General features: G+C 45.4%; 2 protein-coding genes across 2 annotated transcripts; both read left to right on the top strand.

The window, feature by feature from the left end:
- The first annotated feature begins 191,498 nt into the window (after positions 1-191,498).
- On the top strand, positions 191,499-769,169 carry TMEFF1 (transmembrane protein with EGF like and two follistatin like domains 1). Its single transcript, XM_069620632.1, has 10 exons — positions 191,499-191,927; positions 431,755-431,864; positions 451,859-451,988; positions 552,719-552,745; positions 638,000-638,096; positions 690,987-691,135; positions 737,927-737,992; positions 756,311-756,434; positions 762,745-762,903; positions 767,961-769,169. The coding sequence occupies exons 1-10, from the start codon at positions 191,792-191,794 to the stop codon at positions 768,043-768,045; spliced, it is 1,083 nt and encodes a 360-aa protein (XP_069476733.1). The 5' UTR covers positions 191,499-191,791; the 3' UTR covers positions 768,046-769,169.
- Positions 769,170-770,701: 1,532 nt separating this feature from the next.
- On the top strand, positions 770,702-826,203 carry CAVIN4 (caveolae associated protein 4). The gene is made up of 2 exons (XM_069620633.1): positions 770,702-771,265; positions 825,276-826,203. Exons 1-2 carry the CDS (start codon positions 770,855-770,857, stop codon positions 825,930-825,932), a joined length of 1,068 nt encoding a protein of 355 aa, XP_069476734.1. The 5' UTR covers positions 770,702-770,854; the 3' UTR covers positions 825,933-826,203.
- Positions 826,204-865,699: the final 39,496 nt, after the last annotated feature.

An 865,699-nucleotide genomic window follows, 5' to 3' on the forward strand; every position in this document is an offset into this window, starting at 1 on the left:
CGTGAGGGGAGCAGGTCACCAAGGGGGCAACAGGTGACTCTAGTTCCTTGAGGATCTTAAAGAGTTCCTTCGTGTTTGATTGAGCCTGCGTAATGCGTTTTTTTGTAGACATCTTTTTTGGCTGCAAGAATAGCAGCTTTGTAGGTAGCGGTAGCCATGGTTAGGTTGTTTTTGTTGACAGAGAAAGGTATATTTTTCCAGAGGGACTCAGCTTTTCTTTTTTCTTTGCGTAAATCTCTGAGATGTGGGGTGAACCAGGAGTTCAAATGAGAACGAGGTTTCTGTTTACGCAATTTGAGTGGTGCAATAGGATCGAGGGCTTTAAGCATGGCCTGGTTATAAATATCCACTAGGACTGTAGGGTCTGAGCTGTTGGTCAGAGAGGTGTGTAGTAGAGGGAGGATAATAGGAAGGAGTTTCTTGGTCGAGATATCCTTCTTATTGTGGGTTTGAATGGCAGGGGCTAGATTGGGTTTGCAAATTTGAGGGCTGGAATTGATAGCAAAGGTTATTTTGTAGTGGTCTGACCACAGGCAAGGGCTCACAGAGATCAAATTAAGCTTGCAGTTTAGGTCAGCAACCCAATCGAGCGTGCAACCTTTGATATGCGTGGGCTCTTTGATGTGTTGGGTGAGACCAAAGTCAGTTAGAGTGTTTAGGAGGTCAGTCGCTTTGTGATCATTCGCATCTTGGTAGCCTAAATTAAAGTCACCAAGTAGGAGGATTTGTGAGTTAGGCTTGGTGCTACAGGCAAGAATGGAAGATAAATCATCAATAAATCAGGTGATGGGGTCAGGGGGCCTATATATGAGATGCGCTGTGATAGTTTGGTTGGGAGAGATGGGTAGCTTAAAGGATAGGAGTTCAGCAGATGGAATCTGCAAGATAGGTATCATCCTAAGTTCAAGTGAACTTTTGAAGATGACAGCTATTCCTCCACCGATGGATTGATTGGAGTCCTTGTCTTGTCTAATGATAGAATAATTGTCTGGAACTACAAGGGAAAGAGCAGGACCGGATGCAGTATGCAACCAGGTTTCGGTGATAGCCAGGAAGTCTAGATTACCAGAAGTAATCATATCAGCAATTTCAAGGGCATGAGCCGCGAGGGATCGGGCATTGATCAGAGAACCAATGAGTTTCCTATTATTTGCCTTGATATGGCCTGAAGTCAGAGGTGGTGATGGGTTTAAGTTTGTGTCCGGTGCTGGTTTAGGGGTGTGTGTTAGAGTATGGTCGGTGGCTGGTCGTGGGAGTTTGGAGTTTGGGTGAGGGCCCTGGTGGCACGTCCCCAGGTGGAGTCTGGATGCTAGTCTCAGGTTTCTGGTGTGTGAAGTGCATGGTTGACTGAAGTGAGTGCAAGCGGGTGCAGTCTGGATCAGAGATGATTGGATGGAAGCAAGACATGGTCTGGTGAAGCTACTATCGTGAGGATAGGTGTGTGTAGGTGACCTATGTAGTCTTGTGCCTAGTCTCAAATTGCGGGCATGTGTGGTGATAGGCTGAGTTGATTGTGTGGTTAAACTGGCTGTGTACCTGGACTGAATAGCAAGTGCACGACAACGTCTAGAGCCAAGTCTCAAGTTTCTGGTGATGGTGGTGCATGGGCGATTCGGTGTGGGTTTAGTGGCGAAGTGACGGAACCATAGGCTGGGTCGTTCAAATACAGGTTGGGTACAGCCATGATGAGTAAAGCAGGTGGATAATATAGGAGAGAGTGGTTAGTGCCAGGTGTGGGCCAGGAGTGCTGCTGAGCACTGGTGGTGCTTAAGGGCAGAATCAGGAGTAAAAAAGACAATAAGGCAGAAGATCTAATATACAGTGATAGCCAGTCGGTGAGCTGCAGCCGGAGAGACTAATGCGGTATGCAAGATGAATCTAAGGTTAGCAACATTTTACACCCTACCACCGTGGGCTGAAATCAATAACAGGCAAATACAGTGTCAAATGCTAAATGCGATATCAAGGCACATAAAGGCTAATACAATGACAAATGCTAAATGCAGAATCAAGGGATATGAGGTTAAATACAGTGTCAAATGCTAAATGCAGTATCAAGGGATATGAGGCTAAATACAGTGTCAAATGCTAAATGCAGTGTCAGAGCTCATAAAGGCAAGTAAAGTGTCAAATGCTAGATGCGCTATCAAGGCACATAAAGGAAATACAGTGTCAAATGCTAAATGCGATATCAAGGCACATAAAGGCTAATACAGTGTCAAGACTAAATGCAGTGGCTACGGTGCACAAGGCTAAGGTAAGGGGCAGCGGCTAAAGCATTGTCAAAGGCGCGGTGGGCTAGAGGCAATCGCAGAGTGTGATAAACTAGGCATAACAGCGAGGCTCATTGCAGGCTAGGCGGGGGCACAATGAAGCAGATGCAGACATTTACAGACTGATAGGTGAAGCTGCAAAATCGTATGCGTGGTGGGCACATAGCAGTGAATATGAGTTGAGTGGTAATGTGGTTTTGACTATGATCGTTTATATACAAATGTCTTTAGCAGCATCTTCTAATCACAGAGCAATATAGGTCTCTGTTTCTGTGGCCCAATAAATAGTGTTCAGTGGAGTTCTCCAACGTGCAGTGCTTTGAACTAGTAAGCCCATTGCTCTACTCCCTTTCGGGATGAGCGAGGTGCAGGTTTCTACTAAAATGCATGTTTTCCCTGTTTGTTTCTGACTCAGCACACCACTGACGTGTATATTGTTTTTTTGTGGTTGAGTTATGGTGTAGTATCACTGAGAATCATCGGGCCCATTGACAAACACAACCGCTCTGGCTTTGTGTTTCTTTCGAGAAGCTTCCGTACTTTAGTTCACATCATTTTTGTGTAGGATACTTAAGTGAGGGAGGCATGTGGCGAAATGCTATCATAAACACTTTGCGTACCTCTGTCGGAATGCGAAAACATCTCCAGAATTTTCTAAATGGTATAAGGACGCAGAGTAGCAAACTGTGTAGGGGTGAATGCAGTACATTGATAGGCTCCGTTTACCCAGTCATAATTGTACAAATTCCCAAAATAGCTGCAAGTTCATGTTAACAGAGACATAACATTGCTATTGTACGAAGACTGGAGTGCAATACTTTTACAATGTCTAGTATTAGCAGTGCCCTAAAAGTGGGGTTGAGCCGGGGTCCTGCCAGGGCCCCCAGGCCCACCACAACATTGGCGGGAGGTGCGCCCGCCATTAGGTCAGGCAAGCTGACAGAAGTGCCAGCCAGCCATAACAACGCTGTAACTGGCTGGGACTTCTGTCAATTACTGTCAATACTTTACTGTCCCTTTGTCTCCCCAGGTCACCGAGGTGTCTTTCACCCTCGGCGAACCAGGGAAATACTCGACATTGTGATGTCCTCACCTACTCGCTTGTCACGTGGAGAGGAACACGGGGCCACAGGAAGGTGAGGGGCATGATGTGCAGAGGCTCAGGCAGTTCCTGAGTAATGTTACGTGAATAAAGATATGTTTGATGAATTCTCCTGCGTCCGTCCCTCATTGAAGTGAAGTATCTATAATCTGGGGCCGGAGCATGTGATAGATTTCTCCACATCTTCACACTGGCGACGAGGCGGACGAATCAACACCACAACAGCTATATTTTCCGGCGCTTCCTGCTTGTGACACATCAAGTGTCAATCGAGGGGCAGGCCGCGGCCCTGCCAAGGCATGGCGGTAAGATAAGGCGGGTGGGAGTGAATAGACTCCCCACCAGCTGTAATCCTCCTCAGGATTCCGGGCGAGGTACTGCAAGTACCCACCAACGGCAACGAGAAAATCTGCAGGTGGAGCGCGTCGGCTCCCTGCATCCCGTCAACGGCGTTGGCCTTGTGGGTGGAGCGAGGCATCTCCCCACATCCTGGTGAAGCAGACACCTGTGGGTGGAGCGCATCGGCTCCCCATGTGTGAGGTAGGCCGGCATTCCCGATGGAAGCGTGAGTGGAGCACATCGGCTCCTCACACGGAAGCGTGTGGGTGGAGCACATCGGCTCCTCACAGTTTCCTGCCAAGAAGCAGCGGCACCAGTGGGTGGAGCGCATCGGCTCTCCATGGTTAAAGAAATTTTCCCACCACAAGCGGTGAACACATGTGGGTGGAGCGCATCGGCTCCTCGCGGTTTAAAAAAAAATATATATATATATATATATATTCTTCCGAATCAAGGCGGAAACCCGCATGGGTGGAGCGCATCGGCTCCCCACGGCTCTCTCTCTCAACCAACCATAACACTCTGCAAGTTCCTGCACAGGCAGCAACAAGTGGGGCTAAGGCAAGGCAGCTCCCCGCTCTCCTGCTCACTGCAGCAAAAGGAGTGAGCAGAGGACGCCCACCACCTACAAGTCAAGGACAACACCCAAAGAAGCACCATCAAATGAGAGAACACCAAAACATCACGCCCAGGAACAGCAAGAGTCAGATATCAAGAAGAGACATAGCTGCTGTCACCTACCAAACAGTAAGTGCACGGCTGTGAAGCATTTGTCATGCCTGATGATTCAACTGAAGAATCACTAACTGTACAACTAACACCTTCCAGAGTAACACGCACAGGCATGACGCACAGTCTCATAACACAGCTGCCCCCCAACTTTGACCTCAGTGACTCCAGCACATTGGGGCCAAGGTGGAAGAAATGGTTGAGGGACTCTGAAGTGTGTCTCAGGGCAGTAGGTCCCTTGGAGGATGAAAGGAAACACAGCTTACTCACTCATGTCATAGGGTCCAACGTAAGAGACATTCTAGATGAACTTCCTGAAGATAACAGACACCTACACTAACCTAAAAGCGACCCTCACTGATTACTTCACACCGTACACCAATGTGGACTATGAACGACACATTTTCCACACCACGAAACAATTAAAAGGGGAGACTATGGATGCATTTGTAATGAGACTAAGAGTCAAGATGAAACACTGTGACTTTAACAAGTACTCAAACGAAGAGGCCCTTCGCTCACAAATTATAGTGGGATGTGAAAGCGGGGAATTCAGGAAACGACTACTGCAGAAGCCAAGAAACCTCGAGGAGATCCTACGCCTGGCCCGATCAGATGCGGCACTGACAGCACAAGTGGAAGGTCTCGATGGCATCACCATCACGCACGGAAAACACGAGAGTCTACACAAGCTTGAGAACACCCAAAAAGGGAACACAGATCCATTCTGCTATCGTTGCGGGCATGAATACCCACATGAAGGCACGTGCCCCGCCTTGGGTCAAATTTGCCCTGCATGTGGGGGAGAAAACCATTATAAGGCTGTGTGCTTCATATATCATAGCAAGATGCGAGGAAGTGGAAGGAACAGATGTTCCACACCAGAAAGAGAGCCGGAACGTCCAAGCCCTAGTCACGACTCACACCACCAGAACGACTCGACACGCCACAGAAATCATGTAGAACCATCAGACCGAAGACATCCAAGGTGGTCACAGGAATGGAGAAACAACAAGCCTACATCCTCCGGGCGAAGGAGGCGCCCTCGGAGATACGTCAGGTGCTTAGTGGAACAATCTCATTCAGACAGCATTTCTAGCGCCTCTTCAGAGGACAATCCCAGAAATGAAATGAAACCACGGAAGGAACAAGTTACTTACCTGTAACTGTTGTTCTCCAGCATGGGTCTGGCATGGATTCACATGCTCATGAATATTCCCCGTCGTCAGGCTGGGAATCCTCGGTAAAGAAAAAACCAGTATCAGTTTCGTTTCTGATCTGTCTTTCGTAGTAATAACCAATCACTGGTCTCTGCGTCATACTGACCACAGCCAATGACTGCCCTCTACCTAAGCACCGCCTCTGGCAGCCATCTTCAGATTTGGAAGCACGTGAAGTGGCAGTATGACCAAGTGAAGAGCCGCAGAGGGGTAGGCGGGAGGGTTCGCATGTGAATCCATGCCAGACCCATGCTGGAGAACAACAGTTACAGGTAAGTAACTTGTTCCTTCTCCAGCATGGGGTCTGGCATGGATTCACATGCTCATGAATAAAGAATACATAGCAGTACACACATGCACAACCACGGGAGGTGGCAAAGGCTCAACATTAAGCATCACATCAACTCAACATTAAGCATCTTACCTCCTCACCAGGCTCACCTCAGGCGAACAGGTTGCGCAGCACTGCTTGGCCGACCCTGGACTCCTCCCTGGAATCCCGGTCGACGCAGTAGAATTTCGTGAAGGTGTGCGTCGACCTCCACGTAGCAGCCCTGCATATGTCCAGCAGGGGCACACCAGATAGGAACGCCGTGGTAGCTGCGATCGCTCTGGTGGAATGGGCTCTCGGACGGCCAGGCAGCGGTCGGTTTGCCAACCGGTGACAGCACATGATACAGCCGGAGAGCCATCTGGAGATGGAAGCCTTCGAGAGAGCCTTCCCCTGATTGACAGGTCCAAAGTTCACAAAGAGTTGTGACGTCTTCCGAAAACCCTTCGTGCGGTCTACGTAGAACTTCAGCGCTCTAGCTACATCCAGCGAGTGCAAAGTCCTCTCAGCCGGCGACGAAGGCGACGGGAAGAACACAGGTAACACCAAGGGTTCGTTGAGATGGAAGTCCGACGGTACCTTGGGCATGAAGGAGGGGTGCGTCCTGAGCACTACCCTTGTGTCGTGGAAAGTCAAGTACGGGGCCTTGCAGGAAAGGGCCTGGATCTCTCCCACTCGTCGTGCGGAGGTGATGGCCACAAGAAACGCTGTTTTCCACGATAGAAACTTCAACGGGCCGAGTGCAGAGGCTCGAACGGAGGTCCCATGAGCTTGGTCAGCACCACGTTGAGCTCCCACGCCGGGGCCGGAGCCTTCACCGGCGGGAACGATCTGAACAGTCCCTTCATGAACTCTTTCACCAGACGATGAGACCACAAGGACGTCCGGCCCGTGGTTCTGGTGTATCGGGAGATCGCAGCAAGATGAATCTTGATGGACGCATGTGCCAGACCAGCTTTGGCCAGCGTCAGCAGGTACGGCAGTACTTGGGGAGCCGTAATCCGTAGAGGGTTAATCTTCTGTGCGTGGCACCAGACAGAGAACCTCTTCCATTTGTGTCCGTAGCATTTAAGAGTCGAGGACGCCCTGGCCTTTGCAAGAACCTCTCTGCAATCGGCCGGTATGTCGTATCCTCCAAACTCTAGTGCTGCAGGAGCCAGGCCTGCAAGTTCAGCGACTTCGGGTCGTGGTGGAGGATGGCGCCTCCTTCCCTGGAGAGTAGATCCGCGTCCGCCGGCAGCTTGATCGGCGGGGACGCTGACAAGTCCAGAAGGTCCGGGAACCATATCTGCCTCGGCCACGCAGGTGCGACGAGGATCATCCTGCACCGTGACCTCTTGAGCTGGTTGACGAGCCGGATTAGCAGAGGCAAGGGAGGGAACGCGTAGAGGAACAGGCCCTCCCAGGGGAACGAGAAAGCATCGCCCATGCTCCTCGCCTGGGGAAACCTGCTGGCGAACCTCCGGCACTTGGTGTTCGTCGCCGTCGCGAACAGGTCGATCTGGGGTGTGCTCCACCGTCGGAAGAGGCGATCCACCAGATCCTGCCGTAGTTCCCACTCGTGGCACGAGCGCAGCTCCCTGCTGAGTGAGTCGGCGATGGTGTTTTTTATCCCTGCCAGATGAAACGGCACCAGAAAAATCCCTTGGGCGACGGCCCAATGCCACAGGTCCTGCGCCTCCTTGGACAGCGCTGGGGACCTGGTTCCGCCCTGTTTCCTGATGTAAAACATGGTGGTGGTGTTGTCGGTGAAGATCCTCACCACCTTGCCCTTGAGGGACGGAAGGAAGGACCTGAGGGCCCAAAACACTGCACGGAGCTCCAGGACGTTGATATGTAGGGACTTCTCCGTCGGGAGCCAGAGTCCCCTTGCGTGCAGATTTTCGGTGTGCGCTCCCCACCCTTCCAGGGAGGCATCCGTGGTCACAGTCTCCTGGTGGGCTGGGGTCTGGAAGTCCATGCCCGCCGTCAGATGCGCGCGGGTGCCCCACCACCGTATCGCTCGTCGGAAACTCTCGTCGAGCTTGATCCTTTCCTCGAAGCTGCCCGTCGTCTGGATCCAGCGCGCATCCAGGAATTCTTGCAACGGGCGCATCCGGAGCCTGCACATGGGAATGAGGTAGATGCAGGAAGACATCATCCCGAGGAGGGACTTGATGGACCTCACTTTGGCCGCGTCGGCCACCAACATCCGTTGCACCTTGCCCAAGATGGACCTGGTCCTCTCCTCCGACGGGGAGGCCAGAAGGGACACTGTGTCGAGCCTCGCTCCCAGAAACAGTGCGACTTGCGCGGGCACCAGGTGGGATTTGGCGTAGTTCACGGAGAATCCCAGGTCCGTGAGGAGTTGGACGGTCCTTGCCGTGTGGACCACGGCGAGCTCCCTCGTCTTGGCGCGGATGAGCCAGTCGTCCAGGTAGGGGTAGACGTGGATCCCCTCGCGGCGCAGCTGCGCCGCCACCGGTGCAAGGCACTTGGTGAATACCCTGGGTGCCGACCGTAGTCCGAAGGGAAGGGCTTTGAACTGGTAATGACGCCCTTGGACCACGAATCTGAGGAATTTGCGGTGCCCCTTTAGGATGGGAATGTGGAAGTAGGCATCCTCCAAATCCAACGACGATAGGAAGTCTCCTTCCTCCAGCTGACCCAGGACGTGCTGGAGGGTGACCATCCGGAACTTCTGCGCCTTGATGAACTTGTTCAGACGTCGCAGGTCCAGGATGGGGCGCCATCCTCCCGTCTTCTTCTTCACGAGGAAGTATCTCGAGTAGACTCCGGAGCCCCGAAGCCTCTTTGGGACGAGTTCGATGGCGCCCTTTCTGAGCATCGCCTTTACCTCCAGGAGAAGTTGAGGGACGTGAAGTTCTTTCCTGGCCACGGGGGGGACGCGCGGGCACCTTCTTTGAAATTCGAGCGCGTGGCCCCGGGCCAGGGCGTCCAGCACCCAACGGTCGGTGGAGATGGACTCCCACACGCTGACGAAGCCCGCCAGCCGGCCTCCCACCGGGGTGCTTCGGTGGGGGCCCGACCCCACGGCCGGTTCAATCCTGCTTGGACGCGGCCTTGCCGCCTTGACCTCCTTGGCGACGACGGCGGGGTCCGCTAGACTTGCCTCGTCCTCTGTAGGCCTCTTGCGACGACGAGCGGGCCGCTTGACGGTAGGAAGCGAAACCGCCGCCGGAACCTTTGGAGGCGCCCTTGCCTCCACCGCTCCGAAAGGGCGTCCGTCGTTGCAGGACTCCAAGGGCCCGGGCCGTCTCAGTATCCGCCTTGATGGCCTGAAGGGAATCGTCCACTGTCTTGCCAAACAGGTTGTTCCCGTCGAAGGGCATGTCCAGGACTCTGGTCTGGACGTCCTGCCGGAAGTCCGTAGCTTTGAGCCATCCACGACGTCGAAGGCAAACACCGTTGCCCAGCTGGCGGAATCCAGTGTCGGCGATGTCCGTCGCCACGGTGATGGCGTGGTCCGAGGCCACCTCACCTTCCTGCAGGATCTCAAGGGCCTCCGCCCTCTTGTCGTCCGGCAGAAAATCCAGCAGGGGAGCCATCTTGTACCAGAGCTCCCTGTCGTAGCGGGCCACGATAGCCAAGGCGTTGGCCGCTTTAATCGTCGTCGCTGCCGACGAGATGACTCTACGCCCCATAGTATCCAATTTCTTTCCCTCGCCGTCCGGCGGGGAAGTCGATGTGGAGGCCGCACCCCACCCCGCTTTCTTCCTGGCTGCCGCGGAGACGACGGAGTCCGGGGTAGGCTGCGCCCGGAGGCATAGGGGGGCCGTGTCCGGGACCCGGTACTTTTTCTCGTACCGGTCTCTTCTAGCTGGCGTCGTGGAAGGGTTCTTGAGGAGGGAAAGGCCCTCATCCCAAATGTCGTCCAACAGAGGCACTGCGAGGACCGTCTTCCTCTTGGCCTCGCGCCGCTGATAAAGGAAGCCTTCCTTTTTCTTCTCCTCAGGGCAGAGTTGGAAAAGCTCGGAAGCCCTGGAGATCATGGAGTGGAAAGATCCGATCTCGTCGGGCGGAGAGGCCCTGGTGGGAGGCGACGACGGAAAGTCCTCGTCGTATGCCTCGTCGTCCGTACCCGTCGCTGCCGTGTCAGTCCCCGTATCATCCCCTCGGGTGGACGGGGAGGAGGGCTGGAAGGGGCGCGACGGTTGAAAAGGAGGTGGTGGATGGATCCTTCTTTTCTTGGTAGGGGGAACACCAGAAGGTCCCGGTTCTGGATCCCCCGACGGGAGAGGTTCCTCCGTCGGTAACGGTATCCTCGTCCTTATCTCGGAGCATAAGGACTGTATGGCCAACAAAATGGCCGCCGAGTTGTCTTGCGGCGCTGGCAGAGGGGAACCCGACGGGAGAGCAGGGGCCCCGTCGGTATCCTCGACGATGTCGTCGTCGTCACCTGCGTCGGGGTCCATTCCGACGGGCTGGCCTTCTTCCACGCCTAGGCCGTGGCTTAAGACCTCGATCAGCTCCTCTTCTGAGGTTGAGGCCGACTCTACGACGACGCCCTGCCCCCCCTTCTTCTTCCCCACGGAGGGTTTCACGGGGGTCCTATCGATGGGCACAAAGGAAGACTCCCTCCGAGGAGGCAGGGAGATTCTGGGCCCTGAGGTCGCCACCACTGGTGCAGCCACCACAGGCTGAGCCAGGGCCGGCGACCGTTTCGATAGAGGGCTTGGTCGGATGGATCAAGGCCTTCACCACCTTAGGTGCGCTCACCGCCTTATCCTTGAGGGAGGGGGCACTGCCACGCTCCTCCTCTGCCTTAGAGCTCGACCGGGGCCTCTCCAGGAGCTTCGCCGGGTGCTCGGCCTTCCTCTTACCCGACCCAGAGCGTTGGCTCGTGGTTGATGGTGCCGGGGAGGGTGCGCCCTGCCTGGCGCCCGTAGAGCCCGACCGTTCGGCGCTCCCGGTGCCAGCGGACTCGCGGTGCTTGGCCTTATGTTGGGCCCCCGTCGCCGGGGCGCCCTCAAAGGTCTTAGAAGACCGCTCGGATTTCTTCTTCTTCTCGCCAGACGGGCTCTTACCCTCCAGCCAGTTGGCGAGACGTTGAGGGCGGTCCTTCATGGTCCGTTCCGACATGTTGCCGCAAAACGCACAGTCCTTCTCCACGTGCGTCTTGTCCTCATGAAGGCAGTAAAGGCAGAAAGAGTGTTCGTCCTCCTTGAAGACGTTCTGCAGCTGGCATCCAGGGCAGACCCTGAACAGCTTTCCGGGCGTCGAGCTTCCCTTCTCCTGGGCCATCTCCGAGACAGGGCCTGAGAAGCTTCTGGAGTCCTCCGAAGTGTAGCTCGACGAAATCTTCACCCTTGAGGGGCACAGATGAATCCGACACGGGTCCCCGTTGATCGGATGTAGGATCGGTGGAGCTTGAGGCTCTTTTGACCGAAAGAATCGAAGTTTTTGTAAAAAGTGCGAAAAAAATAGCACTAACGCTCGAGAGCAATAGCACGAGGATCCCAACACATGAACGTGCGGTAAAAATCTGAAGATGGCTGCCAGAGGCGGTGCTTAGGTAGAGGGCAGTCATTGGCTGTGGTCAGTATGACGCAGAGACCAGTGATTGGTTATTACTACGAAAGACAGATCAGAAACGAAACTGATACTGGTTTTTTCTTTACCGAGGATTCCCAGCCTGACGACGGGGAATATTCATGAGCATGTGAATCCATGCCAGACCCCATGCTGGAGAAAGGAGAACCACGGGTGAAGGGCTACCTATCCGCACTAGGTAACCCCACAGCGAAAGAGAACAGCCCCACGCTCATAATACAAGTCAACAAGGTGGCTGCTGAATTTCTGGTGGACACGGGGGCCACGGTCAACGTGATCAGTGAGGAGGTCTATAACAACATGCCAAATGCACCACGCCTGCAACCGGCCAGAGCGCTCATTTTTCCATATGGTTCCAAGACACCCCTAGTGTGTAAAGGTTTCTTCACAGCATCATGTTGATACAAGGAACACATAAAGGAAATACCCATGCATGTCCTAGAAGCTCGCACAGACAGTGGATGCATTCTCAGCTACAAAGCTGCCGGTGACATGGGGCTAATCCATGTTCTGTACAGACTCATGATGCACAAACATCTAGATCCCACTGCAAGCATTGACCAAGTTTTCCCTGCATTATTCAAAGGACTAGGAAAATTGAAAGACAGACAGATTGAACTACACATAGACACGAATGTCACACATGTAGCTCAGCATTACCGAGGGATTCCTATTGACATCCAAAAGCAGGTAGAAAACGAACTGATCAAACTCCTAGAAGCGTACATAATTGAACCTGCAGAAGGCCCCACCCCTTGGGTATCCCCCATAGTACCCGTGCCAAAAAAGGACTCCTCAGACATCCGCATTTGTGTGGACATGTGAAGACCAAATGAAGCGATTTTGAGAGAACGTCATCAATCTCCCAGGATTACGGACATGGTACATCTGCTCAACGGAGCCACTGTTTTTTCAAAACTGGACCTAAACAAAGGGTACCATCAGTTAGAACTCCACAAAAGATCCAGATACATCACCACATTTGCTACTCATCTAGGTCTCTATAGGTACAAACGACTCAGTTTTGGAGTCTCTTCAGCAGCAGAAATGTTCCAATCAGAAATTCATAATATAATCAAACATGTACCAAATTGTCTGAACTATAGCGATGACATCTTAGTGTTTGGACAAACGCAGGAACAACACGATGACGCACTCATGCAGGTGTGCATGGCACTGGAGGAATCGCACCTCACTCTGAACAAGGATAAATGCGAGTTTCGGAAAACAACACTATGATTTTTTGGACACATCTTCTCTAAAAGTGGAATGACACTGGATCCTGAAAAGGTCAGTGCCCTCACAAACACCACACCACTGAACTCCATCACCGATCTGCGATCATTTTTAGGCTTAGCAAGCTATTGCACCAGATACATAAAGGACTATGCATCGGTCAGTGCACCCCTGAAAGCCCTCACCAAACTCAATGCGGAATTCAGATGGTCAGATGAGTGCCAACAAGCATTCCAAGTCATCAAAAATCGCATTGCGGATGCTAAGAACATGGCGTATTTTGACCCCCAAAGACACACAGAACTAATTGTGGATGCAAGCCCGGTTGGCTTAGGGGCCATTCTGACTCAACTTGATCGCAAAGATGGTCAAGCCATACATGTAGTATCCTATGCAAGTCGCAGCCTTTCTAAAACTGAGCAAGCCTATTCACAAGCTGAAAATGAAGATTTAGCTGTAGTTTGGGCGTGCAAGCACTTCCCCTTATTTCTCTATGGAAAACCTTTCACAATAGTCACGGACCACCAGGCATTACTATTCATTTATGGCAACGCCCAGGCCAAAATGCCCCCTAGGATAGCCCGATGGGCCCTAAGGCTACAAGATTACCATTTTGACATAATCCATAGACCTGCGAAGGAACAAAATCCAGCGGACTTCTTATCACGTCATCCCAGCCAAGATTGCAGCCCAGACCCATCCATAGCAGACCAATACATCATGTATGTGGTTCAAGAAAAGGCCCTGCAAGGGTTAGACATGGAAAAAATAGCCAAAGAATCCAACACAGATCAAGCATTACAGATAGTCATGAGATGTCTTGAAACAGGTCATTGTAAACATGCAAAGCAACTCAAGGAGAATGTAGGAGATGATATTAGACAGGACATCACATGTCTACTGGCCGTAAAAGAGGAACTCGCTAAAACAGAGAAAGGACTGTTACTCAAGGGAACCAAATTAGTGATTCCTCAGACCCTAAGAAAAAAGGTCCTTGAACTTGCACACGAAGGACACCGAGGAATAATGTCTACCAAAGGGATGCTGCGGCAAAGGGTATGGTTCCCTCAATTGGATACTCAAGTGGAAGAACTGCTCAAGAACTTCCCCACCTGTGTGGTCCTTAACCCTCAAACCAGACCAGAACCACTTAGAATGACTGAACTACCTGAAGGGACCTGGGAAGAAATTGCAGTGGATCACTATGGCCCAGTGGAGGGAGGTGAATACATTCTTGTAGCTATTGATGAATACTCAAGATTTCCTTACTTGCAAATTGTACCATCCACAGCGGCGTATCACACTATCACTGCGCTGGATCGGATGTTTGCCACGTAGGGCATTCCTAAAATACTGAAATCAGACAATGGCCCCCACTTTACAGGACAGGACTTCAAAAACTTTGCAGAGTACATGGGTTTCCATCACCGAAAAGTAACACGGTTGTGGCCTCAGGCAAACGGCACAGTCGAAAGATTCATGGGAAACATCACGCGCACCACGCAAATAGCTCGCCTGACAGGAAGACGAGTGGAAAAATGATTGTGCCAACTAATGAGAGACTATCGTAACACCCCACACAGTACCACAGGCAAATCGCCATCAGAAGTCATGTTTGGGAGAAATGTGGGAACCAGATTACCCCACATAAGTCTGGAAGAGGAAAGGTACCAAGGTGACGCTGAAATGAGACAGCAGGATGCATCACGGAAGATGGACATGAAAGAAGCGGCTGATCAGAAAAGAAGGGCCGAAAAAAATGATCTGGAACCAGGAGACATTGTCATTGCAAGACAGCCACAAAATCGTAAAAACATGGCAGCGTTCAACGAAGAACCTCTCACCATAACACAAAAGAAAGGGTCCCTTATCACAGCCGAAGGCAGTACTCGTGTTATGACAAGAAAAAGTTCTCACTTCAAAAGAATGCCAGGAATCATACCTCTAATTGAACCTAGCATGCCAGGATGTACATGGGAACGGGAAGCACCCTATGAAGGAGACAGGGAAGATTCCAGTACAGATGAGCCACGTTGGCTGTCACAGGAGTCGAGTGAGAGAAATAACTGGAGGCCACAAAGAACTCGAAGAAAACCGCATCATCTCATAGAAGAAATGCCGTAACTCTGAACTTTGTGTTTAGTACCGGGGGGGGGGGCGTGATGGTGTCACCTACTCCCTTGTCACGTGGAGAGGAACACGGGGCCACGGGAAGGGGAGGGGCATGATGTGCGTAGGCTCAGGCAGTTCCTGAGTAATGTTATGTGAATAAAGATATGTTTGATGAAGTCTCCTGCGTCCGTCCCTCATTGAAGTGAAGTATCTATAATCTGGGGCCGGAGCATGTGATAGATTTCTCCACATCTGCACAGACATATTTCGAGGTGTAGAAAAGATGGCTTGAAAAGTACACAATTCAAGCCATCGTTAAGTTTTGCCGACGTACAGAGACACCGCTTTGTCCATCAGCAAAGTTTTATAAAAGATGGATTGAATTGTGTGCTTTTCAAGCCATCTTTTATAAACATAGAAATGTTTAAAAAAGATGGCTTGAAAAATACACAAACCATAAGGTATGCACGCAAATATATAAATGCTATATATGTATGTGTGTACCTTACTATGGCTTATGTACTTTTCAAACCATCTTGAAGTACATAAACCATATTAAGACACGCGAACAAACATATAAAAGTAAGCATTTACATATTTATGTGCGCACTTTACTATGGTTTGTATACTTTTCAAGCCATCTTTTATAAACTATGTTTATAAAAGATGTCTTGCATACTACACAAACCATAGTAAGGTAAGCATACAAATATATAAAATGTTTGCGTACCTTACTATGGTTTGTGTACTTTTTAAGGCCATGACCATCTCACAAGCCACACCCCTACTACACTATTTGTTGGAATATATTTAAAATCGCTAGTGAGCGTGTAGATCCCACGTATTAACTGCGCGTTCATGGCTATAAAGGCACAACGCAATTATACTATGTTGTGTCTTTCGTTCTGCCCCATCGCCTCTTCCGTGACGCAGATAAAATCACCTGGTCCTTGCAAGCACAGGGGAGCTCTGACCCCGATCCTCATCAAAGGTTCCTTCACAGGTGACAGGAGACAGAATACAATGAGGCTGGTGGTTTGTGCATTTCTGTCTGCAGTTCATGCTTGTCCGCCCTCGCCCGTCTGCGTGCTCACGCATGCGTGTTTACTGTACTTTCACGCTTATGCGCACCCCTTTACCAGCAGAACATGCTCAACCCAGCGCGACGCAGCGTTCCTGTGAAAACGCTCCGAAACACGTTAGAGAAGTGCTCTTGCCAGTCACGTATTATTAGGGGGAGAGAGGAACGCACAAACGTGTATATATTTCGCTACAATTCCCTCACTGTTACCGCTCCTCTCGGTTGCTGTTCACAATTTCTCCTCTCCAGTTCCCTGGAGACATAAATTAACGGCAATCAAGGTGGCTGCGGCACGTTTTGGGCTTTTACAGCCGCATAGTGATGCTGGACCAAACCTGTCATATGTTTATGGGCCGATCGTCGTGGGGGGAGATAATACGGATAACTTTAAGCCAATTGCTGTTGCACATTATTGGACTGTGAGCCTCCAGGCATATTTGAAATGACTAATTAAAGGGAGAACATGTCATTTCTGTAATTGCATGGTTTCTGTGGAGACTTAAAGTTGGTTCAGTTCAACACTCCCTTTATTTCCTCGTTCTGCCTGCGTGGTAATGCCAAGGAACAGCACCTTGTTTGCTTTTTGCTACAGAGCAACGGCCCCAAAACTGTTAACGGGGCTGACCCCGCAATATGCAAATTAACCTAATGTTACGCGAGATTTTATGGCCCTTTTTTAAAATAATGAACTCTATACCCCCACAGCATTCCCTCATACAAAAAGGAGCGCATGTGTACAGTTAGGGCGTAGGTCTGTCCATGGCACTGGTTGCACACCACTCCTTTCCAAGCAGTTCCCTGTCAAAAATCACTGATAAATGAAGGGCCGAATTTGACCATATGTTAGTGTCTATGTTCTAAATATAAATGCTAACGCGACCGCGTGTCTTTACAGAGGATTAGTTTTCGTATTCGGTTTTTGCGGTCCAAGCCCAAAAGGACGGGAGTCATGGATCCTCTGTGTAATAAGGGGAACCGGATGCAGGGAGCGGCGGTAGTCGAAATCTGGACTGCCTAAAATGACCCGTGAACTACTGACTCCAGTTCATGCCAGAAAGGTCCGTTCCATTCAGGTGATGCTAGTCCAAATGTGTTCTGGGTGTTTCAGTCCGGGATCTTCTAGGACTACACAGAACGCCAGAAGGAATGGGGCATGTTGTCGTGCGTTTGATTCCGATAGCAGCCGTTTATTACTGCATCTTCCAAATGGGGTACGCGCATCTGTCTTGCTTAAGGAATCAATGGCAGTGCTTCAATACTCTCCATCCATAATGTTGAGTGAGAGAGGGCGAGAAGGGGAGGACGGGGGCGTGAGATGTCAGCGATTCTGAACGACGTTAGGCAATATCCTGCTGTGGTGTTGGTCAGTTTTTACGGATTCCTTGTGGTAATTGTGTATGAAGTTCGGCGTTTTTTTTAAACCGCCACCTCTCTCCCTCAATAGACAATCGCGTAGGACCCACATGCCCTGCCTACTTCCCTTTCATGTCGCTGGCCGCAGACGGCCTGCCTTTGATCTTTAGATTACAGGCCGTCTGAGTACCAGTTGGGTAATAATATGGTTTGCACTGTAAACGTCATTGGAATGCTGGCAGGGACTGGAAGCATGCTGTTGCATGAGTAGAAACGTTTCATTTGGTATTTGATGTTGCACCACCCATCAGTTACTTATCAGCTCCAAGACGCCATTTTAGCAGCATGGTTGCTATAGTTACTGTAAAGCTTCGCTGACACCCTCACCATCTACCTGCACGTTTGGTCAGTAGAGAGGACGCATGCAGTCTCTTACTCAAAGAGTGCATTTGGTTATGGAGGTTTAAACACATGCGGCTGCTTTGAATATAAACACATTTATTTGTCCGAATTATACTTTGAAACCAGTGGCAGGCATCTTCCGAACCTATATTCAGTGGTGGAAATTGAAAAAATGTAAAGGTGGATACCACAAGGGTCAGGGTGGGGTGGAGTTTGGAGGAGGGGGCGGAGTTCTGAGGGGGCGGAGTTGGTGTTTGAACTCTGCCCATGGAAATGTTCAAAATAATAGTTTAAAAATGTCTCGTTTCCAAACTCCACAAAGTAGATTAATTCCACTTTAAATAACTTCCATGGGAGTAGTGCACCCAAAATACTGTTGGTAATGCAGTGATGTTTAGTACATTAAGGGATCCGTAGACACACTCTACAGCAGAAGGCTACCAGGGTAGCTCAGCAAGTTGAGAGACCGTTGCTGAGATGGTATATATTAAAAACTGGTTGTTAATAATATGACTTTATGCAATTCCTCATAAAAAAAACAAGTGCTATAAAATGTGTTTGGACAGGGCATGCGTTGGGCTGGTCACTTTCTTATATTCAGGGCAGAGGGTGGGGTATTTCTACCCTGTTGTGAAAACCACAATTTGGCATCCATGAACCTACAGTTTAATTTCCTAATAACTAATAAATGATGTCGGCACAACGGAAGCATTTATTTATGATTAGGCCTTTTGACAAACATATAACGTTTATAAATATAACCTGTGATAAAACGCAAAGGATTTTTTTTTTATCAGGGAAGGGATTTTATTTATTCTGTGTTTTGTATTTTGTATGTGTTTGATGGACTTTGCATCCTAATAAAAAATATTGACTGACTGACAAAGGAAAGGGCACACAAAATACAAGGTGATTGTGTGGTAGTCCAACAAAAAGAGACACATTTCAACGAAAACTAGTGAATGCAAGTTTAAGCAACATTTTTGAGTTTGGAAATGACTATTTTTTTTTTTCTATGAAAGTGTAAGATGCACATTTGGAAAACAATAGTTTGTTTGTTTGTTTGTTTGTTTGTTTATTTGATATAGCGCAAAACCAAACCCGCAGGTAGCTGGGCGCAAGCATTTACAAGGTGACTTGAGAACTTAGTTACAATGACAAGCAAAAGATATGCAATGACACACAAAAATAGGCAGTGGGGTAGTTCAGCAGTGTTACAGTCTGAGTAAACTTATACAGAAGATGCCATGTATCGGAGGCATGCAATGCTAGGTAACAATCAGCCACAGTTTTGTAGTTTCGGACAGAACCAGTGAAATTCCTAGATGCTGGCAGTGGTGGACGGGTCCCTAAAGGAGGTCAAGTTAACAAAGGGCATAGTCAGGGGGTGACACTCAAGACGAGTGGTTCTAGTAGAGGGGGGTGATCCCGTTAGATGTCATTTGATCGTATCCATGAAAGAACCTTACGCCTGAAACTTGGATAAGGTTGGTCCTTTCTAAGTTCTAAGGGGAGTTTGTTCCAGGTTTGGGCAGCTATGACTGGAAAGCTGGCGCCGCCAGCTGTACTCTTTTTGTATCTGGGCACCATCAGGGTATAAGCGTTGGTCATTCTTGTGGGGCGGTTTGAAATTCTCTTGTTAAGCCTATTTGCTAGGTAGGGGGGAGCTATATTGTTAAGCCCTTTCGACGTGAGCGAGAGAGTTTTGAGGGTGATTCTGTCTTTAATTTTTAGCCAGTGGATATTCCTTCTGGAGGTAGAGACATGGGCTCTGTTAGGAATGTTTAAGGCTACTCTAAGAGCATTGTTTTGGAGTGTTTGGAGTTTGTTGAGGATATACTTGTTGGATCCCGCATATAGAGCATTGCAGTAGTCCAGTCTGGATATGATAAGTGCATTAGCTAAGGTAATGCAGCTAGTCTCTGTTAGGAATGGTCTGCAAGCTCGGATCAGTTTACAAGTATAGGCGGTGGAGGAGGCTAGGGAGTTGATTTGTTTCTTAAAGGTGAGTGCTGAGTCCAGATAAACTCCCAGGGTTTTAACTGCAGGCATCACTTTAATGAGGTTATTATCGATGTTAAATGAGGCATAGTTTGGGTCAAGTTTTTTAATCGCTGTCTCTGTGCCGAGGATCAGGATCTCCGTTTTGTCGTCATTCAGGCAGAGGCCATGGGATGCCATCCAAGCCTGAATGAGGAGATATATCTTGTTTACCAGAGCTGAGTCTTCCAAGAAGTTACCCGAAAGGGGGATCAGGATCTGAGTGTCATCTGCGTAATTAGTGTAGATGACACCCAGTCTATCCAACTTGTCAAACAAAGGTTTGGTAAAGATGTTATACATAGTGGGGGATACACATGATCCCTGGGGGACACCGCAGGAGACTTGTATGGGATCGGCAGCTGCTAGGGGGGAGAAGACTCTCATTGTCCGGTTAGCAAGGAAGGATTGTACCCAGCTTATGGCATCACTTGAGAAATGGGCAGCGGAGCCAAGGTGATTGCATAAAACTGCATGATCTACCAAGTCAAAGGCTGCCGATAGGTCAAGGAGGAGTAGCATAGCTGATTTTCCATTGTCCTTCAGCTCGTCGATTTGAGTCTTGAGGTCAATCAGGGCTGTTTCGGTGCCGTGAAGGGGACGGAAGCCGGATTGTCGTGAGCCCAGAAGGTTGTTAGTTTCAAGATAGTCCTGAATTTGCAGGTAAGCTACCCTGTCGATGATTTTGAGTAGGAATGGGACAGTGGTGATGGGTCTGTAATTTGTCGGGATGGAAGGGTCGAGGGTTTTTTTTTTTAGCAAAGGTAGGACCCAGGACTGTTTAAGGTTATTGGGGACTAGGTTGGTCTTGAAGGAGGCGTTAATCAGTTTGGAGATGAAGGGAGATAGGTCTCTCGCAGCATCTTTTATAATTTGGGCAGGGCAGTTATCTCCTTTACAATTAGAGGGCTTAAGGGAGAGTATAATTTTTTCTGTTTCTAGTATGGTTATCTGTTTGAAACTAAAGGGGTGAGGGGTGTTGTTGGGCTGGTTTAGGGAGGGCTGTGCCTTAGAGATAGGCTCCACTGGTGATAGCAATGCAGCTTTTTTGATGGCAATTTTGGTTTGAAGAGAACTGATTTTTCCTGCAAGGGCATTTTGTATATTGGTGCACCAAATCTTATTTTTAGGAGTATTATCAGTTTGTGGTATGGGTGATTCCATTTCCCGGAGGATGGAGAATAATTCCTTAGTATCAGATTTGGCTTTAGCTATTCTGTCGTTGTAGGTATTCTTTTTAGTGTTAGTAATTTCCTTTTTGTACCGTTTGGCATGGGTAGCTAACTTGATTTTATTCTCCTCAGTAGGCGAATGTCGCCAGATTGATTGCAATTTTCTTTTTTGGGTTCGGAGGTCTTTCAGTTGAGGAGTGAACCAGTTATTCAGGTGTGAGAGTTGTTTACTTTTACGGACTTTGGTAGGGGCGATCAGATCTAATGCCTTAGTCATAGTGCTATTGTAGGTTTCCACAAGTAGGGTCGGGTCTGTGATGTTGTCTACGTTGCTAAGGGTGGGGAGAAGGTGTGGAAGGAGGTGTTCTGCTGTGATGTCTTTTTTACTTCTAGTGGGAAGTGGCGGGGCCATAATTATAGGTTTAGGGTGGGTAAGGTCGAGTGAGGCAGAGAATGAGATTAAATGGTGGTCTGTCCATATTTGAGTAGTTATGCTAGTGATACTGGTGTTACAGTTCAAGTCAGCAACCCAATCTAGGGTCCTACCTTTAGAGTGTGTGGGGGTAGTGACTTTTTGCGTTAATCCATAATCATGCAGTAGTGTGGCGACAGATGTGGCATGTTTATCATTATGGTCATTGAAGCCCAGGTTAAAGTCTCCTAATAGTAGGATTTGCGCATGGTCTTTTGTATTGTTAGTCAGGATACTAGTTAGGTCGTCCTCGAAAGTTCCTAGTGGGCCAGGTGGTCTGTAGATCACATAGATGGTGAGAGTACGGTTGCATGAGAGTTGGAGTTTGGCAGCAAGGAGTTCACAGGACAGTGATGTCGTTGTGGTGACTAGTCTAATAGGCAAGTTAGCTTTGTGGATGATAGCTAAGCCACCTCCTTTGGTATTAGGTCTGTCAACTCTTAGCAATTGGTAGCCATCTGGTATTGCTAGCATAATAGCAGGGCCCGCAGCCTCATGGAGCCAAGTTTCAGTTATGAACAGCAGGTCTAAATTATCATTAGTTAGGATGTCTGAAATCTCAGTGGCGTGGGCTACCATAGATCTAGCATTAATGAGGGATCCAGTTAACAAAAGGGTGCTAGTTGGTATGGTAGTGGGGGGTTGCATCTTTTTGGTTGAGGTAGCTACTTGAGATATAATCTGCTTGGGCGGTGAGACAGCATTTATTTATTGTGCATTTGTACGGCACAATTTGTAGAAACCTTGCTTTTAACGGCGGTGGCCCCCACCCAAGTGATAGTAATGGCCCATTCATTCCTGCTGTGTCCCTTTCAGGCCCGAAGAAAGAAACAGACTGAGCAAATAAAACATGCAAACGTACGAGTGACGTCTGGGGAAAAAGAGGACAGAACAGATTAGATAACCAAGCCCCCATCTTCCCTCAGACTCGTTGAAGCCTTGTCAGGGCCGAGACAGGCCGTACATCTGATGCTGGATCTCGGACCCGGCAAGAGCCACACCTATTGACCAGCGCTGACTATATTAAAGCCATGATGAGCTATATCGCACTTGATTTTACCTGAACCAGCGACAGTAAATGATATGCAAATATCGAGTATTGGCTTCCCTTTTCTTGGTTAGTGCCATGTGAATAGCAATGCTTCATAGAGTTAGTCGGAATGTATCTGTTGTATAGGCACTATCTATAAAAATAACATACCAGATCCAAGTGTTGTGAATGAGACGTGGAGCAGGCGAGAGAAGTGATTCAGTTCTTTAAAGGGGAAGTGCGCTCCAAAATGTTATTGTCCCGATTGTTTGGGCATGTATTTTAAAGCATACTGTAATCGATCTTAAACATTTTTCCTATGCATCTTACCTTAGATTTCCTCACTTTTGCACATGTAAAAACAACGGGTTAGGCGCAGTCATCGTTTGCTAATCTTATCCTTCGAGGCATCGCACTAACTTCAAGTGCGCCAGCAGCAACAATTCAGATCGCCCGCCCCTGAAGCCGACATCACTATTCCAAATGATACGCTCCACCTATTTTCATGGCGTTAGTGGCCTGCATAGCCAAACGCGCCCAGTACTGACCCAAGCCCTAACGTCAATGCAGAAGCAGGAAGATAACACACACATCCTCTCACAGCGCATCCCAAACTGGATAGGAAAGCAATATTTTTAAAGAAAACATTAATCTGCAATTTAGCAAGTGCTTCTATTTATTAAAGAACGCTCCCAAAACTATGGAAGCCCGGCTGCGGAGACAAGGGCGTTACAACTTTATTGCTGTTTATGCTGTTTGGTGCTGGAGGTGCTACACACAGAGGGACAGAGACGCAGTCGTACAACGCCCCTGGAGCTAAGAGTACAACTGACTGTCTGCTGAGCATTGGAATACGGTGGGACATTTCCTTGAGGTATTTCGTTTATATATGCTAACTGGAAAAGCCAGTTGGAGCGTTTGCCAACATTGGGGCCTGTTTGGCTTATACTTGCCTTTGTTCCGTGCCCCGCCCTACTGAAGTACTTGCTCTTTTTGCCGGCATTGTCTCAGCCGAGGGGGCGGTTGTTTAACTTGAGGGAGTGTGGCAGTAGTTTTACTGTTATAGTCCTCTGTTGCTCACTTTCTGCCATCCCGGCCCATTTCTGCTGACACCCATTGCGCAAGTTGTTTGGGAAGTGGCACAGCAGGGCATTTCTTGAGTGCTTCCAACCTTTATTGTTGAAATGCCTGGAAAAGCCGCTAGCTGTGTTAAAACGGCAGGTGCACGTGGCAAGAAACCATAAGGCCTCCATTCTGGGAAACAAACCACAGCTTGCTTGGATCAGACGGCATATCCTCGCAATAAGGGGGATAATGAGCTGAGTGCTAAGGATGCACAAGTACCACAGAAAGGCCCCCTAGATGCGTTGTTTCCCGCAAAAGCCTGTGTTACTGAGCAAGTTCCAGATACCTTGGAGCCAAGTATCCACCTCCCTGAGGTGGAGCTATCGGCCATTAGATCTGGATAATGACTCCCTACTTCAGCTGTGCTATGCGCTGCAAGATCTCCCCACCCCGAACCCTCTGGGGAGCAGGCTAGGGGAGTGGCTCCCAATAAAGATAAACTGGGTAGCCCAGCAGTTGAAAAAACGACCAAGGAGTGGGGTTAAGCCAATCACATTTGGCACTCGCGGTGGAACTAGCAGTAGGGCCAGAGGTGATCTCGGTCACGACCACAAAATAGCCATTCCAGGACTTACAACCTATGGCCTCCCTACTTTCAGCTTGTCCCAATTTGGTGTTTGACTTGGCAAATCCATCTCCAGAAGTCTCAATAGAAGAGTTCAGCACACACAACACCTCAAATACGACCTAGAGTAATGCAGTGCTTAGTTTTGCTGTAAAAATCTTCCTGAAACTGTGCGGTACTATTCATGAAGAGCTGAAATTACAGGGGACCGTAATCACATTGCTACACAAACTATTACTTGTGTGAAGAAATCCAATGGCGAACACTATTATAGACCTACGGGGAGAAGTGACACAAACCCCAATGACCATCATCACTGAGGTGCCCTGTACTGCCCCCCCCCCCCATGGTTAAGGCAACTATCGCAGCGCCTGACCCTCCTGTTCCTCCAGCTAGCAGTAAATAGGCCCCCCCCAGAGACAGGCCATCTCTCAAGGAGGCAGGCCAGAATTGCTAAAAAACAGCAGGTGAAGGTCCTTGGACAGCCTAAATTGACAATCCTTGTGTGGCTCCACCACCTTTAAACTCTACTCTTTGGCCTAGTAGTAACAATGGGGATCATTACGACTTTGGAGGCAGCCATGGTGCTATTTAGCACCATGGCTGCCTCCAAAGTCGTGCCCGGGTTCTCTGAATGGGGACTTACCGGGTCATTCCAACCTTGGAGGACCCGGTAAGTCCCCATTCAGAGAACCCGGACACGACTTTGGAGGCAGCCATGGTGCTAAATAGCAGTGAGGGAAGTTTGTGGAGACATTGTGCAGCAAAGATAGTCGTGAAATATTGCATTTTCTTGCCCATGCAGGGGGAGAGCAGAATTTGAGAATTTCGAACCCCATCTCCGGGGAGCAATGGGTTGAATTCATCTCAGACAAATTCTATAAGGAAACAGTAATCATTCCTAGCTCAATTGCGTGGGTTCAGACCTGGCCTCTCCCACTAAGCCATAAAACAGTGAAACAGACTATCCTCAAATTAAAGACATCTAACGCACCAGGACCAAACGGTCCCGCCAATTCTTTACTTAAAAGGACCCTAACAATTGGGCCCAAGTCTTGCTTACTCTCTTCTCCTGTGTCTGCAGAACTTGCTCAATGCCATCATTATGGAGACAGCCCGTACTGATCCCAGTAAACAAAAAGGGAGATCGGGGGAGTGCAGTAAATTACCCAGTGTTATCAATGTTAGATGTCATGAGCAACATCTTTACGACATTAGATCTTAAGGAGTTGGAGATTTGGGTCACCACCAACCAGATCCTAAATTATGCACAGACTGGCTCCAGACCTCGCTCAAGCACAACTCATAACAGGGTGATCGACCAACTAATTGATAACACTCTTAGCAGCAAAGAGGCTACTCTGCACATAGCATTAATCGACTTTCGCAGTGCCTTTGACCAAGTGGTGCGGTACACACTATGGACTAAACTTGGAGCTATGAACTGCCCTAGTTGGCTCTTAAACATTCTAATTGCCCTCCATAGCGACAACTCCACCAAGGTTTGACTAAACAACAAGGGGGGAATGTCTGCCTCTATCAACTTCAATATGGGTGTATGGAAGGGATGTGTGGCAGCGCCTATGCTTTACAACCTGTATATTGCCGACCTCCTCCCTCATAGGGCTTTAAAGTCCAACTGTCCCCCGAAGCTAGGTGACTCTCCGATTGTAGGCATGCTTTATGCCAATGACCTAATCCTATTCGATGTACTTTATCGGGCATAAAGAACATGCTAAATGAGTTGTTAGCCTATGCATTCCAGCTAGGCTTAACCATCAACCTAGATAACACCAAGATAGTGGCCATTGCCAGACAGGGGCCAAGCCGTACTGGTATTGATACTGCTCTGAGAACGATTGCCATCACAGATTCCTACTCTTATTTGGGATTTGTTTTCGATGCTTTGCCCAACTATGATGCGATAATCAACCATAAAAAATGCAGAGCGAAACTACTTACTCTCCAGGCTAGTAAGTTCGCCAGAGGCACGGCAGGCTTTAGTATTGCTGGTATTTTAAAACTATATCAGCAGGGCTTTGTCCCCTCGATCCTGTATGGCCTAGAAGCACTGGCCATGCAGAATTTAACATGGCTAAACATCCTGGAGGGCCACTATTGGTGAACAGTCCTGGAGTTGGGTCTGTCATGCTCTATGCAGTATCTGCGCTTAAAGCTGGGCCTTAATTCTTTAAGAGGCATGGCCCTGCGTGCGAGAGGCTCATTCTATTTGAAAGCGTGCTCAGCCCCTACGTGTAAATTGCTTGCACCGGCTGGTGGCAGCTACGACATTGAGAGGTACCTACGTGGGCATAACTTTAAACAGCTGAATGAATATCTTTTTTTAGAGATCGAATGGTCCTATGCTAAAAAGAAAGACATGCCTCTTATCCACCTGAAAAAATCTTTTGAGCACAAATTAAACAGATGGGATTGGTGTGCAAACTATACCCATCTGTTTAAGTTAAAGGGGTACGAGGCTATATCTCATGTCATTCACAGATATCGGAAGCAGCAGCCTTATTTGTTGCTCTGCCCGGACCCCGAAGTGAGGCAGTTCATCTTAAGGCTGCGGGTAAATCAGCTCCCGATACTAGCTGTTATAGGCACTAGATTGGGGGTGGCACTGGAACACAGGATTTGTCGAATCTGTGAGTGTGCAGGAGTGTTGGAATCAACTAGACATGTTCTTACACTATGCCCTAAATTAGGCTTGATGTATATGTGTCTGTTTGGGAAGTGGGTCCATAGGTATGAGCCAATAATTGTGGAGCCGTTTTGGGATTTATGTTTAAACTCTGAATCCATGACATTTCAGCTGGCCCTGTTTAGGATGTGGATCCATGTCAAGACTCTTCTGCCTCCCGACCTAAGCACTTAAGGCCTGTGTGGGCTGTTGGAAAATGAGATAAATCACTCACTGGCAGCATCTGTCTCTGTATTGCCTTAGCAGTTGTGCTTCTGTAATCTGTACCTGGCAGGGATTTTGTGTACTATAATATGTGGTTTTGTATTTTGCCTATGATTACTACATGTTATGTTTTTATGTTTGTTTTATGCTTATGTTTGTGTAAAGTCCAAATTTCGGATTATATCACAATAAGGTAAATAAATAAAATTAAGTCCACTAAATGAACTGTTTTTACCATACACGTTATAGCTAGCAAACATTGCATGCTTCGAATGTTCTTTATAACTTCCTCTTGATATGCTGATAGCGATCAACAATCGATTAATCCCAGTGCTCCAATTGTTGTGTGTCCTTATCTTACACCAGCAAAACTCACTAATGATGCACATGGTGTTCCTTTCGTGAGAAGATATGGATTCGAAGCACTTTCAATGGCAATGCTTTCGCATGAGCGTCTTGCTATATCAGGAACGATGACAGGTTGTTTCTTGTCGCTGGTACCACCAAAAGGCAGATCAGTCCCTGTCTGTCGTTCCACATCCCGGTAATGCAATAAGCTCTGTTTAGGCTTATCTGCCATTGTTGATTGAAGAATCCATCCAACGGTAGCTGGAAACTATGGCATTCGCAGAACGGTACAATATATCTCTGTAGATAACAGAATAAACATAGTTGCCGTTCTTTAATTCGAATATAGCCATTTACCATATAATTCTGCACCGGATGAAACCTAATCATAAACACAAACCACACATAATGAACACACACATGGCAACATGGGGGAGTATTTGAGACCACGACTTGCATGAAACGTTAGCGCTGTGAAGTAGGTATAGCTCCCAATGGGATTGAGAACCAGATGGATATGGAGAACCACAGACAGATGGCAACACAACGGAACTGGGAAGATTATTGATCGAAAAGCGAATCAAGTTTCTTCTGAAAATGTTCAGCGCCTGGCACTTCCTCCCCACACATACTTTATGGTGCACAATAATGCAACGTTGACAGCATACCTGGATATTCCACAGGACAAAGCTTTTTAAATATCGCTAGCCTGCATACAGGTTGTGGTTGCAGGTCGTCGATGAATAATCGTCACAATGTGCTCCAGCTAACAACCCATAACAAGGCCAGTAAGCAATACTGCCCAAAAAAATCAAACTTCTAATCACTCTTCTTTAAACTATGCACAAATAACAATTATTACTAGACTTATAAACAAACCGCGAGTTACGCACTGAGTTTTTTATACTGCGCTGTATAAATATAATTAAACATAACAACGTATTGTGTCCATTATTTACGTCAAATCGCACATTCGCACGTCGCTGAATTATTCAATATGGATACAGCACACATGCCGTTTTTAATCGCAAAAATATTATGTATAGTTGAACTTAGACAATGTTAGGAAGTTCCATTCTCTCGGTCTCATGCAGAATATCTGCTCCGAACAACAGATTCCAGAAATTGAAACTAAATTTTTCAATGACCACTTTCAATATAGTAAATGTTATCATTTTTGAGGGTATTCGACACCTTGTGTCCTTCTAGCCCAGCGGTTGCTGACTTTTGCTCAAGGCCAAATAACAATAGCAGCTTGTTTTCAGTGATTGAAGCCAGAGACGGGTAGGTTTCGATTTTGTAAAAGAATGCCACAATAATAAAACAGACCAGACAAGACACGTCAGTGTGACTTGATTAATTTCTTCATTCCCAAAAGCATCAGCCTACAACCTGACCTTCAATCCATGGGGAGATGAGCCAAGCGGACCCATGTGGATTTCCAAATACACCTGATAAATAAACGAATTGTAAGCTGGCATCCACCAATGGAGCACAATCATGTATACTGTCTTACCGATCAGTAGTGCAAGTTATGACCCTATATGTGATGTCATTACTGAGGCTGTGGCCTCTCAAAAGGCAACAACATTCATTCTGGAGTCTCAACGTTCTCGAACAACAGACACCTTTGCTGATATTTTTGGAATTCAGTACAATTTATTTATTTATTTCATTTATTATACGCCCAAACCCAGGGGAATCATAGCGTAGGTTACAATATACTTTGTCTGGTTACAGGTGAATAAGGTTCCAGTTACATTGAAATACAGATCACATCAGAATTAGTAACATTACTTGCTAAATCACATGCTACACTAGAGTCCAGGATAGTATCCAGTTTAGAGTTATGCAATGCAGGCATTGTATGGTTCTGGGGTAGTATTTGTTGAAGAGCCAAGTTTTCAATGCTTTTTTTGAACTTCTGGTGGGACGGCTCATTCCTGGTGGTGTGGGAGAGGGAGTTCCAGATTTTGGGCACCACTACTGGAAAACTTGTCACTCCTGCTCTTGTGAATTTGAAAAGTGGGAGTTATTATTGGATCTCGGGGTTCTCATAATTTTATTGTGGCTAATGGCCTTGTTGAGGTAGGTGGATGCTGTCTTGCTAATGCATTTATGGGTGACGCTGAGTGCTTTAAAGATGGTTCTGGCTTTGATGGGGAGCCAGTGGGCTTCCCTCCTACTCTTGGAGATGTGGTAAGATTTTTTTTATGCCTAAGGCCGCTCTCAGTGCCTTGTTTTGCAGGAGTTTGGAGTTTGGCCAAGTTGGTGTTGGAGGATCCAAACAACAGTATGTTACAGTAATCCAACTTGGACAGGACAAGTGCTTGTGCCAGTGTGGTGCAGTTTTGTTGTGTCAGAAATTGACAGCTGAGCGCAATAAGTTTGGATGTGTATGACATGGCAGATGCTAGAGCATTAACATGTTTATTCATTGTGAGGTTGTTGTCTAGATAGACGCCCAGCGTTTTGACCCGATTGAGGATCAGGATGGGTGTGCCATCAATGGTGATAGAGGCATAATCAGAAGGTAAATATTTTATTTTGGCTGTAGAGCCCACAATAAGAATCTGTCTTTTCGTCATTAACACAAAGACTGTTGTTGGCCATCAAATTTTGGATTATGGCATACATTTTATTTACATTAATCATGTCTTGTTCATGGTTTCCTGTGATGGGGATAAGAATCTGTGTGTCATCCGCGAAGTTCGTGTAGATGACACCCATCGCGTCCAGAGCTGCAAAAAGCAGCTTTGTGTAGGCATTGTATAAGGTGGGCGAAAGACAAGACCCTTGTGGTACACCAGTGGGACCAGGATGGGGTCTGCAACTTCCTTGCCTATGGCCACTCTTGAGGTCCGTTCAGAGAGGAAAGATTTGACCCAGCGGGTGGCTTCCTGGGAGAATTTAATGTTGTCGGATAGTGTGCTACATAATTTGTCGTGGTCAACCAAATCAAAAGCAGCTGAGAAGTCTAATATGAGTAGGATGCACATGTTCCCAGAGTCTCTTATTGAATCCATTGGATTTTTAGGTCCAGTAGTGCCGTTTCCATACTATGACTAGGCCGGAAACCTGATTGCCTGGCACCTAGGAGTTGGTTTTGTTCGAAATGGTTTTGTATTTGGGCATAAGCAATTTTATAAATTATTTTTTAGTAAGAAAGGAACTGTCATTATGGGCCAGTAATTAGTGGGTACCATGGGGTCAAGTGATGTTTTTTTGAGAAGCGGGGTAACCCATGCTTCTTTGCTGGTGGCTGGGACAGTATTGGTGCAGAATGATGCGTTGACAACGTCTGTGATGATAGGCGTTAGAGTTGGTGCACAGAGTTTGATTAGGTGGGCATGGAAGCAGTCTCCTTTGCAGTTGGAGGGTTTTAGTTTAGCTATGGTGTCTAGTACCTGGTCCTGGCTAACCTGCGAGAATTTGAATTGTGAAACCTCGTTATCCTGATCAGTATTTATGAGTGGGGGAGGAGAATTCTTAATCTCTAGTAGTGATCTCTTAGCTGCGATTTTGTCTTTAAGCATGGTTATTTTATCGGCTAGAGCATTTTGTATGGTGGTGCACCAGTCTTTGCTCTCAATGGTGGAAGTGTTCACGGGAATGGGGTTTTCCAGTTCTTTGAGAATGGTAAAGAATTATTTGGAATTGGAAGCTGCGTTAAGTATTTCATTGTTAAAAGCGTTGGCTTTATGTGCTATATGGGTAGATTTGTAGAGTTTGTTTGCCGCTAGCACTGTGCTGGCTGAGGCGGTGGAATGGGATTTTCTATGAAAATGTTCTAGTGATCTTTTCTTTCTCTGCAATGCTACAAGTTCCTCATTGAACCATAAATTGGACCGTTTGGCTGATTTAGGTGTTTTGTTTTTGAGCGGAGCTAGCAGGTCTATGGTAGTTTTGAGACAGTTATGGTAGAAGTTGGCCATGCAGGTGTGGGTAGGGTTAGTGTAGGTTTGGGTTGCAAGGGCCTCAACCAGCACTGGGGTAAGGCTTTCTGCTGTTAGGTTTCTGATGTTTCTTATTTCTATAGAATTGAACTTAGTGGGTTAGGGGGAGAATTTGTTTTGGGTGCTGAGTTTAAAGCTGATAAGATGATGGTCTGACCAATTGATGGGAGTATTGGAGTCAACAGAGATATGGACATTAAGTGACAGTATCTGATCTAGTATTTAGCCTTTTTCATGGGTGTGTAATGTCATGTCTGTCATGGCTGTGTGGAGGGCTCTGGCTTTGTGGTCTTTTGAATCATTGAAGCCTAGATTGAGGTCTCCTAAAATGATGAATTTCGTGTTGGGCTTAATAAGCAGTGTGATTAAGACAGGGGTGTCATGTTCTGGTTGGTGATTGTGGTTAGGAGCTCTATATGTCATGAGCAGGTTGGTGGTGGTTTTGGGGTCCATTGTCATTTTAATAAGGAGCATTTCATATCCTTCCAGGGAGCCTATTGGGCAGGGCCTGAGTTGAAGGTTATAATAGCTACCCCTCCTCTTGTTGAATTCTGGTGATCAGTCCTGAATATATTGTAGTCCTTGGGGATGGCTAGCATGAGTAATGGACCGGAAGCTGATGCAGCCAATTCTCAGTGACCATCAGGAAGTCAAGATCTAGGTCTATGATGAGGTTGTGAACTTCAATGGCACGTGCTCCTAGGGAGTGTACGTTGAGGAGTGCACCCTTTAAGTTCAGGTTTTTTTTTCTGGCTCGGGGTCAGGTAGGTCAACCTGGGGTTGAGTAGGTTTGTGTGTGCTCTGCTCTGGCAAGTTGTGAGTTTCTGTGCAGGTAGTGAATCTGGTACGTTTATGCTTAAAGCGTGAAGCTAGTCTTGCAATTCTATCATTGCCTGGTATGGGGCTCATATTCATTACAGTAGGTAGTGGTAATCAAGAGCAAAGTCGAGTGGTGCGATGTGATCCAGTGCAAGGAGTACTCTTGGAGTTGTTATCCTTGGTGATGTTGCTGGGGGTATTCTTTTTGATTCATATGGTTATTGGGTCCCTACTATGGTTCTTGAGTGGGTTTTGATGGGTAGCGAGGAATGGGTGCTGTGGAAAGGGTGTATTTTTAGGCAAGAAGGGGTTAGGGCAGGTGAGTGGGTTGTAGCACGGACAGCCAAGCTTCACTAGGCCATTGCCCAGAGGGATGTAGGCACCTCCTGTGCAATATGTGCACTTGTCTACAATTTGGGTGGGGTCCATAATCATGATAGTGACTGCTGAGTGATCTAAGGTCTAGGAGACTATCTGGTAATCAGTGGGCGTAACAACCTTGTTATATGCCTGAGGCGGCAGATCTTGGATGAGGTGGTTGGGCTAACACACTAGATATGGTTGTAGGGGGGGAAGATGGGCGTGCTAGTATAAGGGGCTCTGGTTATTCGTTATTTGAGACACTGTGAGACTTTGCTGTAGTGCTAACAGGACCTGTGTATACAGAAGCGTTCATAAACATTCAGGCTGAATGGGGCAAGCTTGGGCAAGCTGATTGTTGGAGGGTCCTACATGGGACTAGGACAACAATGCAAACGTTGTTGTATGGAGATGGTGGTGAAATAACAAGTATATTATTGGCGCCGACCAGCGACTATCGAGTTGTCGAATGACCTTAAGTAACTAATTGGTCTAACAATGTTAGTACCAAATCAATACAGTTATGCAGAATACTGTTGAATACAGTTATACAGAATACTGTTCGCTAGTCACTGTGTTTACTAAGTCTGAGAGTACTGTACAGATATAGTGACAGCATATAGTTGGGTTGTGACTTTGGTATATCGAGATGCGAATACGCTAAACCTAGTAATATGGGAAATACAATTGTAGCAGCATTTAAAGCAACAAAGTACAGAGCATACTAGACATTTGTAGCAGGAATACAATTGCACCTTTAATTCCACAATTAAACCTGGTTATCCCTGCAAGCTCTCTCTTGGCTTCTTTCCCTAGAGGGTTTAATTCATTCTGTTGTGAGCGTAACAGGGGACAGCCTTCAATTGCACGCCACCTACTATAATTCATGCATGTCCGTTCAGACTATCTATCGAACCTGAGGCAACCCTCTCTACCATCATGCGAGACCGGTGACATTGCGCACCCATACCAAGTAAGTTGCATTCATGCTCCTATGCCTTGTGCCAATCGGCTGTGCAAGTGCATAGTGTAAGCAAGGAGGAGCATGAGACACTTTTTAATTCTCTAACTTTCTAGTACAGCCCTGAGAAGTGGGTAGTCTTGAGCTCAACATTGCAGTAGTGCGTGAAAGCGCGCAATCGTGCTGGTGAAGCAAAAAGCGGTTCTTCTTGGGAAGGTCGTAGCAAGTCAGGAAGGGGCCTGAGGCGATGAAGAATTGGTTCCCAATATTCGAGTAGGATGTGCCCTTGGCGGCAGATCTGTTTTCAAAAGGTGAGAATAGCTGGGGACCGCAGGCTAACCCAGCCAACATCGAATACCTTTATGGGATATCCGTGCGTCAAAGGTATCGGCTGTGCCAGTCCGAAACCGGTAGTGCCGGTCCGAAACTGATGCAAGGTCTTGATCCATATAGCCAAATCGAGCCATGGTATAGATTTTATGTCTGCGAGGGCCTGCTTTTTACCCCTTTCAATTACCCTTTCATCACACTTGTTATCGAAGGGACGCACCACCACATCGTACATATATAAAATAGATACCTTATTGTAACAACTTATTGCATCTGTTACTGGGAGGCTGTTAGAACAATTTCTTTTATCTTCTTACTCAAGCTCTTCGTTCCTCCACCCATAACTCCCTCAGGGTCAGTCGATTCTTCAAGCAACAAGTTGGTGGTTGATCTTTCTTTTGCTGGGGCCCTCCCTCTGGAACAGCCTCCCTGCCTCTATCATATCATTTCAGTAATACCATGGATAGTAGACCCTATCCATTGTATCATGACGCTCAGCAAGAAATCACAAACTGTAATGAACTGGACAATACATTTTTCTGTTCTAGTGATACTCATAAACTAGGCACAGTATAAACCTATAACTTTTAATCTGGATAACAGTTATTCTAGGGGAGTTGGACCTTGGCATGTAATATTCAATTACAGTTGCTTTTCGGTTCACAGACTAGGGGAAGCAATTACTCCAACTTAGTATAGGATTACACAGTCACGCTCAAGGTAAGTAAAACCGATACTATAAGCAATTGAAAGGCAGGTGTAAACTAAGACTCTTTTTGTGTCTTATCTAAAACAGACCATGCAAAGCTAAACCCTGTGTTACTCTGTATGAATGACCCAAAGTTATGTCGGCAAAACCTAAGGCAGACTTTATCTGCATAGGCTAACAGCATGACAGGGGAAGCAAATCCCAGTTCTACAATTATCCTTATAGGAATAATAAACTCAAACGAATAACATCACTTTTGTGGAAGAGGCACAACCAATTCACAGGCATGCAAAATAACCTTATATGTACTTTCGAGATCAGCATAACATTTCAAAGGTAACTAAACTAAACTTGTATATACTTAGCAGAAAGGTGAGAGCATGATTACTTGTGATGTGAGGACAGTGTGAATCCTCTAGTGAAGTCTTGGTGGGCCTTTCACATAATTTGAATTCTTCAACAAATTACTCCCACCTGCCATTAATGGTAGGTTTGTCAGGGTTACTTAAATTTTACATTTATTTAAAATGAGAAGGGGGATACTATCACCAAAAGGGATCAAAGGATACTTTCTACCCTTCGTGAACTGTAGGTTAGCCATCGAAAGTTATAAGTGGTGCACCTAGGGCAACCTAGCAACAACAGGCACTTATTGCCAAAAAGTTGCCAAAGAGGATACATTTGAAAAGACAATTTGGACGCTATGGAGAGCTATGTAGAACTATGGAGAGCCCAAAAGATCACACCCATCAAAAGACTAAAATACTCTGTGAGTGTGTAAAGGTGCCCACTCACAGAGGTGTAAGAAAAAATAATACACCAGTAAAGCAAAATGTTCTGGAAGTTATGCGGTTGACACAGATCAGGCGATTTATTGTTACTATGAAAATCTTACCTACCATAGGCCATCAACGCCTGTGCCTTGCACTGCATGTGTGGATGTGGTTTGGGTCTAGCACAGGGTTTGACAGACACCAAGCCTCAGTGTACCTTTGACTGATGGCAAATATCCTTTTGCATATCAGTATTTCTGCCACCCAAATGAGGCAGTACAGCACTGATGTTCTAGGGCAATTCTCTTCTGAAATATGTACCAATAGCAACCACAGACATGTGTCTTCTTGATGGAGGACCAGTAATATAAATGAAGGGAAGGTAAAAGATATGCATTAATGAATCATACACAGATTAAATCTGCATAATTAAATACTTTAAAATACTTTTTATAGTATTGAAATTGCGAGTGTCATAGCATTCAATTGTTTCTGTACAATGTCCAAACATTGGGCAACATCGAAAATGTTATTGTGAGCAGATTATGAAGACAGCTAAAAATCATTTAAATCTGGAAGTCAACCTTTCAACAAGTTCTGCTTTAGGTGGGCAGTGCTCGTTTGCAATGTTTTGGGGCATTTCATGTGTCTTAGGAACAAAATCCGGATCGATTTCATGAGTATGCATGGCCAACACATTCAATGTCAGATCTTACACAAATTCAAATTCCATTTCCTGGTATATTGGCTTGGCCACCCATCGTTTGCCTCGTTTTGTAAAGGCCATGAGGTAACAAAGCATCCCAAAGGTTCCTGCAGTTTCCGCTTGTTCCCTCCCAATGTACACATTGTGCGCAAGTACAGCTAGTCTTGTTCTGGCCTCCATACCGTATATGCCGAAATGCAACCTTTTGGGCCTGTACTTTAGGCAAATATTATGGAAAACCTCCCAATTTTCCGGTATGACAAAATTCTGTGAGTCCCCTCAGGTGTCTTGAAAGCGTTTTATGGTACACAATCTTCTCAAGTGTTTTGTGTGGAGGGAAGCATGGCACCAACCACTTCTTCTTGCATTCCAGCTCCTTTGATAAAGATCCATGTGCACATTCATGGAAACGTTTTATGTCCATGCATGTACGTTGGAACAATGGTGCATCAATGAACGCCATTTTTGAAGTAAAATTTCCACAGATCCATTACAAGTTTTGGAGCTTCACCATAGATGGTTGCTGATAGACTGACAACACTTAAAAATATTTTCAGAACCCTTTTTCTACCAGCAGCTGTATTTTTTTTTTTTTTATTGACTGATTTGGCAACGTGCCGTACATCAAATTGATGTTGAATGTGTGGAAACTGCTCTCGGATGGCCTTGGCTATTGAAACGTGTCTGTCAGTGGTTATTAGGTCTATTTGCATTCCCCTGGATTCAAGAGGTTCGACAGATTTGATGAAACCATGTTTCTCCATGGACACAGAAGATGTACATTCAGACACCTGTACGATTACCAAACTCACCATGTCTTGAAAGTGCTATGTGCAGTACTTTGCAGAAAATATGAGTCTGCCACACTGTCCATCGCCAGCTAGTCTGAAACGTTTGCCAGAGAATGTACTTTCCATTCACATCTCTTCGTTTTTCTAGGCTTGACTCATAGCGGGGACTAATAATTCCGTTTGATATTTGTTGTACTGAGTTTTAGCAAGGAACTCAACTCCCACAAATTGACAGAAACTGGAAATCGTACAGAAAGTCGACCCACTGAAAAGTAAATCTGCGTAAATCTGGTGGCACCTGTCCATGCGGTTGGTGACCCGGGACAGGGCCGATTGCGGAGGACGAATAATCCTATGTCCTGGCCACCTGGAAGCTAGCTCTGGGCCCCATGAGTCACTGGTCCTGCAGTGTGCCCCGGAGGGTGCTCTGCATTATATTGGAGGTGGCGCTCTCGCCTTGCTCGCCTCCCTCATCGAAGGAGCTTGATGGCCGGCGGCCTAGTAGGCACCAGAGCCCCCGATCGACTGTCTTGTAGTCCGGATGTGACCGTGTTACAGGCGAGCAGCTCTGGAGAGACACCCACTGAGAAGACCTATCAACGGTGGAACGGAGCGCCCACCCCCACGGTGGCTCTCCCGAAGAACTGCATACATGGGTTGATATGGAGGCAGCTGCGGCTTCCACCCGGTGCCTCTCCTCCTCGGCGGACGCCCCCCCTCAATGTACACAGTGGGGGCAGCGGGCGGGAGGACAGGGATACCGCGCACAGCTGCTAATGGACTGCTGAGGGTGCTTGGAGCGCACCGGGAGAGGGCCCGACGTGAGGTGGACGCGGGACGCCTGAGCTGGGAGCTTTTCGGAGGAGCCAGCTCTGCGTCCTGGAGCATGCACACGGCGGCACGCTGCTTCCCCACTGCCTCCCACGAATCTAGCTGTGCTAATCAACTAAAGACACCTCCACACCTGCACCCCCCATACTGATACTGTATACCCGGCCCTTAGTGGGCCCCACATCATAGACCTGGCCCAGAAGGCCCACAGATAATCACACCAGACTTACAAAACGAGCGCTTAGTACGGACACAGTGCTGCGCTATTAATGCATATCACGCGCTGCAACTGTGATGTTCCTTATGCCACCGTGGGACAAAGCCTGCTGATACCTCCACCATCTTAAGCAGTCTCAGATGCATCCAGAAATCCAGCGACCCACCTCTTCTAAGATCTGCTCCACGTTATTGCCCATAGATTTCAGACATATGTATCTAGTATGCACCTGCCACCCTATTTATGGGATTGGCCCCATGCTAATACATGCTGACTCTAACCTTGCACTAATGTTGACCCTCTGTGCTAGCACCACACATTTACCCTTAACTATGACCACGTGAATAAGTGTTGCTGCCGCTCGTAACTCAGGGCCGGCACCATTTACATATATACTAACCTGGACAACGCAAATGTTTGTAGTTGCCGCCACGCAACATGTGGCTGGCACCATGCTCTTGCTTAACTATACTGACCTGCAATTTATATAGCTGCCATATAAGACGTGGTTGGCACTATATACTTGCACACCATTCTATTAGTCTCTTTCAAGTACTTATTGTAACTGTTATAAGCAACATGTATGTATGTATGTATGTTTGCCTATAATGCACCTTTGTAACTAAGCAAGCCTTCATAACAGCGCCACGATGCCCCAGGGCCATTTGGCGCTTTACAAATTCAAATAAATAAATAGTACATTTCCAGCAGACACATTCACCAAAGGCTCCCTGCATATGTTCCCTCTTGATGTATGGACACATTTCAGAATTTGTACAATCTCTAGCAGGCAGCTGTCGAATACAATGTATTTTGGCTTCTTTAATAGCCAATCGTCCAGTATGAATGTGTTTTGTGACTCGACATTGGTGGACAATTCCCCCAAAATAGGCAAACTGAAGTCGAGATCTTGAGCAAATTCCTCAGTCAGTTGCGTTAAAGCTTCAGCCTCTGTTGGTTCAGGTTGTGTTATTTGCTCATGAATTGGAGAAACAGATAACCTTGAATGTTTCTTGGGTGGAACATTTTTAGAGGGTGTAGATTGTGTCGAGGGTTCTGCGAGCAATTGCAATGCATCTTCATTGTCTTCACTTTCATCTTGTCGAATTGGCACATAAGAGCAATGGTCCATGGACACTTTGCCCAGTTCGCAGGTGAGATTCCATTCATTTTCCGACCACTGGACATATGCATCACAAGTCTGCTTACTGACTGGCCCACGCTGCGCCTCAAATAGTAGTTGCTCCATTATGAAATTTGTATGGCAAGCAACATCTTTGGTTTCATTTGTTGTCTGAGCCTTAATACTTCTCTTCCTAACATGCTCAATGTATAGCACACATACAGCAGATAACATTTTAAAATTTAAAAACCTAATATGATTAAAACATATGCTTTAAAACTTCTCCAAAACAAACTTGCTTGTTCCCTACCCTGGTTTTCTTGATTTTCTTCAAAACCGTGGGCTTCTCTTTGCCCACCGCACCATCAAGCTGAAAGAAATAGTGTTTTTAAATAAGTTTTAAATAAAGCAAATTTAATTTGCACGCAAACAAACATATGTACAAATCTACAAATAGAACGAATTTGAGTGACTTGAAAACATTACAACATAAAAATGTATTCCAAATGCAATGTGATGTCCAATTGTATTCAAAATTAGATATGTTCACCTCAGGTTCATGTGCCTCCTCTTCTAATTCCACGCCATAGGTACATTCCTTGAATAGAATATTCATTTAAAAAATATGTTAATCGTACTAGAAATTAAAAATTCTTTCATCGCACAGAGCACTTGCACACAAAGTAGTATGAAATGATTAAGAACCATATAATACAAGGTTTGTAGTAGCAACACAAATAGAACATTCAAATGAGCATGCCATCAAAAATAGTGTACGTGATTTGGTCATAATCTACATTTCAGATTTCACTTAATAACCTTCCGAGATGACACATGTATTTGATCTGAGATCACTGTGCAAAACATAATTATTGTAATGTCACTTTCAAAAGTAGTTTGCTTTGCAATGTTTGTTTTTTAATCTATTCTGCATTATGGAGGAAGTGTAACATTAGAACCGAAATCAGAAAAGTTTGAAACAGTGCAAGGTTTCATACATTGCAGTATCAAATGATATCCTTTGTAGGATTTACTTTCATTCTTGCAAGGGAACTGTGAGTATGCATACCTCATACTCTGGACCTGTTGCAAAGGAGGAAATGATTGTAGTCGAATTACCAGCATCCCCCTATAAAACAGTACTTGTTTTAGTACAGATGAAAACAAACAGCGAAAGGGAACTGAAACCATGAGATGCAGACAATGGTACATACAGAGAGACACCCATACATGCCACTTACCAATACTATACATAAACATTTTCAATTTCTTTGAAATTCCAAGCATAAACATTCTCGTAAAGGACAAGTACAATATAATTACTTTATAGGTAAGTGAGCTTGATGTTGACTCCAGAAAGGTCATTTATGCAGAATCTTGCTCCTTCATTTTCAGTACATTTGTCAGAAAGTCGTACAAAGGAAAAGTTATAGTATTACATATGTGGACAGATCCAACGCTTATTCCTTTGTGCATGTCAGTAAGACTCACCAATATGATACTAGACATGTCGGTGGTTTTGGCACTTGTGAGGTTCTGTGCTTCCATCAGTGTGCTCTATGAAAAAAAGGGATATGTCAAGCAACAGATTTCAAAAACATTATGCAACTTTTAAAGGGCACTATGGCATTGTTTACCTAATGGTCGCAATTCACTGATTTATTAGAGGCTCCAGAAAGTGGAGACAGATGTAGTATAATAAAGTAAAACATTTTAAAATTCAATAGAATCTGGTACCTATGGAAACTTTAGTAAGACACATTTTAAGTAAATATATGCCGAAAGCTCTAATCCGCTCATGAAGTTACCTTTTCAATACACTACCTTAATTGAATCGAGAGATCATAGAGAATCCTTATTTATGCAGACCTTCGTCCTACATACCAACAAACATAACTAATTCATCGTCCAGGACTCACCCGAGCCAGCGTGTGTCGAAATTGAGTTGGAATTGCAATTGGAAGCAATTTACAAAGAATTCTGGGTCGACGCTTTTTTGTGTACTTGATTGTTCATACATATCATTGGTAAAGTGCATGCTGCAGAGGCGGAATCGATTGGCCCTCACGTCGTCCAAGACAGCCTGTGCTCTACTTTACATCCCCTCCATTGGAAAACCACAATTTATAATCCATCTTCTTATTAAATCAATATCTTTCGGGAATGTATGCAGGACTGTACCAGACTTTTGGCATGGCTCAAAGAAGGGAAACCGAAAACGATATATGAAGGCATTCTTGAAAAGTCTGAGATCTGTATAAAAAAAAAAAAAAAAAATGTTAAAAACAATACTGTATGAATGTGATTGAAGGAATTGGAACACAGCTTTGTATGCAATATTTGTTTTACTTAAAGAAAGAAAACCTGTGTAGCCTAGTCGAATGAACAGGGCGATAACTTTCGTACAGAATTGAAATACTGCAAATCATAACGTGTTGTATGAACTTTCAAGCATCAAAAGGAAACATGCTTGCAAACACGGACCACGAAAGATGCCATTCTATTACGATGCAAAGTGATGCAATGTGTTATTTACCGAGATCCAAATACTTGAAACATTAGATGATGGTGACGTCTTTGAGATAAATGAACATTACAATACTGGGTACATTAGGTGGAAATTGATAGAAACTTTGAGATCAGCGATCGATGAATATAGTGAAGTAAATAGGTGACCTACCCTTACCTGGATGAACAAATGTGCCGATTCAGCAAGCAGGTGAGCAAGCAGCTGTGAAACAGGCACCCAGGGAACAGATAGCATGATGACGATATACCTTGTAGATCTGAGATATGTTCTACTGTTAAATGTCAAGGTGTTTATGAAGGCATAGAAAAGTGGGTGTGTATGTTAATGTGTGACGTGTTTGTTGACATCCACTCAGCCTCGATGGCAACGTTTCACATATGCCATACCCACCCTCCCAAGCACACAGGAATCGGCTTGCTCATACAACCTATAGGGCAATAAGGCCACGGTTGAAACACTAACGCAAAATGCTTGTACCGGTCTTTTTTTGGTAATGAATGTGGCCTACTTTTTTTGCCCATGTGTGCCAGTTTAATGAGTTAATTCATTTACCGGCTAGTAGTAGTGAACACTGTTGATGAATATATATTATTTTAAATGCACAATTTGCATCACCTTTTCATCAATATACTGACCTTTTGGTTAATATTAAAATGATGCCCGAAAAAGAATGAATAGCAAATATGAATTGTGTGCCAAGTTTTCATTGATGCCTGACACAATCTTATGGACCAGTACGACCCTGTTCATAGGTGCAAACTGCCATTGATACTGGAGGGGGGATGGATGGGTATGAGGTGAGCCCAAAAGGTCCTGAAAACTGCTGAAGGGAGACAAACTTATGTGGATTGGAGGGGCGGGGTCTTGAGGATCCCTTTGCGTTGTACATGGTGTTTAGCACCTTGGCCATTCCCACCCACCCATTACCGGAGTGTGGTATAATGGAGTGGTTATGGATTGTTGCAGATGAGGTGAGCGCAAAAGGGAACCAACCATTCTTTCATGTCCCTCATAGATGAGTTAGCATGTTCTTGATTCACTGAAAAATGGAAACAACTATTCATATTCACTCATTTGTATTTTATTTAGTTTGGTGATGTTGATGGCACAAACAAACTACAAATTGTATACTTGAGGTTGCAGCAAAGTGTGTGAAAATCCCCTGTACTGTCAACTGTCCACTGTCACTGGGGAATTTGGCATCAATGGCTCCAACGACACAGGTGGGTATTACTCGTCGAACGCAGAATCTAAGCCTCCCAAAAAGCCACCATGTAAACGAACAGTAGGCCACCAGCCTGTACCACTAGTGGAAGAGAAACATACATACTGTAATTGAATGAACCGGATAAGTGTACCAAAAGGTATTGGAAGCGCCGCTCCAAAAATTGATTTTGCACCACACTTAGGAAAGTATACTTGATATAAGTGCTTCTTTAATAATCGAAAACAAAATCATAGACATTGATCATGTTTTTGCCCATAGGTGACACGTGTTTCGGCAAGTACATCATTGCCTTGTTCAAACCAGGGCTTACTCTATCACATATTATCAACAAAGTTATACTGTTATGCATACATTTTGTGGTGGAATAACATTTTAAACAGTTCAATCATTGTCACATTTTTGAATGTTGAAATGTTGGACAGAGAGAAAGGGTGGGGAATGGGGACGGATTCAACGGGGTAGAGAGAAAAGAAAAAAGAAAAAAGAAGAAATTACAAACAAAAAGTTTATAAGTTTATCTCAATTATTGTGGCAAAATTAAAGCTATGATATATACATTTATAGTAAATGCACTTAGCAAATAAGAATGAAGTTAATGATAGTGGGAACTGTGTCACGTTATAGAAACGCTTGTCATTGTGCAATAGATGATACAAGGCGTACTAATAGCCGTGTTAAAAGTTTAATGATGTGTTACGAATTGTAATATTGTAATGTGCTGAAAAATGATGTAAGAAGATAATGGTGAGGTACGGTAATGATACTATGCTGATGCAAATCTCAGAGTCTATTCTGTTTGAATATGAATTGTTAAAACATTACCTGTATCAAGTTGGCCAAAGTATTCTGGCATGATGAAAGTTGAACGTTATATCCGGGCTCAATCCCGCTGTGAGAGAAATAATAATGCGAGGCTTGTTTTAATGGGAGATTCCCTTGAATTTTTTTTTGCAAACTGTAAAACACATGTGTGCGCAGATGTTAAGATTTCTCTTCATTGTCCCAATAAATCACTACGTGTGTTGTACTGTGCAGATATGTATGCATACGGATATGTGATTACAGAAGGCATAGGCATCATAAAAGGTGATCCATACGTACTGAAGAACAAAAAGATTGTAGTTACTGATCTGGCGTATTCCGCCTGAAAAATGGTGACTGTGCGTTATCGCTGCCATATACAGAAACATATATGGACTTTAATTATATTGCCGGCAATATAATTAAAGTCCGTATATATTTCTGTACAACGCACGTAGTGATTTATTGGGACAATTAAGAGAATGCTTAACGTCTGCGCACACGTGTGTTTTACAGTTTGCAAACATTTTTTCAAGGGAATCTCCCATGAAAACAAACCTTGCATTATTATTTCTCTCACAGCAGGATTGAGCCCGGGTATAACGTTCAACTCTTATCATGCTAGAATACTTTGGTCAACTTGATACAGGTAATGTTTTGACACAATTCATATTCAAACAGAATGGACTCTGAGATTTGACTCAGCATAGTATCATTACCGTGCCTCACCATTATCTTTTTACAACATTTTTCGGCACATTACAATTCATAACACATCATTAAACATTTAACACGGCTATTAGTACGCTTTATATCATCTATTGCACAGTGACAAGCGTTTCCATTATGTGGCACAGTTCCCACTATTATTAACTTCATTCTTATTTGCTAAGTAGTGCATTTACTATACATGTATATATCATATCTTTAATTTTTCTGCAATAATTGAGATAAACTTATAAACTTTTTTTTGTAATTTCTTCTTTTCTTCTTTTTTCTTTTCTCTCTACCCCGTTGAATCCGTCCCCATTCCCCACCCTTTCTCTCTGTCCAACATTTCAACATTAAAAAATGTGACAATGATTGAACTTTTTAATATGGTATTCCACCACAAAATGTATGCATAACAGTATAACTTTGTTGATATGTGATAGAGTAAACCCTGGTTTGAAAAAGGCAATGATGTACTTTCCAAAACACGTGTCACCTATGGGCAAAAACATAATCAATGTCTATGATTTTGTTTTCGATTATTAAAGAAGCACTTATCTCAAGTATACTTTCCTAAGTGTGGCGCAGAATCAATCTTTGGAGGGGCGCTTCCAATGACTTTTGAGAGAGGTGGGGTTCTGACCTCTGTCCCTCCTGACTCTGCGACGGTCTGATTTTTTCTCTGCCAATAATTATTCCTGGGCGCAGAGTGATATTAAGTTGGTGCCATTTCCCCACTTTTGTCTTTACTATTCGGATAAGTGTACCATGCTTACTTGAAAATGCATCCTAAATTCCATGGCATAGTTACCGTTACAAAGGTTACTTCATGGAAAAATGAATTTGGGCTTTGAAGTCTCGACACATTACAAAAGAGAACACCCATTCAATCCATAATGGTTTTGGCCATAGAGAAATATTGTTTTTTAGTTGAAAGTAAAAGACACGTAAGCAATGAACACTCTGATTTCCAAAAAGCGAGAGAAATATATTCAATATGCAGACTAAATTCATTTGTCAGTGATCGAACAAAGTTACGACAATGTAGGAGACAAACATGAAATGTTAGTCGTCTCCGTGGTCAAAATTACATCACATCTGGAGTACACTTACATGTTACTTGGATTGCGATGGCGCACAGTTGCACGAAGTTCGTGCATAAGCACCATCGTAATCCTCAACACGGACCTTGTGAGACAGGCTGCCCTGAATTCATGCAGCTCGGTAACGCATAGCGGTTGTGTGTCTTCTTTTTATATGTTGGTCAAGCATCCAGAGTTTTCTTGTCAGCATCAATTCTCCTCCTCGGTTGGCATGACCTTGCAACGATTGCAGGTACACCAGATGGAAACATCTTCCATGCGACTAGGCTCAGGCTCATGATCAGTGTATTCATCTTCCCCAACTATCGGCGATTCCCCATCTTTCTCTTTCAATTATTTCCTCCTCGGAATACTCAGGCACTGACTGGTAGGGCTATATTGTTGCCATTAAACGACACATTTTTAAATAAAATGCAAGTAACGATTGAAATCAGTTCTGCTAGGGTAAGTATCTGTTTGCAGGGGATTCGTACTACGAAGATAGCTGAACAGAGCAGAAACGAGTCACAGGTGATCAAAAAAAATACAGTGAAACGATTGATAAAGCAACTCTGATGTTGTCTGATGAGAATGGGTCCGTTTATAATTGTAGAGGAAAGAGGCGTCTTGCCATTTCCATGTAGACACGTCAATAGCATGCGCACAGAGAACGTTGTCACGAGACTTGCATTGGTGTTGTGAAAAGGGCCGTACGCATATAGTGATGTCAGATTCAGGTGTGGGCGATCTGTATTCTTGCTGCAAGTGCCCTTGAAGTTCGTGCAATGCCTCAATGGATAAAATTAGCACAAGATGGCCACACCCAACCTGTTGTTTTCGCATGTGTAAAAGTGAGGAAAACTAAGGTAAGATGCATAGTAACATTTTTTAAGATCGATTACAGTATGCTTAAAAATACATGCCCGAACGATTGGCACAATGACATTTTTGAGCACACTTCCCCTTTAAATGCAGCTACAAACGGGCAGAGCATAGGCCCTTGCATCTGCCTTCCCAACCGTCTCTTCCCCTAAAGCCCCACCTCACGCAAAGGGTCTTGAAGGGAAACCGTTGGACTTTGTGCACGAGGCACGAGATTACAACTCATCCTTCTCCTTTCACATTTCACAGTGTGCAAGGCCTCTACCCTATGTATCTTAGTGCCCAATGAATTGACACTGAGTTTAAGAATACCAGTCATTTATCAATTGTATGTTAAATTTGGTAAAGGAGGCTTCTCCCAAATACACGTGGTCATAAAAGTTAATGCAGGTGGGGTGTTTAACAAATGACTCATACCACTTAAGAACATAATGTTTTTTTACAGCTATGTGAAATGGGTGCTAACAGATTATTCCCCAGGTATTAACCCCTTTCCAATGTTGAAACTCTGGATCCTTTTTCAGTTTAACTTATTCAGTCCCAAGCGTGGCCCAATTGACTTCAAAAGAAAGACTCCTTAGTGATAGAGGCCCAGTTACCCATTGCGTCGGTGCCCCATATCTCTTAGAGGGAGCTGGCCGAGACCCATGCCACTCTTCAAACCAGGCTGTTGTTTTCAGGTTTGTTAACATCTGACAAAGTATCAATGGGGTCGGGCGTTGTCAAAAATCTAAAATGTATTGCGTGCATCACGGCTGATTCCCTAATGTTGGCAGTAGAACCCGCAGGTATGCAGGAATGGAGGTAACCCCTCATTTATCTGTTATGTACCAACTTGCTAATATGTAAACTAATGCTGCAAATGAATACATTTTGTGTGAATAGGGAAGATATTATGAGATCTGCTGATGAATACTCTAGCAATGTTTACCCGTCACTTTTCCATTTCTGTATTTACTAACAGGAATTGTCCTCTCCAAGCAACGAGTTGGTGGCAGATCTCTTACTTGGGCTGGGGCCTCCCTCTGGAACAGCCTCCCTGCCTCTCTGAAAATTGAGGAGAACCATCTCCGGTTCCAGAAGCACCTCAAGACCTTCCTCTTTGCATCTGCTTTCTCTCCTCCTCTCCCCTGCTGAACTCCTGGCTGAAACAGCACTGGTCACCAGGCTACCCTCTGTTCTTGGGTCCAGGTCCCCTCCCCGCCAGTTGCACACCTGCACTGACCGCCTGCACTCTGGGGCTGTTTCTGTATCCCTACAGCCCCCTACCTGCACTTGACACCTGAAGTCTGCACTTAACCTTGCACTTGCCACCAGCTGGCCACACTTCTTATTAATTGTTCTTATTTACTGTTTTTATTTATTTACTGTTTATCCTATGTACTGCACTTCCCTTCCCCTTTACTAGTCGCACTTCTCCCCTCCACCCCCCGCACTTGCACAATCTCAATGTCATCTGGCCTAGTAAGATCGTTGTCTCGTTTTCCCTCTGTTCCCCTCCCTTTGCCTCGTTGCGCCTTGAAACACTTGTGTATAGGCACATTATAAATGCATATCATATCTATATGATTTCCGTAAGTCTCAGAGTGACTTTTGATTCTGTGAGTAGGCGTACGTTATGATCTTTGATAGATGCAATGGGGTTGGACAAAGGAACGTTTATGTTATTAAAATTGTTACGTCAAGGCAACACTGCAAAAGTACATTTAGGGCACAAGGTCATTAATAAAAATAGAGGAGTAAAGAGGTGGCACAAATTGGCCCCTCTCTAGTTCAGTCCTTTCCTGAATGGCATGGAAGAAGCACTGACAGAGGTGCAAACTGATGCCCTCAATTCCCTTCCTCAAATTCCTCAGTACTATTTCCGGTTGATGCATTACTTATAGGAAGGTGTGAGAAAACTTCAAAGCTTATTTTACATTGGGTTTTAATCCCGTAAAGGACAGCATTCATGGATCGATCGGGGTGGGCAAAATTGCTTAATTTAATTTGGTGGTAAAATTCTCAGATTCCAGCCTTAATGTGTGTGATTGGCCATATCCATTCTGCAAGCGAAAATGGCAAATGTCCACAATTTCGTTCTTTCAAAATTTCATTTGTGGGGGAAAAGGAAATTTCATATGCTTCACCGCTGTAAATTTCGTTTTTTTCAACAACTACCCCCCTACCGCCCCCTCTGAAATTTCGGGGAAAAAACGAAATTTCTGCACAAAAAGAAAAAACACAAAACACGTGGTTCAACAGGCGGGTCAAAAACACCCGCCCTGCAAAATGGAATTGGTTGCGAATTTTGCCCATTTCATTTCACCAGTGGAAATTTCACCCACCCATAGTCGCTACCCATTGTGGGATATTTAGATATTTTTCCAGTAGTGCTGTTTATAAAGCATGGTAATCTGGTCGGTCATAGTTCGTCTGCCTTTTTTTTACCTGATCAGAAATTAAGGTATAATACCAGCCAGCAGGTATGCGCATGGCCGCTGGAAATGCATTGAATCCCCATGGATTCGTACCTACTTGTCACGGGTGAACAGGTGTAAAAATCAAGTGTCAATCCGTGGGGCTGTAAGCCTCACAAACCACATTTGCTATTTGAAAAGGGTAGCAATGCTGAGGCTAGACAATCTGATTTGTAATTGGTTCTGTCTGGTTCGCGTGCACGCCCACTACTCACACTCTCAATTCGGGATCGAGCCGGCTATATACAGGTTCACAATAGGTACCAGAACCTGTGACTGATATACCTGCACATAGGGAAAGACACCTTTATAAAGACCAAGCCATTAATTGGACTATAGACTTACCTCTAACATCAGAATAACCAGTACAGCTATGGAGACCATATTTAGCCATTGAGGCCTACACATTGGTCAGCATCTATTACCATTTGGCCTTGATGACGACCAGTTGGTCGAAACACGTGTTGGCTGTTGAGCCATTGGATTTGACCATTAAAATATAATTTTGAATACTTCTAAAAGATCATTGGACTTGATATGAGACTTTACTAATTCTGGATTTTTTTGTGCTACTTCTTGGACCCTAGCGCAGAGCCACAACAATAACTCAAAATGTTCTGTTATATATAGGGGGTTTAGGTGAGCCCATTTTATTGTCGTTTCTGCTGCATTGGATCACCCAAGAAGTTAGTGAACCCAGCGCACCATTACCTGTGACACCTTACCTTGTTTGTAGTTACATCTGTAATTTCTCTGCCTTCGGGCTGAGAGTCGGTCGGGTGGGGGTCCCGAGGGCCACACTTGGACCCCCGTCTTCAGAACAATTATGATTGTAATGATATATACAATAGTGTACTACCAACTGCACATTATAAGAATATTAAAAGACTGAGATGGCTTCTGAGCCATAAAAGGCGCAGAACCGCAACTTTTGATAACCTTATAATGTGAGTTTTTGAGGTTTGTTATTTTTTATAATACCAAACTAGAAAAAAGTTTCACATTTTTGTTGTGATTATCCAGATTATGAATGTTGTGGGAATACATTTTATTGGAAAGTTTTCTATGAGCCAGCATTTTACATAGTTTGTAGCTCTTATCCCAGCAAGTGCACAAAGCGTTTGTACTTGATATTAATTACCAGCTAAATTTGAAAGGGATGACACTGCATACCATTTTAGAGTGGATTTAGGTGGCAGTCTTTTGGTTTTTCATCCCTGACGTAATCCAGAATTCAGCTTTGTCTATCTCTTGCACTCCCGCTTTGGAAGGAGAACAGGGGGGGGGGGGGGCACATCACTTTTCCAAGCCTGGTGCAGCCACTGAACCATACGTTCGTTTACTTGACAAATAAGCATCAAGGCGAATCGACGTTACGATATCAAATCATGAAACCAATATATTATCAGAAATGTCAAGCATTTCCTTAAACAATAGGAACGTTCTTAGACTTCAGCTTTTTTGACATCTACATTGGTTGTGGTCTCCCAGATCAAACGAATGCTAAGACTGGCTGTAGGCAATCAAACTGCCCTGTGCTTTTTAAAAAACATGTTTTTTTAAAAATGTTTGTGAAATCCTTTCTAGTTTTAGCTTTTCAGCAGCACTTAAGCACAACCGATTAGCTAAAACGATTTCATTGGTGTACAGCCAGTGAGGGGATGATATGCGAGGAGGGGCAGCTGGCTTGTGTGTGTTTGGTTATTTACTCACCTTACTGTCAAATGTTGCGAGTAAAAAGAATGCACATACCATTTTGTTTAAAAAACAGTAGGTAAGTTGTGGTCGGTAAGAGCTGTTGCCTTGAGCACTCCGAAATGCTGCTTGTTTTGAGCTTTTTTTTCCCACTAGAGGTAAGTAGGAAACGTAAAAGGAAACACATATTAGCATTAGTGATTTGGGAAACCAGGTGATAAAGGTTTTTGTTTATGTTTTACAGGAACACAGCTACTTGTTCAGTGGCTTCATGCCAGAGCATCTGAAGCACAGGTGACACTGATTAGTCGAGAGTTGTTGGTTATCTACATGGGGGAAACTTACGTTTTGTTTGTTTTTTCTTTGCAGTCGATTTTTGGGAAGTGTTGCATACAGATATCGGAGAAATATCACTATGTAATATTGTTGCTCGGATTATGAGGTTCACATGATGAGCTAACAATTATGTTTTTTGTTTTCTGTTCTTTCACTTTTAACTTTTCGTTTACTATACTTGGGGCTCGATTCATGGAAAAGTGCGCATTGGTGCCAGGAAGGCTGCGCGCCGAGAAAGACACTGCACGCTCTGCGTTTTCATGGAATTGCTTGCGCAAAGTAACTGTATACGCAAGTTGCAGCCAGAACGCCCCCGATATGGCCCTGCGCAAAGCAAAAACAGTCAGAACAGTTACCTTTGCATGCTCCCCGGGTGCAAATACATACAGCCTAGAAACAGGGCGTGGGGTACCCCGCAAGCAGGACTGCATCTCAGGGACTCCCATAACTGCCACTGCGACAACATGCTTACGATTTACCATAACTCAGGTCAAACTTGGAGAATCTGCGTGAGAGCCCCTGTAACCCATTCTTGCACCCCGCTACACTGCATACACACACCCCTAGGTCAGATCGGAATGACGGCTGCATACATGCACCACTAAATCTGACACACGACCCTACCTCTGCACTGTGAATCCTAAGCACAAGTGTCTGTACACCTGCCTTCGGGTGGCGGATGGAATGAGGGCTTTTGGTGGCCTTTCCCCACCGAGAGGTTGCGTGCTTGGATCCATTAATACATAGCATCATGCGCAATAATGGGCATGCAACATACCTGCCTACATTCCAAAATTAAAAACCCAGAGATCTACGTCACCATAATGCCCCGCCCATACATTTGCAAGGTCACGCCCACAAGTTGCAATATATTTAAGTTTGTTGTATGTGTTTAATAAACTAACAGGATTGTAATAAGCACCAAACGTGCAAAACATATTAAAGGATCCATCGCAAATAAAATGTCCATATTCAAACGTGAACGTGTATGTAAACTGAGTGCCTTATCAACGAGATAATGAAATCTCTCGAACACCCCACAATAGCTTTTTTTTCTTTTTTTATCCACTTGTGGCATAGTACACTTTCGCCATAGGGTAGGCTGTAATGTCTGCCGATCATTACAATTAACTCACTTCAAGGCAAACATGAGCGCATTGGGGGAGAGACGGGGGTTGTGAGGGGGGATGGGTGGGCAGCAAAGAAACATTCACTCCCATCAGATGTGCTTTTAGGAAGCGCCGAAGGACACAGCGTTACTTGCTGGTATTGCATACATGGCAGGAAAGGGATCAAGGCACACAAATCTAGTGGAGAAGCAGGGATGCCGGAAAAGCCTAAGACTCCATGCTCTTCCTCAGAGACCCAGAGAAGAGTGTAAAAGCCCGGAGTCTCCGGGTAAAACCCAAACGTTAGGCAGGTATGGCGTGCGATGGACTGTCTGCAGGCCGTCCCTCGTAACATCCACTTGTTCACATGTTCTTCCCCATGTTTGGTGTTCCTCACCCTTTACCGCCCTTTTTTTTAACTCTATGAAGCCATTCAACTATTTACATTCATGTAATATGAAAACAAGGTTGACGCCATTGGCTAAATTGAATGATCCAACTATCGAGAACATTCTTCTCTCTCATCTGATGGGAGGCCTTCTACTTTTGGCTTTCCAGTAATTTCAGCCAGGTGAGTTGGCCCTTATTAGTTGTTTAGTTGTCTGTCCTTCCTTTTTTGGACTGGGTACGGTTTTATATCATACTGTCTGGTTTCCGGAGTCTGTCAGCCCCTCTTTTTCTCTCGCTTCACAATACGAAAATTAGAGATATTGTAGTCCCCGTTTTCTCATCAAATGTTCTTGTCCTTGCTTTCACAGACTCATTCATTGTGATCTGTTTTCGGCACAGCCTATACATATTCCTGGACTAATCCACAGGAGGTTGGGACCAGCCAGTGGGTTGAGCTAATGGTAATTATCATGTCTCCCTCTTTCTGCTTCAATGCTCTTCTGAACTGGGATAATGATAAAAGTTCCCATTACAATTGCTCACAGATCTTCCCTTTTAATCCGTTGGGCTTTTTGTTTGTTTCATGTATGCGTTTAAGGTGTGATTACCGACTTTGGCCTTCAAGCATTTTTTGCTGTTTTTACTATCGCTTCAGAAATTAGATTGGCAACCACTTCCAAGGGAGTGTGCCATCCTGAAGAAGATGGGCATCAACTGCGGCACAGCTAGATGCTCTATACCATCGAAACTACCATTTACAATTAGTGTCAGCCTGACTTTTGTGTGTTTCGTTGTGCTCACACTTGAGTATTCGAGGAATGGCACCCCATTGTCAGTTTTTTGTGTGTATTATCACTGTTTGATTGTATAGTGCCGAGGTTTCAGTTAGCATTCCGCAGACGCATCTGTGATTGCCGGCCCCCTTTTGAGTGATTCCCTTCACTCACTTGGTGTTCCATGTGATCCAGCTGCGTTTGAGCAGCACGGACCGGTTTGACTGTCTTTTTCTAAAATAAGCACTTTAATTGTGATGCACTTTATTCTTAAAAAAATAAGCTTATATTCAATATGAGCTCATAAAGATTTAATATGTACTTTTTACCTAATGTTGAAATGATAATGAAATTATTATAGTTTTTTAAGAAAACAATGTCTTCTCTGGGTTGATCTGATATGCATGTTTGGGTTCCTTCATTCTTGTCGGTTTTGCCTTGTCCAGTTAGTTTTGTTCCGCTTGACATGACCACTGTTTGAATATTGTCTGTAGCTTCCCCTCTGTCAGCGACGAAGGGGTTCCCCATCCTTTATGTTACCGCCCTCTGTGCAAGCCATGCCCACACTCTGCGTGGTGTCTCACGCAAGGCACACGGCTGCTCGCAAGGGCATGCCGGGCCACCGCAAAATCCACACAAGCCCAAGGAAAATCCTGCACATTCAATTCCATGGATCGACGAACGGGATTACGCACGCAGTTTGGCGCGCAAGTTTCCCATTTTCTGTGCAAGTAATTCCAAGAATCGGGGCCCTTGGGGTTTAGCCCTGAAGACGGGCCATGTCCAAAATGCATTTCCCAAATCAAGCTTGTGTATGAACACTGCCTCAATCAATGACCTATGTAAAACTGTGTTTTTTAAAGAGATTGGTTTATATTGAGAAAGCGTACATTTTATGCACTGAGGACTGAGCACTTTATTGTGAAAATATGAAGTAAGATGTGAAGCTCGGATAGAGTAGAGCGAGAGCACATGGTTTTCCAAGGGCACATTTTGGAATTTGGTTTTGAAGCTCTAATAACAAACAATATCGATGTGCAGAATAAATTAAAAAAGAAGGGAAACAAAATATGTAATGTAACACAAATATGAAAAAAACATTGTTGTAATAAGCATCATGGAAACAAAAGACGCTCGTAGAAACAAAATGAGACGACTCTCTCGCATGCTTACAAAGTTGCACAAGCTTCTACAAAATGGTCAATACCATAGTAGAGCTTTAACCATGATGCCCTTGTTCTGCATCATGGAGAAACTGATTGGCTCCAGGACCCCTTTACATAAATACATGCAATCGTGCTCTGACATAGAGCTATAGCTTTCTCTAGCTAGACCTCAAAATGGAGCCTGAGAGGCTTGTCGACAATTGGACGCAATGAGACTCTTTATAAGGAACATCTCTCACATATGCTGAAATTGCCAAGCAAGAACTCTTAGCAGACATGGAATGTGCTGCAAATTATCCATGGCATGTATTTTGTGCCAGCTAATAAAAAGGAGTGTGAATGGCAATGAAAACGACTAAATGCACAGCAGTTGCTGTACTTCGGCAACCATAGCTTGTCTGTGAATGCTAAGGCACACACGTGGTTTCTCAAATAAGTAGGTAGATCACCCCCAGAATGGTTCACTCTATTATTATTATTATTATTATATTATTATGGTATTTATTGAGCGCAGACGCAGCCTCGAGAAGCAATGGAGCACTTTACAGAGGTATACGACAATACAAATATACAACAGAGCGCTTTTATAGAGGTACACAACAGTTCAGATGCATAACGGAGTGCTTTTCAGAGGTAACAACAGAGCAGATATACAGCGGAGGGTAGGATACAAAGGGGCACAAAGGAGGGGTACAGCTGTACAGGGTGGTGGGGATGAGAGGGGCGTCAGGTGGCACAGGGTGACGTGAAGGCCTATTTGTTGAGGGGAGACTCCCTGAGGAGGTTGGTCTTGAGCTATTTTCAGGATTGTAGGAGCGTGGGGGTGAGTTTGATGCATATGGGAGAAAAGGTTCCATAGTGTAGGGGCGTAGACAAAGTAGGCTTGTTTTCTGGTCCTTTCCGTTTTGCAAAGGCAGATTTCAAGACTGCACATGTCCTGGCTCCTGGTAGTGTGCTGTCGGACAGAGATGAGTTTCTGCACGAGGTATCTGGGTGACTTGAGAGTGACTGCCTTATAGATGATGCTGTAAGACTTGATCTGTGGTGATCTGTGCATGCAGTGGGAGCCAGTGAAGGTCAAGGAGGGTCGGGTGATGTGGTTGCTTCTGTGTAGATCCTTGATGAGGCATGCAGCTGCGCGTAGTACACTTTTCAGGGTCACAAGGGAGATTGATGGGAGGCTTTGAGGAGGGCATTGCCCCCATCCAAGTGGGATAGGATGAGTGCTTGAACGGTGGATCTAAAGCGGACCAGAGGGAGGAAGGGCTTGACTTTCCACAGGAGTGATAGCGGATACCAAGCTGTCTGAGTTTTCTTAGCTATGTTGTCTTGAAGGAGAGGTGTTTGTCGATGTGGAACCCGAGGGACTTGGCACAGGTGGGGAGTTGGGGTGTGAAGCCCTCAGGGTTCATGGGTGTTCAGTGTTGTTGGTGAGAAGTAGGAAATTCGTTCTTGGAGGGGTTGAGCTTCAAGTGTGCAACGGACATCCAAGACTGGATCAGCGAGAGGTAGATTCTGGGCCTATGGATGTCCTTGATGGAGTCGATCTTAAGGTATAGATGTGTGTTGTCTGTGTATTGGTGGATGTTGTGTGTGACTAGGAGGGCTGCCAGCGGCTGTATGTATAGATTGAAGATCACTGGGGAGAGGATATAACCCAGCAGGACTCCACAGATGACTGGTAGCATTGGCAATTTAGAGGAGTCCATCTGAACAAATTGCTTGCGGTAGGTGAGGTAAGACTTGAACCTGCGTAGGACAAGGTCACTGATCCCCATGCGCCGATGTAGGATGGCCATGAGCGCCTGGTGGTCTACTGTGTCAAAAGCGGCCTAGAGGCCATGTAGAACCAGGAGACAGGGGTGGCTGTCGTCAAGGATGTTGAGGCCGTCGTTGTACACCTGTATGGCTGGCTGCCATCTACTTGCTGCATCTGGGTCTGAACCTGGATTGGTAGGCTTGGAGGAGATTGTTGGTGTCAATGTGTTGCGGCACTTGCATGGCTACTGCTTTTTCAATGATCTCACCTAGGAAGGAAAGATGGATTATGGGGCAATAGCTACCTAGGTTATCAGGATCCAAACTGAGTTTCTTTAGTAGAGGGAGAATTTGTCGAAGGGAAGGTGCATTGAGTTATGGAGCTGTTAATGATCTCCAGGTAGGGAAGGTCTTGAGGATGGATGCTGGGAGGATGTCGCCTGTATATGATGTGGCTTTGAGGGTGGCCAGGTTTTCTACCAGATCCTCTGTAGAGAGAGTCTTGAATGTTGTCCAGCTAGTGGACATTTTGCGAGGAGGGACATGAGCTGGGTCTGTGGATACAGAACTGGTGTGTATCGGCTCATGAATCTTGCTGATTTTCTCAATGAAGGTGGTGCTGATGGCGGTGGATTTTTTGATGGAGTGTGGTATGGCAGGGTGGGTAGTGGGTTGACGCAGTGCTTGACTGCTTTGAAGAGGGCTCTGCTTTTGTTGCCGGCTTCTGCTATGTTGTTCTGAAAATAGGAGGCCTTAGCTGTGTTGATTGGTTGTCGGTGGGTTGCTCGGAGTTCCTTGAGGAGTACCAGGTCAGATGCGTTACTGGAGCGGCACCAGGTTTCCTCTTGTTTCCTAATTACTGTTTTGCTGAGGTTGAGTTCTTGCGTGTACCAGGGTGCTTACCATTTTGGTTTGCAGGGGGATTGTTTCAGAGGCACGCTTCGGTCGATGGAGGCTGAGAGGGTGGCATTCAGTGCTTCCAGTAGAGGGTCGCAGTTCAGTTAGGGTGTTCGGTCCATGTGTGGTGGAGATTGGCAAGGTCTCCCATGAGGGCTTCTAGCGGGAAGTTCTTGAAGGACCTAAAGGTTTGTATGATGGGTTTCTGCTGGGAGTGCTTGACTGGGGTGGTGTGCACGATGTTGTAAGGCACGGCCAGGTGGTCCAACCAGTCAAGTGGGGAGGAGGGCTGTAGTGGAGGGAAGGCTTTTCTGTGATGATTAGGTCAAGGATGTTTCCTTTCTCATGCGTTGGGTCTTTTGTGTGCTGTGTGAGGCTCAGTGTGTTGAGAAGGCATAGGAGAGCTTCCTTCATCGCTTTGGTGGCCTTGTTGCCTGGGAGGTTGAAGTCTCCCTGGAAGATTTTGTTGGCGTGCGTGAGGGACATGATGGTGACCAGGTCGGTGAAGTCTCTGATGAAGGTGGTGTTGAGTTTGGGTGGTATGTAGATGAGACGGAAGGTGACTGTGTCCATCGGGGAGGGTTGGAAGTGTCAGGAGAGGGCTTCGAAGGTGCCAATGTTGTTGACGTCAAGTCTGGTGCAGGACCACAAGGTCTTGGGATGACTGCGGGGCCTCTGCCTGTCTTGTTCGGCCAGTCTCTATGTTGGGTGCTGTAGCCGTCAGGGAAAGGACGTCTAGGATGTGGTTCTCAGTGATAAAGATGGCCTCAAGGTTGTGTGTAGTGATGAGGTTGGTGTTGTCTGCTGCTCTATAAAGTTAGACCCTTAGTAGACCACCATTCACATTATTTCCTTGAGATTTACAACCCCAATCTTGCTCCGTCTGTCTCTCGACTTGTTCGAAGATAGGCTATTTTTATCAAGATATAAATGCTATTTTATCAATTATTTTTCAAGGCTACCTTAACCTGCAGGTAGCACAGCACTTTGCAAATACATTACTTATAAAACAGAAAACATGAAAGAAATCTGAAGCAGAATGAAAAAGCTTTACCGACCCCAGAAGCCTTCCTGGTATGCTATTCCTATCTGTAAAATAAGTGTGAGTGCTATTGAGATCCGATGTACGTTTGGGTGTATATGGAGAGAGACCTAACTTAGTCTGTCTGGACTGCCCTCCATTGCCAAAAACAACAGAGCTCTTTGATTGTGACATTATGCATCTCAGTAACTGACATTTGTGTCAGGATAATTTCTACAATGTGTCAGGATAACTTCTACAACAACCCCCTTGCATATATGAGCATTTGAAGAAATGGAAGACATTATTTACAAGGTTTGGTAGACTGCAGACAGCATCACAGTCAGAATCGCTAGCTTCATGTTCACCACTTCATATTATGACTGCATCACAAAATGAATGCACCACTAAATACACACATTGGCGGTCATTATGAGTTTGCCGGTATCCCGACGGTAATTCCACTGGGATAGCGGCAAACTGACCCTAACCTTACCGGTGCCTGATATCCCTGTATAAAACACTAGTAAAAACGTGCCCATGTACAAAAACAATGAAAATGCAGACTGTCCGAGAGGAATCCATGGAGAGGATTGACGCAATTACCGGCACCAGTAATACCGATGCCGGTAATTGCAGAATTGTTTTTCAGTGGAGGCCTGATTTACTGGCAGCTCAGTGCTGGAGGTAAATCAGTGCCTCCACCGGCAAAGATGTGTTTTGCCTGTCTGGTAAAATTGCAGGTGCCAGAATTACCGACAATTTTACCTGCATTTTTTCCAGACCGGCAAAACTGTAATGACCCGTGTCATACACTACAAGTATTACCTGGTTGGAATTTACAGGGCAGAGCAGATGCTGCATTCTTATTATGATACATGCAAATCTAAGTCACGGTATAAGATGTGGACATGTCTAGAGTAAACACGTCTCTATTACTAATTTGTAATTTTCAAGGGTGCATTGCCTCGTACCAGTGGCATTTGCCAGCATCCACATTTTGGTAGTATTCTTTTTCGCTAATAGGATTATCCAAGCCTGCAAAAGTCACAATAGGCCACCTGCAACCTGACTTTCACCAGGGCGCCTATAATATGCCATGAGAAGCCTGCTACATTCAGATGCTGATATTTTATGCCTTCTTTGGCATCAAACGCCAGGTATAGCCAAAATATGTAAAGTACAGCCTAATATGTATTTAGTATTTATTTATTTATTTATAGTGCGCACCTAACCCTGGGGTAGCAGGGCGCAGAGGCATCAAGAGGTTTGCGAAGCTTGTTACATACAGAGGATGAAGTCCAGCTGAGGTTACATTGCTGGATCATCAAAAACAATGAACACCGGTAAGGCATGAGTTTACAAGAAGATACAGATACAAGATGAAGGTTATAACATGAATTATAACTACACAGGTCAATTGACCACCTGAGTGTTCAGATTTACAGCCATAGTAGTGTGGCGCAGCAGGCATTATATATAATGTTCCTCGAGCCACTGAATGGTCTTAGATCTGAATTGGCAGTAAGGGAGGTCTTCCCTACAAGGAGGTGGTAGGGAGTTCCAAAATTGCCCTGCTTTTATGGGAAAGCTATTCCCTTCAGCCATAGTGCGTTTAAATCTGGGCACAAGGAGGAGGTTGGAGTTAACCATTCTGGTGGGTCGGGAGAAAGGTGGTCTACTGAATTTAGTTATAAGGTATTGATGGGCTGCTAGGTGGAGGCATTTGTGGGTCAGAGAGACAAATTTAAGGAAAATGTTGTCTTTGGTGGATAGCCAGTTGACAGATCTTCTGGTCTCGGAGATATGGGCTTTCTTTGGGATGCTAAGGGCCGCTCTTAGTGCGTTATTCTGTAAGATTTGAATTTTGTTTGTGATGTATTTGTTGCAACCTACATATAGCGCATTGCAATAGTCCAGTTTGGAAAGGATCAGAGCCCTGGCTAGGGTGATGCAATTAGAAGGTGAGAGGAATGGTTTGGCTGCTCTGATAAGTTTGCACGTGTAAGATGTGGCGGATGCCATAGCGTTAACTTGCTTTTTGAAGGTGAGAGAGGAATCAAGGTAGAAGCCAAGGGTTTTGACCTCCTTGGCTACAGTGATATTATAATTGTCGATTACAAAAGAGGAGTAGATTGGGTCTAGTTTGGTGATATTTTGGGAGGACCCTAGAATGAGGAGTTCTGTTTTGTCATCATTCAGGCATAGACCATGTAGGGCCATCCATGCCTGGATGATGAGGTAGACTTTGTTAACGAAGGCCAAATCCTTGTCATAATCCCCCGTCAACGGGATGAGGATCTGGGTATCATCGGCATAGTTGGTGTAGGTGATACCCAGACCATCTAGATCATCAAAAAGGGGCTTCATAGAAATGTTGTATAAGGTCTGGAGACGCACGATCCCTGGGGCACACCACAGGTAATAGGCGATGGGTCGGCTGCTGCTAGAGTGGAGAAGACTCTCATCATGCGGTTGTTTAGGAAGGATTGGATCCAATCAGTTGCCTCTTGAGAGAAATGGGCTGCTTTTTGTAGGTGGTTACATAGGATCTCATGGTCGACCAGGTCGAAAGCGGCTGAGAGGTCAAGGAGTAGTAATAGTGCATTCTTACCCTTGTCTCTCAGCTCATCTATCTGTGCCTTGAGATCTATGAGTGCGGTTTCAGTACCGTGTTGAGGCCTGAAACCTGATTGTCGGACTCCAAGGAGTTGGAAATGTTCAAGGTAATGTTGGATTTGTTGATATGCTATTTTATCGAGGATTTTAAATAGGAAAGGTACTGTAGTGATGGGGTGATAGTTCGTAGGGGTGGCGGGGTCTAAGTTAGGTTTTTTGAGAAGGCAGAGGACCCAGGATTGTTTCAAGTTGTTAGGTACGGTGCCTGAAGTGAATGCCGCATTTATTCGTTTGGTAATAAATGGTGCGAGATCACAAGCCGCATCCTTTATCAGTTGTGCAGGGCATAGGTCCCCGTGGCAATCTGAGGGCTTGAGGGTGAGAATGACATTTTCAACCTCTTTAGTAGTTACTTTGTGGAAGTTGAAATGGGGATTAGGCGCAGGAGTGGGCGACCGAGTGGGGTGTGTCGTTTTAGGGATCAGGCTACTAGGCTTAGTGGACGCGAGAAGTGAATCTTTTTTAATACTTATCTTAGTCTTGAGGCAGGTGATTTTGTTGGCTAAGGCGTTTTGTATACCCGTGCACCAATTCTTATCCTTGAGGCACGAGTCAGGTACTTGGGTGGGCGATTCTACCTCTTTTAGTATTGTAAAGAGCTTTCTAGTGTTAGATTTAGCTTGTGAAATTTGGGTGCTGTACGACATTTGTTTGGCTAAGATGATTTATTTTTTGTATTGAGAGGCTAGTTTACTCAAATTTTTCTTGTTCTCTGAGGGATGTGATATCCAGGTTTTTTCACAGCGTCGCTTTTCCTGTCTGAGGGCTTTAAGGCAAGGGGAGAACCAAGTGTTAATGTGTTTTTGGGGTTTGCTCTTTCTCAACTTCAGGGCAGCTATGTCATCACGAGAAGAGAGCATGACTTTATTATATAAGTCTAGCATCATGAAGGGATCTGTGTGATCTGGGATGGCATTCAGAGTTGGTAAGATCAGTGGGAGCAGATTTTCAGGTGTGATGTTCTTTTTGTTTCTGGTCTGGACAGCTGGAGCTATGCTATCTGATTGCACTGATGTCGCCTCTAAAGTGAACGAGATCAGGTAGTGGTCAGTATCAAGGCTGTGGTAGTATAGCTGAGACTAGGTATGGGCAGTTATGCACAGCTAACCAGTCCAGAGTTCTGCCTTTAGTATGGGTAGATTCTGAGATCTTCTGGGTAAATCCTAATTCCTCTAAGGTATTATTGATTATTGCGGCATTAACATCTGAGGGGTCATTGAGACCAAGGTTGAAGTCTCCTAATAAGATGCTTTGTGTGGAATTCTTAAGGTTGTTTGATAGGATGTTTGTAAGGTCTTCTTCAAAAGCTCCTAGCGGGCCGGGTGGTCGGTAAATGAGGTGGATGGAGATGGACTGTGTATTAGTTAAGGTAAGCTTAGCGGTTAGGGATTCGCATGAACCTACGTTAGCATGTGGCAAGATTGTCAATGAAAGATTAGTTTTGGCTATAATGGCAAGACCTCTGCCTCGAGAGGTGGTACGATCGAGTCTTAGTAGAGTGTAGTCATCTGGTATGGCTAACATGATTCCGGGACCTGCTGTAGGATGGAGCCACGATTCCTGATAGCTAAGAAGTCCAGATCTTCATTGTATAGTAGGTCAGCAATGTCTGTTGCATGGGCTACCATAGAGCGTGCATTTATAAGTGCTCCCTTGGTCCCAGGTTGTGCTGGTGGAAGTGGCGAGCTTTTAGGAATGGTGCTGATAGGTTCAGGGAAGAGTCTACTGTTCAGTTGAAGAGGGTGCGGAGAGAGGTTGCTAGTGCTAGCCTTACCGTGGGATGTTCTAGATAGTGGGTCATATATCCTAGGGAGTCTGGCCCGTAATTTGAGGTTCCTTTGAAGAACAGTGCAAGGTGAGGTGATCATATCAGTTAGTTTGGGTGTTGACTCATGTAGAAGTGAATTTGGTGGCATGGTAGGGTATTGGGTGCTCACAATATAAAGTAGTGATCTAAGCAGAGTAGATTAGAGCATCGGGAGATACATTATCTGGGTGGGATAGGACTAGTGCAGTGGCACTGTTGGTAATTAACATAGGGTGTAGCGCCTAGATTTGAGTTTAGCACTAATGTCTGAGACACAGCAGTTAAAAAGCATAAGTAGTATCACACCTAGAATTAGTTATAGCACCAGTAATATCACATCTAGATAAAAAGCATAAGTAGTATCACACCTAGAATCAGTTATAGCACCAGTAATCTCACATCTATGTTCGAATTTAGCATTAATGTCTGAGACACAGCAGTTAAAAAGCATAGCGTTAATGTCTGAGACACAGCAGTTAAAGAGCATAAGTAGTATCACACCTAGAATCAGTTATAGCATCAGTAATATCACATCTAGATTCAAATTTAGCATTAATGTCTGAGACACAGCAGTTAAAAAGCATAAGTAGTATCACACCTAAATTCAATTATGGCGCTAAGGCTTGCAGTATAGTAGTTCAAATGGAGTACCCCGATTATAGTTGTAGTACAGTTGCTTATGTAGATGCCAAGCAGAGCAGCGCAGTGCATCATACAATGCTGGCATGTGACAAAGTCAGGTGGTAGCCTTGGACCGTGGACGGAGCAAGACCTTAGAATGCCCAGTGGGTTACCTCGTAGATAAGCACAGGTGTGTCGTTGGCGGCTCGGAGCGGTGGTGGTACAGAGATGAGGAGATAGGGGCATCCAAACAGAGTGTACGCAGTATGGTGTCTATGTTGCCGGTGGAAGCTAACAGGGTAGCGTTAGGGGGGATGTCTGGCGGATCACACGTGCAGCCTAAATGCGTATGAGCCTTGCAGAGTTACATACAGATGGGCTAGGCACACTTACCCGGTGAGGTCCAGAACAGTCTGTAAAGAATCAGGCAGCGTTTGTGGCTCCTGGCTCCTTCGGCTCCAGACAGGAAGCCTTGTGGTCGGCCTTAGGGGGGTGCCGGCGTTCGCCTGCCGGCGAATGGGATAGGTTAAGGCAAAATGATGGGCCAATCAGACCAGGCGCCATTGCTGGCATCAAATGCCAGGCCTGGTCTCAAACAGACCAGCAGCTCAATTATGCTGCAGTTAATGCCTCATATGCATGGTAAAAACACCACTTCAAAGCTGAACACTTCCACAGCTTGAATTGCCTCAGCAATACCATCCAAATGCCACGTAATGCGTTACATGCATGATATGGTCACCCTATGTAACATGCAGCATAACATGTCCAGTTGTGCCTTCATATGCAAAGTGCATCCTCATAAGCTCCACAAATGCCAGGTAATTCTGCATATGAATGATATGTAACCATATGGTATGTACAGCCATATGTCTACTTGCTGCCAGACATCACAAGCCCAGCATCACATGACCTAGTAATACAATTCAAAGGTCGTATGCCTCACATTAAGGGTAGAGTCGCCAGATGAATTGCATGGCCTAGACACATTTCCCATCGGCCGCTTTCAATTACCTTCCAGCTCTTACTTTATCGCTGGCACCATTCTGGTTTATCTTCATGCTCGTTCTCTGTTCCACTGTAGCTTCCCTGCAAAGGCCCTGCACATTCACCCTGTCCCTTTGGCTTCCTCCTGCAGCAATGCTGCTTCCCTAGTGACCTATTTCATCAGGTTGTCCCCAGTAGTCCTTGAACCTGAAGCTGGGGTTGATCTATGCTACAAAGCATTTCCCAAAGTGTACACTTTTTTGTAATGTATTACCCAACACTTAGAAAAACCTAATGGGTGGACAAGCAACAGAAATAACAAATAATAGCACTTGTCTGACCGTTTTCTCATGTGATGCCGATGTGTGACAAAATGACTGCTACTCTGCAGGAGTAGTGGGATAAGTAGTGGCTGAACCGCATACACAGTGCCACACTACTACTAAACTATCAGTGATCCCAATCATAAAGGTGAAACAGGAACAGCCCAAAGGTATACCTCCTTCGCCTTATGTGGTTCCTCTTGCCCAGGGCAAGTTATATCTTGAGGAGAGTTGTTTTCTGATAACAGTAGCAACCCAAACAACTTAAGTGCAAAGACTCCAACATAAAAGAATGTCCAATCAAGGGTCTAACAGAAAATAAACTTTTAATTCAAAATAAAAATGTAATCCACTAACTATAACGCTAGCAAAAATGTACCCGTGTACAAAAACATTGAAATTGCAGACAGTTCAAGAATGCCACTCTGGGTAGATGAGCAGTGGTGTTCAGGCACTTAATTGGCACCCGATTAATATTCAAGTCTTTTTAGTAGAACATAGCAGAGAGGGAGGGCTTAAAATTCACTAGTCCCTCAAAGTTGACCCATGGGCCAAGGCCTCTTCACAGTACCTTATTCTTGTCTTTGGGGGCTCAACAGCATCAAACTGGGCTTCTTGGTGCTTTAGTTGTGGTGAATCTAATGTCAAGACGGTTTGAGTCAATGCAATCCCACTGGTGGTCGGCGTCAAGTCAGTTCGATGGTGCAGGCTCCTGAAGGTTCTATTCGGTGCCCGAAACCGCAAGACAATGTCTTCCAAAGGTTTGAGCAGTGGTTAGTTGGTGGTGAGGTGACGGCTTCTGCTGGGTCAAGTGGACATGAACTATTGCAAGTTTAATGGCCTCTAGCAGGTCGAGTCGGCGCTCAAATCAATTGTTCCCTGAAAGGTCAAACCTGTCGTTGGGTTGTTCGAGATGGTCCATGGCAATGGGTCATGCTGGCATCTGGATGGTTTGGGATTCAGCGAGCGGTTCCAAGTTTTCGTTGAGTGCACAGAGCAGCACCATGGGCCCTGTGTCGTTCTGGAGGGTGTCAGGCCCTGGCGAAGCGGCTTGAAAATAGCTCAAGATGGTGAAACAAGATTCCAGCTGCTCTTGGACCTCTGGTTGCTGTGAGATCCAATTCAGATGCTGCTGGACAAGGTAAGTCCTTCCATTGCACTCCTACTCCAGGGAACGTGGCTTGTACCTACAGAAGTTTCTCAACCTCTAGTGAACAGGAGACCGGTTCCAGTGCAGCAAGCAGAGCAGGACTGGACTTGGCTAGAGGGAACTCTGGAGATTTCCCAGTATGCCTCTGCACCCTGGGCCTGTTTTGTGTGCTAACCCTTTTTATGTCCACATTTGTTCATGGGAAAAGGGTTGAGTTTGCCTAAAATGTGTAACATGGGCCCACTTTGAAAATTATTTCCAGGGCCTCTTTTGGTTCCCAGTCCACCCCTGAAGCCGAGAGAGGCCTTCGTCTAGCACTAGTCACTCTCACTGCTCCCTGGGGGTTGGTTAGGGGGCAGAGCTCTCCTCTGCCTTGGATGCCTTCTGTCTTCACCTGTATGGCAGAGGACTTTGGAATGGGCTGCACTCCCAGCAGAGGTCCAAAGGTGTGTCCTTCTTCTTCTTTTGATGCCCCAAAGATTAATCAAAGAATGAGGGGGTGCCACTCTCTTTCAAATGTGAAATGCAGCAGTGGATTGGTCAAAAGCAAGCCTGCTATTAGTGGTCCAATTCCTGTTGCCCTTGTCCTTATGATATCAAACCCAAAGTGCCTCGCCCATAGGAAATCGAAAGGATAAGAAAAAGGAGTGAGCCCTAACGCAAACCAAGATGATGGGACCATTCTCCAGGCCCTTTCTTTATCTGGCTAGTCCAAACCCTCACACGTGCCATGCCTGCTAATTTCATAAGAAGCTCCAGAAGTCATCACCATCTCCTGGGAGTGACTTTATGTCATTGCTTCCTCTTCTAGATGAAGTGCATATGCCCTGGGAGAAGGTTTTAAACCTCCTGCAGGAGAATCAAAGGGGCTACATCCTGGCTGTTGTTCCAAATGGATGTAGTTCAGACAGTAAGACTATATACTAATAAACATTACTTCTGTCATAGCTGGCCCTGCTTACAGAGCAAGCACTGTGTCAAATCAAGTTGCCTTGGTTGTAGATATGTTTGCTCTTATCATTTATCATGCCACAACTAGACATGGCTTTTATTTAAGGATTCACATGTCACCAGACTGACTAAGCCATGCAATCATTACAATTTAGATCAGAGGGGCAGAAGATTAAAAAGACAACTCTGCCTGCAGGAACTTTATGTCCCAGAAGCTGTCAGGGATGCACATGTAACCTTTGGACCTGCCCTGTGCCACTGCAGAGTTGGGGCTCAGGCCACCTGTAGGCTGTCTAAGCAAATGGCAAATGTGTGCACTATAAAGTTGGCATTGAACATTTCTGTAAGGGGTCCTAATTAGCAGTCTTCCCTTTTAGCAACAGAATTACTTGCATCATTTTATGTGAATACACATAAACATCCACCACACACCCCCAGCCAAAATGAATGACTCTCACACTTTGAGGGGTCTGACTCATCCTCAAGGTGGGAAAATATGCTGAGACCATTTGTCATGAAGTGCTGAGATCCAGGCTTTGCCGATACATCAGACTGAGACCTCTGTAGAGACATGGTCAAATGCAAAAGCCCTGGATTGTTCTCAAATATGGCCTAGTTTCTCCCTCTCCTCGTCCACCTGCTAATGAACCAGAGGCTGATCAACCAACCCCTTCTGAGCTCAGCTGCGTGGAGTCTCCACCAACTCCAGATTTACAGGTGTCTGTCTGGCATATGAGTCGCTGCCCATAGTATGGAGACTCTAGGAACGGGGCACTGTACAAACCATCTTTCCAGTGCCGAAAAAGCTTCTTGGCATGCAAAGGTTCACTAACGTTTTTGTGGTATCTGCATAGCCACAGACACAAGGTGTGGGGTCCCCTATCAGGTATGAATTCTTGGGCGATCCCAACTAAGAACATTTCACTTTTTCTTTAACAAGCCCACCGAACCACAGGTACTGGAATGCTGGGGTTCTTGGGCACCACACCTGACTTACCAGAACCTTGGCAACACTGGAAAGACCAGCCTGTTTTCTTCATTTGTATACCTCCCTGAGGCCTGTGAAAAGATCTGACAAGCTGTCAAATGTCCCAGTCACCTTTAGGTGGTCCACCAGATTTTCAGGAAAGAGGTCTGGTAGGAAACGCTGGGGGCCTGGTCGAACAACCAAACCCTGGCTGCACTCATCTATGGAATTCTTGGACTCACTGTTTTTAAAAGTCCATGGCTCTCACCTTGTACCTTCTCCATCTCTTGGGACAGAGAAGGGCTCTCATCCTGCACCTGCTCCCCTGTCTCCTTCCGCAAACCCACCCTAGTGGGACAGCCCATCTGTACCTGGCAAAAGTCCACCTGATCTGGGCCTCCAGCTAAGGACAACTCGCTCAATTCTGGCATGCACTTTAGGTCTAAAACTGCCTGGGCCTCCATGTAAGGTTCTAGTTCTATGCCAGTAGGAAACCCGAGGTCACAGAACCCAGTGCTACATCCATAGAAACCTCAGTGACCCCTGGGCCCTCTCCCACAGGAGAGATTGGTAATACCAGTATCTCACACTGCCTAGATGGATGAACCTCCGAATCTTGGGCCACAAAGACTTCTTCCATTGCTGCTTGTAGAGTTCCAGCTCTAGTGACTGGTGTGATTATGTCTGGATCAGCAAGGTCATTACATTCCAGCCAACCTATAGGAATGGAGTCTTTGACTGCAACACAGTGCCTGGAGCTTTTGTGTCCCCATAATAGCCCTAATGTTGCCAAGGGACAATAGCTAAAACCATCAAACCCCTTACCGGTTGGTTCGGGCCTGGGATATACTGCCCTTCCTTCACCCGTTGTTGCCTAACCACTGTGACACTGGTAGCAGTGTCATGCAAAGCGGGAGATATTTCCCCATTTAGGAAGACATGCTCCAAAAATATCAGAATGTTGGCAGCAACTTGGTCCTCCGTTACTGACCCCTAACATAGTTTCTAGTGAGCATTCGGCCACTCCTTGGCCTATTAAAATGTTAAGATGCTCACACTGGCTACGGCCTCTTCCACGACGTCAGATGCCACAATGACCTGTTTGGGTTTATCCTTATAGGCTGGATACTCTGTCCTATGTGCCATAGCCCCACAGAGAAAACAGCCTTTGGGTGTTGAGGGTGTGGGTACCTCAATACTAGAGGTACACTCACGCTTCTACTCTGGTGGCTGACAAGCCGTGTGCCTGGGATTTCCCTTAATGTTTTTGGGGGCCTTCCTGGGGAAAAAGGGCCTCAGAACCTCTGTCCTTACCCACCTTCCGTTTCATTTTATCAGATGCTTTGGTTGTGCTTGCCTGAGCCTTTTTCAATATGTGAGTACTCGCACATGGTAGCCATGCTGAGCTCCGTAGGGCCTCTGATAGTCTTGTCTACTAGATGCTGGTGTGAATCGCACACTTTTTAAGGACATGCTCACATGCAACCACATTAAACAGTCCTTCAAATGTGTCAGCTTTGTCACAAGTGCCCCATCAGTTCAAATACTTCCGGCACAGATGCGTAATTTCCTTAAACCTTTGATCTCTCCCTTTCTGTGAGCTCTGTAAAGCTGTAAATGGTATTATTCCATGGTTTTTCAGAACTTCCTGAGGGCGGCCTTCATTTTGCTTTAAATAGGGCTCCCCTCAGGAGCCAACTGAATGCTTACATCAGTTCCCAGCCAGTGGTAGACGACTCATGAGGGTTATTCCCCTTAATGCCTCTCCCACCTTGTGGAGCTGGAAGGCTAACTCCAGTGCTTCGAACCAGTCAAAGACGTCTTTCTCCACCTCATACAGTTGAACCCTTAGGCTTTTCTTGGGCGTCACCGCTGGCAACACTCCCCTCCCCACCAGTGGTCAGTATGCAGACCGCTCTCTGGTCATTCCAGCTCTGGCTTACATAACATTACGAAACTCTTCTGTTTTCAGCTGAGAAGTCCCTCTGCCTTCGTACCACATCCCACATGTGTGCCCTATCATTTCGGCATGGAGCATTTAGGAAAGGGAGCCTCCCTTTCAGCAACAGAATTGTCAGCAGCATTTGTATAAAAATAAAAAAGCTTAGGTTTGTCCATCAGTCACACAACGCTCCTTTAAGATAACCACAGGAGGCTATTTGGGGGCTACTGCTGTGCCTCAAACTCGTTCATGTTTAGGTCAGCTGATAAATGTGCTTTATTATGAACATGCAGTATCAGTGCTGTAAAAAGGCATTTATTATTTATTATTATAAACCACTCCCAGAATGAGGGCCTCACTGGGTGCTAAAATCTTAAAATATGGCCCCATAGTAAGACAACAATTAGCTCCAAAATGGCACTTTGCGCCCACTGGCTTTCAATATTAAGAAGAGGAAATATTCTTTGCACACATGTCTCGAAGCCATTTGGTTACAACGCACAGAAATCTTTCATCTCGAACGATTTTCTGGCATTACGAAAAAGTGTCTGAAATGCAAAATAGAATTAACATTCCATTTCCCCAAATGACTGTCATCTAAATAAAGGCGAGAGTAGAAAACACTCGCGTTGCCATTCTGCTCATGTCATCTCACCCAGAAGTGAAACTGACAGGACAGGGAGGAGGAGGGCGCAGGACTGCTTCTTAATTTCCTAAAGGGGTTGCGAGGAGGAGCACAAAGACTCGGCATTACAAAATGACATTTGGACATGGGAGGTTCCATATTCAATATCCAGCCCCGACGTCGGCACAGGATTCCACTCTCAGTCATGTGTTCATGTTGCCACTACTGCTGGAAAGCTAGGAGGAAACCCACTGGGGTCTCGCCCACGGACGGTCTCATCATCATGCCAAATTGCCTGGGTGATGAGCTCTGCACGGGCACATGATGCGCTGTCAGGATTAGGGTATTTAAAGTTGGAGACTTCACATGATGGAAAGTGCTGCTGCTGGATTATCACTAGTTAGAAGAGTTCAGCTGGTAAAGTAATGCAAGAAAGTGAAATCCAATTGCACAAGTGTTCCCAAAAGCACATCAAACCAACCCCTGTCTTCTGGTGTTGCAATGCCTTGTCTATGGTGTTTCTCAGGACATCCATGGGGTTTGTCTGTATCCGTTTTTAAACAACTGGAGGCTAGCATATTTCATAGGTTTGTTTTGCTCAGGCGATGTCCAAAAACGTCTGTTGTCTTAGACTGGGGAGTGTTGCGTAGCAATTTCAATTGTATACGCATGCGCAGAGATTATTAAATGCGGTGCGCCGGCAGTTCGCGCCGGCGACTGGAGCAGACACACGTCTCCGGCGTCCACTCTCTGCATGCCTGCATGTATGCGTGTGTGTGTGTGCGAGCGAGGCCCCGGCACGCCCTAAGGCCCATAACACTGGCGACGAGGGCGGACACGGAGCCATCCTCCGCTCCGACGGCATCGGAGTGAAGGAACGCTGCTGCGTGTGTATCGATCGGATGCACACGGACCCACGCGCACGGCTGGCGGCCATTTTCTTTTTCTCTTCTCTACACGCGGAGTGCGGTGGTTGCGGCCCGAGAGGGTGCTCGTGCGCCATCTGCCTCCTGTACTGCTCCAGAGAAATGTTTGGAACCACCACAGCCCAGACACCACAGGGTTGTGGTAAAGACAAGAAAGAGAGTGTGAGTGCACTCTGAAGACCACCAGTTACCTCGGCTCTTACCAGACAAGGACCACTGTGAGTACACTATGGATGAAGAAGGAGAGGAAGAAGAAAATGCTGTCGCCCCAATACCTCGCAGAATGCACAGTACTCTGGCTCCTATGCCTGAATTTGACACCACGGGCCCCCCGTCCAAGTTAGGGCCGAAGTGGATCACATGGGTTAAGAAGCTGGAAATGTTTTTTAGAGCCTCGGGGGAAACGGAAGATGAGGCGAAGATTGCCATCATGGTCTATTCTGCAGGGACCGAGGTTCAACGCATTTATGACACTCTCAACATTCCAGCAGCGAATTATGATGCGGTCAAGCAAGCCTTCCATGACCACTTCCTTCCTATGGCGAATGTTGACTTTGACAGGTTTGTCATGGGTGCGGAGAAACAATTGGAAGAGGAATCACTGGACCAGTTTTGCGCTCGTCTGAGACAACTAGCGAGCTCCTGCAGATGGGTCAATGAGGAAGAAATGGTTCGTAACCAACTGCTGCAAGGTTGCTGCTCAGGTAAACTGAGGAGACAAGTGCTAAGAGAGCCCGGACTGACTCTGCAGCAAATTCTGGACATGGGGAGAGCGTACGAACTGGCGGAGGCAAGGGGGGCGAAAATGGACGCTGCTACACGCTCCAGGAAGGAGGAAGAGGCATACGCTATAGGACGCTCAGCCATGGGGAAGGCAAGATGGACACCAAAGAGAAGTGAAGGGCCCACGACGCAAGGGAATGTCTCATCGTGTTCATACTGTGGATACGATCTGCCGCATGCGGGAGAATGCCCAGCAAAGTCAAGGACCTGTGGTCGATGCGGCACACCGGGACACTATGCGAGAGTGTGCAGGGCGACAACGCCAGTTACGGTCTTGAGAGGACCAGAGAGAGTCGGCAGGGGTGTCGCTGGAAGAGTAAGGGGCGTGTCCTCTGTCGAACAAGGCATGCAAGATCTCAATATCGCGGAAGAGGAGGAGGAAGATGAAGAAATATTTTTCATTTCAAGCATTGCGCAATGCCCTGGGGACCGTCGACAACCCAAATGCACCGTCAACATTAGCGAGATGCCAACTCCGGTCCTCAAAGATACTGGGGCGTCCATCTGCGTACTTGCAACAAAACATTACAATGCTCTTCCTGGCCCACCAAGGCTGATGAATTCCACAGCGCGAATCTACGCATTCGGAGGGGACACACCTCTTCCCATCCAAGGAGTGTTTGTGGCCCCGGTCTCTCATGGTCAAAACAGAATAAAGGCGAGGTTTTTTGTCACCAGCGTAAGCCCCCACTCCCTCCTAAGCTGTGCCGCGTCAGAAGCGCTCAACATCGTACACTTCACCCTTGCTGTGTACTTCACAGATCTGGACCGCCTACTACAGCGTTTTGAGAAGATATTCACTGGCATCGGAAAGCTCAAGGCAGAGCCCATACAGTTGCACATAGATGAGTCCGTGAGGCTGACTGCGCTTAAACATCGGCGTATCCCTTTTCATCTCAGGGAACAAGTGGTGAAAGAACTACAGTCAATGGTGGACAAGGACATTATCGAGAGGGTAGATGGACCCACTCCCTGGGTCTCCCCAATTGTGGTGGCCCCGAAGCCGAAACAACCAGGGGCAGTACGCATCTGCGTAGATATGAGGCTGCCCAATGTAGCAATCAAACGAGAACGCCATCTCACACCAACCCTAGATGACATCGTAGGAGGGCTCCAGGGAGCCAGGGTCTTCTCGAAGCTAGACCTGAGGTCAGGCTACCACCAGTTGGAACTCCACCCCGAGTCCAGGTATATTACGACCTTTACGACCCATGAGGGGTTGTATCAGTACAAAAGACTTAGCTTCGGGATCTCGTCCGCAGCAGAGGTCTTTCAGAATGCCATTAGGGGGGCACTATCAGGACTAAAAGGGTTCATCAACATGTCAGATGACATCCTAGTGTTTGCAAAATCAGAAGCGGAACACCTGAAGCGCCTCGAGCATACCCTGGAGAGACTGTGCAGTGTCGGTTTAACCCTACATAAGGAGAAATGCGAATTTCTGAAGGGCAGGCTTGAATTTTTCGGATTTATATTTCACGCTGGAGGGATTTCCCCGGATCCGGAGAAAGTGAAAGACATCAGAGATGCATCCCCACCAGCGTCCCCAGCCAAAGTAAGAAGTTTCTTAGGGATGGTCAATTATTGCGGCCGCTTTATCCGAGATCTAGCCTCCCTATCGGAACCACTGAGGGCGCTCACCAGAAATGATGTGGCGTGGACATGGACAGGGAAGGAACAAAGAGCGTTCACCGCCATTAAAAATGCCCTGTCGGAGCAAGAAACAATGGCATACTTCCACCCTGGTCGCGAGTCGGAGATCGTAGTTGATGCTAGCCCGGTAGGGCTGGGAGCAGTCCTCATGCAAGCAGACCAGCAAGGGACCATGAGGCCCATCGCCTATGCCAGCAAGGCCCTGACCGACACAGAGAGGCGTTACTCCCAAATAGAGCGAGAAGCCTTGGCCATACTGCGGGGGTGTAAACATTTCAGAATCTACATTCTAGGGAAGCCAGTTGTGGTGGTAACTGACCACAAACCCCTCATCCCCATACTGTCTGGAACATCGTCCAAACCACCTCCGCGCATAGAAAGGTGGATGTTGGCCCTCATGGAATATGGGGTCAAATTGCTATATCGACCAGGGACACACAACCCGGCGGATTATCTGTCGCGCCATCCGGGCACCGGGAGGCCCAGGGAATTACTGGAGGTGGCGGACTGCGTGGAAGCTGTACATCTAGTTGTGGAGGCAGCACTGCCTGTAGCCCTGACGCGTCAGGAAATTGCAGAGGAGCCCAATAACGACGAAGCGTTCCGGAAAATAAAAGATGCGGTGGACACGGGAATGGCGTGAGGTCCTCCTTGACAACTCCCGAAGGACCGCGGAAGCTCAAAGAGATCTACAAGCACTCTGGAAGGCACGCCACGAATTGTCGGTGGCGGATGATGGAATACTGCTAAGAGGGCACCAGATCGTAATACCAGGAGTGCTGGTTGAGAAAGTCCTACAGCTAGCCCACAAGGGACATCAAGGAATGGCCAAGATGAAAGCTCGGCTCATATTGAAAGTTTGGTTTCCAGATCTGGAAGGAAGGGTGGAGAAATTTGTGAAGGCCTGTATCCCACGTCAAGCCGCCAGCCCTGTGGAGAAGGCACCACCCATTCAGGCCATGGAGAGGAGTGACCGCCCATGGGGGACAGTGCACGCGGACTTCGGGTCCACGGGCCGAGGCTTATACTTTCTGGTGGTGACAGACCAGTGGTCACGATACCCAGAGGTGGAATTGGTCGAATCCACATCCAGCGATCACACCATTCTGGCCACGGACAAAATATTCGCCACACATGGGTTCCCTCTCGAAATTTGCTCGGACAACGGGTCACCGTTTCAGGGCCAGCGTTTTGCTCAATACTGCGAGGACAGGGGGATAAAGCATTGCAAAATAACACCGTTATGGCCGAGAGCAAATGGCGAGGTGGAGCGCTTTATGCGAACGCTCAACAAAGTGTTCCGCATATCGGTGAATGTGGGAGAAGATCTCAGGCGAAATCTGGTCGAGTTCCTCAGAATATCGCACAACCCCTCATCAGTCCACCGGAGTGGCCCCCGCAGAGGCCCTTTTCAAAAGAATACCAAGAGGCCTACTACCTGAAGTGGAAGGGAGGACACCAGGAGAGATCGACAACAGCAAAGTGCGCACAGCGAGGGCCACTCTGAATGAGAAAGAGACCGCACGGCGGAGACTACCCGAGAGGGCGATCGCAATAGGAGACACTGTGCTGGTGCGCAACAGGAAGCCGGAAGGGAAGCTATCACTGCCATATGAACCACAACCATTGGGCGTGACCCACGTCAAAGGGTCGATGGTCACGGCCGCCAATGCAAGAGGGACTGCGACCAGAAATGTTTCGTTCTTCAAGCGCATAGAACCTGAAACCCCTGGATCAGCCATCAGAGATGATCCCGACCCGAGTACGGGAGTGCCGGTGGAAGACGATGGGCCGCCAGAGGCTCCGGCGGCACCCGAGGACCCCGACGCCGGAGCACGCAGGTACCCGAGCCGGGCGGGGCGCAAGCCACCGCTGAGGTTCAAAGACTTCATCATGGACCCTACCTCTTAATTAAGGCAGAGGTATCGTGAACGTTATGATGGGCCCGTTGGCCCCCATGTTTGAAAAGGTTGTTTTGTTTTGGGGGGAAAAGGAGGGATGTTGCGTAGCAAATTCAATTGTATACGCATGCGCGAGCCGCATCGAGGCTCACGCATGCGCAGAGATTATTAAATGCGGTGCGCCGGCAGTTCGCACCGGCGACCGGAGCAGACACACGTCTCCGGCGTCCACTCTCTGCATGCCTGCATGTGTGTGTGTGTGCGAGGCCCCGGCACGCCCTAAGGCCCATAACAGGGAGGAAGTGGCTTGCGCGAGTAGTAAGAGTGTTCAGGAAGGCGTGAACTTTTTCTAAAATCACAGCGCCATGAAACGCATTCCAGCTCTGAAGAGAAACCCTGCACCTTCACAGAAGGAGGACGGGGCGTTCTTGAGACAATGGAGTTGAAAACGTAGGCCCGTGCCGGTGAAAGCGTGCCTGTGCACGTGACGCCTGGGGCCTTTGCGGGCGAAAGCGTGCTTGTGCCTGTGCACGTGACGCTTGGGGGCTTAGCAGGTGCAAGCCTTCCTTTGGCGGCAATGCTCTGGGCTGCTTTTAGTCTTTACTGTGTGGTGATACAGGTGTAATCAGCTGTGCTTTCCTTTTTTTATACACACCTCTTAGCTGGCAAACAATACACGTCCACAACATAAAAACTTCAACAGACAGCAACCGCACCCCCAACTGATACAGCCTAATATGAAAATCGGAATGAACCAAAGAGACTGCTCTAGTTTAAGGTCTAAGTGCTATACATAGCAAATAATCACTTTATAGACCAAAGTACACACAAGAAAAGCACCTATGTGTAAATCGTCCTCTTCTGTATTGCACGAGCTGCGCCTTTCATGCTATTTATACTTCTGTCTAGGGGGCACTGTTCCCATCAGGTATTCACTGGGCACTACCCTCAATGCTCACAAAACTCGCTTTGTGGGGTTTTCTGAATTCTGATGTAGTGCAGTACCAGCCTTGCTGGTGCAGTCCCCATCCTGCGTACACTGACCTGACTCCACCATATGTGCATACACTACTATTTCGTGCATCTTACATCAGGTATAAATTATATCTCTGTTTCAGTAAAAACAAGCATTGTCAATGCCTACAGTTTGGCCTTTTGTGTAGGCAGGAGAAAGTCGCTTGCCAGGCATTGCGGTAGTCAGGGCTTAATTTGTATGAAAATAAGTGCCAGGGCCTACATAGTTTCTAGCACACCTGTGGCGCTATTTGGCGGACAACTCCCCACCCACTGTGTACAACCACGGCTGCTCCATACAGTGTCAACCTATTTGGGGGGTTAAAGCTGCAACTCCCAATGGTTCATTGGGGGTGATGGATGCACTGACTCTGGCAGTTGTGTGATTTACAGATACCAATCAACATACACATTAGTTGTATCTCAAAATAAGATGTTTGAGTTTTTGTTTTTAAAACATAATTGCTAACATTTTGCTCAGATTCTATCGGAGGCAAGTGAAACATGCTGCCCATCTGTGAAAAATTCGACCATCCGCATGGGGAGAGTGCGCTCGCCTAGGCTTTTTTGATTTTTTTTATAATGAATATGAATGATGGGAGACCAACCTCCAAGAAATGTGTGTGACCATTCCGCACCCATTTCATCTGCTTCCCGCACAAAACGCGTAATCACATGTACTCCGGGAAGACACAGTCTACAGGCGCCATCTTCTCCTGTCATATTCAGCTGGAAGGTGACAGCCCCGGGTACATCAAAGCATTTCAAGAATGGGGAAGGCACACCTTCCACCAGCATGGACAGCCTAATTTAAATATCAAAGACCCCATGGATCTGCTTTCCCTTTGTCTTATCTGGCTGCTGGCAGTGCATACTAACAAGATAATTGAGGCAAGCCTGAGAGGCTTGGTTGCCGGAAGAGACAAAATGAAGGCGGGACATCCAACCCTTTGGTATGCAATGTGTCAACTTGAAGATAGTTCCCACCTCTCTGTATGAATGGATGCAAATGGCCTGTCTGGGTCCAGCAGCTACCGCAGGTGTCCCTGCAGAATAGACCCCTTTCAGAGGGACGAAGGATGTGATTTAGGTGAGACTTGAAGTCTGCTCCCAGCACAAACTTCAAGGGAGACCTGCGCTTTAATCAAGAGTCACAGTCAGCTGGTCAGTTAACCAGAGAGATACTATGACCTACAACAGACAGGAAGATGGGTGGGACTTAGAAATATGTTGTCACCCCTTGTCTGTCCTGTTGCAGAGCACTCTGGTTCTGACCTCATGCATAACAGAATATTGTTGGTAAGGACCCAGGATTGGTTCATTAAGGTAGGCCTAGCCTGCACCAATCACGGGGGCCCATTTGGCTTTAAAAAAGGGCAGAACCCCTCACTTAGCAGATCATCTGAAGACTTTGAAAGCAGTAAGAACTCATTTGACCCCAAGCTGAAGATATAGTCTACATTACATCTTCCGCCAGTGAAGGAAAGCCAGGAGTTCCAAGACGGAAGCAAGATCCCTCCCAAAGACATCTCCCAGGGAACAGTGGGAGATACCGGACTCAGAGGACCCGTCCAGCAGCTCTAGAACCGATACCCAGCCAGCACACAGCGTGCCCTTCTAGGTTCTGCCCGCAAGCTTCCTAGGTGTGAAGTGCCGGAAAGTCTCTGGACAAAGTACAAGGCTGTTACCTGCAAACACTCTCCTGAGCTTTTGGGCCATCCGCGTTGAAAGGACGATACATGCCCTGCAAAGAAGCTAGGAGGAGTGCCACACAAGCATCATTCAATTCTTTTAAGGACATTTTCGAGACAGTCGAGTCCCCGAACCACATCCGGCTGCACTGCTGACTGTTGTCACACCGCAGTCACCAGAGCCATCCGAGACACCTCGACCAGCATTCCAGATCTGCCAACCAGCACAGAGACATCGATTACTGGCCCCAAGTCGCCACGCTGGACAGCCTGCAGACGTCCGCCCAGCCTCACTTGCAGAACTGCCTGCCGCCTGATACCCGCAGCTGTCTCCTGCCACGAACTCTGTCTCAAGGGCTGCGAAGCGCCCTGGAACTGCCTCGACGCAGTCGAGCACCAAGAACTTTTTCAGCACCAGGTACATTGTCGTTCTGCCCCCCCCCCCCTGGTCCTTCACTGAAGGCACCTAGAGGCAGTTACGACCCTTTGCCCCATTGGTGCTGAAACTAAATAACCTTGAACAGCAAGACTGATTATTTTACCAACTACCTTCTTGTCAGTATCCAGAGTGCATCCCTTTCTTTGATGAAACTGTATGTGCTCTGTGTTCCTTTATATGGTGGTTATATCTGTAGTGTCCTAGAACTGTCTGTTGTAGTAATAATAAAGTAGATATTATTATACAACCTTGACTGGACAGTCTCTTTATTCATTCGGTAATAATTGTATTTTTGCTGTGTTGCAACTAACCAATGATCCATGACCTTGCAGATATAAACCTGCCGTTTCGTCCACGTTACCAAAATTGGACAAGGATGTCTTATAATTCACTTGTATTTCCAATCTGTTTTGGATCCCTTCTTGGGTACTGGAGGTGTGGGGTTGATTGATGGTTTAGAAACCGATATTCATCCCTGGACCACTGGTTCCCCCGGAAGTTGATTCGCCACACCATCTATCCACATAAAAGGAGCAAACATTCTTTCCTGTTATGACAAATTGATGACGCATGCAGGCAATATCATGACAGAACTGAAGGCCTTGTCTGTCAAACACTACAGCAAGATGATCATGTATGGGTTGGCCCTCCTCTTCAACATTGGCCTTTTCACTGACCTTGCCCCATGTTGGGCTGGTGACTGTCCTGTTATTGTGACCCGCACCCTTCTGTGGCAGTGCTGCTGGTTATTACAGGAGAGAATTGTACTAATGTCATGCAGGCTAAGTTGAGTTGTGTGTGGGAATGGCCAGCATGAGTGCCAAGCATCGTCACTTTCCCAATCATTATTATTCATGAAAATGGATAAATAGCCCTCCCAACCAGGGTCATCAGGTCTATGAATATCAGTTAGCCAGCCCAGGATGCAGAGATCCTGGCCAGTACACACTCGTGTTGCTTGTTGTCTAACTATGACCGACTCACCGTTAAAATAATAAAGCTGCCAAAACACCACCACATCATCAAACTGGGCTCAGAAATCAGTTCCGGGCACAGAAATAAGTGCAGCGACAGCACCCTGGCAAACACCCCCACAAATTAAGCACTGTAACTGATGAGTTGCCTGTTAAACACTGCAGCAAGATCGTCTTGCTTACATTGGCACTCATGACTGGTTCTCTTGTTCGATATGGGTCTTTTCACTGACTTTACCCCTGTGTTGGGGCTGTTGGCTGGTGACTGTCCTGTTGTTGTCAACCAACCCTGCTGGTTATTACACTAGAGCATTTTCAGCAATGCCACGCAGGCTGAGTTGAGCAGTGTTTGGACAAGGCCAGCATCACCTTGCATCTAATTGTTTTTTATTAAAGCGGATAAATAGTACTGCCCTGCCAACCTGGGTCATCAGATTTGTAAATAACAATGAGCCAGCTCAGGATGCAGAGACCCTGGCCAGTGCACACCGTTGTTGATTGTTATGTTGCAATGACTGACTGACAGTTAAAATAATAAAACTGACAAAACACCACAACATAATCAAGTTGGGCTTAACAATAAGTGCCGGGCTGTGCCCTGTCAAGCCCCCCGCCCAGGCACAATTAAGCATTGTTGGAAGACAAGGTAGTACTGGTAGTACTGGCATCATACCAGCCATGCTCAAATTCGTGGTCTCTGAACACCTGTCGCAGCCGAAGTAGACAATGGACAACGGGCAGCAGTGGCAAAAAGAGCCAGCCTCAGGCTACCAGACATAAACCACAACAAATATGCCCCAATATGAGACAAGTGTTGCACTGAGCAGGCGAGCACTCTCATAGACTAATGTGGTACACACAAGTTACAATGCAGACACATAGTCATCCTTATTACCTTGAAAATATACACAGAGAGCTGAGAATCTTTGCAGATCCCAGGCTGGGGGACGTCAGCTCTAGCCAACCAGTTTAGTATCCTAGGGGTGGGTAACAACAGGCAAGAACCAATGGTAAATAAACCATACTGCAACATTTTTATAGATAGTGACTTGAGGATGGACCAGGCCAGCCATCTGACATGCGAGAGCCAGTAGAATAACATGTATAGTGCCCACAATAGGTAGTAAAATACTCAATACCCAATCATGGAGCCCGATCGGTTTTCTGGAGAAGGGCCCAGGTTGTGATGCCACTCTGATGTAACTGTACTGTAAAACCGTCCTGCACGCCGAGGAAGAGGGTGATGTGCATGGAATTTCCTTGTTCCTTTGCTGATCCCTGATGGTTTTGTCTGTAATAAACCACAGTTTGAATTTGCCATTGACTGAGTCCTCTGTGTATCTTGGGAAGGAAGGAGTTCGGCTCTCCAAGTCCGAGGACTTCCAGTGTCCCCCTGGCATACATGGGAGTTCTTCCAAACAATTTGGTAGCAGAGGTGATGGTTGGCTGCGCCAGCCTGGCACCAGGTCATCTCCTTCGCCGCCAAACCTGGGAGGCTGTGGGACCCTTGCATATTTCTAGAAGACTGGGAAAATGCGTGCCCATGTAAAGGCCGTCAGGAGCCCCTTGTGAATCATCCTGCCCGAAGTCAGCGAGTTGTCCAGGCAGACCAGGACAGGATTGTGAGCGCCTTAAGGAGAAGTTGGCAGCTGAGCAGCGCCAGCAGACCACGCAGTGTAATTATTGACCCAGTCTAACAGCAACTGTGGGAGGGTATTAAGTATTGTGAAGTATTGTTTAATAGTGTTGAGTATTGTCAAAGTATTCACTAGCATAGTCAAAGTTAATTGGGACAGGAGCGGAGGTAGAAGTCCCTTTTTAATGTTTAGGGCACATTCGGTTCTAGAGGTAAAAGGTTCTGGTGAATAACCTAGATTACTGAATAGAGGGCTTGGATGACAGAAGATATGTAAATAAAGGTATTCCTGTGGGATGGGTGTTTTAGCTCGGGTCATAGATGACGGTATACCAAAGGGTTAGCAAGGTAGCTGGCCTAGATTGCGGAAGGTGAGTCGACTAAGTCTCCTGGAGTGAGACGTTTCGCACGCTAGGTGACGCAGCGGGTGCAGTACGATCACAAGAGAATACTGGTATACTCAGCCTCGAGCTGAAGACAGCTGTGGGGTTTTTATGTGGTTTGGGAGTAACGGGCTACTACAGTGTGTGCACAGTATTTGACCTTCCTATATTATTCTGTTAGCTTGGTGACGTCACTCATAGGGTTTCACATAGGACACAAAGAACTTGAGACGGTGAGGAGCTAGGATCGGCAGATGAGGTGAACCAGCGGCGGTGTGCGGAAGGCGCATGCGCAAGATTGTGGGTGTGCCTGAGGAGGCAGTGGTTGTGAAGGAGGGGATGGTGCGCAGAGCCAGGGGGGCCAGAGAAGATTGTAGAAACTGAAAAAGTATTATTATTATATTGTGCCTTCGTCCCTTAACAGCGGCCTATCGAAACCCTTGAATTGAGGTCAGGTAAAAGGTACTAAACCTGTATCAGGGAAAGTGTGGGGGTACACGCCCCTTCAGCACTTGTATAAGACATTAACGCCTTATCGAGAGAAAATTTGCAGCTATAGCATAGAATGGTCCAAAGGTACAGAGGGGAAGTTAACCAAACCATGGCCACCTTGTGTAAGTTTCTCCAAAGACATGCAGCAATCACTGTTGACACACATACAGGGTTCCTATAAGGGGAAATAATTGACAAAATGCATGGCCATATTCGAGTTGTGGCACATGTTCCAGGAGGCCAAGGGGGACACAGTGAGGTGTCAGTGGATTCTGAGCCAGCAGAAGGTGAAGGAGCCAGAGACTCATCCTTCTGCACCTCGCCATGTCCCTCCGAGTATAGCATCCGATGACACAAATGATGAGCAAGGGATGTACCCAATGTGTGAGTTAAAGGAATGGTTCGGTCAAAAATGTTTATTGTCCCTACGTGTCGGCCATGTGTTTTCAAGCCTAAGTCGCTCGATTTTAGAAAAATTTCCTATGGACCTTACCCGAGTTTTCGTCCATTAAACGCACGTGAAAACAGGCACCAGGGCGCTGCCATTTTTTGATAATCCTATCACTTGCCCCATCGCCCTGGCTGACCTGCTTTTGCGGCACTCTCAGCCTGTCATCATCAGACACGTACCGCCCATTTCACAACGCCAAAGCACGTCTCGTGTCAACAATCGCTGTGCTTCAGCTAATGACGTGTCGCCATGGAAATGGCAAGACGCCTCTTTCCTCAATAAGTATAAACAGACTGTTTCACAACACACAGCAACAGATTTTCGATTACATTCCTCTCTCTGTGTTACTTTGAGTATTCTGTGACTCGTTTCTGTGCTCTGGTCAGCTACCTTTGCCGCTTGTAGCCCGTGTGAACACCTGTAGCATCGCTATAAATTATTTTAGTTTGTTTACCACACAATGGCTACAATAATGCCCTACATGTACGAGCCCGAGTATACCGAGGAGGAACTACTGGAAAGGGAAACGCACGAAAACGATGGGGCTTCGGACGGCAGTTGGCAGGACGAATCAACGGATGAAGACACTGGACCTAGTCGCATGGACGGTGTTTCCACCTGGTGCACATGCAATCGTGTGAGCTAATGCCAACCGAGGAGGAGAACTGCTGCTGCTGTGAAAACTCGGGATGCATGGCCTACATTTCGGAAGGCGAGCCACGGCCGCAATGCATCACCAAGCTGCCAGACTTCAGGGCAGCCTGCCTCACACAGTCCGTATTGAGGATAATGATGGTGCTTATGCACGAACTTCGCGCAACTGTTCGTCCTCGTAATCCGAGTAACGAGTAAGTATAATCTGCTTGTGATGCCACTACTATTTCATGGTCGTCTCCTATATCCAAAATTACATCTACATATCATTGTAACGCATGAAAGTCGTTAAATAGTGTGCAGTGTCTAGATAGCATTTGTCCGAGCAGAATGCCATTAGTTACAAGAATTGTCATTAACAACAAACGTTTAATCAACTTATCTTGGTCATTTAAAAACAGTTTGTATCATTATTTTTCACAGGTGGTACCGGCTGGTGGCCTATCGTTCCTTTACATGGTGGCTTCACTGGAGGCTTGGACACCGCGTTCGAAGAGTAATACCCGCCTGTGCCGTTCGTGCCATAAGAGAAACTTCCCGAGTGACAACGGTCAGTAAAGGGGATTTTCCCTCACTGTGCTGCAACCTGACCTGTACAATGTGCAAAGTTTTGTATTTTTGTGCCATCAAAAAAGAAACAAAATAAAACACCATATATATTAACAACGGTTGTTTCGATTTTTTAAATGAATCAAGTGTGTCTCCATTCAGCAGTCTTCCTGTGCCTTATCTGCACGCCCCAAGCCCATCCATCCCACCCCCCTCTATCAAAGGCGGTTCGCGCCAGTGGATGCACGCTGCCATGGGGGGCTGTCGGGGGCGCGAACGGCTAAGGTGCCAAACAGCCAGTACACTTCAAAAGGTATCCCATGCCAAGGGCCCATCGCTCACATGGCCTCCTCAGACTCCGTGTCTCCAGGCAGGGCTCCCCCTTGAAGCAGGCCGACCCCCTGCAATCCACATAAGTGTGTCTCCATTCAGCAGTCTTCCTGTGCCTTATCTGCACGCCCCAGGCCCATCCATCCCACCCCCCTCTATCAAAGGCGGTTCGCACTAGTGGATGCGCGCTGCCATGGGGGGCTGTCAGGGGCGCGAACGGCCAAGGTGCCAAACAGCATGTAAACTTCAAAAGGTATCCTATGCCAAGGGCCCATTGCTCACATGGCCTCCTCGGACTCCGTGTCTCTGGCCAGGACCCCCCCCACGCTGGCCGGACCCCGGCAAACCACATAATACCACGACATACACACGTCATTCATTCAAAAACACATCCCTGTTTGTAATACTTTATAAACCACTTGATATGTCTCATGAGAACATCTTTGTGCTTTGCAAGTCAACTCCTGAACGTGCTTCCTGAGAGCCACTGAGATCTATGCTAATCTGCTCGTTGTCGTGCTATCCGTGAACTTCTGTGACCGCATCGAGCAAACTCGTCAGTGTGCTACCTGTGGCCATCTACCTGTTCTCCTGCAACATACTGCTCGGCTTGCTGAATCCAACTGTTTGTTTGTCAAGGTAAGGCCATGTATCCTAGTCATATTTCGCTGATTTTTAAATTTCTATCTATTTGCGAGTAGAGTACTCAATAGTGCTATGTTCATTGATCTCATTGATATTGACTTGAGTTTCCATTGTTATGCTATCAATAGATCTATTTATTTTCATCTGTGTCAATTGTCATCGAATTGCATCCTTCGGGGGTCCAGTCTATAATGTAAGCATGTTTCCTTCTTGTGCAAGACAGAACATTCAAGGGACGAGTCACATGTTCAGAGTTTAGTCACATCATTTATACATTTCTGCAATTTATGCAAATGATGAACTGGTATAGTTCCTGCGACCAAAACAAACCTTGCATTGAACATTGTATGGTTCATTTACTTTTGTATCACATTTTTATTCATCAAGATTGTATAATAATGTCGATATTTACTTTTCAGAATTTTCAACAATGCCTGCCTGTTCGATTAGCGGTTGCCCTTCGAAGACCCATACTAAATCTGAAGGCACTACAATGCATGTATTCCCGAAAACTGTTGTTCGAATAAGAGAATGGGTCAGACATTGCGGATATCCACTGGATGAGCTGGAAAGTAGAGTCCAACAAGTCTTAGAGGACAAGAGGGGTGATCGATACTGCATCTGCAGCCGGCACTTTTCCTCGAACATGTACACAACATCTTGGGTAACAAAGAAGAATAAACGGCGAACGACACGAAAATTGCTCACGAACGCTATTCCCACTCTATTCATCCACATTCTGCCACTGGTGAGTCAAGTGTCCGGATTTAACTTTAGGCCTTGTGGTAGTGTGTAGGTAGCCAAATGGATTCATTGATATTTTAGGTGTTGTGTCCCTTGTAATACATTCGACATTGATATGAGTGTATAGCTTTTTGAATAATGACATTTATCAATATATTCTTTTTCGATTCATAACCCACAAATGAAATCTATATATATGGGCACAGGGAACTGTGCTATATTGCGCATTTTCAATAGCATTACTCTCAAGTATTCTGTCTCCTTACATGGCAATTTTTAATATTGGCATTTCATTATCAATCAATAATTTACCTTTACAACTGCTTGACTATCCCTTGAATCTGAAGCAAGAACATTCTACATCCGTGACGTGCTCGCAGTTATCAACCACTTCTAGTGCGTATCAGGTAATCTTACTTGGCTATTCCACTACAGACTTGTTTTATGCATGTTAAGTAATACTTTTATTGTATTGTGTAATTATTTTACCAAATGTTTGGTTAGTGCTTTCCAATTGATATACACCTTAGTTATTGTCCACTGGTGTTTGTTTTCAGTTATGATTAGTGTTATCCATAGTAATGCAAGTACTGTCTTTCAGGGAGATGCTGAAGCGTCCACCAAATTGACAACATCCCTAGATGTTCTTCAGCAGCACGAGGTATGGATAATGACCGCTCCATCGAACTAGATCATCAGAGCTGTAATACTTGTCGTTTGATTGTTCTACACAATGTTTCATTCGTGGTTAGCCATTGATATGTACCTGTGCGGTCGACCCCAAGTGTGTCTTTTGTTTTCAATATTGTAATCCTTACTAATGCAAGTACTATCTTTCAGGCAGTTGATGGAGCGTCAACCCCTGCACTTGATGCTGAGCCTGGCATTCAAGTAATTCCAGGGGAAGCGGGACATTGTGTATACGAATCGGCGCAACAGCTTTCGGAAGTGCGCACTACATTTACAACATCCCTACATATTCTTCGGCAGCACGAGGTATGGACACTGACAGCTCCATCGAGCGCCATCATATAACGTGATTCCATTTGCTATACTTTCTTCCCTATTAACGCAAGTACTGTGTTTCAGGGAGACGACGGAGCTTCCACTACAATAACAACATCCCAATTAGATGATGCAGATGTAAATAAATCAGAGAAATAAGTCGATGAAATCTGATCATATTTAGATGTTCCTTGATTCTTTTAGACAATGCATCATTTGTGGTTATCACTTTATATGAACCTGTGCCGTCGACCGCAAGTGTGTCTTATGTTTACAATATTGAAAACCATACTAATGCAAGTACTGTGTTTCAGGGAGACGACGGAGCTTCCACTACAATAACAACATCCCATTTAGATGATGCAGATGTAAATAAATTGGAGAAATAAGTCGATGAAATCTGATCATATTTAGATATTCCTTGATTCTTTTAGACAATGCATCATTTGTGGTTATCACTTTATATGAACCTGTGCCGTCGACCCCAAGTGTGTGTTATGTTTACAATATTGAAAACCATACTAATGCAAGTACAATACTTGTGGTTTGATTGTTCTACAGAATGTTTAATTCGTGTTTAGCTATTGAGATGTACCTGTGTCTTCGTCCACACGTGTGTTTTATGTTTTCAATATTGTGATACATAGTAATGAAAGTACTATGTTTCAGGGAGTCGATGGAGCGTCATTCCGTGCTGTCTATGCGGATCCAGAAAATATAGTCGTTGCAGCGCAAGAGGAAGGGAAGACATGCGGAAACGAATCGGAGCAACAGCGTGCAGATGTTGAAGTTCGGGTCAAGAAAGTTGCAAAGAAAAGAAACAAAAATAAGGTTAGTTACAAACAGTTCATAATTTAAGGAATTGTTTTGTGTTGGGACTATATTATGTTTTTTTCCTGTCAATTGTACTATACTTTATATTGTGTTTAAAATGAACATCCCTTTTCCAATCTGTCCTCTAGTTACCCGTGGGTGTACGAACTATACATACACAGACAGTGAAGCAAATGAGGGATGTTGCTTGCCAGACCATTTACACTATGGAGGAACTATTAATTCAGACGCGGCGTGTTGCGACTCGGGATGCTCATGTCCAATGGCCAGAACATGAATTGAAGGTGTCCGGAGAATCCAGTAAAGTTGTATTGGACCATTGCTACAGTTCGACTGCACCACCAAAAGAAGATGATACTGAATGTACTGAAGATAGCTCTGAAGTAGTCGCAGATCAATTCACACAATCTACACCCACCAAAAAAATGCCACCCAAAAAGCTGTCGACAATGTTGAGTTCTCCCATCAATGCTGAAGCAACAGATGTTGAAATGACAGAATGAACCAGCAGCAGCACCCAACGACGCATCAGAATTTGATATCAGCGATATTTCTTTCGAATTTCTTGATATGTCCTCAACGGCAAAGTCCGAAACAACTTTCACGCCGGATGACAGTCTAATGAAAGAGGGTAAATACATAGTATTTGAAAGTTGTTTGATGGATATTATAAGTATGCTGAAATGTGGGCATTCAGTTGGAGGGAAGTATGTGGGGAGCCATTGATTCATGTGACTCGTCAAAAACAAGGCAGTAACGTCAAAATAATAAATGCCGCCTGCAGATTTAATCATGCGTTCTCATGGTCTGCACAACCGATGCTGGGGAAGCTGCCAGCAGGCAATCTACTGTGTGCAGCTGCCTCACTTTTTAGTGGGTCCAGTTTTAGAAAGTTAGAGTCTTTCTTTCAGTTTGTGGGACTCCATTTCATTTCTAAAACGTAGTACTACAAATACCAACATGAAAACGAAGTACTACAAATACCAACATGATTATCTGTTTCCGCCCATTAGTGATGCTTGGAAAATTGAACAATTGTCTCTAGCAAGTACATTCGAAGGGAAACGATTCAGGCTATCCGGCGATGGACAGTGCGACAGCCCTGGATTTTCTGCCAAGTACTGCACCTACCACTTTCAGGACATGGATAGTAAGAAAATTGCTAGTTCGGTGGTCGTGCAGGTGTCCCAATGTAAATCCTCAGTGGCCATCGAGAAACTAGGATTTATAAAATCATTGCAATATCTACAATCAAGGGGAATGCACATCGACCTCATAACCATGGACAGACACGTTTCAATTTGCCAAGACAATGAGAGAGCAGTTCCCACATATTAAACATCAATTTGACGTATGGCATCTTGCTAAATCAATCAATAAGAAAATCTCGGCTGCAGGGGAAAAAAAAAGGTTTTGAAAGTATTTCACAGTGGTCCCAGTCTATCAGCAACCATCTTTGGTGGAGCTCCAAAACTTGTGAAGGGTCAGTGGAAATCCTACTTGAAAAATGGTGGTCACTGATGCACCACTGTACCAGCATTCACTGCTGGACAGAAAACCAACATTTCCACCAATGTGAACATGGCCCTTTGTCCACAGAGGAGGCACGGAAGAAGAAGTGGTTGATTGCATCTTCACCTACACACAAAGCCATTGAGAAGATTGTTTTCGATAAAACTCTATCAAGAGATTTGCGGGGACTGACAGAATTCTGTCACACAGGAGAATTGGAGGTGTTCCACAATATGTGCCTAAAGTACAGGCCAAAGCAATTGCATTTCAGCTTACAGGGAATGAAACATAGGATTCTACTAGCGGTCTTGGCCCATAATGAGAATGTGGACCGTGAACAGTCTAGGACTACGGGAAATGTAGGGATGCCTCCCTACACTATGACCTTTGGAAAAAGAACTAAGAAATGGGGGGTAAAACCAGTATATGAGGAAATGGAGTTCGACTTTGTTAAAGGCCTTATTGTTAGTGTACTAGAGAAGCACAGATATGGAATTTTGAGCGTTTCTGTGCAGAGCACTGATGCATTGCCACCAAACATTGCCACTGTGCCATGTCTACCCAAAGCAGAGCTTGTTGAGAAGTTCAAATCCCGGTTTAAATAAATCATTGTAATTTGATTGTCTTTTTGAAAATAATGTTATTGTACAGGGTTTATACAAAGTATGCTAACCCTAAACCCTCCATTCACCATCCTGGGTGTCGAACAACCTGGGTGTCATCTTTGACTTCTCGCTCTATTCACCTCATATCGCTGACCTTGTGAATATGTGTATGTATATATTTTTGTTGCTGTAACTAAGTTTTGCAATCTCATGTAAATGCTGCGCTCTGTTAACCGATGGGAGGCTTGCGTATTCCAAATAATAAAACAAATAAACAATAAATCTCACTTTCAACTCAACTCCTCGTGTACTTTATACTTTCCCTGACCTTCCCCCAAAAAGTCAATGTCTCCATAGTTATGGTTCTCTAGGGCTGCAAAGCTCGCGGACAACGAGGACAAAATTGGGGGCCTTAGAACATGCCAAGCGAGGCGTTGCAGATGGGAGAGAAGCCAGTTCGCATTTGCACATTGAGGCCTAGTACAAACATGGAGTCGAAAATTCAAGTTCTCACAGATGGCTTTACACGGGATGTTGCAAAGTAACAATGTACGCTCATGCAGAGTGAAGGTCAGCGGCTTTGATTTTATGCTCGCGGGCTGAGGCCCGCGAATCGCACTGGCAGTATAAGGTTCTATTGTTTTTTGACCTTGAGAGACAGGGACCATGCCGAAAGGACTTCATTTGAAGGAGGTGGGCAATAACGTAAGAGACGATAAGGCTGCAAATTCTGAAACTAGTTTCATGTTAGTTCTGTTACACCTTTCCGTCATCGCTGCTTTTTACATTTGCATAAGTGGAGACTGTGCAGTTCCGCGCTTTGTTGTACGGCAGCGCTGTCTATTCCTGTCAATGCTATCAGTTTCAGCGGTACTGTTGTTCCGCGTTGCCAGCGCACGTCAAGAATAGGTCACATGATTCATCCACGCAACCAGCTGACTCTTACGACAAGTCATGTGGCACTATTTCAGAACCGAAGGCTTTCGCCTTCTCGCGTCGCTACTGACTTGCATGACGCTCCTGTTCCCCTACAGCGCTCCCTTCCAGCTATTACTACCTTTCAGCCTGCATTTCCGGGAACCCGTTCGCTATCTTATCCCAAGCCTTCATTACAAAGTGAAAACAGCGGAATCCCAAGTCTTCCTGACTCGGTGAGTTCCTTCCCCGGTCCTCCGTTTCCTCTCCGTTCCTGGTTAGTTATTTACCCGTTCTTTCCCGCTCCTGTTTAGTATTCTTTCCTCTCTTTACTACAGAAGTTTCTGAAGGAACTAGCATGCCAGTCCTTACCTCCCTTTCTCTCTGAGAAACCTCCACCTCTCATCAACAGCTAGAATCTACCAACACCATCCGTAAGAACATACTCACCTGTATTTATTCTGTTCTTCTATTCCGGTTTCCTCCTATATTTACCTGTTATTTTCTCCCGATAGAACCTGTGATACTGCCATCGAGCCAGGAGTTCTGTGCCTTGGATAGCCATCTTTCTGCAAGGATCTCCGACAACGCGTCCAGGGTTTTTTCCCCCTTTGGGGGTTTCCCTGGGGGTCCTGCCTCTCCCTGTTGAGGTTTTCTTTCCTTCCGAAGGGGTAGGGGGCTCAGGACTCTCAGGGAGGCTCTTCATTTCTGCCGTTGCTGTCCCGGTTCCGGCGTTCTGACCAGGTTGGTGGATACTTGTTTATACATTCACCCACTTTTGGGTTTCGTATTTGATATTCCGGATCAGATTGTAATAGTTAGCGACGAGTCTTAAACAGGACAATGCACAGTTGAAGCAACAGTTTGCTCGGGCCTTTTCTGAAACCCCTCCCGTTACCCTCTCCACGGGCAAATATGATGGTGACCCTCATAGGTTAAAAGAATTTCTTGACAGTTGCACCATCCAGTTTACGTTTAAATCTCGATTCTTCCCCACTGATAAGGACAAAGTGGGCTTTCTTATTTCACACCTAACGGGCCCCGCCCTTGCTTGGGCTACTCCGTTAGTCACTTCCGGAAACGCTATATTGGATTCCTACCCAGCGATCTCCAACAGTCTCAGGTCCATGTTTGGTCGGCAAGAGATTTCGGTAGCCACGCAGGAAAGGCTTTTAGATCTAAGGCAAGGTCATAAGGACCTTATGTCCTACATTACCCAATTCAAACAGTTATCTTCCGAAACCGGTTGGCCTGATGACGGACTACTCACCCTCTTTCGACGAGGACTTGCTGAGGATTTGAAGGATGAGGTGTCCAAGATTCCACGGCCTGCAAACCTGGCTGAGATGATATCCTTGACTATGCAAATAGACTACCGTCTCCAAGAGCGTTCAATAGAAAGGAAGAAGGGGAAAGGCCCTCGTCTTAACCCAGATCTCTTGACCCTTCCACATAAGACCATTCCTTCTGAGGAACCCATGCAGATAGGATCAGTTAGGGGTCCTATTTCAGCAATAGAGAGAGAACGAAGGAAAGCCTTAAATTTGTGTATGTATTGTGGGTCTTCTTCCCATTTGTTGCGAGATTGTCCAGTTGTTCCTCCTCGCAGATCCAGACCTTTGCCGTCGGGAAACGCCAAGCCCCTACCGTAAAGGGAACCACGGTAGGAGTCCAGCTTCAGGGTTCCCCGACCGAAGATGAGTCCACTCTTGAACCGTTGGCTCATAACCCATCCATGATTGTACTTTCATTAACCATCTTGTTGCCTGACCGGAACTTGATGGGTATACCGGCTCTGCTCGACTGTGGAGCCGCTGGAAACTTCATTGACGATAAATGGGCAGCCAAGAATGGGATAGACAGAACTCCTACATCCGTTACTACACCCATCCTAGGAGTTGATGGAAGTCCATTAAGCTCGGGACCTATACGAGAACAAACCAAGCAGCTAACTTGTTTGATCGCCTCTCATAAAGAGACATTGGTGTTTGATTTAATCAGAGCGGCACACTTCCCCATAATTCTTGGTCTGCCTTGGCTGCGGTTACACAACCCTTACATAAACTGGAAGGCAGGAACACTTTTTCTGGGTTCGGAGTACTGTGTCGCTCATTGTCTTTCACACAATTCTGTAGGCATCTATATTCCATCTGAGCCTCCTCCTACCACCGAGTTGCCTTCCATCGGTCACTTGGGTCTGATTCCCGAATGTCACCAGCACTTTCTCAGGGTTTTCTCTACTCCCCAGTTTCCAACACTTCCTCCTCATCGAAGAGATGATTGTCATATAGACCTGCTTCCAGATCAACCGGTTCCGTTTGGACGCATGTATGTGTTGTCCCAACGTGAGAAGAGTGCCCTTCGAGAATACCTACATGCTAATCTCCAGAACGGTCTCATTACCGAATCTAAGTCTCCTGCTGGAGCTTCCTTATTTTTTATTCCGAAGAAAGATACAGAAGAATTGAGACCGTGCATCGATTACAGAGGACTTAATAAGATCACTATTCCTGACAAGTATCCGATGCCATTGATTAAAGACATTCTCGAAGCCGTCCGTGGAGCGGCACTTTACTCTAAATTGGATCTTAGGGGGGCCTATCACCTCATCCGAATCGCTCCTAATGACGAATGGAAGACGGCCTTTCGAACACCTTTCGGACACTTCCAATACCAAGTCATGCCCTTTGGTCTAGTTAATGCGCCTGCTGTGTTTCAGCGGTTTATGGATCACCTCTTCGCCGATTTGCTTCTCCACTGTGTCGTCATTTACCTCGATGACATTTTGATATACTCAGCTACTCTTGAAGACCACATCCAGCACGTCAACCTAGTCCTGAGTCGCTTACAGACGAATCAATTGTATTATAAGGCGGAGAAGTGTGAGTTCCATCAAACTCAGATAACCTACCTAGGATTTGTCCTTTCAGCAAACGGGATCTCCATGGATCCAAGAAAAGTTTCTGCTGTGCTGGATTGGCCAGCACCTTCCACCGTAAAGGAGGTTCAGCGATTCCTCGGATTCGCAAATTTCTATCGGAAATTCATTCCCTGTTACTCTGAGACTATCCTACCTATTACTCGACTACTCAAGAAGGGGATCGCCTTCTCTTGGAACCCTTCAGCCCAACAAGCCTTTGAGACTTTAAAGGGTTTATTCATCTCTGCCAGGGTTTTACTCAATCCGGATCAATCTCGTCAGTTCATCATTGAGACGGACGCTTCTCACCATGCTCTAGGAGCCGTCCTTCTACAAACAACAGATTCAGGGGAGGAGAGACTGGTGGCCTATCTGTCAAAAACGTTTAACTCCTCGGAACTCCACTACTCGGTACTTGAAAAAGAGTTATTGGCCATTAAGAAGGCCTTCGAAGAATGGAGACATCTTCTACTAGGCTCTCCCTATGCCATAGTGGTCCGAACAGATCATCAGAACTTAAAAGTACTACAACAGGCTCAAACCACCAATAGTAGACAAGCACGGTGGGCGTATTTTTTTTTGCCTTATCGGATCGAATTCACCTTTCTCCCAGGAAGCCAGAACCTGAGAGCCGATGCCTTATCCCGAAAGAAACCACATGTTTCTCAATTCTGTTCAGAGAAGATGTTTCCTCAAGCGAGATTTGTGGCAGTCATTTCCGACTTTCTACAGTTACTAAAGCAGGATACCATTAAGAATCAATCCAGATGTGAAAATCTTCTTTCTACTCACCATCTTACAAGAGACCGAGGATTATATTTCAATGCAGAACAAGTTCTAATTCCTTCCAGCGTTCTTCAATCTGAGGTCCTTCGGATGTGTCATGACTCTAGAGCGTCAGGGCACCGGGGAATACAGACTACTCTGGATTTGATAAAACGGTATTTCTGGTGGCCAACTCTTCAGGTCGATGTTCATGATTATGTAAACTCTTGTGCAACATGTATCCAGTCTAAATCCTCACGAGCTCCTCCTTTTGGTTTACTTACCCGCATGCCGTTACCAGAGAAACCTTGGCAAATCATCTCCACCGACTTTATAGTGGATCTTCCTCCTTCCTCAGGTTATACGACCATAATGGTCACCATAGACTACTTGACCAAGATGGCACACTTCATTCCCTTGGTCAAATTGCCAGGGGCAGCCCAAATGGCTAGGATCTTCATTTCTGAAGTGTTTTCCAGACACGGACTACCTGAAGTCATAGTCTCTGACAGAGGGCCCCAATACACTTCACAATATTGGAAGGGAGTCTGTCACTTTTTGGGCATTAAGAGGGCACTCAGTTCGGGATATCATCCCCAGACCAATGGGCAGACGGAACGTCTTAATCAAACACTGGAGGGATACCTACGTTGTTACGTCTCAGCAGCTCAAGATAATTGGGCTGAACTGTTATCAATGGCAGAGTTTGCTTACAATAATGCCAAACACACAGCTCTTCAGACTAGCCCCTTCTTCTGTTCATACGGATTTCACCCCTCTTTTGTCCCTCCTGCTACTCCTTCCTCCTCTAAACTACCAGGGGTAGACTGTCTGATAGACAACATCCAGTCTGGCCAAAGGAAGGCTCGTTTGGCTCTTCAAGAAGCCCAGGATCGAGCCAAGCGATATGCAGACCAACATCGACGCAAGTTTCCAGAACTACAAGTAGGAGACAAGGTTTGGTTGGCCTCTCGGTTTCTTCCAAGACACTTAGTCCCTTCTAAGTTATCTCCTAAGTTTTATGGTCCGTTCAAGTTGTTATCCAAAGTGGGCTCGGCAGCTGTTCGACTGGCTCTCCCAGCTGCCTGGTCCCGCATTCATCCTGTTTTTCATCTATCTCAAGTGAAACCAACTGTAGCCGATCGTTTCCAACGCTCTGCTAAGACCATTCCACCTCCGGTAATCACTGATACCGGGACAGAATATGAGGTGGCCGGTATCTGTGATTCCCGCTACCACAGGGGCCAGCTGCAATTTCTCATTGATTGGAAGGGGTATTCTCCGGCTGAAAGAACGTGGGAACCTGCTTCTGGGGTTCACTCTCCTCTTTTGGTTCGACGTTTTTTTCGTCTACACCCCGGGAAGCCTGGATCACCCCCCAGGAGGAGAGGGCATACTGTTACACCTTTCCGTCATCGCTGCTTTTTACATTTGCATAAGTGGAGACTGTGCAGTTCCGCGCTTTGTTGTACGGCAGCGCTGTCTATTCCTGTCAATGCTATCAGTTTCAGCGGTACTGTTGTTCCGCGTTGCCAGCGCACGTCAAGAATAGGTCACATGATTCATCCACGCAACCAGCTGACTCTTACGACAAGTCATGTGGCACTATTTCAGAACCGAAGGCTTTCGCCTTCTCGCGTCGCTACTGACTTGCATGACGCTCCTGTTCCCCTACAGCGCTCCCTTCCAGCTATTACTACCTTTCAGCCTGCATTTCCGGGAACCCGTTCGCTATCTTATCCCAAGCCTTCATTACAAAGTGAAAACAGCGGAATCCCAAGTCTTCCTGACTCGGTGAGTTCCTTCCCCGGTCCTCTGTTTCCTCTCCGTTCCTGGCTAGTTGTTTACCCGTTCTTTCCCGCTCCTGTTTAGTATTCTTTCCTCTCTTTACTACAGAAGTTTCTGAAGGAACTAGCATTCCAGTCCTTACCTCCCTTTCTCTCCGAGAAACCTCCACCTCTCATCAACAGCTAGAATCTACCAACACCATCCGTAAGAACATACTCACCTGTATTTATTCTGTTCTTCTATTCCGGTTTCCTCCTATATTTACCTGTTATTTTCTCCCGATAGAACCTGTGATACTGCCATCGAGCCAGGAGTTCTGTGCCTTGGATAGCCATCTTTCTGCAAGGATCTCCGACAACGCGTCCAGGGTTTTTTCCCCCTTTGGGGGTTTCCCTGGGGGTCCTGCCTCTCCCTGTTGAGGTTTTCTTTCCTTCCGAAGGGGTAGGGGGCTCAGGACTCTCAGGGAGGCTCTTCATTTCCGCCGTTGCTGTCCCGGTTCCGGCGTTCTGACCAGGTTGGTGGATACTTGTTTATACATTCACCCACTTTTGGGTTTCGTATTTGATATTCCGGATCAGATTGTAATAAGTTCAGTATATGAAAAATCGTTGGCACGAACGAACACAGTGGGATTTACAGACTGCATTACGCAAGGATACAATGGAAATGGCAAATATAATGTAAGTAACTCTTTAAACGCTTTTATACCGGAATGAATGAATGAACGAATGAATGGCAAGTACAACATTTGTGGGATCGTCTTTCTACCGGGCACATGGGCATGCATGTGCCCATTTGACACGCATGTAGACAAACAGTCGTTTATCAGAGGTTCAACGGTAAAAAAGAAACATTAGTTTGTGTTTTTCCCTCGATTTATTTAGTTAGTTTTCGCATTGCTTTTAGAGCCGAACATACTCCATTGCACTATCCTCACAAGCAAATAGTTTCAGCTCGTCCGTAATAAATAAAATGAATAATAGTAATAAAGATCGGCTGGTGAGACTAATTTCAACTTTTATGTTTTCTAAACAGGTACATCCTACCATATTACCACTGCCACCTATTCCAGACCCCGGCAGACGGCTTCTTCAACCGCCAACTGCAGCTTCTTGTAAACAACTGCACTACATTGACCATTTTATGTGACCATTTTATGGGACGATCGCCAAGGAGCCATATGCCCTTACGCTGTACTAGCGGCTAGAAGCAACATATCGACGGTAGCCTAGTGCCTAGTTGATGGAACAGCCTTGCGGTTCACCGTGCGTCCAAAGTGCTTCTTTTAACGAAAACCAACACCCTGTGTACCATAAAGGAACAGCGCGTGACTCACGATAAACTTTTACGGATTTGCGGATCGAGAGAAAAGAAAAAAAATTCCATTCCGATTTAATATGCCAATTGCTGAATATTCTCTAAACATTTAATGTCAAATAAATGTACTTTGCCAAATTTACCGTATTGCTGTTTAATTTTAAAGTAAAGTTTCATATTCAGAATTGTGGCGCGCTGTGTTCTGAGTTGATCTGTGTTGTTTTGCGGGTTCTGTGTGAAGTCGCGTAGAAAACGACTGGGCGCGTTTGCCTACGCAGCACAGTAACGTCACGGAGAGAGGCGGGGAATAAGAATGTTTTGATAATGTCAGGCTCAGGGGCGGGGGATATGATTTAGTGCTGCAAAAGCAGGTCAGCCAGGGAGATGCGGCAAGTGATAGGATTATCACAAAATGGCAGCGCCCTGGTGCCAGTTTTCGCGTGGGTTTAATGGACAAAAACTCGGGTAAGGTCCATAGGAAATTTTTCTAAAATCGAGCGACTTAGGCTTGAAAACACATGGCCGACACGTAGGGACAATAACATTTTTTGCCCGAACCATTCCTTTAAGGGCAGCAGAGGGGTATTCAAACCCGACATATAAGCCACCACCATATACTAAGGAGGAGAGGCCAAAAGGCGCAGGGGAACTAGCCAGTGACCAGGGGGCAAGCAACAAGGTGCAGCAGGGCGCAAGGAAAGGGTTTGAGCGCATAGCTACTAATAATTGGTTAGCAGCACAGGTGCTCTTGAAACTGCAGGGGAAGACAGATGGAGAAGCAGAAGGGGCGACTAAGGCAATGGAGGGCTTGAGGAGGAGCAGCGAAGCAACAGACTGGGCAGAGAATGGATGTGGAGGACAGGAGGGATAAGGATTAGGAGGAGAGACTAGAAGGAGAGGACAGAGAGAAGAGGAGAGAAGAGAAACTGGAAAGGGAAGATAGGGAACAAAGGAGTGAGTAGGAGAAGGAACGCATGGAAAGGGAATGGGAAGAAAGGAGCGAGAGAGATCTCAAAGAAAGGAAGAGGGAGATGAGGGAGAAAAGGAAGAGAGCTGGAAAAGATAGAAAGACAAAGAGAGATAGCAGAGCAAGAAAATCGCTAGTTAGCTGAGAGGGAGCAGAGGAAGTTCCAGTTGGATAGACTGGCAAGTGTACGAGCGCGCAGGGATGAGGACGAGCGAGCAATAAGGATGGTACAGACACAAGTAGCACTAGATAGGGGAAAAGATTTACTTGAGGAGGACAGGCGTACAGAGCCAGATAGCACAAACTCTCGGGACAGGAGCTCAACAGAAGGAGGAGCAGGCCTAGGGGGCTGGGTGGGAGGAAGTAGGTACGACTTGAGAGACATCGATCTCAGCATGAAGCCCAACACCGACTTAACGTCGAGGAGACTCAATTTTGCAGATGATTTCTGTTGCAACATGGACACCGTATCTGAAAATGAGGACAAGTACAGTGGGGATGGGAGGGGGGGGCAGTTTCAATCCCAGTCTGTGGGGACAGGGACAGACAAACAGGTGTCATGGGAGTTTAGGACGCACACACAGCGAGAAGGAGGGGCTGCTTAGAGGTGCAGGTACAGCAGGCGAACGACTTTTGCACCTCACACAGCACCTATATCGATAAACTAAGAGACCTTCCAAGACAAATGAAAGGGGAGACAGCCCTGGTTTGTTCAAGGGGACGATTGACTACAGTGTTTGACGACAACAGGAGAGTGCCCATACTAGAGCTAATAGATGTATGCGCAGGCATTGAGAGCGAGAGAAGGGACCGACAAGTGAGAATGACCAGGAGGACACACGAGGAGGAGGCAGCATTCACACAGATGCCCTTACTAGAGAGAGGAGGGGGTGCGACCTCAGTATGTGCCATGGAAGCACATAGAGAAGGAGAATGTGAAGTGTAGGTTACCATCCTTGATTGCGGGTGCTGGGAAGTGGATCTATGAGATGGAGAAAATGACAGCTGGCCATAGGCTAGCAGTGGGAGACGTAGAGGGACCACTAGTATCAATCCTAGGAGATGCAGCTGATGACATATGGAAAAGGGCGAGGTTCCAGGGAGTGACAACACAAAACACTGCTCATGACGGGTCAGCATTTGCAAACTGCAGGGCAGCAGTATGGCAAGCACTAAGGACACAATACCCAGACACGTCAGACATTGGGGCGATTACGTAACGTAAAATGAGGGAAGATGAAGATCCTGCGCAGTACATTCAGGAGATTTAAGAGCTTTGGTGTCTCGAAACGCAAGAGCCTTGGGACAAAACGGAAGAAATATTCTACCGCATATTAGTGCAGGGGCTACCGAAGCAAGTTCTGAAGAGTTTAATGAAATTAGTAGGGATGGAGGCGAAAGGATGGCCAGAGATACAGCTTACGATAGTTCATCATTGTGGGCTGTGGCAGGAGAAGGTTAAGCAAAAAGCAGAGGGCAGGATGGCAGATGAAGCAAAACTATCAAAATATGCAATGGAGGGGGTAGTCTTAACCAGCCCCAACCCACAGGTACAGCAGCAGCTGCAGCAGCAGCAGCCACAAAAGTTCGCACAGCCCAGGGGAGGAGGGTTTATGTGGCAAGGTGGACAACAACAAGGGTTCCAAGGAAGGGGGGGGGGCAACAGAGAGGGCTTGGCTTTGGGCCACATATGCATCACAACCAAGCGGGCTTCGCAGGAGGGTTTCGAGGATATGGGCAACAGATGCAGCAGAAACCAGGGGCTTTTTCGGGGGGGTTGCAAGGGAGGGAGCCACCACAGTGTTGGACCTGTGGGCAGATAGGACATATTTCAAGTGTTTGTCGGTCTAGGGGGATGCAGCCGAATTGGGGAGTTCAGGGCCAGCAGCCCTATCAAGGGGACCAAGACAACTATTATGCACAAGATCAATAACAGCAATGACAGATGCAGGGCTCCTATCAACAGACGCCACAAGCCCAAGCACCACAAACACAAATGCAGGTACCACAGATGCCAGCACCCCTACCACAGTACCTACAAGCACCACAGGTTCGAGGGAACATACAGCAACTAGCACAGATACAGCACAATGACGCACCAGCACACGTGGACAAAGTGGCAACAGTTCCGATAAGGCAACTGGGGGGGAGTGACCATAGTGGGGAACAACACCTTTGCAGGAAATGGGATGTCCCTGTACCCTCAATAGGACAGCCCACAGGTGAACTTGATGTGTCCCATCCTGTCGATCACACCCAACCCTGCGGAGGAACCTCACATAGGGGTTGCAATAGGTGACAAAACCTTTTCCTTTCTTGTTGACACGGGGACGACTAGGCCCTGCATTAGGGAAGGAGCATTTACATTGTCAGTCGATGCCTTGAACACTCAAAGATTCTCTGGGGCTCAGGAAGTGGTTCCTTTGACAGACAATATCTCACTATCTATAGGATATCACATTCTATCACTACCTTTGCTTTACTCTCGACAGACACCTGTAAACATTCTGGGACAACACATTATGAGCAGACTGAACATGAACATCTCATTCACAGACAAGGGTGTAGTGTGCTCCACACCAGGCGTTCACATGCTAAATTAAAGATAGATTGTACAAGCATATTGTGGACGCACAATACTGAGAGGGGTGCCAGTGGACGCAGAAATGTTCCAGTACGGAACAAACATTGCCATTGCATGGCTTCCAGAGATTGCAGGGAAGATGTGGCGAGTGACAAAAGTGTACCTGTTGAGGTGTGAGTTACCATTGGACGAGCCAGAAGGAACCATAGTGCCCACATAAATAGAGGCCGTGGTTGTGAGAGAGGATTGGATCGTAGTGCATGGGATGGACGACACAGGGTGGGCATGGAGAGCAGTGATCGCAGTAGCAGAGGGTTGCAGGCTGACCACATTGACAGAGAACAAACTATTCAGGGAAGAGAGAGAGGTACTAGAGATGGTATTCGAAATGAGTGTAACCTACTGGTTACAGATACACTACAGAGAAGTGCCACAGCGAAATGGCAATGGCACTGGAGGCGCTGCCCTTATTCTGGGAAGAGGACATGGCTAAGGTACTCAGCACCCTATGGACCACAAGTCCCCATGACGTGGGCCACATCAAGAGCCTAGGGGGAGTGAAGATCAAGCTAAAACCAGGAGCAAAACGGTATCCCCTAACCAAGGAAGCAGTCGAGGGAATTTATGAAACAATCACAGCACTGATTGAGAGAGGCATTCTTGTGCCATCAGAATCCCCATGTAAAACTGCAGTGTATGCTGAGCGGAGGGCAAAGGGAGGGTCCTGGCGTTTTAGAAAGGATTTAAGGCCTCTTAACCATATTGTAAAAGCAGAGTATCCTTTAGTAGCAAATCCAGCAACAATTTTGTGCAGCATCCCGGCGGATCATGGTCATTGACTTGAAGAATGTGTTCTTCTCATTACCACTACATCCAGACTCACAAGACTTGACCAGCTTTATATATAGAAACCAGAAGTGGAAACATACTCTTCTCCCACAAGGGTACTGCGAGTCACCATCTATCTTTAACAGAGTGATACAGATGGACTTAAGTAACATACAGACAGAGAGCTGTCATGGTCATGAAGTCAGAGGCACAAGCATGCAGGGGTTGCATGCACAGGAGACCTGGGTGGACACTGTCCTGGCACCTTTGGCGCCAGGCTCATGAACAAAAGTAAACAAGAACATCCATTTAACACCAAAAGCTTCTATTATGGACATAGCACTTCAGATACATTAACATTGAACATTCCACCCATTAAGCAGGATGCATTAACCTTGAACATTCCATCCATTAAGCAGGATACATTAACCTTGAACATTCCATCCATTAAGCAGCCCCAAGTGTATTCTTGGGTGTGGCTGCTAATGATTTGCATTTGCACATGCTCATTCTCTAGGAGTGGCAGGGTGTGGCTGGTAAGCCGGCCCTAATGGGCGTGCCCACGATCTCAGCTATATAAGCTGCCCAGATCCTCAAGAGAGACCCTTCGCATTATTCTGTACTTGCAAGCAGTGTAACGCTCACCGTCGCCTGAGGTCAGACATACCTTTGAGGATCCTGCTTCCTGGACATCCTGCTTCCTGCCAGCATACTTACCAACTGGGGGAAGCTGTTCTTACCTGTACATCTCTTTGGCAAACCAAGTATTCATCTTTACACTTTCCGGAATGCCGAAATCTTCATCTTGGCACCGCACCACGACACGCTCCATCGTCGACAGCAGCGCCTGGAAGGAAAAACAGAAGACAAGGTTGGACATCGAAAAAACAGTCAGTTTAAGGTTGCGCTTCGCCATACTTTGCGCTTTTCCTTAAACCATCACTTACCTGCTGTCGAACGTTGCGGTAGCATCCATCTTTCATCCAGCTGCGTCTCGCATCTCACAGCTGCATTGAGGCCGCATTTCCATCTAAGGGAGGAAAACAGAAGAGAGACATTATTGCGGGCATAAATAGGAGCAACATATAAAGACATTAAACAGAACGAACAGCATCACAAGAGCTCAAGAAAGACTTACCAATCATAAGGAGAAGCATAGTCGCAGCTGTACTGGACTAATCCTTATCATGGATCAGTGAAGGAACTAAATCCCATTCGACGCGCCCCTGCCAGAAGTAGCAGGACGGAGAGCTTATCTTCCATAATTCACAGGTGAGCGTTATGGGCCGGCGTATGCTCACAGAAACCGTACTTGGGGTGAAGGGTTCGAGAGGTACAACAATGACAGATTGGCGCACTCACACACTCTTATCTCCACGCAGGAGCAGTATCACCACGTACCAGCGCTCACAGCTTTTCAACTAAGGGAGAGGCCTGAAGGGGCTGATTCAAGTTCAGGGAGGGCTGCAACTGTGCCCCAACGCCTCCGCAGAGACCAGGTGAGCATAACAAGAGCACAATTTTTCAGTATGTAGACGTTATTTTGATTTGCAGCAAAACAGAAGACCAGTGAGAACAGGACTCAGTACACATGCTGACTGTGTTAGCATACAAAGGTTTCAAGGTGGACAAGGCAAAGCTGCAGTACTGTCAAAAGGAAGTGCTATACATTGAACAGACAATATCCCAAAATGGCCCACTGATCCCCCCCACACAGAGCAGAGACAATACGAAAAAAACACCTAAACCCACAACAATGAGGGAAATGCAACAGTTCTTAGGGTTATGCAACTACTGCAGAGCATGGGTCTTTGACTACAGCACACACACAAGGCCACTATTGTGCGCCCTGAAGGAAGCACAGAAGGGAAACAAGACACTGACGTGGACCACTGAGATTACTGAAGCATTCGATGAACTGAAAGAAGCAATATGCACAGTTCTACTGTTAGCGATCCTAGACTACAAAAATGAATTCTTCTTGTTCTCACACACTGACGGTACAGTGATGATGAAGGTAGTACTGACACAGAGGACAAGCCTGGGCCACAAGCCAATAGCTTACTAAGTGGGCAACTTGACCCAGTAATGACAGGACATTTGTCATGACCCACAGAACGCGCCCCTTCTGGACTTCCTGGTCCTTATCGCGACGGGGCTTGTATTCATTGTTTCTTCCAACATGGTCATATCACATCACATGACATGCCTCGCACCAGCCTTCACGGCGGACGTTGTACGTCCCATAAAATGTGGCATGCCCCCGCGGCCCCACGCGTCTCAATGCCATTGCGAAGTAGCGACCAGACGTGTGCTCCGTAGTTCGCGGTATTGTATCCTTTGCTTCTTCCAGTTTACCCCATCCTAGTCCCTTTCCTTCCTTTCTTGGTTCCTGGACTTGTGTGCTTGTTGCGCACCCTGTTACTTTCCCGGACTCCTGGATCCCTGCATCCCGGAACCTTGAACGCATGCTGGAGTCAGAAGAGACTCGTGCAGCTTTATTCAAAGCTTGATCAGTTCGCAAGAAGGCATCGACCAAGAAATCCAGCAAAGATCAAACTCAGGTGAGAAGGGGGGGAACTCCTTGACAGTTTGAGACGCAACCCGACCGAACTCGATATGGACATGGAAGCGGCTGTCCAGGATTTGATGCGTGGCATGCAAGAGCTATCAACCGAGGTGCAGAATCTAAAGGCGGAAAACGCCGCCCTCAAACAATTAGTCCTATCCCGTGATTCTGCCACAAAAGAAAGTGCATTGCTGGGCGGCATAGTGGACAAATACGATGGCTCAGCAAAAACCCTTTGTGGATTCATGTTTGGTCCACTTTACTTTTAAGCCCTATTACTTTTCAACTCCCAGGGCTAAGGTGGGGATCATAATTTCCCACCTTTCAGGAAATGCCTTGACCTGGGCTACGCCCCTCGTTAATTCCAGTGATACTCTTCTGGATGACTATGATGGCTTCATACAAGCCCTTAAGACCATGTTTGACCGTCCAGAGCAGGTCTATAGTGCCCAGGAACGCCTGTTGGACTTCCAGCAAGGATCTCGGGATATGCTCACCTATGTTACCCGATTCAAGCAATTAGTCAAGGAAGCTGATTGGTCCCCAGAGGCTAGTTTTACCCTTTTCAGGAGAGGACTGAATGAGGAGATTAAGGATGAGTTGGCCAGAGTGGCTCGCCCAAACTCATTTCAGGCACTAATGGACCTTGCCTTGCAAATAGATTTCCGTATCCAGGAAAGGAAGGCAGATAAGAAGAAATACAGAGCTAATCCTCGGAAGCTGTCTTTCGAGAATACCACCAAGACGGACACAAACCCAGGCTCAGTCTCTGAACCTGAACCCATGCAGATAGGAGCCTTCCGTGGACCTATATCCCCGCAAGAAAGAATGAGAAGGAGTCATACAGGGTTGTGCATGTATTGTGCCTCAGACAAACACTTGGTTAGGGAGTGTCCTCTAGCCCCTCCTCGGCGTTCGGGAAACGCCAGCTCCCGATCCTAGATGGAGCAGAGCTTCAGGAGATAGAGGTTTGCTCCACATCAATTCCATCCTTGAATTCTCCTGGACAAAACAATGTGGTGATACTACAGGCCTTCCTGTCGCCCTCCAAGAATAAGACCTATCCCATTCTGGCCTTGGTGGACTGCGGAGCTATGGGAATCTTCATTGATCAAGACTGGGTTGTTAGTCATCATATTTCGTACGAGACATGAAGGACCATGCAGCCGGTGGAAGCAATCGACGGAAGACCCCTCTCTTCAGGACCCATAAGCCTGCAGACAAAAGAGATCCAACTTTCCATAAACCATCACCAAGAGCGGATTACATTCGACATCATTAAGTCAGCCCATTACCCCATGGTATTGGGTATGCCCTGGTTACAAAAGCACAATCTGTATATCAATTGGACAGCAGGATCACTATTCCTGGGCTCAGTTTTGTATGTCCCACTGTCTATCCAAGGACCCCTCCTCGACACCTCCTAAAGAACCACTAAGAGACCAGAAAACACCACTCATGGTTTCCAATATCAAACAAGTCCCAGAGGCCTATCAAGGATATGCTGATGTAATTTCAACTGCCATAGTCCAGGCCTTACCATTGTAATGCTATCCTGTGTTTTCTACACCTATTGACATGAGACATTCCTCGTACAAGGAAATTGCCTATTAAATGTACAAGTGGATGATCCACACCCTATGTCATTTGTAATCATGCTATAGTGAATTTCTAACTATATGTTTGTTTATCAAAATGTACATCATGTATTGTCATGTGTATACTAAAACTTAAATCCTTTGCAAATGAAAAAAAGCACCAGCTAATGAATAATTAAAAGCTGTAACTTTTTTACATGATCGTGAGATATGTGTTTGTTAACAGCAAGCATGTTGTTCCCAACAACGGTTGCCAAAATTGTATGGGCACCCACCAGGGTCTAAAAACCAGTGTGCACTTGACTTTTTGTGTGCATTTCTTAGATTCATAGAGGGTAGGACAACCCCCTTGTTATTACCCCCTCACAGAACTGAAGACTGTGCCATAGATACAGATCCCTCAGCAGCGATTCCCTTCGCCAGAATGTTCATTCTTTCTGAACCTGAGAAAAAGGCCCTCCGAGAATACCTGGACACCAATCTTGAAAATGGCACCATTAGACCCTCAAAATCTCCAGCGGGTGCTTCGTTGTTCTTCGTTCCCAAGGAAGACACCAAGGAACTCAGACCTTGCCTCGACTATCGTGGCTTAAATCAATGCACCCTCAAAGATCGGTACCCACTGCCCCTGATCTCGGTTATCCTGGAAGCTGTGAGAGGTGCCGTAATATTCACGAAGTTGGATCTCCGGGGTGCTTACCATTTAATCTGTGTCCGGGAAGGAGATGAATGGAAAACAGCCTTTAGAACACCCTTTGGTCACTATGAATATCTAGTCATGCCCTTTGGACTAGCTAATGCCCCTGCAGTTTTTCAACGTTTTATGGATCGGGTGTTTTCTGACATGTTATTCCTCTTCGTCATTGTCTATCTGGATGACATATTGATCTTTTCCAAGGATACTCTAAAGCATGAAGAACATGTAAAGGCAGTATTACAACGACTCCATGAACACAAACTTTTAGCCAAACCCAAATAATGCTTGTTTCACGTTACTTCTGTTCACTACCTAGGATTCATCCTTAGCCCAGAAGGAATTGGTATGGACCCTTCAAAGGTAAAAGCCATACTGGCTTGGCCCGCTCCCACATCTGTGAAACAAGTTCAATCCTTCCTGGGGCTTGCTTACTTCTACCAGAAGTTCATTTCTACCTTTTCCGAGATCGTTCAGCCGATCGTTGCTCTCTTGAAGAAAGATACCCCCTTTATCTGGTCTACACCGCAAGATAAAGCATTCCAACGATTGAAGACAGAGTTCACGCAAGCCCCCATCCTGGCCCAACCCGACATAAATCGCCCATTCCTAGTGGAAACGGATGCCTCTAACTATGCCATAGGAGAGGTCTTGAAACAGGTACTTGAGGATAAACTGGAACACCCCATTGCTTACCTCTCACTAACCCTGACTCCCAGTGAGACACACTATTCCGTCCTGGAAAAGGAACCGTTAGCCATCCGCCAAGCCTTCACTGAATGGCGACATCTACTTCTGGATGCTAGATATCCAGTTCAGGTCCGCACGGACCATCGGAATCTTCAAATTCTACAGTCGTTGGAGTGCAGGAACAGTCGTCAGGCGCGTTGGGCCTACTTCTTTGCCCAGTACCAAATTCCAAATCACTCATGTTCCCGGATCACAAAACATAATTGCTGACGCCTTATCTCGACGTCCTAACTATGCAACCACTGAAGACAAGGCCTATCCTAAGATGTTTCCCCACACGATCTTTGTAGCTCAAGCAGTCAACCTCCTGGAAGAAATCCGAGTGCAAACCCAGTCCTGTGACCTCTGGAAGGATATTTCAAGGAAGAATCCATGGAACCTAAGAGTTAAGGAAGGATATTTATTCAAGGACAATGCACTGGTCATTCCTACACAGAAATTACAACAAAGAATGATAAACCTCTGCCATGATACCCTTCACTCCGGACATCGTGGCATAACTAACACCCTCCGTCTTATACAAAGACAGTTTTGGTGACCTGGAATGAAGACCGACGTACAACAGTACATCAAAGCTTGTGCTGTCTGCAGTCAAAACAAACATGATAACAAGGGACCGGCGGGTCTTCTACTGCAACCATCGCTGCCAACAAGACCATGGGAATTCATTGCTACAGACTTCATTGTGGAATTACCACCTTCCCGAGGATACACGACCATCATGATAACCATAGACTTGTTCACTCATATGGCTCATTTTACACACCTGTGTAAGCTGCCATCCTCGTACGAGCTTGCTGGAATCTTCCTGGAACACATATTTCGTTTACATGGACTTCCTTCCAAGATCATATCTGATCGAGGACCTCAATACGTCTCTCAATTCTGGAAACATCTCTGTCGCATTTTGGGAATCCAACGCGCCCTTTCGTCTGGTTATCATCCCCAAACCAATGGGGCCACAGTACGTGCTAATCAGACCCTGGAACAGTATCTTCGATGTTTCGCCACCAAGGTTCAAGATGAATAGTCGCTCCTGATACCCGTGGCTGAATTCGCCTACAACAATTCTGACCATTCAGCACTTAAGACCAGTCCTTTTTTTTGTAGCCAAGGTTTCCATCCATCGGTTCTACCCTCTGTTCTCCCTCATCCTACACCAGTACCTACTGTCGACTCCTGGATAGAAACCCTCATCAATGTTCACCAGGAGGCCAAAGAAAACTTAGACAGGGCTAGAACACAGACTAAGAGGTATGCAGATTTAAAAAAGAGACCAGGTCCTTCTTATGCTATCGGTGATCAAGTCTGGTTGTCTTCGAAATGACTACCCCGGCATCTACGGCCAAATAAGTTGGCCCCTCAGTACTATGGTCCATTTCCCATCAAGGAAATTATCAATCCAGTTTCATACCGGATTAGACTACCAGACTCTTGGAAGAGAATTCACCCAGTATTCCACACATCCTTATTAAAACTGTCAGACCTAGGGAGCACTTGATATGGAGCGACTTGCCTCGTCGTGTAGATGACGAAGTCTTCCAAATAATGTACCTGTCTGGCTATTAGAAATAACAACCAGAATGGTCTATGGAAAGACAGGAGACCGATGACCCAGGCGCCGTAGAAGTGTAAACTCAGTATACAGGAGGACACACCACCAGCTGAAAACAAGGCAAGTATCAGACTTTGCATAAACAATAAGGCCAATACAAACAGCATACACGGAATACCACTAACCTGCTAACTCAGGTAAGAAGTTAACCGGCTGTTAATGCTGACACCTGCAGTCTAAGCAAAGAATACGGCAATGAGTAATTTATCAATAAGCATCAACAGAATAACTAGGAGTCCCTAATTACTTTTATGGTCTTACCGTGTTGGACTCCTGTCCAGTCGTAACAAGGGTCCGGATGGGCAGAGGAAGTTTGTAGCAACCTCAGTCGCGAGGCTTTAGAAGTAAACAACCCACAACGTACTCCTACGGAGGTCTCTAGTCCATGTACTTGTGAGGGACAAAAGCAAGGAAGTTCAAAAACCAAAACGAAGCCTAAATCATTCAAGGTGAAGTAGCAGCATGGAAGAAATCCAAGGCAAAGTCCAATAACAATCCGATGTCATTCAGGGAGCGAGCAAAGCAGACCAAATCAGTATCCAAGGCAATATCCAATGTCAGGCCAATGTCGAGCAGGGAGCGGGCAGTGCAGACCAATTCAGAATCCAAGGCAAAATCAGGGACAGTCCGAGTTCAAGAGGAGGAAGGCAAAAGATCAAAAGGCAAATCCCAGAGAGCAACCAAAGCAGTCCAAGGTCAAAAACCGGGAGGACCAGGAAAAACTATGATCAGGAAACAGGAATCAAATCCAAAACGCCACCGAAGAAAGTTCAGAAGCGCCGGTGATTGTACAGGGAGGAGCTTATGAAGACTGTATCACGTGACTTGGTTTACGTGATACCGTCACAGCAGGGCGAGTGCTCCTGTAGTGTAGAGGACGCCAGCGTTGCCAGGCCACCTTCCAGGCACCGCGCTGCATCCGGGGTAAGTGAAGCACTCGACTGCTAGGATACATTTTAGTTTTGTGCTGAAGTCTTTGATCGTGGGTGCGCCGGTGAGCAAATGGCGACGCCGTGCTTTCTTTCCCAGCTAACAGACTGGAAGGGCAGAGAGATCTAACAAAAACCCTACAACCAATCCTCCCGGAAATCCTGCCGACCTCCTCCTCTACTGGTCGACAACCAATTGGAGTATGAAGTATCTCGAATATGTGATTCCAGGTATAAACGGGGTCAGCTTCAATGCCTGGTTGAATGGAAAGGATATCCTCCTAGTGAAAGAACCTGGGAGCCACTTTCTAATCTCAAGGCCCCTCGACTACTCAGAAGATTTCACCTTACACACCCGGGCAAACCTGGTGGAACAGGTTTTCGGAGGAGGCATGCTGTCATGACCCACAGAATGCGCCCCTTCTGGACTTCCTGGTCCTAATCGCGACGGGGCTTGTATTAATTGTTACTTCCAACATGGCCGTATCACATGGCACGCCTCGCACCAGCCTTCACGGCGGACTTTGTACGTTCCATAAATGAGCCACGCCCCCGCGGCCCCACGCGTCTCAATGCTATTGCGAAGTAGCGACCAGACGTGTGCTCCGTAGCTCACGGTATTGTATCCTTTGCTTCTTCCAGCTTACCCCATCCTAGTCCCTTTCCTTCCTTTCTTGGTTCCTGGACTCGTGTGCTTGTTGCGCACCCTGTTACTTTCCCGTACTCCTGGATCCCTGCATCCCGGAACCTTGAACGCACGCTGGAGTCGGAAGAGACTCGTGCAGCTTTATTCAAGACTCGATCAGTTCGCAAGAAGGCATCGACCAAGAAATCCAGCAAAGATCGAACTCAGGTGAGAAGGGGGGAACTCCTTGACAACATTATCCGTGCAAACAAGCTTTGGCAGTTGGCGCCCTCGCACTGGAGGAGTCAGCAGCAATAACAATGGGGTGCACTACCACTCTTTACATGGAGCCTGCACTCTTTGCGATACTGCAGAAGCCAAAGAGCACACTGACCACGCAGAGAGCATCAGGGTACGAGGTTATACTATCAAATGTAGGCTTGTAAATAGTGAGATGCAAGACCTTAAGCCCAGCCACATTTTTGGCAGATAACCTCCAGGTAGGAGACTATGCACACAACTGAACAAAGAACATGGAGATGTTCAGTGAGACAAACAAGCTAGAGGAGGATGCACTTGAGTGGGGAGACGTGCTCCATGTTGATGGTTCTTCAATAATTTATCAAACTGATGGGGTCAGACATACAGGGACTGCAGTGGTAACACTGAAGGAAGACGGGTCAAGTGAGGTGGTTGCAAGTGCGCGACTACCATCCCATTACTCAGCACAAGCAGCAGAACTAGTGGGCCTAATACTAGCACTGGAACATAGTGGTGAGAAGAAAGTGACAGTGTACTCGGACTCCGCCTACGTGACGTCCTCAGTTGGCTCAGGAGAGGATTCAGGCGGGCAGGCGGGACTCCAGTACAGCATGCACTTCTACTGGGCGACAGGACAGCACTGCAAAGCCGGTGATGCCTGTAGCCTTGTTAAGGGTAGCGCTTGAACAGCTGCACTACCCCACGTATGTAACTAGGGAATGCCTCACAGCAGTTATTGCGGAGGACTGGTCTGTACCAAACCTGTTAGAACACGTTGCATTTTATGTAGAAAATTGCATCATATGTCAAAGGTTTACTGCTGGGCATACACTGCAAACAATCAGAGGAGCAATTCCTCGACTGAATGGTCCTTTTCGGCATTTACATATGGACAATGTTGATATGCTGCAAGTATGTAGTGGATACAGGTATATGATAGTGATGGTGTGTCCCTTTTCTAGGTGGATTGAGGCAGGTCCTTGTACACACGTACACACCCTGATGCCACTTGCGCAGCAACGTTTTTTTAGTCCAAGAAGGGTTTCCCAGATGGGGAGTATGTGAGGTGCTGAGATCCAACAATGGGCCCCATTTTGTTAATGAAATATTTGAACAGATTAGCCTATTGCTTAGTGTAAAACACAAGTTTTCTTCTGCTCATCACCCACAAGCGAACAGAATATGTGAGAGACTCAACGGTCTCCTTAAAGAGAGAATTGCAAAATTGAAATACATTGAAGAAGGGATGGGTGTATGGGATGGATGTATTGCCTGCCCCTTGCATTATATGCATTAAGGAATCAGCCTGCGTCAGAGTACCACCTCATAACCCACGAGTTAGTGACAGGGAGGCGAATAAGAATGCCTTTGTCTCCTCCATTGAGGAGCAGAAGTGATGCCCAGAAAACAGCAGAAATGTTAGGAATTTAGTTACATGCTTATTTGACATATATGACCGCGAGTATCTATGTCATTTCAGATCAACTCAAGCATAAGGGGGGTCGGTCTCAGGACACAGATGAAGACCATTCAGCAACCAGACTTCAAGAACTACTTCCTGTACCTAAATTATTTGTCAGAGGTTCAGTCCTAGTGCGGAACTTCACAAGGAAGTGGCACGAGCCCCGTTTTAGTGGTCCCTATCTTGCTGAGAACATTACTCCGTTAGCAGTAAAAGTCCAAGAAAGATGCGCTTAGATCCACTTAAGTGACGTTAACCCTTATGCTGGTGAGACCTACGCACCCCCAATCGTTGATTACGAAGCAAGACAAGGAGAAGAAGTTCAGCACGTGCAGGCTTGATTGATGACGAGGAAGTAGGACGCCAAGTTTGGCAATTAAATAAAGGCAACTGTGCATTTGGACTGTGGTTTAACCAGGACACTCTTTAAAGATATTATAGCAGGAGTGCAAAACTACATTCTTGGGTCACAGGAATCTTTGAATTGAACTTTAGAAAGTGTTGACGTTCTAAATATGCCAAATCTGGAGTTGGAATTTGATGATGGAAACATGAGCAGTTTCCAGATTCATTCCTCACTGAGTTTCTCTTTGGTTAATGCAGATGGTTCTAACAGATGCAGATGCCCATAGACTACTCTCGCTGTTTTTGTTTACATACTTCAAGTTTATCCTGCTCTTCTTCGGCGTAGTACTAATATACGTGTTTTTCTGTAAGATCTGAAAAATGGCCCTGCAATTAGGAGGCTGCTTGTGGCAATAGTTGAACAGGTCCTGTAGTTACCTGATCATTTAACATGGTTGCCTGATTAAAAAGGTTTTTTCCTTCCTTAATGCAGTATACAGGCACAATGAGGACTGTTGAGAATGGTACAGTTTCGGAAAGTGAGCAAACTCCACAACTTGTGGAGAATCATAAATGGTGGGGATTAATGTATTGGTGCATAATATATGCGTTTTCAGCATAAATTGTTTTTCTGATTTTGCTAATCCACATTGTCTACTTCATTGGTCCAAGTAAGGTAGAAGTCCCTTTGATGCTTCCCACTCCAGTGACTTATGCAGAATTATCTGTTACAGAAAGACCAAGGCCATTTGTGATTATCCCTACACCAGTGACACGTGTAAGGTCACTCATTTCAAGTGTTCCTATGGTTCCCCCTGTAGGAAGGACCCTTATTGGTGTGTTTCATGAGCATTATGCATGCACTTTCCTTGCAAGAGGGAGACACATGAGACGCACAAGTGAAGACGTTTATGAGTTAAATAATTATTTAGATAGTACAGCACATTTGGGGAATAACATGTGGTATCAGCAAATGAAAAAAGTGTGAGAAAGGACATCCAAGGAGAGTTGCTGTGTCTGTGCTCTCATACCATATGCCACGGGGAATTCCAAGATATTCATAGCTATAGAAGTAGCAGCCCAGAAAACTCACGGTCTGACGCATCTTGCACTCTGCCATACGAGAGGTCAGTTCAGGGTCGAACGGCCTCCTTGGTATTGGTGACTGAGAAGACAGATGAAAGATGAAGATGATTATGTGCAAGATTTAAAGACAAGAGATAGATCACACACCAGAGATCATCTGATAAGATATGAACAGTCTGAAATGAGTGGGGCAGGAATCAGATGGGAAATAAAGAAAAAGCTTGATTGTCAAGAAAAGAATTATGTAGAAATATGAAGATTTAAGGAAAGAGGTCAGCTGCAAATAAAGGGAATGGTGCTGTCTCCAGATGGATGGGAGGAAGGCCTGATTGTGTGCAAGGCGCCAGCACTTACAGGATATTATGAGTAAGTTATAGATACTGCAGAGAATGAATGCGAGCATCAGTGGCCGAAAATTGCAAAGTTGCTGTCATGGGTGGATGACAAAGCAGGCCTATTGCAGATAGTGCCTCTGGCTAGTTCAGAACTATGTTTCAGAAACAATGGCACAAGAAAGATTGGAATGAATCAGCCGTATGGCCCCATTTTCGATGTACCAGGAATGAAGGATGGAACAGTAGTGATAATGGATGACTACTGGGCCTGCAGATCCAGAGCATATATGAAGCTGCCCAAGGACTGGGGAAGGCTGTGTTCTATAGTGATTGTCCATGTACCAGCATTTTTGATTCAGAAGTGTGACTTGAACATTGGAGAGTTCCCAAAAGCAGATGCTCACCTGAGAAAGAGGAGATCAGTTGAATTTCTCAATCGAACAAAAAGGGAGAACTACTTTTCAGCTAAATCGATAGAAGCCTTTGATTCTATTCCATATGAAAACAGGTTGTTCAGTCAGACTTCGACAGTATTCACAACAGTATTCGCAACAATCTTCATGACAGGGATCCAGACGATGGCGAATCAAAATGGTTACAGATTACCAGATGGGAGCTCCTGCAGACAATCAACTCTACCATAAGGAGATTAAACGCTAACAAAGAAGAATTGAGAGCCATAAAACTGATGACCCTGCAGAATAGATATGTTCTGTACATGATTACAGCTATGGATGGAGGTGTTTGTGCCAAAATTTGAGAATTATGTTGCACATTCATACCGTCCACGATGACGAGAATGGGACCTTGACAGAGGCCATAACGATGCTGACGAACTTGCACATCAAGATGGAAGACGAAGTAGAAGATACTGCAGATGACAGCTGGTTTGCATCGATCTTCTCATGGGTTTCTCAATGGATGGTTAATATCTTCAAGTTCCTCGGATCATTATTGGTGATGATCATGTTTGGATTCTGTGTGATCAGAATAATAATCACGCCATGCAAGAAGACAGCAAAGAAGCAGTAGGAATGAAGATCATGATCAATGTTGAGTCAGGGTTTGGACCCAAAGAGGTGACAGATGAAGAAATCAGAAAGTATATAAAAGCAAGTATTCTAGCACTTGAGGGAACAAAGTTCCTGTATCCAAGAAACCACAAGAAGTATGTGGAAAGATGGATCTACTGCAGCCCGAATGGACAATGTAGCCACATGACCTGGAGGTTTGATGAACATGTAAAATCAGCAGGATCTCTGAAAGGAGTAATGAAGATATGGACTCCGAAGAAGCACTTTTTCAGACGGGGATGTCTAGATGTCAAGACTGATGGCAGAGTGGTTGATGAATCATCCAGAGAGGGGAGTGTAGAGGAGGAGCCAAGTGCCTCTACCGGATGTCCCGCCCCATTCTTCCTATATGTTGGAAGCCGGAAATTGCGACATGCACAATGCCAACAATGGTCCCTGTAACGCGAGGAATCCTCGAAACAAGGTATCCATTAAGAAAGCCCTATATGATGTACCTGTGGAGAAATGACAGTCTTTTAAAGGATGTTCCAGAAGAAGTGTGAAGATGAATGAAAAAAAAGACTGGTGACGTCACATGAAGCAGAAATGATGCACCCAGAAGAGATGCCAATGAAGAGAGTAATAGACCTTATAGAATCTGATGGCAGAGTTAAGAATTGAGCAACATTTCATGTGCGGAATGAAGATTGCAAGTGCATAGAACACAGAAGAAAATGCAAGCTGTTTTATAATTGTACAGATGCTGAAACACAAGTAGACTAAGTAATCCTGAAGCCTGGCTACACGTAGTGAATAGACTGCATGCAGTGCGCCATTATATATATGTGTATAGAATCTGGATGTTCCACGTCATGTTTTAGCAAACTAGGACCCCATGAAGAGTAGGGCTGAAAGTGTGGCGCAGTAGAAGGAAACAGCTGACGATGAGGGAAGATTCGAGAAAGGTTGTTTGGCGCAGTGTCAAGGACTGGGGCAGCCAAGAAACTGGTTATCTATTCGAGAAGATAGAATGAACATGAGAAGCGAGGCGAGCTCTGGTTGGGGTGTAATGGAAAAACACTAGAAGTGCCAGGTTTTACTCATTTAATAGTGTTAAATACGAAAGAAAGAGCTCAAACACGGTCTCCTTTCATATGGTCTAGATGAAAATAGACTTTGGGCAAGCTACATCGAGACTTGAAGATAAGACCATGCTCACACTCTCTTCTATTCTCAGGTGCAGTGATACTTTGCAAAGCCGAGTTCAAAGACAATTTGGATGGCAGACAGCAGGAGTGATGATGGATGATGGGCTAATTGGGTAGGGAGGTATGACCAAGTCAAAACCTCCAGCACCTGGGGTACCAGCTTGCGTGCTGATAGCGAGTGGAATATTTCAGAAGGGTGCAAGCGTGCCAACCAATGGTAGAGGGACACCTAGCAAAGAGCCCTATAGTTTGAAAGCCAATGAAACGTTGTGTATTTTATGACAGTAAAGATGACTTGCACTACGTGTGGGCATAGCTGTCCAAATGACCTTAGAGACCCAATCACAATCCTGTCCCCCATAGAAAGTATACCTAGATGTTCCCCTTAAGCCTATCACAACCACAAGTAGGTTTTCTTATTTTTGCCACGTGGTATGATGTCAATGATGATGATTTTTTACTATATAAATGTAATTGTTTATGAAATGCTTTGCGAGAAATCTTGAGAGAGATTTGAGCGAACGCCCGTTGTACTCCCTGTTTTAGACAATTTCAATTAAAACAGTTATGTTTTGCCAACTTCCTGAGTCAGTCTTATTATTGGTGTAAGAGTAAAATCTGCATCCCCATCCATCCCATATAGCACTACCTCGCACAAAAGGGCCTACAGGTTCATAACTAAGATGAACCATCTTTCTATCTGCACTACTACAAAAACGTTAACATGTGTGCATCTATTTACAGAATCAGCTTCAAATGTACCTTACACCAGTAAGCCGGAAGACATCCTGCTGATGCAGACAAGGCACCCTCAGCGACAACCTCAGAAGCCCACCTTCCAAGAAAAATGAGCCTACTGGGATTCACCATGCACCTAGGTCGAGCAATCTCGTCCTTGGCACTTAATGGGATTAAAATGGCAAACACAAAATAGAAAACAGATACAAATATAAACACGAACATTGAACATCATCCAGTGTATTTGCGTTTCACAGGTCTACAGAAAATGCGTTCAGGGAAATTGAAATATCGCTGATATTCTCCTCAACCCTTTTACCTCCACAACTGCAACTTGCTCCACTTAGCCCTGGATAACCATCTTCAGTGACTATAAGTGTTTGGTGCAGCCGAGTGAGCGTGGAGGGACGTAGGTGAACAGAGGGAGCCAAAAAGAGGAGGAGGAGCTGGTGAGGGAGCAAAAGGTGCAGAGCGAGGCTGAGAAAAGATAGCTGAAGGTACAGGGGGGAGTAAGTACAGCGAGATTTGAAGGTGTAGAAGATCAAAAAGGGAGAGAGAGAATGGAAGGTGAAAAGGTTGGAGGAGGAAAACATCAAGCAGGAGTGGAGTGGAGAGAGAGAGTGGAGGAGAACATCATGGTAGAAGGGAGGGGACAGATATTAGATGACAATAGGATTAAGCGGGACAGGAAAGTACAGTGTAGACTAGAGGCAGTCAAAAATAGGACCAAGAAGAAGCAGGAGGAGGGAAGGAAAAGTTGAAAGTAGGAGGAGTTGATAGTGCAATGGTCCCTGGGGGCATACTTACAGCCACTGACAGACAGGAAAGCAACAGCCATAAAACCTTTGTTTGGAAATAGTGGCAGGAGGTGGATCGACAAGGAGACTATGCAAGAGTTAGCCTGAGTATCAGTGTCCAAGCCAAGAGACAGGTCCCCAGGAACGGTGAGCATCCATTTATACTACTGACCCCGCACCTATGGTAGACCTGTACAACCTCACTCTCACACAGGCTATCGCTACAGTGGCTCCCCTCACCCCTTACGAAAAGCTAAATCTGCCTCACATCTTAACACCTGGTTCTCTGCTGACCTCAAAGCCCTCTGCCTCCTCAAACGCGAGGCAGAAACCAAATGGAAGAATAATCCCACTGAACCTAATAAAGACTGCTTCACATTAGCAGCAAGAGCGTACAAAAAGCAATCCCAAAAGAAAAATGTTCTACCTACAACATTAGGATTGCGGATGCAAATTCCAGTGCAAGAGAGCTCTATGGCATATTGCCCGAGCTGGAATCCTATGTGCCACTGCCTACTAAAGACTCTCAGGATAGCATCTGGTGCACTAACATCCAAAATACCCATATACACAAAACGTATATGCTCCAAAAAGGAATCCTAAAAAAGAAAAAATCCTTGTGCAGTGCCACTCCGGAGCCTTCTGCTACTGAACCACTAGCCACCCCTTGCAATCTTCCTTTGTTTAACTTGAAATCGGTCTCTGAAACTGAAGTCATTCAGATCATCAAAGGCCTTAAACCATCCCGCTGTCGGGAAAACCTTTCCCACCCTCTGTCATTAAAGATTGTGCGGAACCACTTGCACCATTCATTTCCATTCTTATCAACACCTCTTTCAGTTCTGGCTCCATCCCCACTAGCCTCAAAGATGCCTGGATTCTGCCACTTCTGAAAAAGCCCACGCTTGACCCAGTCATCCCTACAAACTACTGTTCCATTATCCCCTTCCTTCTTAAAATTCTGGATTGAGCGTCCCACCTACAGACCCAGCTTTATCTGGAATCTTACAACCTTCTCAGTCTGCGCCAATCTGGTTTTCGACCGGGCCATGGCACAGAATCAGCACTACTGGATCTAAAAAATCAACTGGATGAGATTAAGGATGCCTGTAACTCTGCCCTCCTTCTTTTACTAGGCAGCCTTTGACCTTGTAAACCACCAAATACCATGCCAACACCTCACCTCAGCAGTGCGCTTCTCTCCTGAAGCAATTTCCTGGATTTCCTCCTTCCTATCGGACAGATCCATGAGAGTGTTTTAATCTAATGCCACAGCCCCGCCACCCCTCTACCCTATGGTGTCCCGCAAGGGTCTTGTGTCTCCCCGCCCTCTACAACATTTTTACTAAACCCTTATTCGACCTTCTAGATGACCAGGAAATTTCCTACACCAATTACGCTGATGACACTCAGATTTTTTTTTCTTTTTCTCTTAATGTTTATAAAGCACATGTCACTGGCTCGGAGGCATAATAGCGCTAACAGGACTTACAACATATGTTATGTTATTTGGCATTTATATAGCGCCCTATATATCATTGGTATGACCTCAAAGTACTGGTAGGTTGAACGCTCTCAGGGACCGTAGTCTAAGTCAGTTGAGTGAGGAAGGTGTAGTAGGGTGCATGGGTGCACCAGTTATGTGTGCAGCTGATGTAATAGCCTGATGGTAGCTGCATCCTAGCGTTAGGTGTGGTGGTTTTGGCATCAGTTGGATGTGTGCAGTCTGGTGGGTGGACATCCAGACTGTTTCTGGCTATGTTAGGCCCGAAGGACGTTTATGTGAGCAGCTAGGCCAGTTTGTCGTGGGTTATAGCTGCGTGTTATTAGAGTGATGAGGTGTCCATGGGGTAGTGTTCGTATGTGAGCAGCTAGGCAGAATTGATCGAGGGGTATAGCTGCATTCAAATTGTGTGATGGTGTAAGACAGAGAGTAAGTATAGTGGTATGTGGAGGGAGAGCTTGGGTGGAGATGTGATCTAAGGAGATCGATTTTCCTGATTTCAGTCTTTGGGTCGCTTGTAGTCAGTGAATAGGCATATTTAGTAGCCACATTTCTCTGGATCACATTGAGCAATTTAGTCATCGGATGCTCGGTTTAGTCACTGCAGAATGATTGCGGTTGATATTATGGAAAGAGCCACGTCTTTCAAGCTTTGCAGAACGTCATATAACCTCATATTCGACAAGATTGTGTGTCGAATATGCGGGGGAAGCGAGTTCCACAGAGTTGGGGCCAAGATTGAGAAAGCGGATCTTCCAATCCTGGCAGAGTTAGCGGCTGGAATTACTAGAAGGAGGGCAGCGCTTGATCTTAGCGTGCAAGATGGGTGGAATGGTTTTAACTTCTCTTGTAGGTATAATGGGACAGTTTTGTGCACTGCTCGGTGCGTGATGCATAAGGTCTTGAAGTTGGTTCTTCGTCTGACAGGGAGCCAGTGGAGGGTGCGTAGAGCTGGTGAGATGTGGTCTCTAAGTCCTAGGGCAAGGAGCAGTTTGCGGCAGCGTTTTGGGCTCTTTGGAATTTGTTCAGTTGGTATGCCAGGGCTCGTAGGTATAGGGAGTTTGCATAGTTCAGTATCAACATCTGTTAGGCAAGAATGTGTGCAGCATCCCCTGGAAGACCACAGCAACCCTGGCCTCCCGGCAATAGGGAACCCAACCTTCAGCACCACACAGGCCGGCAGCGTGGCCGAGCAGCCAGGCCTATCTCAAGAGGGGTCAATGTGAGCAGCAGAGCTACAACACAGAGTCTCACAGTGACAGCCACAGAAACAAACACCCACTCTCAAGGCCTCCCGATCAAACAACCATCGATCCATTCAACAGCCAGTTCCACAAGCCCTCTCCACAAGGAAGCAACACATGCAACAATTACAATACACCCCTAAACACACTCCGCCTCTCCAAATCAGACAACACCCATTGGGGACGGCACACAGACACTTCCCACACCCTCAGTTGACCAAAATCGCCAGGATACTGTGGACATCAATCCACCACCAGTACACCAAGAGCACCACCAAGCCGGGGTGCAAAGGTTTAGACAGGGGAACAAAACAAAGGACATCAAACAATTCACAAACTGGTAAGCACCTCTAAAACCCTCCAATGCAAAGTAAATTAACACTTTCCTGGGGGAAAGGCAAAAGCATAATGTCAGAGATAGAAGAGTCTCTCAGGGAGCCAGGACAGCCAACACCAGTTGAACAAAGTCTAGGGGAGCCGAAGAGCCCCCTTGCAGGCAAGCAAAAGTCCCACACAATGTTCCCAGAAAAGTCAGTAGAAACAAGATTCACCCAAAGGGCCACAAGCCGGGAGGCCCGCGAGGGGCAAAGGTGTCTGCAACTCTGCAATGGTAACCAAGACAAGTCCCAACTAAGAAAAAGCAAGGCTACACAGCAAGAGACAAATCCTCTCAGGTCTACAGTACCCTTGGCCAGAAGAAATGGCTCCAGCTGGCCTCCAGCGCGGCTCTGCAGATCTTGCTGTTCCTGTGTCCCAGTCGTGGGGACAAGAGGGAGGACCTCGGGGGACCCCCGCAACATGGGATGGTCGGCGGCAGTAAAGGTCAAACCTCAACTCAGCGGCACCCCACGGCCCCAGCCCCTCGTGTCCGAGCAAACTGCACCACTGCAGACTCCCGGACACCACTCCAGACCTTCCCCACATCTGGGGTCCAGCACTCTGCCGAGGCGGCTCAGGCCCGGCCAGCCCCGCTCCAAGAGAGTCCAGAGGATCCTCCTGAGGCTCGGGCCCGACGCACCCAATCCGGCACCTCTGCCATGCAGGTCCCTCCCATTCACTCCAGCCCAGCTTCCAACCACACAGCAGGGTGGATGCCCTCCAAGGACAGACAGCTGGCCAGTCACCCCTGGGTGCACTCCTGCAACCAATGGGTTCAAGCACAGGGAGCCTCGGTCACCTCCCCCACCTCCTGCCCCCGCCAGACACACTGGAGCCAGAGGCGGGCCCCACCCACGAATCCCACCAAACACAAAACGAACAAAGGTACCAAACACATCTAAACAGGGACTGTGTCTAGGAAAGGGCGAAAAGCCCACATGCCAAGCCTGGCTCGGGTGCTGTAGTTAGAGTGAGGTTCATCCAAACAGCCCAGTTTTCAGATCATTCTTAAAAGTAGAAAAAGATTGGCACAACCTCAAATCGAAAAGCAGTGCATGCCAGCTCTAGGGGCCGCATAGCCAAATGACCCCTGGTTGACCCCTACCAATTTGGATTATGGCGTCCTGAGTAGCCCCATATTGTTCGATCTTAGTGTCCTCCTTGTTGGCAACCAAGAAAGGCGATTGGAGAGATAGGCTGGAATTAATCCATATAGACATTTGTGTGTAACACACAAGAGGTGGAAGGGCACTCTGCTTGTTATAGTTAGCCAGGGAGATCTCTCCTAGCATCAGAAACATGTTCATGCTTCTTCAGCCCTTTTACTGTTCTAACAGCGTTATTTTGGATCACATGAAGACGCATAATTTCTCCTTTCCCTATGCCCTGCAGCAAACTGGACCCATAATCCAACTTGGCACTGATAATGGCCCTCGCAATTGTAGCACAGTTATCTTGTGACTGAAATGGTCTCAGCTGCATGTGTAGTTTAAGATAGTAGGAGGTGGAAGATACCAGAAAGCTCACATGGGCCTTCATGTTCAGCTCCTGATCAATCAACATCCCTAATGTCTTTACTTTCAGAAGTGGAGATATAGTACATCCTGCGATGACCATCTCCTTGCAAGCTGGGGGTAGTTTCCGCAGGTGAGAGGCTGTCCCTATCATCATTACTTCCATCTTTGCATCATTTAGCTCAAGATTGTTCTTCAGCATCCAGGATTGAATCAAGGAGTAAACCCAATTGATGGACTCAGTGTCCCTGCTGTAATCCCCTGACAGGGGGATGAGACACTGAGTATCATCTGCATAGTTGATATACAGAACCCCATTAGCGTTCAGATGTTGAAACAGCGGCAGTGTGAATAGATTGAACAGGACAGGGGAGAGACAGGATCCCTGCCACACCCCACAGCGTACCTAAAAATCAGCTGCCTTCCCATTGTCATAGAAAACCCTTACCGTCCGTTCAGTCAAAAAGGATTCTATCAATTTGTGTGCTGCTGGTGAGAAGCTGGCAGAATGCACCAGTCTGTTGACCAGCAGGGCAGGATCCACCAGATCAAATGCCGCTGAGAGATCAATCAACATAAGAAGGGCGGTTGATCCCTTGTCTAAAATATCCAGCATGTTAGCCTTGAGATCAGTTAGCGCACGTTCGGTGCTATAGGCCCTGCGAATGCCTGACTGTCTCTGCCCTAGGATCTGTCATTTTTCAACATGTTCCTACACCTGCATATATGCCACCCAATCCAAGAGTTTTATCAGGAAGGATGAGTTCGGAATGGGTCTATAGTTGATCGGGATCTCTGGTTCCAGGGTTGTTTTTTTAAATATTGGTGACATCCATGTTTGCTTAAGGCATGATGGCACAGAGCATTCCTTAAATAAGGTGTTCACGAGCAATTCAACAATTCTTCTCCCTCACACTAGAAACTACCCCACAGACTAACAACCTGCAATCGGTCTTCCACACTATCCAGGTGTAGATGGCATCCCACCTTCTCTTCCTCAATGATGAAAAGAAGGAGATCCTCCTGGTGGGCTCACAAACCACACTCCGCAAACTTGACCAAGCATACAGATCATTCACTATTGATGGCATCACTATCCCTGTCTCCAGCAATGTCAAGACCCTGGGTGTATACGTAAATGCCACACTATCCTTATCAAGCCAGGTCAATGTGATCGCTTTTTCTGTGGCCTACACTACCAAACTAATTAACACGTGTCGACACTTCCAAACTACTGAGACCTGCCTCATTATTGCCATAGCACTTATTGGCTCGAGATTGGACCACTTTAATGCTCTATTTGCAGGAACCTCTGCGAGCAATATCAAAAAACTCCAAATCAAAATAATTCCTTCAGGGCTGCACTCCACATGCCAAAGCGGGAGCACATTTCAGCAGCAAGAAAAAGTGCTCACTGGCTACCTATTTGTGAGCACATTATCTTCATGACCTTAGTTTTCATGCCCAAATACCTTTCCAACTATGCCCGAGATATCTCTTGCGAAAATGTGGAACTCATTACCTTTGACACTGAGATCTGAAAAATCTTACTGGACCTTTGAAGACTTTACATTTCCCCCCAAGGGTGCCAAATGACTGAACTTCTCATATCCGTATACCTGTCACTTGATACCACTGTCTGTAAACAGCACCCTGACTATGAGTTTAGCGCGCTTCAACAATTCATAAATAAATAAATAAATAAAATTTAGTGAGGCGGAGAGTAAGCTGGAGCGTGGTGGCAGGATCCGGAGTCAGGCAGAGAGTAGCACTGTAACACTTTCACAGGCACATAAAGATCATATGAGGCCTACCTCACCTGTTGGCAAGGCTGTGCACACAATTTCAAGAAAGCCTGGTCCTGCAACTGGAGTGCTCGTATACAACAAAGAAGCTGCTCATCCTATGGCTACAGGGAGAAAACTACTAGAATCCAGGTCACAGTTCGCATTAGCCAAATTGTACCAAGATGCTCTGGGTTACACTGGGGAAAGGCCTGTGAAGTCTCTTAGTGAGAAATAATGTTTTTCTCCTTTAAAGATGGTAAGGATGGCACAGCGACCGCTTGAACCAAAGACTTTGTTTCATGAAGAAAGAAATTGTTTTGTTTATGTTGTTTATTCCTTGACTAGAAAGACAAGGGATACAGAGGTTCCATTGATGGATTTTCCATCAAAGGGGAATTTTAGTTTTGCCATACATGTATGTGGGGGCGGGTTAGGGGAATAGAAAAGTTAGAGGAGGTTTGGGGTGGCTTTTGGTGGTCTCCCTCACATAAATTTGCAGAAAAATGTCATAAAAGAAAAACTAAATGCGATTAATTCTTCTCTGTCGGTGGAAATTTGACTTGCGAGCCCTATGATCAAAGGGCAAGTTCTCCAAGGGTTCAATTGAGCCAAGAATGCCACAACAAGACGCATATTTGCCTTGTTTGGGGAATTTTGAGAAGAAATCTTCTAGTATCCCTGGGTTGGTAACATCCAGCCTAAAGAGAGATTTGATAACCGTTCTTCCTGCCATAGGTGGACATGGAGATCCATCTATTTATGTATTAGTTTGCCAGCCTGTTACTACCCCTTGACAGGAAGACTGAACCATGTTTTACCCTGTATCCTGTAACACCCTGAATAAATAATAATAAAGGTATCAAAACCTAGTTCTTGCTTGTTTGTTCATGGTTTTCGCATATCCTTGAGAACGCTAAATAAACTAGCAACAACCCTAGGATAATGCAGCTTTGCCTCCAGAAGGCTTGGTTAAGCCTCTGGCCTGGATGGCCTCAACAAAAAGAAAGTTTCTTGCAGGTTGAGGCCCTTTCTGAAGGTGATGTTGGGTCCAAGCATTTAAATGTTTGCAGGTTTTCCCAGGAACAACTGCAGGCTTCCCTTCTAGCAATAGAGTTCACAGTGCCCCATTCATATTTCTCCTTCTGCCACGGGATGCCAGAGACTGAGAATTTCCAGGTCTATTTTTTTCTGGCTCCACAAAGAACACAAATCTCTAATACAAGAAGTCTCTCTCTCTCTGTTTTCTCTCTCTCTCTCTCTGTCTCTCTCTCTGTCTCTCTCTCTCTCTCTCTCTATCTCTCTGTCTGTCTCTTGGTCTTTCCTTCATGTCATCCACAGTCTTTAGGCACATTTCGGTTCTGTTGGATGATCTCCTGGACACAGCTGGGCTTCTCTCTATCGGCCACACATTGGGAAGTGGAACTCAGGTAAAGCAAATGCTTATGTTGAAGTTCTCAACTTTGGTGTCGTAAAGTCAACAATGCCTCCCAAGGTTGACGTTGGATAGAAGGTTATCTAGATGGATGGTTGGCTTCTACTTTGCCTCTTTGTACAAAGGGTCTGATCCTGTTATCCAATCTGTCTCACTTGCCCCCTCATCAAATACATGCTCATTCGTACATGTCTCTAAAAATAAGTGTCATTTCTGATCCTCGATCTAACTCGATTGACATGCTCACTGTTTCCACCACAAGCGTGTTCCTCTTCTCTTCTCACTCTTCACTCTTCTCACTTCTCCAAAACAACAGGTAGACTGTTGTTTTACTCTCTGCTTGTCGCTTACCATGTACCGACAGGAAGCTTCCCATATTCTGCTTGTCTTATGTCCTCCTTCTTTTCTAATCCTTCAACTATAGGCCTTTTCTCTTGCCTGATCTCCCCCTTCCTTTCTCCAAATGCTTCTTCTATCTCTCACTCTTTCTACTGCTCCCTCTCCTTCAACCCCTTTTGATCTCTCTTCTCTTCCTTGAGGCGCAACCCCTCTGACCTCTTCCACACTCTCTCCTCATCCTTGCTGTTCTCCACCTGCAACCTCTTCTGTACTTTCCCATTCTTCTGGCGGTTCCGCTTACTCATCCCAATCTTTACTCAACCCACCTTCTGGCTGTTCCTCTTCTCCAACCTCCTCTGTATTCTCCCCTTCTCCTGCACCAACAACTCTTAAAACTCTTTCTGCAGATCCACCGCTTCCTGCAACTCTCTCTGCACCTCCCCCCTCCAGTTCACCATCAATTCTCTCTGCACATTTACCTCCCCTGAACTTTCAGCACTCTCTATACCTCCACCTCACCTTGTACCTACAGCTCTCGCTGTACCTCCAACTCCTGCTTCAGTTCTCTCTGCACTTCCATCTCTCCATGCCTCACCTCTTTACTACTCATCATCATAACTTTGTTTCGGCCTAGAGCCATAAAATTATGCAAACACAACATGCAGAAAACATAAATATGCAAAACATCATATTTCCCAGAAATATACCGGCAAGTTATGACAACTGCAAATTAGAAGTGATATATATGTCCCATAATTAGAAGGCACTGGTTGGGTACACACATACAAACCATGTCAAAGCATAGAAGTATCAAATGAGTGTCAGTGAGCCGTGAGACATGGTGGCCTAAACAGGGGGGCCTTACTTGGGGCCTATTCCCCAGTAATACAGCATTTGCTCCTGTGAGCCCAGTCCTATGGGAAATTCTTTCGCAGGGCAGGAGGCTAGGTACTATTGAAGAGTTGGGTGGGAGGGCCACATTGATTTTTGAGATTCAATATGCCCTCAGCCAGGACATGGTCTCTGAGTTCAATTCTGATGGAGTTGTATGTATGAGCTCCATGTCGACAGAACCTGGTGCAACAAATGATTTGCTCCCACCCAACAAATGGACAACCCCTCACCACCCAAATCCAATAGAGGCACTTATTTAGAAGGCCGTCTCTGGGTTCATAACGATTTGGGGCAAGCTCAGGAGCTCTCTGAAGATAGAAAGACCCCCCTACCTGTGAGGTGTCTTCCCACTTCTATTAGCAGTTATACTGCTCAGTCGATTGGCTATCCATGCTGTTGTCCTGGTGAGATGGTAATGATCCCAGGTGCCTTAACTATATGGGGGCCCTAACCGGCAGAGTGAACTGGGAGGAGCAATGGCCAGCCGTATTGCAGACATAAATGTTTGAATATGTTTTAGGCAGTGCCTCTTTACCCACTGAATCTGTTGGAAGATGAGTGGTTATCTTAGGCCTGTTCGCAAACCCATTGGGATCCCCCTTGGTTTGCCCCCTTTGATTCTGAGCGATGTCAGGGTTATCGGGGCAAAGTTCGAGCACAGGTGGACCCTCATCCCCTTGTTCCATGTACCCCCCTTCCTTGGTCCCTTCCTTTGCCCCGGAACCAGTTGGGTGCCCCTCCTTACACACACCACAGCCAGCCAGTTTGATAAGATGAATGACCAGTTCCTTGAGTTGAAAGATTTCGACCAAGACAGTGCTACATTGGCATGCACTGGCCGGTAAACCACACCCAGGTCGGTTTGTTGGTGTGCCTTTAGCTATTTGCTTGCTGGAAAAGGAATAGTCACGATACCATTTGCCTGGCGGGATATCACCATAAAAGGCGCTAGTGCCGCCAATGTGCCTGTTTCTGCAAACCCTCGGTTTGCATACGCGGACAGCCCCTCACCCTGCAATAGTCTTTTTGGAGTGTTGCAGTTTATTAGGCGGTCACACTCTGCTCAGGGAGTTCCTTTCCACCGAAGCAAGGTAGCACACAATAAAGCACTTTACAGATTCAAATTTGGTGATGCCTTCTACCCATCTCGCACCCACCCCACCAAATGCCCTGTGTCACCAATGAACTAGGAACCAGGCCGGTGTATCGTAAGAATATATATTTATTTATTTAAGGTTTGACAAAGAAGACTAGCAACCAATATCAGCCACCAATGATGTGGCAACACCCAATATTACAACTCCCCAGTACTTTCTATTGTCAAAAAACACAGGTAAAATTTTGAAACATTCAGTCACAACTTAAAACACATTTTATTTCAATTTAACCAATAGTAAACATTCACAATACAATGGAAAAATAGTTTTGCAACACACATTCAAAGGCAAAGGACAGGCAGTGCTTTGGGATTCTGGTTTGGGATACAATTGTAATTCTGACTTTGGAATCACTGGGAATAAATGGGAAGTTTTGTTTGGTCCCCTCTACATTCACTTAAAAGTAGTGTTTAGGATTACTTATTTGGGGATTATGGACACCCCCCTTTGGTTTTCAGAAGGACTGTCACCCAAGCCTTTATGGTCTTTACCGGCTCTAACATACTGGCCATGAACTTTGTTAGTTTCAAATTCTAACAACACTCATCCCATGATTTTCTATATGGGAATTAATTGATTTAACTTTAATCAAATGCGCTAAGGGTCAACACAGTGCCTCCCCCTTCCCCCACAATGTATTGGAAAGGATTAATGCAGGCAGTTCCCAACACAATTCAATTTCAACAGAGAGGGTGGTTTTCTATGGGGAAAGAATTTGAATGAGATTTAATAATTTGTGCAAAGGGACGAACCAGTTTCACCCCACCCCCTGTACCCACTAATGGAAAGGGATAAAGGTAGATGGGTCCCCACGCAATTGATGGCTTTGGGATATCTACTTACATGGGAGCTCTCTGCTCTTTGCTCAGGAGGCCAGACAGATTTTTGGGAGCTCTTTTGGTAGGCAGATCACACCAGGCCTCTCCCCAAGCAAGGTCCCTCCAGTTAGGCCTCTCTCAGATAGGGCTCCTGGGTTTCCAGGCAAGGTTTACCCTGATGGTCTTGATGGCTCTCCTTGCCTCTCTGCTAGTTGTTCCTCGCTAGAGTCCAGCAGCAGGCTATCTCCCGGAATAAAGTGAAAAAGCCCTGTTCTGATGCAAACATGCCCTCTTATAGTGCTGATGACACCCCAACATGGTCATAATTCCCACGGTAAGGATTGGCTAGCACTCTCCCTTCACCTGCCACCAAGATGCCCACTGGCTGCTGATAGGACCAGAAGTTGGGAGAAAGGAATGAGGTAGGCTGAGGGAGGAGAAAGATTTATCATCCCAAAGTAACATGTGGGTTTTACATTTTGTGTTCTGAAAAATCTCACAATGTAGTAACTCCCTCAATCGTTCAGATAACCACATGAATATATATGTTTGAGTTCTATATTTTATGACGAGTCGGACAATACACATTTTATTTTTCAGCACACCCATCCTGGGTTTGCTGCTGCACCGAAATAGTTACAACTCTGACACCAGAAACTTCCAACATTAATTTCACTGTCTGTTAGTCTATCAATATCTCCAATTCCTCAGATTTATGAAAATGCCAGAATCATACTTTTAATCATAACTTAAGTTTTGTACATCACATACATTTAGTTTTTTACATGGTCCCAACTGGCTTTATATCCCCTTTAAAATGAACCAGAGGTGGGTTCGATAGGATAAACAATTCTCTTTTTATTTAGGAAAATGTGTCCAATGTTTAACCAATGGCACTGCATGCTGTGAGTTGTAGTTTCATTTCTACTTCAAGTTTCTATTTCTCCTGAAGCATGTGATCAGCCATTTGCTCGGGCCAGTGTTTATCTTACCTTTCTTCTGCTGCGCTTCAAAGGGTCTTTGTTCAGAGCCAATTCACATTTTATGTAAAACCTGACCTTAATGGTCATTTCTGTTGGTCATGTTATCTGTACATACCGTATTTTCAATCTACTTCTTTATATATATTAGCATTTAAATTGACAACTAGACCTTCTTCTCCTGTGGTCCTTAGCCAAAGGTCTTGAGTTCAGATTTTCAAAGGGTCTTTGTTCATAGCTAATGCATCATTCATGTGAAACCTGACCTTAATGTTCATTTCTGTTGGTCATGGTATCTGTATATCCCAGAATTTCCATCTACTTCTTTGTATATCTTAGCATTTGAAATTGACAACCAGGCCTGTTTCCTTGGTGGGCCCAGCCCCAAAGGTCTTGGGGTCAAAGTTTCAGCTCAGAGAGAAAAACAATTTGCAGTTCACAATTCTGAAAGGCAAGCATATTGCATTTACCCACTGTGCACATGTACTTTCAATACTGTACCAGGGCCTGTTGTTCACGCTATAGTCAATCTTCATTTACTGTATAGACAGAAATATGTTCACTCTTGGTATTCTTCACAAAGAGCCCACAGTTACATAAGAAACCAGTGTTCATTTATGCAAAAAATGAAACAGGCCGTTCCTTATAAATGTTGTCATTTTTATGTGCTGGAATTAAGTCTCTTTATTTCTCATGAAGGCAATCTGTCATTCGACTTTACTCTTCAAAGGTAAGGCATGATTTCTCCTTTTTAGCTTCCAAATGCACAGTATTTCCAAGGTATGTTTCCTTCCATGTGCACTGTTGCAGTTTCAAATCTGTCAACGTGGGCATTTACACGAAGTCCGCATCTGAAGTGCCCAATGTGGAGCAAAGGGGCTAGTGCATCGAGGCTGCAGGAGTTGGAAAGGTTGCAGGTGTTATACAGTCAGTATAAAAAGGCGCTCCAGAGTCAGTTCCAAGGTCAGTGGCATTATTCCCTTCAAAAGACCCAGGGGGTTCAACTGTAGAGGCAGGAGGTGTGGGGGCTGTTCCTTCGCCTTCAATTGTGGAGCATACACAAACAGCAGTTTCCATGGTTTCACAATTCTCAGAATCAAGAGGGTCAGCAGGTCTTGTACATCAAGCCCTGTACCCCGCGACCTCCAGATGGTTAAGGGGCCAAAGGAGCCAAGGAAGCAGTTGAGTTCCATGATGAGGAGATGGGCATCCCCAAAGGAACGTATATCATTCACTGGGCTGGGCTGAGTATTGCAACTGCTGGCCGGCGGAACAGACACTGGGGGTCTCTTTTCATTTTCATTATTAAAATGTTCAGCTGCGAAATGGGCACAGGCACAGCTTCAGGGTTGATCTGCTCATCCATGGCGCTGTCAGGAGTTAATCCTTCCATTTGAGATCAATTCACCAACCCTTCTATTTCCCCACAGAGTCCCGCTGGGCCCAGAGTCAAAGGGTCCAAGGGCAGTATAGCTGAAATGTGGAAAGGCGGCTCACCTTGTGCCTGGCTCTGGCTGTAGGTCCCCACTCCAGCTTCCAGCTCTTTCACGTCGTTCCAGCAAGTAGCTGCATGGGAGAACCAGTCCACCACTCTGAGGGTGTGGGTGCGAGCACCGTTTCCCCCTGCAGGTTTTGCTCTCTCAGGCTAACACAGCACATTTTAGTTCAAAAGGGCTTCAGCAGTGATCCAACATCAGCAGCAGTATCCGCAGCAAGGACAAACTGCCCTACGGGTGCAAACACCTGCACACTTTCCCCCCACAGGCTTCTTTACTACTCTAAACAACTACACCCTCTGTATCTCTGCTGGGCTTCTGTATGGCACTGATCCCTCCCCCGTTGTGGCCTTCTATCTATGGCTTGTTGTGGGCAATCGGGGAATCCTCCATCTATTACCCTTTGGTCCCACATCATGAAACTGGTAATGGGTTCCAGCCCAACCCTGAGTTGCACTTAGACACACCCTAGAGGCCAGGCAGAGGGTATTAACACAGTGCACAAAGTCACACGCAGATCACAGCCATGTTTACAGAAGGAAGCAAATTCAGAATTATACCGAGCTGTAGACCTGGAAATCGAACTTCCACTGACACATACAGTGTGCAATGTGTTCGTAAACAAGAATATGGCAACTACTGGACTGCATCCAGAGATGAATGGACCAACATAGATAAGCACAATCACTTGTTCAACCTCACGCATCAATTTAAGTTGCTCCACCCACTGCAAGGAAGATTGCCTGTTGCACCCAACAGTATTTAGTGTCAACGTCTTTCAAAAAGATAATACAGGCTATTATGGCTTCTTTAAAAAAATAGCTATGTGTGTATTTTTTAAATGTAGTGTATGACATTGTGGCTTTTTCCCCGATATGCGTAAATGAACACGGATATGCATCTGGAATACTGCGGCCAGCCAACACCATTGTTTGTGCAAGTGCAACAATATGAAAACATTTGAATATCTTCCTGATTTTTTCAAAGGGCTCAGACTGATGTTTGCACACTCACACAGTAACTTGATTACATGGAGGTCTTCTACCCTAATATAAGTCATCTTTGATGTCATGCTGTGTGGCAAAATACATTAGTGCTTCATTGGCTACACCTTCTCTGTAGGGCACGCCTGGAACTACCTCTAAATCCACACTGTACTGATTATGATGGAAAAAAAAGCAGAGGATTGGCTCTTGCAATGTTGTATGTTAGTTAGGTTGTCCCCGATCCCCACTGATTGGTTGGCATACTATCCCAACCTTGGACTTTGGGCTACTTTGGAAGGATAGCTCAGGGGCAACGTGCTCGTCTTGGAAGCAAGATGATGCAGAGCAACACAAGTTTGATTCACGGGTCTGCGCTTAGGAACCTCTGGGTATTAAGTGTGTTATAAATAACCCATTACAATTACAATTAGCAGCACAATTAGCAGCACAATTAGCAGCACGTACGTGAAATGAAAACTAGGTGTTTGAATCCAATCAGATGACTTCCTATTTTCTCAATTAGACCACCATCTGCCATCAGTAGACCATCAGCCAAAGAGTCCTGTTTGTAGTTGACCTTGTTGCTGCTCACTGTTCTGGAACAGTCAAGGGAGTATGAGCACACCACTATCTTAGCTTAAAGCTCTAATGAATAGTCTTTGTCTTTGACTTCTGTGTCACGCGTGAGTGGACCACGAGTTTGTCAGTTTTAGCCTTCAATTTACTGCTATTTGATTTAATTATGCAAGGTGCTGTTGCTCCTCTTGTCCTTTAGAGACTTGCTCACTCTATCTCATATGAACTTTGTACAATTTTAATTGACCAGCAGTTTGGCTCTCACAGATGTTTTTGTCTTCCTTCATCTAAGAAGAATGTCTCATGTTCAAAGCTTATCCATGTACTCTCTTTGTGCTCTCTACTTATCCTTTAAAAATAAAATCTTCGCTCTGGGCCAATCTTGACTCATCGTCGGGTCTGCTTACAGGACTGTCTTTTTCATGCCTTCTGATACTTACAGCTTTGACTTGTTTCTGTGGTAGCTTGGTTACATTCAACGTGAACCTTCTTCCATTTTCCTAATATGGCCGTCCTTGCCATGTTATACATTCTTCTATAGCAAGCTTCTATACATTGGCTTTCTACCTTGCGTTACTGCGTATTTACAGTTGTTGGTCAATAACTAACTTAATTTCTTTTTAGTCTCATGATCACTTTACCTTCAGGTTCATGTTACTCTTAATACTTCAGTTACTTCATTACTTTATATTTTCATATAATTTCAACATATGTTCATATATCTTCTTCATGACATTACTTTGTCCTTGTCAGATTTCATTTAACGTCCATCTATAATATTCATTGATGCAGTCTGGCATCTTGGCAGGTGACATCCTTCAATGTAACAGTCTTCCATGCAACATCCTTCCACACTTTCATTGCAAGGGTACATTCTATATGGCTGTCTGAGTGCATAACACGTCCCATACACTCAATACACTCCCATACTGTGTGTGTGTGTGTGTGTGTGTGTGTGTGTGTGTTTGTATTTGGTACTATAAGACTGAGGTTTACCTAATCTGTTTTGGAATCTGAATATTGAAATATTCGATTGCCTAAGTGTTGTTTTAGGGGTATTGTTAAATTGTCCGCAATATGTGTCACCTGGTTGAATAATGACGGCAGCGAGAAATGTATGTTCAGTAGCCTTTGGTTTTTCCTCTAGAGCTATGAAAATGATCCCAGAGAAAGTGGGCCTTTCTCCTTCCCAGATGTGTGCATCTGTATGGGTTTTATAATCTTCGTTCCCCTTTAGCATTCTGTTTTTTGCTTTCTGGAATATTTGTGAATGGCTTGTCCCTCAAAATCACCCCATATTCTTCCAATAAGGTTATTTTGTTTCTGCAATCATGTTTTAACAGCTTTGTGTGCTAGTCCTTGATCACTTCTGTAGAGGTAACTTTTTTTGTTACATCCAACAGTGCAGGTTTCATGTTTTTGTAATCCTCCTCAAAATAAGTGATCCCCAAGATCAGTTTGCCGTAAGACCCTCATATCACAATTATTAGAGATATGAAGGTCTTCATGCAAACTGTTCCAAGACGGCTATATATATTTTACTGTTTTTCGATTCCTGCAGAACTCAGTTGCTTTGTATGCCTGCAGTTTTGGTTTAGTTTTGGCTCATATGCATCACTTTAGAGCTATGTGACAAAGCTAATGGAAGAGAATACTGCATAATAGGGTGGCACTCTTTGATGTCCTTTGATGAGGAATACAACGTTTTGGTTATGTGTATGCAGCCTATGTTATACCAATCACGTGCCATGTCAAATTAATTTGTTGTAAACTGGCTCTTTAAAACGAGATCTGTTATCTTTAGGCATTCTTATAATGGCTTGCAGAAGTGTTAGTTATTTCTGTCTTCAAAACAGTTGTCTGAAATCACAGTGGGTTCATTGTAGCAATTCAGCTGATCCTTTTCTAGATTAATGTCATTTAGTGATTTAAAACAACAATTTCAGCTGCCCAAATGATCAGTCTGAAAGTTAATAGGCTAATTGCAGCTATCTGCTTCTGGTGTAATACACATTCTTAACTGATTGTACCTTCAGCCACTGACATTCTAACCAATACAGCATCTGAGCAGACACTGCTAAATTAAAGTACTCATATTATTGTCTGTGTGTTCTTTTGTATGGCAAGTGTAAAGAATAGTATTAAGATGTTATTATTATTGCTTTGTTTTGGAAAGAAATGATAATGGCCAATAGTAGCACGTTGTACATTTTATTGACATCATTTGTAGAAATGGTAAGATGTAAATGTTGTAACATTAAAACTGCATAGGGGGAACATGTCTGCTTCACCCAAGTTCTCTGGCTTGCTTCAAGGACCAACTTCAGTCATGTTCCGCTGACATCTCCAGGTGTTCACAAATGTCTACGTGCTGCACTTTTCACCATGGCTGCTGCCTGGACTGACAGAGTAGTACCAATCGGTGTTCAAAATTAGAGCAGAGGTGCCAGTCGCTCAAACACATCAATATATTCATGCATCACTTCACTGGCAATATTGAGGCTCTAAATTGGACTATACTAGCGGGTTTATTAAATGAATGATGCACCACGCTGTTATGTGGGTTCCATATGTTAATATCCACACAAAAATATTGCAATACAAAAATATTGCCATATTTTTGTGGCGATATTGACCCATGGACCCTGCGGGGGACACCACCGCAACCCCTGCATTATTTTAAAATGTGGGGGGGACACCGGACACCCACCCGCAACCCCTGCTCCCACAAACTATTCTCCCCAAAAATATTGCCTATGGCGAGACAAACGGCCATATGTACGGCAATATTTTTGGTGGGGATAATATGTAGGGATACCATTATGTGTTCTGTTAGTAATTGCTCTGAGAGTTTTCCTTTGCAGGCCCTGGCTGTGAAGATGTATCGGATTGATGCTCTGACCAGATTCCTCTACGTTTGCATTCAAGTCCCTGCACATGTTGTTCTGTTTCAACGTTCTTACCTTCACCAGGAACTCACGCAGGGTACGTTGTTCTTCTTTAATAGATCATGTGTCCCGAGGAGATGAGGGAGGGCAGTATGTATAAGTTACCTACAGTAGGCATGATTTTGTATGACTGTAAGGTCTAGAAACTCATCATTTGCATGTAAAAGTACTTTAAAAAAAAGGTTTATACCATTTTATTTAATTAAAAACACAAATTACATATGAAGAATCTCAATGACAATCAAAGATTCATAAATATTATAGCACGAAAGTCCATATCAAAATATGATAATTAGTAGATAATTAATAATTAGAGAATGAATCATTTGACAATGATAATCTAAGAAGAAGGGAAAAAGAGAAGAAAAAGAATGAAAAAATACCCTGGTTAATCAAGGAATGAGTATATATTCTACAAAAAGAAGATGTAAAAAAGAGTGTCTATAACAAGGGGTAACTAAAACAACACTTGACATATCTGGTGTCTTGTTAGCACATACGTATAATAATACAGTTTTTATTAAACACAATAAAATGTTTCCACAATCATAAAATGATCACATTACATAAAACTCAGTAAAAAACAACATATAAAACACATTTAAAAAAACACAAGTGATACAAATATGCGGGTCAAATTTCTCAAGTACATGCGCCAAACACCTTTTCTATACTTGGTATGCAGTCACTCTTGGCTTAGTTCCCTTGGGTGATTCCTTTTTTCGGTGTTTTGGTTTATTACTGTGATCAGTTCTGTTGGTATTTATATTGTGACTGCAGCAATACTTAGATTTGATTTTTTGTCGGTTTAGTACCAATTGTGCGCTCACAGTTCTTTAGAAAAGAAAGAAATGTTCACTTGCAAACTTGATTAAGGTGTATAAATTAGGTTTATTCCTTGTGTTGTACAGATTTGTTGTATTATATTTCATACAGTTTTCGATTATTCACACAGATCAAAGTCGGTTTTACACATAGATTGTGTTTCATTCATTTTATAATTTCTTCCCTCTCAACACGTGTTTCCCCATGGTTTATACCATGGTTCATCAGGAGAGAAAATGCTTATGATTTGATGTGGGTATTCACCCTTTGTTATTGGTAAATCAGCTTATTTGAAAAGTTTTTGTCTTCCTTCAGGCTCAGTCATAGGATCCTATCAGTGGATCCTCTGCACAATGTTAGCCTTTTTGTGGCTTTATTCTTGTTAATGTGGTGAAGCAGGGAGATACGGTTGTCTCCCACACAGTGCCAGGATCACTGTATGATTCTTCACACTGGGGCCCTTTCTCTTATTTTCTGAGATTATTAGTATTTCCTCCTATACTCTCTGAAACCCAACTTGTGCAAGTGTCTGTCCATTAACCACAGATAAATGTAGGACATTCATCAGGGTGAATATTTTCTTGTGTTTGTTATGGTGAAAGATCTTCTCTACTTTCACTTCTTTATTCAACACGTTTTCTATGACACAATATCCTGTTGATTAAAGACACTCTTTTTGGAGTTCACTACTGGAAAACTAGATCTTTCCAATAAGACCTATTACAGTGCCCTGATCCTCCTAGGGGAATAGATATGCTACAAATGACATACCTTACGGGGTGGGGTTGTATTTCTCCACAGCCTGTTAGAACCGCAAATGGTTGTAGAAGGAAATTTCCTTTTCTTTGGGAATATCTGCCTGGTTTCTTCTATTCTATAAAATAACAAAGTGTACACTATATTCAAAAACACCTGAGGCCAGGCTATATAATTACTTATTCCCGTTAGGAATCTCTCTTACCTGAGTGAGTCAGAAAAGTCCTTTTCCGTCTACTTGCACAAAAAGTATGTGGCAGAAAATTGTTCCAATTGACCTATTCGATAGTAACTAGGAGAGGGAACATAGAAAACAAAATGACAGCTATGTAGATTCTTCCATGTGCTTCAATACGGATAGGTAGTTTCCCTATTTAGAAGGCATTCACACATCTATCCTCAATAACTTACTTCAAAAAAGTTGTTATATTCTGAGAGGCAGGGTCAAGCGACAAATTAAATAACTTCCATTCCTTGACTTTCCTGTTTAATCCCAGGGGTTAGAGTCTCCTTGTAGGTAGTACTGGGGAGGGAAACATAATTATCTTCTCAGGGATGCTATCAGGTAGAGATTTAATGTGCAATTTCTCAAAATGCCATAAAGAAACTTACCCGAAAATTGTGTTTTCCTACTCCTATAAGTCCTTCTATTGAATCGTTGTCTTTTTTTCCCCAAGAAATATGGGCGCTATATATATGCTTGTAAAGATCGATGTTGTGACATCATCACGTACCGTGTCGTAACATCATCACGTGCCGCGTCGTGATGTCATCACATGCCACAGAATGCCGTATTTTGCCATTTTCACCAATGAATTTTGGAAGATGTCCTTTCAAACATTCAATGGTCATATAGACCTCACAACAGGGAGCTTCAAATGGCCAGTTTAGAAAAATGCAGATTCCTGCTAGAGGGAAAAATTGCTAATGAAACCCAGCTGTCATAAAGGTGAAGACATCCGGGTAAAAAAAAACATGCTAAAGTATCTATGCAAAATCCCCTTAGTATTACTTACAGGACGATCATGCTATATCTTCAATGTATTGCACCAATAAATTGACTAATATTGCTAACATTATTCCATTTGTTTTATGTTCATATACCTTTCACAGGAGACCTATGTTGACTATAAATATTCCTAAAGTTACATAGTTTGTCTTTTTTTTTCTCCACAACTGAAATCGTATTATTCCAGGAGACTAATATTGAAAAATTATTTAGAGTATAATTGACTTTCCTTTTAATGAATTAATATATTCATTATTAATAAGGAATGCGGTAATAACAGATGTCTCACTGCTATTAAAATAAAGAAAGTTATCAATCAAAGGCATAACAGGGTTAAACATTTACATCATTTAAATAATTTACAAAGCATTGCCATTTCTTGTCATGTTTATTAGAGAGAGAGGGTGAGTTGGCAATGCATTTCTCTGCTCTATGTACATTTCTTGTCATGTTTATTAGAGAGAGAGGGTGAGTTGGCAATGCATTTCTCTGCTCTATGTACATTTCTTGTCATGTTTATTAGAGAGAGAGAGTGAGTTGGCAATGCATTTCTCTGTTCTATGTACATTTCTTGTCATGTTTATTAGAGAGAGAGGGTGAGTTGGCAATGCATTTCTCTGTTCTATGTACATTTCTTGTCATGTTTATTAGAGATAGAGGGTGAGTTGGCAATGCATTTCTCTGTTCTATGTACATTTCTTGTCATGTTTATTAGAGGGAGAGGGTGAGTTGGCAATGCATTTCTCTGCTCTATGTACATTTCTTGTCATGTTTATTAGAGGGAGAGGGTGAGTTGGCAATGCATTTCTCTGCTCTATGTACATTTCTTGTCATGTTTATTAGAGGGAGAGGGTGAGTTGGCAATGCATTTCTCTGCTCTATGTACATTTCTTGTCATGTTTATTAGAGAGAGAGGGTGAGTTGGCAATGCATTTCTCTGCTCTATGTACATTTCTTGTCATGTTTATTAGAGAGAGAGGGTGAGTTGGCAATGCATTTCTCTGCTCTATGTACATTTCTTGTCATGTTTATTAGAGAGAGAGGGTGAGTTGGCAATGCATTTCTCTGCTCTATGTCCATTTCTTGTCATGTTTATTAGAGAGAGAGGGTGAGTTGGCAATGCATTTCTCTGCTCTATGTCCATTTCTTGTCATGTTTATTAGAGAGAGGGTGAGTTGGCAATGCATTTCTCTGCTCTATGTACATTTCTTGTCATGTTTATTAGAGAGAGAGGGTGAGTTGGCAATGCATTTCTCTGCTCTATGTCCATTTCTTGTCATGTTTATTAGAGAGAGAGGGTGAGTTGGCAATGCATTTCTCTGCTCTATGTCCATTTCTTGTCATGTTTATTAGAGAGAGAGGGTGAGTTGGCAATGCATTTCTCTGCTCTATGTCCATTTCTTGTCATGTTTATTAGAGAGAGGGTGAGTTGGCAATGCATTTCTCTGCTCTATGTCCATTTCTTGTCATGTTTATTAGAGAGGGTGAGTTGGCAATGCATTTCTCTGCTCTATGTACATTTCTTGTCATGTTTATTAGAGAGAGAGGGTGAGTTGGCACTGCATTTCTCTGCTCTATGTACATTTCTTGTCATGTTTATTAGAGAGAGAGGGTGAGTTGGCAATGCATTTCTCTGCTCTATGTACATTTCTTGTCATGTTTATTAGAGAGAGAGGGTGAGTTGGCAATGCATTTCTCTGCTCTATGTACATTTCTTGTCATGTTTATTAGAGAGAGAGGGTGAGTTGGCAATGCATTTCTCTGCTCTATGTACATTTCTTGTCATGTTTATTAGAGAGAGAGGGTGAGTTGGCAATGCATTTCTCTGCTCTATGTACATTTCTTGTCATGTTTATTAGAGAGAGAGGGTGAGTTGGCAATGCATTTCTCTGCTCTATCTCCATTTCTTGTCATGTTTATTAGAGAGAGAGGGTGAGTTGGCAATGCATTTCTCTGCTCTATGTCCATTTCTTGTCATGTTTATTAGAGAGAGAGGGTGAGTTGGCAATGCATTTCTCTGCTCTATCTCCATTTCTTGTCATGTTTATTAGAGAGAGAGGGTGAGTTGGCAATGCATTTCTCTGCTCTATGTCCATTTCTTGTCATGTTTATTAGAGAGAGAGGGTGAGTTGGCAATGCATTTCTCTGCTCTATGTACATTTCTTGTCATGTTTATTAGAGAGAGGGTGAGTTGGCAATGCATTTCTCTGCTCTATGTACATTTCTTGTCATGTTTATTAGAGAGGGTGAGTTGGCAATGCATTTCTCTGCTCTATGTACATTTCTTGTCATGTTTATTAGAGAGAGAGGGTGAGTTGGCAATGCATTTCTCTGCTCTATGTACATTTCTTGTCATGTTTATTAGAGAGAGAGGGTGAGTTGGCAATGCATTTCTCTGCTCTATGTACATTTCTTGTCATGTTTATTAGAGAGAGAGGGTGAGTTGGCAATGCATTTCTCTGCTCTATGTACATTTCTTGTCATGTTTATTAGAGAGAGAGGGTGAGTTGGCAATGCATTTCTCTGCTCTATGTACATTTCTTGTCATGTTTATTAGAGAGAGAGGGTGAGTTGGCAATGCATTTCTCTGCTCTATGTACATTTCTTGTCATGTTTATTAGAGAGAGAGGGTGAGTTGGCAATGCATTTCTCTGCTCTATGTACATTTCTTGTCATGTTTATTAGAGAGAGAGGGTGAGTTGGCAATGCATTTCTCTGCTCTATGTACATTTCTTGTCATGTTTATTAGAGAGAGAGGGTGAGTTGGCAATGCATTTCTCTGCTCTATGTACATTTCTTGTCATGTTTATTAGAGAGAGAGGGTGAGCTGGCAATGCATTTCTCTGCTCTATGTACATTTCTTGTCATGTTTATTAGAGAGAGAGGGTGAGTTGGCAATGCATTTCTCTGCTCTATGTACATTGCATATATCATTCCACCAACCTTTGATAGAAATGTTTGTAAAACATTTCCCGTTGGATTTAATTAAGCGGATAGCAAGGAGAATGTATAGACCAAAGATAATAAAGGATGTCACAGTTTTCCTAGAATTAAATACTAAGATTCCCAGCAAGATATTAGTTAAACTTAGAGGAATGGAAATTTAAAAAAATCAGTTGAAGAATATTCCAATCTTGATTCCAAATGGAATTAATTAAAGTACATTCGAAAAACAAATGACTGAAGGAACCAGTAGCTGTTTGGCAGGACTAGCATAAATCTTCATTCGACATTTTAGACATAAAAAGTTTCTTAGGAGTAATAAATGTTCTATGAGTGAAGATGCACAGGCTTGAGTTAGGTTTGCAGAAACAGATACACTGTTTGTCGTATTCCAAATTATAGACCAGAGTTCATCATCAAAGTGTATTCCACAGTCTTCTCCCGATTGCAGTTGAGTTGACCACTTAGTATTAGGGGTTCTATCTCCTTTTAGTATCCTAAACTAGAGGCTTTGACGTGAAGAGGGATTTGCAAACCCCCCCCCCCACCTCCTCCACCGATGAAGTATATGATGCGAAAGAGGAACTGAAGATATTGTGACCATCCATACTATTTTGCACCAATCTCCAGTGCTCCAATCATTGACAAGTACGTCGAGAGGTACACACTCTGCCAACCTTAGAGACCAGGGGTAGTACAGACCCTACCCAGAGTGGATGAAGACCCTCCGGTGGGAAATAAGGAGACTTCAATTGACAGTATCGACTAAAGCGCCACAAAGCTGTGTTACTGACGTCGTCAGAGACACCACGATTTAGCAGCATTCGACAAGCAGCACACATGCCATCTGCACAATAAAACATGCACAACTAAAGCACACAAAGAACACAGATGCGCAGCTCTATAGTTAGAGGACAGGCACATATACATACTGTCATTGCTTTTTTATTTTGGCACACGCTCAAATGCTGCAATGCAGAAACCACAAGAAGCAAGAGATTGTGACTGAATGCTTGCAGATGCTTATATGCAAATGAACCTTATGGAACTACCGGAGCACCCATGGGACCCGACAGTCCAGTGTGACTAACATATGGAGAATATAGAGTAGCATGAATGTTCAGAAGCCATGATATGGCTTAGGAAATCCAGTAGGCCATAGACCCTCGCAGAGAGCTGACCTGAGCTGAATTCAGGCAGCACAGCAGAGCAAACATGTGAAACGAAGATGACTGCCAAGGCCAGAAATACAAGTGACATTCCATTCCCTGAACGACAGTAACACTGGCTGCATTAAAATGAATAGTTCTCCAATATTCAGAATAATGTAGAACTCAGGAGGGGCTCAAACATGGTCTCTAGACACATGACTCGCCAAGCTTGGATGATGAATTAAAATCGGCTCTGGGAAGAGACGCAATCTCGGACCACCAGACAGAAGCTTGCAACAAAGTTGTTACAGCAAGAAGACATGAGGCGCATGATATGAACGGCACTCTTGTAGACTATGGTGGTGCACACAAGTTACAATGCAGACACATAGTTATACTTATTACCTTGAAAAAACGGGTGTAAAAGGGGCCCGAGCAGCCCCCATGGTGCGGGAGGCCCCGCCAGCACATGTCCTGGGAGGGGGCCCCCACTTGTAGAAAAAAAAAGAATATTTTTTTACACAAAAAAACATTTTTTTCTTTTTGAATTCCTTCTGCCTTCATAAAGAAATTATTTCTGTAACAGAAAAAATTTCTTTATGAAATCAGAGTGACTACAAAAAGAAACTTTCTTTTTTAAATCCGAGGGCTGCGCCGGGGAAGACCCTAGGCTGGAGGCCTCCATGTTATGGGGTGGGTGGAGCCCTATGACTTCAAAAAGAAATAGATTATTTTTAAAGTCACTCTGCCTTCACAAAGCATTTATTTCTGTTATGGTTCGGTCCTTAATGGAAATAATTTCTTTATGAAGTCAGTGACTTCAAAAAGAAACGATGAGCCTCATTACGGGTTTGGTGGTAACCGTGCCGGTGCAACCAGCAGGTTGCCGCCAGACCCATAATGATTTACCGGCGCCCGACTTCCCGGTAATACTGGGGGATTACAACCCTGGCGGTCTGCAAAGTCAGGCGCCGGCAAATGCAAAGCCCCCATTTCCATAAAGTCCTATCAGACTCTATGGGAATGGGGACCACAGAAGCATCAGCACCGTTAATAACGGTGCCAGTGATTCCGTGAAAACTGTGCGGGTGGGTGGCGTTTTGCCCGGCAGGTCTGTCCTGCCAGGCAGGACGGCAACCGCCCGCAGAGCTGTAATATGCCGGCACAGAAACAACGGTGCCAGTAAGCTTACCGACACCGTTGTTTCCAGTCCGGCATAGTTGTAATCAGGCCCAATTTCTTTTTGAAGTGTTAGGGCTCCCCACAACCCCATGACGTGTGTGTGTGTGTGTGAGTGTATGTTGAAATGGTGCACCCTCAAATGTATAGGTGGCTGCCTGGGTGTGCCTGTATGGTGAAAGGGTGCACACTTAAATGTATGGATGGCTGCCTGGGTGGGCCAGTATGATGGAAGAAAGCACACTTAAATGTATGGATGGCTGGTTGTGCGTGTGTGTATATGGTGAATGGTGTGTGTGCTTGCATTCAGGGGCGCAACAAAACCTACATTTCGGGAGCTAACCCTTCAAATGTTGGGAAAGGCGCTAACTTCATGGCCGGTGGGGGAGGGGCAAACTTATTTGTTTGGGGCATCTCATTTCTTTACACATTTTAATGAAACTATTCTAGTGCAGCTTCAATGTTACAAGCAATTAACGCTCTCCTTTAAGGTTGAAAGCACCCAATTATGGACTGCTGTGAGAATGTGTAGTCTCCTGTTCCCTCTCTACCCTTTCAATCACTCCCCTGGCATGCATGTATTAAACCCACATCATGATTTCAATTGCCTAAAAAATGTGGCATTTGAATGCAGGTACTAACAGTGAAATGCTTTATGTTAGTAATTGCAGGGTTCTTGTTAACACCAAAACCTAGGTGCCATTTAACATCTGTGTCCTGTTCTGTCTGGCAACTGCTCTGAAGGTCAGCCAGGTCGAGTCAACATAGCCCAACATTTCAGTAGGGGGGGTCGGTGGTGAGTGCTGAACCCCAGTCAACTCAATGGTGTTGCACCAATACTTGTGTTTAATGCCTGGATTACTTATTCGTAATCTTCATTACTCTAGCTGTATTCTTCCTTGTCCCAGTGTGTATGAGCCAGTACTTGTGTATAAGGCACTGTGCCTCATACACACGTACTGGGATGAGGTAGAGGTGCATGGAGGTAATGCCTGACTTAGCTACGGGTAATCTTCATTAATCCTAGTCCCACTCTTCCTCGTCCCAGTGCTTACCTATGCAGGGGCAAGGAAGAGGGACGTGGAGGTAATTCTGGGCCAGAGAGCTGATTTTGGAGGTTGGTGTGGGAGGGAGAGGGGATGTGTAGGGGGGGCAGGATTGTACGACAAATCATAATGGCTGCCTAAATCCAGGCTAAACAGGCATGATATGTGGCATTAGTGGCTAGAGGGGCATTTTGGTGCAGCCAGTCTAGTCATTCCTCAGTTTGGTATGACTTTTTTTAACTGGGCATTTCTGATAAAGCAGTCCTGCTAAGTGAATTACCTGGCTAGACTGCCATTTTGGTGCTGCTAGTCTAGCCGTTTCTTTCTGCGGCATTGTATATTTTTCTGGGCATCTGTGATCAAATGATATGAAATGATATAAGTCATTTATAATGCGCCTGCACCCAGGTGTTTCTAGACCCGACAAGACAAGGGAGGGAAGATAGAGGGAGATAGAGGGAGGACAAGAAAAAGGATCTTACTAGGCCTTGTGTCATTCAGATTGTGCAAGTGCAAGAACGAGAAGTGCAAGGGGAAAGGGAGGGGGGAAGTGCAAGGGAGAGGGGAGGGAAAAACAGGGCAGCAATGCTCTGAGTAAGGGCAGCCAGGGCAGCGGGGCTCTGGGTAGTACAAGGAGATCAAGGGACTGTAGGGTTACAGCCCCTAAGTGCATGGTAGGCCCAGAGGCAGTGCAAGGGTGACTAATCAAGAAAGAGTCTGGGCTCAGTGAGACTCTGAGGGTAGCCAAGCAACCAGTCAGTACAGCAGACAGGTAGGTCAGCAGGGGAGGGAGAGAGAGAAAGCAGAGGAGAAGAGGAAAGTTTTGAGCTGCTTCCAGAACTTCAGGTGGTCAGGCTCAAGTTTGAGAGGGGCTATTCCAGAAGGAAGCACCTGCAGAGGAGAGAGATCTACCCCCCACTCTCTGCCTGGAGAAGCGTCTAACCCTTAGAGTGTTGTCGGTAGTTGAGCGAAGGGCGCGAGAAGGAAGATATTTTGGAAGAGAGCGTTGGATGTAGTGCGGGGCATGGGCACAGAAAGCCTTGTGGGCAATGCAAAGGGTCTTGAACTTGATACTTGCAGCAACTGGGAGCCAGTGGAGAGATTTCAGGGCTGGAGAGATACGATCCCTGGGCTTGAGGCCAAGGATACGTCTTGCAGTCCTGTTCTGGATTAGTTGCAGAGGCTGGAGAGTAGAGGAAGGCAGAAAGAGAAGGAGGCTGTTGCAGTATGCCAGCCTAGAGAGAACCAGGGCTCTGGAGACATTGAACTTCTGGGGGGGAAGTGAGAAAGAGAAGAGTCCCTTTGAGGAGGAGCAGCTGGTAGTGGGACTGCTTGGCGACGTCCGAGATGTGAGGAGAGAAAGAGAGAGTGGAGTCAAAGATGACACCATGGTTGTTTGCCTCACAGGAAGGCGAAGGAAGAGGGCCCAAGGCGGGTGGCCAGAGTGAGAGTGGGAAAGCAGGAGCAGGAGTCCAAATGAGAAGGATCTCCATCTTACTGACATTAAGGCAGAGATCGTTGGAGCCACACCAATCCTGAATCGCGGATAGACAGTCGGGAATGAGCGAGAGAGGAGAGGAGTCTGAGGGGAGCCTGAAGGTAAGCGGAGTGTCATCCGTGTAACACTGAAAGTTAGAGGAAAAGGTAGAGATCAGGTGGGCCAAAGGGGCCACGTAGAGGTTGAAAAACCAGAGTGAGAGGATGGAGCGGAAAGAAAGGGACCAAGTTGTACCTGGGAGGGGCAGTCCAAGAGGAAGGAGGTCAGCCACTCAAGGGCCTGATCGTGATGCGCAGGTTCTCATGGAGCCGATTGATCAGGATGGCATGGTTGACCGTGTTGAAAGCAGAGGAAAGATCAAGGAGGATAAGGACAGAAGGAATACTGGAATCAAGGTTAGAGAGCAGATCTTCACAGGTGTTCAGGACAGCAGTTTCCTTGCCTCTGGCAGCTCTGAAGCCAGACTGATGGTCATGGAGAAAACCAACAGATTCTGTGTGGAGATTAAGCTGGGAGATGTCCAGCTTTTCCAACAGTTTGCCTGGGAAAAGGGTGATGGCGATTGGGCGATAGTTTATCGTGCAGGCAGGATCGGCAGATGGCTTCTTGAGAAGTGGGTGCTTAACTGGAGAGGGAAACATTCCAGTGGTGAAAGAGTGATTACAGCAATCGGTCAAGGCCAGAGTGTGGGTGTCAATATGGTTTTTGATGGTTCTGGTGGAGCAGGAGAGCACCTGTTTGGATGACACTTTCATAGATGGGACTTGTCTAGAAAACTCATCAGGTGTTGTCAGATAGAAAGAGGAGAAAGCAGGAAGAGAGGTAGAGATGGCCAAGGAGGGCCGAGAGAGGAAGAGGAGATGGAGGACAGGATGTCCTGAGTTTTAGCGGAGAAGTAAGATTACAGAGCCATGCAGAAGGCCTGGGAGGGAACAGGAGAGGTGCAGACCGCAACAGGATTTACCAGTTCTTTTCAGATTTTAAATAGTTTGGCCGTGTTGTTAGAGGCCACATAGACACGGGCGTGAATGTGTGTTCTCTTCTTGGTGAGTGTTATTGTTTCGACTGGCATTTGGGTGCAACCAGTCTAGATATGTCTAAATGTGGCCTGGCAAGCTTTACTATATTGTTATTACGTGTCTACACTGGTCTACATTGTGCAGCCAGTTGGACATGTTTTCATTGTGGCAAAGCATTAATGTTCGTGTGCAGTGTTGGTGACTTGCATCTATTGGATTGGGGTTACCCTACAAAACAATTGCAAACACTCAGGCTTTTTAGCCAATTTTTCTCAGAAAGTGTGCTGTATATTATATTAAAACAAATATTTATATCTTTCTCCAAGTGCAGTGTGTGGCATATCCCTACAGCAGCAAGGTCGTGCATATTGCGCAAGTGTGATAATCTAGGCTGGCCCAGAGTGTGGCGCGACCCTTCATTTGTTGTTGAGTTGGGTGGGGGGCTCTCAGCATGGCTTGCAGGGGGGCCCCCACTTTTTGTGTTACGCCACTGCTTGAAAAGGCACACCACGAGCTGAGAACCATTTCAGATCCCAGGCCTGGGGACAGCAGCTCTAGCCAACTACAGTACATAACCCTAGCAGTGGGTAGCAACGGGCAGGAACCAATGGTAAGACCCTCACACTGGAACATTGTGTAGAATTAGATAATTGGGGACGGGTCAGGCCAGCCACCCGACATGCGAGAGCCAGTGAACTAACATGTATAGGGTCCACTATAGGTGGGCTACCACTCAACGCCCAATCCCAGGCAACAATAGGTTTGCTGGTGAAGGGCCCAGGTTGTGACGCCAGTGTGATGCAACAGGCCTACAAAACTGACCTGCGAGCCAGGGAACACAGAGACATCCACTGATTGTTCTTCTTTCCTTGTACTGATCCCTGTTGGTTTTGGCTCTAATAAACCGCAGTTCAACTTGCTGTCTGTCTGGGCCTGCGTTCCTTTTGGGGAGGGAAGGTGTTGGGCCTTCCATGAGTTCTGAGTCTGCAAACTCCTAATGGCGCTCAAAACTACCTGGGAGTTTGTCCCAACAGACGATATCAAGAGATTCCATGAAACATAGTCTTATATGAACCGCCACAAATTTAGTACATCCATTTCTAATTCTGGCATCGAGACAAGCATTAATTAAATTAAATAGTGACTAAAGTCATAGTTTAACAAGAGATAAGAACAACAATATAAACAGTGAGTATATACTTTAAACTTGTTCCTAATATAAAAACTGCTGTATAAGCAGAAGATAATATACAATGATGTTTAAATTGCGAAAAAATATAAAAAAGAGAAAAAAGCAGTAAAAAAAATGAAAAAGAACAGGAGCAAGCACTGCAACATCTAACCATAGGTTGTTATGAAATAAAAAATTGAAACATCACACTGTTCAAGAGGAATCCACACAACATGTACGAAAAAGTAAGCTAGGACAAAGAACAAAAGTTCAAAAGCCAGACTTGCAATGTCCAGTGCCAGCACAGAATGTAGGCGCATCCCAAAAAGGACAAAATGGCAAGCCGAGCAAGCGCTTGGAGCCGTGATGTCTATCTTGGAGTTGCCCACTCCAAGGTAGACATCAAATGTGATAGTTCCAGAAAAAAAATATTTCATAGAAGTTTCTCATTGAAACAAAATGGGAGATGGGTATTAAGAAAAGGAAGATGTCAACTCATGTCTCGGGAGGCTAGCTCATGGACAATGTGCTCGCCTTGGTAGCAAGACAACACGGAGTACCACAGGTTTGATCCTCTGGTATGTGCTTAGAAACCTCTGGGTATTAAGCGCGTTATAAATAACCTTTCATATCATATCATGTGCGAGTATTGACACCAGTATCCATTGCTTCCATCTTTTGAAGTTTTATGATGTTCTTTAAGTTCTCTGGTTCATCAAATGATGACGTTTTTCACTTCCAGGTGACTTTAAAGCTACAAGGATGATTCAGGCCATATCTCGCATTTAGTTTTTTGAGTGAAGGACGATAGGATAGTAACTCTTATCTCCTTTAGCCGTGGTTTTAGATACACTCTGTGAAATGAAAATCCTGTGACCATTCCAAACCAGTTGGTCAATTCCTTTAGCTTTCTGTAAAATATGTTGAAGCTGCGTACACTCGAGAAGTAAAAAGATTATTGTTTTGGGGGTGTTTTTCTTATGTAGTTCTGGTTTCCTGGGCCCTACTCTGTGTGCCCTTGTATATAAAGATTAATGGGTGAATGCAAGCCCAGGATATTAGGTATGGTTTTCTTGAGAAAAGGGGTGACATCATCTCCTTCCACTCCCTCTGGAAAACCGAAGACGCAGAGGATATTTCTACGATTTCTATTTTCCAAATCTTCATTTTGTTTCTGAAGCGTATGGATTGATTTTTCCATATCAGCAACTCGAGTGGCAATGTCTTCGGCTACACAAATTCTTCTCTCAACCTCTTCTAACCTATTCTCAAAGTTTTCCCATTGTTCATCCATTTGTTGGGGTTTGATATTAGTGGTTTCCATAGAGGGTTTGAGTGCCCTTATTTCCAGCAAGATTGTTTCCATATTTGACTAATATTGTTTGTGCAGGGGGAGGAGAGTCACTTCTTGGCCACCAGTGCCAATGACTCTTTATTAGCAGAGGACTTAGCAGATTGAATCAGTAATGTGATATTTATATTAATCTGAAAGCCCCTCGGAAATTCCTGCTAATGTAGTAGTTGAAGAGATACACAACTGTCACCATTAAAGTGTTTGAAGAAGGCAAAACAATTACAAAGGGAATACTGGAACTAGGACCTCATGAGAGAAAAGGTAAAAAAACACAGGATGATGCCAGAGTGTCAAAAATTAATTATATGCCCATGAGCAATTTCACTATTATTGATAGCTTTCAGGTGTGTACAAAATATTCACCATTATTAAGGATTAGAAAGCCAAAATCATTGAATATATAGATCTAAAGAAAGTTTAAAAAAATATGTTTAAGGTACCTTGGATGCTTGAATTAAATGAAAGGAGTCACTTTGAAGGAGGAGACCGGTGTTAGGAAAGAAAGCTCTGCCTCCAGAAAAATGGGCTGCGCCAAACGTCGGACGCAACCCGACGTCGCTGACAGGAAATGTGGCACTTCTTTTGGTCGCAGCAGTGGATACAACGTTGAATGCATACATGGTGAGCTTTAGATACATTTGGGGAAATGTGTGGACCTGGTGTGCCCCTCATCAACTGAATGAATGCTCACCAGCCGTGTGACCCCTCCATCAACTGGGCCCCAGGTTTTGGTCCACTCCACCATTGTTACTTTGCGTACAATAAATAGTACACGTTAAAACGTTGTTATTGATTTATCTCTGTGTTTAAATATATCCCCGTATTTTACTTGTTTGTTATTTATTGTTTATAATTACCCTCTGCAGTTTTGGTACATATAGCTATAAACGTGTTTATTTCATGCACAAAATAGCACACAAACTGTACATACTTACATATGTTCTGTATGCACACGAAATCCAGGGACACAGGCATTTAAATTGCCAGCTGTGGGTACTGGGCAGATTCAGACTTCTAATCACGTCAGTCCCTTCGCCACTGATTGTGCAGTGCAGAGGTGATGGGAGTGGTAGCCAAAATATTTTGCAAGTGATGAGATAAAAGTGACATTTGGGGATAGACTTTGAGCGAGTTGTGATTTGTTCCCCTGCAGGCGGTTGAGGGGCACTGTTTTTTTTCAATCTCCCACATTTCTTGTTTGCCTTTTCCATGTTTTGGTATAGCCCCACATCCCGCCACCGCCAACAACATGAGAGTTAATCCCGTTTGTTATTATTTAATTACAGAGTGGAAGCACACACTGTTTGTCTCCTGTTATCCTGGTCCACTCCCCACTCCTCTCCGCAGCCGAGGCACCCAACCAGGTTCATTCTCTCATCTGTGCCTTCTTCTCAAGCAGTAAAGCTGCACACTCACCTCATTTCTGCCCTGGTCATGTTATGGTACACGCCTCAAACCCCATCACCCACAACAGATTCTGAATCGTTCCTGTGCATCATTGCTTAAATACAATGTGGCTGAGTGAGTGGCGTACACTTTTTGTCACTTGTTATCTTGGCCCAAACCCCACAGAGTATGCACCCCACACTTTAATTCTGTTTCCTCTAACTGCTCTTAAAGCAAAGCAGCACATTCACTCTAGACTTTATTTATTGCATTTGTTGGCAGTGCCCAAACCGTAAGTATCACAACGCTGGTAAATTTAGGAAGGAAAGCCAGAGGATACAATAAGGTACATAAGCAGGATAGTAACAGGTAGTAGGGAGACCCCGACCACTGGCATCGACATTAATAAGGAACCTTTGGGAGAGGTTTAGCAGACGATTGTCAGAGAAATGCCATGTGCAACTTGTGGACCCAGGTTTAGAGTTACCCATCCCCCTTATGTAAGCTCCAGTTGCCCTTATGTAACTACATTTGAACAGCGCCTTTATTTTAGTATCGAATGAAAGCAGTTGTTAGCAATCCCTGTGATATTTCTCGAAAAAATCTTAAATCCTGGATTGACAATTCTCATTCTTTTATCTAGTCATGGTTTCCCTGCAGTTGCCCCCTTTCAATATATGAAACATTATGGGCCTCATTACAAGTTGGCTGGTATTTTGGTGGTAAATCTGCCAAAATACTGACCCCAACGGGATTACTGTTACTGCCACTTGATCCGTCAGAATTACTGCCGGATTACAAGTGGTGGTGACGGAGTTAATCCCCATTTTTGTAGAGTCCATTGGACTCTATGGGGCACTTTTGGTGGAATTAACGTCAGTGGAATTACTGCTGCGATAATTCTGCCGATTTCCGCGAGAAAACGGGAGGATTTACCTCCAGCATGATGTTGGAGGTAAATCCCCCACTCCAGGGGCATACTTATAGTATGGTGGTGCAGGAAAAGTGGCAGTGATTAAGTTACCGGCAATTTGATCTTGCACCGCCATACTTGTAATGCGGTCCAATGTGTCAAAGCCCATGCCAGTCCACTGTATTCGAGGTGACCACCTTCAGCTTGCCGAAAAATTTCTGGGAATCAAGTCTGGGGATGGTTGTGGTTCTTGCAGAAGGGATGTGACCTAGCAGTTTGGGCTGCTCTGCCCCTTTTGAGGGGGGGCCAAGACTGATTTGCATATGGTCTTTCCCCTTCTGTAATGGCTTGGCAGGCTCAACAGTGGTCTGGAGGGTTGCCCAGAGCAATGCCAGAGATTAGGATGTATTTCAAACCTTCCAGTCATCACATCTTGTTTTTGCATAAGTCACTCTGAGTGGGACAGGTATGCCCAGACATGGGTCCCGAGCCTGCTGGGCCTAGAGACCCAAGCTACTCCTCAGTGGTGATGCCCAATGGGACCGAAACATGTCTAGGGATGCTTGTGGTCTCATTCAGAAGAGATGTTACCTAGCAGTTTGGGCTTGACTACCTTTTGGTGTGGACCCAAGCCTGATTTGCATATGGTCTTTCTCCTTTTCTAATGGCTTGGCAGGCTGAAGAACGGTGGTCTGGGGGGTCGCCCAGAGCAATGTCAGAGATTAGAATTTATTCCAAACCTTCCAGCCATCACCTCTTTTGTTTTGCACCTTCAGCTTGCCCATTTTGTCTCTAAATGAGTAGACTTAGAAACTGTTATGCTTCTCTCTGATATATGCTCTCTCGGGGTGCAGAAGCATGAATAGTGTCAGTAGCAGTATGGTGGGTGGGTAAGGCTCAAGACGGTCGGAGAAGGTTGAGTGAATATATAGAAGGTGGGATACAGTAGGTCCGCAGAAGTAGAAACACTGCCATGACCACATTAATATGTTGACAGTGATTATAGAGACTTGCAAGGGAAAACCACATGGTGGCAAATCCAAGAGGCTGACAAGGAAAAGCCAAGTAAGTGTGAACCATCACACAGGTACAGACGCAGAGGTAACTGTGTGGGCTAAAGTGCCTAGGGTTCCGCAATCTATAATGGGTGGACCATGTGGTCTGACAACTGCACCTAGACCCAGGGAACCCCAACTGTGAAAGCCCAAGAGGTTGCTGAAGTGAAACCTGAGAAAGCAATCTGATGGAACTGTTAAGAAACCAGAAGGAGTATAAAGTTGGTTTGTAGCTTTTTTTGAACATTGAGAGATTGAAAATAAGTACAAGTTGACAAGCTGAACTTGGGAAGGAGAATCCGGAGGTTATGTGGCACTGTCTTGAACTTGGGGAAGGGAACCCCACAACTTTTGTGGAACTATTTTGAACTTGTGGAACTGAAGCTCAGAAGTAAACCAAGAGCTGGAAGAAGCTCAGACCTTTATTTGGAACACAATTTCTTTTGATATTGACATCCCTGCACATTGTTTATCTTTAGTTGTTAGGGCAAGCATAGGTTTTGGAAACAGACAGACTTTTTAAATTGAATTTACGGACTCAGATTTTCCTTAGTTTCTTTAGATAGGGAAATCCCACATTAGTTAGGGAAAGTTAGGCCTTCAACCATCCTGACATTTGAGTTAATAAAACATTTCTATTTAAAATTTTAATCTGTTGTCTGCGTCTTGCTTCATGATGCCTTCACAATGTGTACACAGTTCAGCAACTTGATGTTTCATTTCAGTTGAATTAGTATATAGTTGTTTCAATAGATTTTCTATATTCTCCAATCTAGCTTCAAAATGTAATTTCTTTCCTCATGGTTTTGCTTGGGTTGTTCTTCCTGTTGTTCTAGACTGTGAAGTAGAAGTATATATCTAATACATTGAGTGTAATATAAAAGTAACAGAATTGTATTATTTTCTAGAAAATACAAAATAATGTTGCCATTGGTAGGTTCTTCTTGGGGGGGGGAGTATAATTCTAACCATTCCAGAGTGTTTTCCATTTGTATTACAATGGAAATACAATACAATGCTTATATTTATTTATATAACATTTTCACAGATGTATTACTATTGCACACTGCATTTATAAATTAAATGAAAAGGTACTGTTTACTTACTAAAGTTTTTAAATTATCTTACTATCGGTCTCGAGTGCTGCAGGACGGGGCGATGGCCGAGCGTATGCCACCACAAAACTCAGTACCCTATGTGGAAAGAGTTCCGGCAACAGTTACCCATTGTTCAGCCTAAGCACGTTTGCCTCGTCCGTGTGAATGAAGACGGCAGCAGCAAGTATCCTGTTACTTAATGGATTTGGATAAACTTGCCCTTAGTGATAATCTAACACTAGTAGCCTAGAAGACTGTCCTGATGAAGATGGCCATTATGTGGATAGGCCATTGAAACCGGTCGACATATGCAGTCTGTGGAGCCAACTGTTAAATAACTTATACCAGACTGTTTTTTGGAGAGAAAGTGTTCTCTCCCTTTGCTTTTTTCTTCATGTGAAAACTGTGCACTCAGTGTAATATCCCTTGGGTGGCACATGATTTTTTAAGAGGGTGGAATGATCAAGGCGGAATGATATTGTCAGAATTAGTCCTGAGATATTCACATACGTGGTTACGCCCCCTTTTTTATTTTTAAAACCAGTGGTTTGTCTGCTCTATGGCCTTGACTTTGAGGCTTAGGCAGCTACAGTGTATAACATCTTGAATTTTTAGGTATGTGTGAAATTTTTTGTGGTACGGACCAGGAAATGTCAATTTCGTGTTGTGATCGCCATGAATATCATGACCACTTTACTTCTTATTCTATCCTTACGTAGATAAACGGCACACCAGTGCCTCCTAGGATTAGGGGGTGGAGGATGCAGGGACAGATAGAGGTGTGTGTTTCCCTTTCTTTTGCCCAATCTCTCCTTATTGGGATTGGTAGTCCTGGTCTGATATATGAGTGAAGATGGTACTAAGTCTGTGTAATAGTTGAAGGTTGTGTAGAGCGGTCTGTCCTGTTTGGGTGTTGCATGAAGTACAGGTGACAGATCACACAGTACAGAGAACAAGGTCCCCACAGTCTTGTTTGAAATTATCGTAGTCACTGCACTAATGTTGTGCTTCAATGCCTCTCAGGTTTTGAAGTTGATTGTTTATACTGGGTATACAGTTTTCTTCAATATTTGGTACAATCCATAATATTGTGTTAGCATTTTGAAAACAGTATTTCATTTTCCAAAGTTATAATGGGTGTAAAACATGGTTGTATTGAGTGTTGGCATTATTGGTGTATATAACACTTTCTTACTAAACCAAAAAATAATATTACCTTCCCCTGCGATTTTGAGTAATATTGTTGCCACCTGTCCCCATGTACGTCTGCAATCTAAAGCTACTGTGCACGAACTTCATAGCTATTATATGGCAGGGGAAAATTCAAGATTGTAAAGAGAAATTATGAAGTTGTGCTTAAATTATGTTGCACTTGTAAAAACCTATAAAATTATGCCATTTGTGATGTCATCTTTGATGTCCTGGGTGTTTGTCTTACCAGTGCATGACAGTGGCGCGAGTTATGGTTGCATAGCTTACTATAACTGCCACACAGTCCAGGGTGCAGCAGCACTCAGGCAGAGATGAAAAATGATTTACAAATTGGATCCCATGCGTCCTTTATTGAAGCATAATTAGTGGACGAGAGGGCAGTAGCAAAAGAAGACAAAACAACGCGTTACATCCTAAACAGGCTTCATCAGGTTTCAGTGCAAAGGAAAGAGGACTGGTGCTTTATAGCAGATGATTAGTCCTGCATTGGTGTTGTTGGCAGTAATTGCTGGCATGCTTAAGCTGAGTAAAAAGATGTATCCATGCGTACCGCCATCTTGGAATATCCTAAATTACTTGAATGTATCTCCAACGCACATAGCTTCCTCCTATGGATTCCTATTTGCCCCAATCGGCTCAATTGCTTGCATTACAATCCGAGAGTACACCAGAGTATACAATGTATAATACATTTATATATGGTATACAACTCGAATAAGAATAGCTAATAAATGAATACAACAGTAAATTCAATTAAGCCACATAAAACTGTAGACCCTAATGGGTATATATCTGCTGTATTATATAAGTGTTATTTCACCAGTGAGGTATCGATGGTAAGTAATGCCTTGGCGATATAACACTCGACTGACATTCCTGTCTCTAAAGTGCAGTGTGCTATTGCTAGCCCGTAAAGACCCCTCATATGGAAACCAAGGCACAAACACCATATGCTAGTCACACGACAGACACAAGGTTCGTTTTTCCAAACAAGTCTGGTTTATTTCAAAGTATTCTGAGTCGGCCGACTGGGGTCTAACGTCTCGCAACGTGTATACCCAGACCTCGTGAGACGGAATAGAGCGAGCAACGCTCAAAGCAACAATATTTATACATGACATGCAATCCTTATAAGGCAATACAAACCGCCCATAATGTATCTTTTAGGCTAGGGATCGATGATTGACAATCGTGACAATTATGACATGTTCTTATTCAGTCTAAATATACTTATTCTAGCAACAGTAGCAGAGACAGCTCTTTGTTATGGAGAACATAGAGCTCTTAGTACATCAAGGATATCGTGTTCGTAGGAGAGTAACATTCTTTAGCACATTATCTGTGCGTTTCTATTCATGTACCAAGGGTCAGACAGTTCTGAGGCAGAAAATACCATTCTCTGTGAAGGAGTAGCACTAAAAAGAATATAATTCATGCTTTCACTGCCTATTTCTACAGAGTTTGCGAGACAGGCCGGCACCTGGGCCGCTGATTAAATGCAGTTTTCTGCTTGCCTCCACGGATGTTGTGAGGGAGGAAAACAATGTATTTCTGTGTCGTCTGACATTCCTGTCTGTGTTAATCTTTCAGCATTCAGGCTGTGGCCTTGCACCGTGCATGTGCTCGAGGTATAGAATACATTTTGCAAAGTGGTTTTACAGAAAAGAAAAAGCAAATGGTGGATATTTCACAAAATGGACGCCCTCTGGTTATTTTCAATACATTGACGATTCCGTGCTGGCAATGTATCGTGCATGATGCGATTGGTTTCAGGCCAACATAATATACGTACTTTACATACTATAGGGTCGTTTCTAAACTAACAGACCCTCCTTTTGGCCGTAAGCCAAGAGCATCATCCATACATTGCATCTTCATCTGACCATGTGTCTAATTCTGAACTACCCATACTACTATAATCATCATCAGAAATATTAATCGTCATTAATTCTTTGATTGTTTCATTTTCGTGTTGTGCACCTTTATTTACTATGTGCGGATGTTTCAATTCTATAGCGTGAGCACATTCATTTGCAACCTGGGAGCAGAGGATTAGCAGGCATTTGTATGCAACAACAGCAGAACATAATGATTACAAGTATTGTGATCAAAATTGCAATTAGTTTCCATTCCCATGATCGCAACAATTCCCAAAACCATAAACCTATGTTCAGATTCCAGCTGCCTGTGGGGACATGAATGTCAGAACATAGGACATGCAATTTCTTGATTGCTTCAAATATTGTGGGGGAGGAGTCACTTACAAATGCGCAGCACACTGATTCCACGACTTTGCACACACCTCCACGGTCAGCCAAAATGATATCAAGGACCATTCTATTCTGAAGTGTCATTAATCTAATCGCTTTCTCTTCTAGTGTCATATTGTAGAGTATATCTGTAGTTTCATTTATTGTTTTTTCTAACACTCTGGGCAGTTTTCTTATATTCCATGAATGTATTGCTTGCCCCCAAAATGGTATAAATGATTTTGCTATATCGCTTGCAATCAGTCCTACAGTATCATCTCGCCGAGGCCTTGATCTGGATAGCTTTGATATTTCTGAAGTTTTGGAGAGAAATACACCAGGAAAAAGTGTACCCAAATAACACGTCCATTCCCAATTCCTAGGCAACCATGGATAGGCCTGATCTCAACACATAAAATAAACAGAACCTCCTCTATATATTGTTTCCTCTTCCCTTTTTAATGCTGCAGTATTCATGCATCTAATAAATGTTCCCGCGGGATAGGAGCCCTTCTTCCGCAAGCAAAATGGGACAGAACGTGGACTGTAATTAATGGTATAGGAGGGGGGCACAACATCCTTATTCCCTACTGGAGCCATGCTTAAAGTAATTGCCGACTTGTGAGGCCCAAAAAGCCTATCTACTTGTTTCGTTGTTGCCGCGTTTTGTTTACCTGCGCCTCTAAATATGGAACAACCAATCGTTTCCAATACCACTCTCTCAAACTCATATATGTTTGTTCCATCCAACTGTTCAGTATCACTGTCGTTCCATTTTTCATAAAATAGCGCTCTTAATGATGCATAAAATGCAGTATTAAGCGGTAAAGGTTGTACATACCAACCCATTCCTTTTCCACCGTGCTGGGGTAAATGAGAGCAGACCCAACAGTTGGACCTGTTCAAGATAGCATGGGTCATATTCATAATCAATAGCAGCGTATTATTATCAAAACCTTTTCTATGTTTCACCTCTTGTGAGGGGAGAGTGTAAGAGAGCACACGTACTGGGCTGCTGGTAGTAGAAGTATTGGTAATAGGCATAAGAGACTTCAAAGGATGTATAGTTTCCAGATACCAGAATATGAGGACCAGTGTAATCAGAATGCAAAGAGGTATCATAATTATTAGCATATTTTTCCCAAACCAGGATTTTCTAGGAACAGGTTTAGTCTCTATTTCTATAACATCATCAGCGTTGGTGCAGGCGGGTGCAGGAGTAAATGTATACATTGTCTGTAGTGCTTATCTCAGGGAATGTTTTCAATGTTTGTCGAGGAAAAGTTCTCCACAGCAAGGCACGTTAACAGCAAAGCGCCAAGTAACAGCGAGGCATTCAGGCCAGTTCAGGCTAGCCTGCTTAATAAGTGACAGCAAGCTGGTGTGATTTCACACAGAGCTCCAAAAGTCAGGAGCAAGCATCAATTTTGAGTCGGTACCATATGCCCCAGCCCCCGCTTGTCCGCACGGGCTCGCACTGGTCCTTCATGTTTCAAAGGTAGCACCGGGAAACCGCGTTTCAGAGATTTCAATTTGATGCAGATTGATTCAGCTCATACACTCAATTTCTCTAGGCCTCCGTTTCCCACTTCATCCATGTTGGGAACAGAGGCTAAAACAAACACGTAGATCACTTTCGATTTTGAGAACGTAGATTGTACCTTATGGCTCCAGGTACTGTGTGATCGATGAATAATGCACTCTCATTTTCAGGTGCAGGATCAGTGCCAGGTTGCGATGCAGTGAGTGATGATGCAGCAGCAGTTGGACAAGGCTGAAGCACCTTTGACCTTTCTGTTTTTGTTGCAATCTTCCCAGGCCCTTTCTCGGGCTTGGGAAGTACTTCTGGAAGAGTGCTGGCGATCATATCTTTGTGATCAAGTGCAGCTGTATTTCTTTCGACGTTAGGATCAGGTAGTTCTTTCAAAGGAAATGGAATTCTTTTTGTGTGCGTTGCGTGGATCCATGATTTGCGGCCATCCACTCGGACTGCTGTCTGTGTAGCCAAGAACACCTGGTAGGGCCCCTTCCAGCGTGGGGCGAGCAAAGATTTTTGTTCAACGTTTTTAGTTAACACCCATTCGCCAGGCTGCAGACAATGTTCTGGGCCAGTATATCTGACAGGAAGAGCCTCCTGCACCTGCTGATGAATCAAATGCAGGTTTTGAGTTAACTGTTTATAGTAATTAATAAGCAGAGGGTATTCAATATCCCTAAGGCGTTTTGGCTGTGGAGCATTCCAAACATTTGCTGGTCTCCCCGTGATAATTTCATAGGGGGAGAGTCCAGTCTTTGCCTGTACATAGGTTTGCATACACAACGGAGCCAGCGGCAAGATGTCTGGCCATTTCAAATTACTCCCCTCACAGATTTTGCTAATTTTATTGTTCAGAATACCATTCTGGCGTTCCACCAAGCCGGCACTCATCGGGTGTCTGGCCGAATTGAATCTCTTGTCAATTTGGAGACCTGCACCAATTTGTAATATCACGACTGCAACAAAATGCAGGCCGTTATCTGACCATATGACACGGGGTAGGCCAAAACGGGAAAAGTACTCTTTTGGCATGACTTTAGCTGTGGACATGGCTGTACAATCTTTCAGGGATAGGCCTCTAACCATTTGCTAAATGCGCAAACCACCACGAGGACGTACTTGTAGTTTTGGCATCTTTGCACTTCTATGAAATCAAAATGGATGACTTCAAATGGCATAGAGGGAGGGACAACACTTCCTGTTGGTGTCGCTGTCCCTTTTCCAATGTTATGTTGTAAACAAGTCATACTGTTTTGGACCAATCTGTCTGCAGTTGTTTTGCTATTTGGATTGTGCCATACCCCATCTAAATGCTGAATCATTTTTCTAACACATGTGTGCAGGACTGTGGGCCATAGTGACCATCGCCAGTACATAAGCATTTGGCAACATCCATCTTTTGTTCTTTTTGTCCACCCAACAACCTTCAAAGTCTAATTCTGCTGGACCCTCAGACCATGCTTTTATTTCCTCTGCAGTAGCTTTTGCTTGCATTTCCTTGAGAGTGGCAATCCCACTTTCTATCATACAGGGTACCTCTTTCGTTGTTTCAATGAACATTTTTGTGTGTAAATCAGTGGCAGTTTGTTTCACAATTTTGTCTGCAAATGCGTTTCCCTTCCCAACGTTACATGTTACTTTTTTATGCGCTTCGCATTTCATTATTGCTAATCGTTTGGGAAGCGCAAGTGCAGACAACAGTCTCACTATCAAAGTGCCATGTTGGATTTTAGTTCCATGTGATGTCAGGAAACCCCTTTCAGCCCATAATCGACCAAAATTGTGTACCACCCCAAATGCATACTGACTGTCAGTATATATGTTTACGTTAAGGTTTTCAGAAATTTCACATGCTCTGGTTAACGCTATTAGCTCCGCAGCTTGTGCTGAGTTGTATGGGATTCTTTTGCTTTCTACAATGCTTTTCAGTGTAGTGATGGCATATGCAGCAGTTGATGTACCATCAGGCAATTTAAAATAAGAACCGTCACAGAACAGTTCTCCATCTGGCTCTTTCTGTGGGGTATCCGTTAAATCAACTCTTCCTTTTGTCTCTTGTTCAGTAACCATTATACAATCATGGAGGAATTCCTTCTCTCCCCCTTTGTCATTGGGAGGGGGCATTAACTCAGCCGCATTTAAAGCACAACACCTCGAAATTTGAATGTGCGGAGCAAAAAGGACAATTTCATATCTAGTTAATCTGGCTGATGTAAGGTGTTCCGTCTGCGTTCTATTCAACAGAAAGTCCACTGCATGGGGCACCATAATGGTTAAAGCGTGACCTAAAACCATGCCCTCCGTTTGTTTTACTGACGCGGCAGCTGCAGCAACAGCTCGCAAGCAGCGCGGCAAAGCACATGCAACAGGATCCAACGTGGAAGAGAAGTAGCCGCATGGTCTATTTCTCCCTCCTTGTTCATGAGTCAAAACAGCCGAAGCACATCCATCATTCTAATGCACAAATAACTTAAAACTCTTGTCATAATTTGGTGTGCCCAAAACTGGAGCTGAACATAATGCAGCTTTGAGCAGGTCAAATGCTTCTTGACATTCCATATTCCATGGCAAAGGTAAGGTAACTTCTTTCCTTGTCAATGCCACTAATGGTTTTACAATCAACAAAAAGTTGGCGATCCACTGCCTACAATACAAAGCCATGCCAGTTAAAGCCCTGACTTCTTTCAGCATATTTGGAATAGGCATGCCAGAGATGCTTTCTATTCTTTCAGGTGTCGATCTTCTTCACTCCTTCAAAAGGAGGTATCCTCAGTAGGATACGTCCTTTTGACAATACTGGAATTTTTTTTGTGAAGTTTTGTGTCCATGTATTGCCAAATGCGTCAATAATGCAACTGTACTTTCTTTACAAATTTCTTCCATGTCTGCAGCTATTAACAAATCGTCTATTTACTGTACCCAAACACAACCTGCTGGTAGTTCTAGCATGTCTAGTTGTTCTTTTAAAGCTCTACTGTAAGTGCGTGGGCTTTCAGTGTAACCCTGCGGAATTTGTGTAAATGTGAATGAACGACCTCCTAGGGTAAAAGCAAATAAATATCTGCTATCTGGATGTAATGGAATGCTGAAAAATGCATTTTTCAAATCTACAACACTAAAATATGATGCAGATGCTGGGATCATAGTCAAAATTGTAGTCCCATCTGGTACTAATGGGAATTGCGGATCAACAACTTTATTCACTCCCCGCAAATCAATTATGAAACGGTACGGTATATCATTACCTCCTTTCTTGTAAACTGGAAGAATTGGACTATTGCAAGTGCTACCAGGAATTTCTTCAATTACGTTTCTTTTAATCAAATCCGACACAATGCATTTCAATGCTTTCTCCCCTTCAGCCGAAATTTTATATTGCGGTATACGCGGCAACGTAATTCCTTCTTTTAAAATAATTTTCACTGGTTATACTTTTAAACAACCAACATCATTATCATTGACTGCCCACATACATGCCAGTACTTTACTCAATTCAGTTGGTAATGGTTTGGATAAACATTGGGACACAGGAGTCTTTTGTGGCGATATTGTTAAATAAACTCCATCAGGAGAACAATAAATAACCGCATTCAATTTCTTCAGCAAATTTAATCCCAATACATTTTCGCCCCAATTTTTTCATCAAAAGAAATGGCCAAGACTCGGTAAAGGGACCTAGTGTTATAGGGACTGATTGTGACACTGGACTAATTACTGGTGTACCCGAGAACCCTACTGAGACATTGTCATGCCCTGACAGTGCTATATCTGGAACCTGCTGATGATCAATCGAACATTTCTGTGCACCTGTGTCCACTAGAAAAATGTGCTCCCTATTCCCAACCTTCATTTCTACGTAGGGCCCTTTCTGGTCTACAGCAATAGATAGTGGTTCCAACCCCTGCCCTGGGCTGTCCTAGTAAAACAACACATCATCAGAGGTATAATGGCCAGTGTAACAAGCATTGGCCTGATTGTCAAAAATGTTCCCATCATTCGTGCTTGTTCCCTGATTTTGATTCTGATTCTGATTCTGATTAGCCTGGTTATTCTGAAATGGTGGTGCTCTTTGGTTCCTATTCTGTCCTTGTGTTCCTGGGCGGCCTCTATTCTATCTTCTTGGGAAATTTACATTTCTATTCTGTATCTGCGGGCACTGTGCTCGCCTATGGCCTTTTTGTCTACAATAGGCACATTGATTAATCTCTATTGGACCACCTTGCATGTTGGGAAATTGGGTTCTAAATTGTGCGTTCCCACCACCTCTATTATTGTTTGCTACTTGCTGCATCAATACTCTTGTTTTCAAATTCCTTTTGTTCCTTATTTCTTTGTCCTTCTCTGTATTTACTCTATTCTCATAGTACTGGGCCATGTGTAATACTTCACTTTATGTTTTTGCTTGCCATGCGCTTTCCGATGTCATATTTAATTTTGAATTTTCGGTAACAACCCTCACACAAACTTATCAACAAACAATCTTTTCCCGGGTTCAGTGCTCAAATCTTGACCACTAAAATCAGCAAAAACTTCTTCAAATCGGTTAAAATAATCAGTCGCTCCTTCATCTTTGCCCTGTAAACAAGCAGTTAATTTATCCCAAAAGATTCTCTTTTCGGGTACCAAAGTTTTCAATTTCTGTACTATTTGCGCGGGTAAGGCTAACATGACCGGCGGCGGTTTTTCTCCAGCCTTTCTCTCGCGAACAATTCTAGTCAAATTCTCCGTGTGTCACCTAGCATCGTTGCATCATTTATATTTCTAACCTGTTTCCATATATCTAAAGAATCACGGGAAACAATAAATCAATGTTACTCAATGTAAAAACAGAGGAATTCAAAACAGATTCAATTTCTTTATAGAACCCTGACAGATTCTTCCTAATATCAGGGATCTGATATGCAAATGGTTATTTCCCATCTGTGAAAGGTGCAGTGAGCAAAAAGCGTGTGCTGCAAACTCTCATCTCAGAACAGGTTATCATGCCATGTTCTTTCTAGAGAGAAGCGCCTGCTACCTTTTTTGTAATATTTGCAAGGAACTTGGGGTTGGTCACCCTGAGTTACCTTGTGGCAACCAGACGTGGACTCCCTGCTCACTGTGCTCAGAGAGGCACAGCTTCACCTCACTGATGAGGCCCAACAAGGCTGAAAGACGTGTATGGGGTTGCTGTTGGTACTCTTGTTCAGAGAGGAATTGCCATAGCATTTTGGTGCTGGACTGATATGCAAATGGATATTTCCCATCTGTGAAAGGTACAGTGAGCAAAAAGTGTGTGCTGCAAACTCTCATCTCAGAACAGGTTATCATGCCATGTTCTTTCTAGAGAGGAGCGCCTGCTACCTTTTTTGTAATATCAGGGATCGTCTGCCTTATATTATTTACCTCTTGTCTAGAAAAAGGGACATGCACAAACTGTGCAGTATAATGTGCTTCTATAGTGTGCCCTGCGATCGCTCCAGCTGCAGGCACTTCGACTTTCGGGACAAACTTTGGAGGCACTTTCCTCATGGGTAATTAAAAACTAGGTGTCTCCACATTTGCTCGTTTACTAAGCAACAAAGCTAAATCTAGAGAAAAAGCTGTCACCCCTGTTTCAGCTGAAAATGCTCTTTTGTAAATTGTCATTAAATCAGCGGGACAACAGGTCATTTACTTCATACATTCATCTTGCAAATACTCAACCATGACTTGTAATACCTTTCTCTGCATTTCTAGTGTATACTGACTGAACGTATCATGCACTTCAATTGGGGAAATGGCGGCAACTGAAATTCATTTAAGCGCATCTCGCGTACAATTCCTCATCTCTTCACTAACAGGTTTCACCAGCGGACAAAATCGCTGGACATATGACATTTGCGGTTTATCTTTCTTCCCTATTTCTCTAAGCGATTGATCGAGCTCATACTTAAACTCAAACATTTGGCCTACGTGTTCTCGTACTTTTGATGCATTATCCCGTAAACGAGAAAGAAAAACGAAATCATGCAAAAATGTGTCCATTAAATCACTCCTTTTTTTCACAAGATAATCCCCCATGCATTCCAACAATACCTGCTGTTCACCAAGGCCTCTATAATCAGATATGGAACTTTGCAGGGCTGCTTCATTGCCACTTTCAATATATGTTTCTGCCCAATTTCTCAGCTCTTCTTTCATGTCATTGCTAACCGTACTGCGAGTCACTCTACCGCTTCCTTTCGCAGGCCCCATCTCTGTAGAACTGCCCACAATAGCGGCTAACTCATGTTCAGAAGGCGGTGAAGGGAATGGTGTCACAGGGGGAGGACATGGGGCAGATGGAACTACGGGAATGGGAGGTACATATGGAGGAGGTGCAACTGGGTCTGTACTACTTTGGGATTCATTTCTTCGCTCATTCAAGATTTTGTTTATTAAGTCATCAGATGTATGCAAATCTGAATGGAGGGATGTATACAACTCTTTTTGTGGATATATTTTCTGTACACCTAATTGGAAAGCTCTGTCCAGTCTCCTAAGGTCCTAAGGTGGTGCTGATCAAGCTCTAATGCTTTTTCTGCATTCGATTTATGTCTGCGTGCATGTTTCTCTCTACTTCTCAGATGGAGATTAGCTTCCTTCCTCCAGTCTCTTATGACGTCAAACGCCGATAGTCGGGCCTTCCTACATAGCAATACTGATTCTAGGTGTTCTATACGTTCTAATTCAAAGCTCCCATTATTGGGCCACTGCAAGTCTTCTACATGTCTGGTTTGCCTATGGCAAATTGCATTAAACATTATTGCCCCTATACCATACTTCACATACATTTCAAATGCCGGCGACCCATCGGGTGGCGCGACCTGGCCAGTTTCCAAAGATTGTCTACCGCAGTGGAAAAATCCCAATAGACAGGAAGACAATTTCCCAGGCATAATTAATCCTTACCCTTCTCTTACCCTGTGCGTTTAATCTTGCAGGAGCAACACTCGGTCAGTATCAGGATGTTTTAAGAATCGGGGCACGACTCACCTGAACAGTCAATTCATCAATTCGTCACTCAGGATGCAATTCGTCCGTATACAGACACAACCAAGAATCGTTGTGACTGCGTGTCTGGCTCAATCTGCCTCATTTCAGGACCCTCGCCTCGATGTTCTCTGGGCGCTGCTCGTCGATCAGGATCGGCTGTGTACAGATCTGCAAAGAAGTCTCTCATCACTCCTACAGGGGCGCCCCGAACACCTTTCGATCCCGGCTCCACGGTTTCGTCCTCGAATTGTTTTTGCCTTCTTTGAACTGAACGTATACGATGGAGCAAAAGGGAGAGGGTCCCTATTCGGGTGCCATATTTGCTAGGCTGTAAAGACCCCTCATATGGAAACCAAGGCACAATCACCATATGCTAGTGACACGACAGACACAAGGTTCGCTTTTCAAAACAAGTCTGGTTTATTTCAAAGTATTCTCAGTCGGCCGACTGGGGTCTAACGTCTCGCAACATGTGTACCTAGACCTCGTGAGACGCAAGAGAGCGAGCAATGCTCAAGCAGCAATATTTATACATGACATGCAATCTTTAGAAGGCAATACAAACCACCCATAATGTATCTTTTAGGCTAGGGTTCAATGATTGACAATCATGACAATTATGACACGTTCTTATTCAGTCTAAATATACTTATTCTAGCAACAGTCGCAGAGACAGTTCTTTGTTATGGAGAACATAGAGCTCTTAGTACAGCAAGGATATCGTGTTAGTAGGAGAGTGACATTCTTTAGCACGTTATCTGTGCGTTTCTATTCATGTATCAAGGGTCAGACAGTTCTGAGGCAGAAAATACCATTCTCTGTGAAGGAGTACCACTAAAAAGAATATAATTCATGCTTTCACTGCCTATTGCTACAGAGTTTGCGAGACAGGCCAGCACCTGGGCCGCTGATTAAATGCAGTTTTCTGCTCGCCTCCAAGGACGTCGTGAGGGAGGAAAACAATGTATTTCTGTATCGTCTGACATTCCTGTCTGTATTAATCTTTCAGCATTCAGGCTGTGGCCTCGCACCATGCATGAGTTCGAAGTATAGAATACATTTTGCAAAGCGGTTTTACAGAAAAGAAAAAGCAAATGGCGGATATTTCGCAAAATGGACGCCCTCTGGTTATTCTCAATACGTTGACGATTCCGTGCTGGCAATGTATCGTGCATGATACGATTGGTTTCAGGCCAACATAATATACGTACTATACATACTATAGGGTCGTTTCTGAACTAACATTATGTGCAGAATAGACAGGCGGCATACGCTGCATGATGGATGCATTTCGTTCTTAATATATCCACTTGTTGATGCCTGGAGTTGTAAAGTGCAATGTGCTGGGTGCAGATGAATAACACAGTGAATATTTGTGCGGATATTGACTAGCAGCATAACATCACAAGTCCCCGTACGATGAAATATTGGGACATTGTGCAAAAAACGAATGTAAAATCCTGCCTAGTGGGATCTCCTGCCATCTAGGTATATAAGGTGCAGTGTGCTGGAATGAGGGCAAAATGTGCATCAAACATTGTGCGACGGGCCACTGGCAGTTAACCCTTGCGGGTGCCAGTGCCCTGCTGATACTAGACAGATGCTCCCTAGTTGGTTCACAAACCATCTAAGTGTATAAAGTGCACTATGCTGATATAAAAACATCACATCCCTTGGAGGTTGTATGGTGGAACACTTGCAGCAATACCTTGCGGGCGCCAGTGTCCCATATATACTTCAGAATGCAATGTGCTTTATGTACTAGTACTATTGTGCTGACACTTGACTATTATTCCCTAATGGGTTCTCTTATCTTCTAGATGTATAGGGTACAATGTGTTGATATACAGTCCTGACATATCTCATCAGTAAACTATATAGAAAGTATTGTGGAGACTGTGTAGTTGGTCACTAGCCAGTTATCCCTTATGGGTGCTGGTGCCTTCTATACTCTTAAAGTGCAAGTTACTATATAACCTGATGATAATGTTACGATAAATGCAGTGCTCTTAAAGTGCAATGTGCTATATAAATTGATGATAATGTTGCCATAAATGCGGTTTACCAATTGTGGAGTCATCACATGCATCGCAAACAGAACTATATACAATATGTGCAATATATTCACTAGATATTGTACAAATAACCAATAAACAAGGTGGCATATGTTGTTTAAGGTAAGATAGAAGGTTAGGTGATGTTGGGAATACTAAGTTGGGCTTCAGAGATCTTAGATGATCTAGTCATGCTGCGTATTGTAGAGCCCAATTATATAAGCACCTGCTATTATATTCACACTTAGCATACATTACATGTTAGCTGTTATCTATATACCATATGTAGAAAAGTCCATTTGAGCCAAGTCCCACTGCCCCCAGCACCACCTAATAGCCATTGCTGGAAATTCACCTCCAGGTGCAAGCCACATCAGCAGGGCATTGTGGGTATACAAATTAGTCCAAATGCATACCTTTTATCAAGGAAATTGTCTTTGTCTTAGAGGGCAGTGCTACTTTATACATAGCTTAATCAACCTTGGCTTAAATGGACTATTCTACTATCACATTTCAGGTGAAGGTTTTTATAAGCCTTTTAAACCCAACCATATATATTTCAAGAAAAGACTTGGCACCATCAATGCATCATGGGAGATGTGACTAACTTTTTAGGTGCAGGGGCGTCCCGTCCATGCCACATTTAAAAAAGCACTATAGGATGGATTTATGCCAAACCAACTAAAAATGTCCTTCAAGCTATTTGTGCCAACTTGTTTCTTATTTGGGGCAAATCGGTCCAGCGGTTTGGGCTGTGCGGTGGAGCAAGCATTTAGAAATTGTCCTTATCGGGAAATGAATGGAAAAGTGAAAAAGACACCCTTTTTTTCCCTTCATACCTTTTGAAGCTTCACATGGATTTGCATAACATTTGACAGTTCTGGGTGACCTGGGCCCCAAATTAAGAATGTCTAATATAGCACTGATCCTTCCTACGGCTCAAGGGTTATTAGCCATAGAATGGTCACATTTCCTATGGATGATAGGTTTCACCTTAACTACAGAGGCAATTGTACACAAAGTATTTCTTTATGGCCCATGATTTTCCAACCGCATGGAAGAAGACTAGTCTGTATCGCAGAGCTTTTACTTCAAGTATCCAACTGGGCCCAAATTGTTTTGCCACAGGTAATCTGTGATTGGTTTTCTCTCCAGTACAGAATATTTTATCTGGTTTCTTCTTTACCCTTTTCTTATTTTTCTTCCCCCTTGGAAGGGGTTTCTCTGGGCTTTCTATTAGCATTTCACTGGGTTGGACACAGAGGATACTTCAGATGGTTCAACCTTTATTTCCTTCCCTTGTTCACCCTGAAAGGAATCATTTAACAATGGTGTGGTAGGGAATTCAATCCTATTCAAGGGGCAACACCTCACCTGATGACCCACCTCCCCACAAGAGAAGCCTAATTTTTGATCCAATGGCAGGGATGGGGGAAGAATAGATGGTACATCTTCCTCAGATATTTCTTGTTTAGAAGGTCGACAACAAATGGGAAACCCAAAGTCCTGCCATGAGAGAACAAGTTCCTCTTCATTCTCGTCTGCCAAGGAATTTCTTGAGCTTGATAAGATATATTCCTCAGACGGGGTGGATATCACCCAATTGGGAGGTTTGAAAAATTTGGACTGGGAGACTTCACTATTCTCTGTCTCTAAAGTTTCTAGGTTTTTCAAAGGTAACGGTAAGGCAGAGATGTCGTGATTTTCTTTATCTGGGGCCTTCACTTAAGAGACCTCTATTAGCTGTTCATATGCTCCATCCATTAACTGGAACAACTGTAGTTTCAGGTATATTTTAATTTCCCGCTTTCTCAAGTGAGATACATCTCTGATATTATGGAGATTTCTGGGGTTTTACTTTCTTCCTGTATTAAGCGTGACTCATTCTGCGTGTAACTGGATTCAGAGATTTTCTCTGTTACCCACTGTGAGTCAGGCGTAAATAATTCTGGGACCCTCTTCATCTCAAATGTTTTTGCTGGATTCTCTCTGTCTCCTTGGCCAATATCAGACTGGGAGAGAGATTCCCATGGGGTTTTGTGCACCAAATGTCCCATCAGCTTGACTCAAAAGGGTGTTTTTTCTTTCTTTCTCACCAAACAGATGTAGCACCCTTAGCATTCCCATTTATCTCTCCACTTTTGGGCATAAACTAAACAGTTCAGCCCGATGGAACTTTCACTATGAGCTCTAGGGAAATGATGATTTTGTCCCCACTGGGAACTTGATAAGACCGGGGAAAATAGAGATTATAAGTGTTACCATACATACGTTTTCTAGTCGGAAAATTGGCTTGGTTGTTTAGGGGTTGGAAACCAAACCCCACCCGAGAAGGGAGATTGTGAAGGGGTTCACACTTTCTTTTTCGAGGGTTCCAACCCACTGGTAGAGAATTTAACTGTTTCAAATAAGTCTTCAGTTAGAAAAGGTATCCGTCTGGACTCCTCACTGGGAGAGGTGATGTTATTCTCCTTACCCCCAGATATACCAACATTCATCTTAAGGGGCCACTGATTACAAGGGACTTCTCTTGTTCCCCTGGTTCCCCTGAAGGAGAAGAAATCAAAGCTCCTTTCCTACCCAGTAAGGGGGGTATGAGAACGAGGTTTTAAATGGGAAATAGGAGTGGCACAGGCAGTGTGACTAGGCTCAGACAATCCCCCCTCTGACTCAGCCTCAGTCTAATCAGAGTCTGCCAGATACATTGTAGATAAACATTTGCAAAATAAGCCTTGCTTGCCCTACTCTATCAAGGAATTCCCTACCTATTCTAAATGCTAAACCAGCAATCTCTAGCATGGGTAAAGAGGCCATCATTCTAAACAACAAACATTTAAAGTAAATGATACAATAGTTAAACAATACTTGGATGACCTTCTCCTGTCTTGGGAAATATCCTTTTCCCAGGGTTTTAAAGCCAGCTTAAAAAAAATGTGCAAAGGAAAAGAAAAGTATTGAACCAGTTCTTATTAGTTCCAAGTAAAAACAAATGTTCATCAAACCACAATCCACTGGTACCAATTCTCTGGTTTGTTCGAAAGGATCCCCTTCCAATCTCCATCAAAGAAAATAGCACCAATGGTATTCCTGGTTATCTTCTCCTAAAAGGGTATTTGCCACAGTTCAAAAGAATAGGTATATGAATTCTTCAACTACAACTTTACAAAGGATTAAGACGCCTGCAGTATATTTGGTACATTTGTCAGGATGCTTCTTCTTTGGGTCGCTACTTCCTTTCAATAACCACTTTTCTACGGCTGCGACTATGAAAACAGTTACTTTCATTTCACAGTATACTGCTTCAAAACCACTCCAATATGACATTCACTGACAACTTATATACCACCCCAATTTAAGTATTTCTGCCACTGCTTTAGACTTCAGAATTATAAGCAGAGTCTGACAAGACACTTCGACCTTTTCAGGTAGGCAAGGTACTCTTCCCTTTTAATGGTTTCCTAAAAGTGGGCATCCTCTTTGCCTCTTCAGTCTGTATCACTGCCACCAGGATAACCTGCCTCTGCCTGCAAGAGTTATTTCCTTGCAACTCCAGCAGTCTATTAGCATTACAGGTTATCTTCTGCAAGTTCTTTACAAGCGTGCAGCTCCCCTTGCACAGTTTTCTCACACCTCTTTGGCCCTAATAATTACTCACAAGCTTAAGTGCCAGCTCAAGTTCAATGCCATGCTGATATATGAGGCCATTAACTGGTTGACAACTTCACAGATTAGGTGGAGGGGTTTAGAAAGGTTTTGCTTCACTTTGCAAAGGGATCTCCTCTTGGCTTGGGTACTGCTTGTTTTCTTCTCCAGTATAACTACTTCATGAAATAAAGAATGTCAGTTGTATATTAGACAAGGATCAGTCTTCAAAGAGAAAGACAAATTAGGTGCACCCACCAGTCTTTAAGCAAGAACTTCCAACTTAAAGTATTACCTGAATTGTATTCCTGCTTAGCATCAAGGAGACAACTTCTAACTTTCCTCAGGAAACACAATTGGTTGCACGCAACCATTCATTGATGTGGTTTCACTTGTAATGCTTATACAATGTTAATTTCAAGTCTTCGACAGGAGTCGATAAATGTTCCTCCTATATAATTAAGAACACGCGACCACTCTAGTAGTGTGAAAAGTGTTCAACAATGGATGTAACTGATTTTACTTTCACAGTAACACTGCAGCCTTCAGAATACCTCCCTAAGAGAGTTCTTCGGTCCCCTAGCTCCAACTCTCTGCAGATCAGATGTTTCTCCAAACAGAGAGTGGGGGGGTAGATCTCTTTCTTCTGCAGGAGCCTCCCTCTTGAACGACCTTCCTGCTCCTCTCAGACTTGAGCTGGATCTCCTTAAGTTACAGAAACCTCTCAAAACATTCCTTTTCTCCTCCTCCTTCCCCCTCCCCCTAACCTTGCTAACTGCCGCTGCGATGGGCAGTTGGTCCCTTATGTGCCTTACATGGGCCACGCCCTCCTTGTCCAGTGTACCCCAGCACCCCTTAACCAGCACTTGCCCTCAGGCACCCCTCCCTGACGGTTCCATGTAATAAAGTCGCCACAAAAATCTCGCCATGCAAAAATATCGCCGAAAAATGGCCGTTTTTTGTGGCGACATTGCATGGAACATGTGGGGGACACCCCCGCATCCCCCAAACTTTTTATTTTTTATTTTTTTTCCAACAAATTTTTTTTTTGCCCCTGTCCCCATATATATGGTCACCCAAATAATATCGCCACATTTTCCCGGCGATATTATTTATGACGACCATATATATGGCGATATTATTACCTGATACCTCCCTGACTAGCCTGAATCTGGTCCACCCCGTCCTCGCACTAGCTGACCCTCACCCCTGGTTCCCCTGGCACTTGCCCTCCTGGGCTCCCCTCAGCACTTGTCCAGCCCCTGGGACCCAAGCCTTCCTGCATGTCTCCCTTCCCCCTTACCCATCCCAGCCTTCCCTGCTTGAACTGCCTCATCCCCCTGCACTTATTGTCACTGCACTTGCAAGGTCTGAATGTTACATGGCCTAGTAGAACTGTTTATGGTTGTTGTTTCCCCTCTCCCTTTTGTCTTGTGGTGCCTGGAAGCACTGTGTACAGGCGCCATGCAAGTGTCCAATAAATAAATAAATAAATAAACACGTGTGTTACGTTTTCATTGTTAACAGTTTAAAATGAATGAGAAACTTCTACTCGCTTTCAACTCTATGCAAGCCACTTTGGAGTTACCAGCAAGGCTTGTTGAGTGAATCTGAATGCTGTGTTTCACTCACCGGCTTCAGGGACACCGTGGTTGCTCTGCTTCCCCGACTTCTGCCTCACTTGGGACCCCACACCCTTCCCCATTGAGGGTGTCTCCGGTCCGGCTACCTAAATTGAGAGTTTCCTTTGCTCCCTAAACCCTCAGCTAGCCTTCTGCCTCTGGCCTTGGTGTCATGACCGCAGCCTCCAAGGAGTCAGGTTTAGCCCAACTGCCTCGGAAGCTGGGTCACAACTTCATTTCCAGGCACCCATCGGCTCCCATGGGGGCCTTATGGACCTTGTCCTGGCGCCAGTGGTGCCAGGCTCATAAGGGGACTCAGTCCCGGCACAGGACGTGCCGGGCTCATGATGTAAGGAATGGTGCTTGGGTGGACCTACCTGCTGCAGACCATGCTGCTCACTCACCTGCAGGATGAAATCCTCATCCATCCATGGCTGGAACTACTTTACCTTCTGGGTGTGGCCAGCACCACTCCCTGGGACTGGATACTGGAACTATTCTGGAAGCTGGGACTTCTTACCTGGGCGAGGCTGCCGTGGAAGGAGACACCTAAGCACTCCAGTAGGCTATTTAAACCACGCCCGATCAGAGCAACGTGCTTCGCGTTATTCTGCAATAGCAGCAGGACGCTCACCGTGTCAGCTCCAGAGAATCTTCAACTTCTGCATCTAGGGAAGAGAAATCCGTAATCTTACCTTCTGAAATACCATCTTCGTCTTCTGCAGCATCTGAGAAGGGAAAAGAACACCAGGTTAGCACGAGATAAAAACCAGCGCAGCACTTACCCAGTCCATCGGTGCATCTCAAGCCACGGGCTGCAGCTTTCCATTTTTTGGCACCCTGTGGAAGCAAGGACATTGGTTAGTAAACCTCCGTGAAACTTTCCTTACCTGCGCTGCATTCTTCTCGCCTCCGCCGACGCTGCTACTCGCATCTGCAAAAACAAAAGGACATCATTAAGAAATACAAAACTCCATCTATACGCACGTGTTTTGGGCTGCTCTCATCATTCTCACTCCTCGGCTCATTCCTCGACATCTATTTTTCTACCCAGCTGCTTCTGCAACCTGAAAAAGGAAAAGAGACATTAAGAAGTGCTTTTAACTTCGAATTGACATTTTCTACTTACTTGCCTGCAATATCTTCGCCATTCCATCGCTCTCCGGACCTCCATATTCAAGCAACCGCCGTTCGTGCTGCTAACGACGGCCTAGCTCCAAATCTTCATCCTCTGCAACCAAGAGGCTGGACAATTAACCAGTGAAGTAACTGGCTTCGGCGCCCCTGCACAGACGCAGGATGGAGAGCTCCGCTTTCACCTACATAAGGTGAGCACATTTAGCCTACGAACTACTTGGGGAGTACCAGGAAGGGGAGTCAGCTTGCCCAGTCAGGCTTATATATCCTTATTAACCCCTTGCTCTCATAATTGCAGACACCTCACCCTTCAGATCAAGATCTCAGTGAGGAAAGGGCGTTTCCAGGGTGGCATTCGAGGCCTGCGCGTGACCCTAGAAGACTCCGAGAACCCCCAGCCCAGACCTGCGCCTCCGAGGGATTCAGGTGAGCGTTACAGAACGCGAAGCCTACCGCAATATTCCCACCCAGGCGCAATGGAAACCTCGGACACAGATCAACTGGCTCAATTGCTTGGGGAACTAAGGGCAGAAGTACACGCATCTCGCCAAGAAACAAACGCTTTACGAAGGGAGTTGATCATTGCCAAGGAACGGACGGATGATCTGGCCAGACAGTTGCTACAAGCTCAAGTGGGACAGACGCCACTGCCTCCCTATGGAGGAGGCGGCACTCCTTCAACCTCAAGTAATCCGGTGCAAATTAATCTGCCAGGGAATGTGCCTTTGGCCCCGCCTGAACGTTTTTCCGGTGATCCAAAGCGATATGCAGTATTCATCAATCAATGCCGCTTGCACTTTCTGTGTAGACCCCGCCGCATTCCCAACGGACCAAGCCAAGGTAGCGTTTGTACTTTCCTATCTTAGCGGTAGTGCTGCAGATTGGTCCATTCCTCTCGTGACACAGGATGACCCGCTCCTCTATAACTTTCAAGACTTTCAGACCAGTATGGAAAAGTTGTTCGCAAGACATTCACAGGGGCAGGCCTTGGACAATGAACTCCTGTCACTCAGACAAGGTAATCAGGATCTCCTGGCTTACATAGCGTCCTTTAATAGACTGGTGGTTGAGACCAGGTGGCCTGAAGATAAGAGAATCACGCTCTTCTACAGAGGTCTACGTGGGGAACTTAAAGACGTTTTAGCACAGCTGGTTAATCCGCCGCAAGACTGTTCAGATTATATCGACCTAGTGGTCCAATTAGATCATCGGCTACAGAACAGGAAGACCGATCGATCCAGATTTGAAACCCGGGTACTTTCAAGACCTCAGAGCTCCGCTAAAGGGAATGACTCCGTGGAACCAATGCAAATAGGAGTAGTAAAAGGACCATTAACTCAGAAAGAACGGGAAAGAAGAAGGCAATTACAGCTGTGCCTATACTGTGGGAATTCTGGACATTTCCTTCGTGATTGCTCAGTGAAACCGGTCAAGAAGACCGTAGGAGCTTCTGATAAAAATGCTGAGAAACTGGAATCGGGAAACGACCTCGCCCGACAAGCGTAGAGGTCCGCTTGCCGAGCGTTAAAACCAGTTCCTTGACCTCGCATTTGGTAATGCCTATGGTCCTCATAAGTCCCAATAGACCAGATCGCATGCATGCTATCAAAGTATACATTGATAGCGGAGCAATCGGTAATTATGTGGACCACGACTTGGCTACCAGGATGGATCTTCCCCTACGTCCCAAGATGGTAAAGGACGTAATCACTACAGTGGATGGTACTGAAATAGCTTCCGGACCAGTTTCTCATACCACCATGGAGGTAACGTTGTTATGTCAAGGCGGACATCGGGAGAAGATCGTGTTTGATGTAATCAAGACCCCGCAGTTTCAGGTGATTCTGGGAATGCCTTGGTTGGAAAAGCACAATCCTCAGATAAACTGGCGAGCCAAGGTAATTCGGTTTCCAGAATGCGCTTCAACCTGTTATCCTCAGCCCGAAATCAAGCTAGCAGCCTTCACTTCCGAGGACCCCCGATTACCTCTGGAATACCAAGAGTTCAGCGACGTCTTTCAGAAAGATCAAGCCAACACCCTGCCTCCGCATCGGTCATACGACTGCCAGATAGACCTGATACCTGGGTCCACCCCTCCGTGCAGTAGAATATATGCCCTCACTGAACCAGAAAACCTCCATCTCAGGCAATACTTGGACCAGTACTTGGCTAACGGATTCATCCGCCCCTCGAAATCCCCGGCTTCCTCAGCTTTGTTCTTCGTCCCGAAAAAGGAAGGTGACCTAAGAACGTGTATCGATTATCGCGCCCTGAACCAGATTACAGTCAAAAACCGATACCCGTTGCCCTTGATTCCTGAATTATTGGACCAGGTAAAAGGCCCCTGCATATACACAAAGTTAGACCTCAGAGGAGCTTACCATTTGGTACGCATTAAGGAGGGCGACGAATGGAAGACGGCCTTTCGCACTAAATATGGATTATTTGAGTATCAAGTAATGCCCTTCGGACTATGTAACGCACCGGCCACTTTCCAGTTTTTCATGAATGATGTCCTCAGAGAACTTATTGATGTGTGCGTAGTCGTTTATATTGACGACATCCTGGTATACTCAGCCTCAGAAACTGATCATCGTAGACACGTCACAGCGGTTTTACAGAGACTTTGCCAACACCGCTTGTTTGCTAAACTGGAGAAGTGCACCTTTCACGCAAAGGAAGTGGAATTTTTAGGGTTCATCTTATCACCCAACGGAGTTCACATGGACTCAAGAAAAGTGGATGCTATCACCAAATGGCCTTCCCCAACTTCCGTGAAAGGTGTGCAGAGCATGCTGGGCTTCACTAATTTTTACCGAAGGTTCATTCCTGAATTCTCTCGGGTAGTCCAACCTATCACGGCTCTTCTGAAAAAGAATAAAAAATTCGAGTGGACTCCAGAAGCCGAACAAGCCTTCCAAGAATTAAAAGCCAAATTTATCTCTGCTCCAGTCTTAAGGCATCCCCGTCCAGAACTTCCCTACATCGTCGAGACAGACGCTTCCAGTCTTGCAATGGGGGCGGTGCTGTCACAAAGAGACCCCGAAACGCACCAGTTACACCCTGTAGCCTTTTGGTCTCGCAAATTTTCGGCTCCTGAGATCAACTACACAATTACGGACAAAGAACTCTTGGCAATTAAGTCCGCCTTTAAGGCCTGGCGGCATTATCTTTTGGGAGCCCGGCACACAGTAACTGTAATCACGGATCACCGTAACCTCCAGTACCTGAAGTCAGCTAAAGCTCAATCTTCGAGGCAACTACGCTGGGCTTTATTCTTCGCAGAATTCGATTTTGTAGTCACATTTCGACCAGGCGTTAGGAACGGAAAAGCAGACGCCCTTTCCCGGATAGGGGTAGACGAACTTACAGCTAATCCGGAGCCGGTGCCAATAATTCCTGAACAAAAGATACTAGGAGTAATCAACACATTATCCCTCGAAGAGATTAAAGCAAGGGTCAATCAACTCATAACTCCCGAAGATTCATCGAATTGGCAATTGAAAGGAAAGGATTTTACAATAGATCAGAACCTATTGTATTTCCAAGGAAGACTATTCTTACCCTGCGCTGACTTACAAAAACAGGTCATCACCTGCTACCATGATTCTCTAATGGAAGGACATCCTGGAGTTGCCAAAACCTCAGAGAAAATTAAAAGGCATTTTTGGTGGCCATCTTGGAGGAAAGATGTTAAGGAGTTTGTGGCTTCTTGTGGTATCTGCGCACAAAACAAGAGTCAGAAGGAAAAACCAGCAGGATTATTACGTCCAATAGACATTCCACCAGGCCCTTGGCACACGCTCTCGATGGATTTTATCACGGATTTACCCCCTTGCTCCGGATACAACACAACTCTAGTGATCGTGGACCTTTTTTCAAAAATGGCTCATTTTATCCCACTGAAGGGTTACCTACAGCTTCCATTCTAGCTCGAGAATTTCTTGAAAACATTGTCCGGTTGCACGGTTTCCCTTCAGTACTAATCTCTGACCGAGGGAGCCAATTTATTTCCCATTTTTGGCGGAGTTGTTGTCGTTTAGCACAAATTGATGTACGACTTTCCACCAGCCATCATCCTCAAACCGATGGGCAGACTGAGAGAACTAACCAAACTCTAGAACAATATCTGCGCTGCATGTTGCATCAATCCGAGGGTACTTGGAAGGATGTCCTTTGGATTGCTGAATACGCTTACAATAATTCAATCCATTCTGGGACGGGAAAAACCCCTTTTTTCCTGCTGTATGGAAGTCATCCTCGAACCTCAAATCTGGACCCACCGTGAGCTCTCGGAACACCTGCTGTTGACCATCTGCATTCGACGATAACTCAAGCATTTAAAGAAGCCACAGCTCATCTTCAACGAGCTAAAGAATCATACAAAGGAGGAGCAGACCAACATCGAAAAGAGGCTCCTCAATATCAAAAAGGAGATCAAGTCTGGCTGTCCACTAAACATTTATCTTCAAAAGGGCCACGCACCTTCAACCCAAGATATTTAGGACCCTACTCGATCACGGCCGTGATTAACCCAGTGGCTGTCAAACTAGAATTACCTACTCGAATGAAGATACATCCTGTCTTCCATGTTTCTCTCCTGAAACCTGTGCAACCCGGAACCCGATTGACTAAACCTCCTGAGCCAATCCAAGTTGACGGAGAATCCGAATTTGAAATTCGAGACATCTTGGACTCCAAAATTTCCAAATCAAAACTATACTACCTGATTGATTGGAAGGGATATGGACCCCAGGAGAGATCTTGGGAACCCTCAGAATATGTACATGCACCTCGTCTAGTCCGAAAATTTCATCGGGCTTTTCCCAACAAGCCAAAACCTCCGGAAAAGTCAAGCTTGGGAGGGGCCTTGAGGGGGGGTGCTGTCATGACCGCAGCCTCCAAGGAGTCAGGTTTAGCCCAACTGCCTCGAAAGCTGGGTCACAACTTCATTTCCAGGCACCCATCGGCTCCCATGGGGGCCTTATGGACCTTGTCCTGGCGCCAGTGGCGCCAGGCTCATAAGGGGACTCAGTCCCGGCACAGGACGTGCCGGGCTCATGATGTAAGGAATGGTGCTTGGGTGGACCTACCTGCTGCAGACCATGCTGCTCACTCACCTGCAGGATGAAATCCTCATCCATCCATGGCTGGAACTACTTTACCTTCTGGGTGTGGCCAGCACCACTCCCTGGGACTGGATACTGGAACTATTCTGGAAGCTGGGACTTCTTACCTGGGCGAGGCTGCCGTGGAAGGAGACACCTAAGCACTCCAGTAGGCTATTTAAACCACGCCCGATCAGAGCAACTTGCTTAGCGTTATTCTGCAATAGCAGCAGGACGCTCACCGTGTCAGCTCCAGTGAATCTTCAACTTCTGCATCTAGGGAAGAGAAATCCGTAATCTTACCTTCTGAAATACCATCTTCGTCTTCTGCAGCATCTGAGAAGGGAAAAGAACACCAGGTTAGCACGAGATAAAAACCAGCGCAGCACTTACCCAGTCCATCGGTGCATCTCAAGCCACGGGCTGCAGCTTTCCATTTTTTGGCACCCTGTGGAAGCAAGGACATTGGTTAGTAAACCTCCGTGAAACTTTCCTTACCTGCGCTGCATTCTTCTCGCCTCCGCCGACGCTGCTACTCGCATCTGCAAAAACAAAAGGACATCATTAAGAAATACAAAACTCCATCTATACGCACGTGTTTTGGGCTGCTCTCATCATTCTCACTCCTCGGCTCATTCCTCGACATCTATTTTTCTACCCAGCTGCTTCTGCAACCTGAAAAAGGAAAAGAGACATTAAGAAGTGCTTTTAACTTCGAATTGACATTTTCTACTTACTTGCCTGCAATATCTTCGCCATTCCATCGCTCTCCGGACCTCCATATTCAAGCAACCGCCGTTCGTGCCGCTAACGACGGCCTAGCTCCAAATCTTCATCCTCTGCAACCAAGAGGCTGGACAATTAACCAGTGAAGTAACTGGCTTCGGCGCCCCTGCACAGACGCAGGATGAGAGCTCCGCTTTCACCTACATAAGGTGAGCACATTTAGCCTACGAACTACTTGGGGAGTACCAGGAAGGGGAGTCAGCTTGCCCAGTCAGGCTTATATATCCTTATTAACCCCTTGCTCTCATAATTGCAGACACCTCACCCTTCAGATCAAGATCTCAGTGAGGAAAGGGCCTTTCCAGGGTGGCATTCGAGGCCTGGGCGTGACCCTAGAAGACTCCGAGAACCCCCAGCCCAGACCTGCGCCTCCGAGGGATTCAGGTGAGCGTTACACTTGGGTTGCTGCAAGGTCATGGCTCTGCAATCACATGTTTTTTCATGAACTATGCGGATGATACGCGATGTGTCATCCCGCTCTCAGGGCATCATGAACAGGATGAGTTTGAATTGAATAGAATCTTTGCCATAATTGAGTGTTGGATGATGCAGAACAACCTGGCACTCAGTCATGGCAAAACAGAGCTGATGGTGGTCGGCTCAGTTGGCATTCTTGCGAAACTAGACCCAGCATATAAACACTTTCAGTTGGGGGATGTGGAAATTTCCACACTCCCCAAAGTGAAAATACTAGGGTCTCTGCTGGATCAGACTCTTAATATGAAAGCCTATGTAGGTTGCACTGTCGCCTCGGCTACATATTATATTAAGCTATTGTCTCATCTGAGACCATACATATATCAAGAGAATGCGGAAACAATTGCACGTGCAGTAATTGGCTCAAAAATAGACTATTGTTGTAGCCTCTTAGCGGGGCCAGTATAGCAACTATTAACAGATTCCAAGTGACTCAAAATGGCGCAGTGAGAGTGGTAACAGGACTCTCGTCACGCTCTCATGTAACAGAATCTTGTTGTTCCCTACACTGGCTTCCAGTTGAGGCGCGCATTACCTTCAGGTTGCTCGTGATCATCTTTAAATGCCGTATGGGGACAATGCCGACATACTTACAAAAACACATAGTGGAAAAACCCAGACAGAAAGTTAAGATCCAGCAACCAAAATCTGCTCTGGTTGCCCAGATGTAAAACTAAGAAAGTTCAGGTTGGGGCGTTCTTTTGTATAGGACCGTCATTGTAGAATGTCCTGCCTATAGCACTGAGAAACTCCCTGTCCTTGAGCATGTTTAAAAAAAGAGCTCAAGACCTTGCTGTTCCATTAGGCAACCTTTCTACTCCCTGGGTCCGGGTTGGGTCATTGACCTTGGCATCCCACCTGCTATTCGGTCCGTGTATATTTCATGTCCATTATGTTTTGTGTGCGCCCTCACACCTACGGGTTTATGGCTGCGCATTATAAATAAAATAAAGGAAAGTAAAACAGAGCCTGAGCTCACATGGGGAAAACTTTATCTCCAGCACATCTTCCTCTGTGCAGTCTCTGCAATAAGATTTGAGAACACAGGACCCTCCCAGAACTTGCAGGTGTAATCTGCTGTCTCCACGCTCTGGCATCCCTTCAGTGTTCCTGTTTCCTTGTGAATTGCCAGCCTTGTGCTTCTCCACTTCTACTACTACTGCCAGCCTTCCAACTCCTTCCTCCTCTCCATTCCTGGTTGGGCCTTTTATGCTCCACAGATTTGACAGTTGACTTAAGGTTTGAGCCATCAGTCTCAATTGTCAGACTCCTGCAATGGCTGTTAGGCTTAATTGCCTGACTACTACACCTACATGCCTCTTCAGCCCTTTTCGTCGTCTCAGTCCTTCTAGGATTCTGGGACGAGTAGTTTGTTTCATCAAAGTTAGGTTTTCCTGTTTCTGATTATGTATTACGGTAGATTTCATTCCCTTTATAATTTTAACAGGGGGTGTGTGAGATTTAATTTTTGTAGAGGAAGATGGTTTAGAGCAGATGTATCCACCAACGTTTGCATTGTCCCTTTAGAATTGAGGGGGGCCCATAGCTTCAACTCCCAAAAAGTTTCTTTCTTTTGGTATAATGTGTATTGATGTTGCAACCTTAGGGTTCACAACCTTGGATTTAATAAAAGGTTGAAAAACATTTAAATGACAATAAGCCATAACCTCTTTTGGCACAGTGGTAAGACTTTCCCTGTCAGAGGAAAAATACCATGGGCATCATCACGAGTTGGGCGGTAACCCCGGCGGTATTACCGCTGGGGCTATTAGCCCTTCCGCCAAACCCCCGGCGCTATTAGCGCCGGATCACAGGTTTGGCGGAACGGTTTGTCCCCATTCCCCATTGGGCCCATTCGGGAATTCCCATGGGGACTTTTTGCACTATTACCACCGGCGGTATTAGCGCCGGTGGTAATAGCGCTGAAAATCAGCAAAATCACGGCAGATTTGCCCCCATCTCAGAGCTACTCCTTCTTGACCGGCAGCCTTCGATCTGGTGTTCATGCAGTCGTATGCAATCACCTCAGGTCAGCAGCCCATTTCTCAAGTGATGCCATACTATGGGTCCAGTCCTTCCTAGCAACCCGTACGATGAAAGTCTTCTCCCCCTCAGCATCCGATGACCCTATACAAACATCATGCGGCGTACCACAGGGATCATGCGTCTCACCCACTATGTATAACATTTTTACTAAGCCCTTATTTGACAAGTTGGACAGACTGGGCGTCTCCTACACAAATTATGCAGATGACACCCAGATCCTCATTCCCCTTTCGGGCAACTTTCTCAAGGATTCGGCTCTACTAAACAAGATATACCTCCTCATTCCCTCTGCCTGAATGATGATAAAACTGAGATACTGATCCTAGGCTCAGAGATTAACCTAAAAAATCTCTGTCCTAGCTATGCCTCATTCAATATTGACTGTAATTCGATCAAGGTGATGCCCGTAGTGAAAATGCTAGGCTTCTACCTTGACTCCACACTAACCTTTAAGAAACATGTCAACTCACTGGTATCTTCAACTGCCTACACTTGTAAGCTTATCCGGGCCTGCAGACCCTTTCTATCCGAAACCAATTGTATCACCGTGGCTAACGCACTCATATTGTTGCGTCTGGATTATTGTAATGCCTTGTACTTAGGTGCTAACAAATACATTACCGATAAAATTCTCAGGCTGCAAAACAATGCCCTAAGAGCCGCCCTAAATATCCTTAATAGAGAGCACATTATTAAATTCAGAAGAAATGCCCACTCGTTAAATATAAAGGACAGAATCCTGCTCAAAACAGCTTCACTCACATCTAAGTGTCTGAACAATATAGCACCACCATATCTTTCAGAAAGAAAAATCAGGAGAACATCTACATGACTAACCAGATCTGCCAATGCCCATCTCCTAGAGATCCCAAGATTCAAGCTAGCCACAGCCGGCGGATCTAGCTTCCCGGTCAAAGCAGCAATATCATGGAATGCACTACCTTTAGACATTAGAACGGAACAATCCTATCCTAAATTCAGACGTAACATACTGAACTGGTTACGTACCAACGACTGCTAACAATCGGCTCACCTCCCTAGCACTGCTCCAGCTATCTGCCTCCCTATCTCTGCCTACATGACTCTATTATGCATATGTAACCATTGCCCACATGACTGTATTAAGTATATGTAACCATTGCACCACGCATTAAGTATATGTAACCATTGCACCACGGCCCAATGTAACCTGCAAGTGGTAGTGAGTTACCATTGTATGCTTGTACACACTGTATGGGTTGTAACTAAGCTTTAAGTATACTTGTCCTGTTTGTGCCCAGCTACCTAAGGGTTTGGTGCGCATTACCAAATAAATAAACAAACAAACATGATCTGGCGGACCCTTAAATGCGGCGGTAATAGCGCTACTGACGCATTTAAGGGTTACCGCCAGACTCGTGATGAGGTATGTCTCATCCCATTGAATCTCCTCACTATCTTGGGCCCTGTCTCCTCCCAGGTGATTCTCCCACAGTACACTACCCCGTGGGTTGGGATCAGGAAGCGTCTGCCTTCCCCTAGCCACCTGGGAGGAGAGTTTAGGCAGGTTTCAGTCAGGGATCCGTAGGATTCTTCCCATATGGTAGTGGTTTGCAGAATGGCACAGGGATTTGAAAGTCACATATCACTATCACTGTGTGATTCCCCAGGCCCTCCTATTTGATCTCCTTCACCCATCAGCCCACACGACCCATTAGCTTTGTGTGACTATGCCTTTGTGGCCAAAGTGGTATGGTCTCTTCAGTGTGGCCTCCATGTACTAGCCTCCGCGGCTGGATCCTCCTCTCTGTAGTCCGGCCACAAAATAGGTGCTATTGTATCGGGACAGTATAAACTGCTGCTGGAGCCACAGCAGCATAGGACAGGGGGGCTGCTGAGAGGAGACACACACACACACACACATACACACACATTTTATGTCTACCCTCTACCTGATACTGGCAGTGGCTATTGCACTGCAGGTCCTCTGGCGCCACCAACGCATGGCATCCTTGGGTTCCCTGCGGCACCTTTCATGCTACAGCAGCTTGTTGGATCTTTGTGTGGGAGTTTCAGGGTTGCAGGCTGTGCTGCTCATGCACCCACTGCAAATGGAATGCAGGTGTGTGGCTGCTTCTGCTGCCCCCAGGGACATCTTCCCAAAGAATATAAGAGGTAGTTGAAATACGGCTAGTAGTATCTCTTGCACTACCAGTACTACTTCAACTGTTACTGTTAGTACCTCTACACACACATCTACTAATCATAATAGTAGGATCACCAGTAGAACTAGAACTACTACTATAGTGGAAGCAGTAGTAGCAGCAGCAGAGGTACTACCAGTACTATTATTAATACTACAGCTACCAACATACCTCGACTACTGTTAATTTTTATTTTATTAAAATGTATATGGTTTAAATCTTAAACCTTACATTTATAACAATGTGTTAATCAATTTCTAAAATAAATGAGCCAAGTATATTTGTGCCATTTCTTCCTCATCAGTGTGTGTGGCAATGACCGTCGTCAGAAATGTCCTTCCAAAAGCAGACGATGGTGGTTACCATTCTTCTGTTATTGCCTGTCAATATTTGTGACCATTGTTCTGAGACTTCTAGTTCAGTAGCGGCACTGGAATATTTTCCGCTAAAAGCAAACCTTTTTTCATTCAGAGATTGGCATTCCATAAGAACATGGTAGATGGTTTCAATTGTCTCTGCATTTTTACAGAATCTGAATGATTGATTGGAGTCCTTGTTCTGACTTCTTTTTCCTGTGATCTCTCGAGTAGGGAGAAGATTCAGTCTAAGTCTCAAAAAGGTATCACGGATTTGCCGGTCCGGAAACAGATTCAGATAGTGCGGGAGTTGGTTTAGGGATCTTGATTCGCCCTTGCATGTTAAATTTAGTTTGTACTGGTTTTTCAGATGTTGTGTCTCAATCCAGTCAAGCCTGGCTAGATGATTTTTGCTTTCTGTGGTCTGTTGCTTAACATGTCCATGGGGATGTATTTTTCCTTTCGGATCTTGTTGACAGATTCTTTCCATTTTGTTAGGATGGCATTGTTAATCTTGAGGTCTTTTGTTCTCAGTATGTCCAGGGCAAGGATAATGTCTGCACTGTTCAATTTTCTATAGAGATCGATTTTTTTCCACGTTATAATTGAGGGTAGAGATTGTAGACCAAGCTCATATCGTATCCGTGATATTGGGGTGGATTGCGGAAGGGCTAAGACTTTCCTCCAGAAACGGGCCTCTGTTTTGTCCCAAATTGTCTGGTCGATGTTTAGCGTGGTTTCTCCACCGTAAGCTAATATGGCAGTCACTTTTTGCCTGTAGAAGGCTATGGCAGGCTTGATTGAAAATGTACAATACTTCATGTGTATACTAAGGCCTTGTCAAGCAAGCGAGGTGGCTTTTGATTTTAGCTGTAGAGACCAGTTTTCAATTTGGGATGGATTGAACTTTTAGTAGTGTTGATATTAGCACTTGTAGCACTACTACAGTAATAATAATACTCATTGTCGTAGTTGCAGTACTTGTAGTAGAAATAGTCTTATGAGTAATACTGCCAGTAGTCGTAGTACTACTACTACTTCATATACAACTGTTATACTGTTACGAGCACAATTAGTGGCAGTATCACTAGTACCACGTGTACTGCTAGTACTAGTATTAGAAGGGTACCCAGTCAATTTATCGAAAACATTACAGAGTGGTACATTTCACTGCAGACTATAACACTGAAAAACACTGAAAACATTAAATAAATATATAAAGGGTAGTGAGGTAGGGGTTAAAATGGCTCGGGATGGGGTGAAAACATAGGGGTCTTGCGGGGGACCCCCCCAAATTAAAAACAAACAAAATCAGTGTTTTTCTGTGTTTTGACCATGATTAAATGTACCACTCTATAATGCCTGTCGGTAAAATCACATATAGCCTGTTAGACGTATCGCTACAGATGTTGCATGATGAATAGATATGTAAAATTATTGGTGGGGAGTAAAATAAATGCATCTCTTTATTCTACATTGTGACTGCTGTTATGGATCTGCAGACTGAACTTCCTCTCCTCGTGTGATGTCATTTCCTGTTTCAGGAGGGAAGTCACTTCACAAAGTGGGGGGAGCCTAAGTAAGAAAGAATGCTTAAAGACATAAAAAGGAGACACATAGAAAGAGTTTCACACATTAAGCATTAATAGTAGGAAAAATTAAACTTTATTTTTATGAAAAGGTTATGTTTTGCACCTGGACTGGAAGCATTTCATAATTTAGACAAAGCAAAGATTGCAGGCACTGGTTCATCATCAGATACTCAGTGATAATGTCTACGCCCCCCCAGTGCTTGAAGTGGGCCAGGGCCAGCCGGGGCTGAGTACCGACAGTCTCCAAAAAGTAGGGTTGGGCCGGGGCCCCCAGTCCCACCCTGCCAAGGCGGGACACATTATCCTGCCCCGGCCACAGCAGCGACAGGAGATGCGCCCGCCCTTTCTAAATCAGGCAAACTGACTGCCAGAAGGGCCAGCCAGCCACAGCGTCTCTCAAATTCAGAAAAGCTGTGGCTGCCTGTTACTTCTCAGTCACTGCAACTTCCCCTTGTGACCCCTCAGGGTTACGAGAGGAAGCAACAGTCCCTTTGTTACCCCACACCCTTCCCAGGTCAACGAGACGTCTTTGACCCTCGGCAAACCTGGGGCCTCACGGAGCCCCCAGGTTCACTGATTATGTAATTTTCAAGCCATCTTTACATATTTCTATGTTTATAAAGATGACTTGGAAAGTACAAGCCATCTTTTAATAAAGCTTTGTCGGAAAAGATGCCTCAGGCTTTGTCCGCCGGCAAAGCTTTATAAAAGACGGCTTGAATTGTGTATTTTTCAAGCCATCGTTTATAAACATAGAAATATGTGATGTATTTCTATGTTTATAAAAGATGGCTTGAAAAGTACACAAGCCATAGTAAGGTACGCACACAAATATATAAATGCTTACATACGTTTATATATTTGCGTACCTTGCTATGGTAATGTTCAGGCCACGCAGAGCCACGCCCCCAAATGAGGGCCCTCCTGAATTACTTACCCCACTTAAAGCACTGGCGCCCCCAGACATGCAGATATCTAGCCAGCCCCTATCTACCAGAACAGGCTCACAAGACACTAAAAAATACCCCGTCAGGAACCATGCTATGTGTGAATATGTGTTCTAGTCCAGTGTGCTCGTCCTAGTGTTTGATGGAAAGTCAGTAGCTGCAGTAGATGCATATCTTTTCTAGGTCACTGCACTCCGTCTAGCGTTTGGCAGAAAGCGAGTACATACAGTATACTCCTTCATCATTTCACCGTTCTGACAACATGTTTTATTAGGCTGTGTGCACAGGGCAAAATGTGCGCATGCGTGATCACATGCATCAATAGGATCTCCGCACAGGGCTAAAAGTATGTGGCCCTCGTTAGGACTCCGGCAGAAAACCATGGTGCTTTTAGCACCATGGTCGATGCCTGAATCCGCCATGGCGGAATGGGGAATTACCACCCCTTTCCGAGGTTGGCGGGGCGGTAATTCCCCATGCCACCATGGCCCTTCCCCATTCCCATTTTTGCCCCATAGGGCATAATGGGAATGGGGAAGGCGGTAAGTACGGTACCGCAAATTGCGGTACCGTACTTACCTCGGAAGTCTCTTTTCAGGCCCCTACTTTAACGGCTGGTCTAGACCAACCGTTAAGGTCGGGTCCCGCAAAAGGACCTCGTAGTAAGGCGTTAAGGGTTTAACGGCGCCGACACCTTTTACGGCGCCGTTAACCCCTTAACGCCAGGGTCGTAATGAGGGCCCGTGTGTCTTTGTGGTGACATGCATCAATAGGATCTTTGCACGGGGTTAAAAGTGTGTACATGACCACATGCATCAATAGGATCTGTTCACGGGGCTAAAATTGTGTGTGTGACCACATGCATCAATAGGATCTCTGCATGGGCTAAAAGTGTGTGGGCCTCATTACGACCCCGGCGCTAAACCATGGTGCTATTAGCACCATGGTCCATGCCGGGGTCCGCCATGGTGAAGGGCGGAATTACCACCCCATTCCAAGGTTGGCGGGGCGGTAATTCCCCATTCACCATGGGCCCTTCCCCATTCCCATTTTTGCCCCATAGGGCTCAATGGGAATGGGGAAGGCGCTAAGTACGGTGCCGCAAATTGCGGCACCGTACTTAGCACCAAGGCCCCTTTGCGGCACCCTACTTTAACGACTGGTAAAACCAGCCGTTAAGGTCGGTCCCGCAAAGGGACCTCGTAATCAGGCGTTAAGGGTTTAACGGCGCCAACACCTTTTACGGCGCCGTTAAACCCTTAACGCCAGGGTCGTAATGAGGCCCTGTGTGTCTTTTTGGTTACATGCATCAATAGGATCTCTGCACGGGGATAAAAGTGTGTGCGTGACTACATGCATCAATAGGATCTGTTCACGGGGCTAAAATTGTGTGTGTGACCACATGCATCAATAGGATCTCTGCATGGGCTAAAAGTGTGTGTGTGACCACATGCATCAATAGAATCTGTGCACGGGGTAAAAAGTGTGACCACATGCATACATAGAATCTGTGCACAGAACTGAGCGTGTGTGTGTGAGTGCGCGCACGCTTGCGCCTCTGTGTGACCACATGCATCAATAGTATCTGTGCACAAGGCTAAAAGTGTGTGTGACCACGTGCATCAATTGAATTAGTGCCTAAGGCAAAACGTGTGAGTGTGTGCGCGTGTGTGTGACCACACGCATCAATAGGATCTGTGTTGGAGGCTTAAGGAGCATGTGTGAGGGGTGCATGATGAAAAATACAGCTTGTTAAAGAGTAGCCTAGCTAGGCCTGTGACTTGTAATAGTGTATGTAGGGTGAAAGCCAGGTGCCTACGTGTGGTAGATTCCACAAAAGTGATGGGTGGAAGGTTTAGAATGAATCTTAACCACTGGCATCGCTCTGGGCAACCTTCCACGCAGCCGTTTTTTTAGCCCATCTGCGCCATACAAGGCTGATACATGTCTGGGGTTGCTTGTGTTTCTGTGCAGAGGGGACCTGCCTAGCAGTTCAGGTAGGGCTGCTCCCATTGGTGGCAGTGCCTGACTGATTTACAAATGGCTGGACCCCTTTTGCAATGACGCAGACTGGCTAAAAAACCGTGGTGTGGGTTTAAGGTTGTCCAGACCAATGCCAGTGTTTCAGATTAATTCAAAACCTTCCACCCATCCCTTTTTTTGGATTTAGTGTGATAGCAGACTGCATTAAGTACTGCACGTGGGTCCTAGCTATACCACTGTCCACCGCCCTCCTCGGAGAACAATTGCTAGCTACGAAGTTTCTCATATTGGTGGAAGACAATGTGAGCTCTGGGGGGTGGGTGAGGAGTACAGACTCGAGGGGGGTGTTCTCGCCAGCTGTTTCTGGTCCCTGGCCCACACTGCATGTCAGCCTTTCTTTTCCAGACAATGGTAAACAATGCGCGGGGAGCAGATGGCTGCAAATATGCACGCAACTTTCCGTCTTTATCCACTGCGGCTCAACAGAAAAGGCTGAATTTCATGCTCATTGGCCATGGTGCACAGGTGGCACTGATATTACGCGGAAATGAAGAAATGGGGCACATGTATCGAACAGCGTTATTGATAAGCCGCTCATTGACAGCGTGGAGTGTCCAGCGGCCGCCGCTGACTTCAAAGTGGGTGTTCGCTCCTGTCACGTGCTTGGGCCCTGCGCTGATTTATGCGCCGGCAAATGTGTGCGCGAGCGCTACCAACGGGCGGCAACAGACAACCTGGGAACCCGACGGAAAGCGAAACGAATGTAGTTTGTAGTCAGATTAAAAATAACGTGACTTTAAATAATTTCCTGTCAGGTTCTACTTTGATTTGCACCGTGGGTGTAGAAAACAGATGTTCTGAGAAAGGAGGCGGTGTTATTTAGGTGATGCGTCACTGAATGCAATTCATGTTGTGTGTGTGGGATGGTCATTTAATTTGACATTCGAAAAAGGGGGCATGGGGTTTTCATCATTTCAGTTTTCGCAACGAGGCATGCGATCTGCGCGAATTAGAAATGGTCAATGGGCAGAGTGAGTAAGAAGGAGAAAAGAAAGAGGGCGGGGGAAGGGGAGAAGATGGGGGAGCAAAGACGGGATGCAGAGGTGGGAAAAAGAGATGGAGACAGTGGGAGAGGAAGAGCAAGAGCTGCGGAGAGGGGGGGGTGCTTGAAAGAGGGGACAGGGAAGGGAGAATAGCATGAAGTGCCCAGTTGCCCTTTATATATATATATTTTTTTTAAACGGAGCAGAGTGCGTCGTAGCTATCAGTGCCCTCTTTCCCATTTCTCTTTCTTTTTCAACCCCCATTCCATTCGTTTTCTAAAGATGAACAGGCACCAGACTAGGAGCACACAAAGACTAACTTCCCATGCGCGCAGTTGCGCTTGCGCCCGGGTGGGTTTAGCCGTGTGTGCGCTGCGCATCTCTAGGATGCTGACCACTGAGGCCGGCCATGTGGCCTGCGCGAGCGTGGTCCTCTGCTCTGCCATGGGACGCGTGTCACACACGCAGCGGCGGTAGAGGCACCCACACAACCACGAGCGACGCAGCCATACAAACGAACGGACGGGGAGACCCCCCCCTACTGACCCGGGGAGACACACCCGCACGTGTCCTTCTGCTCATATCAGGTCCAACGGGGAGGGGCGAGGCCGAGGGAGCCTCCCCGAGGCTCCTATGGGCGCAGGGGAAAGGGGGAAGAAAGGGGCTAGGGAGGGGGCGTTCACCGTATGATGGTTCTCTCTCCGAGCAGGACCCCCGCCCCCTCAGCACCCCTTACTCTTACTCGAGTGTCTCCACCACACACACACGCCTCCTTCGCCGCCGCCTCCTCCTCCTCCTCTCCCCCTCCTTACCCACCCCTCCTCGCCCTCCTCCTCCCGCTCCACTCCTCCCCCGGCTCCCTTTGTTGTTGCTGGAGCTGCTCATTTCCCCTCTCGCTGTGACAGTCTCTAGTGGAGCCAGGCCACAGCATCCTTACCCACCCCGGTGAGGGGGAAAAAAAGAGGACTCCGCGCCGGAGAGCTCGGCATGCCCTGGAAAGGTGCCGGGCGCTGAGGGGAGAGCAGGGCACGGGGCCGGCGACTAGCAGCGGGCAGCGGGCGAGGCCGGGGATGCTGGCGGGTCACCCGGTGCAGGACGAGGAAGGCGGCGGCGCCCCGTGCTCCATCTGACGCCCCTGGACCCCCCACACCCCTCCCCTACAGCTCTCCGTCCACCATGGCGGAAGCACCGCTGCGCCCCACCTGGGTGCTCCTGGTGCTGGCAGTGTCCTGCGTGCCCGCCAGCCAGGCGTCCAACCCGCCACCCAACAGCGAGTGCCAGGGCGGCAAAGGGAAGGGCACCAACTGTTCAGGTACGGCCATCCCATGGGGGCACACACACATCTGTGTGGCCGAGCCTGACCGTTTGTTCATGCATTCGCCCTACTGTCTATTCGCCATGCCACCCCGTCATTATCCATCCCTCTGTCATACATGCGAGTCTATGTGCTAATTTTCGACCCACCTGTTCCTATCTATTCAGCTGTCAATCTCCCCGGTGTGTGCAGCCACCTGCGCCTATTGCCATGCCCGCCAAAGAAGATCTAATTCCCAAAACTCGGCGTGTTCCAGGAGCACTGTGTATATGGCTTTCATTGTTCGCGCCCGGGCTCGTTCTTGGTGTGTCTATGGCGCTGAGTGCACGCGTGTTTGGGCTGTTTTAAGTAGGTATAGAGTTTTCCCAAAGGACGTGGCCCGGCAGCCGGGGTGCCTCCAGCATGCGCGCACCCATCACAGTGCCACGAGATCCGCGAATCTCACAAGGGCACTGACTCTCAAGAAACGCCTCAGCATTCGTGAGAACACGTGAAGCATGATTTTTTTTTAATGGGTGTATGGACTGCACCTCCAAGATAATTATGTAGTCCTGCTTCTCTTTCTTTAAGGGTTAGTTTTTTGTTGTTAATTGAGAACCACTGAGGTGATATCGTGTGGGCAAGTATAAATAACGTGGGAGTCAATGTGAGCGTGGGCTGCACAGATGTGCCGGGCCGAAACTGAATGATGTGTTTCTGTTTAGACTTCTGTGTCAATTTCATCAGGTTCCCCTCCCAGGGATGAGTTCAGCTTTTGGGCCAGGGCTCAAGAGGTGCAGAATAACACCGCCCGCCACACCTTCATTTCGCAAACTTTGACTGAATGAGTGGAGGTGTGAAGAAGAATCTTTAATATTGGGGGACATAGATGAGGCGGTATGGGAATCATTGCCAGTAGCCAGGCTGCGGCCAAACAAGACAAGCAAGCATATGCCTGTGCATGCTTGGACCATGCACCCCGTCATAGGCTTGCATTTTATGTTATGTTACAATGCTTTTGTTCTGCACCAAATCATTGTAAGCACAGTTTCATCTGGAACTTGTAGGCCAGATGGCTCAATTTGAGACCTTAGCTATAACTAGCAGGCTGCATTATAGATACAACACACAAAAACCACCAGTACTAATAACTATGCCTCGTGGTCAACCAGGTATGATGCCACATTGTGACACACCCCTCTCATGGACACAATCCTAGGGTGCCTTTCTTTCTTTTGGTGTGCACTACCTACCTATGACGCTGCTGCGTCACGCTGCATGCACAGCTGCGCATCCAATGGGTGGATGTTGCTGTTTTGCTCCTTCACTTGGGAGCTGCCACCTGGAAGCAATGAAATCAGATGCCTCCTCTAGAAAAAAGAGCTGGGAAGGTGGTGCCCAGAATCACTGGCTGTACGTTCAGGCTGATGGGGAGGCCGCAATTCCAATGCACTGGGTGCGGTTTGTGCAAGAACACACACCAGCCCCCATCAAGCCCATCAATCGTCTGAGGTCTGAGTTACTCAATTCTGCTGGAAGAATTTGAGTACCTTCTTGAGTGAGTGGGAGACACAATGGGCCTCATTACGACCCTGGCGGAGAGGGTATTACGCCAGCGTAATGCATGGCGTACCTCTCCGCCAGATTACGAGATTCCTTACCGCCATGGAGATTTTTCCGCCTGCTTTTTGCAGGCGGAGAAATCCATGGCGGTAAGGGACCTTGTCGTTAATTACGCCACCGTATTCTACGGTGGCGTAATTAACTCCTTCCCCACTCCCATTATACCCTATGGGGCAAGAATGGGAATGGGGAAGGGCAGAATGGGGATTGGGGATTTACCGCTCCGCCAAGGTCGGAATGGGGCGGTAAATCCGCCAACCCCCATGGCGCTATCGACGGCTTTCCGCCGTGCTTCGCGGTGCATTTAGCACCGCGAAATCCGCCTGGGTCGTAATGAGGCCCAATGAGTATTCCTCCTGTGATAAGGGTTGCATGAATGGTATCTTACAGGGGGGGATGTTCACCAGTTACAGAGCCTCTGGCATCGTTCAGAAGAAGCAGGCTACTAGGAGGGTTTCTTTTACCAGCAGCATGGGCAGAAATCTAAGAAAACTGACACCTACCACAAAAGCAGCACGGTTTGGAAACATGTAAGCAGCAAACAACATGTTCAGACTGCTTCAGTGATGGACCAAAAAGCCAGAAATCTCAAGTTGCCCAAATTCAGGTGTGAGCAGCTCACACAGTCCAGCCCAGTTTTTCTTGGAATTCCGGTCCTGTATTTATAACTGGAAAAGTAAAACTCCACCCTGCCCCCCACCCCTGCAATAGTTCCTCCCTCCTCTGCTTCGCCAACCATCCCAACTCCTCTCTTAACCGCCCGCCCTACTTGTAAACCCCTGGGTGTGTCTACTTTGCACAGCGCTCTGTTGCTTCCCAGCTTGTTGGTCATTACACAAAAGTGTAGAGAAGGTAAGATGCCTTTATATCTCCAAGTTCTACTATCGAGTAAAAGTAATGCAAGAATTCTGAGGTCCAGTAATTAGGATCTGTTGATGATCCCGAGTTGCAGGACTGAGAAGGCCTCAAAGGGAGCCTTTTTACGCTGGTGCCCCCCAAGGCCTGGAATGACCTACCGCTGGAACCAAGAGGTACCATTTCCACAGATGTCTTCAAAAAGAAATTGAAGACCTTACTGTTTGAATAGGCTAACCTCTTAGCCCCACGTGCCTTACCTCTGTGTAGTTGACGAGGTGTCTTCTTTTATGTTACTTGTTGTCTGTCCTGCGCCCTTAAATCCATGGGTCCATGCGAGCGCATTATAAATTGTGTAAAGTAAAGCCAGGCTGGCACTTTAACATTCCCACACATACATGCATGCAGCCCCAAGTGCTAGAGTGTAAAGAAAATAAAAAACATTGAGAAAGTCTATATGTACGGATCTGTTATAGTGAAACCAATAAGTCTGTGGACCATGAAGCTCAAATGGGCCAATCAGAATCACTCTACACTTCCCCAAGCTGCTGAGTGACAGCAGATTGTCCTTAAGATGGAGATGCTATGGCTCGCTAAGAGTGATACCTCTTTCTCTTAGCCAGACCCAAACAGACATGGCCAACTACTTCATCTCCACAGCAGGTGTGTATGAGCTCTCTGCACTTGGCTTGACGGAAATTCTGGTGTCCCGGCCATCAAGCAGACCCTCACTGTTGGTGGATGATGCCGCAGGTCAAGGAGTTTTTGCTTTCACTGGGGTCAAATAATAAGAGAACTGCACAGCCTTGACCCTTCTCCTCCAGGGCAGCAACTTCTAGGCATGGGTTGTGTCCCGAAGTCTAGACACAGAGCCACTGCGCATTGTCTCATGAACATCTAGGCCAGCCGTAATTGCTCAAGCCCCCGATTGCCTGACACCAAACGGCCACGTCTGGTGCTTCAAATCCTTGTTGGATCATTTCTTTTAGCCGGGATCATACCAAAATACCTCGGCCCATCCAAGAGAAGCCAAAAATACCGAATTTCGAGAGCCCTATTTCACCATTTATATATGTGGGGCAGTCATTGGTGGAAGTGAGCAGGAACGGCCAGGAGTGGCGTTCCACTACTTTTATTTTTTACTGTTAACAGTTCCACTACTTTTTGTAACCATTTTAACCATTCCAGAACAATTCTTTGTGAAGTTAAATCACACTGCTCTACTTCACCATCCAATAGCAGTTACGGATAAAATGAAATCTGTTTCAACTTGATTGGCTGCCAACCAGCATGGATGCAACCAATGAAAAAAGTGTTGAATGTTGCTCCCGTCCTGCCTACTCTGTCCCCCGCCAGAGTCACAGCTCCACTGCTTTTTTTTTTTTTCCGTAAACTTCTACCACTGGGTTGGGTTAAGTTAATAAAAAAAGGTGGAGGGGTATGTGGATATGTGGAGGGTCTGCGGGGGTTCTCCCCAGCATATATATGTGATAAAAGGGGGTAAAAAAATCGATATTTTCGGCCTTGAATTTTTTGGGGCATTTTCACATAGACCCCTTTCAGCCGATACCAGCATGCATTTGTCAAGTATTTCTGTCCTGTTTCTATCTCCTCTCCATCACTTCAATGGCCCCTGTGCACAGTTCATTGGCAGTGAGCTGACAGGAAGGCGGAGCAACCTGTGAACCCACCCCGAGGCTCGCGGACTGTACGCCGTTGGGTTACACCAAGAGGCATCTCTGTGGGATCCGATTCCCACCTGGGCAGCACTGGGCAGCAGTTGAGCAAGAAGCAAAGGCATTCGTCAAGTGGACGCAGACAGCACGGAGCACTCCCCTCGCGCCCCGCAGCAGCTCGCACCCACTTTCCCTCCCTTGCTTCCTTGCTGACTCTGGACAGTGTTGCACAGGGCCACCGTGAGGAACTTTGGGGCCCAGGAACCAAAGAAATGTGGGGATCCAGAATCTATGGTCACACAGTAAGCAGGAGTACTCCCTAAAGGCCCGCCCCCTTGCCCTCTCCATCCTCACTGCAATCAGAATGATAAGCCAGTTTCATGTTCCCTTTCAACAACAGGGGCAAGAGCGTCATTTTGCCGCCATAGAGGTTCTGTAACCAAAAACAAAACCCAAAATATCTGTATTGAGTGCGATGCTCTTCACAGTCGCTGGGCGAGGCAGGGGTTCTGGATCCTCTGTTGTTGGGCTGAGGCTGAGGCTCAGTGAACTGTTCGCATGCCTCTTGCAAAATTAGCAAGGGCTGCTCACTTCAGAGCGGGAAGGCTGCCTTACCAATGTATCACATCAGCCTTAATTTAGGGGGTTTGAAGGGGTCCGGCCAACACTGTGTGCTGCCCTGGGAGAAGAAGAGTGTCTAAAGCAGAACGCTGCAGAGGCAGCTGAGCAGTTTTGTTTTATGTATTTATTTTGTACATTTGTATAGCACTCCAAGCAGCCCTTGGGCATCGCCGCGCTGCAGTTCAGGCAACTGCTGCTGGGATTGTATTGGTTTAGAGCTGCTGGTACATTCTTTGACCTGTTTCCAATTTCTGCAACTGACTGTGCTGTAAAGTGTGTTCTTTGATCTCGGGCTGGGTGCGCTCCCTCGCTCAGCCCAGCGTGGTCATTTCTGCCCGGTAGTGAACACCAAAAGTCGGTTCTGCCTTCCGAGCAAAAATCAAAAGTTGGTACCCATGAAGGCCAACATCCCGAGCCTCTTGTGCCCCCCTTCTATGTTCCATCAAATAATGTTGAGCTCCATGTTGAATTTTGAAGTGGGATTATTTTACTCCCTGTTTTTTGAAGATGGGAGGAAAATGAATTTTTAGGGAGTAAAACAGGTATTCCCAATAAGTTTTTTATTTTGATTTTTTTGGAAAATAAAAATGTACTTTAATTTTAAATCAGACTTCTTTGCATGTAGTGGTTTATGCTAATAAAAAGATGCCTTTTTAACTAGAAGTTGCTCAAGATCAGGCTTGAGGTCCTTCCTGCGTCGCTGCTGCGCTGGCGCCACTTCCCCCCCTCTCTTTGGAGTTGTGGGAGCGGAAGCAGGTGGCAACATGCGCGTCGTTGCTTCCCTTGTTCATTGTTTATTGGCAGTATTTTCACTCCATATTTTAAATGTTGGGGGTATTTTGCTTGTGTGTAGGGAGTAAAAGTGGCCGGTACTCCTCGTGCCTTTAGGTCTGCGTGTATGGCATTGCTTGTTAGCATGCTGCTGGGCCTGGTCCTCTCTCTGCTGCTATGGCCCAGGTGCAGGTATCAGACTAATTGAGAGTCCATACCACTCTTGTTATGACTCTAAAAATAAGCAGCAAGTGGGTATTGGTGGGTTCTTGTTATTTTTGGGAGAAATTATTGACACACGAGGATGCCTAGGCGTCAAATAGACTGACGCAATGTGTGACACCTTGAGCGCGTCATTTCCTTTCAGCTACAGACCTGTGCATGTGGAGGCTTGTAGATCTATCCTTCTTATGGAAAACACAAAACTATAAGTCCCAGAATGCAATGTGTTGTTGTCTGGTATGCCAGGACTAGCTGACAGTATTACATACGGCATGGATCCTCTTTTAACCTCTTTCCGTGTGTGAAACCTGTAACTAAAAAGGGAACGTGGAGTAGATTTGCATCACTACATCGTGTGGTTAGGAAGTAGGGTGATCTTGTTTTAGAATAGGATTCAGCTGAGTTAGAAAAGAAGAGAGGCGTATTTAATTTCTAATTAAGTGACCCCAAACCCCCAAAGTTATACAGCAGCTTCTGCTTGTATCAGTAGAGAACATGACGGCACTTCTTTCTTTCCTGTGGCTTATTGCATCCGATTGGAGAACAGGTCGCCCTGGATCCTGGATTCTACCGGATAAGGCTGTGGATCACTAAAGATCTTGGGAGCTACAATGATGCTAGGAAACAGGTCTTGGACACAGCGGGGGGGGGGGGTGGTGGGGGGCAAACGTATACCTTGGGTAGCTCACGTTAAACAAGTATTGTATTGCTTGAATAAAAAAAGTACTCTGGGAAGACCCCCACAGTATCGGTGTGGGTACTAAGCGTAGAATAAAGGGAACATCAATCTGTCTGGTTAGGATATGTCGGGTGTAAGCTGCTGATGTGTTCAAACCAGGTCCTGATGATGTGGCCTGCAAGGTGGATTTCGGACACGCGGGTTTCTTTTATTTATTTATTTACTGTGCATTTGTAAGGCGCTCATACACCAAGTTAGTTGTGTTTCAAAGTGAGGTCCGTATGCGGGAGTCCTATTTGTCGGTTTCAGGCCAGGAAACCTACCGATCGCCACTTTTACTAGATCCTGGAAACCTGGCGGGGATGGCCTACGCCCTTTATGTCATTTAGAAGAGGAACGTACTATTCATTTTTTATTTGGGTGCCAATCATTGAAATCTGAGAGAATACGGTATCTGAAACCTTTGCTGAAGAGGGAAGGGATCCGTTCTACGGTGACTGCTTTGGGATTGTGGAAAGGCACTGTTAGTCCTGATTCTGTGTCCTGTGTTCTTTGTCCTCCGGGCATGGCTGCATAGAAGAAAGCTGTGTGCAGGCGTCCAAGGTCACAGCTAAATTGCCTACAAAGCATTAACACGTCAATGTGAACTTTGTTTTAGTTGATAGGGCGCCAGAATACTCTCCCTAGATTTAGTTTCCATTTTCTTTTTTATCTCTTTATTAAATTGCGTTGCGTTTATAACTAATTAATGAGATTCAACTGTTGGTTTGGGTTGACTGATATATAAATGTATAGATAGCAATGTAAGTTGCACTGAGAATGGATCAATTCAAACTGCTAAGTATCTTATTGAATCTATTTTAAAATTCTCTTGTTATAAGACGTTTTTACAGTGTATGCGAAGCCATGTGTTAAGATTGTGTATGTTCTCAAGGCCAGTGCTGATGTAAAGCTAAGCAGTGACGACATTTACGGGTTGCCAGAGGTCGCAACTGCTACCCCTGTGGTCTCTCCCGTTACCCCTGTGGTCTCCCTTGCTACCCCTCAAAAAAAAAAGCAAATAAATGAAACTTTTTTTGTTGTTCTTTTTAATGCAAGCTCCTGGGCTGTGGCCAGCGCCTTGTGGCTCTTTGCTTCTGGAGTGGCTGGCTTTCTTGTTCAGGCCTCTTAAAAAAATAACAGGGGTTCCACAAGTCTAACACTTTCAGCAGGAACCCTAAATAAGAGTGAATAGGAATAACAAATAATTTGTCTTTCTGGAATTCTATACAATAATTGCTTTTTATTAAAAGTACATTTCAGGCACACTTCAGGGGGCGAGTCACTGATTTAGTTAGTCCCTTAACACCTCAACTTAGCCTTTCATCCTTCTGACATTGATAAATGAGTACCAACACTCGGTTGCAGCACTAGTGGCAAACGTCTGGCAACAGCCTGGAAAACCCATGAGATCAACATTTGAACCTCCGGCCACAAGGCCTCCATGATCAAAACTTCACTCCATACTCCACTTTCTACATAACTAACTGCCTTGAGAAGGAACCTTCGGGTTCGAAACACGTGTCTCCTGACAATTTTTTAGACCATGTGTCTACTTTATGAATATTAAAGAAACACACCTCCACACACTGCATTCAGCGTGTAAATCTTTGTAGTCAAAAGATTGAATGAAACTAACTTGCTGCGAGGTAACCAGGAATTTCGAAAACTACGTTACAAAAGGTGTTGGTTTCACCTTTCCCCACCTATGACCTTGCACAGACCAACAGGAGACCATCAGACCTAATACTGAGCTCAGCACAGGAGTGTTCTAGCCTAGAGCCCATTTTTCTCCTACGAGTAACAACACAGGTTGGGTGATATTGTATGTATATTTGTTCTATATAAAGCGCTTCAGCGTCAGTGCTATATAATAACACATCATTATCATTTGGCCATGAATCTGCTTGCATCCACAGTAATTTGGTAATATGGGGGTGTACACACTGATCTTAATGATACATATGGCAATCCATTCTTGTATGAAATGTATATCAAATTATAGTGATATCATAACCATATTGTTGGTAGTGTACTTAAGAACAATTCTATGTGATGCCACTTCCTGTTGTGTCAAGGGGTGAAAGGTCATGTCCCATCACTTCCTGTGATATCACTTCGGTGTGGGGTCAAATTACATCACTTCCTGTGATGTCATCCGAGGTCAAGGGTCATGTGATGTCACTATCGCTACCCCTGGCATTTCTGTGAAATTACGTCCCTGAAGCTAAGTTTGATTGATTGAAATGTACAAAGTGAGGTGAGTGAGAAAACATAGCTGCTGAGAAGCCACATGCCTCGTGTCAGGCCTTCAGCCAGGCTCGGTTGTTCAGAAAACAACATTGCATTCTGGGAGATTCTGTTTGCTAAAAGCTAGAGTAGCAGAAAGCATGACTTGGGACCGCTTGGCAGCTGTGAAAAGTGTGGGTCGGGAGAGTCGGTTGCGTCACCCTGCATGCATTATAGCTCACGGTGACAATCATGCTTTTTTAAGACTGTCTTGGTGTGGCGAGGATCCGGAAGTTAGAGCAGCGGAAGTCCTGAAAGCAGCGGCTGAAATGACCGCTCTCCTGGCAGAGAGTGGAAGGAGGGAACACACAGCCTGCGACATACCACGGCATAAGCAGGGAAACAGTGGATCGCCAGACGTAAACATCAGGCCGGGGAAGTGTGGCATAGAAACACACATGCCTCACCGCTTCTTCTCACCACACACACTCTAGCCAATTCCAGGGGTGCCATTCATTTTGGGATTCGGGTACCCACTGCAGACATTCGTGTGGATTCGGCAAGCCACAGGCTGGCATTCTGGCAAGTGGGTTTAACCTGGCATCCTTCTGAGAGTGGGCGGGTCGCTGCATCCCCTGCACATTCAGCTCTTAAGGACTAACTGGGTTTAGGCCAAACTAAAAATGCCATTGCTTGTTCTTCTTCATGTGATGATGATGAAGATAATAATAATGCAAATAATGACAATGTGTATTATCATATTATAATGAGCTATTAGCAATACTGCTACTACTACTAATAATAATTATTTTTTATGATATCATAATAATAATAATTATATAATTATTATAATTATTATTGTATCATTACAGTGATGATAGTGGTGATGATAATAATACAAATAATATGTTTTATCATCATATTATAATATGTGTATTAGTAGTAATGATAATAAAAAATAACAAGAATCATTATTGTTATTGTATGATTATAGTGAAGCTAGTGATGATGATAATAATATAGTTATTATTGCTAGTATTATTTCAATGTACACCATAATGATCTGTCAGATGCAAAGGAATCAGCCCCATTCACTGAGTCAGGCTCTCCACCACTTCCAAGGATGGATATTGCACAATTCCAATTCAATTAGTCTAATAGTTTGTTCCTAGGTTTGCATACAACCAAAAACATCTTTGATGCAAGGTTGAAAGAGAGGAGATATTTAGCACAGGAAAAGGTTGCAATTCCATGGTTGAAATTCTGTAAATTAATGCTAAAAATATGGAGTAATTGCAATACAAGCTTGGGTTCAATCGCCTAAACAGAAGAAGCTCCCCGCGCACTTCAAGCTGATTTGTTAGTGAAGTACGGAAAATCTACCTTTCCCCTCCCTGAGAGCCGCTTGATGCGAACAAACTGAATATGTTCTTGGCTCGCTAGGTTACCTTTACAAAGCCTGTGCAACCTACCCCCCCCATTCCCCAGATAAAAACATCTATAAGCCCTGATCTAAATTCCTAAAAAACAATATCCCATATCTTGGAGCCAGAAGCTCAGTAAGGTACATTTGCTGAGGGAGACAGAAGCTCAGTAAGGTACATTTGCTGAGGGAGCCAGAAGCTCAGTAAGGTACATTTGCTGAGATTAGATGGAGGAAAAAGCCATGACGGGATGTTGTGAGGAGAATATGGCCAAGTGATTCCCATTGCATCGAAGACTTCACTGTAGCAGAGCCTTTTTGACTAAACACTTAAAATGGTGCGTTGACACATTTCCACAGGGGAGATCCCTGTGGATCGCCAAGGTTAGCATCATCTAAAGCACTTACTAAACATTGGATGCTTTTTTGATTGGTATGTTAACCAAAAGAGAGGAATTTTTAGCTGGTAAACTTCTGTGAGCAATTTTGACTCCAGCTGCCATCTGCCTGGACTCCGCTCTGTCCATGGATAGACAGGTCAATGCCATCGCCTCCTCCTCAGCCTACTACTCTAAAGTTCTCAACGCTGCCAGACCCTTCCTGTCACGCCAGTATTGCCTCACCATTGCCAGGGAAATAATTGGATTGAGGCTGGACTACTGCAATGCCCTACTCGTTGGGACCTCCAACAAAAACCTGGGCAAACTCCAGTTAGTCCAAAATAACGCACTAAGGGCGGCCACAGGTACCTCTAAAAAAGACCACATCTCTGAAGTTAGAAGACAGGCCCACTGGCTCCCGGTCAAAGAGAATTGTTTTCAAAACACTCGCCCTCACCCGCAAATGTCTCCATGAACTTCCTCCCACTTACCTGACTTAAAGAATCACCAAGCACACTGCCACAAGACCCTTAAGGAAGTGCTACTCCAACATGATTGTCACGCCTAAAACATGCAAAGTGCGTGCCGGTGGCTCCAGTTTCCCCACTCAGGCCGCCACCCACTGAACGTACTGCCCCCTCACGTAAGAATGATCGAGTGCCATCAAGCATTCCACAAAGCTATTAAAACCAAGCTTTTTGTTTGAAATGAAAATGTTATCCGTCTGTAACTGTAAAACGCATATCCTGCATCTGTATGTTACTATATTTGTATCTGTGTAATCAAGAGACCTCTGGTCACCTGTCTAACCTCTGAATCAAAATTCCTACAAATTCTTGTAACAGCGCCTCGATGCCCCCGGGCTGCAAGTGTGCTATACAAATGCAAATAAATAAAATAAATAAATAAATAACAGCATTCAGACCTAGCATAAGCTTAGAGCTTCAGTGGGCAAAGTCTGGGGAGGGGCCAAAACGTATTTCCAAGCCCTTCCTAAAAGCGATTTTTAAAAAAAGGTCTCCACTTATCTGCCACATCTCTGCACCATAAATACCCACCAGCACCACCGTCTTTTGCCCGGTAGGCAGCAGGGAGACCAAATGGGTCTGAACTAACCAAAAGACTAAAAACAAAGCATGATACATTACTGTGTGCTCTGTTGGAAGCCAGTGCTTTGCCTGAGTTCTCAATCAAACCAGTGTCCCAAAAAACAGTGGGACCAATGGACCCCCCCCCCGCATTTGAACCAGGGTCTCGTTAATTAAGGTTGGATCATCCACAAAAGTAATGATACCAAGAGGGGAACTGGCAAGTGTGGGAGGAAAATGATGTACTTGGGACTGATCACACCTTCTTGAGATACAAGGAAGCACACATTGCACTGGACACTTGCTCAGTAAGCAAATCCTAATTTTTAGAAGCTCACAATAGTGATTGGCACTTAGGGGGCAGAAATGTTTTCTTTCTCAATTTCCCCCAGTTTGTATATATTTTTTATCTTCTTACAAATAGCTGCCAATCTCTCAGGAGGATGGTTGATTTTAAATACTCCTCATTGGCTAGTGCTACAATTTCTATTAGGGAAATGTCATATGCATCAAACCAACAATCTACCATAAAAAGTAACCATAGCCCAGGGTTTCACCATCCAAAGCATCAGTTCGCTATCCAACTCTGTAGTACATTATTCAAAGCTGGCAAAGGGGTTGCAAGGTTGTATAACATTCCATAGTAAGATCCTCTGGGTCGTCGTACCGGTGGGCCAACCTACAAATAGACAGTAGGAGGCACATAGTGACACCCAAATGCGAAATCACATCAGAGCAATTATAGGTCATTCCCAAAAGTAGGGGAATTTAACAATCAATGTGTGAAGTTCATGTCTGATAGTAGCCTTCAACCTGAGGACTTAACTCTGCTTCGGCACACTTTCCAAACATAGGCCTACGGATGTAGGAATAATCTATAGCCTGAAGGGATGATCTCCTGAACTCGTCCACTGGTGTACAGCTATAAGAAGTTGATTATGCTTCCAATCAATATGTTCCTTATTGCCTACGCTCCCCAAAAAGTTAGATCCCCACAAGGAGAGTCCACTTCCAATAAATAGCCTTCAATGATGTGTTGGTTATGTTAAAGTAAACACTCAACATCAAATGCACCATTGAGTGCACCAGGTCAAAACCTTTACAACAGGTCTACCCATTTAGCTGGTATCATCTGTATCGTGACAAGGGGAAATGCACAGAATAAGGAATATGGTGTCTTCTCACTTGTCACAGGCTTAACAGGTAATGCCGCTGCCAATATAAAATGAAGTGGACTGTATATCAAGCAGAATCTGCCTTTTATATTTGTATCTAAACAAACAGCAAGACCATCCACCACTTGTTATGCACCAAAGGTTTTGTGTATCAAGGACATTGAACAACATAGGTCGACTTCCTCAATAGCCTATATCTCCTGTAAGAGGATACATCTAAAATGAGGAAGGCCTCATTTAATGTCGTCTTGTACAATTTTCCCTTTGGTCCCAGAAATGTTCCATGACGGGGCTTTCAAGGGACGCGGTGACATCTAGATCTATCAGGATGGAGACTTAGGAAGCTCCTGTAGTGTTGCGGATACCCAACCCCAGTTAGCAACGTCTTCACCCCATTTCCATATGTGGTATTATGACCTCCTGTTTTTTTAGACAATTGATGGTTCTCCGTGACACAAAACATAACACAAATGGCCACGCATGGACTGCCAACCTAATGATCAAAAATTGGGAGCTACATCCCATGGTGCCTGTAGCGATCATGGATCCATTGCATTTTCCAATGGGAAGGCACTGGCATTGGCTCGCCAAGCAGTGGCTCTATACCCAATCTCTGAATATTTAAGGTGTCAGGGAAGTTAATAATAGAAATCTACCATTAAAGGAGTATACAGACAACCCTGGTGCTCCTTACACTAGGCACCAGGTCATGCTTGGGCAATGCAGATACACACATAGAAAAGGGGGGTGGATCACCTTGCGGGGGGACCCACTTCAGGGGAGCATAGTGATTTTTATTTATATCTTTTATGGTAGTATTATACAGCTAGGGAAGACACAAGAGCAGGCCAGTAGAATGTGAAGTGTTTTCATAGTAAACGCACATACAGCAGATATGACCGGCAGAAATCAAAGGCACATTCTCACAATACTAGCAGCAGTTTTGTTCAAAGGAAGGGCACACAGAGAAGGAGAAATTGACAAATAGTTATGAGCAAGCATCGGAGATGCGATGGTGAGAGGGGGGAAAGTGACGGCACTCACATGAGAAAGGATGAGGGGGCGAAGCGGAAAAGAGAGACAGCTTTTGATGACAGGGCAAGAGAACTCAGAAGACATCTGGGGTGAGTTTATACCAGGGGAATGCGTGTTCAATACAAGAATAAACCCAGAGAAGGGGATGATTTGACATTAAAATGAATTATGCTGCGTGCTGCAAGCAGACACAATAGTTACACATTGAAGGAAAACAGGTTGGAGGCATGGGAAGAGAGGACATTCTATATTGCCACCTTGTGAATGACCCTGGTAAAAATGCAGGTGGCGGCCTTCCCTTCCAACTCCCTTTACGAGGGGCTAAGGGGAAGTGATTTTGATGGTGGGGGAGGGATGGAAAAAGGGTGTATAGTGGGGGGTACTCCCTGTACAAAATAAAACCAGAAGGAATTGATGCACATTTTTACTGTTCTAACACCACCCTTAATCAGACAGAGCCGCCAGTGTCACTTACTGCTGTACTGCTGAATGTCTGTGATCAGGTGCACTGCTGGGAATAATATATAGTTTTATATAGCGCTACAAACCTGCAGGTATCTAAGCACTGAATTAATAATTGATATTATTATGCCACTGCGTGGTACTCAATATATCTACCCCGGAAGCCACTTGATGCAAACACACTGAATATGTTCTTTGGTCATATGTCTGTGGGTCATCTCACAGCACTCCAGGCATTGCGTCGGAAGAGTCGGCTCCGTGCTGATCGAATGCAGTGACCATCCTCTGCTACCACTTTGTAAAGCAGCCCAGAGGACCAGGGGTTTGTATCATAAATCACCACTTAGAAGAGTACCCGGGATCCTTCGAAACCTCCCTTGGCAATGACGGAGGACTCAGCCATAGGGCAAAATAGAACTGTCTTTAATTTACCCAACAGACAGGGATCACACAGGAAACACAAACATCTCCGGCAATCACAGCTCCTGAGCCTGTGTCACAAGCTTTTATCCAGTAATGATGTCGCAATCTCGAACCCTTCCCCAAAAACCCAAGAGCCAGCTCTATTGGGTAGCTTGGGTAGTAGCACCTACAGGTATGGCCCTACATGAGCTGTCTAACTGCTCCTTCCATGTCAGGTGGGTTTGCCTGAGACTTCCCCACAGACTATCTATTACATTGTTGCATTGTCGCAGTATGGCCATTGGCCCTTGCCCCATCACACACCACCCCAGGATTCGTGCTCTCTGATTGGCTGGAGCGGTTCTCCCCAGGCCTGGGACCCTATTCTGTTCACAGCACTCAGTGCACCTGTTCAAGGTAATGAGAAAGATTGTGCGTTTGCATTATAGCCACCTAGCCTGTGAGAGGGCATGCAGGGTGCAATGTCTGTTGGATAACACATGTAAAGATGTTGCCTGTCTTTGGTAGGAACCGCTTCTCTTCCCACCGCGGGTAAATGGCCATTTTTCAGCTTGGCTGAATCATGTGGGCGAGGATGCAAAACTGAGCTTTTCAGTCTGTAATTAGTGTGGATTTATTCTGTTATTTTGCAGGTGGCTCCCTGCCACAGGAGCCAGAACATGTCCTCCCGCCATTGTCCTTAGCTGTGAGCACTGGCACTGTGCTTCGCGCTGCAGAGTCTGCATCTCTTCTTCCCTTATTCTGAGGCCTGTGGCTTAATGTGAATTCACTACAGTCATGCTATGGTTTTTCTATATATATATTGTATCATTCTTCTTAGAGGTTAGTGGTATTTGACTCTTCCAGGTTCCTTATACATCCTTGTAGCTCCATATGGTTAGTTGCAGCAAAGCGATTGCAAGCTTGCTCTGTGTGACTTTTGCTTTCTTGCATTTCTGCGTTTGGCTAGTGAAAAGGAAATGCTTCTGACAGTATGTACATGTATCTGTCCTCTATCTACAGGACTGTGTATGCATGTTCTTCATGTGTGCACGTGTGTGTCTGTGTAACTTCGTGCAGGGATGCAAGTTTACTTCGTGACTAATGTTACTATGTCGTGGTGTCAATAATGACATCAGCACGGCTGGATATTAATCATTTGTCAACCTGGTCCAGTGATTGGGCACCCTGTATCCGTAAAGACATCAGCTGGATAGGGTTTGAGCGATTACCTAAGGAATATCTGCTCACATAAGTGGAATGCATCGGTCCACCTTGGGATTGGGCAAACAGCGACTGGCATCTCTTGTTTCTCATCCTTTGTGCTGGCATACGCATGAGGGCCATTCCAGGGACCCTGTCTTCAGTCCCCCCTCTGGTCTACCTGTCAACCCCTTCTCCAAACCTTTTCAACATTGCTCTTGGCAGCCACATCTTCACTCCTCCCAGGTGCCCATAGAACCTTGCATGGTCATCTAAACTCCATGTCAGATAACAGCCGTCCCCTTCCGGGTTTCACATACCCATTTTCCCCAATATTCCTTGCAGTTGTTGGGATCTTCAAACACTACTCCAGTCGGGAACAGTTGGCACCCTGTTATTTGCGTCCTCAGGGTATCCCAGGCTTCTATTATTTTATCTTCTCCTGAAGTTGTTTCTACTAATACTTTCATGCCTACATTTTTCTCTGTCATGCTGGTATATGAAGTGTTGATGAGTGCAGATGAGAAGAACCCACTTTGTGTGTTCTGGTATCTGGAGTGTTGATGAGTGCAGATGTGAATAACCCCCTTTCTGTGTGCTGGTAAATGAAGTGTTGATGAGTGCAGATGAGAAAAACCCACTTTTTGTGTGCTGATTTCTGAAGTGTTGATGAGTGCAGAGCAGAAGAACACAATTTCTTTGTTCTGGTATATGAAGTGTTGATGAGTGCAGATGAGAAGAACCCACTTGTGCGCTGATTTCTGAAGTGTTGAGTGCAGAACCGAAGAACCCACTTTCTATGGGCTGGTACCTTTTCACCTGGTTCCTGGGAAAGACAGATGGGGTGTATGTAGGGAGCCTGCGGTGTTAGCATCTTGCTTGATTCTATACCAGCATTGACGGCCAGGAGAGGGGTGGGTCTAGAGGTTGCGGGGCATATGTGTGATGGAATTGTAGAAGTGTTGCTGAGTTATGCAGAGGAGCTAGAGCTAGTGGGAACAGCTGAGAGTTCAAGCATGCCTTCAGTCGCAGTGTGTGTGGTGGGATGTGTGCGTAGTGGAAGGTAGGAGGAACGCATGGTGAGCCAGTTAGCGGGAAAGGGCTACAACCGGGATCCAAACTAAGGATAGTTTTCAGCCCAGGGAGTCCTAGCTGTCCTCGGTTTAGTCTTGCCCTACTCACACCATTTCCAGTAAATTGTGCTGCCTCCAAAACCAGCACTCGGTACCTTTAGGAATGCAGAGGGTGCTCTTCTTTACAACAGTGGAGACACTTACTTAGTACTGATTCTGAAATCGCTGTTCCAATGACCATGCATTCAAAATGGGAATGAACCTGACTGGCGTGGGCATGCAGGGAACAACAGCTTGGCCCAGAGCATAAGCCCATTAAGAACATGCGCTGCAATGGCCCCGTCTGAGGGAGGTGTAAATCCTAGACCACCAAGGAGGCTAGTATCCCAGGTGGGCGATATGGCAAGAGGCAAGGATGATCTCCCAAGGATGGCGGAGGAGAGAAATTAAGGTGGTTTCTTATGGTTACTGCCTGTATTCCCACGCGGAGAGGGGATATTGGCCTCTATCAAATTCCGGTCATGGTTCTGAGCTGCATGTCCTGCATCTTGGTTAGGGAACTCTACATCAGCTATTTCATGGGGATCTTGGAGATGTCACGCATGGTTGTCCAACTCCTGGCCTCGAGGGGCGGATCCATGTCGGATTATCAGGATACCCCTCATTAATATTCATGATATACATTTGCCTGCAATGTTTTCTAAATAAATGCAAATTTTAGTCCATGAATATTAATGAGAGATATTCTGAAAACCCACTCGGTTTCTGGCCTTTGATGCCTGGATTTGGACAACCGGTGTGTGCACTCCTGGACTGCATTTTATGCCATTTGGGGTATTAGGTAATATAATCGCGGCAAAAATGTGGTAAAAAAATATCGTGGCAAAAATGCCGCCGTTTGACCTGGTAAAGGTGTGCCCCATTATACCATTTAAGGGGAGCGGGGGTTTTGCTGGGGTGTCCCCCGCATGTTTTACATGGACTGCGGTGCAAAAACAGCAGCATTTTTGCCGCAATATTTTGTTACCACGGCAATTTGTGCCGCGATTATATTACATGGAACCATTTGTACCTGCAGAAAACTACAATCATGGTGTCTCAGGGGATAAACACTTACAAATATGTCTTTAGCTGAAAGGTTGAAAGATCAGGACCCTAAGGTGCCGGTAAATGTTTCTGAATTCATACAATACTTTACCATAAAAATGTATAAAAGAATTCATCATTTTGTCTACAATCACGTGTCGAAAAGTACATACAACACAGTCAAATGACTGTGTTGTATGTACTTTGCGAGAACTGATTGTAGACTTTTACCGACGCCTTAGGGTGCAAGCTTTGTAGATAGGGATTTGTGCATTATAAATGGATATCAATTCTATTAACTCAATAGTGAAACTTGAATTGCACTTCGCACTTTATACCTTCAGTGGACCCTCTACACATTCCTTTGTATCATGACTTGCCTTATATGCCGAATAAGTGTGAACAAAAGCTTTTCTAATTGTTAGTAATTTTCTATTTGTATTTTAAATGATGGTGTTTATATAATAATAAAATATGCTATTTTCGCAGAACTCTCTGTCCTGATCTTTCAACCTCTGTCTGAGCCCTTTTAGCTCAAGAAATATGTTTAAGTTGTTTATCCCGTGAGACATTGCTTGTCGTTTTTTGCATGATTATTCCCCAGGAGTCTACGATGCAGGGGAACACCCACACATAGGGCCTCAATACATGGACGGCGGTAACCATGGCGCTGTTACTGGTATTTTACCGAGTCCGCCATGGTGAATGGCGGAATTACTGCCCTATTCCAAGGTGTGTGGGGGCGGTAATTCCCCATTCACCATGGCACTTCCCCATTCCCATTTTTGCCCCCATAGGGCTCAATGGGAATGGGGAAGGTGGTAATTACAATACCGCAAATTGTGGTACCGTAATGACCTCGTAGGTCCCTTTGCGGGTCCCGTCCTTAACGGCTGGTAAAACCAGCCGTTAAGGTAGGGTCCCACAAAGGGACCTCGTAAGGCGGTAAGGGTTCACTGGCACTGGTACCCTTACCGGTACCGGTAAACCCTTACCGCCATCCGTGTAATGAGGCCCATAGTTGCGATCTGTACCTGCAAGCCAGTTGCTATGCCACCCTGTGAATGACCCTGGTAAAAACGCAGGTTCCAACCCCCTTTACAAGGTGCTATGGGTAAGTGATTTTGATGGTGGGGGAGGGATGGATAAAGAGCATATAGTCGGGGTACTCCCTGGACAAAATGAAACAAAAAGTAAATGATGCACATTGTTACTGTTCTCACACCAGCCTTAATCAGACACAGCCGCCGGTGTCACTTATGCGGTGCTGCTGCGTGTCTGTGATCATGTGAACTGCTCGGAAATAATAATATCTAGTTTTTATATAGCGCTGCAAACCCGCAGGTATCTAAGCGCTGAAATAAAAGTTGATATTATCCTGCCACTGCATGGGGCTCAGTATATCTACCCCAGAAGGACGAAAGGCTGAGTTGGACCTGGGATTCAAACCTGCATCAGCAGGCTGCGCATAGAAGTCACAGCAAGCGATCAGCTCGCTGTGCTATAGCAAATGCAGGGACTTCAGCACGCCCAGCATTTTACCAAAGGACGCAGGACTTTGTGAACAGAGGATAGCACAGGGCCAAGGTGCTGGTCTTGGAAGCAAGACCACGCCGAGCAACAGAGGTGCGAATCCCGGATCCGCGCTTAGAAACGCAACACGGGTATTAAGCGCGTTATTAAAAAAAAAAAACAATTAAATAAACATGTAATATGTCCCTTATCAATTACACTGCTGATTTAATCCGTGCTTCCGCTTACACGTAAGTGAACATACGGGTCACGTGTTTTGTCAGATGCAGAAATATACATCCCTGGGATTAGCACGCCACTTACGTGATGCTTGCATGGTCGAGAATGAGTTCATGCAAATCTCACACCGGGTTCTATTTCCCCCACTGATGGCGGTCCAAAGTTACTCCTCTTCCGAGCATCATTGAGCTGGCACATCCTGGAGCACTGCAGGCAGCGAGACATGCTCTTCATTCAAGCAGGACGTTTTCTGTCTCTGCTTGTCTGCGTTGGACCACGTAAACCATCTTCTGATGTCATAATTGCATAATTGCTTGGCGCTTACAGTATTAATATCATATAATTTCTCTGCATCAGCTAATGACCCAGTTGCCTTGGTTGACTTGGCAGCTAATGCCACTGACAAATTAACCTCTTTGTCATACTGTTACAAACGGTGCACACAATTTGTCAACCCATACTTCCACCTCCCACACACGGCTTTAGATATTCTGGAGCTTTCACGAAAAGAGCCCCCACAGTGACCACACGGATCAGCTGGTTGACTGCAGCACTTGCTGCATTTCTAGGTGCAAGCAGGGGACACAAAGATCCATCGCAGAACCTCCCTCATGTCCAGATGTAGACAAATGACACAAAGATCCATCGAAGCACCTCCTTCATGTCCAGGTGTAGGCAGATGACACACAGATCCATCGCAGCACCTCCCTCATGTCCAGATGTAGGCAGATGACACACAGATCCATTTCAGTATGTCTACTATGCCCAGATGTAGGCAGATGACACAAAGATCCATCGAAGCTCCTCCTTCAAGTCTAGATGTAGACAAATGACACACAGATCCATTTCAGTATGTCTACTATGTCCATATGTAGGCAGATGACACACAGATCCATCGAAGCACCTCCTTCAAGTCCAGATGTAGGCAGATGACACACAGATCCATCGCAGTACCTTCTTCATGTCCAGATGTAGGCAGATGACACACAGATCCATCGAAGCACCTCGTTCATGTCCAGATGTAGGGAGATGACACACAGATCCATCGAAGCTCCTCCTTCAAGTCTAGATGTAGGCAGATGACACACAGATCCATCGAAGCACCTCCCTCATGTTTAGATGTAGGCAAATGACACAAAGATCCATCGAAGCACCTCCTTCATGTCCAGGTGTAGGCAGATGACACACAGATCCATCACAACACCTCCCTCATGTCCAGATGTAGGCAGATGACACACAGATCCATTTCAGTATGTCTACTACGCCCAGATGTAGGCAGATGACACACAGATCCATCGAAGCTCCTCCTTCAAGTCTAGATGTAGGCAAATGACACACAGATCCATTTCAGTATGTCTACTATGTCCATATGTAGGCAGATGACACACAGATCCATCGAAGCACCTCCTTCAAGTCCAGATGTAGGCAGATCCATCGCAGCACCTTCTTCATGTCCAGATGTAGGCAGATGACACACAGATCCATCGAAGCACCTCATTGATGCCCAGATGTAGGCAGATGACACACAGATCCATTTCAGTATGTCTACTATGCCCAGATGTAGGCAGATGACACACAGATCCATCGAAGCACCTCCTTCATGTCCTGATGTAGGCAAATGACACAAAGATCAATCGAAGCACCTCCTTCATGTCCGGGTGTAGGCAGGTGACACAAAGATCCATCGCAGAACCTCCCTCATGTCCAGATGTAGGCAAATGACACAAAGATCCATCGAAGCACCTCCTTCATGTCCAGGTGTAGGCAGATGACACACAGATCCATCGCAGCTCCTCCTTCAAGTCTAGATGTAGGCAAATGAGACACAGATCGATTTCAGTATCTCTACTATGTCCATATGTAGGCAGATGACCCACAGATCCATTGAAGCACCTCCTTCAAGTCCAGATGTAGGCAGATGACACACAGATCCATCGAAGCACCTCCTTCATGTCCAGATGTAGGCAAATGACACACAGATCCATTTCAGTATCTCTACTATGTCCATATGTAGGCAGATGACACACAGATCCATTGAAGCACCTCCTTCAAGCCCAGATGTAGGCAGATGACACAGATCCATCGAAGCACCTCCTTCAAGTCCAGATGTAGGCAGATGACACACAGATCCATCGCAGTACCTTCTTCATGTCCAGATGTAGGCAGATGACACACAGATCCATCGAAGCACCTCGTTCATGTCCAGATGTAGGGAGATGACACACAGATCCATCGAAGCTCCTCCTTCAAGTCTAGATGTAGGCAGATGACACACAGATCCATCGAAGCACCTCCCTCATGTTCAGATGTAGGCAAATGACACAAAGATCCATCGAAGCACCTCCTTCATGTCCAGGTGTAGGCAGATGACACACAGATCCATCACAACACCTCCCTCATGTCCAGATGTAGGCAGATGACACACAGATCCATTTCAGTATGTCTACTACGCCCAGATGTAGGCAGATGACACACAGATCCATCGAAGCTCCTCCTTCAAGTCTAGATGTAGGCAAATGACACACAGATCCATTTCAGTATGTCTACTATGTCCATATGTAGGCAGATGACACACAGATCCATCGAAGCACCTCCTTCAAGTCCAGATGTAGGCAGATGACACACAGATCCATCGCAGCACCTTCTTCATGTCCAGATGTAGGCAGATGACACACAGATCCATCGAAGCACCTCATTGATGCCCAGATGTAGGCAGATGACACACAGATCCATTTCAGTATGTCTACTATGCCCAGATGTAGGCAGATGACACACAGATCCATCGAAGCACCTCCTTCATGTCCTGATGTAGGCAAATGACACAAAGATCAATCGAAGCACCTCCTTCATGTCCGGGTGTAGGCAGGTGACACAAAGATCCATCGCAGAACCTCCCTCATGTCCAGATGTAGGCAAATGACACAAAGATCCATCGAAGCACCTCCTTCATGTCCAGGTGTAGGCAGATGACACACAGATCCATCGCAGCTCCTCCTTCAAGTCTAGATGTAGGCAAATGAGACACAGATCGATTTCAGTATCTCTACTATGTCCATATGTAGGCAGATGACCCACAGATCCATTGAAGCACCTCCTTCAAGTCCAGATGTAGGCAGATGACACACAGATCCATCGAAGCACCTCCTTCATGTCCAGATGTAGGCAAATGACACACAGATCCATTTCAGTATCTCTACTATGTCCATATGTAGGCAGATGACACACAGATCCATTGAAGCACCTCCTTCAAGCCCAGATGTAGGCAGATGACACAGATCCATCGAAGCTCCTCCTTCAAGTCTAGATGAAGGCAGATGACACACAGATCCATCGAAGCACCTCCTTCATGTCCAGATGTAGGCAGATGACACACAGATCCATCGCAGCACCTTCTTCATGTCCAGATGTAGGCAGATGACACACAGATCCATCAAAGCACCTCCTTCATGTCCAGATGTAGGCAGATGACACACAGATCCATTTCAGTATGTCTACTATGCCCAGATGTAGGCAGATGACACACAGATCCATTGAAGCTCCTCCTTCAAGTCTAGATGTAGGCAAATGACACACCGATCTATCACTGCACCTCCTTCAAGCCTGACACACAGATCCATCGCTGCACCTCCTTCATGTCTAGATGTAGGCAGATGACACACATATCCATCGCAGCACCTCCCTCATGCCTCGATGTAGAGAGATGAGACACAGATCCATCGCAGCACCTCCTTCATGTCTAGATGTAGGCAAATGACACACATGCATTGCAGCACCTCCTTCATGTCTACATGTAGGCAAATGACACACAGATCCATCGCAGCACCTCCCTCATGTCTAGATGTAGACAGATGACACACAGATCAATCGCAGCACCTCCTTCATGTCTACATGTAGGCAAATGACACACAGATCCATCACAGCACCTCCCTCATGTCTAGATGTAGGCAGATGACACACAGATCCAATCCAGCACTTTATTCTTGTACAGATGTAGGCAAATGTCACAAAGATCCATTCCAGTATGTCTACCTTGTCCAGATGTGGGCAAATGTCACAAAGATCCATTGCAGTATGTCTGCTGTGTTCAGATGTAGGCAGATGACACACGGATCCATTGAAGCACCTCCTTCATGTCTGGATGCAGGCAGACGATACACACATCCATTGCAACACTTCCTTTAAGTCCAGATGTGACCAGGTGACGCACAGATTTGCTTCCCGCAAGGGATTATACCTGGAGGCTCAGATGATATCAGGAAAGTCTTGGCTCACAACTAAAAACATACGATTGCATGCTGACTTTACTTCAGTTGATCCAAAACAGCACATCTCGTGTAGGGCATTGCAGAGAAAAAAGTGCTGCACTTTTCGAGGGCTGCATCTTTGCAAACTGCCTCAACCGCAGCACAGGAATTTAAACACCCGGATGTGCTTTTCCACCCAGACCCGTGGTTCTCCCCCAAAGGAATTCATTGATCAATGATGACAATTTCCTGAATGGTCTAGTGGTCTCCCCTTCCCAAATGCGAATCACTTGGCGGAGCTCCCCACTGCCCTAAACTTCGTCTGCTCTGGAATATTGCAACACATTGTACCCCGTCCACAAAAATAGATCAACACGTGACAGAGGGTACACAATGAGGTAAGGAAATCGTGCCCAAACACGAAAAAGCATCTTCACAGAAACCCACTTTAAAAGCACTAGATTGATTCCTGGTGGATTGGAAGGCTCTCTCTAAAATGCACATGGCCTTCTGCAGGTAACCAAGGTTGATGCGTGAGAACCTGGCTCATCATTAGAAACATGCATGAAAACGTACATCGCTGCATGATGTGACTGTCCTGCCGATTGATACAAGTGCCAAGGGGCACAGAGCCATTTTGTTAAGGAATGTATTCGGTTCATGTTATGTTATGGTGCATTTGTATAGAACCTTATATACCATTGGTATGATCTCAAAGCGCTGTGGGTTGAACGCCCTTGAGAACCGTGCTCCGGGTCAGTGGAGAGAGTAGTGTAGCATAGAGTGCTTGGGTGCACTTGGTATGTGTGCAGCCAGAGTGGTTTGCGCAGGGTTGGCAGCATTCTAATGCTAGGTGTGGTGCGGTGGATGTGAGAGATCAGTGTAATGTGTGCAGCAAGGAAAATGGTCTCTGAGTCTGCATTCTGACTTTTGTGGAGCCTGTGTAAGAGATTATGTGTGCAGCTAGGATGATTTTCTTTGGGGTATAGCTGCGTTCTACCAGGCTGTTGAGGTGTTATAGGAGCATTGTAGGTATGTGTGCAGCTAGGCCGAATTGATCGAGGGGTGTGGCTGCATTTGATTGTTTGTTGATGTAAAGTGGAGAGTGAGCATATTGGTAGGAATGAGTGTCTGTGGGTACCGGTAGGAGGCCCCCGTTCCTAGTTATTTCAGAGCTCAATGAACCTGCCGTGTCTGTCCTGGTGGTTCGTGGTAGTGGATTTCCGAGAGAGATACTCTGGCCGGTGTGGGGTATGTTGTGTTAGCTTGGTCGGATGGTCCTTTCCCAGACGCTCGGTAGTAAGACTCTGAAGGCCCATTTTCATCATGAAGAGTACATTGGTCACCTACTCCTTAGGTAACACCTGAAAACAGATTTATTGAAAGAAGCCTTCGAGAGACAAAAGGTGATATGGATCTCATGTTGACAAGCACCAGATGGTGGTGCTCCTTATAGCCTTGTCATACTAAAATATTGGCTAAAATATCCAGATGAACACAGCACGGTTCTATGTTCTTAGATCAACATGTTTTTTTTTTTCACTGAGTTTTTTTGCCGAATATTTCCAGCTGAAGAAACTCATCAAATGCTTTTGTTTTTTTATTTGGCGGGTTCCCCCAAGCACCCCTTCCCTGTTATCTCATCCTTATTCCCCAGAGCCCTCTATCCCTTGTATCCCCTTACACTTCCCCATACATTTTGATGGGTTTTTCAGCCTGAAAATATTTGGCAAAATAAATCCTGCCTTTGTAACAACGTCGTACCCACAGCACACCTGGCTATGCCCCCTTTATCTCTCTGAGTCTCTGGAATTTCATGCACTCGGTTGGCTCTTCAGGGTAGTCCACGAAAACTCTGGGAGTCAACAGAGTTCCTCTCCTTCACAGGCCTGGGTCCCTTACCAATGACACACGGGCGGTGGGATTGGCAATTGGTTGACTGGAGGATGGTCACAGAGAGCACCATAGTGTTGGTCTTTAGTGCCCTTGGACTCTCTCTTCCTTAGTACTGTGGGCACAGACTTCTCTTTTAATGGCAGGTGGAAAGACATTCATCCAGACTTTGCCAGAGGTTGTATATGTGCCTCCTGATGGCCGGCACAGCTCATCCTCTCATTGCTGAAGTGCAGATGTGCAAGGATTGGTTTGCTGTGCAGATCGTGATATTGAGAAAACAGTGTATGGGTGATATTGAGAAAACACAGTGTATATAGACGGAACGTGTATGTTCTTCTTGAATGCATTGCTTGGCATAGTAAACACATAATTATTATTTAGGAAGATAAAAATTGCATAGCTCACGGTATCCTACAAAAAGCACTCAGCAACACACTGTGCCAAATGTTAACATACATTCGTTAGAAAAACAACAAATAACCAGACCCACATCATGTGGTACACACAAAAACTCAACTTCAGTAAAATAGTTATTTGGTAGCAGGAGAAAACCTTGCGCAAGTCCAATCTCCCCTAACCCTACTTAATGAACTGCGGACTGCCACCCCTCTAACAATTATCGCCAAATCAAATGCCTGTTCCTACGAGAACACTATAGCCAAAGACCACAATATAAAAGGCCAGCTCTCTTCTAGGTAGTCACACAGTGCTTTAATACCCCTCCTCCAGGCCCCCATACTGCACTCAATCCAGAAATCCACTGCCATCAACAATTTATTTTTTAACACGACCAGCAAGATTCGCCAAAACAATTTAATTAACGCCAAAACAAAAACATCTTCTCATTACTGCACCCAAAACAACAACATGGACAACCTTCAAACTACTCTCTATGGAAGATCTAACAAGGACCCTAACATCATTCCCAGAAGAATCCTACTCTGAGATCCTAGCTGACCTTGATGACCTCGGCAACTACTTCCCGATCACACACTTTCCTATCCTGGGCAAGAGCCTTGAAAGAGCCTTAGCCACCCAAACTCAAGCATACAAAGATTCCAGAAGCCACCTTCAGACCTTTCAATCAACCTTCAAACCCATATGCAGCAGCAAGCCAGCCACCATCCAATTGATACACGGTGCTCTCTATATCCTGGATGATGGAAACCACTGCCCTCTTGGGGTCCTCAATATGTCTTCAGCCTTTGACACAGTAGTTCTAAATGCCCACATCAACATACTGAACAAGTGCCCTGGCATCAGAGAGAATGTCCACCTCTAGCTTACATGCCTTCTAGAATATTGTCATCGGTTTGCCCTGATGAATACCTACAGAGCACCACTTCTACCTTTTTGACTGTCGACTCTCACGGTGATGCATCTGCTAACTGATGCTCTTCATCCTCTACAATTAGCCCCTGCGAGTCCTCTTCCCCAACCACATCCACCAACAGACAGATGACAAACAACTGGACCTGAAAATATCATACAATGAATGCAGACTCTTACAGATCTATTATTATATAACAGCTGAATAATATATAATAGTCCGGAAGGAATGCCCCAGGCTTTTAATTTGGCAGATAACCTACTACGCACTACGTGTCGAAGGAAGCTGTAAAGTCTGTACTCGATTGCAGCTACTAAAATTGCAATATTGTTTGATGTTGACGATCCTACTCTAAAACCTGACTGATACGATGGTAAGATGTGGTGACGTGAGATCCACTGATTTAATTCTATTAATAAAATGTTGGTGAATATTTTGGCCGGGATCTCAACCATCGGCAACATCCTATAATTGGCCGAATCTTTCCACTCACCTTTTTTATGATTTGGTAAAATTATACTACTTCGCCATGAATCAGGGATCTGCCCTTTGGTTCCAATCCATTGGAATAAGATGCTTAATACACGTGCCCATTTATCTGGTGATAATTGCAACAGAGCATTGCAAGTGCCATCTGGGCCTACTCCTCTTGAATTGGGAAGATTCCCAACAAGTTTTCTATTGTGTATGTACCGCTCCATGTAGTGGCTATGATAGGGCTATTTATATCGTCCTTCACCCTGGTGCCTAATGCCTTCTTAACCTGAGCTACCCACTCACACTCAGCAACACCATTAATAGGTAACGTTTTCTTTTTAGTGTTATTTATAATGGCCCACATACCTTGGCTGTTTTTGTTTTTTGCCTAAAGGGCCAAGTTACGCCAAATCTCTTCTCTTCTAATTTTACAATGGCTTCTAAGCCATGATTTATATTGCAAGCCATGATTTATATTGCTGTTTCGCTATATGTATCATCACAGCTGCATCTATGCTTTTATAATTTTGAAGCTTACTGATGATAACGCTAAGCGTTTTTTTTTTTTGCAGCGTCATACATATTGTTTTTCCCATGCACTAAGTTCCATCATTCACTGTTTGACCTATAGATCTGCTTTACTATTGTTGCTGATTTTATGGCTTCAGTCAATTGTTCAAATTTAGTTATCATCGTGTTAGACGGATCAGCAGAGGTCATTTCAATAGATTCTATGAATTTCATAAATTCGAGCTCTACTATAATTTTACCCTTCGCAAGTTTAGTTGGATTCCAGACTATTCTATTTCCAGCCGTGTTCACTCCAATGTTGCCATTCATTTGGCATTCACATTTAATATTCTCTTTCTTGGTGGTCAATAAGAGATGCACGGGAAGGTGGTTGTTTTCTTCCCTACAGCCAATTGCCAAGTCTAGTAACAATGTATAAACCTCCTTTCGGGCGCCCTCTTAGTCCTTGTATAGCTTTACTTTGTAAAGTGCATCATCCATCGATCTCACATGCATCAATTAGCCATGTTTCTTGCAAAGCTACTAAGCAGAATTTATTAATATTCCCTAGCAGACCATTATCGCTGGTATAATGTGAATTCCCTCGTGTGTTCCAGGATAAAATTATATCACGTTCATCAGGCTCGCTTTTCAAAATGAGACTTAAAAACTGGGGGAAACCATTGCCAATACCCATCAGGATTTGTTATATCTATAGAATTTTCTATTTTAGCAGTATTCTGTTTCGTTAGTGTAGTGCTAAGGTCTTTAGCCGTTCTTTGGTATTTACTGCTAGGCTCCATATTAGAATCTGTTTTTTTTGGAGTTTCTGCAAATGGGGTCAAACTGATCTCATTTTTTACTTTCGAAATTGTGGTTTCTTTACATGAATATCCGAGTTTCTCAAATGGCTTTCCATGACTAAGAATATACTCATGGATAGATATATCGGTACCCCATATATTAGTTGTTATTGTACTAGAAGACACCCCCTGGTCGACAATTTTAAAATCGCTGCTTGTGATCATATGCAGTGGTTCAATAGATGCACATAACTGAAGTACTTGTTGCCTATTGAAGAATAGTCAATTGAGAAGCATCAAGTTGTTCTATTTGTAGAGCCCACACATGGTTTCTTGTCTCATCTAAATTATTAGTAGACCTCTCTACAGCACTCCCAATAGGATTTTCAGGAATCTCACTTTTTTTGTGAGTATTATCTCTGGAATTAGCAGGTATTCTGTTACTGTCTATTACCTTTGTTTCTGGTTCAATTTGGGATTGTTGCGGAGTATCAAATAACGTGCGCATATCTGTTAAAATTTGCTTCAACTATCCCACTATCTTTCTTGCTTTTCTTTTTTTCTTTTTGTTGCTATCTTTCGCGAGCCTTGCCATTGTTCTGTTTAGAGGTGATTTTTTTGTGCAAAATTGTCTTGAAATGATCTTATATCTTATGTCTTAGATCTTTTATGTATTTTTGACGTATCCACCAAACTGTCTTGCTCACAGGGTTTATGGATCACAGCAGTATGGCCACCTGCGTAATTTGGTTCCTTAAAAATAGACAGGGGTTTAAATTCTATATGGTTTAATCTTTTTGCTTCCTCTGGCAGAGCTGGCTCAGTATTATTGATACTTGGTGTTCGCTTGTTATCTGTTATACAACCATTAGGCGTGACATGAATTTGCTTAGTGCCATACATCACTGCTTGATAGTATCTTTTTTTTCTTTAGTAGAAGATTTTGTCTAACTTGCTTTTTTCTCATGCCTTTACTGGATGTATTTGTAACTATGTTTACATATTTCTTAATTGGTGAACATTCAGAGATTGTATATTCATTATTGTTTTCACTAAGCACACACTCCCCAGCAAAGTGATCAACCTTGGGGCTTACAGGTGACATATTGTTATGGTAAGTGTTGGTACTAGAATCTTTGTATCGTTTCTTTTCTTTTTTACTCGTCTCGTATGGTAGTAGAGAGTGAATATCTAATTTCCATTCAATAGAGTCACATTTTTCTACCAATGTCACCAACACATTTTCTAGTGCTTGAAACAATTCTTCGGTATTCATGCTCACGAAACGTGCATTACTGGAAACATCCAATACATTAGTAGAAGTACTCTTGTCTGGAATAGACTTCGCCATTCTTTCTGAGGAGTCTTGTCAACAGCTAATCTCGTTTGTCTAACAACAATCAACCGAGTAGTTGGTTCGATTTCGAATTTTTCTCCTGGCTTCAGAGGGCAGTCTTTCTCCCCATTCTTTGACTTTTTGCTGCTCGCACAAACATCATCTACTAAGTATGGGGAAAGGCATACACCTGTGGTATGATTATTCTGTTGTGTGGCGGATATTACTTTAATCATTGCCTGTTTTATAGCACATTGTTTCTCTATTCTCAACCAAATGACAAACAAGTGTCTGCCTTGCGGCCTTCTTTAATTTAGGATACTTTTCGAATCTGACCATATCATCTGGGCGGTCCACAGCCTCAGACAGGATGTCTCTGAAGCCGCACAGTGTTAAGGGTGGCCTGCAAAGGCATTTATTCTGAGCTCTTGGATTCATTGCTCGCTGTTACATGTCACTCAATCAATGTTCAGAATATAGCAGGGGGAATTCTCTTGTTGCAAAAATTCACCAACTTCAAATCAATTAACTGCCCCAACCCTTCAAGGCATCCTTTTCCAGTTTAGCTTTATGTGTGTTTTTTTCTCCTGCTGCTCTCCCATTAGCCACCCACAGACCGCGGCTATCAACAACCTCATCAGTAAGGGTTTTGTGCCATTTGATTGAGGAGAATTAATTGAATGCCATTTCCCCGATTCATTTTTTGTTGTATAATCCATATCATTGCAAATATATGCGGAGGAGAGACCCCCCCACAAAGCCCTCAAGCCGTCCTTTCCCAAACCCTGTGTATATTTGTGACGAAATTCGATTTTAAAAAATGTTTGAATTCGAATTTGACGAATTCTCCTGCACACTAAACTACCTACCCCATCAATAAGCGTGGCTATGGTGATTGTTACAAACAAATACATATGAAATAAGAAAACAGCTTTACCAACAACTGTGCGTTAAGGTACACACGTTACCATTAACATTCTTGCATTCCTTGGGGCTTTTGTCCCTGCCCACCCCCCCACTTGTCCTATTAGTCGTTTTTTTTATGTATTTGTACTATCACTTTTTCATCCCTAAATGTTTCATTTTTGAATTTTCACTGATTTAAATTTCTGAGCAGCAGCAAAATTGGGGGGGAGAGGGGCTGGGGTAGGGGTCACTTCTGCAACTCTTTATTAACCCGCAACCCGACATCCCAACCCTATATTTAAACCTTTTAAATTATGTGTGGTAGGTGAATTTCTTGGTGATTAATAAACTGTGATGTAAAATGTGTGTGGTCAATATCCTGCAATGAAATTGCTGGGTACCCTATGAGTTGTCTTTAAATCGAAATGTTTGTGATGCATTAAATAATGAATAAATAAATTCAGCATGTGTGCATGAGTTACTTTCAGTATCAATTTGTTGAACTGGTTGTTCCTTATGTAGGTTTGGTTGACTTTCCTACCACAGATCTGATACCATTGCGAGAGATGAGGCTATGGCCCAGCTCATATGTAATAAAGAATATCCTAACTAGTCAATAATTCCTGATGGGAGCATCCCCCTCTGTATTTAGCCATATTCTTACTCCAGTTCCCATTGGAGAGGGAGTTAGTCCTTAAGTGTGAAGTTTAAATGCTATCAAGCAGTCAGCATCTTTACAAGCCTCATATGTTTTAAAATGCACTATTTAACACTACAGTTCTCAGAAGATATCTGGGGGAGAACCCTAGTTCCCCCATATTAAATGGTCTCCAAAGTCTACTAAGTCCTGATTTATTTCACTCGGGTCTTATTTTCTATTTCCTCTTTAAAGAGCAGATATCACCACTCAAGTATATTCTTCCCAGGGATTCTCAATATTATGCAATTGCACCAGTGGTACATAGTTAAGATGTAGACAATTGATTTTTTTCTTGAAAATTTGGTAAAGGTACGAGCCAGCTACACCAATAACAAGCCCCCGTTACCATCTCAACACCTACTGACACTTTCTGCATCATCAACTTCTAGAACTCCCATCTCAGACACCCCATACATTACATAATTCAAGATCCTCTTCATGCACACCCCCTTCCTTCTATCCACACACACAGGCACAGCGCCCCCGATTCACACTGTCACCATCCTCTGTGTATGCACTGATTGTCAGGGCCAGATCACAATGTTTGCCAATTGGTCTCGTGCACAGGAATCTATTCAACTTATAATAGCAATCTTACCCAAATATTCTTTGTCTATCTAATAGCTATTGGAATAATCCTCTCTGATGTGAAGGCAAGGCGAAATGTTTGTTGTTTTGTAAAGTACATACGCCAGTAACGCAAATTTCCATCCAACAGAATACATGATTGGTCAGGCTGAAAAACATCAGTTTCATTTTGAGTAGCACTCCAAAAAATCAGAATCCCGCAGATAAAGTCCATCTGTTATCGCTGATCTTGGTGCGCAAAGGTTGCATGCGCGACACAATATTCTTGTTATTCATCTTTTCCTTTCTAGTCACTAATTTAACTTCTTTTGGGGTGATAAGGAGTTTCCAACAGGGAAGATCTGCAAGCATGCAACCATCAGATACAAGTCTTGTATCTGTAATATTGTCGGTGTCTTCTCAACCAAATCTTGTACAAGTAAACCTAAGTCACTAACGCTGTGATGCTACTGGGTTTGGGCGTTTAACAAAGGCAATAAATAAATAAATAAATAAGATAAATATGCAGAATTAAGATCTGCATGCAGAAAACAGCAATCAAACTATTTCTCCAAACGACGACAGACAACATGGTGCAGATGTACAATATCGACCTTGCATTGTGAACTAGACAATATATATAACCAAAGTGGCTGACAAAACATGACCCAGATCAATGAAAGAGAACCTTTCAAGGACGCCCAGAAACGCCCCCAAACAGTTTCCGAATTCAAAATGACGGCCTCTGAAAAGGCAGGAAGAGAAAAGGAAGAATTCGTTGTAGGAGCGAGTCATCTTGTTTAAGCTACAAATAGAATAGCGAAAATAGGCAAGTTGTGTCCTGTGTGTGCTGTATGTAGGGACTGTTAGCAAGAGCGAGAACTGTGAAACTGGGGTAGACCGAACAAGTGCGGACAGCACTGTCACAGTGTGGGGAGTGCTGTTTAGAGACGGGCGAAATTGGCGCCATTTTTCACACACAACCAGATGGCAGGAAAACTGTCATCTGCAATCTTCCCTTTTTTGGTGCTTGCGCAAAATACTGCTGTGCGAAAATTCCGCCTGTTACACTGAACATTTCTTGGGGGAGCGGAATTCCCTGCGCACTCTGGCTGAAATCTAGGCAATGGGGGTGGAGAGGGGCAAAGCCTCTGTGAGTAGTGGGTTGGAATTTTCACCTGGTGAATGGAATATAGAATTGGGAGAGATCCTGTTCACTTCCTCTGCCGGAAATTTCACCCATCCCGAGCTCTATTACCACAGACAGCACTGCCTCTAGGCGGGAAGCATCCTCATCAGTTACAAAGCACAGCACTGCCAGCATGGGGACTAGGCGTCAGTACGAAAGGAGCACTGCCAGCATGGGGACTAGCGTCAGTACGAAAGGAGCACTGTCAGCATGGGGACTAGCGTCAGTACGAAAGGAGCACTATCAGCATGGGGACTAGCGTCAGTACGAAAGGAGCACTGTCAGCATGGGGACTAGCGTCAGTACAAAAGGAGCACTGTCAGCATGGGGACTAGCGTCAGTACGAAAGGAGCACTGTCAGCATGGGGACTAGCGTCAGTACGAAAGGAGCACTGTCAGCATGGGGACTAGCGTCAGTACGAGAGGAGCGCTGTCAGCATGGGGACTAGCGTCAGTACGAAAGGATCACTGTCAGCATGGGGGTACTATCAATATTCTGGGAGCACTGTCAGCATGGGGGCTACCATCACTATGAAAGGAGCATTGTCAGCATGGGGGTACTGCCAATATTCTGGGAGCACCGTCGGCATGGGGACTACCATCAGTATGAAAGGAGCACTGCCAGCATGGGGGTACTGCCAATATTCTTGGAGCACTGTCAGCATGGGGGTACTGTCAATATTCTGGGAGCACTGTCAGCATGGGCGCTACCATCACTATGAAAGGAGCACTGTCAGCATGGGGTACTGTCAATATTCTGGGAGATTTGTCAGCATGGGGGCTACCATCACCATGAAAGGAGCACTGTCAGCATGTGGGGGCGGGGGTAATGTCAATATTCTGGGAGCACTGTCAGCATTTGAACTACCATCAGTATGAAAGGAGCACTGTCAGCATGGGTGTACTGTCAGTATTCTGGGAGCACTGTCAGCAGGAGGGCTATCATCAGTATGAAAGGAGCGCTGTCAGCATGGGGGTTACCATCAGTATGAAAGGAGCATTGTCAGCATGGGGGTACTGCCAATATTCTGGGAGCACTGTCAGCATGGGGACTACCATCAGTATGAAAGGAGCACTGTCAGCATGGGTGTACTGTCAGTATTCTGGGAGCACTGTCAGCAGAAGGGCTATCATCAGTATGAAAGGAGCGCTGTCAGCATGGGGGTTACCATCAGTATGAAAGGAGCATTGTCAGCATGGGGGTAATGCCAATATTCTGGGAGCACTGTTAGCATGGGGACTACCATCAGTATGAAATGAGCACTGTCAGCATGGGGGTAATGCCAATATTCTGGGAGCACTGTCAGCATGGTGTACTGTCAATATTCTGGGAGCACTGTCAGCATGGGCGCTACCATCACTATGAAAGGAGCACTGTCAGCATGGTGTACTGTCAATATTCTGGGAGATCTGTCAGCATGGGGGCTACCATCACCATGAAAGGACACTGTCAGCATGTGGGGGTTACTGTCAATATTCTGGGAACACTTCCCGCATGGAGGCTACCATCAGCATGTAGGGAGCACTGTAACCATGTGGTTTTTGTCAGTATTTTGGGAGCACTGTTAACGTGCAGGGGTAGTGTAGTGTCAGTGTGTAAGGAGCACTGTCAGCATGGGGTTATCATGAGTGTGTAAGAACCACTGTCAACATGGGGGTACTGTCAATATTGTTGGAATGCTGTCAGCATGGGGATACGATCAGTATGTAAGGACCTGTGGCAGCATGTGGTGCGTACTGCCAGTATTCTGGAACCACTGTCAGCATGGGGGGGGTAGTGTCAGTATGCCAGGAGCACTGTCACCATAGGCAGCACTGCAGTGTATTGGGAGCACTCTTTGTACGGGTGAGCATTGTCAGTATGCCAGGAGAAATGTTTGTGTGGGGGGGAAAAGTACTGTCAGTATTTGGGGAGCACTGCCAGCACTTTCTACGCCATATCAGAAACATTCACCTTCCACAGTTCGGAAATCACTAGGCAGCCTTCAGCTATTTTTAGTTTTGGTTATAAGGTGACACTTTAGGGCCTCCTATACGCGCAAACCAATGCATTGAAGTAAAGCTATGGAGAGATGGCATATGAGGAGGGTCACAATGCTTGTGGGTGTGGTTTGGTTATTCGCCCACCCAGTGACTGCCCATGGCAATGCTAATCCCTATGTCCGTTTCTATCCACTTCCTGCCCCTCGCCGCCCAAAACACACCCTCCTGGGATCTCTTTGAGCTACCTATATCAAGCCATGCAATCCAACGTTGCACTTAAAGTGCCTGCAAGGGTTTTTCCAAAGCAGTCCAATTGTTTATTTGGGGCTGTAAAGGAGCTATTAGTGCTATACAAATATCTTAGTTGTGCCTGCCTTCAGCCACTTGATTTATAAGCATGCGTGTCTATCACTTGAAGATCTGTTAAAAACAAGCATTGGCAAAGCCAACAGTTTCGGCTTGTGGCTAGGTATTAGCTAGTGATTTGCTCGGCGCTGCTATCATATACGTGCATCATTTTTCATCTGCTACCATTAGTGACAAGTGAGTACTGTTATGGCAGTGTCTGGCAAATACCTTTCTCATATCTACACAAACGCCAAAACTGTTGGCAATGCCAACACTTCTTTAAGCTTGCAATTACTGTGCTATTATGAGCGAATGCAATGGATGCTATGTTTCAGGTTGTGGCCTACAGGAAACCCAGTAATGTGCAGCAATGCAATGGCGAATGGTCAGAGCTGCGAGGCCCCACCAGTTCAGTTTGGCGCATTACAAATACCAAATAACACAAACAGTGCGTTTCTCTAGCTGTAGCATCGAATAGTGGGGGGCTGCTGACTATAAGCAAGAGATCGAGCCAGAGGAGTACATACCGTCTACAGGCAACCATTTTGTCAGCATAATGGAGTCAAAAGGGGCTCCAGCGTGATACTGATGTGTGTTTCCACGTGCGGAGATCCACCCAATCCCTCACCCACTCCTCCCCTACGCATCATCCCCAGCTACTCTGCAGGTGAATCAAATCACACTGTGACAACGTTTTACATGGACAGTAATGAAAACACTTCTCTTCGGTTCTCTGTTTCTTGGGGGAGGGGTGTGGGATCAATAAGGATCTACGCTTACAGCGGGACACCAAGGAAATGGAGCGCTAAGTGGTCGATAGCGTACAGGCAAATGCAAAGGTAAAGATGCACGAGGGAGAGAAAGGACGAGGCGGGGAGAAGGAGGCAGAGGTGTAGGCAGAGGGTGAGAGGGTGAGAGGGAGAGAGAGGGGCCGGGGAAGGGGTGGGTATGTTGAGGGCCTCACAGGGAGATGGATGGATTGACGGGTGGATGAATGGATGGATGTAGGGATGAACAGTTGGAAGGTCAGAAGGATAAAGGGAAGTCAAGTAAATTGCCCTAGCAAAACAAAAGGGTGATGGCTGGAAAGTTTAGAATTAATCTTAACCTCTGGCATTGCTCTGAGCAACCCTCCAGGCCATCGTTCTTCGCCTGCCAAGCATTACTAAAGGGGAAAGACCATATGCAAATCAGGCTTGGCCCAACCCCAAAAGGGGCGGTCTGTCCCAAACTGCCAGGTCACATCCCTTCCGCAACAGACCACAAGCATCCCCAGACATGTTTCGGCCTCTTTGGACGTCATCAATGAGGAGTAGCTTGGGTCTCTAGGCCCAGCAAGCACAGGACCCACGTCTGGTTATAGCGTCCCACATGGGGTGACTACAGCAGAACAAAAGAGGTGATGGAAGGTTTAGAATGAATCTTAACCTCTGGCATTGCTCAGGGCAACCCTCCAAATCACACTACTCAGGGAACCAGTTGCCAAGTCTGTAGTATCTTTTATCATGAGCTCTGGGAGGTTTATGAGGAGGAGTAAAATTACAAGGGGTGAGTTTTCATAAAGGGGCACAAATTCCATTTGTAAAATATATGCAGTTACATTTTACACATGGATTTTCCATGACTGCCCATGTTCCTGCATGTGTATGGCAGAGAGGAGGCACAGAACAGAATATCAATTTTTTCTTGCGACGTCCGTTCCGTCCTACATACATGACCGCATTTACGGCAGCACGATATGTTCATGTTGGCATAAATGCTGTGTATTATTGTGGAATCCGCTAGAATTATTACACCAACAAAAAGCAGGTGGATTCCATTTAAATCCATTGTAAACGGCGCCTGCATGCGTAAATGGCAATCAGTATTTACTCTCTTTGTATTGCGATTGTGCCTGCAAATGACGCCTATGTTTTGCACTACACACTGCAAACGTCAAAAATTGTATTGCAGGGACCTGTTTCCAAGTAAGTGCAAACGTAGGCGCTCATCTTTGCACAATTTACGGGAATTTCAAAAATGAGCCCCAAGCTGTTATTGGAAAAAATAGTGTTGTAAATAGTGCATTTTAAAGAATATATCCACGTTGACCAAAAAGCTTGGCCTACACTGTTATGTTGGTCCTGCTCTATGGGCATCACAGTGTTGCCTCACAGGCCGATCCGTGCCTGCCTAAAGGGAGGCGAACTCCGGGCAGACGGGAACCCGGGTGGGGACTTGAACCGTGTGAACGTTTATCTGCAGTGAAATGACCTCCCTGTGTCACGTGCTACCCCCGGAATCTGATTGGCCACCCCATTAACATAAACTATGATCATAATGTGTGTGTGTGTGCTCATACTTCATGCCACCCCTGCATAAGTCAATGCCCCAATTGGGTCACCCCGTCAAAAGAGTATGGACACACCACTGGGGCCTAGGTAAGTAGTCCTTCAATGAGTATGCCGTGTGGTATGCCCTGTGGTATGCCCTTTGGTATGCCGTGTGGTATGCCCTGTGGTATACCCTTTGGCATGCCCTGGGGTATGCCGTGTGGTGTGCCCTTTGGTATGCCCTTTGGTTTACCCTTTGGCAGGCCCTGTGGTATGCCATGTGGTGTGCCCTTTGGTATGCCCTGTGGTATGCCCTGTGGTATACCCTTTGGCATGCCGTGTGGTATGCCCTGTGGTATACCCTTTGGCATGCCCGGGGGTATGCCGTGTGGTGTGCCCTTTGGTATGCCCTTTGGTATACCCTTTGGCATGCCCGGGGGTATGCCGTGTGGTGTGCCCTTTGGTATGCCCTGTGGTATGCCCTGTGGTATACCCTTTGGCATGCCGTGTGGTATGCCCTGTGGTATACCCTTTGGTATGCCGTGTGGTATGCCCTGTGGTATACCCTTTGGTATGCCGTGTGGTATGCCCTGTGGTATACCCTTTGGCATGCCCTGGGGCATGCCGTGTGGTGTGCCCTTTGGTATGCCCTTTGGTATGCCCTTTGGCATGCCCGGGGGTATGCCGTGTGGTGTGCCCTTTGGTATGCCCTTTGGTATACCCTTTGGCATGCCCGGGGGTATGCCGTGTGGTGTGCCCTTTGGTATGCCCTGTGGTATGCCCTGTGGTATACCCTTTGGTATGCCCTGTGGTATGCCCTGTGGTATACCCTTTGGCATGCCGTGTGGTATGCCCTGTGGTATACCCTTTGGCATGCCCTGGGGCATGCCGTGTGGTGTGCCCTTTGGTATGCCCTGTGGTAGGATAGCACTGTTGGAATACGCTAGGGAAGGTACCTTGAGTTTTGGGTAAGCACATGAAACCTTTTGGGAGCTACACCATTCGCACAGTGGCTGTAGAGTGCACGTAAGTGACATGCATCGCAAACTGCTCATGATTAAATAAATGTCCTTTGTCTTTTTGCGCAGGCGAGGCTTGTCTTGAAAACTTTCATAATTGTCAGAAATGTCCCATACTCATTTCAGATGCAGAAGTCGGCAACCTTTGGTTCTCCAGATGTTTGGGACTACAACTGCCAACAAACCTACCCAGCATAATAAGTGGAAGTCGTAGCCCAAAACATCTGAGGAGCCACAGGTTGCAGACCCCTGGTGTAGAGGCACATGGGTGTTGTGTAGTGCCATAAGTAAGTGGATAGCCACATAGTGTCACACAAATCCCACGCAGTTGCAGTGACTGCGTGCCATATTCCTGGAAGGGCAATAGTGCTGCACTAGACATCACTGCTAATCTAATCCCTTATCTCGCACCATCACACTGGCATGCCCTACCTCCCACAATCCGAGGTGAGCCCTCCCTCATTGCCTTCCGGAAAGCTACGAAAACCACCCTCTTCACATAAGGTCTCTCGCAGCACCATGCTTGCCAACAAACTGATTATAATGTAATAACCAAAGAGGCATGAGCTGTAATGACTAAACTGTTTGTAGCAATCATAATGTGCCAACGACTGTTACCAATCTTGTACCACCTGTAACTAAGTTCCTGCAAGTAACAGCGCCTGGGCTGTCTGCGCGCTATATAAATATAAATAAATAATTATAAAAAAGACAAACCATAAACACACAATTGAAAATGTGTGGTTTGGGCATTGCAACCTGCAAGTGAACATCGTAGGAGCATGTGTGTGTATATATATATATATATATATATATATGGAAGAGTAAGCAGAGGGAGAGGTTAGGAGAAGAGGGGAGATGGTGACAGGAGCCAAGGGGTGTGACAGAGCATTGAGTGAGCGTGAAACACGGAACCAAGGACTAGCAGGGTGAAGCAAAGGGAGAAGCATGCAAAACTAAAGGGGACCTTCATCAATAACCATGCACAAGATTTAGAGCACAGAGTGTGCCAGGGCCAGCCGGAGATCGGGCAGCTTTAAGTAAGCGGGGGTAAGGAGGGTGGCGGGGAGGTGGAAATTGAGGAGGGAATTGAGGCAAAGGGAGCACTTACCTGCTTAGCGGCAGGTACAATGGCAGCTTCACGCTGCTCAGGGGTCTGGGAAAGCAGGATTTACCATGAGGCAACGTCTGCGTTCTGTGCTCCCTGACTCGCTGTGAGGCCGCCCGGCACCTCCTTGATTGGCTTTAATGGCTGTCTGCGCCCACACCTGGGTTGTAATACTACTGCTAATACTACCACTGCTGCTACTTACTACTGCTACTAATACTAACACTAATAACATTAATGCCAATAGCAACAATGCTAACCACAATAATAATCGTATATTTATATCAATATTCTATATTAGCGAGCGCTCCACGCTGCAGCAGGCCTCAACACACTGATCCATTTCCATGGCATTTGAATGCCCCTTGCATTTTAAAAACAACACATCTTTGCAGGTCCATGATCTGCTATCTGTCTATCTATCTATCTAGCTATCTATCCGTGTATCTATCTCATCTATACGTATGATCTGTCTATTGATCTGTCTGTCTCTACCCATCATCTATCCATACCCATTGTCTATCAATCGATCTATCTATATATCTATCTATCGCCCTCTGACTGCGTAGGCTACCCCTGTCTCTCTCTGCCCACAATTCCCTTCTTTTTCTCTCCTCATTAGGTACTCCCAGCTCTGCATTTGCCTGTGTGGACTAGGCCATCTAGCGCTCCAGTTTCCTTGTGCCTCGCTGTAAACCTAAGGGTAGATCCCCTTTAATCCGGCTTCCCCTCCCCCATGAAACGAAGGCCGGAAGAGAGCCGAAGATGTTTCGGTATTGTCCCTGCCTCCCCGAAAGGCTGCCAGGGTTTGTGATGTGGTTTATTCACACCATTCCCTGGGATAATGGCGGGGGGATAAGAGTGGATGCTCATATTAGCATAGCATTGGCGCCTTTTCATTCTTCACTGCGGAGAAGGCCCCCAATATAAAGGGACTTCCCGTCCCCGTTTCTCGGATTAAGCTCAGGCTTTCAGCCTGGAACCACCAGTGTTCAAAGCGCCATGTTAATAGTCCTCGTCCTCTCCCCTGCTAGAATTTCCTGGATGCTCGCCCCCTCCATTCTTAACCACCACAGGTAATGGCCAGAACTCTCCCCCTGCAGAAATGGAGGGCAAACTGTCTTTAATTCATATGTTGAATCTACAATATGTTAATTAATTCTCTCTCTCTCTCTCTCATCTGTCTTCTCATCTGTCTCTGTCTCTCTCCTCTGTCTCGTCTCTGTCTCTCCTCTGTCTCTGTCTCTCCTCTGTCTCTCCTCTCTCTCTCTCCTCTGTCTCTCCCCTCTCCTCTGTCTCTCCTCTGTCTCTCCTCTCTCTCTTTCTCTCCTCTCTCCCCCCTCTCCATACAGCGCCGTGGTTACTGGGATCTCCATAGAAGCAGTGCTTCCCTTTGTTGCTGAAGCACTTCACCCAGCTGACAGCCCCCCCGCCCCCCCAGGCAGACAGTGCTTGCCCCATGGGTGAAGGTCTCGCTTTGTCTCACGGTCACCCCTTTTCCCGTCAGACCTCCAATGTGATTCTAAGAGTTCTCTCCTATCCTAGCACAGCGGTCTCCATGCTGCTAATGTTCCCTTGGGTTGACAGTGCTGTCCATTTTACAGATCTCCCGCGCTGAGCGTGCACCCCACTTGTGCTTTGCGTGGGCTAAAGAAAGCGTGGCGAGCGCTGGAGCTTCTCAAAGACTATGCATTGGTGGGAGTGGCCCAGTAAAGCGCAAAGTGCAGCCCATATCACTAGAAGATGGCCAATGGTGGGCAAGAATCCTGTGTGGGCTGAACACATGTTATAGAGATGTGTGTGTGTGTGTGTTTGTGTGGGTGGGTGTTTGCTTGTGGGTGTGTAATCAATGTAATGCATGGTTCAATGAATATCATGCCAGTGCTGTATATACAACCGTTGACCACATTCATAATCTGTGGGTTCCAATCCCAGTTAGATGATTGAGGGGTTAAATCCTTAACCGCAGAATTGAGTGTGTGGAGTGAAGTTCGCAAGTCCCGGCTGGAATCGAACCTGTGGCCTCCCTGCTGCACATCTGTAGTCTTCAACCAGCATTGTGGATGCTGTCTCAAAGTATAAGTGTGGATGGAAAGTATACACAAATCGACTGCTGTTTCATGTCGCCCCAATTATGGAACCTCGAGTTTACCAGAGCCACAGTAGCAACAAATAAGATTTTTTGTGGGTGGCGAACCAGAGCTCTCAATAGCAGCACCATTTGTCAAGGTCCTTTCTTCAAATAATTGCTGCTACCTAAACCTACTGACTCTGCCTTGATTCGGTGGTGAATGTACCATTTGAATAATAATAGTAATAATAATAAAAATAACAATAATTCCAGGTTTTCAAATATCACTTCACGATGGATATCGCATACTTTTAAATGCAGTAAAAATAGTTATTATTATACAATTTAATTGTGCTTGGAAGCATGATGGGATGAACCGGCTCTGGCAGGATTTGAACCGGTGACTTGCAGTTTTTCCACATGTGAAAGAGCTGAACAAGTTTGCTAAGCTGCTGGACGCCAGAGCAGGAGTTGTGTGTGTGTCATACGGGTGGATTCTTCTTTGATGCACTTCTTAGTGGAATTTCTCCTCACTTATTTTTTAATCACACGTACATATACAAATGTGGGTAACAACAGGAAGTGTTTTCTAAATTCAATTGTTCACTGAACAAGGAGGTGCTTGATTAGCACTGGACACACGTGAAACTGGGATGTGGTTCCATAGCCCAGTAAAGCACACATGAAAATATAATCCAACCTTTATCAGATGAGTGGTTGCATTGTGTCTCTTAGCTTTTGTATCTTTTGCAACTGAGGGGGACATGATCAAAGTCGGGTTTGGATAGTGAGACAAGCAGGGTGTCTTAAAACGCAGCTGATACTTAAAACAGTAAAATAGACATCCGTAAGCGGCCCATCTTGAAGGTCCTTTTTTTAGGTATGCCGGGGCCAGGACCGACCTGGCACACTTAAATCTGCCCTGTCCACGTCAACCCCATGCTGAATTTGTTTCCCCATGCTGATTGGGCCCCCCCCATGCTGACAGTGTCCCCCCATTGCTACCTGTGCCGCCTCATACTGACAGTATCCCTGTCGCCGTCCGTCCTTCTCAAGCTTTCAGCATATCGTCAGCCTGTATCTGCGCCTTGCTTGTAGCGAGTTGACTTGCTCCTCAATGCGTTCTTTCTTTTCTCTCCCTTGCTCTGTGAAGGCTGCTACTTTGTATTCCTGGTTTGTACGGGGGAGTTTCTGCCGCTCAGTGCAATTTGTTTGCTTAATTAGCAGACACTTGTTTTTTCCGGTCACCCCGGTTATGCATGCTTACTGGTTCACAGTGCATGGTCGATACCGTGCTAACCATTCCTGCATCTTGTTGTTCGTTAATGTTATGTGGCATAGTTTATGGACTGATAATAACTCTGGGCATCCTCATTTCAATAACACTCCCCTTTTGCAAACCCCTCATCATCCCAAACCAAGCAGGAACTGGTGGTTTGGACCACAGCAGATCTTGAAACAGCGATCATGTATTGCACAGAGCATTAAGATGCTGCACTTGAAAACTAACAGATCAGTGTTTACTTTAAACACATTTAATTGGGGATCTTGAGACTTCATAGCTCAGGACCCCAGAATATGGAAGATTTTGACTGTGGCCAACAATCTGTGTAAGTATATGCCAATACGGTCTCTGTATAAGTGGAATTTGTTTTATATAGATGCAAACGTGTCAACTTGCCTGAACACCAGAGTGTCTGGTTACTAAATCAGCTGGCTTAAGACAGGGGTCTGAAACTTTTGGCACGCCAGGTGTTTAAGCCAGCAATCTCAATTAGTCCTAGACAGCATAGTCAATTGTGAGAGTTCATAGGAGTCGTAGTCCAAATCACTGGAGGGCCTCAGGTTGCAGACCTTTGGATGAAGAAGATTAAGTTGGGTGATTTAGATGATAGATGCGGGAAATATTTCTGTTCATATGTCGAGCTTGCAGTGGCTAGGTGGTCTGGACAGGACCACTAATGCACCCTCAGCGGATCAGTGCGGCTAGAGTCCAGCCAAGAAATGAAGTGACCCCAAATCGCTGTTGCTCGTTAACTTAGGTTCATATTACTTATTTGTTGTTAAAGGCATGTATGATGAACACAGTTTTAGGTATAGCCAAAACAGTAGGTGGGTTGGATGTTCTGAAGCACCTTTTGGTTACATTCTCCAGGGAGGTGTACTCTGTCCCAAAGGATCTGCACCCCATGTATACATTCCTAAAATGTGATTGGCAGAGATGACTTGCAGGTGTGTAGCAGGGAACAGCGTCTGCTGGTGCCCACATACATTATGCTGCTGGAGTCTAGTCAGGCAATCGCTCAGGTTCTCGGCATCTTCACAGAATGGTATTTTTGTAGGAGGCGAGAATCTTTTGGGCATTGACTGTTGGACATTTTGAAACTTGATCACAGCTTTTTTTAGGAGCTTTGCTAATTGGCAAAGCATTTAGGCCACTTCAAAGTGCTTTTATTTGATATCCTATATAGTAGTTAGACAAAGCCACTCCTACGCGGTCAGAGTCGAATCGGAGGCAAGGCTTGGTCCGCTACGCGTATAATTTAGTCACTGCCCTGAGGATGTTGGCCCTCAGTGCAAAGACAGCTTGAAGGATTTGATTTTCATGAATTTCGTTAGGGTCGAATTTGATCTAATTCTTGGGATCCATAGGTTCCAAAGATGAAAGCCTGGCTCTCTGATTGATCTGTCACCATGAGTTAAGCACTTAAAGGATAATTGGTGGATCAGGTGACCGGTGTTGACACTGACGTTCCTAGCCGGTGTATTGTGAGGCATATGGCTTTCGATGCTATGCTTGTCTCGACTGTAAGCCAAGGTAGTGTCTGCATGAGTGCACTTTGACTGGTTCAGGCACCTTTTATTGGCCTTATTTTGTAGTCTCTGATCCCTGCTGGTCAGCTTTTTGGGGATTTTTTAATAGACGTTGTGGTAGTAATCGAGCTTCTCCTCTTCCAGATCTACAGTCAGCTCTACATGATGATGAGTTTGAAGGAGAGGGAGCAAACCAGAGCATGTTTCGCAGTTACTTTGCACTCGTCTGCTTTGTTTATTTATTTATTTACATTGTTGTTCAATCGTTTGATATCATTTAGCAGCATCAATTGCACGACATATGTTTGTTTGCTTCAGTGTTTCGGCGCTGGCCTTTAACAAGAAGACATTCTGCGCAGAAGAGCTACATAAATGAGAAGGGCACTTGGTCAGTTCAAGGTGTGGTGAAACATTCAATTCTCGAAGAAAGAGGTAATAGTTTGTACCATCTCAGGTGACAGAATTTTCACCAAAGAGGCCCACCTCTTAAACCAAAAACCTCAAAGACGCCAAACACCATCTTCAGCATCATTTGAAGGCTAGCTTGACACTTTTTCTTCCATTTATAGAGTGATACATGCCCGTCCCATAATCAGCAGCAAATGATCTGTGGTATTCACATTCTTCGCACTTTGCATACATGCCAACATTCCGAAGTGGCTGAGAGGGAGATTTCAACAGCGAAATCGAGAGACAACAATTTCACCATTGGATGCATTGGGAAATAATTATTTTAGGCGGGAGAACGTGAAAAATAGCAGTATTTTTCACTCGAAAATCGGGAGCCTGCCGCCTAAATCTGGAGGGTTGGCATGTATGCACTTTGGTTGTATGTGTTTGTTGTGGGATGACCTTTTTCAGGACCCACATTGCGCTCCAACCTTCGTGCAACAGGAGTTCCGGAAAGCATCTCCCTCAGACCACTCCAGAACCCCGTTACTCCCACCCCATTTCTATCCTCAACCCTTCCCCCGCTGACCTTATCTGTAAACACGCAGAACCCCTGCCACTCCCACTTGCTCACTTCCCCTCCTACCTATCCCTACCCCCCTGTAATCCTCTGTGCATTCCCCTCCACCCCCCTGGCCTTCCCCTCACCACTCCTCTCTTATCACTCCTGCTGGGATGCCGTCCATTTCCTGGTACTGGGCAAGAGACGTCGCTACGTGCGTAAAGACGTTGGTTGCTCCGTGAAGGGGAACACTGCCACATTCAGGAAGTTTAAAACAGAGGTTATGTCTGGAAAAAACTGTTGCCTGAAAGGTAATGAGTTTATTGCACCTTTTCAGCAAATCCTCACCAATATTCTCATCTCATTCAGGTGATTTAAAACACCTACTTCTGCCTGCAAAAACATTTGTCTGAAAGGTGATGGGTTCATTGTAACTATCAAGCCTCTTCTGGCGCAATATAGATTCTTGAGAAAACGTGGCTTCCGCCACTTGATTTCTAAGCAATACAGAATCTCAGTGAACATCACTGAATTAAAGTCCTTAGCTTGTTTTAATTGTTTATTTTATATCAAAAAGGTAGAACTACCAGTAACATTACATTATTGTTTTGTAAAGAAAATGTATAGACCAGTAGTAACATGCCATCAGCTTTTTTGGGCTCATTTGCAGAATATTGCAATACAAACAAGTATTAGTGTTAAAAATATACAAATGGCGGAACATGCCTGCCTATCAAAAAGCCCATACTGTTGGCTTTAGCCATGCATGTTTCATGTATTAGTGGCACACGAACGCTGCTATCTGTTTTCCCTTTTATTGCTGGCCATTCTAATGTTTGCCAGCCCTCCCTATTCGTTGTCATGGTTTCTTGCCTGTGTGTGTGGGGGGGGGGAGGCTGAGGTATGGAAACTGTGTGCACTGTATGTAACAGTTACACAAACAGGTCACAAGGTTAATGGGACAATGCCATTAGTTGCTAAGTCAACCAAGTGATTTGGGTCATTAGCAGATGCTAGTAAATTATATGTGATATTAATAATGCAAGGGCCCGTCAATTATGAGATCAGAAGAAGTGGTAATTGTGGGCCGGCAGAAACATGCAGAGATAGGCATTGTCCTGCTAAAATGCTTAATTTTAGCAAATGACAAGTGTGCTAAATAATTCCTTCGCACATGAGTAACATTGGTCCGCCACCAAGTGCCGCAATCAGAGGCATTGTGAGATTTACCTTAAGGGCCCCATTCATGCAGTTTTCTGCACGGTTCAAAGTGACTTTTTCACTGCCGACACAATCCCTTTTTTGCACAAAATGACTTTGCACGGCAAAAATACACTTTGCACAGTTCCATGAATCAGGCCCTAAGTCACTTTCTCTCTCCTTATACTATGCAATTCCTGTATTTCCCTCTGGGGTGCATTTGCCTAATACTCTTTCCCAAAAAAGGCCTTCAATCCTATTTGAGAATAAGTCTCCCTTAAAGGGCCTAGTTTCAGACCCATACGTTAATGTAGGGATCACTTTGTGTTTGTAATATATGAGTGGTTTACATGAGAACTTGCCATAATTCCTATGGATAATTCTCGCTTGCAAGGTAGCAATGATCCTTTTCTTTCTTAAACCTAGATAGTAAGGCCAGTCTGTGGTGTAATTATTCACATTCCTCCCTACATAACAATATTAATTGACTATTTCCACTGGTGTTTCATGAAGTAGCCATCTATATGTACATTTTCTCCTATTGTTTTGCGATGCATTAACAGTTATTTTTGTTTTATCTAAGTTGATAACTCAGTGATTTGCTATTGCATAACTCTCTAGTGCTCTTAACAGATTCTGGAGTTCTTGGGGGGGGTTTTGCCATAAGACCTACATCGTCGGCATTTAGTAACCATGGAAGGGATGATGTGCCTATTTTTAGGGAATCTGATACTATAGCTCTGAAGTTTTTTCCGATGTCGGCTATAAAGAAGTTAAATAAAGCCAAAGCCAGGATGCACCCTTGCTAAAGTCCGCTTTCAGTTTGAATGGGTGATGTGAACTTACCATCTTGGGGCAGTCGAATTTGGACTGAAGTGTCTGAATAAAATTGCATGATTAGTGCTTGTATATAGGATGGGCACACATCTCGGCAAAAAGAAGTTCTCTCAGTACTGAATCAAAGGCCATCCTAAAATCAACCAAGGCCATGTAGATGGGTTGATTCAAAGTCTGACCTTGAGCTTTGACTGTTGCGATAGTTAATACATTTACTACAGTTCCCATCCCAGATACGAATCCTGGTTGATATCTATCTGCCAGGGCCTTGGATTTTATCTATTAGTTAAAGTCTCTAAGTAGGAGACGTGCAAAAGCTTTCCTGGAATATCTGATAATGTTATTGGGCAACAGTTGATGGGTACGTTTCGGTCACCCTTTTTGTATATCGGGATGATGATTGATTTCTTCCAAGAGGGTGGTAGTCATCTTTGTTTTACTATTTGGGTAAATATGATAGTAATCATTGTGGCCAAGGCTTCTGGATGTTGTTTTATTATCACCTTGGAAAACCCATCTGGTGCTGGTGGTCTAGATTTACGCAGGTTAGAAATTTGGTGTGGAATGTCATCTCTATCAAATGTTATAGTTTATCCTCAGTCCACTTAAGGCTTATGTTCTTTTTAGGCTGTTGTATGGGAGCATATAATTCACAGTAATATGGAGCCCAATTTGTTTCATCTATTGGGTTCAGTTGGTAGGGAAGTTGAGTGTTCTGATTTGCTGCGTTAAATAGACTTATATTTGAGCACTCTTCTTTGTAGTTAAGGTTGCTAACATGAGTTCGCCATCTTTTTGAAATTTTCTGGCTTGATGATTTTTTTGACCAATTTTTATACCACATTTTTTATTTTCTATCAATAGAATTTTTGTTGAGTGCCTTTCCTTAGCTCTTTCATTTTAGTTAAGACTATGGGATCAAATGTATGTTTGTGTCTATAATGTATTTTATTGTTTAATGCTGGTTTCTGCTCAAACATATTAATTAGCGCAACATAATGACCTTCTAGGTCAAGAATTTGTGTCCAAATCTAGATGGTTGGTTTGAAGGTGAGTACTAAATTTGGCCATGGATGCATCTGTCCACCTAGACATATTTTGGCAACCCATTAGGGTTAAGTGGCCCTAGGTTTTAGATGTATTTGTGGCCATTCCCAAATAAGGCTCAAATATCATGATCACTTTGTTGCTGTGTGATAACTTGAAATTGTTTAGTTACTTGAAACATATTATCTTGTACAAACATATAGTCAATAATTGAAGATGAGGTGCCTTTTCTCCAGGTGGACTGCGGAGGGACATTGCCTAAAATGGCTCCGTTAATCATTTTAAATTGTCTGTCATGCATAAGCACTAACCATTTAGCAGCTATGACAGACAATTTGACTTGTGGGCTGGTATAAAGTGTATATTTTAGGTCACCTCCTAAGACTACAAAAACAATGCTTGGATCATTCAATATAAGATCATATAAGACATTTGTTCTATTCCTTCTATGAATTTATCATCCGTCATAGTTGCATGCTTCCAATAGAGATTTAACAGGGCCAGGTTCCCATTGGATCCCGTTACAAGTCTATCCAATTGTGAGAAAGGATTAGGGGAAGCCCATGACTCACGGGAAATTCCTCAATTTAGTTTTATTCCAACCATGAAACCTGCTGCTGGACGCCCAAGAGTGTTTTATTTATGGCTGGTAGCGTTAGCGAAACATGGTCATCCCATAATGGTGATTCTGTCAGCCATGTCGCTGGGAGGATAATAATATCTGCTTCTCTAAGCATTGCATTTTGATCTATCAGCAGGTGTCTAAACCCTCTGGTGATCCACTAATTAGTTTGTAAAATATAGCTGACAGGGTATCGAATTGTTATTATTCTGTATGGTGTTTTAGAGTTTTGTGTCATAGTCATTGCAGAGAAGTCAGCAGTAGTTCTCGAGCAAACATGACTGACTCGCCTATCTGTATTTGATGTATCTGGATGGCATGTGATCTTAAGGATATACAGTCAGGTACCAAGCCCCCTATCGCCTCACCCTCCTCGTCCAAGCCCACTATACCCAACTTCTCCTTCAGGGACGTCACTGAAACAGAAGTTATTAATCTACTAACAAATCTCAAACCCTCCCCCTCCAAAGGCGACATCTGCCCACCAAAACTCATCAAAGACTGTGCAGATTGCTTTGCACCACTCTTTGCGGCTTTCATCAATGCGTCTTTTAAAACGGGCATTATCCCTGCCAGCCTCAAAGAGGCTTGGGTCCGCCCCCTCCTAAAAAAAACCACTCTCGACCCCCTACAACTCAACAACTACAGACCAATAACCACAGTGCCATTCCTCCTGAAATTACTGGACAAAGCCGCACACTGCCAAATCCAGCACTTTCTGGAAACCCACTCCATCCTTGGAACGAGGCAATCAGGCTTCCGGAAAGGACACGGCACAGAAACAGCCCTGGTGGACCTAAAGAACCAGGTCACCCAAATCACGGACAAGGGCAAGCCAGCTCTCCTACTCCTTCTAGATCTCTCAGCCGCCTTTGACCTAGTTGACCACAAGACCCTCACCTCACATCTCACACACTCTGCCAACTTTTCTAAAGAATCAGCTCTATGGGTCACCTCTTTCCTAGAGGGAAGAGCCATGAAAGTCTTCTCGGACATCGCTAACACCACTCCAACGACAATCCTCTGCGGAGTCCCTCAAGGCTTGTAAACTGCACCCACACTTTACAACCTGTTCACTAAACCTCTTTTTGGCAAACTTGACTCCTACGGCATCACTTACACGAACTACGCGGACGACACTCAAGTACTTCTACCCCTCACAGGTACATACCACGACGACGCTAAGGCACTCCACTCCATCTACGCCATCATCCAGGCCTGGATGGCAGTAAATGGCCTCTGCCTAAATGGAGACAAGACGGAAATCATGATATTAGGTCAACAGAGCATCCTAGACAAACTGGACATACTGTACGCCAACTTCTCCTTGACAACTCCATCATCCCCGTCTCCACAGCGGTAACAACACTGGGAGTGTACATAGACCCCTCTCTATCTATGAATAGACAAGTTGGCGCAATTACCTCCTCATCTGCGCATACCACTAAACTCATAAACGCCATCAAGCCATACCTCTCCAAACCCAAGTGCCTCTCCATAGCCAGAGCAACCATTGGACCCAAACTGGACTATTGCAATGCCCTCCTAGCGGGCACATCAGCAAAAAACCTAAACAAACTCCAAGTCACACAGAACAATGCTCTCCGGGCCGCTCTCAGCATCCCCACAAGAGAGCATATCTCCCATGCCAGGCATGCAGCCCAATGGCTCCCGGGTTAAAGAACGAATCACTCTCAAAATCCTCACCCTCACCCACAAATGCCTCTCTCTCTCCGCCCCGTCCTATCTATCAGAGACCATCTCCAAACCCTGCTCCGCCCGTCCCACCAGGATGCAATACACCAACCTACTCTGCATCCCACGCATTAAAAAAGCCAAAGCCGGTGGCCTAAGCTTCCCCTACATTGCTGCCAAGACCTGGAATGCTCTTCCTGCAGACATTAGAGCGTAAAACTCGCTCCCGATTTTTCGTAGGAAACTGAAGACCTCTTTCCTTACACAATAATGTGACCCCTGTGAATCCATGTAAATATACTGCATTGCTTCTTGTACTAATACCACATTTCCACTGTAAATAATGTATTCTTTGTTAATATTGTCTTTACCTGTATTGTATTATGTTGTAACCAAGATATGACTGTAACAAGTGCCACGATGCCCCCGGGCTGACGTGCGCTCTACAAATCTGAATAAATAAATAAATAAATATTCTCATACCTGTTAGAATTGAACTACGATTGTTCTTATAGAAATACTAAGTTCTTGATTATGAATTTAGGACTATCTTGGAAGTTGTTGCTCTGACAATTCATGCGCTCTTCTCCAGGAGAAAGGCCAGATTGTATAGATGCGGTCTGGCCTGCCAGAGTGTATTTAGCACTATGCCTGATTGAGTCCACAATCTGACTTAACCTAGGCCAGTGTCATTAATTAATTCAACCCGTGTAATATGCAAAGACTGTATGTCTTCCAAGATCAAAATTTAACTGAACACATTACGTATACTTGTTCTGTTTCAAGTTGTTTCTAGTTGCTGATCAGACACTTGGTCTTGTTTTAATTTGGAGATTAGCTGCTGATTTGAAACCTTCTTTTGTTTTAGGTAGTTTGGATTCATTATGATTTTTTTTCTCAATTTGACTAGTCGATTGATTTGCTATAAAGGATCTTACTGATATCTCAATCTCCTGTCTTCTCTGTCCCAAAGTGAGAAATACAGGTTATTGTGACTGATCTTTAAATGTGTACAAATCACAGGCATTGTTACCGTCATTATCTGTATTAGCAGTTGGAAATGCTTCTATGCACAGAGTGGGGGTGGGTTTTGGAGCTGAGTTTAGTACTACTGCTTCATAAATTATTTCATCTAGGGGTTTATAGTCAAGATCAGATTGGTCCAGTTGAACAGAAAAGGCTTGGGGTTTCAGGGAATCACTCTTTTACCTTTTTGTTTTTGAATGATCTTTTTATTTTTCCTAGACGCTACTATAGTAGATCGTAGGGAGTGTTTAAGGGGAGCAGTTAGTGACTGAATAAACTTCCTCAAGCCAATTTGTAGCGCCTTTGACTGTAACTTCTGATTTTTACTTTTTTTTAGTACATTTAATGGTGTCGGTTTTAGCTGTTGGAATTGGGAATTCTATCGCTTTCTCAATTAGATTTAGAACCTCACTATCGGTTGGTTCATTTATATTCACGGTGATTGAAGCTTGTACATTTTCAATTGTAGCGGATGTCTGCAAGACCACATTTGGTTTACACTGGCAGGTTATTGCCCTCTGCATGTTGGCGTTGATTGCCTCATCTCTGACTCCAAGACCTACAGCTAAGTCAGGCAACAGGGTATTCTGGGTAACAACTTTGGCATCTAGGGCTTTGTATAGTCTACCCAAGGATGTCAAGGCCGCATTTATCGCTGCAAGCGTGATTTCGATCATTGTCGAAGAATCTTGTTCATTGTTCACTGGTCTTCTTGGAGTGGGATTAACATACGAGATGTCAGAGGATGCAGATGAATCAAGAGTCTGCATATAAGATGAAAGAGCGAGAAAGAATAAGCGATTGAGGACCTTGCAAACTAACTTGTGTGTCTGGGACTATTACGACTTCTGGGATTCTTTGATTGCTTATGACACTAGGAAGATTATAACTGTTCTCATTTATCTTGCATTTGGAACATTTGCAAGGTTCTGGTCACTACCAGGTTCTCTCATCTCACATGTTACATCCACATTGATAATCAACAAATGAGCATTTGATTCTGCATGTATCTGCACCTGAGCAGTTATGTTGTTAATGCATATGGCTGCGATCTCAGTTTCTGTTCCAATGTTCAATACGTCTTCAGTTGAAATTGGAACTGATGGCTTTGGATTTGGTGTAGGAGCAATGGCTGCCATGGCAGTGTCTGAAATGTTAGTGAATTCCATCAGCGTGTTCTGCGCCATAATATGATTAACTGAATGTGGTGTGGCATTACAAACATCAATGGTAGGTGTGTCAAGATCAGCCATTGGAGTGGGGTGGCGGAGTTTGCAGAAATCTCTGATGTCAATCGTAAATGATTGAGTATGTTTAGAGTTGGTGCTTGCAGTGCGCCAGCTCAACGTCTCTGTGTTTTTTTGTGCAAGTTAGAAGTCGAGTTGCAAGACTCAAACTTTTGCACAGCAAGTTGGTTCGGCATTGCCTTCTTCAGGGAATAGAGTCTAGATATTTAGAATATGATTATGATTTTTCGAGTAGAGTCGTCATAATATAAAGTATCGATTAACTGCAAGAATGCTAAACATACATTATATGCCACAATTTAAGGGTGTTTAGAAATTTGGACTTACCTTCCATCCCTCTGCCCAACTGCGTAACTGCACTCCTCAGCACTCGACAAATGTGCACGCCCTGTTGTTTTTATGGCAAGTTGGTGTAGAGGGTCCACTCTTTAGGGAAGCAAGATTGTTGAAGGCAGTAATTCACTTTATATCACTCAATGTGGATTTCTACAAGATAAGAGTGATAGATGTTAGTTCAGATAGTGTGCCAATGTTACTTGTTCATCGCAGAGTCCAAATCAGGTGGAAAAGTTCAGCGTGCGTACAGTACAACTACAGGGCTTCGCCTGCGTAACTGCACTCCTGAGCCCTTGACACATGCGTGTGCGGAAAAGCGCGCGCTCTGTTGTTATGGCCAGTTGGTGTAGAGGGGGCGGAGTCTGTCCACTATTTTTTTTATTATTTTTTTTAATACGAGTATATAATCACCGAAGTGATTTTTACAGGAAGATGAACGTAAAATTTCACAGCGTATTTATCCAAACAAGAGAATAAGTCTACAGAAACACGAAAGTAAGGGAGAAAACACTCGCCACTTTCATCATCTATCTGTGTCCAGTCCACTAGCTCGGAGGTACATGTGCAAAGATCTGGTCCAAAATTTTAGTAGCTGCAATAGACCAAGATGTTCTCAAGCCTCCTATTAAGCGCTCCCACCAGAGTTCTTCTTCCCTTAGATAGGCATTTTTTAGGTGATGAAGTATGTATGGTGATCTGAATTTATCTGTACCTGAACACAGTAATAAAAGGTGCCGTAATGTTTCGCTTTGTTCGGTGTTATTACAAAAGCGGCAAGTATTAGTTGTTGAGAGGCCCCTTGTGTGCAGAATCTCGTTTGTGGGTAACAAGTTTAACCTCGCACGGAGTAGAGTGCTCCGAGTTTTTCTGTCTGGATGCTTTATCAAAAAAGGTTGAATTACATTCAATTTTCTGTTTGTTGGAGGTAGATGACTAGTTAGCTTATACTCAGATGCCTTATCCAGTGTATTTATCCAATCCATTTCTTCAATTCGTGTTTTAGTTTTTGTCGGGTTACCCAAAAGTTCTTCCATGGAGCTGCCGCAGCTTTCAAGTTGCTGTAGGCACATTAGCTCCCATTTTGATAGTAACATGGATTTGCTTGAGTTCATCTCCGCCTGTACCATCAGAAACATTGCCGAGGAAGAAGGATCTTTTATCTTCCGATGTAACACAACTGACGCTCTTTTCACTATTGACTCTAAAGAGGAGAGGGAGAGTTCACGTCTTATCAAGGCGATCGGAGTAGAAGGTGGTAGATTCAGGACTGAGCGCCAAAACAGACTCTCCAATCTAGTCCACTCTATAGGAAAGCAAGATTGTTTAAGGCAGTAATTTGCCGTATATCACTCAATGTGGATTTTGTACAGCTACAGGGCTTCTCCTATGTAACTGCACTCCTCAGAACTTGACAAATGTGCCACAAAAGTGATGTGTTGCATGGGGCAAGGAAGCCTTATTGAGAACCATTTTTAAAAGTTACATCAGAAGCCGCCTGTCTAATTTGTAGGATGTTAATGATTAAAACGACTGAATGGGGTGTCTTGATCAAATTGTGGAAGGTTTGATGAGGTTGTACAATTTATTATGATAAATACATATTACAACTGTCATACAATAATCCTGATTGACGAGACTGATGCTCTGATAAACGTCTTAAATATGAAATTAAATGTTGTTTTTTGTCAAATTGATGAGCAACTTATTTTGTGAGCTGGCTTGTTAGGCTCCTGGTGTATTTTCTCTCTGGTAGAGATGCTCTTACCAGATGAAAAATAAAATATATATATATATATTTATGCTGTTTGCATTTTTCTAAGGATACGGACCATGAAATGTTCCCCACAGAGACATACTTTGGGCAATTGCCTAATGGTGGTCCATGTAAAATCTCACGTGCAAACCAGAGGATTGTGCCATGCCCGCCTTAACGCAACCGGCAATATCTTTTTTTGAACTACACACATTTTCTAATCGAATGTACCCATACCCTCTACGGCACACAGAGCCCTTTGCCTGTGTCCATATCTACAGTATCGCCATGGAATGGCCTTCCTAATCGGACTGATACGCAGGGGTAGTTGTTGAAGCCGCAAGTTTAGGTTTGCACATTTACCTGTATGACCACTCGTCCTTCCTTTACGGCACTCTAATGAACACTTAGGCCTGGTGAGTGCTATATGGAACTCCAACCATCAATAATTCATTGTTTCACCAGTCTTCCAAAAAATGAAGACAAGTGCATTCAAACATCGCAATTAGAGCCCTACCGACATGAGGTTTGTGCGGTTCCTATTCTCGGCACACACTTGTGGGAATCCTACTTCCTCAAAGCTGCTTCGGGATAGAGGTTCGATCTTTGAATTAATTGGTTTCTTGAGGATTTCGATCAGAAATGATGCACATAGATCACCAGGACAAGGTTCCACACTATTCTATGTGATATTGGTTGCTTGTATAGCTCTTTACGCTGCAATTGCACACATTGCCAAGTGCCTGGGGGGACAAGAGCAGAAGGAAAAGTAGGGAGAGAGATAAAGAGGGACATGCTTGTGCAAGCGCATTATGCCACAGTAGAGTCAACTCACAGTTCGGAGGAGGAAGAGGAAAGAGAAACGGGAGGGAGAATACATGGGGGTGAAACACAATTAAAAGCGTGTCCGAGTTCCATAAAATGTCTGCTCTGGACTCTCTGGAGGGCCACTGGAGGGCGCAGGGGTTGCAATTCCAAAGGCCCATGAACACCCAGGTCTATCGGAGAGTTAACTGATCACCTCAGTGGGGAAGAGCAGAGGTGGATTGGGCACCGGAGGGCCCTGAGCTCCTCGAGCTCCTCAGTCCCATGAACACCCTCTTCTATAGTAGGAACGATTCTCTTTGGAGGGTGACCTGCCAGATGTAGGCTCACTGCCCAAACTACAGCCTTGTAAAGAAGCAAAGCAGCGGATTACGAAACCAGGGCACCTGTGTTGTAATCATAGCTTCTCCATTTAAGCACAATTGCTTGAGCCCGGGCAAATAACTTTAAGTCCCATGTGCGTTGAGGCCTTTATCTGTTAGAAATGGGGGCAGCCCGAACACCAGAGTTAGGCACTATATCAAAATGTCAACATTGCAGTCAAAGTACTAATTTCATAAATTCATTTTTACTGCCTTAACGATCTTAAAACAAGCAAACGCCATTTAAGTTAAAAGAGTAGAACGAAAGTGAATCATATTTTGAAACATCCCCTAATTGACTTTAAAAAGACTTAATTGCTTGTCCACTGTTTCAGGCAACAGTGAAGTGTTCCTTGTCAGACACGCCAGCTTGCAAGTACTATTTCTGTTCTGGCAGCCGCCGAAGGTCATTTGAATATTTGATTGAAAAATCCCTGAGATGAATTGCCAGCTACCGCTACTGCTTTCATTGCCAGTAAGCTTCTGCCTCAGGTTCTCACACGCACGTCCATTTAGCATGATGCTATTTTTTCCATAGCTCATTGCTGGATCCACGGTGCAGCTGCATTCAGCAATCTTGGAAAAACAGACGCATAACAATTGTATAAAAAATAGAAAATAGGAGATCTGGCTGCAAATATTAAAAAAAATCGTGTTTTTGCTAAAATCATAGTATCCGCCTGGTTCCATGTCATGTGTGACGCATTGAGCCAGTCCTGTTTTTTCTTGTTGCATGCTGGGAATTGTTGTTTTGTTTTTTCCGACTATAACTATTGGCCTACAAGTCCCAGGATGCAAAGGAGAATTCCAGGACTGCCTGGATGATGTCACACACATGGCATGGGTCCACTTGCCAGCTAAGGTATAGCAGATATCTTATATCTTTTAGGAAATGTGTTTAAAGAAGGATTTGTAAAAAATCCAAATTTATAGTGGACACAGATCGACATTTCTAACATGTTGGAGTTGCACTTTCCCGCTAAAAGAATAATCTAATACTGCACTAGTCTTGACTCAAGAAGGTAACTAATCTGAATGGGGGAGTTGCATCATATTCCTTAAGGAGAAACACATTAGCATAATATCAACAAAAAAACTTGGCCTAGAGCACAGTCCTTTGAGGGTAGGAAGGAAAAAACAGTATCACCCACCCAAAGAGGACTCAAGATGATCTGGTGAAGAGATAACATTTGGGTAAACTTTTCCATGGCCTCAAATCCATGTGCTACTCTTATCGGCAGTACAACTCAAAATATGCTCCATTTTCTTTAGAAAGTGTAGTTCACGCTAAACCCCACTATTTCGTTTTTCATCTCCCTGATTAATTTCTAGAATGGCGGACCACTTTCTACATAGAACTGCTTTGCTAAAAGGCTTTGCTGTTTTCATATGAATCTGGATTTAAGCATTGTCCTGTTAAGGTGGTGCAAAAGTCCCAGGTAAACCCAGAGGAAACAGACTCCCAGATTCAATGACTGAGTAGACAAAGTGCACAGCAAAACCCAACGTTATTCACATCGAAAACAAAGCTGGGACAGCATACAAGAATTGAAATCTTGTCACTCCTAATATACTTATCAAAAATAGTTGCTTTAATACTACAAATGTGTCATCAATGATGTCATAACATAATATCACTTTAAAAAACCTACACAAATCAGGGATAGGTTACTGGGTTTGAACACATATAGATTTTATAAGAGTTAAATATTTTCATTGGGTTATACTTATTTGATGGTTCCACCTTGAACACTCCTATTTGATAAAGGTTAAGCTACATCATCTTCACGACAAGACGTTGTTTGGCATACCACTTGATGGGCGATATATCTATAAGGATTTTGATAGGTTGGCATATTGCTTGCCATTCGTGGACACTTGGCAGGTCATCAGGATATGAGCCAGAAATAGAGTAGGGGGACAGAAGGCCATGGAACATTCTTCCTCCAATTAAAAGTTACATTATAATTATAATTGTTCTTTTATAACACACTTAATACAAACAAGTGGTTTTTAAGCAGAGGATTGGGATTCGAACCTCTGTTGTGCTCCGTTTTCTTGCTTCCAAGACAACTGCATCGCCCCGGAGCTATCCTTCATTGGGTGGTTGATACATCCCTCATTCTCAGGCCATGAGACCGGGCAATCCCTTTGTACTTGGCCTTGTGTGGTGCCTACGTGCATGAGTAGGGAGTAATGCAAGTGTCCTATCTGTGTTCGCTTTTAATGAATGGCCAGTGTTCTCCCATTATGGGTCACATGCGATGGGACTGTGTTTGGAATAGATTTACCTCTTATTTATTGAGATTTCAGCTAATGTTAATGTGTGTGCCGTGTTTAATATTGCAAATGGGGACACTCTTGAGTTATTCTTCATACAGTCTTTTGGCTTATTGTTGTACTGCACCTGGCTCATAAAGGCTGATTGTGCTCTTAAAAAACTTTAATTACTCTGGGAGCATACTTCTTATGGCTTGGGAATTGCTATCTCATGCCTTCGCTTCGTCGTTCCGATCCTCCCTCATTTCACTCTAATCTTGGCACTAGTTGGCAGCTGCTTTCTGAGCTCTGCACGGATAAGAATTTCTGTGGATACAGCCTTTTGAGTTTTCTCAAGGTGTTGAGGCCTGTGCTCATTCACAGACGTGCTGCAACCTACATTGTTAATAAGATGGCTGCCCTACTATTCTCTTGTTTTTATGTTGGCGAGCTATATACATGTGTCGTTCATGTTGCATTCACTTTATACATTGGTCATGTTAGTGTTCTTTGTCTGTGGATGCTATGTTCATTTTCTTCATGTCTAAATGCATATATTACCTATTGTTCAGGTTCTTCATGTGGAGTGCATATTTGCTTCACGTCTAGTGCATGCTTCTCTACTGTTACAACGTTAGTTTGAATGCTTTTACCATCTTCAGCTCACATTGTTCTCAAATCCTGCTGTACTGGGGATAAGGACAGAATGGTTGTCTCAGTAAGTAATGTCTCTCACCTCGCGGTATTGATGCAGGGGAGGGGCAGAAGATATATATGACATATTCAACTGCCTACCAACAATCCCCAAAAAGTTTTTTTTACTGAGCTCGAAGAGACTCCCCCACCAGTTGTCACCAGTCCTTCAAGTAGTTATGTTCAAATATACTAGTTGTCAGGGGGATTCAGCTGAACAAAGACACATAAAAAAGGGAAATTCTTCATATATTTTTGTATTTGTATGCAACAGTTTCATCATATGTGACCCTAGCTGAAGAAAAAATCAGAGTGTCACCCAGAAGATGTAAGTACAATATAATCAAGGCAGCTGGACATAGGCAAAGGGTGAACACCATACATGCCCAATACATCAATAAAGTGAATACAGTAAAACACTGTTTAAGTAAAAATAAAACATCGTTACTTATTCCAGTAGCATTATAAAGACTATGCCAGACAAAAGAGATCTACAACCCGTGTCCATCCAGATGTTTTGTCTACTTCTCCTGGGATCCTTAACCGTGGACTGTCCTACCTTGGACTGATGGGAGCAGTAGTCAAGGGCATCCAGAGAGCCAAAGGTTGCAGAGTATTGCACTACACTAAAATCAATAAAACGCCACTCCAGTATCAGCGCCCACTTATTGCTAACAGGTCAGTTTAAAGCTGTTGATGTCTTTCTCACAACATAGTAGAGTTGGACTCACTCGGGCAGAGTGAAACTGGAACCAAGTTCCAAAGAACTGGAGCAAAACAGGAGATGCTCTGTTTTTGGGTTTCCTTTTTTTTTGCCTTTGGCACCTCCAACATCAATGAATCAGTACTCAGTGTGGTACTCAATCACCGGAAATCTTAAGCGTACTTGCAAGATAAATAGGGTACCTTGTCAGCCAACCTTATAAATAATACAACCAATTTTAAAAGTATTGCGAGCATGTAGGGGCAACCAATGCAACGTCTTAAAAGAATTGGTGAAATAGGATCATACTTTCTTTTCCTCATGACTAATCTAGCTGCTGCATTAAAAAAAGGTTTTTATTGGAAGAAGAGTTCTTTTACGCACTCCCATCAGGATGGCAGTCCCCCCTGAATATGGACAAGCACTCACGCATACACATCTGATCTAAAGTTTGCCACAAGGAGAAATGCCTTTGTTTTCTTTAACTTATGTAAACAACAGAAAGCTGTCTGTGCCCTCTCCTGAATGTAAGTCTTAAAGTTAAGGTTAGGATCCAAATGAAAATCTAAATGTTTTACCCCTTTGACCGGGAAGAATTCAACTGGGTTGCAGATAACCAGCTCGGACTGGAGGACACACCCTTCTCTAGTGATATTAAAATAAACTCTGTCTTTAGTGGATATAGGTTTGAAAACGCTGAACACATCCATGGATCAGTGGACAGCAGACATGATCTTAGGTTCTGGACATCCACATCACCTGAGGGTGCTTTCAAATAGAGCTCAGTATCTCCAGCCCTCAGTTCGCCATCAGATGTTCCAGAGGCTCCATATACAAAAATCAATTGTGAAATAATTGGCACCTGTGTTACCACACTGGCTTTCGGGAGAGTTGGGGTGGCAATGTCTTGGAAGACTCCCAAATTAATTGGGCACATCCTTACAGATAAAAGGAGAACCAATCAAGGATCCCCCCCCCCGCCCATAGAACCTGCTAAAATGTTAAGGAGTGTATCATGGACGGCTTTATCAAAAGCCACTGAGATATCCAGCAGCCCAAGAATGAAGCGCCCACCTTGATCCCCAATTTGAAGAGCATGTTCCTCCATCTGGTGGATGGAGGTTTTCAACCCATAATTAGGTCTGAAATTGGACTGGTATAATTCCGGCAAGACTGTATCGTCAAGATGCACCCAAAGCAGAATGGCTCCAGATGTCTCAATGGTCTACACTAAGAACGGCAAATGAGTAATGGGCCCAAGGTTCGTCCAATCTGATTAATGCAAATGTGATTCCTTTGATAAGAGCAAAATACCGCCAGCCTTCAGTGAAGAAGGAAAATGCCTTGAGACAAAGAAGCATTAACCCCAGGTAGAGATGCTTCAAATGCATCATCTGTAAGTTATTTCAGGATGTTTAAAAGAATATCATCCACACAAGATGTTGCCTTAAAAGTCTGAACGATTGGAATTAACCGTTCTTTACTTAGAATCTAAAGGTAATGCCATGTCACAACAAGCCTTGCCTTTACTACCAAGGAAGGAGGAGCCTTCTGGACAATCTTATGTCAAATCTTCATGATTTTATCTAAGAAGAAGAAATTGTGGTCTGTACATTTTGAAAGAGAAAGTTGAATAATTTGATCCAGTAGTGGACTAATGCAGTGCCATACAGATTTAAAAGAGGCGTTCAAATGGTTGCCTGACATTTGAATAGTTTGCCCATATTATGACCTCAACTAGCTTGATTTTTTAATTTCTTGATTGTAATAACTTGAGTTAAAGCCCATTTGTAGATACAAAATAAAAAAGCATGCAAACTTTGAAAAAAGAAACAATAAAAAAGAATCAGTAATTTTCTGGAAATGACTAAAATGATGATCTAACCCTCAATATCCTCCAGTATATGACGACAAAATTAAACAAGCATATGATCAGATGACTTGGAAGTAAGATGCTATAGTCCTTTCCTTGGTACTGAACTCTGTGTCTGGGAAACGAAGCACAGCCATGTATAGGATCCTTTATATCTGGAGGGCAAGGAGGCTAATTCTCAGAGACAGATCTAACATCATTCAAGTGACCTTCATCAGGCGACATTTAAAAGTGACTGATTCATAATCAATCGATCAATGGAAGATTTATTTTGGTAAACAAGCCATAAAAGCAATCCAAAAGTTAAACTAGAAGGAGCAATAACAAGATAAAAACACAAACACAGTAGATGTAAATGTTACAAAGGGGCACTTTACAACATATTCCCATTTGCTTGCAGCATACAATTGATCTGTCATTCAATAGATATATAAGTGCATAGTTTGACATTCATTAGTATAAGAACAACGTTGATTCGTTCATGGGTAGTTCTGTCTAATGCAAACACTCATTAGCACTAAATCAACTCATAGGAGGCTAATTAGAATGTAAACTGATTGCATTATTATAATTATTCAGGCAGTTAAACATAATTATTTGTCGTACATAATATGCTGGTATTGTTACTTTGTATGGTTTTAAAATGCACTATAAAAATGGAAATTGAATATACGTGTCAAGGATGCACGAGGCCAACTGCTCCCGAATGACTTTTAACATTAGATCATTCCTCGGGATTTACTTGAATTATTTAACTTCATGAAAGAGTTAGGAGTCACTCCCTACCCAAATAATCCTGCTGGAGAATTATGATTTTAGACATGGGTTATATTGTAGGACTTTAAAAAGAAAGTGCTTAAAACAGGAATTGCTATGAATCAAAGAGAACTACAATAGATTAATTGAGATAAAATACCATTTCTTAAAAAAGAAGGCTCGTCCCACTGCCAGCCATGGCTTTGTCAGTGTTGTATTTCTCAGTTTTCATGGAGTGTACTGTGTTTCACCAGTTTGATTAATTCACCCTGAAGCAGAGAATGAAAATAATTGCTTGCCATAGTTACGCTCAGCAAGTTGTTATTTGAAACCATTAGTATGCATCTTCCAAATGGACTGAGCACACACTTAGTGCATGGATTGTCATTTTAACCAGGACTCTTCTCAGATGTTAGTTTGTTTGGCTTGAACTATGTTCCTACAGAAATTAGATGCATTGGACAGAGTACCCCCATTTTGTGCTTACAAATTCATTTTCTGCTGTCAATGGGCATATGTGAATGCTTAGAAAAGCAATCCTTAAGTCAATATAGTGATGCCTCAGCCATGTTTTAAGTCCTGGTGAAGGTCACAAGACTTATTTATGGTCCTGAATAGTTATTTTTTGTATTCATGTTTTTATTACAGTTAGAATGTAAACTGATTGCATTATTATAATTATTCATACAGTTAAACATAATTATTTGTCGTACATAATATGCTGGTATTGTTACTTTGTATGGTTTTAAAATGCACTATAAAAATGGAAATTGAATATAGGTGTCAAGGATGCACGAGGCCAACTGCTCAATATTACAATATTACAAAAAAAGACAGGCCGGGAAAACGAAACACAGTACAAATGTATTTGCATCAGCTCCAAGAACCTACCCCAAATGTCTTTATGCAGATTCATTTTTGTCTGCTTACATAGAATGACTCGTTCAAGCAGTGACATCTTGCGAACATCCTCAAGCCAAATCGACCATGAGGGAAAGTTGACATTCTTCTAATCTCTCAAAATGATTTCAGAATAGTTGTTGACGAGAGAGTTGAGGCATCTCATGTAGTTTATATGGGCTATAAGCGAGGTAATTTTGGGACCTTGATTCAACTAATCACTTGCCGCTGATCGTTATAACAAACTCTACGTAGATGGATACAATATAGGTGAAGCTTTCAATATGGTTCCGGTACATATTCTGGGGTCACGGTTCCTGTATGTGAAAGGTGAGCAAAAAAATGTTTGACAAACTCACATCTTGTGGTGGGTAGGTCCTTCCTTTATTTTAGATTTTTGTTTCATCGCAAGTAATCTCTTACACGAGCTCTCTAATTAACAGAAAGGGTTGCCATGCACACTACCAGACCCCCTAATTATTATTTTATGGTAAACGTGGTTGTGCTGAACTCGTGTCCAAATTTCCAAGTCAATAGTATGCAATTCTTGCTCACTGTTTGCTGATAAATTGACTATTTGGCTGAAATCCAAATCGCATACTTTTATTAAAAGCTTCACAAATTTCATGAGGCTTATTATCTTCTACAATTGGCAATTGTGTCTGATGGCCTACATGAATCCTGTCTCATGCCAGTTCATACATTGATATAATAGTAAAGCTCAAACCAGACAGCTCCAGAGTATGTTTTCCTACAATAAGTCAGGCTTTTCATTGAGATATTTTACTAATCTATTACCACGAGTAGATGAAATTTGCGCGATTGAAAATGTATTTTCTCCTTTAACTTTTGAATTGTCAGAGATTGTTGGGATTAGAGCACAATTCTATCAGTCAGACATTTTTTTTAAAGCTATCAGAAGATCGGACAATCATGGCATCTAACCAACAGAAATGGGCCGAACATTCATCTAGACCTCATCCACCAGGCAGGCATATGCTGCGGATTGGTCACAAGTACAAAGTTCCACAAAACACCTAAGTAAGCAAACAAATGAATGGACTTTAACCGAGTCAAACTTCTAGTCCAAATATAATCTGTAATACCTTCTCATCTGATAGGTAACTCTCCTCCCATGCTCAAGAGTTCTTCTTAGAACAACCCACTGTACGGGTAGTTGAAGTATCCGAGATAGATCGCAGGCCGAGAAAGCACAATACCGTGAAGCGAAGATGTAGCTTTCAATATACGAATTCAAATAATGCCTTGCTTCCCTCCATTTCATAACTTTTGTGGATGTTCTACAATTTGAACCCAATTTACACTCTTTGTTTCCAGGATTTCCATAGTCAGCAGGTTATCGGCAGCACTAAAAAGTTCATATATTTACTGTCTCGTCATACCCATTGAACGAATAGGAACAAATAGGAACCCTACTGCAGAATTCCAATCCATTCTGACAGCAAAAATGTTTCACAAGCATATTTTGCTTATATTGAGAACATGGATAGGTGTGTTGGGTTTGGGATGTTCTCGGATATTCTGCCTCCCGTTATTATACTTTAAAGGAGAGAGGCCTCCTACAGCTATAGCCAAAATCTGTTACAACCCTCGTTGCCTAATCACGCTCTATGGTCTAGGGCATCATAGCAACCATGTCTCTGGTCTTTTTTTTAATTGTAATCTTTTTAGTGTCATATCAGCATCCAGGGTCTCAGCTGCTTTGAACAAATCTGCCCTTTTATTTTATTTGTATTTATTTATTTATTGGGTATTTATAATACGCCTATACAGCAAAAGGTGTTTCAAGGCTCAACAAGACAAGAAGGGATAAAATAACAAACGGTCCTACTAGGTCTTGTGCCATTCGGATCGTGCAAGTGCAGTAACAGGAAGTGCTGCGGAGTGGGGAGGAGGGGCAGGTGCCGGTCAGAGCGGAATGCACTAATGCTAAGGAGGGAAACGGAAGTGCAAGTCAGAGGGGAGAGCGCACAAGGGCTGTGGCAGGGAGGCAGAAGGGGGGAATGCAGGGAGTGCAGGGAAGGTACACATGCAGAGTGCGATGACGGGTCTGGATGGGCTCAATAGGTGTGCAGGCCCAGCCATGCTAGTGTAGGGGAAGGGAGCGGTGAGGGAAGGAAGAAGAGAAAAGGAGGGTCTTGAGAAACGTCTGGAACATAAGGAGATCTGGCTCAAGTCTGAGATGGGTAGGGAGGTCATTCCAGGGGAAGGCTCCTGCGGAAAAGAGAGAATTGCCCCCCACTCTCTGCTTGGAATAGGTTCTGATCTTCAGAGAGTTGGAGCTAGAAGAACAAAGGGCTCTAGCAGGGGGGTATTTGGGGAGAGAGGGATGGATGTAGCGAGACCCCATACCCCCAAAAGCCTTGTGGAGGATCCTCGCACCACCAGGGAGCCAGTGGGGAGATTTTAGGGCTGGAGAGATGCGGTCCCTGGGCTTGAGGCAAAGGATAAGCTTGTAGTCCTATTCTGGATTAATTGAACGGGGCGAAGGAAGAATTTAGGCAGATTGAGGAAGATGCTGTTGCAGTAGTCCAGCCTAGAGAGGACCAGAGCTCTGGAGACATTGAGCCTCATTACACGGTATGCGGTAACTATGGGGCTATTAGCGCCATGGTTGCCGCCGGTATTTTACCGTGTCCGCCTTGGTGGATGGCGGAATTACCACCCTACTCCAAGGTGAGCGGGGGCGGTAATTCCCCATTCACCAAGGCACTTCCCCATTCCCATTTTTGCCCCCATAGGGCTCAATGGGAATGGGGAAGGAGCTAATTACGGTACCGCAAATTGCAGTACCGTAATTAGCACCAAGGTCCCTTTGCGGGTCCGTTCCTTGACGGCTGCTAAAACCAGCCATTGAGGTTGGGTCCGGCAAAGGGACCTCGTAGTAAGGCAGTAAGGGTTTACCGGTACCGGTGCCCTTACCGGTACCGGTAAACCCTTACCGCATTCCATGTAATGAGGCCCATTGAGTTTCTGGGGAAAGGTAAGGAAAGGGAGAATGCCTCTGAGCAGGTGCAGCTGAAAGTGGGCCTTCTTGGCTAGGTCCATTATGTGAGGAGAGAAGGAGAGAGCAGAGTCGAAGATGACACCAAGGTTTTTTGCCTCACAAGAGGGTGAGGGGAGGGGGCCCATGGATGCCGGCCAGAGAGTAGGAGAGAAGGAGGAGCTGGGGTCCCAATGGGAAGGATCTCAGTCTTACTGGCATTAAGGCATTCCTTTTTCTTCAGCTTTTGGAGTGTCTACATCCATACAGTACGAGTACAGATTTCAAGCAAGACATATTGGGTCTAACCTACTCTCTGATATTAATGCCTAATTGTTTTATCACATTTTCTTGATCTGTACATTATTGGAAGTGGAGTTTTTTATGGTGAAACACTGCAGCCGACCTAATACATACTACTTTTACAGGGCAGAAGTACCTCTGTTTCTGTTTATTTCAAGTGTCTTCTAAAATGATGTCCCCATTGAAACACCAGGCCTTGATTTGTGTTCCTTTACAAATTTCTCCAGGGCGTTTTGAATGTCGCAGAGGAGAGCCGTATAGCGGCATCACTTGTGACGGCTGACTTACCTCTCTAATAGAGATGCCATGCCTTCCATCTATTCCAGCTTCGTGGAATGGCAAGAAGGCACGGTTGGTTGTTACATCCTTGAGGGCTCCCAGTAACTGGTTGATAAAGCTATATATAAAATAGCACAGACCTATAAGACAGTGACAATTTCCTGAAATGGGTCAAAAAGACAAGCGTTTCAGCTAGTTTGCTGCCCATATAATACTGATGTGTTGCTATGCGCTGGCTGGCGGTCAGCTTCCATTCCCATTTCCAGTTACTAGGTAGGTACTGAGGAGACTATTGTACTATCACATTGTAGGTACATCATTTTGATGGTGAATAGTAATCACGACCTAGTGCTATAATCTCTGTGATGTCATCCTACACACCAATATTAATCCCCCAATTGAAGTAGAATGTGTATCTGGTGTCTTGTTGTCTTTTGGAGAGCTGTCATTCTTGGGTTGACAACATGATGTACAAAATAGCAATGTCCAGCCAATTTCATCCTCTGAGTCAACAAGGAAAACCTTTCAGCTAATTTGCATACCAACAGTGCATGTTATGTTGCTAAAATTCGGAGGCAAACTTTCAGTGATGGCTACTTGATGGTGCTGTTCATGGGAGGCTTTCTAGCTGCAATGGCGTATAATGCAGTCATAACACTGCTAAATGGGGATTTTTTCCTCACTTCTTTTTCAAACTCACCATAATCTTGTGGGTGAAAGGTAAACATGCCCTAATGTCCCAAATTAACGGGTTTCAACCTACACTGCACTGGTGTTTCCCAATTGGTGTGAAATGCATATGGGATTGGTTGTTGCATCTTGAGAGATGTCAGTCTTGGTTTGAGAAAGTTTTGTACAAAATAGCACTGCCATATGTACAATGCCGTGATATGGGGCAAATGGTAAGCTTTTCGGCTAATTTGCATATCCACTGTGCATTGCTGTGTGGCTATGCTCTGGAGGTGAAGTTCCAGTGATGGCTGCTGCATATGTGGGGCATTCTAGCTGAAAAGGCTTATTTGAATATCACACTGCAGATCGTTTTTTTATTCTTATCCACCATTATATCGATGGTGAATGGTAAACATGCCTGGATGCTTCAATCTCAACTGTGCTGACCATCTCCATTGAGGGGGGAAACGCAGATGTGGTTGGATGTTACATCCCTGTATGCTTTCAATCTTGGGCCGTTGAAGCTATGTGTACAGTAGTGCTGACCTATAAGACCAGGATATTTTTATCAAATGGGGAAAACACTATCTTTTCAGATAATAAGAATGATTTGGAGTGAACTTTAAATGATGGCTGTGCGTTAGCCGTGCATGTGGGGCTGTTTAGCTGAAATGGGCTATTCTGCTCTCACCTTTCAATTAGAAGGTTTTTTTTTTCTTGCTTTTTGTTTCAGACCTGCCATAACCTTGATGGTGAATGGCCAACATGCCCTAATGCTGTCATCTCAAGGATGTCAATGTACTCCTCTCCGATGATCCCTATTGGATGTGAAATGTGCATGTGGTTGGGTGTTGCATCACTGAGAGTTCTCAGTCTTGGGCTGATAAAGCTATGCATAAAGCAACACTGCCTTATAAGGCGATGGCTACTTTCTCTTGCTAATTTGCATATCCATAGTGCTTTGCTGTGGGGCTAGGGTGTGGAGTGATTGGCTACATGGTGGTGCTGTGCATATTTTAGCCACACTGGACTGGCCTATTCTGTTGTCACATTGCAGATAGACTCATTTTTCTCAAGCTCGCCTTGTTAGTGATGGTAAAGGGTGAATGTGCGATGCCAGAACTGTCTTTGTTTCTGTGCTTATGTACCAAGAAAATAATCTCAGCTATCCCATGTGTTCTTTGTTCATCATCAAGTTCTAAACCTTTCTGTCAAGGCAGATGTCCAGATAATGGCAACTTTAAAAACTAGGCAGACATTATTTATAGACACTGCGTATGGTCGAATAAAGCACTCGCAGCAATAGCAGGACGACATATACCTAAATGACTGGGATTTTGGTAAGAACCCCCTTCACCCAGCACCTGTATACTGGTAATATTGGTTGTGACTTGACTTAAATTTAAATGAGGGGTCTTGTCAATTTGTTTCGAGGGTATGACAGTGATTTATTACACACTTGAAGCCGACACATGTTTCGACCCAACATGGGTCTTTTTCAAGGCGTGTGTGTTATACGCAGTAATGTTGTTGTGGCTGTGAGGTCTTGAGTAAGGGCACTTGTTGAGTAACCTGGCAGGCCTGGGAGGGCCTCAGCAGAAAGATGAGCGTTCACAGCGATCTTCAGAACCAACAATACGAGTATCCCAGCACCCAGGTGAACAGGGTTCTTACCAAAAACCCACATAGAACTCACTGAGACGGAAGAGCACTGTCTCCCAAGACCCTCTCACTGGCAGCAGGAGCCACTCCCAACCCTCATGACCCGCGCAGTGATCTGCATATTCTAGTGCTGAACCCCCATTTCCTATACCTAAATGACCAATGGCAAGTTAGGGTTAGAGTGTAACATAAAGGTTTCCTCTAGGCATCCATTAAAGTCTGGCTGATGAGAAACTAAAAAATGTCCACGGGTGGAATTTTCCATAGCAAATTCAAGACAGTCGACTGTTATTACTAACAAATTAATATGAATCATTTGATCAACCTTAGACGGGCTGAGCTGGCCCTTCTGGCATATGTAGCTGGGACCTCAAAGCCTCTGGGTAGTTAAATTTGATTGGCCCAATGAAATGACAAGCCGTGACTTCTTGTTTACTAATGGGTGCACTTGGGCACACACAGGGCATGGGAGTGAGCTGGACATTGACGAGTCATGGTGGCCTGGAGTTGAGCTGGACTCGCCCTGCGATCTTCTAGCCCTGACAAAGACTGCTTACAAGCTGTTGCTGGGAAAGGGAGGACACGTCCTTTAATGTTCAGTCAGTTTATGGCAGCATCGATTCCACAAGTACACACCGGAAAGCCGAAACCCACCCACGCACAAGTGTCTCTTGCTGTCAGAGAGAGGCCCCTTAGAAGAGTTCCTCCGCTTCTCAGTGCATTGCTCAGAATGGGCCCGCGCCATCACAAGATTGTCCAATCAAAGAAATGCAAACTGCGGTGGTACTTACGTGCATTTCTGTTCTGGCATTGTGCATGTGCGCCCGGGATGGACGTTTGCATTTCGTTTCCGTCCATTTTGCAAATGCTTAATTGTGATCACTAACCGTTTTTTTTTTTAAATCAATAAATGTCATAGAAAAGCCCCTCGCGCAACCTCTTTGCAGCCCCTTCCGGTATTCCTGCTTGTTTAATCGTCCACTGTGAGTAGCGTCCAAGCGTTAATGTACCCCGGCACGCAAGAGAGCCTCCACGGCCTCTCGGCTATGAGGGGAAGGCGCCACGCCGCGACAAGATGCTGCCAGCAGAGACTATGCCCGGCTGCTTTGGATGTCTGTTTCCATGCTTCAGTCGGCCAGTGAATGCATTTCTCAGTAGACGGTGGAAATTCCATTATCTTTTGCAAAGTGAGAGTCAACAAAGCCCGGCTCCTCGGCAAATCTGGCCTCTCCCACCTAAGGGCTGTGCTACACCGAGCCGCGCGCGTGCTGCCTGCCCGGTACTAAAACAGACCACGACAGCATTTTTAGTAAAAAAAAAAAAAAAACACATATAACACTATTATTTTTTTTTATATAGCGCCTCGTGCAAGGTTCCTGCTTCCAAGCACTCTAATGATATGTGGTATTATTATTACCACATTCAGTGGTATTCTGTTTATCGACCTTGAAAGGATGTCATGGAATGTGACGTGATGTGACGTGGCCTTCTGTAACCCCAAATCCACCATTTTCGTGTCCTCTCAGCGAGTAGCAGTGAAAGACTCCAGTCGAATTCACAAAGATTTGCAGTGGAGTAAATCTGGTGATGCCTAAACACAGTGGGTTAAGTGGGATTAGAAATCGGGGTTGCAGGGGCGGGGCTGAAATGCATTGTGATGCAATATTTGGGGCGGGGCCTTAAAGCACAAAAATCAAACAATGTATTCTCTTATAATTTCCCTTTCCTGTTTGAAAAGTACCCAATTTCAAATGTCTTTAATGTGATTCTAAACATTACTGAAGGTGACATCTATGATATATGATAATTTATTTATATCATGCTCGTACACAAGTGTTTCAGAGCGCGACAAGGCAAGGGAGGGGAACAGGGCAGAACAAAACAGCGATCTTACTAGGCCCAGTGACATTGAAAACGGGCAAGTGCATGGGAAAGGGAAAGGGGAAAAAGTGCATGGAAGTGGGAGAGAGGAAAGAGTGGAGCAGAGGAGAAACATATAAATAATATTAAATAAAAATAAATAGATAATAGAAGCAATACAAGTGGTAGCGCAGACAGCAAGTGGCAAGTGCTGCGTTTAAGGCAGCAGACTGGGTAGGTCTGATAAGTGCAAAAAAAGAAGAAAAAAAGTGGTTGTTGGGGACTGTATGGGTACAGATACAGTCCCCAGTGCAGGGGGTGGCCAGGAGGCAGTGCCGGAGGGTGGCAGGGTGAGCAGGTACCTGGGCCCAGCGGACAGAGGGTGGCCAGGTGCACAGTGCCAAGAGAGAGTAGATCAGCAGGGGAGGGGGAGCGAAGGCAGAAGCAAAGAGGAAGGTTATGAGGTGCTTCTGGAAACGGATATGGTTCTCCTCAAGTTTTAGAGTGGCAGGGAGGTTGTTCCAGAGGGACACCACAGCCGAAGACAGAGATCTACCCCCCAGCTCGTTTCTTTGAAGAACGAGTGGCCCTGAGGGAGTTAGACAGAGGCGTTGCTGGGGGGGTAAGGGGGCTATAGCCCCGAGTCTTTTGGTTGTAGCCCTGCATAGAAGCTCATGTGCTACAACCAAAAGGCTAGCTAGCCCCGAGTCCCGTCATTCCCGACCTTAGCATAGCCCCTGATCTTTTCCAGACCTAGCAACGCCCCTGGAGTTAGAGGTAGAGGAGCAAAGAGCTCGAGAGGGGAGGTATTTGCAGAGGGATAGCTGAAAGTGTATTGGACCCAGGCCCCAGAAAGCCTTGTGGACAATGCAGAGGGTTTTGAATGTAATCCTTGCGTCCACTGGGAGCCAGTGGAGAGATTTCAGAGCTTGAGAGATACGATCCCAGGGCTTGAGGCCAAGGACAAGTCTTGCAGTCCTGTTCTGGATTAGTTGCAGAGTGCGGAGAGTAGAGGCAGGTAGATTTAGAAAGAGGCTGTTACAGTAGTCCAGCCTAGAGAGAACCTGACTTGGGAGACAGTGAGCTTCTGGGGGAAGGAGAGGGAAGGCAGAGTACCTCTGAGGAGGTGCAGTAGGAAGTTTGACTTTTTAGAGAACTCCGAGATGTGGGCGGAGAAGGAAAGTGTGGAGTCATAAATGACCATGAGGTTCTTAGCCTCGCAGGTGGGGGTAGGAGGAGGGCCAAGGGAAGCCGGCCAGAGAGTGAGGGGAAAGGATGGTGAAGGGGTGCGGATGAGGGGGATCTCCGTCTTGCTGGCATTCAAAGATCACTGGCTGCACACCAATCTTGAATGGCAGTAGGCAATCAGAGATGAGTGAGGGAGTGGAGGTGGCCGAGGGCAGCCTGAAAATTAGTTGAGTGTCGTCAGCGTAGCACTGGAAAGTTGAGCAGAAAATGGCAATGCAGTGGGCGAGAGTTGCCGAGTATTGGTGGAAAAGCAAGGGCGAGAGGTTAGACCCCTGGGGAACACCACAGGTAGAGAGGAAGACCCAAGCTGGACCTGGAAGGGCCGATCTGAGAGGAAACAGGTCAGCCAGGCCAGAGCCTGATCAGTGATACCCAGGATGTCACGCAGACGGTTGTGCAGGATGGTATGCTTGACTATGTCGAAGGCAGAAGAGAGATCGAGAAGAATGAGGACAGATGGAATGTTAGAGTCAAGGTTGGAGAGCAGGTCTTCACAGATGTTCAGGATAGCAGTTTCCATGCTACTGGCAGCTCTGAAGCCAGACTGATGGTCATGGAGACAGCCAACAGAATCGGAATGAAGGTTAAACTGAGAGATGGCCAGCTTTTCCAGGAGTTTTCCCAGAAAGGGAGTAATGGAAATTGGGCGATAGTTAGCCCGACAAGAGGGATCAGCTGTGGGTTTCTTGAGAAGAGGATGCACAAGGGATTGCTTCAGAGGGGAGAGGAAGGATCCCGAGGCAAAGGAGTGGTTGCAAAAATCTGCAAGGGCCGGTAAGGGTGTCAATGTGGTCCTTGATGGTTTTAGAGGAACAGGGATGAACCTGTTTTGACAAGGCTTTCATAGATCGGACTTGTCTAGCGACCTCATCAGGGGAGAAAAGAGGAAAGGACAAGAAGGAGGGTAGGGGGGTGGTTGAAATAGAGTCAGCAAGCTCAAACTGAGAGGGAATAGGAGGGCGAGGGGAGGAGAGGGTGGACAGGATGCCCTGGGTTTTTGAGATAAAGTGAGAGGCAAGGGCATTACATAGAGCCTAGGAGGCAAGAGTAGGGGTAGAGACTGCAGTAGGGTTAGCAAGCTCTTGCAGATTTTAAAGAGTTCAGCCGAGTTGTTAGATGCCACAGAGAAACAGGCTTGAATGTGGACTCTCTTCTTGGTGTGGACAGAGAGTCGGTATTGCCTTTGGAGCAGACAACAGGCCAGTTTGTCAGAGGGTGAACAGGAAGCCCTCCATTTCCGATCAGCAGCCATGCACTTACGTTTAAGTGTAGCTAGGTCAGAGTCATACCAGGAATTGCACTTGGTTTTGGGCTTCAAGCGGATCCTCATTACAGGGGTAAGAGCATCAAGAGTATCAGAAATAGAAGAGTAGAGAAAGGACAGGGCTGAGCCCGGGTGTGAGTCAGCCAGAGGAGGATGGGGGTGGGGGAGACTGCGAAAGTCTCAACTAACACACGCTTCTAGAGGTATAGAGCAGTATTGCCACTCATATTTTTAAAGAAATTTGTAAGGGAGGTCAGTTCTGAGACCCCTGGCAGAGCCCTGGCTCAACGGCAATATTTGGAGACTGCCAAAGCTGAGCCCTGGCTGGCACTGGCCCACTTAAAGCCCTGCCTAAGTATCTCAGATTTGCTCCATCTACCTCATACATGATCCCTAAAGCCTAGAACCGAGATGCCCCTGAGCAAATCTTTGGGAATCACATTTTCAGAGCAGCATCTCAAAAATGCTTCAGATTGGCACCAGTTCTGCCTTTGCTAATGAGGTCTAAGGCAGCAGGAACAAATCTGAGATGCTCTGGGCTTGCGCAGGTTATTCCTGCAAATGGATGTATTTTCTTTCCTTCCGCTGCCGCGGGTGCTCATGCGCACGCCCAGGTTTACCTTTCCTAACTTTCGTGATAACAGCTTATGAGTGGATGGGAGATAGGCTGCCAGGCCATAAATCAGCAGGCGAGCTACCATGAACGGAACCGAAGCCTTTATTAATAGCATCAGAAGCCTTCCATTGATTTTTAACATAGCAATTCATCTTTCCCGTCCCATGACTGCTTGTTGACTATATTCAAATACTGTCTCTTTTTCGGAAAGACGTATTTTTTTTTCAGAGATCATGAAGTGCCCTTGAATGGCCATTATGAAATACCACATTTTTAGTAAAACAAATACAGTCTGTAGTGTATGCCACTTTTAGTGAGGAGAACACAGGTTTTCTTTTAGGCAGTGATTTATGAAACTACATTGCCACCTCCTGCATACTGTCACACTGTATTATGTGCACATCATGTGCACACATTTGTCACTACCCACCTTTCCCATTTACCTCATAAGTGTCAGGATATGGGCACAGGCTGCCATGTGTGCGGCAGGAAATGCGACCATGCCAATTGGTATTTTGCATTTTGGTTGGTTTCTAAGAAAAACTAATCTTTCCCACTTCGCTTGGGCTCACTTCTGCCCCTAAAATGGTTAACATTTCAAAAAATAAAGCCATGCCAGTTCATTAGACTAGGGCAGACCTCATTCTCTTTGTACAAAGTGGCAACATAGAAAATACAAAACAAAACTCCCTTACAAAACTTTGCTGAGTGAAATCAAAAAGGACCCACAGGGAATGCACGCAGGACTCGTGATTAGATTTTGCGGTGGGAGTATTGTACTTGTTTGGAGAAATTGGAAGATGGCAGCCGTGGGGCGGTTTGTGCAAAACTCGAACCACTAGAATTTTCAAGGGCTCGATCATGTCGAACATTGCACGTTTGCCCCAAACCTCGAGATAAGAGGATCCACTGGGTTTGACCTTGCAACTCTACAAAGGCAGGCAAATAGAATTTCGCCACAGTTGGCATTTTAAGAGATAGAGAAAGGAAGAGTAGTTGGAGAAGGGAATTGTAGCTAGTGGTAGTTTAGGTTGAGTAGTTGTATAGGTTACAGTAGAAATACATTGATAACAGTGCCTAAGCAGAGTTAGGGAAATAGGTTCGATTTCTGTGGGTTATGTGCTGCAACCGGTATCGGGTAATATTTTCACCAGCAAAAATATCGCCGTACATATGGTCGTCGGGAACGGCCATAGGCAATATTTTTGGTGGCGAAAATATTAGGTGCGGGGGTTGCGAGGGTGTCTCCCGCACATAAAAAAAATGTGTTATATTTAGCGGCGAAAATATCACATGGAACCCCGCAACCCAGTGGTAGTACCGCTGCGCGTTAGATGCACATGCTTTTTTTTTGTGGGTGTGGGAGAATACCAAAGCAAGCAGAACACCATGTGCATTTTGTAGGCAGAGGGGATCACCAAGGTAGTGCTAGGGACACTTGCATTTTATAAGCAGGGGAGAACCCCCAGGAAATAAGAACCCCAAATGCATTTTGTAAGAAAAGAAGAATGTGAAGGCCGTGAACATCTCATGCATATTCTTTAGGTGGAGGAGAAGTCCAAAACAGAAAGAACCCGACATGCATTTAGAAGGCAAAGGAAAAGGCACAAGCACAAACAACCCCTTGTGGGTTTTCTCCGGCAGACGAAAAGGTGAAAGCAGTCTTAGGCCCTCGTCTTATTGTAGGGCCGAGTTGAAGAACATGCCTGGATCTGCTGCAGTACCCCAACGTGGTAGGGTGTGGGCAGGAGCTGGTGGATGGATGTAGGGTGTGGGCAGAAGCTGGTGGATGGATGTAGGGTGTGTGCAGGAGCTGGTGGTTGGATGCAGGGTGTGGGCAGGAGCTGGTGGATGGATGTAGGGCGTGGACAGGAGCTGGTGGTTGGATGTAGGGTGTGGGCAATGGCTGGTGGTTGGATGTAGGGTGTGGGCAGGATCTAGTGGTAGGATGTCGGGTGTGGGCAGGAGCTGGTGGATGGATGTCGGGTGTGGGCAGGAGCTGGTGGATGATGTAGGGTGTGTGCAGGAGCTGGTGGTTGGATGTAGGGTGTGGGCAGGATCTGGTGGATGGATGTAGGGTGTGGGCTGGAGCTGGTGGATGAGTGTAGGGTGTGTGCAGGAGCTCGTGGTTGGATGTAGGGTGTGGGCAGGAGCTGGTGGATGGAATGCATCTGCCAGGCGTTCTTCCTCTGTAGGCATTGGAGAAGCGCAGATACTATGTGGGTCTGTGTACCAGACAAGCCAATCAGTGAGTGGCCGCAGATCCCTTCCTCTGCAAAGAACAGGGGCATCTATCACAAGTGAATCTGGTGCAATCAGAAGAAATGTAATTGTGCATGCAACAGCCGGTAAGATAGCTCAGCGGGTTGAACGCTCGCTGCTGCGATCTGAGCGTGATCTGCAGGTCGCAGGTTCGAATCCCGGCAAGGCCAACTCAGCCTTTCATCCTTCTGTGGTTGGTAAATGAGTACCAATTTCGGTTGGGTGATATTGTATGTAAATATGTGCTCTGTAAAGCGCTTTGGATTAAGGCGCTATATAAATAACACATCATTATCATTAAGACCATCGCACTTTCATCGAGTGTCACTGGCTGGAGTTCAGGAGGAGGGGGGGAGATGATCTCACACAATCTAAAAGCACAAGAGGAAGAAGAGGTGACATCGGGGGAGAAATGCAGAGATATGAACACCAGGTGATGCCTGAAGATTGCCTATCTCCGATTTCCGTGGAAACAGGTGGCAAGAACACAACCAAGATGATGTTCCATCTTATGAATCCTGATCGAGACTCGGGCACCTCTTTTCTGCGCAGCTAGCAAGGGGGACAGGATGACGGAACACAATGGTGCAGGCATTGACGTAGCCACGCAATTGCGAAGGTCAAGCCTCATGCAGAGGAAGCAAGCTTCACATAATTCCCGTTTAAATTACACTGGGCAGACCCCAAGGAGGAGAGGACAGGGACCATCTCAACCATAAAAAAAGTATATTTGCCACCTGGCATATAGGTATCCAAAAGTGTCTTGCAAGGGTAATCATGAACTCATTTAGGTGCCTCTTCCTTATGGGCCCACATGAGATGGCATCATCCACATGCTCGGCAAAAGGAAAAGGAGACCGGGCCAGCTCCCACCCATCAACTGCAGGCAACAGAGACCTTCATATCACCATCCCACACCATTACGGCAGAGAGTCTTGCTGATACAAAGATTTCAACCCGAGGCCTGACGGAACACCATCTTCATCTGCAGATCCCACGGCACGGACCAATCTATTGTCCCGGGAATACGCAAGTCCTCCTTTGCTGAGGTTTTTGAGCTTCTCACTAAATATCACAAAAGACAGAAAAACTCCTATTTAAGGACAACCTTGGTGTAATGTTGGCAATAAATGGCACTGTCCTACTCCTTTGCTGGAAAACGTGGATTCCGTCGGCACTTCAGCCAGGTTGATTCCCGCTGGGAAATTCCAAGTTATCGATGCTTTATGAAAACCTCAATACCATACCTTTATATCCATATTATGGAAGGAGTCGACACGGCACTGGACCACTATGAGTACTAGCTGTCATAGAATGCCATTCTTTAGCAGGTCACCTTGTACCAGGAAGGGTTTGAATGCAAGTCTGACAGGGCAGTTAGTTTTTGGGATAAAAAAAGGAGGTTGCAGGACTTTGGCTGAATGCCTCCGGTTTACAAGTGGGCTTTGTGCCAGCTAAGGAACGGTATAATGTTGCAGGTGCCCTGATGATATGCAAAACCATGCACATTCCGTGCTTTGCCCATGTGTCCCATCTTGTGGTGAACCGATTCATAAGCCAGTGCCTACCACAAGGTGAGACAAGTGTGGCCAAGATGATATGCGCCCACTTTGGCCACCTCTAGAGTGTTCACACTATTTAAGGAAAGCTGAAGTCATGCCACCACCTTCCTCATAACCAGATGCAAAGCACAACGCATGCTCCGTGGAACCCAACCCTCCTTATGCTGGAGCATATGTGAAAACTGTGCAACGCAGTGACACACTACTGTAACTGCCAGAGCAAGCATTTGGAGGGTGGTTACCAAAAATTTTTTTTTTTTGCTGCTGCATTTTGAAGAGGCCGCCCAGCTGGCTAGCTTGTACTCTACAATACCGAGCGAGGACTGCCACGGGTGTATCTGTTGGAATTAGAACTATCCAATATCATACATGACCATGAAATGTCTCGATCTTCTGGAGCATATATATATATCTGCGGTTAGGGGCAAGATCAATGCTGCTCCTGTTCCTCCTTCGGGTCTATCACGCATTCCTACAGCTGCGCCTGCGTCTCTTATAGCTGCTTTTCCCCACGTTCGATGCCTAGACTCCTTTTCCTTCTACCAGCTTTTAGTGAGTCTAGGTAATTCTTCATCCCCATTAAATCCTGGCTCCACTAAGGTTTTCAAGGTAATCAGGCCATCCAGGGGTATTGCTAGGTCTGGAAAAGATCCAGGGCTACGCTTATGTCGGGACTTTCCAGACTCGGGACTTGCTAGCCTTTTGGTTGTAGCCCCTGAGCTTCTATCCGGGGCTACAAACAAAAGACCCAGCCCCTCCAAGCAACGCCTCTGATGATATATGATATGATATATGCCTTTTATACCGCGCCTACACACAAGTGTTTCAAGGCACTACGAGGCAAGGGAGGGGGAACAGAGGGAAGGCAGAGACTATAATCTTACAAGGCCAGGTGACATTGAGATTGCACAAGTGCAGGGGAGGGGGAGGGCCATCCGTTCTACCAGAGATACTCACTATTGTCAATAAATCATTAGATACCGGTATCTATCCCAGCTCTTGTGACAAGGGTGTGATTTATCTCTAAAGCCTCGCCGACTGTTCACAGTCAGATAACTACAGCTCTGTTTCCCAACTACCCGTGGTGGGTCGTATTTTGGGGTAAAACACACAATTTGTCTGCTGCAAGATTACATTAAGGCTCCCCATCTCTTTCACAGTCGTGGGTTTGGGCCAAGACCCGGGACTTAGAGCTACCCTCAACATTCAAGGACATCTTCTTAAAGAGGGGGACGAAGGCAAACAGGCAGCACCAATCTTGCGAGACCTTTCCGCTGAATTTTCGATCGTAGACCATAAGATCCTCTTGATTTCCATGCTGATCAGTACGATCTCTCCGGCCTTGCACTGTGCTGCGTTAGATCTGTCCTAATCGGTAGGGTGCTGCAGGTAAGGCTTGGAGAGCATTGGCCCCCAAGGTTCGGGGGGCCCTCTCCACACTGCTCCCTGCAAGCGTTTTGGATTAAAACGCTATATAAATTCAATAAAATACAAAAATAAAAATACAAATACTTGCAAACCCTGGCAGGGTTGAGGGTTCAGGTCTGGGTTTTCAGATGTATGCAAATGAAATACAGCAAGTTATCAACCCACAGTTCCGACCGAAATGGCTATCATTGAAGCTTAGTTGGTTAAACTTCAGGCCTGATGGCAAACTGGCTTTGCTTAAATGCAGGAACGACAGAGTTCTTCCTCACTGCCTTTCAGGCCCTGCCATCTACCCTCTCCTTCCCCTGGCCCAGTGATCCTGCCACTCCACCTGTCCCACTGGGTATGCAGTGATGTTATCGAATAGAAAACAAAGAATGCATTTTTAAACAAACCCAAAACATCTAAAAACACATTTTAGAAAACAATATATATGTGGTTGGGAATGGGAATAGTAGTTTTGGGGGTGGAGGAAAAGTATTAAAAACAAAAAAAGGGGGGCGTGGGGTAGAACCCCCAAAAACATCTAAAAGATGTTTTTTCTTCGTTCAAAACGTATTCTTTGTTTTATCATTCGATACAACCACATGTAACCGTCCCAGTCATGTGGGTTCATAATCTGGTGTCATCACACAGTTTCATTCAAGCCTCCAATCGATGCTGTCATGAAGAGGGCCCACTACAAGCCCAGTGTCATTGTACACTTGTGCCACCTGCTCTGCTCCATTCATGTGCCACATTTGTCCAGGCTCTGGCTCCTTTTTGGCCTCCCTGTTTTAACAGTGCTTACAGTAGCATCAAAATAAACTGTTGTACAAATTGTAAGAATTGCAGCTGGTTTAGAATCATGCCACCAGAACGAACTGGGGTAGTCGGAGATCTGATCCTGCGTACCTTGGGAGATCGAAACTAGATTGGTTGATGATTCTTCAGCAGGACAAATTCAAAGCGGCCCCGCCTTTGGAAGGCTCTTATCCCCTTAGAAGCCACACACCTGGCTAGTGATTATGATCCACTGCAATTCTAGCTTAGCAAGCGATCAGGGTAGCCACCTCTACCTCCTCAGGTACCACCCCAACCCTCCCCCGGGTACTGTGTAGTGCGAACTGGCATTCAGTGTTGATTTCGCTATCGAGATACAATGACATATACATGAGAGAGATTACTTTCATCAAGATGAGCAAGTATCTTATCACTAAAGAATACAGAGGAATGAAACACCAGACCTATAAATTGAAAGCTCCCCCCAACAGATTCTTCCTATCATGAAGATGCGTCTGCAAGGCAGCTACAGTCCCCTGGAAGTGGGGAGAGGGCGGGGGGAGGCAGTGATTACTTTGACTCTGACAGAAGTGGCTGATCTGAAAACGTCCATGATCACGCAACACTCAGTCCTTTCAGCTACTCTGAGGCACTTGAGTGCATTGCACTAGTAAAAGTTTAGATGTCCTTTTAGCCTCAATCTATATTGCTCTACCAATTATCAACCAGCAGAGCCACTCTCTAAATCCCAGTACTGTGCTCACATCATCATCCATATAGTATTACTTTTTGGTCATTCTCACTCCGCTCAATAGCAACAATGGATTCCGTAAAGGTTTTGCCTCCACCCTTTAGCTCTACCAACCAGTAGAGACACTCTCTAAATCTCAGTACCACACTCACAGACTTGAGGTGCAGACTCAATTAATTTGGCTCTACCAACCAGTAGTACCATTCTTTAAGTCCTAGTGCCACGCTCACAAACTGGAGGTTCTGCCACACTTTATTTGGCTGGAACAGCCAGCAGAGCTAACCTCTGAGTCATAGTATCTCACACAACGTATTGGCTCTACCAACCTCTGTGCCCTCTATGTCCTACTACTGCACCCACAAAATCCTCTACGTGAGATTATATTTTTGACTTCTTCACAGCATTGGCTTCAGTGGCGGTTCTGCCCCAATCTCTTTGGCTGTTTGACCCAGCTGAGCTCCTCTCTTAATCCCAGTGCTGCTCACATAAAATGTAGGTTCTGCCTTAATTTCATTCTTTCTACCAATCAGCCAAAATACTTCCTAGTTTTGCTCTGCCAACCCCAAAGTACCGTTCTTCTAGTCCTAGTACTGTGCTCACAAACTGGAGGTTTGGCCTCGGTTAAATTGGGCTTGGCCAACCAGCTGCGCCACTTTTTAGGTGCAGGAACTGCTGTCACAAAGTGGAGGTATTAATAGTCAGAGAAGCACTCTGACCCCTAGTACTGTGTTCACATATGGGAGACTCTGCCCCCAATTTATTTGGCTTTGGCTACCAGCAGATTCACTCCTGATTTTTTTCCAGGCTCCCTCAGTTTTCCATGTCTGCCCTTCAACATCTCATGACCAGCCACATAAAAGAGAGGAGGGTAGTGCTGGAGCAATTTTTCCTCCATAGCCACCGCAACTGCCCCAGTGCTCCTTCATCGTCGAGACGACAGGCGAGGCAAGCAGCATGCGCCTGCATTCCTCATCACTGTGACTCTCCCATCCTGCCCAAAGGGCACCACAAACTGATCTCTACTACCACCAACGGGAGGTTGTGGTGCTGGTTGTGGCAAAGCGGCTCTAGTTGTCGATAGTGACAGTGGGACAGGCTTTGCTCTGAGGAACATGTCCCATCTGGCCAGAGTCCGCGGGATGAGTGTTGTTTGCAACAGCATGACTGGGGACACACTTCGTTGTCAACACCATCATCTCTGGGGAGAGTGCTAAAGTAATGAGGTCTTTGGTGCATGATGCGTGCTTCCTGTAAGCACCATGTGCCATGGCCTACATAGCTTGTGCATTGATGAGGTACCTAAAGTACTCTTTTGTGGGTTACCCCAGGCAAAGTTCTTCTGGCCGAAGTTCTGTGTTACTTTGTTTTCCTCCCCCCCTGACAATCTTACCCTATGGAATGCTGAAGTTCCACACACAGTACCAGATGGCGGTTGTGTCACGGGTGAGGATGGAACGTGACCCACCTTCACAAAGAAAGCCTGAGCCTGCCTTGCACCCTCTGCATGGGAAGACCATGGTGTGTTGGCCCCTGGCTCCTCCTACTGAGCCATCCGCTAGGCGGCCACGTCTGTCTCCACTTCCTGGTGCTCTCCAGTCTCTTGAGGCATCACTACCTCCTTCGCCCCTCTACCTTCGTCCCTCTGCACCTCTGTGGCTACTTCCACCTGCTGCTGCAGGAGCACCACCACCTCCGCGCCAACTGCCAGATCATTATACTTGTTCACATTGTGCAGTAACTCACAGAGTGACTCTTTACCTACTACAATCTAATCATGGTTGGTCGCCACATCCTCTCACTGCATCTTACCAGCTTCTTCAACCGCCAAGCCTGACCGAAGGCCTCCCTGTCCTGAAATAGCCCACCCCAATGGAGTAGCCTTTTCCACCTCTTCTTTCTCATTATGTTCTTTCTGACCCTCCTCAAGCTCGGCGTGTCCTTCCTCAATCTCCACCACCCCCTCCCCATCCTCTGTCTGCCCCTCGTCCACCTCTGTCTCCCCCGTAACATGTTTGGGGATGCTTGTGGTCTCGTGCAGAAGGGATGTGGCCTAGCAGTTCGGGCTGGACTGCCCCTTTTGGGGTGGGGCCAAGCCTGATTTGCATATGGTCTTTCCCTTCTGTAATGGCTTGGCAGGCGAAGAACGGTGGTCTGGAGGGTTGCCCAGAGCATTGCCAGTGGTTAAGATTAATTCTAAACCTTCCAGCCATCACCTCTTTGTTTTTGCTATGTCACCCCGAGTGGGACGGGTATGCCCAGACGTGGGTCCCGTGCCTGCTGGGCCTAGAGACCCAAGCTACTCCTCACTGATGAGCCCCAACAAGGGCGAAACATGTTTGGGGATGCTTGTGGTCTCGTGCAGAAGGGATGTGGCCTAGCAGTTCGGGCTGGACTGCCCCTTTTGGGGTGGGGCCAAGCCTGATTTGCATATGGTCTTTCCCTTCTGTAATGGCTTGGCAGGCGAAGAACGGTGGTCTGGAGGGTTGCCCAGAGCATTGCCAGTGGTTAAGATTAATTCTAAACCTTCCAGCCATCACCTCTTTGTTTTTGCTCCCCCACCCGGCTGACATCTTCAAACTCTGACATAGAAATTAAGAAGTAAGCCAGCTCATCCCCCACCCTACCCACAACATTGCCTCACAATAAAAGGACACATTGCTCAAGGTGCCAATGTGCAAACACAAAAGAAGTGACGAATACATGTAAATGGATTCACATGAACCTCAAAAAATGGGACCGGGTTCTTGGAACACACAAACAGTAGGGAAGGTGACTGACAAATGCACAAGAAGACTTCTTGGTTTCATGCAGAGGTTTCTCCAAACCCTGGAAAGAAAAGGTGTTTGGAAATATTTTTCTGTTAATTTTTAGGATAAGAGAAAGGAAAAAGGGAGCCGAGAAAGTGCAAGAGGATGTTTTGTCAAACATATATATATTTTTAAGGGAATAAGGGTAAAAAGGGAAGATCAGAGAGGGGATGCATTAGTCACACAAACAGTCGCAAGGAGATAAACAGTGATTAGACAACACAACTGAAAAAAGAAAAAGGGGCTTCAAGCAAGGGTCATCAAACGCCACAAGCAGCAAGCACACTCCTCCAAAACTCATAAAAGCATGCCCAAACTCCTCCAAAACTACCAATGTGCAACCCTGTCCTCTCCACTCCTAGCTTAAAAGATCATCAAAACACTGAAAGGAAGCCTAGTGGGCTTTTGAAAGACCCTCATCCCTTTTTAGTTTGGCTTGAAACCACTGATTGGCTAGTCAAACTTCCTTCTCAGATCGCAGGCCTGCCGTTTGGTCACTGGGACTCAAACTCAGCCTTGAGATCCGAGGTGGGGTTTGACCCTGGAAAAACCCCACGAGCAGGCTCAAACTGCCCTATAGGGCAATAGGTGCCTGAGCCAAAAACGTAAAATGCTAGTGTGTGGGCCAGTTTGATGAGTTACTTCACTATGCGGCTAGTAGTTTTGACCAGAGTTGCTGAATAAATATTCTTTAAAATGCAGAAAAATGACCCCATCGGTACTATTCATACAGTTTGTCACAAAAGGAATGAATTGCCGTTTGCAACTGTGGGCAACTTTTTAATTAGTGCCTGAGACAATGTTATGCCCCAGCCTGACCCTGCCCAAAATAATCCTACGGGATTAGTCAAACCCACCTGGGGCCATATTACAGAAACGTTGCACTGTTGCAAGTGCAAAGTTTGCATGGTATGAACTAGGGCAAAAGTTGCCCTATTTCTAAAAACACTTGAAAATATTTAAAAACCATTGCACCATGACAAGTGCAGTTTGGCATGGTATAAGCACCAAAGCAAACACTGCCCTAGTGTGAAAAAGAAACATTTTTGCCGCATATTTGCAGCGGGGCAAAGTTTGCCCTAGTGCTAATACCATTCATTATTAGCACTAGGGCAAACTTTGCCCATGTGCAAACATACTATGACAATGTATCTTTTTTGCACTAGAGCAATGTTTGCCCTAATGCTTACAACATAGAAAAAAATACACTTGTCATGGTCCAATGGTTTTCTAATATTATTGCCAAGCGTTGATTTCATATTTCTTATAGGGCCCCTCCAGGTCAGACAGCACAAGGGGCTTTACATGCTGCAGATGCCTCTGCAGTGAACACATGAACACCTCGCTGTAGGTGGCAACGAGAAGACCCCTGCCCATCAGTTATTCCCACATTGATTTTGTTGGGACTATTTGCTTATTGTAGCAGTGGTGGCTGGTGAATTTTTTAATTGGAGGGGCGTAACTGTATACCATGAATATGCAGGAGTCACCCAGCATAGTGAGGGAGGCCGAACCAAGCCAAGGTGACGCAATGGGGTTTCCCCCCCAAGAATTTCCTTTTTTAAAAATAATTAAAGTGCTGCATTTTACAGCAAACTTTTTTGAAAAATTGGGAAAAAGCCACACAGTTTGCAATTTGATTTGTAGGTTATCTTAGGAAAAAATGCAATAGATTGCATCAGTGCACAGTAGCATTTTCCAATGCATTTCCAATATAAGAACATATACATGCTTCATTTGCTCATAGTGCCCGCAATGATACCATAGGAAAACATGTCCATTCTGGTAGTGCCAATATATGCCAGTATCCCCATGTAGGAACACATTTCTGCTGCCTTTGCCAATACAAAGGTCATGTCACAATAGGAAAACATGCTAAGACTGGCTGCATCAATACAGGCCAGTATCGCCACTTAAGAACACCCATGATAGTTTATCCTTATGGCAGTAAAAAAGGCAATGCCACGTCAGAAAATATATTCAGGTTGGCTGCATCAAAGTAGACCAGGCTAGCCCTGCAATAACACTTATCATGTTTGCTTATCTTCTGATGCCCAGTAAATCATGGCATGCCACAGTGAAAAATATATCCTGACTGGTCCACCAGCATAGTCCAGTCTTCCACGTGATAACACTTAAGCTTGCTATAATCTTGATGGTGATACAAACATGCCGTGGCATATCCCAGCTCCTCCCAGGAATTTAAACTGTCAAAGGGGAACCTTTTTTCCCATTTTACAGTTAAAGTCAGCCCAGGAGTACTTGGGAGAGCTTTCCTTGGGCTGGCTTTGGCTTGGCCATTATAAATGAGCCATCCCTGTATTTTAGGGAGTGAAACAGACATGCCTGCTGTTTTCCTGGAGGTTTGAATGGAGAGCTGACTGAAATTAAAGTTTACTGTAGTGGGGCAGGCTGCCCATGTCACAAGATGGATGTCACAGCCTGGCACACTGCACAAATAAGCTTGAAGGATGTCGTGGAAGCAGTGCCAAAGGAAACGGCTCCCAACTGGCATGCTTTAAATCGTTTTCAAGAGTTCCAAAGAACAATGGTAAACTATGAGGCATACTTAATTAACTTCTTTTCTATGACTCTTTTAGATATGAAGGGCCTACAGGTACATTGGGCATCATTACGATTATGGCGGTAGGGGGTTAACGGCACCAGTAAGGATGCTGGTACCATTGACCCCATACCGCCGCATTCTGAGGTCCCTTAGCGGGTCCCACTACTCTTCTAATTTTTCTTTTGTCCTTTTATAGTACGTGCTCAATCTCTTGGCGCCAGTTGCTGTTTTGTGTCAGTTGCGCTGTACCTTAGTACTAAAGGGATACCAACAATGGATAACAAAGTGTCTCAAAGAGCCGCGTGTTTAGCTTATAGTGGTGCAGCAGGTAAGCAGTCCGGGAGTCACCTGAAGGTGGCCCCGGTGAGGCAATTTAGGGATTTGAATGGGATGGTCATGTCTAGACCTCATATTTTGGAAACAATTTCCTTCAGAACAAGGAATAATTGTGCACCATGCAATTTTGCATATGAGAGCTGAATTCTCACTGACACTATTTTAGAAAACCTAGAATAAACAGCTATTAATTACAAAATGGATGCCCTCATTTTAATAAATGAATTGGAACTTCAAATGCATCTATTCCTTTGCATGATTGGGTAGTGGAATTGCATAACCTCTCTCTGTGGGACTCCTTCCCAGCTTGGCTTCTTAGTATGTGACATCTTGCCTTTGCAGATCTCTGGCGACGGGGTGTGTGACCGCGTGCCAGCTGCTTTGAATGTCATGGTAATCTTGGCATGAACAAATATGAGCAGTGACAGTGAATCGGGCATTTAATTAAAGAACACTCTGAACACAATTTGTTTAGGATCAGGGAGCCCAGATCTCAGAAGAGCCGGCACATGTCGCAGGGCTTTTGAGGACTGGTGACATTCTCGCTACCAATGTTTTGCTCCATGACCTGTACAGCGCTCTGTTGCTTCTGAGCTAGGTCCGTACTATACACCATATAATCATCATCATCATCACTCACTTACCTTGACAATAATTGCATACACGCATAAAGAAACATTAAAAGTTAATAGACATTAATGTAAAAAATAGAATAGCTTTGGTCAATAAAATGTACAACAGGCACATTATTGACATTATTCACAAATGAAACACGTTGTTGTTGTTGAGCATAATACTACTATTATTATTATCATTAATAATACTAATTGCGTTTAGGTAAATGAATGAATTAGTGAATTTCAGCACGCACATGGAGATTAATTTTCATCGCCTGACTACCGAAGCATGTATCTCACTTGCAGGTGCCAAATGCATATATGCAAGTGGGAGAAATTGCCCCACATGCAACTTGCAGCAATTGCTGCATTCTGTGGGTGGATTGATTCCTGCAGGTGAAACCGCATGCATAGAGGCCCTTGCATCTGCAATTTCTGCACTGCTGCTCATCTTGCAGACGAGGGCATACCGCTGATGTGGTACACGCATCCCAGAGTGCCTCCCCGATTCTGGAAGGGATGTGCTCCAGCTTGCAATTTGCCCTGCAGCAAATGCCCCTGTGCCTGGCAAGCTTGCCCTACACCAACACAGTGGGGCATGCAGTGCATTCGGGGCCTGTCTGCATTGCTCTGCCCTCCATAGAGATGCACCTGCTTTGGAAGAGTGTGAGGCCTGCCATTGGCAATGCTCACACAGAACACACGTGGGTCCAGGGATACACCCAACTCTCCCCAGCTAGGGTGCTGATGGCCAATGCACATGTGAGTACTTGTTGCTTGCCCAACACTTGCATGTGCATGGATAAAGGGGCAGGCTTAGAGCTCCTGCACAGCCCGACCCTCATTTTGCAAATTAATTTCCATTCTGAAACAAGAGACTGGCGTGCCCTAGTAAACCCACGGCGAGCACTCCTATGCCCGCCGACCCTGCCCATGTGGGCGCTTGTCGCCAATACATGTGTGAGTATCCAGTAGGTGCCCGATTGGTACTCATTAATGGAGAGTAAGACAGTGACCCACTTGTGCTCGCTTCCTCCCCTCTACCTGCACCCAAGTTCCATTCATGAATAAAAGAAACGTGTGTGTGTGATGGTTGATGCAGGACGTGTGCAATGCATACGGATCCCGTGCCCACAACCCGCGTCCACCATTATGTATGAGCCTGAGCCAGTATATCGACTTGTGGCAAACAGGCCAGACACCAAGCACACTTCCTTTTTGTTGCCTTAAAAGTCTGCCCAGGCTCCGTGGACTGGCCTATAGGGCAATAGGGAAATGCCCAACCCAACAACGCAAAACGCTAGTGTAGCCCCGTTTTTTTGGTCAAGTGGGCCACATTTCTGGCCAATGTGGAGCAGTTTTATGAGTCACCTCACTATGCGGCTAGTCGTTGGCCAGTGTTGGTGAATAGAAATTCTTTAAATTACACAATGTGCATTACATTTGATCAAAAACTCCCCCTTGGGTACTATTGAAACAATTTGTCACAAAATGTAATGAATTGCCTTTTGCAATTGTGGGCCACTTTTTCATTGGTGCCCGAGTCAATTTTATGTCCTAGTCCGACCCGGAGTTGCCTTTTTGCAGTCCTAGTCAGTGCATTAACTTGATAGTACATCCCAAACAATATGGCCGGCTGACAATCGTGGGTGGACTGGACTAGAAAGGAGCTCTGAAGATTTCCAAGGTAGGGCTCTCACCCTGGTCCTCTTTTGTGTGTTGTTTCCAAATGTTTCCTTAGGAAAAGGGTTGGGCTTGCTGAAAATGTGTAATATGGGCCCACTTCGAACATTATTTCCAGGGCCTCTTTTGGTTGGTTCCCAGTCCCCCACTGCTGACATTGATCATGTGAAAGAAGACTCCTGTACACCAAACCTGCATAGTCTCCAGATTTAGCCCAGAGACTCTGGGCTTTCTTACGCTCTTCTCCGGGTCTCAAGAGACTCCTGTTTCGTCCCCGGGTTTAGCCCAGAGACTCTGTCTTTTTTAACACTCTTCTCTGGGTCTCAGGCGACTCTTGTACACCAGACCTGCCTAGTCTCTGGGTTTAGCCCAGAGACTCTGTTTTTATTTTTATGCTCTTCTCCGGGACTGAGGAGACTCCTGTACACCAGACCTGCCTAGTCTCCGGGTTTAGCCCAGAGACGCTGGGCTTTTTTACGCTCTTCTCCGGGTCTCAGGAGAAGACAGTGGAGTCATAAAAGGTAAATGCAGATTAGAGAGTGTTCAGATGAGCGCTACTGTTGTACAATAAATGCTTCTTAAGTCCTACGTGGATCTATGCAAGATTTGCCTCCTGGTGGTCTGCATGGGAGGCCGGAGCACCGGATTCAACAGACTCATTCATATCCATCATGGTCCAAGTTGCAGAAAACTTTGAACAATTGTGCATGGCTTTTTGTATATTGTGTTTAAGTGGATGTTTGGACTGAGGCTGTTTTCCCTGGGCTGCAAATGTCATGCACAGTTGCACTGCATCAGTAGTAGGTTTTTGGAATATGGGACTGGTGTATAATAGTACAGCTTTGCTCAGGCCTGAAATAATGCTAGGCATCAGGCAGAATACACAGGATAAGTAAGTCCTTCACAGAAAGCTTAGGGTTTGTGCTTAGCTGCCTAGTAATATGGCTGGCGGAGGCAATATCAGTAACGGAATTTAAAAGGGCTTGAATAACACTCAGGTGAGTACTCATGTATGCATGCATAATTGTACTTGTAAAGCGCGACATTCGTCCAGAGGCATCTTGGCGCTGGGCGGAGCATGAGAGAAACTACCAAATCAACTCAAAGTCAAAAGAAATATTTTTTCCAAGAGTGTCTAAAGGCAAGATAGTCTTCCATGGCGCAGAGAGACATAGGAAGGTAATTTCTCAGTTTGGCAGCGACGATGGAAAACGCGCGGCCGGCAATGCAAGCATACTTGGCGCAAGGAATAACCACCAAGCAAGCCTGGGCCGAGAGCAGGGTCTGAGAAGGAGTAAAGTGACAGAACGTACATAATTTAAGATCAAAGATGGAGCTTGAAACTAAGCACAGCATAGGATGTTGAGCAGCCAAGGACATTAACAAACCCGGTGGGCCTGGTGGTGGCTACATTCCGTGCACATTCCCTGGTGAATCCCAGTGGTTATCCCATGTTGCAAAGCTTTTATAGTTTGCCAAATCGCCACCGCAGTAGTCGCAGAGCGTGGAGGCTTGTTCCCCACACTTAGGCATCCAGACCGTAGTCTGCTTAGAAAAAGGAATAAGCTTAAAATAAGAGAACAAGACGAAGTTTCACCTATGACTGCTAAGCACTCTTGGGGCCATCTTGCAGCGGTGCCAACATCTACCTCCGGGAGGAGGTCCTGAGACTTGGGAGGCATGCAGAATAACTCACTGCATCCAATGAAGCCTCTATACATACATCTTCAGGGCAAGCAAGGGACCCAAAGTATTTCTCAGAGCACCAAACCTTTTTAATGTTAAAGCCAAAATGCTAGAGGGACGAGCGGCATGAAGATCATTTTAGCAGTAATGCACCCTGCAGTTGGCTGAACCGGGTAGAAATGTCCCGTAGCCCAAATTAACAGGCCTTAATTAGCATTGTGATTAGCAACAAAGAGCGGCCATGGGTGCATTTTCTTTCTTGAAAACACACTTGCAATAATACCTGAGACCAAAGCAACATGGCTGCCATTGGAAAAGGTACTAGCCCATTTATTCACACGCCCATTTGTTTGGCGCCCAATTACTTGAGTTTTTTTTTTAACACATTTTGCCGCAAATGTAGACGGGGGTTAGTTTTAGGTATTTTTTAAGATGAAGGGATGTGTGTGGGCTGCGGGGGTCACCCCCCATTTTTTTTGCAATTAAATGTGTAAAAATAATAGAAAACAATTTGAGCAAGTGGGCTTCGAATACATTTTTCGGAGGAAAGATCATAGAACCAGCTCAAAAGGAACAATAGCTCGACGTGTGAGTCTTGTTTGGTGTTCTTGTTGCAGTGCTGGTGAGGAAGGAGGCAAGGGAACACATGAGGATAGGGGCAGACAAAAGTTGAGGCAGGACTTGAGTTTTTATTTAACAACATAGCAGAATGCAGTGCTGAGTGCACGCAAGCAGCCAGCAGCTTGCTCCGAATGCTAGCTAATACCGTAGGATTAAGCCTGTGATCCAAGCGACCTGATTAGCTGCTCTGGGGGTTCAATGCCAGAGGCGTTGCTGGGGGGGCTGAGGGGGCTATAGTCCCGGGTCTTTTGGTTGTGGCCAGATAGAAGCTCAGGGGCTACAACCAAAAGGCTAGCTAGCCCCTAGTCCTGACAGTCCTGACATTAGCATAGCCCCAGATCTTTTCCAGACCTAGCAACACCCCTGTTCAACGCACCAAGCATTGCTGCCCATTCATGCAGACACTCCAGAGGCAAACCAGACAGACCTAGACTAAATAGGACAGAAAACTCGAATAAGTTAAGGTTTAGGAAATGTTCCCTGTTTTACTGCTTTAACCTGATGATTCTCGTCAATATTAAATGGAGGAAAAGGTTCAGCTCCACAAATCAAACTGTGGCATAGACCCAAGGCTTGGAAGCAGGCCTTTCTTTGTCTCTGCAGAAGGCCCATTGTCCATCCGTTTCCCTGGTGATTGCTAGGTGAATAGAAAATTAGGCATCATGTGGTACAGGTCTTGCTACAATAATATGCCTTCAGATTTGACATTTGGGAGGTAGGGGAGTATCTCTTTATCTTCGTTTGAATCCTCTCTCTGATGAGCCTCTCCTGCAAGTCCTCTTTCCACAATTGCTTCCCACTCAGCTTTTATCAGGGAGGCGATAATGGCCAACCTCCGGCTTTCATTTCTTTCCGATTTCTATTCCAATCTACTCTTTGTATAGTTGGCTAAGCAGTGCTGAGCAAGCCGACAGCCAATAGAAAAGGTGCCGTCTCCCTCTTCCACAAAAGCTTACCGCATGCTAACTGGGTGCCCCTGAACTGCACGCGCCAGCGGCAAAGCTGCCGCGCATTCCCGCTAACCACAGTTGTTTCAGATCCACCAGAGCAAATGGAGCCTGTGACAGCAGTGCATAGTTTAAATCCTAGTAACCGAACCTAAAACATCAGCTAAAGAAGAGGTATTATTCATGTTAACCCTTCAAATTGTACGCAGAAACATGTACCCAGCAGGGCAGCTACCAGATTGACTGCTCCCAGTGGAGTAACTTTGATGAAAATGTTGGGGGGGACATGCTATCTAAAGGAAAGGGCCCCTGCTAAATGAAGGGGACAAATTGGTGTGCCATGAAAGTTGGGGTGACAAGCACCCTTGTGCCCCCCCCCGCCCCCTTAATATATGCCCATGACTGGCCCCAATATCTTATCCTCTGCTCAGTAATCGTGAATATAGAATATGCATCATGGTGGAATAGGAATGTTCCTCCCTCTGAACTACTCATTATATCTACTGCTTGAGGTTGTTGAGATGACTCAGATGCTTTGCGCCATGGGGCATAATATTTTAACTGTAGCATGTCACGGTTTGCAAATGTTTCGTTTCCAAATTTTAGGGCTGCGGTCAAAATAGGACTTTGCCCTGTATTACAAGAAAGCAAGATCACTGTGCCGTGGAAACTCTTAACTGCTGTAGTAGGCAGTAGTGCACCATCATGGAGGCCTGCCTTCAGCCGACATAGCTTACTTTTTTAACAGTCTATGGTAAATAAAAACAAAAATGTAAGGGGGATTTTTATGTTTTATTTATTGTTCATTTATAATGCGCTTAATACCAGCGAGTGTTTTCAAAGTGCGGGATCGGGATTCGAACCTGTGTTGTGCTGCGTTGTCTTGCTTCCAAGACAAACTTGTTATCCCTGAGCTATCCTTCCTCGAAAGTATGCCTCTTCTGTGGTTTCAGCAGGCAGGGTGATGCCACCCTGGGCGAGGGGATTGGGTGTTTCAAGCAATGTACACCAGCAATGACCCAGACCAGCCTTGTGGCGGAACTGCAAGAACCAGCAGCATCTCTGCCAAAGTGTCAGAAAAGTCTCATTGGTGTCCGGGTCCCACAGGAATTGGTTACACCACGCGGCATCCCTGCTAGAGTTGCAGGAAGAGCCCAATGACATGGATGGGCCTTTAGGTTTAAGGTCGGAATTTTCCAGTTACTTTTTTTATATTATTGTTGGACTATTTAATTTCTTTTGGATGTTCTTTCAGCACGAGTTGTATAGCTCAGCTGCAACCTGGTTGGCTAGACGGCAAGAGGACGCAGAGCAAAATAGGTTCAAATCCTGTGTCCGCGCTTAGAAACCTCTTTTGTATTAAGGGCGTTATAAATAACCAATTATACAATATCATTTTGATTTGTTTGCTTTGTGGATATTGCACATAATTACATTTAATTCATTTTTTTTAAACACTAGTTTAATGCTCAACAATTATTTTGTTGGAAGTTAAATGTATCAATCAGCCAAGGACGGAAAGGCCATACTTAGTGTAACTGGGGATCTTGGGAACTTGCCGGAAGCTCATCTGCAAGGGTGGCATCAGGTCATATCCCCGATGGGTCCTGGCAACTCCACAGCGACATTGCAGATTTTCTTTTGTTCGCTGAGCTTTGCCAATGGCGAAGCAAAGTACAGCCATCTGTCATGGGAGTTTACCCCATTTTACCACGCTGGGGTAGAGAGGAGTTGGAAAGCCACAGATGTATTCATCCTGTTCGTTCATTTTTAGTTTCGGCTCTATAGGCCGCTGTAGAGTTCTAAGACCTGAAATGGATTAAGCAAACCATGTTATTGAATTGTAGTGGATATCTTTTGAAGATATATACTATCATGTTTATAGGGTAGGTAGTGGAAGGGTCAATATGATATAAGACTGATGTCAGTTTAGACTTTAGTGCTTAGAAGTGCATTTAAGTGCTTAATGAGCGAGAGGCGCTTCTATAGGTTTATTAGATTTGTAGCGGGCAGAATCTAGACAGGTGAAGGATGATTCCTAATGTTAGGTTTCACACTCGGAGGGATGTGTTTCTGAGGTAGCATTAATCTAACCATTCATCTCATTGAAGGTAGTGAGGCGCTGAACAATTCAACATGCAACACATACATACATTTTAGTTGTGATAAGGGTGTGTATTTCAGACATCCCCATTATAATGTCCATTATTCAGTGTGCCAGCTTAGCGGGCATCATTTTAGCAGCTAACATGATTGTGTTCAATGCAGAGTACATGGCTTGCTGAGGAATCGTGTCCTTCATAAGAAGACCTTGGAAAAGAGACAACAAACCAGGGAGACGCCATATTCCAGAGGATTGTGGTCCATGCGCTCATGGAATATACTGGGTCAACAAGTTCTGATAAGAGTCAAAGAGGTGCACGCACCTGAGCTATGGGAAACTGCCAGGGGGCCTGCCACTATCAGACTAGATGGCCCCCGGGCTGTGAGACACAGAACTGGTATCCCCAAGCCACGGACCCAACCCCTAAATTGATCACACGCGGGGTGATCAACAGCTGCCCACAAAAGGCCCATCTTTAGACGCGTCGCCAACCCCTTTTTTTCCTTTTCCCTGCAGAGTAGTTATATCCTATTCTGAGAGTAAAGCTAATTGATCTACAGGCTTCCGGCCCTCGAGGCTCGGAACGTACATTCTGTTTGACCTTTCCGACTGAGGGTCAGATTGTTGGAATTTATTACACAGTTCAAAGTGACTTTGCACTGCTGAAAAGTGGCTTTGCACTGCCGACACAACCTCTGATTCATGGAACTGTGCAAAGTGTAGTTTTGCAGTGCAAAGTCCGTGCAAAGTCATTTTGTACTGCAAAAATGACTATGCACTGACTTTGCACGGACTTTGCACTGCAAAAATACACTTTGCACAGTTCCATGAATCAGGTTTTGTGTCAGCGGGGCAAAGTCACTTTTCAGAAGTGCAAAGTCACTTTAAAGCATGCAAAGAATTCCACGAGTGAAGGAAATACTGGGGGTTTTTGCAATGAAATACTTTTTGCCTTCTATTGATCAAAATGAATGAACCTTTTAGAGTTGTTTTAACTGCAGGGTTCATGTATGTCAACAGAATCGTGTGCTAAGTTAATGATTAATTCTGTTCCCAACAGTGCTTTGAATTACAATTACAAACTCAGGTCACGTGAGAGTAGAAGCACCCTTGACATATTGCATGATAAAGGAGAATGCATCATTTTGAATGTCAGTTTATGCTTTACAAATGCAAATTAGGAAATCGTGAAACCTTCCGTAAGGAATTTCTAAATTGTAGTTTGCTGCATCTCATTTTTCCCACATGCATTTAATGGAGACTAGTACATTTCCAGAGGATAAGTAGTTTAAAGGCTTGTCATTTTGTCTACACTATTGTGAGTTACTTTGTCATTTGTGTGCATGTTTTAAAGTTGCAGTTTATGCATCAGTTGTGCGTTATGGAACAAAGAGGGACACACGCTGCTGTTTATTGGGGCAATGTTTACGGCAGCAACGAGCCAGCATTGCAGGTTAAGGCACGCCACTCAAGTAAGGGTGTGAGCGAAGTGAGGGTCCATTAATGCGGGAGATCGGACGGGGGGCAGTTCCGGCCAGGCTCAGGGTTCTTTCCTCTAGCCTTGCGCTAGTGTTCCTGTGAGCATTGCAGTGGGACCGCGAAGCGGCTGGTGCTTCCGGCATTGGTCATCGACGTTTTGCTGGAGCATTGCTGGCGTGTCTCCTTTGAGGGTGCAACTGTGAGCCACTGTGTGTCTCAAGCTTGCTTGTGTGGTCTTGTACTGCAGTTGCAAGCAATGTAGATTCCGGCAAAAAGGACTGCATTTTTCAGGTGAGGTGTGTTTTTTCTTTTTCTTTTTCCTCGTTGTCCGTTATGCCCACTCCTAAAGGGAGCGCCTCAAGAGCGGCACCTGGAATCTCCATCTGAAGGTAAGGCTTTTGATATGGAGCCTTGTTTATGGCCTTCCCCCATTAAAACCCAGTCATGGGAACAGGGTCTTGGCTTGTACAAACTCCTGTACGCCTGGTGGGGGGTGACCCCTAGTCGCCTGTCTGTTGTACTGGTGAGGAGTTCCTTGAGAAGGCAGTGCCTTCAGAAAGATAAAGTAGACCTAGCTGATAAGGATACGGGGATGACACTGGCTAACTCTGAGGTGAGTTGTAAAATAACTAAGGAGTTTGGAAAATTATCTCAAGTCTGCACAAGGAAAAAGTGGCTGACTGTTCCCTAGAAAACTGTACTTCGCCCTCACCCACTAGCAGCTCGTAAAGGGTTACCTCTCAAGCATGTCTACAGATACCCGTGTCGGTTACCAAGTTGACTAATGATGGGAGTTTGAATGCAAAATGGCTTTCCATCAAGGAGAAAATCCTTGCTAACTTTAGTCATTGTCTCAATAGTTCTGATTTTGGTTAGAATCCCTTTCAACTATGCTACAAACTTCTCCCATTAGGATAAACAACCATAGTCAAACTGATGGGAATCCTAGCCGGATTTACCCCCTTTTGACGAGTGTAGCCTGTCAAATTAACCGGGCTGACTTTGCAGCCTTTTTTGGGGGGACGTAGCGATGGCTGTGATGAGTGCTGTGTCTACAGTCACAGTAAATCCATCATGTGCTGGGAAAACACCATGTATGGGAGTGTTAGGAATCCCACAGGTAAGCCTATGGCTTTGCCAGTGAAGAATGACTTTTTTCTCAAGAAGCAGAGTATGCCTGAGATTCTGGACATGAACTTGAGGAACTGTGTTATGGATCGGAGACATTTTATTTGAACTAATGTGAATAAAGTTATGAAGTGGGAAGCTAGACAATGCTTGAAAAATAAGATTTTCCACTGGCTGCAATCAAGAATGGGGCCCGGACGCAGTCAAATGCAAGACCTTAGATTTCTTTGTAGGATTCAGGTTAAGGGCTGGTCCACAGAGGACAGTGACTGTATTATTATAGGTTATGGATCCAGTAACCTTCCTGTTTTCCTGGGTTGTTGTAAAATGCATGGGTTTTCGGACTCTAAGATCAAGATGGTTCTATGATATGGTTCTTCGATTGAATAATGGAACTTGCTATTCACATTTGGTATTTCCTATAGTTTAAATTGACCTACTATGTATTTGCCCTGTGTTTCTTTTATGTTTGTATCATGTGTAAATGTGCTCCTAGATGCCTGCAGGCTTTTGGCGCGATATAAATAATAAATAAAACATACCTAGCTATCTCCATTCCCACAGCTTCAACACAGCACCTCCTGTCCTGGCTGCAACCACGGATTAGGTGACATGGTCTCCTTCGGCAATCAGTTAATCTCAACCCCAGTCATCAGAATTTGCCCTAGGCTCCAAAGAAAAGGTATTCTGGGCCATCAGACCTGATACCTTAGGAGCCCACTTTGAATTGCAACAACACCCTCAAACCCTCAACACCCAATCCAGGGTCCTGGTGGGTCCCTGCATCATTTTGCCACCAATGGTGTTGCCCCTCTGACCCATGTGCACATTAGGGGCCCTGGTCCTGGCTCTCTGATTGGACTTTGCATAATTGCAGGACTGCAATGCAGAGCGCGAATCTCTCCTAGTGAAACCAGATTAGGCGGATCCTCCTTTTCCGTCCATGCTCCCACATGGAACGCGATTTCCCTTAGCATTAGCCGCTTAGAGGATCAGTTTACCTACTGGAAGGCCCTCCTCCCCCCTGTGTCCTGACAAACCCATTTTGCCCCTCACGTTAATTTAACCCCATGTCAGATAGGCTGGAGCATCAAAGACACTCAGAAAGGTCTCCAGCAGAAGGCAGGAAAGGATCCGTGACACATCTATGAAACAAGAAACCAGCCAGGACTCACAGGTACATATCACACTCCATGTCTATCGAAATAAGCTGCCAGCACGGCCACCCCCTCCCCCCCACACGCATCTGCAGTCATAAGCTCCTTGAAGACACATCGCATAACACCTCTGCCATTAGAATGCATCTGAATCCCATGACAGAAAATCAGTGCAGCTGGACACATAACCAGTTAATCAGTCTCCTGGACTTGCATACTCTACCGACAACCTCACAGCACCCATCCACATGCCAGCTCAACATGGGTCGCTGGCAGGGACTTGGCTACCCATACCTACCTTTGTATTGGCTAAAATGCACACACCCATTCTAAACTCCTCTGACAAGTCTCCCATACCAAGGACTTCGGTCCCCCAAGGTAGTTCCCCTTACAGCGCTTTGAGGCCATATCAATGGGAATAGGCACCATACAAATGCCAAATTACATTACATTTCATTACTTCTGTGTTGTTCACACACTCCGCCACATCAGGAACCAAAGGGTCCGGTGGCCTCCTGAACTACTGCCGGCACTGCCTCGATTGTTGCTTCCTCTCCATGCACATCAGTGGCCACTGGGCTTGGTACCTGGTAGCCCACTGCCTGTTATACAGCTCATCGAATTTAGCACTCCCCTTGGATATCTGTGCGGGTCCGGTCACAGTTTAAAATCTTGGCAGGACTGACTCAGCCCTTCATTCGTCTAGGCCATAAGCGCCATATAGAACTCTGATATGATTATTTGTTCGTAATCCTCCCCTGCATTTGCTGCTCCATGCTTAATTAACAGTTCTACTTCCATTGTTGTTTTTCTCCAGCAAATCAGGGCCACTGGCCTTGGTCCTATGGGGGCACCCTCATACATGCCAACATTCCCCAGGTCATTCTGGAGATGCTCATCCAGTACAATCATTCTGTGCACATGAGTTGCTTGCAGTTCTTCTCAGCTTTCCGACCTATTCAGTGGTCAAAGGGTACAAAAAGTAGTAGTAGAACTAATAATATAGCATAACATGATGATCTCATGTTGTGTTATGGACTGGGATATATATTTAACCAACTCTTCAGTTCAAGACTAGATATGAAGCCCTAGTGTGAATTACTTCTCCTCTTTGTGCACTGTTAAGGCTAGCAGGCGCTGGTCTATGAGCTTGGACTTCACTGTTCCCTGTGTCTCTACCAGATGGGCCACTCTTGCCCTAGAGCTCCCGAAACTACCTACTCAGGGTCAGTAAAAAAAGATTAAAGGAGCCTCAGACGAAGTGGCATCTCAGCAGCTACTCTTGTTTGCAGTAGAGAACGATTTGCTTCTCTTAGGGGGGTCCCTTGCTTACGACACCCTAGATGGGGACCTAAAGTAGCCTCGCTTTCAAAACGGTGCTCATATACTGCGCTAGTCCCAACATTGTTACTGGTATGTGAATCCTCCGGGAAGGGGTCATTATTGCTATTCGAACTCCACATTTAAAAACGAGAGTGCTATTAGCTAATAATAGGCTGCGGCATGCACACGACCCGTTCTTTGAAACAAATTACTCACTCAAAATGGCCGCCATGGAAATAGGAGACAGGGCTCCATGAAGAACCCCTCTTCCATTTCCATGGTGTCCCGGCAGCATCTGATGAGCAGGTAAGTGGGAGGGGACAGAAGGGGGTGCGGGGCAGTTAGGAGCAGGTTGGAGGATGGTGAAGCCAGTGTGAGCAACTCTCAACTCTCTCCGAACCTGGCTAAAGTCGTTCGATTCACCCTCGGTTTGGAGCAACCTGATTGTCTATCACACCTGCACAAGGTGCTAATAAACAATAATTTACCCATTCCAGACAGTCAAATGTTTTGAAGCTTATTAACACTAGTACAACCATCTTTTATTCATATGTTCCCATTTTGTGAAGGAAACGTAATCTGTCCTCCTTCCATGGATACTGGTACATAAACCAGTGTATCAGTGGGAAAGGCATTTTTGTGTGGATCAAAACCTCTAAAAAGTGCTTTAAATCTGGCGAAAGAGAGCCTGACCCCTCTGGTGACACCCGATGGTGACCACAGTAAGTGCATGTGTAAACAACATACTCATACTAGTACCTATGCAAACCCAAAGACCATTTGACCAAATTTAAATGTAGTTAAAGTTTACTGGTATCTTGTGTGTCAGAGAAATTGAATCTCCATGGTGAGCTATAGTCTGGTAGGGGTGAGCCGTATAATACGCTCTGGTCTGGGTTTTTACAGGTGCATGCAGGCAAAGGTAAAAACAGCCTTGCTGCGCGGAGAACCGTACATAACTCCATTTTAAGATTAAAGACCTAAAACACATGTATGCTGCGACGTAGACAATACTTAAGCACTGCCTGTAGGGCTGGCTCAGTGACAGTCCCATGTCAGGATTTGGAGAGGGAGGGGTGGAGCAAGGTTTCCTGTGTGCACCAAACCAGTGGGAATCATATATGCTCAGGAGGGCATAGGGAGAGAATGGGATCTTTGTCAATAACATAACTGAACTATACCGCAGAATCTTTTCCAAATAACCACTAGCAAAGTAAATAGCAGAAAGGTACAGCCTCTTCATCGGATAGATAGCACAGTGAGCTAAGCGCACACCCCTGATATCTGTTTGAATTTAGGCAGCGTCAACTCAGCCTTTCATCCTTCTGAGGTCGATAAAATGAGTACCACCCTGTGGGATAACAGCATCTTCTGTTCTTTCAGCGCTCTGAGACCTATGGGTGTATAGCTCTATATGAGAAATACATTATTATTATTATCCAAATGCATGTGGAAATCGAGTAACCTGGTGTGACCTGGTGTGGCTTTGGTTTTGAGAAACAGACTTGAAGACTCCTAATTTTCACTTTGTCAAATCCTTCTTTGTTCATGTTTGGTGGCCATCTGTAAATAAGCAGGTAAGCAGCATTTATTACAACAAAATGGCATGTATTCCCAGCAAGGAGCAACTCTATGGTGTGGTTGGACCTCATGCAAAAAACAAGTGGGGGTCCTGGGAAGTGCCTCGTCGGACATTAGACCCGGTTAGGAGAGCCTTACCCAGATTCTTTAGCTCACTATCTTTCGTAGAGGAGAAATATCCAACACGTATCAGTCTTTGTCCTGCCCTGGGGAAGTACAGCACCTAAATGCTAGGCAATTCTCCTCTGAACAAGAGAACCAACAGCAACCCCAGACACGTGTATCGGTCTGGTTGGACCTCATCAGTAGGGTGTAGATGTACCTCTCTAAGAATAGCGAACCTCATACCAGTCATTAAGTTAGTAGCAAGGAATTGTTTCGGCTAGCCATTATTTCTCCGATATCACCAAAATGTGTCTGCAGTGCAACTAATGTTGCTAACAGATACACAGTTTTCGAACTGGTGCTTAAATGCATTTATTTCTGCAGAGAAACAATGCGCTTTGTCCCAGGCCTCACAGAATTCGATTTTCTTATTAACTCACTTGTACAACATGTCTTGTAGTCATCAAACGCCCCCCAAAAGTGGCCTGCATAAATTTGCAGGCCACTGATCCAAACGTGTGATGGCCTGCAAAGCCAGCCCCCCCCCCCACCCAACTTCCTCTCTACCACCCATGTCTCCTCCTACCCCGCCCCAGAACACAAATAATGTTTAACACTGTTTTCTATTTCCGGTGCATGAGTGCTGGAAATAGAGAAAAAGAAGTAACATGGCCCAATGCATGTGGGGTATGTAAAGGGACCCTGTAGGCGCTTTGGGACCATACCCATGGTGAAAGGCGCTATGCAAATGGCGAAATGAAATGAAATGCCATTAGCCTGCCCTCCCTCACATGGGCCTCTTTGCTTCCCCTGGGGTGACTTTGTACTCACCCCAGGTTAACCTCTGGGGAGCGGCCAATGATTATAGGACGTGAACCACCCAATATTTAGGTGGTTTAAGTTAACACGAACCATTTTGCTCACACCACTGCATCCTATTATTCATTATATTTGGAAAGCTTTGTGTTAAAAATGCATTTTTATAACAATTTTTTCAGGTATTTTTGGGGTGGGTCGCCCTTAACTCCAATCTCTCAAAGGCTTCCGTGATAACGCTAGATTTTCTAACAGCTAACCCCATGCAGTGGTCAAAGTGAGCGGGAGCAGTCGGGAGCGGTGCTCCTATACTTTTTTAAATTACCTTGTACAGCTCCTATACTTTTATTTTAAAAAGAAACCGTTCTGGAATGGTTTTGTTTTAAAATAAAAGTGTAGCTAATAGTTGAAACCTTCCCTTTCAGTGCGCTGCACTGAACGTTCCCTTAAACAGCAGGTGCAAGTGTTTGGGGGGTGTATTGTATGTGGGAAGGGGTTGTGGCAAATGGGGTTTATGGAGAGCAGGGGCAGGCCAGCAGGGAACATAGGTCCACTACTTCTTTTCGTACGCTTCGACCACTGACCCCATGACTCAGCTCAGGCCTCTTAGAAGCCCTGCGATGCAAATGAAATGACGGCAGCGCGCGCAAGGCAAGGGATTTGTACAAACATGCATGATAAACATCCCTGCTCACAGTCTAGGCTCCCTTCGGCTTCTCGCTGGGCTCAGGAAGCGAGCCCTGAAAGGCGGAGTCGCGTGGGGCGGGAAAACAGCACCTGGAAGTGATTAGGCTGCACGCGGCAACACTGCCGTTATGAAAACACGAGGTCTCCACAGGTCAACGCGCCCATACAAATTGGAATAAGAAGATCTGCTCCCAGAGGAGGAAGGGGAGGAAAGAACAATTTCGCAACTAAAGAAAAGATGAAAACATCTTGCTCTTTCACGGCTGGTACTGAGCTGCCGTTTGGATCCACCCACATGACATCCATTTATTTCAACTGGAAGTTCTTATTCCTCGTTAAATGTCCGCCCTCCTCAGTGCTGTGGCTCTGGAAACTCCGGAAAGGTTATATACAGAACATCTGTGCGGCTTCAGTGGCTGAACGGAGGCCAGGGTAGCCCCTGTGGTGCACGAGGCCCCCTACCATTTTATAGCCCTCCGATAGTGCAAAAGGCCTGTGTACATTTCTGGGTAGTGGGAATAACAGGGGCCTCTAACCATATTTTGTCCCTGGGGGTGGAGGGGCTTATTTTGTGTTAGACGACTGTGCAGATTCATCGTTAGTACCAAAGTAAAAAATGGATGTAATTTCATTAGGTAACAAAACAAAATGGAAACACCGTTGCTCAGGAGCCTGGGACTTACCCTGAGCATCGAAGTGTATTGCTATTCCTGCAACAAAAACAATATCCAAAACTTGGCACCAGGCAGCAACAGGCAACATAGTCAGTTTATTTTGTTGCAGCTGCCGAGAAACAGAAAGGGAAACTGGCACAGTGACTTCTAATAGGGACGGGTCTTTGACAACTGAAGTTAGTTACATTTGAATTTAGTGAAACACCCATTACCCATGAGCACCATATTCGTACATCCACATCTCTAGTGTGTACATCGCCGCCTGCCCTAGCCAGTGGTCGAAGTGGGCGGAAGCGATGGAAGCGTTGCTCCTCTACTTTTTAAAATGAAATTTTACTGTTCCTATACTTTTATTTTAAAATGAAAGTGTAGGAAGAAGTTGAAACTTGCACTTTCAATGCAATGCACCGACCGCTGCCTTTACCAGCAGGCACATGTGTTTGGGGGTTTGCATTGCACGTGGGAGGGTGCTTGGCGATGGGGCCTGCCAGAAGGCAACATAGATACACTACTTCTTTTCGTACACTTTCTTTGACCACTGGCCCTAACCGTATGACGTATTCCCTTTGCTTCAGGTAGATCGCACCATTTGCACCTGTGCATTGGCTGCCCGTTAACCATTAACCCACGCAACATCCCTGCCATGTTTAGAATAAGACTGAGCCTCGTTTTGATGCCGATGTTGTTATCCCTGTACGGGGCATAGCCTCATTCTGTACAGACTCTCACTTTGCAGCCGAACAATCTTATTGTCTGCGTCATTTGTGCCAAAAAACCATAGCGTTTAGCGGATCTGCTGCTTTACACGGCAGTAATTATGTCTGTGATGTGAGTTTGCAAGTGCAGGAGACTTATTATGTGTCCGGCGATGTGCCTTAAAATAGTGTATGACAGTAAATGCGTACGGGTGGGTGGCCGTGATATGATAGATATTTAAGTGACTTGCCACCTCACTATCTCCATTAAAGGTTTTTTTAGTCTTGTGATTGATTGGATTGTCATTGTATTGGTTCTATGCCCATATCCAGTCCATTTAAGGCCGCTTCTAAAAAACCTGGACTATTTTGACTGCTTGGAACTGGCCTCAAACAGGACGGCGAGTAAGCATTCATCTGGTGAAGGGAATTCCCCCTGCGAATCCCCCCATGCCAAGCGACCCTGACCCTGTCTCACATTCCCTGCTGCGTCTTGTCTTACACACCCATCGGCCCCACCTTCCCCACAAACCCTCCATCTAACATTACACTCCCTTCCCCCACCAGGCTCCTTCCCATCCAACCCAGATCCCCCAACACGATTACCTTCTCCAGCGCCCTTGTCTTCCGTGTCTGGGCCTGCATTCCTCTGTTATGCCGTTGGCTTCCATTGGCAGGCTGCTATCCGTGGCCTTTTCTGGGGGGCCTTTTCATGGGTGGCCCAGGAAACGCGCTGCATAGACCCGCAATGGTTTGGTCATTTATTAGGATTTCATGGTTACCTTTCATGTCCATAATCTATGGGCTCATCATATTCTTGTTTGATTTGATTTTACATATTTATAATGTACATGCGATGTTGGAATGTGATGTTGGAATGCGGAGAAGGAAATGGTGGGTTTTCAACTTCTTCCAAAAGGCCATTAAAGATATACATCCAAATTTGAAGATGGAGATAATTCTAAAGCCGAGGGCTAAGTATAGAGGTCAACTGCATCCTCTAGTTTTGCAGCGAATCACAGGATCGAAGCCTGCTCTGTATTGGATAACCTGCCCTGCTTTCTGCTTTCCCCTGATGAAGTCAGCCAGGCAATGCTGGAGGTATCACTCACTATAAGAGCCAGGTCTCACCCAATTCTCTATATAGGTTCTAGCCATCTCTGCCTACTTCAAGGCAAAACCTATTATTATAGGTTATTTGAACCATCTATCAAGGCTGCTGTTAGGGCATGTTTCAGTTGGGGATATGTTGATCAAGCTCTGTGATACTGCATTTCTAAACTAACCAGCTGCTAGAAATGGGATTTGGACAAAGACGGATATTACAGCGTTTTTAGCAAATTCACGGTTCACAGTGATTCCTGTTTTTTGCAGGCTTGTGTGGACATTGTTGGTTCTGCGACTATGTTTCAACACAACAAACGTTCACAATAGGTGAACAGAGGATAGCACATGGGCAACGTGCTGGTCGTGGAAGCAAGACCGTGCAGAGCAACTGAGGTTTGAATCCCGGATCTGGGCATAGAAACCGAACTCGGGTACTAAACGTGTTATAAAAAAAACTATAAATGAAAATAAAAAAATAGGTGAACCCCCTGAAGTCATGTTTACAGCAATCACGGCCATTTTGAATAGGGTATTAATGCCCTGCAAAGTGCTCGTCCACAACACTCTCCAGGGGTTCTGATGCATTTTTGGTCAGGGTTAGAGTGAGCCATGGGAAGAAACCAGTTGATTCTGTTTTTCCCTGCATTTATTTGCACCTGAGCAGAGAAGAAGCAGTAATACCGGCCACCATGTTCATGCATGCTGGCCGAACATTAAAATGAATCCATGGGGGTTCAAGGCTTTCCACATGCCATAAGATTAGAGATGGGTCGAGCCGCTGGTAGTTTCTCCCCTCACAACACGTGGAGCGCATTTCCTACTCTGTCACCCCTCCTCCGCCGGCTTTATCACGTGATTCCCCATGAAAATAGCACAGATGGTAATAAAAAACAAGCGAGGGTTTGTCCATCCTGTCATTTTCCATCTTATCTAAAATTACAGCCAATGTGTCAATTTCAAGAGTTCGAAAGAGGGCAGGTGTTTTAATCATACGCCGATCGGCATTGCTTCTAGAGGAAAAGGTAACCCTTCATGGTAACCCTTCATTTTCAGACCCTGTGACAGCCATGGTGGATGTAATTGGGGTAGACATCGTTGAGAAAGATGTTTTCAGAAGACATTTTCACGTTACCGTAGTGAGAGGCCATTTGGGCCTCCCTCTACATTGGAAATACATAAGTCTTGTAACTATTATACCTTTGGTAGCAAGCAGCGTTGGAGGCGGAAGTCAGAGTTTCACTATTGAAGATATGTCCATTTTGAGGAGGACCAATGAGAACTCTGAGAATTTTTAATCTCTAAGTATTTGCCTGGATGGTTTCTTTCGGAGTGATGCAGTGCTGCCTGTAACTATTCAAAGATGGGACTAAGCATCACAAAAAGTCCTAGCTTTTTTACTATAAGTCGATCACTTGAAAACAACTGAGATTAAACGAATTAAATTAAACGTCATTAGAGAAACATTTGTTTGGCCCTTTTTATGTCTTGCAGACTTGTTTTTGAGTGGTTTTTAAATATTATGGCAATACAGAAAAAGAGTACCAACCGGGAGTTTACTTTGAGCAATACATTTATTTATACATTACCAAAGAAAACAAATTCAATTCTCTAAAGTAAGGGAAATGTCATAAATCCAGAAGTAGCTGATAATTTAAAAACGGTACAAATTCAGACAACCAACAGACAAACGCTACCATACATACCTCATACTGCATATGAACATTGTTTAGGATTTTTCATTATTATTCAAATTGTTCCTTTGGTATGTGGCAATAGAATAGGTGCTAAAGTTGAGCCCCTTTTCTATTTCCATTGGTGGCTGATGCGCGGCTGCAGTGGTGGCGCCGGACTGGGACAGAGAAAAGGATAAATACAAGGGGGTGGGAAGACCGATGGAGAGTGGTGCCAGGTACGCAATCAGGGGATGCCACCGTTGGGCAGTTTAGGGGGAGGGGTCTGATGCTGTGCTCAATAGGAAGCTGCTAACGCTCGTTTCCTAGAACATTTTGCCACAGAAGACTCCATCAAATGTTTCAGATAATGTGCCAGCTTTATCAAATGCGTTTGCCCATCATTGGGAGAAGCCTGGGATACATTTGGCTCATTATTTCCCACACCGTGCATTATTTAACAATGCCTCCCAGATGGTGAGTTCAAAGGAATGTGAAAGTCAATTATTTCGGGGAAATATTAATAGACAGACAGATGGTGGCATCCCATTCGGGAAGAGCAACCAGCAGGGCCTGGGTTATGATGTCTGAAAGCTGGAATGCCAGCTGAAGAGGGGAGCAAATAATAGAGCGGTATTTCTCCACACAGCCATCAGTTAAAGGCACAGCAAATGGATGATTACTCACCCATAAAATAGAGGAAAATGTACAATAGTAAGTTGAGGTACTTTAGGTGAATTCCTTTTTTTTTTTTTTTGTATTCCAATTTCCAGCCACTTCAGAGTCCCGGCGAGTCTCACTTTCACATACTTACTTTCCTGAGCCTTTTAGATGTCTTCTCTTCACAGTGCATGTGCGTCTAACTTTCTCATGCTCACTTTCCTAAGCCTTTTAGATTTATTTTATTGTTTGCTTGTTAGGTGCTTATACAATAAGAATATTCTGTTTCAAAGCGGCCACAGGGCAAGGGAGGGAGCAGGAGTGGGAAATACATTAAAACACATTAAAAACACAATAAATAAGAGCAGCGGAAGGAAGAGGAGACAGGACAAACCTACTATGCCTTGTGAATATTCAGAACATTCAAGTGCAGCAATGTAGAAGGCGGGGGGGGTCAGTGCTGTGGAGTCTGAGCTCATGGGTGAGCCAGAGATGAAGTGCTAGGAATGTTGAGTGCTACACGGCCTGGAGCCACGAGGGGTGTCCGTGCGAGCCACCAGAGCAGTGGATGTAAGTGCACGTGCAGATAGACAGGAGCTGGGCCATATGGGTGTCGGAGGTCAGGGCCCGAGGATGCATAAGGCCCCAGGACACCAATCGCAACAACTCTGTGATTACTAGAGGAGAGAGGAAGAGAAGGAGGAGGTACAGAGGAGAGTCTTAAGGAGCTTCCAGAATTTAAGAAGATCCCGCTCAAGCCGCAGAGGGAGGGGGAGGGTGTTCGATTGGAGGGAGTCAGCTGAGGAAAGTGAACCACCACCTGCCCTCTGTTTAGCAAAACGCTTCACACACAGAGAGTTGCTGCCAGAGGAGCGTAGTGGTCAAGGGGGTGAGTTTTTAGTAAGATAAAGTTGAAGATAGTGTGGTCCCCGGACCTAGACCGCCTTGTGGATGATGCAGAGGGATTTGAATTTAATTCGTTCAGCAACCGGGAGCCAGTGAAGACTTTTTAGTGCAGGAGAGATGCGGTCCCTGGGCTAAAGGCTAAGGATAAATCTCGCTGCCCTATTCTGGATTAGCTGGATGGGTCGCAGAGTTCAACATGGTAAAGTTTGCCCGTACGGAAACGTGCCGGTAAATGTAATTACCAGCGCATTCATTCCAGACCGGCAAACTTGTAAGGAGGCCCAGTAAGCAAGCATGTCCACTCATGTTCAATAGACCGAACAAGAGAACCAAAATGTGGTGCAATTGCTTAAGCTGAGGCCACTAATCCACAGTTGTTCAGGATTTCTATAATATCTTTGAAGAGGGCTCTGTAACATTTGGGTCTCCATTTTGCACTACAACTCCCACCCGCCTTATCCAGCATAGTCAATGTTGTGGGATTATGGGAGTCATAGTCCCCAACACCTGGAGAGCCGCAGGATGCAGATCCTTATCTTAGATCATCTGTGCCATTACAAAAGAGGCACAACCTTTTGCAGGTTGGTCTGTAGCCCTTTTCCCTAAACAAGGATTTAGATTTGCATATCAGGTGGCATGACACATTTCAAGATTCTTTGGATGATATATGATTAGTCGATTCCCACCATTTTGCTGATTTGTGTTAATGGGTGTGTTTTTATAGCACAGACCTGACCCTAGGGAGCTGAAGAGAGCTTTACACAGAAAAGGGCAAAGAGAGCTACCCTCACAGCTGTGCGGTTCACAGAATGGCGCTTGAGTGGTTACAGAGCGCATGATTTTTCAATGGCTTCGGGGGCGGCGGTGGGAGGCGGGAGGCGTTCGTGTGAATGGGTCATCTGTGATCCGGTATGCAGTCTTTATAACAAATGAAAAAATAACGACAGTGTTTTCGATATTTTCATTATTTTCATTAAATGCACTATCCAACACTTTCCCCAAATATTCTAGGACTGGAGTTAGTATATACAATTACACCAGTCCTAAAATATGTTGGTGAGGGTGTTTGGTGCTTTTAAATAAAATAATGACCTGTGACTCGTATTCTGCGGCCTTTATTTTGCGGCCACAGTCTTCATGGCCAGCGCTGCATCCCTCTGGGTACATGCAGGTGGGTTTTGGCAGTGGTAGCATATTGTTCACCAGTGCATGATATGATCGTTTTTTTTATAAGCGCTTAATACCCAGAGGTTTCTAAGCGCGGACCTGCGATCGACCCTGTGGTGCTCTGCGTTGTCTTGCTTCCAAGGCGAGCACGTTGCCACTGAGCTATCCTCTCGAGCAAGTAGTAAGCCATCCAAAACACTGAACACATTTGAAAAAAAAAGGAAAAAACCTGAGGCCCCCCGTGGAACATACAAGTACAGGATTCCCCCAAAACAAAGTCAGCTCCATAGTGCCCCTCATTCACAAAGACAAGTCAACGCGCCCAGGGGTGAGGGCATCCATTAGGATGAAGGACCCCAGGAGCGGTGAACACCAGGACGTGCAAGTATTGGGTTCGTGGGGGAAGCGAAGACAGTGATGCCGGGAAAAGTGGCAGAAGGGTCTCCTGGCATATTCCAGTGGAGCCATAATGAGAGCGCGTGAGGCAGCTGTGCAGACCCAAGAGAAGATATAACTTGCTAGGTAACTCACGGTAAGATGAGCATTACTTACATAGGGGGTACAAATACACCCAATAAGTGCAAAGGGGTGAAGGCAGCAAAGGCAGAGCGGTGGTGATGGTCAGGGAAGGCGTTCTTTCTTAATGTTTGAAAGCAGGGCCTGAGCCTCAGTTAGAGTGCCAGAAAGTTAGAGATTCTAGTAGTGTAAATGGAGTAGTCTGGTTTCTTTGAATTCACTTTGCGTGCCTTCTGGAGTTCAAGAAATTTTGCAATTGTACTCCAAGTGACACAGTGCTGTCCGGTGAGGTGCAGCTTTTCCCTTGTGTAGTCAGGTTTGCCAGTGCACAGGGTTTTGAAGGTGATGCATGAGGTTGTCAATTTCTATGTGTGACTGTTAGGCAGAAACCTCTGCAGTTCCCTTAGGGAACAATGCAAAAGATTTAAGACTACAGGTGTTGGCAGTAAACCCACTTGGTAGCAGTTTGCACCACCCATATTTACCTGGTAGCTGTGGCTGAGCAGTCAGACTTCCCTCAAGAAGAGTTAGGCAGTATGCAAAGTATACACAATAGGTACTCCGATACAATAATACAAGCAAACACTGACCAGAGCTTTGGTATCAAAGTATATAATTATTTATTTAAAAACACAGTTTGAAACACTCCAGCACTCTTATTGTAAAATATTCTAAACACAGTTACTATTGTAATATATACACCCCTTTTTCCTTATCAGATAAGTCACTGTAAAACACCACTTATTTTCATACAGAGGTGAGCGCTTAACTAGATGGCACTCCAATAAGTTTGTGAGAAAGGGAGGGAAAAAGACAGAATATGGAAAGGTACACCACTCTAAGATTCAGGAACACTGTTAGCAAGGCAGACGAGCAAAAGTCACTGGTGAGCCAAAGTCCAAAGGCTGGGCCCACACGGAGAGAGCAGAGCACAAATGCGCCCAAGATCACACAGTTACACTAGGCTTAGAAAGTCTTGCAGAGGGTTCAGAAGGAGTTTAGAGAGGCTTAGGAAAGTTTAGTCAGGGTGTCCCAGGCTAACCCAGGTTCGAAAGCCGGGGGCTAAATCTACCCCGTACAGTCGGTAGCAAGGGAAGCCAGGCGGGACACGGTACCTTAAGTGGGAAGGATCCTCCAGCAGTGGCAGTTGTTCCTGGTAGTGGGTGCAAGTTGCGTCGTCCAGGGGAAGAGAAGATCTCGACTTGGAGGAAAGATGAAGGTCGTTGCACTACCAGGGCAGAAACCAGCCGCAGAGTTTTCCGGTTAAAGGTGGTACCTTTGTTTCACGGTCGTGGTAAAACGTGGTATCCCGGTTGCCGGGGTGTTTGGCACAGGCAAGGCGGCCACGAGGTACGTCGGGAAAGCGAAAAGATGGTGAAACTGGTTATCCCCACCAGTCAAAGGAAGAAGACTCTCCGGCGGGAGATCTCCTCTGGCGTTGGGAAAAGTGGTGAGGCAGTCCAGCAGGGCTCCACCGGTGGTGGTGTCGTGGCAGGTCGGCTCAGCTTCTCCCTCGTCGGATTCTTAGGTCCTGTGGTGACTTCTGAAGTTCCAGTCCCCAAAGCCCTGCTTTTATGCAGCAAACCCCCATTCACTCAGCCTAGCTGTCATTCAAACATGCTAAGTGGTGAGCCGGCCGGCTCACCACTTGGGCCAATCAGGATGGAGTGCGACTTGAGTTGCCTAGGCAACTCAGTCCAGGGTGCCTAAATTTCTCTCCATCCCTCCTAAGTACCCCAGACAGAGTGGCACCACTTTGGAGGGCTTCTCTGGAGAAGCCCGCCAAAAAGTGGAACAAAGGGCTCGACTTGGGTTGGAGTCACAGAAGAGAACACAAACGCCATTTTAGAATCAAGTTTTGGCAAAAAATACCAACCGGAGAATTAATATTAATTAAATAAACCGGCGGTATGTTCAAGGCTACCGTAAATAATTAAATAAAGATAGTAGCCTAAAACAATGGGAAATCCCATAGGAAAATATTTGCGGTTGAATATAAAAGTAGTATCCACTGCCACCAGCCAAAACTCGAGCAGGGGGGACAGAGACGTGCCCCCTCGACTAACAGACCCTGGGGCAATAGAATTGCCCCAGCCAGTACGTCCACAATATGATGGTTTGTACTGGTTCTGTTCAGAATTTAAGACTAGTAAAGTCAATGGTGACTTTACATGCCCTGGGAGACAGTAGTCAGTCCCAGGGTATGGAGTCTATACTGGGGGGTCACTATGACACCCCTGTGTTACTGCACGGAGGGTGCTGTGTAACACACATCACAAAAACACATGAAGCCCTATGGAGTAAAAGACCCCATAGCCCATTAAACACATCTAGATTCAAAGAAACACACTCAAATCATGCCCAAGAGTGAGGGTAAAAGAGTCTCACTCTTGGCAGGAGAAAAAAATAAACCCCAAAAAATCCAGCAAACCTGCTGGGGGACTCACTAGGTTAGGAAATTCAGCCTAAACAGAGAATTCTCCCTAACAGTGACTCACTGGGGAGCCAGCAGATGTTGAATTACAGTGACTTGGCAGATGTGGAGACAGGGGAGGAGCAGCTGTCAAGATGCAATTTTTCAGCTTTGGATTTGCCTCCCTTAATCAAGATGAGCCATTTGTTGGGTTTCATTTGGCAAATGGTGAGGGCATCGATGTATGGAGGATGCCTGGGCAGGACCTGTGATGGTTGATGCCGTTGACTGTTGGCACTTTGGAACAGAGTTGGGTTTCATTCACATATTGATGTAGTGTGATGCCTGCACAGGAGGAGAGTGGGGAGAGCGAGGTCCTGTGGCCAGTAGGGATGAATGCTGCTGAGCGATTTAGGCTGGCCAGAAGGCTGGGTTGGCCCTTGTGGCTGATTCACAGAGCATCATAGGAAACCTTTATTGTTATCTTCCCTGGTACTGCAGGGAGGTTTTGATTTTTAAATGTTTTTATTGGCATTTGCAATCATACACATGGCAGTAGAGCACGGAGTGTGCTTTATATTATTGATCATGTGTCGTGTCTGCCAAGAGAACAACAAATAACAACAAACTAACAAAATTAACAGTAATAACAACTTTGACTGTCCACTCCCATGGAATCGTGACGTGGTCTTTATTCTGTGTGTTTGGCTCAGGACCGGGGCCACCCCTCTTCGTGGCCGTTTCGGGGCACAGCACTTGGAACGCACTCGGGCTCATCGATCTGATCATGACGTTTTACCTGGAATTTGTGTCCTGTTGGGCTGTTCAGGGGGGTTTGAAGTCTGTCGATAAGATCATGTCCCTCATGAGGGCTCTCCAGGACTCCAGTGTTGTGCTCGCGTCGTCCCCGCCTCTGTTGTTTCCCTCCTCCCAGGCCCTGGTTTCGGCCATGGTCCATCTTTCCATTTCCCTGATCCAGGGTCCGTATCTGGGGCCTGCGGGCGATTTCCAGGCCATCGCTATTGTTCTTTTCACAAGAATGGATGCCATGTCCATGAGCTTCACTAGATGTTTGATTTTGCCAAGTCTCGGGTGGGTGCCCAGGAGACATTCCTTAGGTGTCCATTCATACCTTTCCAGTCCAGCTCTCCTGCAAGTTTGCTCGGCAGCAAGCCAGAGCTTCTGGGACCTGGGGCAAGCCCAGAACATGTGGATCAGGTCAGCTTGTTCAGAGGAGCACCATGGGCATGTCGAGTGGATTTTGTTGTTGAAGGTGGCTATCCTGTGCGGGGTCATGTAGGTCCTGTAAAGGACGTTCAGCTGGATCATCCTGAACCTGGCGTTCCGTGACACCTCCTTCGGGTACAGCAGGGCTCTTGCCCATTCCTCCTCTGTGATTTCTATCCCCATGTCGGTCTCCCACCTCTCTTTCAGGCGCGCTCTTCTGGGGTTAATTTGGTCGTTTATCTGGGCGTAGAGCCTCGATGTCGGCTTCCAGCCGTCGCTCAAGTTATACATCTCCTGAACAAGGGGGTGGGTCTCTGGTTCCTCAGGCCATGTGTTCCATTTGGTCTTGGCTACGTGCCTCACCCTCTGGTAAAATAAGAATTGTCCCGAGGAGAGTCCGTCCTTTAGTTGCAGCGAATCAAAGTCCCTAAAGGCTCCTTCGTCAAACATGTCTCCCCATGTGTAGAGGCCACAAGTCTCCCAGTTCCTCATTACTGGGAGGTCGATGGGGGTCCTGCATACGTCTGTCAGCATGGGAATTTCGGGCATGTACGGGTAATGGAGGCCCAGTAGTGTTCTGACCCTGTTCCAGACCCGCCTCCCCAAGGTTACTATCATGGGCGGGTCAGGAGTGCCCACCTGCGAGCCCCTTATTATCTCCTTAGGGTGCGTAGGCCCGGTCAGTTGGCGAAGGAGGCCAGTCTCAGCAGAGGCTTCATCTGAGAGCCACTTTGTTACGTGTGTTAGTTGTGATGCGAGATAGTATCTCTGGAAGTCGGGTAGTTGGATGCCGCCCTCGGTGTGGGGGAGCGTGAGGATGTTCAGGGCGAGCCTATGTCTGGACTGACCCCAAAGAAAGTCCCTGACCAGGGATTCCAGTTTCCTGAAGAAGGGCGGGGGGATGTAGTGAGTGATGTTGGTGAAATAGTAGAGGAATCTTGGGAGTATAATCATTTTGGAGATTTCAGCTCTACCCATCATTGAGAGGGGGAGCTTTGACCAGAATTTAATGGACCTTCGAACCCCGCACATTGCTGCTTCGGTGTTGCGCTCGTGGGTGGAGGCTGGCGTGTGCATGATGGTTAAACCTAGGTAGCAAAAGGCCTCCGGCTGCCACTGGATCCCCATTTCAGGTAGTTCCTCTGCGTCCCGTCCTCTGAGTCCCGCAAGGGGGAAGAAGCATGATTTCTGTCTACTGAATTTTATCCCCGAGTATTTGGCAAAATTATCGAGGACGTCCAGTGCTGTGGGAGCAGTTTCTCGGGGGTTCCTGAGGTATAGGAGGACATCGTCGGCATATAGGGAAATTATGTTGTATGTTCCGCCAATGCTGATGCCAGAGTCGAACAATTGCTTCCTGAAATAGATTGCCACTGGTTCCAGGCCCAGGATGAACAAAATCGGCGATAGAGGGCACCCTTGCCTGGTTCCTCTTTGGATGGGCCATGCGCTTGATACCATGCCACCAGTCTTCACCCGGGCCACCGGGTTGTTATAAAGTATCTCGACCCATCGGATGAAGTGTTCCCCTAGGCCAAACTCTCTCAGGGTCAAGATCAGCCATTCCCAATATATCGAATCGAAAGCTTTTACAGCGTCGAGTGAGAGTACCGCTAGGTCCTCCTTGCTCTCTACTGTTTGTGCCACAACATGTTGGAGCCTCCTCAGATTGGCGGTGGTGTTGCGTCCTGGGACGAAGCCGTTCTGGTCTTCATGTATTAGAGACCCTATCACCCTCGAGAGCCTCTTGGCTAGTATAGTCGTAAGGATTTTGCCATCATAGTTCAGCATAGCCAAGGGGCGGTACGAGTCACACTCATCAGATGGTTTGCCCGGCTTGAGCATTGGTATTATGAGAGTCTCTCTCATGCTGCTCGGCAAGGTTCCAGTCTCATAAGCCTCCAAATAGACTTTGTGTATTATCGGGGTTAGGGTCTCCTCGTAAGCCATATAGAATTCTGGAGTGAGGCCGTCCGTCCCGGGTGTCTTGCTGGTGGAGAGGGACCTGATCGCTTCCGATATGTCTTCTAGTGTGATAGCCTCCTTCAGCCCAGCTCGGTGTTCTTGACTCAGCTTGGGTAGTCCGATTTCGTCCAGGGTGTCTCTTATGTCTTCTTCGGGGATTCGCTCGTTGTGGGCGTAAAGTTCGGCGTAAAAGCTTGAGAAGACTTCATTTATTACTTGTTGCGTCCTCTGTGTTATACCTCCCTCGTCTTTGATCTCTTTAAGGGCCTGCCTTGGGTTCTCCCTCTTACATAACCAGGCAAGTATCCTGCCGGGCTTGTCCGCTTCTTTGTGTGCCCTCAGGGTCCGTGTGGAGAAGTCGAACTTGGACAGCCTCTCCCAGGCTGTCCTACATTCTTCCCTGATATCCTTCAGTTTGGCTTCCCTGGCAGCGGTCGGAGGCGAAGCATCTTCCAGTTGCCTGATCTCATCCTCCTTGTCCTCCAGCTCCTTCCTCAGTTGCCTCCTGATCCCACCGGCCTCAGCTATTATCTCACCCCTCGTTACCACCTTAATGGCTTCCCAGAATGTGCTCCACTTCTGGACCGATCCTTTGTTGATCTGTACGTACTCGTCTAGTTTCTCTCTTAGGGTTTCCTTGAATGCAGGGTCCGTTAAGGTTTCAGTTGGCATGCGCCACATTGGGATAGGGGGCCGCGGGCCTCTTAGGTGGAGCTGTATCAGGAGAGGAGAATGGTCCGAAATCGATCTTCCCAGGTAGTTCGCCGACTCAACCAGCGGTATCAGTGCGTTGTCGACGAAAAGGTGGTCTATCCTGGTGTGTAAATCGTAGGGGGCTGAGTAGAATGAGTAGGCCCTGTCGATAGGATGCAAGTCTCGCCAGGCGTCAACCAGGTGCAAGTCCGCAACCGCAGTGCGGAGAGCGCGGGAGGCAGGGCCGTTGGGGGTGCGCGGCGTTAAAGATCTGTCTGTGTCTTCGTTCATCACGCAGTTAAAGTCTCCCCCCCCACAAGAGGGCGTCCTCCCTGTGGTGTGCAATTTTGGCGCATATCTGCCTGAGGTGGGAGGGTATGCCATGTTGTGGGAAGTATGAGTTGACTATGCATAGCCGGGAATTTTCCAGCATGCCCCAGATCATCACATACCTGCCTTCTTCGTCCGTCTCCATCCCCATCTGGTGAAAGGGTGTGTCAGGGCTCACCCACGTGTATACGCCGCGTGCGTATTTCGAGTAAGAGGAGCCGCTGCCCTGGCCGCCCCAGTAGTCCGCCAATTTGTTCGCGGTGTCGGGTGTGAGGTGCGTTTCTTGCAAGAGGGCAAACGATATCTTCTTCCTTTTCAAGTAGGAGTGTATTCGATTTCTCCGCAGGTAGGATCCCATCCCTCTGACGTTCCATGTGATTATTCTGAAGCGTGTTGCCATTGCTTGGCTTTAATCATGGATGGGAGAGGCTCCCCGCCCATTTTCTGGGTTGGGCATCCACTACTAGGTGTCATGCTTCGATTTGCTTGCATGGGGTGGTGGGCTCCATTTTCCGGCCTTTGATCCTCCGTAAATTGGGGGACAGTCTTCATGAGGAGTGCAGTCATAACAAAAACTGAACAAAAATAACCTTAACTGGTGCACCCAGCTACTGCCAAGGGGGGGCAGTGCTCGGGGGCTCTCGTGCTGTCTGTCCCCATCCGGGTTTCTAGCACGAGTAGGTTCGTGCCGGCAGCTAGCCAGTACTGATCTTGCGTGGGTGTGTGCTGCGCGCCCATGAGCGGGAGGCCGGGTGGGCCCCGTAGTCACTTGATGTCCTCAATGTAGTTTCCTTGGTAGTGATGTGCACTCTTGTGGTGGTGTACAGTGCTGGTTCAAGGGCAGTGGTGTCTAGGTGTCAGTCCGTCGCCCCTTGTGCTTTCGGTTCAGTTCTCGTGGGTGGGTTCAGGGGGGACGTCCGCCAGGTTATTATGTTCCAGCCACATGGTGGCAGCGGCTGGGGTTTCCAAAAATATCGCTCTCCCCTTGTGAATCACCTTCAGTCTGGAGGGATACAGCAGCATATATTTTAGATTTAGTTTTCTCAATCTAGCTTTGATTGGGACAAAAGAGTTCCTTGCTCGCTGCACTGACTGCGTGTAATCAGGGTAGATGGTGACTTTTGAATTATCCCGCTCTATCTCTCCGCCCTCTCTCGAGAACTTTAGGATCACTTCGCGGTCCCGGAAATTGAGGACTTTCGCTATGATGGGGCGAGGAAAGGAGCCCGGGGGGGGTTTCTTCTGGAGCGATCTGTGGGCCCTTTCTATAGCGAAGCCCTGGGAGAGTTTTTCCGCCCCAATTTCCTGCTGTATTAGGGATTCTATGTAGGCCGTCGGGTCCGTGGTCTCGGCTCCCTCGGGAATACCCAGTATCCTAATATTGTTACGCCTAGCGCGGCCCTCTGCCTCCTCTGATCTTGCCTCCAGGTAGCTCACCTTTCTCCGAAGGTCCGCCACCTCTGCCTTGAGGTCTTGTGTGTCCTCGGCGATGTCCTTCTGGGTGGTTTCCATGTTGGTGACAGATTGCGGGCATCTTGTCTTATGAGTTGGATGTCAGCCTTCACCTCACCAATTTTCGTGTCAATAAATGTCCTTAGGGCAGCAATCGCCTCGAGTACGTGGTTGTCCTTGTCGCGTTCCTCTGGGCTGGTCTGCGCAGCTGTACTTTTAGGCGTGGACTGGGCGCCCGGGTGAGGTTTTGGGGTGATGAAAGGATCCATAGTGGCATTCTTGGCCTTGCCCCTTGAGGTAGACATTGCAGAGTCTCTGGTCCCCTTTGCCTGTTGTAAGTGTCTGGTCGTGTGGCTCTCCCCAGCCTGCTCTCCGTCCAGCCCACGGGGAGGGCGCCTCAGCAGGTTAATCCGCCTGTCGGGTCGACCCGCTTTGTAGTTCGGAGGCGAGGGCCGACTCGTGGGGGACGGACAAGTCCTAATTATGTTCGTCGGGATGGGGCGTGGGGCTAAGCCGGGGGGCGTCTTCGGTGTCTCCGGTGCTGGTTCCGGAGCGCGGTCCCCCGCGTGTTATTGCAGTGGGCCTCGAGGGCCAGAAGACCCGATATGCCAGTCCAGGGGGTCCCCACAGCTTCCCCGCTACGATCCGGAAGGGTCCCAGCGGGCGGGCCCCGGATTCGGCGGGAGCAGCTCCGTGCGCCGTCCGCCGTGGATAGAGAGTCTTGCCGGGAGGGTCCTGGGCCCCCCAGTGATGTTCTGTTGGGCAGCGCCACACGGTTCGGCTGGTCCCACCGCTTCGTTGGTTTCGCTCGAGCGGCAGGGAGTGTGAATGCCTGACTGGTCCCGGGGAGTGGAGGTTCAGGCTCTCCCGGGCATCGAGGCCGCCATTTTGAATGCGCCGCTCGGAGAGGGGGGGGGGAGCTGGGCAAAAGCGCCGTATCGGGGCTCCCGAGCTCCGATTTTCGTCGAGAGCAGCTGCGGAGCACGGGTCCTCGCCTCGGCTTCGGTTAGGTTGTCGGATGGGCAGCCCCGCAAACTTGAAACACCTAGTTCAGGATCAGACTACGGGGCTTGGCCGGAGCTTGAAAGTTCCGCGTCCTCACTCCATGAGCACCAAGCCACCCTGCAGGGAGGTCAGAAGCTGGTTTGGCAGGAATGGACAAGGCTTTTGTGGCTGAGGTGATCTTACTCTGATTGGCTATGTTCATTTGCAAGGAAGTGGATGGGAGGCATAGGGCAAGTGATGGGCCTAGACATGTTTATTGGGTGAGGGGAAGGAGGCGCTGTTGATATTGGTGGAAGGCAAAAAAAAACACTGTCGCTTATTTCGGTCTCATGAATTCAAGGCTATGGCGCATGTTTTCGATTGCGTTGATGGAGAACGGATTCATGATAGTGGATTTTGCACTGCGGTGCAGTGGGATGGTATGTGGTGGAACGCGTTTTGTGCAGCATCTGCCTGCCTTTATGAAGGTTCTGCTTTCTCTATTGGCTTCACCTATTGCTTCGAGGTGGTAGTCACCTCTAACTTCAAATGATGCACCATTCCTCTGAATTATAAGGCTGCATAGTCCTTCAGCATTCCCTTTCTCTTACTCAAACTGCATTGTTCTTTGTTACAGTGTCTGAAACTGGCCAGGGGGGGCGCATTTCAGCGCGGGTCCCCTTCTGCTTTAGAGAGGGCGATTGCATTGAAGCAGCAGGCCTTGCTCCGTGCTAGTGACGTGTGCCCACACCTGGTTCCCAAAGATCTTCATTGTATGGAATGAAGGAGTTACATTGTTTTGCCTATTCAATATAAAATAAATACGTAGCATTTTGCAAGTTGCTTGCATAAGAGCGCCAAGAAACCACACAGGTGGTGACAGTGCGCGGCATAAGAACCTTTAACATAACAACATAAGCTTAGTCACCGAAAGGGTATCACTACATATTATTCCCACCAAAAACATTGCCATATATATGGTCGTCTGGAACGGCCATAGGTGATATTTTTGGGGGGATAATTTTTGGTTTTTTTTTAGCAGGGGTTGCAGGGGTGTGCCCGTTCCTTTAAAAATAATGCGGGGGTTGCGCGGGTGTCCCACGCAGGTTCCATGCCTTAATATCGGCACAAAAATATGGCGATATTTATGTATGCCGATATTTTTGTGGGGATATTAACACATGGAACCACCGAAAGTGAGCTATCTGGGTCAGGGATGTGGTCAAATGGTCGTCCACTTAGTCTATCTGTAATCAGGAAACCTACATGTAGTGGCAGATCTAAGGCAGCTTGATGTGAACAGGTAGCATTATAAAGGCACTTCTGAATGATCCAGGCACAGCCCCACTCAGTATCATAGTCTACCGAAATAATGATGCAGTCAAAGATATCACGCCCGTAGAACATATCATCTGTTGTGAGAACGAAAACCACTATGTTCTCTGCACAGATGTCCACAATCCTGCAACTTTGCTTCAAACGAACCCATCAAAAGCTAGAAAAAGTCTGAAGGGTCATCTTTTCCACCTGCCAGACGTGTTCTTCTGTACCGCCCACTGGCAATGCTTCATAAATCTGCAGAATTTGCATACGGCCTGATTCACAGTGAGGCGAACAGGAGTGACTATGCCTTACCCCCGACGTGCTCTGATTTTTCTAGGTGTAACTTGGAGTTAATACTACTAGTGACTTCTCTATGAATCAAAAAGCCACTTTCCAGGAGTAAACAAGAATGAGTCCTCGTTACTCCCGGTAACTCCGTTCGTTGAATACAGATTGTGTGCTATAGGTATCATCAATCTATCAAACATATGGAAACGTTGTGCATGTAGCACAAAGCCAGGCAACATGCAGCAATGCACAGTATCACAATAGCAATGAGAGTTGGAAACACTAAGGGCACACCATTGCTCGTCACGCACCAAACACCTTGTGATCGTATCCTATGCATGCGATGACTCAAATGACCCACAAATACCTATCGAACAATGCCCCGATTTACCTGTCTAGACAAATCTCCAAGGCCCAATCTAACAGGCCAACGCATAAAGCCTACTCGCAGCTCAACCCCATCCCTAGATTCAGGCTTCAGAAAGCGGGATGTAGCAGCTTCCCAGTGATCGCGACCAAACATTGGAATGCCCCGCCCCTTATCGGTCTGAACCATCCTTCTGTTCCTGCCGCAAAGGCCTCAAAACCTGGCTCTTATCCCAAGAAATCACAAGACACTGAAATCAAAAAACTGTAAGTACATGGCTACTATTTAGAGTAGAAACTGTTAACTATACACCTTATAAATACCACCCCTGTTTCAAACCAACTGTAATAACTATGCTTATGTAAACTATTTATGCTCAATACCAACTATGTTGGAAACAAATTGTAATGTATTGCTTATAACCACCACTTTTAAACTAACTAGTGCCCAGATGCCTCCGGGTTCGGTGCGCTCTGTAAATGTCAAAATAAATAAGATTATTAAATAAATGCCTATTTTACTTTAGACTATAGTTTGTCCTAATCAAACAATGGCATGGGATACCTACCTGTGCACGCAACTCCAGACACCCGCCCTCACAGACACACAAACTGTGGACAACTGTATACTTTCATCTCTGGATCCAAATTGTCAGCATTGACTTCAATGCAGAGGCCACCATTTTGTGGTCTGTTGAAAATTGAATAAAGAAAGGGGTCTGTGATCTCCTTTAATTGCTTGGGCTCATTCTCCATTACTTCCATTGCCCCGGCGGCCTCTGTCTCTACCTGGGCCTGAGCATGCAAGTCAGTCGCAACTAACCACAAAATGCCTCTTTCCCTATATTTACTTCTTTGTAATGGTGTAGTTGGCCGGCTTCTTCTTAATGTATGCATCGCATCCTGTCAAGCAAAGTGATCAGGATAGCTTATGTGTATTCTTACTGAATTATTCTCCAAAGTGGCATATTAAATCAGAATGATACTTGTGATTAATCCTATTTTTATGAGACACAAAGTAACTTTGGTCCCTCTGCCCCTTCACATTTCATTTCTGGCTCATCATTCAGAAGGTAGGCGGTGACCGTATGAAGCCTACCACAGTTCAGGGTCAAGAGAGAGTTGCGGAAAATATGTGCCAGAGGAGAAGCCCATGCATGCACTGTGCCCCTCATCACTCACTGAAGTTGTGAGAGTGTTTGTGGGCTTCATGAGGGCAGGTGCGGGTCTGAAGTCGAGTGGGATCTACAGATTGTTTGGCGGTCAGGCAAGGAGGTGGTGGCATGAATTCACTTGCCACGTGTAAGGGTGGGGTGTTGACAGCAGGCGGGGTGCAAGTGGCTAGATATAGATGGGGTGCAATGGGAGAGTCCCATTTCCACCTGGACACCTAGGCCTGCAACCATACTTGAATAGCGCCTCCTGCCATTGGTATTGCCTCAAAGCGCTGTGGTGTATGGATCCCCTTCGGCACACCGCAGTCTGTGCACACATGTACATAAAAGGACATTTTACCCCACTTGCATCATTGCAGGCACTGCCTGGCCGTTGGCAGGATGTGGGAGAGAAATCCTGGCTTAACCGAGGCATTGCTCGCACGCCATCAGTATCACCACCGCCTTTTAACCCAAATGAACTGGCCCTGCCTCGCAGAGTACAGCAAGGTGCCATATTTCTCCTGCTTCTCCTTAATATTTATCTCAAGCCATTGACCTCCTCACTTATTTTAACCACACTTTTTAAAAAATATGCTGATGACACCCAGATACTCATCAGATACTCCTAACATTAGAAGTGACTTCAACAAGTCCTCCAACAACTTCCATCTACTTTATGATGAAAGCTACGGAATGGATGAATGCAAAAAGACAAACATTCATTATTCTGGATCCCAAACAAATTGCCTCACTCCCGCGACACTTCCCTCAGCCGATCACAAAAAGCCTGGGAATCCTACTTGACTCAAAACTCACATATGAGGCTCAAAGCAAATCGTGTGGAGATTGTTACTGAAAAAAGCGCTGCTTCTCTCTCGGGCCACTATGTCTTGCGATGGACTTATTTGCAACTAACTGCAAATAGCCAAAGCCCATGCGTTCATCTAATCCAGGGCTGTCCAACTCCAGGCCACGAGGACTGGATTTTCAGGATACGCCTCATTGATATTCATGAGATAAATCCATGCAAATTTCTTCTGGTGAATATTAATGAGGGATATCCTGAAAACCAGTCAGGATTCCGGCCCTTGTAGCCCAGAGCTGGACAACCCTGATCTAATCCCACCTCAACTCGACTGCCTCGCTCTTCTTGAAACTAAACCCATAGGCTCTAGCTTGTCCACAATACAGCAGCCACCTCTCGCCAAGCTACGAGCCAGGGCAAAATCTCACAAGGAATCTGAGCCCTCTCCTTACTTCCCATTCTACAGAGAACTCAATGAAAAACATCACACACCGTTCACCATGCCTGGGTTCTAATTTAATCCTTGTCAAATTCCAAAAACACGCAGCCAACTGAGCCCTGAGATCAGCTCAGAAAAGATTAATGGTACTCCCCTCAAAGTAAACCTCAGATGGACGGTAGTTGTGCCTTCACAGTCTGTGCCAGCAATTCCTGGAATTCCCTTGTATCACACATCCGTGACTTGGACGATGGCCTGGCCTTCAGGAAGTCATTGAAACCCTCACAGTTCTCATCCAATGGCTAACTCTTGGCCTATCGCCTTACGACCACTCTTCAGTATTCAGAAACCTTAGGATGAACAATGCATTGTATGCCTGTTGACTGAACAAAAGAATTGCTATGTCTATGCGTCCTCCTCACGCCTTTTGACTAAACTCCAAACCCGCACCCTATAAGGAGATGCATGAACAAATCTGTCCCACCCAGTGCAAAAAATCTGGCTAGACTCTGAAACAGCCCGTCGCCATTTTACAAATTACAAAAAGAGATTTACAAATCTGATGAATGGAATTGCCTTGCTGACCAGACCTTGACTCTGGACTGTGGTTGTAGGCACAGCAAGTGCAGCTCACTCAACTGGTTTGAGTGTCTGTCCACCATGTTTTCAAATAATGTATTTAAGGGCTGTAATCCTTCATTATATCTGTTCCAATCTGGCCGATATCAATGGGGAGCTACAGTTCTCCAGAAATATGCAAACGACTAGCCAGGCTAGCCAAGAGTTGAGAAAAAATGCCATTCTATCTATCTGCCCTCTTCCTTTAAAGAAAGTACATTTTATTATGTTGAAATGAATTTACATTATACCACAATGGGTTCACAAAACCTTGTAGGCAAGAGAAAACTATTACTTATTACAAAAGGATCTGTGAATTTATTTATAGCCTATTTCTGTATGTCTATGGCAAAAAAAAATGGATAACTTATTTTGATGGATTTTTTCAATAGGAACAAAGTATTTAATATTGATACCATAACTTTCTGCAAGAAGAAAAGACAATAGAGTTGTCTGCGGAGATCATATGTTATTGTGAATCAATGAGAATAGCAGTAGCAAAGCATTGCTTTCCAAAGAGAAGCGATATCTCGATTCCAGAGTCTGACATTGCAAGGGTTTGCCATCAGTTGTTTCCTAGATGTTTTGCACCGCGACTCTCAAGATCCTTCCCCATTAACCATGCAGGTTGGGCCTAATGCAAATAGTAATCCAACAAATCTGGAGAGTCAAAGGTTGGAGACCCTGCTGCATTATAATGTGCTCCATTGGAAAACTTGATTTTGTTTTGCTAAAAAAAAAAATGTTGACTCAATTTTAATGCAAATTAAAAATGAAAATATAAAATAAATAATTTAGTGCTAAATGGCTACAAATAATTCCTATGCTGTTGCCCTTTGTTCTGCTGTTTCACACATTCTATTTGGGAAAAGCAGAGTAGCCAAAAGCAAGGAACCTATTTCCGCGGATTTGACTGTGTTTAGATTTTCAAGCCATCCTATGGAGAAAACAACCCTACTGTATGTCCCTGCAGAGCTATAAAGTATGTTTATGTTGTATGTGTGGTTTTAGTGCCTCCATTAAAAAGATATTGCAATGTTTTATATACATATAAAATATATAGCAAGAAGAGCGGAAATGTTTGACATTTTCAAAGCTATCAATTTGGGAGGACATTAGTTTGCCTTCCAGGTTTGGCCTTGGGCCATTCTTAAACATTATCCTCACAAAGCCGCGGCATTGGAACCCGGTGGAGGTTGAAAGCCCCAGTGAGCACGAGTCAGCAAAAGGCGGTTGCCCATCACCGGCATGTATCTGCGGTGCGGCCTCTGCTTCAGTTTAGCTCCCACAGCTTCCGCTTCTTTGGGGCGTCGCCACTGATGCACAACCTCAATTCATGGGCATCCGTCCGACCACACTGTTGGGTGCATCTCCTGGGGCTAAATCTGGGTCTGGCACAGATGGCAACTTTGTGAGGTTCGGCCTTTTTTTTGATGACTGTCATTTCAGGAATCCTAGCTATGTCTTTTGGCAGGCGGTGTTTAATGGGCAGATGAACTTCAAACATGCACCGCAAGACCAAGGCTGCACGTTATGTGGATTTTACGGCCTTCGGTGGTGTTGGGAGCACGTATTTGGAACTGACTTTGCAGCCATCCGGTGAAACAGGCTGTCCTCAAGGCATTAAGTGGCTCTGGATTTCGTTAAGTTTGCTTCCTTTCTGTTGGTGGGCTACATCGCACCCTGCCATCAACCATGCTGTGCGCTGTCCAGGGGCGTTGCTAGGGGGGGGATAAGGGGGCTATAGCCCCTGATCTTTTGGTTGTAGCCCCAGATAGAATCTCAGGAGCTACAGCCAAAAGACTAGCTAGCCCCCAGTCCCAACAGTTCCAACATCAGAGTAGCCCCGGGTCTTTTCCAGACCTGGCAACTCCCCTGGCGCTGTCATCTACTCTGTTTTTAACACAGTGTACCCTCTGATCATTGGTGGTCTGTAACACATTTAGGGTAGCATTGTGATATCTCTGATCTCCGAGTAGTACCCACATCAAAGTCCTTTCTTACTTTGTACCTTTTAATGTGAACCAAGCAACACAACATCCCTTTGCTACAAAACTTTAGTATGTGTCTAGAAACAATATATATATATATATATATATATATATATATATATATATATATATATATATATATATATATATATACACACACACACACGCATATATGGGAGAGGCCATTTGAGCCAAGTCACACATTCCACAACGCCACCTAGTAGCCATCGCTGGAAGTTCACCCCAGTTGTGAGTCACAAAAGCAAGGAATTCCTGGTATGCAAATTAGCTCAAATGCAAACGTTTTTCTCCAGGAAATTCTTTGTCTGAGTGCGGTGCTACCTTATACAACCCAAGGCAGACATTTGCAAGTCACTGCCCTCTTAGACAAAGACAGTTTCCTGGAGAAAAAGATTTGCATTTGAGCTAATTTGCATACCCACAATACCTTGCTGTTGTGGCTCACAACTGGGGATGAACTTCCACCAATGTCGTTGTGGAATGTGTGATTTGGCTCAAATGGGCTTTCCTACTTTCACATTTCAGGTGAAAGGTTTCTTTCAAACCTTTTAAACCCACCATAACTTTCTTGGTGTACATATATATAACTTTCTTTGTGTACATATATATAGGATAATCCATTTGTGGCCACTCAAACATCCCACCTAGTAGCCTCAAGTTCAGAGCCACATCAGCAAGGCACGGTGGGTATGCAAATTAGCTTAAATACAGGCTTTTTGCTCCAGCAAAAGCATTGGCTGCTAGATGGTGTTGTTGCAAATGTAACTTGGCTCAAATGGCTTATCCTACTTTCACATTTCAGGTGAAAGGGATTTTTTCAAGCCTTTTTAAACTCGCCATAATTTTACATACATAAATCTTTAATGGGTGTGCTAGGAATTTAGACAAGATATTTGTTTAAAGGCTGAATTGGCACAAACTGCAGACCTGTGACCTGCAGTGCATTGGCAAGGAGCCAGCACAGAAGTAAATGCTGGTAGGTAGGCATTACTGCCTGTGTTCTATTGTAACTACTAGCTCTTTTTTTGTAAATATTAGCTCATTTTTGTAACTATTAGCTCCTTTAAAAAAAAAATCATAATTTGCACTTTTTTCTGCAATATGGCTAAAGCCTTGCAGTGGCGCTTCAAACCACAGATCTAAAGTCTTTGCCAATTCAACCATATAATGTATATTTACACTTTTATGTATTCTAAAAGTCCTTGTTCGTGACAAAGCATACATGCACATCCTAGTTTGGACTGGAAAAATAAGCCTTCTAGCGCCTAGAGTCCCAGGGATCACCAGCCATAACTTACTATTTACCTGCGCTCTGGGCCCATCTGGCACTGTAATATTGCATGAATGTGTGGTGTTTGGAAATGCAGAACCGGTTTGGATATTTTGTTTGCCATGCCCATAATGTATTTTTTTCGTCATTACTGCATATTCCTTGGTTGCATTCATGAAATGAATCACTGTTGCACCACCTTCAGGGAAGGAGCCTTCCTAATGACATGCAAACGCGATGCACAGAGATTTGCTCAAGGGCATCTCAAAGATGGTGGAGGTATCCCAAGATTTGTCCCAGTTCTAGGCTTCAAGAATCAGGTATATGGTGACGGGTGCCTATCTGAGAGTCTCTCTGCCATCCCCTGGTGTGCTCCAGGGCAAACCTTTGAGCCTTTGATCTATGATGCCTCATTTTAGCATGCCAAGTGGAAGGTCACCATGAAGGGTCTCGAGAGGCAGCTCGACAGATTGTGAACTGAGGCTACTGGGAAAGCGAAAAGAAAGATACACCACCGCAACATTATTGAAATGAGGTACCTGGCTGAGGACAGTGCCAGGTGTATGCAGTTAAGCACTATAAGGATTCGGTGATGCCTTCTGTTGTGTTGCTACTCAGTACTTGTGATGGTCTGGATTCCTTAATGTCTTGCGTACCCCTTAATGATCAGTGTGAGTCATAATCCAGTAGTCATCCTTGTATATATGCATTTTCTTGACCACCTGAGACCCTAACAGACGGTAAGCAGTGATTTCACAAACTTCATTTTATAAATCTTAAATTTGGTTGAATCAATTATACACCTATATAAATATACTAGTGTACAGGCCCGTGTACACGGGCCAAAGTGCAGGTTTTATTGACACAGTAGGACCACCATATATCCTAAGCCAACAGCTCCCTCTAGCAGTGACAACGGGCGAAGCTATGCAAATTGGAATTGTCTCTATATAACCCAAGGCAACAGCTCCATCTAGCGGTGACAACCGGTGAAGTTATGACTGCATCAGACAAACATGCAGGGACAAACAAACAAATGGCCTTTTATTATATTGTTAGATGAGATATGTGTGTGTTTGGGTGGGGGTTAGGGGTTGGGTGGTGGTTGGTGGTGTGGCAGTGAGGTAGGTAAGGGGGAAAGGGGATCTCATTTGGGAATAGGTCGATGTAAATAAGTCAGCCAAATTGAAGATCTCGTAGAGCCCTCACAGAAAGATGGAGGTAGATGCAAAATATCAGCACCTTTTCAGAAATCTCATTTTCTTTGGCACAGTTTTGGACTTGCTTGTTATGAGAAGGCTTTGTAGCAGGGATCTGCAACCTTTGGCTCTCCAGATTTGGACTACACCTCCCATCAGGCCTAGCCAACATTGCCAGTGGGGGGAGGAGGAGGGATCTTTAGAGTCCCAGCCCAAAGAGCCACAGGTTGCAGATGACTGCTTTTTAGAGTTTGACTGAATATGCAGATTTGGAGTTTTCAAATTGTTTTTAGAATAAAGCAGATCCTTCTAGCACAAGCTCACTGTATGGCGCTTTCTTTAAATATGCCAGAAATTTAGATGTGCTTATTTACAAGAAATATCCCATCGCTGTGCTTTTGATACTGAGAGAGCTATAACTCAGGTTCCGAAGCAGCAGGTGAAAGGCACTGCTGTTTTCTTCTTTTCATAAGACTTCATTCCCAAGGACAAAACTTGTTCCAATGTTTTCCCTCCTAAGGAATTTAATTTTGAAGGTCTACTGATCCGATATTTTAAGGGTGTTGTGTGTGTATTAGTATTTCCGTACTATAACACAAAAGATCAAGACCAACAAGTGATAAACAGAAATTATTACACTACACCTAATTGCTTTTTAACAGTGTGTCTATTTCTTAACAACAAGAAGTCGTTGACACGAGTTTCAGCCGGAATATATGAGCCCTTCACTGTAGCCCTTTGATGCTCTAGCCTTCTTCAGGACATAAGTGGGTGCAGTACTATGCCCCACTGCTTACAATCGTTTGTACTCATGGCCAGGGGTGTTGCTAGGTCTGGAAAAGACCCGGGGCTACGCTGATGTCGGAACTGTCGGGACTGGGGGCTAGCTAGCCTTTTGGCTGTAGCTCCTGAGATTCTATCAGGGGCTACAACCAAAAGACCAGGGGCTATAGCCCCTTAGCCCCCCCCTAGCAACACCTCTGCTCATGGCTATCTCAACCATTGAACTCTGCACCTCAGATTCTGTGATTTGTCATGGTGAGGTGACTGCTTCACTTGAAAATGAACCCACACATTGCTGGTGCTCAAATTAGTCTATCACTTGTTGGTATTGATCTTTTGAGTTATATTACGGTTATTATGCAGGTGATCAAGACCGAACCAGGTACCCTTATATAGTAGAGATGGTCTGTATTATTATTTCTACAGTGTAAACCTAGCTGTCAAGCAATAGAATGATGTTTAGCAGTGGTAAAAGTGTACAAAAAGAAGTAGTGGAACTATGTTCCCTGATTGGCCTGTCACGTGCAATCCAAACCGCCAAACAAACACACCTGCTGTTTAAGTGACTGTTCAGTGCAGTGTATTGAAGTGCAAGGTTCTTACATCTTCCTAGACTCACTTTGACCACTTCTGTTTAGAAGGCAGGGTGCCGAGCAGCCACCAGAGGAGGGAGAGGGTAGACAGGATAGTTAGGATGGAGGTGGAGAGGAGCGACTTCACTGATCAACTTTTCATGAGATGCTCCTTGAAGATCGGAGTCTTCAGCTCCTTCCGGCAGGCGGGAGCGGGCCAGACCGGTTACTCTTTGTAATTTATTCTGGAGTCCAGGTGTGCAGTATGAGAAGGCTTTTTTTCGGATGTCCTCCTTCTAGCATTTGTTCATCTCTACCCTGGTGATGCTGGGGCTTCTGGGGCTGCAGAATGGTGAGTTGTGCCCCTAGGTAGGATGCTGCACTGGTCTTCATTGCCTTGCATGTAGTGCCAGCAGATGTGAATATCATGCAGGTCAGGAAAGGCAGCAAGTGCAGTTTCCTGAGGATGCGGGGGCTCTGCTTGCATTTCTTTAGGCCTGTGGGAGGCAGTCTGCGGCGGCATGGAGGATCACATTCAATGGCGCCGTAGGGGAGGAAAAGATGTCTGCAAGGAACATGGTCCCATTATCCAGGTGAGAGATGCCCAGCGCTTGGATAGCATTTCTCATGTTTAGAATGGGCTTGTAGGGCTGGCCTTTGCAGAGGAAAGGGAACTGGTACCACACTGTCTATGCTTTTTCTTGGCGATGTGTGCCTCAAGCGAGAGGTGGGGGTTTAAAGATGCAAATGGGGGTGGGGTGCCAGAATGTAACCACTATAGCAACAAATAAAAAATTGCAAGAGAGCGTAGCTAATAGGACTATTTCCTGCAACATACCCACGTATGGGCTCATTCACAGTACAAGGTGTGTAGCATGAGGATACAGCTATAAACATTATATTATATTATATTATATGTGTATCCAAACAATAACAGATGTGCAGATATATACAATCATGAGCAGTCAATTGCAGTAGGACTAGGTGGGGCGGTCATGGGGAAGGGCTTATTACTGTCGACGAAGAATCCAAACATGTGACATGGGGCGCAAATCTGTCGATTTTCATTTCTGGTCACCCTCTTTGGTTTTGCATGTTCTGTGGCACTCCCAGGTAGGATGGACCCAGTAGCAATTTGCCATTCCAGCCTGAATCAGAGTCAAGCAGTGCTTCGTTCACTGGATGTCAACGAAACAGTTGATCTCATTGACTGCTAATCCAGCGGAGAAGGACGGTCTCATCTACCACACTCTAAAGTAGTGGTGAAGTCTCCAGGGCTGTGGAAGTGTGCCCTGTACCCTCCCTTCAGAGGTCGAGCACATGGAGTACCACAGGCAATCTCTGTAGCGTGGCCCCACCCACACACAGTGCCCATGTCCTACTCTACCCTTTGATGGTGCAATTCTTGACTGGCAATAGAGGATCTGTTAAACGCTCCTTGATCGCTACCAAAGTCCTTCCTGTGGAGCGTAAGGCACATAATGTGCTACAACATGACAGGCATATTGTAGACCTAGGGTTGAGTTTAACAAGGCAATATTCTGTGTTTGGGAAAATGAGCACGGGTAATGGGGATTCCCTCCTTTGCATGTCAACACCATCCATTCAGAGATTTCTGCCGGCTTGTGATCTCTGCCAGTGCATAATCTCTGCCAGCGCAGCGCATGATCTCTGCCAGTGCATAATCTCTGCCAGCGCATTATCTCTGCCGGCGCATGATCTCTGCCGGCGCATGATCTCTGCCGGCGCATGATCTCTGCCGGCGCATGATCTCTACAGGCGCATGATCTCTACAGGCGCATGATCTCTGCCGGCGCATGATCTCTGCCGGCGCATGATCTCTGCCGGCGCATGATCTCTGCCGGCGCATGATCTCTGCCGGCGCATGATCTCTGCCGGCGCATGATCTCTGCCAGCCAGCACATGATCTGCAATGCCTCTAAGTTGCACGGAGCACACAAACACTGCCAGAATTAAGCAATTTATGAAATCTGATAGAATGACTCTTTAGCCAAGAGATCCCAGCCCTCTCTTCCCAGAAAGTAAGTGAATACAGTTAATAGCACCTTGACGAAGAAAGGCTTAAATGCATCCACCTCTGGATATTTTAACGCTAAAGTAAAAAATGAATCTCTGGATTTAATTCCTTTATTGCAATACTACATATTGGTCAGGGCTTCGAAGGACGGATTTTTAGATTAGCATCCATCTAGGCTCCTTTCGCTGTAGAAACCTTATATTTGAATTTTAAGACAATCTGTCATCTTTAATTCCACACGCCATCTTTCATCTTTAAGTTTAGGCCAGTCCCTAAAGTATTATTTCTTAAGATGCTTGTGGTCTGAGGCCACCTATTATAGAAGGTAATATAGCACTCAGTGTTATAATCCACTGCTCCAGGCTACTGACGGTGCTAAAATGGCCGCCGATATTTAATGCATTGCCACCTTGGGTACTTGCATAGCTCTCGGAAATTCCTATTCCAGAAAGAACTATCAACAGACGATAGTGCTAATTGCTGAAGGGGATACACCTAGGTTCTCACCTAAGTTTTGAAAGGTCCCGCACCAGAAGTAGTCACCATTAGCCTGCGTGTGAGCTATGAATGGCCACTGAACACACAGGAGATGACAGAGTATGCTTATGTTCTGCCGTGACCCTCCCTCCACATCCACAATGCACATCTTTTACTAGGTTTTTACCAACAATTGCACATTTTTCACCGCAAGGTATCAATACCATTCTCTAAACTTCCAACTAAGAACCTCAGCAGCCCCAACAAATACCAGTGTATAAAATGGGGTGGATTAAATCAAATAAAACCTACTGGTTAGGAGTAAAAATTGAGCACAAATGCAAGCTCCATCTCCACCACTAGGACAGCACAGACACAAGCTTGGCTTCCGGCCATTGTAATGTATTGATAGAGAGCATCTATAACATAATACAAAATGTGTATCTGTATAGCGCACATTTACAAGCAGGGGATATCTAAGCACTAGAGACAGATAAAGTATCACATTATGGACAGGCAGCTATCAACTACGGGGATATATTCCACCGAGGGGTTGCTAGTGACATCTGACTGACAGTAAGAGCAAAGCTAAAGTTGTCTATGGGATGCCCAAAGAGAAACCTGCCCCATAGTTCAAAGGTACCCAACTATATTTGGTGTCCAATGACAAAATCAACTGGGAAATGGCTGCCAGGGGGCGACATTTCCCCCAAAAATGCACCCTCATTAAAATCAAACACTCTCCCCAAATATTCTACGATGGGAGATTATGATATACAATGATACCCCTCCTAGAATATTTGCGGATAGTATTTTAGGGGTCAGGAAAAGAAAGTCACCTACCTGGTGACCTTTTCCAGGCGTCATTATCACATGGAACATTATATTTGTATGTTGTCTATGCCTTTTGTCTCAATTTTTCACTCCCTGCTCTGTTCCTTATGGCCCAAAATAGCAGGAGGTTTAGAGTGGTGGCAAGAGGGAACTACACACAACCTCAAAATGATGATGTGCCCCATTCCTTTACCCCCACAACAGACCAAAGAAGAAAAGAAATGCTGTACCCCCTTGCGGTGATGTCACAGAAGTCGAATAGGGATTCATTAATCCTCTGCCATGATGTCACAATAGTAGAATACAGCGTTTCCCAAGGGAAATAGTTGCTGTTGTTCTATGCACAACAGATGTATATTTCAGACAAAAAAACGAGTCGGGGCTTAGGGCCTAGTTCATGGGACGCTTAACGCGTCCCCCAAAGTGAGTTTGCACTGCCAATAAACACGTTTCGCCGTGTCTAATTCACAGAGCAGCGCGAAGTGTATTGTTGCAATGAAAAGCCACGTTGCACTGCAAAAGTACTCTTCTCACCATGAATTAGGCCCATTTCTCGTGGTGCGAAGAGTACTTTTGCAGTGCAAAGTGACTTAGCACTGTAAAAACGCACGTTGCACTGCTCTGTGAATTAGGCCTGGTTCAGCCCATTTGCCGTGCTAAATGTTCCATGAATTAGACCCTTGGTGTACCTGCTAGGACTCAAACTTCTGAGCATGAGATCAAACTCAAATGCAAATTGTGGATGCATAAGTCCACCGAGCCAAAGAACTGGCTTATTCAGATGGCACACACCGGTCAACAAATGTGTTGTGTACTGTCATATGAGCCCTGAATTATCTTGCAACAGTTTTATGAGTGGCAGGGGTGGCTGGCTCATTGGGGTGCTAGGGGGCTGCCTTCAACAAGCAATGAGTTGGTGGCAGATCTCTCTCTTCGGCAGGGGCCTCCCTCTGGAACAACCTTCCTGCCTCCCTGAAACTCAAGGAGAACCATCTCTGGTTCCGGTAGCACCTCAAAACCTTCCTCTTTGCTTTTGCTTTCTCTCCCCCTCTCCCCTGCTGAATTCCTGGTAGAAACTGTACTAGTCACCTGGCCACCCTTTCTGATCTCGGGCCCAGGCCCCGCCAGTTTCCCACCTGCACTGCCTTCCTGGCAACCCCTGCACATGGGGACTGTTTTCTGTGTCCCTACAGTCCCCCTACCAGCACTTATGTCTGCACTTACCTTGAACTTGGCACCAGCTGGCCGTTTTTATTTATCTTATTTATTCTACTATCCCATGTACTGCACTTTCCACTCTCCCTTCCCCCACGCACTTTTCCCTTTCCCCCACACACTTTTCCTTTTCCCCCTCCCCATGCACTTGTGCAATCTGAATGACACCCGGCCTAGTAGGATAGCTGTCTGTCTTCCCTTTGTTCCCCCTCCCTTGCCTCGTCGCGCCTTGAATCACTTGTGTATAGGCGCGTTATAAATGCCATATCATATCATGTCTGGACCTGCTGGGTATTGTGGCCAAAAAGCACTTTCTTTTCATTTGCCTAAGAGAGTGAGTGCTTTTCGCTCCATAATGCAAATGTAGTCTTTTCATTAGCAAAGAACCTTAAAATATTTCGATCCTTTGCAAATGCAGACTGCTGCATCGTGAAGTGCATGGTCCAGGCTGGGGATAACAATGCTCAGCCCTTCCTCATGCACAGCAGCTGCAAAAGGCAGTAGTGAGACCTCGCTGATATTACAGACTTTATCCCCGCCCTGTAGGAGCTGGCAGGAGGAATGGTCAGAATCCCGACTCCAGTCTCGGGAGGATAGCTCAGGGGCAACGTGCTCACCTTGGAAGCAAGACGACACGGAGCAACACAGATTCGATGGGTCCAGTTTTCGAAGCCTCTGGGTATTAAGCACATTATAAATAACCAATTACAATTACCCTACCTGATTCCAGAGTGGCGAGAGTCAGGGATGAATAGAGACGCCATGTGACAGAGGAGAGGTTGTCCCCAGAGAGGAGAAGATTATCACTGCTGTGACCAGTGCTTCATTTATGGGGAAGGGGTTCACAGGGATCAGCCCTGGCACTTATTTTTGAGCCCCAGCACTTATTCTCTCAGACTCACTTTAATTATGAAGTGGTGATAGTCAGTGCATCCATCAACCACAATGAGCAGGTGTAGGCTGTAGTGCAACCCCAAATATGTCGTCACTGTGGGGAGCAGGTATGGGTGGTGGCATCACTGGTCGGGAACTGCCCACCGTCAAGTGTCACAGGAGTACTAGAACATATTTGGTCCCTGGCACTTATTTTATTTACAAATCAAGCACTGGATGTGGCCCAAAGTCAATCTATATAAAAAGAAGATGTACATGGATGAATGGGTGTGCGTGTGTGTCTTAATGTGTGTGCATGTGTGTGTGTACGTGTTGGAGAGGGCACGTTTGTTTGAAAGATGCTGTGAGCTTGCATGAGTGACGGAGATAGTGCATCTGTGTGAGTGTGTCTGATTGGGTGTGTAGTTTCTAGGATGCAAAGCAGGTCCTCTGCACCTGCCATGTGTTTTGTGGGGGAAGAGCATATGGTGCGAGGCCATGGAAAGGTGCTTTAGAGGGCAATAAGGCATTACTGGGCAGCGAGCATAGCCAGCACATGCTCTTACAGTGGCAAAAACTGGAATTACTGGGGACAGCCAACACTATTGTGTTTTTACAGAGACAGGAGTACTGGCATTATTGGGCAAGCCAACACAAGGATGTTCTTAAAGTGGTGGGTCCTGCAAGCCTTAATGGATAAAGCCATCAAAAGTGTGTTTTTCCAGTTCCAGTACTTTCGCTATTTGGCAAAGCGAAGACAGATATGTTCTTACAGTGACTGGCAATAGGGGCCATATTGGGCAAAGCTGGGTGTGTTCTTAGTTACAGTTCTGGCCTTATTGGGCAAAGTGAAGACAAATGTGTTCTTACAGTGACTGGCAGTACTGACCTTTTTGGTCAAAGTCATCATGGGTGTGTTTTGACATTTGCAGTACCGGTATTATTGGACAAAGAAAAGAAAAGAAAAAGCTGTTCTTCCATTCACAGGAAGCACTGGCCTTATTGGGCAAAACCATTATGGGGTGTTTTTACCGTTACAGTAATAGCCTTGTTGGACAGAGCCAGTGGACAGTGACGCAGCCAATTCTCAGTGATCGGAGGAGCTGTTGCCGTCGTTCACCCACGCCCTGCATGTACTAGCCTCGGGGCTGGCTGATTGATTAAGTGCCAGAAGAAGACTTGGTTCTGACTATGCGGGTCCGAGAGCTTGGGTGAATCGCCTTTTTCAGAGGATCTCCAATCTGCACCATCTGTGCTTGTACAGCATATATACTGTTGCAAGTGGAGGATTTATTTCCACTGTCCCATTCAACTTCCCTGAAGTTGGAATCAGGGGATGTAATACGGGCCCATATATGCTGAGAATAGGGCGGAGGACACCCTCCAAGCCCTACGTCCTGAAGAAGGTCTCTGACCGAAACACGTGTCGAAGTTTTTGTTGTGAGAAGATATCTGGCCAAACTGTGGCAGTAGATATAGAACGACACCTGATATCAGGGACTGGGCCACTGTCTTTTGTAATAATTGAAGGAGACTTTGCGGAATAATATTCTGAATGTTTTGTGATGTACCAAATATTTGGTTGTTTCTTATATTTGAATGCTGAATGAGTCCAGTATGTGGTTGTGAATGATGATATGTATTAAGTGTTTTTTACTGACTTTTATGATATTAAGATGAACTTTTCTGGTGATAAGGTTACCGAATAAAATTTGATATGTACTAAAATCTAATTCAGTGTCATCCCATTCTACTGATCCACTTTTGGATATCTTTATACTTTACCTGAAGGATCAGGGACTTGAGCGCAGGTCTACCCCTTTATTTTCCCTTTGATGTATTGTGATAGTTACAGTACTGGCATTATTAAGCAAAGCCAAGACAAAGTGTGTTGTTACTGTGGCTGGCTGTACTTGTCTTACTGGACAAATCCATTATGGGTGTGTTCTTATAGTTGCATTACTGACTTGATTGGGCAAAACCAAGACAGGTGTATTATTGCAGTGGCGGGCAGTACTGGCCTTGCTGAGCAAATCCAAGAAGAGTATGTTCTTACAGTTACAGTACTGTCAATTAGGCAATGGTAAAACAAGTATGCTCTTACAGTGGCACTACTGGTCCTATTTGGTAAAGCCATCATGGGCGGGTTCTTCTTTCAGTAGAAATGCTGGCATATATTATGGCCACAGGCAAATGCGTTGGAAAATGCTTCTGTGTACTCCTGATGACCTGGCATCTATTGTTTTTTTTTCTTTTCGTGTTATCCTAAAGAATCAATTGTAAATTGTGTGGCTTTTTAACCAATTTTCACAAAAATTTACTAAAAATGCACCATTTTAACTCATTAATTAAATAAACGTTTGGGGAGGGGGACCAGCCAAATGCCATCTTTGCTGTGTTGTGCCCCCTCGTTATGCTGGGCTGCTTGTTCTCTTTACTGTGTAATATTCACACCCTCACTCCCCGCATTCACCAGCCACAAGTTGAGAGCATATGACTGACTCAGTTTATGGGACATATTTTTCATTTCTGCACAGTACATTCCTAATGAGACTTTTTCAGTGGAATCGCTTGATTTATAGGAGAGTCCCCCCAGTATCCTAGCCAGACATCAGATGAGGCTGAACATAATGACTGTACAATCAGCACCACACAAGCAAGCGGCGAAGAGCTGGCCAAAAGAAGAGACAGAGTATCTGACATTGTGATATAGACACTGAAGGCTAATTATTCAAGCTGGGAAGTCATTGACAAAGCTACCGAAGCGGTAAATATTGATGTGAAATGAAAAAACGTATGAACAGTGCCTTGGTCCACGAATCGCTTACGCATTATGACTAGCCGGTGCGAGGTGAGGTCGGACAGGGAACGGATCATGCTTAAACTGGTGCATGCGTGTCAGGGCGTGTGGTTTTGAGATCAACCCCTAGAGGGCCTGAATGCAGAACCAGCCCGAGGCATGGACAGGGTGTGTAGTGGCACAGGGGCCCCCGCAAGGCATCAGAGTCTGCCTCAACTGCTGTGCAGCTTCCATGTACGAAGCTTGCGCGAGGCCGCGGTGTTGCCTCCCAACCTCCCGTGGCTCTCTAGCGAGAGACCCATTCCCAGCGGCCCATCATGATGCTGCAGGCCCTTTAATGACTACTTATCGCGTTCTTTCTTCAAGCAGCGCATTAAAGTGGGGGTGATTTACAAATGATGGCTCATTTAATAGACCATTGTGTGGCCGAGATGTTTGTAACGTTTCTGTGTTAAGAAATGCAAATGGGCATTTTCATTCTGAAATCACAAACGAAGCAGCAGTTAGCTGCCTAAATCTACTCTCTCCTCCAGGTCAATTACAATATATCCATCAAAACAGTTTCAAATTAGCGATCCTCTTTTGTCTGGTGCACTTTCTTCTAAGGGGTGAGGTCAAGTGAACTACATTTGTATATTTCACTTTAAGATATGTTCACTTACTGTGCGTATATTCCTGGGTGCCAGATTTTGATTTTTCATTATGGGGAAAAGGTTCCCACACTGAGTGAAACACGGGAGCCATAATCATCCACATGTGGAAACACCACATTTTACAGCACAATCATTTATTTGCTTATTTTGACACTTGTAAAAAGCACACAAACCCCTTCGGCATTTAGGGACTGTTGCCACATGAATAGGAAAGAATAGGAAAGAAGACATATGATTTCCAGGAATGTCTAAACATATAACATCTCAGCAACAGTCTCCCAACCTGCTCAGTTGCCTTTGCAACTTTCTGCTATAGGATCCCCTGCTATTTCACACCCGGCAAACAGTTTTGGCCTGATCACCCACTCCAATCAAGGCTCAGTGGGTACATTCATGAGGCTACCTTCTCATTTTGTAGTATTCAGCACTTGATAAACGCAGTCATTGCTATTATTTTTTGGGACAGTCAAAATAATCCTTATCTGTAGCTTCTGAAATAAAAGCATATGGCTAATTTGAACAATTTGCCCAAATAATCACACAATAAAAATAAAAACAATTGCAAAAATAGCAGTTGGCTTCAGTTAGCAAAACGCAATCACCATATTTTTGCAATGTCTTCCGCAGATAGGGTTTTTAAACCAAAGTTTCTAAGATGCTTTTGCTAACAGTAAGTCTATCTATTACATCTGGGAAGAGATGTGTTCAAGTTCCTGAATTGCAGAAAGCTCTCATATCCGGCCTTCGTCACTTAATCAAAGTGAGTGCTACCGCAACGTTTATCAGACTATGCCTTATCTGGAAAAATTAGAAGTTTATACAAGGTATTCAGCTGTCTGCTACTTTAAAAAGAAACGTCTCACTACTGATATTGCCACATAGGTCAATGTTAATATTGACAATTCATACACTGTGACGTCTAGTGTATTTGTCTACCACCTTACACATGGCAACATAATTTAACTTCCCGTGATACCTTTGCGTACTAAAGACTCATTCGGTGGTATCACTAATGTCACTATTTATGTAAATTAGGGGGGCCCACACCTTTTGCCGCGCAGGGACGCGCAAATCCTAGGGCCGGCCTTGGCTGAATGTGTCATAGGAATGTAATTGCACATACGCTGTGAGTCATGGAAATGTTACTGCATGAATTATGTCTGTGTGTGTGTTTTAATGTGTTTGTGCATGTGTATCTGTTATGCTACATGTAAACATTGACCTATGCTACCCATGGGCATCTTCATGGCATAGGTAAAAGGGAAACACAGAGCGGGACCCTTCAGCTGGAGTTGCTATACACTCTGTTTTCCATGATACATATTTCAAGACTGTGGTATCGATGGGGTTTCTAACCATAACTTCTTGCAAGGACTGCTGCAATGCTAACACTATCAGGTTTATATATAACTCTCCATGCTGGATTCTTCTAACATCTAAGCACTATAATAATATGTGTTATTGTTGCTCAATATCATGGTACTCCTAATGCATTTTGTAAGATCGGTGGTTCTAAAGTCGTCTTGGTTCTGTTGTCAACCAGCTCCTCTGTGGTGTCTAAAGAGTGCATCCTGGTGAAATCTCTGTTGTAGTGGCAGCCATTTTGTAACGAGTAAAACAACTGTGAAAGGTGAGCTGTTCAGCATAGCTTTTAAGAGTTTCCATGATGCTTGATGTTTCCCCAAGTTGGTTCTGCGTTACAATGTGGTTAAAGAATATGATTGTTAGGGCCCGAATCCTAAACCGTTACTTGCTCTTAGATGCAGAGAGTGCTTTTCACTGCACCATTGCATGTTACCTAAAGCCATACCTTAATGAAACAGAAAATGGTAGAAGGCATTGAATGGCGAAATACCAAAATCACCAAAAAATATCTTGGCACTGGGGGGGGGGGACCCATGGGAGTTAAAATTAACCAGCGGAATGTGTGTCAACTCTGTGAAGGTTTTCTTCGAGGTGTGTTTTCCCCGTGTGTGACAACTTTGACTTGCAGCAGGTGATGATATATTTTACTATGCCAATAGATTATCATTGAGCCTTTTGAGCTATGGCTTATAATAATACTATGTAGTGAAGGAAGTTCTGGATTATATTTACAAAGAACATTTTCCCTTTCAGATTAGCCTCTAGGACATTTTAGAAAGCTGCTGGGACTAAGGAGGGCTGTGATGTACACAATTGTTGTTGAAGCAGTTTGTGATATCTGTCCTTAATGCAGAGAGTGCCTGTCATTGGCCAAATGCATCTTGACTTTAGCATTATTTTATAGCCGCTATCTCGGAATATTAACATTATAATAAGGTAGCATTTTGACATAGCGCTTCACACAAGATTCCTCGTGTTTCTACGTGCTGGAATATTAGGTGTTACTATTACTCACTCGGCTGGTACTCAGCCCTTCATCCTTCCAAGGGGAATTACCTAAGTCGGCTATGCTGGGATTCGAACTTGTGAACTGCAAGATAGCTCTATTTCAGTGTGAAAATATATCATGGGTTCCAGGAAGACCCCTACAGTATCTAACTCAAACAACAGGGATTCATGGGCAAGAAAATGAGGCCTGGCTGTTTTCTGGAGCATTGCGTGACACACGCTGCACAGAGAAAGGATAACACTAACTCAGCCGCAGTGAAGCATGTGAGCCTGGCAACCCGGCGGCCATTATGAAGTGGAAGCATTGTGAATTATTTGCAATCCACATTCTACAATAATGAGCATTGACAAAGCCAACGTATCTAGCATCTCAACAGTAGAGGGCACACCTTTTTGTCCTGTGTAAACTTAGTCAAACAATCCTTAGCCTTCATATATACAGTGACAGATCGGCTGGCATGACTTGTTAATGGTTGCCTCTAGCAAGCTAATGTGATTGGTCAGTTCTGTTTCAGTGCGTGTAGTTGCGTACACCACGGTTCCTAGCGATCGCCAGAGGAATGCACAGACATTATGCATGCAGCAACATCATATGTTGAGGTTCCTTATGCATAGAAAGAAGAGCAATATATTAATTTAAGCACGTTGACAGTATGCAATGTGACAGGTAGGCAACTAATACATTTGTTACATAGAGGCAAGAGTAATATTTAGTGGATCTGGTCTTTTTTGTTGTTTTCTATAGTGCCATACATTTCACTCTCCAGGTGCATGAAAGCTCTTTGTAGCGCACACCAAGTGGGTCTCCATGAATAGATAGGTGAGGTAGCAAAAATACGTGAAGCATTAAATGTTTATATGGGTAGTGATGGTGGCTTGTGTCCTATATTCGGGCAGTCTTCACCTCATTGCCTTTCAAGGGCTGGGTTCATAGAGCGTTCCTGGTCATCATCAACACCCCCAAATGGTGAATGTAGATGCTTACAGACCACACATTTAGTCCAGGCAGTATCCAACAGAGACCCAGTGCACAGGAGTGGACTGGGAACCAAAAGAGGCCCTTGAAATAATGTTCATGGAGTCCCAGTATTACCCGTTTTCAGCAAGCCGAACCCTTTTCCTATGAGAAAATGTGGAAATAAGATAGGATGACACACAAAAGAGGTGGGTGCAGAGGCCTGCTGGGAAATCTTCAAAGTTCCCTATAGACCCGTCCAACCCTGCTGTTGCAACGTTCCCACATATGGAATTTGCTTATGGTTTGCCCTCCTCAACATCCTGGCTATGACGGAGAACCCCGAGCATAGTTGTTTCTAGTAACAGCGGAAAGAATGGCCTATTAGTTGAACTATGATGGTGTGGTCAAGGGCATTCCAGAGGCCAGGGCCATCCAACCCTAGACGGCCTGACTCCATGGTTAAGTTGCTTGAACATCTCTTGGGATATTGCAATGGTATAGCTCAATCGCGAACTCCCTAGTGAGGAGACAGTTTCTGCGTGCATCCTAGATGCGTGATTTCGAAGTAGGTGGGGTTCGCTCTTGTTATTTCATGTTAGCGCACAACCTGATTTTGTATCCTGTGGGGGGCTGATAAGGTTCTTTTGGCATGCCCCTGTATATTATACTGTTGTAATCTAGCTGCGGCCATACCCATTTCTTGGTGAACTTCATGGTGTTGTCCGTGTGCAGCTGGGGGAGAAGGAGTCCTCCAGGTAGACACAGTTAAAAGTTATTCCCATTTCCTATTGCACTCTCCGAGAGTGAGAAATCCAGTGGGGAGAAAAATACCAAACTGGTTTGCTCAATTTTTTCACTGGTACTATGGCATTCACCAGTTATTCAGGCCAGGTCAAGAGTAAATTCTTTAAACACTATGTTGCCTATTGGCAGATGCCGGCTTTTGGATCCGTTGAGATAGAAGTGAGTTTCCTTTTCTCCAGTAGCAGAAGTGATCGAAAGATTCTGTGACGTTGCTACTGCATTCGGAGCCGCTCTCTACTTGGAAGTTTGTCTAGGTATTATCTGTATACATCTGAAGCAGCCATCCATACTGGCCAATCATCTGCTTGGCTCAAGTCGAGGGTAAATGTGGGTGGTACCCCCACTTTTTTCAGAAGTCCACTGACTTTTTTCAGAGGTCACCTTGATATGCTAATTTCTGGCGACACCACATTAAATTGATATGTTAATGAGTCCCCCCACCTTTTTTGTAGGACTTGACCTCTGCTTAAGAGTGAACTAACATAAATGTTGCGAAGTAAAAGGGAAAGGAAGAAGTCGAATGGAGAACCAAAGGGGACCTCCATGCTGGGCGACGGATGGCCAAGCCTGATATTTCCATAGTGATGCCTTGATGTGCTCCACGGATGCGCTCCAGGGATGTCCCTGAGATTCCCATCCAGGCTTATAGATCTTTCATCAGCATCTAGCGATCCAACATGTCAATAGCAGTAGAGAAGTTTAGCGGCAGAGAGAGGTTAGCACATCTTGGTTACCATACTGGACAGCTCTCGCTAATCACATATGTAGCATTAATCCTAGTTTGCCAAGTGATATTTTGTCTGTGCCACAGAATTTAGGTTATTGCAACGAAAGTAATATCTTGGCAAGGTGAATAATTTTGTAATGCTCTCCGATGTGAAAATGATGTTCTGGATGGTTAAAAGGTGATGTTTACAGTAGCTAGTCTACCGGATCCTCTAAAATACGCCTTATCATGGTTTCGTAAGATCCCTCCTTCTAAAATGGTATACTGATTATTCATCGACGGTCATTTTATTAATTTTTTTTCTGAAATACATTTCCTCGAAATAACGAATAAAAAATATACGGCGTCAGGCAAGGGTATGTAAGTGGTGAGGGGTAGGGAATAGTGTAAAATGAATAGGGGAGGGAGGGTGTTGGGGGGAACCTCCAAAAATAAAATAGAATTTCAAAGAGTTTTTTTTAAAAATCCGAAAAAAACCATTGAAAAAAAGACTGTTAATGAATGAAAATAGAACCTTCTTAAGGTGATCCCCTCTTCACAGGTAGTAACAATCAAACTGTCCTCGCCTCTTGTATGTTTCACTTTCGTCTAATAAAGTTGAGAACAGTGTTTGTTTGTTTGCAAATTCAGTTCCACTTTTTTTGTGCCCAGAGAACCATATTTGGAGATAAGTGGGCCTGGTGTGGCTAGGAATTCATAACGTGCATACCTAGCTCGTGGGCACCGGGTGCTGTGCAATGAACATGCAATCTTAAATTAATCTCATTAAGGAAAAGGGGGGGGCTTGATCCGATAATTGTTCCATATATTAGAGATTGTCTGAACCCGCTGTTAATGTTCCAAATGTTGTGACATTTTAGTTTTTTTGTTGATGGTCTAAGAACCTCGACCTTGATAATTTAGGTTGACAATTTCATTAATGTATTTCTCTTCCCGAATGGACCATTATTAATATGAGTATTTCACCAAATCGTAGTACTGAGCCGCAGAGCATTTCCAGAAGATATATGTTCAACACAATCAGCTGTTGGATCGCGTACATTAATGTTGAAGAATAATAATAATTATATAATTTTGTGTTCTTATATAGTGCTTTATGCTAGACTGCTCCAGATTCTAAGTTCTGCAATAACATCTGCTATTATTACTCCATTTTTAAATGGTATTTGATTTATCAACCATGGGAGGATGAAAGGCTAAGTTGTTCCTGCCACGCGGTTCAAACTTGCAAAATGCAGGCCGCGCTCATGTCAGAAACCGATACTTTACCCGTGTAGCTATCCAGCCTTGGCTAACAACATCTTGTGGATCAACAAACACAAATGATCAGATTCAAGATTTTCAGCCACATTTTTCATGATCTGAATTGGAACAAAGTCCTCTGGGTATTTTGCAGAATCATAGTTTTGAGCATTAGAAATATTTCGCTCAGACATATGTTTGACACAATCAATTATTTAATATTTTGTGGATTAGTATTGATCAGTAATTTATCAGGTGGACTTACAAGCCAGGTGTTAGGACACCTACCTGGGCTGGGAGGCAAGGGGGTCCTTTTAGTTGAGTCCGGGCCTGGCGGGTGTATCCCCGGTTCTGGGTGTGGGGGAGATGCGCTTTCTTGCCCTCCACGTCTCATGGGGTGTCATTCCGTTCCGTGAGGGCTTGTGCGCCTGCGCCGGCTGCGCGGGTCATTGGGGAACGAGCTTGCATTCCAAGCCTCGTTCCCATGACGGCTCTGCCTACGCGCATGCATCCGCTCGGGTTGCTTGTCAGGCCTCGTTTTCATGCAGAGTCCTTTATTAAGCGATCAGGTCTGGAGCCAACCGTGTCTCAACGCGGTTCGGTTCCTGACCCTTCGCTTCGCTTCTGGACTTCGGCTTGCCTGTTTACAGTTGTTTCTTGCTCCTTTGTATCCTGAGCCTTGCCCCCTTCCTTGGGGTCTGGTTGTTCCGGTCTCTGTTCCTCCTCCCTCTCCTTGCCTCAGTCTCTCCCTGCTTATTGGGTTCCTGCTTTCCTGGTTCATTGGTTCTTAGGCCTTAGCCCCTGGGGTTCTGGGCTCCTTGCCCTGACTTGTTCCCTGGATAGGCTGTTCTCTGTTTCTCCCCACCTTGCCAGTTCCTCCCTGCTTCCCTTGGTCTGGCTACTTGCTTTCCTTACCGGAGTTCCTCTCCTCTCCGTTTTGCCTCGCTTGCCTCCTGCCTTGCTTGGGTGCCAGTGCTCTGAGGACTCCTCCACTTCCAACGCAGCAGTTTTGGACCACACTACGAATCCTGTCCAGCATATCTACAGCTTCCGACCTTCCCTGCCAGTGCTTGCACTGTTCTGGCATCACGTTAAAAACAGGGAATAGTCCATCCGTGGCATCGGGAGCTGGTCCCCTTTCAACCCTGCGTTATCAGGGCAGAATTGGGGCCGGTTCTTTGCGCTGCCTTCCATCATCAAGCCTGCGGATCGAACAATCTGGCTATTCCATGGGCACGTCCACTGGAAGCTCCGGTACGCTGCGTCCATGGGACGCACATCTTAACACCAGGACATTCAGCCAAATTTTCTTAAAGTATATTTCGTGATCGACAGAGTACATAAGTCCATGGGGTATTCCGAAAAATCTGTGTCAAACGGCACACACCTTTCCCTGAGACATTTGCTTTGGTCAATCGGACATTGCATTCTGTCCATTAGTTTTGACGAACAACAGATTTAAAACCTGGTCTAGCTGATTTATCATTGACCAAAATCTAAATGTTTTCTGTGGATATCCTAGGTTTCTTACTTCCCCCGAAAAATATCTCCTAAAGATGGACTCTAATTTGCTAAAATATAAACTTGATGTGCAAAGTGGGATGTGCTGAGACACAGGAGTTTATTTGGAAAGAGTGTCTGTATTGATGTCATTTGCCCACCATAATCAACGAAGTAGGTGCTTCTGTTTTAGCTTTTGGTTTCTTTCATATACACAGACAAAGCTATCCCCAACTAATTTTAGAAGGTCGGATGGAAAAATCATAGAGCTTCTCTTTTTAGGTGGTTTAATGTATGCTGGGCTATCTAACAATATTCTTCAGATCTGGTGATTGTAATTAAGCAATGAAACCTGGTCTGGCGGGCCAGGTTGGGTGGTAACAGACCAGGGCCCAAGTTAAGGCCTTAACGATGGGCCCCAGTGCTGTTACTACCCAATCCGGCCCACAGGATCAGGTATCATTGCTATTAGCACCCTGGGTTTGCAATACGCAATGTATTTTGTATGAATGATCGAGGCCGTCTTGCGTGCATTTATACAAAATATTTAAGCAAGATGGCCACCACAGAGATCTGGAAGACAGGCTTCAAGCGGAGCACCTCTTCCATTTCCATGGTGTCCGGGAAGCTGAAGCAGTTGCGGCATCTGAGCTGTCAGCAAAAACAATAAAGTGAGTGTGATGGGGTGCGGAGGGGGTCAGAAACGGTGACAGAGGGAAGTGGCTGTCAGGGGAGCAGCCATCAGGTTGCTTGAAACGCAGGCTTGTATCTGTAGATTCATCAAACAATCCAAGTAAGCTGATTGGCTGGCTCTCCCATCGCAGGTGCTAAACATGATTACTGTGCCTATGTTTGGTGGTCGAATATGTACATCATATGTCCACACAAGTATATTTGTGTCTAGGCCAGTGAGGTCAAAGTGGACTAGGGCTCCATGAACTGTACTTTTGCAGAAAAACATTCGGTATGGAAGAAAAAGGACCCGCTGAATTGCTACGCTAGTGATCTTTGGCATTTCATCACAAAAGCAAGCCTGGGCAGAAGAAATAGGGCATGATCGGAAACCGAATGTTGTCCCTTTCTCTTGGTCAACACTTGACACGTGTGATTTAATGGGCCAGGAAGTCTTTCTTATTTTCTGATGCTGATTACGAAAGGCAATATCAACCGTAAAGTGCTGGTATTTTTTATCAAGTAACAGATCCAAGCAGCTAAATCCATAAACCACTTAAATTTCAAAATGGAAAATGCTTCGCTAGTTACATTCTGCTTTAATCCGGGATACATTACTGCTCAATCGATTAATAAACCTATCGAACAGCGATTATTGGAGATGATCCATCTGGTCACAACGGATAACGAAGATGGTTCGCGCATTGCAACACTTGTGTATAGGAGCGTTATAAATGCCATATCATATCATATCAACATTGCATTGTTTTTGCCGCTTATCTGCACGGGACCTAGAGATGCTTGTCCTCGGTCAGTTGTAGGTGCCACATTCTCATGACTGCCCTTATAATAGTGGGTGCCACACATCCATTTTTTTGTAACTGCGGCTATGCGGTTAAAGATACAGGGGGCCTGATTCGTGGAATTTGTTGCACGTTGCAAAGTGACTTTTCAATGGTGCAAAGTCACTTTGTACTGCAAAAATACACTTTGCACTACTCTGCCCTGATTCATGGAGCAGTGCAAAGTGACTTTGCAGGTCAAACAGACGCTTTGCACTGTTCCATGAATCAGGGACCCTCATTACAACACCGGCGCTAAACCATGGCACTATTAGTACTATGGTTGGTGCTGGTGTTGTAACGAGTCCGCCATGGTGAAATGGGGAAATACCACCCCATTCCAAGGTTGGCGGGGCGATATGTCCCCATTTCACCATGGCCCTTCCCCATTCCCATTTTTGCCCCATAGGGTTCAATGGGAATGGGGAAGGCGGCAATTACGGTACCGCAAATTGCGGTACCGTAATTGCCTGCAAGGTCCCTTTGCGGGTCCCACTTTAACGGCTGGTCCAGTCCAGCCGTTCAGGTCGGGTCCCGCAAAGGGACCTCGTAGTAAGGCGCTAAGTGGTTAACGGCGCCGCAGCCTTTTACGGCGCTGTTAACCACTTAGCGCCTGGGTCGTAATGAGGCCCAGGGTGTTTGTTGGCAGTGCAAAGTCACTTTGCACCCGTGAAAGGTCACTTTGCACCGTGCAGAAAATCCCATGAATCAGGCTCCCAGTGTTTTTAAGGCTCACTCTTCCCCTGAATAGAAACAAAAACAATGTCGTCCATTGATAGCATTTTTTCAACCCACCAAAAAAGACCCTGTAGGAATTACGAGAGGTTTTCTCGCACCTACGACCATCTTCACTAAGTATCTGTTGGGTTTACACTTTGCATTGATTATCCAATCTGAAAAGAGGGCTTATTTTTGTTCCCACCATCCTTGCATGGCACGAAAGCCTACAATACAAAGACCCAATGAACGGTGCGATCTCCATTGTAGCACAATGGGGCACTGTGCTGGGGTGAGGTCTTACTTTGGACCAGAGCCAGGCCAGTCAGGTCAATGTTTGTGCAAAAAGCTTCAAGGCAATTTTGAAAACAGCCTTTTCAATTGAGCAATTTCGGATCTAATGATGGTTTCCCTTCTCGCAGGCCTCCTTGCAGGCTCTCATCTTAAGGGATGGCTATTATTAGGTCTCCTGACCCTTAAAGTGGTTTTAGCAAATGTCTTTTTGTTTTTGTGGTTAGTTTTTACAAATGGTTTATTAAATCTTTGTAAAACATATAGGAAAAGAATTAGGGCCCCATTCCAAAATATTAGGTGGCTGCGTTCCCTATGGCCGGGGTCAAGCCTGTTCCGATCCACCCGTTAATGCAAACAAATTGATGTGTTGTGAGTATGTATTTTTGTGACAAGAGCAGAGCTTTCTTTTAGTGCAAATGTGCATGTCAATGGGCTGCTCACACTACCAACATGCCATTGGAAACATCACATTTGGCAAATTGATTCTCGGGTAACTCAACCAGATCTGCATCTTGTAGGATGGGCGGCATTCTCCCTGGCCAGAGAGGATGGGGTGACCTACTCTCTTGGGTGCCATCAAACAATCTGGCGGCTTCTTCTCACTCGGCAACTTCTTTTGGAAATGACGTGTCTGCCTTCATTTCCTGCTCCTGCTTACAATGCGGTCGCCTCAATGCCAGCACGGATTTACGTGTTGTCGTTAATACAAAGGATTCCTATTGATTGTGCCTGAAATTACAACCTGTTAAACGCAGACGGATTCCATAGGAATCCATTGTAAATTCTGTCTGCAACGTGGTTGAAAGGTGAAGAGTAAAGATGATTTTGCCTATGTTTTACTCCTCACTTTTCCATCAGGTTGTGAAAAAGAGGAGCATACTGCACAGAGGGGACGTTTTGCACAAAAATGCAGATGTAGCCGGTGCCCTCCAGTGCAATTAACGTTGGGCAGGAAAGGACTCACACGGAATCTAATACTCTACTATTTGGAGGAGCGCTGATTCTGATATCTTTCTAGCTTCACTCTCTCTGATTCTGATACTCTAGTATCATAGAAGCTCTGAGTAGGAGACCCTGTGGGACCGAAGGAGCCTGATTCTAGAAAGTTCCGTATCAGAGAGTCTCTAAATCTGCAACTGTCCTAGTCTGAGGATGTTGTCCCGGTCACTGCCCTTTTCTGCAGAAGATTCTTTCTGATGCCCTCTTAGTAGGAAATGCTCTGAATCAGAGACTCTTGGCTTGAGGATTGCTGACTCAGAGACCTAACATGTCTGAGGGATTTTGACAATCTCCCAGGGTGTACTTTCACTGAAGCTCTGACTCTCGCTGAGATTCCCCTAGTTCAGCGAGCTGTTGCTCTGAAACACTCCCCTCGTCTGAAGGGCACTGACTCTGTGATCTAATTAGTTTGGGGTCTCCAACTTAGAGTTTTATCCTATTTTGAAACGCTCTGATTCAAAACATGTTTGTTCTCTGGCGGGAGGCATATTCTTACACCCTCCTTACCAGAGGCTTAACCAAAAGACTAACACCAAACCTAGTGTCTTTTTATATAGAACTTTGCAGTGTTGTTTTGAATAAGCACATAATTAAGAGTGGATATTGTTTGTTACTCTTAAAGGATGTTTCTTACCTTGCTCTTAATGTCCCGAAACAGTGTGAAGTGTGCCTGTGATTGTTAAACACCTTTTTGAAATGTTTGTCTGGTTGAAACAATTAATATAATTTCTAAATGGATGCTCTGATTGTAGGTTTCTTGTACGGCGCTTAATGCTGCGTTCAGACTGTTTCAAAGTGATATGAGAGGGCGGAAGAAGGTCGGGGAGAGGTTATCAGGAAGGGGATACAAGTAGGGGGATAGGATAGCAGGAAGCATATAAAGGTAGGGTAATAGGATAGCGTGAGGTGGCTGAAGGTAGGGAGATAGGATAGCAGGAAGTGAGTAAAGGTAGAGGACTAAGATAGCAGGGAGCATATTAAGGTAGGGGGGTAGGATAGCAAGAAGTTGATAAGGTAGGGAATAAGAAAGCAGGAAGCAGATAAAGGTAGGGGGATAGGATAGCAGGAAGTGGATAAAGGTAGGTGGAGTGGATAAAGGTAGAGGGATAAGATAGCAGGAACCTGATGAAGGTATGGGGAAAGGATAGCAGAGAGCAGATAGGGGTTGAGGATGGGACAGCGGGAAGCGGATAAAGGTAAAGGGAAAGGATAGCAGGAACTATATAAAGGTAGGGGATAGGACAGCAGGGAGCAGATAAGGGTTGGGGAAAGGACAGCAGGGAGCAGATAAGGGTTGGGGATAGGATAGCAGGGAGCAGATAGGGGTTGAGGATGGGACAGCGGGAAGCGGATAAAGGTAAAGGGAAAGGATAGCAGGAACTATATAAAGGTAGGAGATAGGATAGCAGGGAGCAGATAAAGGTAGGGAATAAGATAGCAGGCACCTGATGAAGGTATGGGGAAAGGATAGCAGAGAGCAGATAGGGGTTGAGGATGGGACAGCGGGAAGCGGATAAAGGTAAAGGGAAAGGATAGCAGGAACTATATAAAGGTAGGAGATAGGATAGCAGGGAGCAGATAAAGGTTGGGGATAAAATAGCAGGAATTAGGGGGAGAGAAGAGGGTGAGGCTGGAAGAATTTAATGACATATTGCTTTCAGATTAGGATGTTTTATGGAGCTGTTGCATTAGTTGGGAACTGTAGAATCCTCGTTTAACATGAGAGTACACAGAGCTTTAGCTTGTACCTATTTGCTGAGGGTCAAATCCTAAAATAAAGAAAAACAGTAGTTCTCGTTGAGTTGTCATCAGCAATACTGAACAAAAAAGAAATGCAGGAAACAGTGGAGCTGAAGACCCAAAAGCTTTTCAAGTTTCCTGTACCAGAGGGGTCTCAAAAATTGGGGTGACTTTCAAAAAGGTTGAAGTGCCCTTCCCAGAGGCATTGGATACACTGTGTATGTTTGCCCACATTTCACATTTGAAGATTCCTGGCTATCTGAAGGGATTTGCTCATTTGAATGTATTCATTGAATTGTATTTATGGAAGGAAGGGGTGTCATTTATACCAGAAATGACTCACAAACTAACACAATAGGAGATGGTGGCAGTCCCAGGCTGAGGTACCTTTACTGTAGATCTGGGTTATCTGGCAGTGTGTAGCAAATGATCGTGTCCGTAATGACGGGCACTCCAGTCCCATGCACACTTTTTTTTCTGAAAAAACCTCCGAAATAATTCAAATACATGTAAAGTACATTTAGTTATAAGTTACGTGTTGACATTCTCGGAAATGCTGCAGACAATGATGCTAATGAGAAAATTGGATTTGCCATATCTTCCTTTATATTCAAATTTACGCTGCACAATGCGTTTCTGGATTCACTCCCTTCATCAGGTGCAAATCAAGCCTCTACAATACAATAAGATGTGATGATAATACTGTACATGCTTTAACACATTCAATTGTACGCAAACATATATAGTCCATGATATAATTAATAGTGTGAGACTTTCAACCAGTGATCATGAGGTAGTCAATGTTCGAAGCACATTCTCCTTAGATAATGTGCATTTCTCTGTACAAGGTTCAATTTTGATTAATTATATATGGTAAAATCTCAAAAATATGTCTGTCAAAATTTCTATCCATTAAATCTGGAAAAGTTGCCATGCAAAGAAGTAAAGTGCATTAAACCGAATACACCACGTGCGGGCATATCTATTGAGTATAGAACCGTAGTGTTTATTGCCCATTCCATCTGGCAGTGTGTAGCCAGTTGTTGATGGGTGGGGGATAGTGGTATACTGGTATTGGACATTGGCATGGCTAACAGACTTAATGTAGGCCTGATGCCACTATGGACAGTATTAAACATATTTACATGTATACAGGAGAATAGGGTGCGATAGGCTGGAGCCATTTGGGGAGGGTGGAGGGGGAGGGGATTCCTCCTTATGAGGGCTAGTCTGTACAACCAGTCCATTACTGAAGAACACGGATCCTGACCCAAACAGAATGCTTGCATTGTCATTGGTCCATCCTTAGCATCTCTTATTGGGACCATGAGGTGATATGGATGAGGGGTCTCCGCTGGATTTCGGTGGACAGTTGGGTCTTTAAGTACTTATCTGAACTCCTTCACACCTGTGGTGTATTAATGTCTCCTTTAGTCATAAAGATCTGCAAACACACTGCATTTCTCCAACTGGCTTCCAGGTAAGCAAAGGTCTGACTTCCAGTGAATCGGGGTAGGTGCATTTTGTGGTTAGATCTTGCCACCGCCAATGCACCTCCCTTTGGAACTTGCTCCCAATGCCCATTACTCGAACCTGACCATGTGAAGTTCAGGAGATCCCTGCAGACCAACCTGTTTCCAAGGCTATACCAACTTTAGCTCTTTGAAACTGCCTTGTTGGCAATGTAAGCACTATAAATCAATACCAAATAAAATAAATCAAATGGACCAAACATGTGGGGGTGGCGGGCAGTCTTCCAGCCCAAGTCCCAAGAAGATTTTTCCTTCTTACAGAAACAGCCAATTGCATTAAATGGATTGGGAATAAACATATCTGAAGGGCACTTAAAGTGTGGAGCGGGTACTTGTTAGCATGCCCTGCTCAGTCTTGACTGGAAGCGGCATGTCAATTGGATAGAGATGCGCGTGTAAGGCATATTCCTTCTCTGCGTACAGAAAAGCAATGACAATGGAATGGAATCGGGAGGCACAACTCAGTTTATCAGTATGAGGGAAGGTGGAATATGCCACCTTCACCTACTTTGGTATCCCTCCTAGAGAGAAGAGCAGAGTCTGCAATTACATGCCCTGTACGCCACATTAAGCTCTCAGGCTATCCAATAAGATGTTGAATTGCTTGTGATGCGCTCTCTCGTTTGTGTGGGTTTTGTGTGAATACCCAGGTCCTAATGGTCCGATTCACAAAGAAGCTACCACAAGTAACTCGGAGTTACTCCCGGAGAAATAGAAAATTAATTTCACAATGATGTTACTGTCATTTCAAGAGTAAATCAGGAATAAGTTACAGGAACTCCTGGTAGCTTCTTTGTGAATTGAATGGTCTCTGGTGAGGAGCAGAGGTGTTTCTGGGGGGGGGGGCTAAAGGGGCTATAGCCCCTGGTCTTTTGGTTGTTGCCCAGGATAGAAGCTCAGGAGCTACAACCAAAAAGGCTATCTAGCCCCCAGTCCCGACAGTTCCGACATTAGCCCAGCCCCAGATCTTTTCCAGACCTAGCAACACCCCTGGTGAGGAGTAAGTAAGCTACTACCAGCTACTTCTTTGTAAATCAACCACTAGGCGCTATAACATACATTAATATTTGTAAAATACATGAACATGATTTGCCCCTCCACCATCCTTCTGAAAAGGGAACTGTCTATTCTGACCGGTGCTGTAATCTAATGCATGCATTTATAGTTCACATTGGGCTGTCCAAATCCAGGCCAGGGGGGCCCGATCCATGCTGGGTTTTCAGGATAACCCTCATTTATATTCATGATATAACTTTGCATAGAATGATTCTAAATGTATGCCCATTTTTCCTCATGATTATTAAGGAGGGATAGCCTGAAAACCGTCAGGAATCCGGCCTTCGAGGCCCGGAGTTGGACAATCCTGCAAGAGCAGTGTAAGTGGATCAGCAGGTGCCTTTTGCAGAGTTTGTAGCAGAAATGTGTGGTAGAGAGTTACTAGAGTTACTCTGTATATTTGATAAAAAGGTAGGCAATACCTCCAGAGTGGAGCCTTTTTTCATTATTGCGCGCATACTCAAGTCTGCAGCTTACACAGAAGTGGGCAATTTGCATCCTCTGTGAGATGCTCCATTTAGTGCAAAGCACTTGAGAAATGACAATTATAGCCCTTTATATTGGGGGGACCATCTATTATTTGTTTATATTTTACACGTGCTGAAAAGGCATCAAGTCATTGTCAAACTGTAAAATGAAAAGTATTCATCGTAAACCAAACGTATTAAAAATAAATATTTTTGCAATACAAAAAGCCCTGTAAATCAAATCTTCTTTTGTGACCACACATGCCGACTGCTGTATTAGGATATCCACTCAGATCAGCTATTTATTTTTTGTGTCTTTGAGTGCTCCCGATACTGCATTTGTCATTTTTCTTTTCTTTATGCATGAATTATTTTTGACAGGAAAACACTGGAGAGCATGCATTGAGCTGTTGTGTGGTATTGTGAAAATGCCTGCCTTACTAACGAATGGCTGTCACTCTGGGCCTGATTCACAGAGCGTTTCCCTATGGGATTGCGCCATTATTAAACGCTTCTGTGAATCAGGCCCTCTGTGTCCACACATGTAATTAGCCAGTAGCTTGGTATGCATAATGTTTAGGCCTGGTAGTATGGACTATTCCTGTTGGCGCTAGTTGTATTGATTCGTCATTGTTATGGATTGTGTATATTGCTATGATAGTCTGTTTCATGTTATGATACATGTACAGTCTGGCATGCTCAGGTCACCCCTGGCCCGTCTGCCAGCCTGGTGTTGGTCCCTGGTTGTCTGTGGTTGGCCCCTGTGTGCTTAACCAGCCTCCCCTCCCCATTTAAGGCCAAGCTTCTGTGCAGCCATCTTGTCATGTGTCAGCCATGTTTGTCCCCTTCCTTACTTTCAATAGGGATCCCAGAGCTCCTCCCTGAGAAATGGTGGGTTTGGAATGTCCACCACATCTGCTTCCTGCCCATAGAGCTGCACAACCCTGGCCGGAGATCCCTGCTCTTTGATACTGTGGCCGCGGCACCCTTCGTATTGCTAATCAAGGGGTAATTTGACTGTAGCGATACAAATCACTCACACGGAGACACCCCTTCTGCAATGTACTGCCCGCAGTGGACGCAGGAACGAAAGGGGGATAAATAGTGCCCCTCAACCAGTAGTCGGAGAGAGGCTGCTGGGTACTGCTGCCGAGGCGAAGCTCTGCTGGATCTTTGCCCCATTTCATCTCTCTTACTCTCTCACTCTCTCTTTTCCCTCTTGATATCTCTCTCTCCCCCATTCTCTCTCTTCCCGCTCTCTCTTCCCGCTCTCTCTCTCTCTCTCTCTCCAACGCACACCTCAGCCTCACCACTCCACTGACACCCTGAGAACTGGTGCCTCACCCTGAAATCCCCAGCTCCCGAACTAGCCTGAGACCTTCAGTAACCCCTCAGACTCGGTACACCCTGGGAACACAACGGCCCCAGAGGAACTCCGCGTCCCGGACCAAACCAGCATACCCTGAAACTACATGCACCCTGAAGCCTCCTGCACCCAGAGACCCCATCAGTTCTGAGACCAAGTATACCCTGAAAATCTGGTCACCCTGAACTCTCCTGATTGTAACCTGCGAGCACCTGTAACCTTGAGGTCACCTGAATAAACCAGAAATTGTAACTGACCCATATACAAGGAGTCAGTGCTTCTTTCTTGCGTTCTTGCTGGCGCATTCCATGCTAGAGGGTGGGAGACTCTGGTACACAATGCAAGAGGGTACTATCTGTGGCGAGGCTAGTGTGGCACGGTCCATGTCTCCCATCACGGCCACCCTCTCCTGGCATATTTCAAAGTCCAGGAAGCAAAATTGAGTGGGCACCACGGGGATTTCACGTCTTTCTGGTGTTAACAGGGGTCTCTATTGAGATTAATCTTTATTAGAAGGTTGAATCCTGTATACAGGAGCTGGCTGAATAAGACCTGGAGACACCCAGGCCCAAAATTACAACAAGGAGCAAAGATTAGGTGAAGACCCAACCATACAGCCGCTCTCTCAGGTTGGGTCTTCACCTAATCTTTGCTCCTTGTTATATTTCAAAGTCCACACTGCTGTGCCTATCAGATTAAATAGAAGTTTCAATGCATTCATGCATTTGTTGTTGCTTCCTTGAGTAAAGTTCACTTGACGTTGCCTATGCATTTAAGAAAGATCTTCCTCTATCCGGCCGATTTGGATGTTTCACCACATTTGACCACAATATTTCTCTCACGGGCCTGGCTCCCTTCCCCCATTCCCCGTTCAACCAGCTACAAAGCCCAACCCGCTTGTCCTTGAGCCCCTTACCGGAACACCTCCTGACCCCCCATTGTAACCCCTATCCCTCTACCCACCCCATATCTACCAGTGTAAGATGTGGTAAAATGTGGTAAAATGTCCCGCCTGAAAATGGGGTCTGTCGGCTGCAGCCTGAAAGGTGCACACCTTTCAGAATAGAGGTCTTCTGTGAAAGTAAAGGAATCTAGTGGTGCCGGCGAAGCCCGTTGGGCTTTCTGGGCCTTTGTGCACCTTGCTCTGGGAGCTCATCCGGAGACAGGAAGTGCAGCTGGGCTCCTTTACTGGTCTTAGTTAAGGCTCCACCCATCAAGTCGTCTCCCATGGGATGCACCATCTCTTGCAGGGGTTGCATTGGATGAATATAAGTGAACAGTGGCAGGCAGATCGTTTGGGGGTGCGCCTTTTCTTGCAGCCACTATTGCGACAACAGTGTGTGACAAATTCCAGGAGAGCAATTTCGGCAGATAACTTCAGCGGTTTGGGTGAGGCCAGGTATTTTGATTTTGATTTTTTGATGTTTTTTATATTTATGACGCGCACCAAACGAACTTAATCGTATATTGGCGCAGATGACATCAATAAAGGCAGAAGATATAGTTCAAAACAATGTCCCCAGGATACAAAGGGCCATCCATATTGGAACATGTTTCCCGTCCATAGTGGTGATGCCTTAATATTTGGCCGATAAAAGGCATCTATTCACTATATTTGCTCCAAGAGATGCATAACATCACATGAGACAGGGTTTCAATATGGGGAAGCCACCACAAATGCAATCATGACTATCCCCAAGATGGTACAAAAGCCATCCCTTTTGTGGTCATTTGGATTTGATTGACATTTATATAGTTCTTCCGCCAAATGTGATTACAAGCGCGGTACAAATAAAAGTAAAGAAAGGTCCTACCTGTTCTGGGCATGAGCTATGATATGATTGGTTATTTATAATGCGCTTAATACCCAGAGGATTCTAAGAGTGGACCCGGGGATCGAACCAGTGTTGCTCTGTCGGCTTGCTTGCAAGGCGAGCGCATTGCCCCTCAGCTATCCTCCTGAGATAATCACTGTGCGGGCCTTGTGGAAGAGAAGGGGCCACCTGTGCAGTCTCAGCGTGCGCTCCTGTAACCTGGAACACACTTAGGAACACTTAGCAGCCACACCTTTGCAATGGACTTCCCTCATTTGCATAATGTTCCCTCAAAAGAAGAAATTCTCTTTGTATGGCCTCCCGTTATGGAAGTATTTGCAGCAGCATGTATGGGCAATCCGATATGTAGTGCAGGGAGCAGGCATGGAGGGTGACTTTGTCTCTGCACGGCCCCCAACTGGTGTGCAGTCATGCACTATATTCAATAAATACCTTAATAATAATAATAATATAATAATAATATTCCCTTGGAGGGATGGCCGGTATTCTAGCCTACGTCCGACGTAACTGTACGCGACCAAACCTCTTAAGTGCCAAGGACGAGTATGCTTGTTCTTTTTGCATAGACTTGCATAATAACCTGGCAGTTCCTGTCAGTCCTTCTGCGTCAACTGCAACAGCATTTGGACATGCCAGTGTGGCCCTTAGCTTTCAGGGGGTCCTAAGTGAACCCACAAGGGTCTATTGCCGTCTAGGGCTTTAAACACGCTTCTTGGACGCCCCATCTGTAGACCTCAAACTCCCCATGATGGCACTGCATGCAAGCTGCTAAATAGAACAGGCTGGGACTGCGCGTCCCAAGACACTCAGGGCCCTATCACAGTCTCACAGGGTGCCAGATCTCCACATGATCAAAAACGTTGGCCATACACAAACTGACAACTTTTTACGGTTCTATGTTCATTGGTCTCGTGAGGATAGCTCACGGGCAACGTGCTCGCCTTGGAAGCAAGACGACACAGAGCACCTTTTGTTCGGTCCTTGCTTAGAAACCTCTGGGTATTAAGTGCTTTATAAATAACCTATCATATCTTTTATTGACAGTCATTTTTTCCATGCTTTTTTGCCGAATTGTTTGTTTTATTAAAAAAATCCATCAAATTATTTCTTTTTTGGGAGGATTCCCCCAATCCATCGCTCTGCCATTAATTTAACACTATTCTCGACCGCCTCCACACCCCTGTATACCCTTCCCCCACACACCCGTCTGTTTTTCGATGATTTTTTCATGAAAAGAAAATTCGGCAAAAATGACATTGAATAAAGGACTGTCGATGAATGAACGTTGCACCCTTTTTACCCATTACTGAAGAATGGGCGTGTTCTGCAGGGCCAGCCTATGCCAGTGAGCAGCTCTATGTACCTATAGAAATCAATGAGGATGTGGGAAGCCTGTAGACAGTCGCGACTAGTTGCATCTGTTGAAGATGCGCAAACGCGGGAACGGAGACTGGAACTCGCCGCTGGGATCCGATCTTTGGCCACATTTCTTAACCGGTGCTTTTCCTGATTGCTCTGTCTTTCTTTCAAGTACATTAGGAGCTTTTGCTTTTGAACTTCGCTCTGGATGTTTAGGGCATATACAATGCCCTCAGACAAAAATGATGAATTCTGTCCAATCCCACTTGGCAACGCATGGCTCGGAGTTAGCATGGGATTTGCGGGCGAGTCTGTGCAGCCCCACATCTTTGCGGTTGTCTACTTACCATGATATTAAGCTTTATGTACAACCAATGGCATCTAAAGTTTTCTGAAGCTTGTACAAGAGGTTCCTCCAGGAGGCATTCAAGTTTCAACTGAATTCTTAGCGACTCCCCGGTAGAATTCAGAGGCATCCCTAATGTTTTGAGCCAATGCTGGGAACTCGTTGCATCTAGTTTTGAGATATAACATAGCTCTTCGAACAAAAGCTCACTATGGTTGGTGGGCCGACCAAACTCACTGGTGGAGGCTTTACAAACCATTGGATGCCATGTGTCAGTGAAGGAGATGGTCATGGGAGAAATGATGGCTTTCTTGGCTTGGCATAAGAGCGCGCCCACGCGCGTGTTCTAGTATTATAGGTTTATGATCCGAAACCGATATGGGAACTGCGGTTTAATGGTTATGTTTATGCCTTGTATGTCATAGGCAAGGCTTTGCATTGCAGCTTTGTCACTTTATGTATGCTGTATATCAATACATCGCATTGCAAATGCGTTCTAAAGTAAGCTTTTAAGGGAAAGAACATTGGCTCCATTACATTAAAGGAAGATTAGTATAGAAAACAGTTTGACAATAAGAGCAGTGCTTACAACTATGCGAAGGCTTCCACCCACACAGAACCATCTCAGGCAACTGACATGTTGTGGAGCAATGACAGTTCTTCTGCCTCCACATTGTTTTCCGATGACAGAGCATGCTGTGTCATAAGCAACACCATCCGGAGCAACAGTGATGACATCACCCGGGTCATCCAACGCCCACTCTGGAAGAGCAGCTACATTGATGTAACACCGTATGGTGTCCCTAAAGATACAGAGATACCAGGGTAACATGTACGACTTCTGTTGTCTTCTGGACATCAGTGCGAACGGCGCTAGAAGCCCTCCCGAACCTCCACGGGAGACCCACAGGTTTTTTTCAAGTTCTGTTCTGCAGATGCGCCCTCACATAACCTTAAGCCTCACTGACGTGTTGAGCAAATGCCCTGAGCTTTTTTTTAGTGTGTACCACAGCTGGAACGTGAGAGAATTAAACAAACTCTCATGTCCAAACCTCGGACTGGATGGACCGGGATTTGGCTCACACACACTTCAGATGACTCCTGAAATTGACAATAGACTCGGAAGGCTTCATTATTGGCTAATGAATCTGCAGTATAAGAAATGATCCTCAGTTCTTTGTTATTTAAGCAATAGTACATGGATAGGGTGGCATTAATGCCCGGTCATGCCCCTCTGCTCGTGTAATATTACTGTTAGTATCCCTGCACGATGCACCAGGATACTAATAGTTTGTACGTTAGTGCAGGAGTGCCTCTATCTGGTTGAATCCTAGGATTAGGGACAATTTGAGGACAATTTTTTGGCCTGAATGGTTTTTGATGGATATTAAACAGGTCTCCGATTTGGGGAATGATGATCGGTGGTTGACTGTAGCTGAGCTGAGAGAGAGATGGAATTTTGATGGTTTATCAGACTCTGCGTATAGACGACTAAAGAGGGTGGTTGGTGAGGTGGACTGGTCTGACTCCTTGGATGTGTGCGCTTTTCTGACAGACTCTAGTGGGAAGAGTGGTGGTTTGGCCAGTAGGCTTTACAAGCTAATTGTCTCACATTATCGGAGTAATGACAATTTGCAGAGAGTTTGGAGTGAGAGAATTGGATCAGAGATTGATATGGATGATTGGCAGAATATGTGTAGTAATGTATCTTTGTGTTCGCTGAATCTTAGAGAGCGGTCTCGACAAATCAAGATCCTGAATCGTGTATATTGGTGTCCTGAAACATTACATAAAAGAGGCATGTCTGACAGTACTGGCTGTTGGGGGTGTGGGGTGGGTTCAGGCAGTTGGGTCATTGGAACACATGTTGTGGAGTTGTGTGAGGGTCAGAGATTGTTGGAGTGAAGTTTGTGATGTGTGTGTCAGGATTGCAGGAGGAGGGCCGGTCCTTGATTTTAGGACGATAATCCTGGGTGATGATTCTGGATTGGATGATGTCAGCTCCGCCCACAAGTGGATTATTTGTGCATTCATTGTGGCTAAGAGGCTGATTCTCTGTGGGTGGAAAGGGCGGGTCCCTCCTTCCTTTGAGGAGTGGATCCAGGAAATGCATTGCCTGTCACGGACAGAAAAATTGATTTACAAATTGAAAGGTAAAATGTCTTCATATGAGAAGATCTGGAATGTGTTTAATGACTTCTTTTAATTTGTGTTTTTAACTGTTGTTTTTTTGTACATTCTGTTATTATAATATTGTTGGTTGCGGATATGTTGTATATATTGTATATATTATAAATAAATAAAAAAATAATAATAGTTTGTACGTTGCGAAACTGCAACTTTTAAAAACAAATAGATAAATAAATGGCCGACACTATACGTAGTTTCTTCACCCTTTGCATCACGGTCTTGCTGACGTAGGTGCTGTGCCAGGAACGCTACTCTCCCCAGTGCAGCCAACTCACAAGAAGCAAGAAGGGCAAGAAGGTAAGTGGGGAGGAGTTGTGGGTGCCTTATTGGGTTGAAAAGGGGGGTGAAGGTGTGGGACAGGACATGGGGGCACGGGAAAGCAGGTCAGCGGACTTACCTGGAAAACCTTTACTGCGTGGTAAAGCCCCCACTCCGAACCTCCTCATTGGATAGGAGGCTGACACCCCCCCCCCCCTCGCCAGGTACTCATAATTTAAAACTTTTTCCAAGTGAGGGTTTTAAAAGAAGGTAGAAACTGGAGGGTATTGTTCTTGATGGAGTATACATGCTCAAACGTGATTGTAGTACCTTTCAAGTAATATTTTACATTTTCTAGACATATTTTAGGATCTCATGGTCTGAAGCTCATAACAGGGTTCAGCCGCTCCAACAAATGATGACTTAATTACTTGGGAGTCATTTTCTACTTTCTCATTATCTTCTTTATCTTGTTCGACGATATTAAAGCAGACTTTGGCGCAGTGTCCAGGGGGCAACTTCAAGTATTCAGTTAATTACAGCAGTTACAGGAGCAATATTGCACAGACCCTGAAGGGGAGACTGCCATCTTTGTTGTAGCTTTGCATTCGGGCATTGGCAGGCTATATGTGCAGGAGGGACCAGAGAAGGCACAAAAAAGAGACAGTCAGTAAGAGCAAGTGAATGACAGAGTGCGGCTCCTCAGAGAATAGCATTAAATAGGAGTTCTTGCCACAGGGATACACAATGGGGAACTCAGTCTTTTACGCCATAAAATCAATTTGACCTAAAATTCTGAATGCCCTAATATTAATACAATACTATCAATGCCGCCAAAACATGAGGCATTTTAGAACTTACTGTTTAAAAGTTACCTATTGCTTCAAAAAGTGTAATTGTACGTTGAACTTTTGGAATTCTGGTGGACCTTCAGAATAGGCAGTTCATATATTCGTCGGTACCTGCAATTCAGGGTTATGTTCAGCATCTGAACGTTTCTTTTTCAAGTAATTGTGAACCCAGAGCTCTCATTTTTGTAGCCAAACTGCAGAGTCCTGGGGCAGAGTACTAGGGTTACAACCTGAAAAGTGCGAGCCTGGAGCCGGTATGTGTGTATGTGTGTGTGGTTGTGCGCATGTGTGTGTGTGTGCATGCATGCACTTGTGTGTACATGTGTGTATTTGCGTGTAGGGTGTAGGAGGTTAGTGTTGTCTTTCGGTCTGGGGATGAAAGTGTGTTGGTCACCAAATGGTCTTTGCTCCTAGCTGTTCATGTCGGGTTTATCACTGTTCCCCTAAATCCCACCTCCCAGCATTTACACTATTATCTTACTTAGGACATGCTACCTTTGGGATGCTCTTTTGATGAGTTGCAATATTATTTGTCTAGTAAGCTATAATATGTCATGTTTTTGCTATGTGGTTGTACTAGGCTACCCTATGTTATCTTTTTTTTTTAAAAAAACTCTTTGTCATTTCAATATATTAAACACATCACAAACATCAAAATAAGGTCATCGTATTATATCTAAACAAATCTCTGCCCGGTTTTAAAATTATATTATCTCTTAGGTTTGGTGTGCTAAGCAGAATGATGTTATGTAATCCCATTTCATGTGCAATGGCATATTTTATGCAATTGCAGTCTGTTAGGATCTATGTGTTTGGTTTCTTAATTCATTTGTGCCATAAATGTTACCAGTAAATTGTGCTTTTCAGTGTACACCTTGCTTTTTTCCTCCATGGGGGTGTTCCCCTAATAACCTGCACCCCACCCTTGGACTTCCACTTCCTCCCTTTGTACGTCTATACTAGGGCTGTACCGAATAGCATATTTAGTATTCGGCCGAATACCAAACAGTTTGTCAACTATTCGGCCGAAGCCGAATATGAAGCCGGATTGTTGCTTTATTTATTAAATCATGTTGCAAACTTCAAAAAACACACTTATTAAAAAAACAAATAAAGCACCATTTTAAATGAATTTTATACTTTTATTTCTCTTCATTGTAATTAATGTAGTAACTTTATTTAAAGTATAAAAATGAAGGGACCAAATGTACAGAAGATTGTTGCATATTCAGTGCCAGTTAAAGTAGGAAGCTTCAAAAATGCAAAAGGACTGCCTTTGTGAATCAGATGCATTGCATTCTCTATACAGTTGCAAAGTAGATGCGGTTGAGTTTCGAAACTTCTTTTTAGGTCACATGGAAATGTATAAAATGGTTCATGCCGGCTCACGCAGGACACAAGTCAAGAGGAAATCTGAAATGCATAAACTCCATCTCAAAACTATTCACTCACCCAAACAAATGCTGCTCACTTTTCACTTATCCTAGCCACTCTTTCTCGCCAATACACAAACATATGCAACTATAATTCCTGATAAAATATCAGATAATGTTAAACTCAGGACTCAAGTCCTTAAAAAAAAGAAAAGGGAGGACTATGGTGTACGCAATGGGAAGTGACATGACAGGAACTAAAAGTATCTATGCACATTTCTTTCAGTTTATTTTTTCCAACTGAAAAAAGTGCACATTGTATATAAACATTTGCCAAAAGAAAAGATGTTCCTGTATTGTTGTAGGCTAAATATAAAAGATGAGCACCTTCTTTGTCTAAGAATCTGTAACAAAACATGCCCTAAAGAGCAGATTACAATATAAGATATTTTTCACCTGTGTGATAGCAATTTGCTTGGTCTAATTCTATTCAGTTTTGCAAACTGAAGTCTATATTTGCCTTTCTGAGTTCATGTTGCATTGTATTCAAATGAAAATGTCAAAGTATTCGGCAAGAGCCGAATAGCAAGAAACTATTCGGCCGGAACTGAATAGCTTTTTTTCAGCCAGAATTCGGCCGAATACTTACTCAAAGCCAAAGTTCGGTACACCCCCGGTCTATACCTGCCTCTGTTCCTTTTTAATAGTCCATTCCCAATTTAGTAACAGCATTTTTGTGTTTTAAGGTACCTTTCTGTTTATATATATTTTGTGTATTTATTCCTTCATTTTTGGGTATAAAAGGCATGTTTTGTTCTTCTACTTGGTTATGTCATTTTATGTTATTAATCACGTGTCATGTATTGCCATGCCATGTTTTTTGTTTTCTTTTCCCATTCATTTCATGTTACTTTGTACATAGCTGCCAAGTGCTTTGAAGCAACCGGATAGTAAACTGCGGAACTCCACCAAAAACAAATAAATAAATAATACAGAAAAGGGTTTATAGTAATAATTTCGAAACCAATAATGTCGAAAGTCATTTTTTCAAAAAATAAATATCGAAAAAAAATGTAGAATTTTTTTTTAATGCATTTTTTTTTCAAAATGGGGGGGGTTCCCTCCCAACCCCCCTTTTTAAAAATTTTTTTTGTTTTACCCATTTTTGTTTTTATCCCGAACCCCAAAATAAATATATAATTAAAAAAAACGGAATTCGACCTTTTTTTTTCGACATTTGTTTTCCGAAAAAATTACCGACCACCACAGAAAAGCAGGCCTTAGGTCATGAAAGGGCCATGCTGCCTAACGAAGACTGCAAATGTAAGCTGGTAAGCAGACTGCACATCCATGTTGAAGTTAAGATACCCCTGGTTCCCTCTTTTTTAACAGGACAGGGTAAAAAGCAGCCCATATCAAGAAGGGAAGACCAGGCTAGATTATGCAGATTAAGCCCACCCTTGCCCAAGAGGAGTCCCACCTCTCACATCACTATACCCATCTCCATAAAGATGCTAGCCTAACCCCAAGACCTTCCAAGTAGCCCAATCCGGGGTGTTGCTCCCAGAGCCGCCACAGTTCAAAGTCCCCTAATTTAAGAGTGCCTGTAGTTTTGCCCAGTTTTCCTCTCTATAGACCCGTATCTTCATGGCTGCTCAGGGGCAAGGGAGTGAGTACAAAGGCATGACACTTAACACTATCCAATGGCTCACTCCAGTTCTCAGGGGAACACTTGGAAATGAGTTTCTGTGTACTTAAATCGGTTCCATCTAATAATGTCCCTGCAAAAATGTCCCCTGACAAAAAGTTGCCGTTTTTTGGGGAGACATTATTACATTGAACATGCGGGGGACACCCCGCAACCTTGATTTAATTTTTTTAAGGGGAGCAGTGGACATCCCCGCAACCCGTCCCCGTACATAATGTCACCATAGATAAGGTCGCCAATGGCTTTTCCCGTCGACATTATGTTTGGGGACATTATTACCTGATACCCTTAAATTGCCCGCAATGCAAAATGTTATATCAAGAGATTTAGAGTATTTGAACTGGATTTTTATTAAGAAATGGGTCTTGAAAAAACTCAGTGTTGGCTGGGTGAGATAATTGAAAATTAAACCAACGATATAAATACAAATAATGAAATGACAAAGCTTTTAACAGCAAAGAAGTTCCCTTTACAATACTAGCAAAGCATTTAGTAATTAAAGTACAAGTGTACAAGTACATGTGGGGGAATTTACTGGTTGCCTACTCAGCTTTGGAAAAGAAAAATAGTTCAACCAATGCCGAGCTGGGATTACCAGTGCCACCAACCACCTTATTCATAATTAAAATGGTGTTTGCTCTCCTGTTCCCATAGACCTTGTTGCAACCCCATCACCCTAATAATGGTACTCAGATGCTTCATAAGGTGTCAGGGCCTAGCCACACGTGAGCCAAAAGCATGTATCACTTCAGGATTCCACACAAAGGGTGCCAGCACTTTACTGCACCCACATCTCTGTAAAAAGTGCATTTAGAAGTATGCCCAATTTCCTCTCTATGTGGAGGGGGCGAGTGCATGGAGGGGGCGAGTGCGTGGAGGGGGTGAGTGCATAGAGGGGGTGAGTGCATAGAGGGGGTGAGTGACCAGAGGGGGTGAGGGACCAGAGGGGGTGAGTGACCAGAGGGGGTGAGGGACCAGAGGGGGTGAGGGACCAGAGGGGGTGAGGGACCAGAGGGGGTGAGGGACCAGAGGGGGTGAGGGACCAGAGGGGGTGAATGCATAGTGCGTGTGAGGACATAAAACGGACGAGTGCGTAGAGCGGGTGAGTGAGCAAAAGAGATGAATGCATGGTGCGTGACGTACATAATATGGTTTGGAATGCAGAGAACGTTTGAAAGGGCATATAACCCATCATATCTCACCACCACACTTACTCACTTCTTTACACCACCACTCAACTAGAACACAGAGATACTATGACACCATTCGGTATAACTGTTCTCATACCAACATCCGCCGCTCACTCCACATCATTCTAAGTAAACACTGCTGGTTACACCCCCCCCAGCCAGGCGTTCTCCTCAGGCATAACGCAGCCACATTCGGTCTGGATAAATCCTGCCAGAACGAACACATACTACTGATCTCTCAACCACCACACCTACCGCTAAAAAGCAGCTACTACACGAATACCGCACCAGCTGCACACATACCCGGTGCTCACATGCACCTTGACTCTCTCTACTGACCTGAACTTCAGTTCCCAAGGGCGTTCAACCTACCAGCGCCTTCAGACCATATCAATGGTATATAAGGCGCTACATAAATGCAAAATAACAATAACAAAGGCAGGCACCTGTCCTATCCCTCTCTACTTACCCTGCTTGTCTCTATCCACATTTGCCTTCCACGCAGTCTGTCCTTGACACTCATAGCCACTGGGAATCTCGAGTTTGCTTTGTGGGAAAAATCAAATGTACCCTCTGGCCATAAAGAAAGAGATGCTTCAAGGGCCACTGGAACACATCTCAAGTCCATCACATAGCCACAAACTAGTAATACCTATTTCTCTTTCTATGACCATCTACGTGTAAATATTCCTGTCTCCTTCAGGCACCTTAGAATTCACCCTCCTGATTCTGCAATTCTGATCTGTGATCTACTTTGGCTGTATCGAGATGCGTCTACCAGGGTTGTCCAACTCCAAGCCCGGATCCGTGCTGGGTTTTCAGGATGCCCCTCATTAATATTCATGAGATAAATTTGCATACACTGATTCTAAATGTATGCACATTTTCCCTCATGAATATTAATAAGGGATATTCTGAAAAACATCCAGATTCCGGGCCTCGAGGCCCGGAGTTGGACTAACTCAGTGTCCTTCTCCCTTACCCCTAACACTCCTCCATTTGCTCCCCCCATCTGTTTTGTGTTGTCTGACTTTCCCCCAACTCTTCACCCTTGCCCCTTTTCTTTCCTCTGAGATTGCGATCTAATTATCCCACATGGTGGTGCAAACTGCCAACTTCCAAACAAGCCTGAGTGCGTTGAGTCCACTATGGCTGCGATTTGGCACAGTATATAAAAGATTTCTACAATAAATAAAACTAGCTGGCAAAGTGATTAGACAGTTGCCTTTCAGTGTAGTGTCTTACTTTGCTAACTCTCCTTGGCAGAGCCGCATGGGAGCTTTCTAGGAAAGGCTCTCCGTCCAGCCAGTCCCACAGAAAGCAATCCCTACTCTGAGCCAAGCCAGCATAGTAAAAACACAGTGTGCCTCCCACTGTGTCCCTCTTTTTCTCTCTCTCTCTCTCTCTCTCTCTCTCTCTTTCATTCGCACTTCCACGTCGCAGCAGAGACCCCCGTTACCACTGGCCGCAGTGTATGAAAAGAAGTAGTGGAGCTCTGTTCCCTATTGGCCTGCACCAGCTCCCCACAAACCCCATCACCACGCCCCCCCCCACACACACACACAATACAAACCCCCAAGCACACGTGCCTGCTGTTTAAGGAAACGTTCATTGCACTGCACTGAAAGTGCAAGTTAAAACTTCTTCCTACACTTTTACCCGCCATTCCGGAATGGTTTCTTTTTAAACTAAAAGTATAGGTATTGTCAAACTTAACTTAAAGTAAAGGAGCACCGCTCCCAACCACTCCCGCCCACTTGCATCACTTCCCGCTACTTGTGCATGGGGGGAGATTCACAGAGTATCCCGTCTGCATTATGAGTAATTTGCACCAGCCAGAATTAAATACACCTGATGCACACAAAAAGGAGCCACTCCCCAGGGACATGTTTCTGGAATTCAACGTAATATGTAAAAAGTGTTTAGAATATGTAAATCTCTTGATGTGAAATTGGTGTCATATTGCAGGAGAAGTGAGCTACGTTCAGGGAAAAATGTGTATAAAAGTGACATTTTTGCAGTGGCGGGTCTTTTTTTAAATTGTTACTCCCGTTATATTCACTAAAACACCTCTTGTGAGCATTAACTTGGTCTTACTGGAAAGTGGACATGCATTAACAGTATCTTCGACAAATGCAACAACTGTGGATGTTATTTGCATGGCTGCATGCTACTCAATGTTTATAGGTTCCTCATGTCAAGTATGGCAGAGCCCCAACTGCAGTCAGTTGCCCCTGGGTTTATTGTGTAATTGCAAATAGCCTGTTCCATCTACAGCCCTGCAACCCATAGAATGAAGCTGACTCTCATGAAAAAGTCGGTCCAGCTGTCACACCGTCACTGACATAGCATTCCACTCTGTGCTTCATTACTCTGCAGTGCACAGCAAATGTAATATGTTATGATATGTGGCATTTATATAGCGCTCTATATATCATTGGTATGACCTCAAAGCGCTGGTAGGCTGAACGCCCTCGGGGACCTAGTCATCTCTGCTATCAAGTGAGATGTCACATGTACCATATATGTCATGTTAGTTCCGGCCGTTCCGGGCAAAGTGTCACTCCCTGTACAGCGCTTCGATGCCGTGACAATGGCATTTGGCACTATACAGAAAACAATTGACATTTGTTCCTATGGATTTCCCCAGGTCCCACATTTGACTTGCATCAGGTTAGAACAGGAGCGAATTCCTGAAGGAGCAAATTGCCTTGCTTTCTTTGTGAATTGCTTTACTCTGTTTCCATATTTAGGTGTGTCCCTCTTTTTAATTGCCCATCCATTCGCACTCCTCTAGTCACACCCCTTTTGCAATAAAAGTCGTGTTGTTGCTGGAGGTACAGCCTTCTCCTTGGCACTATGTTGCAGGCACGCCTTTGTCATTGTAACTAACCCTTCTGACTTTTTTCTGAATCAGGCACAATTTACATATTTGTCCAGCCACTAATAATGCAGCAGCAAAACAAATTTGGAAATTGGGGCCAGTAGCTACCGCTGGCATATAGAGTGTGCTTGCGTTAAATGCCGAAGCCAGCAAAATAATGATTATGTTTTAATATCTTTATCGCAGAGTCGCATATTCTGCCTCAACATCGTATTTTACTGGCAGAATCGCAGCACAGGAATACTGATAGCCAATTTCCGTGGCCAACCAATCATTTTTTTAACACATAGGGGTCATTATAAATTGGTCGGTGGGGTAATAATGTGCCCCTATTAACGTATACTGGCACATTACCGCACCGGCCAACTACAAGTTTGCCATTGGGACACCTGATTTACCTGCAAGAGGTAAAGTAGGTGTTTTACCAGCAAAAATCGCAGGCATTACTGGCACTACCTGTGGCGGTAATACCAGCACGGAGTCCATGGAATGGGGATTTACAACCATTGCCCACTCATAATCCAGCACTAATACCGCCAGACTCAAGTGCCAGTAACAGTAATACAGTTTGCCATTATCCTGGCGGATTTATCGGCAGGATACTGGCAAACTTGTATTGAGGCCCTACATAGTCTATAGTACACTGGCTCATTCACATATTCTGTGATGAATTACTTCTTTGGTCCACATTCTCTGCATAGGTAACCAGGTGGGCGTATTCAGTGCTACCATTTTCTAATGGACATCCTTTAAGCATATTGTGTGGCATGATAGTTCTGATGGCATGTTTGTCGCACTGGGTTATTTGTACATAGATTATGTTGGGTGTCTATGCTACCGACAAGGGGATTACGGTTTACATTTGTTGTATATTGTTTGCCAATGCAGGTGTTGGCCGTGACTTGAGGACCTGCTATGACAATGGAATCAGCACTGGCAGAGGAGTTATTAGTATTGAGGCTGGCTGGCAGCATTGGCAGTGGGGTGGCAATGTGTCCTGTGACTGGAGATGTTAGCATAGTAGGTGACTAGGATACTAGTAGTGAGGGTGGTGGGGAATACTTCCCTGCCCCTGCAGACACCTTTGAATGTACCCTCTAAATACCTCTGCTCTCTGGATCCAGGATCCATTTTGAATGGATCACAGGCACCCACACTATCATAAACATCAGCCGTCTGTCTCCCTCTAACCTGCCAATGATCCAGTACCACTTACTTATATCCGTCCCCTCATTCCTCCGCTCTGGCAGCCCTGTCCCCTTTTCCTCTTCCTCTGCAGGCTAAAGTCTGGCTACCCCCTTGCCGGGAGCACTGGACACCAACTTCTAGCCAAGCCTCGGCCATCAGAGGTCATAATGGTGGTGGTTTGGCATGGCATAAAAGATTCACATAATGTATGGTTACAAGTACACGCGTTGACTGGATATAAAAGTGAGAATACCGATGACAGATTTAACCGGGGTATCATGGCTCATACAATCACGCAGTCTTTTGCCAATCTTTGCCATGAAATGGGGATTGCAGTCCCTGATTCTTGCTCCAATGCTCACTACAATGAGAACTGTTTTGCCAAATCCTCCTGGACCGACTACCGCCAAGCAAAGTGTTATGGCCTTCAGAGTGAACTGAGCTGTTGCATAGGAAGGGTTGCGCTGCCCCACCGTACTCACCTGTGATCTGGGTGCTAGGATGCAAGGTGTTGGCCCAGAGCCCCCGCCCCTTGAATGTTGCGCTGTCATGTGAATCACTGTGCTTTGCCACCCTGCCTATTGTACAGCTGTGCAAGGTGTTCTACCAGTGCTCTAGTGAAATGCTGCAAGCCGAGCATGCGACATCCACCACACATCCCTCTGTGTTGCTATGCAAACTGTTCCTCTCGCCCGCTTCAATCTGTGCTTTCATGTCGGGGGTCCTGATTAGTCCCCTGACTATGCAGAGCTTTTTTATTCCCCATTCTCAATTAATTATTTACTGCTGCGCTAAGTATTCAACACATGTTCTGCTATGTGTAATTCTGTATTTGCAACTCTTGGTCAATGTATGTTTACAGCAAAGTGAAACGAGCATAGCGGCACCGGTGATATTGAAGCAGATGATGAGGCGGGGGGGGGGGGGGGCAGTGAAGCTGACTAGGGGCGTTGACCTTTGCCTTCTGTATCTTGGCAGTCATAGGGCCTCATTACGAGTATGGAGGTAGCCATGCTGCTTTTGGTGGCATGGCTACCCCCATAGGGCTCAATGGAAATGGGGAGGATGCTAAAAACGGGCCCGTTACTGACGGGCCCGTTGTTGGCATCCTGGTCTGCTAGAGGGTCCCGCTAAGGGCGGCTGCTTTTACCAGACGTCCTTAGCGGCACCCGCCAGCAGACCTCGTAATGGGGCGGTAGTGGGATAACAGGGCCCGGCAGTTCTACCGGCGCCGTTGTCCCGCTACCGCATTCCTCGTAATGAGGCCCACTGTGTCCACGGGGCACAACTCTCAGGTGCATTAACCCAATTACACAATATTTGAAAACATTATTGTATTAAACAAATTGCATAGGGCAGCACATATTGGCTTTGGTAATCCTTGTTAATTGCACTGTTTTCTTAGCCTAGAAAAAGGGGCACGTGGCGCGGACATTCTCTATGCAGAGGAGAAACCTGCATTAGAGCGAGTTGCGATCTGCGCAAGTCCTTGAGCGCGAGGACGGGCAGGCACTTAACATCTTAAGGTTGAGACGCTCCTCACAGAATAGGCCGCGCGCATGCATTATGCATAATCAACCCCGAGAGAGCCTGTGAAAAGTCTTGGAAGCACCATCCTGGAGCTTTGATGAGTTTCAAAAGTGCAGCTGAGAGTTGGACACAAAGCAATGCAGAAAAGGGGAGCCGACAAGGGCCCGGCCAGTTGACAGCACACTTCAGAAAGCCCTTGAAGCGGGAAGGGCAAGCTTCCCAGCCCCACTCACAAAAGAGGCTCCTGAACTCACCAAAAAGGGCATTACCGCAACGGTTTTAGATAAACGTGCTCTCTGAGTAACAGGTCAGGGAGACGCCAGCAAGCAAGCAAGCACGCACGCACGCACGCAGACCCGGCCTAACGGCAACGCTTGCGCAGTGGGAGCGTCGCTCCTTTCCTGTGGAGTTACTTTCAATGAGAAGAGACAATCGCGCGGGAGTGGGGCTGCCATACTTTCCTCATCTTTGGCAGTGATTTAGGAAGGCATACTGCCTTACACTGAGCACTTGCAAATATTCCTGGGCAGGAGTACACACGGCATAAGCACAACAAACAGCAAGCATATGAAGTCTATAACTTTAGTTACTTGGTATTTGTAGAGCACTGAATGGCCAGGGGTGTGGCATCACAGCGCTAAGTGGCCATGCGGTGGTGCTTTGCTGCAGCTAAATGGGTTATCTGGGAGAACGCAGTGTGAAGCATAGCAAACATTGCAGCACACAGTGACGGAGGGCCTCATTACGAGGTCCCCGGTCTGGTACAAATGCTGGAAGAATTGCAGCAGCATTTTTACCGGACCGGTGAAACCAGAGTTTGCCTGGGACTCCATGGAATGGGAATTTACTGCTGTCTCCACCACAGGTAATATCCCGGTAATACCAGAATATCAGGCGGCGGAGACGGTAGTGGCATTTTCCCGGTATCCCGCCGAAATTAGCGGCGGAATACTGGGAAACTTGTAATGGCCCCCGTAGTATTGACAACATTAAGAAACAGTCTGGCCAGTATAGGAGGCGAAAGGCTACCGGCACAACGTGTTTGTGACGTAGCAGTGCACCGAGCGGGGCTATATCCGGAGTTTGAGCTGTCTGCGTGAGGATTCCAAACGGAGTCTGAGAAGGGTGAGACGTTAACAAACGCTGCGCAAGAGGAGCAAGAGGCACTGACGTGACTGTGCACATGGCACCAACACAATTGTTTTCAAATTGTAAGCGCAACCTTCCTTCACATGTGTTCCCCTCCCTCGGTCCCCTTACACCGCGCCCTCTCCCATTTCATCCTGCCTCCTTCCTACACGTAAACAACTTTCACCTTTATGACTCTTGGACTAGGCCTCTGAATTAAGATTGGCATGGCAATCTCAGGAGTACCATCCGGGACATATCTGCAGTAATTCAATTGGAGGTAGCAGATATTTTAACCTAGCATTTCTATCAGGTTTGGCCAAGCACATTCTCGAGACCCTAACATGCCCAACACTACACAATATTTAATTCATAGCTCTCCAAAACTGCCTTGGAACCAAATTACTTATGCTAGCTCAACACAGAGGTTCCATGTAATAATGACGCCACAAAAATATCGCCATACAAAAATATCGCCGAAAAATTGTCGTTTTTTGTGGCGACATTATTGCATGGAACATCGCCACATATATGGTCACCCAAATAATATCGCCACAACATTTCCCCGGCGATATTATTTACGGCGACCATATATGTGGCGATATTAATACCTGATACCAACACATATATGTTTTCTTGAGCTTTCTCCAGAACACAATCCACATAAGAGCATTGTGCTTTTTTACTGACGCACATTTTTACGAAGTAATTTTATATGAAGAAATGACTTCGAAAAAACTCATCGAAATATATAAGAGGTAAGGGGTTAAAATGAGCGGGGGAGGATGTTCGAGTAGGGGCAATACCATAGGGAAGGAGGGATTTGGGGAACCCCCCAAAAAAATGGTTGATGAGTTTTTTTCAATGTAATTTCTTCGAAGAAAATGACTTCGCTAAAATGTGTGTCGGCAAAGCGACATGGAACCCATATAAGAAGGACTGACGTGTATCTATCCTTACATAGAGCACTTCCCTTTGCCCAAATGCCCAAATTGCCTTCTTCTCTCCCCACTCTCCATCTAGCATTCCTCATTTTGTTCACTATTCCTCAATTAGCTTAAGTTCTGGAGCACCCAGGCGGGGTCACAATACATTACGGACAAGGATCAAGCGCTCAGAAACTACTGCAGTGGTGATTTGGCGTAGTATACAAGCAGAGTAGCATAACATAACATTACAACTGTATATTGGATACAATAGCCTTACCTTGTCCTGGTCCATTATGAATGGTCCCAGTGAGGTGCAGGATGAAGGCGAAGCTTGGTTCGCCGGACGGGCTTGGAGGATTTTTTGTACTGACAGGAAACTGGCTAGAAAGAGACAATGTGGACAGGGCGAGCAGAGGGGGGGGATTAGCTCGAGAATATCCCAAAAGTCACGCTCATTCATCAAGTACTGCTGCTTGCTGGTGCACTGGGGGAGCGCGCAAACAGGCTGGATCCTGGAGGGACTCACCCAAGCAGATATCTAAATAGAAAATTCCTCTTGCCACATGTGCCTTATGCAGCCGAGGCTCATTTGGGCAGAGTTTGCATGCTTGTGACAAAGGTGATAATGTTGCTTCTATAAGGGGCTACAACCAAAATATCGGGGGCTATAGCCGCCTCAGCCACCCCCTAGCAACGCCGCTGCCTCCAAAACCTCTAAACTGACACCTATGTGTTGACTGCCTCTATTTATTGTGTGGTAATGTATCTATACAACGGCTGATATTGAACAGCCCTCGGCATCACAACACTCAAGTGCATTGATCATATGAAATCTATTGAATTAACATGGAATACATGGCACATGCTCATGGGAAATCTACATTAGAGAAATTCATTGTCAACCCAGTGGAAAGCAAGTGGTAGCCCAGTTCCTAATTTGAGGGCCCTTTCATTGACATGTTTCAGCCCTGTGTGTTATTGCTGGAATTTCCACAGGGCAGGTTCTCTTTCAGGAATCATGGTAGGAGAGCTTTATCACCGAACAGATGATGTGTGGCAAGAATAGCACATCTCGCCTTCTTTGTGGCGCCCAGTTCCACCTGTGTACCTAACCAATGAGAAGGGTTGAGCTGCGATCAAGGACGGCGAGAGAGGTGAGAACTAGTGAGGGTGGTTTTACAGGTTTGACAGAGGAATTGTTTATTGTTCTTGTGCCTGTCTATGCATCTAAAGAGTCCAAGGTGGCTCAGTACGTTTTAAAGGGGCCTTGATACCCTATTTCTGCTCTGGTGACACCTGTAGGCAATGAGGTGCAAGGGGAAACCCTCCCAAGCCAAGTTGCTGGTTTGATCTTCGGAAAGAATCAAAGCGGCCATGGCACATGAGACTCAGCTTTGCTGCGAATGCTTTCGTTTTTCTCTGGTGTACACTTTTTCTGACAGTTTGGTAAACAGTCTCGGGTCCTTTTTGGCATTTGTCTTTCAGCCCCTCCCTGCACATTTATACCAGCTTTCATGCATCAGAGGTGCTATCTGCAACCTTTAACCAATAATGAAATGACTGCAGTCTGCCAAGAACATAGCTTCCTCCCGAGCCACAATGAATAAAGCATCCACAAATGCCTGATTTTTATAAATGGACAGATTGCTGTCTTGACAAACGTGACTTGCGCATTCATCAGGGGTTGTGAAACATAGCGAATGTTGCACTTGCTGTCCCATTGAATACATTCCACTAATGTGTTATGGGATGCAAGAGGATGATGTGGCCATGAAAAGGCCTGTAATTGTGAAAAGTGGAAAACAGAAATTCTATCCCTCTTTGTATGATAGAAATGCAATCGGAATAGTAGCGGTTCAGAAATGATCCTTTAATGAATTGCGCAAACTCCTGCATCTGTTCCAAACAGGTGCAGGGGGATAGTAACTCTTTTCACACATTCCACAGCGCATTTCTTTTCTCAATCAGAGTGTTTGTTTGAAATGTGTAAAAACAGGCCTGCCATCCCTTGGTTTGTGCAATTGGGTTCAGGAGTTAAAGGGCCTCTGAATTTGCAGATCTGTCACAGGAAGATACGGAGTGCCTGTGAGGAATTCGACCATCTGCACGGTGGGTGTGCGCTTGCTTGGGCTTTTTTAAATGTTTAATTAAATGTAATGATGATAGACCGACCTCAGGAAAATGTGTGGGGCTAATCCACACACATTTTCCTATGTTCACTCCATGACAAAAGCAAAGACCTGTGTAATCGGGGCTGGACACTGCCTACAGGCACAGTCCGTCCCTGTCATATTTTGTTGGAATATGACAGCCAAGAAGGGCACAATGTCATACCAACGAAGGGGGAGGACTAACCTTCCCCTGCCATGGTCAGCCTGTTTAACTGACAAAAGCTCCATGGTTCCACCCTGCTCTTTTGTTAGGTCCTGCAACTGGTGGCAGCGATTATCATACCAACAGGGGGTACTTCAAACAAGCCCACACAGGGCCTAGCTGCAGAGGATACCAAGGGAGGCAGGAAATCCAACAACCTTTCATGTGCAACTGTGTCAACCTGAAACCAGCTCCCTTCTCTCAGTATCGATGGCAGTGAACTGTCATGTCTGTGCCTGCTATTTACAGTAAGCCACCCTGCAAGGGGGACCCCATTCATAAGGTATGAGAATGTGGTGTGCAGGAGCCAGAGAGTCTGGTCTTGCCGCAGCTTCAAGGAAGACCGGCCGCTTTAACAGAGACCACACAGGGAGGAAAGTTAACCAGAGAAAATCTTTTAACAAAACAGACAAGAAGATGGATGGGACTTAGTAGCACATAGGAGTGAACCTAGAGCTCTTTCTGTTGAGAGAAGGTTTCCGCCATTTTAGTTCTGGGGCACGCCTTGTTCCTGTTTCACCCGTTTACCTTTCCTGTTATAAAGTACTCTGGATATGACCTCACGCATACAGAAGATTGTTGATAGGGACCCCAGAATTGGTTCACTAAGGTAGGCTTAACCTACACCAATCACTGTGGCCCACTGGGCTTTAAAAGAGGGGCGAGCCCCTCTTTTGGTAGATCATCTGAAGACTTCACAAGAAGTAAGAAGCAGTACTCAACCTTGGACCCTGGCTGAAGGTACAGTCTGTCTTACATCTTCTGCCAGTGAATCGAAGGCCAGGATATACAAAGAGGGAAGTAAAATCCCTCCCCTAAACTTCTCGCAGGCAACAGAGGGAATAACAGAACTCAGAGGGCCCTCCAGGCGCTGCAGAGCCGGTATGCAGTCAGCACACAGCGTGCCCTGCTAGGCTCTGCAGCCGGTTTCCTGGATAGGGAGTGCCAGAAGGTATCTGAACCTACAAACAAGGACAAGGCAGCTGCCTGCAACACACACCAAAGCAGTGGGCCATCCGCCTTAAAGGGCAACACAAGCCCATTGAAGAAGCTGGGAGAAGTGCCTCGACGAGCATCTACCACCGTCTGCCTTAAAGGACATTTTCGAGCCAGTTGAGTTCCTCGATCTGCAACCGACGGCAACACTGACCATTGTCAAGCCGCCGTCGCTTAAAGACATCCGAGATTTCTTGACCAGTGCTTCAGCCCTGAAAAAATGATTCCTAAACCCCAGCTGCTGTGTAGGCCAGCCTACAGCCGTTCATCTAGCGTTGCTCGCCAAACTGTCTTTCCGCCTGATACCCACAGCTAACTCCCGTCTCAAACTCTGTCACAGACGCCTGCAAAGCACCCTGATGCCGACTCGACTCTGTCGAGCACCAAGAACACCAACAGAAAAAGGTACATTGTGGTTCTGTCCTCCTGGTCCATCCCAGAAGGCCCCTAGAGAAACCTTAAGACCCTTTGTGCTAAAGCCAAGAAGCCTTAACAAACTGTTGTGGTTATTAACCATTCCGACTACCCTTCTGTTAGTATCCAGAGTGCATCCCTATTCCTTCTTTGAAACTGTCTATCCTCTACATTCCTTTACAGTGTGGGTTGTATTTCGTAGTGTTGTTAGACTGTCTGTTGTGATAATAAAGAAGTAGATATTTTTATACAACCTTGACTGGACACCCCTTTTATCATTGGGTAATAATTGTATTTTCGCAGTTTTGCAACTACCCAACGATCCACAACCTTTCAGAGATAAGCCTGCCGTTCTGTCCACATTAAGAAAATTGGAAAAGCAGGTTTATAATTTGCTTGTTATTCCAATCTGCTCAGATCCCTTCTGGTGTATTAGAGGTGTGGGGCCTGATTGATGGTTTAGAAACCGATTTTCACCCTTGGACCACTGGTACCACTGAAGTTGATTTGTCACAGTGCCTTTCGGAATTTGGTACATCTTTTTGGTGTGCAAAAAGGGTTTTGTGAATCAATGCCCTTGTTTGAAAGGGGCCTTATAGAGCCACTATGTGAATAAGACAGTCCTGCATAGCCTCTCTATAGAGCACAAGTGTTCTAGCGGTTGCAGTGATGAGCTTTGACACTGGAAGCATGAGTTCTTATAACAGGTTTGGTCCCCAAGAAAAGAAATCATCCGCTCGCTCCTAAGCGGATGATTCCTTATCCGTCTCGAATGTGCGTAATGCAAATATATTTATTTTCGGATAAACACCTCGTCAATTAGTGCCTCGAGTACATGTTTCATTAGCATTATTACTCTTTCATGTCTGGGCCACAAACAGCATAGAATGTTATGTACACAGCCTCTTATTCAACATACTCCTGCTGCTATTATTGTTATTTGGGTATTTATTGAGCACATACCTAGCTCTGGGAAGATACAGGTGCATCACGAGTCCTAGGAGGATGTACACAGTGAGGGAAGCAAAGATTCAAGGACGAGGGAGCTAACAACGGGGGAGAGGAGACAGGCAGGACATTTCACAGCAAGGGATTAACAAGCAACTAGGAGAGAAAACAGGGGAAGCAGATGGCCCAGTCTTGGGTTAGGTGGGAAGTATGTGCTGACCTAGTTGTTCGGGAAGGAGCCATTCCATGAATAGGAGGGTCTTGAGCCCCTTCCTGAATTGTAGAAGGAAAGGGAAAAAGGGACGAGTCTCCTGTTCACGGGAGGAGGTTACCGATTCTAGGGGCCTAGATATAGAAGGCCTGTCTTCTGGTTCTTTCCTTCCTGCACCGGTGGGATTCAATTCTGCATATGTCCTTACTTCTGGTGGATTGTAGGCAGGGCTTTAAGTGTGCCGGGTCCCACTCCCGACTAGCCCCAGCCACGCCAAAACCTTGGGCACCCTGTGTAACCAAAGTGCTGCATGGTTACATGGCTGCCTGCAGGTGTCAGCAATTTGGATTTTAAAAAAAAGAAACGGCATCGCCTTTTGTTTTTTTCTAAACCAAAGTACTGACACCTGCAGACAGCCCATGTAACCCTGGCTTCGGCTACACGGGCTGCCTGATGACCCTGTACTAGAAACAGGAGTAGAGCTGGAGCCCCAGCTCTCCTATTGTTTCTGAGTAAAGAGTCATCAGGCAGCATGAAAGTCTCTTAACCACGCGGTTGAGGGGCATTCATGCTGATGATGGCTCTTTACCGAGAAACAATAGGAAAGCCGGGCCCTCCATCCCTCGTCCTGTTTCTGAGTACAGAGTCGATATGTAAACAAAAGTGGCCACTAACCAGTGGCAATGGTCTGCCCCACTGGTGACGCAACAGTATGAGGCGAGAATATCCAATGTTATCACAAAGGGAGGGTACTGGTGCGTTAGGGATTGGCCCCGTTAGGTTTGAATTATTTAGAGCAATTACCTGGTCCAATCCTTTTTAACCACATAGGTTATGATTTCTACATATAGTTATATATAACAAAAAGACACCTTGTGAGTCCCAAGTTTCAAAAACAGCAGAATGATATTATTAAAAATACCATCATAGAGGACACAAAAGAATCAATGAATAACATTCAGCATGTTGTAATTACAGAAAGGTGTATACATAAATTGTGAAAAAGAACAAAGAATTTGCACACAGTGAAGCCCAACTCAGGGGGGCATATTAACATGACAAATAATTACACATTCCTAAAAGTGAGTATAAATTACCTGAAAACAAAATCAAAAGATTTGTTAAAAAGGAAGGACATTTTTTTTTAATAGAAAATGGAACTAAACATGAACAAAAGTAAATGTCATATACATGCTTAGTTTCTCCATTTAGGTCAAGAACAACATTTCTTTCTAAGATCAATTTAGTATTTCTAACTTTTCTAACTAGGTTGTTACCTCACAACGAAGTAAGAGGCAAAAAAAAGAAGAAAACCATTTTATATAAATGGAAAATACGTCCTTGTGTTAAGGTAGAGCCCCAAAATAGGGATTGTTCTAATTTGGGGTTGGGTCTGAGTACAGAGTCATCACACAGCAGACAGACCTTTCACTCAAGGAGCATGTGGTTTTTAACTGCATGGCTCCTTGACTGAAAAGGCTGCCTGCTGCGTCTGAGAGATGGAGCACACTGGTGTCACACCCTCAGAGCGCCCGCCCCTCTTTTAAAGAAAAGGAGGGGGTGGGCGCACCAAATGTAATACTGCCAGTGCGCCAATGCTCTCATGTTTTCACCAGCCCCCCAAGTTAGGAGTGGGGGGCTCTTGTTAGGGGGGTGGCCTAAGTACACACATACTTAGGCCACGCTGCCAAACAAGAGCTCCCCTCGATTTAGAACCCCACTTAAACCACTGATTGTAGGCCTCCGAAGATGCAGAGCTTGTTAGAAAGGTAGCTGGGGGACTTGAGAGTGACGGCTTTTCTCCCAGGTTGCTTGTAGTCTTTTTCTTTAAAAAAAAAAAAGAAAAGGTCAGCGTCCCCTCTTCTTTTTCACAGAGGCCTTCAACATGGAAGTCTGCTTTAATTGGTTGCTCCCACCAGAGGCGCCACCAAGGCATGGCCACCCCTTATAAAAATGCTGGTCACCCGATCGGCCCGCCTGCTGGTTATGTCTTTGTTTTGGTGTGCCACCTCAAGATTTCCAGTGACCTCATCAGGCCAATCCTATGAAAAATGTCTGGGGGCACCAATGGTTCTCGCCCAGCTCTCACTTGGGCGACACTTATTGAAAGCGCGGTGGCGGGAAGGGTCTTCTTTCTAGAGCGTGAACAGAGGGAGACAGCTATTTGACTTGATGTGTGTTCAGTGCATTTTGCCAATTAATTCTCTGTTGATTTGCAAGTGGAATTTCCTAAAGCCTTCCCTCAATCATTAAGCACCCTGCAATTGCCGAAGAATGATCATTGCCGATATGTATTTGGACATCCTTTTTAGTCTGATCTCGTTAACGATGATGTATTTCCCTTGCAGCGCTGCTACCGCGCCAATAATTGCACTCCGCTGATGCAACATTGTATGCATTGCTTCTGTTGTGATTCTGTTCTCTTCATGATCACATTTGCTGTTTGTTTACCAAAGAACTTTATATTTTGTATCGGCCAAATAAGCTTAATTAAAAAAAAATATATATTAAAGCTATTTTATTGATCCATCAGAGCGACAGGGGACCACTCCAGTGGTGACAGTGCACGGTATAAATACCTTTAACATTAACATTAGCATTTCTAATTGGAATGTGAACACTTGATAGGATATCGCATTTATAACGCGCCAATACACACGTGTTTCAAGGCGTGATGAGGCAAGGGAGGGGGAACAAGGGGAGGACAGACAACGATCATACTAGGCCAGGTGTCATTCAGATTGTGCAAGTGCATGGAATGGGGGAAAGGGGAAAGTGTGGGGCGAGGGGAAAGGGACAGTGCAGTACATGGGAATAGAATAATAACAATAAGTAAAAGTAACAGCCAGCAGTGGGCAAGTGCAGAGGTAAGTGCAGACATCAGGTGTCAAGTGCTGGTAGTGGGACTAAAGGTATCAGAAACAGTCCCCAAGTGCGGGGGGGGATGCCAAGCAGGCAGTGCAGATGTGTGTGACTGATGGGGGAGGGACCTGGGCCCGGGATCAGAGGGTAGCCAGGTAACCAGTGCAGATTCTGTTTCAGCCAGGAGGTCAGCAGGGGAGAGGAAGAGAAAAGGAAGAAGCAAAGAGAAAGGTTTTGAGGTGCTTCCGGAACTGGAGATGGTTCTCCTCAAGTTTCAGGGAGGCTGTTCCAGAGGGAGGCCCCAGCCGAAGAAAGAGATCTACCACCAACTCGTTGCTTGGAGAAGCGACTGACCCTGAGGGAGTGCATAGGAGTAAGCAGGAGTGTTGCTAGGTCTGGACAAGATCCGGGGCAACGCTAATATCGGGAATGTTGGTGCTTGGGGCTAGCTAGTCTTTTGGTTATAGCCCCAGAGCTTCTACCAAAAGACCCGGGGCTATAGCCCCGCCCCCAGACTCCTCCTAGCAATGCCTCTGGGGCTAAGTCCCTCCCTCACAGAACTGCCAGGCTGCGCAGATAGGAAGGCCTAAACAGGTACAGACGCTGCACTGGGCACATTCTAGCCTCACTACAGCATCCATCTCACCAAGGTAAATGGTTGGTGCTTTTGACTGTGGTGACCCCGGGAGGTCTCGCTGGGCACACCTGCACACTGGAAAGTTTTGTTTGCTCACTTAAGGCCAACCGTATTGGCCTCCTCGTTACCACAGTCCCTGTACTTCCTGCAACTGTTTTGCAGTGCTGCTTTTTTGTTTTTGCTGTAAGGTGATGCTTAGGCATCACCTATAATTACCCTTGCATATTAGATGGAGCTTAAGCACTACCTATAAGCCAAAAGTATTGCATTGGAGTACAGCTTCTACTGAATTGACTCTTGAAGTGGGGAAGACAGCTTGTGGATGTTGCTTGGCTATTTACCTTGCCCTGGATTGTCCATGGCTTTGGTAATCCATATTGTCATTCCTGCCCACTACCTGCCACCCCAAAAGCATATCCTCCTGGGATCTCTTTGAGCTAGCCTTATCAAGCAGTAACATCATAGTTTAGCCTTCTAGTGTGCTTTCTTAGCAGTCTGCTAAACAAATGTTGCTTAATTCAAAGGTCTTAACCCAGTGTGCCTTGAGCCACTCAATGTTTATCTGTTCCTTACTTTGAGGTCCTGTTAAAAGCAAGTATTGACAAAGTCAACAGTTTTAGCTTGTGTACTGGTATTAGTCAGACATGTGTCAGGCAGTATGATTAAAATACTCAGGTAATCACACCATTGTGTAGCTGTTGCCTCCCTGTGGCCAGGCAGTACCAGTATGGCATTATGGCAGTGCCTGGGAAGTGCCTACACACAAGCCAAAACTGCTGGCTTTGCCAGTGCTTGAGTTGTCGTGTTCTTGGGCTTTGCAGAAGTTCTATTCAGTGATCCTATTCCCATCAGCCCTTTTCAGTCCCTTTCAGCAATGCATTGCTTTGATTCTGCCTCTGAAAGGGTGGGCAGGATTGCTTTGAGTTGGACATTGGAATTGGCCTGAGCTTGGCACTGTCCAGCCGGCATGGCACCTGGCTTCACTGCCACTCATTTACATGTGTAAGGCATTCAGGTGATGATAACAATCTGTAATAAACAGCACATTATGTTATCTATTTAACAATGATGGAGGGGGTGTTGGCATGCTGGGAGGTCAACTTTGTTTGCATCAGTGGTTTTTTGTGATAATAAAGGCTGCCAGCACCTGCCTTGATAACCGAACTACATCTACCTCTGTGTCCTTACTGTGCCCGCTGGTGCCTACTCTGCCAGCTATTTCTTTCCAGATAATGACATGGTGTAGTAGACACAATGGCGCAAGCCTAATTAGCACAGACGAGCTTACACCTCTTAGGTGCCCAAAATGAGTAGGTTCTCAAGTATTTTTTGCACCCACCTTTGTCTTCCTGAATCTGCCCTTTATTTCCCCTTTTGCCCATACTTTTTCAATTACCCATTCTCTGGACTTTGGGTTCCTGATTGGATGATCCAGTGGGTTGCTAAGATTAGACAATTCACACTAAGTAAATCATTCCGGTTCCACGAAGGAAGGGGATAATGGTATCAATGGCCGCAGACCACACTAGGCGACCAAAGGACGTTTGTGGAAGAGTCCAGCTGGATCCACCTCATCACCAGCATGACCATGGAGGCCCCACATTTATGTCCCTGCACCACCCTCACTATTCCCAGGCTGTGCAGACTGCTTCAGTAACACTTTGCCTATGATCCTCCAGAGCAATGAGTCAGTAGACAGCCAATCGTGGCATTGGTTTCGTAGCAGGTAGGTTGCAAATTCCTGATCCGCATGCAGCGCCACCTCTTCACCGACAGAATGTAGCGCGCTGCACTCAACCCAACAGAGGAGCCTCTTACCTCTACATCTGCAACCCCACTGGCACCAAAGCCTGATCAAGTGCAGGTTCAAACAAGAAACATAGATAAGGGCCAACCTGAACCTCTGCGGAACAGTGGCTCATATGTTGCAGAGCTGGATACTATGAGTCTTGCCTTGCAAAACCTCACACAATGAAGAATTGATGGCAATGGGCTACTATCAGGGAATGTGAACCGATCTCCCATCTGCTGTATGACCGGTTGACCAGGACAAGGATTGAAGCTAAGATTGGCTGCAGTAGATCAAATGTATGGTGCAAAAAAGTCCAGTGTAACCAAAGCCTGATGATTATCCCTTTCATTAACACACCACGAGATCTGCAGGAGGCTAAATAACACCCACTCCCTCTGCTCCTCTTTAATGGATTATGAGACATTACTTGGAATTAACATTTGAGTTGTAATGAAAGGAAAACTCAAATCATAATATGAATTATTAATACTCCCAACGCAATTTAGATAACTGTCTATACAATGATTGACTGCGTGCACACAAGTCATTACAAATGCAGGTACTGCGGTACAGCCCCAAAGATGGTGCCAAACGTCTGCATGTGAGGTCTTCCAGGAAACTGAATGATGATAATAGTTGCATACGTATGCCTAAAATGGATGGATATGCTTGAAATCTGCATGGACGGTGGTATTGGGGGCAGGGGAGTAGTGGGGGGGGGGGCTGGCACATAGTGCACAAGAAACATAGCACAGCAACGGTCAAATCAGACCAATTAGAAAACTTAATACAAATTGATTTGATGTGTATTGTAATGCCTGGACTAACTCTCGACACATATTTACTTATATGGTTTTACGGTAATGTGAACCTCTAGTTCTGGGACCAAAGAGATCCATAGGTTGGTTGGTCCACTATTCAATGGCTAGAGGTTTTGCCTGGGTGCGTCCCACTCACTCTCCCACAGAGCCGTGACTTCTCCTGCCTTGATACGCCTTGACTTCCGCAGTTTCCTCCCAGTCATCTCGGCCCCCGCTGGCTGTTGCTCCGCGCTGGGTTAGGCATAGATTTTCTTTTCAGAGAGATCAGCGTGTTCTGCGACGGCCATCTTGCATTAGTGTCATGTGCTGTCTCTGGGTAGATGCATAACCTTGAATTTGCAGAGCAAAAGGGGAACTGTCCATTTTAATTACCAGGCCGGCGAAAGCCTGGCATACAGATAAGCAACCCGCAGTTCATCCGAGGGATGTGAGGAGCATGCAAGCAAGAGCATGACAGGTGGCGGCCCCCTCTAATCGCGCAGAGAGTTTCATAACATTGTCATAAAGGTCAAGCCCGCGAAGCAATTCACCCGTGTTTGAAAGACCAACCCGCTTCTCCTTGGAGATCCCGCTAGTATGAAAGCAGTCATCAGCCGTCCAAGCGAAAGTCACAGTCGCAGCTCACAAAGTAACAGTGCATCCACTTGCGACACATCCTTGCCAGCAAGGAAGTCTGTCAAAGTACAGAGTTGTGGGATCACGGGAGCTGCAGTCCAAAACATCTGGAGAGCCGCAGGTTGTTGACCCCTTGATGTAGATGGTGTTTGAGGAACTGGTAAGTGATTAGCCCCTGTTATAGAAGGTGTTTCAGAAACTTGTAACTGATCAACCCCTGGTATAGAAGGCGTTTGAGGGACTGGTAACTGATTGGCCCGGTATAGAAGGTGTCAAAGGAACTGGTAACGGATTGACCTCTGCTATAGAAGTTTTTGTAGGAACTGGTAACTGATTAACCCCTGGTATAGAAGGTGTTTTAGTACCTGGTAACTGATTAAACCATGGTATAGAAGGTGTTGTAGGAACTGGTAACTGATTAACCCCTGGTATAGAAGGTGTTGTAGGAACTGGTAACTGATTAACCCCTGATATAGAAGGTGTTGTAGGAACTGGTAACTGATTAAACCATGGTATAGAAGGTGTTGTAGGAACTGGTAACTGATTAACCCCTGGCATAGAAGGTGTTTTAGTTCCTGGTAACTGATTGACCTCTGGTATAGAAGATGTTGTAGGAACTGGTAACTGATTAACCCCTGGTATAGAAGGTGTAGTAGGAACTTGTAACTGATCAACCCCTGGTATAGAAGGTGTTGTAGGAACTGGTAACTGATTAAACCATGGTATAGAAGGTGTTGTAGGAACTGGTAACTGATTAACCCCTGATATAGAAGGTGTTGTAGGAACTGGTAACTGATTAAACCATGGTATAGAAGGTGTTGTAGGAACTGGTAACTGATTAACCCCTGGTATAGAAGGTGTTTTAGTACCTGGTAACTGATTAAACCATGGTATAGAAGGTGTTGTAGGAACTGGTAACTGATTAACCCCTGGTATAGAAGGTGTTGTAGGAACTGGTAACTGATTAACCCCTGGTATAGAAGGTGTAGTAGGAACTTGTAACTGATCAACCCCTGGTATAGAAGGTGCCAAAGGAACTGGTAACTGATTGACCTCTGCTATAGGTGTTGTAGGAACTGGTAACTGATTAACCACTGGTATAGAAGGTGTTGTAGGAACTGGTAACTGATTAACCCCTGGTATAGAAGGTGTTGTAGGAACTGGTAACTGATTAAACCATGGTATAGAAGGTGTTGTAGGAACTGGTAACTGATTAACCCCTGGTATAGAAGGTGTAGTAGGAACTTGTAACTGATCAACCCCTGGTATAGAAGGTGCCAAAGGAACTGGTAACTGATTGACCTCTGCTATAGGTGTTGTAGGAACTGGTAACTGATTAACCACTGGTATAGAAGGTGTTGTAGGAACTGGTAACTGATTAACCCCTGGTATAGAAGGTGTTGTAGGAACTGGTAACTGATTAACTCGTGGTATAGAAGGTGTTGTAGGAACTGGTAACTGATTAACCCCTGATATAGAAGGTTTTTAGTTCCTGGTAACTGATTGACCTCTGGTATAGAAGATGTTGTAGGAACTGGTAACTGATTAACCCCTGGTATAGAAGGTGTAGTAGGAACTGGTAACTGAGTAATCCCTGGTATAGAAGGTGTTGTAGGAACTGGTAACTGATTAAACCATGGTATAGAAGGTGTTGTAGGAACTGGTAACTGATTAACCCCTGGTATAGAAGGTGTAGTAGGAACTTGTAACTGATCAACCCCTGGTATAGAAGGTGCCAAAGGAACTGGTAACTGATTGACCTCTGCTATAGGTGTTGTAGGAACTGGTAACTGATTAACCACTGGTATAGAAGGTGTTGTAGGAACTGGTAACTGATTAACCCCTGGTATAGAAGGTGTTGTAGGAACTGGTAACTGATTAAACCATGGTATAGAAGGTGTTGTAGGAACTGGTAACTGATTAACCCCTGGTATAGAAGGTGTAGTAGGAACTTGTAACTGATCAACCCCTGGTATAGAAGGTGCCAAAGGAACTGGTAACTGATTGACCTCTGCTATAGGTGTTGTAGGAACTGGTAACTGATTAACCACTGGTATAGAAGGTGTTGTAGGAACTGGTAACTGATTAACCCCTGGTATAGAAGGTGTTGTAGGAACTGGTAACTGATTAACTCGTGGTATAGAAGGTGTTGTAGGAACTGGTAACTGATTAATCCCTGATATAGAAGGTTTTTAGTTCCTGGTAACTGATTGACCTCTGGTATAGAAGATGTTGTAGGAACTGGTAACTGAGTAATCCCTGATATAGAAGGTTTTTAGTTCCTGGTAACTGATTAACCCCTGGTATAGAAGGTGTAGTAGGAACTGGTAACTGAGTAATCCCTGGTATAGAAGGTGTTGTAGGAACTGGTAACTGATTAACCCCTGGTATAGAAGATGTAGTAGGAACTGGTAACTGATTAAACCATGGTATAGAAGGTGTTGTAGGAACTGGTAACTTATTAACCCCTGGTATAGAAGGTGTATGAGGAACTGGTAACTGATTGACCCTGGTATAGAAGGGATTTGAGAAACTGGTTGGAACGGGTATGTGGCGTGTAACATGTCTATCAATTATGCTTTGCCCTTTGGTTGGGTGTTATTTGACCATACATATGTCAAATGAATTGCCATTGGCTGATCCAGGCTGAGCATAGCCGAGACAAAGCATCTTTCACAAAGAATGTTCAGGCAAAAAGTCAGACCTAATCTTCTGATCGCAGAAAGACAAGCAAGCAAATGAAGGGAGGTAAATAACATTACAACTGGTCCTTTTTGCTCACTGGTGCTTGATGGGGATCGTGGGTCATAGCAAGTCCATTGTATGCAAGTTTATCTCATGAATATTCACTGTGGAAATAATAAGTGCCTCAAACCCATCTATAATTTCTGACATACACTTAGTATCCCCATATCACAATATTGGCTTAGCAAAAGCTGTCTAAACCCACCTTCGATTGCATCTGAACATACTAGGACGGCCGTTAAAAAAGTAAATGAACGTAGAGCTACAATAGAAGGGGAGTGTTGGATGGCGGCCATTATCTTTCATGTCAAAACAGTAAACGTTTTGTTTTCTGGCACCAATGAGAAACCAATGGTACTAGATAATGAAATATGCCTGAAAAACACCTGTCTGTTCTCTAAGTGGTAGAGAGCCAGAAACACAAAGTTAAAAGGTTTGATAACAAAGCTTCCAGGAGATACTGGTTAACACAGAATTCCAGTTAATAAGGGTTTGGCTACAGGAGTCAAGTCCTAAAAATTAAAGTGGGGGGACTTGTGAACGAACGCAATGGGAGGTGACATCACCGGAAATTAGCATATCAAGGTGAAATATGCACATTTAATTAAATTGGCTTTGCATAACCACCCAAATTTCACAGGACGAATGTCATTTGCCTCTCATAAAATCAACACACACACAAAACCAAGAGAGGATATTTTCTTCTAATAGTGTTTTTCAAAACGTTAAAAGGTGTGCATGTTTTAAACTCCAAGAACCAATACAAATGTTTTCCCTGGATCTTGAAGAAACGAAATGAGACATTTCACCTTTAGTTGTTTGTCATTTTTCATCAGGTTAAATAGTGCAGTGGTGAAGTGTCTGGTCTGCAAACCTGAGGACTGCAGTTCGATCCTCGAGTTTGGCTTTAACTCATAAATTCAAAGCAAACATTCAATGATTCTCATTTTAGTTGGGGGGGGCGGGGACTGTGTCCAGCCTCTGAAAAAAAAGTGGGTGGACTCCATCCACCCGAGTGTACCCTCGACTTTAGCCCTAGTTGGCTAACAAAGACTCTACTGTATTATGGTATGGCGGCCTGGCGGCATCAAGTACACGTTGAGGTGCTCAGGATATTTCTGTGTCAAGATGAGGTTGCGAGATTAACATAACTCAGGGTAATGGAGGTCAGACCTGCAACAAAGTCAACTGCAGCTTTCGGATCGAACTAGGCACTTAAATTGCACAAGTGACATGTTTCATATTTCTTTCCTGGGAAGCACCACTCCCCTACTTCTCTTTAACTTTACTCCTCCGAAGTATTGTAAAGTGGGGTGACGTGCATTGCTCCTGCAAGGGATCCTCACTCACACTGCTCCTAACCACATCATTATGTGTAAACAACCCCTTTTTTCATGTTTATGTTATGATCATCGGGCAACTGACATTGCACCAAATATGTACACATCTAATTGAGCACCACACACACACACAAAGACCCATGAGCATACTAATCCCCAAACACCCAGGACGCCCACATATTTTTCAACAGCTGATTAGTGGGTTTTTAACTGAGGAAGGAGAAATTCATTAGTTAGGCACCACAATGCATGTAACAGCATCTGCGCAAGGCCCACGAATTGAAAAGTTCGACGAAGGGTACAATGCGAGGCAAACTTAAGCATAGCATTCTACACGTATCAGTCCAACACATATGCTTCCAGTCTGCATGCAGCAACACAACAGCACTAAGCTCATCTAACCCTCCCGCCCACCGTTTCAGATTCTAAAAAGGACGTGCAGACCATGCAAATCGCAGAGGTGCATAGTATAAATGGCAATAACATAACATCATAGTAGGCCTACAGAAGCAACATCTGTGCTAACACCTGTGGGGAAATTGACACAAAAACACACACACACAACCAGAAAATAGCACAGTATTAAGGATATACGTCAGGAGGTGGGTGGCAAGGTGGGTATGCAGATCACACCATAAATTGTAGCAGAGATGGTGGGTGGAACAATAAAAACAAAGACCCCAATTTATTGAGAGAGTTCGGAAAAATGCAGATTGTTGACTCATCATAGAACCCAATACAAAAGCATGCGAGTATGATATGACACCCACACCAGAGTGTCTCCAACATCACGCCTACAAAAATACAAATATCGCTGTGTTGGGGAATTATCAGGCAAACCACAAGTATAGATTATAAAGCATAGAGCAATGCAGACATGGCAGACACTGTGATCTGAGGCCTGATTGGAAACAGCACATGGGTATGCGGGTATGTCGGCCTGCCAAAATGAAGACATTATGCATGACGCTTATTGTCTATTTTTCTAGTTCACTCTGTTAGTAATCCTCCAAAATCCTACCAAGGAGACTTTCTCCGCCTGATCTAACTTTCTCCAGGTTGAGAAGAGTGCCGAACAATTTCCTGGTGCATGCGCGGCCGTATGAATATCAATGTAATTTCTCTACACTCATGCGGCTGTTAAATCGTCCATTTTATTGGATGGACAATTTGCTGGCTCTCGAATTTGAGCTGCCATCCTCACACATTTTTTTACACTTACGATGATGTTTCTTAAAATGATTCTGTTCATCTGGATGAAGAAATTCATTCTTAATAGCAGAGAAAGCTAATGGAAAACTTGACCTGTCCATTGGGAGGGAAATAGCCTGATCATAGAATGCAAGCCCGGAGGGATGCGTCCTGAACTGCGGCTTAGCGCAGAGTCTGCAATTGTCGCTCGATTGGAGAACTCGTAGGCTTTCTGTTATGTTCTGTCAGCATTCTTTTATAATAGGCCGACGCTCCACCGCATTGCCATCAGGGTTGTTGGTAGGTCTGGAAAAGATCCAGGGCTAAACTAATGTCGGGACTGTCGGGACTGTCGGGACTCATAGCTAACTAGCCTTTTGGTTGCAGCCCCTGAGCTTCTAACACCAAAAGACCCAGGGCTATAGCCCCTCCAGACCCTTCCTAGCAATGCCTGTCCTTGTCAGTAAAGTTGCATATAGCGAACTTCCCCAGGGAGATGATACCTGGAAGAGAGAGCATGGAAAAGGGAAAAGTGAGTGGGTGGGAAGACAGGAAAAGAGGTTGCAGATGGGGGTGGAAAGCAGCAGGGGACGAATGTTTGGTATTAGTATTGATGCGCGTTAGTCCAAAATGGTTCTACGTGATTGCACAGACTACATTTTGAAAGTGTTAGGTTTGGTCGACTTACTTTGGTGACCCATAGTTGGGGGTTCTATTCTGCAACGAGTGGGTTCAACATGTACCCCTGAACCTCTGCTCCTTGCCACCACTCCCTGCCTCTCCAGCTCTATATATCTCTGAAAAAACATAAGTTAAGTCATAGTTAAGATGATGCGATTTATTGCAACAAACCCAGGAAATTCAGTGTCTGTGGGAAGTGAAGAGGAAATTGCACCCTCCAGGGGAGCACATGGGGAGTGGCTCCAGGGCACGGCCACGGCATATGTCCTGGGATCATGTGTGCCTAGAAATGATGATTTTCCCAGTCGAGGCATTATGTAAATCATTTATTTTGCTACAGCTCCATCCAGGAGAAAGGTGTCAACCCCCAACAAAAATTGGTTTTAACTTGGCTTTCCTTTCCCAGAATGAGTGAAACTCTCACTCGCACACAATTCCTTCCGTCTTAACTTCCCCAAATGACTTGTTTCTGACAAATTAGGAAAGGAAATCAGCTGCCTGATACATAAAGTAACATTTTGATGGAAAAAAGAAACGTTTGTGCAGAAAAGTGCAAAAGATGCCTGTTGAAAGAGGTGCAAGATAATATGATGAAATCATGAAATAATAAAGGAAAACACTGTTCTATAAATGGCTTACAAAAATGCTTATTTTTTTCTGAGAGTAACAAAATACATTAAAAAGATAAAAGAAACAATCAGAGAAAAGGAAAACGAATTTGTAGAAAACAGCTGAACAACACAAAGCTAGAAGGGGAAGAGTAAACAAAGTACAAGATACTTTGAAACAAGACGAAAAATAAATGAACTGAAAGCAAAAAACTGACTAAGAATATTGTTCTCAGAAGTAAGTCTACTATGTGACAAAAGCCAAAATAGTCCGTTTTTCATAAAGTATGTTGATTCAACTGCACACGTTAAATAAATGGGGATTTGGACAAAGGACGCCTTTGGATGGAGATGATAAGGCCTTGAAGTTCTGTCTCTCTGCTCTCCCTGGTAGGCAAAATGACTCTAGAGCAAACTTTCCCAGGCCACGAGTATTCCAGAACTCTATGTTACATGGAGTGTTTTTCGAGCTGAGTTGGGCCATCAAAGACTCGTATCTGTACAAGCACCACCAATTATCTACACAAAAATGTTGAGCCACACCGAGCTTCAGATCCAAATGACTCAAACCCTTTGAGTTGAGCTCTGCATTGTTTTGACCTGCTCGAATCTGATTGCAGCCAACCTGCCCTTCTCTAATATCAAAATGTACATATATAACACATGACTGATTATGCATCATCCCCAATAGCCCTCTAGAGGCTCAAGCCTGGCATGTGGGTGATTCTGCCACCACTGATCTTGCAGAGGGACCGGCCTGACACACAGAGTTTCAACTGGACTGCACCTTCAATAACTCACTCTATCCCATCCCGGTACAACGTCCTTTCATCGCGGGATGTTTTTTCGCTTGATTTTTTAATGAAAAAAAAAAACTCATTGCCATTTTTGGGGGGTTAGGAAAATATATGTTTGGGGGGTGGGTGTTTGGGAACATATAAAAGAATAAAAGGGGATGGACCCCAAAAATAAAAAATAAAAGTTCTATGAGTTTTTTCATTGAAAAATCCGCTGTAAAAAACCTAGCGAAAAAGCATCCCGCGATGACATGACATAGAACCCCCATCCCCTCCCGCCTTCCTATGAACACTCTTAACAGGTTGGGCTGTGGGTTTTTTTCTATTTCTTTTCTCTTAAGATCCACTGAGCCCCGCTTTGCTTGACACAGTGTACCATTCAAACTTCGAAGACTGCAATGCATCAGGGGGCTCAACATTTAACGCATGCCTCTCTGATCAGGGTGCAAATCAGGTACACGGACGGGCACAGATAAAGAAAAAAAGGCTTCCAAGGAGTGGTTATTTATGCTGCAATGTTCTAATGTTTGTCAGAAAGTTTATTTCATCCCTGCCTGAGGAAATGGTGAAAGCTTGCAAATACATTACTTTGTTAGCCGAATTAAGGTATCGACCTGTTGTTTCCTTTTGGATCAACACTATATATACATGAATTTGGTTTACTTGGCCAAACTGAGTCAGCCAAATATACCACCTTTCAAAATATATAGACTACATGCTAGAGTTAAGTGATGCAATGATGTATGTGAGATGACAATGGGAGCATGCCCTTCCAAGGAAGCTTTGAAATAGTATATACAATGGTGGAGTGTTGCAAACAGCTGCCCATGAGATTTGATGGTTTCTACGGATTAAGGGACACCATAGGATGAGAGAGAGAGAAAACCAATAAATCAGAATTGTACATGGTACTAAAGAAAGTGCAGACACCTTGGGGGTAGCAGTGAATGGACCCATGGAGCGCTTATGATTACACAGTATCAGCAGTCTGATGCGTGCTATTTTTATTAAGTTTGTCAGTGGTGCAAATATTTCATGAAAATCCAGGCAGGCCCAGATTTAATAAAGATGAATTGTAAATGCCATCTGGGATGTCTGTGAAATGCAGTTGGCGTTTGCATAGATTCCTATGGAAGCTGCAAGCTTTTTGCACCTGCACATCATGATATGATATGATATATGATACGGCATTTATAACGCGCCTATGCACAAGTGTTTCAAGGTATTTCTGCATCAGAAGGCAGCATCAGTTATTCCGATCCATCTTCCTCTTCTTTGTTACAACATCCTACAAAATTGCACAGTGCACACAAACAATACTTAAAAGGTTTCACACCTGGCTTTTTACACACTCTGCGCACACTCCACCGGTATATAAATGACCCCCCCCCCGGACTGTGCGGAGACCCACCACATCCCCCCAAAAAAGGGGTGTAGGTCTGTTTGACCGAAAAAAATGGACCTTTTCCTATTTGACCTAATTTTCTTGGGTCATATTTTTGTTTGAAATTTCGGGGGAGACCCCCGCACCTCCCCCAACTTCCCCCCACCTTAACCTATTCTCTTACCCCACCCCACATATATATTTATTTTATTTTGGCCGAATTTCAACAACAAAAAGATCACAAAAATGTGGTCAACTAGGAAAGGTCAATTTGACTTTCGATCAAGTACGCTAATACCAAAAAAGGAAGGATCATCGGGGTCAATGAGGTTTGTGTGATCTGGTTGCATACATGGAGAGCCGTGTTGATGGCCCCTCATCAGCAGCCATAGAACCCAGCATACAATCACACACTCCTTCGACCCTAGAAAGCATTGGCTAGATGGGCACTAGGGGTCATACTAGATGAACAGAGTAGCCCGGGCAAAGGGCACATCGAGGCAGCAGCATTTTCAGACACTTGGCTTGATATTGCAGAAGACAGTGGGATGCCCCTTTTGTAAAGGTGAACATGTGGTTGCTGTCGATGCCCCATGAGTTCCGTGAGGGCGTTTCCAGAAGTGAATGGTCATGAGTTATGCATGATGCCAGCTCCCATTCATGAATATGTGTGGCTCAAAAGTAGCCCAAGAGTTGCACTGAATATATGGCAACCATTTTGTGCTCCTTCCACTCATACTCAGGCGGACTAATAAAAGCCCTACAAGGAAGTCACCAACTGTACCAAAGGTAGGGTGGGACCTCAAACATGCATTAGCACGGTCCGGATTTGCATAGGCTCCATATTTGCGGTCCTTCAGGTGGGCATAATATCCTCTAAAACCAAAAAAATGATGGGTGGAAACAAAAGGGGTCCAGCCATAGGCAAAAGGGGTCCAGCCATATGCACATCAGCAGTCAGGTGCTGCCACCCAGGCCAAAACATGTCTGGGATTGCTTGTGTTTCCGTGCAGAAGGGCCTTGGCTAGCAGTTCGGGCAGTGCTGCTCCCATTGGTGGCAGTACCTGGCTGATTTGCATATGGATGGATCCCTTTTCCAATGGTGCAGACAGGCTATAAAATGGTGGTGTGGAAGGTTACCCAGAGCAATACCAGTGGTTTAGATTAATTTGAAACCTTCCACTCATCACTTTTTTGGTTTTAAGGCATAATATCCCCAACACACTGGCATAACAGGGCCCCCTGTGCTCCGCCACCACATCTCCTGGGAGGGGGCCCCGCTTGGATTTAAAAACAAAATAAATTACATTTTTATTTTCTTTTGGTCATTCTGCCTTTTTAAATGAAGGCAGAGTGACTACAAAAATAAACTATTTATTTTTGAAGTCCTAGGGCTCTCCACACCCGATGACATGGAAGCCTCGGCCTCCATGCCATGGGGTGAGGGAAGTTCTATGACTTACCTTTTGGTAATCTTCATTACTCATATACCTATTCTTCCTATACGTAAGCACTGGGAAAAGGAAAAGGGACGTGGAGGTAATTATGGGCCGAGAAGGTGATTTTGGAGGTTGGGGGAAAGGGGTGGGAGGGATAGGGGATGTATGGGGAGGACAGGCATTGTGAGATAAATCGTAATGGTCATCCGTGTCCAGGCTAAGCAGGCATGAAATGTGGTATTATATCATTTTGGTGCAGCCAGTCTAATCATTTCTTAGTTTGGCTTCACTTTGGTTTTTAACTGAGCATCTCTGATAAAGCAGTCCTACTAATTATAATTACCTGGCTAGACTAGCATTTGCGTACTGCCAGTCTAGCCGTTTCTTACTGCAGAATTGTATATTTGTCTGGGCATCTCTGATAAACATAACCATGATAAGTATCATTGCTTCGACTGGCCTTTTGGTGCAACCGGTCTAGGTATGTCTAAATGTGGCCTGGCATGCTTTACTGTAATATGTTACGTGTCTAGACTGGTCTACATTGTGCAGCCAGTTGGACACGTTTTCATTGTGGAATGGCATTTTTAATAGCAAAGCATAATATTAATTAAAGCATTAATTTTCCTGTGCACTGCTGGTGACTTGCATGTATTGGATTTTTGGATTGGTGTTACCCTACAAACCAATTGCAAAAGCTCTGGCCTTTTAAATGTTAAATGTTAAAGGTATTTGTGCCCTGCACCGTCACCAAAGGAGGTCGTCCCCAGGCGCTCTGGCGGATCTGCAAACGAGAAGGTGGGATGGGTTAGTAAGGTGAAGCGGGAGTAGGATAATGAGAGGGGTCGTGTTCTGTTGGCAGCTTCAACTCAGTAAACACCGGGTGCTGAGCTTTGGTGCGAGTATCGGATCAGTGTCAGTCCTCATGTGCTGTTGGTCCGGTTTATGTGTTGTTTTGCTTTGTGGTGAAGTGCATGTGGCTTGTTGTCCGAGAGTTTGAGTGAGGTAAGTATGCAGAAAGTTTGAGCTGTTTGGTTTGTGGGTTATATGACATTTGGCATGCTAAAATTCACAATTCAGCCTAAGTGTGGCACTTGCTAACCTTCACAATCCTATTTAGATGCAGCTTTTAGCCAATTCTTCTCAGAATGAGTGCTGTATAATGCATTAAAACACATATTTATATCTTTCTCCCAGTGCAATGTGTGGCGTACCCCTGCAGCAGCATGTTCGTGCATATTGTGCAAGTGTGGTAATCTAGGCCGGCCCAGAGTGTGTCACGCGTTGGGGGGGCCAGCATGGCTCACAGGGGGGGACCCAAATTTTGTGTTACGCCACTGCCCCAACAGTGTTGGGGCACACAGGGCCTAAATCCACCCTGTTGAAATTCCTTAGGCCCTTCTTGAACGACAGGAAGAAAGGGGATAACCACACCCTTAATGAAGCAGAGTGTCAGTCCTCTGTTGTGAATGTCTAATCCACAGAGCCAATTCAACATGTAGTGGGCACAACGATTCGTATGTCCCACCAAATGGAGGGAGTACTGGACCTAATTATTCCTTTATTAAGAGACAGGTGGAAGACCTGCCCAAATCAAAACACACACCCGGGTCATTAGCACACGAGGATTCCACCTGCATCAGTCACATCCTAGAGCGGCGTACATTTTGCAGAACCTCGTGCCTGTTGGTTTTGCGTTCTTCTCCTCACAGAAGAGGCGGGGGTCATTATGAGTTGGGCGGTAAGGGATTACCAGCACCGGTAAGGAGACCGGTGCCGGTAATCCCTTACTGCCCAATTCCGAGGTCCCTTAGCGGGAACCGTAAGGAACGTGTGGTCTGACCACATCCCTTACGGGTCCCGCTAAGGGACCAGGACGCTAATAACAGGCTTGCAAGTCGCGAGCCCGTTATTAGTGCCCTGCCCATTCCCATTGAGCCCTATAGGGGCTCAATGGGAATGGGGATCAATGGGGACTTACCGGTCCCTCCAGGGTCGGAATGCACCGGTAAATCCCCATTGAACAAGACCGGTGCCGGACCCGGTATTGGAGGCAGCCATGGCGCAAATAGCGCCATGGCTACCTCCAATCTCGGAATGAGGCCGATTCTGTTCTTATATTCTTGAGACAGGAATGGAGATATTACTTTCAATGACTTGTACACTAAAACGTATCCCTATTTGTCTACAATTACCCCATGAGAAATACAATCGCCTCATTCGTAAGCGCAGCTGCGGGCCCCAGGATCGTGCATTAGCTCTGTTCTGCGCTGCTGTGCAACTGAAACCTGTTGATGTGACCTCGGGGCCTGCTCGTGCCTTATCGCAGCTGCTGCCTGTGCGATTTCATCCTGGAAGAGGCCAGCAAGATTCAAAATCGCTTCATTAGGAGAGTAAACACAGTGCGCACAGGTGTTCCAGGGCGATGATGCAAGAAGGCCACGAGCTCTGGGCACAGATAACCTTATGCATATCTTATCGCCTCTGCCTAGGAGCCAAACATTTGCTCTGGCGGCAATGAACCAAAATGGCGGCTAACAATTGACCATTGTGGGCAATAGCACATTTCATGTGGCCTCACAAAAGAGACAAGGGAGTTAATTAAATAAAAAATCTGGTACTGGCCCATTTGCTCACAGGCCCATTTGTTCGAGGTGTATTTGCTCTTTCTTTTTTTTACACATTTCGGTGCAAAAATAATTGGTGGGGTTAGGTTTCGGTATAAATTACGGTGGAGGGGTTGAGGGGAAGCGTGGGGGGGGGGGGGTTAAGAGGCCCCCGCGCTTTTTATGCAGTGAATTGTGTAAAAAAAAAAAAGAAATGTGAGCAATTGGGCCATGAACAAATATTCTTGAGCGAACATCGTAGAACCGAAGTCTTAGATCTTCGATTCAGAAACAAAATGATTGGAAGCCGTAGCAGTTTCTCACTGCATGGTGCTTCCTCAGCATGTGCCTTATTTTCACAATCAAAATTAGTAGCGCCTACAAGCTGAAAAATACATGTCTAAAGCACTACATAAACAAACGGGCATTTAGATCCAATAGCGTAGATAAGTATTTTTTTTTATTGTTTTTCAACGTACACTATTCCAAGGGTGTTTCATGAATCCTAGTGCCCAGAAACAGTAGTAAGATGGATGTAAAACATACCTCTTCAAACATGATTTTATCGCCTTACTGTATTGCAGATGTAGTATGCCCTTAAAGTCATTGGACCCAGTATTTAAAGGTTTGCTGCACGCATGACTTAGCAGGGCTACTGACCCAGATACATTCTATCTCTAGTCAAGGACGCAAAGGTTAGCGCTGGATTCTGTTTGCAGGGGTGGTGTCCAGTATCACTATGCATGTAGACAATACCTTCTAATTGAATGGTGAGCCTAGTGGTAGTATGTATGGTTAATCAATGAAATGCTGATTGATCAGTGATTATGCTGTACAGATTGGCAGCATCAGAAAAGATAAGCAACTCAAAAACACAAGGTTACATTCTAAGCACATATATGTGCACAGTGCAGTGCAGGATTCAAGTTTTCAAACATTCGAAAGGCTGCAATTGGCTAAAAGCATATGCAGACTTTTTGAGCCGAAACCCCTCACCCGGGAGTGCAGCTCGTGTCTTTGCATTCACCCATGCACACAGCAAAATATATATCAGCCAAGGGCAGTGCAAACGTGCCTCTCACCCCCAGTGAAGTCAAAGATGAGGGCCCTCTGTCAGCAGCACAGATACACAACACTGTTGACGGAAGAGGGACTGCCCAGTCCCTCTTCCCCAATGCAGGTGGAAGGTAACCCTTCATTAGGGATGTATTGGGGAGGGAGAAATAATGTGCCTACGGCTTCCTGTGTAAATGGTGGGATGTTTCGATGGTATCGTCATAAATCTCCCATAAACCTCTCATGCTTTTCTAATGCCATAGGACCTCATTACAAGTCTCCCGGTATCCTACCAATAATTCTGGCAGGATATTGGGGGACTACCGTACCTTCTCCGCCGCCCGATATCCCAGTGTTACCAGTATTACCAGCATATTACAGATGGCAGAGATACCGGTAAATCCTCATTCCCATTGAGTCTCATAGGACTAATACCAGTGCCGGTGATTGCAAGAATTGTCGGCCGGTGGGGGCCAGAACTAGCTCACAGCCCCTACCAGTCGACTTGTAGTTTGCCGGTCCAGAAAGCTGCTGTTACACGTTGTTACCGGAACCTTGTTTACGGACTGGCAAATTCATAATGAGAACAATAGTTTTAGAAGTCAGTGCCAAGTGTCCAACGAAATGGGTGCGTAATTAATTGGGGAGAACGATAAATAAACATACTCTCGGGCCAATGCAAATTGCAGACATTGTTCAAAGCTATGGCGAATGATACCTGATTCCTGGATTTTTTTAATAATAAATGGCTGTTGCTGGTTTGCTCCTTATATTGTGTCTGCCCAATATCCGTAAACACAATCAAAAAGTAGCGGACTCAAATCTCTGCGCCAGCTGGTTCTATAGTAGCAAACACTGTCCAGGTGGGTTTTGTGGCTTGTATACGTAAACAAAGAGACAAGCCACACAACTGATGCTAGATTAACTGAACCACCAAGCATTCTAAGGTAAGTTCAGAGCACCGTGGTGCTTAGTATATCAGATATCATGCCCAACCAATACGTCTTAACCAGATATATTGGGACCTTTTGCAGCTAGAAAAGACTAATGTGAGAAGTCTAATTGCACTCTCAGATAAAGTGGCCATTGATATGAATTGAAGAATCAAATTCAGCACCTGGGTAAGTGTATTCTGAGCACCCTTGTGCATCAAGATTGATACACACCAGAGATTATTTTGGTAGAACTGTTATTTGTTTATTTACCCAACGTGATTAACAGGCAAGATCAATTTGACACCAATGGTGAGCTCAGGTCTTTACCTCACCGTACACACTATGGTGAATTTCTTTCTGGTATAATTGGGATAAGCATCATTGCACACAGTGAATTATCTATATCCAATGTGATAGTTCACGTTACTCATTTCACCTATCCAAAGGTGTTAAGGCCGGCACGATGGAAGGGTGACCTACCTTTTGGACTAGTAAATCACTAAATGTCACATCAAAGTATTACATTTTTTAAGTGCTTCATCTTAGCCACACAAGACACACCAATTCTCTGTCACCTGACATGCATAGTGCCATAATAGGCGGATATAAAGTAAGATGGATGTCAGGCATGCCAACTAGTCGGAACTTGCTGAATGTTTAACATTGTTCTTTATATATGCTTATCGTTTGGTTTCTCCTCTCTCTTCCTTCCTGCCCCAAACCATGAATTTGGGCTTTATGTATAATATCCTTTTATGTAATTGCCAATACGAATTAGTGTCAATGATATCACAATGTGTGTATGACAGCCTTGAGAAAGACCTTGTGTCGAAACACACGTTGGCTGTAATCAGAGGAGAATTGGACTATAATAAATCCAAAACATTGAACAACTTAGATTTGCTTAGAACTATTTGCTGATTTGTCAAATTTAGGGGCAAGCGCGGGTAACTAGTATAATCAGCTAAATTGTCTTCTGAGAGTTAATGGCTTAATTGGAGCTGTTAATGCACTCATGGTGTAATAGAAATGTCTTAAGCCAGTCTGCCTTCAGCCACATGAATTGTAAGCAGAGTCGGTGCCCTTCAATGACGTCCAATAAAAAAGAAGCATTGACAAAGCCCACAGTTTTGGTATGATATTCCCAGGTACTCACGCCATTTTGCAACTGCTATCATTAATGGACAGTTGGTAAAATCACAGCAATGCCTGGAAATTGCCTTTTCCGGGCCTCCACAAAAGCCAAAACTGTTGGCATTGCCAATGCTTGCTAACATTGCATCTGGAGATGTGCAACAGTGCATTTGCACATGCATAATTGTACAAATGTTGTACAAAGTTACTTGCAGTAGCACTGATACAACTGGGAATACCAAAAAAAGCTGTTTGCGCCTCCGCGGTTTCGGTATGCGCCTGCGCAATACACATTTGTGCTTGGGAATTGACAAGCAATCCTGCTCTAGCAGGCTTGCATGTATTAGCACTTTCCTCTTGTAGCCTGTGGTCCGCGAACCATTTCTTAACTTTATGTTTAAATCCAGAGGATTGCACATGCACCCTGTGACCAGTGCTGGTGGTTCAAGATTGCCAATGGGAGATGCGGCTTAACAGTGAGCGCATTGACCTCCTGTGGTACAGCAAAAACCAAGAGGCTTGTGAGGTATGCAGAACAATGGATGGTAGGTGGATCATTTACTCAGATGGCGAAGAGTCTTCCTGCTGGTCTTACATGAAGACGTTGTCTGAAGTGAGCCAATGAGCAACCGTTCTGAAAATACTCTGGCCTCTAAAGCAAGTACAGCTATCCCCTGAGTAGCAATGTCTGTGCACCAGTCGGCCAACTCATGCTTTGTAATAATGCTCGCTCAGTATCTGATGGTCACATTATGCTACCCCTGATTGCTGGGCTATATCTAGAGGTGTCCAGTATAATGTCATCACACCAAGACCTTCTGCAGGAGTATGTTCACAGCAACAGGAGATTGATGAAGAACACCGGGACATCTACAATGTAGACACATTTATGGTAATATTCCGTGACACAGTATGGTGTTTCAGATTATCCTAAAGGTCCAACATAAGGCAGCTGCTCTGTATTCTATGACTGGTCATGTACATGCCCACTGTGCTTAGAGAGGCACAGCTTCACCTGGCTGATGAGGCTGACTAGGCCGAAACACGTGTCTGCGGTTGCTGTCACTACTCTTGTTCACCAGAGAATTGCCTAGCATTTCGGTGCTGGACTGCCCAAGTGGGTGGGACCAGACTTCTATCCAAATGCATATTTCTCGACTGTGAAACGTGGTTGCAGACCCTCCTGAGTAGGCACCTTCCCACAGGACAGGTTATTTGGCCGTGTTCGTTCTCGGTAGAGGGTCTCTCAGACTTTTTTGTATCGGGCCAAATCCATCTCTTTATATTGAGTGCACAAAAGTTCCAATTACCCACAGTTGAAAATGCCTAACATATTGGCAAAAAAAGTACCACACTTTGCTTTTCCTCCATGCATACAACTTGTTATGCCTGATGAATGTTAGTCAATGGGGGAAAAAAACTGAAACCTACTGTTTTATTTCGTTTACAGTGAATGTTGGTCAGCGTAGCTTCATCAGTTATGAATGAGCAGTGCGGTCAATTTCCACTGGGTTAAGAAGGGAGCTCTAAAAAAACAGAACACACTCTGCCATGTGGCAGTGTCCTAATCCCACACACGTAAATGTATCAATATAAAACATATATTTTAATTTGTTTAGCCAATGAAGGTGGACTAGTCCTTCACTGGGTGTTTATTAAAGACACGCCATAGCTTAACAGGAAACAAGGTGCCAACAATGTTCCATGCTAAAGCAACTCATTATCGGGTATTAGCACCCTTGGGTGGTGCGTCAGGTAATCAAGTTGCTCCAAACCAGAGCGGAATCTAACGATCCGAGATCTAACGATCCATGCGCTGCTCACCCGCCCTCCACCCGGCGCCACCAGTTCCCCCTTCACCCCTGCTTCCCACTCCCATCTCGAGCCCCGCAACAGAGTCCACCCCCTCTCCTTACTTTATAACCCGGCTCCTCCTTCAGCCATGGAAATGGAAGATGGGCTCCGAGAAGTGCCCCGCCTTCCATTGTCATGACAGCCGCGACTCTCCCTGGCTGCTGCAAACGAAGCGGCGTACCTGTTTTTTTAAATGTGCTATTGGCAGCCAAAGGGTGTGGCTCTGGGTGCTAACAGCAATAATCACCCATTATGCCCGGTAACGGCACCAGTGCCGGGCGTTAAGGCCCTCGCTCTGCTCTGGGCTATATCTTAGGGCCCAAGCTGTTACCGGCCAATCAAGCCTACTGAACGGGTGAATATTGCTATATTAAGTTATCTTTATTTTTCTTATGGAATAGATTTCTGAATCGTGTGTCCCTTCGATTAGCTTCTTTGGTTATTTTTGCCTATAGTTCACCTTGGACCGGCCACCCCCTTTCATAATTAAACACATGCTTTTGCCTTATTAAATTTAAAGCCAGACCTTTACGCACAAATGTTGAGTTTTTTCTAACAGGAGCGGTATCTGCTGTGCCACCTTACCTCTTCTCTGGATTTTTAAACTTCTATGCCTGTTGACTAATTTGCGTTTTAGCGTTCTTGCCAACACTAATCTCCCTTCCATGTTTTTTCTCACCTTTTGCGCGCCAAATACTCCCCCTCTATTTGTATACCTTGCACCGTGCCATCTTAATTCAGTTCAGTGCTGTCAAGAGTACACAAATTAATACCAATTGTGAACATCCTTGTCCATCTTTTATTTTATTAGTTTTCAAAGGGCTGTCCAAACTTTGAGAACTTTTTTAAGGACTCCAAGGCATTTTGGGGTTATCATTTTCTAAAAACAAAAGGTCTAAACACATTCCATTGTGTCGGTTAATTGATTGCATTTCATATGTTATATCTGAAAGTACAGTTTATAATTGTATACAAAAATGTGGGTTTCGTGGATTGTATGAAAGGGAAGGAGAGGAACAGGATGGCCAGAAAATCAGGGTGTTCACTTATCCTAAATGAAGACCTTCCTTAAAGGCTCTTATGCAAGTCTATGCAAAAAGGACGAGGATACTTGTCCTTGGCACTTAAGGGGTTAAGGGTACAGCTTAAAAGGCGTTCAGTGTTGGTAAACAAATGCAGGTGTCCTTCCGGCCTGCCTTCCAAATGCATGACCTTGCATCTTCTTACTTTGGAAACTTACACCCTGTGCCTGATTGACCTTGGGGACATTAAACCACCATGGTGTGGGGGCCCCACTCTAATAAAACCAATGTGCTAATATGTTTGCAAGCTTTGTCTCCAGGTATTAGACTATCGTGTGATAGGAGGCACATTCATTTGGTAGTTCACCTCTTGTTAACACTTTTTCAGTATTACCATTGCGATTGCCTGGTTCATGTCCAGGAGAGCATTTTCTTTCTTCTTCAGTTAGCAGTGATCAGTTGATCTGTTGACAACATTAAGTAGGATTATAGACCCAGGGAGGGGTCATTATTGTGGGATAATGAAGCTTCTGGGCATAACTCGGTGAAGTGTGATTATCCAAAGTGAGCATTGCCCCTCCCAAGATCTAAAGGCACATGGTGATAATAGCAACATTAATTTTGGAGTTAGAGTTTTGATGGCAAAGCAAAACACTTAGTTTACTAGTCCGTAAGGTAAATACACAAGACGTGTTAGGAAACTAAACGTGCTCTATTTTTTGTAATATTAAAATAAATATAAGTTTGACCTTCACAGGGTGAGAATTGTAACTGTAATCTTTGTTAGAATGAAGCCGTTTTAGCAGGAGCATGCATTAGGTGTAATATACAAGTAAGCAGTTTCTTTCTCTTTAAGAAACTGAAAGAACTTTTCCCTTGTTTTAGCTCCCAGTTTGGTATGATGAAATTGTATGTTGACTGAATGTGTTCAAATTAGAGGGAGTTTCTTGTTGAAAGGCATCTTGCTTGTAAATTGTATTGCTGTTTGTTGAGTGAAGAGAATGCATCTTTGCCTTCTTGTCTGCTTCTGAAGCCCACATGTTTGGTATAAGATGTTGAATTCATCAGTTTTAAAATAAATTAAAACTTTATTGGTATAAAAATGGAGAACTCTTCTCATGACCTTAAACTGGATAAACTAATTTACACAGGTTTCACCATTCGGGGGCAACTGAAAAGGACTTGAATGTGGTGGGGACTAATTGGATTTATAAGAAGGAATGGCTTTGAAGGTTCCCGTCTATGACACATGTTTTGTTAACATGGACACAATAACGGAGCATCTTTATGAGTTTACCTTAATTCCAGACTACTATTTTCCATTAAACATTGAATACGTTTTTGTTTCCACCTTGAACAGGGCCTCTTTAGAGGGGTTTGGTGGGGGGTGGAGGGGGGCTTCTGTATGAATTTCTTGGTCTGGGTCGCCTTGTGCCCACTGTTTTCAGTGACATGTTACCTCTTAGGAGGTGAATGTCTGCGCTTAACAAGTGTTGTACCACACCATACCAAACTGCAATGGAAACGATAAAGGAAGATGATGGCAACCACAAAGCACATTAGAGTCCCACAGGGATAATGCAGAATGGCCATAGTATGCTTGACATCACAAGCTATACCTGTAGGCGTTTTTTTTAAATCAGACTTCTGATTGGTCAAAGTGGTGTGATTATCAATGGAAGGTCTTCGATGAAGCTGAGCCCAGTCACTGCAACATGTCTCCAGCTGTGGGCAAACAATGCTCAAGATCATGGCATATAAGCAAATGCCATGTTAAGACAGCAAACATAATCAAAGATGGAAGGCTGAAGAGCAAGCTAGCAAAGCCTACTAGAAGGCAGGATAATCACAGAAAGCCAATCAGAAAGTAAGGATTCCAGAAAACAGGAAGATCCTGGGGCAGGCGATAGAAACTTGGTAGTGGCGTTGTTGAGGCTCACCCTGAGACTGAACTCCGTGCCTTTAGAGGTCAGGCTGGCCTTTGCTTTCCAGAAGCAGTGATTGGCTATGGAATGGGGGCATGTGGTTAAAGAGACCCAGGTCATGAGGGGCCTTGTGTCTGGAATTGGAAAGGAGAGATCTGGGGGATCCACAGGAAGGAAGGACATGGAGGTGAACTTTGATGGCAGCTGTAGCATTCTCATATCTAGTATGTGTTACATGATGCAGGTATGGTGGGCATAATTATATTTTTAACTTGCTTCTCTGTTTAGTGCTACCACTATGAGGTATCCAAAAGCATGTGCCAGAGTCTACCATGTGAAGATCTGCATGGGCTTCAACACAACATGTGTGGTTTGCACTAGCACCTAAACTGCAGATCGTTTTCTGCTTTTAGGGCCTATATTGGAAAATGCCAGCCTTGAGGACTCTGTAGTGAGAATATTAATGCTTCAGTCTGTGAATTTCTAAGAGCAGGACACTATTATTTCAAATTGCAGATGTATGGGCTTCATCAGGAGTCTGGCAGTATCCCAGTGGTAAATTGGACCCAATGGGGTTGAGGGGCACTATTACCGCTGGCGGTAATTGCACTTGTGGTAATAGCACTGAAAACAGTCAGTAAGGGGACATTTTTACCTCCAGCAAATACCTGGAGGTAAAACTCTCACAACCCGCCCAACTCATGATTGGGTCAACCCTTAAATGCAACAGTAATAGCGTTACTTTTCTTTTGAAGTCTTTCCCTTTACTAATCCATGGTGATTCGAGCATAGTGACCATCATCTTAAACCTTGTACCCAATGACACTTGTATCCAGTGTAATCTAATGTTGGTCGAGATATGCGCCAAAGGTGGTACCCATGTTACACACTAGACCTATTCGGCCGGGCAACATATCAGCTTCATATTTACATGCAGTGCTGTTTATGCAACCTTCATCCCCAATCTCAGATCAGTGAAGCCCAGAATGTCTTTCCTTTACAAAATCTACTTTTCACAATACAGCCATCACTTGCAAAAAAGGGAATCAAGCAGTGTGTGAAAATGTCCCGGGGACCGCCTTTCCCGTTGCACCAGCAGGGCGAGAAAATGATGTTCAATTGTTGATGCCAATAATAACTTACCAAGTGGCACTGCTGATATGTTAATGCAGGCTGTGCAATTCATGTTCCATATTTAAATACCTAGTAATCACTGCTCATAATGCAAATGGTGCAGCTGCGAGGGATAATAAAGTGTAAACAAAAGGGGCACTTTGCAAATTTATTGTGGATTACTGGTTTATTTTAAAATGTGCACAGTAAGAAATGAGACCTGGAAAATATTGGAAAGTGTATTTTATTGTGTACCTGCCAAGATTTGCAAAATAGATCATTTTAGGCTCAGAGCAATGGAAGGCAGCCCTACGTGTTTTTGAGCAATTTCAAGACTTGAAGTTGCAAACCGCAAACGTGGAAGGGAATTGGTACCGTCAATTGGTCATTTTAGATGAATGTGACTAGATGAGGGATTTTACTATGAGTAAGATTTAGTGCTAAAAACCATGGGAGAAGGCATGATTGCATGATAATTGCCCACCATGAGTTATGGCCTTGATCCCAAACAAGGGCATTAATTTGGGAATGATAATTATCACTCGTGTGCCTCTGAGCTGGTGCCCTGTAGCCCGCTCAATGTGAAGCTGATTGGCCACTGATGCTAACTTTGGGCCAACCAGGGAGCCAGCAGGCAGAGCCGGCCCCCAGCACCACGGCCCACAACTAGGGCCCCTGTCTGGCCTGTTATTCATTATTTCGTTCTTTCAAGCTGGGCCGGCCTGGCTGCTCACATTCAGCAGCATCTGCTTGTCCATGATGAGAAATCGAGGGATGCATTCCCCTTCCTGCTACCAGTAAGCTAATTGGGTTGTGTGCTTCACTTTGGACCTCATAACTATTAGCAGATGGCCGTCGTCATTACTGGCACTCATGTGCCTCTGAACTGGTGACCTGGAGCCCACCCAATGTGAAGCTGATTGGCCATTGATACTAACTTGGTGCCAACCAGGGAGCCGGCAGGGAGAGCCGGCTCCCAGCACCAAAGCCCACACCTAAGGCCCCTGTCTGGCCTTGCTGCGCTGGACTCTGCATCACTGGCATGACCTTTATCTGGCTGCATCTGATGTGAATTGTAAGGCCCCTGGCCCTTAAGGTAAGTGCTGCCCCAGAGCACTTCCCCCTGCCTCTGTGTCAGATCTACCGTTTTTCGCTCGCATAGGCACTGTACGCCGACAGCCTCACCAGACCACCCTCTGCTCGTAACGCTGCATGCATACTGGATCTGCCTCCCCACTTTAGAATCCACCAACTCCCCTCCAGTCTTTACACCCTATGCCTCCTCTATTGTGGCGGAGTCAATCTTACTCCATTTGAGCACTGTCAACTGCCCACGCTAGGCAACTGTGTGAAGCACATCACTTCTACTCTAAATAGGCAGACTGTCTTGCTCTTAGTCTGCCTGCTTTAATTCGTATCTGAGTATCTGAGTATTTCTGAATCTGCTTCTCACTCATAAGTGGGCTTTTGTCTGTATTTGTTTAAATTCGAATCTGTGTATTTGACTGTATTCTTGTAAACCTATCCTATTGCTCTAAATCCTCAAGCTGTGCTAATTGCTTTGCTTTTCTCTGACTTGGGAAATGCTAATCTGAGTACTATTTGTAACACAGCTGTGCCAATTGCTATGCCTCTATCTATTACTCGATTGGCATCTCTGGATGTTCACTTTACTGGCTGTCCCCCTCATTTGAATGCTGAATTGCTCTTGCCTCATGCTGCATTTTAGTATCATAGGCCCTATCCCTGATTACCCTTTTCTTACTTTTTCATCTGTTGCTTTCGACTCTTGACACGTGTCTTGCTGCTTATTGGATGTGCCGCCAAATTGTGAACTGTTCTTGCTCACTGTTCCCTTTTGTAACCTAGACCCTATTCCTCATTACTCTTTATTTACTATTTCACTTGTTGCCTGGGACTCCTAGTCACCTGTCTTGCTGCTAGGCCACCTGGTGAGTTCCTCGTGCATTGTGCAGTCCCTTCTTCTGTCCCCCCCCCCCCAGGCAACTATGGCGCTCTCTATCTCTGCTATCTATTCTGAATGAGAACCTATCACCTTTTCTACCCCTTGTCAAGTACCTGGTTATGTCGCTGAAGAGGTTGTGATGATAACTCCCCAGCCTTGTCTTTTGGTGACTTGTCCACATTGTTTCCAGAACAATGAGTGATGTGAGAAGCTGTCTCTCAGCTCACTGCTCGTTAGAACTCGAGGAGAGAGCAAGGAGAAAAACTCCCCACACCACGGTACAGCTTCCGCGGATTTACATGGTGCAGGAATAGCAGCGAGATGCTGGCCAGGGAAGCCAGGGTAGTTGGAAACCGATGGAACAGCACTAGGTCCAATTCAAGTCCTGAAGCTGGTACATGAAGAGGACACTAGCAAGGAAGAGCAGAGAGATTCTGGCAATGACAGCAGGCAACCCCAGGAAGACCAGGAAAAGCTAACCAGCAGGGAAGAGAGAGGCTGAGTCAGAAGCAATGCAGAGGAAAAGAAGTGTAAGTCAGACTCAGAGGCCGAGGTAAGGCACAGACAGAAATGATCACGAGCTAACAGACCGGACTGCAGAACCAAAAAGCAAGAGAAGTTAAGGAAAGGCAAGGACAATGGCACATGTGGAGCGCATTCAGACGCATCCAACCTGTGCAAAGGCTGTGTTTAAATACTCAATGCCACGGGTGGCGTTGTCATGCTGCTAAATGATGCCTCTACAACTGTGCATGTGTGAGAGACCCATGGCTAGGCTTTACGCATGCCCACTGGAATCAACATGGCGGCTTCCTGTATGAGGATGCCGGTGCAATGCCGGGTGCCGGGCCAGACTCCAGGCCCGGCGCCCAATGCCCAAGACACCTCTCTGCCCTCATGTATCCAAGGCCCCATCGCAGGTAGCACCGCCAGGTAGGTCTCCATGGGCCGCAGCGGTAACAGGTCCCAGACCTGACACCCCTCTCTCTAAGCCTGGGAGGAAAACAATTGAGAAAGCACTCCTAGTCTCCAATCCAGGATTGCCCATTGCTAACACCTATGTCAATGCTTCCTCCAGGCAGACTTTTATTGATATCCTCTTTACTGTCCCCTCTCCTGACCTGTGGACACCCCATATGGTCTCTATCCTCTCCCCTTTTTCCTTCTTGCCCATTAAGGGTGGAACAAGGTGGGAAGTTCTCTTGGCACACTTCCTATCTTCTAGGTGCATCATTAATGTCTACCAGAATGGCACTATGATGACCCACGGCTCTCAGTTCAAACTCCTCCTTCTTCAAAGGCATACTCTGTCTCTCATCAACTTCCTCCCTTCCCCTGCCATTCCTCCAGCTGTCACCCCTCTGCCTCTTCGCTCCCACCAACGGGTGTACCTCGCCCCTGTACCACGCCTCGGAAGACCTTTAAAGGTGGAATCCAGCTTCATCTACCTACCCTCAATTATCGCTCTGCTGTCAAACACCTCTGACATCTGTCACCTCCTTGAAGATCTTGATCTTGATGTCCTCACTCTCATTGAGATGTGGTTCAATGCCAGCTCTGTCACTGGTTTTGACACTCTCCTTCCTGAGGGCTACAATATCCTCTCCAAGCCCAGGTCTAACCAATCTGGAGGCAGAGTGGCCCTTATCTACCCTGAAGGGGTACCTGCGTCCATCATACCCACTCAATCCTACTCCTCCTTTCAATGTCTTGTCTGCAAGCCTTGCATCTCTCCTACTCTCTCGCTCACTCTCGCTACCATCTACGGGCCTCCTGGGCCGATCTCCCCCTTCCTTTCAGAGTGGCCAACCTTGCTTCCTCTCTTCTGACCTCTTCCTCTAAGCTTCTCCTCCTTGGAGACTTCAATATTCATCTGGATTCTCCTGATGCAGTCATACTACTCTTTCACAACCTCTGCAACTCTCTCTCACTCACCATTCTTCCCTCTGGCCCAACCCACTCAGCCGGACACCTTGGATGCGCTCATCTCAGCTGACATTCTCTTCTCTAACCCTCTCACTATTCCTCTCTCCTGGTCTGGTCATGCTCTCCTCTCCTCCCATCTGGAGCCCCTGGGCTCCCTGGCTAAGCCCCTGCCCACATTGCCAGTCTCCTTCTCTGTCATTCGACGGATGAAGAGAGTGTCAGTAGCTGCTTTTTCTGCCTCCTTCACTCCCTCAACTTCTATTATTCACTCTCACACTGACACAACTCTTGCTAACCTTCACATCTCAACCCCAACACCCTAGCACATCCTTTGACAAACTGGCCTGTCGCCTTCTCCAAAGGCAATACAGACTCTCTATCCGCTCCAAGAAACAGCCCATATCCAATCTCGCATCTCTGGGGCCACAAACAACATGGCTGAACTTTTCAAAATCTGCAAGGAACTTGCCAATTCTACTGCAGTCACCGCTCCTCCTCTTCCTTCGCAGGCCCTTTGCATGGCATTGGCCACCCATTTCACAACCAAAACTCAGGAAATCCTGTTTTCTCTCTCCTCTATGCCCATCCTTCCCCCACCTGCATGCAGGCCTCTCCGCCCCCCCTCTATTTACCCCCTACTCTCCTCCTTCTCACCATAGCACCAGATGAGGTCAGCAAGACAGTCTGCTCTATGAAAGTCTCCTCCAACCAGGTGCTTCCCTGCTGCTCTAGAACTATCAAGGACAACATTGCCTCTCTTGCTCCCGCCTTGGCTGAGTTCTGTAACCACTCTTTTTCCACTGGCTCCCTCCCTTCACCCCTCATGAACTCCCTTGCTCACCCCCTCCTCTGCTGGCCCTACCTGTCCGGCTAACTACTGCCCTATCTCTACTACCCCCTTCTTGGGCAAACTCCTGTAGAGGTTGGTCATCTCCTAACTAATCCATCGCACTGAATATGTTGGCTGCCTTCACGACCATCAGTCTGGCATTAGGGCAGCCGGAGGCATGGAACCTGCTCTCCTGGACACTCTTGATCACCTTCTCTCAAACCTTGACTCCAACTCTCCTTCCGTCCTTATTCTCCTCGATCTGTCCTCTGCCTTCTTTGACATGGTCAATCATTACACCCTCTTAAATCGGCTCTGTGATGGATCTACGTGATCCGACCACGGCTGATTTTGCCGCGGCCGGAACATTTGCATGAGAAAGGTGCGAACTACCAAATGTTTGCACCTTTCTCATGCGAACACACATACATACTCACACCCACACACACACCCACAACACACCCATGACACAACCCCCACCCACACCCTCAACACACCCCCACCCACACCCCCAACATAAACAAACCCCATTTACCTTCTTCTTCATGCTGGGTCCCTGCAGTGCCAGTTCCCTTTCACCTCTGTGATCGGGAACCGGCGCCGCAGAGTCCTCTTTTCATTTTTTTTCCTTTTGATTTTTTATGGAAGGCTGCAGGGGTTCCCCCCTGTAACCCCTGCTCACTATACTGTAAAGTATAGTGAGCGGGTGGTTGCGGGGGACACTCCCGCAGCCCCCGTTTTCTTTTTTCATTATTTTTACGGACGGCTGCAGGGGTGTCCCTCGCAACCCCCGGGGCGATGCGGGGGACACCCCCGCAGCACCCGTTTGTTTTTTTTACAGTGCTACCACCAAAGGATCAAACCTTTGGTGTTCGAACCTTTGGTGGTAGCATTTTTAGATCTAATGGTTCATGCGAACCATTAGATTCGGTAAAAAAGTACAAACCCTCTGTGATATCCTGGGCACTGGATTGGTTGACCTCTTTACTCTCAAATCGGCCCTCCAAAGTTCAAATGAGCCCTTTTCTCTCCTCTACCTCACGATCGACTTGAAGCATCCCTTAGGGCTCTATCCTCTCACGTGACCTTTCAACATTTACCTTACCCACTTGATCTCCACTTTGTCTCCTCATTTCCAGTGTTATGCTGATGACACACAGCTCTACTTTAAGCTTCCCGCCTCTTCCTCCTATCCTTTCTCTCTCATTCCTGACTGAATACTATTCAGGCAGACTAATGATCTCTGCCTTAACGCCAGTAAGACTGAAATCCTTCTCATTGGGACTCCTACTCCTCCTTCCCTCCTAGACTCTGGCTGCCCTCCTTGGGCCCCCTCCCCTGACCCTTGTGTGAGGCTAAAAACGTGGGTGTCATCTTCGACTCCTCGATCTCCTTCCACCACATATCAGTGACCTTGCCAAGAAGGCCCACTAGCAGCTTCAGCTCCTCAGAGGCATTTTCCCTTTCCTCACCTTCCCCCAGAAACTCAATTTCTCCAGAGCTCTGGTCCTCTGAAGGCTTGATTACTGCAACAGTCTTTTCCTTAATCTGTCTCCTTCCTCACTCTGCCCCCTTCAACTAATCCAGAATAGGACTGCAAACCTAATCCATGGCCTCAAACTCAGCGACGAATCTCTCAAGCCCTAAAATCTCTTCACTGGCTCCCGGTGTTTGCAAGGATCAAATTCAAGGCTCTCTGCATCATCCACAAGGCTTTCTGGGGCCTGGGTCCTCGCTACATTTAACTATTTCTCCCTAAATACCTCTCTGCTACAGTCCTTCAGTCCTCAAGCTCCAACTATATATAGATCAGATGTTTCTCCAAGCAGAGAGTGGGGGGCAGATCTCTCTCTTTGGCAGGAGCCTCCCTCTGGAATGGCCTCCCTGCCACTATCCGACTTGAGCCGGATCTCCTTAAGTTCCAGAAGCTTCTCAAGACATTTCTTTTCTCCTCCTCCTTCCCTCTCCCCTCCCACGCTAGTCTCCTCCTGCCGCTATGATTGGATGCCTGTGTCTCTTATGAGTCTCTCTGGGGTCAGCCCATCCTTCGTCCAGTCTTTCCTTCTCACCAGCACTTGCCCTCTGCCACCATTCCATGACTAGACTTACAAGGCTGGTCCACCCTCGCACCTTTGACCCCTAACCCTGGCTCCCCCTGGCACTTGCCCTCCTGGGCACCACTTATCACTTGCCCAGCCACCTGGGAGCCCTCCCTCCAGTACTTCTCCCACCTTCACCCTCTCCCTACCCCATCCCTCGTCCTGATATGCCTCCCCCCTTGCACTTCTTGATACTGCACTTGCACAACTCGAAAGTCACAGGGCTTAGTTGGACCATTATTGTTGTTTTCGCCTTTGTCCCTACCCCCTGCTCTTTTGTCTTGTGGCGCCTGGAAACACTTTCTGCTGTATAGGCACCATACACATGTTCAATAAATAAATAAATGCCAATGCGCATTTCCTGGTCTGGAGTGCTTTCCACAGATTGAACGGAAAAGGATAACAAAAGCATTGATAGGCACTTGAAAATCCGTCGGTTTTGAGTTGTTGTACTAAACTGTCATGATGGAAGTCTGATAATGACAGGATGTAGTTTTGTGAATTATTCCGGGTTTGTGCATTAGTGGAATTACCCTACCTGTATGCAGCCCGACAGATGACATGCATACCAGTCACGGTTATGCCTTAAACAAGCAACTATTCCCAACAAATCAATTAGGGAAAAATAATAAATCCTATACAAACAGGAAGCAACAGGCAAATATCAGCCTGGTCCCTGCTTCCAGCTGCACAGCTCAACGGGTATGTTTGGCTCAAAGCTTCCAGCAGAGCTTTGCCACAGGAAGGATATCAGTATTGCTTGGTGTGAGGAGGTAAAAACAAAAGCTATCTTTTTATTTGGAGAAATTACTAAATGCAACAAAGAGTATGGGTTACAAGACGATAGAGTTAAGCTATATTTTGAGTCACCGAAAAAAAGGGAATGGCTTTTTTGCCCCACAAAAAAATCATGTTTTGCCCAATTAAAAAAAATAGGGATAAAAATGCCTCCCACTTCAAAATCCTTCCTGTATCTGTATTATTTCATGTTCCTTCCATAGAAAAAGGCCTGCAAAATACAAGAAAATATCAGAATATATTTTAGGTTTATGCGTTTTAATTTGGACATTTTTTAAAAGCAAAAGGCTTTTGAAATAGTAAAGCCTCATGTCACCAGGAAAGATAGATGGAGCGGAGGCGGTGAAGTGAATAGCAGAGAAAATAGTTGGATTTGTTAATTTGAAGAAAGTTGCTGGTGCCTCGAAGAAATTTGGGGTAGTGAGAGTGGCACCTCTTATGAAAAAAAACCTTCCCCATAGAAATGGCTCCTGATTTTATGTTTGTTTGGTGGTTTCATGGGTTTTCAATGTGAAGATGATCTTTGGAAGTTCATTTCTTGAGATTATTTAAGCAATAGAGCACGAGTAGGGGGGCATTACTGGTAGGGTATTGCCCACGGGGTGATAGAAGCATGAGCAAAATGAGGGCTTTAACATACCACCGGGGGCATTACCATGTCGGTAATGCCCCTCTGAGGGTTGTATTGCTATTAGTACGCCGGCATGTCATACCGGGGTACCAATAGCAATTTTTCCCGAGTTGAAAAACCGTGGTGCAACCTTTTCTCGACTCAAGAAAAAAAAGCCCAAACAACCAGCCAAAAAAAATCTGCATTGGATCGGGGAGAAGGGACTACATGCAGTGCCTTCTCCATTTCCCTGGTGGCCATTAACATTAATGAATAAAAGTAAACAAACAAAATGACCACCATAGAAAGGGAGAAGGGACTAAATGTAGTCCCTTCTCCCTTTCCTTGGCGGCTAATCGCACGGCAGAGATGCACAGGGAACTGTCCTGTTCCCGGCACCGGCGAACAACAGAGGCGCGCAGGTAAGTGGGGTTTGGGTAGGGAGGAGACCGGATATGTGGAAAAGGGGGGTGGGGTGGGTGGAAGGAGCTTGGGGTGCGGGCAGGGCACTTACCTTTGTTTCTGGCAAGGGAAGATGGCAGCCTCCTGTTCTGAGGAGGCTTGGAGCAGGACCTTTCCCTGTGCAGTAAGGCCCCCGTTCCAAGCCTCCTCATTGGTTGGGAGGCCGGCATACCCTCCTTGCCGGGTACTAATATGCAAATGTATGTAAAAAAAAAGATATGTTCTGCAATCGAGTATTGAGCTATTTACATAAAAAGTGTCTCCTGTTCTTCCAGAATCTATGCTTTGACCTTCAGAGCATTCAGTACTGTGGGACTGCATTTCATGAATGGCACCTGCTATATAATGCCGGGGCACCATCCAAACCCATTTCCAATTCAGCATTAAGTTCATTTTGTAGCAGGCAGCTCACACCATTATGTTTTGATTGAGATATATATAATTGAGATATATATATATATGTTATATATTCCACCGTAAGCTTGCACGGTAGTTAACAAAAACCCTTTAATCGAGCTATGAATCATTTTCTCACATGAAATTTATTTTTATTTTTCTCTTGGATGATGCCAAGACTAACACAAGCATCTACTAAAAGCGTGACACTTCAGTGGTAGTTTGTAGGCTTACAAAAGCATTTATAATGTATTGTGCACAACTTTAGTACACCTTTTTCCCCCAAAATCTCCAAAACGTGATGTGCCATGTTTTTGTCAAATCTGCCACGTTCACAGACGGCCCTTAATAAAATGAGTGCAATAAATAATTTAAAAACATTTAAGTTGTGTCTATGCACAGTTCTGTCAGGTATCAGAGAAAAACTGCATGCTCACATAGTGTTATGTTATGTTATGTTAAAGGTACTTATATAGCGCACCGTCAAAAACGGAATTGGTCCGCAGGCGCTCTGGTGGATCTGTACACAAGATGGTGGGATGGGTTAGTAAGGTGAAGAGGGAGTAGGATAGTGAGAGGAGTGGTGTACTGTTGGCAGCTTCAACTCGGTAGACACCGGGTTCTGAGCTTTGGTGCGGGTATTGGATCAGTGTCAGTCCGCATGTGCTGTTGGTGCGGCTTATGTCTTGTTGCAGTGTGGTGAAGTGCGTGAAGCTTGTTGTGCGAGAGATGGTTGTGTGAGTTTTTGAGTGAGATAAGTATGTAGAGAGTTTGAGCTTATATTGGTTAGTGGGTTATATGGCATTTAACATGCTAGCATTCACAGTTCTAAGTGTAGTACTTGCTGATCTACATAGTTCCGTCTAAGTGTGACACTCGCTAACCTACAGAATAATTACCAGATATGGCGCAGGCTGATGTTCTCAATTCTAAGTGTGGCACATGCTAACATTCAAGTTCCATCTAGGTGTGGCATGTGCTAACATTCAGAATCCTATCTAGATGTGGCACAGGCTGATGTTCTCAATTCTAAGTGTGGCACATGCTAACATTCAGAATCCTATCTAGATGTGGCACAGGCTGATGCTCCCAATTCTAAGTGTGGCACATGCTAACATTCAAGTTCCATCTAGGTGTGGCATGTGCTAACATTCAGAATCCTATCTAGATGTGGCACAGGCTGATGTTCTCAATTCTAAGTGTGGCACATGCTAACATTCAGAATCCTATCTAGATGTGGCACAGGCTGATGCTCTCAATTCTAAGTGTGGCACATGCTAACATTCAAGTTCCATCTAGGTGTGGCATGTGCTAACATTCAGAATCCTATCTAGATGTGGCACAGGCTGATGTTCTCAATTCTAAGTGTGGCACATGCTAACATTCAAGTTCCATCTAGGTGTGGCATGTGCTAACATTCACAATCCTATCTAGATGTGGCACAGGCTGATGTTCTCAATTCTAAGTGTGGCACATGCTAACATTCAGAATCCTATCTAGATGTGGCACAGGCTGATGTTCTCAATTCTAAGTGTGGCACATGCTAACATTCAGAATCCTATCTAGATGTGGCACAGGCTGATGTTCTCAATTCTAAGTGTGGCACATGCTAACATTCAAGTTCCATCTAGGTGTGGCATGTGCTAACATTCACAATCCTATCTAGATGTGGCACAGGCTGATGTTCTCAATTCTAAGTGTGGCACATGCTAACATTCAGAATCCTATCTAGATGTGGCACAGGCTGATGTTCTCAATTCTAAGTGTGGCACATGCTAACATTCAAGTTCCATCTAGGTGTGGCATGTGCTAACATTCAGAATCCTATCTAGATGTGGCACAGGCCAAAGTTAGGAATTCATAGTGAGCAAACTCTGCCATATTGCAAGCATACGATTTGTCTCTTTAAGGGGAAAGCGTGATAACTGTGACACACCGGTAAGATGCAGAGAAATAATGCAGTGCAACTGGGTCGCCACTTCTGGGCAGCCTCTTGGCACTGTGGATGACTGAATTTGATGAGACACGAATATAGACAAGATGGGATCCGTCCACACTCGTTAGGTTCCTTCAGCATCAAATCACACTCAAATCGCATGTTAATTTTGTACCCCGAATGCACCAACAGACCTTTCTGGTGAAACCGGGAGAAAATATAAAGTGCCCAAGAAATATGAAAACAATTGTGAGAATTAAGGGTTGTGGATATTTCGTCCTAGGGGTTAGTTATCCTTTCGGTGTCACTACACTAAGGAGGCACAGCACCAGCGTGGTGCCCCAAAAGCAACACAGGACATTGTAATGTGCATTGTGACATCTCTTCATGCTCAAGACTGGTTTCAGAGGAGTGTCAGATGGAGGGGCCTGTTTGGGCTCTTCCTCATTTTGGACTAGATTGTAAAGGTAGATATCATAAAGAGTGGCTCCATGTCCCCCTTAGGAAGTGTGGTTTCTGCTTAAAATGGGGGACTTGCAGGATGTGTTTAACACCCAAGTCTATTCACCCAGAGTCAAAACGCTCTTCAGGGCTCTGCCAGTCTTTAGGCAGTGGTCGAAGTACATGAAAAGAAGTAGTGGAACTATGTTCCCTGCTGGCCTGCCCCTGCTCCCCATAAACCCCATTGCCACACCCCTTCCCACGCACAATACAAACCCCCAAACAAATGCGCCTGCTGTTTAAGGGAATGTTCAGTGCAGTGCCCTGAAGTGCAAGTTTCAACTGCTTCCTACACGTTCATTTTAAAACGAAACCGTTCCGGAACGGTTTCTTTTTAAAATAAAAATGTAGGAGCTGTAAAACTTAATATAAAAAAGTAGAGGAGTCACCGCTCCCGCCCACTTCGACCAGTGCCTTTAGGACTATGTTGCTGCACTGGCAAAGGCTAAGTTACATCTGTATCAGCATCTCTTTTACATTTCTTATTTTTAATTTTTTCATGTTTGCAGAGATTACAGCAAAGTAACTGTCCAAAACAAGTATTAACAAATCACTAAGACAAGAGGCGCAGACACGGTAGGTCCTGAGGGGCAAGGCCCACCCAAAATCTGTAAATGTCCGCTCAGCAGAGATGTGTGGGCATTTACAGATATTTTTGGCAGTGCAGTGGGCCCAACTACATTAGCTTCAGGCCCCATTTGCTAGACAATCCGGGCTGCGCCTCTGATGAAGACACACCCGATATTTCACAAATGCACGTGATTTCCTCTGCTCTAAATGTTCTCATATGTTTCAATGAAGACAAACAAAAGGCATACAGTGCAAATATGAGGGAGGGACGAACAAAGACAGAAAAAGCATGTTGTGTGCTGGTCGTTTACACTCCTCGAATCCCTTAGAGCAGGATCGGGCTGGGCCATAAAATTGTCTTGGGCACCAATGAAAAAGTGGCCCACAGTTGCAAATGGCTATTCATTCCTTTTGTGACACTGTTTGAATAGTTTTTATTATAAATTGTGATGCAAATTGTGCATTTTAGAGAAAATGTATTCAGCAACACTGGTCAAAACTACTAGCCGCAGAGTGAAGTAACTCATCAAACTGGTCCACATTGGCCAAAAAAGTGGCCCACTCTGACCCCAAAAAATGGCCCACACCAGCATTTGGTGTTTTTGATTCGACCATGGGCCTATTACCCTATAGGCCAGTCCGAGCCTGCCTTCGAGCCATCAGTCTTTCACACCTCCCGTTCATTTTATAACGCTACCGCAGCTACTAGCGTTCACCAAAGGTTCTTATACTTCCATCGGTTATTTCCCGGGGCTGCGGTACTGTTTCTATGCAAAATATGTATCAACATCTCTTTTACATTTCCCATATTTTTAAGAAAGAATTGATGAAATCACGTGTTCTGTATGTTTAGTTTATTTATATTTATTTTAGAATGTATAGCAGCGCGCCAAACCGTCAGGCTTCAGGGCGCTAGTTACATGGTTGTAGCAATGATCAATCCGAGCATATAGGATACACAATGACAACATGAATGAATCTAGAGGTGACACGTTATTGTCCATGGTGATGTCTAGGGCCAGAGGTGGGCAGCTCCTGTGCAAACGGTATTAGCATAATTGACCTAAAATATTTGACCTAAAACATTTCATCACATTTTCTAACCTTTTTTCCGTTCAAATTTAATTAAATATGTATATTAGTGTGGGTAAGGGTATAGATTATTTTGAGGGGAAGTGTGAGGTGGCGGGGTTGCGGGGGTCTCCCCCCGCATTTTAGACCGAAAAGAATGTCAAATAAATTCGATCAAATGTGATTAGGTCAAATGTTTTAGGTCAAATAGACCCAAAGCGAGCAAACAACAATGTTTTAAGGTTCTTGCGGAAAGAATGTAAAGTATGTATGTTCAACGCACACTCTACACAAATTCACTTGATGGGTCTGTAATATAACATTCTCTAACCACTGGATCGTACACTACCAGGCAATGCCTTCACCTAAATGTCATTTGCTTTGCTGTTGGTGAGATTGTTGGGTTTCTTTGTGGTGGGTCCCCACCTATTTTGATATTGCTTTCTTCTCAGATTCTGTTCACCTCATTGCTGGCGCATGTATGTCATTAGCTAACATGTATCATTGGTTTGTACTATGGACACGTGTAGAGTGGACCTCAGCGCGGTGGGGTGGGGAGATTCAAAGCACTGCACATAGACTCCAGTAAAATAATGATTACAGTTTTTGGACCACATTTCCTGGGCTGCCCCTAAAGGCGACCACCCAGGAAACACCACCCACCAGAGGCGTTGCTAGGGGGGGGTAAGGGGGCTATAGCCCCTGGTCTTTTGGTTGTAGCCCTGGATAGAATCTCAGGAGCTACAACCAAAAGGCTAGCTAGTCCCGAGTCCCGACAGTCCAGACATTAGCGTAGCCCCAGGTCTCTTCCAGACCTAGCAACACCCCTGCCACCCACAGAACAATGCACAATGAGAGAAGAGAGACAGTGCGTCAAACAGCGAGTTCGGAGCCAGGAAGTTGGGGAGCAGGTGCGTTTGTTTCTAGAGGTTGGGCGGGGGCTGGATTAGGTTGGGAAGCAGGGGGGTTGGCCCGGGGGGGCAAAGAGTGTATGGGAGTTTGGGTCAGGACCGGGCAAGCAGACATGGAGGTCGGGATGGGGTGGGGGAGCAAGCCAGGTTAAGGGGTGAGTGGTGGCAATATCCCACCCATTGGAGCACACTCCAAGGTGATCTAAAAAAGGCTGTCTTTTTTTTTTAATTAGCTTCCAGTTGGTGGGCTAAAGGCATAGAGACAAATTATTTTGTGCCCAGACATTGGTGGTCACAGCTGCATGTATTTGTGTTGGTATTTATTTATTGAAGAGGCAGCATGTTTTGACAGGAAACGCACAAAAAGAAGGCAACAGTCACTCAGTCAACCCTGATCCCGGTTCCATTCATGAGTGGGAGAGGTAGGGACCAAATGGCAGGTGAACGGCGGGCAATACGTGGAACAGACACCGAGTTTAGGACAGACATACTGCATTAGCCTGAAGCAAATGAATACATCCTGGACAGTATGCACAGTTGAGGTTAGCTACAGCCTAGACCGAGGAGAGAGAAATGTGGGGGTAAGTGGAGGGTGCTCAGATATTAAGCCGTGGATACTGGTACTGTTTTTAACATGAGGAGGAAGGGAATGCCGGGTGAGAAGAGAGGCGGAGCACAAGCAAGATTAAGCGCAAGGTGGTGGGGGTACAAACAGACCGAGGAGTTTACTACATCGTGTGCCGGAAGAAGAGTAGTGGGAAACACTGTGAGCTAACTTGGTGAGAGTACTCCCACAAGGGAAGGAATCAGATCACCCAAATCATGGACAAAGGCAAGCCTGCCTTGCTGCTGCTCCTCGATCTCTCAGCTGCTTTCGATCTGGTTGACCACACGACTCTCACATCTCACCTCACACATTCAGCTAACTTCTCAATACAAGCAGCACTCTGGGTCACCTCCTTCCTCGAAGGAAGAGCCATGAAGGTCTTTTAGGATATAGCAAACGCTAAACCTACCACAATCCACTGCTCCCTCAGGGATCCTGCACAGCACCCACATTATACAACTTGTTCACAAAGCTCCTCTTTGACAAGCTGGACTCACTTGGTATCGCGTACACAAATTACGCTGACGATACTCAAGTACTTCTACCCCTCTCTGGATCATACTACAAAGATGCCAAGGCACTCCACACGATCTACTCCACCATCCAGTCTTGGATGGCGGTAAATGGCCTCTGCCTCAATAGGGAAAAGACGTAGATCATGATACTAGGCCAAAAGAACACCCTAACCAAGCTTGACAAACTATATGCCAACTTTACCATTGGCAACTCCACAATCCCTGTATCTACAGCAGTGAAGATGCTGGGTGTATACTTAAACTCCTCACTAACCATGACCAGACAGGTTAGCGCCATCACCTCCTCCTCTGCACACACCACCAAACTAATAAACGCCATAAAACCTTACCTATCCAAAGCCAATTGCCTATCAATAGCCAGAGCAACCATTGGTGCAAAACTAGACTATTGTAATGCCCTTCTGGCAGGCACATCCGATAGAAACATAAACAGGTTTCAAGCCACGCAAAACAATGCTCTCTGTGCTGCCCTAAGCATCCCAAGAAGGGAGCACATCTCCCAGGCGAGACAATCCGCTCACTGGCTCCCGGTCACAAAACGCATCACTTTCAAAATCCTCACCCTCACACACAAATGCCTCACACTATCCGCACCCTCTTACCTATCTAAGACTATCTCCAAGTGCTCTTCCCCACACCCCACCAGGACACAATACTCCAACCAACTCCACATCCCACGGATTAACAGAGCCAAAGCCGGGGGTTAGGCTTCCCATATATTGCTGCCAAACTCTGGAATGCACTACCCACAGACATTAGAGCAGACAACTCACTCCTGGCATTTCTTAGGAAACTCAAGACCCAACTACTTGCGCAGTAATCTGTAACCGTATCTGTAAATATGTAAAACATCACCTGTAAATATGTAAAATAGCAGATTTACTGTAACCATATGTATCAGCATGTATATGTAACTAAGCCATGTATGTAACAAGCGCCACGATGCCCTATGGCTGATGTGCGCTTTACAAATTTGAATAAATAATAATGAAGGGGATTTGAAAACAAGCTGTAGAGGTTTAAAAAAGGGAAACAGCTTTTCATGGAAAGGCATCAAGCACAGAGGTGATGTTTCGGAGGAGGGAGAAGAGCGTGGAAGATTGTAGAGGGTCTGTGTGGCAAAGGTGAATGCTGGCACAGTATTCCAGGTGGCTGAGTTGCAGGGTCTCTGTGAGGGCTCTGGTAGATTTATAAGCGAGGAGGGAGCACGTTTTGCTGATACTGTGCAGGCTAATAATGGCTGCATTTGCAGTAGAAGTAATGAAGTGGTGGAGGTTAAAGTGCTAGTTTGGTGGGAGGTTGACAGTAAATCAGGCAAAACTGAGGTTGAAGGAAGGAGAAGCAGGTTGTCGAGGCAGGAAGGCCGGTTACTTCAGTCTTGGAGGAGCTAAGCATAGGAGAACAAAGTCCCATCCAGTGACGGGTCACAGACTGGTGGGCAGATAAACTGCCAGAGAAGTCAGAGTAAAGATAAGGAAGGAGAATACAATTTGCACATGGTCTCCAAAATGGCGAGATGAAAACTCAAAGGAGGAGATCAGTTGTACGAAGGAGGCGTCGTGGGTCAAGATTATGGAGCTGAGGATGTAGTCTTGGGAGATGCCAAGAGGGAGGGAGGCAGGTTGGATCAGAATTAGCAGATTTCTAAGAGCTAGAGGAGGAATGATGAGAAAGGTATGGAGGTAAGCAGTGAAGTGCAGTGTCCTCGGTTGCAAGGTCAAAGAGGGTACGAAGGAGAGAATAACAACCCACCATAGCAAAGGCAGCCGCAAGGTCCAGCAGGATTAAGATAGAGGATAGTTTACAGAGGTCAGGCTGTTAGACACCCAGGTGAGAGCCAACTCATTAGGCAGCAGCCTGTGAAACCCAATTGTAGAGTGTGCAGGAGATCATTGGGACCTGCTTGGATGGGCCCTTCAGTAGGACAGCCAAAATGCTATTTCTGGGCTGAGGTCTGACATTACTGGAAATCTGAAACAAATAGTTCCAGCTAGAAGTGGCAACCTTGCCCCCACCCCACAGGTGTATGGCCTCCATGACAAAGGTTTAGTGATCCGAGGAACGTTGTGTTACCTTAGTTTGGGTGATTTGGAATTTGCGCAACAACATTCGTACACGACTGGCCGTGAGATGGGCATGGATTAGAAGGGGACAGAGGAATGTGATCTCAGAAACACTGACTCTCAACTCTCCACTGATCAAATACAGAAGGAAAAAATAATAAACCCACCCAGTCCCTTATCCCAATCCTTTGCCAAAAGCTGGGCACATTCCGCCACCGACCGACTGTGCAATCCTTTGCCAAAAGCTGAGCACATTCTGCCACCGACCTAGTGTGCAATCCTTTGCCAAAAGCTGTGCACATTCTGCCACTGACCTAGAGTCCAACACATTGGCAAAAGCTGTGCTCATTCCGTCTCCTACTTACAGTGCAATCCTTTGCCAAAAGCTGTGCACATTCTGCCACCGACCTAGTGTGCAATCCTTTGCCAAAAGCTGTGCACATTCTGCCACTGACCTAGAGTCCAACACATTGGCAAAAGCTGTGCGCATTCCGTCTCCTACCTACAGTGCAATCCTTTGCCAAAAGCTGTGCACATTCCGCCTCCGACCTAGATGTGCAATTCTTTGCCAAAAGCTGTGCACATTCCGCCTCCGACCTAGATGTGCAATCCTTTGCCAAAAGCTGTGCACATTCTGCCACTGACCTAGAGTGTAATCCTTTGTCAAAAGCTGTGCACATTCTGCCACTGACCTAGAGTGCAACACATTGCCAAAAGCTGTGCACTTTCTGCCTCCGACGTAGAGTGCAATCCTTTGCCAAAAGCTGTGCAGATTCCGCCTCTGACCTAGAGTGCAATCCTTTGTCAAAAGCTGTGCACATTCCGCCTCCGACCTAGAGTGCAATCCTTTGCCCAAAGCTGTGCACATTCCGCCTCTGACCTAGAGTGCAATCCTTTGCCAAAAGCTGTGCAGAGTCCACCTCCGACCTAGAGTGCAATCCTTTGTCAAAAGCTGTGCACATTCCGCCTCCGACCTAGAGTGCAATCCTTTGCCCAAAGCTGTGCACATTCTGCCACCAACCTAAAGTGCAACACATTGGCAAAAGCTGTGCGCATTCCGTCTCCTACCTACAGTGCAATCCTTTGTCAAAAGCTGTGCACATTCCGCCTCCGACCTAGAGTGCAATCCTTTGCCCAAAGCTGTGCACATTCTGCCACCAACCTAAAGTGCAACACATTGCCAAAAGCTGTGCACATTCTGCCACCGACCTACAGTGCAATCCTTTGCCAAAAGCTGTGCAGATAATGCAAATGGTAGTTATTGGTCAAGCGATGCCAATTCTTCTGGCATGCCCCTGTGTTACAGACCATTTATAGTCTGCAGTTTGTTCGACTACTTTTGGTCAATTCAACCAAATACACATACATATATGTGTGTTTAAGGGTGTAGGGGAGTAGGGAGGTGGAGGGGTTGGCTGGAAGGGGTCGTTGGGTAGGGAAATGGCCATGGGGTAACCCACATAACAGCACAAAAGATTGAATTTAGGTGAACCAAAAATAGTGGACCAAACTCTTCTATCCTATTGGCCGCGCGGGCGGTTGAATAGCTCAATCTAGAGTGAAATGACAATTGCCCTTTCTTAGGACCAGTGAGAGTAAAAAGCCTATCTCCACGTGTATTATAGACACCGATCTGCCTGGCTTATCCTCTCCTGGCTGCTGCCCGGCTGTCTGCAGGCTTACCTTCAACCCTAGAGCGGGCTCCGTAAAGATGATAATGCCCCCAAATTGCTTTCCCCAGCTCGCTGAGATCCTGTTGCGGAATGCAAAACTGAATTATAATTATGACACTTTTTATTGTCAGGCTTTTTCTCATTTGTGGCCGAACGTTTCCTTCATTATTTGCTCAATTTACCAGATACTGATAAATTATACATGAGTTCCTCCGCTCCAGTTCTGGCCTTCAGGCCATCAGCCCGACGCACATTTGGGACTATGCTAATTAGCGGCCTGATGGCGATTTTCCAGCCGCTTCAGCCACTTTGCTGCATTTCATTTTACACGAGCCAATTCCCCTAAAAGTGCATGCATCCAGAGAACGTTTTTGGGATCTCTTCTCGGTTGAGCAGAAATCTCTCTGCATTCGGGAAAGGATAAACCTAAGACCCACTGTAGTGTGCTCCCCACACACAATGCCTGCCCCCCACCAAATTAAAACACTTCTACTAATCAAGAGATGCCCAGCTCATTCTTGTACCTGCTGCCTCATAGCCAAGTCCAAAGACTGGAGCAGATGTAGACTGTGACTTGCCCTTGGGGAATAAATGTGTGAATTGCTTTTTCACCTATTTATTTATTTATTGTTCACTTGTTACGTGCTTATACAGGAAGCAAATACTGTTTCAAAGCGTCCACGGGGCAACAGGGAGGGAACAAGGGATGATAGACAATGTAATTACAACAATGTTAAATAATTAAGTACAACAAAGAAGAGACAATGGGGAGGGGAAGACAAACCTACTATGCCTTGTGAGTGTTCAGAACGTGCAAGTGCAGAGGAGGGCGCATCTCAGGGATGCTCCAGGAATAGCCAGATATGCCCCAGTGTTTAGCTTTGTGAATTAGATATAACATAGAGGAGTGACCCTCTCCTCATTTACTCCATTGCAAGTCTCTGATAATCAGGCTCGGAGATTGGCTTTGCTCTCACATCACACACGTTTCTATATTGTCCATGACCTTACTTAAAATATCGTGCTTAAAAACAGAAAACATAGTTTTGGTATTTCTAAATATTCCTTGATCATCGAATTGATAATATGGCAGCTGCTCTGGTTTTGGGGATGGGAGGATAGCTCAGGGGGAAATGTGTTTATTTTGGAAGCAAGACCACGCAGAGGAACATAGTTTCAAATCCTGGTCCCGTGCTTAGAGACTAGTCGTTGCTATTAAGTGTGTTATAAAAGATACATTTAAATTATACTTGAACATTCCAACCCAGAATAACGTTTAATGATAAGTAAGCATTTGGGTACTGTGAGGATGCAAGGAAACAGAGAAGTGGGCCAATGCAGGGAAATAAGTGAAATGGAGGAAGTACTATTTTTCACATGAGCAAAACAAATTGATACTAAGCTAAGAAAAGAGCTTACCATAACCAGAAGGACGTCGGCTTGCGGCTTCCCATGATACATGCATAGGAAAACACATTGCAGTTTGTCCCAACTAAGTAGTGTCAAGAATGCAAAATGAGTGTCCTTCTAGTGCACCATTTTATTAGGAAAAATGACAGAGCAAAACAATAGTAATTAGTTAATTACAATTTTATTAAACGAGTCTGGCACAGCCTGTCTCGATACTGGGACTTGTAGTGCGCTGAGTAGCTATTGTGGGTCTTCACATGTGAAAATGTTATTCATGAGGTGAGATTTAATGGTGGGGAGGGAGGATGATTTGCCCAGTTCAAGAAGAAGGAGATTCCAGTAGAGGGATGGTGGTAGGACAAAGAACTGGAATCCAGAAATAGCACACAGGGTTTTTGAGGGAATTAGATGAAGTCTCGGGAGGATAGCTCAGGGGCAACGTGCTCGCCTTGGAAGCAAGACGACCGGAGCAACACAGGTTCGATCCCCGGGTTCGCGCTTAGAAACCTCTGGGTATTAAGCGCGTTATAAATAACAAATCATATCATGTTAGGTGCGGTAAATGAAAGGAGGCGTTAAAGCCATTGAAGAAGATTTTTGGTCCACGGTGTCATGAACCATCGGACGCGTCCCTTCTGGACTTCCTGGTCCCTGACCCATAGGGGCTTACTCTCGGAAGTACTCCCAACATGGCCACCGAACGCAGAACGCCGTTTACCAGTTTCCGTGTCGTACGCACTACGTTCTATAAAGCTGACACGCCCCCGCGGCCCTCAACACTACCCATTGCAGTGGCTAGAGGTGTGCTGCCTTAGTTCGTTATTGCTAATTCCTTTTGATTCCTGGTTCCTGGTCCCCTAAATTCCTCCTCCTTCATTCCTTCCCTTCTTGTCCTCTGTGGCATCCCGGATCTCTGTGCACTCATTCCCCCGAGTGCACTCTTCGCCGTTTCCTGGACTTTTCCCGGACATCTGCACGCTCCCAGGAGACGGGACGCTGAACGCACGCTGGAACCCGAGGACATACGCACAGGGTTATACAAGACCCGAACTGAGCGAAAGAAGACTCCATCGAAGAACTCAACAAACAACACAGACAGGTGAGAAGGGGGGAAACCTGTGACACAAGGAAGTGAGGGCTAGCCCTGGATTAATGGACCACAAGCCAGCACGCTGGCATGGCTAGCTCTAGGGATGTTAAGCAAGGTGCCGTCAGTAGCACTGAAGACATTTACAGGGTCTGCGGTAGACTGCCTAGTGAGGGCATTATAATAGAGTAGCTGACCGAGGAGCAATGTGCTGATTAGGGTTCTACCGGAGTGAATGTGAGATCAGGACAGATCATGCAAAGTGGGTGTAGTTTGCAGCTGCCGCTGCAAGGGGTTAGGCATCTATGAGGGCCACTGCGGGCCGCCCAGGTTTCAATTAAGGAAAATGGTATCAATACATATACATTGATGCCACGTATCAACATTGCTCAAAAGGCATACTAACAGCAGAAAGTCACACATGATGTGTACATTTTTGTGTCCCCTAACATTTAGTGCCTTCTTTGGTCATCATTCTCTTTGAAGACATGCGTTTGGTGCAGAGAAATGGTCGTAAACTGGTGCCTCCCTATGGCCAATGCCAATGGCAGTAAAAGCAAACTGCATAGCTCCTTATTGCTTCTATGACAGGGAACACAGACACTTCTGATTGGCTGAAACGTCCTCTAGTGGTGGTCTCAATGTCTTCATGAAGCCGCATACTTTGTGGACTTCTGGCAAATACCATTTGCTTCAGAAAGGGCTACCCTTCGGCCGCCCAAAGAGTACGAAGAACAATTTATTTCTTATAAAAATATACAATATTTTTATTTTAAACCAAAGTATATGAAAAATTGTTATTTTTATTTCATACACAGTATAGTAAGCAAAACTAAGTCAAAAACCTCCTCGCATAAATCTGTTATAAAAACAAAATTAAAAACACACACAAACTAACTAAATAATTAGAATCAAACAATCCATTAATACACCTCTCAGTGTTTGTTGCAAAACCTGCTAGAGCACACAGACAAGAAAACAATTTGTTCACATGCCCTAAATATTCCAAGTCTGACTAACATCATCATGTGCCCAACAATATAGTCGGAAGAGACTTGTAATGAAGAATGAAGCATATGCCACCATCTCTTTGGAGCAACATTAAGGCTGCATCCGCCATGTAAAGTGCAGCCAGCATAATACTGATTTTTCATGGGTATTGACAGAAGAGTTGTGCAAGCGTTCAGCATGACATGCCATCTCCTTTGAAGCCCTTTATGGTGAACATGACCCTACAATTATTAAAAGAACCCTACCCTTTTTAGGCACAGTACAACATACATCATGTGTTGCCCTTAAGAGAAATGCCATTGGCTCCAGAAAATAGGGAAAAGTCCTAGAAATCCAAAATCATAGGCATATCATGTAGGTATTGCACCACGAGAAACAACAGTGATAGGTCAACTACCCCTTCCTTAAGTCCCTAAGGGACACAGGGCTAAGTCAAGCTAATCTAATTTAATTTGAGATTAGTCATGCCACAACTACTTAACTTTGAAATAACAAATTCATTTATTTTGATGCATCTTATGCAAGACTTACAAAAGAGCTCAAAAGAGGTCCTATACACAAAAAACTAAAAAATCCAAATCTGTGCTATCCACTTACAATCTAAGTGGTGTGATAACACCATACCTTTCATGATGAATAGGAGAAAATACAAATAAACCAAAAATAATTTGTAAAAACAGCAAAAGCAGTATAAAGTTCGTTTTTTTTTCACCAATTTGGGGATTGATTACCTCGATCCCAAATGCAATTATGCATGAAACAGAGGTCTATAGAAGCAGTTGTTCATTTGTTAATTTAGTCTAACTTATTTGCAACCACTCTGTATTATTATACCATGCCGATATAGGGTATGAGGTTGTACATTCAACAAGAATACCCTGTATTTGGTTCTTGATGTAAATTGAGAGATAAGAAAAAAATTATACAAAATTCCTAGTATAAAGTCAACATATGTTTCGGCCCTCCTAACTCATACAGTTCACTCTCTGTGCTGTTGGTTTTGTTGTTGATGGGCGTCTTCAGGACAGAATAGCAAGTATTTTCACAAAGGTAGTTCATACTTTCCCAGGGGTTTCTATTGCAATCTAGAAATAATTAAAAATAACGCTTTTTTTAAAAAAAGACTCTTAAACAGAGCTCCACTTGAACGTTGTGGTAATGGCCTGTGTCAACTCTGCCACTTCATGGACTAACCTGTATGTGACTCAGATTTCTTCGAGACGTATTAGGTAGGTCTTAGTAGGATGGTTCTACACAACATCTGGCTTCGTAATGGATGCTTGAAACACAGTTTGTGTTCATTCACCATACCTGTAGATATTCATGCCTTTATCAATGTCATTCTCATATAAAATACACGAGTTGCTTAGTCAAGTGTACAAAACAACAGTTGGTTCATTATACAAAGGTACCTTGAGTGTCTGTTGAATGGCAGTCATTTTAATATTGTCTCTGCGACGTAACACTGATAGAATGGCTCAATTTAATCAGTGTGTTGTTAATTCCCTCTTCCAGTATGGAAATGCACCAGCTAGAATGAAAGATAAAACAACAGGGTGTTCGTTGTTATCTTCATCTAATGTGCTTTTGTGCATAACGTAAGCCCCACAAGCCTATTATATGGCAGGGAAGTTTAAAGGTAATGTAAGAATCATTCTTAAAAATGGCCTTGTCTCACTAAAGACTGTATTTCTTCGTTTTGTATTACTAAATGCCGAAGGTGGGTAGGGAGCACAGAAAGATATATTTAAATTGCAGAAAGATATATTTAAAGATATATTTAAATATATAGCTGGCTGTTAAGATTTAAAAACAGCCACAACAAATTTCGCCCAGTTTGTGCTTTAGAGCTGGGGCAAGAAGAAAGACCCACTGCACTGAAGCCTTCCAGACTCCGTAACGCAAAGGCACACCACTACGTGACAAAATCCATCGTAGGATGCACATTGTTTAACTATTTTCATAGAAGGAAACAAAGCTCTGTGTCGGCGCTTACCTTAGAAATGCTGTACTGCCCGACATGCTGATGAGCTGCACTACCAGTTGAACAGGACCAGTAATCTTCTCGCTAATTATCCGGGAGTACATCGAAGAGGCGGTCACATGATACAAAGTCACGTGAGCGTGTGGATATATCAGAACTAAAAAACCAATGGAATATGTAGTTTGAACAGTTTAATAAGGCCCTTGCAAATGCTACCTTTTTACCGGTAGATAGAGCGGTCTTGTGATACAATGTCACGTGGTCTTGTTGATGTTAAAAAACTACATTGCTCATGGGATATGTAGTTTAATACTGATATGCAACGGGGGGGGCCTCATAGCGCTATCAAACCTCTGTGGTGTAACAGCATGGCGACACCTTTGCTTAAGCGTTATCGGCGCACGGGCATATAAGACACAGAGCTACATGTTTGATGGGACATGGAGTTCTATAGTGCGTCAGTGGGGTACAAAATAAAATAAATAAGAGTCACTTACGAACGGCAGTAGCATGCCACAGGGAAAGACTGTGATGTAATGCAGACATAGCTGGACAAAACCTAAAGGCTAGGTTTACTTTGTTATGGAATATTTTACATTAATCCAGAAGCTATTTGTAGTATAGGCTTTGTTAATGCCTATACTTGTGTGGCGATTAAACAGTGTGTGACACGGGTGCTCTCATCGCATTTTTTTAAATGAGAAAACCTACGGGAGCATATTTGAAAACACACATAGTAAAAAGTATCGCCGCATCCTGCAATGATGTGTCCTTCCTCAGTTTGTTTGAAAGCTACTTCATTTGCAAAGGCTAATGCGAACAGACTTAGTAAGATGTTGTAATAACAGAAGTGAGTTAAAAGGAGAAAGGCCAAATAGGTGGGTCGTGGTACATAGACATTAGTGAAACAAGTCCAGCTGCTAACGGAAGATATACTTCATAAAAATATGTTCCATTCGACCGCCACATTGAGACCTTGCTTGACCGAGTTTGTATGGTAAATCCAATGTTCTTCACATCGTGTCAGGGCCAGGTCACGGTTGCCTCCTCTTGGGGCCTGTTTGACAACTTGTAGGACACACCAGAGCAGATCTGTAAATTTATGCTGTTTTTTTCACACAACGGGCTACCAAGGGTTTATTATCTGTTTGGTTTTTAATGCACGATTTGAGCTCACAGATTCGTTGTCTCACCTGTCGTTTCGTTTTACCAATGTAGACTAAGTTGCATGGACAAATGATGACATATACAGCCCAGGTGGTGGTACAATTGGTGAACTCCCGCAATGGGACCACTCGTGTGCCTAAAGTGATGTTTTTCATGTCCCTAGTTTGTGGATAAACTGAACATTTGCCACATTTGCGGTGACCTGTCACAGGATGTAAGCCCCATAATGTGTTTTGTGTGTGCTTGGGTGTAGATGGTAGAGGATAGGTGTGTACCAAGTTGTCTTTTAAATTATTTTGCCTTTTAAAGGCAAGCTGTGGTTTAGAAGAGTTGAAATCTTCTGTTTTTATCATGTCCCAATGCTTAAGAATCGTTTTTCGAAGGGCAGCACTGATTGGACTAAAAGTACTTACACATGTAATCTTATCCAAGGTAGTTTTCTGTGTGGTGTGTAAACATGTCTCCCTGGTCATATGCTGGGCTCTCTTGTAAGCTCTTTGTACTGTGGTCTTTGGATAGCCTCTGTCTTTCAATCTGGTCTTCAAAGCTAGACCATGAGTTTTATAGTCAGTTATCTGAGAGCAATTTCTCCGAATACGTAAAAATTGGCCAAAAGGGAGACCTTCTTTCAAACTTTTGGGATGAAAGCCAGAATAGTTTAACAGTGTGTTCCTATCGGTGGGCTTCTTATAGAGCACTGTTTCTAGTGTGTCATGGTCTGTCTTAATGATTTCTAGGTCTAAAAAAGAAACCCTGATGTTGTTATGTTCCATAGTAAATTGAATGCACAGGTTTTGAGAGTTTAGCCATGTATAGAAATACATGAGTTGCATGATGGAGCCTCGCCAGATCATAAAAACATCATCGATGTATCTGTACTAGGCTTGGATGTTAGATTTAAATTGATTATTACAGTGGTAAATTGAATTGGTCTCAAAATCGTCCATGTAGAGATTGGCCAGGTCGGGGGCAAATGTAGCCCCCATACTGGTCCCTTGTAGTTGGTTGAAAAATGTAGTTCCATATAGAAAGAAGTGTTCCCTTAGAGCTAAGCAGATGCATTCTAAAATGAATGCCCTGGGCACTTTCATTAAAGTGGAGGTGCGTAAATCAAAATATTTGGCCATCACAGTGAGACAATCCTGTTGGGGTATGCTCGTATAAAGAGCTACTACATCGAGCGTAACAAGTATGTCTTCTGATGTCATATGGATATCTGCGATAGTATTGATCACACTTGTGGTGTCTTTTATGTATGATTGCATCTTCCCAACAAAGGGCCTGAGGAACCAGTCGGCGTAGACCGTTAGGGGTTCTAGAATCGAATTTATGGCTGTTAAAATTGGTCGGCCCGGAGGTTTGGAGGCACCTTTGGCAAAACATAAAAGGCTGGTGTGGTAGGATTTTGATTGACTAAGAATGACTGTTCATCTTAGTCAATCCAACCTTCTTCAAAAGCGTGTTTCATCAGGCTAATGATTTCTTCTTTAAGTCTGTTGGTAGGATCATTAGGAAGCTTCTTTTAGGCCAAATGATCGTTTAGATGTTTCATGACTTCTGTCTCATAATCATATTTGTCCCAAAGGACTATGCCCCCTCCGTTATCGGCAGGCTTGATTATGAAGGTTTCATTCAATTTTAATTTGACAAGAGCTTCTCTTTATTTTTTGACAGGTTGTCTTTACTATTGTTTTTGGAACGTAAAAGGGTTTGTGTTTCTGCAATAATGCGATTTTCAAACACTATATTGCACCACTCCATTATTCTATGGTATGGATGTTTAGTAAGCATCGTAAGAGGGATGAGTATTGAAGTAGGAGGCGTTCATACTCCTGGAAAATGGCCGTGGTCATGCCAACCTGGTCACTTCAGCTGGATCCTAATGGAGGGGACATAATACCCACAGTGAGATGAAAGGTACAAAGGAGATGTTGTTGGCCATTGCTTTACATTGTATATAGCTTAAAGTCACTTACTCCACAGGAAGGGATCGACAGTTCACATGAATATGCTTCTTGGGGCCCAGCCGAAGAGGTCATGAAACTAGAGATGGATCTTGCTGTTTTCGTATGCCCTAATATTACTTTCCGCACAGTGGAACATGGCAGGGAGGCAAGCCGGTGCAATTCTGGTGTGCGTTAGGGGAGATTTAACCAGCTGACATGTGGCAATGGAGTTGCTCTTTTAAACATTAGCAGCATGACCTGGCATGCAGGGAGGCTTCCAGTTATGATGGACCCACCATCAGCGACAGTGGCATAGAATCAGTTCCCGATAACATTTAGTCGGCCAGGGTATATTCGCCATGACACATAGACATTTAATACCACTGGCATTCTCACAGCTGCACTCTAAACACAAAATGACACCCAGTGGAATCGTTTGGCATAGGTGATGTCCAAGAGTGAAGGTGTACTCTTTGCCCTTACTTAGAAGACTTTCCATTCATAATGTCCTCTATTAGGATTTATCATTGGTCTTTTCCTTGATTCAAGTATTGATTACTTTGAAGCAAACTGGATTAGAGAAATCCATCAGGGGAATCCCAAAACCTTTAATTGCAGTGTGCACCACCTTCCCTTGAGTGCTTTCTGATCCTATGCCTCATCATTCCCCATCCTTCAGTTTTCCTGTATTGCCAGTACTTCAAACCTCCTCCCATTGCTTATCAGGGTGTGCTTGCCACCCATAAGACCAAATATATTTTCTCTAGACAGCCTTCTTTTCAACTGAGTCATGCAGCAAGCTGGGTAGTCTCCATCGCACTGCTGCATAGCCTGCAGCCAATAAAGGAAGACCCCCAAATGAGTTCCAGCAGCGAGAGTCGGCCATTTCCCACTAACAGAAGTGCAGAATTCCAAGGGCAGAAAATGACACATTCGGTCCGTTCTTAACTCTCTGCGGGATTTTGGTTCATATACAAAGACCTGTATAAACATTTGTGAGTGTACCCTGTTATTCTCCACTGGTACCTTACACACATCTGTTAAATGCTGTGCCTGGTTGAGGAGAGATGTTTTTTTGGAGGACCAACAAATAATTCTTTTTGGCTGCAAAACCAGTTTCCATTGTAGGAAACAATATTATTTTCAATGGCACTTAAATATAATAGCAGATTACCATTCTAGAACTCTTTAAACCATCTTCTTTTGTTGTGTCCTATTTTGCTATTATATCACTGTACCCTTGTAAGGAGTTTTTTTAAAGGGTTTTTTATTTATGTATTCTGCATAGCCTTAAAACTAATGGAATAGCCTGTGTGCACAGGCCAAAGTGTGTGCGGAAAGAAATGTTCAGAGTTTTAATACAGACATTGTGGAGGCGTGATATGCTGAAAATAATTGTATTTACAGAAATCCCTCTGTATGGGTGAAAAAGTACTTTATTTTGTTGGAGGAATAGTGCTTAATCAAAGGAATTTCAGTTTATATGTTTTACATTTTTTTATATATTTTCTTAGTATCTGCAACCTGAAGTATGCTTTTAAAGTGGTATCCATGTCTTGGGCCTTTTCTGCAGCTAATTGTATGTTATCATTGTTGTAATACACAATTTGTTCACCTGGAAGTTGAACTTGAAGTCTTATTATTGTATGCGTAAGGTAACAGCTCCCTCTAGCAGTGATGACAGGCCTTTTGTTATATAGGATATGATGTCTAGGCTGCTATGTGTGTGTTATTTATTATATGTAAATGGAGCAATCTGATCCAATAAAGTTTATTTCTCTCTCACTGTACTGCTTATTCCATAGCTGGTATCAATTTGTAGAATCCTGGAAGCTATTAAACTTGTATGCAAATGTACTATTTAGGGGTGCAATTATCCCTCAGGCGCAGCACCAGGTTTTCTGCATCATTAGTGATTGGAAAAGAAAATGGTTTACCGCAGTTACTTTCACATTCTAAAATTGTTTACTGAATGAATGAAAGCATTTGGGCATTCCCCTGTTAACCCACTATGTGGAACGGCTAATGTACAAGGCTCTAACAGCTGTAAGGCCCTGGTCGGCTATCCATTCATACAAGTAACATTTTCTTGTGAGTACACATTGGTGTTACAAAACCTTGTTACAAAATACATTCCATCTCTCTTACCTTCTAATTCCCCCCATTACTCCTACTCTTCCTACCGGTACTCATTTTCCCTTTAACGCTCATCTTCATTTCCATTTTCTGTATTTTGTGTTTTGTGGCTTTGTGTATTTTCCCTATTCAATTTCACATCCCATGTTAGGACTCTCTGGACATAACTGGCTAATGGGATTTGGACACCCCACCCCTTTCCCAGTATTTCAGCAAAAGTGTCTGGGTTTGTGGCTTCACGTATGTTCCCTATACAATTCCACACTGTTTCACCAATCTGCACCATATTTTGCACAGTCTCCTGTTAGGACTCCCCAGACATTAATGGCTACTTGACATTTAGACAGCCCATTTGGATTTTAGCAAAAGTCAAAAGAAATGTGTGGGTTTGTGGTTTGGCGAAGCATTGTTCCTTATACAATTCTGCATCGTTTCACCAATCGGCACCAGATTTTGCACAGTTACATGTAACTATGAGGGAATGAAAGCCCAGGCAATGCCGGTTATATCAGCTAGTGCATAATAAAAAAGATCTTTTTTAAATTATTGATTTAAAAAAGGAGGAATATCCTTCTAAAATGATTTCCATTCCTTTTAATGCAGAGCTAAATGTAAAAGAATCCGAGGTGCGAGGATGTGATGAAACATCGTGTAGATACGGGGGAGTGTGCAAGGAAGAAGCCGATGGCATCAAGTGCGTGTGCCAATTTCAGGTAAAGACTTTAAGATACTATTTTCTTTTTCAGCTTTGGCCTCCAGTGGAGGATTTTCCTCTAGTATACATGGATCAATGAAAATGACCTGCATTGCACTTTTCTGCCACAGTCGTTTCCCGTCTTTGGTGTTGGAACATTGGGCAATTTTCCTGGGATCCCTGCTCAATCCCCCGACCCTCGTCATGTGCAGAGGACACCCCCACAGCCCCTGCCCATCGACATTTCCCCACTTCTGCACCCCTCCCTTCTCCTCTCCAAAGGAAACCCCTGAACTCCTGATCTCCCATAGGCCCAGCTCCTTCCACACCTCACCGAATCCAACCCACTCCTCTCTGTCCTCAGGCCCTCCCCCTTACGAAACCCGCCCTCGCTCCCCTGTCCCACTCCTGACCTCCAGTCCATTCTTCGCTCCCCCTGGCCTTGCACGAAAAGCGCAAGCAGCAATTCCCGAGAGCCAGTGGTGCGAACAAAGTGACCTGTCGGGAAATGTCCCTATGGATGAAAAGGGCTGTAACCATAAATGGATCTATGTGGTTTTGTTGCACCGGAAATAGATGCGGGGGGAGGTCCCCACATCTCCACCCCACATCCCCACCTTAATAAATACCCAACCCAACCCCCATCTAAATTTTCTGCGAAATTTGGTCAAAAAATGGATGAAATTGTATTTGCAGTATATGATATGATCGTTTATTTAAATAGTGCCTATACACAATGTGTTGCAAAGCGCTTCAAGGCAAGGGAGGGAACAAGGGAAAATAGAATGGCATTCGTACAGGCCATGAACAACAAGAATGTGAAATTACCTATCGTACTCGTCCTGGCGACATTTCAGACAGTGCAAGAGCTAAGACATAGATAAGGAAGGGAGGGGGGGAGTGGGAAGGAAATGGAAACAGACAGGCGACTACCGTACTAGGCCTGACAACATTTCTGGTAGAGCCGGAGAAAACAAAAGGTGAGGGAGAGCGGTGCAGATATGATAAGTCATTTATAACGCGCCTGTACACAAGTGTTTCTAGTAATGGTCTGCAATCTCATCTACCAATGCCCATATATATGTGGGCTTTGGATAATGTGTAAACTCAGCTTCAATCAAGCGAACTCTTTGTTTTTGGTTTGTTTTTTGCATTGTGTGTGTTCCTCCTTTGGTATTCACGTGCCGGGTAAATGTTTCGTTTGCAGTGTTTATCCAGGAATGCAACGCCTTTTCCTAAGGCGGAGGAGCTCCTTCGACCTCATGCAGATGCTGGACATGCGATTAGCGGAGCATCCTAGATGGAACACTGATCAATTAATAAAGCAAAAAAGATCACTATTAACGCAACTAATCCAAAGCCCCAGCCCCGTCCCATCTCTGGAACCAGAAAATATGCAACACTGTTTCACAGCCACGCAAAGCATTGTCTACTCGACTTTCTTCCCAGCATTTTAAAAAACATATGGGGCCAGATTACAGAAACCTTCCACCGGCGCAAGTGCAAAGTTTGCACGGTATTAGCACTAGGGCAACGTTTGCCCTATTTTCATTTTCACTACATTTTTGCACCAGGAAAAAGTTGGCCCTAGTGCAAACTTTGCACTTATGCAAAATGCATCAAAAATGTATATTTTTAGCGCTACAGCAATATTTGCCCTGTTGCTTTTAATATGCTCAAGTGCACTTGTCGAGGTGCAATGGTTTTTTAATGTGTCCCAGTGTTTTTAAAAAATAGGGCAAACTTTGCCGTAGTGCTAATACCGTGCAAACTTTGCACTTGCACCGGTGCTACATTTCTGTTATCTGGCCTATGATCTCTGATTTTCAAGGCGTTATTCAATAGGATTGATTGCCTTCAAAAGTGCATCACAACAACAATGTATAAAGAGAAGTAATCCTTTTTTTTTACACATGAAAGGTAAACATACAAATATTAAACATTTGGAAAAAAGGAATTACAAATGGACAAGTTTGCCTGCACAGCTTTACTAACCTGACATGGAAATTGTAAAGGCCACTTTCAATGCAGTGCAACATTTGTTACTCTAAATCCTTGATAAATAAATACGTGTACATATATATATCCTTTATTGCGATATGGTTTAACATAAAACCTTTCACAAGTTCATACAATCTGGCAATTCATACAAATTGCATACACAATTTCACTTAAAATGCACACATACATCCAATATTTCAAATAATTATAAAAACCGCATTCATATTCAAAGAAAAGCCCACCAAATCAGGTAATAAACACAATTAAGGATATACATTGCATCATTTCTAACCCAGCATTTTAATACTAGTTTATAGGCAATATTTTTGAAAGGGAGGGGATATTTCCTAGTGATTTGCATATCTCAGCTTGAACTGCTATGAGAGGAATTGATAAAGACAGGTGTTTAGCGCTCATCAAACATCTCCATCAACTATCTACGTAGGACTGCCCCTTGCTACCTTTCTTGGTAAGGTTCTTATGAGGCGATGTCCTGAGGTACCATTTTGTGGTGTGCTTCCTCTGGAAGTGGAGAGTGTGCAGCAACAGGGGAAGCGTAAAAAGTAGGGAGCGTGCAGCAGTGTGTACCAAGTAAAGAGTGGGAGAGAATACTTCCCAGCGTAGGTATTCCCGTGAAAGTCGAGTACTGGTGGGGTCCCTACGAACAGCTCAACATGCAACAAGGTAAATTGCGATATCTAGGAGCTGGTCATATGAATTACATTGCGAATCAGGTAGCAAGACAAGCGTGGCACCATAACAGTGACTAGGGCGACCAGACGTCCCGGTTGGAAATCACCATGCGTCCCGGGGTCCTGGGAGTTTTTTCATTTTCCAAACCCCGTCCGGGGATTGGAAGGCTGGCTGGCTACGGTCCCGGATTTTGCCAGTACCCGATTTCGAAATCCCAAAATCGGGTCCTGGCGCGACTCTTCCTGCACGGAAATGGGGGCGTGAATGCTTTTCACGCCCCCATTTCCTCCCCCTTTCCCTCCCCTGCGCTCTCCTCCAATGAGAGGAGTGCGCCTGTGAGAACACCAGCTCCCCGCTAAAGGCCAGCGACATAGAAGTAGGACTACCGTTTTATTGTAGTCCTACTTCTAGATCTATGGCCTGTCCTGGTTTAAAAAAAAAATCTGGTCACCATAACAGTGACAGATCTGACACTACAAAGCAGCAATCTTAAAAGCTTAGAAACTGCACTACACAGAACATATCAGAACGGTAAGCAGCCCGCAGACTGAAATGTTCAAAATCCTGAAGGAGAGGAGTAACCTGGCGTCCTGCACTTACACCCTCTTGGAAGTAAATTCAAAAACGTTCAGATGATCTGCTGATCGGTATGGTTCAAACTTCACCAACAACTGCAAGACTGAACAAATACAAGCCCATCTCTGTAGCAGGGTCCTCTAAAATGGTAAAGGGCAGCAACAACGAAGGCTACTCAATGGATCCTTGTGCCCTGGACATCGAGAAAGACATCTTAGAAAGCAAACCCTAACCTATTTATACCAAAAACTCAACTTCTCATTAGAAACCATGATAGCATGGAGACTTTCTAAAATTGCCTACATTAATCTACATAGTAAGTAAGCATAGGGAACCCCGTTCAGTTAAAATGAAACTCTGGTAGTGCCAACAGCGAAAGAATATGTTTTCATTAAGTTTCTCTAGATGTTGTTTCTCTAACCAGAATACAATGGCAAATCCATGTGAAGTTCATAGAAATTCTTGTGCAAATGAATTAATAGTACAAAGACACATAGTCAATGTGCAATTAAAAACCCTGTCCCTCTCTATACAACCAAAGTGCCCATACACTTATTCTCAAAAGACCACAATATACATCTGATTTGAAAACACCTGTGTTTTGAATACTGAGAAAAAGGGTTAACAAGAATGTTTTGTGTTATGTCCAAATTGGCAGACCCACAAAACCGCCCAACTTGTTTCAATCCCACAGAAATGTGAAGGGGTCTTCCTCAGGGGCAACACAAGATGAGTGGTGTGTGGTAATAAGATACCTACAAGGCAAATAATTTTGAAGGCGTACAATTCATAATGTATCGGGAATACCACCAACTAATTTGTATTCAGAGTAAAGGCCAATACATTGTGTCTTACCAATCTCTATAATTGAGGGGTACCATTCATGCAAAACAATCTTAAATGTAGCCAGTCCGTCTGGGTAAAGAAAAGAACAAGAAACAAAACCAACGAGCCTCGAATTAAAAATTGGCCAAAAAATCAAAGGGAAGAGAGTAAAGCTAAAAACCTGCGAATCACTCGCCTTACACGGGCAACAATTGGACCTGTGCATGGTATACAATTCACCATAACACTATGGCTGAAAAACTGCAGCAGAAAGAAACATGGAAAATGTGTTTCAGTACAAATTGGTATGTGATACCAATGCGTTGCAAATGCAACACAGACAACTACATAGCACGTACTGGTTGTAGTCATTACAGATGTGCTACGTGAACCTCCATCAAGTCAATTGCAGCAGGGAGGGCCCAACGCTCTTGAAAAAGTCTATTTATGTGGCACCCAGCATTTATTCAAGACCACACCGTGGTGTAGAACGTAACTGCTACATTGTAACAAAGCAGCCGCCATGTTGGAAGAACTAACTGTGAGGCTTACTAATTGTAGTAAAGAAAAATGCTTCATGGGTCTACAGTCATACTATGGAGTAAAGTCTGATGTAAAACATGCCACACTGCTGAAGATGTGGTCACTCAGCGTGTACGCAGGGCCGAACCACAGCGTAAACCATTAATTTAGCAGTGTTTAACCAAATTCATCCAAGCAAAGATCACTCAGCACCAACCCAGGAGAACACTGAGATCCAGAAATTACATACTGCAAGATAGTACATCTGGTCGTATGCCAGAAAGAGATACCGAGGTGCTGCTATCTCTAACATTATGGGGAAACCCTATAACTCACTTCCCGTGAGAATCAGCGCGATCCTGGATCACCTGATTCACTGAAGGCCTGGCTTTTTCAACACACCTAACTAGCCATGGATCCGTCATGGGGATCCGCCACAGATGCACCGGATGGATGTTCTAAAATGGCCACCAGGCAATCCGCTAATCTCCCACACTAAAATCCTCAGCATTTAAACAAATGCACTATATGTAGACCAGCTACGCCACCACACACAGCACGCATCCTTTAGATGGGTTGCAGGCTCTAATACTGCTAAGGTGTTACTCATCATGTTATATAGGAAATGGTGCACGGCCAATGCCGCCCACCCCAAATGCTGCACTGCAAGTGCTGCTTCTCTTGTTTGCATGCATGAGAACTCCAGCAGGCTGAGGGTGGGCTCTCGAATGGGTGCATGCGTTCCTTGCCAAACACTGCAGCCGCACAGAAAGACAGTGGGCAATGGGCAACGTGGGTTGGGGCAACAGGGGGCAGGCGAGATGAGGGGCTTCAAGTGAGGCGAATGGGGTGCAGTGAGGCGGACTTAGGCCAGGCCCCCACTAAAAACATCAAAACAAAGAAGTGGATACAGCAAAGCAGCATTACTAGAAATCCCTGCATGAAACGATGAGGTTTGTGTTTAGGGAGTGGCCTGTGGTTGTTGGGCAAAATTAGATATGGTCACACATGGGCAGCAAAAAGACAAAGAATGGTTCCACCCTATGTAAAGCCTGTGATGGGAACATGGAAAGGGGATGCCAATATCACTTACCAGTATCGTCTTGCTCCTATTCCTCCTAAATCACAGTGCACGCAAACGAGATAACGTTTTAACATGAGATATTCCCAGTGGTGGAAGTGAGCAGGAACGATCAGGATCAGCGTCCTACTGCTTTTATTTTTTACTGTTAACAATTGAACTACTTTTTGCAATTATTTTCAGCATTCTGGAACTGTTCTTTGTGAAGTTAACGCGCTTCTCCACTTTACCACCCGATAGCAGTTGCAGCTAAACTGAAATCTGTTTCAACCCAATTGGCTGTCAGCCTGCATGACTGCAACCCACGTTGCACGTTGCTCCCTTCTTGTCTATTCTGTCCCCCGCCCGGGTCACAGTTCCGCTATTTTTTTTGGTACACTTCTACAACTGGAGATACCAACCCCTTGCCTTACTTCCAACTTTAAACCCAAAGTATCCAATACTTATCAAGGGTCCCCTCTTCCCAGGGGCTGAATAAGTGAACTGCAAAACTGAAACTGTCCTGAGAGGTTTCCCAAGATCACTCATGCCCTGGGCTGCCACCTCTCTCCGAACAGGAGGGGAGGATACAGGCAGGGGTGTTGCTATGTATGGAAAAGATCCGGGGCTATGCTAATGTTGGGACTGTGAGGACTCGCGGCTAGCTAGCCTTTTGGTTGTATCCCCTGAGCTTCTATCCGGGGCTACTACCAAAAGGCCTGGGGCTTTAGCCCCTCAGCGACCCCCGGCAACGCCTCAGGATAGAAACACTATGATGATCAGTATGTCTGGAAGTGGGGAAGATTGCTGGTGTGCAAGCTTATCATTACATTTTGAGAGAGAACTCACAAACCTTTGTGGATCTCTTCTGTATGGTTATTGGGACACATTTAGAGATATGAACGAAAGAGCAAGCAATTTGGATACATAATATTATAAAAATAAGACATAAAATGCAATAAAAGCTTTTTTTATCAGGCATTATTTGCAATGAAATGATGCCAAATAAGCAAATATGGCGAACCAAATGTCAGTTATCTAGGTGGTAGGAAACCGGGAAAAAGAACATAAACCTGTACAACAAAGCTTCCTGGCTTTTTGCTCTATTTGCCAGCTCTCTAGCATCTCGGTTACCTGGCATGGAAACGTTATTATCATTAGTGATTTATAAATCATTAGTGATTTATAAAGTGCTGAATTTGAAGAGTCCGATTCCTGGAATTATTTGCGTGTAAAATCGGGGATTTGCACGCCATTCTGCGCACAAAACCCTGTTTGTCGATTGATCAAATTGACTGTGTGGTACTTTTTCGTACTATTCGGGGATTTTGCGCAGGCTCCGCACATCTCTGGGAGCTGTCGAGTGCCTTGCGTGAGACACCACGCAGAGCATGGGTGAGGCCTGCGCAAAGGCCGGGGTAGGGTGCGGAACTTGGAAAATGAGGAAGAACAAGGGAAGAAGTGGGCGTTATGAGGGAGGGGCCTCAAGCAGTCCATAGCACGCCCATAAATGTGCACGACAAAGCATAATCATGGATTTGAACGCGCAACCTCTCGCCTGTGAAATGCCAACGCAAATTGCTCGATTTCTCTGCCACCCAAAGGCAGGCGTAAAGACACTTGCACATAGGAATCGCAGCACAGAGGTGGAGTTGCATGTTGGATTTAGGGGCGCGTGTACGCAGCTGGGGATCTGGTCAGATTTAGGGGTGCGCGTACACAGTGTAGTGTGGTGTACAAACGGTTTATGGATGTTCACAAACAGATTTTCAGAGTTTTATCCGTGTTATTATAAATCGTATGCATGTTGTCGGGGTGCCGGTAAAAGTTACATGGGACCCTGCGCAGTGTCCCCGAGATGCAGTCCCGCTTGTGGGGGACTCTACACACTGTGTGAAGGGTGCATGCAGACGCACCCGAGGGAACACGCAAAGGTAGCTGTTCTGTCTGTTTTTGCTTTGCATGTGGGCGTGTCGGGTGCGTTCCGGCCGCGACTTGCATATACGGTGTGCATTTTCTATTCTGTGTCGTTCTCGGTGGGCAGCCTTTGCAGGATAAAAGCGCATTGTCCATGAGTTGGGCCCTAAAGCTTTCATTGTACCAAAACTACCTGTGAAGTTCCGCAAAAGTCCTGCCCAACAGGAAAAAAGATGCCTCTCTTATTGTACAAGATGGTGAAATGTGTGTCAGGGCATGTTATTCATAAATGCTGTTCTTCTAAATTCTCAAAAAACTTAGCACCTTACAGAGACAATTGTTTCTCCATCTATTCATCCTTCATTCACTCATCCCACTTCTTGCACCTCCACAACATATTTATTTATCAAAAAACATATATAAAACAATGAATATATATCTTGTGCCCTTTTACCATTGTGCACTTCACAATGGTAAAAGAAATATACCAACAACAGAAGACAATGTGTAAAATTGGTATAATTCACCCTACAGCCAATTTCATTTGAAACAAATACTTCAATCGTGGGGTTACTAATACAGTGCCAAATTTTCAACAGAACATTGTAACAGTGTTTTAAAGGCACAGTATGTGAACTCTGGTACACACACTATACTGGTCTGGAATGTTTTTGTCCTTTAGTCTGTAGAGTAGCAGCCAAATACCTCTGCAGGAAGTCCTGCCCCCTCCCACCTATATGCTGGAATCCTGAAATTGTGCCATGCTTGACACCGGCAGTTGTGACCATTCGGCAGCGAATATTCGAAAAAAAGGATCCACTTAGAAAGCCCTATCAGATGTAATCCCGAAGAGATGACAATCTCATGGAGGAAGTCCCCGAAGAAATATGAAAATATCAAGAAAAGGAGCTGGTGAGATAACAAGAAATGAGCATGACGCACGGAGAAGACTGGATGAAGAAGAGAGTGTATGGACCTTACAGAAACTGATGACAAACTAAACTTTCATATGCGAAAAGAAGATTGCATGTGTGAAGAACACTGCAGAAAATGCAAGTCATTCAATATCTGAACAGATGCAGTAACGCAAGTAGACTAAGTGATCATAGAAGGCTATATGACTTGAATAGACTGCAGGGGGAGCCGCCATTATATAGAAGCTGGACATTGGTGTCACAACTTTAGTAAGTTCAAACCCATGGAGAGAAAGATCAAAAGCTGTGTCGCAGCAAATAATTAGCTGGGATCATGGAAGAAACAAGAAGAGCTGTCTAGCTTGGTGTCAAGGCTGGAGCAGCGAAGACTGGTTATCTATTCTTGAAGATTGTGAACATGAGATGCTGAATCATCGCTTGTTAAGGTGTAAAGAAAGGACACAATGAGTGCCCAGTTTGATTAGTTTAAGACAATTAAATACTGCAAGATGGGCCAAATTGTGGTCTCCTGTCACCTGAGCCAAGGATCGAAATAGAGTTGGGCATACAGTTCTAGAACTATTATAGCGCATGCTCACACTCCCTTAATTTCTCAGAGGCAAGGATACTTGCCAGGCCAAGTTCAAAGGCAATCTTCATGGCAGAAGGCATTGGTAATGAGAGATGATAGCCTAATTGGGTGGGGAGGTAGAGTCAAATCCACCTCCTGACACCTGGGGTATGATCTTACGTGCTGCTAGTGAGCAGAATGTTCCAGACTGGCATGAGCATGCCAACCAGTTCTAGAGGGCCATATAACAAAGGGCCTTATAGTTTGGGAGCCAATAATATACTGTGTACCTAATAATTGTTGAAGAGGACTTGCACTAGGGGTGGGCATGAGTGGCCACCTGACAGTAGATATCCAATCACAACCCAAGCCCTTATAGAAAGTATACTTAGATGTTCCCCTTGAAAGTATCGCAACCCTCCATAGGTTTCTCTTATTTGCCACGTAGTATGACGTCACGTATGACAAATAGTTACCATATAAGTGTGATTTTTTTATGATGAAATGCTTCGGGAATGCTTGTGCGATGTCCGTTGATGTCCGTTGTAACTCCCTGTTTTAGACAATTGATAATAAATCAGATGAACTTTGCCATCTTCCTGAGTTGGTTCCATTATTTGGTGTAAGAGTTACTCTGCTTCCCATCCACTGCATGATACACTACCCAAAGGACCTTGCGATCAAGTCGACATTTTCTAACTGGTCATTTTTTCTCAGTTGTATTTTATTTCCACATAATATGCTTGACCAGACTCTTCATGACAAAAACTCTTTGGACTGGTTCCTTCAAAAAACTTGTCTAGGTGACAAAATTCTCAGACCCTATTTTTCATCTACAGCATACTGTGCTTCCACCCTAAAACATGTCGACACCTGTGTGTTTTGGCCTTTACATGCAGAATCCACTCAAGCTCCACTGAGTGCTCCTCATTTTTTTCTTTTAGGCCTTCATCAGGACAGATAAAAATGTATTGCCCCAAACTAACACAACGTTTTCTTTCAAAACCCAATACTTCTGAACACCAGTGTCCAGGCTTTATTGATCTTTTTCAATTGTCAGCTCTTGGGACTTTTTCAATTTGATCCCTTTTCCACAGCATCCTATGATATTTGCCAGCTGGAGAGCATTTTCTTAGCTCTTCTCCCGTCCTCTTTAGATAGCAGGCATTCAGTCTTGGCCTTCCTATTTGCCCTTCTCGCCTCTCCTCCTCCTTCTATTGGAGCTCTTCACTCGCAATGCTCTTGTATGGGTCCTTCTGGTACCCAGCTTGCTTTTTCCCTTTATGCATTTCCTTTCCTTCTTTTTCCAGACCGCTGCTCCTCACAAAACCATGTCCTGCGTTGTTGCTTGAGGATTCTAAAATCTCAGACAGCACATGCAGGAGCTTGTTTGTAAGGAGTCATTTTTAAAAGTCATGCTTACGTTTGAACCTGCTATAAATACTTGTGTGGAATAAAACAAGTTAAATTAGCAGTTGCAGGAAGCAGTGGATACAGTTCTATGCATTTTAGTGATTCCTTGACGGATTCACAACCAGAGCATCTGGTCAGAAAAACAAAGTTTGATTTCCTGAAAATAAATTGCCCCCTGGCTTGCAAGTCAAGCATTTTTTGCAAGCATGGTTAAAGGACTCAAGTTGGGGAAATATTCCCCTTTTTAAAGGTCCTCTGTGGTCTGTTGGAGATATGCAACAATGCTCTTGTAGTCAATGAGACCAGGTGTATTCCTAGTAGGGGCAGCTCATCCATAATGGGCGAGGGGGCATCAAACTATCGGATCTTGACCCCCTCTCACCCATTATGGAGGAGCCAGTCCACTAATATACGAGCACTACCTCAGCTGTTTTTTCAGCTGAGGCAGTGCTCTTAACTGTCAAAGGGAAACACTGTTTTCCTTTAACAGTTAAAGTACCCTAGCCATGCAAACTCAATGAGATATGCAAGGCTGAGGGCGTTTGCTTCCCCAGCCTCGCATGGCTCATTGGAAATGCTGGCTGGGGAACTGCATGTCTGTATGCGCCACCTCGCACAAAAGACAGAGCAGGCTTAAGTGGGGTGTCTCATCACCCACACTAAGGCCCCTCTACGCATGAGCAGAAACCAGGAGGCTTCCTGATTCCTGTTCATGGTAGCAAGAGCCACAGCGCTGGAAGGGAAGACCTGCGGCAGAAGGTACATTTGTTTATGTTCTGTTTTTTTTTATTTAAATTATGTGTATGGGTGCGTGCATGCTTGTGTTGTTAGGTGAATGAATATATGGTGATGGACGCTGGTGTGCATGAGAGCGTGATTGATATGTGCATGTTGTGTAAATGTGTGTCTCTATGTGCATTTATTTATTATTTAAATATGTGTATGGATGCATGTAAGCTTGTGTTATGAGTGAGTGCATGATGGGTGCTCGTGTGAATGAGGCAGAGTGCTTGCAGTGTGTATGTTGTCTAAATGTGTGCATTTGTATGTTCATTTATTTATTTAAATATGTGTATGGATGCATGTATGCTTGTGTCATGAGTGAGTGCATGATGGGTGCCCGTGACTGTGAATGAGCCAGCAAGTGCTTCTTGTGTGTATGTCGTGTAAGTGTGTGTGTTTGTGCTGGTCCGAGATGATTTTGGCGAGTGGGGTTAAGAGGTTTTCTAGAAAAAAGGCATTTTAAAAAACACCTTTGTTGCACAAGGCCCCTTCCCCACCGGCCAAAATCAGCTCTGCATCTGAGGTGATGTGGGACCCAGGGTACAGGGATGGTATTTGTTTACTGGACATCTATTTTAGATGTCCAGTAAAAAAAACATGACTTACCCCAGTCCCCCCCCCCTGTGCTTCGTACACACACAATCCCATTCATTGTGTGTGCGTGGCACTGGGGCCCAGGGGGCAGGCATGGCATTTTTTACTGGGTATGCCCAGTAAAGAATGCCAGCACAGTCCGCTGCGATTCTTAGCGCCTCACATGCAATGTCAAGTATGACTCCTAGGCCCCCCAGCGCCTTGCATATACACACAATTGATTATCTGTGCATGTGAGGCGCTGGAGGGCAATGAGGGGAAGGAATGCCATTTATTTATGGGCATCTGCATTTCAGTGCAGCCAGTCTAGCCATTTCTTATTGTGTTATGACAAGCATGATAAGTGTTATTGCGAAGCAAGATTGGCAATTTTTATGCGACCAGTCTAGCCATTTCTTACTGAGGCATAACATTTTCTATTTGGCATCTTTGATAAAGCTAGCAGGATCTGCGAAATTATTCTTACTGTGGCATGACATTTTGTATTAGGCATCTTTGGTAAAACAAGCATAAGTGTTATTATGTAGCTAGACTGGCATTTGAATGCAGCCAGTGTAGTCATTTCTTATTGTGTTATGACATTTTTGTATTGGGATGCTTTGATAAAGCAATCAAGACAAGTTATTTAACTCGACTGGCATTTTAGGACAGCCAGTCTGGACATGTTTTCATACTTTGGCATGCATTTTTAATGTTAAAGCCAACTGGAGTATGTTCTTACGTGGGGTACTGCCATATATTGGCTGAACAAACATGGACATGTTTTCTTATAGTATCATTACTGGCATTATGCACAAAGCAAACCTGAGTATGTTCTGATATGGGAATAATAGGGTATAATGGTGGAGTCAGCATGGAAATGTATGGGCGCAGCCAGTGTGAAAATGTTTTATACTGGTACATATTGAGGGAAAAGGCATCATGAAAATGTGTTGGGGAAATGCTACTGTGCACTGTTGGTGACCTGCAAATATTGGATTTTTTTCAAGAGTTACCCTACAAAATCCAATTTCAAACTGTTTGGCTTTTTATCCAATTTTTCTGAAAAAAGTGTGCTCCAAAATGCACCATTTTCGCCCATTATTTAAAGAAATTTCTCGGGCGGAGAACCCCACCCAATCCCCATTGAGTGGTGTGGGCTCCCTCGCTAGGCTTGGCTGCCCTGCCATATATAGGTGAAATATTGCCCCCCTCCAGTTAAAAAATTCACCAGCCATCACTTATTCCTAGAGAGGTGGCATATCTTCAAGCTCTACTAAATGTGGCGGCTGTGGTTCTTCTGCGTTGTATCTCAGTGATTTTCCCGGTTATTTCTCAAAGTCTAATGGTCATTTATACCTGCCTTATTTTTCAATTTCCTGAAAACGTTCCTGTCTTCTTTTGATGGGGTGGTGGGAGCGGCAGCGAGGGGAGAGGCCACTTTTTGGTCACCCCTCTGCCATGTTTTACTGCTCGACTGCCACACTTCCCTGTTCATCCATATGCTCACTCATAGGATACAGTTCCGCTTTCTTTGAAACTCTGCTACTTTTTGCCCTAGGACTGGGTTTCATAGAGTAGGTGTGTTGGAAGTGCACATTAACCCTTCTGGGTTAAATGTGTTTAGGTAGCATCTCATCAGCCTTTGGCTCCCTGCTCTCGCTGCATGTAACCTAACAAGGAAGCTCAAAATCAAGTAGTCCTCAGTATTCGTTGGGTGATTAAACCATAAGGTCCATGCTGTCTGCAATGCCCCATGAACTGAACTGTTAGGTCAGGAAGGTCCAGGTAAAAGATAGATGTGACTCCACTTACATCTTCCATTGACGTCACGGCTCATTTTCATTAATTTGTGTGGCAGAGAGGAGGGGCAGCGCGCAGCTTGCGTTTCCGTGGCAACCCTTCCTCTCCACCATACAAATGCCCCAGCATTTGCTCCAGCGTGCATTGTCATGTCGGCGCAAATGCTAGGGATCCCAATGGAGCCCAACAGCTTTATTGCACCAGCATAAAGCAGGTGGGCGCCAAAGGGATCCATTGTAAAAGCTACGTGCCATGTTTGGGCTATAATCCAGGCATCTGTTGCTGGGAAGCTACACAGTGCTGTACATGGGGACACACCCATCAGGTTACAAATAGGGTGCAGGTGAAGCAGAGAAGCTGGGATGGGTTGAGGGAGCTGGGCAGTAGGCCGGTCTTCGAGGGGAGTAGACTTTAGTGGAAGGATTAACAATCGACAAGATGTTCTTTAAAGAGTATGGTTGTCGGGTCCTTCCCGTAGTGCAGGAGGGAGGGGTGAAAGTCCTATCTGGGTTGGTAGCTTGTTCCAGAGACAAGGTACATAGCCAGAAAAGTGGGTTGTGAAAGACTTTTTTTCTGTTGTTTCTCTATTACACATTTTTGGTTCTGGTCTTGCAATGTCTTGAATTCCGGCGGTGCTCTGTCCTCCTGAGGTAGCAAGGGTCTCGGCCAGGTGGAGTTGTGCTTTGGTTTTGACTTATGTGTAGGCTATGCAAGCTTTCTTAAACATGATGTGTGCTTCAAAAGGCAGCCAGTGCAATGCTTCTCTGTTGGGGCTAATGTGCTAAAAAAAAAAGTCCTGTGATGAGGCAAGCAGCATTTTACTGGATGGCTTTCAGAGAGGCCAAGGTAGCATCTGGGACTCCTGGGAGCAAGGTGTTACATTGTTCAGACGGGAGATGAACAGGGCTTGAACTACTGTTATGAAACTTGGGGCAGGGATGAGAAGCTTACCTTTACAGAGGAGTGCAAGCTGGTGCCATACTGTTTGCGTCTTTTAGGTGATGTGTGTTTTGAATGAGAGTTTAGGTCAATGGTTAAGCCGAGAGATTTTGTACTGTCTGACACCATTGAGCTTCATGTCAGCTAGCTAATTCGTAACGTAGGGATGCTTGATGCAGTTTCCTAGACGAAGAGGAACCTGAAGCGCTGTTGGGTCATGCATCATGTAGGTCTTGATATCAAGGATCGGATGAGGGACAAGCGGTGCTTTAGTAGTTAGATGAATGTTTTTCATAGCAATGATCTTTATGTTAAACAGTGTGTCGTCTGTATATTGGTGTATATTGATGTCAGTGTTGGTGAGGAATTCCCCCAGAGGTCCCATGTACAAGATAACAGGGGACAGGAACCTAGTGGAATTTTGCACGTTACTGGGTGGCACCTGCATCTGTTTTGACACATCTTGATATGCTTATCTCTGTTGTGAGGATTGAAGGTGAACCACTGCAGGACTATTGTGTCGAAGCCTTGCACGTGGGAAGGAGGGGTTCACCTCCAACAGTACCGAAGGCAGCAGAGAGGTTGTGTAGGATGGACAAGCAGGTGTCCCGTTTGTCAGGACCTTTATCCAGGTTATGCAAGGCATCATTGATAACTTGGGTGGTGGTCTTCTCTGTGGTGCATCGATTCCATGTAATAATGTCCCCGCAAAAATATCGCCATGCAAAAAAATAGCCGAAAAATTGTAGTTTTTTGTGGGGACATTATTACATGGAACATGCGGGGGACACCCCCGCAGCCCCCAAACCTTTTTTTTTTCTTCATGGGGAGCGGGGGACACCCCCGCAACCCCCGCTGCCCCTGTCCATGGGGACAGTCAGGGCAATATTATTTGGGTGACCATATATATGGATATATGGTCACCCAAATAATATCGCCACGACTTTTTCCCGGCGATATTATTTACGGCGACCATATATATGGAGATAATATTACCTGATACCGGTGCATCATGGTGGAAACTGGACTGGACCTCCTGTAGGAGTGATCCCTTCATACAACTGGATGCCGATGGTCTTCTCAATCGCAGGTGGGTTAGATGTGTGATAGGGCAATAGTTGGTCAGTGAGGTCGAGTGTGGATTTGTTCAGCTGGAAGAAGATCTGGCCAATATTCAGTCCATTTAAGAAGGTGCCTTGTGTGATGAATGCATTGATGAGGTTGAGAGTGATATGAGTGCTTCACTGGTGCTCTCCTTCACAGTAGAGGATGTGAAAATGTTAGTTTTGTAGGCAGAGGGGGTGAGGGCTGCAAGAGCACTGGTCAGGTCTTCTATAGCAATTGTCTTAAATTCAGTCCATTTTGATATGCTGCTGTCTGGTTTGGGCAGGACCTCTCCAGTGTGTGTCTGTAGCTGGCAGTTTGTTGTTTTATTTTTTCTGTCTTATCTGTGAATAATATGTTGATGACACTGCATTTGTCAGTGGATTGCAATATTGCTGGGTCTGGAAGAGGGGATGATGCAGTGTTCCATGTGGTTATAAGATTACTCTGCTTGTGTCAGAATAATCCCTTTCCGCCCCCTGCTCCTCCTCACCTGAGGCGTCCTCTTGTCTCCTTTGGGTAAGTGAAGACTGTTTCCGGGGATTCTTGTGAAGATCCTTAGCGGATTTCTCTCTGGACCTTCTGTCATGCAAATAAGTTCTGGCTCCCTCAGAGGCCACCTCGACAGGAGGTGGAACATGTCTCGGGGGGACCCCGAGGAGCCAAGCCCCAGTTGACAGGGAAAAAGCCGCAGACGGCAAATAACCCTGAAGTGTAGCTTCGAAGAGGTGTAGAACAAAGTCCCTTGGTTCCGGAATATGCAGATGGATCTGGATCGAGTGCGTTGAAAGTGAGGAACCAATCCAGGTAATTAACTTTGCCTTCGTAGACCTTGAGATGAGAATAACAGCCGAAGATCCAGAATCCCAGGCAAAGGTGGGCTGGACGGCTGATTTCCAGGTAAGAGCCGGTCGATCACAGTGGGAAAAAATAAATAAGAAGGAAGAAGAAAAGTAGAGGAGATAACCTCAGATCCTACTACCCAAAAAGGAAGGAGGACCCACGAACTGTTGCGAGAGAGGCGGAAGAGATTCCGCAAGTATGAGCGGCCAGGTGCTGAAAGCAGGAGAAAAAGTAGGGAAACAGAGGCGGTCGAGTACCGAGAGTAAGTACGGTTAGAGATGGGAAAATAAGAGAGGTGGATTCACTGGAGAAAGGGGGGCCAAGGAGGTACTGCAGGAGGCAAAGGGAAAGCTATACGGAGGTACAGCCGGAGCGCAAGTATCGGTGAAAATAAACAGATACAATGCGCTAGGAAGTGGGCGGGGCTGGCTTAAGTAAAGGTGTCCGCCCTGTTGGATGAGGGCTAGACCGCTATGTGGAGGCTCTATGCAGCGTTACCTTCCAGTAATGCCAAACCTTCCAGGGACGGGTCCTGGTCCTGACAGCTTGTGTTGGCTACTTCCTTGATGTGTGTTATTTAGCATTTTGTTTGGCTGTTGTGATAAGTGACCTGTATGCTGAAGGGAGGGTTGCCAGGGATGGCTGTGGATTGCACACTTGCTGTTGATGAGCTCCTGTGTCTACCAAGGTTTGGAAGTTTTATGTTTGCTGGGGCAAAGGCAAATCACTGCATGGGTGTTTACGGTTTCAGTTAGGGTGTGCTTGAGCGTGCTGAGCTGGGTGTTGTCATTCTCCAAGGGGTTGGATGGGGAGGCTAAGGTTCTATGTGATTTGCCCAAAAAGATTTTATTGCAGTACATTTTGTCTATTTATGTTTTAAAGTTTGATTGTGCCGCAAATATATGCGGGGGAGGCTGCTCTCAGCCCCCCCCCCTTAATGCCCCTACATTAATTATATATATATTTGCAGCAAATTCTGTCAAAACTCCCGTTACTGAGGCTAACACGATCAGTGCGTCAATGGAGAAGTTCCCAAAAGAGTGGTCTTGCTTAACTTGGCTTTGCCCCAGTAGCATAGAGGTGTTTGGTGGAGCAGGATAGTGTGGCTGCGTGACCTGTCATTTCCAAATATAGAGGGGAGAGACAGACAACGGCTGGGGATGCAATGAATACCATGTCAAGGGGTTTGACTTTGTTGTTAGGTAGTTCTGTGATGAGGTCCCATATGTCCATGGTGTTGAACAGTTTGAGTAGAGTCTCCAATTTTCTTGGTTGCTTTGCTCCTTACTGGGTTGACATCTCTGAAGAAAAAGTGTGTTGTATTGTTGAAGGATGCTGCTGTGATGAGGTCTATGATTTTATCGAGAAAGGGCGTCTTGGTTTTGGCTGGTCTGTGAATCAGGTGAAAGTTAGCAGTCTGAGCATGGGTAAGTCGGTAGAGTCAGGCATAGAGTGCCAAGGATGCTGGTGTGGTGTGCGGCTAAAGGTTACATGTCCATGAGTTCTTGTGGATAATAGCAAGCCCTCCATCAGTCTTCCCTTTGCGGTCCTCATGTTTGATGTGGCACTGGCCACTGCCCTCTGCTGTTCCGCGCTGTCCTCAGTGCTCCGGATGGCCGCCATGGAAAGGGAAGAGGGCTCCGTATGGCGGATATCCCGAGAAATGATTTTCCTTCGTTCAACGGGACGAAGGAACATACTTTTTTTTTTTGGTAACCCGGAGTGCTTATGGCCTTAACACCCGATCCGGCCATGCAGATCGGGTGTTATCGGCCGGGGCCCGAGTTAAAGGCGCGAGCGGAAAGGCCTGAGCGGCTTTAGCTTGTGCCCCGGGCCGATAACACCCAATCTTGCTTGCCGGAAACATGAGTTAGAGCCACATTACAAATAAAAATCCCACATATGTAGAATTGTAACACAGTAATCTACACAGGAATGTACATATGAAGACAAGTGGATTAAAACATGCTTGGTATTTCCATTACGCCATCCTCTTTTTCGGGAGGTACAGTTATTCTAAACCCGGATTAAGGACCTATTGAACAATGTAGTAGCTTGACTCTCGTACTGTATCTTAACACGGTCATCTGCCTACATCCTTGGACAGGGCTGCTGCTAGAAAGAGCAGCTGCCTATCACCCGCCATTCTCCACACAAATTCAAACTATCCCCTAGGGAGGGTGGGAGGCTGCTGACAAATGTCATGCAGAAAGCATTGCCGGTTTTCAATAAGTTAGCATCCTGACTCCTGTATCCCGCTGTGTTGCACATGCTCCAACTTCCTGGCCGCCGCACAGTAAGCCGCGGGGCCAGGTGACACGGCCTTGCTGTGGGCCCCAGACTGCTGTTCGCGCACTCACTCATTCACTCACCCTCACATTCTGATTGATTCGGTTGCCCATTCTCACACTCATTTATCCATCCCTAATTGCTTATTCAATAACCCAGTCATCCGCATCACACTTACGCATGTATCTAGTCATATATCCCCACACTACCATTTGCCTTCACATGTTCATGCATGTATCCATCTTCAAAATATTTCCTTCGTCCCTCCAGGGCAACACCCTTAACATATTCATCACTCCTCATGATCATCAATTTACACATCTCGCTGTCATTTCTTTATCAAACCTCAGATTCGGAACCCCACCTGTACCCTCTCTCCACACTCTGTCTGCTTTCTCCTCAACATTGCCCAACGATTTTCTGTCTGCGTGAACTCCGAAAATGTGTTCACTATTCAGCAGCCAAAACTATGGGCTTTGACAATGCATGTTACCATTTGCAACCACCGAATCCTCTATGGAACACATATACGCCTGGCCGCCTGCATCACAGGCATGTATTTCTTCTTTGTTCTCTATGTCCCAGACCGAGCCTCCTCCCCTCCCCCCAACCCCAGCACTGAACCCCCACAGGGTTTCTTGATAAACGAGCCCCGAGTACTGCTATTTTTATGAATAGTTTATCAGAGGAATTGCTGATTCATGCTTAGCATTATCGCTGACACATCATTTTCGATAGCATTGTTTTCAAAATCCCGGAAATATGAAAAGGTGTGTTCGCGAATCCCCTTCTGCAGGCTGGGATATGAATAGTACGAGCCCCTCGGGGCCAGCAGCTGATCAATAACTGCGTCAACAAATTGCTTCTTCACTGTGACTAAAAATAGGATTATAAATATCTGTTCCAATATAATATGTGCTGCGTAGTGAACATGCGCCCTCAACCGCCGTCGAAATGTATGGGAGGCAGGCTGAGGGGATTGTGTTTATGAGTGAATATTAAATAAAGCACAGGCGAAATAAATTGCTATGGCACCCGTTACGGCGGTTAAAGATGGAGTCTGTCACGCGGTAAACTGCCTCAGCGCAGACGGTCTTGCTTTGATAGGCCGCGTTTGACAACAGCTTGCCCGACAGTCTCATTGTTTCCTGGAAACCCTAACCAATGGCTGCATTGTCTTCTTTCAGTGTCACACCAATTACATTCCTGTTTGTGGATCCAATGGAGACACCTACCAAAATGAATGCTTCCTCCGGCGAGCGGCGTGCAAGCAGCAGCGCGACATAGCGATGGTGTCGCGAGGACCCTGCTATTCTGGTACGTAATAGACCTTTTCTGTGTTGCTTTGCAGGCACATTTGTGCAACTGTTGCATGTTTAATGATAATTATTTTATTTTCAATTCTGATAGAACTTGCCTTTTTGGGTCTCTGCATATTTTCTTGAGTCCTGCAAATTCTTTTTAAAAAGTGGCTTTCAGCATCCGCTATGTCAGCAGGTGCATGCCGCCATGTGAAGATGCTGTGACTCGCTGGACGACGTGGCCATGGCAGCCACCCTGACATGGTGGGCTTGGTGGTGAGACCTGTCATGGCAGCTTGCAGTGAGTGTCCTGGCCACAGACGGTAAAGGCACTCGTCATACTACAAAGGTTCTTTCACCGGCACAATTTGTGTAGTGTGGACTGTTTGGTCATGGTAATTTCTCTGCTGCAATATTATGATATATTTTATTTGTATAGCGCTCGTACACAAGTGTTTCAGAGCGCGACTAGGCAAGGGAGGGGACCCAGGGGAGTACACAAAACAACGGCGATCTTACTAGGCCCCGTGACATTGAGAACGTGCAAGTGCTTGGGAAAGGGAAAAAGTGCATGGAAGGCGGAGAGTGGAAAGTGCAGAGCAGAGGAGAAACAGATGAATAAATAATGCATGAAAATAAATAGAAAATGGAGCCAATAAGCAGTGGCATTGCAGCCAGCAAGTGGCAAGTGCTTTGTTTATGGCAGCAGACTGGGTAAGTCTGATAAGTGCAGAAAAGAAGAAAAGGGGGGGGCTGTATGGGTACAGATACAGTCCACCAGTGCAAGGGGTGGCCAGGAGGCAGTAAAGGAGGGTGGCAGGGTGAGCAGGTACCTGGGCCCAGGGGAAAGAGGCTGGCCAGGTGCACAGTGCCAAGAGAGAGCCGGTCAGCAGGGAAAAGGGGGAGACGGGGAGAGAAGGCAGAAGCAAAGAGGAAGGTCTTGAGGTGCTTCTGGAACCCGAGATGGTTCTCCTCAAGTTTTAGAGTGGCAGGGAGGCTGTTCCAGAGGGAGGCCCCAGCCGAAGACAGAGATCTACCCCCAGGTCATTTCTTTGAAAAACGATTGACCTGGAGGGATTTAGAGGTAGAGGAGCGAAGAGCTTGAGAGGGGAGGTATTTGCGGAGGGATAGCTGAAAGTATTTTGGACCCAGGCCCCAGAAAGCCTTGTGAACAATGCAGAGGGTTTTCAATTTAATCCTTGCATCCATTGCGAGCCAATGGAGAGATTTCAGAGCTGGAGAGATACAATCCCAGGGCTTGAGGCAAAGGACAAGTCTTGCAGTCCTGTTCTGGATAAGTTGCAGAGGGCGGAGAGTAGAGGCTGGTAGATTTAGAAAGAGGCTGTTACAATAGTCCAATCTAGAGAAAACCAGAGCTTGAGAGACAGTGAGCTCCTGAGGGAAGGAGGGGAAAGGCAGAGTACCTCTGAGGAGGTGCAGTAGGAAGTTTGACTTTTTACAGACCTCAGAGATATGGGCGGAGAAGGAAAGTGTGGAGTCAAAGATGACCCTGAGGTTCTTAGCCTCGCAGGTAACAATTGTCTTCTTTCTTCTAAAGCGGGGGCTCACCCTCTACACCTATCGCCAAACCCCTTTGAACACCCTTCCACCTCTTTTCTCATACTTACAAACACCCTGCCCACATCAATACATGTATCTTATGTTGTGGCAATTAAATTGTCGCAACCAGTCTATTATAAAGGATTTGTGCAGGAGAAACCACTGCAGACTTCCTAGAACAGCTGTTTGGAGAGATGGCAATATGAGGTCTATAAGCCACCCACTCCAGCTGGGATTTTCACTTGAATTGTGCTTTGTGGTCCTCCTGATGGTATCATCATCAAATAAGGATTGGATTATCTCTTGAATTGTGCCTTGTGGTCCCCCTGATGGTATCATCATCAGATAAGGCTGGGATGTTCTCTTGAATTGTGCCTTGTGGTCCTCCTGATGGCATCCTCATCATCAAATAAGGCTGGGATGTTCTATTGAATTGTGCTTTGTGGTCCTCCTGATGGTATCATCATCATGAAATAAGGCTGGGATGTTCTATTGAATTGTGCTTTGTGGTCCTCCTGATGGTATCATCATCAAATAAAGATGGTATGTTCTCTTGAATTGTGCCTTGTGGTCCTCCTGATGGAATCATCATCAGATAAGGATGGGGTTATCTCTTGAATTGTGCCTTGTGGTCCTCCTGATGGCATCATCATCATCAAATAAGTCTGGGATGTTCTATTGAATTGTGCTTTGTGGTCCTCCTGATGGTATCATCATCAAATAAAGATGGAATGTTCTCTTGAATTGTGCCTTGTGGTCCTCTGATGGCATCATGATCAAAGAAGTGGTTTGCATATTGTCCACATTTATTCATGGAAGCAGCACTACAGTATAGGTCTCAACCCTTTTGTAGTTTATGCTGTCACTTCACCTAAGTGGATTCCATGATTAAGTAAAGAAGTTAGCATTATGTATAGCTCTGCTAACTAACAGTGATTGCCCTGGTGAAGGGCACAAGTCCAAAATGCATTGGCCATGGCTTCTGTTTCTGACAATGAAGCAGGTTATATTTAAAGAGCTTGTTTAATTAAGGATGGTCTATACAACACTGAAGAATCTTTTTGGAACTTAATGGATAATGTATACATAAGTGTTTTCAATTGTAATATTTACTACCCGGGTTGAACCACCATTGCCATCATTCTTTCCCCAATCTTTCTGCACATCATCATCAAAGAAAACCCAAAACAAATCTTCTCCAAAACCAAAAAGCTTCAAAATGATAGCAAAACCACAGGTTAGCAACTTCCTGCCACACCACTCGACAGTGAAGAGCGAGGGCCCTACCATAGATAAAAAACATTTTCAGAAGCAGATACTGACAGAAATAAATCCGCGTAGACCCTCCGTAAGAATTACTGAAGGCAGAATGACACTGGCAGTAACAAAGTAACCATTGGCAAAGCCAATAGGTCATATGCAACTTGCAGCCTCAAATGCCCAAATAACCGTTGTCAAATGACGAATGGGCAGCAATAAAGTTCACACCATTACAAGTGATAAAAAACTATTGACACAGAATAGGTACACACTTCAAACAAGTGGAGCAAAACCAACACCGTTCTGTCAAGACTGGGACATCGGTGACTCTTTCATTAAATTGCCAGCGGTGGCAACCAATTGCAACTAAGTCACGCATAAAATATTCACCTTTCAGCAAATCACAGTGGCAGAAACATGTGAAAGGAGGGAAGAGTGACACACCCCTAAGACCTATGTGCGTTGTCCTCCAAGGAATTCTGCTCTACTTTTTTTTGCCCCTTGACAAAGTTCTTAATGTTGCTACACACAAACCGATACAACCTATCCATATCATCTCCCACCTCAGAGCCACCATACTGGTCAACTCGCTAGCAAAATTACTCCTCCACTTTTAAATCAATGTACAGCTTTGCCCTTCACTGCCTTGCTGACTACCCCCCTCGAACTCTGCCAGCCTCAGCTCTTAACAACCTATCTGTCCCCTGCAAACCTGCAATTCCTCCTGCTCCTTCAGAATACTTGCCCCCAACACTTGAATGCTCTCTCTTTTTCCATTAAAACCATAATATCAATGGAACTCTTCAAAACCAGGTGCACGTTCCACTTGCTAACCACCAAGGGAGCACCCAGAATCCCTACTTACCCCCCCTCATCTGACCTCCGAGCCTGCCTTCCTGGAACCGTTATACATGTGTACAAGGATATTTTTGAAATAACGCCTGTGCAAATACTGGGCCAAATCTTAATTCTATATGATATGTGATTGATTTATTTATCTGGGTATATGGGTTACATACCAAAGCTAATACCTTAATACACAGGAGTTACAATAAAACAATAACTAAAATGTTTAACTTAACTACTACATGTTACCAAACACAATGAATACTTAAAATGTCAATATCTATTGATAGCGAACATCAGTGAGATTTGATTAAGCATCGTCAACCAAATCCAAAATTCATCTGCACTCCAAAAGGTGTTGCTATGAACAGTTGTCAAAAAGAGTCCTGTGCAAATTAATTAAATAAGAACTTGGAACAGAAATGTGTGCTCAATTTTCAAAAAGAAACCAACTTCTGACGCAGACAGAAAATTTGCTATTTTTTCCTATTACCCTCCCTACCTCCATTTATATCAAAATGGTAGCTGATTATACAAAAACTACAGCAGTGCTTACTAGAAGCTTTAGAATGCGTTTGTTCATGCTACAATAATTTGTGGGAAAACCTGAACATACTCCTGGACACTACGATCAGTTATAAATATTCATATGTATTCTGCCAGTCCCAATATCAGACCTTTTTCTGAACCTCCCTCATAAAGGGACCGATGTAAGGCTGAGGTAAAAAAAAAAGGAAAAATCAAAAACAAAAAATTTGAATGCATTTTCACATTCATTAAAATACATGCGTAAAAAACCCAAATTCTTGTGTGCCACTGCCTCCTTTCACTATTGAGTAAATATTCTATTAAACAGTCATTTTAAATGTACATATAGGGATATTCTCATCAGCATTACATAGCTAATGTAGGGAGAATGGATAGCTCAGGGACAACGCGTTTGTCTTGGAAGCAAGACAACAAAGCATAGGTTTGAATCCCGATCCTGTACATTTATTTATTCAAATGCGTATAAACCGTGCCACATGCCCGAGCGCCTCAGAGTGCACACACACAAAAGACAAACAGAACAGAGGCAGTTCAGGAAAACAGAAGATCTAGAAGCCGATGGACAGGAGAAAGGGAACAGGGCCAATTAATCAGGGGGTAGAAAGCACAGAAAGCACTTCTGGTATTGAGCGCATTATAAATGAACAATTATAATTATATAAAGAAATAGTTTCCAACTCATCTCTGATCGATTGTTTAGGAAGACACGGGGGACGATTCAATGAAGCACACCAAACTCGGCCACCCACTCTGTTTGTGCCTGTTCCCTAGTCAATATCCCTATCTTCCCTTACAGTACCCCCCCCTGCCCCTCCAATGGGTACTGTTGTCTACCATTCAGTCATTGTAGCTTGTAAAGTAACCCTCCTTAGGGACTGCCTTTGAGATCTCTATTGCATTGTGTGTGTCATTTCTGGTCAAAATGTTTACCTAACTACCAAATTCAGACGAATACAAATACAGAATTTTGTGTCTGTCACTTTCCTTAGCAATAGTTTCCAGCCAGGTCCTAATAAACAGCTGTCACTAGATTAAGAGCCTCCAGCTGTCAAAAGAGCTGAAATACATTTTCATCCATAGGCAAATTATGATCTTAAAATGCAAAATAGGGCTAAAAAAAAGTAACCCTGGAAAAGGTTGGAGAAACAAACAGAGGCCAACCAACGTCTAGGTCTAACCCCCTTGATAGAACAGATTTTTATAGCAATTTTGATCCGTTTTATTCAATGCTTGCCGAAGATATGTATTTATTGAGAAGTTTAAAATAACACTGACTTCCAGGACACAGTTTGATTCAGTTCTTGCACTTGCTGAGAAAGACATCACCAAAAAAGATGTCAATGACATTTAAAACCCGAAACAATTAATTTAGTAAGAGATGGGGCCAGATGTTCTGACTTGAGAGTCGTGTAGACCGAAGAGACCTCCGTCCCCAAGTGACGCACAGGGGAACTAATAGAAACCCGCTGTGCGACCTTTGAGGCCACAGGTGGGAGATGTCTTCCCAGATCCATGGAACCTCTGGAACACCGATGCTGCTGTCAAAAGGGAACGAGGTTGAGTACCAGGCAATTACAATACAATCAGGTAAACAATAGGATCTAAAGAGTCTTACCTATCCGGTGTTGGGGAAACCCAGGTAACCTAGTAGAGAGGTTCGAGACTCAGATGATGCGGCGGTCCCTGGAATAGTAGAACCGCAGGTGAGCGTGGATGTAGGGTTAGCCACCTGTAGGAGAGGGGGCTTGACTTGAATCCCAAGAAGGGAAATGGCGTAGAAGTTCAGCAAGGTATCAAGGGATGATCCAAAGAGAAGTCGAGGTGAAGTCCAAAATCCGGCAACAGGTAAACAGTTCCAAGCAAAGGTACAAAGGGGTGTCCGAAGGAGTCCGAGGTAGAGTTCCGTGATCAAAGTAACAAGGAGCAATTCGTACCGCCAAACAGGGTCTGAAGACAGCTGAGAAGCAATGAGCATTCTGTCTCTCAGACCTTTATACTGTGTGTCTCTGGGTCATGTGACGTCTCTGGGTCATGTGACGTCCACCAAGGTCACGTGAGGAACGCCACACTGGATCACGTGACCGACGTGAAGACGTAACGCTGCCCCTTCTGCTATATGTTCTCCAAGGCAATTGCCAATGCAGAAAGGGTTGCAATCGAGCCCGTACACCAAAGCTGGTACGGTGTTTTCGGTCCTTTGGGTTCACCGAATCACTTGAGCCTCGAACCGTGGGAGGAGATGTTGGGGGAATGTGCGCAGTGTTCTGATGTGGAGTGGACTGGTGTGCAGAGGATCGCCTAACACCAGATAAACTCCCAGTAAAAGCAAAAAAGTATTTTCGGATTACAAAAACAGCCTGAGTGTGCAACGTTTAGTTGCAAAACAAAAGAAACACCTTTCAGGCAGTTCTACATAAACTCCCCAAAGTATTTAAGAACAACAAGACATGACTTATTTGCAGTAACACACAGGCAGAAGTTAACAAATGTAATCCTTTTTAAAAACTGGGGAAAGGGATGTTTATGGGAACAGATTGCTTTTCATCAGACATTTACAAGATTTTCAAACCAGCCTTAAACCACTGCTGAGTAGAATCAAATATCATAGCCCATGAAAACCTCCCAGGTGGTGCAGATCCCGTGGCCCGGTGGTGGCACTTAAACTAATGTGTGGCATGCATCCTTGTTCCTGACAATGAGGAAAATGGTGCTTTTTGAAGTCTAAAACACAGAGATTTGCCTCTGTGAAATCCTGATAAAGGTTTTTTTATTTTGCATATTTCTTTTAAGTCTTATCTTTTATTACAGGGCTGGGGCAGAGACACACTGAAGAATGCCAATGGCCCCTTTCCCTGACAAGTCACTGGGAAGGGCCATTAGTATTCCACAGCCCCTCATCCTGTGCATACTCCACAGTAAATGCCTGCACCACATAAGCCCGATGTCTTTCTAGCGAGTCTGCGATGTGTCTAAGTTGACTAGAAGGTAATCATGCATACACACTTGCACATTTTATTCAGAAGATGCTGTGTGAAACAATTTTGTGATGTCAAGACATGTAGAACAATACACAGATTTCTGGTTGTCTTGTGCAGGTTACAAAGTTTCAAGCATCAGGGTGTTGTCATTTGTTTACAGACTCCTTGATTTTGGGAATAAGGGGTGTTTAAAATGAATGTTGAAAACAAGGAAAGGGGGTGTTTTAAAAAAAAGTGGTGACAAGCATGGGTACAACTTTAGACTGAGAGTGCCACCACCTGGTCCCGTGGCATAACTCGGATCATACCGACTGTGGATATCATAGGCCATTTTCATTAATAAACGTTGACGCAAATGTGTTAACAAACATATGGGCTTATAGGTATGAAACATCATGCAATATGAGGAGAAATCACCACTTTCTAGTGAGTGTAGATTAGTACAAAAGGGTTACATGTCCCATTGCCGACAAGCTTTTTCAAAGTAATTTATTTGAAGAAGTTACTTCATAAAAACACATCAACATATTCTGTTAAATATTCGTGCCCCCCCAACCCCTTCCCTATCCTATTATCCCTACTCCAATCCCCTCCCAACCCCTTTAACCCCTTACCATCCTATATATTTAGATAAGCTTCTTCAAAGTAATTTTCTGATGAAAATGACTATGGAAAAGTCCCTGCTGGTAAAACAACGTCATACTGTAGAAAAGCGTTTGGGCATGTAAATTGGGTGCATGTATTAAAAATGATCAGGATAAACTAAGAAGACACCTTCTGTAGTTCTTGACTTTGCATGTGGGAGCATCTTCAAGAATTTCCAACGCTGGGCGACTATCAGCGTGTTTTGACCACAATGAAAGTAAGTTACCAAGGCAACCTCCTTGCTCTGTGCCTATTCAATCGGACATTGAAGCCACTAATAATTGATACTTTTACGAATAAGCAAAACAGAAAGGTGATGGCTGGAAGGTTTTGAATAAATCATAACCACTGGCTTTTACGAATAAGAACATCTAATTAGTCATCATGTGGAGGAGCTACTTTCAAATGTTGATGTTTGCTGATGGCGTTCAATCATTCTCTCGCGAACACACAATCCATGTCCTTCACCAACAAGTAGGTCTCTCTGAAAGCATATGTGGATAGAAGGTGAGCTGGGAAGAATTGAGAAAAATTTGCAATCATTAAATGAGCCCATAACCAATGACATTTGTCATGCAGCCTAAAGTGACCACTTACCTTGTATTCCAAATTACTGATATCTCTGCTGATATTTTAACCACCAATATTGGGAAAGGAATCAAAGGCCCCAAACAATCATCAAACTAAACCCAAGTGTTTGGATGAGAAAGAATAAATGCTGCAAACCTAATGAAATTGACTGTAAAACACCCTTGAGTGTAATATTTACTAAAACTGGAGACACATGTCAATTAAGAAAGAAAGCTTTACATTCTCACAGAATTTGAGGCAATGTAATTAAGCATTCACTCTTTCCAACGTGGGCCAACGGTTTGGTCTGACAAATTTCAGAACCTCCACGTTGGTTGAGCACTGGATCTTCATCGTTGAGTGATCCACAACTAGCACATGCACTTTACACCAGCCGATTGAAATCCACCCCTCCTGTTCCGGGCACGGGGTAAACACAAGTTCAACTTGAAGGCACGTGTTCATTTCGCTAGATGTAGACTGTTACCAGCTTTTATGAAGAACTAGCTAAAGGTTTTCTCAGGTACAGTTTCCGTCTGAGTGTTTAATGGGGAAAACATCAATCCGATGCTGGTGTTTTTCAAAATCTCTCATTCAATGGAAGACAGGAAAGAACTCTGTAAATCATTGAATTGGCCTTGGAATCAAATTATGCATTGACATGATCTTAAAAGAGAGAAGGCACCATCCACTAAGAGATTCCCCTGCATCGATGCAGCCAAGCACACAATTAGGTGCCTCATTGAAGTCTGTCTATGCGGTGAATGAAAATGAAAGATTAAAGATTATGTGGGGCTAATTCATGAAATGCTACCACCTATGAATTGTACTAAATGTTTCACTTCAAATGTTTTTACTGTGAGTGAATGAGGCTGATTGATTTGTGTTGTAATTGATGGTGTGACTGTTGATGAATGATGGTGATGTTAGGATGTTATTATCTGGTGTCCTATGCTCTCCTGCAATGGTAATGTAATTTAATATGTGTGCATTAATTAATGATTAATTCATTTTTTGTAAATGATGTATCTCAATAAATACATTTTTGATACCTTTAAAAACGAAGAAACAACCTCTGGATAAATTCTTTCAGTATACTATGTTACATTAATACCCTAGTCCAGGGTGTGGGGTTTTCCTGCGGTTTTCAGAGTGCTGTCTATGCGGTGTCACCAGTGTGTAAGCATGTTATGGAAAATGCATATGACTGGTTCCAAAAGTCTGCTTCAGTCTTAATGGCTGAATGAGGGTCTCCCACACAAAGTCATGCTGGTTAGGTTATCTCTCCAACGTATGCAACATAAGTCCAAGTGTATAACCTGCATAGGTTGAAATGTGAATCTTCCCAAGAAGCAGCTGTTCACCAGAAATAATGTCGTAACCTCTGTTGATCCGGCCCAATGATGGCAACTCAGAGGGACTCCATTGTACTGGCTTTCAGATTGCTTGTTTTAAAGTGTCCCGTGGTCTGCGTGGAAAAACATCCTATCTGTGATAATGGGAATACAGGCCAGGTCAAAAGTTATCAAACATATGAACAGCTGTGCTCATCACATTTCCATCAATGTTCATTATTTAAGCTATACACATTATAGATTCGTTTTGGGTGCCAATACCCTAAAGACAACACTAGACCCAATGTTGATACAAAACATAGAAAATGAATCAGTGGAGAAACCCGCCACCGTGGGACCGCGCACCTCTGTGTGGTTATAACAACAAACCACAAGATTCGGAAAAGTTTATACATCATTTAAGCTGAATATTGCTCCTGGAAAGCTATTGTTTTTACTTGAACTTGCTTGTGTTGCTTAAAGAACCCTTGTTGTGAATATACCCAAACCAGGAACTTTTCTTATTAAGGCATTACTTTGATAAGTACAAAAAGCACAAGCAGATCCCACAAATCACAACAGCCACTTCAAAGCGGAATGTTATTCTGTGCATATTCTGTTGTGGTTTGTCTGTTGTTTTGACTTCCGAAGCCACTTGGCCTCATTACGGGGATTACAATCCCGGCGGGCCGGAAACTAGGACTCTATGGGAGTGAGGACCATGGAAGCACCGGCACCATTAAAAACGGTGCCGGTGCTTCCGTGAACACTCTGCAGGCGTGGCGGCAACCGCCCGCAGCTGGCACTATTGTTTCTGGACCAGCACACTTAGAATAAGGCCCACTGTCATGTGTAGTTTAGGCTCTTGTCCCTTAAGGGATTCTGCGTGTACAAAATAATGTATCTCTTGTAAGGCGATGGGGGAGATCTGCAGTTAGGACAGAGTTTCCGACTTGGTGGGAATCTGGTCTACTCCAATGCCATTTATTGTGTGTAAAAGAAAAGGCCATTTTGGAGGGTCTGTATTTGTGCTGGGTTGTGCTGGGACGATTATACATTCAATATGTATTTGCTAAGAGTTCACCTTGATTGCTGTTCATGAGCTGAGACTTATGTAACACCTGGGATTTCAACCCTCGGCAGCCATATTTGCACATGAAATGAAATGGTGAGCGATATTCACACCTCGATATATTAAATCAGCATTCAAGGCAGTAGCAAAATGATTGCAATACAAATTATAATTGTAATGAAGTTAATATTAATATTAGAGAGAAATCATGTTAATATACAGTAATTAACATTAATTACAAACCTAGTCCTGGATAATTTGTAATAGTATTTACCTTAATTTGGAAATCAGACATTGTGTCCAAGGTTTGGGGGCTCAAAGGAAAAGTTGCGGACGATGCATTTTGAAATACATTCAGTCCAAAAATTGGTTAAAACGTTGTAAGACTTAAAGTCCATTTTGCACAGGGATCTGACCTATACCCCAAAAGGAATATTTGGGGAAATGTAGCGGTAAAAGCTGTATTTCTTGCTTTTCATGCACAATTTGTACATAATATTGGACAAAGCTTAGTGTGTTTAAATATGCATTTAGAAGACATTTTGTGTGCTGGCTGTAGTAATATTTCTGTTAATTCGTTGAAGTGCATTTTTAAGCACATGAATCAGTAAAATAGCTCTGCAGGTCAATCGCTCCTTCCTGAGAAATGGGTGTGATCTGCATCAGCGCCCTGATGCCCGAGGGCATGCAAGCACTCTACGAATGCAAAAATAAATACATTAAATAAATAAATAAATAAATCAAATAGTCTTTGGGAATTCTGAGGTTGTTAAATGAGCCCCAACTGCAGTTGGGTAGTAATAATGGACTGACAAGTTTTGCATTTTTTAGCACATTTGGTCCATGACAATAGATAACATTTGGACCAATTGAAGAGTACTTTGCAAGGGTTTTGGGAATTACACCCTTGATAATATTTTAAAGAGGTTGGTTGAAAATTGTGTTTTTCAGGCAAAGGGCTGGTTACATATTTCAGCACCTGGGAGCAATTTACAAAGGGGTGGCAGGCTATTCCTCCAATTGTGTTCTAGACACTTCAGGCCTGATTCATGGAACGTTTTCCTATGGGATTGCGCCATTATAAAACACTTCCATGAATCAGACCCTTGGTGGTAGATGGTGCATTTATAATCCCAATGTTCCAGTCACATCGGTCAAAGAATGGAGCATTATAAACCCCTCTACAAGAGAGTTTGGGGACCCGCCCTACTTTGGGGGATGAAGTGGCATATTAATTCACACACGTTCACAGTAACTGCTCTTGAGTTTAATTAGAAGCAAACAAATTGGCAGTTGCAAAATACCTCCCTCGCCAGCCCAAGTTGAACACATCGGAAAGGAAATCTGCCTTGCCACTGGTGAAGTGAGAACTCTGGTTCTCCTTGTCACCTGCCACCCAGGCTACTTCCTTAAGGGGCCAGTGCAATACAAGTTCTCCCAATAGCCATTCGGCTGTGATTTGACAAAGCAGGATTTATGTTTTAATTTCCAATCGAAAGATATTTAAAATACCCATCATTGAGAAACATGTTATCTCTGTTACTGTATTTCTCTGGTTTTAAGCATGATTCAAAACTCTCTGTTTTGTTTGAGACATCAGTAGAATTTGTATTTGTATTTATTGTATTTATATAGCGCCTTAATCCAAAGCGCTTTACAGTTTAACAACAAGAATACATCAAACATGGAACAGTAGAAGCAAACAATATACATGAATCAAACCAAAAAACAGTATGTAGAACAATTTAAATATGAGTAGAAGGAGGGGAGGAGGAGGAGGATGGGGGAAGGAAGGATGAGGGAGAGAGAGTATGGAGTAAAGTGAGTAGTAGGAAGAGAGGTCATAGGAAAGAAGGGTGAAGATGAATGCATTTGAATTTGAAGGCATCCACAATGCATTCTCATGCATCCATTATTATACAGTGTACTAACTTAACATTCTCTGAATCTATCTTAGACACAAAAAGCAAGTGCCATGACGCTCATAGACGCAGGCTTATTCCTCTCTTTTGAGAACTACGGTCCAACAAACAGGACTTGCATGCACCCATGCTATTGCAATACAGCCCCCCTGTCGCAGCCTGTCCTCCCCATGTCTGTAGCATCTAGTCCCTGCTTTCCCCCCCTCTCCTCTTCCTCTTGCTAATTCTCTCTCCCGCCAGCGTACTCAGATCTGGATGCATCTGGCGGGGCGGAGAGGGGGGCGGTACGCCACTCCAAGGACAAGCCTAGGTGCTCTGATACTACTACAGTGGAGAAATGACATAACGCTGGTTACGACGTTGTTACATCGGCCAGCTTTTTTTCGCTGAGTTTTTTGGACAAAAAATGTGGCTAAAAAAACTCGAAAAAAAATATGGGGGGTGGGAAAGGGTATGTAATGGGTATGGGGGTGAGGAATAGGGTCAAGATAATAGGGATGGGAGGCTTGGGGGTTTGGGGGATCTTGCAGGGGGCTAAAATAAAAAATATCAATGAGTTTTTTCAGCCAAATATATTCTGCAAAAAACTCAGCGGAAAAAAAACCTGCCGATCTGAGACCATAGACATCAAGGATGAAATTGTTTTCATGAACACGTTTTAATTAAAAATGGACTGTAAGCCATGCATTTCCCTCGTTTGTGATGAATGCACTTAACTGCCAGTCAAGGAATTTGACAACAATTTGTCACTATGAACTAAAGTGTGCAAACTCAGTCTCTCAGGAAAGTGCACTTTATGAGCTGAAAATGTACAATACTTTCCCTTATTTCTGCCCAATTCTCCATTAGACTCGGATGTCATCTGCAGCTCGAAGGCCGCAGGTGGAGAGTTTGTTCCAGTGCCTGCTGCCCACATTGTATGCCATCTCCAGGCCCCTCTGACCAGCGGACTTGCTTCTGAATTCCTACGGCTCCAAGTTGGAAATGTGACGCTTTTGCCGTGGACTGTGAAGCTGTGCGAGCCGAGCTGGCAGTGCCAGTGCGCTAGTGGACCCTTGTAATGCAAAAATGACTATGCGCTGACTTTGCCCGGACTGTGCACGGCAGAAATACACTCTGCACGGTTCCATGAATCAGGGTTTGTTTCGGCAGTGCAAAGTCACTTTTCAGCAGTGCAAAGTCACTTTGAACCGGGCAAATGTTCCTTGAATCGGGCCCTTGGTGTCATGGTAACCTCATCTTCCGGGGGCCTAAAGAGAGGGCCCTGATAGTTGAATGTAGTCCCATCCAAGAAACTCATAATTTCCGCGTGCATGCACGTGTGCACTGCAGATCCAGGCATATTGAGGGGTGTGTCTTTCCCAGTGGGTGCTTTTTGCTTCTGGCTGCTGCAGCAGTAGCTTGCGTTGCAACTGCCCCTAATCTACAGCCTATACATTCGGTTCAGACCCCCCTCTCTCACGTTCACTTTCAAGTACAAGGCCAGGAGGCAGGCCACTGTGATAGAGCGTGTGCCGTGGGCTACTACTCTCAGACCCTCCAAGCCCTCTCCTGAGGCCACCTGGACAATGATGTCTCCTGCTGGGCCGCCATGTCAGGCTGTTTGGCTAGAAAGCCTGCGCTGCCCTAACTTATCTTGACCACCACTGCTCTCTTATCTCCACAGCGCTACAGCATTCTCAGCCTTCAGTTGATCAACAGAGGGCACGGTGCCAGATGGCAAGCAATGTTTTAGTGTGCCGTGATAACATGTTGCTCAGGAGCTATATACACTGGGGACTTCTGATGTAACCAGAGTTTTGGCTTCATTCCTTCCTGCAGTGGCACAGAGATCCCATTCAGGTGAGCTGTGAGAGGAGCTCACTGGGAAGGGGTTCATTCTGGGATCATCAAGGTATGTATGAATGGGTAATCTCTATTTTTTGTTTACGGGGGGTCAAAACTGTAGGAAGGGATGCTCTGTGAAGGAAATTTATGAGACTGGCAGTCTTGCAGATTTCCAGCTTTCACTTGGGCGCACAAACGGCATAGATCAAGGCAGCACCACAATTACAGGAATAATAGTCCATGTCCTGCCTCTGAATGGTACCAGGTGGAATTCAGAAAAATAAAGATCGACTTCGAAGACAAAGCTACAGAAGTTGCTAACTTGAACCAAGACGAGGGATGGTAATTCCTTGGCACATCCGAGAGTCTGACCAAGCTCAATAGTCCAAACTTCAGTCTATGGACCATAGATGTGCTTGTGTGCCCAATGGGGAACAAGAATAATCTACCAAAAGTAACCGTTGTCCTGAAGATGGCCCAATATTCATCTTTGTGATCACTGTTGACAGAGGTGGTACACTATAACGGGCCGAAACATATGTCGACTGCTTAAGGGAAAATCTAATGTTTTTTTACCATGTCATGAATGCATATTCTGATTTACTGTTATGCACAAAGTTTTTTAAGTTCTAGTATTCCCGTTAGAACAGATGAATGATGACTAAATGGTTTGATTGTAAATATATTTAGTTTGTAATGTTTTTTAAGGTATTTTTACGATTATTAAAGAGATAGAATTTTTGTATTCAGTTGCATTTCTGTGCAATTTTTCCCAACAAGGCGAAAACCTTACTAACAAAGTGTACAGGTTAACCTTTATCTTCACCCGTGATCTATACAGGACTAAAAGAGAGGGGTAGTCGATCTGGGATCATCAAGGACAGGGGGCTGCAGCCTGTGGCTCTACCGGTGTTTTGGACTATGAATCCCATGATCCCTCACCATTGCCTACATTGGCTAGGTCTGGTGGGTGTTGCGGTCCAAAACATATTTGGGGGCAGGCACTTACACACTTACTAACGCTTTTCGCAAAGAGTTTATTTATTTATTTATTCATTTATAAAGTGCACTAAACCCAGGGGCATCAAGGCGCTGTTACAACCAGTTACATATATGAAAAGCTTTCAGTGGATGCAAAAAGAAGATAGAGAAAGAAAGACAGCACAGGGAAAGACGGAGCATCTTAGCATGAATGGTTATGCGAATAGCCAAGTTTTAAGTGATCTTCTGAAAACCCAGTAGGATTGTTCCGCTCTCACGGATGAAGGGAGGGAGTTCCTCTGTTTAGCTGCAAAGTCTGGTAAGCTGGCACCGGCAGCTTTGGTGCGTTTGAATTTGGGTTGCAGTAGTTTGTTACAGTGGGCTTTTCTGCAGGGTCTGCTCGATTGGGCCGTGGTGATTTTTTGTGCAGGTATATCGGGCCGAGTTGGACAGCCATCTGTGGGTGATGGAGAGCGTTTTAAAGATAATGGGCCTCATTACAACTCTGGCGGTAGCCGTGCCTTTATGAAGGGCACGGCTGCCGCCGAAGTTGCATTTTTTCCGGCACTGGTGAATGGGCAAGAACCGGGTCATGCAGAGCTTGGCGGACCCAGTAATTGCCCATTTGCGGGTGCCGGAATCAAGGGCCTCCCGATCCCCATTCTGCCCCATAGGGCTGAATGGGCATGGGGAGGTCGGATGCGCCGGCACATACAGAGTTGTGCCGGTGCATCCGACGTACTGTGCTCACGGGTGCCATTACACCTGCCAGGAGAAACCTGGCGGGTGAAATGGCACCCGGGAGCAGAGAACATAGTATGGCAGTCCGGGAACTACGGTACCGGCATGCTTACCGGTACCGTAGTTCCCGTACCGCCATGCTTGTAATGAGGCCCAATGTGTTCTTTGATAGGTAGCCAGTGGATATTCTTCCTGGCCTCAAAGATATGTTCACGTCTACGGATATTCAGGGCGGCTTGAACTGTATTGTTTTGGATCACCTGTAATTTTGCAATGTTCTGACCCACGGTGCCAGCAAATAGGGCATTGCAATAGTTCAACCTGGATCATATGATTGCTTGGGCAATTGTGAGACCGCTGTCTTGGGAGAGGAAGGGTCTGGTGGCATCAATCAATTTTGTGGTGTGTGCTGAAGAAGAGTCAATGGCTTCCACGTTTCTTGAGATGAATAGTGTCGAGCCCAGGTGCACACCCAGGATTTTTACTGAAGCAGAGACTGGGATCTGTATGTCGCCAATGCAGACGGAGGTGTATTGGGCATCAAGATTCTTGATGGTGGCAGGTGAACCAACCAGGAGGAGCTCTGTCTTACCATTGTTAAGGAAGAGATGGTGGGTGGTCATCCAGGCCTGTATTGAGGCATACACCCTGTTTAGTGTGCAAGTGTCTTCAATGTAGTTGCCAGTTAGCGATAGGAGGATTTGTGTGTCGTCAGTGTAATTTGTATAGGATAAGCCAATAGAGTCCAGTAGATCAAAGAGGGGTCTGCTGAATATGTTGTAGAGTGTTGGGGGGACACAGGAACCTTGGGGGACTCCGCAGGGTATGAGAGCCTTAGGGGCACTGTGGTTCTGAGCAAAGACCTTCATGGATCTTCCCTCAAGGAAGGAGACCACCCAAAGCGGTGGCTTCAGGTGAGAAACAGGCTGCTGTGGTCGTGTCGGCAGAGGATCTGGTGATCAACAAGGTTGAATTCCGCTGAGAGGTCCAGGAGAAGGAGGAGGGCTGTGTTGACCTGATCTCGAATCTCATCCAGTTGGTTTTTGAGGTCGAGCAGGGCAGTTTCCGTGCCATGGCCGGGTCGGAAGCCAGATTGGCACACCCCTAGTATATGATGAGCTTCTAGAAATAGTTGGATCTGAATATATATGGCTCTAGCCAGAATTCTGAAGAATTAGAATGCTTAAAAGGTGTGTAGACCTGTATTGAGCAGTAGGGCAACTAGAATGGGTGTTTCGGTTGTTTAGATGGTGTTTTGTCATTTATAAGACAGGGATAAATATTCACTTGTTTTGCTGGATGCACGCTGATTTTAAGTCAAAATGAAGGTTGAAGTGAGAGAATCCGTTCATTTTAGAGAATGATACCAACATCAGCGTTCAATGCAACATTGGGTTTATTCCTTGTCATGGATTTCGAGCTAAAGATTGTAATTATTTTGGTATTGTGCCTGTTCAGAAGTTTATTCAGCCTGCCATTCTGTCAGTTTGTCTTTCTAAGTTATGTACATCTAAAATAAATTCTGGTAACTTAGCATAAAAGACCACGAATGATTGACAGTGGAGAATAATGCTGTACTCTGCAAAACAAGCAAGTAATTGAGAAGGATTTGAATCAACACTCAATCTATTTTTATTCATAGTGTTGGATGACTCCCACTTGAAGGGGTGGCAATGCGCTCTATAGGATAGAAGGAAAACAGAGAACAGAGAGACGCTTTAAGGAAAGGTGGTAACAGAGAAAAGGACACATGGGGGAAAAATGGATCCTACAACTGGACCGGCACAGCTGTGCATCGTGAACGGGGCAAGACAGGACACATCTTTTGAACTGGAGTGGAGAAAGTGATTCTCTAAACCCCTGGCGCCGGGTGAAGAACGCTTGCCACAGTGAGCTGTAGCTCCACTGGATTTCTTAGTTTGTGTTCAGATCACATTGAAGTAGGCCCTGTGACATCCCGAACAGCTCCACAGGATGGTTCTTTGGGCTGCCCTCCTCTCATGACAATGTAGGGCTTCTTAGCCATGAATACTAAGCTTACACAGCACTGTTAATACATCTTCAGGATTTCCCCAGAGGCTTCTGGTTGCTAACCCAGCAGGGCCCTTTCTTTCACAAATCCAGACACAAGAGTCAGAACATGTAGTTGTACCGTGGAGTGTGTAGGCTCTTCCATACATCCCTTTCTGGTGGAGAGGGTTGATCTCGTTCATGGGTGAAGGGGGATCAAGATTATAATTCTACAGGCTGGTGTCAAGGTCTTAGTCCTGGCAAAAGGAGATCCATGGGCCTTTAAGTCTATATGTTCTTGTTCTTTTAGCTCGCTGAATGTTTTGGACTTCAGCTCCCATCATCTCTCTACAGAATAGTCATTGGTGAGGATTATGGAAGTCGGAGTCCAAAACATCTGTAGAACTGCAAGTTGCAGATCCACTCCTTTATGTGGTGGATTGGGCTCGAGAAGCCCAAGGGGCCACAACGAAGTAGCCTTGGGGAAGTTGTTCCATTTAAAATTAAACAAAACCTATTCAATTCATTGTATATTCGTACCCAGCGAAGAATGATCACCCAGTCAGGTGGCTGGAAACGCAGACGGAAACTGCCTGTGTCCATCCGTGTTTTCACAGACACCTGCACCCCTTGCCTGGGAGCTGCTGTTTTCTTTTCCCTATTCACTGGGGCTTTCCCAGTCCCCGGCCCCCGTGACAACCCACACCCGCCCCTCCCTGTTGGCCTGGGGTTCTGACTGCCCCGCTCCCTCACCATCCGAGCCAGACCACCAAAGAAATTGAAAAGGGAGTGTTTTTTGTTTTTACGGGCGATGGGCTTGCACAAAACGTGTGGAGACCGTCTTCCATCACGAATAAAAACCTTTTACACTATTCTCACTCTGGAGGGAGTCTCGGGGTGCAAATAGCTATCGTCTCCTTGTTTATTTAATGAATATTTGTATGGCGCCCATACAGCAGAAAGAGTTTCCAGGCGCCAGAGTGTTTCAGGGATCTACAGGGCCAGCAATAGCCCTGAGCACTCGTTGCCAGGCCTGTATGGCCTTGATCGTGGAAGGGGTAACTATATTCAAACAAAAGTAAAAATGAGAGATTTGCTTCCAAAAATCGGGAAGAGTCAGATGCTCCCGACTATAAGCCAATCAAGGAAGGAAAACCTTTGTCAACAGTGCAATGAATAGAGCAACGGATGCTTGACGTGTGTGATACGTGAAATGCGTAGAGCTCCGTCTATATCATATTTGGTTCTGATTAAATAAAATGAATCTTCTATAAACTTTTGTATGTAGAATATACTCTAAGCGTTGACTGTAATCAGTATAAGAGGTGTGCCGGGGGCGCGAGGGTCCTTACCTTTAGGACTCTTCTTTTTCCATGCGTGGTAGCTGAACTTTAAACCATGAAAGATTGGAGACCTGGGCATGCTTCATGTGTGTCAAAGATTATAAGAAAGTCATCATATGGGTTCCATGTGTTAATATCCCCGCAAAAATATTGCGATACAAAAATAGCGCCATATTTTTGCGGCGATATTGAGGCATGGACCCTGCGGGGGACACCCCTGCAACCCCCGCATTATTTTTAAATGTGCGGGGGACACCCCTGCAACCCCCGCTCTCACAAATGATCCCCTCAAAAATATCGCCTATGACGTTCCGGACGACCATATATATACGGCGATATTTTTGGTGGGGATAATATGTAGGGATACCATGATAGGTTGCTTATCCTGGAGGCTTATGGTAAACAAAGACAATTTAGGTTAAGGCATCTTAAAATAAGTGGTCTCTAAATGTGATATTACTTCTGCTGCTGTGTATCCAATTGCAAAACACCAGTGGACATGGAAGGCATAGGTTTGGCAAATATCTGTGTTTGACTTGTTTGCAAGTTTTTGGCACTTCTTCATTGGATGTGATGCACATGTTACATTTTGAAGAAACCCGTTTTCCTGGCTAGCAAATGTGATTGTTTGTTTTGAAGTGTCTCACAATGGATGTCTGTGAGAGAATGCATCATTAAGATGCCATGTTGCAGGAATTCCTGTGAGGGCCTGATCTGCCCCAGGAGTGAAGGCTTGCCGGCGAGGACGTTCAGTTTGGTTTGACTTACCTGCAGGCTGTGATTGAGGGGGGAATGTTGGGGAATCGGGGGTCAGTAGGCAGTTGGCTGCCGAGGTGTTTTTGGATGCGAGCCACGGGATAAGCAGAAGATGCATCTATTTGCATTGACTTAGACCAACACTCCAGGTTGTGAATTCAAGGCATGGCCTAATGTCAATTAAGAGGGCATCAAATGTCCAAAGGTCTGGGGTCCTGAGGAACACCCAGCCTTGTAAGAAGCACTGAAACGTGCCTTTCCTTTACTTGCACAGTAGTTCATGATGAACACTGCCGGCACCCCTGCGCCAGTAAACCTGGTTTCTGCACTATAACTGTTCAGGCCAGAAATGGCGCATCTGGGGAGGCCATATTGGATAATAGGTTTTCCACTTTGCTTTTCCAGAGGGAAAGACATTAAGAACAGGAGACAATGTTCTATTACAAGGTGGATGTGTGAGAGGGATGCTAAGATGTGTTGAGCAAACAATATCTAAATTGGATTTGCCCTCAAGTTCCCTATTAAGCATTGGCAATGGCAACAATTTGGGCATTTGTGCAGGCATGGTAAAGGCACTTGCCAGGCACTGCTGTAGTGGTATTAACTGGCCATTGACGGTAGCAGATACAAAATGTTGTGAGTACCTGGGCTATTAATAGCAGAGCCTGGCAGATGCCTAATACGTATACACAAGTGAAAACTGCTGACTTTGCCAATGTTTGATTTTAACAGGCCTTCAGTGAAGGACACGCATAGGGCTTATAAACCGAGTGGAGACCTGGTTAATACATGTTTTTTATGGCAGTTGTAATACATGTTTATTATAGCAGTTGCGCTTTTACTGCTCCAGTTAAGTCATTAACTCTCAGAAGACTGCGCTCAAAGTGCCCGGCAGTGTTTTTTCAAAGCAAAGTTTGATGATACAGCTTGATAAAGCTATCTCAAAGAAATCTCAGGCGGATGTGTTTGGGGCAGTTAGACAGAGCCAGTAGGTGGGTGATAATGGACATAGAGATTAGCACGGCCATGGGCAGTCAATGGGTATGTAAATAACCAAACAACACCTACAAAAGATTGTAGCCTACAATCTTTGCGTCCCTCCTCATATTCCATTTCTCCATACCTGTACTGTAATGCAATAGTTTCAGCATATAGGTGGTGCTTTAACACCACCTAATAGCCCAAACTAAAACAGTCTAATCTGCCTGGCATCAGCTAACCCTTCTCCGGAAGATAACACTTTTCCTTCCACCCAAGGACTTCAAATCAAAAGTCCATGCCCTGGTAATCTGTCACATTGATGGGAGGAATGCCCTCCTCACTAGCATTCCGGTGACTCATCCGGCTCACCTTAGGGACAATGCACATGTCGTGGAATGACTCATAATGGGAAACAAGAAGTTCAACCACTTTTCTCTCATCCTAAATTAAGCTTCACTGACTTATCATCCTAGCTAGAATCCCCTTTAAGACTGCATGCATTGCCTATAAGTTAACCACCTCTCGCACACCTGTCTACCTAGCTGCACACCTCTGTATCTCAGATGGGTCCCTTTACTCCAGGAGCCAGGCAATCCCTAGGCTTGAGCCGCAACCGGCACACAAGGTAAAAGACAGAAAACGGCCTTCTCTTGCTACGCCCCTGCCTACTGGAACACCATCCTGGAGCAATGTACCGTCCCAGAGCTATCCGGACCGTGCCCATGCTTTTTGCGTTCAGGCAAAGATTCAACGCTTTGCTCTCCAGTCATTGCCTAGGTGCCACCTACAACCCCCATGTCCAGAACATCCTGTGGAACAAATTGCAACCCCCCACTCTTTACCTCCTAGGTTACCCTCATTGGCAGGTACAGCGCTCTGTGGCTTCCTATGCGCTCTATAAAAGCCGCGTGCACATGCAAATACACGTGGTCATTGTAGACATCAAGCAGGTTCTGTGGCTGTGCTGGGAAGAAGAGCCGAATGTCCATACACGGATTAGCTTTAAATTTTACAAAAAAGACACTTGATTCCTGGTGAAGCAGGAAATTCAGATGCATTTTACAACAACCAATGATTCTACCCAATGGCGGCTATTAACATGTGCCGAGATTCCAACTGTGATCACTGCTATGCCATTAACTGGACTCAACAGTGCAGGGGCTTCGGAGCATTGGCCAAAGGAGAAGCCTGCATGCTCTTCTAGGTAAGGTTACCAGATGACTCCATGTCACTGTGAACACCACGTCCAGTCCGGGTCTTCGTTTTTACTTTAGCTTTCATTTAGTCCATTAGTACCCAGCGCGCCGATGCCACGGGAAACAGTGAACGTGGATTGGCTCAATTGCTAGCCATACCACAGTGTAATCCTGTGTACGCATTTGCGTGCATCGCGCGCCGGGTCTGAAAGCCTCCTCACTCGCCTCCCCATTCATTACTACGATCAACTTGGGCCAAAATTGACATAGAACCACCTGGTAACCGTTTCTCATAGATGAGTCCGAAAGTTGGAAGGGTGAGTGGGGCCATTTTGAGTTAATTACCAAAGATCTAACTCGAGATGTCCTCTTAATCACTGATCAGTTTTACCTTTATATGTTCTTCTATGTTCTGTTGTATTATGTTAATTGACATTACGTAACATTTCCTTATGTTATAACCTGCATAAAGAGCCCTCCATGAACTGAATCCTTCGGGGTGGGGGGAGGAGGGGGCCCTTCTTCTGTGGCGGGACCACATTTTTGATCCAAGGAAAGTGGACGATTTCTAAACCCGACCTAGATTGAAATCGTTCAGAAAATCAATATAACGTCAATCCAAGAAATAGCATTGGTGCAAACATGGCGGATTTATTGACAACATAATTGGCAAATAAATTGAGATGTAACCCCTCATAGCAGTGCTGGATCTGCTGTAGGTGGCTTGGGTGTTTTTGCTCTCATAACAAATTGCCAAGTAGACATTAATCTCTGTAATTGCCATCAGTATATTTTTATATGTATACACGAGGCATGATGTGGTTTTATATTTAGCGTGTGCTCATTAAAATATTGATATAGTGTGATAGGTGGCAGTTTTGCACTGTATTGACTTGTGGATGTAAATTTAGCATGCAGCAACATTTTTAATTGGTGGGAACGGCAAACTGCAGCTGTGTTAAATGAGTTGTGAACCGAATTGCACCTTTTCAGTATCTAGAGCAATTCCTTTGGAAGGTAATGCAATCACCTACTCCACAGCACCTATTATCGCTGGTTTATAAGATACTTGAATCAGTACCATTTTTTGACCCAGTGTGTTTGTGTTTCTGTCAGCAATGTTTTGACTGCCTGGTGCCACCGACCCATATTACATTATACTACTGTCCACATAGAGTGGGGTGATATCATCCTCGTAGCACATGCGTCTGCAACTTGTGGCTGTCAAGTTGTTTTGGACTACGACTCCCATGACCACTCACATTTGGCTATGGTAGCTAGGGCTGATGGCAATTGTAGTCCACATCTGCTCAATCGACGAAATATTTGTTTCCACCCTGCGAAAAAAGACTGGCAGAACTAAATTACAAAATAAATCCTGCCCGGCCCATCTAAGTGAGAAAAGGACTGGTTGACCTGCTAGCTAAGATATAGGGAAGCAAAGAGAAGCCACCTGCCCATGCAGTGGGTCTGTTCTGTGCATGCCATGGGGAGGGCGAGGGGCACACTCTGGAAGATATGAGGGACTTCGTAGGGGCTAAAGGCAGGCCTTATACCTTGCTTGTTGATTCGACCTGTTCTGTCAATACGCAACACAGATTTGAGTATTTGTAATGGCGCGGCAAATTTGCAAACTCACTCTGCACTGCTGAGGAGAGCCAAGCGAGCCCTTCGCTAGCCGGACACTTTCTAAAGGGCAGGCAGTCTGCCCAGCAGTAGACATGGTTACCACTCAGTAGGCCTGATTCACAATGCATTTTTTCAATAGGTCCATCCAATTGAAAACGCGTTGCGAATCAGGCCCAGTGTCTCCACCGAGGAGGCCATATGCCGTTTCTATACCATGTCATGGGCCATCATGCGGTTTTGCTATCATGGTGTTTAATCCAAGAGAAAATCTACTTTTTGTGAGAACAGTTTTTCTGTGACTGCAAAACTGTAGATGGATTTAAAGCATGAGAGATTTGTTTTCTATAAAAACGTTGGTGGCTTTGTTTAAAATAGGTTTAAATTAAAGGAGTGGTAAAAATAGCTTCATGAGGATACTGTGCAAAAAAGAGGTAACATACTGACTGATTTCAAGGGCCTATGAAATCATAATGAATTCTCACACAAAAAAAGAACTGGTGTGGTAGCAGGTATTCAAATATGGGAATTGGCTCACGCCGAGGTCAAGAGGTCATTGAGATGTAGTTCACACCTGTAATAAATTGTGTTCTCAAATAGGGGTTCACATTTTAATATTGATGCTGTGCTTTGTTTTTCTCTGTCCTTTATTTATTAAATGTGTTAATTAAAAAAATGAATGAACAACCAACAGTGCCCCCTATAGGACATTAGGGAAAACTTCATTGATAAACAAAGCAATTAGTGATACCCGCACACAACCCTGTCCTTCAAACAGGTTTATTGCTTGTTAGAATGCATACACACTAAACAAACCTCTTAACCCATTAAGTGCTAAGGGTGTGTATTTTCCTCCTGAATTCCCATAGGAAATCATTGTAGGCTCTGCCCACTGCCACATTTTTAAAGAAAGAATGATTTCTAGTGTTTGTCCTGAAGGGATTGGATCATGAGTTTGGTCATTCTTTGGGACTTATTGAATCTCAACAATGATGTTGAATGGTTTTTGTGTTTTACCAAAAACGTTGCTCCAGCGCTCTGATGCCGAGTGGTTGCACAGAGTGTGTTGTATAAACCTACATAAATTGCCCTAGTGATAAAAACATATTCTTTCTTTTCAATTTTGCACCTCAGCAATCTTTGCTCGAGTCTTAGTCCTTTGAGCTCGTGCAACGATGCGTTAAAAGAGGCAATTTTTACCCTACAGCGAATGCACTTGCACCGATGTAAAGTTTCGGTAAAATGGTCCTATATAGCCCCCATTGTCGGTTCTAGCCACTTCTGGCGACAGGACTTCTGATTCAGGTTCAATTGCGAAAATTGAGACGTAGGATTCTACAATGTATCCGGGGCTGTCTTTCCCTCAGCCTTTACATTTTCCCGCTCTTCAAAAGCTCATTGAGGTGGCCCCCAGGTCAATGTCTGAAGGTGTGGGTAAAGAATGCGACTATCGGATAAACGTCTTTGCAGTGGCGCCGGCCCACACAGGGCCATTGATCTCAGAGTTTTGGCCTCTCTTTCTCCATCAGGGTTAGCGTCCGTTACATGGCCAGCACATCCTCTTGAGCTTGACTCCGGTGTATTTAAATATTTTTCAAAGTTGCCATCAAGACTTTGAGCCATAAGTCAAGAAAAGATGGCAGGAGGTCCTCAGTATTCCCCGTCAGCAGAGCAGATCCGTGGCCAGTTGCATTAATTCTGCAAAGCCAGAATATCCTTGTTAATGTATTATGTTCGACAGTTCTAATTCCAGCAGATACACCAGTGGCAATACCTCTCTGAGTGATGTGGGATACAGGCTGGATGGCCTCTTCAAAGCCAGCAGTAAAGAACAAACATTGTCACTGTGTTGGTATTAGGTAAGAACCCTCCTGTTGCTGGCACTGGATATTGCAGCAGTCACTGCACTGTTCTCACTGACGCTTCTGCATATGGTGGGTGGAATTCCACCAACACCGGCTTTGCGGTTTCCAGCTGGTTGCTAGGGAGGTGGTGGCAGGACTGCAGCTTTCCTAATATATTCTGAGGACTGTCGGAGCGGCTAAAGTGGGCACAGATCTTCGGGGACACACTCATCATAACATCTAGTTACAGAAGCTGGCTTATGAAGAGGGTCACCATAAGATGGAAGACACAGGCATATGAGGGCTTGTGCATTGTTTCGCCTATCGTCAGAGCACTACAACATAAACCCATTCTCAGGCCCCACAAAACCCACTTGTAAACCAGGATGAGTGAGCCAATCTAACCGCCTTTATGTTCTCCCCAAGATCAACTCCCCAGTGGGGCCTGCTGACAAGCCCTTCCATACAAAAGGCGGCCTTCTGGCAAAGGCCATTAGGCGGCTGCTGTCCCGGGCTTTGCTCAGGAGAGGTATGGTGAAGGTCTCCCAGTGTCCAGGAAATCTGCACCTTGACCTCTATTCCACATGTCCATTGTTAGGGGGACTTTCTTGCCCTCACAGTGATCCAGAGTTGTTCCCACTGGTTCCATACATTGCTCATAGACGCATGGTATTTAGGCTTGGCAAAGCAGTTCGCACTTGGACTTTCCCAGTGGGGATCAACAAGCCCCCCTGAAACCAGGGAATTCTACAAAGGAGTAGGGGAGCAAATCTATTGCCAACATTACTTCACGATTGTCCTTGAACTATGAGAGCATTTGAGGTCTTTTTTGATATTCTTTGAAACATTCAAGAACATCGATAGTGGGCTGTTGCAATGGAGAGGGAATATGTGGGTTACATGCCGCGGGATCTGCGGACAACGATGGTGTTCCGACAGAGTTTGTGAAAATCTGTGAATCTGCACAATTCTCTTGGGCGATGGTGAAGGAAGATGTGTAAATGTGTCCTTTGCCTGCACTTGCAATGCCGGAGGCTGCCTGCCCCGCCTTCCTTTTGATAAGTATGTAGATGATGCCATCTCCAGTAGGGCCAAAGGGAAGAGGTGCGGAATTGGCTACCCGGCTTCCCTTACAAGACACTTTGTTTCCCATATGGCAGGTGGAAAGATGGGCTTATGGCTTTTCCACCTTAAAATAATCCCACCCTTGATTTATTGGGAAGTCTTGGATGGGCCTTCGTTCTCTTTCTCCTTGGGGACTGCTTGGTCTACTGGATGCTGTGTGTGGGTGCTGTTGTCTGAAGAGCTGGTGCTGTTGATGTGAAGTTCTGCAAGGTTCACTAGCACTTACGTGTTTTCTGTACACTGGAGCCCAAGGAGTGTCTAAAATGGATTCCTGTTTAGTGTGCCAGCACTTGACAAATGCATGGTTCCATCAGTGCATGCATGCACCCTCTTGGCCTCCCTTGCTACCTGTTGTATCATCAGCCTAGAGGTGTCGGAGTCTCAATTTAGTATCTGAGGGTGAGGCAAGGGATCGTCATGTGGGGTTTAGTGCTTATGTTAATTTATATAATTTTGGTTTTGAACTGATACACACCATTTCTGTCTTCTGGTGCACTCCTACATCTGAACTGGTCCTTTATGAGATAACACCCCAGTTGGCACCAAGGAAAAGGCCACATTCCGGTTGCGTTGCCAGCTACCCTTGATATGCACTGCCTGCTACAAAACCTAACAGTGGATTAGAGGACCCTTATTGGCAGTGGGCAAGGTTCATTTGCATAGTGTATGTGGCGATCACCAGCCGGTTTCAGTGCTACAGCTGCCCGCTTAATCACTGGGTGATATGGCACTGCTGATAGTAAGATATTACAGTGGGCAAATGTGCCAGCACTGTCCCTAAAAGTAGCCCCATTTTATTAATATGGTCTTAGCACTATTAACCCTTTTACTGCCTTTTCGAAGGTATATTTCTGTCAAGAAAATGGTCCTGTTTTTGTCTATGAACAGTTATACATCCCAATTGCCATTGGAAATCATTATGCGCCTGACAGTCTAGCTTGTTGGGGTGGTAGGGCAGTGCAGCGGTGAAAGGGTTAATCGGACCCGCTGAGTACTGTGAATACTGTATATCACTCTGCTTCTTTTAATGGTGCATTGAGATTCAGGGGTTTGGGTGATGAATTCCAATACATTGCTTTGCCATTCGATCATGCACCTCATGGTGCCAGCTGGAAGATCCGCTGGGCAGAGATGAGGCATCCTCTGGCTGACCACTTCAGAAGGCTATGGGTGCCCCATCACGCAGGCAACTTGGTCATGGAGGAAAAGCAGCTTCCGAAATCGCCTGCCGGTTGCCACCACCTACCAAAGAAATGCCACGAGAGCAAAATACTTTGCAGGCCCTCCCCGTTGCACACTGACAAATTCCAGGCGTTCGGAATGCATCATGATAAAATAATATATATTTAAAATGAATGTCAACTTGTAGTAACGACTAATGTAGGCTCGGAACAATGCCCACACACTTGCAAGCATCTATTGTCGAGAAGGTAAGTAGCAGGTCGAGTAACCAAATCTTCTTGGTGCTTCCGCGATGTGAACTGAAGAGGGTGGAGAATGGCGCGTTCTTCTCGTCGCTCCTAAGTTGTGGAACTCGCTACCGCTGAATCTTAGACAACATTCTTCTCTGTTGGCCTTCAAGAAGGACCTCAAGAACTGGTTATTCTACTGATCATTTGTGACTAAACTCGACCCGTTGGGATATCCTTCCACTTGTTTATTCGTCTTCCTGTTCGTGGCCTTACGCCTCAGGGCCCATGGTGCGCAATTACAAATGCCTTAAAGTAAAAGTAAAGTTAAAGTAGTGTTTGAGAAAATCGAATTCATGGTTTCCTTTCCCTAGTCGTGTAGATTAATGAAGCCCCGTCTCTCGACATCTGATTCCCGCAGCGTGCATTATGCTTTTCCATCAGCCAGACAGTACGCTTTTTTATATTTTCAGGCAATCCATGTGAAGCTATCAAGTAAGTAAGTAAGTCTACACAATCAAAAGCAGATCTTCGTATGTTATATTAAAAAGCAATTATCCTGCACCCATCACCAGTCTAGTGTTCTTTCTTATGGTACAGAAACGTATCCAAAAAGGTGACAAATTGTGCCCCCTTCCCAGAATGCACCAGACTATAGTAGTCAAACTTTATTTCGGCATCTGCCATAAGCACAAGATAACACACCAAGTACAATATAACATATACAACCAGATAAAACCAATAAAACCAATAAAACCAATTCATATGTGGCAGTTCAATGACAGTGTACATTTCTTTCTTAAGCGCCAAGATGATTGTATCTGCAATACGGCACCATTTTCAGAGCTTAGGAAGAATTTTAAGGCGTCTTTTGTGCCATTTCAATTATACATTTTATACATGGGGACAACCCACTTAAGACGCAAGCTCCTGTACCATGGGCAAAGAAACAGGAAAGGAACACGATCTTCAACAGCACTCCCACAGCACTCCCACTGCGCTCCCACAAACTGTACACATAGTTGAGTCAGCTCTGCCCCAAGCGCTGACAACCTGTGCAAGAGGGAGAATTCCCCAACCCATCTTTCAAAAACAATGTACGAATCTCCTTATCTGGGATACAGGATCGGTATTTGTCGTCACCCAACGATTGTTTCAGCTCAAAATATTTTGTCAGTCAGTGGAAGAAAGGAGGAGCAGAATCCTTGGAAAAGGAGAGGAGGGAGTAGGATACTGACTGACAGACAAATGGAAATAGACAGTGGGGGTCATTACGAGGTAGGAGGTAACCATGCCGCTAATAGTGGCATGGTTACCCCCTTACCGGGTACCGGGTCCGGGTTCCTTGAATGAGGAATTACCAGGCCATTCAAACCTTGGAGGGCCCGGTAATTCCTCATTCAATGAACCTATACCCGGTACAGCCCCATTCCCATTCGAGCCCCCATAGGGGTCAATGGGAATGGGGAGCATGCTAACAACGGGCCCGTTAATAACGGGCCCGTTGTTAGCATGCTGGTCTCCTCGCGTGACCCGCTAAGGACGCCTGGTTTTACCAGGCATCCTTACTGGGTCCCGCGAGGAGACCTCGTAATAGGGCGGTAAGGGGTTGACTGCTCTGGCACATTAACCAGCGCCGTTAACCCCTTAGCGCCAGGGTCAGAATGACCCCCAATATGGTTGGGGGAGAGGAAATATGGCTGTGGTTGTGGGAATGTGAGCTGAGTCATTCCTGGTGAATCAGAGGGCTGATCGGCGAGAGCCGATAGAAGCTGATCATTTTCCAGCACATTGTTGAGTTGTGCTAGTTCGGAAAATGCAATTAAAAAGTAGACTAAAATGCCATAGGCAATATGAAAAAGGTCACAAAGTAAAGTGTACAAAAGACAGGGGTAAAACGTGTATGCAAGGTTGCCCTTATATAGTGCATTCAATAATATCTATTAAAATATAAGATCACCATAGAACCATATTAATACTATCCAGTTTCAATTACCTTCCATAATTCACTGAATGCACATGCATAAGCGCTGTAGCTAAGCAATTTTTGCTGATACGAGCTTGGCTTTCCTTTTCGTTGTGGGTTTCGCTGTCCCTGCGGGCAGAAAGGACTCTAATTAGTCACAGAAACCCATATCCTGTATGCCGAAGCCAGACTGGGTCTGCATTAATGAGGACTGGTGTCTGGTGTTTAGCTTTGCACTGGAAGGTGACCTCCACGCACACAAACAGAGCAGGGGATGGTCTGGGCAAACGAATGTTAATGTGAGCGCCGACTCCATCTGCGCGGCGTAAGGACGGCATTACGGGGCCTATCTCGGTATCGCGTCTAAAGCGTGTAGATAAACTCTGAACCAAACAACCAGATTTCCTCTCTAACAGGTTTATTTAGAGTGCAGGAGTCAACTTCTTTCCACTGATATGACATGCAAAATCAATCCGGGCGGATGAAAAAACTGATTATAGTCTGGGGACGGATACTCTCAGCGTACTCCCGGTCTGCCCGTAATCAGTCCTCGCAATGTGAACGTTGCCCTGTCGTTTATCTGCATTGGCGGACTCGAAGAGATTATCTTATTTGCAGCGCGGCTCTGCTGGAGAGAAGAAGAAATTTCTGCCTTGACATTAATAAAATGGATCTCCAGAGCAGGGAGAAAAATTACAAAAGGAGAACCAATGACAACCCAAAATTGAAAAGCAATTTGGTGAGCATATGTATTAGCTCTGCTAGCTCTAACGCTGGTTAGTTAAATAGAATTGCAATTTAGATTGCGCGGTAAGGGGGCCTTTTAAATACATTATTGTGCTCAGTGGACGTATGCATAGGTGTTTTTTTTATAAATCACTTTTTAATCCTAAATTCACTTCACACTAAAGACAATTCGTGCAGATAAAAAAAAGGATGCCATAAACGACGTGAATAAATAGGACAAAAATCGATTCCGTAAGATTCCCCTACTGCGAGTCATTAATTCAGTGCGGTGATTGTCACCTAAACCCGGATTTCAGAGATGATATTGTAATATGGTAACTCATTTAAGCAAAAAACAATTGATTTTCTCTCGTCTTTCAGAGAATACCCTTTGGAAAACGAGTATAAAAAAAATGGAACCTGTCTGAAAATGTTCATGAACCATAGTAGAGACTATACAGGACCCTCACCTTAATGACTCATTTAAATTTGGAAATTGAATGAATCTTTAAATCCAATGTATCATGAAAGGAAGAGCGGTTGAATGTCTAGGGATAATGATTAAATAAAATAATAGTCATGGTTGGATGACTATGGTTCTGTCATGGTTATATCTTGGTTGCATGGTTGCGTCTCATAATCCATCCCTGGTTATGAATCCGGTCTTTATATTTGTCAATTGAACTCATCATGGTTGTAACATCACCTGGACGCACAGGAGTATGAGGAATTACTGTATCAACTATGATATATATTTCTTTGGGAAAGGTGGGCAGTAGAAGAATTAAATATCCCCTGTTTTCACACGTATCATTCGCTGGAGCACAAACACCTACAAGAGAGCAAGCAAAGGGTGGCTTACTTGATTCACTAGATGCTGAATAGGAATGTTGGGTGAATCCGTTAGCATTACTGCACTAGAGAGGTACTAGAGAGTGCCATTTGGAAATAGTCTCTTTTATATCACCCAAAACATTAATTTCACTCATATATGCCACAACTAAATTTCTGTCAGGAGTATGGCTTACCAGAAGTTTGTGAGAAGACATGATAGAGTATCCAGTTCCATGTTTGTGCCGCAGACGGGAATCCAGGAGGTAAGCCACATCACCCAGCAGCAAGTGCAACAGCCGGCCTGACCCCCGGAGTGATCTGTAAGAAAAAGGGGAAAAACCCACTACGGTTAAAAAAAAAAAACCTTAAACAGATTGTAGATGCTGAGTTCTTAAATCCTAGTCTTGCAAATGTGGTAATCCGTAGGAGTAGTAGAGCAGCAATCTATAACAGAAGATAAAGGAGAAGAACGTAGCAGGAACAGCAGCAAAACAATGTCCAACGGAGAATGGAAGAAGGCAGGGTACGTTCCGGTGGTAAAGAGCAAGATCCAGAATTAGCAGGGAAGGATGCAGGTAAAAGTGAATGACAGCAAAACAAAAAGACAGAAAAACACTTGCAATCAAGTTGGAAACCAGATGGGGTCAGTAAGGAATTGCAAGGATAAAAGGGATGAACACTCGGAAAAGAGGAAGTGCTGAGGCAAGGTACCAACACCTTAGCGTTGAGACGCAAGGCTACTCAGTCCGCGCTTACCTTTAAAGAAACACTGCTCGAACTGCACAGTGCCTGCACCCTGTCGATGACACAGGATTCCTGTGTCTTGAGGCAAGCCAGGGAGCGAGAAACATACGGCACGTTCCGGGCACCATATTGGATGAGGTGACAAAAGCTTTGTATAAGGAACGGTAGATGGGTGATTTCTCCATTTGTGCTCGAAGGACGATCTTAAACCAGGGGAACAAGGGAGCAAATAAACAATGAAAATAACAATGAATAAATAAAAATGTTACAGCGGTCCTACTGGGCCATGTGACATTCAGAGCATGCAAGTGCAGTGAAAAGAAAAGAAAATAGGGGGGATGGGGAAGTAAGTGCTATTAGGGTCCCATAGTGGAGGAAGTGCCAGAGGTTCCCGTTGGGGAGGCAACAGGTAAGTGCGTGGGGCGGAGACCTCCCAGGCGAAGAGGGAGGTCGACCGCCAGGGGCGGTGCTAGGGGGGGGCTAAGGGGGCTATAGCCCCTGATCTTTTGGTTGTAGCCCTGGATAGAATCTCAGGAGCTACAGCCAAAAGACTAGCTAGCCCCCAGTCCCAACAGTACCGACATCAGCTTAGCCCCGGGTCTTTTCCAGACCTAGCAACTCCCCTGTCGACCGCCCAACAGGTAAGTGCAGTGTGGAGGCAAACCACCCAACAGGTGGGTTTGGGCCTAGTGGGCAGTGCAGAGGGGGGACGCCGAGGACGAATAGGCAGAAGGGCAGGACTCTATTGGACTGTTGAGGGACCAGGCCGCCAATCTCAGCAACAGAGGGGATGGTTAGCACAGGAGACGGAAGGAGGAGGAGAAGAGAAAGGTCTTGAGTTGTTGGTGGAACTTGAGGGTGTCCGGTTCAATTCTGAGAGGCAGAGGGAGACTGTTCCAAAGTAGGGAACAAGCTGAGGAGAGCGATCTGCCCCCAGCTCTCTGCTTGGAGCAACGTTTGATCAGCAGAGAGTTGGAGCCAGAAGATTGAAGGGATCTGGAAGGAGAGTATTTAGTAAGAGACCGTTGCAGGTAGCACAGTCCCAGGCCCCAGACAGCTTTGTGGGTGATGCAAAGGGTCTTAAATTTGATCCTTGCAGCAACCAGGAGCCAGTGGAGAGATTTTAGAGCTGGAGAGCTACGGTGCCAGGGCTTGAGGCCAAAGATAAGTCTTGCAGCCCTATTGTGGATTAGTTGAGGAGGATTAGTGACCAGATAGTCACTCTTGAATTAGTGAAGAATATCTATTGAGTGTTGATTTTAAATTTGTTCAATGCCCAGGTAGTGGGCATATGTTGGAATTCATGTAATTAAATAAATATTGTATTTTTTAATATGTTTTTTTTAATATGTTTTTTTGAATATGTTATGAAAATGTGTTTTTCCGAAGGTACAAACTGTTAAAAAATGTGTTGAATGGACTCGCTCCGTTAAGAGTGCAGGTGGGTTACCTATTGGTCACAACAGGTTTTTCTGTGCAAACATAGGTGACAACTTTTGATTTTCACTGTAGAGGTGGTGAGGGGGACAGAAATTACCACACCCTAGATGCAAGCAAGGAAACAAACGAATCAAAGGAGCCCTACCCTTACCCAATCAAAACAGTGCATTTTACAGCACATTTTTCTTAAGGAAATGGGGGAAAAACAATAATGTATAGGCAGCACTGACATATTACATCTCAGCAACAGTTATTCAACCTGCTACACTGCCTTTGTAGCTTTATGGTTTGCACTAAACATTCAACTAACTCAGGTGTGCATTACACACAGTTAGGGCTGCTTTATAATGGCGCAACCCCATAGGAAAACGATTAGTGACTTAGGTCTTAAATGTTGTATGACTTAAAAGCCAATACCCTTTTATCTCCAGCAACATTGACACTGCACACAGATCACTTACGGGCAGAAAGTGAAAATTGATAAACATCTCTACGGGGACTTAGAGAGGTTCCTGTCCCCAATGATAAAAAGCTAAGGGGTAATTTCCTCCTTTGCCCCAATCTATTGGGCACCTATGGATGGAAGGAGACATTGATTGTAGCCTCCCTCCTTAGTCAGACCTCTATCACTCTCCTGAGATCATAAACCACAAGTAATGGGGAAACACAGAGCTCTTCACAGTCGATGGAGAGACCTATTCACCTGGGCAGACACGTAAACACATGTTTACCTCGCCGAGACCCCATTTACTCAATTCCACTATCATTGGACACAGGTGGAAATTGAACCATCAATTCTAGACCTTGGTCAAGCTGGTTTGGTACCAGATGGACTGCATTCTCCTTCCTTACATAGTCAATCAGGACGTAGCTGTAATTAAACAGTAAACTCTGATGGGCGGGGGCTTCACCGGACCAGATATTGCCAGGCCAGTTAGAAGCCTGAGCGAAGCGGGGGCTTTAACGATAGACCGGGCATTACCTGTCCCAGTAAAGGCCCCACCCATGTGCGTTTATTGCTATTAGCATCCTGCCATGTTTACCGGGCTGCTAATAGCTATTTTATTTTCGGTTTGGAAATGATAAAGTTGCCATTTCTAAACTTTCAAAAAAGCTAACACTAATATGGGCAGCATGGGTTAGGGAGAAGGGAGCTTCCCCCTTTCCATGGTGGCCATTTCCACAAGGGAGATGTGCCGGGAACACTGAGTTCCATGCGGCCTACTTAGACCTAACCATTCCCTCTTTGCCTCTCACCACATCCCTGCCTAATCTTCTAACCACTGATCCAAGTCTGGAAACTCCAGATGTGCGTACAATGCAGTTTACTCTGAAAAAGCCTTGGCACTGGGAGGCTGCAGATGTGGTAATGGACACAGTGTAGATGCTGAAGGCATTGTATTAAGATTTGGATGAAATAGAACTGTGACTCTATGCCACATGTGTGTGTCCAGTTGATCATCTCTCGCTATGAAGGAGCATTTCGAGGATATAGAACAGCTACTGGCTTCATTCACCTCCACATTATATCCTTATACAAGCTCTGCTTAAATATTGTTAACACCAAACATGCTGGCACCAGGATATTGGCGCCTCTGGACTCGCCTGAGTAAAGCCTATAGTTTAGAAACCTTTGTTGATGAATCCATCATTCTGGGATCTCAGATGGAGAGCATCGTTGCTACAGACTTTCCTTTGACTCATGAATTTAGATAATCCACTATCTCCTGTGACACTATGCTCTATGGACCATCATTCTGGGATCTCCGATGGAGAGCATTGTTGCAACTAACTTTCCTTTGACTCGTGTTTTTAGATAATACAATATCTCCTGTGACACTATGCTCTATGTACCATCATTGTGGGATCTTAGATGGAGAGCATTGTTTCTACAGACTTTCCTTTGACTTCTGAATTTGAATACTCCAATATCTCCTATGACACTGTGCTCTATGGACCATCATTCTGGGATCTCAGATGGAGAGCATAGTTGCTACAGACTTTCCTTTGACTTGTACATTTGGATAATCACTATCTTGTGGTCTATAGACCATCATTCTCGGCTCTCAGATGGAGAGCTTTGTTGCTACAGACTTTCCTTTGACTCGTAAATTTGGATAATCTGCTATATCCTGTGATACTATGATCTATGGACCATCATTCTGGGATCTCAGATGGAGAGCATAGTTGCTACAGACCTTCCTTTGACTCGTGAATTTGGATAATCCACTATCTTGTGGTCTATAGACCATCATTCTGGGATCTCAGATGGAGAGCATCGTTGCCACAGACTTTCCTTTGACTCGTAAATTTGGATAATCTGCTATATCCTGTGATACTATGATCTATGGACCATCATTCTGGGATCTCAGATGGAGAGCATAGTTGCTACAGACTTTCCTTTGACTCGTGAATTTGGATAATCCACTATCTTGTGGTCTATAGACCATCATTCTGGGATCTCAGATGGAGAGCATCGTTGCTACAGACTTTCCTTTGACTCGTGAATTTGGATAATCCAAGATCTCCTGTGACACTATGCTCAATGGACCAGCCTTCTGGGATCTCAGATGGAGAGCATCGTTGCTACAGACTTTCCTTTGAGTCGTGAATTTGGATAATCCAAGATCTCCTGTGACACTATGCTCTATGGACCATCATTCGAATATGTATGCAGGCATAAATGAAAGTGGAAATTGGGCTTGCGCTGTGTGGATCTTGTACAGAACACCTCAATCCAAGGGGGAAGATGTGTAGTATTTCTACGAACTTGGGCTCCTGGCTCCGGAAAAATCCATATCTGCTGCTCACAGCTGGAGCAATGCACCTCGCCTCCAACTAAATAAAGGGTTTAGCAATCCGTCCACACGGAAACTCTACAGAAGAGCACAATAGTCAAGTGACCCGGGTACCCTCTGGAGTCTGTGTTCATGAAGTGGCAACTTCTAGTGATGCCTAACTTTGGAAGAAGCTCATAGTGCTTAAGAAACCTGTCATTGTGTGTGCCCATCGGGTCACAAAGAGGATCAAGGATGACTTGCTTGTCAGCAAACCTTTGAAAGCTGGATCTGACTTCAGCCACCTGCTGAACTCATGACAATTTCCTCTCCACTTCACTGTGTCTGAGTCCGACACTTTGATAATAAGATCAAATATCTCCTTAGAAAAGCTTAACTAATAAGTATATAAATTAGTCTACCTGGAAAAATACCTTCCTATTTGAGGTCAAATTGTTTCGGAAGGAAGCTCAAAGACCTACTTTCCTTACGCTTCCCAGGTGTTGACTTGTGGGATTTTATCAGCAATGATGCATTCCTCTTTCTATCATTTGGAAGTCGCTGAAGCTTTTTGCACTGCACTCGATCTCCAATAGTGTAATACCACCAGACACTCTACGTGGATTGGGGAGAGAATGCGCTGCACTCTGTAACACAAAATGTGCATGCGGTTTTTGAGTGTTCAAATGGAAATGCAGGAATCCTATTGCATGAGCGCCGGCTTGTATGACCACAGCATGCAAAGGGCAAAGAGGTGTTGGGGAATGTGCGCAATCCCACCTGCCCCCCCCCATGGAGGTGATGAACATGCGGTCGACACCCTAAGGATGTTCTTGGAAGGGAGAATTGAGGGTCCTAAAGCATTTCTAGGGACTTCTAGGGACCTCCCACGGCACGGAAGGTGCAGTCAGGAATTGCACTGCCAACCTTCCCTGGGTTTGCGGCCCCTTTCAGAAGTAAAGTCAGGGGAGCATACAAGCAATGTTATGACCTGCGCTGAAACATCTGGCCGCGGGCACTCTGTGCCCCTTACAGCGTGCTGGGGCCCTTCAGACTCCCCCTCTCATGTGTTACGGCTGCCACCACACACAGACTCAGGGTTCCCCCTCATTTTTGTTCTTAATACCTCCCGGGTGTAAGGCTCGAGTGGGAACTAACGTACTACGAAAAAAGACGGTGCAGCGTTGTACCCGAAATATTGGTCAGATGGCCACACAGAAAAGGAGCTGCGGGTTTACCACTGCCCTGGTAGTGTCTGCTGCATATTCCGCTGTCCTGAGCCCATGCACAGAAACCCGCACTTTTGTTGTTAATATGGCGGGAAGCCATTGGGTGTCCCCCCATTGGTTGCGAAGGATCCCTGCTGCGCGGTGCCGCACAAAGGGAGAGGAAGAACCTGGAGCCGTTTTGAACAGTAAGATTGATGTTTTTTCCCCCCCCTGTTCTATGGAGGAAGGCAAAGGAGCCAACAGGGCTTCAATTGTAGCGATTTCTTTGACTGCCGGGACAAAGGAGAATGCACTGCATGCTATGTGGATGTTGCCATGCCTACCAGGCTGCGCGCGCTAGGGGACAGGGCCGCCATTAGACGGAGCCCGATGTTTATCACGTACAGTATCTAACACTTTGTCACATATGGAGCCTGCTTGATTTCAGTCCTCCTCGACCTCTCGTCCTCTGGGCCACCGAATTTTAGGCGTGATAAAGGCGTGGTTTGTCCGCTCCTTAAAAACGATTCCCTCTGCCTGCCTTTCAGACGTTGCACCGCGCGCTCGTATTTTCCCTCTCTCTGACAGCGGGGCTGCTTGATGAATGGCAGGTGGTAGGCAGCGCATTAGCTCTCATTCCAGTTTTCATATCTGAAGACCCCCCGTGGTACATTTTAATGAGAGACACTCTTCTGAGCAATTCGCCGGAATATGGAAATCGTTCTCGAGTTTGTGTGACTTGGTGAAAGCAGAGAAAGTAGGCCAGCTGGGTCTGCAGCACAGTTTAATTCACATCAAAGTCAACTGCGCTATTCTCTATTACTCATATTAGAAAATGTCTCAGCAGCCGAGGTTCGTGTGTGCCATTCTGCGCTCAATTTTCTTCACACTGTTTTTAAATGTGGAGCGGGTTTGTGCCAGAGATGGCATGTCTGCATACATCAGAAGCAATCTTTATGAGGCCCCCCAAAAAATGATCTAATGTTAGGTCGACTTGGTGTTTGTGGCGGACTTACCCCCAGGGGTGCCCAGGTGTACATAGTAAAATGATTTGGCCAGGATCACACTGGTATATGATTAGGTGGAGACGCTGGGATTACATATCAGATGTCCTTATGCTACAATCAGTGATTTAAGCAGTCGTGCCACATTCCATGGTACTAGGTGATAATGGCCCTTGGCAGAAGTTAAAGGCCCGAACAAAATGAGGGCATTTCACAAGGTCCTTGGGATGCTACAACCTAGTAATGGCCTGAGAAGGGAGGTGCTATTGCTTAGATGGAATGTTCTGTTTAAAACTAGGAGCGAGACATCAGAAAGATTGGAATGTTGGGACAAAGGACTTATACGAGCCATTCGCACCCAGGGATGGGTGTTCAGGCTGGAACAGCGGGCAAGAATACCCAAGTGTACCACCTGCTTGCAGCCACCCGAGGCCCTTCCCAGGGTTGCTCCAGCTTTTTTTTTTATGTGGGGAGGCAACAAGGAGCCCACTCTCCCAACCCCCAAAACATACCCTTTCCCGACCCGCTCCTCGTCCACCCACTGTCCCTCCACTTACCTGCTGGACCGACGCTCCTCCAGCCCGTGGCCGCCACCATTAAAATGGATGCCATCTTTTTTTTTTCCCTCTGGAGATTGGGTATGCGCAGTCGCGCAGAGCCCATCTGCCAAAAATAAAAACGATTGGCACCCCCGGGGTAACCAGGGGAAACAAAGGGGTGCGACTAGCAATCACATCTCAGCTGGGGTTTTACAGACCGGTAACAGCCAGCAGCCCTCACTGAGTAATTCCCACCTAGTTATTACGTCAGAAGGGCGGCTCTATTGCTATTGTAACCCTCCACCCCAATAAAGGTGGAATGTTCTGTGTATAACTAGAAGCAAGACAGGAGAAGTAGTGGAATGTTTGGGCAAAGGACATATACGAGCCATTAGTACTCGGCGAGAGACAATCAGAATGCAACAAGCATTCTGATTGGCTCTCGCCGGGTCATTACCCGGCTGAGAATCCTTTGATTCTCGGCCGGGATTCCAGCCGCCTTGTCCTCGGCAGGGGCGTGGCAGCCCCTCAGCCAATGAGGAGGCTCGAAGCGGGACCATCCACGGTAATGCCCATGGGGCTTCGTTAAGCTACGGCCCGGGGGCATTACCTGGGGCGGTATTGGCCCACCGCCTCGGGTCTTATTGCCACGTTATTGTGCTCTACCAGTTCATTGTCTGCAATGGAATCGCCAACATTCCAATCTTCTAATTAGCCAATAAACAATGTCTTCCCAAACTAATCTGCCATCTCAAAGTGACATTCAACAGTCTTGAAAGGATCCACGATTGATTACCCTGAGCCATTGAAACCACATCCAGGTAACTCACAGATGAGCAAACTCACACCGAGGCCCAAAGCCCGACGCTGTGTGCCACTCCACAAAATCATACCTGATCAAACACCGACCAGAGCAGTTATTGAAGACACCGAGGGCCTGATTCATGGAAGCGTTTTATAATGGCGCAATCCCATAGGAACATTTTCTGTGAATCAGGGCCTGAGTCTGATCACCCTGGGCCACCGATACCACACCCAGGAAACACAAATGAGCAAACTCACACCAGCAATGGAGGGCTCAATGCCTCACCACTGAGTGCCATGGAAAGGGCTGATAAGTAATACACAGATGAATTCAATCACGCCCACACTGATAGCCAGGAGTCATGGAAGCCGCAGTACCCCTCCACTGAAGCCCCACTGAAACTAATCCCCAATAACACGCAAATAAACTACTTACACCGACGCTGACTCACTCCAACACAGACCCCCCTGTAACTCACCCAGCGTCCAAAGCCTGACCATCCTGTGCCAAGTATCCAAACTCAATCTCCACTCTAAGGGTTGTGAAAAAAGCAACACTACCTCCCCTAGGAACCTGCCAACGCAAACCAAAAGATCGGTGTCTCGCCCACAGAGACCGCCGGCAGTGCCCGGAGGCCGTGACAACGGCAAACGTTGCGTTCGATACACACATTCTGGATTTTGCTGGCTTGGAATTTCCCCTGGTTTATTCAGAGCACGCAAGTTATCAGATTGAAAATGTAATTACATTCAGTGCTGTTTCATTTCATTTGACTATCTCGGTTATTCAAAGGATTATACAATGCAACAATCACCTTTTTCCCCACAGCCTCCCAATTTGCCAGCTGCTCAACACCACCCACATTTTTGCCCGCCTCCCAAAGGTCACTCCTTAAGCACAGCTCGCCCATTGGCTGCGGGCATGCATCAACAATGCTACTCGCCACATTGGAGCCGCCATTTGGTCTATATTTGGGGGATCCTTCCAACGCTGTCTCTCCCTTACCTCTACTCTCCTGCACCCAACACCTAAGACTTCTGGCAGTGAAGCGTTGACTAGGCGGTTAGTACCCACAGCTCCCCGCAGTCCTCACCACCGACACCCTTTCCACTCGACGCTGCTGATCTTTGCAGGCTGCGCGCGTCATGTGCACCCCGCTCTGCCAACGCGCCACTGTTCTGTTGAGCGGCACTCCTGCAGGGCCGATAATCTGGGGGACATGGGACACGCATTGAGATAACCTAACATGGATACTAGAGTTTGTATCAATCACATGGTGACGGGTGAGATAATATCCCTGGTTTTAGCAGTAATTAGATTTTTCGAAAAATTATTTAAGGACTTTGATAAACTGTAATGTTATAATGTTGTTATATGATGATTTTAGGAAATGAATTAGATGTTATAAAAAGCCTGTGTTGAATTGATGCCGAATCAGCATGATGTTTATGCACTGTCATTATGATGGTGACAGGTTTTACATTTTAAACAAGTGCCAAATTAAACAAAATAAAAAAAAATCGTGCACATGTCAAACTTATTCCACTATAGCTCTTATGATTGGGCCTTTACGCCCGCTGTCTGCAATGTCAGATCACTGATTTGTGTGGAGTTTCTGATAACCTGTGTTGCACCGGCGGCACTCTCTGCCCACAACACTGCCTCACTTTTGACTGAGGGGGTCTTTTTAAATCTGATGAAGTGGCACAGCATGGCATAAAACAGGCCTGAAGCCCTTTACCTCTTCCTATTTCGCGCCAGGGGATTTTAACAACATTGTACCCGTCTGTCTTGGACTTTCCACTCCGTCTGCAAAACCTCTGCGTTTCACACCGGCAAGGGATTTTCATGCTAGCGTGAAACCAATGGATTCCCATGAAATGCCCCTGCAGTTCGCACCTGCTAAAAGCAGACGTATTCCACAGGAATGCATGGTACATTCTGTCCCCATAGTGTCATTTGCAGAAAGCATTCATTCTAATTACAAAACAGAGAGTAAAATACAAGAAAAATGCGTTCCGACCTGTTTGTACTGTTCCCTTTTCCACACTGTTTTGTGACGGTGGACAAGCGCATGCTGGGGGGCCAACGGCCCGCACGTGCTAACTGTGGTGCTCACCTGAATCCATTTACCACTTTTTAACAGATGTGCCTCAATACGCCGGGTTCTCTTTTCGTTTGCAAATATAGGAAGGGACCGTTATAAACCTTTTAGAAGTATCATTTTTTATTTCTAGTCATGAAATCAATATTGTTAGCGCACCTCCTGTGGGCTGAAATGCTGCCCGTGCAACAGGCAAAAAAGACCCCCAGGCTATTTATTTATTTATTTAAATCATGGCGTCCACAGAAATCAATTCACAGCAGAATGATGAGATCCGTTTTAATATCACCCTGCCATATCATGTCCTGCCACGGGGCGGCGCTCTAGATCTGCTGCGACTGCAAGTTCTCTTGAACATGGCGCTGGGCAGTTTCCTCCCGGATCTAACAGTTTCACTGAGGCGCTCAAGATGGATGAACGGCGGGCCCGGTTCCATGCTGAGCTCTACACTGGCACCAGGCTTATTTCTGTTCCATCCTTGCCCGCAATAGCACCATTTTGTCAGAGAAATAATGTGCTCTCTCGCCAGGAGTGCAAGAGGCGTGCGTGTCATTATAGTCACTGGTAGTACTCAGTAGGATCGATACGTGTGAAATGGATTGTAGAAGATAATTGACACAAAATGTTTTCCGAATGATTCCAAGGGTGCTGTTTGGTACTGGTCCTGGGGTTCCCGAGATGGCTCTCGGGGCATTGGGCTGTGAAACTTGCAGTGAACTACCATTTCTCAATGCTGCCTGTTTTACGTCACTGCCTGATGACGGGATTAGCTGCCCTTAAATTCGTGAAACGTGGAGGCAACCATTGTGGAGGACTTATTTCATGCAGTAACCCACCTCCCCTCGCCCAAAAGTAGTTCAGTGAGTCTCCATAATGCGGAGTAACGCAACCCCTAAAATAGGGGGAGAGTTACCGTTACACGGTATGGGGGTAACAAGTCAGTTTGCTAATGCTACAAATCTTGAAATCTTGCCCTTATTTACACATTGTGAGTTTCTCAGTCAAGCCCAATGTGAGTAGAATTGCACGGACTCAAATGTACTTCCTGAAATAATCAAACACGCGGGGGCGATGGGGCGCGCCTGCGTTTAAGATGTAGTTGGGGCAGACAACTGTGCGTTGGTTTTTCACAACTCTCAGTTATAAAAATTGAAAAACTGAAATAAATGTTCTGTGTTGTCTTTTTCCTCAAATCATAATGGTTTGAGCTGCCTCCAGCCCCTGTAGTACCCAGAAAGGGCCACAGGCAACCCAACTCACTTAAGGAAAGCCCGGAGGTGGGCAAGGTAGGGAAGGGTTTCTCTTCATTTTTTATAGCATGGTCGAAATGGTTAATTTGAAGCTCACCTTTTGAAATATATTGGCCATAGGTGAAAGGTTTCAGAGGTGTTGACAAGGAGTCCACTCATTCGCTTGCTACTTTGGGGGAAGGAGTCTCTGTCGAAAGCCTACGTCGGCGGTAGGAGGGACTTGCAATTTCAAATGATGTACCTTCCCTTACAGCCCGTGGGGCACAGACGCAGGAATGGGGAGTAACAGCGACTGCTTTCAGCCAGAGGCGTTGCTACAGCGGTGCTGGGGGTGGGGGGGGGGGGGGGGCAGAAAGGGGTGGAGCCCCTGGTCTTTCGGTAGTAGCACTGTATAGAAGATCAGGGGCGACAGCAAAAGGCTAGCTAGCCCCGAGACCCGACAGTCCTGACAATAGCGTAGCTCTGGATCTTTTCCAAACCTAGCAACACCCCTGCTTTCAGCGACAGGATCCGTTATGCCTGTCCCTGGAGCGATGCAACAGTAGAGGCAGTCCATCTGTGGAGGTGGAAACGAAGGCTCCTCTCACTATGACACTCGCAACAAAAAAAACACCTTTCGCAAGATGCATTTACTTTTTTATTTATTTGTTTTGTTAAGCAACTGTAGGTCAACTCATGGCCACTTCAGGGTGCTGGGCTTCGGGTGAGCATGACCTGCACAGGTTGCGAGCACATATACTAAAAACGTCTGAAACCTGTGGGCTCAGTTCAGAAGACAGGGTCTATTTCTGTCATTAGCCGTGGACAAGGGACCTGGTCCCTTTATATAGGAGAGGGGGTGTGCCATGTTCTTGTTTTCTTATGTTATGTAAAATGTTCTTTTACCACGTACTGTTGCCACCTGCGTGGTCTCTTGGCACTCTGGCTGATCTGTAATGCAAGGAGGGTGACAGGGATTTTTAGTAGGACTGAGTGGGAAAAGACAACAAGAGAGCTGTGATGTGCTGTTGGTAGCTTCAGTTCAGAGAAACCGGTCACTGGGCGTAGGAGTTTTTTTCCGTTGGTAGTCTCCATCTGGTGTTGGGTGAGATTATGGCTGGTTTCTTCCGCTGCCGTGGTGTTTTGTCATCTTGAAGGCCTCATTAAATAGTGTGGTCTTCTAGGCTTTCTTGAAAGATGCCTGGTTTGGACGAATCCTAAATTTTGGGTGTCGAGTGATCCAGAAATGAGAACCATGGACAATCATAGATTTGACTCTGTGTTTTTTACGATTAAAGTTAGCTAGAATAATGAGCTGGGCATTGCATGATCCAATCTTGCCGTTGGTAGCAAAATGAGGGTGGGCTGTCCTGACCCGCCTGACAACAGGGAATGAGCCCTCTGTTGTGGTGCGGGCCGGCCGCCCAGCAGCACCATAGAAATGCCATATCACATCATATCATATCATTCCCAGAAATGGGTTTTAGGCAAACTCCATGGCCAGCAGAAACTTCACTGGTTACGTCAAATGGTGCTCTGGGGAGTCAGGGGAAGCATCACATTGGTGCCAATGTTCCTATCCCATCAGATTCATGTGTCAAAAAATGGACAAAATCCTGGTTCGAGTGAGTGTGGCTATCTTCTATTTTGTAGCGTGTGCATTTTTACATCACAGAGTGTCATATTTTTACATAGGCTATGACTGTTATTTTTGCCAGAAACTATACCATCACTATTTCACAGGGTGTGCCCACCTTTTATGCCAAAAAGTGTGCCATGCTAATCATAAGGGGTATTAACAAGGGGCATGTATGCGCTTCATGGACTAGATAGGGCACGCCTCTTCCGTCTGTCCGCTATCCCTAGATAAGCAGCACATCACTACAACCTAGGGTGTAAACCCCTCAGGAGGGCTTAGCTAGTTTGGTTGGAGGGCAATATAGGTTGTATACATCGACAACATTAAAATGAAAGTAAACAAAGTCATAGACCTGGATGGTTTATAGTCGGCCAGTTGGTGAAGGGATGCATGGGGCCAGTTGGATGCATGGGGTCATGGCAAGGGGACGTTAGGTGTAAGCGTAGCATCTGAATTGTGACTGCATTCGGGTGATTCAAGTTTGGCCGAACCTTCGAGAGATGCGGGTAACAGACTTGGGTTATTCCTATGACAATTCATGCTTATGAAATGTTGCTTTAAACATTGTTTTGAAGGGGGTCAGACCTTGTCCTGCCAACACATGTTACAAGCAAACAAAATATAAAGCTCATGAAACAGGTCAAAAGTTGACTGAAGGCTTGAACCAGGCTGAAACAGCAACGATCCACAAAGACATTGGGCCTCATTCCGAGTAGGGCGGTAAGGGTTAACGGTCACCGGTAACAAGACAAACCCTTACCGCCCTACTACTAGTTCCCTTTGCAGGTCTTAAGGACGGGACCCGCAAAGGGACTTTAGTGCTAATAACGGTACCGTAATTTACGGTACCGTTATTAGCGCCTTCCCCATTCCCATTGAGCCCTATGGGGGCTCAAATGGGAATGTGGAAGGGTACTGGTGAATGGGGAATTACCGGTCCCTCCAACCTTGGAATGGACCAGTAATTACTCCATTCACCAGGGCGGAGTCGGAACGATTTTGGAGGCAGCCATGCCGCAAATAGCGGTGTGGTTACCTCCAAAGTCGGAATGAGGCCCATTGCCTTTTCACTAGGAATCATCCATGTGGTCAAGTCTGACATGTTTGTGATTGGAACATTGGGATATGCTTAGCAAATACCATCAGTTTTAAGCGCTTGCCGAAAAATGCTTCTACCTGGAATGTGAAAGTTGAATAGGCCATTTTAACTAACAAGCCACAAGGTCACACATTAGCCATACAGGGAGTTCGTGTTGTGTTCAGAACCACTGACCAATGCATTGTGGGAAGAACCACTGACCAATGCATTGTGGGAATGCAAATTGGCTCAAAAGCGCGCATTTTGTTACAGAAATGTGTCTATGGGTCAGAATCATGGAACTTTTAGCGCTGCGCAAAGTGACTTTGCACTGGTGCCCAAGTGACTTTGCACTGCCAACGAACATCCTGATAAACAGAGCGGTGCAAAGAGCACTTTTGCAGTGCAAAGTGACTGTGAATCAGGGTGTTTATTGGCAGCGCAAAGTCACTTTGCACTGCACTAAAGGTTTGTCTCACAGAGCATTCCCATGTTTTAAACAGCATTCTCAACCCAAGAAAAAGCAGCTCCCAAGAATGCAGACAAGCAACTAGAAGTGTCATTCTCCATGGGAATAATCAGTGTGGTTTGGTCTTGTGGTTGGAGCATTGAGGTATGTTTAGCAAACACCGTAAATGAAGTGGTAGGTTAAAAATGCATGAAAAAACCCCGTGTCCTGAAATGTCGGAGTAGAATGAGCCATTTGTGATAGCAATCCCCAGAGGTTACAGCACTGCTCCTTAGCCATTTCTGGAAGTTGACCCCGAGTTCAAAAGCACTGAGCATGCGTGGCTCTGTGTGTGTGTGTGTGTTGTTTATTTTACTGTTTAAAATGGCGTCAACATGCTGCCTTACGTCTGCATTGAGTGCTTTCTTACACTGCAGGATTCTACAAAATCAACAAAAATGCACAGTACAGACAACCGCCTTAAAATAGAATCGGCATGGGTGCACCACATGCTGTGAGATGGACTATGAGAAGGCCGCCACCCCCAAAACCCATCAACTGCTCTCTTCTTAAGGCTGTGCACCTGGGGGAACCTGAAGAAAATATCATGTGTTCGTGGGATTTGATTTGTAATTTCCCAACTCTGTCCACATGCCCGGTGCTAAAAAAGTCCACCAGGGTTCCCGGAGTCATCACAAAAAGCAGGGAAAGACAGCACACTATACAACACACAATCTCTTACAGAACAAAAGGTTAAAGTTAAGTTGTAAAACGATTTTTTTAAAAATGTAAGTACACTTGGTTGGATTAGCCAACTCATATCAACTGAACCATAGTGATATATAGCAGACTAATAGCTAGACTAATATCTAGTCAGCAATTAATTAAATCGGAAACAATACACTGAGGTATTTTAATTTTCAGCACTTTTCAGTGTGTAAACCTGAATACACTAACAATGACTGACCAGATTAATTAATTAATTATTTTTTGTCAGTTATATAGAACGCCTAACCCGGAGGCATCTGGGTGCTTATCTTGCATAGTTATGCACAAAGTGCACAGTTTATGGTGACTTTTTTCGAATGGCATTTTCTCAAACATTTTGCAGAAAAAAAAGTTTTTGTATGTTTTTTTTTAAATGGGCGGTTACCCCCCAAACCCCCATTTTTTTAACACTTTTTTTTACTAACAAAACCCAAAAAAAGATTAAATTAAATAAAATACATTTGAAAACATTTTTTTCTGCAAAATGTTTTTGACGAAATTGCGTTTCGAAAATAAGTATTCGAAAATATGACTGGATGCCAAAGTGCACATAGTTGAGCTCAGAAATATGGTAAATTACATTATTTGTTGCAGTTTACAAGTATACAAGTACAGTACAGATTAAGGAAGTATTAATTTGGTTACATCACATAGTGACTTAGGTTAGGTAGAGAGGCCCTGTGTAAAGAGGTGGGTTTTCAGTTGTTTGCAGAATTTCCAAATAGAATTTTCAGCTCTTAGATTGGTTGGTAGAGCGTTCCATTGTTTTGCGGTTAATGTAGGGAAGCTGCTGCCTCCTGCTTTTTGTAGTTTGATTCTAGGTGTGGCTATTAAGTGCTTGTTGGCTGAGCGGGTGTGCCTGTTGGTCTGGAATCTAACTACTTTTTTAGCGATGTAGGTGGGCACTACGTTGTTTAAGCATTTATGAGTAAGGGTGAGGTTTGTGAATTTGATACGTTCCTGGATCGGTAGCCAGTGTGCATCTTGTCTAACCTTGGAGATATGGGAAGCTTTTGGAATCTTTAGAGCCGCCCTAAGGGCAATGTTTTGGAGTAGTTGGAGGTTTTTTGATGTTTTGGGTCTTTGTGCCGGCATACAAGGCATTGCAGTAATCCAGTCTGGACAGTAGAAGGGCTCTGGCCAGCGTGATGCGGATGTCAGTGGCCAAGAAGTGTTTGCAGGCATTGATGATCTTGCAGGTGTATGCGGTTGCAGACGCTGTAGCATTTACTTGTTTAGTTAGAGTGAGTGACGGGTCCAGGTAGAAACCAAGGTTTTTTACTTCTTTGGCTACTTTGATGAGGTTGCCGTCAATACTGAGGGTTTTGAAGGCATCGTTTAGTTTGGCAATGCAAAGTTGTGATCCTATGAAGAGCAACTACATCTTTTTCGTCATTCAGGCACAAGCCATGGTGTGCCATCCAGGCTTGAATGGTTAGATAGATGACATTGAGGGTGTCTGAGTCGGTGCTGTGGTCACCGGTGATGGGGATGAGGATCTTGGTGTCATCTCCATAGTTAGTGTAGATGACACCCAGGTCGTCGAGGCGTTCGAAGAGAGGCTTAGTAAATATATTGTAGAGTGTTGGGGAAATACAGTAACCTGTCAAAAGTGACCAGGCAGGAATGAGCTTCCGCACTGGGGGAGAAGACTCTCAAAGGTCTGTCTGACGGGAATGATTGAATCCATATGAATGGCATTGAGGGAGAAATGGGCAGCCAAGGCTAAGTGATTGCTTAGGATATTGTGCTAAACTAGATAAAAGGTGCGGAGAGGTTGAGTAGGAGTAATCAGGCTAGTTTCCCTTTATCTTTTAGATCATCCATTTGGATTTTTAAGTCCAGTAGAGCAGTTTCCGTCCTGTGTCTAGGTCAGAATCCAGATTGTCGAAGATCAAGGAGATTGTTGGTCTCAAGATAATTTTGTATTTGTAATAGGTATATTAGTGTCTAGTGATGGTGTTTATAGAAGCAGCAGTACCCAAGCGTTTTTGAGATCCAATGGGATCATGTTGGTGAAAGAAGCATTAATTAGGTTTGTGATGAATGGGGTAAGTTCAGCGGCACAGTCCTTGATGATGGTGGCTGGGCACAGGTCGCCTTGGCACCTAGAAGGTTTCAGGCTGTTGATAATTTTGAGGACTTCTGCATTTGTGACAGTATTAAATTCAAATTGGGGTGTAGAACTAGCATTGAGTGTGGTGCTGGGTATAGGGTCTGGCTGAGCCAGTTGGATGGTTCTTCTTTTTGCTTCCATTTTCGATTGAAGTAGAGTTATTTTTTTTTATTAGATAGGGCGTTCTGGATGTTGGAACACCACATTGAATCGTTGTTACAGACTTCTACTTGAGGTACTGGGGACTCATGTTCTCTAAGGATGGCAAAACGTTATTTTGTTTTGGATTTAGCGTTTGTGATTCCGTCATTAAAGGAGGTACTTTTGGCGAGGTGGACCACTTGCTTGTACTCGAGCGTGGCTGTCACATTGGTATAATGTATACATGCAATAACAGCCTAATAAAAGTACATTGCTATACAAAAACATGCATACAAAATATAAACATACAAAACAATATGGTACATTTAATGAATAGCTATGCACACATGTACAATTGATGCAGCACATAGATGAATACTAAGTACATTGACTTTGTATTTCTTAAAGTGCACTTGTGCTAAACAAATACGCTGTGCTGTCCCACCAACAGGGTTCCAGTGTCTGTTCATGGTTGCACTGGTGTTGAGAAGACACAGCCCCTCGTATGTCAGCAGGAATCTCTTCTTGGGGTCATCTGTGCATACCACTCCTCCTTAAACTCCCTACTTCTGCTCCACCGCCTTTTGTTATCAGGTGGCAGAAGGGTGAGAACCCAAAATGTGTCCCTAAGGCCGTGGTCTTCAAACTGTTTTGGCCTGGCCCCCCCCCCGAGCAAAATCTGGGCCTGCCGGGCCCCCCAACTAATGCCAAACGGACAGTATGTACAAATGGCTATGACTATGTCACGCACCCTACTCCCTGTATAGTCCCTGGGCTCCCCCACCTTCTTCCATCACAGTCGCTGGGCTCTGTCATCTCACTCCTACCCTGTCCCTGGGCTCTCTCAACCCCACCACAGAACCTGGGCTCTCCCCAATCCCTGCTCCCACCACTATCCCATGGCTCCCGCCCATCCTGCTCCCACCACAGTCCCTGGGCTCCTCCCACCCCGTTCCCAATACAGTCCGAGGGCCAGTGGGAGCTGGTGATTTTTTTAAGTGGAGGGCCATAAATATTTCCCACAGAATTGCCATAGCAACCGTGCGCAGCGAGGGATCCCAGACCAATCAAGGGATGTTTGGGGGGGGGCTTCCCCCCACACAATTTATTTAAATAATGGGTTAAAATGTTGCAGCATACTTAAAAAAAATGGGTAAAAAGCCACAAACAGTTTGCAATTGGTTCTGGGGGGCCAAGGGTGAAAGCATGGTATTTTTGACTGGACATCTATGATAGATATCCAGTAAAAAAATAAAAAATAAATCCCTGTCCCCTGGGCTCTACAGCGCCTCAGAAGGAGAGCTGATTTTGCCAGGTGGGTAGGGGGATTGTGCAACAAAGACATTTTTAAAATGCCTTTGTTGTACAACCCTCCTTCCCCCTGTGCCCCCCACTGACTAAAATGAGCTCAACGGACCAAAACTAACACACACACGCACACAACAATCACTCTATCATTCATACGAGCACCCATCACCATACACACTCATAACACAAGCATACACGCATCCATACACATATTTAAATAAAATATAAATGAACATAAACGTACCGTCTGCTGGTGCCCGCACATGGGTGTTGAAATGCCCCGCTCCAGGATGCTCTGTCCATATGTGCGAGGAGGCGCAGGAGCTCCCCCTCGCACATAGAGACATGCAGTTCACCAGCCAGCATTTCCAATGAGCTATGCAAGGCTGGCGAAGCAAAACGCCCTCAGCCTTGCATGGCTCAGTGAGCATGTGCAGCTGGGCAACTGAACAAATGTTTCCCAGCGTTTCCCTTTGACAGTTCAGCCAGCCCAGGAGCACTCCCGCAGGCACTCCCTCAGTGCAAAGTCAGTGCATAGTCATTTTTGCAGTACAAAATGACTTTGCACGAACTTTGCACTGCAGAAACACACTATGCACAGTTCCATGAATCAGGGTTTGTATCGGCAGTGCAAAGTCACTTTTCAGCAATGCAAATCACTTTGAACCGTGCAAATATTCCATGAATCGGGCCCACAGTCTTCTGTTAAGAAGGACAACTACACGGAAATGGAAAGGTTCTAAATGTGAATATGTTTGCAAACTGGCCTGACCAGGTAATATATGGTGTTATTCAAATGAAGACACTCAAAACCCATGAAAATAACAGAAGCATCCATTTTGTTGCTGTTAAATACATACTCATGCACCCGCCAGTGTACCTATACTTATATGAGACAGCCCCAGTATGACATGCCACCTAATATGGAGGATTTTGCATGTATTATTTAAATAATTATTTATTTATGGCTCACTCTGATTGCTCCCCTTCCAAACCACTCGTGCCCTCAGAGCTTGCCTGCCAGTGGAGTGGAGCAGAAAGGAGCAGGAGTCAGGGAGGAGGTGGAAGTCAGAAAAGGGTGTTTTGAGATCTTTCCTGGATCTAAGGAGTTTGGGGTCCGGGCGCGGGAACAGTGGATCAAACGTCAGTCAGTCCTCTTGTGGATTTAAGGAGATGTAGAGATCCATAGACTGGTTTATGGGGTGGGCGTGATGTCATGTTTGTGGAATGTCTGCTGCTCTGCTTATGGTATTTATTTTCCAAAGGAGACCAACATTGGTGGAGTTGGTGGTGTTGAGATTCCCTGTTGATTATCCTTGGCAATATGCTCTTGTTGTATAATTGCTGCTTCAAGTTACATCAGTGTGTTGACCAGATAGGTCATCCGCCACTTATTGGAACATGAGTTTCCCCCCTCCACCCCGCTTAGACATGGAGAAGGTAGGTACAGTCACCAACAGCAACAGAAAGTGCACAACTGTTGTTGCAGATAGCGCCCTACTTGCCTCCAATTAGATCAGGTCAGATGTGAGACTAAAATTTGGACTTGATAGGGGCTAATGCTTCTGCAGTTCTATTTGTGTCACCCCACAAGATATGCAACCCTACAAGATGTTGTGTGTAAGGAGAGCTCCCAGCCGTTCTAATTTTCCCGTGAGGGCACATTTGGGGTTTAACATTTTGTCACCTTTTATTTCAAGGTGGTAATTTCGGATCTATGTGATCGCTGCACCTCCGAAAATGTTGACTCTGAAAATGCTGACTGCCATTACGGCAAGGTGCAGTAAACACATAGATCACTCCTTTCCTGCATCCTCCTACCTGCTTCCCCCCAACCCAATTACCTTTTTGGCGGAACAATTGTGTGTGCCACTGACTCCCCTTCATCCCTGCGACGTCAGTTCCCATCCATTTACTCGGGTCGGAGCTGGGGCCGCAGGGTCCTTTTCTTTCATTTGTTCATTTTTAAAATAAATCTCTTTTCCCCCGCCCTCCATCTAATGGAACCGGGGGACACCCCTGCAACCCCGACTCTCGTTACACTGAACAAGGAGTGCGGGGGACACCCCTACAATCCGTGTTCCCCTTAGTCGGTGTGATGGAAGTCAGGCTTTTTACAAGGGCGCAAAGGCTCAGTAAAAGACATGTCGCCATTATTTGGTTGACATTTTAATATAATTCCGAGTAGAACTTGCTTATAAGCCCCGTACAAGCCCAGTACTTTTTTAAGTTGGGTCCGTTCTTACAAACACCAATGGAGGCCCAAAAGAAGGACTAGCGGGTTAAGGAGGATTGCTAGGAGACCAGACCCAAAGCACTGCACACATTTCTTAACTTCAAAATTGAAACCTGTTGCCTGTCCACAGGGGTACCTAACTAGCCCACCTATAGGATAGAGTGTTTGAGGTCCTTAAGGGCAGTGGCCACTCTCGGTATCCCAGGACCCTGGGCCATGCCGCAATTTGTATTGCAAACTGATGTTTTCTCTGTTTTCACAACCTGTGCTTTTTCCGGCATGACTACAAGCAGTAGTGCTCCAGGGTGACCAAAAGCAGCATGTTAGCACTGTCAATATCTAGCAATGCTGATATGCCTGTCTGCAGCTAAAAGATTGCAAGATAGCCCATGGATACCTTGACAGATAGCCATCGCGATACAAGTATGGTCAGATGGAGCGAGGGCTTCAGCAGGGGAAGCCGCAAGATTCGGGGCGGGGAGGGGTCAATCTACCAATGCACTGCCTTTTTGTAAATGTGACCATCGAATATCCCAACTAATAATCAATCCTCTTTTATGAACACGAAACAGCTAGAAAAATAAGCGACTGGTCTGCTGGTCATCTAAGGATGGCATGTCTATAGCCCAGCAGAAGCTCCACCTGTTTTCTGGCCCCGTCTACAGTCTTCGATGTAATTCCAAAAGTTGTACGGTGGCAATGGCGGCATGGGAGAGTTAATTACAACAGTTAAGTATCAAGGCTGGTGTAATGCCTTTGTCTTCTTCTGAAGATCATTAACCCTAATGAGTCATCATTACCAGAACAGATTGCGCGTAATATGGGCTTTAATAAGGAAGTGCCTGCGAGCGAGATCAAATTAGGTTAAACTATCATTCTTAATGGGCCGTGTGAACTCTTCTAAGACAGCCAACAACAGCGTGCATATTTAGGTCGGAACCCAGAAACCTTTGAATCGATCCATAAGCATCTATTGAATTAAAGGTCAAGGAGCCCATTTGTAGTTTTTCGCCTTCCCCCAAGACCTTGACAGTGTCATCGGCAACTTCCATAATTTTGCGGATGCAGTTTGAGCCCTAACCTAAATCATCACTCATTAAAAAGATTATTGGAGTCAAGGAAAGGCCACAGTGGGATATTAATAAAGAAGTGTGATGCTCAGGGCAACAGAGAAACAGCCAGGGAAAAAAGAGGCCCAGTTGAGCATAGGCTACAGAAAGTATGATTTATGAAAACTAGGGATGCCAAAAAAGCCTCTGCCGCAGCCCCCGCCCCCTTCACACAAGGCAGATTCAGTGGATAAACCTGCGGCAAACATGTATGTTATTCAATTTGATTTTCATTGGGCTTTTAGCCATGGGACTTTACATTGAAATGGACCTGAATGGTGCAATAAGAGTAAGGTATTTTTACATCAAAACCACATAAATAACAAAAGGATAATCCATAAAAAAATCTCGTTCTAAAGTCTTAACCAACAAAGTAATTAAATCTGTAATTGAACAAATGATCTTCCAACAACTGTGTTAAAGAGGATATCAAGTGAATCCACAAAAATAGGGACTCCACAGCTTACGCGTCAACAAACAGCGATTACGAGACGCAGCACATGGAGGACGACGGTAAGACAAAAGATCCCGGGCGCGTGAGTGAAGAATCCTGAAAGGCTGATAAAAGGTCACAAGGTTAAAACGGTGAGGAGGAGCATAACCATGAAGACATTTAAAGATAATGAACAAAAAATTCAACAACAAAAATGTGTGTGTCATGTGCATAAAAATGTGCCCAAAAACGAAAAGACTAAATTACATAAGGAATAGTGTAGAAAAATAAAAAGGAGACCATGCACACATCTCTGAGAGCACTAATACAAAGAGCAAGAATTTAAAACAAAGCCTTTCAAAGAAACTGAAAAGTAGAATAAGCCATTTGGGCCAGATCACACGGTTTGGGGTTGTTTGTTCGTCTGATAATAGTTTGAGGCGAACTGTTCGAAATAAATTTGTTTGCATGCAAACAATTACCAGACAAAGAAACAACCGCAATCCCTGTTCACATTCAACCCAAATGCACCAACCACCCATCCCCTACTTACCTGCTTGCTCTCCTCCAGGTCCCCTGCAACTCTGTGGCGTCAGATCGGTCCCTCTAACGCGGGTTGGATCTGACGCGGCAGGGTCCCTTTTTCGTATTTTTCCCTTTTTTTTTCTCGGCCCTCCATCTCCCATGTTTTGGAAGCAGGGAACACCCCAGCAACCCCAAAGGCCAAACATACCGAACTTGGGGAGTGGGGACACCCCCCCTCCACATGTTCGGTATGTTTTATAATCGCTCAAATGGTACTGGCCGAATTCAGTCAAATGTACCATTCGATTGATTATCAACCTTTCACACATGCCACAGTACCACCTAGTAGCCATTACTGGAAGTTCACCTCCAGTTCAGAGCCACACGAGCAAAGCATTGTGGGTATGCAACTTAGAAACAGAAAAACAACTTTTGGATCACAAGAATACCAAGCGAATTGAGTGCCAGAAATTCATGGAGAAGACAAGGCAAGTAAAAGTATCAATTTTCAAGCACAGTCTGATTTGTTTTGGGAGAGATAACCTTTGGTTAGTTTATGGTACGAAATGTACTTATATTTAGGCCTAACATATCTGTATTTACTCATAATCTGTATCTATTTCGAGGACAATGGCTGCCTATTTAGTGGGTTGCGCTCATTGGCTTGACAGCTTCTGCTTACGTTGGTGTCCATGTGTGTTTATGATGGCCGGCGCGTTTCACTCTATGCTCTTTTTAAAGTTACAAACAGCCTTATATTAAAATGGTTGTCATGTTTAACAGAGGTGGATAAACATGGAGTAATGCTTTTTCCAACTCCATTACACGTGCTGCCCTATTTTGGAGCAGTGACCAGGTGGAGGAGGGGCTCTGAACAGAGATAAGGTCTCACTGCACTGTCCTCCTCCGACTCTTCAGTGTTTGTCATTGTACATCTGCGGAATCCACCTCTGTTTGCACCTGGTCAAAATCATACTGACTCCGTAGGAATCCATTAGTAAATGCTGCCTACAAAGCGTATTTACAGGCAGCGTTTACTTCTTCAGGAAGCGAAAAGGAAAGAGAAAAAGTGAGCTTTCTTCTCCCCTCTTCCTCGTAAATATGTAAAATTGCAGGCATGGAACTCCACAGCACCTGAGTGCTAATGTTGGCGGTCCCGTACATTTAATAACTATACCTTGGAAAAGGACCCTGTTAATGTTCCTTAGGGACAGCATACCATACCATATCATTTATAAGAAAGCTGATGGTATTTATGCAGTGTAAATGTTCTCACTTTAAAGTTTGAAGACAGGCCGTGCCCATTTTGGGATAAATGTGGTCTCGCTGTGAAGGGAAGTATTGGAGTTTGTGCTGCTTTTGGGCATAGTCGGTGCCCTATGTGGGAAAAAATCATGCTCTTTTTGGGAACTATTTTCTGCTCATTTAATTGGTTACTTCACAATGGGGCTCCCAGACCTTGTGTGCATTTTGAGGAACTTGGATTTCATCCTTAGTTACACAGGGTAATCCAGACGTGGACCCCTTGCTCACTGTGCTAAGAGAGTCACAGTTTCACCTCACTGATGAGGCTGACTAGGCCGAAACATGTGTCTGGGGTTGCTGTCAGTACTCTGGTTCAGGGAAGACTTGTCCAGCATTTCGGTGCTGGACTGCCCAGGTTGGTGGGACAAAGATTGATATGCAAATTAATATTTCCCTTCTGTGAAAGGTACAATGAGCTGAAATGTGGTTGTAGACCCTCCTGAGTTGGCACCTTCCCACAGAACAGGACTATTGGCCGTGTTAGTTCTCGGTAGAGGGGCTCCCAGACCTTTTTGTGAATACTTGACGAGGGCTATGAGGTGGTGTTGGGCCAATTGTTGACACATGTTTATGCTTCTTTAAGGTGGTTTCGCCTTAATTGGAACTGTTTCATTGCTGTATCATTCCCTTTAACCTTCCTACCTAAATGCAGCACTGTAGGCAGCCATTTTAGTCATCACAAAGCTGCTCAGTTTAGGTTGAGTGCAAATTCCACGCAAGGGGCTGCAGCCTCCCACACTTTCCTGATCTAAACCATCTCCATGCACCTTTGATTATCTCCTAATGGGGTGTAACAAAAACTGGAGAATCCGGTGCCTTAAACCCCCTGTGCCTTTACATTCCCACCAACTAACAAATTGCGGCCGCAAAGCACATGCATGTCTGGCGACATTACAATGACTCCCTGAGCAGTTCACCTTCCTTCTATCACTTCTAAAATGGACGCAGAATCCGTAGGGATTCAGGGCTCTCTGCCCGCAGTAAAATTAGGTGCAGGCAGAGACACTGGTGTATTTCCTGCCTGGAGCAGGCGTAAGAGGCGCAACTGCCTTTACACTACATGCCACAGTACTATGCAGGAACAATGACAAGAATGGCCCGAAACTACTTAACAGGCTAAGTATTTGTTCTCTGCCTGTTGATTACATTATGGGTCATCTATTGCCTAAAGTAAAATGCCAATCACTAGAAATCAAATGAGTACCTCGGCATATTAGGGCAATACCTGGTATATGATTTATACCTGACATATTGTTTTAGTATCTGAGCACATCTTCACAATACAGTACTTCGCAAACAGTGGTAATACCTGGGCATATTACGTGCATTCCTGCCATATGACGTCAATGAGGTGTGCCTGTGTGCCTATGAGTTGTTCAGATAGGTGCTTGCTACTATAAAAGAGGCAAACGGTTTCCTTTATCAGTGCTTGTTGGGAAGGCTGTTTATACAGACCAGCAATCTGCCCACATGACTCATTCGACGCATGCAATCTACTCCCCTATCTACTTGTTCTCTCCTCCATTTCCCATTAATTCTAAATTCATAGAAACTGTGAAATGATTGTCTAGGTCAATGATTGTTTTCGCAGACATTCTCTTCTCTGAAATTAAAGTACAGAGTGCTAGAGGTATTAAGTGGTGCAGCTCTGTATTTATTTATTTATTGTATTTGTTGGTAGCGCCCAGACCCGGAGGTATCACAGCGCTAAAGTACAAGGTTTGAAGAACATAAAGTTACAGGTGTGATAGCAATATGGTGGTTAGATTGTATCCGAGCTCAAAAGTCAGATGCACGGTAGGTGAGGCAGTGCATTACAGATATTTGTTGAATAAAAAGGTTTTTGCTTTCTTGCGGAAGATAACGTAGGCAGGTTCATCTTGGATGTGCCGAGGCAGGGTGTTCCAGAGTGTGGTGGGGGCGAGGGTGGTGAAGCAGGAGCCCCCGGCTCTTTGTCTAGTAAATCTGGGAATGCTCAGGGCAGAAGTGGTGGAGGAACGGAGATTGCGCAAGTTGTGTTTCTTAGTGATACGGTTTGTGAGATCGTGGGGGGCAGTGTTGTGTAGGCAGCGATGGGTGATGTGCAGCACTGCATTCTGATAAGGCCATTGCATTGCACGATGCCAGATTGACTTGTCGGGTGCAAGGCAAACAGGATGGGAAGAAGCAGGTGGAGTCTATAGGACTCCAAGGGATGTCCACCAGCATGAAGATGTCATGGACACGTAAATAGTTGTGCATTTTTATGGCGGAGATGATGAGGGTGGCAGAAATGATAATTCTACTCCGTGCTGCCTCTCCGACATACGAATCAATGAATATAGGATGTGGCATAAGAAGCATGCATGCAACGTTTATGCATGCATTTTACACATGCTTTCAACGCTACGCAATAGGAGACATGATCCCCAGGGGAAGCAGCTCTCCATTAACCCATTCCACTCTGCAAGTTCTTTCCACCTGTCCCGGGCAGAAGGTACCCCTTCTCTGTTTTGCAACCGCATGAGCAGGTGCAAACCTTTGAGGAATTCGCTTGTGGATCATAAAGAAAGATGCTCAGTGCCCAGCTTCTTCCTCGTGTGTTTCACAAGAGGATTCAGTGAAAGGCACTCATAGTAACGAATTGCAGTGTACCTTTCCTGCTATAAAATGGCGGCCCCGAGTTCGCAAATCCAGTGCATTTTCTGTTCACTGATTTGGCAACTGCAGAACCACTTCGAGGGTATGATGTGTTATTTACATGGCGCTTTCGCCAAAGCACTTTACATAGAACATTTGTACATACAATATCAGCCCAACCGCAGTTGGTACTCCTTTATCGACCTCCGAAGGATGAAAGGGTGTGTTGGCCTTACCGGGATTCGAACCTGCGACCTGCAGATCACACACAGATTCACACTCTGCGCTCAACCTTCCTGAGCTATCTTACCTCAACCTAGATGAGATATCTTACTGCAATGGTACGGCCAATAGTTTTCTCAAATCCAGCCTCTCCTGGCGCTATACAGGCGGGGGAACCATAGGCCTTCAGAAATGGTCTTTGTCGCAGTATATGTGGGTCTAAAATGCTCTAGTTCTGGTAGCAGGGGGTGGACTAGGAACCAATAGAGGCCCTGGACATAATTACTGGGAACCAGTAGAGGCCCTGGAAATAATTACTGGGAACCAATAGAGGCCCTGGACATAATTACTGGGAACCAATAGAGGCCCTGGACATAATTACTGGGAACCAAAAGAGGCCCTGGAAATAATTTTCCAAGTGGCCCCATATTGCACATTTTCAGCAAGCCGAAACCTTTTATTATGAGAACATATGGAAATATCCAACAAAAGAGGTCCAGGTTGCAGAGGCCTACCGGGAAATCACCAGACTCCCCTATAGGCCAGTCCACCCCTGTCTGGTAGTCCCCGTGACTATGCCGGAGAGTCACTTCTGCACGAGCCTGGGCTCCAGAGCACTGTTGCTGACTTGAGCTTTCTCCATCTGTAATGACACGGGGCCTGTCACATTCGTTACAGGGCGCAGTCAATACATTGATCTTAGCCAGCTTAATGGGAAGCACGGGAGCCGTGCAAGCCCTCTGCTAAATAATGCATACAATTCTCTTTATCATTTCAAGTATCTAGTCTTTCATTATAGTACTCGCACTGCTTTCCAAAGGAAAGATCTGGTTTATGTAAAGCTGTGAAAACAAAATCTTGGGGAGGTCTGAAAGGGAAGCATTGTAAACTGCTGTGTGCTGAAAATAATAACGCTGGCGCCTTTCCTAGCACACTTCCCAAACGGAATAGCCTTCACATTATTTGTTGAATGGAGCGAGGGAACGCGGAGACTGCCCTGGAGGGATTCAAACCCGTGCGGTGAAGGGCGCTCTCCAAGCCGCTGTCCCACTGATCTGTGGTATCTCTGTGTGATACCCCATCAGATTCTGCACACGGGGACGCTACAATGATACCGTTTGGCAGTGTGATTGCACACTTCTAGTCCAACACAAGGCTGCCCACAATTAAGTAAGGGAGCAGTGGGTGCCATGGGCATAAAAAGGAGGTGTCGAATAGGTTTATAGTGATAGCCTCGAATTCAAAAGTATCAAATGCATAAGCATCGAAAAATATTTATCGAAAAAAATGCTTTTTTACCTTTTTTTAATGGGGGTTCTCCCCCAACCCCCGTTTTTACCCCTTAAAACCCATTATAATAAAAATAAAACCTTTACCTTTAAAAAAAATAATTTTTTCGATTATTTTGCATTCAATGCTTTGTATTCGATGGAATCACTGGATACTGTCGTATAGGCCAACACAGATGGAGCTTCATAGGAGCACCCACTGGTTGACAACCTTCCAACACTTGAATGGGCAGATCTCCATGAGAACGCATGGAGTTCAGAAAAGCAAGGGTAAAGTAATACATCCTATTTCAGTCCAAATGCAAGGGCACATTTTGCAACATTTGAGAAAGTAATAGCATTTGATGGTGTCTAAATGCAAAGCAAAACAAGCATTGGCAATGCCAACAGTTTGGGCTTTTGTGGAGTCATGGGAAAGGTATTTTACAGGCATTGCTGCAATGGTACTAACTGGCAATTAATGTAGTAACTTGTAAAGGGTGTTCCTACCTAGGCAAATGACAACAGTGCCTGGCAAATGCCTAATACCTATACACAAGCCCAAACTGTTGGCAATGCAAAAGCATTTTTTTTAAAGGACTTCAGTGAAGGACACACATACTTCTTATACATCAAGTGGCTGAAGGCAGACCTGGTGAAGGCATTTGTATTACGCCAATAGTCATTTACAACACCAATTAAAGCATTAGCTCTCAGAATACTGCTTTGAAAACACCGTGGCAGCCATTTTGAGTACAACGTCTGATTTTGAGGCTTGATCAAGTTAGCTCAAAAGAGACCCCAGGGGGAGGGTTTGGGTGGGCAGGGGCAAGTGGAGGTTGGGAATGGCCATAGGGATTAGCATGACCATGGGCAGTCACTGGGTGGGTAAATAACCAAACAACATCTACAAGCATTGTGACCCTCCTCATATGACATCTATCCCAAGCTGTACTTCAATGCATTCGTTATGGCTTATAAAGCCAAAACTAAAAAGGATATCGCTTGTTGGTATTTTCAACTCTGTACTTACCCAACATCTATCTGTCATGCACATTTGGGGCAACTATTGCTTTGGCTTTATCTGACTTCAATTACTCTGTGTATTGTAGCTTTCTGCATGTTACATTTGTTCTGGTTTTAGTTTTGGCTAATATGTGCAGCTTTTTGGTAAAGTAAAGCTGGATTGGTTTTGACTCTACAGAGAGATTGATGGTATTGAGAGCGAACAAGTCTGCAGGTGTCCTTATGGTGCATAGTTTTGGCGTATGGTTATTTTGGCACCAGCAATATTAGGCTTTTAGATGACACTTAAGCACCACAATGTCGATCACAGGTGGTGATTTAGCACTATTCGTTTTGGCTCCGAAGAGGCACTGTAGCACCTCCTTCAGGTTTGCTTTATAGGTGAAGCTTAACTGCCATGACTAGTGTTACTCCTAGGCTCCAGGTTTGTGCCACTTAGCGAGGCCGCATAGGTTTAGCTGAAAGGGGGTGTTTTTCACCAAATGCAGATAACCGAAGATATTCTTTTAGATATTATAGATACTCCTGGAGATGTGTCACGCAAAAGACAATGTACACTAAGAGGAAACAGACAGGTGGGCAGGATGGGGGGAGTGGGGAGTGCACTCCTCTACTCTAGCAGTGATCCTTTGGCCAAATAAGCCACCCGCACGCATCTGCTATCATACGCTTCTCTAAGACACTTCGCACAACACCCCGGCCATGAGAATGAAGCTATCACCCATGACACAAATTCGGTCTAACTGCACACATAAGGAGTCTCCTGCTCTTGCATACTCTCTGAACTCCTATTGGCACCCATCCAGATGCCAACTTGACACGGTTAGCTAGCTGTGCCTGGCCACCCCTTCCTACCTTCGTAATGGCTCAAATGCACACACGCATTCTAATAACTCCTCTGACCAATTTCCCGTACGTGGACTTCGGTCCCCCGAGGGCTTTCAACCAACATTGCGTTGGTACCATACCAGTATGGTGAAAGATGCTATACAAATGACAATTCCAATACAATACAGTACAGTACAAACTGCCTGTCAGTCTCTCTGCCTGGAACCTGGAGTGGGGCCTGTGATGCTGAACGTGCTGCCCTTCATACAGTCAATTCTTTAGAGAAATTATGGAATACATATTGCCGATCGCTCAATTTGTCCTATGTCACTTGTGAAAAGCTCAACCAGTCCGGGATTTATTCTTTGCATCCTGGTACTAGTAGTTTTTTCTTTCTCCATTTTAAATGCATAACTACGAATCCAAGAACCAGTCCAGATCTGGATAAGTTCCGAGACAAATTGCGAGCCCTGATGCTATCTTTTAATAGAATTCCCTAGTAATTCGAACAAGTCTCGCACCTTTGCGCGCACCTCTCTGGTCTCTGAAGGGGATCTCCTGCTGAACCCAGTGTCGCGGTTAAGCTTTTGTTCAGTATGTGTATTTACATTTCTTAATTACATTTCATTGTACTCCCTTTCCAGATCCAGGGCCAATTTTTGTGCATACATTTGAAGGACAATTCTTGAAAGGCCATGTACATTATACAGAATTATTATAATTTTTTTGATGAAAGTGTAAAATACGGATTCATAATTCTGTTAAAAAAACACACACACATACACAATGGCATAACTGAACAGCTTGCCAGGATGCCGTAGAACTGTCTATAGTTAGGATGTGCCGGTCGGCAGTCTTGACAAGGTGATTCCCACCCTGCGTGTCATGGAAGTCCTAGGGCCCGATTCATGGAATTCTTTGCACGGTTCAAAGTTGTAACGTTCTATGCCTATGCCCATGTTTCTGTTGTAGGGACAAGTGATCACCTGTCCCCTTTCACTGTTTGTCGGGGTTTAGCCGACCAGGTATTTGTAGGCGGCGTTACCGTCAAATCGGCAGTCTGCGCCAGAAGAATAAAGAGGTGCCACGACATCAGCCAGGCTCCCGTGTTTGCGTTGTGTTGGGCCCGTCAGTTGGTTCATCATTACCACCATCAAGTGCGGACTTAACAAAAGTGACTTTGCAATGCTGAAAAGTTAATTCGCACTGCCGACACCAACCGTGATTCATGGAACTGTGCAAAGCGTATTTTTGCAGTGCAATGTGGGTGCAGATTTCATTTTGTAAATTTTTTATTTTTTTGATGCATTTTTTCCAATGGTATGGTCGGTCGATGCTTTGGATTCGATGGAATGAAAGGATACCCTTTACACAGTTCCATGAATCAGAGTTTGCGGCGTCAGTGCAAAGTCACTTTTCAGCAGTGCAAGAAATTCCATGAATCGGGCTCCTAGATTGTGATGTGTGCAGAGCAATAGAGGAAAGCATGTCACTCTCGCCTGGCAACGCTTCCTTACATGTACCGCTGCCTTTGATGCTGTGAAGTTAATAGCCCACTCTGCTCTCACGAGGCTGAGCACCCCATGAAGATTAAGCGGTTTCCCATCAATTGGACTGGCTGATCATGTGACGTGTGCTCGATAGTGGCCATCGATCACTGCCACCGAGCTCCCTACCCAGCCAAAGAGGCATGGCGTGTATGGGCTGAAGGCCCTGACTCCTACTTGCAACAAAAGTATCAAGTAGCAAAGCTCACCCGGGAATGGATGGGTTTAGTGAAAAAAAGGGCCTCATTACACAAAGTGCTATAGTCTGTCGCTTCCCTGCGGGGCGGCAAGTTAGTATCGCAGAAGCGGCCGTACAGCCCTTTCGCGAATCGTTAATCAGTGCCTGTGAAAATAGCCGGCGCGCCATGAGGGAGGAGCATTCTCTCATTTGAATATGGCCATGTCCCGGGCAAATGACAAAATCCACATTGCCTGCGTGAATGTTTTGGATTACCAAAGTATGCGCATGGGCAATCTGGCTTCATGCCGGTGTGCACTCTCAGGGTGACCTTTGCCGAAGGGAAGAGGGCGACCAAAGGGACACACCATTCTCAGTAGGGGTTGCAGTTTGAGAATGCCCCAAATCCGTATTCCCTTTGCACAGTACAGCCAGGTTCAGAAATGTCAATGGGGTCAGCATGCAGGAGCCGCAGTGACAGCATTAGTACATGCAAACCCCCTCCCACAGCAGGTGTGCTAAGGGTGGGGTTATTTTTTATTTATTTTTCTTTTATTTTATTTATTTGTGCGTATATCGGGTTATACAACCTTCCACCTATGACATTTTTACAATTGATCTAATATTCAATCAATATCACAGTAATTGAAAACAGTACTTTGTTTCATAACAGCACTTTGCATTATTAAAATAAATGTGTGTTAGCGCAATCAACATTGAATGGATACAAATGTAAAAACAGTAAACAGTAAAAGAAGCTAAGGTTTCCCCTTTAGTCCAAATCCCTTAGTGGGGCATTGGATCCCCTTCTTGGTGCAGTCTGATAGCAGATTAAATGAATCTGTCCCTAACCCGATTCCATATGTGGAATGCGGCTGCCATTATCACAAGTGATTTGGCGGCATATATGGCACTCCAGAACTGGTCTGAGGTGTGATTGCAAAATGGCCCATAGCCTTTTTTATAGAGCTCATCCAATGGGCCACAGCTGGTAAGAACATGTCTCACCGTTTCCACGTCCTTTCTGTAAATTCTGCAAATCCGATCCTCTCTTGGAATGCCTGCTCACGCTGCCGTATTACTAAATACGGGAAGAAGATCCAAATGTAAGTATACCATAAATGGTATGAGAGGGGGAGAGTGGTGTGTGGTTAGATACTTGCACGGCCTATCTTTGAAGCCACCCTGATGCCTATAATTTTTGTATTTGGTTTGGTTGCACGCTTTGCCGAGGAGTCAATGCGGTCTTATTCCCTAGTTTTTTTCATCAATCCGGAAAGGAGGAACTCAGTGAGGCTATGTGGCATGATTGATATTCCAATTGCATGTAGGTGATTGGCCACCATACGGTCAAGATCTACAAACCAAGTGCTTTGAGAATGCATTGTTTGATGTTTCATGGCAGCCCTCAGCAACTGATTGCTTGTACCATCAGAGAGCTTTATGTTGGCCCACAGTCTGCATGCTGCCATTTTCCAATGGGCTATTAAAGATGTTAACCCAAATTCCAATCTTATTGCCTTAACCAGCGTGGCACAAGGTAGACCGAATAGCGATCGTAAGATTTTGCCCTCAAGGGGCGTCAACCATTTGATGACATTTTCCGGATACGCCTCTAGTGCATAAAGTATGGCTGGAACTACTGTGATCTTGTAACCTCGAACCATTGCCTCAATTGAGCCTCCACTAATCCTATTGATGATTTTACAAAGAACCACATCCGCAGCAGGTTTGCCTGACAGTGGGGTTAATTTTGTGGTATTAGCCGACTTGATCGCAAGCCAAATTGACCTATTCAATTTTACTGCATTTTTTGATCGTTTATTGGGTGAATGTCGATCAAATTAAATTAAATATGTATGTAAGGTGGGGTACGGGAATTGGTTAAGTTGGCGGGAATTGAAAATGTGGTTCTCCTTCCACATTTTCAAACAAAAAATGACCAAAAAACATCCAGTCAAATTGGAAAAGGTCAATTTTATGGGGTCAAACAGACCCAAACCTATTTTGCGCATGGACTGCAAAGCCCTTAGATGTATTTGGCACAGTTTCTATTTACTTTACCAGGTGCAGAGCAGGGCTATATTAATCCGGCCTCAGTATGTTTACCTGGAAGAATGAAAGGGGGGGGGGGTCTGCTTACGAATAGCTTAGAGAGTGTTTATTCAACTACAGGCCTCAAGGTCCAGAATCCTTGCGGGTGTTCAGGATACCACTCATTCATTTTCCTGAGAATAAAATTGCATGCATTTAGAATCATTGTATGCAAATTTTATCTCATGAATATTCATATGGGATATCCTGACACCTGTCAGGATTCCAGCCCTCAAGGCCTGGAGTTGGACAGCCCTAGCTTAGAGGAAGCCCAACAGGGGCCTGCACATGAAGGACACTCGGCTCCTAATTCACAGAAGTGTTTTATAATGGTGCAATCCCATAGAAAAACACTCTGTGAATAAGGCCCATAGTTTTTAATCTCAGGGTACCTCAACTGAACACTACGCAGGAGGCTCTTCAATAGTACCCTTGTGATGGAGGTGGAAGGTCTACTGTGGGGAGAACTCCTCTTTGGAAGTGCAGTAGTGGAGATTGCCAAGAACATCCTTTCACTGCCCATTATGTTGTTTCTATGCTTGTGTACTGCGCAGAATCACCAAATCAGTTCCAAAGCAGCAATCCTTGTCCATGGCGTACCATGCACCCCACATGGGAAGGCCAGAACTTAGTCTTTTGGGACGGAGAGCGGGAGCAGGCAGGGTTGTTGCTAGGTTTGTAAAAGATCCAGACTACGCTCATGTCTGGACTGGCGGGACTCGGGGCTAGCTATAGCCTTTTGGTTGTAGTCCCTGGGCTTCTATCTAGGGCTACAACCAAAAGACCCGGGGCTATAGCCCCCCCGGCCCTCTCTAGCAACGCCTCTGGGAGCAGGAGCGATGTGAGAGTGCGAGAAAGTGGCGATGGAGATTGCAGGTGCAGGGAGGGAGCTAGGTGGGGGGGTTTGTTGTTTTAGTGTGTATAGGGTGTTAGTCCATTATACATATGGCCTATTTTCTAGGGTACGATGTTCATTCATCGGCTGTTTTTTTTTTCCGCTGAACCTATTTCTGATATTTTTGGGCCAAAAAAAACATCAAAACATTTGGCGGGGGCACATAGGGGGTAGGCTGGGGTGGCGTGTAGGTAATAAACAGAAGGTGAGGGGGTAATCGGGGGGGGGACCCCCCAAATAAAAACTAAATCATTTGATGATTTCTTTCAGCAAAAAGTGCAGTGAAAAAAACAGGCGAAGAATCTGCAAAACACGTAAACCATGTCACCAGTCAAGCCGCAACAACAACAAAAAAATCCTTTTTGAAAGTGCCGTTACTCTCGAATCGCAGGCAGTCCGTTGCTTGGTTGTTACCCCGCGTCACGTTGCAGAAGTGCCGCTCCAGTGAAGTGACTGAAAACGGCAAACCCTGGGTGTGAAAGCAGGCGGCCCAGCAAAAAAACCCACAGAGTTGCTTAACAATGAATTCAGGGGGTGTAGTAGGCCAAGCGGTCCAGGGGTTGCGGGGATGGTGTCCCCTGCTTTTGGTGTACAGCGTGGCAATATTGTACTCATTTATAAAACATCCAGTCTTATTTAATTATTTTCTGGGTTGGTTTTTTAAAACTTTTGTTTATTTGTGCTACGATGTTTTGGGCCTCGAAGTAATCACGTAGATCCTGGGACAGAAAAGTCTGGGCAGAGTTGATCTATGGATTGGGACTCCAGAGCAGTTTTGGAAGATGTGTAGGCTAGACCTCAAGTAGGGGGTGTCCGGAGCTTGAGAGCGTGCTCGGGTTAATCCTACTAGATAGGTAGGCTTGCATTATTTGTGGGAACGCAGGTACGTTCCAAATGAGCAATTCTGGGCCTGCCAAGCCAGATCCAGAAAGTGGCCCAGTCCAAGATCAGGATTCATGAGAGGGGGACTGTTGTTAATAACAAAAGGCAGGTGAGTGGGATAGACGGAATTAATAAAGATAATTTTGCTCTTTTTTCCTGTGGTGAGATGGTTAACATGCTCCTCTTGACACCGATAGGATTAGGGGGTTCTATGTGATTACTGCGCCCAAATTACTGCAACCCCCTAAAATGTCAATTTATTTTTTATTTCAACCCCCTTTTCACCCCATTTATATGCAGAGGTAGACCCCCCGCAGCCCCACCTACATGTATTCAATACTATACCCATCCCCACACATAAACGAGGGTCGGAATATTTAAAAAAAGGTCAGCGTTTTGGGGGTTGGAATAATTGTGGTCGCAGTAATTGAATAATCCCGATTAGAACAAAATGTTAACGATCATGTGTTTTAAAGAAACACTTAAACATTTATTTTATTTCAAGGGACACCTAATATGTTATGTTGATTTCACCCTCAATGAACCAGTGGGAGTTGGAGATTTAACCCCAAATATGTTGACAGCGTATGGAGCAGCCGGGGGGCACTGTATGGAGCAACAGTTTGTGGTGTCAACAGTAGACGGGGAGCTGCCCCTCCTCCATGCAAGACAATATTTGGACCCTAGCACTTATTTTCTTGCAAATTAAGCACGGTCACTGCCTATCCTCTGCTCCTAGCGATATCACTTACTAAAGGGAGATTGTTAAGTGCACCTGATGAAGGTGAGATCAATGCCTTGTCTTTACTCTGTTGCTCATGTCACTTCTCGCTGTGGGAGGTAACTGCTGTTAGGACCCAGTGAGAGTTGGTCGGAAATCCATGTCCCTATTCCACAATACCCATTTACTGTTGACACCACTCATTTGGCAGCAGGTGTGCCACGTGACAAGTGGCCGGGGGGAGGAGGGATGCAGTGTGTTTTCCCATCATGCCGTCCCCTAGGGGCTCCATTGTGGTTTGGAGGAAATTTTGCCAGCCAAGTGCAGAAGGTGTTCCCTATGATTTCCCCCCAAACCTGGAACATGGTGGAGTGGTACAAGTGGCAGTAAATCTGTTACCGCTAATGTTTATACCGTCATCGCCATACTTGTAATGAGGCCCCATGTTGATGTACTGAATATAGAGGGTGATTTGAAGCCATCTTCTGAAGGCAGTGCTCTGCAAGATCACCCCCCCTTCCGCTTGCCCCCCATCAAAGCAAATATCTCGGAAGTATGATCTACAACACATTGGACCATGATGACTTTTTTGTTATATAACACCAGCCCTTTTCAGGAAGACCATTCCCCCACTCAGAGGCGTTGCTAGTGGGAGCTGAGTGGGGCTACAGCCCCAGGTCTTTTGTTTGTAGCCCCGGATAGAATCTCAGGGGCTACAAGCAAAAAGATAGCGGGCCCTGCGTCCCGACTGTCCCAACATTAGCATAGCCCTGTATATTTTCCAGACCGCTCTTCTAGAGTCATACTGGGCACCTTCTCCTCCCCTACTTCCTCCTCCAACTGTGGTGTCCCCAGGCCTCCATTCTTTTACTGTGGCTTTTTAACATCTACCTTACTCTGCTGGCACACCTCATTTCCTCCTTCTCCCCCAACTTCCAGTGCTATGCTGACGACACACAAATCTTCTTCCAACTTCCTACAGACGCCCTTGCACCCTCCTTCATCCCTAACTGCCTCTCAGCCATCCAGGCCTGGTATGCTTCTAATGATCTTTGCCTCAATGCAGCAAAACAGAGATCCTCCCTATTGGGACCCTGGCACCCAACCTCTTCCCTTCACTCTGGCCTTCTTCCATGGGCTCTCCCCTGCTCCCTCTCTCGCTCTCCTTTCTCCCTCATACTCAGGACATTGCCAAGAAGTCCCACTTTCAGCTTTTCCTTCTGAAAGGAATTCTACCTTTCCTCAGCTTACCCCAGAGACTCAATGTTACCCGGGCTATGGTTCTCTCTAGGCTTGACTATTGCAATAGCCTCCCCCTGAATCTACCTTCTCCCACTCTGCGACCCCTCCAGCTAATCCAAAATAGGGCGGCAAGACTTATCCTTGGCCTCAAGCCCCAGGACTATATCTCTCCTGCCCTACAAAGTCTCAACTTGCTTCCGATAGCAGCACAGGTTAAATTCAAATCCCTCTGCTTCATCTACAAGGCTGTCTGTGGCCGGGGACTCCTCTATCTGCAGCTCTTTCTGACCAAATACTCCCCCTCTAGACACGTCTGCTCCTCTGTCACCAACTGCTTGTGTTTGAAGTGGTATGCTAAACAGAGAGCAAGTGGGAAATCACTTTCCTCAGCGGGCTCCCTTCTTTGGAACAGCTTCCCCTTCCCTCTTCGTCTTGAGCAGGACCTCCTTAAGTCCCAGAAAAGCCTCAAGACCTTCCTCTTTAACTCTTCCTTTGCCCCCCCTTTCCCCTGATAATCGCACAGTAGCTTGACTGGTGTCTATTCTCGGGGCCCTGACCTCCCACATCTTATCATCCCAGCTGCTGTCCATCCTCTGCGCTTGCCTTGGCTCACTCTCCACCACTGGAGGTTGCACTTACGTTTCTTCATGGCACTTCACCTGCTGCTCTCCATGAGCACCACAGCACCTATCCCATACCCTTCTTGTCATGATGCCTACCCCCGGAGCACCAGGCCAGGCCCAGCACCCCCGGAAGCAGGCATCATGCCCTCGGGTAAAAGCCCAGCGGCCCCTTATAGGGGCTGTTTGGACTCAGTCCTGGCGCCTTTGGCGCCAGGCTCATGTTGGACATCAGTCCTGGCGCCATAGGCGCCAGGCTCATAAAGGGAGGTGTTTTGTGCACTTACCTGATGCAGACCATGCTGCACGCTTCAGGCCTCCCTGAGACCTGAAAGGGACTATTTTTTCATAGGGACTATTTTTTCACTCGGGCGTAGCTAGGGAAGGATACATACCTAGTTGGGGAAGGATACATACCTGGGACTTCTTTGGAGGCTATTTAAGCCACGCCCAGACAGCAGCTCATGCTTCGCGTTGTTCTGCTTCCTGCAGCTTAATGCTCACCGTGTCTGCTCCTGCTCCTGGACTCCAGCCACGCCCGCCTCGAACCTGGAAGACCTGCAAGGAAGGAAGAGAAGAGAAAGGTGAAAACCAAGGACTATTTCAAACTTCTTACCTGCATCCGGAATCTTCTCGCCAGCATTCCTGAAGAAAGACTTCCATTTAAAAGCATTGCGTTGCTCGCTGCAGCGCCACGCTTCACTCACCTGTCCTCGAGACATCTCCCGGCTCCATCGCGGCTGTCAGCATCGGACGCCACATCTCTGCACCTAGGGGAGAGAGGAAGAAACAAAAGGTGAGCAGAAGGAACACAGAAGGAAAGCCTGATTAACAGCCATAATACTTACTGGCTTTTCTTCCACATTTCGGGTCGGCGCCGCCCCGTTGGCAGGTACCGTACCCCGGCCCCTATGGGGAAAGGACAAGAGACATTTCTGGGGAATGATAAGGACATTTAGAGGGATCGCCCTCATCACTACTCACCTCGGCAGTTTAACCCCTCGACGCATCGCCTTCATTCTGCACCTGAAATAAAGGACAGATCACAGGTTAGAAAGACAACATAAAGGGGGCCTCACTTGAACTTTGAACTTTCATACTTACGGCGCATCGCTCAGGAAAGTCAAGTGGATTTTGCCAGCGCCATTCTGAAAACCAGTGAAGTAACTGGACGAACGCGCGCCCCTGCACCAGAAGCATGATGGAGAGTTCATCCTTCCAAACCATAAGGTGAGCTTAAACCGGGGTTTGGAGGAAGTTAGAGAGGAACGAAGGGGGAAAGGGGGGACCTAGCACACTATTCTGCAGACTGTTAATCCCTTTTCTCATCTGCAGAAGGATATTCCTACGGGCCAGGCAAGCACGATTTGGAGGTCCTGTCCAATCGGTGTTCCGGGTCCTGCGCATCACGCTAGAAGAGGCCACAGCAATCCAGACTAGACCAGCGCCCCCGTGGGAACCAGGTGAGCGTTACACTTCTCCCCTCTGCACTTGCATGTTCTGAACACTCACAAGGCATAATAGGGTTGTCTTCCCTTTCCCATTGTCTCTTCTTTTTGTTGTATTTAATTATTCAACATTGTTGTAATTACATTTTCTGTTATCCCCTGTCCCCTCCCTGTTGCCCTGTGGGCACTAAAACCAGTATTTACTTCCTGTATAAGCGCCTAAGAAGTGAACAATAAATAAATAAATATAGCAAATTCAATGTAATGGCCTTCAACTATGTATAACTATTGGTTGTTCTAACCATGAGCACAAACAGCTCAGCTCACCAAACAAAAAAAGAAAATAGGGCATTAGAAAATAAAGAAAGTGATGCCACTATATGTAAGACTCTTCCCATGTTCCCTACCGGAAATAACAGTTCACTCCTCATTAGTAATTTGTGAGAGTCCATTATTTTCCGTTAGTGTCTGATTGGTTTCCGAATTTAGTGGAGTGTTATTGCCACTCTATGTCAAATGACCAATCGTATCCGTCTTCTAATATGTGCAATAACTGACATTTACTCTTGCATGACACTTTGCTATGTGGTTTAGTGTACTGCTGCCCAGAGGCTAGGGGAGAGCTGGTGGGGGCTATAGTCCCAGGTCTTTTGGTTGTAGCCCTGTTTAGAAGCCCAGGGGTTATAACCAAAAGGCTAGCTAGCCCCCAGTCCCGACAGTCCCTGCATTAGCGTAGCCCCGGATCTTTTCCAGACCTAGCAACACCCCTGTCAGTGCTGCCTGAAGTTCACACAAGAACCCACAACGCCGCATGTTTGTGCTAAACCTGTGCACATAAGAAATATCTGTCAGAGTCATTGTGCTGGTTGATTTATGCTGCCTGCATTGTCGTTTACCACCCAGACAGGCGGTAACAGCATAGTGTTTTTGGGAAGAAAGGAATAAGCAGGGCATGAATGTGTCCTTGCCTGTAAATTACAAAAACAGGAGTAAATAAAAAAAAACAGGGATGCCGCGCCTAGCCTTTTTGGCGTGTGCTATGAAAAATATAGGATTTTATAAAAAAAAAATTGAGTCTGTGGCATAAACCGATATAATAGCCCTTATCATAAAAGGTGTTTATCAATTCTCAGATTAAAATTCAGTCTAGGATATGAAATATCAAAATATGTGGTGATTATAAAGTGCTTTAGAATCTGCTATGATGGGCTCTGGGTCACACCCAGCCATGCAAAACTAGGCTGGCATTTACAATAATAGCAATTTTACAGTCTTTAAATGATTGTTCATTTCCTCACCAAATAAACATTATTCTCCGTCATTATTCCCACATGAAATATAAAATAATCGTCGATCACAAGTGTGTGCAAGGCTCTGCAGATCTTTTGGACTACAACTCCCACCAGACCCCCAACCGACATAGTCAACGATGATCGAGCAAGGTAGTCAGAGACCACAACACCGGAAGAGCCACAGGTTGCAGACATCTTGTCTATCAAGAGACTGCTCTCCAGCCTGCGGCTTCAGTATTCTGAGCATCCACACCCCATTGCGTTCCCCCATCCCTGCACCAATCGGCGTTGGAGAAAGGGAGGCATAGACGAAAACACCTGGTGAGACAGAATCTAAAGACCCCTGGGCTATCATGAGACAGCTCTGCTGCCTGTGCCTTCAGTTTTCTGTTCACCCACCCGCCCCCTCCCAAAACGTTCCTCCACCAATGCACCAATCATCACCGGAGCAGGGGAGTCATAGACCAAAAGATCTGGGGAGCCACAGGTTGCAGACCTCTGGGCTATCATGAGACAGCCCTGCAGCCTGTATCTTCAATATTCTGTTCATCCACCCTCTCTCCTCCCAATGCTTTCTGCCACCCATATACCAATCAGCACTGGAACAAGGGGGTCATTGACCAAAACACCATAGGCTGCAGGCCCCTGGTCTATCATGAGACAGTTCTGCAGCCGGTGTCTTCAGTATACTGTTCATCCGCCCCTAATTCTTTCTGCCACCCATTTACCAATCGGCGCTGGAACAAAAGGGGAAGGGGGTCATAGACCAAAACATCTGGAGAGCCACAGGTTGCAGACCCATGGGCTATCATGAGACAGCTGTGCAGCCTGTGTCTCCAATATTCTGTGCATCCACACGCCCAATTCTTTCCCCCACCCATGTACCACTCGGCACCGGAACAAGGGGGTCATAGACCAAAACATCTGGAGAGCCACAGGTTGCAGACCCATGGGCTATCATGAGACAGCTGTGCAGCCTGTGTCTCCAATATTCTGTGCATCCAACACCCTCTTCCCCAAAGCTTTCTGCCACCCATGCACCAATCGGCACTGGAGCAAGGGAGTCATAGACCAAAACATCTGGAGAGCCACAGGTTGCAGACCCCTGGGCTATCAAGAGACAGCTGTGCAGCCTGTGTCTCCAATATTCTGTGCATCCACACGCCCAATTCTTTCCCCCACCCATGTACCACTCGGCACCGGAACAAGGGGGTCATAGACCAAAACATCTGGAGAGCCACAGGTTGCAGACCCATGGGCTATCATGAGACAGCTGTGCAGCCTGTGTCTCCAATATTCTGTGCATCCAACACCCTCTTCCCCAAAGCTCTCTGCCACCCATGCACCAATCGGCACTGGAGCAAGGGAGTCATAGACCAAAACATCTGGAGAGCCACAGGTTGCAGACCCCTGGGCTATCATGAGACAGCTGTGCAGCCTGTGTCTCCAATATTCTGTGCATCCACACGCCCAATTCTTTCCCCCCACCCATGTACCACTCGGCACCGGAACAAGGGGGTCATAGACCAAAACATCTGGAGAGCCACAGGTTGCACACCTCTGGGCTATCATGAGACAGTTCTGCAGCCTGTATCTTCAATATTTTGTTCATCCAACACCCTCTTCCCCAAAGTTTTCTGCCACCCATGCACCAATCGGCACTGGAGCAAGGGAGTCATAGACCAAAACATCTGGAGAGCCACAGGTTGCAGACATCTTGTCTATCAAGAGACAGCTCTGCAGCCTGTGCCTTCAGTTTTCTGTTCATCCACCCCCTCCTCCTCCCCAATACTTTCCTCCACCAATGCACCAACCATCACTGGAGCAGGGGAGTCATAGACCAAAAGATCTGGGGAGCCACCGGTTGCAGAACCCTGGGCTATCATGAGACAGCTGTGCAGCCTGTGTCTCCAATATTCTGTGCATCCACACGCCCAATTCTTTCCCCCACCCATGTACCACTCGGCACCGGAACAAGGGGGTCATAGACCAAAACATCTGGAGAGCCACAGGTTGCACACCTCTGGGCTATCATGAGACAGTTCTGCAGCCTGTATCTTCAATATTTTGTTCATCCAACACCCTCTTCCCCAAAGCTTTCTGCCACCCATGCACCAATCGGCACTGGAGCAAGGGAGTCATAGACCAAAACATCTGGAGAGCCACAGGTTGCAGACATCTTGTCTATCAAGAGACAGCTCTGCAGCCTGTGCCTTCAGTTTTCTGTTCATCCACCCTCTCCTCCCCCCCAATACTTTCCTCCACCAATGCACCAACCATCACTGGAGCAGGGGAGTCATAGACCAAAAGATCTGGGGAGCCACCGGTTGCAGAACCCTGGGCTATCATGAGACAGCTCTGCAGCCGGTGTCTTCAATAGTCTCTGCATCCACACGCCCAATGCTTTCCTCCACCCACGTACCACTCCACATTGTCTATCAGCATCAAGGCAGCATTACAATGCACAAATAACAGCTTGTTTTGAAACTCGTGACAAGTTCCATTATGCTCTGCAAATGCAGCGAGTCGAATTGGACTGCCGAAAAAGGGCGCGATAATGAAATGGATGCAGAATGGCAGTGTCTCGCTCTCGCCGGAGAGAGTGTCAGCGCGCGGAAAGTGGCAGCTGAAAAATGTGTGAAACGAACGAGTTTCATCACAATCGCCGACTAGCCGCAGATTCGCAGCGCTGCCCATTCGCAGTAGCAAGAAACCCGCGTATTTCCTTGCAAGGCAGCAGGCTAAGGCAGTCACAAAATCACACTAGGACAATCGCGTGGGCCAGTTACCACCTTAACAAATGCTAAAGGAAAGCACCCAACCCCGCCACCAGCCAATGTCTCATTAGAAAGGTTGTTTGCGCTAATAAAAAAAAAAAAAAAGGTTGTTTGCCAGCGCTTCCCATCATTAATGGAAAAACATATTTAAAGGCCTTTATAGCATTTTACCACTACCTCTCGTGTGGTAAAAAGTCCTTGATTTTCTAGGTGGTATTCCACCAGGTGATATTGTGATGTTTGCTGCCAACGATATTCCCTTGGAATACTGTCGGAGGTAAAAACCCTCCTTAGCAGTAGTCAGGTGGATGCAAAAACAGGTGGCATTTTGCAAACACCACAGGTTTTATAATGACCTCCAAGGCTCTGCTGGGCACTTAACTATTTTTATCATGGAAGTATTCAGAGCCACTAGAAATAGAAATACGCCATCAATGTGTTAAGGAGCACAATGACCCTCTGTAGCGAGTATTACCACCGCATATGAGTTAATCCCAAGGCATAACCAAGGGCACATAACAAGGGCAAGGGATCCTTCATATGTGACACAGGCCTCTGACACCATTCACACTTTTACCGCTGGGCCTACAAATGCGCTCGGTGCACTGTGGAATCGTCTTTACCGCAGGAGATTACCACCGCAGTTGTGCTGAAACCAAAAGTAAGTGGCATTGCCGACGATTTCCAACCCATGCACTCCCCTTCAGCTCTTGACGCCCCACCCCCCGAAAATTGTAGGAATCTGTTCTTTCTGGCTGAGTGGGAGGACATTTCTCCCCAAGTTTCCAAGTTTCTAGCGCCCACTGTCCCATGCAGGACAACAAGTTCACGAGGCGCCATTCACTCTCCCCCAGGCAGGAATTCAGGATGGGAGACAATGTGCAAGGAGTGGCTGTTTCATCAGCCCTTAAAATCCTCTCCTTTCAAATAGGCAACAATGGAATAATGTTCCTTAGTGGGAGGGAATTAATAGGAGCTCAGAATTACAACACTAAGGTTTGTTGTGTCTCTCTCTAAACATGGATATGTGCAAAGTCAGAATTGAATGCATCAATTATTAAGAACTAAAAGAATGAGCAAATAACAACAGTCCATCCTGAAGCCCCCAACAGCTAGGTATTAATCCCAATATTTGCACATGCAATGAGGCAGCAGCAATCTAATGGACCGGACTGCTGTGTACTTTGAGGTCACATTTTAGGCCGGACTGTAGGCCACGATGGCTACCTTGCATGTCATGGATGGGTGTGTGCGTGTGATCGAGCGAACGCAGAAGCATAGCTTCTCTGGGTCAACTGGCTAGCTTGCCTGACTTCAGTATTGCTATTTGTGAGGATTCAGGGTGCTTAGTGATGCTCTGAGCTATAGTTCAGGCATTGCAGCCTTTTGTTTTTTTAATGAATGCCATTTGGTCAATCTCCTCCCAGCCAACCAGGCACTATGTTGTAGAGTACTCCCAGGGGTCTGTCCTATCCCCATTGGTATTCAATCTATATGTAGAGCTTCTGAGAAATCTAAATGAGAAGCTCCCCCTGTGATATGCCCAGTGTACTGAAAAACCTGAGAAACTTTAAGTGTGAAATAGAAGGACATGAGAACCCCTGCAAAGTCTGGATATGCATATTTTCCTCTGCGAAACCCCAAAAAAATAGTGCCGTACCTTTAAATGGGAATTTGTCAGGCATAGATGGCGTCTCTCAGAGGAGCCCAAAAATAAGAAAATGTTCACCTTTATTGGATGCTTGCCAATGTGATGTAAATTACATCCTCTGGGACAGGGTTGTCCAACTCCAGGCCTCGAGGGCCGGATCCATGCCGGATTTTCAGGATACCCCTCATTAATATCCATTAGATAAATTTGCGTACACTGATTCTAAATGTATGCAAATCTTTCCTCATGAATATTAATGAAGGATATCCTGAAAATGAGGATATCAATCAGAATTTCGGCCCTCGAGGCCCGGAATTGGACAACCCTGCTCCAGGAAAAGGAAATCTTAAGGCATACCAAAGAACAATCAGCTTCTGTGGAAATCTGCATGCCCACACCTTTTGCTTTTGAATGAATTTTGAGGGGAAAAAAATGCAATAAAAGGCTATAGGGTATGAGTTGTATAGGACCACAGAGAATGTTTAACCCCTCAAGAGTTAAGGGGGAGAACTTTCGTCCTGAATTCCCAGAAGGAATCATTGTAGGCTCCTCCCACTCCCACAGTCTCATGGTTTTAATAAAACATTGGTGAACAACTGATTGCCTCCAGGAAACGTGATTCCTCTACCAGGGGACAATGGTCAGTTCACCATGATAAAGCTCCAGGGAACTCATAATGCCAACCAGTGGCAAAATCTCCCAGTGGAACAGCGTGTGCTGGGAGCCTCAGGGGAGTCCCGCTGCACCGCAGTTTCCAATGGACCCCAGTCCCTTCACTCACTATTGTCTTTCAGGATACAGATCTTGAGCCAAAGGCGATGCCCCTTCCAGGGGCAATGGTCAGTTAACCATGATAAAGCTTCAGGGAACTCATAATGCCAACCAGTGGCAGAATCTCCTAGTGGAACAGCGTTTGCTGGGGGCCTGAGGGGAGTCACACTGCACTGCAATTTCCAATGGACCCCAGTCACTTCACTCACTATTGTCTTTCAGGACAAGTCTCGAGGCAAAGGGGAAGCCTCTTCCAGGGGCAATGTCATTTAACCATGATAAAGCTCCAGGGAACTCATAATGCCACCCAGTGGCAGAATCTCCCAGTGGAACAGCGTGTGCTGGGAGCCTCAGGGGAGTCACGCACCACTGCAGTTTCCAATGGACCCCAATCCCTTCACTCGCTATTGTCTTTCAGGATACATATCTCGAGCCAAAGACGATGCCCCTTCCAGGGGCAATGTTCAGTTAACCATGATAAAGGTCCAGAGAACTCATAGTGCCCACCAGTGGCAGAATAAACAGCCTATGCTGGGAGCCTCAGAGGAGTCACGCACCACCACAGTTTCCAATGGACCCCAATCCTTTCACTCACTATTGTCTTTCAGGATACAGGCCTCGAGCGAAGGGGAAGCCCCTTCCAAGGCCAATGGTCATTTCACCATTGTAAAGCTCCAGGGAACATACACCAAGGCTTTTAGATCATACTGTCACAAGTGGCAGAATCTTCTAGTGGAACACCTGTGCTGGGAGCCTCAGGGGAGTCACACACCACCACAGTTTCCAATGGACCCTGCTCCCTTCAATCAATGTGCAAGTTAAAGAAGGTGGGCAGTGCTTAATTTGTAGGGATGTTTGCCAAGGCTCAGCCCTGGTACATATTTCTGCGCCCTGGCACTGACTGTCTCTGACTCAGTAATGATAGAGCATCCATCAACCCCAATGAACAGGTGTAAGATGTAGTTTAACCCCAAATGTGTCCACACCATTTGGAAACAGCTCTGGGTTGTGGCAGCAATGGTGTGGGAACTGTCCGCCCACAGTGTCACAGGTGTTCTAGAAAATATTTGGGCCCTGGCACTTATTTTCTTGCAAATTAAGCACTGAAGATGGTGACCTCCCCCTTGCCAAACCCCAGCCTCTGCCCAACGCTGAGGCACTGGCAGAGGAAGAGGCAGGAGCTGAAGAGAACAGAAAGCAGAGCAGGCGCTCCCTTCTTTTCCCTTCTCTCACAGCGGCTGCTCGCCCACGGGACATGCTGGCGTGTATTGTTTTCACTTTACCCCCTACTTCTTCCTTTCGACGAGGTGAAGGCAATGGCAATGGTAAGCGGGCTACCCACTTCCTTCCGCCATGGCTCCTGCTGTAGATGAATGCCAGTTACAAACAGGAGCAACGGGGGAAGGGAGAAGCCCCCACATCCTGACCCCTACCTCTTCCAGCCACCCGACAAACTCTCTAACTTGCAGAGGTTAAGGAGTTTGCCATAAGAGCAGTGATAGATGTGTACCAAAAAAGCAGTGGAACTGTGATTCCGGCGGGGGGGAAGGGAGGGAGCAAAGTGCAACACATTTTTCAAGGGTTGCAGTCACGCTGGTTGACGTCCAATTGAGTTGAAACAGATTTCAGTTTAGCTGTAACTGATATCCAGTGGTAAAATGGAGACGTGTGCTATAAATACACAAAGAACAGTTCTGGAATGGTGACAATGGTTGCAAAAAGAAGTGCCGTTGTTAACAGTAAAAAAATACAAGTAGTGGAACACCGCACCTAACCGTTCCCACTCACTTCGACCACTGCATTTATTATTTAATATTTATATTGCGCCGGTAGCTCGCAAGCCTCGGGGTGCAGATACAAGAACACGCGACAGTGTACAATAACGATACGGGACAGGACTGACAGAGAGGTTTCATGCGGGAGCTAGGTAGGAACCTCCAGAAGAGATTTTATTTGAAGATATTGAGAGAAAGGAAGCCGAGCCAACGATCATGGCCAGAGTGGGGTTTCTTGGTGACTGGAGCCTACTGCCGTTCAATTGTAAACAACCCAGACATAAACATTCCAATATTCTAATGATAATGCTTCCTGTCACATGCACAAAGGCAGCTCTCGCCTCTGTATGATGTTTGCTGTATGTAAGGAGGGCCAGTAAGGCGTTAGATCCCTTACTTCTCAGGTGCCTTGGGGTTTGAGCACCTGGAGTTCTGCGTGTCCCTCTAGAGACACCGGCAGGATAGCTTGGGACAACCTGCTCGCCTTGGAAGCAAGACGACACGGAGCACCACAGGTTCGATCCCCGGTCCGCGCTTAGAAACCTTTGGTTATTAAGTGCGTCATAAATAACTTATCATCATCATAGCAAGGCTGCTCGTCTTTCTGGACAAAAATGCTTCCCGTCCAACATTAAGGGGCCAGCCTCCCTTGCACGTGGCCTCTGCCTAGTGAGGAATCCACCATCTTCCCAAGCCATCCATGGTGGGAACTGGCAAAGTACAAACCAATAACATCTTACTTTAAATTTCATATCCAAATATGGTACTTTATTCCTCTCTTAAAGCCTCTAGTGCTCTGTGCTGCGACACCGGGAAGGGGTCCTTTTTTTTAAAGCTTTCAACGAGATGGGGGGAGGGGAGTTCTTACCGCATTTTAGAGACAATTGGGAATATTAATGCCCCAGGAAGCATGCATGATTTATGCAGCTGCCACATACATATTAATGTGCTGTGATGCATGATAGCCCCCATGGAATCAGTTAGTAGAGGCGTGAGGTAAAATGACTTTAAAGCTACGTTTAAGATGCTAACTCAAACGCCCATGTAAATCTTTGGCAAAATAGGCAGTAGCACTGGTGTTCCAAACTCTGGACAAGGAGAGGGGACACTAGCCGCCTTATACACGCATGTCACAATTCACATGCCTGAGAGCCACGAGTGCACAAACGGCCCACACAAGCTGCCGCAAATCAACAATGCACCTCATTTTTTCTTATATACCATGTTTTCCTTTTCAGTAAAAATAGCATGGTTATGTATTTTTTTAAAAACAAAATAGCTTTTCTAAACATGATGGTAGGGTCACAAAAGATCCCGCAAACCGTACCGCTTCCCAACGCGCACTGCAATACGTGGATCACTGCGCTCAGAGCTGGCCTTAGGGCAGGGTGGACCGGTCGATCACACTGTCGACCGCCCTGGGTGCCACTATCCGAGGTGAGGCCTCCGTCACCACCTTCCGCAAAACTCTGAAAACTACCCTCTTCACATAAGGCCCGACACACCAGCACAAATACTTATCATATATGTTGTAATATATGTCCCAATGCAATATCTGTAACAACAGTATGATATCTTGTAGTATTCATAATGTGTTAACAATCGCTATCATGCCTGTACCATGTAACTAAGTTATTGCAAGTAACAGCGCCTCAATGCCCCTGGACTGCTTGCGCGCTATATAAATATAAATAAATAAAATAAATACCCCCACAGGGCGCCATTAGCCCCTGCCACGCCTGCTAAGGGGAGTCTTAAGGGCTGTAGCTGGTGTAGTGGGAGAAGGTGCGGCAGGCGCCCTTATGTTATTAAATGCGCCCGCTTTGGCGGGGCATATTTAATAACAACTATTCACATGATGATTACCCCCCAGCTCCGACACGGGACCGAGGAGGCATAGCTCTCAACCTTTCATGGTCGCTGGGCGGGTGAATACACCCGATTTTGCATTTGGCGGGTGAGAAGCCTATTGATTGCTATGGGCGTGTGGGGTGTTTGGCGGGTGAGGGAGCTGCTTAAGTGGCGGGTGACACCCACCAAAAGCGGGTGAGTTGAGAGGTATGCGAGGAGGTTTTCATTGGAATAGGACGCTCATGCGCTAGCTCCCATGTTGACCAGGGGCTTGCGGGGAGGGTAGGGGGCGCCAAATCGCCCAGGGCGCTGCTGCCTCTAAGGCTGGCCCTAACTGCGCTGATCAGGTAAGTCGACGTACCCTGCTGCGAGGGTTACGGTTCAGGTGGGGCGGTGCCCTGTCATCCCAGGTAAGGTTTCAACAAGTCTACAGGTGCCACATGCGCTGGGTAATTGTTTCATGTAAAAGCACGAGAATGTTCTGTGATAGTCAAAGACGCACGAGAATCTGTATTAAACAAAATACATTTATTCTTACAACCGACACGTGTTTCCACCCTCCTAGTGTGTGCAGGCACAGTACACCTGCCCCGTTTGCCAAATGCCTTTTACACACGCTCTGAACCATGGGTTGTATTACCACTATATGCCTCTGCAGAACGCCAGAGAGGCATTACGTCCGACGCTGGCGATCAGACGCCTTATTTTGCCGTCTTCGCCATAAATCTGAATGCAGTTGAGATTTCAAATGCTTCCGGTATTAATATGCGAGCTGAAACATCATTGGAGAGTTTGAGCGCATGCGCAGAGCGGGAACGAGCTGTTCTCTAATTTATCAACGTGACTCGCTCGACTCATTTTTTATTCTTTTTAAAAAGAAAATCCGAAAAGCTTTCCGCCAGCAAAGCGAGGAGAGCTTATTTTATTCTTCACGCGACTAGAGATTCAAGCGTGTCTTTTTTCGTGACTCCTGCCGGTGCGTCTGAAAATAGATATATCTGTTCAGGGAATTGTCCACTGTATTATATATACGATTGGGAACATTCTCGAGGAAGCGTCTTGGACAACGTGCTGTAAGAATTGGACTCTCTGGAAGATATTGGTGTCGGCTCATCTAACTCCGTCTTTCCACACAAGTCAGGGACTGCTGGTTTTCTAAAATAACTCGCAGCTGTTATAAGGAGCCGAATGGTGTCCCATCCTGCAAAGTGAATGTGATGGGTGCTCTGTGGGTGGTCAGGTTGGTGTCGCAACTCAACCCACACTTTGTGCGCCGTGTGGCATTAGGGCAGAACCCACAACCTGAGAGTTGCATTGTGGTGGATATTGAGTAAGGAGGCAGTTTCCGTCATTGCCCGTGTGTGAGCAAATAAGGCTGCCCCCCACATGCGCGCGGCAGACTCTTTCGGCCATTACGGCTTGTTAGCCATTGCCATTGGTGCCAACATTTGATTTTCGCTATCGGCATACATTTCTACACTGTACAAAGAGAGGCACTCGTACCCACCACCAGGTAGAAACCATAACCCATTTTAGAGCACATTTTGAGGCAAGAATTGGAAAACAAAGCATAGGACTAAAAGGCAGGTCGAAACATACAACATTTCAGCAACAGTCGCCTAACCTGCTGAGCTGCCGTTCCTACTTCCTCTCTGCCTGCCAAACAGCTTTGGGCTATCTATCCTCTTCCACCCTACAATTAAGGCTCAAGTCATCCATTGATGATGCAGTCTTCCTACTTTGAAGCAGTGGCGTGTCCAGGGAGTGGCCTGGGCTGGCACGTGCTACCCTTGAAATCCGATTGCCCACCATAGCTGTCACCCCATTATCCTAAACTATGCTCATTATGTGTGTGCGTGTGTGTGTGCTTGTACTTCATGCCACCCCTGCATAAGTCAGTGTCCCACTTGGGCCACACTGGTCAAAAGAGTCTGGACACGGCGCTGCTTTGAAGTGAGCAGCACGTGCTAATTTTGCAAGATACATGCGAACAGTTCACTGAGCCTCAGCCCAACCGGGGAGGAGCCAGAAGCCCCGTCACACTGGGCAAATTAAAAGCACACAGCACTCAAGCCTTTCTTTGTTTTTCGGTCACCCCAATAGAAATACATGCTGAACAACAGTGCAAAATGGCTCTCCTGCCCCCATGGTTAAAGGAGTACAGGGCCAACTCCTCCTCTGCCCCATTTACTCAGCACCTATGAGAACTGCGCCACACCAAGGAGAGAGTGCCAGTAGTACCAGGAACTCCCCAACAGCTGGCAGAGCGAGATACGACCCAATGTGGTGTTGAAAACCGGCAGCCCGGTCTTGTGTTGAACCGTATCCGGAAGTCTGCCTGACATTTTGGGGCAGTGGGGTGATCATATCCCAGGAAAGAGAAAACAATGGAAAATAACAGATCTGTGTGTCTCCCCCCCCCCCCCCAGAGGGAGCGGAGGCTAGGAGGTCCTGCAAGGGTGCTTGCGTGCCCGCTGTTCTTCCTCGCTCACATGATGATTCCCAGGGCATTGCTCCTCCCTCCAGCACGCACTGGACTGAGTTCAGTGGCACACCTGTGTGCATGAGTGCTCATGCTGCTATTGAAAGTTGATGTGGGTGCACGTGTGGCTGACGTCTGGAGCGATGAGGAGGATGCAAAACCTGATTCCGTGGCATCTTCTGGGGCCTGGGCGTGGCAGACACTGAGTGATGCAAAATGATGCAGCAAGCTTATCTCACAAACTGAGCGATTTAACATTCCTGCTGCACAGTGGTAGTCAGTGCCTTAAGTGGCACTACAAATCGAGCCGGGGCTCATCGAGGGGGCGTGGCCTAACAACTGGGGTCTTCATGGCCCGTTAGGTCACGCCCCCTTGACGAGCCCCGGCTCAATGGGCTACTGGCACCCCTGCCAGGCAGCCTTTTGTAGAGATTAGCACCCTCTCTCCAATGGAGGAGAGGGTGCTGATCTCAGCATTTATTTTGGATAGGCTTGCCTGGCAGGGGACAGCGCCTCGCCTATTCAGCCTTAATGGTGGCGCTGCCCCTCGCCAGCTGGGGAGGGGCAGCGTCACCATTATGGCTGAAAGGGTGAGGCCACTGGAAGCAGAGGCCTTTTTCCTAAAGACTGAAACTCCCGCGAATCCGCGGGAGCTTCAGTATTTAGAATGCAAGGCCTCTGCTTTCAGCGGCCTCATGTTTTCTCCATAATGGTGGCGCTGGCACACGTGCATCACTTGATTAAAGGGATGCCTCGCAGGTGCGGCGCCACCATTATGGCTAAAAGGCATTTTTTTCTGAAGCCTGAAGCTCTCGCTCACGAGCGAGAGCTTCAGGCTGTAGAAAAAAATGCCTTTTCGTGTAGTGGCCGGGGCTGCCAGGGGAGATTAGTGGGCCCCGACAGGGCCCCGCCTCAAAACGAAATTTCAGAGCCTGCGGGGCCCAGCCCCGGCAGGCCCCCGCCCACTTAAAGCCCTGGTGGTAGTAGTAGTGGAACTTTGACTCCGGCGGGCGCAGAGTGGAAAAAAGGGAGCACCGTGCAACACATTTTTTAAGGGTTGCAGGCATACTGGTGGACAGCTAATTGAGTTGAAACAGATTTCACTTTACATATAACTGATATGCGGTGGTAGAGTGGAGAAGAGTGTTATAACTTCACAAAGAACAGTTCTGGAATGGTGAAAATGGCTGCAAAAAGTAGTGGAGCTATTAACAGTAAAAAATAAAAGTAGCGGAACACCGCTCCCGACCGTTCCCACTCACTTCAGCCGCTGGTGCTGCATCGTCGACTTCACTGTGGTCTCTGGTTTGATAGGTTAAAGATATACTTTGTAGCAGTCAGGGAGGATAATGACGCAGCAAAGAAATCTACATTTTTCTACACTAATCAAAATGCTGCATCATACACGACTTTTATGCTGGCACTAACAATGTCTTATCAGCCTATTTCAATGCATTGGTGGATGTGGACCATAAGAGATTTGAACTCGTGCAAGCTCACTAAGTGGAAACAGAATCACTAGACACATATCAGGCACAATGACATCAACCGGCGGTCACGTGCACATTTGTAGAGAGGAAGAGGAGGTCAGAGCCTAGCTGACTCGTGGGTGCTACTCAGAAAAATAACGATAGTGTGTAAACTTGGAATTACCCTCAAAATGATCCTGGGACTTGGTAAGTGACATGAGCCGGTAGACATGAGAGGGCAACCTGTGGGCCTGGCATTAAAATCCCTACTGGTGGAAGAAGTGCAGGCGTTCATATATCACAAATCCGGTCTAAATACATGCTGCCGCAGACTTGCCAAGCTACCCGGAAATGGTCCTCGGACTACTCCGACTCCTGTGTTACTCGAAACCTCATCAAGGGTAGTGCCCAGCAAGAAGCTCTGCATGCAGCCCATGTGGAAAACTCCCATCATTTCGTATGAGTCTGAAGATCTAAAACACCAGCCCCAGCTCCAAACGTTTCTCTTCATCTCTGCTTTCTCGCTCTCCCTCCCCTGCTGACCTACCTGTCTGCTGCATCGACTGGTTGCTTGGCTACCCTCAGAGTCTTACTGGGTTCCAGGCTCTTTCTTGATCAGTCTCCCCTGCACTGCCTGCGGGCCTACCATGCACTTAAGGGCTGTAACCTCTACAGTCCCTTGTCTCCTGGCACTACCCAGTGCCATCCTACCCTGGTTGCACTTACTCAGTGCAATGCTACCCTTGCACGATCTGAATGACACAAGGCCTAGTAAAATCATTTGTTTTGTCCTCCCTCTGTCATCCCTCCCTTATCTTGTCACACCTAGAAACACTTGTGTACAGGCATGTTATAAATGACTTATATCATATCAGGTCCTTGTGCTTGGCAAAGATCTCCCTCATCGATGCCGATCTCGGCACAAGCAGCGGCCACTCTTGCAATAGCTGAGAGTGATGACCAGGAAGTGGAAGAGGGCATTTCCTTCAAATCAGCAGCACTAGGAACAAAGTCCAAGGTGATGTACAGGGTCAATAGTAGACAAAGAGACCCTTGTCCTTATTGACACCAAAATGCTGGTCAATGTTGTGGTCACAATAATTTTTCAGCTATCCACCTGTGTCTTACAATGAGCCCCACAAACATATGGATACTCACTTTTGTAGGATTGAGGCCAATTCCCTGTGGAGGCTCTTTCACATCCAAACATTGCCATGGACAGAAAAAGTTGAAGTCGATATTTTATGTCATCAAGATAAGCCAAGACACACTGGTCGGCTGCAAAACTGTCGAAGCATTGGGCACTGTAAGCTTTGCATTCTGTGTATATATAAGATGTTATAGGTATTTTTTTCAAGCACAAGGCACTTTCCCACAGTGTGGGATGTGTAAGAGGACAGCCCTTGTGTCTTCCTATTGATGAGCCTATCAAACCAGTGGCCTTAAAAACAGACAGGTGGGGGAGGAGGGGCTATGTTTCATCTACGAAAAAAATGTGAACTGGTATTCGACAAAGTAGAGCTAGAAATTGAAAATGTGCTTGCCCCACTTCATGGGCGTTGCCGATTGAAGGTGCAACTAAACCCAAGCAAACGTACTCCATCAGGATATCTTTGGCTATGCACCTCCATAAAAAAAGCTATTAAAAGGCAGTGCCACCTGCCGCTCACTATGGATGATATTATAGAGACCTAAGGATGCCAACCTATTCTCTAAACGAGACCTTATTTCTGGTTATTACTGGATCATGCTGCACCGAGAGACTCGTCACGTCACTGCATACTCTACGCATAAGGGTATCTACCAATATAAGAGGCTTAACTTTGGTGTATCATCAGCAGCAGAAGTTTTTCAACACATCATAAGAAGCATCATAGCCGACCTTCCAGGTTTGTGGAACAGTGTGTTGAACGGGTGTATGCCACATTCGAGGTGGAACACATTGCATGGCTGACAAATGTCCTGTTGAGATTACAGTTACAGTGACTGACTCTGAATGGGGCCAAATGCAATGGTAAAAATACGATTCTTTTGCTATATCTGACAGGCAGCACGCCGCTACCTAGACCCGAAAAAGTTCAACGATGCACAGTCAGCAGGGGATAACACTAATCCCTGAGACTTGCCTAGTTTCTTTGCAAAGGTGACATACTGTGGCCTTGCATCCACAACCTGGCTACCAGCGCAAAGCTCCTCCATCACCTTACGAAGAAAGATTTAACATTGCAGTGGATGGCCCTGGAAGAAAGTGTGTTACGAGTGACCAAGGATCAATCGCTGTAGATACCACCATGACATTTTTTGACCTGTCATGCTGAACAGAAATCATGGTTGATGAAAGACCTTTGTTGTCTGGGTGAGGTTCTAGTACAGATGGATCAGAATGGTACATCTTGCCTGGTTGCATAGGCAGCCATGGCCTGATGGTGACCAAATAAACTCCCAAATACAAAGGGTAGTTTTGGCAGTGCTCCGTGGTTATCGACACTAACATGCATATATATATATATATATACAAACAGACAGTGCATACTTGTTGAAATGGACCACTAGCCACTTCTCCCGCTCATGTCAGGAACTACACTTGTGACACAGCTACCGCAGAAGGCTGGCTCCTCCAACTGCTGGAGTAGAAAGTTATCACTCAGGAGCAAAACACCCAGCAGGCTGTTTATCACAACATCCAAGAAGGTCTCCGCATGTGAAGGGAGTGGAAGAAGACATATGCGAGGGACCGGCAAGGATGTTGAACAAGACAGCATCACCATAGTATGGGGACATCCATGGCAAAGATTGTGGAGGTCACAGCCAAAGATGATTGTTTCTAATTGGTGGCTGAGGCAGTTCATTCTGGACATTGGAAAGAGATACGCCGATCACACAAGAACACAGGACAGCAGAAGCAAAGGTGACTCTATGGGGCCTGTGGAGGATACGGCAGGAAATCACCCATTAAATCGAAGGGCTATTGCTATGAGATTCTATTGTAACACGTTATTTCACCTTGGCAGGAAAAATTATAGGTCTCACACGTGTGGGAAATCAGGGGTGAGCAAAAACTAAAGTAATACTTAGGAGAAAGGTTTGATTTCCCGATCTGGAAGCAAATGGAGATGACTCCTTTCATGGATATGTGTTGTGTGAAGCTACGACCACACCAAATGGTCCACTTCCTTTGTGGCACCGCAACGAAGCGCGGCACTACAGGCCTGTGTTAGCATGGACTTTGGAACAATCCTATCAGACAGATAGTTAATTGTACAGATGGATATGATATCATATGATAGGTTACTTATAACGCGCTTAATACTCAGAGGTTTCTAATCGCGGTCCCGGGGATCAAACCTGTGGTGCTCCGTAACGTCTCGCTTCCAAAACGAGCACGTTGCCCCTGAGCTATCCTCTCTATACAATGCGTGGATAAGTGGTGCGGATAATCCTAGGTGGAGTTTACACCATCCACTACAGCCATAATAGCAGTTATCTCTACCCTCAAGAAGATTTTCTCAACTCATGGACTTTCATAATCATTCCAAACTCGCAATAGCTCACCCCTCCAGGGGGAAGACATCAAGACATGCCTGATCTCACTGGGGATCAAGCATAAGCACACTACTCAGAGGGGTCCCAGAGTGAACAGTGATGTGGAACACTTTATGCATTGCTCAAATCCAGGACAAAAGCATGACCCCGGGGCATTGTACCTACGTCTGACAGGAATACCACACAATGCCTCATTGACTGACAGGGTTTGTCCCAACTGAGGCCTTGATGGGAAGAAATAGCCACGTTGTAATGTCACTCACCTGGGGTATTGCCATGGATTGATGATGAGCAGGTGAATGAAAGACGACAGCGTCAAACAACTAGACGAGCACAGTCCTTAGTTTGTAAAAAAAAATAAGTGCCCGGGCTGAAATATTTTCTAGCACACACGTGACACATCAGGACGTGCAGCCCCCCACCCACTGTTGCCACTCCCACAGCTGTTCCCTACAGTGTCAACATATAGCGGGTTAAAGCTGCAACTCCTACCAGGTCATTGGTTGATGGATGCACTGAACATGGCAGATGTGTGATGTACAACTACCAATCAACATAACAAAAAATATCACACTCATTGCGTCTTGCTATGAGACACATATTTAAGTATGTCTTTAAGCACAGTCATCTTTAACATTCTGCTCTGATTCTATAGGTGCTTCTGAAGTGACTGACAGTTAAAATACAAAAGTTACCAAAACACCACATCATAATCAAAATGAGTCCCGTGCCTCAGAAATAAGTGCCGGGGCTAACCTCTGGCACATACCCCCACAAATTAGGCACTACCAGCACTACAAGGAGCATGTGTCGTCCTTGCGAAGAACAGATACCCCACTCACAAACAGATAACACCATTTGGACCTACCCACTGGGCAGTAACAGTGGCAGAAGGCACCATGGTGGCAATCACGAAAGGAACACAGACGGCAACAAACAACTGCAGATACTTCGAAGAGCTACCTCCGAATGCGGAGGTGGGACGAGCTGCTCAACCAGAAGAAGAAACAGATTCCCCTGAACTTGCAAAGGAGGGCCCCAGGAATGGTAACAGTACCAGAGGATTCCTGATGTCCCCACTAAGGGGCCAAGAAGACAAAGGACTTGCATCAAGTGTACGCCAATCCACATCTCCTTCATCCTCTCGCTACCCAAAGAGAAAAGGGTGCGCCCCGCCTCCCAGATTTCCCGACTTTATAATATGGAAGTACACTGTGTCAAATATACTGCAAGCATTTCTGAATTTGAGGATTTTTGCTCTTATTTGTGTGGAAAGTGATGTTGCATTCTGATGTATGCTGTTTGTTGAGTTGCTATGTGCATCATAACATGTGTGTAACTACTAAAGGGTGCGCCACACGTGTGCTGGGCAGATGGTTATGCCGCATTCACTGTGTTTGCTTCTTTGTTTTTGTTGGGCACACTGCGCACCATACACATATAGTGGCACTTCTAGCATGGGGAGATCTACACCCTGTGTCCTTGGCATGCAGAGTAGAACGCTGTCTGCATTTGAGACATTTAGGATATGATATATGATATGATATTACATTTATAACGTGCCTGTACACATGTGTTTCTAGGTGCGACAAGACAGAGGGGGGACGAAACAACAATCTTACTAGGCCTTGTGTCATTCAGATACTGGCAGTGCAGGGGATTCCCACTGGTAGTTGTCTGCAGTAGCTCACATACCCACTCAACGTCTACTCTGGGCTCCTGCTCGCAACTGGTTGACTATCACTCTTTCCTTGTTAAGCATACATATTTCCTCTGATCCGACACCTCCCGATCGGGTTCTTTCTGGCACCCTCCATCTGTGGCATGTCTTCTCTGCAGAGGCGTTGCTAGGGGGGGGCTTAGGGCGCTATTGCCCCTGGTCTGTTGGTTATAGCCACGGATAGAAGCCTAGTCGCTACAACCAAAAGGCTAGATAGCCCCTAGTCCTGACAGTCCCTTCATTAGCTTAGCCCCAGATCTTTTCAAGACCTAACAACACCCCTGCTTCTCTGTCTTCATTCCAGTGTCCTTCCTTTTATGTGGGATCCCACTCACAGCGCCCTCATTCCGTGGCCCTCCCCTCTAATGGCTGCATTTTGTTCGAGAGCGAAAGAGAACGGGCCGCCCTGAAATCAAAGTGTAAGCAAAAGGGGGCTTTTAGTACGTTTACATGGTGAGCGTGCTGCGGACGCTGTCTTTTGGCTCTAGGTGATTCCACCAACCACATTTACATTGTGGTCTTCTCCGTCAACTCTTGTAATGGCGGGTCCACCCTGGCTACCATTATGCCCTACCGCACACCCCACGCCCTACCCCCATAATGCCCCCCCACACACACAATAGAGAACAAGTCGATATAGAAGAGTCGAAGTAGAAGACCACAATTAATTAATTAATGACTGCAGACCCTATCTTTCCTATCCACACGCAGAGCTTGATTCATGCAATATTAGCCTGGTTCAAAGTGAATTTGCACTGCTGAAAAGTGACTTTATTTTATTTATTTATTTTATTTATTTATTACATTTGTTACATGCCCAGACTCTTGGGTATCACGACGAGGTTAAAGACAGTTTGTTAAAATAAAATTCAGTGGGGATGATTTGCAGAAGAATTACAATCAGAAAAGTCATAGCAGGTTATTTACATACAACGAAAGATAGAAACGTCAAAGAGTATTTACAGGTGCTGAGGTAGTGGCATTATTCATATTGGTTGAATAGCCACGTTTTGAGTGACTTTTTGAAGCCCAGAAGGGATTTCTCTTTTTTAATGCTAAGTGGGAGGGAGTTCCAGTGTTTTGGAGCTAGGCATTGGAAGCTGCTGCTCCCCCCCCCCGCTCTAGATTTTCTGAATCGAGGTGTGGCGAGAAATAACAGATTGTTAGATCTTAGAGATCTGGTGACTTCTTTTTTGGCAAGAACTTTGTTTAGGTAGGATGGACCTTTGTTTTGGTTGCATTTAAATGTGATGCATAGTGGTTTGAAGATGATTCTGGCTGCTATGGGCAGCCAATGGTGATCTCTTCTGGTTTTGGAGATGTGATCTGATTTTCTGATTCCTAGGGCCGCCCGTAGGGCTTTATTTTGTATTGATTGGAGTTTTTTTTAGATTGGTGCTGGAGGTGCCCAGCAGAAGTACATTACAATAGTCTAATCTAGACAGTATCAGGGCTCTGGCCAATGTGATGCAGTTAGCAGGGGAGAGGAATTGCCTGCTAAGGGTGAATAGTTTAGCTGTGTAGGCGGTGGATGATGAGAGGTTACTGATGTGTTTGGTTATCGTGAGATTAACATCCAAGTAGACTCCTAGTGTTTTGACTTTCCAAAGAATTGGTATTGTGGAGGCGTCAATGTTGATGGAGGCGTAGTCATGGTGTAGGGCTCCTATTTTAGATTTAGACCCCATGATGAGAATCTCTGTCTTCTCATCGTTGAGGCAAAGGCTATTTAGTCCATCCAGTTTTGGATAATGGCGTAGATTTTGTTGATTGTTTCTGTGTCTTCGAGATAGTTCCCTGAGAATGGAATGAGGATCTGGGTGTCATCTGCAAAATTCGTGTAGATGACACCCATATCATCTAGGGTAGAGAATAGAAGTTTGGTGTAGGCGTTATAGAGGGTGGGGGATAGGCAAGATCCTTGCGGTACTCCAATAGGGACTGGAATGGGGTCAGCGGCTTCTTTACCTATAGCGACTCTAGAGGTTCGTTCATCTAGGAACGATTTGATCCACATGGTGGCATTGGCGGAGAAGTTGAAATCTTTAGCTATAGTGGAGCAGAGTTTGTCGTGGTCAACAAGGTTGAACGCTGCAGACAGGTCTAGTAGTAGGAGTATGCAGAGTTGACCTGAATCCCTGATAGAGTCCATCTGAATTTTAAGGTCCAGTAGAGCGGTTTCGGTGCTATGGTTAGGCCTGAAGCCAGATTGTCTGGACCCTAGGAGTTGATTTTGTTCCAGATGTGATTGGACTTGATTATACGCTATTTTATCCAGAATTTTCAGAAGGAAGGGGACTGTTGTTATTGGAAGGTAACTGGTGAGTATTGTGGGATCTAGAGTGGGTTTTTTTAGTAGGGGAGTGACCCAGGCCTCTTTGATGTTGGCTGGGACCTGATTGGTGTTGAAGGATGCATTAACAAAATTGGTAATAATGGGTGTGAGAGAGTGGACACATGATTTGACTATTTGGGCTGGCGCGGTATCTCCTTTGCAATTACAAGCTTTGAGTTTGGTGATGGTGTCCATGACTTGGTCTTGGGAGACTGACGTGAACGAGAAGATGGGGATGGTATTCAAGATGGGATTGAGGGTGAGGTTATCCTGGGGAGGATTGGTGGCTAGTAGTTGCTTTTTTTTGTTGATATTTTTGTTTGAAGGAGATTCATTTTGGTGGCTAGGGCGTCTTGAATAGTGGTGCACCATTCTTTATTGGTATTTATGGCAGAGGAGGTTGGTATGGGGTTTTCCAATCCTCTCAAGATTGAGAAGAGCTCTTTGGAGTCAGAAGCAGCTTTACTGATTCGGTCGTTATAAGCGCTGGCTTTGCAGCTGATGATAGCTGTTTTGTAGTTTGTTTGCTGCTTGAAAAGTGCTTTCAGTCTCTATAGTGGGGTGTTTTCTGTGTGCATGTTCGAGGGCGCGTTTCTTTCTCCTGAGTGTGACTAATTCTATGTTAAACCAGAAACAAGACCGTTTTCCGAGCATTTGGTTTTGGTAGTTAGGGGGGCTACCGCATTAATGGTAGCGGAGAGGCATTTTTGATAAGTGTCTGCTAGAAGACAAGGATTGTTGCTGGCACGGCAAAAATACACTTTGCACGGTTCCATGAATCAGTGATTGTGTCGGCAGTGCAAAGTCACTTTTCAGCAGAGCAAATTAACTTTGAACCGTGAAAATATTCCTTGAATCGGGCCCTTAATATGTTGCGCTCAGAGCATAAACTTGAGATTCAGTCTCCTAGCAAACCCACTGCAGCTACAGAGGGCTAATAGCAGTATACGGTAGCATGAGGGGGAAATATTCATTCCGATAGCAAATTCACCCACTTTAAAGCCAGCTTATAACTGGCTTCCACTGTGGCGCATGGACGGCTTCGGAAAGTATTGAGATGCACTAAAACATCTCCTGAGCCTGGAGGGTGCGGGGGTTCATCTCCCATGGGTAGCTCACACTAAGAAGCAGCTAATAGGGCTAAATGTAGTTGCATTATGGGAAGCCCCCGATAAAATAGATACATCCGCTCCATTTTGGATCACGAAAACAGCGACTGCAAGGAAAAAAGAATTTATGATAGAAACAGCTAGAAATCTTACGTTAGGCCCACACTATGTCCACGGAAACCCAGACTGTGGCTTTGAATGTTATCTAGATTATCGCTATATGAGAGATCCCTGTATACCCGATTTAAGATGGGAACGCTGCATTTAGCGCCCTTTACTAAAACGGGGGGCCAGGGTGGGTTAGGCTCTTTGTGGCTTGGCTATGGAAACTATTACTATTAGTCTTTTTAAACAAAAAAAATGGATGATTTTTGTCGAAAATCTTTTAACTGGAAAGAAAATGAATGTTTTACTCTTTTATTCGTTATGTATTGAAAAGTGTTTTTTATGTCTATTACTTTATAGTCTTTATACCGAATAAAGTATTAAAAAGATTAAGAGAAATATTCAACTAGGCATTTTCCGGTTGTTCTCCTTTTCTCACCGCTCCCCGTTGAGGTGTTTGGAAAGATAAGAGAATAAATGGAGGTCAAAATGAGAGAGCTGGGGACCCGCTCCCTATGGCTGTAGCGCTTGTTTTTATCTGTCATTCAGTTATGGCAGGAGCTGGCGAAGAAAGGGGCGGGATGTCTATACACCACTTCCTTCACTTCTGCCGCTGTCAAACTCTATTGTAAGGACATGGGAAAGGAATTGGCAGGTGCTGGTGTGAAGGCAACGGGCGTGGGTGCCACATTTCACCACCCTCATCTCCTGCTCTAACATCGCCATGTCTCAAATCGCTTCTTGTTTTCATGGGGTGCTCTATTCCACATCAGAGATTTGGGGGGCATTTTGTGCTGCAATATGGGTCTCATTTTAAGATATGTTTGAATCATGTAACGCGGAACTCAAGGAATTGCATAACAATTAGAGGGGGCCAAACAGTGTGAGCTTGTTGTAGGAATGTCATGCTTAGGGTCTGGTAATATTTGACTGTGCTTATTTCTGGTTATTCAACTAATTAAGGGATTCTATCTTGACTGTAGATAGTATTGGAAGAATGATATTATGGACATTTTATGTAGAAAACATTGTGGAATTTCACCTTTGCCGATTGTAAAGCTATGTAACAGCGATTAAATGAAGACATTTCATGTTGATTTTGAGGGCAATTTGGGGTCATTATGTGGGAATGTCCGAGTAATTCGTGAGTATCTCATGGATTCTGTGGGTCAGTTTCGCACTCAAATCCGGCACTTTGAAGAAGAGATGTAAGCACTTAATGAACTCTTGTGGGATTGTGTATATTTCTTTTCTGTAATTGATCGACTAAATATCCTTTGTAGTTACAACGTTTTGCTCCTTTTTTTGCAAGACCTTTTTGGCTTAAAGCATAGTCATTACTTTTCAGTTCAATTGGGAGTCTCCAGAGCTGACACACCAACAGAAACCGGTATGCACTGAAGTGCATCGAGAATAACCTCTGCGCAATATTGTAAATGGTTTGTAACCAGAAATGTATCAGGAACAAGATACTTTGTTGCATAACCAGTGGAACTGTATGAAACTTGTAAGAGATTATCCAAAGACTAATGTTATCGAATGTTTTGCATGACAAGCATCATGGATTACATTACATAGTTATTGTTGGAATTTTGTTTTCATGGCTTGAGAAAGCACATGTTTGGTCCTAAGCATGAAACAGATGTAGGACAGTCTTACGGAGCGTTTTGCGCCATCAACGTCCAGATGGCAGCTGTAGGCTGATGTTAGAGCCTGTTTTGTACTAACCTGTTTGCTCGATTTATGTACTATCCTAAATCCTGAACTCAGAGTGCACCACATACTATAAAGATTGTAACAGTGAGATTTGTTATGAAATCATACTACAATGAACCCCAACAGAAAACATATGAGTTTCCAATTAATTACCTCTGAATTGTCAACACTTAGGCATGCCAGCACAATTGTTGCAATCTGATTGTCCCTCGCCGGATACTAATTAAGCAATAAGTCCCGAGGTGGGGGGCCATTAACGCTTCAGTTAATGCCCAGGGCCGTAGTTACAGACCTGAGCAAAGTGAGGACCTTAACGCAGGCCCCATGACATTACATTACCTGAAGCAGGTATGCCCCCCAGCGAGGGGCTTGTTGCTATTAGTACTCAGGCCCGTAAGACTGGGGTACTCCTAGTGTATTTTTTTAAGTTGCGAGAAGCCATTGTCGTTTAGCAACGGAAAAAAACTAAAAAAGATGGCCACCATGGAAAGAGAGAAGGAACTATAAGTTGTCCCTTCTCCCTTTACATGGTGGCCATACAAAAATAAAGAAAAACGAAAACAAAGAAGATGACCGCCATGGAACGGGAATAAGGAACTACACATAGTCCCTTCTTCATTTCCATGCCGGCCATTGAAAATTCATTTTTAAAAAAAGTAAACAACGAAAACGACCGCAAGGGAAGGGGGAGAAGGGGCCACATGTTTTCCAAGCCCACCCTACTTCACTTCCCAGAACACTGTAGAAATAATCATCCTGTCATGCCTATCAATGTTAGAGTGGCATCGCCAGGTTGGCAGGATTCTTTCCAATAACCTCCCAGAAAATCTGTTCAGTGTTGCACTCTGTTGATTTATTTTCTTCGTCCTTGGACACATTGTTTCGAGAACTTGGCGTCATGGGGAACATTTGGCTTTGTGCAAACATAGAGATACTAACAAATCTAATTGGCTGAAGGGGAAGGAATTTGAATAATTTCCTTGGCACTACGGAGCAATGATGTGCATATTGGCATGACTGTGGATTAGCACTTAGGCCACTAACCATCAATAGTGGCACAAGTGCTCCTTGATGTTACAGCAGCAGTTCAGTGAGTCTTTTAAGAGTGGATCTTGCAGAAATCCAAGTCTGACAGTTGACCATAGCCTGTTATTTTTATGTCATTCATGTTTTAAAAATTGTACATACTTGCATACTTATATTTCAGAAACAACTCCCATGACAAAAATAATAGCAGCACACCTCGCCCTTCTTTTGGATGTTCGTGTCAGAAATAAAACAGCAGGCAAATGTGATATAAAGGATCTTTAGGAATACCATCCAGGATAGTCTGGCATTGATTCCCAAATTTTGTGCCAAGAAAATATTGCTGCACCCATATGTAACGTTTGTGGAGTGTACGCTTAAGTAAACTAGTTATAGGTAGCTACTGAACTTACAGAATTCCATTTCTAATGTCCTTTTTATGCCTTTGGAATTAAAACAAAAAGGGAGATCCTTGATCCAAATGTTGTGTGGCGCTTTGGGTCACTGGTGATGTGGGCACTGGATATCTGAAATTGACATGGAATTGTTGATCAAACTTATTATAATAAGTGGTTGATGGTTAAAATATGAAAATATGCGCCTTTTAGCAGAAATTCGCACATTTTGTGTTACATTAAAAAATGACAAATCTTTTACTATTTTGTTGCAAGCGTGAAATCGCGATAAGCTGGATGGTCGGTCTAGGCAGAGCGCGTGGATCGAGCGTGGATCGAGGGACCCAGAGGAGCTTTTAAAGGACAAGCTGGCTGTTGGCATGTCAGCAGGGGTGTTGCTAGGTTTGCAAAAGATCAGGGCCTACGCTAATGCCAGGACTGTCGCGACTCGGGGCTAGCTAGCCTTTTGGTTGCATCCCCTGAGCTTCTACCTGGGGCTGCAACCAAAAGACGCAGGGCTACAGCCCCCCCGCCAGCCATCCTCTTAGCGAGGCCTCTGAGCATGTGTGACAAGACCTTTGACGCTCCATGGCCGGAAGTCATTGTGTAAACACAGTACAGTGTGCTGTCGTCTTAGAGCTTTGGCTTCTTCATTTTGCTAGTTATTGTGGCTGCAGATAGCTCTGAACTGAAACATGAGATGCTAGCATTTCACAAACAAAATGATTAATTCCCAGCTACTGAACGACACCCAATAGAACAGTATAGAAGGCAGGCTTGATCTAGTAGTATGACATCTTCCAAAGTGCCATCACTTCAGAAGCAGGCGTGGTTATTCAGCGGTAAGTTCCTTTACTTTAGTATGTTCATGAAACCTGTTTATATGTTGGCAGGATATCCAATGAACACTGTCCCTCTCCGAGAATTGAGTCAATTTGCACAGTGTTAATGCTGTGCTGCTATCGCTTCTTCTGCCGTCCTGTTGCTCCATTTTGGCCCATCTCTGTGTCCATTTTTCCTTTCTTGTGCCCTCCTCACACCCCCTTCTCGCCATCATGCCATCTTATTTCTGGCCTCCGTCAATCTTCTTCTCCGCCCGGTCTCATTGCTGCCCTTGAGTGCATTTCTTCACATACCCAAAGACCCAAATGCTCAGCAGCTTGCCGCTTTTGCCCAAATGTTGTTGAAAGGACTGTGCATTTTATCTTCTTCTGTCCGGAATATCTTTTTATTAGAAAGGAATGTTTGATTCCTCTCTTTAAGCAATCACGCATAAGAAGATTAAACGAGGCATTCTATCTATGCAGGGCTGGGAGAGTGAGCTAGCAACCCATTGAATGGGGAATTGTGTATTTCAGGCCTGGAGGATGAGTTCAAAGCATATTAGCCATTTGATGAATGATGTTTTAGTTTTGGAAAATGAACTGCTTACATTGTACACATTTTTAAGCATTTATCAGCGTTTCTTAACTTGTGGTTTTATCCTATTACCCCTTATGCTATTTACTGCACATACTGTATAACTCTGTGTTGTAATTTCTACCTGTGTAACCATTGTAACCTATGCGGCTATATACCTTTGGGTCGGGTGCGCTTTATAAATGAATAAACTAGACTAAACTGCTGATTGTTTTATGCAATTCATTTTGTATGTGACTTTTATGATCTGTCGGATCGAAATAAAGTTATATGAAATGAAATACCCAAGTGCATGTTACCCTAACTGTTTACGTGTGGCTCACCTGAGCGTCTGGAATCCTACGAATAAACCGATTGGCAAGCTAATTTTTTGATGCAACAAGTGAGCCATTTTGATTGTTAGAAGCTAGAGTTCTTTTACCAGACGTGTTTGGGATATTTACCACAGTGCCCCCCATTTGAAAGTACTTGCATTATGCCGAATTGAAACACCAGCTTCCCTTGTTTTGATTAAATAGTGTGTTAACGCTTTCACAGTTTGACAATGGTAACTTTTTGTGAACTTGCTTGCGGCAACCAATATCTGCTTACTACGTTAAAAAAACGCGGTGTCATATTCACAGTATTTCTTAATGTGATTTATCTGTATTTTTTTTTTTTCAGATAACGGCTCAGGATCAGGAGAAGGAGGTAAGAGCAAGATTCATTTTCATATTGTATATTATATTCATTTTTTTTTCCCACAGAAGAAGAATATGTTCAACACAGTTATTAAAATGTTATTCCCGGAACAATAACTTAATGCTGCAAAACATCATCTACGCTCCTGTCAGTTTAGTTCTGGTAATAATATTGTATGTAATCAGGTAATGGCATGGACATCTTGCTTTTTGTCACAGAGTTATATGCTTGTTTTATTTCGGTTTGAAATGCAAAACCTTTGAAATCTGAAATTTGCAGATGCATAGCCAATTGGTATTTGTGAGTCGCAGCAGGTTCAGAGGGGAATCTCACAAAGATCTCCAGCAGCAGATAGTTTGCTCACTAAGCTATCTTACTCTCCATCCACTCTACATAGGCTTATGATATGGAGCCCGCAAACACGCCATCACGGCCTGGACCCATTCATCCGCAAACAGATGGAACGGATCTTCCTTCTGGCACTACATTGCATTGCCTCAATTTAGTGTTATTATTTTGTTCTCCTTGAAAAAACACGTTGTAACCTTACATGACACCAATCTGGTTTTATGTTTCAATGCTTCTGATCTCATTGCACATTTTGTAGAAAGTTGTTCCAATTCACAAATAAGTTACTTTGACCCTTAACTGAAACCAGGAGATGATTACTCAATTCACACAGAAGTTACTCTGACCTACCATTGACCTACACCTGAACACGGTTATTCAATTTACAAAGGCGTTACTCTAACTTACCATTGCTTGAAACATGGATATGGTAATTCAAATCACGAGGAAATTACTTTGATTTACCATTGATTGAAACCTGGATATGGTTATTCAATTCACAAAGAAGTTACTCTGACTTAATTTTGATTGGAACCTGAATATGGTGATTCAATTCACAAAGAACTTACTCTGACTTCATTTTGATTGGAACCTGAATATGGTGATTCAATTCACAAAGAACTTACTCTGACTTCATTTTGATTGGAACCTGAATATGGCTATTCATTTCACAAAGAAGTTACTCTGACATACCACTGACTTAAACATGTATATTGTTATTCAATTCACAGAGATGTTACTCTGTACAACTCTTACTTGCAAGTTATAGGTTTGGAGCTACCCCTAGTAAGTCAGGAGTAAGTCTGAGTTACTGATTGTAACTTCAGTCGGAATTACCCCCAGTAATGATAGGAAGTCTACCAGAACTACGTTTTCCCCCATCTCTTGAATTTGAGTCACACTTGTTTTCGCAAAGACCATATGTATCCGTCTTGCACAACCTAGTCTGCCATAAATTCCTGCCATTTCGCGAATTACCACAAGAGGTCTGTTTCTTGTCCCAGCCCTGATATATCGGTGTCCATATGTCGCAAATGTGTTTTCCTAGCACAACAAACGCTCTATGGAGGTCCATAATGCATGGGAATCAGACAGCACCCCTGCTCGGGACTCTGCGGCAAGGAGATTGAAGGTGTGCTTGACTCCCTTATACCTAGGTCCGCTCCTTCCATTCCCTACAGGATCATTACAGTGCATCAGTTCAGAAATTGAATCAGTGTACTAGGATTTTATCAAGAATTATAATTTGTGTCAATTCAAATATATTGAAGTGTTAAAGTAGGTATCTCCATAAACTCTATTGATTAAATCAATGAAGACAGTTTAATGTGCTAAGCGAACTTTCCCTGCCTCTCCAAATAATCGGGGATGGAAATAGCTCACCACTCTCTTGCCGCCATAGTATATGCTGGTGCAAAATAACCTAGGGATGTGCCTAGACACCCATAGTGCTCCTTAGCGCGGAGTCCTTAACATGAAATCATCCTGATCAAATGAATTAATCTTAACCACTGGCATTGCTCTGGGCAACCCTCCAGACCATCGTTCTTTGCCTGCCAAGCCATTACAAAAGGGGAAAGGTTATACGCAAAACATCAAGTATTGTCGAATACAGGAAGTTGTATCACTCTGTCAAATTCTGAGTTTCAACATGGAAACTCCTTACTTCCTTCCGCCTGTGGGAATAAAAAATCTCCATGGTGCCCTGTTGAAACCTGCAATAAATGTAGGGTCACTGTGACTGGAATCAAGTGGCCCCATAAACTTACCACTTAGAGTATTTCCAGAGGCCCTTTGTGTCTCATTGTGAGCCAGAGTAGGATAATGGTATAATAGGCGGTATTTCAAATGCTGCCTCCTATCACAGCCTGCCTGATTACAGGTGCATGATGTGTTTACCTCATGTGGTGCTCTTGGAATGCCCTCTGGGGTTGATTATGAGATTGTTTTCCACCACAATTGACCCGCTACTGAAATGCACACAAGGGTCATTGCAGGCATAACTGACCCCACTGTGCTTCATTGTGCATAGCACAGTAACAATATGACCCTGCACACAAGGGTCGTTGCAGGCATAACTGACCCCGCTGTGCGTCATAGTGCATGGCACAGTGGCAATATGACCTGCTACTGAAATGCACACAAGGGTCATTGCAGACTTAACTGACCCCACTGTGCCTCATTGTGCATGGTACAGAGGTAATTGCTTCAACGTACACCACTGTGCATCATTGTACATGGTATAGTGGCAATATGACCCGTTACTGAAATGCACACAGGGGTCATTGCAGGCATATCTGACCCTACTGTGCATCATTGTGCATGGTACAGAAGCAATATCTCCCGCTACAACTGACCACACCGTACATTATTGTGCATGGTACAGGGTCAATATGGGCAGCGACTGAAATGCACACACAGGTCACAGACACAATCCAGAAGCACACCGCATTGAGACGCGGTTTGTTCATTTGGACCAGCCCTTAATAAAGGGCAGCCAGCACCCGGGAGGCTTGGAACGCAAGCTGTGCTGTTCCCGGGTGCTTGTTTCCCCAGAACGAGGCTTTGGCAGCAAGTCCACGTCTCCTTGAGCGCCATATGGACTGCACATGCGCGGAGGGCGAGACACGGCCAACCGCACATGCGCAGTTCCCCGCGAACGGGAAACCCAGAAGCGACAGGGACTGTCGAGCGCTGGGACCCCCCTAGCCTGAAGCACGCGTAAATCCTCCAAGACGGGGCGTGCCGGAATCGGCTGGCGTGCCCCAAAACCCGGGTAAGTGGCGTGACACTATGCCCCCTCCCAGAAACACCCTGGGGCCCCAGGCTTCCAAAGGAAGCGAATATAGAAGTCGCGAACCAGACAGGGAGCATGCACATTACTGCGTGGTTCCCAAGTGCATGCACATTACTGCGTGTACTTCGAATTCGGGAACCCCCCGTACATTAATGGAGGTAGGATAGGAAATTAAACGCCCATAGGCGTCAGTCACGTATGATTTCAGGAGGGATACATGAAAGACCGGGTTTACTCGCCAGGACTGGGGCGACTTTAAGCGAAAGAGGAGCCAGTTTGGTGGGCAGGTTACGGACTGGCAGGTTTTTTGAGGATAACCAAACCAGATTCCCTTCTTGAAAATCAGGTTCAGGGGTCCGCACTTTGTCAGCCTGTTTCTTCATACGCTCCTGTGCCTCTGCAAGGGTACTGCATGCCAAGTCGTGTTGTTTCTGGACGGCGATGACCATCTGATGGGCAGAGGGAATGGCACTGGACTGCACAGGACAAAAGGGTATCAGTTTAGGATGTTGTCCGGATGAACAGTAGAATGGGCTGAGACCGGTGGTGGTATGGACCGTGTTGTAGGATGTTTCTGCCAGGACTAGGTTCGCCTTCCAGTTGGATTGAGTGGCATTGGAATAACACTGTAACTATTGTTCCAAGGTCTGGTTTGCGTAATGCGAGTATTGCCTGTGCGTTGGGTGCAACCGTCTCCACACATCTTCCAGTCTGAGGTCTGTCAACAGTGTCCCCAATGCTTTAGCTGCTGGCGCAGGTTTTGCTAGCTTGCTATCAGACGTGTCTATCCCGGGGTTCAGGGTGCAAATGAAATCACCTCCCCACAATATTGCGTCACCCAGCAGGGGGCTAATTTTACTATATAAAGCCCTGAAGTAGGCTGCGGTATCATGGTTAGGGGCATATACATTTATGATGTTTTCCAAGAGTCCCGCCACCACCACCATTCTACCTTCTGGGACTGTTGTCGATCGGAGCAGCTGAAACGGCACAAGCGGTGCCACCCATGTAACCACACCTCTTGCATATGATGAAATCATGGCTCCCGTGACGCTACCCTTCCATTTTCTCCTAATCACCTCCAATTTTTCCTTGGTGAGGTGGGTCTCCTGTAGCAAGGCTATATCAATCCTCATCCTCTTTAGGTACATCATTACTTTATTACGTTTTAGGTAACTATTGAGGCTCCGTACATTCCAGGTCACGACTCTGAGGTTATCTGATTCCATTGACTTGATGCCCTCCCTCTCTCCTCCACTTCCCATGTCGTTTCCGCTGGCTCGTTTTCTGGCTCATTTTCCTCCCCCTTTCAACAACTCCCCTCACCCCCCTTTCCCAGCCCCACCCCACTGCACACAACTCTGTCCCCCCCTCCCTACCCAACCCCAGCAAATGCCCAGCTCCATCCCTGGATCTCAGGCCCACCCGTGTCTGGTCCTTTCTCGTGACACCGAGGACTAGGACCCCACGGGGCGTCACCAAGCTTATAGTGACCTAACTAAGCGTAATGCTATGGGGGTTCAAGGTTTGTTTCCCAGGATTCCCACTTATATGATTAGGATTATTCAGTTCAATCGGATCTTGCAAGCATGTACCATCCCAGCAGCACATTCCCAGTGAGCCTTATTTAATACTATATTCTAGTCCCAGTGGCTTGCGCTATGTCACCTAGGGTGCCACAGCAGTCTGTTAATTATCTTCTTCGGCTCCCGTCTGGATACCCGATTCTTGGGGGCAGCTCTGCACATCCAGCCAATCCATCGCGTCCTCTGGTGTTTCAAAAAACAAAGTTTTATTCTTGTGGAACACCTTCAATTTGGCCGGGTAAAGCAACATATATCTATAACCTGATTCTCTCAGTCTTCTTTTCACCGCTCCGAAGTTCATTCTTCTGCGTTGTACCTGCAAGGTATAGTCTGGGTATGCTGTGATTTTCGCAGCCCCCCTTTCGGTTGTTCTGCCCTTCCGGAAGAATTTGAGTATTCTTTCCCGATCCCGGTAGTTCCGAATTTTTGCAATCATTGGTCTGGGAGGGGTTCCCGGGGGCGGCCTCCTCGTTAAAGCCCTTTCAACAGCAAACCCCTTGGTCAGTGTCCCTCTGTTTATTTCCTGCAGTAACATGGTTTCCACATATTCCGTTGGGTTAGGCCCTTCCGTTCCTTCTGGCAATCCAACGATGCGGATGTTATTGCGTCTGGCGCGTCCTTCTTCTTCCTCCGCTCTGTTCTCCAGGTTGCCCAATTGCTGTACAAGGGCATGGAATTCCGATCAGTGGGCGGCGCATTCCGCCTTGTTTGGGGCCATCTCTTTTTCCAGGTTTCCCGTGCGCTCCACAAGCGATCTCACATCTTGCTTTGTAAGTTAACATCTTCCTGGACCATGCCGACCTTAAGGTCCAGTGCCACTTTCAGTTCATTCATAGCCAGGCCCAGTTTAGTCTCCCAGGCAACTTTCAGGTCCACAATCGCAGCCAGCGCCTCCTGGATTGTGCCCGGAGCCTCCTCCATCACAGTGGTAGTTTTATCCTTATTCCTGGTCCTCTCTGCCCCTGGAGATGTCTTGGCATAGGTCTCCAGCGTGGACTGCTTGCTCGACGGTCTTACAATTTTGTTAGACATTGTGCCGTGCCAGCTGGGTGTGAGCCAGCAGAGCCACCTTTCGCTTGGGAGTCCATATGATGTCGGACAATTCCTGATGTTTAGGGCCCGCTTTGACTGCGTTAAGGGTGCACCCTTACTGCCCGTTGCGCTCCTAGAATGGGCTGTGTCCTTCCACGTGCTTGCGCCCACGCAATATCATTGCGCTAGCCCCCGCTTTGTTCCCTCCTGCTACCAGTGGTCGGGCGATTTCATTAATTCCGCACCCCTCTACTCCGGGACCCTGCCGGGCCCCACTGCCATCTGGCCCACAGTCTTGTTTTTGTCGCTTTTGTCGAACCCCTTGCCGGAACAAACTGTCTTTCGCGTGTTCTCGGGGTTCAGCAAATGTTCCGGGGTGGGCTGCCTGTATTACCCCTTTCAACTGGTGATAGGGTCCCCTAGAACGTGGGTCTCACCCGGGCGGCCTGTTATGTTGCTCACTCTGTCTGGGTGGTTGCGTGGGAGCCTCGGCACTTGTGGATGGCACCAGCTCCGATGCAACCCTGCTTCGTCCTCAGGCTAGGGTGCACAGTTTAAACTTTCTGCCAACCTTTATATGCTGCGCCACTAGCTCGTATGCTGTGGATGGTGCCCTGTGCCGGGGGCCCGTGCTCACCAGCACACTCCAGGACCGTGTGTGCTGCTTTTTGGTCTCGCTATGTGCCACCGGGGGGCCTGGCTGGGCACCACCCTCGGGGCGCATCCACTGCCCAGTGGAGCCTCAGTGCCCGGAGAGGCCCCTCTCCCCAGCCTCTTTGCACCTTTCTCTGGTGCGTCGGGCCACAGCCCGGCCAGTCAGGGCACCCGCCGGGGGTGTCCCTGCCTGATCCCGGCATGGACTCGCAGTGTTCCGGGTCATCGCTGGTGTCTGCTTCCCCTGGCTTAACTAGCCCCCCCAGGTCCAAGCACCACGCGGGCCCCCGCTCTGTCGGATGCCTCATGGTCTGAATTCAGTGCCCGGCGGGGCGCCGTGACAGCTGCTTCATCCCGCAGCGCCCAGCATCCGCTGCACCGCCTGGGGCGATCCGCGTGGGTCCTCCACTGTATCTAGGAGTTGGGATGTGTAGGGTGCTCCCGCTGCTCCTCTTCCTGTCTCGGCCTGACGTCTGTCGCTCGTTCCAACGGGCTCCCTCCGGCCAGGTCTTCACACTGCTCACGGGCTGGGCTCACAGGCTGGGCGCTTTATTCCATGCAGAGCCACAGCAGGCTCAGTCGGATTACACCAGCCTGCGCTCACGGCCGGGACAGTGCCTGCGGTCAGTTTTTGACCCTTTGTCCTCGGTCCACCATCTTGTCCATCCCCTGGTCTCGAGAGCACGGCTACTTTTCAGTGGTCACAATTCTTCCAGCTCTGCACCGATCAGCCTCGCGGGTCGCACGATACATGCACCGGACCTTCCCACATCTTGGTATGTGATGCCGGCATGCTTTTTCCCCGGGAGAATCAGCTTAATCTGAAGGATCTGTGATGGCTCTATGGGAGCTCCTCAAGAGCACGTCCCTTCACGTAGCCATCAAGCCACGCCCCGTCTCCCAATTGATAACGGGATTATGTCGCAGCAGCCAAGGTAATCCCAAAACCACCTGGTATGAGGGTGACTTGATTTTGTCCAGGGCGATCTGTTCTCTGTGTTCCTCAATCTGTAGTCGGAGACCCATGGTATGTTGTCTTAATGGGACCCGATGATAGAGGAGTACCGTCTATGACCTCCACAGGCAGGACATTGCTCCTGGAGTACAATGGTATACTATGTTTTGTGGCAAAGACTTCATCAATGTAATTCCCAGAGGCTCCGCAATCCAATAGACTATAGACCTCTGTTGTTCTGTCAAACCAGCCCAACTCGATCTTCAATAGCAATAAGACTGCCGGCTGCATGGGCTGGAGCACGGGGCTTGACCCGGAAAGGACTGGAAGAGATGGGGGACCTGTCGTTGCCCTTCCTGTACACGACAGGCCCGCTAGTTTTCCGACTTCCTGGGAGGGCGTAGAGGACAGGTACCTAATTAATGGCCGGCGCCCCCACATTACAAGCACAAACCCAAATTCCTCCTACGTTTCTTTTCATTTTCGGATAATGTGACCTTCACAGCGCCCAATTGAATGGGTTCTGGACAGGATTCCAAAGACCCAAGAGCTCCTGTTGATGCAGTAGGTGATCTGGGGAGCATCCACTCTGCCCGACGTGTCTCCCCTCTTCATTCTGCCAGTCTATGATCTATCCGCAAAACCTGTTCTATGAGTTGCTAGAGGGTTTCAGGCTCTGGAATGTGTAACAACTCATCTTTATACTCTTCTCTTAACCCCCCGACGGAACAGGGTCTTCTGGGTTATTTCAGGCCATTGGGAGTCGGTTGCCAATTGACAGAAACGCCCTATGTAGGCTATTATATTGTTGCTTCCTTGTTTGATGTCCATCAATTGGTTTTGTGCTGCTGATGCCAGATTGGGAGACTGAAAGACCTCCAAAAACACCTTTTCAAAGGCCACAAAGTCATTGAGGATTGGGCTATTGGCTGCAACCAAAGGTGCTGCCCAAGCAAGAGGGTTTCCGGTTAGATTGCCCAAAATGTACCCTATCTTGGCCTTATCCCGGTTGAAATAGGAAGATCTGAAGAGGAAGTGTATCCTGCAATGATTACAGAATTCAGCCACACGTGTGGGATCCCCATCGACTTGATCGGTGCAGTATGAGCCATTGCGCCTTCCGCCTGAGAAGCAGCTCCAGTACCTTGTGCCACCATCTGTCGTAATGTTAAGTTTTCCTGATGAAGTGTGGTCATCTCAGCACGAAGAGCCTGTATCTCATCCCACATTTCCTGGGCTTCATCCATCTCAGAATTGGAAGGCAGGAGTCTCAATCTGTTAAGAAAAGCGTCTCGAGGGCGCACAGTACCTGAACTTCCCGTCGATGGTCGTGGTGAGGTAGCCAGAGGACCTGCTGATGATTGTGTAACGCCAGGAACCGGCCCAACACCCACCCGTGAGAACACCGGGTGTGAGGTGAACCGACTCCCAACGCCACGTGTGCGCACTTCCCTGATTTATGCAGCGTCAGGACAGTGCAAGCACTGACAGGGAAGGTGAAACTTGACTGAAACGATGATCTGATTATGGAATCCGGTGAACCCAGCGACAGTAGGATTTTCAGGAAGGAATCAGACTGGAGAGAGTGACAAGTCCGCAAGGCAGAGTACCCAGGCAGAGGCAGGCGACCAGGCACAGAACCAAGGAGGTTGAAGACAAACCAAGAACCACGACCCAAAGGATTTGAGGGTAAACAGAATGGCAGGTAAACCCAAGTCAGGACCCGAACACAGGAGTTGTGTCCAGGCAAAAGAGCCCTAGGTGGCCAGTGGAAGAATCAGGGAGCAGGAGACCCAGAGGAAAAACCAAGAAGGGGAACCCTGCCCAAGGAACAGGAGAGCCAGGGAATAAGAACGGCCAAGGCTAGGGAACAACCAAGGGGAAGAACCAGGAGGCAGGAAGGAAGAAATCAGAAACTAGTCTGAATCAAGGGAAAGTTGAGGCAGCTAAAGGGAGCTGAAGCAGGCGAAGACACGATCCGGAAGCAAACTGCGTTGAGACGTGGTTTGTTCATGTGGACCGGCCGTTATTAAAGGGCAGGCAGCACCCGGGAGGCTTAGAACGCAGCAGTGGTGTTCCCAGAATGAGGCTTGGGCAGCAAGTCCACGTCTCCTTGCACGCCCTATGGACTGCAAATGCGCGGAGGGCGAGACACGGCCACCTGCGCATGCGCAGTTCCCCGCGATCGGGAAACCCGGAAGCGGCAGGGACAGTCAAGTGCCGGGAACCCCCAGCATGAAGCGCTGGTAAATCCTCCAAGACGGGGCACGCCGGAAACGGCCGTTGCGCCCCGAAACCCGGGTAAGTGGTGTGACAGTGGGCCCCCTTGAGGACAAAAAATGGAGAGAGAGGGAGAGGACTTCAATCTGAGGGAGGAGCTTCTCTGTGTATATTTCAAAGCTGTAGTGGAGGGCCTTGAATTCAAGCAGTCTTACGCTGCTGTGTTTTAAGCATGCTCTATGCCATCAGTTTTACCTCTTCGGTAGTTGTATAGTAGTTTTCATTTATATAGCGCCTTTTGCCATTATTATAGTTTCAATGTGCTGTCGGCGGGAACGCCCTCGGGGACCGCAGTCCAGAGTGTGGAGGTCATGGAGTAAGATTAGAATGCATGTGTGCATTTGGCCAAATAAGGCTTAGCAGGGCTGGCCAGGCTCCTGTAGAGAGCAACCCATAAGGTCATGGCATGTGGATGGGTGCTGAGAGGAGTCAGGAGATGGCGTGAGTGTTAGAGACTCGCAATGTGTTCAGCGTGCCCGAATTGGTCATAGGTCTTCGCTGCATATTAATTTCAGAGATGTTGAGGCATAGTCTGGTGTGAATAGGCAGAAAATGATGTGACCAGAGGGACCGAATTTGTCATAGTCGTTGCTGTCTTCTGATGTGTGCATGTAGCCATGCCCGTGGCCATCGTCCACCGGAGTGGAACGTTATAGGTGCCTAGAGGATTTGGTGGTGATTTATTGTACGTGCGCCTGATCAGGTAGTGGCTTCCTCTGTCGATTCATGCAGCTGTGATCAAACGGTTAGCGACACTTGGTAAATGGCTGCATATTGACTGGTCAATTTATCTGCCAATGCTACAGATCTACACAGTTTGTCAAATTTGATATAAGAAACATTCATTTAATCAGCTACAGTGCTGAGTCTGGCTGAAGTTTCACTGAAGCCTATCCTCATCACCTTCTCCAGAGCACGCAAGTCAAGGGCCTCTGTCACCTGACCGTCAGCCAATGAGGAGGACTGCTCAGATGCCACTGAAGCAACAAGAGGCCAGTTGTTTATTTCAGAAAAAAAGGCGTCCCTTTGCTGTTTTTGATCTTTGAATTTCATATTTATGGCAAGCCCCAGTATGCCAAACAGCTGGCGCATAAACCAATTAGAGGAGCTACTACTAACCAGAATGCAACCAACTCTAAATGTAACCACAGGACCAACACCAAAAATGCCACAGGAACGCGTCAGAGGGATCTCAAGTCCTTGGTCCATCACAGATAAAATGACACCCTTTGGCCATAACACAAAGATACCTAGAGGGTTGTTTACCATGAAGTATCACAAAAGTGAGCCCCGCTAAAAGGTCCAACCACTTGAGACGTACCAAGATGGTGCCCGTAGGATATGCAGTGGCTCAGACGGCTATTAACTTGAATGGCTGCTCACACGCCGGCAGGGCGGATGACTCTAGGAGGAGGGTACACTGAACTGTGAATTGCCCCGTGCGCTGACTCCACAGGGCAGGCCATCTACACCAGTGCAGGAAGAGTACCCAGTGACGTCATTGCAGAATATTCGGTTCCATGTAATGATGCCCCCGCAAAAATGTCCCCTGACAAAAAAGTCACGATTTTTTCCAGGGACATTATTACATTGAACATACTGGGGAACAGCCCCACAAACCCTGTTTTTTTGTTGTTTTTTTTTAATGTGAGCAGGAGATGTCCCTGCCACCCGTCCCCATACATAATGTCTCCATATATAATGTCGCCAATGGCTTTTTGAATATTCACTGCACATATTTCTCAGTGCAGAACACCAACCATGCATTAATTTAAAAAAACGAAAGTGAGTTTGGCTGAAGAGAGGTGGGGGAGGGTTAAGAGGGCTCCCTCCCACCCACCCCCCAACTTTTTAAAGCTGTAAGAAGTTAAACATTTGGTAGAAGAATTGTGGTAAAATATCTGTCAGTAAAAACACAAAGAAGCATTCCAGCACCAGAGCAAGACTGTCGAGAAGCACTTAGACCCCCTTCTGGGATGGTCTCCTTGACCAAGGTGGCAGCGGCAGCGCGGCAGAAGGGCACTGAGGGCACCATCACGAAGCAAGGACCAAAGGAAACCAGAAGCACGTGGCCAGGTGGACAAACCACCCAAGGTAAAGGTATCTACAGCAAGTGCTAGGGGCAACAGAGGAAGGTAGCTTGCAGCCTCAGGCGCACAAGTAAATAGGGTGACAAGATGGGATAGTGGGGGCAAGGGGGCACCGGTGTAAGTTTCCCTAATTCAGGCACCTTGCCGGTCGGCCAATGGCCTCAGGGAAAAAGGAAAAGGCATTTCTTTGTGAAATTTGAACCTTTATGGTTTTCTTACCAAGCAGAATCATTCATCCATCGCTAATAATGACCCCTAGCGACCCTCCAGGAGGAGGCCGAGAAGAGGCACCAATCTTAAGATTAACTGCTGAGTATGAAGGTAGATGTTAAATACGCATTTTCCAGATTCCATTATAAGGAATTCAGTCTGTAAAGACCTTGTAATTAGGTGCTCAGGATTTGTCTTGAGACTTGAATGTATGTGTATTTGTTTCAAGAATAGGGATGTCAATTCTGAACAGAAATAACCTACAATAACACATTTACAGATGGTGGAGGCATTCCCACAAAGGGTGCCTGTACAATAGCACAAAGATGAGAACAATCGGTGAGACAGTTTATGAGGCTGTAAAAACGTCAGACATATACTGAGAAAAAAATTACTGAAGAAAATATATATAAAAGAGAACATGGTACTTACTAGGGTAACTTTATCCGAAGGGGACAAGTGCTTTAAACTAAATTGCAGTACTATTTAAATATACAAAACTACATTATTGAGTGCCACTGGGCGCAGTGGTGGGGTCCGGTAAGGAGGATGGGGAGGAGGGCAGAGGGAGCTCCCTCTTTAGCAAGTAAGTGAAGTTTAAGCCAGGATTCGAAGAGATCCACCCTTGGGCCGGCTTAAATTTTTAAAACAGTGGGTTCTTGTGGAGCGAGGCGAGTAGGGAGAAAGAGCGGAAGTGAGAGGGGGCACAGGAAGGGTATTGGACGGTGAAGGTAAGTGCTGAGGAGGATCGAGGGAACGTGATAGGGAGTAAACTGAGGTACAATCAGACAGGTACTGAGGAGCAAGACCGTTGATAACTTTGTAGACTAGGAGAAGGAATTTGAAAAGAGAGTGGTTGTGCATGGAGAGCCAACCAGCATGTTTCCAGGAGAAAGAAGTGGCGTAGGATATCTGTAGGTTGTAGAGAGTGCGGGTAGCAAAGTTGAGGACTTTGGGCATCATTACAATTTGGTGGTATTTTGGCAGTACGTCTGCTGAAATACCACCAAACCGATTTAACATTACTGCCACTTGGTCAGGTGGAATTACAGTGTTTGTTCCCATTAATTTGATAGACTCCATAGGACTCCATGGGGATTTTGGTGGAATTACCAATGGTGTTGATGCCATCAAAATGGCAACATTTTGGCGATAAGGTAGGTGGAATTACCTCCAGCATTTTGCTGGAGGTTTCTCCTCCACCCCACTGCCAAAACCATAGTTGGGCGGTGTGGTAATGCATCAGTAACTCTGTTACCACTGCATTACCACCAATTTTAGCCGCTCCGCCCAACTTGTAATGAGGTCCTTTGTCTACAAAAAGGAAGGAGTAGATAGGAAGGCCAAGGAGTAGGCGTGAGCAGCAGTCAAGTTTTCTGATGAGCAGCAAAGGTACTGATGAATTGTTGCAGTTCAGCATCCAGTGATGAATTGCAGTGTGACAGTTTATAATCCATTCCGGGATGGCTGGGGTAAAGGAAGGAAATGAAAAAAATATTTGAGTGTCATCAGGAAAAAACTGATGCTGAAAGCCCAAAGTATGATAAATGTCTTCCTAGGGCAGAAGTATAGAATTGCAGAGGTCCAAGGGCTGCTCCTTGGGGACGCTGACAGGGATAGGGGTGGGGTCAGAGGTTTGCGAGTTTCAAGAGGTGTTCAACGATCAAACTTCCAGGTAGGAGTGGATTCAGGTAAGAGCATATTTGCGAAACCCAAGGTCCTGAAGATTCAGGAGGAAAGAGGTGTGGTCACCATTGCCAAAGTCAGCAGAAAGGTTGAAAAAGCATGAGTATAGAAGAGAGTTAGAATTAGAGAATTGGTTGGAGAAATGGATGTTTGCCGTATCGTGAAATGTTCAATATGGAAGGCACATTGGAGTGGATCTCTGAGGCCATTATTCTCAAGGTACTCAGTTGACCACCCACTGAAGGACTTTTAAATAATGGGGATTGAGAGAAACTGGGCGATAGCTTGCTGGGACGTTTCATTCAGCAGAGGGCAGGCATGTCATTTCACCAAAATGCCAGGTGTAGCAGAAGTGAGATCACACAACCCTTGACCTCTGATGACATCACAGTAAGTGATATAATTTGACCCTGCCCCAAGTGACATCACAGGAAGTGATGGCACACAACATTTCACCTCGTGACAAAACAGGAAGTGGCATCACATAGCATTGTTCCTCAGTACACTAAGAAAAATATGGTTACAATATAACTGTACTATGATATACATTTCATACAAGAATGGATCACGATATGTAGCGTTAATATCAGTGTGTATATGCCCATCTTTCCAAATTACTATGAATGTAAGCAGAAATCCAACACAACAACCTTGACTATTGTACACCACTTGGGCTAAACTGTAAACAGAGCATCTTGAAGAGGCCTAAACCCCAAAGCACACACATCCAGTGCCTGCCTGGATACAGACTGGAAGCAGCAACTGACCAACACAAGTCCGACCAGAAAAACTATGGTCTGGAGGGCTGCCCAGACTTATGCCAGTGGTTATGAATAAGTTAAAACCTTCCAGCCATCACCTTTCTGTTTTGCTTATTTGGAAAGTAGCCCACAGTTGTTTTTTGTTAGTTGGGAGATAGATGGGAAGGATGTGTTGCAGGTCACAGTAACTGCAGGTTTTTTTTTTAAAATGTTAAAATGTAAACAGAAGCAGCAACAGTACAAATGTATTAAAGCAAAAGTGTATTGAAAGTGGGCACCACTTCACTGTTCACATATTCCCAGTACTTCCCTCCTTAGCACATAAACATCAAATACACAGAAACAGGTTCAGGGTTGCCCCAGGACCAATCATGTGCTCTCATTGTTTCCCTAATAACTAGTTGAATCGCAGTTCATAATCGACGCCCATTTTCGACTTTCGAAAAACAAACTGTAATACTCCGCAGCTTCCACTAGATGTCGGCCTATGCACAGCATGTGAATCTAAGCAGATACAAGCATCAGAAATACGATTACGGTGAGTAATGTATCCCATATGTATGAATCATATTATTAAATCCTATTTTTTTATTTTCTTTATTGTTTATTAAGAAATACATTCATAAGAATGTTTTCACATTAAAGAAAAGGTTAAAAAAAAAGAAAAATCTCACGGTATTTAAAACATCAATTAATAAGAAAAAAGAACAGTATCATGATTTCTGCATAAAAGTTAAGAACAAACCAATTTCAATTTAATTAAAAACGTTTTTTTAAAATAAATGAAGTGCTGCTAAGCCCCATCAATTACTTCAGGAGGTCATAATTTGCTGCCATCTAAAACCAGAGGATGGGGATTTAAAATCACAAAGAAGGGATTCTAAGCGCAAAATACGACTCTCAGTCCAATAACACATGAGTGATAGTTTCAACAGTGGTCACAGAATTACAGAACCTACAGGTTCGGCGCAAACGTTCCAATCTCTCTCTCCGGCCCCTAACATTTCTCCTGTGGGCAGCAGGTTGAGACGCAAGCACAGAAGTTGGACTCTCCAAGGCGGGCACAGAAATGTAGACATATACACAGTTAAAACCCCATACGATCTAACATTAATAAGGACTCCCGAGTATGTCTTACAAGCACGCACCTCTTCAATAGTAAAAATCCAATCCTGTTCCCACGCCATTTTTCCGCAAGATGTGATGTGGCCAACCGTAATGAGAGGGTTATGTCGTATTTCAACATTATATTGGTACATTCGACAACCCATTTATTTAATGAGAAACAAGATATTCCCTCCAGCAGCTGCCTCAACTCCCACCACAAGGTGGGTTTAACTACCGTCGCTATTTTTATACTGCAAGATGGCTGCCGGCACTCCTGGGGCAATCTCAACACCCTTTACCAAAAACACCCTTTGAGTTTTGCCCAGTTCTTAAAAGGGTGGGAGAACAACATTTCGGCCCCATATTCCATTACCGGCAGTATCTTTTTGTTATAAAACTCCATGACAGGGGCCATCGAAAAATAACCAAATTGTTTGTTAAAGAGGCTTTGGCAGCCAGAGTAGTAATCTTGGTACTCTGAAAAATAAATAATTAATTACAACTATGTCCCTCAGTTAAATAAAAATCCAGATAAACAATCCTATTTTCCATCCCTATATTAAGTCAAGCAGTTCTTTTATTTCATCATAAAAGGAAGTGAAAATCCAAAGGTGTCCTTAAGCCAATGAATTCTGGAACTCATGTCCGTCTTCAGGGCTAAACACTGCATGTGTATAAAAAAGAAGTACATGACTGAGTGGTTCATGTGACCTATGTATGGTCAATGTGGATGATCTGTTCTGTGTTTGCACATCTAACTCTCAACAAGTGCCAGATCTGCAGAACTGCGCAGCTCCATGACATCACCCCTTAGAAAAGGCTCATTTTATCATTTTCTTTGGTTCTTTATATCTTGCTTAATGCCAGCCTCCTCCAGTTGTTTCTAAGCACTGGAGCAGGAACTGTACCCATGTTGCACTGCATCCTCTTGTTTCCAAAGCGAGCGTGTTGCTCGTGAGCTATCCTTCCAAATATATATTTGTTTTGCTTCAAGAAGCAACAGATTATTTACTTCAAAGACGGAAGGCAACTTCATGTAAATTAATGATCTCACCTTGCGTCTATCTACAGTGTGCCTGTGATGCAGGTCTGGCAGATCTGGGTCAGGTCACACAGTGCCCAGGCAGGATTGGTGGCAGAAGCCACTGGGGCACAATCTCTCATCACAGGCCCAGTGGCTCACTGGATGTGCAAAGCAGACAACGAGAAACACTGATGAGATTTGCGTTCATGCCGTGCTGTCACTGAGCACTGCAGGCAGCTCTGACCAATTCCGAGCTAGCTAGACCTAGCCCCATACCCTTCCTGTTGGTATAGTACTGGGACAGACCTGCCTCTGAACCCACCCATTCAGGCATTCTTCACTAATGGACTGCCTACCTGTTAGTGATGGTGGCTTCATGGTTTTCCCTGCATCCCTGTTATTTCTCTATTTAATGAGATCGTGATTCCAGGTGGAAAAAAGCTGTAGCACTTTTGGCTGCAGTTATAACCGCCTTTTTCAGGAGCAACACAGATATCTGCTCTTGGCACTGCCTCTGTGACCAGTGGCCCAGGTGTAGCATGGACAGGTCTAGTGGTAGCAGAGTGGGAGCCCGGGGAAGCAGGTGCTACCAAGGCAACCCCAAAATGATGATCCTGGCAGAGGGTTTCTTCAATAGGGTTAGGACAGTTGCAGATTTGAAGGAGGCAGGGAAGAATGCAGCAGAGAGTGAGAGGGGGGGTTAAATATCTTGGAGAGATAGGGTAGGTGGTTGACACTAAGTCTTTAGCAATTTGTGGAGTAAACGGATACACCCTCAACAGGAGAAGTAGGCAGACGTAGTTGATAGTAGAAGAGGTAGGGGGAGAAGTGGTTGACAGAAGGTGGGTTGGGGATGGCTAGGAAGGATGTCTGTGAGTGTGTCACACATTTTAGAGGAGAAGCAGTGAGGGAAGTCAGTAATAATAATAATCATAATTTTGCATTTATACAGTGCTGCGAACCCTCAGGCATCTGAGCGCTGCTTATTAGTACCAACGGTGTGTGGTGCTCATTTATTGACCTCGGAAGGATGCAAGGCTGGGTTTGGCCCTAGCAGGATTTGAACCTGCGTCAGCAGCCTCTGCACAGATGGTAAAGCGAACGCTCTACTCGCTGTGCTATCGGAGCAACAGTAGAAAGGGAGGCCAGCTGTAAAAAGGAGGAAGCTACAGATAGTGCCTTGGAAGGTGTGAGGAAAGTTTAGAGAGTAGATGAATATTTGCAGGAATAATTGTGAAAGGAGGATGTTGAGTTTGTGAAGTAAAAGGATATGGCAGAGTCCAGTTCATAGGATAGAGTAGAAAGGGGATTTTTGTAGGCTAGGAATAGGGGAGGTGTCTGTAATGTGTGCAAGCATTGTAGGTCATGGGGCATTTTCTGGAGGTCTGAATTTTAGAGGTGTTCCAAGGCTGAGGACTGGGACGGGAGCGAGTAATGTGCTAGCAGGATAGTGTTGGTCAAATGGAGTCAGTAGTGCACAGAGAAAGTCATTAATGGAAGAGGCATGGAAAGGGGAAAGAGGCAGGAGAAAGGTCCTCACATCATCGTGGTAAGGGGAAAGAAAGTTAGGCCAGAATGTCCTCTTACTCCTTGAAGAGGGGAAATGAGGAGTAGAAGGTGGAGGGAATGAGATGTTAAAGTGAAAAATGGAGTGATCAGAGGGAGATGGGTCAATTGGAAGGTCAGAGGAGGAGAGTTAATTATAGGGCAAGACAAGGTCAAAAGAGTTTACACCAGAGTGGGTAATCTGGTTGTAGAGGGCCTAGATGGAGTGGTCAGATAGTAGGTATATGGCTTTGGGAGGTTAAAGTCCCCCAGCATGACAACGGGGCTGTTGGTAGCAAGTGACACAAGGAGACGGGTCAGATCAGGCAAGAAGGAGTTGAGAGGACCAGCGGGTTGATACTGAGCCAGAACAGTGAAAGGAGTAGAAGGGAGGAGTTGAATAGCGACATATTCTAAAGAGGAGGAGCTGATGTCGAGTTGGAAGTGGTAGAGGGACAGTGTTTAGGGCCTTATAGAAAAGGAACTCCACACTGCTGCCCTTCCCAAAGGGTAAGGGAGAAGGTAGCAGAGTAGGGTGGAGAGCTGGTAGTATAGCATAGCCATGAGGGGAGATCCAGGTTTCTGTGATAGGAAGACGTTGAGGGTGAAAAGAGTCAAAGTGATCATTGCGAGATGAGTGAATTAGCAGTGAGATGATCCGAAAGAATTATTCTAAAACCTGCTGCCAATATTATTCCATGCACAACCTGTTTAGCTCGAAGAGGGTGTGGGGGGAGAGAACAACTCCTGCTTAGCTGTTGCAGTGTTTTCTAAAAATCTATTTTCTATTGGAACTAATTGGGTGAGAAAATTATACCCAAAAATTTGAAACCATAACGCACTGATTTGTTTTGTTATCCTTTACATTTATTTTTAAGTCTTGTAAGGCTAAATCATCCTGGAAAGAAGCAACTTGCTCTTGGGGAGCTCGTTAAAGTATAAAATTAAGCTACTACATGTTTTTTATGCTTGTGTAAATGTGTACTTAAGCAAGAGGTTTACTCCACATGGAGTGCAGTAAAATAACACCAACACTTCTGCTGCAGAGAGATCTTGACGGGATTTCGGCATTTAATTTGTGTCTCTTTAGCACAGGAAATCTATTGATTGGCTTGGAAACAAAGTGCAGCATAGTGTAGGGGAACTGATAAGTGGTTTTCACGTAACAGCTGCAGCGCTTGGAGTGATTAGCCTCATTAAACACGTTCAGCCTCTATCTGATGAGATTAAAGGGACGCCATGATGGCAGTCTTTAGTCTGAGCTCTATAACTGACAGAGAGGAGGAGATACTCTAAGGAAATGGCGTCTGTAATTCTCAGATTCCTCTGCGCGAGCTGTTGTAAGGGAGCACTTTCGAAATCTGATAGAAACACACTCCATAGGGGCGCTCAATGCCAAGAAGGCTCTTATTCAAAGCCTGTTCTATATCCCTTTTACAATACAGACAGAAACCTATGATTAAAACCAATTCTACTTTAGATTGACCCGACGATACCTCAGGTGTAATAACTGAGTAGCGAACAGACGTCGATGAGCAGGTCACCATCGCGTGATATCAAATAAATGGCGTCCTTTGTTTTGGATGTATATATGCACGAAATACCTCAGTGGCAGACTGGGTGGGCGATCAGTTTAATCTGGCCCTGTAAAGGCTCACCTGAAGAAAGGAATCATAATTCATTTTTATGCGGCCCCTTATAGCAGATTTGTTCCAGCTTCTAGGTGGAGTAACAGCAGCTGTTCATTTCACTCAAGTCAAGGGCACTCCATTGTTTTACCTCTGAAGGTGGAAGGACTGGGTCGGTTCTGATGGAGTTTGAACCTCTGCATCATGTTGCAGTCCTGGTTTGTCTGTTGTTCAGTCTTAAGGGGATTTGATGGATTGCCACATTGGCTCTATCCGTTTATGGCACAAATGAATTAGTGGAACACCATGACTGCACAAAATGTGAGAGGTACACCTGAGTGGGGGAGATATGCTCTCCTTTGTGTTATGTTTTGGGTTGATTAAGATTGCTGACAATGAAAACATGAGCGCCAACAATTACACAGCAAGTCCAGGGGAAATAAGAAAACAATTTAAGGTGCCTTGAAAGATAAAAGTGGGCCTAGAAATATATCACTGAGCCCTGATCCCTAATAACTTACAAATGTAAGGGTTCAAACAAATCTGGGCCATGGTGACAAGGCCTCGAAATGCTTTGCCCTTTTTATGGCCACTTCCTACCGACTCTATTTGAAGGTGTGCCAATTTGCATGGAGCTAAGGAGATGGTTGTTAGTCTGCCAATGATCTGTACATATTGTTCACTGCCAGAGCTCAGCATCTGTAAGAAAGTGTTCATTCTGGTTGGCCTTTATATAGTATTGCTCCAGTAGCCACTTGGTGTCCTGATGTAGTGAGTGCCTTCAAACCAATCCCCACACATTCCGCTGTGGATGCAGCGTGTGGGTGGATATTTACTTGGGAATTTACTAGAAGTACATGAGAAGAAGCTGGCTCTGCTGTTGCATTTTTAATGGTGTTGCTTATTTCAAGGAGGACATTGGTGGGGGTATGCCCTACAGTGCAATGTCCAGCCTCTCATTATTGTTTACCACTAATACAACAAAAACAAATGACTGTCGGTTTAACATGGAACCCTCTCTTCTTCGAGGGCCACTTCCTGTGCGGCTGACATAATGGCCCAATCAGAGTGATTGCTCTACAAGGTGAGTTCTCATAGACAAAGGAAGGCAGATAAGGAGGTAACAGCCCAACTACCTGCCAGTAACCTTCCTTAATCTGAGTCCCAAGTCTTCCTCCTCACAGTCATTGCTCTTAGAGTGGTGTCCTCAGAGAGTCAGGACTTTGATGAGGACGAGAACCAAGGAGGTATCTGTGTATTGTGAGTGCTGTCAAGATTTGAAAATGCATTTGATACCAGTGGCATTTTCTCAGGCTACCAGGAGGCTCATGCAATGCGTTGAGAACCTTGAGTGCTTTAGACGGGCGCAGTGGCGAAATGATGTTGCATGCCAAGCCACGCAGCATGCTATTTCAACACATGTTGGGTCTATTTTGAGATGTCTGGAATGCAGCATTGCTTAGCAACCATTTACAATAATGCACCAGGGTTTCAAGTTATCGCCTTTAATAAAATGACTGACCTGCACATATTTGTCCCTTCCAATTTTTAAAACGTATGTGACTGCGCTTACTCTTTTCAGATACCTTTTGGAACTACACTCCTTTGAACAGGCAGGCTTCATAGGTGCCGCATCAGCACAATGTACACATTGCTGAGTAAGCTGTGGCATGGAGCACATTGAAACACATTGGGATAGTGAAAAGAGTTACATGTATTATATTATTGCAGGTTGTGGCATTGGTACTACTTAGAAACACACTGGGCCTCATTATAAGTTTGCCGATCCGGAAACAAGGGTGCCGGTAAGATCACGGGCACCCTTGTTTCCAGATCAGCAAACTCTGAGTCTGCCTGCCGTGGCCGCTGTGCCCGTGCGCAGCGGCCATGTTAGGTGGACTGGTCACGGAAGCGGTGCCGGTGCTTCCGTGTCCCCACTCCCACGGACTCTATGGGAATGGGCACTTACATTTTACCGGCACCTGAATTCCCGGACCCCCGGACCTGGAATCTACCGGTGGCAACGCGAAGTCAGGCGCCGGTAACATTTTACAAGTCCGGCGGCAAACCACCGGTAGCAGCAGCAGGGTTACCACTGGACTTGTAATGAAGCCCATTAGCGACCCTACGCAAATGTAGATATGCTGTCAATTATAAGGCCAAGAGAGACATAACTCAGCATTTCCAAAGCGTATTTCTACAGTGCATACCTTACTCAAAAGGACATATGTATATCTTATGGCAAACCTATATAGTATCAGATGAAATGTGTATATCGTATACGGAAACAATAGCATTGCGTGGTGAAATAGTGACAGCGAAGACTGAAAATACATTCCTGTATGTCATAGTGAAAAACATACTAATAACCATTATTTCATATTCTGAGTTGTCTATGCTGAAAACAATTAGTTACGCTGACAATGGCAAACTATGTGGTGACATTTGTTTCAAAATAATGACATACTGTGTGTCATTATACAAGTTGTGAAAGTTTTGGATATTTATTAGCAAACATGGAAGTATTGTATGCATTGGTTTTAAATGTAAGTTTTATCTACTGTATTTCTCCTATTATGAAATATTCTTTTACTGTCGTTTTTAATGTGTAAAAGGTTATAATTAACCAATAAACAATATACAATTTGCACATATCCTGCTCTGAAATGCACTTTCTGACAATTAAATTGAAACAAGCAATTACTGACTGAATTCTATAGGGCATAGAATAAAAAACATGCTCATTCTGCTGAGAGAAACCAAATGCATGTTCCTACGGGCTGAATTGCATACAGCATACCATGAAACTGGTTCTGAGTAAAAAAAATCCATGTTCACATAGTAGGTTTAATCATCAGTCATATGACCCGGTCCCTTCCGTCACCCTGGCGCCCTCCCCCTGCTTCCTGCAACTCATTGTAATCAGTTGCATGTTACTGTGCAAGGTGACAGGCCAAGCAGGCCAAGCAGGCCACAATCCTCCAATGCGCTCCAATTGCTCTTAAAAGGATCCTTCTTAATGCAGCCTCTGCAGTGCTGATAGGGGCTTTCCGGTCTCTTCTTTAGGGGTGCATTTCAACTTTTGAGTTTTGGGGCAGCAGACTGCCTAGGTTTCCCCCTGATGAAGTGGCCTTTTTCGAAAGAGAAACAACCCAGCTTCAGTTAGGTAAAACAGCCGCATGGAGAGTGGCAATGACTCGTATAAACACTGGAAAGTTCACTAACGGCCCTGGGACAGAGTCCCTTCCAGTGGAGTAACTTTGCTGAAAATGTTGGGGGGGGACATGACATCTGAAGAAAAGGTGCCCCAGCCAAATGAATGGGGACAAAATGGTGTGTCATGAAAGTTGGGGGGGAGACAAACACCCCTGTACCCGCTTAAAAGTACGCCCATGGCCTCTTCTCATAGCAGGGGAGGGACTGACTATTCCCCAGCCCTATCGGCCTTTCAGAATGCGTCTCTGTGTGTCAGCCTGTACTTATCTGCTGGTTTAAACTCTTATACTTGCCAAAATGTAAAAGTCCAATCAGGGGTAAGAAGAGGGGCGGACATGATTCCGCTGGGCAGTGATATGTTGCTTTCCCTTGAGCTGTTCACGTACATGGGAACATTTGGATTTGGGAGGTACCCTTACATTTATCTTGTGAGTAAGCTAGTTATTTCATAAAAATGTATCTGCCCAGGGATCCTAGACGCGTGAGGGATCTTGGGTACAGTAGACGTCACACTAGGGATAGTATTACTGGCACGCCCTGTGTCGACGCCCATTTTCGAGTTTCGAAAAACAAACTGTAATACTCCGCAGCTTCCACTAGATGTCGGCCTATGCACAGCATGTGAATCTAAGCAGATACAAGCATCAGAAATACGATTACGGTGAGTAATGTATCCCATCTGCCCAGTGTGTTCTGCTCAAGGATAGACATTAACCAAAACCAGTGAATATGAAGCCTACTATGGGCTATATATATGATGGGCCCCGATTCCCACAGTGTTTTCCTATGGGATTGCGCCATTATAAAATGCTTCTGTGAATCAGGCCCTATGTGTATATAATTCTGAGGCTTGTGAATCTGCTTAGATTCACATGCTTTGCTTTGCATAGGTCATCGTCTAGTGGTTCGCTTGGAGTATTAAATCATGTTTTTTTAAATTTGAAAATAGGGTCTCTCAGGGGATTTCCTGTCGCGCTATCCTTTGCATTTTATTTATGTATTGTACATTTCAAAGGCGCCTTTACACAAGTGTTTCCAGGTGCCAAAAGACAATGGGGGGACAGGGGAAAAAAACCCAGTAAAAACAGTCCTACTAGGCCTTGCGACATTCAGACCGTGCAAGTGCAGTGATAGTAAGTGCAGTGGGTGAGGGGGCGCGCTGGGGTCACAGGATAATGGAGAAGTGCAGGAAAGCAGTGGCCCCAAGGGCTGGGCAAGTGCGGAGGGAAACCCAGAAAGGTAAGTGCTAGGGGGGCCAGGGTACGGGGCGCCTAGTGCAAGAAAGCAGTGAAACAGATTCAGGCTAGCCTGGGAAGGGTGTCCGAGTGTAAGTGCTAGTTAAGGGGTACTGAATTAGACTGGGCGAGGAGGGCCTGGCCCCATTATGGCACATAGGGGACCAGTCCCCAGTTGAAGAGGCAAGGGGACATTAGCAAGTGAGGGGGAAAGGGAAGGTGGAGGAGATAAGGAAAGTCTTGAAAGGTTTCCGGAACTTAAGGAGAACCAGCTCAAGTCTGAGAGGGGCAAGAGGCCATTCAAGATGGAGGCTCTTGCTGAAGAAAGAGATCCCACCCCCACTCTCTTCTTGGAGAAACGTCTGATCAGCAGAAAGTTTGAGCTATAGGACCAAAGGACTCTAGCAGGGAGGTATTTAGGGAGAGAACGTTTGATGTAGTACCCCAGAAAGCCTTGTGGATGATGCAGAGGGTCTTGAATTTGATCCTTGCAGCCTCTGGGAGCCAGTGGAGAGATTTTAGGGCTCGAGAGATGCAGTCCCTGGGCTTTAGGCCAAGGATAAGTCTTGCAGCCCTATTCTAGATAAGTTGAAGAGGGCAAAGGGAGGAAAGAGGCCAATTGAGGAAGAGGCTGTTGCAGTAGTCCAGCCCAGAATGAACCAGAGCTCTGGGGACACTGAGCTTCTGGGGGAAAGCCTCTAAGAAGGTGGAGCAGAAAGTTGGACTTCTTGGCAAGGTCCGAGATGTGAGTGGAGAAGGAGGAGAAAGGAGACGAAGATGACCCCAAGGTTTTTTGCCTCACAAGAGTGTGAGGGGAGGGGGCCCAAGGAGGGCGGCCAGAGAGTGGGAGGGAAATGGGGAGCTTGCTTCCCAATGAGAAGGATCCCAGTCTTGCTGGCATTAAGGCAGAGATTTTACAGAGCACCATGCCTGAATAGCAGTCAGGATACAGGGACCCATGATCCTTCATGCTTCAATGTCCTCAGATTGTTTTTGTTGCACCACATGTTGCCCACAATTTTGAGGAGTGGAGGAAAACATTTCCATCGTTCGAGGCCAGGCTGCTCCTTCAAGGCCAATTAACAGCCGATCGACACTGGGAAGAAGCAGAAGAGAATAGAGGCCCTTCCAAGAACACCGCCACTCGACACTGGGAAGAAGCAGAAGAGAATAGAGGCCCTTCAAAGAACACCGCCACAGAGGCATACAGTATGTAGAGTGGAGGGTCAGTGCAATGATATGGGCAGGTTTCTGAGCCTTACATCGCATCACGTAGTGAATAATGATTACCATTTGCAATGATCCCACTCCAGGGAAGCAGAAGCAGTGACAACCTTTCTAACAGCTAATCCTGTTCAAGAACATGAAAGTGTAAGTGGAGGCATCGGCTTAGCTCACTCCCTCTAAATATTGATTTTAGATTGCCACATGACAGTTCACCTGTTATTATAGGGCAAAGCAGCACCACTAACAACATGAGCCTTCAATGTGCCCTTCACAATCTGCCACTTTTTACAGCCGGAACTGCTTCTTCCTTTTTTAAATTCTGTGTGGTAGTTCAGACAAAGATAAATACAACTCTTAAATACAACTCTTCTCCTCCTTCCCTCCTTCGCTCCTTCTCTCCTTCACTCCTTCTCTCCTCTGCTAATCCCACAGTTGCAAATTCAGTGTCCTTGGCCCTTATGCAGCCTCTGGCCCTTGACCTTCCACAGCAATTCCTCCCAGCTCCTGTCTATCCATAGCACTTTGCATCTGCAGACCCTCCGCTCTGGAGACTCGCACTTACACCTCCTGCAGCCCAGGCCGTGTAGCACCCAACATTCCTAGCACTTCGTCCATGGCTCACCCACAAGCGCGGACTCCCCGGCAGTTACCCCCTCTTCCCTCTGCACTTGCACGTTCTGAACACTCACAAGGCATAGTAGGTTTGTCCCTTCTCCTCTTCCCCCTCTGCTCTTAATATTGTGTTGTAATGTATTTCCCTCCCTCCCTCCCTGCCCTGTGGGCCCTTTGAAACACTGGGACTCATTACAAGTTTGTTGGTAGCCTTCCGGTAAAACCGGCAGGCTGCCGCCAAACTTGCAAGGTATTCCGGCACCCGCAAATGGGCAATTACTGGGTCATTATGGCCCTGCCGGACCGGTAATTGCCCATTCACGGGCGCTGGAAAATATTCTTCCCCATATAGAGTTAAATGGGAATGGGGAAGCTGCATGCACCGGCACCATTCGTGAAAGATGCTGCTACATCGATCATGCTCTGCTCGCGGGTGCCGGCAAGCCCGCCAGGCCAGGCCAGTCCTGGCAGGCGGGAAGGCACCCGCGAGCAGAATTCGTAGTTTGCAAGTCCGGTAACTACAGTACCAGCAAGCTTACCGGTACCGTAGTTACCGGACCGGCAAACTTGTAATGAGGCCCAGTATATTCCTATTGTATAATTGCCTAATAAGCAAATAAATAAATAAACAAACGACGAATATTATAAAAATAAATATAGAAAACCGTATTGCCGTTATTTACTTTCCGCAAAAAAACGAACCGCAGTTATATAGAGTGCATTCCAAACCGAATCATCCACAGACCCAGAAAACTGATCTTACCATTGCCCAACGATGATATTGCTTTTAACCTCAGAAAGATGGAAGGCTGTGTAGATGCCCCAGGATTCAAAACTGTAACCAGAAGGTGACAGACACATCTCTTTAATGATGCATTAGCCCACTGAGTTATCTTACTGCCTCGCAGTAGTTTATCCCTTTAAGTGACACTTTTGGCAGCTCGGACCATAGCTTGAATTTGTATTTATTAATTTATTTAAAACATTTACAAAGAGCAAACCTTATCAAAAACATGATTAGCAGAACACTTCACAATAATAAAGGCTAATATAACAAGCAAACAATTAAAACCCGCTAATATAAAAAATTACCTTTGAATTCCTAACAAAATGTAAAATAATTAATATTAAAAAGACAAAGATGTCTTTGCAGAAACAGTTTTACTTTAAAACCTTATTAAGGGATAAGATGTGGTTTTAATTGTTTTGTAGAAAGAGTCAGCCATGAAATTAAGGGGAAGACTATTCAGGAAAATCCAAGCTTGCTTCTGGGTTTTGTGATTTGATGTTTTTCCACCTTTGGTGTATCCGAGTTAAATGTATCTTGATTACGGAGCGTCTATTATTTTTATAATTGAGGAACTTTCACAGCACATTACGAAGGATAACCAAGATGTAATGCTTTGAACATAAAGTAACCTGGCTTAAACAGAAAGCCTGCTTCCAAAGGAAGCCAGTGTAGGGAGTTCAACATTGGTGACACAGAATACAATTGCTTGCCTCTAAGTATAGGCTTGGCTGTTGAATCGAGCGCTACTTTTAAAAGGTCTGAGAGTGGAATTTGCTATCCTGATCAGAATGCCGTTTCCACAATCAATTTGAGTCAGAATCAGTGACTGCACATATCATCAAAATAAAGAAACAAGAATGGGAATTTTAATTCTGTACAAAAACATATAGTTGGTAATGAAATAATTGAACCTTTTCAGAGACATGACATTTCGCCGATAGGTTAGAGCCCAAAAGAAATCCAAGTCACTTTGCTCCCTGTATAAATGTAGGCATACACTTGCCAATTATAAGAGAAAACAGCCATGATTGGATTTGATTTGCAAATTTCTGAAGGTCAAACTAAATAAATTCTGTCTTAGCATTAGTACATTTTAAATGGGCTCTACCCATTCAATCTCTTATTGCAGTCAAGCAGTGTCCATGGCGGTCAACATCATCCTCAGTGGTTACCAGTAGATACAACCGAGCATCATCAACGTAATGACATATGTGGATGCCAAGGCCATAAACTAGATGTCCCAAAGGCTTCACATAAAGATTAACAAGACCTGGAGACCAAATTGATCCATGTGAAACAAAACAACGTGTAGGAAGAAGGGAAGCACGAGACGACCAGAATGCTAGTTTCCTATTTGAAATAACCCATTGCAAAACTATTGCAGAGTGTTTAAAAGAACTTCGGGTTCTGCAGTATCAAAATACACCGAAAGTTCCAGCAGCATTTTAATGCAGGCACTGCCACTGATTGGCAGGATGTCGTGGACAATCTGGTGCGCTGCCGTATTCGTTCCATGGGTCACCCTACAATCAGAATGAAAGGGAATGAGAAGATTAGCCTTGCCGATAAAATCACTCAGTTGAACAGAGACTACATTTTCAAGAATGTTCTCAAGGAATGCAGACTGGACACTGGATGAAAGTTGTTCACTTACATGGGGTTCCGAATTGTGCATCTTCAGTAATGGTGTAATGATTCCGGTTTTCGCATACTCTGGAAAAAACCTGCTGTAAGGTTGTGTTAATTCTAGAATTACTTAAATAGCCAGATTTTCCATTTAAATTCAGGTGAGATTTGAGAAGTGAAATAGGTAAGGGTGCAACAGATTTCCCCATCTTGCACAGCTCTTCACTTACCTATATTACCTGCACCAGCCAGCAGTAGCAGCTAAATAACAGGCAAGGGATCCTGACACCCTTATAAATCTGCCGCCCTTTACTGATTGTCAGAAGAGGGATGCCCAGACCACCTACATTGCAATGCGCCAAGTGACATGCAGATGTCATGTGACCACTGTTCACCATCTTGGCCAATGTGGGAGCAGTGATGGGCGGCGCAGATGCAGCCTGCTGTGTGTCTCCTCGATGCATTCCCGTTTAGTTAACTTTCTGGTCACCTGATCACAGAGATCACGTGACAGCTGTTCACTGTGTTGGTCTAGTTGTATCTCGTTGTATCTCATTGTGCTGGTGTATCTTGCTGTTCACCAGTTCCTTTGTCAACTCTGCCACACTTGTCTCACGTTGCTTGATTCCTATATTCCAGCATTTTCTTTGATTTACCTTGAGAATGGAGGAGCTTAGTAATGCACTGTGGAAAGGTAGCGTAATCTAAACATGGAGCTCACATGATAGGATGTTATCTTGCTTTATACCACACACACAGCTGCCATTTGCATGATCTCCAGGTGCTCAGGTGAATATGACACTCCTGAGCTGCCACTTACGAGTGAGGCGCTTCTATCTACCAATACATCCGTTCATTGAGTCCCTAGCTAGCATCATCAGGCATCCAGGGGTTAACTTGATAGATTACAGCTCATGTCCATTTCACTGAATTATGCACACCTTTCATAGCATTAACTATGTAGTACTTACCATGATTCGTGTGTACATCATGTTGAAATAAGGAGGGAACAGAGTGATGAAAGCAAGGGGGATATTACATTCCTGGGACCTTTAAATGTAGCAATTTGTAAAGGTTGAGGTAAGAGTCAAATGTAGCAATGTGTAAAAGGTTCAGGTTAGTGTCAAATCTAGCAATGTGTGAAGGGTTGAGGGTAGAGTCAAATGTAGCAATGTGTAAAGGTTTGAGGGTGGAGTCAAATGTAGCAATGTGTAAAGGTTTGAGGGTAGATGCAAATGTAGCAATGTGTAAAGGGTCAAATTTAGCAATGTGTAAAGGGTTTAGGGTGGAGTCAAATGTTGCAATATTTAAAGGGTTGAGGGTAGAGTCAAATGTAGTAATGTGTAAAGGGTTGAGGGTAGAGTCAAATGTAGCAATGTGTAAAGGGTTGAGGGTAGAGGCGAATGTAGCAATTTGTAAAGGGTCACATGTAGCAATGTGTAAAGGGTTGAGGGTGGAGTCAAATGTAGCAATGTGTAAAGGGTTGAGGGTGGAGTCAAATGTAGCAATCTCTAAAGGGTTGAAGGTAGAGTTATCGGGATATAATCAACAGAGATGGATTGACAATAGAACTCATTAGTTCTTCAAAGCTTTTGAGGAATTTGCCGGGGACCAGGGCTGGGTTATGAGTTAAGAAAAATTCAGAAGACTGTACAAAAATAAACTATCTACTGTTGTAGTTTTTGTAATTCTGAGATCAGCAAACCACAGCTGGTTTTTAATGATGTTGTAAACATCATTTCTCTAAAGTATGACTTGCAATACGAATCTGTCCCTAGGCTGATAAAGTAACCCACTGGCATTAATGGTTTCTCTCTTAAATGGGATTGAGAGCAGTGAGTGTGCACAGCTGTTGTATTTATATTCGTATACTTCTGATTTAGAAGAAAGTTCCATAACTGAGTGGGGTGCAATCCCAAAATAAGGAGTCTACGTGAAAGGACACTCGAAAATGGAACAAAAAGAGAACCTTGGCTGGTCAGCCAGCGGTGTGGGCTGCACACCCTAATACCCACTTGGTGGTTTCCAATGTTGATAATTGCAAGGAACGATAAGATAGTACTACTCGAAAAGATAAGCACCAATATTAATTTATTCATTAATAGATATTATCTTACAATAAATAGTTAGTATTTCCGAAGCAGATGTACATTTGGCCTATGCATTTCGGACTGTAAAGGTCCTTCGTCAGGGCTTGTATTGTCATCTTGGTAAATTTCAAATGATCACATCAATACACACAATGAAATTCAGCAAAACAGTAAAGCGCAACCGAAGAGCATAAACAATCATAGTAAATGTGCATGTTGATACCGTGTTTAACAGGTCAAAAACGTGTAACTAAACACACAACAAATTCACATAATGTAAAGGGGAGAAAAATAGCAAAAAGGGAAAAAGAACAATAGGAGAAAACTATTAGCTGAATGATTTCAGTTTGGGTTGAAATGCAAAGATGACTAAAATTAGAACGTGTACTAACCTGGCGGTGCTTTCAAAATGGGGAGTTCTGTGGTGGAAAAGAAAAGAAATAGAGCACGGATTCATTTTTCTTTCTGCAATTAAACGGACTGCCAATTAACAATAATAATGTGGCCAAGCCCTTTTCATATTCATCTTACCATATGAGCTGCGGCTCAGATCCAGGAATGCTAATAGTTGCAGCAGCGCCGGCGTGCGCGAGACAAGCCGCCGCGGTCAAAGAAAGGGAAACTGACAGGTTTCCATGAAGTTCACTAGTTCTGCTGCCGTGGATCTGCTATGATTTAGAGATCACAGTAGTTGCAGACACTGTTTTCTTTACCATTTCCATCTCAGAATGATCGGGAGGGGGGGTGTCACAGAAAAGTGCTTACCTTCATTCGAAGGGCCATTAGTATTCCACAGCCCCTCATCCTGTGCATACTCCACAGTAAATGCCTGCACCACATAAGCCCGATGTCTTTCTAGCGAGTCTGTGGTGTGTCTAAGTTGACATGAAAACAGTGAGGTGATCATGCATACACACTTGCACATTTTATTCAGAAGATGCTTGTGTGAAACAATTCTGTGACTGAAGGCAAGTTGGGCAATACACAGAGATGTCTGATTGTCTTGTGCAGTTTAGAAAAGTTCAAGCATCAGGGTGTTGGAATTGTTTTACAGACTCCTTGATTTCGGGAATAAGGGGTGTTTAAAACAAATGTTGAAAACAAGGAAAGGGGGTGTTTTAAAAAATTGTAGACGAGCATGGGTACAACTTTAGACCGAGAGTGCCACCAGTGGGGTCATACTGGAGAATGAACTGTTTGAAAGAGAACAAAAAGAGAACCTTGGCTGGTCGGCCAGCGGTGTGGGCTGCACACCCTAATACCCACTTGGTGGTTTCCAATGTTGATAATTGTAAGGAATTGTAGTACTACTCGAAAAGAAGCACCAATATTAATTTATTAATTAATTGAGATGATCTTAATCAATAAATAGTTAGTATTTCCGAAGCAGATGTACATTTGGCCTATGCATTTCGGACTGTAAAGGTCCTTCGTCAGGGCTTGTATTGTCATCTTGGTAAATTTCAAATGATCACATCAATACACACAATGAAATTCAGCAAAACAGTAAAGCGCAACCGAAGAGCATAAACAATCATAGTAAATGTGCATGTTGATACCGTGTTTAACAGGTCAAAAGCGTGGAACCAAACATACAACAAATTCACATAATGTAAAGGGGAGAAAGAAAGAAAAATAACAAAAATTGAAAAAGAACAATAGGAGAAAAGTATTAGCTGAATGAGGGTTGAAATGCAAAAATGACTAAAATTAGAACGTGTACTAACCTGGCGGTGCTTTCAAAATGGGGAGTTCTGTGGTGGAAAAGAAAAGAAATAGAGCACAGATTCATTGTTCTATCTGCAATTAAACTGACTGCCAGTTAACAATAATAATGTGGCAAAGCCCTTTTCATATTCATCTTACCTATTGAGCTGCGGCTCAGATCTGCAAAAGGTTAATCTTTTTTTAATTTTTATTAGCATTTCACGTAAATTAATACAAACTTTTTTCTTTTATCTTCAGAAAAGAAAAATGTTCCTTCTACATAGCCAAACGTTTTTAAACAATCATAAAGTCACTAAGTCCATCTTTATGTCATCATTCAATCTATTTCCATGGTTCTGCTTTCGCGACATTTGCTCTTAGATAACGTTTGGCTAATTGTTCCGAGAACTTAGGTGTTCATTTTAATCAATTTGGACAAAAACCTTTTTTTGTAGTACCTCTAAGAAAAGTCCCAGTCCTCTCACTGTTCTGTTGTTAATTTCAACATATAAGGCTTGCCACCAGGCATCCGAATCCAGTTCACATGGCACTGGCAGCACAGGATGGATGAGTTTCTTTCTTTCTGATTTTAAGTTTTCGCAAAACATGAGTAAATGTTGCAACGATTCTTCATGTTTGTTGCATAGGCGACATGTGTCGTCCGTTGTTAGGCCATATTTTCTTAGAATTTGTTTTGTTGTTAAGATGTTTAGCCGAAAACATAGTATGGAATCTCTATGATTGGGGTTGCTGAGGTAATTAGGTAAGGTTTTCGAGAAATTAAACAGATTAGTTGACAAGGTATGTACTTTGAGTTTCTGCAACTGTTCTCTCTTTGTTCCCAATCAGCTGCTAACAGTGCTATTTTTGCTTTTTTCGGGTTAATGCGTAGAGTTTCAACATTAACACAGAGATTTTTCCAAAATGTTTCGACATTTATTCTTCCATATGTTTAATGGCCAGAAGGCTGATGACTCAGTTTTTGATTTCAAGATTTGATATTGAAGTGGGCAGTCTGTTAGTTCTACTTTTTTAAATGTTGTTAAAGTTTTCCATATCACGTGAACGTGTATGGAATGAAGGCCCAGTTCATGTCGATTCACACCTATAGGGATGCAATTTGGTAGTCTTAAAAGTCGTTTCCAAAATCTGGCCTCCAGCCTTTCCCATGTTACCCAAGGTAACCGTAGGCAAGTTTTGCAATCCATGGCTTGTCGCCCCAGTCAGCGCTGATTATTACTCCCAGATATTTGTGCAGCTTGAAACGCTGACTGGGGAGTCCTGTAGTCACCATTTGAAAGGGTTGAACATTTTTGTGTGTGGTTTTTTAAAAATCAAGATTTCTGATTTATCCGTATTGATTTGCTGCATGTTGGTTTCTACGTAGGCCTGTAATGCATTAAGTTTTCTTTGAAGGCCTATTGCTGTCAAACCTAATAAAACAAGGTCATCTGGGTACAGCAGATGACCCACAGAGTTTCCATTTATTCGCAGCGAGCAGGTTCTTTCTGGCTCTAGCTCATCTTTGACATCCAAGATGAAAAAGTTATATAAAATCGCTGCCAAAGGGCACCCTTGTTTCAGCCCTCTTGTGGTGTTAATTTGTCAACTGAGGGTTCCTTTTTCGGTCGAGTCGTATTGCAGAGAGGTATTCGAGTGAAGGGATATGATGGCTGCTAAAAGATCTGGCGGGCAGTCCTTTTGCCTTAATTTATTCCAGAGGATTCTTCGGTCAATTCTGTCGAACCCGGCTGCCATGCCGATACAAGCCATAAATAGGTTTTGATTGTCATTTACTATTTTTAATTTTAGCATGTTCAGTAGTAAGAGATTCAGGCTGCAATCAACGCGTTTCACGAATCCGGCCTGTCTCTGATCAAGATTTCCAGTTCTTGTTAGCCATTCTTTTAATCTTTTCAACACGATTCCTGCATACAAGTTCCCTAAAACATTGAGTAAGGATATCGGCGGTAGTTTCCCAGGTTCGTACGGTTTCCCTTTTTAAAAATTGGTACAACGATGGCTCTTTTCCAAGAGTCAGGGATTTGTTTGTTGACATTTATTCTTGTGAAAAGTTTGTGGCATAAATCAGCCCATAATTCTAGGTTCTGTTTCAATATCGAATGTGTCAGACCATCGGGACCTGGTGCCTGAGAGGAAGTTAATAGTTGTAGCAGTGCCGGCTTGCGCGAGACAAGCCGATGTGATCAAAGAAAGTGAAACGGACAAGTTTTCCATGAAGTTCAGTAGTTCTGCTGCCGCAGATCTGAAATGATATACAGATCACAGTAGATGCAGATACTGTTTTCTTTACCATTTACATCTCGGAATGGTTGGGAGGGGAAGAGTGTCACAGAAAAGTGCTTACCTTCGTTCGAAGAACAGCGTGTAATTTCACGTTCATTTCGACTTGCGCGTGCACGGGTAAATCATAGCGAAGCAACAACTTGTTGTCAGGGCAACCGGAGAGTGGTGTAATTTCTCGGTTTCCAAAGCGGCCATCTTGGAATGGCTCTAGCTTACTACTGTAAATTTCATATCTCATATGCTGCGTCTTACTTGAGTAAGTTACAGATGCAAAACACTTCATAAGTTTATGTAAATTACATTAAATTATGTGCTGAGATAATTCTCGCGCTTATTATCGTGAACATACTATTGTGTACTGTAACACTACTAAGTAGCAAGCTATGAAGCACTATTTATAAATGTATACCGAAGGATGATTAACATGGATTGGGACTCTACTGAATAACAAACTATGGAGCACTATCTCTAAATGCACACCAGAGGCTAATTAACATGGTAGGAACTAAGGCTCGTTAAAATGAAAGGATGAAAAAACAGTGAATAGGGACAAAAATGTTGCGTCGAGCTAAAGGGAAAAACAGTAGATAAAAACAAAATAGTTATGTGTGAAAAAAATGATCCATCAAAATAATTTCTCTACATCAATCACATAATTTGTTGACCTATTTGTTCAAGACAAATAAAATGGTATGAGACATGGGAGTGAAACACTATGGAATAAATTAGTCCGTGGTTACAGTGTGTGAAGTACAAAGTCACTGAGATGTCATTGATGAACCTAAAGGCATTGGCTTGGTCATTGTTCTTATGTTCAGTTTGTTGACCTAACCAGGCTAAATGCTCCACAGAGAATACAATTTATTGTATCAAATGTGCTTGTGTAATCTACTATGTTGGGGAAACAGCAAAAAAAGTGAAAATAAGGATGAATGAACACAAGTCCCGCGTTAGGAATAACAATCCGACATCAGCAGTGGCAATGCACTTCACTGAAAAGGGACACTCAGTTTCACAACTTACATTCCAAGTGCTTGAAATCATACAAGAAAAGGGCCAACACATTGATGCAAGGAGAAAATGGGCTCAACAAGAAGCCTATGGGATTGAAAGAATCGACTCACTCACCGCAGGCCGGATGAATGAGGATTGGGACCTACATTGCTTCTTATGATTAGGTCAACAAACTGAACATAAGAACAATGATCAAGGCGATGCCTTTCGGTACATCAATGACATCTCAGCGTCTTTGTACGTCCCACGCTGTAACCACGGACTAATTTATTCCATAGTGTTTCACTCCCATGTCTCATACCATGTTATTTGTCTTGAACAAACAGGCCAACGAATGATGCGATTGATGTAGAGGAATTATTTTGATGGACAATTTTATTTACAACATAACAATTTTGTTTTTATCTTCTGTTTTTCCCTTTAGCTTGACAAAACATTTTTGTCCCTATTCACCAGTTTTTCATCCATTCAGTTTCACGAGCCTCAATCCCTACCATGTTAATTATCCTTCTGTGCACATTTAGAGATAGTGCTTCATAGTTTGCTCTTTAGTAGTGCTACAGTACACAATAGTATGTTCACGATAACAATCCAGAGAATTATCTCAGCATATAATTTAATGTCATTTATATAAACTTATGAAGTGATTTGCCTCTGTAACTTACTTGAGTAAGACGCATCATATGAGATATGATATATACAGTAGGCAGCTAAAGCCATTCCAAGATGGCCGCTTTGAAAACCGAGAGAGTACACCTCTCTCTGGTTGCCCTGACAACAAGTTGTTGCTTCACTATGACTTTCCCATGCACGCGCAAGTCGAAAGGAAGGCGAAATGACACGCTGTTCTTAGAACGAAGCTAAGCACTTTTCTGTGACACCCCCGACCCCCTCCTGATCATTCTGAGATGTAAATGGTAAAGAAAACAGTGTCTGCTTCTACCGTGATCTCTATATCATATCAGATCCACGGCAGCAGAACTAGTGGACTTCGTGAAAACCTGTCAGTTTCCCTTTCTTTGACCTCCGCGGCTTGTCTCGCGCACGCCGGCGCTGCTACAGCTATTAACTTTCCCAGATCTGAACCGCAGCTCATATGGTAAGATGAATATAAAAAGGGCTTTTACACATTATTATTTTTAATTGGCAGTCAATTTAATTGCAGCTAGAACAATGAATCTGTGCTCTATTTCTTTTCCACCACAGAACTCCCCATTTTGAAAGCACCGCCAGGTTAGCACACGTTCTAATTTTAGTCATCTTTGCATTTCAACCCTCATTCAGCTAATACCTTTCTCCTATTGTTCTTTATCCATTTTTGTTATTTTTCTTTCTTTCTCCCGTTTACATTATGTGAATTTGTTGTATGTTTGGTTCCATGTTTTTGACCTGTTAAACACGGTATCAACATGCACATTTACTATGATTGTTTATGCTCTGCGGTTGCGTTTTACTGTTGTGCTGAATTTCATTGTGTGTATTGATGTGATCATTTGAAATTTACCAAGATGACAATATAGGCCCTGACGAAGGACCTTTACAGTCCGAAATGCATAGGCCAAATGTACATCTGCTTTGAAAATACTAACAATGTATTGATTAAGATATCTATTAATTAATAAATTAATATTGGTGCTTATCTTTTCGAGTAGTACTATAGTTCCTTGCAATTATCAACATTGGAAACCACCAAGTGGGTATTAGGGTGTGCAGCCCACACCGCTGGCTGACCAGCCAAGGTTCTCTTTTTGTTCTCTTTCCAACAGTTCATTCTCCAGTATGACCCCAGCGGTGGCACTCTCAGTCTAAAGTTGTACCCATGCTTGTCTCCAATTTTTTTTAAACACTCCCTTTCCTTGTTTTCAAGATTCATTTTAAGCACCCCTTATTCCCGAAATCAAGGAGTCCATAAAACAATTACAACACTGTGGTGCTTGAAATGTTCTAAACTGCACAAGACAATCAGACCTCTCTGTGTATTGCCCGACTTACCTTCAATCACATAATTGTTTCACACAAGCATCTTCTGAATAAAATGTGCAAGTGTGTATGCATGATTACCTCTGGGCTTATGTGGTGCAGGCGTTTACTGTGGAGTATACACAGAATGAGGGGCTTTGGAATGCTAATGGCCCTTCCCTCTGACTTGTGTGGGAAAGGGGCCATTAGCATTCTCCAGTGTGTCTGCCCCAGCCCACTAATAAAAGATAAGAAATATGCAAAATAAAAACCCTTTTTCAGGATTTCAGGGAGGCAGATATCTGTGTTTTACACTTCAAAAAGCACCCTTTTACTCGGCTTTAGGAACAAAGATGCGCACCGCCCCAAAATGTAAGTGCGACCACCGGGAGTGTGGGGTCCGTGCAGTCAACATCTTTGGGGTCCAGTGTCTTGCTAAAGTTTTTAAGTGATCTGCTCTCCTGAAATGGACTAGAGAAAAAATCTAATTGAGGGCAGGTAAAGAGAGACGGACGCACACAGAGGGAGGTGACGTGTGTCCACAAACAGCCACACAATATGAGACAACAGAGGAGTGGGGTTGGTGGGAGGGGCTTGGGCACTCAAGAGTGCTGCGTGCAGTGTCATCCATTCGATGACAAGGCGGAGGGGTCGATGTAGGAATGGAGTCAAAGCGAGGAACAAGCATCCATGTTAGATTTTTAGAAATTGGATTCAGGCGAAGCAGCGCCATTTCATGAAAGCCTGCGTCACACATAGAGAAAGCACAGTACAAGACATTGATTTCTACCCCTTTCATTGGAGGGAAAAACAGTAAACCACGTTCTCGTCTTTTCAATCGATCAACCAAGTACTCTGGACAGAGGGGTTTATGGTCATAATACCGAATTTTAAAATCTCGAAAAAATAAATCTCGAAACAAAAAGGCCGAAAAAAAAAGGTCGAATTTTTTTTTATGACGTTTTTTATTCGAAATGGGGGGTTCCCCCCCAACCCCCCTTTTTTAAAAAAAAAAATTTGTAACCATTTTTTTAATCCCGGACCCCAAAATAAATATATAATTAAAAAAAAAATTCGACTTTTTTTTCGGTCTTTTTTTTCGACCTTATTGTTATTCGAGATTATTTTTTCGAGATTTTGACTGACCACCGGACAGAGGATAAGTTTTATTTGCACAGTAAAGACATCATTCCAGAATGCTCATGGATGTGTTAATCGCTTCAAGTACAATACATTGGTGAAATGGCTTTCGCAGAAGTAACCGGGCGACTGCTCAATCCAGGCGTGAAACTGCCATCAAGATGAAATAGAGATTCCAAGCAACATCCAACCATGTTTGTGATTATGGAAGAACAGGATGTCATCTCACTTCCCTTTCCTGTCGCTAACCTGCTAAGGTAAGTATTAATGACACGGGCAGCCCGCGCTTGAGCCTTGCTTCGGTTTATTATAGGCAGAATGGGTTTAGCAGCTTGACACAATACCATGCCATTAACCATTATAGGATTTTACACTGAAAGTGGAGGGACATCACGAGTGCAGACAAATTATAATGGGACGGCTGTGGAACAAGTTGACTTTTCCATTAAATGCTTTATTCATTGTAATATTTACAGAGTATGCAGATCTGTACATGTATGCACATTTGCCAAGTTCATGAGCGCACATGGGGTAGCAGCAAACATATCTGCCAGTGTGATTGTGCAGTATACAAATAAACTCTTTACAAATCACAACCTAACGCACGACCTGTGCAACCAGACCCATGACACGTATCAGTGATGTAGGACCCGTTGGGAGATACCTGGCCGCTCCCACATCACAGGTGACCAGGCCGACACAACCCTTGAGGCTCTCTGTGTATCCTAGGGTACCCTTTGTACGTTCGTGCTCCCTAGCTCACGGCATGTGTGAACTGCTCGCTGCATCCAGTCTGCAGTTTACAATCACCATTCCCCGGTTTAAACATTGCCATTTCCCCTATGCGTTCCCTTTTTGATCACTAATGCCTGGAGCTCTAGGTTCTGGGTGATCTTATCGAATTTTATTTGTCGAATTCGATTTGGTCGAATTTGGCCACAAATATAAGCGGTGGGAGACCCCCCCTGCGCCTCCCCCACCCAACCTACCTCTATCTTTATTATGATGTTTGCCCACCCCCTACATATATTTGCGGCCAAGTTTGTGCCCACAAATTCGACCAATTCGAATTCGACCAAATAAATGTGACATCATCTCCCATTACCAGCGGCGCTACCGCTCATTGGTCTGTATGCGGGCCTTGTCTTAGGTTTCACGGCCTTTCATTGCTTTCTTCTAATTGGGGCCGGTGGCAGGCTTTATACCACGCCACACTTAGTGTATTTTGGCACCCATTCCACCGTACTGGGGGCATCATGGGATGCTTTGCAGCCAAAATAGCCTGGTAGTAGTGCCCTAGGCAGCTGTCTAGAAGTGCTGGCCAGCTCTTTATTTTCCGACATACATCGCTGTGTCCACTATCAGGGCATGTTTTCTCCTTACAAGTCCCTAAATAAAGAAAATATACTAACTACATAAGCATAGCAAGCCTGTGCATCTTGTGTATGTTCCTATGCATGTCGACCCTGTCCCTGGATACTTAAAGCTTAAAGTGAAGACACACAGGTATCGAGCTCTGTCAGGAAGATCAGGCTTCTGTGTTGGTCCTGGTTCACTTGTATGGAAAGAGGGCAGATTTTAAAAGGCCCACGCTCTTGCCGTCAACCTTATGTTATGAAATAGCAGAATGCGCAACGCCCAGATCCGCGGGGCCATGTATGGGTATTGATATTGATATTTTATTTCTATTGCGCTCATACACAAGTGTTTCAGAGCGCGACAAGGCAAGGGAGGGGAACAGGGGAGAACAATACAGCGATCTTACTAAGTCTCAAAGAATTCCGATTAGCAGCCTTGACAGGCACCTCTCTCCAACTCTCAGGATGTGCTGATGACATGTGGACATTCGAAGGTAACCAGACAAGAAGCAGGTACAATGAACAATCATTGGAAAACAACACTTTGCCTCACCCTGGGCATGCCCAAGCAAGTCAATCAACTGGCATGATTTCCACAGATTGGGCTCCACCTTCTTCAATGGAAAGGTTTCTCTGAAGATCGCAATGTAGTTGTGCAGAAAATCATTAAATCTTCTATGATTCAAGATGTTGCTATTCACCTCACTCGTGGGTTGCAGACACCTAACATCCACATCTGCAAAGGCACTTCACACATCTGCCAATTATGTTAACTACTCTAAGGAGTGTCCGTTGAGTGATGTATTGTCACAGGAGCAGAAAAAGATTCTATATTTTTGGGTAAACAATTTTGGGGAGAGTAAGAGTGGGTCTTCTTTCCTCTAAGAATTGTATCTTTTGATACTCTGCAGAGTCACAAATGACTAGAGTTATTCCAAACCCATGGAGAAAAGGAGAAATCGGAAAAAATATATTTCATTCTTCTGTGGAGTCGGAAATTCCATAATTCCTGAGGAGCAACCTGCCGGCGCTGTTTCAAAATGTGGAGTCGATTTCTAAAATCGGAGAATTTTGAAAATCTGCACCCCTAAGAAATTTGCATCAACGTCTGCCCCGCAGATTTGGACCGTCTCCTCTAATGGCTTCCACCTGCGTCCTCTGTATCTTTGATAAGGGCTCATCCTTTCATGCCTCCGGTTCCAGTGTCACTTCTTTGGTGTTGACGGAACAAATATATGGATGTATTGGTTAATAGTTTGTTGTCTCTGGGTCTGATTCATGGAAGTGTTTTATAATGGCGCAATCCCGAGTCTGCCGGGCCTAGAGACCCAAAGACTGAAACTATTCCTCACTGATGATGCCCAACAAGGCTGAAACATGGTTCAGGATGCTTGTGGTCTCATGCAGGAGGGATGTGACCTAGCAGTTCAGGCTGGTCTGCCCCTTTTGGGATAGGACCAAGCCTGATTTGCATTTGGCTTTTCCCCTTCTGTAATGGCTTGGCAGGCTGAAAAACGATGGTCTGGAGGGTTGCCCAGAGCTGTGCTGGTGGTTATGATTAATTCAAAACCTTCCAGCTATCACCTTTTTCTTTTGCTAAAGTCACCCCGAGTGGGACGCTATGCCCAGACGTTGATCCTGAGTCTGCCGGGCCTAGAGACCCAAGCTACTCATCACTGATGATGCCCAACAAGGCTGAAACATGTCTGGGGATGCTTGTGGTCTTGTGCAGGAGGGATCTGACCTAGCAGTTTGGGCTGCACTGCTTCTTTTCGGGTATGACCAATCCTGCTTTGCATATGGTTTTTCCCTTCTGTAATGGCTTGGCAGGCTGAAAAACAATGGTCTGGGGGTTGCCCAGAGCTGTGCCTGTGGTTATGATTAATTCAAAACCTTCCAGCCATCACCTTTTTGTTTTGCAATCCTAAAGGAAAATGTTCCATGAATCAGGCCTTCTATGTCATGTCCTTAAAAGATCAAATCTAGCCCAGACTGTTAGGCTAGCTAAACAAAATATATCTAAGGTCATACACATGGGAGTTATTGTATAGTGTTATCTTGAAAACATGGTATGGTTGACTAAATTTGAAGACACCCAGGATCCCTGCAACAAGAGAGGTTGCATGAGGAAGATCTATTACCATCTTTTTTGTTGGGCACAATGCTTATTGGTTGCAATTGATGGTCTGCATATTTCTCCCATTGGTCGCTCAGAATCTTCCATTCATTGAATTTGTTGGTTACATCTCAGTTTATTTCATTTCAGCCATCTTTAGTAATGTTATGTTTAGTTATGTAATGTTGATTGTGTTATGTTTAGTAATGCTATGTTGTGTTTAGTTATGTTGGGTTAAGTTATGTAATGTTGATTATGTTATGTTTAGTAATGCTATGTTGTGTTTAGTTATGTTCTGTTTAGTTATGTTGGGTTAAGTTATGTAATGTTGATTATGTTATGTTGTCTTATGTTTCGTTTTTGTTATGTTTAGTTATGTTATGTTTAGTTATGTTACGCTATGTTGTGTTTAGTTAAGTAATCTGTCATAATGTGCACATCTCTACTGCTGTGGTCTTACAGTGCTGAGACTTGTCCATGTAGAGGCAACTTAATGAGGAATATCTTCCATCGCTTTCACTCCAAGAGAAAGTTCTTTGTACAGAAGTTCCTGAGAGACATGACAAAGAGGCTGGATGTTTTTGAAATGTAGATCTGTGCCACTGATGTTTATTTCTGCACATCTTGATAAAAAAGCGATTCAAGAGCACCCGCTCTGCTACGGGCGATGTTCCTGGTGACGCAGGCAGCAAGAAAAGCTGTCAAAAACATCCCTTGATGCAATGCTTCGTGTGCAACTAAATTTAACATATATTATTTACAGACATTAATATACAATTCACATTTTCATTTAAAATTCATATCCTTCTAGATATATAGCTACAGTTTAATTGAGGACTACATGTTTCTTACTTCAAAGAAGAATGGCAAAGTCTAAAAATCAGCTTTAACAGAGATTCATTCAATTGAAATCCTCTGAGAAAAATCGTTTTAGTCAATTGGAAATGCTTCACCGTCACCATAAAGATGTTTTTATTGGCATCCTGGGGAGAGGCCCTGAGAAATGCCATCACCCACACCCTCTCCTTTTGTCCTCCTCACCTTGGGGCTCCTGCCCCCCACAGCCCTCCTGACATCCCTTAAGTCCCCTGATCCCACCCCTCCCCCTCTTTCTCCTGACCTCTCACCCTGCTTCTCTGCAGACCACTGCTCTGGTATATTGCAGCCTCACTCTGTCCTTCCACAATGACCATCAGTAACATAAAAAAGGGGCTTACACTTTCTTCTGTTTTACAGGTTGGCCATCTTGTTTTGTAGTTTTTCCAAAGGAAATCATGCTAGTGCTGTAGGCGCAGACCAGCTTTCCTTGGAAAAAAATATATATTAGCACCCTGTTGGGAGCCCCAGGGTGCCAATAGCATTAAGGATTTTGACAGGGGGAGGGGCGGACTTGGCCAATATCACCTCTAGATTCCTCACCAAGGCACTCACTTCGCTCGGGCCTACCAGGGCACAGACTGGCAGGTCAGTGTCGACCAATTCCACCCATCTCTGTACGTGACGCTACAAAATACATCTTTTAATTGAACATTACATTTGATTCAATTTAAGAGGCTGAATCTTACCGGGTCAATGTACACAGCTTTGATTCAGTTGGACAGGAGGGCGGCAAAAAAATTAATAAATTTGAATTGACTTATTATAATTAATTTTCCCCTCAGGATCTTTGCTTTTATTCTGTGTCAGCGATGTGAGATTTTCTTCAACCAAGCAGCATGATGTGATCAGCTTGTGGGGTTGCTTTTCAGTTCTCCAATTTTGCAAATCTCTCAAAATGTGGCTTTTCCGAGAATACCTGACCAAGGACAAATCCCAATGGACACACATACCAATCCACAGACCTCAACTCACATTACTTTGCTACTGTTAAAAGAGAAAAGCCAAAGCGCTGGCTACCCGCACTCTGTACAGTGCTCTGCTGCTCTCCAGCAGCAACCAAAAGAGACCCAGGATATCATTTTCAAAGTGACCCCATTGACCACATTTTCAGCAAGCCCAACCCTTTTCCTTTGGGAACATTTGGAAATACCACAAAAAAGAGCCCCAGGGTGCAAAGGCCTACCGGGAAATCTCCAGAGTTCTGTATGGGCCAGTCCACCCCTGCACATTGAGGGCTGAAAAGATAATCAGTTGAAGTAAATGTGAATAAAGAGGAGAAATAGCGGGCCCAGAATGAAGATAAGGGTGGGACGGTAGGGCGTGGCTTTGAGGGACACCCTGGCTCGGAGAGAGGGGAGCTATGACATGATCGAGTAAAAGACCAAGGTGACTGAAAGTGCGTGTAGGTGCACAAGAACAGCTGGACGGAGAGGAAAAGTGGAAATGCAGCCAGGGCCAGTTGGGCAGAGAGCCAGGTAAGGGCCCTTATCTGGAATGGTGGGATAGTCTGGCAAAGAGCCATGACATGCTATATTCCGTACATTTTCTGTGGGCAATTAATAGCTGTTAATGACTCCATCAGACTGCTACATAGCTTAAATAAGATGATCTAATAAAAACAGTGCAAAAGAGCTTTTGGAGGAAACAATCTAAACTCACACAATACAGAAGAATTACATGTGTGCAGAATGTGTAGCTTCCAACAAGCTTGATTCCTCAAACATTGAAAAATAACAACATACTACCAGCTAAACAACACTCTTTATTGTATTCATTAAATCAGCTGTCTTGTCAATCCTACCAAGACACTTTACACATACAGATGCCTGTTGATGGAAGGCTATTGCCTTGAGTAGTAAACTGCAGAGCAACTCCATTGTGAATGAATGAACTGAAGCATGCATGATTTTCTGGCTGGCAAAATAAAACAACAGCAACATTAAGGCATTTGAAGGCAATAACTGGCCAAATAGGCAGAGCAACTATTATGGGTTAAGCGTCAATTTACCAGACTGTATAAAGAAAATCCTTTCCCACCGCTAGTGATAGTATGGTGGGTTAAAACATTATTTTTGAGAGGGTTACCAAGAGAAATTCCAATGGTTATGATTTATTCAAAACCTTTCAGCCATCACTCTTCAGTGTTGCATGAGTCACCCCATGGGCTGGGAGGATAGCTCAGGGCAACGCATTTGTCTTTGAAGACAGAAAATGCAGAGCAACACAGGTTTGAATCCTGGTCCCGCACTTAGAGACTGTTCTCCGGTATTAAGTGAGTTATAAAAGATTAATTCATTAATTATGTGGGACAGGCATTCCAAGACGTGGGTCATGAGCTTGCTGTGCCCAGAGACCGATGCTACACCTTGCTGATTATACCCATTGAAACAAAAACATGCCTGTGTGTTTTGTTGGGCTTCCCCTCTTAGGATGGGACCGTGCCTGATTTTTATATGGCCTTTACCTTCTGTAACAACATATCAGGATAAATAAATTATTGTTTCAAGGGATGCCAAGAGAAATGCCAGTGGTTATGATTTATTCAAAACCTTACAGTCATCATTTGTCAGCATTGTTAAACAAAAGCATGCTGGGCTTTAGCTGCAAATATCATTGAAGAAAGGATGCATAGTGTTTATGCATATTAAATCCAACGGATCAGTTCCCACTTAACTGCTAGACTCGTTTGAAAATGTTCACGCCTCAAGCGGTTTATTAATAGACCCAGAAAGTCTAAAAAATTTCTCTGATCAGGAATCTTTCCAAACTAACTTTTTGGCACTGTTATCAATAAGGATAAGGAAGTATCATTCGGAGTAATTTTGAGGCACGCCCAATAAAACACTCATGCCGTGGCCTCAACAGGGTTCATTGTCAAAAACAGTACTGCGACATATGACAACATATTTGCATGTAACATATTATGGAAACAAGTTACAGAAAAGGTTAGCCATTTTAGAGTTGTGGAACATGCATCAGAGTGAGAAAGAAGATCCAGCCGAGAAGGCGTGGATGCTTAATCAAGATAAAGGGGAGGTGTCATGATGCATGCTCCGAAAACCCCGGAACTGATGTACCCACCCCAGTCACAAGCACCCATAAGGGCTTATCAAGCCCCTAAGAGGTGTTTTAGGACTCCCTGGAATCAGTCCTGGCGCTGTTGGCACCAGGCTCATAATAAGTGTTGAATTGCATGGGACTACTTAATCAGCCTAGTGAGGCTGAGCCTTTCTGCATATCCAGGGTGTGGCTGAGGGACTACTTTGCCTGAAAAGCAGGGTGTGATTAAGGGACTACTTTACCTGGAACTACTTACAAGGCTATTTAAACCACACCCTGCAGGCAGAACACGCTTCGCGTTATTCTGCACTCCTGCAGCGTAAAGCTCACCGTGTCTGTCCTGTCCTCGAACTGCTACAGCCCCGTCCGTTCAGAAATTCCATCCATCGGTACCTGAGAGAAGAAAGAGAGAAGAGAACAGGAGTCAGTACAGCAACAAAGGCCTTACCTGCATCATTCCATCACATCGGTTTCAACTTCAGCTGTTCTCCGGACTGCCGCACTTGCTGAAAAGAAGGTATCCGCTCTGGCATCCAATATTCACCGGGGGCCAGCATTCTTCTGGAATACATTGGAGCGGTTATCCATTTGTCATTCCGGAGCCACGCCGCATCTGCAAAGAAGGAAAAGAAACAGCAGGTTAGTCGCGCATAGAGGAGAAAACAGTCATTCAGACATTCAACGCCACTCTCTCGCGCTAATACTCGCCTGAAGGAAACCTGCTCAGCATCTTAGGAAGAGTCAATCCTCCATTCAAAATCTGCTCGAGACTGCGCCTGACAGAAAAGACAAAACACAGATCAAAATTTCGGCAATAAAGACTTCAAGCACCTATACCAAACAACCATTGGCATAGAGACTTACCTGTTTGGCCCAGCTTCCCTAGACTCAGCAACAGCCCACTGGATCAGTGAAGTAACTAGATCCGGGCAGACTGTGCTTACTGCACCCCTGCCCGAGATTGCAGGACGGAGAGCCTACCTCATAAAACTCTAAGACAAACGCCTCTTTGGGGATAGCAAGGGAGAAGTTGCGGCAAGCAACATCATCCATGCAGTGCCACGCCAGAGCAGACATCATTCGTGCAGCCACATGCTACGCTCCCGTGGAGACCAGGTGAGCGTGACAGGAGGATAAAATGCCTTTGGCTCACCCTCCCCTTCTGAAAAGAAGAGCACAGACACTAAGAAGCAGGGATTTGATCCTTTAAAATAATTGAAAACTGCGGCAGATTATGTTAATCCGACATACAAGCCCCCCGCTTATATCAGTGAGGACAAAGCGGAAGAGAGCAAAGGTAGAAAAACGCAAATGTATATTAACACGCGTTGAAAGTAAACCGTGTGATGAGAGAAAGGACAAGCAGGATAGATAGATAGATGGAGATAGAGGAAGAGGCAAGGAGATTGAAGGAAATAAATTACAAGGCTAAGGGAATAACAATAGTACAGAAAGAATGGGTGGAAGGACAGATATTACTTAATCTAGATGATAAGGGCATTGATGGGGCCTGAGAAAAAGAAGAAAGAGAAGACCCCTGGCAACACCAGGAACAAAGTTCTACTACCCTAAGGATCATAAATAATATGTAGGACATTGGATATTCTATCCACCATCTGGAGATTGCTGTCATATGACATGGAGTGTGGATGAATATATAAAGAATGCAGGTTACCTGAGGGGGGTGACAAAGATATGGATCGCAAAGAAGCCACAGTATGAAGAGATGAGGAAGAAGATTGAAGAGGAGGAAGTGGTCGAGGACTCGACCAGAGGGGGGAATGTAGAAGAGCAGGTAGACACGTCATCCCTGGCTCCCGTGTCCCCCACCTCTGTCATGTTGGAACAGAAGGACAGCCGATATTATCCCAATAGTGCATCGAGTGAATGAGAGACGATATGCACTCAGGCAATCATGCTGAATGTACCCTCGCACTAAAAGGGTGGAAGAATGTCTGCACATACCATTGGTCATCGAAGAGCAATATGTGAAATCTGATGAGGGAAGTGTAATGTCATGAAGGAAAGTCACAAAGACGCACTGAAACGATATAAAAAAGCTTAAGAACAAAGATGTAACTGAAGTAACAAGACAAACGTGTAAATTAAAGATGAAGAAATCATATATACAAAGAAGATAAAGTAACCTGCTGACTAATAAGTGTATATAAGCAGAAACGCAAGGTAGATGAGACACATAGAAGCTTGCTTCAGAGGAAAACATAACGTGGCTAGGATGGTCATGATGGAAAGCTGGACGTCTGGCTCATATTAAAACCAATCAAGCTACCCCAGAGACAGACCAGGGCTGCAGAATCAGGAGACGGTGGAAAACAACTTTGTTTGAAAAATGAAGAAGAGTCTATTGGCCTGGGATCAAGGATGCTATTTCAAGGTATAATTGCAGGGCACGAAGGGAGTCAAATCGATAAGCCATGTACGTAAGACATAGTTCTCTTAGATTAAGGAAAGAAGGAAACATCTGCAAGAGCCATGTATTGGACAATTAAAGATACATAAAGCCTATACAAGGGGGAGTGAGCAAGTCTCCAGAGGCCAAGAGGAGCAATTACACCCACTATAATTGAATCAAATAGCAGTAAATAAAAGGTTGAAATGCACAAGTTTGCGTCACCTCACACTTGATTCAGAAGTCGAAAACAAGGGCAATTCATTAAGCTTTGGATGAAGATAATGGTGTGCCTGCTCTCCCTTAAAAGTCCCAGAACAGAGGACAGGCTGCAAGGTGAACTACAAACGAGAAGCCTTGGCTTGGGGCCGGACCGAGGAGAGACGATGGATTGATTGGGAAAGTGGGGAGTAATCAGACATTACTCTAAACACCTGGGGTCCATTCTGCTTAGGTGCTACTAACAAGCTGAAAGTCCAAGACTGGGAAAGCATGCCAACCAACGAGAGGGTGTATAAAGCAACATGCTATACGATGTTGCATAGGCCAACCCGCTGCCCTTTTTGCAGTATTATCAGTAGTATACTTATTTAGAGGTGGTTTGAGGCGTGCCTAACAGATAAGGGGCAGCCAATGGTGTCATTAACACTTATGTATACTATAGGTATATATGTTCCCTTTACCAATCCCTCCCTTCAATAGGTTTTACAGTTTGCCACATATGATGACATCATAAATGACGTACATTGAGGTATAAATACTCTGTATAAACAAGTTTGTGTGTGAGTGTGTTAACTACAGCCCGTTGTTCGCCAGATTGCCCTACTTTATTGTATGTGATAATAAAGTAGTACTTTGCCATATTCCTTGAGTCTGTCCGGTTATTTGGGTCTTTAGTGGTAATTACATCTAGCACATGAGACACTTCAAGGTGCTAGAGCACACTGTGCATGCACCGAAGGGACGGCTAATGGTGGCCACCATGAGAAAACATGAGCCCCACTATTACAGCAGGCCCCACGTGCTCGATCTCTGCTCTTACCACATGCTAGAAGGAGGCAGCGTCCATAGGGAGCCCCGCCTCTGTGACACATTTCATGAGGGGAGATATCCAATGGCTCATTTTGTTCTCTTTTGAAAGCATGTGTGCCCTAGTTATTTAAATACAAAATGTTGCTTATAATTCGAAAACATTGTGAACTATGCAATTGCAACAAGGCAAACTGTGCAATGGAATAAAAAGTATGTGTGCAAATAATTATTCAAATGTGCACTTTATTAAATATTATTTTTTTAAAGCGTTTAAAATGCATTGCAGCATTTCCCAGCACAGCAAAGTCATTTTCATGCAAGAAGGTGGGCAACCCCTACGGCCTGCCGGGATTAACAATAAAATCTCAAACCATTTTAATACCCTTTCAATCAATGCCGCGGCGCTAAAATCTGGGCACCGGCACCTACCGGGAAATTCATAAGGGGAACACACGTGCTAAAGGTGTACAGAAAGCAGCACTGGATCATTTCAAAGGGGATTTATCCAAAATAAAGATGAGCATTTTTGTCCTGATTTACAAAACGTTTTCCAATGCGATTGCGCCATTGGAAAACTCATTAGTAAACCAGTCTCTGGGTCTCTAGCACGTTTGGGTCTCTGGATCAACATAAGTTCCAACACTATGTGGACTCTTTCTAAGATTCTGCAAGTCTTTCTAAATCCTCCCTTTGGAGAGTCGAGGGACTTATATGTTCATGGGTGATATTTTGTGGTTTGCATTTGGTCTCTATTACAGTGGGAGTTGACAAAGTGTGGTTTGGGCTTTGTAAACCTCTTGTGCAATCAAAAGCCATTTTCACATCATCATTTGTGTATGTAGATAAGATTGTAGATAAGTGTGTCAGGCGGTCCTTCCATTCATAGCCAGCCTTAGGGCAGGGCCACCTGGCTAACCACCCAGGCCACCATTAGCCCCCCACCACACCAGCTCGGGGGAGTCTTTCAAGGGCTACCCGAGCTGGCGTGATGGGGGAAGGTGCAGCAGGCGCCCTATTGAACCGAAATGCGCCCTGCTCTCGCGCTGACCCCAGCGCCATGTTGGTTTGACAGCCGCAGCTCTATTGAACCAATTAACTCCCTGCTCCAGCAAGGAACAGGGAGTTAATCATTTAATTAAATACAGTGTTGCCGCTAGTTTTGCAGTGACGCTATATTTAATTTGGTGCCCCCACCTCCCTCAGGGGCTCTGGGGGAGGGTGGGCACATTTGTTGACTCACCCTTGGCGTTGGCAGTGCTAAAGCCAACCCTGCTTTCATTATCTAGTGAGACCAACTTGCTACATACGCTGTCCATGTAATAATGCTTGTTATTGCTTTCAGTCTTGAGCTTAATTGTATTAGAGTCAGACAATCAACATGGCATGGTAACCTTGAAAGCTACAGGCAGCCGAAAAGTGTTTGCTATTACAAAAGGTCCCATTCTTCTGCCTACAGCTGCAATCGTACATTGTTATATAAGTCAGCAACTTAGTCGGACGGCCTCCACCCTCTGAAAAAAGTTGGGGGACGCGTTCACCCGTGGTTGCCCTCGACTTGAGCCCTGAGTCGACATCGCTTTTTGGAGATCCTGCAGTTGGTGCTGAATGGCATAAACATAGGCAAAGCAAGCCGCAGACACTCTCCTCCAGATTGATCGAAAAATAAGCGACAGCATTTCTCAATGCATGAGGGCGATTATACCCTCATTGCTCTAACTTCATATTTGTGTCTGCTAGCTTTCAGGAACACATGGGTCTCTGCCTCAGCCACATTCATCTATAACCAAAAGATGAGTTGAAGGTTGGGAAGAGAAACCAAACCCCTGGCACTGCTCTGGGCAAGCTTCAACACCACTGTTTTGTAGCCCGTCTGCACCATTGCAAAGGGGCCTAGCTATATGCAAATCAGTCAAGTACGCCACCAGTGGGAGCAGCCCTGCCTGAAATCTTAGGTCAGGTCCCCTCTGCACGGTTCAGCCACATTAATCGCCAACCTTTTCACCTTTATTAAATGTATAAGTCAAGGCATAAAGAAAGACAGCAGCTCTGGCAGTCTTTCCTTCCGCTGTGGCCTGGGATCCCTGTAACGTGGAAGCAAACGTGCATAGTCTGCCTTCCTGGTCTCCGAAACCAGCTGTTTTGACTGTGCCGAGTATTGCTCGAATCACAACACATCCAATGTATTTGACGAAAAACCAAGCCCACCACAAAGGGAACACTTCAAGGACCAGCATGCATGTATTCTCGTCCTCCTGGAATCGTCTACATTTGGGCATAGTCAGTGCTCCAGAAAAGATTTTGAAGTGGAAGTGTTTCACTCCCAATTTATTTTGAGTTAGGTGTGAAATGATTTTTTTAGGGAATAAACAATTAAGTACCATCCCAAATGGTAGTAGTGAGTAAACCTATGTTTAATCTGTCAAACTGAACTGTTTTCGCAAGAAATATTTATTTGCACACAGTTATTTATGCAAATTAAAAGCAAAATGTTTACCTCTTCAGATCAATCAGTAATACCAGTAAAGTTGTTTGTATGGTACTATGTATACTACTGGTTCAAACGTATCCATGAATCTGTATCGGGGACAGCAGGGAGCGGGCTTATGTTTCTGTTTCCTATTTTTTTGTTGAATTGTTTTTACTCCCTGTTACGGAGTGATGTACGGATGCGCGCCCCAGTTCTGGATCGCCCATGCGTGTTGTAATAAAGAGAGCCCATGCTCGCCAGTTGCCGCTGGGACTCCATAGTGAGCAGATCTGTGTCCGACAGTTCTTTCAGGTACCGGGGCTGAGGGAACCCGGGGCTGTAACTACTATTCAACACTCCCTATTTTTATTTTATAGTATTTGTCTATTTTTAAGGAGTTAAATTGGTTAATCCACCCCTTATCTGTAGGGCTACGTTGTAGTAAAAACTAATTCAGAGTGTGACATTATTTTGGTTTTATATGTAGTAACTTTTATGTCCAAGTATACGCTCGAATATGTTGGAAGAACGCTTCAAACAAAACCTTTCCCTGCGCCGCTTCTACGTCATTGCTCAGCGCCATTTGCAGAGGCCTCGGGTGAATACATTTGTTGAAGAGAAGCTGCAATTGCTCCGTTTACTGCCGAATTAGAGGGGACGGTTTTGTCGAAGGTTACATTTTTAAGTGCCGAGTACCAATCACGCGACATTGTGGCTTTTCTTCCTTGTACATAAATGCACATTTCGTACTCGCGCGTTTACATAACTACATGATTATGCGCCATGGCCCATGTGTTTTAGAAAAGTGCTGCATTTCTTAATTGTGCACAGATGCCGTCTGATCAGCGCCGGCTTGTGCTGAGGTGATCGCGCGTCGCCAAAGAGACTGAAACGGATGTGTTTTTTCTCCACCATCTCAAGACTACATGGGTGCGGACTCGAGGGGGACGCTGTGAGGTGCGTGTGGCGGACTCCCCTCAATAATTAGTGTGCTGCCCTGTGCGGTGATGTTCTCTCAGGGCACCACCTGTCGTTTGCCCTCACTGCACGTCGTGGTTGCCCACGGTTGTCAGCTGTGGCCTCCTGTCAGGCTTGCATGCGCATTAACATTTAAAATCCTTGACATTTACTTCCTTCTAAAAATACCTGTTGATTGCAGCGGCGAATAACCTGACATCGGCAGGCTTTCTATTCTTGTGTCTGCCTTCCTTGTTTTTTATACCAAAGAGGTGCCGCCCCTTTTCTGTTGGCTCTTAATACTTGTGAATTGTTTTGTTGCAATGTCGTGCGTGGGTTAAGAAAACTATTATCACGTTAATCCCAAAAAGAAAATTAGGCACAGCACATGTCGCAGCGGGGTACCAGGAGCATACACGCCACCATTATCCGTTCCATTCGTGAGACTCGGATCCATTCCTGGTTTTAACTTGGGCTACTATAGCTAGATTTCCCCATTATAAATCCAAACTACAAGCACCAGAATGGAAATTTTAAACCAGGACTGGACTAATGTCACCCCAAAGGATTGTATAAGGTTGGCATGTATGCAGTAGGACATCAGCGCGTAAGGTTGGTGGAGCGGTTGGAGGTGGTGATTGTGGTGAGACGCCAAGTGGGCACTCGGTATAAGCGGACTCTGCCTATGCAGCTCAGTCACTTCCACACTCTTCTCCTTGCAACAGGACCGACGCATTCAAGATCCAGAGCCGTGCAAGTGACTTACGTTCACTCGGGTGCATCTGTGTCTGCGGTCTCAAGGCCGTGCTCCATACAGGCCTATGCATGGAAGGCTGTGTGCAGGCCACCTCCCATATGTAGGTGGGGGGGTGTGGCCTACATGGAAGCCGGAAATGCACACCAGAGCTCAGGAGGGAGCCATGGGGTGTAGAACCTCCCAGCTGACATTGTGGATGCAGCATTCTCAGTCTGCAATCTGCAAAGTCTTTCTTCAGACCTCGAACCCTCTGACTCCCCCAGTTATATCGGCATTAAAGGATGAAGCCATAGGCATGAGTCTTAGTCTTAGGATTTTACTTCCACCTTTTCACTGGACCTTCACGCCTATTTCTCTTCCTTAAATGGAAAAAGTAGGGAGAAGCACATGAAGGCCTCAGCATTGTTCCCACTGGCCTAGCCCACAGTTGTGTCTACCTCACTCCCATGCAGCCAAAGTTTTGCTGAACACAAGGGTGTCTCCAGTGCCTTAAGTGGCACTGCAAAATGAGATGGGGCTCGTCAAGGGGGCGTAGCCTAATGGCGGGGGGCACCTGCTGGCTAATTAGGCCACGCCCCTTGACAGCGCCGGCTCAATGGACTACAGGCACCACCACCAGGCAACCTTTTGTAGAGATTAGCACCCTCTCCCCACTAGAGGAGAGGGTGCTGATCTCTGCATTTACTTTCTATAGGCTTTCCTGGCAGGGGACAGCACCTCGCCTTTTCAGCCTTAATGGTGGCGCTGCCTCTCGCCAGCTGGGATGGTGCAGCATCACCATTAAGGCTGAAAGTTGAGGCCGCTGGAAGCTGAGGCCTTTTTCCTAAAGACTGAAACTCCCGCAAATGCGTGGGAGCTTCAGGATTTAGAAAACAAAGCCTCTGCTTCCAGCGGCCTCATGTTTCTCTCCATAATGGTGGCACCGGCCGACGGGCATCTCTTGCTTGAAGGGATGCCTCGCAGGTGTAGCGTCACCATTATGGATGAAAGACATTTTTTCTGAAGCCTGAAGCTCTCGCACACGAGCAAGAGCTTCAGGCTTTAGAAAAACATTCTTGTCATGTAGTGGTCTGGGCTGCCAGGCGAGATTAGTGAGAGATTTTGGAGCCTGCCAGGGCTCGGCCCTGGCCCACTTAAAGCTCTTGGTATCTCCCAGATAACATTGGCTAAATGTACCAAAAAAGTAATTACAAAATGATGTAAGTAACGTGAGAGGGAAATGCATTTTACACTTTCGAACAGATCTCTGTTTTAGTGTCACAAAGCCAGTCCAAACAGGCGCTTCCTGCAGTCAACACTGCCAGATGGTTACAGAAAGGAACGGTAGTTGGGTACCGGCAACACCATGGGAACGGTACATCCAAATTATGGTGAAAACAGCTAATGAAAGATCAGGTAGTGTGTTGGCTTTGGCATCAGATGAACCACAACTCATTTTTTTAATGTTTTTATTGTAGCTTTATAACATAACACAGTAGACAACAAATTGAGTGAATGATAATTTGTATTTGTTTATTATTTGTATCGCGCAACTAACCCTGAGGTAACTGGGCACTGGATAGCTTAACATGTTTAATCCCAGCAGGCAAGCGCTTCTCATTGAAAAGTCGGAGAATACAATTTGAAGTTAGTGTTAACTGGTTTCATTAAATGTAGGTTGTTCAATTAGAAAGATTGGAGAAAATAATACACAAATAGAAAAAATTAAGTAAATAAGGCAAAATAATGTCTCATTCTAACACAAAATGGTAGTTTTGTTGTGTATTGGTTGGTACGGTGACATCCTGCCTAGTGAACAAAAGCTACGACATGAATGATGCCAGAAGTTTCTAAGAGAACCCCAAAAGAAAACATCATCTGAAGTGCATCAATTTCACCACAACACAAGTTACCCAAGTACTGTGAGCATGAAATATTCTAAAATAAGATTTGCCAACTGCATAGCCATCAGTTTCACCCCACTAGGGTCTTTCTCAAGGCAAAATCCGAGTCTCTTTCAAAGGTTTTCCTTTATGCAAACTAGGGAAATAGCCCAAAAGAGACACAGCAACAGTAAGTGTCCATAGATCCTAATATAGTTGGCTCAATGCTCAGATCAACATATTCAATCAAATATGTAACAGTTTGAGAAGCCACCTTCAACACAGGGCGCTCCTTCCCTCCCCACTGATGTGGCTATGCAACAAACTGTTTAACAGATTCTTTTTTTAGCCCTATCTGAGACACATATCGTGCCCCTTGGATCCCTCTCCCCTGAGCTAACAATGAGCCAAGAACCAGGCCGGTGTACGGGAAATATATTGGTATTTAAAAAGTAATAGAAATTAGCACGAAAATGTCAAAACACCACTTTATCCGTGGCACAACACAATCAACTTCTCTCAGCATAAACAAATCACAAAAGTGAGTTGAAAAGAACACAATCAGAACTCTTTGATTCTGTAAATGTCACTTCACAATATAATTACGCTGATCAATAACCAAGGCACTTATGCAATGTTGTGTGATTTGATTTTCCTGCAGGCTTAAAAGGCTAGCAATAGGATTTGAAGATTGGTCACGATGATTTTACCCACACTTTTGGTTTCAAATAAACACAGGGTGATCTATCGGTTTGGTTTTAACCCCCAGCCTCCCGCCACCTGCTTTTTTCGATGTTGGGAAGTCAGACAGAAAAATTGGAATGCTTTGGGGAATTTTGGATTTCAGACCCTCCTCACTGAACGGCCTGTTTTGGGGAAGCTGGATAAAAAGGTTAGATTGATTCAAGAACAAAACACCCCTGTTCCTTAAAGAAGTCGGGGTCAGCTGGACAACAAGGATTACCCAATTAAATTAAAGGCTATAGTTTTCAGCGCCCACTCGGAAGTGAGCTTTGTTCATTTTGAATTTTAACAAAATTCACCCGTAGTATTCTGCCAAATGGGGAATTAATTAAATTTGGTTAAATAGGCTAAGGATCTTCACTGTGTTGCCCCCCCCACTATAAAGCAAAGGATTCAAGCAAGCAGACTACCCCACCTTATGGTTTCCCAGGGCTCAGTTCTACTTACATTGCAAACCTCTGTTTAAGATTCAGGAAAGCCAGCTGCTTCTCAGGACCCTCTGGAAAGATAGGGCAGGGGTCTGGTCACTCCACTTTCAAAGATGGCCTCCCGCTCTCCACCATAGGACCCAGCAGCTTGAGGCCTTCCTAGGGATAGACAGCTCCACCCAGATGCACTGTCAGCAATCCCCTCTGGTGTCTCCTTAAAGCTGTTAGATGGTAACTTTCAGTAGCCTTCCTGGTGGTCTGTCTCTTCTTTCTGTCCTGTCTTTGTGTTTCCTTTGTCTGTCTGTCCCCTGTCCTAGTGCAGTCCCCCTTATATAGCAGCAACGACACCATCAATTTTACGATCTTGGGGAAGTACCCTGCAATAATTCCTGCTACTAGGATTAGACAATTACCCTTCTCTCTCCTCCCAAAAACATCCTCCAAGTCAGGGTTGGTTTAGGGGTCTGGAGCAACATATGGCAATTCCCATTTGTAATCACCCCTTTGGTCTCCTTTCAACTTTTTGGCGACAACCTATTATGTATCACAACTTTATAATTGTACTAGCAACTGCCATACTAAACCTATTTTCTGTTTAAGCTAATCATGGTGAATTAGATAAGCCGGCCACCAAATCCGTATCATGTAACACGGCCATGTGGCACCTTTCTGCTGTTTCCATAAAAAGCACAACAGTTACAAATATGTAAGTTATTAAGCCGATCCCTAACTTCATTTTCCATCCGCTCACCAACTCTCACATTTAGGACATGTTCAGATCAAACAGAAACCCATCTTAGTCATTACAGTTCCATGAGTCGCACGTGGATCAATTTTGTATCCGCCAAATCGCTTGGAAATTACATAAAAATGGCACATAGATGAAATCCATTCACCTTATGATGACTGTGAAAAAGGCCTAAATGATAATAGTCCTTTTAAATTAATTGTGACTCTTCATGTGGGACAAATGTCCCTGACTCCTGCCTTCTGGCCATTTGTTTTCTCTGCGTCAGCCACTGCCCAAAGTTTTTTTTTAATCAGTATCATTTGTGCTGGAATATTGCTCTTTGAAGTGGGTGCCCCAATTTTTAGACACATTAGTCGTGCTCCAGCCAAGGGTGACTTTTCTTGAAGTCCATGCTTTCAGAGCCAGCAGGTCTGGAGAACACTGAATTTCGACGCCTTTAGCAGGACATTTTTATTGTGGTTGGTCATTAAATGGGAGATATGACATCCAGGCCGGGAGTTTGAGATGTCTTTGTGAAGGTTTGCCCACAGCCAGCAAAAGGGTCTTCCTTGGGCTGACATTTTCCATGAAGACAAAGTGGCTCTTCAAATGTCACTGGAGTTTTTTAGGTGAAACATAATATATCAACCAACACAGCATGTTTTGTTTTCCTGACATTTTCCTGTGTGCAGTGATTTTTTTTCTCACTTTTTTACTTTTAAACCCGTTTTTATTTGCACACTTGTGCAGCCCATTTTTGTTTTCAATGTGTAACGATCCTGTTTTCCATGTGACAGGGTTCTTTGATTTCTCCTTCTTTTGTAAATTAAAATGCTGCTTATCTATTTGTAATGACAGGTAGGCCCCTTTACACATGGCTCTTTAATTTTACTTGAAAAACAAAAACAAATGACAGCCCGTTTTTGTTTCAGTGTTTAAAATCTTGGTATTCATGTGAAAGGGACTTCTGTTTGGGGCCTTTAAATGCGCCCCACAAATTACAGTGGTCTTGCCCATACGTGGGTGGATGTTAGTATCTAAACGGGTTAAGTTCCCAACAGCAAATGTACACGATTCCTCGGCAAAATACACCATTGCTGATTCAGCGATTAATGTGGTCTCCAGAACCCGTGGTATGTCTGTCAGGAATGGTCCTAGTGGGGGGAAGTTACCTTGAGCGAAGGAAGAGAGATTCTGGTGCTGATGGAGCCATAGCACTTCAAATGTAAGGGGTGGACATTTTGATGGAGTGAACACAAATGGCAGCGGTAATTACATTAAACTCGTTCCCATCCATTCCATAGAGATTGTTAAAGTCGTGGTCATGGGGCTCCTAAAGTATTTTCTGCACAGTAAGAATGCCAGGAGAGGCCAACCTGGCAGCAAGGAGTTTGGCGGGTCAGAGAACCTTATTCCTCCACAGTGGAAAGGGACTTGTTTTAATAGCCAGGGAGCTGTTAAGAGGGCTTAAACTGAAGTGAGAATCCCAGAAGGGAGCAATGAGTTTGGTTTCCCCAGAGGGTAGGATTTATCCATAGACCAATGCACTATGAATGCATAATTTTCAATCATTTGGATGCCTCTTAGGTGATCTGTGTGACTGGCAATTTCCCTTTGGATTCTGGGAGCAGCAAGCAGGCAAACAATATGGCAGAGGACACATTGGGCATAGGGAACTCGCACCCTGGGTGTGGGTGATTAGTCAGTAAGAGTAGCCCACCAAGGTCTGGTAGTAAAACGTCCTGTTAGGGGCAAGGTTTTTTTTCATGAACATAGAGTAGAGTTTTGGGATCTAAGAAAAGATTGCAGTATCATTAAGACTTTTGAAACATTGACATCACTAAACGTGCACTGTGCAGTCCATTCTCAGCCATCCATCTTTTCAGCTTCTGTCAGCTAGTATTTTCTCAGTGTCTATTAATGATGGAAAAGAGAAGCAGCTAAGTCTTGCCAATCGACAGGAACATCTGTCTGGGTGTGTAGAAAGTTTAGCTTACTGGCTGTTGGCATCTGCTCTCATATGTCTTGGGTATCTCTGTTTTGGTGATTTCTTACTCACTGCTTTGGCAGCTTCTGACAATAGTGATGATTTCTCCATCCCTACGTTGGCAGGCTAGCCACTAATATTCGTATGGGGACCTGATGTGTTGCCGGTTGTAGATCAAAGGATCGACAGCCAAAGGATCGAATGGTCAAAGGGTCGACACCAAAGGACCGAAAAACAAAAGGATCGACATTTTTATTATTTTCTTTTTTTACATTTTTAACACCAAGTCCAGCAACCCCGGAAGCAGGCATCAAGTTATGCTAAGCAAACCCAACAACCTCTGCTAGGGGCTATTTGGGTGCAGTCCGGGCGCCTATGGTGCCAGGCTCATATGGAGAGTCAGTCCTGGCGCCATAGGCGCCAGACTCATAGATTAAAACTTACCTGATGCAGACCATGCTGCAAACTCACCTGATGCAGACCATGCTGCAAGAGCTCCAAGCCAAAGGAGGCTTGGAAGGGACTACTTTACCTAAGGGGCTATTTTTTACTCGGGTGGGGCTGGGGAGGAATACTTACCTGGGACTACTTTGGAGGCTATTTAAACCACGCCCGAAGAGCAGCACACGCTTCACGTTATTCTGCATCCAGCAGGGTAACGCTCACCGTGCCTGCAAGTCTGCATCCAGTCTTCTGCCACGCCTGCCTCGATTCCGGAGCTCCTAGAAAAAGGGGCGAGAAGGAGAAAAGGTTAAAACAAGAGCAATACCTTTGATCCTTACCTGAATTCCCGATCCATTGCGCCTTCGAGCTGGAAGAAAGAAGTTTTTTTATGCGCATCGCCTCACCTGCAGCAGCGCCGCACTGAACTCACCGGCCTTCGCAGCATCTTCACATTCCACCGCATCCTTCTGCATGCTCCCGCCTCACTCCGGCACCTAAGGGGAAGACAAGAACAGCAAGGTGAGCCAAGGGAATGCACAGAGGCAATATGAGTTACCCCCCATAGACTTACCTGTTTTACCACCGAGGGTACGATTCCTCTTCACGGGTCGGCGCAGCTTCCACTGCATCCTCGCCGAACCCCGGCCCCTAAGGGCAAACAAAAGGACAGCAAGGTGAAACAAAAGGACAAACAAGGGGAAACCTCCTCACCACAATAGACTTATCTGATTTTATGCCGGAGGCATTATTCCCCGAGACTTCATATTTTCTCTCAGCGCCTGAATAAGGGAGAAAGCAACAGGTTACATATTGACATTATTTTATCGAACTGTGTTGGATAATACAAATCCTTAGCTGAATATTACCGGTTGCCACGAGGAACTCTTCGCTAGGGTCAAGCTGCAACCTGCAAGAAATCGGACAAGAGTGAAAGTCAGACATTTGAAATCTTACGAACTACATACTTACGGCGTCTTGCTGGGAATCTCAGAGTCAATATTGTTCTGGAACTCACCAATTCCTTCGAGCAGGTGAAGCAACTGGTTATCAACGCGCCCCTGCGCTCAATGAAGGATGGAGAGCTCATCTTTCCAAACCATCAGGTGAGACTATAAGAGGGGACATCAAAGGTGATCAGTGGAGAGAACAGCGGGAGTGGGGGAGGGTTAACGCTCAACTCCACGGGTGGTTAATTCCCTTTCTCAATTTGCAGAAGAATATTCCTACGGGCCAAGCAAACAAAGCTAGGTGGGCCAGTCCAGTCATCATCTCGGCACTACGCTTCACATTGGTGGAGGCCGCAGCTGTCCAGTTCAGATCAACAACCCTGTGGGAGCCAGGTGAGCGTAACAGAACGCAAAGCCTACCCACAAATTCCCACCCGGGCGTTATGGATACCTCAGAAACTGACCAATTGGCCCAATTACTAGGGGAACTGAGGGCTGAAGTGCATTCCGCCCGTCAAGAAACCAATAGTCTTAGGAGAGAACTGATTTTGTCAAAGGAGCGAACTGATGACCTTGCTAGGCAACTACTGCAAAGCCAGGCTGGACAAGCACCCCTACCAGGCCCCGGGGGGAATCCAGCTCCTATGTCATTGAGTAACCCTGTGCAAATAAACCTACCAGGAAGTATTCCATTAGCTCCGCCCGAACACTTTGCCAGAGATCCCAAAAGGTTTGCTGTGTTTATGAACCAATGCCGCTTGCACTTTTTATGCAGACCCGGAGCCTTCCCAAACGATCAAGCAAAGGTAGCCTTCGTATTGTCATATCTCAGCGGCAGTGCAGCTGATTGGTCAATTCCACTAGTTACTCAGGATGACCCAATTCTTCGGGATTTTCAGGGCTTTCACACGAGCATGGAAAGACTATTTACCTGGCACTCCCAGGGACAGGCCCTGGATAACAAACTTTTGTCCCTACGACAAGGTAACCAGGACCTTCTATCCTACATCGCAACCTTTAATAGGTTGATAGTGGAAACTGGGTGGCCTGAGGTAAAACGAATCACGTTATTTCATCGTGGGCTTCGAGGAGAACTCAAGGATGTCTTGGCTCAAGTCGTGAAACCACCTCAAGACTGCGCTGAATATATAGACTTAGTGGTCCAGTTAGATCACAGACTTCAGAACAGAAAGGCTGATCGAGCCAAGTTTGAGAATCAGGTGTTGGTCAAGACCCACGCTAACCCCAAAGGAGCAGATGCTTCAGAACCCATGCAAATCGGAGGGGTTAAAGGACCCTTAACCCAGAAGGAAAGAGAAAGGAGACGGCAAATGCAATTGTATCTATATTGTGGAACTTCTGGGCATTTTCTTCGGGATTGCCCTGTAAAACTACCCAAGAAGGTGGTTGGAGCTGCTGATAAAAACCATATGGAGTCAGACTCGGGAAATGACCACGCCCGACAAGCGTAGATGTCCGCTTGCCGAGCTTGAAGAAGGATACTCAGACCTCGCATTTCATCATACCAATGGTCCTCGTAGATCCAAGGCAGCCATTGCGTATGCACGCAGTAAGGGCATACATTGATAGCGGGGCCATAGGAAACTATGTGGACTACTAATTGGCTTCCAGGATGAATCTACCTCTCCGCCGAAAAACCACCTCCGATGTCATCGCCACAGTCGATGGAACTGAAATTGCCTCTGTGCCTGTAACTCATTCCACCGCAGAGATGACACTATTGGGTCAGGATGGGCATCGAGAGACTATTGTGTTTTATCTAATCAAAGCCCCACAGTTCCAAATAATACTGGGGATACCTTGGTTGGAAACACATAATCCTTGTATTGATTGGCGAGAGAAGAGAATAACCTTCCCGGATTGTACACAAACCTGTTACCCCAAGAAAAATCTGAACGCAGGCCTGGCCCCAGTAACCACAGCAGTCGTGCAACTACCTACAGAATACCACGAATTCCAGGATGTCTTCCAAAAAGAACAGGCAAACACCTTACCACCTCAAAGATCGTACAAATGTCAAATCGATCTCATACCCGGTGCACAACCCCCTTGTAGCAGGATCTACGCCCTTACGGAACCTGAGAACCTTCACCTACGACAATACCTAGACCAGTACCTTGCTAATGGCTTCATTCATCCATCCAAGTCCCCTGCATCTTCAGCTTTGTTCTTCGTGCCCAAAAAGGAAGGTGACCTCAGAACGTGCATAGACTACCACGCATTGAACCAGATAACTGTTAAGAACCGATACCCATTGCCTCTGATCCCTGAATTACTAGACCAAGTGAAGGACGCTTGCATATACACTAAGCTAGATCTCCGGGGGTCATACCATCTGGTACGTGTAAAAGAGGGCGATGAATGGAAGACTGCTTTTCGCACTAAGTATGGGTTATTCGAATACCAGGTGATACCTTTCGGGTTGTGCAATGCACCAGCAGCCTTCCAATACTTCATGAACGATGTCTTTCGTGAACTCATTGACGTTTGTGTTGTCGTATATATCGATGATATTCTAGTATACGCCTCTTCAGAATCTGACCATGTGAAGCATGTCCGGGCAGTCCTTGAGAAATTGTGCAAGCTCAAACTATATGCAAAACTGGAAAAATGCGTTTTTCATGCCACAGAAGTTGAATTCCTTGGGTTTATCCTGACCCCAAGAGGAGTCCGAATGGACTCACGAAAGGTGGACGCAATTCTTAAGTGGCCATCACCAAGTACAGTTAAAGGAGTACAAAACATGCTTGGCTTTGCCAATTTCTACCGCAGATTTATCCCAGATTTTTCACATGTTGTACATCCCATCACAGCACTCTTGCGAAAAAATAACCGCTTTATGTGGACTGAAGAATCTGAAAATGCCTTCCAAGAGCTGAAAGCGAAATTCATGTCAGCACCTGTATTAAAGCACCCGCGCCCTGAACTTCCATACATAGTGGAAACTGATGCATCCAGTCTAGCCATGGGAGCTGTCCTGTCTCAAAAGGACTCTGAAACTGGCCAGCTTCTCCCAGTAGAATTTTGGTTCAGAAAGTTCTCGGCACCCGATTTAAACTATGCAGTTACCGATAAGGAGTTATTAGCCATTAAATCCGCCTTCAAGGCTTGGGGGCACTATCTTCTCGGTGCCAGGCATACCATTACTGTGATCACCGATCACCGGAACTTACAGTATTTAAAGACAGCCAAGGCCCAATCGTCACGCCAACTCCGATGGGCATTGTTCTTTGCCGAGTTCGATTTCGTGATAACCTATCGACCAGGTTATAAGAATGGTAAAGCAGACGCCTTATCCCGAATAGGGATGGGAGAGGCAGAAGTGAACCCAGAACCATTACTAATAAATTCCAAACAAAGGATTCTTGGCATGACAACTCTATAGACACTAGAGGACATTCAGGTAAAGATCCAACAACTCTTTGATCCTACAGCCCTGCAGGACTGGGCAAAGAAAGGCCCGGAATACTCTGTCTCCAATGACCTGCCTTATTACCAAGGGCAGCTATTTCTGCCACATAAGGAACTACAAGAACTAGTCATTTTCCGTTATGATGATACCCTAATGGAGGGGCACACATGTATTGCAAAAACTGAAGCTAAGATTAAGAGACAATTCTGGTGGCCCACCTGATGAAAAAATATTAAATCATTTGTGATGTCTTGTGGCATTTGAGCCCAAAATAAAAGTCAAAAGAAAAAACCAACTGGACTCTTACAACCTTTAGACATTCCGCATACATCATGGCACACCTTATAGTTAGACTTTATTACTGACCTACCCCCATGCAATGGATTTAACACCATTCTAGTTATTGTGGATCTTTTTTCCAAGATGGCCCACTTTATTCCTTCAGCTTCAATCCTGGCCAAAGAGTTCCTCGAAAACATTGTTTGCATACACAGATTTCCATCCGTTTTGGTCTCTGACCGGGGCAGTCAATCCATTTCACATTTTTGGAAAAGAAGTTGTCAATTGGCGCAAATCGATGTGAATTTATCGACCAGTCACCACCCCCAAACTGATGGTCAAACAGAGAGGACCAACCAGACTCTCGAACAATACGTGCGTTGAATGTTACATCAGACAAAGAGTAATTGGAAAGACATTCTTTGGATCGCCAAATATGCATACAATAATTCAGTACATTCTGGAACTGGACAAAGCCCCTTTTATACCTTATATGGGCACCATCCTCGAACCTCAGACCTTGACTCACCCCAACACTTAGAAATGCCCGCAGTGGACCATCTGCAAGCTACGATTACAAAAGCCTTTAAGGAAGCAACTGAACATTTACAAAAGGCGAAAGAAAAATACAAGAAAGATGCTGATCGGCATAGAAGTGATACTCCACAATACCAGATAGGGGACCAAGTATGGTTAGCCACAAAACATATACCTCTAAGGGGAACACAGACCTTTAACCCTAGATATTTGGGACCTTACTCTATTAAGGCCATTATCAACCCAGTGGCTGTCAAGTTGGACTTACCTGCTAATATGCAAATTCACCCCGTCTTTCATGTGTCACTTTTGAAGCCAGTGCAACCAGGGACAAGACTAACCAAGCCATCAGACCCCATCCTTGTAGACGGGGAACCCAAATTTGAAGTTAAGAACATCCTGGACTCCAAGCTGATAAAGTCAAAACTTTTTTATTTAATCGACTGGAAAGGTTACGGACCACAGGAAAGGTCATGGGAACCTAATGACCGCGTTCATGCACCCCGATTGGTGAAAAAATTCCACCAAAATTTCACAGACAAACCGAAACCACAGGGAAGAACAACTTTAGGAGGGGCATTGGGGGGGAATGCTATTTAAACCACGCCCGAAGAGCAGCACACGCTTCGCGTTATTCTGCATCCAGCAGCGTAACGCTCACCGTGCCTGCAAGTCTGCATCCAGTCTTCTGCCACGCCCGCCTCGAGTCGGGAGCTCCTAGAAAAAGGGGAGAGAAGGAGAAAAGGTTAGAACAAGAACAATACCTTTGATCCTTACCTGAATTCCCGATCCATCGCGCCTCCGAGCTGGAAGAAAGAAGTTATTTTATGCGCGTCGCCTCACCCGCAGCAGCACCGCGCTGACCTCACCAGCCTTCGCAGCATCTCCACATTCCACCGCATCCTTCTGCATGCTCCCGCCTCACTCCGGCACCTAAGGGGAAGTCAAGAACAGCAAGGTGAGCCAAGGGAATGCACAGAGGCAATATTAGTTACCCCCCATAGACTTACCTGATTTACCACCGAGGGTACTATTCCTCTTCACGGGTCGGCGCAGCGTCCACTGCATCCTCGCCGAACCCCGGCCCCTAAGGGGAAACAAAAGGACAGCAAGGTGAAACAAAGGGACAAACAAGGGGAAACCTCCTCACCACAATAGACTTGCCTGATTTTACCGCCGTAGGCATTATTCCCTGAGACTTCATATTTTCTCTCAGCGCCTGAATAAGGGAGAAAGCAACAGGTTACATATTGACATTATTTTATCGAACTGTGTTGGATATTACAAATCCTTACCTGAATATTACTGGTTGCCACGAGGAACTCTTGGCTAGGGTCAAGCTGCAACCTGCAAGAAATCGTACAAGAGTGAAAGTCAGACATTTGAACTCTTACGAGCTACATACTTATGGCGTCTTGCTGGGAATCTCGGAGTAAATATTGTTCTGGAACTCACCAATTCCTTCGAGCCAGTGAAGCAACTGGTTATAAATGCGCCCCTGCGCTCAATGCAGGATGGAGAGCTCATCTTTCTAAACCATCAGGTGAGACTATAAGAGGGGACATCAAAGGTGATCAGTGGGAGTGGGGGAGGGTTAACGCTCAACTCCACGGGTGGTTAATTCCCTTTCTCAATTTGCAGAAGAATATTCCTACGGGCCAAGCAAACAAAGCTAGGTGGGCCAGTCCAGTCCATCATCTCGGCACTACGCGTCACATTGGTGGAGGCCGCAGCTGTCCAGTTCAGATCGACGCCCCTGTGGGAGCCAGGTGAGCGTAACAGGGGGTCCCCCCTAACCCCTGTTTTTTGCGGTAAAAAACACTTTTTTCCATAAACGAAAACCCCCCAAAAAAATGTAATTTAAAAAAAATTCGATCCTTTTGTTGTCGGTCCTTTGGTGTCGATCCTTTGACCATTCGACCCTTTGTAGTCGACCCTTTGACCGGACACCTGTGTTGCCCTCCTACAGAGACACCATGCTATTTCTATTTGAAGTGTACTGGTGTGAACCTTACTCCTTCCCTTACCCTCATGACCTATTCGCCTACGGCCTAAAACAAGGGTACCCAAAATATGCTTCAAAACTGGAGATCGGCCATTAACCAGTGAGGGGTGCCATTGTTTCTAAACTGGATCACAGCCTTCTCCATGCGTATCCTCTTTCACACTGACTTCCCAAGGGGGTGGCGAAGCTCGGAGTCTTGGTGTGGTGCCACTTGATTCTGGTGCCTCCATTTTGTCTGAAACGGTTCTGGCTCCTGGATCTCCCGGCTCTGTCGGGGAATTCTTTGTTTTAACTCCCTATACAATGGGTTAGCACTCCACCCTTGCTCTCAATTTCTGGACTTGTCTAATTGGTTCCTCAAGAACAAGCTTATGGTCTGTACTACATTTTGATCTTTCAATTTAGGAATACATTGAAAGGCAATGGCCAGAAAAAGCCTATTGAAAGAACTTTTAATCCATTATAATGGTCTTTGGGTGATAATCGGTCCCATGTTTCCCATCTGTCTAGGTTGGACAGTTAAGTCGAGCCGGGCAAGGTTAACTTCTTGGATATTTTCTACAGTAACATTGCTAGGTAACTCCTCGAGGGGCTTTTTCATATGTTCCTTATTGTTTAGAAGCCTTATTCAGGTTGAGATTTGCACCAACTACTTTCTGGTTTCTACGGCTGGCCTCATGACCCCATGAATAACTGTGAGCCAGTGGTCTAAGTGGGCGGAAGCACTGCTCCTCTAATTTAAAAAAAAAAGTTTTACGGTTCCAATACTTTTTAAAAAGAAACCATTCCGGAAAGATTCAGTTTTAAAAAAAAAGTGTAGGAAGAAGATGTAACTTGCACTTCAGTGCACGGCACTGAACATTCTCTTAAATAGCGGGTGTGTTTGTTTGGGGGTTTGGATTGCACGTATGAGGGGGCATGGCGATGGGGCTTGAGGTGAGTGGAGGCAGGCCAGCAGGGAACATAGTTCCACTACTTCTTTTAGTACACTTTGACCACTGCTGTGACCTTAAACAGGTGGAGGGGAGGACGGTTCCTGTAGTGGCGGATCCCTCTGCCAGGGGAATCAGCGACTTACAGGCCTTTTCTCGGTCGTTCTTCGGAGAATTCTCCCTTTTTAAGCACATTATTTTGACAAATGCTCAAGCGGTAAAATGTTTCTATGAGTCTGGAGAAGGCCGGTACAGGATTTACTAGTTTGTATAAGCTACTCACTGCAGTGACTCTTACAATTCTAGATATTAAGCCCCTCCCACTCTGCATACAAGGATAAGCAGGAGAAAAAAGGGACACGATACAGGTATCTGGTGGACACAAAACGAGCTAGACCCTGAAGCTCTACATACATACTCAAACCCCTGTGATTTTGTATGATTCTACTTAGCAAATAATGTTCAGGCCCTTGTCCTGGCACCTCACAACATGTAAATGCGCCTGTTGGAAGGGGAAGTAACTACTACCATGAGCACATTTTATCTTTGCCTTCTTGACCAAGGCGCATTATTCATTTCTACTGCCATGTGGAAAATGTAAAACACTAACAGCAGGCCACTGCCTGTTTCTGGAGATGTACAGAGCTGTGGTAGCATAGGAGAATGGCATGCATTCATTTGGTAATGCAAACGGATAGGTTTTCTGTGAGTACATTTATTTTTTATTGTTATTGGTGTAAACATGCACACCACTAATATTATGTAAATGTAATTGTTTATTTATAACACGCTTACTACCCAGAGATTTATAAGTGCGGACCCAGGGATCGAACCTGTGTTGCTCCGCGTTGTCTTGCTTCCAAGGCGAGCGCGTTGCCCCTAAGCTATCCTCCCGAGACGAGACAATTATGATGCCAGACAGTTGTGAATCCGTACTTGTTAAGTCAAGTGTAAGACTACAACACCTCCATTAGCTTGTTAATTCTTTGTGCGCCTAGATGCCATATGGGAACTAGTTTGTGCTTTATACATTTTTATAATAATAATAATAATAATAATAATGTGTTGGCCATCTCACAAAATCCCTTACTTTGAGGAGCAAATATTGGCCTTACTTAATGATATATTTAAACCAACATCTCATGTGATTGTGCTTGGTGACTTTAATTTATGGGCCACTAATGATGTGGAAACTGATGCTGCATCTTTGATCCTTGGCGTAAAGGCTCTAGGATTCATCCGGCAAGCTAAGGAGCCCACACACAGAGAAGGTAACTTCCTGGATTGGATTGGAACACTTAATACTAACATCTCCCCTGTTCTGTCTTCCCCTTGTCCCTGGTCAGACCACTGCATGATTTCTTTCGATCTACTACTTCTGGAAAAACTGCAGCAGGTTGATATTCATCCTAGGATGATGAATGGGACGTGAAACCTGAAAAAAGTCACACCGGAATCCTTTGCTTCTCTGGTGGCACCGAAACCTACCTGATTTAGCAACATCTTTAGATACTGGTGAAATAGTTGACCAAGTCAGTGAATGACGTCAGGAGCCATTGCCATCTATGCCCTGCAGTGAGTGAAGCTAACACAATCTGGAGCTAAGAGGAATGCATGGCTTGGTGACGAGGTTATTAGCATTAGGAAGCTTAAGAGGTCCTGTGAATGCTCTTGGTCTAAAAATCCATGCCCCGTCACCCTAAATGCCTACACGAAAGCTGTGATGGACTGCAGACAAGCCATTACGCCCCAAAAGGCACATGCTAGATCAAGTTCGAGGTAACTCTTCCTGATCCTGAGAGAGCTGGAAGAAAAAAAAAAAGGTTCAGACTCCATAGGTGGAAATAAGCGACCTCTGGTGTCAAAACATTCAGGATGAGCCATCCAGGTAAGTATCTAGTCACTGACGATCCATAAGAAGTCGACAACTATCCTTGGAGGCTCTAACCTCGCCTCCGAGGTGTCTTGTGAAACCTCGTGTCCCACCATTAACCATCCTAAGTTTTCCATTACACAGGTTACAGAAAGTAAGGCCCTTAAAATCGAGAAAGGATTGAAGCCAACTTCTAGTAAAGGGGATATTTATCCAGATAATGTTATTAAGGATCCTTTAAAGCTATTGACTGATTGGATTACTAAAATCGCTAATGCCTGATTTGAAGAGTCTCATGTGCCTGGCTCTCTGAAGGAGGCCTGGATCACCCCCTTTTAAAAAAAGGAATATCTAGATACAGCAGTATCTAGTTATTATCAACCTATCACTAACGTTCCTTTCCTACTGAAGACCTTGGATAGGATAGCCTACCTTCAGTTTCAGGAGTTCATTGAGACTTCTAACCTGCTTGGTGTTTTCCAATCAGGTTTGGTGCGAAGTACAGCACTGAGGCGGCTCTTCCTGATTTAAAGACCAACACGGCATGCATGGTTGACAATGGCCATACTGCTCTCTTAATGCTGCTTGACCTCTCAACTGCTTTTGAACTGGTGGACTGTAAGCTCCTTGCCAGTAGCCTGGCTGAAATTGCAAGGTGTTCAGGAAGCGCTGTGGTCTGGATAGAATCTTTCTTGGGGCCTCGTTCTGCTAGGGCCACAGTGGGTATCTTCCAAGTCTGTCCTATACCTCTGACCTGTCGGGTTCCACAGGGCTCCTGTATTTTGCCAACCCTTTTCTATATATATATACTAGGCCCCTGTTCGATCTCTTGGACATGGTGGGTGTGGGTTATACAAACTATGCAGATGCCACCCAGATCCTCTTGGAACTGTCAGATGACAATGACCAAGATTCTGATGCTATCAATCGGATTTACTTATCAATTCAATCATGGATGGCTACTAACTCCTTAGCCCTGAATGATAATAAAACTGAAATGTTGACTGTAGGATCTGGGCCTCAACTGAAAAAGATGCATTCTTGGTACAATCAGTTCTTGATCACTGTACTATTGCAGTGGCCTTCTGCGTCAAAACACTTGGAGTATACTTTGATTCACAACTCTCAATGCAATGAAGAAGAAGCACTCCCCACATCTACGGTCCTCCTGTGCATATATGGTCAGATTAAACCACTTCCCTCAGAAGAGAATTGATCGCTCACGGCTTCTGCCCTCTTCAAATCTAAACTGGATTATTGCAAAAGCGTGTTGGCAGGCCAGTCTGCACAAACTTAAAACTATCCAGAATGGTGCGGTGAGGGCTGTTTGCGAACTTGGTAGGCCGGACCACGTTACTGCAGCAAGACGTTCTCTTCACTGGCTGCCAGTCAAACATAGAAATATGCAGAAAATTCTTACCTTGACCCATAAATGTCAGTTTACAAATGGTCCTAGTTCTCTTGCTGGTCGACTCTTCCTGCTCCTACCTGCAAGTCAAAAAACCTCGGGGTCATCTTCGACTCCACACTCTCCTTCTCTCCTCACATGTCTGACGTCTCTAAGAAGTCACATTACCAGCTGCACCTCCTCAGAGGTATTCTTCCTTTCCTCTCCTTCCCCCAGAAGCTCACTGTCTCCAGAGCCCGGGTTCTCTCCAAGCTGGACTACTGTAACAGCCTCTATCTAAATCTGCCTGCCTCTACTCTCCACCCTCTGCAACTCATCCAGAACAGGACTGCGAGGCTTGTCCTTGGCCTCAAGCCCAGGGACCGTATCTCTCCAGGACTGAAATCTCTACACTGGCTCCCAGTGGCTGTGAGGATTAAGTTCAAAACCCTCTGCATTGTCCATAAGGCCTTCTGGGGCCTGGGGCCAAAATACCTTCAACTCTCTCTTCCTAAATATCTTCCTTCTCGAGCTCTTCGTTCATCCGCCTCCAACTCCCTCAGGATCAGCCGCTTCTCCAAGCAACGAGTTGGGGGTAGATCTCTCTCCGTGACAGGGGGCTCCCTCTGGAACAGCCTTCCTGCATCCCTGAAACTTGAGGAGAACCATCTCCGGTTCCGGAAGCACCTCAAAACCTTCCTCTTTGCTTCTGCTTTCTCTCCCTCTCTCCCCTGCTAAATTCCTTACTGAAACTGCACTGATTCTGAAACTGGGCCACTCTCACCGATCTCGGTCCTTGGCCCAGCCACTCTCTCCTTGCACTGCCTCCCTGGCAACCCCTGCACTGCGGGACTGTCTCTGTATCCCTACAGCCCCCCTTCCCAGCACTTGGCTGCACTTACCTTGCACTTGCCACCAGCTGGCCCTTATTATTTATCTTGTTATTCTTCTACCCCTGTACTGCACTTTCCCCTCTCCCTTTCCCCTTGCACTTTTCCCTTCCCCTCTACCCTTGCACTTGCGCGATCTGAATGACACCTGGCCTAGTAGGATCGTTGTCTGTCTTCCCTTTGTTCCCCTCTCCCTGCCTAGTCGCGCCTTGAAACACTTGTGTATAGGCGCGTTACAAATGCCATATCATATCATAAGGCTGTATAGTATAGTAGAGCACTCGGTTCAAATGATTTCTCAGCCCTGTTTCAAGTTGCAGAGGTTTGGGGGTCCAGATTCGATGTATTGGCTCCTAGGGCCTGGAACGATCTTCGATCTACTTTATGGGATATTTCCTGTCTGGTCCATTTCAAGAGAGCAGTCAAGACACACCTATTTAGCAAAGGGATAGATTAGGCACTTTGTCACAGTATTAGTTCTCTGTTCCCTGCTTTTGTCTTTTTTGTCCTCATGAGTTTGTATTTTTGTACGCCGTGAGGCCTAGGGGCATGTGGGGCTATAGACAAATTTAATAATAATAATAATTAAAAGAAATAGCTGAATGATAGTAAATGACCCTGGGTAGAGCCGTCACACAAGCTGGATTTAAAGAGTACTAGTGTTATTGGCCAGTAAAAGCACACATTCCATGTAAGCTGGCTTTGGCTTCTCTTGCTGCCCAGAAGTGTCCTTGCATGCCGCTCCACTCCCGTGCCTCCCACACACCAAACCCTGCATCAGCCTGGCACACATACACCAACCTCTGCCAATTTGCCTCCTTACCCGACTCACTCACTGCTTCGGTGACCGCACATGAACATGAAAAATTGACTCTGCTAGTTCCTTTTTGCCATTTCTGTGGTGGCCATTTCTGTGTGTAGTTTTTTTGTCATGTTCCCCTTGCTTGCCATTTCTTTGGCTAAACACACAGATGGAAGTGTAATATAAATCATTGGTACTCCGTGCCACTAGTACGTTTGCTTTTTACAGAGCGTACCTTTAGTTCAAAGGATCAAGAAACAAGTTTGGACGCTTTTTCTTTCTCCTGAGCCAGAATTGGCTAGGCCGGACATCCAAGCACTGCCAATTTCCCAAGTCTCAGCTAGGCAGACACCAGTGGTCGAAGTTTTTTGATTGATTGATATTTTATTTCTATCGCGCTCGTACACAAGTGTTTCAGAGCGCAACAAGGCAAGGGAGGGGAACAGTGGAGAACAAAACAGCGATCTTACTAGGCCCAGTGACATTGAGAACGCGCAAGTGCATGGGAGAGAGGGAGGGGAAAAGTGCATGGAAGGGGGGAGAAGGAGAAATAAATAACAATAAATAAATTGTGGGTGGAAATACTGAAAATAAAGTAGGTTGGAGCGGTGCACCTCTACTTTTTTTAATCAAGTTTTACTGTTCCAATACTTTTATTTTAAAAAGCAAGCGTTCTGGAATGTTTTCGGTTTAAAATAAAAGTGAAGGAAGCAGTTGAAACTTGCACTTCAGTGCACTGCACTGAATGTTCTCTTAACTGCAGGTGCATTTGTTTGGGGGGGGGGGGTGTGGTGATGGGGTGTGTGGAGAGCGGGACAGGCCAGCAGGGAACATAGTTCCACTACTTCTTTTCATGCACTTCGACCACTGGCAGACACACACACAGCGTCCGTGGCTCTGCAGGTCGTTAAGGTGCTCAGATTGCAAACACATTTCTTTTATCAGTGGCATAGCCTTTCACATGCATGATGGAACCTTTCCAACTCAAAGAGCTCGCAAAGCACGAGTTACCTTGCAAATATGTGATAGTAAAAATGAGCAGCACAAAGCACCCATTTAAAGATGTGTCAATATCCATGATGACTACTATCTTGCCATGCACAAAATAAAGTCGCTTTATGTCACTAATCAAATGTTTTCAACATCATGAATAACAATGAGCTGGAGGCTTACTGCAAATAATCTCCATATCTACCTGAGTTTATCACACAACTTCTTTTATTACATATCTTAAATCACTGAAAGTACAGTGGTGTTAACTATATTTTCCAGGTGGGCATTATCTTGCATTCTGGGAGTTATAGTTTACCATTCAGGATGTGAAAATGAAAGCCACAATGATATTGTTTTGATTTAGCAGGTTGGTATAAGGATTTACATGTTGTCATGTGGCTTTATTATGCAATTTGTGTTTTTGGTAAGTACACTCTATAATGCATTATTACTGTAGGCCTTGAAATCCAAACTATTTGTACTGAGTAAAGCTTGGAAGGTAAGTGGTCAAATCTGCAGAGTGGATTCAAATCCCTGCTTCACTGTTCAGCCAAGGTTTGTGATGTTGGTTCCCCCTAGCCACACTCTATTCCCTGTCTCCCCCTCTCCCCCACCCCCGCACCCCTCAGGGCCATCTGTTGAGCCATCCCACTCCCTCCTTTTTGGATGCAGCCAGAGTACCACTGGTTCCTTCCACTTCCACCACTGGGTGAACATGGCCTCTACCACCTTGGGCGTTAGGCGGGGGGGGGGGGGGAGATTAGGTATACGTCTTGTAGATTTTCCCAGTCGGTCACATGCCTTTGATCTTGTTAAAGGCCTTCACAGCAATCAGGAAAGCCCAAAACATTGGGAATTATTGCCTAAGTATTCTATGTCCTTTTCAATACTATGCCATGCTGGAAAATGTGTCACGGTACGTTGTAAGATTGTGTTGACCAAGTGAGATATCACTGGCAAAATAATTTCTATTTATGATGAGAAGCAGGGCCATCCAATAGAAAACAAGGATCTGCTCTAATGGTATGGACTATATGGACCTGAAAAATGTGACGGTGCGTCTCTGCCAATTCTATTTTTTGTGGTAATGATAAAGGCATACAGGCACACTATGCGCGTTTGATGTGGCATAGGTTCACAGTATCACTGTACATGTTATGCTACTAATAGCAGGGTGGAAGTGTATTATATTACGGTTCTGTAACAGCGCCTTGATGCCCTCGGGTTTATCGCGCTTTACAAATGCTAAAATAAATAAATCAAATAAATAACGCCTACGATTTCTAGTCATGCTAATTTATAGCACTCATTTTTCTGTGTATTTGTCTGTGAAATTGGTACTGCCGGCGACTATATCCAGCAGTGATTGTGATTATGGGACTGCAGCAGCGCAGCCAATCCATCTTCCATGGGCTCCTCTGGGCATGGGTTCAGAACTCGGAGCAGGATTCTTGTCAGGAAAAGACAATGGGGGGAGGTTTCGATTTCCACCCCAGACCCTGTTCACATTTGCGTTGTATTTTTTTTACACTACTCGTGATGTGTTATTTATCAACATTTTTGGATTAGAGGCTGAGTCTAAAATGGCGCGCATTTTGCCAAGGAAGTCTTTGGCACTTCTAAGTTCTTCTTAGAACATTTCTCTGTAAGAGCAGTCCATGAGTGAGGCCACTGCTGTTTGCTCTCCATTGGTGTGAACCTTGGTTCTTGTGCAACCTACCAAGGGCCTCAGTACAGAAAATGGCCACTGGAGCAAGTGCAACTTTGCACGTTATGTGCACCAGGACCAGAAATTGCCTTAGTGCAAATGAATGTTTGTTCAATGCATTTTAGGATGTAGGTCTATTTGACTGAAAAAAATTGACCTTTTCCAATTTGACCAAATTTTATTTGTTCGTTTTTTATTTGAAAATGCGGGGGGAGACCCCCTGCCCCTACTCCTCACTTCCCCACACCTTAACCTACTCCCTTACCCTCCCCCACGTATATATTTAATTTAAATTGACTGAAATTCCCCCAAAAAACGGACCACAAATGTGGTCAAATTGAAAAGGTCAATTTGGTTTGCGATCAAGTATGCTAATACCCATGTGTACACCAGCGCAGTGGTATTTTCTTCAGTGCTCATATCATCCACTATTAGCAACACGGGCAGTCATTGCAATGGGGGCAACTGTATGTTTTTTTGGATCAAAGCTATTTTTTCCAAATTGTTAATACTGCGCAAAATGGAAGTTGCACCAGTGAAAAGTTGCTGTACAAGGCCCCAAGAAGAATTGTACTATTGCTATGTCTTCAAACTCTATAGCGCTAAGTGATTCCGAAGTTGCCATGTTTACGAGACTCGCCATAAGTGGAGCAATGAGTGCAGTGAAGTTTACTTAATATTTGATGCGAAACATTCCCAGCAGTAGTACTACAATTAGCAATGTGCAACAGGAAGTGTAATACTGAATTCAGTCAAATTACAGCACCACACACCGTGGGAAATAAGCAGCGCTCAGATACCTGAGGGTTTTGTAGCGCTATATAAATGCACAAACAAACAATTATCATTTGGAACAAATAGTAAACATGGAAATGTCAGTAAAACGTCAAATACAAAGTTAGTACAATTAGTCAAATGTAATATTAATAGTGATGTTCAGTCTTTCGGCTTTGGACAATGAATGTTTTTACCCCCTTTCTTTTGACCGAGCCCTAGAAATCTCACTCTTCCAGCAGAATTGTCTCTTCTGAGCGTTGTTCTATCCCTGATTGACCTCAAGAAAGGCAGGTACACACAAGCCTCTTACAATCCAGAATTGCAAGGGCAGGGGTGGACTGGGAACCAAAAGAGGCCCTGGAAATAATTTTGAAAGTGGCCCCATATTAGACATTTTCAGCAAGCCCAATGCTTTTCCTATGGGAAAATGTGAAAATATCACACAAAAGAGGCCCAGGGTGCAGAGGCCTACCAGGAAATCTCCAGAGTTCACTATAGGCCAGTCCACCCCTGTGCAAGGGGTTCTTGGACGCCAGTGAGAAAGATTATCCAACCGATGGACATTTCCTTTGATATCTGGAAAGTGGCCTACTGATGTACATGAGCATAAGAGCCATGCCACGCTCCTGCTGGGGCTTGACTCTTTACGTTAGTGAGTTTGGGAGGCCTGGAGCGGGTGTCCCCGGCAAGATGGAATATTTAGGCCTGCGGTGGATCAATTGGGTGCAAAGCTCAAGGACTAGCGGTCGGTCGGAGAGGTCCATGAGGTTGGAACTGAGCTGGAGATTTCGCTTTAGAATGAGACAGAACGCTTTTTTAGGCCTTTGTTCAATTGTCCATGCTCTGTGGGGCCTTAGGAGGTCAGTGACTTTGAGCTTGGCACTACTTCCAACTGTTGGCACAGGGATGAGCGCCTCTTTCTCAGAGACGAGAAGCTCATGGCAGCATAAGGCTTAGAGGTTCGATCCCTGTCCTTTACCTATTTCCGAAACAGGTGGTGGTGCCGGAAACACGAGAGCAACTGAAGAACAAGGCAAAGGGTATTACATCAAAAATTCATTTTATTTTGTTATAGATTGTAAAAAAATCTTTAATTAATTCATTTTGTAAAACACATCCTATATAACAGACATTCATACACACTAATACAGCTCAATACAGCCCTAAAAATAGTGCATTTACATTTTTTTAAAGGGAAATGTGAAGAAAGTGCAACAACTGTTCCATTGTTAGGATAAAAAATACGCTTTCTAAAAAAACAATTAATGGGATCAAAAGCAAACAGATACACATTCTGTGTAATGGAAATGTCAACAACACTTCCAGTGTTCAATGATAATGGTTCATTCCAGACAAAAGTTATCGACTATTAGTGCCCAGACTGTTGATGCCAAGATAAATAAGTCTTCTTAGTCAAATTGGCTTCTTAATACATAGTTTCGACTTGAATATTTATCTATGTCTTCATCAGGATAGGGATGAACATAACAACATTTCTAAAAAGAAAAAGAAAAAGAAAAAACAATGGTACAATTAAAATTGGATGTTAAAAAACCTTAATTCACTCAGGAGGTTCCCACCATTGTTTGTTGCTTTACCTACTTCCGCCAGTTTTACTGCACCAGTTGACTTTGAGGGGTGGGCTGTGTGCCGCATGCGGTATTCGACAAATGCCACATGCGTCACATAGTGCTTGATTGTAGATTTTCGTACTGCCAAAAACACCTCAAAATGTTACCTCCACACAATGATGGAGGTTCATGTTTTAAAAACGTGCCCGTAGATTTTTCCAGCGCCCCAATCCCTTCTTAACACCTCTTCCACGCAAAGCATGAAATGGTCAGGAGTTACCCCTGCATTTCATTTTCTCATACACTGGCAGCGTTGCTACTCTATGCAATCTATTTATGTCCTCAAAATGAGAGGGGAAACGTATTTAAAAAATTATTCATGTGGCAGTTTTGTTGTAATTAGGAGGGCTGCCAGAAACAGCACATGCATGAGCGGTAATTATCGCCTATGGTATTTCACTCCTGATATCTGCCTAACCCATACTGAGGCTCAATGAAGTTCGAAGTCGCAGCGGTATATTTCTGTACTCCTCAGAGTGAATACTCTGCTTGCCGGCAGGCCAGTAGCCCCTAGCTTGAATGATGACCCTTTTCTTGCACCTCATTGGATGCGGGAAAGCAGAGCCCAGAGATAATGATATGCCGGAAGCGGTCATAGGGCACAAATGCAAGAACAATGGGTCGGGAGAATAACCATAATTACCTCAGGATCGAAATGCGCAGAAACCATCGGACGATTCCAAGCGTATGAATAGAAAAATTATAGTGAATAATTATTTGACATCTGGATACCTGACAAACGGGTTTTTGTAAAATATCTGGACGTGTGTTATGCTATTAGGATTTATACCGCACACCGCTGCCTTTTGGATGATCTTCATGCGCTCTGGCAGATGTGGAAGGGAAGGGAGCGGGTTAGCTCAGTGGGGAGAGAGGGACAATGCAAGATAGCCGTGCTGTTGTGTTGATGCGTGCAGACCAGTAGTACCCTAAGCTCTGCACGCAGGTCTGTTTCTAGGTCTCATGTGACGAGAGCACAGAGGCATTTGTGTTCAGAAGGGAGACCTGCGCGCAGGGGTGGACAGGGAACCAACAGAGGCCCTGGAAAGAATGTTCAAAGTGACCTGAAATTACACATTTTCAGCAAGCCCAACCCTTTTCCTATGGGAAAATGTGGAAATAAAAAAAAAGGATACCTCACAAAAGAGACCCAGGGTGCAGAGGCCTACTGGGAAATCTCCAGAGTTCCCTATAGGCCAGTCCACACCTGCTTGCGCTCATGTGGTGCTAGGATGCAGTGGCTGGGATAGTGATGTGTAAGGTGATTGTAGACGTATCGTTTTCTGTTGTTTAATGTCTGTTGGGAGGGTTATCCCAGTGCCTCGAAAATGACTACAATTCACAGGTGCTACCTTTTAAATCGGAATCGTACCAAAATTACCCCTTTTTTTGTGCGCCCTCGCAGTAACTGCGACTTTGGGGGTGCACAAAATACTGACTCCCACTACTGCACCCAGGCAGAGGGGGGGCTGCGGAGGTGCACCCTGCACTCCTTGAGCACAGTACCGGGAGTCGGGGGTTTCAGGGGTGTCCCCCGCTTACCATTGTGGTAAGCGGGGGACAAGAAAGTGAGAAAAAAGACATAAGCACCCGGAGGCGTCAGCTCTGACTCACGTTAGTGGGAGGAGCTAACACCACAGGGATAGAGGAGTGTTGGCAGCACACAGAAGTGTGACACCTTAAAGGTAAGTCGCGTGGGGTGGGGAGGGGTGGGGAAGTGGGGGTGTCGGGAAGGGGAATGCGGGTCGGGATGCAGCCGAAGTGATCTATTTGATCACTGCACCGCGGTGTAAATGGTGTCGACATTTTCATTGGCGCAGTTACGGGTGGTGCATTCATCACATAGATTCTTTAAATCCACTATAAACAAATAAATATGATTCAGTTGCCGCGGGTGAGTGTCTTAGTCGATATGCACAATGCCGGGTTATCCATTAGGCCAAGTAGGCAACGGTTTAATCTGGCACTGGATGTGCATATAGTATGCTTGCAGGTGGAGTTTGAGAAATCATCTGAGAAACAGCCTGAAGTATCTATTTTATATTTTGAATGTGCAATTTTGAATTTCTTCTCCTATACCCAATGGTAATTTCAGTGGTAAAGAAATAGAACACATTGGGCCTCATTCCGAATCCAGCGGTAACCCTGCCGGTGCAACCGGCGGGTTGCCAATGGACTCGGAATAATTTAACGGCGCCTGACCTTCCAATGCCCCCGGCTCATTCCTAGTCTGGGGGCTGGGAAGTCAGGTGCCGGTATATTTGTGAATCCCACTTAAAGGACTATATGGGAGTGGTGACACGGGAACAAATGCACCGGTGCTAACGTGACAGCTGCGGCCGGCAAGGTCAGATTTGTAGTTTGCCGGTCCGGAAACAAGGGTGCCGGTGAGCTTAACCGCGCCCATGTTTCCGGACCAGTAAACTTATAATGAGGCCCATTGACAGATAACCCGAGAGACAGAATAGCACAGAAGTGGCAAGATCTGAACAAGTGAGTGCTGTGAGTGTAAAGAATAGATGACTGGGGAGAGAAGATGGGTAGCTATTGGCATAAAACCAAGAGTTAGGCCTGAGGAAGCAGAGTGCAAACCAGGGCACAATAGAATACACCAGAAGTGGCACAGTGCCTTTTAAATGTGCTTCTCAATGCTCCAAGAGAGAGGTCAAGAGCCAGAATGGCTCTCTAGGGTAAGATAACCTCACTGACACGTGTTGCTCCTGCCCCCATGCCCTTTAAATATAGAGCTTATGCTGGCTGACCTCCTGCTAGTCCACCACGCCCTCTTCACTTGTCAACGCTGCAGCATTGGCTAGCGTGGCTGTTATACTTATGACGTCAGGAGAGGAAGCAAGGACAGAAGCCGTGCAGCAGATTTTCTTTCTACTTACAGGGCTTAATTTGTGAGGGTGTTTGGCAGGGCTCATCCCTGGCACTTATTTGTGAGCGTTGGCACTCAATGTCTCAGACTCTGTTCAATGATCATATGGTGTTTTGGCAACTTTAATATTTTAGCTTTCAGTCACCTAAGAAGCACCTATAAAATCAGAGCAAAATGTTAACAATGATTGTGTTTTAGACACTTAAACATTTGACTTACATCAAGACACAAAAATGCATAATTTTATGTTATGTTGATTGGCACTTGTAAACCGCACATCTGCCATAGTTAGTACATGCATCCATCCCAATGAGCCAGTGAGAGTTGCAGCTTTGCCCCCATGCTTATTGACACTGAGCGGAATAGCCGTGGATGCTGACAAAAGTGGCGGGCAGCTACCCGCCCTGATGTGTAACATGGAGTTGCAGCTTTACCCCATGGATATTGACGCTGAGCGGAGTAGCCGTGGATGCTGGCAACAGTGAGCGGGAAGCTACCTGACCCGATGTTTCATGGAGTTACAGCTGTACCCCCATGCATATCGACACTGAGCGGAGTAGCCATGGATTCTGGCAACAGTAAGCGGGAAGCTACTCCCCCTAACCCCCGATGTGTGTCATGGAGTTGCAGCTTTACCGTCATGCTTATTGACACTGAGCGGAGTAGCCATGGATGCTGGCCACAGTGAGTAGGAAGCTCCCCGCCCCGATGTGTGTCATGGAGTTGCAGCTTTACCCCCATGCATATTGATGCTCAGCAGAGTACCTGTGGATGCTGGCAACAGTGAGCGGGACGCTACCCGCCCCAATGTGTCATGGGGTTGCAGCTTTACCCCCATGCATATTAACACTGATTAACACTGAGCCGAGTAGCCATGGATGCTGGAACAGTGAGTGAGAAGCTACCCGCCCTGATGTGTCATGGAGTTGCAGCTATTCCCCCATGCATATTGACACTGCGCGGATTAGCCGTTGATGCTGGCAACAGTGATCGTGAAGCTACCGGCCCTGATCTGTAATGGGTGTGCTAGAAAATATTTGAGCCCTGGCATTTTTTGCACACAAATTAAGCACTGCTTCTGGATAGACCCAAATAATCCTTTGCTGACGACCTCCATGATCCTTCACCTTAGACCATGCTGGTTGGGGCCGATGGGAGTTGTAGTCCAAAACATATGGAGAGGCAAAGGTTGCAGAGCCAGTTTGTGCATCGAATGCCAATTTCCTGAGCCCTTCGTCAGCGCACAGTGTAACACAGCAGAAGCAAAAGTGAGATTTTGGCATGGAACTGAGCTGGCAGGGTAATGGAGTCTGGGGCGTTTGCAGAAGTTTGCTTTCTGCTCCTTATGATCAATTACTATTGCAAGGCTCTTTCCCCTGCTCTATGAGAAGAACCCTCAAGTTTCCCCCAGCCATACGGGAAAGACCTATTTAGTCCTGTTTTCCGCCTTTCAATTCTGGGACTTGTAGTTTTTTGTTTCCATTTTATATTTTGGAAAACTACAGGTCCCAGACTTCAGAGAAAAATCGGTTACATGTCTTTATACTGAAAACCTTCATATTGAAAGACCATATAGTGAATATTTTATAATGAAAAAATGTTATAGTGAATGCACCCCAAACACCCGTTTCCCACCCCTAAAAACCCACCGACCGTTTCCAAAAAATATTTAATCCTTTACCCCACCTCTAAATGCATTCACTGTAAAGGTTTTTGTTCTAAAATTTTTGATATATGGGTGTTCTATATAAAGGATTCGATATAAACACTATATACCAAAAAATCAAGACTGAATGGACTTCTCGCGCATTGCGAGAGTACACTTGAAAGCTCTGTGTGTGCTTAGAAGTATCATGCTTTAGTGCAGCCTACCTATGGCATTAGGCGCAAAAGGTGTGCTGTGTTGTGGTTCGGGGTGGCAAATAAGAGGACAGTTAAGCTGATGTAAAAGGAAAAATATGAGGCATCAAACAACCCATTACAACAGGATTGATCATTTTCTTATTTATTTATTTATTTAACATTTGTAGCACGCGCCAAATCGTAGGTATCTGGGTGCTGGAAAGCAGGTAATACACGTTACAGGGTTACCACAGGCAACAATAGAAAACACATGGTTTGGCATAGATCATATTACGGGAGGCACTTGCCAAGGTCTTCGGATATCCTTGATTAATATTAAAATGGCCTCCGGCAATATGCATCTGAAGAGGCCCAACACTCACCATTCGGCAAGCCTGAAGGGCCCTGAAAAGCTGTGATACGGAAAGTGTTAAAATCACACCTATCCTTGTGCCCAGCCGGGAACCTCCGGAAGAGTCTTTAGTCCATTATTCTTCTGATGCCTGCACCATACGAAGCCACTATGCGTATGGAATAGGATTTATATTCATGCCCCTAAACTATGCATAGGAGAAATGTCTTTAGCACCTAGATGCCTCTGGGCCATAGTTGGCACTTTATGAATGCTGCTACATTACATTACATTATATGTATTAGGGAGGCAACTCAACTTGCAAAGAAAGTACATCTGAGAGGCCCAAGCGTGACAAGAGCCTGTTAGCAATAACAGAATGTGCTTGGCTGGGAGTGCATGTATGCTCCTTATGAAGAAACGTCTCTGTTATCGATTGATTGATTGATTGATTGACAGAGATGTCTGTGTGGACATCTTGTTGTTTCCTCTGTGAAGCTGGTTTTGCAATATTTACTTCTGTACCGAGCTGGGTTTGAAACAATAACTTAGCCGCGCACCCAGGTCTCTGATACTCCGGCATTAACCAGCCAATCAAGTTCTCCATGTACTCATCCTATCCTCACAACCCCTATTGAGAGACACAGAAGGAGTTGTAGCCAAAACCAGCATTTTATGTATGTGCTGTCGGGTGGCAGAGCTACCTATAAGCCAAAACGATTGCATTCAAGTACAGATAAAGAGAAATGGCATATTAGGAGCGACACAAAGCTTGTGGGTGTTCTTTGGCTGTTTACCCACCCATAGACTGCCCATGGCCATGCTAATCCCTATGGCCCTTTCCACGCAGTGCCTGCCCCTCCTTGCCCAAAACAACAACTCCTGGGAAGTCTTTCAGCTCGCTTTAATAAAGCCTTACCATCAAATGTAGTACTCGAAGTGCCTGACCAGTGTTTTTTCAAAGCAGTCTTCTGAGAGTTAATGCCTTAATTGGAACTGTAAATGCACTGCTGGTGTAATAAAAATGTCTTAACCAGGTCTGCCTTCAGCCACTCGATTTATTATTATAAACACTATGCTGGTCCTTCACTGAAGTCCTGTTAAAAACAAGCATTGGCAAAGCCAACAGTTTTAGCTTGTGTATAAGTATTATGAATTTGCCAGGCACTGCTGTTGTATGCACTGGTACTCGCACCATTTTGCCAGTTAATACCGCTGCGGCAGTGCCTGCCAAATGCCTTTCCCATACCTACACAAACATGCAGACTGTTGGCATTTCCAATGCTTGTTATTTCTTGTGAACCATTTGCCACCAGGCCCTGATGGATAGTTCAGGGGTAATCACTCACCTCAGACATGAGAAAAGCCTGCATTTCACAATTTTGAAACCCAGCAGCAGCGATCAAGCCCTTCATCCATCCAAAGTCAATAGATTGGCTACTAATAACAGCATTTAATGCACTAGCTAGAAGCAGGAGTTATCCGGCATGAGTTGCTGTATAAAACCAGATAATTCGTGCATGGGATACTGTTATCGTGATTAGGGCCCTATCGCTCTTTCCCACAGGGGCTGCTAAAGAAACGCCTGTACAGATTGTTGTGACTTAACAATATTACAGCATAACTTCAGAGGCCACTAATTGTCTATGCAGGAGAGTGGCAGCCCAAGCTACAGAGTACAATCAAGTCTTCCTTATGCTTGTCAAATTTTTCTTATTATCTGTGACTCTACTTAATGATTGTGATGTTTTCTCAAAGTGCTATAATTCAGAAATGCCTCCATGAAAACAGTTTACTGCTTGTGTGCGTGCCAATGACACATGGGCATATTTTTAGCGGGTGACAAGGGTGTTTGCCCCCCCCCATCTTTTGGGGCACATCATTTTGCCCCTTTCCTTTAGCTGTTATGTCCCCCACAACATTTTCAGCAAAGTTACTCCAATGCAAGGACAGTTGAGAAACCGCCATGATTCTCCACCTGAGTTTCCAAGATTGTTAAGATGCAACGTGTTCGACTACTCTGTTCTTCACGCCCCATGTGGCACTGTTTATAAAGGCAGGAACTTTGCCAAGCCATGTTTTCCGTACTCTTTGGATGAAAACTCTTCCACTAACAGTGCTTTTTTCTTTCTTACAGAATACGAAGGCTCGGGAACCGAGGTTCATCGGAAACCTTCCAAGTGTGGAGTGTGCAAATATGGACGCGAGTGTGATGAGGATGCAGAAGATATTGGGTAAGTTGGGTTGAGAGAAACGGAGCGGTCGAACTTATCCCTTTGAGAATTTACAGTGATCTCACAGGACTCTGGAGGGGCAGCACCATTTTGTACTGCAAAAATGACTATGCACTGACTTTGAACAGAAAAAATACACTTTGCACAGTTCCATGAATCAGGGTTTGTGACGGCAGGTGAAAGTCACTTTGAACTCTGCAAAAAATTCCATGAATCGGGCCCTGAGAGTAGTAAAAGGGTAATCTCCTATAAAGTGTTAATTTTCACAGAGCGGGAGTATTTCCATTTGTATCTAAGTGAAAAAAGGTCCCATCCATGCGATTTTCATTACACCTGAACCATAAAGAAAAAGCAAAGCGTTAATCCTGGTGCGTTAACTCATTTAACACATTTATTTGGCAGTACGATTGAGGAAAATTCTAAATCACTGCCACAATTTATGACTCCAGCAAGTATTTTCTGATGGATTTCTATCGAATCGACCTGATAATTGCCGACAGATTCTGTAGGAATCCAGTCCACTGCCTCCTGTCTGCATGAATACCTCTTACTGGTGGTAATGCTGTCAGATATCCAAGGCGGATTAGCAAGGGTGGCAAAGATGCAAAGCCGACTCCGCCATACTCGTCCACCTTGGAAATCCATCAAAGTCCCCTGGATCTGTAGCGTTGGCGGCAAAACGGGCGATAACCATTCCCACCATTTCTACGGCTGCTTCTTACTGATGATGCAGGGGTTTCGAAAATGACCCCCTAAATCTGTTACTTTGACATTAGCCACCTCTCCTATCGATTCTTTGTTGAAATAACCAAAAAATACAATTGAGGCTGAAAACACTGCTTTTTTGGTGGAATTTCCCGAAAACATTTTTTGGGGTAAATTTGTTCACAACTTAATGCGGGGAGGGAACCCCTGCAGCCCCCAACTTTCCCCTCTTTAATGTATTCTCTAAACCAACCCCCCATCTATTTATGTCTAAAAAATAAATCACAAACTAAATCGAAAAATTAAATCTAAACTTTTTTGTGTATTTTCGGCCTCAATAGTTTTATATTCGTTTTTTGGGGGGGCATAATCTTCCTTTCACCCACAGTCCACTGCCAACTCCTGCAACCCTCTACTAGCTCTCAATGCATGAACAAACCTTAAAATTCACCATCCTGACTTTTCAAGTCTTTCCATGGCCTTGCTCTCCAACCTCGCCCAAATCTTGCCCATGCCACTCCTTGCCTTCTGCGCGAGATTCATACCCTATACGCCCCCATAATCTGCGCGTCTACGTGCTCCCCATCCCAATCATCGTCATTCCTTCTCCCAGCCTCGTTCTACAGGAATACGCTAACCCTAGAACTAAACTCCCTTTCCCCATTGGAAGATTTAAAAGTCGAGCCAGCGGACAGAGCGGACCTTCGTGCATCGCTTCTTCCAGGCCTCCTGAGGTTGGAATTCTGAAGAGGTAACCCTGCACTTCTGGGTTGTTTGGGCTCCCACTGACTATGTTTATTTCCAATTCTTTCCAATGTATTGCCCCTGGCTTTGGTGGAGGATTCTGAGGGTCCTCTGCACGCGTTTATAAGGATTACATATGATGAGCATGTCCTTGTGACGTCGAATAATTTTTTTTTGCCTGCTAAAATCAATTGAAAATGTACGAGTTCATTAAAAAAAAATGTCAGTTGGTTTACAATGACTCTTCTATTTGGCTTGCTTGTTACTCTTCTACTTTCATTTTACTCTGGCATCTAGTGGTTATGGCTGGTACAGCATCCTAGTAGGCCCCCACTGAAACACGCGGGGGGGTCTTTAGAAGAAGAGCCCTTTTCAGTCGAGTACTTTTGCCAGGCAGTCTTCTTAGTTTCATGATTGACTGGGACAGGGAGGTTTTTCCACGGGAGAATTCATCGAATTTGACTTTATCTAATTTTTGTTGATGAATTTTGCCCCAAATATATGTGAGGTGTGGGTTTAGGATAATAACTAATGTGGAGGAGTTATAGGGGGGCATGTGGATGTCTCCCCCTGCATATATTTGCAGCAAAATCTACCCAATATTTTTTTATTATGAAATCGAATTCAATTGATTCTTTTCAAGCAAATCATATATAACCTGATTAAACATTTTGCTACAGGTTTGTTCGGTTGCCATCATCCTGCTTAGTGAAAGTCAATACTCTTCTTGTTCATCACAAATGCTTTGTGAATTCTTGAGCCAATAAACTCATACCTAGACCAGCCATTTTATTGCATTTCCCAAAGAGCAATGTATTCTATATAATTTATATGGGAGCAAACATATGCAAAGTGACCATTCCCTAACCCAAAAGGATTAGTCGGATCACAGGCAGTAGATAGGCTTCTTCTGATCATTAGTGAGGTGTATTTTGAGCTACTTGGCACATTGATCTAGGGGCCACATCTGGAGGTACTCTCCTCCCCCACTTAGGGAGACGTATGATATCACACAATGGAATATTGCAAATGTGCGAGCCCATTGCCCAGATGCAGATCATTTGGACAGCTCCCGATGAAGCCCAGCAAAGTCGAAACTCAGCAAAGCCGAAACCCATCTACGATTGAATGACAATCAATGCACAGGATAAAAAAATCGGGCCCAGCATCCTCTTTTGGGTCATCGCCAGACTAATTGCCACATGATCTGTCCTTTCGTGTTAAGGTACAGACCAGCTGAACAATGATTTGACTGCCACTTATATGGTCAAATCATACACAGTTCTTTCAAAGCTATTGCTCCAGCATTTGCATCACATGTCTTTTTTTCTAACTTGGGTAATCCTGCTGGACATTTCACATACGTCAGCAACTGAAACACTCATGTTCATGACCTCATGAGTAGAAAATGTGAACGTTTTTCCTTCAGACAGAGAGATAACTCCAAACAATAGGGTACAACACACAAGCACGAGATCAGGCCATCTCATGCTTAGGCTTGAGGCACTGCGCCCGAGTGCCTGATGGCAGGACGCGGGCCCCTTCATTGCCTTCTTTTTCTACAAACTGTGGCAACATCAACCACTACTGCAGTAATGCCCAAGTGGGATGATTACCTTTCGTGATGCCAAGGCAGACAAAGTGCTACTCCTCTGTCACTCAACCGCCCAGTCTCACTCTTGCAGTTCTTTTGTGAACCCACAACTCATGTTACCTCAAACGCAACATAAAAACACAGATGTCACCAGGGGCATATTTAGACTTTCTGCAGCCCTGGGCCCAAATGAGTGCATGCACCCCCACAACTTTACTCCACCTCTGCCAGACTCTGCACCTTCACCAGATTCCACCCCTTAAACAAACTCTGTCCGCGTTATCCAAACTGCACCCCTCACCCCCATGCTGCCCCCCATTTTGTCACCATAACATTATAAGGACATTTTGAAGGTTGTAGGGATCAGAAAGTTATTGCTTCCTCTCCATTAATTCAAGCCTGTCATCTTCTATGTTATGTTAGTTGGAAGAGTGTTTCAGATCTCTGCTGCCCAATATTTGAAGATGGCAGTGTGTCCTACAGTTGAGTGCACTAGAGGTAATTGTTACAGCGAATTGTCTACTTTCGGTTAGGTACAAAAACAGTCTTTTAGAGGCAGCGATAAGAACATAAACTGCCTGCCAACTAGATACAAATGAGAGCAGGTTGGAACGAGGAATTTTGGTTTCAATGCTAATATCTAGGTTCTCTCACAAATTGCATGCTGTCACTCTTTGATAAGCACCTAGACTGGTCTGCAATATTAATGCAACATAACTTAATTTCTACATCCGGTCATGTCAAATGGTAAACGTTTACAAATTAAATATATGCACGTGGTACAGGCACATCTTATAACAATGTTGAATACAAAAACTCAGCCCCCTTCTTTTGGTTACAGCTCTGGTGTTAGCAGGGACATAATGAAAACAAGGCAAGTTACCTGCTTAAGCCAATGTACCTCCAATCCTTTGGGCTGGAACGCCATTAAAATGTGGCAAAATCATGAGTGAAATGGGTAAACGCTGCCTGGGCAGAGCACCTCAGTACAGTAAACTCTGGCTGTGCATTCTCACGGTGGCGTAATGGATAAGGGTGACCCGGAACATTCATGTGTGGGAAGCAATAGCTGCAAAAGGCAGGCACCTTTTATAACAAATGAAGTGGTACATAATGTTTACAACATTGCTGTTTGTGCAATTGTTCCAAATACCCAACATTCCAAGATTAAAACTGAACAATGGATCGGGCGTTGCAGCACAATTGTACCTTTGTGGGTGCGGTGTACTCTATGGGTCTTGCCAGCTTGCGATTAAGGTCATTTCACATGTTTGTTAACTCCATAGAGTTGAACTGTACAATACATAGGAACATGAATACATAGATGTCCTACTGTCATCTGAAGTACTGTTTCACAGTAAAAGCCCTACCATGTATTTCAAACATAATAAATGTAAAGATGATTAATAAACATCACAGTCATGCATTGTGTGACATACTTTGCAGTTGGTTCTCCTGGTAGTGCTGAGCATGCAACAGAATGACATCAAAGACACATGATAAACCCAGCACAGATGCCATTTACATGCCTCCTACTTAGCAGCTTCTGTAAAGATGGCTGCATGGATATTTTTACGGCACACTGTTACTGCCGTGAAACAGTGTGTACCTTTGGCACACAGTTGTTGTTCTCACCCTTCTATGGCTTTGGGCTTTGGGTATCCTTTCATAGGATTCTTGATGCACTTGAGCGTTCAGTTTTACTCTTCGCCATTTGAACTTGTTTTGATCTATTTCATGCTTGCACCTTTTAGATGGCCACAGACCTCTGAAATGTGGGGTTGGGGAGGGAAATGAGTGCTTGCTTCTGAACATCATTTTAGTGCCACCTGTGGGATTTCTGTGCTTGACTTTAGCAAAGCATGTGTTTAATATTGTAAAATCATGCATCATGTTTAACCTTAAAAACCCTCATTTTTACAACGGTTTAAAAAAATGCATGTTTTGTATTTGAATATAATAGTGATTGCTTAACACAGTGTATGTGGGTATTGATTAAAGAGAACCCCAAAGATAATGTGAAGTGGCACCAATAGAACTGATAGGGTTTTGCCTGTTTCTCATATTAAAGAGCATTTTGGGAAGATAAGAATGGCCAAAAAGCTTTAGATCTGTCATATATGGTTGTGACAGTTTTATGACTGAATCACGGAATACCTAAAGCACTCTTCATTTGGTATGTATTAAAACAAAAGTCACCCTAACCATAAAGCTTTTGTAAATATCAAACATATATACAAGTTTGCCGACCAAACACTTTAGCTGTCAGACTGCTAACAACTCAGAATTACTCGCAGTGTTGTGGATCAGCCACACTTGGAGAGACAAAGTTGGCTTTAAATTAAAAAAATGACAACCAGTTCATTAAAAATAAACTGCAATGAAATGGTGCTCCTATGGCAATCTGCCGGCCAGGGGGCTAGACAGCCTTGTTGTAAATACGTCTATGGATGTCACCCCTTATGACATCTGTGAGGGAAAGGTGGTGGATGTTAAAGAGACACCCTAAATATGAATCTCTTCCTGGGGACCAGGGCAATGATATTTGAAGTGGATATCCGAACTGCAGGCAAAGGAGGTACCCCTGTTTTTATAATTGATTTGATCTCAGGGAGAAATAATATTAAAACAAAAGTTGCCTTTCAAGAGACTTTAACAAATGAGAAAGACATGTTAAACTTTTACGGCACCCGGGGACAGGGCGGGGACTGCCCTGTTGCCTCTTCCTTTGACATCACGCCAATATAGCCACATGGGGTTCAGGGTTTACGTAAGGGAGGGGTTTTCTCAAGCTACTAAGTCAAGCGATCGATTGAGGAGTCACTGCATAGGAACTCCTTTGCGTAGTTACTTATGTTCATCAAAGCTGGAATCATTTGAGGGGGGCTCTCATTAGGGGGTGTGGCTAAGTAAGTGTACTTAGGCAAAACCATTAACGAGAGCCCTCTATCGCCTAGGGGAGGGGGGAGCGCTGGTGTAGCAGGAGAGTTGGGGTGCACTGGCATTATTACGTTTGGTGCCCCCAGCCCACAAAAGGAGAAGCTGGGTACACCAAAGGTGTGACCCCCAATGAGCCCCAGCTCTCAGACCCAGCAGGCATCCCTTTCATTGAAGGAGCTGCATAGTTAAAAACCATAGGCTCCTTGGGTGAAAGGTCTGTCTGCTGTTGATGACTCTTTACTCAGAAAAAGGAGGAGGGTTGGAGGGTCGGGCTGTTGTTTCCGAGTAAAGAGTCATCAGGCAGGATGAAAGCACATTAACCACGTGGGTCACCAGGCAGCCCGTGTAGCCGAAGCCACGGTTACACGGGCTCTGGATGTGTCAGTACTTCGAGTTTGAAAAAAAGAAAAGGCATCACACCTGCAAGCAGCTGTGTAACTGTGCAGCTCTTCGTTACATCGGCTGCCTGAGGAGTCAGCGTGGCTGGGGCTAGTCAACGCAGGGCCCCGGCTCTGGAGCACTTTTAGCCCCAGCCCACTTAAAGCCTTAGCTACAATTCAAAAGATATTTGTTAAATTTCACAGAGCAAAGACTATCATGGAAGGTTTGTGCACTGAAGCAATTGTAACAAAGTGCAGGCTCATCTGTTGCACTGGCTGGAAAAGCATTGAAATTTAATTGTTCTTTTATAACGCGCTTACAACCAGAGAGTGGTTTCTAAGAGTGGGATTGGCAGTGAAACCTGTTTTGCGCTGCGTTGCCTTGCTTCCAAGACAAACGTGTTGCCCCTGAGCTACCCCCCACTTGATAGTGTAAGCATGCACATAACCAGGGGCGCAGAGTAGGCAGGTGCTGCTGGGGCCAGGCCCCATCCCCGTTGCCCCCTATCCCCGGAAAAGCCATCTGTGCTAAATGTCCCTATACTTTCAATGGGACTTCCCTAAAATATGTTCACCGGCACCCCCCAGGAAATTCAAGAGTAGATTGCCCTGCACATAACTTTGATGAGCATCCCACCACCTGTGTATTATTTGCATTGCTACAGTAGCTCCAATGCAAATATTTTACATTTCTGCACCATTTTTCTTGCTCTAAAATATTCACCACACATGACTGCCAGTGCATGCATGTGCAATAAACCGTGGTGGCAGAGTACTAGTCACTGTTATACTCATTCTCCTGCTCTTGGCACTCTTGTGACTGGCCTAACGAAGAGCCTTCTCTTAAGTTAACATCCAATTGGCTGAAAAAGATTATGTAGTACAGTCAGGGATGTAATTTAGGATTCGCATCTGCGACCCCTGTGGTCTCCCTTGATACCTCTAAACAAAAAAACAAAATAAAATCTTTTTTTTTCTTTTTTTTTTTAATGCAAGCTCCTGGGCTGTGGCCAGCGCCATGTATCTATTTGCTTCTGGAGTGGCTGGCTTTCTTGTTCAGGCCTATGAAAAAAAAGAAAAAAGGCAAAAAAAGAACATGGGTTCCACAAGTCTAACACTTTCAGCGGTGACCTCAAGTAAGAAAGAATAGGAATAGCAAATAATGTATCTTTCTGGAATTCTATACAATAATTGCTAGACTCGTTAAAAGTGTATTTCAGGAACACTTCATGGGGTGAGTCACTCATTTAGTCTGTTCTTAAACCTCTCAACTCAGCCTTTCATCCTTCTGAGGTCGATAAATGAGGGTGATATAGCGCTTAAGCGTAAGTGCGATATAATAACACATCATTATCATTTGGCCATGGACGTCTGCTTTCAATTACAGTAATTTGGTAATATGGGCCTATACACACTGATCTTAACGATCAATATGGCGTTCCATTCTTGTATGAAACGTAAATCATATTATAGTGATATCGTAACCATATTTCTCGTACTGTACTTAGGAACAATACTATGTGATAGCACTTCCTGTTTGTCAAGGGGTGAAAGGTTGTGTTCCATCGCTACCCGTGATAGCCCTTTGGTGTGGGTTCAAATGACATCACTTCCTGTGATGTCATCAGAGATCAACGGTCGTATGATGACACTTCAGCTACCCCTGGGATTTTGGTGAAATGACATCCCTAAGTACAGCTCCAGATTTCAGCCTCTATTTCACTTTTTGAGGATAGCATGTCCCAGTCCTCGGTTCTAGACCTCACAGGTAATGTGATATTTCCTCCCGAGCACAACGAAAGGCTTGGGAACGGATTCCAATCAGGGGTCAACTCCTTGAAAAGATGGGTCGGACTCATTAACATACCAATTGAATGTGGTGTCAGCTGAAATTAGCATATCAAAGTGGGGGAACTTCTGAAAAAAGTGTGGGGACTATGTCCGCCCACATGTATCCTCGACTTGCGCCCTGATTCCAATAGTAAATAGGTGGAGTGACTACTCCACACTCCTTGAAGCAAACAAAAAAAGTCTAGAGCAAAGCTACACGTTCACTGTTATTGCTGGGCAGTATGCCACTTAAAAATGGTAATAAGAAGTCATCTTCTATATGCCCTGCAAAACTGCACACTCAAGAACCATCTATCCATACATTTGGAAAAAACTTAAATCCTAATTTGCAGAAGCAAAATATATAAAAGAAAGCGTAGCTTCAAGTGGATGCTCAACCAAACTACAGTTGAGGGAGTCAATGAGTATCGCTATCTTGGGTTAAACACAAACTATAATTTAGCAGACCTCCTGTTTCATCTCTAATTAAGGGGGAAAATACAAACAGCAGGCCAGATAAATACATAAAAAATAAATGTGGAATATTTTCCTATAAATCTTTATTAATTTATTACAAGCAAAAAGTAGAACAAAGTGTAACGTACAGTGCTGAATGCAGAGCCTATACGGGAGTGAAATACTGGACTAAGCTTGAAGGTTTATTTTGGAGAAAAAAAGTCCTAGTACTGCCTCCCAGTCAACCTATGGAGATCATACGGTACAAGATGGGGTTATTGTCCCTTAACATCATTCTAATCTGGAAAATCCTAGCATTATATAGGACATGCTTGTTGGTGCCTTGCTCAGAGACTCTGTTATCTAATATAGCCATGCTGACTACCTCTAACACCGAAAACTCACTGATGCCTTGGATACGCATAGCAAAGGCGAACATGGAAGTTGCAGATCTAACCGCAAAGCTGTTGATGAATAACCCAACAAGCGCAAAAACCAAACGGTGGCGATACGATTGGCAGATGACATGGCAACTGTCCCAAACATATCAGAGTTTTAAAAATGGAAATGCTGTCTTGAAACCTTTGAATAACCCAGAATTATATTTGACAAAATGTCCTGCTCCTAAATACAGATCAATGTTTCTCCGATTTAGGTTAAATCTATGGCCCACTAGGAAATAGGCTTGAACCGTAAATGATAAAGCACATTTTAATCTGCTGTCCAGCCCATTTAGAATTGAGAAAATTGTGCTTTCAACATATGTTCAAAGATCTTAAAATTGTAACTCCTGAGAAATTGTGGGTTTTAATTTTAAGCGGACGTCGTATTACAGTAACATTGGAAGTGATGACATTTCTGGAATTACCAATTTTAGGCTTATTCTGAATTTCACTGAGTCTATTATAATCAATTAACTAATATGATTGACATGAAATTTCACGCTCCCTCTATTGCCCTTTCTTGCTCTCTACGTTATTATTGTCTCTTTTATATATTAACAGCTTGATGAATTTTGTAATGTAATTTATTTAATGCATTATTCAAGATGAAATTCTGTCTTTTAAATATGAATGTATGAAAATGAAATTTCTTTTATTTAGATTGTGTTGTATTGAAAGGTTGAAATTTCTTTTTTAACCAAATCAATAAAAGAAAATGTTTTAAAAGAAAATAATAAGAAGTCACTCCTGGATAAGGAAGCCAGGGATTAGTCAGAATTTCAAGTGACATCACTGGAGATGCCCTTCAATGAAAATAATGTGTTTGATGACAAATCTGATCAGCACGATAGTGAAGATTAGGTTCAAAAGGACACAGTCGAAATCCCTGTCCAATGCCCTATTACAAAAGTACTTAAAATAAATAGCCATCACTTTTAACAGCATAGAACATTGGATGGGTGTCAACTGGTCGAGTCTAAATGCATGCAGATACAGCGTTAAGCTGTTCATCTCCGCCAATCTGCACAAAATAAATTCCCCTGGATAAAGTTAACACTAAGGTACAGACATCTGTTGGTAATCTGGGAACCTTTTTTGGCACTCATTTTACCCAGCACGTCCATACAAAATCCAGTTAATCGAATTATTATCTGATGGTCCTTAATCAAATCAGACCAAAACCACGCCGCATTTATAGCCCGTGCGGACTACGGAAATGCACTGCTATTAGGATCCACCCAACATGTCCTAAATCGTGCTCAAATCGTTCAAAATAGGCAGCTAGAATTGTAACGGGCACCCCGCAAAGGGCACTTATTTCGCCAGTCCTCAAGAAATGTTTCTGGCTGCCCATCACTGCACGTATCAAGATTAAGGCACTTATCTTGGTGTATAAGGCCCTTCATGGAATTGGCTGCAAGCATCGCCAGCATAAATGTCAATATACGTTCCGCCCCAAAAACTTCAATCTGCTCAATGTCAGACCTTAATCAGGGTTTGCTACAAACGGACAAGAGCGATGGGATGGTCATTCCAGGTCCAGGCCACTAAAGTGCCGAATAACCTCCCCAAACACTTACGCGCCTCAGAACAACTCATGGTTTTCCGAGACACGCTCAAAACACATCTATTTCAGTAAATCCCTCCACTTTTCCTCTTGTATTTCACTGTTAGCGCTTAGATTTCATATGGCCGTCGGCGCTTTATAAACACATAAAAGATAGATATTATCTTCTCATCCGAGAAAGCATGCTTACCAAACAGGTGGCTGCAACTAGTTACCCAAAATGCATTTGTTTCAAATCAGATTACTAAGGCTCAAATGGCTGGCTGGCCGGACCTTTCCACACACGATGAAGGATGGGTTCAAGGTTCATACTCTGCTTTCTTCTCGACCACCCTAAACATACCTGATCAACAGGGATGGTATCAACAGAACACATAAGAGGCCCAAATCGATAGCAGTGGTCTGCAACCTGTGGCTCTCCATAAAATGTGCACTACGACTCCCAGGATCCCTCACTATTGACAAAGGATGATGGGAGGTGTAGTGCAAAACATCTATCGAGCCAATTGGTTAATACCCCTGCCCTACAGCCTAACATTTTGACAGACTGCTGATAAGAGACATATAGATTCTATAAGGAACGTTTCCCCCACACCATCCCCTTTTCCAGTGCTTGCATGTCTACTCTGCTACTGAAAGAGGTCTACTCTCACTACCCAATAAACAGAAAGTGCGCTCAAAATGTGTACTCTGCAATGGAAAAATACACTAGCGTTGTGTATTTTGTATTTGTATTCATTGACGAGCAAGGTGAGCGTTTATAGTAGGTCAGAAATGTTGCTGAAAGAAGAGCAAATGCACACTCACTTTGCACTGCCAACAAACACCCCTCTTCACAGAAAAGTGTATTTCTGCACCACGTTTGCACCAGTGCAAAGTCACTTTGCACCAAGCTAGAGAATTCCATGAATCGGTAGTCGCAAAAATCTAAGGAGAAATGTCCTCTTCATTATGTTAATGTTAAAAGGTATTTGTGCCGCACACCATCACCAACGGAATTGGTCCCCAGGCGCTCAGGCGGATCTGCAAACAAGAAGGCGGGGAGGGGGGTTAATCGGGTGAAGAGGGAGTAGGGAAGTGAGAAAAGTGATGTCCTGTTGGCAGCTTCAGTTCGATTTACACTTATTATGACCTTGAAATCTTCAAAAGCATGGGACAGCAGAAACGTATTATGGGCCGAGAGGAATGCTCACAGTGTAAGCTCTCGCCTCTGACTCGTGGCCAGCGCACACTGCGCGAGTCCACCTCCAGCAGAGCTGACTTAGGCCTTCATCCTTCCAAGGTCGATTAATTGAGCAACAATATACTGGCTAGCAATCGGAAACTAGTATCACAGTGCTTAGAAGTGCTCTATATAAAGACCTTTTAATACTGAAGGTAGGGCTTGATTGAGTAGTATGGTGCAAACATGAAGTATAGGTGTCGAGCGTGGAGATCTCGTGCCTGTTTGGCAAAATGAAAATGGAAAGCTGTTGGGCCGGGTGGGTAGCTCAGGGGCAACACGTTTGCCTTGGAAGCAAGAAGACAGAGCAACACAGGTTCGATCCCGGCTCCGCGCTTAGAAACCTCTGGGTATTAAGTGCGTTATAAACAACCAATTACAATCAGGGGTGGACTGGCCTATAGGGAACTCTGGAGATTTCCCGGTGGGCCTCTGCACCCTGGGCCTCTTTTGTGTGGCATTTCCAAATTTTCTCATAGGAAAAGCATTGGGCTTGCTGAAAATGTGTCATATGGGGCCACTTTGAACATTATTTCCAGGGCCTCTTTTAGTTCCCAGTCCACCCCTGATTACAATTATAATGTTGCACAGTCAAACCGCAGAGGTGCAGCTCTCAGCGTTGGACGTGGGGAGCCTGGAGCAGGGTTTTGTGTGAGTTGGGGTGGGTGGTTGTGATGCTTCCATTCCTTGGGTGTTCCTAGCCTATTATTGGTGCCCATGTGTGGTCTGCATCTTTCACTACATCCGGTGGCTGAGTGCCCTGGGGGAGAGGCTTCGCATTTCTTGCTATCGCCGCCACAGCATGTGCAAGGCCTTCATTTTGGAATCGGATCAAACACAGCGGTACAATATGGCCGCCGCACACTGAGGAAGAGGCTTTTTCAATGCAGTAAGTCCATTACTAGGGGACAAAGCTCCTTCCATAATGAGGGATCTAACCAAAGGGTGGATAGCAACACGAGTGAAGTGTTGGTCTCTGACATATTGGCTGCCTAGACTTTATTGTATTTATTTATTTATTTATTTATTGTGCAATTGTAAGGCGCTTATATATCAAGTAAATTGTGTTTCAAAGCGCGTTTGACTTTGCAAGGTCGCATCAAAGGGCCGCTCCGATTAAGCCTTTCATCCTTCTGGGGTTGATCAATCAAGTTTGATTGAAAATGGTTAATAAGAGTCCCTTTTAATGCAGCGCTTAGCAACTGGAGGTGTCTGGCACAAACCCATTTACAAGGCCGTAGTATTATTTGTATTATGGTTATTATTATTATACATGTGCAAGGCGACAGAATTCTTTGCTGTTTGGATGTCGAGCCAATGTGCTACATTTCAAGGCTTTCCTGGAACTATAGCCCTTGGACATAGGGTAAGCAATCTGTGCTTCCCATGGATTGCAAGGGTTGAATGCCAGTCAAAGCATGCTATACCTGAGAACTGATTTCCTCTGCGATGGGAATGAATGGCACGCTACTTTGCGTTACCGCGCGGGATCGTTGTCAAGTCCTCGTTGTTTTGGGGGATGGAGATACATTACTAAATTGGACATCCCACTCTCTTTCGCTCTCCTGTCAAAGGGACTCTAATTCTAAATTACTTATTTATCAAAAGACCCTTACGTTGAAACATTCAAATCTTAGAGGACCATCAAGTTCAATTAAGTAGTTCTCAAAAGACCTGCAGATATAATAATACTACCCCTGATAAGTGTAATTAATTGTGAACAGAGTTAACTTTCACTGGCAACTCTCATTACCGTTGAAGTCAATAATCCGATATATTCATTGTACTGCCTTTTAGCTGCTTCAGGGTACTTTCTAATGAAACTGGGAATGCCAAAGGGGGGGTGTGCCATATAGTCTCCTGTGGGATCGTAGGGAAGGACTGGTGCTTAGTCTTAGTGTAAAGGGGCTGTTTAACCTATTTCTCAAAGGAATGGTTCAAAGCGTGCGTGTTCCACTGGGTTACATTGATGATAGACAAATCCTCTTCCCAAAAATGACTAGCATCTCACTTTGCGGATCAATATTACATACTACATACCTCTGCCGCATTGAACGCCGCTGCCGAACAACGCCTTTAAAAGCTTGCGCAGCGATGAACGGCAGTATATAGAAGTACTACCTTACTTACAGAATCCGCGAAGAATTATCATGCGGCTACAGCCCTAACTAGGGCATTCAGAAAATACGGAGGCTTTACCGACTTTACCGTAAATAGAAACGAACAGATCAGTAATCTTTATCCTGGGCACCCTATACTCAATAGCCTTGAGGAAGACTGTCTAGGTCGAAACACGTTTTGGCTTAAGTTTCATGCAAATAAGAATGCAATGTACTGCTTAATTCATGGAATTATTCGCATGAAAAACGCAGATTTGCGCGCCTTTCTCCCCGAAAATCCCCATACTTCAAACAGGGATTTTCGGGCAGAAAGGTGCGCAAATCTGCATTTTTCGCGCAAATAATTCCATGAATCAGGTTGTAAATTATCTTTTAAATACAGAAAAGGACTACTAATGGTTACCTTATTGAATAGGATGCATGCGCTCAGTTGTGCAACTTTATAACTATCAATATTAGATACTAGTCAGCCAGCATTACGCATCCGCCCGGTTGGTACAGGAGTGGCAGGTCTGCGTTATTGCGTGGTGCATGACCATGCAAAGCTTACTGCAGGACACAGAGTTTTGAGCTTGACACGCTGCTTGAGCGGAATGCGATGCTGTGACCAGTGGTGCATGGATGATATGGTCCTTCCATATCAGGCAAAGGAAGAGGCAAGTGGCATACAATTGCACCCTTTGGGCCACTGCCAATTGTTTAGTTGGGAGTGGACGCTAAACGTCACAGCAGTAATAGTTAACAGAGAGGACAATTGGAAGGATCTGCATGTTCTGTTGTGGTAGCACCGTTGCCCTTGGTACAAAAGATCTCCAGGTTCGAGTGGGAACACAACACATGGTTCCAGCCCTTAAAATAGCATGCATGTATATATCCTATGGACAAAATGGGTGCACATTTCTAGGATTTATGTACACAGATCTAAGGGCACTCAAACAGTTAAACACATTAGCATTTTTGATCAAATAGTTGGTTCAAAGGGTCACCAGATGTGAAATTGCACTCATTTATGACTTCATAGTCAGATTTAAGCCGAAAAAGTAAATTGATCAAATAGGAGTTCTTTTGTTCTGTAGCTTGCATGCAACAAAAACACTAAACTTAACCTTTGGCTGACCCCAGCCCTCATGCTCCTAGGTATCTTAGCAGCTTTTGACACCGTTAACCACGTATCACTCATTACGAGACTGGAAGAAACTAGACTCTGCAAAACTGCGCACCAATGGATGAGATCCTCACAAAAAACAAAGAAAGGACAGGGCTACACCTTTTGATTTCACCTCCTGCAGCCTAACTTGTGGCACACCACAAGGGTCAATTCTATCACCTCTGTTCTTCAACATGCGCACGAGCAATCGCAGCATGCGACACTGCATTGGAAGTTCGGTGGCATTCGGTGTTAGTTATGCATTTGGTGTGCAGAGCAAATAAACAATTTAACAATGATGATTAATCGCAGGTTTATCGCGGTGCAGGTCTATGGGCAATGGGAGACTTGTTGGGGTGTCAACTGTAGGGCAGCTGGTTGGGTGGGCTGGACATACCAGAATTAGCACATCCATTAAATTAATGATAAGAAAATATTGTGAGAAAATTAATGTAAATGAATGCGCAAAAAAAGTAAAGCTAACCATCTAGCTTGCTGAAAGCTTTTTAAATCAATAATTCAGTTGCCTGGATTTAAATATTTTTTTTTGACTTTCACGACTTGTATGTGAGTCATTGCTTCGAGGCAACGTTTCTGTGAATAATGTTTTATAAAATTGGTCTCCTCAAGAGAATAGATTGATAATGTCTTTCGTTTGATTGCAAACTTGTGCATGTGATATGTTATGCGGTTTTTATATAGCGCAATGTTTGTCGATTTCATGGCCTCTGAAATTGACGCAGCATCAACAAATGTTTACTCTTGTAGGTGAAGTTGAACCTGGCAATACATTTTCCTTAGATATATGCATAACTTCTCAGACTGCTTTAACAATTATGGTCATAATTAGGAAAATATGTGGCATAATTATTAAAACAAATGAAATCAATACAGTTAAATTCATGTGCTGTAGTTCGATGCAAAGTCATAAAAGCCACAACACATAAAATAATTCATGCGCATAAAAGATGGCAGTCACCCATTACAATACTAGATGCAAATATAAGTTAATCAAATCAAGTCTCAGAGTGACAACAAATAAAATACAGTGCATACTTCCAACACAAGCCAAAGCCACTCAATGGCTGCAGGACGAGGCAATAGAGGTCTCTCCTTTTCTTCGCACACAGCCTCCGTACCCACTTGAGGTAGCTACTGGTTTCAAATACTACGGAACCTCAGAAGAATCTAAACACATTTTCATAGCTTCACTAATAGTCCTGCAGCCACGACTTACATTTCAGATAGGTAAGAAGAGGATATCAATGTTTAGGGGGTTACCGTTTCCTGTAGCCGTTCATAGATTATAATTTGACGAATGTTGCGTTGCTTCATTCTGTGTCAACTATATACAACAAAAAAACTGTAGCCACCAGTAACTTGATGAAGGGACTTCAAAAACCGTGTTGAATTAACGAAAGAGAAAGACTTCTTCTCAAAATGTTGTTTAGGGAAATTTAATTAACCAAACTGGGGTGCAGCGCTCTTGTCTCTAAGGGCCGCCAACAGCTAGGTGTTTTCAGGATATCCTTCATAAATATTCAGAAGAAAAATGTGCATTCGATGGATGCAAATGGGAAATCATTTGCATATTCAGTGGCTTGCCTGCAAATCTAAATGGTGGTCCTTTAGTTGAATTGCATAAATATGTGGCTGAAGGAGGTGAAAATTTGCTGTGTCGGGATTTCAATGCGCACCTCTTTAATCCCTGTTGTGCAAGAGGGAGGGCACCCATTATTTATCCCCCAGCTCAGCCCAAGATCATTATATGTCTGTGGGTGACAGCAATGTCAGGGTGCCCCTCAGAATATATTTCAGGGTGCCCTACCACTTTGTGCGTTGGCGCGACTGTTTGTTCTATGGCTTTGGTGCACTCATGTAGAAATCAAACAGTATTAAAGCTAAAAGCCGAAGGCAAACAGATTCCAAGCAAAATTGATCAAAGAAAAGGGAGTGGCGATATGGAGGGTGTTAACAGTCCCGGAAAAAAACTCCTCCTGAATGTGATGTGCGCAAACCAGAGCGCAAGAACATACACAGTATACAATGTAGAGTAATTGTATGCACATCTGTGTGCTGTATGTATGTGATTATGGACAACTTTTTCGCTGACTGCAAAAATACAGAAGCATTCCTACCTGTGTGATAGGGAAACCAGACCAGAGATCCTTATTGGGTAGCATTCCAACTGTGTAGAAAGTAAAAGGCAAAAAGTGCTCTCAGACAGAGAAACGGTATCCCAACTGTAATAAAGGATTTACAGTTACAGCCCAACCCGTGATCCGGCAGTAATACCGGTTGGCGCTAACGCTATTACAGTTGGGACACCGGCCAATTCGTGATGAGGCCCTGTGTTAGGATGAGCCAGGTCACTTTATTTCTTTTCTGTGATTTTTTCAATTTATATAAATGATAACTAAAATTCCACAAGTTTAATGTCCATAAGAATCCCACGGTCCAAGCAGATAGACTGTTCTGTAGGCCGGGATCTTGCTGCTTGTGATGTGGAACAATCATGATTTCCATCTTGTTCGGGTTACGTTGAGGATTGCTATGAGACATCCAAGTGTTCACTTGAGTGAGGCACTTAATGAGGAAGGTCTCTGCGCCCATGTTGGGGTTCATTTTGAAAATGGTGTGCGAGTCATCCACTTGGGTGAGTCAATGCTTTTTCAATGAGTCTCATGTGTGAGACCATGTATGTGTTGGAGAGCAGAGGCTAGCCGTGCCCTTTCTTTTCTCTTTGTGAGGAAGGATCTCATCCATTGTAGCACAGTTTTGCCCAGTCCTGTTTCTTCCAGCCCCTTAATGAGTGATACGTGGATAACGGTGTCAAATACTGCTTAGATAGCTATGAGAATGAAGGTCGAGGACAGCCAAAGTTTGCAGACGCCTGTTCTAGCATAATTGTGTGCATGCTTAATGTCCACACAACAAATACATGTGTCAATACATGCAAGTTATAATTTGATTCATTTACACTTCAGTTACAACTCCATCCTTTAAACCTGTCAGAAGTGTTAACATACAGTACACTTGTATTACGTGCAAACACGCTGCAATGCAATCGTAAACATTTCTAATATTTAGCAAATACATGCAAACAGTGACTTCTTTATTCGAAAAACTCATGACAAAGCCTCCTCTACACATGTCTGTGCTGCTCTTGGTTGATGTGTGTTTTTCTGTGTGCATGGGTGAATGAACACACACTAGCTCCACTCCTTCCCACAAAGTCTTCATGCACTTTGGGCCAATTGCAGCCTTTTGTACTTCAGCATGTAGAAGGTTGACAGCCTTGCTAAGAGTGAAATTTAACAACATTGGCCAGAAGTTTATTTACGTGACCCAGAGTTATAAAATTAAGCCATCAATTGCAGAGTGAAGGCCTGTAACCAAAGCCAAAGTCTGTAGAAAGAATCTCAGATGGCCTCAAGCCCTGGGGCCGTATCTCTCCAGCTCTAAAATCTCTCCAATGGCTCTCGGTTGCTGCAAGGATCAAAATCAAGACCCTTTGCATCATCCACAAGGCTGTCTGGGGCCACGCAACCTCCAACTCTTTCTCACTCAATACTCTCCATCCAGATCCCTTTGATCTTCTGGCTTCAACTTTCTGTTGATGAAACATTTCTCCAAGCAGAGAGCTGGGGGCAGATCTCTCTCCTGAACTGGCTCCCTCCAATGGAACAGTCTCCCTCTCACGCTCTGTCTTGAACCGGACCACCTCAAGTTCCGCAAACAACTCATGACCTTTTTCTTCTCTTCCTCCTTCCCTCTCCCCCTCCCGTGATAACCAATCCCTCTGTCGCTGAGATTGGCAGCCTGCTCCCTCAACAGTCCATTAGGGCCCTAGCCTCCTGCCCAATCACCACCAGCAACCCATCCCTGCACTGCCCTCTGGGCCAACACTCACCAGTTGGGTGGTTCTGCCTGGTCACCTCCAGCACCGCTCCTGCACTGCCCTCACGGCCACAGCCGCCGTGGGTGGATTGTCTCCACCCTGCACTTAACTGTTGGTGATTGAACTCCCTCTTCACTCGGGACGTCTCCACTCATGCACTTACCTGGTGCCCCCCTCAACAGGCACCTCTTGCACTTCCCTCCTGGGGGACCCTAATAGCACTTACTCCCCGTCACCCTTTCTCTCTCACCTCACTTGCACGTTCTGAATGTTAAAAGGCCTAGTAGGGCCACTGGTTGCCTTATTATTTATTCATTGTCTTTTCCACAGTTTATTTACTCCCTTGTTCTCTTCCCTTTTTGCCTATTGGCGCTTTGAAACACTGTCTTGTTGTACACACGCCTTATAAATAACCAATAAATAAATAAAAGTAGACTTGGACAGAGGCCATTGTTGACACCATGCTTTTCAATGTGCATGGGCCAGTTCCATGTTTTGCTATCTACCACTTGGGCCATTGCAATCACTTTATTGGTCCCAGGTAGAATACATTGAGCTCCCCCGCCCCCCACAATGTATATGTGGACATATCTGTGGTGTTCAGGGGCATTATAGCACTTTCCTGCCAGTGGTGACCTAATGGACACCTGGTCTGCCTTTTTCTAATACCAGGTCTGTACAGTTTCAATATTGAACAAAATCAGTCTGTGTGCCAAACAGAATTGGCCAATATTCACGAATCACAAATCAAGTAATTACATTGCAAACGGACCAAGGCGAATTTTTGTGGATAATGTGCGAGTATTGGTGCATTTTAAATCACATTGGTAAGAATTTGGGGGCATGGCTTGCGGGATGGGCGTGGCCTACAAAAGTAAGTACACAAACTTTAGTAACATACGCAAACAAATGTATAAATGCATGATGAAGACATTGTTGTAGTAAATCAGAGCTAATTGAGAAATGAAGAGTGATTTTGATTGAGATAATTTTACTCTGGATTGTTATGGAATTTCTTTGTTTTTAATTTTGTTTTCTTTTTTTTAAGTTGTATGATTAGTGAAGTAATAAGTTGAATTTTAATCTTACATATTATAAACTGACAATGTTAAATTTGGATGAATTGTAAAAATTAAATGTATTTTATGTTTTGTAAAATTTGAAAGGTTAAAATTTTCAGCCAAATAAAATTAATACTAAAAAATATATATTTGTTTGCATATTTTATGGTTTGTGTACTTCAAGGTGGGTTGAAAGTACACAAACCACAGTAAGGTACGCACACAAATATATAATATTTATATATTTCTGTGCATACCTTATTGTTTGCGTACTTTTCAAGCCATCTTTTTTAAACATAGAACTATTTCTGTGTTTTTAAAAGATGGCTTGAAAAGTACACAACTCAATCCATCTTTTATAAAGCATTGATGACGGACAAAGTCAGATGCGTCTTTGTCCGTCGGCAAAGCTTTATAAAAGATGGCTTGAACTCTGTACTTTTCAAGCCTTCTTTTATAAACCTCAAAATATGGCATGGAGTCCCCAGTTTCGCCGAGGGCCAAAGGCACCTTGGTGACCTGGGGCGTGGGGGGAACTAAAGGACCCTCATATGACCCCTAGCGTGAGCATTCACAGGAGGAAGTTACACTGACAGAAGCTGTGGCTGGCTGGCTGGCACTTCTGTCAGCTTGTCTAACTCGAAAATGGCGAGTGCATCTCCCGTCGCTGCTGCGGGATAATGTGTCCCTCCAATGTTGTAGTGGCACCTGAGGGCTCCGGCTCAGCCCCACTTTTTGGAGGCTGCTGGCGCCCGCCCCGTCTGGCCCTGGCCCACTTAAAGCACTGACTCTATCGGCAATGAACCTGTCCGAGCCTTGCTCCATCTGCAACATGGCTAGATTCCCAACTGACACTCAGCTTACCCTTTTCCAAAAGGAGCTCATGATCTGTATTCTTGCTGCCCAATGATACTTGTTCTGCACCTGGAGGTGGCGTGACTTGGCAAGTCCAGCGCGTGGAGGAGGGGTTCGGCCCTGGCTGCTCTCGTACTCTCGCCGCAAGGCCTGGAGGAGCACTGAGCAGAAATAGAATTTTGCTGCTGCCTCCTAATGAAAATTCATACATCTCTGACCTGACACGCTTTATAAATGTACCTTGCCTCTCTTCCAGCAGCCCGCTCTCACCTACTGCTTTGTATTATGCTAATGGGAAAAGCAGATTACAGCCTTGGCTGCATAAATTATCTCCAGAGAACAATAGTTCCTTCACCCTCCAGCTTTGTTCGTATTATGTACTGCAGTTAACATATGTGAACAATAGAGGTTTACCAAAGACACAACAGATGACTGTGTACCTGTTAGTGGGTCTTTGCTACGCATATTTGAATACATCTTTCATCATGTGATTGGATGGAAGCGTGTCTGCGGTGTGGAATAATCAGCAGCCGTTTAGGATCTCGTGCTAATGCATGCATATTGATCGTTCGCTGCAGCTGTCTGTGTCTGCTCGTTCCTGTTATTCATGATGTTCGAGTTCCCGTTATTGCTGGTGGGTGACTGTGAATAACAGAGCGGTCGTGCTAGCGGGGCAAAAACCGGGTCACCGGTCGCGCGACTGCTTAGATTTGCAGAACTGCAGAGACCTTAGCTGAATATATATGTAGTAAAAGAATGAATGACGCTTCAGGACTTTATCTATCTTAGAGTTTGACTGATTGGAAGCCATTTTGTTTTCAGTCTCATGGTCCTTCATGTCGCTAGTGCACCCAATTTACTACCAGTTGAAGGAGTATTAAAGTACAATATGAAAACTAAGGAAACACTATATCTGTTTAAGAATTCCCCCAGCCCCTGGGATGTGCTGATGCACTGGAGGTAAAGAAAGAAAAACATTGCACTCCATGCTCAAGTTCTCTGTGCTCGAGTGGTAACAGAAGGTACTGCTCCATTCCTTAAAATAGCATTTATGTATATATACAATTTACAAAATGGGTCCACTTTCTAGGGTATATGTACACAGACCGCAGTACACTCAACAGTTAAATCATATTTGCATCGTTCAGCCAACAGTTTGTTTGAAGGTCCCCAAGGGTGAAATGACACTAATTTAGAACTACATAGACAGGGTAAGGCCAAAAAAGTAAGTTCATCAAATATGAGTTATTTTGTGGATTTGTGGTTTGCAATAGCAATTAGCATGCACAAAATGATCCTAGACCAGGGTCTACAAACTTTGTCCCTCGTTCTCCTGGATATCTAAGCAGCCTTTGACACCGTTATCCACGTATCGCTCATTAAGGGGCTGGAAGAAACGGGACTGTGCAAAACTGCACTACAATGGATGAGATCCTTCCCCACAAAGAGAAAAGAAAGGGTACGGCTAGGCCGTTTCATTTCAACCTCCCACAGCGTAACCTGTGCCACACCGCAAGGATCAAGCCCATCGCCCCTACTCTTACAACACATACATGGTCTCACACCGGAGACTCATTAAAAGGCATTGGCTCACCCAAGTGGATGACTCGCAAACCCTTTTCAAAATGACCCCCAACATGGACGCAGAGACCTTCCCCACTAATTGCCTCACTCAAGTGAACACTTGGATGTCTTATAGCAATCCTCAACGTAACCCGAACAAGATGGAAATCATGACTGCTCCACATCACAAGCAGCAAGATCCCGGCCTACATAAAAGTCTACCTGCCCGGCAACCTCAAAGGGGATGAGAACTGTGGGATTCTTATGGACATTGAACTTTGGAACCACAATGCATTGGCAAAAGAATGTTTCTATTACCTATGCTGAATCAGGCGGACTATGCCCTTTCCCTCACAGGATACTCACAAGCAAGTCTTTGGTACTGTCTAGACTCTACTATGCAAAGAGTAAATGCCTCGGCATGCCAGGCTACATCTCTAAGAAACCTCAATGCATTGACAGTGGCATGATTTCTTCTTAGACTCAACAAACTGGGTACACGTTATGCCAGCCCTAAGACCCTTGCCACTTAGTAAAGGATTAACTTCAAAACACTCTGGATCACCCATGCTGCCTTGAAGAGCCAAGGAGCTGAGTTCATGGAATTAAGGATCTATGAATGACATACTTCTAGAAACCACACAATAAGCCAAAGAAAAGATCCAGGGGATCTGCTTTCTCTAACATGGTGGTGAAACTCTGGCACTCCCTCCCCAAGGGAATCCACACACTAGAGAATCACCTGACTTTCAGAAAAACTTTGAAAACCTGGATTTTAAGTACACTGAGCTGGCGTGACACCATCGGAGCGATCGGCCAGCAACGCACATGATGTTCGAGCCACCTAGTGGACCCTTCACTAACTCCCCAGTAGCACCTCAGTCTTCTGCACTCTATCCGCGCATGCCTAGTACACCCCCTGCACCCAGCATGCCAAAGATCCCTGTGCATCACACTTTAAACAACACTACACATAAAACCAACTAGCATACCACCCTCACCCCCACGGCCAATGCATCCAAGCACCAGGGACAGGCAAATCTTCCTTCTGAACACTAAGACCCTTGTGCCCCGGACAAACACCACTTAGAAACTAATCCACACATATAGCTCAGGCTACTTCCGGTCTGCACGCATCAACACATCAGCAAAGTTATCGCGCACTTTCCTTCTCCTCCCTCTGGTGCAACCGCTTCCTCCCCGGTTTCAGAAATGCCAGAGGGACTGGAGGCCTTGTAAACGGCATCCTAGCTATTTATAAATCCCAGGACCATAACATAACTGGCAAGCTGACATTTTGATCAAAGGTCACCATGTGTGAAACATCACTAATTTAGGAATCCATTGTAAGATTTGGGGCAAAAAAGTAAATGAATGAAAGCTGTGTTTCTTTTTGCTCTGTAGTTTGCATGCAACAAAGAGCACTGAGCATGCAAAAGATTATGCTGCACTATAGATGGCATGTTAATGGGACCACAAATACCACCGTGAAGCGCCTGCTATGCACTATGCACTATTCTGCAAAGTCCACTAAATAATAAAAAATGTGACACTGTGACGAGTTAGTAATTGGAGCTCATTTTGGAATTCCCCATTAATTAGCCCATTAATTATGAAAGCAGGTCTCCTCCACATGATTTTACAGCAGAGTGCAAAAGGGAGGTGTAAAGTGGAGGCGTACTTTCCTCTACACAATTGTTTTGCACCGCATCATGCAAATAAGTAAGCGCTGCGTGCCCTTTACACATTCCATGCAGTGTTTACTATCGATTCCTATGGAATCTGTCTGTTTTTTTTGCTGGTGTAAAAAGCAGGCAGATTCCATAGGAATTCACGGCATTTGTGCAAGCATAAAAATACATGCTGGAGTGAAGGCGGTTTTTTTTGTGTGGTGCAGAGGAAAGGGGATGTGGTATCATAACTTACGATGCGTGACTCCTTTACGCCATACAAACAAATGAAAATGAGCGGTAACGTAAAATGAATGCATAAAAGTCTTATGCATGACTTGCGCGTTAATTTTACATCACACCTTTTGACAAACATGAACCCCATCAAATGTTCGCACCGTGCCACTGATGTGCTTCATTCAGTTTGCATGCATGGGTCTTCTCCTGAAAGAGAGCTCAACTGGACTTGTCTCTGCTTTGCTCGTTCCAAACCAGCTCATGACCAAAGACTCGTTTTAGTATGTGGAGGCTGTTCCGTGTCACATGTCAACATGCACGCGTGGTCTCGGGGACATATTGTAAGCAAGGTACAACGAAAACAACCACTGCGGATGTTCAGACTTGCAAACAGCCTAAGCAGTGGATGCAAAGCGTGAACAGGCATGGAAACCACACATCCGGTGCTTTTTGGACCACCGGCTCTGCTCGTGCTTGATATCATTTCGTTAACACATAAAATACTTCAATTTCAACCACTGTCTGATCACTATTTTTAAGCACCAAAATAACACACTAATCATTTTGGTGAACAAAAAAAGTATTGTGGTGTGTATTAATTTGAAATGTTTTGGGGTACCTTTAATCTATGTGTATCTACATGTTCTCAGAACTGTATTGTATTGTTTATTCATTTATATGGCACTCCCAACCCTAAGGTATCTGCGGGCAGTACAGTTAATAGTTACAAGCATTATAGAAAGAATCCAATTTATATTTACATTTTCCTGGAAATTTACAAGTTATTTACAGCAGCAGTTATATATACAGAGACAGAAAAATCATCGTCATGCACAAGGTCATACAAAGTGGTCAAGGGAGCGCAGCCACGCTTTTACTTCATTCTTAGGATGGTATGGCTCTAAGGGAGTCGGGCATTAAGTTCCATAGTTGGACTGCCATGACTGGGAAGCTAGTCGCTCCCGTTTTTTTCAGTTTAAATTTCGGGTTCCTGAGGCTGTTGGTTTGCGCCATTGTGATGGGGCGTTCTGAAGTGTGTCTGGTAAATCTCTCCACTAGGTATTGTGGAGCCATGTTGGCAAGACATTTAAAGGTGAGGTTTAAGGATTTGAACTTTATTCTGTCCTTTATAGAGAGCCAGTTAGTGGAATACCCAGGGTCAGAAATATGGTGAGATTTCGGGATGCAAAGGGCAGTTCTCAGGGTGTTATTTTGGAGTGTTTGCAGTTTGTTGATGTTGTATTTGCTGGTACTGAGATAGAGAGAGCATTACAGTAGTCCAGCTTTGATAAGATGAGGGCACATGCTACTGTGATACAACTTTCAGTGGAAAGGAATGGTTTGCTTGCGTAGATGAGTTTACATGTGTAAGAAGTAGCAGAGAATTTTGCGTTTACTTGCTTATTGCGGTTCAGATTTGAATCCAGATAAAATCCTAAGGTTTTACCTCCTTTGAGACTTTGATGTTTAGTCCATCGATAGTGAATGAATTGCATTGGTGGGAGAGTTTATTTAGTCTGTTAATTGACCCAATGAGTAAGAGCTCAGTCTTATCGTCATTGAGGCAAAGGCTCTGTGTGGCCATCCAGGTTTGTATGCTCAAGTAGTTTTTATTAATCACTGCAGTGTCTGTGTTCTATTCTCCTTGGATGGGGATAAGAATCTGGGTGTTGTCAGCATAATTGGTATATGAGACACACATATTAATTGACCCAATGAGTAAGAGCTCAGTCTTATCGTCATTGAGGCAAAGGCTCTGTGTGGCCATCCAGGTTTGTATGCTCAAGTAGTTTTTATTAATCACTGCAGTGTCTGTGTTCTATTCTCCTTGGATGGGGATAAGAATCTGGGTGTTGTCAGCATAATTGGTATATGAGACACACAGCATATTAAGTATATCAAACAAGGGCTTAGTAACTATGTTATACATGGTTGGAGGGATGCAGAATCCCTGCGGCACTCCACATGTGATAGGTACTGGGTCCACTACAGAGGTAGTAGAGAACACTCGCATGGATCGGTTATCTAGGAAAGATTTGAACCAAGCGGTGGCCTCCTTCGAGAAGTGGGCAGCAGATTTGAGGTGGTTAAACAAGACTTTGTGGTCCACCAAGTCAAACGTGGCTGATATGTCCAATAGGAGGAGAACAGAAACTTCACCTTTGTCTTTTTGTTCGTCCATTTGGTTCTTTAGGTCGATGAGGGCTGTCTCTGTCCCATGTCTCAGTCTAAAGCCCGATTGACGGGTGCCTAGTAGGTTTTTAGACTCCAGATAGGATTGAATCTGGAGGTAAGCAGCCTTATCTAGGATTTCTAGGAGAAATGGTACAGTTATTGGCCTATAGTTTGTGGGTACGCTTGGGTCTAGATTGGCCTTTTTTAGAAGAGGTAGAACCCATGCGTCTTTAAGATTTGTCGGTACTGAACAAGTTTCGAATGAGGAATTAATAAGTGTAGTAATGAAAGGAGCTAGGTCCCTAGCTGCTTCTTTAATCATAGGTGCTGGACATGAATCCCCTAGGCATTTGGAAGGTTTAAGTGATGTGATAATATTTTCTGCCTCTATTATGGAGATAGGTTTGAACTTAAACTGAATACTATGTTTAGCTTTGTTATTGGGGGCTTCCTGAAGTATAGTTTCTTGTGCCAGTATTACATTCTTATGGAGCAGGTTTTTTTGGCTATGATTTTCTCTTGAAGCATAGTTATTTTATTACTAAGGGCGTTTTGTATATTAGTGCACCACACTTGTTTTTTGATGCACATATCAATAGGGATAACAGGGGATTCTAATTCTCTTAGGATAGAGAAAAGTTTCCTTGAGCTGGAGTTCGCTCTTTCAATTCTTTCGTTGAAGGCAACTTTTTTTTGTTTGGATGATTTCATTTGTATATCTGTCTGCAAGAGTAGCCAAGCTATTTTTGTTCTGTTCAGATGGATTGTTTCTCCATTGAGCTTCCGCATGTCTTTTTTCATTGCATAAGGCTTTCAGACTGGGAGTAAACCAGGTGTTCAAATGGGCCAGAGGTTTCTCTATGCTGGGTTTAAGTGGCACAATCGAGTCGATAGCTTCGTTAATAGTAGAGTTGTACAGGTCAACAAGCAAGGTAGGGTCTGTCAGGAGGGTAGCTGTGTTGGTGATAGGTTAGATAAGGGGCAGGATGTTGCTGTCTGTTATATTCCATTTATTTCTTGTTAAGGCTGGTGGGGCCATGGCTTTGAGTTGATTAGTGGGTTGTCCTGTATGGAGAGCGAGATCAGGAGGTGATCAGTCCATGTGCAAAGTTTGATTGCAGTTATGGATGTTTTACCTTTAATATCTGCAATCCATTCCAAGGTGCGGCCTTTTATGTGCTTGGGGGCATTAGTTCTGGGAATAAGGCCAGCTTCAGTTATTGTATTCGCTATGGTAGAGGCGTTAGCATTGTTAGGGTCATTCAAACCTAAGTTGAAGTCCCCAAGTATAATAGTTTGTGATCCAGGTTTAGTATTAGTATTGAGTAGGGCTGTTATGTCTTCTTCAAAGGATGTGATCAGCCCGGGAGGCCAATAAACGAGGTGCATGGTGATAGTGCGTGAGGCTGATAGGGGTAATTTAACTGAGAGGAGTTCAGCAGAGAGTAGTGGCAGCTGTTGTATGGCTCTTAAACCCAAGTTAGATTTAGTGATGAAGGCGATACCACCACCTCTGGAGGTTTCTATATCTGACCTGAGAATAGTGTAGTGGGCCAGCTGCTGGGTGAAGCCAGTTCTCTGTGACGGCTAAGAAACCTAGCTGGTTGAGCGAAATAATATCTGCAATGTCTGTGGCTTGGGCCACTACAGATCTTGCATTGATCAGTGCTCCTTTAATTTCGTGGGGTTTCTTAATTAGATTCTTGTCTGGGGCGTTGAAGCAGAGAGGTGGAGCACTAGACTGCAGTAGGTGTAAGTTTAGTATTCATTTTTGGCAATTTGAGGGAAGTCTGATTATTGCATAAATTGGCTGTTGATGAGAATTTGGTGGGTCTAGAGCCTAGTCTGAAGTTTTGTACACTGGTAGGGCAGGGTTGGTTGGATTTGGGTCTCCTTGCAAATTTCTAGATCCATTCGGCTGGCATCAAAAGGTCAGGTAGGGACTTGGTTGTCCTGGAAACCAACAGTGCTCTGTCCTGTAAAGGATAGAGAGGTGGCAAGAAGTATGTAGGACAAATTTGGTTAGATTGAGGTGGAGTTCTTCTAATCAGAGAAGGCATGGGGTACATGTTGTTGGCAGATCTGAGACAACCCTGAAGTGGGGAGGGTATAGCCATATAGTTGGCTGAAAAGTTCCGGGGAAGTCAAGTGATTGTAAGGCAGAGAAGCAATAGTTTAAAGGCAATCTTTAGGTGAGCATGTAGCATGATTGGAAGTGGGCGATCAATACAGTCTTAGGTATGACCAGTGGTGAGTCCTAGGCATGCAAGGCTATCATAGGATAGGTTGGTAGCCTAATGCTATTGTTGGTAGTGGGCTCTCTGGACGTTATCCCAGTGCTGTGCCTAGATACAACATAGTAACCTTCTACAAAGAATACAACATGAACACTGCTGCAGTGGGTACAGTAGGAGAACCTTCTATAGTGTAACAGCTAGATGCAACATGATAACCATCTACAATGGGAGTAGCAAGGAAGCCTTTCATCAGTGCCTTGCTAGAGGCTTGGTAACCATTGTAGAGTGCAGGGCTATATTGGTCCGTTCTAGTCAGAAGCAATGCAGTTGAGCTGTAGCTGTGTAGACCGTAGCAATACAGTAGACATACGGGCATATAATGTGACAGTATATGCAGTGTCAATTCAGTGGGCATGCGGGCATATAATGTGGCAGTACGTGGTGCATGGAGGCACTATACAGAGTGATATAAAAGCACATAAAATTAAACATTCATAACAAGGTGTTGTGGTAGGTAAGGTAGAGGATTACATAACATAATACGGAGGATTTTAGCTGACAATCAAGAGTGAAGATACTGGTTTAGTCTTGTGGTAACATAATATTCCTCAATTGCTGTAGTGACTGTCTATTGATTGTTGGTAAGGGGACAGCTAAAAGCAGTGATTCAGTACAATGTATCGCATAGTGAAGGACAGTTCAGTTGGACTAGTACGGCGACCAGTGGTCGAAGTGTATGAAAAGAAGTAGTGGAACTATATCCCCTACTGGCCTGCACCGCTCCCCACAGACCCCATCGCCAGACCCCATCGCTGCGCCCCTTCCCATGCACAATAAAAAACCCAAAACACATGTGCCTGCTTTTTAAGGAAACGTCCTGTGCAGTGCACTGAAAGTGCAAGTTCAACTTCTTCCTACACTTTTATTTTAAAACGAAACCATTCCGGAACAGTTTATTTTTAAAATAAAAGTATAGGAACGGTAAAACGTATTTGTATTTGTTTTATTTATAACGCGCAAAAACCATCAGGCCCGGAGGCATCAGGGCGCAATTTGTGCAAAGTTACAGGAATGCATATATACAGACATAAAATTACAGAAATTAACAATAATAGAAAATTGACAAGGTTCCTATCTACAAATATTACAGTAGTTTCAGTGCTGCTAAGGCTTAGCAGTGGATATACCCATAGGGTGTACAGAAAAAATAGAAAGGAGGTCAGCAGCTCAGAGCATGTACGACATGGGTGCTTAGCATGTCTAAAATTGGTCGAAAAGCCAGGATTTGGTTTTGGCCTTGAATGTGTTGAATGAGTCTTCAACTCTGATTCTAGCGGGGAGGGAGTTCCAAAGCTTAGAGGCAAGGACAGGGAAGCTCGAGCCCCCTGCTTTTTGCAATTTAAACCTCGGGATCGATAGACAGTGAGTCTGGGCAGTTCTTAGTGTTCGGGAGTTTGAGTGGCGCGACAGCTGGCTGCAGAGGTAGATGGGGGCCTTGTTAGCCAAGCATTTGTGCATAAGGGCGAGTGTTTTTAGTGAAATTCTCTGCTTGACAGGTAGCCACTTTAGGTTGGTTCTAGATTCTGAGATGTGGTGGTTGCGGGGAATGGGCTGCATGAATGGCATTGTTCTGGGTTGTTTGGAGTTTATTCAGGTTCTCTTGGCTGGTGCCTAAGTAAAGAGCACTGCAATAATCAATTTTAGCCATAATGAGGATTCTAGCTAGTGTGATACTGTTAGGGGTGGTAAGAAACGGTCTGCAAGCTGCAATAAGTTTGCAGGTATATGCCGAAGCAGATCTGGCTGCATTTATTTGACGGGATAAAGATAGGGTGGCGTCAAGGTAAAAACCTAATGTTTTAGTATCTTTCGAGACTCGTATGATGTTACCATCAATGGTGAATGATTGATAGGACAGCTCTAGTTTGCTCAGGCGTTGTGCAGTGGCCAGGATCAGGAGCTCCGTCTTGTCATCGTTTAGGCATAACTGGTGTTGGGCCATCCAGGTTTGGATGAACAGGTAGACGTCGTTAAGGGCCTTGGTGTCAGCTAGATAATCACCTTTGATGGGAATGAGTATCTGGGTGTCGTCCGCATAGTTGGTGTAGGAGAAACCCAGATAGTCAAGCACATCAAAGAGAGGTTTCGTGAAAATGTTATAGAGTGTAGGTGACACGCAAGATCCCTGAGGTACGCCGCAGTGAATTGGGGAAGCGTCTGTGGCTGCGGATGGGGCGAAGACCCTCATGTATCTATTTCTCAAGAAGGATTTGATCCAGGCTGCAGCCGAGGGCGAGAAGTTGGCAGCAGAGTGGAGGTACCTGCATAGGATCTGGTGGTTGACCAAGTCAAATGCGGCTGAGAGGTCGAGAAGTAGAAGCATTGCTAGTTTGCCCTGGTCCTTGAATACCGCAATTTGGGTTTTTAGGTCTATTAAAGCAGTTTCCGTCCCTTGTCTGGGGCGAAATCCGGATTGTCGTAGACCTAGCAGGTTGTTGGATTCCAAGTAATCTTGGATCTGAAGGTATGCTGCACGGTCTAGAATCTTAAGCAAAAACGGAACCGTGGTAATAGGTCGGAAGTTAGTAGGTATGCTTGGGTCTAGGGATGGGTTTTTGAGCAAAGTGATCACCCAGGCGTCCTTAAGGTTGTCCGGGACAATACCTGTATTGAAGGATGAGTTGATAAAGGCCGTAATGAATGGGGCCAGATCATGTGCAGAGTCCTTAATGATGGGAGCTGGGCAGGGGTCACCTTGGTAGATGGATGGTTTGATTCTCAGGATGATATTTTCTACCTCGGTAATGGTGAGTGGTGAGAAGGCAAATGGTTTGGTGTTAGCAGTGTCTGGAGGGAGGGCCCTAACTGGGGAGTGTGAGCGGTTGTCTAGCTTCAGGCTCTCCTGCTTGTCTTTGATTTTAGATTGTAACGTGGAGATTTTATTTAGTAAGGCTGCTTTAATGTTAGCACACCATTTACTGTCTTTTGTGCAAGTGTCTGGGGGAGAGACTGGCGCTCTTTTAGGATTCTGAAAATTTCCTTTGTATTCGAATCAGCTTGCAGAATGCGATTGTTGAGAGATTCTTTTTTTGCGGTGATGATAGCCTCTTTGTAGGTAAGTGAGGCGAGCAGGGAACCATCTTTATGCTCATCAGAGGGGTAGCTTTTCCATCGATTTTCAGCACAGCGTTTAGCTTTGCGGAGCATTCTCAACTGTGGGGTAAACCATGAGTTGAGAACCGCTTGTGGTTTAGCCTTCCTGAGTTTGAAAGGTGCTATAGAGTTTATGTCTGTAAGCATAGCTTGGTTATAGGTGCCTGCTAGGGAGGTGAGGTCTGAGCAGGGGTTGATGGCTGCATTGAGGGAAGGGAGTAACAGTGGGAGGAGTTTCTCCCTAGTTATGTCCTTTTTACTTCTATTAGGGAGTGCTGGGGCTATCGGTGTCGGAATTCACGGGGTTGCTTCGATATTAAAAGTTATGATGTGATGGTCAGACCATAGGCAAGGGGTATTGTCAAGAACCTTAATATTGCAGTTAGAGCCGGCTAACCAGTCAAGGGTTCTGCCTTTGATATGCGTGGGTTCTTGAATGTACAAGGTGAGGCCGAGGTCAGTTAGGACATTCTCCAGATCTATTGCGACAGGATCTTTTGGGTCACCAAGACCTAAGTTAAGGTCGCCTAGGATGATGGTTTGTGAATTATTTTTAGTTTTGTCAAGGAGGGGAGTGGATATTTCACCGACAAAGGTTGGTGCTTGACCTGGGGACCTATAGATAAGGTGGAGGGTGGCTGTTTGGTTAGGCGTTAGTGATAGTTTGACAGACAACGACTCGGCTGATTGAAGTTTGGAGTCAGGTACCACTCTTAGATCAAGAGCGTTTTTAAGGATGAAGGCCACACCACCACCTCTGGAATGGGGAGTGGTACGGTCACATCGCGTGATGCCGTAGTCAGGTGGTAGGGCCAGGGATTTTGAGGGGCCAGATGCAGCGTGTAGCCATGTTTCGGATATGGCGATGACGTCGAGGTCAGAGGTGGTGATAAGGTCAGCGATATCTAAAGCGTGTGCTGTGAGAGATCTAGCATTGATAAGGGCGCCCTTGAACACAGGTAGTTTAACCTCTGTGGTGGTGGAGTTGCGTGTGGCAGCGGATGAGGGAGAACCAGGTGGTGAGTGTAAGGTTTGCTTGGAGGCGTTGTTGCGGGAATGTGGAAGGCTGACTCTGGTGCCTAATCTCTTGTTTCTAAGAAAGAGGGGGCATGGTTGGTTAGGTGTGGGTTTCCTGGCGAAATGTTCCAACTACAGCGCTGGGTCATTAAGGTATTGGTAATTAGAAGAAGTAGAGAAGCACTGCTCCCGACTTCGACCACTGACGGCGACAGGGATGACTGAGTATGCATGAATAGTATGGGCAAGGCAGGCAGATAGAACAGTGAATTCGTATAGTAACAGTAAGCAATGTAATGCATCATCCGCTGGGAGAGGCGACGGAGCGGAGGTTCTTAGTAAATTGATTCACATGAATGCCTATAAGTAACACAGACGACAAGAGATACGTTCTCAGCGAGGCACGCTTACCATGTTACAATTCAACATCACAACAATGCACATTCTTCAAGTGTTGTGCTTGGCGTGGAGTCCACAATGGAATTATTTGTATTTGGTGTCATTGATTCAACATTCACTTTGGGAGTTGGTCGTTAGTTTAGGCTATTAGGTGGTGCTTGCATCACCTATAAGCGGAAACTATTGCATTAGAGTACAGATGGGGAGAAATGGAACATGAAGGGGGACACAAAGCTTGTAGCTGTTGTTTGGTTATTTTCCCACCCATTGCTGCCTATGGCCATGCTAATCACTATGGCCATTCCCAACCAGTTCCTGTCCCTACCGACCCAAAACACCTACTCATGGGAACTCTTTGAGCTTGCTTTAATAAAGCCTTACCATCAAACGTTGCACTCAAAGTGCCTGCCATTGTTTTTTCAAAGCAGTCTTCTGAGGGTTAATCGCTTAATTGGAGCTGTAAATGTTTTACTATTGTAATGAAAAATGTATGCCTTCAGCCACCCGATTTAGTGTGTCTTTCATCAAAGCCCGGTTAAAAAAACAGCATTGGCAAAGCCAACAGTTTTGGCTTGTGTATAAGTATTAGACATTTGCCCGGTACTGCTATTATGTTGGCATTGCCCATGCTTGTTTAGAGTTGTCATGTACCAATCGTTGCAAAGCTCTCCCTTCATGCCTTCTAGGGCCAGAAGCAAAGCACCATGAAAAAGAGAGTAGTTTACTTGGCACACGTGACATGACTTTCCATTTCCAGCCATAGCTCTCTCTGAGCCTCACATAGAAATCCAACGTGACCTGGGTGCAGCAGGTTTGTCTAGTGCTTTGAAACTGCTCTTCATGTCATCTCTACCATATTTTTTTAATTAAAAGATCACTTTCCTAAATATACAATTTCTGCGTTTGCATTGGACAGTGGTCTAACACTTGTCCCACAGATTAACATGGTGCAGCTGCACAATTTGTCTTTTAGAAGCAAAGTCCCCTTTTTTTTAATTCACCGAGAGAGTAAAGATGGAGTAACTGCATCATAGACATAGGGCCTAATTACAACTCACCCGGTATGGAAACAACGGTGGTGATAAACCCGCCACCACCGTTGTTTCCATACCGGGTGATCACGACTCCTGCAGGCGGAGGCGTCAATCCCACCAGGTCAGACCAGGTTTAACACTGCCCACCTGCAGGCGGACGAGGAAAACACCGGCACCATCACGAGATGGTGCCGGTGTTTCCATGATCCCCATTCCCATTGAGTCCTATTGGACTCAATGGGAATGGGGATTTACACCATTCCGCCTCCGGAATTCCCGGGTCACCGGGGTTGTAATGCCCCGGTAATTCTGGGAATCACGGAGGCGGGATGGTAATACGAGTCCAGCGGTAACCAGGCGGTTTTACCGCCTCGGTTAAGCCGGACTCGTAATGAGGCCCATAATCTATACAAGAGGTCTGCAAGCTGAGGCTCTCCAGATGTTTTGGACTACAACTCCCATGATCCTTCTACTTTGACAATGCAGATAATGCCATTGATTTCTGTCTCCTTCTTAGCTCTGCATACAAAATCATCCCCCATTTAATTCAGTTCGCTGGGACACACCTCAACTACGTTGTGGAGGGTTCTATGTGATTTCATCAGTTTTTATTTCATCTATTTCTTTTTATAGGACATTTTACCACACATGTATGCAGGGTGAGCCCTTCTGCATCCCCTCTGCCTTTATTATTACCCTAAACTCTCGCCCCCACATATATTTGAGGTAAAATGCAGTGGAACAAATTAGACAAATTCTCCCTCGATGGAATAACCTGCGGTGGAATCTTTGTATCCCGTTGTAGAGCACACACAAGTTGCTTGTTACCAGCCAGACAGATTTCACAGTTCTCTGAAGGATTTCTTAAGCCTGTCCTTTGCCCTGGTCTATTCTGGTTACAGGATATTGCACCTCTGCTTATGCCCGCTTCTTTCTGAGAAGTCTTCCACTCAGAAAGCTCCTGCTTTGTTGGGCAGGTAGTTCTCCATCTGCAGTCCATTCCCACGGAACACTGTCTTTATTTTATTTTAATTTTTTGCATTTTTAAAGCGCTCACACAGGCCGGAAGCATCGAGGCGCTGTTACATGAATATGTCTCTTAGTTGCGTATTTATAACACGCTTAATACACAGAGGTTTCTAAGCACAGACCCAGGGATCGAACCTGTGTTGCTTCATGTCGTCTTGTTTCCAAGACGAGCAAGTTGCCGCTGAGCTATCCTGTCCATTGGTGGCCCTTACTTTTAGATCATTCAAGTTGTTAAGGACTCTCATTTTGTTGTGAATTATTGAGATTTAATGGCAGAATGTCCAAGTAGCTTCACACGGTGCATCGTGAAGAAATCTTGCTCATACGGTGTGTCGGTGAGCTGATAAGGAGATTTTCTTCACAGCAAATGTATCATGTTATTTTTGGAAAACATATAGGCCCCAGCGGTTCACACAAAAATGTTGCTTTTAACAATGCTCTTAGACTGAGTAGGGGCAGCTCCCCACTGAGAAAGGGTCAGAGCCATTATACGGCCAGGCTGGTTGTGGCCTCCTGTGTGATGCAGTTCTTTTAATGTCCTCTGGTGGCTGCTCGGATGTACGTTTCTCTGCTCGTCCTAGTTTTCATATCCTGGCAGGGGATGGCTGTTCCTCACATGGCTCTCAGGGACAAGGGCACTGACACTGGACTGTTCTCACCGGGAACATTAGTGCACTCTATATATTGGGCTCATGTGCAGGGGGAGGATATTTTGAGAGATGATGCTGCTCTAAAAATTGTCTTCCGGGCCATAAAGGAAGCAGGGGTGTTGCTAGGTGTGGAAAAGATCTGTGGCTACGCTAATGTCTGGAATGTCAGGACTCTGGGCTAGCTAGTCTTTTGGCTGTCACGCCTGATCGTCTATCCGTGGCTAGAATCAAAAGACCCGGGTCTATAGCACCCCTAGCGCCCCCCTAGCAACACCTCTGAAGCAAGCCATTATTACGTTTCCAACACATATCCAAAGCTGGGGCTTGGCTTGACGGGTTCCAGGCCATAAAGGAAGTGGGGGTGTTGCTAGGTCTAGAAATGATCTGGGGCTACGTTAATGTCGGGACTGTCGGGACTCGGGGCTAGCTAGCCTTTTGGCTGTCACCCCTGATCTTCTATCCTTGGCTACAACCAAAAGACCCGGGGCTAGAGCACCCTCAGGCCCCCCCACCCCTAGCAACACCTCCAAAGGAAGCCATCATTACAAAACCGAACGTGGCATATTTTTCTTTTGAAAGCCACTTTTGCTAATGATCATTATAGTTGTGAAATGGCGAAACTGTTGCGCTTATTCTTATTCGGTATTTCACACCATCAATAGAATCGGGCGCAAAGAAATAATTGCGTGCTTACGGAGTTACTGTAGCTCTTCCGTCCCCACTGCCCCCAATATTATATATATATATGTATCTCTCTCCCTCTCTCTCCCTCTCTCTCCCTCTCTCTCTCTCTCTCTCTCTCTCTCTCTCTCTCTCTCTCTCTCTCTCATGTTTTTCAGGATTCCAAGGACCTACATCATATCTTGTAGGGAGCTCTACTATGCAGAGAAAATTGTATATTTTCTCAACTGTTCCTAATTTGATGCCCCGGATCACATGCTTCTTCTTTGAAAAATGATCAATTGCTTGGTCTGGCTACTAGATCATTTCTATTCTCCAGAAATCAAACAAAAAAGTATCTTCTTGTATTGCTTTTTGTTTTATCTTGTGTTCTGGATTTCTTTCCTAAGCCTCTCTTCTTCCTATTATTTTTAGTGCTACATTCAGTTGTGTTGTTTTCATTCCTGGTGGTTATCTGTGCTATAGATAAGTAATTCTCTCAGAGTGTGTGCGCATTGGCAATTGAGCATGTGCACTGCCATCCATACCCTGAGACTAGGCTAAAAGTAAGCAAGGTGAAAGGGAATAATATCCAAGCACATCCCTTTTACCTCAAGTGACTGATATTGGGCACATCTTATCCTCCTGTCCAAATGTTGAGGCTATCTGGGTGTACGTTCTTCAATGTTACAAACTTTTATATATTTCCATGAGTGCTGTTAAAAGTGAAATGAGCACCAAGTCCACTGTGCATCGTGTACTTCGTGATGTGAGTCTACAACACTTTTATCACAGACTTAGTTTTCAAATATCTAGATAAGTTCCCAAAATCCTCTTTCATTTTATGCGAATCTCTCCATCTCCGATGGTTAGGGGGCTGAGTAGGCCCTGGCGCGGTATTGAAACAAGCAAAGTGCATGCTGGTCCCATATCTGAGGCAGTGATCCTGTGAGTGATCCACTTCGGTACGCTCATTTAGTAACTATTATGATTGAGATCTCAAAATAAATTAGAGGTGAGTGAACTCTCTGAAATCAGATTCTAAATAAAATAGGTGTTAATTGGATGAAATGAGTCCAAACATCTGCTCCTGGAAGTCGAAAGGATTTGGAAGATTGAAAGCACTGATTCAAGCAGCCCGACAATATAAGATGTGCAATCCAGCTCAATCTATGATCAATCTGTCCACCTAATTTATTTTGATTGAATTATGTTTCTATTTTGGTTAGGTTTAATTTTATTTGATATTTTTCTTGTTTTGTCTTTGTTCAAATTCAAATCGATTCCACCTGATCCCAGAATGGGTGTCTGTGGCTGCAATAGTTGCAAACTGATGCGACCCACATATCGAGCGTTTTAAGGCTGGTTGTGAAGCCCCCTCAGGAGTCGGCTCCTAAGGGTTTGACTGATTGGAACTGATATCAACATGCATTTTAATGACTCGAACCACGACTAGGGGCCATCACCTTCAGGCTCACTCACTCCTAAATTGCTTCAATGATTCAAGAGAAACACTGGACAATACATCACCCTGCAAAATCGGGCCTCTGTTGAACTAGAGGCCTCCACGTAGAATTCAAGCCAAAAGGTTTGTCTGACCATGATGCATGCCCCTTTAAGAACCCATCAAGCAGAGGCGTTGCTAGGGGGCGGCTGAGGGTGCTATAGCTCCGGGTCTTTTGGTTGTAGCCCCATATAGAAGCTCAGGAGCTAGCCCTGGGTCCTGACAGTCCCGACGTTAGCGTAGCCCGTGATCTTTTCCAGACCTAGCAACACCCCTGCCATCAAGAACGCTGAACGGAGTGAATTGAATTGGGTTGTTGGAATCTTCAGGGTCATTCTGTGACTCCCTGAGTTCAAACAATGCCTTTAAAAAGGTACATGAAGCTGACATGCTATGGTTAAGAAACACACCACACAGTTCAAATGACCCATTGCTAAGACTTGAAGCTCACTATGTGCTGGGTTATTTCCGGTGCCATCAACAGCGGTCATTCCTCATTCCATGGATTCCCATAGGACTCCATGGGGGGAAATAGATGGTGTTCTTGGCCCCGGTATTACCGGTGCCAGTAATACTGGCTGTTTTTTGACAATGGGGGCCTGGTTTACATCCAGCTATTGGCTGGAGGTACATCAGTGACCCCCCACCGGCAAAACTGTAGTTTGGCACTGTGGGAAAAAATGTTGGCTACGGAATTGCTGGCAATTTTCCCACACCGCCAAACTCATTAATGACCGCAATGCCTATTTATGGGTGAAAAAATGCACAAACTCAGGCTGGCACAAATTGCACAAATTGCATCTTATCCATAAACAGTGAATCAGGCCATCTTTAAGTGGGCACAAAGAAATATGCATGTCTGCAAATTGTGCCGCCTTTGTGCAATTTACACACACACAAAGACATGCAATCTAGTGAATGGAAGCCAGGTGTAGCCTCATTAACGTCCACTCGCATATGCAGGAAGGTTCTGCCTAGAGGAGTGGCTGTGGTCCTGAAAACGCTGAAGTAACATCCTCATTCACAGTTCCTTTCTCCTTCCGCCATCTTTCCCCGTTCCTCCCTGCCCCAAGTTATATTTCAGATCAGGGGAAATCCTCAGGTACAAATGATATCGGAAGGCGGCAAAGGACAGAACCACTGACAATGTCCCAGGACTCAAAAGTGCAGTTACCAAGATCAGCTCCTGTGAAACTGGCAGAAAAATAGCTTCCACTGGAGCACAGCTGCAGATCCACCTACAAATTAGATTCGTGTACATTTTCCTCCCCAACCTGTATCCCCTGCCTGCACCCTTCTCAATCACCTTTTCCAGGTCCATCTATTTGTACCCTTTAGAGGCTATCCTTGTAATTGTATAATCACGTACCTTAATGCCATATCTTCTTGTACAGGTTTGGAATTGTACATTGATCTGTTGCTTCACAGTTGGGCTGCTCTATATAAAGCACACCACACACACACATGCAACATATATTTAAAAATGTCCCTAATAGTGACTGAGTTAACACCACTTTCAATGTTACAACATTTTGTAGTTCTTCTCACCTTCCATTGTTATTTTTTTCTTCCAGAGACTCGCTCTAATGCAGGGGTCTTCAACCTGTGGCTCTCCAGATGTTGTAGACTACGACTCCCATGATCTCTTACGATTTAATATGGTAGAGGGGGCTGATGGGAGCTGTAGTTTAAAACATCTGGAGAGACGTTTGCAGACTTCTACTCTAATGATCAGCTTTTTATTTGTGAACTAGGAGACTCAACACCTCATGAATATTGAAAATAGTTTTTAGACCTCGAAGAATGATCACACAGAGAGCCGCAACCTTTGACTCTCCAGACGTGTTGGACTGCAGCTCCCATCTGCCCTATCCAGCATTGGTGTGGAATCATGGGAGTTGTATTCCAAAACAATTGAAGAGCCAAAGGTTGCAGACCTAAAAGGACGTTGAAACATGCACCGAGTTATGTTATGCTATGTTAAAGGTGCTAATGCTGCCCACTGTTGCCACCAGCGTGGTCTCTTGGCGCTCTGACGGATCTGCAATGAATGAAAGGTGGCAGGGTTTGTTAGTAGGATTGAGCGTGAGAAAGCGCAAGAGAGCTTTGATGTGCTGTTGGCAGCTTGAGTTCGGGAAAACCGGTCACTGAGCATTGGTGCGTTTTCGATCGGTAGCTGTCATGTGGTGTTGAGGTGAGATTGTGTATGGTTTGGTTTCAAGTTGGGTGTTGTGAAGTGAGTGTGGTTTGTGGTGCGGTAGAGGTATGGTTGTATTTAGTTCAGAGTTTGAAGGTTAGTATGAAGATTTGTGAGTTTTTAGTGTGGTTAGTTAGTAGCAATACATTTCCTACCCCCAACAATCCATGTAAGTGTGGTACATTTCCTACCCCCAACAATCCATCTAAGTGTGACTCATTCATGTTCCCAACAACCCATGTAAGTGTGGTGCATTTCCTACCTCCGACAATCCATCTAAGTGTGACTCATTCATGTTCCCAACAACCCATGTAAGTGTGGTGCATTTCCTACCTCCGACAATCCATCTAAGTGTGACTCATTCATGTTCCCAACAACCCATGTAAGTGTGCTACATTTCCTACCCCCAACAACCCATCTAACTGTGTTACACTTCCCACCCCCAACAATCGATCCAAGTTTGGTACACCTCCCTCTCACAACAATCCATTCAAGTGTGGTACATTTCCTACCCCCAAGAATCCATCTAAGTGTGACACATTAATGTTCCCAACAATTCATCGAAGTGCAGCAAACCTCCTACTCACGACAGTTCATCCAAGTGTGGCACACCCCGGGTCCCCACAATCCATCCAAGGGCAGCGCACCCACCTAATGGCATTTTCAAATTAAAATAATCACTCCAAGTCATTTCCACAACACCTTTATTCTAATATTTGTTTTTGTCTTTTAAAAGGGACTGCAAATAAAATCTATAAACAGACATGGGAAAAAATAATGTCCATTCTTCCGTTGAGGAATCAGAATTGGGTATAATAACCCTACTCATTCAAATAAGTGCCTCAAAGCTCCTATCTGTGTGCGTTTTCTGCCTTTTTTCCGGTTTGAGCAAATAAGCACAGCCCAGATTTTTTTTAACAAAATTGGAATAACTATGTTCAAAATTTGCAGCCGATCAGCAGGAGATTAAATGCATACTGGCAAAAATTGTTGATGTTATTTTGACAAATAATCTGGAATACAGCAAAGTGCATTGCCAAGATTTGCTGCCATTAGAATTGGCGCAAGGCACTGGCTGTTCGATTGTAACTACTACAAGTTCGTTGTCAGCCAATATTGGTCGGGAAACTGGGGCTGATTATAATATAATTCGTGACCCTCTGAGGTCGGAAGTTGGGCAGAATGATTCTTTATGTATTACAGCGGATACTGAAGAGGAAGCTATCAAAGCACTCTGTAATGAGATCTCGTCGCTTAGATCTCCCCCAAGCAGTTCAAGAAACATAGAAAGAGGACTCTAGTAAATAAATTTCCAATACCACTTAAGCGTGCAGAACTTCTTAAGCCCCCAACGTGCCCACGTAAGCAGAAAGAACATGATCAAAGAGTCATATTACAAAAGGGATCAATCTCTATTTTTATCAAAGATCAGGGGGACAGGACTAGCAGGCAAGTTGAACTTGGAGGTCCCTTGGATAGGTGGGTCTGCCCTCAGAGGGGGTCTGTGTCCATCGCACCCATTAAAAAGCAGGTAGAATGGACTGGTGAACACAAAGAGTCGTACACTCCACCACAGTTGAACCCACCTGCGTTGGATTGCCGCACTGTGGTGCCCACTCAGACTTTAGGGTTGACTACCCATAAGCGAATGGACACCACCCAGAAGACTATTCAACCTTATATTAATCCATATCCACGGACTGAGTTGGGGACAATAGTTAAAACTAGAAGAAATTGCACCAACAAATAGCCCATTTCTAATTAGATCAAGGCTACTGTTATTATGGGGGAAAATCCCTTGGTTGACGGCGATTAAGAGTTGTCACATATTCGAGGAGTTAAGTTGCCGAAATGGGATTGTGTGTCCAATTGGGCGCGTATCAATTTAATCTCCCTGGCAATTGTTAACTTGCTTAGTATGGGTGCGCCAGCCCTTGAGACTCTGGGATTTCAACTAACGATTTGCTGTGTACCTTCATGTACAAATGACCTGGCTCCGAAGGGAAGGGTGTCAGATTTTCTGGGTCAGAAGCTGGGACAATTCCTTCCTACTCAGCAGTCAAACGACATGACTCTATACATAGAATCCCACGAGGATTGGTCTATTCAGATGAATCAGGAAGGCAAGAGAAAACCTTGTAGGGACCAAGGGGCCTTTTGATTCAGGCTGAAGTTCTGACTCTGTGAAGGAACTAAAGATGCTTTGTTGGAAAACTGGTCGCCCGTCTGGTGGACTTATCATTGGCGTAAAGTCATGCATGAAAGTTTCCCCATTTTTGGAGGAAATCATCTCCGTATGTATTGGCTGCAATGATTACCTTCAACTTGACTGATGTTCGCTTGCTGATTATTAACATGTACTCCCCTTAAGGTTGAAGAAATATTAATTATAATGGAAAAAATATTGGGAGCCTGGCACGAATGATATCCAAGCGGGAGAATGATAATTGTGGGCAATCTGAATGCACCTTGTCTTGTTAATTGTAATTTACATGATATGGGTGAAACAGAATTTGGATTAAGGATAGATGGTCCTGGATATGTAAATGGTAAAGTTCTGTATGGTTCTCATTAATGCTGAGGTTTGATCTGACCTGACTAAATTGCGGGAAGGGGGACAAAGGGCAGATGCCATACACATGGACGAACGGCAATAGCCCCTCCTGCTTGGATTTTGTATTTATGGATAAGCCTATGAGGGACGATTGTGCAGATCTAGTGGCTTTTACTTCTATTAGTAGCCATGCAACATTGATGTGGCCGTGTGTACTTCCAAGATCATATAAATCATGTTTCAAAACCAAGTCAGTGTAAGCTGCCAGGGGAACCACACAGTATGGGGCCTGAGGAAGATTGACAGGATTAGCACCTATATAAATATGAATAGTACTTCTTTGATTAACTGGTTTAGGGCTAATAATTGGAACATACAGAATTTAATGGTGTGGCTGAAAACTGTGCTTCGAACACAAATGAGGGAATAATACAACCTGTGTGCAGCATACAAATTGCTACGATCCCTTCGTCCATCAAGCAAAAGAAGAGCCCACAGAAACAATGCAAGGCTATACATAAAACTGCTTGCTATGATGGGCTGAGAAAGAACAAACTTAAGACACTTGCCACCACTAGATATAAGAACTGGCTGAAAAGCCATGAATTCTCTTTAGAAACTGTGAATTGGCTATCCTTTGGGAGATGCTAAAACAAATGATGAGAGGACGTTTTGACCTATGACGTTTTCTCACCAACAATGTGGGTATTGAATTGAATCTTATCAGTGAGAGCATACGGCATGAAACTATTAAAAATCTTTTCTATAGTTTAGACCAGGACTATGTGACATATTTTAATTATTCGTATACAGCAAGGTTAAATTAAACTTACAATTAACTCCCTGATTAATTCTCGTGCACCGGGGCCTGATACATTATCAAATGCAGTGCTTAAGAAGAACTCGGGATGCTGGGCATTTATTTTTTGAAAGCTATTTAAGAAAATAATGGATGATGGGGTTATTCCTCCTAGTTGGAGATGGTCCATTCTGATCCCAGTCCATAAGAGGGGTGATCGAACCGACTCAGCAAATTATCACCTTTTGGCAATGCTTGACGCCTGCCAAAAGATCTTTGCGGATATCCTTTTGAAAGAATTCATCAAATGGGCATCTGACGCTGGTCTGTTGCTGCCCAATCAAACAGGTTTTCCCAAGGGATGTGACACCCTGCATAATGACTGCGCACAATCCTTTGATACCGTGTCCTGCCCTCTGCTTTGGTGTAAATTGAGTAAATGGGGCATTGATCACTCGCTATCATATTTTATCATCACGTTACACTTTGATAATTTGGTAGTCGTCCGACTAAATTAGGAGAGGCACACCACATCAGAAATATTGGTCAACATTGGAGTAAAGCAGGGGTGAGTCCTTGCGCATGTGTCATATAACTTATATGTGAGCGACATGGGTCCATCTATCCAATCGGTTCAAAATGTTCCCCCTCAAATTGGAACTCTAGCTGTGCCCTGGGTTGCTTACGCTGATGACACCGTCCTGCTGGATCGTTCACCAATTGGGTTGCAGCAATCTATTGCTGCATTGGCCATATTTGCACATAGAAATAACTTAGTTATCAATGGGGTTTGCTATATGTATCTTCCCAACCTTGGAATTCTTTCACCATTTCATACGTTCCAAAATACTGAAGAAATTGTTTTCTTGTAAATAAAAATGTATTCGCCTCAAGGGAGGAAACAATATTGAAGTACAGGTAGCCCTCTATTGGAAAAGAATCATTGCAGGACTATTGTACGGGTTGGCTGCAATTCCCAGACATCTGATGGGCTGGGTGAACAGCCTGGAAGGGAAAATACTGAGATCAATCTTGGGGGTCCCACACTCTGTACCAGCGGAGGCACTTTGGTGCGAATTGCGTCTTCAATCATTAAGATCCTGCTGGCTTACCCAACGCAGTAACATGCATATTACAATCTTACATGCCATTGATACTCCCAACAGTCTGCTAATTATTTAGCAGTTGCAAAAACACAGACCTGCAAAAATGAGTGTCTGCTGCAGCTTTGTAAGAATACAACCGCTCAGTTAGCAGTCTTAAATATTTCTTTGGACAAATTAATAACCCTCCCTAATTGGGCTCTTACTTTAAAGAGGAAGGCTCGAGTTTTTGATCACTGTAATGATGTTGATCGACTATCTTCTACAACGCTATACGCTGAATACAGTACTCTGGGTTTTTGTAGAAATGTACCTTGCACATATCTAAGGAAATTGTATTCAACCACTATTCAAAGATGCATTATTAATCTTCGTATTAATATCTTACCCAAGCTCCAACGTACGGGTAGATGGAAGAAACTCCCAAGGGTTAAAAGAAAATATTGTCTCTGTAATCTGGAAGTGGAGTCAGCCTGCCACACCCTGACACAATGCACAGCAATGTCTAATTTCTATACAAAGGTCTATGCTAATTTTGTGACTAGTGAATCTAATAGAGAAGGTGATCAGTTTTGGAGCACTCTCTTTGGAGCAGAATTGGTAGTTATTATGGCCGCAGCGTACTATGTATGGAAGAAAGCTTGCATGTAATTAAGGACATCTAGATTCTTTTGGACTTCTAGAGCTTATTTCTTATTTCCTATTTTGAATTTGTTTTTTTAATTGCTCTATGGCTATTTTAGGAATGTTTAGAAATGTTATTTAAAGGATAACAACCCCATTGCGTATAAGGTTTGTTTTTTTAACCAATAAACACAATAAAAAATGTTTTAAAAAAAAGAGCTATGTTCCAATCCAAATCCCAGTGACTAATGCAAATAAACCACGTGTCATTAAAAACATGTTTATTAGCTGAATTGTACATAGATATCGCCAATGTGCCATATTTAGCTGTTTTTTTACTCAAGCCACTGTCTCTTATTTAGCTGCATTTTTTAGCAAAGCCAGGGTCCCTTACTTAGCTGCTTTTTGAGTACACTCATTGGCCCTCATTACGACCCTGGCGGAAATCAACTGACATGACCGCCATAGCGTAAATAGCGTTTCCGTCACTGCACGATGGAGGAAAGTGCGGCTAATTCTGACCCATCGGGCACGAGCATTACGCCATGGCGGAAGTGCAAAGTCCGCAATGGCGGAAATGACCCCAAAACGCCCCTTACCGCCGTCGTACGTCGCCCTAGGTGCAATTCCGCCACCCATCTTACCGGTCACCGTAATGAGCGGTCAGCGCAAAATACGGTCACCGTAAATATACGGAAACGGAAGTAAAAACATGGGGCCGGAACGGGAAACAGCACGCCGTACACCTATAAAAGCAGAATCCCAACACAACCATTAAAAATCCGACCCTGAGCGACATCCCAACCCGTTAGCCACCCCAGTCCAAAAAATCAATATGGGAAAAGTTGCTAAAAAAGCGTGCGACCGCAAGCGGCAGGTCCACTTCTCCCACGAGGAACTCACCGTGCTCACAGAGACCCTCCAGGAGAACGCTGCCGTCGTCTTCTCCACGCAAATGACCAGGACGGCACTTGCGAACAAGAAAGCCATATGGGCGCTGGTGGCACAGCGGGTAAGTGCGGTGGGGACCGCACCCCGCAACCCACAGCAATGCAGAAAGCGATGGGACGACCTACGGATACGCGTCCGGAGCATACTCTCTGCCAACCGGAACATTGCCACAGCTACCGGGGGAGGATCGGAATCACCCATCAAGTTGACCCCCTGGGAAGAAATCTGTGCCTCCACCATTGGAATGGAGAGCATAGAGGGAGTCGGAGGGATGGAGAAAGGAGTGCAGACATCAGAAGAATCAGGTAGGTGGCCCAAATAAAACTATGGCAAATCCCCAATTACCAACCATGTGAAGTACCATGTGTCCCCATAGTGCAATAGAAACACATGTTCAGGAGAACGACCACATACAATGCCATGACAGCGCCCCTTAAAAGTCAGATCAAATAAATAAATATTCAAAAAACCAAAAAACACACTCTACATGTGCAGCATGCACACCCTAACTGCAGACTGCAAAATAACTGCATCCCCAATGCACACAAAAATGAGACCACCTCCAAGGCCCTGACCCAAATCACCCCCAGGTACCACCCCAATGCATGTGATACAATTGCCATTACAATCACCACAGACCCATGAATAACGCTCGCCCTCCTTTACTCCACCACAGGGTCCGATTCCAACGACGAGCTTCAGGACACCCCTACCAGCACACCTGCAAAGAGGGCCAAGACCAACGGCCAAAGACCCTCCACCTCAGCTGCACGGATCAAGGCACGGCAGCTGCACAAATCGAGTGGCAGCACACTGGAGGGGACATCAACAGGCACCCCAGCAGCCAGCATGTCCACAACAGCAGCACCACAGGTCCCCCCAATGGATGCCACAGAAGGCACTGCTTCTGGTGGCAGCAGCACCCTAGGTGACACTGCATTCATGCCAGCATGCTCCGACACAGAAAACGGTGCTGCCGAAGTAGGACACATCCATGACCTGTCCCAATCCCCCCCTGCATGTTTCATCCCGTACACCATGAGGAAACCACGCAGGGGCACCCACAAGACGACGACTGGCCAACCCCCACAAGGCCTGTTGCAAGACAACATGAGGCGTCCAGCCCCTCTGTGACACCACCGCAAATGGGCATGGCCCAGCAGAGGCAACAGTCCCTCGAGCAGATGATAGTGCAACAGCAGCAACTAGCCACGCTCCTCAAGGAGCATGCTGATGAATGTGGGGGTTCTAAGGCAGCCATTGAAACATCTACTGAGACACTTAGGGCAGAAATCGAGCGAAGTACAGAGACACTAAGGGCACAAATGGAGAGAAGTACCGAGAGCCTGAGGGGTGAACTGCATGCGACGTCCAAAGACGTATGTGGTGAACTTGCCGCTGTGCGCCGTGTGCTCACTGAGCTCTCACAAACCCTTAGGGACATGCATGGACGTGAGCAGGCAGAGACATCATCCGTTGCAAGTTCCGTCCAGGGCAGCCCCCAACGTAGATCTGGGAGGACCCGGCGCTCCACAGGCAGGGGTGCCCCTGATACCCGGAGAGGGGGCTTGCAATAGCGTCTGCCCACTGACAATGAGCGTCATTGGACACTGGTGTTCGGGGGGGAGGTAGGAGGGTGGAGGGGGTGTGTTGGGCTTCTTTGGGTGGCGGGTCGATTGGGTGTGTAATGTCTTTTCACATCTGCAATACAATTCTTCATATTCATCCTATGAGATGTGTGGACATTGATCTCTGTGTACGAGGCCTATCCTGGCGTACAGTCCATATTGTGCATGTCCCAGACACACACAGTGCCACAAGTCCCGTGTCCATGTAACAGCCACCAGGCGTGAGTGCTAGAAGCATGCATCTATGAGATTCTGCCGTAATTCACGGGCCTCCTGTGCCTCGCGGACCCCTTGAGGTGCTGCCACATCCCCACCCTCATCATGACCATCTTCAGGTGCTAGCAGTTCTGCGTCGGGGGGCATGGCCACATTCCTACGTACGCACATGTTGTGTAGCATGACACATGCCATGACCATCTTTGCCACCTTCTCATGGCGGTACAGGAGTGCCCCGCCAGACCTGCTGAGGCAGCGGAAACGAGCCTTCAGTAGGCCGAATGCCTGTTCTATGACCACACGGGTACGTGAGTGGGCATGGTTGTAGTCCTCCTCATGCTGGTCCTGTGGGTTCCGGATTGGTGTAAGGAGCCATTTCTTCAGTGGATACCCGCAATCACCTGTATGTGGACAAGAAAGGATGTTTGTGGAATGTCATTGCTACGTACGCACCCCCCCCCTTCCTGCCAGGTCATTCACGCATCACCTACCCCACATACTCATGCATTAAATGAGACTCACCGAGTAGCCAGGATCGGCGCACCTGCGTGTCGCTCCATGTAGCGTGGTATTCTAGAGTTCCGCAAGACCATAGAATCATGTGTTGATCCCGGAAATCGGGCAGAACAATGTGTAAAGATCCTGTTGGAGTCACACACCATTTGCACATTGATAGAATGATATTGTTTCCGGTTGCGGTACTGGGCCTCCATGGCATGTGGGACAACCAATTCCACATGGGTGCAGTCGATGGCACCAATGCAACCCGGTATGCCGCCAAGTGCATGGAATCCCACTTTTGTGTTTGTTAGCTCCTGCTCCGAGCGTGGTAAAGTGATGTAGTCGTCTGAGTGCTTCAGGAGGGCATCAAGCACTTGGAATAGTGTCCGTGAGAATAGTGGCTGTGAAATGCCATGCAACTGTCCGACTGTGTGCTGGTAGGTGCCTGTGGCCAGGAAGTGGAGTACAGACACCACCTTCAGTAGGGGTGGGATGGCGGTTGGGCTATCTATCATGCTGACAAGGTCAGCGTGTGTCATGTCGACAATGGCGGTTATGGTGTCCCGGTCCAAACGGTAGAGGGTGTGGACCTGCTCAGCTGTGAGGTTGAACGGATTAGCTCGGAGGCGTGGGATTGCAGGCTGCCTGCGTGGTGGTAGTGGCTGTGCTGGTGGGGCTTGCTGGCCATGCCTTGCCCTCCTCCTCCTCCTCCTCCTCCTGCGTCTCCTCTGTGCGGCCGGTTGTTGTAGTAGTTGGCGTTCGTCTTCTTCTTGAAGTTGTAGTACTTGCAGTGCAATCAGGTCCCCCAGGCCCAACATCGCTAGTCCTGCCGGTAGCATTCTGGAGTGGGTGTGGTTGGGGGAGGGGGTTGGGTGTGCAATTTATGTGTTTTCAGGCTGTATAGCCTTCACCTGTGGTGATTCATTCCACCTGTGTCAGCTGCAATGCCTTTCGTGCGAGCACGTCCCGCACACGACGCTGCAATTCGACGCATGGCATCTTGCATTTGCAATCATGTTCTTAATCCCGATGGCTGTGGAATATTGGTTTATATGTTAATTCTGCTATGGTCCCATTGTTGCACATACTATATTTGCATTCGCGAGCAGACTTGTGAAGGGTCAGTGGAATGTAGTGCTCGATCAACGGTGGACCCTCATGCAGCACTGTACCGACGTTCACCGACGGCGGGGAGTCCCATCAGTGATTGAGGCCAGTTACCATTTTCACACACAGCCGCACTGCATACATGTATTTGTGAATACAAGCGTTCACAGATGCCTTTTCAACGTGATGTTGCAAATGAGGAATTCGAAGGACAGCGCTTTCGGTTTTCAACTAGCGGCATGGAGACGCCCACAGGTCTGACTGGAAATGTAACGTTCTATTGTTGAATGTCCTTGGGACAGGGCCCATGACGGGAATGCAATGATTGATATGGTCTGAATGGGATGCGCCATGGCGTAGTGGACGATAAGGCAGGACGTTCCCAAATACATGTGACTTCACTACACAAGGAATCCGGGCAGGAGCACAGTGGATTTTGAAGGCTGCATTACGCACAGACTCTATGGAAATTTCGAATGTTATGTGAGTGAATATTCAGGCGTTTTCATTACGGGATGAGGGAATGATGAATGGATGCATGGAAAGATGATTTAATTGGGAGTCTGCCATGTAGATGCCTATTTGGAATCTGTCCCCTTCCCCTGCGCTATGTGATGCAAGGGTGCCATAGTGGGACCATCGTCTGTCTGCCCTTGTTGAACCCTCCCTGTCTCGATGCGCCTTCAATCACTTGTGTCTATGCACGTTGATGATCCCATCTGATGGATCCTGTTCTGACAGGCGCATGCACACAGACACTCGTTTGAAATAGTGCATTCACCTCGATTTGTGTCGTAATGATTCGCAAGTGATTTTTGGGTGCAATTGATCCTTATGAGTGGGCTAGCATGCATATGGTTGTAGGTTTGGTGTGTTGAATGAAGTGAGTAATGCATATGGAGTTCGGATGCCCATACTATCATTTTTTTCATTTGGGTGACAGGTATCTCCTCCCCTTCTGCCGCTGCCATCTGTACGCCACTCCTGCAGATGGCTTCTACAGTCGACACCTGCAGCTTCGAGTTAATCAGTGGAGCACCATTACGATCTTATGGGACGATCGCCAATGGCCCACATGCCCTTACGCAGTACTAGTGGCTAGGTGCAGCATACCTAGCTTCCAGCTGGACTAGTGCCTACTTCATGGGACGGCCCTGCGGTCCTAGGCGCTTCCATGTTGCCTTTTTGGACGTTGATGTAGCCCCTGTGTGCCATGAAGGTACAGGGCGTCACACATGGGGAAGCTGGTCATTTATTGCGGATGCAGCCCACAGTAATGCTGATCATTTGTGAGTTTATGTTCAAATGGCTGTATGGGCTTGGTGATTTTGATGTGCATTAAATTTATATTCAGATATTTACCGTGTAGCGTTATTCTTTGCTAGTAATGTGGCATATTCCGATTTGTGGCGCGATGTATTGTGTGGTGTTCTGCATTGGGTTCCGGCTTCTGGGTACAGTTGTGTGGTACGTCCTTATGCTGATGGTTGGTTTGACTACTGGCATGTGTACAGGGCTGGTGCAGTCTCCCTCAGGTTACTGCTTTGGATGTTGATTTGCACTGGTGGCAAGCGATGGGGGACTGTTGTTGTTTTGTGTCATGGAATTTTCTGTTCGTTTTGGTGTACTTGCACCTTCAGATGCCTGTGCTGCATCAGTACGGCAATGGTGTGTTGCCAATTGTGGATGGCCACTCACAGGGCACTTGGGGCCCCTGCATGCATTTGTTCGTTGGCATGCATGGGTGACTTGTACATTTCGCTGGTTGCACGGTGTGACTGCATTGCGCCTACGAGGAGTTGTGCAATGTGGCCAGGGAGTGGAGTACAGGCACTCAGTAGGGCCATTACGGTTGGTTCGCGATGCCGTAGTTCTCGCCATGGCGGAATGGTACTTTCCGCCATGCTTGATGGCGTTAGGTGAATGTCCGCTGGGGTCAGCATTCGCGTACCGTTGCGCCATGGCGGATATTGCGGTTTTGCAGGGCGCGCGTGCGCGTACTTGGTGCAGTTAGCGTTGGCGTTCGCTACGGTGTCGCTAATGGCATCGTACTTTACGGTGACGGGTCATGATCGCAACGGGCGGTATTCGATGGCGGTATTACATTTCCGCCATCGTTTTTCGTATTCCGCCAGGGTCGTAATGAGGGCCATTGTCTCTTGTTTAGCTGTATTTTGAGTATACCCACTGTCCCTTATTTAACTGCATTTTAAGATAGTCACTGTCCCTTACTTAGCTGCAGCCCTCTTCCCTCACAAACCCACCTGCCCTCTTTCTTACAGAGCCACTTGAGCGTCTGGAGACCATGCCAATGATAACAGTTTGCGGTATAAGTCAATTTAACTTAACATAACATTGCAGCATTTACTCAATTCACTATTGTTTAAAAACGGTAAAAGACAGCTGGTGTTGATTTGATTTGATTGGGGGTTTTATAGAGCACAGCTAATATCCAGAGGCCTCTTGGCGCTGGCACGTTACTCCCCATTCTGCTGTCAAATGGTTTCTGAGGAATTACCACTCGTGGTAAATTCTCCTGCGCTTTCCTTCGGTCGTTGTGGAGAAATACCTCCAGCCACATGCTGGAGGCTTTTCCCGGAATTCACTTCCAGTTTTGAAATATGGCCTTTTCGTGAAAGTGGAGGTATATCCGTTACCGCCGCTTTTTTTTCCAAATCTCCCATCATCATAATGAGGGCCAATTTAATTGTGGGAATTCTGTTAAATATAAAAATATTTTTTTTTATGGAACCCTTTTGAAGAGAGGACTTTTTGTGCCTAATTCTTTCTTTTTCTAATTGGATGTCTGATAGTTATGCACAATAATGTGTTGGAGTGCTTGGTGTCCCACATCACTCTGTGTACCCTTACACAATTTGTGATCTGATTGCATGTCCTCATCTATTTCCGTCCTCAGGTGTGTGTGCAACATAGACTGCAGTGGACACAACCTAAATCCAGTCTGTGCTTCGGATGGAAGTTCTTACAACAATCCATGTCTTGTGCGAGAAGCATCATGCTTGAGACAAGAACATATTGAAGTGAAGCATCTTGGGAAATGCACAGGTAAGGTCGCCTGTGCCATGTTATTGCGGTTTGTAAAGTGGACAGTTTTAGTGTTCTGTGATGGATGAGTGGGAATATTTTATTTATTTATTTATCATATGCCAAATCCTGCAGGCATCAAGGCACACAGTCACACAAAAAATACAACATCGAGAAACAGGGCATATTAACAGAGCTTTGGATAACAAGGAGCCCTAATATACTTTTTGGGCACCTAATGCATCACGTTTCTGGGCATTTGAAACAGGATTTATGCTTAATTATGGCACTGGAAAGTTGGTGTTTTCATTGGCAACAATGGGGCATGAGCAGGGCTTAACCTCCACTAAAGGTCCCCCTCCTGCACAACATTGAATGTTCCTCTCTCTATGTGACGACAGCAGTGCCCTTTGCTGCCTCCCATTTCCTTGCTTATCTCTCCCCACATGCGCCTGTCTGCGCTCGCTCGGCCCCTGTTGGTATACCCGACCCCCAGTGCATTCTCCTCTACAATTATCCTCACTTGTCATGGCTGCCTGATCCATCCTCTGCTCCCCACACTGTGCCATTTTGTCTTTGTCCCAATTCATCCCCCTGTCCCTGCCTTGTCTTCGCCCGCACCATAACCTCGGTTTTTCTTTTCCTGTGCTTTCCTCCTGGCTTTCAACACCTACTCCAGTGCCTGCTCTGTGCTCTGGCCCCCCTTGGCTTTTCTCTATCTCCCAGACAAGGCCTTCTATGTCACCCACCTCCATAGTCCACCAGTCTCCTGCTTGTCTCATTCTCCGCTATGCAGCCACCCACATCACCAGCCTCCCACCATTGCAATCAGTGGCAGGCAGCCCGCGCACAGGTTAGTGCTGCTTTACCTTGGGCACATTTAATGGCTCTTACTTTGATTTCTTTTACCCTCTCCATTATCTGGCCAAGTGGCCAGAATTTGCCAATAACATAGTGACATTCTAGCCTACTTTGGCTAGGCTGGATGGACTGTTCTCTGCCCTTTCACCCTCATTAGGCACAATATGACTAACTTGAGAGCTGGCTGATAATGCATATTGGAGGTTTGCAACCAGTCGGCACCCTTAAGACATTATGGACTGTCAATAATCTCTATTATTAGCCTCCTTGCACACACTTTGACTTCAGCAGCAGCCTAGGCAAGAAGCTTATTTAATTTTAAGATTTTCTTTTTTAATTCCACTTAAACCGTAAGACAATTTTTATTTTCTGTTTAACTTCATTGTTTATTATGCTTGACAGATCCTGTTTGTTAATTGCTGAAATTATAGTGTGAGTTATGGTTGAAGTTAGGCTGAAAAAGAGAAGGATCATTCGGTCTGTTTTCATTTATACCAGGCATCCAGGACATTGCACCATGGATTACAACAAGCTAAATTGGATGGAAAAGAGTTACATTTATATGGCGTTTTGGGCCGGCATGTTGATTGAAACGTACTCCTTTCACATCTCTCAGCTGAAAATGTAGCCACCATGGTGCACATAGCAGACACGAGGCGCTGAAGCACGGCATGCCATAACTCTCCACCCCGTTACTCACCACCACCAGCTTCGACATCATAACATGAACACTGGGTTCATGGCATTAAGGACGTCAATTTACCAAAATACAAGGGGTAGTGGAAATTACATCTTACACCTGATGACGTGACTGGAAGGGGCATTTGATGCCCTCTGACCACCCCACCCACTCCTGATGACACTACAGGAAGTGACGTGACAAATGTAAAAACACCTAAAACATGTGTGCACAATAAATAAAATAGCAAATACAGCCAAAGCAGATAAAAGTGTATTTTAGTTGTCGGCTATAAATTAACTGGGCTGCTATTGCGATATACCATGAGTGCAGCCAAGGTATTCCAAGGACACACCAAGGCGAGCAATCATACACCAGGGGAGCGTCCTTCCTATGCTAGTCCAGCCGCCTACGCCTGGTCACTATCATGTTATGCAGTTAAAACCTCACTTGCAGTGTATAGTCATAAAATGCTAAATGCAGCTCCACTTGCCCAGGTGCTTCCATGATATGCTAAATGGAGCCTCATCTATTCCGTCAGTGCCAGCTTATAGTCATCATATACGAGGTACAGCCTCCTGTGCCTTGATGCTGCCATCATATGGCAAGTGTAGCCATGTTTGCCCAGGCAATTGAGCTACTGGGCCTACCATGGTTCAACGTCACTAACATATGCAAGACACCAGGCACCTTAGGCAAACATTGTAAAAATGGCCTGGGGCGTAATGGGCGTGGAGGTGGGGGAGTTGGAAGGAGTTGGTTTGGAGCATGCAGAATTTGGGTGATCTTGGGTGTGACAATGGTGAATTTAGCGATGAAGTGGTTAAGGTTTTTTATATTGCAAACTGAAATGAATCACTTCTCAGTGAGCTAACTTGGAAAATTCATCCGTTTGGAGAAAAATAATCAAACAATTTAGCCAAGTCTGGAACCTGGGATTTTATACCAGGTGTATTGGTTTGTTATCCAGCTGCGCACATTTCCTCCCATCCAACCATGAGTTGTGCACCAGCGTATAATAATGTCTTCAGTATTATCCGTCAAGACAAGAACCATGGATGTGTGTTTAATAAAGCTGATTTGCAGAGCACAAAATCACATGCAAAATGTAACTTGACAATATAAAACATTAGGAACAAATGTTGGGTGACGGGAGCCTGATTCCTTCACTTGTTTTGTGTCTAGTGCTTGCTACTGTTTCTTAGCACTGTAAAAACAGATTGCACTGTTTTCCAACTTAATAGTGTTCAATTGATTCTAGGTATTGCATTCGGGCCCTATTCCCATGGCAGCGTGTAGGAAACAGGATGACCTATAGCACCCATCGGGGGCAGGGTCGGCAGATTCCCCATTGTAGGTGTTCAGCATAGAGCAATGCAACTGAGCAGAGGCCCCGTTCCACCCCATTGGAACCAATGTATTGGGCACCCTGGGCAAGATCAGAATGAAGCCTGTTTCACTACAGGACTGGAGCAGAACCTAGAGGCTTCCCCAGACATGCAGAGCTAGGACCCAGTTCGGCTAGAACACAGGCCGGAGCAGAACCTAGGGGTTGCCTGAGATACGCCTATTCAATATCCTGGTGCAGGCTTTGATCGGACCGATTGCAGAGGGTGCGGGTCCTTTCGTGGAATATTGCTGGGGTAAATAAATATATGACCGACAGTGGTTGGCTCGATCTTATTCAGGGGCATGGGGTAGTTAGCCTCCAGGAGACATGGGCTGATGAGACTCATATCCAGGGGTATGCCACCTTTGCCCCACTGGCACATAAAGGTGGGAAGGGCCACCCAGTGGTGGGTTGATCACACGGGTAGATGTATCTTTGTTTAAATCAGCCAGGATGATGGAAACGGGCTCGCCTGACCTTCTCGAATTACAGCTCAGGCTGAGGGACAAATCTGTGCTATTGTTATTCAATTTCCACTACAGGATTCTTCTAGGTAGGGGTGCGTAATTGATCAGTAAAACGGCAGACTGGGTTTTGAATTGGAGGCTGTCTTCCTCTGGTCTTCGAAGGATTGCTGTCATGGGGGAATCTCAATCTCCAGTTTGAGCCCCTGCATGGCATGACCGGAATACTGGAAGAGGAGGACAGTCACTCGGGAATAGTGCTTGTTAATAAAGCTTAGCCGCTCAGACAACACAGAAATGCAGAGGAGGTAGCCATTTTGTTTATGGTGGTTCATTTTAGGGCATGCAATGGCCGATTTCCGGGGGACTCTCAAGCAGCACCAACATTCGAAAATAGTCAGGGTGACAGCATGATCGATTATATTCTTGTAAACATCGAGGTTTGGGATTGTGTGAAAGCCTTTTGCATCCTTAAAAGGAGTAAGAGTGTCCACCAGCTCCTAATTATGGAGTTGAGTGAGTATTTCTGGGGGCCCCAGGCAGGTGGAGCATGTAATACTAATGCAGGAGATTTTGTCCAACTGAAGGTACAGGGACACGCTAGGTGTAATCCCAGGTGGGGAAAGCTGGATTTAGAGCAGGCCCTGCCTGTGGTGTACTGCGATATAGTTTTGTCTTTGGCAGAGGTGGCCACGTTGGAATCCAATGATGTAACTGCATCGGTAATTATGCACGAGAACATAGTGGCTAAAGTGGGGACTCAGGTTATCGAAGCCTTCGAAAAGTCATAGGCAAACTAACTGAGTCTTCCACCCCTTGGTATGATAAGGAGTGTAGATTAGTCAAGGGGTGCTTGATAAAGAAGCAAGGTATGAAGCCGGGACAAAAAGTCAAGGGCTACGGACGGCAAGGGCTGCATACTGTAGGTTATTAAGGGATAAAAAGAGGGCCTGGCACGGAGACACTTGGGACGCCCTACTTAATGCTATCAGTAAGGGGGACCCGAAAGGCTTTTGGTGCCTCGTCGGGACTGGGCAAAGAGTAGGCAGGAACACCCTGCAGGGTTGTATCTCAGAGCAAGCCTGGGCAGATTATTATAGCAGCCTCTATGGTGGCGGTGGGGCCCATGCTGCTAAGGACTCCCCCGTAATGGGGTTTGCACCAGGCAGGGAGTAGGACACAATTATTTGCCTTTGGTACTGGCCCGTGAGGAGGTTAGAAGAGCATTGTCGTCACAAAAATTGGGAAACGAGCCAGGCCCTGATAGGGTCCCAATAGATTTCTATGCTAATGACCTGCTGTTTCGGTCCCATACTTAACAAAACGATTTAACCCTACCCTGAGCGAGAATGTGGTACCCAAGTCCTGGACAAGTGCAGAGCTGATCCTATTCACAAGAAAGGCCCTAGAGATCAGGCCTCCAATTGCAGGCCGATTTCAAGCTGACTCAGGGGTAAAACCTGTGCTCGGGCCCTATTGTTCCATCTGGAGGCCCAGGCAAACAGTAACCAGATCATTAACCACTGACAGGCTGGGTTCTGTGAGGGCTTGAGTACAGTGGGCCGAAGCTTGCGGTTGATCATTGATAAATATGCAGTTCTCAGGAAGATCTGTGTTTACTCAGTCAATGTAGACCTGAGAATTGCATTCAATACTTTGCCCAGGCACCACCTCTGGGAGGTCCTCAGAGGGCTCGGCATTCCGATTGCCCTTCTGACTGCAATACAGAGTTTATAAATGGGCAACACAGCAGTGGTGCAGTGGGGAATTGATGATGGAACCTCCAGCAAGATCAACATTGAAAAGGGCCTCCGCCACGGGTGTGTTCTGGTATTATCGAAAAGTTGTTGGCCTCTCAGATGGATGGGCCAGTGCTAGCCGGTGACAGGATTCTGGTCTTGCTGTTTGTGGAGGATGCGGAATTGTTATCTGTAACACCTGCCGGCGTCCGCAAGCAGTTGGACGTATTTGTCACCTTTTGCAAGAATAATAGTCTAGCACTCAATGCAATCAAGACTGAATCTATGGTTTTCAACACTAACATCGGGGGAAAAGGTAAAGGCCTTAAGTTGATGCTGGAAGAGGGCGAAATTGAACAGGTATCGTTTTACAGTTTCTTGGGGGTCAGGGTAATGGCAGCATGCAGTTGGGCTATGCAACTGGAGAGAGCTAGGGCCTTTTTGGGGCGATATGGTGGTGCCCTGGCTGGGTTCACAGCTGAACATGGCACCGGGTGGTGCGTGTCTCCCTGGAGGCATACAAGGCCAAGGCGAGACAGGCAGCCCACACAGCTGCTGAGTGGGCATTTACAGATTTTGGGTGGGCCTTGCCCACTCAGGCCCTACCCTGTCTACGCCTCTGGCAGATGGACACCCACACATTGGCAATAAATATCTAAAGAATACTCTTGGTTTACCTTACAGCACGCCCAATTTGCCAGTGCTCTCGGAGACAGGCACGCAGGGAATTGAGTCCATCTACCAGCTCCGCCCAGTGTTGTTTTGGGTCCGGTTGTGGTCCCGTCCAGCGACAACCTTGTTAAATATAGAGATGCACTGGCAGACGTTCTTTCACAGCAAAGGGGTACTTCTTTGAAATGGGCTGCACATGTTAAGATATGCCTCAAGGGCATGGATCTTTGGGCTTAGTAGAGTAACCCAAGCACAATCACTAAGCAATCGAAGGGTGTGGCAAAAATTGCCACCATTGCTAAGATACTGCACAATGTCATTGTGAAAGCCTCTGGCTCCCCATCTTTGGCCTGTTATGTAAACCTAAAAATTCCGGAGGGGTTCGAGGGTTACCTTGATTATGTTAACCCAAGATTTGAGTGGACGTTATACGTAAAGCTTCGGTTTGGCAAATTGCCAATAGCATCCTTAATACATAAATGGCAAAAGGAGGCCTCGCCCCTGTGTCCCTAGTCTAACAGTGTGAATGAGGATCTAAGTCATTTCCTCATGTTGTGCCCAGTCACATTACCTTTAAGGACACGTTCTTAAATGCCACTTTTATTTCTCAACGTGGCTGCACGACTATTGAGGATGCTGTGGCAACCTGTTTACATTCAGGACATTCCTGCAGTGTTTGCTACTTGTAGATATTTAAGATGGGCCTGGAGAATCAGATCGAAGAAAATGTTGCATGCTCACTAATCATTTAGATATATAATGCTGTTATTTTCAGTGAATTGTGAGGACTATATTATGATGTTTTGTATGCTTTTATGACTTGCTTTGTCGAAGTAAAGCTTATTGAACTGAACTGAGCCGGCCTTGCTGTCATTCAAGCTAGAGGAAGAACAGTGGCTGGAAACAAGCATTCTTGAAAAGCATTCTCCATCCCACACACTCTGTGAGAAGGGAACACTCTCTGTACAAAGATAAATGCTGTGCACATCTGGTAATGAAGGGACACTGACTTCCATTATGATTATCCTTATTTTGTGATTGCAACATAACATGTTAAATTGAACGTTGTTTTTTTAATCTGTCTTCTTTTTTTATGGGAAAATGGGTGGAAAAACAAAATATATATTTCTGAGGCTTGTGGAATCTGCTTAGATCACATGCTGTGCATAGGCCGACATCTAGTGGAAGCTGCGGAGTATTACAGTTTGTTTCTCAAAGCTCGAAAATGGGCGTCGACATAGGGCGTGCCAGTAATACTATCCCTAGTGTGACGTCCACGGTACCCATGATCCCTCACGCATGTAGGATCCTCAGATTGTTTTTTTCCGCCATACTTGTCAGAAGCATTGTGCGGAGTTCCCTGGATTTCAGCCATTTTGCAAAAAATCAATATTAATTTCCCCGTTCTTTCACTCCCACGTCGAGACATCGAAGATCGACGCCGGTCCGAAGAACAACATACCGTTGAGACTGCACGACGGACTTTGGGCCTCAGAAGGCCTCTGGCCTCAGCCCTGCAAGTAGGGAGAGTGGGGGGTGGAAACATACTCAACACTCTTGATTATTTTCCTACATACACCCTACCTTAAGGTGACATATGGAGAGTACTCCATTTAAATTTTGCCCCAAGTGCAACCGCAAGTACCCTTGGGTTGACAAACACCCCACCTGTAATCTCTGCTTGCCGAGGGACCACCCCGAAGCGAACTGCAGAGCGTGCAAGCTTTTTAAAGCAAAGACACTCAAGGACCGCTCCACTAAGCATTGGGCCCACCACGCCAGGCAGCTCGAGGCCATGGAAGCAGTGGGTGCCTTCGGACGGCGAGGGCACAGGGGCGTCGAAAGCCACCCAAGCGCTAGTCCACGACCTCGGAGGATTGTCCGCAGGGCAGTTATGGGGAACACACACAGCGACACGAGCGCTACCCAAACTACTTCTACATCTAAACACACTAAGTCCAACTGAGACTCGACACGCGTGTCGAGTTCTCGGAAGAAAGGGGCATGTAGAGAGCGGTCCACGGAATCGGTGTCCTCTCGGCGTTCCAGGTCACGATCGCTGCACGACACACAGCAACCGTCCACAGTTGCCAAGAGTGCCTCGCTCCCCAAAGTCACAGAGGTACGTTCGTCAGAAGACGAATCTGACCTCCACCCCCAAGCCGCACACCAAAAGTCGACTCCGGCAGCCCATCCGGCGTCTGCCTCTGAGTCCCGACGTGCACAGTACCCCCGAATCTCGATGCCACGTGTCGAAATATTCTGAAAAGGCCAAACCATCAGGGAAACACTCGTCCACTTATGGGAAAGGGGACAAACAGCAGAAAGTGTCATCACATTCAACTTCTGCACCCCAGGCACACAAGAACAAACACAAGTCGTCAGATGAGGTCAAATCTAAGACCCCTGTCCCAGTCACTACATCCAGGCTCATTCCGCCCACTCCTTAGCATATCGGACTAGAACAGCAACCTCAACAGGAGGTTGTCATCCCCAGTTCCAGAGAATGGAGCACTGAGGACATAGACAGGGTGATGAGGAGAATGTCTTCCTTAGCCAATTTTTATGAAAACCACAGCATTTTCTTAGCTATACCCCTGACAATGCTACTCAGGATCCAAGGACCCTCAGCCTCCTAATAATAGATCTCGATTTGATACTCCAGCTCAGGGATTGACTTCAGACCCTTACTACATCCAGCCCTACCAGCAATATCAGGATGGCCCAGATATACAAATGCTGGACGACCAAACAGGGGTTGAGTATTATAGAGATGACGAGGACCAGGATGAGGGGGAGGAAAATGAGGAAGAGGTTTACAATATGAAGTCTCCGGTTCACAAGGAACCACAGGTTACTGACTCACCAATAGATAACCAGCCCCTTCTAAACGAGGTCTTGGCTAAAGCTGCAGAGCACTTCCACATAGACACTCAGGGGGCGCAGGAAGAGAGGGACTTTGTAGAGGAGCTAGTGGGGGACAAGAGGCCCATTGCTCAAGCCATTCCTATTCTCAAGTCAATCCAGCGAAGAATTGATCCTTCACTTCTCTCTCCTAATCTCACTAGGGCTGTAAACCCCAGAATTGAGAAGTTGTTCAGGGCCGCCCAGTCAGACCCACTTTCCATAAGAGGTCAACTTAAGCCCGACTCTTTGGTAATCACAAACACCAGGAAAAGAGCGGGGGCACTTCTATCTTCATCTGAGGCTCCCCCAGACAATGAGAGCAAGAGAATTTATGGGTTGGGAAGGAAAGTGGCCTCCACTTCTGCTTAGCAGGCAAGAATCGCCAATACCACCACTCTGCTGCCAAGCTATAATTTCCACCAGTGGGAGCAGGTTGCTGCTCTCATTGACTCCACTCCGGAACCACTAAAGGGCCAACTAGCCCAAATCGCGTCAGAGGGTAGAGCTGTGTCTGGTTGCATTCTGAAGACGACCTTTTACGCCGTAGATAATGCAGGCCGGCTCATAGCAGAGAGCACTGTCATTAAAAGGCATGATTGGCTAAGGCAGTCATGGTTTAAACCCGAGACCCAGGCTACCCTTATTGACATGCCAGTGGAACCGAATGTCTTGTTTGGCAAAGCAGTAGAGGACATACTCAAGACTGCCAAAAACGAGCACGATACTCTGATCGGTGGGTTTGTCAATTGTCCCAGGAACTTCAAAGAGGGAATAGTAATTTTCGTCGCTCACGCGGCCAAAATTCCTAGAGGGGCTCCAATTACGCACAGGGACAGGGTACATCGTGGGGTGGCAACCAACAGACTACCCAGAGTTACGGCAGAGGTAATAAAAGGAGCCGTGGTAGAGGAAGAGGCAGCCCAGGCAGAGACGGTACGCCTCCCACAAAACAGTGATGTTCCGCTCAGGGTTCCTTCCCATGCATCCCCAGTAGGGGGGCACATTTCCAACTTCACCCAAGCATGGCAAGGGATCACATTGGACAGATGGGTGCTGTCCAAGTGTCCGGAGGATACTGCATCGAACTGCTGGAGCAACCCCGCAACCACCCTTCATGACAAAAGATACATTCCCTGGACCACCAAAAGATCCTCCTCGAGGAAATCATCAATCTTCTCACAAAGGACGTGATAGAACTCGTCCCGGGCAACCAGGTAAACAAGGGTATTTATTCAACTTACTTCCTTGTGCCAAAAAAAGATTTGACAATGCGCCCAGTATTAGGCTTACGCCCTGCAAACAAGTATGTCAATCCCCAAAAGTTTCTCATGACTACTCTCCAAGAGGTAATCCCACTCCTAAAAAGAGCGGATTACATGGCAACATTGGACATGAAAGATGCCTATTTTCATATTTCCATGTTCCCAGCGCACAGAAGATTCTTGAGCTTCAAGGTGGACAGTCAGCACTACCAGTTCAAGGTGCTGCCCTTCGGTATAGCCTCGGCTCCAAGGGTATTCACCAAGGTACTGGCGGTGGCGGCAGCACACCTACGCAGGGAGGCAATCCCAGTGTACCCTTATCTGGAAGACTGGCTCATCACGGGGGAAACCCCAGTAATTTTCAGATCCAACATCCAAAGAACTATCGACCTCCTCTTAGAATTGGGTTTCTCTATCAACGAGAAAAAATCAAGCCTGGTGCCAAGCACCTCAAAACAATTCCTAGGAGCTGTCCTAAATACTCATGAGGGGTTGGCCTTTCCATCAGAGGAAAGAATTCGGAATCTACTACTGCAAATTCCTCAATATCTGTCCAGTCGCCAGATAACGGTGTGCAAAGCGATGCGTTTGCTAGGCATGATGGCGTCATGTATTTACCTGGTCCCCCACATGCGCCTGAGCATGCGACCCATGCTAGAATGGTTGGCAAAAACAGTGGTCTCAGGCAAGTGGTCAGTGGGACGATCTAGTGGTTGTTTCGCCAACACTTGCACAAAGTCTCCACTGCTGGACAAGAGAGAACCTGTCAAAGGGCAAACCCTTTTTCGATCCGGAGATACAGGCTGTAGTCAATACAGACGCATCCCTATCGGGGTGGGGAGCACACCTCCTTCATCACACAGCTCAGGGTCTCTGGTCTCAGACAGTGGCCAAGAATCACATCAATCTGCTAGAGCTTCTGGCAGTCTTCAGAGCGCTTCGAGCATTCGAACCCCATCTGTTAAACCTGTCAGTGCAAATCTTAACAGACAGCACGACAGCGATGTTGTCCATAAACAAACAGGGAGGGACTCGTTCGCCAAATCTGTGCAGGCATCCCCAGAAAATCATCTCAACATGTTCCAGGGGATCTCAATTCACTAGCAGACGCTTTAAGCAGAGATCCCCTCCCAGGAGAACACGAATGGTGTCTACACAGAGAAGTCGTAGAGGACATCTTCTCACAGTAGGGTTTCCCCACTATAGACCTATTCGCCACAAATGAAAACAGGCAATGCACATGATTCGCATCCAGGTTCCCCCAGCCAGACTCCAAGGGGAACGCCCTGTGGATGAACTGGTCAGGGATGTTTGCCTACGCTTTTCCACCCACCCCTCTCATGAGGAAGGTGGTCAACAAGATGCACAGGGAATCGATGACGCGCATCCTAGTTGCTCCCATGTGGACGAGGCAACAGTGGTTCCCACACCTACGCAGACTAGCAGTGTGCAAACCCATCAGACTCCTGTGCTGGCATGACCTACTATCCCAGCACCAAGGTCAAACAGTGCATCCTCAAGCCAGCTCAATGAACTTAGCAACATGGCTCCTGAAGTCATAGAATTTGGACATCTCAACCTACCACAGAGATGCATGGACATCCTAAAGGAATCTAGGAAACCAAACATGAGGCACTGTTACTTCGATAAATGGAAAAGATTCGTTATCTGGTGCCAGAATAAACAACTCAACCCGGTTGATTGTACTCCTTCCAATATTGTCCCCTACATGCTCCACCTGCTGGATGCAGGGTTGGTATTTAATTCACTCAAGGTACACCTGGCGGCGCTGTCAGCCTACACCACCTCCCATAACATGGTGTTGTGGTGGAATGTACCAATGGTTAAAGTCTTCATGGAAGGGGTAAAGAGACTCCACCCTCCAATTTCAAACCCACCACCAGGATGGGACCTTAATGTGGTGCTTGCTAAGGTCATTGGCCCACCATTTGAACCCATGCACAAAGCCAGTCTCAAACACCTGACCTAAAAAACTGCCTTCTTAGTAGCCATTACATCCATAAGTAGGGTCAGTGAAATTCAGGCTCTGTCAGTGCAGGATCCTTTCTTTACTGTGCATAAGGATAAACTGGTTCTACGAAAACACCCTAGGTTCTCACCTAAGTTCATTTCTAAATTCCACGTTAACCAGTCAATTGAGCTTCCGGCCTTCTTCCAAGAACCCAAAAGCTCTGCTGAGGTGAAACTACACACTCTAGATGTGCGAAGAGCGGTCCTCTACTATGTAGACAATACCAGGCCGCTAAGAAAAACAGACCAACTGTTTGTCTCCGTAGCTACAGGCAGAGAAGGAGATTGTGTCTCTAAAGGGCCATCTCGAAGTGGTTAGTCAATTGTATCCACCTATGTTACTCCCTTTCTGAAAAAACTCTGCCTTTTACGCCAAGAGGCACTGGGGCCACTCTGGCTTTCATTGCAAATGTACCCCTTGACACCATTTGCAAGGCAGCTACATGGAGCTCTATTCACACTTTTACTCAGCACTATTGCATTGACACTCATTTAAAGACAGATATTCAAGTGGGACAAGCGGTTCTAAGACATCTGTTCGCTCATGACCCTTCTCACATCCCACCTCCTTCTTCTAACACTGCTCGCTAATCTATGCACAGCATGTGATCTAAGTAGGTTCCACAAGCATCAGAAGGGATACATTACTCACCGTAATCGTATTTCTGATGCTTGTATCAGCTTAGATTCACATGCGCCCGCCCTTCCTCCCCTCTGAGAGAAGGCGCATGGATGCTTGTAGTCTTATCTATCTATCTGTCTGCTTGGATAAACTATACTCACGCTACTCCTCATGCTACCTCATGTCAGAAAAAATACAATCTGAGGATCCTACACGCGTGAGGGATCATGGGTACAGTGGACGTCACACTATGGATAGTATTACTAGCACGCCTTATGTCGACGCCCATTTTCGAGTTTCGAAAAACAAACTGTAATACTCTGCAGCTTCCACTAGATGTCGGCCTATGTACAGCATGTGAATCTAAGCAGATACAAGCATCAGAAATATGATTACAGTGGGTAATGTATCCCATATTTAATGGGTTATGGAGTACACTTGGAGGGGATAGGGGACATGGATGGAACAAGAGTGCAGAGTGTCTCTGGAGGGGATAGCAAAAAGGGGAGTTACCACACAGGCTAACAGATCACAGGCTCAGAGGAGAGAGAGAGCGCAGTGTGAGGGAAATAGAACATGGGGGACGGTAGCTCAGGGCCTTGGGGCAAAGTATCTGATTTGCGTCTCTCTGGCACCCACCCCCCCTTTTGTGCACTCCCCCTTTAATGCACCTACTCTCCAGTGGTCGAAGTGTATGAAAAAAAAGTAGTGGAACTATGTTCCCTGCTGGCCTGCCCCAGCTCCCCACAAACCCCAACCCTGCGCCCCCTCCCACATGCAATACAAACCCCCAAACATACACCCCTGCTGTTTATGGGACTGTTCAGTGCTGTGCACTAAAGTGCAAGCTTCAACTTCTTCCTACACTTTTATTTTAAAACAAAACCATTCCAGAACGGTTTCTTTTTTAAATAAAAGTATAGGAACAGTGAAGCTTAAAAATAAAAGGTATAGGAGCACCGCTCCCGACCACTTCGACCTCTGCTACTCTCCATCGCATGCACTATCTCCCCTTTGCGTCCAGCCCATTCTTCCTCTCACGTAGCCCCTTCTTCCTCTCACGCAGACCCTGTCCATCTCAGACAGCTCCATCTTCATTTCGCACAGCCCGCTCTCCCTCTTGTGCATCCTCCCCTCTCGCGCACCTGTGCTCTCTTGTTTGTGATTTTGCTTGGGCACACCCTCTCACTCAATAACACCCTGACTCTCTCGTACCCTCGGACATTCTCACTCTTTCTTGCACAATGGCTCTCTCGGTTGCACCCTGGCTCTCTTGCACCTTCGCACACACACCCTCTTTGTTCCGGCACATTGACTCTCTTGCACCTTCATGTACACACACTTTTTTGGCACTCTATCTCTCTCTCTCTTGCACCTTTGCACACTAACCCTCTTTCTTGCACAATGGATCTCTCTATTGCACACTGGCTCTTTGCACCTTCGCACGCACACACTTTTTCTTGCGCCGTCTCTCTTTCTTGCCCTGTCTCTTTCTTGCACCCTGGCTCTCTTGCACCTTCAAACATATACCCTCTTTGTGGGATCTTGGCTATCTTGCACCTTGGCTCTCTTGCACTTTTGCAAACACACCCTCTTCGTGCACACACTTTTTTTTCTCACACACTGTCTCTCTCTCTTGCACCCTGGTTCTCTTGCACCTCGCACACTCACGCTCTTCGTGGCACCCTGACTCTCTTGCACCTTGGCACACCCACTCTTTTTCTCACACCCTGTATTTCTCTTTTGCACTTTGGCTCTCTTACACCTTTGCAAACACACCCTTTTGTTGTACCCTGGCTCTCTTGCAACTTCGCGCACACACTTTTTTCTCACACATTGTCTCTCTCCTTTGCACCCTGGCTCTCTTGAACCTTGCACATTCACCCTCTTCGTGGCACCCTGGCTCTCTTGCACCTCGGCGCACACACTCTTTTTTCACACCATGTCTTTCTCCCTTGCACCTTGGCTTTCTCGCAACTTGGCGCACACGCTCCTTTTGTCACGCACGGTCTCTCTCTCTCTCTCTCTCTCTCTCTCTATCTCTTTCACCTTCGCACACTCACTCTTTTTCTCACACCCGATCTTTCTCTCTTGCACCTCGGCTCTCTTGCACCTTGGCACACACATCTTCGTAGCACCCTGGCTCTCTTGCACCTTAGCTCACACACCCTCTTTTTGGCACCCTGGCTCTCTTGCACCTTGGCACACACAGCCTTTTCTCTCTTGCACCTTCGCTCACACACCCTCTTTTTGGCACCCTGGCTCTCTTGCACCTTGGCACACACAGCCTTTTCTCTCTTGCACCTTCGCACACACACCATCTTCGTGGCACCCTGGCTCTCTTACACCTTAGCTCACACACCCTCTTTTTGGCACCCTGGCTCTCTTGCACCTTGGCACACACACTCTTTTTTCTCACACCCTGTCTTTCTCTCTTGCACCTTGGCTCTCTTGCACCTTTGTACGCAAACCCTCTTTCTGGCACCCTGACTCTCTTGCACCTTCGCCCACACACTATCTTTGTTGCACTCTCGCTCTATTGCACCGCCACGCACTGTCTCTCTCTTGCACCCTGGCTCTGTTGCACATATTATTTTTCTTGCGCACTGTCTCTCTCTCTCTCCCTATCTCATCCTCGACTCAATGAACAATGTGCAACCAAAACCCTACAAAAATGCAGTTTTATGGCACCCAATGACCCATTCCGTGCTGCTTCTCCCACAAGTCACGAGAAAGTCACCTAAGCAAGCACAGAATTGAACACACACTGGTAGTATGCAGACCCACAGAGCACCTAACATAAGAATAGTTCTGAAGATGGACATGCCAGATTGGGGAACACGCTTCATTTCCTTGCGCCCCTCGGTGCAAAGTGTCCTGCTGCGTGTGTGACTTGCGGTGGTGCTCCTCCCACCCCCACTCTGTACACGTCATTTTGAAAAGCGGGAACCGGACAGCACGCGGCTTGTCGCAGCCGCCGTGATTTATTTCAGGCCAGCATATGTTTCCCAGAGCAAAACGCGACTTGGGCGGAAATAAATCAGCGTTGGACACTTCCTGCGCTCGGGCCGGTGGTCGCTGTCACTGCGTCCGTGACATGGGATCGCCGAGGCGGGGTCAGGGGTGCAAGGGGAATTGCTGGGCAGATGAAGCTTCTGTCCCTGGCGACCTCTGATTGACTTTGTCTCCCACTTCCTTGATGGGGACGTTGAGACAGGAGATTAATTCTGGGGCTGTCTCTGAAGGTGACATTGCAAGTACTGGAGTCCCAGCCGGCGTGCACCCAGCAGCATCCGTCCCCAGCCCTTCCAACCATCCTTTCATCCCTGCAACGTGGAATTCATGACAGCCGCTACCCCAATCTGGACACAGAGGGCCCGATTCATGGAACCCTTTGCATGGTTTAAAGTGACTACATTGCTGAAACGTGACTTTGCACGGTCGACACAAACCCTTGTTCATGGAACCGTGCAAAGTCATTTTTGCAGTACAATATAACTTTGCACTGACTTTGCACTGCGAAAATACACTTTGCACAGTTTCATGAATCAGGATTTGTTTCGGCAGTGCAAAGTCACTTCAGCAGTGCAAATTCACTTTGAACCGTGCAAAAAGTTCCATGAATCGGACCCATAGAGTCGAACCTACGAAAAACACAGCCACTGTGGGCCCCAGCCATGGAATTCTTTGCACGGTTCAAAGTGACTTTGCACTGCAGACACAAATCCTGATTCACGGAACTGTACAGAGTGTATTTTTTGCAGTGCAAAGTCATTTTGTGCAGCAAAAATGACTAAACGCTGACTTTGCACAGTTCCATGAATCAGGGTTTGCGCCAGCAGTGCAAAGACACTGTGAACCGTGCAAAAAAATCCATGAATCAGGCCCATGATGGCCCATGAGAGCCTTTTCTCTTTTAGAGGTTGCTAAAACCAGTGCCATTTCGTTGGGCTCACCTCAACCTTCTAACCACCGACATATGCACCCATAATCCAAGCCTCTCCCCACCCCTTGCACCCTGGCTACACCCTTCAAAATAACCCTAAACACTGGCTTCCTACCTCCTACACACACTACACAATAAAGCCCACCTCTAGCATCCTGCAGACCCCAATCCCACCCACACTCAGCTGTTATTCCTTTAAGGTTGCCATCACTAGGCTCACCCCAGTCCCTCCCAACCCCCAACATAGTCGCCCTCTCCCAAACACCTCCTTACGTGACACGCTGTCCTCTTTCACACTCCAATACACAACCCCATATCTAGCGCCCAGCCTCCCCCTCCTTAAACAATAAACACTGCACCTGGCATCCTGCCCCCTACCCACTCTGCAAGCGACCTCATAGCTGACGGTCCCATCGCTCATCCTACACAGCCCATACCTCAAAGCCATGCACTCACGCGACCACTCTGCCCTCATGCCGTGATATGCTGCGTACTCAGCCTTTGCCCCAAACCTCGCTTCCCTAAAGGAGCTTGTGGAATGTCTGAGCCTGTCAGGGGAAAAGAAGCGAGGCTGTGGCTCATTAAATGCCCCCCTGCCTTTGCCAGTCAAGAGAAGGGCTGGAGCAGTGCACTCAGCTGCTACCCCTGGCAATCCCCCTTCCAGCCCCAGCACTGTCTCTAGCAGCACCATGCTCACAGTGGCAAAGAACAGGCGGCCGCTGAAGACAATAGGAGGTACGGTCATGTGACCGTAGAAGAATGCCTCTGAGGCCCCGTCATGCCTCATTACCTGGGAACAGGGATCCGCGCCTGCCTAGTGCACCAGAGGAGGCCGTGGCCTTGGCGAGCGCCTTGCCTGGACTTGGTGAACAGAGGTTCTGGCAGTCTTCAGAGCGCTTCAAGCTCTTAGACCTTAGCCTGCGTCGCATCTAGACAGGATTGTTAATGTTAGCATGTACCAGACTTAGATGGAATTCTTAACCTTAGCCTGCATCACATCTAGACAGGATTATGAATGTTAGCATGTACCACACTTAGATGGAATCCTCAACTTTAGCTTGGCGATCCTGAACGGAGAAGGGGTGACCAGAGAGCCAAAAGGGAGAGGCTTAACCTTAGCCTGCGTCGCATCTAGACAGGATTGAGAATGTTAGCATGTACCAGACTCAGATGGAATTCTTAACCTTAGCCTGCATCGCATCTAGACAGGATTATGAATGTTAGCATGTACCACACATAGATGGAATCCTCAATTTAGCTTGGCGATCCTGAACGGAGAAGGGGTGACCAGAGAGCCAAAAGGGAGAGGCTTAACCTTAGCCTGCGTCGCATCTAGACAGGATTGAGAATGTTAGCATGTACCAGACTCAGATGGAATTCTTAACCTTAGCCTGCGTCGCATCTAGACAGGATTGAGAATTTTAGCATGTACCAGACTCAGATGGAATTCTTAACCTTAGCCTGCATCGCATCTAGACAGGATTATGAATGTTAGCATGTACCACACATAGATGGAATCCTCAACTTTAGCCTGAGTCGCATCTAGACAGGATTATGAATGTTAGCATGTACCACACATAGATGGAATCCTCAACTTTAGCCTGGGTCGCATCTAGACAGGATGATGAATGTTAGCAGGACCACACTTGGATGAAACCGTGAATGATGAAAGGTGCAACATTGGAATGGAATCGTGATCACTAGCCTGCCTCACATCTAGACAGAATATTAAAAATCAGCAAGCGCCACACCCCGATGGAATAGGGAATGATAACAAGCATCACACCTAGACATAATTGCAAGGACAGCAATGCCAACTAACCAAACCACGAACAATTTCATCCCTTTGCATACACCTCTCGAGCCTAAAACGCAGCAATCCGCAGAACCTTCACCACATTACAACAACAAAAAAAACCCACATAGACTTGCACAACAGCACACGACGACTACCAACCGTAAAACACCCCAAGCCCAGCCAACTGACCCACCGGGCTGAAGCCGCCAACAGCACATCACTGCTCTCTTGCACTTTTCCAGTGTATTCCCACTAACACCCACCCCTCTACCTCTTTCAGATCCACCAGAGTGCCAGGGGACCACTCCGGTGATGATAGTGTGTGGTACAAATATCCTGCAAGCCTGGTAAGGCACAGAGCTCAGCTATTGGGGGGAAGCTAGGAACCAAGGAAGGAAGAAAGGCCCCTCCTGCTGAAGGGCATTCCATTAGACTCCTCCTAGGGTCTCGCTGGTTTCTCTGCAGCATCTCCAGATCATTTGAGCATTTCTGGGTCTCCCTCTCAGCTCCCTTGGTCTCTCAGCTCTCACAAGGCTCTTCCAGACTCCTCAGCTCTATCTGTCCCCTCAGCTCTGTCAGGGCCTTCACCTGTGTAAACTCCTTCAGCCCTATCAGCTTCCTCAGCTCCATCGTGCTCTCCCAGGCCCTTTGGCTCTGTTATGCCTTTCAGCGGCCCCTTAGTTATCTCAGCCCCCTCCCCTAGATCAGGCCCCTCCCTGTCTTCACCTGCCCCCGCTCCACTCTTCACCCCACCCTTTACTCTTTAGATTTCTCCAGCACTCACCTTCCCTCCAGCTCCCCTTCTCCCAGACTCAGTTGACGGAACCCTATTTATGGTGCCTGGAACCAATACCCACTCCTGGATTGGCTGAGGCAGTCAGGTGTTTAGTGGCCCTGATCTTATTGGCTGTGAGGCTTTGTAGTTCTAGACTGGGAAAGGAGGTATTTATAAAGCCTGGTGGCCATTTTGGATTTGTAACATGTGACTTGAGTGTTGTGTGGCCAGCATATGATGTTTCTTCCTCCCTGGTTTGCCCTGTTTATTCTGTATATGAGGGGTTTCTGCTGTTAGGGTTGGGATTTCTGAGGCCTCTCTTTTACCTTATTGCCTTTTAGTTCGATTGTGGTTTCCCTGTTGCTCTAGAGGGCTGCCTTGCTGAGACGGGGGCACTACATTGCTCCACTTCGATGGAATGCTAGTGAAAGAGGGGTTTGCCGAAATGCGCTCTCCTAGGCTTTGGCCAGGTCTTGGATTGTTTTGACTCCTGCCACTTGGGACCCTGGGAGGTGGTTCCTTTGCTTGCATTGAAATGGAAAGGTTTTGGCCTTGCTGGGTGATCGGGTTGGATTGGTGTAGGGGGAAGGGTCTGCATGGAAACAGGGGAGGGGGTTCCATTGAAATGGAAAGGGATTTGGGATTCCCTGAGCTTCCTGCCTTCATCAACCCCCCCATGCTCTGACTACGGGGATCGGAAGGACGCTGGGACCCTGCCATGACACTGGCTCTGTCACACAGCATTAGCCACTGAGTCCTCTGCCATGACACTGGCTCTGTCACTGGCTCTGTCAGACAGCATTAGCCACGGAGTCCTCTGCCATGACACTGGCTCTGTCAGACAGCATTAGCCACTGAGTCCTCTGCCATGACACTGGCTCTGTCAGACAGCATTAGCCACTGAGTCCTCTGCCGTGACACTGGCTCTGTCAGACAGCATTAGCCACCGAGTCCTCTGCCATGACACTGGCTCTGTCAGACAGCATTAGCCACTGAGTCCTCTGCCGTGACACTGGCTCTGTCAGACAGCATTAGCCACTGAGTCCTCTGCCATGACACTGGCTCTGTCACTGGCTCTGTCAGACAGCATTAGCCACTGAGTCCTCTGCCATGACATTGGCTCTGTCAGACAGCATTAGCCACTGAGTCTTCTGCCATGACACTGGCTCTGTCACTGGCTCTGTCAGACAGCATTAGCCACTGAGTCCTCTGCCATCTGTCACACAGCATTAGCCACTGAGTCTTCTGCCATGACACTGGCTCTGTCAGACAGCATTAGCCACTGAGTCCTCTGCCATGACATTGGCTCTTTCAGACAGCATTAGCCACTGAGTCCTCTGCCGTGACACTGGCTCTGTCACACAGCATTAGCCACTGAGTCCTCTGCCGTGACACTGGCTCTGTCACACAGCATTAGCCACTGAGTCCTCTGCCATGTCACTGGCCCTGTCACTGGCTCTGTCAGACAGCATTAGCCACTGAGTCCTCTGCCATGGCACTGGCTCTGTCAGACAGCATTAGCCACTGAGTCCTCTGCCGTAACACTGGCTCTGTCAGACAGCATTAGCCACTGAGTCCTCTGCCGTGACACTGGCTCTGTCAGACAGCATTAGCCACTTTGACACTGGCTCTGTCACACAGCATTAGCCACTGAGTCCTCTGCCATGACACTGGCTCTGTCAGACAGCATTAGCCACTGAGTCCTCTGCCATGACACTGACTCTGTCAGACAGCATTAGCCACTGAGTCCTCTGCCATGACACTGACTCTGTCAGACATCATTAGCCACTGAGTCCTCTGCCGTGGCACTGGCTCTGTCACACAGCATTAGCCACTGAGTCCTCTGCCGTAACACTGGCTCTGTCACACAGCATTAGCCACTGAGTCCTCTGCCGTGACACTGGCTCTGTCAGACAGCATTAGCCACTGAGTCCTCTGCCGTGACACTGGCTCTGTCACACAGCATTAGCCACTGAGTCCTCTGCCATGACACTGGCTCTGTCAGACAACATTAGCCACTGAGTCCTCTGCCATGACACTGACTCTGTCAGACAGCATTAGCCACTGAGTCCTCTGCCATGACACTGCCAGACAGCATTAGCCACTGAGTCCTCTGCCATGACACTGGCTCTGTCAGACAGCATTAGCCACTGAGTCCTCTGCCGTGACACTGGCTCTGTCACACAGCATTAGCCACTGAGTCCACTGCAACGACACTGGCTCTGTCAGACAGCATTAGCCACTGAGTCCTCTGCTGTGACACTGGCTCTGTCACACAGCATTAGCCACTGAGTCTTCTGCCATGACACTGGCTCTTTCACTGGCTCTGTCAGACAGCATTAGCCACTGAGTCCTCTGCCATGACATTGGCTCTGTCAGACAGCATTAGCCACTGAGTCCTCTGCCGTGACACTGGCTCTGTCACACAGCATTAGCCACTGAGTCCTCTGCCGTGACACTGGCACTGTCACACAGCATTAGCCACTGAGTCCTCTGCCATGTCACTGGCTCTGTCAGACAGCATTAGCCACTGTGGCACTTCAGTATAACCGTGCATGTTTTTCTGTAACTAAGTAATGTGTACCGTATCCGCTGTATATGTAACACTGTATCGTTCTCAAGACCACTTCTTCTGGGCGGCTTTTTTTAGCCCTTAAATATGCCTTCTCATGCTCTGTTTACAGCGCCTCGATGCCCGCGGGCTGCAGTGCGCTCTACAAATGTAAAAAATCAAAATAAATAAAAAAATACAGTTCTGGCTCTTCCTCCACTCAGATGTCAACTCTATGTCGCGCGCTGAAACATTTGCGCACAAGCGCGATACAAATAAAATATATCATAACTCCCCTCTGGAATGTTCCATCGGACTCTTCCATGCACAAAGTGTCCTGCTGCTAAACTGCCATCAGCTGTTTCCTCATGGATTAATTACTTCGTGGGCCCTCTTCACTGGCGGTGGATGGGGAAGGTTACCTTGTGCACAGGGACAGTCATGTAGTCAGAGCTCTGGCCACTGGTTTATAGGGCCATGGTGAAGGAGGCTTTCTGGCCCTCAGACTGCTGTAGTGCCTGCCTACAATACAAACCTAAAAGAACCTCACGGTTAGAGCCTTAAAATCTAATGGTGACGGGGAATTGTATAGTAGTGATCGACTATTCCCACAAGCAGTCTGAAACTAGGTGTTTCTACACAAGTGGATGGAAAGAAGTCCATAGACAACATTAACAAAATAATTAGGATTGCCCGAGCACATCTCCAGCCCCTCATGCAACTCAAACTCAAGAAATATGATCCAACCCGCATAGGGCTAAATGGGAATGGGCAGGATGGTAGCAGCGGTACCATTCATAACGGTACCGCTGCTACCATCCTGCTCTACTCGGGGGTGCTGCTCTGCACGCCTGCTCTGGCCAGGCGTGCAGAGCGGCACCCGCGAGCAGCACCCGTAATGTGACGGCCCGGTATGAATGGTGCCAGTACCTTACTGGCACCGGTCACCCCATGGCCGCCACAATCGTAATGAGGCCCTAGTTTATAGAAAACAATAATAATAATAATAGGACCAAAAATATGTGCTACTCTAGTTGGTCTCAAAATGTCCCACAGCACACTGTTTTCTTGAAAAGAGTGAAGGTGGTGAGAGGGTTTGCTCTGTCCTGTGGGCATTTTTGTAGCCGGCTAAGTCGTGTTCCACGCTCATCTCGCCAGAAAGGTTTTGGTGGCGTGGTTGCCACACACTGATGTCTTGCACTTTCAGGTCTGCCATGCTGTGTTCAAAAGACACTGCACCAAGATGGAGGTATCTTTGTCTCTCTCTCCTGCCTCTGCATCTGTGACATTGCCCTACTGATCATGCCTGTCTTGTAGCATCCACTTGGGTGGGGTCATAGTCTTTATCTACCCCCATCATGACGTTTGTCCCCAGATACATCGGTGAATGTGGGTGGTTTTGAGGTGAGGAACCTCCCATATTCCGCTCTTCCACACCGCGTGTCGTTCCCCGGGCGCATCCGTGGATGCACTCTGTACCTCTCCCCCTTCTGTCACAGAGATTGAAGACTGCACAGTCTCCTGCTCCAGTACCACAGCATGTATTACTTTATCTTGCACACCAGGCCGATGTGCGGCAGACGGTGCTGAATGGAAGATTAATGCCTTCAATTTACTGTGCACAATTAGGCCGCCCCAATGCACACAACAGCTGCTGAGGCTGTTGCAAAATGACCTCTAGCTGCATCCTCCCCCTTCTGCTCCCCTTTGCATGTTTGTGTGCCCAGGCATGCAAGCACTAACGAACATCTCCCCCAGTCCACAAAATGATAGCATGTGTGTTGCACACTCTGTTACCGCCACTGACCCTTAGTCTCCTGCCTCCAATCCGCTCTGCAATTGTCTCCTCTCTTGTAGTCAATGGCAACAGTTGTCATGGGCGTGTATGTCATGCAAGGTGGGCACTAAGATTATCTCCTCAGAAAAAGATGACATGCATTTCACACCCAGTCACAGACCCTGCATAGTAATGTGCTGCCTTTCTCCTGCCTAGTGAAGGACAGCAAATTACACTCGTATGAATGTCATGCAAGGTGGTGGGTCACTGGCGTTCTCTCCTCCATTCTAGTCGCATCAAATGCAGACTTAGTGACAAGCCACTGATTGGCACTCTCTGGCCTCTACCCAACTCTACAATGTTCTGTTTCTTGTAGTCACTGACAGCACGTATCACATGCATGTATGCCATGCAAGCTGCTAGCTCCCTAGGAGTCTCTGCTCCACAATAGTCGCAGGAAAGATGGCATGAGTGTTGCGCACTCGATTGCCGCCCGTGAAAGGCAATCGTCTGCTTCCACCGAACGCTGGGAATTTCTCATCCTTGGGAGTCACTCAAAACATATGCCAAGGCGTGTACGTCATGGAAGGCGGTCACTGAGATTCTCTCCTCAAATGGTCGCAAAAAGATGCAAATGGATGGTACGCGGCCACCGAGTGGTCGTCTCCTTCTGCCTTCTTAGTATTCTCCCCAGCAGTTACAACATATGTCACTTTCAGGTACAATCACTCCCTGGTGATATCCATCCTCCAAACAACGTGTGCCTTTTCGCCTCGCTCCTAGTCCCTGACTACAAATGTCACACATGTGAATGTCATGCAAGGTGATCACCGGGCTTCCCTGCTCCTTAGGAGTCACAAAATGATGGGACACTCAGTTATAGCCCCTGAAAGGCAAATGTTCTGTCTCCAAACAACTCTGGAGGTTTCTTCTCCATGGAACCCACTGACGACGAACGTCACGTGAATGTACGTAACGAGTTGGCTGCAAAACGATGACACACTCAGTCACAGCCACTGAATCGTTATCTACTACTCTCATCCAATGAACTCTAAGATCTCCAAATATAACCAACCCTTCCGATTTACATGTTCTACCTCTCCCTCCGCTAAATCCTGTTTTGCTTTCCTACCTCTGTCTCAACGACCCTAATATAACTCAAATGAAAGGTCTTCCCCTATTGAACTGAAATGCAGTGCCCCTTTTTTTGGCACTGCGAGGAAGTGAAGTGGCAGCTGTGCCTGCAGAGGCCAGAGGTAGGAGTGCCTCACATGCTTGGTGTGGCCACTGTCTGAAAGGTACAGAAATAAAATCATCATGAAAGCCATAAATGGGGTTTGGTGCATTATGGAAGCTATAGCATAGTCTGCAAAGGATAGCGAATAGAAATGACACATTTAAATTTGGGATTCAGTGAAGTTCGAAATGTGCATTGAAAGCTGTGTAATGTAACATAATATACCATAAATAGTGAATAAAACTCGCTAAATTGACGTGTGAGAGATAAACAATTAGCCTCTCACTATCAGCAAAGTATACTAATGAAGCAATATACCTTCAAAGTCTGATTCAGGGAACTTCAAAATTCTCATAGAGTATACAAATTAATAACATGGCAGTTTAGTGCTCCAAAAAGTAGCCCCTGGCTATCAGCGATGTATACAGTAAAGAGACCTTACAAGTGTGATTTTTTGGGAAGTACCAATTTCACATCAAAAGCTCTGTAATGTCATATACACTATATAATTCATTCAACTGTATACGATAACATTTTAAAGGACCAAAATAAGCCCCTGACTATCAGCAAGGCAACCCAATGAAGGATGACACATTAAGAGTGTGATTCGGGAATTGCGACCAGTAACATACGTACACAAATAGCACATGCAACTCTACAAAGTGGCCTTTTAGAGGTCCCAGAGTAGTCCCTCACTGTAGGAGAAACATACCGACGAGCAAGGATAAAATAAATGTGTAATCTTTCTCAAATTATAAAATGTGCCTTAAAAGCTGATTAACCTAACACAAACTAGCATAAACAATGCATAACACCATATGCATTGGCCTTCTGGAGGTCCAAAGGTAGTTGCTTACTATCAGTAAAGTATATTGATGAGGAAAGATATCTTAAACACGTGAATGGGTAAAATGTGAAATGGGCATACTTGACATGGAGGCTGAGTTATTTAAAAAACCTTCCTCCAATGAATCAGACACACGATATTCTGATGGGGAATTTGATGTTGAGTTTGAAAACACGAACCATATTCCCCTCTCATGTCAGGGGGAAAGGTTAAATTGAATCCAATGCATAAATCACACAGATTTAGGTAACACTGGCTACGTTTTTGAACGCGCCGTTTTTATTTGCTATTTTACGGTCTCATAGGTTCTAACGCCCATCATTTGACAAGAGAACCAGTAATGTAATTGATGAGGTCCGCATTTCAGGGATCGATGGGTCTCACGTAATCTCCCGTTTTTATATAATGCCCACGGGCGCCTCCTTTGTATTGCCCAACTCTTTCTATACTTTTTATGTGTTGCATAGCTCACTTGTACTGTGGGCTCCATGGCACAGCTTTGCCCTTGGACGTTGATTTGTATGGCAGCGTCATTGGTGGCGTACTCGCATCAGGCACCCGGCCTATGGAAGTAGAGTTGGGCTCTCACCAGGGCTAGATTATGGCAATTCATCGGCTCCATTTCCAATTGGGAACGTTCCAAAACTGCTCAATCAGATCTCGAAGGGTGCCAGGCTTTCAATATATGCTGTGATGTGTCCATGCAACCATACCTCCCCTTCACGCCCTCGGGTATCTGCAAACGTTCACCTTCCTACACAATCTGTTTGTTAATAGGTCACACACTACCCTCAGGCTACTCAGTTTCAGAATTAATATTCCAATGTTGACCTGCTGTATAAGTTAAAGGAAGGCCGGGTCAAATAAGCCCCCAAATATTTTAGATTTTCCTGAGCTGGTCTCCAGCGCCTCATGCATCCTGTGATAGGGTAACCAGGAGGGATGCACTAAGTGGCTGACAACTCACTGTTGTTTCTGTAAGTGTAACAGCTAAACAAAAGAATAGCTAGTGATGTCTTTGTCAAAAAACAAAAAGAAAGTCTCTTACAACAGTTCCAATAATGGGATTGTCCTCCCTGGGTTGAGTATCCAAGTGATACCCCTGACCTTTGTCTTAGTTCTGCAGATTTACGGGGTTCCTGAACCCTCATTGATTGAGTATGATGGGGGGCCTTCACCAGATGGTATAATCCAGGCCTGGATTTCTTTTAAATTTCCTCCAGCAGGTCAAGACACTGGGTGCTGAGCTTTTCGGTGGTTCCATTTTTTATTCATAAACAGATGATACATGACAACAATAAGTTTGAAAATGCAACACAGGATTACAGATAAGCACACAAACTCAGTAATGAAATATGAACTTGCAAAACTGTACTTAACATTGAAGCAAAGGAAGAAGAGAAATAAGAGACAAGAGAAAGGAGAGGAAGAGAAAACTCAAAAATTATCATTTATGACACAAATAAGTCATACTAACTGTACAATTCATGAATAACCACAAAATATTCTTTAATATGACAATGTCTTTTGCCAGGGTAACAATGGCCTATACAGATATGAAGAACTGATCAATATGCCTGGCCAACAACTTTGAATTCTTGGCAGAAGAAGTCAGTACATTGTGCTGAGCTTTTCAACATCCTGCTCCAGAGCCCGGGAACCTCAGACACCCTCTCTCTGACCCCTCCTAATGTAATCTCCTTGGCCCCCTTTGAATTGTAGCATCCTATACCGGCCTCGCCACCTCCTCTAAGTTCTGCTCTAGATGGACGTGATCCACGGGAACATTTCTGCTCTCCTCCACCTCCTCAGGTATAGTGCTGGTATCTTCCCCCTCTATCTGATTTCTCTCTGCCACAGATGTTATCAGATTCTACTCCACCCCATCCCTTCTTGGGAGATTGAGTTTCTGATGGTACCTCCTTTCCAACCTTGCCAAAATTCTTTCGCTCCTTTTGACAGGTGTACTTCCTCCGGTCTCCAAAAACGTTCTGCACTGTTTCTTCTGATGGTAACTTTCTCCTTTTCCAACCTCCACCATTTTCCAATACCTCTTCATCCCTAGATAGCACATCTCTGTTGCTCCCACCTTCTATAGACTATCCCTCCAACCACCAGCTCTCTCCACTCACTCCCCTCTCAGTACTTCTCTACATCCCGACTCATCACCAAACTCCTTCTTCCAACTCCTATAGAGCAACCCGTGTTGTTACAGTAATCTAGCAGATTTTTATAGAAAGGTCCCACCTTCCCCTGGGTTTTGGTTATTGATATTAAGGACATCTGTGGATTGAGGGATGTCCTCCTTGGCAACTGGATACCAAGTGGGTGGTAATGCGGCTTGGAAGGGGGATGGCCTAAGGCTACATGAATGCCTGCCACCATATTGGAATCTAAAAGGGCCATGGCCATGTATGGTGTCTCTCTCTCTCTCCCTTGGCCTGTAAGCCCCACCCTTATTTCCCACGTGGGTCGGTGTCCCCCTTCTCATGTGGCATGAAGATTGGGTGTCTTGCAATTCTTCCAGTGAGTATGGGAAAGCGTCTACAGCATTTGTGTTCCCTTCACCACCGGTATTTTGTAAAACGGTAATTGCCAAATTGCTGTGAGAGTGGGTATTCTCTGGTTCAGCATTTGTGTATTCCTTGTGAATCATCTTTCAATTTTTAAAGTCATAACTTTGTAACTACGGTACTTTTGTAGGTTATGCATGTCTGAATGACAGGGGCAGAGGGTTTCTCTGGCATCATTGCCAAGGGAAAAGATTTATATTGGCGTTATTCTGGAACTTTAAAGTGATTCAACAATGTCTTCTTACAAGATGAGGCTTGATTTCCTAAACAAAGTATTTGGGCCTGGCTGGGAAGCTTGCATGCCAGTGTGTTCCCCTGTTGTGAAGGAGTTTCTTCAAGGGTAAGACTCCTCCGCCTCCTCTGGTGCTTGGGGTGGTGTTAACACTCCTGTGAATCTGCCTTTCCTGCACCTTTGTGAAAACTTGAGGAACAGGGTTAGGATTTAACTGATTTTCCTCATTTGCACAGCGGAGTACAAAAGGAGAGAATAAAAAGGTGGCATACACGCTTTTAGACCAACCTTTTGCACTTTGCTGCGCAAATGAAGTCACACTGCCTGCGCTATGTACGTGTGGCAGGTGGCGTTTACAATGGATTCCTCTGGCGTTCTACTGCTTTTTGCTGGTGAAAAAAAATGGCAGACTCCATAGGAATCAACAGCATTCGCACCAGCATGCATTTTCAAGTATTGCGGAGAGGCAGGGTGGCAGAATCGTAAGTTACTATCCGCCCCTCCTCTACTCTGTACAAATGAATAAAAATGGGGTGTGACACGAAAGAAAGGCTTACCTTATGCAAGGCTTTTACGCCTTTCCTTCATGTTACGTCCAAATGTAAATGAGCTCTGATGTGTGTTTTAAGGAATAGTTAGTGCAGTTGCTTGAATATGGGGATGTTGTTATGCTAATAGGTATTTATATTGCATCAAATCACCACTGTCGAATTTGTAAGAGTGCCTATGGTTAAACTGCCTTAGTCTTGTGCAATCTGCTGGTCAGCCTTCGGAGGGGCTAAAGGGGCATATGGCAATCCTGCAAGTCGGTTGTTGCCCCTGTCAATGAAATTACAAATTGGCAATCAATGTAAACAGTTGCTTTTTTCATTTCATCAATAATGAAGGTTCTTGGTATTAGGATATCTTTGTCAGAGATATTGTACCATTTCTGTGACAAAAAAAGAATGTGCCTGCCATGAAGACACAGGAGTGTCAGATCTCCTTGGTATAGCTTGCATCATTAATATATGAGCACATGTAGAATTTCCAAGCCTGTTGAACCCCAAAGGGAAGCATGTAGCTTCAACTCGTTGAAAATGAACCTGCCCTTGTTGTTTATTTGTTTATTTATTTGTGTTTAATTTCAACTCAAATACAAAATGACTTTGTGGCACCTCAAGAAGGGAGGGGTGACAAGACCAGGGGGGATGCAGAAAACCGTTCGTTCACAGATGTTGGCACATTCTGATCAGAGTAAGGGCCAACAAGGCAAAGGGAGCAGGGGTGAGTGCAAGCAACATTCAAAAATGGGCAAGAGAATTCAGAAGTAGACACGTGACTGTTCAATCAATGAGATGTCCATCAGGAAAGTGAGTTGTTCCAGTGGGTAGCCTTGTGTAAAGAGTTGTGCTTCCATTTCCTTTCTGGATTATCAAGTCCCCTTCCTGCTGTAGGTCAGCAGGAAGTGAGCACCACTAGCAAGCTCCCCCAGCACTGATAGAACAATGATGCAAACGTTTTTTCAATAAAAATTCTAAAGAGCATTGCTTTACAATCCTGAATAAATTAGTCTTTTCTGTATGTAGATTTGATCCTGACTGTGCACAGTATTTAGGACATTTTGGTGTGATAGTGCCTTCGCCCCGCCCCACGGGAGTGTCCAAGTCAGTGCATCAGTAAAGAGAGTAGGCAACATCCCCTGCAGTGGAAGGTGAATCCCGGTCCTTCCCTTGCTAATGTTGCATGTATTTTTTTGATGGTCCTGTGCTCAAACCTTACACCAAGCTGTTTGTTTAAAAACATGCACTATATATATCATATCAATATGCAGTATTTCAAATAGATACCCCACACATAATATTCATGTTGACATGCTTCTGACAAGACTCTCAGTAATGAACACTATAATGTAAATCTTTAAATTATGAGAAATAAATAATTAAGAAATATTGCTACCAGTATAGTCCCTACACTTAAACACGTAATATGCAAAAGGTTATTAATGAATCTGCAGCTATCATTGTCTTTGCCTCTATGTTCACTCAAGACCAATCAATCATTTCAGAAGCATAATAGATATTTCAATAGTAACTGCCTACCTCAATATATCTAGCTAGGAAACCTCATAGAATAATCCCCCCCAAATACCTCTTCTCCTTCCCAATGTGATATTAAAGATGGGTAAAACAGGTTCTCATACTCACTACTATCCTTATAAGGTAGGGTGATAGCAAGAGTCTCAAAAAGCCAACAGTCCAATTTATTGGCTTAAAAAATTAGGGAAGGACAAAGGAGGGACTGCCCCTTCTCCTCTCCTAGGAGATTGTGGATCCAGTGCTTCTCTATAGATGGTAATGTCAGCTCCCGTCTGCCCCCTGTCTCTTCCAGCTCCATCAGAACAGCTCCTCTAACCCTCCCAGAGCACAACCGTTTTATAGTTTAGGAGCGTCCTGCCTCAATGTCATCAAGAGCAAGATGCTGCTTAGATCATACCTCACTATCAGCGTTTAGCAGGAGCAAGTTGCTGGTTAGGTCATACCTAAGTACCAGCATTTAGCAGGAGCAAGTTGCTTGTTTATGTCTAAAGCAAGGGTGACAGCAATGTGCCTTAACCTTTCTTACCATGCTAAATGAGTTGCTAAATAACCGTTAGCATACATTCACCATTCTCTCTCGGCCGTGCCCAGAAACATTGTAGTCCCTTTAAACATTGCTTGTTATTATTAGCTAGAACAATGTGTTTTGTTTACTTTAACAAACTGGGACAATTGGAACACTTCCCAGACTGTTGGCAGTGCATCCCAGAAGTATTGTTTCCGCAATGTGCTTGCATGTTCCATAACACAGATAAGGTTGGTGCACTACCCAGACATTTGTATTTGTATTTATTTTTGTATTTTCCAAACTAAACGTAATTCTCTGTTCTTAAATGTGAATTCTGATCATTGTCTGAATTTATTTTAATATGATTTCATTATGTACATGCCTGTCTGCTGCTTATATGGCTTGAAATACCTCTTAACCCTAGCATTCATGATAAATAACATGTCAATTTAACATAACATAATATGACACACAATGCAGAATGGTATAGATTGACTTTAATGTAATAATAGTGTAACAAGTTGGTAAGCCATATTCCATCGACAAGTTGGCTCAGTCTATGAAGCCCAGAAGAGCAACTTATATGATATAGCTTTCATTTATCAGGATGAACAAGCTAGTTGCATAACAGTGAAGGCAGTGAGGAATCAATAACAGAAATATTATTTTAATAGCTTATGAAAATGATGCATCCTAACACAAAGGAAATCCTTATAACATTGTATTTATTGAAATCACACAAACACATCAAAGAAAGACAGCAACAAACGAAAGTCCTAATTTAGGCTTTATAATAAATAGGGAATTCATAGTCATGATGACATAGAAGGGAGATGATGGCGAAGAAAATACAAGTACGAAATAAAAAATATTCATCTATAAAAAAAAGGCCAGCTCATAATGCAATAGGGTCTATAATACCCCAACAGTAAGAACTTTATTTGGTGCTGAATGATGAGTCGGTAAACCTGTAAGAAGGACCCTTATGGGAGCTTTCAGGCCACCGTCATCATTCTATCAGATACTTCTCTGCTGGTTCTTTGGAGGAATTTTGCTAGGAACCCCCACCTATCATTATATCTGTGTTGTTCTACATTCTTTATGAAGTCTCAGGTGTAAGACACAAGGTATGTTGCCTCGTAGCACAAGTGATTAATGCTGCATTATTCCAATTCAAGCATATCACGAGCTGAGCCAAAACTAAGAGAATGTGGAAAAGCCACCAATTGCGCACAAACTCCAGGATGTCCAGTCCCCCAGTTCTTAAAGATCAAATACGACTCTCATGATCCCTGTCATTGTGCACCAAATAAAATGAGCAAGCAAGAGCAGTCAAGAGGTGCCCCGGATTCAAAATGCATTGCACTATGAACCTAACACACTACGTCCTTCAACACATTTATTTAGGGGGTCATTTTCTATTATACAGTGTGCGAAATGTGCCAAACACATGCATAAAACCTTTTCACATGCTTTTTACGCACCACATTATTTTACTGCATTTCTATTTCACAGCAACTGATAATGCCATCCCCATTTGCTCCGCCCTACACATTTTAATGTATTTCTGACAGTATCTGGTTGCAGTGCAGCAGAAAGACGTTGTTTTTCTTTGGACAATGTCAGTTGTTTTGGACCTACTCAAAGCTGGCAGATTCATAACGAATTCATGTTGGGAGGCACGTGTGATCTGTTTTGATACTGTAGTAAATCCAACATGAAAGCCAGAGTCTGCCCAGATTGTTTGTGTTGCATTGAGACCCTCTGGCAAAACAGATCAAAACTGCAAGAGGGTGCCGCATCCACATAATTGCAAGCAGACGTGGCTCTCTTTGTGCGGCTCACAGGCAACGTGACAATCAGCCCCCAAGATCCAAAGAAAATAACTTGAATTACAAAAACACCTTCTAGTTCTTTTTCGATCTATGTGAACATAAAAAAATGAAGAACTACATCAATGACAAAGTGACATGACTGGCAAAACCGTGCCCATTAACCTGTGCTACTAGCAAAAAAGAAAAGATATTTTACTTTACAAAGAAGCACCAAATACATCTAAATTCTTTTTACCCACGAAGTGTTGCCTTGCTATCATGAAGTTCACAGTATGCGTGATGCTAAAACAGGGCCCGAGCACTGTATTCTGGGAGCAATGCATGATCAACACAGTGTATAGCCCTCTTGTCTTTGGCTTGAATCCTAAAGGTCTTGCAAGTCCAGGGATAACAAAGTGTGTTGTTTATTTCTTTATGTATTTATTTTATTTCTACATTTGTTTATCGCACTTAACCCTTGGGCGTCTAGGCGCTGGTTTCAGCTTAGTACGTTGCAGAGAGCAGGATAAATGCTGCTAATGAAATCGGAAGGTGTTCAGTTTCTTGCGGAACACATGGCCGCTGATTTCCGATGTCTGGAGACTTGCAGATTCGTGGTGGGGTCGGAGGAGTGCTCCGAACTGCAACTGCAAGCTTTTGGCTGAGGCTAAGTGTGTGCAGTGGAAGGGCGTGAGGCGGGTAGTACCTGCGGTGACTAGAGCACAGCTGGCACGGGAGCTGGCAATTTGTTTCTGGCATTGGATTTTTCAAAGCCTCGCATGTGCAAGGGCGATCTGCGGAAATAATTGGCATTGTGTTGCATTGCTGAGGTATTTTGAGACAGGGCTCAGCATCTGATGGCAGCACTGGCAACATGTGCAGCTGAGCCTTGTATGTAGTGAGAGGAACAGCCATGAGACATTAACTGGCAATACTCTGGCATGTAAGGCTGCATTTGACTCGTGATGGAAGCACATGGACGTGTGAAGCTGTGCCTTACATATGCTGACTATACCAGGCATTAGCTAGTAATACAGCTGGACTTGCCATATGGTGGCATTGCCTGTTCATAGGAGCATGTGCCTTACATATGGCGCCTATCCCAGTCATAGGTGTCATAAGATGTGTATTTGAGGCTGCACCGGCCCATGTGAATCTATGCCTTGCATATGGCACCTATCCCAGCCAGGCATGTGAGGCATCAACTGGCATTAGATGGTATTAACCAGCCAAATGTGTAAGCTATCATTGCCTGTCTTGAGGTTGACGGGTGGTGAAAGGGTGTAGTCCTTCTGACCTAACCAGATCTCCGCCTCTGGGGTTACTTGGTCTGTGATGTCAGGAGCAGTTCAGTAGGTCCAAGGTTTAACGGAAGGTTTAGACATGAGACTTGATCCAAGGCAGTCTGTTCCATCAAAGAAATAGGCCCAGGCACTTTTCAGCGACAGACCATTGAGTTAAATTCAGGTCTCGCAATATAGCTGCTACATGTGTCCAATTGGAATGCCTCATGAACTCTTGTCAAGCGTCAGAGGGTGTAAAAAGAGAACTGGTCTTCCTTGCTCTACCAGTGCTAGCAATCGCTACAGTACATATGAAGCGTTGGAAGGCAGCTACAATGAACTACGGTCACCCGTGCCTTGTAGCCAGCCCACAGCCACCTACACTAATGCCGCCCTGCCAGTAGGGTCTTGGAAACCAACTGGCCATCATAGAGTGAGAGGGCAAGTCACCAAAGGAATCCGTGGGAAGGATAACCATTGGCCCAGGGTATTAGGTAGGTTATAGACAGACGACTGGATAGCACTATGCGTGGCTTTTGCTGATGTCTTGTTAAAAATCAAGCATTGGCAAAGCCCAACAGTTTGGGCTTGTTTTTAAGTATTGGGCATTTGCCAGGGACTGCCCTTAGATGCCCAGGTACTCGCACCATTTACTCAGCTGCTACCAACAATGGGCAGTTAACCCCTTAAGTGCCAAGGACGAGTATGCTCTTCCTCCTTTTTTTGCATAGACTTGCATAATAGCCAGCCACTTACCGCCACAGCCGTGCCTGGCAAGTGCGACTCGCATGCCTACACGAAAGCCCAGAATGTTGGCACTGCCAATGCTTGCTTCTTGGATGTTTCCCACTGGTGAAAATGCCTTTGCATACGTCTATTGCTGCCCAGAGACAAAATTCAATCTATTCTTCTTCAAATCTCTTTGCGGAAATCAATGGCAGTAGCAATCGGGCAACACAGGCCGTCCCTGTATTTTAAACTTGCGGGTCCGGCAGTGAAACTGAATGGCAATGGCACATATAATAATAAATCACAAAAAAAGACATTACAGCCCATCCGAGGCAATTAATCGACCCTATTCTGCTCTTCCATCAAGTGCAAAGAGCATCTTGTTTTTTGGACAAGCACTTCAAATAGCGCACTGATGACTTCACGCGCACGCCGCATTATGCAAGCTCTTTTCTTCCTTTATTTCATTTTTAAGAACAATAATTACATGTTCATGCAAAGGCCATATGCCAAAACATCTTCTGCTTGCTTCACAATCCCCTGCCTCTGACATTCAACTGGTTTCCATAGCAACAGACAATCAAGACTCAAGCAGAGTAGAGACATCCCTGCTGAGAATACCCAGCTGGGGTACTTTAATTCCAAGGGTTAAATGCTTTTCCGACTGAGCACTGAGGCAAACAAGGAGAAGGCAATGCCAACAAAAAACAAGCATTGACAAAGCCAATGGTTCTGGCCTGTGATCTGTTCATTGCATTCTACAGTTGTAGTCATGAATTTGTGTTAATGAATTGATATGTCTGCACGATGCTGCAGAAGGATGTGAACTGTCATTGAGGTTCGGTTTGTGTCCCTTTTACACTGCTCTCACATACTATCAATAATAAAATCATATTGAATGGTACTTCGCTCAAAGAACATGCAAGCTGAATAGCCAGTCACCAAGTGACTATTATTGTGGCTCTCAGCCTTTTCTGGCTAATTAAATACTTTAATACTTTGAACATTTTACATTAGCAGCTGAGGCCTGCTGTTGATCATAATATCCTCTGGCTTGGCATCTTCAATAATGTTAATGTTAAAGGATATTTATACCGCGCACTATCACCACCAGAGTGGTCCGCTGCACCTTCAAACCCCATTCGCGATGGGCCGCAAATGATGGCCAACAGAATAATGTAACCCCCCAACCAACCATTCTTTGCAGGACCACGAGTTGGAAACTACAACTTCGAAATAGAAAATAAGCATATATGTTATGTTATCTGGTCTTGTACCACGCACTACTGCCATTTGTAGATTTCATCATGTTGTATGTTTTCAGTGCCCGCCCCCCTTACAAACTGTCCATGCTCCCTTTGTTTTTTTTACCTCCTCTTGTACCATTTACACACCTGCCGGCACCACACTCCAAGGGAGGGACGGAGGGAGGGAGGGAGAGAGGGAATAAAGGGAGGGAGGGAAGGAAGGAGGGAATTATGAACAAGAATTGGGAGGAGAAGATGTGTAAAAAGGAAAATAGGGACTTGAAAGAAGGTGAAGGTCTGTGATGAAGGAGAGGGACTGGGAGGAAGGACAGGGGCGAAAGAGAATAGGAACTGAGATCAAGATTTGGACAAAGGATATTTGGACAAAGGATAAGGACCTTTCATGGGATGAAGCACAAGGAGAAGCAACGGGATGAAGGAGAAGGTCTGGGAGAAAGGGGAAGTACTTGGACAAAGAAGAAGGTGAAGGACTGGGATGTGATTAAGTAGAAAGACTTGGGCGAAGGAGAAGAAGGACTGGGATATTGGGAAGAGGGACTGGGACAAAGGAGAAGGGGTAGGAATGAGATAGATGGAAAGCTCTGAGACAAAGGAGAAGGTCTGGGATGAAGGAGAAGGACTCGGATGAAGGAAAGGGAGAAGGGCTGGGACAAAGTATTAGAAGGACTGGGATAAAGGGAAATGTGAAGGACTAAGATGAAGGAGGAGTGGAATTAAGGAGAATGACTGGGACAACAGTGAAGTAATGGGGAGAAGGTGGTCTGAGAAGAAGGACTGGGGCAAAGTATAGAAACTGGGATGAACAAGAAGAACTGGGATGAAGGAGGAGAAGTAGTATTGAGATGAAACAGAAGGACTGAGATGAAGGAGAAGGTGAAGGACCCGAATGAAGGAGAGGGACTGGGAGGAAGAACTGGGGTGAAAGAGAATTAGATATGAGATGAAGATTTGGGCAAAGGATAGAAGAGAAGAACTGGGACAAACGAGAAGGAGAAGAAGTGGGACGAAGAAGAAGTTAAAGGACAGAGAAGAAGAAGATTGGGAAGGAATGAGGAGAAGAAAAGGGAGTGGAACAAGAAAAGCAGGATTGGTATGAAGAAGGAGACGTATTGGGACACAAGAGAAAGAGAAGGACTGGGGCAAAGGAGAAGGACTGGGATGAAGGAAAAGAAGGTTTGGAACAAAGGAGAAGGTGCAGGACTGGGAAAAAGGAGACTGACTAGGATGAAGGAGAAGGACTGGGATGAAGGAAAAGAGTCGATACTGGTATGAAGTATTTGTTTTTGTATTTATTAATTTATATAGCACTTTTCCAAAAGGGCTGCACAAGTAGTAGAGCGGTACACATTTATGTAAACAGCAATACAAAAGAAGGCTGAAATTACATTTGCAAAGAATGAAGGTGAGCTTTGAGAGAGGAATGGAGAATGGACAGAGTGGCAGATGAATGAATGGAAAGAGGTAGGGAACAAGTAAGGAAAAGGAGCATAAGCCGGATTGGCCGCTTTGTTGTTTAGGAACAGGTACATGGAAAAGAGATTGGGAACGTAGTGATCGAGTAGGAATGTGGAAAGAGACTAGAGAGGAGAGGTAAATAGGGGCAAGACCATGTGCAGATTTGTAGACAATGCACACAAAAAGAAAGAATAACCAAGATTCAAAGGAGAGCCAAGAGATAGGCTGAAGGGAAGTAGAGATAGGGGAGTGAGCAGACAGAAGAGAAAGGGTGCGGATAGAGGAAATGAAAATTTGACAAGAGGATCTAGTCTAGAGGCAGGCAGACAAATCAAAAGAGCAGAACAGTAGTCCATGCATGAGAAAACCTAGGTACAGATAGGATGCTTAGTGGCACTGAGATGAAGGGATGAGCTTTTCGAATATTATAGAGGGATGGACAACAAGAGTGAGCTTTGTTGGATATATGGCAGAGTATGAGATTGAAGAATGGAAGGTAACACTAAGATTACGTGCATGCAGAGAAATGGGAATAAGGGAAGGGGGAAAGGAAATGGGAGGGGGAACAGGAGGAACGATGGTAGTAGGGTGGAAATAAAGAATTTCAGTTTATGAAGAGTTGTGAAATCAGAATGCATCCAAGCTTGGATATAGAGTAAGGAGGCAGTGACCTCAGCAGGGATGCACTTGGACTAGGAGACAAATGATAGAAAGATCTGGGAATCATCTGCATCGAAATGGGAGGCGAAACCAAAAGAATGAACAACATCAGCAACAGCAGAGGTAAGAGTGAAAAAAGAAGGCGGCCAAAAACATTACCTCGCGGGACAGCAGGTCATAGTGGAAAGGGGGAGGATGATTTGCTGGCCCAAGTAACTGAGAAGGAGCGATCTGAGAGGTAACAATGGAATCATTTAAGAACAGAACCTGAAAGACCTAGAGAAGAAACAGAAGAGAGAAGATGATGCTGGTCAACACTGCCCAAAGTCGCAGAGAGGTCAAGTAGGATCAAGAAAGAGGATTGCCTGGTGTTGCGAGTGGAAAGCAAAGAGTTGGAGACAGAGAAGGGCAGTTTCTGTGGAGTGTAGAGGGTGAAACCTAGATTGATAAGGCAGACGTAGAGGATTACGATCAAGATAAGCAGAGAGTTGAACATAGACAACTCTTTTGGAGAATGTTAGAAAGATTGGGAAGAACAGAAATAGGTCGAAAGTTGGCGGGAATCGAGGGGTCGAGTTAAGGTTTTTATGAATAGGTAGAACTTCTGCGTGCTTGAAAGAGGGTGGAAAACATGAAGAGGAAAGTGAGAGATTACAAATGGTAGTAAGGGAAGGGAGAACAGAAGGATAAAGTTTGAAAATAAGGGGGGATAGAAGTGGGTCAACTGGGGAGGCAGTGGGATCGGCATGTGCAATATAATGAGCAGTATCTGGTTCGGAAAGGAGGGAGAAAGAAGAGTGGGTGTGGATTGTGAGGAAGAACGTAAAAGAAGGACATTATCAGTAAAGGAATTGGCAAAATCTGCAGGTGTAAGGGGAGATTAAATTAGCAGGAGGACTGGGATGGAGAAGGGCTGTGGCTAAGGAGGAGAAGAATCACTGAAATTAAAGAGAACGTGTGGGTCAAAGGAGACAATGAACTAGGATAAAATAAGCTTTGCTGGAGAGGTCTGAACTGCCAAATGGAAACATTATTTCCTATGACAGTTCTTACCCCAGTGATTATCCAATGGGCCGTGGAAATCCAGGGGCGTTTTGCTTCCCCAGTGTCAAGCAAATCTTCATGTCAATTAGTAATACCTGCGTTCCATGATGGTTCTGGGGTTGCATCCCTCCGATGTCGATCTCCAATCCGACTTGGTGAAGCAAGGTCCTCAATATTCCCCAGAGTGAACAAGGTGAATGCCAAAGGTCCAGTTCAAGCACCCCTCGTGAATTTATACACAAGGGATAGGTGAACCGGTATCCCCAACACCACAGACTCACCTCCCAGTATTAATGTGGTGGTAGGGCAGTGCAAGCACTGAACTGGGAGGCTGGAGGATGGTAGCAAGGTAAGTAAGGAAAGACAAGAGAACGGGGTACAGAGAGTCGGGCTGAACCAACCCAGAAGGGAAGGTCAAGGCCAGGAGAAAAGGCAAGGCTAACAATATAGAGAAAAGGCAGGAGCTGTCAGGGTGAAAAGGACTCGGACAAGCTGAGAAACAGAGAGCCAAGAGCCAGAGCAACTAGGGTACCCTGGAGCGTTGAGATACGTAGTTGTTAGTGTCAAGGTTGCCTTTATACTGTGAGCCGAATCAAAACGAGGCAGCAACAGCGTGCTGGGAACCATGGCAATGAGCAATCGGGCTGCAGTGTAGAGGATGTGCCGTTGGTGCCGAGCATAGGCTAGGCTAGGGAAGCGCAACCATTCCCATGTCAACTGACGGGGAAATGGCCGTGCTCAAAGAATTGCAGGGATCCCGCCGCAATCGGTATCCCGCCGTGTGTGACACTGGGCCTTGGCGGAAATGAGGAGGAAGCAAGCGCCATTGCGGGTAGACGCGCCAATGGCCCTGCTGGACTGGTAAGTGTGAGCCACTCGCGCGGGTAACACTCAGCCATGCCTGGCCCATTTGGGATGCAGCCTGGGGTACTAAATCTGTGAATGTTTGTAGGGTGTGCTCCTATACCTCCCCACACATTCAGAGCTGCTGTGGCATACTCCAGGGGGTACTCCAGCTTCTGCGCACATGTACAGGAACCCGCAAGCTCTCCCTGCTTCCTGGTACCCGTTCATGTTATGCAGGAGCCAGACAGCTGTCGCAGGATCCTTTCCTTATGGCAGTGTAGCAAATTCTGGACCGGGGCTGCAGGTAAGAAAAACAACATGATTGTGTGCATGGCTGCATGTGTAGGAATGAGTGTATGATTGGGTGCACAGGTGAATGAGAGAGTGCATGTTGTGTGTTCCACATGTGAATGAGAGAGTGTACTGATTGCTCGTTGTGAACGGAGGATAGCACAGGGGCAACACGCTGGTCTTAGAAGCAAGACCATGCAGTGCAACAGAAGTTTGAATCCGGGATCCGCGCTTAGAAACCGAACTCAGGTACAGTATTAGACGCATTATAAAGAAAACAAATAAAATAAAAAATACCTTAAGGGTACACAGGAGAAGGTTATGAATGCTTTGAATGTGTATCAGTGTGTGAGTGAATATGTATAAATGCGGAATGCGTGTGGTTGGTTGCAAGAAAAATCCACCCCTATGTCGCACACGTGCAAATCAGAGGCCTGCTCGCCTGCAAAATAACCCAAGTGTTTCTTAAAAGGCTGGACTATCCTGCACTGCTGCAGCCAGTCTGGTTACATTTTCTTCCTGCGGCATGGCATTTATTACTGGGCAGCAAGCGTAAACAAAGCATGATTAGTGTTATTACATGGCTAGACTGCCCTACATTGGTGCAGCTAGTCTGGATATATAATTTTACTGCAGAATGGGATTTTGTTCTTGCAAACCCAACAGGAGCATGTTCTTATATTGTAAGGCCTGCATGAATATGTATATGCACAGCCAGTATGAAAATGTTTGTATACTGGGATATGTTGTGGGTGAAGTCATCATGAAAATGAAATAGAAAATGCTCTGTGCGCTGTTGGTAACTTGAATCTATTGGATCTTTTTTACTCCATTTCTCACTCAAAGTATGCTAAATAAATGTGCCATATTGCCCCGTTATTTTTCAAAATGTTCTCAGGGGAGAATACCTCCGAACCTCCCATGCTTGGCTAGGGCTCCCTCGCTACGCTCGGTCACTTATGCTTTTTTCGTGAGAAAGATTTATGCCCATCCAATTGAAAAATTCATCAGCCGCCACTGAGAAGGACTGGGACGAAGTAGCAGGACTTGGGTGAAGGCGACGAAGACCTGGGATGAAGGAGATCAACTGCGATAAAGACAAATGACTGGAGTGAGGGAGAAAGAAAAGGACTGGGATGAAGGCGGGGAGGGGTGGGGAGCAGCAGAAGAATGACTGGGACAAAGAGGAAAGAAAGCAATGGGTGCGCACGCATCCAATGAGCTAGTTTTTAATGCGCTGCTCATTCTTCTGCCATCATGCCTCGACGCCGGCACAAGTAAAGGAATGGACACTGCAGAGCCCTATCATTTATGGTAATTGTTGGAGTCTAAGTCACACTCTCTCTCATCCCTAGTCGTGCATGCCATTACTCCACCTTTCATCATAGTCATTCTTCTCATTCGCCCCTGCCCTTGTTCCTCTCATTCATTCAAGTCCTCCTCTTTTCATCCATGTCCTGCTCATTCCTTCCATCTCTTTGTCTCTTTGATCTTAGCCCTTCTCCTTCTTCCCAGTACTTCTCCTTCGTCCCAGTCCTTTTCCTTGCGTTCGAAACACAAAAGAATACTGTAGCTGTTTAGCACATCCCATGCGCCTGGTCTGCGAGGTAGCATAACACATTGTCACCGATCGCAGTGAGAACTTAGTACTTTGTGGCAACACTTGCAGTCTTGTAGATTTCAACCAGAAAGACTCAAAGTGGGTACCTTTTAAAGGAATAGAGTAGGATTTGCTCTTAAACTGGAATTTAAAACATTGAAGCCTAGGACATTACAGAAGACCTATTTATTTAATTCCCAGTTTTCCTCACATCTGGGCTTTATTTTAAGGCGCAATAAGTACTATGCTTAGCCAGGTTTAAAAGGAGAATGCCAGGTGTGTGTTCAAGACAGACCCAACCTGCTCACACTGACAATGTTTGTGTTCATGCCTGCTTTCCCTGGCAGGCTTTACAAAGCATTTTAACTGTGCCCCGATGCAGGCTCCTCCCTTAGCCCTGACCGCACCATATGACTGGGTCATGTGACACAGCACCACAAGGATCCTTTCAGATATTTTTTACGACTACACGGTCATAGATTATGAACATTAAAGGATTGAGTTTCCCTTTAAAGGCTACCTAAAATAACATTGGACAATGGTCCTTCTCCTCCGTGTGGCCCGGCGTGAATCGGATAACTGTCGCAACTGGCATTGCATGTGACTTGCATGGACTTAATCCCGATTGGATGAAATGCACATTGACAAATCATATTGCTAGAGGTATAATTTATGTGTCACAGTAAAATCCAGACTACGACAGCAGTCGAAATAAGGATTTGATTAGGAGAAAAAAGGCACAGCTCCTGAGTATCGGCCGCCACTCAGAAAGCATGAGCTACCTCTGGGGATCCAGAAGCAAAATGTAATATATAGCGCAGTGCCTAGTTGAGAAAGGCACCCTCGTTCTGCTCAACTGCAGCACAATTGCACTTACGCCGCACTTTTAAAGGGGCCGCGTCCTTTCGATGGTACAGGGTGTGTCCATCAGTCAGCTGAGGCATAAGCGATGCAAACTTTGTTTTGTCCATTCCATATGATCCTTGTGCTTCGAAAGTCTTCTAGATGTGTCCTAATGGTCATCTATACACATTCCTGAACACATAGGTATGTTTGTATGGCACCCGTTGGCATGGAGAGCCAAATGTGGCTACTGGTCGCCATTGGCATCAGGCCACCCAGGCCCGCCTAGTCAGCAGCCCGGGAGTAAGTAGCTCCCAGCAATTTCAAACCTTCTAGAACAGTACCGACATTTCTACAAAGTGAATGAAAATCATGCCAGCCCAATATTCCGTCTTTAGCAGTTAATTTGTGAATATTTTGATAGCATTCTGTCATATTCTGGCTGTTACCCTAGACCTTAGCCGGTCCGATAGCACAGCGGGCAGAGCGCTCGCTAAGACATTTGTGCCGTGGCTGCTGAAGCAGCTTCGAATCCTGCCGTTCATCCTCCCGAGATCGATAAATGAGCACCACATGCTGTGGGTAATAATAAGCAGTGCTCAGATGCCTGAGGGTTCGTAGCGCTATATAAATGCTAAATTAGTTTTATCATTTCTGTGAGGAGTTTGTAATTCATGGGTTCTCTTTTTCTTTTGGTGAATGGCTTGTTTGTAACGTTCTGGAACATTCTGATAAAACCAAATAGCTACAAAATAGGTTAAGCATTAGCAAAAGACTGATTCATGGAAGTGTTTTATAATGGCGCAATCCCATAGGAAAACGTTTCATGAATAAGGGCCATAGTTGCAACCATGTTGCACGCCCCCACTAAGCGTTTATTTATTTTATTTGTTTATTTGTATCGCGCCGTAAAGCCACAGGCATCTGGGCGCCACATAAACACAACAGACACAACAAAAAGAACAGGACACATTGATATCAGTATAGGTCAAGAGGCTACGTCATCCCTGACTTTGAGCCAGCAGATTTGAAGAGAGAAGTTTTCAGCAAGGCCCTAAAGGTTTTCACATTACTGTCCAACCTGAGCGTGCCAGGGAGAGAGTCGCATATCACTGCAGTTGGTTTTGCGAGGCCTTCCCTAGACCACCCACCCTTTTGAATCTATCTTTGTTAATCGTTCGCAAGTTGGCAGAACGGCGAGCGCAAGTGGGTTTTGACGGATGCCGATCTTCAGATAAGCTAGTGCCTTTCCGTATAAACTCTTGTGCACTAACGTTGCAACTTTAAAGTGAACACGGGCCGAAATCGGGAGCCAATGTATTGATTTCCTCCCAGGTGAAGCATGTGGCACACTGTAAACACAAATGAGTTGCTATGGTTACTCACGGGGCATTCTTCTCCTTAATCATATGTCTCATTATTCAATTTTTAGATTTATTTTTACCACACAATGATTTTGACAGGCTGGCAAGTAAAGTTTGGGGAGAGTTTCATGCTTGATAGTTTCCAAAACAAACATTGGAAAAGCCATGCCTCATGTCAAGTGCAGCCTCAGATGCCCCAAAATGCCACTGTATGCCAGTCACAGTCACCACAAAGATACGGTAGAACTCCTCCCACCCGTCCACAAAATGCATATGTTATGTGCAGCATTGAAAGCGCCCAACAACACCTCCATATGCCTTAGAAATCACTACATTTCAGGACTAGCCTCAGCAGTGCTGCCGTTTGTTGTTCATTGCAGCTTTTTAAGTTCATTCCATGCAAACCGAACTAGACAGGTCGGACGACACAGTCACAACTAATATTCGAACACACAATTGCCTGAGTACAGACATTATCTGTGCAATATTAACCTCGGCGCGGGCAATTATGTACTGTTTACACTGGCAGGGCTTGCCCCACAGTTTCTTAAAGTGACCCTTTAAGAGCATAACACAAAAGCTACAAGGGGAAATATCTTTCTTTCTGCTTGGAGAGGGATACACATCGGGGTCCCTATACATGAGTGCCCTTTCCTGCCATAGAATTGTGTTCTGTCATTAGCTGGTAAAATGGCAGCTGGGTCGATGCACCTGTTGTTGCAGAGGTATGCTTGTGACCTGGAGGACACAGACGAATATCCAGCTGAGTCAGGCGCTCGTCTTTCCAAGGTCGGCGGGATAAGCAGAGAGGAGTGTGGGTTGGAAGTGGCAATAATGGGAGTTTAATGAGTGGGCTGCCCTGCACTACAAGGCACATATTGGCAACGGGGGTGATGCCGCAGCCAATCAGGAAGCTTTGAACGCAGACTTTGCTACCTAGTACGTGCCTCCATTCCGAGCTTCCTGGCATCCCTTTCCCCTCGCAGGACCCAACCACTCGTAAATAAAATGGCTACCTCGCAGCTAATGTGCCCGCCTACCTGGCGCTGCTGGACCACGCTAGTTGGTTTTCCAAATTCTTTCTCGCCCATCATGGAAAGAAAAGGGGGACTGATGAGTTCCTGTTGCCTTGGTTATGGACGTCATCTTTTCTTTTTCATTTGATAAATATATTTGAATTCCTTGTCCTAAACCGTTTACCAAAATGCACTCACCGGATGCTAATCGCCATAAAACCTTAAGAACTTGCATATACCGGATGTTAACGGTGCCATAGTTCTCGTTAAGGGTGGCTTAAAAATGTAGCGAAATGCTGCTCGCCGTCTCTGTGAGACAGATGGCTTTATGAACACAGAGTCAGGGCCTGATTACAAGTCTGGTGGTAGTGGTAAAACATCCGGTATTTAAACATCAGGGGCCTCATTACGACCCTGGCGGAACGGGTTAAACGGCGCCGTAAAAGGTGACGGCGCCGTTCAACCCGTTCCGCCACATTACAAGGTCCCCTCGCGGGACACGGTAAGCACGCCTGAGAAAACCAGGCGTGCTTACCAGGTCCCGCGAGGGGAAGAGGGAGCAAACAACGGGCCATCTCGTTATGGCCCGTTGTTTGCTCCCTCTCCCATTCCCATTCAGCCCTATGGGGCTGAAATGGGAATGGGGAAGGACCGTGTCCGGGTCCTTGAGGGAGGAATTACCGGGCCATCCGAACTCGGAATGGCCCGGTAAGTCCTCATTCCGAGGACCAGCGGACACGGATGCGATTTCGGGGGCAGCCATGCCGCCAATAGCGGCATGGCTACCGGCCGAACTCGTAATGAGGGCCCAGATGTTTTCCGCCTACTTTTGCATGGTGGTAATTGCTGCTGCACTAAAGCAATACTGCATGCGGTAATTAGCTCAATGGGTAATGAAAAATCCCCATAAAGTCTTAGTTGACTACAAAATGTGGAATAACTTTCTGGTCTACATGACTTGGAATCATGTGGACAAAAAAAGTTACGGCATGCTTACCCCATGTAGCAACGGTACTAGGGCTCATTATGCGTTTGCCAGTATTCCGGTCATACATCTGCGCGATACCAGAAAACGGAATTACCGATTACGCCACTTTGTGAAGCGTTATTACGACTGGAGGTATTACCTCTGGCGGTAATACCACCGGATTACAAGTGGCGGTTTACCAGTGTAAAATCCTATTTAATGGCGTCCATAGGACTACATTGGGGATTTTTGCCGGTATTACCACTGCCGGTATTACTGGATGATGATCCTGGCAATTTTTGGAGGTAAAGAGAAGGAGTTACCTCCTCCAGTTTCCATTCATAAATCGCTGGTCTAACCAGCAGCGATAATACTAGCAGCAGCAATACCGGCAAACTTGTAGGCTGACAGTGCGGGGTAAATGGAGGTGAACGGTATTACCTCCACTTTTTTTCCTGCAGGGCCAAACTCGTAATGAGCCTCAAATATTGTCCGGTATTTCCAGGGGGAATACCGCAAAATTTGTAATCATGTGTTTCTATGATAACAGACGCAGATTTATTCTGGAGCGATCTCATAAAAGTCCTTGCACAAGAATGCGCTAGTGTTTCACAACTATTGCATGTGCATCGAATCTGTAAAGAGCTTCTAAATATTAAATAGTTCGCTTGTTTTTTCTCTAGGTTTGGAAGAAAGCATTGCCGTGGGGAAGAAAGATGATGGATTGCATAGTCGCCCCGAAGTGAAAGGTAACACATTTCATTTCTCGAGATACATAATGTTATTTTCAGCAAATGCCTCTTCACCCCACCATTTTCCCCCACACTCCCCCATCCTCCAGAAAAAGCCGCCCTTCCCCATTGAACTAGTAATCCAGCCACACGTCTTGTTGTGCCAGCTCCAGGGTTCTGAGGGCATGCAACTGTCCTGGGTTCTGAGGGCATGCAACTGTCCTGGGTTCTGAGGGCATGCAACTGTCCTGGGTTCTGAGGGCATGCTTCTGTCCTGGGTTCTGAGGGCATGCTTCCGTCCTGGGTTCTGAGGGCATGCGTCCGTCCTGGGTTCTGAGGGCATGCTTCTGTCCTGGGTTCTGAGGGCATGCTTCTGTCCTGGGTTCTGTCCATGGTTCTGAGGGCATGTTTCTGTCCTGGGTTCTGAGGGCATGCTTCCGTCCTGGGTTCTGAGGGCATGCTTCCGTCCTGGGTTCTGAGGGCATGCGTCCGTCCTGGGTTCTGAGGGCATGCTTCTGTCCTGGGTTCTGAGGGCATGCTTCTGTCCTGGGTTCTGAGGGCATGTTTCTGTCCTGGGTTCTGAGGGCATGCTTCCGTCCTGGGTTCTGAGGGCATGCGTCCGTCCTGGGTTCTGAGGGCATGCTTCTGTCTCGGGTTCTGAGGGCATGCTTCTGTCTCGGGTTCTGAGGGCATGTTTCTGTCCATGGTTCTGAGGGCATGTTTCTGTCCTGGGTTCTGAGGGCATGCTTCTGTCCTGGGTTCTGAGGGCATGCTTCTGTCCTGGGTTCTGAGGGCATGCTTCTGTCCTGGGTTCTGAGGGCATGCGTCCGTCCTGGGTTCTGAGGGCATGTTTCTGTCCTGGGTTCTGAGGGCATGCTTCTGTCCTGGGTTCTGAGGGCATGCTTCTGTCCTGGGTTCTGAGGGCATGTTTCTGTCCTGGGTTCTGAGGGCATGTTTCTGTCCTGGGTTCTGAGGGCATGCTTCCGTCCTGGGTTCTGAGGGCATGCTTCTGTCTCGGGTTCTGAGGGCATGCTTCTGTCTCGGGTTCTGAGGGCATGTTTCTGTCCATGGTTCTGAGGGCATGTTTCTGTCCTGGGTTCTGAGGGCATGCTTCTGTCCTGGGTTCTGAGGGTTATGCTTCTGTCCTGGGTTCTGAGGGCATGCTTCTGTCCTGGGTTCTGAGGGCATGCTTCTGTCCGGGGTTCTGAGGGCATGCTTCTGTCTCGGGTTCTGAGGGCATGCTTCTGTCCTGGGTTCTGTGGGCATGCTTCTGTCCTGGATTCTGAGGGCTTCTGTCGTGGGTTCTGAGTGCATGCTTCTGTCCGGGGTTCTGAGGGCATGCATCTGTCCATGGTTCTGAGGGCATGTTTCTGTCCTGGGTTCTGAGGGCATGCTTCTGTCCTGGGTTCTGAGGGCATGCTTCTGTCCGGTGTTCTGAGGGCATGCTTCTGTCCTGGGTTCTGAGGGCATGCTTCTGTCCTGGGTTCTGAGGGCATGCTTCTGTCCTGGGTTCTGAGGGCATGCTTCTGTCCTGGGTTCTGAGGGCATGCTTCTGTCTCGGGTTCTAAGGGCATGTTTCTGTCCTGGGTTCTGAGGGCATGCTTCTGTCCTGGGTTCTGGGGGCATGCTCGTTTCCTGGCTTTTGAGGGCATGCTTCTGTCTTGGGTTCTGAGGGCATGCTTCTGTCTGGGGTTCTGAGGGCATGTTTCTGTCTTGGGTTCTGAGGGCCTGCTTGTTTCCTGGCTTTTGAGGGCCTGCTTGTTTCCTGGCTTTTGAGGGCATGCTTCTGTCTTGGGTTCTGAGGGCATGCTTCTGTCCAGGGTTGTGAGGGCATGCTTCTGCTCTGGGTTCTGAGGGCATGCTTCTGCCCTGACTTTTGAGGGCATGCTTCTGTCTCGGGTTCTGAGGGCATGCTTCTGTCTCGGGTTCTGAGGGCATGCTTCTGTCTCGGGTTCTGAGGGCATGTTTCTGTCCTGGGTTCTGAGGGCATGCTTCTGTCCTGGGTTCTGAGGGCATGCTTCTGTCCTGGATTCTGAGGGCATGCTTCTGTCCTGGGTTCTGAGGGCATGCTTCTGTCCTGGGTTCTGAGGGCATGCTTCTGTCCTGGGTTCTGAGGGCATGCTTCTGTCCTGGGTTCTGAGGGCATGCTTCTGTCCTGGCTTTTGAGGGCATGCTTCTGTCTCGAGTTCTGAGGGCATGCTTCTGTCACGGTTCTAAGGGCATGTTTCTGTCCATGGTTCTGAGGGCATGTTTCTGTCCTGGGTTCTGAGGGCATGCTTCTGTCCTGGGTTCTGAGGGTTATGCTTCTGTCCTGGGTTCTGAGGGCATGCTTCTGTCCTGGGTTCTGAGGGCATGCTTCTGTCCGGGGTTCTGAGGGCATGCATCTGTCCATGGTTCTGAGGGCATGTTTCTGTCCTGGGTTCTGAGGGCATGCTTCTGTCCTGGGTTCTGAGGGCATGCTTCTGTCCGGTGTTCTGAGGGCATGCTTCTGTCCTGGGTTCTGAGGGCATGCTTCTGTCCTGGGTTCTGAGGGCATGCTTCTGTCCTGGGTTCTGAGGGCATGCTTCTGTCCTGGGTTCTGAGGGCATGCTTCTGTCCTGGGTTCTGAGGGCATGCTTCTGTCTCGGGTTCTAAGGGCATGTTTCTGTCCTGGATTCTGAGGGCATGCTTCTGTCCTGGGTTCTGGGGGCATGCTCGTTTCCTGGCTTTTGAGGGCATGCTTCTGTCTTGGGTTCTGAGGGCATGCTTCTGTCTGGGGTTCTGAGGGCATGTTTCTGTCTTGGGTTCTGAGGGCCTGCTTGTTTCCTGGCTTTTGAGGGCCTGCTTGTTTCCTGGCTTTTGAGGGCATGCTTCTGTCTTGGGTTCTGAGGGCATGCTTCTGTCCAGGGTTGTGAGGGCATGCTTCTGCTCTGGGTTCTGAGGGCATGCTTCTGCCCTGACTTTTGAGGGCATGCTTCTGTCTCGGGTTCTGAGGGCATGCTTCTGTCTCGGGTTCTGAGGGCATGCTTCTGTCTCGGGTTCTGAGGGCATGTTTCTGTCCTGGGTTCTGAGGGCATGCTTCTGTCCTGGGTTCTGAGGGCATGCTTCTGTCCTGGATTCTGAGGGCATGCTTCTGTCCTGGGTTCTGAGGGCATGCTTCTGTCCTGGGTTCTGAGGGCATGCTTCTGTCCTGGGTTCTGAGGGCATGCTTCTGTCCTGGGTTCTGAGGGCATGCTTCTGTCCTGGCTTTTGAGGGCATGCTTCTGTCTCGAGTTCTGAGGGCATGCTTCTGTCCTGGGTTCTGAGGGCATGTTTCTATCCTGGGTTCTGAGGGCATGTTTCTGTCCTGGGTTCTGAGGGCATGCTTCTGTCCTGGGTTCTGAGGGCATGCTTCTGTCCTGGGTTCTGAGGGCATGCTTCTGTCCTGGGTTCTGAGGGCATGCTTCTGTCCTGGGTTCTGAGGGCATGCTTCTGTCCTGGGTTCTGAGGGCATGCTTCTGTCCTGGGTTCTGAGGGCATGCTCGTTTCCTGGCTTTTGAGGGCATGCTTCTGTCTTGGGTTCTGAGGGCATGCTTCTGTCTTGGGTTCTGAGGGCATGCTTCTGTCTGGGGTTCTGAGGGCATGTTTCTGTCTTGGGTTCTGAGGGCATGCTTGTTTCCTGGGTTCTGAGGGCATGCTTGTTTCCTGGCTTTTGAGGGCATGCTTCTGTCTCGGGTTCTGAGGGCATGCTTCTGTCTCGGGTTCTGAGGGCATGCTTCTGTCCTGGGTTCTGAGGGCATGCTTCTGTCCTGGGTTCTGAGGGCATGCTTCTGTCCTGGGTTCTGAGGGCATGCTTCTGTCCTGGGTTCTGAGGGCATGCTTCTGTCCTGGGTTCTGAGGGCATGCTTCTATCCGGGGTTCTGAGGGCATGCTTCTGTCCTGGGTTCTGAGGGCATGCTCGTTTCCTGGCTTTTGAGGGCATGTTTCTGTCTTGGGTTCTGAGGGCATGCTTCTGTCTGGGGTTCTTAGGGCATGTGTCTGCCTTGGGTTCTGAGGGCATGCTTGTTTCCTGGCTTTTGAGGGCATGCTTCTGTCTCGGGTTCTGAGGTCATGCTTCTGTCTCGGGTTCTTAGGGCATGTGTCTGCCTTGGGTTCTGAGGGCATGCTTGTTTCCTGGCTTTTGAGGGCATGCTTCTGTCTCGGGTTCTGAGGGCATGTTTCTGTCCTGGGTTCTGAGGGGCATGCTTCTGCCCTGGGTTCTGAGGGCATGCTTCTGCCCTGGGTTCTGAGGGCATGCTTCTGCCCTGGGTTCTGAGGGCATGCTTCTGCCCTGGATTCTGAGGGGCATGCTTCTGCCCTGGGTTCTGAGGGCATGTTTCTGTCCTGGGTTCTGAGGGCATGCTTCTGCCCTGGGTTCTGAGGGCATGCTTCTGTCTGGGGTTCTTAGGGCATGTTTCTGCCTTGGGTTCTGAGGGCATGCTTGTTTCCTGGCTTTTGAGGGCATGCTTCTGTCTCGGGTTCTGAGGTCATGCTTCTGTCTCGGGTTCTGAGGGCCGCTTCTGTCTTGGGTTCTGCGGGCATGCTTGTGTCCAGGGTTGTGAGGGCCTGCTTCTGCCCTGGATTCTGAGGGGCATGCTTCTGCCCTAGGTTCTGAGGGCATGCTTCTGTCCAGGGTTCTGAGGGCATGCTTCTGTCTTGGGTTCTGCGGGCATGCTTGTGTCCAGGGTTGTGAGGGCCTGCTTCTGCCCTGGATTCTGAGGGGCATGCTTCTGCCCTGGGTTCTGAGGGCATGCTTCTGTCCAGGGTTCTGAGGGCATGCATCTGTCCAGGGTTCTGAGGGCATGCAGATGTCCAGGGAGATATGCTTCTGTGCTTCCCGCCCTGGGACAGCTAACCTCTGGTGATCATCCCGGCTCAGTAGCGTAGTGACCTCAGTGGCAGGGAAGGCAGCGTGCCCCAGCGCAGCCTTCACGGTGGGGAGATTCGGGGCATGTTTAAGCAGTCTGGGTCTTTTTTCCCATCTGCTGCGTCTGCGGGAGCAACCGGGAGAGCTCTACGGCCGATAGAAAGTGTCCTTGACTGTGCGTTCTTAAGGAGGGAAACAATGAGCCCACCTGGATGGCCCCATTGCCCGAAACACGAAGTAAACGCACGAGAAGTCACAATAGGATCCACTATTCTTATTTTGTGATGCAGTTTTCTTGATGCTTATATCTGTTGATTTCAAATAATTCATTGAATTTTGTTTGAGAGGTTTTTGTGAATTGTATAAAACAAGTACGTTTTCCTCCAATGCTCATTGCCACATGCTGATGGCAATTGTATATTTCTCTTAAGTATTCTTACACAAATATGTTTTGAGATTCATTTTGTAAAAACACGTGGCCTGTAATCTTGTATTCAAAGCTACGCCATAAAAAATAAATCAAGTGTCCTGTCCACTCATCCCGCCGGCTTCCCGAGTGGCAAATCCTTCACACGTGTCTCTTGTTTCCAGCAATGCCTGCTAATGGGAATACGTTTAATTACTGCCTGCAGCCTTCTCCATCCACCTGAAATTCTGGGCCATTGTTAAAGGGACATGCTCACGCCCCCAGAGCTGTCATCAGCAGAACAAAATGCAGATGCTCCCAGCATTTTAGCAATGGCCTCACAATTACAGTGCCTTTCTCGCGTGAGACTGTTTAGGCGATCAGCACTGTGGGAAATAAAGCTACTGTGATATTCTTTTGGACTGACATTTTTCTATAAGGATTGACATATTGTCAAGGTACTTTACTATGTGATTGCGCGTTTTTGCAATTAAACACAAAAAGACGGTATTATTGCCGACCATAAAGACAGAGCTTAAATATTTTTACAAAGTAAAGCTTAAAAAGTAAGTTGGCAAGTGCCTAAATTGCAGTATTGATTAAAATCCCAGCTCCACTGCTTAACCAAATTGTGTGATCCTAGGCAAATCAGTTAATCTCACTGTGAGCCAAATGCAAAACTGTGATTCCTTGGGAGTGATTTAAGTAAAACTACTTGAATAAACCTCCCTTACAATGGGTGACCTTTAATGAGTTTAGGGAGAAAATGGCGTCCCCTCGTGCTCCTCTTTCAGTGTCCCAGAGTGCTTCACCTAGAATGACGTTATTCTTCCACTGGCTTAGCCCTCCCTCACTCCCACATTACTTGATTTGACAGGAAGACATATAGGGCCTCATTACGACCCTGGCGGAGTGGGTTTACGCCAGCGTTATTCGCGGCGGACCCGTCCGCCCTACTACGAGTTCCCGTAGCGCCATGGAACGTTTTCCGCCTGGTTTTTCCGGGCGGAGAAATCCATGGCGCTACGGGACCTTGATGTTAATTACGCCACCGTATTTTGCGGTGGCGCAATTAACGCCTTCCCCACTCCCATTATACCCTATGGGGCAAAAATGGGAATGGGGAAGGGTAAAATGGGGGATGGGGATTTACCGCCCCGCCAAGGTCGGCATGGGGCGGAAAATCCGCCAACCTCCATGGCGCTATCGGCAGCTTTCCGCCGTGCTCCGCGGTGCATTTAGCACCGCGATTTCCGCCAGGGTCGTAATGAGGCCCATAGTCTCACCATATAGTCTCACCGATCATTGCACCAGACGTTCTAGTGTAATAAACTGATTGCAGCAGAACCAACATTAATTTCCTCCCTTGTTGCTCCCAGTCACAGTATTTACTTCAGCCTTTCAGGATTTCCCCCCAGCTCTGAGCTGGGGGGAAATCCGCCGAAAATTCGCGCTCATACCGCCGGCGGGAAATCCGCCAGCGGTATATCTGCCGGCGGTATGAGCGTGAAAATTCCCCATTGAGCCCAATGGGGAATGGGGCATTCCCGAATGGGCTCAGTGGGGAATGGGGAATTCCATAACCGCCAAACCCGTGATCCGGCGCTATTAGCGCCGGGGGGTTTGGCGGTAGGGCAGATAGCGCCGGCGCTAATAGCGCCGGCATTACCGCCCAACTCGTGATGAGGCCCTTTGGATGCTAGAAGGGATCTACATTGGCTCCTGACTAAGTAAAGAATTTGTTTTCAGCTTATGGTAATCACGCATAAATGCTTGAAAAACACAGTGCCTACATATCTCAAAGCCAGTAAACAAAATCTAAGATCCAACAATTGCTCTCAATTAAAACATCCTTTATGTAGGTTGACTCGGGTGAAAAACAGAGCTTTCTAGACTGCCGCTCCAGCATTATGGAATGGACTACCTCTTTGTGATGGAGGTCTCTTCTCTTAAACTGTTTTCAGGAAGGGACTGAAGAGCCTCCTGTTTAACTAATGAGATTCCCCTCAGTCATCGACTATCACCTCTGACATCTCCCTTTTCACGTTACTAGGTTGAATGTTTGTCCACGTCCTGTCTGTTCAGCGCACTTAAGCCTCCGGGTCAGTGGCTGCGCTATATAAGTTATTAAAGTAAAGTAAAGTAAAGGCTGTTTAAGGAAATCTCAAGTTTTCCTGTTAAGTGTGAAATCATTTTAAAAAATGTAAGCCATTTGTTTTACAAATGTGTTTGTTTGCACGAGTACTTGTGTGTGTATGTATTGCACGTGTGTGTGTGTGTGTATATGCATGTGTGTGTAGGGCAAAGGTACAGTTTGTGAGCACTGATAGTGACAGGATTCAGATCTGGGAGCAGAGTGGGGCAGACTGCAGGATTTGATTGGGCAGTAGCAGCATAAATGGTGGGGCAGCGCAGGTCTATATTGTTGAGCTAGACCTCTCTGCACACTAGCAGAATGAACATGTATGTTACAGTAGTAATGCTGGTATGTATTATCTGAATCCAACCACATTACTTTCTTCGGATAAAGAACCTTCTTTAAAGCAAGGCACTGTTGGCATCTTGAGGAGAACCATCTCCGGTCCCGGAAGCACCTCAAAACCTTCCTCTTTGCTTCTGCTTTCTCTCTCCCTCTCCCCTGCTGAACAGCTAATACCCTTCACTGAAACTGCACTGATTCTGCAACTGGACCACTCTTAACGGCCTCGGTCCTGGGCCCAGCCACTCTCCACTTGCACTGATGCACTGGAACCCCTCTGCACTGCGGGACTGTCTCTGTATCCCTACAGCCCCCCCCCCCTTTCCCAGCACTTGTTCTGCACTTACCTTGCACTTGCCACCAGCTGGCCCTATTTATTTATTACTTTACGCCACTTACCTTGTACTGCACTTCCCCCCTCCCCTTCCCCTTGCACTTTTCCCCCTCCCCCACCCCTGCACTTGCGCGATCTGAATGACACCTGGCCTAGTAGGATCGTTGTCTGTCTCCCCTTGTTCCTCCCCCCCCTGCCTCGTCGCGCCTTGAAACACCTGTGTATAGGCGCGTTACAAATGCCATATCATATCATATCATATATTGATGAGGCAAGCTGTTGGCATATATTGTTGAGGCAGGCCTAATGGTTTTCCTTTGGGGACAGCCAGCATCAACACATGGTACAACATGCTCCTGTATACTGTTGGTAATGTCTGAAAACAATGTGTTAAGAGGAAAACAAAGGTTCACCATGGGGTGTCAGATGTGCTAATGGGTGTGCCCTGCAAGCCTACTCCGCCCCCATTGGTTGCAGCGATTGGCATCCACTGTAGTCATTTGTAGAACGGAATAGGGGCTTTGGCAGAACAATGGCAGAGTGATTGATGGCTGCCTAGTGGGGCTCTGCCCATTACCAGTGCTGCATGATTCCATGAGTTAATAAATGGGAATGCCCTTGCAGTTCACGCCATGTTGCAAGAGGGTAGATTTGCCAATCTTCACTTGCATTGCTAGGCGGTACACTAGTAAGGAATTGTGGCGGGGATCCGCATCATTCCATTTACAAGCCACACTTCTAGATGATTAAATGTGTGCCTATCCCAAGTGTAATTCAACCCCATGTCAAAAAGATCCCGTTTAGCCAATTCTGGCCTTTCAGCCAACAACCCTTTGCATGCTGGGATTTTTATTTTTGCCATTTCCGTTATAAGCATGGTCCTAAAGGTCCAGGCACGCAAACAATGGGTGGGTAAGAAGGCAGCTGGATATAGAGGTGGCCCTTGGCAACTCTTATTTTGATTTTAAAATACAGGCCCTCCCCCAAGGTCATCGGCAAATCGGATCAAAATTCACCGGTTAGATATGTGTATATTGTATATATTTTTCCCGGTTGAAAATGCATCATGAAGGCATTGTCAATGATCAGAACCCCCAGATCCCCTGCCCCAGGTTTGAGCAGTGCCGGCACTCTTGCTTTTAAAATTTTCATTAAGGGAAGTGCAGTTTGATTTTCGGCATTGATGGGAGAGCGATACGTCAATGATCTAAGTGCTTGCCCACGACGGCTGAATACTTCCCGCAGGGCATGGGATTGCGGGGCGAACTATAAATAGAACAGAATTATATTATATAACCATCGTCATCAAATAGCTTTATTCGGCCATAAGGCCATCAACGTGCATCCTAACAATAAACATTTACATGATTTCCATAGTGCATTATATCGAAGAGATTTCCATTAATTAATCAGAGCCTACTTGAGCACAGCTCGGGAGACCACAAACTTCATACGCCCAATCAACTTTGGTTCCTGGTTGGCCTTATCCCCAGGGAAATGAGATTTGTTCCAGATTGAGGGTAATTATTCGAGATGATTCCCAAATAGCCAACAGACTTAGGCATCCGCCCTTACACATCCAGAATCTTCACAGTCTCGAAAAGAGGCATGCTGCGGCATGCTGGACCGCCTTCAGAGGGACCAATGTGGCCTCTGCGACTCCGGCAAGTAGGGTAATTGCCACCGTTCAGGTGAAAGATGGCAAGCGTTTGGATGACTGTTCTGGCACTTGGGGGCGGGATCAAGGGATTGCCTCTGCATAGGGGTATGCGCTGGTATCATGCTGATGGGGTCTTCCTGTTGAAGTCGCATTAAATGGTGAATATGAGAGGTTTTGCACTGGGTGAGAGATGAGATGCGGCGAAGTCCCCGCCTGGGCATGCTTGGTGAGGTTTCCTAGGAGATTGCATTCAGTCTTTGTCGGGTTGCACTTCAGCCAGGCGCTTGGTGTCCAGGGTTACATGGGTGGGGGATCACAGTACTTGAGTCAATGAATGCCCTTGATGCCCTTGATTTGTAGGCAAACGTAGTGTACCCGCTGCATTCTGCTGTATATTCCTGATGATATCGGTGAGGCCTTCCCCTCAGAGGTTCCATTGCAGTGGCTTGTGATTGGTATATTTTAGTGCCATGTCAGACTCTAGAAGTTACTGGGCAGTGGTGGGATCTGTCTGGGCCCATCAGAAGGAGCTGGCATGAGGGCTGCAAGGGTGTTGGTGTGGTCTTCTAGAGTAATTGTCCTCAACTGTCCATCATGATATGTTGTGAGCTGGTATACGTGGGATGTCTGCGGTGTGTTTGGAGCTGTCAAGGTGAGTTACATGTGCCTGTGATTTGCGGTATTGCAGGTCTGGCGAGGGGTTGATGCAATGCTCCACAGCCTGGTAGACTGCTCTGCGCTTGCTAAGTAGATGCTTTGGCTGCGGTGATGAGTGCCTTGCCTGCTGAATGGAGGATTCTAAGGGTGAGGAGCTATTGTGTGTGACAACTTTGAGATGTGCCATCAAGGTAAACATTATGTTATGTTGATGGACTTTTATAATGCAGTGCTCCACTACTGCGCCTCTACTAGTAGATCTTGGTCTGCTGGTGGAGCGAAATTAAGCATTATGAATTAAATGTGCATTGTTTTAAGGGGCATTTTTGCTTACTGATCAGTGATTTAGCAAGATAGCGCAATTAGTTTCATGTTGTATTACAAAGATGCTGGGGGCAGGGTTGAAAAGTGAATGCTTTTGTCAAAACAGCTTGCCATATCTCGTGCCGTTGCATTGCACTTAATAAGCTTTTAGGCACTAGAAGCAGATGATGTGTGCATATTCACAATTCTGTCCGAAGGAGTTCAAATTGAGGGGCACCATGACTATTTTCACACCACTGTCCATCCTCTCAACTCTCTCCACTGGACAATGGCAATCCATCCTTTGTGAAGCTAGAACAAGATTTATACAAACAAAACAAAAGTGTGTAACAACAGGGCTTCATTAGTATGCAAATACATATTAGGGGTCCTTACGACCTTGCCTGGATCCTGGCAGTAAATCCAGCAGGATACCGGCAAATGTTAACACCATTACCAGCAGTCTGGCGGTATTACCGCTGATTTATGAGTGCTGGTGATTGTAGTAAATCCCTATTCCATGGAGTTCCATTGATTTCCATGGGGGGAGTTTCCAGTATTACCGACACCTGTAATACCAGTGATTTTTACCAGTGAGGTGCCAGGAATTACCTCCATCTCTTGGCACCGCCTCGGCAAACTTGTAGTTGGCCGGTGCGGAAACGTGCCGGTATATGGTAATACCGGCACGTTAATTTCGCAAGGGACAACTCGTAATGAGGGCCCCTCGACTGATTTCTCCAGCATGCATGATAGGAGCTGGCCAGAGAAATTAAAACACAGATAAGGCTGGAGACCAAAGAAATATGACATTATGAAGTGGAAGCATTGGGAATTCCCTTCAGAAACAAATGTACAATAATGAGCATTGGAAAAACCAACATGGCAGACTTTGGAAAGTAGAGGGAAGACTGAATTGCCCAGTGGGCGCTTTACAAAGAAGTGTCCCCTGCATTTGCATGGCCAGACCTATTGGCTTTTCCAATGCTTGTTTTGAAATGTAACGCTGCCGGCGGGGAAGTGCACCAAGTGTTTTCCCTCTGAGTGGCGGATGATCTTGAGATTGCTTTAAGCCATCTCTTATGACCTTTGCTTTGAGTCTTTGAGTCAGAAAGTGAGTACATGATAACAAGGCATTTAGTCAGTTGTGATGTCAGTTGGATTAAAAGAATATTCTTTTCAAATAATTAAAATATAGAGTAATGTACACAAAACTGTACATTGCAAGTCTTTTGAAAATAACAGAGGCATTCTATGCCATATAAAGCTGAGGAAAACAAGTCATCTAGTGGCATGATTGTATCCAAAGGGTGCACATGCAATGCACTGAGCCAAACTCACCGTACTGCACACCGGGGGGGGGGGCAGTGGCTGTGAAATGTTACAATGTTTCAGTAGGTTTGAGTAATGCCCCACAATTATCCAATTTTGTAATTCTCTGAAAACGTGGCTTTTTTCAACTACATCGGACCGAGGACTAATCGCAATAGACGCGCAGTCCACAACTCACAGTACTGCGCTGCCGTGTAAAGATGCTAGCCCAAATGATGGCTGCCCACACTCTGTACAGCGCTCTGCTGTTCTCAAGCTAGATCTGCGCTTTAAACAATAAAATAAAAACAAATAAAATACAAAGGGCCTTATCCTGGCTGTAATACCAGCCGACTGTAATAGCCTAAGCCCCCACCGGTCCCACAGTATTATCACTGGATCACGTGTTCGGTGTTAATGGTAAATCCCCAAGCCCCATTGGATACAATGGGGCATTTCTTCGGCGCTAATACTGCGGGCTAATACAGCCGGCGGTAATAGCGCCAAAAGCACGGATTTTCATGTCCAGAAAAAAGCTGGAGGTGAAACAGCCCATTTAGCGCCCAACTCGAGATAGGGCCAGCCCTTAAATGCAGCGGTAATACCGTTACTGCCACATTTAAGGGCTACCACCCAACTCGTGATGAGGCCCAAAATCTGGTTTCCAGTTCTTGGATGAGAAACAGAATCTCCTTTACCTATGTTTGCACAACATGAACAGCTCAGGTATGCTGTTTTGTTATTGGCATTTGCACTGCACTTCGCTGCTTTTTTCATGGCCTCGGTGCTCTGGGGCATCTGAAAAAGATGGAGTTGGGTTAGGTTAGTAGGGAGCGAGGGCACATGAAAGAGAGCTTAGCTGTTGAATTTCTAAGATTTGTGTGCCGGTCATTTTTCTGTGTTCTGTGTCGAGTGCAAAATGTAGCCTTGTGTGCCCAGGGTGCTAGGCTGCATTAGCCAGGGTTGTGGTATGTAAGCTGGTTTAAAGGTGCAGTATTATGATGTTTTATGTCTGTTGGCAGGCAGGTTCAGTTGCAGTGTATGGGCGACTTATTTGGTGTGTATTTGCCCACGTGTGTTGGAACGTGGAATTTGAATAAGTTAATGCAAGGAGCCGTAAGAGACGTCGATGGGCAGGTACATGTGGTGCGCATGACATCTAGAGGCCACATGCAGCTAATCATAACATGGCATAGCAAGGCATGAGCACGCTGTCAAAGGGATAACATGGCATAGCAAGGCACGAGCAAGCTGTCAAAGGCATAACAATAGTCAAACAAAAACAAAAGAAATCCACATATAGAACAATGTAGTTTAAAAGTAATTATCTTTACAATTTGGATAGACTTGTTCTTGTGCTCAAAAGAGTCACCAAGAGGGAAATGTAACACTAGTATGTCTATGGTTTGTCAATATTTATTAAGAAGACAAAATGTTTTTAGGTATTCAATATGAAAACAAATAAACCAATGAGTGATTGAAAGAGAATACTTACAAATAAAGTTTTTTTTTTTACAAAGAAGACATTTTAGTAATAACAACAACAATTAATTGGTTATAAAAGAATCAAATGATTGAGCACTAACATCCAAGGTAGTATTAACCAACATAGAGACACACTGAGTAGAATTAAATCATCATGTGTGTCTCTCAGTAGTTAATCTAGCTTTTACTAGACTGAGGTGTCAGAGTCCTGATTTTGGAAATCCTGAATGGTTAGTTATAAAGATGTAGTGGTCTTGTTTATATTCATGATCAGGGCCTGATCATGCCTGGCTCAATTGCCAATCTGCCAACGTGAACGTGTGTGCCAATATGTCTAAATACTGATATATACAGTGCTTCATAAATTGGTAAACAACAGTTTGTTCATGGAAAAGGAAAAAGGTGATTGTAATGAGCACTGTATCACGTTTCGGCTTGCCGGAATTGACAGCATCAATGTTCAGCCTTCCTCAGGGCAAAAGAACCACAAGGTCCTAGAGAAAAGGGAGGCAGAAAAAAGGATACATGTATGGATCAATAGTACGTTGGCAACACAACAGAGATTTCTTTTCTTATCGGAACAATCTAAACAACCGCTAAAAAGCATTTTGAAAGAGGTCCACTCAATACTCACCCTGTAACTCAGACAGGGGTGCGTGAGGCGTGTGACCTTGTGTCTGGAATCACAGAGTTCAAATGGGCTGGTTGCGCTGACACAGACAGGTGCCTATTGTGGGCTGCGGGGTGGGAAAGAAGGCATAACAAGCCATAGCAAGGAATTAGAAGTCATCGCAATTCATGAAAAGGGCCGAACAGGAAAACAGCTTGGTGTCTACCATGAGCTCTGACCACAGGCCTCTGCAAACAACTCCCATTTCACTTTCTCGCTTAGCTACTCTCAAATGCTCCCTTGGACACCGCATCATTTACTCTAGCATAGCCAAACCGGAAGTTGAGCCGCAGGAAATGGTGGCAAAGCTGGGCAGCTTTTCCACAGACGTCCTGTGCAGAGCGCTGGGTAGTCCTACAAACCAGACTCTGAGTGGGAATTAGTGCCCAGCTGCAGTTTACTGGGGTGCACCCATTGTCGAGAAAACGCCACGCTACCATTGCCGGCTCAGCTAGGACAGAAAGTCAGTCTTAGCTAGAGTTCCCATGTGAGAATATATAGAGAATGAGAGGTATCCATCGAAACGAGAGTGATACCAGAAGTTTTTTTTTTAAATGACGAATTAAAAAATACACTTATTGGACAAATTTAACAAAATGGTTTAAAGAAATATTTTTTTAAAAATAGGCGGACAGTGTTATTTTTTTAAATAATACTTGTGATGTAAAAGCAAATGGTGCACTAATTCTAAACCCTGACACTTTATGTAAAAAACAAGACCGATTCACAAGATAAGACATTACGGGCAGTTGGGCCCCTTTCTGACAATACACGACATGGCACAGAGAGAGAGGGTCGAAGCATTCTCCACAGTAGGGGTCTGCAGCCTGTGGCTCTCCAGATGTTTGGACTACAACTCCCATGATCCCTCGCCTCTGAATATGATGGCTATGGCTGATGGGTGGTGTAGTTCAAAACATCTGGAGAGCCAAAGGTTGCAGAACCTTCCTCCACTGCCTCTTGCCGGGTAACCTACTATTCGGACCCAGGACTTCACCCGCGCTAGGAACAAACACACGTAGCAGACACCCCAATAACACCCGGCAGATCGCAGCCCCAGAAGTATCATGCTGTCAGTATATGGCAGGAGAACTATTTCACTGCCAATGGAAGGATAGGCAATGTTGCCTTGTAATGTCATTTTAAGGCTGATGTAATTCAGAACGGCCAGTGTTGCAGCTGTCCTGCTCTCAGGCTCTCAGTCAATCTGCCCTCTCAATGTCCTCTTGGTGTGATCCTGCCCAACACTTCTAGTTGTCATGCATTCAGTGCACTGTGCAGTGTTACACTATGGCCCACTGGGTACTGAGAACCGTGCAGCACTAAAGACCAAAACAACCTAGGCAATACTATCTGCAGCTCTAGAAATGTCAAATGACAATAACCCTTGTGGTGAGAAAGGCACACCCCCATGTTGTATCCCTTCCCACAACTCAACTCCCCAAACTGCTAAATCAGGTGGTCCTGGCAGCAATGATTTTCAGGGAACACTTCTCTACAATGTTCATGACTCAGAGTACCAAACTGATGGCAACACTTATATTTTCTAGGTGAATCTATGCAGGACTTGCCTTCTTTCCTTTAATATTTAGGGGGTTAGTGAAGTGATTTGCACCATGGAACATGCGTCCGTGTGGTGGCCTCGGTGCACTCTCTTTTAGACACTCGTGCATGCCCAGGTCTCTGGTTTCTAGCTATGTATCCATTATGTGCGTGGTCATGAATCTGGTCGGTTATTGACATATGCGGGTTCAAGAGTTTGATTGGTAGGCATTGAAGTCAATATCAGGGCAAACGTGTTTTTTAATTGACTGACAGTGCCCAATCCCTATTAAGAACGCGGAGTGAGTGATATTGGTGATACTTGAATAGTTACAAAATTGTGTTCTTATATCAAGCTTCCTGCTGGAGTCCAGTCTCTAACAGCGGGAGCGCGTTTCAAACCTGTGTTGCTCAGCATTGTCTTGCTTCCAAGACAAGCATGTTGCCCCTGAGCTATCCTCCCAACCCTACTAAGGATGCTTTGAAAAGGAAGTGCTTACGTCTTTCCTGGACCTCTCGTGAGTCACATGAGCTGTAAAGAGTCCATCCAGCGTGTTCCACAGAGTGGGCCTATTAGGCTGTGCAGCAAATGGGCCCCAAAGGGCCGATTGCGTGGAGCAACAGCCAACGTGTGCAGTTACCCGTGCAGCAGTCCCCTCTGCGATTTCAAAATGACAGCGGTAACATTCATTTTTGGAGTTCACAGGACTCCATGGGGATTTTGCAGGAATTACCGGGTGTGGTAATGCTGACCCGGTAGAGGAAATACCACCAGCCAAGTGCTGAAGATGCCTCCTCCACATTACTGCCACATGGACATATGAAGGAAATATTACTGCCAAACTACTAATATGGTAGTGTGGTAAAAGTGCCTCTAATATGCGAATCGCCTAGAGACCCACCCTAGGTACGGAACCAATAGGTTAAAAAAAAAGGACCTTACAGATACAGTTATAAATAAATAAATGTTCACATGAGTATAGGATATACTATGTATTAGATGCATAGAATGATCACATTAGCCGCATAGCTGGTATACAATCATTTTAATCCACAGTATTAAGGAAGCGAGGTGGACAGATTACATACAAGCCAGCGCATTTCAGACCTCAGTCCATCATCGGGCCCGAATATGCATCCAGTCGCGCTAACAGAGGCGTAGACCGGGTAGGTCCTGAGCTTGCAAGGCCAACCCAAAATCTGAAAATGTCCACTCGGAAGCGCTATGCGGGCATTTACAGATGTTCACGTCACTGCGGTGGGCCCAACTACATTAGCTTCAGGCCCCACGTGTTAGACAATCCTGGCTACCCCTCTGCTCGCATGTGTATTGAGTCATCAAAGTTAAAAGCATATACACTGTGTATCCTGAGGCATGTATGCAAACGGTACCGGTCCTGCATGATTAGAGACACAGCAGAGCAGCCCCAGCGCTGTTTAGAGCTGTGTTCCTGGACCACGAATAGAGAAAGGTAAGTACTTTGCTCCAGCAGCAGAAACTGAGATATTACCGCTAAACGACTAATATGGTAGTGTGGTGATAAAAGTGACGGTAAATCTGCTAGAACCCTGTTCTTTTACCTCGCCGCCATACTTGCAGTGATCCACACTATGTGTTCTCATGAGACCTGAGTACATGTTTGGTGGTGCTATATGCCAAACCTATAAAAAAACAGATGTAGCTAGAACATCTAAAAGATTAAGAGCCTGATTCATGGAATCTTTTGCACAGTACAAAATGACTGTTGGCAGTGCAAAGTTACTTTGCACCAGTGAAAAACACCCTCATTCATGGAACAGTGCAAAGTGTATTTTTGCCGTGCAAAGTCACATTGCAATGCAAAAATAAACTTTGCATGGCTTCACCCTGATTGATGAGCAGTGCAACGAGTATTGTTGCAGTGGAAATTGACTTTGCACGGCAAAAATAAACTTTGCACTGTTCCATGAATCAGGGTGTTTGTTGGCAGTGCAAAGTCACTTTCCACAAGTAAAAAGTCACTTTGCACCGTGCAAAAGATTCCAAGAATCAGGCCCTTCGGGTCCGATTCATGGAATGTATGCATGGTTCAGAGTCACTTTGCACTGCTGACACAAACCGGAAATGCGCAAAGTGTATTTTTGCAGTGCAAAGTCAGTACAAAGTCATTTTTGCAGTAAAAAATGACTTTGCACTGCCGACAAAAAAATCCTGATTCATGGAACTGTGCTAAGCTTATTTTTGCAATGCAAAGTCACTTTTCAGCAGTGCAAAGTCACTTTTCAGCACTGCAAACAATTCCATGTATCAGGCTCATCTGATTCACAGAATCGTTTTATAATGGTGCCATCCCATTGGAAAATGCTCTGTGAATCAGGCCCTAAGTCGCAAAGTGACAGCACTCTAATGGAGCCATCCGAAGAAAGCCGTTTATGTTTAAGGACTAATACGCGCTGAACGTATGTATGTCTCTTCTTAAGCGTCCTGGTGCAATGGGGCCCAGTCTTCTCCACAGACTCACTATTTCTCACAGCTGCAACAAAGGTCGCCCCAATGATGCTCAGAAATGTGATTGACGCCTCGAGGAGGCGCGGGGCTCCTGCTTCTTTGTACTCAGTCCATGTCGCTCTGTGGTTTTGTTTCAGATGCCGGCGATCAAAGGGAAGAAACGTATGCTGGGAACTCCATCCCGTGTCCCGAAAAGGCCAGCAGCCACTGCGTGCATGGGAAATGCGAGTTAATCTATTCCACTCAGAAGGCGTCGTGTCGGTAAGTCAGCGAGTGAACAAGCGCGAGACTGAACCGGAAGCCTGGGGGCAGGGCTGGGTGATATCATGGCGGGAAGCGGAGCTCACAAACTGCGCCATAGACGACAGAGAGCTTCCACACAGAAGCGTGCCCTCCTGCTCCAGTGTAACACTACTCCTGATAATGGGCAGGTCTTTGAAGCTCAAAATGCCTCCAAGGAAAAACACACAAGACCAAAATAAATATATTAATTGACCCACATGGTTTTTTTCTCAGAAATATGGGGCCATTTTCTCACTGGGGTTGCGTGGGGCTTGTACAGTAGTCAATTTGAAAATATGTCGTTATTGTCCTGGGTCCCAACACACCGCAACATAGGTTTCACGAAAGTGTGAGCGCTAGTCTTGCACTTTCTGCCCAATGCAATTCCAAGTTCAGGCTCGGGCTGGCCTAAAGGGCAACAGTGCAATGCCCGAACTGGAGGTCCAACATGCTAGTGTGGGACAGATTTTTGGTCAAAATGGGACCGTTTTTTGACTAAAGTGGGCCACTTTGATTAGTTACTTCACTCTGCGGCTATAGTTCTGAACAGTGTGCTGAACATATAAAATGCAGAATTTGTAACACATTTGACAAAAAACCTCGCCCTTGGGTACTACTCAGTCTGTCACAAAAGGAATGAATTGCTATTTGAAAGTGTGGGACACTTTTTCATTGGTGCCTGAGACTGTTTTAGGCCCCAGTCCGACCATGTTCAAGTGCCACGATGTTTGCCAGTGTTTGCATTTACCATTCATCTTCACGCAGTGAAATGCATTTCGGTCTATTCATTGCTACCACTTTCTTGACAGCACCCTGACACTCCAGATAAGGGGGGCAAACCTTGGTGCGACCACACTACTTTCAGATACATAGCCCATAGGAGAGGATCAGGCGGCAGAAGGCTGCTAGACAATGACGTTGGCAACAGAGTTCCCTGCCAGGAGCATGCAGTGAGGCTCCTTTGCCATGCGCTGTCCACGCCTGCCACAGCATAGGCTTGTGGTTAGCTGGGCAAAGTTCTCTTCCCCCAGGCTAGACTGTCAAGGGGTTGGCAGCAATGCACAGCAGACAGTGCGGGTGAACCTGTGCACAGGGATTTTGGTCTGGGGACAATGTGAAACTGGCAGTGTCATTTTCTAGAAAGCAGTTCAAACTGGTGCGTTGCCCCCACTGATATGCCCCAAAACCTATAGAGTGCTAGCAATTATGCAGCTTTTTTAATTAAGCAATAGAACCTGAGGAGGGGGGTCATTACCCGTCGTGTAAGGCCCCCGAAGCGATAGAAGCCCACGGGAATCGAGAGCTTTAACGTAGCACGAGCCGTATTTCCCGACCAATAATACCACCCTCCGCGGGTTCTATTTCTATTAGTATACCGGCACGTCATACCAGGGTACAAACAGCAATGTTTTTTTTTTTTTAAATTCAGTAAATTGAAAGGGAATGATTTATAAAATAAGAATTTGTAAGGCAATCGTTGTAAATGGCTTTGAATATGTGTTTCGGCATTTGCTTTTCTTCTGTGCACACACAGGCATATCCCATTAAAGTGTAGCTCTCTTGCTATGGAATCTGCCATCAGAATCACGTGACATTGACATAAAGTCCACAAGAAAGGCTGCAGGGACTTTACATTTTAATGAAGGTAGCTCTTGTGTTGATATGTCAGTTGCCATGCATGCTGCCCAATAGGACGGTAATCTGTTTGCTTAAAGTGCTTAACGTGCACAAGTTATGTTTGCATCACAGAAATGGCGGTGGCGGAACCAGAGCCAGCTGAAGCCTGATTAGGGCCAAATGCTTCCCTCTGGCTCGGCTCAAGCCCCTTTCTGAAAGAAGGGCCCAACTGGAGTCACATATGCATCACCTCATCCTCTGTAACATTCATAAAGTATATTAAAGTGACACTGCCACCAAGGGGCAGGTAAAAGAACTGCAGTCAATCATCTACTTCGACAGAGTACTTTGTTTATCTCTTGTCATGAATTGCATGATGGTGCAAAACTAAAGATGCAATGCGAGCATGTGTGGTCTGAAACCTGCAAAATTACAAACTGCAATCAGAAAACCTACCTTCTGCAATTAACCAATTTATGCACTCCTCGGAAATACTCACTCTACTTAAATGGGCAACATTTCCTATGGCTGCCATCATTGAGAAGTGATTATGTTAAATGTGCACTGCATATAAAGTTGCACTTATGTAGAGTGTATTAAACTAAAATGCTCGAAAGATGATGAAAATATTGGTAATGTATAATATGCACACCACAGGCTGAAGTATCCCTTGACTTCTACATTGCTCTGTTCTCAATCTCCCACCTTCCAGGACATGTGGGGGTTGCCTGTTGCTCCCATTTGTGTGTGCTGAAAGACAGACGATAGCCTGCAAGAAACTCTTTACCATAACCAGCTCCAAGTCCGTGTGAAACAATCACTACGAGGAGCTGACCTTTTCACACAGTGTTGGTGCTCTGTGTCTACGTCTTTCTTGAAAGTGCAGTTGCAAAACACCGTGGATTATTTAGATCATTACTTTGCATAACATAAGGATTACATATTTGTCAGGTTCATTTATATTGTGATTTGTTTACTTTACGTTATCTCTCATTAAACAGCATTATTTGAGCTCCTTATGAATGATAATGTGATAATGTACAGTTCTGTCAGCTGGTGATAAGAAGAGATGTGGTCAAGTGTCTAAAGTGTAAACTGGGATCAAACCCATTTTACAGAAAGTTTGTGATCCCAAACAAATCATTTCATTACACTGTGCCATATCTTCAAAGGCGGGATGCCAGATATTATTTTCCAGTTGTGGGGACAGGGAGGAAGGATATTAGGGAAGGCCTTGTGTTGCAGGGGACAGGGAGGAGGTTGCCAGGTATTGGGTTTTTCTTTTAGGTGTTAGAAATTTAGGCAGGTATCGGATTTGTGTTTAAGGATACGGAAACCGAAGGCAAGACATGCTTTTTGCATGTCCAGCTGCCCTCGCACTGCCTCTGGGATTCCCCAGCATGCATGTCCAGCTGCCCTCGCACTGCCTCCGGGATTCCCCAGCATGCATGTCCAGCTGCCCTCGCACTGCCTCCGGGCTCCCCCAGCACTTGTGGGCAATGCTGCATCGGCATCCCACAAGCGAGGCAGGGTAACTGCTGTTACCATTGGCAGCTGGGAGAGGGGCAGCCCCAACCTCCCCGCGCCTGTTCATATGGGTTCAGCAGTTATGGTCTGTATCAGCAACCCTACAGTTCATATCATATGTTGCTGGCTTGGCTTGCCGTCGGCTCTTAGGGCCAAGCCAGGCCCCTTGAATCCTTTGGCTCTCCCACCTCTACACAAAGACACATTTTTCCTTTATATTTTAGGCACATGTTTTTAAGTGTTTAAATTATGCTGCTTCATTTGTAAACCCGTCTTAGAATTCGACATAAAACATTCCTATTTAGAATTCGAGTTCTTGTAAAATACTTTCAGCCGCCAGGCCTTTTGAGCCAGCCCATGAATTTACAATTTCAGTGCATCGGTAAACAAGCAACATGAGCTGTCATCTGAGAACAGCGCTTTTTGATCTTTGTCCCAACCTTAGGTTAACTTTCGGTTTAAACTGATTCTTATAGCAACAATTTTGCCAGTGCCAGTTGGTTTTTCTTTGTATTTTTGTATTTGTATTTGTTTAACATTTGTCTTTCATTTGCTCCAGAAGACAAGCCACTTACCCTCCATTTTGTTTGCCAGCACGGTTTTGCATTGATGTATTACATTTATTTAAATCATCTTGAATTTTTAAATTACACTCTGCACATAATATTTTGATTATGCTAGTGACCATTTTTAATTTCGGTGCTATCATGCTAAGTAATCTTGTGCTTCTCTCCCCCTACGGGCTGATCAACTTGGGAGTCATGTATGAAATATAGTGCTGATTTGCACCTGTTGATTTGTGATTTTGTGTGTCTGTCCACTCCTATGAAGTAGCAATTGTAAGGTTTGCACGGAACACTCCGCTGATTCGTGTCTTATGTTTTTATATATGTTTTTGGCCTTTTTTATGTATTAACTGTTTTTGGGAACTTGAAGGTCAAATGGCTGACTGGCTAGTGACAATCAGTGATCTGGAAGTATAATGAGGTTTTGGGAAGGGGTGGGGGGTGTCATTGACCAAATTATGTTATGTTTTCCTTCTGGCCCATTCGAATGAGAAAGAAAAGTGGCTAGTGAGAGAAAAAAGAACAGGCAGGTCAGTGAGTAACCCAAAGGGCCCATTTCATGCAAAATATATGTTGCACAGTTGTGACGGCCTACAATTGAACTTAGTTTGCAAAAATGTCCCCTCTGTCCATTTTTCATCATTTGCATTCGGAAGTTCAAAAGAAAGATGTAAAATCAGTTGGAATAACCGGTGCACCTTTCTTTTACACTTCTGAATTCAGATAAGTGCAAATACCTACCAGAATTCATGCTTGTGGCAGACATTTACAATGGATTCCAATGGAATCCGCCTGCTTTAAGCAGGAGGAAGCAAGGTGAATGCCATTGCATACCATTGGCTTAGTGGCAGCACGAAAATCACCCACTGGTGGTAAACCTGGAGGATTTGCCATACAGAGTGGGAAAGTGGGCAGGCATGTCAAGTCCTTCCCTCCTCCTGCTTGAAAATCGTGTCAAATCCTGCTGGATCGTTAAAAGTGGTAGTAAGTGGCAGTTATTACTTCCACCACTTTTACTGCCACATTTTACTGATCTGAGAGTTCGGACAAATGACCCCCTTACGATGCAATATTAAGAGGCAACAGGACTTATTCCGGAGACATAAAACAGTCGTTTCCTTTATTTTACCTCTGAGATCGTACAAGATTGGGCCTATTCAGGGTAGTGTGGCCGTACGCATGAGTAGCATTGTTAACCAACATTAGAAGTTTAGATTATATTGGGAGAACGCATGAGAACTGAGGTGGGGGAATTAAAGCAAGAGGTGCCTAAGCAATTCGCTTAGGAGCCTGGTTTGGTGCAGCAAAAGCAGGAAGTCACTGTCTAATGTAAGTACACCAATCATTTGTCACCAAAGACACCTGTGTAAAGGAAAAGTCGTATTGGGAACAAACACGTCCTCTCTACGAACTGCCGATGGATGTTAGAGGTGGTGCCAGTTGCGTGCATTTCAGGTGGATTTCCATTGACGCTATTCACACGAGGGACAGGTGGCGCAGTGCTGCCTATTTTATTTTGTTATTTACTTATTTCTTACGCGCCCAGTAGCCAGTAGGCATCAGGGCGCGGATGAAACAGATTGATGGAGGGAAAAAGAGGATGATGAAACAGCAAGTTAACAATTCTTGAGATAGATACAATTACTTAAGAAAACAGAATGGTCTTTAGTGCTTTTTTTGAATGCGACGCAGCTTGATGGGTAGTTCATTCCATGCCATGGCAGCCTTCACAGGATATGACCATTCTTTTCCCTTTTCCTTTTGAATCGAGGGCAATCTAGTCGCATAGAGTATTTCGATCTAGTAGTCCTAGTTGAGTTCTGCATGACAATGCGCTCTTTTAAATACTTGGGAGCATTTCCAAACAGACCTTTATGGGTCATGGTGTTGATTTTAAATTCTATTCTTGCTTCTACAGGGAGCCAGTGTACATTCCTTCTGTGCAATGATATATGCTCCTATTTCGTGAAGATATGTTATGACTCTAACATCATCATTCTGCAAAATCTGAGGCTTTTTGACACATGATTTTCTGGCTCCTCCCAGCAAGGCACTGCAGTAGTCCAACCTTGGCATAATTAAGGCTCTGACCAAGGTGATGCAATTAGTGTCTGAGATGAAGGGTTCCATTAGGAATTTGATGGAACTGTCCATTTTGGAGAGTTGTTTTGTGATTCTAACCAATTGAAGGGCAAAAGGGATTTGCGCATCTGTCGCAGGGATAACCGGAATCAGCATCAGGATTGGTGGGATCGCTTGTCAGTCAAAGCGACAGAAGCGAGTTGAGGGATGCCATCTGTTGCATGTATTACCCAATTAATCACAATGCATCATCTGTATAATGTTCCCCCATGCTCACAAAGCAAGTTTTGCTGCAGTTTCTTAAGTCCCACTGAAGAACTCGTGTCCAAAGCCCCTGGCGAGGGTCATCTTTTTTTAATGGCAGTGATTATAAAGATCAGGACATTTCAGAAGGCATGTGTATTTTATCTTGCACTATTGTACACTTTCAGGACGTTTTCGACTGCCAAGTTAACAATATGCTTTTTCGCTCTTCTTTTTGTTGTTCTTTGTTTTAGGTGTGACTCTGGATACACCGGTCAATATTGTGAAAAAACAGACTTTAACATTCTTTACGTTGTTCCGAGTAGGCAAAAGCTTACCCATGTCCTCATTGCGGCAATAATTGGAGCAGTACAGATAGCCATCATAGTTGCAATCGTCATGTGCATAACAAGGTATGTGATTTGGAAAAAACCTCAAGTGACCCCAAAGAGTTCATCATTTATCTGTCTGCTCACTGTGGGCCTGATTCATGGAATGTTTTGCACGGTGCAAAGTGACTTTTCAGTTGTCAAAGTGGCTTTCCACTGCCAACAAACACCCTGATTCATGGAACAGTGCAAAGTGTCTTTTCACTGTGCAGAGTGACTGTGCACGGCAAAAAGACACTTTGCACTGTTCCATGAATCAGGGTGTTAATTGGCTGTGTAAAATCACTTTGCACAAGTGAAAAGTCACTTTGCACCGTGCAAAATATTCCATGAATTAGGCTCTATGTTTTCGCGATATAAATAAAATATCATATCATATCACTTGTTCCTGTGACACTTGCGTCCTCCATTCACGTTGTTCATATTTTTGATGAAATGTCTGCGGTTTGCATTTTTTTACCGAGGAAAAAACATTAACATACAAACAAAACTATGGTTTAGCTGCAACAATTTTACAAAAAAACGAATATTAATCCTCTGATACAGAAGCAGTTCTCAAATGATTTAAAAGTTGGGCAACCGATTGCTTATAATAATTGAATCATGGCTATTGCCTAACGTGCATAAAACACATACATTATATAGGGCCTCATTACGAGGTGGGTGGTAAGGGATTACCGGCACCAGTAAGGGCACCGTTGCCGGTAATCCCTTACCGCCCTACTACGAGTTCCCTTTGCGGGTCCTCCCTTAACGCCTGGTTTTTCCAGGTGTTAAGGACAGGACCCGCAAAGGGACTTTAGAGCTAATAACGGTACCGCAATTTGCAGTACCGTTATTAGCGCCTTCCCTATTCCTATTGAGCCATATGGGGGCTCAAATGAGAATGGGGAAGGGCCCTGGTGAATGGGGAATTACCGGTCCCGGCAACCTTGGAATGGACCGGTAATTGCTCCATTCACCAGGGCGGAGTCGGTAAGGGTTTGGAGGCAGCCATGGCGCTAATAGCGCCATGGTTACCTCCAACCTCGTAATGAGGCCCATAGTCATTATAATAGCTGTGTAAAGCCTGTGAAACCGACTGAATCTCTAATCGATTGCCCAGAATTCTTCTCTCCCGAGCAAACTGCGTCATGTGATTATTAAGTCAATTAGACTTTCCAAATCAATGCTATGAAAGAATGAGCCAAAATGAGAGGGTTCTTAATAATATTGTCAATATTCCCAATGTGCTCATTAGTGATCCTGAACAGATCTAAAAGATAATTCAAGGTAGCATCTTAGCTGAGAACATCTAATTAAAAAATATGGACATTCCGGTCGAGTATTGATCAAAGGAAAGACAAGTTAGGGAAATCGTGGAGAAACAAGGAGATATTGAGGAGGAGATTTCTGATGCCTGAGTTAGCGTTTATTCAGCGTAGTTGGGGTATCACCCTACAATGATGTAATAAATACTCAAATTATGTATGCTAAATTTGAGAATACAAAGACTGGTTCTAATAGCAGCAGTGTCCTGTATCTCTGTTGGGAAAACACTTGCGCCTCCAGATCTGACTCTAGATTGGTTTTCCCTTGGAAGAACTAATTGAGTCGCCACATATAACCAAGTGATATTATTGTGCTATTAAATACTATGGTCAATGTCACTGCCATCTAGGAACGCCACGTTGTCTCTACTTTAACAATAACACATCTGATATGTTAGTAGAAGATTGCATTGTAGCCATAATTCCGCAAGGGTGTGCAATAATTTCCTGAAGAATAATTGTCCCTCTGTTTTAATCCCATATTCTACCCATTTACAACCAGCTGTGTCTGAGACATTCTGAGGCATGTCTTAGAAACCCCATTAAATGGTAAAGTTGGTACTTTAAAAAAGTGTCTACTTAAAGACCTATAATGAAACAATGGAAATATATTTAGCAAAAATTCCCAAGAAAATATGTATCTTCCTTGCTTCATAAATATTGTCTGGAAGCCTGAATATATATTGGGGGGGGGGGGGTTCCTGCTCCATGTTTAGGATATATTGGAGACAATGTATCCATGATGCCCAGAAATAAAATCCAAGGTAAGAAAGTGCAAGACCACCCCTCAACATACTCGAATATGATTTCATACAAACGAGCTGGGGTTACCAAACCCTAAGATGAAATAGCCAATCTTTCAGACTTTGTCGGACTCAGATGGAATCGTGTTAAATATTAAGAAAGGCATCTAAAAACAGGGAGAAACATTGGGAATTTAATCATTTTGAATATAGCAACCGTCCCCAATATGAAAATGTTAAGTGTACCCTTTCTTTTAACCAAGACCGTCACACATTTTATTTTTATTTCTTCTTGTTCCTAATACTTCTAGGTCAGGGAACATGTGCATTGCAAGGTATTTCACTATAATGCATATATATTGGGAGTTCCAATTTCAACTCATAAACCTGCTTATCAGACACGCCATGCAATGCCTTCGATAGATTAGCAATCTACGACTATGCACCCCGAGAATCCTGGGTAGGAATGACAATGCCATCCACCTTAGCTTCTATGGAGTTGAATATGGCAAATGGTAAAATGAAATGTTATGTCATCAAACTATAGGCAAATGAATCAATATGCCAGGCAAATAATAAGGAATTTGCGAAACCCCTGCATGGTTCCTTGGTGTCGCCACATATCAATCCAACACACAGCTCTGGTAACCAGCTTAGCTTTGTGTGTTCAACATGGCACTTTGACTGATATTATATATTACCTGAACCTACCTTAATAATTTATGAGTTATACTATCAATGTTTTTCCTGGTGCCTTCAATTCCTTCCCTCAAGCAATGTCTATTTAGTTACCACTATATCTCATTGGTCAAGGCAGTAATTGCATCCATGTTTTGGCTGTGATCAGGATGTTCTTTGCTCTTGATCATGTATATGACTGACTTTCCCTAAGGACTATTTGTCATTCAGTCACCACCACTAGGAAAATGCTACAATTGTTGAACAAAGAGAGGGTTTTTCGGAATTGTTTTAAGTGAAATGATATACCATTTCTTTATATAAAGGTAGCATTGATTACCACTATAGGGGGTGGCAACGCCCGCCTTTACCCTTGGTGGCTGAAAGATTTGCAGTATAGTAGGTGGCAGAACTGTCAGAGTTTCTTGGAGTGTTTCCTGGATGATGATTAGGAAAAAGAGCCGTAGATATTGGGGGTCATTACGAGTGTGGAGGCAGCCATGGTGCAAATAGCACATGGCTGCCTCCAAACCCGCGTCCAGGTCCGTGGTGTCGGAATGTGAATTTACCGGGACATTCCGACCTATGCGGACCCGGTAATTTCCCATTCCGAAAACCATTCCCCATTCCCAGTCGAGCCCCCATAGGGCTCAATGGGAATGGGGAAGGAGCTAATAACGGGCCCGCAAATAGCGCGCCCGTTATTAGCTCCATGGTCCCTTAACGGGTCCCACTAAGGGCTGCTGATAAAACCAGCCGCCCCCAGTGGCACCCGCTAAGGGACCTCGGAATGCGGCGGTAGGGGGTTAACGGCACCAGCATCCTTACCGGTGCCATTAAACCCCTACCGCGGTACTCGGAATGACCCGCATTGTGTTGGTTTAGGACACACCTAATCCATAATGTTGTTAGTACATGGTGCTTGCCACTCATCGCTAGGATCGATCTTGAATTTGTAGAGGGCTGCCCAGGTCAGGGTCATGATACAGGAGTCTGGACAAGACTTGCCTGAACTGGACTTGTTCATATGTAAAAAATATCTTTGAGTCAAAGAGAGTTCCAGTAAAGACTAAGGGGCCAGTTCACAAAGAACTTACTACAAGTAACTCTGACTTACTCCTGATTTAAAGTTACTATTAAAGCCTTATAGACTGAGGAAGGAGTCGTGGGGAAGGGTCATTATCCCAAGTGATAATGACGCCCCTCGAAGTCCATAAGGCTCTTAGCACATGGTGGTATTAGCAATACATGTTTTAATGATTATGTGGTGAAGTTAAATGGTGCTTTAAGAGCGAGTAAAGTAAACAGACGAACTGAGTTAGTGAATTAAATGTGGTTTTAATTAGTAGTATTTAAATAACATTGTTGTCTTTATAGCTTGAGCATTTTAATTGTAACTTGGTTAAACTGGAGCAGGTTTACATGACCATGCATGAGATGTCATGTAAAAGTAAACCGTTTCTATATAGGAACGTGAAAGCATTTTCTAATGTTTTACCTTTCTCTTTCATGTCTTAAATGGCATATTACAGCAAAGAAAAGGTCCCTCCCAGAAAGGAATTGTCTTGCTGAAGCTAAATCCTGACTGGAAATCATATTGTTGCTTGCCTTTCTGCTTCTGAATATTAGAATGTTTAGAAGGTTATTAATACAGGTAGTTATTGACTGCACTTTAAACATTCTGATTGGCTAAAAGGAGGTCAATAACGTTTTCCATATGCAAATAGTAATTTCTTTGTGAATCGAAATAGCCCTCTCCAGGTTTAGATTAAGGCCAATTCATAGTAACTCCTTAGTGAGTCTGCACCTAAACTGATTCTGGGTGTTAAAGTAGGAAACCAAATAAGGAGACCCAACAGGCCTGGTGAGAATGTTATAGTATCACCTTTTACTATGCATGAATGCTAGGCAGTGAGGTCCAGCAGTGACTGGTAACATTACAGTGGTGCTGATAGGGGGTGGGTAAAGAATCATTGTTGAGGTATTGTTGTTCTCCATCGTAATTTTCCTGTGCAATCATACCACTTGTATCAATTGTACAAACACGTGTTCATTCACTCTCTATTGTTTTATTGTTTTCAAATCCAGTGTCAAATGACTTGTTGCAACTATAGGAATTACCCCAGAAGTTGATATGGTCTGTAACTTGCGACTCTCCGGATATTTCGGACTACAACTCCCATGATCCCGCATGATTTGCTTGGGTGGCTGGGGTGATGGGAGTTGCTGTTCAAAACACCTGGAGCATCAAAGATTGCAGACCCTTGATCGCCAAGGCAATGCAAAACAAATCTGCCAGATTTCCACAAATTCTGACCGCTTGACTGCTTGTTTTTTTTTTTAATTGCAGAAAGTGCCCTAAAAACAACAGAGGACGTCGGCAGAAACAGAACCTGGGCCATTTCACGTCAGACCCCTCATCCCGGATGGTTTAGCGTGATGATTTTTATACCTACCTTGGCCATGTGATGTACATTTTTATTATATCTTTTTTTAAAAGAATGGAAATATTTATTTCAGAGGCCTTATTTTTGGACATTTTTGTAGTGTAGCTCAGTCGGTCTGTGGTATAACAGCGAGCAGCGACCCTAACCCAGCGGGTCCTGTCCCAGCGCTTCTCCTTTTTCGTTTTTTTTCTCGAATACGATCGCTTGTTTTCTGTATCTGTATCACATGGTTGTATAATAGACTCGTGCTTTACTCATGGAATGTAATACTGTCGGGACGACAGACTTGCCACCGCCAATGGTTGTAGATAAAAAAAAAAAACAGGAAGAAAAAAGAAAAGACAGAACAAAAAAAAAAGTTACCGAACAAACCGGGCATGAACTAAAAGGTAACATGTTTACAGTTTTTCTTTCTTACCAGACACTAGGAGACACTGTGTTATTGATATCTCAATGTTTTTTGAAGTTAGTAACCAATTTTTTTAGACACTGCCAATTTGCATGACCTGTGTACTGTGTGTAGTTGTGACATATTTAAAAACGTGAGGGGGAACACATGGCACCCCCGGCCACCCTCACAATCCCGACCCTGTCTTTCTATTGTTGGTATGACTATATTATGAAAAAGAACAACAACTGGAAAAATCAATAACTTCTGTCGACAGATGGGAAACAACCACAATATTTGGTAAAACCTACAGAGAGGACTGTTGCTTTCATCTCAAATCACCGGAAAAACGCCCGCTCAACCCTTCTTACAGGTGTTTTAACAGTGACAAAAATGTGGACGTGTGCTAATGACAAAGTAACACTACTACCTGTGTTTACAAGGCAAAACACAGGACGCCAATGACTAAACCTGTTGCGGTTCTCACTTCCAAAAAAAGGACAGCACGCAAAGAACCGATTTTCTGAGATTAATTTGCCTGAGTTCTTTGAAAGCTCCGGAGGGACCATGTGAGTACGTGTTCAGCTGTTTAACATGTCGTTTTAAGCTGTCGGAATTCTGCATGTGGGATTCATTCATTTGTTAATAAAAGAAACTACAAAATGCTTTCAACATTTTAATTGGAACAGCATGTCACCATATAAAGTTTTCACTACATTTTCAAGTTTGTGTGTGCTTATTTCTTTTCAATGTCTGCGAAAACCGTAACAGAGGAACCAGCTACGTCACTAGAAATCAGTATTTGGGGGGTGGAGGGGACGAACGAACTGATACAACACGGGGGTTAAAGGAGAGTGGGGTGGTGGCAGGGCGCCCAATTAGGGGGGGGGGGCAAAGCAGCCAATAGGGGGTGCAATTGCCTATGAGTGGAACTGCTGACGCATCACTGCGTTTTGCCCAATCCCACCCTTTGGCAAGTCTTAAGGCTTCAAGCTCTGGCAGTTACACGCATGCGCAATGCGAATGCGAATTACACGACAGTGACCAAATGAATGCAGTCAGAAGCCATGTTCTGTGATTCAATTTCACCTAAAACGACATTTGCTTCTTTTTTGGGCCTCAAAGGCCACCATCCCTGTGCGTTTGGCATGAGCAGATCCGGATATCCTGCTTGTACGGGTAACCTTTTTCTGTGTGTTTTTTGGAAAAGTTGGCAGGATTTCAATACCGTGTAATGTTATTTTCAGTGTTCAAACGTGCTAGGATATAATGAAAAAGCAGCCTGTACCATCCTAAAATCCCTGCCTTCTGCTGAACTGTGCATGCTCTTACAAGCTTGCGCTGAGCAGGCTAAGCGGCGGCAGTGCCCGCAAAAGAGTTGGCGTTGGGTCGCAAGAAACCAGCTGCAATAAAGAGCGACAGCGAGCCGGGAATTTCTGAACACCTGCTGTAAAGCACCACGGAGAGAAACCTGGACACGGGCTCTGTCATTGAGATTTGCGTTCTGGCTACTTGTGTGTAGGTTGCTTTAATACAATATGCTCCTCCGTGGGCCAGATTACAGAAACTTTGCACGGTATTAGCACTAGTGCAAAGTTGGGCCTATTTCTAAGAACACTAGAACATATTAGAACACCATTGCACCATGACAAGTGCAGTTTGGCCTGGCATAAGCACCAGGGCAATTGCCCTAGTGCAAAAAAGCTACATTTAAAGTTTGCCTTTGTGCTAATACCATTGTGCCCTGGTGCAAACATGTAGTGAAAATGTATCTTTTTTGCACTAGGGCAATGTTTGCCCTGGTGCTTATGCCAGGCCAAACTGCACTTGTCATGGTGCAATGGTTTTCTAATATGTTCTAGTGTTCTTAGAAATAGGCCCAACTTTGCACTAGTGCTAATACCGTGCAAAGGTGCATTTTCACAGGTGTACATTTTCTGTAATCTGACCCCCGATGCATTGGGGAAAAGAAGGTTTGCCAAAAAGGTACAGAGGCACTGTTAAAAGAGGGACATTAATATCTTTATGTAATAAATGCCCTTCCCATATGCTTCACGGGGGGTACGTTGTGTGACTTTGGTGCGTTTTTGTGCTGCATGTTGGTGATACTGTGGCTGGACTGGCTCATTTCGCTGCATTGCTGGCAGCAGGCAGACGTTGCTTCCTAATTTTAGAGGGTTCATGTTCCTGAAGGCATGTGGACAATCCTCTTGGAATATGCGGTATTTATAAATGCTTGACCGCCCTCCAGGGGTGGAGTTTCTGCTCCCTGTCCCACACATCTATGAGCCCAGCTGTCACGCTCCTGCATTCTGCACTCATGCCAAAACTGCGGCACTGAGCAAGTGCGATCGCAGTGAGGAACAGTCATTCTTCAGGAACTGCAGAGCCGGCGGACCACGAGCAAAAATGGATCTCCACGAAGCCACCCCGGAGGTTGACAAAATCCACCTGAACCGCCTGTCGGTGGTCACGGAAGACGAAGAAGAGCAAGATGCGGCACTGACGATTGTGACCGTCCTAGATAAAGTAGCGAACATTGTGGACAACGTGCAGGCGAGCCAGAAGAGGATCGAAGAGCGGCACCGAGAAATGGAGGACGCCATCAAGTCCATCCAGATCGACATTCTAAAGCTGGCCCAGGCTCACGCCAACACCAGCTTCACCGTCAACAAGCTCTTAGACAAAACCCGCAAAGTGAGCTCCAATGTGAAAGATGTGAAAGCCCGCGTGGATAAGCAGAGTGGCCACGTCCAGAAGGTGGAATCCAAGCAAGAAGAGCTCCTGAGGAAAAACAAATTCCGGGTGGTCATTTTCCAGGTATGCCCTAAGTTTCAGGCGCTCTGCTACGTGTGCATCATGGCGGAGCCGTTCCTTTGGGGAGCAGGAGGAGATGGTAGGGCTTGGACAGTTAGATACTAGAGTGCACAGGTTAGAGGACGCCTGGGTGGTGGTGTGTGCGAACCTAATTGCATGTGTCTTATATATTACACAAACGTGTATTCATATATAAATATATAGATGCATATCATATGTATACAAACTATTATATCATTTGAACTACTCTGTGAACAATAACTATAACACTTCTGCATGGAAGTGCTAAATAGACAAATCTCTGAATCTGGAATGTAAAGGGTTACAACAAATCGCTTGGCAATGCCAGCTCGTGCTGTGCAAGGCCTCTAGCAAAGTGCTGTCCATGCCAGTCTCTGATACTTACACTTCCTGCCCTGGCTGGCACTGAGCATGCCCTGCCAGCTCCCGCAGGCATTCCTAGGTGTGTGGGACTCTCTGAGCTTTAGGTTGCTTTCCATCTATGCCTGCCCAATTTTCTGCTTCCTGTCCATCAAAATGCCCTTCAATCCACCTGTCTATCAAGCTATGTAGGCACGGTTCTATGTCATTTCATCCTGAGGCATGTTTACTATTGCCTTTTAAACGTGTACAAAATAACGAAAAAGGTCGGCAATTTTTGGGGGGTATCCCCCAAACTCCCCACCCCTCCACCACCTATTTTTAGCTATTACTGACCCCCCTACCACTTATCTGCCCTTTCCTACCCCCCTAAAAAAATGGTTAAACTTTTCCGTAATTTCCTACATGTAAAAAGGCCTGGCGATGAAAGGACGTTATACCATATCTACCTAACTGCCCATAGATCTGTCTATTTTTATTTTATTGTTTATTTATAATGCGCTTAATACCAGCAAGTCGTTTCTAAGTGCGGGATTGGGATTTGAACCTGTGTTGAGCTGCGCTGTCTTTCTTCCAAGACAAACTCGTTGCCCCTGAGCTATCCTTCCTCCTATTGATCTATCTCTACATCATCTATCTATGTATCTATCTGCCTTTGATCTCCATCAGCTTTCCTGCTACCCGTGTCTCTAACCAGTCAATGTATCCATCATCTCGCTGCATATATATGTATCCTGATGGGTCTGTTCATGCATATGTACACTTGGCCGATTGGTGCACACCTGACTTGTATGTTACATGTCGCGCATACGGGTGTATTTCTGGCCTATAGAGCTTCACATGTTCACACCCGTCCAATCAAATATTCACTTCCACTCCCCGGGACTCGCTCAATCCGCCTAAAGATTTGGCATCATCGTTCTCAATCCTTTTTACGTTGGGTGTTGCTGGTGGTGTGGGGCCAGGAGCTTTGGCTTCCCATCTCCCTACCACCACTTCCAGAATGAAGATAAATACATTCATCAGACAAATTCATATTGTGGCCAGGTACATAGTGTAATCATGACAATCTGTCAGCCATTTTGTTTTTTTGAAGGTGTGGTTTTTACCATATCGCAGACCGCAACAACGTCTCAGGTTAACTATTATCATTTTATTAATGTCTATTGGTGATATACAGAGTGACAGCAGGCAATACTAAGGAGGACATTCCGAAATCTAAAGGTATAAAAGTTGAATAAACACGTTCTGTGCTGTGTTAACCAATGCCCTACACCGATCATTTTACCAACACGCAGGGCGTCGATTCGCAAGGTTTGCCAACTCAAGCTCATACCAATTTCAGATTAAATGCATCACTTTGCATTTTTTTAGCTTGCGGGTCTTGCGTGCATTTCTAAAATGTACCTTAGTTTTGAATTGGACTGGGGAGACACATGCAAAGCTGGTAGAGAGGTGAGGTGTGCAGTTGTTGGCAGTCCATACTGCGTTGTGTGCATGGGCCGCAGTGTATACGTGAAGCAATTCGTCTCAAGCAAGATGTGTATATTTGTGCATTGATGTAATCCAACAAGAGAGCACACAATGTACCTACTGAAAGCATGTGCTCCAAAGACTGCTCTCAACGTGTACTCAATATTACAGAAGCAAGCATGCATGCATGCATGCATGCATGCCTGCCACGCTAATGCAAGGTGCAGTGAATAATACAAACAATGGTACACTTTTTAAAGTTACAGCCAATGGGCATCACGTTAGATAAATCTACTTGGCTAGTACCTACTGGGCTGCAATACTGAGGGGCATTTCTTGAACATGCAGGAATACATGCATGGCGTATGTACATACAGATTGAAACCCCCCGCATTTGATCTGCTGCTGTGTTCATAGTAACCTAATTAGGGGATGCTCAGCTAAAAAAGAGCTGGACATATATTAGCCATTAGAGATCCATTGAGCGCTAGGATTAGTCTGTGGTCATTAACCAACATATGAGAATAACGGCCTTAATCTATAAAGTGCCTGAAAAAGGATTCTTTAAATTGTATGTGTTAGTGAGTTTGGCTTGGTTACTCTGTAATTATGCTAAAGTTGGTCTCCTCATAGGAAGAGCAGTTTTTGTGTCGCTTCTACCTTTGTTGCCGTTTTGGAAAGGTTTTGTGAAGTCTTTATCAAAGTTATATGAAATTTTCCCAAAGAATTAAGCGAATTCTATGACTCTTTTTGGTGTTAAAAAGCTACTGGGTGGTCTCAAAATGTCTATTCTTCCATTGATATTCTACAGACAAAATTGTGCTCCCACTTACTGCCCTGACCGCTGCACAGATTAGTGCCAAACCATTGAGATGACCGTTGCATCTGGTCAGACTTGCAATCTTTTTGTGGTTTGATGCAAATCCATCCGTCTAGCCAGATGGTCGCCATTGTGGCCCGCACATTTTTAGTGGGGTCTGGCCAGATTACTCACTGCTAAAATTTCAAAAAGCAACACGCGAGGCCCCTTGTGGTCATCACCCTTTGAAGTCAAGAAAGGGCTCCAAAACGTAATATGTCTAAAAAAAACATCAGCTGTGGGCTACCCGAGGGGCTTTCAGATACCTGATGGCCCACGGACAACCAAACTGGTCCATACGTAACACCCCAATTCCAGACATGGGACATGAAGCATGGACTCATCAGTGTCCCACAGACTTGTCTGGGGGCCCACCAGCCATCATTAGGGTTAATGCGGCCAATGGGTCTGGCCAGGTCCAGTGACCACGGGGCCACTGCTCTGAACTGCTCCGGACGCCACATAGTCCAACACCAAGAACATGCACCTATACTCACTTCCACCAGGACTTGGGTCTTAAGCCGAGCTAGAGGAAAAGAGGTTTGGTCCCATCTGTCTAGGGCCATTTAAAATTTCATGCGAGGGGCAACCACTCAAAATTCACCCGACTCCTGTAATAATGAAAATGAAGGCCTGATTCCCAGTGGAATCACAACACCTAGAGGTGTCATTAGCAGTGTGTGAGTTATTGTTGTTTTACAGTGGTGGTGGCTCAGTTATGGTGCCAGCAGAAACCACAATATTGTTGCTGAATTTCGATGTTTTGAAGGGAAAACTAACCAGAAATATGGTCAGGTATAGTTAAATGTATAATTTGGTCAAACAATTTAAAACACTGTTTTAAGTTTGTACCTATTGTCTACAAACGTTAGGAATGTCAAGATAAAAGTACACACACTCAGTCCAAAAAGCAAACCGAAGTCTACCAATGTTACTGTACAAAATCATATCAAAATGAACTCATTACCGAATCCCACAAAATCACCCTGCACCACTTCTTCACAAGACTCGGCATGCATCAATGCCACAGTTACACTATCTTACATTGAAAGCAAGTGTTGTGATGTAGTGGTCAAACCTGTGAAAGCACACTTTCAGCGCCAGGCCACCCCCACACATCGAGAAAGTTGGCACAAATCCATCCAGCTGTTTGGGTTGTAGGTGAGGACACAGTTTGCCATGAGTGAAACCGCATGGGAATTGCACATTTTGGAATGCCCAATGAAAGTGGCACCCTTCGGGATGGCCACCCGAAACTTCCACAACAAGTTCAGCATCGGAGTTTGTATGTGTTATAGAAGTTATGTGAAGATCAGTGAACAGCATGGTCAGCTTTGGTCATGTCCCAGGCACATGAAAGCGACCCAAAGTGAGCCTTGTGCATGGCCTGCATGCCTGCCACGGTCACCTAAAAGAGTCGGAATGTGCCCCGTGGTCGCCTTGCCCAGCGCATGGTCTTCGACCATTCCTTAATCTCCTCAAAGAGTCCCGGTGTGCCCATTGGGCATCTGAGTGGACACTGTCATGGGGCATGGTAATGGCTCAGAAACCTCATGGAACCCCAATGAGCGTAAGGAGCATGGACGGAGGCCATGTAGGGTGCTTGCCACTGTAGAGACCCAGTATAAGTGCATGGTCCGCGGATCCTGATCCATGGACCTCAGCGAGGTCTGTGGCTCCAGAGTTGGAACCACCGGTCATATCATTAAATCTCCCATTTTGTATCTTCGAAATTAGGCAGATTCTACCTTGTGATGCTCTTAAGGATTGGGATATGCCCCAGTGCAGTGCTATACGCCCCTTTTCATTTTTTTAGCATGGAATCCACGGTGAAGGACGGTGGCGATCGTCACGTTTCGTCCACCTATATACAGAGTTGCCCTCTTTCTTTCAATCAACCAATCAAATTCTTTTTTACTGCCGCCTGGGACTGCCTACCAATCGGTGGAGCCTCATCAGCCAAGTGTGTTTCTCGATTGTGGAATGCAGTGCAGAACCACGAATTTCTTTGCAACCTTCGAATATCTACTAGAGTTTGGCCTTTTTTGCTGTTTAAAAAAAATATATATATTCTGAACAGATTTTCACCAGACCAATTGCACACTGCCAATGGAGCAGGTGGCTGGCTTTCTCCTATAGGATGCATCCATTTGGCTCGCCAGGACATTCATTATACATATATTGAATGGTGCACGAGCCACGCTACAGCACTGCCTATAAAATCTGAGGACCTAATTCACAGAAGCATTTTATAATGGCAAAATAAACTCATTGGAAAACCCTTTGTGACTAAGGGCCTACATTTTCAATGAGCTCGGGTTGGGCGATGCCCTTCAAAAACGAAAACTTTCACAGATTGAGGTAATGGTATCTTGAATAAGGATGCAATCCCCCGCCTCCCTTTGCAGGTGTTAGTTTTTTGATAGCACACTGATTCCAAATATAGCGTGAGAGCATTCCTGGGGCTGTTGCATGCAATAGCTGTTGGAATCGAATGCACTCGTAATCTGTGACAAGTGACAAGCAGTGAAATAGAGACTGCGTCGGCGGCAGCATCTGTTAGCGCCGATATAGACCGTCGACGCACCGCCAAGATATGTTCTAATGCGTTCTGTCATATTAGCATTGCCAACGCAAGGCTGAAGGCAACTTTTGAAATGAAATACAGGGCCAATGTTTCATCTCAAGAATCGTTATTTGCAGCAGCGGAGCTTCTATGTGAACTGTAAGGAGACTTGGTGAAGTCGAAAGTCTCTTGTTCCATCCTTTTTTCCGGTGACGAAGTTGAGAAAAAAAATATTTCTACTGAAAAGCCATCTTGTAACAAAAAGAGAATTTCCTTCACTTTTTAACAAGTGATTTTAAAATACACCACATTACAAAATAAAGTTGACATGCTTTGAAGTTTTGGAGTTATTTTTAATTTAGCTTTTGAGCTTAGACTCCCACCCAGTAATAACTAAGCAGCTGCTTCTGAAATTTCTATATGGGAGGTGTACGAATTTTTGAAAGTATTTTCCATTAAAATACTCTAGGTCCGGAGACTGAAGAATTAAGCAAACGTTTAGGGGAAAAATACTTACCTGTTCTTAGACGAGTCGCTGAAATGTCCGAAGGTTGACATAGCGGCTCAGTTCAAGCCGCATGAGTTTATCCCAGATTTCTGGAACTGTAGCTTAGCTATCATGGCCTCTAACAATCCAGGGCGCAGATTTATTGACATATGCTTGATCGGCAGGACCAAGTTACATGGCATGCATGCAACATGTAGTACCTAGCAGTGAAGAATTGTTTGGCGACTTACTCACTGCATCCCCAGCAGTTGCAAAGTCAGAAAATGAGTAAAAAGCAAATATAAAGCTAATATTACATTGCGTCCAGTTAGGAGTTTTAATTGCTCAGACATCCCCGTTCTTTGTGTATCCTTGATACCATGGACAACCAGAGTTGTCCACCTTGTCATCCCTGTTCTGTCTCCGATTCATGGACAGACCATGGACAAAAATCACAGTTATTTCATCCATGCTCTCAGTGCATGTAACAGTTGTGTACAAGGACAGGCAACCAGAGCTGTCCATTCTCAAACGTGGTCAGCCTGGAAAGGTTCGCTGCAATTGGACCATGGATTTTCTATGGTCCATGGACATGCCTCTTTGATGTTACTCCTCTCTTCATTTGTGGATATATGTTTAGTCGTAAGGGTTGTTGTTGGTTGGAAGACAAATGTGTATATCTGGTAACAATAGCATGCTAGTTTCCGTTTTTCAGCAACCCCCTCAAAGGAACTTCACATCTGAAAACCCATCCTTCTAAAATTAAAATTAACTGCCAAATGCCAGGAGGTCGTATAAACCTTATGGAATGGGCATACCAGTGACCACTTCCACCAGGATCGAGAACTACATTTTCTGTTCCTCAGGGCTGAGCCTATTTGCATACCCACAGGAATGAGCCTATTTGCATACCCACAGGAATGAGCCTATTTGCATACCCACAATGCTTTCCACACCGACAGCAAGATATGTTTCCATTCCACCATGATTAAATACACGGCTAAGATAATTGAGTGGGTAAATATGTTTATCTCCTTTTAACACTATGAATTATACAGTTAAAAAAGATTTTAACAAAGTCACCCTGATATTGTTAGCGGTCCATCAAAGGTGAGCACCTGTGCTGCACCACACAGCCATTTGTTATTCCACAGGAAAACCCGATGTGTCATTGAAGGTCTGTTTTTTGCAGCAGTGTTCTATCTGAATGGAGAACTCTGTTTTTGTGGACAGGCAAATGGTGTAGTGTAATGGTGGTTTCTCACAACAAAACTTCCTAAAACTATAGTCTTCTGAGGTGACTATTACAAATTGTACTTTAAAAGTAAAACCATGTACAACCATGGATGATAAAAGTTAGTAATTCATTGTAAATAATCAACCAGTAAAATGAACAAGGGGAAAGCAAACATGCTAGGTCTTTCAAATGTTCAGGTCCATGATTATGCATTTTCATCCAAATTCTTCAGTATCAGGGACAACAAATCTATGTCCATAGTACAATGGGCAAAATCACAACAAAAGGTCTAGTTATACAACACAAGTCTCCCAATTGAACTCCTATAGGGAAACACCCTTCATCACATTTTAATTAATTAATAACATTTACACCTGACAATTCGACAAGGATTTCTTTTTATCGTGATTTTTAGATATTCAGTGTAACGCATAGCATTTCTGTATTCACCACATATACATAAAAAAATGTTCTCGAACAAAACATGTAGAATGGTACATGAGAAGGTGGTATGAACCGTTTTACTTCACTCCTTCTCTGCACTTACCAGATTACCCTATAGCCATACAAAGTAAAAGATTGTCGGCAAAAGGACGTCTTGTCATTTTTTCAATTGAATTTTTACCGAAAGAAATCCATCGAAAAAACGAATTGAAATACATATGGGGGGCAGGCGTTTAAGCGGTTAAGAGAAATTGGGAGGGGTCGGGTTGGTGAAAATAACATGGGAAAATTGGGGTTTAGGGGGGAGAACCCCTAAATTAAAAAAATAATTCAATTTGTTTTTTCTATGGATTTTGTGGGTAGAAAATCCATTGAAAAAAACAAGTGTCGGTAAAACGACATAGAACCAGGTAATCCATTAGCATTTGTATTTTTGGATGCCCAATGCATTTCGGATAGTCCTCTATCCTTTATCAAAGGAACTCCTGCCATATCATTCAGCAACCTAAACAGCTGATATCATGTAATCCATATTTACATGTGTTCTATCCAGACAAATTCAATCTTCAAAGATAACTTGAGTAGTTATTCGTTGTACATTCACCAGTGACAGTAATATCTCAATCCGTATCCAGTCACAATGTCGAAAAGATTTGGTCGAATGACAATTTTTTTTTCTTCGAATGCTTTCTTTTTTTGACATTTTTATTTACATGTTTTTTTTTGGTTCCACAAGTAAAAAAAAGGGTTAAAATAGAAAAAAAATAAAAAAGGGGGGTTAGGGGGGTAACCCCCCATTTCGAACAAAAAACAAACAAAAAAAGACATTGGAAAAAAAAATGTCAACATTCTTTTTTCGACATTTTGACTTTCCACCAAATGTTATCCGAAATAGTGACTGTAAACCATATCAATCCGCTGCAAGTGTTAATTCAAATCTGGGAAATACAATGGGCATCCTAAAATCATGGTTACCCCACAGTCTGTCCATGGATGTCTGTGGTTGCCCCCCCACTTGAATCTCCCTATACATAGTCTTGGCAATAACCAGGAGGATAAGTCACTCAGCTAGTTTTGCAGCTTGGGGGAATGTTTTACCATCCATTAAAGAGCTATTTGTCCCTTTGCCAGTAGTAACACCAATTCACTAAATCTCCGCCATGGTTGACCATTTTAAAACTATTATGATATATGATATGATAGAAACCTCTGGATAGTAAGCATGTTATAAATAACCTAAGTGCGGACCCGAGGTTCAAACCTGTGTTTTGCTCGTGTCATCTTGCTTCCAAGGTGAGCACATGGCCCCTGAGCTATCCTCCCGAGACAGACATAGTTTGTGCATCAACTTAAAAAAAAACAGGGAAGTATGTATGGTCTCATTCAGGTAGTGAGGTGATCCGTGAGGAGGCCTGAGGAGTTTTTCCATGTCAGCGTCTCGGTGGGATGTATGGTCTCATTCAGGTAGTGAGGTGATCCGTGAGGAGGCCTGAGGAGTTTTTCCATGTCAGCGTCTCGGTGGGATGTATGGTCTCATTCAGGTAGTGAGGTGATCCGTGAGGAGGCCTGAGGAGTTTTTCCATGTCAGCGTCTCGGTGGGATGTATGGTCTCATTCAGGTAGTGAGGTCATCCGTGAGGAGGCCTGAGGAGTTTTTCCATGTCAGCGTCTCGGTGGGATGTCTGGTCTCATTCAGGTAGTGAGGTGATCCGCGAGGACGACTGAGGAGGTTTTCCATGTCAGCGTCTCGGTGGGATGTATGGTCTCATTCAGGTAGTGAGGTGATCCGTGAGGAGGCCTGAGGAGTTTTTCCATGTCAGCGTCTCGGTGGGATGTATGGTCTCATTCAGGTAGTGAGGTGATCCGTGAGGAGGCCTGAGGAGTTTTTCCATGTCAGCGTCTCGGTGGGATGTCTGGTCTCATTCAGGTAGTGAGGTGATCCGTGAGGAGGCCTGAGGAGGTTTTCCATGTCAGCGTCTCGGTGGGATGTATGGTCTCATTCAGGTAGTGAGGTCATCCGTGAGGAGGCCTGAGGAGCTTTTCCATGTCAGCGTCTCGGTGGGATGTCTGGTCTCATTCAGGTAGTGAGGTGATCCGCGAGGAGGCCTGAGGAGTTTTTCCATGTCAGCGTCTCGGTGGGATGTCTGGTCTCATTCAGGTAGTGAGGTGATCCGCGAGGAGGCCTGAGGAGGTTTTCCATGTCAGCGTCTCGGTGGTATGTCATGCCTGGGCGGTGTTGATGTGAGTTTGGTGACTCTTAAACACAGGTTGAGTGTCCTTGTCCATTTGAGGAAGGGGAGGATCCAAAGTTCCCAAAAAGGTCAGGTGGCTATTTAAGGCTTCTTTGTATAAGGAGGTATTGGGTGCTTCTGAAAAGGGCATCAGGCTGGTTTGATCACTCTGCTACAGGTTAGCGGGTTGGGAGGAAGGCCAGGACGCTTAGGATTTACCCACTGCGCTTCTTACGGTTGAATCTTTCTGTACAACAACCTTAGTACTAGCGTATTGGGGATTATCGCCTAGGATGTAGCTTGTGCCCAGCTTCTCCAGGTACTTCTTATCTAAAGCTTTTACTGGATGTGTCCAGATTTTAATTTGGATTCTTGTGCCCCTCTGGGGCTCTGGTGACAAGATAAGATTATTTCATATCCAGGGAGATTGTAGCCGCCTAATTCTATATTCTCTACAGCTTTTGAAACTTTATTTAAAACACCATTGTAGACATGTTAAAATGACCTAGCCAGAACAAAACCAGAGCCACAGTGAGGTCAATCCTGTACTTTTTGTGGGGGGAAACCAAAGGAAATGAGACGCATAGACTATTTGGAATACAAAAAAGAAGCAATTGTATATTTAGGAAAAGCAACTAATAATGAGGAACAGGAATGAGTATCCATTTTTGAATGCTGCCTAAACATCACTCAATGAAGATTCTCACCCGATTGGGGGCCCTAACTAGGGTTAGTTGCCCGAAATTCCAAAGCTTCATCTGTCTGTGACTCCGCCGGCATCTGTGTTTGTGGCTATCATTTCTTCTTGAATGTGTGTGTGTGTGTGTGGAATGCGCAGTGTTCACTACACAAGCATGAAAGCCCTTTCCCTCCTGTCACGCAGAGTTGTACTCGATGCTGTTGATGTTAGTTCCCTAGGGGTGGGGCACATACCTGTTGTTAATGACCCTTGCTTCAATCCGGCCAGTTAATTCGGGTTCTGGGCAATTAATCGTCATTAGCACTGCTCATTAGCACCTGGCAGGCGATAGCATCCGGTCCTATAGCATCCGGTCCTTGGCTAATCAGAGGACACCCACTGTTGACCTTACCTCGTGGCATTGTCCCAGAGTCCAAAACCTTGGATGGGTTATATGTGCCTGCTGAAGCTGCTCGTTTTCTGTCTGCCTCTCCTGCAGACCCTGCTAGCTCAAGCCTCAATTCTCCCATTTGCTGCATTAAGTAGACACATGTGATTATTTTTCCCCAGAAAAGCCAGCATAGGCACCTGTAAAGGCACAACTGTGAAGGCTTGACCCCAAAATTCCATCATATGCCAAATGTCAAAAGACACCCATGATGGCTGTGCCCCAAAAAGCCAGCATCTGCCACTTCAAAGACACACCTGCAATGGCTTTTCCCAAATATTACCAGCATTTGTCCCTACAAGGACACATCTGTGGTAGCTTTGCCAGAGAATGCCAGTTGTTGATGGCTTAGCACCAAAGATTAACATTTGCCCTTTAAGGACAAACCTGTGATGGCTTTAGACCCCCCCCCCCCATGTCAGTATGTACCCCTTTCAGGACACACCATACATAAGGCAAAGTGCCTTAAATTAATTAGCACCTTGGGAGGGGGCACTGGCCAATCAGGAGGCTCGGAACGTGGGCTGTACTGTATGGTACAAGCCCGCATTCTGAACTGCCTGGGCGGCCAGGGCCCTCTCCTGTCCCCGCTCCCCCTTCCCCACTTAGCACCCATGTAGTTTCCTACACGGATGCTAATGGTGTCTTTTTTTAGTAGGAAAAAATTAAACTCACCTTTGTTGCGCAGCCCAGCGCCACGCAGTGCTGCTGTCAGCCAAGTCTGTTTTCCATGCTAATGATGTCACCGTCATCAAAATGGAAAAAGGACTTCCCTGACAGCAGCACTGCACAGTGCCAATCCGCACACCAAAGGTACGTTTCTTTCTTTTTTTTAATTTAAAAAAAAAGATTAGCCCCAGTGTGGGAAACCACGCGGGTGCTAATGGCGCTATTAACCTTGCTTGGCCCGGACCCTTAACTTGGGCAGTGTCAGGGTTGGCCCGTCACCTCGGTTAATACAGCCTCAATATTGCCTCAGCTGGACTGCAGCCCTTCGAAAACATGGTCATATTTCATTAGGCCTCATTCATCAAGCACTTCGGAGGAATTAAACCTGCAGACTGAGGGATGTTAAATATTCCAACATTTGAATTCTTCTTGTTTCCAAGCTCCATTAGTCAATACAGGTAATCCTTTCAACAAACAGTTTTATTAATTAGTACCTGGTGAGGCCGCAATCAGAATGAAAGAACCATTCTGATTGGCCCTCGCCGAGGCAGTACCTGCTCGGGCCTATAACTATCGGCCGTGGGGCTTTACCTGAGTCGGTAATGACCCCGGCGCTCGGGGCATATTGCTTAATTACTATACATTCTTGTCACTTTATTTAATTCTCACAGGTGACCGAGCGTATTAAGGTAAAACGATTCCTTTCTCAGCACCACCGAACACAAACACGCAAAGCAAATGCATGCAACCCCTTAGCATACCAGCCAATTAGCTCAAATAAAGGAAGTGCAGCAGCTTGCAACTCTGACATGTGCGCGTGTTTCTCAGTGTAAAGGTATTTACTGGACATATAGGCTTTGCTGTCATTTAAAAATGAATTCTTAAGTACATTCTGAAATATTGATGGCACCATCTCCGAAATGTACAGGTTTTATAGTCTTGAAAGGTACTTCAAATTGCAGCACAAGTTAGGAGATGCACACTTTTTACTATATCTACGATTAGCGTTAAATACTTCCACCCACCTCAGGGAATGGTAGTCTTTTTTCATATGCCTGGTTAATATAAATGTGTACAAATTCTATCGTTTCCATGCCCCCTAACCTGCTCACTCTGCATGCTTCACCCCTATTTCTACATGCATGTCCAGAGATATATACGCAGCAGCTCTAATAGCAATCACTCCATCCGGTACACCGCCCCTCTGACATGGTGTCCCCCCTGCCCATTAGATTCAATGAGGCTCTGATGTTCCCATTGAATCCAATGGCTGGGAGCTTTTGCACATCCAGGGGGAAAGGGTGCAAATCAGCACAAAAGCCTCAACAGCTTAGCTGTTGGCACCTAAATGTGACATCTTGGTTACATGCCCCACAGGGGAGAGGGCGGGGAGATGATTCAAGGGAGGAGATAAGGGAATTCTGGGAATAACAGGGGAAGCGGGAAAGAGTTTCTAATGTTAAAGCATTCACATTTATAAAATGGTTCCACACTCTGGTCTACAATGCGGACATGCAGACTATCGGATAAGCATGTAAAAAGAAAATGAAAGCTCTGAAGCAAAAAAAAATATTTGCAATATTTTGGTGTAAAAATGTGCATCAAAACTAGAGGAAATCAGAATTCAAGAAAGTACAAATCATACAGAAAGAAAACAACGACATACCAAGAACTGAGTCTCGAGACCACCCCAAATCGTCTAATACAAAAGGTAGCTATCGTCATTATAAGGAAAAGAAAAGGCTCATTTGGAAAAATAATTCTGAGGAAATTTCGAAATGAAGTCAGAAATACCCGAACAAGATAGAGACCAGGGGCCTGATTTATACACAACGCGCACAGATCCTGCAAAGCTCTTTATGAGCATTGAATGAGCCAGCAGCGCCCATTAATGTATCCGACACATTTATCCATGCACAGAACCTCTTTGGAGCGCCACAGATGCCCAGTTCATAAGTCAGCAGTGATACCCTGCAGACCTCCATATTCGACTCGCTTGCCCTACGCTGCCATTATGCCACAATGGGACATGCAGACCGCGTTTGGATGTCAGGTGACTGGAGGGTGGACATTCTGACCGTAGTTGGGGTGTTGAGTCCACTCACTCGCAGTGTGCTTAAGCAGAGCACACAAAGCCCACAATGTGCCTGCCCAAGCTCCCATGTATTGAGCCTATTCATATTAGCCACAGCACACTAACGTTTCTGGCAAAAGCCTGGCAAATTGCCTGCTCCAGGATAACACAGAAGGCACTTGGATGCATTGAGCAGCATACTGGTGTCATCATCTAGCCACACCGAGCAGCACCTTCTGAGTACACATAATGCGCAGTGCCAGCATATGATTGGCTGAGCCCTGGCATAGTATGGACTGCAGAACTCTGAGCTTATCGGCAGTACCCAAGCACAATAAGCAGCCCCCTGGTATTACTGATAACAACCTGCAATACCCATCGTTGCCCCAATACAACTGATCTCGCCATCCTTAGTGCATGGTACACAAATAACTCCATGTGCAGCCTGTAACACCAGGACTTCTTCCGATGCATTGTGTTACATTCGGCCAACCCCTGCTGTTACTCGAAGTCCTCCACTTTTGATTATTAGTCCAGACCCTAGTGTCCCAGGCAGGCACTTGACACACTAAGGTGCCCCCAGGCATATAAACCAGTACTTCTAGTGACGCCAGGGTGCTATGACATGTAGGTGCCTTTTGTGTGGCACTGGGAAATCACGAAAAGCATCTTTCCATGTTATTGGGAATTGTGTCTTATTATGATTCCATATTATTGGTAACACCTCAATATATTGGACATCAACTCAACACTGCAAATTGGCCATGTTGATTAAACTCCTGTGATGGAATCAGGGCCAGTAGCCATGCAACCACACACACTCATGCCCCTAAGATGCATTAGCTGTCCTGCAGACACAAAGAATACTCTAAACAGACCAGGGCACTCGCATACAAAGCCCCTTCCACACAGCGACCTGCAAACACACATGCCGTCTCAGACACAGAAAGGTTTTCCACTCCCACACACAATCATTGAACTCCTGGCCACATGATCCATACACACAGAGACTATTCCATACACAGAACCCAAGATACACAGACCAACTACAGACAGAACTCAGCACACATGGAGACAGTGGCACTGTGGTGTGCCGGACTGAGACTCCTCCAAAAGGATATCCCCTAGAAAGACCCCCATACCTCTTATTCCAAAAAGAGAAACACTCAGCTCTGACTTTCCCTAGATATGTCATGGGCCAGGGAAAGGCTTTGGAACGAGGATCTATCAAGCAAGACTTCTGTGATCACTATTACTCACCCTTATGTTTACATTTCACTACGGGGTCCAATCGGCCTCTACACGGACATGGCTTGATACTTTAAGACCACTACTGCGGTGATGTGCACAGTACAAAAGACAAACTACATAACATATTCTGATTTACTGACTTACCAGAAGGACTCTCTTCTTAGGCTCCCCGCTATCCTGGACTTTAATAAATATTCCTATTATACCCACGACGCCAACCTAATCTGAATACTCTGCTCCCAGCCACACGGACATTCTACGCGTCATGCTGTCCCTGCCCCTTGCTCTTTCTCCTGTTCTCACTGCTGATGACTTTGCCTGTTACCTCTCAAAGATTCCTTAAATAAGAGACATCTTGACCAACATTTAACCCTTTCTCCCGCTCCTTTCACCCCACTGCCCAATGCATCCTTTCTACAATGAACCCCCGGCTCACACAACCCAAGCTGAACTTGCACCAATCCCCCACACTGTTCTAGGAGGGGTGGGGATTGGTTGGCAGTTTCCCCTCAGACAATGAAGGAGCTGGTACCCATCACCTCCTCTCACCGCCCCACTCTTTTTAACCCAACACTTAAGGCACCTTGTTTCCAGTTGGGAAAGTACCAGCATTGTGTTCTTCCCAGGTTGAAAACAAACTTCCGCTCACTCGAGCAGCCCAGTCAACGATAGGCCTGTCTCTCTCTGGCCTCACTGCTCCAAATTTCTGGAGCATGTGATAGTAGGCAGGGATATGGTTAACAGAGAGACCAATAAACTCAGAAAAATGTCAATATCACATTGAAAGGACTGTAGGGTAGACCGCTGACTTAGAGGCCTTCCATAGACAGGCATAATTTAATACTCCAAGTCACTGATCCTGGCTTGAACACAAAGTTAGAATTTTAAATCCAAGAACAGTACACGGAGCAGGTAGCTTGATGCCTTTCACTCACTGCTCTTAATATATGAAGCGTTACACATTGAGGCATCCAACATGAGTTGAGTTTCAGTTGTACAAAGAAGCACCAGGCATACTTGCTGAGGATATTTCCTGCCTTAACTTGGCAAAGCCCCAAACAAGCTGTAGAAGTTATTCTTGGACATAGGAAGAACAGCCAAGATGTAATAGGACTTTAAGTCAACTGAGCCAATGTAGGCCAAGTCGAAGCCAAAGTGCTACAGCGTATCCTGGACAATACTGTGCGATGATGATGTAAGGATTTTACATTGCAAAGTAAGAGTTCCTTTCCTCACCCAATGAATATGGCACCATGAAAAGCCAAGCTTGATGTTTACATCGGCCTTAGCGAGGGGTTCCATGTGCAACATCATCCAAAGAACTTCGTCGCAACAAAGGGGAGAGTTACAAAATGCCTACCGACATTGACCTATGCAAGTTCTGTTCATCGGATGGCTGATGACTTGAGGCATGTGACTAACGTATCAAAATGCGGTTTCCGCTCCACTTCAGATACGTCTGTACTTGTATTAAGTTCTGGAAGTAGTTTAAGCACTCAACTTATTTCAAGCATTTTCAATTAGTACCATTTGATCTTAGACTGTGTATTGATATGCTGCTCACACTCAGCATATGTTCTTTCATCGTCATACATTACAACAAATGCCTTTGAAACGTGTACAAAATTACAAAAAAGGTCAACAAAATGTTATTTTTTGAGGGGGTTATCCCCCAACTACCCCTCCCCCACCTATTTTTACCTATTCGATACCCCAACCCCTTATCTGCCCTTTTACACCCCCCTAAAAATTTAGTTGACCTTTTTCGTAATTGTGTACACGTTTAAAATCCAGTCGTAAAAATGACTGCCGATGATACGATGTTATACTGATCAAATATCGTCCACATATAAGATGAGAGGTGCCGACAGACTCGGACTGGCCCACAGGGCAATGCCCGAATTACATACCCAACATGCTAGTGTGTGCCAGTTTTATTGGTCAAAATGAGCCCTTTTTTGCCAAAAGTGGGCCATTTTCATTAGCTACTTCACTACACGGCTAGTATTTCTGAACAGTGTTACTGAACCCATATCCTTTAAAATGGACAAATTTGTTGAAAATTCTGCAACAACTCTCCCTTGGGTACTAATGAAACAGTCTGTCAGAAAAGGAACGGATTGCTATTTGCAACTGTGGCATGCTTTTTCTTTGGTGCCCTGGCAAATTTTATGCCCCAGTTCGACCCCTGGCTGCCGACTGCTCTGCTGAAAAATAGTGGGGGAGAAAGTTGAGATTCTCTGCAGGACACCTGGATTGCTTGTACTTTGTGTGGCTACAACATTCGACCTTATACTATGTAAATGTGTCCAGTTGTAAGGAAATCAGATACAGAAAAGGCCACGTGAATTGATAGCTTCAGAGCATGAATTGTTACACAGCATGCCGCAGTGTGGTGGGCTTAGCTGCTTAAGCTATGACCCTGGCTGCCCGCTGTGGGCAAGTGCTCATCTGCTCATTATCACTAATTGCGGCTTATGCACAAAGGGGGAGATGAGCTGTAGATAGTCAGCCCCTACACCCGCTGAGCAGCGCTGTGGCTGTGAGATGCCCTCATGCTATGTCTCTGTAATCGGCATCTCTGGCCCTCATTACGAGTGAGCTGGTCCGGAATTAAGGTGCCGGAAACAATATTTCTGCCACCTTTTCTGGACTGCCTCACTCTGAGTCTGCATGTAGGGGCTGTGAACTACCGGCAGGCCGGATCTTCAGGCCGCTACCAGCAGATAAATCACGGAAGTAACGGCACTATTAGCAATGGTGTCAGTGCTTCAGTGTTCCTATTCCCGTGGAGTCCTGTGGGATTCCACGGGAATGGCAGCTTACCATTCGCCAGCCGTAATATCCCGCTATTACCGGGATATTGGGCAGTGGAAAAGGTAAGCCGGGGTTGCCGGTAGATCGCCGGTACTACAGGCAAACTTATAATGAGGGCCTATGTCACCGGTCAGCTGGCCCCTTGTTCAATACAACCCTTTAATGATTTCACTGGTTTCTACCACACAAAACTCAGCAACCATCTACACCCGGCCTCAAACTGACCTAGGGCAAGAGGGCAATATCCAGTGCCGGTCCATCTGGTTAGTGTGGACCACTGTGATGTGGTAATGCACTGGGTTCTAAACTTCCAGATGTAGGGTGAACAAAGTACATTAAAATACACCTCCTGTCGCATTTTATCAAAATGCAATCTCAGGTAGCTCTTGGTTTGTTGCAAAAAGTACAGTGAGGAAAAACAATGCGCAACTGTGGACCATATTTGATTTGTATTGGTGCCCGGGCCTCCTGGTCACATTAGATTATAACTGATCACTAAATAACGAACAACACTTTGGTCTAAACATTTACAACGAAAAATTACTGGGTTTTTTTCGTTATTATTTCGGGGTTCACCCCTGAATTCCCCCATTTTGCTTTATTACTAATCCCAACCCAACCCCCTCCCCGCCTGTTTTAAACTCTTATCCCACATATATATTATAAACATTTATAATGAAAAGAAATGTCGAATTGTTTAAAACAAATGGAAAATAACGAACAGCAATTTGATCTAATCCCTGCATACCAGGCCTCTTGTTTACCTGAGTGACAGGGAGGGTTGTGCATAGAGTTGGACTGGGGCAAAGATGACTTATAATAGGTTTGTGTGAGGCCCAGATGACAAAAAGTCCTGCATGACCCCTTGAAATTCCTCAGAGAAAGGGCACCCGTATATACCAAGCATGCCACAGATAACTGATATATTTATGCAGGGCGAAAGATCACTGTCACCGTCCATAACTTCTTCAAGCAGGCCCGAGTCGGCCTTGCAGAATATTTGGGTACGGTTCCTATTGAAGGACCCAGCAACCACACATCAATCTCGCCGGATACCATCATCTCGAGCCCCTCCAGGGCCACTTCAGCTGATATTCAGTGCAACCAGGGCTCCCCATTACCAGAGAGCCATTGGAATCTTGCTTGCACATCGCTCTCATCGATGACATTCTACTTGAGACCGCACGCCTTGATAAAGCCCTAAGAGGGTCGAAACACGTGTTGGCTGAAATTCAAATAAAAATAACACCCATGATTAACTCTGTTGGACTGATTTAATCCTTGAAAACATCTCTAATCATTTTGAAATGTATTGCTGACTCAGCGCCTAGATGACCAGGCCTCTACCTTTGTCTCTGTATAACCCAATTGAGATGGACGAGCACCGTCTCCTATGAACCCCATCACTGGCAGCAGGGTCCAACATCTAGTTCTGCTTTGTACTGATCCGCGCAGTGATCTACATATTGTAGTGCCCCTCTCCCACTCTGCTTATTGGCAATTTACGCTTACTTGAGCGTAACACAGACGATACACATTAAAATCTATGAATCCTCATCTCCTCTATACACAGATAGGTTTAATAATGATAAATGACTCAGTAACACATGCCCATTTACGGCTTAAGTATTAGTGACCTTCGTTGGGTCACAATTATAGAAGCACGAATTGTACAGCTATTGCATAAAGTAAACTCTGCTCAAAGTTATCTTACTGCAAAAGGCGGAAAAATGTGTGTTTTGCTTGTGAAATTGCTTCCTGTTCCGCACCTATAGATATTGTTGTTTTCTTAGCAAAATGGCTTCCTTCTCTGCAGCCCAATCTGTCAATGGAACTACCCTGTGGGAGCGCCATTAGCCAAGGTACTCCACCATTCCACATTACTTTTGGAAGGCGAAAGGCAGAGTTACCCACCCTACACATGCTCACTGTAAATTCCCAGCTAGAAGTGCTTGCGGGCTTTTCATCAGAGCACGAGCAAAGACAGTTTGTTAGGCACTAGCACGGGACCAAAGTAGGCTTTTTGATGACTTAGTCCTGGGAATAAAATGTTTTATGGGCTCTCAGCTGTCCTTTACTCAAGGGACATATTTTGATGTCCTATGATAGATAGAGTGTGGTTGCTACCAGACCGGTCCCCTCCACCCAATTTAGGGATGGGACATCCATTGGCAGAAGTTTCACTTTCCCCTTACCTCCGTCCTCTGTCCGCCCACCAGCCCCAACACCCCCATTTCGAGGAAACCATGGGAGGAAGAGCCTGGTAGGTAGCTGTAGCACTGGATAGGTGGAGGCTGCCCCCCCCTTCCAACATCCAAGTTGCCACTGAACATCCAAGTTGCCACTGAAGTGTTTTCAGTTACTATTTACAAATAAATAGATGTTGCTGCCTTTGTTGGTAGATTGGCAGTTTATCATCTCTTGGCATCGCCTCGGAAAACAGTATTACTATGGTGTATTGAATGAACTGTAGAGAGGGCAATTCATTTTGACATAGCATATTATGGTCGAGTTTGGGCTATTTAAAAAAGAAGGCAAATTTATACTTAGATTACGTTTTCCAAAGCGATGAACAATTTCTACGAAGAACAGAACATGGAAAATCTCTGCCGATGCCCTGAACTCACGAGAATCTGTATACGAAGTGTAGCCTTTTTGACCATCCAACCAAAGTTGGCTTTTAATTATGAACGGAGACAACTGGCTTGCCAAGGATATATCCTGCCGCAACTTGGCTCTCCATCAAATATACTGCAGAGGTTTTTCTTGGATAGAGGAAAGACAACCTACAAATGAAACATCCCTTGAATCTCGGCTTCTGGACCAGCAATAAGGGGCGCTGTTATGCGCTGCAAGGAAACACGATCGCCTGATGAAGGACCACACTCGAAACATGTTGTGAATGATTCAGGTACATAAAAACATTTGAGTATTTTTTTACATGCACCAGTCGAGTGAGAACAAAACATACGATTTAAGCATCTCTGCAAGACTTGAGTATCAAAAAGCACCAAAGAACATGTTAACCAGAATAAAAAAAACAAGACTACTTTTTTATGTGCATTTCTTCTATGTGGCGAAGTTCACTGGATGAAAAAAGTAAAAGTGCACCAAAAGAGACCAGATGTGGATTGTGTCTTTCAGTTGGCCTGGGGGTAAGAGGCTTGTTTCAGCAACCATTATCTCTCTTCAAGCAAGCCTTTAAAGGTGAGCCTTTATTTCATTTTGAGGGCTGCCTACAGCCACATATAAAAGAAGAATTCAATGAAAGCCTGTTTTCCTTCTCTCCTTCTCTAAAGATTTAATTAGGTCTAAAAACACCCATAAAGCAATTTGGTTTGACTCAAATGTAACAATGGTTATTTAACCATTTCTGGTACTTTGTTGCTAATAGCACTGTATTCCCGCACTGTATTCCCTTTTAATGCATAAGTATCCCACATGTAGAAACAAATCTTTTTTCCAATAGTGATGTTTTTTTTAACATTAGAAATATAGCCAAAGATCACAACCTTTATCCTAGTGGTGCCCTACAATTATCCAGTGTTTGAACTATCCCGCTCCTCTGTGAATGGCTTAAAGCGAACCACTTTACGCATCGCCTTCCTTCTCCCTGCGTCCTCAGTTGCGCGTCGGTGCGCGGCACGCTTCACCGGCTTTGATCCAGTCTTCATTAACTGAGAACAGAATCGATGTCCAAGTAAACAGCGTATGAAAAAGTTATGACAGCCTCGGGCAGCGAACAGGGAAGCAAAACTCTACCGACATAAATTGGGACAGCGAAACCTCAGAAGACCCAGTGACCTTAAATGATCGAAGAGGTGCATCGGGAACTGTAGAAAAGGGCAGGCCATTAGCAACTGGTACAGGATGTTACACAGGGAGACTATGCACATAGCTGGGCACACATCGAGTCTCCCGCACTAGCACACTATCCTAATCCACCGCCAGCACCCGCCCACGTGCCTGTCCACGGGGCAGCTTGCTGGAGCCTAGCCAGCCCTCCTAAATCCTAACCTGGCACAATGCACACACGCATCTTAAAGTTAACTCTTAGAGACTCCCATACATAGACTTCGGTCCAGGAGGGCGCTCCAAACACAAAGCACATTTAGGCCATAAAATGGGGAAAGGGCGCTATGTAAATGATGATTGCAACACAATACATACGCACATAATAGCAGGGCTACTCAGACTGCTGTATTGAATCAATGTAAATCATAACCCTTGGGGTGTGCATGCCACCCGGTCATTCGACGATATGCAGGCTATATGAGCTAATACAGACCGCAGACTGGTCCAGCACACTGTTGCTGCTGGCTGAATGGCTGCATTTACGCTCTATGTATAACCAATTTCCTGTGACATCCTTAGGGGATTGGGAACATATCAAATGGATATGACGACCTTGTTGCGCTCTGCCCTGAGTATTTCTACAATAGACTGCACAACAGTAAGAAGATTGCCTTGAGGACGACTCTTTTTTGAAACACGTGTCAGCTGATAAACAATGAAGATATTAAACAACACTATACTATTTAATGCATTGCTGATTCATTAAGAGTTCTTAGCAAGCACGGAACTATATACTCAGGGCAGAGCGCGACAAGGTCATCATATCCATTTGATATGTTCCCAATGCCAGGCATTAGTGGGTAGACCTGGTTTAAGATGCCAGATACTCTGCCTACCTCAAAATTGTGTGTTGGGTTGAGCTAAGCGCACTAAACAGGTCCTATACCCACCATTACACTGATAGCCTTAGGGGATTGATATATTATGACCCGCTTTTGGTATTAACCCAGGCCTGTGCATAGTGTGTTTAAAGATCTGAACCTTGAGCCGTAACAGGCGCTTTGAGCCCATAAACCTGATTAAATGCCCTTACTATGCTCTGGCCTTTATCTCAGCTTTCGGGCCCATCATGCAGCCCTCGGTTCGGGTCTGTATAGCTTACTTGGAAGACTGGAAAGTTGACAGCCCCATTGCAGACAATGCCCTGGCGTAGGGAAGTAATGACCTTTATCACAGCATTTCAAATGCTCTCCTTTGTGGCTCCTAGTTTTTAACAGAACATTCTGCACTCAATGGGTGGAAAGTTATAATACCAGCTGCTAATGGCCTGAGGATTGGGCATTTCTGCTAACACCCGTTGTCCCTTGCTAAACTCCCTCGCTGGAAGGGTTGTTGCCACTTGGCAATGCCCGTCGGAAAACAGCAGTATCTTCTAAACATCAAATATCTGAACATTTAGACTCATGGCTATCCATAGCGAAGTGCCGAAAAAGCGTCCAGTTGATTCCGACATCTCCCACAGGGACATTGCCGCCATTACCATTAAACACACATGGGGCCTCATTACGACCCTGGCGCTAATGGGTCAACGGCGCCGTAAAAGGCTGCGGCGCCGTTAACCCATTAGCGCCTTACTACAAGGTCCCTTTGCGGGACCCAACCTGAACAGCTGGTCTAGACCAGCCGTTACTACGAGGTCCCTTTGCGGGTCCCTAGTTTAAGTACGGTACCGCAATTTGCGGTACAGTACTTAGGGCTCAATGGGACTGGGGAAGGCGCTATGCGGCAAAAATGGGAAAGGGGAAGGGCCAATGTTCAATGGGGAATTACCGCCCCGCAAACCTTGGAATGGGGTGGTAATTCCCCATTGAACATTGGCGGACTTGTTACGATACCGGCACCAACCATGGTGCTAATAGCGCCATGGTTTAGCGCCGGTGTTGTAATGAGGGCCATTATCTTCTTCACAATAGAAAAAATACAACTTCATACAAAGAGAACAATGGCTCTACATGTTTTTAAATGCTGATAGCACCAATTGTGAATGTACACAAATATATGTCACAAAGATCATACCTTACATAGTGCATTCAGCACCGCACCATGAAAGAAATACTGAAAAACACCATTGTTATGCAGCCTACACCAGCTGTGGTTCTGATCCTGTACATATTGTGTATGCATTGTTTCTATAAAGAGAGATACACAAAGAAGCAGACCTTTTAAAAGTTCTTGTTATCTATGACCAATTTCCCAATTTCCCTATATATAGACAGCACCAACTCAGGGAAAACCCGATTTTGTGGGAGTTAGCTCAAACTGGTAATAGCCCAATCTTTACATTAAAAACGGATTCTTCACATATAGTTTTTCTATCCTGTTACCGGGGTGGGCTTGCAATATCCTAGGTTGGTGCTCAGGGAAGCCTTTACTCTGTCCCGTGAAAAATGTGGACAATAAAAGAGTTTGCACATGCGCAGATGATGCGGCAATTGAACCGTCGTGTAGATTTCCATCACATCTAACGGTTTGTCGCTGAGTCATAATGACTATTAGGAAGTGGCGCGATCCAGACAACCAATCAGATTGCATGGAAACCAAGTATGGGCGGCGTCTAAAGCATGTAGAGTTCACTCAAACTGACCAAAGGCGCGCACGCACGTCTCCACCTTATGGAGTAGTTCACAACTACTTGATTTCCATGCAAACGTCCACATTTATTGCAGTTACACAATAGGCTTTCTCTGCTCACGTGTTTCACTGTCATAGCCTAGTAGTCAGCTTATCAAATGTAATTCCTTTTTTTCGTCTCTGCTTTGTATCTGGAATGCACTCTTCGGTAGTGGCCACCCTTGGTGATGGCATACTATTGGCCACTGTTCTCATTAGGCCGTCTTCTTTTCTCCTAGGCCCTGTCCTGTTCTTTGGAACCAAGCCCCGTGCTTGAGCGTGTCTACATATTCCACTGTGCAAGCCAACATTCTGGAAAACAAAAAACAGCACCCAGTCTTTTGTTCTCCAGGGTAGTAACTGCTTCACAGGCCTCGTGAGTGGGCCTTCCCAGGATGCATCCTCCCAGGAGATCTCGTTAAGTGGGTCTCCAGGCCAATAACGCCTGTTACTGCCTACTCCCGCAAACTATAAATCCAAAATCATGCCATATGCCTGGTGATCCTAATGACTTATTTATAACTGCTTTCACGAGCCTTTCATCTTTTAGCCTTGTGATAATCGAAATACATTTGGATATTTTATGTTATCTCTCGGTTATTTAAATATAACCAGCAGGGAGGCTGCCCGCTTCACGGGGGGGGGGGGGGCGGGGGGGGGGGGCATTGCAAATACTCCATTAGCCTTTTACGGGAATTAGGGAAAGATCCTCGTGAACAGAAATGATTGGCAAAGAATAACGAGCACTTAAGTGGGTAAGTCACTGCTTAATGATAACCTTTGCCTAGTCACTCACTCGCACAGTGAAACGGGTGCTTGGGGACCTCATGTTTCAAGTTGGTCTTTTTGTGAACCAAAGGTGCTTGCCTCCCATACCCCCTGCGCGATGTTTATGGTACTGCATGGTGTATACAGGCGTTCTTCTTCCCTCTTCTGCCAATTCACAGATCCATTGTACCTCATGCGTGACAAAGATCTGTTATGTCACATTTCACCATCTCACATTGCAACTGTCAATTCGTCTCTCTCTCGCTCGGCTCTCTCTCTCTATGTGCGAGAGGACTTTGACATGAGTGCAAGAAGGACACCAGGTGGGCACATCCACACTAATGAAGCCATGAGTAAGCTCTCCTCATTCACCCTGTCACACTCTCCCACATCAATGGCTAACCAGACTCGCATAGCAGTAGAGTCAAAGAGCTGTAGTCGATCAGATCTTGGAGTGTTGCCCAACTTTGATGAAATGGATATTGTTAGTGTGATGCAGGTGTTGCCCCAGTGTAGCAATATCCATTTCACCAGTGCTATGCGATTGTTGCCCCAGTTTAGTTGAGTTTATTTTTTATTTAATTGTATTTACTGATATTTTATTGTGAAGTGGCATATTCTGAGTGTGCCACAGAGTACAGCGGCATGCTACTTCGCAGCACCATGCCATTGTCCCAGAATTGCTTCCTGCCACATTTCCCCAAATGTCCTCATCTACTTTCACATTATCCTCTTAATTGCTGCATAACACTTTGTATTTGCCTGGCATCAGCACAATTCCCTTCGCATTGCACCAAGAAATACCCTATGCCATTTTCACATTTCCCCCAGAATCACCCCATTCAACTTTACATTGCCCATTAGATGGCCTATGCCACTTCGCATTATGCCCAGAAATAACCCATCCCATTTCACACTGCTCCCACAATGTTCCCATGACACTTCACATTGCCCCCAGAATAGCCATATGTTCCTTCACATGAAGTGACACTTAATAATCCATGGTTTATTGTGAAACTTTCATGAGCCTTCATCGATCATGAACTTACTCCAAACTTGACATCAAAACTTCTTGGGGGGTTTGGGAAGTTTGTGGAACTCCAAATATTCGGATGGTTATGAATTTGGCTGATTAAGTTTTCCCAGGCTGCTGCACGTGAGCTAAATCCCTGATCATCTTTCTCTGTGTCCCTCAAGATATGACAAGTTTTGAAAAGGCTCTGACGACTGATGTCCTACTAAAAGTTCCATGTCTAAGGGAAGCAATAGCAAACGGCTAGTTGTTTCTGATCTTCCTCATACATTGGTTGCTAGAAGCGGCTTCAACCAAGGAACAGCAAATCAACAATGCTCCTGGTAGGAATATTCTTCAATATCATTTTGCGGTCGAAAAGTTAAGACATAGCTTCATTTTTATTCATAGTGCAGCATTTGCACACTTAATAAATACTTTTCATAAATGAGCTACTAAGTGAACATACATGATTTCATTTAAAAAAAGAAGAGAGAGTGAAAAGACGAGGTAAAAAAAAAAGCCCAGATCACATTCAGAAACATGGCCTCAACAATAACTCCCTTAACTATGAACAAGGAACTGAAAAATAAATAAAAAATACAAAGTGCTGCAACATGTTAAAGTGTCCGTGCTTCAAAAAAAGACAATATGACAACAGAAAATACATGGAAATGGAATTCCTAACAATAATAGTGCTACTGTGTGACTGATTTCACCTGCATCCATGTGTGTCTTACTTATTCAAGTAAATAGTTGGGGGTGCAGTTTTTACATGAAACATCAACCTAATTTCTAACAAATGTGAACCCTGTAATTAATACGTGGTACACCAAGTCGACACCCGCAAGTGGTGGGACTATCATTTATTGATCATCTCAGGCACTCTGTCCTAAGACATTAAGATTTATGATAATTGGTTTCTACTGGGTGCATACTAAGACCTTCTAAACATGATTTCCTCTTTCCCACATACTTAACAAATCCAAATAAAAGGATTACAAAAAAAGCTATTCTGAAGGGTAAGGCTGGCTCACAGGAAATAGCTACATCTTCTGAAAAGCATCAAGTTCTGGGCTCAGAAGAGAATCCGCCAGCACGGCAACGTGGAATTTGAATATTGCGTACAGTCTCATGGCAGGTAAAGAAAAAAAAAGTGCTAGGGTTTTACGAGCTTGGCGGTAGCCGTGCCTGTTTCAACTCCCCCATTCGAGGATGGCAGGTTAATGGGCCAGTAATTGCCCATTCGCGGGTGACGGTATTGCCGGGCTCCCCATCCCCATTCTGCCCTATAGGGCAGAATGGGGGTGGGGAGCGTGGATGCACCGGCATCGTTGATAACGGTGCCGGTGCAATTATGAGGTATGCTTGCGGGTGCCGCACAGCCTGCCAGGCGGCTGTCAGGCACCTGCGAGCAGAACTCGTAATTCGGTGGTACGGTATGAGTGGTGCCGGTGCCTTACCCCCACCGTACCGCCAACATTATAATGAGGCCCGTCGCCAAATGCAAAAGATTTGGAAAAACCTACAGAAGGCTTTTCACCGCTGAACACAATTGTGTAAATCAATTTTCCAGCATTGTGATTTCAGCATAATATGGAATGGGGCAACTTGGATTTTCTCTAAATTGACAGGATGTATTATTGCAAAAAAGGTTGCGCTACAAAATATAGCAAAAGATATTGCCCAATTTCTGCTGCTGCCTGAAGAGGGAATGGACCGAATTTACGTCAATCAACTTTTTGTATGTAACAAAATAGGTCATGTGTGAAGAAAACTTTATTTTAGACCATTTGCTGTGTTCTTTTTTATACACAGAGAAATAAATAATGTTACAACTTTTTTTCTCTGGTGAAAACCATCTAGGCAATGTGGCCATCCGAGCAACCAGCCTAGGGCTCACTTTCAGATGCCCTGGAGTATGAAGTAAGGCGTTAAAACACAGCAACACAGGGCCATGCCGGGTTTAAATAGCTTTTTCACGCTTGCTGGGATTCAACATTTTTACAGGTAGAGTGGTGGCAGAGCATGGTATGACCACGCCCACAGTACCTGTCTTCCCTGCCTACAAAAAGCAAATGCATTTACACCAGCACATCATTTTCATACTAAATGCATTTGTTTCCTCCTGTGTTAGGCACATTCTATAGGAATCCATTGTAAATGCTGCTTTCAGAAGGTGCTGACTGTACTTCTGTGCAGTTTTCTTCCCTTTACACATTTCTTGTTCTAGAGGCACAACTGTAAATGCCTCCTGCCCTGTACCCCAGGCACACACAGGTTTTTCCCTCCATGCAAATGACTCTTTTTCCTAAAAGGAGCCCTATTGTAGCTATGCAAGATGAAGGGGAAACTGGGATGACAAATATAGCCTCAGAATTCAGTGGAGATTGTTGCCGGATACGAATAGCTTACTCCTCAGCAGCAGAACGGCACGACAGCCCTGTCACAAGCTTCTCTCTTTCTCAGCTGTTTTTTCCTTGCCTGTGGTCTTCTTGGATGTGACTTCCTTCTTCCTCACTGTCCGAGACTTGTACAGGTTGGAGCGCGGGTCTTCGGGTTCCACCGTGGGGTAACCGGCTGCCTAAGCCAGATAGCGTTCAGTATCCAGGAATGTTAGCCACAAATCCAGGAAGGAGGAGGAGCAAGTGTCCTACGCTCAGAGGATGGTCGAGACACCTCGGCACAAGTGCAAGACGGGGTCCAGGATGTGGGATAAGGCTAGCGGGTAAAGGTAAGAATCTGGAGGGGGGTTCCAGGAAAGAAGAAAAAAGGATAAGAACTGGAGATAGCACGGTTAACGGACTCGAAACATACGTCTAGCAACTCCAAGCAGTTGCGTTGAGACGCGCAGAGCCGCAGGGGCGTGCCTGTTTTCCAGGAAGCAGAGTGTTGCGCGCAAAGGCTAGAGTGCAGCGTTTCTGGGACATCGGCCATCGTGGAGCAGTCACTGAGCTCATGCAGCGGTGCATCATGGACCACAAAGTCCAGAAGGGCCAAATTTGGTGGTTCACGACACAGCCCTGCATTAGTTTAAGGCTGATGGGCCACATGGTTCACCAAGATAAAAAAAAAACTAGATAGCTACCCTTTGCGGCCCCTGGTGTGTTGCACTCCTTGATGACAAGGCTGTAATGGAATTTCCCTATTGCCAGGTTCAAGCCTATGGTTAGAAACTTATACTGGAGACAATCAATATTTAAATGGGGATCCAGTCAGTTACTGATAAGGCAAAGTTCAGTATTGTGAGCATAAAACTGATAGAGATAAAACAGTAATTTGGGGGTGGGGGATGATGGGAGAAGTGGACAATATAAAGCATACATGGAGGATAGCTCAGCGGCAACGTGCTCACCTTGGAAGCAAGACGACACGAAACAACACAGTTTTGATCCCCTGGTCCGCGCTTAGAAACCTCTGGGCATTTAATCTCGTTATAAATATGGAACTAAGACAAAAACAATTACACAACTAAAAAACAAACAATTCCCGTAACAGCGCCTCGATGCCCGCGGGCTTTGTGAGCGCTTTAAAAATGCAAAATAAAAAATAAATACACAGAGGCTTCTTAAAGTGTAGGTCGAGCGAGTGCTCAACATATTCACGGCCAACTCAGAGTGATGTCACTTGAAATTAAAGTGCTGACAATCAAAATCCAGCCACTTGTTATCTTTTATGCAATAAGTCAACATGCTTTCTTCTGAAGGGTCATTGGCAAAGGTATTGATTGCAAAGACAGCTGTCTCCAGGATGTTGCAGTTTCTGTTGCTAACAATATACTTGCTGGCAAGCTCCTCTAATGTGCGCCACATCGGGGTTTCGCTAGTCCCACTGAGAAAAGTGGTGGAAGATTGGCAACAAGAGAGGAGTCGAGTAGATGCTCTATAGGGAAGATAGGCAAATACTTTGAAGAAAGTGGGTTACATGATTCACAGTAGCACGGTATGACTAGGGTAAGGTCATGCCAGAGGAATGTACTTGAGTTATTATGTGGAACTAATAGCGAAGTACAGCAATGGATGCGATCTACCTGATCCTCATTGGAACAGTGTCAAATGTTTCTGACAGATGTCTTGTGGCAAGGGGAACATTCCATGAGGGTCAAATTGTATTAGGGCTGTAGCTCAGGCATTGCCCTAGTGCCCAACATGCTAGCGTGGGCCAGTTTTATTAAACACACAACTGGCCCACTTTGGCTAGATTTCACCAGTATTACTGAACAAACATTATTTTATTTTACATTGATAGCAGCGCACCAAACCCTCAGGTATCAGGGCGCTAGTTAAAGAAAATGCGAAGTGATGTAATACAAGTGAATAACCATGCTTAAGGTTGCAAACATACAGTAGATCTAGAGCGCAAAAAATCAGTCAGAACCACGCCTTATGGTGCGGGGGGGCAACTGCCAGTGCAGAGAAAGGATTGAGTGACAGTATTAGAGTAGGTGCAGTCTGGGAAAACGACGCCCCTCAGTACAGGGGGCTACATCAGGTGTGCAGCTACACAGAAAAACTAATTTGGAGTAGATATGCAGTCTGGGAAAGCCACACCTCATGGTATGTGGGCTACATCAAGTATGCAGATACAGGTAGGTAAGCACGATATTGATAAGTGTGCCCAGGTTAGGCAGCCTTACCCCGTAGTACACAAGTATTGAGCGGAGCTCTCCACTACGAATGCAAAAGGATGGCCTAACAGGAACCTGTGTATAGACACCCTTATGAAGTGAGTGGTGGGAGCAAGATGATAAAGGAGCAGGTGGCCAACCACACTAGCACGGCAACCTTCACCACGCGTGCACAGTCGTGAGCCGTAGGGTGCCTCATGTGGGACCAAGAGGAACAGTAGGGTCAGCCAATAGCTTCCGATGCAGTAAGCAAGATGGAGCAGCGAGATCAAACAAGTTAGGGCATCAGCACTTACCCAAGAAGTTGGCTCTGGGTCCTGATGCTATGCTCCTCTGCTGCCTGTTTGCAAAACATTTTTCGAAAATATCTCCCCCTTGGGTACTAATCAAAGAGTCAGTCATGAAAGGAACAGATTGCTATCTGCGATTGTGGGCCACTTTTTCATTGGTGCCTGAGCTCATTTCTTTGCCCCAGTCCGACCCTGCATCAATGGGGGGAATGCTGGTGAACTGAGCGAGGACCTGGATGAGTCAGAAGCATCACAGAGCACTGGCAAATGGAGTCTATGCTTGGGGTGTCCCCTGGATCAGATCTCAGACCGGTGCTATTGAAGTCGTTCAGAAGAAAATTGCAGAGGAACTTGTAGGCAAAATGGGCCTAATTGCAGATGTCCTGAGGTAGCATCTATGGGAAATATCTAGACAAGTGTAAAACAATGAGGTGTGAACTAGAAAATCTATAAAACGGGTCTAGGCCGTGTCAACTTGCATTCAATGCAACCACGCCTAATGTCGTGCACGCAGCACATGTACAAGTTGACGTGCATTAAAGAATGGGATGCGAGGTCCCCATGCTTGCCAAGAGGTACTTTATGGCTAGCCTATTGGATGATATTTTAGTGACTAAAGTGACAATGGCAGGGGAAGATCAATTATTATTCTCCCTTTTTCCTACCTTTTTCCTCTGACCTTCTGAGATGGCTGTCAAGTGGCATGAAGCACCTTACGAGACACCTATCAAAACCTATGAATGAATAAATAAATAAATACTCTAAGAACACACAAAACATGAGGTGAGAAACAGAGAGCAACGAATTGGGATAAAGGCTGATGGGCTGTCGGAAATTCATGCACACAGGCGCTAAGGAAGGAGGATAGACAAGACACAAAAAAAGCACTAACGGGTTCAGTCACGGGATCTGCGATCGAGGATGTGCTATTACCACAGAGACCAACTTATGTCACTTTTGCAGAAACATCATGCCTCATTGCGAGGTTGCCGGTAGGCTGACGGTGCTACCAGCGGCATACCGGCAACCTCGTTTTACCGTTTCTGCCGCCTGACCTCCCGGTGCTACTGGGATATCACAGGCGGCATAGGAATAGCACGTTCTCATTCCCGTGGAGTCCCCAGAGGAATGGGAACCCTGGAGCACTGGCACCGTTAGTAACCGTGCTGGTGCTTCAGTGAAAAACCTGCTGGTAGGGACCTGAACTACCAGCAGGTCAGGTCTGCTGGTTGCTCAGTGCCCCTAACGGCAGAGCCGGAGTGACCAGGTCCGGAAAAGGTGCTGATAACCTTGTTAATAAGAAGGCCCGATGAATGTACATGGGTTCGTGAAATTTCCAAAGGGAGAGCAAAATTATCAAATTCTACCCAAAATTTCACTTTACCTGATCCATGGGAAAACAATAATTCTGACCATAATCCCAACAAATTCACATTTATCTCCTGAAATATGAATGATTCACTATTTTGCAAAGTAAAATTGTCAAATGACGAGAAAATTCGTGTTTAGGGATCAGAAATTAAGGGCAGGGTGAAATTTGATAAAGCGGACAATCTTCCCCTGAATATTCCTACATTTTTCATGGAGCGGATTCACCAGTAGTCACTCCCCGCGCAGGCTTATTTTCACTAGGGATGGGTGAGTAGTGAAACTGGGCTCTACTTTGTCCTGAAATAACCAAGAGCTGTATAAAGTGGGGTCACAATGCATGCTATGTTAATATGCTTTTGTACTTGCTCACATCCCCACCGTGGTAGTTTCGGAGAGCCTAGGCTTGTCCGTGGAGCGGCGTGCTCTGCCCTGCAAAGGGTTTCTAGATCTTAGTCTGCTGGAGGAAAGAAAAGAGCAAGGGGAAGATAACAAGATGCGAAGAATGTACAGTTTCAGGAATGTCAGATATAAGGGGGCACGCAAAGGCAATGCGGGAGGACATCAATACCCATTAGTGTTACATGCAGGGACAGCTGGCCACACCCAGGACATAAAGCAGCATAGAAAGGTCACTGATCATTGCTGGAAAACCTATAAACGGCTTGATGCTGGCCAGTTAATCCCAGTGGTAGTATTCGCAGAAACTTTCTGTGGTCATATACCAAAATGTCACCCTCAGTAGTGCGCCCCCACAGTTACTGCGGCTTTGGGGGCCACAAAATACTGACTCCCAATACAGCACCCAAGCAGAGCTGGGGTGGCGTGGCTGGTCCCAGCTCTCATTGGGCGCAGTAACGGGAGTCAGTGGTTGCAGGGGGACAAGAAAGTTAAAATAAAAAGCACCCTGCAGCGTCAGCTCCGACCCACGTAAGTGCAAGGAACCGATGCCGCAGGGATAGCGGGGAGTCGGCGGCGCACACAGAAGTGTGCTGCCGTAAAGGTAAGTGGGGTGGGGGGGTCGGGTAAGGGAATGCGGGCCTGGGTATGTGGATAAAGTGATCTATTTGATCACTGCACTGCGCCGTAATTGGCATCAACATTTTCGTCGGCACAATTACGGGCAGCGCAGTGATAACATAGATTCCTTTCTGTTGGTGTAAGTGCAATTACCGTCAATGTAATTGAATGTGTTTGCTCAAAGTGACCAGAAAGTAATGTATCTGCTTTTATTTATTGTCATTGTGAAGAGAAACTCATAAGTGTTGTTTTATGGAATGCCAAATCGCACACTTCTCACCAAAGCTTCCTCGCCCTACTGTTTGGATCCTCTCTTTGGTTAGTAGGAATACGTGTGCAGTGAAAAGCAACACACAAGGCATGACAACTGATCCCCTCTTCACGTGTCCACCCAGGGCGGGGGACGGCTGGGCATGCGTAGACCAGATGCTTCCTGGCCCCCTTTTTGTCCCCTGGAGCTGTCCAACTGAACAGAGCAGGGACTTAGAGGCAGTGTTTGGAATGGCAAGCCATCATCCAATGGGCAAACCCAAAAGGTTGCCGTCATGGCTTCTTATCTCAAGGATTCTAGAGGCCCCTCTCCTGAAACAAGCAAGAGGGCTACTTTGCTAACCTAATCTAACAATAAAATAAAAGGCCAAATGTATGTTTGTCCGATGCAGTAGCTTCGCCTGTTGTCACCACTAGAGGGAGCTGTTACCTTAGGATATATAGAGGTCCTGCTGTGTTAGCAGAACTCGTGTAGAAGCTTGTGCACACTATTATTAAGGCCAATCAAGGGAAGGTGCCTGACAGAAAGGGGATACAGTGGAATGGTACAATTCTAACTTTGTGCTTCAGTTAATTTTCTTAAGGCATGATAAGATCTCTTGAAACGGTGCCAGGTGCGTCATTGGATGGCTGAAGAGGTACTCGCAGCAGATATCCAAGTACCTCTTTCTGACCTCTGCCCTGCTCTTGTGACCCCTGGTTCAGAGACTGCAGCCAAGTGCAGGGAAAAAAGGCGAGCATGTTCCCTTTCTGGTGTCCCAGCCCTCTGACTTCCAGAAGTCCCCTCAGCAACACATCAGTTGACTGTTCAGGAGCGGGGGAAGGGAGAAGGAGACCAATCCTTTTCCCCATCCCTACCTAACCGAGCAGCAAATATCAAGCTGTTAGAGTTGAAACCCTTGGCGCCCACCTCCAATATCCCTCTGCCTGGAGCAGTGGTAGAAAAAAGCCACCAAGGGAGAACCTGCCTCTCCCGTGCCACCGTCAGGATATCATTCAGTGGGTGAAGCCCCAATGAGGCGCGCGCAGTGCCCGGCGCACACTGAGCCGGCGGGGGACATATTCTTAAGAGGTCCCCTGCCCATACTGTGCAACATCCTGGTGCTCCCAACTTTTGCTCTATGTGGGAAGCCCTGGGGGGGGGGCTGTCAGCTGTGAGCAGAGGGGAAGAGTAATACCTGGGCATTCCTGGCCAATTGGAAGTTCCATTTGTAATATGATGGTCGCGCCCGAACATGGGAACTTCATACTTGCCACATGAGGCGGCCATTATTATTTTTGCTCCTGGCATGTCATGGCTAGGCATTGGAAGATTCACGTCTAAGATAATGGTAGCACCTGGCACTTGATGTAGTGGACCCTGCTGGACATTTGAGGCCAGTGCATGTAAGACTCTGCCAATGCATGACGTAATAGACGTGTCTGGCATGGGGTGGCGCATAAGGCTACATCAACTGGGCATATAATGGCAGCACTGTAATAAAACGTGGTTTTAATTAGCAGCCATATATTTATCTGCTTTAGGAACGTAGTGTAAGATTAGTAAAGAAGAATAAAACACAATGTTGTATTTACTTCAGCAGCATAAATACTACAGCATTGTCATTTCGTATGATGTCACCGGGGTCAAAGGTCATGTGATGCCCTTCCTCTGATGCCATCAGGGGCAAAAGTGTTAAGGAGGACACATCCAATGGCAAGCACACAGATCTTTGGAGAGGGCTCAGGCAATAGTGCTGTTGTCCAGGTTCGATTGTGCAGTTGGTGCAGTCCTGTTTTTATTTTGTTTTACATTAGAGTTAGCCCCAGGCAAATGGTACCGGGTATGAAAGATCTCCACGGGCCCCATCGTTTCGCTGTCGCCCCCCACGCCGATCTTGATACCCCATTCCTTAACAAATGTTTAGGTCGCAAGAGCACAGAAGTCTATTGTTGTCCCCTTTATAAATAAAAAAAGTCTTTCCATTTTTATCAGTTTCATTGACTTTTTATTCAAATTTCGATTTATTTTCAGCTTTGACTCCCCTAACTAAAATGCATTGAGCCATGTTTGCTCAACATCTAGAAGATGAGCAGCCAGAAATGTGATTAAAGTGTTGAGGACACAGCAAGAGTTTTCCTGAAATCAAGCAGTTTGGGAAGAAACCCAAACTCCTGCATGTCCTTCCAGCCCTACCCACCCATTCTGCTTCTTCAAGCATCAATAGGGCAGGTAGCAGGTGCTGAATTGCCTTCTAGCTCTGACCAAAATCCAACGAAGAAAGCATGGGCAGTAACCAAGCCGGCTACGCGCTCCTGCACCAAACGCAAGGTCAGCAGCTGACTGTATTGTAATGTAGCATGATTTCGATTTGAGTTGATCATACTACATTACAATACAAAGTAGTTTGGTAGCAACAAAGCAGAGTGCTCTGGGATGGAGCACTCCAAAGAAGGATTCCTGAGCAATCGGAATGATCTGGACTATGTGCTCAGATCTGTGGCGTACCCTTCCGGGAGTTCCGGGAGGATAGCTCAGGGGCAACGTGCTTGCCTTGGAAGCAAAACGACATGGAGCAACACATGTTCGTTCCACAGGGTCCACGCTTAGGTTATTTATATCGTACCCTTACCCCGAGGTCTCTATCATATCATAACGCGCTTATTACCCAAAGTTTATAGCATTTCTGCAATAGTTGGATTTCACTCGAAAAAGCATGGCAGGAACTGATAGCTTTGAGGGGGAGTTGAGGAGGTGGAAAGGTTGAACAATGGTAGGTACTGGGTGGCAGTAGCTGCCAGCCTGGGCTAACGAAAGGAAGACTACTTGGACGCTGTGACAAACCTCTCCTGAAGGCTCCTTAGATATAGATACAAAATTACTGCCTATCATGAATGACTCATATGGAAAGCCAAGGTCTCTGAAGAACATCTCTACGTAACCATGCATGGCTTGGATCAGAGTGCCGTTACTTCACTACTCTTCAACACCAAAACGTAGCTTAACCGGGGAGGAAGTCAATGTTCCTGTCACAAGAGGCAGAACATAAGCATTCAACATCAGCAAAGTAATCCTTCTACTGCAGTCAGAGGAGGCGCATTGGTGAGGGCCTCGCTTCCTCAATCCAGATTTTTCAGACCAATTCACTTTGTCTGCAATATCTTTTGTACCGTGATCAATGGCCGCAGAAATCAGCCATCTCCTCCTCATCTGGAAACGGTACCTCCAGAAAATGGCCGCCTTCTAGACTGATGAGATCTTGAACCAAGTTTATTTGCGCAGGTCCTTCCCCCTCCATCTCTTCGTTATGTCCCAGCTTGATCCCTTTCCTTGGAAGGTCCAGGCAAGAACCTACTCCCTCCCAAACCTTAGTCTTGTTCCCCATCCTTCGTCTAAATGAGACCTGACCCCATCTTCTGTTAATTTTGGGACATTTCCCTCTATTCATATTAATCAGGCCCTTGCTCTACCGGGTGTTCAATGATGGCACAAGTTATACTATGCAGCCCCCAAATGCGTGTCCCAGTAAAGGCCTAGTCATGGCGACGTCATTAGTTTTGATTTGGAGGCCCACTGGTGTAACAGAGGCCCCCGCTGCCTCCGCAGTGCAGGGGGCCACATGCTGGCCATTCGCTGTGGGGGAGGCCCAGTGATAGTGGGGCCCTCGACAGGCTTGCAGGGGTCCCCCACATTTTGTGTTACACCAGTGCGGAGACCACAATCAGCCAATCACCTCCATAATACCACACTGCTGCCCGCTCTGTCCCTGCCAAGGAAGGCCTGGCGCTCCACTTGAGCCCTGGTGCACATGGCAGGGATCCCTCGCAGCTCTGGCTCCTCATAATCTCAAACAAAAGATCAGAAAACCTCAAGGAGCAGCACCCCGGAAATCTGAGCATGCAGTGTGATGGAGAGAAGAAAGGCATGGACAATGAGTATAGAAGTATATATATAAATATTGCCAAAATAAGATACTGTTACCGCCTGCATCAAGCATACAGTAATCGGAAAGGTCTTCATGATGCGGACCCTTTAGCTATTCCGCACTTTAGAGCCCCATTAGACTGCATGGGGATTGCCATTTTACCACAGTATAAGTATTATCACACGGAGTAATCGAACATCCTCCACACAAAACCAGGTGGTATTAGGGAGTTTCAATTTGAAAAATTCTGAATTTAGTAGAGCACTAAAACATGCAGTAATCAGAAACACTGATTGCTTTACCATTGCCGCCAAACACCAAATGAGGCCAAGAGTGTATGGTTTTTTTCGTGTCAACAATATATATCGAAGGCAACACTGAGATGTCTGACATGCTGCTATATTTGAGACATTTCTCAGATTACTTTGTTATGTCATTAGGATTGGATTCGTGCGCCGCTGCCACTTGCATGGCCTCCGGGCGCATTGGCGGATCTGGAAGACAGTGGGTAGGGTTGGTTAGTGGGGAGGAGATGGAAAAGCGAGTTTGTAATGCTTTTGTGTTGAGGCTACAGATCAGACGTACCCTGAGCTCTACCTGCTTGCAAGCTTGCTAGGCGTAAAACGTAGGAGACATCGAAGGCTTTGTGTCCAGAGGGGCGGCCTCATGCCTGTAGTGTGGGCATGTGTTGGCCAGAGGCTGAGTATGTTAATCATAGTTAGATGTGCACGTTTGTGATGTTTGTAGTATGGGAGGGGTCTTTTTCTTAAGCCGCGTCCAAGTGACTGGTGAGTATGATTGAGGGAAATTGAGGGCCACAGACAATGGAAAACCATTCAAAAGGGCGGGATGTCGCATGGGTTTATGTAGGGCTTTCAACTTATTGGTCTTGCTGTCGGCTGCATTACGCTGAGGGGTGTTTGACTTTAGTGGTTGATGCGTGAAGATGTCCTATTTTGAGGTTTAGATATATGTTCTGAGAGAAAGGGATGGCGTCCTCTTAGGGTTTTACAATACCTCCATGTGATGTGTTCCAGTCGGTCAGTATAGTTTCCTGACTGCCATGCGACTACGGGGGCCAGTATGGCATTCTCTTTGATTTTCATGCTCAAAGGCAACCTAACTATTGAGAAGTGTAATTTTCTTTTATTAATGAGTTTAGGTCAAACCTTCATTCTCTTATGCATGAAGAGACAGTTATTTTGGCTTTTCCTAAATTTCAGGTGGTCCTTTAGGGTGTGGACATCTCATGCTAGGGCGTGCCAGTGCTTGCCCACCATAGTAGAAAAGGCGGAGCCTCTGTGTCTTTCTCTGCAAAGTCTTTTGTTTTCAAAATGTATGTTGTTTAAGTCTCTGGTTGAGTGAGATTTGTTTTTGGCTGAATTCTGCTCCTTGACCTTCAAGTGCTCTGTGGGCGATGTAGAAGGCCTTAAACTGGATAACTTTTTTTGATTGGTAGACAGTGGTGCCCCCTGAGAGCCAGTGTTATGTGTTCCCTTCTGTTGAGTCTGAGTAATAGTCTAGCTCCTGTGGTTTGGATCGGTTGAAGTTCCTTTGTGAGCTAGTCCAGCATACCTTGGGGGGCGTGGGGGTCGAGGTGGGGTTGAGGGTGGGGGTGGGCTGTGGGGGGGGTGTGTGTGTGTGTGTGTTTTCTTCCCCCCCCCCACACACACACATATAGGCTTTCTGCAAAGAGTCATTTAATTGGTGCAATTTTTGCACATGCAATGACTCTCTGGTGCTTCCTATAGATATCTCTGCTCTGAATGCGGAATATGACATAATTAACAGAGCAAAATACAACATCATGGTCCAGTCCCCTGAAGAGATAGCCAGCCTGGACCTGGGAAGGGGGCCGACGTGGGATTGGCGCGGCTGGTTCAAACAACGATGTGATAAGAAGTGATATCTGAATTAACCGGACAACCTCACGCTTCCTGCTGATGCTCGGATCCAATTTTCTCCTTTCAAAGATCATTTGGCAAGCGTTGCTGCTTTCCATAGTCTGAGTCAGACATTTTCTAAAAGATTCAGTCTAGCCGTGGCCAAGGGGCTCTTTCTTAAGACTTATCGTCAATGACACGCTGCTGCGCTAATGACGGAGATCGAAGGATCAATAAGACGAGGAACATCGGAGTCACAAAATAAGCTTCGTGACACACGACATCTAACAACCATTGAGGCCGCCCACTTTATGATGCTATCCCTAAAGAATCAGCCCACATACAATGTCCGTCCTGGTGAGAGGGGATGGGGTTCACCACTCGCTTGCCAACCAACTGGTAACCATGTCTTCATGCGCTGTTATTTCATATGGACACCAGTAGGATAGCTCTGTGAGTTGCACACTCACATCTAAGATTTTTGGCCAGGATTCGAACCTGTGACCTGCAGATAGCACAATCATAATAACATCCCCCTGGGGTCGATGAAGAGATTACCAATTTCGGTTGGGTGATCTAATTGCAAATAACAGTTGTATATACAAAGAGTTTTGGCACGCTATCATAATAATAATTGTGATAAATGGGAAGGGGAAACCCTTTCCTTCGCACAGGGTTGAATCAAGCATTGTGCTCATACACAGATTACCTATAGCAGGCTTGACAAGTTGATCAGAAAGGTAATGTAATAGTCTGTTCATATAGCCATATGACTGTTGAGGGGTAAAAGTGGTCGTGGTATGACAAAATGGCTACTGCTCTGCAGGCGTACAGGGATGAGCAGTGTCTAAACAGCTACTCAGCCCCACACTATCACTGAACCAGCAGTGATCCCAATCACAAAGATGAAACCGGCACAGCCCAACATGGGTACCGCCATCGCCTCTTTTGGTAACGTGGGCCAAAGGCAGGGTATATCTTCAGGAGGGGTGCGGGCTGATAACAATGGCTGTACCCAAACAGCATTAGTACAATGCTTCAAGAACAAAAAGAATGTCAAATCAAGGTTCTGTAAACATTGGGACTTTAATAAAACACAATCAAATACAAACAACTAGATCATAAAAAACTAAAAACACACCCCTGTAAATAAAGAACACAGGGAAGGCAGAATTTGATGTGAAAGAGCACTCTTGGTTGATAAGCAGGTGTGTTCAGGCAAGAGACTTAGCAGCAATATCAATTGTTCAAGGGTGTGTCATTGGAAGGTATAGAAGTGGGTACTTCAAATTCACTACGGTCCTTTAAAATAGACCAGAGCTAAAGGGGCCCCTTCCAAATACCTTAGTTCTTGTCTTTGGATGCTCAACAGTGTCGGGACTTCTATGCACTTTCACTGGTGTGGAGCCGAAGTCGTGACGTTTGTGCCATGCGGTTCCACTGAGGAGTCACCATAGAGTCAGTTTAAAGTGCAGACTCTTGCTGGATTGAGTCAGTGTTTGTGACAGTGGAGTCGATAGGTTCCAGCAGTTCCGGACGTCGGGCGAGTCGGTGGCTAAACAATGCCTCTGCTGCTTCAAGTCACTGGCCGGGAGATGTTAGTCAATGGCTTCCAGCAGGTTAAATCAGTGCTCAAGTCACTTGCTTCCACAGAGGTGAGTCGGCAAATTGGTTTGAAGCTGCCCACCTTGCCTCAATGAGCCAAGCAGGCAGCTCGATGCTCTGAAGTGTGGCAAGTGGTTCGAAGGTTTGGACAACTCCAAAAGCAGCAACACAAGTCCTGCAGTGGTTCAAAGTGCGTTGAACACTATTAAGACAGCTCGCAAATGTCTTGAGATGATGAAACACGGTCCGAGCTGCTTCTAAACTTCTGTGTTGCTGGGACGCCCAATCCAGGGTCTCCAGGAGAAAGTGAGTTCTTTGCTTCTGCACTCCCCCACATAGGTGCCATGCATCTTCCTGGAGTGGGTCATTCACTTTCAGTGAGCAGGATCCAGGTTCCAGTGCCACAGCTAGCAGAGAGGCCTTGGTCCACAGCATTTCACCCCCAAGTTGTCATTTCTCTGCATGTCATTAATATGTGTTTTGATTAATTGACATTATGATCATTGTTTTTTGACCTGGGAAGATCGAACCACCATGATGTCCTACCAAGATGCAAACAGGTGACTAAGAGATCACAAACATCTCTGCAGCAGGCCCTGAACCCTCTGAACTCTATTACAATCATTGGGCCTCATTAGGAGGTTGCCTTTAACCCACCGGTTCTGCCAACGGGTTGCCACCAACCCCGTAACACTGATTCCACCACCTGATATCCTGATGCCACCGAGATATCACAAGTGACGGCAGAATGGTAAATCCCCATTCCCATGGAGTCCTATAGATGCCGGTGCTTCAGTGAGAGACATGGCAGGTGATCCACGCCCCTACCAGCATTCTCGTAGTGCGGTGGTCTGGAAAGGGTGCTGCTATATTGCTACCGGCACCCTTATTTCCAGACCGCCGTACTTGGAAAGAGGCCCATTGTCTTGCATATTAAGTATTAAGGTCTATGCTGTTGCATATATCTGAACAAACCACACTGATCAACCTATAAATGATACATGGAAGTATGAGTTTAGCTCACCAAGTGTGTCCATGGTAAATCAGTGGAACTTCCAAGGAAAGGACCCAACTGTGTTCATGCCAAAATCCGCATTTGACATTGTTCTGAGTTCAATGGCATAGAAGCAGTTTTAATACACATACTTAATGCAATTACCAAGTGCCCATTTTGAAGTTGCACATTCTCTAGAGTGCCCTGTGGCTCTTTCGGGGTGAATCATACTGTTTTTAATCATCTGTTGGTATAAAAATATCCTTTTTATTCTGAGGTGCTTTCAGGATGTGGCTTGATGCTTTGCAAGTCAACTTTACTGAGCACATAGTACCAGACTAAACACAGGGGCCCTCATTACGACCCTGGCGGAAATCGAAAAACGATGGCGGAAATGCAATACCGCCATCGAATAGCGCTCGGTGCGATTATGACCCGTCACCGCAAAGTACGATGCCATTAGCGACACCGTAGTGAACGCCAACGCTAACTGCACCAAGTACGCGCGCGCGCGCCATGCCAAACCGTAAATACCACCATGGCGCAACGGTACGCGAATTCTGACCCTAGCGGACATGCACCTAACGCCATCAAGCACGGCGGAAAGTACCATTCCGCCATGGTGAGAAGTACGGCATCGCGAATCAACCGTAAACGGCCCCACTGAGTGCCTGTACACCACTCCCTGGCCACATTGTACAACTCCCCGTAGGTGCAATGAAGTCACAATGCAACCAGTGAAATGTACAAGTCACCCATGCATGCCAACGAACAAAAGAATCTCAAGAGGGGCCAATGGGAGCTGCAGGGCACAGATGGCACGAATACAGAAGCTATTCCAATGGACATGACCTCAGTCTCCCACCAAGAAACGCACGCAAACACAGGCACCTGTGACCAGCAATATTCAGAAAATCACATCATTCCACCAATCCACCTGGCTGACCGGCATCTGTTACACAAAACCTAATCCCCCGCCCCTGAGCATGACATCATTCAAACAGTCATATTGGCAGCCCTTATCCCTGACCTCACTGGGCTTCGTAGGCAAACGCGCCCAGCACAGTACCACGCAACTATACTCCGAAGCTGGAACCCAATGCAGATCTCCTCACAACACATCGCTCCCCAAATAGGAATATGCCACATCACTTGCAAAGAAGAACGCTACACGGCCCATATCAGAATAGAAATTTAATGCACAACAAATTCACCAAGCCCATACAGCCATTAGGCCATGAACTCCAAAACACATTTCACCATTGTGGGCTGCATCCGCAATAAATGACCAGCTACTTCTTGTGTGACGCCCTGTTCCTTCATGGTACACAGGGCCACATTCTCGTACGAAAAGGCAACATGGAAGCGCCCAGAACCGCAGGGCCGACCCAATGGGGAGGCACTAGTCCAGCTGAAAGGCCGAAATGTTGCTCCGAGCCACTAGTACTGCGTAAGGGCATGTGGCCCATTGGCGATCGTCTCATAAGATCGTAATGCTGCTCCACTGATTAACACGAAGCAGCAGGTGTCGGGAGTAAAATCCATCTTCAGGAGTGGCATACAGATGGCAGTGGCAAAAGGGGAGGAGATACCTGTCAACCAAATGAAAAGAAAAAGAATAGAATGGCCATCAGAACTACATTTGAATTACTCACTTCAATGATCACACCAAATCCACAGCCATATGCATGCTAGCCCACTCCAAAGGATCATCACCACCCAAAAACCACTTGCGACTCATAACTATCTATATCGAGGTGAAAACACCATCACAAACGAGTGTACCTGTGCATGCGTCTGTTAAAACAGAATCCATCAGATGGGATTGGTAACGTGCATGGACACAAGTGTCTGAAGGCGCGTCGAGACAGGGAGGGCTCAACAAGGCCAGATAGACGATGGTCCCACTATGGCAGCCCTGCATCACATAGCGCAGGGGAGGCGGATAGATTCCAAGAAGCCCTGTACATGGCAAACTCTGTATCAAATCATCTGTCCATGCATCCATTCATCATTCCCTCATCCCGTAATGATAACGCCTGTTTCCATACTCACATAACATGTGAAAATTCCATTGAGTCTGTGCGTTATGCAGCCTGCATAATCCACTGTGCCCCAGCCCGTAATTCCAGTGTTGTGAAGTAACATGTATTTGGGAACGTCCGGCCTCATCGTCCACTTCGCTATTGCGCATCCCAAACTATTCATATCAATCATTGCATCCTCGCCATGGCCCCTGTCCCAAGGACATTGCAAATATAACGTTCTATTGTTCAGTCAGACCTGTGGGCATCTCCTCGCCGCTAGCTGAAAACCGAAAGCGCCGCCCTTCGAATTCCTCATTTGCAACATCACGTCGAAAAGGCATCTGTGGCCGCTTGAAATCACAAATTAATCCATCTAGTGCGGCTGTGTGTGTAAATGGCAACTGCCTTCACTCACAAATGGGACGCCCCGCCCGTCGTTGAAACTCGGTACAGTGATGCATGAGGGTCCACCGTTACTCGAGTACTACGTTCCACTGACCCTTCACAAGTCTGTTCGCGACTGCTAAGATAGTATGTGAAACAATGGGACCATAGCCGAATGAACATATCAACCAATGTTACACTGCCATCGGGTACAAATACATGATTGTAATAGCAAGATGCCATTCCTCGAATTGCAGCGTTGTGTGCGGGACGTGCTCGCCCAAAGGGGAGAGCAGCTTGCACAGGTGGAATGAATCACCACAGGTGGAGGCCATACAGCCTGAAAACACATAAATAGCACACCCAGTCTCCTCCCACAACCACACCCACTCCGAAATGCTACCGGCAGGACTCGCGATGTTGGCCCTGGGGGACCTGATAGCACTGCAAGTACTCCAACTCCAAGAAGAAGACGAACACCAACTACAACCGGCCGCACGGAGGAGACGCAGGAGGAGGAGGAGGGCAAGGAAGGGCCAGCAAGGGCCGCCAGCACAGCCACTACCACCACGCAGGCAGCCCGCAATCCCACGCCTCCGAGCACATCCGTTCAACCTCACTGATTAGCAGATCCACACCCTCTACCGTTTGGACCGGGACACCATAGCCGCCATTGTGGACATGACACAGGCTGACCTTGTCAGCATGATAGATAGCCCAACCGCCATCCCACCCCTACTGAAGGTGGTGCCTGTACTCCACTTCCTGGCCACAGGCACCTACCAGCACACAGTCGGACAGTTGCATGGCATCTCACAGCCACTGTTCTCACGGACACTATTGCAAGTGCTCGATGCCCTCCTGAAGCACGCAGACGACTACATCTCTCTACCACGCTCGGAGCAGGAAATTACCAACACAAAAGTGGGATTCCATGCACTTGCCGGCATACCGGGTTGCATTGGTGCCATCGACTGCACCCATGTGGAATTGGTCGTCCCACATGCCATGGAGGCCCAGTACCTCAACCGAAAACAATTTCATTCACTGAATGTACAAATGGTGTGTGACTCCAACAGGATCATTACACATTGTTGTGCCCGATTCCCTGGATCAACCCATGATTCTATGGTCTTGAGGAACTCAACAATACCACGCTACATGGAGCGACACGCAGGGAACAGATCCTGGCTACTCGGTGAGTCTCATTTCATGCATGCTGATGTGGGGTATGTGATGCGGCAATGACCTGGCAGGAAGGGGGGGGTGCGTACGTAGCAATGGCATTCCACATTATTCGTTTATCGTCCACATACAGGTGATGCCGGATATCCACTGAAGAGATGGCTCCTCACACCAGTCCGGAACCCACGGGACCAGCATGAGGAGGACTACAACCATGCCCACTCACGTACCCGTGTAGTCATTGAACAGGCATTCGGCCTACTGAAGACTCGTTTCCGGTGCCTCAGCAGGTCTGGCGGGGCACTCCTGTACCGCCATGTGAAGGTTGCAAAGATGGTGATGGCATGTGTCATGCTACACAACATGTGCGTACGTAGAAATGTGCCCATGCCCCCTGACGCAGAACTGCAAGCACCTGAAGATGGTCATGATGAGGGTGGGGATGTGGCAGCACCTCAAGGAGTCTGCGAGGCACAGGAGGGCCGTGACATCCGTCAGCATCTCATAGATGCATGCTTCTAGCACTCACGCCTGGTGGCTGATACATGGACACGGGACTCGTGGCACTGTGTGTGTCTGGTACATGCACAATATGGACTGTACGCCTATGATTGCCTCGTACACAAAGATCAATGTCCACACATCTCATTGGTTGATCGTGCATTGTTTATGGCATATGTGATATCATGTTGAACACCCTATCGACCCGCCACCCAAGTGAGCCCAACACCCCCCTCCACCCTCCTACCTCCCCCCCGAACACCAGTGTCCAAAGATGCTCATTGTCAGTGGGCAGTCGCTATTGCAAGCCCCCTCTGCGGGTATCAGGGGCACCCCTGCCTGTGGAGCGCAGGTTCCTCCCAGATCTACGTTGGGGGCTGCCCTGGACGGAACTTGCAACGGATGATGTCTCTGCCTGCTCACGTCCATGCATGTCCCTAAGGGTTTGTGAGAGCTCAGTGAGCACACGGCGCACTGCGGCAAGTTCGGCACATACGTCTTTGGACGTCGCATGCAGTTCCCCCCTCAGGCTCTCGGTGCTTCTCTCCATTTGGACTCTCAGGCTCTCGGTGCTACTCTCCATTTGGACTCTCAGGCTCTTGGTGCTACTCTCCATTTGTGCCCTTAGGGCAGAAATGGAGAGAAGTACAGTGTCTCAGTTGATGTTTCTATGTCTGCCTTAGTGCCCCCACATTCATCGGCATGGTCCTTGAGGAGCGTGGCCAGTTGCTGCTGTTGCACGATTAACTGGTCGAGGGACTGTTGCCTCTGTGACACCACCGCAAATGGCCATGGCCCAGCAGAGTGGCTGTTCGCCTCATGTTGCCCTGCCACAGGGCTTGTGGGGGATGGCCAGTCGTCGTCTTGTGGGTGCCCCTGCGTGGTATCCTCATGGTGTACGTGATGGAACAGACAGGGGGATTGGGACAGGTCATGGATGGATCTGACTTCGACATCCCCGTCTTCTGTGTCGGAGCATGCTGCCATTAATGGAGTGTCACCTATGGTGCTGCTGCCACCAGAGGCAGTGCCTTCTGTGGCATCCATTGGGGGGACCTGTGGTGGTGCTGTTGTGGGCATGCTGGCTGCTGGGGTGCCTGTTGGAGTTCCCTCCTCTGTGCTGCCACTTGATTTGTGCTGCTGCCGTGTCTTGATGCGTGCAGCTGAGGTGGAGGGTCTTTGGCCGTTGGTCTTGGCCCTCTTTGCAGGTGTGCTGGTAGGGGTGTCCTGAAGCTCGTCGTTTGGATCGGACCCTGTGGTGGAGTAAAGGAGGGCGAGCGTTATTAATGGGTCTGTGGGAATTGGAATGGCAATGTATCACATGCATTGGGGTGGTACCTGAGGGTGATTTGGGTCGGGGCCTTGGAGGTGCTTTCATTTGTGTGTGGAGTGAGGGTGCAGTTGTTTGGCAGCCTGCAGTTAGGGTGTGCCTGCTGCACGTGTAGAGGGTGTTTTTGGGGTTTTTAATTATTTATGTATTTATTGTGAGTTTTAAAGTGCGCTGTCAGGCCAATGTGTGTGGACGTTCTCCTGGACATGTGTTACTGTTGCGCTATGGTGATTCACATGATTGGACATTGTGGATTTGGCATGGTTTTATTTGGGCCACCTACCGGATTCTTCGGATGTCTGCACTCCTTTCTCCATCCCTCCGACTCCCTCTATACTCTCCATTCCAATGGTGGAGGCACAGATTTCTTCCCAGGGGGTCAACTTGATGGGTGATTCCGATCCTCCCCCGGTGGCTGTGGCAATGTTGCGGTTGGCAGAAAGTATGCTACGGACGCGTATCCGCAGGTCGTCCCATCGCTTTCTGCATTGCTGTGGGTTGCGGGGTGCGGTCCCCACCGCACTTACCCGCTGTGCCACCAGGGCCCATATGGCCTTCTTGTTCGCAAGTGCCGTCCTGGTCATTTGCGTGGAGAAGACGGCGGCAGCATTCTCCTGGAGGGTCTCTGTGAGCACGGTGAGTTCCTCACGGGAGAAGTGGACCTGCCGCTTGCGGTCGCACGCTTTCTTCGCTACTTTTCCCATTTTTCTTGGTTACACTAGGGTGGATGACGGGTTGGGATGTGTCTCAGGGTAGTGTTTTTAGTGGTTGTGTGGATTTTGTGGTTTTATAGGTGTACGGCGTGATGTTTCCCGTTCCGGGACCATGTTTTTACTTCCGTTTCCGTATATTTACGGTCACCGTACTTTCCGGTTGGCGCTCAGTGCGGTGTCCGCTAAGATGGGTGGCGGTATTGCACCTAGGGCGCCGTACGGCGGCGGTGTGGGCCGTTTTGGGGTCATTTCCGCCATCGCGGACTTTGCACTTCCGCCATGGCGTGGTGCTCGTGCCCGATGGGTCGGAATGGGCCGCACTTTGCTCCATCGTGCAATGGCGGAAACGCTATTTAGGCTGTGGCGGTCCGGTCAGTCACTTTCCGCCAGGGTCGTAATGAGGGCCAGGGTGTAAGGAGATGTTTCCTTCCAGCCAAACTGCAACCTGTAAATGCCAGAAACATGTGCTGAAATCCTGGCTTCCCTACTTGACCAAACATTGTAATCCTCTGCAAATCACTTAACATCGCTGTACCTTATTACCCTTAGATGAAAGACGGAGTATCGCCTAGAAGTGGTTACATAGTGCCTCGATGCCTCCGGGTTTTGCGCGCTCTAGAAATGAAATAAATAAATAAATATATGAATCTCTTTGTCAAACGATGCATACATAAATTATAGGGGAGCGCAGCACATTCTACGGTGTTGCACTAAAATGACCACATTGGAGGTGGGGCTGATCAAATCAGGTGGCTCAGAGGGACATTATCTGTTGGTACAAGGCCACATAGCCTGCCTTCTGAGAAGTTCATTATACCCCTCACTGCCATTTTCCTCTGACCTCCTTTCCCACCAGATGCCCTTCTGCTTCACTGCTGCCTTTGGCACCACAGAAACGCTGGTGGCAGACCTACTCTTCCATCGCCACTACCCCGCCTCGGTCTAACAGACGTCAAAGAAGGAACTTTCCACTTCCCAGCCGCCTCCTCTCCTTCCACTGGTCATCATAAGCCAGTCTATGGGTCCCCGAGTGCAACGTTCTTTCGTTTCTTTTGCTCTTTCAGTCCCAGGTTCCATTTTGTACCCTCTCAATGGTGCTAATAGTGATGACATCAGCCTTCACCTCGCTGCCCTCAGGCCATTACTCTGGGCCGCAGCCACTGCGTCACGTTGCTGTGATCACTATAATAATATTGGCCATTTATGAAGTGCAAACCGCTCGCTGAATTGCCTTTAACCCCTCAAGTGTCAAGGATTAGTTTGCCACGAGTGAGTAACTGCCAGGCTATTATGCAAGTCTATGCAATGTCACTTGTGAGTCACTATTCCCTTCTCATAGATTTAGTGAAATAAATGACACTACAACATTGCAGGTGGATGTATTGGGGGCTGGGGGTGAGGCTTGAAGAGTAGCTTGCAGAGTGTGTGGTGGGAAGCATGAAACGATAGATCCTTGGGATACAACTTGCATATGTAGGGTATTACAATGAAAGCCGGGAGGATAGCTCAAACACACACTACTCGCTTGGGCACAGGACTCTCCTGTGTGTAATGGGTGCTATACTTCGGCCGGGTCGACTCATGCCTTCAATCGACCACTGCCCCGGATGACGACCCGAGTACCACATTGTGGGTAATAACGAGGCGATACAACTAGACAGGGCAGACGGACACTGCCGGTATTAGCCCGCCACCCGCGTTAAGGGCCTGAGCATCGCTCAAGCTCTAAATCTGGGTGACGGTGCTGTCACTACTAGCAGGGGCCACCTGGTAATGTGGGTTGTACCGCCATTAGCACCTGTGATGAGCATATATGGGAGCTAAGACTGTTAGAACAAGAAAGCTTACCTCACTAAGTCCCATTTCACTGTTCATGACATGCCCCCCCCAACCCCTCTTCTGTTTTGGGTTTGGTAACGAGCCCTCGCACCAACGCATATGGAACGGGGGTTCTAAAGGGACGATGGCTCAGAGGGACAGGGGCACAGTGCTCATGCTGCTCAGAGCACAGGCTTGTACCTTTTAATACGTCCAGATACCCTTGGGTTAGGTGCGCTTTACAAATAAATAAATACATAAATAAATACAGCCCATGTCCAAGAATCCTGATTGGCTAGATGCCCCTGCCAGGGTGCGAAAGATGGTAACCGAGATTACCCATTACCAAGCGTTCGGCAACTATATTTCCAGTAATGGTGGCCACATATGAAACACCAAAATTATTATGGTAATATTATTTCATTTAAATTACATAATAAAGTTCTCCGACCTTCCACACTCGCCTTTTTTCGTTCAAAGGCACTGTTGAGAAAATCTCAGCCCATGCCCCTCAATATTACTATGTCACTGTCATGCAGTTGCCTTGGCAGCAGTGCCTCAACAGTTAATACTACCTGTATCCAGTGCCAGAAGTGTACCACAAAAAAGTAGTGGAACTGTGGTTTCGGCAGGGGCGAGGGTAGGCAGAAGCATAGTGCAACATGTGGCCAGGTGTTGCGGCCAGGGCATCGCAAGTGACTAGTAACTAAGGCTCCTATTACAACTTTACACTTGCAGAGGGACATGAATGGACAAATCCTCTGTATAGAATGGTGAATATGGCTGTAAAAAATAGAGGAATGGTGAATAGAAACAAATAAAAGTAGTGGAACCCCGCTCCCGACCGTTCCCGCTCACTTCGATCACTGCCTTTATCAGACATTCCCTCTCCTCCTGACCTTAATTCCGTAGAGGGACAGAATACGACTTTGTCAAATGCACCCAAAGGCACATGGCGAATGTGTTGATGGAGATCTTACTGTCCATCACGGATTTACATTCTCACGGTGCCACTGTAGTCTTAAGCCACCACAAAGACACCATAAATCCATCTGCAGAGGGGACCATCGTTGAAATTGCCCAAAAACTGGTCCCAACAGCTAAGGTGATAAGTCTTTTTAACGATGGTCGATGAGTAGACGCAGGAGCGCTGTTAAAAAGACTTATCGCCCATCATTGCATCACGATAACTTCATCCACTCCCCGCCCTGTATGGAAATAGTGGTCCCAACACAGATTCTGTTCTCTGCATCCTTTTTTACCAGGCTCCAGTCTAATTCCTTTGTATTAAATTAGACTGGTGTTGGCCTACTGCTTCGTAAACTGTCCCATCGCCGAAACTCTATGGCCAGCATCTGATGCCTTCTAGTCTGCACTCGTTGAGCACCAATGCAGGTTTATTTGTAACCCTTGGGCTACCGGGATCAACTTATTTCATGCTGTCTCTCATTTTACATAATGTCCACAGGAATCTTCTTTATGTTTCATATGCTTTGCTTCTTTGCATACCTTTCGGCAATTTAAAGTATGGCAACGCTTATGATAGTTACCAACATCTAGGCAACTGACTGCTCTTTAATGGCATGGCCGTTACATACATTAAATGTGTGTCTTGGCAATTTGGGCACAGAACAAATGCCCTTCTTGAATTTTTGGAATACAAGTTCATGTAGCATACATTTCTATGGTATCAGGTAATATTATCCCCACAAACACTGTCGCCATGTATATGGTCGTCTATGTCGCCTGTGATCTTTCTAAATTATCCCCAGAAATAATCGGGTAAATGGAAGCGGGGGTTGCAAGGGTGTCCCCTGCTCCCTTTAAAAAAAATATGTGGGTTGTGGGGGTGTCGCCTGGAGGTTCCATGGGTCAATATTGCCATGGCACCATTCTTGTACGGCGATATTTTTGCAGGGATATTAACACATGGGACCCATTTCTACATCTTCTGAGCTAGCTGTGCACAAGCTGTTGCGTTCTTCTCTACTACCAATGGAGGAAGCCTCCTCCCCTGCCTAGCTTCCTGTTATAGATGTTGACCTATCACTTTGTTGGAATAGCCTCCTCCCAACCACTGTGCAACACATTTCCAGAGCACTGAACATCGATCCCCCCCAATGTCCTTCCCCATTAGATGACAACGCTGTTGTGGCTTTGGGAGGATGGACATGTTCCCTTCAACCGCTCGTCTCTTTCACGTTGTGCGTTTCCCGCGTTCACCTTTACACTGCCAATGCTTGGCTTAGTCAGCTTCACACCACCAGGTGATCATCCTTGCTTACAGGGTGGGTCATTCAAAAGCGTTGCCTGGTGAAAAAACCTCCACACTTCACGGGACTGCTTGAGCACATCTTAAGAACACAACCAAGACGCTGGCTAATTCTATTACCACCCCATCGATGGACTACAAATTGCCTTTACTGAAAATTGTTCAGGATCACATGTTTTTTTTATACCCCCTTTTCCTTCAACGTTAATTTGATCTCCTGCCAATGACCACACCTGCATCGCTACTACCACAATCACACTCCTTTCCACTTTGTTCACCTCTATTCCCTACTCTCAAACACTTGGAGTGGTTCTACAGGGGTTAGACACTTTTCTTATCCACTTAACCTTTTCCCTGGTTCCTTTCCCCGGGGCACAGACATGACATGCCACGGAGGATTGTCTGCATAGTGGTGTAAGACCCCTATGGTGATGATGGGTGTAGAATGAAGGCCTGCTAACATATTAAACGTATTGTTATTTATTGATTTTTATTTAATGGCTTAAATTGCTGCTCGAGAACAGCAGAGCACTGTACAGGGCATGGGTAGCCCACATTTGGGCTGGCATCTTTTAACAGTAGTACAGTGAGCGGCATTCTGTGCGTCCATTGGAATTAGTCTCTGGTCAAATTCTGCTAAACGTTTTAAGCAAGTCTGTGTCATTTGCGCACACATGACACCACCGGTGAAGCCATTCATGATATCAGAAATCATATTGCAAATACCTTAGAAAAAGTAGGCATCAGGAAGATTTTACTATATATATATATACATATCTAGTGTATATATATATATATATATATATATATATATGATATACCCGGCATTGCCTGGGCTTTCATTCCCTCGTAGTTACAGGTAACTGTGCCAATTTGGTGCAGATTGGTGAAACGGTATGGAATTGTTTAAGGAACAACACTTCGCCAAGCCACAAACCCACAGCCACATTTTAACTTTTGCTGAAATCTGGGGAAGGGGTGGAGTGTCGAAATGTCATGTAGCCAGTAATGTTCTGAGGGTCCTAACAGGTGACTATGCAAACTGTTTCACCAATCTGCACCAAAGTGTGGAATTGTATAGGGAACATACGCAAAGCCACAAATCCACAAACCCACAAATGTTCACTTTGATATATAGATGTAAAAGTAGTGAGGTAGTACCATTTGAACTGGAAATATGGTAGTCAAAGTTACTCATCATAACTTTTTTGTGACTAGACTAGCCCTCTCCAGGAATAGGTCAAGAGAACTCATAGTAACTTCTTTGCAAAGTCACAACGCTTTTTCCAGCCTTGAAAAAAAAAGTAACTTACGCCAGCATAAGTTATAGCCGATCCACAAAAGGGTTGTAGAAGAGAGGTGCATTTAGCATAAGGTCACCAAAGCGAGACTCCTTGTACACAAAGTTAAACCACAGCAAACCCAACCAAAGTGAGCATTCTCATGGCCGAGTCAAGGAGCTTTCATCTCATCATGGTTTAATGTGTTAATATCCCCGCAAAAATATCGGCATACAAGAATGGTGCAATTTTTTTGGAGCAATATTAATCCATGGAACGTGCGGGGGACACCCCCAAAACCCCGCTCCAATTTACCCCATAAATTATCCCACCCAATAATATTGCCTGTGACGTTTCCCGACTACCATATATATGGCGATATTATTGGTGGGGATTATTACCTGATAGCCTCATTATGGATTCGTGGAATTAAAGGTAGACAAACGCCCACAAAAGTGTATCTTCAAAGGTATTTACAAAAGCTCAAGCATTTTCACATGACCTTCTGGGAGACCTTTAAGTATCACTTGGATTTTCGGAGTGTAAATGTTGCATGCGGGTTGTGTACTCTAAGATATGTGGTAGTCAAATACATGTTTTCACCAAGAAAATTTACTTTCACTCACTTCTAAATATTTCTTTTCCTAGTAAGTTGACTCACGCTCTATGTTTAATTTGCAGGAGGATACTCCATGCCCTACTAAACTGACTGTCGTTAAAGAAAATGAGTTGGATGGCCACTTGGCAGAAGAATTTTGCCCGCCTGATGATCTCTCCTCCGATGAAGAGTACACCGTAGCCGAAACCAGGGCCACGCGCATGAAGAAATCAGGCATGCAGCGCATAGACAACATCAAGAAGGCCTTCTCCAAGGAAAAAATGCAGAAGACGAGGCAGAACTTCGGCAAGAAGGTGAGCAGCATGCGCACTCGGATCGTGACTCCGGAGAGAAGAGAGAGGATACGCCAATCGGGGGAGAGGCTGAAACAGTCGGGCGAGCGGTTCAAGCAATCGATCGCCAAGGCAGCACCTAAGAAGGAGAATTTCAAGATAAAGGTCAGCAAGAAGGACAAACAGCGCACGCTGGCCGAAGGCCAGGAGGGCAGCAAGGAAGGTAGCGTGGATGCCGCCCTGGACAGTGGCTCTGCCGAGATCCTCAGCGAAGAGATCACCTACACCCAGGTGGTGACAGTGAAGAAGAAGGAGGCCAGCACCAACACCGGCCCCTACCTCTTTGAAGAGATACCTCCTCACGCCGCTGCAAAAATCATTCTGAAACAGGAAGAAGAACTCCGGGTGGACGACGAAGCTCCCCTGCTGGATATAAAGCAGTCCTAGGCGCCATGTGTCGCTGTGGTCACGCAAGAGCGGGTTCTGTCACAATCTGTTTTTAATCAAGAAGAAAGATTGACGGCTCCATAATGTAGGAGTGTGTACGTGTGTGTGTGTGTGTGTGTGTGTGTTTATGTTAATCCTGTCAACACGATGATGAATGCTGTCATTTGTAATTGTTCACAGAGTATCACAGTCAGGGATCATGTAAATAGCATTCACATTTTGCCTCTTTGTCTTCTGTAACTGAGTATTAATAAAGACTCGTGTTGGATAATCAGGGTATATTACTGCACATTAGACCCGGGAATTAACATAAACAGTACATATTTTATCTTGTTGATCAACCTATGCATAGGCTGTTCATGAACCCTTAACCCCGTGGCATTGCCGCCTTATCACCTCACTTCCTTGTTTGGAAATTGATTGGACTGAGAACAGAAGCAGAGGATCCATTTTGCTGAAGTCTGGCCAACAGCAGTGTATTTTGCCAGTGATGCTCGGCATTCCATATGCTATTTGGCTCCAGCAGATTTTGGTATTTGCGTGACGGTCTGTTCTTTTCTCCTGGGTGCACGGCATCGTTCTCTGTTGCCATGGTAAGTAATATGCGTTGGAATAGGCTGCAAATCGGTTGGAAAGATGATGGCAAAGAAGACACTGTTTGTGGGTAGGCATGTATTCGAGCATGTGGCCATAGGATCAGTTAAGATCTGCAGGTGAACTGAAAGTTCTGTTCAATTTGTTTCTACTTTGTGTTGCGTTGAAAGGTCCTTCCAACAGTTGAGTGTTGCCCTAGATCTGCACTGCTTTCAAATTTTACTTTCAAGGTTTGGAGATTAAAGCGAATGTCTACCCATTGGAATACATTTTCGACTAGAAGGGTTTAATTAGTCACTTGCTGCCATCTTTCTTTCTAAGATGCCAAGGAACCAAAATTCTTAACGATTTTCATCTGTATCTTAATGCTGAGTGAAGTTTGTGGACGAATGTGGTGCTTGAAGGCTGTCAGAGGGTTGTCAAACTCCAGGCCTCGAGGGCAGGATTCATGCCGGGTTTTTAGGATACCCCTCATTAATATTCATGAAATAAATTTGCATACAATCGTTCTAAATGTATGCACATTTTTCCTCATTAATTTTAATGAGGGATATCCTGAAAACCCGCCAGGATTCCAGCCCTCGAGGCCCAGAGTTGGACAACCCTGTGTGGAGTGGTTCCTCTTGGGAGTCACAAAATCACTCCCATTCACGACTACACTTAGGGAGCAAGATAAGGTTCAGCTATTCACAGCCGAGTGTCTCGCACTACGGTAATCTACTGGAGAGTTTGTCATTTCCTGCATACATAATGGCATTAAGGTCTTTGCCATAAGGTCACCATATAGAAAGAGTTTAACAACTCACCAGCAGGCAGCCATGTCCAATCACAGATGCCTTCTTTAGTCGCCAGTTGACTTGATACAATTTTTTCAAAAGATTGATCTCAAAAAATATCTTTTCTGTTCAAGAATCCCTCCGGCAACAAACCTATTCATCAGAATATTAATTTACGTCATCTATGGCCCTATTACAGAAACCTTGCATGGGTGTAAAGTGCAATTAGCCCGAGGACAAAAAACATATTCTTTCAATGCATTTTTGCACTTCACACTAGTGCTCGGGCTGGTGCAATTATTACAGTGGTGTACAAATTCATTGTAAGTATATGTTTTTTGCATTTGTGCAGTGTTTGCCCTAGTGCAAACTGCATTTGCACCAGTGCAATTCTGCAATACTGCCCCATCACGGTACGCATCTTGCTTGTGGGCATTTTGTTTGACAGAGAGCCCAAGTCCTATTTGTGCCCGACGATATCGCAGGTTGCCATTTTGCGAGTCTGAACTTATCAATTCGGACCCCTGAACTTGGGTTACACAAGTCCAGAGGCATCGCTAGGGGAGGCTGCGGGGTGGGGGGGGCCTAAAGCCCTGGGTCTTTTGGTTGTAGCCCCGGATAGAAGCTCAGGATAGAAGCTCAGGGGCTACAACCAAAAGGCTAGCTAGCACAGAGTCCCAACATTAGCGTAGCCCCAGATCTTTTCCAGACCTAGCAACACCCTTACACAAGTCCTTGGGAAATCACAAGGTCATATCGATTGGCCGGTGAGAAATAAGCGTGCATATCAGTTTTAATCACATCTCTGTTCTTCCAAACAATGCAATGGTGAACAACTAATGATTTCAATGCATACAAGCACCAGCACGTGGTGTAATCCCCCACCCACCAGTGCAGCGGCAGAAAATGGCAAACGCCTTTGTCAGACGAATCCACGTTCTCATCGGAGGAGTAGACAGGAGTAGGGCCTGAGCGGGCGAGGCCCACCCAAAATCTGTGAATGCCCAGCCCACTCAGCAGTGCTGTGTGGCAATTTACAGATGTTAATGTCACTGAGGTGGGCCCAACTACATTAGCTTCAAGCCTCACGTGTTAGACATTCCTAGCTACGCCTCTGGTTCTCATAGTCAGAAAAGCATGCGTATCTCACATGTGATGCAAGGCAATTCCATAAACACTTGCGGTGACTGTGCATACAGAGCCTAGCTGCTTGAGTTGACCGCCAACCATCCAAATTTGATCGCATTGGCTATTTGATAGCTGCTTTCGTTCAAATAGTTTTTAGGTGCTGACAAACTTCCCCTGAATTGGTCTTCTATGAGACCTAGGGGCCACTGTGCATGGGACCTCATGCTTGGCTGTGAAGACCCAACATCAATATTTTTATAGTTTAATTCACCCTACACGCCCCAGGTTACACAGTTTTTTGTTGGTGCACAATAACTATAAATCGACTCTCTTTCCTGGTCCAGTTGAGAGTTTTTAGGAAATTAGCCCTATTTGTGTCCTTTAGTGCCATGGTATCAGATTTTCAGAAATGTATGGCATTTCCTGCATGCTTGAGCAAGGTCTTCAGGATGTATGAAATGGGTGAGGATCCCCAAAAAATCTTTCGCAAAGATCCAAGTTGCCTTATGCCTCAACTCGTTTTGATATCTAGACCAGAGGTAGCCAAAGTAGCTGTACCTAACCGAGTGCATACCCAGAGTTAAATAATAATCTTATACAACAGGAGCTACGGATGCATATCATCCATCGGTATTAAGGGAACAGCAACACGTCATAAAAATGGCCTTACTTCAATAAGTCACTATGATTGGTGCGGATCACCTCGCACAGGGTTGATCACATGAGTTCTTCGAATATGGTTCCAACAAACATCCTATTTTTGAGGCGTTATTACCCTGAGCGGTGAGCCGACTATCTGTAATTGCATGGTGCCCAAGTTAAGGGCCTGAGTGAAGCGACTCATACAGTTCAATTATTTTCTTGTAGCATAATCTGATGTTGCAAAGCGAGGGGTAATCCATGTCGATTGCAGGAAATAGATTGTAACCCCATCAGATCTAGAGAGTGCAGATTGAATGCTTTGCCATCAGTCAAGTGGTGAACAGTGATAATAGTATGTGAATTATTGGGTTAGAGGGAATGCTGAAACAGGGTGTGGTTGAGCAGACTAAAGAGGTGTTTAGAAACTGGAGAGTAGGCACTGGGTCCATGGCTCAGCTATTGAGCCGTTCCTTCTGTTAGTTTGTCATGACAGTGATTGATATGAGTATTACTGAAGTGAACAAAAGGGCAAACATACAAAATGGCCGCCTCTTACAGTCATACACTTCAGTCATACACATTCGTAATATTGTTTGGAGAGGATTAGTTGTGGCAAAAAATGAACAATGGCCATCATTATTGTGATCATTTCGTTTTTAGTCAAAATCAGAGAAAGTGTCGGGAAAAAAAAGCCAATGCATGAAAAGCAAATAATATGGTTCTTAGTTCAACAATTTCATGCTTGAGAAGCGTTTAGGTTTCATGAGAACTCCCTAATAAAGGAGGTATCCGCCATTTTTGTTCTGCACTGAAGTGGCTAGACATGAATGCAAACATTGTTCTCCGATGGTGGCACTTGATAGCATTTCAATGCACGGCCATCTCCCTGAAAATGCACGTATTGAGTTCAATGTAAAACTCACCAAAATATACTAAAACGTTAAAAATTACCATTTTACAATCATAAATAAAATGAAAATATAGTTTCCCTTCAAGTGTGTATTATTTCAATAAGAGAAAACGAAGTCATAAAAAAGACAACTCTTATTTTTTGGCTAAGTAAAGGGGAGGGAGAGGTCAATAGGGGTAAAAAGGTTCATCACGCCAGCGTCCACCCCATTTTGAAAGGAAAAAAAGGAGAAACATATAAAATTGGGGGTTTTGTTGAGATTCCATCAGATGGAATGGCACAAAAAAAAATCTTAGGGATCCTCGAGGCCTCTCAGTAAAAGCAATCTCACCACAAACCCAACTCAAGGCAGCCATTTCAGTGCAAGCCATCCCAGGGTCATATTATGTGTCCTCAAGGAGAGTCCTTTCACATGGACCTTTGCTACACAAATGGTATAACCACAGGAGCCAAGGTGAGTGAAAACACCCGATTTTATTTTTGGCGGGTGAGATGCCCATTGAAACGAATGGGCGTGCTGGAGGCTTGAGGGGTGAGTCTGCTGTTTACAAGGTGGGTCACACCCGCCAAAAGCGTGCGAGTTGAGAGATATTTTAGTAAATCATCTTGCCAACAGCAGCTCACTAGAAATCCCCCGGCAGTCTGCCTGGCAGTGTGACGACTGCTACCCCATTCACCTATGGAGCAGCCACATCGGGAAAAGATTGACAATCTTGATAGCTACTGGAGGTGTAAAGGTGGGTGGGTGTGGCAGCAGGCCAATTGGATGGTGATGCAGTGTGACAGCTATGTGAGGAGATAGGACTGGGTGGAGCCGAACAGAATAAAAAAAAAACATGATGACTATACCATTCTCAAGGTAACCTTGTAGGAAACAGATGGCGGCCACCAACACCAAAAAGGATAGATGTTTCTTTAGTTAGATTGGGCACGTTTACATCGTAGCATAGGAACCTTGAACTTACATGTGTGTGCCTATGGGTATACCTTCGGGTTCTCAAAGTTAGTCCCTTTTCTACTTCTTCGTGCTGGACATAAGGGACATCTTTCCCCTGCTGGCGCTGTGATTGCAACATGGCCGCCATTTGCAAAGCAAATGATTGCTGCTGCATTTCATAATGTTAATATTTTTACTACACGTTTCAAAGGTTCCGCCGAACTTGCGTTTCTGCGTTGTACAGAGGTGCAAGTGAGTGTGAAAAAATAAACGATGCTGAATGTTCTTTTGTTTATATTACAATGTGTGTTTTTAATTAAGTGTGAACATGACTGAGAAATCCACGTACGGTACGTCCTGTGTACTTTTTAATTTTTATATCAAAATCATGGCCCAAATTCCTTTTTGGAAAGACCTCTGTGTAAACTCCTTGCAGAGTGTCCTTGCATACACTCACTGTGTCCTAGATTCCGTGCAGCTGCGAGTCTTGGACTGCGCTGAAGAGAGCACATTGTTGTTATTTATGAGGTTACTTATGCTGTGTGCCGTTCTTTACGACGAGATGTTATTGCATAAGCCAGTGAAACAGACGCCATGCACTGAAATGTCATTTCGACTGAAAGTCACTTGGATGCTAAATAAAATATTTAAATTATATGCATAGAGTCATTTCCTTTTGAGTAATACATTTTTGGGAAAATGCTCTACTTCAATTTCAGTGACACATTCTGGGCCTAGCTTGTTCGATTTATGCGGTCTGCCCGCCGTGCCGCCGCCGCTGCCGGCGCTGTGTGGCTAGACAGAGGAATAGGACGAGACAACTATGCATGTTCCACTGTGGCAAATCAATGTAATGGCACAGGGGGGAGAGGCCATCCCGACAGATTCACAATTGCAGTCGCTTTGGCTTCATTTCATCCTTTTATGTAGCCCACACAGGGAGTGTTAAGGGCAGTACCCCCATCCAGCCAGATTTATTGTGAAGGCTGAGGGCAGCGCGGGCGGGCATGATTTTATTTGGAGGTCTGCCAGGGAACTACATGATTTTTCTACAGCACAGAGAAATTGGTACGGTCCTTGGTACGAGTTTGGTGGTATTACATTCGGTGAAACCACAAGCTGCATTACTTTTATTACATGTGGTAATGGTATGCAGACAATGAAGGTTTCTTATGATTCTCTACTATGGAGTTCCATTGGACGCCATGGGGGATAGGTGGAATTACCACATGCTAGAAGCCCCCTGCATAAGGACTTCTAGCGGGATGATCAAGTATACTTTCCAGAGCAGAATATGAGGATCCCAGGGATGGCATTGGGAGGATCGTCTGGCCACCCCCACTTAGCCCATGCCACCACCAAGATGATGCTGGTCCTTAAAGCCACTTCCAAGAGTCACACAGGCTCTAGAAAGCTGAACAACCCACCCCTTCCAAGTAGCCCTGGGACTCTGGGGCAAAACAAAAACCAGTTTCTGTGAAACATCTGGTTACAACTAATACCCTTTTAAAGACTGAAATGACAGCCGCTCCACTCAACAAGTCTGCCTGCAAGAGAAAAGCCCTGGAGCGTACACTGACATTGGGCCTCATAACGAGGTTGCCGGTAACCCACAATTGCTACCGGCGGGTCACCGGCAACTTCACCTTACCATTACCGCCACCTGACATCCAGGTGTTACTGGGATATCACTTGCGGCGGCGGTACGGTAAATTCCCAATCCCATGGAATCCCATAGGAATCCATGGGATTGGTACACTTATAGGCCTATAGTTAAGCACCAGCATCGTCGTCTAACGACTGTACCGTTCTTATTAAAAATATTAGACAGAGCAGCCTACTTACAAATACAGGCTTACTTAGAATCAAACAACCTCCTAGGACTTAGGCAATCAGGCTTCCGACCAAGACACGGTACGGAAACTGCACTAATAGACCTTACTACTCAGATCCATACCCTGAAAGACAATGGCAAACTCGCACTCCTTCTATTGCTTGACCTGTCAGCAGCTTTCGACTTGGTCAACCACCAAACACTTTGTCATCACTTGAAATCTGCAGCACACTTTTCTGACGCAGCCACGGCTTGGATTAGCTCCTTCCTGGCGAACAGAACCATGAGGGTCTTTTCTGCTACAGATTCTGCTGAACCCTCACCAGTACCTTGTGGGGTCCCGCAAGGCTCTTGCGTGTCCCCGACACTTTACAATATATTCACTAAACCACTCTTTGATATCCTTGACGTTCTGGGTGTCACGTATACTAATTACGCGGATGACACCCAGATACTCATTCCTATCTCGGGTGACTACGTAACTGACAGTACCACCCTCAATGAAATCTACTCGGTAATACAAGCATGGATGGCACACCATGGACTGTGTCTCAATGACGAAAAAACGGAGCTAATCATCCTGGGTACTCATGCCAAACTTAAAAATCTCAACCCCTCATTCAAAGCCTTTACCATAGATGGTAACCTCATCCCTGTGTCAAATAACACTAAAACTCTTGGTATCTACATTGATGCCACCTTATCCTTCTACAAACAAACCAATGCAGTAGCTTCCTCAGCCGCATACACCTGCAAGCTGATCACGGCATGTAGACCGTTCATCTCCACACCCAATTGCATTACTCTTGCTAGAGCACTAGTCCTTTCCAAATTAGACTACTGCAACGCCCTCTACCTGGGCACTAGTCACAAAAACATCAACAAATTGCAAGTAGTCCAAAACAATGCCATTAGGGCTGCCCTCAACATCCCCAAAAAAGCACACATATCCGAGACCAGACGTAAACTACGCTGGCTCCCTGTCGAGCACAGGATAGCTCTTAAATCATTGTCCCTCATACACAAAGTCAGGGCCAACCTCGCCCCAGCATACCTCACAAACCAACTTACACCCCACACCTCCTCAAGACCACTCAGGGCAGCACAAACTAATACCATGACCATACCGCGATTCAAACTTCATAACTCAGGTGGAGCTAGCTTCCCTGTTCAAGCTTCCAAATTATGGAACACTATCCCCGCGCCTTTGCGTGCAGAATCCTCATTCAACCTGTTCAAACATAACACGAGGTGTTGGCTTCACAATTTGGACTCCTCGACAGCCTATCCCCCGGATCCTAGCACGCTACACTGATGCCTGCACACCATGTAATTTATGTATATTTGTATGCATTTGCAACACTATGATTGTACCTTCTGTAATTGTAACGTAACCACTGTTGACTGCTTTTATTGTAACTGTAACCAGATCTAACTTACGCGCCCTTATGCCCACGGGCCTGGCTGCGCTTTACAAATAAATAAATGACAAATGACAGTGCTTTAGTGAAAAACTTGACCGCAGGGGCCTGTGCTACCGGTAGGTGAGGCCTGTTGGTTGTTCAGTGCCCCTACCGGCAGACTCAGAGTGACACGGTCCAGAAATTAAGGTGCCAGTGTTGTTACCGGCACCTTTATTTCAGGACCGGGTCACCCGTAATGAGGCCCATTGTCACCATTCTCTTAAGGGAACTTGGTACAGAAAGCTCAGCAGAGCTGGTGAAGGATACTTAATTCCCTTCCAATCTGAATGTTGAGGCCTTCTACACCTCCTGATCGCCCATGCAAAGAACTCCACAAGTCTATCTCTGAGGTCAAGACCCCCCTCTGCTCTTCCACACCGCCCTCGTCTCTCAAGCACTGTGCGACACCCTCTTCGACCATTACTTTAACATATCCATTGAGAGGAACCTCGCCATCCAAGCTAAACTAGCCACCCTGCCCCCCCTATACAGAGAGCCCCCTTTCTGCTGCCCCCCACTCGGACCCTCTTTAGCTCCTTCTCTGCAATCTCCCATCCAGAGTTCTCAAAGCTTCTCTCCAATAGCCACCCCTCAGGTTCCCCGGGAGACCCGTGCCCACCGGCCCTCCTAATATACAGCCTCTCCTCCACCTCAGGCCTGCCGGTTTTTCTGTGCCCCCTAACCCCGGCAGACTCAGAGTCAAGGGTGTTGCTAGGTCAGGAAAAGATCCGGGGATATGCTAATGTCGGGACTGGGGGCTAGCTAGCCTTTTAGTTGTAGCCCCTGAGCTTCTTTCCAGGGCTACCACCAAAAGACCCAGGGCTATAGCCCCTTCAGCCCCCCGCCCTAGCAACGCCTCTGGTCGGATTTACCCGGTCCAGAAATAAAGGTGCCGGTTTTGTTACCGGCACCTTAATTTTCAGACCGGGTCACTCGTAATGAGGGCCATCGTCACCAATCCCTTAAGGGAACTTGGCACAGAAAGCTCAGCAGAGCTGGTGAAGGATATTTAATTCCCTTCCAATCTGAATGTTGAGGCCCAACTGCAGCTTAACTTTGACATGCTTTGCCAATTCAGCCTGTGTAATGTCAGAGACAAAAGTCCTATGGCATTCGTTCCATAAGCCTACTGAACACTCAGAACCTGTGAGTATTTCCTTGCAGCGCTGATCACTTGTGATCAGGCAGGACAGTTAGGATTAAGGCTTCCAATCTTACCTTCAGCAACCACACAAGAGGACTGCTATAAAACGTCACACTTCTGCCCAAGCCATCAAGTCATGGAGACTAAGAAGAATTCCAAAATGGCTGTTTGTATCGGGCTGAGACTTCACAGGTCCAGTTCAGACTAAAGTGAGACAATTTAAGGGAGACATTAAAGGGAGACAATGAAAAAACTCCCATATTCATTCACCCAGTTGCAGACCCTTGGAGAGAACCCAAACCTGGGGGGAGGAGCTACCACACTATAAAACACAAAGCTCCAGCCATTGGGTTTGGGTGTTTGTAGAAGGAACTAGTGGAATTACTTCGGAAACAGTTGCAGAGAAGAAGGAACATGGAAGGAAAGAGGAGCCTGGAGAGGAAAATAATGACTTTTGAGAGTAAAAAAAGATGGAAATAGGGATTTTCAACAGCAGGAGTGGACGGAGGAATTAATGAGGTGAAGTTTCAACAGCAAAGGGGGGTGAAAGGAGGGGTTAAGGATGAGAAGTATCAATAGCAGACAGGGGTGTAAGAAGGGATTAGGTCATGGGGTGGAAGGGGTGTCCTCAGCTTGTCATCTCATTGACAACATGGAAGCCCAAACTGACCCAACTCATATCAGGCCCCACCCACATTGGAGGTCACACCTTAGATGTAGTGTTCTGTTCATCCAACCTGATCTGCTCTACACTCACCTGCCCCTTCATCTGGACTGATCACTCTGCCTTCTTCTTCTCGCCCCTGACTCCTGTGACCCCTTTGCCTCCCTGCCTCGTGCCCCCTGCCACCTCCCCAGGATACCTCTCTGGAACAAGGTAACCATCTGCTCAGATCAATCCCCCAACCCTACTCTCATCTCCTCCCTTCCCATTCTCTGGCTAGACAGATAAGAGCTTACAGATTCAGAATTAGGAAAGGCAAACCTGCCTTCTACACCCCCTGCATCGCCAATACCAACAACCCATGCAAAGAAGTCCACACGTTAATCTCTGAGTCCAAGACCCCCCTCTGGTCTTCTGCTCTGCCCCTTGTCTCTCAAGCACTGTGCGACACCCTCTCCGACCATTACTGCAACATAGCCATTGAGAGGAACCTCGCCATCAATGCTAAACTAGCAACCCCGTCCCCCCGATACAGACAGCCCCCTTTCCGTTGGCCCCAACTCAGAACCTCTTTAGCTCCTTCTCTGCAGTCTCCCATCCCGAGTTCTCAAAGCTTCTCTCCAATAGCCACCCCTCCCACCGGCCCTCCTAAAAAACATCCTCTCCTCCACCTGTGCTGGCACCCTCACCAAATCCATTATTAACCACTCACTAACACAGGTATCTTCCCACCTGACTACAAAACCTCTCATGTCAAACCACTCCTAGAAAAGCCCTCTCTTGACCCCCTCCTTCCTACAAATACCGCCCCATCTACAACAACCACTTTACAGCTAAATTACTAGATCGCACAGCCTACTCCCAGCTCAGCCTCTTCACCAAGGCCCACGGCTTATTGACCCTGCCCATTCTGGCTTCTGGCCCCTCCATGGAAATAAATCCTCCCTGGTCTCTATCCGGGATGACCTGAAAAGAACAGCAGCCTCTGAGGATTGTGCTGCTCTCATCCCCCTAAAGCGCTCAGCTGCCTTCGTTACCATTAACCACTCCATCCTCACAAACAGACTTTTGGACCTTGGCATAAGGGACTCTGTCCTCAGATGGTTCTCCTATTTCCTCTCTGACCGTTCACAAATCATCTCACTCGTCCTTTCTCCTTTGCCCGCTAGCCAGAGCTGCATGGAGTCCCGCAGGGGGCCTCCCTCTCCACCTCCTTTTTAACCTCTACGTTTCGCCCCTCACCAAGCGCATCCGTTCCCTCAATATTACCTGTTACAACTATGCTGATGACACCCATATCATCCTCAAGATTCCCAACTCCCCCTCCTCACCCAGATCTTGCATCCTGCCTCTAAGACATTGTTTACCCCCCAGAGATCAATCACCTGCTCCTCAATCCCGCAAAAGCTGAAATCCTAATCTGCAGCAAAACAGCTCTTCTTGCAACCTATCCCTTGGCTGCACTCATTAGAGCCCGCCCCCCACTGCATCCCCCTCTGTCAAAAACCTAGGATGCACTCTTACCTAGACCTGATCCTCTCCCGCCACATCAATGCAGTCTCCAGATCATGCACCTTTCCGCTTCACATTCTCAAGTGAATCTTTCCTTATCGCTCCTACCCCCATAGAGTATCCACAATCATGGCCATCATCCTCTCATGCCTAGACTACTCGAACTCCCTCTATCTAGGTGCGCCTACATACTAAATGAGAAAGCGCCACAGTGTTCAAAACTCTGCAGCAAGGCTCCTCCTTGCACTCTCCCCTAGATAACACATCTACCCAGAATTTAGGACACTCCACTGGCTGCCGATTAGCCAACAGGCCTCCTTCAAAGCAATGTTCATTACCCACCGTACAATCCACAAGAAAGGCCGGAATTCCTCCAATACAAGCTAATTCGCTACCACACCACCAGAATCCTCAGATCAGGTGTCGCACATCTCCTGGTAGGGGCTCCTTAGGCACCTCCTAATCTGGAGAAATTGTGTTTCTCTGTCCTCGCACCCACCTTCTGGAACTCGCCCCACCTAGCGCTCCTCATCATAGATGGTCACTTCAGGAAAGCCATCAAAACATGGCTGTGCTAACTTCAAAATTGCCCAGCCTCACTGCGCTCACTCCCCACCTACCGCACACACGTTTCATCCAGCATTACCCCCTGCACACTCGCCACACCTGCCCATCTGTCAGCTACTAGCCTCGTCTTCTTTCCTTCCAACCACCTTGCTCTGCCATCCAACCTTCCTTGTGGGATGCCAAACTCACATGGAGGACTTAGGATTCATTCCAAGTGCAGGTTGCTGGAGTGACTATCTGACAATGAGGCAGGTATTGCATCCATATGGGCCTGGTGGGGGCGATGCATTGCACTGCACTTAAAATGCACCTTGGGAAAATGAAGCTGATCATCCCGCAGGAGGAAAACAGGAACCTCGGACCCCTCGCTCATGTTTGGCATGGCAGATAATTTTAAAGCATGGGATGGTGAGCCAGGCTGCTCCATGTAATCATGGCATGGGTTCATTGTTTTTGCACTAGAAGGAACTACGGATGATACCCTCGGAGAGGTTCTTAGAGTGAGAGGTTATTCTGCATTCAACAAGCACTTAGACCGCCTGTGAAATGCAACACTGCTCCTTGTACATAGATGGAACCCAGGAATTAGACATTGTTGTTTGTACAGTGTGTGTCATGAACCGTCGGACGCGTCCCCTTTGGATTTCCTGGTCCCTGACACATCGGGGCTTGCACTCAGCAGTACTCCCGACATGGCCGTCAAACCCAGACAATTGTTTACCAGCTTCCGCGTCGGACGTAGCACGTTCTATAAAGAAACCAACGTAGCCCCACGCGTCTCAACGCTACCGCTTGCAGTGGCTAGACGTGTGCTGCCGTAGTTCGCTCTCGCTGACTTCATTGATTCCTGGTTCCTGGCCCCTATTTTTACTTCCTCATTCATTCCCTTCCTCTTTATTACCTCTTGTATCCCGGACCTCCGTGTACCCATCTCCGAGTACACTCTTCATCACTTCCAGGACTTCCCGGAGATTCTGAAAGTTCCAGGAGTCGGAAAGCTGAACGCACGCTGGAACCCGAGGACGTTCGCACAGGGTTATACAAGACCCGAACTGTGCGCAAGAAGACTCCTTCAAAGAACTCCAGTCAACAACATATACAGGTGAGAAGGGGGAAACCTGTGACAGTGTGAGGAATCTGAGGGTGTCCTCAATTCTTTCCCCAATATATTCTCCTCCCAGGTGGCCAAGGAAAGGCCGTCGCTATCGGATCCTGGGGGTGGATATTCAAGGGCGGATCACCTGGGTGGAGGAGACTTGGTGGATACCATGTCTCGCGCAAGGGTGCCTTATCCCACTCCCCATTTCCCTATTCCAATAAGCCTAATATCCCCCAGGCTTTTGTAGGTTACCAGTACCTTCCCTATCTTTCCCATAAATTATTTCCTGTTCATCGTCTCCGTACCAAAGTGATGTCTAAGAGGCATCAAACACTGAAGAAAGACTGTTAGTTTGACAAGGAGTGGTCTTGCCATTGTGTCTCCAGTTTGTAGTCATTATGAAATATTAATTGATGCTGGGAACTTTAGAGAGACCTGTTTCCCTGTGAGCACACGGCGGGACAAGGGACGAGAAGCAGAGACCCTGAGAGGCTGCAGCAGAAGAGGAGCAGGACCCGGAGAGAAGCCTGGTCGGGACTCGGGAGCAAGCTGGGAGAAGTGGGACCGGTGTTGTGGAACACTGCTTTTGAAAAGTCAATGCAATATCTGCCTTTGAGGCCAACCTGATGATCTCATTAACACTTTTGTAAGGTCTATGTTAGAAAGATAGCCAGCGTTGCCAAGTTGATCAGATTTTTCTTTATCAGGACCACACAATGGAATCTGCTGCCTTTGCCACACCCCTAGGCTTGTTCAAATTTAAAGTCCTCCCATATGGACTACATGGGGCCCCCACAACATTCTATTGGTTGATGGATAAGATATTACAACCTTACTCTGCCTTCTGTGGGGCATACATAGAAAACATTGTCACCTTCATCCTTATTGTTGTGGATCACAACCACAATAGAGACATGTTGCAGTGTACTTGTGGACTGCAACGTGGACATGGAATTATGCCAATTGTCAAAGATGGGAGGAGCGGCAACCACGGCAGAGACCCGGTTCTACTGTGCAATACATGCTATCATTAACGTGGGCATGGAATTAAGCCGGTGTGAGCACTTAAAAGTTCCCACTGCTGTGACGAGGGCTCGGGAGGGGAGGAGTGCACAAAATGGCAAACACTGCAGAGACCAGGTTTTGTACGCCGCAGGCGAACAGTCCCGTAGGCTTGGTAAATTCTGGTATTCAAGGAGCGCAGAAAGCGTTCCCAATGCTACTAATTACGCATGGTTAAGCCGTGCTCTGCAAAGCTAGGAACTCCTGCAGAAGCAAGTCGGAGGGACGTAGAAAGAAAAAGCAGCGGGAAAACAGAAGGGAAGGCAGAATAGGAATGCGCGAGGAAGCGCAAGGGATAAACGTCAGTAAGTATACCGGCAAGTAGAAACCAAGCAGGAATAGCGTTACAAGGTTTGGGGTGAGTTCCAAAGTTAAGGCAGACAGGAGGCATATCCAGGAGTCCTGTTGGAAGTAGGGAAGACGTAGCAACGGAGCAAGCCTTGTGGGGGCTGTTTTATGGCATTTTCTCCTGGTGGCTAGAAGTGGAACTGGAGTGTCACTGGTAGAAGTGAGATGGCCATTCCCGGCAGCCATCTTGGAAGGGATAGAAGGCTGGCAGATTAATGTAGTTTCCACTTGTACCAGAGTTTCCAAGGTCTGGAATTCCTAACACTATCACCTCTATACAGTCTTGGGAGTCTTAAGAAGAGCTGGGTTAACAGCTAATCCTAAAAATTGCAAATTGGCTCAATCTGCAGTAAAGTACTTAGGATTTTTCATGGGAAATGGCACGGTACAGCCAAAACAAGAGAAGGCCAAAGCCGTCCTAGATTAACCCTGTAGAGGAGTTCCCAAATACAGCCCGCACTCCAACCGTCCATTTTGAAGTACCAGGAACGTTCAATAGGCATCATTCTTCTATATCTCTGTGTGAAGTACCAGTACCAAGGAAATCCTGGACAGTAAGGTACCCACTGAAGAAGCCATATCAACAAATGAGACGAAATGAAGATCGTCTGAGTACAGTCCCTGAAGAAACCAAAAAGGTCTTAATGGAAGACGAATGGTGATGTCACAAGAACCAAAACCTGACTCACCTATAGAAGAAACAACGACCAGAGAATGACAGAGACAAAAACGCCATGAACAAGGATATCGTGAACTTAGATTGTGAAGGCGATGTCAAATAAAAGAAGCTTAAACTGTAAACATGGCATAGATATTTGACCAGTTTACACGTGTACGTATGCTTGGAACCGCAAGAAAGCTAAGAGAATTGTGCGGCTTGCTATGCTTAGTAGAGGCATAGATATGTATATGGCTCTTGCCGCACTACCTCAATTAAAGCACTTTATATGAAGTATACGTTCACTTTGCACAAAAGCAGAATTAACCAAAATTACTTAGGCCAGTCGAGAAAGGTTTCACATTCAACAAGATCAGGAGCTGAGCAGCAGAAACGAAACCCAGCAGAGACAACTCGTGCCTAGGCAACCAAGGTCGTATCCATCAAAATGAACGAGCAGTAGCTACAACTAACTGAAGCAAGGACCAGAATATACTGCCTTGAAGGGGAAAGATAAGAAGGCAAAGGCAGGTGGTGGGTGAACATAAAATCAAATACACAAATTGTTGAAGAAAAGGCAAATCCACAGTGTCTGAATCACGTGACCAGCCGAATGAACAGAAGCAAGACTCCCACACCTACGCATGACTGTGAGCCAGAAAATATTGAGGCAGAAGATGCAGCCTCGAGGCCAACCACTGCTAAATAATTGACACATAGCCACTAAAGTAATGATTGATTGGAGGAAGGCCGGGTGAGCTGAGGGACACCCTACACTTGGTCGACTATTCTGCATGCTGCTAAGCGAAGTGAAAAAGTATGCATGGGGTTGGTGCCTACCCAATCACAGTGGACATATAGTAAAGTTACCTTTTCCGAACCAATAGAATTGCATGTTAACTTGAGTGTTAGCATGTCAATGATGACGAGTTTGTAGTATAAATGTTACAATTTTTATCAAGTTCGTTGGAGTTGAAGCGAGAAGGAAGATCGCACCATTGCTGATATTCATGACTCCCCGTTTTTTGTACTTGTCATTAATCTGACTCCCTTTGCCAAACCGTTGAGTTGTCCTTATTGATTGGTGTTGGAGTAATGAATCTGCACCCCCATCCATCTCACGGGTGCAGCTATCTTGTCTTAAAGTGCTTCTGAGCAAACTCCGACTCAATGGGCCGGTCGGAGGTCTCGGAGCACAACCCTATACCAGAATAAAAAAAGATGTGAGGGCTTTTTTAGGACTAATCAGCTATTAGCGTTGGTTCATCCCCAAGTTCTCAAGCAAAACCGCTAGGCTCACTGACAAATTGAAAAATGCAAAACCCCAGAAGATTAGGTGGAATGAAGATGATCAAACATGTTACATAACCTTAAAAGAAACCCTTTGTCAGAGCGCCATCCTAAAAGTGGCTGATTTTTCAAAAGAGTTCATCCTACAGACAGATGTCTCTGTAGTGGGACAAGGAGCTGTCCTTTCCCAAGACAATGACGGCCTGGAACACCCAATACTCTACGTAAGTAGAACGTTATTCTTCAGAGAGAAAAACTATTCGGTTATCGAGCTAGAAGCTCTTGCTATCAAATGTTGACTTCCTTTCGCGATTCTCCTGTGAAACACCCCAATCCAACCCGCATAAGGGAAGGGTATGTGAGTATTCTGAAGGCATCCTCACTTCTTTCCCCAATATATCCTCCTTCCAGGTGGCCAGAGAAAGACCGTTGCTATCGGATCTTGACCCTATGGTGGATATGTGAGGGACTATCACCTGGGTGGCAGAGACTTGGGGAATACCATGTCTCACCCAATGGTGCCTCTTCTCCTCTCCCCATTTCCCTTTTTCAAAAAGCCTAGTATCCCCCAAGTCTTTGCAGGTTACTACCCATCCCTTCCCTATCTTTCCCATAAATCATTTCCCTGTAGACATCACTTTGATACCTGTTCCTCGTCCCAGTACCAAACACTAAAGAAAGACTGTTGGTTTGACAAGGAGTGGTCTAGTCATTCTGAAATCTTAAATGTTGCCGGGAACTTTAAATCAGAGACACGATGGCAAGAGAGAGACTTCTGTTTGCCTGTAGGAACACCGTGGGACAAGGGACGAGAAGCAGAGAGGATGCAGCAGCAGAAAAGCGGGAACTTGAGAAAAGCCAGGGCAAGACTTGCGAGCAAGCTGGGAGAAGTGGAACTGGCATTGAAGAATGCTGCGGAGATGCCGGGAGCAGAGAGAAGCTCCCTGGGCGTTCGCAGCTGAAGGACTGTGAGGACAGTGCTTACCGGTGCTCCAGATAAGGCAGCAGGCAGACCTAAGTCCTTTAAAGAGGAACCCAAGGCTGTGGAAAGGTGGCATGAGGCAGCAAGTACCAGAGAAGGTTTTCCAGCGTGATACAAAAGCTGACAGACACGCGGCTGGAAACTGGTGGGTTTGCCCAGAAGGCAGGGGACCCCGGAGCATGTCGAATTTACAGCAGAAGCTAAGAAAAGGTGTGACAGTTAAAGCTCTGAGAACAGGAGACCGGGGACCAGGTACTGTTAAAGAGACATTGCCAAGAGTCAAGTGAGCAATGCCAAAAGTGAAGCTATTGCTGAAAGGAGTGAATAGTTGTCATGAACATGGTCAAGGGGCAAACAAGCATTGCCAAGAGTCAAGCAGGCATTGGCAATTATCAAACAGATATAAACCTGGCAAAGGGTGCCAGAGGTGTTGGTCAAACAGTGGATACATTTCCTAGCAGCAGAGTGTACTGGGAAGCTTATGTTGGCTTGTACAAAAGAACTATAACAAAGACTGAGTTTCCTAGCAGGGGAGTGTACTGGGAAGTGTGAGGGAGGCATGGTATCACAAGAAGACACTGACACAAGAGCTGCAAGTTTCAAAACCTTCATTGATGGTTTAAAAGGGGTTGGAAAACTCCTATCTTGCCCGGTAACTAAGGTGGTAGTATTCACGACGATCAAACAAAATGAAAATACAGTCCTAGTCAGTCCTTAGGTTTATTAGTATAGGCTATTTTATTTTGACTAATGCCTGCCCTAAAATCAGTGTTCAAAAGAAATGTCAGGATGGCTGAGTAAACTCCCTTCCTTACGTTTTGTAGCATGGGGTAAGGTGGCCCCAAGGTTCAAATAGTTCACGTTATCAAAGAGGGGTTCCCTTCCCAAGCTTTCAAGTCTCTCGATGCTCTCAAATAACACATTATGAGAGATTTGGAAGACTAAACCAGAAGAGGTGGGAAGTATCGCAAGGAATTGTGTTAGTCACCTTTCACCACTTTATAGAGTTCAGTTCCTCAATTTCAGTTCACATACATTTCCTTGGTTCAATCACAAGGTGGCTTTTCTTTAGGTGGGTTACTCGGTCTAGGTGCAGTTGTCTGCCACTATGTATCCTTGTGATTCCATGTGGTCCGAGTGGTCACATGTATGATTACACATTCTCGAATGACTCTACAGACACTTTCTTTCTTTGCACAAAGAGAGGAGCTGTGTGTGGACACAAAAATGGAGCGAAATAGACATCTTAAAAAGGGGGAGCTGTGCGAGAAATTAAGTAGCAGAAAAATTCCCAAAACTCATAGAAAAGTGTTGACAACAAAGCATTGGGGTGGCCACTAGGCGGGAGATTGATCCAGGCTGGCCACAGAGACCCCAAAATAAACAAGGTGTGTTGGAAAGGCATTGGGGGCGCCACCAAGTGGGAGATTGATCAAGGTTAGCCGCAGAGACCCCAGTATAAGGGAAAAAGAACTCCATTAAGGACAAGACACCTGGTTGTGCGACCTGTAATGGGTGGACCGTGTGGTCTGACAACTGCGCCACAACCAAGGGGAGCCCAATTGAAAGCAAGGAGCTGCATGATCTAATAAAGGAAAAGGGCTTGGTTCAGAATGGGGAAGGGTGTCCCGAAAGAAGCCAAGTGAATTGTGATGTTAAGTGTGAACTAGAGGGCTTCTGGGTTCAAGGAAAGGAGACCTGGAGAAGCCTAAAGAACTTACCAGGTAAAGGTACAGTGAAGGTTTTGCCAAGTGAATTTTGTGCCAAGGGAACATTTCTTTGTCAAGTTAAACCTGAGAGACTTGTGGTACTTTATACTCCTGAGTGCCTTAATCCTGGGGAAGGGAGCTGCAGAAAGGCTCCATTGTCGCATTAACTTTACTTTGAACACTATTGAGTTGGCCAAATCCACTTCACCCTATTATTCTGTAGAAGTGAGGGCAAGCATAGGTTTTGACACAGACAGTATTTTGTTTTGAACCTTATAGACTTCGACTTCCCTTAGTTTTCTCTCCGTTAGGGAACATTCACATGTTAGAGTTAGGGCAAGTTAGGGGCTACGCCATCCTGACCATTGAGAATAAAGGTTTTCAAACTGTGCTTCACTTATCTGTTTCGTCTCTTGATACCATGCCTGTCTCACACTCCACACACGTGCAATAGTGTTTGTGTTTTATATCACCTCTGCCATAAGAATGAAGCTACTTTTAACGACAAAAATATGAACTGTAGTTTCCCCCATAATTCTCTATCTCCTTCAACAAAATCCCCCCTTTAGTCCACAGTGTTACTCTGCTGCGTCCAGCCACACTCCATTCGGACATGGGTGACTGCCAGGTTCTTGGCCATCCTCGCATAAATTTAATGGCTGAAATGCACATGCACATAATAGCACCTCCCAAAATCTCCTACATTTTTGGACTCCCGTCCCTGCGAGGGCATTGAACCAAAAGTACATTAGGACCATAATTATGGTAAAAGGTGCTATAATAAAATGACACAATTATTGAATGAACCGAGGAGGATGTGGCAGTGGATAGTAGGGCAGGAGGAGGTGAGCATCAGAGATGAGAGAAGGTGATAGGAGCTCAATACCAGAAGTTGATAGCAAGTGGACATCAAAGGGAGAAAGCTGGAGAACATCAGGAGATGGTAGAAAGAGAATTCCAGGAGGTGACAGAGTATCAGAATGGGGTAGGAAGAGAATGGCAGGAGGTGATGATATGGAAATATCTGAAGGCGGTAGGAGATAGACTTCTCCAGGTGTTTGAGAGGTTGAACATTCAAGGTAAATTTGAGATGAAAATAGAATTCTACATTTTGTTTGAGATCCTTATTATTTGGGCCACTTGCCAATGGAGTGATAGGGATCATCAAACCAGTCAGAAACAAAATATGGTTTCAGAAATTCTTCATTCTGTGAAAAATTGACAAGTTGTGTCAGCAGTGGGATCAGCAGGCTTAGCTAGGTTTGGTTGACCCAGAGACTCCCCGGCAGGGGCGTTGCTAGGGGGGAGCTAAGGGGGCTATAGCCCCTGATCTTTTGGTTGTAGCCCCGGATAGAATCTCAGGAGCTACAGCCAAAAGACTAGCTAGCCCCCAGTCCCAACAGTTCCGACATCAGCGTAGCCCCGGGTCTTTTCCAGACCTAGCAACTCCCCTGCTCCCCGGCCAACATGATTGGCTAGCCCTCTCTCTCTGTTCACCCAGGAAGAGTTTTCTCTGTAGTGTCCTTCAGGTCTGGGGTGAGGGAACGTGTCACCAACTGACAGATTGATGACAAGGATTTAGATGCTGCCCCTGAATGGGGTGATTCCAATAGTCACTTTGACTGAAAGCTCTTAGGCTTCTCTAGGACAAGGCTTCTCCAGCTCCTTTTCCCCATTTGAACAAACCCATGGTCCCTCGAGCAGCCAACCATGGAGCAGACCTGAAACTCATTCGGCAAATTCACCTTCTGTCCTCAACCTTAGCTTGGGAGGAGGAACTTGATTTATTTTTTTATTCAATCCATTTCTCCAATTATTTTGACTGGCCAACCTAAATAACCTCATCAAGTTGGAGGCCCAATGTGCCAGCAGGTCAGCCCCTACAGGAACAGCGTTGCAAGCTGGAGTACCAAACTTAACCAACATTTTGGATACATTGGTTTTGGTAGAATTCCAGGGTGTGGCAGCATGACAATAACAGGATATAGTAGGAGGAGAATGCCAGGGGGTGGCAGTAGTAGAATATTACGAGGTTGTAGGAAGTGAATGCCTGAGGTGCTAGGAGGTAAACACCAGGAGGTGCTAGGGCTTAACCCATAGGAGATGTGGGTTTGCTGGCCTCTTGAAACATGTAACAAAAGCAGCAACGTTTGAGCAGGCACCCTTTGCCTAAGCTAGAGGAAAAGGAGAAACACCATGCCACTACATGTGCTTATTCCTCTTCCCATTGTTGGGTCAATATCTTCGATTTTTCAACTGACCCTACTTCAATCTGGAGTCATGAGTTACTTTTAGGGTAATTACGTCTCCCCTCTAAACAGGGAGAGGATAGGGCGCTCTTGACCTCGCAAGAAGGTTCTGGGGAAAGCAACCTCAACTGTCCCCAGCACCCAGTGGAACAGAAACTCCAACTTCCTCTCTAACTCACAGAGGAGACACAGTCATGACTTCAAGTGTACTAAGAAGAGGGAGATGTTTTTATGTACAACAAAGTGGCAAAGCAGTAGAGGAGAGACAAACAAGGGGGCGAAGGCAGAGGAAGCCCATTTAAGCCCAAGGATACAACCTGAGAGAAGAAGGGTGCAGGAACCCATTAAGCCTGAGGAGACAACCAAATAGAAGAGGGTGAAAATGCCTGCATTGACGCTGGGTGGTGCAGGAGAGACGTGGGGAAACAGGCGTTCTCTTTCCCCTTGATCTGTCAGGTTAAAAAGTCTAAGAACCTCTATATTTTGGAAAAAGGTTTACAGGCTGGCCAAATGACAAGGAACTCAAGCAACATGTAGACTCCTGTTTCCTCTCAATGTGTCTTTAACCATATGTTTGGGCTAAATGGGTGGTTGATCCCTGTCACTCTCGGGACAACCATTGCCACCATTATGAGTGGAGGTATTACTGACACTCTCCAACAAGCGGTTATTGGTGAATTAATTTCAAAACCCGCCATCAGGTTTGTTTGTTTGTTTATTTATTTATAATGCGCACCAGACCCAACAATATTAGGGCGCAGAAGAAAGGAGAAGAGAATTGTTCAGCTTGGGTTACATTGTGTCAGGAAAGGAAGAAGGCAATGGATATGGCAGGGGAAATGTGCAGAAAATACACAGTAAGCAACCTTGAATATAACAACGTGCATTCAATACCCAAGACTTGTGTATACCACTATATGAAAAGGAATGTAGGGTAAGCGCTTAGAACCTCCTTATGACTGAAAGGAAAGTCGGCAAACTCCTTACCCACTATGCTATTACAGATACTGACAGCGCTAAGCCCACGTAGAGGGCAAGCAGGGACAGAATCTGTGAGCTGACACTCTAGACGGTACTGAATAAAGAATTTGGAAACAGTACTCACGAGGACCGGAATGACCACATGAATGCCAGTACTCACGAAGACCGGAAAGACCACTTGGATGTCCGTACTCACGAGGACCGGAAAGACCACTCAAAAGTCTGATCTACAGGGTTGTGGGTTTAGTACAAACAAGAACCCAGAAGGCTGTAAAAGCAAAGAGTGAGGATAACTAAATACCTAAACCCAAGTCAAGAGGCAAGAAGGAATAGAACAGTGAGGAAAACAAAAGATATTCACACAGGAGCTAGTTACAACAGCTTCCCACACCTAATAATAAAATAGGAAATAAATGCAGAAGTGTAAAGGAAAACATGGAATGGATCCCAATAGAAGGTAAGGATCAGGAGCAGTGAAAACGATATCAAAAGGGAAACCTTCCCACCCATCCAAGGTGAAAAGGCAGGAAACTAAACCTGTAAAGGGAAGATAAATGCATCAAGTCTTTCAGTAGCAAAGGACAATTTCTAGGAAACAGTGAACACAGGCAATTGGGCTGCAGCAAAAGGAAAGCTCAGAGAAAGGCTGCCTGCAGACAGAGAAAGAGAGAAAGGGAATTCCAGAAGGCAGAAATCAATTAAGCATACAAAATACGAATTCCAGGACAAGGAACAAGAAACACTAACTAGAAACTAGGCACAAAAAACTAGGAACCAGGAACAAGGGACCAGTCACGACAGGAACGCTGCAACAATGACCAGCGCTGGACTGAAGCAAACTGAGGCTTTTAAGGCTGCTTAACAAGCACACCTCTCAGGTGTGCCGCCTGCTGCACCTGCCGCCACAGGTGTTGCCTATCCTCCACCCAACCTTGTCCTGCAAGGGAGGAGGTGAAGCAGTGAGCCAGGCATTCTGGGAAGCATGGTCATTCTGGAAAGCATAGTCATTAGATTAAAGTAGCATGCTGGCTGCCAAAAACCTGGAATGGATCCGGAAGGGAAGTAACTTGGAAAATAGGGTTTTAGTGCTCCTAATTCATCACAGTACTGTAGAGTAAGGTTCGGAGGAAATGTCCAGTAGGGAATAAACCCCAAACTATGCCCCCAAGTGGCGGGAACGGGAGCGAAGGGAGCGAACCGTGACACATTGCTGGGAATTGCAATACAAAGAGTTGATAAACAGTACTGGCCTATATCATACAAACGAACAAATAATAGCAAGCAACATCAGGCAACAGTTATATACTCTATAAACAGTAGTGGGTAGTGGCAAGGCAGTGTGGTAGAGGGTCAAAGGTCGGATGTCATGCTCTTTGATCCATTGGATAAGGTTATGTCTGAAGCGTGGGTAGGGCATGTCTTCTCTTAAGGAGGGTGGGAGTGAGTTCCCGTTCTGGGCGGATTTGACCGGGAAGCTACTACGACCTGTCTTCATGCGTTTGAATCTAGGCACTTGAAGTAGGTTGGTATTGGCTGTTCTGGCAGGGCGGTTAGTAGATTGTCTCTGGAATTTGGAAGTAAGGTACTGGGGGGTGGCCATATGTAAGCAATTATGAGTTAGAGAGGCTGATTTGAGGACAATTTTATCTTTAGAAGAGCAAACAACTGGCTCTCCACCAAAGTCCGATATGTGGACTTTCTTGGGAATGTTGAGGGCTGCTCTCAAGGCATTATTTTGTAAGATCTGGATCTTGTTAGTAATGTATTTGTTGCAGCCTATGTATAGGGCGTTGCAATAATCTAGTTTGGATAATACAAAGGCTATTGCTAGGGTAATGCAATTGTTGGGGGTAAGGAATGGCTTTGCTGCTCTAATTAACTTGCACGTGTAGGCGGTGGCCGTGGCCATGGAGTTGACTTGGTTTCTACCTAGATTCCACTCTCACATTCAAAAAACAAGAGTTTTCACTTCCTTGGCTACTGGGATGTTATTGTTGTCTATGGTGAAGCTAGAGTAGAGATGGCCTAATTTATTGAGGTTTGCCGTAGTGCCCAGAATGAGGAGTTCCGATTTTTCATCATTCAGGCATAGTCCATGAGAGGCCATCCATGCCTGGATGATGAGATATACTCTCTACAACAAGGATTTGTCCTTTGTGAAATCTCCCGTCAACGGGATGAGGATCTGTGTATCATCTGCATAGTTAGTGTAGGTGATATCCAGGCCATCTAGATCATCAAAAAGGGGCTGTGCAAAGATGTTCTACAGAGTGGGCGAAACACATGAGCCCTGAGGCACCCCGCACGTGATAGGAATAGGGTCTGCGGATGCTGAAGGTGCGAAGACCCGCATGGTTCTATTATCTAAGAAGGATTGAATCCAGCCTATGGCTTTTTGTGAGAAGTGGGTGGCTGAGTCTGACCTGGTTGACCATAAGACTCTCTTCCACCGCTTAAACACTGCTGAGAGGTTGAGCAGCAGAAGTAGTATATCCCTGTTTTACCACTGCTGCCAAACTCAGGCCCAGGCATAAAAAGAAAGATTCTGGGAAAGAAGAGTACATTTTGTACTCAACTACCTACCTGAGAGAAGTGAACATTGCATAGAGAGCTAGATGGCAAGAGAGAAACAAAGTCCAGCCTGACTGTAATTAACCCCTGTTTACAGAAATGATGTGATATGTTGGACTCTCCTTACTGCAGGCCTCTTTATCTTTTTCTTAATTTTTTATATACACATCTGAAATGCGAGTAGCACTTTGTATAAATGCTCTTTTTTTGCTTCATATTTTCATTATTTGTTTTCATCTTTATAATGCTCTTTCACAATTATATTCATATTTCCCTAATTCTAGGCCTCATCTTGGTTATGTCTTATTTCCTTGTGTCTCATGATTTGCACAGTTTATAGGTCTGGCGAAAACGAGCTTCCTCTCCGTCAGCTTGTTGCAGGTACATATTTAGAGAGAGCCCAACCACTGAGGCAAGCATGATTTGTGAATCTAGGTGAATGCTCAGAAAATGGCAGCTTTTAGAACTAACAGCCAGTGGAGCTGTTCCAGCAGAGGATGGCATTTAGGCTCATGCTTTTAAAAGAATGTTTGAGTTCCCTGCTGCTTGGTACATTAATGCATTGTACATTGTGTTTGGGTTATTGTTCATTATTGTTGCTTATGGGTGGCCTTTGATTGCATTGTTGGACTAAATACAACTAAAATCCAAATCCATAATGGCTGACATTGGCTGAGCAAACTGTGTAGTCCCTTGTTATTCCTATTCCATGCTTTATTACAATGGCTCCTTTTATTTGGAACCACTCTGTGTGCTAATGGGCCTGCCTTTTAATTTTACCAAGTCATGCCCATAATCCTTAGCACTGATTAAGAAATGGAGGATTAAGAAATCCCCAGTCGCCTGATTGGTGCTTGGTCTGTGAGCAGCAGCGTAAAGGTTGCCATTGCTAAGCAACCAACCCGTGATTGCCTACCGTGCCATGCTCCTCATTCTGCTTCCTGCAGCCAGTAATGAGCAATCTTACTGCCCCATGCTCCACCGGACCAGAGAGAGCTTTAATCCTGAAGCAGAAAACTACACATGGAAAGGTATGTTTCAGAATATTAGAAACACATGCATACAGACTGTTAGACTGAATGAATGGGTAAGCCTGGCAGGAAATGCTGAACAGCTCTTCCAGTCTGACTTAATGAATTGGAAAGTGTGTTTGTGGGTGTGTGCATGTGGTTTGTTTGGTGGGGAGGAGACCCACACAAGCATCATGAAAGTGATACACACCCACAATACACACTATCATTGTCACTGTATAACAGGGACCCCAAACAGTAACTAGGGGCCCCTCTTTGGTACTTGTTAAAAAAGAAGCAACACAGAGGATGGAGTATGTAAAATTCGAGGTAAACGCAGCTTTTATTCAAAACAAACAAAACAGCTGGGGGAAATTTGACTGACCACCAAGCTCTCACTCACAATCTTCTGAGTTACAATGAATGACAACAGTTTAACTTGTGTGTTGTCATGTCAGCAGAGACAAATCAGCACTTTATAAAGAAAAACAATCTCTTCTAATGATTGGTTCTGTGAGGAGTCAGAAATGTGAGGCAGGCAATGTTGTGAAGGTTTCTCAATAAATGCAATTTTATTAGATTAGAAAGTTGGAGATCAGGATTTCCCTGCCTAAAATAAACTAAAGGAAACACTCCAAAACAATATTGTATGTATAGGTGTGAGGGAGAGATATCATTTGTTGAACTGCAATGCATGTTCTCATTTATTTAATGATTGAATTCATATTGTTACAACAGTTTCTCCTTATAATCTGGGTGAATTCTCCTTCCCAAGATTTAACCGGAATTCTGTTTCAGGAAGAGAAAAGAAGGAAATCCTGGTTTGCAACAAAGTTCCAACAGAGGTCTTTGCAACTTCAACTTGTCAACAGAAAATTCCAACACTGCAGTGATTCAACAAAGAAAAGAGAAGTCTCTTCCTCCTCCTCGAACAAATATATGATTTATCCTCCTTCGATACAGGATAGTTTCTCAGTTCATCAATATCAACAATATTTGTCTTGGTCAGGATGATTTGCCACAAATGAAAATATAACTTTTGTAACAGTGTTACACAGTTCTTCCTTCAGCACCACAAAAAACAAATTGTCTCTGTCAGGGCCACTTTGTAGCGCTTCTTCAACTCCTACCTGGTTTACTCTCATGCCAGGCCTAGTCTTCCAAAGGTTTGCCATCCGGGTATACTCCCCTGCCCGAACAGCGTTTCACAACAATAACTGCTTTTGTGGTTAAGATCAACTGACAAGTGGTTCATAACAGCTTCACAGTATTCAATAGTTTTCTGCTTCAAAACATTTAACAACTCTTCAGGGAAAACAAGATTCACATTGGTACTCTGTGATACTCTTCTGTCAATAATGCTCCTCTCCTTCTGAATATCCTTTTCCAGAAGTGCAGCTTTTTTGCAACTCTTGTTTCCCCACTGCACAAGTTAAAAAATACTGACAAGGATAGTGTCTTATTCTGCTTCTCCCTTGGCTTTCACAATGTGAGTTTATATTCGCTTTTACTATCTGTTGTACAAAGTATGGGCAACAAGTTTCACAGTTTATGGATCTTTCATTGGCCCCCTTCTGCCGTTGGCAATATCTGCTGGATTGTATTTGCCTTGATTTTAGTCTCTCTTGGCTTGGGCAATGCTTGTAGGTATTAACTCGTAACAATATTGCCCCATTGGGTTGCTGGATTTTTCACAAGCACACCCGTTTAAAGTTACAGTCATTTGGTGTTATTACATACGACTTTCGCTGCTTTTCAATAGTTCGGTATTCAAGATGACCTTAAAAAACACTTTCACTCATTTGTACATTTTGATTTCACTGCTTTTCAATAGTTCAGTATTCAAAATTACTTTCAGAACTACTTTCACTAATACGTCAGTGCAGCTTACTTGATGAATGCCTGCCTTGAACAAGCAAGCAGGTGCAAAGCGCTCTGGGGTCACTACCAATCACCAGGTAAGGTGTGCACTTCCGATCCCCACGCTGCTTGCAGGGCTTCTGCTTCTGTGGCTCCTCGCGACCTGGAAAACTATTTCTCTTAATCCACCATTGCCTGAGCCATCTGCAACATGAGCTCCTTTTGTTAGCGAGGCCCTCTGTTGCACGCCAGCCACCCGCGATAGCCTCCTGGGAAGGAAAGCTTTGCTCGCTTGCTGCTGTACAGCCTCTGCGGATCAGGTCTCCAGAGGGCAAGCTTCTGCCTTGCACACTTCCTGCTGCATGACCTTTGGACTTCAGGTTCCATGAGACACAGACCCTCTCAGGACCGGCAGATGATATCTTCCGAACAGTGGTCCCGGCAACTTCTCTCACCTCCAGCTTCTACCTGGGCAGTCTGCATGAACAACACAGCTTCTGCTTTTTGTTCTCTCTGCTCTTATCCATGACCTGCACTTGAGGGGGCCTTTTACGCCTCTCTGTCTCCCTCAGATGTGGGTCATCTGAATTAATGATCTGACCACTCCCGCAACACTGTGCCTCTTCAGCCTTCTTCTATGCCCCAGTACCAAGGGAAATATGGGACATGTAGTCCCCAAGTTAGGTTTTCGAGTTTAATTTTTCTTTTAAACCAAAATCTGTTCCTTTTAATGTTCTTTAAAGGAACATCATAATGATTAGTCACCAGACTTGATTGAAAAAGGGAAGCCAGTTCTGTTAAGACATTATTATTCACAGATTTCCTTTCACTGTACCTTTTGGTGTTAGGTTTTTTTTTAGCTTTACCAGTCTCTAGAATTTTAGAAAGGTTTTTATTTCTCCCACGGCCTAAGTGCTTGTGATTATTTTCACCCTATGTATACGTTTATATTGAGGAACAAAAAGATGGTTATTACAACAAGCCATTATATTCATTGAGGAGACCTTCTCCTTAGAGGAAGACAAATAATGCATTTCATCCCATGGAGTCCTCTCATTCCCCTGGGGCTTTTCTCCTCGGAGAGGATGCTCCTGCAGAACACCACCCCAAAAGTCAGGATCAGAAAGCATCTGCCTTTCCCTGGCCACCTGGGAGGAGACTTTAGGCAGGGATTTAGTGAGGGATCTGTAGGATTCATCACAGTTCATACCCCTAAACTAAGCTAAATACACTTTACACAGGTGTCATGATTATGATTGGATGGGTCCCATTCTGCTAACTCCTCCTAAGGGACATCCTACTACAGATAAGAAGCATAATACAGCATTGCTTCAAAAATCTATTGGTGGCGTAAGTATGGACGTTCATTGGTTGACATATAAGATGGCCAACCTTGGGCCAGTGACAAGCTGTAAGGAAATATGGAGACATATGGTGGGGTAGAGAAATCAATGGCCCACTGTTATTCTAATTAAAGAGCATCCCTACACCATCTTGGCTCCATGAAGCCTGTAGATTTCAGAGGGTTCATCCTCAGACGTCACCTCATGCCTGCCTGCCTGAGTAGTCAGGTGCTTATCTCGTTCCTGGCACATTATAAATGACTACCGTTTAGGTCACGTGTGGACGAGCCATATTTTGAGTACAAACCCTATGTTTGTTTTTATGTGGTGATGACAATAGGGAGAAGAACTGTAGACTGGGTATAGACCCAACCTGCCCTCCTGTATCTGATGAAACGAAAGGACCAAAAATCCAAAGTACTTGGTAACGTAATGCAGTGAAGAGGAAAGTGGTGTGCAGAGGGAACAGTCGCTAAAATAAGCGCTGGGTCCCCCTGCACACCACGTTTTTCATGAGCGTTCTCATTAAGGTACATCGTTTCCAGGGTAACATGTATAACTCACCACTGGTTAGGGTGTCGAGTCTATAGGTTACTGCTACTTGCTTCTATTTTGTTACTCCAATTTTGGAACAGTTCTGTAAACAAATCAGGCATGATTCTTTTTAGAATATACTGTTTGCGTTTTGCATATTGAGTACTGTTCCCTCTGCACACCACTCTCCACAACTAAGATTACCCGCTGTTAAAACATGTCTTATCCTCATTTTGCAGCCTTTGAAACTTACCCTGTTTTGTGGTAACAAGCTTTTCTTGAGAGGGATAAACGAATTCTAAAGGTTAGTTCATCCGAATTGAGCCACTTCAAGTTTAGACTCTAATTACCATGTTACAAATCAAGTAACGTAGATGAACAAGTTACTTCTTACCTTGTAACGTTCTTTCGATGGGATGTTCCTCCGACGTATTCCTTATCTTTGATAATTCGTCTCCAGCTTGCTGGCCTCGGAAATTTTTTCTCTGTAGAGGGCGCTGCGCGTCGACGTCCGCCGAGTCGATGTCCCTCGGCGCCGACGTCACCATGCCCATAAATAGCCACGCGTGGCATCCATTGCTCAGTTCCGTTTTGTAGCATAAGATAAGTCATGCCTCAATTGGTTATTGACCTTGAAGGAGCGGAAGCTGCAACCACAAGGGAAGTATTACTGCTGGGATGGATGGGAGGGGCTTTAAGGAATATGTTGGAGGAACATCCCACCGAAAGAACGTTACAAGGTAAGAAGTAACTTGTTCTTCGAAGGGATTGTGTCCTCCGACGTATTCCTTATCTTTGATAGACTCCCATATCAGTGGCATGTAATTGGAGGTGGGAGTAATAATGTCATGTATCCCTTTTAGGAATGAACCGAATGTAATACGGCTTTGCCAAATCTGGTCTTGTTACGCTCACCTGGCTCCCACAGAGGCGTCGATTTGAACTGGACAGCTGCGGTCTCCACCAATGTGATGCATAGGGCCGAGATGACCGACTGGACTGGCCCACCTAGCTTCGTTTGCTTGGCCCGTCGGAATATTCTTCTGCAAATGGAGAAAGGGAATTAACCACCCGTGGAGTTGAGCGTAAATTCCCCCCACCCCCTGCTGTTCTCCCCACAGATCACCTTTGACGTCCCCTCTTATATTCTCACCTGATGGTTTGAAAAGATGAGCTCTCCATCCTGCGTTGAGCGCAGGGGCGCGTTGATAACCAGTTGCTTCACTGGCTCGAAGGAATTGGTGAGTTCCAGAACAATACTGAAAAAAATATGTAGTTCGTAAGAGTTCACATGTCTGACTTTCACTCTTGTCCGATTCCTTGCAGTTTGCAGCTTGACCCCAGCGAAGAGGTACTCGTGGTAGCTGACTAAGTTCAGGTAAGGATTTGGCTTATCCTACACAGTTCAATAAAATAAGGCCAGAATGTAAGCTGCTTGTTCCCTTATTCAGGTGTGGTGAGAAAATATGAAGTTCGGGGAATTATGCCTCCGGCGGTAAAATTAGGTAAGTCTATTGTGGTGAGAAGAGTTCCCCTTATTTGTCCCGTTGTCTCACCTTGTCGTCCTTTTGTTCCCCTTAGGGGTCGGGGTGTGGCGAGGATGCAATGGAGACTGCGCCGACCCGTGAAGAGGAATAGTACCCCCGGCGGTAATCAGGTAAGTCTATGGGGGTAGTTACTATTGCCTCTGTTTATTTCCTTGGCTCACCTTTGCTGTTCTTGTGTTCCCCTTAGGTGCCAGAATGCGGCGGGAACGTGCAGAAGGATGCGGTGGATCGTGAGGATGCTGCGAAGGCCGGTGAGTTCAGCGCGGCGCTGCAGCAGGCGAGGCGGCGCGTGTAAATGCTTCTTTCTTCCAGCTCGAAGGTGCAGTGGATCCGGAATTCAGGTAAGGATCGAAGGTTTGCTCTTATTCTAACCTTTTCTCCTTCTGTTGCTCCCTTTTTCTAGGAGCTGCAAACTCGAGGCGGGCGTGGCAGAAGACTGGATGCAGGCTTGCAGACACGGTGAGCGTTACGCTGCTGGATGCAGAATAACGCGAAGCGTGTGCTGCTCTTCGGGCGTGGTTTAAATAGCCTCCAAAGTAGTCCCAGGTAAATATTCTTCCCCAGCCCCACCCGAGTAAACAAATAGTCCCTAGGTAAAATAGTCCCTTCCAAGCCTCCTTTGGCTTGGAGCTCTGCAGCATGGTCTGCACCAGGTAATGTCAGGTTGCTTGATTGTTGTGAAGAGTATGATACCTCCGTTCCCAAGTACCACAGAGAGAGAATACAAGATTACTCCCTATGCGATCATTGAGGCCACAGGTGGGTAATTCTTGAAGCCCAGAACCACAGAATGTCGAAACCCAAGGCAGCTGTAAAGGAAAACCTTTATTAGCAATCAAGTGAGTATCCTGCTGGTTTGCTTGTACTGTAAAGAGCAGTGCTTACCTAAGCTGATGGGTGATGGAGCCCAGAATCCTATGATGGGTGATAATTCCGTGGAGGAGCACGTGAGCTGGTTTCCCCGATGACAGTCTACAGTTCTTCTCCCTATTGTTTTTTTGGTCCTTTCGTTTCATCAGTTACAGGAGGGCAGGTTGGGTCTATACCCAAAGTACTTGGTAATGTAATGCAGTGAAGAGGAAAATGCCAAATCCATTCAGGGTAATCCAAGACAGTCCAAAAGGCGTTCCGAGTTCAATTGATCCAGCAAACAGAGCCAAAGGACGTGGGCAAAGAAAATCCGAAATAACAGTCCAAGAGTCAAGAGCCGTGAAACACAAAGTATCCGAACGCCGTACAGAGTCCTCCAAAGAACAGCTGTGAAGAGCGGAAGTGCAGAAGTTCAACGCTTAAGTAGTGGGTGCTTCCGCATCACATGATCCATGAGTGAGACGGATGAATGCGTCACATGATCCACAAGCGCGACACGAGAGCGTTGTTTAGATCTCAATGATCTAAATGATCGTGGAAATGTCTTTCTGCGCACAGCGGCCTGCAGCCGGCATCTGCAAGCTCCCCCCTGCAGACGCCATGGCAGATGCCAGTGAAGGAACGGGGAACCCCCGAGTCTGCATATGTGGCCGTTGGGGTAAACCCGCTCACGTGACACCCGTCCACTGTGAGTGACAGGAAATGGGAACCTAGCTGGGGTAACTGAGGCATTGTGAATGTTGCCTGTCTTAAATGCATTGTGAGTGTTACCTGTCCTAGATACAGTGTGAGTATTGCCTGTCCTAGATGCTTGTGAAATAGGGACGGAATGAGAGGATAGCGTGACAGATAGCCCCCCCCAAAGGCCCACGACCCTGTGGGCACAATGGATTGTCCCTATGGAAACGTTCATGCCCCTCGTTTGGTTTCACATCACCTGCGGGAATCCACGAGCGCTCCTCCGGCCCATAACCCTTCCAATCCACTAGGTACTGCAAACTCCCCCTGAAGAAACGAGAACCCAGAATAGCAGACAGCTCAAACACATCTGGTGAAGAAGGGGAAACCGGGGCCCCAGGGGAACGAAGACGGGTAGGACCAGGCAAGGTTTGAGAAGAGAGACATGAAAGACAGGGTGAAGCCGCCACGAAACCGGGACTCGAAGGCGATAGGCCACAGGGTTGATCACCCGGGAGACCACAAAAGGACCAACGAAACGGGGCAACAACTTGTGGCAACCCTGTAGATGTAGAGGACGAGAAGAAAGCCAAACTCTATCCCCCACAGCAAATGAAGGGGCAACAGAACGCTTCCGGTCCGCGGCAGCCTTCATCGAATCCTGGGCTTCTTTGAGATGCAGCAAGGTCTGCGCTTGGACAGCCGAGAAGTCTCTGATGCAGGAAGATGCAGCTGGGTTACCAGAAAGTGAGAAATCTGGGATGGGGGGGATCTTAGGGTGCTGACCATACAAGACCTAGAAGGGAGAGAAACCAGTGGAGGAGTGCACCGCGTTGTGTATGCGAATTCAGCAAGATGCGAAACCAGGACTGTTGATGCTGGAGAGTCAAACAACGCAGGTACTGCTCCATGGTTTGATTAACCCTCTCGGTCTGTCCATCCGTCTCAGGATGGTAGGCCGAAGAGTAACGTGAATCGATCCCCACTAATTTAGTCAAGGCACGCCAGAAACGAGAAGTGAATTGAGGACCCCTGTCGGACACCAACACTGACAGCAAACCGAAAAGGCATACGATGGACTTAAAAAATAATCCCGCCAGGACAGGAGCAGAGGGAATGCCCGAGCATGGGATAAACCATGCCACTTTGGTGAACGAGTCTACCACAACCCAGATGGAATCAAAACCCTGAACCCTGGGGAGATCCGTCACGAAATCCATCGTCAAGGTATGCCAAGGCCTCAGGTGTATGGGTAGGGGCTGCCCTTTCCGATGTTTGGATTGGGCACAGACAGAGCAGGTGTTAACATAGCATTCTACATCCCTTCTCATGGAAGGCCACCAACACCAGCTTTGTAGAAGCGAGAGTGTTCTTCATGCACATCCTGGTCAGCGAACAGGGAGATCATGGGACCATTCAAGAGCCAGATTGCGGACATCAGTGGTAGGTAGAAACAACTTGTTCTGGAAGAAGGGCAGACCGTCTTGTAATACCAAATCCCAATCTGGAAGTAAGGACGGGTGAGTGGAAACCCACGTGCGGACCATATCCAGCAGAGTCAGAGAAGGGGTACAAAGACATATCACATGTTTCTTATCTAGCAAGGTTTCGGGATAGACTGGCAATGAAACCCCCCCAGGAGAGCATGGAAAGGCGGATGCTTTGTCTCGAACGGTACCAGGACGATGCATGATCTGGAAATCGTAAGCGGCAAAGAACAGGTGCCACCTGACATGTCTGCTATTTGAGCACTTTAGTGATGCTAAATCGCGAAGATTCTGATGGTCCGGGGTTTTGCCCTCAGGAGATGGTGACGCCAGACTTTAACAGCTAGAAGTTATTTTTCAAAGAAGCTTTCCGTCACCGTATAGTGACACTCTGCATCCAGTCGCCTTTCACTCCCGAAAGTTCACCCCCACAATCGTCCAGTAGTGACACACTCTTGAGATAGGATTGCCCCTAAGGCGAACGAGGACGCGTCCGCCTCGACTATGAAAGGGAGATCACTGTCAGGGTGTTGAAGGACAGGAGCAGTGGTAAATGCAGCTTTAAGGGTATCGAATGCAAGCTGTTGATCATTGGACCATTTGTATGGGACAAGAGGACTGGTCAAAAGAGTAAGAGGTGCTGCTATGGAGGAAAATCCAGAAATGAATCTTCTATAATAGTTTGCAAAACCCAAAAAAGACTGCAATGCTTTAAGATTGGTGGGAACCGGCCATTCCAATACTGCCTTGACTTTGACATGGTTCATAGTGGGGCCGTCAGGGGTGATGTGGAACCCTAAAAACTCAATGTTGTCTGTGTGAAACTGGCATTTTTTGGGTTTTGCAAAAAGGGAGAACATGCGTAAACGTTTTAGTACCTCCCTTACGTGTAGGACGTGTTCCTCTTGAGAACGTGAAAAAATGAGAATGTCATCTAGATAGACCACCATGAATACATCTAGACTATCGCTAAATATCTCATTCATAAAGCGCTGGAATGTAGCAGGCGCATTGCAAAGGCCGAAGGACATGACCAGATATTCGTATAACCCGTAACGAGTGCAAAAGGCCGTTTTCCACTCATCACCCTTTCTCACACGTACTAGATTATACGCACCCCTGAGGTCGAATTTGGTGTACACTGAAGCATGCGTGAGGCGATCTAATAAAGGCGTGATGAGAGGTATAGGATACCTATCCTTTTTGGTGATGGCACTCAGGCATCGATAGTCAACACATGGGCGGAGGTCTCCCTCCTTCTTCGAGACAAAGAAAATGGGACTTGCCGCTGGGGATGAAGACGGGCGTATGTGAGCTTTGCGTATGGATTCTTGAATGTAAGCCTTCAAGGTCTGTTCCTCAGTGGGAGATAGTGAGTAGATACGACCCTTTGGGACAACAGAACCTGGTAGTAACTCAATAGGACAATCGTACATCCTATGAGGTGGAAGGATTTCCGATGAGCCCTTATCAAAGACGTCCAGGTAGTCCCGATAGGGCTCCGCAATTGTCTCTGCTACAAGACCAACAATGTGTGTGTCCGCCAAGGGAACGGAAGAGGGTTCCAAGGAGAGTTGTGAAACAGTACTGAGGAGTTGGGCTGGAGTGCTCCCAGTAGGAGGTAGAAGTTTGCCAAGAGTTTTGCCTCACTATGACTCAAAAAGCACAGTACATGTCTTCCAATTGATCAAAGAGTTGTGCTGGCGCAACCAAGGAATGCCCAAAATGAGGCCGTATTGGGGCATGGATATCAGGTCAAAACTAATGGTTTCTTTGTGGGTAGTTTGTATGACCAAAGTGAGAGGTGCTGTCTGCTGTTTAACTGGGCCAGAAACTAACAAACTCCGATCTATAGTCTGCACGGGTTCTGGTCGGGTCTTAGTGATGAGAGGGAGATTGAGTGTGTGGGCCATATTGATATCTATATAATTACCAGTGGCACCAGAATCAATGATGACGGTCACTGAATGTGAGACCTCAGTACTGGATTGTAACAATGCATGTACCATCACGGGTCTGACGGTGCCAAACGCAGGTACCTGATCCGGAGAATGACATATAGCGCTCGAACCTGGATCTATGGATCTAGGGTAAAACCCTGAGATTTAGCCTTTGGTCACTTTGTGAAAGAATGTCCACGTCGCCCAATCAACCCACAATAATAACAAGCATTGTCCACCCTCCTCCGTTCCCTTTCCGTGGAAGTCAAAGGGCTACGTAGACCTGCAACCTGCCTAGGTTCCGAAGCAGACTCGGAATGAGAGGCTACTACAGAAGGGATAGAACGGAGAGCTGAAGCTGGGTTTTCTGGTTCTGAGCATCTGGCGCGACCTGGAGAGCCAGATCCACTAAATAGGGGAACAATGTGGGCAAGGAGGGAACTACTGATAGTGCATCTTTCATAGTGTTGTTCAGACCCTTGTAGAACACAACGGCCCTCTTGCTCTCGGGCCATGAAGTCTCAGCTGACAGTTGATAGAATTACATCAAGGCAGGGGAACACTCATTGAATATATCACAAAATTCAAACAGTTCTAAATCCCTGGATTGGGCTTTGTGGCGGGTGTCAAAGACACGTGACATTTCGGTCACCAGGAGGTCAAAGTCGCATAATGCCGGGTTATCGTTCTCAAGAAGCGGGTTGGCCAGGCAGCAGCTGTACCAGATAAATGTGACAACAGAAAGGCAGCCTTAGCAGTAGGATCGGGGAAAGAGGTAGGTCGACACAAAAAGTGTAACTTGCACTGATTGATAAATGTGCGGTACTTGGTGGGATCCCCCTGGAATCTTTCAGGTGCAGCCAATGGGAAAGGAGTGGGTAGAATCACGGGAGCAGGAGTGGCTGGGCAAGGGGCCTGAGGAACTGGGGCGGGTGGTGCCGCGTCCCCGAACTCTGCATCTGCAGGTAAAGGGTTGCGGGCACTCTGAATACCATCCAAGCCCTGTTGAAGAGCTGTGGTGGCTGCAGCCATGTCTGCTCTTAGTACTGTGATCGCTTGAACCATAGCTGCCATGGGATCATCCGTGGCACTCTGCATACTCTGTCAGGTTGCTTGATTGTGGTACTTGGGGACGGAGGTATCATACTCTTCACGACAGAGAGAGAATACAAGATTACTCCCTATGTGATCATTGAGGCCACAGGTGGGTAGTTCTTGAAGCCCGGAACCACGGAATGTCCAAACCCAAGGCAGCTGTAAAGGAAAACCTTTATTAGCAATCAAGTGAGTACAGTACAAGCAAACCAGCAGGATAAAGAGCAGTGCTTACCTAAGCTGATGGGTGAGGGAGCCCAGAATCCTATGATGGGTGATAATTCCGTGGAGGGCACGTGAGCTGGTTTCCCCGATGACAATAGGGAGAAGAACTGTAGACTAGGTATAGACCCAACTTGCCCTCCTGTAACTGATGAAACGAAAGGACCAAAATCTAAAGTACTTGGCAACGTAATGCAGTGAAGGGGAAAATGCCAAATCCATTCAGGGTAATCCAAGACAGTCCAAAAGGCATTCCGAGTTCAATTGATCCAGCAAACAGAGCCAAAGGACATGGGCAAAGCAAATCCGAAATAACGCCGTACAAAGTATCTGGACTCTTGGACTGTTAAGAGCCGTGAAACACAGAGTCCTCCAAAGAACAGCTGTGAAGCGCGGAAGTTCAACGCTTAAGTAGTGGGTGCTTCCGCATCACATGATCCGCGAGTGAGACGGATGAACACGTCACGTGATCCGCAAGCGTGACACGTGAGCGTTGTTTAGATCTCAATGAACTCAATGATCGCGGAAATGTCTTTCTGTGCGCAGCATCCTGCAGCCGGCATCTGCAAGCTCCCTCCTGCAGACGCCAGTGACGGAACGGGGAACACCCGAGTCTGCATATGTGGCCCTTGGGGTAAACCCGCTCACCTGACACCCGTCCACTGTGAGTGACAGGAAATGGGAACCTGGCTGGGGTAACTGAGGCATTGTGAGTGTTGCCTGTCTTATATGCATTGTGAGTGTTACCTGTCCTAGATACAGTGCGAGTATTGCCTGTCCTAGATGCTTGTGAAATAGGGACGGAATGAGAGGATAGCGTGACAGGTAAGCTTGCAGCATGGTCTGCATCAGGTAAGTTCTATTCTATGAGCCTGGCGTCTATAGCGCCAGGACTGACTCGCCATAGGCGCCAGGACCGCACCCAAACAGCCCCTAGCAGGGGCTTTTGGGTTTGCTCAAAACAACTTGATGCCTGCTTCTGGGGTTGCTGGACCTGGTCTGGTTCCCCGGGGATAGGCATCATGACAGGTCTCTTGACTAGTGGAGGAATCCAAGTTGTAACATTTTGTGAATGTATGGGCGGACGACCATGTGGCAGCCGCACATATGTCTCGGACCAGTACCCCTCTTTGGAGGGCGGAAGAGGCTGCGATACCCCTGGTTGAATGAGCCCTAAGATTTTGGGGTGGCTCTTTCCCTGCCAGTTTGTAACATTCCAGAATGGCCAAAATAATCCACCTGGAAATGGTCTGTTTTGTTATGGGTAGTCCCAACTTGTGACCGGAGTATCCTACAAACAGTTGGTCTGCTTGCCTAATCTTAGCCAGTCTGCTGATGTAAAAGCTCAGAGCTCGCCTTGGGTCCAGCCTATGTAGCCTTTCTTCCTCTTTCCCTGGATGGGGAGGAGGGTAGAACGAAGGGAAGGTAATTTTCTGAGTGATATGAAATTCAGAAACCACCTTTGGGAGGAAATTAGGCTTCACCTGTAGGACAACTTTGTCCTTATGGAAAATTGTATGGGGGGTTTACAAGAGAGAGCTTGTAATTCGCTCACCCTCCTAGCAGATGTTAGTGCTACCAATAGGACAGTTTTAACAGTGAGAAATCTCAGTAAACAAGAGTGGAGTGGTTCGAATGGAGTACCCATTAGGAAATGTAAAACTAAATTTAAGTCCCATAAGGGAACTTGGAATGGTCTTGGAGGATAAGCATTAGTTAATCCCTTGAGAAATTGTATTACTAGAGGTAGTTTGAAATACGGTGGTTCCTCCGCAGTGCGCTTGAAGATTGAAAGCGCTGCGAGATAGCCTTTTACAGTGTCAACTTGAAGGCCTGAGTTTGCCAAGTAGAGTAGAAACGATAACACCGTTGGTGTACCACATGAAAAAGGGTCGATATTCCCTTCTCTACACCAGCTGCAAAATGTGTTCCAACGGCAGCGGTATAAAGACTTTGTTGCTGGCCTTCTGGCCAAAAGCAACACCTCCATGACATCATCAGGGAGGTCCCAATCCTTGTACCTCACCCTTTCAGAAGCCAAGCGTGAAGGTTGAGGGTTTT

The sequence above is a fragment of the Ambystoma mexicanum genome, chromosome 5q (assembly GCF_040938575.1).
Source record: "Ambystoma mexicanum isolate Mex_15411 chromosome 5q, UKY_AmexF1_1, whole genome shotgun sequence".
Taxonomy (NCBI): Eukaryota; Metazoa; Chordata; class Amphibia; order Caudata; family Ambystomatidae; genus Ambystoma; species Ambystoma mexicanum.

Excerpts from the sequence above, each read along its gene's own strand:
- CAVIN4 (XM_069620633.1), top strand. The coding sequence starts at position 770,855 with ATGGATCTCCACGAAGCCACCCCGGAGGTTGACAAAATCCACCTGAAC. Across the intron at positions 771,266-825,275 it reads TCCGGGTGGTCATTTTCCAG|GAGGATACTCCATGCCCTAC; the intron begins GTATGCCCTAAG and ends TTTAATTTGCAG.
- TMEFF1 (XM_069620632.1), top strand. The coding sequence starts at position 191,792 with ATGGCGGAAGCACCGCTGCGCCCCACCTGGGTGCTCCTGGTGCTGGCA. Across the intron at positions 191,928-431,754 it reads GAAGGGCACCAACTGTTCAG|AGCTAAATGTAAAAGAATCC; the intron begins GTACGGCCATCC and ends CTTTTAATGCAG. Across the intron at positions 756,435-762,744 it reads ACTCAGAAGGCGTCGTGTCG|GTGTGACTCTGGATACACCG; the intron begins GTAAGTCAGCGA and ends TCTTTGTTTTAG.